General features: G+C 40.3%; 12 protein-coding genes across 21 annotated transcripts; 5 read left to right on the top strand and 7 right to left on the bottom strand.

Moving 5' to 3' along the window:
- Positions 1-187,630: 187,630 nt before the first annotated feature.
- Positions 187,631-192,137, top strand: IRS4 (insulin receptor substrate 4; the record flags this gene model as incomplete). The annotated part of the gene is made up of 2 exons (XM_082864491.1): positions 187,631-191,430; position 192,137. Coding segments are annotated over 2 exons (3,801 nt in total).
- A 24,931-nt stretch (positions 192,138-217,068) lies between these two features.
- COL4A5 (collagen type IV alpha 5 chain) lies at positions 217,069-432,736 on the bottom strand. The gene is made up of 51 exons (XM_082864798.1): positions 432,207-432,736; positions 336,513-336,572; positions 330,255-330,344; positions 325,184-325,228; positions 322,610-322,654; positions 322,462-322,524; positions 320,085-320,138; positions 319,433-319,459; positions 316,591-316,671; positions 314,791-314,853; positions 313,123-313,158; positions 312,987-313,028; positions 312,735-312,827; positions 311,055-311,108; positions 310,902-310,958; positions 310,567-310,611; positions 308,963-309,016; positions 307,337-307,378; positions 305,180-305,312; positions 298,222-298,395; positions 297,795-297,878; positions 294,710-294,802; positions 292,450-292,520; positions 291,977-292,168; positions 291,029-291,197; positions 288,946-289,038; positions 288,754-288,858; positions 283,944-284,041; positions 282,518-282,668; positions 277,078-277,191; positions 271,707-271,874; positions 270,770-270,859; positions 270,143-270,292; positions 268,670-268,768; positions 267,187-267,276; positions 266,647-266,786; positions 247,079-247,205; positions 244,194-244,274; positions 243,447-243,545; positions 242,832-242,882; positions 241,343-241,528; positions 232,516-232,649; positions 229,782-229,854; positions 229,574-229,645; positions 228,626-228,754; positions 227,705-227,803; positions 225,992-226,204; positions 221,169-221,346; positions 219,629-219,743; positions 219,109-219,281; positions 217,069-218,269 (listed from the first exon to the last, which is right to left on the bottom strand). Exons 1-51 carry the CDS (start codon positions 432,285-432,287, stop codon positions 218,188-218,190), a joined length of 5,058 nt encoding a protein of 1,685 aa, XP_082720924.1. The 5' UTR covers positions 432,288-432,736; the 3' UTR covers positions 217,069-218,187.
- A 1,512-nt stretch (positions 432,737-434,248) lies between these two features.
- Positions 434,249-715,126, top strand: COL4A6 (collagen type IV alpha 6 chain; the record flags this gene model as incomplete). Its single annotated transcript, XM_082865135.1, has 46 exons — positions 434,249-434,259; positions 434,454-434,505; positions 559,205-559,288; positions 650,458-650,592; positions 651,781-651,825; positions 658,253-658,369; positions 660,191-660,259; positions 661,949-661,984; positions 664,442-664,504; positions 665,319-665,354; positions 665,534-665,575; positions 666,503-666,595; positions 667,824-667,877; positions 674,353-674,412; positions 675,673-675,717; positions 676,205-676,258; positions 677,591-677,660; positions 678,721-678,828; positions 679,727-679,867; positions 680,693-680,797; positions 682,616-682,776; positions 683,248-683,427; positions 683,964-684,147; positions 687,219-687,272; positions 689,967-690,038; positions 690,450-690,557; positions 691,598-691,819; positions 692,197-692,358; positions 693,983-694,153; positions 694,886-695,029; positions 695,477-695,602; positions 696,033-696,214; positions 698,139-698,202; positions 698,729-698,803; positions 699,332-699,439; positions 699,533-699,640; positions 700,223-700,294; positions 700,615-700,740; positions 709,374-709,490; positions 709,821-709,982; positions 710,171-710,269; positions 711,528-711,674; positions 712,418-712,534; positions 713,122-713,313; positions 714,025-714,311; positions 714,866-715,126. The coding sequence occupies 46 exons, from the start codon at positions 434,249-434,251 to the stop codon at positions 715,124-715,126; spliced, it is 5,121 nt and encodes a 1,706-aa protein (XP_082721261.1).
- Positions 715,127-716,811: 1,685 nt separating this feature from the next.
- On the bottom strand, positions 716,812-781,700 carry ATG4A (autophagy related 4A cysteine peptidase). Of its 3 annotated transcripts, XR_014327106.1 has the most exons (14): positions 781,640-781,700; positions 746,243-746,353; positions 742,820-742,891; positions 740,633-740,731; positions 738,147-738,248; positions 737,853-737,925; positions 735,431-735,510; positions 734,530-734,717; positions 734,330-734,408; positions 729,791-729,936; positions 728,307-728,363; positions 726,774-726,882; positions 718,172-718,636; positions 716,812-717,237 (listed from the first exon to the last, which is right to left on the bottom strand). XR_014327106.1 is itself a non-coding variant. In XM_082864261.1 (13 exons), exons 1-13 carry the CDS (start codon positions 781,647-781,649, stop codon positions 718,566-718,568), a joined length of 1,197 nt encoding a protein of 398 aa, XP_082720387.1. In that variant the 5' UTR covers positions 781,650-781,700; the 3' UTR covers positions 718,162-718,565. The 3 variants fall into 3 exon arrangements, 1 of the variants encoding a protein (XP_082720387.1); XR_014327107.1 differs by lacking the exon at positions 728,307-728,363; XM_082864261.1 differs by lacking the exon at positions 716,812-717,237 and having other exon boundaries at positions 718,162-718,636.
- A 229-nt stretch (positions 781,701-781,929) lies between these two features.
- Positions 781,930-789,685, top strand: PSMD10 (proteasome 26S subunit, non-ATPase 10). Of its 3 annotated transcripts, none has more exons than XM_082864262.1 (5): positions 781,930-782,064; positions 784,457-784,555; positions 785,590-785,736; positions 785,831-785,997; positions 788,227-789,685. In XM_082864262.1, exons 1-5 carry the CDS (start codon positions 781,951-781,953, stop codon positions 788,378-788,380), a joined length of 681 nt encoding a protein of 226 aa, XP_082720388.1. In that variant the 5' UTR covers positions 781,930-781,950; the 3' UTR covers positions 788,381-789,685. The 3 variants fall into 3 exon arrangements, with proteins under 3 accessions (XP_082720388.1, XP_082720390.1, XP_082720389.1); XM_082864264.1 differs by having other exon boundaries at positions 785,831-785,918; positions 788,227-788,340; XM_082864263.1 differs by lacking the exon at positions 784,457-784,555.
- Positions 789,686-804,904: 15,219 nt separating this feature from the next.
- Positions 804,905-838,094, bottom strand: VSIG1 (V-set and immunoglobulin domain containing 1; the record flags this gene model as incomplete). Its single annotated transcript, XM_082865134.1, has 7 exons — positions 804,905-805,208; positions 805,966-806,113; positions 809,631-809,750; positions 810,144-810,299; positions 816,080-816,278; positions 826,415-826,575; positions 838,046-838,094. 7 exons carry the CDS (start codon positions 838,092-838,094, stop codon positions 804,905-804,907), a joined length of 1,137 nt encoding a protein of 378 aa, XP_082721260.1.
- A 46,015-nt stretch (positions 838,095-884,109) lies between these two features.
- LOC309977894 (NACHT, LRR and PYD domains-containing protein 12-like) lies at positions 884,110-933,719 on the bottom strand. 4 transcript variants are annotated; one of them, XM_082864256.1, is made up of 15 exons: positions 933,242-933,301; positions 932,560-932,666; positions 932,185-932,251; positions 907,811-907,898; positions 906,881-906,925; positions 902,533-904,192; positions 900,473-900,562; positions 894,898-895,068; positions 894,614-894,784; positions 892,814-892,993; positions 891,951-892,121; positions 891,672-891,842; positions 890,575-890,745; positions 890,286-890,456; positions 884,110-886,153 (listed from the first exon to the last, which is right to left on the bottom strand). In XM_082864256.1, exons 4-15 carry the CDS (start codon positions 907,878-907,880, stop codon positions 886,072-886,074), a joined length of 3,153 nt encoding a protein of 1,050 aa, XP_082720382.1. In that variant the 5' UTR covers positions 907,881-907,898; positions 932,185-932,251; positions 932,560-932,666; positions 933,242-933,301; the 3' UTR covers positions 884,110-886,071. The 4 variants fall into 4 exon arrangements, with proteins under 4 accessions (XP_082720382.1, XP_082720383.1, XP_082720384.1 ...); XM_082864257.1 differs by lacking the exons at positions 932,560-932,666; positions 933,242-933,301 and adding an exon at positions 933,646-933,719; XM_082864258.1 differs by lacking the exon at positions 932,560-932,666 and having other exon boundaries at positions 933,242-933,294.
- On the top strand, positions 897,316-898,589 carry TEX13B (testis expressed 13B; the record flags this gene model as incomplete). Its single annotated transcript, XM_082864398.1, is given in 3 exon segments — positions 897,316-897,774; positions 897,940-897,985; positions 897,988-898,589. Coding segments are annotated over 3 exon segments (1,107 nt in total).
- A 9,173-nt stretch (positions 933,720-942,892) lies between the features above and the next one.
- MID2 (midline 2) lies at positions 942,893-1,046,525 on the bottom strand. The gene is made up of 10 exons (XM_082864260.1): positions 1,046,466-1,046,525; positions 1,033,923-1,034,638; positions 1,018,381-1,018,476; positions 964,956-965,063; positions 963,427-963,575; positions 954,204-954,331; positions 952,957-953,100; positions 945,924-946,085; positions 944,057-944,264; positions 942,893-943,428 (listed from the first exon to the last, which is right to left on the bottom strand). Exons 2-10 carry the CDS (start codon positions 1,034,580-1,034,582, stop codon positions 943,026-943,028), a joined length of 2,058 nt encoding a protein of 685 aa, XP_082720386.1. The 5' UTR covers positions 1,034,583-1,034,638; positions 1,046,466-1,046,525; the 3' UTR covers positions 942,893-943,025.
- Positions 1,046,526-1,072,826: 26,301 nt separating this feature from the next.
- Positions 1,072,827-1,073,336, bottom strand: NCBP2L (nuclear cap binding protein subunit 2 like; the record flags this gene model as incomplete). Its single annotated transcript, XM_082864299.1, is given in 2 exon segments — positions 1,072,827-1,073,174; positions 1,073,178-1,073,336. Coding segments are annotated over 2 exon segments (507 nt in total).
- A 20,454-nt stretch (positions 1,073,337-1,093,790) lies between these two features.
- Positions 1,093,791-1,151,967, top strand: TSC22D3 (TSC22 domain family member 3). Of its 3 annotated transcripts, none has more exons than XM_082865307.1 (4): positions 1,093,791-1,093,880; positions 1,094,516-1,094,941; positions 1,149,253-1,149,304; positions 1,150,457-1,151,967. In XM_082865307.1, the coding sequence occupies exons 2-4, from the start codon at positions 1,094,622-1,094,624 to the stop codon at positions 1,150,685-1,150,687; spliced, it is 603 nt and encodes a 200-aa protein (XP_082721433.1). In that variant the 5' UTR covers positions 1,093,791-1,093,880; positions 1,094,516-1,094,621; the 3' UTR covers positions 1,150,688-1,151,967. The 3 variants fall into 3 exon arrangements, with proteins under 3 accessions (XP_082721433.1, XP_082721432.1, XP_082721434.1); XM_082865306.1 differs by lacking the exon at positions 1,093,791-1,093,880 and adding an exon at positions 1,094,190-1,094,256; XM_082865308.1 differs by lacking the exons at positions 1,093,791-1,093,880; positions 1,094,516-1,094,941 and adding an exon at positions 1,148,153-1,148,532.
- LOC309978034 (COP9 signalosome complex subunit 9-like) lies at positions 1,137,655-1,140,257 on the bottom strand (the record flags this gene model as incomplete). The annotated part of the gene is made up of 2 exons (XM_082864397.1): positions 1,137,655-1,137,834; positions 1,140,195-1,140,257. 2 exons carry the CDS (start codon positions 1,140,255-1,140,257, stop codon positions 1,137,655-1,137,657), a joined length of 243 nt encoding a protein of 80 aa, XP_082720523.1.
- Positions 1,151,968-1,153,433: the final 1,466 nt, after the last annotated feature.

The raw sequence follows: 1,153,433 nt of genomic DNA, 5'->3' as shown, positions 1-1,153,433 counted from the left end.
AGGGAAATGTAATCAGATAGAAACAGTTCTGCAGGAACAAATTAAAAACCAGCAGAAAGAGTAAATTTGTGAATAAATTGCCTTTTAAACATTAATCTTATTATCATTATTATATTTATTCATTATTTATTTTTTATTTATTATCATATTAAATCTCTTTAAAGATTGTTGGCTATTTAATGTAAACCTAACAATAAAGGAATGTGCAGAATATAGCATATGTGAAAATGAAATACACGACAAGAACCCAAAGGGTAGGAGAGTAGTCATTGGAAATATACTGTTATAAAATTATTAAATAGTTCACGAAGTAATATAGTACATTTTGAATGTTTAGTAGATGTATAGATATATTATAATCTCTAGAATAATCATTAAAGATGAAATAGCATAAAAGTAAAATATCATAAAAATGATAGAGGAATAACTAAAATATCAATGGGGAAATACACTAAAATACTTGACTAAATAAGTAAGTAACTAAACAAATAAAATACTAAATAATTTTTTTTGCTCTTTCAGCCATTTCTTTATTTGTAGTTTGTGTTAATGCAAATCAATTCCATAACATGAGAAGTTACTATGAATCAAAACATAAATACACAAACACAATATACAATCCAAAATAGATGTATGGCATTGGGGCATTAAGCAAAAGGGAATGTTCATTCATATGCACAGTAGTTTCAGATCTGCTGGATATGGTTGTTTTGGTGTAGGTGTCTAAAAATGGAAAAAATGACTTTGACTATCAAGACTACTGTGACCATATTAGATATTGGAACATCTAAGCGTCAGCGTGTGATCATGTGAACAAAAGACTTTAGGGACTGTCTATTTTTTAAAAGATTTCTGTGCATCAAGGCAGTTGTGAAAAGAATTACTTTCGAAAATGAAGCCTACTTTATGCTTAGGACCAGATTCTAACTATCTAACAATCTTGACTGATAACAGAAAGTGTTCAAAATGTTGCTATTCTGATTCACAGAGATTTTTTTAAAGTATTTACAGAAAGAGTATAAAAGTTTTTCTGAATTTAATGTAAATAAGCTTCCAGCCTTCACATTCCAGATGATTGATATACATTTTGGCTCTTCCACGTATTTTCCTTTCTAATTTCATGATTTGTCAATTTTACCTTCAAAACACATCATTTTTAAAATCATAAAAAGTATTCAACATATGCAGAGGTAAAAAGCAGTTTGAAATTAATTGAGATCAATGTACTTCTACTCTTTGTTATCAGTTTAACTAAATGAATCTAGCGCTCTTGTTAAATAAGAATAGTTGATAAGTATATAAGAAAAATTGACTCATTTTGCTTGGATTTGGGGTAGATTCCAATCCATAATTGCCCAGGTATATGTCAATTACTATATAAAAAGTAAAATGCAATGTCAAATTCAAAGCCTCAGAAGAAAAATTCAGTTCCCAAGAGAACAGTGATAGCTTAACAATATAAAACTTTATCTAGAATATATCAGCATTAAATTAGTACTGCTGAAGTAATGCATTGAGGATTTACAGTAACACTAGCTTAACAATATAAAACTTTATCTAGAGTATATCAGCATTAAATTAGTACTCCTGAAACATGCATTGAGGATTTACAGTAACACCTGGAAGTTCGGCTAATGTATACATAAGTACAATCATGGAAGCATTTTGTATTACCTGTTTTATGACCTTATAGATTTAATATACCAAATGAAAGCTTAATCTCTATTCCACATCCAATCCTTTATCTCTAGATAAAATAAAATCTATTCTCACTTTCAAGGTAGAGATTTATGTGTCCATGCTACTTAAGCCACATGTAAGGAAATCATCTCAACTAATTTCAGATGCTGTCTCTCTTCATTTCGTAGATGCAACAAGAACAGATTTAGTACTGGAATTCATGATCTAGTCAAACCCTTCAAATCCCCTTCAAACCAATCAAATTTGAGATTCTCAACATTTTATGTATCAGTAAAATAAAGTGTAGAATTAGCAGATTCAATGAAGACCTGTCTTTCCCTTGTCACACTAGATGTCTAGATGCCATTTGGATTGGGTTTAGAAGATGAGGAAGTATAGATATTTCTTGGCTTGAGTCTCTTAACAGTAGAGATGTAAAAGGGAGAACAAGATCACAAAGAGGCTGGCTGTTGACTGCAGTGAACTGCTACTTGCCTTGGTGGTGGGGTTAACTGAATTTGAGGCAGCCAAGGTATTCTGGGAGGAGTTACTTGAAAGGGTTACAACAGTTGTTTGACTTGAATAAATCTGCATGGGTAGGAGTAACACCAAAAGCAGCAGCCCCAGTCTGAGCCTGGCCACCCTCGTTCTGCCCATGTCTGCTCCATTATCTCACTGGATGCCAGGTGTATGGAGAACCACTGGCTCTGGGCAAGTGCAGACAAGGTCAATACTTAATAGATTTGATTAACCCCCAAAAGGTTAGGAAAGTAGGAACTGAAAAACAAAAAACAGATGACATAAATAAAAATCAAACACCAAGATGGTAGACTTCAATCTAAAATATCAATTTCATTTTGTAAATAGACTAAACATCCCAATTAAAATACAAGACTGTCAAATTTGATGATAAAGTAAGACCCCACCATATGTTTCTTAGTTTATACATATATTAAACATGGAGACACAAGGAAGCTGAAATTGAAAGGATGGAAAAAGATATGCCATGCAAACCCTAAGCATACAAAAGTTGTTATGGCTATATTACTATCAGGCAAAGTAGCTCATGATGAGGAGATATACTAGAAATAAAGTGAGACATTTCATAATGATAAAAGGTTTAATTAATCAAGAAGATATAACAATCCTAAATGTGTCGCATCTGATGAAAAGTCCCTAAATATATGAAGCAAAAATTATTAGAAAATAAAGGATAGACAATTCTACAAGCAAGAAGACTTTAACAACATTTTCTCAGTAATTGATAGAACATGTAGAGAAAAATCTTAAACAACATCATCAATCATTTGACCTAATTGACATTTATGTAACATCAGACCCATTAATAGTAAAATACACATTTCGTAAACAACACTCACCAATACAGATCACATGTTGGGCCATAAAACAAGTCCCAGTACATATCTAAGGCTTGGCATCATTCAGAGTATATTCTCCAATTACCCAGGTATTAAAATAGAAATCAATAACAACAAGATATATACAGAGTCCCCAAATATTTTGAAACTATGTAACATACTACTAAAAAACTCATGGGTCAAAATGAAATCACAAGGGAGATTAGAACATATTTTTAAATGAATCATAATAAAACAATATATCAAATGTTGCCTGATACAGCTGAAGCACCCCTTAGAGGAAATTTTATAACTTTGAATGCCTGTATTAGAAAAGAAGATATAGAATCAATAATTCGTGTTTCCATCTCAAGAAGTCAGATAAATAAGAGCCAATTAAACCCAAGTAAGTACAAGAAAAATAATAAAAATAAATGTGAAATCAATAAAATAGAAACGAAAAGTAGAGATTATCAACAAAGCCAAAAGTTGTGTTTTTTTTGAAAAGATTAACAGCATGAAGACACACAGAGCAAGATTTATCAAGAAAAAAAAAGAAAACATAAATAATCAATGTTAGGGATGAAAGAGGAGATATCCCTATGGATTACACAGGTCTTATAATGATAATAAAGGGATAATATGAACAACTTTATGCCAATAAATTCAACAACAGAGAAGAAATGAATAAATTTGTTGAAAGAAGCAAATTGCCAAAACCAATACAAGAAGAAGTAGGTAATCTATACTTGTTAACATAGTGGAATTCATAACAAAACAGCTTTCCACAAATAGAACTCCAGGCCCAGATGACTTCACTGATGAATTCTATCAAACATTTAAGGAAGGAATAATACCAATCCTATGCAAAATCATTCAAAAACATTTCTTACTAAATTATGAAACCAGTATAACTTTGATACCAAAACATGACATACAGGAAAGAGGAATTATAAACAAATATCCCTCCTGAACATAGATACAAAAGTCCTAACAAAATATTAGAAAGTCAGATACAGCAATATATGAAAAGGGTAATATGCCCTGATCAGTGGGCTTTACACAGACATGCAAGGTTGGTTTCACATATAAAAATTGACTAATTTTTATCAGATTAAAGAAGAACATCCCATAATCATTTCAGTAGATGCAGAAAAAGCATCTGACAAAATACAAAATACTTAGCAATAAATTTGGCAAAAAGTGTGTAAGATAAATATACTAAAAACTCTAAAACATTGTTGAGAGAAATTAAAATATACTTAAATAAATGCAGAATAAGATGTTCTTTGATAGGAAGAGTAAATATTAAGATGTCAATTGTCCACAAGCTGACCTAGAGCTGCACTGTCCAATATGGTAGCCATTAGCCACATGTGGTTGTTTATTTTTTAAATTTGTTTTGTTTTTATTGAGGTATAGTTGATTTACAATATTATATTAGTTTTAGGTGTACAGCATAGTGATTCAAAATTTTTATAGATTATACTCCATTTATAGTTATTATAAAATATTGGCTACATTGCTTGTGCTATACAATATATCCTTGTACCTTATTTATTTTATACGTAGTAGTGTGTAACTCTTAACACCCTACTCCTATCTTGCCCCTCCCCACTTCTCTCTCACCATTGGTAACCACCAGTTTGTTCTCTATATCTGTGAATCTGTTTCTTTTTTGTTATATTCACTAGTTTGTTTTATTTTGTAGATTTGTGGTTGTTTATTTAAAATTAATTATAATTAAATAAAAATTTAAAATCCTTTTTTCATTTATACTATCCACATTTTAATTGCTCAACAACAACATGTATGTGGCTACCATATTAGACAGCACAGATACAAAGCATTGACATCATTACAGAAAATTCTATTGGAAAGTATTGATTCAATGCAATCCTGAAAAATTTCTTTTTTAAAAGAAATTTGCATGTTGATTTAAAAATTTATTTGGAAGGCAAAGTACCTAGAAGAGCCAAAACAATCTTGAAAAAGAACAAAGTTGAAGGACTCATGCCACCTGACTTCAAGGTTTTGTATAAAGGAACAGTAATCAAGACAATGTGGTACTGGGGACAGGAGTTAAAAAAGGATAAGTGGAAAAGCAGAGAGTCCAGAAATAGACCTGCACATACGATTTTCAAAAAGGGTGCAAAGCAATTCACTAGGATAAAGGAAAACCTCAACAAATGATGCTTTAATAATTGGGTATCCTTATGGAGGAAAATCCTAGATAACTATCTCATACCACACCCAAAAAAGTATTCAAGATGGATCATAGACCTAACCACAACAATTAAAACTATAAGCCTACTAAAAGTATACATAGGATAATATCTTTTCAAACTTGTGGTAGGCAAATATTTCTTTGAGAGAACATAGAAATCATGAACCATGAAAGAAAAATTAATATACTTTACTTCATCAAAATTAAAAATTTCTGCTCATCAAAAGACAACATTAAGGAAAGGAAAAAGCAAGCTACAGATTGGGTGAAAATATTTACAGCATAGAACAGACAAATAACTTGTATCCAGAATAGAAGGAAAGAATTCCTACAACTCAATAGTGAATGAAAACCTACCGAGTAAAACTGGGCAAAACACTTGAAAAGACACTTCACAAAACAAGATATACATGAATAGACAATAAGAACATGAAAGGATGCTCAGTATCAATGGTCATCAAGAAAATGAAAATTAAAACCATAATGAGATATAGCAATACCCACTAAAACTGCTAAAAACAAAACAAGACAAAAAATGACAACATCAAATGCTGGAGAGGATATGGAATAACAAAAACTCTTGTACATTGCTAGTGGGAGAGCAAAATGGTACATCTATGGAAAACTATTCAGCAGTTTCTTATAAAGTTAAATGTAAATCTGCTGTATAACAAAGCAATGCCACCCCTAGGCAGTAATCCAAGAGAAATGAAAATATATGTTCACAGAAAGCACATACTGAATGATTCCATTAATATGATATTCTGCAACAGAAAATACTACCCTATAGATGATAGAAATCAGATCAATGTTTACTTGGTGGTGGTAGGGCTGACTAGGAGGGCTTGAGGGAATTTTCCAGGGTAATGGAAGTACTCTGTATCTTGATAGGGATGTGGGTAACATGAGCATATGCATTTGACCAAACCAATACGGCACACTTAAGATCTAAGCATTTTACTGAATGCAAATTATAACTTGTATTAATTTTCTATTGTTGCAGCGCAAATTATCACAAACTTACTGACTTTAAACAATACCCATTTATTACTTCACAGTTTCTGTAGGTCAGAAGTCCAGTATAGCATGAATGGGTTCTCAACTAAAGAGATCACAAGGCTGAAATCAAGGTGTCAGCCAGGTTGAGTCCTCAGCTCAAGGTTCTGGGGGAAAATATGCTTCCAAACTTATTGTTAGCTGAATTCAGTTCATTGATGTTGTAGAGTTGAAACACCCCTTCTTTTTTTTTCTGATTATCTGCCAGAGACTGTTCTTAGCATCTAGAGGCCACTTTCAGTTCCTTACCCCATGGCCCTTTACATCTCAGCAACAGAGAATCTCCCTCACATTGAATTCCTCTCACATTTCAAATATCTCTGATTTCCTCTTCTGCTACCAGCCAGAGAAAAATCTGCTTTAAAAGAGCTGATGTTATTAGGTCAGACCCTCCCAGATATATTAAAACCAACCAATTTGAGACTTTAGTTACATTTGCAAAATCCTTTCATAGCAGCACTTAAATTAGTGTTTGATTGAATAACCAGGGGCCAGGAATCGTGGGAGAGGGGCATTTAAAAATGCTGCAGACCACATAACCAAATAAAAAATGAAGGAGGAATAAAAACACTTTCAGGCAAACAACAGCTGAAAGATTTGTTACCAACAAATTTTACTACAAGAAATACAAAAGGAAATTTTTCAGGGTGAAAGGAAAAGGAAAAAGGTGGAAGCCTAAATCTACAGGAAGGAATGAATAGTGCCAGAAATAGTTAATATATCAGTTAATATAAAAGATTATTTTTAATGCTTCTAGAAGATTATCAACTGTTTAAAGCAAAAATAATATGTGGTGGGCTTTATAATATATGTAGAAGAAACATATGTGAGAATAATAGCACCAAGGGCTAGATGGGTTAAAAATGGAATTATAGTGTTAAAAGTTTTTTTACATTGTTTGTTAAATGATACAATAGAAATTCAAAATGGACTGTGGTAAATTAGGGTTTTATATTGCAATCTCTAGGGCAACCTAGAAAATACTGGTTCAAATGTGTATAACTAAAAAGCCAACAGAGGACATAAATCAAGTTACTAACATCCATGATTAATTAAAAAGAAGACTGGAAAGAAGGGATAAAGTAATAAGTACAAATGGTTTAATTATAAAGCAAATAGCAATATGATAAAGCTAACCATATCAGTAACTATATTTAATATAAATAACTTAAAATGTTCAATTAAAAGACAGAATTTGTCAGATTGGTTTTTTAAAGACCCAGATATATGCTATTTAAAAGAGACACACTTTAGGGCTTCCCTGGTGGCGCAGTGGTTGAGAGTCCGCCTGCCGATTCAAGGGACACGGGTTCGTGCCCCGGTCCGGGAAGATTCCACATGCCGTGGAGCGGCTGGGCCCGTGAGCCATGGCCGCTGAGCCTGTGTGTCCGAAGCCTGTGCTCCGCAGAGGGAGAGGCCACAACAGTGAGAGGCCCGCATACAGCAAAAAAAATAAAAAAAAATAAAAGAGACACACTTTAAATATAAGGACATTAACATATTGAAAATATAAAGATAAAAAAAGATATACAATGCAAACACTAATTGTAAGAAAACTGTGTGGCTATATTAATGTCAGATAAAGTAGTCTTCAAGGAAAGGAGTATTACTAGAAAAAGAGTTGTGTCATAATGACAAAAGGTTTAATTCACCAGAAAGATGTGAAAATACTAAAGGTTTGTACACCCAATAACATAGGTTCAAAATGAGCCAACAAAAATTTACATAACTGAAAGAAAAATTCAACAAATCCACAATCATAGATGAAGATTTTAAAAACTCTTCTCACAGTAATTGACAGAACAAGAAGAAACAATATTATCAAGATTATGGAAGATTTGGATAACTTGATCAAATTGACATTGAGAGAATATTATACTCAGTGACTGTAAAATACACACTTTTACAAGTGTGTACAGATTGATTATATCATTTGTTTACCCTAGTGACCAGGAGCTGCGGCCCCGCCTCTGCCCAGCGTCACAAGAGAATATTGCTAGCTTGGAAAAAAGATCAAAATTCAGAATTCTAAGTTTCTACTGAATCAAGTATCACTTTTGCACCATCGGAGTGAAAAATTGTTGAGTGGAGCCAACCTAAGTCGGGACAGTCTGTAATCCAAATTCATACCTGACGTCAGAAGTTCTCACCTGGCAGGGATTTTGCTCCCAGGGGACACTTGACAGCTCTGGAGACTTTTTTGGTTACCACGGATGCAGTGCTAGGGGTGTCTAGGGGGCAGAGGCCAGGGATGCTACGTGCAACATATAGTATTGTATATCCCCCTAAACAAAGCATGAGCCACTACGCTTTTTTGTAAAAAAAAAAAAGACTTAATTTCTAATTTGGGACTGACTAAAATAGATCACATGCTAGGTCTTAAAACAATTATCAATAGATTTCAAAAGATTGAAACACTAAAATAAATCAGAAAAAAGTCAATTTTAATGAATATTAATTTTTAAAAAAATAATAAATAAATCAGAGGATAAATCCAGATAATCTGACAATAGATAACAGGAGTTCCAGAAAGAACAGAGAAATGGAGGAGATAAAATTATTTAAGAAACCTTGCAAGAAAACTTCCTAGAACTGCAAGATACTAATCACCAAATTGAAAGGGCCCATCAAGTTCCCAGCATAGCAAATGAAAGAGAAACACACGCACGCACGCACACACACACACACACACACACACACACACACACTCACTAAGTCTTGTAATTGCAAAATTTCTGAATCCCAGAAATAGAAAATGGGTTGGCAGGTATTCGGTCCTGTCCAAGATGTCTATAAGACATTTGGTTCACATTTAAAGGTCCTATACAAAACATCCATGAGCATATTTCATCCATGCCAAATGGTTTTGAAAAAGACCTAACTAATATCAAGGACCTTTTGGCATGGACCAATGTCTTATGGATGTTTTGGACAGGACCAAATGTCCTGCAAGGCCCACCCTATTGCCTAATTTGACTCTGAAGTGAAAAACATTTGAGTATCAAAAATAATGCAAGCACTGTTTATCAATTTAACTAAAAAGAATACTATAACTATAGTAGGAGGATTGTGGACCTGAAGTAGCAGTAGAGATTGATAATTAAATCCTCATGTGCCATATCTGGAAATAAATAGGTACTATCTAAAAACAAAATATTAAAAATAATAGTCTATTATTTAAAGCTATGTGGTAAACAGCTAAAAAGTCAAAAGCCATTGAACCTGAGGAAGGGGGAATAGGGATAACTTGGGCAGAGAATGGTTGTTTTTCATTGTAAGACTACAGTATTTTATTTTTAAAAAACATATGTATTAGTTTGAAAAACAGTGCATATTATACATTGCTAAACAAACATTATACCTTTCTATACCTTTTCTATACTTTTCTACAGAAAAGGAAGATTTCCAACAAATAAAGAAAATAATCTCCATTTATACTTTGAAGAATATATGAAATAAAGATATAGAAAAAGAGAAAATGATTTTAAAAATCTTTTTATTTAATTTCTGTGACATGTAATGGCATCTAATAGACAATTGGAGTCTTTCTTTAGCTCTTTGTAAAACTCTATTCCATTTAAGCAAATCAACACCTTTTGGCTTCTTGTTCAAGAAAGTAGATTGACTACACATATTTATATTCTCCCCATACAATAATAATAACAATAATATTAGTAATAGCGAACACTTATACAGTGTTTACTATGTATCAGGCACTGTTCTAAGTACTTTACATACCTTAATTATAGTAATTCTCCATCAGGTAGGTGTCATTATTTTTTCCATTTTACAGATGAGAAAATTGAGACATAGAGAGACAAACTATCTTGCCCAAGGTATAAAGGATGGTCAGTGGCAGAGCCAGTAATGTGGATCCAAATTCCACGTTCTTGACAACTACACTCTCCTACCTCTCACATTAAAATTCCACTAAAATAATCATGAAGGACAAAAAGAAAATATAAAACAGAAAGCCAGTTGTGTCCTTTCCTGGGAAAAATCCCCCAGTGGTCTTCCTTTACATTTACAATAAAATACACACTTCTTAGCATGGTTTCAAGACCCTCTGCTTCCCTCTCCAATCTCACCTCCTACTGTCCTCCTATTTCTTCATTGATCTGCCCCTGTTTGGTCCCTTTATTTGGTCATTTGTTTTGGTCCCTTGGATTTGCTAGTTGTTTTCCTGCCTTAAGGCTGTTTCATTTTTCTGGAATGTCCTTCCCCAGACCTAATGCTTCTCATCATTCTATGTGCTCAAATTAGAACTATCTTCCCCAATTTAGGATTCCATGATTTTAGGGTCAAACAAGATACCTTCTCTGAGCAGCTTCTCTGCCTCTCACCAGATCTCTATATCATATTACTCTGTTTATTTGCTTCATAGAACTTAATATTCTCTGAGATTACCTTGTTTATTTGTTGCCTTGTTTATTCTTACTAGACTGCTTGTCTTTTCTCTATTGTGTCCTCAATACCTGTATCTTTCACTTTTTCTTTTCATCTTGTCTTTAGTGCATAGAATAGTACCTGGTGTGGAGGTCTCTAAGTGCCCCAAAACTACTTGTTGGGGGAGGAGAGAATGCAAAGAGAATTGGAATGGGTTGCAGTAGATAAAAGACTTCAAACAAATTTCTGGAAGCTGAAAAAGCAGATGAAAGGATGGTAACTGGTAAAGTAGAAAAAAGAAAGCCACAGCCTAAAAAACATTAGGAGGGGAGCTAGAGTAGATGGAGTTGGGCAATCTTTTCATGAAAACTTTAGGGTAGGAGTGAGAAGTGAGCTGAAAATGGGTAATGAAGCAGGTCTCTATAGGGAAATGTTGACCTCCTACCCACACATTTCCATTCCCCCACATAGAATGCCATGAAACAAAGTATTTTCCCCTAGGCTAAGACTGCCTGGAAATAACCTAATGAGCTAGTGTGGGAGTTGGTGTCTCAGAATAAAAACCTTCCTCATCCTGGCATTGAGTTCCCTGGCATACCAGCTAATTCACTGCCTGCTCACCCAAAGCAAATCCTGCCAGACCATAAGTCCTGTTCTCGTATGAGCTCCTAGTCAGCTTTCCTATTTTCCTACTCATAACTATGATGGATAATCAATCACCAGCCACAGGACAACTGAGGAAAATCTCTAACCTGAAAGAAAAAAAAATTAATAAAAAATATTCTTTGAGGAAATAGAATATATGGAACTGAAGATAACTCCAAAACAACAACCAGAATCATGAAATTCCAAAACACTAAGGATAAAAAGAAGATCCTAAAAATTTCTAGTGGAAAAAAAAAGTTTACCCTCAAATTAACAAGGATCAGATTGACACAGAGTTTATCAATACTAGATACTAGAAGATGCTAGAACAATACCTACAAAGTTCTGAGGGATACTTATTTTGAGCCTAGACTTTTAAAGCAAACAAATATATCAACTAAGTAAGATGATAGAATAAAGACATTTTCAGATATGGGAAGAATGGGAAAGTTGACCTCCTAGGCATCCTGTCTTAGACATTACTTAAAGATTGTTACAGCAAAATGAAAGAGCAAAGAAAAAGGAAGTCATGGGATTTAAGAAAAAGTAGATCTAAATCAGAATAGTAAGAAAGTGAAGTCCTAGGACAGTCACTGTGCAGCAGCTCATATTTGAAGACAAGATAGAAAAGAATTCTGGGAGAGCTGTCACTAGCATTGGTGTACCAAGGGCCAGGGCAGTAAGAGTAATTTTCTCTGGGTGTAGGCAATAAGAAAATGCATTTTAATAGAGGATTAAAAACTATAATGAAACTGAATAAAGTTGGTCAACTTTCTGTTACCACCATGTACCAGAAATTGTAAAAAATATCAGTGATAAATACTCCTCTCTAAAAATATCTTTTGTTAGTCTAAGTTCTAAACAACTGTTGCAGTGATTGTTGAGTCATGGTGACTGATCTCACTGCCCTGCCCTTGGTATACCAATAGTACCCAGCAAAAAAAGTGAGGGGCATTGATAGCATGATTGAATGTTTAAAACAACTTGAGGATATGATCAAGGCAATTGGTAGAGTATAAAAATAGGATAATCTATTTGAACTTGATCATCAAAATATTCTCCACTGAATGGTACAGGAACATAACATCATTCCTGTAGAGAAGCAATTACTATTCCAGCACACAATTTGGCTATACAGTGAGAACTATAGTTATAATCATATAAAGACTGTCTGCTGGTATTCAAGTTTTAGTATCAATAAATCAATCTGACTAATTACAGTACACTTAAATATAGTTACATAACAGAATGTAAATGTCATCAGTCTTAACAATGTAAAAATAAAGGTTTAACTGAAAATGGTTAAAAGGTAGGGGATGATGAGAAACAGTGAAAAGAGTGGGAGTGTTAATGTCTTCATCTTACAAAGTGGGGAATCAAGAAACATGGAACCAGAGATGGAACATTAGTCCATTTAAATGTTAAATATAGTTAACATTTCAGAGGTAACTAGGGTAGAAATGAGAATGGGGCTCTAAATTATACAGCAAGAAAGACAGTTGGGCGGAGACTTACATAAACTCACCACATGCTTATCTAGCAGAGCAGGATGTCAATAGACAATGTCTAAAATCGATTAAGAAATAATAAACATATTACTTAAGAGATATGGAGATAATACCAGAAAAAATTTAAATGTTTGAAAGAATTAAAAGTGATTCTCACTGGGGAGCCACATTGAAGGTGGGCAGGAGAGAATTGCCTTTTTTTCCATATAAGTCCTTCTGTGCTGTTTGATTTTTTAGCCAAGCATTTAACCATATTACTTTGCTAAAATTTTCTAAAGTTTTAGAAAGGAGTAACTTTGAAGGATTTGACAATAAACTCTATACATAGAGAGAGCATACTCTATATACTCTATATGTTATCTAAGAGTTCTTCAAAACTGTCTTAAGGGAGATAGCACAGCTCTGCAACTAATGTAACAATGCCCTCACTAGACTATTCATTCCATTTATTTCATTCACTCAACAGTGCATGATGCTGAAGAGCAGTGAGCTCTCCAAAACTCCACAAATTCAAGCCATGGCTTCATTCCATGTCATAGATACAGGGATCTTTGATAAGCAGGGGTAGCAATGATAGTGACCTATGCTGTGCCAACATCAGTGTTTAGAAGGATACCATTGCTTTTCTCAGGCCTTGGGAAAATGAATGTATCTTAGCGTATGAATCTTAGGGAGCAGGCTAATTAACTTTGGACTCTTTAAGATAACTCCTATGACCTATTTTATGTAAAGGATTTGTTTCTTTTTCCTTGTAATATAGGCAATCTGTTAAAGTAGTTAATAGTCTTATTAAAGCATGGGTTTGTACAATGTACCAACACCCAGATTTTTTAAAACAGAATGCCATCCTGATAACCATAAAAATGTTAGTATTGAGTACCACTGAGCTAGAGAATGGACAAACAGTTAAATAATGTTTATAGCGGGCTTCCCTGGTGGCGCAGTGGTTGAGAGTCCGCCTGCCGATGCGGGGGACACAGGTTCGTGGCCCGGTCGGGGAAGATTCCACATGCCACGGAGCGCTGGGCCCATGAGCCATGGCCCCTGAGCCTGCGCGTCCGGAGCCTGTGCTCCACAACGGGAGAGGCCACAACAGTGAGAGGCACGCGTACCGCAAAAAAAAAAAAAAAAAAGTTTATAGCTACCAAACTATTCTGAAACTAATTTTAGTATACCACAGTTACTTAAAGGAATGAAAGCAATGACAAAGCATATAAGCATTTCATGGGTAAGGGTTTTACTTCCAGAATATATGAAGTCTTAAGTTTTTTTTTAATAAACAATAGTTTTATCAACAACGTTTTTACTTTACTGCCTATATTTAAAAATTTAAGTCATAATATATGGTCCTGCTACTATAAGATTATATCAGAAGAATTGTTGCTGGATATTCCCTCCTTATGTATTTCTCTTTCTTTCTTTTTCATCTTCCCTTATTTTCAGCTGTCTTATTAGTTTTCTTTTTCTTTTTCTTTTTTTTGTTTCTATTTCTCCTTTTATCCTACCCAAGCCTTAGGCCTAGCACTGGCACCCAGTGGCACCCCAAGGCATTGCTGATTGCACTCAACTATTTTAAGTGATTGCTGACAACTATCATCATTTCTTTGCTAAGAAAAGATCTTTTGCTATTTTAGTTGAAACATCAAAATACCTCCTTAATTTTAAGATTTAATTATTCCTCTTCTATAACACATGACTTTGTTTTTAGACATCGCTGCTCTGTTGTCTCTTTTATTATCACGTTTTCCAGTACATCATTACCACCTGCCTTCATTCAAAATTTCTTTAACATGGTTAAAAAACTTCAGTTCACTTAACCTTTCCCTTTGAGTCGGAGTCACAACTGTCTTTGGCTGTCCTTCGAAATACTTATCTTCTTACGAACTTAGTTTTTAGGCATGAGAAGTGAGAAATAATGCAGTGGCTTAAGAAAATAAACTTGAAAGTCTAGCCATGCCTTGGCAAACAAACTCCAAATGAGATGTTTATTAAAAACGCCCAGGCCTTCAAAAGGGAGTTGCCATTGAGGTGAGGAAATGGGTTTGCGACCTGAAGGAGTCTGCTAATGGAAATCAACACTAGTTTCTAGTTTCCGTTTGTAGAGGCAGGTCAGAGGGATATCTTGAGAACTCCCATTCTGGTATCTACTTAGTACACTTCTGAAAGGATCCTGGACATTTTTCAGCGACTTCTCCAAAAAGATAACTTGTAGACAGCCCAAATAAACCAGTTTTCTGTATGTAAAATTCCCCAAGCCTACTTTCATTTTATATCTGGCAGAAAAATTGCCCATATGGATGTCATTCTAAGTAAATACTGCCATTTATTTTATTTTCCAAAACTCAGTCACTGGAGATAATTTAAAATTAAGATCGGTCCTCCTACTGCTGTATTAGTACTTATCTTCTATTATACTGAATGTTTTCCTAAAGAAATATTTTCTCGGCTGACAAATATAGAGGTAACACAATACCCTCTCATGACAGACACCTCTGTCAGAAAAGAACATTATGCAGTGCAGTCAATTCTTAATTAACTGGGGTTATGGGGAGCAGGCAAAGTATGGATTAAGTGTAATTCCACAGGTAAGTCCTACAGTTCATTTTTATCCATTAATTTCAACCTCTTTCCTAATCACGAGTTTTATCAGAGCTCTTGACAATTAAGTAAATGTAGAGATTTGTTTCACTTCCTTTCTTATCCCTGTCTAATGAGCAGGAGAATGGAGAGTGGGAAACAAGGGGAAGAGGTATTATCTACTAATATAATAATCAGTCACTGGATCTAAAAGAGTAGTCTGTGTTGGCTCATTAGATAGCCTTAGTTTCTTCCTGATGTTTCCGGAGTTTCATCACTAAGATTGGACCACAAATCAGGAATCAAAAGAGCAAAGGAGGGGTCAAAAGTTTTAAAAATCCAGAATCATATCAGATGTGTGAAATATATCCTCTAGATATATAGTTCTGGAGTCCAAAACTACCTATGTATGCAGTTTCAGTGCTAGGACTGCTTTTGTCTTCCAGAGCAATTTTTTGCTCCAGGCTCTAATTTCCAATCTGTGAAACAGGGATACCTCCAGACTACTCTAGGGTTAGTTTGAAGAAAAACTGATAATGACTGAAGAGCATATTTGATTAAAAAAAGAAATGCATCATCAATGTGGGCACAGGTCACTCTGCTGTCTTCTGTGGGGATTGTGAGTGATGCCAGGACTACGCGTTGGTCTCTCCTTCCTGGCACAAATAGTCAAAGCAATTGTATATGTGAATTGTGTGCTTATAAATAAGATAGCTCCAAATGGTAGTATTTTTCCCAGTTCTGCCAAAGAATCTTCACTTAGACTGGAATTTCCCTTTCTCTTGGCCTTATTCACCTCCTATCTATAAAGCGAGGAGGTTGGACTAGATTATCTCTGAGGTACCATCTAGCTCTATGAGTTTGTGATGCTGTTTGTAAAAACTTGCACCTTGACCCTTTTTCTTCTTTACTTCAAGCCTTGCCCTCAGCAGAAAATCAAAAAGTCGAAAGTCAGTTCAAGCCATACTGCTGCATAAGAAAAAAGCAACATAGCTTTTTATCCTTTGGGTACTTTTATTATACTTTGAAAACAAAAAGAAGTATTGGAATTAATGTGGGTGCCAACTATAATTTCTATTCTCCTGTCCAACTTCTATGCCTAGTAGTCTAACAAATTTTACCAAGGTAAGTCCATATATTAGATGAAAGTAGAAAGAGTAAAATACTACTTTACAGTGATGATTCACTGTTGTCTTGATAACAAAAAAACAGCATCTTTTTCAGCAAAAAAAAAAAATTGATGTTACTCTTGTTTAAGAAGACCTTACATATTTGGAAAAAATGGCCCACAATCATCTAGTATTCCAGAATGACATAGGCATATAGACTATGGACAACAGTCAGCAATGAGTTTCTTAAACCAGGTTAGTAGGGATAAAAAGACATGTAAATAGGTACGTGCAAAAAAATATGTCTCTATATGGCATAGAGGGGATTATGAAGGAGTAAGTGATCAGTTTGAACTACAGGCAGGAGAGGGTGGCCAGAACAGAGAGTGTGAGTGGGGACCCATGGAGAAGATGGGAAAGTAAGGCTCAAGAGCCAGATCATAAAAGACCTTATAAATTTCAATAAAAACTTTTTGCTTGATCCTATAGGCCAGTGTGTCCCAAAGTATGATTATACATATGAGGGATGTTTAAGGTGGTATATGGGTTATGTTGTTATTTTTAATAGTATTTATTTTAATGTGTGTTAGAAAAATATTAGACCTTCAAACTCTTGATTTCACAGATGTAATTGCTCATGGCAAAGCTAAAATTTTGTAAATGAACAAATTTAAAGAAAAATATTACCTAAATAATAGTACAGATGGTACACAGATATGGCAAAAAATTATGAGGGTAATGTACAAAAGACTGATATTTGGGAAAGAGTTCTACAAGGGAGATATTGGAGGGTTTTAGATGGGGGGTAAAATTATAAGATTTATTGTTTAGAAAGATCAATCTGCCTATAACACGGAGGATAAATAAAAAGGGGGGCTAGCTAGAGTATTGCAGTAAAATCTGAACTAAAGCAGTAGCAGTGAGACTGGAGAGAACAGATAGATATGAAGGCTATTAAGTAGACAGCATTTATAATGCTTGGTGAATGGGTGCATTAATCCATGGTTCAAACAAGAAAATGAAAACCACTCTAAGCATTTAACACAAAGGAAATTAAATACAACTGGTAACATTGATGATGGAAAAACTGAGATGACACACAGAGGAAGTTGAAGCTACACAGAGATTAGCAACAGCAGGAATCCCCTGACACTCCCAAGGCGGAAAGGACAACAAGAAGAGATGTTGTTACCAGAGACCAAGAGCAGAGGTCACACCATGGAAGCTGGAATCATTGCAAGCTTTTCTAGTGTTAGCTGAAGACATGCAGGAGACACAGCTGCTGCCAAAAACCACTGGATTCTCCTTTTATCCCATCCTCCAATTTCCTATTGGTGTTTCCTATTGGTTGACTCCAATCAGAGCCTCCTAACATGGAAACATGGGAAACGCAGCTTGCAGTGATCAACCCCTCTGCAAAAAAGAGCAGAGCAAAGAAAGGTAAGGAATGGATCCAAGGGCAAACAAGCCTATGACTGGCACACTGTGGGTAGAAAGTAGGGAAGAAAGAAACATATAAGAGAAAATCTAGTTTTATGACTTGAATAACTGGTTGGTTAATGTACTCTAAGAAATATTAGAGTAGAATAGGTTTAAGATTTCATTTCTTAACCTTTGAGTTACATTTGAGGTATCTGTAGAACATTCAGCTGGATGGAGAAGACCAATAGGGAGTTGAAACACAGTAGAGAGAGCTGAATGGTGATAGAGATTGAATAATTCTATGGGTGGTAGTCAAAAGCATGAAAATAAATTGCTCAGGTATATGGTATAGATTGAGAAGATAAAAGGCCACGGATGATTCTTTAGGAAAAACTACCATTAAAAGAACAGACAGGGCTTCCCTGGTGGCGCAGTGGTTGAGAGTCCGCCTGCCCACGCAGGGGACACGGGTTCGTGCCCTGGTCCCGGAAGATCCCACATGCCGCGGAGCGGCTGGGCCTGTGAGCCATGGCCGCTGGGCCTGTGCGTCCGGAGCCTGTGCTCCGCAATGGGAGAGGCCACAACAGTGAGAGGCCCGCGTACGGCAAAAAATAAAAATAAGAACAGACAGAGGAAGAGAAGTCAGCAAAGGAGCCTGAGGGAGAACACTCAAAGTGGTGGGATTAAAAGTAGTGCCTAAGGAGTCAAAGTAGGACAGAGTTTCAAGAAGGGAATCTTAAACAGTGCCAAATTCACCCAGAGTGATTAAGTAATATGAGAATCAAAAGAGTCCATTGGCTCTGACTGTTAGGAGATCATTAGTGTCCTTTGCAAGAGCAGTCTCAATGGAGATTTAGGGGTGGATAGCAGTTTATAATGGTCTGGTGAAAGGATGGGAAATTAGGAAGGAACTAAAGACAGTGGAGCGGATCACTTTTCAAGAAGCTTGTGAAAGAAGAAAAGAGAAGAGAGAGGGTAGTAGCTTGAGAGGAATGCAGAGTCCAGAGAGGGTTACTGAATTTTCAGCATCAGAGCAACTTGGACTTGTTTATATGTCAATGGAAAGGGGGAAGATGTATTAAAGATACAAAGGAGACAGAGAGAATAGCTAATGAAGTTCTTGAAGGTATATTAAGAGATAGGCACCAGAGCCAGATGGAGATATTAAACTTGGACAGGAGAAGGAAAAGTTCTGACACCAGAGGGAGGAAAATGAGAGTGGATACAGGTAAAGATAAACTTAAGTGTGGGAAATAGAAACAGTCCATCTGTAATAGTCTCAATTTTCTCTAAGAAATAAGAGTTAAAATAAGCTTCTAAAGAGAGTGGAAAGATGGCAGGGTAGGAAGTTTTGTAATTTTCACTCTGGGGCTTGGACTAATGCAGTGATCAGGGCCATAAAGCTGAGATTAGAGAACACAAATTTGCTGCAACACCAATGAGCACAACCGTGTGGTGTCCTCAGCAGATGGTATTATTGGTTGTAGAAGTTGAGAAGCAGGCAGTTAGAATGATCCAAGGCTGGAGTTTTTTTTTTTTTTTGCGATATGCGGGCCTCTCACCGTTGTGGCCTCTGCCGTTGCGGAGCACAGGCTCCGGACGCACAGGCTCAGCGGCCATGGCTCACGGGCCCAGCCGCTCCGCGGCATGTGGGATCTTCCCAGACCGGGGCACGAACCCGTGTCCCCTGAATCGGCAGGCGGACTCTCAACCACTGCGCCACCAGGGAAGTCCAAGGCTGGAGTTTTTAGCCAAGTAGTTAGGTCAGAAAAACAAGAAGTGGAGGACATGGAAATTGTTCATCAAGAGAGAGAATTCAGTGAAGCACTATGTCATCCAGGCTCAAGATGGAAGGGATTGATAAGATAAAAGAGCCTGGAGATCCCGGTGTTGGACAAATTCTTCCTCAATACTTTACCAGTGATACTGGTAAAGTATTGGCTTCTTCTTGGTTTATTTTACTTTAGTTTTGTGGCCTAGGAAGAGGAAGGAAAGAAATGAATTCGAGGGCCATGAATATGTTATGGCCTAGCTACATAAAGTACATTATTTTAGTTAGCCTTCACCGCTATCTTATGGAATAAATATATCCATCATACAGAGGACACAACGGAAGCTCAGAGAGGTTGAGAGAACTTGCTGAAGCTAACGACAAGTAGTGAACACAGAAAGAGTTCAAATTCAGTTCTGTCTGAAAATTCAGTGTTCTTTCCACTATTCCCTGCTGTCTCTCTACCAAAAAAGAAGAAAAGAAAAGAAAATTTATGAAAATAAAATTTATAAGTGAATTTACTAAGTGATCAAATGAGCATGCAGTACTCTTAGAAAGCAATACTTCCCAAAATGGAGACTCCAAATGAGACTATCGCTGTCTCCAAAGGTTATCCTGAGCAGGTCCATAGACTGATGTCTTGTATGTGCTAACATGTGCAGTATGGCAAGGGCTATACTTTGGTTTCTGGCATGAGTAAATAATTTGCTTATGACATTTAAACCAGACATCATCTCATTGGTGTCTCATTTAAAGTAGTGCCAGCCTTTCCATTAGTTTTAAGTTTGGGTTTTGTTTTTGTGCCTGTGGCAAGGGAGAGTTGGAGGTGCAGGTGGTCCACAGAGCTTTTACCACTGGAAGAAGTCCACAGACTGAAAAAGATGGAGAGCCACTGTATCAATGTCCTGGGAGCTGTGGCCTGCCCTCAGGGCTGGGTTAAAGAAGTGACTGTGTATTTGAGTGAGGTAATGCTTGACACTCAGAATCTTGACCAGTAAAGGGATAGAATCAGGAGCAGATGGGATCAGCATAATAATCAAAGCTGGAGAACCAGAATCCAACATCCTTTCCCCAGAAATCTTCTTGGTCCCTAACTTTGAGTTGAGATGAACACAGGACAGATGAGACCTCTAGACTTCAGTGATCGGTATTGAAAGCAGGAAAGAATATAATTTTCTCTTCAGAATTAGACACTCCCAACACAGAGAAAAACTTGGTCCCTAACTTTGAGTTGAGATGAACACAGGACAGCTGACACCTCTAGACTTCAGTGATTGGTATTGAAAGCAGGAAAGAATATAATTTTCTCTTCAGAATTAGAGACACTCCCACCACAGAGAAAAAGCCCTAATAATTATAATATGATGAATTTAGGCAATAGACAACCAGGAATGGGTCAGTGATTCTCCTCTTTTATTGAGTACTGAAATAGAAGGAATCAAATATTTATTGAGCACCTAATGCATGCCAAACACTCATTTTATCCTCCTCATAAAAACCTTTGAGGCAAGCATTATTACACCTATTTTACAGTTGAAAAAATGAGACACAAAGAGCCAAATGAAGTTTCTCAAAGTCATGTAACCAATAAATAACATAACTGGGGCTTGAACTTATATCTACATGTTCCAAAACGCCTCAGACTACAAGGCATTAAGTAACAAGAAGGAGGTAGACATTTCTGATAGTGATCTAAGCAAAGAGACTATATCTTGTCCATCCCATTTATGAACACAGATGCTACCCATTCACCTGGAATCCCTTGCAAGATTTCCTAACATTTTTTTGTGTGTGTGCTATGGACCACCTTAATGTATGGAAAGCCTATTAAAGCCCTTTTAAAATGCATAAAAATACTTAGGATTACAAAGAAGACTATTAAAATTTACTTATCAAAAATTTTTAAAAATTATATGACAATATATGTGCTTTTTATTAAGGTTTTAAATAGAAGATCTAGCAGTGGTTCTACCTATAATTTCAAAGTACATGCATGATCGAAGGAAATGATAAGTTTCACTTAGAGTTTAATAAAAATAAAGATGTAACTTTTCTTTTAAAAAAAAACAAAGGAATTTCATGTAAATTTATTGGAATTTGAAACTTGTGAGAATATTGTGAATTACTTGGGTATGCGTACTATTACTATCATTTCACAAATAAGGGAATTAAAATTTTCCTTATTTTTTAAAAAAATTAAAATTCAAAAAATTGAAGTGATTGCTTCATAGTCTCAGCAAAGGAGTGGCATGTTTGACGTTAGAGTGCAATGTCATTCATTGACTTCTTTTTTTAAAATTTTTATTGGAGTATAGTTGATTTACAATGTTGTGTCAGTTTCAGGTGTACAGCAAAGTGAATCAGTTATACATATACATATATCCAGTCTTCTTTAGATTCTTTTCCCATATAGGCCATTACAGAGTATTGAGTAGAGTTCCCTGTGCTATACAGTATAGGTCCTTATTAGTTATCTATTTTATATATAGTAGTGTGTATATGTCAATCCCAATCTCCCAATTTATCCCTTCCCCCTTACCACCTGGTAACCATAAGTTTGTTTTCTACCTCCATGACTCTACTTCATTTTGTAAATAAGTTCATTTGTAGCTTTTTTAAGATTCCTCATATAAGTGATATCATATGATATCTGTCTTTCTCTGACTTACTTAACTCAGTATGAGAGTCTCTAGGTCCATCCATGCTGCTGCAAATGGCATTATTTTGTTCTTTTTTATGGCCGAGTAATACTCCATTGTATATATGTACCACATCTTCTTTACCCATTCCTCTGTTGATGGACATTTATGTTGCTTCCTTGTCCTAGCTATTGTAAATAATGCTGCAGTGAACATTGTGCATGTATCTTTTCGAATTATGGTTTTCTCCAGGTGTATGCCTAGGAGTGGGACTGCTGGGTCATATGGTAGTTCTATTTTTAGTTTTTTAAAGGAACCTCCATATTGTTATCCATAGTGGCCATACCAATTTACATTCCCACTAACAGTGCAAGAGGGTTCCCTTTTCTCCACACCCTCTCCAGCATTTATTGTTTGTAGATTTTTTGATGATGGCCATTCTGACTGGTGTAAGGTGATACCTCATTGTGGTTTCATTTGCATTTCTCTAATGATTAGTGATGTTGAGAATCTTTTCATGTGCCTCTTGGCCATCTGTATGTCTTCTTTGGATAAATGTTTATTTAGGTCTTCTGCCCACTTTTCGTTTGGGTTGTTTGTTTTTTTGATATTGAGCTGCATCAGCTGCTTGTATATTTTGGAGATTAATCCTTTGTCAGTTGCTTCGTTTGCAAATATTTTCTCCGATTCTGAGGGTTGTCTTTTTGTTTTGTTTATGGTTTCCTTTGCTGCACAAAAGCTTTTAAGTTTAATTAGGTCCCACTTGTTTATTTTTGGTTTTATTTTCATTACTCTAGGAGGTGGATCAAAAAAGATCTTTCTGTGATTTATGTAAGGTGTAATTTTTCTTAATAAAAATTGTTTTAAAATCCTTGAATTAAAACCATGGACCCCATCTATGCTCCACAAGGGGTCTACATAGTGGTGTGTTGGAGTTGACATGAAGTGGCTTACAAGAAATGACTGTTGAATTTTTAGGCAGTTTGCAAACTGGTTGCTAAATGAAACCTTTGTTAATAAGTAAATTATATAAATTTAGAATTCAATAAATTATATTAAAAACAAAGTCAATAAACACTAAAAACTCATCACTTCCTAATTATTTCATTGCATTCTATTTTTGTCTATGCTCTTGAGGTTATTTATTTATATCTATTGTATCTGTGTGGTAAAAATACTATATAATAGCATGCTACCATGCCATATCTTCCCAACTCCACTTTCGGTGACATCAGGTTGGTAACTTGAAATCAGCCATGAAAACCAGGAAGTGCTACAAACCAGGGCTTTTTACCCTGCTGAGACAACTGCTAAATACTTAATAGTATACCACTTTGTCCATTGGCTCCAGGTTAAGAACATCTGGTAGGATAAGTAACACACCTGAAGACTCTAGGACACTCTTTCAAATCAAGAATTCTAGGGAAGTCATAACAAAGATTTTTAAAAATACAAGACCAAAAATATAATCCACAAAAGAAAAGAGAAAATACTTTTCATCAAAATTAAGAACTTCTGCTCTTCAAAGATACTTTTAGGAGAATGAAAAAATGAGCCACGGATCTGGAGACAATATTTGCAAATCATATATCTGATAAAGGCCATATTTAAAATATGTAAATGAATCTCAAAACTCAATAATAAGAAAACAACCAAATAAATAAAATGAACAAAAGATTTAAACAGACACTTCAGCAAAGGGTACATATAGATGGCCAGTAAGCCCATGAAAAATACTCAGTATCATTAGTCATTAGGGAGATAGATAGAAATCAAAACCACAATGAAATACCATTATGCACATACTAGACTGGCTAAAATTTAAAATATTGACTATATCAAGTGTTGGTAAACACAGTGAACAACTAGAATTCTCACACATTGATGGTGGGAATGGTACAACCAGTTTGGAAAACAGTTTGGCAGCTTCTTACTTACACTTACTGCATGACTCAGCCAGTCTAAGTATCTTCACAAGAGAAATAAAATCATATGTCCACACAAAAACTTGTACATGGATGTTCATAGCAGCATTATTTGCAATAGTTCCAAACTAGAAACAACCCAAATGTCCATCAGCAGATGAACAAATTGTGGTATCAACACACAATTGAACACTATTCAGTAATAACAAGGAATAAGCTATTGGTACACATAACAACTTGGATGAATCTTTTAAAAATTATTTCAAGTGCAAGAAGCCACTAATAAAAGAGTACATACTATATGATTTCACTTATGGAAAATTCTAGAAAGTGCAAACTAATCTGTCAAGGTTTATATCAGATCAGTGGTTGCCTTGGGATGAAGAGCTGTGGAGAAGGGCATGAGGGAAGAATTATAGAGGGGCATGAGGAAACTTTTGGGAGTGATGGACATCTTCATTATCTTGATCATGGTGATCATTTCAGGGGTGTATACATATATCAAAACTTACCAAACGTTACACTTTAAACAAGTGCAGTATGTCAATTGTATTCCAAAATAAAATTTATTTTTTAAGAGTAAGACTGATCCTATTGGCAAAAGATTTAAACAGACACTTCAGCAAAGGAGATATATGGAATGCAAACAAAATCTTTTAAGGTTTATTTTTTTCTTAGTTTGTGTTTTTGAGACCCCTTCATTATGTCAAGCCACTGGAGGCCAATTATTTGAGGAGAGAACTCTTTCAGATTTGTTAAATGGTATTGTTCATAAATGTCTAAAACATTTCCTCCAAAGTAAATCATACTTTTCCCTATATTCCCCATTTATTATGTGAATATATATGGAAGCAGAAAGCAGAGAGTTTTCCTTTATACTTGGAGAAGCTGAGGCAGAGATAGTAAGCAATGTGTCTCAGGTCGCTCAGTAAGTCAATAGCAGAAATGGGACTAGACTCCAGATCTCCATGTTCTCATTCAAATGATTAAGGGAAAGCTCTCTGTTGGGAGAAAGAGTCTTCTGTGTGATTCCACAAGGTGATCAAAATTCATGGCAGGTTACAGAAAGGTAGGCCTTCCTGTTGGAGGAATCGGTGTTCTGTTCAATTTTAACACACCCTTGGGAGAGTATAATCAAACAAATTTGGTACTCTGAAATGTTTAAAGCATGTTTTAAGTTGGGTAACATTTTTGTTTCTTAATCAAAAGGTCTCTTATCTGTAGAGAATGGACTTGAGGACACAGGGGGTGGGGAAGGGTAAGCTGGGATGAAGTGAGAGAGTGGCATGGACATATATACACTACCAAATGTAAAACCGAAAGCTAGTGGGAAGCAGCCGCATAGCACAGGGAGATCAGCTCAGTGCTTTGTGACCACCTAGAGGGGTGGGATAGGGAGGGTGGGAGGGAGACACAAGAGGGAGGAGATATGGGGATATATGTATACGTATAGCTGATTCACTTTGTTATACAGCAGAAACTAACACACCATTGTAAAGCAATTATACTCCAATAAATATGTTTTTTTAAAAAAAGCTTTCATCAATATGATATTGCTTGATACTGCTAATCTGTCCATTTAGTACATAGAAGACTCACATTCATCCACAGATCCAGGAACAATATCTGAGCCAACATTTCATTAACTTGTATATTTTTCCCGAACCTATGATTGGTTGTGTCCCCCCAACTCCCTGCACCACCCTCTTTCCCTTTAGATGTTGCTGGGGAGATTTTGGCATAGCCTAGAAAAGGGAGGAGGGAAATGGGTAGGAAAAGGAGGAGTTAAAGGGCAAGTTACCAGGGACCACTGCTCTCAAGACAGACAAAAAGGAAGAAACACAAGAGTGGGAAAACCCAAGCCTCTGTAACGCCTCTCTCAGAGTCAGGGTCTCCTTATGTGGGAATCCTGCCAGAAATGTTAAGGTAGAGCTGAAAAGGAAGGCAACGGGGCTTGAGGATGTTCTTACACTCCTGTTTAAGGATGATTTACGGAGTATAGGCCACCTGTAATACCCAAACCCCTATTCTTCAATGGGAGACACACACAGTCAGCCACCCATGCATACACAATGGTCAACAGAGACCTCAGTGGCTACCAGGACACGTGTATGCTTTTGAGCAGAAACAAAGGGACAAAGGGAGACATCCAGAAAAGCACACATTTTTCAAGCCCTCAAAAAATTAGTTAGGCAGAGAGGAGGATTGTGGGAGAAAGCGAGGGAAAGCCATAGGTGGTCAGAGAGGCAGAGGTGGAGGTGAGAGACTGGATTAGCAGTGAAGTGTGAAAGAGAGAGGGTAAATGAGTTAGTCTGGTTCCATAGAAACTCTACCTAAGGGTGGATTAGAACAGAATGAGACACAAATCTCCCCAAATACTAGTGTTTCAAAGCTAGAATTTTCTATCAAGCCTTTGCATTCCACACACTAAAGTAAATTCTAATCACCTTTTCTGCATTCTCCAGTAGATTCACTTCTCAGAACAATTATGCAAGTGCAAAATGATCATATTAGTATATATAAAAATATATATATTTAAATAATTCAAACTTTTAGGAAATATATTTCTAAGAAAATAAGCATGCACATCTCATGATAGAAAGGCAAAAAAAAAACCAAATGCAAAAACAACTACTGCTATCTGAGAAGCAAAAGAAATCCTGTAAAATTGAGAGCATCTTCTAACCATTGGAAAGCAGAAATTAGACAGCCAAAAGGAATTTTAAAAAAAACTACCTTTTTTTCTTTTCAAATTGTTCTCTGTGTTGGCAAACATTTGAAGTCACACATACAGATGGCTAAGCCAATGCCCAATATAATCTCACTATTGTAAGTCACTGGAGGCAGGGCTAAGCTGAAGTAGTGGAAAATCTGAAATACACAATATTTTTAAAAACATGCATTTTTATTACTTTCAAGTGCAAACAGTTACTCAAACTATCTTAAGACAATTTTGCCTGGTGAAGGACCGGCTTTCCACAAAGAGTTCAGAATGGATTGTTTAGAGCAATTGCAATTACCTTGAACCCAGCTATGAGAGTTTTTCAATGAAGTAGATTCTACCTTGGCACTCCATCTTTCAGAGAAATAGCAATAGCTAATGTTTATTTTGTACTTCCTATATACCAGGCAAGTACTGTTCTAAGCAGTTTACTTGGGTTGTCATATTCATTCCTCATTATTACTGTATAAAGTAGATTCGATGATTAGTCTCATTTTCCTGATGAGGAAACTTAGGAAGATTAAGTACCTTACTCAAAATCATACAGTCACTTAAGAGTTAGAACCCAGATTTGAACCCAAACAGGCTAACTCCGGGGCCTGTGCTATTAACTAGAGTACTGTGCTGCCTCGGATAAACAACCTTTGGCCTCAGGTAAAAAATCTGATATCAAGGATTTATTTTCAAAACAAAAAAACTTTCAGAGTATGTTTTGGCACCAGCACACACTGAATGCTCTCTTCTACATCCTGCGGTCTCTGCAGCTACATATGTGGTTCCAAACAAAGATCAGTGACTTCCAGAGTCATGAGCCTTGGGGACTGCAGGATCCTCTGGCATCGAAGAAAGAGCCAGTTATCTTCAGTAGACTGCATTGCTAAAGCAGGAAAGTAAACTAGCATGTTTCAGAGGAATTTGTAACGAGGGTTGAAATATAAAGGTTTTCTGCTTAACCTTTGGTTAACCAGGAAAGTAAATCATTACAACCTCCCCTCCTTGAACAGTAAAAGTCATCAAGACTGCTGCAATGAGCCTAACAATTGTTTACATGTATATGAATACAGTTAAAAAATTGCACCTCCAATTGTATCTTCTTAGCAAGCTTTCTGTCTTTAGCTAGTGCATAGATGAGGTTTAGTCCAGCCTTGCCTTACCACAACCCTCAAAGATCTTTAATTAGTGGACTCAGGATTATGAAGGTTTTCATATTTACCTCTGATAAACATACTAGTGGTGATCTAATATGATCATTCAGTGTTTTTATTGTGTGGTGAGAAATAACACCATGTGAACCAGGAATGATTATGACTATGGACCAAAAAATCAGAGGAAGAAAATTGAACGAAAACTAAAGAAATCATCTTTTGATAGGTTGAAAAGTTAAAAAGCTGCTGGGCAGGTTGCCATGGATACCATGTCCTGAATATAATACTGGGTTTTTCCTCACAGTTAAACACTAAAGGCCTAACTCTCCAGCTGCACACTTCCTTTCTGTGCATGCAGTAGTGACTACTTGAAATGGAAATTCTCTATTTTGATGAATGAAAATGCAATGGGAAATTTCCTGTGCAAGAATCCTAACTTGCTGAAAGATATTCGAAGGAGATTAATTCCAAAAGGATTTTTATCCCACTTCTCCATTACTCAAGACTTCTAAATTAAGCTCACTGTACAACAACCTTTATAACTCTATAGTAAAGAATCAGAAATCAAGAATTAGTCATAATCACAGCAGACCTATATAGCCCTTTTTCTTTTTTATCACCAACACTTGCCACCCAATGGCACACAGTCTTACTGCCCATTTATTGGAGTTTTATGGGGTCTGGACAGAACAAAGAATATGGCAAATTGGGAATCCCTTCGATAGATCACAGAGACACTATCCCAGAAACATATACCACAATAAGTTACCGTGTCAAGAGTGCATTGCTCCCTTCATATTCTTTGGATTTAACAAAATGACTAAGAAGTTTCTATTGAATTACAGGAAAAAAATTGAGCACATAAGAGGGTTTGTAGGAAAAGGCAAAGAAGGAGCAGAAGCAGCCCTATGTATAACAGATGGACTGTAGGGTAAGACAGACCTACAGTTAGAGTCTAAAAGGCTCAAATCCCAGTTCTGTCACTTTACTAGCTGGATGACCTTGGGTGAATTGCTTAATCTCACTATGACTCCTCTAACTAATTTGTAATATATGGACAATAATAATACCTACACTACAGAGTTGCTATGAGGACAAAATTAGTCATATATGGAAAACATTTAGAACAGTATTAATTCTTCACTAAAAGATCATTGTTTTTATTATTCCTCCACACCTCAAATCGTTGACTTCACTCCAGCTATGGCAAAAATACAAGCTTATGATAGCACTAACTTCCACTTTTTATGTTCTGGGAGAAAACTGGCAGAATCTTCATTGCCTACCTCCTTCTGCATGCACCTTCTAAGTTCCCTCCCCCCACACCTCAATTTCTCTATTAACTCCCAAATCCCCAGGCTTTCTACCTTCCCACCATCTGATCCTTGATTCTCCTGGCAATGCCTTCTATGCAGTTCATGTTCTTCACTGTTCCCCTCTGCTCCCTGAGAAACAGAACTTGCCCTTGGTGTGGCCCTTTGTCTCATCTGAGTTATATGACTCATGATCTTCCACAGCTTTTGAGAATTTACCTTGCTCCCAAACTCTCGACTCTTTACCTTATTTTTCTTTTGCACCCCCTGACAAATCCCAAATGATCTTCTCTATCTCTGGGGGGCATTCCTAACTGTTTTTGCTTATCCATTCTATTGTGCCTCTCAAAGAGCCCTGTGAGTTGCTTCTTTCAGAATCTTTAGATGCTGTTAGCAAGTCTTTTACACACTTGAGGACATAGATGCAAAAATCCTAAATGAAATGAATTAAGTTTTAACAAGTATAATCAAGAAAATAAAATAAAAGTGAAGACACAAATAATATAAACCAAAAGAGAAAAACTACAAATACAGATGAAATTATAAATAGTATAAGATATAGTACAAAATAATACTATATATTACTTTATATAAGTTATTTTGAAAGCCTAGATGAAAAGGAAATATAAATAAGATTGCCCTAATTGGCCCAGCAGACATAGTATATGCGAATATACCAACACTTACAGAAGAAATTTAAACAGTAGTCAAACATATATTCCCTAAAAAATACATGAGGCCCAGGTGGTACTGTGGGAAAACTTTCAAGGAAGAAATAATTTTTATCCTACACAAACTCTTCAAGAGCATTCAAAAAAATGGACCCTATACAATTTATTTTCCTCAGTTTATGTACCTGGAAAAAAAGATAGCACAAGGAAAGAGAATTGTAGGCTAATATCACTTATGAATTCAGATGGGAAAATCCCAAATAAAGTATTGATAAATAGAACCCCTAATTAAAAAGAACAGTATCTCAAAAAACTGTAACTAAATGACGTGATAGATGTGTTAACTAACTTTACCATGGTAATCATTTCACAATATATACATATATCAAATCATTATTGTAACACCTTAAGCTTACATAATATTAAATGTCAAATATATCTTGATAAAGTTGGGGGAAAGAAGGATAGTGTGTCAATGATAAAGGGTAGATAAATTTTAGAAAATCTAACAATGAAATTTACACATTAACAGATTGCAGAAGAAAAAAAATAGCATAAAAACATCAATAGATTTTGGGGGTAAAAAGCACTTAGTAAAATTTGGCATACATGCATATTTTTTTTTAAATCATAGAAAATTAATTAGATCTTTTTTAACTTCACAGAAAGTATCTACCAGAAACTTACATCAAGCATCATATTTAGCTGTGTCTTTAAAACTCTCCCCATTAAAATAAAAAAATAAGCAAGGATACTGGTCAGTAGTATTATTATTCAACATATTACTAGAGTCTTAGCTAATGAATGAGAGTTAAAAAAAATGAATGGTATAAAGTTTGGCAACTTTATAGAAGAAAATGATTATGAAATGCTAAAAAAGAGGGAAAATGTCATTATTTGCAGAAATATTATCTACATAGTAATCCCCAATTAATAAACTAATACAGCTAAATGGAGTACAGAAAGAAGGTAGCTATAATATTGACATATAGAAATCAATCTTTAATATATGCCATCAATAACATATTAGAAAGTAATGGAGAGATAGACTAATGGAATAGAATAAAAGTTCAGAAATAGGTAGAGTCATATGGAAACTTTGTATATGATAAAGGGAGCATTTTAAATCTTAGGGACAAAGATGGGCTTTTTATTAAGTAGTGTTGGAACAATTGGATAACTATTTGCAAAAGAAAATATTGGATCCATACCTCATACCATCGAGAAGAATAAACTCTAGTAGAGGTGAGAGATTCAATGTAAAAAGTGAAATTATACAAGTTGAGTGTGGGAAAGGCTTTCTACCTAAGATGCAAAATCCAGATTTAATAAAGAAAAATATTGATGAATTCAACTATAAGTTTTTTTGCCTCTCACTGTTGTGGCCTCTCCCGTTGTGGAGCACAGGCTCCGGACGCACAGGCTCAGTGGCCGTGGCTCACGGGCGCAGCCACTCCGCGGCATGTGGGATCTTCCCAGACCGGGGCACGAACCCGTGTCCCCTGCATCGGCAGGCGGACTCTCAACCACTGCGCCACCAGGGAAGCCCAACTATAAGCTTTTTTAACATGTGCACAAAGCAACATAAGAAAAATTAAAGACAAATTGTAAACTGGGAGAAAGGATTTCAGCATATATCATAGTATCTTTACTACGTACAGAACTCATAAAGTAAGAACAAAAAAATATGCAAACTCAATTTAAAAAAACAGGCAAAAGACATGAACAGATAATTTTAAAGTGATATGAATGACCTTTGAAGATATGAAAAGATGTACAATTTGACACAACATAAAAGAAATGCAATTAAAACTAATCCAAGATATCATTTACAATCTAACAGATTGGCAAAAGTTCAAAGCCTCAATAAAACACTGTTGAAGAGGCTGTGAATAAAAGTCACTCTCATACATTGCTGGACTGAATACAAAATGGTGCAACATTTATGGCAGGGTGAGGGATTTGGCATTGTTTAACACAACTACATATGTTTTTACCCAGCAATTCAACTTCTAGAAATTTACTCTGAAGATATTCATCCAAAAAAATGCAAAGAAGCCCACAGTTTATTCAGTTGGTGCATTATTTATAAATGTAAAATATTGGGAACAACTAGATGCCCATATAAAGGAAATAGATTCGATAAAATATGGTACATTCTCACAATAGAGCATTATATCTCAAATATATAATACTGAGGTATATTAGGAATATATAAAACTATATGCTTCATATCATTTATAAATTGAAAAACACACATGTAATAACACACAATATTATGTATTAGTTATAGATATGTTTATATAGAAAATGGACTAGAAAGATATATACCGAATTCTGGTAGTAGTTTCCCCTTGGCAGGTAAGAGTGCAATAGAAATGAGGGTGGTCCCTAAAGGAGATTTTAATTTCTATGTAATTTTCTATATATTTAAAAAAGAAAAAGGACTAGAGGTAAATACCACAAAAGGATAATAGTTATTAACCCATAGTGGTGGGAATATAACTAATTGTTCACTTCTCTGTATTCTTTTTATTAATTTTTTTCCAGAAGTACAAAAGGTATTGCAAATTTAAAAGGGAAAATGCATCCTTTGGGGAAGAATTACCTTCTCTTGCCTTCCAAGACAAAATGTGAGGTAAGTGAAGTAATCTTACTCTTAAACTTTAAGGACATTTTTGAGCTATGTAATTAGGACTTCCTCAAGGAGTCTATAGAGAGGCATAAAGATTTACAGTGGAAATAAAAGACCAAGGTTCTAGAGACCTGGATAATGGATTCAACATATCTCTGACTTTCAGTTTCCCTTCTTTAAAATAAGAAAATCAAACAAGATATTTAAGATCTTTTCTAGTTATAAAAATCTACAATTTTGCCCGTGCAATAGTAATGATCCATAAAAGCAGAATATCACTAGATGTGAATTATATGCCAGTATCTTCATGAGGATGAAGCTCTGGGGAGAAGAAAATAGGAGAGATTAGCATAAATCATCTAAGAAAGATGTGTCAGTCAAGGTACTTGATTTCCTGAAAGAGAAACTGGCTGTGATGATCTTAGACAAAAAGGGAATTTGTTGGAAGATCATCAGGGATTCAGAGAATCGGTGGCTAGCTGGAGGATCAGGCTTAGAAAGTTGTGTGGAACCAAGGAGGCGGGACCCAAAGCCAAGCCACAAAACAGAAGCTCCATGGAGTACTGCAGCAGAGCGTTCTTTCACTCACTCAAGAATCAAAGCCGTAAGAGAGACCTTCTGCCTTATTGAATCTGTCATATTTTCAATTCTTTCATGGGAAGAGGAAGAATCATTTTTTCATTCAACAAATATTTATTGAGTATGAACTATGTTCTTAGAGACAGAGCAGGAATAACACAGATACATTTTTTGCTCTGGAATTTAGAGTTGTTTATAAAGAGATAAATTTTTTGCTTTTCTTGTGTTTGATTTTTTACAATGAGAATATATTTATGTATTACTCTTGTAATAAAAACACAAATTTAGTTAAGGAAAAAGACTCCTGGTAAAACAATGAAGTCAAGCTGTCATAAAGGGATGAACATTTTGGGGAATTCTATGTGGCAGGTGCTATGTCTTCAAGGACAGCCTCAGAATATAAACTTCATTGAAAGACAGCTGAGTTTGGGATGCTTAGGAAGAGTGTGAACTCTATGCTGAAGAAAATAATGAAGGTGAAAGATGGACCTGGAACATACGCCCAAAGTTTTTCAATGCCAGATTTTGAAGAGTAGTAGGAATTAACTAGGCTTGAGAGAGTGGGGAGAATGCAGTGTATGTTAAGAAAAGAGAAGCACAGGAGGAAAGGCATGGAGTCATGAGTAAGTAATCTGGTGTGGCAGCACACATGAGAGAAATTGGTAAAAACAAACAAACAAAAAAACCCAAGGCTGAAGTTAGAGTTCTTAGTTGCAAACAACAAAATGCACTCCAGCTATTTAAAGCATAAAGACATTTATTAACAGTTATTAGGTGGCTCAGAGTATTATTGGGAGGGCTGAAGAAACAGGCTTAAGGCTAATCTTCCAGGAATAATGCCCAAAACCACACCACAGAACTGGCCTGATGAGAAGGAAATTGCAATCTCTACCACTGCCAAAAACTAAGTGCCAGGAACTCAACTTGACTGCAACGGGTACTGCTGCCAGTACCAACGCCACGTCTGTGTTGCTGCTGCTCCTGAAAGTTGGATGCCTCTACCACCACTTGTGCCAGCAAAGTGAGAGCTCCACACAGAGCCAGTTTCCTCATGTTACACACTCGCAAATCAATGTCTCACATGAGTGTGCCTGTTTGATCCTAGATTAAATGTCTGCTTCCTAGCTGCAAGGGAGGCTAGAAATTTGAGTTCTGACATCTATAGCTAAAGAGTGAGCCTAAATACACTGACATTTTTCTAAACATGGAAAACCTATTCATAAGATGTTGGATAGGCAGCTAGAAATATAAATAATGACCATTGCAAATAGGTTGGAGTCAGACTCTGAAAAGCCTTGAATGTCTTTATTAAGAAGTTAGACTTGGGCTTCCTGGTGGGGCAGTGGTTGAGAGTCCGCTTGCCGATGCAGGGGACACAGGTTCATGCCCTGGTCTGGGAAGATCCCACATGCCACGGAGCAGCTGGGCCCATGAGCCATGGCCACTGAGCCTGCGCATCCGGAGCCTGTGCTCTGCAACAGGAGAGGCCACAACAGTGAGAGGCCTGCGTACAGCAAAAAAAAAAAAAAGTTAGACTTTATCTAGGTAGGGGATAAAGGAAAGTAGGCAAGAGTTTGAAGTAGGGGGATGATTGATGTTTCAGCTGCTCTTAAAGCATTTGTAAAATTTGGTACAACTGGAGGTAGCAAAAACAGTAAGCAATTTGCAATGGTACAGATAAAAAAAGTATATAAAATTCTGGACCCAGGCAGTGGGAGTACATAGGAAGGGGCGTAATACAAGACATTTCAGGGACAGAATGCGAAGGCATGAAGGAATAAGGGACTCATGAGGTCTGGTTCTCATCTAAGATAACTCCACAAGATTAGCTATCCTGTATTTTGCTTGTTTTTTGTTTTGTTTTGTTTTGTTCTACTAGAATACAAGGCTTTTTTTTTCTACAAATAAGATTGTTCCTCATGGGTTGATTTTTTAATTTGTCAAATATTTACACTTTGTACCTAAAGGGATTTTTCAGCTGCAAATTTCAGAGAGCTTTTCAATCTTCATTAGCCCTCTTGGTGTTCAGCTCATATTCTGGGAAACAAATTATTATTGTCATCCATCCATACACTCATTCTTTCAACATTTTTTAGTATATTCTATGGACCAGGTATGAGTTTCAAATCTCTGAAGGCAGATTATAATAATTATCATGCTTGATAATTATTGTAAAAGCATAATTATTTTGTAAATATAAAATATTATAAATGACATAAAATAGTATAAAATTTTATAGCAAAAATATAAAGAGGTAAATACTGTAGGAAATGTTCAAATTTGATATTTGAGGTTTCAGAGGATGGAGAAATTATTTTCTTTTGGGGCTTTGGGGGTTTAAAGAAAGGCTTCATGAAATGAGATTTGAATTTGCAGGATAGGTAGGATTTATATGTGTAAAGATGTGGCTTAAAAGGAAGGGAATAACATGAGCAACATGGGATATTTTAAGAAAGAACGAGAGATTAGTTTTGGCAAGAGTTCAAGGTGTAAAGGAATGAAGCTAAAGAGGTAGATTGGGGCCATATTGTAAAGAACTGTGACTGCCAGGTTGAGGGGTCTGGATTGCATCCAGTAGGCAATGGGGAGCCACTGAAAAATTTGAGGCCTGAAGTGGCAATTGGAGTCATGCTTTAGAATGATCAATATGACAACTGTGAGGAGAGTGCCTTCAGGATCCAGAGGCAGGGAGATCAGATAACAAACTATTGCAGAGAGATAATAATGGATAGAGGAGAGGAGGAAATAGATCTCAGTACTACTATGGAGTGGAGCTGATTATACGTGGGCTGCAAGGGAAAAGAGACCAAAGGCGACAGTGAGTTGTTTAGCCTGGATGAATGAGAAGGGTGCTATTCATTTATTAGACTGACCAGATAACTCCAAAGAGAAAAAATATTTAGTGAGTGTTACATAGACAGAGACAAAAAGTTGAAACAGTTATTTAGATAATTTGAATGGAAACACACGCCATTGGGGGAAAAGGAAAGTTTTCATACCTAAATTGAAGAATTTCATCATCTAAATCACTTGACACTCTTATTTTCATCATAATAATGTAGACAGAGCTGTGTGAACTCATGACAAATATATTATTTGCTGATAGGAGAACCCAAGATTCCTCATTCTTCACCAATTAGTAATGCATTAAATGTTATTGTGATAGAGTATTTAAGCTTTCTGAAGGCAGGGACTTTGCCTGCATTGTTCACTGCCATATCACACACATAGAACTGTGACTACCACATAGTAAGCAATTAATAATATATGTTGAATGAATAAGTACTTATGAGCAAACAGAAAATTTTACTCTGATCTCATTTCTAATGCCATCTTATAGTCATATTGCTCTAATGGGTAGGATCTTTGAATCCAATAGAGAAACTGCACAACAACAAAGTTAGAACGTTATAGATTAATAGGAAGGAGAAGAAACAGTTATTTCTATTCTTCTGTTTGAGCAGTGAAACTTTCAGCAGCCCATTTCTGTTGGATGAAAATGAATACCCACTCTCCCCAAAAAAGAACAGCAGAAACAATATCAGACCTAAACAGGGTGAGTTACATAATTTTCAGGGGCCAGGGCAAAATGAAAATGTGGGTCTCCTTGTTCAAAAAAGTGTCATTAAAGGTACTAAAATACCACCCTTCTCTGTCTCTCTTTCTGTCTCTCTCTCTCATCTTGTGATAGTGCTTTCTATTGGCTATTGAAAGCCATTCTAAATAGTAAAAACATTAAAGTATTAGCATGAATTTTACCATTCATCTTTATATTGTGAAATGCGTCTTTCAAATGCAAATATAAGAGCACTGAACTCCTATGTGAAATCACTGAAAAGACACAATTCATATTTCATAGCCCATACTTGCCTATATATTTTGTTCTTACCAGAATTGTGGAAACGCTGCACAAAACTAACTCAACCGTTTTTATTTAATTTATTTTTACACTCATATTCTACTGATACTCTCTACCTTCAGTTTGCTGCTGAATATGGAAGGACTAAAAGGAAAAGGAAGAATGATTTGCTGTATCTTTCCCTTTTTTTATATGCATTGCTTTCAGCTTAAGTGGTTGGATGATTTGGGGAGGTAGCACAAGTAAGAAAGGAGATAAGAAGGGTTCCTTGATAGTTCATGCTTCTTAGGATGCTATTGCTTTTTTTCTGTGTTAGAAGCAAGTTCTTGTTGGAATGGAAAGTGTGGCCTTTCTGGCTGACAGCGTCTCCCTTACTCACTATTAGACATGTAGAACTCCCACAGAGTGGGTCCACTGGAATTCTGTGCTCTGGGGCATCATGAATGCTATATGCAAATACAGTGGCAAGAAATGGTGATGGACACACATATTGCATGTATCTCCACTGCTCACACACATGACTCGTCCCATTCTACTACACTTACAAAACACAAATTCAAAGATAAAATTATTAAGGCTCTCAAGACAGTGACATCAGAGCATTAAATCAAGCGTGGAGTCCTTTTGAGTGTGAAGCCTTGTGTGACTCCACAGATCATATGCCCATGAAGCTGACCCTGGACCTTATTCTCTCCATCTCAAATCCTACATTGTTCCCCCAAGGAGAAACACAGAAACAGAAAAACTATGTGTGTTTACAAGGGATATAGGTGGTGACATCAGAGTGAGGAGGTAGCAGACTATCCTGATCTGGCCATCTACAGTGAAAACCATGAAAGAGAACCTCAAAGTCACTTTGGTAAGAAAAAGAAAAAAAAGAGAAAGGATTAAGATTATCTTTTTCACAGATGCTGTTGGAGCATATGTGACTGTCCTTATTCTCATATATACAAGCACCATCATTGAATGTTTGCACCCTCCCATATAGGTCCTTCAAATTCATGCAATCATAGTTGGTCACAATCCCCAACAACTCCCACATGCACACACTTCTAGGAAAAACATACATAGGATGGGCAAAGATCGACAACAAGATATCAACCATCACAGTTAGAAAAGTATAAAGAATACAAAAGGAAGGAAGGAGCAGAGAATGAAGAGGGAGAAAGGGAGGGATGAAGGCAGATGGTAAATGGACAAGAAGGTGAAAGAAGGATGAGGGCTGAATGGTGGATAAAAGAGAAGATGAGGGTAAATAAGAGAGTGGGCTGGGCTAGTTAGACCATGGTGCAAGGAACTACTTGATGGCATTCTCTATTGACAGAAAACAAAGTTGAGAGATTCAAAACTGTGATTTGATTAGAGATAAGGACCAATTTTCTCTAGAGAGTGAGGTCAGCAAGATGGCAGAGGAGGAAGCCCCGGACAATCCTTCCCCCTACAAACACACTGATTCAGTAACAATTCATGGACAACTTAGCTTTGTGAGAAATCAGAAACAAATTGAAAGGCTCCTGCACCTTGGGAGAACACAAAACCACATTCACCAAAGCTGGCACGAAGATTCATGACACTCTCTCACAAGAACCCCTGCCCCTGCTGCAGCACGATAGAATCAGGAAGAGATCCCCTAGTTCCCAACTTCACCCAGGGGAAGGAAGGGGTTGGTTCACATGTCCTGTGCCCCAAATTTTCTAAGGGAGATTTCCAGAGGACTGGCTTCTGTCTTGCCAGTCTTGGAGCTGTGATGGGTCCAGCACAGTCTAGCCTCTCATGGAAAAATGGAGGTGGCAGCTTGGGCTGGTAGATGTCATGCCTCCTCCTTCCTGCTCTCTCAACACAGAGCAAACCAACCAATACTACATCTGCTTGCTTTTTCCTGGGAACTGAGAGTTGGTAGAGGCCTCCAGAATCTCTGGCTAGGCTACATGGTGAGTGTCATCTCCTGCATGAGCTCAGTCCATGAAGACATGGATCTTTCTCCAGAATAGATTCCACGTTAGGTCACAAAACAAGTCTTAGTAAATTTAAGAAGACTGAAATCATATTAAGTATTTTTATGACCGTAATGTGATAAAACTAAAAATCAATAGCAGAAGAAAAACTGGAAGAATTACAAATATTTGGAAATTAAACAACACACTTTTGAACAATCATTTGACCAAAGAAGAAATAAAAGAGGAAATTAAAATATACCTTGAGAAAAACAAAAATGAAAATACAACATACCAAAACTCATGGGATATAGCAAAAGCAGTACTAGAGGGAAATTCATAGTGATAAATGCCTACATTAAAGGAAGAAACATCTTAATAAACAACTTAATTTTACACCTGAAGGAACTAGAAAATAAGAACAAACTAAACCCAAAGTTAGAAGAAGAAAGGAAATAACAAAGATTAGAGCAGAAATAAATAAAATAGGAAATAGAAAAAAATAGAAAAGGTCAACAAAACTAAGAGTTGGGTGTTTTGAAAAGTTAAACAAAATTGAAAAACTCTTAACTAGACTAAGAAAAAAAGAAAGAAAACCCAAATAAGTAAAATCAGAAATGAAAAAAGCATCATTACCTCACAGATATAGAGAACAAACTAGTGGTTACCATTGGCAAGATAGATGGGGGCAGGGACAAGATAGGGGTAGGGGATTAAGAGGTACAAACTACTATGGATAAAAAGAATGAGATACACAGATATATTGTACAGCACAGGAAATATAGCAATATTCTATAATAACTTTAAATGGAGTATAATCTATAAAAATATCAAATCACTATGTTGTCCACCTGAAACTAATATAATATTATATATCAACTATAATTAAAAAAAGGATTTAGATCAAAAGTAATGGGGGGCTGGATAAGACTGGTAGCAGAAGTTTATGTAAAATTTTGTTTTAGACTAACATGATCTAGATCTTTTTATTTGTCACTGTTCTGCTACTGCTATATTGCCAAATATATGGTAAGCCTTTCAGTAAGTATTTATGGGCAGACTAGCTTCAGAGTTTCTCTACTAAAATTTTATGTGTAAAAATATCCTTTTACATAATGTTATTCCAAGTCATCACTTTTATTCAGCATGTTTCTTTAAAGGGGAAAAATAAAACATTATTTTTACTCTTCTAAAAACAGAGGGCCATTACAATTGATGCCACAGAAATAAAAAGGGTTGTGAAACCACCATGAACAATTATACACCAATAAACTGGATAACTTAAAAGAAATGGATAAATACCTAGAAACATACATCCTACCAGACTGAATCATAAAGAAATAGAAAGTCTGAACAAACCTATAACTGGTTTGGAAACTGAATCAGTAATCAAAAACCTCTGAAAAAAGAAAAAGCCCAGGACCAGATGGCTTCATGAGTGAATTCTACAAAGCAGTTAAACAAGAATTAATGCCAATATTCCTCAAAATCTTCCAAAAAATTGAAGAGGAGAGAACACTTCTAAACTCATTTTGTGAGGCCAGCATTACCCTCATACTGAAGCCAAAGACATCACAAGAAAAGAAAACTACAAGCCAGGTAAACATAGATGCAAAAATCCTCAAAATACTTGTAAATTGAATTCAATAGCATATTTTGTTTTTGTTTTTGTTTTTGTTTTTGTTTTGCGGTACGCGGGCCTCTCACTGCTGTGGCCTCTCCCGTTGCAGAGCACAGGCTCCGGACATGCAGGCCCAGCGGCCATGATTCATGGGCCCAGCCGCTCCGCGGCACGTGGGATCCTCCCAGACTGGGGCACGAACCCATGTCCCCTGCATCGGCAGGCGGACTCTCAACCACTGCGCCACCAGGGAAGCCCTCAATAGCATATTAAAAGGGTTATACACCATGACCAAATGGGATTTATCCCTGGTATGTAAGAATGGTTCACCATATGATAATTAATGTGATACATTACATTAACAGAATAAAAGGTAAAAATCATGTGATCATATGAATAGAAGCAGAAAAAGCATTTGACAAAATTCAACAGCCGTTCATGATAAAAACTCTCAACAAACTAGGAATAGAAGGAAATTACCTCAACATAATAAAGGTTATATATGACAAACCCATAGTTAACATCATACTCAATGGTAAAAACCTGAATGTGTTGCTTGCCTCCACCATAAAGACCATAAAAGTTAAATACACACAGTAGAAATGTACTGGGTGGGTACTGGGAAAACTTTTTCTCTCCTCACAAAAGGGAAATGACATAATATAAAGAGATTCCTACCAGGTAGAGTAAGTATCAACCCATTTTCAGATGATAAGTTAGAAAAAAAAGAGATTAAATTATCAATATTTGCCTACCAGCACATGTGCAAAGAATATCGGAACCAACCAGGGTCTCAGAGTCCTGATAAAAAAACGTTAGTGATTCTTTTTAAAGTTTTATTGAAGTATAACACACATGCAGAAAAGTGAAGAAAACCTAAGTTTTCAGCTCAATGAATTTTCACAAATTGAATGCCCCCATGTAACCAGCATCCAGATAAAAATAAAACAACAAAACTAACATCCCAGAAGCCCTCCTCAAGTCTCCTTCTAGTCATTCCCTAGATAAGGGTGGCTACTATCCTGATTCATAACATGTATTAGTTTTGCTTGTGTTTGTACTTCACATAATGGAATCATACTTTGTGCACTCTTTTGTGTACTCTTTTGGCATACTGTAATGCATTTATCCATACTGTTGATGAACATTTGAATCCAGTATTTACCTTTTATGAATAGTGCTGCTATTAGGATTCTTGTACATATCTTATGTTGATGATATAAGAGTATTTATGTTGGTTTATTACCTAGAAGTGAACTTGCTGGGTTATAGTGTGCACATATACTGAGCTTTAGAAGATACTATGAGAGTTTTCCAGAATTGTTGTCTCAGTTTATGTTCCCACCAGAATGTATTCATACCAATGCTCTTGATATTTGTTGTCTTTCTTGTTTTAGCCATTCTGGGTTTTGTGGTTACATGTCAGTGTGGTTTTAATTTGCATTTCCCTGATGATTACTGACATTGAACATCCTTTGTATACTTATTGACTGTTTAGATATCCTCTTTGGAGAAGTGCCTATTCAAATCTGTTAACCATTTTTTCTATGAGTATACTGTGGTTTTAAATTGCTTTCTGGGTGTTCTTTATATATTCTGATGTGTCCTCTGTTGAATATATGAACTTCAAATAACTCTCTTATTCTGTGGCTTGCCTTTACAATGACAATTAATTGTTAAACATGAGTAGGGCCTTTTAAAAAGGGCACTCGAAATATCCCTGTCCTCAACCAGCCCCTTTAGTAGGCAAGGGAAGGAAATTCTGTCCATTTTACAGATAGGGACAGCAATGGGAAAAGTTAAGACAATAAACTTGAAACTGGAATCTCATTACCCTGATTCTCTTGGTGTTCCATTCATACCAGATTCTATTTTAGATTCTTCTCTCTTCAGCTTCTCCGCCACCCCCTCCAACAACCACATGTCTCCATACAATTTGACTGCAAATTAACATTTAGTTTCCTCTTGGAGGAAGATCTATCTTGATGTCAACTATAACCAAAAATCCGTTTCTGGCTCTTCACTCCATTCTATATTTCCAGAGACATTACACAATCGTTAAACCAGTTACCAATTAAATGAAATTATAACAACGTGAAACTGGAATACTAGCAGAAATGTGCCTCACATGTTAAAAGTGCAGTAACTCTTATTTCATAACAAAAGATTCCCACTGGAATTTTAAGGTTAGCTGAGGCAAGAGATGAATATACTCAGAAGACTTACTTCTGGGAAAAAATGTGATTTCAGATGCTCTCTCAATATTCATTAAATGTTAGAAAAGAGGAAAGGTTTGCTTTGTCTCTGGAAAGGCCCTGGAAGCCTGTAGGGGTTCAGTGGGACACAATTACCCACTTCATAATAAAGGATAATTCTTTAAACTTTGACAGAACTTTTGTTCATCGTGAGAAAAAATGTATACCGTCACGAGGAGGTGAAACCAATATCCCGACATCTGTGCCCTTCACCTAGCGCAAGCCTAATAAAAGTCACCGCTGAGTAGCAGGCAATAGAATCACAATGAAGTGATGTCACAGATCTAAGGAAGACCCACTCCACCTCACCCAGGTATTTTCTCATCAACTGGCTGAAAATACAGTCCAGACTTTATTTCTACTTCAAGGTTTCAATCTCTATTAAAATTAAATTTGGGTATGTATGGTTGCGATGTTTGCACAACAACATGGTAAATTTTATGTATATTTTACCACACTAAAAAACAAGTAAACAAACAAACTAATTAAATGTGGATATGTGGGACCATGGTGTTAGGAACATTCTTTAAAATTCTTTCAGATACTTTCCTGAGAATAGATTTGTATGAGGGAAAAGGTGAGAGAGAAAATAACATATTTATTGGAGGCCTTTAAGATACTGGGGCTTAAGGTGAAGAAAGGAACTGCAGTAGACCTTTTGGTATAAATGTAATTTGCTCTGAGTCTATGCCCCTTTGGGGTGAGCTATAGTCCAAGTTCGATTCTACACTCTTTTCCCACTTTCAGTTCTTTCCTCAGTAAATATCATTACCCTCAAGTACATATTATAATTAAATGTGAGCTAACAAAAACTGTATCCTAATAGAGGTCCTTAGGGAAATTTGCTTTAATGAAAATGGACAAGAATTATTGCTAATTAGGATATCAGTTATTTTATATAAAACACTTTAAAATTGTTCTAGGGTACTTGAATATGGTTACTATTATTTCGCAAAAACGAAGAGAGGAATTTGTAACCAAGGTAATCTTGAGGCTGGTCCATCTGGATTGTCTCAATTTCTAAATTAGTATAATCAGAACTTATGAGGTTTTAAATGTCTAGATTATATGAGTACCTCATGTCTGATTAGTTCATAATGCATTCTGTACAACATCCAGTGCAGTGGGCACTTAATAGAAATAATTTATATTGTGGAGGACATGCTTATTAATAGATTTTGCAATAATTGATTTACAATATAATGTATTCACATATTAAATAATGAATTAAACACCTATGTCAGCCACTGTTGCAGGAACTGAGAATATAAACTACATCATTCTTGAATATGGAAGCTGACAGTCTATCGCGGGGGACATTCATGTAAGTAAAGCTTTGGAATATTAATTGAGAAATGCTATAGTTTTAGCAAAACAGTATAAGATCACAAAAGAAAAATCCACTATTTTGAGTCCAGGATCAGAAAAGACTTCTCATGGAAGGCAACATTTGAGGCAGTTCTTGAAGGAAAATTAGAAATCGGTTGAACTTTGGTGGGAGTGGGAAATAATTGTGCATGCATAGAGATTAACATTGTTAAAGGCCATGACAAGTCAAGAAATTTTATATAGGGGGAATTGCGGAGGATAAACTGAATAGGAGGAAGGTCTAGGAAACTTCTCTTAAAGTGATAAGGTCATTTTTTCATAGAAGACACATCATCATGTTTCCATAGCTTGGGTATTTATTTGGATGGCTTTGGAAGGGTGATAAGGTTATGAGAGCTCTAAAGCTCTCTGAAGCTCCACCTACATTAAAGTATATGTTTAGGAATTAACAAAGGATTGGTTTGGTTTGGCAGAAGCATTTAGGTGTTGGGGGGTGTGATAGGGAGGGGTAAGAAAGGTAACCATCACTTCCTTAGTAGAAATGACAGGATATGAGGATTCCAATGCAGCAAACCAACACTGAAGGACAATTAATACATTCATAAATAAGGAACAGACTCTCTTTTTATGACTAAGACCATTCATTTGTGTGATTTTAGAAAGAGAATCTGACTTCATTAAAGTCATTAATTCCTATGATTAGGCAACAGCATGTTTAGAATTTATATCAATATCTGAAGTCAACATGTCTTGTATTTTATAGTGGGGTAAGAGCTTCCATCAACAATCTTATATATTGGTCATTGTAATCAAGGCATAACAACTGGGCTTCCCTGGTGGCACAGTGGTTAAGAATCCGCCTGCCTGGGCTTCCCTGGTGGCGCAGTGGTTGGGAGTCCGCCTGCCGATGCAGGGGACACGGGTTCGTGCCCCGGTCCGGGAGGATCCCACATGCCGCGGAGCGGCTGGGTCTGTGGGCCATGGCTGCTGGGCCTGCGCGTCCGGAGCCTGTGCTCTGCAATGGGAGAGGCCACAACAGTGAGAGGCCCACGTACCAAAAAAAATTAAAATAAAAATTAAAAAAAAAAGAATCCGCCTGCCCACATATATACAATGGAATATTACTCAGCCATAAAAAGAAACAAAATTGGGCTTCCCTGGTGGCGCAGTGGTTGAGAGTCCGCCTGCCAATGCAGGGCACATGGGTTCGTGCCCCAGTCCGGGAAGATCCCACATGCCGCGGAGCAGCTGGGCCCGTGAGCCATGGCTGATGAGCCTGCGCGTCCGGAGCCTGTGCTCCGCAACGGGAGAGGCCACAACAGTGAGAGGCCTGCGTACTCCAAAAAAAAAAAAAAAAAAAAGAAAAGAAACAAAATTGAGTTATTTGTAGTGCGGTGGATGGACCTAGAGTCTGTCATACAGAGTGAAGTAGGTCAGAAAGAGAAAAACAAATACCGTATGCTAACATATATATATGGAATCTAAAAAAAAATTGGTTCTGAAGAACCTAGGGGCAGGACAGGAATAAAGACGCAGACGTAGAGAATGGACTTGAGGACACGGGGAGGGGGAAGGGTAAGCTGGGACGAAGTGAGAGTGTAGCATTCACATATATGCGCTGCCAAATGTAAAATAGATAGCTAGTGGGAAGCAGCCGCATAGCACAGGGAGATCAGCTTGGTGCTCTCTGACCATCTAGAGGGGTGGGATAGGGAGGGTGGGAGGGAGGTGCAAGAGGGAGGGTATATGGGGATATATGTATTCGTATAGCTGATTCACTTTGCTATACAGCAGAAACTAACACAACATTGTAAAGCAATTATACTCCAATAAAGATGTTAAAAAAAAAAAAAAGAGAATCCTCCTGCCAATGCAGGAGACACGGCATCGAGTCCTGGTCCAGGAAGATCCCACATGCCGCAGAGCAACTAAGCCCGTACACCACAGCTACTGAACCTGCGTTCTAGAGCCCGCGAGCCACAACTACTGAAGCCCACGCTCCTAGAGCCCATGCTCTGCAACAAGAGAAGTCACCGCAACTAGAGAAAGCCCACGCGCAGCAACGAAGACCCAATGCAGCTAAAAATAAATTAATTAACTTATTTTTTAAAAACTAACTTTAGCTAACAAATAGTTATTTTCACATTACAAGAATAACGTCAACTCCAAACCATAAATTTACTAATTGCTCCTCCTTATGGAGCACATAAACTGCTCTCCATGTCTATATTCTGGTTGCTTACATATCATATATACCTTAGTCTAGGTTCATCTACCAAATTCACATAAATACAAATCCTACAACTAGAGTATTTTCTTCACTTCTCTATCAACTACACGGAACATAAACCAAAGACAAGAATAGCAATTAGTACCTTTGTTATCAGATATCATTTTCTTGCCTTAAATTGCCAATATTAAGGCAGAACACTTTAACCACTTCAATTTTGTTCACTTGAGTGGGGCAGATGTGTAGAGGGAGAGAATACCCCAAAAAAGACCAGAGATGTTGCAGATTTACTACAGGGTGTGATCTATATCCCTAGCAAGGCACACTATGGGGCAGATCATTGGCATACCTGACTAATTGGGAATAATAGGCCAATGGTAGACAGGCAAGTATCAAGCAACTAATTTGGGGATAAAAACATAAGAAGACATTTGGTCAACAGGCAAAAGCAGACGCATAAGCAGAGACACATTAGCATGGCAGGCAAGGTAGAGAGAGGTCATGAACAGGAAGGATAATTGAATAGGTAAGGACATAATAGTTAGCTAGAGGTTGTTACAGAAGATGCTTGAGATAAGAGTTAGTTGGACAACAAATGGGGGTTACGAGAACTCAAGAACTATAAAAGATACAGGAGTGAGTAATGGTGGTCAGGCTGCGGAGGGAGTCCAGCAAAGCATGAAGAGAATCAATGATCTCAGTGAAGTTATTGGAGTCAGAGCAATTGAGTGTCCTGGTGAAATCAGGGAGCTTGTAAGAAGATTGTGGTTTGAAATAGAGCTGGGCTGAATGAAGTCCTATTATTGTTGGTGAGTGGTAAATGTAGCGTGAAGGCAAGCATTAAACAAAGTTTAGAAGAGCAATGACTCCTCTATCTCTGGCACCTGGTCGGTCACTAAAAATAAATATTGATTGATAGATGGCTTAACATAAATGTTGCTGAGAAAATAGCAAAGGAAGAAGTAGAGAGGAAAAAGTCATCTAAGCGCTAGTTACCCACAAAAGAGAAGGTGATAAAGGGGTGGCAAGGAGAGAAGTGGGTCTAGCCTACCGTAGTTATGATTAGTATATGAATGAACTTTGAGATATATGCAGTTTAAGGAAAAGTCTCTGGGACTCAAATTTTTCCACTGAAGAAGGTGGTGTGGGAGGGTTGGACTAATGATCAGTAGGGTCCCCATTCAGCTTCGATACTTCATGGTACATGTTCTAAGGTGAAGCTCTGAGTGTGCCACCGGCACACCTCCTCAACTCCACTGAGTTGAAAGAACCTCCATTGACTTGAAAAAGACCTCTTTGGTGAGTCCATAGAGAAATCTGTGTTCGCAGGAGAGAACAAGAGTTCCACTTGGTAAGATGAACTGGAGAGGTAAGAGGAAATGGGTTCTAACATTTGGTAGGGATTTGAGGTTGTCCTACATAATGGATTAGAATAAAGAGAGAGATGATAAAGAACAAGAGATTGTTTTAGGGATGTCGTGAAAGAATGCTATGGGATTACTAGGTTTAAAGAGAGGACCATAGTAATGAGAGGTTTAAAATAAGAACAATAACATGTGAAGAGGGATGGAGGAGGGATCTTATTGAGTAACACAGTAAAGAGCAAGAGTCAGGCAGACAGAGAGAGAGAATTAATTCAGGGTCACAGGAGGGATGTTAGTCTGAAACCAAACAAGCGATCTTTCACTCTCAGCCTTCTCTTCTGGCTCCTCTTCAATCTGCAAGAACGAACACCTGACTTCTTCATTTCTCCAAGCAATACGGCATAGTGCAAACAAACTTGGTTTGAATACTGCTTTGTACTGGCTGGGTGACTTTGAATAAGTTACTTCAATGCTCTGTACCACATTTTTCTCAGTTGCAAAATGGTAATAGTACCTACATCATAGGATCGTTGTGAGGCTTAAATAAGTTAGTAATCTTTAAGTACCTTTAAGGCTTCTTTCCACTCCTCCAACCTACAGCCAATCAACTCCTCTCAACTGCTACCTCAACCTTGATGTTACTCCAGTGTCCAAAGTAGGGACCTAAAGGATAAAAGGCTGGTGGGTCACAAAATCCTGTTAAATGTCATGTGATCAGCCTCTTACAATGGAATGTGCACTACATATGGAATAAGACAGAACTAGGTTCAAAACCAATTTCTGTCACTTAGAAGCTGTTTTAACCTTGGTGAATTACTTCTCTGAGGCTTAGTTTCCACACCCTTGTTGTGAGGGAGAAATGTAATAACAAATATAAAGTGGCAGGTACACAGTAAGCATCAATAAACTTTAATCCTCTTTCTATTTTTTTCATCACCAAATTTCTGGAGTGAATTCTTAACACTGTGTATTAAAAATCTTTGGATTTTTCTACCCTCAACGTGGCTTTTTAAGGTCAATAAAAACCTCAGTGCCACATCAAAGGATAGTTTTTCTTTATCATATCTACTTCTCTGCTGCTGTTGATACCATGAATCACTACATACTCCTAAACACATTCTCCGATCTGGGCCTCAGTAATATTAGTCTTCATCTGGTTTGCATCTCCTATCTTTGGCTTCTTCTCTAGTATCTGTTTCCATACTTTCACATCAAAGCATTTCCCACTGGCCTTAAGACTCCCTTTTGGGATTTTTTATTGCTCTACAAATGAGGCCCTGTCTGTTCTTAGACGAACTGTTAGAGATCCCCAAATCAAAGAGACTTACAGATCTTTGTACTACGGGAAGAGGAGAAAAGTTAGTTTTTCTAAAAGATGTCAACAAAAGAGATGGAGGTACATCTTCCTTGACTGAATTAATAAATCAGCCAAGCTAAAAGTTCTATCAAGAGAGATTAGCAGTTCCGTGCTGATTGCCCATAGCATTGGCTTCTGCTGAAATTATGAAACCATCAAGTTGCACAGTTCTGAATATGGTGGGTTTACTGTACCAGGGTCAATACCATCTGTCTCCTGGATTCAATTATCGTCTCTGTGGATGACACACAATTCTACTTGTCTGCGCTGAGCTTAATCCATGGGTTCAGTCCTGTATAACTAAGGCAACCATATTTTCTGCACCAAAAATCAGGAGACATATGCATGACCTGACAAAGGATTTTTTTTCTGATCTGTGAATTATTCATATGAAGACTTGCAAAGATTCAAAAATTCAACCACATTTAGTTGTACTTTTAATGAATTTACTTTACTGAAAAGATTTCTAGCAGATGTCTATCAGTGTCACCGTCAGTGTGAGCATACATTTATTCTTTGCGGCTTCCTTCAGGCTAAACTTTCCTATCGTAAAGGGGAAATTTGATCATTTTTTCTTAACATCCTGAATGAGGTAACTTAGGGTAGTGTTCAACTCATCTAACCCCTGCACACATTTAATTAGTTTTTAAATTATCACTTCTTTGAGAAAAAAAAGCTTTTTCTTTCTACTTTATTCTCCTTAATTCTGCTGTCACCGTCATCATACAGGCAGGTGGTTCATCAACCGATGTGTGCACCAGGAACAACTGGAGAAACCTATTAAAATGACCAATTCCTAGGCTCCACCTCCACAGGGCTTGATTTGATAGAGCTGGCATAGGGCCCAGAGGTTTGCAGCTTTAACAAGCTTCCAGTTGTTTCTGGTGCAGGTGGTCAAAGGACCACACTCCTGTAACACTGTTCTGTGTGAACTATCTACTTTGTTATTAATGTTTCAATTCAACTCTTTTAGCAAAGGCTTATATTTTTGACCATAAAATGATATTGAGGGGAAAGTTAATGTCTGTGATTCAACTTGAAGATAAAACATGTGCCTTGTATATTTAATCATGATACGGTATGAATCCAGACACCTACTGGGCTCATTATAAAAGCACTGTACTCTAATTGTGGGCAAAGTACCTGATGAAGAAAAAAATAGCCCCTTGAGATAGGGTTGAAGTGTCGAGGACTAAACAATCTTGCCTATGGTGCTAAGGAATTTGCATTTTACTCAGTAGATCGATGGGAAGCAATTGATGAGTTGTAAAGAGGAGCAACATTAGCACACTTAGATTTTAGAAAGTAATTCTCAGGTCATAATTTGAAGAATATATGAAAAGAGTACGTAGTTAGGGACGTTAACTGGGAATCTGTTGCAATAATTATTTTCAATTAAAGAAAAAGGAGGACATTGAGTACAACCAGGTTTCTGATATTGGTGATGGAGTTGATGTTAGTAAATTTTTTTTAAAAACATAGCCCCTTGAGGGCTGAAGCTGCCTATCAAGAATCACAGCATAATAATGGTAATAGCACAAGTAAAACTTACAAAATGGACCCATGAATGCCTGACTACAGCTTGTTTTCATTTTTAATTTCAATCTTATTTGAGACTTTTTATATTATTAATAAACTGCTTATGTTCAACTAATAGTAACTTTGGGTGCCTATGAATGCCCATCTTAGTATGCAAACTTAGAGAGAGCCCACAATCTCACTTTAATATTGCACACAGTCTAACTGCATATTCACTTCCTCATCTGTGATGGCGCGGGCATCCATGGCCAGAGGAGAATAGGATCTAATGCCAGAGTAGACCTAGATGTTCGTGAGCATCAGTGATACTGAATATGAAGTAGTCTAAAGTTCCATCTCGGGAGGTTACACTGCCTACATACCAGAGGATCCACTACACTATAACAGGACTACACTTTTAGAAACACTGGTCCAGGTCTTCCTGTATTGTCTCCTCTAGTATAGGACCTATACTCTTGGAATCTTCTTCCTGCTCAGCCTCAGTGGCTCCTTCAGCATCTCGCAGGAGTATGCATGTCCTCTCCTACCATTAACCAATTGTTTTCCATTGCTTACATTTTATCTTGTTTCCTCTGTAATCACTGCTTTCTCAGACATCATTTGTTTAGTCCTGTATAGGCCTCCTTGCAAAACTAATCCTTTTCTATTACTATACTTGCAAATATTCCAGGATAAAGTAAAAACCTTTCTGATGTTTCTTGGCTGGGGTAAGCTATTTTTCTAACTCATAGACACGCTGAGGCCCTTTGTCATCTTCTTATCTTGTACAAGATTTGTCTGCTCCTGTGTTTGTTGGTTTGGAGAGAAGAACTATAGATACGTTCTTTGTTTTTGTTGTTTACGTTTCTTTCTATAAATGTTAATATACTATACAAAATATTTTATACATCGCATTTCACTTAGTAATCTGTCTTGGACATCTTTCCATATCAGTAATATGGATCCTCCTCTTTCTTTTAAACTGCTGCCAGGTATTCCATTTTATGAATGTACAACAACTAATTTAACCAATCCCCTAATGAAGGCTGCAAGCTTTTTTCAAGTTTTTGCTTTTACAATCAGTGCTGCAATAAACATTCTAGTACACACATTACATGCACATGTGCCCCTAGAATGGTGAATCACAGGATATATGCATTTTTATATGGATATATATGACCAATTTATTATCTACCGAGTTTACACTCCATTGATGTTTTAAGACTAACAGTAAAAATTTCTTCCCTTATGAACAATAAAAATCTTCCTGACTTTATGCCATTTCAACATTTTAAATATTTTTTATTTAAAATCAATATATTCTTCCTTTAAAACATTTTAGAGTAAGCTAAATGGCCTTTGGCCACCATTGTCAAATCTGGTCTAACTAGTCCTGCCCTCAAAGTAACGACCATTTTGAGGTTGCGTGTTATGGTATGTTTTCCTCTTGACTCTTTTCTGAGAACTGACAATACATAAGTGGAGCTATAGAAGAGATATAATATACTTTGAAGTTTGATGGTTTGATTTTTTGTTCATAAATGGTATCGTATTAGGCATATCATTTTGCATCTTTTTAAAACTTAACCATACATTTTTGAGTTCTCGCTACATTGATCGATGATTAATATTTTAAAAAGGTATTATTTCTTGCTCATGTTACATGTCCATTGAGGGTTAGAGGGCTCTGCTCATTGGACTCAGGGACCCAGACTGCTGGAGCAGTCACCATTTTGAACACTGACAGTCCACACGGCAGAAGAAAAAGCTTTTCAGAGTTTCCCACTTGCCACAGAAATAATAACTCGTTGACCAGAACTAGACACAGTCCTAATCAACCATAAGAGAACCACTGAGTGCAGTCCTACTGTGTGCCCAGAAGGAAAGGAGAACTGAATAACAGTGAAGATCACTAATTACTCTAATAATCAGCAATATTGACGTCATAGGGCATACGCATTTCCCACTTTAATATACACACCCAAATTAAATTCCAAAGTGGCTACCCCAATTTGCATTCCCACTGTCAGACTGTGAGCATATATATCTCCCCATGTTCTTCTCAACACTTGTTATTATCATGGTATTTTTGTTTGTTTGTTTTCCAGTCCAGGAAGAAAATGGTGCCAATATAACTTGTATTTTTTTCTGATTGCTAGTGGAGTTAAGCATCTTTTCATTTGTATTGGTCATCTGTATTTCCTCTTCTATAACTTACACGTTCATGTATTTGACCATGTTTCTGTTAAGTTGTTTTAAGCACTCTTACAAATTTGTAGAAGTTCTTTATATATTATGGATACGAATCTTTACCTGCTAGGTACATCACAATTGTCACTAGATTAAATTGTCCATTTGTTTTTTATTATTCTCCATAGGCACAGAAAACAATTACTTTGAATCTCTCACATAAAGTCCTCTGAAATATTTGAAAATAGGTCACTCCCTAAATTTCTCTTCTTTGGGCTAAATAGCCACAATTCTCTTAACCTTTCATCATAGGATTGATATTTCAGTTTCTTTAACCACATTTCCACTTTGTGTACACTTTATTACTCTAGTAGCCTACTATAAACACCATACACTTCTAAACTATATAACTGGCCTGCTTTGTTTCTTTCTTCTTCTCTTTTTAATTAGCAGCGAATAAGCTTAAAGCTAAATTTGCTTTCCACCAACAGAAAAGATATATGTCTTTATAACTTGCATGTTTGAGCCCCATTCCTAGTCTTACATCCTCACACTTGTTTATCTTTCTTCTTTGCCATCTATTTTTATTTACATTATATTTTATTTCATGTGTCATTATAAGCTGTATAATTATATTTCTGGGAAAAGGCAAGGTATAAATAAATGGGTAAGGGGACAGAGAAAGAGAGAGTAAGAGAGTTCTGAGAAATTTGTAATATAAAGGCCCATCTCCCAGAACTACTTAATCCTAATTTTACCCCAGTATTTGGTTGGTACTTTTCCCACAACAACTTTATGCTATAGATTCTGGTAAATTCTGATCCTCTCCATCCTACTCAGTCTTTTCCTTTTACACATGCACCTAACCATCAGTCCATCCTAAAAGTAACAACTTGTACTTTTCCCTTTTAAGTTTTATCCTGTGGTTGTAGGGACATTTCCCCCAATTGGTCAAAGTCATTTTGAATTGAATTGCCTTTGAGAATATTTAGCAGCCCCTGTGTCATTTTGTATCATTTGCAAACTTGATGAGGTCACATATCTCAGGCATAATAAAATTACGTACTTAAAGACAATCGCCATCTTGATAGTTTGATTAGAGCTTCATCATTTTCTGATTGCTTAGGATGTCTATTAGCACAGATATTTATTCTAGTCTTAGTTTGTACTATCAAGTAGTGTTCCTACTAAACAGAATCACCGGAAATACAATGCCCCTTACAAGACAACGCCCCCAGACCTGCAGAGAACAACTGGGAACCCCTAGAAAGCTCTCAGATGAATTTCTGTGGCTTTGTCATCTCTCACTCCAGGTAGGACCTGGGTCAAATCTCTTAGAAGTTACTGTGCCTTCTTTTCAAAAACTCTTGTTATAGCCCTCACTATTGCTCCTTGTCTATGTCCATCACCCATACATTGTGCCACCGTTAGTTGCTTTAGTTACCTTTATATTGTTAGACCACTATGTCGTATAGTAAAATGTCATCTTGTTCAGTGTTGTTCCAATAAGAAAAACACCGAGGCAAGGAGATTGTAACTTGCTATAAGCAAAACCTCTCTTACAATTAAGGCCTTTCCAACAATGGAACAGACTGTTTCTTGACGTAGGTAACTCCTGAAGCCCAGAGGTATTCAAGCACAGGTTGGAAAATTCCCATTTCTCCCCTAAATTATACCATCTGTCATCATTAAAACCAATTAAATTTTAAAATGGAGATATCTATTTTTTTTGCTGAATATAGTTGAATGTAGTAAAGCATTAAAATAGTACAGAGAAAATGAAAGCCCTCATTATTTCAACCCCCAGGGATCCCCAGTGTTAACAGTTTCATGTTCATTCTTCTAGACATTTAATTTGTCTATATAAACACCTTGGTTTTTACACAAATGAGATCATATTATATATGATGTTTTGCAAAATGTTTTGTCCACTTAAAAGGTTAGATATCTTTCCATGTCAAGAATAAATATTCTTGTACTGTAACATTATATAAATTCTGTTAATTTATAGACTATGTGCCAAACTCAAAATCATGGAGAATCAAAAAATGAGTTACAATGAGATTATCCTATACATGCTGTTTTTTCAACATTTTATAAATTAAAGTATAGTTGATTTACAATGCTGTGTTAGTTTCAGGTGTATAGCAAAGTGATTCGGTTATACACACACACACACATATGTGTGTGTGTGTGTGTATATATATATACATACATACATACATATATATATTCTTTTTCAGATTCTTTTCCCTTATAGATTATTACAAAATATTGAGTATAGTTCCCTGTGCTATACAGTAGGTCCTTGTTGGTTATTTATTTCATATGTAGTAGTGTGTATATGTTAATCTCAAACTCCTAATTTATCCCTCTCCCCTTTCCCCTTTGGTAACCATAAGTTTGTTTTCTATGTCCGTGGGTCTATTTCTGCTTTGTAAATAAGTTCATTTGTATAATTTTTTTAGATTCCACACATAAGCGATATCATATGATATTTGTCTTTTTCTGCCTGGCTTACTTCACTTAATACGCTTATTTTCAAACATTTAGAAAAGTTGAAAGAAATATGCAGCGAATTCCTATGTTCTCATCATCTTGATTCTGCACTTGTTAACATCCTGTTTGCTTTACACATATCTGTCGGTCCATTAATCCCTCTTAATTTTTGATATATTTCACATGAAATTGCAGATACCAGTACAAATTACCCCTAAATACCTTTGTATGAATAACTAGAGTCCAATATTTGTTTATGACTTTTTAAAAACCATTTCCAGCTTTATTGAGGTATAATTGACAAATAACAATTGTAAGATATTTAAAGTGTACAATGTGACGATTTTATATTACATGTACATTGTGAAAAGATTCCTCCCATTGAGTTAATTAATACATCCATCACTTCACATATTTACCTCTTTCTTTCTTTTTCTTTCTTTCTCTCTTGTTATTTTTTATGAGAACATTTAAGTTCTACTCCTTAACAATTTCAGTGTCATCAACTATAATCACCATGTTATATATTAGATCCTCAGACCTTATTTATCTTATAACTGACAGTTATACACTTTACCAACCTCTCCCTATTTCCTCCCCCAGTCCCTGACAACAACTTTTCTCTTCTGTTTCTATGAATTCAACTTATTTTTTTAATTTAATTTAATTTTTTTATATTTAGAAGTTTTTAAACATCTTTATTGGAATATAATTGCTTTACAATGTGTGTTAGTGTCTGCTTTATAACAAAGTGAATCGGCTATACATATACATATGTTCCCATATCTCTTCCCTCTTGCGTCTCCCTCCTTCCCACCCTCCCTATCCCACCCCTCTAGGTGGTCACAAAGCACCGAGCTGATCTCCCTGTGCTATGAGGCTGCTTCCCACTAGCTATCTATTTTACATTTGGTAGTATATATAAGTCCATGCCACATGTAAGTGATACCATGCACTATTTGTCTTTGCCTGGCTAATTTCAGTTAGTACAATGCCCTCCAGGTTCATCCATCTTGTCACAAATGACAGCATTTCCTTCTTTTTTAAGTCTGAATTATATATATATATATATATATATATATATATATATATATATATATATACACACACACACACACCTCTTGGCTATTGTGAATAATGCTATTAACATAAGAGAACAGATGTCTCTTCAAAATAATTATTTTATTTCCTTTGGATATATACCCAGAAATGGAACTACTGGATTGTATAGTAATTCTATTTTTAATTTCTTAAGGAAACTCCATACTGTTTTCCATAGTGGCTGTACCAGTTTACATTCCCACCAACTGTGCACAAGGGTTCCCTTATCTCTACATCCTCGCCAACATTTGTTAGTTGTTGTCTTTTTTGAGGATAGCCATTGTGACAGGTGGGAGGTGGTATCTCATTGTGGTTTTGGTTTGCATTTCCTTAATGATTAATGATGTGCATCTTTTCATGTGTCTGTGGACCATCTGTTTGTCTTCTGTGGAGAAAATGTCTATTCAGGTCCTCTGCCCATTTAAAATTTTTTTCCTGTTTTATTGAGAAAAATTGACATACATCAATCACTGTAGAAGTTTAAGGTGAACAGCATGATGATTTGATTTACATATATTGTGGAAAGATTACCACAATAGTCTTTGTTACCATCAATCATCTCATACAGATACAATAAAAAGAAAAGAGAAAAACTATCTCCTTGTGATGAGAACTCTTAGGATCCACTCTCTTAACTATAGTTAACACTGCTATATATTATATAGCAGTGTTAACTATACTCATCATGCTGTACATTACATCCCTAGTACATAATTTATCTTATAACTGAAGTTTGTACCTTTTAACCACCTTCCTCCAATTTCCCCTCCCCCTACCCCATGCCTCTGGTACCACAAATCTGATCTCTTTTTCTATGAGTTTAGTAAGGCGTTTTGTTTGTTTTTTGTTTTTAAATTCCACATGTAAATGAAATCAGACAATATTTGTCTTTCTCTAACTTATTTCACTTAGCATAGTGCCTTCAAGATCCCTCCATATTATCGCAAATGGTAGGATTTCCTCATTTTTATGGATGAATAATATTCTGTTTATATATATATATATATATATATATATATACACACATACATACATACCACGACTTCTTTATCCATTCACTCACTGATGGACATTCAAGTTGTTTCCATGTCTTTTTGCCCATTTTTAAATTTGGCTACTTTTTAAAATTTTTTGGATATTAAACCCTTATCAGATATATGGTTTGCAAATATTTTCTCCCATTCTGTAAGATTGCCTTTTCATTTTGTTGACGGTTTCCTTAGCTGAGCATAAGCTTTTATTTTGATATAGCCCAACTTTTTTTATCTTTGCTTTTGTTGCCTTTGTTTTGGTATCAAATCCAAAATATCATTCCCAAGACCAATGTTGAGGAGCTTACTCCCTATGTTTTTTTCTAGGATTTTTATAGTTTCAGGTATTACAGTCAAGTTTTTTTTTTTATTTTTTTATTTTTATTTATTTATTTATTTATTTTTTTTGCGGTACACAGGCCTCTCACTGTTGTGGCCTCTCCCGTTGCGGAGCACAGGCTCCGAATGCACCAGGCTCAGCGGCCATGGCTCACGGGCCCAGCCGCTCCGCGGCACGTGGGATCTTCCCGGACCGGGGCACGAACCCGTGTCCCCTGCATCGGCAGGCAGACTCCCAACCACTGCACCACCAGGGAAGCCCACATTCAAGTCTTTAATACATTTTGAGTTGCTTTTTGTATATGGTGTGAGTTAGGGGTCCAGTTTCATTCTTTTGTATGACCCTTTAATTAGATAAAATTCACATACAGTGAAACACACAAATGTTAGGGGTACCATTTAATGAGTTTTTAAAAATGCATACACGCATACAACCCAAGACCCATTGAGATAAACACATCGCTTCCAAAAGTTCTTACTGCATACTGTTTTGTAGTGCACTCTTTTTGCAGTTAAAAGCATATTGTGATCATGTTTTGTTTCTAATATAGATCTTATTTCTCTTTTTACATTGTAAATGTGAAATATGTCCATGCTGAAAATTCAAATATCTTTTCCTCTCTAGTGGTGAGATCATATAAACAATACTGTTCTGCACCATGGTTTTATTTGTATCCCATTACAACATATCTTGGATATCTTTCAATTCCAGTACATGCTGAGCTACTAAATTCTTTTAACAGATACATAATATTCAATAATATGAATTTAACATAATTTATATAGTCATCCCCAAACTCAAATATTTGAGTTGTCCAGTTTTTCATATTGGCAAACAAGGTTACAATGAAAAACTTTGGATATTATCTCCACATTTGTTTTATATATTCTTAGGACAGAGTTCCAGAAATGAGATAAGGGGACTTTTAGGCAGAGTTCACTCCCACACACAGTCTACACATCCAGAAAGCAGTGTGTGCTATTTCTGTTATTTGAAAGTGTGTTTTCCAGGTTTCATCATCTGGCAAGATAAAACTTATATTCTATGACAGAGGAGGCCAAATTAGGTATCAAAGGATGGAAAACCAATCTGAGGCTTCTGGGCTAGGAGTCCAAGTATTGCAAAGCCCACGGACAAAGGGAGTTGGAACAATCTTTATAATAATAATAATGATGATTAACACCTGAAAACAATGTGTCATCAGCCCCATAAAGGAAAAAATGAGGAAGGAAGATATTTAATTACCCAGGGAATTCATAAATGTCAGAAATCTAGAGCAGTGGTTTTCAAACTTGAATTCATATCAGAATCACCTGCAGGGTTCCTTAAAAACCAGGTTGTTAGGCCCTACCTGAAGAGTTTCTGATTCATCAGGTCTTTGGTAGGACCTGAGAATTTGAGTTTCTAGCAAGTTGTCAGCAGCTGATGCTGCTAGTGCAGGTCATACTGCAAAACACTTATCTAGAGAAGACTAGAAAGATAATTCTCATATTTTAACCAATATTGGCCAAAATTTTGTTCTAATTTTCACTTAGTCCACATGGACAACTTCATGTAGATAGAGATCTAGTGATAACTATTTCTTTCAACTTTTGTTTGGATGGGTTTTTTTCTAAGTGTTTATGAAACCATGCCAATTTCCCTTTAATCTCTGCTCCCTTAATGTTCCATATCTCTCAATCTCCACTACAGGACTGATATTAGAATTTAAAATTTAGTGAAAAACGTCTTTAGTAACTGAATTATCAGGTGGCAACATCTAAAATGGAGGTACAGATCCTTTTCACATATGCCTACATAAAGCCTATTTAGACAAAATGGCACAGATTTAATATGTGTACTGGAAAGTTGAATTAACTACCTTTCTCTAGATGGAATGTGTATTAATTCTGTTAATTTAAAACACTACATGCTAAAATCAAAATAATGCTGAATCAGAAAAAGAGAACTACAAGTATGAGTGCTTCTTTATGCATACACATAGTATTCCTCAGGGTTATTTAACTTTTGAGACGTGAAATTTACTAGTCCTTCAGGAACATGTCACCTCCACATATCACAAAATTTCTTGTAAAAAATATATATGTAAAATAAATATGATTACATTTCTCATTCTGTTACTTATTTTTACATGATTGATATCTTAAATAAAACTAAACTTCACTTCTAAATAAAAAGACTGGCCAAAGTACTATGGCGGGAGGAGATAAATTAGGAGTTTGAGATTAACATATACACACTACTATATAAAATAGGTAAACAACAAGGACCTACTGTATAGCACGGGGAACTATACTCGATATCTTGTAATAACCTATGATGGAAAAGAATCTGAGAAAGAATATATATGTGTATATATATGTGTGTGTGTGCGTGCATGTGTGTGTGTCTGTGTGTATAACTGAATAACTTTGCTGTACACTTGAAACTAACACAACATTGTAAGTTAAATATACTTCAATAACTATCAGATTGTGCAGCTCAAAAGCACATATGTTTCCAATAAACATTTACTGAACACCCACTATTTACTATTCAGTAGGTGCTAGGAGTACAAAGAGACAAGGGTTCCTGCCCTTAAGTAGTTCACAGTTTAGTGGGGGAAACAGATGTTAATAAATAACTGTAAGGCTATGTGAGAAGGGCTATTATAGAGGCATGAAGAAAATGCTGGGGAATCTAAAGGAATAAACTGTTATTTTTTTCTTGAGAAATTAGTAAGGTCTTCATAAAGATTGTGACATTTGAATTGGATCTTGAAGGTGTTGCCTGGTGAAAAAGATAAAAAAGGCCATTTCAGGCAAAGGGACTTTTACCCAGGCAGATGTTTGGAGGTATGAAAGAGCTTAATGTGCTCAGGAAAGAGCAATGAATTTGGTGTGACTGGGTTCTAGGTGATAGGATTGGAAGCAAAAAAAAAAAAAAAAAAAAAAAAAAAAAAAAAAAACCCAAACCAACCAAACAAATAAAATCTTGAGCAGGAACAGGAGAGAGTGATATGGACTGAATTGTCCCTCAAAATTCATTTGTTGAAGCCTTAACCTCTAATGTGACTGTTTTTGGAGATACTGCTTTTAGGAAGTCATAAGGGTAAAGTCTTAATCCAATAGGATTGGTGCCCTTATAAGAAGAGGGAAAGAGAACTCACACTCTCTCTCCAGGCACATGCACTGAGGAAAGGCCGTGTGAGGACACAGTGGGAAGGTGGCCATCTGCAAGCCAGGAAGAGAAGCCTCACCAGAATCTGACCATGCTGGCACCCTGATCTCAGATTTCCAGGCTCCAGAACCATGAGAAAATACACTTCAGTCACCCAATCAATAGTATTTTGCTATGGCAGCCTGAGAACACTAAGAGGGCATTGCTGAGTTGATTTTGCACAAGAAGTCATGATAAAACCTTAGAGTAAGTTGGGATTTCTGAGTTCATCTCGACCAAGTGCCCACTGAGTGCAAGAATCAATTCTACAGTATCCCTTGGCTTGAAGCTATCCAGTGATAAAGGACTTACTATTCAATGATGCAGCCCATATCATAATGGATAGCTTTGATAGTTTGAAAAGTTTTATATCAATATGTAACCTGTCTTCCTCTAATTGCCATTGTCCTTTATTTTGTTCTCTAGAGCCACCCAGCACAGATTGGTAACTCTAAGATTGCTAGCTCTGGGCTTCCCTGGTGGCGCAGTGGTTGAGAGTCCGCCTGCCGATGCAGGGGACAGGGTTCGTGCCCCAGTCCAGGAGGATCCCACATGCCGCGGAGCGGCTGGGCCCGTGAGCCATGGCCGCAGAGCCTGCGCGTCCGGAGCCTGTGCTCCGCAACAGGAGAGGCCACAACAGTGAGAGGCCCGCGTACAGCAAAAAAAAAAAAAAGATTGCTAGCTCTAAGAAGCACCAAGGATTCATTTAAGAAAAGCTGAGACCCCTTTCAACTTTACATTTATAAATTGACCTGAAGTTGAAGACCTGTGCTTGTACCAGGAACCATATTTGGAAAATGTATACTGACTAGGAATTTCTACCAGAAAAATGTACCTTAAATCATTTACCTGATGTCTGCAACAGGGATCCTGCGATAGCTGATGCTACACCTAAGCTATGTCCCATCTGATCAAAACCTACAGGTTGAGGTTCCCTGTGGCTTTATTTCTTCCAGAATTTCAAGAATTCTCAGTGTTTCCACAGCATGCACTAGCATGCATGTATCCTGTTATTACAACAAAATTATTTCTTTGCACATAGAAGACTGGAAGTTTACCTGGGTTATAAAGCACGACCTAATGGAAATACCCTAGGTTATTGATCAGAACAATGGGGTTTGGTTCTCCCTGTGTACTCACCTAGAAATCATGACTTCACATGGGGAAGTATCTAATACTTCTGGGCCTCAGTTTCTTTATCTCTGATACATGAATATTTTTTGCCTTTCCATTATGAATATGTGGTAAGAATAAAATGAAAAGTTCTTTAGAAACAGTCTACACAGACTTGTTCTAAGACCTCTGTAGAGACTTATTTTTCTGAGAAGATGTAGTAGACATACTTTTTTTTATTTCTTTCACTAAGAACAACTTTATATATGGAATGAATATACATATATATATATATTATTTTGTTATATGTTTGGTACTTATATATCAAACACAAGAAAAGAGGAGAGGAAAAGGCAGAGTGACTAGAAACCTCAGGATCTGAAGAATAACACAGTAATGAGTTCCCTAGGTTTTCTTTTTGCCTTATATATCCCAGACTAGGTACTGGAGGAGCCAGCAACCCAGAAATGCTAATGGACTTGGACAAAATAAAGCCTCCAACAAAATCTTGCTTTCTCTAGCCAAAGGACAAGGAAAGAGGCAGGCTAGCAAGACAGAAATCTTTTAGACAATACAGACTCTACTCCAGCTAAACACCACAGGAAAAAATCTGTGGTCATTTACATACCAGCAAAGGCCAAGTAGGAAGCCAAGTCTTCCAGGCTAGCCAGGCTGTAATGAAGTGCCCCAAACACTCTGCTAGGGTGGTGTCACAGAAGGACAAGTAGGGAGCTGGGACTTCATTCCTGCTGGGAAGTAATGAGGTTCTCCTCCTCCCCCTGCCTGCTGACTCCCACTACTGCAATGTTAGTAGAGACCATGTGGGGAGCCTGGACTCCCACTCCCATCTGGCAGTGACAAAGCACCACTCTCCCTCCTCACTAGGGTAATGTCAGAAAAGGCCTAGAGAAGAGTAAAACTTTCACTAACCCCAGTGATAAGGAGGCCATCATCTGGTGGTGTCAGTGAAGGCTACTTGGGGAGCGTTAATGAGGAATACCTGATCCTCCCATTCAGGGAGGTATCACTGTAGGCCAAGCGGAGAGCCAGAACTCCCACACTCTTTTGGCAGTAATAAAGAGCACCCTCTTTATTACACAGGCCAAGTAGGGAAACTGGACTTCTACTTCCACCTGGAAGTAATTAAGTGGCACTCTCATTTCCTCTGATGGCATGGTCTTAGGGGAGACCAGCTGAAGCAGAAAGTTTAAATAGGAATGAGAGTCTCATAATATCTGAAAGCCAGGTTTCAATAAAAAAATCTTTTGTAATAAGAATCAGGAAGATGTCTAACTGAATGATAAAAAGACAATAAATAAATATCAACACCGAGATAACAGAGATATCTGAATAATCTGACAAGGATTTTAAAATAGCCTTTATAAAAATGTTTCAACAGCAATTATGAACACATTTGAAGCAAATGACAAGATAGAAAGCCTCAAGAAAGAAAAAGAAGCTTTCAGCAAATAAGTAGAACATATAACACAGAACCAAATGTAATTCAGCAAAGTTGTAGGGTACAAGATCAACACATAAGCATTATTTGTACAACTATATACTAGCAATGAACAATCTGAAAAGGAAACTCAGAAAAAATTCCATTTAAAATAGCATCAAACTTGAGGATATGGGGAGGGGGAAGGGTGAGCTGTGACAAAGCGAGACAGAGGCATGGACATATATACACTACCAAACGTAAGGTAGATAGCTAGTGGGAAGCAGCTGCATAGCACAGGGATATCAGCTCGGTGCTTTGTGACCTCCTGGAGGGGTGGGATAGGGAGGGTGGGAGGGAGAGAGACACAAGAGGGAAGAGATATGGGAACATATGTATATGTATAACTGATTCACTTTGTTATAAAGCAGAAACTAACACACCATTGTAAAGCAATTATACCCCAATAAAGATGTTTAAAAAAATAGCATCAAAAAGAACAAAACACACAGGAATAAATTTAAGCAAATAGGTACAAGATTTGTACAACTGAAAATTATAAAACACTGCTGAAATAAAGTAGACCTAAATACATGGAAAAAGATTCTAAGTTCATGAATTAGAAGATTTAACAATGTTAAGAGGACAATACTTCTCAGAGCAATCCACAGATCAAATGAAATAGCTATCAATATCCCAACAGCCTTTTTCTCCATAGAAATGGAAAAGTTTATGCTAAAATCCATATGGAATTGCAAGGTACCCAAATAGCCAAACAACCTTGAGAAAGAACAAAGTTGGTGGAGGACTCACACTTCCCAATTTCAAAACTTATTACAAAGCTGCCCTAATCAAAATAGTGTGGTGCTGGCATAAGGATAGACATATAGATCAATAGAATAGAATAGAGAAACCAAAAAGAAACCATCAAATTTATGGTCAGTTGACTTTCAACAAGAGTGCCAAGACCATTCAACAGGAAAAGAATATTTTCTTCAATTAATGAGGCTGGAACAACTGGATGGCCATTTGCAAAATAATGAAGTTGCATACATTTCACACTTTGTACAAAAATTAACATGGATCAAGGACCTAAAGATAAGAGCTAAAACCTTAAAACTCTTAGAAGGAACCATAGGGGTAAGTCTTCATGATCTTGGATTTGGCAATTGTTTCTTAAATATAACACCAAGAGCACAAGCAACAAATAAAGAAAACAAAGAAAACTAGTTAAATTAGACTTTATCAAAATTAAAACCACTTGTGAAAAAAAAACACTTGTGGATCAATGGTCACAGTCAAAAAAGTGAAAAAACAACTCATAGAATGGGAGAAAATACTTACAAATCATATATCTGATAAGGATCTAGTATCCAGAATATATAAAGAACTCTTACAATTCAACAACAAAAAACAAACAACCCGATTGAAAATGGGCAAAAGACTTGGATAGACATGTCTCTGAAGAAGACATAGAAATGGCCAATAAGCATATAAAAAGATGCTCAGCATCATTAGTCATTAGGGAAATGCAAATAAAAACCACAATGAGATACCACTGCACCCCCACTAGGATGTATATAATAATAATAAAACAGAGGATTACAAGTGTTTGTGACAATGTGGAGATATAATCCTCATACATTTCTGGTGGGAATGTAAAAAAGTGAGGCCACTGTAAAAAAACGTTTGGCAATCCTCAAAAATTTAACATAGAATTACTATTTGACCCATCACTCCTGGATATATACCCCAAAGAACTTAAAACAGATGTTCAAAAAAAAATCTTATACACAAGTGTTAATAGCAGCATTATTCACAATAGCCAAAAAGTAGAAACAATACACACGTCCATTAAGTGATTAATGGATAAAAAAAACGTGACATATCCCTACAATGGAATATTATTCAGCTATTAAAAGAAATGTAGTACTTATATATGCTACAACATGGATGAACCTCAAAAACATGCTAGGTGAAAGAAACCAGACATAAAAGGCTACCTATTGTGTTATTTCATTTATATGATATATCCAGAATAGGCAAATCAATAGAGACAGAAAGCATATTAGTGGTTGGCTGGGACTTGGTGGAGAGAGGAATGGGAAGTGACTACAAATGGGTATGAGGTTACTCCTTGGGGTAGTGAAAATGTTCTGGAACTAGATAATGGTGATCGTTGTACAACATTGTGAATGTACTAAATAGCACTAATGCTAAATTTTCTGTTATAGGTATTTTATCACAATTAAAGGAAAAGACACAAATGGATATTTTAGAACTAAGAAATTACAGTAAACAAAATAAAATAAAAACCACAATGAATAGACTCAAGAACAGAATGGAGGGGACAAATGAAAAAAGTAGCAAAACTAAAGTTAAGACAATAAAAATTATGCAATTTGAACAACGGAGAGAAAATAGATTTTAAAATTAAACAGAGCCTTAGGGATCTGTGAGACAGTAACAAAAGATCTACCAGTCATGTACCTGGAGTCCTGGAAGGCAAGAAAAAGAGAGCAGTGCTGAAAAAAAAATTGTTGAAAACTTGCCACATTTTGCATAAGACATAAAGCTACAGATTCCAGAAGATTTTCAACCCCCAACAGAATCCGCACCAAAATATCATGGTCAGACTTCTGAAAATTAATGAGAAAATTAAACTGGCAAACAGCCAGAGAAAAATGACATCTTGCTTATAGGGGACAAATAATTCAAGTTATGGTAGATATCAATAATTATATTGCATGTAAATGGTCTAATGACAACAATTAAAAGATAAGAATTAGCAAATTGGATTTTAAAACATGACCAAACTATACACTATTTAAAAGAAATTCATGTCAAATATAAAGACACAGGCTGGTAGAACATAAAATGAGAGAAGATATATCATACAAAAATTAATAAAAGTAAAGCAGGAGTGGATATATCAGATAGACTTCAGGGGAAAGAAGATTACTTGAGGCAAAGAGCAACATCATATAATATTTAAAGGGTAAATCCGCCAAGAACACATAGCAATTCTTAATGCCTATGAACCAAACAACACAACTGCAAAATATGCAAAGCAAATACTGATTAAAAATGAAAGGAGAAATAGTCAAATTCACATTTATAGTTGGAAACTTAAACACAGTTTTCTCAACAATTAACAGAACAACTAGACAGAAAATCAGCTAGTTTATAGAAGATCTCAACAATGTCATCAACTGAAAGGATCTTAGAGATGTTTATAGAACACTCCATCTGACAACAGTAGAATACATACTCTTTTCAACTGCCTGCAGAACATATATCAAAGTTGACCATATCCTGGGCCATAAAACAAACGTGAAAGAATTGAAATATGCAGTGTTTTCTCTGACACAATGGAATCACATTACAAATCAATAACAGAAAAATAAACAAGAAAATCTCTAAACACCTGGAAGTTAAACAACACACTTCTAAATAATTCATGGGTCAAATAATAAGTCTCAAGTGAAATAGAAAATAGAAAAATAAAATAATATACCAAATTTTGTGAGTTTCAGCTTAAGCAATGATGAGAGGGATATTTATAGCACTAAATGCTTACGTTAAGAAAGAGGCAAAGTCTTAAGTCAATAATCTAAACTCCCACCTCAAGAGACTAGAAAAAGAAGAGCAAAATAAGCCCAAAGAATGCAGAAGCAAAATTATGATAAAAGTAAGAGAAGAAATCAATAAAAATTCAATGAAATTCAAAACAAAATTCAATGAAATTCAAAACAAAATTCAATGAAATTCAAAGGTGTGATTCTTAGAAAAGATGAATAAAATTGACAAACCTCTAGCAAGGAAGATAAAATAAAAAGAAAGAAGACATCAAAAGGATAATAAGAGAATAGTAGAAACAACTCCACACATATCAATTTGACTATTTAGATAAATTGGACCAATTCATCAAAAAATACAAATTACCACAATTCATCCAAAATTCAGTAGATAACTTAAACAGCCTTATATCTATTAAGGAAATTAAATTCTTATTTTAAAATCCTCCCCCTCAAAATTTCCAAGCCCACGTGGTTCCACTAGAAAATTCTACCAAGCTTTTAAAGATTTTTTTGCCAATTCTACACAATATTCCAGAAAATAGAATAAGGAGGGAATTAATTTTTTAAAAACTAATATTACTTTGATATAACAATGAGATGCCAGTACAAAAGAAGCAAATTACAAACAAACCTTATAAATATAGATACAAAAAATTAACAAAATATTAGCAATAGAATTCAGCAATACATAGAACGGTTATCCACCATGACCAAATAGAGTTTATTCCAGTGATAAAAGTCTGGTTCAATATTTGAAAATCAAATCAGTGTAATCTACCATATTAGCCAGGCTAAAAAATCATATGATCATACCAATCGATGCCAAAAAACCACTTGACCAATTCAACATCTATTCATGATTTAAATAACTCTCAGAAAAACAGAAATAGAAGAGAATTTGCTCCACTTAATAAAGTACGTCCATATAAAAACTGGAGGTAAAATTTTATTTAATGGTAAAAGACTACATGCTTTCCCCCTAAGTTAAGAAACAAAGCAAGGATGCCTGCTCTTATTCAACATAGTACTATACATTCTAGCCAGTACAATAAGGCCAGAAAAGGAAATGAAAGGAATACAGATTGGAAAAGAAATAAAGCTATCCTTATTTGCAGATCACATGGTGATATTTGTAGAAAATAAGCAACGAACCTACAAAAAAAAAAAAACCCTCCTAGATGAGTTCAGTGAGTTCAGGAAGGTCAAAGTACACAAGATAAACACTAAAATCAATTACATTTCTGTATATTAGCAGTGGACACATACATGGCCACTGTAATAACGTTTATAACCGCTCAAAAATAGTGTATAAATGTAAAAAACATGTACAGGATTTGCACACTGAAAACTATAAAATGCTGATGAAGGAAATAGAAAAGGTCCAAATAAATGGAGATTAATACTATGTTAATGGATTGAAAGAACATAGTAAAGATGTCAATTTTTCCCAAATTAATAAACAGGATTACCAACAAAATCTCAGTAAGTTTTTTTCTGTAGATATAAGAAAGATTATTCTAAAATTTATATGGAAAAGAAAGAGGACTAGAAAGCTAAACCAGTTTTGAAAAAGTAGAATAAACTAGAGGAATAACTCTGATTTTAAGACTTGTATAGGTAATGTAATCAAAACTGTATGGTATAATTCAAAAAGAGTCATGTACCAAAATGTTCATTGCAGCTCTATTTACAATAGCCCAGAGATGGAAACAACCTAAGTGTCCATCATCGGATGAATGGATAAAGAAGATGTGGCACATATATACAATGGAATATTACTCAGCCATAAAAAGAAACGAAATTGAGCTATTTGTAATGAGGTGGATAGACCTAGAGTCTGTCATACAGAGTGAAGTAAGTCAGAAAGAGAAAGACAAATACCGTATGCTAACAAATATATATGGAATTTAAGAAAAAAAATGTCATGAAGAACCTAGGGGTAAGACAGGGATAAAGACACAGACCTACTAGAGAATGAACTTGAGGATATGGGGAGGGCGAAGGGTAAGCTGTGACAAAGTGAGAGAGTGGCATGGACATATATACACTACCAAACGTAAAATAGATAGCTAGTGGGAAGCAGCCGCGTAGAACAGGGAGATCAGCTCGGTGCTTTGTGACCACTTACAGAGGTGGGATAGGGAGGGTGGGGGGGGGAGACACAAGAGGGAAGAGATATGGGAACATATGTATATGTATAACTGATTCACTTTGTTATAAAGTAGAAACTAACAGAAAATAAAAATAAATAAAAGAATGTATTACTCCAACAAAACAAAACAAAACTGTATGGTATTGGTTTAGGGATAGACACATACATCAACCCATATGTAAAGAACTAAGATGTAACACACATATACCAAACTTACTTTTGACAAAGGAACAAAAGCAATTCAGTAGAGGAAAACTTGTCTTCAACAAATGGTGTTGGAGAAATTGCACATTCATAGGCAAAAAAAAAAAAAAAAAAGAACATTGACTTAAGTCTCATAAATTATTCAAGTATTAACTCAAACGGATTACAGATTAGTGGTGTCCAGGGCTTAAGTGGGGTCAGGAAGCAAAAATGTGGGTGTGATTATAAAAGCACAACATAATATATCTTTGTGGTGATATAACTAACTGTATCAATGTCAGTATCCTAGTTGTGATATTGTGCTATAGTTATGCAAAATATTACCATTGAGGGAAATGGAGAAAAAAGTATTTGGGATCCATCTGTATTTTTTTATTGAAGTGTAGTTGATGTATACTGTTATATAAGTTACAGGTGTACAATATAGTGACTCACAATTTTTAAAGGTTATACTCCATTTATAGTTATTATAAAATATTTGCTATGTTCCCTATGTTGTATAATATATTCTCATAGTTTATCTTATACCTAAAAGTTTGTACCTCTTAATCCCCTTTCCCTGTTATTGCCCCTTCCCCCTTCTCTCTCCCCACTGGTAACCACTAGTTTGTTCTCTAAATCTGTGAGTCTGCTTCTTTTTTGTTATATTCACTAGTTTGCTGTATTTTTTAGATTCCACATATAAGCAATACCATACAGTATTTGTCTTTCTCTGCCTGACTTATTTCACTTAGCATGATGCATGTTGCCCTCCAAGTCCATCCATGTTGCTGCAAATTTCATTATTTTTTATGATTGAGTAGTATTCCTCTGTGTGTGTGTGTGTGTGTGTGTGTGTGTGTGTGTGTGTGTGTGTGTGTGTGACATCTCTATGCATTCATTTGTTGATGGACACTTAGGTTGCTTCCATATCTTGGCAATTGTAAAGAATGCTGCTACAAACATTGGGGTGCATGTAGCTTTTCAAATGGATTAAAGACCTAAATGGAAGACCAGATACCATAAAACTCCTAGAGGAAAACATAGGCAGAACACTGTTTGATATAAATCGTAGCAATATGTTTTTGGATTCAACTTCTAAAACAAAAGAAATAAAATCAAAAATAAACAATGGAACCTAATTAAACATAAAAGCTTTTCCACAGCAAAGGAAACCATCGACAAAATGAAAAGATAACCTACTGAATGGGGGAAAATGTTTACAAGTGATATGATTGATAAGGGGTTAATATCCAACATATATAAACAGTTCATACAGCTCAACGTCAAAAAAAACAACCCAATTAGGAAATGGGCAGAAGAACTGAATAGACATTTTTCCAAAGAGGAAATGCAGATGGCCAACAGGCACATGAAAAGACATCACTAATCATCAGGGAAATGCAAATCAAAACCACAATGAGATATCACTTCACATCTGTCAGAATGGCTATCATCAAAAAGACCACAGATAACAAATGTTGGCAAGAATGTGGGAAAAGGGGACCCTCATACACTGTTTTTGGGAATGTAAATTGGTGCAGCCACTGTGTGAAACAGTATGGAGTCTTCTCAAAAAACTAAAAATAGAACTACCATATGACCCAGCAATTCCACTCCTGGGTATATAACCTCTGTAATTTTTATAACTGCATGTGAATCTACAATTATTTCAAAATTAAATTTTGATTTTTTTAAAGATAGGCTACATAAAATGCTGAAAATTATAACAACATAGTTTTTGATATTTTACAAGTTTTAAGTAGAGCTCTTTTTCTCCTCCAGAGTTCTTCTGACTGAGAAAACACTAAACAAGAAATATGAAAGATTATTCTAGTGCCACAATCTTCAACTTTCCAATTAAATCACAGAAAGAACCAATAAACCAAGTAATACATATATTTAGAACTTAGCATGTGACATATACTTCAAGGGGTTACAGAAAAGTCTTAAGACACAGTCTCTATTTTTGAGCAGCTTACTCTCTAGATGTACACAAGAAATGGTGCAATTAATACAAAATCAAATTTCATCAATTCAAATATGTACTTTTTTCTCATGTTAACTTTTCTGAAATCAGAATGGCATCCTGGGGTAAATGAAATGCAGTAAATAAAAGGCAATATATATGTGACAAAGGAGTAGGTTAGGCAAAGAGTTCTCATAATAGTTCAGAGGATAATTCATTTTAATCTGTAGTAAGGGAAGACTACATAAAGGAGGTGAGAATAAACAGAGCCTAATGCATAGGTCAGATTACAAGAGACAAATGACAGACAGGTGAGTGGTTTAAATGGAAACCCAAAGAGAATGGAACTAAACATAAGGTATAACATAAGAAAGGACTAGTAATTGGGAATATGCAAATCACATTTCAGGTAAGAGGGCACAGGGCAGTTTGGCCTGAGTACAGTATTCTTTGAAAAGAAGCATAGAGGAAATTCTGCTTCTGATAAATGTGGGCTAGGTAATTCCTACTGATGGCTCCCAGTTAGGAAGAATGAAATATTTTAAAATCATCTTAAAAGTATCAAAATACTAACTGGATAGGAATTGCTTTTTCAAAACCTAGGAGAAAGCAATATTCCAGAGAGGTAAGCCTAGTACTAAAAGCTGCTTTTGTCCTGAGGTCTTTTGATAGTCTGAGAAAAATAGCTGTGAAATTGAGTAGTGTTTTTTGTAGTGGCACTGGTGAGGGGAACAGAAGTCAAAGCCCAATGCCTTTTCAAAGTGGAGATTCTGATAAACTCCCTTTGTCAATAAGCTCAGACCCCAACGGGCTACACCCTCAGGGTAAGGGGGAACCGGACCTGCCCTTCCATAGACTTGCAACCCAGTTCATGAGTAGCCCAGAGACTCTCAGGCCATAAATTTTGGTTAACATGGTCCCAAATTGGTAATGCTCCCTGGGGCCTGGCAGAAGGATCAAAAATATTCTCTGATCAGCTCCGTGCTTTGTGACCACCTAGAGGGGTGGGATAGGGAGGGTGGGAGGGAGACACAAGAGGGAGGGGATATGGGGATATATGTATACGTATAGCTGATTAACTTTGTTATACAGCAGAAACTAACACAACATTGTAAAGCAGTTATACTCCAATAAAGATGTTAAAAAATATCTTCTCTGGTGAGGATACCATCATTCTCGACCTTGAATTTTTCTTACTAATAGTTATTAAGATCTAATTGTCAGCCTACAAAGACAACCAGGCCCATACAGAAACAATACATCATGTGGATGAACCAGCAAGAAACAGCAGAAACAGGCCCACAGAACTTCAGATTTGGGGCTATCAGATACAGACTAAGAAATATGTATGATTACTATGCTTAAAGAAATAAGAGACAAGCATGAATATGGTCTGTGTGGAACACGAAACCATAAAAAGTGATACAGCAGATATGAAAAAGCACCAAATACACTTCTAGAACTGAACAGTTCAATGTCAAGATTAGAAGCTCTTTGGTGGGTATAACAGCAGATTAGACATAGCCAAAGAGAAACTGATGAACCTAAAATAAGTCAAAACAAAATATCCAGAATCCAGCACAAAGAGAAAAATTATAGAATATACAGAAAGAAAAGCAGGTAAGAGAGGACAGAGTGAGAAGATGTGACATTTGTTTAATCAGAACCCAGGAGAGGAGAGAAAAAAAAATGGAGCAGAGGTAATGTTTGAGGAAATAATACTTGCCAATTTCATTAAACTAATGAAAAAACCTAATTCATGAATTTAAAATGTCCTAGAAATATGAACTAAAATAAATAAAAAGAAAGCTGCACCTGGAAACATCAGAGTAAAATTGCAGTAAAACAAAGACACAGAGGGAATCTTGAAAGCAACCTGAATTTAAAAGTGGCAGATTACCTTCAAAGGAGCAAGTTAGACAACAGCTGATGTCTCAAAGGCAACAAAGGAAACGAGAAGACAAGGAAATGATGACTTCAATTAGCTTAAAGATAACTACTAACCTAGAAACCAGTATTTTATTACTTTAAAGACTTTTTCAAACAAACAAAAACTAAGGTGTCTTTTAGAAGAGTGAAATAGAATCAAAGGTATTCTAAAGGATATACTCCAGGAAAAAGAGAGAAGGAGTGAAGAGCAAAGTGGTAAACATTTGAGTAAATCTAAATGAATATTGACTATTTGAAACAATAATAATCCTTTGGAGGATTTTAACAATATAGAATTAAAATGCAGCAACAATAGCATAGAAATCTGGATGTGGAAAAACAGAGTTAAATTCTTCTAAGAAATAATGGAAGATAAGTTTGGACAAGACAATTGAGACCATAATATTAGAAAGATTAGACGCCAAAATAATGAGTTAGTTAGGATTTCAATGAAGAGACAATAGGTTCAGGCATTTAATGACACAATGAGAATGGTATATTAAAAAGATGAGCTTGGACTTTTGTTTAAATAGTTTAGAAGAAAGAAATACAGGAGGCAGAAGGACCAGTACAATAAACAAGGTGTGAAATAGTAAGGTATGGTGGTGGCAGTGGGAAATAAAATGTATAGAGAATATGAGACTAATTGGGAAGGAAGAACAGACAGAACTTGGTAACTGACTGGGTGTAGAAGGCTGACAGAGAAAGAAGTTAAAGGTGATCCAGAGGCTTCACAACTATGTAACTGGGAAAAGAGCTTGTTAACAGAAATAATTCAGTCAGAAGAAAAGTCACTTCACATGAAGAATAGCAAAGGTAGTGAACTTATTTCAAGATGTATTGAGTTTAGGTGAAACAAGCAAGTGGAAATACCCAGCCAGGATTTGAAGGTGAAATGAGCTTGGAGAAATATTAGGGCCTGGGAGAAAATTTCGGGAGTCATGCACATTTTGGTGGCATTTGAAACAGCGTGGAGACAGTATGTATTCAGAGAAAAGGAGAGTGCCAAAGACTGACCCGAAGCACACACATTTGGGAAGCAAGATTTTGAAGGAGATCAGCAAAGAAGATAGAAAAATAGGAAGTAGCAGAGAGCGAGGTAAGCAAGAGAAATGCAGTATACAGTGTCATGGAAACCAATAGAATAAAATTTCAAAAGGGAGAGGATGATCACCATTAAAGCGTGACAGGCAACTACAGGTCAAGGATAATGGAGTCCAAGAGGTTCCTGAAGCATCGTGTGTTCTCTTCATACGATCTCATCATCCTTATCCTTATTGAAGAAAAAGAAATCCAAGGAAAATAGAAAATGAATTAAAGATCATTTGCAGGTTATTTTTATTTACAGTCTAAATGCAATCTTCTCCAAGGTTTTTATGGCGAGGCACTATTATGCTTCTCAACCAAACCAGCAAGGACAGCTGCTGCTGACATCAGAAGATGCAGAAACCTCTGAGAGTTCCCCAGAATCTACCAGAAGAGGCAAAAATAAAAGGGACGGGGGAAGCATGACACTAGCATTCCGGGCAGTGAGTTAAGGGTATGGGAGCATTGTAACCCAGCATTAGTCGAGTTGGATTTTGTGATAAACTATAGGGGCTACCTGACCAATAGACAATATTTTTAGAAGAGATGCCTATGTGATTGTTCTCTGTTGTAATTAAAACCTTACATTTGTCCAACCCACTTAAAAACATAAATATTGTGTGCAGTAAAGTACATGTCTTAATTTTCATGCAAACTTCATTAGTGTTCCATGGTTAACTTTATTTTATTTTTCTCATTGATCCAGATAAGGCACAGTTTCTGATTATGATTAAATGCTACAATGCTGTATTAGGTCCAGGCATCCATTTCATTATTACTTTTACCCAAATCTCATTCATAAAATGAGTGAATTGACTGTTAACATGTTCATTATATCACCCTCCAAATTCATGTACTCTAGATGCTTTGAACATCTCTAAAGTACAAACGTGACTATGATAAGAACACATCTTTACCCACTATTTGCCCTGCTGGAGAGAGATGGTCAATTATAACTCTCACCTATGTCAATCACATGCTACCATTCCCGATATCAGACAACTTCTTTCCAACAGGCATCACTCTGCTCTCAGAGTCCTTCAGCTGCTTGGCGACTGCTTCAGATTCTTGTTTATGGCATCATTACTGTCTCCTTTTACTTTCATTCTGTACGATGCCTGCAGCTACAGGAGTTGGAAAGGTGAGATGTTTGAAAGTTTTTTCTGCACACTCAGGTTCAATTATTAGGGAATCTTTCTTTTACCAAAATATTCCATTGAAATTGTCAGAGCCAAAAGGAGCTTTAGGGTAGATTTGTAAGCATAGAGGATGGACAACTAGACTTGATGGGTGATTTATATCAGCTCCAAAGATCAAGCCATTCAATCTTCATGTAAAGGGAGCAAAAGGAAGAAGTTGACAGTTGATATTTGGATGAAGTCAACTTTATATTTCATTCTGGGTGGAGGCCACAAAGTGGAGCCTTATTTTTGTATTTGATATAACTATCTCATTTCCCAGATCATCAGACTCACTTTTTAACTTAATAAGGATAACAATAATAGTAGTAGCTAAAATTTATTGAATACTTACTATATGCCAGGCACTGTTCCCAGTGCTCTACATTTATAGTTCTATGCATTCTTACATTTTGTGAATACCAAATAAGTACAACACAATGTATGGTGAAAGACACAAAATGATAACTCCTGTTTTTCAACACAAAATTTAGAGTCTACGAATATAAATTGTAAAAAGAATATAAAATGAAAAGATTCTAAACAGCAAAACACAAGTTAAAAGGCAAGATGGGGCTTCCCTGGTGGCGCAGTGGTTGGGAGTCTGCCTGCCGATGCAGGGGATGCGGGTTCGTGCCCCGGTCCAGGAGGATCCCACATGCCGCGGAGTGGCTGGGCCCGTGAGCCATGGCCGCTGGGCCTGCGCGTCCGGAGCCTGTGCTCTGCAGCGGGAGAGGCCACAGCAGTGAGAGGCCCGTGTACCACAAAAAAAAAAAAAAAAAAAAAAAGACAAGATGAACAACTAATGAGGGAAAATATTTGAAATATGCATGGCAGACAAGCGGTTAATATCCTTACTGTTAAAATAGCTCCATTAAATAAATAAGAAAATAACACCTTAATAGAGAAATGGAGAAGGATGTGCACAGACAATTCACAAAAGAAATACAAATGCCAAAAAATTTTTTTAATATACATCCTCAATATTATTCAAAGAAATGTAATTTAAAATAGCTATGAGATAACCACTTCTCACACATCAGATATGCAAAGAAAACATGGATATACTCAGTGATGACTGGAAATAGGCACTCTCATATATTTCTGACAAGGGTATAAGTTGCTATAACCCTTTATGGATGACTATTTGACAGTATGCACCAAAAGCTCTAAAAAGAAAAAAAGAATGTCCTTTGACATAGAAATCAATTAGAACAATTTATTATAAGAAAATAATATAAAAATTTGCAAAAATATATGTATAAGGATGTTCATCCCAGTTTTGTATGTAATAATAAAATACAAACCAAAGTTAAAATAGGGGAGCCATTGAATACAATATAGTACATACATACAATAGAATTTTATATAGCCATTAAAAAGATTGTGTCAATTTATATCTATTGGAATAGATGTATATTCTTGATGAATGAGGTGAAAAAACAAATTTAAAATAGTATGTATAATATGCCTGTAAAATATGCATCCCTCTCTATACTTGTACGTAGAAAACAGACCCAAAAGGTATATACCTAAATGCCAACAGTGATTATAATTATTTTTTCCATTTTTAAAATTAAATCAGCTTGATTGAAGCATAATTTTTTTACTATAAAGTACAGAGATTTTAAGCAAACATTTCAAGGAGTTTTTTAAATTTCTTTTTTAGCCAGCTTTATTGAGGTATAATGAACATACAATAAACTGCACATTTTTAAAGTGTTCAATTTGATGTTTTGACATACACATACACCCATGAAACTATCAACACTATCATGATAATGAACACATCTATTACCCCCAAAAGCTTTCTCATGCTTCTTTACAATCAACCCATCCTACCTCTTCTACCATCCCACCTCCATCTAAGCAACTACTGGCTGGCTGTATGTCATTATGGGTTAGATTTTCTAGAATTTTATATGAATGAAATGTGCTCTTTTTTTGTCTGCCTTCTTTCACTAAGAATAATTATTTGCCATTCATCTATGCTCTTGGGTTATCAGTAGTTCATTCTTTTCTTTTTTTCCTGACTAGTATTTCCTTGTATAGACAAACTACAATTTGTTTATCCATCCATTTCTCTGTTGATGAACATTTGGACTTTCACAGGTTTTACCTATTACAAATAATGCTGCTGTAAACTTTTATGTATAAATCTTTATAGGGACATATCATTTCCTTTCTCTTGGGTAAATATCTAGGAGAGGAATAGCTAGATCCATATGGTAGGTGAAATGCTTACCTTTTAAAGAAGCTTCCAAACTGTTTTTCAAGTAGTTGTGCCATTTTACATTCCCACTAGCAATGTCTGAGATTTCCAGTTGCTCCCATCTTCACAACACTTGATATACTCAGTGTTTTTATTTTAGCCATTCTAGGGTATGTGTGTAGTGATATCTCATTTTTTGGTTTTCATTTCTGTTTCCCTAATGACTAATGATATTGGGCATCTTTTTATTGGCTTATTTAACATCCATATATCTTCCTTGGTGAATTATCTGTTTAAATACTTTGCCCATTTTGAGGAACTGAACAGTTTTCCAGAGAAGATGTACAAATGGCCAACAGGTACATGAAAAGGTGCTCAACATCACTACTCATCGGGGAAATACAAATCAAAACCACAATGAGATATCACCTCACATTAGTTAGAATGGCTACCATCAAAAGACAAGAGATAACAAGTGTTGGTGAGGGTGTGGAGAAAAGGGAAGCTTAGTGCATCGATACTGGGAATTCAAATTGATGCGGCCACTATGGAAAATGGTATAGAGGTTCCTAAAATTTTTAAATATAGAACTATCCTATAATCCAGCAATCCCACTTCTGGGTATATATCCAAAGGAATTGAAAACAAGATACCAAAAAGATATCTGCATTCCCATGTTTATTGCAGCGTTATTCACAATAGCCAAGATATGGAAACTATGTAAATGTCTGTCAGTGGATGAATGAAGATGTGAAGATAGGAATATTATTCAGCCATGATAAAGAAGGAAATCCTGCCATTTGCGACAACTTGCATGGATCTTGAGGGTATTATTTTAAGAGAACTAAATCAGACAGAGAAAGGCAAATACTGTATGATATCACTTTTATGTGGAATCTAAAAAGGACAAACTCAAAGAAACAGAGTACAGGTCCTTTGCCCATTTTTAAATCAGATTGTGGGTTCTTGTTTTGTTTTGTTTATTTTGTTTTGCTATTGAGTTGTATGAGTTCCTTATATATTTTGGATATTAATCTCTTACCAGACATATGGTTTGCAAATATTTTCTCCCATTCTACAGGTTGCCTTTTCATTTTGTTAATTATTTCCTTTGCTGTACAGAATCATTTTTAGTTTAATATAGTGCCACTTGTTGATTTTTGCTTTTGTTGACTGTGCTTTTGGTGTCATAGCCGAGACCAAAGTCAAGATGCTTTTCTGCTATGTTTTATTCTGGGAGTCTTATGGTTTCAGTTCTTACAGTTGTTTTAATTTATATCAAGTTAATTTTGTGAGTGATGTAAAATAGGAGTCTAATTGCATTCTTTTGCATGTGAATTTCCATTTTTTCCAACACCATTTATTGGAGAGAGTATCCTTTCCTTATTGAGTGTTCTTGGCTCCCTTGTCATATATGAGTTGACTATATATGCATAGGTCTATTTCTGAGTTCTCAATTCTGTTCCATTGGTCTGTGTGTCTCTTTTTATGCCAGTACCACACTGTTTTGGTTACTATAGCTTTGTAATATAGCTTAAAATTAGAAAGTGTGATGTCTCTAGCTTTGTTTTTTCTCAAGATTTCTTTGGCTATTCAGAGTCTTTTGTGGTTCCATATGAATTTTAGGATTCTTTTCTATTTCCGTGAAAACTGCCATTGGAATTTTGATAGAAATTGCATTGAATCAATAGGTGGCTTTTGGTGGTATAGACTTTTTCACATTAATAACTCTTCTGATCCATGATCATGGAATATCTATCAATTTATTTGTTTCTTCTTCAATTTCTTTCATCAATGTCTTACAGTTTTAGGTTAAATTTATTCCTAAGTATTTTGATGCTACTATAAATGGAATTGTTTTCTTTACTTCTTTTTCAGATAGTTCATTTTTAGTGTATAGAAACACAACTAATTTTTGTACATTGATTTTGTATCCTGCAACTTTATTGAATTTTTTTACTAGTTCTAACAGGGTTTGGTGAACTGTTTTTGTATATAGATTTTCTATATACAAGATCATGTCACCAGCAGAAAGAGATAATTTTAGTTCTTTCTTCCTGATTTGGATGTCTTTCATTTCTTTTTCTTGCCTAATTGCTCTGGCTAGGACTTCCAGTGCTATGTTGAACAGGAGTGGTGAGAGAGTACCCTTGTCTTCTTCCTGATCTTAGAGAAAAAGCTTTCAACATTTCACTGTTGAGTAAGATATTAGCTGTGGGTTTGTCATATATGGCCTTTGTTATATTGGTGTAATTTTCTTCTAGTCCTAATCTGTTGAGAGTTTTTAATCATAAAAGGATGTTGAATTTTGTCAACGCTTTTTCTGCATCTATTAAGATGATCATATGATTTTTATCTCTAATTTTATTAATGTGATGTATCACATTTATTGGTTTGCATAGGTTGAGCCATCTTTTATTCCAGGTATAAATCCCTTTTGATCATGGCATATGATCCTTTTAATGAGCTGTTGAATTAGATCTGTAAGTATTTTGTTAAGACATTTTGCATCTATATTCATCAGGGATTCTAGCCTGTGGTTTTCTTTTCCTGTAGTATCCTTATCTGGCTTTGGTGTCAGGGTAATAATGGCCTTGTAAAATGAGTTTGGGAGTGATCTCTCCTCTTCAACTTTTTGGGAAGAATTTGAAAAGGATTAGTGTTAATTTTTCTTTAAATGTTTTGTAAAATTCACCCGTGAAGCCCTCTGGTCCTCGGAACTTCTTCATTGAGACATTTTTGATTACTGACTCAAACTCTTTATTCATTATTGGCCTGTTCTGTTTTTTTATTTCTTCATGATTTAGTCTTCATAAGTTATATGTTTCTAGGAGTTTATTCATTTATTCTAGGTTGTTCAATTTGTTGACATATAATTTTTCATTGCAGTGTCTTATTATCTTTGTATTTCTGTAGGATCAGTTGTAATGTCTCCTGTTTCATTTAAAATTATTTATTTGAATCCTCTCTCTTTTTTTCGCAGTAAGTCTAGCTAAAGGTTTGTCAATTTAGTTTACCTTAAAAAAAAAGCCAACCCTTAGTTTTGTTGGTCTTTTCTATTTTTTTTTCTATTATCTATTTCATTTCTCTCTGCTCTGATCTTTTTCTCTCCTTTCTTCTGCTAATTTTGGGCTTAGTTTGCTCTCTATTTTATGTTCTTTGAGGTGTAAATTTGGGTGGTTTATTTGAGTTCTTTCTTTTTAATGTAGGCATCTATCACTTAAACTTCCCTCTTAACACTACCTTTTTTTTTTTTTTTGGTATGTTGTGCTTCCATTTTTGTTTCAAGAATTTTAAATTTCCCTTTTGATTTCATATTTGACCCATTGGTTGTTCAGGAGTGTACTGTTTAATTTCCACATATTTGTGCTTTTTATTAGTTTTCCTCCTGTTATTGATTTCTAGTTTCCTATCATTATGGTAGGAAAAGATATTTGGTATGATTTCAATGTTTTAAGTTCTCTAAGACTTATTTTGTGACCTAACATATGATCTATCCTGGAGTATGTTCCATGTACACTTGAGAAGAATGTGTATTTTGTTGCTGTTGGATGGAGTGTTCTGTGTATGTCTGTTAGGTGTATTTGATCTAAAGTATAGTTTGAGTCCATTATTTCCCTATTGATTTTCTGTCTGGATGATCAATCCACTGTTGAAAGTGGGGTATTGAAGTTCCCTATATTGCATTGTTGTCTATTTTTCCCTTCAGATCTGTTAATATTTACTTAATTTATTTAAGTACTCTGAAGTTGGATCTACTCATCTTTTTGATATCTGCAAAGTTTGTAGTGATGTCCACTGTTTTATTCCTAATATTTGTAATTTTTGTATTTTCTCTCCTTTTTTTCTTACTAGAGGTTAGTCCATTTTATTAATCTTTATAAAGAACCAGATCTTTGTTTCACTGATTTTCTGTTTTCAATTTCATTTTGATTTATGTTCTTATTTTTAGTATTTTTTCCCTTCTTCTTGCTTTGGGTTCATTTTGTTCTTCTTTCCTAGTTTTTTGAGGCAGGAGTTTATATTATTAATTTGAAACTTTATCTCTTTTGTAATGGAAGCACTTAGTGCTATAAATATTCCTCTGAGCACTGCTTTCAGTGCATCCCACAAATTTTGATATATTGTATTTTAATTTGCATTCAGTTCCATGCATTTTTAAATTCTCTTGAGACTTTTTAACCTGCAGATTATTGAGAGCTGTTCTGTTGAATTGCCAAGTATTTTGAGGTTTTCTTGTTATCTTTTTAGTACTGATTTTTTGTTTGATTATATTATGGCCAAAAAACATACTGAATAATTTCAGTTCTTTTAAATTTGTTGAGGTTTGTGTTATGGCCCTGGATAGGGTCTACTTTCATATATTTTTCCAAGGGCACTTGCAAAGAATATGTATACTGCTGTTGTTGGGTTCAGTGTTCTACAAATGTCAACTAGATCCTGTTATTGATGGTGTTGTTGAGCTCTTCAATATACTTGCTGATTTTTTTCTATTCTATCAATTCTTCATAAGATGTACTATACTCTTCAACTATAATTGTGGATTTGTCTATTTTTCCTTTCAATTCTATCAGTTTTAGCTTTACATATTCTGAAGCTCTGTTGTTTGGTGCATACTCACTTAGGACTGCTATGTCTTCTCAATGGATTGACCCTTTCATCATTATGTAATAGTCTTATCTGTTTCTGGTAATTTTCTTTGCTCCAAAGCCTACATTATCTGATATTAGTATACCCACTCCTGCTTTCTAGTGATTATATTTTCCACACTGTTACATCTTTTCCCATCCTGTTACCCTCTCAGTCAATCTATATTTTTACATTTGAAGTGAGTGAGTTATGTCACTTTTTGTTATCCATCCTGACATCTCTGACTTTTGGTTGGTGTCTTTATACCTTTTACATTTAATGTGATTATTGACATTAGTCTCAAGCATCCCATTTTATTTTTTGTTTTCTATTTGGACTCTATTTTTGATGTCTCCATTTTCTTCTCCCTGCCTTACTGTGAGTTACTTGAACATTTTATAGAATTTATCTATAGTGTTTTTGAGTGCATCTCTTTGTTCTGCTGTTTAAGCATTTGCATTAGGCATTATATTATATATATTTAATTTATCACAGTTTACTGGTGTTAACATTTTACCAGTTCAAGAGGAGCATAGAAACCTAAACTCCCTTACATCTCTTTACCCTCCCTTATTTATAATACAACTGTCAAATATTTTTCTGTGTACATTGAGAACTATATCAGGATTTTAATCTTTCCTTCAGCCATCAAACATAATTTAGAAAACTCAAGAGGAGGAAGAAAACCTATTGTATTTACCCGTATTCTTTCTTTCATTGGTTCTTTCTTGCTTCCTGAGGTTTGGAGATTCTTTCTTTTATCATTTCCTTTCTATTTAGAGAATTTCTACTAGCTATTCTTTTATGATAGGTATGATGGTAAAAAATTTTTTAAAGTTTTCCTCCATCTGATAATGTTTTGACTAATCTTAATATAGTTACCCCAGCTTTCATATTCTTACATTTGCATAATATCTTTACCTATCCTTTACTTTGTTGCGTCTTTAAAATTTGTCTCTGATATGCAACATATATTTGAGAAGTCTTGCTTTTTAATGCAATCTGACATTTTGGAGTTTTTTTCCATTAATATTTAATGTAATTATTGATGTGTTTGGATTTAAATATTTTGCTATTTGTTTTCTATTTGCCTCATTTGTTTCTTTCCCTTTGTTTCTCTTTGTATTCTCTTGCATTTAATGAATATTTTTAATATGCAATTTAATTTCCACCATTAACTTTTAAGCTTTACCGCTTTAGGTAATTTTTAGTGGTTGTTCTAGATACTAGAATATGCATTCTTAACTTACCATAATTTGCTTAAAATTAATGTTGTATTATTTCATAGTTCATACTCCACAAATGTAAGAAACTTACAGCAGTATAATTCCATTTATCTTCATCCTTTGTTGTTTTGTTGTCACATATTTTACTTTAATATATGCAATAACACTTACAATGACATTATTTTTGTTTAAATAGTAATTTGCCTTTTAAAAAGTTTAATAAAATATAAAAAACTTGTCTCATATTTCCCCACATTTACATTCATTATCAGTTCTGGTGCTCCTTATTTCTTCCTGTTTATATATTATATATTTCTACTTAGTATCATTTCCTTTCTGCCTGAAAAATTCCTTTTAATACTTCTTATAGTGAAGATCCACTGCAGACATATTTTCTTTGCTTTCATTTATCCAAAAATGTCTTCTCCTTACCCTCATGTTTGAAGATTATGTTTTGATGGGTGTCAAATTCTGGAGTGACAGGTTTTGTGTTTTCATTCATATCATTCCACAGACTTTTGGCCTCCATTTTTCCTGATGTGACAACAGCTCTTATTTATATTGCTTTCCCTCTGTATGTAATGTGTCATTTTTCTTTCTCTGCTTTCAAATTTTCACTTTATTTATTTATTTTTTGGCAGGTCAACTATAATGAAACTAGGTGTGGACATCTTTGTATTTTTTTCTTCTTTGTGTTCACTTAGCTTCATGGATCTGTAGGTTGCTGAATATCACCAAATTTGAGGAATTTTCAATCATTCTTTCTTTCTTTTTTTTTAATTTGGCTGTACCAGGTCTTAGTTGTGACATGAGGGATCTTCATTGCTGCATGCGAGATCTTCATTGCAGCATGCAGGATCTTTGTTGCCATGTGCGGGATCTTTTTTAGTTGTGGCATGCAGGATCTAATTCCCTGACCAGGTATCGAACCTGAGCCCCCTGCATTGGGAGCACAGAGTCTTACCCACTGGACCACTAGGGAAGTCCCTCAATCATTACTTCTTAAAATATTTTTTTCTGCTCCATTCTCTCCCTCTCTCCTCCCATCTGGGATTTCAACAGGTCTCAGCAACTCTGTTCATTTTCTTCCCAATCATTTTTCTCTCCATTATTTAGATTGGGTCATTTCTATGGTATTTCAAGTTCACTGTCCCTTTCTTCTGTCATCATCAATCTGATGTGTTCATCTAGCTTATTTTTCATGTTATATTTTTGTGCTTTTTGTTTCTAGAACTTACATTCTGCTATGGTTCCCCATCTTTTTGTCCATTAAAATAGTATTTTCCTTTATGACCTTGAACATTTTAAAAATTATTGATTTAAATCCTTGATTGATCATTCCAATATCTGGATCATCACAGAGTTGTATTCCATTGACAGCATATTTTTTTCTTGATTTTAGTCATAGTTTCCTGATTTTTCACATGTCTAGTGATTTTTTATTGCATGCCAGTTATTGTCAAAGATACACTTTAAGGAGTCTGAATTTTACTTCCATTAAAGAATGATAACTTTTGTTCTGATATTCAGTTTATTTACTAGTAGTTTTCCTTTACCCTGTGAAGGCTTGGTTTTAAGCTTTGTTAAGATGTGTCTAGAGTGGCCCTATCTTTAGGGCATGGTCTTTATTCTTAAGGCATGGCCCTTCTGGTGCCTAGGTTTTAACAAAATCTCTCCATTCTGGCTGGAATTGAATCCTAATATCTCCCTGCATTGTGTGACCTCTAAAATCTCCATTCTGCTCACTTCTAACAGCCACAGTCTGCTAGGTCTCATGGCATCTTGCTCTGCACTTGTGCAGTTCAGGCCTAAGCCAAACACCTAAAGGAAACCCTCTCACAAACTCTGGTCTCTGTGCCATTGTTGGAAAATTGTCCCCAGGCAGAGAGGTGGGAGAATGTGAGGCTCACCTCATTTGTCTCCCTTCTCTTAGGGTTCATATTCCTGTACTGTCTATTGTCTAGTTCCTGAAAATAGTGTCCTTAAATATTTTCTCTAGTTTCATTGTTGTTTATGGCAGGAGATCAAGTTCATTGCCAGCTACTCTGTCATGTTTGCAGAGGATATTTGGTTATTATTTATATTTTTCTAAATTTTTAATATTTTAATGTGTGTATATATATATATTGCTTCAGTAATCAGATGAAATAATAAAGACATATTTTAAATTTTTAGAACCATAATAAAATAAAATATTAATCCAGGAGAAAATATCACTTTCCAAATCAAAGACAATATTAGATCTCTATGTTACACCCTCCATTAGCAAAATGTTATTAGAAATACAAAGATGGACAAGTATAAATGATTTAATTCTTATGCTGGGTTTTTGAGGACATTTCTTTATTGAGTTGGCTGAATATTCAAGCTGGAGAAAAGTATAAAAACATGAATGGAAGTTTTTGTGTGCAAGTTAGTGCAATGTAGAAGAGTCCTGAGTCTTTGAAAATATTTATGGATGTGTGCAGACTGTGAGCACGTGAAAAAAAAGAAATATAATTGAGTGTAAAAGAAGAAAAGGGGGAATGGGGGAGGCAAGAAGTATGTGGAGGAAGGAAAGCTTTAAAAAATAGAAGAAGAGTGCACAAAAGTCTAGATATGTTACTCTGATTCATATTATATATTAATTTGCTCACAATATTCTCATTGATTTGGGGCAGCTGGACACACAAAGGACCTTAATAAGAATGTGATATTTCACTCATTGTTTCTAAACAAATAAATGCGTACTGGATCATCTGTATTTGTTCCTACAGACCACCCTATTGGGAAGGAAGACCTTCTACTATTGTGTTCCAGTTCATAAACATCACTTACCAAATTAGCAAATATAGCACCTTCTGTGTGTTTTTTGTGAATGAGTATTCTTGACTGTATTAACTACCTAGGACAGAAGAGTTAATAACTGATGTTGCAGGGAAGCATTAATTGAGAGTGATTTCGAAAGTAGGAATAATAATTAGACTCTGAGGCCCAGGAGGCCCAGATAAACGATAGATGGAAAGAAAAGCTTGGGACCGGGTTGGGGAGTAAAAGAGAGTGGGTACAAAATGGAAAAGTCAGTCAGGGACCAATGAATTAGTGTGAAACTCAGTAGGTTTCTCTCACACTGCTTCTCCTTTTATGTTTTTGAATTCTCTGTTTCTGGCTCCTCCAGCTCTCCTTCTTCCTCCTACTTATTCCCTCTGGCTGTCTCCCAAAATTCAATTCTTGTCCCCCAACCATTCCCCTTTGTACTCACTCTTTTAGGGGAGCTAATCTATTCTTCCAATTTTGGCTACTCCTTGTATACAAATGAATCTAATATGTCTAGCACCAGCACTGACTGATACTAGCTTCTTACTTTCTTTTCTGTATTCTAGTTCCAGTTGCCCAAAAGATATTTTTCCTTTAGGCCTCCTACTGTCTCCTGAAATTTAATATGTCAAATTTTTAATTATTCTCCTTTTTCACTCTCTGGATCCTTTTTAAAACAAGAATTCCTCCTAATCTCACCACTACCACCACCACCACCTTAGTTTTCCAGTGTCTTTTCCCTGAAACTGTGGAATATTTTTGATTTCCTGCAAATCTTTATACAACATCCAATATATTGCTGAGTCTTTCTAATTCTTCCTCTGCAAAATTCCTTGGGTTGCAGCTTAATTTTCCTTTGTAAAATCACATCAAGTAATTCAAGACTTTCATAATATATGTTCAAATGGTTTCCTTGCCCCAGCTTTGCTTTGCTCTAGTGCAACCCACATAGATGCTAAATTCAAATCATGTTACTCCACTTCTCAGAACTCCTTTAGTCTGCTGACTTTATCAATTTAAACTCATCAGCCTAGAGTAGGTAATACCCTACCTCAGCTGTCTCTCTATCCATGCCCCTCTAAAGCTCTGTTTTCATTTATTTCCAATATAGAATCACAGAAAGTACATACTAGAAGGTAACTTTAGGTCAGAAATCCATGCCAGGCATTTAGAAGAAGTTTCTAGAGACCTAGAATTAGGTGTAAAAGTCATCCAAATATCTGTATTAGAGGTGGCAGTAGGTAACAGACTGGGAAGTTTCAGTGTGATGAGATTCAAGGGCAAAATCTTGGGTCATGCAAATATTTTTATGGATTCAGGAGGAGGAAGACTCAGCAAAAGTGATTTAAAAATCAACCACAGTGTATATATGTCCCTGCCACTCTCTCACTTTGTCACAGCTTACCCTTCCCCCTCCCCATATCCTCAAGTCCATTCTCTAGTAGGTCTGTGTCTTTATTCCCATCTTACTCCTAGGTTCTTCATGACGTTTTTTTTTCTTAGATTCAATATATATGTGTTAGCATACGGTATATACCAAATGTAAAATAGATAGCTAGTGGGAAGCAGCCACATAGCACAGGGAGATCAGCTCAGTGCTTTGTGACCACCTGGATGGGTGGGATAGGGAGGGTGCGAGGGAGGGAGATGCAAGAGGGAGGAGATATGGGAACATATGTATAACTGATTCACTTTGTTATAAAGCAGAAACTAACACACCATTGTAAAGCAATTATACTCCAATAAAGATGTAAAAAAAAAAGAAATTAGAAGAACAAAGTATGTATCTACTGAATTATAGGGATGTCAATTAAAAAAAATCAATCACAGAAGGTAGAGGTAAATTACTCGATGTGTCTAGTATATACTAGGTCCTTTACATCCATTGTTTCTAAACCTCACCAACACCTGGCAAAGCAAATATTATCAACACCTTTTTAAAGACGAAAAAAACCTGTAGCTCAAAAAAGTTACATAGTTGCAGGGCCAGGATTTGAATCCAAAACCACGTTGGTTTTGATCCAGTCTGTGCTCTTTTCATCAAAGCCCATTGCAAAGGAAACAAGAATGAGGAGGACTAAAAATATACTTTTGGATTTGGTGAGAAAGAGGATATTAGTAACCATCCTGAGTTCAGTTTCTATATAGAAATGAAAGTGGAAGTCAAATTGCATGTAGGTTGAAACAGAAAAAGCAACAAGACTCAAGAAATTTGCTAAGGGAGACAGATGAAGCTGTTGCTTGAGTATGTAGTAGGGTTAAAGGAAGGTATTTTATGGTAATGGAGGCCTGTGCATACTTGTCCCCAGAAGAGAAGATGCCAGCTGAAAGAGAGGGTTTGAAAATGCATGCAAGAAAGGGGATAAAGAGGAGGGAGAGATGGGAAGACCAAGCACAGGTACAGAGGAGTCAGCCTTGGCAAGAAGAAAGGAATAATTTTTTCTTAAAGGCAGAATATAGCAAGAGAGAGAGGAGGAAGTTAAACATTTTGAAATAGAAACTATGGGACTTCTCACTAAATTTCCATATACTATTGGTGAAGGGCCAGTCATGGGATACTTAAGGAGAGTGGGAAGGAGCTGAGGAAAACATTCCAAAAGGACCTATAATGTTCCACGCTCCGTATACATGTTTTCTCTTTAAATCCTCACAACCCTCTTTTTTTTTTTTTTTTTTTTTTTTTTTTTGTGGTACGCGGGCCTCTCACTGTTGTGGCCTCTCCCGTTGCGGAGCACAGGCTCCGGACGCGCAGGCTCAGCGGCCATGGCTCACGGGCCCAGCCGCTCCGCGGCATGTGGGATCTTCCCGGGCCGGGGCACGAACCCGTGTCCCCTGCATGGGCAGGCGGACTCTCAACCACTGCGCCACCAAGGAAGCCCACAACCCTCTTTCTTAAGCATTTTATGTAAGAGGTAATCACGATGAGGTGAACAACAAGGAGTAGAGGACAAGAAGTATATAGACAAATTCCCCCCCCCCAACCCTTCACCATTTCCTTTCTGGAACACATTTCCTGCTAACAGTTCAGTCTGTTAGAGCCACTGTGCATCTTCCCTGTGCCTTAAAAAATATGAGCCATGCTCCCATCACAGGGCCTTTGCACTAGCTATTCTCTGTGCTGCAAAGATCTTTCTCCCTGGAATCCACATTACAGTAATCTCCCTTATCTGCAGGGGATATATTCCAAGAGCCCTAGTGGATGCCTGAAACCAAGGATAGTACCGAACCCTATATACACTATGTTTTTTCCTATACATACACATCTATGATAAAGTTTAATTTATAAATTAGGCACAGTAAGAGATTAACAACAATAACTAATAGTAAAATAGAACAATTATAACAATATACTGAAATAAAAGTTATGTGAATGTGGTCTCTCTCTCTCTTTCTCACTCTCTCTCTCCCTCTCTCAATACCTTACTGTACAAACTGAATGCCGTTTCCATCTTTACTAAGCACTTACCATGCACTGTGGCTATAACTTTTGCAGTTTGAGGTATGACAGCCAAAGTTACACAGACTTCCTTTTCCTTCTTCACAAGTTCACGCATAGAGGATTCCTTCCTGCTGTAGATCTTAGCAACCTCAGCATTCGATTTTTTTCTTAAAGGAAGAAAGAAATCACTTTTTCACTTAAAGGAAGCGTTTTACGGCTTCTCTTTGGCCTTTCCGAATTACTAGCGTCACTTCTCTTGTGCTTTGGGGCCATTAGTAAGTAAAGTGAGGGTGACTTGAACACACAAGCACTGCGATACAAGAACAGTAGATCTGATAAACCTCGACGGCTACCAAGTAACTAATGGGTGGGATATGCTGGACAAAGGGATGATTCACATCCCAAGCAGGACAGAGTGGGATGGCTTGAGATTTCATCACACTACTGAGGATAGTGCAGAATTTAAAAGTTGTGAATTGTCTATTTCTGGAATTTTCCGTTTAATATTTTCGGACCATGGTTGACTGCAGGCAACTGAAACCATGGAAAACAAAACCTCAAATGGGGTGGGGAGGACTAGTGTATTCACTCTTTCAGATCTTTTAAGTTTGGGCTCAAATGTCACCTTCTTTGTGAGGGCAATTCAGACTACGCTGCTTAAAATTGAAATATGTGACACCCACTCCCATAGTGGACCTATACACTCCCAAGCTGTCTCACTTTGGTCTACTTTATCAGCGACTAATAGAGTATACCGTTTACATGTTTTTTAATGTTCATTGCTGTTTATCTGTCCCCCCACGTTAGAATATGAGCTCATGGGCAGGGATTTTTGTCCATTTTGTTCAGTAATATACCCCACATGCCTGAAACAAACAGTAACTGATACATGAATATCCATCACTAAATATTTGTTGAGTGAATGAATGAATAAGTGAATAAATAGGAGGTTATAGTAAGTGGGACCAAAATTCAGAGTTTGGGGAAATTATGGAAGAAGAACTGTGAGTGGTAAAGGCTTAGCCTCCCCTCAGGGGGTTGAAGAAGTGGTGCGCAGTATCACTGGGAGTAAGAAAGCCGGCACCGTCACTGTGGTGCTAGGGTGTTTTCAGAGGCACTAGGGAGACACTGTGAGCGTTACCTGAGGAATCTTGTATCCTAAAATTGCTGAACTCACCAAAGGAGACTACAGTAGTCCACCCTTATCTGAGGTTTCACTTTCCATGGTTTCAGTTACCCGTGGTCATTTGTGGTCAGAAAATATCAAATGAAAAATTCCAGAAATGGGCAATTCATAAGTTTAAAACTGTGTGCCGTTCTGAGTAACAAGCATGATGAAATCTCATGCCATTCCCCTCCCCCCGGGTCCCACCAGGGACACCCATAACCCTCAAACAGCAAAAGTCATGGCCACAGTGCATGGTAAGTGCTTAGTTAAGATGGAAAAGGCAATTAATTTGTACAATAAGATATTTCAAGAGAGATTACATTCACATAACTTTTATTTCAGTATACTGTTATGATTGTTGTATTTTATTATTAGTTAGTTATTCTTGTTAATCTCTTACTGTGCCTAATTTACAAATTAAACTTTGTTGCAGGTGTGTTTGTATAGGAAAAAACATAGTATATATAGGGTTCAGTACTATCCTCGGTTTCAGGCATCCACTGGGGGTCTTGGAACATATTCCCCGTGGAAAACAGGGGACTACTGTACTGTCTTCCCTACTGTCACCTTTACAAGGCTTTTTCGGCAGCTTTCCCCACCTGCTCTTCCTCAGCACCTAGTAGCGTGCTGGGCACATTTCTGAATGGTGTTTTGAATTAATCATGGTTGAATGTTCCTGGAGAGAAAAACTGACAAGGCTATGGATGGAGAAGAAAAGACAGGATTAAGATAGGAATAACTGACGGAGGCTTGAGGAGGTTGTTTCCTTTGAAATCAGAGAGGAAAAAAAAGGGGGGAGAAGGAGCTGGAGGAAGAAGGGAAGGGAGAGAGGCAACAAAGGAAAAAGTGATGGTAGAGAACTCAAAGGATCTATATTAGGAGAAGAGTAGGTTTAAGGAGTATCTCATAGCCCTGTTTTGAGAATTACTAGTGTACAGAGCACATAGTCTTTCTTTTTCTTACACACACATAACAAATTACATAGCTACGCTCACAGGGCTAAACTACAATTTTCCCAAACTCTACCCTTCACACAGTTGTTTAAACAAATTGTCTCACACACGCCCATACCCATAAAAAGACTCAGATCTCAGACACACACATCCTGATACTTACATACTTAGTGACCTCAACGCACATCCAGGTACATACCAGGCCTTTATACATACAGACACACAGCCGACCCCCTTATATATGCTACTGTGCACACAATCCCATTAAATGCTTCCCCACAAATCAACAGCCATGGATCTGTGCACACAAATACACACATCTACATGGCTTAGCTCCAGAATAACTCATCTCCACTCCCCTCTCCTGTTTACCATCTACAGTGGAAAAGAGCTCTCTTTATGGAGAATAACTATTAAATAGATAGGGACCAGAAAAATCATTTGTTGTACATCATTGCTGTCGGTAATTTTGGTAACCAGATCAACAAAGCACTGTTATAATGGACCATCTGCAGTGACATGGAAACCAGGGTTATAAAGAACCCTTATAATAGGATTTTACCTCTAGCTAAGAAAAGAGGTCTACTAACAGGTTTAGAGTATAAATAAGGGAAATATCAGCCTATTTAAGAGTGAGGGCCTTACAGCTGCATAATAATGCTAATTATCCATGATTCTTATCTCTTTGTTAAAGCACTTATAAGAGTCTCTCGGCTTCTGTTCCAGTTAGCAGTATTACTGGATGTACCTGAAAGTAGTACAATTACCTTTCTTGCAAAACGTTCTATTACTTCGATTTTTCATTAATTCAGACTGACCTTACCTCCTCCCTTTCTCCCACCCTCCACCTCCAGTCCGCAATTAGGATGAATTAGACCAGTTTCAGTGTATGTAAAGACTTAAGGGTTTTCTCCTTTTCTGCCTCGTATTAGAAGAAAGTAAGGGAGAGAGCAGAATGTCAACATTGAGGCCCCCGGAGGGGAGAAATCTGGGAGGTCTGAGCAGTTGGATCAGAAGGAAGAAAAACAGGAGGGGGATTAGGAGGGAAGGGAGGAGAGTGGAAGAGAGGGGTACAGAGAAGGGGAGTGCAGAGAACGAGACACCAGAGGGGAGAGCAGCAGGGAGAAGGAAGCTGAGAGGGAGAAGGGCTAGGGACCCGAGGTGGAGGGAAGCAGAGAACTGAAGAGGGGGCAGAGGTGGGGAGGGGGAACGAGAAACCCAATATGAGAGGTAATGAGCAGGGGCTGCAGGAGAAGAGGCCTGGGAAGGAAGCAAAGGAGGGCATTCAAAGCCAGTCTCTGTGCTGAATTCTATGAGCCTCTAGGAATTTTACACACCCTCACACACACCGCACACACTTTACTCAGATTTGTTCCGTTCACTTAAAATATGGATAAGACCAAAGATTAACTGTGCCTCCCTCGCCAGTCTGTCCACGATCAATTGCGCACATGAATACAGCACACAAACACTGCTCCACCTCGTTTAGAAAGGGTCTGAAATCCCTCAGCTACTTTGAGCGGACTTAAGACCATGCAGCGTATAGTTGTTGCCTGGGACCATATACACTCCACTTTCATTTCCCAACATCACGCGCGTTACTTAGGCACTACCTCGCCGACCGATTTGTTTTCTCTTCATTTCTCTCCCACAAGCCCCCGCGCCCCGAAACCTCCAAATTCTTTCCAACCACTCAGTCCTCTGAAGCAGCCAGATGACACTCCACCCCCAAAGCCCGGCCTCACAGCAAAAAAAAAAAAAAAAAAAAAAGCAAAAAAGACAGCTGCGGTATAGGCAGCTTGTGGGTGTGTCAGTGCCCAGCTGCGGAGCTGCTCGCAAATGTGGCAGATCCTTGGGGTCGCTGTAGAGGCACCGAGCAAGGCAGCAGGCTGGAACTGCTCTCTCTGCTCCGGGGCTAAGGTGGGGCAGCGACTCACCTCACTAATGTTTGCAACTTTTTCTGAGGCTCCCAAAGGGTAATCTGGCCCTTTGAGTTCACAGTCTCCCCTGCAGAAGACCTTGGGGCAGGTTGTCAGAGCGCTCTTCCCGAAAATGAAACAGCGAGTCAGGATACAGTCCAGAGCTCTCAATCCTCATCTACCTCTGGTTAAAATCCTGTCTTACTCTTGACACCATGACCCCCTTCCCCAGAAGGGGTGAAGGAGTAGGGGCCATCTCTTTGTCCTCTCTTTGATCAGTAGTATTAAACTTATAGTCTTATAACCTGGCCACCAGTCCCCAAATCCTCTTCACTATTTACCGGAAAAAGGTCTGGTAGTCCTGATACAACTGTGCTCACTGACAACAGCTGGTCATGAAGGAAGTAGGGATGGGGGTATGTGAGGAGTACCTCCCTCTCTGGATGCCAACCCAGACCCTCACTATATTCCTCCTTGGAATCCCTGTAATCCTCCAGACAGCCATAGGGAAAAATAAGGAAGTGAATAGTACTCTAAATAGGGCAACCCAATAACCCCAAGGCTTGGTTCCTGGGATGGAGCAAATTTCCACATGCCAAGCACGCTAGACTCTGTAGGTGGCATCCTTCCCTGCCTGACACACCAGAGATGTAGCGATAAACCAAGCTACGTGTAATAGAGGTTTCCAGCTGCCTTGCCCCAATACCTCTATTCTCAGAACTCTTCTGCCTGGGGAGATTCCTCAACCATCTCCCTAAGTTCTCTGTGTGCTAGTAAAGGTGTTCTTAACAGGGCTCTTTAAGAGCCTGGGTGCCTGTATCCCAGATTCCAGGCAGCTAGACAAGGGAGTCAAAGAATTCAGTACTGCATCTTCAGCTGCAGGTTAAGCAAAACGGGTGGGGAAGAAAGGATTCCTAGAGATGGATGAGGAGATGAAAACTGTGAAACCCTAGATCAGAAGCACCTCTGGTGACAGAGACAAATGTGCACATTCCTACAGGGTAAGAGAAAAGCCATAAACGTGTCTTTTTTACAAAGTTATTTATTTCAGGGAGTGTTCCCCTGGAGACTTCCTCGGTGCTCAGAGTTTTCACCAGGTGCAGAATGCAGTGCACTCCACGTCTTGGCAGTATTGGCACCTGAGCAGCACATGAACAAGGTGGAGTCACTCAGGAATAAGAGATGCCTCGAGCTCACCAACTGCCTGGGTCAAAAGCAGATGTAGGGGGTACCGTAAGTGGCAACGTAGACACCTAAACCCGAGAAAGTCGATGTCATTATTGTTTGAAAGAACTCCCAACCAAACCCACTCCTTACTGTCCTAATATGTCAACAGGTCCAGGACTAGGGTGAAGCTAGAAAAATGCCTAAGGTGCAAAATTGAATAAGGCACTCACTCTCAGGGTCATGCAGTTGCTAACCATATACTTGCATGGCCATGAGAATGAGTGTCTCCTTAAATTTTGCACCTTAGGCATTTGTCTTGCCTTATCCTACTCCTGGCCCTGTACCTCACTCTAAAAAGCAAACTCCATCAGGCCACATCTGGACTGGGAAAACCAGAAGAAAATCCAGTGCCTCATCTGCATCTGGTACTATGCAGTTCATACAAGCAAAGGAGCTTTAACAAAACACTGGGACCACACAACCAAGAATTAAGACAGGGCACATATTTGTAAGGATGTTATTTACCCTCTGCTTAATTTCTTCTCACAGTGGGGAACTTTTAAGCTTCTCAAGCAACTCGTTCCATCTTTGGTCAGCTCTATTAGAAACATCTTCCGTTACTGAGCAGTAATTTGCCTCTCCCCAAGGCTCCTACCTGTACCTCCTGGTTCTAACATACAGAAAAGCCTACCCTATCTTCTACAGGACATTTCTTCTGATAGTTGAATATAAGTAAAACATTCATGCATCCCTACATGTACATAAAGTTACAATTTATTACACATTGACAAAGCCCCAACACTGTGTACTGAGCCGAACTCTCCATGCATCACGAACATGCATCATCTCATTTAATCCTCACAATAATCTTGTATAAGGGACGTGCTTAATATTATTAACCCCATTTTACTAGTGAAGAAACGAAAACTCTCTAAAGGCGAGGACTGTGCCTGTTTATGTCAGCATTATAGACCCAGTGCTTAGCACAGCGCCTGACACATGGCAGGTGTTAAAGTAAACAGTAACTGATTTGAATGAGTAGGGCTCAGCGCCCAAGTCACACAGCCAGTAAGTGGTGGAGCTGGGATTCAACTTCGAAGTCCAAAGCCTGTTATCCTTTCGTTATTCCCACATTCCTAGTTCCCTCATCTGAACTTCATAAGGCATTCGAGTCCCTTCATCCTGATGGCTCTCCTCAAACGCAGGTCTATATCTATTTGAAGATTGACTGGTGTAACCGACCAGAGAATGCCACCATGCTCCTCTGACGCCACCATTCATGAATTTTCAGACTGGTGTACATAGTGTTGTTGCAATCGTACTCCAAGTCCTCTCACAGTAGGTTTTCCTGTTACCCACCAACTCCAATTTCCAGCCAGATGTTCCATTCAATCAGGTCTCAGTGATACTGATGAGGTCACATTTAATGTCCTGAGTTCTAATACAAATTTCACTTTATTACACATACTGTCTCTGGGCATTAGTACACAAACATTTGTGGACACAATACTGTGACTAGCCCTTTCCCTAATTGCTTTCTCATGTTAATCACCAGGTAAATTCTAAACTTTGATCTTTTTTCCCCTTTTCCTGTCATACCTGCTTTCCTCTATTGGAACTAGATTTAGTATCTATGCATTTTTCTTTATTATTTGACACAATCTGCATAATCAGGCAGCCACCTTCCAATCCTGTTAACTCTTCTTCCAAAGGCCCAACTTTCGAAAAGGAGGAATAGAAAAACAAACAAAAAAGACCTGTGTTCCTAGCTTCCCAGGTCGTTCAGTTTACTGCCACAGATTTCACAGTCTTTAGCGATATCTCTCTGATCTTCTGATGGTGTCCTAAGCATCAACAGGAACGGGTAGTGATCAGTAGCTTTGGTAAGTCTCTGCAGGTCCTATGGCCCATCCTAGATAAGTGCTCCTGGAAGATGGTACACTTTCAGGTTGGCCGTATTTGAGTCACTCCCGACTTCCTCTATGCCTTCCATGGGAAATCCTAACGGCCAAGATATGGCTCCCCTGAAGGTCTGTAGCACATTCTCTTGCTTCTAATAGTGCTCAGGAATCCTTCATGTAATTTATGCTTTTAAAGATGGTCTAGTTCACTCCATTGTGATTAGAGTCACACATCTATTATTATGCTTTATACATATTTATGTTTATATTTATTTACAGTTGTACAGTGATTCCTCACCTTCTCTTCCTTTTCTGTGAACCTTTCTCCTACTTCCCTCCATGACTCTGTCTTTGATACCTTTAGCCATGACACCTTTGGCCCACGGATCCTGGGATGCTGCTGCTTCTTTAAAAAAATCAAGCTTCATTCTCTGGGTAAAAGGCCTTACACCTATTGGACATGTTGTATACCTCACCGGGTCAGGCGTTTTTATTTCTCCTTTTGCTCATCCACGACACATTCAATGAAAATTCAACTATGAACAGAGCATTGTTTTAGGGAGAGTGGATACAAATCTGTAGTTGCTAAAATAGAAAGACTGGCAATCTTGCCTTAGCTTTGAGTTCTTTCTATGTAATTAGAATCTAAAACGTCTTTGTTTTCTTTTAATAATATTGCCCCAATTGTTGTGGATGCTTTCCATCTTTCCTGATAATATGGAGTCCAGAGAGATGCTTTGTACACCTTCTGCCTACTCCCCAAACATGGCAGCTAGATGGTTTTGATAGCCACATAGCCAGTGCTGAACTGCAGCAAGAAGTACACTTCCTTCAAGTTACTAGAGAAGGTCCCTAGGATTTTCTCCTTTATTTGGGGTTGAGATTTTATGTGGCACCTCATCTTTTACGGGCACTATTGGTAACCCACTTGTTCAACAACCATAATATGCCACGTTTTCTGTTGCCCTGGTAATATGAGCTTTTGCTGAGTACTTTGTAGAAAAAAAAATTTTGCGAAATAAGCATTTAAATTACATACGTAAATACCCAAGTAACATGCAATTTTATCCGAAGCTTATAGACACATAACATGCTGCCTTTTTGAGGTAGTTAGCTCACCATCACTGGGGACATTGAATTTGAGACTGTATGACCACCTTTAAGGGGTACTGTAGTGGAGATTCCTACACTGAGTTGGAGGCTAGTCTAGATAATTTCTAAGGTTCTTCTGACTCTAAGGTTTCATGTTCAAAAACAAACCCTCATAGGGTATACTCCGTGTTATATGACCCAGAGCTAAGTCCGAGGCCCTGAGGGCCCTCTGCATGTGTTGTGAATGTCTGGCATTTTTGTCATCCCTGTTGCAGGCTCTGCATTCTTGGATAGCTTTAAGATAATGTCAGGGTTGTGTGATGGAATACACTGTGGATATCTTCATATTCCTCACTATATTTAGTACAGTCATGCACATGTTAAGAACAGAATGAATGCTTGTTGCATTTGAACTTTCAGATCCAAAGCTGTCACAGAATACCTGCTTTCTGTCATCCCTGAGATTCATGGCAGCCTGGTGATAACATGTGGCCAGGTTGTATCCACTGGTCTGGGCAATTTACTTGAATGTACCCACCCCTCTAGGGTGGCATGAACCCAGAGTCATCCAGAGGAGGAAGTCATGGAGGAAATCACACCATGTGTTTCTACCCAACCTCTCTTCATATTCCTAAACCTACTTACAGGTAAATAAGTTTCCAACGTACGTTGGAGGTAGCGTTCAATAAGGAAAATAAAATTAAAAGGAAATACGTTGGAAGTGAGGAGGAGTAGCCCAATTACTTTACATTGGAGATAACTGGAGATTTTATGAAATTGTTTTTTTGTTTGTTTGTTTGTTTTTTGTTTTGCGGTAAGCGGGCCTCTCACTGTTATGGCCTCTCCCGTTGCGGAGCACAGGCTCCGGATGCGCAGGCTCAGCGGCCATGGCTCACGGGCCCAGCCGCTCCGCGGCATGTGGGATCTTCCCGGACCGGGGCACGAACCTGCGTCCCCTGCATCGGCAGGTGGACTCTCAACAACCGCTCCACCAGGGAAGCTCTATGAAATTGTTTTTATAAAAGTCTCAAATAATTTTAGTGTTCATGAAGGGAATCACTTCTTCCCCTTCACTACCTATTCCCTTAGGCAAAGAGACCTGGACAATTTTGAATTCACAGTGTCCCAGGGAAAACCGTGCCTCAAATTTATTATTGATTTTTTAAATTTAGTTGCTAGGATGTTGAGTTCTTCCTAGGTATGATCCGAGGTTACACCATTTACCAGAAAACGTAGCGATAACAGCAGTTCTTTCGGATGGTATATGGCTTGGTGGGCATGTAGATAGAAAGAGAATGGAACAGATGAATGGAGAATAGGTGGCACTGGAAAGAATGGCTCAGTAAGTAGATGATGGAAATTGTGTTGGCATCTTAGAAAGGTCATCCTTTCCCTGCCTGAATTCTGGATCTATTGTGAAATAAGACAAAACAGTGAGCCTTTATCACTGATAAGGGATGGATTGGAAGATGTAGCTCATAACATTAGTCAAGAGTTTCCTGATACCGAATTCCAGAATTAACAGAGATAACAACCCAGGCACAGGCAGTGCTCTATGAGATCAGGCCTCTCCCCACAGGGTATGTTGAGAGTCCTTTCCTTATAAGAGCAAAAGAAGAACAAAAGAGGGTATAGCTCATTCCCAAGAAGAAGGGAGGGGACTATTCAAATCCAGTTTTTGTTCCCAAACTCACTAGCCATGTCATTCCACCTCTCATGGGGAGGCACAGTAAAGGGTGGAGAGAGGTCAAGTGCATTACAGTGGTGGCCAACCCTCCACATGATAGGACACATCACCCTGGAGAAGAAGCATTTCGTAACCCTCTTCACTACAAAGCAGGTTTTTAGAGTGAAAATTAGTGGTTAGAAAAGTGGCCCAAAAATATTAGCCATTTTTATTTTCTACATGAGATATACTCTTAGCAAGATCCACAGCGTGCTATTACTTCAACTTACAATTATTGGGTTGGCCAAAAAGTGACTTCGGTTTTCAAGTAAAACATAAAAGACTCGTTTTCACCAAGAACTTTATTGAACAACACATTCACCGTTTTGTTCCACTACTTTCTGTCATTTTTCAGGCAACTTCATAATTCCATCTTCCCAAAACGTTTTATCTTTTTGAGAAAAGGACTGTTCCAGGTGCCTTTTATAGTCTTCCAGGGAATTGAAATTTTTTCCATTAAGAGAATTTTGTAAAGACAGAAATCAATGGAAATCCGAAGGTGCAATGTCTGGTGAAAATGGGGGATGAATCAGAACTTCCCAGCCAAGCCCTAACAGTTTTTGCCTGTCTTCAAAGAAACATGCGGTCTTTCATTATCCTGATAGAGGATTTTGCATTTTCTGTTGACTAATTCTGGATGCTTTTCGTCGAGTGCTGCTTTCAGTTGGTCTAATTGGGAGCAGTACTTGCTGGAATCAATCATTTGGCTTTCCAGAAGGAGCTTATAATAGAGGACTCCCTTCCAATCCCACCATATACCCAATATCACCTTCTTTGGATGAAGACCGGCCTTTGGTGTGGTGGTTCCTTTCACTTGCTCCACAATCACTTCCGTTCCACATTATTCTACAGTATCCACTTTTCATCGCCCATCACAGTTTGTTTTAAAAACAGAACATTTTCGTTACGTTTAAGTAGAGAAATGCACGGAAATATGGTCAAGAAGGTTTTTTTCGCTTAACTTATGTGGAATCCAAACATCAAAGCGATTAACATAACCAAGCTGGTGCAAATGACTTTCAACATTTGATTTGGATATTTTGAGTATGTCGACTATGCCCTGCGTGGTATAACATTGATTGTTCTCAATTAATGTATCGGTTTGATCGCTATCAACTTCAGCTGGTCTACCTGACCGTGGAGCATCGTCCAGCGAGAAATCTCCAGTACAATAATTCACAAACCGCTTTTGACACGTTCGATCAGTCACAGCACCTTTTCCATACACTGCACAAATTTTTTCTTGTGTTTCACTTGCGTGTTTACCTGTCTTGAAATAATAAATCATAATATGCCAAATTTGTTGCTTTTTTCTTCCATCTTCAATATAAAAATGGCTACACAAAAATTCACCAATTTTGTTAAGTTTTTTTAAAAAATGCATGCTGATATGGCAGCTATCACAATACAATCTAACAAAAATGTTTTGAGTGAAGTTAAAGACAACTAAGAGCTACTAGAGCATCTTACGGAAAACATTGAAAGAACTCTTTGGCCAGCCCATTACTTATCTGAATCCAATTAGCTCAGTAATTCAGAGCTATATGCTACAGTGATGAAAAAAGAAAGTCCTGGTCACATTTAAATATTCTCTATGTTATAAAAACCACATCAGCCCAGGGTAATTTTAGCATACACATGATGACTTATTTTGACCATCTTAATAATCCAAGGCCCAGAGTGGAAATAACATGTCGATATGCATAGAAAGTGGCTGCCAGTGATAATGGGTTCCAAATATCTAAGAAACTTGTATAATTAATAGCTGAATTCCTCTAAGACTGATCTTTTACTGACAAGCACGTGGGTAGGACAAGTTGTCCACTGGATTTTATAACAGTCATCTATCCTAGAGGTTGAAAGGAAATTAATATTTTTCATTATTCTAGAGAGCAGCGACACCAAGAAGACAAAACTTAATAACCTTGTCTATCAATCGTTATCTATAGATGGACAAATTCAGTATTGGGTTTAGGATTATGGAAGAGGAAGTTTAAAAGCATTGCAAACAACACACCAAAGATTTAATAATATTGCATGAATTATGAGCCCATCTCCATCAGAATTTTTAGGATGAGTTCTGGCTGGAAGCTATTACTTTGAACATGGTTATTTTCCAATTTTAAATGAAAACCATATTTCCTTAATCATCACACACAATTATCATTTGCATTATTTCTCTGCAGGTTTAAAAAACTGCATGCAATGTAAACATAATTTGGCTAGAGACAAAACTGATACTGATATCAGGTAGAGATTAGTTTACAGTAGAACACACATATTACATGCTGTGCCCTGCTTTTGATCCTCTCCACAATGACTAAGCCTCTTGCCTTTTAGATTAGGTCAAACATCCAAATGGAACAAATGAAAAATATGACTAGGAGTTTTCTTTGAATTACTACAGAAGCTACAATAAAGACAAACCATTGATGAGAAAAGTAATGAACAACATTGCTATTAGTTGAAATGGAGTTATACTCTCTCCATTTCTCTAACACCCATGAGGAAAACCAACAGCATAAAAACAAATACTGTGGCCAAAAAACGTTAGTTTAATGTTGGTAATTAACAGCTAATTTGAACATTTTAAAAGATTAATTACCTTCTAGAGTTTCTAGAACAATCAAATCAAAACTGAATGTAAAGGGCATTTACATGAAAGCAGCTGTTTCTGTCTTTCCATGCAGTTAGATATGTAGTTTTCTTGGTGCTGTGATTTGTTGAATCCAATAAATATATTTCCTCTGCTGATGACTGAAATTCCACTCTTTGGTTTTAAGAACTCCCTCTTTGGCTTTTTACTTCCCATTAGTCTATAAAGGCAACCAATATTTATTGTACACCGACTGTTCCAGACAGTGTACAGGTTGCTGAGGTTACAAAGATAAATAAGAGCCATTCTCCACCCTCAGGTACTAAAAATACTCCTCAGAGGAGTATCATTAAATCCCTAACACCTAAGTGAGAATTAGTTTTATCGATCCCTTCCTGCAAGAGATACTGAGGTATAAAAAGGGAAAAGGAGAATTTCAAAGGGAGTTTGGAATGCACTTCTACTAGCATTAATGCATTCCTTTCTTCTGAGTCATTAATCCCTTGCAATTTCATCAGGAATAAATTCTAAACACATGAAATAAAACAGTAATTATGTAAAATCTCTACTTGCTCCAATAATATAAAATACTATTTCTTTCAACTACAGGATGGAAACAGGTCCTATGAGTACACTTTACTTATTAGTAAAAATGGAGTTGGGGTACAGTGAAGAAAGCCCTATTTTAGAGGCAGAAAGACCTAGGTTTCAATCCTAAAGCTGTCATTTACTACTGGTGTGATCGGAACTTAATGGCCCTGAACATCTGTTTCTTCATCTATAGAATGGGAATAACAATAAACAATGTATGCAAAGCCTTAAGCACAGTGCCTGGCTCATAGTAGGTAATTCATAAATATTGTGTCCTTTCCGCCACACTAATCGTACAGAACTGCTGTTCTCTCCATGTAGTCTGGGGAAATTTGCGGGTCTTCAATACCTTTTCAGGGGGTTTGTGAGAGCAAACCTATTTTCATAATAACACTAAAATATTACTTGCCTTTTTCACTCTCATCCTCTTAGAAGTTTACAGTGGAGTGGGGTGCCACAACGGATTGAATGGAGAAGCAGCTAGGAGAATCCAGCTGTCTTCTATTAAGCCAGATATTAAAGAGATTTGCAAAAATGCAAAATAATGTCACTCTTCTCACTTTTCACTATTATATTTTTTAATGTAGTGTTTTTTTACAGCTATATGTTATATTGTTATATTAACATATAGTGGGTTTATTATTGTTAGTTTTAAATGAATTAAGAAATAAATATTTTAACCTTTCTCAGTTTTAATTTATTATAATATGGTAAATATTGATGGATGTAATTCACAAAAACAAAGCTCTTTGTGCACTCATGTTTGAGAACTACTGGGGCTAGATCATTGAAATTCATAGCATGCCCCCAAATCTAATTTTAGACCTTGGTTTTCCTATATTTATCTCTATACTTTCCATAATTAATATATACCAACAGATTTAAGGTTTACTCCATTCTTATTTTGGCCTCCATCACTCTGTGGTAGAAGTGTGACTATGTCAGGAACCAATGAAGATGTGTGCAAGAAGAGAAAGAAAGGGCCTGGAAATTTCACCAAACGATTAATCATCTCTGACTAATTATTAGCTGTAATGATTAATTTAATAGCTTACAGTGTGCTTTATTAAAGGGACATTTTTTAAAACATCTTTATTAAAGTATAATTGCTTTACAATGGTGTGTTGGTTTCTGCTTTATAACAAAGTGAATCAGCTATACATATACATATACCCCCATATCCCCTCCCTCTTGCATCTCCCTCCCACCCTCCCTATCCCATCCCTCTAGGTGGACACAAAGCACCAAGCTGATCTCCCTGTGCTATGCGGCTGCTTCTTAAAGGGAGACTTCTTGAGATACAGTGAAATTCACCCTTTTGGTGTACTATTCTATGGATTTTAACAACTGTATACAGCCATGTAATCACAACCACAATCAAAAAGTTCCCTTTGTAGTTAACCCTGCCCCCTTCCCCAGCAATCACTCCTCTGATTTATGTTCTTTTTTCCTTTTCCATAATGTTATATAAATGGAATCATATAGCATGTAGCCTTTTGAGTCTAGTTTCCTTCACATAGCAACGCAAATATGAGATTTATCCATGTCGTTGCATGTATCAACAGTTTGTTCCTATTATTAATGAATTGTATTCTGTTGTATGGATGGAAGATTCAGTTTGTTTCTCCATTCTCTAGCTGATGGATATTTGGGCTATTTCCAGTTTGGGCGATTATGAGTACAGCAGCTATAAACAGTTGCATACAGGTTTTTGTATGGGCTTATGTTTCTCTTTCCGTTAGGTAAATACCTATTAAGAAACATCCAAACCGTTTTCTAAAATGGCTGTAAAAATGACTTTTCCATCAAGCATGTCATTGATAAAAATTCTAAGATTTCAGTAATAAAGGAGCTTATCTCCTATTGGAGAGCTACATTTGTAAACAGCAAAGAACAGACTTTGGGGAATATAAATGCATTCTGCTTCTCATGTTAAAATTAATTCTGAGAAATTAAGTTAAAATTCCCATATATTGCTCTGTTTGTCAGCTTCTGTTCAATACAGATATTTTGTTTACATTTGATTATCCATTAGAAAATATAAGCTTGTGCATTTTGAATAGTGCTGTCATAACAAAATTCATAAAACATTTGATGTCTCTTTTTTTTTGTCTGGCATCCACCATAAAATATAAAACAAAACCTGGGAGAGAACATTCCCTCACCTCTGAAAGGGTTGGGGGGAGGGTGAACACAGGAGAGTTATTTCTTATTCAAAATCGTGAGCCTAACAATGTGGCCTTATCCATGATTTTCAGTAAAACATTAATGAGCCAGTTAGAATTAATGCTTAGAAAGTGGAGCTGTAGTTTTCTTTGCTCTTAAAACCACACAGAGCCAAAGGAGATTATTTCCAGGATAGGAGATTATTTCCAGGATAGGAGACCTGAGGAAAGCCAAAATTTTTAGAATTCAGTATTTTTATCAGTAGCTAAAATCTGTGCCTTCTTCCATGCTATTGGAGAGATACTCAAAAGTTCATAAGCTGCCTTGAGCTGTAGGTACCGTTTCATACGCTTCTGGACCTCTGGTTTCTGTGTTAAAATATTAGGTTGCAAGAGGTACTACGGGACATAGAGCATTCAGTCCTTTGGCTCTTTTGGTAAATGATGTTTACAAATGTGGCTTCAGAATCACTTAATCCATAAGAGAAATTGTCTTTTGAATAGCCATGCTAAGGTTTTAATCACTTGGTTTTAAGATAACAATCAGTGTTCAAGTGAGTGCATTTAGGTATATTAAATGAAATCTGAGCTCTGATAATATGTGTATACAGGAAATTCCTGCCTTAAAACAGTTTTAAAACTGTTGATTATAAATCTATACTCTTTAGTTGCCCTGGCAGACGTAAACCTATCTTTTCAAAATTTGAAAAGCTCTGACATTAGTCATTCCTAAGGTACTGCTAAGCTTTGAAAGCTTTGAGCCAAGCTTTGAGCCAAGATTCAGACGGCTATTCTCACTCATTTTGTATGGTGTATCAGTTAAGTTGCCAGAGGAAATGAGGCAGGGAGGTTTGATGACCAGTAGGGCTAAAGCCAAATTGCAGAGTATGCGCAGTTGGTTTTGACCCTTCTCACCTTCTTTTCTGATTGCCATTCTCACTTGCAGTTAGCAGCTCCTCACCACTATCTAGGGCCATTGTATTATCCCGTGGCCTCGGTAAGTTCAAAGTAACCCAAGATGCCCTCCTCAAAATTGATTTATACTGACAGACAAAGACAAATACTGTATGCTATCACTTATATGTAGAATCTAAAAAATATAAAACTAACTGGTGAATATAACAAAAAGAAACAGACTCACAAATATATAGAAACCAGTGATTACCAGTGGGGAGAGGGAAGAGGGGAGGGACAAGATAGGGGTAGGGGATTAAGAGGTACAAACTACTATGTATAAAATAAATAAACTACAAGGATATATAGCACAACACAGGGAATATAGCCAACATTTTACAATAATTATAAATGGAATATAACCTTTAAAAATTGTGAATCTCAGGGGATATGGGGATATATGTACGCATATGGCTGATTCACTTTGCTATATAACAGAAACTAACACAGTATTGTGAAGCAGTTACACTCCAATAAAGATCTATTAAAAAAATTAAAAAAAATTGTGAATCTCTATGTTCTACACCTAAAACATATAACATTGTACATCAATTATATACCTCAATAAAAAAGTGATTTATACTAAAAATAATCTTCTTTCTGACTCTTCCCTCTCCCTATGATCTTGTTCCCTCAGCTGACAAGCAAAAAGGAAATAATTCTGGTTACTGAATAAAGTAATTCATATTAATTAGAGTATGAACAATTGATAGACTCAAACTTCCTGTGCTAGCTATATTACATTGTCCCCCCCGCCCTTCAGATCCATTTCTACCCTTTTCATCCTGATCTGTGGCCTGGGAAACTGGACTTTACAGGCTGCATCAACAGGTCATCCTGTCCTTTGGCTTCACATTAGGTGTGGCCGATGGGAAATACTGGCAGATGACTTAAGGGCATCATAGTGAGATCAGGATACTTATTTCCTTAGTTCCTTCTCTGCTGCATCACCATGGGCTGTCTAAGTCAATCGAATAAGAGCCATATCTTCTGTCAGGCTGTCCTCTTACAGCTTTTAATGGATTCTGGCAACTGTGAAGTCCTCTTGCTCCCTTGGGCCTATAGGCTCCCCGATGTTTCTAGTCCTAGGATTTTGCACCATCCTTTGTTGCATTCCCCTAACCCTGACCACACATTTGCTAATAGCCCCTTTAATAAGCTTTCCTCAATTATACCATTTAAGCATGTCATCTCTTTCCTACCACGACACTGACTGGATTCCCAGGTAATTTACCCTCTTTTTCTCCTGCCCTGCCCTTCTTCTCACAAACAGAAATTAGATATCCCAATTCTGAAAGGTTATGAAACCTATAAGATATGGAAAGAAGCGTCTGCTTCTGGACATAGTGATATGTACACTCTTCTGATGATTCAAGGATCATCTCTTACTATCTATAGAGATAATGAAGAAAGAAGCTTATAATGATAGTTCATATATTTTGAGTATTTTCTATGCCCCAAGCAATTTCTATGAACTGCATCAGTTAATCCTCATAATGACCCAAAATTTGTTATCCCCATTTTAGTTTTCAGAAATTTAATTATGATATATCTTGACATGGGTTTTCTTATGTTTATCCTAGTTGGGGTTTATTCAGCTTCTTGAACCTATAAGTCTGTGTCTTTTGCCAAATTTGGGAAGGTGTTGGCCTTATGTTTTCAAATACCCTTTCAGTCCCATTCTCTCCTCTCCTTCTGGGACTCCAATGGTACAAATGTTGGATCTTTTGTTATTTGCTGCAGTCCCAGACAGAGGCTGTGTTACTTTTTTTTTTTCAGACTATTTTCTCTCTCTGTTGTTCTGATCAGGTAATTTATATTAATCTATCTTCAAGTTAGCTGATTCTATCCTCTGTCATCTTCACTCTACTAACGAGTTCATCCAGTGAGTTTATTCCCCCTGAGGGAGAGGAGAGTCTCAGGCCCAGGAGACCAAAGGGGTACCGACCTGGTCACTTTTTGTAGTATGGCCCCTCTTGCTGGTGCCATCCATCTCTCCAGCTGCCTCTGGGAAGGAGAAGGAAGTCTCTGACCTGCAGGGACATAAAGGCTTCCCAAGCCAGGTCATTTCATAAGGTGGGGTCCTTCTTCCTGGCGCTTGTCACCCCAGTATTTCTCAGTGGAGGAGCAGAATCTTGGGCCCAATCTCAAGAAGAAGAGCACTTCACCAGACTGCTTATTGTCAGCAAGACTTCCAGTCAGTCAATCCTCACTGCCTTCTGGGCTTGCTTGGTCTTATCTGTGGAACTTGTGCAACTGGAGGAAGAATGAGCCTACCTAGGCTCTCTTCTGTTTCTAGGGTGGGGGGGTCAGGAAATTCTGGGCCTGGGTCACCTTCTTCTGCTGGGTGGTTCTACACACTATGTTGTTCCTCTATTCCTTAAGTCCCAAACCAATTCACCTTCCTCTTACCACTATTCAGACTTACCTTGCATTAGTTCCTGGATTTAAAGTTGTATTTAATAGAGAGGAGCAGGAAGAGACAAGTCTATGCTATGTTATCCATACCCTGATCCTCATTCTTATTTTATAGAGGAGCAGACTGTATCAGAAATGTTAAGATATTTGTCAAAGGTTGTAAGTTAGTGAATGGCTGAGGTGGGACTCAAATCGAGGCAGCGGTTTTCCCAAGTTCATTTTCTCACCTTTGGATTTGGGGAAATTCATCAAATAACCAAGGCATTGAGACTAAAATATCTCTTTGATTGTACATGGAGCTAGTGAGCCCTGTATATAACTGCTTATCCACAGTATGATCTAGGAGGTGGTTTCAGTTCCTTCCAATGGTATGGTTCATAAAGAGAAGAATTTGAAGGCATGGAGTTGAGAAATATTGACTTTGATTTAATCGAACCTTTTCTTCTCTTCCAAAGTGCACTCTGTTTGGAAAAGAATAAAGACTGGACCATTTTAAAACTAAGACCCCAGTAGCTGAATAATTAATTCTGAATGAACAAGCACACTTGCCGCCTAAAAATTTGGGAAAAGAACATTTTATTAGTTTTCCTTACTTTCTGAACCAGGAGGGCATTTTACTTGAGGGCTGCTGGGTATTGATGAAGGCCACTTCTTATTTCTAGGAATATTTACTGGTATTCACTAAAAGCCATCATGAAGGATTATCAGATATTCTACAGAATAGTCTGGCTATCTATTCTTATGCCTTTTCACAATTCCTTACATAAGGTACATACCAAGGAAGTAATTCACTTGATCTCAGCCCTATTCACAAAAGTGCAATTCACTTTATATAAGCATAAATGGCCAACAATTCTATAAATCATGTGGTCGAGCTCACACCCACTTTCATCCATGTGCTTATGGGGAGGTTCCCCCTTATTAACTGGTTTTAAGGCTATCAACTCTTCCATCTCCTGCTCATAGTGCTAGTGTTTACTAAAGAAGGGATCAAGGACAAAAATAGGTCACTGGACTCAATATAGGTTCCAAACCTCAAAGCATCAGGCGATTTCAAGACTAGGCACACAACTTCACAAATAAAGAGGTTCCATGGTTTCCAGAATGAGTCATTATCACATAATTTAAACCTGATGATAATATTCCTGTGCTGGAAACTACAAAAAAAATTATCCTTATGATCCTTCTACGCTTCTGCTCCCTCTATATGAAGTGGCCTCCCCTGATCAAATATAAAATCTACGCTTGATTTATAATTTCTTCTTTGTTTCCTCTTTGATATTGCTAAAATATGGGGCCACGAAATTTTATTTTGGCTCTGTATGACGATGTACAGCATTTTCCAAGTGCACCTACCTATCCACATTATCTTTATCTTCTCCCTTCCTCTACCCTAGTTAACAAAAAGACCTTCATCAGGCAACAAAACGAAACTTCTTTAAGTCCCCATGCATATCAACTCATGCAAATAGATCCCCTCAAAGGTATTTTGTTCTACAAACCCTGGTTTTGTAGCACTCATTGGTTCTACAGACTGTCATCCAAATTAGGTACAAATAGAGCACCCAGCTGCATTTAAAATAATGAGAAAACTGGAAACAACCTAAATTGTCCAACCATAAGGGAAAGTTTAAATAGATATGCTATATTATATAGTCAAATAATATGCAGTCTTTGAAAAGAAAATTGTACTAAAAGGAACCAGGGAGAAATAGCTGATTTCAGAGATGAAGCAGGGTAGGCACAAGAGGAGCCTGGTAAACACTGTTATGCCAGAAAGTAAGGAAGTGCTTTAGAAAAGTGATGGGAATGTGTCAAAAGTACACAGAGGCCACCTTGAATGAGCCACCGTTGGCCAAATCTGGAACAAAATTAGGATCAAATAACCCAAAATAAACAAGGACAATGATTAATTATAAAACATTGAAAAAATAAGAACCCAGGAATTCATACTGGTAACAACTAGATAGATAAAAAGTAAGCAAATTGGAGAAGAAGGAGATCTCTTGCTTACCTAGAATGCTGAGTGCCAACTGATAAATGTGAAGGGAGTGATGAGTTAGAAGATGATTCATTTTGCAATCATTATGATAAAGATCGGTCCAGGCAGGAATCATCAATGGATGCTTAATCTAGGGAAAATTTTTGATGAGGAGAAGGATATTTTCATATTATGAAAGTGTCTCCCTAAAGATTGCTTATTATTTTCAAGGGAAAATACTAATTATACAGTGGAGAAATCAGATAACACCTTGACTGATGATCACAAGTAACATCACCAAGGAGAAACAGATGGGCATTGTGTGCCTACTGAATGGTACCCCGAGAAGAACACAGCATTACTTATGTACTATTCTGGCCAGGAATGCATAAACTAAATCTAACTATGAGAACATATCAGAAAAAATGAGAAACCTTTTATGAAAAAAGAGAGGATGAGACTGTATTCTTCAAAACCGTCAATGTAACCAAAGACAAAAATGGCATGACAGTTAACTGCAATCCTGACACTAGACTGAATCCTCTAGTAGGACATTTTGGGGTGAACTAACATAAATATAATATGGATACGAGATTAGAAAAAAATATTTTTTCAATGTTATATTTCCTGAAGTTGGAGAGTGTACTATCATGTAAGACAATATACCCATTCTTAAGAAACACATGCTGAATAATATTTAGGAGTAAAGGGCTATAGTGCAACTTTTCTAAAATAGTGCTGAAATAAAAAATATAGAAAGAGTGGACATGAATGATAGACTAAGTAGAATAAATTGTTAAAAATAAGTGCATCTCTACTTGGTTAAAGAATAAGAATGAATTAAAACTCTATGTATTATCATGAAAAGATGTTCCCCATATATTTTAAGGGAAGAAAAGCAGGTTGTGGTATATAACTAGTATTCAATTTTGTAAAGAAAAAATATGTATATGTAGGTTCATGTATGCATAGATAAATATATGGAAGGATAGACACAAAACAATTAACAAAGTTTCTCTTTGAAAGATGGAAATGGTGGAGACTTCATTTTTCACTTTTTGTACTGCTTGTATTTTTACAATTAACTTGAATTACTTTCATGAATATTAAAAATATTTTCCATTTAAAAGAATTCACATAGGTAGACATCTGAATTCCAAGAGAAAGAACAAATCATTCAAAATGAAGTATGACTAGAAATAGATATAAGAAGCTAAAATATGTTTAAAAACACACACACAATATAGACAAGTATAACATAGATATTCAAGTAATCAGTGATAAAAATGTAAATATCAAGTTGCAGCCGGATCTTTTAGCAAAATAAACCAAGACCAACTCTAAAGTGAGTCATTTCTCTACTCAGAGCAAAACTAAATATTTTGTGAGTGTGTTAAGGTCCTCTGTGAAGAAAACCACAAAATTTCACTGAGAAACAGAAAAGACATAAAAGAAGAATTAAATGAATTGGAGAGACATGTCATGTTTCTCAATGGGAAGACTTAATAGTGGAAAGGTGTGACCACTCTCTTTTCCTTGAAACGCATTCTTCTCTTGGCATTTATTCTATAATCTTCTCCTGTTTTCCTTGCTCATTTTTAGCCTTCTTTCCTGGGTTTTCCTTCTCCCAGGAACCTCTGAAGTATTTAGTCCTTGAGCATCTTCTCTTCTCTATTTGCATTCTCCCTAAGTCAACTCATCTTCTCCTGTGATTTCAAATACTCCCCATATGTTGATGACTTCAGCACTGACCTCTCCTCTGACTGCTAGAGTCATATATTCAACTACCTACTTGACACTGTCACACTGATGCATCTTAGGCATATCAAACTTCAAACGTACAGAACAGAACTCTTGATTTCTAACTTCAGCTTGGGACACTTATCCTCTAGATCTTCGTAAGGCTTCTTCTCATCAATTAAGTCTCAGTTCAAATGTCAACTCCCCAGGCCACCTGATCTAAAATACTCCTCTCCATTTGCTGAAACAGATATTCATATCACAGTACATTGTTTTAAATGTCTTTATGGCATTCACTACTATCTGAACTTATTTCAGTATATATTTACTTGTTTACTACCCACCTCCACACTACCACCACTGACTAAAATGTAAGCTCCTCAAGAGCAATGATCTCGTTTGACTTGTTCATTGACTTGTTCATTTTTTCCCAGTATGTATAATAGTGCCTGGCACATAATAGATGCTCAGTGAATACTTATAGAATGAATGAAGGAAAAATAATGTATAAATTTTAAATAATTTCAATCAAATCCCAGTAGTATTTGGGGAAAAGGGTTCTTGACAAAGAGATTATTCAGTTGTTTGGGAAAAATGAGCATAATGGTATAGTAAAGAAATCTTTGAGAAAAAATGAGTAAAGAAGGGGAATTTTCTATAGTAGTTATTTTTAAATGTTAAAAATTGAATAATGAATAATTAAAATAGTGTAGTACCATTGAGGAATTGAAGTGGTAGATCAATAGAATAGAAAGTCCAGACCAGAGCCAAATACATGTAAACATTTAATATATGACAAAGGGAGCATCTTGCATGAACCACTGCCAGTAGTGAATGGTAGATTATTCAATAAATAAAGTGGAGATAACTGGCTAAGTCTTCCTTTCTCCCATGTACTACAACCTCCCTGGAGTGTTACAAGTTTCTTGTATATCCTGACAGAGATAATCTTTGCACATTCAAGGATTTCCTATTTATACATTCTTTTCTCCCCTCACAAATGGTAGCATACCACCACATTGCTCTGCACCTTGTTCTTTTCACTTAAAAATATCTTGGATATCTTTCCATATAACTACATGTTGAGCTGCCAAATTCTTTTTAATAACTGCATAATATTCCATTATATAGATGTATCATAATTTAAGTAGCTCTCAGTGATGGTTATTTCCAATCTTTTGAAGGTACAAACAAGGCTGCAATAATTATTTCACTCAAATATGACTGTATTTGTAGGATAAGTACTTAGGAGTGGAATTTCTAAGTCAAACGGTTTGTCTCCTTTTATTTTTGATAGATATTGTTTTCAAACTGTCCTCCATAGAGGAAATGTCAATGTATTTTTTCCAGTTTTATTGTGATATTATTGACATTTTGTGTAAGTTCAAGTTGTACAAAATAATGATTTAATGTATTTATATATTGTGAAATGATTATCATAATAAGTTTAGTTAACATCCATCACCTCATATTCTTGTGATGAGAACTTTTAAGATCTACTCTTTTAGCAACTTTCAAATATACAATACAGTATTGTTAACTATAGTCACCATGCTGTGCATTACATCCCCAGTACTTAAAAGTGAAAGTTTGTACCTTTTGACTACCTTCACCCATTTTCCCCACCTGCCCACTCCCTGCCTCTGGTAACCACCAATCTGTCCTCTGTTTCAATTAGTTCAGTTTTTTATATTCCACATATAAGTGAGATTATACAGTATTTGTCCTTCTCTGTCTGACTTATTTCACTGAGGAGTTACCAATTTAAACTCACATCAGCAATGCATAAAAGTGCCTGATTCCTTTGACTGTTCCCAAAACAGAGTACCAGAAGCTTTTTGATCTTTGCCAATCTAACAGGTGAAAAATGTTATCTCGAACTTGTTTCATTTGCATTTCTTTTATAATAAGTGAGTTTCATGTTTTCATATATTTATAAGCCATCATTTTTATTTCCTTTTATACAAATTATCTAGTTATTATTTTTTGCCTATTTTTTCTAGCATATTGTTGGTCTGTTCCCTTATTGATTTATAGGAATTATTTATATAGCAAGAAAAGTTAGCACACCATTTGGAAAAAAATTCCTACCCAAAGCAATAAGCCCAAATCAATTCTATATGGATTTAAAATGTGAATAAAAAACAAGAAAGAATAGGATACTGGTGAATATACACATAATCCCGTGATGAGGAGAGACTTTCCAATATGAACTTACAGGCAGAATTCATAAAGGAAAAGGGTAATGCATTGAACTCTATAAAAATTTCAAGTTTTATGTGGAGCGAAATTACAAACAAACTCAATAAGGAAATGACAGCTATATATGTCCATATATTAGAGAGAGGAAAAAGAGAGAGAGAAAGAAAGCAAACATAGTGAGAGTGGTAAATATAGAAAGTGATCATTATACTACACTTGCAATTTTTTGATAGGTTTAAATTTTTCAAAATAAAATGTTGAGAAACAGTAATATTAAACAAGCAAAATAGAGAAATCCAAACAACTAAACTTTAGAATTAAAAAAATTAAACAATTATTACAGCATAGAGATTCTTTTTTTTTTAAGGAACCTTTATTTATTTAAATTATTTATTTATTTATTTATGTCTGTGTTGGGTCTTTGTTGCTGCACGTGGGCTTTCTCTAGTTGCAGCGAGTGGGGGCTACTCTTCGTTGCAGTTCATGGGCTTCTCATTGCTGTGGCTTCTCTTGTTGCGGAGCACGGGCTCCAAGAACACGGGCTTCAGTAGTTGCAGCACGTGAGTTCAGTAGTTGTGGCTCACAGGCTCTAGAGCGAAGGCTCAGCAGTTGTGGCGCATGGGCTTAGTTCCTCTGCAGCATGTGGGATCTTACCGGACCAGGGCTCGAACCTGTGTCCCCTGCATTGGCAGGAGGATTCTTAACCACTTCACCACCAGGGAAGTCCTGAGATTCTTAAAAAATAAGTATAAAGTTATATGCAATAAACTGGAAAATCTTGATGAAATAAAAATGACAGCTAGCAAAATAAAAAGCAATATTTAAAATATATATGACTGCCAAAAGAATAATATTCTTAATATAGAATGTATTCTTATGAATTAATAAGGAAAAGATATAGGTGAAAGTAATGGACAAAGAACAAGATCAGGCAATTTACAAAATAAGAAATACAAATGACCAATAAACTGTAAAAGAAAATTCAAAAAATTCAACTTTGCCTGTAATCAAAAAATGCAAATTGAATAATGACATACCATTTTCTGTCTATCAGGGTGGCAAAGCTTAGAATAAAATGAAAATACTCAATGTTGAGCAAATGGAGGAAGATGGACACTATCTCAAATGCTGATGGTGGGCAGATAAATTGTCACAACTTTTCTGGAGGGCAATTTGGGTGAAACATGTACTGAGAGTCCTCAAAAGTTTGTACCATTTTACTTTGCAATCCTTTTGCTAGGAATTTTTCTAAGGACGTAATTGGACAAATGTAAAAAGGCTGGTGGATAAGGAAGTCCAACATACCATTATTTTTCATTCAAAAAGTTGGAAACAACTTAAATTATCAATAAAAAACTGGTTAAATATTTATGAAGCCATTAAGACAATTATATATGTGTATGTTTATTGATATGAAAAGATTCACAGTAAATAAAGTTAAAAAAAATTTATGCATATTATGATCACATTTGTATGGAAACATTTTGAGAAGATACACATCAAAATGTCAACAGTAGTTGATTCTGGATGGTGGAATTTTATTTGCTTTTCTTTGCCCTTCACTCATCGATATTTCATAATTTTTGTAGAATGATAATATACAGTGTGCGTAATGAAATTTATACCATATCAATACACAAAGCAGTTTTACAATTCAATATGAAAAGGCAACAATACCAGGGAAAAATGGGCAAAAGTCATAAACAGGCAATTTATCCAGTAAACAGTGCAATAGCCAACAATAGGTTAAAAAGTACTAAACACTAGTAATTAAATTAGTGCAAACAAAAACAATGATGAAAAGTACTGGAAATGGATAGTGATGATGGTTGCACAACATTGTGAATGTACTTAATGCCACGAAATTTTACACTTAAAAATGGTTAATATGGTAAAATTTTGTTACATATATTTTACCGCAATTTTTAAAAGCCAATTGCAAATAACCATGTATAACATGATCCTATTTTGTGCCCACCATATGTGTATATGTTCACTAAAATGTCCAGTTGATTAAGCACCACAATGTAAACGGTATTTTACGTCAGGTGGCAATTTTATGGGTGATTTTATTTTATTTTTCCTGTCTATATTTACCTATATTTTTTCTTTCATGAGTGCAATACTTGTGTAACAATATTTTTTTAAAGCTCAAAAGTTATTAGAAATATCTGATGGGTGAAAGCACAGAGTCAGAAAGCAGAAATCTTTAGAAGTTTGGGAGAAATAAAAACCAAATATAACTCTTAGTTAACTTACATGTCCCAAACAACAAAGATTACTCTGTACTAGCCTTTGGAAATAGGTTCTCCACTATGTGTTTACAGATTCTTTATTAACTTATATAAATCTTTCAAAGTTAAGTCTTAAGGTTTTATTTCCTTTACTCTAAAATGTTCAAGACAGGAAGTTTTAAGTGTAGATCTTTATTGTTACTTGAGCTTACCTCCATTTAACTTGAAGATTTCTGTTTTGTTTTGAAATAGATATCTCCAAAATTTTTTAAGTGTTTAATAGATAAATATTTATGACCCTTTTGGTTTTTAAAGTAGATGTTGCATTGACTTGAAAATGACACTTACAGCAATCCACTGCAAATTAAAGTTTAGTAGAGATGGGAGTAAATAATGTGTCATTCATTCATTCAGTCAGTATTTACTGAATACCTAATACAGCAGTGAACAAAACATAGACAATGTCTGCTTTCATGAAAAAATGAAACCTAGCTGAGACTGGAAGAATGAGCAGGGGTAATAACAGTTAGGTGAACAATCGGGAAGAGTGACTACAGGAAGAATGACTAGTGTCTGCAAATTTCCAGAAGAAAGAAAAAGCTTGAAATAACTCAAGACCTAGGGACTTCCCTGGTGGTCCAGTGGTTAAAGAAACCATCTTGCAATGCAGGGGATGCAGGTTCGATCTCTGGTCAGGGAAGTAAGATCCCACATGCCGCAGGGCAACTAAGCTCATGTGCCACAACTAGAGAGCCTGAGTGCTGCAACTACAGAGCCCACCGCTTTGGAGCCGGTGCACCACAACTAGAGAAAAGCCCGCATAATGCAAGAAAAGATCCCACATGCCCCAACTAAGACCCGATGCAGCCGATAAATAAATATTTTTTTTTAAAAAAAGACCTAGTAGTGAGTGAGGAGGAACACAGCTAGAGTATAGGAAGGGAGTGAGGAGAAAAATGAAGGAAAATGAAGATGGAGAAACTGAAGCCAGATCATGGAAGGCCTTATAGGCATAATAATACTCTTAAGTTCAATTAGAAGACATTGCAGGGGATGACGTAATCAATCGTACCTTTTAAAAAGGTCATTTTCCAAAATTCCTTTGCTATAATTATAGCCACTAATTTTTCTGGGGGTACTTGAAAGTTTTAAAGTCTTATCCATACACGTTATCTTTCCACATCCTGCTGGGTAGATATCATTTTCTTCATTTTACTTAGGAAGAAACCTAAGTTCACAAAATGTAAAGTGAACTCACTAAGATCATGTAGGTAAGGAGCAAAATTAGGACTCTAGTTGAGGTCTTCTGACACCAAATCTTATACTCTCTATTGCCCTACTTTGGATACCAATCATATCACTGGTATTCAACTATCCACATTATCTTTTCATTAGCTTTGAAACTAATCTTAAAGGCAGGACAAGACAACTCTCTGGGATCCACTTAATTTTTTTTTGTTAGGAAAATAAAAGTCCCATGGATCTGGAGAAAAAGTTGAGTGTTCCACTTAGGTGAAATCATGCTAATAGTGGATTATGTGTACAAGATGAACTGCACTCAACATGGCTAATGCTGTTTTCCAGAAGTCTGATTATGGGACATGAAAAATATAATAACACAAAATAGAAAAAGATTAAGGTAGATGCACACCAAATAGGGTACAATAGTTAATGCAAGTAAACACTGCAAAATAGAAAGCACTTACCAGTAACTCAGATGTAACCAATTATTAGAGAATGTTTTCAATAGAAATGGTATTAACAGTAACTATAGCTAAACAAAAAGATACATTTTCAAAAACCTACACAAAACTATGGAGTATGATTTGGGTACATACAGGTAAGTACTACTTACCAGCAAGGCTATATCTATCCATAACTGCACAATGAATGAACTGAAGCCTTAGCCAACCCATTTATTTTGGTTATCTTCATGACTGATGTGGAGAGCCAAATGACTGAGTGAACCAGAGCAATCAGCATCAATCTTGAGGATGACCAAAATGAATAAATTGGCTGTACCTAAACCAACCAGTCAATGTCAAGTGAACAAGTGCTTGCATAGCAATGGCTATATGACCAGAAACGTTCTAGATTCTGTGGGGGCTATAGAGTTAGAAGACATCGTCTTCTAATGGGGTTTATACTGCTTTGATATAAACTATTAAAGCAGTATAAACCCAAGTATAGAGTACACAATATGGTACCTACTATGTGGCTTCAGAGATCAGTATGAACCAGAGTGAGCAAAATTAAGTTGGACATCAAAGAAAAGATAAGATTTGAATTGCTGAAGAGAGAGAAAAACTGTATCACTCATTTGCTGAGTGCCTCCCCTCAAAAATCTATTTCTCCCTTCTTCTTGCAGTATTGCTGAATTCTTGCTTGGGAAACCATTGCATAGACAATTTTCAGCCAAGTGCTTTAGGCAGAGTTGACTCTAGCTCCAGGTGTGCATGATAACTGCATTAAGTCAATCAGGATATTCTATCCTCCTGGCACCAGTGACTGCCTTCGGGATGGGTATGTAACCCAAGTCTAAACGAATTACTGAATCTTATTCCTCTGGCCCCAGTAATTAATATAAAAGTAGATTCTTAAAGGCTTCTATCATAGTAAACTTCTGCACATTTTCTGAGAATGGGACACAGATCTCTCTTCTACTGGTTAGTATATTATGAAGATTCGAAGCTTCTAGCCATTTAAAACCATTGTTGTAGGGAGACCCTGCAGTTGCCAAAGATCTACTATGTGGACCTTGTGGGTTGGTATGGACATCACCGCAGAGTGGAAGATATTCAGAGTAAACCTGGATCCTTGGTAACATCACTGAACTGCTAGATCGATCCTTGCCTGAAGCCAGAATTATCTCTGGTTTTATTAAGTTATATGAGCTAGTAAGTTCTCTTTATTTGAATGAAATCAGGTTTTGTCCAGCCATTCATGTGAATAGAGCAAAGGATTCATGCTGGTGAATAGTGAGCAATCATATTGGACAATGAAGAGAGCCTATATTGTAGAGAAACTTGAGTGAGTGAGACAGAATTTGGGACGTGATATGATAGGCAATTAAGAAACATGACTTGTTCCTGAAAAAGATAATGATGTGAATGAAGTGGTGGCCTAGGAATATTGATCAGACCAAGGCGAAGATAATGGACTGCAGGGAAAAGAGCAAGAATACAGCAGGGAAATCCTTTAGGAGGAACTGAGGGCTTGGCCTATGGTGGTGGTGAGGGAAATATAGAGAAAAGGATAGAGGAGTACTTTGGTTAATAACATGAGTTCTGGAGACTGCCTGAGTTAGAATCTGGAATCTACCATTGCTATTTATACCCTACATTACCCTACTTTGGATACCAATCATATCACTTCTATCCAACTAGTCACATTATTTCATTAGCATTTGAAACTTTAATCCTAGGAAGATTACATATCTTTCAGTAAATTAGAGTAAGTTCCCTACACACGAACCTTCAAGTTGCAAACTTTCAAAGATATGAACATGTGTTCTCATGTCCAATCACGTAAGTTAGTTCACGTGTCTGGAGTACATTGTCACGTGCGTGCACCCTCTACAAGTAGTTGTGCTTTTGTGTACTTTACTGTACAGTATTGTATAGAGTACAGTAGTACAGTATCTTTATTTCAAGCCCAGGATGTCCAGAAGCAAGCGTAAAAGCAGTGGTGATGTAACTGGTACTGCTAAGAAGCGCCAAGCAATAACGATGGAAACAAAAGTGAAAATAATTGAGAGAGTGTAGCGAGGCGAAAAGATGGTAGATGTCGCTCGTTCTTATAACATTGAACTCCTTGCTGTGCAACACAAGGAATTTACTAATGAAGACCTGATGGAATTGGAGGCCCAGAGAAAGGACGAAGAGAGAAAAGAGGAAGAAGAAGTAACTGAAGAATAGAAGAGATTCACAACAGAGGAAATGGCAAGGGGATTTTCTTTATTTGAGGAGGCACTGTTAGTTTTTGAGGCACAGGACGGTACACGAAGGTTGCAGCAGCCGTTCAGAATGCAATCCAGTGCTACCATGTCATCTATGACGAGAAAAGAAGAGCTACTACCCAGACATCACTGGACCGTTTTTTCAAGAGGGTAGATAGAATTGAATCCAGCAAGGAACCAGAACCTGTGCCATCCACGTCAGGCGTGAGTGAAACTGCAGCTTGCCCTCTGTCTCCTGTTGCTGATGATCCTTCAGCTCTACCATCTCCTACCTCCCCTCCCTCCTCCAGTCAGTAACTCTTCTTGCCTGTTCGCTCGATGCCAACCCCTGTATGTCAGCTGTTGTACTGCACTACTGTACTTTTCAAGGTACTGTCCTGTAAGATTAAACATGTTTATTTTTGTGTTTGTTTTTTATGTATTATTTGTATGAAAAGTATTATAAACCTATTACAGTACAGTACTGTATAGCCGATTGTGTACCTGAGCTAACTTTGTTGGACTTATGAACAAATTGGACTTACAAACGCGCTCTTGGAATGGAACTCGTTCATATGTAGGGGACTTACTGTACTTAGTATTTCTGCCCCCCCAATTTTCTCATTTGCAAAATGGGAATAAAAATAGTATCTACATCTTGAGGTTGTCATTATGATTAAATTTGGAAATACATGCAAAATACTTAGAAGAGTGTGTAGCACACAGTAATAATATTCAATAAATGTTAACTATTATTCAAACATTTTTCCAAGGCAGAATCTATAGGACTTGGTGACTGACTGAAGGAAACAAACAGAAAGAAAGCAAAGAGATTAGGACACTTGTATTCTAGCTCTAGGTATGCCACACTAGCTGTAGTAAACTTGAGCAACTTAATTTTGGGGGGGACTCTGATTAGTCATCTGTAAAAATATGTATTTGGATTAGATGATCTCTAGGGTGGCTTCAGGTCTAATATTTTATGAGTCTATGAAATCTAAGTTGTAAAAACACATATACATATAGTATTATATATATGATATATAGTATGTTAATATTATATATCATATTATATATAGCATTAGTATGTTATATTAATACATATTTTATATAGTTATGTAGCAAAATTTTATGTAACACTTTGAATGCATTAATTAATTCAATCCTTTCAACAACTGTGTGGGGTGGACCATTTTACAGATAAGAAAACTGAGGCACAGAATGTTTAAATGATTTCTTCAAGGATATAAATAGTTGAAGCTAGGACCCAAAGTCAGAGCTTTGGACTCTGAACACCACAATATTTAGTATGGCTTGCTACGTTCAATTTTAAATGTCAGGACTAGCATGGGAGCTATAGCATCCCTGAAAAGTGTGGTGTGTCCACGTTAAGTTCAAAGAACTCTTGGCCCTCATAGAATAGGCTCATTTTCTGTCAGTAAATGCAGGAGAAGTAGCAGATACAAACAGCATCAAAGGGTTTCTAGATTATTGTAGAATAATCCCATTTCCATGAGGGCAGTTACAGTGGTGCTCAGGAGAAAAAAAAATCCTTAAAGAAGGTGGACTTGAATAGAAAATGATCCTTAAATGAGATCCAATCATCAATATGTTGCTACAATGTCCTATATATGGAGAGTATGTCTCCAAGATAGGTTAGCAACACGTGGTGTTAGTATTGATAGATCAGATCGTAGACTGCATAGATAGCCATGCCTATGATAATAATGAAGGTTATGTAAGAGCATTAAGCCATATTAGCTACATGGCTACCATGTGCCAGGCAAGCCTCAAGTGATGGCAGGAGGAAAAGCCAGTAGTCATTGCACATTTAAATATTAAGACTTAAGAAAATTTAGTCTTGGAGGCCAAATTTAGAGCCCTAGACAAGAAACTCAACGCCAAAATCTCTATGTTAATGTTTTCTAAAAAGCATCAGTTCCATGCAGAGCAATAAGAATGGATACCCCAAATTCTTCCTAACCCAACAGAACTCTTTTAATAGTTGTAGACTATATAGGAAGGCTATGTTCCTCTTGAACAAAATGTCATCCGGAATCTTGTACTAAAAAGGAAAGGACATGAGGCAAGCTAGTAGAAAAGCATAATATTCAAACCAATGTAGATCCCACTAGAGTAAAGGAAACTAAAGAAAGGAATGAAAAATGGGTAAGGGCTATGACAGCGGCATAAATAAAACTGAAGACAACTTACAATGCCAACTTCTTAAATACGCAATTGACATATATAGGAAGTGGTTTAAAATAAGTAAGAATGCAATATAAGTACATATTTTTTATACTTTTTCTAGAAGACTTAAAAGGAAAATAGCTGAATTGGAATGTAGACCAGCATGTAAGGATATATAACTAGCCTTTAAGCAATTTGATAGAAGGAGGAAAACCAACCATTTACAATGCCAAGTTATATATAACTACAGGAAGGCCCAGCCTGGGCTGATAGAGAAGTATACTGTTGTGTGTATAAGGGTCAACATACATAGTATAAGCATAGAATATTTAGACAAGGAAAGGGCAATACAAACTATGTGAGTGCAAAGATACCATCTTTAAAATGTAAAGTTCATTAACAAAATTAGTAGCCTATGTCTACTTCACAGAAGACTTGACCAGAATAATACAGTGTTGCCACCCAAAATGTAAATAAGTCAATGTTATACTTCTGGAGGTTTTTAATTATTCACAAGCAAATTTATCAAACATGTCATTGAGATGAAATAGATAATTGAGATTTGCATAAAACAAATGACCACTTCTTATAATGAGATTTGTATGACTCTAAATAAAAAAAATATGACTTTGAGAGACCAAAAATATCCATAGGAACTACTGCATAAGAGTGGTTAAGTTTCGCATACTAGTGTAAACAAAAAAACAGACTTATCAATCACTTGGTTATTCAGTTTCAGCAAAGAGAGTGATGATAAAATGCAGGTGTTGCTACTTTTTAAAACATACTTTTACAAACTAAAATCTTTTAAAAATCACTTTAAAAGACCAAAAATCAATGAAAACTACAAAACTTTGTTGAAGGAAATCAAAGAAGACAAAAACAAATGGAAGGACATCCTTTGTTCATGGATCAGAAGAATTAATATTATTAAAATTTTCACACTATCCAAAGCCATCTATAGATTCAATGCAATCCCTATCAAAATTCCAATGGATTTTTTTCACATAAATAGAAAAAACAATCTTAAAAAATTTTTTTTGGCTGCAAGAAACTCAATTTATTTATTTTTTAACATCTTTATTGGAGTATAATTGCTTTACAATGGTGTGTTACTTTCTGCTTTATAACAAAGTGAATCAGCTATACATATACATATATCCCCATATCTCCTCCCTCTTGCGTCTCCCTCCCACCCTCCCTATCCCACCCCTCTAGGTGGTCACAAAGCACAAAGCTGATCTCCCTGTGCTATGAGGCTGCTTCCCACCAGCTATCTATTTTACATTTGGTAGGGGAGGGGGAAAGGGAAGCTGGGATGAAGTGAGAGACTGGCATGGACATATAAACAATCCTGAAATTTGTATGCAATCACAAAAGACCCCGAACATCCAAAGCAATCATGAGAAAGAAGAACAAAACCAGAGGTATCACACCTCCTGATTTCAAGCTATATTATAAAACTACAGTAATTAAAACAGTATGGTACTGGCATAAAAATAGACACATAGACCAATGGAACAGAATAAAGAGCGCAGAATTAGTTGCATATAATGACCTGCATATATGGTCAACTAATATTCGATAAGGAGCCAAGAATATCCAATGGGAAAAGGACAGTCTCTTCAACAGATGGTGCTGGGAAAACTCGATAAATACATGCAGAAAAATGTGATTTGACTCTTATCTTACACTACTCACAAAAGTTAACTCGAAATGGACCAAAGACTTAAACATAAGGCTTCATACTGTAAAACTCCTAGTAGAAAACATAGGGAAGAAATTCTTCAACATTGGTCTTGGCGATGATTTTTTGGATATGACACTAAAAGCACAAACAACAAAAGCAAAAATTAACAAGTGGGACTACATCAAACTTAAAAGTTTCTTCCCTGCAAACAAAACAATGAACAAAATGAAAAGGCAACCTATGGAATGGGAAAATAATATTTGCAAACCTTGTATCAGATAAGGGGTTAATATCTAAAATTTTTAAAGAACTCATATAACTCGATAACAACAAAATCAGACTTTAAAATGGGCAGAGGAACTAAATAGACATTTTCCAAAAAAAAATACAAATGGCCAATAAGTACATGAAAAAGTGCTGAACATCTCTAATCATCAAGGAAACAAAGAAAAACCATAATAAGCTATCACCTCACACCTGTAAGAATGACTATCATCAAAAATACAAAGACAAGTGTTGGCAAGGATATGGAGAACAAGGCATTGTTACTGACTGTTTGTGGGACTATAAACTGTTGCAGCTAGTATGGAGGTTCCTCAAAAAATTAAAAAAAAGAATCACCATATGATGCAGCAATCCCACTTCTGGGTATATATCCAAAGGAAATGAAAGCATATTATCTAAGAGATATCTGCACTCCCATATCTATTGCAGCATTATTCACAATAACCAAGATATGGAAATGGAAACAACTTGTGTCCATCAATGGATGAATGGATAAAGATAATGTGATATACACATACACACACATACACACACACAACTATCCAGCCACGAGAACAAAGGCAATCCTGCCATTTGGGACAACATGGATAGATTTTGAGGACATTACACTAAGTGAGATAAGTCAGACAGAGAAAGACAAATATTGTGTGATACCTCTTATATGTGAAATTTTTTAAAAATGAATTTGAAAAAGCAGAGAGTGGAATGGTGATTACTATGGAGCTGGGAAGTAGGAGAATGGGAGAGTTTAAGGGTACAAACTTGCAACTAGTAGATAAATAAGTCCTGGAGATGTAATACACAGTACAGTGATTATAGACACCAAAACTGTATTATAAACATTAAACTGGCTAAGAGACTAGATCTTAATTGTTCTCAGTACTTTTATTTAAAGATTTTTTTGATGTGGACCATTTTTAAAGCCTTTATTGAATTTGTTATAATATTGCTTCTGTTGTTTATGTTTTGGTTTTTGGCCACGAGGCATGTGGGATCTTAGCTCCCCGACCAGGGATCTAACCTGCACCCCCTGCATTGGAAGGCAAAGTCTTAACCACTAGACCACCAGGGAAGTCCCCTGTTCCCAGTACTTAAAAAGAAATTATAATCATGTGACTTGATAAAGGTGTTATTTAATGGTACATTGGCAAACATATTGCAATATAAATGTATCAAATCAATATGTTAAACATCTTAAACTTACACAGTGTTATTTGTCAATTACATCTCTATTTTAAAAAGACCAAAAATGTGTGCAGTGTATTAAAAACAATTTAGCAATAAAAACACTTTAAGATCTCCACAGCTATATGACAAAGTAAAAGAGGCTAAGAGAGGTGGTAGGGGGTAGAGGGGAATACACTTTTCAAAGATGAAAAAAAAATTCCCTACATGAAGAGAACAGGAAATCTTTAAATGTGTGCCTGGTGGAGTAAAAAAAATAATAATAATTTCAAGGATCACCCTACAAGACATTCCTAAATGAATATTAAAATATTTTTAAGATATAAAACCAGGGAATGAGCTAGAGAATCAGTGGGGCTGCCTTATGATCAGGCCAAAAGTATAATCAAGCATGAAAGAGTAGTAGCAGAGAGACCCAGTGAAGTTTTTTTTTTTCTTTACTGTGGAATCCATGAAGGAGAATCCTGAATCTAAATGAAACGTGAAGTAATGAAGTCAGAGATATTAGATCATAAACAGGCAGGCAGAGTTATAGATATGATGTGAAATGATATACATATGAAGGTGCCATTTACTCTAATGTTTAAAGAAACTCAAGGGTGAAATGGTAGAAGAGTAGCTTCAAGTGGTAATATGTTGCCAAGGGAGAATCAGATCTTCAAGTTGACCTATATCCACCAGAAAAAAACCCCAGAAAATTTCCTTTGGGGATTTACTTCCACAATTAGCCACCTGATAGAATAAACAGCACAAGGTTGAGTCCTGAAATAAACATAATATGTTGGGGAGGGACTTCCCTGGCAGTCCAGTGGCTAAGACACTGCACTCCCAATGCAGGGGGCCCGGGTTCGATCCCTTGTCAGGGAACTAGATCCCACATGCCGCAACTAAGAGTTCACATGCCGCAACTAAAAATCCCACATGCTGCAACGAAGATCCCATGTGCCACAACTAAGACCCGGCACAGCCAAATAAATAAATAAATAAAATATTTTTAAAAAAGCACATAATATGTTGGGGAGAGAGAAGAAAACTGGCATCTATGTTTTGGATGCTATGGAGGTCAAACATGTTCCCCTTCTCTTTCTCCACCTCTGTCCTAAACCCAGTGATGCCTCTTTCAGAATGTATTAATTTAATAGAATTAAAATAAACTTCTGATAAACTTCAGAAGACAAATATTCTGAAAAAATTAAAATAATTTCTACCAAGATGAAAAACCCTGTCAGCTTTTTGGTCTTCACAAAAAAATTTTGTTTTTCTGGCAAGATTTCCATGAAGGGGAAAGATTCCCTCCCCATACAGAAGGGTTTTGAATTAAGCAGGAATCATGGTCCCCAAATAAGAGTGATCTTGCCAAAGCAAAGAGTGCAAACACAGAGTCTGAAATCCCTCATGGATTTGGAAATCCACATCTTTCTGGTAGTTTATTCCAGTATTATTTCATCAGAAAAATAGAGCAGCAAAATATCAGTAAAATTACTTGTTATAATTTCAAGAAGTAAATTTAATACTATTTCCAAAGAAAAGAGCATGCCATTTCCATTTATATTCACATTTCTACTTTTTTTCTTTAATTCACAATTGACCATTAGAGTAATTTTCCATAAAAATACTTCTCATAATTCTGCTTCCTGTTTTAGCTATGAAAAATGCATCGTTAGATGGTGTCCTTCTTATGAATTTTTTAAAAAATCATTTCTCATAGACTTAACCAACTTCTGATTCTTTCATGCCAAACCATACTTTTTTAAATTGAACTTTTACATTGGGATCGTTGTAGGTTCACATGCAGTTGTAAGAAATAATACAGAAATATCTCACATAAATTTAATCAGTTTCCCCCAAATATAGTACCATATCACAACCAGGATTTTGACACCCATACAATCCACCAATCTTGTTCAGACTTCATCAGTTTTATTTTTAGAGTTCCATCACCAAAAAGATCACACATGTTGTCTTTTTATAACCACAGCCACTTCTCTTGTGTGTCCTTAACCCCTGGCAACCACTAATCTGTTCTCCACCTTTTATAATTTTGTAATTTTAAGCATATTACAGGTGTACCTCAGATATATCATGGATTTAGTTCCACATCACAGCAATAAAGTGAATATTGCAATTAAGCGAGTCACACAATTATTTTTTTGGTTTTCCAGGGCATATAAATGTTACGCTTACACTATACTGTACTCCATTAAGTGTGCAATAGCATTATGTCTTAAAAAACAATGTAAATACTTAACTAAAAACACTTTATTGCTTAAAAATGCTAAGCATCTGAGCCTTCAGCCAGTCCTAATCTATTTTTTTTAATAGATCTTTACTGGAGTATAATTGCTTCACAGTACTGTGTTAGTTGCTGTTGCACAACAAAGCGAAGCAGCCATAGGCATACACATGTCCCCATATCCCCTCCCTCTTGAGCCTCTCCCATCCTCCCTATCCCACCCCTCTAGGTCATCGCAAAGCACCGAGCCCATCTCCCTGTGCTGTGCTGCTGCTTCCCGCCAGCCAACTATTTTACATTCGGTAGTGTATGTATGTCGATGCTCTCATTTCGCCCCAGCTTCGCCCTCCCACCCCATGTCCTCAAGTCCATTTTCTGTGTCTATCTCTTTATTCCTGCCCTGCAAGTAGATTCATCAGTACCATTTTTTTTTAGATCCCATATATATGTGTTAGCATACAGTATTTGTTTTTCTCTTTCTGACTTACTTCACTCTGTATGACAGACTCTAGGTCCATCCACCTTGCTACAAATAACTCAATTTCGTTTCTTTTTATGGCTGAGTAATATTCCATTATATATATGTGCCACATCTTCTTTATCCATTCATCTGTCGATGGACACTTAGGTTGCTTCCATGTCCTGGCTATTGTAAATAGAGCTGCAATGAACATTTTGGTACATGACTCTTTTTGAATTATGGTTTTCTCAGGGTATATGCCCAGTAGTGGGATTGCTGGGTGGTATGGTAGATCTATTTTTAGTTTTTTAAGGAAACTCCATGCTGTTTTCCATAGTGGTTTTATGATTTTTTGCTGGTGGAGAATCTTGCCTCAATTTTGATGGCTGCTGACTGATCAGGGTGGTGGTTGCTGAAGGTTGGGATGGCTGTGGCAGTTTCTTAAAATAAGACAACAATGAAGTTTGCTGCATCAATTGACTCTTCCTTTCATGTACAATTCCTCTGTAGCATTTTACCCACAGTAGAAAAATTTTCAAAATTGGAGTTAATCCTCTCAAACCTTGACATTCCCTTATCAACTAAATTCATGTAGTATTCTAAATACTTTGTGGTCGTTTCAACAATCTTCACAGCATATTCACCAGGAGTGATGTCTATGTTTGTGAAAAATATTAGTCTGTATATTTCTCTGCACTTTCTTTGTCTCATTTTGATATCAAGGTTAACACTTGCCTCATAAAATAAGTTTAAAACTTCTGTTTTCTGAAAAATTTATTGTATACAATTGCTGTTAATTCTTTAAGTGCATAGTAGAATTGTCTAGTGACACCATCTGGGCCTGGAAAATTCTTTTTCAGGAGCTTGTTAATGACAAATTCAATTTCTTTAATTTTTATAGGACTACTTTGGTTAACTGTTACATCTTGGTTCAGTTTTGGTAGTTTGTGGTCTTCAAGGAATTGATCCATTTATTCTAAGTTGTTAAATTTATGTGCATAAAGTTCCTCATAATATTCCTTTAGTGTCTTTTAGTAGCTATATGATTTCTTTCAGCCCTGATATTGGTGGTTTATGACTTCTCTCTTTCTATTTTTGTCATTTTTGCATAAGATTTGTCAATTGTATTGATATTCTTGAGGAACCAGCTTTGGATTCATTTATATTCTTGTTTTACTACTTTCAATTTGATTGATTTCTGCTCATACCTTTATTCCTTCCTTCTGCTTGCTTTGGATTTATCTTGCTCTTTTTTCCCTAGTGTCTTGAAACTTGGATTATAGATTTGAGACCTTTCATTTCTATTTGATAGTATTTGGTTTTATAAATTTCCCTCTTGGCATTGCTTTACCTGCATACCACATATTTTGATATGTTAAGTTTTTATTTCATTAAGTTCTATGTATTTTAAATTTTCTTTTAAGGCTTCTTCCTTGACCCATGGATTAGATAGAAGTGTGTTGTTTAATTTTTAATGTTTGAATATTTTCTTATTGGTTTTGTGTTACTGATTTCTAGTTTGATTATGTTATGTTTGAAGAACATACTCTGTATAATTTCAATTCTTTTCAATTTGTTGATATTTGTTTTATGATTGAGGATATGGTCTGTTAGGAATTGACCCCAAACTTCATATGTTCATGCCCTAACCCCTGATGCGTCTGTATTTGGAGATAAGGCCTCTAAGGAAGTAATTAAGTTTAAATGAGATCATAAAGGTGGGGTCCTGATATGATAGAATTTGTGTCCTTATAAGAAGAGATACCAGAGAGCTCACTCTCCCTTTCTTTTTCCATGCATAGACAGAGGAAAGGCCATGTAAAGACAGGGAGAAGGTGGCTGTCTGCAAGTAAGAAGAGAGATATCACCATAAATTGAAATTGCCAGAACTTTGATCTTGGATTTCTAGCCTCCAGGACTATTAGAAAATAAATTTTCTATTTTTTAAGCTACCCAGTCTGTAGTATTTTGTTATGACAGCACGAAGACTAATGCATGGTCTATCTCGATGAATGTTCCATGGGTGCTTGAAAACATGTGCATTTGGCTGTCATTGAGTGGGGTATTCTATAAATGCCAATTAGATCTTATTGGCTGATGATTTTGTTGAGTTATTCTATATCTTTGCAAATTTTCCATCTGTAAGTTCTATCAATAGCTGAGAGTGGGGTGTTGTAGTCCCCAACTATAATTTTGGATTTCTCTATTTATTCTTTTAGTTTTATTGGGTTTTTAATGTATTTTTGAAGCTCAGTTATTTGATGCATACACATTTAAGATCACTATAACTTCTCGGTGATCGACTCTTTTATCATTATGTAATATCTCTTTGGCAGTTATTTATCTTTGCTCTGAAGTTACTTTATCAATATTAATATAGCCACTCCTATTTTTCTTAACTTAATGTTAGCATGATATATCATTTTCCATCCTTTAACTTTCAACATACCTCTGTTGATGTATTTTAAATGAATTTCCTGTAGACAGAATATTATTAGTTCATATTTTTTAATCCATTCTGTGAATCTCTTTTAATTAGTGTAGTTAAACCATTTATATTTAATATAATTATTGCTCTATTAGGGTTTGTCTGTGTTTTATTATTAATTTTCTGTTTCTTTCCTTTGTTTTCCCTTTCTTGCCTTCCTGTAGGTTACTTGAACATTTTTCCAGGATTCCTCTTGTTTTATTTATACTGCTTCTGGGTATGTCATTTTGCATAGATTTTTAGGGATTTCTACAGGTATTACAATATCTATACACAGTTTATCACAGCCTGCTAGTATCCATGTTTTACTACTTTGAAAGAAGTATTGACGCTTACTTCCTTTCACTCTCACACATTTAAAATATAATTGTCTCAAGTATTTCCTCTACATACATTGAGCATTACAATAGATGTTGGTAGAATTTTTGCTTCAACCATCACATATAACTTAGAAAACTTATGAGGGGAAGGATAGTCTATTATATACCCATATTTTATCAATTTATTTATTCTTATTTCCTTTCTGAGTTTCCAAGCCTTCGTCTGCTATAATTTCCCTCTGTTTGAAGAGTTTTCCTAATCATTTATTTAGGAAAGGTCTGCTAATAATAAATTCTCTTAATTTCCCTTTGCCTGAGGATGTCTTTATTTCCACTTCATTGATGAAGAATAGATATAGGTTTGGGGGTATATAGATTTTTTTCTTTCATGACTTGAAAAATGTTGTGCCTCCTTCTTCTGGCTTCCATGATTTCAAACGAAAATTCCTCTGCCACTCACATAGGTGTTCCCCTATGAGTAATGGGCCATTTATCTCTGGTTGCTTTGAAGATGTTTTCACGACTTTACTTTTCATATGTTTAATTATGTTGTATCCTAGCATGGATTCCTTTGGGTTTATCCTATTTGAGATTCACTCCATTCTTAAATTTGTAGGTTTATACCTTTTGCCAAATTTGGAAAGTTTTACACCACTATTTCTTCAAAACTTTTTCAGTCCTTTATTCTTTCTTTACTCCTTCTGGGACTCATAGACCCTTTGGCATCTGTAAACGTTAATTTTTTTGTTATTTTCCCACAGATCCCTGTGTTTCTGTTTATTTTTTCTCAGTCTATTTTCTCTGCTTTGTTCAGATTAAGTTCTGTTTTTCAGCCCTCTAGTTCAGATTATATTTTCTGTCATATCCACTCATTATTCATCTCATCAAGTGAGTTTTTATTTCAGTTATCATATTTTTAGTTCTATCATCTCCATTTGATTCTTTTCTATAACTTCTCTTCATTTGCTGAGATTTTTCTTTTTTAAATTTGTTTTGAGATAACTTGTAACTGCTCAGTGAAGCAATTTTATGGTGGCAGCTTTAAAATATCTATCAGGTAGTTCCAACTTCTGATTCATTTTAGTGTTGGAATCATTTTTTTTTCCATTCCAGTTGTGATTTTCCTGGCTCTTGGTATGATGGGTGATTTTCTGTCATAATGTATATATTTTAGATGTCAGGAGACTCTTGATCCTATCTAAATCTTTGAATTTAGCAAGCAGTCACCTTGTTTAGGTTTATCATGTAGATTATGGCTTACTTTTGTGATTTGTAGTTCCAGTGAAAATTGAGATTTCTGAGCTCTTATGATGCTATTTTCGTGTTTCCAACTTCTAGCTCTGCTTGAGCTCCTGCTGGATCCCTGGTGATGCTACCCAGTGTTGTTAGGTATGGAGTGGGTATACTAGACCCAGAGGATGGAGAGCATTTCCCCTGACCTATTCTCCCACTGGATGCCTGCTGATGGACTTCCCACTATATTTTTGCTTTTGCCTTCAGGGAAGGGAAGTGCTTACCTGGGCCTCCTTCTCCTACGAGGTGGAGGGGCTGGGGCCACCAAGCCTAAGTCACTCTCTGCCATTGGAGGAAGGTCAAGAGATGCCAGCCCTGAGTCATATTCTTCTGGGTGGAGGGCCAGGAGACACCAGGCACAGTGGTGCCTCTAATATGGGCAGAGGGGCATACTTGCTACCTCTTAGTATTGAGTATGGAGGGAATTGTCCTGCCTATGTTCTGCTGTTACCACTGTGGGCAGATTGTATCCACTTCCTCCAGCAGGTGTGGGGAACGTGGTGAGCTATCACTCCCTGAATCAATCCACTTTTGCCACTAATTCTAGAGGATCATTTTTACTGATGCCAGCAGGTTTAGGTCTTACCATTAAGTCCCTGCTGGGCTCCCCCATTTTCAATCCTTTGGCCAGAGGCAGCAAACTTTTTTGAGGGTTATTTTTTCTATACCTATTGGTGTTTCTGGGTTGCTGAACTCTCCAGCACCCAGTCCAGGATACATGGAAGATAAAAAGAAAACCTAGGGAGCTCACTGTAGTGTCCTGCTCCAAGTTCTGGGCTCTCCAGCCAGTCTACCTTTTGCTTTCTACATTTTTGAGCCCCTTTGTTATAGTATCTAATTTTATTTAGAGCCAAGAAACAGGGAAAATTGAGTCTTTGCCATCTTGCTTCAGCCAACAAAATTCTTTTATATTGGCCTTCCAAGTAATTATTAAAACTATTTGATATATTTTATACCTTTTTTGGCTATAGAAATAGCCAGTGATTTTATATCTTAGCATATATTCCCCTATGCCAGAAGTTGGCAATTTATGCCCTGCCACAGGCCAAGCCGGGAAACCTATACATTACAAAGTCAGAGTTCAGTAGTTGTGACAGAGACTGTATGTGTCTCACAAAGTCTAAAATATTTACTATATGGCCCTTTTCAGAAAATATTTGCCAATCCCTACTCCATAATACTATAAGCTCTGTTATTTAACTAATTAATTTGGAAATATGTAATAGGTACTGAGACACTGCCACACATAGGACACTTAATAAGCATTTATTGAGGGAATGAATTATGAATACTGACAAAAGTCCCAGTTCTCAAAAAACTCACAGTTTAAGACCAGATTATTGAGAGAGATAAACATACAAAAAGATAATTGCATTACAAATGGAAATATGCTTATGTAGTGTTGTGGGAACCCTCTAGGAGGATATGGCAGAAATTACAGCTCTCCACTAAACTTTTTCTTCCATTTTTGGGCCCACAACTAGGCCACAATCTAGCACCTAATGTAGTTAGGTATGGCCAAGGGAATATGTTGTCTCAAATAAAATTTGAACACAAGTGACATACCCCATTTCCAGATCTAGATCCTAAAACTACCCATGCTTGCTGTTCCTCCATGCTCTTTCCTCTTTCTGGCTGCCTAGGATGTTGACATTCAGGGCAAAATGAAAGTCATGTGTTGAGGATTGGAGTGTTTTCTCAGCTTAGGTCTTGAATGACTACATAGAGGACAGCTAGTCCACCAACCTGAAAAATCTCTCACAAATGTTAAAAGACAGAAAATATTTATATAGTGCTAACGTGATAAAATTTGGGGATCCATTTATTACTGAAGCCTGGTGTACCATATCTAATAAAGAAAGAATAACTTAACTGTACCTGGAAATGTAAAGTAAGGCTTCACAGAGGAAGTAATATATGAGGTGGGCCTTGAAAAATGAATCAGTTGTTCTTGTGTCAATGAAAGGAATGGACATTGCAGGCAGAATGAACAGGATGTCCACATGTATATAGGCACAATATGATACGGGAATGGCAAGATGTGTACAGCTAAAGCATGGAAAAATAAGAGACATTGAGAGAAAGTGATAGGAAAGGAAACTGGAGAGGATACTAGGACTTTTAAGTTAGTATATATTCATATATATATAGAGAGAGAGTTTAACTTTATCCTTTGAGTACTGAGGAGACAGCAAAGGTTTTTTTTTGAGCTGGGAAGTAAAACAATCAGGTTAGTGGTTGAGAAATGTAACTGGAGGCACCAATGGTGATAGATTATATCTTGGTTGCATCAAAGATAAATCTCTTTGTAACTACTCTGACTTCAAGTTCTGAGATAAGAAATTTGTTACAATTATACACACTACTGAACTGAACAGAAATAAACAAAGCAATTGCAGGAAGCTTTCAAAACAATTTCAATTCTGACCATACCTCCATGGTTTCCAGCTTTGTGCATTTGGTATCTGGATTCGTGGCTGGACTCAGATTAAAAATATGGCTACCTTAGGGATATAATGTACAACATGATAAATATAATTAACGCTGCTATATGTTATATTTGAAAATTGTTGAGAGTAAATCCTAAGAATTCTCATCACAAGAAAACATTTTTTTCTATTTAATTTTGTATCTATATGAAATGATGGATGTTCACTAAACTTACTGTGATAATCATTTCAGGATGTATGTAAGTCAGACCATTATGTTGTACAGCTTGAACTTATATAGTGCTGTATATCAATTATATCTCAATAAAACTGGAAGGAAAAGTTAAAATAGCATTTAAATGAGTGTCATAAGTTTCATTTCTGTTAAATATCATTATCATAGCTAGCCACAAATGTCAAAGAAATTATTGTGTTATCTGTTTATAGATGGCAACTTTATTTGTAGCATAAATTGGCAGAAATTTTAGATTGTAATAGTAGGTAGATACTTTTCTATAGTGTAAGGGCATAATAAAAATTTTTATCAAGACTTACGAAACTCAAAACAGCAGAGAATGTCATAAATTCAGAAATTGTGAAGATTAACCGAAGATAATTTTTCCACTTCAAATTATGGCCTTGTTTGACAAGCTCATGCCAAATTAATTCTTTGCTGCAGAAATTCAGGGCTTTTCAAATTATTATATCGCTAAAGAATATTATACCATTAAGATAACTGCAAAATGAAAGCTATTTCCTATTTTCACAGTGTCATTGCTGAAATAAGATGGTTCTAATCACAAAGACAGGGGGATTACTAAAGAAGTGACAGCGATCATTCACTCACTGCAATACACTACCTTCACAGCTGTGAAGAAACATAATGCTAAAGGCTTTGACAGCATATCTTTAAGTACACTGTCAAGAGAAGATGCCTTTAAAGGCTATCTCTTAAAAAATTAAACAGCGAATAATGCCAAAAGATTTCAGAGTTATCTCTTGTAATGTGTTCTTCAAGTAGAAAGAAAATGAAGTTGATAAGAATGATTATCATAAAATTTTTCTGTTTTTCATTATTGACATGCTGTCTCTAGTCCTTCTGAATCTACCGTATTACCAGTCAAGACCACCCCAAAATCAAAACAGAATATATTTTTGTTGCACATAAAATATAGGAAAACATAAAATCACTATCTTTTCTGTCCTTTCAAAATGGTTCCATATTTTAGCAACAAAGCAGATTACATGACCAGAATGATCCTCCATAAGAAAGCAATAAAAATAATGGGTAAAACACTTTAAAGTATTTTTAGGGCCTTTTAAGGTCTGACAAAAAGTAAGGAATTGTTTGGCTAGATATTTAAAAAATTACCTAAAAATAAAAAAAAATTACCTCACAGTAAATTAAGTGGAACACTAAAGTTTTCATCATGATAACACTCACCAAACTATGTGGAATTAAGCATTAATTTTTGCAGATTTAAAGCGTTTAGAAAACAGAAGAGAAAGCCCAGGGCTTCCTCAAGGTGTGGAATCAACCAAAAGGTCCTTATGGAAATCTTGAACCTCAAAAATTTGAGGTCAGTTTAAGAATAATCTATAAATAAATCTGCTTTCCCAACAGACCAAGAGGAAAATTGCCAAGAGGGTTCAATGTGGTGGCATAGGAAGATCCTGAACTCACCTCCTCCTACAGAAACAACAAATCTACAACTACATATGGAATAATTCCTTGGAAAGGAACCTTATTGGATGAACAGAGGCTTCACAAAAAAGGGTAAAATGACAGCACTGAGATGGGTAGGAGAGGCAGAGATACAAGCTTGCCAAGAAAAAACCCCAAAACCCAGTTGCAGCAATCCACAATTGGGAGGGATCACAAAAGTAAAAATCTTTTCCCTGAGGAGCGAGAGATTCAAGCCCCACATCAGGCACCACAACCCTTAGATCCTGCACAGAAGAAACAATACCCCTAAACACCTGGCTTTGAAAACCAATGGGAATATGCCCAGGAAAACTAGAAAATGGAAAATCCACTCTTAATGGGCTCACATGCAGACACACTCAACCTGAAAACCAGTACAAAAACATCATAGGTAAAAGGGACCCACTTACTAATTTTGAAGCATTTGTCAAAGAGGCAGGAACCAGTTCAGATGCTCCCCAGGGACTGAGTCATTGGTGGGAACCATTTATGCAATTTCAGGCTACCTTGCTAACACTGGTGCTGATGGCTGCCATTTTGGAACTTTCCATCTAACCTGTTAGCACCAGTGTACATGCCCCACTGAGAGCCCTGCCCATCTCTGCACCTTAACCAGGCCTCAAAGTCAGCCAAGTGATAGCTCCACCTACCAGTGTCCTGTCACAGCTACCACCAGGTCCTGGAGCTAGTCCAGGGGTACAGCTCCACCCAGCAGTGTCCCATGGCAGCTTTGGCCCCACCACAAGAGACACCCATTGAGCACTTGGCTCTGGTGGCCAGGCAGGATTGCTTTTAGGAGCCCCAAAGGACATCTCCTAAATAAGGCCACTCTTTCAAGATTGGGGGAAATAGCTGATACACCTAATATATAGAAACAAACACAGAGAATTAGGTAAAATGAGGAGACAGAGGAATATGTTTCAATTGAAAGAACAAGAAAAAATCTCAAAAAATAAAAAAAACTAAACTAAATGGAGATAAGTAACTTACCTGATAAAGTGTTCAAAGTAAAGGTCATAAAGATCCTCACCAAACTCAGGAGAAGAATGGATGAACACAGTAAGGACTTCAAAAAAAGAGATAGAAAATATAATAAAGTACCCATGAAAAATATACTAGAGGGGTTCAACAGAAGAATGGATGAGGTAGAATTAATCAGTGAGCTGGAAGACAAAACAAAGGAGCTCACCAAGACAGAGTAGCAAAATGAGAAAATAATTTTTAAAAGTGAAGACATTTTAAGGGACCTCTGGGACAACATTAAGTGGAATAACATTCACATTATATGGGTCGCAGAGGAGAAGAGAAAGAAAGGACCAGAAAAATTATTTGAAGAAATACTGGCTGAAAACTTACCTAATTTTGAGAAGGAAACAGACATCCAGGTCCAGGAAACCCAGAAATTTCCAAATAAGATGAACCCAAAGAAACACACATCAAGACATATAATTAACATGGTAAGAGTTGAGGATAAAGAAAGAATCCTAAAAGCAGGAAGAGAAAAAAAAAAACAAACTTGTTATGTACAAGGGAAATCCCATAAGGCTGTCAGAAGATTTTTCAGCAGAAACTTTACAGGCCAGAAGGGAGTGGCATGACATATTCAAAGTGCTGAAAGGAAAACAATTTTTCAACCAAAAATTCTCTACCCAGCAAGGTTATCATACAGAATTGAAAGAGAGACCAAGAGTTTCCCAGATAAGCAAAAGATAAGGAGTTCACCAACACTAAACCAGCCCTACAAGAAACATTAAAATAACTTATTTAGGCAGAAAAGAAATGGCACTAATTAATAACAAGAAAACATATGAAAGCAAAAAATCATAATGGAAAAGGTAAATATATAATAAAGGTAATGAATCAATCACTTATAAAGCAAGCAGGAAGGTTAGCAGACAAAGGCAGTAAAAGTACAGAAAGTTAGCTAAGGGATGCATACAGTATAAAAATATAAAATGTGTCCTCAAAAGTATAAAATGTGTCTTTAAAAGTATGAAATGACAGGGGAAGGGGTAAAACAATAAAGCTTTGGAATGTGTTCACATTTTAGTTTCTACCAACTTAAAACAGGTTACTATTGGGTTGACCAAAAAGTTCCTTCAGATTTTAAGTAAAAATAAAAGACACATTTTTCATTTTCACCAAGAACTTTATTTATTTATTAATTTATTTATTATACAGCAGGTTCTTATTGGTCATCAATTTTATACACATCAGTGTATACATGTCAATCCCAATCGCCCAATTCATCACAACAACACCCCCCGCCACTGCGGCTTTCCCACTTTGGTGTCCATACGTTTGTTCTCTACATCTGTGTCTCAATTTCTGCCCTGAAAACTGGTTCATCTGTACCATTTTTCTAGGTTCCCCATATATGCGTTAATATACGATATTTGTTTTTCTCTTTCTGACTTACTTCACTCTGTATGACAGTCTCTAGATCCATTCACGTCTCAACAAATGACCCAATTTTGTTCCTTTTTATGGCTGAGTAATATTCCATTATATATATGTACCACATCCTCTTTAACCATTCACCTGTCGATGGGCATTTAGGTTGCTTCCATGACCTGGCTATTATAAATAGTGCTGCAATGAACATTTGGGTGCATGTGTCTTTTTGAATTATGATTTTCTCTGGGTATATGCCCAGTAGTGGGATTGCTGGCTCATATGGTAGTTCTATTTTTAGTTTTTTAAGGAACCTCCATACTGTTCTCCATAGTGGCTATATCAATTTACGTTCCCACCAACAGTGCAGGAGGGTTCCCTTTTCTCCTCACCCTCTCCAGCATTTGTTGTTTGTAGATTTTCTGATGATACCCATTCTAACTGTGTGAGGTGATACCTCACTGTAGTTTTGATTTGCATTTCTCTAATAATTAGTGATGTTGAGCAGCCTTTCATGTGCTTCTTGGCCAACTGTATGTCTTCTTTGGAGAAATGTCTGTTTAGGTCTTCTGCCCATTTTTGGATTGGGTTGTTTGTTTCTTTAATATTGAGCTGTATGAGCTGTTTATATATTTTGGAGATTAATCCTTTGTCCGTTGATCGTTTGCAAATATTTTCTCCCAATCTGAGGGTTGTCTTTTCGTCTTGTTTATGGTTTCCTTTGCTGTGCAAAAGCTTTGAAGTTTCATTAGGTCCCATTTGTTTATTTTTGTTTTTATTTCCATTATTCTAGGAGGTGGATCAAAAAAGATATTGCTGTGATTTATGTCAAAGAGTGTTCTTCCTATGTTTTCCTCTAAGAGTTTTATAGTGTCCAGTCTTACATTTAGGTCTCTAATCCATTTTGAGTTTATTTTTGTGTATGGTGTTAGGGAGTGTTCTAATTTCATTCTTTTACATGTAGCTGTCCAACACTAAGAACTTCATTGACCAACACAGTCATTGATTTGTTCCACTACCTTCTGCCATTTTCCAGGTAACTTCATAATTCCATTTTCCCAAAACTTTTTATCTTTTTTAGCAAAGAACTGTTCCAGGTGCCTTTTACTGTCTTCCAGGGAATTGTAATTTTTACATTAAGAGAATTTTGTAAAGACTGAAATAAATGGAAGTCCGAAGGTGCAATGTCTTGTGAAAACGGGGGATCAATCAGCACTTCCCAGCCAAGCTGTAACAATTTTTTCCGGGTCATCAAAGAAACATGTGGTCTTGCATTATCCTGATGGAAGATTATGCGTTTTCTGTTGACTATTTCTGGATGCTTTTCATTGAGTGCTGCTTTCAGTTGGTCTAATTGGGAGCAGTACTTGTTGGAATTAATTGTTTAGTTTTCTGGAAGGAGCTCATAATAGACGACTCCCTTCCAATCCCACCATATACACATCACCTTCTTTGGATGAAGAGTGGCCTTTGGTATGGTTGGTGGTGGTTCATTTCACTTGCCCCATGATCTCTTCCGTTCCACATTATTGTACAGTATCCACTTTTCATTCCCTGTCACAATTTGTTTTAAAAACAAAATGTTTTCATTACATTTAAGTAGTGAATCACATGGGGAAATATGGTCAAGAAGGTTTTTTTCACTTAACTTATGTGGAACCCAAACATCAAAGTGATTAATATAACCAAGCTGGTGCAAATGATTTTCAACAATTGATTTGGATATTTTGAGTATGTTGGCTATCTCCCACGTGGTATAACGTTGATTGTTCTCAGTGAATGTCTCAATTTGATCGCTATCAACTTCAACTGGTCTACCCAAACCGTGGAGCCTCATCCAGCAAGAAATCTCCAGCACAAATCTTCACAAACCAGTTTTGACACGTTCAATCAGTCACAGCACTTTCTCCATACACTGCATAAGTCTCTCTTTTTTTTTGCATTTCAGTTGTGTTTTTACTTTTCTTGAAATACTAATGCATAATATGCCAAAAATGTTGTTCTTTTCTTCCATCTTCAATATTAAAATGGCTACACAAAAATTCACCAATTTTGATGTCTTTTTTTTAATGCACGCTGATATGACAGCTGTCACAATACAATCTAACAAAATTGTTTTGAATGAAGTTAAAGACAACTAAGCACTACTAGAGCCATTTATGGAAAAAACCGAATAAACCTTGTGGCCACCCCAATAATACCTAGGATGTCATATGTGAACCTCAGTAACCACAAAAACCTTACAATAAATACACAAAAGAAGATGAGAATAACACTAAAACACCCCAACAAAATACAAAGGGAGAGAGTGAGAAGAAGAAGAAAGGAACATAGAGGACTACAAAAACAGCCAGCAAATAATTAACTAAATGGCAATAAGTACATACCTACCAATAATCACTTTAAATGCAAATGGACTAAATTTGCCAATCAAAATATATAGAGTAGCTGAATTCATATAAAAGCAAGATCCTTCTATATGCTGCCTACAAAAGACTCATTTCAGAAGAAAGGACACACACAGTCTGAAAGTGAATGGGTGGGAAAAGATATTCCATGTAAATGAAAATGAAAAGAAAGCTGGAGTAGCTATACTCATATCAGATAAAATAGACTTGAAGTCAAAGACTTCAACAAAAGACAAAGAATATCATTATATATTGATAAAGGGGTCAGTCCAGCAAGAAGATATAACATTTATAAATGTATATGCACCCAACAGAGGAGCACCAAGATATATAAAGCAAATATAATAGACTTAAAGTGAGAAATTGAAAGCAATACAATAATAATAGGGGACTGTAACATGCCACTTATGTCAATGGATAGATCATACACACAGAAAATCAATGAGGAAACAATGAATGTAAATGACACATTTATCAGATTAACTTAATAGATAGATAGATAGATAGAATATTCCATCTAAAAGCAGTAGAATACACTTTTTTCTCAAGTGCACATGGAACATTCTCCAGGATAGAACACATTTTGGGTCACAAAACAAGTTTTAATAAATTCAGTAGGGTTGAATCACTTTAGGCATCTTTTCCAACCAAATGGTATGAAACTAGAAATCAATCACAAAGAAAAAAAACCAGGAAAAAACACAGAAGCATGGAGATTAAAAACATGCCACTGAACAACCAACGGGTCATCAAAGAAAGCAAAGGAGAAATTTAAAAATACCTACAGACAAATGAAAATAGCAATATGGCATATCAAAATCTATAGGATGCTGCAAAAGTGGTTCTAAGAAGAAAGTTCATAGCAATACAGACCTACCTCAAGAAATAAGAAAAAATTCGAATAATCTAATTTTGCACATAAAAAACTAGAAAAATAAGAATAAAGGAGGCCCAGAATTAGAAGAAGGAAGGAAGTTATAAAGATCAGAAGGGAAATCAATGAAATAGAGACAAAAACAAAAAACAATAGAAAAGATCCATGAAACTGAGAATTGGTCTTTGAAAAGATAAACAAAATCGGCAAATATTTAGCTAGGCTAACAAAGAAAAAAAAGAGAGAACTCAAAATCGTAGATTAAACAGGAGAAGTTACACCTGATAGCACAGAAATACAAAGGATTATGAGACTACTAGTAGTATTATAATATGACTAGGATTATAATTGACTACTAAGAACAATTATATGCCAACAAATTGAAGACCTAGAAGAAATGGATAAATTCATGAAAACATATAATCTCACAAAATAGAATCATGAATGAAGAGAAATTCTGAATAGACTGATTAATAATAGGGAGATTGAAATAATAATTTGAAACTTTCCCAACAAACAAAAGCCTATGGAAAGCAGTATGGAAATTCCTCAAAAAATTAAGAATAGAATTACCATATGATCTAACCATTCCACATCTGGGTATTTAACTGAAGAACACAAAAACACTAATTTGAAAATATATATGCACTCCTATGTTCATTGCAGCATTATTTACAATAGCCATGATATGGAAACAACCTAAGTGTCCAATAATGGATGAATGGGTAAAGAAGATGTGGTTATATATACAACGGAATACTATTCAGCCATAAAAAATAATGAAATCCTGCTATTTTTGAAAACATGGATGAACCTTGAACGTATTATGCTAAGTGAAATAAGTCTGACAGAGAAAGACAACTACTGTATGATTCTACTCATGTGGAATCTAAAAAACAAAACAAAACAAATGAATGAACAAAATAAAACAGAAACAAACTCATAGATGCAGAGGACACATTAGTGGTTACCAGGGGGGAATGGGGTTGGCGGTTGGGCAAAATGGGTGATGGGGATTAATTATATGGTAATGGAACACAGGAGATTTTTAAGACAATGAAGTTTTTTCTGCATGATGCTGTAATAATGGATAAAACATCATTATACATTTATCAAAAACCCATAGGACGTACAACACAAAAAGTGAAACTTAATGTAAACTATGGACTTCAATAATAGTGTATCAATATTGGCTCATCATTTGTAAATGTACCACACTAACGCAGGCTGTTAAAAATTGAGGAAATTGTTGGGAAGTAATGGGCATATGGTAACTCTGTACTTTTGGCTAAATTTATTCTGTAAACCTAAAACTGTTCCAGAAAAGTCTATTAATTATAATTTTTTAAAAAGAATGAAAAATATCTCTGAACATCACTTCCAGGATACACTAAGTGGATGGAAAAAGCAAAGTGTTAAAGAGTGTCTACTGTAAGTCATCTTTGTGTAAGCAAAAACGGAAAATAAGAAAAAATGTCTATTCATTTATGCAAAAGGAAACATAGGAAGAAAAAAAGCAGAAATAATGAGATTTATACATATGTTGGGGTGGGGGCAGGGTAGAAAGGATGGGGGTGTAAATGGGATATAAAGGTTGGAGGTAGTTACATTTCTCTGAGAATACTTTTGTCTATAGTTCTGACTTTTGGAACCATGTTAATATTTCACATACTCAAAAAAGGGATGGGGAAAACATAAAATGGAAACAGAAACAAATGAACCTAACTTATAACCAAACTGAAGGAGGGGGCAGAATAAACCCAAGTAATGTTTGAATGCAGTATTTTGACTATATATCCTCAGTCTAAAAACAAAACAAAACAAAACCCCCTATAAACAAATATTGAGCTTGAGTTATAGGTTTGTTTCTCACAGTAGGATTGGTTAGCAATCATAAAACTGCTTTCTGTGCATTCTAGGATTGAGCAAATGAGTAAATGTATTATGTATAATGGGAGCCAGATTTCTCACTGTTGGAAAAGGGAGCTACAACTGTGGAAAGGGGGTAAGCTAGAATCAACCCTGTGATATTGGACTAGAATTAGACGTATCAATGTGAACTCTTGATTTTCATGCATACATATCATAAAATATATGTAAAATTATAACTTTATAACTAATATAACAAATTAGCATTTTATGTATATAAATAAACAGAAATGTATATAGCTTGGCCTATATAGATATAGAGGGCCTAGAAGCAATGACACTCTAGTAACAACAAGCACACATAGTACCCAGGACTCCTTGATGAAATGACTCATTCCAGAGTTGGAGCTGAGAAATTAAAAGATGAGTCTGAGGATCCTGTAGAGTCAGAAAGTAAGGAAGGGCTCAAAGAATGATGAGTACATGCCAAAGGGATACAGATGTCTCTATGAAAGGGCTTTTACTGGCCAAATGTAGGACTATTTGGGCATCAAAATAAATAATGATGGTTATGAATTGTAACCTATTAAATAAAATAAGAATGCATGAATCCATACTACAAGTAAACAAACAAACAAATAAATAAAGTGCAAAATATCTCATTCTTACATTAGAATGCCAACTAACAAATGTAAAAGTAATGATGGGATTACAGAATAAGAATTTGGCAACCAAATCACCATAATAATAATTGACTTGGGCAAGAATTTTCAATGGATATTAACACAAGTGGCTGTGGCTAATCAAAATTAGTATCAACAGAAGGGGACAGATCAACATAGTTGAGTCTTCATATAATGTTCTGAGAAGAACACAATATTATTTCTGTGGTAATCCTGCCAAATTGTGTGGCCTGCATCTAGTCATGGAAAAACAACAAATAAACAAAATTTGAGAGCAATTTACAAAAATAACTAGCCTAAACTCTTCAAAAGTAACAAAGTCATTAAAGACTAAGAAAGAATGAGGAACTGTTCTAAACTAAAGGAGACTAAAGAGACATCACAAATAAATGCAATGTGTGATCCTGGACTGGAACCTAGATGAGAAAATAAAAATCTTTTTATATAAATGACATTATTAGCATAATTGGCAACATTTGAATGAGGTTTGTAGATTAGATAATAGAAATGAACCAGTGTTAGGTTCCTAATTTTGATAATTGCAGTGTGGTTATGTAAGAAAAAAGTTTTTAAGAAAATACATACTGAAATATTTAGGGCTAAACAGTCATCCTGTCTACAATGTACTCCCAAGTGGCTCTGAAAATTATATATACTATATATATCTTAAGAACTTAGTAAAAGAACAGTAAAATAAATTCAGATAAGATAGAAAGAAGGAAATGATAATGAATAAAAGCATAAATTAATGAAATAGATAAAAGCAAGCAATAGAGGAAATGAATGAAGACAAAAGATGATTCTTTGAAAAAACTAATAAAACTAACAAAATTACTGTTAAGATTGATCAAGGAAAAATATGATAGGAAACAGAAATAAACAATATTAAGAATGAAGTGGGGTACCTAATTATAGATACTGCAGACAATGAAAAAATAATATATTATAAACAAAATTATGCCCATAAATTTTAGCAATCTGTATAAACCAAACAAATTACCCCCAAAATTATGTAACTTACTAAGAATGAACTGGAAAGAAATAGAAAACCTGAATAGTTTTATAACCCTTAGGTAAATGAATCATTATTCAAAAATGTGTCTAGAAAGAAAATTTCAGCTCCACAAGGTTTACTAGTGAGCAATATCTCACATTCAAAGAACAAGGAATTCAAAATCTCACATAAACTATCCCAAGATAGTCTCATTCATGAACCAAGATATAAAAATAATTTTTAAAAATTAGCTAATTAAATCTAAAAATTATAAAAAATAGCGTATCATCATAAAAATGTATTTGAGGAATATAAATTTGCTTATTTTGATATCAAATAATGTAATCCATGACATTAATAGTTTAAAAAGAAAAAACAAGTGATCATTTCAATAGATGTAGAAAAGACTTGATAAAATCCAACATGCATTCATAAGAAAAATTCTTAGAAAACTAAAAGTAGAAGGAACTTTTCTAACCTGATAAAGGGTATCTGCAAAATTTCTTCAGAAAAGATCATACTAATCTACTTAAAAAGTGAAGATATTTCCTTTAAGATCATTAGCAAGACAAAAATTGCCCATTATTACCATTTCTATTCACCATTGTACTGAAGAACCTAGGTAGAATACATAGACAAAATTTTTAAACAAAATACATAAGGATTGGAAAGGAAGAGACAAAGCTGTCATTATTCACAGATAATATAGTATACCAAGGATATGTAAAAGCAACTATAGATAAATCATTAGAATAAATAAGATAGTTTAGCAAGGTAGCTGGACATAAAATCAATCTACAAAACTAAACTGCATTTTTTTAATGAGCTCCTGAACCAGCTTCTGTCTTTAATCCACGCTTTGTCCTTAAAATAATTACATATACCCTCGTAATCATATTTCTTGCCTTCTGTTGTCTCATGAGTCACTCTTTTGATAAATCTTGTTTAATCCATACAACTAATCTGTACTTGTGCAGCTGATCACACCCAGAGCAAAACAACTACCCTGATCTCAATTTTACACATCCCAAACTGACTTCATAATTCCCAAACCTGCTCCTTTTCTTTTTTTTTTTTTAACATATTTATTGCGGTATAATTACTTAACAATAGTGTGTTAGTTTCTGCTGTATCAAAAAGTGAATCAGCTATACGTATACATATATCCCCATATCCACCCCCCTTGCATCTCCCTCTCACCCTCCCTATCCTACCCCTCTAGGTGTTCACAAAGCACTGAGTTGGTCTCCCTGTGCTATATGGTTGCTTCCCACTAGCTATCTATTTTACATTTAGTAGTGTATATATGTCAATGCTACTCTCTCACTTCGTCCCAGCCTACCCTTTCCCCCACCCCGTGTCCTCAAGTCCATTCTCTACGTCTGCGTCTTTATTCCTGTCCTGCCCCTATGTTCTTCAGAACCATTTTTTTTTTTAGATTCCATATATATGTGTTAGGATATGGTATTTGTTTTTCTCTTTCTGACTTACTTCACTCTGTATGAAAGATTCTAGGTCGATCCACCTCACTACAAATAACTCAATTTCATTTCTTTTTATGGCCGAGTAATATTCCATTGTATATATGTGCCACATCTTCTTTATCCATTCATCTGTCGATGGACGCTTAGGTTGCTTCCATGTCCTGGCTATTGTAAATAGTGCTGCAACGAACATTGTGGTACATGAATCCTTTTTTTTTTTTTTTTTTTTTTTGTGGTACGCGGGCCTCTCACTGTTGTGGCCTCTCCCGTTGTGGAGAACAGGCTCCGGACGCGCAGGCTCAGCAGCCATGGCTCACGGGCCCAGCTGCTCTGCGGCATGTGGCATCTTCCTGGACCGGAGCACGAACCCGTGTCCCCTGCATCGGCAGGCGGACTCTCAACCACTACGCCACCAGGGAAGCCCAAATATTTACAATTTTTCTATCTTCTTCTTGATCCCTTGATCATTATGTAGTGTCCTTCTTTGTTTCTTGTAGTAGTCTTTATTTTAAAGTCTATTCTTTCTGATATGAGAATTGCTACTCCAGCTTTCTTTTGATTTCCATTTGCATGGAATATCTTTTTCCATTCCCTCACTTTCAGCCCGTATGTGTCCTTAGGTCTGAAGTGGGTCCTTGTAGGCAGCATATATACGGGTCTTATTTTTGAATCCATTCAGCCAGTCTATGTCTTTTGCTTGGAGCATTTAATCCATTCACATTTAAGGTAATTATCGATATGCATGTTCCTGTTACCATTTTCTTGTTTTGGGTTTGTTATTGTAGGTCTTTTCCTTCTCTTGTGTTTCCTGCCTAGAGAAGTTCCTTTAACATTTGTTGTAAAGCTGTTTTTGTAGTGCTGAATTCTCTTAGCTTTTGCTCGTCTGTAAAGGTTTTAATTTCTCTGTTGAATCTGAATGAGATCCCTTCTGGGTAGAGTAATACTGGTTGTAGGTTTTTCCCTTTCATTACTTTAAATATTTCCTGCCACTCCCCTCTGGCTTGCAGAATTTCTGCTGAAAGATCAGCTGTTAACCTTATGGGGATTCCCTTGTATGTTATTTGTTGCTTTTCCCTTGCTGCTTTTTATAGCTTTTCTTTGTATTTAAATTTTGATAGTTTGATTAATATGTATCTTGGTCTGTTTCTCCTTGGATTTATCCTGTATGGGACTCTCTGTGCTTCCTGGACTTGATTGACTATTTCCTTTCCCATATTAGGAAGTTTACAATTATAATCTCTTGAAATATTTTCTCAATCCTTTTCTTTTTCTCTTCTTCTTCTGGGACTCCTATAATTCGAATGTTGGTGCATTTAATGTTGTCCCAGAGGTCTCTGAGACCGTCCTCAATTCTTTGCATTTTTTTTTCTTTTTTCTGTTCTGTGGTAGTTATTTCCACTATTTTTACTTCCAGGTCACTTATCCTTTCTTTTGCCTCGGTTATTCTGCTATTGATTCCTTGTAGAGAATTTTAAATTTCATTTACTGTGTTATTCATCATTGTTTGCTCTTTAGTTCTTCTATGTCCTTGTTAAACATTTCTTGTATTTTTTCCATTCTATTTCCAAGATTTTGGATCATGTTTACTATCATTACTCTGAATTCTTTTTCAGAGTAATAGACTGCCTATTTCCTCTTCATTTGTTTGGTCTGATGGGTTTTTACCTTGCTCCTTCATCTGCTGTGTATTTCTCTGTCTTCTCATTTTGCTTAACTTACTGTGTTTGGGGTCTCCTTTTTACAGGCTGCGTTTGTAGTTCCCGTTGTGTTTGGTGTGTGCCCCCAGTGGGCAAGGTTAGTTCAGTGGGTTGTGTAGGCTTCCTAGTGGAGAGTACTGGTGCCTGTGTTCTGATGGATGAGGGTGGATCTTGTCTTTCTGGTGGGCAGGACCACGTCCTTTGGTGTGTTTTGGGGTGTCTGTGACCTTATTATGATTTTAGGCAGCGTCTCTGCTAATGGCTGCTGTTGTGTTCCTGTCTTGCTAGTTGTTTGGCATGGGGCGTCCAGCACTGGAGCTTGCTCGTTGTTGAGTGGAGCTGGGTCTTAGCCTTGAGATGGAGATCTCTGGGAGAGCTCTCACCAATTGATATTACAAGGGGTTGGGAGGTCTCTGGTGGACCAATGTCCGGAACTCGGCTCTCCCACCTCAGAGGCTCCAGCCTGATACCTGGCCGGAGACATGGCTGCTAGTGATGGAGGGTCTCCTGCAGAGGTGGGGGGTGGCTGTGGCTCACCATAGGGACAAGGATCATAAACTGCATTTATATAAACTGGAAACAAACTATTGGAAAATGTGTTTTTTAATGCTTTTTTCTAATGTATACAACAAAAATTTCAAATAGCTGGGGCTAAATTCAATAAAAGATGTACAAACATTTTACAATGTAAACTACAAACATTGCTGAGCATAGTCATAAATGAGTTGAGAGTTGTATCATGTTCATGAATTGGAATTCTCAACATTGTTAACATATCAATTATGAATCAAAGATATCAATTCTCTTCAAATTGAACTACAGATATATATATATATATATATATATATATATATATTTTGGCCATGCCACGAGGCTGGTAGGATCTTAGTTCCCTGACTTGGGATTGAACCCAGGCCCCCAGCAGTGGAAGTGTGGAATCCTAACTACTTGACCGCCAGGGAATTCTCTAAAGATTTATTTTAATCCCAATCAAACTCCAGGAAGAATTTTTGTGGAAATTGATAAGCTAATTTAAAAATCTAAAATGCAAAGGATCTAGTATAACCAAGACAATCTTGAAGAAGAATGAAGTTGGAGGATTCATACTACTTGTTTTGAAGACTTCTCATAAAGCAACAGTATTAAGACAGTGTGGTATTAGCAGATAGACAAATGGATCAATGTAAGTGAAGAAAATTCAGAAATAGATTATCTTGATGACTATCTCACACTATAGAGAAAATGAATTCAAAATGGATCATATTTCTAAATGTAAAATGAATCCAAAAAGCTCTATAAGAACACACAAAGGAATAAGTTCATGACATTTGGATAGGCAAAGATTTCTTAAATAGGATACAAAATGCATTTATAATTAAAAATTACATACTGGACTTTACTGAAATTAAAAGTCCTGTGCTGTTCATCAAAATACCATCATTAAAATCATCAAAATAAAATCTTTGTGCATGAAAGGACACCATGAAGAAAGTGAAAAGATAATTCACAGAACTGGTGAAATTAGTGTCATATCATATATCTGACAAGGGACTTATATCCAGAACATATAAACAATCTTACAACACAATCATAAAACGAAAAGCCAACTAAATATGGGCAAACTTTTTTTTGCGGTATGCGGGCCTCTCACTGTTGTGGCCTCTCCCGTTGTGGAGCACAGGCTCCGGACGCGCAGGCTCAGCGAATGGCTTACGGGCCCAGCCGCTCCACGGCATGTGGGATCTTCCCAGACCGGGGTGTGAACCCATGTCCCCTGCATCGGCAGGTTTACTCTCAACCACTGCGCCACCAGGGAAGCCCTGGGCAAAGGTTTTGAATACACATTTCTCTAAAGAAGATACACAAATGGTGAAGAAGCACATGAGAAGATGCCCAATATCATTAGCCATCAGAGATATACGTATCAAAACCACAGTGAGATGCTATTTCACATCCTCTAGGATGGCTATAGTCAAAAAATACCACATAATAACAAAGTGTTAGTGAGGATACAGAGAAATTGGAACCCACGTAGATGTTATTGAGGATGGAAAAAAAAGGTGAGCCACTTTAGAAAATGATCTGATAGCTCCTCAAACAGCTAAGCAAAGAGTTAAAATATGATCCAGTGATTTCACTCCTAGATATATTCCCAAGAGAAATTAAAACATATGTCCATGCAAAATTGTGTACATAACAGCATCATTCATAAGAGACAAAGAGTGGAAACACTCCAAATGTCCATTAACAGATGAATGAATAACAAAAAAATATGGTATATCCATACAAGGGAATATTATTACAGCCACAATAAGGAAAGAAGTATTGATATAGGCTACGACATAGATGAGCCTTGAAAACATTATTCTAAATGAAAGAGGCCAGTCACAAAAGACCACATATGGTATAATTCCATTTATATGAAAAATCCAGAACAGCAAATCTACAGAGACAGAAAGCAGATTAGTGGTTGCAAGAGGCTGGGGGTATTTAGGGACAGTGGCGAGTGACTGCTAATAGGTAATAGATTTCTTTATGGAGCGATAAAAATGTTCTAAAATTTATTTTGTTGATGGTTGCACAACTCTAAAAGCCATTGAACTGCACACTTTAAATGTGTGATCTGTGAATTATGTCTCAGTAAGGCTATTTAAAAGTACATCGTTTATAAAATGAAAAAGCAAGCTAAAGGGTTCCAAAAGATATTTGCAATGCACATATCTGACAAATTACTCATATTAAATGTATAAAAAGAAATTTTATTTCTACAAATTAGTAAGTAATTTCTACAAATTAATAGGAAAAAGAAAACAATAAAAACATGGCAAAAAACTTGAAGAGACACTTTACAAAAGAGGATTAAAGTGACCAATTAGCGTATGAAATGGTGCTCATCATCATTACTCCTCAGTGAAATACAAATTAATGCCACAATGAGATACAACCCCAACTGGTTCTAATTAAAAATATTGACAATATGAATTGCTGGAAAAGATGTGGAAGAACTGGAACTCTCATACACTCCTCCTGGAAATGTAAAACTGTATAGCCACTTTGGAAACCTCTTTGCAAGTATTTACCAACGCTCATCATATACTTGCTCTGTGGCCTAGCAATTTCACTCCTCGGAATATATCCCAAAGTAATGAATGCTTATACCCACAAAAAGACATGTACAAGATTGATCATAATACCTTTTCTATAATAGCAAAAAACTAAAACCAACCCAAATATTCATCGTCAAAAAAGTTGCCAAAAAATTGTGGTATATTTATACAATGCAATCCTATTGAAAAATAATAATAATAATGACACATAAATGGTATCACAACATGAATGACTCTCAAATATATAACTTTAAGCAAAAGAAGCCAGACTCCAAAATATCGCATACTGTATGACTGCATTCATATAAACTTCAAAAACATTCAAAACTAACCATTAATGATAGAAATCAGAATAGTAGTTTCCTCTAAGGGAGTGATGGACAGGGCAGGCTCACATGGGAATATTACAGGGTGCTGAAAAATTTTTATTTTTATAAGAGTGATGGCTATATGGGTGTCAATATAAATTTTAAAAAATTAGTAAGATGTACAATAAAGATTAATGCACTTTACTTTGTGTATGTTATCCTTCAATATAAAACAATAACATCATCAATAACAAAGCATAATTCAGGCAAAAGAAGCCATACAGAAAACATACTTATGATTTCATGCGTATAAAGTTCAAAAACAGGCAAAACTAGACAATGTATTTTTTAAGGATACATACTTAAGCATTAAAAACTTTAAAGAAAACAAGGAATGATTAACACAAAAGTCAAGTGTTTAATCTCTTGGGAAATGGGAGGATATATATGATGACAGAGAGCCATGTATAGAGCTTTTGGGGTACAGTAATATTCTATTTTTTAGACTGAGTGGTACATGCATGTATGTTGATTTTTACTTTTTCCATCAACTTTAGAAACACTTTTCAATATATTTTTTGTGTGTATGCTAATTTTCAAAGTTAAGAAAAATATAAAACTACTACCCTATAAAGGAAAAAATATATTAAAGTATATCACATAGAGTTAGTTCTCTGAGAATTTCACTAATATTCTAAGGCTGGTTAATTTACTAAATTATCCATTCCTTGCCATCACAAGAGTGTTTTATAATTGGTATGGAATAAAAATATTATATTCAGTCATACTAGGGAACTAGTGTGAGAAAATTTACCTGAACACTAGGAAAATCTTCCAAAAGGAAATACTCAGAATGTTAAAGTTATGAAACATTTATCCAGGTACAGCAAAATATTTCCATAACTGAATTAAAAGAGTAATCAAATGAATTATGTATAGCATTGGCAAAAGATTATGAACTGATAATACACCAGAAAGGTGAACTAGCCCAGTATTCTTTCAACATATTCTTTCTTTGCAGAATTCACTGAACCATTGTTTATAATAGCAAAAATTGCAAGAAACTTATGCCTACCAATAAGATAGTAACTAAACAAGTTATAGTGCATCCATACAATGAAGTACTCTGCAAACTATGAAAATGAATATGTAGATATTATATACCTGTGCTGTCCAATAAAAGAGCCACTAACTTTATGTGGCTATCTAATTTAACTTAATTAAAATTAAATACAATTTAAAATCCAGCTCCTCAGTTGAACTGGCCACATGTGGTTCGTGCCTACCATATTGGACAGTGTAGAACAGAACATTTCCATCATTCCAAACAGTTCTACTGGACAGTGGTGTATAGATGTCTGCAGCAGGTTGTTAAACAAGAAGTGTACATTATGCAATTAGAAGGTGACTAAGGTCTAGAAAGCTAATGCACAGCACTGTGATTATAGTTAACGATACTGTATTATATATCTCCGAGTTACTAAGAGACTAGATCTTAAATGTTCTCACCACAAAAAAATGATAATTATGTGACATGATGAAGATGCTAGCTGACCCTATGGTGGTACTCGTATTGCAAATATATAAATGAATTCAATCAACATGTTGTACACCTTAAACTCACACAATGATACATGTCAATTATATCTCAATTTTTTTAAGTATAAGTTATAAGAATAGATTCATGTTTAAATCTGTATTTGTATTTGTGAATATTTGTGGAAGGATATTCCAAAATGTTAACAGTGCTTATTTCTAGGACTAGCTTGTGGAATTGTGGGTAATTTTTCCCTGCTTTGTCCTACTTTACTTTCTGAAAGTTCCTATAAGCGTGTGTTAGCTCTATAACCAGAAAAATATCAATCAATTATTCCATTTTCTGGAAGAAAAATAGACAAATTTTTTGTGTTCTTTGATATATTTCTTGAAATATTTCCTAAGGGAAAGATCAGAATCACAAAGCTATTCATTGCAACATTCCTCATAATAAAGGGAAGTTGGGGTGGGGGTAACTCTATAAATCAAATCATAGTAATACATAAGTAAATTTCTGGCTTGCCTCTATGATGAAATATTATGTAGCTGTTAAAAATAAAATGATTTGGTCCTTTTATTTTTTCAGCTTTATTAAGGTATAATTGGCAAGTCAAAATTGTGCTTATTTAAGATGTACAGTGTAATGATTTAATATACATATACATTGTGAAATGATTACCACAATCAAGTTAATGAACACCCCAACACCTCACATAGTTACTTTTTTGTGTATATGGTGCAACCACTTAGGATCTACTCTCTAAGCAAATTTTGAGCATACAATACAGTATTATTAATTGTAGTAACCGTGCTGTACATCTGATCCCCCTAATTTACTCATCTCATAACTGAAATTTTATATCCTTTGATCAACATCTTTCCATTTCACCACCTCTCTGCCCCTGCCAACTACTGTTCTACCCTCTGGTTCTATGTACTCAACTTTTTAAGATTCCATATAGAAGTGAGATCATACAGTATTTGTCTTTCTGCGTCTGGCTTATTTCACTTTGCATAATTTCCTCCAGGTTCATAGATGTTGTGGTAAATGGCAGGATTTCCGTCTTTCTCATGGCTAGATAATATTCCATTGAACTTGTATACATGTTCTTTATCTATTCATCCATAGACAGATACTTTGGTCATTTCCATATCTTCGCTACTGTGAAATAATGCTGCAATGAACACGGGAGTGCAGAAATTTATTTCTCAAGTTCTGGAAGCTGGAAGTCTGAGATCAAGATGCCAACATGGTGAGGTTCTCATGAAAGCCCTCTTCCGAGTTGCAGACAACTGACTTCTTGCCGAAGAGGACCCAGTGGGTCCCTGGACAGGCAGGAATTCTCCTGGACTTGGGCTGAGTGGGCCTGGAGCTGGTTCACCAGGCTCCTTAAGGGTGTGCATTTAGACTTGAGGTTGATGGGCCTGTCTCTGGGAGCACTGAGATGTGTGACTCCTGGGGGGTCCCTGGGCGGGCAGAACTGCTCCTGGATCATGGCTGGGAGGGGCTGGAGCTAGCTTACAGTACCACTTCAAGATCTGCAGCTGGGCTGAGGCTTGTGTGCCTACCTCTGAAAGCACAGACGGGTGTGACTCTGGTGGATCCCTGGGTGGGCAGGACTGCTCCCTGACCATGGCTAAGAGGGGCTGGAGTCAGGTCACTAGCCACTTCAGGGTCCACAACCAGGACAAAGGTCGGTGGGCTTGTTACCTTAAGCATGGGGAGATGTAACTGCTGCCAGGTGCCTTGGCAGATAGTACCACTTAGTGGCAGGACCAAGGCTAAATGGAGCTGTATCTGAATCCACAGGGGGAAAGTGTTGTTGCCCAGTCTATAGCCATGACCACAGTGGGTGAGTCTGCCACCCTGGCATAGGCCAGCCTTGTGAAAGTGGACCTCCTCAGACTTGGTCTCCACTGGGATGTCACAGTCTACTACCTGGATTCCAAAGCTCCCACAAAGAAACTTTTGTCTGTGGATGGCTGCCAAATTATTGTTGCTGAGGGGACATAAGAACAGGGAACCACCTATGCTGCCATTTTGCTGATGTCACTCTCTATAGTTTAAATAACATGAGAAAATACAAAGTTAAATGAAAAAATAGAAAGAATTATAGATATAGCATGCACTTAAGAAAAATATTAAAAAGATCAAAGAAGACTAATTTTAATTTCTTATTTATATTTATGTTTTTCTCAATGGGAATGTATTACCCAATGGGAATATATTTAGTGTTTAAGTTATGAACATAGACAAGGAACACTTCCTTATGAAGTCTTCCAACGTGTGAAATAAAGTCCCAATGATAGAGGGCTTCCAAGCAAAGATGGGAAATTGAATGCATACATTTATTTTTCTTCCTCCTGAAACCCCACTAAAGCAACAGTAAGAACTGTGTAAAGGCTTAAACCCACAGAGACAAAAAAAAATTATGGAAGAAGAGGTAAAAGCTACAACATCTCAGGTAAGCAGATGGACAAGTGGTAACTGTTAACTGTCAGGAAAGCCCTCTTTCTCCGTTCTCAGAACATTGGAAGCCAGGCCTCAGGCCTCCCAGGCAAGAGATTTAAAGATTCTTCTTGGAAATCTGAATCTCTAAAAGAAACGTTTTAGAGAAAGAAACGTTGGGGTTTCTCCTCAAAATGACCTGGAATTTACAATCACCTTTTAAAAAAAGTATTGTGAAATATTTTATGTATATAGTTATTAGATATATATAATAGATAAGCAAACAAATGAATGATCACAAACAACACTTGAGTAACCACCATGCAGATGAAGGAAGCTCGCTATCAGCCCCAGAAGACTCCTCAGAGCCCCTTCCAAATCTCTACCTGCTCTTTCCTCACCTAGAAATAACCACTATGTTGATTTCTATAGCAAGTATTTCCTTGATTTTTCTTTCTAGTTTTACTACCTCAGCATGCATCCCTAAACAATATAGTTTAGTTTTGCCTAATTGGTTAGAATCTATATAAATAAAATCACATAGCTTACTTTATATATGGCTTCTTACACTCAACATTATGTTTGTGAGGTTCATCTATGTTGTTGCATGTAGCTGTAGTTCATTCATTTTCATTATTGTAGAGCTGTGGTTCTCAAACTCGAGAGTATCAGAATCATTCAGAAGCCTTCTTAGAACACAAATGTATGGGCCCACACCTCCAGTGTTTCTGATCCAGAAGGTCTAGGATGGGGCTCAAGAATTTACTTTTCTATTCACTTTCTGGATGCTGCTGCTATGCCCATCCAGGAATCATACTTTGAGAATCACTGCTATATAATATTCTGTTGTATGAATATGCCATGATTTGTTTATTCTACTATTAACTACTACTATTTGTTTAGTCTACGATTAATGGACATATGAATTGTTTCCAATTTGCCTAGTTAGATAATGCTGCTATAAATAGTCCTGTACATGTTTCTTCATGCACATATGCACACATATCTACTAGAAATATACCTTTGCTGGCTCATAGGATACAGATATTTTTAAATTAGTGGATAGAGTCAAGTAGTTTTGCAGATAGTGTACCAATATATATTCCCCTTAGCACTGTCTCAGAGTTTTGGTTAACCCACATCCTTGCTAACACTTGGTATTAACCATTTTATTGGATCATTCATGTTATCACATTGTGGTTTTGATTTATTCCCTCATAACTAAGGAGGTTGAACAATTTTTCATACATTTATTGGATGTTCTCTTTTTGGAACAGCATGTTCATGCCTGTTATTTTATAGATTCCTAGGCATTCTGGATATGAGTCCTTTGTCAAATAGATATTTTGCAAATATGTTCCATGGCTTCATTCTTCCCTTTCTGAATGGTTTGCTAAATAGATGCTCTGAATTTTATGTTATCAATTTTTTTCCTTTTACTACATTATCATGTATAAGAAATATTTCTCTACTGTAACATCATAAAAATATTCTCTTATATTATCTTCTGGAAGTTTTTATTATCTTGCCTTTCATATGTACATTTACACTCTTTGTGAAAATAATTTTTATGAATGTGAAAAGTAAGAATAAAATTTAATTTTTTATTTCAAAATTGCTATCCAGTTGTTTCTGCATTATTTGTTGAAAGAAAGCCTTTACTTTATCTCTACAAATACCACTTTTGCCCCATTCTCTCTTCCCTCTCATTCTGAAATTGCAGCTATGCATATGTTAGAACTTCTCCATGCATTCTCTATAGTTCCAGCTTCATTTCTTTATTTTTCACCTTTTGTATATGCTTTATTAGGGCAGTTTTCTTCTGACCTATCTTTCAGTTCATCAAATTACTCTTCGGCTAGGTTTTATCTGATGTTAAAACACATCCACCAACTTGAGGATATGGGGAGGGGGAAGGGTAAGCTGGGACAAAGTGAGAGAGTGGCAGGGACATATATACACTACCAAACGTAAAATAGACAGCTAGTGGGAAGCAGCCGCATAGTACAGGGAGATCACCTCGGTGCTTTGTGACCACCTAGAGGGGTGGGATAGGGAGGGTGGGAGGGAGGGAGACGAAAGAGGGAACATATGTATATGTATAACTGGGAACATATATGGGATATGGGAACATATGTATATGTATAACTGATTCACTTTGTTATAAAGCAGAAACTAACACACCATTGTAAAGCAATTATACTCCAATAAAGATGTTAAAAAAAACCCCACACGTCCACCAAATTTTTAATTTCAGTTACCATAATTTTCCAATTCTAAAATATCCATTTTGTTGTTTTTCAAATCCCTCATGTCTTTTTAAAAATTCTTTTTAGTATCCTGCCAAAAACTTCAATCTAGTCTTATAGCCTCTTGAGCATGGTAAACATAGTTATTTTAAAATTTGTGTGTGATACTTCATATTTCGGGATCCCCCATGCATATGTTGCTATTGATTATTTTCTCTGCTGGTTCTTGTTCATATTGTTTTGTCTCTTGGTGTGATTTAATTGTATATTAAACATTCTAATTAAAATTTGTTTATAGAAATAATTTGAAATTTAAGATAATGTTACCATCTTCCAGAGAAAATTTACATTAGCTTTTTGCCAAGCACCTGTGGGAAATAACAATATAGAATCACTATACTACAAATTCAGAGATGAATATGATTTGAAGCTGGATTGAAGCTGCAATCCCTGCAAAAGTTAACCTACTTCAAGGTTACCCTTACTTCTATGGCAGATCCTTCAGGGCTCCAATCCAAAACATATGGGATTACCCAGGCCTCCTGCCTCTTAGCAGATCATGGACTCTTTTGCCCCTCTAGACTCAAGAGTCTTTCAACATTTCTGCTTTGTATCTTTGCCATGTTTTATAGAATTGACAACATCCAAGGGGAAGAGCAGTTCCAAAAGGATAGCTCACATTTCTGGATTCCCATCTTCTTTGATCCAAGTCCAATGTTTCTTCACTACCTTGTTTATTCTCTGATACACTGAAGATTTCAGGAAAGACTAGTTCTTTTTTTGCGGTTATCCTCAGTGGGAAGGTTAGTCCAATTTACCAAATCTGCAATTACCAGAAGCAGAAGTCCCCAAGCAACATTTTAGTTCCACAATCTTTAAAATGAGCAGACAACAAATGATAACCTGATAACTTTTTCTTATGAAAGACAGCAACCAAAACAAATAGAAGAGATTAACTTGTAGTAAACAGACCATGCAGTGTTTTAGATAGGCTGTAGATTCAGCTTCGTGTAAATGATATGTTACCTTCCTCTCCCTACCCTACACTCAAAACAGCCAATACAAAATGGTGGAGTAAGGACAAAATAAAATTCAATAAAAACTTCCATTCAAAGAAAGTAAAAATGAGAACATGGGGTAATCACTGCCCTGTAGCAATCATTGAATCCTTCTAAACATGATTGTGATGATTCTTTCCCTCTCTTAGCAGTGAGGTAAGTTCCTCTGGAAGTCCTATGGTGACAATTCTCTTACCTATTTCCTTCATATTCCACAGGTCTACCCTTTGAAGTATATAGGAAGTGAATCTTAGGAGAATAGTATGCCCTTCTTTGGGGGCTGGAAGGCTTTTACAGTTCACTTCCTGGGAGCAGAGGAGGGAGGCTAAAATGTCAAATAATCATAGGTTATTTTTAGTTCCATTTCTTTATTGAGGTAGAGTTTACATACAGTAAAATTCATTCTTTTTATTGAACGTTTATGTATGGTTCTAAATACACATGTAGCTATGTAACCATCACCACAATCTAGCCTTATGTTACCCATTTGTAGTCAACTCTTCTTCCCAACCCCAGCCCCTGGCAACCACTGATTTGTTCTCTGTATCTATTGTTTTCCTTTTCCAGGATTCATATAAGTGGAATTACACAATATGTAGACTTTCAGTCTAGGTTCTTCAGCTTAGCATAATGTATGCATGCTGCTGCGTGTATCAGTAGTTAATTATCTTTTATTGCTGAAGTGTATTCCATTGTATAGATGAAACAAAGCTTTTTGTTTCTTTACTTAGCAACTGAAGGATATTTGGGTTGTTTCCAGTTGGGGGTGATCATGAAAAATAAACTGCTATGAACATTCACATACAAATTTTTGTGTGCTTTCTTTTTTTTTAAACATCTTTATTGGAGTATACTTGCTTTACAATGGTGTGTTAGTTTGTGCTTTATAACAAGGTGAATCAGTTATACATATACATATGTTCCCATATCTCTTCCCTCTTGCATCTCCCTCCCTCCCACCCTCCCTATCCCACCCCTTTAGGTGGTCACAAAGCACCGAGCTGATCTCCCTGTGCTATGCGGCTGCTTCCCACTAGCTATCTATTTTACGTTTGGTAGTGTATATATGTCCATGCCACTCTCGCACTTTGTCACAGCTTACCCTTCCCCCATATCCTCAAGTCCATTCTCTAGTAGGTCTGTGTCTTTATTCCCGTCTTACACCTAGGTTCTTCATGACCTTTTTTTCCCCTTAGATTCCATATATATGTGTTAGCATACAGTATTTGTTTTTCTCTTTCTGACTTACTTCACTCTGTATGACAGACTCTAGGTCCATCCACCTCACTACAAATATCTCAATTTCGTTTCTTCTTATGGCTGAGTAATATTCCATTGTATATATGTGCCATATCTTCTTTATCCATTTATCTGATGATGGACACTTAGGTTGCTTCCATGTCCCGGCTATTGTAAATAGAGCAGCAATGAACATTATGGTACATGACTCTTTTTGAATTATGGTTTTCTCAGGGTATATGCCCAGTAGTGGGATTGCTGGGTCGTATGGTAGTTCTTTTTTTAGTTTTTTAAGGAAACTCCATACTGTTCTCCATAGTGGCTTTATCAATTTACATTCCCACCAACAGTGCAAGAGTGTTCCCTTTTCTCCACACCCTCTCCAGCATTTATTGTTTCTAGTTTTTTTGATGATGGCCATTCTGACCAGTGTGAGATGATATCTCATTGTAGTTTTGATTTGCATTTCTCTAAGTGTGCTTTCTTAAGTCTTCATTCTTGTGGCTAAATACCTAGGAGTGGGATTGCTGGGTTTTATGGTAAGTGTATATGTAATTTTATAAGAAACTGACAAGCTGGTATCTATAAAACATCCTGCTAGGATTTTGATTGGGATTGCATTGAATCACAGGATTAGGGAGTATGGCATATGAAAAATACTGAGTCTTCCAATCCATGAACATAGCATATTTATCCACTTCTTTAGGACTGCATTTCATCAGTCTTTTGTAGTTTTCAACATACTGATCCTCCATATAATTTATTAGAGTTGTAACTAGTATTTTATGGTATTTTTGGTGCCATTGTTTCACATGCTTTTGATGCCTTGGTTTGTGGATTCTTTTACAATTTGTATGGAAACACAAAAGACCGTGAATAGCCAAAGCGATCTTGAGAAAGAAAAACGGAGCTGGAGGAATCAGGCTCCTGCACTTCAGACTATACTACATAGCTACAGTAACCAAGACAGTATGGTACTGGTACAAAAACAGACACATAGATCAATGGAACAGAATAGAGAGCCCAGAAATAAATCTATACACATATGGTCAACTAATCTATGACAAAGGAGGCCGAAATATACAATGGGGAAAAGGCAATCTCTTCAATAAGTGGTGTTGGGAAAACTGGACAGCTACATGTAAAAGAAAGAAATTAGAACATTTTCTCACACCATATATAAAAATAAACTCAAAACGGATTAAAGATCTAAATTTATGACTGGAAACCATAAAATTCCTAGAAGAAAACAGGCAGTACACTCTGACTAAGTCTTAGCAATATTTTTTTTGGACCTGTCTCCTCAGGGTAGGGAAACAAAAGCAAAAATAAACAAATGGTACCAAATTAAACCTAAAAGCTTTTGCACAGCAAAGGAAACTACTGACAAAATGAAAAGACAACCTACTGAATGGGAGAATACATTTGCAAATGATATGTCTGATAAGGGACTAATATCCAAAATATATAAAGAGCTCTTCCTCAATATCAAAAAAGGAAACAGCCCAAGTAAAAAAATGGGCAGAAGACCTGAATAGACATTTTTCCAAAGAAAACATACAGATGGCCAACAGGCACATGAAAAGAGGCTCAACATCACTAATCCTTAGAGAAATTCAAATCCCTAATGAGATATCACTTCACAGATGTCAGAATGGCTATCCTCAAAAAGACAATGAATAGTAAATGTTGGTGAGGATGTGGAGAAACTGGAACCCTAATACATTGTTGGTGGGAATGTAAATTGGTACAGTCACCTTGGAGAATATTACGGAGGTTCTTCAAAAAACTACCATATGATCCAGCAATTCCACTCCTTGGTACATATCTGAAGTAAATGAAAATACTAACCTGAAAAGATAACACACACCCCAGTGTTCATGGCAGAACTAATTATAATAGTCATCATATGGAAGCAACCTAAGTGTTCATCAACAGACAAATGGATAAAGAAGTTGGGTGTGTGTGTGTATATATATATATGTGTGTGTGTGTGTGTGTATGTATATATATGTGTATATATATATATATATGTATATATATATACATACACACACACACGCACACATATATATATATACACACACACACACAATGGAATATTACTCAGGCATAAAAAACAATAAAAATTGAGGCAGTGGACTTTGAGAGCAAGATTTATGATTTTATCCCCTTTTCCTCTTTTTGTGAGTGTGTATGTGTATGCTTCTGTGTGAGATTTTGTCTGTATAGATTTGCTTCCACCATTTGTCCTAGGGTTCTATCCGTCCGTTTTTTTTAAATTTTTTTTCTTAATAATTATTTTTTATTTTAAAAACTTTATTTTATTTTATCTTTATTTTATTTTACTTGATCTTCTTTCTTTCTTTCTTTCTACCTTCGCTCCTTCCTTCCTCCCTTCCTCCCTCCCTCCCTCCCTCCCTCCCGGCCTCCTTTCTTCCTTCCTTCCTTCCTTCCTTCCTTCCTTCCTCCCTCCCTCCCTCCCTCACTGCCTCCTTTCTTCCTTCCTTCCTTCCTTCCTTCCTTCCTTCCTTCCTTCCTTCCTTCCTTCCTTCCTCCCTCCCTCCCTCCCTCCCTCTCTCTCTCTCTCTCTCTTTCTTTCTTTCTTTCTTCTTTTACTAATTCTTACTCCACATAATATCAAATGGCGAAAATCTCGCAGAGATCTCCGTCTCAACACCAGCACCCAGCTTCACTCAATGACCAGCAAGCTACAGTGCTGGACACTCTATGCCAAACAACTAGCAAGACAGGAACACAACCACACCCATTAGTAGACTCGCTGCCTAAAATAATAATAAGTCCACAGACACCCCAAAACACACCACCAGACGTGGACCTGCCCACCAGAAAGACAAGATCCAGCCTCATCCACCAGAACACAGGCACTAGTCCCCTCCACCAGGAAGCCTACACAACCCACTGAACCAACCTTAGCCACTGGGGACAGACACCAAAAACAACGGGAACTACGAATCTACAGCCTGCAAAAAGGAGACCCCAAACACAGTAAGATAAGCAAAATGAGAAGACAGAAAAACACACAGCAGATGAAGGAGCAAGATAAAAACCCACCAGACCTAAAAAATGAAAAGGAAATAGGCAGTCTACCTGAAAAAGAATTCAGAATAGTGATAGTAAAGATGATCCAAAATCTTGGAAATAGAATAGACAAAATGCAAGAAACATTTAACAAGGACCTAGAAGAACTAAAGATGAAACAAGCAACGATGAACAACACAATAAATGAAATTAAAAATACTCTAGATGGGATCAATAGCAGAATAACTGAGGCAGAAGAACGGATAAGTGACCTGGAAGATAAAATAGTGGAAATAACTACTGCAGAGAAGAATAAAGAAAAAAGAACGAAAAGAACTGAGGACAGTCTCAGAAGCATCTGGGACAACATTAAACGCACCAACATTTGAATTATACGGCTTCCAGAAGAAGAAGAGAAAAAGAAAGGGACTGAGAAAATATTTGAAAAGATTATAGTTGAAAACTTCCCTAATATGGGAAAGGAAACAGTCAATCAAGTCCAGGAAGCACAGAGAGTCCCATACAGGATAAATCCAAGGAGAAATACAGCAAGACACATATTAATCAAACTGTCAAAAATTAAATACAAAGAAAACATATTAAAAGCAGCAAGGGAAAAACAATAAATAACACACAAGGGAATCCCCATAAGGTTAACAGCTGATCTTTCAGCAGAAACTCTGCAAGCCAGAAGGGAATGGCAGGACATATTTAAAGGGATGAAGGAGAAAAACCTGTAACTGAGATTACTCTACCCAGCAAGGATCTCATTCCGGGTTGATAGAGAAATTAAAACCTTTACAAACAAGCAAAAGCTGAGAGAGTTCAGCACCACCAAACCAGCTTTACAACAAATGCTAAAGGAACTTCTCTAGGCAAGAAACACAAGAGAAGGAAAAGAGCTACAATAACGAACCCAAAACAATTAAGAAAATGGGAATAGGAACATACATATTGATAATTACCTTAAATGTAAATGGACTAAATGCTCCCACCAAAAGACACAGACTGGCTGAATGGATACAAAAACAAGAGCTGTATATATCCTGTCTACAAGAGACCCACTTCAGACCTAGAGACACATACAGACTGAAAGTAAGGGGATGGAAAAAGATATTCCATGCAAATGGAAACCAAACGAAAGCTGGAGTGGCAATTCTCATATCAGACAAAATGGACTTTAAAATAAAGTATATTAGAAGAGACAAAGAAGGACACTACATAATGATCAAGGGATCAATCCAAGAAGAAGATATAACAATTGTAAATATTTATGCACCCAACATAGGAGCACATCAATACATAAGGCAAATACTAACAGCCATAAAAGGGGAAATTGACAGTAACACATTCATAGTAGGGGACTTTAAGACCCCACTTTCACCAATGGACAGATCATCAAAAATGAAAATTGATAAGGAAACACAAGCTTTAAATTATACATTAAACAAGATGGACTTAATTGATATTTATAGGACATTCCATCCAAAAACAACAGAATGCACACTTTTCTCAAGTGCTCATGGAACATTCTCCAGGAGAGATCATATCTTGGGTCACAAATCAAGCCTTGGTAAATTTAAGAAAATTGAAATTGTATCAAGTATCTTTTCCGACCACAATGCTATGAGACTAGATATCAATTACAGGAAAAGATCTGTAAAAAATACAAACGCATGGAGGCTAAACAATACACTACTTAATAACGAAGTGATCACTGAAGAAATCAAAGAGGAAATCAAAAAATACCTAGAAACAAATGACAATGGAGACACAATGACCTAAAATCTATGGTATGCAGCAAAAGCAGTTCTAAGAGGAAAGTTTATAGCACTAAAATCCTACCTTAAGAAACAGGAAACATCTCGAATAAACAACCTAATCTTACACCTAAAGCAATTAGAGAAAGAAGAACAAAAAAACCCCAAAGATAGTAGAAGGAAAGAAAAGATAAAGATCAGATCAGAAATAAATGAAAAAGAAATGAAGGAAATGATAGCAAAGCTCAATAAAACTAAAAGCTGGTTCTTTGAGAAGATAAACAAAATTGATAAACCATTAGCCAGACTCATCAGGAAAAAAAGGGAGAAGACTCAAATCAATAGAATTAGAAATGAAAAAGGAGAAGTAACAACTGACACTTCAGAAATACAAAAGATCGTGAGAGATTACTACAAGCAACTCTATGCCAATAAAATGGACAACATGGGAGAAATGGACAAATTCTTAGAAATGCACAACCTGCCAAGATTGAATCAGGAAGAAACAGAAAATATGAACAGACCAATCACAAGCACTGAAATTGAAACTGTGATTAAAAATCTTCCAACAAGTAAAAGCCCAGGACCAGATGGCTTCACAGGCAAATTCTATCAAACATTTAGAGAAGAGCTAACACCTATCCTTCTCAAACTCTTCCAAAATATAGCAAGGAAGGAACACTCCCAAGCTCATTCTACGAGGCCACCATCACCTTGATACCAAAACCAGACAAGGATGTCACAAAGAAAGAAAACTACAGGCCAATATCACTGATGATCATAGATGCAAAAATCCTCAACAAAATACTAGCAAACAGAATCCAACAGTACATTAAAAGGATCATACACCATAATCAAGTGGGGTTTATTCCAGGAATGCAAGGATTCTTCAATATACGCAAATCAATCAACATTATATACCATATTAACAAATTGAAGGAGAAAAACCATATGATCATCTCAATAGATGCAGAGAAAGCTTTTGACAAAATTCAACACCAATTTATGATAAAAACCCTGGAGAAAGTAGGCATAGAGGGAACTTTCCTCAACATAATAAAGGCCATATATGACAAACCCACAGACAACATCGTCCTCAATGGTGAAAAACTGAAAGCATTTCCACTAAGATCAGGAACAAGACAAGGTTGCCCACTCTCACCACTATTATTCAACATAGTTTTGGAAGCTTTAGCCACAGCAATCAGAGAAGAAAAGGAAATAAAAGGAATCCAAATCGGAAAAGAAGAAGTAAAGCTGTCACTGTTTGCAGGTGATATGATACTATACACAGAGAATCCTAAAGATGTTACCAGAAAACTACTAGAGCTAATCAATGAATTTGGTAAAGTTGCAGGATACAAAATTAATGCGCAGAAATCTCTGGCATTCCTATACACTAATGATGAAAAATCTGAAAGGGAAATCAAGGAAACACTCCCATTTACCCATGCAACAAAAAGAATAAAATATCTAGGAATAAACCTACCTAAAGAGACAAAAGACCTGTATGCAGAAAATTATAAGACACTGATGAAAGAAATTAAAGATGATAGAAATAGATGGAGATACATACCATGTTCTTGGATTGGAAGAATCAACATTGTGAAAATGACTCTACTACCCAAAGCAATCTACAGACTCAATGCAATCCCTATCAAACTACCACTGGCATTTTTCACAGAACTAGAACAAAAACTTTCATAATTTGTATGGAAACACAAAAGACCCCAAATAGCCAAAGCAATCTTGAGAACGAAAAACAGAGCTGGAGGAATCAGGCTCCCTGACTTCAGACTATACCACAAAGCTACAGTAATCAAGACACTATGGTACTGGCACAAAAAAAGAAAGATAGATCAATGGAACAGGATAGAAAGCCCAGAGATAAACCCACACACATATGGTCACCTTATCTTTGATAAAGGAGGCAGGAATGTACAGTGGAGAAAGGACAGACTCTTCAATAAGTGGTGCTGGGAAAACTGGACAGGTACATGTAAAAGTATGAGATTAGAACACTCCCTAACACCATACACAAAAATAAGCTCAAAATGGATTAAAGACCTAAATGTAAGGCCAGAAACTATCAAACTCTTAGAGGAAAACATAGGCAGAACACTCTATGACATAAATCACAGCAAGATCCTTTTTGACCCACCTCGTAGGGAAATGGAAATAAAAACAAAAATAAACAAATGGGACCTAATGAAACTTGAAAGCTTTTGCACAGCAAAGGAAACCATAAACAAGACCAAAAGACAACCCTCAGAATGGGAGAAAGTATTTGCCAATGAAGCAACTGACAAAGGATTAATCTCAAAAAGTTATAAGCAGCTCATGCAGCTCAATAACAAAAAAACAAACAACCCAATCCAAAAGTGGGCAGAAGACCTAAATAGACATTTCTCCAAAGAAGATATACAGATTGCCGACAAACACATGAAAGAATGCTCAACATCATTAATCATTAGAGAAATACAAATCAAAACTACAATGAGATATCATCTCACACCAGTCAGAATGGCCATCATCAAAAAATCTAGAAACAGTAAATGCTGGAGAGGGTGTGGAGAAAAGGGAACACTCTTGCACTGCTGGTGGGAATGTGAATTGGTACAGCCACTATGGAGAACAGTATGGAGGTTCCTTTAAAAACTACAAATAGAACTACCATATGACCCAGCAATCCCACTACTGGGCATATACCCTGAGAAAACCATAATTCGAAAAGAGTCATGTACCACAATGTTCATTGCAGCTCTATTTACAATAGCCTGGAGATGGAAACAACCTAAGCGTCCATCATCGGATGAATGGATAAAGAAGATTGGCACATATATACAATGGAATATTACTCAGCCATAAAAAGAAAAGAAATTGAGCTATTTGTAATGAGGTGGATAGACCTAGAGTCTGTCATACCGAGTGAAGAAAGTCAGAAAGAGAAAGACAAATACCATATGCTACCACATATATATGGAATTTAAGGAAAAACATGTCATGAAGAACCTAGGGGTAAGACAGGAATAAAGACACAGACCTACTAGAGAACGGACTTGAGGATATGGGGAGGGGGAAGGGTAAGCTGTGACAAAGTGAGAGAGAGCCATGGACATATATACACTACCAAACGTAAAATAGATAGCTAGTGGGAAGTGGCCACATAGCACAGAGAGATCAGCTCAGTGCTTTGTGACCACGTAGAGGGGTGAGATTGGGAGGGTTGGAGGGAGGGAGGGAGACGCAAGAGGGAAGAGATATGGGAACATATGTATATGTATAACTGATTCACTTTGTTATAAAGCAGAAACTAACACACCATTGTAAAGTGATTATACTCCAATAAAGATGTAAAAAAAAAAAAGTCCACCATGTTTCTGATCTGAAAAATCTGCCCTTGCCATCTGGTGCCTAGCCATTCCTACTTTTTCTGTACCTTGAGCCTAAGCCCCACCCCCCACAGCCCACAGAGCCTTTTCCATCCCTGTGCGTCCTGAGCATTCACCCTGCCCACCACCCAAACCTTGCCCTTGCTTAGGCCCTACCCTCCACAGACAAGGCTTTTTCCCCTCCTTTTTCTTTTCTTTTATTTTCTTTTCTCTCCTCCTCCTTTTTACTATTGTGGTACTGATGTACCTTCTGGTTGTTAATTCATCTATATTTTTATTTTTATATTCTTCCTAACATATCTCTTAGTTTTCTAGTCTAATTTTACTTTTTACTTTGTTATTGTTGGGTTATTTTGTTTTTGCCGCCCAAGGCAGCTTGTGGGATCTTGGTTTATGAGCCTGGGGTTGGCCAAAACTCCTGCAGTGGGAGCTCTGATTCCGAACCACTGGACTAACAGAGAACTTCAGACTCCAGGGAATGAACATTCATCAGAGTGAGGTCTCATGGAGTTCCTCATCTCAGCACCAAGACCCAGATCCACCCAATAGCCTGCAAACCCCAGGGTTAGAAGCCGCAGGCCAAACCACCAGTAAAACAGGAGCACAATACCACTCATTAAAAAAAGTGGGGGGGGGGATGGCAAAAAAATATGTCACAGATGAAGGAGCAAGGTAAAATCCTACAAGACCAAATAAATGAAGAGGAAATAGGCAATCGACCTGAAAAAGAATTCAGAGTAATGATAGTAAAGATGATCCAGAATCTCAGAAATAGAATGGAGGCATTGATTGAGAAAATACAAGAAACGTTTAACAAAGATCTAGAAGAACTAAAGAAAAAATAAACAGAGATGAACAACACAATAACTGAAATGAAAAATACACTAGAAGGAATCAATAACAGAATAACTGAGGCAGAAGAATGAATAAGTGAGCTGGAAGACAAAATGGTGGAAATAACTGCTGAGGAGCAGAGTAAAGAAAAAAGAATGAAAAGAATTGAAGACAATCTCAGAGACCTCTGGGACATCACTAAATGCACCAATGTTTGAATTACAGGGGTCCCAGAAGAAGAGAAAAAGAAAGGGTCTGAGAAAATATTTGAAGAGGTTATAGTTGAAAACTTCCCAATTTCACAAGGAAATAGTCACCCAAGTCCAGGAAGCACAGAGAGTCCCATACAGGATAAACCTTAGGAAAAACACACCAAAACATATTAATCAAACTAACAAAAATTAAATTCAAAGGAAAAATATTAAAAGCAGCAAGGGAAAAAAAATAACATACAAAAGAATCCTCATAAGGTTATCAGCTGATTTTTCAGCAGAAACTCTGCAGGCCAGAAGGGACTGGCAGGATATACTTAAAGTGATGAAAGAGTAAAACCTACAACCAAGATGACTCTACCCAGCAAGGATCTCATTCAGATTTGATGGAGAAGTCAAAAGCTTTTCAGACAAGCAAAAGCTAAGAGAATTCAGCACCACCAAACCACCTTTACAACAAGAGCTAAAGAAACTTCTCTAAGAGGGAAATGCAAGAGAAGAAAAAGACCCACAAAAACAAACCCAAAACAATTAAGAAAATGGTAATAGGAACATACATACAATAATAACCTTGAACGTAAATGGATTAAATGCCCCAACCAAAAGACACAGACTGGCTGAATGGATATAAAAACAAGAGCCATATATATGCTGTCTACAAGAGACCCACTTCAGACCTAGGGACACATACAGACTGAAAGTGAAGGGATGGAAAAAGATATCCCATGCAAATGCAAATGAAAAGAAAGCTGGAGTAGCAATACTCACAACAGATAAAATAGACTTTAAAATAAAGGCTGTTATAAGAGATAAGGAGCGACACTACATAATGATCAAAGGATCAATCCAAGCAAAATATATAACAATTATAAAGGTTTATGAACCCAACATAGGAGCACCTCAATACATAAGGCAAATGCTAACAACCATGAAAGGAGAAATTGACAGTAACACAATAATAGTGGGGGACTTTTACACCTCACTTTACCAATGGACAGATCATCCAAACAGAAAATAAATAAGGAAACACAAGCTTTAAACGACACAACAGACCAGATAGATCTAATTGATAGTTATAGAACATTCCACACAAAAGTGGCAGAATACACTTTCTTCTCAAGTGCACATGGAACATTCTTCAGGATAGATTACATCTTGGGTCACAAATCAAGCTTTGGAAAATTTTAAGAAAATTGAAATCATATCAAGCATCTTTTCTGACCACAACGCTATGAGAATAGAAATCAATTACAGGAAAAAAAACTGTAAAAACACAGATACATGGAGGCTAAACAGTGTGCTACTAAATAACCAAGAGATCACTGAATAAATCAAAGAAGAATTTAAAAAATACATAGAAACAAATGACAACGAAAACCTATGGGACACAGCAAAAGCAGTTCTAAGTGGGAAGTTTATAGCAATACAACCTCACCTCAAGAAACAAGAAAAATCTCAAATAAACAATCTAACCCTACACTTAAAACAACTAGAGAAAGAACAAAGAAAACCCAAAGTCAGTAGAAGGAAGGAAATCATAAAGATCAGAGCAGAAATAAATGAAAGAGAAATGAAGAAAATAGCAAAGATCAATAAAACTAAAAGCTGGTTCTTTGAGAAGATAAACAAAATTGACAAACCCTTAGCCAGACTCATCAAGGAAAAAAGGGAGAGGACACAAATCAATAAAATTAGAAATGAAAAAGGAGAAATCACAACTGACACTGCAGAAATACAAAGGATTATAAGAGACTACTACAAACAACTATATGCCAATAAAATGGACAACCATGAAGAAATGGACAAATTCTTGGAAACGTACAAATTTCCAAGACTGAACCAGGAAGAATTAGAAAATATAAACAGATCTATCACACGTAATGAAATTGAAACCGGAATTAAAAATCTTCCAACAAACAAAAGTCTACAACCAGGTGGCTTCACAGGCGAATTCTATCAAACATTTAGAGAAGAGCCAACACCTATCCTTCTCAAACTCTTCCAAAAAATTGCAGAGGGAGAAACATTCCCAAATTCATTCTGTGAAGCCACCATCACCCTGATATCAAAATCAGAAAGATATCACAAAAAAAGAAAATTATAGACCAATATCACTCATGAACATAGATGCAAAAACCCTGAACAAAATACTAGCAAACAGAATCTAACAGCACATTAAAAGGATCATACACCATGATCAAATGGGGGAAGAGCACAGCTGTTTTTATAACAGAGCATAGCTGTTTTTATAACAAGCTTTGTAGAGATATTTATTTTTTGTTTTTTGTATTTTTTTTTTTTTTTTTTTTTTTTTTTTTTTTTTTGCGGTACGCGGGCCTCTCACTTTTGTGGCCTCTCCCAAAAATCACAGACTACTATAAAGAGCCTGATAGTCTTTTGGAGTTTTTCATTAGTGTCTTCTATGAGATAGAATCTTTGCAAAGTAAATGAGAAGAATGGATGAAAGCAGGAATAGTGATCTTCAGAAAGGAAATAATAAGCAAGAAGAACAGAAGAAGCATTTCACGGGCATTCTGAATAAAAAGAAAACAAACTTCAAACAATGTAGCATTCTATTTTCAGCTGAGAAATAATAGCAACAGAAGGCACATCAGTTTGTTTTCTGTAGCTATCAGATATTGAATGACTGTTTCCAAACACAGGTTCCAGCATAACACCACCATAATCTGAAAAAAGGATTATCATAAGGGTGTGAACCATCTCTGTATGTGTACTCGTTTTGTGCAACAGAGCCCTATAGTTCTAGCCAAACATGAAGATAACTACAGCCATCATTCATATCGTGTATGACAGCATTAGTCATAAAGTGGCTTAATACTGTATTTGCAACTAAGTAGGACAAAATTTCCTCAATTGCTTTCAGGTGCTTATGTACCTAACCTCCTCCAGAGTTGCACAGTATTTTTTTTTTAAGTTTTAAAATAAAATAATGTGGTTAGTTGCCTAGTAAGTAAAGGTGTTTAATAAATGTTTGATAAAGATGAAAAGCAGACCTGGAAAAGTAGTGTGGAATGGGCCCCTGATTTAAAGTGGCAGTGTTTTTAAAAATATATATTTTAAGGTTAGGGTGATAACAGGAATACAGGCATACCTTAGAGATATTGTGAGTTCAGTTCCAGACTACCACAATAAAGCAAATATTGCAATAATGCGAGTCACACAATTTTTTTGGTTTTCCAGTGCATATAAAAGTTATTTTTACACTATACTGTAGTCCATTATTGTCTTAAAAAACAATGTAAATACCTTAATGAAAAAATACTTTATTGTTAAAAAATGCTAACAATCATCTGAGCCTTTAGCCAGTCATAATCTTTTTGCTGGTGGAGGGTCTTGTCTTGATGTTGATGCTGCTGACTGATCAGGGTGGTGTTTGCTGAAGTTTGAGGTGGCCGTGGCAGTTTCTTAAAATAAGACAATAATGAATTTTGCCACATCAATTGACTCTTCCTTTCATGAAAGGTGTCTCTTTAGCATGCAATGCTGTTTAATAGCATTTTACTCACAGAACTTTCAAAATTGGAAGTCAAATCCTCTCAAGACCTGCCGCTGCTTTGTCAACTAAGTTTATGTAATATTCTAAATCCTTTGCTTTCATTTCAGCAATCTTCACAGCATCTTCACCATGAGTAGATTCAGTCCTAAGAAAACACTTTCTTTGCTCAACCGTAAGAAGCAACTCCTCATCCATTTAAGTTTTATAATGACACCGCAGCAATTCACTCACATCTTAAAGCACCACTTCTAATTCTAGTTCTCTTGCTATTTCCACCACATCTGCAGTTACTTCCTCCCCTGAAGTTTTGAACCCCTCAAAGTCATCCATGACGATTAGAATCAACTTCCTCCAAACTCATGTGAATGTTGATGTTTTGACCTCTTCCCACAAATCACAAATGTTCTTAATTGTATCTAGAATGGTGACTCCTTCCCAGAAGGCTTTCAATTTACTTTGCCTGGATCCATGAAAAGAATCACTATCTATGGCAGTTACAGCCTTAGGACGTGTATTTATTAAATAATAAGACTTGAAAGTTGAAATGACTCCTTGATCCATGAGCTGCAGAATGGGTGTTGTGTTAGTAGGCATGAAAACAGCATGAATCTCATTGCACATCTCTATCAGAGCTCTTGGGTGACTGGATACATTGTCAATGAGCAGTAATATTTTGAAAGCAATCTTTTTGTCTGAGTAGTAGGTCTCAGCAGTGGGCCCAAAATATTTAGTAAACCATGTTGTAAACATATGTGCTGTCATCTAGGCTTTGTTCTTCCATTTATAGAGCACAGACTGGGTTGATTTAGTAGAATTCTTGAGGGCCCCAGGATTTTCAGAATGGTAAGTGAGCACTGGCTTCAACTTAAAGTCACCAGCTGCACCAGCCCCTAAGAATCAACCTGTCCTTTGAAGCTTTCAAGCCAGGCATTGACTTCTCCTCTGTAGCTATGAAAGTCCTAGATGGCATCTTCTTCCAATATTAGACTGTTTTGCCTACATTGAAACTCTGTTGTTTAGTGCAGCCACCTTCACTAATGATCTTAGCTAGATCTGGATAACTTGCAGCTTCTATATCAGCACTCACTGCTTCCCCTTGCACTTTTATGTTATGGAGATGGCTCCTTTCCTTAAACCTCATGAACCAACCTCTGCTAGCTTCAAACTTTTCTTCTGCAGCTTCCTCACCTCTCTCAGCCTTTGTGGAATTGTAGAGAGTTAGGGCCTTGCTCTGGGTTGAGCTTTGGCTTAAGGGAATGTTGTGGCTGGCTTGATCTTCTACCCAGACCACTACAACTTTCTCCACATCAGCAAAAAGCCTGTTTTGTGTGTTCACCAAAGTTAGTACTTTTAATTCCCTTCAAGAACTTTCCTTTGCATTCACAACTTAGCTAACTGCTTCGTGAAGAGGCTTACCTTATGGTCTATCTCAGCTTTCGACCTGCCTTCCTCACTAAGCTTAATCATTTCTAGCTTTTGATTTAATGTGAGAAATGTGCAACTTTTCCTTTAATTTGAACACTTAGAGGCCATGTAGGATTATTAATTGGTCCAATTTCAATATTGTTCTGTCTCAGGGAATAGAAAGGCCCGAGAGGAAGGAGAGGGATGGGGGAACAGCCAGTCAGTAGAGCAATCAGAACACACAGAACATTTATAAATTAGGGTTGTCATCTCACATGGGCACGGTTCGTGGACCCCAAAACAATTACAATAGTAACATCAAAGATCACTTATCTCAGATCATCATAACAAATATAATAATAATGAAGTTTGAAACATTGTGAGAATTACCAAAATGTGACACAGAGACAAGAAGTGGGCAAATGCTGCTGGAAAATCAGCACTGATAGACTGCTTGATGCAGGGTTGCCACAAACCTTCAATTTGTAAAAAAAAAAACGCAGAATCTGTGAAGCTCAATAAAATGAAGTGCAATAAAACAAGGTGTATCTATAAAACAGGGGAATGTATGAGAATGATATAGTCATGCTGAAAATAATGTTAAGTTGAAAATAACATCAAACCGTTCAAACTTCCTGCTTCGCTTATTACAGTTAAGTAAAATCATATGAGACTATACTAAGAGATGGAAAAAGAAATGAAATCCTATAGAGTTTAATGTTCAATGGGTTCTATTTTCTGTAAAACTGTTTAAGTTTATAATAACTCCACTAAACTTGTTCACGCCAAACACCTAGGAGTTATCTTTGATTCATCCCTGTCCCTCATACTCTAAATCCAATCCCTCTGCAACTTCTGTAGACTTTACCTCCGAAATATCAATATATCCCAACTTTGTCCATTTATCTCTACCTCCACTACGATCAACACTTTATCTGGAGTGCTCCAGCTTTATCTGGAGCACTACAAAATTCTCCTAGCTAGTCTGTCAGCTGCCACTTTTGACCACCATCAATCCAAGTGACAGTGGTGTGGTGTCCATTTAAAAACATAAATCAGGTAATGTCACTCTTCAGCTAAAACCTCTCCAATGGCTGCCCAGTTTATCTAGAAAGACTTCCAGACTCCTCACCCTAACCTACAATCCCCTCCCTGATGTGGCCCCTGGCTCTGACCCGACTATGCTCCAGCACCCTGCATTCTTTCTGTTCCTCTAACAGTCCAAGCTCATGCCTGCTTTTATGCCTTGTACTTTCTATTTCTCTGCCTGGAATGCTTCCTTTGATCTTTGCATGGCTCGGTTCTTCTTGGCATTTGCATATCAGAACAAATGTCCTCTCCTTTGAGAGAGACATTTTCTGATCAACCAACTCAGTTATATTCTCTATCATATCACCCAATTCCATTTTTTAAACAGCACTTTTTACCATCTGGTATTTTCTTACGCATTTATTTATTTGGCTACTCCCTACTAGAATGTAAACTCCATGAGATTAAAGACATTATCTTATTCACTGCCATATTTGCAGCTCCTAAAACACTATCTGGAACATATCTGATTTGTGATAAATATTTCTAAATAAATGAATGAAAAAAGAGGATGAAAACAAATTTTGTTTAATAATTTAACGAGATGTTCAGTGGTTAAGATTTGTTGCTCCAAGGGCACACGGTAAAGCTTACTCTCTGTGGATGGTCCAAAATAAGGAACAATCCAAATATATAGCAATTGGGATGTATATGTCTGTCCTCTTCCTCCCTGTCTCAGAAACATTAGAAATCACTTGTCCCCAACCTCTCATTTTTCAGAAGAGTAAACAATGATATATAACAGGGGTCCCCAACACCCAGGCTGCAGACTGGTACCGGTCTGCGGCCTGTTAGGAACCAGGCCACACAGCAGGAGGTGAGTGGCGGGCGAGCAAGTGAAGCTTCATCTGCTGCTCCCCATCGCTCCCCATCGCTTGCGTTACCGCCTGAAGCACCCCTCCTACCCCATTCGTGGAAAAATTGTCTTCCACGAAACCGGTCCCTGGTGCCAAAAAGGTTGGGGACTGCTGATATATATATAGGATTAAATGATCACACAGCTAGTAAGTTGCAGAACTGGGACTGGAACCCACCTTGCCTGAGTTCCGGTGTGGTGTTCTTTCCACACCTTTCTTATTACTAAAAATAAATATTTTGGTCATTATCAAATACTTGTTCTATTATGGCATAACAAAGCTTAAAAGATAGGTCTTTCATGAAGACAACTAATGAATTCAAGAAAGTTTTACTTATGAGTGTATGGTCTGCTATGGGCGAGAACTTAAAATCGTAAAACAAAAATAAATCACACGTGTTCAATCCTCATGAAAAACTAACGCTTGGCTAAAGTTGAATGATGACATCTAAAAGTTAGAGATGTATTGCAATACAGGTGCTACAAGTAATTTGTAACATTGCAAAATGTCACAGAGGATTAAATTTTAACATATTAGATTTTCAATTGACAGAAAGATTGTATATAGTAAATCAATTTCCACTTTAAGTAATAGAAGTTTAAAAAAGGCATAAGCCAATAGTTCTAGTAAGTTGAGTGAGTTTTTTTTAAAACTTATGGTCAGAGTAGCAAAAACTTAACCTGGATATCTGAAAATCTTCAAAATTGATTTATGGACTTAATACAATTTTAAAAGATTTCCAGATCACAGCATGCTTTCACATTTATATTTCAATTATTTTCACTGTACAGAAACCCTAAAACGTACAATTAGTGGTTATAATGCCTCCAGATCATATGCATTACAGGACAGGAGACTGTGATCCTTATATTCTCCAGCAAAAATTCTTTTGAGTATAAAATGGCGGAGACAAAGGAGTCACAAGGTATCAGAATATGACATGAATGCATTTGCAAATCAAGCGGAGGTATTAGGTGACTATCACAGAGCTAGGACACTCAGGGAGCATGAAAGACAGCAGATTATCCCTGTCCTCAAGAAATTTACAATCATGTTGATGAGAAAAAAATTTACATCAAAACCCACAATTGTATTGTACACACATATGCACAGAGGGTAAAAATCATAGAAAGTAAATAAACTTTAAAGGTATCTCTTCCCTGATAAATATCAGCTTGTACTATTAGGCACTGTGAATAGGGTTTCTCAGCTTACATGTCTCACTTTTTGGAGTGCTCTCAGCTTTGATTCTGTAACACCTCAGAGATTCCAGAGGAGTGCTGAACCATGTGACAAAAGTCTTCAGGTGGACCTTGAAACAATCTTTAAAGAAATCTTTTTAGGTAGGCAAAACTTTATTTCATTTGGTTTCTGTTTTTTAATTCTGAAAGCACCAATTTTATTTTCCAAGGGACACCTCTTTTCAGATGCAAATGTGACTATTTCCTAAACACTCTATTCAAATGTTAACATTATTCCTTTCTGAATGCTAATTAACAAAAAGAAGGAATGGTTCATACTTGGTTCTTGACTTTGAATCGATGTGAAATATTGATGTTTCCCTCTTTGGACCAGATTTTTCTTTAAGGTATCTTTTCATTGATTGTAAAATACATCATATACACAGAAGGCTGTACAAAGTACATACGTGCAGTTTAAATAATAAATACCCACTGAATGCCCATGTAACTATCACTCAGGTTAAGAAATAAAATCCCAGGTGTTTTTTAATGCACTGTCACAGAAGGAAGGGAGCAGTTTACGATGAGACAGAGTCTAAATTTCCTTGTTGTTCCTTAATCAAAAATGAAAAATTTCCCTCCTCATTTCTCTTTTGACATGTTAGTCTCAAATTTGGAAAAGGTCCTGAAGTAAACAAGTACAAACATCTTACTTCCTAACTCCTGAACTCAAATTAAATTCTTTACGTAATAGTTCATGATGCTCCCTGGTGAGGTATTCAAGGGGAAGAGGGAACGTATAGTTAATGAAGAACGAAATATTTTAAACCTATGCTGCTGACGTTTTTATAATTATGACTTACTGTCCTGTATTGTTGTTATTTTTTAAAAAAACCTCATGTGAAAAATTTGACAGGGAAGAATGATTAACAAGCCTAAATAAAACGTGGTATCTAACGTGACTCTCAAGTGCAGTGGCCCTAAATACTGAAGAGTGCATTGAATGACTGATGTTTCCTCTTTTGCAGAAAAAAAAAATCCATTGTCTTCTGGGCTTATCACCTTATGTAGTATTTTGCACTTAGGTAAAATCCTTCATTCAACAAGTAGTTACTGAGTTCAATGCAGTACTAAGCACCATGAAGAGGTGAACAAAAGTAGAAAAACATAATCCCTGCCTTCAGGGGAGCTTAAATACACTGGGGAAGATAAAGCATCCACTAATGAGGCAACTGAAAAAAGTACTTACAATCCATAAACAATTGTCTGAGAGTAAAGCACAGACTGAACGTAGAAACTCGCGAAACTAAAGCAGTTTGTAAGGGTGTTGTTTTCAACTTAGAACACATTTTACCAACAGAAATGTTATAAATAAATGCTGATTGGGTTTATAGGTTTGTCAAAAGAAACTCATTTAATTCGGAATATAGGGAAATTTTCTCTGTATATTTGCCAGGAAAATAGAGTAGAAAGCGAAAGTGTCGTAATACTATTAGACAAAAATTGGAAAACAAAAACAATTATGAAATAGGTTTATAAAATACATCTCGATATAGTCTGAATGCTGAGGCTTGAGAAAGAGCATGTTGAATTAAAGCAGGTAGATGAAGACTTCTGTGGAGATTCAGAAATGAATCCCTATCAAGAACACCTGCAGTCCATGACATATTTCTCTTTCAACTTCAAAATATATATTTTTCACTTTCATTCACTCATTCAACAAGTATTTATTGAGGATCTCCACTACATGTCAGGCACTGGGAGTACATGGGGAGAGCGCATGGGGAACACACCAGAACACAGGGATCTTACCTTCTAGTGGGGGCTGGGAGGGAAAAACAATGATGTCAAGAACGGATAAGTGCTTTTCCTTGCTTCGTGTTGACCATTACTCTGGTTATGACCAATATTAATTTTATATTTACCACCCTCCATGATTGGGGTTGGAATGTCTCTTTGTTCTAAATGGAACTAAAGGAGGGTGGGGCAAATATAGGGCACAGACATTTCCCGAGGTTTCTGGCAACAACCCCAGGATGGGAAAGGGACGTATGTTAGAAAAGATGACCTCAGCTATGACCAATGAGAGAAAGAAAATGGGCATGATTCCTTTGAGGAGGAAGGGTGTTACATCAGGCAGAAATCACCAAAGCCTTGCCATCAGTCACAGAGAGCTTGGGCACTGTTAAAAGGAGGTAGTTTGCATTGGCCATTTAAACCTGTCTTGGCCATTTCTTTTCTCCTCTTTTTCTCCCTTCCTCCTTCCTTGTTACCATTCCTTCTTCCCTCCCTCCACCCTCCCTCCCTTCCTCCCTCCCTTCCTTCCTTCTCTCCTTCCTTCCTTGAAGCAAACATATATTGGTGATTGCCAGGCACAATCCTAAGCATGAGGGATACAAAGAGGAATATGACACAGTCCTGGCCCTGGTCCTCAAGCAGTTTATAGCCTAAAACAGCGTTCCCAACTCAGGGATTCGTTATATCCAGGGGTAGTACTTTTAACTACTTAGCAACCCATGTAGCACAAGCCTACCGATGAGAATATATGCCAGTCAAGGTTCCAGAGTAGGGTTCTGGAAATCCACTGCTGTGCTAGTAGTTAACCTTGTAGTGGCTGCATAGTGGCGAGGAAGGAGGTCCTGAGGGAGGGGTTGGAGTAGCCAGGATAATTGGGTAGGTAACAGCACTTGGAGGGGGGTTGGTTTGTGGCAGTAACTATTTACCAAATGGTTAACAATGACTGTCATTTAATGATGATATGACTGTATCGATGGGTACCAATTAAATCCTTAGCTCTAACTACAGCCAACAGTTAGGAAAAGAAGGCAGTGGTTGTAGTGAGATTATGTGAGTGAGGGAAGCTTTCCTGAGTGAGTCCTGAGCTTAGTCTTGAGAAAGAAGATTGGCATTAATTGGTGACTAGGAAGGGGAGGACATTTAGACGTGAGAAATAGCCCAAGTAACAGTGGAAATGGATAAATCATATATATAGAATGCCATTAAAGAGACCAACTTAACTGGAAGTGTGGGCAGTGAGAATGTATTGTAATAGGATGAAGAGTGCATTTGGAAGAATGGGTTGTGTGTAGCAAGGGAGAGAGGGGGTTGGTTGTAGTGTCAATTGGGAAGAGGGAAACATATGCTAGGGTTACAAGTTTAGTTCTGACATAGCAGGAAAAAAGGGGGGTGGCTACTCTTGTCCTCGAGCAGTATGATGAAAGTGACGTATGAGGAAAACCATTCTGCTGACTATATAGAGACTGAAGAAGGGTAAGGCCAGTTTAAGTGGCTACTTCAGCAACCCTGGGGAAGAGTTCATTAGGGCATGAACCAGTATGGTGACTATGGAAATGAAAGGAAGGGTTCAATCTCACAGATATTGCAAGACCACGTGAGGAGCGGAGAAAGGAATCGATGATAAGCATAATATATTACATCTTAAATATGATAGCTGGCTTTCTAAACACCCAAAGAAAAATGTAAGTCTCTAATACTAATTCCTTAAAAATAGCAAATTTAGCCATATAACGATCCTATCTAATTTACAAAATAAAGATCCTAACTCTTCACGATGAGGCAGTATGAACTGATAATCTTTTGATACTAAGAACGAGGCTGCTGTATGATACCACAAGGAACAGCATTAGCTAATTTTTTTTTACTGTTCATTTATATTAACACAGAAAATGCATATAGTATGAAGTTGTTGACATTTATGTGAAATCTGCTAGATTTAATTGTTCTGATGTTCAGTTTACTTACTAAGTCACTTCCAAATGAAAGTTTTATCTTTTGAAGGTGGAAAGAAATGCTTGATTTTTAACTGAGTTAATTTTCAATTGACTCCTGAGATAACAGGGAAGCTTCAGGAGCCTAATTAAACCATGTATTTGCTCTAATTACTTTAGCCGCAGACTGCAAGGAAACAAAAGCAGCAAACAGACCTGTTCTGTGCGCAGCAGCCAGGCATTTGACGGTTGTTTTCTCCAGCAGAGATTTTGAGTAGCACAGAAGTAAAGCTGAGACGAAAAGCCATCATCTGCAAGCAGTGGCGGCAGCCACAAATCACAGGGCAGCCCCTTTTCCTGCACAGTGTAGAAAACATCATTTATCGTGCGTGATTTTATTTATGTCCTAACAGAGAAAGCAATCATCATCACTAGCATCATTTTTTGATATCAAGGTAGCACCACATTTTTATCAACATAATTGGATGTTAGCTCACAAAAACTCTAGAGTTAATACTTAAAGAACAACTTATATATTGGGCGAGAATAATAGTGTTTTTAATACTGGCTACTTTTTCCTCTCAGGCTTTATTCTCTTGAACAATGCCCCTATTTAAAGTAACGGTTTAATTTTCAAGCTAAGTAAATCCACATTTCTATTGTTCATTTTGATTTCAGAACAAGTGGAATTTAGAAGACTGATGATCATCTGTATGAGGAAAAAAGCAGATGAGTTTTTATTACTACTGACTATCAATTCAGTCAAACAACTGCTTTCTTAAAACAGGATTCACAGGAGATTCCTTTTAAAGGCAAACTGCACTAAAGGCATATTTCTTCATTAGATAGAAACTGTTTTAAAGGTACTGTGGCTGGATTTATCCATTGATCTTAGTTTCTAGGTGTAAAATACCAGCTGAAATGCTTGAGTTTCCCCCCTTCAGCTAAAGTGATAAACAAATAAAAAATATTGTAGATTTCATTACTTCTTATCTGCTGTTTTAAAAATCTGTGCTTGAGATTCTTGGTTCAGAGTCCAAACTTTACAGAAATTATGACAACTTGAGCTTTCTGGGGTAACTTGTCCTAAATATAAAAACAAAAAATTAAGAGACAAGAATCTACAACCAAAGGAGAGTAGAACAGTAAAAGCAACCATCTGGTGAGTTCAGGCCAAATACAAAGTCTCTCCTTTTTGCCTGAACCATCTAGAGGTCTGTACCACCCCTCTGCTTTATTTTGCCTATGGAAACCTGACCTAAACTAAACAACTATTCTATATCATTAAGTTGTCCAGGAAGATGAAAGTTTAAATATATGTCAGACAAGCTACAGCATCTGGCGCAATTCAGTAATGATCGTCTCCTCCAGAGAGCTTCAGTGTTGGAACAACTTTTAGAACTGAGGAGATTTGGTTAACCTATGTAAAGAAAATAACGTTCTTCTAGCCACACATTCTCCCTGTTCACAAATACTAATATTGACCATATCCTCTCCCATCGTAGAAAACACAGAAAGTAAGATCCCCCTATGAAACATTTCACTCTCTAATTCCATTCTGTGGCAGCCAAATAATATACTTTGCATACAAATAATCAACACTGATAATCTTTCACTGCAGTTATTTAAAATTATTTTCATGCTTGTTTTTGTTTTGTTTAACACATTGATTAGTCCTAGGGGTTCCCCCGCTAGAGTAGAAAATAATGTCTTACAAACTATTGTTTAAGAGTGCTCCATAACATTTAAGAAGTATAGATGCTCTCTTAGAATTTGTTGATATGAGAACAAACTTAGTTCTCTCTTTAAAACAGCAGGTAAGTTTAGATATGTGAGTTTGTTTAAAAGAAGGTTAGAAGTGATCATGGTAACATTTGTGTGTGTCAGTATCTCCCTTCTAAACTACACTACAAACCTCCTTGTGCCAAATTTACACATCTTTCAAAACAGAAGAGAATCTAGCTTAAAAGTGATATTTTTCATCAACAGACTAGGAACAAACTTGCAACAAATATGACAAGGTTTTAATATCTTTATTATGTAAACAAGTCACACATAATAAGACAAAAAAACCCACCCCCAAAACACTAAGAACCCAACAGGTAAGGCAAAGGACACAAAAAGACACTTTAAAGAAGATAACACTATTGTCTGCAAATATATGTAAAAGGTTTTTTTTTTCTAATCTCACTAGTAAAAAAAAATGCAAATTAAAAAAACAGTGGAATACCATTTCACCCATCTTATCAGTGATTTAAAAAAATAACAATATACAATTCTGGCAATCAGTGTGGTGACAGGGTAAACTGATAAAATATTTTTGAAAAATAATGCATCAGATAGAAGTTCATATATTTTAACCCAGTAATTCCACTCCTCAGTTTCTACCCCAGGAGAATAATTCTCAACATTAAAAAAAAAAAAATCTATAGGTCCAAGATGTTCATTGCGGCATTACTTATAATATTAAAAAAATGAAAACAACCTAAATACCTCGAACAGAGGGATGATTAAGTACATTAATATACAGCTGCCTAGAATAGTTTGCTGCATTTTAAATAATGTTTAGGTTGATCTATAATAATATGGGCAAATGTTATCATGTAATGTTAAGTGAAAAGAACAAGATACAATATGCTACACATTGTAAGCCTACCACTCTATGATAAAATTCTATAAAGACATGAGGATTTTAAAATCTATTATTCTCAGTATTTTCAAAATTTTATTCAACATGCAGTTTAATGTTTTCCCATACATTTTTAAATGTCAAGTTTTTACTCAAAGCACTTTCAAATGCATTGCCTTGTTTTCAAAACATTTCTATCTAAAGCAAAACCCAGTGCTTGGAAAGGCTTATGAAACATTATAACATCTATCATAAAAATCTCAAATGATTTTAATCATTTTCATTTTGGTTATAGGAGTAGGGAATCTTCTATATATGTGACCAAGCAGCTGAAACGTGGGTAGCAGCTGCAGTCAGAGCTCTGTCAGCATCCACACTCCTTCTACCTCTAGCCCCTTTCAGAAATCACGGCTGCTCCTAGCACCTGTGAATATACTGTGCTTATAAACCGGTGGCAGCAGAGGGAATGTTAATGGTTATTTCTAATATTTTGGAGACAGCCAAAACCAATTTCTTTTCTCCCAAAATGGGAACATCAAAAAGGAGTCATTCATCCAAATGTGTTTATTCTGTTACTAACAGAGAACAAATTCTTAAGAGGGCAGGGTTGGGGGTTATTTTTATGATGTATACATTGCTTGGTTTACTGTTAGATTTTATGAATAATACGCTTTGCAGCATCTACCCAAGGGCAAAGGTGAACTGACATTCCATTCTTTTAGAAATACCACGTCCCACCCTCCCCCTCCAAAATCCCTCTTTGCAATTGTGGTCACCCCTTTAACATTTTAATGTAACATGGACCCATCTCCACAGTTAGGAAGCTGAAATCCTAGTAGAAGAGAGAGAGAGAGAGAGAGAGAGAGAGAGAGAGAGAGAGAGAGAGAGAGAGAGAGAGAGAGGAATTGACAAACACTTCAGGTTGCACTTACACTCCAGCAGTTTTTCCAGAAACAGAGGAGGCAGTAGTTCTTATTTTTGAGGTGTCAAGTTGTAGACTGAGATTCAGCAAAAATCTTCTTTTCTCGACGCAAGGGATGTGAAATATATTCTAGGATATGTGTTCAGTATGATCCTTTGTTCTAGGTATGAGCTATTCTTTTTCTAAAGTTTTTCGGTCTCGATCAAGGAAAGGGAAACTTAATATTATTTTGAAATTCTCTTAAAGACGCCTTTCAAAGCATCTCCCACGGTAAAATATCACGACAGCTCAACACTGGTGTATTTGAGTAAGAATCGAGTCCGATTTTTTTTTCGTCATAGCTGTTTTGCAGGCCCCCAAATTTGTGCTTTCATAGTCAGCATTAATCTAATAGCCAGAAACACCATCTTTTGCCAACCTGCGTCTCGTGGGCTACAGACGCGCCCTGATGAAAGATTAGGTTCATTTTGAACGCATCGATGTTATCTGTGTGCCTCAGACTCGCGGGCTTTTGTCAGGGATGAAGCGAGCTCGCGAGTGCCTGCAGCGCAGTGGGCGGCAGGTCTGAGTGCCCTGGTGGTTAACACGTTTCCAGGGGGTGCCCACGCTTTCTCCCGAGACTCTCGGCTCGCCGTGCGCGGCAGCAACTAGTGGACCAGACTGTGACAGAAAGAGAGAATTTATGTGAGGGACGGGAAGAAAAAGAGAGGGCTCGGTCCCGGGTCACCGTGGCTTGGGGATTTGCATGAGTTTATCACTACCATTAATAGCTACTCGCAGAGGGTTGTTTACCGCCGAACGCGCGACAACCAGACAGCGGAGCCCACTACGGGACGCAAGCCACTCCTCCACGCCCCTCAGCTCCCTTCCTGCCCCCCAAACTAATTAATTCGAGGCCGCCTCCCTGCCAGACACTCCCATTGGCTCCCATCCCATCCAATGAAAACCTTGTAACAGTTTCACCTGGCTTCGGCTTCCCAAATAAACAAACAAACCGTCCCGGAACCTTGCCAGCTCTTCTCCCCTGCACCGCCCAAGACAGCTGCGGAGGCTCCGCCTCCTCCCGCCACCTAGCGCCCCCTCCAGCCAACCGTGCCCTTGCCCCGTCGCGGCCCGCTCTCCCGCGTCTCTCGAACTTCTCCCTCCAAACCCCGCCTACCACGCCCGTGCCTCCGTGGACTCCTCGTGAGGACCTGCGTGGCGAGAGAGCCCCTCCTCCTCCCGTCGGGCCTCCCGAGGCCCAGAGGCCGGAAGATTCTCCAAGAGGGTCTAGGCGGGATAGGAGGTGGCCCCGCCTCTCGGGCCCACTGCCCCCTCCCTCGCACACCTCTGCTGGCGGCCGCTCGCGCCCCTCCACTGTGTTGGTAGCCGGAGCCACAGCGGCCGCCGCGTGAGGCAGCGGTCACGTGTTGTTTTGCCCGCCGCCGCGCGCTTCGAGTGGAGTGGGCGGGGGCGCGGGCCGAGGCGGGCGGGCGGGCGGACAGGGGTAAACGGCCTCTTCCCCCAACCCTCGCTTCCCCGAGCCCCCCCCCTCCGCCCGCTCACCTTAAAACCATCGTGCATCACCATGGCGAGTTGCTCCTTCGCTCGCGACCAAGCGACAAGGAGACTGCGAGCTGCAGCAGCGGCAACAGCGGCAGCTCTAGCTGCGGTGGCGCCCACCCCACTTCTTTCCTCGGGAACCCCGACCGCACTCATTGGGACCGGGTCGTCTTGTCCGGGAGCCATGTGGCTCTCCACGGCCACAGGCTCCCGGTCAGACTCCGAGTCCGATGAGGAGGACCTCCCCGTCGGGGACGAAGTCTGCAAACGCGGCTACCTGCGGAAGCAGAAGCATGGCCACAGGCGCTACTTCGTGCTCAAACTGGAGACCGCCGACGCCCCAGCTCGACTGGAATACTACGAAAATGCCAGGAAGTTCCGGCACAGTGTCCGCGCCGCGGCGGCTGCAGCAGCGGCGGCTGCCTCTGGCGCCGCGGTCCCCGCGCTCATCCCACCGCGGCGCGTGATCACCCTGTACCAGTGCTTCTCGGTGAGCCAGCGAGCCGACGCAAGGTACCGACACCTCATCGCTCTTTTCACCCAGGACGAGTACTTCGCGATGGTGGCCGAGAACGAGTCGGAGCAAGAGAGCTGGTACTTGCTGCTCAGCCGCCTCATCCTCGAGAGCAAGCGCCGCCGCTGCGGCACGCCCGGCGCGCAGCCGGATGGAGAGCCGGCCGCACTGGCGGCTGCAGCGGCGGCGGAGCCACCCTTCTACAAAGATGTGTGGCAGGTAATAGTCAAACCCAGGGGGCTGGGGCACAGAAAAGAGCTGAGCGGCGTGTTCCGGCTCTGTCTTACCGACGAGGAGGTTGTGTTTGTGAGGCTAAATACCGAAGTGGCCAGCGTGGTCGTCCAGCTCCTGAGCATCCGTCGCTGCGGGCACTCGGAGCAGTATTTCTTCTTGGAAGTCGGCAGGTCCACCGTCATCGGTCCGGGGGAGCTCTGGATGCAGGTCGATGACTGTGTGGTGGCCCAAAACATGCACGAGCTGTTTTTGGAGAAGATGAGAGCCTTGTGTGCAGACGAATACAGAGCCCGCTGCCGCAGCTACAGCATCAGTATCGGCGCCCACCTGTTAACCCTGCTGTCCACTAGGAGGCACCTGGACATGCTGCCGCTCGAGCCCGGCGGCTGGCTCAGAAGGTCCCGCTTTGAGCAGTTTTGCCACCTCAGGGCCATCGGTGATGGGGAAGACGAGATGCTCCTCGCCAGGCGCTACATAACACCCAGTGAGCCTGTGCCCCCCTCCAGGCGAGGAAGACTGCACCTGCCCAGAGCGCGGAGATCCAGGAGAGCGATTTCAGTGCCAGCCAGCTTTTTTCGCCGTGTAGCACCCAGCCCCGTGCGTGGCCCGCACCCTGCAGAAGCCCCCAGCGAGGGAGCTTGCCTGTCTTCTGAAGCACCTGGTTCCGGCTCTGGCAACTCTGGGGAAGAAGGCAATCCTCAGGGAAAAGAGGATCAGGAAGGAAACGGAGGCGACTATATGCCCATGAACAATTGGGGCTCTGGAAATGGCCGGGGCTCAGGAGGTGGACAGGGTTCAAGTGGCCAAGGTTCCAGTAGCCAGAGCTCTGGAGGAAGCCAGTGCTCGGGCAGGGGGCACGGCTCCGGAGGTGGCCAGGGCTCAAGTGGCAGCCAGGGCTCAAGTGGCCAGGGCTCCGGGGGCCAGGGTGCAGGAGGAAACCAGTGCTCAGGAGATGGCCAGGGCACCTCAGGTGGGCATGGCTCAGGCAGTGGCCAGGGAGCTGGAGGTGGGCACGGCTCAGGCCGTGGCCAAGGACCCGGAGATGGCCATGGCTCAGGCAGGGGCAGGAACTCTGGAGGGAGCAAAGGCTCAGGAAGTGGGAAAGGCTCCGAAGGCAATGGTGATCATGGGAAATCTCTGAAGAAAAGATCCTACTTTGGCAAATTAACTCAAAGCAAGCAACAGCAAATGCCACCACCTTCACCGCCTCCACCCCCGCCAGCTGCAGCAACTGGTGGAAAAGGAAAGTCTGGGGGAAGGTTCCGACTTTATTTTTGTGCTGACAGAGGAGCCACAAAAGAACGCAAAGAAGCCAAAGAAGTTAAAGACGCAGAGACCCCAGAAGGTGCAGCTCGGGGTCCCCACAGGGCCAGAGCTTTTGATGAAGATGAGGATGACCCATACGTGCCAATGAGGCCAGGGGTGGCTGCCCCTCTCTCAAGCTCCAGCGATTATATGCCAATGGCTCCTCAAAATGTCTCTGTGTCAAAGAAGCGCCACTCTCGATCACCTTTCGAAGATTCGAGAGGGTACATGATGATGTTTCCCAGGGTGAGCCCACCACCTGCACCAAGTCCTGCAAAAGCACCTGATCCTGACAAAGAGGATGACTCAAAGGACAATGACAGTGACAGTGACTACATGTTTATGGCTCCTGGAGCTGGTGCAATTCCAAAAAACCCCAGAAATCCTCAGGGAGGCTCTTCCTCCAAAAGTTGGAGCTCCTACTTCTCTCTGCCAAATGCTTTTCGGAGCTCCCCATTGGGGCAGAGTGACCACAGTGAGTATGTACCAATGTTACCTGGAAAATTCCTGGGGAAGGGCCTAGACAAAGAAGCCTCATCTAACAGAGGCCCCAAAGATGTAACTTCAAAGCCTTCAGTTGAGGGGTCATTCTCAAAGCCTAGAGATGAGGGATCACCTAACAAGCGTTCAGGTGATGGGCCCCCCAAGAACAAGACTAAGAGACCTAATCGACTTCCTTTTATTACAAAAGGGAATAAAATCAAGCCAAAACCACAAAAGCCCACACATGAGCAGAAAGAAGCCGACAGCACTAGTGGCTACATCAAGATTGACTTCCCTAAAAGAGGTAGCAATATGCCAGCTCCCTGTATTCAAAGACTGCCAGGTTTGTGGGGCATAATTGCTGACCCCAGACAGTTCGCCTTTTCGAATTACGTGAATGTTGAGTTCGGAGTGCCATTTCCAAATCCAGCAAACGACCTCTCAGATCTTTTAAGAGCTATTCCAGGTGCCAACCCCTTCTCTCTGGACGGTGCTAGGTGGCCACTTCCGCCTCTTCCTCCCAGTGCTACAGGTAACAGTGCTAATGAGGAAGAAGGTGACTACATTGAAGTGATTTTCAACCCAGCAATGACACCAGCCGTGCCTTTTGCTGACAGTGCCATTCGCTACGATGCTGAAACAGGTCGCATCTACGTGGTCGACCCATTTTCTGAGTGCTGTATGGACATTTCTCTCTCCCCGAGCCGCTGCTCTGAACCACCACCTGTGGCGAGGCTGCTGCTGGAAGAAGAGCTCGAGAGAAGACGCCCACAAAGCCGTTCGCAAAGTTTCTTTGCAGCTGCCAGAGCCGCCGTCTCTGCTTTCCCGACCGACAGCCTCGAGAGAGACCTCTCCGCCTCTTTAGCCGCGGCCGCGGCAGCCGCGCCAACCTTAGCCGGGAGCCGGGCTTTAGCCGCCGCCTCCACCCTGGTCGCTGCCCCGGGCAGCGGCGCTGCCGCCGCGGGCCTCGAGGCCGCCGCGGGATCTGACTCCGCCTCCGTCCGCCGGTTCCAACCTGCTGCTAATGCTGCTGGTGCCGAAGTGGTAAGAGCGGCCCAAGACGTTGCGGGTGGCTCGAACCCCAGAGCCCAAAACCCATCGGCAGACCTTGCGGGAGGTAACAGAGCCGGCGGGGCTGCCGCTGCAGCCGCCGCTCCCCCTCCATCACCTGGCCGCGGCCGGGCGCCGAGACCCCCAGAGCAAGAAGATTCTGACGACGACGACACGTACGTGAGAATGGACTTTGCCAGACCTGACAACGAGAAGTTCGACTCTCCCCAAAGAGGTTGGTGAGTTTAGAATTCATTTCCCTTAAGTTAATGGTTATTGCTTAATGAATCGATCGATGCACTACTCTGTCTGCATTGTTAGGAAAATGTGAGCTAACATTTCATTCACTGGTGCTTATTTAGCATGGAAAGTAGAATTCAGTTTTAATCATGCAATACCTTGTGATCGTTGCAAAAACTTGTTTTAATCTAATGATAAGTTTCTTTACCCGGAAAGAACCGATTATCATTTAAACATTGGTTCTACATTTTAGGAGTAGTTCAAACTTAAGGATATGTAGCATGAGGATGCTTTCAGATATCCTTCCCTAACGCTTAGTGATTTATACAAACAGGACATCGTAAATTGAATCCCATCAACTCATTTTCAGATCAACAAGTGAAAGCTGCTTTTCTACAAATGACCATATTTAATTGCAGGAAATTTAATAAGAGCACCGAATATTGAGCAGTAATCATCAACTGTTAACCTTTGGGGGTTGATGACATTCTCCTTCCGAAAGTTACTTTCTTAAAAAGCAGTCATTGTTATGCTGGTTTGCTGTGATTTACCAAGAAAGTTAAATCTCAACTGTTAGCATGAACGTCTGGAGGGAACAAAAGGTAAATAATCCAGAACAACAGGTGATTGAAAGAAGAGGGTATTTGGCTCTGGAATGTGTTTTTGTGTTGATTTGCTTAGTTTCTACACAGGATAAGTTGTCAGAAACCTTGAGCATTCCTTTTCTTTGTCACTAACAGTGACAGGCAAGTCACCTCTGCTGTGCCTCATTTTCTTCATGTAACTCCCCCCAAAGAGGGTATGGTGACAACACTATAATGGGTATGAATATTGTTTGAAAGGTTTAGAAAGCATTTAAAACATCTAATTGGTGCGTCTTCTGGGCAATTCAGTAAGCAAGATAATAAGGGCTGGAGGAAGACCTGACCCCAGGGGCAGCCTACCCTGGAAGAGTGGAAGTTTTTTTTAAAGGGTTACTTTTCCAAAGGAAGAAATAAGAGAGAATAGGATCTTGGAAATAAGACTTCGAGTAAATCTGCTGTGTACATCGTGCAATGTTGTTATCAGGGTGTCTGGAGACATTCTCAGGAAATGATTTTGGAAGATGATGTCTCCATAGTCTCAACTGCCTTCCCTCTTTACCAGAATGTGCTGCTTTTCCAGGGAAGAGAAGGGATGGACCCCAGCAGTTTTCATTCCAGTAGTCAGTTTAGTGAAGATTTTTGCTTTGCTTGCTTTGTGGAATGCTTTTGTGATTGGATCTCTGCCCACTGTGCTTGATCAGGCAGAACAAGTTGGGGACTGATCACAGCAGTCACCTAACAAGCTCCCTATTTAGTGCAGGTGTAGGCCCCCTCCCCTTTCTCCCCCTGCTTTAGAAAACTTGCCATACAAAAACTCACGTTTGCAGCACGGACACATTAAAGAGTGATCATTAAAACGACCAAAGGATGCTTTGGCTTGCCAAAGGATTCAATTCAGATCTCCTTTAAATTGTGAGCTTCCCCCAACACACACACACGTACACGTGCAGGCACACACACACAATCACCACTACTACTAGAACCATGCACTTAAAATATACAGATCTATTTCCAAGAATTTAATTCATAACCAGCTTTTCAAGAACAGATCTATTTTATTCTGTAAAGTACACCTGGAAATTGGTCTTAAGCTACTGTTTGAACGTAACTGCTGAAGACACCATTTATGATATTGATGTGGGTGTTCCATAGCTGTCTATGTCCCTGTGGTACTTTGGAAAGGACAAGTTTTCATGGAGGTTTGTCTATACTTTCCACTACTCTTTGTTTAAGCAAAGATGAAAATTAGTGAAAATTTCTTGTTCCTTAAATAAACCCTGTCTTCCCAAATATTATCTAGATTCTAAAATAATTAACATTATCTTAGCATAAGTCACTGATTTATGAATAACTTCAAATGACTTTGTAGCTATTCTGGAGGCTTAATGTTCTCTAAATGTGTTGTTCATTGAGGAAATTCCTAACTTTATTGAGTAACTACAGCAAGGAGGCTGTATCTCACAGGGAGGTAGGTGGTTAGGTTAAAACAAGAGAGTGAATGTGGAAGCACTTTGGACCTTTAAAGCACTTTACAAGTGTAAGATATTTTAATTTTGTCATTGGATTAACAAACATTGAAGTTTCGACAATTTCAACAGATGACTTAGCTTCTTGCCAAAATGATTGGTCCTGAGACTGATTAAAGCACGTAATTTGCTGAGATATATAAAAGGGAGGATATATAGAAAGAACTCATTGCAGGAAATTACTTTCGCTACCATCTTTATGTAAATTGATATGGTAGAATGTTGTCTGTGAAGGGTTAAGAACAAGCTGGCTAATTCTGATTCTATAAAGCTATAGAATAATTTTCACCCATTTCTGATCTCTCTTCACCTTCCTATCTAACATTAAAAAAAAGATCATCTTAGAAAATAACAATTATGCTTTGACAAAGGAGCAAAGGCACAGTCTCTTCATTAGGAGTTAGACATCTCCCAGAGTAATTTTAATCTATGGCAAATGCTTAGAACAGTTCCTGGCACATAGTAGGTGTTATACATGAATTGTTATACTACTATTACCATTGTTGTTACTGTTCTTATTATTATCACCTTTAGAAACGCAAAGCTAAATTAAAGTTCTGTGTCCCCAAATCCCACTTTTCAGTTAGTCATTACTTTCACTTAAAATGGCTTATATGTTTGTTCAGAGTTGGGATCTTCATAGTTGGGATCTGTTTATAACTTGAGCGAAATGAAGGGAGCCCGTAAGGCAGTGAGACAACTTTTTTTCATATAACACAAAATTAATATATAATCTCATTTACCTACAAGTCACATTGCATATAAGTAAGTACTTCAAAGCCATTTGTTCAAGTCAGTTAGAAAGAAGCACACAGAAGTATAACCTGGACTTGACTTTTTAATAAATGAAATAATTTAAGAAGTGTGAAGTCTTCAGATTTTAAACACATGGGTTATAAGTATTAGCATTTAGGAGGAGAATGCAGTTTCTTATATGGTTTAGTGTGACTCCTGACCCACGAACGCATTTTTGCCTCTTTTACTGCTGTATCTGATACAGAATTCATAGTTTGAAATGACTTAAGGTTAAAAAAATTCACTGATTTTTCCATTCCAGAGATGGGAAGATAAGAGCAGCTCTAAGAGAGGTGAGAGAATTGGCCAGCCAAATTAGTAAAGTTATAACAGCACCTGGTATGAAAAAGCAAAAAAAAAAAAAAATCTGTAGTAATTACCTTTTGAAATTGTATACAGTGTTATTAACATGAAGGAGATATAAGCTTCTTTTCAGTGTACTACTGCCAACTCCTCTTGCTATAAATTATAGGTGCTTGAGAGCAAATTTTTTGTTGTATTGGACTTATTTATTATACGTTACTAGAATAAAATCTCCATATAGCAGAGATATGTCAGTCACCATGGATGGGTCACTTATTTTAGGCAACATTCATCCCCACCAAAAAAAAAACAACTGGACAGTCATTTGGAGCAGATATATTTGACTTATAACAATTAAAGATTTCATTCAGTTAAAGTTAACTAAAGTTATTGGCAATCATTATCCATGTGCATTCATTCCATTTTTAAGAGTGATGCTTCCCAGGTAAAAATTTTGGCCACTCACTAGCAAAAGACCTTCTTTAAACAAGGACTGGGACTTGAATATCACACATGCATCAAAACTCGAATAAGACCTCTTGCTTTCCTTTCCTCCCCCTAATTACCAAATATGAACCAAAACACTTCAGTCATTGGCAGGGAATTGTTTGGGGAACAAACTCGGGCTTCTTCGAGTGATCCCCCCAAGTCTTCATGTTGGAATAGATGAGGATAACCGGTGTAGGGAGAAATCAGCAATATTGTATGTGATTTAAAAGGGATCGTTGTTAAATTGTCAGCTTGTTGATGGAGGAAATGCCTTACAGTTGCCTACTGCCTTATAATTTGCAAAGCATATTTACATTCATTATTTTACTGGGGGACAGTAGGTACTGGAACTGAAGCTGGTGTTAAGAATTTCCCCCTGGTCAAAGAGGTAAGTGGCAGAGCAGAAAATCAAACCCATACGTCTGATTTCAAGTCCAGTGCTCCACCCAGAACACCACACTGCCCTTTCATCAGATGTTCAATATGTTATTTTCCTGTTGATGAAAGATTATTATACAGGCAAGGATTGGGAAAATTTAAAGTCTTCTTGAATTTGATAGTATCCAATCTCGTTGTAAGTAATTCATTCAGAGTGTTATAACTGTGGGCCATCCACCAGAGCTTGGGTCATTTTCATTACATTGAACTGTTTGCCATAGCTTTAGAATAAAAGAATTTGACCTGTACTGGACTCGAAGGTTTTCAGTCTGGGGGAGGAGTTTGCTCATCTTTACCTCTCAAACACAAATAGTGTGTGTATCTACTTGGATCCCACGGAAACACTGAAAGGAATGAAAGGGGTACATTCAGTAAACTTCCAGTGATGGTCCTTTCCTTAACTGAAGTCACCTATGTGTGGTTTTCCGAATAATCCATTGACATTTGCCAGTTATGGCCAAAAGTCTTTCAATTCCATTTTTTCCATATGTATAAAATCTGATATTTTAATCTGCACCATCATGGTGGGAAAAAACAGAATAAAATGACACAGGTGGAAGCAAAAGCACTGTAAGAAAGAGATGCTCTTCATTTGTTTAAAAAGCAAATTTGCTTTTGGCAGTCAGGAAAGTAGACTTTAGAAGCCTTGAAAATCAAATCCTCTCCTTGGGACCAAAAAATCCGTTTTTAAATTCATTTTGTTTAGCACCTTTTTGAAAATGCTTTAAGACTATGTAAAAATAGCTCAAATAGCTCAGACATTTTATTGGCAGTATTGGAAAATAGCTTTTGTCAAATGCTTAATTAAAGCCTGCAGTATGTTTTGTCTCAGAGGTGCTGCCAGGCTCAAAGATGGTGAGGATCATTTACTGGAAAGTACTGCTTGGTCCTGAGTGAGAAACGAGAGATGAAAAAGGCTACCTTTTATAATCATGAAATGAATACATTACAGCACACTCAGTTTTTACCACAACTATTAGATTGCTAATTTTAAAGCTATTGATAAAATTGCCAAGATAATGCACTCACCACATGAAATGAAAATACGTTCTCTAGCAATTCTGCATTGGTTATTGGTTGTGCAGCAACAGGTCTTAGATTTCCATCTTCTTTTGAAAATGTTGGGCTGCACACTTGAGAAATAAGAATTTTCAAAGATTTTCTTTAATGTAGACCTCTATCCTAGTTTAAATTTGCATTCTTTTACAGGGTACCTTACAATTTCTGACTGAGGACTTAATTCCTTTTAGAATTAATGGAAAATATGTAGTTAAATTTTTATTTATTGAAATGAGAAAATTATTGCTGTTTTTTCCCTAGCTTCCTGACATGCCCTTTCTTATTGGTTAGGGTTGCACTGATTGCATTATGTGAGTCTTACCCTCCTGTGCCCTTTGCCAAACTTGTGTCCCTAATTTCAGGAAAACATGCCTTTCCTGGTCTCTCTCTAGCTGTAAAGGTGAGGCTGCTCTGGGAGTCCCTCGAGGCCCCCAGAGGGAGGATTTCTTTCCCCAGACGTTGCCACTCCTAGTTCACAGGCTGCTTGCGCTTAGCTCGCAGGAACAGCCTTCCTTGTGGCCTTCTTGTTCTGCAGGTCCTGGGCTGTACTGCCTGCCCTGCTCTCACTTGTTGGCACAGAGGCAGCTGGGCTGGTGTTTAAAGCCGTTTTCTGGTTGGGTTGACCACAATATGTCTGATGCTAGCCAGACCTTCTGGATTTACTGAATATCCAATTCCCCATAAACTGTAGTCACTTGAGCTAGTTTTCACAATTTATATAGTTGGCCTCTCTATGATTACTAATTTGCTACTTGTAGACTTGAAACTCAGAGAGAATATCCACGAAGACTACCTCTAAATTCACCTTGAAAATGATTCACGTGTGCACCCACGGTGCCCTTGAAGGTCTGACCAATAAGTGTGGTGTTTAACTCCTGCCTCTTCATAAGTTGTGCCTCTGGTCTGGACGGCATATCAACACTGTCCTCACACGCAAACCTGCCACCTCCTATGAAGGACTCCTTGTTGTGGCTGCAGCTCTGACCATAGTTTCTCCTGCCACCCTGCCCCCAGCTATTTTAGCCGCTTGAATTTAGGGGACCCTATTCTTATTGCCATGGCTAGAAGAGATCTTTTCCTGGAGCCTCATATTGAAACTTCAAACAGATCTCCCCACAGAAATGATGTTATAAGTGACCATTGGGTGCAGTCAGAATCGTTCCTCTCCCAGTTCAGGACCTGCATAGGTTTAATACAGGCATGTGTGGGTGAACCTAGGAACCTATCCGCCATTTATTTATAACATTGTTTCCGTAGGATAATTTATTCTGAGCTTCAACTAAACAATGAGGCTTGGAATATGTCTCTTTTGTAAATCGGAGACTGCCTATATTAGAGTTCTAGTAACTTGCATTCTTTAAGTCTGCAGTAACTAGGCAGCAGAGTGAAGTGGCCCAAGTGTGTGTTGGGAGGTAGTGGTGAAGCTGACCTGCGAGGAAAATCCTGTAGCTGATCCCCAGATAGTTTGTATCCAGATAATCAAGACTGGAATGAACATGCATAAGTGGTCCAGGGCCTGCCTGCGAAGGGCAGGTGTGAAACAATTGAGCTGACCTTTGAGGAGATGGAGGTTTACAAGCGTCATCCATTTCCCTTAACAGATTCTTTTGAGTATTCCATCACAAAACCGTTGCCGCCATGAGGAGAAGCATATTTGATCTTCTAATCTGTAAAGGAGACAACAGTCCGCTGTGATTGGTGTTGTAAAGACTAGCAGCAATTATTGCTAGTTTTCACCCTTGAGGGACAGCACTTCGATTTTGATCAGGCTCTTGAGGGTCATCCTCCCATATATTTACAGGGCACAGAAAGGTGTGATGATCTATTCTTATTGGGGGAAAAAAACTGTATATAAGCCAGAAGCAGTGCTAAGCTAAATAATGTAACTGTATTACTATACACTCATCTTTGGGGTAAATGCTTCCATTTCTCCTCATTTACTTTCATTTGCTTGTCTTCAACGCTTTGTTTGCCCCTGCTTGTTTGTGATCACCAGTTGATCATGGGGATGGCTAGCATGTTGACTAACAAACAGTGAGAAATTTTCAAAAGAACTTGAATTTTTTTTTCAGTTCTAGGAAGATTGGAGTTAGAAATATAACTGAGGCCACGAGACTGGGGAGAGTAGAAAGAGAATGAGAGGCTAACTGGATATATTGTTATCATTTGGGCTTCTCTGGGCAGGGGAACCATTGCTGTGTTGGACTTCAGGCTGTAATAGAGGCATGTTTGCAATTCATGTGAAGAGGCCTGGAATGCCCTGGAGGAACTGCCTTCCTGGCTCACCCTGCACATTTCCAGGGATATTGAAGTCATGTGTGTTTTATTAGTATACTAAAGATTAATGTTTAGGTTTATATCGTTAGACAAATTGAACCAGAAACATTTACTGCGTTTGTTTTTGAGAAGAAAATGATACCTGCCAGATTTGGGGGGCCAAGAGTAGGAAAATATTCTGACCCATCCAGAGTCCATTGAGTTTTCTCCCTTACGGAGAAAAACTACTTGAAGAGCATACCTCCCATTAAAAGGGGTGGAATTAACTTGTCATTAAAGAGATCTTTGATTAATCAGAAAGTAAGAATACCTGGTACAGTAATTATTTACAACCTGTCAATCTCAAGTGGAAGTAATCCATCAAAATCAGATCACATTCTTAAAAGCATCGACATTTACCTTTCTGGTGGTGGAATGATATCAAAATGAACAGGAAACAGAACTAAGATATGACTGTCAGCCCTTTGATTCATTTTGCAGACTGTTTTTGCTGGAGTTTTAATCCCAAATTGCTTTCCTTTGCCACCCAGCAAGCTTCTGGGTTATTTCCTACGCTGTTCTTTGGAATGTGCTCCGGGAATGTAAGCTCATTTTAATATTGGCCTAAGTAAAACAGGATTATAAAGGTAAATCTGTGGATCAAGTTCCCATAATGCATTTCAAAAGCAAATTAAATTATTTTTGGATTATCTTGTTTTGGATAGCATTATTCCTTTCTACCAGCATGGCTAATCAAGAGTTGACAAATATATTTTGTAAAGTAAACTTGAAATCACACCATTATTTGCTAGGTTTTAGTATGTTGTCAACCATTCACTCAATGCTGGTGTGTAGGTGTTATAGGAAAGCAGTTGAAATATGAATCAAATTTTTAGTAGAGCCCCTGTCATTTTTTTAAAAAGTAAGAAGAAAGAAACCTCTAATAGCAACAAATGCCCCTAAGTTCAGGCTTAGTGTAATGTTGATGAGGCAGTTAGATGGAGCTTAGTTTGTATGTTTCTAGAAAAAATACCTATGAAATATAGTATATTATAGAGGGTAGTAAGAAATCTCTTTTAAAGCCCATTCAGTATACTATATATGAACATATTTTTATATTAAAACAAAGTAGAAAACTAAATACCTAATTTAGTTTTGATATTGCCCCTGCAATATCTTTCTAACCTTAAATTTCTGTTAAAATCCTCTAGCTGACAGGAGCTTCAAAATTCCACAATGTCTAGCCTAATTTTGCTGTGGATAACTGAGTTGCCAGTATGTACTGTCGTGGTTAACCTCTAGCTATCACACCTTTCATCCTGTGTAAAATTGATAGATACATAGAATCTAAAGTTTCCTAAGCCCACTACTGACAAGAAAACTTAATGTCTTTACTAATCTAAGGTGTAATTTAAAAAAAGAAAATTTTTAATGTGGAGGAACGGCCCTATACAATGAATCACGATGAATAGCCATAAGTAGGTGGGAGGGGAATGGAGAGCTTTGATGCTTCATCCAGATGCAAGTTGTTACATTTTTAAAACCTCTGATGAAAGAATGAATAGTTAAAACGTATACTGCTGGTTTAATGCAAGATCTTGTACTTGAAGCCTACTCTGGGGGGGGGGCGGGGGCGGGGTGTGTGTGTTCCATGGATTTTTTTACATTGGCTATAATGAAATAGAATATTTGGTTCTTTGATGTGACCTGATCTTAAATTAACACTCACATCCCATAATCAATTTGCTGACCATTTTATCCCCATCCCTTCTCCAGTTCAGCACCTTCTTCAATGTACCAGACACCCTTCCTCTGCCCCACTCCCGATTATGTACCCTCTCAATAAGCAGAAGGCCAAGAGAGTAATACCAGACTTCTTTCTGTTAGACAGATGGAGATTTCAGTCATATCTCCTTTACAGGTGTGATTTTGCTCTTTTAGACAAAATTTAGTGATTGAATCTGGAGACTAGCACCAAGTCTATGCTTAAAGCCTTTGACTCGTGCCACATAATTTGATGAAGGCATAATCAAGCATGTAGGAGAAGAGAAAATTTCTCTTTGCCCAATGCCAGGCTCACTTGCTGGCCCCACTGGGAGAAAGTAGAGCAGTGCGTGCACATTGATTGACAAAGCTGCCCTCCACCAGAAAAGTCAGAGTGGAGCCTGGGGGCAAAAGGAGTAACTGCCCTTGCGCCTTTGCTGGCCTTTGCTGGCCTTGTGCTGGCGTTTCAAACGTCACAGGCAGCCAGCTTCGTTATGCATGTCCGTGCAAAGGCAGTCTCCTCAATGTGGCTCCCCAAAACTACTAGTTCGATTTCGTTTTGTTTTGTTTTAGAATAGGGTGCGGGTAAAAGCGCTTCACACTTTAATTCTGAAAGTAACTTTTATTCTGTCATTTTTTTTCCTAGAGTGATTACATTGCCACAAAAACACATTTTAGAAGAAAAGTGATGCTTATGGAATTTCATCTTTGTCTACTCCAGATCTGCCTAAAAGAAAGAGAAATAACAGGCTTCTGAATAGAAAGCAACCTGAATTTCCAAAAGCCTACAAGTGGATGCTGTCAGTTGAATGATCCTACAACAGATCATTCGTACTGCTGCCTTATAGATCCAGTGATTTTGAATTAAGAAATTCCCACTGTATTTTCTTTCTGTTTTCTGGCTTCCCTCCCCAATCTGTCTTTTTGAAAAGAAACAAATACTATAAAAGTGAGCATCTCATAACTCATTTCCTCTTTTAAAAAATATGTTATTTACATATGTGTAAATTTGGCCAATACCCATTTTACTAATGTATAATACTTAGATTAAGTTTTGAAGTTGAAAACCTTTGAAATAAGAGGAGATAAAGAAGAAAGGTATGTTCCTGAGAAGGTAGGTATGATCTGGAATCTTTTTTTTCTAAGTAGTATATACACAAAACTTCTCTTGATCAAGGAATTAAACATGAACTGAACTGATACCTTGATGGGACATTTCTAATATTTTAAAGGCAGCACCAAAGGGCAGATTATCTCAGTTTTGCTCATTAACAAAACTGCAACATTCTGTCCACATTAAATGTTAACTAAACTGATACTGTGATTGAACATTTCCAATGTTATAAAGGCAGAACTGAGGAACAGGTGATCTGTTTCTTCTTATACAATACTGTGATGTTCTGCTTGCAAATCAATTGAGGATTTCCAAACTCATTAATTTTAAAAAATTTTAAAACCTACATCTTCCCCCTAAAAGAACCAAGTTCTTCAAAACGTTTCCTCACAAAGACCCTCTCTGCCACTCTGGGCCTCCCCCTTTCACCCTCCATTCTTCCCCCCTTTCTGGCTCTTTCCTTGACACATACTTTCCCTCCTATGCCCAGGGCTCCTATAAAGAGATCAGTTTCGCATATTCAAGACATTAGTGTATACATATCAATCAATATTCTGACTAAAACTTAAGCCAAAAGGAACCTCTTATAAGGTCTTGTTTCCCTTTGGACAATGAGACTATGTAAGATGTACCAAATTAAAAAAAAAGAAAAAAGAATCAGAGCAAGCTCGCCCCTCCTGTTTTTGCTTGCCTCTGATGGAAACTGAATTAAGATTTTAGGAACCTGGACCTTTGAGAACATGACACTAACAGGTGGTGATCACAGAGGATAGGTACAAAGGTCTTGAAGCTTGCTTAGAGCTTTGTTACGTGGTGGCACACAAATCACGACTTGTACCATCACTGGCAAACCTCATCATATCAAAGATGGGTGTGAGTGTCTGTGTAACTGTGTGAGTGCTAACGTGTGTGCACACCTTTTGTGTACATGTGATTGTAGATGTACCTGTTGTGCGTAACTCTGTTTAAAAAAATTGCTTTGCATTTAATGTGCAACTTTGAAATAGTATAATATTTACCAGAAGTTTTTCGCCACTTGGTTTTGATGTCTTTGAACGTGTACTTCTATCTTCAAGCAGGCTTATAGTACATGTGTTGCTACACTAACTTTTCCGAAGAACCGAGTTGACTTCTATGATTTTTCCTTGCCTACCAACCAAAGGGATGGGGGGGGGGGCTCTTTACTGTTTGTTCCCTTGTGAGTGGTGCTGAGGAGAGGATAAGGCTGCAGTACCAATCACTACTCCAGTTACTGGTCACTGCTAGGGTATCAGTTTCATCAGTTCCTTCAGACTCTTCTCTTTTTCCAACCTAATCAAAGAATTCAGTGTGGCTTTTGTTCATTATGGTAACAATGCGTCTTTAGGCAGCCTTTTCTCAAGCCTTCTGTCACCATTTTATTTTCAAGTAAGTTAAGTCATAATCGTTCAGAATTGTGGAATGAAAAGATTATTTGGGGGAAAATGCTGTATTGCTTTATTTGCATATTAGGTTCAGAGGCTGCCAGCAGACAGGGTACAGCACAGATGTGACACTGCTGAATAAATGAATGGGAAACCTCATACACAACAGTACAAATAGTCACAGGTACAAATAGTCACAGGTACAGCATAACAAATATGCAATCTTTTGACGCTACTTCTTAGTTTACAGACACAACTAATTTATTCAGTATTGTGATGGAAGAATCTTTTTAGAATACGTGTACCAATATATCACTTACCGTCCAGCTACCAGTTTATGCTGCTGTTAAGAAAAACCAATGATGGAACGATTTTTTGTGGCGTCTACATTTCATTTGGTATCAGACATAGTCACTTGGTCAGTAAAATCTAAAACTTTACAGTTCCAACAGTTCATTACATTTGCTATTTCTGCTTCACAGATCTGCTTTGAGTTGCTCTGGCTTTGTCTTCCTTTGTAAATACTCTTATATTCTTTCTTCTTTGTAAACATCTCATTTGCAGTTTTGGGAGACAAACGTGCAACTCTGTATAGTGTTTATATATATATCCGACTTGCCTTTCCATAGAGCTACTCGCAATAAATGTGTTCATGAAAGTTATTTGTGTGGAGACTCATTTTTTCTTAATAGTGTTATCTCTACTACTTCATTATAAATATATTTTTCTGCCCCATGGTAGGATTGACTGCATTTTTCAGAATAAAGCAGTTGGGATAACTGAGGGTTTGGGTTAAAGTTACTATGCCTAGAAACTTGAGGCTTTTTAATAGAGTTAATATCTCCCAAGTCTTGATTCTCCAAAAGTGGAGGTTATACTGCGTGGCATGTGGGACCTTAGTTCCATGACCAGGGTTCGAACCCGTGCCCCCTGCAGTGGAAGCACAGGGTCTGAACCACTGGACCACCAGGGAAGTCCCTGGTGTAGAACTTAACCTGAGTTTTCATGTCAATCCTGATAATGTGTGAATCCTAAGTAGAAGGGACTACTCAGTGAGGTTTCAGGTAATCAGTTACAGTTTTCTTTTGTCTCCTTCTCTTGCCACTTACTCTTGCCCTTTAAATGACTCCCTTTTTATTTACTTATTTTTAACCCCTGGGAAGCTAAATATGAGTACATGGAAAATTCACCAATGAACAGACAGCAAACATTTCTGCATTGATGAATGGATTGAATGTCCAGAATATATTAGTAAATTGTATTGTCAGCCTAATCAGAAGCCAAAGGTTTAAAGGAACACTAGACAAATGATTGCATCCCCGATTCCTTCCTTTACCAAATCGCCCTTGCCACAGAGAAGGGCAGTGTAATAAGACTTTGGGACCCATGCTTGCTCAAGGATCAACGGGGAAATGGGGGAGGGATCAGTGGAGTCAGATGGGCCACAGAGTAGGAAGCAGGTCCCACATCATGTGCATAAGCCACGAGCTTCATGGATTGTATGTTTGTGGACAATTGAGTTCATTATACAGCTTGAGTTTACTTGATGCACCTAAGAAGTTGTGTGTAAAAGAATATCACAGTGGGAGTGTATAGTTAGACTGCCTTTATCATTAGAAAGTGTCCACAACAGAGATCATCTTAAAATCTGTAATTAAAATGTATATATGTGTACATGTATGTGTACACACATACACATATGTATATATAAATACATATACACACACTTTACAGATTTAATATATCTATTTATCTATCTATATCTATATAGATGGATAGATAGATCTATCTCTCCTCTCTTCAAGGTAGGCAATCTATATTTGCCAAGGCATAGCCCAAATATATTTTTTTCATCCCAAACAGCCCCTCAAAGACAGATAGGCACATCTGTGCTTTTCAGTCTACATAATCATTGTATACTCACTTGCTGATTCACATCTTAATGGAACTTGAATTCCTGCAATAGTAGGCATAGTCAGTGTGGCTGCTTTGACTATCAGCAGAACTTGCCAGCTGGAAAGCTCTGTGTTGAAGAGTATGTGAACAGAACTTCAGCTTCTCCACTCCTCTAATCACATACATAGCAGCCACGTGCTCACTATACAATGTGAAGGGGTACTGTTTCTTTAAAGCATAAAACCTATTCAGAAGACTTGTCAGGTAAAACATGCCTAAGTGTACACAAGTTAAGCACCTTCAGTGACTGCTTAGAAAAATATTACTAGGTGGTAACTGACCCCAAAGGGCATCTTGGAAATGCACCAAAATGCTTTTTAAAATGTTTTGAAAACAAAAATGCTCAAAGGCAGAACCTGGAAAATGTGAGTATGAAAATATGGTAAACCAGATCAGGGCCCCTAATTTATAAAATGTGCAAAAGAGAAATCATGCAAAATTAAGGCACAGAATGAGGCTCAACTGTATTCTGTTTTAGAAAAACGAATACATTTTCCCTCCAAGACAGGCATTTTAACGGATGCTGGTTTTCAGGCAGCTACCTTAAGTCCCAGTTCGCTGCTTACGCGTACTTTGGAGATAAGAAATGCAACTGAGCTGTACAAAATGAGACAACTTCCCTCCTGTCTCTTGTGCATGATAAATGCTAAAGCAATTAGGAACCACTGTTGCATACTACATTGGAATTTGTCAGTAACATCAGTGCTGTGCTATATAAATGGGGGAAACTTTTTAAAGTCCTGAGAATTTCAGAGAAGACCACTGATTTAACTTAAACATTTGGGTCCATAGAACTGAAATAGAAACAATCCCCTCCTTGACCTTTCTTGTTTGTTTTTTTTTTCTTTTTTTAATTGAGGTATAATTGACATATAAAACTGGTAGTTTCAGGTGTACAATGTAATGATTCAATATTTGTATACACTGCAAAATGATCACCACAATAAGTCTGTCACCATCTGTCACCATACGAGGTTACAAAAAATTTTTTTCTTGCCATGAGAACTTTTAAGATTTATTCTCTTAGCAACTTTCAAATATACACTACGATATTATTGATTATAGTCACCATGCTGTACATTAAATCCCCATGATTTATATATTTTATAACTGGAAATTTGTACCTCTTGACCCCCTTCACTTATTTCACCCCTCCCCCCTCCCCCTGACAACCACCTTTTTGTTTTCTGTATCTATGGACTTTGTTTTGTTTGTTCATTTGTTTTTGCAGATTCCACATGTGAGATCACATGGCATTTGTCTGTCTCTGTCTGACTTCACTTGGCATAATGCCCTCAAGGCCCATCCATGTTGCTGCAAATGGCAAGATTTTATTCTTTTTATGGCTGAGTAGTATTCCATTGTACATATGTACCACATCTTCTTTATCCATTCACCCACTGATGGACACTTAGGTTGTTTTCATACCTTGACTATTGTAAATAATGCTGCAATGAACACAGGGTTGCATGTGTCTTTTCAAATTAGTGTGTTTTTTTTAAAACAAATACTCGGAAGTGGAATTGCTCGGTCATGTGGTAGTTTTACCTTTAATTTTTTGAGGAACCTCTATACTTTTTTCCATAGTGGCTGCACCAATTTACATTTCCACCAACAGTGAACTAAGGTTCTCTTTTCTCCACCCTTACCTTGTCTTTTTGATGATGGCCATTCTGACAGGTGTGAGGTGATATCTCATTTTGGTTTCGATCTGCATTTCCCGATGATTAGTAATGTTGAGCATATTTTCATGTACCTATTGACTATCTGTGTGTCTTTTTTGGGGAAAATGTCTATTCATATCCTCTGCTCATTTTTTAAATCAGATTGTTTGGGGTTGTTTTTGTTTGTTTGTTTTGTTTTGTATTTTTGTTATTGAGTTATATAGTTCTTTATATATTTTGGATACAAATCCCATATCAGTTATATGCTTTACAAATATTTTCTCCCATTCAGTAGGTTGCCTGTTCATTTTGCTAATGATTTGACTTTTCAGTCTCAGAATATGCGTTATAGGGTACTCTATTGCACTGGCAGTAACCTGAAATATCATTTCAATAACAAAAGGAGCAAGGAAATATTGAAATGGGAAGCAGATTCTTAAACATCTACAGAAAAATGTGATGCCCACAGTTCATTCTGTATTTCCACACTTGTAACTCCCAAGAAGTTTTTCAACATTTTTGTACTTTCTGCATCATTTTCAGGGAATTGAATGCATATTGGCCATTGAAAATATGTCCATGCTCAGATTTTTGTTATTGTTTTATTTTAACTTTCTCAGAAGCAGTTTAGGAACCATCTTTCTGGCCCTGCCTTTTTATTATGTTTTCTTTTCCTCTTTATATTAAGAATATGCTCATTCTAGGAAGACAGGCAGTATTGGTGGTGGTGCTTAGACAGTACTTAGAATTATAGCTAAATATCTCACATTAATTACACAGTAGATATAACGCATATAAGGTACAGAAACTGCAAAAAACTTTTTTTGCAAGACTACCAGGTCTTTTGGTGGGAGCACGACAATGACAATAGGTCAACCTTTTAGTTGTCAAGGATTCCAGTTTGGTTCCTTAACACCTTAGAAAACTACACTTGACTCTTAGTTTGTATAGAGTTGATACTCTGGAATTGGGTATAGAACTACAAGGGATCTTAGGCATTGTATAGACCAGGCCCTACCACCCTTCCAACTACTTCTCTTTTCATCCACTTCTCTCCCTTGGAGAAGTCTATTTTAACCATCTTTCCTAGCTATTAAAGTCCTAATAAGAGGTCTAGTAGGAGAATAGGATGTAATGATTGGAAAGATTTCTTCTTAGTCTAGAGTTCTATGACCCATGATACATGGAAAAAAATGAGAGTTTGCCATATAGGATTTGAAAGGAGGATTTTCACTTCTCCTTCCCTGTTTTCACACTTCCCACCCCCACTAAGAAATGTGTTCATTACACCAATGGTGCTCACAATATTTCACTTTGTGGATTCAGAGCCTAAAACCGTTTTTTCTACTTTTCCCACTTACAATAAAGTAAAACACTGTATTACTAAAGTTAATGAGAAAAATATCTTGTCTGAAACTCCAACTGTTAAATCACAGCTGAGACAAAAGACTAGGCTATCCTAATACAAATATTCATATTACAAGAGGTAACAGATGACCCTACAGTTAAAGCCCTATGTGCCATATAGTAAGCAAAATCCTCTACAAAGATTTTGACCTACTGTTGTAATGAATATTTGCCCTGTGCTGGCACCAAGTAATTGTAAGCAATGAGATATGAGACTTCCACTTCTGGCCAAGGTAGACCATATTTAATCTCCCACCTGAACAACTGAGAAAAGAACCTCAGAATATGAAACAAGGGGGTTCAAGACACTAGATATCAAGTAATAAAGAATACTGATCCCTAAGAGATGAGAAACAAACTTGGTAAGACCTACATCTGCCCTGTCTTACTGCCTTGAGAACAACTTCAGGTCATGGAGCAGGGTTGTGGAATCTAAGCCAATTCCTTGAATTAAAGAGATGGGCCTCTAAGTCCGAGGAGGTCAATGTGGCTAGAATTCATGGCATAGGTAAGACAAAAGACAGAGAAGATTCAAATTATTAAAATCAGATATAAAAGGGGGCATTACTACTGACATTACACAGATAAAAATGACTATAAAAGAATACTATGAACAATTGTATGTGAACAAATTAGACACATTAAATGGAATAGACATATTTCTAGAAGGACACAAACTGCCGAAACTGACAATAAATAATGGAAAAACTGAATAGATATAACAAGTAAAAAGATTGAATAATCAATTTTAAAACTTCCCACATATAGAAGCCTAGAACAAGATAACTGGTGAATTCTACCAGATGTTTAAAGAAGAATTAATACCAATCATTCACAGAATTTCCCAGAAAAATTGAAGAGGAGGCAAAACATCTCAACTCATTCCATGAGGCCAAAACCTCATAGACACCAAAATCTTGATACCAAAACATGAGAGAGACACCACAAAAAACTACAGACCAACATTCCTTATGAATATAGACACAAAATCTTTAAACAAACAAACAAACAATAAAAGCCACTAGCAAATCCAGCTAAGCAACATATAAAAAGCACAGGACCAGACAGCTTCACTGGTGACATCTACCAAACATTTAAAGAAGAATTAATAAAACCCTGGTTAAACTCTTCCAAAAAATTGAAGAGGAGGGAACACTTCCTAAGGCATTCTATGAGGTCAGTAGTATGCTGATAAGGCACTACAAGAAAACTACAGATTCACATCCCTTATGAATATTGATGTGACACATCCTCAACAAAATGCTAGCAAAACAAATTCAAAAGCATCTTAAGAGGATTATACATCACGATCAAGTGGGATTTATACCAGAATGCAAGGTTGGTTCAACATATTAAAATCCATGAATGTGATATACCTAATTAATAGAATGAAGGAAAAACTCACATGATTATCTCATTGATGCATAAAAATCATTTGACAATATTCAACAACCCTTCATGATAAAAACATTCACCAACTCGGAATAGAAGGGAAGTTCCTCAGCCTGACAAAGGGCATCTATGAAAAACCACAGCTAACATCATACTTAATGGTGAAAGACTAAAACTTTTCCCCTTAGATTAGAAACAGGAAAAAGATGTCCATTCTAATCATCTCTATTTAATATTATACTGGAGTTTCTAGCCTGATCAATTAATAACAGAAAATGAATAAAAAGCATAAAGGTTGGAAAGGAAGAAGTAAAACTACTTCTATTTGCTAATGACATGACCTTATATATAGAAAATCCTAAGAAATCCACTAAAAACTATTCAAGCTAACAAATGCATTTAGTAAAGTTATAGGATACTAAGATCAATATACAAAAAAATGTGTTTCTATACACAAGCAGTTAACAGTTGAAAAAGAGAATTAAGGGGAAATTTCCATTTACAGTAGTGTAAAAAAGAATAAAATACTTAGGAATAAACTAAATAAAAGAACTACAACATTTGTTCACTGAAAACTACAAAACATCATTGAAAGAAGTTAAAGAAGACCTATATAAATGATAAGACATCCTGTGTTCATTGGTTGGAATAGTGATTATTAAAATACAAAATTCCCCAGAGTGAGGCACAGATTCAGTGCAATTTATCAAAATCCCAGTTGGCTATATTTTCCCTTGAATTAAGCGACAAGCTGATCCTAAAACTTACATGGAATCACAAGGGAGACTGAATAAGCCAAAACAATCCTTAAAAGTAAGAACAAAGTTGGAAGACTCACACTTGACAATTTCAAAACTTACTAAAATGTTACAGTAATCAACTGTGTGGTACTGGCATAAAGACAGACATATAGATCAATGGAATGGAATTGAGAGTCCAGAAATAAACCCACACATTTGTGATCAATTGATTTTTCAAAGGATGCCAAGACAATTCAATGGAGGGAAAACAGTCTTTTCAACAAATTCTTTTGGAACAACTGAATAGCCACATGCAAAAGAATGAAGTTGGACCTTTACCTCACGCCATGTATAAAAACTAACTCAGAATGAATCAAAGACTTAAATGTAAGAGCTAAAACTATAAAACTCTTAGAAGAAAACATAGGGGCAAATCTTCATGACCTTGGATTAGATATGATTCCAACAGCAAAAGCAACAAAAGGAAAAATAGATAAATAGGATTTCATCAAAATTAAAATCTTTTATACTTTAAAGGACACCATCAAGAAAGTAACAAGACGACTCTCCGAATGGAAGAAAATATTTGGAAATATTGATAAGGGACTAGTATTCAGAGTGTACGAAGTACTCTTACAGCTCAACAGTAAAAAGAAAAATAACCCAACTTAAAAATGGGCAAAACATCTGAAGAGACATTTCTCTAAAGAAGACACGCAAATGGCCAACAAGCATACAAAAGATGTTCAACATCATTAGGCATTAGGAAAATGCAAATCAAAACAATGAGATACCACTTTACACCCACTGGTGTAAATATTCATGCACCTAATAAGAGATCTTCAAAACAGATGAAGCAAAACCTGACAGACCTGCAAGGAGAAAAGCCTTAGCACATTGTCATGTGCCCATGGCTGCTTCTGCTTGCTCAGAGAGGACAAAAGAAAATACTAGTTTCTCCACAATAAGATACCACCTCACACCTGTCAGAATGGCCATCATCAAAAAGTCTGCAAATAACAAATGTTGGTGAGGATGTGGAGAAAAGGGAACCCTTATACACTGTTGGTGGGAATGTAAATTGGTGCAGCCACTATGGAAAACATTATGGAGGTTCCTCAAAAAACTAAAAATAGAATTACCATATGATCCAGCAATTCCACTCCTGGGTATAAATCAGAAGAAAATGAAAATACTAATCTGTAAAGATAATATGCACCTCAATGTTCATAGCAGGACTATTTACAATTGCCAAGATATGGAAGCAACCTAAGTGTCCATCAACAGATGGATGGACAAAGAAGATGTTGTGTATATCTATCTATCCATCTATCCATCTATCTACCTATCTATCTATTTATCTAGACAGATATACACAATGGAATATTACTCAGCCATAAAAAAGAATGCCATTTGCAACAACATGAATGGACTTGGAGGGGCATTATGCTAAGTGAAATAAATCAGAGAAAGACAAATACTATATGTTTTCATTTATATGTAGAATCTAAAAAATAAAACGAATGAATGTAACAAAACAGAAACAGACAGATATATAGAACAAAGTAGTGGTTATCAGTGGGGAGAGGCAAGATAGCAGTAGAGGATTAAGAGGTACAAACTACTATGTATAAAATAAATAAGCCACGAGGATATATAGTACACGCAGGGAATATAGCCAAAATTTTATAATAACCATAAGTGGAATATAACCTTTAAAATTGTGAATTACTATGTTGTACCCCTGAAACATATAATATTGTAAATCAAGTATACTTCAATTTAAAAAAACCTGAATACAGGAAAAAAAAGAAAATACCGCTTTCTCAGAGCAGGAGAAGGATGCATTTGTGAAAATGGCTTTAGACTGTTATCTCTTTCCACTCCATGTGGGCAGTTTTCTGTGCTGCTGCTGGACTTGAGGTGGGCAACAGCTGCCACCTGAAAGTACACAGTTAATTTAAGAACATATTTAAGTCTAGTAATCTCAAAGCCTGGCTTCTTACTGTACTGATTATTATAAGCTAAGCAGGGCCCTATTTTAGCCTACATGTTTTCCAACTTGTCTTCAACCTTCCCTTCATTTTTATTCTGATAAGTAACCACATACTGCTTGGCCCAGTTGGTTTGATGTTGGCTCATTTGATTCCCAGCCTCAATTTCTGCTGAAGGGAGCCAAATAAGGAAAGTTATTGCATGTAAAGTATGACCAGTGAAGGTTATAGTTAGCAAACTCTAGTTGCTTCTGTGTGTTTATGTAGGCTGGTGTTAATGAAATATAATGAACTTTCCTGTTGGAACTAAAGAAAAGTTCCCCTCCCCAGAGTACTTTTTACATTGTTTAAAATAGACAATAGAGAGTATCCGCATGGTCTCAGGTTTACATAGCAATCAGTACACACTGGTCCTTACTTGGACACTAGTAGCACTGGAGTGTTTGCAGATCAGAGCATTCAAATTCCAGGCGCTCATCTGGATTCAAGATCCCCGAGGAAGGTCATGTGAGGCGGACACCAGGCCAGACTCACAAGGTTTACTTTCACTACAGAGACTTGGACCAGACAGACAAAAGTATCCTGAGGTACCGTGGGTTTACTGTAAGTCCCCTATGTCCAAGGGCTAATTCTAAAGGGTCTCAGGTGCTGCAATGGTGCTGGGAAAAATCACTCATCATTAACTAGGAACCAAGATTTTCAAAACATGCAACTTATCACTTCTCATGAGGCAGAGAGCCCTGTAGTGCCAGGAATCTCCAATACATAGGATTCTGAATTTTTTGATACAGGCATCTTCATGACTAGATGGTGATGATTAGATTCTGAGTGAAAAAGAACTTAGCGGTTTGTTCTATGACCTTGAGAAAGTCACTTAACCATTCTAAGGCTCAGCTCCTGCATCTGTAAAATGCAGTTTGAATAGATCAGCACTGTTGAGGTTCAGATGAAATCATGTTTGAAGAATGACATTTTAATGAGAACTATATAAATGTAAGGGGTTACTCTTGTTTGCTACTGAGGCATCAGTGATAGTGTTTGTTACAGCCCAAGCAAGAGTCAAATTACTGCATCAGAAAAAGACACAAAAACATGACATCTGGTTTACCATTCTGGCTTGCGATAGACTGGCAATAGCAAACACTTTACTGGCCCCAAGGAAATCAACCAGAAAACGATTTCACTTTAAATGAAAATATCTTCACTTCTTGGCAGGCTCCATGTGGCCCTGGTTGAAATTTACAAGTAGTCTCAGACTGCCTTTGGCTTTAGAGGCTGTTACATCTTCCATAATCCCCAGTCTAAGTATTCATTCTGGCACCCTTGATGAACACAGGGAAGCAGATCTGAAGTATTTCTGCTGGCTCACCTTTCACAGGGACTCTTGAAGTTAGAACACCACTTGTTTTAGGTGATTTAAATTGCCTATTTCTTGGCCTAGTAATACTTTGGTGTTTTTAACTAACTACAGGCGTGTACACCTGACTTGGCAGATTTCTCTGGGGGAAGTAGTACTACTAGGAGTTTTCTTTATGGAGCTTTCAGGGATCAGTTACCAGTGCTTAGCATCTAGTTTGCCAACTGAGAATCTTCATTCAGAGTAGGATGAAGCAAGCCAAATGACCACCTTGGGGGAAGTCAAGATGCATTCTTTAGAGATCCAGTGAAACAATATTTGAAAAAAGTTAAATAATTTAAGATTAACAAATATATTTTGCCTCGTTTCACCCTAAGAACCTTGGAACACAGCTTCCAATAAAGCTTGGTAAACTAGGTCTTAGACTAAGTGATGTTAAGTCATTTCTGTTGGCTCATCCCTCAGTACAAAGTGGCAGGTGCTAGTCATGCATGCCGGTTTTATCAATTCAGCCTCATTGTGCCACCTGCAGAATAAAGCACCTCCAACAGATTTTGGAAACAAGAAGCAGTTGCTCATTCGGCAGGTTATCAACAACATACAATACACTTATATTAGGATAGTCTGAGGAGAGTTTAATGAGAAAGATATAGGGAGTCTGTAGGGAAACCACAGAAGGTAATGCAGGAATCCAGGACGAGCAGCACAGCAACAGCAGACTTGTCATCATAAACATAGACCTGAAGGGATGAGAAGAGGTTACTACAATCAGAGGGGGAGATAATTAAGAAGAACAGGTCATCTTGAGAGGAGCAGAGACATTCAATTGAGGAGTACAAGCCAACCTGAGGTGACCCTAGAGGCCCCATAAAAATAAATACCCTAATCTCAGTCTTGCACATCACTCTGCTATCCTGTTGGGGAATCGCATTGGTTGAACCCAAGCAGAAGCCAGAGGGCACAGTAACCCTCGGGGGCAGAAAGCAGGGTGAAGAATGCAATGTGAATCCGGAAGAGGAAAACAGAAGATATGTGGCATAAACTGGTATGATATCAGCAATCCGTCGTCCTGTGGGGTCAGGTGTTGGGCATGCTGTCTACTCATAAAAGAAGAGAATTACGGTTACATAAATGTGATTTTAGCCTGCCCATGTGTTAGAGAATGGGTGGGTGAGCCAGCTTTCTCCAGACAGCTACTGCTGGCAAAAAGCCTCATGATCTGTCCTAGTCCGGCCTACAATTAGATTTGGTAGTAACAGCATACCTATTCTTAGGAGTATATATTAGAGTGACTACCTATTTTTCTGGTTGAGTTGATTTTAGATTCCTATCTATTATGGTGCCCTACAGCTAATAAGTACCTAATGAACGTTCGTTGCTATGGAACTTGGGAGACAGGCCTAGCTCAACTTTTTCCTTCCATGTCCCAACCTACGAGTGCTTCTACCGTAAAAACCTTCCAAACATCCTGAATATACTCTAGAAACCACTGCTGTAAAATGGAAATGACATATGATTTCAAAATATTATTCAATTTATTTTGGAGCTGCCTATGGGTGAAGGTGTTTTTACAGTCCAGTCTGAGAACAGAGCTTCTCTGCTGAAGAAGCCAATTGAAATCCTGGCCAAACAAAAGTGGCTGCATAGGGGAGCAGGGACATTTGCTTCTGTGTTGAGAGGCACAGGAATTACTACCAGAGCCAACTCTTAATCAGGCTCTTAAGAAAATCTTTGACAGCAAAGTTGTCCCTTATCTTGGCTGCAGATATTGGGTAACTGGGCCACCTCTTAAAATACTTGCTACTGATCTTTATGAGGATGAAAGAATACATGAAGCTAAAACGAGGAATCTCATCAACAATGAGCTCAACAAATATATGCTGACATTTAGTTTTTTCCCATGTTGATTTATTTTTAAAGGCGATAGTGCCCTCTTGTGATTAACATATGAATAAACTTCTGATGGCTTGGCATGACCAGTGAGATTTCAATTAAACATGCCAATTGAGGCAAAGAACCTCACTGGCACCGTAAGAAATAGAAAGTGTTTTTCAAATCTGCCCAGGTGAGAAAAGGCATTGTATAATCACAAGGTGTCCAGCGAAAACACTTTTGGAAGTGTTGGAGATGATGAGTGTGATAGCAATGTGGCATACACACACACACACACACACACACACACACACATATCTCATTTGGTTGGTACATGTAATAACTATTTGTATCTGATTAAGCAGAACAGTTCATTCATTGCCTGCCTATGCGGGAAAACCATTAACTGTATTTGACTGCAAAACTCACTATAGGTAACTACTAGAGCAGTTACATCAGAATAATCTTTGAATATTCAGTGGCAAGGGTGAGTCAACAACATTAAGATCCTGGAATGGACTGGGTTCATGTACTTTGAACAACAAAGCAGGGCTGGGGCTAGTTAGGGGATTTAAGAAACACAAAACCAGCTGCACACGCAACTATTAAAATATAAAATATTAGGAGGTTCTTTCTGAGCCAAGATTTTCAACCAGCTAAACATGAGAGGGAAAGCTACAAACAGCAAAACCTCTGGAATCAGTGTTTGCAGCTGTAACTCAAGGAGCAACCTTCAGGTGTACAGCATATAGAAAAATGTATGGGATGTAATATGGCATTTTCACTTACAATTACCCGTTAGTGTTTTCATGCGTGTAGCTCATGGAAAAATAAAGCTAGACTTTGCAATTGGCTAGCTTTGAACTCAACAGTGTTACGAGCAATCAGCACTATGATCTACCATTATTTAGAACCTAAATTTTACCACTATACACTCTACGCTTTAGTTTTTACATGGGTTCATATTAGGGTCTAAAATTCTCAAAATCATTTGGTTGTTTCATATCTTAGCTATAATACACATTTTATTATAGAGGCAAGTCCTCGACGATTTTAGAGAGCTACATGGGTTCATTCTTAATCATTAGGAATATTAACTCACTAATCTGCTTTAAAGATTATTAATGAATTCTTCCCAAAATAGAAAGTAGTTCTGCTTCCTTTCTCAGCCATCAACACAATGTTGTTAATAAATTTATTACCTCAAAAATACTTTCCAAGGAGTTGTTTTCTTCATTGGAAAAAGTACATTACTATGTCTCCTATCAGGTATCAGAGTGATCAAAGTCTGCAGAAACTCCCTTTGCTTTAGAACTGCTCTAAATGATTCTCTGAGAAGGCAGACTACCTGTTGATGTGCAGATGTGTAGTCTATCTGTAAATGAGCAGATTTTTACACATAGCCTGAAGAGATACACAACAAGCCATCCTTACAACATATGATATCTTTAATTAAATTGATATTGGTGAGTTAAAAAACATTAAGTGAGAAGATGACAGCTAGGGAAATAAGGTATTCTTATGACTATTTATAATAAAACGTTTAAAATAAAAAAGTAAGAAACATCAATTGGCTTTGTAATTGAAGAGAGAAGACTAAGTATTGTCTTCCCAGTTCTTGTACAAGCACAGCCCACAGGAGAATAATTCTTACATAAAAAGCACAGGGAAAAGAACCGTCAATTTTTTAAATACATTTTTGTTTCTCAAAATTGTTTGGGAGAACTTTGCCCAGTCGGGGATGAGCAAAAACAAGATGTAAGAAACATCAAAGCTGGGGGCATCTAGTGTTAAGAGTGTCTTGGAGAATATAGCAAAAGAGAAATTACTTCATTAAATATTATAATTTGGTATGTAACATGTACATTTAAAATTCTGATTAAAGTGACTAAAAATGACCTATTTTTTTTTTAAAAAAAAGTCAAATAAGAACTTAGGGGATAAAACTCAAGTTATATTCACTCTCGGTAATAACTTGATGCGAGAATATAAATTCTCTCACTTTGATAAACATGGATATAAAATCTTGCTGTTTGTATTCTAGGTTTTCCTAAGTTTTCTGTAAAGAGTGATTCATGTCAGGTCACATCTAAATGACTCAACATTTTGAGCTAAAAGGCTGTTTACACAATATACACATTCTGTACTTACAGAGCAAAATAAGCTTAACACTTTTATATTAAAAAACTGGGATACAGTAGGATTAGTAGCACCATGAAAAATAATTCTTCCCCCAAACTGCAGTCTTTTATTTTACTCAGTGTGATTCTTCTCTTAATTGAATTTTTAACGTGCCATTTTAGTTACTGGGCAAAATATATAATCTTCATCTTATAATCCTTGGGGAAAGTCATTCTGGACCCAAAAAGTAAATTCATTTCCTTATTTTGTTCGTAGAAAAATAATAGAGACCTTGCTCTGGCACATTGCTGAGGTACATTTGAATCTTCATGATTACTAGTCAGCATGTTCTCCTGGTCATATATAGTAGCACCATTGGTGGCAGCAGTGGTAAAGTTGGGGAGAGTGAGACATTGCATCCTGGGAAATATATATATATATATATATATATATATATATATATATATATATATATATATATATCAATCACATTTAAAAACACACAAGGAATTCTTCAAAATGTTATGTCCTCTTCATGCACACTTGACATCGACTAATACGTGTCCTCAAGTCTCCTGCTTTCAGCGTTTCTGACTGAGGTTTGCTGGGAAATAAGACACAAGATTATCAGATTAGCCTTTTCTGGTATTTGGTTCAAATTCATATGTAAACATTCTCTTTGTGTTTCAGTAGCTCTTCTGATGACTTACTGGTTAACTTTTGAGCAATGCAATCTAACGCAATGACTGCTATAGCCTAAGAGTCATTAGTGGTCATAGGTATTTTTGTGATTCTCCTCCCTGCCGCCATTACCCTTGTCTATTTGTCTCTCCCTCTCTTTCTCTTATACATTTTTTTAATGGTCCTAGAACGAGAGGGATCTGGGCAATTGATGATGAATAAATGATAATACATAACACATAACAATTACATAAAATAATACATAAGAAAAATATTAATGATAACAAAAAAAGCAACATATAAAAATAAATTGAAATTGAAAAAAAATTCCAATAGGATAAAGTATCCTGAGGTTCATGTATCATATGTGGTCTTACTCATTCAAACACTTGGATGAGAGCCTTGAAAACATTCTGGGAAAGGAGACTACTGGACTGGGGAAGGCAACACAGATTATTGCTTCAATTTCTGGGGTGGCTTCAGTCGCTCACTTGTTATTGAGCAGGTCACATAACCTTTCCTTGCTCTGTTTTGCTTTTGAAGAATTATTACCAAGCCATCCCAAACTACATATACCTATTATTAGCCAAGTCTGCTTTGCTGATCAGAGTCTGGTATATGAGGAGAACAAGCAAGAATAAACGACATGGTCCTTTTAATTCCTAATATTTGTCGGGTATAAACCATCCATGAACTGCCTCTCTGTTCGCTAGCACCTCTGAAGGAAGCTTAGGACCTAAACTAAAGCCATAAGCACCTTACCTGAACATGTCTGACACATCTACAGTTGCCAGCCAAAAGCTGTAGGAGTTGGCATAATAGTTGCAGGTCCCCCGCCCATGACACTCAATGAAGGGAGCTGAACGAAACTCTTCCAAGCAGGAACCAGGGGAGGCCAGGGCTTGACCTGAGCCCTCTGCCCCTGCACTTGTGTGCTAGAAAAGACAAGGGAAAATGTGCCACAATACCCATGTGCCATGATACCCTAGTGAACATCCAAAGATATATGCGGAGCTGGGCCAAAAATTCAAAGCCAGTGAAGGAACTAGAGCCAGAGGTAACAGAACAGTATCCACACCAAAGGTATCCAACAGAAGAAACAGGCAGATTATGAAAATATGTTCCAGCAAATGTATGAGAGGGAACACAGTGCTTGGATAGAAGCTACATGAGGTTCAAGCTTCTTACTACGTAGATGATAGGGATTCCTCATATTAGATAGAAATGTAGATATGACGGACAGTCAGCTTTGATGACAAAGACAAGGAAGAGTGTTGCATACCATCATGAAGGAATAACCAATCCAGAGAGAATCCCATCCCTGAGGACAACGGGGAATCTGGATGGTCTGACTGTGAACTGCAATCACCACGGCCGGAGCTTCACATACTGCACATCTGGTAAGGGAAAGGCAGAAGGAACACAATCTACAGGGTAAGCATATGGGAAATAGCAGTCCCTCTTCTTTGGAAGGCTTCCTGGTATAAAAGCCCATTAAGGTGTCTTCAGTGCTCAGAAAAAGAGGAGAAAAATGCACTACTAAATCTTTAGTTAGGAGCATGAGGGTACCTTTTGAAATATGACTAAACCAATTTGGTAAAGTTTATCTAAAAAATAGGGAATGCCTTTAGGGGATCTTTTATTCCCAAGGTTGGGACTGACAAAAAAAAAATCACACACAAAAAAATGAATTCCCAAAGGATTAGGGCAAATATATTGAAAAGGGCACCATGAATTTGCTATTAAGAGAGGCTGAACGAGGTTTAACCTTTATATTCAATGTCAAAGAAACTAGAGTTTCCAATGATTCACCCTTTATGGTTACTAGACTCCCAGGTCAATTGGGTCATGATCAGAATGAAAATGGCAATATCTAACATGCCTAGGAGGTCGAGTTAAACTAGGGTTCTAATGTAGCAACACTGTAGGAAATCTCTATTAATGGTACCACCCTCCTCTTAGTTACTCATGCGCCAAGTCTCAGCTACCACTTTCTCCTTCCCATAACTAATCATGCCAAATCTTATTTATTCTATTAATGTGATACATGTACCCTACTGAGAGTTCCAATCCACTCCTACCAGGACTACAGCGATATTCTCAATCTAACTGCTCTCTCCACCTCTGGACTATCCCCTTTGAAATCCATGTTATACATTGATGTTTCTGTAATCTTCCCTGAAAGCTCAAAAATGTCAGATGTCCCCATTACATACCAAATAAATTCAGAACTAAAACCTAACATTGAAAGCCTTCTACAGTCTAGGTCCAAGCTAACTTTCTGATCTCTTCTCCCTCTGCAACTTTTAGAAACTACATTCTAGACCTATGAGTCTACAACCCATTCCAATGTTCTCTACCTAGTATGCCTTTCTCCCTTATAAATGCCTGTGTCTCAAGTCCTTTACATCCTTCAAGGGCTAAGCAGTTCAAAACGTATTTCTTCCATATAGTCATCTCAGATTTCTCTAGCTGGAATTAAATATCCCTTTCCCAATGCTTTCATAACACTTTACTGGATCTATTGCAGCACTTAGCCCAAGCCTGATACATATTAATTTACATATATTTGCCTAGTGACTAGACTGTGAGCTTTTTTGGTATATTACACTAGTCTATCATGGGTCCTGGTCAAAAGTAGATCCCTGATAAATATGGATCAAACTACATACTGCACTGAGTATTACAAAGGCACCTCTATTCTACCTAACCTGAGATGAATATGATCAGATTATTAGCTTTGGACTCATTTCTAACTAGCTAAAGTAACTAGCTAAACTAACTGGAGATTGATAAAAATCAAAGGTATACCAGTGTCTCACCGACTAATGAATGGCTGGATGCTCTGGCCCTTCAGGGGCTCCATGCTCATTGGCATGGGCTCTGGGGTGGAGAGCCAGTAAGAATAGTCATTTCTTGAAGCAAAGTTGCAAACATTATTGATGTTGCAGAACATGAAAGGCATGGTACTGAAGCGACGAAGGCAGCTGCCGGCCGTTCCTGGGAAGAATGGGGAGAAAAAGAAAAAATGTCATGATGATTAGTTTCTTCTAACATACTAACAACCTTTTAAAGAGGAACTTTCCCCCATCTCTTAGATAATAAATATACTTTAATTCTTCAGTTATAAGATGCACATTTACTCATATTTTTACATCTCTAAAATCAGGACAGATCTTACAACTTATGTAGACATTTATTGTGGTAGCTTATTATATACTCCCCAGCACTGTTTTTAAACTGGTGAGGCATCTTATAAACAATGGTGTCTTACGGAGAATATTGGGTAATTTATTGTAGACGAGTGAAAGGCACACACTGATTCCTTATAATATCATATCAGTATTTCCTCTCCAGGCTGTCCTCGCTTCTTCCAAGACATCCCCAGTATATGTCTTATGTGGGTTCACAATCTCTTTAAGCCTAGGGAAAACTATAGTGCTGACTAATATGCACAGCAACCATGGACAGGTTTGCAGGTAAATAATACAAGGGAAAAAAGTAAATAAGGGAGAAAGGAAGAACGTAAGGGGGAAAAAAAAGGAAAGGAACTAGAGTCTTTAAATTTCTGAGCTGGTAGGGGCAATAGAGGTTATCTCTACCAGCGATTAGGCCATTCTTTTCTCATTTACTCACAAAGGAATGATGAAAAATGATGTAACCCCCTCACACATTTTTAAGTTGACATCTCAAATTTTTCATCAGAAGTTTAAATTGATACTGTGCCAGTTATTAAGTTATTGGTTATTGTCTCTTGGCTTCACACCCACCCTTCTATACTTTGTAATACCAGAGCCTGGAATTTTGCAAACCACATTTCAACATTGCCAGCTGTCATTTGTAGTGTTTTGTGAATATTTATATTTAAAAACAAACTTTGACATCACTCTTTTAAATGTATCCAATGTAAGTATTTGAAACCTAACAATAAACCTTTTGAAAAGTGCATAAACTCCTCTTTAATAACTGGAAATTATACAGTGCTCCTTTTGCATTTGGAAATTATATTTCCATTCCACTTCTCTCACACAGTTTTATCCTAATGTATTTTTTTTTATTTTTGAAAGTCTTTTACTGATTATCCAATCATAGTTTTCTGAAACAAAAATTTAAAGTAACTTTTAAAAACTTTCTGTGACCCTAAGGCTTTACATGTTAAATATTTTATTTTGAATGGTCATCATCATAATAGTTACTAATTCACATTGATCAAAAAGATAGTTTATTATAAATTTTGATAATTACTAAACATTAAAAGAAAACTTTTATTGGAAATGCATTTCCTAATGAGATGGATTAGAAGTGAATTATAGAGCCTGAGTTGATGGAGACTTTAACAAAGCCATTATTTTGAATTGTTCCTCTGAATTTGTCCCCTAGAGGTTTTCATGTTTCAAGGCAATATGCCATAGTATGAGTCTTTTATAAAGTGGGAGATGGGTGGTAGTGAAAGGGGACATGGGCAACAAGATTATCCAAAGCACATACACAGGCAGTTCGACTTTAGGAGAAAGTACATATGAAAGTTGAGGATTTGTAAACTAAGTCCTTTAAAATTATACATTGGAAATTTCTCATGTATCCAAAGGGGTATGCTTATCTCAGGCTGAAGGTGACTGACAAAAGAACAATAATTCTTAAAACTGGTAGACTGTCAGAATCACTGGGAATTTTTATATAATAGGTTTGGGATGGGCCTAGGAACCTTTTCAAAAGTTCCCCAGGTTGAAAAGCATTGATTTATTGTAATTTATACTTTTTTCAGAAAAAAATGGCTCAGAGAGGTGAATGATTTCAAAGTCATGTGAGGGCAAATAACAAAATTGACATAACTGAAAAACGAATGGGTTTAGAATTGGTAGGTGTTACAAATGAAACTATCTTCAAAATAGAAACAGACTCACAGACACAGAGGACAGACTTGTGGTTGCCAAGGGGTAGGGGGTTTGGGGAGGGTTGAACTGGGAGTCTGAAGTTAGTAGATGCAAACTATTATGTATAGAATGGATAAGCAACAAGGTCCTACTGTATATAGCACAGGGAACTATATTCAGTATCCTGAGATAAACCATAATGGAAAAGAATATAAAAAGGAATGCATATATATGTATAACTGAATCACTTTGCTGTACAGCAGAAATTAACACAACATTGTAAATCAGCTATACTTCAATAAAGAAAAAAGAATTGGTAGGTGTTGGAGTCAATTCTTATCTCCATCACTTTCTGAGTGTGTGGTTTTGAATAAGTCACTTAACCGCTTAGCCAGTTTGTGTGTGTGTGTGTGTGTGTGTGTGTGTGTGTGTGCGCGCGTGCGTGCATGTGGGTGTGCGTAGTGGAAAAATACAATACTTGTCCTATATCATTCTTGATCATAGTTGTGAAAATCAAATTGGATAATGAATATGAAAGTACTTTTAAATTATAAAGTAATTTAAAAATAAAACTAACATTACTAATCAGGGACAGAGATGGAAATATCCCTGGTCTCAGAAAGAAAAGGAAGATGTGCATAAAAGGAATGCCCATAATGATGAGAACATGGGTGTTTGGTTGTATTTATGCTGTAGGCTACCTATAATGATGCAGAATTCTGGTTATAGTTTCTAAACATTCAAAGAGACTGTGATCTCATGAACTCTCAATGCCTCTATTAAAACTATAGACTAATGGTTCCTAGTATGCTTTTTTTCTCCCAGACAGAACAGTTTTAGTATTCAGTGTGTTTCCTCCACCCTCTTTTTTATACACCATAATCCTTTCACTAATCCAGCAGAGACTATGTATTTACTTAATCAGGTGATTGTTTCCTTAACATCAAACCTATAACTATTCTTTGCTTAGCCATCAAGATATCTCCAGTTTGATCCTTGAGTGAGCTCTAAGCATAGACCCTGCAATCCAGTATCACACTTGGGATCTTGGGCCCTATCATGGCCTTCCTATGTCTGAGGCATAAGCTGTACCTGAGTCAGGGCCAGTTTATAGCCTCTACGTCTGACTACATACTATGATGGGTCTCGTTTGACCAGATACACACATTTTGAAAAGTTATAGTCATATACAGGGTGAGAGATCCCATTTTTTCTTTGCATTACATTTGTGAATTTCATGATGTTCAAAAACTTCTAATGCTTTCTATTCACTAGATAGGTTAGAGATTTGAAGTTTATAAGCTTGATTACGGGTATAAGCTAGACTCTGACAGTAAAGAGAGAACAGAATAAAAGGAGAAAAAGTTTATGGGAGGGCTTCCCTGGTGGCGCAGTGGTTGAGAGTCCGCCTGCCGATGCAGGGACACGGGTTCGTGCCCCAGTCCGGGAAGATCCCACATGCCGCAGAGCGGCTGGGCCCATGAGCCATGGCCGCTGAGCCTGCGCGTCCGGAGCCTGTGCTCCGCAACTGGAGAGGCCACAATAGTGAGAGGCCCACGTACCGCAAAAAAAAAAAAAAAAAAAAGAAAAAAAGTTTATGGGAGAAAAACTAGAGAAAATTATCTAAAAGATAAGAGTATTTTCATAATAAAGATCTGTTGATTCTAAAATTAGAAAAAGATGCTACATAAAGAAAGCAAAAGAGAGAAGGAAAAGTAGCAGAGGGAAGATGAAAAGGAAAAAAAGAGAAGTAGAAGAGAAGGAAGAAAGTTGTTTGGCAAACTCCTACTTTATTAGGCTCTTTAAAATGACCTGTGACTACTGGCTTCCATGTAGGTAGATGTGCCTGGCAGGTGTGGCCATGTGCCCTGGAACAGAGTGAGCACAGCAGACCTCTGGAGGTCTCTGTTGCTGCAGAACTGTTTTCACAGAATGGCCCAGGTAAAGAGACTTCAGAAGGCCTCTTACTATGGAGACCCCAGAAACTGGAGACCTAGACTATCTTCTTAAATGTCTTTATGGAGGCAGAAGGGATAGTGATTTCTAAAATAGGCAGCCCCAGGTCAAACAATGGGGCCTCAAAATGAAAAGTCAGAATTCCAGAAAAAGAAATGTTAGGGATTTGGAAGAGGTCTTGAAAGTCATTCAGTCCAGCCTCATCCCATCAACAAAACTGCCCACCCTATAGCATAGAGAAGATGCACGAGAACACATTAAATGAAGTGGATCCTATATGGAAATATGGTGCTTTGTATAGCTTTAAACTACTCTGATAACACTTTATAAAGCTAAGGTGCTTATTCATGAACTAGCAAAATTAAGCAATGACCTTACTTTCTTTGATCTAGAATCCAAGATTCTCTTCAGCACTTATCTTTAACTTGATAAAGACCAGTGTCAGGAAAGAGGAAACTATCTCCCATGAGTTACGAACACTGCCCACTTAAGCAGCTGCTATACTATAGAGAGCCCAGAGAATCTGTTTCCTCAATAACTAAGCTAACAAAAGTACATATGGCCCTTTCCAAATGCCTTGCTTTAGGCCAAGAATTGTACCTCACACTAGCTAATCAATGCTTTTAGTTTAAAGTTAAATATTATTTATTTAAAACGTATAGTGAATATATTCAGCTGCCCTTGACATGATCTTCAGTTTAGAAGCCCCAAAAGAATAGAGAGAGACACTTTGGCCAAGGCTACTCTAGAACCCAACAAGATTTTCAAAACAAAAACAAAATGCATAGTAAGAAATAAGATGCTGATTATCTCACCCAAGTCTTGACCGTGAGCTCTTTTATTTCCTTGTACATACAGGAGAGAAAAGCCTTCATAAACCTGGATAGTTCCCTGTGGGCATTGTGGTGCATCTGTTGTCTGGCTGTGACGTGTGATGAGAAATCCATGGGCAACAGAGGAGGTTCCAGGGGGACCTGGGGGACCTTGCAATCCATCTGGCCCAGGGGGACCATCCAAACCACGGATACCTATTTCCAAAGAATCATCAGTATACAAATTAAGTAAGCTCTGATTCCCTATTATGGCTATCGACACAACATTATGACCTTGTTTGATTAGTTAATATTTATAGAATGTCTACAAAGACATTGTCAGATATCATGGATTTGGAGATAAATAAAATACAGTCCCTGCCCTCAAAGAGATTTAAATGTATTCTTTTTCTTCTGAAATTGGTTGATGACATTAGGCACTAAATAAATACTGAGTGAATGGAACATTAGATGGGAAAATGTGATGCTTATTTGGGGGGTTTGTGTTATCTAGTCTCTTGCTGTACTAAAGGAGTGCAAACCCCATGACGAAATTTCAGCCTGCTGTTTTGTTCATCAACGAGAAAGGAGGGGTGTGGCTGCCATCAACCTGCCAGCTTCAGTGCTGATAAACATTTTCCTTTGAATCTGTCTGGGGAATTATTCTCACGCATACCTTTTTGTTTAGAGAACAGGCTGGGTACTCTAAGGAAACTTTTCAAAATGTCTAATTTCAATCTACCACTGGTTCCCATTCTCCATTTGGCCACTCGACTTGAGCTTATTTAAAAATTTTCTCTATTTACAGGCCTTTGGCCACTGTGTGTATAGATTTTCATTTGGGGGAATTTCACAGCAATGCCCATATATGTGATGAAGATGGCACTAACTTGTTTCTTCCCTAGAAATACAGTTAATGAAACAGGAGGGTGTTGGTTCTAGGAGCAACACGGTTATCACCAACCTGCCTTGTTGCCGCTGCTAGTTTTTACCAAGACAAACCTTTATGTTTATATTATTTAGAGTTATATTTATATTATCTAAAGTTGTTAAAACATATTGAGGGACTTCCCTGGTGGCGCAGTGGTTACGAATCCGCCTGCCAATGAAGGGGACACAGGTTCGAGTCCTGGTCCGGGAAGATCCCACATGCTGCGGAGCAACTAAGCCCGTGCACAACTACTGAGCCTGTGCTCTAGAGCCTGTGAGCCACAACGACTGAGCCTGCGTGCTACAACTAGTGAGTCCATGTGCCACAACTGCTGAAGCCCACGTGCCTAGAGCCCGGGCTCCGCAACAAGAGAAGCCACCACAATGAGAAGACCACACACCGCAACGAAGAGTAGACCCCGCTCGCCGCAACTAGAGAAAGCCCACGCGCAGCAATGAAGACCCAACGCAGCCAAAAATAAATAAATAAAATAAATAAATTTATTCAAAAAACATTGAAAATTATCAGAAGTTAAGTACAGTGAGTACCTGGAAAATCCTCATTTTGAGGAAAAGCTGGGTTTTCCAGTGCCCTAAACACATAAATAAAAACCACCTTTCTACGCTTCTCTTATATTGGCACATCTGTGTCATCCCATTTTTCCCAAGCAACAGACTCCCTACCTAGCTATGCTCTCTCAAGAGGAGGCTCTCACAGCTTCAATCGGAGGCCGTATGTCCAGAGGTCCCCCAGACTTAAAAACTAGTATCAGCAGCATGTCTCACCTGGCTGGCCTGGTAAACCTGGGTCTCCTTTGTGCCCTCCTGCACCATCAAAGCCAGGGAGTCCATTGCGTCCAGGATCTCCTGGAGGGCCAATTGGACCTATAGGAAAATGAAGTAGGGTTTTCAAATGTGGGTAGAATAAATCCACATCCAGATAGATTTGGGACACTTAGGTCCTCGAGTGTCACTGAAGTCATAATCTGGTTTTGTCTTTAATTCAGATAAATGAAGGAACAGCTCAAGCCCAGGACAAAAGAAGCAGACAAGGATTTAGCTTTAATTTTGAACAATTCATTTGCCTCTGTGGAGATTTCCATAATATGGCAGTTGTGTTCTCCTCGCCTTCAGAACAAGATAGAGCGCAAGGCCAACTTTTGTTATATATCTCACCATAGGCAAGGCTGTTACTGCCTGGTACACTTTATGTATGAAAAAACTGCTATTAAGCCACCTGATAAAACAGAAAGACAAGTTCGTTTCTAGCTTTCTTTTTAATCAAAGTTGGCTGCAAGCATAGAGTCAAATGGCCAACTAGATAGGATTTAGTTTGAAAATCAGGAGGCCTCACAGTGGGGAACTGATAGCCCACCAAATCAGCCTTCTATCCTTCTTGTGGTTGGGATAGAGAAAGCACCATATCTTAAATGCATATTAATTTCATTACAGAGATTTTAACAACATTAACCTCATCATTCAAGTTAGGATAGCCAGAGGAGTTAAAAGAAATTGGACTGGGCCTAAAAGAAATTAGGGCATGAGAAATGAACACTTTCAAGGAGAAAACGAAATGGAACCTAGTGGTCTGGTATTCTACTAGTTGCTGAGACTCCTATCGTCAGAGACAAACTCTAACAAGTGAAAGAAGAATGAGGGAAATGTTTTCAAATACATAAGGCTTAAAAAGATGATCTACAAAGGTACCTGGTAAACCTTGAGGTCCTGGTAGTCCTGGTAGACCTTTTAATCCAGGCTGGCCTGGAACCCCTGGTGGACCAGCATCTCCTTTGATTACAATACTCTGTCCTGAAGGACCAGGTAATCCAGGGGGGCCTAAGAGGCAAAGCACATGAAGTTGAAGGTAGGGAAGAGAAAGGTCGGAAAGAACGGATGCCAAAGTAACCTCAGATCAGAATAAGAATTGGTTTGAGAGAAACAAGTTACATGTATTAGAATTTGCTATGTCCAACAGAAATCTGTTTGGGAAAATTATCATTATCTCACCCAAAAGGCTGAAAAAATAAATAATTTTCTTAGGGTCCATGGACAAATTAGGCATATTGTCTCAATTTTCAAGCCTTGAATCATGACTCGGTTACAAGAAAGTCTAATCCACTGCAAATCTGTGAACACTGGTGTCAAGGTTAGACAATTCTATTTGCCGTAGAGTCCATTCTGATTCTAACATCATTTGCAGTTCTTGTTTGTTGTGCTTGTCAAGGGACCCACTGAACTAACTAGTAGAGGAATTTAGTAGATGCTCTGTTTCACAGTTTACAGGAAACCTCTTTAAGTCTCTCAGCAAAAAGAACTCTTTTCATATTAAAAATATACAAACATACTTATGTGACTTGCTCTTGTGCTCTATTCAAGTGAATACGGGAAAGTTAGTATAAAGGTCAATAAAAATCTCATTGAAGCATTCTTTTGGTCCTGCATCTACCTTAAACTTAAAAGGTCTGCTCCTGATATTACATTATTGAAATAGAGAGCTTGAGAAGATTAGTTCATAGAGGGAGAGTCCTGCCTATTTCCCCTCAGGTGTTGGGGACTGAGACTCTGAAAGTTTTGGTTGAAAGGCAGAATGCAAACTTTCAAATTCTTCAATGAGTTTAAGTATCAGGTATAACTAGCTCCAGAAATAACTCTTACCTGGGGGGCCAATAAGTCCTGGATCCCCCTCAGGGCCAGTTGAACCAGGTTCTCCACTGGGTCCTTTCATGCCTGCAAAGAAGGTACACACAATTGCACAGCAAAGCAACAGGGCCACAGCCTTTACCCAGCCAAATCAGAAAATGGGTGTCTTCTCCCAAAGTAGTTTAATGTAAAGAAGGAAACTTCCAAACACCCCTTCAAATACCTGGAAATCCTGGAACACCAGGGAGACCAGGATCTCCTTTCATTCCATTGAGACCTGGCCGGCCAGGATTACCCTGAATAAATAAAATCATTAATTTTAGAAAAAAGTTGGGGGGAGGGAAGGAAGTGAGGGCATAGGTGGTGATTTGTAGCACTGGCTCTAGAGTCAGACTTCCAGGATTCAAAACCCAATTCACCTCTTATTAGCTTATGTGACCTTGAGTTGTTTAACTTCTTTGACGCATCATTTTCTCACCTCTAACATACAGAAAATAATAGTATCTACTCCACGAAGTTGTTGTGAGGACTACATGAGATAATTCATATTAAGTACTTAGAAAACTGATTGGCATATGATGTTTACTTAATAAATTTAGTTATTATTTTACTATCATTAACAAAGGCACTTTTTTTTTTTTTTGTGGTATGCGGGCCTCTCACTGTTGTGGCCTCTCCCGTTGTGGAGCACAGGCTCCGGATGCACAGGCACAGCGGCCACGGCTCACGGGCCCAGCCACTCCACAGCATGTGGGATCTTCCCAGACCGGGGCATGAACCCGTGTCCCCTGCATCGGCAGGCGGACTCCCAACCACTGCGCCACCAGGGAAGCCCGGCACTTCTTTTTTAGTGTAGCCCTGATGTGGTAAGTGTGTGAATTAGAATCTAAGAAATGATAAAGTCTGAAAGACTAAGCAAAAAAATATAGTGGGTTTGAGGACCCAGGAAAACAATGGGAAGAAGAAGAGTTGAAAATAACTCTAGAATGGATCTAAAGGGAAAATAAGTGTGGAACGATGAAGCTCTTATTAGTAGTAATGAAAAAAGAGGCAAGGCTGGAACATCTTATGCCCAAACGTAAGAAAGAACTTTAAAACGGGGGGCATGTCAGAAAGTCACAGGATCCAGCTTGAAGGAGCTCCCAAATCTAGGACAGGTTGAGCATCAAAATAAGTAATAATAGAATAAAAATTATGAATCATTGAAGAGAATGAGAATTTATGAGTCCATAATGATAACAAATAGACAGTAAATAGAAGAGAAGGGAGGCTCTCGCTTACAGTAGGGCTGAGTGGTATATGTGGAGGTAGTTGCCACTATCACAGTATTGAACAGTTGAGGCAAAAATCATAAATAGATATTATATCTAGGGAGAAATTTTGATGTGGAATAGTATATATATTTGCATTATCTTAATGTGTCTTCCTGTAGTTTTGCTTATTAGTTACAAGGGGAAGAATAGTAACCATGCAGTGGAGAAACGAGGTAACAACTTGATGGGAAGATCAAAATTAAGATAACTAATGAAGGGCAGATGAACACCATGGGCCTCCATATCTGAGAACACACAACTCATGGAGTATTCCAACTGGGGATGCATAACCTGAATCTAATTATGAAGAAACAGCAGACAAAAGAAGAAACATTCTTTTTTTTTTTTTAAATGTGAACGGGCTACATTTCTTCAAAAATGTCAAGGTTATGAAAGAAAAAAATAGGTTTAGAAACTGTTTCAGATTGAGGGAGAATAAAGAGATATAACAGTTAAATGCAATGCATAGTTTGGTCTGGATCTTATTTTGGATGAGGAAAAATGCTATAAAGGATATTACTAAGTCAATCGATACAATTAGAACATGTGGGCAGAAATAAAAATGTTACATCGATGCTCAATTTCCTGAAGTTGAGAACTGTACTATGGTTATATAAAAGAATATATTTAATTTTAGGAAATATTACACACTGAAGTATTTAGTGATAAAGGGACATGATAGATACAACTTATTCCCAAATATTTCAGGAAAAAATACATAATTATACACACACACGCATACACACACAACATACATACAGAGAGCAAATGGGGCAAGACATTAACAATTGGTTCATCTGGGTAAATGTGGTTTTTCACCATTCTTGCAATTTTCCTATAAGTTTAACATTATTTCCAAACAAAAATTAGAAAGGTGCAAATGTAAGAACTTGCATGAAAGAAAATGAACAGAACTCGACAATACCAGATTTATAAAATGTTGGCATCAGACAGTAGTCTTGAATCAGGCATAGTGACATGTGAACTGGAAGGACATGGGAAATGAATGAGGTAGGAAGTGAGTAGAGAATGAATAAAGAGAAGATTAAAATTTTAAGTCTAGATGTCTAGAAGAATAGTGATAACAGGAAAAAATGGTTAGTTGTTGGAAAGCTTTAAGGACAATTTCTTTAGATATTTTTTTCTGCTATAAAGCAGCCATCAGAGTTAAAAGACTGAGCCCAGACTCTGTTGGCTGCAAAATCTAACAACAATCCTCCTGAATGAAGGAAGGAAGCTTTGAGGATCCATAAAGAAGTATGTGACTTTCTGGGTCACTCAAACGAAGGTGGAAAACACATGAACACAGACGTGGGGATATGCTATTATTCTCTTTTTACAGGTAAAGACAGAAACACAAAGTGTCTGTCTGCCTTCCTCACAGACACAAAGGAGAAGTGTACAGAGGAGCTGAAATCTGACCCTAACTCTATCTAATTTCAAAGTCTAAAATATCCCCACACTCACCATGATTATTTCTCTATGGAAGGACTACTCCTCCACATGCAATGCTCATATATATATATATATAGCTTAGTCAAGAGCTTTGACCAGTAAATGCTAATTAAAATAATGCAATTTGGAATTCTCATTTGGAATGCAAGCACCCACACCCCTTCCTCACCAAATACTCCCATTTCCTACCTGGAGTCCTGGTGGTCCTTGATCTCCTTTCAAACCAGACAAACCAGGTTGCCCAGGTTGGCCCGGGTTTCCTCTCTCTCCTTTAATGCCCCCAATTCCAGGGAGACCCCGGGGACCTTCTGGACCTGGTAGACCTTGATAATGCAAAACAAATAATCACATTTCAGTATAACATAAGAATAGCATCAAAGTCAGGCTTTTACATTATCCAAATACTATTAGTCATCTAAATACTATTAGTTTGCAGAATAAAATCCAGACTACATTAAATATATAGATCCATGCTGACTCTCTAATGTAAAGTGGGCTGGGTTCTTTTTGTTATTAACACTGGTTTGCAGACTCTTTTAGTTTGTATTTTATTTTATATTTAATCCAATAAACTCATATCTAAAGGAAGGACTTTGGACATTATAATAAAGATTGCTTCTGTAATCCCTAAGTGTTTAAGTGAACCAAAAGAGACACCATAGGACGCTGTTCTCAAATTGGAAATGCATCAGAATACCCAGGAGGGCTTGTTAAAATAGATTCCTGGGTCTAATCCCAGAGTTCTGAATCTTGTTAGGCTGGAGAGGGGCCCAAGAATTTGCATTCTAACAAATGCCCTGTAGATAAACTAGTGTCCTGTAGCTAAAGTTGCTGGTTCATGACCACACTTCGTAGGGCAATCAGGGATTCAAACCATTTGTCTCATTGTGATTAAAATAAAATTTCTTTACTTGTAAGTAGTTACTTTTATTCAGCTTGTATTACTATGTAATTAAGATAGTTATTTAAGCAAACTAATTGTTTAATTTCATTTTAGTGACATGCTTAATACATGGGAATATTCTAGTGTCAGAAAGTTATTGATTCAATATAGTACTTTTGAATTTATTTTAAATATGTTTTTGTATTATTTACAGTTTAAATATTTCTGAAGAGAAATAAAGGATTTGGCATATAACTTCTGAATAAATAATTTAAAAGGGGATTTGGTAAGCTCTTTCCTTATTCTGTGTTTTAAACTTTTCTTCCTAAATAAAGATATCAGGTCCATTAAGTAACCAAGAAGATCTGATAAATGGCCACATTTTTCTCACCAGGTGCGAAATAGCTGTTACTTGCCTGCAGTGTGCTAAGCAATAGCTGAGGTGGAGACTAAGTAGTCCTGCCTTAAGAAAATAATTACCAAGCCCCAAATAATGAACAGCAACTAGTGAGCACTTATACCTTCTCTCCTCCAGTAATCTTAGTTTTTCATTGGTTTCAACAAAAAAGGAAAATATGTAGGGATTATTTTTGAAGGAAATAACATAGGCATATGAATTTAGAATACTGAGTTCATGCTTACAATATGCACAAAAGGTCTCATTTTTTATCCTATCCTTTCCAATACTCTTATGACCCAGAATCAATGGCTACAGGCTAACAAGGCAGCATGCTGTAGGGATTATGAATGCCGGACTCTGGAGCTAGAATGCTGGGTTGGAATCCCAGCTCCATTAATCTTTAGCTGTTTGACCTCAATAAGTTTATTCACCATCTTAGCCTCAATTTCCTCTTCTTTAAAATGTAAATAAGAATAGTACCTACCTTATCAGGTTGTTCCAAGAATTAAATAAGATAATATATATAAACACAGTGCCTGGCACATAGTAAGAATTATTTAAGAAGTTTTAAACAATTATTATTATTACTAGTATTATCTTCATTATTGGTAAAACTGAAGGTAAGAACATATCTTTAAAATATAAACCTGTTTTTAATCTTTCAGCTATATCTATGTGATTTCATAATATAACAGTGTTCTATCTGTCACATGAGAAAGAGGAAGCAGGTTCACAACAGTACAACAATCATTTTATCTTTAAACAGTTTTAATCATATAGTCACCCTAGCCCAGCACCAGACAGACACACTCAGAAATTCCCTTCCCAATCATAAAGAAAGGGTTGGGGTACTTTGAACTTAAACAAACAAATTAAAAACAACTTCTGAGTTCAAACCCCTTGATAGGGTTTTCTAAGAAAAATTGTTAGTCTCATCCATATGTATAATTTGGACTAGAAATCAGGTAGCAAATCAGGTCATTAAGAGAAAAGTAAACTATCTGTGAATCAGCCTAACAATGACTAGGGTAAGAGTAAGAGGAAGAAAAAAAGGAACATTTTACACCCTGCTTCCCCAGTTTGAAAAGTAAACAGAACATTGTTATCATTTGGAAAAAAGTAGGCATATTTTGGGCATTGCTCTGTTTGCAATTAAAAGGAAATTTGGGGAAATTTACATGTTATTAATTCGGACCTGTTGTTCTAGAGTCTCTCAAATTTAAATTACTGATTTGCTAATGATACAAGATTTATTTTTAACAATACTCAGTAGTTACCCTCTTCCATTACTGAAAATAGCCATGAAAACACAGATCTGATCAATCTCAAGGAACAAAAATTCAAGAAAATAAAATCAACATACAGAGGTTACAAATGGGCCAGATGCCTGCCTGAATATCTTAATGCAGTCTTAAAAATAAGTGTATTTCCACTTAAAATTCAACATGTTTCAATGTATGAATTACCTATTATAAATAATTGAAACCACAAAGACCTAATGTCATTTCAAACTTGATTATAAACAAGTCACATTACCTTCACCAAAATGTTAAATACCAGAGCAGGTAGTATTTGAGGATAACAGCACTCTTCAATGACTTCTGAATTATAGCAAAAAAAGTGCATTTCTCTTGTCACACATACAAAGCATTAAAAAAAAAAAAAAAAAGAATTGACCAGTGAAGAGTCTAACCTTGAAAACCTGGGAAGATCAGAGTTCACCAAAGCCCAAAGATCGATGTTAGCAGTATCAGACATCACACAGTACAAAATAAGATTACGAGTTAGAAGTGGTTCACATTATAGCACAAGTTAAACAATAATCCTCTTTGCCAGCATTTCTTATACCTACAGCGTAATCAGTATGCAAACAGGACCCTACAGGAGTATAGAGAGCCAAATATTTTAAAATAGAGCTTATTCTAGAAAATAAGCTGCTAATTTTCATTAATGCAAAAAATGCAAAACTCTACTGAAGACATGTTAACACTGCTACAGTGGCTTTCCAAAAGTTAGCACCTTCAAAACATTAAAGTTGGAAAGGTAGTACCACTTCACTGATAGCCTTCTATTCCTCTGGGTAAAACTTTTGGGTAAAAGTTTATCTTGGCCTCTGCCATTCTTTAGTAAAAACATGAGGTGCAAATTTATTGGTGTGTGCAGGCTGCTCCAAGGAGCTACAGTTAAATTTAAAGGCCTTATTAGACAAATATACAAAGATCATAGGTGATCAAATAGAGAAATTAAAACACGAGTATACAATGGCCATTACCAACTGTACTTCTGTTTGTCTTCTTTGAAAATCATTCCATGAAGCCAGATAGTGATTTTTAAAAATAATCCGTCAAGAGGCGTTCTTCTGTGCATTATTACTTGTAATAAGTTACTCAAAGACAAAAAGACAATGTGTGTTTGCTCACTATTGAGTTCGAATTTTCCAAAGATATGAAGACCATCAGTGAAGGGGCACTTCAAAATATTTTGGCATGCAATATCCCACCCCAAACCACAGAAAATATCACATTTACTTTATATTATTCAATGCACATATTAAAATAGGCTATTAACTATTAAAAGAAGGATCATTAAATAAAAAGATAAAAAGCCTACAAACAGGACAACCCTTGGTTAATGTTAATTGACTATAAACACAATTTCCTTTTCTTACAAGTCTTGTTATGATTTATAAGCACTGAGGTTAGCAGAGAGAATGAATTGTGCTAGAGCCCTGAATCCTAGGAATCAGAAGACCTAGGATCTATTCTTGGCTCTACTACTTATATCTATGGGATTCTGGGTAATTCAATCTCTCTGAGCTTGTCTTCTCACCCACATAATGGGAATAGTGTTGTCTGCCCTAACCTCCTTCAGAGTTGTTTTAAAGATCAAATTTATTTAAAAAAATGTTGACCTGATATCTGCCATGTGAAAGATGCTACAGGGAACACAAAGATTAGCTAGACCCAAATTCTGCCTTCAAGGAGCTTATAATGAAAGTATGTTACATGATATAAATGGTGGTATGTCATATAAATATAAAACATTGCTATTACTACCTAGTGATAAAACTTTTAAAGCATTTGACAATTTGAAATTCAGGAGGCCAAAAATCAGTTTCTGTTTGTTTAAATGGTTTCTAAATCACATACAGCAAACTGACTCAAGACAACACTTTGAGCAGAGTCTGGCAAGACAATTAGCTAGATAAATTAGAATTCCTACCAAAGATAATTCAGTTTGAGTAAAGACATTTTATATATGTGTTTGATATAGAAGGACCAAAACAAGAACTCTTAGAAAAATATGTCACTGAACTATATGATATTTCAGTCTGAGTAAGTGACAAGGAAAACTTCAGATCATATCATAGCAAAACTTCTAAGACTTTAATTTCTAAAAGGTAACATTTTAATGAGTTATATGCCAAGTCAATTTTGTACATGAGGCTCTCAATCCATTATTTCTCAAATGATCTAACAAAGTTTAACTGAAAAACAAAATAAAACAAAAATCTCAAGTCTTGTATATACGTGGTAATAACTAAAGATAAGCTGATGAATTGACTGGTAAATTTTAAATCCAGTTTCCACTTAAGGTTGTAGTCTTCAACTGTTGCAAAGAAGAGAACGCTGCAGATACCAGATTCCAATAACTATGTAACTTAGAGTACATCTGGTAAATAAGTTGTCAAATCAGTTTTAAATGTGGCTACTTTCCTTTTTCTTCTTTGAATATATTCTAGTGCCTCAGAAGAAAACAATATTCTAGCTGACAGTAAAGTCTGGAAGTGATCAAGGCAGCAGACTTCTATGTAAGTCAGATAGGACAGGACTCAAAATTACTTCAAAGAATACCCTAGTCTTCTCTTTATCTTGGCAATAGTTAAATATCATGTGTTTGTCTTAAACTTTTTGATGACATCCATTTAGGAAAAACACAAGAAGCAGTTAGTAGGGGTTGATGCAGCTTTTGAGTTAACAGAAAACAAGAAAGCGAAGTCAAGGCCCAGTCTGCTATCTATAAGAGTCTCCTAAAATGGCAGAAGCAGCTTTGCTCCATCACTTATCATATTTATAACTAGAATAAGAGGCCAGATCATAAGCATCAAGCTATGTAACTGCCTTTGTGGAAAGATGATACATGTTACTAGTAGAACAGACACTTAACGGAGTACTGGAGAGCCCCAAGTCAGATTCCCAGCTATGCCAGTAACTAACAATATAACCTGGAGCAAGCTTCTTAACCTCTTTGGGCCTTAGTTTCCTCATCTGTGACTCAACTTTAGACAGGTTTCTCTGAGCCCTCTTCTCAACTAGGCCTCACCCCTTGGGCCCTGGCCTTGGTCTGTTGAGTCCAGTTTTAGCAAGAATCCTGCTAAGTCAGTTTAGGGAGAGCCTCCCCACCCTTGATATCTGATCAAGTTCCTCATTGCTTATCCTGATGTGTAAGTCCTTGGACTGCCTTTAGCGAGAACTCTAACAGGCCAGTTTAGCAAGAATCTGCTTACCCTTGATGTCTCCTTTTAGTAATTTTTCATCCACTGACTCCTTCACTCTGCTAGTGGACTATAAATCTCCATTTGACTTTGTTGTACTCAGAGCTGAGCTCAGTCTCTCCTATTACAATAGTCTCTTCCCTAATTCAATAGTCTTGAATAAAATCTGTCTTGCTATCATCAACAAATGCCTGTGAATACCTCTTTGACAAATGTAAAAATTAGGTCCTTCTAGATCGATAATCTATGGTTATATGAAATGATGGGTTTGTGGGGGAGTAATAAACCAGGGAATTGATTCACACAGAGATAGATGGCTTCCTAAAAAGAATCTTGAAAAATTATGAATTTTAAAATCATAAGAAGAGAAAATTTCCTGCCATTTCCAATAGCCAGAACTCAGGATTATACTTTTTCCCCTTTTAGTTCCTCCTTAGAAATTTGAAAAGGGCTATTTATCTTGAAAAATAATAAACACACTCAGATATTTGTGGTTCTTTTTACTCCTGATTAGGTGAACATCTTTTAATATGAACTGGCAGTTTTCTAATGGGCAGCTCTTGGTAACTTTTCTTGGGTGTGTACTTTTTATATGTATAGGATGAAAGTAAGATTAAGAGGTTTCTAGTCTGTGCTGGTTGCACTGACTTTTTAATTTACTCTGTGCCTATTAGTCCATTTACATAGCAGCAGAATTTAGAACTTTGTGACAAACCAAAATGTGAAGATGGGATGGTTTGAAAAATTACAAGAGGTATGGCTCGTCAAGAATTGCATATTTGCAGGATCTGATAATACATATTATTGTTTAAAAAGAATGTCTTTTTGAAGAATAGTTCAATTTCATTTACGAGGCAAAAATAGGAAATACACTCTAAAGGTAAACGTAAAATAGTATACAATATACTTTTGAGTACTAAAAATTTTCAACTAAAAATGACACAAATATATGAATTTTAAAATGATAAATCAGTTTTCCTAATTAGGTAATTTTGAGTTATTCCAATAGACAGAAAAACTGGACTCTGCAACTGGACTCTGCAAGTTCCTGACAACTTTCAGATAGATCAACATGTAAGAATTGAATTGGCATATATGCTCTTAAAATATATTCAAACACTTGAAAATATTAGGTACAGGTGTATATGCACCTATATACACACATATACATACACTATATATGTGTATATAAATAATATACACATACATATATATATATATAAATATAAGAAAAGTTTCATACTTCATGCAGATACTACTTTGGAGTTAAGGAGCTAACCTGTAGGACCTGGATAGGGATCAAAGTTCACCAAGGCCCAATGTCATCATTAACAAAAGGGAAAAATATCAAAATTGTTAGAAATATCAAGAAACTAAAGCATTACACTAACTTCTTTCAAGTTAAACTTTAATTCAATAAAAGAATACTCTGTAGCTCATATTCATGCATCTGTATATAAACCAAACTATCACCACTTCACATCAACACTAAAATAAAAACAGCACATGTAACAAATTTTGAAAGACCAAAAATCATTTTGATAATAATTATTACTATGAGTGTAGACGACAACAATCAATTCTAAGAGCAATTGGGTTTAAAATTCCATTTTAATATGTAGTTTATGAACAAATCAAGGAGTCACAAATATTCATCACATGTGTGTTCTTCTTCTGACTACTTTTGTTATTATTTCTTTTAGAAACAGTTATTATTATTATTATTATTATTATTATTTTTGTGGTACGCGGGCCTCTCACTGTTGTGGCCTCTCCCGTTGCGGGGCACAGGCTCCGGACGCACAGGCTCAGCGGCCATGGCTCACGGGCCCAGCCGCTCCGCAGCATGTGGGATCTTCCCGGACCGGGGCACGAACCCGTGTCCCCTGCATCGGCAGGCGGACTCTCAACCACTGCGCCACCAGGGAAGCCCGAAACAGTAATTTTTAAAGAACCTTTGTGACTGATGTCTTTATGTTGACATATTTCAGAGTAATGTTCAGCATTGAGCTCTATTACTAGTAAGAAGAAGCAGCCACAGTGCTGATTAAAATACAAAAAATGATAATAGTTTGGTTTATTTGAATTATTGCATGCATAACCAAGCAAGATATTTGTGTCAATTCTTTACATTACATGCAAGAGAATTAACATGGCTGAGGAGCTTTTCACTGCTTTTCTTCAGTAGTAAACCAAAGTAAAACTTCAAATAACACTCTCTATAAACAGTCAAATCAGATCAGATAAAATCTAGTTTTGAAAATGATCTTCTGAACAAAGTATGTGATCCCATTTAATTCATGTTTTTAGAGCACACTGTATTAAAACTGACTGCAATCTCTTCAGAGTTTATGGAAATTTTCACTTTTAAATACATTTTAAAAATGGGTCAGAGACCTTCAAAGGATAAAAAGGCAATTGCTTTGTTTTTTTAATCTTACATTTCTCTTATTTTTAAAAAATCAATGAGGGCCAAGTTTTCAATAATTAGAAATATAAAAATTGAATATCAAGTCTCAAGAATGTATTAATAATCTATCTCCAGTGATTGAGCTCAGCGACATTAATTCAGGATGAAAATGAGCGTTTCCAAACTTACTAAAATGAAATGACACAGCACAAACACAAAATGAAAAGTGAACATTGGATGCAAAACTGAGACTACTAGAGCAGTTAACACAAGACAAATGAGGTATAGACATGAAGCTGGTATGAAGAGATCACTATTCAATTTAATCATGCTGTGATGTTGAAGATAAATTTGATTGCCTAGCTCCTAGAGAAGATAAAATTTCTTTATTGTGCTTGGTGACATTTGCTGATCATATGACAGAACCATAGCAACACTTTTGGTATGGACCACAAGCATCTATTGGGTGATCACTAAAATGATTTCTGTGGTGACATGCTGAGAAGCTCACATTAAAAATGCAGATGACATTTTGCTGCCAGGTTATCAGTATAGCTTTATGTTTAATAAAAAGACTAATAAATCCACTATTTCCTTTTTTCCTCCAAGTTGGTATGTTTTAGTTCAACTTTAAATGATGAAACGCATTACTGAAAAGAATTATTAGATGCCATGGAAATGGATGGAGCTATGAATAAAATAAGCTCTTTCTTTTTAAGAAGTTCCTTGGATTATAGATTCGAAAGTCCTAAAGACTGAATAACCTACCAGCAAAATGAAATAAATGGACTAATAAATAGACCATTCCCCTACCACTCATGTACATACCTGGTCTCCCTGGAGGACCTTGGGGCCCAGGGTTGCCTTTAGGGCCTTCCAGAGCTGGACCTGGAGAACCAGGAGGGCCTGGGGGACCCTGCAGACCAGGGAAACCATGAAAGCCTGGTTCACCCTTTGGACCTGGAAGGCCAGGGTTTCCTGGAATGCCAGGTAATCCTCCATCACCCTTTTGACCTATGAAAGTGAAGTCATGTTAAGAGAACACATTAAATGATACTGAATATCACGCTTGTCTGTAAGACTAAAGCTGCTCCCACTTACTAGAACAAGTAATGGAATTTACTGAGGTCATTTCTACCTCCTACCAAATCCCCAGCCCATCCCGAAAACCCATACTGTTATTTCTATGTATAGAAATATAGAAACAATAATAACTTGCATCCTAAAAGATATCCTTTGTATTAGGACATAGAGCAATGATCACATGACCAGTAGTTATGAGAAAAAAGGAGAAAAAATAGAAAAGTATAAAATATCTGCAACAATAGGTTAGAGATAGCTGGAGGAAATTCCTAACACAAATGTTTTGAGACTAATTTTTGAGACCATTGGAAGATATGGATCTTCAACGGTTGCTGTGTGTCCCCGAAGACCATTCTATCCAAGATTTAGAAACACAATCTAGATGAACTCTTTTCAACACCTTTTCTACACCACTGACATGCTTGAGAGCAATAAAACAGTCGCATATTAGACTAATAATTTTTATGTTGGATTCATGAAAAAATACAGGAATTTCTAAGAGATCTATGTGTGGTTTGAAAAAAGCCTCCATAGAATAGCCAATGGTCATTTCAGAACATAAACATACATATCTGTACACACATTCAGTCATTTAATTGACTACTTGGTGCTTACAATAATAGTTAGAACAAATGAGGGAAGGTAGATGTGTGTGCACACCTACCCATCCAAAATGCAAGATGTAAATTAAGATGGAGTTTTCAATAGACATTTTTATTATTGGTACATATTTCTACAGTTTTCTTATATTACCTTGGTTTTGGTTTCCATGGGGAGAAAAAAGTGTTTTTCTTCTGGCTAAAAGGGTTTTTAAAAACTTAGTGAAATCTACCTCTTCGTACAATTTTGCTTTCTTTTTTAAAAAATTTTAACATCTTTATTGGAGTATAATTGCCTTACAATGTTGTGTTAGTTTCTGCTGTATAACAAAGTGAATCAGCTATATGTATACATATATCCCCATATCCCCTCCCTTTTGCGTCTCCCTCCCACCCTCCCTATCCCACCCCTAACACTTATTTATGAGGTTAATGAAGAGATATCTATATGTGAATGTTCTTAATGGTGCATTTTTTATAGTACAACTCTTTATACTAAGTTGCTAATTAAGAAATGCTTTAAGATGTAACTCTAGCTTTGAGTTGTCTGGGGTTGTATGTGGAGATGAATAAGTAAGTGTACTGGAGAATATTATATTTTATGGACTGATTTAGCATGCTTCATTAAAGTTTACCAGAAAGTCCTGGAAGTCCAGGGGGTCCTGGGATTCCAAAGCCTGGTTGACCTGTTAAGAGCATAAACCAAAAATTCTCAAATAGATAGTAATAACTGAAACAAGGACAAACTATTTTTGGATCATTTAGGTTTTTCGTAAGTGCTGCAATGTATATTATATGAAACATGAAGACATTTCCAACATGGAACTACAATTCTAACATGAGAAAACCATATAAACTTATATTCTATTTGTGATGAGTGTTATCTTTAAAAACTCATGTCATATGAATATATGTGTGTATATATAAATGGAATAGAGATTGCATAGTGAAAGGAGGTCATCCAGAGTAGTTGACTTCTTGATGACAAGAAGTTGTCCAGGTAGCTTCTTGACATGAAAAATTGAACAAGAAAGGATATGGAGTTTTTCATAAGAGGGAGGCAACTTTATCGATAAATGTGAGGTAATATTCGCAGGACGGAGTGGAAGAAGGTAATTAGGAAGGGAAAAGTATGTGGTAGCTTAGAGGGTAAGAAAGAAGATACAATTTCACTATGGGTAAAAAAGGGCAAAAGTTAAAGTAGACAAGGAAGAAATTAGAAAATTAAGGACAATAAAAAAATATAGCACCTGGTTCACCCTTCTGTCCAGCTGGTCCAGGAATACCATCTTGACCTGGTTTGCCTTTTTCACCTGGAGGCCCTGGTGGCCCAGGACGACCTCCACCACCTAAAGAACAGAGTACAGCAGGTTACACCTATCTTCCTACTTCCCTTTTCCTTACATATCCCCAATTCTTTCCATTTTGGCTTCAAATAGTTCTACCCAAAAGACACAAAGTGTCTCTGGGACACTCCTTTTAAATCATGAAATCTTGTGGAAAAGAAATACAGGATAATTTGAGAATAAGGAACTGTTTATCATTCATTCAGTATTCAAAACATTTCACTTTCTCATTTTAATCTACCTTTAGAATATATAAGAAAGCAAGATGTGCATGTGCCGGGGGATGGAAGTGGGGTGAATTATAGGCCTTGTATGGGGCGCCAAAGGAAGTGATTTGCTTTAGAATTCAGTAAACAAAGAAACTACACCTTGCCATTCTAAAATAATCAGAGTGTCTACCTACTATTATAGGATACTTGAAATAACTCTCCTTGGAAAAAGTGAGCCCCCAAAATAAGGTCCCATAATAATAATTTTAAGCAACTTTTATTAAGAATTGCTCACTTCGTACCTAACAGGTAGTATTAAGTGAATGATCACCATGTTCCTTTGTCTTGAAAATGTTCACAGCTCCCAGAAATGATCTGACTTTCCAAAAATGAATAAAGCCTTAGTTTAACAGAACAGCAAACCCTTATTTTTCATTCTTACCTACAGGACCAGGTTCTCCTGGAAGGCCAGGGTTCCCAGGAGGACCATTAATACCTTTTGGTCCAGGAAGGCCTGGGGTTCCTAGAGTAAAGAGCTCAATTTAATGATAAAAGAAAAACCACACTGCTTTGAGAGCTACAATTCAAATTTACAATTTAGAGTGTTAGCATAGAAACAGTGAAGAATAGAAAGAAAACCCAAAAAGATGCTGGTGTTTGCTTGATGATTTAAGAATAATTTTAAGTTTTAAATTGATTTATCCAGAGGTTGACATTATTTTATATTCATAATAAAAACAATTATCACATATTATACTGGTAGAATTAATTGGTAGGATTCCATTGTATGGATATACCAAATTTTTAAGAATCCATTCATTTCTTGTTGGACATTTGGGTTGTTGTCAGGTTTTAGCTATCATGAATATCTATTCTATTTATGGAAAACTGGTCTACTTAGCTATTATGAGTAATGCTGCTATGAATAACTCTGTGCTGGTATTTTTGTAGACATAAGTCTTAATTTATCTTGGGTAAATACTTGGATAGGAGTGAAACTGCTGAGTCACAGAATAGGTATATGCTGTGATTTATAAACAAACAAACAACAATATTTGGGAATTCCAGTTGCTCCAGATCCTTGTACAACATATCGTGATACCAGTTGTTTTAATAATAGCCATTCTAGTAGAAATGTAGTGCTACCTCATTGTGGTTTTAATTCGCATTTCTTTGATAGCTAACGATATTGATCGCTTTTGCACGCGTTTATTGAACATCCGTGAACCTTCTTTTGTGAAATGTACGTTCCAAGTCTTCGGCATTTAGAAAAGTGGATTGCATGTCTTGTTATTATTAGGTTGTAGAAGTTCTTTATATATCCCAGATATCAGTCATTTATGAGATACATGTTTTGCAAGTATCTTCTCCTACTCTGTAGCTTCCCTATTCATTTTCTTAATGGTGTCTTTCGATGAGCAGAAGAAAAGAAGAACTCAGTTTCTTTAAAATAAAAAAAGAGTGTGGAGCAATTGGACATCTGTATGAAAAAAAATGAACCTTGACCCCAATCACACCATAAAACTATTCTTCTTCGAGACAGACCATATACCTAAATATAAAACCTTAAACCTTAAACATTGAAAGTTACAGAAAAAATTAGAATATTTCCATAAACCTGAGTAGGCAAATATTTCTTTAATAGGACACAAAAGCACTAACCATGAAAGAAGAGTAAGAAAGGACTTTATTAACATCGCATGACAGCATTAAGAGAGTGAAAGGCAAATTTGAGACAGAAAGAATCTATTTGTAATACATATCCAGAATATATAAAGAACTGCTCTGAATAATAAGAAAAAAGGCAAACAACTCATTAAATAAGAGCAAAAAAACTTGGAGCAGGTACTTCATAAAGATGCCAAATGGCCAATAAGTATATGACAAGGTGTTTAACACTGTCATTCATTAGGAAAAGGTACATTAAAACTTCATTGAAATACCTCTATATAACCACAAGAATTGCTAAAATTAAAAAGACTGACAATATCAAGTGAGGTGAGGATACAGGCAACTGGACATTTCACAACACAAAGTACTAACTACTACATGATTATGGCAAGCCACCAGGAGCCACCCATGGACATTCATACATTGCAGGTGGGACTGTAATGTATAAAATCACTTTGGAAAACTGGCACCATCTACTAAAGTTAAATGTACACCTACCCTCTGATTCAGTAATTCTACCACTAAGTTTTTGTGTGAGAGAAATGAGTACACGTGTCCCGCAAAAGACGTGTCAAAGAATGTTAATAGCATCTTTTTCCTTAATAGTCCCAAACTGGAAACAACCCAAAAGTCCATCAAGAAGAGAATGGGTAATTGATTATGGTTTATTTCTTCAATGGAATATTATGGAGCAATGATAAAAAAAAAAGCACAAAAACTGCTGACTGGCAACAAGATAAATTAATCTTACATTCATAGTGATGAGTGAAAGAAGCTAGACACAAAGATATATACTGTATCATTCCATTTATGTGAATTTCAAAAACAGCTAAAATTAACTGGTGGTGATAGAAGTCATAGTAGTGGTTACCTGGGGAAGGGGGGTGTCACTGTGAAGGGGCATAGGTAAACTTCATGGGGTAAGGGAACTGTTTTATACCTGGATGTGTGTGGTGGGTACATGGATGGATATATATATATATATATATATATATATATATATATATATATATATATATATATATAATGTAAAAACTCATTTATTGTCTTGTACATTTTACTGTATGCTATACTTTAATAAAAAGGTGAAGGAAAAGAAAACCAAAGGCCCAATGCATCCATGCCACTGTTCAATCCAAAAAACAAACAAACAAACAAAAATACAAGCGTAAACAGAGCAGGTACTATAACAATTGAGTTCAGACCACCTACTTGACTACAGTGCTTAAGTCCCTTTGCTTGCATGACTCAGTCCTTATCATTTGAATGAACTGCATGATTGTTCTACCAACAGCTACCCACCTGTGCCTGAGTACAACATTCTAAGGGAATCAGCAGCAGGCTAGGGCTTAGCAGTGTACATTATCACCTAGCAAACTAGTAAGGCCTCTTAGTTGACTTGTGGCTAGCAGTCAAAGACTCAAAAGTGCTCTCTGCCCACAGGATATTGTCCTGCTGAGTTGGTAATGCCCATTTTCATTTTATACAGAAAGAAATTTGGGCAAAAATGTTAAAGAGCTAGTTCGAGATTGCTTTGCTGGTCCATAGCTAATTGAGAAATAGAACAGAAGTCTGTCAATTAAGAAGTTGCTTCGTGACATGGGTTAGAGTAGATAAGAAAGGAGAGAAGGAAGCATTTAAGAAAAGTAATATTACCAGGGAATCCAGGAAGGCCTGGTTGTCCTTTTGCTCCAGGGCTCCCCGGTAATCCAGGCAAACCAGTATCTCCCATAGCACCTTTGATACCAGGGTTCCCTGGGTATCCCGGCAGACCAGGTTCACCCTAAAAACATGAATAGAAAGATAAAACTGAAGTCTCTACATGACTTAGATTTTATAACAACATAAAATTATTCATAGAGCTTCTACTGTATGTCAGGCACTCTACTAAGTGCTTTACATAAATTGCTTCATTTAATCATCACAACAGCCCTTTGGGTTAGGCTTTATCATCTCCATTTATAAATGAGAAAACTGAATCTTGGAGAACTCAAGTGCCTAAGGTCTCTGGTAAGTAGCAGAACTGGGATTTGAACCAAGATCTGTCAGACTCCAGAGCTCATGCTATTCCCATGATATGTAGATGCATTATTCTCATTAATCCTAACTCTGTAAGAAAGATACTATTATTATCCCCATTTGATGGTAATGCAGCTAATAAGTGGTAGAATCTGAGTTTGGGTCCAGGCAGTTTGATTTCAGAACCTGTGATCATCATCCCTAGTATACTACAATGAAATTTATGGCTTACAATAAGCATGTCAAACAATAATTACAGTAGGTTCTACTGTAAAAGGGAAATTTCATCTTAACATGAAGAAGTCTATCAGTTCTTCAGTGGACATCTCAAATCCCATTTCCTCCATGAAGACTTCCAGGACAGAAAGCCTACCCTAAAAATTTAGGGTAGGTTCTTATTCCATTATGTTTATAATGCTTTCACATATGCATGTCTTGACTCTTCAATTACACTGAAAACTTCTTTGGGGTCAGAGATAATTCATATATAAGCACTTCTGCTCAACGAACATTTGCATTGTTTTCTTCTAATAAAGCCTTAGAAGAATTCATACCACTTTCACGATTAAAACAAGTTTTTCCCAACAACAATGAGAATATATGTCATAACACTAAATCTACCACAGTGTTCACTGCTCTGCTCATGAGGACCATGACCTGTCCAACAAAGTGTTCAACATCACCTGCTGAATACTTTCTTTTTCATTTAGTGCTTATGCTTGTCTAGGTGAGTAAGATCATATATTTGTGACTCAAGTGTTTCCACACTATGGTAAAAGCTTTTTAAACTAATGATTTTTCTCCTTACTTCCCTTTCTTAAAAAACAATTAACAATCTTGTGCTTGGAATATATGTATTTCTGTCTGAACCATTATAAATCAAATATCTAGCATATTTTTACACACATAATAGGTATACAATTGAATTTTGGATTGAACTGGTTCCAGCTTACGTACTTACACAGAAAAGCTTTGAATAAACTATCATAATTCTTCTTGTTATTGATGAACCAATGACATATATCAAAATTTAAAAAAACAAGAAGAAAATTCCATTATTCTGCTAATGGTAAACATGAAATACAGTAGATAAACTTCTGATTATTTATAATGAAGCATTTTAAATTCTACAAATAACCCCAAATTGTAATTTTGACCAGTTCTTGTTCCCTGATACAGTTCTTCTTACCACCGTATGGCCCTACTCCTTCAAACCAAGTGAACTGTAAAAAAGAAAGTAAATTTTCACTAGGACTTCTGAAAAGTACTACAATTTGCTAGTTTAAGTTTCACCTGAACTTTTATTATTCATACACTTGCAGAAAAAATAATTAGCTTCTAAAAAGATAAGCAAGAAGATAATGAAAAAGAGTACTCAGAAAATCAACAACCTGACCAAGAATCCTATAAATTACTCTGAGAAGGGAAAATTCTAGTCTACTAATACTCTCAGCAAAAGCTAGGCAAGACTTAAACCACACTTATCCATACACTTAAAGCACAAATATCTATATTTATTCTAATGTCAAGCTTTGATATAATTCTTTTTTAAATTTAGATATAATTGACATATTAGTTTCAGGTGTACAACATAATGATTCAATATGTGCATATACTGTGAAACGATCACCACAGTAAGTCTAGTTAGTATCCATCACCATACAGTTATAAAATTTTTGTTCTTGTGAGGAAAAGTTTTAAGCAATTTTCAATATACAATATAATTTATTAACTATAGTCACCATGCAGTATATTACATCCCCATGACTTATGTAATTTATTGCTAGAAGTTTGTACTTTTTAACCCCCTTCACCTGTTTCACCCACCCCCACCCTCCCCTGCCTCTGGCAACTACCAATATATTCTCTATATCCATGAGCTTGGTTTTTGTTTGTTTTATTGTTTTGGTTTTATTTGTTTTTAGATTCCACATATAAATGACATCACATGGTATCTGTTGTTCTCTGTTTGACTTATTTCACTTAGCATAATACCCTCAAGGTCCATCTATGTTATGACAAATGGCAAGGTTTCATTCTTTTTTATACACCACTTCTTTATCCATTCATCCATCAGTGGACATTTAGGTTGCTTAGCCACTGTAAATAATGCTGCAAGAAACATGGGGGTGCATATATCTTTTCCAGTTAGTGTTTTCACTTTCTTTGGATAAATACCCAGAAGGGGAACTGCTGGATCATATGGTAGTTCTATTTTTAATTTTTTGAGGAACCTGGATACTGTTTACAGTCCCAGAAACAGTGTGCAAGAGTTCCTTTTGTCCACATCTTTGCCAACACTTGTTATTTTTTGTTTTTTTGATAATAGCCATTCAAAAAGGTGTGAGGTGATATCTCGTTATTTTGATTTGCATTTTCCTGATGATTAGTGATATTGAGAACCTTTTCATGTACCTATTGGCCATAGGTGTGTCTTTTTTGGAAAAATGTCTATTCAGATTCTCTGCTCATTTTTTTTGTGTGTGTGCGGTACGTGGGCCTCTCACTGTTGTGGCCTCTCCCGTTGCGGAGCACAGGCTCCAGACACGCAGGCTCAGCAGCCATGTGTGGCATGTGGGATCTTCCCGGACCGGGGCACGAACCCACATCCCCTGCATCGGCAGGCGGACTCTCAACCACTGCGCCACCAGGGAAGCCCCTCTGCTCATTTTTTAATCAGATTGATTTTTTTGTTATTGAGTTGAATGAGTTCTTTATATATTTTAGATATTAACCCCTAATCAGATATATGATTTGCAAATATTTTCTCCCATTTAGTAGGCTACCTTTTCATTTTGTTGGTTTCCTTTCCTGTGCAGAAGTATTTTAGTTTGATGTAGTCCCACTAGTTTATTTTTTTGTTTTTGTTGCCTTTGCTTTGGAGTCCAATTCAAAAACTTATTGCCAAGACCAATGTCAAGGAGTTTACCACTTGTGTTTTCTTTTAGGAGTTTTATGGTCTCAGGTCTTATGTTCAAATTTTTGATCCACTTTGAGTTGATTATTGTGTATGGTGTTAAGATAGTGGTCCAGTTTCAATTTTTTTGCATGTGGCTGTCCAATTTTCCCAACACCATTTATTAAAGAGACTGTCCCTTCCCCACTGTATAGTTTTGGCTTCTGTGTTATAAATTAACTGACCATACATGCTTAAGTTTATTTCTAGGATCTCTATTTTGCTCCATTGATCTATGTATCTGTTTTTGTGAATACCATCTTGGTTTGTTTTTGTTTTTTTTTTTTAACTCTGACAGCGTTCTCTCCCTCTTACTCTCCCAAAGGAAGAGAAGAACAATCATCAGTGGCTAGTGGCAGTTGCAGAAGTAACACCAAGAGCTGACTTCACACTCGGGAGAGAACGCTGCACCTCCTTCTCGTGGTTTCGGGTGCTCTACACGTTTATAAAAACTTCTCTAGTAACAAACTATACAAATGATCCCTGAAAATATAGTCTTCATACTTTTTTGATTACTATAGCTTTGAAATATAGTTTCAAATCAAGGAGTGTGATGCCTTCAGCTTTGTCCTTTTTTCTATTGCTTCAGCTATTTGAGGTCTTTTATGGTTCCATACAAATTTTAGGGTTGTTTGTTCTATTTTCTGAAAAAATGACACTGGAATTTTATAGGGATTGCACTGAATCTACAGATTGCTTTGGTAGAATGGACATTTTAACAATATTAATTCTTCCAATCCATGAGCATGGAATATCCTTCCTTTTATCTGTGTCTTCTACAATTTCTTTCATCAACATCTTACAGCTTTCAGTGTGCAAGTCCCTTGGTTAAATTTATTCCTAGATATTTTCTTCTTTTTGATGCAATTGTGAATGGAATGGTTTTCTTAATTTTTCTTTCTGCTAGTTTGTTATTAGTGTATAGAAACACAACACATTTTTTAATATTGATTTGGTATCCTGCAGATTGACTGAATTTGTTTATTAGTCCTAACAGTTTTTTGGTGTGGTCTTTAGGGTTTTAAAAATATATAATATCATGTCATTTGCAAACAAGTTTTACTTCTTCCCTTCCGATTTGATTGTTTTTTCTTTCTTTTCCTTGCTTAATTGCTTTGGCTAGGACTTCTAATGCTATGTTGAATAAAAGTGACAAGGGTGGGCATCCTTGCTTGTTCTTAATCTTAAAAGAAAAGCTTTCAGCTTTTCACCATTGAGTATGACGCTAGCTGTGGGATTATCATGTATCGCCTTTATTACGTTGAGGTATGTTCCCTCTATGCCCACTTTGTTGAGAGTTTTATCATATGTGGGTATTGAATTTTGTCAAATGCGTTTCTGCATCTATTGTGATGATCATATGATTTTTACCCTTCATTTTGCTAATGTGGTGTATAATATTGTTTGATTTGCAGATGTTAAGCCATCCTTGCACCTCTGGAAAATTCCCCTTGATCATGGTGTATGATCCTTTTAAAGTATTTGAGTTTGGTTTGCTAATATGTTATTGAGGATTTTTTCATCTGTGTTTATCAGTGATATTGGCTGTAATTTTCTCTTCTTGTGGCATCCTCGTCTGGTTTTGGTATCAGGGTAATGCTCACCTCATAAAATGAATTTTGAAGTATTCCTTTCTCTTCTATTTTTTTTGGGAGAATTTGAGAAGGATTGGTATTAATTCTTCTTTAAATGTTTGATAGAACTCACCAATGAAGCTGTCTGGTTCTAGACTTTTATGTTTTGGGAGATTTGCTATAACTGAAAATGGAATATATCATCCCTAATGAGTCAAATTTAACATTGTGAAACTACCTAACAAATACAGTAACACTGTAAGACTAAAATGCTTTTTAACAAGCCTGAAACTAGAACTGCTTTCAAGGTCACTGTGCTGTATAACAGGCACTCCACGTAGAAATAGGAGTCAAGTTGATACCTATTTTGCTGTTAAAATCCAAATTGGTTATCTAAGAGTATTTGGATCATAGTCATTCTCTACTATCTCTTAATAACAGAATCTCGTTTCCATTCCATGCTATAACCTAAGACCTGGAATAAAATATCAGGCTGACCTCAATATACAGAATAGAAGACATCAAAGTTGGTGAAAAAGCTAACACTGCTATTGTGTTCCACTGTAAAACTGAAGAAGCACTGCCAGTAGAAAAATAAAAACACAGGACAATGAGTTGAAAATATTTGGTGAGAAAGGGTAAAAACCATACCCTGTTTTATGGCAAGAAGAGTATTGCAATAGTAGTCCAATCAGTTGGAAGTTGTGGTTCTCACATAATTATTAAATTTTTTTTACAGTTCAATTTATATTTGGAGATTAAAGACACCATGAACCAAGCCATATATAGGTTCTTCTTTAGTTAGGAAATATTAACAATAGGGATTTAAAGAGTGGATGCAGAGATACTCTTATTTAATATTTTACTAAATGATATAGGAAAGGGAGTATAAAATAAGATCTTCAAGTTTGCATGCTACTTTCCTCTCCCAGGTAGTGAAATTTTAAGCTAACAGGGACAAATTGATAAATAAAGGCTCAAAGCTGCCTGAGCAGGCCAAAACATGGTACATGGGATTCAATGAGTATGTGTAAGGTGATGAACTTAGAGAAAAGGCAATGAACTTAGAGAAAAATAATATGAACTAAGTTTATAAAATAATGAACCCTATGGTATCCTTTACCACCCAAGGAAGATACTACCTTAGTTGCTATAAGTCTATTCAGAAAATCTATTCTTTATGATTCAGTCTTGGTAAATTTTGTGTTTTTAGGAATTTGTCCATTTCAAAGTTATCCAATTTGTTGTTGTACACTTGTTCATAGTATCCTCATAATCCTTTTTATTTCTGTAAAATTGGTGGTGATGTACCCTCTTTCATTTCTAATTTTAGAAATTTGAGTCTTCTCTCTTTTTCTCTTAGCCAACCTAGCTAAAGGTTTTTCAATTTTGTTCATCTTTTCAAAAGAACCAACTCTTGGTTTTACTGATTTTCTCTATTATTTTAAATCTCTACTATATTTATTGCTGTTTTAATCTTTATTATTTCCTTCCTTCTGCCAGCTTTGGGTTGAGTTTGTTCTTCTTTTTCTAGTTCCTGAAGGTATGAAGGTAAATTGTTGACTTAGGATCTTTCTTCTTTAATGCAAGCATTTACACTATAAATTTCCCTCTTAGCATTGCTTTTGCTGGATCCTATAAGTTTTGGTATGTTGTGTTTCCTTTTCCGCTTGTCTCAAGATATCTTCTAATTTCCCTTGTGTCCTCATCTTTGTCCCACTGGTTGTTAAGAGTATGTTCTTTAATTTCTACATATTTGTGAATTTTCCAGCTTTCCTTTTGCTGTTTACATTTTATTGTAACTGGAAAAGATACTTTGTATGGTTCCAATCTTTTAAAATTTATCAAGACTTATTTTGTGGCCTAACATATGCCCTATTCTGAAGAATGTTTCTTGTGCACTTGAAAAAATAGATACTCTGCTGTTGTGGGTTGGAATGTTCTGTATAGGTCTGTTAGGCCCAATTGACTTTGCCCCTTTAAAAATTGGTCTATTTGCTTTCTTATTGAATTATAAGAATTTTTAAAATATACTCTGGATACAAATCTCTTATCTGATATATAATTTGCAAATATTTTCTCCCTTTCTGTGGGTAGTCTTTTCACTTTCCTGATGCCATCATTTGTAGCACAAAATTTTAATGTGGTTCAATTCATTTATTTTTTCTTTGTTTGCTTGTGCTTTTGGTGTAATATCTAAGAAATAATTACCCTAACCCAAGGTCCTGAAGATATATCATGTTTTCTTCTAAGACTTTCTGCTTGTCAATTTCAGCAAAAAAGCTATCTGGGATTATGATAGGGATTGCTCTGAGTCTGTAGTATGATTAGATTTTAAGAAGGATTAATGGAGGTTAGAAATATTATGCCACATTTAAAGAATACAGTCATTAAGTTTAAGAGTTGAAGAAATCTTAGGTACTACCTAGCCCAGCTGTCTCATCTCACAGACAAACATTATGTATAGAGTGCTTTATAATTTACAAAGTGTATTTTTAAATCTAACTGAAGCCTCACAATAACTCTGTGCAATAGGTATAATTCTTCTTTCTATTTTACTGACAAAGTAGTGAAAATACAAAAGAATTAAGTGACTTACAAGGTCATGTAGACAGACTCGGGACTCAAAGTTCTGCCTATTGCTTCCCTGTCCAGGGTTTTCAGTGTACTATATTAATTATGCTTTTTGACTAACAAGGACACTCTCTCATAAATTGTGTCATTTGTAAAACAAACTACCATCTGACCTTTTACCACTATCCTTACTTCTTAACAGCTCACTAATTATAGAATTTTTTCTTATGCTTGACATCCCCCAATCATACTATCATGTCTTCTGAAACTTTTATTCTACTCTTCCTTTACAATATAGGCAGGCACTCTTCATTTTGCATAACTGTATTGGACTATAAAAATGAAAATGCAAGATGAAACCATGTAAAGAGATTTTAAAAATCAATGGGAAAAATATGATCATTCTATGACCTGTAAAAGTTTTTCTCAAAACACTAAAATCCCTCTTCCTGTCAGTTATACATGTATAGAGAGTCAAGTTCATATGTTGATCATTTCAACTTCACTAGCTTTCTTGGCTGCACATCTAAAGTCTCTCAAATGGTGGCAGTGTCAACATTCCTTTGGCTGGCTATTTCATCTCTAACTCCATCTACATTAGATTTAAATTTCATTTCCAGTATTATCACCTTTCCTTTTTTTTTTTTTACTGCACTTTCATCATTGTTGGTCAATTTTCTCTTTTGATTATCCATTTTTGTTAAATTTCAGTTTGGTTTATCAATGAGAGACAGAGGCAACACACCTACATGCTTTGCTGTCAATGCATTATGGGAACAATAGATTCACAGTGATGAATCACTGACAGAATCTGAAAGAAGTGAAATGACTGCTCACTGATCATGATGCACAGTAGATATTTACATAGTGGTTTAGGGATTGAAGAGCTAATATATCATGGTAAATTAAATTTGAACCATATTGTTGTGGACTGATGCTATTTAACTAAACTGTTGTAACAAATTTGTGCATATGAGAACTGTACAGAGCAAGGACTGCCTGTGCCTATTAGAACTGAGAGGTAAAATCTTATTTTTTAAATATGTCATCATTTTAAGATAAAATAATACCACCTGAAAGAAAGAGTAGGATACTTCAAATACATGATTTCCTGGTTTTGTCAGCTCTGCAAATGTCCAAATTTAGTGTAGATTTCCTTATTGAAATATACTTGTAGGATGCATAGAAAAACTAAGAGTTAGCCTCTTGCTTGAAGAGTTGAATATACTGTGGACACTGGCCAGTTGAAACATGGTTTTCTGCTGCCATCCATTATAGTTTCAGAGATGAATTATTATGGTAATTTTGGTTGCACTATATGGATGTTAAAGTTCACTCAGTCTAGAAAAAAATATGTATAAACAAATTTAGAAAAATTTTAAAATGTAATTTCAAATCAATGAGTAAAGAATGGAGCTCATAACAAATGGGTTTGGGTTATTTGGATAATTTGTTTGGAAAAAAATATATAGTTCCTCACCTTGCAAAACATACAGAAAAAGTCAGATGGGTTAAAGATGTAAACATAAAGAACAAAATCATGCAAATACTGGAATAAAATATATAGGATTCTTTTTATAATCTTAGATATAGAAGTCTTCATAACATTCAGAAAACTATGCTCCTGATCTTTCCTGCCAAATCTGTTTCTCCCCAAATCCTTCCTATCTAGGTATGTAGCAACTCCATTCTTGCAGTTGCTCAGATAAAAACTTTAGAGTCATTCTTGACATCTCTCTTTCTCTCATATTCCATACACAAATCTTGCTGACTTGACTTGGAAAATATCTTAAGATTCTGACAGTTTCTTATCACTTCCAATGCCACCACCCTGATCCAAGCTATCAACATCTCTAGTTTGTATTATAAATAAAAATAAAAATAAAATAATAATAATAAAAAGTGTCATAATTGGTCTCACTCTTTTCATCCTTACTCCTCTGTGATTTATATCCAAAATGAGAGCTGTGATTTTTTTTAAATTAAAGTACAATCATGTTATTCCTTCCACTTGTCCCTTATTTCACTTAGGAGTATAAGCCTTACTATGATCTTAAAAGCCCTAGATAATCTACCCTCCATTACCAACCTGATCTCATCTCCTACTGACTTTCACCTCAATACTTGGCTTAATTCACACTAGCCTCATTTATATTTCTCGATATGCCAGGGTCTTTGAATGACTAACCCCCTCATTGCATGAAACCACTTAAACAATGGTTATCAGAGAAGCTTTTCCTTACTACCCTATTTTAAAAAATGTAACATTTCTCAGCAATTCTTATCCCCAAGCCTCACTCTAATTTTGCAATACCTTCTAACAAACTTATTTATTTTGTTTATTTTGTTCACTGACTAGATGTAAACTCCATGCAGGCAGTGAATTTGTTTCACTCATACTCTATCTCCAGCACCTAAAATAGTTCCTGGCACATCATACATACTCAATAGGTATTTTTTGAATGAATGAATGAGTATAACATTCGTTTATGTTAAAATGTTAAACTTCTACTTGATGAAATATACAGTAAACACTGTAGTAAGACAAGCAACTGACTGGGAGAAACTATTTGCAACATATATAATAGACAATGGATGCATCTTTGGTGTTTATAAAGTACTTTTACAAATCAATAGGAAATACATAAGCAAATCCCCTCCTAAAAAATGAGGCAAAGAGTATGAATAGAAAATTTGCTGAGCAGATATACATAGAAGAAATCTCACTTGGAATCAGGAAAATTCAAATTTAAACAATGATATGCTACTTTTTACCCATTAGATTGGCAAAATTAGAAAGACTGATAATACCTAATACTTGTAAAATGAGGAGAAAATAGAAAATTTCTTACACTGATCAAGGGAGTATCAAGCAGTAGAGCTATTTAATTAGAAAAATTTGCCAGTAACTATCAATATTAAAAAGGAATATACAGGCTTCTGCACACCATCCCAGAGCTGAGGTGTTGGCACAGTTATTTCCCAGGAGGAACTCTGGTCTGAAGGGCCAGGTGCGAGAACTCTGCATGCGGCCCCCTATGAGCAAGGGAAACCAGACTAAGCAACAAGGGAAAAAAAGTTAGACACTCCACGAGAAAATGAGGAAAAGCAGCAATTAGAGGAAGACCTTCAAGATGGCAGAAGAGAAAGACGTGGAGATCACCTTCCTCCCTACAAATACATCAGAAATACATCTACATGTGGAACAGCTCCTACAGAACACCTACTGAACGCTGGCAGAAGAAACTCCCCACGTACCTGGGTAGGGCAAAAGAAAAAAGGAAAAACAGAGACAAAAGAATAGGGACGAGACCTGTCCCTTGGGGAGGAACCTGTGAAGGAAGAAAAGTTTCCACACACTAGGAAGCCCCTTCGCTGGTGGAGATGGGGGATGGCAGGGGGAAGCTTCGGAGCCACGGAGGAGAGCGCAGCAACAGGGGTGCAGAGGGCAAAGTGGAGAGATTCCCGCACAGAGGATCGGTGCTGACCACCACTCACCAGCCCGGGAGGCTTGTCTGCTCACCCACCAGGGCGGGTGGGGGCTGGGAGCTGAGGCTCGGGCTTCGGAGGTCAGATCCTAGGGAGATGACTGGGGTTGGCCACGTGAAGACAGCCTGAAGGGGGCTAGTGAGCCAGAAAAGGCCGGGAGGGAGTCAGGGAAAAAGTCTGGACCTGCCTAAGAGGGAAGAGACCATTGTTTCGGGGTGTGCGAGGAGAGGGGATTCACAGCACCGCCTAAACGAGCTCCAGAGACGGGCGCGAGACGTGGCTATCAGCGCAGACACCAGAGACGGGTATGAAATGCTAAGGCTGCTGCTGCAGCCACCGAGAATCCTGTGTGCAAGCACAGGTCACTATCCACACCACCCCTCCCGGGAGCCTGTGTAGCCCGCCACTACCAGGGTCCCGTGATCCAGAGACAACTTCCCAGGGAGAACAAATGGCGCGCCTCAGGCTGGTGCAAAGACATGTGTGCCTCTGCCACCGCAGGCTCGCCCCGCATTCCGTACCCCTCCATGCCCACCTCGGGCTGAGTGAGCCAGAGTCCCCTAATCAGCTGCTCCTTTAACCCCATCCTGTCTGAGCGAAGAACAGATGCCCTCAGGTGACCTACATGCAGAGGTGGGGCCAAATTCAAAGCTGAACCCCAGGAGCTGTGTGAACAAAGAAGAGACAGGGAAATCTCTCCCAGCAGCCTCAGGAGCAGCGGATTAAATCTCCACAATCAACATGATGCACTCTGCATCTGTGGAATACCTGAATAGACAACAAATCATCCCAAAATTGAGGCGGTGGACGTTGGGAACAATGATATATATATTTTTTTCCTTTTTCTCTTTTTGTGAGTGTGTATGTGCATGCTTCTTTGGGTGATGTTGTCTGTAAAGTTTTGCTTTTACCATTTTTCCTAGGGTTCTGTCTGTCTGGTTTTTTTGGTTTGTTTTGTTTTATTACTTTTTAATTGTTTTTTATTTTTAATAATTATTTCTTATTTTAATAACTTTATTTTATTTTTTCTTTCTTTCTTTCTTTTTTTCTCCCTTTTCTTCTGAGCCATGTGGCCAACAGGGTCTTGGTGCTCTGGCTGGGTGTCAGGCCTGTGGCTCTGAGGTGGGAGAGGCGAGTTCAGGACATTGGTCCACCAGACACCTCCAGCTCCACGTGATATCAAACGGTGAAAGCTCTCCCAGAGATCTCCATCTGAACACTAAGACCCAGGTACACTCAATGACCAGCAAGCTACAGTGCTGGACACCCTATGCCAAACAACTAGCAAGACAGGAACACAACCCCGCCCAGTAGCAGAGAGGCTGCCTAAAATCATAATAAGGTCACAGACACCGCAAAACACACCACCAGACACGGACCTGCCCATCAGAAAGACAAGATCCAGGCTCACCCACCAGAACACAGGCACAAGTCCCCTCCACCAGGAAGCCTACACAACCCAATGAACCAACCTTAGCCACTGGGGGCAGACACCAAAAACAATGGGAACTACTAACCTTCAGCCTGCAAAAAGGAGACCCCAAACACAGTAAGTTAAGCAAAATGAGAAGACAGAGAAACACACAGCAGATGAAGAAGCAAGGTAAAAACCCACCAAACCAAACAAATGAAGAGGAAATAGGCGGTCTACCTGAAAAAGAATTCAGAGTAATGATAGTAAACATGATCTAAAATTGTGGAAATAAAAGGGAGAAAATACAAGAAACGTTTAACAAGGACCTAGAAGAACTAAAGAGCAAACAAACAATGATGAACAACACAATAAATGAAATTAAAAATTCTCTACAAGGAATCAATAGCAGAATAACTGAGGCAGAAGAACGGATAAGTGACCTGGAAGATAAAATAGTGGAAATAACTACCACAGAACAGAATAAAGAAAAAAGAATGAAAAGAATTACGGACGGTCTCAGAGAACTCTGGGACAACGTTAAATGCACCAATATTCGAATTATAGGGGTCCCAGAAGAAGAAGAGAAAAAAAAGGTGACTGATAAAATATTTGAAGAGATTATAGTTGAAAACTTCCCTAATTTGGGAAAGGAAATAATCAGTCAAGTCCAGGAAGTCCAGAGTGTCCCATACAGACTGAATCCAAGGAAAACATGCCAAGACACATATTAATCAAACTATCAAAAATTAAATACAAAGAAAACATATTAAAAGCAGCAAGGGAAAAACAACAAATAACACACAAGGGAATCTCCATAAGGTTAACAGCTGATCTTTCAGCAGAAACTCTGCAAGCCAGAAGGGAGTGGCTGGACATATTTAAAGTGACGAAAGGGAAAAACCTACAACCAAGATGACTCTACCCAGCCAGTATCTCATTCAGATTCGACAGAGAAATTAAAACCTTTACAGACAAGCAAAAGCTGAGAGAATTCAGCACCACCAAACCAGCTTTACAACAAATGCTAAAGGAACTTCTTTAGGCAGGAAACACAAAAGGAGGAAAAGACCTACAATAACAAAAGCAAAACAGCTAAGAAAACAGTAATAGGAACATACATATTGATAATTACCTTAAATGTAAATGGATTAAATGCTCCAAACAAAATGCATAGATTGGCTGAATGGATACAAAAACAAGACCTGTATATATGCTGTCTACAGGAGACCCACTTCAGACCTAGGGACACACACAGACTGAAAGTGAGGGGATGGAAAAAGATATTCCATGCAAATGGAAATCAAAAGAAAGCTGGAGTAGCAATTCTCATATCAGACAAAATAGACTTGAAGATAAAGACTATTACAAGAGACAAAGAAGGACACTACATAATGATCAAGGGATCAATCCATGAAGAAGATATAACAATTGTAAATATTTATGCACCCAACATAGGAGCACCTCAATATGTAAGGCAAATGCTAACAGCCATAAAAGGGGAAATCGACAGTAACACAATCATAGTAGGGGACTTTAACACCCCACTTTCACCAATGGACAGACCATCCAACATGAAAATAAATAAGGAAACACAAGCTTTAAATGATACATTAAAGAAGATGGACTTCATTGATATTTATAGGACATTCCATCCAAAAACAACAGAATTCACTTTCTTCTCAAGTGCCCATGGAACATTCTCCAGAATAGGTCATATCTTGGGTCACAAATCAAGCCTTGGTAAATTTAAGAAAATTGAAATCATATCAAGTATGTTTTCCAACCACAATGCGTTGAGCCTAGATATCAATTACAGAAGAAAATCTGTTAAAAATACAAACACATGGAGGCTAAACCTTACACTACTAAATAACCAAGAGATCACTGAAGAAATCAAACAGGAAATAAAAAAACACCTAGAAACAAATGACAATGAAAACACGATGACCCAAAACCTAAGGGATACAGCAAAAGCAGTTCTAAGAGGGAAGTTTATAGCAATACAATCCCACCTCAAGAAACAAGAAAAACATCAAATAAACAACCTAATCTTACACCTAAAGCAATTAGAAAAAGAAGAACAAAAAAACCCCAAAGTTAGCAGCAGGAAAGAAATCATAAAGATCAGATCAGAAATAAATGAAAAAGAAATGAAGGGAACAATAGCAAAGATCAGTAAAACTAAATGCTGGCTCTTTGAGAAGATAAGCAAAATTGATAAACCATTAGCCAGTCTCATGAAGAGAAAAAGGGAGAAGACTCAAATCAATAGTATTAGAAGGCTTCCCTGGTGGTGCAGTGGTTGAGAATCTGCCTGCTAATGCAGGGGACATGGGTTCGAGCCCTGGTCTGGGAAGATCCCACATGCCGCAGAGCAACTAGGCTCATAAGCCACAACTACTGAGCCTGCGCGTCTGGAGCCTGTGCTCCGTGACAAGAGAGGCCGTGACAGTGAGAGGCCCGCGCACCGCGATAAAGAGTGGCCCCTGCTTGCCACAACTAGAGAAAGCCCTCGCACAGAAATGAAGACCCAACACAGCAAAAATTAATTAATTAATTAATTCCTACCCCCAACATCTAAAAAAAAAAAAGATCCTTTAAAAAAAATAGTATTAGAAATGAAAAAGGAGAAGTCACAACTGACACTGCAGAAATATAAAGGATCATGAGAGATTACTACAAGCAACTATATGCCAATAAAATGGACAACCTGGAAGAAATGGACAAACTCTTAGAAAAGCACAACTTTCCGAGACTCAACCAGGAAGAAATAGAAAATGTAAACAGACCAGTCACAGGCACTGAAATTGAGACTGTGATTAAAAATCTCCCAACCAACAAAAGCCCAGGACCAGATGGCTTCACAGGCAAATTCTATCAAACATTTAGAGAAGAGCCAACAGCTATCCTTCTCACACTCTTCCAAAAGATAGCAGAGGGAGGAACACTCCCAAACTCATTCTACGAGGCCACCATCACCCTGATACCAAAACCAGACCAAGATGTCACAAAGAAAGAAAACTACAGGCCAATATCACTGATCGACATAGATGCAAAAATCCTCAACAAAATACTAGCAAAGAGAATCCAACAGTACATTAAAAGGATCATACACCATGATCAAGTGGGGTTTATCCCAGGAAGGCAAGAATATACAATGGAGAAAATACAGCCTCTTCAATAAGTGGTGCTGGGAAAACTGGACAGCTACATGTAAAAGAATGAAATTAGAACACTCCCTAACACCATACACAAAAATAAACTCAAAATGGATTAAAGACCTAAATGTAAGGCCAGACACCATAAAACTCTTAGAGGAAAACATAGGCAGAACACTCTATGACATAAATCACAGCAAGATCCTTTTTGACCCACCTCCTAGAGAAATGGAACTAAAAACAAAAATAAACAAATGGGACCTAATGAAACTGCAAAGCTTTTGCACAGCGAAGGAAACCATAAACAAGACGAAAAGACAACCCTCAGAATGGGAGAAAATACTTGCAAATGAAGCAACTGACAAAGGATTAATCTCCAAAATTTATAAGCAGCTCATGCAGCTCAATATCAAAAAAAACAAACAACCCAATCCAAGAATGGGCAGAAGACCTAAACAGACATTTCTCCAAAGAAGATATACAGATTGCCAACAAACACATGAAAGGATGCTTAACATCACTAATCATTAGAGAAATGCAAATCAAAACGACAATGAGGCATCAACTCACACCAGTTAGAATGGCCATCATCAAAAAATCTACAAACAATAAATGCTGGAGAGGGTGTGCAGAAAAGGAAACCCTCTTGCACTGTTGGTGGGAATGTAAATTGATACAGCCACTAGGGAGAAAAGTATGGAGGTTCCTCAAAAATCTAAAAATAGAACTACCATACGACCCAGCAATTCCACTACTGGGCATATACCCCGAGAAAAGCATAATTCAAAAAGAGTTATGTACCACAGTGCTCACTGAAGCTCTATTTACAATAGCCAGGACATGGAAGCAACCCTAAGTGTCCATCGACAGATGAATGGATAAAGAAGATGTGGCACATATATACAATGCAATATTACTCAGCCATAAAAAGAAACGAAATTGAGTTATTTGTAGTGAGGTGGATGGACCTAGAGTCTGTCATACAGAGTGAAGTAAGTCAGAAAGAGAAAACAAATACTGTATGCTAACACATATATATGGAATCTAAAAAAAAAAAATGGATGTGAAGAACCTAGGGGCAGGACAGGAATAAAGACGCAGATGTAGAGAATGGACTTGAGGACACGGGGAGGGGGAAGGGTAAGCTGGGACGAAGTGAGAGAGTGGCATGGACTTACATATATTACCGAAGATAAAATAGATAGCTGGTGGGAAGTAGCCGCATAGCATAGGGAGATCAGCTTGGTGCTTTGTGACCACCTAGAGGGGTGGGATAGGGAGGGTGGGAGGGAGATGCAAGAGGGAGGAGATATGGGGATATATGTATATGTATAACTGATTCACTCTGTTATAAAACAGAAACTAACACACCATTGTAAAGCAATTATACTCCAATAAAGATGTAAAAAACAAAAAGGCATATGTATGCTGGATTCCAGCAAATCTATTCAGAATTTATTCTATGGCAATATTTACCAAATAATCTTAAGATATTTATGTAGGTATGGGTAAGAATTTCAGTGCAACATATGTTTGTAATCATGAAAATATAGAAACAACTTCAGTACTAATAATAGGTTAAATTATTTATGGTTAACCTAAACAGAAAATACTTTATAATTATGAAAAAGAATGAGGTGTATATTTATAGGCTGATAAAGAAAGTATGCTAAGATCTACAAACTATGACCACTAGGTCCAGAGCAGATATATAGTACTGAATATGATTTCATGCATATAAATAAAAATATAACTTCCATTCAAAGATGCCACATCATTCCATGCATCAATAACTGAGGGAAAAATGCTTCTAATTATCATTGTAAGATGTTTCCCATTGTGAGATGCACCTCAATATCAGAGATTTTGAATTGTACAAAACTGAGTCTTAAAATTGATGAAATACCTATCATATACACAAACATATATATGCGTAAAAAGCCTTTTCTGTACAAATACATGAGGAACTACTAAACGTGGTTACCTTGGGGAAGAACTGTGGATTTGGAGTATGTAAATGTGTGGAAAGACGAGTTCTCATTTTACATCATTTCATACTGGTTGATTTTATTTTTATTGATTTATAACATTATACATAAAAGTTTCATGTGTACAACATTATACTTCTACTTCTGTATACACTACGGTGTGCTGGTTGATTTTTAAAATCAATCTAATTTGTTACTATTAATATAAAAACTTAAAAAGACAAAAATTGAAATGCACATATCTTTTGACCCAGCAATTTCACTTTTAAGAATCTCTACAGTATAAATAATTGTACATGTGTCCACAGATATGTGTAAGAATGTTCATTATGATATGAATTGCAACAGAAGTAGGATATCATGCAGCCATTAACAATGATGTACACTGAGGAAGAAAACTGATTAAGATATACTGAAAGAAGAAATATTAAAAGGCATAAGTGATAAGGTAACATACAGAATAGTGTGTATTCTATGATTCTACATATGCACAAAGTATAGAAAAAACAAAATTCTGTGTGTATATATGTGTGTGCGTGTGTGTGTGTGTGTGTGTGTGTGTGTGTGTGTGTGTATTGAGAGAAAGAGAGAGAGAGAAAGAGAATATGTTGCAAGGGATTCAAATTTACACACCAACTATTAACAGTGGATTCTATGGGGAAGGGAATGGAATAAAGAAGACGTGTTATAAAGGAGATTTTCACTTTTGCCCTTGATATGTCTGTATTATTATTTTTAGTAAGATATGTGTTCATGTATTACTGATAAAATTTAAATAGAAAAAATTAAGATTCATTTCAATAAACTTTATACTGTTAATCCACAATTAATATGCAGAAATTTCTCTTGATTACTTCTTAAAATAAGTTGATGGACTGGGCAATCAAAAGATATTCTTTTTGGGGACTTCCCTGGTGGTCCAGTGGTAAAGAATCCCCCTTACAATGCAGGGGACACGGGTTTGATCCCTGGTTGGGGAACTAAGGTCCCACATGCCGCAGGGCAACTAAGCCCATGTGCCACAACTACAGAGCTTGCGTGCCTCAATGAGAGAGGCTTTGTGCCACAAACTACAGAGCCCACATGCCCTGGAGCCCGCGCACCACAACTAGAGAGAAGCCTGCGTACCCCGACGAAGAGCCCGCGCGCTGCAACAAATAAAAGATCCCGCATGCCACAACTAAGACCCGATGCAGCCAAAAAAAGAAAGAAAATAAATATAGTCTTTTTGTATACTATTAAAAAGAAATTATCTTTAAAATGTTATTCAATAACTTCTTATCTCAGTGGGAACTTTCACTACTTTCATGGAAGTTGAGCAACACAATTCCTTTTCTAATACTCTCAGGTCTTGTGTTGTAACTGAATGATTAAACATCATTATAAGACAAACAATTCACTGGGAGAAAATACTTGCAACATATATATTAGACAATGGATACCTCTCTGCTAGTTATAAAATACTTCTGCAAATCAATAGCAATTACTACCTTTTTACATGGAATTAAGCAGTTATCAAACATTTGTGAGTCCAGTGATTCTTAAACGAGTTCTAGATTTGATTGCTTGAGAAATACCACCAAAGTTTTCACACTGACTAGGGACAGAGAGAGATATGTAAAACTGTTTTCGGAGAACCACCTCAGATATGCAGTTAAGAATACTACTGCACCTGCATTAATTTTATAAGTTACTTCGCCTATAAGCCTCTTCAAATTAGTTAATAATAATATTAGGACAAAGACCAACAACTCCATCACTACAAAGGAAAAAAAAAACCCCAAGCTAGGCAGAAATATGCTTTTGGGTTACTGAAACATGCTCAAAGAGTAAGATAGAGGGAAAATAAAGAAATCAGAAAGATTTCCCCCCCTTTTTTTGGACTGTCTGCAAACCTAAAATATATCTCCTTACAATACAGGAGAAAAGAGAAGGAATGAACTTCTTGCCCAGACTATACCACGTCATTCTATAGTTTAAGTAAGAATTAGGAACGAGTACAATGTTAAGGAAACATCATATCTGCTCAGGCATATGCCTGAGGAGGATTACCTTTGGGCCAGGAAGACCTGGAAGACCAATGCCTGAAATACCAGGATCACCTTTTTCTCCTTTCTGTCCAGGTAATCCCGGGGATCCAGATTGTCCAGGAACTCCAGGAGGTCCAGGAGACCCTTTTGCACCCTGGGGGCCTGTTAGAAACATGTAATATGCAATCTTTTACAAGATATTGTTTGTGGGATATATATGATGCACATGACCAAGCAAAAAGCCTTTTAAAAAGAATTCTTCAAATTCTGATATATATAATAATGAGCTTTACAACCAGGATTATATAAAAGCCTATTTTTCAAGGAAGTTTAAGTGAAAGGGTATGCTGGAGAAAACAATGTAAGTTTGTGAATTCTTTCTAAAGCTCTGTCTCTTAATTCGCACTTCAAATATTTGGGTAATGAGAGAGCTCTACCCACTGACTGCCTTAGATATTGTCTCTGTTTGACTCTATCAACACCAGTCTCATTTCTAATAACAAAGATAGTGAACCATCTTCCATTAATGGAACTAAACATTTGGGAAATTTTCATCACTCACCTGGAAAGCCCATATCGCCTATGTTTCCTTTAAGTCCAGGAGGTCCTGTAAGTCCTGGCTTCCCAGGGAGACCAGGGTTACCCTTGGGACCTACAAAAGTCAAATTGGTAAAATTAAGACAACTCAGCAATATTAAGGTTTCCTGGTTTCCTGGTATGGGTTGTAATTAAAATGCAAGCGTGAGATTGAATGGATTAAATCTTAACATATGATTAAGTTCCACAGATCTAACTCAGCATAAAACAGTTAAGAGTTACCTAAGAAATCTCTTTAGGAACACATTACAATATAATCATGGTAACAGAGGTTTCCTAATACAAATTTATTTTAAAAATGCAAAACTTTCACCAAGACACCTTGTTTCTTGCCCTAAAACTATTCCAATCACCTGAAATCTTATTTGTTGTTTGTGTATAAGTAAGTACCTTACTATATTTATCACAGGCAAATCCAATATAAAGGGACTCTTTTTAAAAGATTCAGAAGTGGCATTCCCATGTAGAGCCTGATCATGTGAGACCAGAAGAGGAAAGTGGTAACCTATCATGATACACCCTCAGCACATTAGGCCAGGGATAGATAAGAGTTGATGGAGAAGTACTGGACTATCTCCCCGCAACAGTCATGGCTGTTGTGCTTACACATTCTTCCCAGAGCTTAGATACTTGAGCTCTGTGGTGTCACCCAGGTATTTTCCAAGGACCACAATGTTGCCTTAAATATTATTTTCTTTTATTTTTTCTTTCACACTGTCTTCCAGCTTGGGGAAGAAAATGCAAAATATGTGAAGGATAGAAAAGGAGATAATTTCTCCTTCCTACTACATCAAGGTAAAGCAGTACAGAGTCCAGAACAGAATAACTGACTTAAAGGGCTCCTACAAAGATGGAGATGAGCTACTCTTTATTCCTTAGGGGCCCAACTAAAAGAAAATGGCTTAAGAAGCAGCAAGAAAGAGTTTTATTAGAAATAAGAAAAACAAATCCATGTTGACTGTAAGAGTGATTAATGCTATAACACATTACCAAGGTAGATTGTGAAATTTTTATCCCTAGAAACTTTTAAAAATAGAATTGGCAGCCATCTGTTTTACATGGTTTAATGATTGACTTATCTGAAGACAGAGAACTGAAAAGGGTGAATTCTTCAGGCTCCTACCAGATAACCTGTCTTATTTACATATGCTGCAATGTATATAAATAAAACACAGCACCTTACTTGGATGTACTTCTGATTTTGCATACACACTGATGCCACAAAAAGAAGAAACTGACCAAAGCAAAATATTCTACAAATCTTGTCTGTTGACACTTGGGCCAAATGGCAACATCTTTGTTAAGGAGAGGTCCGTATCTCAGTAGCTACCCAAGCATATTGCCATGACCAGATTCAAAATATCATCACACATGATAAATACATAATTACTTTGTTCCAGGGTTCAGGATCAACCACCCAATTGCTACAGGTGGTTTATCCTACTTACCCGACGGTCCTGGTAATCCAGGCTGTCCACTCAGTCCAGGTTGCCCTGGGTCTCCAGGCAAACCCTGATAACCTTTTGGCCCTGCAACTCCAGGAATACCTTCCAAGGATGAGTATAAGAAAGACAAGTTAGGCTGATATCATTAAATAAATTTGGTGAAGCAAGCTAACCAAACTCTGAAATATGAATGAAATACAGTGATATTCTGATATAGTATGAACCAACAGCACTGGACTCACTAAAATCCCCCACTTTTTTATTTAGCTACCATTAAGAATTGCAGAGCACTCAATAATTAAGTCACTTTCCTCTTTGGTCCTCAGTTTCTTAACACTGTAAAATGAAGGAATTGGGGAGGATTATCTCTAAGCTATCTCTTAGATTCTATAACTATCCTTAATAACCCTATATCACAGGCAAATACAGTTTACTGCCTCTGTTTTGCAGAAGGCATAATGGAAAGAGAAGAGAAGACTTGAAAGAAGTAAGTCAAGAAAGTATCTCATTTTAACAAGAATAAAAATTAGGTGGCTTTGCTTCTTTCATGACTGCATACAGTAATGTCTTAACACTCTTTTTTGAGGAGAAATCCCACCAGGTCCTGCTCATAGGGAAGCTTATAACATCTGTGTACACACACACCTGCACACACACTCACACGCGGACTGACAGTAGTAATGGTTACAACACAGAGTCACAAACTTTACTATGATCTGCAAATAAACATATATAGTTTTTAAAGTTCCATGTTGTTTGAAAGACTATTCTATATAGATTGGATTGTGTATTATTTATTGATCTGTGCTTATTCATATTTTCTGGTGCTTTGTTATGAATATATTATACTTTTATAAAAAGAAAAAAGGACTTTTAAATGTTAAAAACCTGTTACACTTCATACCTTATTTGCTTCTAATAAAATAACTGTAACAACACAGTCATTCCCTAGACCTACTTTCAGCGACCTCCCCCAGAGCTGAGCTTGGCTGTTCAAAGTCCAATACTTGTTTATTCTTCCAGGGCAGAATAACAATGAACTGTACGTAAAAGTCAAGCATGATGTGGATATCAAAACACTGCAGGGCAACAAAGTACCACTCATCCTCATCTGGTTTCAAGGTGAAAAAGTTTAAAGGACCAGCAAATTTTCCAAACACTGAAATCTGTTTTCCAAGTCATTCTGGCTATAGATCTTTTTTCTCTTGACCACATCCTATATACTATTTTCTGGAAGGCCTGAAAGTGACTGTCTATTTTAAAACCTCATAGTTTGTGACAGATAAACTACAAAGAAAATACTCAAACAAAAGTTGATCAGTGAAATCAGTGAAAATTAACTTTCATTACCAAAATTTGATGCACCTAACTGCCTTTTGTTGGTGAGCCCTGGATTACAAGTCACTTTCCATGCTATTAAAAATTAAAATTCATATATAGCAGGAAACACATTAATAAATAAATGCATTCACTCACCTGGTAGGCCAGGGTCCCCTTTCTCTCCTTTTGAGCCCAGCAGATCTGGATCCATTGGTCCAGGAAGGCCTGGAAGGCCAGGCTCTCCTTTACTACCTTTCTCTCCTGCAGGGCCAGGAAGTCCTGGCTGACCCTGCAAACCATCATCACCTAAACACAACATGTGTGGGGAAGACACAGCAGATCAGATTTATCCGTCCAGGATTAATGCATATATAAAGATTATTCATATGTTACATAGTTGGGTAGGCCACTGACCACCCAAAACACTTAGGCACCTTATTTACTGTCTATAAATAACTCGAGCTCACACACACTTTTACACTCAAATAACAATCTCTCTTCTGGGATTCTTGGACAATTACGAAGACTGTAAAAAGTAAAAATTTAATCCCTATATTCTGTTATTTTGAGCTAAGCACTTACCCATGTTTCATAGTATTCAAGCTAAGCATACCACCAAACTTAAAACAGTACCTATTTAAATGCCATGAAAATACAAGAAACAAAATACAAGTAAGCATTGCTCATTTTAAAGCAGTCAAATAAAAATATTCTATATTGACATAAAGTAAAATATTTAATTTTCTTTCTTTCATGCATCTGCCAGCAAACCCTGAATATTACCTTTGAGACCAGGAACACCACTCCTGCCAGGAATTCCCAAAGGTCCTGTTGGGCCTGGAGGTCCCATCATACCCATTTCACCTTTGGCACCTTTTAAGAATATCGATAAGTATCTTTTACCTTTCCTTGACCTTGGAAAGATAAAAGATAAGTTTAAAGATGTCAACTGGAAAACTATTGAAACTTGGAGGGAAGGCACTAAGTTTCACCCCTTTCCAACTACTGTAACCTTAATGACCACTACTACCTATATCATTGTGGTAGTTAGTCTCTAAAGATGGTCCCCAAATGAACCACACTTCCCAGTATACACAGCCTAGAGTAGCCTTCTCCCCTTGAATTTAGGATGACTCTGTGCCTTACCCTTGACTAAGTGACACTGTATGACTCCCAATGCTAGATCATAAGAAGTCTTGCAGCTTCCATCTGTGGCTCTTAGTACACTCACTTTCAGTTTTGGGGATTCTCTCTTTTGGAAGCCAGCTGCCCTGGAAGGAGAGCAGCTACCCTGATACTACCATAACACGAAGTACCTCTATGGATAATGAGATACCATGTGAAGAGGCCAATGAACACTCAGGTGTCAGAGAAGTAGATCCTTCAACACCAACCACTCCAGCTGACGCCGTGTGGATCAGAGATAAACAACCCTGGCAAGCCATCCCTTAATTCCTGACCCGCAAACCTTGAGCAAAATTAAAAGGTTGATTTAAATCATTAAATTTCGGGGTCATTTGTTACACAGCAATATATAACTGGAGCCCTCAGACAGAAAAAGTGTAATGCAAATAGCAAAGTGAGTTTCCTACAATCAAAGACATTTAACACTTTTTCTTAAAGGACAGTGTCAATCCAGAAAAGTACAAGAGGATAATATATCAGAGTCATATTAGTTTTAATTTCCTGAATCCAAAATCAGGGAAGACTTAAAAATTACCTGGAAAGCCAGAGGCACCTGCTTTTCCTGGGAGCCCTGGTGATCCTGGGGGTCCCATAGGACCTGGTGCTCCAGGGATCCCTGGACTGCCTCTCTCACCAGGGGGTCCTGGAACATCAAATCCAGGAGGCCCTGGATCCCCCTTCTCTCCTGGTATTCCATGCAAGCCTATTTAATACAAACCAATATTAAGAAGTATTGAAGCAGTTTTAAGAGATGTATCTGGTTATTTTTCTAGCAAACAAGTGATAGAATCCTGTATATAACAAACCTAACAGTGAGTTAGAGACACTTTTGGCATCATGCACAGAAAATAACCAACAATAAAAGTTTAGGATTCTCAAGTATATTTCTCTAAGAAGGTGCTTCTGAAATTATTTCTCATGAACGATCAATCTTTTCTTAATTCCTGGTCCATCATGGACTATTTTTTTAATAAAATACAATAAAAATTACTAAAATACTAAAATAAAAAATTAAAGACATATAAAATACAATCCTACCTTTTGGTTATTATATTCAATAAATATAATTACATTGTCAAACTGCTATAAAAGTTTCTAAATGCTTACTCTCTATTTCTTCTAATTCCAGTGCAGACTGGTAACAAACAGTTTGTAATTCGACATTGGTCCATTGACCACACTTGGATCTGCATTGCTCTAAGGTATTATGAATTATAAAGATGTATTTTTGTAATCCATAAAAAGATTAATTACTGAATAAGAAAGTTACATGGGCCCTTTTGACTTTATTTTGGCTTTGTTTTACATGTTGTTTTAATAATACATTATTATTAGTCTTTGTTGTTAACTTTTGTTTCATAGTAATCCAGCCAGGATTTTATAGAAAAAAAATGTCATTGCAAAAATATACTCCAGGAAACAAGGTGGTTAAAAAAGAATATGTTTAGTGAAAAGAATTACACTACAAACATGGTGCAAGTTCACACTCCAATACCTATCAGCTACGTGACTTATTAAGTCACTTAATGTTGTTGGTCCTCATCTGTTAAATGGGGATGTGCCATAACTGACTGAAAGCTGCGGGATGAAACAGGGGACCATTCCAAGCATCCCTTCAACAATAAGACCTAATTTTATTACTGTTGAAGATTCACAGACAATTATTTTTATAAGAGAGCAAGACACTGGCATTTTAAGACCTGTTTGATGTCATATACCAGCATGCCTTGAAACTGATTAAATTCACTTTGAAGATCAGAGAATTCCATTTAGTTGGTACAGTAGTGATGATTCCAATGCTGCCATTTCATAGTAAAAATATTATTAAAAGGGGAGAGATATTTTATATTATTATATTTATTAAATATGATGAGATACCTAATCATGTGCACAATTATAGCCCTATATGAATCACTGTCTATTGTTATATTACAGCCCAAGTAGTTTTTAATAGCTGAGTTTTCAAGATAACTAATTAGTCCTTTGAAATATGCTCCAAGAGAGCGGTTCTACAAAATAATTAAAAGAAACCAAAGACTTCAATCTGGAGAAATCTTGTTTGTTTTCCAAGTTTAAAGCTTTAAGGTATGGCTTTTGGGGAAAAAAAAGATGAATAAGGTCTGAGGATTTAATGTATAACATGGTGACTATCATTGATAATACTGTGTTGTATAACTACAACTTGCTAATAGAGTAGAACTTAAGGGTTCTCACACAAAACGCAGAAAATATGTGAGGTGATGGATGTGTTAACTTGATTGTGAAAATCCTTTTACCACGTATACATATATCAAATAATCACATTGTACATTTGAAATATATTACAATTCTATTTGTCTATTATACCTCAATAGAGCTCAAAAGATAATAAATCAAAGGAAATATCCTATTTACAGTTTCTCAGAACCATTTTCATGAAATATCTCTTGCATCTTTTACGATGATCCTATTATATTTGAATGATATTTTCTATTTGCACTAGTATAATAAATTCTCAATATTAAAAAAAGAAAAAGATAAGGCTTTTGAGCGAGAACTACAGTACCTGGTAGACCTGAAGTTCAAGAGGCAGGAAGTTACAGTTCAGCAGTAAGATGAACCACCCAAGCAGAAGCAAGTTGCAAAAAGATTCATTAGGTTAGGAAACAAAACTAACCATGTAAAGATTAGAACAAAAAGTCTACGAATAGAATTTATTAGATATTGATTCATTACTAACATATATTAGTAATCAGTAAAGAAGTGTATTTTAGGCATTTGCTCAGATGCTCATATAACATATACTATAAATGTGTTTGCCAACAGGGACACAATAAAATATTTACATTCACAAAAAGTAATACTTTTTGATGAAGATCAGCTTTACACTCTTGTTTATCTCTGATCTTTATATTGCTGTGAATGATCACTTTGGAATTTAAGCTCGTAAAGGTTAGTTAGAATTTAAAAATAAACTTGATTTTATACTGTAACAGGTTAGGTACAGATAACTCAATAATTATTAGTGCAGTCTATGATTAAGCAAACTACATGTGCTAGGCAAAGATCTCTGCATTGTCATTAGTAGTAGTAACAGATATTATGCTGCGTTTTTCACAGGATAGATCTTTTCCACGACTATGTCAGGAATTGGCATCCTGGTAAGATCCAGAATGAAGAAAGTCAATATAAATTCAAAGGCTCTGCTGAATCTCCTTATACAATAAAAGGAATTATATGGATATATCTATAGAGGCTAAGTACATTAGAGGTGTATAATGCTCTAAATTTATTTGCAGCCAAATGGAATGAGTTTATGGGAAAAAAGAGAAAATTCCAAAAGCATGCATTATCTGTGAAAACTTTACACACACACACACACACACACACAAACACACACACACACAGCCCAAGGGTTTTATAGCCAAAAAAAGTTAGAAAACTACAATGTACTCTCCTTCATCTATAAAAATGACAAGACTAATTCCTTGTTCCTTTGATTCACATTAGTGGTGATGAGCCTGAGCTGATTCAGCCATGCACGTGTTCCTGAGGCTGGGCAAGTGTTACACCACATTTAACTCAGGTTAGGGTATTATCTGTAGACATGGAATTGAGTATATTTAACTGACCTCTAAAACGATTGACTGAAGCAATTATCTTCTAGTTATTGGCCAGACCAAATAATAAGAACCAAAAACTTCCATTTCTGCCTGGGTTACTAGGGCATGGGGTGAAAAGCATTTTGCTTCTTGTCCCTTAGCATTTTTAAAAAAATTTATTTCCCTACTGCCAAATGAGGAATTGATATTCAACAGCTCTTTAACTTATAAACATGCATTAAACTGTACAGCCTGCTATGGAAAAGAGAATGACAAATAGTAAAGCTTAATTAAATAATAGAAAACTGGAGTCAAAAGAAAAGCCTGAAAAGCATATATTTCTGGAGAAATGACAACATAGAATACTTTGCATTAAGTTTTCTACTACAAAATGAAACACAGCAAGTATATTTAATAAGCTTCTTATTAGAAAAAAATTGGTAGTTAGAATTTCAGCCATGCAGTATAAGTCAGGTGTATCAAGATGTTAGTAGTAGCCTTGCTGATCATCCTGTTATTGAGATGTACAAACAGAAATTATGGTATTTTTGAAATGGACTAAGATAATATTCTGCTTTGGTGATACAAATAAAATTTACTTTAAAAGTGAGTACATGTTGCTATTATCAAATACAAAATGTGGTCATCCTTTGGTAAAAAAATTGTGATTTGAGAACATTTCTATATTAATAAGAATGCATTCAGTACATTTTCATGGCGGTTGCTGTTAACTTCATTTGTTTGTTGAACCATATTAGTTAAGATCTTCAATTCTGTAGCAAAATATATATTTACAGAAGGAAGAGATGAGATTAAATTCAGCATCATTACTTTTCCCCCTGCCCATTCTATATGGACTTTATAAATATACCTATACATCCATCAGTTAAAAAGAAACAACATTAGATGAATGAAACATCGTAGAGCATTAGCTAAATTTGAAAAGGCATAAAGCACAAATGAATGTATTTTTATTTTGTTCATATTGGCATTAACAGTGGTCTCTTTTTATTCTTGCTAAGCTGTGATTTAAGAATTCAAAATGCTTCCAAAACCTCATGCAATTTTGGGAAATAAAATAAATGACAAAACACAACAGAAATGATAAATTCATTTTAGCCATTTTGTGAAACAGCGGGCCAAGACTATAATGGCCAAACCTAAAAATTAATTGTTTTCTCTCAAGATCCCTCTGCTAGTTGGACAGATGATTTTCTCATGAATGTTGAAGCTCTTACTTTTTAACAAGCTGGTTCAAAGCAACACTGTAAGTTTTCTTATTTCTAAATCAGTAGTGACATGTTAGGGGCCACTAAAAAAACGGTATAATGCGCCATAAAATAAATGTTTAAAATAGGACATAAGCAAAAATAACCTTTACTTTCCAGGCTTTTATATTGTTAATCAGTGTTTCTAGATGTTTAGCATAATAACTAACAAAATACCTATTGGCATTTAAGGTCAGAAAATATATTCCATTGTTTCAAAGTCAATGTATGTATATCTGAACGGTGCGTTTAAGTCATCTGATGTATTCATGTGAAGTAAGGAATGATGAAATGTTCCATATTTGTTTTAATTTCATATATTATTATAGTGCTTTGCAATAACATAATCTTGGCCCAAGTGTGGCCCTTACTATGCCTGCCTAGATTAAGATAAAAATAATTCACATCACCAGATGCCTCAGAATCCACAAACTCGAGTAAGCTCTCACACAAACATAGAGGAATCATATGATTCTCTATTAGGTTACAAGCTGACAAAACTTTTCTGAGTATTCATATTAAGAAAAACCTTAGCGTGCTTATGAGTTGCAAAGTAAATGCTGATTATGGGCAAAAGAAGAGCAAATTCAAGTAAACTCACTTGTTTTATTAAAAATAATTGAGAATGCCTAAGAAACATTTTTCAAAGAACTTTTTTAACCCTAGTTCTCATGTGCTAAGAAATGTTACGAGGTTCCACAAAGGTCTATTAATGCCATATAGCTACTCAGGTCTGAAATGATTAGCACTAGAAGGTCTGGGATTCCAAGGCTATGACTAGCTCAATGATTATAAGCCATGGCAACACACTGCAATTGTTAAATTGCACTGTTGTTAATAGATCGATTTTAAATTAACAGGGAGGGGAAATATCAGGGATTAAAGTAGCTCTTATGTTGTGATCTGTGCTCTTTCACTTTTACATAATTGTGTAAGTGGACATGTTAACTCGCAAAACTGTTTTCTGGAAGACTGTTACATAGGTTACACTTTATTGAGGGGCTAATCAACCTCTACATAATTAGTGCTACAAAATGCACATTTACTCCAATCTTACCAGGTTGACCTATTGGTCCAGGAATTCCTGGTGGCCCTGGTGGTCCCTGAACACCTGTTCCTGGCAGCCCAGGAGGTCCCATTGTCCCAGGTTGTCCATTTGGTCCAATGTCACCTTTAAGGAATAAATATAATTTAGATATTAAAAACAACAATAGCTGAGTCACTAGTCTTTAGCATTGGTTCACAAGTTATAATTACAATGAGTTTGTAGTATGTTTTATCATATGTTTGCTAAATATCAAGTTTCAGAATCAGTTATGTCATATCCAGAAAATTTCTACTTGAATTCTCACTGAAAATGCAGTATATTTGCAGACAAATCTGGGGAGAATTGACTGTCTCTTTCCATCTACACGTACGATTTATTAACCAATTAATTCTACCCTTTTTCAAAACACAAGTTTCAAGCTGCTAATAATAGTTTTAATTTTTCCCACAAATACATTAGGCACATTTTGTTTTATTCATTTCTAGATATGATATAGATGTTTTGCAAATTATATTTTATTTCTTATTTGTTTCAATATTTACAAACACACTATTCTATTTGTCACAATGATATTTTGCACGTAATTCTGCTACCTGGAACATCCTTCCCTAAAGATTCAGTTCAAATGTCACCTTGTATATGAAGCTTCCCAAGGCACCTTAGATGCGGCCCTGAACAAAAGTAACATATGAGGTAAACTAAATGCTTCCAAAGTCATCATTTTTTTCTTTTTTGTTTAATGATTCCAATGTTCAGTATTAAGCACATTTTCTTCCTCTTATAGTTCTTTCCTGATGGATATTAGCCTTATTAATTTATTATTGGTCACTATGTTGCCTTGAAGATGCTGTACCAATTTCTCCTATAGTTTAGTCACTAAGTTCTGATACCCAGCCACTGGTGTAAGTATATCTGGTGGGTGAACTTTTATTGTGATCTGCTTGCTGTGTTTTGACTATGGTCTATTGGTCCAAAACATTAGTGCTACATATTCATAGAGTTCCGGTTGAGATAAACACTGTCATGGCGATACCACCTAGATTTTCTTATAGTAGAGAACAATCTCTGAGATCTTCAAGAGCAGAGTCTATGCCTTTGTGTTTCTAACGATTCAAGTAGTAATAGACACAGAATAAGAACATAATGAATGTTTGAGGAATAAAGGAATTACGTGGCAGGAAGCCCCAAATTCTTTTTTTCCTAGCATCTTAGGAACTGTACTGAGGTTTTAATATTTGGGAATGATTCCTATTAGGATATGGGGATCCTATACTTCCTTTCAAAGGTTAGGCAAATGCTTGATAAAGAGCTGAAGTTTAAAATGGGCTTCAACCCCTTTCTTCCCAACCTCTGTCTCAAGGATATTTTCATAAACAAAGTATAATGAGTGAGTAATTTCCATATGGAGACTGTTTGCCACATAGCTTATCATTTGAAATGTTTCTATCTGCAAGTTTGGGGGGTCACAGGTTTAAGCTGGGGGAGGTAACTGATGGGAAACACTATCTGTAACTTTGAGTGTTACAGTTTATAGCCGGCCAGAATTGTGTACTCAAAGCCAGGAAGGTATTTTTAAAAGCGCTTATCTGAGAACAATTTGTATTGGGTTAGTTTGGGGCTCTTGCTGGCAGAATATAGGCTGGTTAAATTTGGCAATGCTGTTTTATTGCTTTAATAGGAATCAATCCAACATGTTTCAGAAGCATGGGGTTCTTCAGATTATTTTCTGGAGGCCAAAACGTTGACCAGGAGAGTCTACTTCCTTGCAAACCAGAAAGAAAAAAAAAAACAATTGCCAAACCAGTTAGACTAATTCTATTCATATACATAATTAGGGAAATCAAAATCAAGGGGATAGAAGAAACCAATAAAGAAATGAGCAAAGGACATGAGCAGTTTACAGGAAAAAATATGTATGTCCTTTAAATATATGAAAAGATGGTCAATTTCCCTCATAATAATGGAAATACAAATTTTAAACTACCCTGAGAGTAAAGGAAAAGGACCTAGTATATCCAAATAAATTTTTAAAAAAGAAAAAAGTTGGAGAACTTATATTACCTGACATCAAGTCTTACTGTAAAGCTACTGTAATATAAACAGTTGGTAGGAACTTAAGGATAGTAAGATAGATAAGCAGAACTGACAGCACAGAAATACACCCACACATAAACAGTCGTTTGATTTTTGACACAGACACCAAAATAATCCAACGAGGAGGGAGCTATTTTAAATAAATGATACTAAGCAAAAATTACTTGAAATGGATGATAGTCTCCAACATAAAAGCTAAAACTATAAAATTTACAAAATAAAAAGGAATATATTTGCAACTTTGGAACAGGGAAAGTTTTCTTAGATAAAACACAGAAAATAATCATCGAATAAGAAAACAATTGATAAATGAAAAGTCAATAAAATTAAAACTTTTGCTCATCAAAATACACTAGGCAAGCCAGATAGGGATAAAATACTCATAAACATGTATTTGACAAAGAACCAGTATGCAGGATACGTAAAGGTCACTTCCAACTTAACAATAAAAAGAGAAACAACCCATATATATATATATATATATATATATATATATATATATATATATATTTTTTTTTTTTTTTGCGGTACGAGGGCCTCTCACTGTTGTGGCCTCTCCCGTTGCAGAGCACAGGCTCCGGATGCGCAGGCTCAGCGGCCATGGCTCACGGGCCCAGCCGCTCTGCGGCACGTGGGATCTTCCCGGACCAGGGCAAGAACCCATGTCCCCTGCATCGGCAGGCGGACTCTCAACCACTGCGTCACCAGGGAAGTCCAACAACCCATATTTTAAAGTGGGAAAAATACCTGAATATGTAAATAATTCACCAGTACATGTAAAAGAGCTCAACATCATTAGCCATCAGGGAAATGCAATCTAAAACCAAAATACGTTACCTACATACCTACTAAAATTCAAAAATGAAAAGACTAATAAAACCAAATGTTGGAGAGAATGTGGAACAACTAAAACTTTCATACCGTATTGGTTAGAAAATGATACAACCATTTTGGGAAAAGGTCCAGTAATTTCCTTCTTCTATTATTGAGTTATAGTTGATTTACAATATTATATAAGTTTCAGGTGTACAACACAGTGATTCACAATTTTAAAGGTTATACTCCATTTATAGTTATTATAAAATATTGGCTATATTCTCCCTGTGCTGTACAATATATCCTTGTATAATAATAATAGCCTTGTATTTATTTTATAGTACATAGTAGTTTGTACCTCTCAATCCCCTACCCTATCTTACTCCTCCCCCTTCCCTCTCCCCCCCAGTAACCACTAGTTTGTTCTCTATTTCTGTGAGACTGTTCCCTTTTTGTTATATTCACTATTTTGTTTTATTTTTTAGATTCTACATATAAGTCCTATCATACATTATTTGTCTTTCTCTGTCTGACTTATTTCACTAAGCATAATACCCTCCAAGTCCATTCATGTTGTTGCAAATGGCACAATTTCATTCCTTTTTATGGCTGAGTAATATTCCATTGTATATATGTGCCACATCTTTTTTTTTTAACATCTTTATTGGAGTATAATTGCTTTACAATGGTGTGTTGGTTTTTGCTTTATAACAAAGTGAATCAGTTATACACATACATATGTTCCCATATCTCCTCCCTCTTGCGCCTCCCTCCCTCCCACCCTCCCTATCCCACCCCTCCAGGTGGTCACAAAGCACCAAGCTGATCTCCCTGTGCTATGTGGCTGCTTCCCACTAGCTATCTATTTTACATTTGGTAGTGTATCAAAAGAAAAAGAACAACCATAGACATGCATGCTGCAGTATTTAGGGAGAAGTGCATTGCTACTGTAATTTACTTTGAAACACATTAAAAGTAAGTCAATGAAAGTAGAAAGGGATGAACAAATACGTGACAAATCATGCATAGTAAAATGTTGATAGTAGAACATCAATGGTGTGTATACAGTAGTCACTGTAAAATTCTTTCTACTTTGCTTTATATAAAAAATTTAAAAAAAATTTTTAAAAAGCCCCACCGGGGCTTCCCTGGTGGCTGAATGGTTGGGAGTCCGCCTGCTGGCGCGGGGGACATGGGTTCGTGCCCCGGAGCGGGAGGATCCCACATACCGCAGAGCGGCTGGGCCCGTGAGCCATGGCCGCTGGGCCTGCGCACCCGGAGCCTGTGCTCCACAACGGGAGAGGCCACAGCGGTGAGAGGCCCGCGTACCGCAAAGAAAAAAAAATTAAATGTTGGCAGAGAGATAAAATGTGAATTGTAGAATCTAGGTGGTAGATAGATGGGTTTTCACTGTACAATTCTTGTTAATTTTTCTGTGTGTTTGAGATTTTTCACAATAAAATGTTTAAAAAACTATACTGAGATACCTACTTGTTTCCAACAATTTGGCAAAAATCCAAGAGTTTATCAACATACTCATTTAGCAAGGCTGTGGGGAAACAAGCACACCCATACATTTTGGGGGGGAGTGTAAAAAGGTACAAATGGAGAGGAATCTGTCAATATCTAGAAATGCATTTGCCCTTCCATTCAGAAAACCCATTTTTATTACTCTATTCTAACATTACACCTGTACACACATGAAATAACATGTATGCAAGATTATTCAGTGTGGCATTATTTCTAATAAGAAAATATTGCCAAAAACACAGTCTAGCAACTAGCAACTGGTAGAATAAAACATGGCATACCCAAGCAATCCAATACTAGGCAACTATTTTTAAAAAATCACAATCTCTATGTACTAACATGGAGGATTCTCTAGAATATAAAGTTAAATGAAAAAAGTTCAAGAGGTAGTACTCTATCTTTTGAGAAAGGTAGTAAATAAAAATACATATATTCTTTATTCTTCTTTAGCACAGGGAGATCAGCTCAGTGCTTTGCGACCACCTAGAGGGGTGGGATAGGGAGGGTGGGAGGCAGACGCAAGAGGGAGGAGATATGGGGATGTATGTATATGTATAGCTGATTCACTTTGTTATAAAGCAGAAACTAACACACAATTGTAAAGCAGTTATACTCCAATAAAGATGTTAAACTATATATATATATATATATATATATATATATATATATATTCATATTCTTATTGGCTTGTATTTGTATGAAGGAACACCAGAAGGACAAATAAGTAACTAAAAAATGGCTACATATAGGATGGGGAGGAACATAATGGATGGATATGGGGTAAAGGGAAGACCTTTACAAAAGTGTTACTTCAATACATATATGATTGTATCATCTATACAATGAAATAAAACACAACATATACCAATGGAGGATTAAAAAAAAAAGCCATGATAGAGTGGCAGCATAGGCTTTCTAGTTAATTGGGATTATCACCCATAAACTGTCACAACAGTTTCAATTTCTATAAATTTAAAAGCAAATTGAGAAGTAGCAACAGCCTCCATACCTTTTGGTCCAGGTAGCCCATCCAAGCCAGCTTGTCCTGGAGGACCTTGCGGTCCTGGGAAACCACGATCCCCTTTTGGACCAAGTATTCCTTTGAAACCTGGGAGTCCTGGAGGCCCAGGTGGCCCAGGTAGCCCAAATCCTGGTTCTCCCTTGAGCGTACACATGATAAAACACAACAAAGACTCCCATGACTTTCTTGGTGTTTACTGTTTACTACAGAGAATTTAAAGCAGAAAATACAAGGTAATATCCCCCCTGCCATGGTAAAGGGAGTAGGATAATTAAATGAAAAGTAATTGGCAAGCAGGACAGAACATCTGGAAGGATAGGAAACTGGGCTTAGTAAAACAAATTGAATTATTTGGTCTGGTTTCAGGACAAAAAAGAAATAACTGAGACAGCATGAGATTAAAGAACCGAAGTGATGAAATATGATTACAGACTGGGTACTGTATTAGATGATTATTTTAAATTTGACTAAGTATGATAAAAGAATTGTGGGTTTTCTATATAATGTCTGTTTACTTAGAGATGAATACTGAAGTATAGATATTTATAGGTGAAATGACACAATATTGAGATTTGGGTTAAAATACTTCAGCAAAGAAAAAAAGCGTAGATGAAGCAAATATGATAAAATCTTGATAATTTGGAATCTGAGTGATGGATATATGAAAGTTCACTGTATTATTCCTTTTACTTTTGCGTTCATTTGAAAAGGTTAATAATAAAATAAAAACAATCAATAGAGAAGTGATTTCTCATGACAACTGTGGCCATGGTCAATTTTTCTTCCCATGGAAAAAAGTTATTGATAGTAATCATAAAAACACAGGAAGTTTAAATTAATGAAACACAGAGAAAATACAGGAACAGTTAGGATAATTACGTACCATGGCAGTTTGCTGAAGACTGACTAAGGAAAATTTTACATTAGCTAAAATGTAGTAAGAGGGACAGAAACCAACTCAAACACAGTACCATTATTAGTACTAAGTCGATAGCAATGATTTGCATTAAGTATCTGGGATGGAATTGGGACAGAGGGGAAACGTATGAGAAGTACTTGGCATGATATTCAACACCATTTCAACCAAACATCACACAGACATGGACAGAGATTAAATGGAATGATGGTATTACAGAAAAGCACAGGGGAAGCTGATGATTGTATTCTCTCATCTCATCTCATCATATAACCAGTCACTCTAAACAGGTTCAGAAACTTCTTTTTTTTGCTTCAAATTTGACCCCTTGGACTATTAAAAAGTATTTGGAATTAAATATTTTTAAATAAAAATACAATAAGTTAAGTTTTATTTATACAGTGAAGCCTTGGGATGATGTCTAAATCAAAATAGAGAAGGCTAAGGAAGGTAGGGGGAATAGAAAAAGAATAAAAAATAAATTAAAATGTCTCAGACCTTTAGTCCTGGAAAGCCTGGTGGCCCAGAAGGACCTTCTAGACCAATTCTTCCAGGTGTCCCAGGTGCTCCTGGAGGTCCTGGAATTCCAGGGAAACCTGTAAAATTAGAAGCCATTTTTTAACCTCCAAAGAGAAGACACTGTAAGAAAGATACCCAAACTCCCAAACCCACATTTTCACCCTATTCAATCATGCTTAGTGACTACAGTAAGATGGTAAAACCACAATGACATTCTAGATGACTACTTCAGACTAAGCCTTACAGATAACTGATATTCTCTCTCAATCACCATATGGTCCCCTATTATTGTCATATAGGGCTAATGTGTGTGGAAGATATGCTCTTCTAAGGAAAATCAAAGCTATTACCAACGAGACAGAACTAAAAATAAGGAATGAATCCAACACAAAAATGCAGAGAAACTTTTCTTCTGCTTACATCTGGATACAGTATGATAAAAGACCTACTACATAATTCTGGAAGTGATCTAAAAACAATTGCAGAAAATAAATAAGGAACCACAAGCTTTAAATGACATATTAAACAAGATGGACTTAATTGATAATTAAGGGCATTCCATCCCAAAACAACAGAATACACTTTCCTCTCAAGTGCTCGTGGAACATTCTCCAGGATAGATCATATCTTGGGTCACTAGTCAAGCATCGGTAAATTTAAGAAAACTGAAATCGTACCAAGTATCTTTTCCAACCACAATACTATGAGACTAGATATCAATTACAGGAAAAAATCTGTAAAAAATACAAACACATGGAGGCTAAACAATACACTACTAAGGAACCAAGAGATCACTAAAGAAATCAAAGAGGAAATCAAAAAATACCTAGAAACAAATGACAATGAAAACACGATGACCCAAAACCTATGGGATGCAGCAAAAGTACCTATAAGAGAGAAGTATATAGCAATACAATCCTACCTCAAGAAACAAGAAAAATCTCAAATAAACAACCTAACATTACATCTAAAGGAATTAGAGAAAGAAGAACAAAAAACCCAAAGTTAGCAGAAGATAAGAAATCATAAAGATCAGATCAGAAATAAATGAAAAAGAAATGAAGGACACAATAGAAATGATCAATAAAACTAAAAGCTGGTTCTTTGAGAAGATAAACAAAATTGATAAACCATTAGTCAGACTCATCAAGAAAAAAAGGGAAAGACTCAAATCAATAGAATTAGAAATGAAAAAGGAGAAGTAACAACTGACACTGCAGAAATACAAAGGATCATGAGAGATTACTACAAGCAACTCTATGCCAATGAAATGGACAAACTGGAAGAAATGGACAAATTCGTAGAAAGGCACAACCTTCTGAGACTGAACCAGGAAGAAATAGAAAATATGAACGGACCAATCACAAGCACTGAAATTGAGACTGTGATTAAAAATCTTCCCGCAAACAGAAGCCCAGGACCAGATGGCTTCACAGGCAAATTCTTTCAAACATTTAGAGAAGAGCTAATACCTATCCTTCTCAAACTCTTCCAAAATACAACAAAGGGAGGAACCCTCCCAAACTCATTCTATGAGGCCACCATCACCCTGATACCAAAACCAGACCAAGATGTCACAAAGAAAGAAAACTACAGGCCAATATCACTGATGAACATAGATGCAAAAATTCTCAAAAAATACTAGCAAACAGAATCCAACAGCACATTAAAAGGATCATACAACATGATGAAGTGGGGTTTATCTCAGAAGTGCAAGGATTCAATATACGCAAATCAATCAATGTGATAAACCATATTAACAAATTGAAGGAGAAAAACCGTATGATCCTCTCAATAGATGCAGAAAAAGCTTTTGACAAAATTCAACACCCATTTACGATAAAAACGCTCCAGAAAGTAGACACAGAGGGAACTTACTTCAACATAATAAAGCCCAAATATGACAAACCCACAGCCAACATCGTTCTCAATGGTGAAAACCTGAAACCATTTCCTTTAAGATCAGTAACAAGATTGTCCACTCTCACCACTATTATTCAACATAGTTTTGGAAGTTTTAGCCACAGCAATCAGAGAAGAAAAAGAAATAAAAGGAATCCAAATTGGAAAAGAAGAAGGAAAACTGTCACTGTTTGCAGATGACATGATACTATACATAGAGAATCCTAAAGATGTTACCAGAAAACTACTAGAGCTAATCAATGAATTTTAGCAAAGTAGCAGGACACAAAATTAATGCACATAAATCTCTTGCATTCCTATATACTAATGATGAAAAATCTGAAAGAGAAATTAAGGAAACACTCCCATTTACCATTGCAACCAAAAGGATAAAATACCTACGAATAAACCTACCTAAGGAGACAAAAGACCTGTATGCAGAAAACTATAAGACACTGATGAAAGAAATTAAAGATGATACAAACAGATGGAGAGATATACCATGCCCTTGGACTGGAAGAATCAACACTGTGAAAATGACTATACTACCCAAAGCAATCTACAGATTCAATGCAATCCCTATCAAACTACCAATGGCATTTTTCACAGAACTAAAACAAAAAATTTCACAATTTGTATAGAAACACAAAAGACCCAGTATGGCCAAAGCGATCTTGAGAAAGAAAAATGGAGCTGGAGGAATCAGCCTCCCGGACTTCAGACTATACTACAAAGCTACAGTAATCAAGACAGTATGGTACTGGCACAAAAAACAGAAATATAGACCAATGGAACAGGATTGAAAGCCCAGAGATAAACCCACACACATATGGTCACTTTATTTTTGATACAGGAGGCAAGAATATAGAGTGGAGAAAAGACAGCCTCTTCAATAAGTGGTGCTGGGAAAACTGGACAGCTACATGTAAAAGAATGAAATTAGAACACTCCCTAACACCATACACAAAAATAAACTCAAAATGGATTCAAGACCTAAATGTAAGGCCAGACACTATCAAACTCTTAGAGGAAAACATAGGCAGAACACTCTATGACATAAATCACAGCAAGATCCTTTTTGACCCACCTCCTAGAGAAATGGAAATAAAAACAAAAATAAACAAATGGGACCTAATGCAACTGCAAAGCTTTTGCACAGCAAAGGAAAACATAAAGAAGACGAAAAGACAACCCCCAGAATGGGAGAAAATATATGCAAATGAAGCAACTGACAAAGGATTAATCTCCAAAATTTATAAGCAGCTCATGTAGCTCAATATCAAAAAAACACACAACCCAATCCAAAAATGGGCAGAAGACCTAAATAGACATTTCTCCAAAGAAGATATACAGATCCCCAACAAACACATGAAAGGATGCTCAATATCACTAATCATTAGAGATATGCAAATCAAAACCACAATGAGGCATCACCTCACACCAGTCAGAATGGCCATCTTCAAAAAATCTACAAAAAAAGAAATGCTGGAGAGGGTGTGGAGAAAGGGGAACCTTCTTGCACTGTTGGTGGGAATGTAAATTGATACAGCAACTATGGAGAACAGTATGGAGGTTCCTCAAAAAACTAAAAATAGAACTTCCATACGACCCAGCAATCCCACTACTGGGCATATACCCTGATAAAACCATAATTCAAAAAGAGTCATGTACCACAATGTTCATTTCAGCACTATTTACAATAGCCAGGACATGGAAGCAACCTAAATGTCCATCGACAGATGAATGGATAAAGAAGATGTGGCACATATATACAATGCAAATTACTCAGCCATAAAAAGAAACAAAATTGAGTTATTTGTAGTGAGGTGGATGGACCTAGAGACTGTCATACAGAGTGAAGTAAGTCAGAAAGAGAAAAACAAATACCGTATGCTAACACATATATATGGAATCTAAAAAAAAAAAATGGATGTGAAGAATCTAGGGGCAGGACAGGAATAAAGATGCAGACGTAGAGAATGGACTTGAGGACACGGGGATGGGGAAGGGTAAGCTGGGACGGAGTGAGAGAGTGGCATGGACATATATACACTACCAAATGTAAAATAGAGAGCTAGTGGGAAGCAGCCACATAGCACAGGGAGATCAGCTCAGTGCTTTCTGACCACCTAGAGGGGTGGGATAGGGAGGGTGGGAGGGAGACGCAAGAGGGAGGGGATATGGTGATATATGTATACGTATAGCTGATTCACTTTGTTATAAAGTAGAAACTAACACACCATTGTAAAGCAATTATGCTCCAATAAAGATGTAAAAAAAAATCGCAGATATTATACACATATATACACATAAAATCAAATCTGACCCCTTTGAAGTCATGTAGCATAAATGAGTAAGGACATGTTTAAGCACTGATCTCAGACCAATGCACACTCTTGCCATTCATGAGAAAAGAAATTCTGTGAAGGATAAAGCATAACTGAAGCAACAGCCCTAAAAATTTCAGTAAATCAAGAGAATATGATTTAGGATAAAACACTACTTGGATATAAGTGTGCAATAAATCTGTTTTCTGTTTAATACAATTCATTCATTTAACAAATATCTATTGAGCACTTAATATGTGCCAGGACTTTTCTGAGCCCTGAAAATACAGTGGTGAACACAAAAGACAATAATTACTGTGATATTTAAAGCTTGTATATCATTTTTGCATATCTAGGATTTAGATATTTTCTTGTCTGGAATGTTTTACATAAAGACAATGAAACTATAGTACATACATGCTGTGACTTTTCCCTTACATTCTTTATTGCACATAGAAAAAAGTTGCACGAATATACTTTATCTGTTTTGTGAGCTATATCAAAGAATAATATCATACTAACCAGCTAACCTACCTTGCCTGCTACCCAGTCCTACATACCTTTGGGACCAGGTGGTCCAGGAAGCCCAATTCCAGGGATACCTGGTTCTCCTTTGCTACCAGGTATACCTGGCAAGCCTGGCTGGCCTGGGAGTCCAGGTTCACCTACGGAGAAACAGCAGTTTTTTGGAAGTAGCCAAAGACAGAAACCAACAAGTGTTGAAGACATGGTCAAATAAATTCCTCACATACCTGGAAGACCTACTTCACCATCTCTGCCTGGGTTACCAGGCAAGCCAGGCTTCCCTGGCTGTGTTATGGTCTGACCTGGATCACCTTTAGGACCTAAGAACAAGTGGGAATTAATAGTGAATGGGAAGTGTTCACTTGACTAAAGATCTCCGCTAATTAAAACAAAAAAGAAAGTACTTACAATCTTCTAAAAATTCAAACTAACAAAAATCCATGAGAAAAACAATCCTGTATATATTTTCAAGGAAGATACTAAACAGAAGGATGAAATTTCAAAGATAAAAGTAGATGACAGTATTAAGGGTTTCCATGAAGATGGCATCTATAAAAATATTAGGCATCTATAAAAATATTTTCTAAATGTAGGTCAAAAGAAAAATACTTATTTTTGGTTAACTAGTTTTGGTTAAGGTTTTATGTGTGCAAAGTCCAAGTACAACTACTTCTCATTAATTGAAATAGGCTCAGGACAAAGATGGATTTCTTAAACATGACATAAAAAGCACTAACCATGAGAGAGAAAAGGTTGATATATTTGACTACATTCAAAGTGATTTATGTTCATTGAAGACACCATACAGAGAGTGAAAATGGCAAGCCATAGTGAATTAAGATTTTACAAAATAAATAGCTAATGAAGAACTAATACAAATTATATATATATATATATATACACACACACACACACACACACACACACACATATATATTCCTCCAAATCAATAAGAAAAAGAAACAATCCAAAAGAAAAAATGGTCAAAACACTTGAATAGACATTTCACAAAGAGAAATTCAAATGGTCAACAAACATATGAAAAGGTGGTAAACATTAATATAATCAGAGAAATATAAAATAAAACTGCCATGAGATATATCACACTCAACAGACTGGCAAAAATGAAAAAGTCTAACAATACAAAATACTTATGAGGATACAGAGCAACAAGAAACCTCTAATACTGCTGGTGGGAGTATAAATTGGTACAATTGCTTTGGACGTAGTTTGGAATTATCTAGTAAAGCTGAAGATGCATTTGTTCTATGTCTCAAGAATGCTAATCTTAAATATATACCCTAGCCTAGGGATTGGCAAATTTTTTCTGTAAAGGACCAGACAGCATATACTTTAGGCTTTGTGGGCCATCTGGTCTCTGTAGCAACAACAACTCTGCAGTAGTAGTGCAAAAGCAAGCATAAACAATAGTGAATGGCTGTGGATGTGTTCAAATAAACTTTTCATTTATGACAACATGTGGAGGGCCAGAGTTGTAGTTTGCTGATCTCTGTCACAGAGCAGTGTATGCACATGTACACCAGAAATATATATAAAAGAATGCACATAGAAGCATTATTCGTAATAGGCCTGAACTATAAATAACCCAACTGTCCATTAACAATAGAATGCATAAAGCAACGGTGATACACGCACATACACACACACACAGTGGGATACTGTACAGCAGTGAAAATGAATATGCTATATCCATACACAAAGTTAACATAAAGAATACTTACCCTATGCTTCCATTAATATAACACTCAAAAAGAAGCATAATTAAAGTACTTTGATAGGAATACATATCTAGGTGATAAAACTGTATATGGAAGGAAATTATGCAAAAGTCAGGACAGTGTTTACCTTTGGAGAAATGGAAGGGGATTATGATCAGGAAAGAACAGAGAGAGGAGGATAGGGGTTTCAAGGATGCTGGCAATGTTGTTTCTTGACGTGTGTGGTAGTTATGTGTGTGTTTCCATTATATTTGTTAAACTTTGCATTATATATATATCATGTACATTATATATATCATGCACTTAAAAACAACAGTAACAACAAATATAGTCAAAAAATTTAAAGAGAAGCCCCTCTTAAAACACACACACACACACACACACACACACACACACACACACACACACACACATTTATGTTTCCCTGCTAAGAAGCTCTGAAAAGGCCCAAATATAAATGGCGACGGAAACACAACTCTCATAAAAAGAACCCAAGAATGGCCAAAAGATAATAAATACATTTCTGCTTTTAAGCACCAAACTGAAAACAAAACAACCATAATAAAGTCACCTGGTATTCCTGGCTGGCCTGGATTTCCTGCTACACCTTGTATGCCTTTTTCACCTGGTGGGCCTGGAGGGCCAAAACCAAGAGGGCCCATAGGCCCCCTATTTCCTGGGAGACCTGGCAAACCTGGGTTCCCAGGGGGACCTCTTTCACCCTTAAAAGCAATTCCACCCTGAAAAGGGAAAAATTTAATACAGAAACATAGATATAACAGCTATCTGTAGGTTGGTATTACTAAGTACAACTAGAGAAATGATACAGCCATAAATAGTTCTTAAAAACTACATAAGTGTGTGTTATTATCGGGTGGTATGTGTGCTCACTCTACTTATTCATTCTTTTAACAAATATTTTTGAGTTCCTACTATGTGCCAGGTGCTGGTGATAAAGCAAAGAATAAAAATTGGCAAAAATCTCTGTGTTCATGAAGTCAAGAAGTTTACAGCCTAGCTAACATTTAATAAAACAGCACTTTCTACCTAAATATCCTGGGCTGTGTGTTGTGCACAAAATAAGAATCTACTCATTTATCTTCAATCTGTAGGCTCCATGGCACATTTCACACGGCCATCTACTCACACTAATCTCTAAGCTTACTTTATATAAAAACCAAATTAGTCTTTTGTTGTCCGGTCTAAAAAAAACCAGACAAGGCTATGTGGGATAAGAAAAGGGGAACCTCACAGTGACCCATAAGCATCTTAACCTCCTGCCTACCTAGTCATAGCAAATATTACTCAATACAGCAGTGGGTTAAGCAGAAATAATTAATAAAACCACTGAGAAAAGAACTGTAAAGAAACCCTATGTAGTCAATAACAATGTACCATTACTATATATAATCACATTCTTTTAAGCATTGATTACATGTTCATCTCAGCACCAGGCCTATCCTAGGAAACATCACTAACAATTTGACATGACAAAACCAAGAATATCAAACCAACTCACAGGTTCTCCTTTGGGGCCAGGAAGCCCTGGCAATCCATCCTGTCCAGGGGTGCCAGGTAAACCAGGAAGCCCTGGAGCTCCAGGAGAACCCAAATCTCCTTTGTCACCCTTCATTCCTGGAAAAGTGAGGACGTCACCAGGTTCACCTTTAGGTCCGGGAAAGCCTGGAGCACCTGGAGCTCCTGGTATGCCCTGAGGGGGGGGGCAATAAAGAGGGGAAAAAGAAGAGAGAGAAAAAGAAACTCAGTTTCTTTTTTTCTAATACTTTCTCCAGTTTATCCCATCAACCTGCCCAATAACATTTAGTGTACCAAGCTATGAGTCAAGTGAGACATATGAGTCAGCGTGAGCGAAAGAATCAAATATATCATAATAAGAAAACTAAATTTCTTTTATATATATCCACAAGTAAAAATCAAAGTGTAAATAGGTTTCTTCTACTTCTTTTGTTATATGATATACTCAAAACTTACTGTTAATCCTTTGGGACCGGTTGCACCAGCGTGTCCTTTTTCACCCTTCTGTCCAGGGAAACCAAGAGATCCTAATATACACACACACACACACACACACACACACACACACACACACACACACACACACAGAGTAATGTGAGCTTTGAGCTTGAAATCCTGACAAAGCTCATATAAAAATCAGCAAGTCAGGAAGTCAAGTTTTAAAATAAGAATGCCAGACTTCCCCAGTGGTGCAGTGGTTAAGAATCTGCCTGCCAATGCACCAATGCGGGGGACACGGGTTTGATCCCTGGTCTGGGAAGACCCCACATGCCGTGGAGCAACTAAGCCCATGTGGCACAACTGCTGAGCCTGAGCTCTAGAGCCTGCGAGCCACAACTACTGAGCCCGCGTGCCACAACTACTGAAGCCCGAACGCCTAGAGACCATGTTCTGCAACAAGAGAAGCCACCGCAATGAGAAGCCCATGCGCCGCGACGAAGAGTAGCCCGCGCTCGCCACAACTAGAGAAAGCCCACTGCAGCAATGAAGACCCAACACAGCCAATAAATAAATAAATAAATTAATTAATTAAAAAATAAGAATGCCATTCAATTCCATTTAACAAGTCACATTTTGATCTTTCTATTCTATGCTCTGAAGGCGAGGAGATCATCCTTTCTTTTAGGTAAAGCTAACATTTCCTGGTACATACAGCATTGTATCCTTAGGTATTTCCAATTCCAAATCCTCTCAGAGTTCGCAGCTACCAAGTACTATGCACAGAAATGCTCTGCTCTTATAACCACCCCATTGCCAAGGTGAGAAGGAGATAAGGACAAAGTCTGTGTATCTTTCTTTGTTCTTACTTAAACAATTTTCCTAGATTCCTACCACTTATTTCTTTGGTTTGTCACTCCCTAAAATTTGGTTTATGAGAAAGGATTGGTGCTCAAAGACTAGAGAAAATATTACTAAAGCAGTGCTCTCAAAATGGGTCCCTGGACCAGCTGCATCAGCATCACCTGGGCACTGGTTAGAAATGCTAATTCTTGGGCCCTCCACCCCAGGTCTACTGAATCAGAAATTTTGGGGGGTGGGACCCAGGAATCTGGGTTTTAACAAGCCCTCCAAGTAATTCTGATGCACTCCCAAGTTTGAAAACCACTAGACTGGAAGTACAAGGCTAGATGATTAACTTCTAGGGGCAGCTATAAGACTTGCTGAAAATCTATTTCCAAACACCAAATGTGTGTTTGGCAGACACACTAGACAGAAAGGTAAGAGATCTGGTATCTATTCTCAGCCCTGACTGACTCGGACATGAAGTGTGATTTCAAGAGAATATAATCCTGGGAAACCCCAAGAGGCAGTTGAGTAAAAGAGTTGGAAATGGGGAAGGGGGAGTTATATATAGAAAGAGGAAGACAAATATCATATGATATCACTTATATGTGGAATTTACAAACAGAGTACAAATGAACTTATCTACAAAATAGAAACAGAGTTACAGATGAAGAAAATAAACTTATGGCTACAAGGGGGGTAAGGGAGGAGGGGGATAAATTGGGAGGCTGGAATTGACATATACACACTACTATACATAAAAGAGATAACTAATAAGGACCTACTGTATAGCACAGAGAACTCTACTCAATACTCTGTAATGGCCTATAATGGGAAAAGAATCTAAAGAAGACTGGATATATGTATATGTATAACTGATTCACTTTGCTGTACACATGAAACTAACACAACATTTAAATCAACTATACTCCAATAAAAATTTTTTTAAGAAAGAAAGAACATTTTAATTTTTAAAAATTAAAAAAAATAAAGAGGAATATTGGCAGTTGATTGCCAAACTCTGGTAGAAGACCGTTTCTTAATGACAACATGTGATACATCCCAATGACTAGAATCTTGGCCACTGAAAACCATATTCAGAGGTCAGGTATTATGAACATTTTCCCCAGTTTTCTGGAATAAAGAAGTCTGACTCTGTGTAAGTTATTTTCCTCACCATATGGAAAATAAGGAAGATATTTTTCCTGGAGTAATACTGTCGAAATTCTTTAATAGAAAATGCTGGTAGCTTCAGCTACTGGAAACAAGAGCATAATTTATTTCACAGCAGATAGTGACATTTCATATTTAATTATTTATGGATGTGAGTGACTAGTCATAAAATGAGACACTGGCATCATTTAAAACTATAAGCTCACTAATATCTAGGCAAGAAATATTTTTAAGGTTGCCCTGAGGAAGAATGTGTTACCTGGGGGACCTGGAAGACCTGGCAAACCAGGTTCACCTGGAGGCCCTGAAACACCAGTTCCAATACAGTTGAAGCAGGTGTCACCTTTGTCACCTAGAGAAAACCATAATAAAAAACAAATTTTACTCGAAGGGGTACATATACCTTCTTTAGATAGGTTCTAAAGAAGTTAGCACTAAGGGACAATATTCCTACCTAACAGTGTAGCTGGAGAAGCCTATATCTAGAATCAATTCACTTGATAAATATTTACTGAGCACCTACTATGTGTCAAGCACTGTTCGAGGAGTTTGTAATACATTGATAAACAAAACAGACAAAATCCATACCTTCACAGTGTTTACATTCTACCAGTGGCTGGGTAAAAGTGAAATTGGATATGCTTAGGGGTGGGTGGCAGGTTGCAATTTTAAATAGGGTGGTCAGGATAAGACCTCATTGAGAAGATGACACGTGATTAAAAAAACTTAAAGGACATGGCACGTGCATAACGACTATAGTGCAGTCCAGGTAGAAAGAGTAGCCATGTTTGGCATATAGAAGGAACATCAAGGAGAACAGATTGCGGGAGTACAGTGAGGAAGGGGAACCAGGTCAGACAGTTAACAGGTTATAACAAGTGGCATATCATAAAATATCACATAGGCCACCACAAAGACTGTGGCTTTTACTGTGAGTGAAATGAGAATTTAGGAGAAGAAATTAAACAGAAAAGCAACATGATATGACTTAAGTTTTAAAAGGATGACTCTGGTTGCTATGTTAATAATATAATCTAAGTACAAGGATGGAAACAGGGTAAACACATAAGTGGCTACTGCTGAAGTGATCTAGGAGAGATAGTAGCTCATTCCAGAGTGACAGCAATGAACATGATGAGAATTGGTTAGATTCTGGACATATTTGAAAGTAGAGCCAATAGGGTTTTCTCATGGATCATACAGAATTCAAAAGAAGAAGGGAATCAGGGATGACTCCATGACAGATCAAAGGTCGAAATGTAAAAGGCAAAAACGATAAAGCTTTTAGAAGAAAACATAGAGGAATATCATCAGGTCCTTGGGATAAGCAAAGATTTCTAAAACAGGACATAAACAGCACTAACCATAAAAGAGGACATGAATCATTTGACTTCTTTTAATTAACAACTTCTGTTCAAGAAAAGACGCGAGTAAAAAAGCAAGTCACAGAATGGGAGAATATATTTGTGATACATATATCCAACAACCCAAGTAAAATAGAAGAAGATAGGTATTTTACAAAAAGAATGTACAGACTATAAGAAAAGAGGCTCAGCATCAGTAAGTTGTGAGGAAAATGGAAACTAAATCCTCTTTGTAAAATGGTTTGGTGGTATCTATGGAATCAAAGATACATCTACCTTATGATCCAGCAATTCCATTACCAGGTTTACACAACAGAAATGAATGCTTATGTCCTACTATATATATATATATATATATATATATATATATATATATATATATATGAATGTTCATAGCAGCTTTATTCATAATAGCCCCAGACCAAATGTCCATTAACATTAGAATGGATGAATATGAATAGGAATATTCATTCAATGAAATACCAAAGAGCAGTGAAAAAATACTGCTACAAACAAAAACATGGATATACCTCACTGGTATAATATTAAGCAAAAGAAACCAGATAAAATATTAAGACATAAAAGAGCCCATACTGTATGATTCCATTTATACAAAGTTCAAAGTTAGGCAAACTGTTTGATTGGGGATACAACAGTGGTTACCTTTGGGAGTGCTGTATAGGATACACAAGAGAGTCTTCTGGAGTCTTGGAAAAGTTCTATATTTTGATTTAGACAGTAGTTACATGGGAGGTAATAGATAGACATACATACGGAGAGATATACATATAGAGACAAAGTATATATAGGAGGAGACATATCTATATATAGAGAGAGACATATCTATACCTATATCTATATCTAATATATACGATATGCCAGGAAGGTAGGAAGAAAAACAGAGCATGTAATATACTGAAAACCAAGTGAAGAAAGTGTTAAAGAATGGAAAACTCAAGGAAATAATGGACTGAGAACTTGATATTTGAATTGGCAGTGAACAGGCTGCTGATGACTTTGACAAAAGCAGCATCTATGGAGTGGTTGGGGAAGGGGAGTGAAGTCCTGAGGAGTATGTTTAAGAGAAAATGAGAGTAGAGTTATCTAGAGACAGTGAGTAGAAAATTCTTGAAGAGTTTTGCTCCAAATGGAAGCAGAGGAATAGTGTAGTATCAGGCAGGGGAAGTGCGATTATGATAAAATATTTTTAGATGGGTGAAAAAAGCATATTTGTATACTGCTGGGAATGATCCAGTAAAAGGGGAAAATTGATGATATGGGAGTGACAAGAATTTCTGGAATGAATTTTTGGGGGAGAACAAGAGGAAACTGAATCTATTGTACAAACAGAAGAACCGCTTTAGATAGGAGCAGTAACAATAATAGGCAGGAAGGCAGAATATAGGGGCAAGATGCAAATAGGCGGGTAAATACGGTGGTGGCGGCAATCTGTGAAAGTTCTCTTGTTACTGCTTCAATTGGTCAGTGGAGGAGAAAGCAAAGTCACAATCCTAAAATAAGAATGGAAGAGGAGGTGTTAGAAGTTTGAAGAGAGAAGGCACAGGCTCAGAAGAGGTGGTAATTTGGAATTACCAGGGCTGTGTTTTTGTTTGAAGTGAGTACAATGGCAGGAGAGGAGGGCAAAGGTGTCAAGAGTTTATGTATGAGATTGATTATGGAATTTAAGCTGGGTTAAGAGAGCAGAAAGGACATCAAAAGGTTGAGGGACAGTCAAAGTTGGTAGGTTTCAGTGAGTGTGAAGTAATGTTGGAGTCAAGGTTATTAGAGGTAGTAGTAAGCTAGAAAGATAGGATGTAGTGGTCACAAAATGAGATTCGGGAAATCAAAATATGGAAGTGTGCACTACTGGTAACGTGTGGTCTTGGGGTATGACCATGGGAGTGAGTGGCTGAGGTAGGATGGAGGATATAGGGGATTTTGCTGATGATTTCAAAGGATGAAGGAATATGGGAATCAAACCTTTCACTCCTTGCTCTCCTTGGAGTCCTCTATCACCTGGAGATCCTGGAGGGCCAGGAGGGCCTGCTTCACATACCTCATCACCTGAGATAAGATAAAACAAGAACAGCAAGCCAATTTTTGTAAAATATCCAGAAGACAACAAAGAGAAAGTCTGATAGGCTAGAAAAAAAAAGAGATCTATTTTCAGTTATTTCTCTGCATTAATACAACTACCTATAAACAAAAGGAAGATATAATATTAGTGATAATTTGAAGAACAAATCTAAATATCAAAGAATCACCAAAAATCAAAAGTAGAAGCAGTGGAAGAATATTTAGCTATCAGAAATACAAAGAATGATGTCAACCTTCAGCTAGATTCACTTATAAATAAAGACAAAACAAAATCAACAATAGAACTTAACAGGAAAAAACTACAGCTTACTAGGAGGGATGTGAGGGCCAGGAGGGCCAGGAGGCCCTGGAAGGCCAGGAGCCCCAGGCTGTCCATCAAGTCCAGGAGATCCAGGAATGGAAATTCCAGGTGGACCTTCATCCCCTTTCTGGCCCCTTTCCCCAGGAAAGCCAGGGGGCCCAGGAGGACCTGTAACTGCAAGTCCTAAGATAAAAACAAATACCCATTAAAAGTGATCAAAATGATCTTATTTTAGACATATTACTTTGGGTCTCAATGAGACATTAAGTAATGATAAGATCTTCCTTTAATGTATAACACCAGTTATGTTCTTAGTTTTTTCTATGAGAATCAACATCTAGAGAAAAGATGGAAAGTTCCAATAATGTAAGTACTACTTTGAGTATAAGAAAGACTAATTTAAAGTAGCTTTATTACTTTTGGAAATGTACTAATAACTAACTCTCTACTCACTCTCCTTTGACTATGATTTTTTAATCTCAGAAATACCAGGAAGCCATTTACAGGAAAAAAAAGAGGCATCTCAAAGTTCTCAATTAAACGTGGCTCTGTTTCTGGACTTTCTTCTGTTCCACTATTTGTTCCTGCACCATTAACACACTTTTTCATTACTACAGCTTTATAATGTTTTCAAAACTGGTAAGGAAAATATACCCATCTTTGTTCTTTTTAAAACCATCTTCACTACACTTACAAATTTACTCTTCCAAGTGAATTTCAGGGTCAGCTTGTCAGTCTCATTTTAAAAAGCCATTGTAATTTTGAATGAGATTAATTTGAATTTAAAGATTAAATTTTGGTAGAATCGCCTGTATATAATATTGAGTTCTCGCATCAAGTAATAATTATTATATCTTTCCATTTATTAATTTTATATTATTTAATAGTATTTTACAAAGTTATGAAAGAGATCTTACACATCTTTTGTTTGGTTTATTCATGGGTAAATTTGATTGCTAATGTCAGTTTTACGACTGTTACTTTTGTTAACTGGATTTTGTCCTCTGGTACGTTTAATTATTTTATTGCTGGTTTAGAGGAAGGTAAGTTATTTAAGTTTGCAACTCATATTTGGCTACCTTGCAAACATTCTAAGTTCTGGTAACTTGTCATTTGATTCTTTTAGGCTCTATGGGTAGATTATCACACGGCCTGTGAATAACCAAAATTTGGTTTGCTTTTGGTTCTTTATCCATACACCTCTTTTTTTTCCAGACTTAGTATGCTGGCTGGGATCTTCAGTATAAGATCAAACAGTATTGGTGACCATATCTTTTTTTTTTTTTTTTTTTTTTGTGGTACGCAGGCCTCTCACTGTTGTGGTCTCTTCCGTTGTGGAGAACAGGCTCCGGACGCACAGGCTCAGCAGCCATGGCTCACGGGCCCAGCCGCTCTGCGGCATGTGGGATCTTCCCGGACCGGGGCACGAACCCGTGTCCCCTGCATCGGCAGGCGGACTCTCAACCACTGCGCCACCAGGGAAGCCCTGGTGACCATATCTTTATCTGATTTTTGACTTTAATGAGAATGCTCCTGATGTTTCACCAAAAAGTATGACATTTCCCGAACAGTCCTGTACTTCCCGTATGAAGTAGATAGCTTCAAGAGAATATAAGGCATCAAGTCTTATATTCTGTCATCAAGTTAAGACAGTTCCCTTTTATTTATATAAATTTATTTATTTTATTTATTTACTTCTGGCTACTTTGGTTCTTTGCTGCTGTGTGTGGCTTTCTCTAGTTGCGGCGAGCGGGGGCTACTCTTCATGAAGGTGCGTGGGCTTCTCATTGCGGTGGCTTCTCTTGTTGTGGAGCACGGGCTCTAGGTGCACGAGCTTCAGTAGTTGTGGCTCACGGGCGCTAGAGCGCAGGCTCAGTAGTTGTGGTGCACAGGCTTAGTTGCTCCATGGCATGTGGGATCTTCCCGGACCAGGGCTCGAACCCATGTCCCCTGCATTGGCAGGGGGATTCTTAACTACTGTGCCACCAGGGAAGCCCAAGACAGTTCCTTTTTTATTTTTCTGAATTTTATTTTATATTTTTATACAGCAGGTTCTTATTAGTTATCCATTTTATACATATTAGTGTATATATGTCAATCCCAATCTCCCAATTCATCACAACGCCCCACCCCCCACCACTTTCCCCCCTTCGTGTCCATACGTTTGTTCTCTACATCTGTGCCTCTATTTCAGCCTTGCAAACCAGTTCATCTAGATTCCACATATATGTGTTAATATACAATATGTTTTTCTCTTACTTCACTCTGTATGACAGTCTCTAGATCCCTCCACGTCTCTACAAATGACCCAGTTTCGTTCCTTTTTATGTCTAATAGCCCATTGTATATATGTACCACATCTTCTTTATGCATTCATCTGTCAATGGGCATTTAGGTTGCTTCCATGACCTGGCTATTGCAAATAGTGCTGCAATGAACACTGGGGTGCATGTGTCATTTTGAATTGTGGTTTTCTCTGGGTATATGCCCAGTAGTGGGATTGCTGGGTCATATGGTAATTCTATTTTTAGTTTTTTAAGGAACCTCTATACTGTTCTCCATAGTGGCTGTATCAATTTACATTCCCACCAACAGTGCAAAAGGGTTCCCTTTTCTCCACACCCTCTCCAGCATTTGTTGTTTGTAGATTTTCTGATGATGCCCATTCTAACTGGTGTGAGGTGATACCTCATTGTAGTTTTGATTTGCATTTCTCTAATAATTAGCAATGTTGAGCAGCTTTTCATGTGCCTCTTGGCCATCTGTATGTCTTCTTTGGAGAAATGTCCATTTAGGTCTTCAAAACAGTTCCCTTTTAATCTTAGTTGTCTTTTTAAATATATTTATTTATTTGTTTATGTATGGCTATGTTGGGTCTTCGTTGCTGAGTGTGGGCTTTCTCTAGTTGCGGCAAGCAGGGGCTTCTCTTCATTGTGGTGCGTGGGCTTCTCATTGTAGTGGCTTCTCTTGCTGCGCAGCACAGGCTCTAGGTGCATGGGCTCAGGACTTGTGGCGCATGGGCTTAGCTGCTCCATGGCATGTGGGATCTTCCTGGACCAGGGTTCCAACCCATGTCCCCTGCATTGGCAGGCGGATTCTTAACCACTGCATCACCAGGGAAGTCCCTAATCTTAGTTTAAGGATTTTTTTTCCTTTTAAAAATGAATATGTATTGAATTTTACTGTTTTCTTTGCATCTATTGGCCTATTCTCTTTTAATACGTGAGTGTGGTCAATGACAGTGATGTTGAACCATCCTTGCAATCTTAGGGTAAAATCTATTTGGTCATATATCATATTGTTTAATATACTTCTGGATTGATTTGATAATATTTTATTTAAGATTGTTACTACCACATTCATAAGTGATATTGAACTATAGTTATTTCCAGTGTATCTCCTTGGTGGTTTGGTATTGATACTGCTAAACTGAATTTCCTTTTTAAAAAAATGTTCTGAAACAGTTTATAAACTATGAGAATCACCTGCTCAAGAACCTGGTAGATTTCATCCATAAAACTCTATAAAACCACCCACAAAACCAATGCTTTTTCATGGAGACCATTAACGTTTCAAAATCTTCTATGGTAATTGATCTACTTAGGTGTCCTACTTTCTCGGGAAAATTTTATTACTTTATGTTTTCTGTTTCATGAGGAATGTATATTTCACCTAGAATTTAAAATATACTGACATAGTTTTAGAGTTATCTTGTAATCTAAAAATTTTAATTGTAGTTATGGTAATAATCTTTTTTCTTTACTGAATTTATTTGTGCCTTCTCTTCCCTTTATCTTGACCATATTTTATTTTTACCTTTCTCAAGTTTTTCCATCTATTTTGCTTGTGCTTTTTTTTAAAATTTGTATTGGAGTATAGTTGCGTTACAATGTTGTGTTAGTTTCAGATGTACAGCAAAGTGAATCAGTTATACATATACATATATCCACTGTTTTTTAGATTCTTTTCCCATATAGGCCATTACAGAGTACTGTTCCCTGTGCTATACTGTAGGTACTTGTTAGTCATCTATTTTGTATATAGTAGTGTGTATATGTCAATCCCAATCTCCCAATTTATCCCTCCCCGCCTTTGCCCCCTGATAACCATAAGTTTGTTTTCTACATCTGTAACTCTATTTCTGTTTTGTAGATAAGTTCATTGGTAGTCTGTTTTTAGATTCCACATATAAGCGCTATCATATGATATTTGTCTTCCTCTGTCTGACTTATTTCACTCAGTATGACAATCTCTAGGTCCACGCATGTTGCTGCAAATGGCATGTGCTTGTTTTATTTCTTATTATTTTTCCAACTTAGCTCATTTATTTTCAGTATCTCTAATTTTGTGATAAATTAAGGGTACCATGAGTTTTGACATGGGTTGTTTATTTAGCATTTAGTATTTCATCATCTCCATTTCTGTATTCTCTTTACCTCTAGAGTTATTTAGAAATATGCACTTTAATATACAAATATTTGGTGCTTTTTGTTGTTAATTTCTGACTTCACTTCACTGTGGTCACAGAGCATGGCCCGCATATAATTTTACAAGATTTTTTCTGGTCTAATAGAGTCAATTTCTATAAATGCTTCATGTGTGTTTGAAAAGAATGTACATTCTCTGCTGCACACAGTTTTTCTCTCTCCCCCATAAATACAGCTTAATTGTGTTGCTCAAATCATTTATATCCTTTTTATTTTTCACTTACTTGATATATTGGGGAGTTGCCAAATTATCCCTTGTAGTTTATCAGTTTTTATTTTACATATGCAAAGCTATATTTTTAGATGCATAAGTTTAGTGACCTTTATATCACTGTGGTATAAGTTGTCTATTTATCCACGTGAAATATCTGTTTTTTAATGCATTTTTTCATTGAATTCTATTTCACACTGTATTAGAATTGCTAAACCAGCTTTCCTTTGGTAGCATTTGCTTAATATCTTCCCACTGCTTTATTTTCAAAATTTCTATGCTGTTTTACTTTAGATATGTCTACTGTGCACAGCACACAGATATTTTTATTCTAATTTTATTTTAGTTTTTGTCTACTAATCAGTGTTTAGTCCTTTCACATTTATTGGAGTTGCTGATTTATTTTTAACTTCTTCTTGTCATTTTATTTATTTTTTTCTATTTATTCAGGTTTATCTGTGTCTGTTTTGTCCCAATCCTAATTTGCGTGACATAGATCCAGCTTTTTGGTCATCTTCTTTCCTCAACAAGTAAGTAATGTATATTATTTCTATTCTTTCCTAGTGGTTACTATTAAAATGTTTAACCTATGTACTAAAACTTATATTTTTCGAAAAACTTAGAGAGTTAATAATATTTATATTCTCTCCCTCTAACAAGACAAAAAACCTTATCATTCACTTCCCCATTCTCGCTGTACGTCCATATCCTGTGCTAGTCATGTGTACAATTATACTTCCATATTGTTACTTAAAATACTTCTGTTATTTTTTATGATCCATACTTATTTAGACTTAAAATACTTTATCAATATCTTTCCTAACCACTGGTTCTTGTATCTTACCCACCCCCACCGCCAACTTCATCCTGAATTCATTATCTTCTTCTTGAAGTAAAACCTCCAGTAACTATTTCAGAGAAGATCTGGAGGTAGTAAACTTTCTAAGCATCCCATCTTCACACTAGGATGATAGTTTGATGTAATATAGAATCTCAAATTCATAGTTATTTTTCCTTATTACTTTGAAAATGTGCTCCATTATCCTCCTCTTATTCTCACTGTTTTGTAGGTGATCTGCCTTTGCTCTCAGTTTTTAAGAATTTCTTTTTACCCTTAAATTCTAAAATGTCCCTAAAATTTGTCTAGTTACGTATTTTTGTACTATTATTTTACTTTTGCTTCGTAATTCATAAGCCTTTTCACGGGAATCATTTTTTAATAGAAAGAAGTTCTCAGCCATTAATTTTTCAAATATTGCTTCTTGTCCTATTCTCTCCTTGAACTCCTTCATGCTGGATTTTGGGACTTCTAGGTTTATCCTTTGTGCGTCTTACATTTTATTTCATACTATCTAACACTTTAACTTTTCTGCTACATCCTTGGAGAATTCCTTATCTCAATTTTCCAGACACAGTATGTGTTTAGCCCATTACCTTGAAGTTCGAAATCCAAAGTGCATACTTAGAGCGAAATGGGACCCACAATTTATTCTCTTTCTCCTTGGGAGGAACACTGAGTGTCACTCATCTCATCATGTTAATATTTCATTAGCCAAATATTTTTGAAGGAAAAGTAACCATAATTTATTATACATGTATGTGTGACAGATACTGTAGATGTTTTTTTCAAATATTACATAAATCCTTACTATCACCTCATTTCACAGAACATCCAAATAAACATGCTAAACAAGGGTACTGCTCAGTTTGTGGCCAAATTAGAAATGCTCTACTATACTGTGTATCTTCAACAAAGGAATGATATAAAACTCAGTATTGAGCTCCAAGATTTGACTGCACAGCAAAATCACCATGGGGATTTCTAGGTAGATGTTTCTGGAATTCTAAGTGGATAGTGCTATTTCCTATATAAAAATACAGTAAATCTTATATAACTAGGCATTATTAGCACAATGTTCCCTTTCATAACAGCATGAAAGGTATAATGATTAATTTTTGGATCATAGTACTGTTTGGTGTAATTTATTAATAACAAAAGGTAGAAATGGTATTTTTTTAGGGTAAAAGGACACTATTCGAGTAACTTTGCTTTTTTCTTTTTTTTTTAAAGTTCAGGTAAGAAACTTGGTAAGAAAACAGGTAAGAAAAGCTATAGTAAGAGTTGAGAAGTTTCTGTCAATTAAAAAATACCTCTGTCTTCCTTGCCATGCTCACCCTGGAACTAGTATGATAATACTGTATACTTGGATTAGTAAATATACTATAAATTCAGGGCTATTAAGTACAGATTAAGTACAATCTCTTTTACCTGGAGGTCCAGGAAGGCCAGGTGGACCCTGTATTCCAGGAAATCCTCGCTCTCCTTTTTCTCCAGGCAAGCCAGGTAACCCAATGTTTCCTTTTTCTCCTACAGTTACACCAGTTCCAGGCCTAGGAATCACCTTTATTATGAAAGAAAAAAATAAAGGAATTCAAAGAGGAAGAGACTTGTTCTTCTGAAAATAACCTAGCAGCTATATATGATTACAGTGTATCATTGTCACAAGGTGTTCAGATGCAAAATCATCAAGACTACTTACGAAGATTGTGAGTCATATTCTATATTACTTCTATGCTTCAACAGATTAGAAAATGTTCAATGCCAGTACTAATATTACCACTCTCCTGAGCCCCAGACTTACAGAGCTAGAATTATGTTTGATGTCTCTTATCTTATAATTCACATTCGATTCATTCCAATCACCCAAGCCTGATAATTCTTTACTAAAAATGTCTCTCCAACGTCTCCCCTTCTTTCTTGTTGCAACAGCTTCTATCCTTACCTTACACTTGGACTAACGGAAGCAACTCTGAGCTTGTCCCATTTAATCCAAATCTACTACTTGGACACACTTCCTCAAGAACCAATTTTTCTGTGTTACTTATCCTGTTAAAGGATTCAAAATTGTTCACTACTTCTTACTATATCTGATGTCACTTTTAACCCTGGACTCTGTCAAGTTACTTCTCACTCCCAATACCTCTCTCACCTGTTTCACGTCCTGAATGACCTTTTAGGAGAGTGAGATCTGATTATAACCACTTCATGCATCTTGCAGATTCCTGCTTTTGCCTTTGAATATGCCATTCTAAACATCTATAATGCCTTCCCCCAATCTTTCTCTTTGTCAACCCATATTTATTTCTTCTTCTTAAAAAAAAAAAAGAAAAAAAAAAAGAAAACACATCTCTACCAGGAAGGCTTTATTAATTAAAATCAACTAGCTGATCATTCCCTTTCTATCTTCTTAGACCCTTATGCCTAAATAATTTTACATTAAATAATCTAAATATAAATAAATTAACTTCATAGAGCTATAAAGGTAAAGTAAGCTTTACATTTAAGAAACTATCAGTTTGAGACAGAAATCATCACCTACTGGCAAAGTGAGATATTTATCCTGGCTCTTTTAGATATAAGAAATATTCAGACAAATGGACACTGAAATTTGTGGGACCTAGAATTGGGATAGTAGTTCAAAAGGGGAAGTGAGCTGTTGGATTGGATTGCACTCTCAAAATTTCCATTTCTTCTGATGTTCATCCAAATTTTATTTCATTTTTCAGAGAAATTGCTTCTTAGAGAAGTAAAACTCTGATTTTAAAATGCAAGTGAATAAAAATTGTCTAAGATCTTCTTTAAGTACCTCCTCATTAGATTTGGTAAAGTACCAAGTATCAATATCTGATACTCACTATGGACAAAAATAATTAATGTTATTCAAATGTCTGAATATATAGGTTTTATGGCACTTGACCCTTTGCAGCTTCAGTGCAGCCTAAAGTCAAGAGTCTTAGCAAATTTCAATGATAGTAAAACCAATATGTCAACTGCAACAGTGACATTTTATTCTTAATAAGAATGAAAATATATTTGACTAGAATTTCATGGTGAATGCAAACATGACAGAAGATTTGTAAACCCCTCAAGTATTCTTTTACAGAGCAGTTTCCTACATTTCTGATTAAGAGCTCCTAGAAAGCACACACTCAGGGAAGAAAGAGGTGTGAATCAGACAATTACAAATTGAGAAAACCTATTAAGACCAAATCCATCTTTCCCCTGAGCTCTGCAGGGGAAAGGACCAATCCCCTAGTTCCTCAACACTTTCTTTTTTTGAAACTTTGTAAGCAACACTTGCACCACCTGCTGGTTACTTGAGAAATGATTTGGCAATCATGATGCAAAACAACCTAATGCCGTAATTTTGGACCTTTATTATGGAGAAGTAATATACAGGCAGAACAATACAAAGACTTTGAGGTCAACATCACTGAAGTTTCGGATGTAAAGACTTTTAAGCCAGGAAAAGTTGATCTTGGAATTTTGTGTTCTATGAGGAAAAGTTACGGAGTATATAATTAAAACATGAAAATTAAAATGCACTAATAATTTAATAAATAAAAACTGAAACAAAAAACTTACAAGTCCAGGAGGCCCAGTTGGGCCAATGTCACCTTTTTGGCCCTGTTCAATACAATTGTAAAACAGGTTAGTAAAAATCACATGAAAACATCAATTTTCTCAAAGATATAACAGATAACTATGTTGCATAAAGACCCAGAAATCCATAATAAAATATCTCAAAGAGAAATACAAAATGAGGTAATGAAACAGTACTTAGCTAAGCCTAGGAAGACCTGTGATGTTGTCTCAGATTTACAAGCTCTATGATGCTGACTAAATCAATTAACTTTTCTGCCTTATATATAGACCAGACTTCTAAGGTATGTCTAGCTGTAACATCCTTTGATTTTAAAATTCCTATTTTCCAGCAAACTATAAATACTCTATAAAGAAGATGCTGATTTACAAACTTGTAGCACTAGAATCAGCTATAATCATTACATTTTTGTTTTTTACATTTAGCCATGTTCCTTTTCAAAAAACTTGTCAACGGCATAAATTTAGTGTCATTTCCATCAGTGTCATTTCCATCAGTGACATCTCTATTTTAGAGATGATGGACTTAACTATCATCAGGAACAGTTAATAAATCATAATTACTTTTGTGACTTTGCTCTTAGAATCTAATGAAAGACAAATTCAGACAAAACTGTTTACCCTTAACCAGTAGCTACAACAGCTGAAGAACACAGTATTCAACTGTTACTCTACTGGCCAAGACCCAAGAATAGATATCTCTCTCACACCTCTGTTCTCATTCTAGACTTGCTCATAGGAACCTTTCATCTATCTATAAACTCCTTTTAGTTTAAGAAGATACTCTATCCTATAACTTTACTTACACTAGAAAAACAAAATTCTATTCTCTGAGTATTTATTATCTTCCTTTATTCTAGCTGTGCCTCTAAAGCCAAGCTAGAACTTGGATCTAGTTTAGAGAGAAACCACCATTAAAACGTGTGCCCTCTGGGTACGTTCAGGTTTGTAACACCTTTCCCTCCTTGCCTGCAGAACAAAGCTTTTCAGTTTTGGTTTTCATAGAAAGCAATTAAAGACCAGAGAGATTGGAAAACTGGATATTTTGTGATTTGCTATAAATAGGAGAACTGTGTGCTTCATACATTCTTTCAAAGTCACTTTTAAAATAGGCTGCTAAATAAATGACTTCAGTCAGGCTGCATAGCCAAATGAAAAAAACAACAAAGAATTAGCCACAGACTTCCAGACAATAACTGCATAGAGAATGGAAATGTTTAGTGGCAACATTCTAAATTCACAACTATATAAGCCTTTTTAGTCTGAGGACCTGACTAAAATAGTGCTGAATCCTCTTTCTGGAGAACAAAAGTTTTGCGAATACATGCTCAAAGCAAAGGCATCAACTTTTAACAATGGAAATGCTAAAGTTAAACACTTCTCCATGTATTTCTATCACATGGACTGTGATTTAGGATAGTGAGTGAAAATTTAGAGGAACTGGTATAACAGAAAAGGGAGCAACACCAAAAGATGGATAAAGAAGGTATGTTTTGAATACAAAAGCTAGTTATTTAGAATTTTTTCATTTATAACTCAAACTTGGGCAAGAAAAGGAGTATACTAACTGGAATAAAACCAGTCACTTCAAAGTGTTAAAATTCTTACCTTTTCTCCATCCCTTCCTGGTTCACCAGGGTAACCAGGATCACCAGGCAAACCCTTTAAAACATGGAAGACAGAGTGACATCAGCAAAAATGGTGGAGTAATTAGGACCTCCAAAAATCCTCTCCTCCATGAAAGCAACAAGGACACTTGCAAAAATGGTCAGAGTCAACCTTTTTAGAACTCTAGAAATTAACCAAAGGCTTGCAGTAATCCAGGAAGTGTTTCTTGAAAAAAAAATAAAAGATTGAATCTTGGTGAGAACACAGAGGTTTGTGGCTCTATTCCCATCACACTTCCTCAGCTCCGCAGTAGCCTTGAAAACCAACAGCTCACAATCAAGGTAAAAACCAGCAGCACAGCAGCAACTGGAAGGGAAAGAACCAGGTTGAAGCTTCTTCAAAGCCCCATTCCCAGAGAATTGTCATTTTTGACCTGTCTGGTGGTTCCCAAAAAGATCCCACTTGCATGGCTATGTTTATTTGACCTAATTTTAGTTCTCCCAGTGCAAACAGAGAAAAGCGTTTTCCCTGGGGATATCAGTCAAAAACAATCAGAGGGAATTGCTGAACATCATGGCTGCCTAAATCACTGTTCCAAAGGAAGCCAGTAACTGGGGTCCTGAATTTAACCCCACCTTATGCCATTTTATATGTTTAAGCCATTGGTGAATCTAGAGTTTATAAGCTGAGGACTGCCTGTTTAGGAAAATCATCTGGAAATCAATTTATCTGACTTTATAACTTCCAGTCTTGTTAAGAATGCTCCCTTTCCTTCAGAATAGTCTCCAAATTTCATCAAATTTTCTATCTGTCCTGGAAAACCTCTTTTAACATCTATGGTGGATACTCTTGAAACTGAGGCTGCCTGAAATAGTGTTCCTGGACTTGCATATTTTATTTTCCTCTTTTTTTGGTAGCAATTAGAATTATATGTCAAAACTTTTACTGAAAAAACTTGCATTCACACAAAAAATAGTATGGGAATGTTTTTAGCAGTTTATTCCTGATGGCCCAAACCGGAAACAACCAAAATATCCTTCAATGGGTAAATGCATAAACAAACCTTGGTACATCCATATAACCACATAATGGTCAGCAATTAAAAGTTAATGAACTACTGATATACAGTACAGTGCATTATGCTATATGAAAGAATTCTGATTCAAAAAGCTATACACAATATGACTCCATTTATATGCCACTCTGGAATAGGCAGCATTATAGGGATGGAGAACAGATCAGTTGTTTCCAGGGGCTTTGCGGAAGGGTAGGGAATAGCTACAAAGTATCGTGAGGGAACTTTTGAGGGGACGGAACTATTTTTTATTATGGAGATCGTTACACAACTGTACGTGTTTAGCAAAATACACAGAACTGTACATTAAAAATGGTTCATTTTACTGTATACAAATTATATCTCAGTAAACCTGACAAAAATCTGTCTTGAAAAACAGAGAAATTTCAAATTCACATTCAGGAAAGAAAGAAAGCAAAATTTCCATTCATTTCCAAAGCCAAGCTTCTTTGCTATCCTGCTTCTTTACCAACATGTACAAATGTTGCCATTTTTTTTTTGAGGGAAGGGATAGACTGTAAATACTCACTGGAATTCCTGGTTGGCCATTCTCTCCATCTTTGCCCGGTTTACCCTATAGGATTCAAGGAAATGTAAGAATATATATTTGTTATTTGGAAATATAAGGTTAAAGAATATAACAAGCTTTTTCCTGCCTGGGACTCTCTTAAGTACACTTTTCGGACTTCAGTGTTATAATAAATAAATGAATATGTCAGTCATGACATTTTGAGGCAATGAAAGCAGGATTTAAGAGGAAAAAAAGAAAACGACATACATGTGCATGTGCACCAGCAGGTGCACACACACACATAGACACATTTAAAATTTTTTGCAAAGAGTATTAGTAGCCGTAACACTTACTCTTTTGCCAGGCTCTCCTTGCTCACCCTTCTCACCTTTCACACCACCTGGAGGACCCTGTACACACAAAAGTAATTTTACATTGGTTCATGGAGTACTGTGTGTCAATATCAATTTACATTAAATGATGCTAAAGAATTTTAGGTTACTTACTGGAGGACCACGTATCCCTGGAGGTCCAGGAGGCCCTTGGTCACCAGGAAGTCCCTATGCAGTAGTAGGGAGAAGGAAAGCAATATAAATACAGTTAGTGCTAGAGCTAGCTAGGAACACTTTTAACAAGCTGAACTATAAACTCATGTAATATAACCAAAGATAATAAGATGTTTCAAATTCAAAGCTGAAATCTACTAGGCAAAAAATCTAGAGCCATCTTTGCTCATTTCAGCTAATTTTTAGGACAAGCCAAGTTTTGAGGTAAATAGCAAGAAAACACTTCAAATTAAAGTATTAATGATTTTTTAAAGTTTATTTATTTATTTTATTTTGGGTTGTGTTGGGTCTTTGTTGCTGCACGCAGGCTTTCTCCAGCTGTGGCGAGCGGGGGCTACTCTTCGTTGCGGTGCTAGGGCTTCTCATTGCGGTGGCTTCTCTTGTTGTGAAGCACAGGTTCTAGATGCGCGGGCTTCAGTAATTGTGGCACGCAGACTCAGTTGTGGCTTGCGGGCTCTAGAGCGCAGGCTCAGTAGTTGTGGCACCCGGGCTTAGTTGCTCCATGGCATGTGGGACCTTCCCGTACCAGGGCTCGAACCCCTGTCCCCTGCATTGGCAGGCGGATTCTTAACCACTGCGCCACCAGGGAAGTCCCAAAAGTATTAATGATTTTTTATTCTTATAAAATATTTTATAAAAAGCAAGGGTACCTAAAATTTGGAGATTTGGGAGCTATATAACACACATAGATTTTGGCAGAGATTTAAATGGCCCAATACATATTGATGGTAGAGTTTCAGTATAATTTGTCCTTTATTCTTAACTTTCTTATTAGCATTTAAGTGAAACAACAATGCACACACTCTGTTGAAGGGTGAGCCACTATTCTATAAAAGATGTGTTTGATCCCCTCATCTACTCTAGTAGAAGCAATGTATCAGAAAATTATTTCTAAAAACGACAAGATTTTATAGAGTAATACCATCTTTCTCCCCGCATATCAGTGAAATGTAGAGTCATCTAAAACAATGACAATCTATCTTACCATGACTTGATTTTGTATATAAAGGTATTATTCATAATAGCCAAAAATGGAGAAAAATCCAAGTGCCCATCAACTGTTGAATTAATAAATAAAATGTGGAATATACACACATAGGAATATTATTCAGCCATAAAAATGAACAAAGTACCAATACATGCTACAACATGGATGAACTTGAAAACATTATAATAAGTAAAAGAAACCAGACAGAGAAGACCGTATATTGCATGATTCCATTTATACAAAATGTCCAAAATAAGCAAATCTACAGAGCCAAAAATTAGATTGGTGGTTGCCCAGGGCTCGAGAGTTTGGGGAGAAATGGGGAGTCATAACTAACTGGTATGGGGTTTTGCTGGAGGGGGCTCATGAGAATGTTCTAAACTTAAATTGTAGTGGTGGTTTCACCACCCTGTGAATATACTAAAAAAATATGTAATTGTGCCCTTTAAATGGGTGAATTGTATGGTATATAAAGTATATCTCAATCAAGCTACTTTAAAATTTTAATTATCTCAAATCCTTGTTATTTTAAAAGGACTTTCACATATAACCTTATTCCAGCTTGTAATGCATTTTAATGCAATGCTACTTTCATAGCAAGATATTCATTGATTTCCTCCCTACATACTCACCTGATCTCCTTTCTGAAACTCTACATCAATTGGTCTTTTCTGTTCACTGATCTGCCCAGGTGGCCCAGGGGGGCCCTGAAGACCTTGCTCACCCTGTTTTCAAGATAAAATAAGAAAGTGATATTTCATAGTTTAAACAGACAATAATATAACATGTAAGCTAAGACAGTTGCAGGAAGCAAAACCACAAGTTCAAATGACTATGACAGGAAAAAACTGAGGGCTAAATAAGCAACTTTCTTCTTTACTCACCTTCTCACCCTTGGGTCCCTGGAAATTTAAGCCCATATTCCCCTGAAGAGAAAGATTTCAATTTAAAACCTCATTGACAATAACAAAAATAATCCACACCAAATAAAAGATGTAAAAAAAAAAAAAAGAAAACTACCTTTGGTCCTGGAAGTCCTGGTGGGCCAGGAGGGCCCTAAGAATAAAAGACACAGAAAAGGGAAAAAAAGTGTTATATTAATGAGTATATTAAAAAATTATTTGGTTTCATAAAACGTGAGGACTGAAAAAGCCCTTCAAAATAATATTTCCTGGGGTTTTTTCTCATTGCTTTCTAGTCAGAGACACACATTTAAATTGATCTATAGAAACTAGATAATTGTGGAGACTTCTCATGACAGGCTACAAGTGGGCGGGGGAAGAAATGCAAGGATGGGTAGAGGCAGAGGAGTAACACTCGTGCCAAAAATCAATACAAAAATTAATCTCAACAAACATCAAATTTATCGTATCAGAATTATAGGTTAAATTTAGGTACCATAAGACAATTAACTGTCTAGTTCTAAAAAGCATGTGTTTACTTTTTTAGTCCAGTTTTATTTTATATAATCTTTGTATATTTGAGAATGTTTCAAGGTTTGAAAAGTTAAATTGGCATTTGTCTGCCCAAGTATATCACTTCTTGATGTCAGCTGACCTATTTATTTACATATTGTACCTTGGTGGCATTTCTAAGACTTTGCTTCATCTGTTGAATCAGGGTTAATTGCAGGGACATTAAGAAGCACAGAGTGAATCTGTTATGTGGTCACAAGAGTTAACGAAATTCAAGGTGTAACAATACACCTAGGGTAGGCCAAGGTTGTAAATAACAGTTAGGAAAAAGTGCCATGGTCCAGAATCTCATGTTTTGCAAGACACCTACAACTAAAACAAACTAAACTCAGAGGTTTTCTAATCCTCTCCCAAAGATTTATAAAAAAGACAAAATCACAATCTTTTTCTGATAGATCTTCTAGTATTTATCGAATGTTATTTCCTTCATTCATGAATAGAGGACCAATTGTCACAAGCAAAAATGTACACTCTATAAATGTATAATGAAAACTGTCACTTAAATATATGGTAGATGAGCGATAGAGTGGCATATGAGAAATTACTTTGACTGAAGTACAATTTTCTTGCCCTTTTAAGAGGGCAACAGCAGAGCTCTAAGTCTAAAACATGACTTGAATGAAATCTAAGTATTTCAGGGGTAAAAGTACTTACAATTTATTAGAGTAGAAAATGTAAGTGACCATACAGGTAGTAAAGTAAGAGAACTGGTTGCACATTCAGGGTCTTTATAAGTTTTTGCTTCTTTCCTGGGGAATACCAATCCTTATCCCATTGCACAGTGATTCACTACCCTCACCAATCCTACTGTTTTGTTACAGGTCCTTAAGAAATGAGAGCCATTTTTTTTTTTTTGTGAATACCTGTTTTGTGAATACCTCTTTAACAGCAAACCACAGCTTGAAGAAACATATTTCATCAAGTGACTAAAGAACTGCCTTAGAAGACTTCATAAGATGGCCAGAACTGACAAAATATTTTAAATCTTTCCTTTTGTGTACTTCATTTTTTCCATCTATAAAATGGAGCTATTACTTAGCATATATATTGTTCACCATAACACTGTAAAAACTCCCATAAATAAGAAAATTTAAGAAAACTATAGATCATGAACACTATAAATACATTATACTTTCAAGTAATACAAATAATATTAATATTTGTGAAAGAAATGAAAAGAAAAGGAGAAATGAAATTACAGAAGCAACCTTACCATCAAACCTGGTGGTCCTAGGGGACCAATTGGCCCTGGTATACCAGTGGGACCAGCTGGGCCCTGTTACAAAGGAAGTAAAGAAAAGGATGAGAAAAAAAAGTCTCACTGTATTGTATAAAGAACTAAATGGATGAAATTCTAACTTCAGTTGCCAGAATTCTGTTGTACATTTCTATAATTCTGAAGTGTTATAAGCAGAATTTTAAAATGTAGAAGAACAAAAGCATTAAATAACTATAAAGAAATTCAACTAAACAAAATGGGTGCATTAGAAAACTTATGTTTTACAGTGGTACATAACAAATGTGGGACAAACACATAGTAAGGAAGTTTTAAAATATAAAGCAATAACGATGGGCATTTAGTGGGGCTTTTATGCTAGAAATGGGAAGGGAAAGGCTACTAGATTCAAGGTGGCTTCTCTAATTTTAAAATAAAAATAAATAAGATTAAAGACAAAGAAGTAAGTGAGAATAACTGGGACAAAAGGTAAGGGAATGATATAACTCTTTTGGAACACAATTTGGCATCTTAAGGAGTTGAAATTTTGACTGCCCTGAAATCTAGTAATTTTATATCTAGGTATAAATCCTGGATTATTCTGTAATTTAAAAAAATCTCAAAACAACCCAAATATCCAACAATAGGAGATCAGAGAAACAAATTCTAGTATATTCAAATGAGGACTGTTATACGGAAGTGAAACTGAATGAACTACAGCCACATATAATAATACGGATGAATCTTAACATATCAAATAGAAAAAGTTGGAGAAAACTACACATAAATTTTGTATTATTTCAAAAGCTAAATACTCTTGTTTAAAGATATACGTATATATAATAAAACTATTTTTAAGAAGCAATGGAACACCCAGGATGGTAGTCACATCTTGGGAGAATGCAGAAGGATGTGGCTGCCAAGGAAACCACAGGTTGATTCAAAATTATTTGTAATGTTCTAGTTCTTAAACACTGTGTTGGGTTCATAAGTGTTCATTTGGTTGTTATGCTTCATAACCTACATATATTTTGCATGTATTCTGATATTTTCAAATATAACATAATACAAATTTATAAGAGATAAAAGATTGGGAGTACTTAAGAACATATGGATGGGTTATATCAAGTATGGAATGAGAAGGTGGCTAATGAAAAAAGTTCCTGAAATTGTATCTTAGTGATCAAATACTAGAAAGTACTGATTTTTATTTTTGGCAAAGGGATCAATCTTCATGAAAAATAAACCTCAAGAAATTAATTTCCTAATCTATAAATTCGCAAAAGTTATTGTTGTCTCCATGTATGTTATGTGTAGGCTGACATGACTATTTTTCTGAAGATTATACTTGATGTTCACTACGTATAAATTTTATTCTTTTAGCTTTCAAAATATGTTCATGTTATATATAACTGATAATGTTACAAATTATGTCTTCTAATATCTTAAATGGGAAACCCACAATTTTTATTTTTAATCAGACCATTTACTCCTACCACCCTACTGATCCCCACAGCATAGGAATAAGAATATAGAAGCCTATTTCTGCTGCGAAACCCCAAAGCAAAAATTTCCATGGAAACTGGACTCAGAGTTAAAAGAACAAAGTAGCGCTTCTTAAAATTCTCCCTGGTCCAGAATACTTTTATTTTCACGTACAAGGTATGCAATATCTATCAAACCTCAAGTGATAATTCCTATAACTAAAATAGAGAGTATTAAAGGCTGAGGATAAAAAAGTGATGCTGTGGTCTGATTTAATCAGTATAGCAAAGAAGAAAATCACCAGATGCTTACTTGTATTCCAGGAGGACCGGGAAATCCTGGATTACCCTTTGGCCCTGGCAGTGATGACATAATTATACTACCTGGTTCTCCCTGAAAGAAATCATCAATGGAAATTGTAAGTAATAGTTATGATACATGAAAACTGGCAAGAACACAAAAAAGTGATCTGAGAATTCAATCTGTCACAGAAGTGTCCCCAAAGATTAGGCGATCTCAGTAATGAACGTGAATAAATTTACCTTTTAAAGGAAAATGAGGAAGTGGCCAGAGTACGCTGAAGTACAGTCGATTTATTAAGAATCTGTCATACCTTTAGTTACTCATTCATTAAAAACATTTATTAAATATAAATATTTGCCAAGAATTATGTTAGGTTTTGGATGCTTTGTAGTGAAGAAGATAAACAAGACTTCTGTTCTTATTGTACTAATAATATACTGGGGAAATTCAGACCATAATGCATAAACAAATAAGATGACAAAATTTTCTGTTTAGGACTATAAAGGAAAACTACATGGTACATGATAAAGAAACAGTGGAGGGCTTCCCTGGTGACGCAGCAGTTAAGAATCTGCCTGCCAATGCAGGGGACACAGGTTCAAGCTCTGGTCCGGGAAGATCCTGCATGCCGCAGAGCAACTAAGCCCGTGCACCACAACTACTGAGCCTGCGCTCTAGAGCCCGCGAGCCACAACTACTGAAGCCTGTGTGCCTAGAGCCCGTGCTCTGCAACAAGAGAAGCCACCGCAATAAGAAGCCCATGCACCCCAGTGAAGAGTAGCCCCCGCTCACCGCAACTAGAGAAAGCCCACGTGCAGCAACAAAGACCCAACACAGCCAAAAATAAATAAATTAAAAAAAAAAAAGAAACAGTGGAGGACTAAAAAGAAATGATAATTGTGTGACGTGATAGAGGGGCTAACTATCGTTACAAATGGCGATCACATTACAAAATATAAATGTATCAAATTAACATGTTGTACACCTTAAATTTACACAATGTTATATATCAAATATATTTCAACTAAAAAAAAGAAATAGTGGAGGAAATTAGTTTGGGTAGTAAAGAAGGGCAATCTATGAAGTTAACATTCATGCTGAGATCTAAAGGATAATAAGGAGTCAGCCAGGTGAAGATGGGGGAAGAGCATTAGGCAGTGTAAGCAGCATGAACAAAGGACCCAGAAAGAGAAGAGTTTGGGCACATTCAAATAATTTAATACAGACAGGTGTGATCAGTGAGCCAAAGGAAAAATGGTTTAAGATACGGCTGGAATATGGGGCAAAGACCAGAATATGCAGGTCTTACAGGCGATGGAAAAGAATGTGAACTGTATCCTAGATGCAGTGGAAAGCCCTTGAAGGTGTATAAGGAGGGAGATTAAATATTTTTCAGTTTGTGAGAGTCCTTCATTATGCGGAAACTTCTTATATTCTTAGTGTATCCTGACTGATACTGACTCAACATTATTTAGGATTATGGCTTTTGGACTGTTGTATCTTTTGGTATGAAATGACATTATGCAATAGAAAGGCAATCTATTTGCTGGCAAACATGTCATTCAAATCAAATATTCTGTCTTGCTGTCCCACACCAGAAACAGAGCCAGGTCTGGCATTAGGAGCCATGGAGGCAGCAAAAACCTCTCTTCTGGGATTCAAGGTTTCTCCAAAAGTTCTGTGCTTCATAACAAGGAGGGAGATTAAATTATTGATTTACATTTTTAAAAGATCATTCTTGGCTGCTCTGTACAGAATAAATCAGGCTGGGAGGTGAGGGTGTGTGAAAAAAGAAACTAGTTAAGAGGCTACTACCTAGTCCAGATGAGGCATTATGATTAGTGTGGTGGCAGTGGAAATGAATAAAAGTGGATGAATCTATGATATATTTTACAAGCAAAATTAACAGTATTTAGAGATAGCATGGAATGAGGAGCTGTGTGAAGAAGTAAATAGTAAATGCAAATACTAACTCTCAGGTTTTGATACATGCAAAAGTGTACATGATAGTGATACAAATTTTAGAGATGGGGAAAACAGGAGGAACAGGTTCATTTGGGGGTCTGGGTTAACTTTGAGCATGTTAATTTGAATGTCTGGGAGATATCTGAGTGGAGATGGCAGGGAGGCTGTTTAATACATGCATCTAACACAGAAGAAAATTCTGTTTTAGACAAAGAAATGTAGGTGTTCCATAACTAGACAGCAATCAATAACATGAGCATTAATAATATTGCTAGGCATAGAAGAGAAGAAGGGGTCAGGACTGTGTCCTGATACCTGCTGGATAGAATAACATGAGCTTGCATAGAAGACTGCAGAATGACCAGAGATGCATAAGAAAAATCAGGAAAAGGTAGCGTCTCAGAAGCCAGAGAGAAAGAATATTTCTAGAGGGAGCAGGTGGTCAACTGTGGTGGTCCAGTGGCTGAGACTCTGCGCTCCCAATGCAGGGGGCCTGGGTTCTATCCCTGGTCAGGGAACTTGATCCCACATGCCGCAATTAAGAGTTCGCATGCCACAACTAAAAATCAAAGATCCCGCGTGCCACAACTAAGACCCTGTGCAGCCAAATAAATAAATAAATAAATATTTTAAAAATGTAATGAGGAAGGTATCAAAAAAGAAATGTGAGTCTGATATACACATTTGCAAGTGTATCAGCCCATAAAAGGTACTTAAAGCCACGAGAACAAAGGAGACTACTTAAGGAGAGCTCGTAAATGTGCACCTGCACAACTTCTAGAAGCATCCATTTTAAGACAGAAGTCAGAGACATTATCTGATTGAAGATGCAGGCTTTCTAAATATTTTATTCAAAATGTTTACCTTCCCAACATGAGATGCTTACCTTCATACCTGGGATCCCAGGAGGTCCCTATTATTAAAAAGAAAAGGGATTATTTTATATACATGAGAGGGGAGCAAGCAAAAGAACACAAATTGAATAGACTACTGTAAGATCATTCTGAGTACAAGGTATCTTAAGATACTTAGAGATGACATTTATATTAAATACCACAGAATCTTTAGTTTTACAGAGCAGAGAGCTCTGTGTATTACTAACTTCTTTTATAAAAAATCCTCTTCTTGGGCTTCCCTGGTGTCACAGTGGTTAAGAATCCACCTGCCAATGCAGGGGACATGGGTTCAAGCCCTGGTCCGGAAAGATCCCACATGCCGCAGAGCAACTAAGCCCGTGCGCCACAACTACTGAGCCTGCGCTCTAGAGCCCGCGAGCCGCAACTACTGAGCCCGCGCCCCGCAACAAAGAGTAGCCCCCACTCGCCACAACTAGAGAAAGCCTGTGTGCAGCAACGAAGACCCAACATAGCCATAAATAAATAAACAAATAAATAAATTTATATTAAAAAATCCTCTTCTAGTTTAGTATTTCAAAATGTACTACTTTGTTCCACATGAATGCACTGAGCTCACTTTCTACAATTCTGCTTCTTCTGTTAATTCCTGTGTTCATTATAATCCCGAATTTTATAACTTACTGGAGGACCCTGTAAACCAGGAAAACCGGGACTGCCTGGAAATCCACGTTCTCCCTAGAAGGAGTTAAAAATAAAGAGCGTGAGGAACAAAAAACAAAGCGTAGCTACAGCAACAAACAATGACTTATTGAAAAGATTTCTGTAAAAGCCATTTTGAAACATACCAGATTGCCAAAAATTCATTAGCCTTCACTTTCCAATTACTTCAATATCTACTATCCATATCAATTCAGCCTTCTAAGATACTTTTATCTCTACTCATCAATCCCAATCAGAAATAAAGAAAAAAAATCTTCTACCTTAGTCATTTTCTTCTGACAAATCCATTTTGAGACAATCATACCACAGATTCCTGGCCATCATCACATTTAATAGTTAATGATCTGCCCCAATTTCCTGCCCATGTATTATATAGATTTTTATTTTAACTGCCCTATTGCATTTTTCTTTCATCATAAACTATTTCAAATTATTTTTGTAAAGAGGAAAAGATGATAAGAAAGAACGCCATTAATATCACCAAAAGGACAATAATAGCAATAGTTCTAGCAATTGCAGGTCATTATGTTCTCTAGGCACCCAATTTTTCTCACTCCCTTTTGTGAAGTACTAATATGGACATTTGGTTTAGAAAACAAAAGCTAAAATTGCTGTAGAAGAACCCCAATGCAACCTCCTTTCAAATACCTATATGCCATAGTAATCTTAGAAACATCCTCGTCAGAGGCTTGAAAGAGTAAAATGATTACAGCTATGTGCCTTTGAGTTACTGTCCAATATCCCTCTCTCCACTACTTTTTACACATGGACAAAGTAGGCCCAGAGAGAAAGGGAGTGGCCTGTACACTGAGTTTAGAAGACAGAAAACAAAACAACCCATGTATTCTGGCTCCATCTCTAGGGTTCGTTCTATTAGTTACGTAGTTAGAAATATAAGAAACCATTTAATCTGAAAGTATACATAATAAATCCATTTTCAAAAACTTTGTTGCTCACATAATTGGGGGCCTCAAACACAAGCTAATCATGAGATCTGCTAAGGTGCTGCTTTAACAAAAAGAAAGAAAAGATCCCTTTAATCACACAGCATGCTATACTCATTGTAGATACATCTAGTCTTCAAAATTAAAACTGGCTAGTGGTCTGTTGCTCAAGGCGTGCTGGCAAAAAACAAACAAATTACCAGAATAGGCATACAAATGTAGCCTACCTTAACATGCAATGTGCCATGCAAACTAATTCCACATTGGTTCTATACTGTAAGGTCACCCCAAGCAGAAATGAAGAACTAAGCCTCACAAAACAAACCCACAATCAAAATCAAGATGATAATAATAATAATAAATAATGGCATTATTATTATTGGTAAGGGTCACAACGACTTGGAGAAATATTGGAGGTAAAAATATTTTATTGCCTTCAAGTATATACTACAACGATTATCACAAAACGTGGCCTCCCATAATGCAAAATAGTTTTTTTCAAGTTATTTTAAATATATGCCCTAATATAAAATATGACACATGTCATTAGTTAGAAAAATCTAGGGTATTTCATAAATAGTTTCACTGAATATTATGTGCAAAATGGAAATGCCAAAAGGATATACAGAAAATAATAATAAATTTCATTAATCTATAGGAAAATGAGAAAAGTGAGGGAAGAAGAAGCAGAAACAATAATATGTAAGCATTCAAAAAGAGCAGATTTTCCTCTTTTTTTTTTCTTTCTCTCATTTTATGTTAAATCCAAATAGTTGGAATTAGGATTGACTAAAGATAAGAAAAGTGGGTCAGGAAACGATGTTTGTAGTATGTGAAGTTTTATTTTTTCACTTGTTAAATTCATTATTTTCACTGATGGAGAAGTTTCAGGTTTCATACTAATAGTTTATGGTAAAAACTGATGTGATATATTACATATAGATTTTTAAGATTTTTCTTAAGGAAGTTATTAGGCAAGGTAAAGAAGTTTTAAGAATATGAAAGATTTGAAAACTTAAACTGTACCTAGTTGTTTAAAAAAGACAAAGCTAATGAATGACATTCACAAGTATTACTCTTAACAACCGATACAATATTTGAAACATATATATCCTAATTCCTTTTTAACTCTCATCTTACTTTACACTAAAGTCAAAAAAAAGGATTTGGTAAATAATCTTCAACCCAATGCAATATCCCAGCTAATTACACAAGCTTCAAGAATTACTGATGTTTCAATATATTGAAAATGTTAACTGAGAACATATCCTATGTCTGTCCTAGACATGAAGCTACTATATCTCTTCTTTGACATTCTTCATATTGATTCCTTGAAATTTTTAAGTCTATTATTATCAAGCATATTGCTTAAGATTAAGTCAAAGAAATCTCACCTTGGTTCCATTGCATCCAGGGATACCTTGAGGTCCTGGGGCCCCATCATGGCCTGGCATTCCCTTTGAAAGGGGATATAACACATGTATAATATTTCTTAGATTACTTTTTAAGGGATTTTAAAATAAGAAGCCAAATCCTACTTACAGGAAGACCTGGTGTCCCTGGAAATCCAGGAAGTCCAGGAGGACCCTATAAAAGAAATAAATTCCTTGAATCAAATAATAATCAGTAACAATAAAATAATATCCTACCTAAGGGAATTATGAGAATTACATTTAGAATAGCAATGGACAAAATGTGTTTCATTGATTATTACCACTCGTTCTTTTAAACACTATAGAAAAAACTCCTATATGTGTTTAAAAATCTCTTTTATAGAAAACTATAGAAAAAAACTCCTATTTGAGGGAGCATTGCCTTTATTGCACTTAGTAGGAGCAGGCAAATTAGTGGATGAAAGGTCTTTTCTAAAAGACAAAGTGATTCTCCCAGGTTTATGATGAATATTGAATTCAGGAGGGTATGGGTATGTGGCAAATATATCTGCCCCTGAGAACATCAATGTGATCATCCACAAAATTCTTTAATCAAATTCCCCTGTCAGGATTGGCAAAAATACAAGTTTGACAAAACTCTCTGTAGGTGAGGCTATGGGGAAAAGGTACTCTCATACAACTGCTAATGGGATTTAAACACCATGGAGAGAAATTTGGAAATACCTAACAAAATTACACATGTATTTATTTACTCTTCGAAGAAATTCATATCTAAGAATCTATCCCAAAGGTACACAAGAAATTATGAAACAAAATATGAAATTCAAGGTTACTGACTGAAGCATTATTACAGCTAAAGTCTAGAAATGGCCGTATAACCATATTTATAGCTAAAGGTTAGAAACCTTTAGGTTCTAACCTAAATAGGGACGTGACTAAATAAATAGGGATATGACTAAATAAATTATGGTACATCCGCATAATATAAAACTATGCAGCTGTTAAAAAGAATGAGCAAAATCTCTGTACATTGAAATATGTAGTGATCTCCAGGATATAATGGTAAGCAAAAGAAACAAAGTGTAAGTAGTGTATATAATACACTAACTTTTTATAGCAAGGGTAGCGATACTAAACAATGAAAAGATAAACAGAAAATAATAAAAATGATTACCTCTGGGGGAAGGCGGAAAGAGAATAGGGAGATGGAAGGAAGGATAGGTAGCATCTCTGACTATACCTTGTCTTATAGAACAATGTAAATGTTTTAAATAATGAAAAATTAGAAAGCGGTAAAAAGGAAATCGTTAAAACTTGAAAGCAAACTGGGACCAATGAACCTAATGTACAGCAAGTTGTGGACAGTAACCATACAGAGAAGAGAATTACTTCAAGTGTCTTTAAAACATGATATTTTGACTGAAATTAGTCAATTCAAAGGGGAAAAGAAGAACAGCAAAGAAATAATTAGTGGCATTTAAGAATTCTATTACTAGTATTAAAATTGAAATGGTTGTTTTATTTGCATATTGTTATTTTGAAGCTATTTAGTTTCAACAGTGCTTAGAACATAGTTAATGGTAGCTATAGCTATTAAGAGATATGATTATTATGAAGAGCTTTAATAGTATACTGATATTCAGTTACTACAAAAAAACATAGATACATGTCTGCTAAAATAAACTAAGAGTTTTGAGTTTCCTCCTTGCTTTTCCAGTGCCCTACCCACACCAGTCATAAGCAGCACGTAAGGCAAGCTACATGTTGTTAAGACGTAGATAGCAAACAGACTGTTTTAAATATTTATATAAAATGTGTACATCTACTAAATTTCTGGAGATCCAGAAGATCAGAATGTTTGTCTTTGTAACACATAGCCACCGCCCATATATTTTATATTCAAATTCAGGGACCTTGTCAATCCATGACAACAGAATTTCAGAGCTAAAAGGGACCTTGGAGATTGTGTTGTTTGACTCTCTTCAATTTAACAAATGAAGAAACTGAGGCTCAAAAAGTTAAATATGATTTTCCAAAAGCCAGTACTATTTTTAAACGTCACAGTTTCCTCCCAAATCTAAAACACACTGAAAAGTATATATCAACCTAAAAGCTTTTCAGAAAAATTACACTAAATGTGCACTTCAATTTTGAGACACATCCTGATTTCCAGAACATTAAAACTTGAAAAATCATACATCTTAGAACTGAGGAAATATTGTATTCTTCCAAAAATAGTTATTCTTTAACCTAACGGTTTAAACTAGTGCTTCACAAACTTGTTCCCTTCAAGACACACAAATAAAATTATAATATTTGTATGTAGGACCCGGGGAGTGTACACAGCCTGATGTGATCGATCAGCCCTCTGAACCCAGAGGACTGAGATGATCGCACTGGTTGGGAAGTTCTGCTTTAAATCACCTGTATGATATATATTTTTAATAAACTGAAAAATTGTTGTAATTCAACACTTTCTATTTCTTAACCAAAAGTCTTCCTTCATTAGTTTAAACAGACATCTGGATATATAAAGGTAACTATCAAAATACTAGAGAAAGGCTAATTGTAGACATATACAAACTCTTAAATTTAACTTTTTAAAGGCTTCAGTTTTCTTTCTGCATTTCAATATGAGTCTTTTCTAGTTGCCTCATAACACTTCATTTGCTTCTTCTCTATTTTGACCAACAAAGCATTTGATACAGCAAATATCACTTACTCTGATCCCTTTTGGTCCTGGTGGCCCTGGAATTCCATCACTACCCTGAAAAATACAACATATTTAGTTATTTTTCCTTCAAAAATAGCCCTCAAATAACTAATTTTAGACTGTAAACTGAGACACATTTTTGTGAACCTTTGTGAAAGTTAGTGAGACACTTACATGCCCAAGGAAGAAGCATGTATTATTGAGACTGAAAGCACTGAGGTAAGTCAGATGCTAAAAGAAATGCCTTTATTTACTGAGAAGAAAACTGTTAACATGTAGAAGAAACTTTATACCTGTAAAGTTAATTATGAAGCATGCAAGAAAAGAAAGATGAAATAGTAGTATAGATATTCCCCAAATCATGGAAAACCCAAGATAGTTAAATGAAAAACTATAATCAATAAGATAATTCAGTAAGGTAACTGTATATAAAATTAATATGAAGAATTAATAGCTTTCTTATATACCAACAACTACCAGTTAGAAAACATAATGGAAGAAAATGTGCAATTTACAATAGCAGAAAAAGATAAAATATTTAGCAATGAACTGAGCAAGAAATGTATAAGATTCGTAAGAAGAAAATTTTAAGACACTTCTGAAGTTCAAAAAGGAAGACTGGAACAAATGGAAAGGCATTCCATGTTCCTGGATAATAGGATTCAACATTAAAAAAGTCAATTATCAACAATTTAGTTACATTGAGAAAAATTCTGAAGAAAAAAAAAGACCAATGAGGGGACACTAGTACTGGCAGATATAAAAATATAGCATAAGATGTCAATAATTAAAATAGTTTGGTTCTGATATTTGAATAACCAGACCATTGGAAGAGTATGAAAAGTTGAGAAACAGGTCCATATATTCATGTGAATTTGGTATATAATGAAAGTGGCATTGCAAATCAGTGGGGAAAATTACATTGGGACACACTTGTGAGGACATTTGGAAAAAAAAGTGGAACTTACATCACAAACCATACCAGGATGAATTGAAATCAATAAAACATTCACATGAAAAAAGTGAAACTATTAATATACTGGAAGAAAACATGGGAGAATTATTTTATACTCTTACAGTGGGGAAGGCATTTAATATTCAAAACCCAAATGCCACAAAAGACCTCTGATAAACAAAACACACACACACACACACATAAATATACACATACACATGCACACACCCATCGAAGACAAATGACAAACTGGTGGGATATAATTGTAACTCACAACACAGATAAAGGGCAATCTCCCTAAAATATAAATAGCTCGGTGAAATATGAAAACACCAACAATCCAGTAGAAAAATGGGCAAATGGTATAAATAGACAGTTCACAGAAATGAAAAGATGCTCAATCTTATTTTTAATAAGAGAAGTGCAAACTAAAAGTACATTGAGAGGCCATTTTTCATCTAACAGATTGGCAAGAATTCAAGTTTCATAATAGGATTGGGTGAAGCTACAGGGAAATTGATCTTCTTGTACATTGCTGAACCAAGGATAAATCATACAACTTCTTGGGTGGCAATTTGGCGATATCCACAAAAATATATAAATACATGTATGCTCTGATCCAGCAAAATCACTTCTAGTAATCTTAGAGATAATCCCTTATTGGGGAAAGAAAATCTATTTAAATTGTACATCATAGCAGCACTGTTTGTGGTAGCAAAAAATTGAAAACCACCTAAATGATCATCAATAGGGAACTGGCTTAATGAGTTATGGTTTATACACACAATATAATACAATGCAGTTATAAAAAATGAGGAGGTTCCGTGTATACTGATATGGGATATCTACAATGTATATCAAGTGAAAAACAAAGGTCAAACAATGTGTTGGATACCATTTTATAAACAAAGGGAGGTAATAGTGTGTATGTGTGTATATGCATGTATGTGCATGTATATATTTGTATCTGCACACATATTCATAGGAAATTCTTGGGCATATTCACAAGAAAATAACATAAGTGGATGCCCATTAGGAATATGTAGAACTCAGTGGCTAATGGACACAGTGGAAAGGAGATTTTTTTCATTGTATGCCCTTTTTATGTTAATTTATTTTGAACAAAATGAATATATTATCTATTGAAAATCAATTAAATTTTATTTTTAAGAATAAAGAAATCCTTTGGTAATCTTTATATATACACTCCTATATATATTTGTTTTATATATATTTACTTTCATATATGAGTATACAGATTAAAGAATAATCCTACAAAATTTTTGACTTGGTATGTATGTTAACACATACACATATGCCCGAATACCCAATCACATAAAAAGTATAAATTCAGCTATGTTGGGGAGCATGAAGTCATACTGAAGATAGAAGCAGAAAATGCTTCTAATTCAACATCCCCAAAGTTTAGAAAGCAGTCAAACCTCCTCCTTTTATGGATATAGAAATGGAATCACAGCAAAAGACTGGATTGCTTTCTAAATTTAAACTGCATACAACCACACATTTAAAAATTATCATACTATTGTACAATAGTCCCAGTTAATGCTAAACTATTTCAAAAAATCTGATGTAGTTAGCTCTTTTTTATTTATTTATTTATTTATTTATTTTGCGGTAAACGGGCCTCTCACTGCTGTGGTTTCCCCCGTTGAGGAGCACAGGCTCCAGACGCGCAGGCTCAGCGGCCATGGCTCACGGGCCCAGCCGCTCCGCGGCATGTGGGATCTTCCCAGATTGGGGCACGAACCCGTGTCCCCTGCATCGGCAGGCGGACTCTCAACCACTGCGCCACCAGGGAAGCTCTTTTTAATCTGACCTAAATCTTTATTAGACTTGCCACCTCTCACTGAGCATAGTGTGCAAGAAACTCAGCCCCAAATCTCAGGTAAACTCAGATACAAGAAATGTAACTTTATTTTTCTATGGTTCAACTTAATTTCTATTTCAAAGCACCCATTTCACTAAGATGGCTGCAACTGAACCTCAGTTAATTGGACTTCCCACCTCATTTTCACAAGCCTGTGCCTAAGCTATGGAGGGCTTAAGTAGTTCTGAGATGTTGAGGGGTGGGACAGTCTAGTCCAAGCCGGAATCCATTGAGATGTCCCATGCCAGCAGTCTACATGGACTGCTGCTGAGTTAGTGCTTAATTCTACCCACTTGACTCTTTCAGATCCTTCTGCTATTTCTGGGTGCACAAGAAACATTCTGCTATTTTGCACCTCATTGGACATAGGAAATTCTGTTGTATGGCCCATCTACTTAAATTTTATGCAGTCATTTAGAGTCTTGCCTTTTCCTCAGTGTAAAGTTCTACTCAGGAAATTTAGCACATGTCCCTTCTGCTCTTGAATCTAATAAAACTTCCTTGGTGTACTGCCACCTCCTCAGAGATCATGCTCAAGCCTATTCCCACAATCTATGCTATGGTATAGTTAAGTGTTAAAAAGTATTTGTGCGTTTAAATTAATTTTCCCCCTTTACTCAGAGGACTACTTGATGAGTATCCATTTGATTTCCTTAATGCTCTAATGACACAATGTACCACTATTCCATGAAATAAAATTAGGAGAAAAGGGTTTCTAAACCACTATTATTTTCCAGGAAAATGAACAGAACTGGCCCTTTCATATATCGGTTCATCAGTCAAAGAGCCGTTAAAAAAAAAAAAAACAGAAGCTTTTCCCAGTCTTAAAATTCACTATTATCTCTTCACATCCTATATCTTAACATGCATATAAGATGCTATCCTTGCTCGTGGTATAGGAGAAACTGCCCACACAGCAGTCAATGGGGAAAAGTATTCCCAACTGACAGGATAACAGCACCTTTGGATCTATGAGCCTGGGTACAGGAGAGGGAGAGTGTAAGGATATATTGTCTCCTTCTTTCTCTCCCACAGAATAGCCTGTGTGACTTCCACCTCACCAAATTCATTGATACACCTGTCTCAGATAGCTGCCGCCACTGTAAATTTGACAAACTGGTAGACATGTCTCTCACCACCCAACCCCATCTATTCCTGGCTTGGTAATGTTTGGAGCTTATGGTTACACTCACTCCTCCAGGCAGGCCTGATTGTCCTGCTTGGAATAATTTTGATCATGACCATGATCCACTGGAGCCTCAGATTAACTACCTATTTTTTGACATAACTCCTCAAAGCCCAACCCATTCAGGTCCACGTTGGAGTAACCTATGTTTCTCATTTGGGTCCTGAAAAATCAAGAAATGGAATCGAGGAGTCTGGCTCCTGGCTAAAGACCTGTGTGTGATTTTTCAGGCCCAACCATAGGTAAGCCTCATAGAGAAAAGCTGCCCATCCCACACCAGAATTAGTGCACAGCCAATGCATGTCAGTCTCTGAAGGGAACTGTAGTAAAGGAGTCAATCCCCCTGGCTGGTCATGCTCTTATGCATATCTGCAGTGAAAGGCCTCTTTACATGGAACCTTGGTGAAGACGTCTTCATTCAGAGAGGGGGAACCTTGAGGACATTTTTTCTGTACTCTGACTCAGTAGTTCTCCACCCCTAGCCCTTCCCCCCTCCCTTCTTTCATCCCGCTGTCAGGTATACTAAAAAACAGCAGTTTTTTGCTCCAAGCTCCCTAAGCAGTGAAACAATTCCCTGTGTCTGTGCTTATCCATTTCACCCTCACTGGCACTGTTCCATGAGGAATAATGGAAGAGTGGGGGAGTCCACGCTTTCTCTGGTTTATGTTTTGCTTATACACACTGTCACGGTTAAGTGACTAAAGCCCTGACTGTTACTTTCATGTTGGCTTGTTGTCTTAATCAGTACTCTGACACCTGGCAGTTAAGCTCTCTCCAGCTCAGCTGAGCTCCTGACAGGACTTAATTTTTGTCAAGGATCCCAATGACCACACACAATTAACAGCTTCCAAAAGCATTTGAATACAGCAGTAATATTCAGCTTTTTTAAAAAAACAACAACAATGAAGGATAGATTCTTGGCCATTCTATTGTTTTATTTAAATATTAGTTTCTGGCTATAATTCAGTAACTTTTTAATTGATTTGACACCTGTCCCACATTAAGATGGCTTAATTCCTTTGGTATTACTGGCTGGTAATTTGGCACATACCTTTTGTCCCCGAGGCCCTGGCGGCCCTTCTGGACCTGGAAATCCAGGCAAACCTGGATGGCCTTCCAAACCTGGAAATCCTCTCTCCCCCTGCAATTGAACAAGAATGGAAGACCAAGTCATTTGTGAATTTTCAAGCACAAACATGGTTGAGATTCAAAAACATCAAATGACTATCTAAAGAAGACTAAATTAATTTAATTATGCTAAGTTCAGAGTGTCCACTAACATGGAGAAACCTGTAAGATAGGAGTGGAAAGATACAAATCACTCTGAATTTATATCATATTTGGTAATGTAATCTCTTGCTTTCTCGTAAAAGTAAAAAGCTTATCAGAAATGAAGTTTATATATACTGACATCAAGAATTTAACAGGGAAGATGGCAACAAATCCAGGAAAACAGGAATGAAGGGGTTACATGAAATAAGTATGGTGCAGGGATGAAGAAGTGCAAAAGGAAAACATCAGAGAAGATTTCAGGTTTGCTGTGGAGTACAGAGGTGCAGGATTATTCAGAATGGAAATTCATTTGCTGATTAGCGATGAGTTAGCTAGAAAAAGGCTCTATAACATCAAAATTTTTATATTTTTCTCTGACTGTAAAATCAATACAAAAAGGAATCAATGTTTGTTGTAGAGGAAAAGAAAAAACCACCAGCAATTGTGACTCAAGTCCCAGTTCTGACCACAGCACTTATCAACACCAGCACAGGAGGGCTGTCTACCTACTAGTGAGGGTCTACTAGGTCTACATCTTATCACCATCTGTCAGGAAAGGCTGCCTGATGTGCATATCTATACAACCAGATAGGTGGGTGTTGCAGGGTGACCATGTATACTAATATACCATTAGATAGACACATTAGGGTTAGTTAACTTGCATACAGTCAATTTATATTAAGAGTGTGAACCCTAACATCTCTAGGGGATCCAGTCACAGAAAGCAAATTCATCACTGTTAAATTTAAGAACCCTAAGGGCTCACAGCTCCGTGGCATGTGCTTCCAACTGCAGTGCTGCAAGCAGTTCCTCTACTTTCCTAAGGCTTGAAGGTGGAGTCTCCGGCCAGAGGCTCTGGACCTTGTTCTGGGAACCCTCTTCTCCCCAGATCCTATCCACAGTGACAGCCTAGGCAGCACCTGAGAAAGAGAAAGCATCCATATCTACAAGGCAACTGACTAATGGGCCATTAGAAGCACTTACCCTTGGAGGTTAAGGTACAATAGACTTTCATTCATAATCCCAGTATGTGTGTGTATCTGTGTGTGTCTGTGTGTGTGTGGCAACAGGGGGTAAATACTAAGTTTAGCCTAGATAGCTTAGATGATCTTGTATTGAATAACTTCTTATGTTGAAGCATCCTACAATAAATATAAGCCCTTTGAAAAGGCTACTTCTGATCAGTTTTCACTTATTACTTCAAAGCAAATGAAGCAAATGTTAGCCAGTTAAAGGTAGGCCTAAACATTCCTGTAGCTTTGACAATAATTATTATTGACATATTACAGCATTTTCTCTCTATTTTCTATAAATATATCTCTTGTTTTAATTGCTCATAGAATTATGATAATTTAGTATCCATCAATCTCCATGTCATTATTTCGAAGGAAATAGAACAAGAGAAGAAAAATAAAAGATTCAAAAATTTTAGAGCTGGATTGGCTCAAATCATTACATAGCCCATATTGGCAGAGCGGGTAGTAGAAATCTGACCACAAGTGCCAGTCAGAAAGTAAGCTAGAAGGAAAAAGACAATCTAGTTCGAGTATATTTCCATAAGTGGAAAACACAGCTACGTTTTGGGATCTCCGCTAGTATTTAGAGCATATCTCTGCCAAAACTCGAGAATAATGCTTGAAGAGAGCTATATTTTCTCAGAAGCAAAACTGCTACCCAGGCTATAGATATGAGAGGAATACACTAGAAACTGAAAGTAGAGAGTGCTAAAAAGCTTAACTGTGCTGGGATTATTAAAAACCATATACCTATACCAGATACTTGTCCTGAAATCTCACACTATAGTCAAACGATGTTGTAGTCCTATCTAGCTGACAGAGCAATATTATACCACAGAAGATAGAAGGGCAATTACTGGAAAGCAGCAAAAAGAATTGCAATAGCAATCCCCAGCCTTTGAAAGGTAGAAAGTTTTCCTGCAGTAGAAACTATAGAAGGCTTCCATGAGGAGAGGGTGCCAGGAGGGTCCTCTACCTAATTCCTAATACAGATGGCAGGGAAGGCTGACATTTGTTATGTGCCTACCCTTTGCTACTGGTTGTCAGGCAATTATTTAATCCTTACAGCTACCTACATTTTACTGTAATTTTCTAACACTCACTAACACAGAAAATGGTGTAGAACATCTATTTCTGAAGGTCAAACTTTAAAAAAACCTGGTTTATGCTGCCTGCCCATATTTGAATAAAAAATCAGTCTTATTTTTCTTTATGGAATAATATTCTTCTCCCCCTGCCTGTCCTTTAAATATTGGTATTTCTCTGGAGGCCCTTTTTGACCCTTTCTCCCCCTTTCCCTGGGAAAACTCAAACATCAACACATTTTTCCCTAAAAACTGGGCTCACAGGGCCAACTGTCTTAAACATCTCCTCTTGAATATCACACAGATGTTAAAAAAGAAAAAGAAAAAAAAGAAACAGGCTGGGACCTGGGACCCTTTGCTACAGTGTTGCAATGCTTGCACCTGGACACAGCTCTCCTGGAAAAACAACACACAAAGAAACTATATGGGACTAAAAATAACTGCACGCATGTGCAGTTGGGGCAAATTCTGGACCCAAAAAGATACAAAAGATCAAAAAACTCAACTGCCACTTTTGAAGAGCCTGGAGCAAAAACAGGGTGTCAGGAGTAAAAGCAGGGTACTGAGCATGCCCCCTGCACACACCACCACCAGAGGGGTGGGCAAAACACCTAAGCCACCCCTCTGGCCCGACCCCTGGATGCACCCCTACCCCTGCTGCAGCAGGGGCCTCAGTAAGGCCTTGCCTTAAGAAAAAAAAAATCCATGATGTATTTTCGTAAATGCTTTCTTTGCATCTGCTGAGATAGTTACATGGTAGGCTTATTTATGTTTAAAATTTGTATTTAGGGGGCTTCCCTGGTGGTGCAGTGGTTGAGAGTCCGCCTGCCGATGCAGGGGACGCGGGTTCGTGCCCCAGTACGGGAAGATCCCACGTGCCGCGGAGCAGCTAGGCCCGTGAGCCATGGCCGCTGAGCCTGCGTGTCCGGAGCCTGTGCTCCGCAACGGGAGAGGCCACGACAGTGAGAGGCCCGCGTACCGCAAAAAAAAAAAAAAATTGTATTTAGTCTTTTAATATGGTGAATTATAATTTTGGTTTTCAAATGTTAAACCAACCATGCATTCCTTGCATAAACCCCACTTGGTAAGAACACATTATCCACTTTATATGCCATTGGATCTGATTTGCTAAAATTCTGTTCTTCATTTCTGCATCTATGTTAATGAGCTATAGTTTAATGATTTTTAAAATTTTATCTTTGTCCGGCTTGGGTATTAGGGCATATTTGTTTCATAAAATTAGTTGGACATCAGCCCGAATGCTTCCTGTAAGGAACGGCACCAAGAAACGGAGGAGAGCTTCAACAAGCTTTATTTGGGAACGCTCCCGGGCGAGGTTCACTGGTCCGAGAGAAAGGGGCCAGAGAAGTCGCGCCCGGGCGAGGGTTTGGGCAGCATTTATAGAGGAAGAAGGGAAAGGGGTGTGGTGAATCCGGGAGGGCGCAGGTTATTCCTTATTTGGTGGTCTTTCCGGGTATCGTGGCAATATCTGGTGCCGGTCACATCAGTCTTGGGACCGTTAGTCCCGCCCCTCGAAAGGCGGGAAGGCTGGGCCGGGTGGAAAGTCCCCAGGTCAGTTCCTGGAACTGGGTGGTCCGGAAAGTCTCCAGGTCAGTTTCTGGAACTGGGTGGTCCAGAAAGTTTCGGTCTGATGCAACCTGTGAGTCTGATTGCGTTCCCCTGCCTCGGGCCAGTTGGCCTTACACTTCCATTTTCTAAGTTTATGCAAGATTGATATTGTCTCTTACATAAATGTTTCACATAATTCATCAGTGAAAACTTCTGGACTGGAATTTTTATGTGTGTGTGGGAAGAGTATGATAATTCAATTTCCTTAGCAGATATAGGGCTAGTCATATTTTGCTTCATTTAGTTACTTAGTTTTAGGTAACGTGTATTTCTCAAGTTATTTGTCCATCTTTCTTCAGTGTTCTTCATTCTGCTGTTAAAAGCCCACCTGGTAAACTGTTCTTTCTTATATTTTGCTTTTCAAATCTAGATTTCCCTCCTTTTTATTTCACAATTTCCAATGCTCTGTTGCGATTCTCTATCTGTTCACTCATTATTCGCAGAGTTCCCTTTAAATCAACAAATATATTTATCCTATCTGCTTTAAATCTTTGTCTAAGAATTCTAACATCTGTGTTATTTCAGAGTTAGTTTTCATTGATTGGTCTTTTTCTTGACCATGGGTCGCTTTTACTTGTTACTTCATGTCTAGTAAGTTTTAATTGCATAGTGGACATTGTAGTTATTAATATATACACATACTGGATTGTTTTATATTGTCTAAAAAGTATTGAACTTTTGTTTTAGGAAATAGCTAACTCAGCTGAACTAACACTTAAAACTCTGTTTTCCTTTCAATGGACAGCAGTTAAGTCTGTGTTCACTTATTGCAGGCTTCCAGCTGTTCCTTCTTGCTGGGTTGCATGAATCCTCCCCTATACATATAAAGTCCAGGGTCCAACCAAGTATTTGGGCTGCATTTACAAGCAGATTTTTGGTCTCTCCATTCTGTGACTCCCTCCATTCCAGCATATCTCCCATCATTTTCCAGCCATTCTGGCATCCTCAATTCTGTCCTGGAATTCTCAAGCCACTGAGACTTTGTTTTTCTGTCTGGGTTCTTGCCATCCTTTGCCCTGCAGACTGAAGCGCCCACCCAGGAGAAAAGGCACATAAGTGCAAACTTGCCCACTGTACTTCCCTTCTTTAAAAGACTCCTCTCTACTTTTTTCCTACTTTGGCCACTCTCCTGTACTATTAAATAGTTGTTATAGTTTGTCCAGAGTGTTTACTTCTTATCTTAAGGAGAGTTAATCTGATAAAAGTCATTCTGCTAATATCAGAAATGAATCCCTCTTGGTGTTTTTACTGCTACAGAAAGTAGCTTTACTATAAAACTATTCCCCTCAAGCTAATGTTATTCAAATAAGCGTTCTGTATAACACTCTTCAATTATTATTAATAGGTGTTCCGTTAGAAGGAAGGAAAGTGGGTTAAATGGTTAAATAGAGCTTGGAAATACAGCACTGCAAAACAAACAAATAGGTTTCTTTACTCCAGAACTTTTAAACACCTTTAGTATGCTAGTGTACCTTCTATATGCCTAAATGGAATATGCTCTTGAGATACTATCCCAAACTTTTTCATATATCATTAGTAATATTCAATAATTCATTCAAAAATATTCGCTGAGCCCCAAAGAGTGAAGACTAGGGTATGATCACCTTCCTCCTAGTACAATTCCTTTTTGGCCACAATTCACTATCCCTTTTTAATCTTCTGTTTTCAATGTCAGTCACTGATTCACAGTGGCTAGGTTTATGCTATTTAATCATCACCAATACTTACTTTGTAATCATCATATCTATATAATAGGGATGCTGTTGTGGTTAAAGTGAGATGAAAACAGAGATAGACCATCCTTAACTTAAATGGATTAGATAAAAATACATGAAACACATGAAATTGTATGGTAACTAGCACAGATTAGTAGCCTGATAAATGTTTGGTTCCTTAAGAATTTTGCATTCTTTTGCCTATTAAGTCATTGACTGCAACAAGCTTCATCAGAGGTTGGCAGACTCCAGCTCTCAGGCCAAATTCAGTCAGATCTCTGTTTTGTATAGTACAAGAGCCAATAATGTTTTTACACTATTAAAGGGCTACTTTTAAAAAAGGAGAAAATTATGTGACAGAGACCTTATGTGCCTCACAAAGGCTAAATTATTTACCATATGTATTTTTACAGAAAGTGTTTGCTGATCTCTGAGATATAGTCTAATCCTTAAAGCAATCTAAAATAAGCAGTAGAGTAAAATTCATTTTATTTAATTAGATGCTGAGGTACAAGCCCTGTTTTTTTAAAAAATATTAAAATCATGATTTTATTGGTTTTCCAAGTTTTTTAAGGCTCATCTCATATCTTACCTTTTCTCCTTTTATACCACTACAGTCACACTTTGATCCTGGAGAACACCCATAGCAAGCCTATAAGGAAGAGAAAAGGGGAGGAAAATCATTAAATATGAACCTGAAAACCAGACTCTGACTTATAGCTCAAATGAATTCAATAATCCAAACTTGTAAAACAACTACCAGAAAAACATCTGAAAGGATATATACAAAATTGCAAACAATGGTTACCTCTGGGGAATCTTTCATCTTTTATTGTATACATTTCTGTTTGAACTTTTCAAAATGAGCAAATACTTATAATTTTAATCTCCCATTGCGGAGCACAGGCTCCGAACACACAGGCCCAGCGGCCATGGCTCACGGGCCCAGTCGCTCCGCGGCATGTGGGCTCCTCCCGGACCGGGGCACAAACCCGTGTCCCCTGCATCGGCAGGCGGACTCTCAACCACTGCGCCACCAGGGAAGCCCAAAAAATGTCTTTTTATAAATGAAAAAGAAATCCATACAACTTCCCTGTAATATGATTTTCAGCTCTAAGGAACTCATTTTCTCTCCTAACATCACTTATAAGAAATTACCTCTCAATCTATATTAGCAAACACCTCGGCAACTAGCCAAAGATGCCTGCCACTTAAAGTCCCTTGCTCTTCTGCATTCATGAGCATGAAATACATACTGTCTTTTACCACCTTTCTTTTCTTTGCTTCCACTATTTCATCACTAGTAGCTCAGTCTCTAATAGCTCCAAGCTTTACCACAAAAGTTGTTCCCACAGCCTAGGTGTCCTAAATAGCCACTCGTAACAACTTCATTCACTCATATGAGGAATTGAGGTACTAGAGCCAGAAAAATATACTCCTCCAAAGTAAGACCCTGTAGGACAAGAAGACAATAGATGATGTCTGCCATCCAGAACTATCCTTTACTCTGGCATGAAGCTGAACTGCTTAGAAAAACAAATAGTAATTAGTTTAACATATGTAGATAGCTCAGCATTTATGTACAATAAGGGGTTACGCTTCTCATCAAATAAGAGAAATTTTTATGTGATGTAAATACCAAATAATGTTTATCAATGTTCAGCCATGGGAGACTATGAATTAAAATGTACGATAGCCTCTGTCCCATCATTCCGCGCTTTCCTTTACTCCAATCACTACCAGTGTACCTTCCCCAATCCTTAACAAACTACTAACCTTGTCCTTCCGGTTAGAAATCCTAACCCACTCAGCTGCAACTCGAAGTCACCCTCATACTGAAACTCCTTTTCCTGATTGTAACAGCAAACTACAGGGGCTTGATGTTGGGGGAAATTTCTCATGCACATTGCAAAAGACTGTTCCAATAACAGATGTGAACTTGACATTTCTAATTGAAACAGTTATATAGCCACTATTTATTATACATAGGTGATTAGGTTATATACTCTGCTTTTAGTACTATATGCCAACTACATTAAGAGTTAAATAGACTTATTTTTATTTTTTTAACATCTTTATTGGAGTATAATTGATTTACAAAGGTGTTAGTTTCTGCTTTATAACAAAGTGAATCAGCTATACATATATCTGTATCCCCATATCTCCTCCCTCTTGCATCTCCCTTCCACCCTCGCTATCCCACCCCTCTAGGTGGACACAAAGCACTGAGCTGATCTCCCTGTGCCATGCGGCTGTTTCCCACCAGCTATTTTACATTTCGTAGTGTATATATGTCCATGCCACTCTCATACTTTGTCCTAGCTTACACTTCACCCTCCCCGTGTCCTCAAGTTCATTCTCTATGTCTGTGTCTTTATTCCTGTCCTACCCCTAGGTTCTTCAGAACCTTTTTTTTTTTTTTTAGATTCCATATATATGGGTTAGCATACGGTATTTGTTTTTCTCTTTCTGACTTACTTCACTCTGTATGACAGTATCTAGGTCCATCCACCTCACTACAAATAACTCAATTTTGTTTCTTTTTATGGCTGAGAAATATTCCATGGTATATATGTGCCACATCTTCTTTATCCATTCATCTGTCGATGGGCACTTAGGTTTCTTCCATGTCCTGGCTATTGTAAAAAGAGCTGGAATGCACATTGTGGTACATGACACTTTTTGAATTATGGTTTTCTCAGGGTATACGCCTAGTAGTGGGATTGCTGGGTTGTATGGAAGTTCTATTTTTAAGGAACCTCCTTACTGTTCTCCATAGTGGCTGTATCAATTTACATTCCCACCAACAGTGCAAGAGGATTCCCTTTTCTCCACACCCTCTCCAGCATTTATTGTTTGTAGATTTTTTGATGATGGCCATTATGACCAGTGTGAGGTGATACCTCATTGTACTTTTGATTTGCATTTCTGTAATGATTAGTGATGTTGGGCATCCTTTCATTTGTTTGTTGGCAATCTATATACCTTCTTTGCAAAAATGTCTATTTAGGTCTTCTGCTCATTTTTAATTGGGTTGTTTTTTTGATAATAAGCTCCATGAGCTGTTTGTATATTTGGAGATTAATCCTTTGACAGTTGTTTCGTTTGCAAACATTTTCTCCAATTCTGAGGGTTGTCTTTTCGTCTTGTTTATGGTTTCCTTCGCTGTGCAAAAGCTTTTAAGTTTCATTAGGTCCCATTTGTTCATTTTTGTTTTTATTTCCATTACTCTAGGATGTGGGTCAAAAAGGATCTTGCTGTGATTTACGTCATAGAGTGTTCTGCCTATGTTTTCCTCTAAGAGATTGATAGTTTCTGGCCTTTAATAGTTTTTGGTCTTTAATAGTTTCTGGTCCTTAATCCATTTTGAGTTATTTTTGTGTATGGTGTTAGGGAGTGTTCTAATCTCATTCGTTTACATGTAGCTGTCCAGTTTTCCTAGCACCACTTATTGAAGAGGCTATCTTTTCTCCGTTTTATTATCTTGCCTCCTTTATCAAAACTAAGGTGACCATATGTGCGTAGATTTATCTCTGGGCTTTCTATTCTGTTCCATTGATCTATATTTCTGTTTTTGTGCCAGTATCATACTGTCTTGATTACTGTAGCTTTGTAGTATATAGTCTGAAGTCAGGGAGTCTGATTCCTCCAGCCCTGTTTTTCTTTCTCAAGATTGCTTTGGCTATTCAGGGTGTTTTGTATTTCCATATAAATTGTGAAATTTTTTGTTCGAGTTCTGTGAAAAATGCCATTGGTAGTTTGATAGGGATTGCACTGAATCTGTAGATTGCTTTGGGTAGCATATTCATTTTCACAATGTTGAATCTTCCAATCCAAGAACATGGTATATCTCTCCATCTGTTTGTATCATCTTTAATTTCTTTTATCAGTGTCTTATAGTTTTCTGCATAAAAGTCTTTTGTCTATTTAGATAGGATTATTCCTAGGTATTTTATTCTTTTTTTTGCAATGGTAAATGGGAGTGTTTCCTCAGTTTCTCTTTCAGATTTTTCATCATTAGTGTACAGGAATGCAAGAGATTTCTGTGCATTAATTTTGTATTCTGCCACTTTGCCAAATTCATTGATCAGCTCTAGTAATTTTCTGGTAGCATCTTCAGGATTCTCTATGTATAGTATCATGTCATCTGCAAACAGTGAGAGTTTTACTTCTTCTTTCCTGTTTGGATCCCTTTTATTTCTTTTTCTGCTCAGATTGCTGTGGTTAAAACTTTCAAAACTGTGTTGAATAATAGCGGTGAGAGTGGGCAACCATGTCTTGTTCCTGATCTTAGTGGAAATGGTTTCAGTTTTTCACCATTGAGAATGATGTTAGCTGTGGGTTTGTCATATATGGCCTTTATTATGTTGAGGTAAGTTCTCTCTATGCCTACTTTCCGGAGAGTTTTTATCATAAATGGGTATTTAATTTTGTCAAAAGATTTTTCTGCATCTATTGAGATGATCATATGGTTTTCCTTCTTCCGTTTGTTAATATGATGTATCACATTGATTGATTGCTGTATATTGAAGAATGCTTGCATTCCTGGGATAAACCCCACTTTATCATGATGGATGACACTTTTAATGTGCTTCTGGATTCCGTTGGCTAGTATTTTGTTGAGGATTTTTACATCTATGTTCATCAGTGTTATTGGCCTGTAGTTTTCTTTTTCTGTGACAACTCTGTCTGGTTTTGGTATCAGGGTGATGGTGGCCTCGTAGAGTGAGTTTGGCAGTGTTCCTCCCTCTGCTATATTTTGAAAGAGTTTGAGAAGGATAGGTGTTAGCTCTTCTCTAAATGTTTGACAGAATTCGCCTGTGAAGCCATCTGGTCCTGGGTTTTGGTCTGCTGGGAGATTTTTAATCAGTCTCAATTTCAGTGCTTGTGATTGGTTGGTTTATATTTTCTATTTCTTCCTGGTTCGGTCCCAGAAGGTTGTGCTTTTCTAAGAATTTGTCCATTTCTTTCAGGATGTCCATTTTATTGGCATATATTGCTTGTAGTAATCTCTCATGATCCTTTGTATTTCTGCAGTGTCAGTTGTTAATTATCCTTTTTCATTTCTAATTCTATTGATTTGAGTCTTCTCTCTTTTTTCCTTGATGAGCCTGGCTAACGATTTATCCATTTGTTTATCTTTTTTTTTTAAGTAGACATATCAGTCTGGATACCTAACTCCATTATTGGGGTATCGTTTCCCTATGCCGTTATTTTGTAGTATATATCTTAGAACACATGAATCAGAATCACCTAGAGATGTTTATTAAAATTTCAGATTCTGATAGCCAACTTCAGACTATACTACAAAGCTACAGTAATCAGGACAGTATGGTACTGGCACAAAAACAGAAATATAGATCAATGGAACAGGATAAAAAACCCAGAGATAAACCTACGCACATATGGTCACCTTATCTTTGATAAAGGAGGCAAGAATATACAATGGAGGAAAGACAGCCTCTTCAATAAATGGTGCTGGGAAAACTGGATAGCTACATGTAAAAGAATGAAATTAGAACACTCCCTAACACCATACACAAAAATAAACTCAAAATGGATTAAAGACCTAAATGTAAGGCCAGACACTATCAAACTCTTAGAGGAAAACAAAGGCAGAACACTCTATGACATAAATCACAGTAAGATCCTTTTTGATCCACCTCTTAGGGAAATGGATGAAAAATAAATAAATAAACAAATGGGACCTAGTGAAACTTAAAAGCTTTTGCCCAGTAAAGGAAACCATAAACAAGACGAAAGGACAACCCTTATTTTGGGAGAAAATATTTGCCAATGAATCAACTGGCAAAGGATTAATCTCCAAAATTTACAAGCAGCTCATACAGCTCAAAATCAAAAACAAAAAACCCAATCCAAAAATGGGCCGAAGACCTAAATACACATTTCTTCAAAGAAGATACATAGATTACCAATAAACACATGAAAGGATGCTCAACATCACTAATCAGTAGAGAAATGCAAATCAAAACTACAATGAGATATCACCTCACACCAGTCAGAATGGCCATCATCAAAAAATCTGCAAAAAATAAATGTTGGAGAGGGTGTGGAGAAAAGGGAACCCTCTTGCACTATTGGTGGGAATGTAAATTGATACAGCCACTATGGAGAACAGTACAGAGGTTCCTAAAAAACTAAAAATAGAACTTCCATACAACCCAGCAATCTCACAACTGGGCATATACCCTGAGAAAACCATAATTCAAAGAGTCATGTACCACAATGTTCATTGCAGCTCTATTTACAATAGCCAGGACTTGGAAGCAACCTAAGTGTCCATCGACAGATGAATGGATAAAGTTGTGCCACATATATACAATGGAATATTACTCAGCCATAAAAAGAAATGAAATTGAGTTATTTGTAGTGAGGTGGATGGACCTAGAGTCCGTCATACAGAACGAAGTCAGAAAGTGAAAAACAAATACTGTATGCTAACACATATATATGGAATCTAAAAAAAAAAAAAAAGGTTCTGAAGAACCTAGGGGCAGGACAGGAATAAAGACACAGACACAGAGAATGGGCTTGAGGACACAGGGAGGGGGAAGGGGAAACTGGGACGAAGTGAGGAAGTGGCATGGACATATATGTACTACCAAAATAGATATCTAGTAGGAAGCAGCCGCATAGCACAGGGATACCATCTCGTTGCTTTGTGTCCACCTAAAGGGGTGGGATAGGGAGGTTGGGAGGGAGACACATGAGGGAGGAGATATAGGGATATATGTATACATGTAGCTGATTCACTTTGTTATACAATAGCAACTAATACAACATTGTAAAGCAGTTATACTCCAATAAAGATGTTAAAAAATACCATATGCATACAATATAATACTATGCCATATCATCACACAAGGGCTACTCTCACAAGTCTCATAAACTCTTAGAAGATAGTAATTTAAGATTTCAAAACAGAAGTCATCTTTGACTTACCTACTCTTAACACAAAACGTCCATTCTGGGGGATGGAGTGGGCACAGAGTCGCCATTCTTTAACAGTCCAAGGGTAAAAATTTATGTATCTTTTGTTACATCCCTTCATTTGATATCCTGACACAATCCATAAACAGATCTATTTCTTCCGAATAAATGCTATCAATAAAAGAATGTCAGTAGAGTTGAAGGAGGTCTTAGAAATTACCTAATATACCTCCCTCATTTTAAATATAAAGAAATGGACGGCGAAAGACAGCGCCAGAGCTAGAATTAGTTTCTTGACTTTTTCAGTATTCCAAACTGATTCCCATATACTTTCAAATTCTGAGCAAAAGCCAGTATGTCTTGCCAGATTTTTTATGAAGAGGAAACATTTTCTCACTATCATAAATGTATTTCTTTAAAAATCAAATTATAGATGAACCTATTAATCAGTTTGAAAGCCTTTTAACCAAAGCAGCACCTGCCACTTCCTACAAATCTAGAACTAAAAAATACATGGAGACTCATTAAAAATTTGATGACTACAACATGTGATTCACCAATACTAACATAGGTAATGAGTTTCCTTGATTAAAAACATTACAATTTTTAAGATAACTAAAGAAAAAGACACACTCATTTGGTTTTCAAGATTCTATTTTTTTTTTTTTTCCAACAGGGATGGAAGAATGTTGGGGAAAGGAGGCGGTGGCCTAAACCTTAGTTTATGTGTTTATGCTTATAAACTAAGGTTGGTCAAAGTGAACCCAAATATTTAAAGATATCAAGTATCAGACAGTGGAGCTCTTCTGGCATCTAGTCTGGACAAATTACCAAATGCTTTATTACCAGAAGTACTTTAACCTTAAAAATCCACAAACAAGTTACTCACATTAGCTTTAGTGATTTTACATTTAGGGTGGAGGAGCTATACCTATTTTGGGCAAATTTTATTATTTCCAAGTATTATTGGATACCATTTGGAAATACGTGAAATGGAGGAACTTTTTAAAAAAATTAGGTTACTAGATACTTTTAATGGTGTTTGTATAAATGGGATTTTTACATTAGAAACTTACCCTAAATCAGAATGGCATTTGTTGAGAGAAGATTCTATGATTGGCAGATAGGAAGAAAAACCAAGTGTAAGCTACCTTAATCAAGAGCAACTTTCTCCCCAATTTTAGGTACCAGTAACCATAAATTAAATTTGAGAAGTTTTTATTGAGTCTGGCTCTGTACAAATTAATATGGAGTGTAGGGAGATTATTAAATATCTTATCTCTCTAGAAAATTTTATAACCTAAAAAGAGGAATTAGAGAAATAAGCAAATTAGTATTTATTAGACAGAATAAGATAAATGACATAAGATGAACATAAAGTATTACGAACACTGAAAAAAGAAAAAAATGCTTAGAAAACTGATAACACACACAAAATATTTTTTTTCATATGTTACTCTAGTAGATTTTTCCCTAGCAAGAATTTCCAAAGTTTTTAAGTGGTACAAGCAATATTTGAAGGAAATAAGTATCTATAAGCATATTCATGATCTAACTTTGAAAATAAACACAAGTAAGGATCACATCACAGAATTAGCAGCTTTCCAGTTCTTAGCTTTGTATGATCTATGATATCCACCTAAAAGATTTCTAGCCATCCAGCCTCACCTAGTTAACACCTCTAGTGATGAACTCATAATGCAGCCCATAGTACTAAGGTTTAAGACACTTGTGCAGTAAGAGATTTAATCTGCTTAAGTCTCTTACAAAGAAAATTCAACAGTGGGAACTCAAGCAAGTAACAGATTAAAATCACTTTAAAATGAGACCAACCCAATGAATCACTTAGTAAAGCTGTAATATAAGCAGAAGAAGAAACATTTAATTTCCCTACTCAAACTAAAAGCAGTTATTTTACTTTGTGGGTAGAAGGAGATGGACAGTGCTTACACATAAATTGTTCCTGCTGGAATTATTATTCATTTTTAATATGAAAACTTCGTATGAAAATCTGGTGATATATACATTTTCAGCAGTAAAACGAAACATACATTCTTTTTACATCTCCGGACGCGCAGGCTCAGCGGCCATGGCTCACGGGCCCAGGCGCTCCGCGGCATGTGGGATCCTCCCGGACCCGGGGCACGAACCCGCGTCCCCTGCATCGGCAGGCGGACTCTCAACCACTGCGCCACCAGGGAAGCCCCAAAACATACATTCTTAAGTGATACTATCACATCCAACCTGCCACTAAGGGATTATAAGCATGAGATAAATGTATTGAAGATTTTAGGGTGAAAGGGTTGTAGAATAATAAAAATGATAACCAACATTTTAATAGCCCTTTACAATTTACAAATGATATGATATATATCACATTTGGTCGTCTCAGTAATATTGCTGGGATGTATGCAGCTATACTTACCTATGGTATCACATGTAGAAATGGGGATTTAGAGAGCTTAAATGACTTGATATAGGACCACACAGTAAGCTAATACTTACACTCAGATTTTTGTCTTTTGCCTCCAAATGCTATGTTCCTTCCACTACTAACTCTGGAAGAAAGTATCCAAAATTTCCAATTAAAAATCAGTGGTCCAGAATGATGGAATTATAAACATGAGTAATATAATAAAATCATTGGATTTTATGTTATAATTTATTTCTGGACATTATGAAAACTTCCAACAGCATTTAAAATGACTTACTTTCAGATAAATGAGTTAACCACAACTATGGGTTCACTGAGAAAAGAAAATTGAGAAGTAAAATAAACCTTGATTTTGTAGCAAGAAGATTTTTATAGACTGGCTATTGAAAGCACTGTGGCTTTCCATTCTACCAGGCCTGTACCGACATCCTGAGTTCCAACATCTTTCTTAGGATTTCAGTAAAGCGGTTCCATTAATGTAAAGAGGTTATAGCACAAGTTGAACTTATCTGAGTTATTTGTGGCCTTGGAAGAGTTCTAACATCACAGATAAAAGAAACAAGCAGAAAGACCACAGTACCATGATAATAAGAATAAAAACTTCAGAGCTCTGCTGAGCATAAATATGTCTGGAATGTCTCCTATGAAGCAGTCAAAACCTGTATTCTAAGTGCATTTAAGATAAAGACACAGACCTACTAGAGAATGGATTTGAGGATGTGGGGAGGGGGAAGGGTAAGCTGGGACAAAGTGAGAGAGTGGCATGGACACATATACACTACCAAACGTAAAACAGATAGCTAGTGGGAAGTAGCCGCATAGCACAGGGAGATCAACTCGGTGCTTTGTGTCCACCTAGAGGGGTGGGATAGGGAGGGTGGGAGGGAGGGAGACGCAAGAGGGAAGAGATATGGGAACATATGTATATGTATAACTGATTCACTTTGTTATGAAGCAGAAACGAACACACCATTGTAAAGTAATTATACTCCAATAAAGATGTTAAAAACAAAAAAAGACTCAGTGCCTCCAATTCTAGGGCCCTATGCCAGTGTAAAAATGCACTAATATACCCTAGGCCTCCCTGTTGGCTGCTGGCAGGAAGGTAAGAAGCAGAAATTGTTTTTTGCCCTTACACTGAGTAGACCAACATTTCCTGTGCATTTCTAACAGAATTACTGGCTGATCAGCGCAGCAGCTGGTATTCATGGTAGGAGGAGCTAATATGATCTTTATTTCACAGGCAGCAAAGCAGGAAACCCTGCTACCACTTTCAGTAAAGCAAGTGTTCTGCATGAAAACCTCCATGGTATTTTCCAACACAAACAGAAATCAGAAAACCCTAGTTTAGTACAATCACAAAAAGCAGGCATGCTTCAGTTCTGCTGTTTCATTTATAATCAGCAGGGAAAAATCAATGCCTTCTTAATAGTGTTCTTGATTTTGGGACACTGATTACATAAAGTCACATATCAAAGGTGAGAAGCAGTATACCACCATCACCGCTGCCACCCCTCCCAAATCACAAAAGCTCTAGCTCCATCTAATAGGCTGGTAATTGTCAAGTCAATATTTAGAAAACTTACAACTTCCTCTAACATTAAAGCTGGCAGTACTTTTTCAATATTTGTCACTCAGAGTATTTACAAAGTAGCTTCAATTTATATACTACTCAAAATCTATTGTCACTTTGTGCTCTTGTCATGACAAAAATCTGTCTTTACTTAGCCCTGTCTTAGATCGGTGGAAGTGTAGGTGAGAGAGATGATTTGACAAACAGATCTGGAAGATGAAGATAGAAAATCCTTTACAGGCCGAAAGAGTCCACACATACCCTACATACACAGAGCCAATCTATGAGCTTTTATTTTAATAAAAATTGCAACAACCTTGCAATTTGCTATTTAATCAAGTTTGTTAACATGATATTGTACCTGATTTCCATCATCAGTCCATTTCTTAGGAACAAATACTACTGTTGGGTGAAAAGCTTTAAGAACCATACATAAACTAGCAAAACAATTTTAGAAATCAAAGTCTACCTGGCTAGTCATCTATAAGTATAATTGAAGGCAAAGCTGAATTTGAAACAAAAAGAATAAATACTACATAACAGAAAATCATAAAAAGAAATTCAAATGGTACATCTGGTAGAAGAAGAGCTACACATATGTGAGTAGACAAAATCAGAACAGAACGTACACTATCTTGACTTGTGGCTAGATGTTTGAAAATGGAATGTCTCCTTATTCTTGAGGGAATACCGACCACATTCCTAGTTAGTTACTAACCCTCTGTAATATGTAGACACACCACGAGATGGGTTGTATTCAATTCAATTCCATAAACATTTATTGCATGATTTACTATCTCAGAAAGCAATGATAACTGCTGAGGATGGGGAAAGATGGCACAAAGGTGAATACAGTACACAAAATCTGCCTTCGGACACCTGGCAATTTAGTTGGAGAGACACACAGGCCAATCCATTATTATAATATAATAAAAACAATAGGAAATAAAAATGCTATGATGGAAGTATAAAACAAAGTGCTACGTGAGAAAAGATAAAGGATTAATTCTAATTAGGAAAAAGTCATGACAAAAGAACAAATCAACAGGCATTTTCTATAGCAGATTTTAAGGGAAAATAATGCGGACAACTATTCACAGAACTTCTCTGTGCAAAACAGTAGCCACTAGCCACCTATGCCTAATGAACACTTGAAATATGGCTAGTCCAAAGTGAAATGTAAATATGTAAATATGTAAATGTAAAATATACACCAGCTTTCAAAGAGTATAAATATCTCACTAATAAATTATATATTACATGATGAAATGATAACATTTTTAGATATAGTGAGTTAAACGACATGTTATGAAGGTTCATTTCACCTGTTTTTTATGCTTTTTTAAGGTCATTTGTAGAAAAATTTAAATTATGGGTCACATGCCTTATACTTCAATTCAATAAAGCTGATCTAGAAAACAAAAATGACAACTGTGATCGTTACTGGCAAGATATATTTGGGCTATAAGACAGAACCAAGAAAAAAGAATAATGAAGAGTGGGTGGGAAAAACTATCTTATAATAAGAGGAAATATTAAAAACATGATAATGAATAAACAAAAACACCTTCTCATCACCTGGGTAATACAAAAATTACTGTGCAGCTTCCTTTTCTGTTACAATGGTAGTCCTAAATCTGACTGCCTTGTCCCCAATCCAGACCAATTAAATCTAATGTGCACCCAAGGCTGAGAACCACTAAGTTTAAAAAATTGGGAAGACGCATAGTCTTCAAAAGGTGGTTGAAATCAGATTATTTCCAACCAAAGCATTCTGCTCTTTAAGGCTGAAGAGCACAGTTGAGGTGATTGACATTTGGCAGTAAAAGGAACCTAAGGAAGAAAAACTTAATGTCAGATTGGGGTTGTTAATAGTAAGGGAAGAGAGGCTGAGCTCAGTCAACCGCAGACCCTGTAAGCTAAAAAGCAGATTTCTGAAAGTTCAAAATTATAACTGTGATTTCATGACCAAAGACTCTAACAGCATAGTGATTATGGGCAATTCTAAAAAGTAAAATTCTATCATACACGTATGAGAATTCAATGACAAAGAAAATAGAGCCATATGAATAAACCAGAGGTACAACACAGGGAACACTCTGACTAAATTAGATTTTTAAAATGTGAAAAGATAGAAAAAGGAGAAAAAGAAATGAAGAAAGGCACAAATGAGTAATATAAACCTGTAAGAACAATCACAGGAAAGGTAAAAACATAAAAGGGACCAAAGCTCATGGGGGGAAAAATGCTTAGAAAAACAAAAGTAGCAAACAGGGACGTGGTTAGTGTGCTATTTGGGAAACACTTGGTTTCCTTCATCTCCAACAAGAAAGGTGGTCTTCAAACTGGACAGAAGAGAAGTTGAGACCCTAACTAAAGGGCAGGCAATGTCATTAACTGTTAAATGTATTCACATTTCCAGGTTCAAACAAATTAGGCACTAAGCTAATGCAAGCTTTCTCATAACCACTTTTAGGAAAATCTTTAAATGTATGGAAAGCAGTAAAGCTGTTTGGATGACTCAAATTGGAAAATGTTCAGTATTGTTAAAAAGAGAAGAATTAGAGGAACTACAGAAAAGTTAACAGGTGAAATTAGTTAACAGGTTGAAATAGTTAACAGGTGAAATAAGAGAATAGTTTTTTAGATAAGGGAAATGGAATACATAGTGACTTTAATTTCAGCAAGGCATTTAATACAATATACTTATAGATAAAATGGCAAAATGTGGCTGGATGAAATTATGATTCAGTCACATGAGTTCCCTAAAGTCCTTTCCATAGACCACAAGGTGGTCCCACAATATCTGACTCCTCTCCTATCTTTCAGACCTTATTTCTCACACTATCCTATTGTCTAACCTTTTTGCCCTGCCTCAGACATGTCGAAGAGTGATCATGCTTTAGGGCTTTTGCTTTTGCTGTTGCCTTTGACTGGAATGACCCAATCCCAGATATCCACATACCTGGCTCATTCATTCATTTCATTCAGGTTTCAGCTCAAATATTATCCCTACAAAGAGTTCTGCCATGATCATTCATTCTAAAAAAGCAAAACCATCATTCTCTATTTCTTATTTTTCTTCATAGTACTTATGACTCATTATGTGGTTGGGTGTGTGTGTGTGTGTGTGTGTGTGTGTGTATACTCTGTCTCCACACTAGAATGTAACCATGAAGACAATGAGTTTATTCTGTTCGCTAGTAGATCCCAATATCTGAAACAGTGCTATTCATCTTCTCCCTCTTCTACTAGCCATTATAAATCCCTCTCATCATTAGCTTTCCCTCTATGGGTCTTGGTGTGACTTAAATATTCATTCCTGAAGGAATTAATCCATTGGTAATGATCCATCTGTCATGTCAGAGTTGTTCCAGGTGTCCATTCACAGTTTAAACGGGGCAAGGAGACATCAAGTAGATCCCCTGGGTTTCACCTGTATTCTTCCTTGATTCCACATGTGTAAAAGCAGCCCAACCTCCTCCTTATTAGAATCAATAATCTCTGGCAAGATGGAAGCCCCAAGACTAACTGCAAGAATGGGAGACCATGGTTCATCCAACTAACCTCTCTCTTCTAAGTTTCCCCTCAAGAAGACAGGATCATGGGCTCAATGCATGGACAAACTGCTCCCCAAATCTGCATGGGCAAGTGGATGTATGCAGCACAGGGAATGTGGGGGTTATGGAAATGTGCCACTCAAATATACTGCAGGGATCATGGCGGATTTACAGTCCAAGTTGCCATCCCTCTAGACCACCATCATGCTCAAAACAAGGCCATGCTTCATTCAGGCTGCTCCAAGACAATGACTGATCATAGCAGGAATGCTATTACAGACCCATTCTTGTAGGACAAGGGACTCCACCAACAGGTGACTTTGGCTCAAGGACTCTCCATTGGCCTGGTCAAAACTTTGTTGGAGCTGCACTGCAGTCTGGCACACTTCCTTCCACTTGTCCTTTCACAGCTGTCAGACCTGCAATACAATCTGAAGGTACACCCTGCCTATTACTGCTTCTCTGCAGTTTATGATACCTCTTTGAACAAGCCAAGTTATTAAAACTGAGTTGCCTACCGAAGGCTCTAACATGCTCAGAAAAAATGATGACAATGCTATTAAAAAATTGATAAAAAACTGTCAGATAAAATCTGTAATGAAATCCATAAAAATTGTTAATCACCACGTCAAAAAGACTTTCATGATTAAGAGGAAGTAAATAAGCTTAAGTACATGTGAGTAAATAGTAAAGTGCTATTGATGCATTTAATTCAGTCTAGTTTCTTGAACACACACTAAATGAGATGGTTAGTTCCTTTCAATTGTTTATATCTACTTCAATACCACATCTGTTATTTATATCATTGAGCTAATTACTATTAAAGAGTGTGAAGTCTTCATTTTCATTGGAATTCAATTTAAGCAGCAAACTATTACTGTTATACCTAAAACAAACATGATGTTATCATCTACAAAGCTATCACTAAATATAACATTTACAGTATCATCTCCATGGGTACAGCTGACTGGTCAAAACAGCGATGAATGTATTTTTTATCAAAAGTAAGCCTTCTTCCTTACCCTTTCAAATGGGGGTAAATTAAGTCATACAATGAAGAATTCCATCACTGTAACAGAGACCAGGCAACAGAAATGACAACTTAAGAAACTGATAACCCACCCACACAAAAGTGGGTGGGTTATAGTCCCATTTCAGGGAAGAGTACTCAGTTCTGACGTACATCAAACTCTTTTCAGAAGAAGATGGTATGAACATTAGAAGCTACCTTTTATTGAGCACTTACTTCATCAGAACTATTGTGTTAAGTGCTTTACATGCATTATATCTCAATCTTCACAGCAATTGTGGGTGGCAGTAATAGTTACTTTCATTTTAGAGATGACGAAACTGGTAGCAAAAATGTTTGTAACTTGTCCAAATTCACACAGTAAATGGTAGAGCCAAGAATCCCACCAATATCTTTGATTTCAGAACCAGCATGAAAAATCACTAAACCAAAATACTCCTATCCTGTAACAATGGTAAATAAACTACAGATCAGAAAATAAAACACCCATGAATAGAAAATTGCATAGCAACTAATAAAAATCAGCAAATTTCTCTACCTTCTCCCACTTACATAATAAGAACAAATGACAGTTCTGAATTTCTAACCTGTTAGGAAAAAGTCATAGTCCTGATTGAGGTGTTCATGCTTATATCAACTTTTTGAGCATCTCTTAGTTATCGAACATGGAAAGAAAGTGAAAGAGATGGAGAATAAAGAAAATATTTGTAAGTGTATGTGCAGAATTGTACTTTATTCATTACATTGAGTTTAACTAGATAGATGTTAGCAACCTCAAATACATAGTTTTTAAATAAATCTATCTTGTACACAATTTCCCCAATGGTCAAAATCAATCAGAGATGCAATAATCAGAGACAACTGCATAATTAATTAAATAATTGTTAATTGCTTTAATGGCAAAAAGATTCAAAGAATTATATAGCTTTCACTTTGGCACGTAGCACAATACTTTTTTTTTTTTTTACCACCATAACGTGTAAAAGTCCAAACTGCAATATGCAACATAATAAATAGCCTTATATACTGGATTTCAACTTTAGGGACTATAGGAGACGTGAAGGTGTGAATGGAAGGAGCTCTGGTGATATAACACACACATCCTTTAGACAGAGAAGCTCCACTTTTATATGTGCTTTACTTTTTTGATACATTTAAAATAAATGTTTGAAACTAAATTTCCTAGTCTATTTATAGGATACCAGACATGTGATGACCTACCATTTACACAACATATATTTCTCTTATCTTTTCCTCATCTTTCCTCTCTATTCTAATCTCTTTCGTGCTTTTATTTACTTTTCTAACTATGCCTGTGTAAATGGCGCCCCCTGGAGTTAAACAGTACAAAACTAGTGCAGTGGTCTTGGATCGTGAGTCCTGCTAAGTTTCAGGAAAGGTTACCTAATGCTAGGTTCACATATTCCTAAGGGTTATGCCCCAAATTATACATATTATTAGAGTAGTTTCCCTAATAAATTGAAATGGCCTTCCGAAAATTATAATGGTTCATTTAATCCAGCTGAAAATGCTCAAAGTGAATCATTATTCATATTAGGAAAATGAGGGTATTTATTATAACTTAGTTAAAAGCTTGTTTTTCTTTATTAGATCTTTTGCTTAATCTTGGGGGGTGGTCACAAACTTGACTTCAAGACTTACTGTAAAGGTACAGTAATTAAGACAGTGTGGTTTCTTAAGGATTAGGAAATAAATCAATTAAACAGAATATAGCATATTAGATTTTCAATAAAGGTGCCAAAGCAATCCAATAGGGAAAATATATTCAAAACATGGTGCTGGGATAACTGGATATCCCTATGGGGAAAAAATTAGCCTCAATTCCTACCTCATACCAAACACAAAAATTATTTGAAATGGATCATAGAAAAAAAACATAAAAGCTAAAAACCACAAACCTGCTAGAGGAGCATATAAGAGAATATCTTTGTGATTTGAGCTTAGGCACAAATTTTTTTAGACAAGACAAAGAAAGGAAAAACCCTAAGAGAAAAAAACTGATAAATAAGATTTCACCAAAATTCAAAATGTCTATTCATCAAATAGACATCATAATTAATATAAGAAAGGCAGAGAATGGAAGAAGATATTCACAATACATATATCTGACAAAGAAATGATATCTACGATTAAAAAGAACTCCTACAACTCAACAATAAAAATACAAACAACCTAATGGAAGTACAGCCACAAGATTTGGACAGACACTTCACAAAAGAAGATATACAAATTGCCGATAAGGACATGAAAAAGTGATCAACATCACTAATTATCAGTGAAATGCAAATTAAAAACACAATGAAATACCACTATACAATCAGCAGAAAGGCTAAAGATTAAAAAAGACACGATATCAAATATTGAAGAGGTGTGGAACAACTGGAACTCTCATACATAGTTGATGGCAATGTAAAATGGCATAACCATTTTTGGAAAACTGTGGCAGCTTTTATGTGTCATAGGGAAGCATACACCTTCCCTGTGACCCAACAATTCCATTCCTAGGTGTTTATTTAAGAGAAATGAAAACACAGAATCACAAAAAGGCTTGTAATAAAATGTCCATTGCAGCTTTATTCATAATATCCAGAAACTGGAAAGAGATTAAGTGTGTATCATTAAGATAATGAATAAACAATCTTTGATAAATTCATACAATGAAATATGACTCAGCCATTAAAGAAATGCAACATGGATTAATTTCAGAAACAGTATACCGAGTGAAAGTCTCACACAAAACAGTACGTGTTATATGATGCCATTTATATAAAATACTAAAACAGGCAAAATGATTGTGTGGTGGAAAAAATCAGAACAAAGAACAAAGGATGCCTTTAATGGGGGTAAGGGAAAAATTGACTGGGAAGGTGACATAACTTTCTGGGGATGACGTTAATGTTCTATAACACGATAGAGGAATGGGTCATAACTTTCTGGGGATGACGTTAATGTTCTATAACACGATAGAGGAATGGGTCACACAGGTGTATGCATTTGTCAAAACTTAGTGAATGTACGCTTGAGATTTATGCATTTCATTATATATAATTTTAACATCAAAAGGAAAATCTGTAAACAAATATTGTATATTAATAATATATATTGAAGTACTTGGGGGAAAATGTACTGATTTCTACAATTTACTTGTTTTTATCTAACAGTTTATTAAACCATGATTTCTGTGCAGTACAATGGTTTTTATTATATTCATAGAGTTTTGCAACCATCATCACAATTAATTTTAGAACATTTTCATCATCCCAAAAAGAAAGCCTATACCTGTTAGCCACTCCATATTTCCTTCCAATCCTCTCCCAGCCCTAGTTAACCACTAATCTGTTTTCTCTCTCTAGAGATTTGCCTATTCTGTACATTTCATACAAAGGATCCGTTTTTGAATTAAATGTTGTATATGGTGGAGGTAGGAGACCAACTTTATTCTTTTGCATGCTGACCCAACAACATCTGTTGAAAAGCCTATTCTTTCCTCCATCTAATTGCCCTGGCACCCTTGTAAAAAATCAATTGCCTGTAAAAATGAGGATGTATTTCTGGACTCTCAATTCTATTCCATTGATCTATATGTCTCTCTTTATATTAGTATCACACAGTCTTGATTACTGTAACTTAGTAGTAAGTTTTGAAATTATAAGTGTGAGTCCTCCAAATTTGTTCTTCTTTTTGAAGACTGTCTTGGCTATTCTGGCTCTCTTGTATTTCCATAGGAATTTTAGGTCAGCTTCTCAATTTCTGCAAAGAAGCCAGAAGTAATTTTTATGGAGATTGCATTGAATCCTTAGATCAATTTGGGGAGTACTGCCATCTAACAATATTAATTCTTCTGATGTATGATCATGGGATGTCTTTCCACAATTTACTTCTAAAAATAATATGAATTAATGAATAGATAATGGAATGGATAAATTGACACACCGATAAAACTACAGCAAAATTAAATGATAAATCTAGGCAGTGGCTACATGAGTGATCACTGTAAAACTTTCAACTTTGCTCCAATCCCACAACCAGAGATATAATGTTGACTCGGATCTCAGCATATTGCCTACCGCTAGCTACCCTGGGTTTTGTACTCAACTCACTTGTGAACAATACCTACCACACTCTCAACCATACTGACTACACAGATATCTGGACTTACAAAATGCCTACTGTTGAAACCTACCCTATATCCTGGTTTTGTTCTATACTCTCTGGGTTTCATCCATGTTCACCAAACATCTGGCTACAAAAAAACAAAGGTGATACTTCAAGTTGCCCCATTTTAGGAGCCCCAGGTCCTTCTTCTTTGGTTTGCTACCTCTCAAATAATCAAAGGGAAATAAAGAAACACAACTAACCCGACAAGACTTTGATGATTGCCTAATGGGGAAAAAAGAGAGTATCGGTAGAATGCTCTCCATAAATTTTCAAACTACAAAACCCACAATTACAAAAAGCACTAGGATATATAATGTCCCAAACAAACTGTAGTAATATGTAACTGAAAGGTCATTGACACAGCTATGTCATGGCTAAAGGTTAATTTTCTCACATTATTTCACTTCCATCACAATCATCAGCAGATAGCTTTCTGGTTAGGATCATTATGACTAAAAAGAAACAAACAAAAAAATAAATAAATATTATTTATAACTCCACAACAATTAGAGTGTACCTAATAACGAGCAGAGGAAATACAGCCACAAGGAGATATAGCTGTCCAGCAGACAGCTGCCTAGGCTCACTCACAAACTAAGTGATGGCCCTGTACTGCTTTCTGGCCTAAGGATGCATTATTCAATTTGGTACTGCAGTAAAACTACAAACAACTATAAGAAATGTACCTTTAGTTCAGTACCGAAAAAAGGAATGATAGAGCAAAACAATTTTGAAATAAGTGACATCTATTCCAGATCAAATAAATGATCCACACTTGTGTTTAAGGGGGCAGGGGCGATGGGGTGGAAAAGGAGGAGTTACGGATTAGGAAATAATGGGAGTAAGTCTGACATACACTAGATAGCAATGGTTCTTAAACTTCCCTATGTTCTGAATCATCTGTGAAGCTTGTTAAAAATGCTGATCCCAGGTTCAAACCCTCAGAAATTCATTGTCTGAAGCGGGTTCAGGACTCTATATCCTATTTAGCAAGCATCCCAGGTGACAAAACTGGGTAGTCTTCTGACTACACATGAGATACTGACCTAGAGAGATAGGGCAAATAAGATTTTATTTCTTTTCATTTTCTTATGGCCTCATTATTTGTACTTAGCATCATTTAATCCTAGACTGATCTAAGAATAACATACTTACGGATACAGATATGAGCATCCTGAAATCATCCAATTTAGGGAATTAGAAAAAAAAAACTTCCTCACTCTATGCCCAATAACCTTTTGGATTTTTCTCTAATTATTTTGTTTCCAGTTTTTCTCTCCACCTCCCAACAACCTCTCATCCTTCCTTGGTCCTCTGGTCCTATTCCTCTTGCTACACTCATCCCTCACGGTTGATATAAAACAGCCTAAGTAAACTCTGACTTCTAATGATTACATCTTTCTTTCCACAATTTTATTGCAAGGGAGGGTTAATACTAGATCTCTACCTATATACATGCACCTTTTAAAAAGCCCTCTATTTTTGTTCTTTCAATGTTTCTTTTAAAAACTTATAAGCTGTCACATACATTTGTATAAGACAAAGAAGTTAAAGAGTTTAAGTAACAGTTCTAAACTGTCACCCACTTAATTTTACAAGCACCTGATGAAGTATCCATGTATTTTTCCATTACTTCTAAAGACTATGAGCAATAAAGTTTATTTCTTACTTGGCTTGGAAAATTGGAGCAATCACAATGGATTACATGTGCTAAAACTTACTTTATCCTATCATTGGCTACATTAACCAGATTTAGCTGGGTAATTCTTCAAAGTAATTCTTTTCATCTCCCTTCCCCCGATCAAATAGCTTTAAAAATTCAAGCCAAATTCTCCCAGTGTCTCCTGACATTGGGTAGCCTTCCATGCTCTAAACCAAAGGGAACCAAAAAATGTATTTGGCTGTGAAGATTTTTATTTCTTTAAGACTTTGAAAAAGGAGGACAAAAATAAAACCTGGACCTATTCCCAAAGAGCGTAAGTGCCCCTTTGATCATTTGGCAATTCCCATGGGAGCCTGAAATACTGCACCTACTCAGACATCATTTAATGTTCTGCTGTTGGGGGAAAAAATTCTCAAATGTAAAACATTGTTAGAATTTTAACTACCATATAGTATTTTAGTAATTTCTCAAACTGCCTGTGATAGCTTAATAAATCCTTTATTTTTTAATTCCCAAGAAAAAAAACAGTTCAGTTTTTTTTCTTTCCTTTCTAGCTATAAAGTGACATTTTCAGTCTGGAAATAAAAACATAGAAATACCACAAACTATGAAAAGAAAGAAAAAGTTTCCCAAACTCCTAACATCCAAAGTTGGACTATGTTAATGTACTGATGTATCTAATACCATAGTCTGTCAATCTGTCTATCTCTTTCAGTGTGTATGTGTGTATATGTGTGTATTTTTTATACATAAACATATACATTTATTATCTATGTACATAATGTATATAATATATTGCATTATATAGCTTTATATAATATATATTATACATAAATATTCATACACACTGATGGATGTTTTATAAAAAGAACATCACAGTTCTTGCTTGGTAATAAGAAATTGCTTGGTAATAAGAAATCAATGAGAGGAAAATATTTAACAACCAAAATAGCCAACTGTAGGGGACTAGTTACATACATTATGGTATATTTATTCAAACAAATATTATGCAACTTTGAAAAATCTTGTTTTTGAAAAATAGTTAATGAAATAGGAAAATTCTCATGATATAATGTTAATTAAATAAATACAATAAAAATTGTATTATAACACAAAGAAATATCTAGGTCCAGATAGCTTCATTAGTGAATCTGATCAAATATTAAAGGAAAAAAATTAATATCAATGCTACAAACACTTTCAGAAAATACAGGAAGAGAAAACACTTATTTAGAAGGTGTCGATTACCTTGATACAAAAACTAGACAAAGGAATTACAAGAAAATATAACTATAGACAACTATTCCTCAAGAACACAGGAGCAAAAAATTTAATAACATATTACCAAACTGAATAGAGTGATACATAAAAAGAATATTATATCTTGCTCAAATAGGTTTTAGCTCCCAAAATGCAAGATTGGCTTAACAATTAAAGATCAATAAATACAATCTTATTCATTAACAGATTAAAGGAGTAAAATTATATGGTCATTGGATAAAATTCAACACCATTCATAATAAAAATTGCCTCCAAACTAAAAATAGAAGGGAACTTCCTCAACCGGATGATGTGCATGTAAAAAAAATACATCTAACATTATACTTAATAATAAAATATTGAAGACTTTTCTCTCTATGACTGGGAACAGAGATAAATATCCTCTCTCATCACTTGAAGATGACATAATTATTAAATGTTGAAAATTCCAAGTCATGTGTAAACAACTGTAAAATCTAAGTAAGCGAATTTTGTGATATCACAGTATAAAAAGTAATTATACAAAAATGAAACTAATATTAAATTATTATAAAATTAAAAACTGTTAAATAATACGATTTACACTGTTGTTAAAAGTCATCAATTACTAAGAGATAAAGTTAAGGAAAGATGTGCAAGACCTATGCAATGAAAATAATAAAATATTGCTGAGAAAATTAAAAGGTTCTTAAACAAATGGAAATATATGCAAAGTTCATGTACTAGAGTCTAAATATTATCAATTTCCCAAAAATTGATCCATACATTCAATTTTACCCCCATCAAAATCCTAGGAGACATTAAGAAATGGACAAACTGATTATAAAATTTATATGGAAATGAAAAGAATGTAAACAGTTCAAAATAATATTGAAAAGGGGAAGAAAGTTGTAAAACATACTCTACACGATTTTAAGACTCACTCACTAGAATGCTACACAACCAAAATGGTATAATGTTAGTGAATGGATAGATCAGTGAAACAAAATGGAGATCCCAAAATTAGATACACAAAAATAAAGTCAAGTGATTTCCAAAAATGGTACCAGAAAACTTCACTAGGAAAAGAGAACTCTCCAATAAATTTTGATGAAGCAACAAGATATCCATATTTTTTAAAAAGAAATGTCAATCTCTATCTTACATCATTCAAAAAATTACTTTGAGATCAATAATTACCTTAAATATAATAGATAATATTTTAAAGCTTCTAGGGGAAAAAAGGAAATACCTTTTTGACCTTGGTATAGGAAAAGATTTGTTAGACAAGAAACAGAAGAAATAAATACTAAAAAAAAAATAGATTTCATCAAAATTAAAAACTTCTACTTATCAAAAAACGCTGTCAAGAAAATGAATAAACAAGGAACAGACTGGAAAAAGACCTGTGCAAAACATATATAATAAAGGATTAGTATGCATAATATATAAGGAACAGTTAAAACTGAACATTAAATGGCATTTTTAGCTTGGAGATGTAGATAACTAGAAAGACGTTACTCCTAAACTTGAAACAAGAGAAAGCTAAGCAACGTGCAGATTAACAACATTCCTTGGACCAATCACAGATAAAAGAGATCACAGGGCAAACAACGTGCCCAAACTTACAGAGAGAAACCAGTTTAGAACATTTGATTATCTGGGGATGATAATATTGAATGCATAGAAGCAGGCAGGAGGATGAAATTAGAAATTTTAACTAATTGCCAAAGGTCAAGCATGGACAGACATGAGTGTGAAACTTCTGGGAGCTACACGGAAGACATTCTCTAATAGCCCTTTCCAGGAACCTCACCAGGCTCTCTGGTGGGAAAGTAAAATGAAGTAGTCACTTTAGAAAACAGAATGTTAGTTTTCCAATTAAGTAAACATATAGGGTTACCATATCACTCAAATATTCTACTTCTAGGTATATGTCAAAGATAAATGAAAACATACATTTATACAAAACCTTTTGCACAAATATTCATATCATTATTTATAAGAGCCAAAATGAGGAAACAACCAAAAGTCCATCAACTCATGAATTAATGAACAATATGTGGTGTATCCATATAATGGAATTTGATTCAGTAATGAACAGGAATGAAGTACTAATTTATCTTACAACATGGCTGAACCTTGTAAAAGTTCAGCTAAGTAAAAGAATACAGTCACAAAAGAGCACATGTTGTATGATTTCATTTATATGAAATATCCAGAACAGTCAAATCTGTGGAGACAGAAGTAGATTAGTGGTTGCCTAGATCTGAGAGATTAGGGGAAAATAGGAACTTACTGCTAGTAGTATGAGGTTCCTTTATGGGGCAGTGAAAATGTTTCAAAATTAGATTGTGCATATAACTGTACAACAATTTATGAATACAATAAAAAAATTGATTTGTACATCTTGAATGAGTGGATTACAGCTCAATAAATCTTTTTCCTTAAAAAAAGAGTAACAGTATTAAAAAATTAAAGCTGTAGCAGCAATATTAATTTTTGACATCATATTATCCAGAATAAGTGATATTGACAGAGACAGAGGAACATTACATAATAATAAAGGGATAAATTATTCAAGAAAATATGACAATATTTATGTGTGTATGCAATGAACAACAGAGCTTCAAAAAACATGTGGCAAAACTTGATAAAACTAAAAAAAAAAACGAAGTAGCAAATCCATGATTGAATTATTTTTTTGAATTTTATTTATTTTTTTATACAGCAGGTTCTTATTAGTTATCCATCTTATATATAGTAGTGTATATATGTCAATCCCAATCTCCCAATTCATCACACCACCACCACCACCCCCTGACACTTTCCCCCCCTTGGTGTCCATACATTTGTTCTCTGTGTCTCAATTTCTGCCCTGCAAACCTGTTCATCTGTACCATTTTTCTAGGTTCCACATATATGCGTTAATATACGATATTTGTTTTTCTCTTTCTGACTTACTTCACTCTGTATGACAGTCTCTAGATCCATCCACATCTCTAGAAATGACCCAATTTCATTCCTTTTTATGGCTGAGTAATATTCCATTGTATATATGTACCGCATTTTCTTTATACATTCATCTGTCGATGGGCATTTAGGTTGCTTCCATGTCCTGGCTATTGTAAATAGTGCCGCAATGAACATTGGGGTGCATGTGTCTTTTTTAATTATGGTTTTCTATGGGTATATGCCCAGTAGTGGGATTGCTGGGTCATATGGTCATTCTATTTTTAGTTTTTTAAGGAACCTCCATACTGTTCTCCATAGTGGCTGTATCAATTTACATTCCCACCAACAGTGCAACAGGGTACCCTTTTCTCCACACCCTCTCAGGCATTTACTGCTTGTAGATATTCTGATGATGTCCATTCTAAATGGTGTGAGGTGATACCTCATTGTAGTTTTGATTTCCCTTTCTCTAATAATTAGTGATGTTGAGCAGCTTTTCCTGTGCTTCTTGGCCATCTGTATGTCTTCTTTGGAAAATGTCTATTTAGGTCTTCTGCCCACTTTTGGATTGGGTTGTTTGTTTTTTTAATATTGAGCCGCATGAGCTATTTATATATTTTAGAGATTAATCCTTTTTCCGCTGATTCATTTGCAAATATTTTCTCCCATTCTGAGGGCTGTCTTTCCATCTTGTTTGTAGTTTCCTATGCTGTGCAAAAACTTTTAAGTTTCATTAGGCCCAATTTGTCTATTTTTGTTTTTATTTCCATTACTTTACGAGGTGGATCAAAAAAGATCTTGCTGTGATTTATGTCAAAGAGTGTTCTGCCTATGTTTTCCTCTAAGAGTTTTATAGTGTCCAGTCTTACATTTAGGTGTCTAATCCATTTTGAGTTTATTTTTGTGTATGGTGATAGGGAGTGTTCTAATTTCATTATTTTACATGTATCTGTCCAGTCTCCCAGCACCACTTACTGAAGAGACTGTCTTTTCTCCAATGTATATCCTTGCCTTCTTTGCAATAGATTAGTTGACCATAGGTGCATGGGTTTATCTCTGGGCTTTCTATCCTGTTCCATTGATCTATATTTGTGTTTTTGTGCCAGTACCATATTATCTTGATTACTGTAGCTTTGTAGTATAGTCTGAATCCAGAGAGTCTGTTTCCTCCAGCTCCGTATTTTTCCCTCAAGACTGCTTTGGCTATTTGGGGTCTTTTGTGTCGCCATACAAATTTTAAAATTTTTTATTCTAGTCCTGTAAAAAATGCCATTGCTAATTTGATAGGGATTGCACTGAATCTGTAGATTGCTTTGGGGAGTACAGTCATTTTCACAATATTGATTCTTCCAAACCAAGAACATGGTATATCTCTCCATCTCTTTGTATCATCTTTAATTTCTTTCATCAGTGTCTTATACTTTTCTGCATACAGGCCTTTTGTCTCCCTAGGTAGGTTTTTCCTAGGTATTTTATTCTTTTTGTTGCAATAGTAAATGGGAGTGTTTCCTTAATTTCTCTTTCAGATTTTTCATCATTAGTGTATAGGAATGCAAGACATTTCTGTGCATTAATTTTGTATCCCACAACTTTACCAAATTCATTGATTAGCTCTAGTAGTTTCCCGGTGACATCTTTAGGATTCTCTATGTATACTATCATGTCATCTGCAAACAGTGACAGTTTTACTTCTTTTCCAATTTGGATTCCTTTTATTTCTTTTCCTTCTCTATTGCCGTGGCTAGGACTTCCAAAACTATGTTGAATAATAATGCTGAGAGTGGATATCCTTGTCTTGTTCCTGACCTTAGAGGAAATGCTTTCAGTTTTTCACCATTGAGAATGATGTTTGCTGTGGGTTTGTTGTATATGGCCTTTATTATGTTGAGGTAGGTTCTCTCTATGCACACTTCCTGGAGAGTTTCTATCATAAACCAGTGTTGAATTTTATCAAAAGCTTTTTCTGCATCTATTGAGATGACCACATGGTTTTTATTCTTCAGTTTATTAATATGGTGTATCACACTGATTGATTTGCGTATATTGAAGAATCCTTGCATCCCAGGGATAAATCCCACTTAATCATGGTATATGATCCTTTTAATGTGTTGTTGGATTCTGTTTGCTAGTATTCTGTGGAGGATTTTTACATCTATATTCACCAGTGACATCGGTCTGTAGTTTTCTTTTTTCTTAGAATCTTTGTCTGGTTTTGGTATCAAGGTGAAGGTGGCCTCATAGAATGAGTTTGGGAATATTCCTTCCTCTGCAATTTTTTGGAAGAGTTTGAGAAGGATGGGTGTTAGCTCTTCTCTAAATGTTTGATAGAATTCACCTGTGAAGCCATCTGGTCCTGGACCTTTGTTTGTTGGAAGACTTTTAATCACAGTTTCAATTTCATTTCTTTTGATTGGTCTGTTCATATTTTGTATTTCCTCCTGGTTCAGTCTTGGAAGGTTATACATTTCTAAGAATTTGTCCATTTCTTCCAGGTTGTCCACTTTACTGGCACAGAGTTGCTTGCAGTAGTCTCTTAGGATGCTTTGTATTTCTGTGGTGTCTGTTGTATCTTCCTTATTCATTTCTAATTCTATTGATTTGAGTCCTCTCCCTCTTTTTCTTGATGAGTCTGTGTAATGGTTTAACAATTTTGTTTATCTTCTCAAAGAACCAGCTTTTAGTTTTATTGATCTTTGCTACTGTTTTCTTTGTTTCTATTTCATTTATTACTGCTCTGATCTTTATGATTTCTTTCCTTCTACTAACTGGGTTTTGTTTGTTCTTCTTTTTCTAGTTCTTTTAGGTGTAAGGTTAGTTTGTTTGTTTGAGATGTTTGTTGTTTCTTAAGGTAGGATTATACTGCTATAAACTTCCCTCTTAGAACTGCTTATGCTGAATCCCACAGGTTTTGCATTGTCGTGTTTTCATTGTAATTTATCTCTACATATTTTTTGATTTCCTCTTTGATTGCTTCAGTGATCTCTTGGCTATTTAGTAATGTATTGCTTAGCTTCCATGTGTTTGTGTTTTTTACGCTTTTTTCCCTGTAACTGATTTCTAATCTCATAGTGTTGTGGTCAGAAAAGATGCTTGATATGGTTTCAATTTTCTTAAATTTACTGCGGCTTGATTTGTGACCCAAGATGTGATCTATCTTGGAGAATGTTCCATGCACACTTGAGAAGAAAGTGTAATCTGCTGTTTTTGGATGGAATGTCCTATAAATATCAGTTAAATCTATCTGGTCTATTGTGTCATTTAAAGCTTGTGTTTCCTTATTAATTTTGTTTGGATGATCTGTCCATTGGTGTAAGTGGTGTTAAAGTCCCCCACTATTATTGTGTTACTGTCGATTTCCTCTTTTATAGCTGTTAGAAGTTGCCTTATGTGCTGAGGTGCTCCTATGCTGGGTGCATATATATTTATAATTGTTATATCTTCTTCTTGGATTGATCCCTTAATCATTATGTAGTGTCCTTCCTTGTCTCTTCTAACATTCTTCATTTTAAAGTCTATTTTATCTGATATGAGTATTGCTACTCCAGCTTTCTTTTGATTTCCATTTGCATGGAATATCTCTTTCCATGCCTCACTTTCAGTCTGTATGTGTCCCTAGGTCTGAAGTGGGTCTCTTGTAGACAGCATATATATGGGTCTTGTTTTTGTATCCATTCAGTGAGCCTGTGCCTTTTGGTTGGAGCATTTAATCCATTCACATTTAAGGTAATTATCAATATGTATGTTCCTGTTACCATTTTCTTAATTGCTTTGGGTTTGCTTTTGTAAGTCCTTTATTTCTCTTGTGTTTCCCACTTAGAGAAGTTACTTTAGCATTTGTTGTAGAGCTGGTTTGGTGGTGCTGAGTTCTCTTAGCTTTTGCTTGTCTGTAAAGCTTTTGCTTTCTCCATCGAACCTGAATGAGATCCTTGCTGGGTAGAGTAATCTTGGTTGTAGGTTCTTCCCTTTCATGGCTTTAAATATGTCATGCCACTCCCTTATGGCTTGCAGAGTTTCTGCTGAGAAATCAGCTGTTAACCTTATGGGAGTTCCCTTGTATGTTATTTGTAGTTTTTCCCTTGCTGCTTTCAATAATTTTTCTCTGTCTTTAATTTTTGCCAATTTGATTACTATTTGTCTCAGTGTGTTTCTCCTTGGGTTTATCCTTTATGGGACTCTCTGCACTTCCTGGACCTGGATGGCTATTTCCTTTCCCATGTTAGGGAAGTTTTCGACTATAATCTCTTCAAATATTTTCTCGGGTCCTTTCTCTCTCTCTTCTCCTTCTGGGACCCCTATAATGCGAATGTTGGTGCATTTAATATTGTCCCAGAGGTCTCTTAGGCTGTCTTCATTTCTGTTCATTCTTTTTTCTTTATTCTGTTCCACGGCAGTGAATTCCACCATTCTGTCTTCCAGGTTACTTATCCGTTCTTCTGCCTCAGTTATTCTGCTATTGATTCCTTGTAGTGTATTTTTCATTTCAAGTATTGTATTGTTCATCTCTGTTTGTTTTTTTACTTCCACTAGGGCTTTGTTAAACATTTCTTGCATCTTCTCGATCTTTGCCTCCATTCTTTTTCTGAGGTCCTGGATCATCTTCACTATCATTAGTCCGAATTCTTTTTCTGGAAGGTTTCCTATCTACACTTCATTTAGTTGTTTTTCTGGGGTTTATCTTTTTCCTTCAGCTGGTACATAGCCCTCTGCCTTTTCATCTTGTCTATCTTTCTGTGAATGTGGTTTTTGTTCCACAGGTTGCAGGATTGTTGTTCTTCTTGCTTTTGCTGTCTGCCCTCTGGTGGATGAGGCTATCTAAGAGACTTCTGCAAGTTTCCTGATGGGAGGGATTGGTGGTGGGTAGAGCTGGCTGTTGCTCTGGTGGGCAGAGCTCAGTAAAACTTTAATTCACCTGTCTGCTGATGTGTGGGGCTGTGTTCCCTCTCTGTTGGTTGTTTGGCCTGAGGCAACCCAATACTGGAGCCTACCCAGGCTCTTTAGTGGGGCTAATGGAGGACTCTGGGAGGGCTCACGCCAAGGAGTGCTTCCCAGAACTTCTGCTGCCAGTGTCCTTGTCCTCAAGGTGAGACACAGCCAACCCCCACCTCTGCAGGAGACCCTCCAACACTAGCAGGTAGGTCTGGTTCAGTCTCCTATGGGGTCACTGCTCCTTCCCCTGGGTCCCGATGCACAGACTACTTTCTGTGTGCTCTCCAAGAGTGGAGCCTCTGTTTCCCCCAGTCCTGTCGAAGTCCTGCAATCAAATCCCGCTAGCCTTCAAAATCTGATTCTCTAGGAATTCCTCCTCCTGTTGCTGGACCCCCAGGTTGGGAAGCCTGACGTGGGGCTCAGAACCTTCACTCCAGTGGGTGGACTTCTGTGCTATAAGTGTTCTCCAGTTTATGAGTCACCCACGCAGCGGTTACGGGATTTGATCTTATCATGATTGCGCCACTCCTACCATCTCACTGTGGCTTCTCCTTTGTCTTTGGATGTGGGGTATCTTTTTTGGTGAGTTCCAGTGTCTTCTTGTTGATGACTGTTCAGCAGTTAGTTGTGATTCCAGTGCTCTTGCAAGAGGGAGTTAGAGCATGTCCTTCTACTCTGCCATCTTGAACCAATCATCCCCTGATTGAATTTTGAGACTTCATCAGTCCTCTCAGTAACTGATAGAACAAACATGATGAAATCAGTAAGGATTTCTTCATGATGACCTGAACACTATTAAGCAACTTGATACTTATAGAACATTTCATCTAACAACAGCAGGATGCATGTTCTTCTCAAGTGTACATAGTTCATTCACCAAGATAAAACATATTCTGGGCCATAAAAAATTATAAGTTTAGAATAACAATCATACAGAGTATATTATCATACAATCATACAAAGTATATTATCTGACCATAATAGAATTAAATAGAAGCAGAAAGATACTCGGAAAAATCCCCTAATGTTTGGAATGAAACAAAACAAGTCTAAATAACTTATGGGTCAAAGCAGAATTCTTTAAAGAAATGTATTTTGAATAAGTGAAAATGAAAACAACATGTCAAAAGTGGTGGCAGGGCTTCCCTGGTGGCGCAGTAGTTAAGAATCTGCCTGCCAATGCAGGGGACACGGGTTCAAGCCCTGGTCCAGGAAGATCCCACATGCCGCGGAGCAACTAAGCCCATGCACCGCAACTACTGAGCCTGCGCTCTAGAGTCCATGAGCCACAACTACTGAAGCCCGTGCCCCTAGAGCCCGTGCTCCACAACAAAAGAAGCCTGTGCACTGCAACAAAGAGTAGCCCCAGCTCACTGCAACTAAAGAAAGCCCACGCGCAGCAACGAAGATGCAACACAGCCAAAACTAAATAAATAAAATAAATTTATTTTAAAAAAATGAGTGGCATATAATTTGCAGCAATGTGGATGGACCTAGAGAATATTATGCATAGTGAAATAAGTCAGATGGAGAAAGATAAATACTGTATGATATCACTTACATGTGAAATCTAAAAAAAATACAAATAATGTATATGTAAAACAGACACAGACTCACAGATATAGAAAACAAACTTGTGGTTACCAAAGGGTAGTGGGGGAAAATAATTAAGAGGCATGAAATTTACAGATACAAACTACTATGTATAAAATAGATAAGCAACAATGATATACTGTAGAGCACTTGGAATTATAGCCATTATCTTGTAATAACCTATAATGGAATACAATCTGCAAAAATACTAAATCACTACACTGTATAACTGAAACTAATATAATATTGTAAATCAACTGTACTTCAATTTAAAAAATGGGTGGCATATAGCTAAAACAGTTCTTAGAGGGAAATTTATAGCATTAAATGCACATATTAGGAAAAAAGGTCTCAAATCAATAATCTAAATTTATACCTTAAGAAATTAGAAAGGGAAATACAAAATAAAACCAAAGGAAGTAGAAAGAGTAGAGCAGAAATCAATGAAACTGAAAGCAGAAAAATAGAGAAAATCACTGAAAACAAAAGCTGGCTCTTTGAAAACATCAATATAATTGATAAACTTCTAGCCAGGCTGACTAAAGAAAAAATACACCTAAATTATCAATAGCAGAAATGAAAGAGAAGACATCATTAGTAATCCAAGAGCCCTTAAAATGATAATAAAGGAATACTACGAACAACTCTATGCTCATAAATTTGACAACTTCGATGAAATGAACCAATTCCTAAAGATCTACAAATTACAAAACTCAAATCAAACAGATAACTTGAATTGTCCCATAACTATTAAGAAATTGAATTCACTGTTAAAAACCTTCTGAAAAAAATATTTCAGCCCAGATAATTTCATTGGCAAATTCTACAAACATTTGAAGAAGCAATAATACCAATTCTATATAATCTCTACTGGAAAGCAGAAGAAGATGGAACACTTTTCAATTTATTTTATGAGGCCAGCATTATGCTAACACCAAAACCCTATTTAGACAATACAAAAAGAAGAACATTACAACCCAGTATCCCTCATCAACATAAACGCAAAAATTCTTCATAAAACATTAGCAGATTGAAGCCAGCAATATACATAAAGAATAATATATTGTGACCAAATGGGATATGTTTCCGGGATGCATGAAGTACTTCAATATTTGAAAATCAATGTAATCCTACATATTAGCAATCTAGAGAATAAAAACTTCATTAGTAAAAGCATTTAAGAAAATAAAATACTTATTCATAATAAAAACCTAATAAGCTAGAAATATAAAAGAAATTTCTATGTAAAAAACCCCAGGGAATCAACAAAACATCACGTATAACTAATAATTGAGACTACCAAGGCTGTACTCTAAGAGGATAACTGGGGCTTCCTTGGTGGCGCAATGGTTAAGAATCTGCCTGCCAATGCAGGGGACATGGGTTCAAGCCCTGGTCCGGGAAGATTCCACATGCTGCGGAGCAACTAAGCCCATGCACCACAACTACTGAGCCTGTGTGCCACAACTACTGAAGCCCACGTGCCTAGAGCCCATGCTCCACAACAAGAGAAGCCACCACAATGAGAAGCCCGTGCACCACCATGAAGAGTAGCCCCCGCTCACCATGACTAGAGAAAGCCCGCACGCAGCAAAGAAGACCCAACACAGCCAGAAACAAAATAAAATAAATAAATAAATTTATTACAAAAAGAGGATCACTGCAATGATCAGCTTAAATTAATTAATTAACTAATGCAAATCAGTAAATGGAAAAAGAGATAGAAAATATCAATTGTATTTTATATACTAGTAATGTGCAATTGAAAACTGAAACTAAGAAAGAAATATCATTAACAACAACTCCAACAAATAAAATACTTTGGTATAAATCTACAAATTATGAACAGATTTATATATTTTTAAGCATTTTTACCACAAAATGCTCATAAGAGAAATTAAAGAAAATGTAATTAAACGGAGACACATACTATGTTTGTTGATTTGAAGATGCAACATAGTAAAGATGTCAATTCTACCCAAAATGATAGATACATTTGGTGTAATTCCAATAAAAATCATAGCAGAAATTTTTGTAAATACAGAAAAGCTAGTATTAAAATTTACATGGAATTGCAAAGCAACTATACTCCAATAAAAATTAATTTAAAAATTTACATAGAAAAACAAAGTAAGTTGAATAGCCAAAACATTTTTAAGTACAATAAATTAGGAAGAAACCCACTGAAGATTTTAAGACTTTTAATGACAAAGAGACAGTAATCAACACAGAGTGGTATAGATGGAAGGATATACACAGTGTAAAAGAATAGTCAGGAAATAAAACCACACAAATATGGTCAAGTGATTTTTAACAAAGGAACAAAAGCAATTCAATGGAAAAAGGGTAGTCTTTTAAACAAATGATATTCAAACAATTGGTAATCCATAAACAAAAACATAAACCTTAAATGAAATTTCACATCTTACACAAAAATTAACACAAAATGGAGGAGATATCTAAATGTAAGCTTTAAGACTATAAATATTTTATAAGAAAATATAGCACAAAATCTTCCTTAGGCAAAATTATTCTTCAACAATAAAATCTGTCTAACACACACACACACACACACACACACACAAATTCTTAGAGATATGACGAAGAAAACACATTCCATAGAAGAGAAAAAGGATTAATTGTACTTCATCAAAATTAAAAATTTTTGAACTGTGAAAGACACTGTTAAGTGAATGAAAAGAAAAGCTCAGACTGGAAGAAATTTTGTAAATCACGTAGTAATCAAAAGACTTGTATCCCAAGATTATAAAGAAATCTGAAAAACTGAACAGTAAGTAAATAAGAGCCAAATTTAAACATGCACAAAGGACTTGAACAGATAGTTCACAAAAGAAGTTATACAAATAAGCATATGAAGAGATGTTCAACATCATGAGCCATTAGGGAAATGAAAACTAAAACCATGATGAAATAGCACTACAAAGGAGAACTAATGTACAAATGAGTCAGTTTCTCTACATCCTTGTTCAGCTTTTGGCGTTGTCACTATTTTTATTTTAACCATTCTAATAGGTATAGTGATATCTGATTGTGGCTTTAATTTGCATGTCCCTAATGGCTCACAATTTTGAACATAATTTCATGTGCTTAACTGTCATCTGTATATCCTTTCCTGTAAGATGTATGTTCATGTCCTTTACCCATTTTCTAATAGGATTCTTTGTTTTTTAATAATGAATTTTGAGAGTTCTTTATATATTTCAAGTACTAATCTTTTGTTGGATATGTGTTTTACAAATATTTTTGCCCAGTCTATAGCTTGTATTTTTTATCCTTTTAGTAAAGACTTTCACAGAACAAAAGTTTTTAATTTGGGTGAAGTCCAATTCTTCAGTATTTTCTCTCTTAAATTAGGCATTTGGTATCAAATGTAAGAACTCTTCACCCAGCCCTAGGTATGGAGGATTTCCCCATATTTTTTTTCCTAAAAGTCTAAAGTTTCATTTTTACATTTAAGTCCACAATCCATTTTGAGTTAATATTTTTAAAGATGTGAGGTTTGGGTCAAGGTTCACCTTTTTGTCTATGAATGTCTGACTGCTCCAACATTATTTTTTGAAAAAGTTATCCTTCCTCCATCAAATTTCTTTTGCTGCTTTCTCACAAATTAGCTGGGCATATTTATGTAGGTCTATTTCTTGATTCTCTCTTCTGTTTCATTGATCTATGTGTCTATCCCTCTTACATTATCACAGCTACGGTGACTAACTTAGCTACACAGTAGGCCTTAATATCAAGTAGAGTGATTCCTCCCACCTTTACTCTTCTTTTTCAATATTCATAACTGAGTTTTAAGCATTTTACTCTAACCCAGAGCCCGAACACATCAAGTGTACATCTATCTAAGTAAGTTCTCATCCCCAGTGATACTAATTTCAATCATGGGGGTAGAGAGAATGAGAGGATGAAAAAGCTTAATTTTATTTTAATTGTTACAAAGTTGGCATTATTTCCGCAGTATAGAATCTGCCACTTATATATATTAATACATTTAAGGCATTTTGAGACCATGTGAGTGACTCGCTGGATGATTGTTTATTTATAGAAACAATCATTTCCACATAAACCTCTCTTTACATTATCTAACCTATGAATGCACTGAATAAACACATCTGAAAAAACATCAGTGCCTTAATTTATAACAGAAAAAGTCCTTCTGGAAGTAAATGCTTATAGAATGCTGAAATACAAATTAAGAAAATAGCATAAATGTATTAAAACGTGAAATATTTTCTTATCTATAAAAGATTTAAGCATCTCAAAATGAAAAGATAGAAGAACCAGATGTCCTCTTACCTCCTGCCCCTTACACTAACTACAGCTGATTATATCTTTACTTATGGATCTTTTCTCCTCCCTTGCCCTTCCTATCACCCATTTGCCATAAGGCTCATTTATATAAAATGCTGACCTATAAGAAAATCTACGTGTTGGAGTGAAATATTTTTCTAGAATAATAATTTCAAGTAATTCAATTATGGGTCCTGTTACACCCTGAGGCAGCATCTTTTTTGCTGTCTCCGTAATGCTAGATCTGTTTGGACTTACAGAGGAATTCTACAAAACTATACACAGAGTTCAGTACTATAATTGTTTAGTTCAAAAACAGCCTTAAATACAGCCTCAATATAGCCTGTGCTTGAAATTTAATTTATAAAAACAAGAAAGAAGTACTATGTACTTAAATAGTTGCAATTCGGTTTCTTATGAAGAGTTTTTATTATTTTCTGAGCATCGGCCAATATCAAAATAAATCACAAAGTAAACAAAGCAGTCACATTTTAACGTATTTTAACGTGCTTCACTATAGCTTTAGCCTATTCCCGCCAAAATACTAATTTACAAAACAAAAGTGAGAATCAACTAAAATGTCAAAGAACATTTACACGATACTATTCTTTGCATCAGTTCTATGTTGGAGATACAAGGTAAGCCCTATAAATGCTGGTTAATGCCCCATGCAACTGGGGAGCTCCCTCAAGTGAAATATGATACTTTATTTGATGGCTATGTAGACCCAAGGATTAAGTGATTAAGTCCCTATAATCCCTGGATAATAGACAAACTGTTCTGTACACACATTTACTCTTTTTTAAGAAAAACAGAATTGGAGTTAAACAACAGCATATCTATTGCCTTACGATTTCTACTGATGACATGTCACCAACATAAAGTATGTAAATAAAAGCCAACACAGAAAAACACCACAAAGAAGCATCTTAATCACTAAATTCAACTCTTCCAACAAAGGCTTAATTAAGAAAAATATTTAAGTCACCTATAGGCTGTCCCAGTACATTTCCTAGATGCTCACTACTTGAGTTAGCAGCTTGTGAAGTAAAATTGATACTTTTATTTTTGAAATCATTAATTTTCCCTTTGAACTCTACTCAAATTGCTTTATATACATGAAGTATACTTAGCTGATAAAACTGATTGATAGTCTTTTCCCTGATGTTCTCTATTTTCTGTTAATAAGAGCCCTGAAATGGATGCACAATTCCAGACTCACTTACTGAACCCCCCCTCTACCCTTGCTTATAAATGTATCTTTTTAAAAATTCCTCTTCCTTTTGATAAGTCTTGATAGGTATTAGAGGTCTATAGTTTAAGACGGTATTACACTAAACAATCCATTTTTTAAATAGTTATATAATGCTTTCTTTATAAAATGAAAATATTAAGCAAATTTAAATGCCCAGTAGAAGGTACAAGTGAGACGGTAAAAATTGGGCTATATAGTTGGAAGAAAGAGAAATATAGCAAAACCAGGTACTATTCGGGAAAGGGTTTATACATACGATTTTATCTAGAGTCAAAGAACCAAATCCTGCAAAATTCTCAGTGATTTTTTAACATTTGAGCAAAACTCATCAATCCATATGCTCACGAGAAATGGGTTAGCTTCCACATATCAAAATAAGACAGAACAATAACCAAAATTTAATTATAAGTTATAATGCAATAAAAAGGCCAGACATTTTTAATAGCTATCTATTTCTATAAAAGCATATTTTACTAGTAAATGAGAGTCCCCTCAGTTGTGTTAAATACTTTATTCATCCATTTCACTTATTCAGTGAGCAATACAGCAAGTTAAATCTCTCCCACTCAACAACTTCCATCCTTCTTTTTCACCTTTAATGATGAATGTCACATTATATTTTAAAAAATGAAAACATCCTCAAAGTGGACCAAAGATCTAAATATAGTAGCTAAAATTATAAAACTCTTAGAAGAAAACATAAGAGAAAAGCTTCATGAATTACAATGAATTTAGTAGCAATTTCTTGGATAAGACACCAAAAGCACAGGTCACAAAACTAAAAACAGATAAACTAGACTGCATCAAAAGTAAAAACTGTGCATCAAAGGACACAATCAATAAAGTGAAAAGGCAACCTATGGGATGGGAGAAAATATGTGCAAATCATATCTGATAAGGGGTTGATATCCAGAATATACAAAGAACTTCTACAACTCAACAACAAAAAAACAACAACCAGATTAAAAATGGACAAAGGACTTGAAGAGACATTTCTCCAAGGAAGACACAAATGGCCAAGAAGCACATGAAAACACGCTCAACATCACTAATCAACACGCAAATGCAAATCAAAACCACAATGCGGGACTTCCCTGGTGGTCCAGTGGTTAAGACTCCGCGCTCCCAATGCAGGGGGCCGGGTTCCATCCCTGGTCAGAGAACTAGATCCCGCATGTCACAACTAAGAGCCTGCATGCTGCAATGAAGATCTCGCACAAAGCAAAGAAGATCCCACAGGTGGCAATGAAGACCCAGTGCAGGCAAATAAATAATAAATAAATATTTTTTAAAAAAACAGATACACATCACACCAACTAGGGTGACTACTATGAATGTGGAGAAATTGAAGTCCTTATGCACTGTTGGTGGCAATGTAAAATGGTACAGTTGCTATGGAAAAGTGTAGCAGTTCCTCAAGACATTAAAAATAGAATTACCATGTGATCCAGCAATTTCACTTGCAAGTACTCAAAACAATTAAAAGCAGGGTCTCAAAGAGATACTTTACACCCAAATACTATTATTTTCAGTTGGTCTATTGTTTGTCCAACTGCTATTCCTTGCTCTGAGAGGCAGTGGCTAATACATTTGCCCTTAAATCTATTAAATGCCCCCCAAAGTAGCTGCCTCAACCTTCAGAGAGTTCTGAGTTAGGCAAAATAAGGGCAGGCCTTTTAGAGCTAGTCTTCAGGGAGCCACTAGGCTGGTCAAAATGAACAACCACAATTCTTTAAGAATGAGGTCACTTCTACTACCTCCAGCACTAAGAACTTGTACTTGGAATATGGACTGTTGTCTTCAAAGCTTCTTCCAATCTGGAGTGAAGGGGATGGGGACAAGGTAAGTTAAAATGCCACAAAGTTCTCTTACTGAGATTCAACTATTTTTTTCCTTGATTAAGCATTTACCTGGTTGCTATAAACTTTTGATTGGTTTCCAGAATACCAATAAGGTTGATTCTGAGAGTATCTGCTAGTTTATTTGTGATTTTATGGAAATATGGATTTTGGGGATTCCCTGCTCTGCCATGTTCATTGGAATTAAGCCTGATTACATCTAAACACATTTTCAAGACAAAAAATTTAACATAGCATTTAATAGTTAAGACACGAAAAACAATTAATGGATGAAGTGCCACACTTTGATGTGGGTAAGAGATGCCCCATAACTTAGCAGAACCCACTCTACCAATTCCTCAGCTGCTCCCAGTTCCTAGAGGAAAGAATCTGTGGGGCCACAGGGAAAAAAACATCAGAAGCCTGTGCTTCCCCCTTCTAGATCATAATTTGTGTACCCAAGATCCCCAAATTCCCTGCCCAAATAGCCCCAAGCCACTTTCATGAGCCCACATGGGCCTCTTCTTCAGGTCTACTCTTCACCAGCCTTTCTCAGCCCACTAACCTTTCTCAAGCCCTAAAGAAAATTATCCATGTAACCATTTTCTCCACTCTCCCAAATACAACACAAGGCTGATAGCATTTTAATGTTTTCATCTAATAGATGCCTTGGGTTTAATTTAAAGCATTTAATGGTTTAATTATTTAAATAATTTAATGGTTTAATTCTCTCCTGGAACTCATTTTGAAGTGTTGTTCTAGAGGGTGGATCTTGCTATCTATGTGCCCACTATTAAGCCCAAGGGGTGGTCAAAGTAGACCAGTGACAGGGACCATAGACAGAGCTTGTACACATAGGCTGGAGTGAAGCATACATTAGAGTGAGAGGCCCTTTCTGGTGCAAGACAGAGACAGGTATCTAAAGAGAAGGAGGCCAGCCAAGGTCTAGGAGCCAACTTTCCCAGTGCAATCATGTGCCAGTGTTGAAGTCGGAGGAGTTTGAGAATTCTAAACTTGAACCTGACCTTCCAGTTCATTATAAAGGCATATTTGTCAAAATGTGAGAATAGGACTTCATTTTATTTAACAGTTTAAATTGGGTTACAAATTTTTAAAATTTTATACATATGGCATGTAGACTTGTATTTGTACTCTTGGTTCAGTCTATACAAATGTTGACACAGGTCTGTATAGATAAAACAAACCAATTTAGTTATCTCTATAACATTGATGAGGTTCAAACTGGGTAAAGAACAATAGGTAGACACTGCCCAAGTAAGTTACACTTCATTATATTTATACAGTATACATAAATATTGTTAGATGAAGACCTGAAATTCGTCCATTTTCCCAAAAGTAATGTGTGCAATGCAAACTTTAGGGTACCAGCAACTTTCTAAAACGAAGAATGAAGACAACTCTGAATCAATATTACATCCCAGTTAACTGTAACATGGTGGAGAGACCCTTCCTAAAAACTAGTTTCTAGGCCTAAATAAGCCTACTTGAAGGTAGTACATTTGCATAAGTTATTTTTTACTATTATTGATCACAGTGACAACTAAAGTCCTTTCTAAGTGAAATGGTCCTGCCAACAGTTCCTAACACAAGGCCAGCCACAGACAATCATATTTTAGACCACATGACCCAGACTTCCCATGCACATGACTATAGGTAATTATAGACAAGGAGGAAGCAAGGTAACTCAAAGACAATCAACCCATAGGCTGGCCAGTGGACTATGATGTGGCAAGCATGAAAAGATAAATTATACCAATCAGACTGAGCAGATTTACTCTCATGAATTTGAACCAGGAAATAGCAAGAGATTAACTTAGGTAGCAATGAGAACAAAGCCAAGAGGCCATGATACAGAATGGCTACAAAGGTATGTTGGCCATGTGCAAGCCAATATGCATGCACCCCAATGTTCACTGCAGCACTATTTACAACAGCCAGGACATGGAAGCAACCTAAATGTTCATTGACAGAGGAATGGGTAAAGAAAATGTGGTACATATATGCAGTGGAATATTACTCAGCCATAAAATAGAATGAAATAATGCCATTTGCAGCAACAGGGATACACCTAGAGATTGTCATACTAAGTGAAGTAAGTCAGACAGAGAAAGACAAATATCATATGATATGGCTTATATGTGGAATCTAAAAAAAAAAGGTACAAATGAACTTATTTACAAAACAGAAGTAGAGTCACAGATGTAGAAAACAAATGTATGATTACCAGGGGGGAAAGTAGTGGGGGTGGGGGAGGGATAAATTGGGAGATTGGGATTGACATATACACACGACTATATATAAAAGATAACTAATAAGGACCTACTGTATAGCACAGGGAACTCTACTCAATATTCTGTAATGACTCACATGGGAAAAGAATCTAAAAAAGAGTGGACATATGTATATGTATAACTGATTCACTTTGCTGTACACCTGAAACTAACACAACACTGTAAATCAGCTATAATCCAATAAAAATTTTAAAAACATAAAAATAAAGTTAAAAAAGAGGAAACAAAAAAGTATAAGGAAGAGAAAAAAGAGAACAAAATAAATATGTTATAGATAATATGGAAACTTGGAGCTCAGGAACAAGCTATCCTCTTCTCACTACCTCACCACTGGAATACACTACAGTTCCATTCTACAATAACCACCCCACCCATATCAAGGGGTAGAGCGGATATCTATTTCTAAGAACCCAAACCATCCCTACTCTTAACTAAAATAGACAGACTGCTTCTCCAATAAAGATTCAAACAAATCATATTGCATTTATTCGTATGCTAACACATATATATGGAATTTAAGAAAAAAAATGTCATGAAGAACGTAGGGGTAAGACAGGAATAAAGATGCAGACCTACTGGAGAATGGACTTGAGGTTATGGGGAGGGGGAAGGGTGAGCTGTGACAGGGCGAGAGAGAGTCATGGACATATACACACTAACAAACGTAGTAAGGTAGATAGCTAGTGGGAAGCAGCCGCATGGCACAGGGATATTGGCTCGGTGCTTTGTGACAGCCTGGAGGGGTGGGATAGGGAGGGTGGGAGGGAGGGAGACGCAAGAGGGAAGACATATGGAAACATATGTATATGTATAACTGATTCACTTTGTTATAAAGCAGAAACTAACACACCATTGTAAAGCAATTATACCCCAATAAAGATGTTAAAAAAATATTCATTTATTTTAAAGAAATTATAAATATTTTAACACATTTGGGTTTTTATAAAAGGCAGCTGCATAAGATATCATGTTTTATGCAATTCTATTTCATGAAAATTCAGATTTTCAGAGAAAAATGTGGAAATATTATTCCCTATAAATTAGATTTTCCTTTAAATGTCCCTAGGGACGTAAGAGAAATTTTCCAGAAATGTGCTTACTGAGAATATCAAAGAAAGTGAACAGTGAAAAATCACTAATGTCTCAAAAACAACTCCACAGAACAGAAATCCAATAAGAATGGGAGGTTTAAAAATGCAAAATATTCAAAAGGAATTTTTAAAACTGTAAAATAGATGGTTGTGATCTAACAAATGAAATACACAAAAGAATCAATGGTTTGAAAGATATAATCATTCCCAATATCCCTATTAACATGCCATTCAATCTAAATCACATTTTAAAGTGGGTTTCGACTGTTTAACATGACAGGAAGTATACTTTTCTGCTTTCCAGGGTATCTATTTTAATATAGACTTTACACAGGCTTCTACAGACTCCTTGATCTTTTATGAATGAAGAGAGAAGTACAATGTGACTCATATTTTTAACATAATCAGCCATTTATGCTAGATTTCTTATAGCAAAGGTTGTATACGCCTTCCCTTTTGACATATATTACCAATTCACCAAAAATATATAAAATGCTGTTCACAAATGGCTCAAAAAACATTTTAAGTCATAATTAACTTGACAATAGGATCAATAATCTCAAATGTATAGATTCTAAAACCTTGAAAACCATTAAAACCAGAAAAAATCCCCCTAACTTAAAAATTGATGTACAAGGTTGGTATTCCTTACTGTACTGGCCACTAATAACTGCAAATTGGCCTACTCAAATAATGAGTTTATCATGCCATTTACCTGCTGAAAAACCTATACATGCTCTAACTGGTATGTCATAAATCATATTACAGTATAAATCCCATGAATTCAGGGATCTTATCTCTTTAACAGCTATATATTAACAGTTCCCAGCAAAAAGCGGGGAAAATAGTAGGGGTTCCATAAATACAACTCCTTAGATTTTCCTATTTCAAGAAGGAGTTACAACCTTAAGCAAAATGTTCTTATTACCCCATGATGTGATCTCTCTAGTACAGGCCAAGCTTATTTATCTGGGGTCATCTAAATAATAATCACTTACTTCCACCTCCTGAGTTGACCCTCTCCATACCTGCAATTTTTTTGATATTGGGCTCAAAAATTGTCAAATAAGACATTTGTCAAAGATTATACCCTCCCTCCAATAAATCCTTATTCCTTTAGTCAGTAATCCCTCCATCAGCCTATCACATTTATTTAATATGATAGAGATAAAAATAATTACAGTAAATATTATTACAAAGATTCCTTAGTCTATAACACTATTGTTCTTTCTTTAGTACAATTCCTCACCTATTTACAGGGTTGTAATCTTTAAAATCAAAATTAATATTACAAACATAAAATATCTATCAATCGCAATGGAGTAAGACAAATATACCTGCACTATGAATGAATGAATGAATAAATAGTGAATGAATATTAATAAATGAGCTTCATCATTCTCAGCAAGCCTACAGAAGTTGAAATCCAGATTAATGTATGCACTCCCATCTGACAACAAAACAAGGAAAACACCATAAGGACTATTCTGGGTAGAAAAATCTAAATAATGGAGTGACATACCATGCTCATGAATTGGAAGACTCAGCATAGTAAAGATGTCAATTCTCCCATATTTTTCTGTAGGTTTAATTCAGTTGCTATCAAAATTTGAGCAAGGGTTTATAGACACAGACAAACTAATTAAAAAATCCATATGAAAAGGCACAGGCCCTAGAATACCTAAAACAATCTTGGGAAAAAAGAATAAGTGAGAGGAATCAGTCATCCCAGTAAGGCTTACTATATATAGCTATGGTAACCAAATAGTATGTTACTGGTGGAAGGCCACACAGATAAACGGAACAGAATAAAGAACGCAGAAATACAACCACACAAATAAACCCAAGTGATATTTTTTACAAAAGTAAAAAAGCACTTCAATGGAAAACTATAGCCTTTCCAACAAATGGTGCTGGGGCGACTAATTAAAAATGGATCATGGACATAAATTTAAAAAGTACAACTATAAACTTTTTAAACATCTTTATTGGCATATAATTGCTTAACAATGTTGTGTTACATTCAGCTGTATAACAAAATGAATCAGCTATACATATACATATATCCCCAGAATCTTGTGTCTCCCTCCCACCCTCCCTAACCCACTCCTCTAGGTCATGACAAAGCACCGAGGTGATCTCCCTGTGCTATGCGGCTGCTTCCCACTAGCTGTCTATTTTACATTTGGTAGTATATATAAGTCCATGCCACTCTCTCACTTCATCCCAGCTTACCCTTCCCCGTCCCCATGTCCTCAAGTCCATTCTCTACGTCTGCATCTTTATTCCTGTCCTTCCCGTAGGTTCTTCAGAAACTTTCTTTTTTTTTTTTAGATTCCATATATATGTGTTGGCATATGGTATAAATTTTTCTCTTTCTGACTTACTTCACCCTATATGAGAGTCTCAATGTCCATCCAATTGACTAAAAATAACTCAATTTTGTTTCTTTTTATGCCTGAGTAAAATTCCATTGTATATATGGGCCACATCATCTTTATCCATTCATCTGTCAATGGACACTTAGGTTGCTTCCATGTCCTGACTATTGTAAACAGAGCTGCAATGAACACTGTGGTACATGACTCTTTTTGAATTATGGTTTTCTCAGGGTATATGCCCAGTAGTGGGATTGCTGGGTCGTATGGTAGTTCTATTTTTAGAATTTTAAAGAACCTCCACACTGTTCTCAATAGAGGCTGTATCAATTTACATTCCCACCAACAGTACAAGAGGGTTCCCTTTTCTCCACACCATCTCCAGCATTTACTGTTTCTGGATTTTTGGATGATGGCCATTCTTACCAGTGTGAGGTGATACGTCACTGTGGTTTTGATTTGCATTTCTCTAATGATTAGTGATTTTGAGCATCCTTCCATGTGTTTGTTGGCAATCTATGCACCTTCTTTGGAGAAATGTCTATTTAGGTCTTCTGCCCATTTTTGGATTGGGTTGTTTGTTTTTTTGATATTGAGCTGCATGAGCTGCTTGTAAATTCTGGAGATTAATCCATTGTCAGTTGCTTCATTTGCAAATATTTTCTCCCATTCTGAGGGTTGTCTTTTCATCTTGTTTATGGTTTCCTTTGCTGTGAAAACCTTTTATGATTCATCAGGTCCCATTTATTTATATTTGTTTTTATTTCCATTTCTCTAGGAGGTGGGTCAAAAATGATCTTGCTGTGATTTATGTCATAGAGTGTTCTGCCTATGTTTTACTCTAAGAGTTTTATACTGTCTGGCCTACATTTAGGTCTTTAATCCATTTTGAGTTTATTTTTGTGTATGGTGTTAGGGAGTGTTCTAATTTTATTCTTTTAAATGTAGCTATCCAGTTCTCCCAGCACCACTTATTGAAGAGACTGTCTTTTCTCCATTGTATATTCTTGCCTCCTTTATCAAAAATAAGGTGAACATATGTGTGTGGGTTTATCTCTGGGATTGTTATCCTGTTCCATTGATCAATATTTCTGTTTTTGTGCCAGTACCATAGTGGCTTCATTACTGTAGCTTTGTAGTATAGTCTGAAGTCAGGGAACATGATTCCTCGAGTTCCGTTTCTCTTTCTCAAGATTGCTTTGGCTATTCGGGGTCTTTTGTGTTTCCATACAAATTGTGAAATTTCTTTTTCTAATTCTGTGAAAAATGCCATTAGTAGTTTGATAGGGATTGCACTGAATCTGTAGATTGCTTTGGGTAGTACAGTCATTTTCACAATGTTGATTCTTCCAATCCAAGAACATGGTATATATTTCTCCATCTGTTTGTACCATCTTTAATTTCTTTCATCAGTGTCTTACAGTTTTCTGCATACATGTATTTTCTCTCCTTAGATATGTTTATTCCTAGGTATTTTATTCTTTTAGTTGCAATGGTAAATCGGAGTGTTTCCTTAATTTCTCTTTCAGACTTTTCATCATTCGTGTACAGGAATGCAGGAGATTTCTGTGCATTAATTTTCTATCCTGCTACTTTACCAAATTCATTGATTAGCTCTAGTAGTTTTCTGGTAGCATCTTTGGGATTCTCTATGTATAGTATCATGTCATCTGCAAACAGTGACAGTTTTACTCCTTATTTTCCAATTTGGATTCCTTTTATTTCTTTTTCTTCTCAGATTGCTGTGGCTAAAACTTCCAAAACTATGTTGAATAAGAGTGGTGAGAGTGGGCAACCTTGTCTTGTTCCTGATCTTAGTGGAAATGGTTTCAGTTTTTCACCATTGCGAATGATGTTGGCTGTCAGTTTGTCATATATGGCCTTTATTACATTGAGGTAAGTCCCCTCGATGCCAACTTTCTGGAGAGTTTTTATCATAAATGGGTGTTGAATTTTGTCAAAAGCTTTTTCTAAATGTATTGAGATTATCATGTGGTTTTTATCGTTCAATTTGTTAATATGGTGTATCACAATGATTGATTTGCGTATATTGAAGAATCCTTCCTTTCCTGGGATAAACCCCACTTGGTCATGTTGTATGATCCTTTTAATATGCTGCTCTATTCTGTTTGCCAGTATTTTGTTGAGTATTTTTTCATCTATGTTCATCAGTGATATTGGCCTGTAGTTTTCTTTTATTATGATATCTTTGTCTGGTTTTGGCATCAGGGTGATGGTGGCCTCGTAGGATGAGTTTGGGAGTGTTCCTCCCTCTGCTATATTTTGGAAGAGTTTGAGAAGGATAGGTGTTAGCTCTTCTCTAAATGTTTGATAGAAGTTGCCTGTGAAGTCATCTGGTCCTGGGCTTTTTGTTTGTTGGAAGACTTTTAATCAACGTTTCAATTTCAGTGCTTGTGATTGGTCTGCTTATATTTTCTATTCCTTCCTGGTTCAGTTTTGGAAGGTTGTGCAGTTCTAAGAATTTGTCCATATGTTCCAGGATGTCTATTTTATTGGCATATAGTTGCTTATAGTAATATCTCATGATCCTTTGTATCTCTGCAGTGTCTGTTGTAACTTCTCCTTTTTCAGCTCTAATTTTACTGATTTGTGTCTTCTCCCTCTTTTTCTTGATGAGTCTGGCTAATGGTTTATCTTTTTTTTTTATCTCCTCAGAGAACCAGCTTTTAGTTTTACTGATCTTTGCTACTGTGCCCTTCATTTCTTTATCATTTATTTCTGATCTGGTCTTTATGATTTCTTTCCTTCCGCTAACTTTGGGGTTCTTTTGTTCTTCTTTCTCTAACTGCTTTAGGTGTGAGGTTAGGTTGTTTATTTGAGATGTTTCTTGAGGTAGGATTGTATTGCTATAAACCTCCCTCTTAGAGCTGCTTTTGCTGCATCCTGTAGATTTGGGGCCATCATGTTTTCATTGTCATTTGTTTCTAGGTATTTTTTGATTTCCTCTTTGATTTCTTCAGTGATCTCTTGGTTATTTAGTAGTGTATTGTTTGGTCTCCTGTGTTTGTATTTTTTACAGTTTTTTTTTCCTGTAACTGACATCTAGTCTCATAGCAATGTGGCTGGAAAAGATACGTGATATGATTTCAATGTTCTTAAATCTACCAAGGCTTGATTTGTGACCCATGATATGATCTATCCTGAAGAATGTTCCATAAGCACTTGAAAAGAAAATGTATTCTGTTGTTTTTGGATGGAATGTCCTATAAAGATCCATTAAGCCCATCTTCTTTAATGTATCATTTAAAAGCTTGTGTTTCCTTACTTATTTTCATTTTGGATGATCTGTCCATTGGTGAAAGTGGGGTGTTAAAGTCTCCTACTATGATTGTGTTACTGTTGATTTCCCCTTTTATCGCTGTTAGCATTTGCCTTATGTATTGAGGTGTGCCTATGTTGGATACATAAATATTTACATCTGTTATAACTTCTTGGATTGATCCCTTGATCATTATGTAGTGTGCTTCTTATTCTCTTCTAATAGTCTTTATTTTAAAGTCTATTCTGTCTCATATGAGAATTGCTACTCCAGCTTTCTTTTGATTTCCATTTGCATGGAATATCTTTTTCCATGCCTCACTTTCAGTCTGTATGTGTCCCTAGGTCTGAAGTGGGTCTCTTCCAGACAGCATATATATGCGTCTTATTTTTGTATCCATTCAGCTAGTCCATGTGTTTGGTTGGAGCATTTAATCCGTTTACATTTAAGGTAATTATCAATATGTATGTTCCTATTAGCATTTTCTTAATTGTCTTGGGTTTGTTTTTGAAGGTTTTTTCTTTCTCTCGTGTTTCCTGCCTAGAGAAGTTCCTTTAGCATTTGTTGTAAAGCTGGCTTGGTGGTGTAGAATTCTTTTAGCTTTTGCTTGCCTGTAAAGGTTTTAATTTCTCCGTTGAGTGTGAATGAGATCCTTCCTGGGTAGAGTAATCTTGGTTATAGGTCTATCCCTTTCATCACTTTAAATATATCCTGCCACTCCCTTCTGGCTTGCAGAGTTTCTGCTGAAAGATCAGCTGTTAACCTTATAGGGATTCCCTTGTACATTATTTGTTGCTTTTCCCTTGCTGCTTCTAATATTTGTTCTTTGTATTTAATTTTAGATAGTTTGATTAATATGTGTCTTGGCATGTTTCTCCTTGGATTTATCCTGCATGGGACTATCTGTGCTTCCTGGACTTGATTAAATATTTCCTTTCCCATATTAGGGAAGTTTGCAACTATAATCTCTTCCAATATTTTCTCAGACCGTTTATTTTTCTCTTCTTCTTCTGGGACCCCTATATTTCGAATGTTAGTGCATTTAATGCTGTCCCAGAGGTCTCTGAGACTGTCCTCCATTCTTTTCATTCTTTTTTCTTTATTCTGCTCTGAGGTAGTTATTTCCACTATTTTATCTTCCAGGTCACTTATCCGTTCTTCTTGCTCAGTTATTCTGCTATTGATCCCTCCTAGAGAATTTTTAATTCCATTTATTTTGTTGTTCATCACTGTTTGTTTGCTCTTTAGTTCTTCTAGGTCCTTGTTAAACGTTTCTTGTATTTTCTCCATTCTATTTCCAAGATTTTGGATCATCTTTGCTATCATTACTCTGAATTCTTTTTCAGGTAGACTGCCTATTTCCTCTTCATTTGTTTGGTCTGGTGGGTTTTTACCTTGTTCCTTCATCTGCTGAGTATTTCTCTGTCTTCTCATTTTGCTTAACTTACTGTGTTTGGGGTCTTCTTTTGCAGGTTGCAGGTTCGTACTTCCCATTGTTTTTGGTGTCTGCCCCCAGTGGGTGAGGTTGGTTCAGTGGGCTGTGTAGGCTTCCTGGTGGAGGGGACTGGTGCCTGTGTTCTGGTAGATAAGGCTGGATCTTGCCTGTCTGGTGGGCAGGACTGCATCTGGTGGTGTGCTTTGTGGTGTCTATGAACTTTTTATGATTTTATGCAGCCTCTCTGCTAATGGGTGGAGTTGTATTCCTATCTTGCTAGTTGTTTGGCATCGGGGAGCTTGCTGGTCATTCAGTGGAGCTGGGTCTTAGTGTTGAGATGGAGATCTCTGAGAGAGCTCTCACCAATTGATATTATGTGGGGCTTGGAGGTCTCTGGTGGTCCAGTGTCCTGAACTCGGCTCTCCTACCTCGGAGGCTCTGGCCTGACACCCGGCCAGAGCACCAAGACCCTGTCATCCACACAGCTCAGAAGAAAAGGGAGGAAAAAGAGAGAAAGACAAAACAAAATAAAATAAAATAAAGTTATTAAAATCATAAATTTTAAAAAATGATTTAAAATGTGAGAAAAAAAGGAAGAGAGCAACCAAACCAATAAAAAAAATGCACCAGTGATAACAAGTGCTATAAACGATACTAAGATAAACATAAAAATCAGAAACTAGTCAGTCACAGACAGCAAACCCCAAGTCTACAGTTGCTCGCAAAGTCCACTGCCTCAATTTTGGGTTGATGCATTATCTATTCAGGTATTCCACAGGTGTAGGGTACATCAAGTTGACTGTGGAGATTTAATCCACTGCTCCTGAGGCTGCACAGAGAAATTTCCCTTTATCTTTTTTGTTCACACAGCTCCTGGGGTTCAGCTTTGGTTTTGGCCCTGCCTCTGCATGAAGGTCGCCCTCCGGCAACTGTTCTTCGCCCAGACAGGAGGGGGTTAAATGAGCGCCTGATTAGGGGGCTCTGGCTCACTCAGGGTGGGGGAGGGAGGGGTATGGAATGCAGGGCGAGCCTGCGGCAGCAGAGGCCAACATAATGTTGCAACAGCCTGAGGCATGCCTTGTGTTCTCTAGGGGAAGTTGTCCCTGAATCACGGGACCGTGGCACTGGCCAGCTGCACAGGCTCCCGGGAGGGGAGGTGTGGATAGTGACCTGTGCTTGCACACAGGATTCTTGGTGACTGCAGCAGCAGCCTTAGCGTTTCATGCCCATCTCCGGTGCCCGCGCTGATAGCCGTGGCTCACGCCCATCTCTGAAGCTCATTTAGGCGGTGTTCTGCATCTCCTCTCCTCACACACCCTGAAACAATGATCTCTTGACTCTTAGACAGTTCCAAACTTTTTCCCAGACTCCCTCCCGGTCAGCTGTGGCGCACTAGCCCCCTTCAGTCTGTGTTCACGCAGCCAACCCCTGTCCTCTCCCTGGGATCTGACCTCCGAAGCTCGAGCCTCAGCTCCCAGCCCCCACCTGCCCTGGTGGGTGAGCAGACAAGCATCTCAGGCTGGTGAGTGCTGGTCAACACAGATCCTCTGTGTGGGAATCTCTCTGCTTTGCCCTCTGCACCCCTGTTGCTGCGCTCTCCTCTGTGGCTCCGAAGCTTCCCCATCCCCTGCCCACGCCCTGTCTCCTCCAGTGAAGGGGCTTCCTAGTGTGTGGAAAGTTTGCCTCCTTCACAGCTCCCTCCCAGAGGCGCAGGTCCTGTCCCTATTCTTTTGTCTGTTTTTTCTTTTTTCTTTGCCCTATCCAGGTACGTGAGGACTTTCTTGCCTTTTGGGAAGTCTAAGGTCTTCTGCCAGAGTTCAGTAGGTGTTCTGTAGGAGTTGTTCCATATGTAGATGTATTTTTGATATATTTCTGGGGAGGAAGGTGATCTCCACGTCTTACTCCTCCGCCATCTTGAAGGTCCTCTCCTATAAAACTTTTAAGAAAAGTTTTAGTATCTAGGGCTAGGTGAAGAGTTCTTAGACTTGACACCAAAAGCACAATCCATAAAAGGAAATACTGATAAATTGGACTTCATCAAATTTTCAATCTTCTGCTCTGAAAAAGACCCTGTTTAGAGGACAAAAAGACAAGCTACAAACTGGGAGAAAATGTTTGCAAACCACACCCCTAACAAAGGACTAGAACTAGAATATATAAAGAATTCACAAAACTCAATAGTAAAAAGAACGAACTCCAATTAGAAAAAGAGCAAAAGCCATTTCACTGAAGAGGATACAAAAATGGCAAACAAGCCCATCAAAAGATGATCAATATCATTAGCCATTAGGGAACTACCAATTGAAACCACCTTGAGATATCACTACACACCTGTAAAGAGTAGCAAAAATTTAAAAATAGTGATAACAATATATGTTTGTGAGGGTGAGGAGAAACTGGATCTCTCATTTACTTGGGATGAGAATGCTACCCTGTAAACAGTTAGGCACTATCTTATAAAAGTAAACATGCAACTACCATACACCCCAACAATTATACCCCTGGTCATTTATCCCAAAGAAATGAAAATTTATATTTACACAAAAACCTGTACAGTGATATTCAAAGTAGCTTTATTTATAATAGCCCAAAACTGCAATTAGCCCAGGCTTCCTTCAGTATATGAATGATTTAAAAAATCATTACACAGTACATACGTAAGATGGAATATTACTCAGAAATAAAAAGGAAACAACTACTGATAATCAGAACTTGGATGTAGCTCCAGCAAATTATGCTGGTCAGAAAAGCTAATCACAAAAAGATACATACTATATTCTTCCATTTGTATAACATTTTTTAAGGGACAAAATTTTAGAAATGGAAAAACAGATTACTGGTTGCCATGGGTTATGATAGTGAAGGTGGGAGTGTAAAGTGTATGTAATTATAAAAGGGCAATACAGGTATCTTTGTGATATTGGAGCTGCTCAGTATTTTTTTTAATATTTATTTGGCTGCACCGGGTCTTAGTTGCCACAGGCAGGATCTTTCGTTGTGGCATGTGGGATCTTTAGTTGCAGCATGCAGGACTTAGTTCATTGAACCTGGGCCCCCTGCATTGAGAGTGCAGAGTTTTACCCATCAGACCACCAGGGAAGTCCCGGAGCTGTTCAGTATTTTAACTGTGGTGGGGGATACATGAATTTATATACCTGATGAAACTGTATAGTATTAAAACACAAATGAACACAAGTAAATGTGGTGAAATATGAATAGACTGGTGGATTGCATTAATATTAATATCTGGTTGTGATATTACATAACACAGATGTTACCATTGGGGGAAATAGGCAAAGAGTACAAGAGATCTCTCAGTACTACTTCTTAGAATTGAATGTGAATCTACAATTATTTCAATAAAAATTTATATGAAAAATGCAGCAATTTGAAAAGCTGTTCACTCTGCTATAGAACCTTCTAAATTACTTAATATTAGCAGTGATCAGAACTTTAATTGCACATTTCAAATTGCATAAATTGGGAATCTTAGTGAAATGAAACAACTAATATATCTCACCAAAATGTTCAGTCTACCCACTATTGCCCAATTAATACATAGAACTGTCTGTGGCTAGAAATAAAGTAGGACTTTGACAGAAAAAATGAAGAATGGCAAAGAAATATGTACAAAAAATCCACCTCTTCAATGCCATTATTAGAGGAGCATTCTGAGTAACTCTTTTTGACACAAAGTCAATAATATTAGCAGAAAGCAAATCCAGGCAGCATTAGAATAAGATTTTACAAGAAAAACAAAATCAAACAATATGTGGAAAAGTGTTTTTAAAAATGCAACTCAAAACCTAAATATAAATGTGATCCAATTCAATTCAAGAAACAGTTTGTGAGTATGGGGTACATGCAAAACTCTCAAGCTAGTGCTAAAGTGGAATACAAATTATATCCTCTAGAAGTACACAATCTAGTGAGAAAGGCAGACACATAAGTAACTAATGATGATACATGCAGACACTGATAAGTCGTATAAGAGAAGTGATCTAGTGTGCCATAGACAAAGCTGAGAACAATTTTGTTGTATGATGCAAAAGAGTCCAGAGCCATTTATGCATCATCAAACACACTGAAATATACATTGAACTTCTGGGGCTTCCCTGATGGTGCAGTGGTTAAGAATCCGCCTGTCATTGCAGGGGACACAGGTTCGAGCCCTGGTCCAGGAAGATCCCACATGCTGAAGAGCAGCTAAGCCCGTACGCCACAACTACTGAGCCTGTGCTCTAGAGCCCGTGAGCCACAACTACTGAAGCCTGCGTACCTAGAGCCCGTGCTCCACAACAAGAGAAGCCACCGCAATGGGAAGCCCATGCACCTCAACGAAAAGTAGCCCCTGCTCACTGCAACTAAAGAAAGCCCACACACAGCAATGAAGACCCAATGCAGCCAAAAATTAATTAATTAATTAATTTTAAAAATAAATAAATAAATATACACTGAAATTCTAAACTTCCTGTAATGTGGCTTCATACACATGCTTCAAATGAGAACATATCATAATTTTAAATAATTCTGTGTAAATTCTAACACATTGTTACATTTCTAATTAAAGAATAATTTTATTTCTCTTGGAATATAAAAAACATTTTTAAAAAGTACAATCTATGTGAAGAAGTAACAAAATATTGAGTTAAATTTCTTATGAGTAATTTAAATCATTTAAAATTACTAGGGGATGTTAGTTCAGTTGTTGTCAACCATGATATATTAGCTGTATAATGAGCGAATTATAAAAAGCTAGTGAATTTTTTAAACACATAAAATGTTCCTGGCTTAGAGTTTATTTGACCTAAACATGCTCTTTGGAATCATCCTTGTTCTCTTGTGCAAAGGAACATGCCCATAGGTATATATTAAGGAGAAAAGACATTGTGCCCATGAATCCAGTAGCATCCCAACCATTATAAAAAGGAAATTATTTTTTATAAATATCAAAGGGTCTTAAATATACGAAAAGATGACTCAACCTTACCCAGAAAATGCAAATTAAAACCACAATGAGATATAATTTTTCACATATCATATTATGATATAATGTTTGATAGCACAATATGTTGTTGAGGGTTGGGGAAGCAAGCACTTTTATATCTACTGCTGGTATAAGTGTAAACTGGTACGTCTATGGAGGACGATTTGGCTATATCCATCAAAATGACAAAAGTACATACTATCCAACCCAGCAGTCCCATTTCTAGAAATTTATCCTACAGATAGTACATATCTGAAATGACCTATTACAAAGTTATTCATTGCAGAAGTGCAATACCAAAAGTCAGGAAACAATCTATATATTCCTCAACAGGAGACTGGTTAAATAAATTATGGCATATTCATACAATCAAACACTACTGTGTAGCCATAGCTCTTTATGTACTAATATGGAATGATCTAAAGCAAAGTACATAAAAATGTATAAAAATAAGGAAAAACAATAAAGTATATTTATGTTTGTGAGTGCCCATGCTTTTTATGCATCAAATAGCTCTAGAACTAAAAACAAGAAATGTTAACACAGGTTGCTCTGGGAAGGAGAACTATGTAGCTGGACACAAAGAGTGCCCTTTCATTGTATACTCTTTTATAACTACCAAAATTTGAACCACCTGAATGCAGTACCTAATCAAAAATAAACGTAAGGAGGGAACAAAAGAAAGAAAAAGAAAATCAATCCAGAGTAGCACAGCTCATCTTCAAGAGGCGATTATTACAGCTAATTTCTCCTGTCTAAAAAACACCTTGCGGCAGGGTAAGAACCAAAGGTACCAATTTATTTCAGTTACAAAATCAGTAATCAGGTTGATGTTTGTTTCATGGTATTTTGGTAAGTTTTCCCCACTGATGTTTCCTGATAAGCTATATGAGAGCTTCACCTTTAGCAGATCCTCCAGATCCAAAAGAAAATACATCGTCAGAGAATCATCATTTTGGAATAAATAAGTCAACATTTTGATAAATACAACACTGTGAGGGTCATTACTTTTGAATTAGTGTAAGTGAAATATACAATGTTGTTCAGTTTACCTAATTACCTTTCAGATCAGTTAACCCTCTTTTCTCTCTCTCTCTCTCTCCCTCCCTGTGTGTCACATACACACACACACAGATTTTTTTTATAATTAAATATAATTCTTTCTTTATGTGCCTTATGTACAATTCTAGTATTGCACTCATCATGCTATATTGTAACTTCTTTCTCAACAGAACTGTGAGCTCTTTGCGGTGTGAAGAGATTATGCACTACTCACCCTGGCATACACATTGCAATGTGAAAGTCTGACAACCGCCTAACTTCCTCCCCAAAACACTCTCTCATGTAATCATTATTTGCTAAATTCTGATAAATTTAAATCATAAGAAAGTAACATTGATAACATGTCCTTCCACATTTTTATTGTTTAGAAAACTTCGGGAAAGTCTATTTTAATCTTAGTCTATCTGAACATTTGCGCATAACACTATTTAGATTTGGCATATAGACCAAAATACATTGAAATGAAAATATTTTCCAAGGTGTCCTTTGAAAGCACAAATAAGAAGTGTTCTTATACATGGTGTACTGGTTTGAATATTGTCCTCCCAAACTTCATGTTCATCAAGAACCTTAGAATGTAACCTAATTTGGAAGTAGGTTCTTTGCAGATGTAATCAAACTAAAGTTATGTCATACTGGATTAGGGTAGGCCCTAATCCAATGACTGATGTCTTTATGAGAAGAGACAAATTTGGACACAGAGACACACAAAGACACACATCATAACACCATGTGATGACAGAGGTAGAGACTGGAATGATGCATCTATAAGCAAAGGAATGCAAGTAATCACCAAAAGCTAGGAAGAGGAAAGGAAGGATCCTATTCTAGAGCCTTCAGAAAAGAATGGCCCTGCTGACACCTTGGTTTCAGGCTTCTAATCTCCAGAATTGTGAAAGACAATAATTTTCTGTTATTTTAAGCCACCCAGTTTGCGGTATTTTGTTAGAGCAGTGCTTGGAACCTAATATACATGGAAAATTAAATGTTCAATGCCAAGTAAAACGAAATAGTTAAATAATGTTAATAGTACTACCTCATTTCTGAAAACACCCTAATATATTTCAGCCCAACTATAATGAGATAATCAACAGAGGGGTAACAATTATTTTCCACACTTCCCAATGTGAAGCTCTGTTAGCCAGTTTAGTCTCACAACTCCCAAATAAATCAAGTGTATTCCTAGATCCAGATTTTGTCCCAGCTGTCTATGAACCAGGAAGGGGCTTTCACCAGACATCAACTCTGCCAGCACTTTGATCTTCAACTTTCCAGCCTCCAGAACAGTGAAAAATAAATTTCTCACCCAGTCTATGGTATTTTGTTAGAGCAACCTGAACAGACTAAGCCAGTAATTCACTATATTAATAGAAAAAGGGAAAACATACTGTATAATCATCTCTGTAGATACAGAAAAAAACATTTAACAAAAATTCAGTAGCCAATTGTGATAAAAACACACCAAACTAGGAAATAAAGGTAACTTCCTTAATCCAATAAAGGACATCCCTTAAAACCTAGAGCTAACAAGAGTTTCACAGCAGTGGCACTATTGACATTTTGGCCTGAATGATTCCTTGTTGCACAGAGTAGGTAGGTGGGGGTCCTATGTATTGTAGGATGTTTAGCAGCATCTCTGGCCTCTATCTACTAGATGCCAATTAATAGCCCCCAATCATGACAACCAAGAATGTCTCCAGATGTTGCCAACTGTCCTCTGTGGCAGTTTCCCCACCCATTGAGAATCACTGAACTAACATCACATTTAATGGTAACAGACAGAATGCCTTCCCCCTAATAACAGAAACAAGGCAGGGATGACTGATCTCACCACTTTTCTCTCACCGTTTCTACTGAATATTGTACATTGGAGTTCAGTACCAAGAGAGCAAGGCAAAGAAAACAATAGATAGGCATAAAGAATGGAAAGGGAAAAGTAAAACTGTCCCTTTTCAAAGACATCATAATTGTACATATAGAACGTTCTTAGAATCTGTAAAAAGCTACTACTAGAAGTAATAAAACTGGTACACTGAAATGTATAAGACATTACTAAGACAAATTAAAGAAGTCCTAAAAACTAAATATATTATAGACATGTATAAGAGGACTCAATATCATTAATGTTAACTGAACTACAGATTAAATGCAATCCCAACCAAAATCCCAGGAGACTTTTCAGAAATTGACAAGCTGTTCCAAAATTTATATGGAAACACAATAATGTTAAAATACTTAAAACAAACTTGCACTGTCTGATTTCAAGGCTTGCTATAAAGCTACAGTAATCAAGACAGCATGATATTGGCATATGGATAGACAAGTAGATCTACAAAATAAAGTCCAGAAATAGATTCACACATATATGGTCAATTGACTTGCAACAAAAAATGAAAACATAACTCAACAGGGAAAGGACCGTCTTTCCAAAAGAAAAAAAAAACAGTGAAAGAACAACTGGATATTCATACTGAAAATTATGTTTGGACACCAGTGAAAATGGTGAAGCAGGATGCTCTAAACACTTGTCCCTCCATAGAAACATCAAAAAATCAAGCAGGAACTATCAGAACCAAATTTTTTAGAACTCTGGAAAACAATCTAAGGTTTACAACAATCAAGCAAACGTTGAATCTCGAAAAACACAACTTTAGATGGTACAAAGTGTCTGTGGTGTTTTTGCTTGCTCTGACCCAACTGCCTCTCCAGCTTAGTGGCAATCTTCAAAAGGGCAGCCACGTTCACATTGTGGAACACTTGTCCCTGGTTCCAGAGGGAATAGAGCAGATTTTTTTCACAAAGAATTGTTTGTCTGTCTAATCTCTATGGGGGCTACCTAAAAGGCTAATGCAGGGCACTTATCTTTGTTTCACCTAACTTAGAAAAGACTCAGGACAGAACCATATGCATTGTGAGAAAACACTGTAAAGTGAATGAACAACCTACAGCTTCCTGGGGCAAAAGATTACAGGTGAGGAATATGGAGACAGGGCCAAACACCTGGGAGGAAAAGCAGGGAAGAGACTTTCCTTGGGAAAATTAGGTCACTGAAAAGTGCCCATATATACTAGGAAATTTTAAAAAGCAGGCGTATGCCCAGAGGAGAACCCATGCTCAAGAAAGACCTGAGTAAACCTTGAATTTTCACTCTAGCTGATCTCCAGGCACAGTGTAAGCAGGAAGTAAAAGCTAAAGCAGAGCTACACATGGCCTGGCTAAGTGTTGAAAGAGTGCAGCAACACACACACACACACACACACACACACACACACACACACACACACACACAGATAGAGGTAGGTAGGAAGGGAGGAAGGGGGGCAGAGAGAGAGAGAGAGAGAGGAGATTTTCCTTCTCCTTCCCCTTGTTTCTTTAATCCTTTTCCCTCTCTTTCTTTATTGATTATTGGCATTCAAAGAAATACCTATCAAAACACTATCTAAACACAAGATAAAGGAACACAAATTTCAGTACCACACATAACAAGGGATATGGTCTCTGCTAAAATAGGTTTTAAAGTCACCAAACAGATAACTGCTGCCCTCAAACTCTGGCAAAGGGCAAGAATCTGATTTCCAGAGTTACTACAATAAAATATACAAACACCTTGTCTTAGTAATATTTGTTTGCATATGTCCCCTCAGGCAAGGAAAACAAAACCAAAAATAAACAAATGGGACAACATCAAACTAAAAAGCTTTTGTACAGTGAAGGAAACTATCAACCAACCAAAAAGGCCACTTACTGAATGGGAGAAGATAATTGCAAAAAATATATCCAATAAGGGGTTAATATACAAAATATATAAAGAACTCATACAACTCAATAGCAAAAAAAAAAAAAATAAACAACCCAATTAAAAAATGGGCAGAGAACATAACATTGTAAATCACCTATACTCCAATAATTTTTTAAATTACATTTTAAAAAATTTTTTTAAAATGGGCAGGGCTTCCCTGGTGGCGCAGTGGTTAAGAATCTGCCTGCTGATGCAGGGGACGTGGGTTCGTGCCCCAGTCCGGGAAGATCCCACATGCCGTGGAGCGGCTAGGCCTGTGAGCCATGGCCGCTGAGCCTGCGCATCCGGAGCCTGTGCTCCACAACGGGAGAGGCCACAACAGTGAGAGGCCCACGAACCCCCCCCCACACACAAAAAATGGGCAGAGGATCTGAATAGACATTTTTCTAAAGAAGGCATACAGATTGTCAACAAGCACATGAAAAGATGCTCAACATCACTAATCATCAGGGAAATGCAAATCAAAACCACAATGAGATGTCACCTCACAACTGTCAGAATGGCTATTATCAAAAAGACAAGTGTTGGCAAGGATGTGGAGAAACGGAACCCTTGTGCACTGTTGGTGGGAATGTAAATTGGTGCAGCCACTATGGAAAACAGTATGAAAATTCCTCAAAAAAATAAAAATAGAACTACCATATGACCCAGCAATTCCACTCCTGGGTACTTACCGCAAGAAAACAAGAACATTACTTGGAAAAAATATATGGTCCCCTATTTTTATTGCAGCATTATTTACAATAGCCAAGATATGGAAGCAACCTAGATGCCCACTAACAGAGGAATGGAAAAAGAAGATGAATAGATAAAGAAGAGTATTACTCAGCCATAAAAAAAGAATGAAATCTTGCTACTTGCAACAACATGGATGGACCTAGAGGGAGAAATAAGTCCAAGAAAGACAAATACTATATGATTTCACTTATATGTGGAATCTAAAATACAAAACAAATGAGCAAACATCACAAAAGAAACAGAGTCATAAACAGAGAGAACAAACAGGTGGTTGCCAGAGGGGAGGGAATGGTGGGAAGAAAGAAATAGGTGTGGGAGATTAAGAAGTACAAACTTCCACCGGCAAAATAAATGAGTCAAGGTATGAAATGTACAGTGTAGGGAATATAGTCAAAAACTATGTAATATCTTTGTATGGTAACATATTGTAACTAGACTTATCCTGGTGATCATTTCGTTTTGAAATGTATAGAAATACCAAAAGAACTAACACAGTGTTGGGACTTTGCTGGTGGTCCAGTGGTTAAGACTCAATTCTTCCACTCCAGGGGGAGCAGGTTCAATCCCTGGTCAGGGAATTAAGATCCAGCATGCCACATGGGGCAGCCAAAAAAAAAAAACTAAACTAAATAACATAAAATAAAAAATGAAAAGAACTAACATAGTGTTGTAGGTCAATTATACTTCAAAAACAAACAAACTCGGAGAAAAACAGATCAGCTTTGTGTTTACCATGGGTGGGAGGGGTGAGAGGAGAGGAAATTGGAGGAAGGCAGTCAAAAGGTACAAACTTCCAATTAGAAGATAAATAAGTACTAGGGGTGTAATGTACAACATAATAAATATAATTAACACTGCTGTACGTCATATATGGAAGTTGTTAAAAGAGTAAATCCTAAGAGTTCTCATCACAAGGAAAAAAATATTTTTCTATTTCTTTAATTTTGTATCTATACAAAATGTGATGGTGGAGGTTCACTAAGTTTATTGTGATAATCATTTCATGATGTATGTAAGTCAACTTATTATGCTACACACCTTCAACTTATACAGTACAGTATGCCAATTATTTCTCAATAAAAATGGAAGAAAAAATTCAAATTCCACTTTCAACCAAATATTATAAAGCATATAAAGAACAGGAAAGTATAGCCCATTCAAGAAATAAAATTGACAGAAATCATCACTAAGGAAGTATCGACTTTGTCCTTATTAGACAAAGACTTAAAACAACTATCTTAAATATGCTCAATGAGCAAAAGAAAACCATGGATGAGGAAATAAAGGAAACCAGAAAAAAAATGTGAACAAAAGGAAACTATCAACAAAGATATAGAAAAAATGAAGACGAACCAAACAGAAAATCTAAAGCCAAAAAGGATAATATTTGAAATGAAAACTTCACAAGAAGAGTTCAACATCAGATATCAGCAAGCAGAAGAAAGAATCAATGAAATCGAAGATAATTAAAATTATCCCGTTTGAGTGGCAGAAAGAAAAAGAATAGAGAAAAAAAAACAGAGCCTAAGGTACCTGTGGAATACCATAAAGCAGACCAACATAAACATTTTGGAAATACCAGAAGAGAGAGAAAAGCTGAGAAAGAATATTTGAAGAAATATTAGCTGAAAACTTCCCAAGTTTCAAAATACATGAATTAATATATTCAAGAACTTCAATTAACTCCAGGTAGGACAAACTCAAAGAGATCCAAGACATATTATAATCAAACTGTCAAAAGACAAAGACAAAGAGAGAATCTGGAAAAGCTGCAAGAGAGAAGCAACTCATCACAAAGAACGGATTTTCAATACATTAACAGCTGATTTTTCACCAGGAACTATGCAGCCCAGAAGGGAGTGGGATGACATATTTAAAGTACTGAAAGGAAAAAAAAAAACCTGAAAAACAAGAATTCTTGGTTGTGGTTCTGGCTGCCTCTCTGAAGCGTTATCTCACCTGGTCGTCAAAGCAAACAGTGATGTGTGAAACGTAAGAACATCTGAATGAAGGCTTTGGCTCCAATCAGATGCATGCCTCAACCTAGCAGGCAGAGAGGTACTGGTATGTAAGTCATGTCATTTTTCTGCTCAAAACGCTACAAGAGCTCACCATTACCTTTAGAGAAAAGCCAAAGACTTGAGGAAACTTGCAGAAGCCGCTTAGATAGCCTCATCCACCAGAGGGCAGACAGCAGAAGCAAGAAGATCTACAATCCTGCAGCCTGTGGAACAAAAAACACATTCACAGAAAGACAGACAAGATGAAAAGGCAGAGGGCTATGTACCTGATGGAGGAACAAGATAAAACCTCAGAAAAACAACTAAATGAAGTGTAGATAGGAAATCTTCCAGAGAAAGAATTCAGAATAATGATAGTGAAGATGATCCAGGACCTCAGGAAAAGAATGGAGGCAACGATGAAAAAGATGCAAGAAATGTTCAACAAACATCTAGAAGAATTAAAGAACAAACACCTAGAAGAATTAAAGTACAAACGATCAGAGATGAACAATACAATACTTGAAATGAAAAATACACTACAAGGAATCAATAGCAGAATAACTGAGCAGAAGAATGGATAAGTGACCTGGAAGACAGAATGGTGGAATTCACTGCCACGGAAAAGAATAAAGAAAAAAGAATGAACAGAAATGAAGACAGCCTAAGAAACCTCTGGGACAACATTAAATGCAACAACATTCGCATTTTAGGGGTCCCAGAAGGAGAAGAGAGAAACGACCCAAGAATATTTTGAAGAGATTATAGTCAAAAACTTCCCTAACATGGGAAAGAAAATAGCCTACCAAGTCCAGGAAGCACAGAGAGTCCCAGGCAGGATAAACCCAAGGAGAAACACGCCAAGACACACAGTAATAAAACTGACAAATATTAAAGACAAAGAAAAACTATTTAAAGCAACAAGGGAAAAATGACAAATAACATACAAGGGAACTCCCATAAGGTTAACAGCTGATTTCTCAGCAGAAACTCTACAAGCCAGAAGGGAGTGGTATGATATATTTAAAGTGATGAAAGGGAAGAATCTACAACCAAGATTACTCTACCCGACAACGATCTCATTCAGATTCGATGGAGAAATCAAAAGCTTTATATACAAGCAAAAGCTAAGAGAATTCAGCACCACAAAACCACCTCTACAACAAATGCTAAAGGAACCTCCCTAAGAGAGAAACACAGGAGAAGAAAAGGACCTACAAAAACAAACCCATAACAATTAAGAAAATGGTCATAGGAACATACATATCAATAATTACCTTAAACGTGAATGGATTAAATGCTCCAACCAAAAGACACAGCCTTCCTGAATGTACACAAAAACAAGACCCATATATATGCTGTCTACAAGAGACCCACTTCAGACCTAGGGACACATACACACTGAAAGTGAGGGGATGGAAAAAGATATTCCATGCAAATGGAAATCAAAGAAAGCTGGAGTAGCAATACTCATATCAAATAAAATAGACTTTAAAATAAAGAATGTAACAAGAGACAAGGAAGGGCACTGCATAATGATCAAGGGAACAATCCAAGAAGAAGATATAACAATTATAAATATATATGCCCCCAACATAGGAGCACCTCAATACCTAAGGCAACTGCTAACAGCAATAAAACAGGAAATCGACAGTAACACAATAATAGTGGGAGACTGTAACACCTCACTTACACCAATGGACAGATCATACAAACAGAAAATTAATAAGAAAAGACAAGCTTTAAATCACACAAGAGCCCAGATAGATTTAATTGATATTTATAGGACATTCCATCCAAAAACAGCAGATTACACTTTCTTCTCAAGTGCACATGAAACATTCTCCAAAAGAGATGACATCTTGGGTCACAAATCAAGCCTCAGTAAAATTAAGAAAACTGAAATCATATCAAGCATCTTTTCTGACCACAACACTATGATATTAGAAATCAACTACGGGGAAAAAAACATGAAAAACACAAACACATGGAGGCTAAACAATATGTTACTAAATAGCCATGAGATCACTGAAGAAATCAATGAGGAAATCAAAAAATACCTAGAGACAAATGACAACGAAAACACGACAATCCAAAACCTGTGGGATGCAGCAAAAGCAGTTCTAAGAGGGAAGTGTATAGCTCTACAAGCCTACCTCAAGAAACAAGAAAAATCTCAAATAAACAATCTAAACTTATGCCTAATGGAAACAGAGAAAGAAAAACAAACAAAACCCAAAGTTAGTAGAGGGAAAGAAATCATAAAAATCAGAGCAGAAGTAAATGAAATAGAAACAAAGAAAAGAACAGCAACGATCAATAAACTAAAAGCTCGTTCTTTGAGAAGATAAACAAAATTGAGAAACCATTAGCAAGACTCATCAAGAAAAAGAGGGAGAGGACTCAAATCAATAAAATTAAAAGTGAAATAGTAACAAGTGACACTGCAGAAATACAAAGGATCATAAGCGATTACTACAAGCAACTGTATGCCAGTAAAATGGACAACCAGGAAGAAACGGACAAATTCTTAGAAAGGTATAACCTTACAACACTGAGCAAGGAAGAAATAGAAAACATGGACAGACCAATCACAAGTAATGAGATTGAAACTGTGATTAAAAATCTTCCAACAAACAAAAGTCCAGGACCAGAAGGCTTCACAGGTGAATTCTATCAAACATTTAGAGAAGAGCTAATACCCATCCTTCTCAAACTCTTCCAAAATACTGCAGAGGAAGGAACACTGTCAAACTCATTCTATGAGGCCACCATCACCCTGATACCAAAACCAGGCAAAGTTACTACAAAAAAAGAAAATTACAGACCACTACCACTGATGAATATAGATGCAAAAATCCTCAACAAAATACTAGCAAACAGAATCCAACAACACATTAAAAGGATCATGCACAATGATCAAGTGGGATTTATCCCAGGGATGCAAGGATTCTTCAATATACACAAATCAATCAATGTGATACACCATATTAACAAATTGAAGAATAAAAACCATATGATCATCTCAATAGATGCAGAAAAAGCTTTTGACAAAATTTAACACCCATTTATGATAAAAACTCTCCAGAAAGTGGGCACAGACGGAACCTACCTCAATATAATAAAGGCCATATAACCCACAGCAAACATCATTCTCAATGGTGAAAAACTGAAAGCATTTCCTCTAAGATCAGGAAACAGACAAGGATGTCCACTCTCACCACTATTATTCAACATAGTTTTGGAAGTCCTAGCCATGGTAATCAGAGAAGTAAAAGAAATAAAAGGAATACAAATTGGAAAAGAAGAAGTAAAACTGTCACTGTTTGCAGATAGCATGATACTATATAGAGAGAATCCTAAAAATGCCAGCAGAAAACTACTAGAGCTAATCAATGAATTTGATAAAGCTGCAGGATATAAAATTAATGCACAGAAATGTCTTGCATTCCTATACACTAATGATGAAAAATCTGAAACAAAAATTAAGGAAACACTCCCATTTACCATTGCAACAAAAAGAATAAAATACCTAGGAATAAACCTACCTAGGGAGACAGAAGACATGTATGCAGAAAACTGTAAACACTGACGAAAAAAATTAAAGATGATACAAACAGATGAAGAGATATACCATGTTCTTGGATTGGAAGAATCAGCATTGTGAAAATGACTATACTACCCAAAGCAATCTACAGATTCAGTGCAATCCCTATCAAATTACCAATGACATTTTTTACAAGACTAGAACAAAAAATCTTAATATTTGTATGGAGACACAAAAGACCCCATATAACCAAAGCAGTCTTGAGGGAAAAATACGGAGGTGGAGGAATCAGACTCCCTGACTTCAGACTATACTACAAAGCTACCGTAAACAAGACAATATGGTACTGGCACAAAAACAGAAATATAGATCAATGGAACAGGATAGAAAGCCCAGAGATAAACCCATGCACCTATCAACAACTAATCTATGACAAAGGAGGCAAGGATATACAATGGAGAAAAGACAGTCTCTTCAATAAGTGTTGCTCGGAGAACTGGACAGCTACATGTAAAAGAATGAAATTACAACACTCCCTAAAAGCATACACAAAAATAAACACAAAATGGATTAGACACCTAAATGTAAGACTGGACACTATAAAACTCTTAGAGGAAAACATGGAAGAACACTCTCTGACATCAATCACAGCAAGATCTTTTTTGATCCACCTCCTAGGGTAATGGAAATAAAAATAAAATAAAAATGGGACCTAATAAAACTTAAAAGCTTTTGCACAGCAAAGGAAACCATAAACAAGATGAAAAGACAACCCTCAGAATGGTAGAAAACATTTGCAAATGAAACAACTGATAAAGGATTAATCTCCAAAACATACAAGCAGCTCATGCAGCTCAATATCAAAAAACAAACAACCCAATTAAAAAATGGGCAGAAGACCTAAACAGACATTTCTCTGAAGAAGATATACAGATTGCAAACCAATACATGAAAGGATGCTCAACATCACTAATCATTAGAGAAATGGAAATCAAAACTACAATGAGGTATCACCTCACACCGGTTAGAATGGGCATCATCAGAAAATCTACAAACAACAAATATTGGATGGGGCATGGAGAAAAGGGTATCCTCTTGCCCTGTTGGTGGGAATGTAAATTGATACAGCCACTAGGGAGAACGTTATGGAGGTTCCTTAAAAAACTAAAAATAGAATTACCATATGACCCAGCAATCCCACTACTGAGCATATACCCAGAGAAAACCATAATTCAGAAAGACACATGCACCCCAATGTTCTTTGCAGCACTATTTACAACAGGCAGGTCATGGAAGCAACCTAAAAGCCCACTGACAGACGAATGGATAAAGAAGATGCGGTACATATATACAATGGAATATTACTCAACCATAAAAAGGAACGAATTTGGGCCATTTGTTGAGATGTGGATGGATCTAGAGACTGTCATACAGAGTGAAGTAAGTCAAAGAGAAAAACAAATATCGTATATTAACGCATATACATGGAACCTAGAAAAATGGTAAAGATGAACGGTTTGCAGGGCAGAAATTGAGACACAGATGCAGAGAACAAATGTATGGACACCAGTGGGGGAAAGTGGTGGGCAGGGGGTGGTGGTGTGATGAATTGGGAGATTGGGATTGACATATATACACTACTATGTATAAAACTGATAACTAATAAGAACCTGCTGTATTAAAAAAAAAAAAAGAAGAAAAAGCAAGAATTCGTTACCTAGCAAAAAACATTCAAAAATGGAGGTATATACACTACCAAACGTAAAATAGATAGCTAGTGGGAAGCAGCTGCATAGCACAGGGAGATCAGCTAGTTGGTTTGTGACCACCTAGAGGGGTGGGATAGGGAAGGTGGGAGGGAGGGAGACGCAAAAGGGAAGAGATATGGGAACATATGTATATGTATAACTGATTCACTTTGTTATAAAGCAGAAACTAATACACCATTGTAAAGCAATTATACTCCAATAAAGATGTTAAAAAAATTTTTTTAATAAAAATTTTTAAAAAATGGAAGTAAAATTAAAACATGCTTAGGGGCTTCTCTGGTGGCACAGTGTTTAAGAATCCACCTGCCAGTGCATGGGACACAGGTTCGATCCCTGGTCTGGGAAGATCCCACCTGCTGCAGAGCAACTAATCCCATGTACCACAACTACTGAGCCTGTGCTCTAGAGCCCGCAAGCCACAACTACTGAGCCCATGCGCCACAACTACTGAAGCCCGTGTGCCTAGAGCCTGTGCTCCAGAACAAGAGAAGCCACCACAATGAGAAGCCTGTGCACTGCAACGAAGAGTAGCCCCCGCTCGCTGCAACTAGAGAAAGCCCGTGTGCAGCAACAAAGATCCAACGCAGCCAAAAATAAATAAAAATAAATTAATTTAAAACAATTAAGACATGCTTAGATAAACAAAACCTGAGGGTTTTCATTGCTATGGCATTATAAGAAATGCTAAAGGGATTTAGGCAGGAAGGAAAGGACACTGGACAGTAACTCAGAGCCTTATGAAGAAATAAAGATCTCTAGTAAAGGTAACTACATGGGTAAATATAAAACCCAGTATGTCCTATATAACTTAACAGACAAATGCATAAAAAGATAACTAAAAATATATGTTAAAGTACACACAATATATAAATATGTAACATGTGAGAACAATTATGGTATCAATTCAAATCAGACTGTTATAAATTTAGGACAGTAATTTTAACCCCCATGGTAACCACCAAGAAAATATGTAAAAGAAATACATAAGGGAATTCCCTGGCAGTCCAGTGGTTAAGACTCCACTCTCTCACTCTCAAGGGTCCCAGTTCAATCCCTGGTCATGGAACTAAAATCCCACAAGCCATGCAGAGTGGCCAAAAAACAAAAAAACCCAAAATAACAAAAACCATAAAATGAAATGAAAAAAGAATCAAACTGGTACAATAAAAAAAGTAAATAAGGGACTTCCCTGGTGGTCCAGTGGTAAAGAATCTGCTTTCCAATGCAGGGTACACGGGTTCGATCCCTGGTCAGGGAGCTAAGATTACACCTGCCACAGGTCAAATAAGCCCATGTGCCACAACTGCTGAGTCCACACACCTCAACTAGAGAGCCCACCTGCCACAAACTACAGAGCCCACATGCTCTGGAGCCCTCACGCCACAACTAGAGAGAGAAAATCCACACACCACAACTAGAAAGCAGCCTGCGTGCCACAACAAAGAACCCAGGCATGCAAAAGATCCCGCAGGCCACAGCGAAGACCCTGCGTGTGTCAACTAAGACCTGATGCAGACAAAAATAAAAAATAAATAAATAAGGAATTAAAAAATAAGTTGAACAAAAAAGAAGAGATTAGTGTAGAAAATGAGGGGCAAAAAGGGTGTAAGCACCCTAAAAGGGTGAAAACAAACAGCAAAATGACAGAGGTAAATCCTTTTTATTAATCCATTTACTTTAAATGCAAAAGGATTAAATTCTCCAATCAAAAGGCAAAGACTGGCAGATGGATATGAAAACATGGATCCAATTATATGATCTCTATAAGAGACTCACTTTAAATCCAAAGAAACAAATAGTTTGAAAGTTCAAGTAAGGAAAAAAATATTCCATGCAAACAATGACCAAAAGAAAACTGGGTGCCTGGCTATAACAATATCAGACAAACTAGACGTTAAGTGAAAACCTGTTACAAGAGACAAACAAGGACTCTATATTTTTTTCAAGGGTAAATTCATCAACAATTTATAACAATTATAAACATACTCAGCAAACAGAGCCCCAAATATATGAAGTAAATATTGACAGAATTGAAGAGAGAATTAGACAGTTGTACAATAATCGTTTGAGATTTCAATAACCATCTTACAGTAATAGATAGAATATCCAGACAGAACATTAATAAGAAAATAGAGGTCTTGAACAACACCATAAGCTTATATCTAAAAGACATAAATATATAACCCTCTACTCAAGAGCAGAATACACATTCTTCTCAAGTGCATATGGAACATTATCTAAGAGAGAACATATGTTAAACCAAAAAACCAATCTCAATAAATAAAAAAAGACGGAAATCATACAAGGGATCTTCTCCAACCACAATGGAATAAAGACAGAAATCAATAAAAGGAGAAAAACTAGAAAAATCACAAATATGTGGATGTTAAACAATTCATTCCTAAACAACCAATACATCAAAGAAGAAATCACAAAGGAAATTAGAAAACATAGAAGGATAAAAGTGAAAACACAACATACCAAAACTTATGAGATGCAGTAAAGGGAGTGGTCACAGGAAAATATATAGCAGTAAATACCTACATTAAAAAGAAGGAAAGATCTCAAATCAATAACTTAACTTTGCACCTTAGAAAAACTAGAAAAAGAAAATCAAACCAAAGGCAAAGTTATCAGAAGGAATTAAATTATAATGATTAGAGTGGAGATAAATGATATAGAGAATAGAAAAATAGAGAAAAATCAATGAAACCAAAAATTGGTTCTTTGAAAAGATCAACAAAATCGACCAACCTTTATCTAGACTGAAAAAATAGAGATGTAAATAACCGAAATAAATAATGAAAGTTGTGACATTACTACCAACCTTACAGAAATAAAAAGGATTATAAGAGATTATGAATACTTATATATCAAAAAAGTAGACAACCTAGATGAAATGGACAAATTAGACACACAAATTACCAAAAGTAACTCAAGAAGAAATAGAGAATCTGAGAAGGCTTATAACAAGTAAAGACATCGAATCAATAATCAAAAACCTCACAACAAAGTAAAGTCCACAATCAGATACCTTCATTGGTGAATTTTACCAAATATTTAAAGAAAAATTAACACTAATTCTTCTCAAAATCTTCCAAAAAATAAAAAGAGGAGGTAACACACCCTAACTAATTCTATGAAGCCAGTATTATCCTGATACCAAAGCCAGACAAAGACACTAAAGAAAATCATAAACCAATATCCTCTATAAAAATAGTTGCAAAATATCTCAACAAAATGCTAGCAAACCAAATCCAATAGCTGACTAAAAAGGATTATGCACCATGATCAGGTAAAATTTATTCCAGTAACTCAAGAATAGTTAAATATAAGAAAATCAATCAATATAATATGCCACATTAATAGAACAAAGGGAAGAAAACGCATGATCACCTCAACTGATACAGAAAAAGCATTTGACAAAATTCAGCACATTTTCATGATCAATGCACTCAGAAACTAGGAACAGAAGGGAACTTTCTCAATATGATAAAAAGTATTTATGAAAAACCCACAGCTAACTCAATACTCAATGGTGAAAGACTGAAAGGTTTTCCTCAAAGATCAGGAACAAGACAAGGATACTTGCTTTCACCACTTCTATTCAACATAGTCCGGAAGTCTTGGCCACAGTTAATTAGGTAAGGAAAAAAAATAAAAGGCATCCAAATTGGAAAGGAAGAAGTAAAACTATGTCTGTTTCATACATACATACAGAAGTCTTAAAGTATCCACAAATGGGGATTTCCCTGGTGATCCAGTGGCTAAGACTCCACACTCCCAATGCAGGGTACCTGGGTTCCATCCCTGGTCAGGGAACTAGATCCCATGTGCCACAACTAAGAGTTCGCATGCCACAACTAAAGATCCTACATGCCACAAGTAAAAGATCCCACGTGCCACAAGTAAAAGATCCCATGTGCCACAACTAAGACACGACGCAGCCAAGTAAATGAATATTTACAGTATCCACAAATGAAATACCAGAGCTAATAAACAAATTCTGCAAAGTGTTAGGTTACAAGATCAACACACGAAAATCAATTTTGTTTCTATACAACCACAATGAACAATCTGAAAAGGAAATTAAGAAAACAATTTCATTTACAATATCATCCAAAAGAATAAAATACCTAGAAATAAATTTAACCAATCCCACTACTGGGCATATACCCAGAGAAAACCATAATTCAAAAAGACACATGCATCCCAATATTCATTGCAGCATTATTTACAATAGCTAGGACATGGAAGCAACCTAAATGTCCATCAACAGAGGAGTGGATAAAGAAGATGTGGAACATATATACAATGGAATATTACTCAGCCATTAAAAGGAACAAAACTGGGTCATTTGTAGAGACATGGATGGACCTAGAGATTGTCATACAGAGTGAAGTAAGTCAGAAAGAGAAAAACAAATATCGTATATTAACGCATATATGTGGAATCTAGAAAAATGGTACAGATGAACTTATTTACAAAGCAGAACTAGAGACACAGATGTAGAGAACAAACGTATGGACACCAAGGGGGGGGGGTGGGAAGAACTGGGAGATTAGGATTGACATATATACACTAATATGTATAAAATAGATAACTAATGAGAACTTGCTATATAGCACAGGGAACTCCACTTCGCTGTACAGTAGAAACTAACACAACACTGTAAAACAACTATACCCCAATAAAAAAAACTTTTTAAAAACTTAACCAAGTGAAAAACATGTACATCGAAAACCAGAAAAAACTGATGAAAGAAATTAAAGAAGACAAAAAAAAATGGAAAGACATCTTTTGCTCTTGGATTGGAAAACAACAATATTAAGATGGTAATACCACCCAAAGCAACCCATAGATTCAATGAAATCCCTATCAGAATTCCAACGGCCTTTGAGCAGAAATGGAAAAGCCAATCCTCAAATTCATATGGAATTGCAAGGGGCCCAAAGTAGCCTACATAATCGGAAAAAAAAAAGAGAAAGAAAGTTGGAGGACATACACTGCCTGATTTCAAAACTTACTACAAAACTATAGTCATCAAAACTGTGGTACTGGCATAAAGATAAAGAAATAGTCCATGGAATAGAATTAAGTGTCCAGCAATGAACCCATATGGTGAATTGATTTTTGAGAAGGGTGCCTAGACCATTTAATGGGAAAGGATAGCCTCTTCAACAAATAGTGCTGGGACAACTGGATATCTACACACAAAAGAATAAAGTTGGCCCTCTACCTCATGTCATTTACAAAAACTACTTCAAAATGGATCAATGACCTAAATATAAAATCTAAAACCATAGAACTCTTATAAGAAAACAAAGGAGTAAATCCTCACGACCTTGGATTTGGCAATGGAGTTTTACATATGACATCAAAATTATGAGTAACAAAACAAAACATAAAGATAAATTGGAGTTCATGAAAAAAATTTAAATGGTGCATAAACTAATATTATTAAGAAAGTAAGAAGACAATTCACAGAATGGGAGAAAATATTTGAAGTCATGTATTTGTCTAGTATTCAGAATATATACAGAACAGAACTCTTACAACCCAACAACAAAAAGACAAACAGCCCAATTAAAAAATAGGCAAAGGCCTTAAATAGACATTTTCCCAAAGATACACAAATGGCAAACAAGCACATGAAAAGATGCTCAACATCATTAGTCAGTAAGAAAATGCAAATCAAAACCACAATGAAGAATTACTTCATTAACAAACTAGAACGGTAATAATAATAATAATAAAACAGAAAATAACAAGTGTTGAAAGGGTGTGGAGAAATTGGAATGCCAGTACACTGCTGGTGGGAAAACAATTTGACAGTTCCTCAAAAACTTAAAGATAGAATTACCACATGGCCAGTAATTCTACTCTTAGGTATATACCCCAAAGTATTGAAAACAGGTACTCAAACAAATACATGTACACACATGTTCATAGCAGCATTATTCACAAATGCCAAAACGTAAACTGCCCAAATGTCCATCAATGGATGAGTGGATAAACAAAATGTATGATTCCGTTTGTATGAAATATCCATAATAGGTAAATCCAGAGACAGAATACAGATTGGTGGTTTCCAGGGGCTGGAGGGAGGTGGAAATGGGAAGGAACTGCTTATTGGGTACAAGGTTTTATTTTGGAGTAATAAAAATGTTTGGAACTAGATAGGGGTGGTGACTGCACAACATGGTGAATGTACTAAATACCACTGAATTGTTCACTCAGCAATAATTAAAAAGATCCTATACATTGCTGGTAGGAATGTAAAACAGTAAAATCATTGTGACAAATATTTGTGTGGTTTCTTGTAAAGTTAAATACATTATATACTCCATTCCTTTGTATTTACCTAAGAGAAATGAAAATTTTGTGTACAAGATGACTGTACACCAGTGTTCACAGCAAAAGATAGCAGATCAGTGGTTTCCAGGGTACAGGGACAGGGCAAGATTTCACTGGGAAGGGACACAAGTGAACTTTTTGGAGTGATTAAACTTTTCACTATCTTGATTGTTGAGGGTGTATACATTTGTCAAAACTCACTAAACCGTGCACTTAAAATGAATGCAGTTTACTGTATGTAAACTATACTTCAATAAAGTTGACTTTTAAAAAATAGAAGGGAGGGAGCCTGAATTGGGACTTGGACCTCTTCGTAAGATTTCCACAGGCAACTCCCATGAGGGACGCTTCACTGAGGTCCCTGTTTGCGCCAAGGAATGCGGAGGCAAAACATTGTTGGAATAGCTAAGTTATTCACTTGTTCCCGTAAATTTACTAAATGGTATGTTGTATTTCCTAAAATATTTAAAGTATTTATTTAAATTTCCTTTAGGTGAGAGGGAACTCCCTGAAATTAGTTTAGGAATAACAAATTTACATATATGTAACATACATGCATGCAGACATGCATATCTATACTACAACTATCTAAATATTTAGCTTCAACCAAATATATAATTTAATAATTAAGAACCTTAGGAAGCTTCCTAGGAAATTAAAGTGAGCTAAGTAGTTTTAATAGTTTTTCTCTATGGATGCAGATAAACCTGCTTTCTTATTTACACGCTAGTTTTAATTTTGTCTTTACAACTACTCCCACTTCCCCATTTTCCTGTCTCTTTCGGACCATTTCATCTCTAGTCAGACAACACTACTTATGAAATTATATCTGTTTTTAATATATCAAATACTGGTATAGGCATACCTAACTGACATAATGTCTAGCCAACACCTCTAGAAATAAACTAAAATAGTGTTTCTAAGTCATTTTTCCACTTCATGGTAAAGACCAGAGATGAAGAAAGCTAATCAAGAAGGAAAACAAATTACTATGCCTAAGAAAGGCAACTAGATTTCAGTAAGTTATATTGAGACAGACTACAGATCCTGCAGGAGAATCACTGTTATCATTTGTTGAACACTTACTATATGCTAGGCATTAAGGCACTTTAGGTCAATAATATTAGCCAAGTTAGTAGGTGGAAGAGTCATGACTTAAACCAAGCGTGATGTCAATGTCCATGCTTTAAACTAAACCATTACATTATACTACCACAGTAACTTTAGAACTAGCCATTGCAGGGGTTTTGCACTGCCACAAAAAAAGAGAGGAATCTGTCCTACCTACTGCAAAACACCAAAATACTACAGCTATCCACCATTCTAATTCCTGACCCTTTGCTATTCAGGATAAACTCTGAGCAGTCTCTCTCTACCCCAGTTCTATTGAACAACCTAACTTCCAAATCCTGCTCTGTCCAATAATCTGCTGTGATAAAGTGCAACAGTAAAGCAACAGTGTGGAGAAGATGAATGTACCTCCCACACTACATGCTGACTACCTCTTAAAGAAATGACTAAGAAATGTGCAGAATCCTAAAATAAGATGGGTACAACATGCCTAATGGGATGCCACTCTCACTTTTCCCAGCTGCATTCACTTACACCATCTTCTAGACAGATTCAGAAAGTGTACATCCTCTCATCAATATAAACCCTAAAAGTATATCTCACTACCACAACACCCTATCTTGGCTATGAAGTCAACTCTCAGACACTCACTGAGACTGACACAATTTTTTCTTCAGGGAAATTATAAAATGGGGTGGGGATTAGAACAGCAACAGGTAATATTATCCAATTATTTTCAACCAATACTGGGAAACAGCATAAACAGCCTTAATAAATCATTAGTTAAAATGATTTATTAAGGCTTTGGAATAAATTATAGAACTTGTAAGTAATTAAAAACTAAGATACCGGGCTTCCCTGGTGGCGCAGTGGTTGAGAGTCCGCCTGCCAATGCAGGGGACACGGGTTCGTGCCACGGTCCGGGAAGATCCCACGTGCCGCAGAGCGGCTGGGCCCGTGAGCCATGGCTGCTGAGCCTGCGCGTCCGGAGCCTGTGCTCCACAATGGGAGAGGCCACAACAGTGAGAGGGCCCGTGTACCGCAAAAAAACAAAAAAACAAAAAAAACAAAAAAAACAAAAAAAAACTAAGATACCTTCTTGAAGTGTTTATTAGAGAGTTACTACATATTTTACAAATCCTGAATATTCCTAATTCAACCAGAAAACACTCAACTAAAATGTAAGGTTTAAAAGTCTTCCTTTTGGGGCTTCCCTGGTGGCACAGTGGTTAAGAATCTGCCTGCCAATACACGGGACACGGGTTCGATCCCTGGCCCCGTAAGATCCCACATGCTGTGGATCAACTAAGCCCGTGTGCCACAACTACTGAGCCTGTGCTCTAGAGCCCGTGAGCCACAACTACTGAGTCTGCGTTCCACAACTACTAAAGCCCGCACACCTAGAGCCTGTGCTCTGCAACAAGAGAAGCCACCGCAATGAGAAGCCCGTGCACTGCAACAAAGAGTAGCCCCCGCTCGCCACAACTAGAGAAAAGCCCGCGTGCAGCAACGAAGACCCAATGCAGCCAAAAATAAATAAAATAAAATAATTAAAAAAAATAAAAAAGTCTTCCTTTTAAGAGGGAATTTCTATTTTATCACAAATTTTGTGTCAATTTATCTAAATATTTTGGATACATTTACAAGACCTTAAAATAAAATCACAGGTTTCATACATACATTACATATTTTGCTCCAAATATAAGTGAAAAAGTTGAATCCAGCATTCAATATCACTCTTTTTAGTGTTGGTAAAGTAAAAAGTGGGAAGGTGTAAATAGTGAGGGGAAAAGATGAGAATACATGTTACACTTTACACGAAAGAGTACATACAAATTAAAGATATTTCCTCTCCATAGTGTTCAATGACAGAATTACTACTGGCATTAGGTTATTCTGGCAGCCTCTGGAATTTTTTACTTAAAAAAAAAAAACCCACCGAAGTTCTTTTAAAAAAAGACAGGTAAAGGAAAACTCTAAAATTGACCCGAAATGTTTATTAAAATAATAAAATCCTGTTTTAGTTTTTCATTAATTCACCTAGCCTCTTTTCCTTTAACAGGAATAGCGGCATAAAAATGGCTAAACCCTAAAATGTGTTGTTAAATTGTTTAAATCCAAAAAAAGTTGAAATATACAGCCGTCAACTAGTATGCAATATTTTAAAAACATGTTTATTGCAAAAATAATAAACATTTACTATAGATAACTGAGAAAATAGACAAGGAAAAAAAATAAGGACCCATAATCTATCATCCTCTGAATCTTTTTTCTCCATTTAATTTTGAATAAACATTTATCATAGAGAAGTTCTTTGTTAATATAAAAATTTCATGTTTAAACTGATATTGCATTCTTAAAGACAATGGTATGGAAAGGAGATGAAACTTTACACCCTAGAGTATTCTACCCAAAATGAACCAAGTTAATGTTCCTATGAGTATACATTTCCATTAATTGTGATTTATGAAAACCTATGTCTATATACTTTTCTCCTATAATAATTTATGATTTTATTAACATTTAAACCCAATAAAAATCTTTATAGAATTTTTAAGTACCATGAAGAATACAGATGAAAAAGTAGACATGTAAGCAGAAGTAAGAAAAATATTATAACCTGAAATAATTTAATCGCTCTTGCCTATGAATATTTTCAGTTTTTCAAAATAAATTAGGACCTGATTTTAAAACAAAGCCTGAGTAACAAAATGTTTATAATGTCTCATGGAAATCAGAAAGACCTGATTTTGAACTCACCTGTGTTTTTTAGCATATTGTCAACTTCAAATTATAACGATTTAACCATTTGAAGAAAAAAGATATTTCTCTTTCCCTATCTGGGTATAATGGAGTGCAGAAAAAATGAGAATATGGGTGTGAAAATCTACTAGGATACATATAAGTTTGTAAGCTCATGTTTTAAATATAATGGTTGTCAATCTGCAAATTCAAATGTGTCATTCAAATTAGTTAGCAAAACAAACCTAAGGCCCTGAAGATGAACCTCTTTTTCCGCCTCTAAAAAAGGTGACCTTTCTCAGTTTAATCTCATTTGTTACTTTACAACATTAGTCTGTGTTTTTTTCCATTATACGGTATACACAAATGAAGGCATGAAGGCTATGATAAGGTCTAATAAGCTTGTGGTATAACAAAAAAAAGTCTTTACTGCAACTGTGGAGAAAAATGAAATGCCTAAATAAGCTGTAAAAGATAAACAGCAAGTAGAATTGAGAGAAGAGCTAAGGATGCATTTATTCACTATGAACCAAATTACTATAAATTGAGTACATTCACTCCAAGGTAAAAAAAATTTTTTTAAATTAGAAACCCAGGAACTCAACTGACCATAAGAACTAGAAGAAAAAAGATATCATTTTTCTTCCTCCAAAATGTATTTAGTACCTTTAAGGAGTGAGGAAAATGGGAGGGGGGAAATCTAGAGAGATGAATCTTGCCAGATAGTGGAAACTTTCAACATACCCACATCTGAAAAAAATGTATAGCTTATTTCAAAAATCACAACATAAAAGGAATTGACTCCTTCATTTTGAAACAAAACAATGAAAATTAACATGACCTTAAAGCTAGGGAAAATTGGCTCATTTATAGTCAGCTAGGAAAACTACTCAGAAGGGATACTAAAGCTTAAATAAATGCTTCACATTTCAGAAGGCTTCCTGAAACTAAATTAAATCATAGTAACTCAAAATGGATAGGGCCATTTCCTACAGGGTCGTCGTTCAAGCATTTCTCCTACGAAGTTAAGTCAAAATAAAGGAAAGTTAGAAAAAGTGTCTTCCTCATCCCAAAATAAACTGAACTGTATTTTTTTCTAAAATATTTTTATCAGTTACCCAATCTTAGTCCTATAGTTTAATTCTTTGTTTCATACATTATCGAAGAGAAATAAGACACTTAAATGAAGTAAAATAAGGTAGTAGGAAATAAAAACTATAGGAATGACCCTAGTCTTCTGTTCTCTCTTTTTTGTTTTTTAATTTTTATTGGGGTACAGTTGATTTACAATGTTGTGTTAGTTTCAGGTGTACAGCAAAGTGAGTCTGTTATACATATACATATACATATATCCACTGAGTTTTAGATTCTTTTCCCATATAGGCCATTACAGAGTATTGAGTGGAGTTCCCTGTGCTATACAGTAGGTCCTTATTAGTTATCTATTTTAGTGAATATATACAGTAATGTGTGTCAATCCCAATCTTCCAATTTATCCCTCCCCCTTCTTACCCCCCAGTAACCATGTTTACTTTCTACATCTGTAACTCTATTTCTGTTTTGTAGATAAGTTTATTTGTAGCCTTTTTTTGATTCCACATATAAGTGATATCATATGTTATTTTTCTTTCTCTGTCTGACTTACTTAGTATAACAATCTCTAGGTCCATCCATATTGCTGCAAATGGCATTATTTTGTCCTTTTTTATGGCTGAGTAACATTCCATTGTGTGTGTATATGTCTGTGTGTGTGTGTATACACACACACACACACACACACACCACATCTTCTTTATCCATTCATCTGTGGATGGACATTTAGGTTGCTTCCATACCTTGGCAATTGTAAATAATGCTGCTATGAATATTGGGGTGCATGTATCTTTTCGAATTAGTGTTATTGTTTTTTCCATATATATACTCAGGAGTGGAACTGTCAAGTCATATAAAGGAAATAAAAGCAAAACTAACCAAATGGGACCTAACTAAACTTAAAAGCTTTTACACAACAATGCAAAGAAAACCACTGACAAAGCAAAAAGACAACCTATGGAATGGTAGAAAATATTTGCAAATGATATGACCAATAAGGGATCAATATGCAACATATATAAACAGCTCATACAACTCAACATTAAAAATAAAAATAAACAACCCGATTAAAAAATGAGAAGAATTGAATAGACATTTTTCCAAAGAGGAAATGCAGATAGCCAACAGGCACATGAAAAGATGCTCAACACTGCTAATCATCAGGGAAATGTAAATCAAAACCACAATGAGATATCATCTCACATCTGTCAGAATGGTTATCATCAAAAAACAAAAAAAACACAAATAACAAATGTTGGCAAGGATGTAGAAAAAAGGAGGCAGTGTAAATTGGTGCAGCCACTGTGGAAAACAGTATGGAAGTTTCTCAAAAAAATAAAAATAGAACTACTATATGACCCAGCAATTCCATTCCAAGGTAACTCTTTGTTTAAAAAATGATTATTTATTTATTTAGGCTGTGCTGGGTGTTAGTTGCAGCACATGAGATCTTCATTGAGGCATGTGGGATCTTTCACTGTGGCATGTGGGATCTTTCACTGTGGCATGCGGGCTCTTCGCTGTGGTGCGCGGGCTTCTCTGTAGTTGTGGTGTGTGGGTTTTCTCTCTCTAGTTGTGGTACACGGGCTCCAGAGCACATGGGCTCTGTAGTTTGCGGCACATGTGCTCTCTAGTTGAGCTGCGTGAGCTCAGTAGTTGTGGCACATGGGCTTAGTTGCCCTGCGGCATGTGGGATCTTAGTTCCCTGACCAGGGATTGAACCTGCATCCTCTGCATTGTAAGGCGGATTCTTTACCACTGGACCACCATGGGAGTCCCCTCCAAGGTAACTCTTATACTGTAAATTTAGATAGATAGATAGATGGATGGATAATAAGTAGGTAGACAGATAGGTACAGATATAGGTATACAGATGACAATATCTAGTTTTAGAAGTCTACTCAAAGGAAATAATCTGAAAAGTAAATAATTTTGTTCAGCTATGTTCACAGCAGTGTTATCAACAGATATGACAGCAGGCTATGTTGGAACAGTTGCTACTGGACTTGCCATCTTGCCAAAAACAACCAAAAAACTCTGCAAAGTATGTGAAACAAATGTTTTCATACATTGGGAAAAGTTAGCAAAGACGGTGGTTTCAACACTTAAACATTCTCCTGAAGGTCCTAACAATAAAATAAGGGGGGAAATTGAGTGTGCAGACTACAAAGGAAGAAGTAAATCTATCTTATATCTTAATTCACAGAAGATATAATCACATTATGTAGATAATTCTAAGAAATTCATTGAAAAGCTACCAGAAATAATAAATTAATTTAGCAAGATCATAGTATATATGTCAATAGAAAAATATCACTCACATACACAGTGATATGTACACACCTACACAGTGAAAACTACAAAATATTGCTGAGAGAAATTAAAGAACACCTTAGTAAACAGAAAGATATACCATGTTAATTTATCAGAATAAATGAATACCGTTAAGAGATCAATTTTCCCCCAAATGATCTACAGATTAAACACAATCCCATTCAAAATTACAGGAGGTTTATCTGTATGACTTGACAAGGTGACTGCAAATTTTACATAGAAATGCAAAGGAGGAGAAGAAGGATGAAAGGAGGAAGAGGAGAAGGGAGAGGAGGAGGAGAACGAAAAATTTAAAAAAGAACAAATTTGGAGAATTTGCACCGCCTGATTTCAAGCCTTACTATAAAACTACAGTAATGAAGGCAGTCTGCTATTTATTACCTTAAGCGTAGACATATAGATTGAGGAATTTACTAGAGTCCAAAAATAAACCCACACATATACGGTTAATTATTTTCAACAAAGGTACCAAAGTAATTAAATGGGGAAGGGATTATCTTTTCAAAAATTGGTGCTGGAACTAGTTAAACACATGGGAAAAAACTGAACCAGTACCCTTACCAAACACCATACACAAACAACTAAATGGGTCAAAAGCTGAAACTACTTTTTAAAAAAAACTTTTAGAAGCAAACACGGATGAAAATCTTGGTGACCTTGGAGTAGTCAAAGACCAGTTAAGAAAATAAAAAGGCAAGCCACCAAATGGGAGAACACATCCACAAAACTTGTATATATCAAACAAAGATGTTGTATCCCAAATATGTAAGAGCTCTTACCACTCAAATATAAGAAAAAAGAAATGACCTACTGATAGACACCATATGGATAAATCTAAAATGCATTACATTAAGAGAAAAAAGACTCAATACGTTACATGCTGGCTGATTCAATCTATATGACATTATGAAAAAGGTAAAATTATAGAATTAGAAAATAGATCACTGATAACCAGGAACTGTGGGTAAGTGGAGGAGCTAATTACAAAGAGGCAGCATTAGGAAATATTGTGAGGTGATGGAACTGTTCCGAATCGTGTTTATGGCAGTGGTTACAAGATTGTATGCTTTTATCAAAACTCACAGGCAGTACATCAATGATAGTAAATTTTACTGTATATAAATAAATAAAAAGAACTATAAGAAAACTACAAGGAGGTAGCAATACTCAGACATCAAAATGGCTAAAACTAAAAAGAGTAACAGTAGCAAACGTAGGTTAGGATGAGGAGCAACTAGGACTTTTATACATTGGTGGAATGTTCAATGGTACAACCACTTTAAAAAACAATTTAGCAGTTTCTTGTAAAATTTAAAATAGACTTGTGATACAACCCAGCAATTCCATTCCTTGATTATTTACCCAAGAAAAATGAAAGCGTATGTCCACACAAAGACTTGTTCACAACACTCATAGCAGAGGAAGTGGGGGGAAACTCTGAAGACAATTTTCTCCATCTGACTCAGTACTCAGTACCTTTCTCACTCATAGCACTTCTCCTCTTCCTCTCCTAGGTCTCCAGCTCCCTAAAAGTGCAGGAGCTTTTTGTTTGAGGCTCCTGCATCAGTGAGATGACCTGATCCCCAAGTCTGTGCTGATCCACCAGACCTGCAGTCACTGCATGGAGAAAAATGTAAATGGGAGGGAAGGGGAGTTGGCACTTTCCCTGATATAGTCTCTTGCTTATCAATCATAATAAGCAGTTAAGGGGTTGTTATTTTCATTTTGGCTTGCTTGTTTTAACTGGCTACTAAGACACCTAGCAGTTCAGCTGAGTTCCTAACAACATGATGATTTAAATAGGTGCAAATTATTTCTTGATGAAATTTAACTTTTTTTTTTAATGTCAGCAAATAGGAATGGGATAGGAGCTCCTCAATCTGTTACTGTGTAAAACTTAAAGCTAACATAAGAGCGAAATAGTAAATATATTCCCCAAAAGATAGAGTGCAAAAAAAAAAGGATATTTTCTCTTACCACTTCTATTAAACTTGTACTGGAAGTCTTAGCCAGTACAATAAGGTGGAGAGCAGAAAAAGGCATATGGATTGAAAAGGAAAAACAACTCTATTTTTCAGATGATATGATTATGTACATGGAAAATACAGACTACTAGAACCTAATGAATAATCTTAGCAATGCTGTTCTATATCTTGATTGACTACACTTACTATTGTATGCATCTGTCAAGACTCACAGAACTGTGCATAAAATGGGTGAATTTTACAATATATAAATCATACCCTAAAAAAGAAAAAACAGTAATATCTTAGGGTAAAAAGATCAATATATAAATGAATGTCTATATCTTAGCAACAAACTAAAAATACAATTTTGAAAATTATACCATTTACTATACAAGCATATGCATAGGAAGAAACTGACCAAATGCTGAGCATGACTTCTATGATGAAGGTAATTACAGAATATCTCAATTAAAGGAGAGATGTGTTCATAGATTGGGAAAATCAATAATTTTAAGATTTCACTTATTCCTAAATTGATCCATAGAATTATTGCTATCCTTACCAAAATCTCAAATAGTTTTTTAGTAAAAATTTACAAGATGAATCTAAAATTTATATGGAATAAACATTCAAGACAATAGTCAAGACAATCTTAAAGAACAAATTTGAAGGACTTACACTACAAAATTTAAAGCGTTATTACAATGCCAAAATAATGAAGAATGCATAATATTGGAATAAGGATAGACAAGCAGATCAACAGGCCAGACTAGTAAGTTCTGACCAAGACCTATACATTCAACTGATTTTTAATAAAGCCATCAAACCAAATCAATGAGAAGAGGTATTTCTTTTCAATATATGGTACTGGAACGACTGGTTATCTATATAGAAAAAAATGGTCCTAAAGACAACTGAAACTATAAATATTCTGGAAGAAAACATATGATAATATCTTTGCAACCTTGGAGTTTAAACATTTTTATAGAAGACACAAAAGGCACTGAAAGGAAAGGGGCATGGCGGAGCTTGGGTAATGGAAATGTTCTATATCTTGACCTGGATGGTGGTTACCAAAGTGTATACAATTAAAAATATATATATTTGAGCTGTTCACCTAAGATCGGTACATATCACTTTATGTAAATTACACTTCAATAAAATAACTGTTAAAATGCAAAAATTAAAGTGTTCATAGAAGCTTTACGTGTAATAGACAAGCCGTAAATAACCCAAATATTCATCAACACGTGAACAGAAAAACACAGTGTGGTATATCCATATAATGGAATATGACTCAACAAGAAAATAATGAACTACGGATACACATTACAATGTGGATGAATCTCAAATGCTGAAAAAAAAAAAGATCCAAAACAAAGAAAGTGTACATATGACTCCATTTATATGACTCTAGAAAACAAAATTAATGTACAGAAAGCAGATCAGTGGTTACCTGGGGATGGGGGATAGGAGCAGGAAGGGAGAGAGGGACTACCAAGAGGCATGAAAATCTTCAGGAGTGATTTATATGTTCATTATTTTTAATGTACTGGTGGCTTCACAAGTGTACACATAAGTCACAACTCCTTAAATTGTACACTTCAAATATGTGCACTTTATTTTATGTCAATTATACCTCCGAGTTACTTAAAAATTATAGAGACAAGGATTTGAGCTCAATAAAAAAGAAAGTTCCTTCCAACAACCAGAACAATAGAATTTAGAGTGGAAAGAGACTTTGTGGGTATTGCTGACAACGTAGCATCTACCCTCTCTTTGAGCACTTTTAGTAATGGGTCATTCCTGTTACTAAATAGCTTAATGGTTAGAAAATAATTGATATCAAGAGTTCCTATAACTTAACTAATTGATTCTAGGTCTTGTCTCTTGGCAAATAAATCTACCCTTCCCCAAAATTCAAAATTCATTCCGCAATTAGCTATTGAGAATCAACTACATACAAGGAACCAGTCCATACACTGTGACGAATACAAAGATATGTAAGCCAAGAACTCTGGTTTTATGGGTTTTCCAATTTGGTATCTAAAAATAACTGTAACTTTAGCTCATAGTCTTTCTTCATCAGTGTCTCCTCTGCTGTGGTTTGTATAGTGAGAATGTTTCTGACTTGTCAATTAGACTGAAGATTATAGGAAAGATACAAGTACAATCTAGTACATTTTCTATTTGGTATTTTAACTCTATCTACTAGGATGAATAAAATTACAAAATCATATCACCAATCCCTAAACCAATGTGGTATACTGGAGAGAGGAATGGAATAATATTACTTCTCTGCCTCTGCAACTAACAAGCTGCATCTTTCATCAATCACTTTCCTGTAAAATGATGGGAGCTGGTCTCTGTAGTGGTTTTCAAACTTTATAAGACCCTTTTACTCTCTTAAAAATCACTGAGGACCCCAAAGCTTTTGCTTATGTGGGTTACATCTATCAGTATGTACCATATAAAATAAAACTGAGTAATAATTAAAATAATTATTTCTTTATTCATTTAAAAGCAACAATAATGAACTCATGGGCCTTCCCTGGTGGTCCAGTGGGTAAGACTCTGCGCTCCCAATGCAGGGGGCCCAGGTTCCTTGCTCTCTGGTCGGGGAACTAGATCCCGTATGCATGCCGCAACTAAGAGTCCGCATGCCCCAGTGAAGATCCCGCGTGCCGCAACTAAGACCCGGTGCAGCCAAAATAAATAAATAAATAAACAAACAAATATTTAAAAAAATAATGAACTCATTACATGTTAACATATATTATGCATTTTCATGAAAATAATTATATTTTCCAAAACAAAAAAAAAAGGGAGAAGAGGGATTGTTTTACATCTTTTTTGCAAATCTCTTTAATGTCTGCCTTGATAGAAGACAGCTAGATCTTCATATCTGCTTCTGCATCCGTTCTGTTGCAATGTTATTTTGGTTGAAATATATGAAGAAAATCTGGCTTCATGAAGTTATATATTTGGAAAACTGAGTATTTTAATACCTTTTTAAAATAACTGTAGATATTCTTTGATACTATGCCAAAATTCTGCAAGTGGTAGACAAAAGAGTCTACCTAAAAGAAGGTAGGTTGCAACATAGAATCTGATACCTTATCTATTTAATTTTTGTACTCAATTACGTTAAAACTGATTGATCTAACTTGTCTTTCAATGGATCTTTTAGCCATCATGATTTTGTAACATCATGCATTAGTCATTTGGAAAATATTAGTTCAGTGGGATTTGCAGAACTTCCAAATGTTAACATATTTTATTACATAATATAAAAAAATCATACACATTAATATAGTTACCAATCTCACTAGAAAAGGCTAAGTTTTGGAAAGCTATCAAGCCCATACTCAAGATTCAAGTTTTCTAAAATTCTAATACTTGAAAAGCTCAAATGTTTTCATTGGCAACAAACACTGCCAGTTGTCTTCCTTGAAGTGACAGACTCACTTTGCTCATTTTCAAGAAAATTCCTGCCAAATACTCAAGTCTGAATAACCACAGTTTGTCTCAGTTGTTCTTTCAAGTAAAAATGTGTTCCAGGCAAAAATCAGCTAGTTCAGCCCCCAACTCACACAACTCACAAAGCACAAGAGCTTTTCCTAGAAATGATGTTACTTCAGCATACAGAAGCGTTTTCTGTACAATTCCCATTTTTGTCATACAGAAATTTTAAAATATCTGTACTCAAGGGTCAAGATCGAATAAAATCAATGCTACATTGAGGACATTGTTAAGTAAAATTGGCTTTTTGTCCTCCAAGATTATGAAGAATACAGCTACTAGGACAATTTGGTATACTGCACTGTCTTACCCATCATCAGTGCAAATGTCAATACAGTGAAAAAGGCGAAACAGTCTTCAAATTATTGTTCAAATAGTCCTCATGTTCCTCCTGATAGGACGTCAGGAATCTCAGGGGTCTTCAGATCACACTTTGAGAACCACTGACCTAATGTCCCTCCAATGCTAAAATATCTATAGTTACGTAAATAGCCAACATCTTTCATTGGTACAACTCTATAAGACATTAGTTTCCCTATTAAGAAAGACATCTTACATTTAACAAATACATCAAATTCTTACAAATCTTTTAGTCAACTGATCCTGACAACAAACTCATGAGGTTGTGAAGCAGGAACTATTTATTCCTTCCTAAAAGAACCTTGATTTTATTCAAATTTTCCCACCCTCTAACTTTTCCAGGCAGCAATGTGCTTTGGTGTGTTGCAGGGGGAGGTGGCAGTGTAAGTCACTTGTCTAACTCTACATTTATGGTCCTATTCCACTTGCCAATGTACTGGTGTAAAGTAATACAATTCTAACCAGTCAGATGTAAGGGTGAAGGTATGGGACTCCTGAGAAAGTTTTCACTGCTTATAAAAAGGGACACAAATGAACAGTTCATACTCTTCTTCTATTAGGCATTGTGGCATCTGCATGTGATCCCTGGAACTGCAGCAGCAATCTTGCAAGTATGAGGGGCACGAATCTGAGACAGTAAGCTGATAGGCAGAGTATGGCAGAGGAGAAAGTGGAAAGAACCTGGGTCACTATTTGGCTGAATTAATTAATTTTGGAGGTACTCTACCTCCAAACTTCTTGTAATATGAGTTAAAATTTTTCTCTGTTAAGGCAGTTGAATTAGTGTTTTCTACCACTTGCAACAGAAAACAACTTGATATAAACAGGCACTACTATGCCTTTCACATACAGAAGTGTTTTAGATTAGATTATGAGATTAGATTATGAGATTTAGATTAGATTATGAGATTATGGACAGAGAAGGACTTCTCCTCCTTTAGCAAGTCCTGGAGAGCTCAAAATACAGAATACACGAAACAATTTTTCACTAGTGTCCCACTCTTAATACCATCTTCCCCCGCCAAAGTTCCAATATCTCCTTCAGGATTCCATTAATGTCACACACACTATAAGAAATTTTGGAAGCAAATCAGCCAGTTCTGTTAACATATATGAAGAGTGTCATTTGACTGAATTATAAGATGATACAAATGCCAACAGAATTTCTTCCAGTTCTATTCTAGTACTCACTGTCATAAAACCAATTCCATTAACCTGACTAGCACTTGCTCAAAAAAGGTGCTTAAGTCTCTCTACAAGTTAAAAAGTAAAGCAAATGATTTAGTAAATTTTTTTAAGTTAAAAATTAAATTTAGCAAAAACCTGTTTCTTTTGTAACATTTGCCTTTGGTTGTCTTTCGTTAGCAAATAGCAAGGGATTTAAGGTTCCCTTTTCAACAGGGTAGCAGGTACCATTACAGACTACACTTTTGGTAAAAGGCCAGCAGAAGCTTCTAAAGGAACCAAGGGCAGTTGGACCTATACAGATTATGAAGGTAAATTAACTCAAGCATTGATGCATAAAATGAGAATCTGGTTAAAATGAAAGAAGCTAATGTATCAGAGATCACGCTAAAGATGCCTCTCCAAAACACCTCAAGAATTACTGCTATTAAAAACAATCTTTGTAATGAGGATTTAGTTAAGTGGTTGGGTGGTTCATTTATAATGTTAATTAGAAGAGAATTTATTTTCAAAAATCACTTCTGTTCTATGGTTGCTATTGTCAGAAGGGGATGAGATGATGGAATGATTACATTTTAAAAAGAAAATCATTAGAGGATAGAACCAAATCTGCCAACCAACTGGCAATCAGTTGAGCATCAATTCTATAGTCACTGTACTAGATAGAAAAAGAATTATTAAGACTGTCTCATAGGTACTCTTTTATAGTACTGATAGGAATATAATTGGTAAAAACATTCTGGAAAGTAATTTGGCAAGAGCAGATCCCTATCATTCAGAAGCTTAAAGTTCAGCTATTCAAATGCCACCTGGAAAAGCCATAATGTGTAACAGTTTGTGATTTTGTGGAGGAATACATTTGAAATGCACAAGCCACAAGGCTATCATAAAGGCAGTAAAGTCACTTAGCTAGTGAGGAAACACAAGGAAAAGGTAAGGCGGGAGTGTTGCAAAATGGATGGGGGACCTCTCACTCCATAGGTACTTCCAAGTTTGTTGCTAAAAACAGGAGATGGGGGCTGGAATAGTATCACTCCAAAGTGGGAAAAACAGATTAGAAATTAATGGGGGGAAACTTCTGGAGTATCACTTAGGGAGGATGAAAGCAAGGGACAACAGTAGGCAAAGACACCGGCATTTAAGTGTAAAGCTCATAGGCAGCTATGGGGTAGGGGGTGGGGAGAGAGGGTAAAGGGGGTCTCCATATTCAGACGCATTCCAAAACTCTCCTGGGGGAGGGAGAATGTCAGTGAGTTTGGAGTATGTTACACCCTTGCTATAGCTAGGAAGAGGTCAGTGGGGGAGGTATTCATGGAATACAGGCTCCACCTTCCGTATAGGGGAGAAATGTAGGGGGATGCATGGTTTACAAAATTAAAATTTAGGTCCTTGAGGATGAATGGCCCAGGCAATTATAGCAAAGAGCTATTAAAGGATGAACTGGTGGGTAAGCCTATCTTTAGAATCAATTCATGTGACCAGTCATGGAAACGGTAATGGGAATTATTCAACTTTTCAACATGACTCTATTTTTCTGTACTACCGTGAATGAAATAGGAACTGAGGAAAATTTCATGAGCATGTTCTAGAGCTAAACTGCTCAATCACTTATTAACTGTGTGACCTCTGGTAGTTTTTTTAACCACCCTGTTGGCCTCAGATTCCTTGTACATAAAATGGGAATAATATTATCTACCTAAGACAGTATAACATAGTAACCACTAAAAAAAAAGTTAGCTATCATATTATCTGTTGATACAGCCTTTCTAAATGTCAGGGTCTACTGCATGTACCAAAGACTTTAAAAATACTGATGACCTTTAACCCAATAATTCTCCACGAAGGAGGCAGTACTAACAAAATAATACAAAATATGGAATAAGAATTGTTTATGGCCGTATTTCTTACAATGACTAAAAAAAACTTGAAATTTAAAAATATAGTCTATAAAAGTGAACATGTAAATTAACTGTGGTGTGTATAAATACAAATTGTATGCAATCATTTAAAAATAATACTTTTAAACTAAGAATTTTAATAACATGGGAAAATAATAAGTGAAAAAACAATAGCATATAAAATTGTATATATCGTAATCCCAACTTTTAAAAAAGTTTAATCAATCTACTTTTTAAAGAAAATATTAGATACATAAGAAGGAAGATCATCAAAACAAAAATATAGGTTATTTCTGTGCTGTTGGTAGAACTGTGGAGAGATATTTATTTTCTTCTTTATAATTTTCTCATTTTTCAAGTTTCCAACATTAAGCATGTATTATTTTTGTCATCAGACAAAATCAACATGTAAGTTTGTTGAATGAACAAATATACAGTTCTTGCCCTCAAAAAGTCTATAATCTAATAGGGAGAAGACATAAAATCCCATGAAACAAAATGCTTGTAAGACCAAATACATTTAGATACTAGACAAGAGGCTAAATATGACAAATGTTCAAAGAAGGGTAAAATCAGCAACTGATTTAATAGTAAGGGAAAGCTCCACAGAACTATTTATCTATGCTCACTAGCATGGAAGCTCCATGAAGGCAGGGACCCTGTCTATCTTATTCAGTTTTATCTATAGTGTCTAGCACAAAATGATTTTGTGGATAGTACATATCCATGAGGGGAGAAATAGAACAACATAAATATAATTCTTAAGTACTTATGAGTTGCTGAATAAATATCTGCTGAATGAATGTAAATGTTATGCTGAAATTGAGGAAAGATTTGGACCCACAGGATTCTAAACAAGATGGAGAGCCAAAACATGTATGTAATGTGGGATGAACTGGGAGACTGGGTTTGACATATATACACTAATATGTACAAAATAGCTAATAAGAACCTGCTGCATAAAAAAATAAATAAAATTTTTTAAAAAATGTATGTAATGCTCAAGGGATTATAGGGAAGTTCACCTAGGCTAGAATGGAGGGAGTATATTGTAAAATGTAATGAAAAATAAGGATGAATGAAGGGAAAGATCATGCTAGACCTTGCAAATCAGGCAGAGAATCTGAGAGTTAATGAAATAAGAAATGGCAAGTCAATAACTAGTTTGTAATGACAATAATGGAATCTAATTGAAATCTTATTGAGCACTTACTATGTACCAAGTACTATTCTAAACGCTTTACGTAACTTCTCTCATTTTATCCTCAAAACAATGTGTGACATAGGTACCACTGGTCCCCTTTTGCTAATGAGGAGATTAAAGCTCAGAGGTTACTACCTGTCCGAAGGTCACACATCCTCCACTCAGACTCCAGATCTGACTCTAGAGGGCAATTTCTTAAAGACTCTGTATAAGACCACAAAATATGCCTGAAGAGAGGTACCAGAAAGCAGCGAGATCCCATAGTATCAAAGAGGTATGTTTATTCTGTGATTTTGGACTGGAATCAGAGATATCAGTGCAAATTCATGGTTTTGTAAGAAATACAGAAGTGGGTATGTGTCTATGTATATATACATATATTCCCTAGTTTTATCTGCTGAGAAGGCCTAGAAGCAATGACACCCCAGTAATAATGAGCATGCCAAGCACCCAGATCTTGATCTCTAAATACTATTACTCAACAAAAAGAATCAGAGCTCCTTAGAAAAATGGCTCATTCCAGGGCTGGGGCAGGGAAAGTAGAAAATGAGTCTGGAATACCTTGTGGTACCAGAATGTAAGAGAATGCTCAAAAAATGATGGGACACACTGAAAGGACACAGGAACCAATTGGAAGGGGCTTCTATTGACCAAATCTGGGGTTATTTCAGCAAAAAAAAGGAAAAATAGCATAATTCATTATAGTTCATAGAATAAAACAAGTAGCCATAAGTCCATACTATTATAAATAAATCACTGAATAAATAGAAACAAACAGAAAAGAAGGTAAAGTTCTTTGTTACATTAGAATTCAACAAATAAATGCAGAAAACGTTGATAACTGAAGATCACCATTTGAAAAATATCACAGCAGTAATTATTCAGGTCAGAATCCTCAACAGATGCTAAAAGAGTGGGCAAAACTATAATGAGAAACAAGAAATGTACATTGTCTTGCAATATTGCCCCATATAGTCTTAGAAAATCTGGTCGCTTTGTAATTACAGAGGGAGAAACAGTGACTTTACAGTGGATAAACCTGGCAGACACAACCTTGACCAACTTATCAATTTTAACTCAAGGTAGAGTCTAATATGTTGAACATACATACATCAAAAGCCAAGTAAAAACACAGGAAAAAAAGGTACACACTCTTTACAGTCACAGGACACATACATATACAAATACACACACAAGACTTAAGTTATAGAGACAGTTGAGTGAATAGAATTGGATATGATGGGTGGGTAAATTGGTAAAACAAAAGAAGTGAGTTGAACATCTTAAGCAAAGTATTCTACCACATACACGTACTCTGTCTTATCACAATAGACACGCTCCTGAAAAGTTCAGTATATTTAAAATTATTATGGACACTAATTACAAATATAATAAGACAAATCTTTCTTCAAAATAATCACCTACCACAAAATTACACTTGTTCTATAAATCTAACCTTTTATATATGTAATTATATAAAATCATACAATCTGCAACAAGCAATTGCTTCTAGATTACTTTTAAATTATCTCTCTATAAATAGACATACATATAGAGATCAAACTCTGATCTTTTTATTCTAATCCCAGAGCTGTTTCCATTACAACATGATGCTTCTCCTAACATCAGCAGGAAGAGATGTAATCCCCATTATATTTTCCATTTCACCTCCTGTGTCTCCCCCTAACTCAAAAAAAAGTGCAGAGATCCAAATACTCTGAACAGCAAATACATCTCTATAGACCACATACAAAGGAGGCAGTATAGGACAGTCATTAAGGGTAAAGAATTTGGAGTCAAATTGCCTGGATTCAAATTTCCAGCTCTACAACTTGCTAACTATGTTATTTTTGGCACATTACTTAACCTCTGTGATCTGTAGCTCCTTGATCGGTAAAGTGGGAATAACAATAGTATATACTTCATAGGTCTGTTGTGAAGATTAAACATGATAATGTACATTTCCATATTAGCACAGTGCCTGGCACACAGTAAACATGCAAAAATGTTAAGTTATGATAACAATGTCAACAAATTCTCCCTGTGGAGCAGTATACTTCAGATGAAAAACTGTTCCATGGCCACAAACCACACTGCTACCCTTAACAAGTTGTTGCTCTTAGTCACAAGGGAGATAGTACATTTAAAGAAACTTATCCACTCCACTGCGCGCGTGCGCACACACACACACACACACACACACGAAGTTACTAAAAATTGTATACTAGTACTAGAATTTAACACACCATATTCATAAATCTAAGTGTATATCCTACTAACAGAGAGTCAGCACAGGTACCTTTACATAAAAGTACGTATTTCCATCACTAGAACTGACCTTTCCAACTAAATTTGCCTTCTTCCTTTATTGCTAACCTTTCGGAATAAGAGTTACTTTATTCCACCTAACAAACTCTCCACCTAAAAAATTTTCCACATATTTGTGATATCCCAATTTGGCATGACTTCAGAGATAAAGAAATCACTTAACTATGAAAAATTAAAGCAATTTAAGTAGCAATGCTCTTCCTGGTATAAAAGTCCCAATACTAGACTACTTCAGTCAACAAGCAGCCCCACTACCATCCAGTTTACTCTGGAGAAGGTCACCAATATCCCCAGCACTAGTATGGAAAGCAGATACCATTCATATCTCTGAGATGATTAAAACATTACTCTAACTAGGATATTAATGTGTGAAGCAGAAAAAACAAACCCTGGTTTTATTAGAGGCACATTATACTAATGATAGGGAAATGGGGTCTAAAATGTTCTTTAAAAATTATATAGGAGCAAAATAAATAAATAATTGCATAGGAGAAAAAAGGAAAAAAAAACTGCCTGGTGTCTTCTGTAATTTCTTTATGAACACTCAATTGTTAAAGAGTCCAAGAAAACAAGCTTGCTCCCAAATTTTGTCAATCATAAAAAGAAATTTCATTTTTAACATAACATGATTTAATATAATCTGACATAAAGTACAGCTATACATACCTGTATGATTGGTATCTGGTGTACATTTATTAATAGCAACGTCAAAAGTAAAAAACGAGAAATACTTAATCAAACATCCACAAAATCTTTGCCCCTGGGCCAAATGCCACAAGCAGTAAACACCAAGATGATGTTTTTAAAAGGAACTATTTTCAACAACACAATTGTAGTTTTATCCAAGGGCCTGCAGCCCTACTGAGTGGCTAAACCTTAGCCCATTAAGAAGCTCTGCATCATAAAAGCAATTTTAAATTATCTATCTACTTTGATGGAGGAATAATTATGGCATGTGTAATTAAAAATATTTGATATGCATGGTTTTTCAGCAGAATTGCCATTATTATGTTGTGCTTAGAGTAATATGAAAGTTACTTTTCTCATACCTTGAGTACACACTTTCTGGAGGATGGGAGGAGGGCAATGTAACCTGAGGCATGCTGAGTGTATAGAACAGCTAGACAGCTAACTTACAAGTGGACCCACGTAAGCTATATAACACAGCAGTTGCATATAAAGAATTGATAGTCACTCAACCATGTGAAGGCCTAAGCCATGATCTCATATTAACGTGTTTTTAAAACCACCCATTATGTTCACTCAAATATAACTTTTAAATAATTTGTCACACACTTAATTCTCTATTTAGAGGTTAAGTGAAATTAAGGATGATGGGTTTCAGTCTGGAGAACATTTTCTCTGACAAAGCCATTCATTCCTTTAGATCTGCCTCTCATCCCCAGAAGGATAGTGGGTGGGACCTAGATACCCTTCTAAGAGATATATTAGGATTTTAATTCTACATTCCTAAAACTGAGTGGAAGTTTTTGCTCTGTCATTTCACGTGTACTTCCCTCCTCCACTCTCCTTTAAACCAGAACACTCATTCTCCTGTGAAAAAGAGACCGTTCTTTTCCTTTAAATAGGTGATGGGCAAATTCTCAATTTGTTTCAGGTGCCTTAGTAAGCTAAAAAAAGTAAACAACAAAAACTGAGAACTTAAAAAAAAAAAAAAGATGCAGAAAAACCGAAGCCTGAAGCCATCCGTCTTTACCTCATTCTTCTCGGTATGTTACCTGAGCATTTGCAACAAGGATGTCAAGAGGGAAGCAGTCTCTACAGAGGCTTTACTGACCAGAGGTGAGGGTAGGTTCATGTTCCTTAAGGAAAAGGCAAAAGGGAAGAACTTCACGGGCGCGCTTAACACTTTGGTGGAAGGTGGATTTTAGAAAGGCCAAAATAGTAAACTATCCACAAAGTTTAAAGAGTGCGTGGATTGGGCACAACTAGTGAAAAGGTTAGCGGGCATGTAGGGAAACACTCGAGGTGGGAGGGTGCGGAGGAAAAGTTTTAAATATCCACCAGAGCTTAGTTATCTATTAACATGCATCCTCCTCCCCAGGCTCTGCTCTTGCCCCCAGAGCAGCTAGCTGCAGGGAAAGCAAGCAGCCCTATTTTTAAACACTTAAATCTCTCCCTTGGACTTCAGAAGGCTTGAGTTACTAGCGTTGTAAATAATGTTTCTTCCTAAACAAGTGAAGGCACACCTGAATTCCCTAGCCGAGGCCCAGGAGAAAGGAAGGTAAAGGCACAAAAAGTGATTTCAGCGTGAGAGCGAGGTGATGGGATGGGGGTCGGGGGTAGAAGGAAGGACTTACCGCAGCCTCTGCGGGCTGCCCCCAAAGACTCAGGGCCAGTAAGAACAAGCCGGCAGCCAGGCTGACTCCACGCAGTTTCATTCTTCTCCGGCTCCCGCAGCTCCTTCAGCACCCGCACGAAATCCCTGGCTGGCTCTGACCAACTGACATAATCTTGAGGGTTTATAGGGAGAGAGCTAGAGCCGGAGAGAGACAGCGAGGGTGTCCCAATTGTGCCGGTCGTCTTGGGTGAGGAGAAAGTAGGTTTTTAAGAGTGGAAGGGGAAAAAAAAAAAAAAAAAAAGCAGCAGCTATTCTTCCCTCCCCGCTCCCCTCCCCAAAGCCGGTCTCTCGGGAGCACTTTTCCCTTCTGTCCAGACTTGCAAACTTTTTCCTCGCGCAAGTCCCACAGATCTACTTTCCTCCCTCTCTTCCCCTGCACCGCCCCCTCCCCACCAGCCCTGGGGAATTTGAGGATCACTCCGCCACAGTTTTAGACCGCACCAGCAACCTGCGAGGGAGTGACGCTCAGTTATTTGGAGGAGGGAAACGTCCAGCCCAGTTGACTGTGCACCCTGACTCCCCCCGGGAAGCTTTTCTATTCGTTCACTTGCACCTTCCGTTGATACTCCTTTTCCCTGCCCAGTCCCACTCTCATTGGTGTGAGCACCAAAGCCAATTACAAATAGACCTGAGCTGGGACTATTTTTTGTAGCGGAGGGATCTAAGAGAACGGTTTCTTTATTGTTAATGATTAGAAACAAATTTTGGTGCCTGCTCCCAGGGCTGCTGGGGTTGTTTGCCTTCCACCTGCTCACAGGAGGGAGTTTCTACATACAACAGAAAATGTGAAAATATTAGAAACATATAAATATATTTATATAATTAAATATATGCTTACAGCTGAAGAATTAAGAAAATGAACGTACGTATACGTGTGTGAAGACTTTATGCATATTATATTCATATAAGATTTGGGAGCGTTCAGTAGATATGAGTAATTATTATGTGGTTGGATGTTATAGTAATACAGTCATATCTTTTTCTTTAGCTACATTGAATGCCATAATTAATATTTACCTCATACTAACATAAAAGGCATTGACTCTCATTGCAGATGTTTCTCGGAGAGATTTAGGGTAGGGGATTAAATAACTTTAGTGCAGTTTTCCTTAATACTAACACGGACACTTAATTGGAAATATTTGTATGGAGTTAATGGCAGTTGAATTGATGTCTCCCAAATAAAGTAGACTTGAACGTTACTTTGATAATTCTGACATTCAGATTTTTTAAAGCACCATCAGGCCCAGAAAATATTTTATGTGGACTCCTTGGGGGATCTTTTAGGGATTTCTTGACGAATTCTTCAGAACAGTTGTTATCTCACACCCTAGAATTTACCACTTTAGCGTCTTTCAGGGCTTTGGACCTATATCACGGGGGCCCACTTATCCTTAGGTTCAGCTCAGCTAAAGGTAGTTTTACAACCCCAGAAACTACCACCACCCCAAGAGGTTAGTGTGCAATAAATTAGAATGAGTGATATGCATTTGGGAAAGTGTGCAAAGGCCCATGTGTCTATGTGGGAGGAGTATGCCTTAATCTGTATATGTGTAACAATTAACAGTGCTTTAATAAAGTGTTTGATGCACAGTTGCTTACATCTTAGTGTGTAGGTCTGTGGGCCTGTGCGTGAAGCTGTGGAGATGCGTGGGAATGTTACGTGTAGAGGTGCCTGAAAGTGAGAAAGACGACCGGCTGCCCGAGGTAGGGGGGATGATTGACAGCAGACAGCCCCGCCCCCTTCCCCTCCATTCCTTCCTCCCCTGGTGCATGGAACTATCTTTTGAGTGCGGCAAGTTGTAGCGGGCACCGCTGACCGTGTTTCCCTTTGGGGCACCTCTTTATCTAGAAGCTGAGTTTAGTTTCTTCAGAAGTGAGCCACTTCGCCCCCCTACCCCATCCTCTTGAATAAGGAAACAGCCGCCAAGCATCCGATGAGCCGCGGCCGCGGAGCCGCTTAGCAGTCTCCCGGGACCCAGCTCCGGAGGAGCCGCAAGCATGCACCCTGGGTGAGCTGTTGCTGCCCCGAGCTCCTCTCCTCTTTCCTATTCTGGGCCACTTTGCCGGACCGGGACTATACTTGTACTTCTGTCATTACAGAGAAAGTTGGGGCAGGCAGCAAAAAGGGGTCGGGGGTCTATGGGCAGACGCAGGACCCCAGAGCCTAGAGAACCCATGTTATTCACCCTCCCTCCCGTTTCAGGTTGTGGCTTCTCCTGGTTACGTTGTGCCTGACCGAGGAACTGGCAGGAGCGGTGAGTCTCATCTCCCGACCCCTTTCCCTCCTCCTCCTTTGACCTCCTCCCCATCCCACCTCTTGTGTTTGTGTAAGGGGGTTGCAGAGGGTTGCGCCATGAAACGGAGTTCACATCATTCTCATTTCTACTGGGAGTTAATGGGGTTCTTAGAAAGGAATAGCACAGTGTCAGGCTAATGCCTTTGGGACTCAGGCATCTTTCTGTTCCAAAACTTCGTAAGGGGTTGGGAAAATAAAAGTAGAAGACACAAGAGGCACGCATTTCTGAGCGTCTTCCCGGACGACTTAAAGATGACTGACATCTGATGCCTTTCTCTGTATCGATCTCCAAGGCAGAAGAAATGTAATTTTCCCTGGCTTACAAGAACATGAATTGGCACACAAGTTTGAAAGTGGGAGGAGTATCCAAGAAGTGGGACTTGGAAGTACCGAGAATGTTGTTAGAAGTTAAACTTAAGTATTTTCTTGTGAGTCCTCTGACAGTACCAGGTGACAACATCTGGATTCTTTAACTGCCTGAACTGCACTGATACTACTAGATGATGTTCAGTTTCTGCCTGATGTTTCCTTTTACTGGTTTTCTCTATCATCAGAAAGTTAAAGTGGTTAGAATAGGAAAAAAAAATTCTAAAAGTTAACATTTCATAGGCTGTTTAGATATCATCCATCAAGTCAGCTAGGGGCTGCAGGCAAAGGATTTTCTGTAGACGTTTGGTCAAGAAAAGTTTAATAGATCCCAGAAAGTAGTAATTCCGATGGAATTACTAGAATAAGCTACCAAAAGTGGCGTGACCTGAATAATCAGAGATGCTGCAGTTTTCCAGACTCACTAGCAACTTACGCCTGCAGAAATAAAGTTAATCATTGAGTTCAAATATGAAGTTAACTATTGAGTACTGTTTCACTGTTCTATTTTAAAAATTCTTAATAATTGCCAAAGTCATGCATGTACTCTATATATGTGTGTATATATATATATGTATATATATGACAGCTAAATATATATTCCAAATATTTACTTTGTGAGTTTTGACAATTTTCACTGATTGGCTCTATTTTTAATACTTCAGATATTTTAAAATACTATTTATAGAGCCGTACTTAATTCAACCCAGTAAGATTACCTAATACTTTTATGGGAAAAAAATGGATTACTTTGTCCTGGTATATGTCTTTAAGAAAATATCAGAATAAAGTGAAATGACTTCTCTTATGAAAAGAGGATGATGCCAGAAAACTTGACTTTTAATGTTTTGTGACCCCTTAACTCAGAACATCAGCTTTTATGTAAGTAAATTGTAGATTTTGTAGGCAGAGGTATTGATCTAGTTTTCGGCACACTTCCCTTTCTGATTCCTGCAGTATACAAGTTTAGTTATATGTTACCTTGAGGCTCAATACTACATTTATTGAAAATGCCAGGTTTTGATTAGTTAACAATTTGTCTGGGAATCTTGCTACTTATAAAAATGTCATGCTTGGGCAGAATACCCTCCAGTAAAACCTTTATTTCAGACTCTGGCTGATCGTATTCAGTGTACTTTTGGGAAAAGCATTAACAAATCATTCTAGGAGATTTCCCAAACACTGCATCCTATCACTTGATAACTTTAAAAGTTACTAGAGGATGTTGCCTTCATTTCTGAGAAGTGTTGAAGCATGTCTCCAAAATCATCCACTACTTTGGTGTGTGGATTTTAGACTCTGTCCCATTGTTTTACCATGTCACCTGCTATGTCAGTGTGACTGACCTTGGTAAGACTAAAATAAACCTTGAGATACACTGACAGTACTTTATTTTTTGCCTTCAGTTCATAACTACTTCATTCACCTATTATTTACTTCTGCATTATATGTTTGACATTGTAAAGCTAATTTTTAATTTTTGGAAAAATGGCAAAGAGAAAGAGAAGAGTAACAGGATAAGTTCTCAGAAGGTGACTTTGCTGAGGGGAAGTTTTTTCCTTTGTATTCTTTGTACTGGATTATCATTTATATTAGCTGGTTCTCATCTTTTACTCTCAATTCCAGTTCATCATCTGGGTTTGTAATATTTTTCACCTTTCAGATGATTTTAAACATTTGAATTCTTTGTAACTTTTTGACTTATATTAGTGAAAAATAACATAAATAGATTGGCAGGAACTATGTTGTGCTTCACTATGACAAAGTCTCTTCACTGTGAGAGTTAAACGTTGTCAATAAAGGAATACTGGTGAGCATTTAAGATAGGGTCATTTAGGTGCTTTTGAGTTCTTTCTTTGTCAGAGTTTATAAAGCAGTACTTTTGAAGGGATGGAAAACTAAATGTTAAAACCCAGGATTAAATAATGAATTTTCATTAAATTTCTTTTAAAAGAGTGCTGATCTTCATTTATTTGAAATATTTTCACAATTTATCTGAATGAGATAGAGCCTAGAATTTCAGAACATCCATATTGGTTTTTTGGTTATTAAGTGCCTAAGGCACCACACACAAAGATTTATTTAAACACAGTCTCTAACTCTGTAGGAGTTCACTTTCTCAGACAATGGTTGTCATTTTGTTCCTTAAAGGATAGGATACTTGGGACTTCCCTGGTGGTCCAGTGGTTAAGACTTCAAGCTCCCAATGCAGGGGGCCGGGGTTTGATCCCTGGTCAGGGAACTAGATCCCTCATGCCACAACTAAAATATCCTGCGTGCCACAACGAAGATCCCACAGGCCGCAACTAAGACCCGGCACAGACAAATAAATAAATAAAAATATTTTTTAAAATATAGGATACTTATTGATAAATTACCATCAGCATCATGTTAGAGAAGAGACTAGAAAGACCCATATCTCATCAAAGGCCAATATGTTTAGAAGTTAAAATATATCCCAAATTAGTCAGGGTCCTCATGTTTTCTTCCCATTTTGCCCCAAATCTGCTTTCACAAGAGGATCTAATACAACCAGACATATTTAAAAGTCAAAGCCCAGCGGGAGAGTTATTGGAGTGGGGAAGAGGCAAAGGGGAGAAAACACCTGTCTATTATCAACTCTGCCTAGAGCACAGGTAAAGTGCCTTTAGCCACATTCAAATCAAGATCTGATTGAAATACAAACTTCTTAAAGTTGTAACTTGCTCAGGTTGGTCCTTTCCAATGTGATTTTCAGTCATAATCACAGTCATCAACGTATGAATGGAGTGTTAAGGTTTTTCAGAGATGGAGAAAATCCCTTCCTAATGTAAGGATCAAGAGGAATATTTGCCTTGTTTGGGCTGTCTCTAGGATTTTTCTTTTTTTCTCTTTTAAAACAAGTTTATTAAGATATAATTTACATACCATAAATTCACACATTTATGTATATCATTCAATGATTTTTAGTAAATTTACCAAGTTGTACAACCATCACTATATCCAGTTCTAGAACATTTTCATCACCCCAGTAAGATCCTTCATATCCCTTTAATTAATCCCTATTCCCACCCCCCAAGCCTAGGCAAGCATGAATCTACTTTTCTAACTCTATAGATATGTCTTTTCTGGACATTTCATATAAATAGAACCAATTAATATATAATCTTTTGTGTTTAGCATTTTTCACTTAGCATAATATTTTTGAAATTCATTCATGTTGTAGCATATATCAGTATTTTACTCCTTTTTTTTTTAGTATTGGTATTGGTATTTAGTATTGGTATTCCATTATGGATATACCCCATTTTCTTTATGCATTCACCAGTGAATGAACATTTGGGCTCTTTCCACTTTTGGCTCTTATGAACAATACTGCTATGAACATGAACATACAAATCTTTGTGTGGGCCTATATTTTATTTCTCCTGAGTAGATGGAATTGCTGGGTTGTATGAAAACTTTATATTTAACCTCTTAAGAAACTGCAAAACTGTTTTGCAAAGTGGCTGTACCACCTCACATTCCATCAGCACTGTATGAAAATTCCAGTTTTGCTACATCCTTGCCAACACTTGTAATTGTCTGTCATTTTTATTATAGCCATCCTGGTGGGTGTGAAGTGGTGTCTTGTTGTGGTTTTAATTTGCATTTCCCTAATGACTAATCAATTAAGCATCTTTTCAAGTACTTATTAGCCATTTGGATATCTTCTTTGGAGAAATGTTTATTCAAATATTTTGCCCATTTGAAAATTGGATTGTCTTATTATTATTATGTTGTAAGAGTTCTTTGTATATTTTAGATACGAGTCTTTTACCATATATACAGTTCGCAAATATTTTCTCCCAGTCTGTGGCTTATGTTTTCATTTTCTTAATATGAATTCTTAAAGTAGTCTTCTGCTTTGCCTGCTAGCAAATATCCTATATCAGCTAGCTATCAATGATTGGAATATATAACATATATATGTGTGTGTGCATGGACATCAAATATGTATCTTGGGTGACTGGGAATGCTGATACATATGTATGAGTGCATCATCAAGTGAACCATCAAATGACTACATAAATAGGTAGCAATAGATGATAATGTAGTTATATTATTGACAGGTCAAAAGAAACATTTTCAGATAGGAGTGGAGGGGAAAATAGATATTATTTAATGTGTTACTAAAGAATCAGATAGATATATTACTATATCAAAAATTTGTTTTATTATACATTTTGATGATTGGTTTCTATTGTAACCCCATGTATTTTATTGACTACATTTAAAAATACTTTTCTGAAAGGGAGTCTGTAGGCTTCACTAGACTGTCAGAGTAATCCATGGTACTGAAAAAGAACCCATCTAGTTATGCAGTTGGTTTTTACAATTTGGTGTCTAAGGCATCTTCAGGTGTGAGGGCATTTGTATTGACTACAAGTGCCAACAACCTTTTAGATTCTAGGCATATTATGGCGCCTCCAGTAAATATGCCTCTATATTCTATAAGATCATAGTCAAGCCAAATCACAGGAGCAAAGTGGGCTATTCCCCTAATTACTTCATTAATATAATAATGAAGCAAATAGATTGACCTCAATTATCAATACATATTGGTGTTCACTTGCCTCAATTTGTGCTTAATTCCATAATTTCACCACCATGCTTGGAGTATAGACTTGTACTATCCTACATAGATGACAAGACATATACATCTAGAAAGAAGATATTAGGAAAGCACCATGCTGTATTAAACTACCAAGTCCTTTTAAGCTGACCAATGTCCCAGTGAGGCAGATCATAGAGCTCTAACTTGTTTTAAGGTCTAAATATAAATAGAACACCTGATAAGCATGCCCAAGGGAAAACTGACAGGAAAATTAGCTAAGAACAATTATCTACTCTTACCATCTGTAATTTATCCCGCTCCTAGGATATTTTTTCTTCTACAAACAATATTGAAGTCTCCTCCATTATAAAAACAAAATTTTAACAAACCATGGCTTCATTTTCCTCTGTTACTCTAACCCCCTCAATCACACTACCACCAAATTTCTGGTCATTTTCTACTCTTCTTCAACAACGATCTACCCTTAAGCCTATTACAGTCTAGAAGGAGGCTATTCTACCAAAATTGCCCTCTTTCAAGTTACTAATGGATACCTGACTGCCAAGCCCAATGGTTTCATTGCAGTCCCCATTTTATCTGACTTCTTTACTGTAGTGCTTGGCATTTTCTAGTCATTCTCAAACCACCTTTCCCCCTTGGTCTTCCAAGTCACGATGCCTCATTGTTTCTCATTACACTTCTCTGATTTTTCTTTTTGGGGGGCTGTGCACCGTATGGCTTGCAGGATCTTAGTTCCCCAACGAGGGATTGAACCCAAGCCCTCGGTAGTGAAAGTGCAGAGTCCTAACCACTGGACCACCAGGGAATTCCCTCTGATATTTTTATTTCATTCATTCAACATTTATTTATTGAGCAGCCACTGTATTCTAAATAGTATGCCAGGCTCTGGTGACACAGTGGTGAACAAGTGAGGCATGATCTTTGCCATCATGGAGGTTACAATCTTCATCACTCCCTGGTCATAAAATGGTGGTTTTGCTCAGCATTTTTATCCTTTGCCTTCTTCTTGCCTCAACAGTTTTAACTATGCTTCCTATACATTAATGACTATCAAATTTTTATTTCCAGCCCAGATGTCTCTTTTTAGCTCCAAATCTTTATTTCCAATTACCTACTAAGTACCTATATCTCAATTAGTTGTTACATACAAAGCACTTAAAATGATGCCTAGAGCTTAGTATAAGCCCTCAACCAATGCCAGGTCTTATGTTGTATTGCCCCAAAACACAGTGTGTCTGAACATGAAATTATTTTCTAATCTACCATGATACTCCAACCTGCTATCTTTTTTATCTTTGTTAAATGTCATCACCATCCACCCAGTTTCAAGTGAGAAACTATAGAATCAGGCACCAAACCTCATTATCTCCATCTTCACCAAGTTCTGGTAGTTTTACCAAAACCCCGCAGAATCCAGTTTTCTATTCATATTCTAATGGTTCCAAGTCTCATCATCATATATAAATAATCTCCTAACTAGTTTTTCTACCCCCTGACTCCATTCTAATCTCTACACTGCCACCAGAGTTATTTTATTAACAAATCCAACTATGTTATCTCCTGATTTAACTTTTGTTGGTTTCTTGTTTCTTCCAAGATTAAAATACATACTCCTTGGCTTGACACATTTAAGGGCCTTCATTATCTGGCCCCAACTACCATTCCAGCCTCATGTCTGAGTGTTTTTTCCTGCCACCTCTCCTTCTCAAACTCATAGTGTACATTACGCTTCATTCAGACTGAACTTCTCTCCATTCCCAAACTACTTTATGTTCTTTCACATTTTTTGCTCTTCTATATGCCATCCCCTCCATCTGGAATGTCTTTCTCCACCATTTACACCTTCTCTTCCTAGTGAACTCCTCAATCTTTAATACCCAGATAAAATGTTGTTTCCTCTATGAAACAGCCCCAGTCCTCTTCAGAAAGAATTTATTCTTCCTTCCCCTGTGCTTCCAAAACTCTTTAGGCCCCTTTGGTGGAACCTACCACATAGTTGTGAAATTCCTATGTTTGTATACAACGTTGCCCTCTTCAAACTTACAATGTCCAGGATACTGCCAAGCATATAGGAAGTGATCAGTAGATGACGTTCAAGTGAGTAAACAGATCTACTCCTAATGGCCTGTAACAACTGCCTTTTCCTTGTCTCTCTTGAGAATTATAAATGTTAACTCTAATAACAGTTGCTTTGATGGAAAAATAACCACCTTGTTCAATGGTATAATGTTTAAGAGAAAGGACTCTGGAATCAGACTTATGTTTGAATGCTGCCTCTGCCCTCTGTGTGACGTAAGGCAAGTCATTTTACCTTTCTGAGACTCAATTTTCTCATCAGTAAAAAAAGGATAATAACACCTTCCTCCTGAGAGTGTCGGGTGATTAGAAGGGAGAACGTATGTGTAGTTACCATTCACAAGGTAGTTGCTAAATCCCCACCCTATCCCCCTATGGAAAAGTATTCTCTATGTCTTTTAATGCTGAGGGATATTTTTAAAGTATTTCCTAATTTTGACAACTGATAAAAAGAGATGCCGGGGCTTCCCTGGTGGCTCAGTGGTTGAGAGTCTGCCTGCCGAAGCAGAGGACACGGGTTCGTGCCCCGGTCTGGGAAGATCCCACATGCCGCAGAGCAGCTGGGCCCGTGAGCCATGGCCGCTGGGCCTGCGCGTCCGGAGCCTGTGCTCTGCAATGGGAGAGGCCACAACAGTGAGAGGTCCGCGTACCGCAAAAAAAAAAAAAAAAAAAAAAAAAGAAGAGATGCCGGACAAGACTCTCGTTTTGTAGATTGTATGCCTAGAAGAATGGTCGTGTTTCTCAATTGCCCCCTTGTCTCTTTTTCCCTCTTCTACCACTTTCATAATGACATATAATTACTACTGCTTTAAGTTTACAAAGCACTTTCTCAATATCTTATTAGCAGCTCAAGACTACCCTGAGAAATATATAGGGCAAATATTCTCAGCCCAGAGAGATTAACTGATTTCTCTAAGATCACAAATCCAGCAAATGGCAGCATTTGGGTTAAAACCCACTATACCCTGCTGTCTCTCTAATTCAGGCATCTTATCATCTCTTATCTGGACTCCAAAACAGACCTGACTTCCTCTGGTTTCAGTCTTCCCCTGCCCCCCACCCCCTCTCCTGATAGCCATCCTCTGCGAGCAAGGGGCCTATTCTGAAATACAAATATGATCATGCCACTCCAAGTTCCCCATACCCATCATCATCTGGCCCTGCCCACCCATCCAACCCCATCTCCTGTTACTATTCTCATTCTGATGTTTAGACCACAGTTTGCTTTTGATGTTGGCTCAGCATGCCAACATCCTCCTGCTTTGCCTTCTGCTTGAAACACCCTTCTTTTCTCATCCTCTTTCTTCCTCCTGTCTCTGCCGATGGACTTTGTATTTTTCCCTTAAGGCCCAGTTTAGTGAATGTTTTTCTGAAATCTCCCCTTCTTTCTAGCCTTCTGTCTCCCCCTCTGTTTTTCCTTCTTTCCTTCCTTCAACAAAGATTTATTTAGTGCCTTCTATGTGTCAAACACTGTGGCCATCCCTGTTGTTTGAAGGACCATGGCAAGTACCAAGCCAGTGTGGCTGGAACACAGGGAGGGGGAAGTAGAGGGAGGGAGGTGGAAGATTGTGTGAGATGAGGCTGGAGGAACAGGAAAGGACCAGATATATCCTGCACTCTTTTTGTTTTGTTTTGTTATACTTATTTTATTTATTTGGTTGCACTGGGTCTTAGTTGTGGCACGTGTGCTCCTTAGTTGCGGCCAGTGGGCTCCTTAGTTGTGGCATGCATGTGGGATCTAGTTCCCTGAGCAGGGATCAAACCCAGGCCCCCTGCATTGGGAGCACAGAGTCTTAACTACTGCGCCACCAGGGAAGTCCCTACCCTGCACTCTTATTGGCTCCTGATTCCTTAGAGCATTTACCTAATGCCTGCACTAAGGTGTATTTCTCTGGTGGAGTGTAATAGGTGTTATAGTTATCACTGGCCACCATCTCTGTGTCTAGCACTGGCAAACCCTTATGCCTGGAGGGCTCACTCCTGTGGCACATATCTACCCCTTCCAGATTTATAAAATTTAGGTAAGTCATGAGGTATGTGTCTTTTCTTCAGCTTTTTGGGAGGGTTCCATGTTTTAAGTCTGGAGGTCTATTTCCTGATTTTTTTCCCTTTATGGATTATAGTGTGGTTAAAAAAGTAAAGAGCTCCATATTTGGAGCCAAATGTTTCTCAGTTCAGATACAGACTTCAGCATTAATTATGGCCTTAGGAGAAATCACTAAATGTATTATTGGCTGAAAAATTATTACTATTGTTGTTATTCTGCTCCCATCACTCACTGTGGCTGCCTTTGCACTAAAAATGAGTGGTGAACCCATTTTGGGGGCATTTTTAGAGTAAATTGCTTAATTATGTGTTGAATTTGTATTTCAAGCTTCCTAAAGGGAGAAGAAGAGTTAGAATTGTTATATTTGTTCCAATTTCTCCAAAGCCACTTCTACCTCTGCTGCCCTACCTTTGTGACTTCCTGTAGAGACCAAGGTACCAACTGAAGATGATGTCTGAAGACACCTCTTCAGGCATCTTTGAAGTCCCAGTTCCCTTTAGTCCAACAACAATAGAGGTAGTTTGCCATTATCTCTCAATCTGGTTGCTTTTACTGAGGGGGAGTTGGTGTTCTTCAGTGGAAATTTCCCTGGCCCTAAAGTTCTAACAGTATTTACCTCAGAGAGACCAGGCTTTCCCAGAAATGTCTGGGACTTCTGGCCAAGAGAATTAGTCCTTTGGGAGACACATTTTCTCTGGGGGAGAGAAGGAAAGTTAAGTGGTATTTCTCCTTTGCTCTGTAAATCTTTGAGCGACAATTTTTCCTTATCCAGAGCAAAGAGAGTTGGCAGAGAAAATCTAAAATGCCTAGAATCTCTAAATTCTGTTTGTGAGTGTAGCAGATCCCTTGAGAATGAAGATCAACTTGAGATTTATAAGATTTATGTGACCTTGCCTTTGCGATAAGATTAAGTTGCAAAAATACTCGCCAGCATCTAGATACCCAGAACATGCTCATAGATAATAATGTTGGTGTTGATGCTGATAAGGATGAAGAAGAATGATTAGAGCACTTTTCAAAATTTACAGCAGTAGACCCTGTTCCCCGGAACAAAATCTTATATGACCCCCAACATAAAAACCGAAGTGTTTTGCTAATAAGTCAAAGTTTTTAATATTTATTTGTAAAGTCAGTAAGAAGGAAGAGAATGGAAAAAACATAAAATCTGAAATTGAGAACTATGGCAGTCTTAGTCTCCAGTTTATTCCTGTGTGGAGAAAATTCTGATGTCCCCAAATAAGTAGTGGCTTTTTGCCTAATAGTTTGTCTTGTCATCTCTGGATATTCTTCAGTTAAACAGACATAGGAAGAAAATCTATATTTCTAGGTATACATACACTACTCTGTCTGTCCTCTCACTTTCATTCTCTCTCTTTCTCACATACACACACATTGCCAACTTGACAGCACAGATTAGTGCAATCGGTGATGGTTTCTGATGTGTGAATGTTCGGTGTGGAACCCATTTGAATGGTACATGCTGTGTTTTATTACAGTCTTAAAATAGTTTAAAATAGGATTTTTAACTGAAATTAAAATCAGATGTTGTGGAACTGTTGAAATACCGCCACCCTTTAAAAACACTGGATTATATGATAAGCCAGCATCAAACTTCATAGATCAGAATGAAGTGTTCTAGAAAGTGAAAGAAGGAAGAGGTCAGTATGGATTGTAGTTAGAGAAACCTTCACAGAAGTAAAATTCGTGCTGGGCCTTAAAGGACTCCTAGAAAATAAATGATAAATGTGGAGACGGGATATTCTAGATTTTTCCAGGACATCCCCGATTTCAAGTTTTTCTTCTCTAGGTCTCTATAAATATACTTGTATTTGTCAGGACAGGTGATTTATCTTTGATAGTTAAATGTAGTCCTATTAAATATCAAAGAGACAAGCTGATCAGAGCATGAGCAAAACCATGGAGGAGGTATAAGGGTGCAGTGTCTTTGAGGAAATTAGAAAAAGGCACACTTTCCTCTAGGCAGTCAGAGCTCCCTGCCACGCCTCACTCCTTGCTGTGCAGCAAGCAGTGTGGATTTCAGCCCCCATGTGCCCCCTCAGTCAAGGTTCCTTTTGCAGTGAACCCCATGAGCAGTCATACACTGCAGCCCTAGCAAGAATATGGTTGAATGGAGGACAGCGAGAAGCCCTACCTGGGTAAAGCACCGGAGTAGAAGGAAATGATTATGGACAGCTGAGGCAGGGTTAGGTTATGGAGGTCTTAAAACCCAGGCAGAGAGAAAAAGTTGGCTACAAAGCGCTGTGCTGATTGCTGTTTGAGGGAAATACTGACGTGATCAGTGGGGTCTTTTGCCCGCTCTTCATACGTCAGACAAGTGCCTGTACATATAACTCCCTGTATCCTATATATCCAACGTAAATACACATATACATACCAAGAGTGTGCTGTTTTCATTTTTATTGATTTCTTTTTCTTTTCATTGTAAAGACTACTCTCTAGCTTTAACCACAGTCTTTGCCTTTACTTTCTTGCCTTCTATGTATTATCCTAAATCACCACTTTTATTCTTCCCCTCCTCGAGAAGTTGTAACATCCCCCAGATGCCTACTCCGTTAAAACATTGTAGTTCTCCCCCCCACCCCCAAATCTCTCCCTACTGGACCACCTGAAGAATTTAAGGCACAGTGGTCAAGTTGGAAGAGATCCGTAGCTTTCTTTGGTTTAATGTCCAGCACCTGTTTTAAGCCCTCAGCCTGCGATCTCCAGTCTTGAAGCCCTGAGACTGGCTTGTGGCTCCCACTTTCCCTAATGGCTGTGACAACCAAAGGTGCTGAGAGAGATGGCAGCTTCTTCGTCCACTGACTCCCAGTTTATACTCTCCCTGTCAGACTATAAGTCACGGAAGAAGAGAGTTCTGACATAAAACATTGTACTTTAGAGCCAAATTGACAGCACTTCCTTTCTCTATTTTGAAGGATCTCCCTATGCATTTCTATGTGTACATTTCTCTGTAAGTTTGGTTATGCCCTCCTGTATACCTGTGAGAGTATGTATTTATTTAACATATTTTGTTTGTCAGGTTTTTTTTCTTTTTTGTGTTGTGTCTTTTACTGTCTTTTTAAAATTTTGAAACAATCTCAAAATTACAGAAAAGCTTCAAGTATGCTACAATAATTTTTTATTTAACCATTTGAGAGTAAGTTGCCAATATGATCCAACATCACTCCCAAATACTTTAGTGTATATTTCCTACAAACAAAGATATTCTGCTATGTAGTCATTTTTTCTCTTAAAAATTATTATGAAATATTTTAGGCAACAGGAATGTTAGTTATATAATATTATGTAAAATAATATAATGAACATATATAATAATGTAATTAAACAAAATATGATGAATATATGACCATCACCCAGCTTAAGAAATAAAATGCAATTGAAACCACCTGTGTATCACTCCCAGCCCCCCCCCCCACCTCCACCATCTTGAATTTGGTATATATCATTCATTCCTAAGATGGAGTTTCTAAGTGGGTTTCAGGTAGGTCTGTAAGTGCCCTGAAACTGTATGTAAAATTAGATATGCATGTACATTTTTCTGGGGAAAAGGTCCATAGCTTTGATGACATTTACATGCATAAACGTAAGCTGTGTGTGACATAGCAGAGTTCACAAAAAAATAGTCTACAGTTAGCACATATCCTTTTCCGCCACTCATTTATTGTCTTAGCTCTTTGTATCCTGGCTTTCTCCCCAACCAATTCACTGAGATTGATTTGATTAGGTCACTTCTTAATCACCAAATTCAATTGCTTCTTCTCAGTCCCCATCCTCACTGAACTACCAGTAGCACCGTACTCTTCACTCACTTCTTCTAGACTCTTTCCCTCGCCTTGGTTTCTGCACTCTCTTGACGTTCTTCAGTCTCCTCATCTGAAAAGTATAATACCTACCTCATATGGTGGTGAGGGTTAGTTAAAATGTTCATAAAGTGCCTGATTGTTGTATGTGCTCAATAAACTGTAGCTATTATTCGCAGTCAATTCTCATACCACTGTGGTGTGTCTCATCATCCCCCAGCCCCCTGTTTAAGGTGTTATGAATGGACAGAGGTCATGCCAGGAAGACAGCCTGCAATTACTGCCTCAGCTTCCTGCAGTGCTGTTCATTAGCCTAATAGTAACCCCTATACGTATTCATAGTTCTCCTTAGGGCAGAGTCAGTGATCCTAAGAGTCTTTAAGAGAAAATAATTTAGGTGAAGTCTAGTTAGCCTTGAATTACATAGGGATATAGTTTTAAATTTCATCCCCCAAAGTTTGTAACGCTGTTCTCAGCCTGGTCACCTTTAAAAACCTCAGATGGTAAGAAGTTAGTTCTCCTTTCCTCGTTTGTTCAGCTTTTTGCCCACTCTGCTACTCAACAGACTGACAAATGTAGGTGCCAACTCTATTACGAAGGACACCTGCTGGCTTCAAGCTGGCCTAGGGCCAGTTATCCTGGACAGGCCATTGAAGAGCCATATGACTTTCAGACACTATTTACTTGGAACAGAATGAGAGGAAGGATTTATATCAAGTTACCAGTCCCCTGAGTCTGCCCTGTCCTGAGCTGTCCTCTTTATCCTTCATGTCCTCTATTAGCTGCCAGTAACAGTGACATACTTTTGTTCACATGCATAATAGAACCTTAAAATATCTGAGGGCACAAACCTCTGAGAAGCACCAAAGCCCTCACTGAGGCCCATCAGCTAAGAGAAAATCAGCCAAGTTATCTTTGCCCTCTGTTAGGTAGAGTGCTTGACCTCATAACTGCCATCCCTTCGGTCAGGATAGGATAGGTTATGTTGCTATAGCAAACTACTCCCAACATCTCAGTGGCTTAAAATAACAGAGGTCCATCATGGGTCATCTGGGGGACATTATGTGGTCCTCAATCTAGGACCCAGAGGGAACAGCCACCATCCGGAACACTACTGATCGTTGTAGCAGAGGGAAAGGGAGCTCTGCAGGTCTCACACTGGACTACCAATTAAGTCTTATTTCTGTATGTGACATGTCACTTTTTTCATATACCATTGGTCAGCCTTGATCAGAGACCAACTGGAGGCCAAGAAGGGCGATCCTACCATGTGCCCTGAAGGTGGAGAGCTGGAAATATTCAGTCACACTGTTACTTAATGTTCTCTGTAGAAAGACATCCCTGGTCTCTAGCCCTGTCCCTTTCCCTGGGACATCTTGCTAAGTCACTTCCCTTCAATTTCACTCATTCTTGTTTATCTGCTTCTGTAAAAACCAAGCTACTTCTTATCAGTTTGGTAATTATTGTGCATACGGTAGTAGGCTGTGTTGTTTAATGCAAGGGTTTTTTTCCCCTTGATTTGAATTCCTTCAGCCTCTTTGGTGTTCCTGCAGTTGTATGCTGCTGTGATATACAGAGGTATTAGCTTGAAATAGTTTTGTTTAAATAAAATGCTGTCTTTTGGACTCTTCCTCACCTCCTGCTGTTTACAGTTGTAAGTAACAGAATAGCTATAATTCTGTGATCCTCTGACCATAAAGATGGGATTAAATGACTTGCCCAAGGGTGTGTAGTTAGTTGGTATCGGAGGAGCCTGAACTAGAACTCAGGTTTTCTGACTCAGAGTCTGTTTTCTTTTTATTACACCAGGCCCTATTATAAAGAAAGTTGTATAACTGGCAGCTCTGTAATTTACTACCAGAGATGACTGGTAACAACAGAACCTAGTCTTTAATCTTGAACAGAAGGAATTTTCCACTTAAATGTCTCCTTTGGACTATTTTGATGAATTCCATGTCATAAAATCAGATTCCTGGGATTCCGATGCCAATAAGTTTGTGTTCTTTCTTGAAGCAAATAAACAACTGGCCCTGAATGAATCAATGACATGATCCTGACTATCTGTAAGACTCAAACAAATAAGGACTTTCACTTTATCTCAATCTAGAATAAGGCATTGCACGCATTGTGTTTTTGCAAGTTTGTTTCTCACTAGTATTTAGAATGTGAGACAATGTTCAAGGCTTCAAATTACAAATGGTATCAATAGCTTAGTGAAAGCGTTACTGCACAAGCTGTGTCAGCCTGTCTCAATTTGGAGTTAGTTTTTGTGTGAACTGCTGTGGGGTTTCCTCAGGTATAGTTTACTATAAGGCTCTTCAGTGGCATTTCTAGTGTTAACCAAATTCACTATTGATAACTGTTTAAGAAAAGGCCCTACCCAGGGACTTCCCTGGCAGTCCAGTGGTTAAGACACTGCTAATGAAGGGGGCGCAGGTTTGATCCCTGGTTGGGGAACTAAGATCCCACATGCTGCACCACGCGGCCAAAAGGTTAAAAAAAAAAAAAAGGCCCTAGCCAATGAGACTATTACTAAAAATCATAGATAATAAAGGAGGCATCTCTAATACAAAAACAAGCCCTAACACACAGGCATAGAATTCTTGTTAAGATATGAACAAATATGACATGGGTGGTCCAGGGTATCTGCAGATAACACGAACCTCTGCGCAGGCTTAATAGAAGAATACACCATTTTATATACATTCAATAATATAAACTGTAGGTTAGGAAGAAGGAACCTTTTTAAAGAATGCCACACACAACCCATTAGGACGATATTCTGAATTGTTCCAATACTTTGCCTTCTGCTATCAGGTGGTCTTGATTACTCTTTGGACACTAAAACCCAGCATTATTGCCATATATAGAAGCACAAGGCTAGATATCTGAGAACACTGGCCATTAGTGCAAAGGCAAAGCCAATTTCTCTTATATCTGTGGTGATAGAATATCTTCCATAATGTTTTCTCATGGAGTCCTTTGCCATAGTCATTTAGCTACCAGGTCAATTTTTTTCCTCATGGAAAATTTCACACATGAACAAAGCAGAGAGAACAGTATCATATGACCTCATGTTCCTATCACCCAGCTTCAACAATTATCAGTTCATGGCCAATCTGCTATGAGGGCTTTATGAGGATTATCATAATCATTTGCATTTCATGGCTATGAACTATTTTTAAATATCTTTTCACTTTTTATGGCAACTGTAAGTATAAATATTAGGCTTTTACGTAAAGAGGATTTATTCACACCACCAGAAAAATAGTTTTCAAAATATTCATATCACTAGAATAGCTCAACTGCAGACGTTATCAACCAATTTCCTAAGAAATTCTTAGAGTCGAGGGAGCCAACATCCTTCTATCAGGATCTATCCATTGTATCAAAGGACTTAAAAGCTAGAAAAGGACCACTGCTTCTCATATTGTGGTCTATCAACCTTTGGGTATCAGCAAATGTATTCTTGGGGATCTATAAGTTCCTAAGATTAAGAAACATTCTTCCAATATCAAACTGGTAATAATCCTTCTGAGTGTTCACTCTTGTACTCATGTCGAACTCTTTTATCAGTACTTATCTTTTAAAATGGCAATGCATTATCAAAAGGCATTTTTATAAAATATGATTTCACTTTCTTTTTTTTTTTTTTTTTTTTGCGGTATGCGGGCCTCTCACTGCTGTGGCCTCTCCTGTTGCGGAGCACAGGCTCCGGACGCGCAGGCTCAGCGGCCATGGCTCACGGGCCCAGCCACTCCACGGCACGTGGGATCTTCCCGGACCGGGACACGAACCCGCGTCCCCTGCATCGGCAGGCGAACTCTCAACCACTGCGCCACCAGGGAAGCCCCAAGATTTCACTTTCTTAGTCAGTGTTTCTCAAATAGATCCATGAATCCATTCCATAGTTCATTAGAGTTCTGAAGGAGCAGAAATCCCACTCTGAGGGAAGAATACAGGAAAAATTGAGAGTTTTATCACACAAGTTACCATTGAAACAAATAGATAGGCCCCAAAGTTTAGTTGTGCCCTCAGTGAACAGAATGTGGACATTCTGGTGGAGAAAAAAGCTTTCTGAAGAATATAAGGTTGAAAAGTTAGTAGTGGAAAATAACATTATAAAGGTGTATTGGAACTGAATTATTTAAGTTAAAACATAATACCTTACTACAAGGTTAAGGAGTCTACACTTATATTTTCTGTCAATATGATATTGTTTTATGTGAGGTCGGGGATATTGTCTTCTTTAAGTGTGGATTCTGTGAACTTGGGTGGCTCAGTAGGAGAATATTTTGGCAGTCATTTTCTACTCTCATGTACAGTGTAGAGAAGCCTGTCTCCATATCAAGGTAGGATTCTATACTGGGTTTTAATACTCTGTAAATAAAACAATATTCTCTCTATATTCATCTCCATTAGTAAGCATTGAACTTGACAACAATGAAGGTTTTAGTACTTTTTTGTCATGCAGAACTGAACATTATTTTAATTTTATACCTATATTACATGTAACAATGATCTGCTGGGGGAGGACTCCTATCTGCTGAAACACAGGTTACTTAGTGGCTTTGGAGAATTCTAAGCAGGCTTTGGGATGCAAACTTACTAATGCTTTCATTTTTCACTCCAGAGCTCTGAAAGGCAAGACCATAGCTTAAGCTATTGTACGTAAATTAATGCCTGCTACTACCAATAATACAATAACAACAGCAAAAGAAGATGATAATGCCTGTGCCAGTTGTTATACTAAGGATCTTATTTACTTTTTTATTTCATCCTCACAACAACCCAAGGGTAGTAAGTAGAGTGAGAGGATCTTCCTTCCTTGTTTGCTTGAGGTACTGTTGATATCAGGTAGTGTACATTGGTGGAAGGCGCTAGAGCTCATCTGTTTGTATTTCCTATGGGCAGTTTCTCCATCTTGCAGTGGGTTGTGTCGACTGAAAAAAATGCACACCCCAGAAGTTGAGAATTATGGGTTTTTTGGCAAAATTTCTGAGGACTCAAACCCAGGAAGCAGCAGCCTCTCAAATAGCTCTGAGGAACTGCTCCGAAAGGGTAAGGGAGGAACCAGGATATATAGGAGTTTTGCAACAAAGACCAGGTAGTCGGAACATCAAAAGATTACTGTTATTAATTAAAGAAAACCAGATATCTCAAGTTAATGAATTTAGTGCTTTTCTCTGCATGGGAAGATGCAAGAGTCTGGGCTCATTGAAATCATTCCTTTGATATGCACCTTACCTATCTAGGGCCATCCTGTTCTTTCCTATCCTGAGTCCCCTCAGGGTGCACCTTTGGAGGTGGCTGCAGTGACTTGAGGGCATCCTTTGTTTGCTAATATGGCAGGCAACATTTTTCATTCACAGTTGCTACTGCTGTAACACTCATTCTCATAGCAGGGTATGAGTACTTCATTCGCATCTAAATTTACATGCAGTTAACAAAATCTCTTTTATGTGTACTATCTCATGTGATCCTAGCAGGAACACTATGAAATAGGAAAGGAAAATATTTTACAGTAATATACTCATTTAGGATGAAAAAATGGAGGCTCAGATACTTCTTACTTGCTCGAGGTACAAGACTTCTTCACATCACCTTCTGCTCCTGTTATATTCAGTCTTGACTCCTCTTGAACTGTTGAAAGTATATTCATCTTTTTTTTTTGATTAAAAGGGAGACAGAAACTAATCCTCATTTATCTTTCGCCTAACATGATGTCAGGCATACAACAGGCACTTGATAAATGCCTGTTGACTTGGATTGTTAGATTTTATACTTAAATAGAAGAAGAGCTATGAGAATAAAATAAATTTTAGATAAGGCTTGCCATTCGTATGAGGCCATTCATTAAGCTATATAGTCTTCTAAACCTTCCTAGGAACTCCCTGCTACAGAAGGGCCCCAAATGTTCTACCTGCCATTTATCACGTACTGTCTAAAATTAGACTATTATAGATCCATTCCCTTGGCCACTGATACTCCTAGACATTATCCTTAATTACATATATCTCTAGAAAGTACAGATCATTTATAGATTAGTACAAAATATTTTTTTTTAATCTTTGCTGAGTGTTTGGCCAGGGTAGTTTTGAAAGAGGTAAAAGATCATTTTGGAGCATGGATCACTACTAGGGAGATTTTGAAGGAGTGTATTAACAAATTGTTTATTATCTACTGTAACAACAATAACTAACACTTGTTAAGAATACCTATGTGCCAGGGAATTCCCTGGTGGTCCAGTGGTTAGGACTCCATGCTTCCACTGCTGGGGGCCTGGGTTCGATTCCTGGTCGGGGAACTAAGGTCCCGCAAGCTGTGCAGCCAAAGAAAAAAGAAAAAAAAAGAATAACTATGTGGCAGACTCTGCGCCTTAATTACTATTATTATCTCATTATTACAAATGAGATACCTGAGACTCAGAAAAGCAAAACAGTGATTTAAACCAAGGTCTGACTTAACCCAAATCTCCCATTCTTAACCATTACCCTGTACTACCTAATCAGTGGGAGTTAGGAAAAGAAGGGGAAGAGAATGAAAAGGAATGTATAAATTGTTGCTAGGAAGATGCCCGAGCCAAACATTGACTTAAGTCACAATGGAGACTTCAAATCTGTGGGCTCAAGTCCTATGACAGGTATTTTGGCCTGGATTCCCCCTAGGTAATCACCTCCCTTTCATTCAGCATTACTGGCTACTTTGCCTTTACTTGTGCTTATTTACTTATTCTCTTTGGTCTTCATTGTTGCTCTTTCTCAAGTGGAGCCTGAACAATATAGTCAGATGTTCTTTATATAAATCTTATCTCCAACGTATAGCTCAAAATGTGTTCCTTATAAATTCTTGTCATGCAAGGCTACTAGGAATAATGAATAATACGTCAGGAGAGTTGCTTTTTGCAACTAGTAAATAGAAAGTTTGATCATTCTTCCGGAGTGAACTTTAAACAACCCATTCTCACAGGCTGCAATGTTGAATAATAATGATGACGGTATCTTTCCACTTGTGTTTAGGCCTCTCATATGTTATCTGAGTTGAGCTACTCAGCAGTTAATATGAGAGAGGTAGCAATTATTATACCCATTTTATAAATGAAAGGGACTGAAGCTAACTGATTTTAGGTGGTCACCTGGCTGATAAGTAGAAAAGTCATTTACAGAGCCACAACCTGAATTCAGTGGTCTTCCAACAGTCCCACATTATTTGCTTTTCTGTCCATCCTGTGACTTGATACATCCCATCTTACAAAGAGATCTGCTCTTTTATTGCAAGCCTCTTCTGTGAATAAATAAATGGTACAGACATTAAGTCCTAGAGTAGTCAGTTGGGGTGGTTGAGGGGAGAGCCCATTTGGGAAGAGGATAATCAGGAAAGTTTCCTTGTAAATTTGAGTTGCAGGATGATATATCAATTTCCCTCCTTCTTTGATAAATCCCATAGGTGGGCAAAGAATATGTTTCCCTGAATCTAAATTGATGGGGGTGCTGATGGAGATTGGTGAGCACGTCTAGGGGTGGTAGGGTGTTGTTCTTAGACCTTACAAAAGTATGTTTATGTGAAACGTAGTCGTTGGACGAAGAGAAATCCTACTCACCTGCCAAGGTCCATTCAAGTTGCACTACTTCCGCAAAGCATGCTGTGACCATTCTGGCCTCCATTAATCTCCCTTTTCTCTAAAATCCTCTAATAATTACGGTCTAGACTGGAGGTTGCAAACTGGTGAGCCATGGTCCAAATCTGGCTTAAAGATGTGCTTTGTTCTCATCATGCTGTATGCTACAGGTAGAACCCCGTTGGCTTTCCTGGACAGGAGGGCAGGACTTTGAGCCCACAGGCTTGCCACAATCCCCCAGCAAGGCCCTCCAGATGCTCTGGTGCGATGAAATACAACCATACTGGGAAAGCCAGGTTTCAGCAGTTCGTAGCTAAGGATATGTGTGGTTCATTGAGCAAGATGACCCTCTTCTTCCTCAGCACTGATGTAGAATACACTTAGGAAAGGTCTCAGCTAATGCATCTCCACAACTGGAGAGAAAAGAGAAAATGGCACCAAGCTTTCTTAGAGATTAGATCACCGCCCTATTATATTTCTTTCTGCCTCAGACCATTGTCCACTGAAATTGATTAAAGTCTTGTAGTTAACAGGCAGATTGAATATAATCTTTTCCTCCTCAACCTATTAGTCACTGACTACTGAGCGTAACTCTGAGAGGTCTGATTAGAGAGTTCCATTAAAAATCGTCATACAGTGCATTTTCCATGTCTCTATGAATTTCCCTTTGCTATGTGCACTGGCCATAGACTTAACCCTCAACCCATGCATTTTGTAGCAAATGAGATGGGGAGAGAGTGAAACCTTTAATTAGTGTCTCTTGAGGATATGATGGTTCTGAAGAGCTTTGCATAGATGAGAATCATTAGATATTATCTACATGGTCCCTGAAAACCAGTAGTAATAGATATTTAACTCCTACATTGCCTTCAGTCTTTGTGAACCTCCAGAGTGCCGTGGACCTAGGCTGGGAAAACTAGTTCTGAATAGACTGTCTAGAAGCCAGGCAAAGTCAGTGCATCCTGTTTGCAGTAAAGCAGTGGGAACTGCCTGAATGCTGCTAGAAGGATGGCAGGGTTATATTATCTCTTCTCTTCGGGGTCCTGCAGAGCGTGATGAATCAGCTCAGATGGGCTAGACTGACCCCAGCCCCCAGTGTTGTGATTAACTTCGTAAGCCAGGCAATCCATTGACTCAATTCCATCATATAGACTATTTCCTTTCTTTTAAAATGTGTGAAGATTAAATCTATCATCTTCTTACACCTGAACTTTAACATTCGTACTTTCATTTGGAGATTCACATCTTTACACACTAACATGATCCCCAAATAAAGTCTTTTTACCTCTTATTACTTTGACTGATGTAGCAATCCTCCTGTGTGCCATTAAGACTACTAAACATTCAGGCTATATAACCTACTCTTCCAAATTCCACAATAAGGTACTACCAACCTTCAGTTTCCCCAAACAACAGCATGTGGGTCAAATGATATATAGACTGCCCAGCAATGACTAACAAGACCTTTCAAAAGAAAGTCACTTCCGTAGCTTTGAATATTTGGCATGCATATACCAAATCAATTTCACGGTACTCCAAGCTGTGCAAACTTTTTGATTGTGCCAGAATTTTGTTGAATTAGCTGAACATGAAATTCAATGTTTTGTTTCCTGGATCAGGGAAATGCCTTTGTTCAGCTAACGGGTGTGTACCCACTGGAATCATTATACACTGGCTGTCAGAATCCCGGAAACTTTCCTATGTCAACTGGGCTCCCTTTTCATTCCGTGGAGTTGGTGCCTAAAGTGGTTGGGTGCCAGAGGGTCACAGGAGAGGCAAAGGCATTTTAGTGTTTTTTTTAATCAAATTAGTAGGGTGTCGACTAAAGAAAATTGCACAACCTAAAAGTTGAGAATTATGTTTATTTGGTGGACTTTCTGAGGACTCAAGCTGGGGAGGTAGCCTCTCAGATAGCTGTGAGGAACTACTCCAAAGAGGTAAGGGAGGAGCCAAGATATATAGGGGTTTTGGCAACAAAGACATCAGAAGATTTACCGCTAGTTAAAGAAAACCAGATGTCTCAGGTTAATGAATTTAGCACTTTTCTACATACGGGAAGATGCAAGAGTCTGGGTTCCTTGAAATCACTCCCTTGATATGCACCTTAGCTCTCTAGGGCCAGTATCCTGTTCTTTCCCATCCTGAGTCCCCTCAGGGTACACCTTTGGGGGCGTAGCTGCAGTGGCTGAGGGCTTGGCTGTGGACAGCCCATTTGTTTCCATCCTGAGTTCCCTCAGGCTCAACATTGGTGCGGGTAGTGACTGATGGCTTGATGGCCGCAACATCCTTTGTTTGCTGATATGGCGGGCAGCATTTTTAATTCACAGGAGCAGGGGTGGTGTTGTGGGATCCCTCCACAGATCTCCTACAAACCAAAAATGGCCCCTCAAATGGCACATTATGATAATGATGCACCCTTATCCCTCACCTCTGCTTCCTCATCCTTTCTGAATTTATGGAAGTCTTAGATTAAGTAGAATGCTCCTTCACGTAATAAGCTTAAGACACGTTAAGCAGCGAGAAACTACCTCTGTTCTCAAACTTCTTGTGAGAGGGATATAGAAACTCTAGCCAGTGTGCTGTACTGCGTCTGATATTTCTGAGAGAACATAAATCTTTGTTTGTCCTAAGTTGTGCCAGATCGTCTAATAAAATTAGAGTGAGTAGTAATAAACCAGTATTTACATATAGTACTTGTTTGGGGAAAGCTAGATAAACCTACAAATCTACTGACACCATCTCTCACTCCTTTTCCTGGGCAGGCATTTTGGATGGGTCCCAAAACACATTTCCTGCTTTTCTATTAAAGCAAACACTAATGTTATTCCTGTGAGTCTTTTCTTTTTCCCTGATAAAGCTTATCTCATGCTCCTCTTCATTAAGATCTAGGTGTGCTTTTGTGAACATGCCTATTTTAGCATGTGAAATGCAGCCCCCCCAGCACAACAGGCACCCCTATGGCCTCCCTTGCATGGTCTCCATAAATCTCTCATCTTCCCTCTGATCCCACCCCTACCCTCAACACTGAGCATCCCCTCCCTCCAAATAGCAGTAGAGGGAAACAACTGAAACTAAAGAGATGCACTTGAAAGGCCTGCAGATTTTAAAATAAAGCTTAATGTTCTGAAGGATCAACTCTGGCATACACAGGTGCCCTGGATTTACAGATGTCAGCTACCTAGAGTTCTAAAACAATTGAAGTACATCTCTCTGTCCTGCTGGTAGATTAGAATATCCTGGATAAATTAAATTCATAGATAACCTAGTACTCGTATTTAACCTGTTTGTTTCAAAGGGGTGGGAGTAGTGGAAATTCACTGGGTACCAACTGGAGGACTCCTGGCCCTACCACTGTGGTCTTAGGCATTTCACTTCAATTCTTCCTGCGTTGCTTCGTTTGCAAAATGATGATAACAGTATCTGCCCTGTACACCTCACAAGGCTGTAGCCAAATTCCCACATAATAGTGAAAGTGTACACAAGACCCCACAGAACTTGAAAGTTGTATTATTTCAGACACCTCCCTTCCCTATCACAAAGGAGCCAAAACTGCCTACCACTTCCTATCAACTGCAGCTAGAAGAAATTAAAATATAAACTTATTATAATCATTAATCTTTTCTGTAGTTTTGTTATATTTTTAAGACACTGTCCACTTACCAAGTGAAACGTACCTTCTCAAAAAGACTTTATGATCTTGGTATGTAATTATGATTTACTGGCAAGATTTTTAAGAGAAGATATTTACTAGTGCCTGCCTTAGCCCACCTCTGGGCTCCTCTTTCTTATGCATTAATCACCATATTGAAATGCAATTTATTTACTTTTTAATCTACGTCTACTGTACCCAAATTCTTCAGTTTTGCAGATGTTGATTGTTTTACCCTTTGACAGTTTTTTCTCTTTTTAGTATGAGTTGATGTCTAGGCAGATAACGGTTATTAAAAGTTTGGGAAATTATTGTCCTAGGTGGCCCTAGTATAGAGTTTGTTTAGGAGAAAACATTCTCTGTTTAAGCTTAAAAAACACACCACAACTCGTTTGTCATTCATATAAGATGGAAATTGAGTTCTTCGTGCAAATTTCACCAAGAAAATACAAATATGCGGTAGTAAAGTAACATGAATGGCTGGACTTTTGTTAGGGATAGTGCAAAACAAGTCTTGTTCACCCTAAAATCGTGATAACCAGTCTTTGAAGAAATATTTATTGATCAATCGTATTAATTATGTATGCATGCAGAACCTTCACAAAACATACTGATCAATTCCCAAAAACCCTCGGACCTGATGCTTGACAGCCACTGAGAAACTCTTTCCTTATTCTCAACTTCTCACCTTCCCCAAGGATCTTTCTCCTGGATGATAGAGGAGGATCCTGGAGAAGACTTCAGGGGACAAGCCTGCAATGAGCTGCTTGAGATATGCAGAAGGGTTGGTCATGCTCAGCTCAGGGAAAACATTGTTGGGAGCAATCTCATTAGCCATTCAATGGAAAAATGAAGACCATCCTTTACCCTAGACCATACAGTGCCACTATTGACCTTAAGGGTCATAGCTTTCAGCACGAGATTTGGTATCCAACCCATTTTTTTTTGCCTGATGCCTTGCCATCCTTTCCTACTACTTTTGAGGGGCTTCAATTAAAGAGAGCAACATAATGGAGTTTTTACAGAGCTGACTGTGGGCAACAGGGTTTGACATAGTGGTGAAAGCACGGGAGGTAGTGTTAGATAGACCCCAGTTCCATTCCATCTCTTCCACTTCCTAGTAGTGAGACCTTGCTGAAGTGACTTAACTCCTTCGAGTTTACTCAAGCCTGAATTTTTGCACTGGTAAAAGAGGAATAATAATAGTATCCATATATCAGGATTGTTTTGAGGAATAAATGAGATGGTACATTTAAATCACTTAGCATAGTAATCACTTGATTGTTGCTGGTAGTTGCTCCCAATGTCATAGTTTCATTATAATTATTAATATAATAAATAATAACTTCCTATCATCGTTGCCATTATAGAAGGTCTCTGGGAAGCTCTGTGGGCCACAGCTTAAGGAGAAGAGTTTACTAGATTCTTCTCCTTACAAACTCGGGCCAAGTTCCTTCTACCTAATGTGATTATGCCTTCTGTGAATATAGACTGCTTAAAAGCTAGGCATTGCAACCACTGGGTTCCCAGCTATGGAGACCAAAGATCCTGAACATTTCAGTTAGGCTGTATCTCTTCTTAATTCCCAAAGTACAGTCCTTAAATGGTCTAGAACAGTGGTTTTCAAAACTTTTTGAACGGCAGCTTACCTCTTTTTCACCCACGTGAAATCATACAAAGAGCCCTAATATAGAAAACATATAAAGGTAGTATTTTATTAGTTTGAAATTTTTCATAGGTGCATGTATATAATACTTGTATATATGTTCAGTGCAAAAAATGAAACTAGGTGTTAAGGATGACAGTTGTAGTCTTTTGTCATTGTAATCCACATTTGTTTTTGCATTTTGTTTTCCACACAGTTAAAAAAAATAAAGTTCACATAGATGTAGTAATCAAAAATTGTTGCAGAGTTTGTCTTAATAACTAATCCAGCGCTTAAAAGAATATTAATAGAAAAAAATTGCATGGACTTGTATAAGCTACTTAACTTCCCTGAGCCTTGGTTTCCCTATTTGTACAATAGTACCTAGCTCAAAAGGTTATGACGGAACATAAGATATTGTATGTAAAGGTCTTTGAAGAATTTTGCACACTTTTCAGAGTGCCTAGCACGTAGTAAGCAATCAGTTGATATTAACTGGCACGGTCATGATCGCCACCACCAGCAGCATCTGCTTGAATTCCTTAAATCATAGAGCAATAGAATTGTTCAATATATTCCTTAGCTCCTTGCATCTTACCTGTTTGGTGGGGAACACTTTTTCAAATGTATCTTACAACGTTTTAAATGCTTCATTTTAAATGTCCATCTCTGTCAAATACTAACTCTAGGTTCTCTAGTACACAATTTGGAAACCGCTAGTCTAGACATCTGATTAGGTTTCTGCAAAGTCCTTGCCTGGCAGATTATGAGCTGTTTGAGAGCAGGGGCTATATTTTATTTATTTATTTATTTATTTTTGCGGTACGCGGGCCTCTCACTGTTGTGGCCTCTCCCATTGCGGAGCACAGGCTCCGGACGCGCAGGCTCAGCGGCCATGGCTCACGGGCCCAGCCGCTCCGTGGCATGTGGGATCTTCCCGGACCGGGCACAAACCCATGTCCCCTGCATTGGCAGGCGGACCCTCAACCACTGTGCCACCAGGCAAGCCCTATATTTTATTTATTTATGTAATCCTTATAGTGCCTGGGACAGCAGGTGTTCAAAAACTATTTCTTGGATTGTATTCAAGTTCACTTCGCTGGATTTGAAAGAAACTTCCCTTCACCCCTAAACCCCTTGCCACATAAAACTAAATTTTCTTCTTGGTCTTCCTCTCCATTTTCTCCAACATTGCTATACATTTTTTTTTTGTCTGCTGAATTGAGGGTACTAACCTTTATGTAGGTAAGGAGCTCCTCAGCTTCTCAGCGAGAACGTTCAGATTTTGAAGGACTTAATATCCACTAAAGAAGGAAAGGAAGTTACTCCTGTTCAACAGTCACTAAGAGGTCACTGGCCCTCCTTCTCAAACCACAGTTTGGGGCCCTCCCGAGAGTTTGCATTTTAGCATTAATCTCTCATAGGAGAGGCAAGAAACATTTGATTTTAGGCTTGACGGTTTCTGGTTATAAAATTTACTTTTAGCAGCCATCTAAAAGTCATTAGCAGTCATAGCATAGTCCAAGCCATTTGATTACATATAATTCACTGCCAGAGTTGAGGTTTCTGGTCGTAAAATCACAGATACCATAAAACCCTGATAGTTGTATATTAACACAATCTGTACTTAAAATCCAGCAGGCAAATTTAGATTGCCATTCCTTAAAGAGTTAGAGGACTACTGCCCCCCTTCCTTCCTTTCTTCCTTCCTTCCTTCCTTCCACAAACATTCTATAAACCATCGTTACCACCACCACCATCAGTCCTTGCCCTGAAAGAGTTAAATGTCTAGCAAGGGAGACAGACGCACAAACAGATTTCCATTGCATTTATTGCATAGCATTCTACTTGAAATATGCAAAGAGTATTACGAAAGCAAAGAGGAGGGAAGCACCTAAAGAAGTCTCCGTAGGACATCCTAAAGGATAGAAAGGAGTTTTCCAGGGACAGGGGTGAAAGAAGTTTTCCAGGGACAGGGGGGAAAGAAAGACTAAAGCAGAGGTTGCTGCACTGAGCATAAAACCAAGGCAAGAACTAGCATGGTGTGTTTGGAAATCTCCAAGCAGTTCAGTGTTAGAAAAGCACCATGCGCCAGGTAGAAATCAATGAAAAACAAAGCCAGGACAGGCAGGCGCCAGATCAAGAAGGACCTTGAATAACATAAGAAGCCTGAAATGTTTCATCTAAATGATAGTGATCTACTAGAAGATTCTAACATAAGGGTGGATACTAGAAGTCTAGTAGAATGATTGGGTGACAGTTTTCCTAAGTGGTACACTAAGAGGTGATAAGTGTGGGAACTAGGACAACGATTGTAGAAGTGGAGTGGAAAAAGCAGATTCACAAGAGATATTTGGGAGATAAAATTGGTAGGACTTTTTGATTTGGTGCACATGGGGTCAGAAAAAGATGAATTACTCAGGAAAACTCCCACCTTAGGTGTCTAGCTTAGTGACGGCAATGATTGATTCAACACATGAAGAGGGAGAGATTTAGGAGGAATTAGACATGACATCAGTTTTGGTTGTTTTAAGTTTGAGATGCCCAATGTCCCTTGGTCCTTAAAAGTGGAGATAACCATGAGACAGTTGGAAATACTATTTCTCGGTAGAGGTTTGAGCTTGAGATACATATATATATATAAAATAAGAGATACAGATATGTATAGATATATATGAATGATGGATATATTGATGGTAGTTGAAACTATGAGAATAGATGAGCTTAACTCAAGGAAAACATGTAGAATAAAAAGAGCAGAGATCTGAGAATAGAACCCTGGTACAACATCAATATTTAACAAATGCTTCCTGAGTGTCTATGCTAAATATAAGAGGGCCCTGACCTCAAGCACTTTACAACCTACTTAAAGATAATACTGGGACTTCCCTGATGGTCCAGTGGCTAAGACTCCACACTCCCAATGCAGGGGGCTCGGGTTCGATCCCTGTCAGGGAACTAGATCCCACATGCCACAACTAAGAGTTTGCGTGCCACAACTAAGAGTTCGCCTGCTGCAACTAAGACCCAGCACAGCCAAATAAGTAAAAATAAATAATTTTATTTTAAAAAAAGATAATACTAAATTTCAAACTGTTCCTCAAAGTGCCAGGGTTCTGAGGAGCTACCACTGAGGCTGCTGCATGGGGCAAGGAAGAGGCTGGGCAGCCACTTCACTCATGCCAGAACATGCTTCACTAGCGGCATGCTTAACTAGAGCACCTTCATTTCTACTCTGTGTGTGGGTAAATGATTTGGGTGGGGGTGAATGGGGACCTTACTGTTAAAAAAGAGAATTTGGCAACCGCTTCTCTGAAGGACTGATTTAAATATAATCAAAAACCAAAATATGTGGGATGAATATAATGCCTCGGACTCTACTTTTGGTGAAAAGGAAGGAATGAGATCAATGTTGAAAAATTGGTAATGATATATAGCCAGCATTCAGTTCTATTTCATTCACTTCAACATCACTAAATCATCATATATTGCTAAGTATGAGCTAATAGATGGGAAAATGGAATACATATTTGTTAGGAGATGCCTGCCAGATGAGGTATTGGGTACTGAGACAAGGCCAAATAATGTAGATTCTTAAATAGTATGCTCTTGAGTTTGTTCTTCAGTGGGCTTCTGCCATTCAACCTTTTCACTCATCATATATGACACATGAGGTGAATTGACAATTATGATTACTCAGTGATGAAATTTCTACAAATGAAAACTTCTGGTAGGTTGTTGGTCATTGTTTCTTCTGAAAACCTGGGAAAAGGATAATCTGCTTATGAGGGTGATAGCTTCTGTCTCTCCTCCATCCCACTCCAGTAATTAAGCAACAAAACTTGTATCAGTTTTATGAGTTATCAGCAAAGGATATAAATCCCTGGCAGTCAAGCATATAAAGATAATCAGTGTTATATTTCTCTGATAGAAATGGATTAGTAAAGTTTGCATATTTAAAAAGTTAAAAATGAAGTAGTTTTTGCAAGTCATTATTTTTCTTTATTGAAATAAGATATAATTGATCTATTGAAAAATAAAATAATTGTGCTTATTTATTGAATTATTATCCTGAAAGCACCCAGGTTCCCCTCCATTCGTCGAAAACCTGTATTCTAGTCAATTAAGTGGAACTTAATTATTAGAAATGAGCAATGTATTTATTGAAATAAGAAATGCAGTGACTGTTTAAAACAATAGCTCAGGCCACAAGTGAAGAGAGAATTGGTAAACTAGAAGAAAAATCTAGAAGAATTATCTACAATAGAGACAGAAACACAAGGAGCTGAAGTATATTTTTGAAAAATAGAGAGAGATGGAGTACAGAATGTGAACACTTAAGTTATATCTAATTAGCTCCCCAGAAGGAGAGAATAGAGGGAATTGAAGATAGGCACTATTTGTAGACATGATCACTGAGAATTTTCCATAACTGATGAAAGACATGAGTCCCAGATTCAGGAAGCACAACTTATACCAAACAGGATGAGGGAAATAGAGACAGGGATAGAAATAGAAAGATAGGGATGGGGAGGGAGAGAGAGAGAATCCTAGCCTAGGCAAAGGTAGTGAAACTTCAGTACACCATCAACAAAAATATCTTAAAAGCAGAAAGATCACTTACGAAGGAACTACAGTTAAAGTGATAGCAGATCACTTACCACTCACAATGGAATGCAAAATTTAACGGTAATGCAAGAAGAAATTCACAAATCTACCATCTTAGAGGAAGATTTCAAAGCACCTCCCTCAATTATTGATACTTAAAGCAGATAAAAATTAACAAAGCTGTAGAATATTTGAACAACCTAATTGACAAGCTTGATATAATGAATGTGTATAGAACGCTGCACCCAGCAGTTAGAGTATACACATTCTTCTCAAGCACACATGGAACATACATGAAAATTGACCATGTCTTGTGTCCTAAAGCAAATTACAACAGAATTCAAAGAAATCCATATCCACAGAACATGTTTTCTAACCACATTGAAATTAAGTTAAAAGAAAAAGAAAAAATTTTGAATCTTCATGCATTTAGACATTAAAAGCACACATTAAAAAAGAAATCATAATGTAAACTAAACATTGGAACGGAATGATTATGAAAATTCTACATATCAAAACTGTGACACATAGTGAAAGGTATATAGAGAAGAAAATATATAGTGTTCAATGCTTATAATAGAAAGGAAAGACTGAAAATTAATTGTATAAACATTTACCTTAAAAGATGTTAGAAAGATATAGAATAAATCTAAAAGACTGAAGAAAATTAAAATATGAGCAGAAATTAATGAGATAGAAAACAAACATGCAGTGGAAAGTGTCCTTAAAATCAAAAACTTGTTCTTTGAAAAGAATAATAAAACTGAAAAACCTCTGGCAAGAAAAATAAGGTCAGTAATCAAATAATCGATATGAGTGATATTTTAGAAAAAAGGATATAAGTACAGATGTGATAGATATTAAAAATATATACAATAGAATATTACTCAGCCATAAAAAGAAATTGAGTTATTTGTAGTGAGGTGGATGGACGTAGAGTCTGTCATACAGAGTGAGGTAAGTCAGAAAGAGAAAAACAACTACTGTATGCTAACACATATATATGGAATCTAAAAAAAAATGGTTCTGAAGAACCTAGGGGCAGGACAGGCATAAAGACACAGACGTAGAGAATGGACTTGAGGACATGCGGAGGGGGAAGGGTAAGCTGGGACGAAGTGAGAGAGTGGCATGGACATATATACACTACCAAATGTAAACTAGATAGCTAGTGGGAAGCAGCTGCATAGCACAGGGAGATCAGCTCCATGCTTTGTGACCACCTAGAGGGGTGGGATAGGGACGGTGGGAGGGAGACGCAAGAGGGAGGGGATATGGGGATATATGCGTACGTATAGCTGATTCACTTTGTTATACAGCAGAAACTAACACACCATTGTAAAGCAATTATACTCCAATAACGATGTTTAAAAAAAGAAAAAGAAAAAAATCCAAAATCTTTACATGGTTTATAGAATGTTTCATGATCTACCTTCTTCTACAACTTCAACATTCACTGATCTCACTCTTAACTTCTTGGAATTCATCCCACTCAAGGAAATGACTTGGAATATGCTATTTCCTTAGCCTGAAATAGTCCTATTCTCCTTCGACTGGCTAAGTACTATTCCTGATTTAAATATGACCTAAATATGACTGCCTAAATACTACTTCTTCATTGAAGAATTCCTTAACTTTCTGGATTGAGTTCCCAATTTAAGCTCTGATGGCATCCTGACTTTTTCTTTTGTAGCACTGTAATTAAATATTTATTTCTATACTTATTTGTTTAATGTTTGCCTCCCTACCATAGACGGTAGTTGTCTTGAGGGCAGAGACCTCATCATCTTATTCTTTATTGTATTCCCAGTATATAACACGAAGTCTGTTATAAATTGATGCATGAATATTTCGTGAATAAATGGCTTAAAGCAAAAAATAATATAATGAGAATGTTATGAACAACTTTATGGCAATAAATTTTGACAGTGGACAATTTTCTAGAAGAATAATTATTAAAGAAATGAATTCTGTAGTTAAAGTTTTACCAAAACTTCATAAAACAGATTATCCCAATATTAAACAAATTCTTCCAGAGAATAGAAAAAGTGGGAGTATGCCCACACACACAACTCAGTTTTTGAAATAAGGATAACTTTTAGAAAAAAAAAAGATAAAATGACAACAAAGGAAAATGACTGGATAGTTTCTTTCATGAATATAGATGTTAAAAGCCTAAACAAAATATTAGAGAAATAAATCCATCAGGATATAAAACAGAAAAACTATCATGACATGTTGGGTTAATTCCAGGAATGCAACAGGCATACCTTGTTTTATCATGCTTCACTTTATTGCATTTTTTTACAAATTGAAGGTTTGTGGCAACCCTGCTGCAAGCAAGTCTATTGGCACCATTTTTCCAACAACATTTGCTCACTTCATGTCTACTGTGTCACATTGTGGTAATTCTCACAGTATTTCAAACTTTTTCATTATTATCATATTTGTTATGGTAATTTGTGATTAGCAGTCTTTGATGTTACTATTGTAATTGTCTTTTTAGGAATAAAGTATTTTTAAATTAAGGTATGTACAAACACAGGGGAGATAGTCAATATTTCATAATAACTAAAAATAAATGGAATATAACCTTTAAAAATGGTGAATCACTATGTTGTATACCTGAAACTTATATAATATTGTACATCAATTATACCTCAATAAAAAATAAAATAAAGGAAAAAAATTAAGGTATGTACATTGTTCTTTCAGACATAATGCTATTGCACACTTAATAGACTACAGTAAAGTGCAAACATAACTTTTTTTTTTTTTTTGGCCATGCCATGAGGCATGTGGTATCCTAGTTCCCTGACCAGGATTGAACCCCCATGTCCCCTGCAGTGAAAGTGCAGAGTCCCAACCACTGGACCACCAAGGAAGTCCCCAAACATAACTTTTATATGCACTGGGAAACCAAAAAATTTGTGTGACTCGCTTTGTTGAGATATTCACTTTCTTGTATTGCTCTGGAACCAAGCTGGCAATATCTCCAAGGTATGCCTGTATAAATGTAATTTACCATATTAATAGATTCAAGAAGAAAAACTTATGCTCCTCTCAGTAGAGAAATTTTCACACAATAGTATATGGATAACTCCCTGACAATTAATTTGATCTCCACAGAGGTTGAAACATCTTTAAAGCAATAAGCAATACATTTTATGTCTCGTATTTCAGTTTGGTTACTTCCTGTTAACCTGCAGATATTGTGAATTTTATTTTATTTAACAGTAAAACTTATAATTTCCTGATTACAAAATAATATATCTTCATTATAGAAAGTAGAAAAATATAGAAAAGCACAAAAAAGGAGAATAAGATTACCCATAATTCCACAACACCTAACATTATTGTGCATATCCTTCCAATAGTTTTGGGTATGTGTGTGCATTTGTGTAACTTACATGAATGTGATTATGTGTGTGCATACAACTCTGTTGTAGCCTCCTTTTTGCATTTATCAATATCATAAATATTTTTCATATCACATCCCTAACAACTTTATACATTATCATGCAATGGCTGTACTGAATCATATCAAATGGCTATACTGTAATTTATTGAGTTACTCCCCTGTTGTTAGGCAGTTTAGGTTGTTTTCAATATAAGTTCTTATAAATAATGCTGTGATTAACACTCTTATAGCTGAGGCTTTATACTTATCTATGATTTTTCTTAAGGTACATAACTACATGTGAAACTGCTAAGTTAAAGGGTATACACCTTTTCTAAAGACCCAAGAAATTACCAGCTTCAGGCACATAACCAGGTACATGTATTAACTTAAGATATAGTGAAGGTAGCATCTCAAATCAGTTTTTGGAGATAGTTGGCTAATAATTTTGAAAAAGTCAAATCTGTGTTGAACACAATGTACCAGAATATATGCCAGGTAAAGTTTTAACATGCCAGTAAAGTGTTAACTGTACGAGATAAAACCTGCAAAAATCCTAGAAGAAAATGTAGAGAAGTGTTCTCATAAGTGTGAAGTAGGGAATAACTACTCTTATAAAAATCTTAAAACATAAGGAAAAATGTTGATACATTGGAGCACATTCTAAACTTTTTGTGTCAAAAATATGTCGCGAAAGAATTGGTAGACTGCCACGTTTGGGAAAACATTTACAACACATGCATAAGAAAAGTTTAATCCATTACTATTTAAAGAACTGAAAGTTATCTATGGTTTGTGTGTGCGTGTATATGTGTATGAAAATATAAACACATACACATGATTACTTGGGTCTTTTTCAAGAAAGAGAAGTCAAAGCTTTCTTTTTTAGCCTTCTTCAGTTTGGGAGCTGGAAAACAGATTTTCTGAGACTATATGGAAATTATAAGAAGCTTTTTAGTCTGAGGTTCAGGTGACATGAGACACAGCAGTTTCACCTCACTATACTTGGAGCCCAGATAAAAGTCATATTCCCTCCATCATCGCTTTGAGATGCAGCTCTAGTCTTAGCTAAGGGAAAAAATAAGAGGGCTATGAAAATCTGGGAGTGACTATTAAAATGCTGATAGTTAAATTAACCTCTTCTGATGTGAAATGATTAGTGAGACATTACCACCTGTATGTGATTTGTATGACTAAAGTCTTTATACATTGTAGTACAGAAATCCTATAGTTTAAGATCCTCTGGAGGAGAGAGGAAAGAAGGAGAGGACAGAGAGAGAGCAGAATCAAACTACGAGCCTAGGGATTTCTGTTTCCTAGAGGTAATAAGGGCAAAATATTAACCCAGCAGTAAATGTGGTAGAGAACTAATTTCTTGTAGAATTGTCTTAGACACATTTTGCTAGCAAATACTAATCTTTACTAACCTTCACCTCACAATAAAGGAGGCTTAGTGTTGGTCTTCAGAAAAGAAATATTTTATTGGCAGCCACGTACTCTGGATAGAATGTCATAGAAATCATAAAGCATGCCTTGACTGGTAGTCATGATGACAAAGATAGAATAGCTTTCAGGCACTGAAAGGAACACAATAAACTCCCTGAAATCAGCCATCTCCATTTCCTTCCTCAATGTGAAACTGACTTTCGATAACTTACAACTTAGTGTGACCTCCATGTTAGACAACTAGGAAAGCAGAATGGGCTGGGAAGTTTGGAAGTTTCTCCATTATCTGGGTATATATACTTGGATGGACTTTTCCATGGTTCTTTTTCATTATCAGACTTTCAAAATGGTTAATAATGAAAGATGTTAGGGTGACTCATTGGGCTATTCAATGGTTATTAAAATTTGCTGCCTTCCCTGGGTGTCTCATCTTCTTTCCAGCCCTAGCATTTCGTGTGTTGAAAAGAACATTGCCTGAAGGGGAAACACTTGGACAAACAGTACGCTTGGAAAGAATCCAGCTAAAAACTTTGAGGCATGTTCCTGACCCAAATAGGAAGATACCCTATTGTCTTTTTGCCCCAGTTTTGCTTGATTTGTAACATCTAAAGAGTTGCAGTTTACAAATTAGACAGGTCTAGTATTTATGAAAGATACAAAACAGAGAATCTTAGAGAATACTTAAAACCATCAACCAGGGCAGAATCTAGCATAGTATGTTGAACCTAGTAGGCATTTCGTAAACATTTGTTAAATTGAACTGAATCGTTTCATAAAACAACGTTCTGTCTTACTGATTAGCTAAAAAAAAAAAATTCAATGGCTTTCTATTAGTGAGAAATCCCAGTTCAAAATCTTCTTCCCATTCTGCACCCAGCAGTAGTCACCAGCTTTATTTCATCCTAAGTACAGTCATTCCTCCTTCACCATGGCCAAATGGATAGAAGATCTCCTAAGCCCTTGACTACCCCCTACAAGAGGAATGCTCTCACTTCAACTTAACCAAACACTTCACACCCTTCCATTTACAGTATGGATTCCACATCCTCTACTTATTCTGCTCTGACACTCTAGCTCCAAAGTACTTATTCCCGTGTTTCTCTTTTGGCTTCTCCTCTAGTTTGGCTCTTATCCAGTATGCTTATTGGTTTCTTCAGATTGCAGATTTGTCAGTCTGTTTTCCTCAAGTAGATTTTTAAGTCCTTGTAATGTCTCATATCTCTTTGTATACCCTTCCTCTTTATTTTTCTAGATTATTAACCTAAGGAATGGATCCCTTAAGAATCTGGGTAGAACTGTATTTCAATGTAATAGATTTCTTTGTAATCCTATATAGCTTATTTATTTTTTAAATTTTTCATTGAAATAGAACATGCATCCGGAAAAGTACACAAATCATAGTGTACAGCTCAATGAATTTTTACAAGGTGAACATAACTGTATAATTAGCACCCAGAATAGGAAATAAGCATATTACATGCACTCCAGAAGGGCCCCTCAGGCCCCCTTCCAATCAGAACCCCCAAAGATAACACTGTCATGACTCTGGCACTCTAGTTTAGTTTTACCTGTTCTAAAACTTTAAATAGTACGAATCACTGTTATGTGTTTTACTTTATGCATTTAAAGCCATTATTCTGTCTCCAAAGCCTTCACCAGACTGCCAAAACGTCCATGGCACCCCGCCCAAATACACAAACACACAATGGTGCAGAACCCCTGGACAACCCCTTCAGCCTTTCCAGCTCCAGGATTTCTAAGAGTCTGATTCTTCACATAAAATGAGGGAAAATGTGCAGAACTAATTGCAAGAGTAAAGTGACTCAGAATCTGATAATGCCTAAAATAGATGGGCAGTGCCGAAGGTTTGCAGAGATTGATTCATCGTTAGTCAGTTTTTGCTGTGAGGGCAGGGTGGGGAGAGTGCTTTTTGACTGAGCAAAACGAGCTTTATTTAACTATTTTATCATATATTGCTCATGGCTTTGTCTTTCTCAAAATAATTTTAAGAATAGTTACCTGCTTTGTGGACTAAATTCTCACATCATCTAGCACAGGGTCCTGCATGTACAAGAAGCTCAATAAATATCTGATTATTCATTTTGTGTTTTGGTTGGCCATCTTGACACAAAATGTCAGCGAATTAATTCTTTCGAAAAGGTACATCTTGTCTGCTTGGCAGTTTTTAAACTAACTTCAATGGAATTTGTTTGCTTGGTGTCCGTTACGGGGAGCTATGTTCACACTGAGGGTGAACAACACTACACAGCCCTCCAAGTATAGGCAGAGGCTGATCTACTCCTAGTTATGTTCTTTTTGCCTAGCACTTTATTGTCCTGAATATCTTCTGTTCATTTAATGCCATTTTTGAGAGCTTACTGTACACACAGCAATGCATTCAAAGGCTGTGGCAGATGAAACAGAAATATAATACACTGATCCCGGTCATTCTGTAATTTAATACCTAGTTTGAGAAACAAGATATAATAATGAAAGAGAGCTAGAAAGATGCAAGACTGACTATATTTGAGCAACAATAGTAAATGGTAAAGACAACAAAAATTATTGACTGCAACCTCCCTTTTGGGACGTTGGAGAAGGTCTCAAAAACAGATTGTCAGGACTTCCCTTGGGGTCCAGCTGTTGGGACTCCATGCTTCTGCTACAGGGGGCGGGGGTTCGATCCCTGGTCAGGGAACTAGGATTCTGCATGCCACGTGGCACGGCCCCAAAAAAGAAAAAGAAAAAGAAAACAGATTGTCACCATTATGGTTGATTCAGAATTTCTGTATAGGAGAGGCTTAGGGGATGGCAATCTGATTAGAAGGGAGGATGGAGGACTTACCTTGAAGCTACATGTACATTAGCAAGCACATTATTCTTCTGTGGATTATATGTTTATTTGTGTTAGATCTTAAAGAATAGATGGGGTCTGGCTTAGTGAGAAAGAGAGGGTCGTCTTGGTTGAGGATTCAGAATGTTCTGTGTGTTTAATTGCCTTTGTGGAGGACATGATGTGTAAGACAAGGTTCCTATTCTCAAGAAAGTTGCAACCTATATGGATAGGCATGATTTACATGCGTAGAAATAATAGAAATAGAAATACAAATTTAATTACAAATAGAAATAATTTTAAAATAAGTGTCAGTTTCAGGCAATAAGTGATCAAAAGAGAGAGTGCTCAACATTTGCCTCGGTGGTCAGGGAAGGCTTCCTGGATCAGGTGAAACTTCAGTTAGACCTTAAAAGAGGCATGGAAATTGGATAGGCAGAAGAAGAAGGAGCCCATGACATTGATTTGCCTTCCCTGACTTCCTGGTCAGTATTGAACTCGCTTCCTGTGACTTACCTTCTGAATGATATTATTTTATAAATCTTAAGTGAATAGTGCCTTGAATTGTTTCTAAATTGTAAGCCTATTTCCCCAACCAGCCTGTTGAATGATCATTTAGCATTGCGAGGTGGTGCTGTATCATACCTTTCTGTCCTGAAATAGTTACCGGAGCTTCTATAGGTATCTCACTGCCAGGAGTTCAGGCACTGGGCCACAGACTTTAGAGAAGAGAATGCCTTTGTGCTGGAGTGAGCTTAACAAGAGAGAGCACCTCTGCCCCGACACATTTGATGAATTCACTCAATTTGGGAAAACCCAAGCCAGTGCACAGACCTTCAGATGAGCAAAGAAAAAGCTCCGTTCACCTTCTTCATTCCAAGACTGTGCATTCATTCTTGTGAGGCCTTGAGAAGGGAGAGTGGAAAGAGGAGGAGGAGGAGTGGAGTTTCTGACCTGAATTCCACAACAGAGGAATGTGTGAACAGCGTGAGGCACAGGTACGGGCTAGTGCTCTCACATACCTGGGGAAAGCAGTTTGTAATCCAACTCCCATTGCTCCATAGACAGTTGACAGTTCGCTCTGGAGAATGAACATTAATATTAATATTTTCTGCTTTTTTTCCCCAGAGTTTGGGGAATGAGAGAGGGGTACCGTGAGAAAGGAGGAGAGACAAATACCATTTTGAGACACTTATAAGTATATCCAGAATGACAGCGTGTATGGTTTAATGCTGGTTAAAGCTGTCCTGGATCAGCCATGTTTAAATGAGGAATACAAGGAATACAAACTGTGTTTGTTCTGATTCATCATAAAACTGCAAGATGGTTAACTGGGAGAAAAAATGAAGTCAGCCCCTCTTATTATGGAATCCTTTGGAAAAGCTAGTTAAATGTATTTTGGACTGCCTTGGTGAGAAACTCTTGGGACAGAAGTTAAGTTCAGAAAATATAAAATACATACTGGCATAAGCATAGTGCATTTGTTCAAACTGCCATGCAAACTGTAAGGGCAAATATCAAATATAATTCAGGGCACCTAAAACGGTGAAGGAAATGTGGAACGTGCTTAATCAGACTGACGGGATAAACCAAAGTCAAGTCATTTCTGTTTTATCAGATTTAATGCTCTCTAGATATTGGGTTAAGGGAAAATCTGAGATACCTACAGTTATAGTGTCCACTCACTGTGATTTTTTCTTTCGATCGTACTTATCCTTTGAGATTGATGAATACCGCCAGGGGGCTTTTGCTCCTTACCTAAAGAATGATCCTTTTACTGAGGGGCCATATTTCATAGTGCACACAGGATCTGCTGTCATGGAGGATAGCCTCCCTCAACCCCCAAACTGACAAGTTCTTCCCATTTTAAACATTGAATCATAATCTGATGTTCCGGAGGTAGCATGTGGAAGGCCAGGCATTAATACACGTTTAGCCTTTGATGAGGAGCTGTTTATAACCTTTGCAGGAGAGGGTATTCTTGTCCTTATTTTTTGTTTTATTTTTCTGTAATGCATCAAGAGACAAAGGCAAGCAATCGTAAATTGGCTGAGGTTGGGATGGGATGGTGACAATATTAATATAAAAGCAAGCTTCACGCGATAATCTACATAAATATACCTTACTAAAGAAAGTGGTGAATGGCAACATAGAACTCCAGAACCTCTATTCATATATGGATCATTTTTAGTGCCAGCTCTTTATTGAGTAATAACACACTTTCGATAAAGTATACAAACATTAACTGTTTAGTTCAATATATAAAACAACCTCCTAGATGAAGATATAGAACATTTCCAGAATTGCACCAGACTCCTTTCTAACTTCTATCACCATAGATTAGTTTTGACTGTTCTTGAACTTCATAAAAATGGAATCATACAGTGTGTATTCTTTTATGTCTAGCTTTTTTGTCTCATCAGGTCTGTGAGATTCATTCATGTTTTTGCAAGCAGCATGTACTATTAGTGAACAATTCAGTAATTTTACAAGCAGATAATAAATGCCTTTCATATACCAGGCATTGTGCTAGCCGCTAGGAATCCATAGGCCAGTTGTATGCCTTCAAGGAACTCACAGCTTTAGAAGGTAAGATGGACAGGTTAAAAATAATAATATAGCCACAGCCACTTTCTTGTGACTAATGTTTGCAAGGGTTACCTTTCTCATCCTTTTACGTTCAACCTATCTATGTCTTTATAGTTATTTGGTAACATTACATTCATTTATTTAAAGTGTACAATTCAATAATGTTTAGTATATTCACAGATATGTGCAATCATCACCACAATTAATTTTAGAATATTTTTACCATCTCAAAAAGAAACCCTGTACCCATAAGCAGTCACCTGCCCCCCCCCCCATAACTTCATCTGCCCAAATCCTAAGCAACCACTTTTGGACATTTTATATAAATGCAGTCATATAGTATTCAGTGTTTTGTAACTGGCTTCTTTTACTTAGCATAATATCTTCAGGGTTCATTAATTTGTAGCATATATCTGTACTTCATTCTTTTTTATGGTTGAATAATATTCCATTGTATGGATATACCACATTTTCTTTATCCATTAATCAGTTTAAGGACATTTGGATTTTTTTCCGCATTTTGACTATTAGGGATAACGTTGCTAGGAACGTTCATGTACAAGTTTTTGTGTAGACATGTTGTTATTTCTCTTGAGTATATACCTAGGTGTGGAATTGATGGGTCAAATTATAACTCTATATAAACTTTTTAAAGAACTGACAGACTGTTTTCCAAAGTGGCTGCACCATTTTACATTCCACCCAGCAGTGTTATGAAGGATCCAATGTCTCACATCCTTGTCAGCACTTGTTATTGTCTTTTTGACTATAGGCATCCTAGCAGATGTGAGATAGCATCTCATTGTGGTTTTGATTCCCTTTTCCTTAATAGCTAATAATGTTGAGTATCTTTTCATATGCTTATTGGCCATCTGTATATTTTTGTTGGAGAAGTGTCTATTCATTCAGATCATTTGTCCATTTTTAATTGGTTGTCTTTTTATTATTGAATTGTAAGAGTTCTTTAAATATTCTAGATACAAATTCTTTATCAGATGTATGAATGTCTGTCATCATCTTTTCAATTTCTTGATAATGTCCTTTGAGGCACAAAAGTTTTTAATTTTGATAAAGTCCACTCTATTTTTTCCCTATGTTGCCCATTCTTTTGGAGTTATTTATAAGAATCCATTGCCCAATCTAAAGATTTATCCCCCTTTCCTTCTAAGAGTTTTGTACTTTTAGCTCTTACAGTTAGAACCTTAATCCATTTTGAGTTAATTTTTGTATATGAAGTGAGGTAAGGATCCAACTTCATTCTTTTGCAAGTGGATATCCTGTTGTCCTAGCATCATTTGTTGAAAAGACTTCCTTCCCCTTGACTGACCTTGGCACGCTTGTCAAAAATCAGTTGATCAAGATGTGTAGGCTTATTTCTCAATAAAGTCTTGATTCTATTCTATTGATCTATGTGTCTATCCTTATACCAGTATTACACCGTCTTAATTACTGTTGCTTTGTAGTAGGCTTTGAAATCAGGAAATGTGAATCCTCCAACTTTGATCTTATTTTTCAACATTGTTTTGGCTATTCTGGGATTCTTGCTATTTCTTTAGATTTTAGAATTGGCTTGTCAGTTTTTACAAAGAAGCCAGCTGGGATTCTGATGGGAATTGCATTGAATCTGTTGACCTATTTGGGGAGTATTGCGACTTAAAATATTATCTTCTGATGAATGAATATGGATGTTTTCCCATTTATTTAGATTTTCTTTAATTTCTTTCAAAAATGTTCTATAAATTTCAGAGCATAAATTTTGCACTTCTTTTATTAAATTAATTCTTATATATTTTATTCTTTTTAATGAAATTGCTTTCTTAATTTTATTTTCAAATTGTTCATTGCCAGCGTATAGGAATACAATTGATTTTTGTATATAGATCTCGTATCCTGCAACTTTGCTGAACTCTTACTAGTTCTAATAGTTCTCTTCTGCTAATTCTAATGTATTATTTAGGATTTTCTATATACAAGATTATGTTAGCTGCAAATATAGTTTTTAGTTTCTTCTTTTACAATTTGGATGACTTTTATTTCTTTTTCTTGCCTAATTGCTCTAGCTAGAATTTTCAGTACAATGTTGAATAAAAGTGGTGAGAACAGACAACTTCGTTTTTATTCCTGTTCTTAGGGTGAAAATTTTCAATCTTTCACCATTAAGTATGATGTTAGCTGTGGATTTTTTGAAGATGTCCTTTATCAGGTTTAGGAAATTACCTTTTATTACTAGTTTGTTGAATTTTTTATCATAAAAGGGTGATGGATTTTGTCAAGTGTTTTTCTTATGTCTATAGAGATGGTCATGTGATATAGTGTAGTACATCAATTTATTTTGTTGAATTTGCTCTTTCTTTTCCAATTCTTTTAAATGTAAACTTAGATTATTCATATGAGACATTTCTTCCTTCTTAATATTGGCATTTGTAGCTATCAATTTCTCTTTAAGCAATGATTGAGCTGCATCTCCTAAGTTCTGGTATGTTTTGTCTTCATTTTTATTTATCTCATAGTATTTTCTGATTTCCCTTTGATTTCATCTTTGACCCTTTGATTATTTAGCAATGTGTGATTTAATTTCCACATACTTGTGATTTCCCCAAATATTTCCTGTCTATTGATGTCTAATTTCATTCCACTGTGGTTGAAGAAATAGTTTGTATTATTTCTATCATTTTTAACTTATTCAAATTTCTTTTATGTTCTGTCCTGGAAAATGTTTCATGTGCAATGTATATTTTACTGTTGTTTGGTGGAGTGTTCTAAAGATGTCTGTTAGATCTATTTATTTTATAGCATTGCCGAACATTTATTGCTCTTCTGCCTACTTATATTCATTATTGAAAGTGAGTAATTGAAGTCTCCAACTATATTGCTGAATTATCTATTTCCGTCAGGTTTGCTTCATGTATTTTGGTGCTCTGTTGTTAAGTGCATATACATTTATAATTGTTATATCTTCTTGCTGGGTTGACCTTTTTATCGTTATGAAATGTCCCTCTTTGTTTCTAGTAACACTTTTTGTTTTAAAGTACATTTTGTCTGATTTTGTCTTCATTTCAAATGTGACTATTTATGCTAAAATTATGAGTCTATGGTTGAACCAGATGGGTCTTGTTTTTTGTCCATTTTGACAGTCTTTACCTTTAAATTGCAGCATTTAGCCCATTTACTTTAAATGTAGTAATTGTTATGGCTGGGCTTAAGTCTAATTACTTGCTATTTGTTTTCTATTTGCCCCCTTCTGTTCTTTGTTCTTCCTTTCCTGCCTTATTTTGAATTAACGTTTTTAAATTTTGTTTTCTTTCATATTCCATTTTATCTCCTAACAATATTGGCTCTTTAGTTATGTCTCTTGGTTATTGTTTTTCTTTTAAGGGGGAGGTTGTTTGTAGTGGCTGCACTAAGGTTTATGGTTAACCACAATATACATGGTCATGAGTATGTAGGTGGAGAATAATCTGGAATGTTTGGAAACGAAGATGTTCTTTGAACCTGGATCTCAGAGATCAACATAGGGGTTAACATAACCAATTAATCTGACTAGAGTGATCATAATATTTCCATTTATCAATTATTTACTATATGCCAGGCACTGTGGTAACTGCTTTATACACATTAAACTAACTCATTTAATCCTCACAACCACCTAATGGAATAGATATGAGAAAACTGAGACTCAGTAACTTTCCAAAGGTCACATAGCAAGTACAGAACAGATCCAGGATTAAAACCCTGGCAGAAATAGAGACACAGATGCAGAGAACAAACGTATGGACACCAAGGGGGGAAAGTGGGGGTAGGGGGTGATGGTGGTGTTGGGATTGACATACATACTAATATGTATAAAATAGATAATAAGAACCTGCTGTAAAAATAAATACATAAAATCCAAAAAAATTCAAAAAAAAAAAAAAAAAAAAACCAAACCCTGGCAGACATAATGGAGATGAAAGGAAAATTATATATTCTAATTACTGGAGTACATTTGAAGATTTCTGAGCAGAGGTGAGATGTGAGCAGACTTGTATTTTAGCAAAATAACTCTGGCTGCTGTATTGGAAATGGATTGGAGGGTACCAAAACTAGGGCTGAGAAACCAGTGAAGACACTATTGTTACAGCCTAGGTGAGAAATGATGAGGTCTTAAAATTAGTAATTCTGGAGGTGGAAGGGGAAATTCAAATTCAAGAGAAAAAGAGAAATGTATACATTAGAATCAATATGAACTGATATTGCATTAGTCATAAGGAGGGAGAGAAAAAGGAGGAAAATCAAAAATGAAAAGTCCCTACCCTACTGCATGCCTATTACTGAGTAAAGCTGAGGAAGAAACAGTAAGTAATCATGTCAATTATTAATAACAATATCATCGATTGTGTATGATGACGTGTATGTTAGACTGTATACTACGCTGTTGTCATTAATAACATTATTGTTGTTGCTGTTGTTAATAATACCCCTGTAACCAATAACTTTTTTTTTTAACATCTTTACTGGAATATAATTGCATTACAATGTTGTGTTAGTTTCTGCTTTATAACAAAGTGAATCAGTTATACATATACATATAACTCCATCTCTCTTCCCTCTTGCATCTCCCTCCCTCCAACCCTCCCTATCCCACCCCTCTAGGTGGTCACAGAGCACCGAGCTGATCTCCATGTGCTATGTGGCTGCTTCCCACTAGCTATCTATTTTACGTTTGGTAGTGTATATATGTCCATGCCACTCTCTCACTTTGTCACAGCTTACCCTTACCACTCCCTGTATCCTCAAGTCCATTCTCTACTAGGTCTGTGTCTTTATTCCCATCCTGACACTAGGTTCTTCATGACCTTTTTTTTTTTTAATTCCATATATGTGTGTTAGCATACGGTATTTGTTTTTCTCTTTCTGACTTACTTCACTCTGTATGACAGACTCTAGGTCCATCCACCTCACTACAAATAACTCAATTTCGTTTCTTTTTATGGCTGAGTAATACTCCATTGTATATATGTGCCACATCTTCTTTATCCATTCATCTGTCGATGGACACTTAGGTTGCTTCCATGTCCTGGCTATTGTAAATAGAGCTGCAATGAACAATTTGGTACATGACTATTTTTGAATTATGGTTTTCTCAGGGTATATGCCCAGTAGTGGGATTGCTGGGTTGTATGGTAGTTCTATTTTTACTTTTTTAAGGAACCTCCATACTGTTCTCTATAGTGGCTGTATCAATTTACATTCCCACCAAGAGTACAAGAGGGTTCCCTTTTCTCCACACCCTCTCCAGCATTTATTCTTTGTAGATGTTTTGATGATGGCCATTCTGACTGTTCTGAGATGATATCTCATTGTAGTTTTGATCTGCATTTCTCTAATGATTAATGATGTTGAGCATTCTTTCATGTATTTGTTGGCAATCTGTACATCTTCTTTGGAGAAACGTCTATTTACGTCTTCTGTCCATTTTTGGATTGGGTTGTTTGTTTTTTTGATATTGAGCTGCATGAGCTGCTTATAAATTTTGGAGATTAATCCTCTGTCAGTTGCTTCATTTGCAAATATTTTCTCCCATTCTGAGGTTTGTCTTTTCATCTTCTTTATGGTTTCCTTTGCTGTGCAAAAGCTTTTAAGTTTCATTAGGTCCCATTTGTTTATTTTTGTTTTTAGTTCCATTACTCTAGGAGGTGGGTCAAAACGGATCTTGCTGTGATTTATCTCATGGAGTGTTCTGCCTATGTTTTCCTCTAAGAGTTCTATAGTGTCTGGCCTTACATGTAGGTCTTTAATCCATTTTGAGTTTATTTTTGTGTATGGTGTTAGGGAGTGTTCTAATTTCATTCTTTTACATGTAGCTGTCCAGTTTCCCCAGCACCACTTATTGAAGAGCCTGTCTTTTCTCCACTGTATATTCATGCCTCCTTTATCAAAGATAAGGTGACCATATGTGCGTGGGTTTATCTCTGGGCTTTCTATCCTGTTCCATTGATCTATCTTTCTGTTTTTGTGCCAGTACCATACTGTCTTGATTACTGTAGCTCTGTAGTATAGTCTGAAGACAGGGAGCCTGATTCCTCCAGCTCCATCTTTCTTTCTCAAGATTGCTTTTGCTATTCGGGGTCTTTTGTGTTTCCATATATATTGTGAAAATTTTTGTTCTAATTCTGTGAAAAATGCCAGTGGTAGTCTGATAGGGATTGCACTGAATCTGTAGATTGCTTTGCGTAGTATACTCATTTTCACAATGTTGATTCTTCCAAACCAAGAACATGGTATATCTCTCCATCTATTTGTATCATCTTTAATTTCTTTCATCAGTGTCTTATAATTTTCTGCATACAGGCCTTTTGTCTCCTTAAGTAGGATTATTCCAAGATATTTTATTCTTTTTGTTGCAGTGGTAAATGGGAGTGTTTTCTTAATTTCACTTTCAGATTTTTCATCATTAGCATATAGGAATGCCAGAGATTTCTGTGCATTCATTTTGTATCCTGCTACTTTACCAAATTCATTGATTAGCTCTAGTAGTTTTCTGGTGGCATCTTTAGGATTCTCTATGTATAGTATCATGTCATCTGCAAACAGTGACAGTTTTACTTCTTTTCCGATTTGAATTCCATTTATTTCCTTTTCTTCTCTGATTGCTATGGCTAAAACTTCCAAAACTATGTTGAATAAGAGTGGTGAGAGTGGGCAACCTTGTCTTGTTCCTGATCTTAGAGGAAATGGTTTCAGTTTTTCACCATTGAGAATTATGTTGGCTGTGGGTTTGTCATATATAGCCTTTATTATGTTGAGGTAAGTTCCCTCTATACCTACATTCTAGAGGGTTTTTATTATAAATAGGTGTTGAATTTTGTCGAAAGCTTTCTCTGCATCTATTGAGATGATCATATGGTTTTTCTCCTTCAATTTGTTCATATGGTGTATCCCATTGATTGTTTTGTGTATATTGAAGAATTCTTGCATTCCTGGAATAAACCCCACTTGATCATGGTGGATGATCCTTTTAATGTACTGTTGGATTCTTTTTGCTAGTATTTTGTTGAGGATTTTTGCACCTATGTTCATCAGTGATATTGGCCTGTCATATTCTTTCTTTGTGACATCTTTGCCTGTTTTTGGTATCAGGATGATGGTGCCCTTGTAGAATGAGTTTGGGAGTGTTCCTCCCTCTGCTATATTTTGGAAGAGTTTGAGAAGCATAGGTGTTAGCTCTTCTCGAAGTGTTTGATAGAGTTCACCAGTGAAGCCATCAGGTCCTGGACTTTTGTTTGTTGGAAGAATTTTAATCACAGTATCCATTTCAGTGTCTGTGTTTGGTCTGTTCATATTTTCTATTTCTTCCCGGTTCAGTCTTGGAAGGTTTTGCATTTCTAAGAATTTGTCCATTTCTTCCAGGTTGTCCATTTTATTGGCATATAGTTGCTTGTAGTAATCTCTCATGATCCTTTCTATTTCTGTAGTGTCAGTTGTTACTCCTCCTTTGGTATTTCTAATTCTATTCATTTGAGTCTTCTCTCTTTTACTTGATGGGTCTGGCTAATGGTTTATCAATTTTGTTTATCTTCTCAAAGAACCAGCTTTTAGTTTTATTGATCTTTGCTATCATTTCCTTCATTTCTTTTTCATTTATTTCTGATCTGATCTTTATGATTTCTTTCCTTCTGCTAACTTTGGGGGTTTTTGTTCTTCTTTCTCTAATTGCTTTAGGTGTAAGGTAAGGTTGTTTCTTTGAGATGTTTCTTGTTTCTTAAGGTAGGATTGTAGTGGTATAAACTTCCCTCTTAGAACTGCTTTTGCTGCATCCCATAGGTTTTGGGTCGTCGTGTTTTCATTGTCATTTGTGTCTAGGTATTTTTTGATTTCCTCTTTGATCTCTTCAGTGACTTCTTGGTTATTAAGTGTGTACTGTTTAGCCTCCATGTGTTTGTATTTTTTACAGATGTTTTCCTGTAATTGACATCTAGTCTCATAGTGTTTTGGCCAGAAAAGATACTTGATATGATTTCAATTTTCTTAAATTTACCAAGGGTTGATTTGTGACCCAAGAGGTGATTTATCCTGGAGAATGTTCCATGAGCGCTTGAGAAGAAATTGTATTCTGTTGGTTTTGGATGGAATGTCCTATAAATATCAATTAAGTCCATCTTGTTTAATGTATCATTTAAAGATTGTGTTTCCTTATTTATTTTCATTTTGGATGATCTGTCCATTGGTGAAAGTGGGGTCTTAAAGTCCCCTAGTTTGATTGGATTACTGTCGATTTCCCCTTTCATGGCTGTTAGTATTTGCCTTATGTATTGAGGTGCTATGTTGGGTGCATAAATATTTACAACTGTTATATCTTCTTCTTGGATTGATCCCTTGATCATTAGGTAGTGTCCTTCTTTGTCTCTTGTAATAGTCTTTGTTTTAAACTCTATTTTGTCTGATATGAGAATTGCTACTCCAGCTTTCTTTTGATTTCCATTTGCATGGAATATCTTTTTCCATCCCCTCACTTTCTGTCTGTATGTGTCCCTAGGTCTGAAATGGGTCTCTTGTAAACAGTATATATACAGGTCATGTTTTTGTATCCATTCAGCCAGTCTCTGTCTTTTGGTTGGAGCTTTTAATCCATTTACATTTAAGGTAATTATCGATATGTATGTTCCGATTAACATTTTCTTAATTGTTTTGGGTTTGTTATTGTAGGTCTTTTCCTTCTCTTGTGTTTCTTGCCTAGAGAAGTTCCTTTAGCATTTGTTGTAAAGCTGGTTTGGTGGTGCTGAATTCTCTTAGGTTTTGTTTGTTTTTAAAGGTTTTAATTTCTCCATCAAATCTGAATGAGATCCTTGCTCGTTAGAGTAATCTTGGTTATAGGTTTTTCCCCTTCATCACTTTAAATATGTCCTGCCACTCCCTTCTGGCTTGCAGAGTTTCTGCTGAAAGATTAGCTGTTAACCTTATGGGGATTCCATTGTGTGTTATTTTTCCCTTGCTGCTTTTAATATTTTTTCTTTGTATTTACTATTTGATAGTTTGGTTAGTATGTGTTTTGGCGTGTTTCTCCTTGGATTTATCCTGTATGGGACTCTCTGTGCTTCCTGGACTTGATTAACTATTTCCTTTCCCATATTAGGGAAGTTTTCAACTATAATCTCTTCAAATATTTTCTCAGTCCCTTTATTTTTCTCTTCTTCTTCTGGGACCCCTATAATTTGGATGTTGGTGTGTTTAATGTTGTCCCAGAGGTCTCTGAGACTGTTCTCAATTCTTTACATTTTTTTTTTCTTTATTCTGCTCTGCAGTAGTTATTTCCACTCTTTTATCTTCCAGGGCATTTATCTGTTCCTCTGTCTCAGTTATTCTGCTATTGATCCCTTCTTGAGAATTCTTAATTTCATTTATTGTGTTGTTCATCTCTGTTTGTTTGCTCTTTAGCTCTTCTAGGTCCTTGTTAAACCTTTCTTGTATTTTCTCCATTTTATTTCCAAGATTTTGGATCATCTTTACTATCATTATTCTGAATTCTTTTTCAGGTAGACTGCCTATTTCCTCTTCATTTGTTAGGTCTGGTGGGTTTTTACCTTGCTCCTTCATCTCCTGTGTGTTTCTCTGTCTTCTCATTTTGCTTAACTTACTGTGTTTGGGGTCTCCTTTTAGCAGGCTGCACCTTCATACTTCCCATTGTTTTTGGTGTCTGCCCCCAGTGGCTAAGGTTGGTTCAATGAGTTTTGTAGGCTTCCTGGTAGAGGGGACTAGTGCCTGTGTTCTGGTGGGTGAGCCTGGATCTTGTGTTTCTGGTGGGCAGGTCCACGTCTGGTGGTGTGTTTTGGGGTGTCTGTGGCCTTATTATGATTTTAGGCAGCCTTGCTGCTAATGGGTGGGGTTGTGTTCCTGTCTTGCTAGTTGTTTGGCATGGGGTATCCAGCACTGGAGCTTGCTGGTCATTGAGTGGAGCTGGGTCTTGGTGCTGAGATGGAGATCTCGGGGAGATTTTCGACATTTGATATTATGTAGAGCTGCGAGGTCTCTTGTCAACCAATGTCCTGAACTTGGCTCTCCCACCTCGGAGGCACAGCCCTTACACCTGGCTGGAGTACCAAGAGGCTGTCATCCACATGGCTTAGAATAAAAGGGAGAAAAGAAAGAAAAAAGAATATAAAATAAAATAAAATAATTTTATTCAAATCAAAAATAATTATTTAAAAAAAATTTAAGTAATAAAAAAAGAAAGAAAGAAAGAGGAGAGCAACCAAACCAAAACACAAATCCACCAATGATAACAAATGCTAAAAACTATACTAAAAAAAAAATGGACAGACAGAACCCTAGGACAAATGGTAAAAGCAAGGCTATACGGACAAAATCGCACACAGAAGCATACACATACTCACTCACAAAAAGAAAAAAAGGGAAAAATATATATATATATCGTTGCTCCCAAAGTCCACCTCCTCAATTTGGGATGATTCCTTGTCTATTCAGGTATTCCACAGGTGCAGGGTCCATCAAGTTGATTGTGGAGCTTTAATCCGCTGCTCCTGAGGCTGCTGGGAGAGGTTTCCCTTTCTCTTTTTTGTTCGCACAACTCCTGGGGCTCAGCTTTGGATTTGGCCCCGCCTCTGCGTGTAGGTCGCCGGAGGGCGTCTGTTCTTCGCTCAGACAGGACGGGGTTAAAGGAGCCGCTGATTCGGGGGCTCTGGCTCACTCAGGCCGGGGGGAGGGAGGGGCACAGAGGGTGGGGTGAGCCTGCGGCGGCAGAGGCCGGCGTGACGTTGCAGCAGCGTGAGGCGCGCCGTGCGTTCTCCTGAAGGAGTTGTCCCTGGATGCTGGGACCCTGGCGGTGGCGGGCCGCACAGGCTCCCCGGAAGGGGGGTATGGATAGTGACCTGTGCTCGCACAGAGGCTTCTTGTTGGCGGCAGCAGCAGCCTTAGCATCTCATGCCCATCTCTGGGGTCCGCGCTGTTAGCCGCGGCTCGTGCCTGTCTCTGGAGCTCCTTTAAGCGGCGCTCTTAATCCCGTCTCCTTCGCGCACCAGGAAACAAAGAGGCAAGAAAAAGTCTCTTGTCTCTTCGGCAGCTCTGGACTTTTCCCCGGTCTCCCTCCCGCCTAGCCGTGGTGCACCAACCCCCTTTAGGCTGCTTTCACGCCGCCAACCCCAGCCCTCTCCCTGGGATCCGACCAAAGCCCGAGCCTCAACTCCCAGCGCCACCCGCCCCGGCGTGTGAGCAGACAAGCCTCTCCAAATGGTGAGTACTGTTCGGCCCTGATCCTCTGTGTGGAAATCTCTCCGCTTTGCCCTCCACACTCCTGTGGCTGCGCTCTCCTCCGCGGCTCCGAAGCTTCCCCGCTCCGCCACCCGCAGTCTCCACCCGCGAAGGGGCTTCCTAGTGTGTGGACACTTTTCCTCCTTCACAACTCCCTCCCACTGGTGCAGGTCCCGTCCCTGTCCTTTTATCTCTGTTTATTCTTTTTTCTTTCGCCCTACCCAGGTACGTGGGGGGTTTCTTGCCTTTTGGGAGGTCTGAGGTCTTCTGCCAGCATTCAGTAGGTGTTCTGTAGGAGCTGTTCCATATGTAGATGTATTTCTGATGTATTTGTGGGGAGGAAGGTGATCTCCCTGGCTTACTCTTCTGCCATCTTGAAGCTCCTCATCAATAACTTTTTAAATGAATATGATAATGGTTAACATTTACTAAATGCTACCTAAGTACTCAGAACTGTTGTAATTATTTTCTTTACATACACTACCTCATTTAACCCCCATAACAGCCTATGAGTTAGGTACTATTATTCGCATTTTGCAGTTATGGAAGCTAGGGTACAAGAAGGTTAAGGGTGCAAAGTCACACAAAGTAGCCAGTAATGCAGCCAAATATAGTCTGAAGGTGTTGCTATCTTTTGTTTGGTCTGTGCAGCGTTTTTTAAATTAATTTGTTTTCAACATGTAAAAAGGAAGACAATTTACGTTTCTTAAAAGATACAGATTTTTCTGCTTCTTTTAAAATATATGCCAAAATCTAGCTACACTTGGCATGTTTTCCCACATGGCAATATTCAGCTGGACTTAATGAGCCTCTGCTTTAGACAGAGCATAGGCTCCCATAGACTTCAATGCCTACCCAGCCTTCTTAACTCATTTATCTTATCTGACCGTCCTTGTAGGGATATGAGTCACAATCCTTAAGACATGGGACATACCTACAGTTCTCAGGGAATTTTAGAGAAAGACAAACATAGATAAAACAGTAATAAATAATACAACTTATAATTTAATAATACACTTACAATTGAAGGCACAGTTTAAAGTTATAGTTATGAACTGGTCATTTTTACAACAGATGGCTTACATTGAAGAGTGGGTGAAAATAGAATCATAGGCAGAGTTGATCTACTTTATGAAAAATAATACTCCAATAATAGTAGTGCTCATATGTGCTAGGCATTGTAATAAATGCTTTACATGAGTATATCTCTTTGAATCCTGTCAAGAACCCTTTGAAGTAGATGAATATTACTCTCTTTTTACAGATGAGGAAACTGGTGCCCCTACCAGTTTGGTGATTTGTTTAAGGACACACGGCTACTCAGTGACTCAAGAACGCTGAGCTCCTGATTTCTGGTTCAGTGTCCTTTACAGAGCAGTTTCAGAAAGAGCTGAAGATCTGGGCAGTTTCCCCATTCTCTAAGGACAGTTTGTAAACTGAGGAGCTAACAGTGTTGCAGAGAATTTGCAAGTAGGATTTGCCTCAGGTGTTCCAGAGTTGCCTCTCAATTTCTTTCAGGGAGCTGTTGAATAAAAGATGAGACAGATCAGTAGTGGTAAAAAGAGATCCCAAAAGTTAATCAGTACTACAGATTGTTCTGGATTGAAATTGATGTTATTGCCTGTGGAAAAACTCCTAAGTCCAAAGTGTATCCAATCCTCTGTCTATTATAAAGCTCAGTAAATAACCTGTGGGTCAATGGAGACCTCACTCTTCACTCTGGCCAGTGCATGATCTATGTCTCCAGCCCTGAAGAAATCCAGTTTCTAAAAAGTGATTCAGTTAAACTTTTTTTTTTCTTAAATGGCAAGCCATCTATTTATGAACTAGTTTACTGAGATAATCCCCTTAAGCTGTAGAGAGCAATTTATATAGGAAAGAATATCAGCAACATTCTTGATTCACAGAAGTAAAAACTAGCCTCCTTAAATTTAATCTATGTTAATTAAATATATGAAGGCCTCTGTTAGCTTGTGTTCTTAAAATAGTAGATTGACAGCCTTACCTCGTTAACTGAGTGTTGAGCACAAACTCCCCTGCTGGAAAATCTCAATAATGCATAAACCCAGGAGATTCCATGCTGAATTCTTAGTGTGTTGGGTTAGTTAGTGGGTGGATTCTTGGGGTCATTATCAAATACTGGTGGCAGAGAGATGTGTAAGACAGACCGCCAGGTTCAACCTTCTAAAGAGCTCTGAAGACCTCTGCTCATTGGAAATAATGAAGTGAGAGGATACCAAGGGAGTCACAGGGCAGAGCAAATAGAAGACTCTTCATTGCCAAATCCTTGGGGGATATTCTTTCTGTACCACCCAGCCTTGAGAGCTTTTTAAAAATAGTAACTTATTTTAAATGTGATATGGAGACAAATCTAGTATTTTTTTACCTGTATGTGCTATAATACTACTACTGTGTCTCCATCGGCTATGAAGTGCACTACAAGTAATATATTAATAGTAACATATAAAATGTGTGGATTTCTTAATATAAATAAAGCAGACTCAAGGTTATTCCTTGTATCAGTCAGGATCTCAGCAAAAAGCATATGGCACACTCAAAAGACTAATAAAAGAGGATTTAATGAAGTGACCATTCACAAAAGTGTAGGCATCCTCCCTGGGCACAAAACAGAGTAGAAAAAGGTAGACAGTCAATCTGGAAGAGCAAGAAGAATATCGAGCACATCCCTTAACAATATGTTAGCCCAACTGAAGTAATAAACAAACCCCAAATTTCAAGAGCTTAACATGATAAAGGTCCAATGAGGGTCCATGGAGGAAATAGGAGCCTCTGTTCCATGCAGTCATTCAGGGACCCACGTTCCTTCCATCAAGTTTGTGTGATGGCCTAAGGCAGAGGTCAGCAAACTTTTCTGTAAAGGGCCAAGTAGTAAATACTTTTAGGCTTGTGGGCCATACAGTCTCTGTCACAACTACAACAACTGTTGTAGCTCAAGAGCAGCTATGGATAATACTTAAATGAACGAGTGTGGCTGTATTCCAATATATATATTTACAAAAAAATAGGTGGCAGCTGGATTTGACCCCCGGACCATAGTTTGCCAACCCTGGCCTAAGGCATCATCACAGTCTTTCTTAGAATTCTCTGCATCTGAGGGCAAATAAGAGGAGAGAAAGTATGTGGAGGATTGCATGTGTTGCTTGTTACTTCCAACTTTGCTGTAAACCGTTGTTTCCCAAAGGATGTTCCACATATGTAACACATGCACTGGAGACTTTCTTAGAGGAAAACTGGGTCTGAGGCCATATGAATTGGGAAATATGTTTAGTAGATTCTCCCTCTGCATTGAGATTTATAATGGATATTAATATATCAAAGGCTCTGAAAAGTCCTTCAGTATATATATATTTTAAAAAACTTTGGGGAATGCTGCTTTATAATAAAGTCACTGATACTAACCTGCATTCTGAGTGGGAGATGAAGGAAGCAGGGTTACAGGTAATGCTGGGGGTATTATTTGCAATCCCAGATGTGCTCGTGGGAATTCCTCATGCATGAAAACTTTAAAAAATTAATTGTAAAGCCAGTACATGAACATAGTTAAAAATAAAATTCCTTCCCTACTGCCTATACCAATTACTTGCTTACTTCAATTTCTGTATATTATGTTTGTATGCCTATTACTGTGCTCTGCCTCATGCCTCTGGCGTGCTGTCCCTCATGCCACCTTCACGTTCAGCTTTAATTTTGATTCCAAAGACATTTGTTTGTTTCATCCCTCACTGTAGTATTGCCAATGCCTACAATACCATTTGACACATAGTGGATACTCAATAAATGCTGCGTAAATGAAATCTTGTGCTGCCTGGTAGACTAGATTTCTTCTTAGTATCCACAGCTATCGACTCTATCTATCTCTCTATCTCTATCTGTATCTCTCTCTCTCTCTCTCCATCCAATAGTCTATTCCAGTTCCAAGCACCCTCCAGTTAGGACAGGTCATTTAGGGTATCAAACACAACCTCCCTATTATTTAGAGCACTGATTCAGAAACCCAGATGATAATAAAAATCACCCAGGAGGGGTTTAGAAGAATATAGATTTCCAGGTTTCCAGAATCAGAATTTCTAAGGATAGGATCGGGGAATCTGGAACTTTGAAAAACTCAATTGTTTTTTCAAATGCATAAATACATAAATATTTAATTCAAATACATAAACATTTAATTAAAGATTGTTGGGTACCAACAGGGAACAAAAGAGACTAAGTTCTTTATTTCATGGAGTTTGTATTCTAGTAGGGGAATCAGCAAATAAAATAGTTAACAAATATGTAATATGTCAGGTAGCATTAAGTCCTATGGGGGGAAAATATAAAGCAGAGTCGTGGGGCACAGAATGGCAAGAATGCACATAACGTTTTAAGTAGGGTGGTCAATGAAGGGTGCTGTTTTTTCTCTGATTTCCACCACCTCCCCATTCCCACCAATTCATTCTCTGCCCATTTTCGCTTTGCTCTATACCTGTGATAGCCAGTCTCCAAGATGACCCCAAGTGATTCTCAGCTCCTGCCATTGACGCCCTTGTGTGGTCATCTCCCACATTGACTCAGAATCCATCTGTATGACCAAGAAAATATGGCAAAGGTGACCGTGTGTGATTTTCAAGGCTAGGTCTAAAAGACATTGCAGCTTCCACTCTGACCTCTTTTCCCACTCTGTGGGAAGCTAGGTGCCATGTCAGGAGGACACTCAAGCAGCCCTGTGGAAAGGCCCACATGAGGAAGAACTGAGATCTCCTGTCAACAACCAGCATCATCTGGTCAATCCTATAAGTAAGCCACCTTGAAAGGGAAGCCTCCAGCCCTAAGTAAGCCTACAAATGACTGCAGCCCCAGCTGACACCTCGATGGCAATCTAATGTGAGACACAGGGCCTGAACCACCAAGATAAGCTGCCCCCACATTCCTGACTCACAGAAACTGTAAGACAAAATAAACATTTACTACTTGAAAAGAATCTCATCACTCTGATGCTTCGTTAGGTTTAGAAACCCAGGGTTTGCGCGTTCTTCTCAACCTTTATTCTTCGTAAGCTTTGACATGAGATGAAAATTCACATACACGACACATAGAAAATTTTTAACAGTGGCTAGTTCTGAAGAAGGAGACTGGAGTGTATCTGTGGGAGAAGTAGGAGTCTGTATATATATATATATATATATATATATATATATATATATATATATATATATATATGTACATCCCAGAGCATGTCTCCAACCCTACAAATAAGGTACTAAGCTAAGGGAACTAAAAAACTCGGGCAACATGAACAATCCAGGAAGGAGTGGAAGAATCCAGTTTCTATTATTAACAAGCATATGCGGTAGTGACCAGGTTTCTTTTAGACCCTCATAGCACCCTAGGCATAACTCTAGCTCTGAAAAAAATGCTATGATATTTTAAGATTACATGTCTGGACCTGACTAAGCTGAGATATTTCCAAGGCCTAACTAGAGTACCTGGCACAAAATAGATGCTCATTAAAGCTTGCTGAAGTGAACTGAATAGCAGAGCCATCAAATTATGAGGACTAGGATACAGAATTAGGGCCAGACTGGCAATGACAGTGGTGTTGTGATGACTATAGACTAGAAAGTTGAGTTAGGGTTCTTTAAATGCTCCTGTTTTCTCAGCTATTATTTATCTTAATCCTAGGGATTGGAGCCTGGCTGAAGCTGCAGGTGGTAAGCAAATGGCCCCCAAAGGGAAAGCCACAAAAGCTGGAAACCAGGTAGAGGCCTGACTGGTATATTAAGATACCTGAAGAAAAGATAGTGTTGGAATAGGTAAGGGTACCTACTCTATACCAGAATACAAATAAGAATGTTAAAAGCAAGAATTTTCTAAGAATCTCAGATACCATGTTAAGTTTCTAAGCTCCCACTGATTCTGATGATAAAAATTCTCTTCCCCAGGCAGCTCAGAAAAACAAATCTTTGAGGATAATATTATTTTCTTACATCTTCCATTCAAAGTAGTCCAGATTCTTGCGATCAGCAATTTGTAGCCCTTGAAATGTTAAGAAGAAGCATACCAGGCATCACAGATTAGTGGTGTTCCCCAAAGAGGTAGATCGTTACACCTGCCCACCCAGACCAGCGTTTTCACTACAAACCAAATTGGGGGGGGCGGGGAACCTCCCTAATTCCTGAGACAAGCACCATCAACATGATTGAAAAATCTACCGTCCAAATCATTCATGTCTTAATACCTAGAGATGCTCTTCCCCTTCAGCCTAGCTGAGTGAAGAAGGCACCTCCCTGGAGATGGCAATTAGATTAAAAAGTCTGGAGCCTTCCCCTTGATTACTTAAAATGATACTAAGTCCTTGAGCTAACTTAGATAGGTGGTAATGGTATCCAGGGGACAGACAACTCAGAAAAGACAACTTCGTTACACTTTCTGCACAGTTTAGTTACTTAACGCTTTGAAAATACTTCTGTTAAGTTTATTAAAGAGGCTGCAAGCTTTTTAACAGTGGATCAGAGAGCTCTCTCCTCATTTCAAATAGCTGAATGAAATTCTGCCAAGGCCTGATAATAACAATCCTTCTGTGTCATAGATGGTCAACCCTTACTTCCACCCTTTGAGCAAGCGTGAAGTTCTAATCAGTATAATGAATGAAGTAGTTATTAAAACACCTGAAATTGCTGCTCTTTCGTGAATTATAGTGGTAGATTCTAGCTCTTTTTCTTTGGTCAGACTGCTCGTCCAGGCACTTTGTGATGAACAAGGCAGGAGGTTATTTACCAAATAGATAAATGAGGGGGCAGTTTACTAAAGAATTCACTCACCACCAGGAGCCTTCTCTCTGTGTTGAAAATAGGGTTTGATTTATACCCTTTTGACAATTACCTTCGAAGACTAAACTGTCAAGCACACCTGTATTTTAGGGACCATCCTATTAGTGATTTATGAACAGTAAACAAATGTATAGAATATCCATTCCAGGTATACATACCTCAGATAACTTTAGCTCCCTCCCCACCACCCCACAAGTCGCTTAGCCTGGTTGTCTCAGTTTCCCGGTTGTTCAAGTGGGATAATGATACTTTCCTACCTCAAAAAGGTGTTTTGAGAATTCAGCAGTTAGTGAGCTGCTTCGAAGATGAACTGCCTTGTTTTCAGGATCTTTTTGCTTCCAGTCTGGCTCGGTTGCTACAGCAGTTAAACATGTAATGTTGTAAATATGCCATGTTTGGTTTTCACAAAACCGTACTCTCTTGGAAACAAAATTTGCTTAAAATATTTTCCCACTTCTCTGCCTTTGGTCTGTGTGGGACTTGGGGTTAATTAGCATCCACAAGCTCCTATCTAAGCCTTTTCGAAGGACTAATTAACTAGTGTATACTTTGTCAAATTCTAACGAGAACTGATAAGGAGTCTTTTTACCAGGTTTTATTTTCTCTCAGGGGAGGATATATTATTTTAGCAAACATTTGTTTTTTTCCAAGGAGTCAATATTTGTTGATTTAACCCATGTTTACTAAGCACCTTTAAGGCCTATGCGGGATACGGAAGAATACAAAAGAAAAATTTTAAAAGGCGCTGATGGATCTGAGAAGGTTAAGCTAGTTATAAAAAATGGTAAACCACAAACATTATGCATATGTCTGAAGGAACTCTCCAGTAAATGAGCAGTGAAGTGGGCATAAGGTAACAGGCTTGACTAATGTAGAGGCCTTGCTTTGGATAGTAATGAACAAGATGATGTGTGTAGGATGGACTTCGGAGGGATATATAAAGGGCTTAATCAGGAAAGGAGAGCTTAATCAAGGAAGAGGGTGGGGAAACGGGGAGAAGGAGGCTATAGGGAAAAGAGTGCTGGGCTGGGATTCAGAAGAGCTGGGTTTAGTCCTGATGCAAACTTCGTTCTGCAGCTTCTTGCCCTTGGGTTGGTCACTTCCCCTCTCAAAACTTTAGGTCACCCCTCCACATTGCAGGGGTTGGGACCACATAAGGGACTTCCAACCAGGGCATTCTAGAATTTGAGAGCTTTCTCAGAGAAGTGAGTTTTAAATTTTAAATCCAGTCAGGTTCTCAAGTTCTCAATAGGTCTCAAGGCTGAAGAGTGAAAGATTACAGGGGTGAGGAATGAACCTTCTGAAGGCCCCTCCATTAAAGCTCAGGACCAGAATAAGGAAACACCAGTCATGGAGAAAAATATACATGAGAGAAAATTCTGTATCAACTCCATTAAATTGGGGCTTCCCTAGTGGCACAGTGGTTAAGAATTATCTGTCTTCAAGAGTCCCCTCTTAGGGACTTCCCTGATGGTGCAGTGGTTAAGAAGCCACCTGCCAATGCAGGGGACACAGGTTCGAGCCCTGGTCCGGGAAGATCCCACATGCCGCGGAGCAACTAAGCCCATGCGCCACAACTGCTGAGTCTGCGCTCTAGAACCCATGAGCCACAACGACTGAGCCCACGTGCCACAACTACTGAAGCCCCCGTGCCTAGACCCTGTGGTCCACAACAAGAGAAGACACTGCAATAAGAAGCCCGCACACCGCAACGAAGAGTAGCCCCCGCTTGCCGCAGCTAGAGAAAGCCCGCACGCAGCAATGAAGACCCAATGCAGCCAAAAATAAATAAATAAAAAATAAAAAAATTTTTAAAAATTATGCAAATCCGTTAAATTTGGGGAGAGGTGGTATCATGTAGTAGAAAGAACATAAGCTTTGGATTTGACTAGACCTGGCCAAGGTTTGAATCCCAATTTATCCACTTGGTTATGATTTCAGGCAAGTTCCATAACCTCTCTGAGCCAAAACTTTCTAACTCTTAAATTGGAATAATAATACTATATACTTAATCGGCTTGTTTTGAAAACTAAATGAGTTAATCTGAGCAAAGCATGTTTTACCCACCTGGCTTGCCATAAACACTCAATAAATGGTAGCCATTTATAGCTCCCAATTACTGGAGCCCTGGTTTGGCTTGACTGTTTTGCTAGACAAGTTAGATTACACAAAGGGGCCTCTTTAGCCCCTCCTTAGAGACTGAGCTTTTATCATCTTTAAATTGAGGGCCTCCGTGTCAGCTTACACAACAGCCCCTTCCCCCAATGCTTAGACTTCCTCCACTCCCCTCCCAGGAAACAGGTTTTGAGGCATCTCTGCTATTCTCAATTTGTCAGTATCTGGATTTGCCTGGTCCCAGTCAATCTAGATGTAGAGAGTTGGACCATATCCTTGTCCTTCAGATGCCTGTGCGTAGATTTGATTTAATTCCTGTCAGTATCAAGAGTTTTCACTGGATACTGAGGAAGCCACTTCCCGTACCAGGCAGTCGCGACCACCCTTCCTCTCATTCACAGGGGCTTACTGGGGGCCTCTGCTGGGGTAAAGACTTTGGCTCTGTTACTCAGATGTTAGGCAAAGATCTGTTTGGCGATTAGTTTGATTAGATAGGAGTTCCACACAAAAGGGGGCTTGTGCATTTATTGTAGTTACTGAGATTAAGGGAGCCAGGTACTGCTGTGGGAAGCTGCCTCATTGAAAAGAGAGGCTATTCTTTGATGTTGAGAGGCCCAGCCTTGCTCAATGAGAGAAAATGACTTAGTTTCCTTGATTTTGCAAAGCACTTGAAAAGCGCTTTAACCAACCAACCCCTTAGCTTGTCTTGTACAATGCTTGTTTGAGGGTGGGGATTTAAGTCTGCGCAGAGGGAGCAAAGCAGAGATTTCATTTTTTACTTGTTTCCCATGATCTCAGCAGCAGCTCAACTGACTCTCCCTCCGGCCACCCCTACCCCGGCTTTTGTTGTTTCTCTTTTTTCCATCTTTTACACTTAGTCACACGCTCTTCTTCCCCACCTCCCATGCTGGTCTTTTTTCCAAATAGCGCCTCTGTCATGGTCTACATTGATCTAACCCATACCTCTCCATGGCACTCACCCATTTAGTTATTTATTTTTGACACATGCAACCCCTCACCATACATACGCCTTGCATTCAAGCTCTTCTCTATATGCTTAGTTATTTGTGTGACTGGAAGAAAAGAAATTATATAATGCTAAAGAGTATAGGTTTGCCTTTGGGAACTGTACTGTGCTTAATATCAGAATAGGAGTGTTTCTGGGACTTCCCTGGTGGTCCAGTGGTTAAGACCCCACGCTTCCAATGCAGGGGGTGCAGGTTTGATCCCCCGGATGGGGAACTAAGATCCCACATGTTGTGCGGCATGGCCCCCCCAATTTTTTTCTAATTAAAAAAAGAAAGAGGACTGTTTCTGATCTTGCAACAGCGGGCAAAATAAATTCGGAAGATGTACTATGAGGAAGGCCTAAAAGTGTGAAAGCCTGAGAAGTGGTTCACTTTCCCTTCTCTCTGCTTTGTGTGTCCACTACTCTGTAGTGAAGGTGGACAGTGTCAGCCCTCAAACTGATTCTAAAGACCAGCTTAAGCTAAGTGGAGTGGCTCCCTCCCTCCCCCATCCTGTTCTTCTTCTCCCTGTCTTTCATCTCATCATGTATGGAACATACTTGGCACTGGGCCTGGCAAAATAAATGATAGTTTAGCCAACCCCTGGTATTTCTTTTCCCCTTTCCCTGCTTTACTTTTCATCATAACACTAGTCACCATCTGCCATACTATATATTTTAGTTAGTTTCTTTGTTGTGTCCTTTCTACACCCCCCATACCCCCTCCCTCCACATACACAATGTAGGCTCCACAGAGGCAGGAGCTTGGGGCTTCAATGCTGCACCACTAGCCTGGCACTCGGTAGTTGCTCAGTGCATATTTGTTGAATAAAATAAGTAGCTTTTGTCTGCTCTTCTCTGGGTCGTTGGATTATGCGGACACTCTGCCGAAGATCCCAACTTCTCCCAAGTGAGGAACTGCACTCGCCATCTCACTCTTGGTATCAACCGTACCTATGGGAAGCTGAGAAATCACCCACCTCAACACCAAGGAGACAACAACCACAATGATAGCTCAAAGCTCCTAAGTCAGCTAAAAGTGCCTTGCTCTCAAGTGCAGGTTTTTGTTATCTAGATGTCCAGAGCAATGGATAAAATGAGACAGCATTTACCTAGAGAAGATAGATCTTTTCCCAGAAGATGCATGATTGGGGGCAGTTTGGGAGGCTGGCTGAAACAATGGTGCAGAAATCTAAGAAGGCAATCAACTAAGCAAGGTTAGGAGAGAAGGCAGAGAGGGCTGAATTCTTGTTTCAGATCTGAGTGATTTCAGCTGCTCTTGTCGAGGGAGGGAGTGTTTTTCTTGCATAAAATCTCCAGCCCTGCATCTGGCCTTATTGTCTGTCTTGCTGTGCTTTGGCTCAGAGATGCTGCTCCAAATGGAAAACTTGCCCTTTGAATGGCTTTACTTGAAAACTTCTAATTTGCTAGAGCCAATTAGTTGTTGAAATTTCACAGGAAGTCAGAGTATCTCAAGGTTGAAAGTTTGAGAGGCATTTAGTGCAGTGATTCTCAAACTGTGCTTCATGAATGTAACTTAGGTACAGTCTCTTTCTTTGGCAATTAAAACACTGGCTGTTGCCAAGTGTTGGCAAGAATGTGGGAAAATGGTAGATCTCAGACCTTGCTAGTGGGAGTGGAAATTGATGTAGCCTTTTATTGGGTACTTTGGCAACATATGTCAAAAATTTAAATTCACGTACTCTTTGACCCATCATTTCCACTTATTGGAGATATCCCACAAATATACCATATTTCATTAATTCTAAGATGCACACTTATATTATAGATGTGCATTTTATCCATATCTTAATATTTGTGCAATTGGGATGCACCTTTGATTCAATGAAATACGGTACTTCCCCACATTCACAAGAAGTTACCATATGGATTTTTATTGCAGTGTCACTTGTAACAGTAAGATCAAGAAAAGCATAAATGTCCATAGATGGAATGCTGGTTAACTAACTCACATTCATCCCAAATAATATCCTATGCGGTTACTTTAAAAATTAGGTTGATCTATATGTGAAGATTCAAAAAAATTTTCTGAGGTATATAATTAAGGGGAAAAGTTAAGGTACATAATATCATGTTTAGAAAAACCTTTGTGGAAAAAGAAACCTGTTTTAATAAGATGCTATATATGTATTCTGACATATATGTACAAATATATTTTTGGTAGGCTGTGTAAACAACTATTATCAAAGATTTCTTTTGGGGTGAGGGTTGGCTAGTGGAAGGGTTTTACTTTTCATTTTGTACCTTTACTATACAGTTTGAATTTTCCTAATATGTTCCTGTATTGCTGTGTTTTCTTAAAAACCAAAAAAGGTTTCTGAGAGATGAATTATGGTTCTTTTTTCCCTTTTTTATACTTCTCTGTATTAAAAACACACAATAGATGTTATTTAAAAAAGGAAATCAGTAAGACAGCCCCTGTCTCAGTAGAGTTCTTAGTGTGATGAACCAGAGAACAAATGCTTTACTAGGTCCAATAATAGAGATTTGAACAAAGTGCTGGACGGGAAAAGCATGGAGGGGAAACTGATTTGGTGTCTCCAGAGGTGTCAGGAAAGTGTCACAGAAGAGGTGACATTTGAGCTGAGGCTTGGTAGAGCAGAGGACATGTGGTGGGAAGCATTCCAAGAAGAATAGACAGCACCTGTAAAGGCACAGTGCTAGTTCTAGGAGTGTTGGGAGGTTCCGTGTGGTCGGAGACTGTGTCTGTGGGCGAGCGAGTGTGGTGAGTAATGAGAACAGATGAGTGCATACTGTGTGCTGGACACTGGGCTAGGTGCTTTGTGTTTTTCACCTCCAATCCTTAGAAGGGTATTCAGGAATGTATGGCCTTGAGAACATCGATGGTGGTAAAGAGAGCCCAGGGTTTCAACGTGAACCAAATTGGCTTCCAATGCAAGCAATTTAGTCTATCTGATCCTTCCTTAAAGAGTTGTGATGAGGTTTTAGGGAAGCTGTATATAATGTGCTTGACATATAATCAGAACCTATACAAGTTAGCTGCTATGAATATTCTCATTCTTATCGTTCCTTCCTTCCCAAACCTAATGTAGTGCTGCATATGCAGTAGGAACTCAGTGAATCCCTGCTACTGAATGATTTATGAGAGAGTCAGGTAGGTGTATGGTAGGACATGATATGACAGAGCCCTCACCTCCTCGTCTCCTCCAGCCCTTAATACTATACAGGTCAGAATATTTTGCCTGAGAGAACCTAGTACATACCCTCTCTGGATATGTGAGGAGACAGAACTCCTACATCTAATAAAATAGGAGTTGTATAATTTCCCTGTGAAGCTGATCTCTCCCAAGGATTTTAGACTACATGGATGATAGAATAAAAAGTAAAAATGGAAAACCACCAATGCAAATCAAATTTAAGGCAAAGTCTGTTAGCTTCAATAAACAAGGCAGTGTAGGACCAACGCCAGGACTGAAGCAGGCAGACCCTAAAACATGGCTGCTATGTCATGAGAATTGAAGCTAGAAGTTGAAAGTCCCCACTTTGTCATTTATTAGTGGTGTGACCTTGAACAAGCCACTTCCCTATGGAGAAATGGTCCCTCTCTGCTCTCACCTATAAAATATGGGTTGGATTAGAGTTAGTTAGGGTCAGCAAACTGCAGCCAAATGTAGTCCACCACCAGTAAAGTTTTGTTGGAACACAGCTATGCCTATTCATGTGGTATTATCTATGGTCGGTTTTGCAGTTACAATGGCACAGCTGAGTAGCTGTGACAGAGACTGTATGGCATACAAAGCTGAACACGTTTACTATTTGACCCTTTACAAAAAATGTCAGCTGACTGCTTATTGACGTGTAAGGTCTCTTCCACCTCTGACATTCTTGTGATGCTGCTAAAGGCTTAATGCATGAGACTATTTGCAATCATTAGGTTCATCTTAAAAACCTTTCATAAAACTTGGAAATTTTCCAGAGGCCCCATCTATAAATTTGTGACTAATGCAGCAACTCTTTGTGAAGCATTTGCTGTTTACTACGGACTCTACTGGTTCTGAGGTGCAATCGGGAGCAAAACCAGACATGATCCTGGCACTCGTGGAGCTTACGGTCTACTAGAAGAGACAGTTTTTAACAGAACCTCAGCACATCTTTCACTTTGGAAAGCAAAGCCAACTAATTATTTCATAGCTGGTTGATAACTGACCAGGTTTACCTATGGGTTTATGAACATCTTCATTCATTCATTTATTAGTTTGTTCATTCACTCATTCATTCAGCACATATTTATAGGGTTCTTCCTATGTGCCAGGTGCTGGGCTGGGCTAGATACTGAAATATGCTAATGAAAAAGATGGACAAATTTCCTGTCCTAGTTGACCTTACATTCTATTGGGGATGATATATGTTAATCAAAAAATCAAATAAATATATAATTTTCAACTGTAGTAAATGCTCTAAAGGAAAGGAACATGGTCCTAAGACAGCATATAACAAAGGAATATGCTGTGGACTGGAGAGGTCAGAGAATGATTTCTGAGGAAGCGTTTCGGCTAAAATTTGAAGGATGAGTAGGATTGATAATCTAGATAGTACTAGTGAGATCTGTTTCTTTTCTTGGTTGATGGAAATGGAGTTTGGGGCATCTAAATCAGTATTTTTCAAACTGCAGGTTGAATGAAACCCATTCTTTTTTTTTTTTTTAATCAATTGTATGGATCCTGACCAGCATTTGTTTCCTAATACAATAGAGTGGAATGGACAAGGCAGGAGTAGAAATGAATGAAACTTTCGTATTGCATTACTGGAAATAATTGTTTTGTGAAGCTATGTAAAATGCATTTCTTACTGTGAGTCAGTCTAGAAAGTGGGAGCCACTGATCCAAAGGATCTGCCTTGACTCTATAAAGTTACAGTTTATCAGATGACAGCTCTGTTCTTTAGTTGCCTGCCTTTAAAGGCAGAGGGATGTGTTCTTCAGGTCTGTTTCCTTTCAGACAAAGCATGACAATGAGTGAGAGAGCATAAGCCATCATTTACTGAGTTCCTACTTCGGTGCCGGACAGTGCTTTGTGTAAATTATACCATTTAATCCTCACAGCTGTCCTGCAGGATTGACACAATTCATTATCCCCTTTTCAGTTAATGATGCTTGAGGCTCAGAGAGGTTAAGAGACTAGCCCATGGTCACACAGCCAGTAAATTTTTCTTGCCTAAGTAGTTAGTAACAAGATAAACACAAATAAACTCAATTTGGTACTGTCTGAACATTCAACCGGTAAGTTAGAAATTAGTCAAATTTGAAATGCTGGTTGAGAACCTCCTAAGGTATCACCTGTTTGATGATACAAGTTCTGTAGACCTTTCGATTGAGTCCATCTCTCTGTCTCTTCTCCTTTCTAGATAAAGTGTTTCTTAATTCCTGAGCTGCTTAGATGGAATTTGGACCCACTTAATTCCAACACGGCAAAACTCATTCTTTGCAACTGAAAAGAAAGCATCAGAAAGTATGACACTGATGCCACACCATCAGTCCCCTAGCCCTGCAAATCTCCAAAAAAAAAGTCAGTAAAGAAGGGATATTTGTGAATAATAGACTCCTGTAACGTCACAATAGGCAGTAACAGAGTGATCAATTCTCCAGGCTGGGAGATACAAACAAAAGATGCATGGCAAGTGAAACTACAAAAGAAGGCCTCTGGGAGGAGACTCTGATGCTATCATTAAAAGACTCCAACTGGTTCCATTTAATTTTCTCAAACAAAATAGATTAGCAGGTGCCTCCTCATATTCTTACTCCAATAATTTCATTCTTTAACATACAGTGAGAATGGAGGGGGCAGGGAGAAATCCTTCAATGACTAAATAGAAGGAAATTAATAGCCTTTTAGGTCAGAGAATTATAATTCTAAAGGCAGATTTTCCTTAGCCAGATAATGAGCTGCAGTTAAAGAGAAGATTGGAATAATGTGAAAATAATTTCACAAGTGCCCCTTTTCAGGACCCTCTGTTTTAAAGTGGCAATCTGCAGTGTGATGTGATGAAAAATTACTTTGGAGTGGGTGTCATAAAAACTTGGGTTGGCTATTGTCTCTAATCCAAGTTTGGATAAACTTCAGAAAGTAAGTTCACTTCTGTGAGCCTCAGTTTCCTCATCCTGTAAAACAGCAATGAAAACAAAACACCTGACGTAACTCCCGGTGTTGTTGTGAGGATCAGGTGACAACAATGAGTAAGAAATGTGTCTTATAAACTGAACACTTCTATAACAGTATAAGGTGTGAAGATGATACATCAGGTTCTTAAGAATTTACAATGGAAAGTCCAGAATCCTCAGAAGAGGCTTTGATGCAACTAATAATGTGGCCCGACCTCATCTCTCTACCCTTCCCATTCATGCCCTTATGAGACTTCTCTGCTCTATTTACATGGTTCCATTTGCCCTCCTGTGAATAAAACGTTATCTTCGTGCCTCTGTTACTTGACTTATATTGTTCTTCCTGCCTTTTGCCCGTCCCCTTTTATTTAACCTGACTAGAACAGCCAGGAAGTGCACCTAGCTTAAGAAGTGCTTCCTCCAAGAACGCTTTCTACATCCTCACTGATACTCAAAGCATGGTCCCCACACTAGCAGGATCAGCATCGCTTAGAAGCCCATTAGAAATGCAGATTTCCAGGCACCTCCCAGACCTACTGAACCAGTTTATGATCAGGCCATCCAAGATGGCTCTTCCCTTGCTCTCTGTACATCCCCTGCTTTACCTACGCCCTACTCACATGACTGACCTTCCCTCTTAATCATAGAGCCTAATCAGTAAATGCCTAGGTGCTCGCCCCTGGCTCCAGCTAACGATTGTTCTAATCTTTAGATCAGAGCATCTCCACCATGATACCTTATCAAAGGGGGTAGTGCCCCTCTGCTAGTTTCCCTGGTAACCAATGAGCCAACCTAACGTCAATTGCCCCTATAGCTAGTAACCTTCCCCCTGCCCCCGAGTAGTGAAGACTGCCACCATGTCCTGCCCACTGTTGGCTGCACACAGTGGGGTGTCGCTCCAGGACCTTGCTTCAGACACGTAAGCTCCCCCATCCATTAAACCATTGATGTCTCTGTCGCTGACTCCGGGCTCTTTTTTCGGTCTTGAAGCTGGGCAAGTACAGGCCTTGTAGGCCTGCAGGGTGCAGTCCAACAATCAGCTTCTGCATTTTAACAAACTCCCCACTGTGCATTACAGTTTGAGAAGTGCTGTCCTACACAGCTCCAGCCCTCCTTTACTTCTCCCTTCTCTGAACTTCTAGAGCACTTGGGGTTGTCTGTCTTGTTACTGAATTGCTTCCCAGTTAAACTATTCTTTTCAACTTTTAGACTGTAAGCACTTGGGAGGCAGCTATTTATTTAATGATTTTGTATTCAGGAATCATCTTTTTACCTGCTTTCAATTCCACAGAGGTTTCCTTTGTATAAGCCATTGCGGGTACAGAAATGAGTAAGATGTAGTACCTACCCTGAGGAGCTCGAGGTCTAGTAAAGGGAGGGATTCCTTCCTTCCTTCCTTCCTTCCTTCCTTCCTTCCTTCCTTCTTTCCATTCCTCAACGTTTTCCAAACATTACTCTGTTACATACACGACACTAGTGGGAATATAAGGATAGGCAAGACAAAGCCTCTGCTTTTGAGTCTGGTGGAAATACATATGACCATAAGCAAGTATCTTTTTTAAAAAAATATTTTATTGAAATATCATTGATTTACAATGTTGTGTTAGTTTCAGATGTACAGCAGAGTGATTCAGTTGTACATATACATACATTCTTTTTCATGCTTTTTTCCATGATGGTTTATCACAGGATATTGAATATAGTTCTCTGTGTTATACAGTAGGACCTTGTTGTTTATCCATTCTATATATAATAGTTGGCATCTGCTAACCCCAACCTCCTATGCCCTGTGTGATGAACCAGTATGTGTATAGATAGATAGATAGATAGATAGATGATAGATAGATAGATTCTATATTCTCTGTAATATTCCATTGGTTTATTAGCCTCTCCTTGACCAGTACCCCATGCCTTAATTCCTAGAATTTCATAATAAGTTGGAAGAGTGGTAACCTATGTCTTACTTTTTCAAGATTGCTTTTGTATTCTTGCCATTCTGTATTTCCTATACCTGCACTGTCCAGTACGGTGGTGACTAGCCACAAGTAGCTATTTATTTATTTATTTGGTTGGTTGGTTTTCTGGGTTTTTTTTTTATTGCAGTATAGTTGATTTCCAATATTGTGTTAATTACTGCTGTACAGCAAAGTGACTCCGTTATACATATATATGCATTCTTTTTTTATATATTCTTTTCCATTATAGTTTATCATAGGATATTGAATATAGTTCTCTGTGTTATACAGTAGGACCTTGTTGTTTATCCATTCTATATATAATAGTTGGCATCTGCTACCCAAATTATCCCTCCCTCCCTCACCCCCCTCCCCTTTGGCACCCACAAGTCTGTTCTCTACAGAAGCAAGTATCTTTAATAAATGTTTCTTAATGCTGTAACAGTGTTGCCTTGGGAGTGCAGTCGAGTGATTAAGTGATTTCAGAAATGAGGAGATAGGAAAGGCTACAGAAAGAAGTTAGGGTTAAATTTGGAAGTTGACTTTGAACCCCCAGGTAGAAGAGGTTTCCCACACAGAGTGAATAGTGCTCACACACACACACACACACACACACACACACACACTCTACATGGTATGTTTAGGGAATGGCAAGTAGTCAGGTGTGCGTACATCATGTGGGCTATGTGTGCATGTTGGGGAGGAGGAAGGCAGAGGCGGCTGGATGGCTGCAGATAAGGCTCAAAGTTAGGCTTGAAGTCACAATAGCCAGGACATGGAAGCAACCTAAGTGTCCACTGACAGATGAATGCATAAGGAAGATGTGGCACATATATACAATGGAATATTACTCAGCCATAATAAGAAACGAAACTGAGTTATTTGTAGTGAGGTGGATGGACCTAGAGTCTGTCATACAGAGTGAAATAAGTCAGAAAGAGGAAAACAAATACCGTATGCTAACATATATATGGAATCTAAGAAAAAAAATGGTTGTGAAGAACCTAGGGGCAGGACAGGAATAAAGACACAGACATAGAGAATGGACTTGAGGACACGGGGAGGGGGAAGGGTAAGCTGGGACAGAGTGAGAGAGTGGCATGGACAATATACACTACCAAATGTAAAATAGATAGCTAGTGGGAAGCAGCCGCATAGCACAGGGAGATCAGCTCGGTGCTTTGTGACCACCTAGAGGGGTGGGATAGGGAGGGTGGGAGGGAGATGCAGAGGGAGGGGATATGGGGATATATGTATATGTATAGCTGATTCACTTTGTTATACAGAAGAAACTAACACACCATTGTAAAGCAATTATACTCCAAAAAAGATGTTAAAAAGAAAAAATATCCTATACAACATGTATAACACTAAGAAACTTATGGGGTTTTTTTCCTTTCGTTATACAATGGGTAGTTCTTAGTGATTTTCAGATATTATCATCTCATAACAAGTGCTCAATAAAACTTCCTTGAATTGATTGTGGAAGGAGAGAGAAGAGTCTCTTCAAGGGGATAGGCAAACTGTCCTTTAATTTGCTCTGGATTCTGCAGTCTTGATTAGGATTGTCAGGGGCCTGCCATGATGGGGGAGGAAAATGTGCCTGACTGAAGAGAGCTCGTATCCGAATTGTCAAGTCAAAGCACAACTTAAAGGCTCAGAACAAATTGATCTGAATAAAATGTGGGTTATTATGTCATTGAAACCCATACAGAATGTCTGATGTAGGTGAAGAGCCCTTGAAGGCCCCCTTTTTTCATATTCTTTTCCATTATAGGTTATTACAAGATATTGAATATAGTTCCCTGTGCTATACAGTAGGTCCTTGTTGGTTATCTATTTTATATATAGTAGTTTGTATCTGCTAATCCCAAACTCCTAATTTATCCCTCCCCTCTTTCCTTTCCCTTTTGGTAACCATAAGTTTGTTTTCTATGTCTCTGAGTCTATTTCTGTTTGGTAAATAAGTTTATTTGTATCATTCTTTTCGATTCCACATATAAGTGATATCATATGCTATTTTTCTTCCTCTGATTTACTTCACTTAGTATGATAATCTCTAAGTCCATCCATGTTGCTGCAAATGGCAATATTTCATTCGTTTTTACAGCTGAGTACTATTCCATTGTGTGATATATACATATATATATACGTATATATATATATATATATATATATATATATATATATATCACATCTTCTTTATCCATTCATCTGTTGATGGACACTTAGGTTGTTGAAGGCCCCCTTTACAGGTAACAGACTTGCAGGTGTCTCGAAAGTGAACGTGGAAGTACATGAGGTTGGAGTTGGGATAAGTTCACAGCTGTGAAGATGAAGTCTTGTAGTTTGGGGTCTGGACACCCAGTATCTGAGCCTTGCCCTTCTACTTACTAGTTATGGGGTATGAGGAAAGTTATGCCTATGTTTGGAGGCTGAAAATAGGCCCCAGCTATTTTTTATTTTTATCACCTGCTTCCGTACTTGGGAAAGATCTTCCTGTATGAAACCACGAGCTCAGCTGGGGTGTTAACACTCCTAAGTAAGTGCCCACTAGATTCCTTGCTTTATTGACTCTACTATGAGAAACCTCTGAAGAGGTTCCAATCATCCCAGATGTAGACATGTATGAGAGACTGTAGGATGTCAGTTGATTCATGGAATCATAGACTCAAGGGCTCAAAGGGAATGGGGAAACATTGCTTACCCCACCAAAATCCCACTACAATATACCTACCAAATAATAATCCCACTTTATGTTTATGCTCCTCCAATAGGCCCGTGTCACGTCCAGCTACAGTTCATGCCCCCCTGTGCTAGTATTGAATACAATTATCTTCAGCCACTCTGGGTTTGAGGAGGTTTCTCCTTGTTTTGAGCTACCGTAATATGACACGCATAAATAGAAGTAAACATGGCAGAGTCTCTAAACCAAGAGACTTGATTGCCCTGTATTCTTCTGTACTAGTTAGATCATACCTCAAAATTTAAGGATAGTTCTGGGCCATGAGGTTTAACACATATGTAAGTCAATTGACTTGTGTTCAGAAGAGAGTGGCTTGAGAAGTGAAGGCACAGGTGAACGAACTGGGGCTGTTGAGACTGGAGTAGAGGGGACTTCTGGGGCAGATTAGTGGTCTTTAAATATTTGAAGGGTCATGCCGTCATGGGGGAAAGAGAGTAACCGTGGGCCATATTGCCACAAGGACTAGAGCTGAGATCAATATGTTGAAGCCACAGGAAATAAATTTCAGCTCAACGTGAAGGAAAGCTGTCTAGTAGTCTGAGCTCTCCAAAGGTACAGTAGGCCACCTTAAGAGGGAAGGAATTCCCAGTAACTGAAGTTATTCCAACATAGGCTGAATGTTTTTCAAAAGCAGAAAGGACGTTGCAGAGCAGAGGTCCCCAACCCCTGGGCTGTGGACCACTACTGGTCCACGGCCTGTTAGGAACCGGGCCACACAGCAGGAGGTGAGCGGTGGGTGAGCGAGCGAAGCTTCATCTACTGCTCCCCGTCGCTCCCCATCGCTCGCGTTACTGCCTGAAGCACTCCCCCCACCCCATCCGTGGAAAAATTGTCTTCCACGAAACTGGTCCCTGGTGCCCTAAAGGTTGGGGACCGCTGTTGTAGAGGACATTTCAGCATTGGATTGGGAGGCCAGCCATTTTGGCCCCATTGGTGGACCCTGAGATGCTCTCAAGGAAGCCTGATACTCCAAGGAATCATTGGAAAACCACTGGACCTAAGTGACCTTTACAGTCTAGTTTATTCCCATGTTCAAACATCAGTATATACATAGATTTTACCCATTTGTTCAAGTTCTACAGCCTTGTAATCTGCTTCTTTTTTTAATTTTTTTCTTAAACTTCTAAGTGGGGAGCTCTATGCTTTCTAGTAGACTGTATTTCTCAGGTCTCCAAAGGGGTCCTTGAGCCAAATGACCTTTGACCACTCCATGCAGGCAGAGAAAAGTTATTAGAATTATGTAATACATATTCTCTCTCTCTCTCTCTCTCTCTCTCTCTCTCTCTCTATCTCTCTCCCTCTCCCTCTCCCTCTCCCCCTCTCTCCCTCTCTCCCTCTCTCCCTCTCTCCCTCTCTCCCTCTCTCCCTCTCTCCCTCTCTCCCTCTCTCCCTCTCTCCCTCTCTCCCTCTCTCCCTCCCTCTCTTTCTCTCTCTCTCTCCCCCTCCCTCCTTCCTTCCCCCCTCCCTTTTTCTTACAGACAGACAGACAGACACACACACACACACACACACACACACACAAGTAGTTTGGTGAAATTGAGATCCAGAGATGCCAAATTACTTTGTCTAAGATCATATGCTACTTATTTTAGATCCAGAAATGTGACCAGAACAACATACACTTCATTATTAATGGTGTGGTTTTAATTTCTAAAGAGATAGTAAGCCCTTCTCTAATATCCTCCCACCAAATGTGTATTATATTAATTTATTTATAATTGTGTGTTAGTAAGGCAAATCTATGGTTTCAAGATATAAAACAATATCTCATGGTATTTGTGACTTCTTTTATCTCAAATCAGTGAAGTTTCACTGGCCCCTGAAGCTGCTGTGCTCTTAATGCATGAAACTTAAGATGACTATGGGCATGCCTGTTGCTCACAGGCTCTCGCCTGTGAAAAGATTCTGGGATGTTCTTTATGCATGCTGTCCAGGTTTTGTGACTTGAAAGTTCCATCCACCTTCCTTTAAAATCCGTTGGCTAAGGGCTTCCCTGGTGGCGCAGTGGTTGAGAGTCCGCCTGCCGATGCAGGGGACACGGGTTCGTGCCCCGGTCCGGGAGGATCCCACATGCCGCGGAGCGGCTGGGCCCGTGAGCCATGGCCGCTGAGCCTGCGCATCCAGAGCCTGTGCTCCGCAACGGGAGAGGCCACAGCAGTGAGAGGCCCGCGTACCGCAGGAAAAAAAAAATCCCTTGGCTAAAATCAAATGCTGTCCCTGGAATGACTTAGTGCACTGGGGCTGGGAGAGATGGCTTCCTCTCTTGGATGGCTGAGTAGCTCCTTTACTCTATTTACTGCAAGTGTTCATTGCTCTGGGGCTCTGGGATTCTTCAGGATGAAAGCCCTCTATAAATATTTGTTATTGTTATGATAACCAGTATGGCTTCCTGAGTGAGATAAATTTGTCTTCTGGCTTCTGCTTCTCATAGCTTCCTTCCCTATCCTTTTATTTCTCTCTCCAGCTAATTTTTTGTGTTAGAGAATCAATCTATTTGTGCAGTTAATTTAACTGAACGCAGTGTGATAGACGTTATCAACTTTTCAGGTTGTGACTTCTAAGGGATAAAGGCATTGAACCTGGGGATTCATACCATAAATATATTATTTTAATCAACCAGAGGGGGAAAGATCCTCAAAAACAGGATTAAAAGTGATAGCAGAAAAATAATTAAATATTACATGGAGAGGTCGTGGGGACTGGTTTCCACAAAATTAAAAATGGTAAATCAATGTTTGCAATATCCTGTAGACCATCATCCTGATAGCCCAGGATTTCCAGGTTCCTATAGGATGACAGTCAGATCATTTACCAGGAATACAAGACCTTCCTGATCTGGCCCCAGACTAGTTTTCCAGACTCATCCATTTCTTCTCTCTCCCATGAATCATTCTCATCCCTCCTTGCTTATAAAGTCCCCTTCCTTCCTAAATCACAGCACACTGCTCCTTCAGGAGTTTAGGTGACAACTCCATTTTGAAACTGCCCTGACTGTGTTTACCCTCAAACATCGATCTTTCTGTTCCCTCTTCTGAAATCCTATACACCTGTCTGCATTCTCATTTGGCACGTCATACTTTAAGGCAGTAAATTCTAATAATCTTCTCATGTGAGTCATTCTTGTCTCCCAAATATTAGCAGTTTGTAAGCTTCTGAGAGACAGAGCCTAGTACTGCTGCCTTAAATGACGTATCGCTGTGTTCCTAACAGCACCACGTGCAGATGAGACACTAAATGAATCGGTTGAGAACTTCATGTTGAGGAGAGTTGTAGTTGAACAGAATGGAAAAGTGAGACTAATAGTTAGCATGAATGAAAGGATGTGGGGACCCAAGCAGTTGAACTAAAAGAAAAATGAATAGATCTCTGGAGTTTGGGATTATTTAACAGTTAGGTAAAGGTATTTGATGGTAGCCACCACACAGACCAAAACATCTGGTTGCCTCCAAATATCATTGGCACAGCTGTTGGGGTGCTTAGAAATACTTTGCTCTTGAAGTGAATGACTTTTGTCCAGCTGTGTCCAGTCTTCCAGCAGCTGCTCTGAATATAGCACTTCTGGATCACATCTGTTGACTCTACACAAGGAAGATATATACATGGGGATTCTTTTATTTCCTTAACTCCAAATACGTTATGCAGGTAGTATTTCCCTGAAACTTGTACATCCCAAAGGCAAATGATGACAGCCTCTGTCATTTAATTTTGCTGAACATGTGAGCATTTGAAATAAATAATGTACATTTGCTCACTCGTACCTACTTCCCACCATGTTGCATTCCATATTGATGCACCACTCCCACTTCAAGCCAAGAACTTGTATTGAGTTCTGAAACACAGAACAGGTACCTAGTAGGCACTTAATAAATATTTCCAGGTTTGGCTGATTTAATTAGAGATCTGCTAAATAGAGTCTATAGGCTAAACCATCTGTGTTTAATTTTAAGAAGAAATGATTAAGGAGAGACATGATCATGAATCTCCTGGTACAAGGTAGAGTATTACATGGATAGTGTAGACAGTTGTCCTCCATTACCTGGGAAGACAGGATAATAGGAAAAAACCTGCAATTGCAACTTGCTTGAGTTAGATAAGAAGACAAAATTAGCAGAGTGGTTTAAAACAAGGACTTTGGTGTCAGACAGATCTGGATTAGAATTCTGGATTTGGTCACTTGCTAGCTGTGTAGCCCTGGGTAATTCATTCTCTGGCCCTCAGTTTTTTCATTTCTCAAATGAGGATAATGATATTGCATACTGCATGCAGTTGGTTTGAGAATCAAATGAAATGATGCAGGACACTTGGGCATTTGCGGGGAGGTAGGGAGGGAGCCAGTAGAGAATAAGAGGTTGATACAAAAAAGGGAGGGAATCACTGATTAGCAGGGACTTGGAGATAGTATCTTTTGAATACTGTGGCTAGAATGCAGTGGATAAAGCTGCTTCCAGAATGGTTTGGGATTCTGTTCTGTCTTGAACCATGTTCAAACTATATCTTTAGTATAGATCCAAGCCCTAGCATTCTGAAGTTCTCTTCAAATGATACCCTCTCCCCGTGCCTGGTCTAGAAACGCCACCCTCTGGAAAGGATCTGGACTCCTAACTTTCCATTTCAGCTACTTTATTCTACTCATACTTCAATTTATGCTGTATTGTCAGCTCATAGAATTCAAAAGGAAAGGATTGCTGTAGAAAGACTTCTGCTCTGTTATGTCTGCAGCCTCCCAAGTCGAAAGGAATATTGATTGAGTTCCCTGATAACCAATAGAATGAGAAGATGAGACAAATTTTTAAAAGTAATTATCCATTGAGCTTAGGTCTGCTCAGATGTTATAGGTGAGGCAGAATGAATTCTTAGTGTTTTCTTAGCTCCTTTACTTATCAATGTTCATGCTCCCATTCAGCATATGCCTATGCTGTACCACATGCTGTGCCCAGCACTGGAAATACAGAAATGAAAATATATTCTCCTGGCTCTTGAGGAACTCATAGTCTAGTAAGAAAGACAGACAAGAAAACTGATAGTTCCACGGAAGAGTTCTAAGTGCTATGCATAGGGGTATGGTAGAAATCTGGGACACATGAAATAGTGTGGGAGGTATCAGGCAAGACTTCTTGGGGAACCTGAGTGCTAGTGATACTATATAAGAATATCCTTGAATCTGCTTCAGTCATTTGCAAACGCTGGTACTTTAACAACTATTTGTGACAAATTGTTTATATATAGCCTACTACTGTTTTTAACAGGTCTATGTGTTATGACAGAAGACTATAAAATACCTTCTTAACTAGGGACCCTCCCAGTTCCTAGCTAACCCTATTCTGGGCCATCATATACTAAAGGCCAGAGTTACTCTTCTAAAAGTTCCCAAGATGAGTTGGCGAGTTGGAATTATCCAGAAGAAGGGGGAGAGGGAGAAGCAAAGATAGGAAGGGGTGGCATTGCAGGAAGGAAATAACAGTGTATGGAAAAGGAAGGGGATGAAAGAGGGGAATTTTTAGTGAAAAAGGAGGTTGGTGAAAGTAACAAGAGAAGGTGGGAGAAGCAGACACAGAGGGCCTTGTATGCCATAGTAAGGGAGTTGGACTTCATCCTGTAAGGTAATGAGAAACCACAGAAGCAGCTGTATTTAAGAGTGAGGGTCACTCCATGTGTTGTCATTGATCTATCTCAGTGGTTGTCAGGGAGAGAAACTGAGGCAAGGGGTGCAAGTGGAATTTTACCGAATTCCAGGTTGGAATGACATTTTAGGGCCAAAACCGGCATGGGGTGAAATCATTTTATCATGTCTTTATTGAGAAATCACCAACCTCTGGGCTAGGGACTGTGAAATAGCCAGTAGAGGAGGCCTAGCCTATCTGTTGCAGGTTTTTGGATCTTGTATAGTCTAGTTCCCAGGGTGTGTAATGATAAAACTCTACCAGATGTCTTCCAGCTCTAACATTCATTTTTCTCTTGTCCCAGTCCTGTGTATTTTCAAGCTCTCTTCCCATCATTGTAAGCATTCACTGAATGAATTGTCTAGACTTCTCTGTTTGTATAGAGGTATGTATGTTCAGCATATAATATTAAAAGCATGATACAACTGAAAAGGAACAAAGGACAGTCTAGTATGAGGTGGTGTGGACAAAAGTATTTCAACTTCAAAACCCTTCTTTTTTTCCCTCCCTAAAAGGAATTGAAAAGACGTTTCTACACTTTGCTCTTAATATCATGAGGACAATGGGTTAATGTTTGCAGGCATTTTTAGTTTTTTCAGACAAAAGGTGCTACTTCTGCTTTTATTATTTCAGTAGATAAGTACTGCAGATGAAAAATTCCAGGGGGAGATAGCCTCATCCACCAGAGGGCACACAGCAGAAGCAAGAAGAACTACAATCCTGCAGCCTGTGGAACAAAAACCACATTCACAGAAAGATAGACAAGATGAAAAGGCAGAGGGCTATCTACCAGACGAAGGAACAAGATAAAACCCCAGAAAAACAACTAAATGAAGTGGAGATAGGCAACCTTCCAGAAAAAGAATTCAGATTAATGATAGTGAAGATGATCAAGGACCTCAGAAAAAGAATGGAGGCAAAGATCGAGAAGATGCAAGAAATGTTTAACAAAGACCTAGAAGAATTAAAGAAAAAACAAACAGAGATGAACAATACAATAACTGAAATGAAAAATACACTACAAGGAATCAATAGCAGAATAACTGAGGCAGAAGAACAGATAAGTAACCTGGAAGACAGAATGGTGGAATTCACAGCTGCAGAACAGAATAAAGAAAAAGAATAAAAAGAAATGAAGACAGCCTAAGAGACCTCTGGGACAACATTAAATGCAACAACAATCACATTATAGGGGTCCCAGAAGGAGAAGAGAGAGAGAAAGGACCCGAGAAAATATTTGAAGAGATTATAGTCGAAAACTTCCCTAACATGGGAAAGGTAATAGCCACCCAAGTCCAGGAAGCGCAGCAAGTCCCATACAGGATAAACCCAAGGAGAAACACGCCAAGACACATAGTAATCAAACTGACAAAAATTAAAGACAGAGAAAAATTATTGAAAGCAGCAAGGGAAAAACGACATAACATACAAGGGAACTCCCATGAGGTTAACAGCTGATTTCTCAGCAGAAACTCTACAAGCCAGAAGGGAGTGGGATAATATACTTAAAGTGATGAAAGGGAAGAACCTACAACCAAGATTACTCTACCCAGCAAGGATCTCATTCAGATTCGATGGAGAAATCAAAAGCTTTACAGACAAGCAAAAGCTAAGAGAATTCAGCACCACCAAACCAGCTCTACAACAAATGCTAAAGGAACTTCCCTAAGTGGGAAACACAAGAGAAGAAAAAGACCTACAAAAACAAACCAAAAACAATTAAGAAAATGGTCATAGAACCATACATATCGATAATTACCTTAAACTTGAATGGATTAAATGCTCCAACCAAAAGACACAGGCTTGCTGAATGAATACAAAAACAAGACCCATATATATGCTGTCTACAAGAGACCCACTTCAGACCTAGGGACACATGCAGACTGAAAGTGAGGGGATGGAAAAAGATATTCCATGCAAATGGAAATCAAAAGAAAGCTGGGGTAGCAATACTCATATCAGATAAAATAGACTTTAAAATAAAGAATGTTACAAGAGACAAGGAAGGACACTACATAATGATCAAGGGACCAATCCAAGAAGAAGATATAACAATTATAAATAGATATGCACCCAACATAGGAGCACCTCAATACATAAGGCAACTGCTAACAGCTATAAAAGAGGATATCGACAGTAACACAATAATAGTGGGGGACTTTAACACCTCATTTACACCAACGGACATATCATCCAAAATGAAAATAAATAAGGAAACAGAAGCTTTAAATGACACAATAGACCAGATAGATTTAATTGATATTCACAGGACATTCCATCCAAAAACAGCAGATTACACTTTCTTCTCAAGTGCACACAGAACATTCTCCAGTATAGATAACATCTTGGGTCACAAATCAAACCTCAGTAAATTTAAGAAAATTGAAATCATATCAAGCATCTTTTCTGACCACAACGCTATGAGATGAGAAATGAGTTATAGGAAAAAAACGTAAAAAACACAAACACATGGAGGCAAAACAATACGTTACTAAATAACCAAGAGATCACTGAAGAAATCAAAGAGGAAATCAAAAAATACCTAGAGACAAATGACAATGAAAACACGACAATCCAAAACCTTATGGGATGCAGCAAAAGCAGTTCTAAGAGGGAAGTGTATAGCTCTACAAGCCTACCTCAAGAAACAAGAAAAATCTCAAATAAACAATCTAACCTTACACCTAAAGGAACTAGAGAAAGAAGAACAAACAAAACCCAAAGTTAGCAGAAGGAAAGAAATCATAAAGATCAGAGCAGAAATAAATGAAATAGAAACAAAGAAAACAGTAGCAAAGATCAATAGAACTAAAAGCTTGTTCTTTGAGAAGATAAACAAAGTTGATAAACCATTAGCCAGACTCATCAAGAAAAAGAGGGAGAGGACTCAAATCAATAAAATTAGAAAGGAAAAAGGAGAAGTTACAACAGACACCGCAGAAATGCAAAGCATCCTGAGAGACTACTACCAGTAACTGTATGCCAATAAAATGGACAACCTGGAAGAAATGGACAAATTCTTAGAAATGTATAACCTTCTAAGACTGAACCAGGAAGAAAGAGAAAATATGAACAGACTAATCACAGTAATGAAATTGAAACTGTGATTAAAAATCTTCCAACAAACAAAAGTCCAGGACCAGATGACTTCACAGGTGAATTCTATCAAACATTTAGAGACGAGCTAACACCCATCCATCTCAAACTCTTCCAAAAAATTGCGGAGGAAGGAACACTCCCAAACTCATTCTATGAGGCCACCATCACCCTGATACCAAAACCAGACAAGGATACTACACAAAAAGAAAATTACAGACCAGTATCACTGATGAATATAGATGTAAAAATCCTCAACAAAATACTAGCAAACAGAATCCAACAACACATTAAAAGGATCATACACCATGATCAAGTGGGATTTATCCCAGGGATGCAAGGATTCTTCAATATACGCAAATCAATCAATGTGATACACCATATTAACAAATTGAAGAATCAAAACCATATGATCGTCTCAATAGATGCAGAAAAAGCTTGTGACAAAATTCAACACCCACTTATGATAAAAACTCTCCAGCAAGTGGGCATAGAAGGAACCTACCTCAACATAATAAAGGCCATATACAGCAAACCCACAGCCAATATCATTCTCAATGGTGAAAGACTGAAAGCATTTCCTCTAAGATCAGGAAAAAGACAAGGTTGCCCACTCTCACCACTGTTATTCAACATAGTTTTGGAAGTCCTAGCCATGGCAATCAGAGAAGAAAAAGAAATAAAAGCGATCCAAATTGGAAAAGGAGAAGTTAAACTGTCACTGTTTGCAGATGACATGATAGTATACATAAAGAATCCTAAAGATGCCACCAGAAAACTACTAGAGCTAATCAATGAATTTGGTAAAGTTGCGAGATACAAAATTAATGCACAGAAATCTCTTGCATTCCTATACACTAATGAAGAAAAATCTCAAAGCGAAATTAAGGAAACACTCCCATTGACCATAGCAACAAAAAGAATAAAATACCTAGGAATAAACCTACCTAGGGAGACAAAAGACCTGTATGCAGAAAACTATAAGACACTGATGAAAGAAATTAAAGATGATACCAACAGATGGAGAGATATACCATGTTCTTGGATTGGAAGAATCAAGATTGTGAAAATGACTATACTACCCAAAGCAATCTACAGATTCAATGCAATCCCTATCAAATTACCAATGGCATTTTTTTTACGGAACTAGAACAAATAATCTTAATATTTGTATGGAGACACAAAAGACCCCGAATAGCCAAAGTAGTCTTGAGGGAAAAAAACGGAGCCTGAGGAATCAGACTCCCTGACTTCAGACAATACTGCAAAGCTACAGTAATCAAGCCAATATGGTACTGGCACAAAAACAGAAACATAGATCAGTGGAACAAGATAGAAAGCCCAGAGATAAACCCACGCACCTATGGTCAACTAATCTATGACAAAGGAAGCAAGGATATACAATGGAGAAAAGACAGTCTCTTCAATAAGTGGTGCTGGGGAAACTGGGCAGCTACATGTAAAAGAATGAATTTAGAACACTCCCTAACACCATACACAAAAATAAACTCAAAATGGATTCGAGACCTAAATATAAGACTGGACACTATAAAACTCTTAGAGGAGAACATAGGCAGAACACTTTTTGACATAAGTCACAGCAAGATCTTTTTTGATCCAACTCCTAGAGTAATGGAAATAAAAATAAAAATAAACAAATGGGACCTAATAAAGAAAAAAAAATTCCAGGAAAATGAAGAATGATAGTTATACCCCTGAACTGACTTGTCTACATTGATGACATGTTGCCAGCTTCCTCACACTTATTTAATCAGACTGTTTTTTTGGAGAGGTCTTTAGGTGGGTGATGGAGACTTGGATTTATGGTGGTTGTTTATGAAGAGGGTTAATATTCCTACACTCTGGTATTTCCTGCCCTTTTTATGATTCTTCTGAATGTTTTATCAAAAGTTTAAGCCTGGGTGCTAAGGCACAACTCCATAGATCAAAATCCCATGTTTTAAATCTGATTCAATATAAAGTGAGTTATTTCACTATTCAAACCCACCTGCTTCCTAGGGTCCCAGCTGCTTGGGTTAGCCTCATAACTTCCTAGGTTGCTATGTAAGACTTTTCAGTGTGTGTTACGCAAATTTCAACTCTTAAGGATAGATTCTTATATTGCTTGGACACCTCCCCGTTGTATGGTTTAGGTACAGACCATGGAGCAAGATTGCCTAGATTTCACTCCTAGTCATGTCATTTAATAGGTATTGACTTTTTAAAAAATTTATTTTATGGAAGTACAGTTGATTTACAGTGTTGTGTTAATTTCTGCTGAACAGCAAAGTGACTCAGTTGTATATATAGATACATTCTTTTTCATATCCTTTTCCATGATGGTTTGTCACAGGATATTGAATATAGTTCCCTGTGCTATACAGTAGGACCTTGTTGTCTATGCATCCTATATGTAATTGTTTGCATCTGCTAACCCCAAACCCCCGCTCCATTCCTCCCCCATAATAGCTATTGACTTTAAGCTAATTTTGAAACCTCTCTTTGTCTCTTTGTCTCTGTATATCATGCAGTTTCCACCTATGAAAACTGGGGTTATTAATAGTATCCACCTCAGGGGGTTCTGGTGAGAATTATTAGTAAATGACTTCAACAGGTAAAGCATTTGAACAGTGCCTGTCACAGAGTTAATAATATTATTTGCCTCTGAAACTCTGTATTCACTATTTCCTCTCTCCATAACTTTCTTCCCTAAGCGATATTCATGACTGACTCTTTACATCATGCAGATGTCCACTCAAATGTCATTCCCTCACAGACGCCTCCCCTGTCCACCTAATCTAAAGTAGGTCCCTCCCTGCCGTGCTCTATCACATTGCACTGTGATTACTTCATTGTCTGTATCCACTCTCTGAAACCATCTGCTTTCTGTATTTACATATTATCTGAGTACTCTACCTAGAACGTAAGCTCCACAAGGCCAGTGTCCTTGTCTGCCCTGTTCACCACTGTATCTGTATAGTAGTGCATAACACGTGGCAGAGTTCAATTCATATGTGTTGAACGAAGAAACAAATACAGTTATTCTATTTTCTGAACCAAAATCCAGGCAACCTCTTCTGTCAAAGAACCTTTATATGTTTCAAGGTATAAGAAACAATTGGAAGATATACTTTGGATCCTAAAATACTGAAATTTCTTGTACATTTTCAATGGTTTAGGTGGGATAGAAGAGAGAATGTCATTAGCACTGGATTGGAAAATCCAAGCATATGATCTCTGCAATGCTGGCATTTCCTACGGAGGTCATTGCAAAATGGGTACCTGATAATGTTGGTCGCAGCCTCCCATGGGTCTCTCTGGATAGATCCTGACACCTCAATGGGTATGACCTTGCCATTTTTATTATATCATCTCTAGAGCATTGAGCACATGATTTGCACACAGCGGGTACTCAATAATTATCCACTATATGAATGAATTTGCTTTTTTTTTTAGCGTCACAACTTTATATGTCATTGAGGTGTGGAAAGAAAAGAGACCACTTGCATAGGAATTTCAAGAGTTAGGGCTTATACTTGGGGATTTGAGAAGTGGATACACTAACAACAGCTAAGCTCTTAACAGAGACTGTCTAACCCAGGCCCTGGAGACTTCTCAAAGAGACCATTGTTTGGTGGTTTCAAGGTGGGCTCCCTCTCAAACTTTCAGGTTGCCATGGAGATGGCATGTTTTTCTTCCTAAATGATATTTGCTTGTAATCTCAGAAGTCTGGTCAGCAAATTAGCACAGGTGATTTAAGAGTGGGGAGGGGGTGGCTATGGTAGCTTGGAGGTCTTGCTACCCTATAAAGGTCTAGTTTTTTTAAATGAAGTGAGGAAAGAGAATCTAAAGACCATCCTAAAAAAAGGCTATTGTTGGAAAGCCTTTCCTTTCCCCTCTGATGAATGAGGATGTGTTAATATGAGGAAAGAGGGAAGGGTTCCAGGTCACAAGGTTCAAAGGTCAGGGCTGCAATATGCCTCTAATAGTTGTTGTCACAGAAAATAACATTTGTAGGGGGAAATGTGTGTTCAGAAGTTGTTATAGTCAATGTCCTACAATAAAGCACTTATACGGTAGAAGTGAACTAAGCAGCCCGGAATTATTTCATGATGTTTGTTGGTTTCAGTTTATCTGAGTATATGCTTCTTGAGGGAAGAGACCATATCTTAACATTCCTTTTGCGTCCTGTATAGCACCTTACCCTGTCTCATCTGCAAGGTTTCTCTTGTTTTCCCACTCCCTTGTATTAATCTTTCTGAATCACTTCTCTGATAGCTTTGCTTTCTATCCAAACATTTAATGGTGCTTCCCTGCCAATTAAATAAAATCAAACCCTTGAGTCTGATACTAAAACCCTTTCAAGATCTATCTTTCTAGCTTGCTTTCCCACTCCTTCCAAAATATACCCTAATCTCAGACATCCTGGAGTACTTATCTTGCATTTCCTGGTTATTCCCTGTGCTTTGTTGGATCAATCTTTCCCACCACCCCTTCCCCTGCCGAATGTTTGCTTATGCTGTTCCTTCCCTCTGGAATGCCTCTCCCTCACCCTATAATCTCTAGCTAATGAAATTCTTCCCATCCTTTAAAGCCCATTTAAATGCCACCTCAGTGGGAAGTGATCTTTTGGTGTTGCGAATTCCTTTAGCCTTTTCTCCTAATCTTCTTTTCATCCTCCCAAGGCTCAACACAAAGCCTCCATACAGGTATTCAAATATTTGTAGACTCATAAATGAACTGTAGGTTGATTCACATATATCCCAGGGCCGTAGAGGCAGAATTGACCGCCATCTAGCAAGGCTGGCCAGGAGGTATTCTGTATACTGAAGCCTGTTTTCGCATTGTCTTCCATGATACAAAGAGAAGATGACTTGGGGGATTGTTTCGGAAGTGATAATCAGGCAAAGAGAAGGAGGCTTACTTGACTACCCCTGAGAAGGAATTTCTCAGAAGACCTGGCTTTTCACTGCCCTGAGCAGTACAGCACAAGCCTTAGAGGGAAGGGCACTGGGACCAAACACTGAGGACTGTGGCCTTGTCTGGTCTTTCTTATTTCTTGCCACCACTACCCTGTGTAGCTCAGCCTGCCTGTCAGAGAACTCATCACCTCTTCAACCAGTGGCCTATCACCCTGATGCCAAGGAAACTATATAATGGGATTCCACAGGGAGGGAATAGATAAGAGGAAAGAAAACCATATATATTCCTTTCATTAAGACATTCTCATAAGGAACCCAAGTTCTAGCAAATCGCATGAAATGATAGACAAAAATTGCCTGCTACCTTGTTTAGAAGCAGTATAACAGAGTGTAATGCCAATGACAGAGGGCAGTAAGCACATACCCTTTAGGGACCTTAGCATGGTGGCCCAAAGCACCTTCCATAAGTTTGATGCTCATGCTTTATCTTAAAATCCAGACCTGCTTTGTAGTCTCATCCATGATGTAACTGTGTTTGAATATTTAAACTAATGTTTGAGGGAATTTCCTGGCGGTCCAGTGGTTAAGACTCCACGTTTCCACTGAAGGGGGTGCGAGTTTAATCCCTGGTCAAGGCACTAAGATCCCACGTGCCTTGTGGCATGGCCAAAAAATGAATAAATAAATTAAATAATGTTTGAAGTTAAAGTTGGTGCTCCAAATACGTGTACCAGGTTTATGCTGCTGTGGCTTTCAGGGACTACCTGGCACACCACTGAACATTCCAGAATATTCTCAACCTGGATTGGATTAGTGAGGATTAGTGAGATAATACATAGAAAGCATGTAGCCCAGCACCAGATAGATAGTAAATGCTCTCTACATGGGACGTGTTTGTGGTTAATTTCTCTCAGAATACGGTTTTTTGGCCATTAAGAGATTACTATCTTCCTCAAAGGTTTGTCACGAGGATTCTGTGAAGCATGGGTACAAAGCACATTGGCTCCTTGCTTCCTGGCAAAGTAAAAGTCCACTTTTGAGGGAAGCACTTTGCAGTTCACACCTTCCAGGGTACAATGTTGGGTTGCATTCACATTAACACATTTTTAGAATTTGTTTCTATAGGTCAAGTGTGTCCCTCCCTTTCTATCTAGAAGTACGCATGCATGCATGAGGGCACGTGTGCCGCACGTGTGCGCGTGCACACACACACACACACACACACTCTTCATGACAGGCTCATGAATACTCCTCCTAATGCCTGCGTTCACCTAAGTCCAAAGCAAGGACTGCAGGCCAGAGGGTTCTGATCAAGATACCTGTGTACCCAAAACCTTGCCATGTTGATCAAGGAAGACGAGGTTTTGTAATATGATGTCAATTATCCAGGCAATTTCAAAGGACGGAGTGCTCTCTGGCAGAAATGATCTCTGATTACAAGCTTCGGGCAGTGAATATATGGGTAGCTTGTTTTACTCTCTTGCTTCTGTGTATGTGTGTTTAATTTCTATTTCTTGCTACCTGAAGAAATACAGCCTCAATGGTTTTTCTTTGCACATAGCATCACTATTTATCCCAGTTGGAAATAACTTTATTTTGTTGTTCTTAATTTTTCCCCTTCTTCCTGCCCTTCTACAAGCAAAGTCTCCTTTTCCATCTTGAAGCATCTGAGTTTAAGATCAACGTACAGTCCTGTGAGTGTATCACCATTTGGGATCTGTCACAGGGCAATACAGTCATGAACTTCAGCAATAGACCACAGGTTTTATTTTTATTTGCTCAGGGTATGGCTGTGAGACTCTTCCCAGCTACCCTTCCAACACACACACACACACACACACACACACAGAGTCATCTCCTTTTAAAAATACTGCTTATTTTTTGTCTTTTTTTTTCCCACCACACCGTGTGGCTTGCGGGATCTTAGTTCCCGGACCAGGGATAGAACCCGGTCCCTCGGCAGTGAAAGCGCCGAGTCTTAACCACTGGACCACCAGGGAATTCCCGAATACTGCTTATTTTTATGTTTAAACCCTAAATTTAAAAATTAAATTATACTGGTTAAAGGGAAACACAAGAGGGAAGAGATATGGGAACATATGTATATATATAACTGATTCACTTTGTTATAAAACAGAAACTAACATACCATTGTAAAGCAATTATACTCCAGTAAAGATGTTTTAAAAAAAAGAAAGTTAATAATTTAAAAAAATACTTTATTTTTATTTATTTATTTATTATTATTTTTTTTTTGCAGTATGCGGGCCTCTCACTGTTGTGGCGTCTCCCATTGCGGAGCACAGGCTCCGGATGCGCAGGCTCAGTGGCCGTGGCTCACGGGCCCAGCCGCTCCGCGGCATGTGGGATCTTCCCAGACCGGGGCACGAACCCGTGTCCCCTGCATCAGCAGGTGGACTCTCAACCACTGCGCCACCAGGGAAGCCCTACTTTATTTTTAAATTAAAAAATGCAGATAAATATAAAGAAGAAAAGACCATCCCACCACCTTTCCCCCAAAATAGCCACTGTTAACATTTCTAACAGTGGGTATTATATGTTTCCAGAACACAGATTCATTTAATTTCAACTTAGTAATGAATAGTAAACTGTCAATAGGGCACAGTTCTTTGGGGGAAAACAGTAATGTGACTTGAAATGAAGCAAAGTCAGGGTGCTAGGATGTGCACCTGAGAGCTTATTGGGCGCCCTGAGGCTAACCGTGGCTGCAGCAGAATTCCTTGTGAAGGAAATGTAGAATTAAGTACCAGAACAGAAGCCGTTTCAGAGGGATTGACTGTCCCTGCCCAGGCTCTGTAATGTAAGCAAAACTTTTCCTGCTCATTGCTGGCTAAAACTTTGAGTTCTGGCTTTCGAAAACGTAAGGGTTAGTTTTGACAGTCAACTCTCCGTGCTCTCCAGGCCCTCACTGCCCCCAAACTAGAAACAAAGTTAGTACTAAGTACCAAGGTCCTTTGAACATCATCTGTTTTTCAGAAACCACTCTTTCAAAAAAAATCTATTATAGGTGCTTTTTGGGAGAGTAGGATGTGTGGCAAAAGGACGTGAAGCTCAGTGTTCGGCAGGATTTAGTTGTTATGTATAAAACAACGATGAATCATTCAAATCTTTCTTGAAGCTGTAGCACTTTTACTACATTGTCACCACCCATCAGCACGTTAGGGCAATATATTTATATATAAAGATTTCTTTAGACACTTGAATTCTGTTTTTCACTCTTTCCACTTAACACCTACAGCTCTGGTTCTCAGACTGTAGTGTGCCTCAGAAACACCTGGGACACGGGAGGATTTAAGAAAAGGGTATTTGCTCCCAAGTTTGCGATCTAGTAGGTTTGGAATGGGGGCCTGAGAATATGCATTTTCACAAGTTTCTGGGTGGTGCTGTTGCTGCTGCTTTGAGGCCCAGATTTTGAGAACCACTGTCCTACTAGAATGTATAGGAAGGATCCTATCCCAAAATATTTAGGGAGAAGATGAAACTGTAAATTATCCAAAATACTCTTCTTGCTTTAGGTGAGTTTTTCCAGAAAATTATTGGACCTAGCTACCACCACACTCCACCACTCCATACATATTGCAGATTTTACTTTTCAGATCTCTTAACAGCATTTTTGTTCCAGAGTTCCTTTTTATCTACGCCTGTGCCTTCTAATCAACAGACTTGCTCTGATATTCGTGTTTCTGAAAAAATACAGTCTTCCAATACCTTCAGATGATATCTGGGCCTGTCTCTTTGGGAGAGAGGATTTCTGGCTCTGCCAATTATTAGCTGTAGATCCTTGAGCAAGTTCCCTAATATCTCTGAACTGCAGTATCCACATCTGTAGAAAGGAAAAACCCCAAACAGAAAAACACCTGGCTTGCCCAGGGAGTGTGAGCATTAGACAAGATAAAGCGTGTATGAAAGGCCTAGCGTAGGGGACAATAAATATTAGGCCTCTATCCCTCTTTTATTATCTACATTTATACTGCAAGTGACGCTCTACCACTATTTCCAGTGCTGATTACTCTGTTATAGATTATAAATATCTGAGGGAGCCTAGGCAACATCTCATAGATATCTTAGCAAATCAAGTTTTCCTTATAGTTCTAAGGCATTTTTGTGTCAGGGACAAGCGGGAACAAGTTTAATAATAATAGTTAGAATCTATTGGTGCCCTCTACTATGACTGCTGAGAATGATCTCATCTAATCCTAATAACAGCCCTATAATGAAGGCATTATTATTATCATCATTATTTTTCAGATGAGGAAATGGAGGCTCAGAGAGGTTAGGTAACTCGCCTGGCATCACACAGATACTAGTGAATGCAGAGCGAAGATTTAAACCAAGGGCTGTCATTCAATAAAAAAGAAATAGAGAAAAATAAACTAAGGGCTGTCATCTGTCCAAAGGCTGAACCTCTAGCCACTACCTCTTCAGCTTAGAATCATAAGCTGTCCCTGTCTAAAAGGGACCTTAGACATCATAGTCTGGTCCTCCCACTGTAGAGAGGAAAGAGCTGAGGCACAGGAAGGGGATCAAGATACTCCAGCTCACTAATGGCAGAGTTCAAACGTGGGTTGAACCCAACCTCTGCAGTTTTTACGGCAGTGTAGTTTTGCTTTCCTACGAATAAAAGTTTTCACTCCCCAGCGAAAGCATTGGACAAACAATGGCTCTGCTGAATTAGGAGGGGAAGTTAGATATCCCCATGTTTAACAACCAGTTCTCCATGGGAGGAGGGGAAAGCCCTGTTTTGTAGCATTTGCCAATTTCCACGGTATAAATACTCCCACCAAATCTGATTTCAAGCTATCACAGTGATGTCACTAAATGCATCGTTGGGAAGAGATGTGTACAATCCAGAGTCTTGAGCTGACGTGAGCTGACTCTAGCATACCACCACCTCCATCCTTGTAGAGAATGACAAACCAAACCTTGGGTATTGTTTCAAGGTAAGATTCCAAGAGTCAAGAGCAAAAGAAATGAATGTTTCTTATATGCCAGGATTCTAAAATTCAATAAAATTGGTATTCTGGCCAACTCTTCTTTGAGAGTTTAGGCCTGGCTCTATTACTGATATTGAACCCCTGTCAAGGGCCTCTTGTGACTTATTTATAGAATCTTTTTTCCCCCCAAAGGGTACAGGAATATATTGTGTCATGCTCTATCTTTAGAAATGCAAATCCCTTTTCTCAAATGATATCTTTGAGATTGAGGACAAATTAAGGCACTTATACGTTGTTTGTTTGTTTTTATTTTTGAAATAAAAAACCTACAACAGCCAAAAACCCTTTTAAAATTTAGAAAATAACCTGAGGAATATATGTTTATTTTCGGAAATTTAGAAAATACAAACAAACAAAAGAAAATAGGTTAGAGACTCATCTGTTATTCCAAGAGCCAGAGATAAACAATGGCTAACATTTTAGTGTGCATATTTCTAATTTTTTTCTCTTATATGCAGATAGATTTTTTTTTTCAGAAATGGCTCTACTGTAAAAGAAATCCATTTACAGAATGAAAAGATACCACAGATTATTATCCTCCCGGTACAGGTCCTGCCACTCTATTTGTATTCACGGAAATGGTATGTTAGCTATATTTATGTTGATGTTCTACACGCATTTGAAGATAATATTACTAATGGGGATTGTTATCTGTGAGTACAGATGGGGCTCAAAAGACCAGGGTGACAGTCTCAGCCCTTTCCAGTCTGTAGACCACTGTACACACAAAGACTGTTTTTGAGTTACAATTGCAGCTGTGCTGATAGGGGTGGTTGATTGGGACTCTGCCTCCGAGACCTCAGGTCATCCTGGAACTCAGAAAACAACCCCCTCCTGCACTCCCTTATTGCTGTAGCCAGGCTGGCCTGCCTGCTGCTTGTTTCCTGCTGCCTGCAGCTCGGCCCCATTGTTTGAAGTGGGGCTTCAGAGCCGCTTTAATGGGTTTTCTTCTGCCCTCCCTGCTTGGGGTTGCCTCACTGCAGCTCACCATACAACAGTCTGATCTGGTATCCTGGGGCCATCCATCCTTCACACATGTCCAGCCCAGTGGGGTGCTGTTAGAAATGGAATTTGTTCATTCCCTCTACTCAGTCTTGATTTTAGTGAAACAATACCCTAGAAAAATTTACCAGTCATAATAACAATGCGAGATCATTGACTCTGGGAAATTAATATTTCTTTCTGAAATAGATGCTCATTATTAAGTTGAGGAATAGGAGCCAATCAGAGTTGCCGAAACGTAAGGTAAAGTAGCTGACCTTTCTGGAATCTTGGCTTTTGGCTCTTAATCTCAGTTGTGGATTTTCTTGACAGATCCTCTTCTCCCATGTTCTCTGACTTTGATTCCCTACCTGAAGGCCACAGTTGAAAGATGGATAACCACAAAATGTTTGGGGAAACGTAACTCATAATTAGGAGTTGCTTAAAGTTGTGGTAAATTGCATATATAGAAATGGGTGATGTTTGATGCATTTTTGCTGACATTTTTGTTCTAATGCATCATTATTGGTGAGGTAGACTGTCGGGCTCCTTCCAGGGAGACGAAACCTTTTTAGCTGGGAAAACAATGTGACCAAAGAGAACCCAGGCCTCTGGACAGTTTGTGAAAGACAAAGTATTTTTTAGTTTCAGAGGAGTGAAGAGTACTAGCTGTGTGACCTTAGGAAAATCACTTCACCTGTCTGTGCCACAGTTTCCTCCTCAGTAAAAGGCAATAACTAATATATGCCTCGTAGGGATGTCACAAGGATTAAATGAGACAGTGCACATGCAGTGCTTTACACACAGTGCCTGCCACAGAGTAAATGCCCACCCAATGCTGACTGTTTTCTCCAAGGGGAAGCCAATGTCCTCATAGCCCTAGTTGTAAGGTAGCAGTCCCAAGACAGGGAGTCAGCTGACCCTCCAGTTAAGTGTCGGTGCCATGGAAGGGGGAGAGTGGCTCCTTGTTTCCCTCTATTGTGTTGCTTCGAATCCTTGTGAATCACAACATTTAAACCTGTCGTTCTCACCCTTGGCTGCACATTGGAATTGCCTGCAGAGCTTTAAAAACTACAAATGTCTGGGCCGCACCTCCAGAAATTCTGATTTCATTCATCTGTGGTGGCGCCTGAGCAATGGGATTTTTCAGAGCTCCCCAAGTGGTTGTAATGTGCATCGAGAGTCGAGAACCACTTGATTTTAGGCAGATGCCGCACATCTGTGATAAAGATGATGAAAATCAGCATCATACCACTGAAGGCAGCAGAGTGCCACTACAGCCACTGCTGCCACTGCAGCCTCGATCACAGATTCCTCCCAAATCTCTTGACCCAGGGCAATAATCACCAATCCACGGAATCCGCATTGGCCCACCTGTATTTACCAGATGTCACCCCTAGCCATACTGTACCCCTCTCCGTTTAATGTGTCCAATGTGCATAAGGGAGGATAAAAAAGCTCACACCTGGCCTTGTGATTAAGTTGAGTAAACATATGACAGTAGCCTAAGAGTTAATCTCATTAATGCTGTTAGCTATTGCTCAGCTTTTATTAATTTAGGCTTCAACATGTATCTGCCTTGTCCACAATTCCAGATGGTGCTATAACTCATGCCCTTCTGTCAGTTCCAGAAGATGACTACATGTGTTTTATTGAGATAAAATGTAGTTATGCCGACTTTCAACTCTTTTGGTAATTTTGGCCCGTTTGTGGATGATAAGTGGTAAAATGCACTCTTCATTATTACACACTAAAAATCATCTGAAAACAGATTTGTTTGGTTAATGAAGTCTCATGGGATGGGAGAGATGAGGAAGGGAACATAGTACTTGAGGTTTTCGTTAAGTATGGATTACAAGCAAGTAGGACAACTGTTGTTTGCTTGGAGGGCTCAAAGCCAGGCAACAAAAACTTACCTTGAGAGGGCAGCAGTTAGGAACGTGTCTCCACCCTTTATGATTTTGATGTACTCTAGCTTGGTGTAGACACTTAATCCAGGGTGGGACATATTAGTAATATAGGCACAATCATCCCGCCACCTACCCCCCATGGTTAGTGTTCATCTGGGTAACAGGCTCAGTGTGCAGTTAATTTCTATGTAAAATGGAAATATAAATCATCACTCAAATACTGGCATTTCTGCCTGGATTCTTTCCTGTAAAAGTCTCATTGCTCTTGATGGAGGAAAATGGATATGGTTTTTACACAGGGACATGATCTATGAAGCAACTCTCTGAACCCCAAAAAGCCCAGTTGCATATAAATTTACCAATTTGAAATCAGATGATCTCGAATCAGAAACAAATGACGGTTGATCATATAATATGTTATTAATTTAAAGCATTCTTAGGAGAAAGAACATTCACTGGAAATGAATTATTGATAATATGGCTTTTAATGTGTGACTTAAGTTGCTGAAAAAAAGTTTAAAGTATCTTTCAGAAATGTTAAAAATAATGCCTTCTGGAAGGGACTTACTGCTAAACCTCAGCAAAATTTAAGTTTTATCTTAAGCACAAATCTTATATATTCCAAGATCTTCCCCAAAACACTGATATTCTGCCAAGTAGGATGAAGAAAGCAGAAGGGGAGGATAGTTCGGTTTGTTTTGTTTGTAAAGCTGTCCCTCTTTCTTGTTTATTTGTGGTGGCCAGGAGAGAGGTCCTGGGCTGCTTTGTTCTTTATCTGGGATCACTACTTTACCAAATGAAGGGTTTCGAAATCCTTAGTGTGCTCCCTTGAAGTGAAAAGCAGAGGCAACTTTTGCCTCTAAAAGTACACTCTAAATGGAAACTAATGTTTTGGGTGTTTCAAGGGGCTGACTTTAGACACAGAGCTTTATCGTGGAACTTTTAATGCAGATCTGAGGCTTCCAGAAATATTACTTTTTGGAATGGAGTTGATTTTATCCTTGGAGTTTGATTAAATGGATGCAGTACATACCAGCTACTGTCGGCAAAGTGGATCTTTACAGATATAACATTCATGAAAAAGAAAACAACAAAAATCAAGCTATTGTATGTTTTTAAACATCTTTATTGGAGTATAATTGCTTTACAATGGTGTTAGTTTCTGCTTTATAACAAAGTGAATCAGCTACACATATACATATATCCCCATATCTCCTCCCTCTTGCATCTCCCTCCCACCCTCCCTAATCAGTAAGTCAAGCTATTGTATTTTATCCCTACCATTTGGTAATAGACAGTTAAGGTTTCTAATCAATTTCACTATTGTTTGATTGGACCACCTTTTGTTAACGGCTAGATACGTTTAAATGGCAGCAACTTAACTCTCCCCAGTCCTTGTCCCCCCCCCCCCCCCCCCCCCGCCACTCCTGCCATTTTTGGCTTTTTGCCTCTGCAGCCAAAAATAACTGGTAAATTATGTTCATTCTCATCCTAATTTGGAATGGAAGGATAAAACCAAAGTTTTACTGCAATCTTTTTGGTGCCTCAATCACTTCTGGCATTCAGTCACTCTAAACTTTTAGTAATGCTCTGGTTTCTATTTCAGCTAAGAGTTAATTCATCAGTGAAATCAAATCTCAAAGCCAGGTTGCCTTCCAATCCCCAAATCCTGTTTATCTCAAACCTATGTACTGCTATACTGCTATGGCTAGGAATATTTATTGTTAGATAGTGTTTTTGTTAGGTTTTTCTTCTTGAAAGAGAGGGACTGTTCTATATGCAGTAGTTTTCATTCTGTAGTTAGACATCCTATCCAACCAAATTTACCTTAAGAACCTCAACCTCAATTTTTCACTGCCCTAGATTGTTATCTATGCCTCCCAGATAATGCTACACTGCTGTCCCGCTGGTTTATGTGGTATGAAGGCAGGAGCCATATTTTAGTGGCTTACACATAGCAGATGTTTGTTAAACTGAATTGAGTGTACCTTGTAGTTTATGGGAACACTGCCAACCCCCAACCGTTGTACATATATAGTAGGTGCTCAATAAATCGGGGGTAATTATGTTAATAGTGTGTTTTTGAATTGAAAAAGGATAGGAAATGGAGAATGTCCTTGCTTAGAATATAATTTGTAAATAAGCGTGCGTGTTTATGATGTATCAACTGGGCCCGTATGTGCTTTGCTTAGAAAACCAGATTACTGCTAAAGTATTCATATTCCTAAAATTTTAAAGTTTAGTGCAATTTAAATCAAAATTTTCAATACCTTTAAAAAATGTATCCATAAATATTTCAGTGTGTATCTCTAAAAGATAAGGAGGCTTTTTTAAAACACAACTATGGTACTGTTATCACAACTGCAAAAATTACCAGCCATACATTTTAAAAGTTAGATGTTCTTAACTATCACCCAAAGTTCCCAACTTCTACCTACTGAGTACTTCTTGCTGCTCTCCTAGTCCACCTTTATTTTGCTTCTTCTACTCTGCTCTTTTGCTTACTCAGAAGAGAGAGCCTCATGTGGTTTTTGATGGAGTATGACCAGTCCTTCTGAATCACCCATTGTGGTGTCTTGGGCTTGGATATTTTTTCAGTTAGACTTCTCGGGGTTGGGGAATATGAGATTTATTATGTGTGGATACTAGGCCAGGCACATGACTTATCTCCTTTAATCTTGACAATAACCCTGCCAAAGTAGATTTCATCAACAAATACCTGATAGTTGAGTTTTTTAAGTCCCTTTCGAACATTGGATATGAGTCTATGTAGGTGACCTGGACAAGGCAGAAAGAATAATAAAGGAAGCCAATGACCATTTATTGATTGCTTGCTATGAACCAGGCACTATATTAGAGGCTTTTTAATTCTCAAATAACCCTAGGAAGTAATTATTCTAATCCCCAGTTACAGATAAAAAAATGAAATTCACAGATATTAAATATTTTGCCTATTTTTCAGACCTTTAGTTCAAAAATCTGAAAATCCTAAAGGCATGAGATATGGGTGTAGTTAGTTGTCTAGAATGAGAAAGGAACTAAATGTTCTATGTCTGCTCTGCATGATTTAAAACATCTCCCCAAAACCCTATAACATATGTAGCATTCATCCTCAATTTAAAGATTAGGCTCAGCAAAGTTAAGTTACCTACCCAAGGCACACAGGTAATCAGGCAGCATAAAGGGAACTTGGATCCAGGTCAACCCTGAAACTTGTGCTTGTCCCCTTGCCCTGTGCTGCTATTTCTCTGTTTACTGCTAAATCTGAACACACAGAGTTGTCTTTGCACCTTACTTATGGCAATTAACATGTGTTACTCTGTATTCTGATATATATCACAGTCCATTGTCTTTTCAACTGAATGTAAACTCCATGAGGCCAGGGATCTGTCTTTTGGTTTTGTTTTTATTTTTTGGCCGTGCTGCGCAGCATGCGGGATCTTAGTTCCCCAACCAGGATGGAACCCGCGGCCCCTGCAGTCTTTTTGGTTCACTGATCTATCACCGAGATCTATTGGGTTGGCCAAAAAGTTCTTTCGGGTTTTTCCAAAAGAACTCTTTGGCCAACCCAACAGAACAATGCCTGATACACAGTTGGTATTAAATAAATAATTGTTGAGTGGATATGTATGATTTTGCTCCCTTGAGATATACACTTCTTGAGCATAAGTGAATCTTACCAAATTATTATCATGTATGCTAACTCTAGTGTTAATATAAATTGAAAAAACAAGACCAAGATTTATAGGAGGTGTCAGGGAGTAGAGAGAGGTGGTCCCCAGAAGAGGCTGTGACACTTTGAATGAGGGAAAGAAGAAAAGGGAAAACTGCCAGGGAAAGACAATGAGCTTCCCTCCTTCTGGAGAAACCAGTGAGGGTTAGCAACCTGTAAGTCTTAGCTTGAGAACAAGCTAGAAGGCCTGCTTAGGAGGCTAGGGGGACGCTGCAAATCACCGTGTGGTCTCTGGAGGCAGAGTGGGTCTCATCTCGGCCTGCGTTCCCATAACGTCACCCATCCAGACCCTCACTCTCATCCCCCGGCAACTTGGCCCGTGGCTGTGAAAGGAGATCAGCATTTCCTGCCTGCTTCGAAGATTTGGTGGGTACTTCAGGGGGAGCCGGGGAAGAAACAAACTTCAACCCCATTTGGGGGCCTTAGGGGAGGCAAAGTCAGTTCCTTCAGGTCAGTTCCAACTCAGTAAACTCAGAAGCTGGGAGCAGAGAAGTTACCACCTCCAGCATTGGGGAGGAACATGGAAGCTGGTAGATGGTAAGGGAATGGTGGGAGGGGGGTGATAGAAAGGATAATACGGCATGGAAATTCTCATGGTCCTGACACAGATTCACCTAACATGTGTGTGCACTGTGTAATCTTGTTACTTATGCCTCTTAATGCAACCTTGTGGAATAAATAACTGTTTTTATTTCAGACATCCCCAGGAATGCCAGGAAAGGAAGGCAGGCCTAGACCAATCTGACTGTATTCCACATAAGTAACGTCAAATTGCACGGATGCAAGACCCAGACGTTACACATTCATCATTTCATTTGGTCTTCCTGCTAATCCTATGAAGCAGAGCAGTCATTCTGATCCCCATTTTCTAGATGGATAAGCTGGGTAGCAATGAGGTTCATTGGCATGTATGGCATGTATGTTCAGGGACATACTTACCCAGTAAATACTGAATGATCTGTCTGTAGGAATATTAATCTGGTTTTGGTATATTGGATATAAAAGAAAAGGGAGAGGCAGAGGGCAAGGTGATATTGCAAAACCGCTGCAAATATCTAGGCAAGAGATAAGGAGCCTGCGCTATCACTGAATAAATTGTTCCCAAGTCCAGTGGTAACTTCTATCCCTCTTATTATTGAACCTCTCATCAGCTCTCAACAAAGTTGTGTATTCTCTTCCTTCCTGTGTGGAAGTGCTTTCCTATTCCAGAGGCTCGGCTTCCTCTGACCTCTAAATTATGTAGTGCTCTAAGGCTTGGCCCTAGGCCCTCTTTTCATTTCTTTGTACCCTAATCAGTCTTAAGCATTTTCATGGCTTTAGTGATCTCATATATGCTGATGATTTCCCAAGTGATAGCTCTAGTCCAGACCTTAGCTCTGAGTTCCGGACCCACTTTGGCATTCATTCATTCAACAAGTATTAATCAAGTGCTTGCTACGTGCCAGGCACTCTTCTAGCCACTTTGGTTTCACCATGAAACAAAACAGACAACAGCTTTTACTTCACTTACATTAGGAGAGGAAACAGACAATACATATAATAATTAAGTTATATAGTATGCCAGAAGGTCAGAGGTGCTATGGTAAAAAGGAAAGGTAGAGCAGGGTAAGGAGGATTGAAAGTTCTGGGAATGAAGAAGCAGTATTTAAATAGGGTGGACAGGAGAGGCTTCACTGAAAAGGTGAGATTTGAGCCAACACTTGAAAAAATGAGAAAATTCGCCTTGTGGATATCTGGAGGAAAACTGTCCCAAGCAGAAGGAACAGCCAGTGCAAAGGCCCTGCAGTAGGAGTGTGGCAAGGAGGCCAGTGTGGCTAGAATGAAATCAATGGAAGGTAGAGTTTTAGGTCAGCTTAGAGAGTTTAAAAAGGGAGGAGGTAGGTCATATAGAGTCTTGTAAGCCATTGTAAGGATTTTAGCTTTTATTCTGGGTAAAATGGGGAGCCTTTGGAGAATGGGGGGCAGGGGACAGACATTATAGACTTCCGTTTTCAAAGGATGACTGGCTATTGTAGGAAGGCAAGAACAGATGGAGGAAGACCAGTTAGGAGATTATTGCAATTGAGTTGTCTACTTGATAGCTCTTCTTGGATGTCTCAAAGGAACCTCAAACTCAACAAAAGACATCCCCCTCTACTCTCCCCACAAAACCCCAACCCGGTCCTGCTCCACTGTTCTTTATGTTAGTGAATGGTCCTACCATCCACCTAGTTGCTAGAGGAGAAACCTGCATACCATCCTTGATTCCTTGTGTGTGTGTGTTCATATATATACATATGAAACACTTTGCTGTATGCCAGAAACTAACATTGTAAATCAACTATACTTCTTCAATAAAAAAATAATCTGTTCTAGGGACTTCCCTGGAGGTCCAGTGGTTAAGACTTCCGCTGCACGGGGTACGGGTTTGATCCCTGGTCGGGGAACTAAAATCCCACATGCTGTGCAGTGTGGCCAAAAAAACAGAAAAAAAAATTGTTTAACTATACAAAGCTAAATATGAGAATCGTTCCCCTGTAAGCTTCTGGCCATTTTTCTCCTCTCATGGCCTTCATAAAGCATAGCTATTTGTGTAAATATACAAGTTTGATCTGCCCTCCTGTCTACTCCCCTCTATTAGTAGCTTTTAAGTTACTGGAAAAGAAAGGACTCTATTTTTTAATGAACTATTTCAGATATTTATCATTCCTATGTATGTCTTTTTTTTTTTTTTTTTTTTTGGCTGTGTCCGGTCTTAGTTGCGGCACGCAGGATCTTCATTGCAGCATGCGGAATCTTTCGTTGTGGTGCATGGGCTGTTCATTGTGGTGCGCGGGCTTCTCTCTAGTTGTGGTGTGTGGGTTTTCTCTTCTCTAGTTGTGGCGTGCGGGTTCTCTCTTTCTCTAGTTGTGGTGCTTGGGCTCAGGGTGCGTGGGCTCTGTAGTTGTGGCACACAGGCTCTCTGGTTGAGGCATGCAGGCTCAGTAGTTGTGGTGCATGTGGGCTTAGTTGCGCCGCAGCATGTGGGATCTTAGTTCCCCAACCAGGGATCAAACCTGCGTCCCCTGCATTGCAGGATGGATTCTTTACCACTGGACCATCAGGGAAGTCCACTATGCATGTCTTTATACTTTTACTACATTCCTCAAAAACACAGAATATTGTTTTACATATTTATAAACTTTATGTAAATGATACATAATTTTACAGCTGTTTTCATCCAACATTATGTCTTAAGATTCAAATATGTTATAATTCCATTTCTTTCATTTTAACTATTATCTAGTATTCCACTGTATGCATATAATCATAATTTGTGTATCTTTTTGTCTCTTTTTGGCTATTTTTTTTTTGACCATGCTGTGTGGTATGCAGGATCTTAGTTCCCTGACCGGGGATCGGACCTGTTGCCCACTGCAATGGAAGCATGGAGTCCTAACCACTGGACCACCAGGGAATTCCCTCTTGTTGGGTATTTAAGTTATTTTTCTATTTTGGGATAACACAGACAACCATTTTCGGAAAATTTGGTGATATTTAGTAAAAGTAAAATGGATGGACCTAGAGGTTGTCATACTGAGTGAAATAAATCAGAGAAAGACAAATCATATGATATCGTTTATGGGCGGAATCTAAAAAAAAAATGATACAAATGAACTTATTTACAAAACAGACTCACAGACTTAGAGAATGAATTTATGATTACTGGGGGGAAGCGTAGGGGGGATGGATAGATTGGGAGTTTGGGATTGATGTATACACACTGCTATATTTAAAATGTATAACCAAAAAGGACCCACTGTATAGCACAGGGAACTCTGATCACTATTATGTAACAATCTAAATGGGAAAATAATTTGAAAAAGAATAGATACATGTATATATATAATTGAATCACTTTGCTGTACACTGAAACTAGCACAACATTGTTAATCAGCTATACTCCAATATAAAATAAAAAGTTAAAAAAATTTGTATACTTTTCCAAATCATCCCATGTATTGACTCTCAAGAAACGAAAAAGAAAACAAACAAACAAAATGCACATGCTCTTCAACACAAGCAAGTCCATCCCTAGATACATACACTAGATCTACACTATCCAATATGGTGGCCACAAACCATATGTGGCTATTTAAATTTTAATTAATTTAAGTATCAGTTCTTCAGTTGAACTAGCCACCTTTCAGGTGCTTAATAGCCACATGTGGCTAGTGGCTACTAAATTTAACAGCGCAGCTATAGAGCATTTCCATCATTGCAGAAAGTTCTACTGAATTCCCCAGTGTTGCCTTGGAGAATGACTTTATCTGCACATGCCCAGTATACCATGAACATAAAAAGCATCTGATATCTACGGAATGAATGAATGTGAAAATATTGCATTACAAGGCTGTATATGGTAAGTGTTAAATGAGTTCCAGGAAAAATAGCTAAACAGGTTTAGAAGGGGTGGGATTTGAGCAGAGTTTCAGGGTCCTGTGCATGAGTTTGGAGGAGAATTGAGCAAGGTGTTTATCCAAGGCAGTCAAGTGCAACATAGCAAGAAAAGGAGTTTCTGAAGGTGCGTGCGCTCAAAGGGCAAGCGGGGGGCGAGGGGATGTGAGGAAGCGGTCGGCCGCAGGCGGGCAGCAAGCTGTGTCCCGGCCCTGGCTGCAGGAGTGCGCCGGGGAGCCGCTCTTCCTGCTGTTCTGCGCCATCAAGCAGCAGATGGAGAAGGGCCCCATCGACGCCATCAAGGCAGTCAAGTGCAACATAGCAAGAAAAGGAGTTGGAATCATTATTGTGGAGGAAATCAGATAGCTCAAAAACAGAGAAGCTGTAGCAAGAATAAGATCCAAGGCAAGACTGTGAGTGGGGAAAATGAGTCATGAGGTCAGAAGCCAAAAAGATTAAAAGGAGGCCAAGAGGTAGAGTGCAAGGCAGGTCAGAGAGAGCAGTTCAGGACAGAGGCTGTGAAAAAATGTGAAGATCTCTGAAGCCTGTGTACTCCCGGCTTTGAGATGAAAATCTTGTTGTTTCCTGAGCAGATTGCCATCACCCACAAGAGGGGAGGCCTCTCCACTTTTAGTGGAAGCTATGGTTAGGAGAGGGTTATCTGGAAGAATGTGGAAGAAGATTAGAATTTGGGTCCCATTACAAGTAGCTGTGAACATTTGGAGGTTGGAGGATGGGGCCTGGACTAGGCTGCTGAGAACAGCCTTCTGAGAGAGTAATTACTCTGGAAAGAGTAAGAGACAGTGAGGGAGCAGGTGTGGTAGAAGAAGAGCAGATCGAAAAGGAAAGGGGGATGAAAAGGGCAAGGGTGAGATGAAGCAGAATACGAGTGGGGGCATTTTACATGTCTTAATATTGGCTTTCAATTAATTGTAGGGTTCTTTCTGGAAATTCGAAACAAAACAAAACAAAACACAGGAATGCTGTGTGAGATTCAGAAGCCATGGGTCTGATTCAGTTAGAAAGTACAGTTCTAGCCCCAGGCTCTCTGAGTTGCTCTGAAGTCCACTCCTAGTTTTCCGGAAAGCTTCTCCCCGGAATCCACTAACTTCCCCAAGTCAGAGGTAGTGATGAAAAAATTCTGGTCCCCAACATTTTTGGCATGGAGGGGACAGGTGTGTGGCCACAGGGGAAGTCGGCTCTGAGTGGAAAATCAGAGACAGCCATTTGAAAGTGCATGAGTCAAGCAGGGTATCCCCATGTCGCTGTCTGAAATCTTGTGAAGCTTAGCTTGACCATAAAAATCCTATCTCTCCTGCCCACCCCTCATCCTTTCACATGCTATAGATAGTCCAAACTCAGTTCAGATTTCCGTTGTTATTTTCAAAACTCAATCAGAGTAGTACCTACCTTCAAAACAAATAAAGATGTAACCAATTCTAGGACCAGACGAAACAAAGCTCTTTTATAAGCTTGCTTACAATATTGCAAACTCATTTCTAACCATGGCTTTTGAGGACCAAAGCCAATGACAGAAGAGCTAGACACAGTGCACCCAAAGGGGAAACAAACTCATCTGACCTTAGGAAAGTAATCATTCAAGTGGAGATTATGCATTACGAGAGCAGCCAACTGTCTACCAACAGTGGGTTTGCAATCACAGAAATCTTTCTCAATGGCTTTCTATACCCTCTAGCAATATTGTCAGAGGTTTGGATTCCTGAACAAGACCAGTCTGAAAGAGCTGTGTGTGTGCATTGCTAATTCTTTACAAAGATTACAGCTCTTTGATTCCCAAGGCTATTTCTTGTTCTGACTCCCCTATTTCTTTCCACCTCATGTAACTTCACTCTTCAGCCTCAAATCCCTGTGCCCAGGCATGAGCCAGTCTACTGAAATATGGGCAACTGTCTTGGCATGCATGGGCAATCAGATGTTTGAAGAAAATTGATGAATACCCATGTGTCCAAGAGATCCATGGGGCTTAGGGAATTAAAAGGCTTATTCTTGTGGTTAAACACTGGGAATGCCATCTCATTCCCGTGCACTGATTTCTCTATTATCAGCTGGTAAGCCACAAGCAGATCCCTTGTTCATCTGCCAGGATGCAAACTAGCCCTTCTTTCAAGTCCCACTTTTGTTCTCAGGCTTAGGAATGCTGCAGTTATTCCAAAAGGAATCTGGCTGGCACAGTTAATTGGACTTATTAGGTCATAATTACAGTATCAGAGCATCAGCCTGCATTTTTCTGGATGTGATTATTGGCGCTTCCTAATGTATATCTTTGGGTCCTGATGCCACCATTTAGGATCCAATGGTTGAACTGATAGAAAACTAGCATATAGACAACTAGGCTGAATGCTTCCCTGAGCCCTAAGTCTATGAATAAACTGTGTCCTTAGGAAGGAGTTTTGGGAAAGCAGTTGATAATCATAAAGACTAATGTATATTGAGTACTTGCTATGTGCCTGGCACTATGCTTGCATTATCTCATTTATATTTTTTTACTTTGTTTTCTAAAAAATTTTATTGAAGTATAGTTTATTTAAAATGCTGTGTTTCAGGTGTATAGCAAAGTGATTGATACACATATATATATATATTCTTTTTTTTACATTCTCTTCCATTATAGGTTATTACAGAATATTGAGTAAAGTTCCCTGTGCTCTCCAGTAGGTCCTTGTTGATTGTTATCTACAGTAGTGGGTATATTTTAATCCCAAACTCCTAATTTATCCTTCCTCCTCCCCTTTCCCCTTTGGTAACCATAAGTGTGTTTTCTTTGTCTGTGAGTCTATTTCTGTTTGCTAATAACTTCATTTCTATCATTTTTTTAGATTTCACATATAAGTGATATATTCACAACACACAACAAGCGGAGGTACTATTATTAATATCCCACATTTACAGATGAGCAAACTGAGGCTCAGGGTGGGTAAGGTAACTTACCCAAGATTACACAGCTAGTAAACACAGAATTGGAATTTACTCCCATGTCTGTTTTGATTCAGAACATATGCTCTTAACTAGTACACTACATTTTCTCTTCTTGAAAAGCGTCTGTCTGCTCCTTGCTTCGCTAGCGAGAGCTCATCTGATTTTAATTTGTTAGAAACTAAAACGCAGTAGAATAAACAGACGTTTCCTTTCTGATGGAGTGATGGATTTTATTGTCCTATTTTACATGTCACTAATGGGTTTGAGGCAGATTGTGGAAATTTGTAGGTCACACATCAAAAGTATTTATTGGGCATCTATCATGAGCCAGCACATGTTGGGTGATTCAAAGACGTGTAAGAAACAGGTATTACCATCAAGAAGTGTCTTACCAGAGAAATAAGGCTAACCCACAGGAACCCCTCCGAGAGCATATACACATGTATGTATAAAAAATAATACTCCAGGACTTCCCTGGTGGCGCAGTGGTTAAGAATCCGCCTGCCAGTGCAGGGGACACGGGTTCAAGCCCTGGTCCGGGAAGATCCCACATGCCGCGGAGCAACTAAGCCCATGCGCCACAACTACTGAGCCTGCACTCTAGAGCCCACAAGCCACAACTACTGAGCCTACATGCTGCAACTACTGAAGCCTGTGTGCCTAGAGCCTGTGCTCTGCAACAAGAGAAGCCACCACAATGAGAAGCCTGCGCACCGCAGTGAAGAGTAGCCCCCGCTCGCCGCAACTAGAGAAAGCCCGCGCGCAGCAGCGAAGACCCAATGCAGCCTAAAATTAATTAATTAATTAATTAATTAAAAAGATAATAATACGCCAGTTCAGGTGACATCTCTAAGTGCTATGGGAGACAGTGAGGTGTTAATAGAAAGGACACAGGCCTAAGAGCCAAAAGGTGTTGTTTTAGGAACAGTCATGCAATGTTAACTTTTCATATTAATTTTAAAATAAAGTGGGCTTACCTGGGTCATTCTGGGTTTCTTGATTAGAAGCAGAAGACAAGAAATAATCAGGCAGTCTTCATGGAAGGGCGGGTCACATTCAAATTGGTAGGGAGGAGGGAGGAGACTCCAGGTCCCAGGAAGAATCAGGAAGGGACAGAAAGAGTTATGGCAAAGAGAGGAAAATGAGCCCGGAGTGCTGATGGGCCAGCAGAGAAGAGACACTTAAATGCTTTACGGGGCACAACCCACAATTAGACACAGGGAAAATCAGGGACCAATGGACCGATGGATTGATTTTTATTGTGGTAAAATACACATCACATAAAATTTACCATTTTAACCATTTTAAAGTCTACAATTCAGTGACATGAGTACATTCACAATGTTGTGCAACCATCACTACTATCTTATTCCAGAATTTTTTCACCATATTCCAAGTGGGAACCCCATACCCATTAAGCAGTCCCTCCTCATTCCCCCCTCTCCTCAGCCCCTGGCAATGACTAATCTCCTTTTGTATCTATGGATTGGCCTATTCTGAATATTTCATGTAAAGGGAATCACACAATATGTGGCCTCTTGTGTCTGGCTTCTTTCACTTAGCATATTTTTAAGGTTCATCCATGTTATAGTATGTATCAGAAGTTTTCTCCTTTTTATGGCTGCATAATATTCCATTGTGTATATGTGTGTGTGTGTGTGTGTGTGTACCACATTTTGTTCATTCATTCATCTGTAGATAGACATTCGGATTGTTTACACCTTTTGTCTATTATGAATATAGCTTTCATGAAGGCTGGTATATAAATGTTTGTTTGAGCGCTAGCTTTCAGTTCTTTTGTGTATATAACAAATAGTGGAATTACTGGGTCATACGATAAACCTATGTTTAATTTATTGAGGAAATGGCATGCTTTTCATGGAAATCTAGCATAGTGGTTTAAAACAAAGGTTTTGAAGTTTGAGTTGAATCCTAGCTGTGCTATTTACTAGTTGTATGGTCTCGAGCGAGTGATGTAACCTCTGAGCCTCAGTCTTCGCATCTGCTGAATATGGTTGCTTGGGGGGTTACATGGCATATACATGCAAAGCACTTAGCACAGTGCCTGGCACATAGTAAGCACTAAATACATGGCAGCTACTAGGAACACCCTATATAAGTCTCACGCTAAATGTGATGTCTAGTCAATATCACAGATAAGTAGAGGCACAGCCCTTTTATTGACTTTGCCACTTACCCCTGCACCCCCTTGTAGAACTCTGGAAGTGATCTTAATCTCCAGAGAAATGAGGTATGCTGGTTTCTTAACACCTCAATTTTTAACTATGTAAATTGCGTGTACACATGTACAGATATGCACACACACATACATACATACATACACACTTACATATTAATTTTTCTACTCAAAAAGTTTCTTTAAAATGTCAAAAGCCTGTGTGTTTTTTATATAAGACACTGTCCAAGAAGAGAAGTGTACTAGTTAAGAGCATGTGGTCTGAATCAAACAGATGTGGGACTAAATTCCAATTCCGTGTTTCCTAGCTGTGCAATCTTGGGCAAGTTACCTCACCCCTCTGAGCCTCAGTTTCCTCATCTGTAAACATGGGGATATTAATAGTACCTACATTTGTTGGTTTGTTATGAATGTTAAATGAGATCACGCAAGCATAGTGCTTGCCACACAGCAAGTTCTCAACCCTCTGTCTGTTGCTGCAGAAATACCCATGACATTGCCCTTCCCTGCTTTCCCACACCCTCCAAGCCATCGATGTGGCCCATGGGAGTTAAAGAGTCAAGGGACTTTAGCCAGATTCGAAAGAATATCAAATGATCATAAAGATCCTTTCCAAATGAAATGAAATTACACCATAACAAAAGCAGCTCAAGACTCTATAATCTCAAATGTATCTTTTGAATTTCCTGCTTATGATTAGTCTCTTGGCTGGAAGCTGTATTTTTCTAAGAGGGATTAATGTTCCACCTACACAAAACAGAATCATATAGTATTTGTGCTGAAAGGGGAAGGGGCAGTGAAAGTAATTAACATCCATTGTACACTGTGCACTCAGTTTGTCTTATTCGATCTGTGTAACAACCCTGTTGTGAGGTAAGTATCCATATTCCCACGTTGCAGCTGTGGAAACGAGCTCAGAAGCAACTTGCCCAGAACTAGTAAGTGTTATAAACCAAGGTTTGAACCCAGATCTCTCTGAAGGCTTCAATTTACTATACCACACTTGCTTTAAAGAATGAGATCTTGTTTTGCTGTTGGTGAAGCAGAAACCAAGAGAGGTAAAGTGAGTTACCCAAATTCACTTCAGCCAGTTAATAGTAAAGAAGGGACTAGAAACCAGTTCCAAGAATGCCAGCTCACGTTACTTTTTTGACTCTAAATGAATGAATAATGTAGTGGCTCATCAGTTAAAAAATGATTAAAAGATTGGAGGGAATCTGAAAATAAGTTTCATCTGTACCTTAATTACTCCCATTTCATGTTTCACAGGCTTTACTGAAAAACTGTTTTGTCCAGTTAGAAATAAACCAGTGTCCTGTGTTCCCAGATGCCTGTGTGCCCACTGCATTTGCTACTTGATATTCAAAAGTAGATATGCAAATGTGGGCAGTCCACTGATTTCAGTTCTATTTTATAAACATGTATTAACCACTGTGGTGGTTAATTTTATGTGTCAACTTGGCTAGGCTATGGTGCCCACATATTTGCTCAAACACCAGTCTAGATATTGCTATGAAGGTATTTTTTAGACATGATTACATTTAAATCAATAAACTTTGAATAAAGCATACTACCCTCCATAATGTGGGTGGGCCTCATCCAATCAGTTGAAGGGCTTAAGAGGAAAAGACTGAGATCTCCTAAGGAAGAAGAAATTCTGCCTCCAGACTGCCTTTGGACTTGGGACTGTAACATCAACTCTTCCCTGAGTTTTCACCCTGACAGCCTGCCCTGCATATTTCAGACTTGCCAGTCCCCATTGTATGAGCCAGTTCCTTTAAATATGTACAGACAGGGCTTCCCTGGTGGCACAGTGGTTGAGAGTCCGCCTGCCGATGCAGGGGACACGGGTTCGTGCCCCAGTCCGGGAAGATCCCACATGCCGCGGAGCGGCTGGGCCCGTGAGCCATGGCCGCTGAGCCTGCGCGTCCGGAGCCTGTGCTCCGCAACGGGAGAGGCCACAGCAGTGAGAGGCCCACATACCGCAAAAAAAAAAAAAAAAAAGTACAGACATATGTACAGATGTACATACATGCATGCATACATACAGTAAACACACACACATCCTCATAGTTCTGTTTCTCTGGAGAACCTTAACTAATACAGCCACCTACTAACATACCAGGCCCAGTACTAGGCTCTGGGAAGATAGAGAAGAGATCTCTGTACAAAGAGATTTGTACAATGTGGCAAAATATGGCAAAGCACATTGACAAAGGTAGGACAAGGTAGGAAAATAAAGCCACAAGAAGAGTACACAGGTGTATTTCCTGCTGCCCTTTACACCTGCTAATAATGCTCATGGCACTCAGACTTTGTCTGTAAGTGGACAATATACTTAATTCTGAAGGAGAAAGCTTGCCACCAGGCAAAAATAGATTCTGCTTCTCTCTTTAGGCTATTGTTTAAATCTATTGATTGAATTTATTAATTCAGTAAACATGTATTGAATCTTGGCTTTCTACATGGTGTATAATGACAAAGTGGTGACGATCTAAGAAGCCTCAGTGTTGCCAGAGCTTTTCCCTAATATTGTCCTAATCTCTGGAGCCCAGGTTAGGTATGGAGAAGTTGCTTGATGTCACTGTGCAGTGCAAACCAGGCACATGGATGCTCCTGGTCAGCGCATTTGTCTCTCTGACAACTTGATTTGAGCCAAACTAGACAGTGCATCTATGGGCTGGGACAGTAAGCTGTTCCCCGGCTCCCACCTCCTGGTTTTCAGGACTGCCTCTTCAGTTTTCAGGCTCTATCAGTGCCTAACTTGCACGTAACACCCATCAGAAAGGCTGGCCTGGTATTTTAGGGAAGACCTATGTCCTTAAAATGTGCTGAATTCCACTTATGCCCCAAAACGCAAGCTCTTCTCTTACTCCCTGCACTGGAGTCATTTACAGCCTTGGGGGAGAGAAGACTAATTAATGTCCATAAAATACTTGGAGAACCATGCAAGGTAGCATGTGAATATTTTCAAAAGTATCTGAGCCAGTACCAGTCTTATAGAACTTAAGTGAATGTGTCTCACTGGCTAAAGTGTGAGCTCCCCAAAGGCAGGCTTTGTCCCATTCCGCTTTGTATCCATACAATTCTAGACCCGACTTTCTCTGCTCAGATCTTTAATGTGAGTGTTCCTCAGGCCTTTTCCCAAGGACCTCTTCTCACCATGCACAATGTCATTCCTACACAATTATATCTTTCAGCCCAAATCTTTCCAAGCTCTAAGTACATATATAGCTGACTACTTAGATATGTCACCCTGGCTTTCACAGTTTCCTTAAATGCAGTGTGTCCAAAACAGAACTCATTCTCTACACACACACACATATTGGTCCTATTCCATGCTTCCCCATCTCAGCAAATAGCACCACCATCCTCCCTGTTGCTCAAGCTGAAGGAGTCACCTTTGACTCCTCCATCTCCCACATCTCATCATTCACCTTCATCCGTCCATTCACCAGTTCGGAAACCTAAATTCCTTTCCTAAAATCCTTTCTTATCGAAAACGTCAAACATATACAAAATAGAATAGTACAGTGAAACTCCTCCCATGTACCAAGTGCTCAGCTTCAAACTGACCAATTCAGACACTCTTGTTTCATCTATCCCCACTTCTCACTCTCAATTACATTGAAACAAATTCCAGAGATCATTTGACTTCATCTGTATTTCATTATGTATTTCTTAAAAATAAGTCACGAAAACATCCAAAATTCCATTATCACACCAAAAACAAAATGAACAATAATTCCATAATATAATCAGATAGCCAGTCAGTGGTCATATTTTCTCATTGTTTTGCTTCCTTACATTTGAGTGTCCAAATAAAGCCCCTACATTATGATTAGGTAGTAAGTCTCTTAAGTCACCTTTTCCTGTAACAGTTGCCCACGGTTTCGGTTTGTTGGTTGCCGTTTCCTGCATTTGCTCTTGCATTATTGTAAAGCATTGGTAGTTAGATCTAGACACTTGATCAGATTCTTTCTCTCCCTCCCTCCCTCCCTCTCTCTCATCTCTACCTCTATCTCTATCTGTGTCTTCCCTCTCTGTCTCTTTCTCCCCCTCCCTTCCTCTCTCTCCAAGACTGTTTCATCATATTTCATCAGGTCGTATTTTATCCTTCCCATCAGGAGGTGTAAAATGTCTGCAATATATGCTTGTTTCTCTGTGATGTCAGCAGTTGTTGATATGCATTGCCTCAATCCTTTACCTCATAGGGGCTTGCAAATGTTGATTCTGTAATTCCATCTTTTATTTTAGGGGAAACATTCCTTCACTAATTCTTACGGTTACCCTGAGTTATAGTTCATTTAGTAAAGGCAGGATAAATGCTTGGTTCCACCACCACTCCCCCCCCCATTTATTTTTCTACCAATTTAAAAAATACCTAATTCTCTAGCATCCTCCAAAGGTGACTAGTGAGGGGTTTTTGTTTGGGGGTCTGGAGGAGAGTACCATTATGAACTCATGAAGTTTTAAATATTTTAAGCATTTCATTCACTGCAGTTATCATTATTGATATACAAATCATCACTTACTTGGCCAGTGGAAGTGTATTCAGATTGGCTTTTGAGTCCTTTTGAGTACCCTAATAGTATTTTTAACAGCTTTACTGAGGTATGATTGACATACAGTAAACTGCATATATTTAAAGTGTACATTTTAAGTTTAGACATATGTATACAACCATAAAAACATACCCCACAGTCAAGATAATGAACACATTCATCATCCCCAAACATTTCCTCATGCCCCTTTGTAATCCCTCCCCTCACACTTTTGCATCACCCCCTGTCCCTGGACAATAACGAATCTGCTTTCTGTCACTATAAATTAATTTTCATTTTCCAGAATTCTATGTAAATGGAAATAAAGAATATAAATGCTTTCTTACTGGCTTCTTTTACTTAGCATATTTATTTTTTATATTCATTTATGGTATTGACTCTATTATAGTCCCTTAGGAGATAACGTGATTTGCAAATATTTCCTCTCAGTCTGGAGCTTGTCTTTACATTCTCTTAAGAATATCTTTCAAACAGTAGAAGTTTTAATTTGGATGAAGTCCAATTTCTCAATTTTTTCTTCTTTACATCAAGCTTTTGGTGCTGTATCTAAGAAATCTTTGCCTAACCTAAAATCTTTGTCATAAAGATTTTCTCCTATGTTTCTACTGAAAATTTTAAAGTTTGGGCTTAAATTTAGATCTGCAATCCATTTTAAGTTAATGTTTGTATATGGTGTGAGGTACGGATCAAGGTCCCTTCCTTCCTTCCTTCCTTCCTTCCTTCCTTCCTTCCTTCCTTCCTTCCTTCCTTCCCTCCCTCCCTCCCTCCCTCCCTCCCTCCCTCCCTCCCTCCCTCCCTCCCTCCTTCCTTCCTTCCTTCCTTCCTTCCTTCCTTCCTTCCTTCCTTCCTTTCTTTCTTTTCTTTTGCATAGGATATCCAGTTGTTGCAGTACCATTTGTTAAAATCTATCCTTTATTTACTGAATTGCCTTTGCCATTTTGTTGAAAATTAATCGGCCATATATGTGTGGGTCTATTTCTGGACTCTCTATTTTGTTTCATTGGTCCCAATAACACACTGTATTGATTGCTGTAGCTTCATAATAATACTTTCAAAAGTCAAGTCCTGGAAGTCTTAAAGTTTTGTTTTTCTGTTTCAAAGTTGTTTTGGATATTCTAGGTCCTCTGTAGTTCTGTATGCATTTTAAAATGACATTGAATCTATGATGACCAATTGGGTAGAAATCGATTTCTTAACAATGGCTTTCCATTTACTTAGGTCTTCTTTAATTTTCTCTTCAATTAACTTTTCAGTGTACAGGTTTAGCCAATATTTTGTCAGGTTTATTCCTAAATGTCTCATATATTAGATGCTATTATAATTATATTTTAATTTCAATTTTCAGTTGTTTGCTGTTAACATATATACAATTGATTTTTGTATATTGAACTTGTGTCATTAAACATTACTAAACTCACTTAGTTCTAGTTGCTTCTTTCGTAGATGTCGTAGTATTTTTACATTGTCATCTGTGAATAGAGACAGTTTTACTTCTTCCTTTCAAATCTGGGTGCCTTTTTCACCCATGCTTTATCAAACTGGCTAGAACCTCCAGCACAACATTGAACAGAAGTGTAAATGTGGACATATTTGCATTGCTCCCAATCTTAGTGGAGAAAGCATTCAGGCTTTCACCATTAGGAATAATGTTACCTATAGGCTTGTTCATAGATGCTCTTTAGCAGACTGAAGAAATTCCCTTCCATTTCTAGTTTGCTTTGGGTTTTTATCAGGAATAGATGTCGAGTTTTGTCAAATTATATTTCTGCATCTATTGAGATAATCATATTGTTCCCATTTGCTCTACTAATATGATGAATTATATTGATTGACTTTTGAATGTTAAACCAACCTACCATTCCTAGGATAAACTGTACTTGGTCACAATGTACCATTATTTTTACATACTATTGGATTCAATTTCCTAAATTTTTGTTAAGAATTTTTGTGTCTATATTCCCAAAAGATACTGTCTGTAATGGTAATACTTGATTCATAGGATGAGTTAGGAGGTAGTCCCTCATCTTCAATTTTCTGGCAGAGTTTGCATAGGAATGGTATTTATTCCTTAAAGCTTTGGTAGAAATCACAAGGGAGGCTATCTGGCCTAGGAATTTTCTTTGTGGGGAGGGTTTAACTACAAATTCAATTTTTAACATCAATATAGGACTATTCAGATTATCTATTTCTTCTCAGTGAGCTTTGGTAGGTTGTATATTGCAAAGGACTTACCAAAGGTGTAGTTGAGGCCTTGCTATAGATGGGCTTTCTGAAATGAGTTTTGCATGTCACTTTGCCTGGAAACAAAAAGCAGATGAGTTTCAAAGCCATGAAACAGAATCAGAGACAGAAATACTGGCCCACTCCTTTGCTTGTGGGCTTTGGCTAAGGCCAAAAAGTTTGAATTGGAGTTTAACTTTGCTTATGACATATCATGCTTTTATTTTTATTTTTATTTTTTGGCATGTTTCTTTTTGAAAGTCTGTTCCCACAACCAAGTAGACTACTCGACTAGTTTCTATTTTCTGCATATGAGAAGGGATTAGGGCTGTTTCTCCTAATTTTAGAAATGCAGGCATATGTGACAAGTTAGTTTGTCTTTCTTACCATGCAAGCAAAATTAAAAACAACTTCTGAAAGGATTTACAGCTTAAAATTACAGCCATAAAATTAGGTAAAAGTAACATGCAGTTCTTGGCAAATGAAGACAGAGATCCTAGTCTTCTATGTACTGGGTTTTGTAATTTGGGGAGGGGTTCCCTCTCATTTTCCTTCTAGTCATGAGGGATGGACTTGCTATGAACCGTTCTATTTCCCTGGTTTAGATCCTCCTCCCCATGTCCTCTTTGCTCATTTCTGAGCAAGCAGAACATCTATACTCTCATCTATATCAGTATGCCTTAGAGACTGTCTATATCATGAGCTAAATATCTAGCTAAAAAATTATAGAAACAACCTGCATTTGTTTCCCATTCTATATCCTTCTGATAGTTGCTACTGCTGGTGAATTCCACATGGACTCACTGTCTGTCTCAACTGAGCATTGGTTAAATTCTCTCTTCCAAGTACAAAAGACAGAAATGGCAGTGTCCTTGATCCTTTGGACTCAATAATAGATGAGACAGTCCGTCAGGGTATTTCCAGCAAGTCGAATACTCTGTCCTGGAATCCCAGTCCTTCCTATTCCTGTAGGTTCAACTCTTAGAGAACTTATTGACTCTTCCATCCTAACTTAGGCTACCAACTAGAAACCCTAAGGGATTTTTTTTCAACTTGGAATGATTTCCCTAAAAACATCATATTATAAATAAGCCATAAGGCTCTGGGACAGGCCACTAAAGCCCATGACGCTGTATGCCTAAAGTCTAGTAGCAAGAATAGGCTCACAGAAAGTAGGACATGAAGCCCCACCATGCTTTACACAGCTGAGGAACCTGAGGATCCACCTGGCCACTCAAAATAATCTTGTATATTTTTATTAGAAACTCTCACCACCATTTCTCTGAAACAGTCAAAAGGAGAAGCTGTTAGAGTGAGCAATGAATACCATAATGAAACATAAATAGTGCTATTGGAAAAGAGGGCAGGTAAAATTTAAGAAAGGATGTGTGAATGAATGTATTGTATATGAATTATATCTCAATAAAATTGTTACAAAAAAGAGAAAGAAAAGATGTGACTAGGATTTCCAGAGAAATGGATAAGATATGAAAAGCATTCCATGAAAATGGAATAGCTGATAAATAGAACTCAATGAGTAGAATATTGGAGGTGATAGTTTGGCCTACAATTGTGGTTTAGCCTGATTTAAAGGGGCTCTTAAATGTTATGCCTGGATTTAGAAGTTTGCAGATAAGAGAGGGTCATGAAAGGTTTTTGAGAGAAGACAGGACATAATCACATCTAAGTTTTAGAAAAGTATCTCTTCACCTTTTCCAGTAATACTTCTCACTTTCTTCTTTTGATCATAGTTGTCATTAGGCTTTAAGCTCCTTGAGTGTAATAAAAGTTTCCTAAATATTTGTCTTTCTTTCATTGTGCCCAACACAGTGATAATACATAGCAGGTGTGCATTGAAGTTTGTCCTCAAATCAGTGAAGTAGACTTGGTGTGAGAAAGCCTTGTTCTAGACTTGTCCCTTTCTGGTCGTGTCCCCTCTATTTAAATATGTCTCAGGTTCATTCACTTCTCCTCATCCAACTGCCATAACCCTTGTTCAGGCCACCATCTTCTCTCCAATAGTCTCTCTTTATATATATATATATATATAAATTTACTTATTTATTTATTTTTGGCTGCTTTGGGTCTTCGTTCTTGGGTCTTCACTGCTGCACGCGGTCTTTCTCTAGTTGCGGCAAGCAGGGGCTACTCTTCATTGCAGTGCACGGGGTTCTCATTGCAGTGGCTTCTCTTGTGGCAGAGCTCATGCTCTAGGCACGTGGGCTTCAGTAGTTGTGGCACACGAGCTCAGTAGTTGTGGCTCGCGGGCTCTAGAGCACAGGCTCAGTCGTTGTGGCGCACGGACTTAGTTGCTCCGCGGTATGTGGGATCTTCCCAGACCCGTGGGAAGGGTCTCAAACCCGTGTCCCCTGCATTGGCAGGCGGATTCTCAACCACTGCGCCACCAGGGAAATCCCTCTCCAACAGTCTCTTAATTGGTCTCCCACCTCACTATTACCCGCTCCTGTCCACTAGCGATACTGCCACTAGAAAAATTTTTCTAAAATATCAATCTGACCATGTTAGTCTCTGCTTAAAATAATTCAGTGACTTCCTGTTGCTCTGACAATTAAACCAAACCTCCTTAACATGACCCACAAGACTCTGCATGAGCAAGTCTTTGCCTGCCTAGACAGCAAAATCTTCTGTCACTCTCCCCTTTACTTTCCTGTTAAAGTCACTCTGGCTTTCTTTGGCTTCTCCTAGCTGCCACGTTCTTTCTCACCATAGGGCATGTGCATTGATTTTTCCCTCTGTCTGGAAGATTCTCTGCCTCACTCCCATCCCTTGACCTAGCTGATGCTTCCTGTTCTTCAGATGTCAGTTTAACTGCACTTTTTGGGGTTTTTTTGGCCACACCGTTCGGAGTGGAGAATCTTCCCCGACCAGGGATTGAACCCATACCCCCTGCATTGAGAGCATGGAGTCTTAGCCACTGGACCACCAGGGAAGTCCCCCTAACTGCACTTTCTTAAATAAACCTTCTCTGATCCCATGAAGGAGGCCAAGTGTCCCTGTTGTACGTTCTCATATCCTTCCGTTGGTCTCCTTTGTATCGTATAGCACAATTATAATTAAAAGATTATTATTTACTCTTCCAACATCTGTCTCCTCTACAAGAACATAGAGCAAAGGAGCAAGTCTATTTTGTCTAACAGGGTACTCCCAGGGCATAATCCAGTGCCTGGCACAGAGTAGGCACTCAGTAAATCTTTGTTGAATGAAGAAGTAGTGCTTATATCTTAATGACTTGAACATTGTAAACTTTCAGAGTATCCTGTTTTTCTCCATCACACTTTGCACAATGATTATTCTTCAAATATTTGTGTAAGTATTTATCTGTATCCCATATGAGAATATCAGCTCCATGATGGCAAGTACTATGCTTACTTTTTAATCAATTTATATATATATATATATATTTTGTGTGTGTGTGTGTGTGTGTTACGTGGGCCTCTCACTGTTGTGGCCTCTCCCATTGTGGAGCACAGGCTCCGGACGTGCAGGCTCAGCGGCCATGGCTCACGGGCCCAGCCGCTCCGCGGCATGTGGGATCTTCCCTGACCGGGGCACGAACCCGTGTCCCCTGCATCGGCGGGCGGACTCTCAACCACTGCGCCACCAGGGAAGCCCAATCAAATTATATTTTACAGACAATAAAATGTGCTGATTATACATGTGTAGTTTCATGAGTTTTGACAAATGTGTACACTCATAAACATCTCTCCAAACAAAATATAGAACACATCCATTATCCCAGGAAGTACTCATGCCCCCAGTCAACCTCACTCTCACAACCCTGCAGAGGTAACCACTGATTTCTGTCATCATATATTCGCTTTGCCTATCCTAGAGCTTCGTATAAGTGGATTCATACTGAATATGCACTTACGTGCATGGCTTCTTTCACTTAACATAGTATCTGTGATATTCATCCATGCAGTTACATGTATCAATACTTTGTTCATTTTTTAAATTCATGAATAGTATTCCATTGTACAAATATACCACAGTTTATCTACTCACCTATTGATGGAAGTCTGGGCTCTTCTCACTTTGGGATTATTACGAATAAAACTGCTATGAACTTTCATGAAAAAGTCATATTCAGTTTTTTTTTTATCATCCTACCCCTAGCACCTAGCACAGTGCCTCATACACAGCAGGCACACAATACACATGTGTTGAGTAAATGAATGAATCTAATCCTTCCAATGTTAGTGATAACTGTACCTTTCCTTCCTGCTTTAGAAACCATATTAGAAGGCAAATAAGTTAGAGTGACTCAATTACAGAAAGAAATGTGAATACCCTCTTAATATGTTTAAAAGTAAGTTGCAGAGTTTGTACTTTAAAATGTTATTACTAACAATTACTTTTGACACTCCTCACATCTGAACTTGTCACACAAGTGTGTTATGATGCTACTTGTAGGATTTCCGGATAAAATATAAGATGCCCAGTTAAATTTGAATTACAGGTAAACAACAAATAGATTTTTAGTGTAAGTATGTCCCAAATATTGCATGGAACATATTTATGCTAATTTGGGACATACGTATAAGACAATATGCTAATTGGGATATACTTATTGTTTTTCTGCAATTCAAATTTAACTCAGCATCCTGGATTTTTATTTGTTAAAACTGGCTACCCTAACTACATGTGAACTGTGTGACCTCTGGTCCTCAGGCCCCTTCCAGCTTTAAAGCTCAAAGATTCCTCACTTTCTCCCAGTCTCTTTCTCGCATGTTTTTCTCATATATCCTTCAGAAATGCTGTTCTACAAACATTATGGACAAGATTTAGTTTTTCTGTTTGTGTGTCTTAAACATTTGCTTGGTGAATTCACTTTAAGGTCTAGCTGGACAGTACATCCCCTCAGGCCCTGGTTCATTCTGGCTGGCTAGGGCTTTTGCAAGTGAAATCCAAAATGCTTGTTCCTCTCACCACCGCCTGAGCCCATCTGTTGCGTTTGTGTACGTGTGTGAACACAGTTGGACAGACGGAGGGAAATGCCTTCCTGAACTACTCATCAATGTCTGGTGTCAGCTTCATCCTTAAAATAAAGTGTGGGTGACAAGTCTCACCTTGTAGGGAGCCAGCTCGTACAGATCCATTCCTTCTCTTCCCAGAGCCTTTCATTCATAAACTCATAGGGAACTGTTCTTAAAAGGCAAATGCACATTAAACATGGGAGAAGACTAAGGTTGGTTTAGCGTGTGTGTGTGTGTGTGTGTGTGTGTGTGTGTGTGTGTGTGTGTGTGTTTAAATTTCAATGAATAGGTTTTGCTTTGGAATTGCTCAAAGTAAAGCCAGACTCTCTGTATTATTATCACAAAGTACAGAAACCTAGGATGATGCTACAGGGGGCCAGGCTTAATGGAAGGGCACTAAGATTTTGAGTCAAACTTGGGTCTGAATTTGTGCCACTCCCTAGCTATATGACCTTGAGTAGGCAAACTAGTAAACCCCTTCAAGCTTCAGTTTTCTCATCTGTGAAATGATGGCGGTAATAGTGCCTACCACACAGTGCAGTTGGGACAGTTCTGTGATACAGCAAAAGTGAAGTACTTAGCCAGGCACATAGCACTTGCTCCATGAGTGGTACCCATTATTATGAATGTGGCCCCAGGACTAGTTCTGATACAGCCAAAGAGGCCTCTCTCAGTTTTTGGACCCTGAGGCAACCAGCAGGGAATGAAGATTTTAAAAGGGCACCTCAGCATCTTGTATTATTTTTCATTTTAGAAGTTTACCTGTGCACTGAAAAGAAAGGCCCTGTCTTTGAGTCTTCACTACTGCCAAGTAATACCAACTCTGAGACTCAGGTTTAAATTTTTTTTTAATCTGGAAAATTTATATATAAATTTTCCTTGTTTCAAAAGTAGTTGTGAGAATTATATCTATAGGATGGTTGTTTAGAAAGTGTACAAACAATGCAAGTTATGGTAAGTGTACAAACAATGTAAGTTATGGTAAAGTTAGTAAACCCATCTTGATAAAAAAAGCAAAAGAATAAAAAGACACCTCCCAGGGCTTCCCTGGTGGCGCAGTGGTTGAGAGTCCGCCTGCCGATGCAGGGGACGCGGGTTCGTGCCCCGGTCTGGAAGGATCCCACATGCCGCGGAGCAGCTGGGCCCGTGAGCCATGGCCGCTGGGCCTGCGCGTCTGGAGCCTGTGCTCCGCAGCGGGGAGAGGCCACAGCAGTGAGAGGCCCGTGTACCGCAAAAATAAATAAATAAATAAATAAATAAAAAGACACCTCCCAACACTCATCTTTCTTTTCCTGACTTCCCAATTTCAAGCTGATTCCTGGAATTGGTGGCAGTGGGTTTAGTGGGGAAAAAAAAAAAGGCAGAGAGTGAGGATAGCTGGTTTCTTATCCCAGCTCTGATACTTAACTTCCTATGGTGAGGAAGTCACTAACAGCTGAGCCTTCATTTCCTCATCTTTAAAATGCAAATCAGTCATCCAGTGATCACCTAGTAGGCAGGCACAGTACTAGATAATTCCAGCTAACATATATTGAGCATACTCTATGTGGCAAGCACTTTGCTAGGGGCATTACCTTTAACCTCCCAAAACCCAATGAGCTAAAATATTATTATCCCTATTTTATAGTTGAGGAAATTGAGGCTTAGAGGGTTTAAACTGATTTGCTTTATAGTGAACAAACCAACATCACCTCAGAGGAACTTACTGTCTAGGGGGATAGGTGAAGATATAAAGAAAGCATTGTAATATTGTGTATGTGTGTATGTCGCTGCATATACCTGTACCTCTAAAACACCTATGTCAGATTTGTGGTAGAGAATCAAATGAGATTTGGTGTGAAAGGTGTTTTGAAGAAATATGACAGTGTTAAAATAGAGCTTTACCATGAGTTATTCACCATTTCAGAGAATCACTGCACTAATAGCAGCTCCATCTGTGGTACTTGAGTCAGCAATACCACATTCCAGAATCATTCTGCTTCAGCAGACTGTAGCATTCCTGGTGATTCTGCATCAAGCTGCTAGCCTCTGATGACTTCATTACATCTTCTTTTTTTTTGATTAATTAACTTATTTATTTTATTTATTTTTGGCTGTGTTGGGTCTTCGTTGCTGCATGCGGGCATTCTCTAGTCGTTGTGAGCAGGGGCTACTCTTCGTTGTGGTAGTCAGGCTTCTCTTTGCGGTGGCTTCTCTTGTTACAGAGCACGGGCTCTAGGTGCGCAGGCTTCAGTAGTTGTTGCATGTGGGCTCAGTAGTTGTGGCTCATGGACTCTAGAGCCCAGGCTCAGTAGTCATGGCACATGCACACGCCATGCATGCATACTCCACGGCATATGGGATCTTCCCGGACCAGGGCTCCAACCCGTGTCCCCTGCATTGGCAGGTGGCTTCTTAACCGCTGCGCCACCAGCGAAGTCCCTACATCTAACAGAGCCGTGTATGAGCATTTACATATTAAAATACATATTGTTTCATTATGAACTACTTTTGTTTTTTCTTTGCAATACAATTATGGCATAATAAGTGCTTTTTTTTTTTTTTTTGGCCACACTACGGGGCTTGCGGGATCTTAGTTCCCCGGATCGAAACCAGGCCCCCTGCAGTGGAAGCACAGAGTCCTAACCACTGGAGATGCATTGCATACATATACATGGAAGGGAGAAAGCATTCCAGGGTGGGAATGACACCAGTGATGTGGCCTGGTTTAGCAACGGTTAGCGTGTCCCCAGACAAGCCAGGATAGGTCAGAGACTTCCTCTGTTCTTGGTCTTGCCATGTTCCCTGGAAGCCACTCCTTTTATCCCTGCCCTCCCCCCGGCCCCCTCCCCCGCCCAGTGTAATTGAAGACTCCTGGGGGAACTGCCAGGACCAGCATTACAGGAAATTGCCTTGTGGCCAGTGGGGCTTCTCTGGTTACTTTCCTCAGTGACAGAAGACAGTGATGGCTTCCTGTCTGTTAGCTGGGTGTCTTTGCCTCCTTGTTATGCCAAGTTCCCAAGAAACCTCAGCTTGTGCTCCTTATATTTTTGTTCAGCTCCTGTTGTTGGGATTTTTTCCCCCTGTCTTATCCAGCTCCCTGCCTCCAGCCTCCTTGCTCCACGCTAGAGATCTGGAAACTTCTGGTCCATGATGGACAAATTTTATGGGACACCTAAAGGGCATTGTTTCGAATTAGGCCATAGCTCCAAACAGATACCAGTTTGGCAATGCCTGTTGAGTCCTCTCCCTTGAAGGTGATGAATTTATCATCCGGAAACAGACTGGTGTTTTTTCTCCTTACTAATTATACGTGTTCATTGAAGACTGCTTGGAGAATACAGAACTATACGGAAAAGCAAATAGAAATTATCCATTATCCTGAGAAATATAGCACTCAACATTAGACAAAGGGGGCACAGCACTGGTAAGGATTAAATTCAATGCTGCTCTGCCTCCCTGTTCTCTATTCCATTCCAGCCCCCAGCTTTCACCTTCCACAGCACCTCTTGATCTCACCCTTATGAAAACTTGCCTGTCCTGTATACCATAAAGTGGAGGGCAAACTGGAAACTGTACAAAAGCACTTACCATGTCAAAGGCATATAAGAGAGATAAAATATCTTTCATATCAAGAAGGTGTTTGGAATCTAAAATAGCAATATTTTGTCATAGCTCTGCCATCACTACCTTATTACCGAGGTGTTGTGGTGATAAAGGGTTGTGGGAATGTCTAAAGAGATAAGAGACCATCTGAGAAATTCACAGTGCTCCCTGGGAATTAGGAAAAGGTTCACAGTACAAAGAGGCAAGAATGATTAAGTGTGAGGCTGGCTCATAAATATGCCTTTCTCTTTTGAACAAAACAGCCAACATTAAACAAAAAAGTTGGATGATACTAAATCCATCCCAGAGATAAAGTTCTTATTACAGATAATAGTTAGAATTTATGTGTTGCTTTTTTCCCAAGGTGGGTAGGGTCAGAATGGCAGTTTCCTCATTTTTGAGTCTGCATTGAGACAGAAGACTTAGAAAACACTAAGGCATAAGGGTTAAGGTCAAGGCTTGGGAGTTAGACCTGTGTTCACATCCCAGCTCCGTGAGGTCATCAAGCATTTTTCACATGCCATCCACTGTTTTAGACATTGGGGATGCAGTGTGGGACAGCACAGATAAGGTCCCTACTTACAGGGAGCTTACATTCTAACGTGGGGGAGACAGAATGTTTAGTGTTGAAAAGGTAACATAGTGCTATGATTGGAAGTAACTGGGGGCTACTTTAGGTTGAGTGGTCAGGAAAGGCCTCTCTGAGAATAGACAATTGAACTGAGACTAGGGTGATAAAAAGAGGCCAGTGATCAAAAACATCTAGGGGAAGAGCATTCCAGGCAGAAGTAACAGCTGGGGCAAAGGCCCTGGGGCAGGAACAGGCTTAAGTGTTTAAAGAATAGCATGAATACCAGTGTGATTGAAGCAGAGTGAGCCAGGGAGAGAGTGAGGAGAACAGGTTGGAGAGGGTCAGCACATGTCAGGTCATGCGGGGGACTTTGGAGAAGTTCACCTTGTTATAATCATCATCATAAAACAGGGAAGGTGGGAGTTCCCTGGCAGTCCAGGGATTAAGATTCGGCGCTTTCATTGCCGGGGTCCTGGTTCGTTCCCTGGCTGGGGAACTAGGATCCTGCAGGCCACGCAGCGCGGTCCCCCCCCCCAAAAAAAAAGCAGAGAAGGGAAAAGGAAGTTGGATTGGAGAGTTTAGGGAATAGTGTACAGTATCACCTGAGAAACTTGGATCTGACTAACTGGGCACAGGGGTTTGAATGCTGTGCTGCAAGTGGGACCCTGAGGAGAACAATTCTGAGGGCAGAGTACAGGGTGGCTATTTTCATTTATCATTACATTTCTGGCACTTGAGTTTCTCTCAAGTTCTCTGCTACAGTTGCTGCTTTCTCAATGAGTGCAAATATATAAGTCCAGCGGGGCTTAGGGATACAGCTAGAGTCTATTTCCAGCCCCATGTAAAGAAATGCTCTTGTATTTTGTGGCTGGAATTTCTACCTATGTGGGGAGATGCCACAGTTCCCCAACCAGCTACCAAGCTGGCTATAGAGTGAGGTATAGACCTGACCTAAAAGGGTGCTAGCTTAAGATGGCTCTTTATTTCATGGGACTCATGACACCGCCGAGCTGCTCTGATTTATTTCGTTAGGACGAGTGTGGCTAAGGGGTATGCTTCCTGGGCAGCGTTGCTTCTTGCTTCACATGGTTCGCTAACTTTTTTCCTTTTTTCTTGTTTTTAATAGGGAGAGAAGAAGCCCTATGGAAAGCCATGTGGAGGCCAAGACTGCATTGGGGGCTGTAAATGCTCTCCTGAGAAAGGAGCCCGAGTAAGTTGCTTCCTTCATTGTTGAAAGACAGATAGTCACAGGAGCCGATATCTGAAGTGTGTGTGTTTTCTTTAGAATTAAACTGCTTAGAATTTTCTCTTATGACCTCATGGAACAAGCAAAGTGATGAAGACCAGCTGGAAGGAGCTTTGCTGACTAATGATAGCCAGAACTAGATTAGTCAAAGTCTCTGACGGACCGGGAAGAGGTTTCTTTCATTGACTCAATAGCGAAGTTTCCTCAAAGTTTCATCTGGGGTGTTTCCAAAAGTCAATTAAGTTGTGCAGAACCAGATTATGATATGTTTGTAGATGCACATCAATTTTCATAGCTCATTTACAGATAGGCTCTTCCCTACCACTCTGGGGGACAAGTGGTCCAATCGTTATCTACAGACTAGGGATGTGCTTCATCCAAAATCAAGGGTAGCCATAAAGTCCAGAAATATAGGTGACTATACATAAAGAATGATTTATAGATATTATATTAAGGCATAGGACACGTTTCAAAACATTAAGTGATTTATTCAATGTATTGTCCTTTAATAGCCATGACCAGTTCAAATTGTTGTGCAAATTGCAATGAACACAGTGCCTTGATACAGCATTTCTATCAATCCTCGTATATGCATATGTGATGTGTTGCCCCAGATGATTTGTATTTTTGATTTGCACTGAAGAAACCTGCGTCTTTAGTATAACTCAGCAAAAGTATTCAAGGGCGGGGGGGATCAATCCATAAAAAAAATAAAATCCAATCTACATTTTCAAAATTTATGGCCACCCTGTAGAATTGAGATCTTCCGACTTGCAGCATTGTATTTGCACTCTCATCACATTCAAACAAGCCTAAGAGCTTACATTGTCAAAGGAAGGTAGCATAAATAGGTCAACCAAACCCTTAAAAACATAGGCGAACAGGGAACAGAGTGACCACTCTACCTCCTCTTTCATTATTTTCCATTTGCAGTACAGTGAAATGTCAAACTATGCCAGAATTTGAAGGAAAAGTATAAAAAGCCATCTCTTCATCAAAAGGGACCAGACATATTATACATTAAAGGCAGAGACTTAGGGAATCATAAAATATTAGAAAGCGCAGGTATCTTCGTGAGCTTCTCGTCTTATCCACAGATGGTAGAGGAAACAGTCTCTGAGAAGGAAAATGACTTCCCAGGTCACACAGCAGATTGATGACAGATTCAGGCTATTACCTGGGTCTTTTGATTTCTCGCCTGTTTACTTTACCCACTGCTGTCTCCCAGGGAAGTCGTGTTCACTACAGCCACCGAGGCCCACGTTCTTCCTCTGATCTATATCTAGGCAACACTTTAGAAAAAAAAATAATTCTACAACAAATATATGAATATGTTCTTAAACAACAGCAAGCAACACAGACAATGCAAAAGTCTCCCTTGATGTTCTCTCGGTCCCACTATTGTCTTTCTGGTCTTTTTCTGTGCATGATCAAAGATAGGTATGAATATGTATAACAATAGTTTCATTTTCTGGGTTTTTTTTTTCCCAAACTATAATCATAAGTATACTATGCCGTTTTTGGTTGGTTTGTTTGGTCACATAATATGTCCTTAAGATCTTTTCCTCCACCCCAAAGTTTAATCTAGCCATTTCCCTTTTGATGAACACATAGTTTGTTTCCAAATTTTTGCTATTTTAAAAAATGGAAGTGCTACAGTAGAAATCCTTGAACAGTCGTCCTTGTACTCATTTCTAGTGTTGACGCTAAGGATACGAATTACCAGATGTAAGGGTAATGGGCATTTTTAATTTTAAAAGCCAATGACCAATTACCCCACAGAGTATCTATTCAAATTTATTTACATCAGCATTGTTGTACAAGAGGGCCCTTGTTTCTATACCCTTGCCATCACTTGATACTTTTGTTAATATGGGTGAAAATCATCTCAATTCCCAGACTACATGTAAGTTTAAGCATCTTTTCACATATTCATTGCAGGTTTGTATTTCCTCCGTGAATTTCCTGGACATATCCTCTCCCCACTTTGCTAAGGGGTGATTCTTATTGATTTACTTTACCCCTGCAAAGATACAGCAAGTAAAAATGGCCCAAGTGGAAGCAGATGAGATTTGAAGTTTGACACAAAAGGGCATTTCCTGATGGAGCATGAGAGACCCAGCAGCCAGGGAACTGAGAAACAACTCTGAACTGTTTGTGGGGCTGGGGAGCCTTTAAAACTAGAAATTCTTGTATATTCTGAACAGAGGTCAGTGCTACACCAGGCAAACATGCCTACGATGACCTCATTGTTTCACCCCTGGCTGAGATTTTGATCTTTGAAGATAGAAGGCTGTAGATTTCCTCTGTGAGGAGCTCTCATTTGGATTCCAAACATCTGGAGCCCTAATCTGGCTTCTCCTTTGAAAACATGAGTGGTTGAAGGGTCGTGGGATGGAGAAAAATAGAATATCACCGCACAGATTTTTTTCGTCAATATTTAAAAGACTCGGTGTCCACACAGTCAGATATGCTCCTAAAACTTTATTTGTGAAGCCTGAAGTTTCTGGGAACGCTTGTCAAGGTTAGTGAACCAGACCAAGCTGTATTTCATGAGTCAAGAGCAGGAATGTCCTATTTCCCAAGTAGATCAGGAGGCCGGTGCACATGGGGCCGATCCTGTGCACACGGATGCTTGAAGCTGCCCACGCAGCCAGGTCCTTTTTACTCATCTTCCCTACCCTCTCGCGTTCCCAGGGCCAAGCAGGATTGTTTAAACTGGACCCAGCACTGTTGACCCTGCAGGGCAGCCCCTCAGTACCCCTTTTGTGCAGATGTCAGAAAGATTTGAGACTGTTTTCCTTAGCTGAGAAGAGGGCCCCTTTTGGATTTCAAGCTGTTCTCTCCAGCTCTGCGAGCTGGGAGGGGAACGGAACGTTGGTTCACCCCTGAGATATGCTGCAGCCCTTTGCAGGGCCTGCCTCCTGCCTTGGGGAGACATCAAGCACGTAGCTTGCTGGGCAGTGTGTATTTTTCCTTTGCCAAAGGCCTCTTGAACTGATTAAGACATTTACACAACACCTAGCACTCCTGCGCAACTGTGATCCAACCCTTTTGGGCTTTAAGCCATCTCAGACTGATTTCTCGAAGGCATGCCATGCCTGGTAAAAAGCCCTTGCCTAGCGTTGCTACACTGCTCTGTGCTTTCCAAAGCATCTTTTCCCAGGGTCTGTATCATTATCTGTATGCAACAAATATACTGATAAGTGATTTGCCCAAGGTCACTAGCCTGTCAGCGGCTGAACCTTATTTAGCCTACTTTAGGAGAATGGCAACTTTAAAAAATGACATGCCTAGTAATGTTAAATAAAGGTGTTTCTCCCCCGCCCCTGGACATTTAAATTTGGATTTAATGTTTGACTTCAAGCTTTCTTTCTTGCGGGTAAGTGTTGTTATCTGGAAAAACCATTCTTTTGAGTTGTTCTCTTCCCTGGTTATTTTTTTTTCTTCTGCCATTGGATTGATCAGATCGTTGTAGCTTGACATTTCCATCCCTTGCTCTCTTTTCCCTACTGGATTTGAAAGCTGTCTCTGCATTACCGGCGGGTGTCTGTCTGAGTTGGGAGCAGGCGGGACTGTTTGTTTTGTTCTGAGTCTACTATTCCTTAATAGCGTTTCAGAGTTTTCCCTGTTTTAAGTGTTCTGGTGTTTACATAAAGCATGGAGAGCTCCTGATTAGCCATGCCATCTAAGGGTGCATTATCACAGAGAATCCCAAACCACAGGGAATGTTTGGATTCCCCACCTAGGTAAGGGCTGTTGGCCCCTGTTTTATGGCTGTGGAAGCTATGTCCTAGCTAGAGAGTTTATGAGACTAGCCTGAGTTTCACGAGAAACAGCCCAGGGTTCTTAATTCCTTATCTCCTGCCTGCATCCTGCTGCTTCTCTGTCACAAAGTGTGTTTCCCATGAATTCCAGAGCCCAGATGCATTCACCACCAGCCCTTCAATTTACTCTCCTCCTGCAAACAGCTGGCATTCCCTGTGTCAGCTGACTGGCGCCATGGCTACCGAGAGTACCCAGAGGTGGTTCCATTTTCTCCTGAATTAGGCAATTCCGGTAAAACATCTTTCTGTTCTCTCTGGGTGCCCTGGCCAGCCACTGTCCTTAGCCTCTCCAGTTCCAAAGCGAAAGCTCATAATGCGCATGACCTCCTTGGGTGGCCGGGCCTTGCTCCAGCTGCCTGCGGATCAGGCGTCTTGCCCCTCTGAAGGCTGGCCTCACTGCTAACGCTGGTCACCACTAACCTTCCTGTTGCCAAAAACAATGGACATTTTTCATTCTTATCTTCTTTGACTTTGCTGCACAAGACGCCCCCTTGTTTCCTGCAACTCTCGGTTCCCTTGGATTTCATCGTGCTCTTCTCTCCTGGTTCTTTCCTATTCTGATTGGGACTCCCCAGCGTTCTATCCTCATCCTACTTCTCTTCTCACTGTAGGCCTCTCCCAGGGTGGTTTCATATATTCCAGAGATCTCAGCTACCACCCATACGATGATAGATATTCAGTGTCTACCTCTAGTTCAGACCTTTCTCTGTAGCTTCGGATCAGCATTATCAGTTTCTCGCTGGATATCTCTGCTTGGAGTTTCACTGGCACCACAAACATGTATCACACAGAATTCAACCAGCAACTCCCACCAGACATGTTCCTTCCTAAGTCCTACCTATGTCTTCCCCATCTCAGCCCCACCAAGCACTCCATTGCTCAAGCCAGAAACCCAGGAGTCATTCTTGTCTTCTCTTGCTTTTCTCCACCTCCAATTGGTCATCAAATCCCATCTATTTATCTTCTTAAATTGAGCTCAAATCCATCCACTTTTCTCCATACCTATTTTTCTCCAATCCAGGCCTGTATAATCTCTTACCTGAATTGCCGTAACAGCCTCCAGACTGGTCTCTCAACCCCCAGTCCCACTATTTACTGTCCACTTGCCACTCTGCTGTCATCATCTTTCCAAAACATAAATATGATCACAAAACTCTTGCTTAAAATCTCTCAATGGCTCCCCATAGATCTCACAATAAAATCTTAACTCTAGCAGGCTTACAAAGTCCTCCATGACAGGGCCCTTGACTACCTCTCCAACATTACCTCTCATCACTAGGAGCCTCCCTCTTCGGAAAAAGAAACAAAACAAAACCCTACACATAAACCGAACTATTTATAGTTCACAGAACCTGCTGTGTTATTTAATACATTCCAGGTTTTATACCTGCTACTCCCTTTACATGTACTTCCACTTTATATGTACTTCCACTGGCTCTACCCATTTTCTGCTGACTTGCCTCTCTTTACCCATCCTTTAAAACTGAACACAGACTTCACCTCCTCAGAAGCTTTCCATGATCGAAGGTTATCTACTCTTCTCATCCTTCTTCTCATGCCGAACTACAGCAATCTAATGACTTGTCTGATCGCCACTATCTTATGAATTCCTAAAGGGCAGAGATGTGGTCTCCTTAGACTCTGCAGGGGCAGTAGGCAGTACAGATTGTTTCATGAAGGACTGACCAACCAACCAATCAATTTGGTTGGGTATGGTTCCAGCCCTGCTCTCCTGGATTAGCTCTTAGGTTGCTGTGAAGCAGATGAGAGTCTCTTGTCTAGAGAGGAATCCATTCTGCTAAAAGAAGGCAAAGAGCCAGGGCAGTCATTGCCATATCTTTTTTAGGTCTTGTTAGCTGTAAGGATCCCAGCTCTTGCCCACACTCTGGTTCCCATAGCTTGCTTTGGGATTTTGCTCTACCCAACTCCTCTGGGGTTTTGACCTTGAAAACCCTGATTGCTTCTTACTCTGTTTTACTACCAGCAATTCGTTCTCTTTCCAAGGTGAGGACATTCATGAATAATCGTGAGTGAAAGATAATCACAACCTTTCTTTTTGACATTGATTTCACCCTCCTCTCCACCAAACCTTTTGCTTAAAGCCTCTTAACCTTATGCAAAGTTGATGGTCTTGAGTTTCCCTTGTTCCTCTTCCTTGTGGGGGGAGAGGAAAAGTGTTTGCACAGGGAAGTAGCCACTGGGTGACAGTAGGGGAGGGAAGTAAAAAAAATCAAAGAGCCCTGTGTATTTTAAATATAGTTGTTTGGGTCAAGGATAATTGATGGTAATGTTAAAAGTTAGTGTCTCTGCCCGGAGTCAAGATGCACTCGTAGCCCAGCAGATGTTTGTGGTTATCTTAATCCTCTCTTTGATTATATTGGGACAGTGTGGGATTTATGGAACATATTATCCGTACTAGTGAGGGAGGCTTCTGTTAAAGAGGAGCAAAGGAGCTGGAGGAGGAGATTAATACGCAGCTGTGGAGTCAGGAGCACCGCTTTAGGTAGCCAGAGACCTCAGTGCCATGCCTGAGCTGTGCCAACTGGATGACATTGGGCTGCTGCTCTCCCCTCTCAGCGTCCCAGTTCACCAGTCAAAGGAGTGAGGGGTTTGGGCAGGGTGATCTCAAAGAGCCCACCAGCTCTGATGATCGAAGTCAGACCCCGTGCTACTGTACCATGACAGTTCCTTGCCCCTCAAGTGTCTTATCGTGCTTTCTAGTGTGGCAGTGAGATACGGGGGGCCATTTTTGACAGTGTTCTACCCTCTGGAGTGGTGTCTTGGCAGCTGCCTCAGACGTAAATCACTCGCTGTGGCTTTTTACTGCCGATGCTAGAAGCGCCTAACAGCTGAAGTTGCGCCCCTGCAGGAATGTGCCGTGCTCTCCTCCTTGGCCATCTGGCTGGTGTGATCTGAAGAGAGTCACAGGGATGTTGACTCACCACACACACACACCCCCCAAATACCTTCCCTGCCTGGCCTGCCTGCAGTTCTAGCTTTAGAGACATACTCTTCAGGTTAAGCATGGCCCCATCTTTGCATTGCTTGAATAAATTGCATAGGCCTCTCCTCTGGGGACGAGTCGTGTGTACAAATCTTTAGAGACTGCTGTTCCCTTGTCCTGCCCTGCTCATCCGTATGTCAGAGACATTGGATATCAAGACATGGGTGAGGATCTCGCCTGCTAATGTGTGACGTAGTCTCTCCTCTCCCAGAATCTGCCTTCATCTTCCCTCCACAGATGTACCCTCCTCTCCTCTCCTCTCCTCTCCTTGTTTTCTCTGGTCTCTAACTTCCTTCTTTCTCCTTCCCGGCTTCCCTCCCTCCGGCTCTAGCATTTCTAGCTCTCCATCCCTCATTCTCATTTTCCTCACCCAGTTACTGTTCTCTGCTTTCAGTTACCTCGGAGTGCTTCCTGTGTCACCAGTCCCTGTTTTCTGTCCTCTATGAGCAGGTGTGAAATGATAGCAGCAGGAGATCGGAAAGAGTGGCTGAGATGTACTTACAGAAGCATTGCACTTCTCCAGAGATTCTAAATCTCAAGGCCTGGGTCAGTGGTCTCCAAAATTGGTGGGTTTGGGTGGAGGGGGGGGGTTGGCACATGCAAATCAGTCCATTGTAAAAATCAGTGTGAAAGAAAATATTATGACTTCTATTTCCATTTAAATTGAAAACATCTAGAAAGAAATTAAGATTTGGATTAAAGCAATGTCATTTATGTAAAGTGCTTAAAACAGTGTATAGTACACCAAGTGCTATCTAAATATTAGCTATTATTAGCACTACTATTAAGCCTTTCAAATATGCAATACACGTATTGTCACTGGCACCCTCTGTTGCATATGCTTTGTAAGGTATTCTGAGGGAAGAATGGGAGCCCACAGGTGGAAGGGTTGACCCTGGAGCCCTTACTTTTTTTTTTTCCTCTATGTATACCAGAGGTATTGCTACCTCCTTGGGCCCAGTTAAGCGGATTTACGGATTATATTATCTAACTACATTAACCCTCACAAAATGGACAAGTGGCTTAAGAAGATTCCTGCAGATAAACCATGTATTGAAGATAATACCAATTGGGCTTCCCTGGTGGCGCAGTGGCTGAGAGTCCGCCTGCCGATGCAGGGGACATGGGTTCGTGCCCTGGTCCTGGAGGATCCCACATGCCGCAGAGCGGCTGGGCCCGTGAGCCATGGCTGCTGAGCCTGCATGTCCGGAGCCTGTGCTCCACAACGGGAGAGGCCACAATAGTGAGAGGCCTGCGTACCGCAAAAAAAAAAAAAAAAAAAAAAAAAAAAAAAAGATAGTACCAATAATGTAAGCACATGAAAATGGCAGCACTCACACTTCTCTTACTCCTTGAATGAGTTTTTCCATCAGCCTCATTGTGAGGTAAAAAGCACAGCAACCTAATCATACCTGACAAGAAGTCAGCAAAAAAGTAATGATGCAAGAATAATCAAGAAGACTAAATGAAATATGGATTTATACCCATTCTCAGAATGAAAGATCTTTCCCTAAGTGTATATGGTGCCTTGAAATATTAGCTAATAATACAATGAAGCCATCACAATGAACAAGACATTTGACATGCTATTTATTTCATCTTTAGCTCATCCTTTTACATTTTCTATTTATTGTGTGCATTTCATAATATATGTGTAGGTACATATATATGCAGAGTAGGACATGTATATAATTTATATAATCATTAATAATATAGTGTGTATATATATAAAGCATGCTCTCATTTGTGTGTGTGTGTGTGTGTGTGGTACGCGGGCCTCTCACTGTTGTGGCCTCTCCCATTGCGGAGCACAGGCTCCGGACGCGCAGGCTCAGCGGCCATGGCTCACGGGCCCAGCCGCTCCGCGGCATGTGGGATCTTCCCGGACCGGGGCACGAACCCGTGTCCCCTGCATCGGCAGGCGGACTCTCAACCACTGCGCCACCAGGGAAGCCCTGCTCTAATTTTCTTTTAACTGAAAAGGGTGTGCAATCAGAAAGACTTGGAAACCACCGGCCTAGACCATACTTAAAATAGATGGGACCCACGAGCAGAGGCAAAAGAACTTGAATAAGAAAAAACATAACTGTCCCCAAATCTCTTGTTCTTTCCCTATCGAACAGCCATGCCACCAACTTTAGAGCCTCACCTTGACAACTTTATATAAAATAAAGCTATGGATATCTCAGGAGCTGGGAGAAGTGAGACAGCAAAGAAATTTAAAAATCATAAAATCTCAAGCCTGGGAGGTTGGATCCAAGCCTCAAGTGGCATATCATGGTTTCTAAACCATGCGTGTGAATGCTCTTTCCCTCTCTTTAAATGTGAAGACTTTTAGAAGAAGCCATTTCAGAGAGGTTAAGAGACTTTCCCAAGGTCCCTTGCGAGTGGCATAGCTGAGATTTGAACCAAGTATTCTATCCCCCTGCTCAGCGTTCTTTCCACCATGTCAAATGGCCTCTTAATTTCATGGCCATAATCAGCTGAGCTCATCTTGATTAGATTGTTGTGAATGGAGGAATACTTGTAGTGGAGAAGAAAAAGATGCCAAGAAGATGTAGACCAGATCTCAACAAATCAATCGTCCTTTCCCTGCCCCAGTGAGAAGTAAGCCCTGACCATGTGTATAGCATCTGTTTATATCCTTGTCTGGGTTTTAAAATGTTTTCCTAATATCCCTGTCTTTTAAAAGTCACAAGAACTGAAATCCATGCATAAGGAAAGCCTGGTTTTCATCTGTGATTACACAGATGAAAGTTTTGTGAGGTGTCACATCAGTTTTTACAGCTCTGATACAGGTCTGTCCCTTTATGTAGGCCACTCGCTGTATGGAAGTTCTCTGCAATGGAGTTAGAAATGTGTAGAGATGAAACTACCAAGTATATGTCAAGGAAATAATATGGTGTCTGTTCTGAGAAGACTTGCATTAATGGAAGTCTTCCAAGAATGTTTAACAAAATTAATTCATGGCATCTCTCTTAAGCTATAGAAGTCGATGGGAAAAAAATGTGCATTGCTTTGCAGAAATTTACCTCACTGTCATCTTTTCAAAAGAGCTTTTATTTTAACACATAAGGCAAATGGCCAATTATTTAGTGACCACCTTTACTTATAGAGGTAGAGGTCCTAGACTATGTTCTGCATTTTGTTTTTCTCATTGTGTTGCATCAGGTTCAAACTCACTACACAAACATTTAAGGAAACACTCTGGGGGGGTGGTGCAGGGACTCTGGAGAATGCAGACATATCACAAGCACCAGAGTTAGGGAGACTACACACATACACACATACACACACACACACACACACCACAGCCAGCAGCAGCCCTTAACTACACAGCACTACATCATCTGATTGAAAGTCTGAGTGCCAGAGAGCACAAGTCCTCAAAAGGAGGTATTGGTATAGACTGGAGTGATTAAACAAACTATTTTTTAAAATATTATGACAAAAATGTTTCTTTAGGAAGATTAATTTGATGGGGGCTGTACAGATTGGATTAGAGTGAGAGACATGATAGGTGGATAGAATGCTCTCTATTTTTAGAGGTTAAGTGGCATGTCCAAAATCCCCTAGCACAGCAGAATGGAAACTTTGCATTTTCTGCTGCTCAGATCCTATCTTTCTTAAATGATTCTCTCCAACCTTAAACACACGCAGAGATGCATACACATTCAAACAGTGATTTGACGATGAAGGCTCGTCTTCATTGAAGGTATCACCTTTTTGTTTTTTATGAACTGAACGATGGTACTAGTTCCTTTCCACCACATTCCTCTAACTCCTTGGAAACCAGTATCCCCATTGGTTCGTCTCTACTGATCCCAACTGAGGAAAACTCATCCCCAAACCAAGTGGAATCAGCAGCACTGAAGTGACCTTATTTTGATTACAGAGAGGACAGTAAGGTGCTTCTCTCCATCACATGCTAAAAGCTCCTACAGTTACTACAATGCCCAGTGAGAAAGGCCACCTCAGTGGGTTCTGAAAGAGCATCTGTTTCCTACTTGATGCATTTTGTTGTGGGAGTTATGAGTGAAAGGTGGGGTTTGAGGAATCATGAAAGAAGGAAGGCACTGGTTCACATAAGACAGATCTTAAAGCTTGAATACCTTAGAATACCTACAGAATACCTTAGAATGGTTCCCTTATCCTGGTCCTACCAGCTAGGACCTTAGCAGGCTCTGTGGACTTAACTAAGCACTCGGCTTTGCTATGACAGCTTTTACAGTTTTTACAAGGTTAGTTTTACTCCTTAATTTTTGAAAACCCGGAGGAAAAAAGGTTCGTTCCTTTAGACCCCAGGAAGATTAATGTATATGTTTGGTTATCAGCCATATCAAAGAAACCATGGTCTCTGGCCCTGTACATGTCTTTTCTAGTTCAAGTAATTGGAGCAACTTGGCATTCCACTGCTTTGGTTGGGTTCCTTCTTGGGGTTGACACCAGTCAGTGGTTGCTGCCCCCTTCACATGTTGCTGCGGGAATGCCAGTAAAGCTCTGAGCAAAGCAGGGAGCTGTGGAGAAACAGGCTGTGAGGCCCTGAATGGAATGAGGGGTAACCAGGGTTCAGGAGCCAGGTTTCCCCAGAGAGAGACAAAAAGAAAGCAAACAAAAGGAAGAGACAGGTCTAAACAGGCTCCCCAGACAGGGCCCCTGTGCTGTAAGAACAGAGCCTTAAACTTCACAAAGCTCAGGAAGGGAGGGGAGCCAGGGGTTAAACACAGCCTTTGCAGTTCAGTTGAAGAATGATTAACTGAGCACACACAGAAAAGCCACACGTGTCCATATAGAGCAACATTTGTTATTCTTAAAACCAGCGCAGACACTCCATGAATTTAAAAACGTACCTAAAGCTGTACATCCACAGAGATATTAGTATTGATCCCCAGAAACCCCAAGGGTACCACCCCTCAGAAACAGACTCAGAGAGGCTCAGCAGCGCAGAAATACCGGGAGTCCCACCATGCCTAACAGAGGGCTGGTTTTTGAGGCATGTGACAGAGCTTAATGCCTGATGAATCCAGTCCTGGCACCTGGGGCCAAGGTTCCAATGACTGGCACCGGAGTAAGACACACGAATCTCTCTTTGAGTTTACCTTCCAAATCAGGCCCAAGCCTGGCTCTAGCTAAGAGCAGGATGGAAGCCAGTCTCCTCCGGCCCGTGTGAAATGAGGGGCCGGGCTTGAAGGCCTCCCAGGTCCCTTGGAGGAAGCAGAGCAGGCGCTGTAGCAGAGCCCCTGCCCCCTCGTCTCCCCCAGGCTCCTCAACAGCCTAATGACAAGCCGCCCCCAGGCCCCAGTGTCCCAGATCCCTGAGGGGAAGCTCATCGCCCGCCCGCCTGCCCGGGAGTGGCACGGGCTCCTCGCGGGGTCCCCAGAAGCCCCCACTCCCCGAGGGCCCCGAGCCAGCACCCACTCCCACACCCAGTCCGCCCCCGGCGCCCGGAGGCCGGGTCTCCCAGGGGGCCGCTCAGCTCGCTTCGCAAGGCTGCCTCCCAGGGGAGGAGGACCGGCCTGGAGGAGACACACAACTTCCTCCGCAGCCAGAGGGGGAGGCCCGGGGCGGCCCTGAACCACCGACCCGCCGCCCCACCGCCCCACCGCGTTCACGGCCCAAACCGAGGGGCCGCCGGCCCTTAGCCATGGAAGAAGCCAGTCGGGAAGAAGCAAACACGGAAACAAACACAACCTGGGAACCGTGGACCAGCTTCCAAACAGAAAGTCCTCAAATATACCTTGGCCGCCCCCTCGCAAAAAAAGCATTTGCCTCATGAGAAAACCCAGGCACTTAGGCTGCAGGATGGCAGAGCCAGAGCACCTCGGGGGATCATGTCGTCCAACCGTTTCATCTTCCGTATGGGGTCCATAGTGTGGAAGAGACTTAAGCTCCAAGGAGTTTTCCTTGATTATGAAGGCCAGGGGTGTGTGTACTGAACCATGGAACTTGTGAGCAGGAATGCCCTTAAGCCAGTGACCAGATATTCTTCCCACTTCCCAGGGATTCACAGGTACCCAGAACAGGGTAGGGGAAATTTCCCATTTTGGTAGTACAAGAAAGTACAGTGGTTGAGAGCACAGGTTTTAGAGCCAGATAAGCCCATCTTTTAAGACCTGGCTTTATCAATTACTAGATGTGTGGTCTTTACCCAGTGGTTCACAACCAGGGGCAGTCTTGCCCCCCAGGGAACATTTGGCCAGGTACGGAAACACTTTTGGTCGCCATAATCGGTGGGGTGCTACTGGCATCTAATCAGTAGAGGACGGGGATGCTGGTAAACACCCTACAATGCACAGGACAGTCCCTCACAACGTGGAATTATCTGGTCCAACATGTCAAGAGTGTCAAGGTTGAGAAATCCTGCGTTAGGCAAATGACTTAACCATTCTAAGCTTTAGTTTCTTCATCGGTGACCTGGAGTAATAGTACCTATCTCACAGGGTTGTTATATAGACTAAAACATATAAAGCCATTAGCATAGTGTCTGGCACAGAGTAAGTGCTCTACTAATTATTAGCTATTACTTCCCCAAACCCTCCATTAACTCCACCTTCTCTTATAGCCACTGTCCTGTATCTCTGTTCCTCTTACAGCATAACTCATTGAAATAGTTGTTTATACTCAAAATCTCCACTTTTCACATTCTCTCTCGAACCTACTCTAATCAGGCTTTCTTTGCCACCTCTCCTCTCTTATAAATGTCACCCGTGACATCCACTTTGTTAATTGCAACGACCGTGTCTCAGTCTTCATCTTACTTGACCTGCCATCAGCATTTGAAATGGCTTTTCACTCCCTCTTTCTTGAAAAACTTTCTTTGCTTGGCTTCCAGGACACCACTCCTTTGATTCTCCTCCTACCTCAATGTAGAAAGCTTTGCTCCAAGAGGAGGAGGACTTGGTCTGATTTGTTTTGTTTTGTTGAATGAATAAAGTAATGAATAATATTTATTTTAAGGATTAAATGAGATCATGTATGTAAAGTGATTAGCACACATCAAGCACTTAACAACCGGTCACTGTTACCAGTACTACTACAACTATTACCACGGATGTTATTGCTGTTATTATCCTTCTCCCCTACTGGGCTATGAGCCTCGAGCACGGATTAACGTTTAGCTTTATTCAATAGCAGGGTATATATCCAAATCTGGGTATATATCCAGAAAACAGTTTGCTCTGGATGTGAGTACTTGACGAGGGCACGAGCCTAGAGCAGGACCTTAGAGGAGAAATAGGTTTGGAAGAGCTTGATTGGGGGTGGGGGTGGGTGGCTAGAGTCTCATGGGAACAGGCATCGAGAAGGGAGTCACATCTTAGCCATTTCCACTCCCCTCTTCATAAATGATGAGACCATAAAAGGTAGGGAGTAGCAGTTCTCACCCATTAATCATCTCAATTCCTCCTCTCCCAAGTATGGGGGAGAAGTGGGACTGTGACCAAATGTTAGCACGAACAGAGCTTATCTGTTGGACTTGACAGAGTAAAAAGCAACATAAATTCACTTGACTCACAGTACTGGTTGCACTTCATTTTCAGTCATCTTGAACTTTGAGCAACTTTGTACACTAATCAGCTCCTATTAGCATCTGTACAAATTTGCAAGTGGCGTTTATGTTAGCCTGAGGATTTGGCTCCTTAGGGATAGCCATTAGAAAAAGTACATAACCCAAATTTTATTAGAAAACTTGTGAACACTCAAAACATCTATTAAGTGTTGCTGATCATTGTAATAACATAATTTGTCAGCATTTTAGTGAAAATGAGGTAATAACCAAATAGGCTATTTGAACCAAGATTCTCTTTTCCATTAAAAATGGAATGACTGGTTTTTCTAATATTCATGCCATTAACTACTGCCAACTGTGGCATTAAGTAATGACTAGCCTTTCCTTTCTTTCCTTCACCACCTACTCCAAACAAAATGTCCATAGCTTGGACCCTAAGAAATGCTATTAAATAAAACCCCATATGTTTTCAGTCCCTGACCATCTAAAACCTACACCCCTGCTCACTTGCATTGCATTATAGCCCATGTGCAGTAACCAACCTGCTTTACAGATGGCTCAGCCTATCTGTAACTTGCCAGATGGGACCTGGCCAAGTGCAGAGAAAAATTGCAACCTGGTTTACATTAACAACCAAAGACTTTTTTTTTTTAATCCACAAAACTCTAACCATTGACTTCAAAAGGAATTATGGTAATACAACTTTATTTTCAAATCAGCATTAATTTTCTTTGGGTTTGAACTTGCCATCAACTCAGAGATCTTCTAAAAATTAACTTAGTTTCTAAATTTTCTAAACCTTTTCAACAGTCTTGTTTTTTTAAGCCTTCCAGTAGGTGCTGAATAAATACACAAGTGACATACAAGTGACATAAAGGCCACCATGATTTTCCAACTGGCTGTGCTGTTGGTGACTTCTGGCAGCTCTACTATTATTTGTCAAAGACCCTCCAATACCCATCTGGGCCCACAGATAGCCAAGGCTCCTGAAAGAAGTGTTGATAGAGCCCAAGGGGGGAAGTTGTAATTCATTCTGGAAAGGTGACCCAGCTGCCCGAGTCCCCTGAGCCCTCTATAGATGCCAAATGAGCTCCTAGCCTAGTAGTCCCATCTGTGATCTAAATGTGTCCAGAAACCACCCACTCATCTCCTCATGTCGACTAATGTGCTCACAGAGACATATTTTTCCTACTAAGATACAGACATTGCTTTCAGAGCTGTCCGAGGAAATGATTGTCATCTTTTTCATGGTTGCCATCATAAAAGTAATAACACGTAACAACGAGATAATAATAGTTGTCACCACTTATGAAGTATTTACTATGTGCCAGGCATTGTACTAGGTATTTTACGTATGTTGTCTCAATACTTTAATGAGATATAAATATCATACCAGAAAGCTAACCCTTTGAAAGAGTACAATTCAGTGGTTTTTAGTACATTCACAAGGCTGCCCAAAACCATCACAACTATCTACTTCCATTACATTTCATCACCCTGTCTCATTTAATTTTCACAGTAGCCATGGGGAGTAAGTATTTATTTTAAACACCATGTTACAAATGAGAAAACAAAGATTTAGTGAGGTTAAGTGATTTACCAAGTTCCCACAGCATGTAAGAACTGAGAGTCAAAGGCAGATCTCTCTGGGCCCCAAACCCATATATCTCTTTCTATCCCCTTGATGGTCCTTTATTTGTACCATGGTCCATTATCGGTTCCACCAACAGGGACACTAAAGGGAAAAGTCGTAACTTTCTTATTTCTCTCTTCCACTTCTTGCCCTCCTCTCCTTTATCCCTCGTGGGATTAATGGCTTTGGTATCCCTAGCAACCACCCTCGTCCTGCTCACACCGCCTTCATATACATACTAGTATACAGCACACAGTTCCCCTGTCAAAATCTCTTCTCAGCTAGTGACTTGACTTTGCATTGAAGGTCTAAAAGACTTATAAAACTTTAATTTGTTATACTCTCTTAGGCCTACTTTTGTTTAACAGTAAGCCATCATTTAGCATAGTGATAAGAACAAAACTTACTTTTTATCTTTTGGCTGCGTTGGGTCTTCATTGCTGCGCGCAGGCTTTCTCTAGTTGCGGCGAGTGGGGGCTACTCTCCACTGTGCGGGAGCTTCTCATTGCGGTGGCTTCTCGTTGCAGAGCACGGACTCTAGGCGTGCGGGCTGCAGTAGTCGTGGCATGGGGGCTCAGTAATTGTGGCCCGCGGCCTCTAGAGTTCAGGCTCAGTAGTCGTGGCACACAGGCTTAGTTGCTCTGCGGTATGTGGGATCTTCCCGGACCAGGGCTCGAACCCGTGTTCCCCTCCTTGGCAGGCGGATTCTTAACCACTGCGCCACCAGGGAAACCCTGAAGAAAACTTTTGACATCAAGCTTAGATTTTAAGTTCCAGTCTGGTTTCCCCATGCTAAATGTGTTACTCTGGGCAATTCGCCCCTGTGAGTGTCAGTTTCCTCAGCTGTAAAATGCAAATAATAATAATAATAATACATGCGGGACTTCCCTGTCAGTCAAGTGATTAAGACTCCACACTTCCAATGCAGGGGGCGTGGGTTCAATCCCTGGTTGGGGAACTAAGATCCCACACGCCACGTGGAGTGGCCAAAAAATAATAGTGGTACACACGCATCACAGGCCTGCTATGAGGGCTAAATGGCAAATACATGCTAAATGTATAATGCAATGCCTTGAAACAGAGTACATGCTCAGTAAATGGCAGTAGTTATTTTGGTGGCTTCAGTGGGTGGGTAGAATGCAGAATTATAGAGCACACATTAAGATATATGGCCTAGAGTCTCTCTAGACTGCAGGCCCACAGGGCAAATGTTGATTAAAAAAAGCATTTATTATGCAAGGAAATGAATGATAGTTTGCCAGGTAGTATACCAATCAAGTTAAATAGTTCCTGCAAACTCTTGCCAGGTTAATCAACTAAAAGCATAAAGATCCCTTCTGGCATTAAATCTCTGGTTGCTTTCCTCACCGCAGTCACAGCATTTCCCTGTTGTCATCGAAAAGCAAAACTTGACTTGGAAGATATTGAGCACAGCCAGGAGTGGCACAGTGTCCAGTTGGGTCTGACCTGCCTGAGGAGATCAAGTAGTCCTGGCAGACCCATGTGGTTGGATAGAGGTCAAAGGCCCAAATATAGCTGAGAGTATAACCCATGGGCTATTTTAGAGTTAGCAGGTTAAGACGAGAATCTGGAATAGAGATTTCAAGCAGGGTTATCAGGTTAGGCTTTAAGTCAATTTCAACATCCAATCCAAACAGGAGCAGTCAGCAAAGGTCCAAAGAGCAGGGTGCCCCAACACAATCCAGAGACCCAAACTTGACCCACGAGCATAGTTGCCATTATTTATTTACCATATAAACAGACACTTTGCTAAGGGCTTTACTGTGTATTCATTATCTCATTTAATTCTTACCACTATCTTATAAGGGTAAGTAGCATTATCTTCCCCATTTTAAAAGTTAAGGAAACAAAGGATCATAGTGCTGGAAAGTGGTGAAGCTGGGATTAAATCCCAGATCTGTCCAACATACATGCCCTCAACCACTGCATCATATGAATGCCTCCCCAAACACTGTAGTACTGCTGGTGACCAGAGGCCACACACTTGGAGACTTAGGCACAAGGATAAAATGATCCTAGCGATAAAGCTGACTCGCTGCTTAGCCAGAGAATTATTGAACTTGGGGTCATGGTTTTTTCTACTTTGTGGTAGGAAGAATATGCTGAGAGTCTGAGGTGGGGCTGAGAGTATCAGTATCAGAGACGTCTTAACTGCCTCATATATTCTAATTTTCAGTGGTCACAAATAGAATAATAGCTCCTATCACTCTGCCTTTAAATTCCTTATCTGCTTCCCTTGATCTATAAAAAAAAATTACAAGCAGGAGGAGGTGGCTCTTTGTCCCCTAAAGAGCTATGTAGCCTTCTGGTAAATTAAATGACAACAATTCTTCTAAAAGGTGGCCCCATTTTGCAAGGATGGAGTCTGGGTGCTACAGAAATAGGCTCAGAAGGAAAGCGCTGAAGACTGTGGTAGATGGGTGGCCTCTGTTGGAAACCACCTTACTCTTTTTGGAGGGTGGAGATAATACTGTGAACTACCTCTGAATGCTTTCTTCCCTCTAGTGGTCAGTGGAAGGAGGAAAGAACGGTGGTATAAGCGGTGCCCACTTTTTACTGTAAATGCAATCCTGGAAATAACATCCAAAGAAGATTACTTCCTTAAAGAATAATGTTATAATTGGAGCTATGTTTCAAACCAAGGATACTATATCAAATACATTTAAAATATGACCAACAGTTTCTCATATTAGCAAAGATACTTACAGTAGGACTATAATAATTCTAAATAATAAAATTAAGGCTTGTGCCTTATAATGGACACAGGTACAGTCTACATAATGATTATAAAAGGGATCCCTGCTGTATCATTCTTTTTTCATCTAATTATAAAATGCCACCTAAAATAAACAATACAATATACATTGACTAAACTTTTTATTCACAATTTTTTCACCTTCTTAGATGTTAACTTTAAAGTGCTTTCCAAAGTAATCTAAGTTCTTTCCACAGAGCCATTTATAAAATGAAGTTCCACAATCACCCAGATACTGTTCAAACAATTTCCAAATGTGTCTTCCAAATTAATGCTGCCAATTTCCCTTCCCAATTAATCCTCTCTGCATTTTGGCAATGTGTATCAATAGCCTTAAAAATGTTCACAGCCTTTGACACGGTAATTCCACTCTTACAAATGTAATTGAAGGAAATAAAGCAGTACAGAAAGATTTATGAATGAAGATATTTGTCAGAGCCCTATGTATAACGGTAAAAAGTGGAAAAAGCCTAAATGTCATACAGTAGGGGAATGGTTAAGTAAAGAAATATGGTATATCCCTTGCAGTGGAATAATGTAGTCGATGATAAGATATTTCTTTGAAGAATCTTTAATGACTTGGAAAAATGCTTATGATATAATGTTAAGTGGGAATTATGGGCAACAAGTAGTTGTACAGTATGATCTCAAGTTTGTAATGATGATAATTATAATATATATCTAACTGTAAAAAAAAATACTGGAAGAACATACACCACAAAATTAGCAGTGGTTATCACCAAGAGGTAGAATTGTGGGGGAAATTTTGGACAGGCAGAGGAAGAAGAGCCCACAAAAAAGACTGAGAAAGTATTCCTAGATAGGATGCTAATGAGATCTGAAGGAATGAGGAGATAGCTAGGTAGCAGAGCCAGGTGGGTTTTCTTGGGAAGAGGCCTGGATCTATTCTGTGAACGAGAGGGTGGACTCGAGTAGGGTGACCAATCATCCTGGTTTATCCAGGACTAAGGGGTTTCCCAAGATGTGGGAGCTGAAGTGTTAAAACTGGGAAATTTCTGTGCACACTGGGATGCATTAGTCACCCAGACTCAGCAAACTGAGGCCGGTAGATGGGTAGTGTCATGACCAAAGTCACACAGGAAGCAGAGCACTGGGCTGGGAATTCGAAGGGCTTAATTCTACTCCCTATTTATTTATTTATTTATTTTTGCGGGCCTCCCACCGTTGTGGCCTCCCGTTGTGGAGTACAGGCTCCGGACGCGCAGGCTCAGCGGCCATGGCTCACGGGCCCAGCCGCTCCGCGGCAGGTGGGATCCTCCCGGACCGGGGCACAAACCCGCGTCCCCTGCATCGGCAGGCGGACTCCCAACCACTGCACCACCAGGGAAGCCCTACTCCCTATTTGGCTGCCTCTTAGCAAGATACTTAATTTCAGTCTTAGTTATGGCTATAAACACTTACCTTGTTTGCTCACCAGCTTGTTCTGCAGACTATATTCAATTATTCGCAAATACAAGGGATTATCAGTAATAATAAACATGCACTAGGCACACACTACATCGCTTTGGGGCACAATTCTAAGATTAGGGGAGTATTAATAATTCCAAATTTGTAGAATTTTGAAGTCTTAGTGAGATTATATTTCTAAATAAATTAATACAATGCTTGTCTTCTAGTAAACACTCATTAAACATTAGCTCTGGTGATTATATGTGACTGATTATATGTCTCAACTTGAAAAGACAGATACGAGAATCCCCTAAAAGTACTATCCATGAGATAGTACTTCGATTAATACTCCCATTTTACAGATGGGAAAATTGTGGCTCAGAGAGGTTAACTGCCTTGCCTAAGTGTATACAGTCAGTAAGTGATAGCGCCATTTGTCCCCTGGTCCAGCACTCTTTTTCCACTTTATTAAATTGCCACCCAGTCAAAAGCCTTTTGGCTTTTTTTGAGAACATTGGCAACAGTTTTTTTTCTTTTTACTGTAGACAGCCTTCTTCTTACGTACATCTTCAGTTTAGTCAAAGCCTACTCTTAGGCCAAATAGGGGACACCAGGGAACAATCTATGGGATATTTGTTAGCAAGCCTCAGAGAACTTCCAGATTCTTTAGTAAGGCTGTAAACCAATTACAAGGTCTGCAAGACACTTCTCATACAGTAAGGCTGAAAGTCAGTAGTGTTCTGGTGAGTGTTTAGCCACTGGCTCTGGGAGAGGGAGTAGAGGGACCCTGATTTGTAGCATGTGCAGACGTCATGTCGTAAATATTTCCACCAGGCCTGATTTCAAACTACCATTGTGATTGGCTTCTGTGAACCAATGCTAGCCAGTACAAGCCAAGGCAGACCAGTTCCAATGCACCACTAAAAGCAGAATACCAACTTTGAATCAGTTGCTTTCCTGAGCGTATATAAACTCAGTGAGAATTCAAGTATGGGCATTATTCAAGGAGCTTGGTTTTAGTATGTCAAAAAGGGAGGGGGAAGGGAGTATAAGTTAATGGGTTAGGATCCAGCCGGTGAGATCATTTAAGGCAAGGCCCAGGGGAACAGAGGAGCTTCTGGTTACTGCCTGCAAGTCCAGGTCTGACCATTCATGAAACCTCTCAGTAAAGCCAAAGCTAACACCTGTCATAGGAATGAGAGAAACTTTTTTTTTCCCTGCTTGTCAAGCTTTTCATTTTCCCACCAACTTTCTATTTTGAACATTTTCAAACCTTCAGAAACGTTACAAGAGTAGAACAATGAGCGCCCATATAGCCTTCACCTAGATTTACCAATTCTTAATATTTTCCCACATCTACTTTATTACTCTATTTTTATGAACTATTTGAGAGGTATTTGCAGATATCTTGACTCTTCACCCCTAAATACTTGAGTAAGAGTCTCCTAAGGACAAGGGCACTATCCTATATAGCTACAATATAGTCATCACACTCAGGAAGTACAACTCTGATACCACAGACAGGTATAAAGTCTATATTTGCACTTCCCCAATTGTCTCAGTAATGTCCTTACAGCTTTTTTTTTGATGCAATAAAATATTATGAATTGCATTTAATTGTCAGTATCTTTGGTCTCCTTTAATCTAGAACCGCACACCCCACTTTTTTTCTTTTGTCTTTTATGTCATCAACATTTTTTTAAGAGTCCAGGCCAGATGTTTTGCAGAATGTCTCTCAATTTGATTCCTCTGATTATTTCTCATGAATACATTGAGCTTAAACTTTTTTGTTTTCCATAATGTTATATCCTTCTCAGTGCCTCACAACAGGAAGAACATGTCATTTTTACCATTATTGATAATGGTACACTCGATCATTTGGTTAGGGTGGTATCCAACGTATTTCTCCATTGCACTGATACTGGTAAAGTTTTGAGTTTACGTGAATATCCTGTTCCAGGAGAAGCTTCTTTATGCCACAAGTATAAATTGCCTTATTACTGAAAATATAAATCATATGGTTCACTGCAGAATCATGGGTTGAAAAGGCATTTTCCCTAATTAAAAAAAAAATAGAAGATGAGATTTATTAAAAAAAAAAAAAGCTGGCAGTAAGCCTCTTAGACAAGTTCATGAGCTATTCACATGACAAGAGATCTTATCTAAATAAGGGGTTCCTTATCTAAATTGTGACCTGCTGCTGGAAGCGTATGTCTCAGTCTATACATATATATGTATCCCTAGAATATAGCCTAGTGCCTAGGCTACCATAGATGTTCAGGGAAAGTTTATGGAATAAATGTCTCTCTAATTGTGCCGTCTCCATGAATGAGAAATTAATCATACTAAGTAAAAATATGTACTTTATTTTGTCAACTGGCACCAGCTGGAATTGATTTGGCTGCTTAAGCACCACTCTTCTCATGGGAAATGACAGAAATTTCAGTTTTCATCCAGGTATTTGACCTTACTCAGGCGCTATTCAAGTCTCTGGTTATTCTAAAAATCTTAGCTTCTCTATATTAAAGTCAGAAACTGCTCTAAATAAATCAAGGATCAGCCCTGTATTTGTTAGGATTAGACTTGGCCGCAAATCACAGAAAACCCCAAATAACAGTGGGTTAAACAATACAGTCATTTATTTCTCTCTGATGTAAAAGTCCCTAGTTCTGGCCAAGATGGAGTAACAGGGACTGGATTTACCCTCCTGCCTGAAACAAGTGAAAAACCAGACAAAATGAAAACAATAGTCTTCAGACATCGGACACCAGGCAAGAAACAACAGTGATCTCTGAGAGACAGGACACAAACAAGGTGAGCCCTATGATTGCCCCAGCTTACTGCCTGGAAAGAGTTTCCAGTCAGTGATACAGGGAGAGGGAATCCAGGCAGGGCCAGGTGGATGAGGCTATGGAACCGGGAGTTGGGAAAACCAGGGCAGCTAGAATTTGCAGGACAAGGTGCCGGAGAAGAGAAAGCTGTACAGAAAAAGAACTCTGGAGATTTGCAGAGTCCCCCTTGACTCTTCAACTGAATACTGATCAACACATGTACATGAGACTAGGAAAAGGACCACCCAAGAGGAACAGATATCATCACACAGGACTAGAAATAGTGCCTGTTCCTTCCAGCCAGAGTGGAAAATCTCATAATTCACAGTATCAGAGTTCTCAAAAGGGTCTTGCCTCAGTAGTGGTGCCAAATTAGCCCTAGACTGAAGGCCGCTCTAGACCTGCCTAATGAAGTTTAAAAAAGAGCCTTGAAAGGATCAAACTGTTTCCAAGTAACTTAACTGTGTTCCAGAACAAAGCCTAAGACTATCCAACAAGGCAAAATTCACATCTGACATCCGATCAAAAACTTCCAGGCATCCAAAAGAAGGAAAATATAACCCATAATAAGGAGAGAAATAAATTAAAACTGACACAGAAATAACACAGATAATGGGGCTGGTATACAAAGACTTTTAAACAGTTATTATAACTATTTTCCATATGTTCTAGAAGCTAGAGGAAGGATTAAGCATGTGAAATAAAGATATGGAAGACATTAAAAAGACCAGAATAGAACTTCTAGAGATGAAAAATTCAATGTCTGAGATGATGTAAAAGTCCATATAGGTAGTTGAGGGCTTGTATGGCATCTCCATGATCCCTAGGGACCCAGGCTCCTTCTGTCTTGATGCTCTCCCATTCTCAACCTATGGTTTCCAATTTATGATCCAAAATGGCTTCTCTAGCTCCAGCCATCATATCTGCATTCCAACCAGCAGGTTTGGAGACTAAGGGAAAATAGTATGCCCCTCCATTTAAAGACACTTAGAAATCACATGACATCACTTTCCCTTGCATCCAGTTGGTCAGAATATAGTTTCAGGGTCATACTCATCTGAAAGTGAGATCAAGAATCGTAGTCTTTATTCTGGGTGGCTATGTGCCCAGCTAAAATGTCAGAGTTTTACTACTTAGTGAAGAATGGGAGAACCAAAATAGGGGGGCAACTAGCCACCACTTTTCAAGTTCAGGCTCCTGTCAGTGCAGGAGAGGTCCTGATCCAGTTTGAATAATATTATGATTCCTGGCTTAAAAACAATCTGAATAAGACACACCTCAGTGTTTTTCATACTCAAAAATTTAAAATCTAGGGCTTCCCTGGTGGCGCAGTGGTTGAGAGTCCGCCTGCCGATGCAGGGGACGCGGGTTCGTGCCCCGGTCCAGGAAGATCCCACATGCCTCAGAGCAGCTGGGCCCATGAGCCATGGCCGCTGAGCCTGCGCGTCTGGAGCCTGTGCTCTGCAACGGGAGAGACCACAACAGTGAGAGGCCCGCATACCGCAAAAAAAAAAAAAAAAAAAAAAAAAAAAAATTAAAATCTGGCTAATTTGGTTTGAGGTTGTTTGACTTCCAACCTCCATACCTCCATATAATTTTGAGTTTATATCAAACTGCCAGAGTTGCTCCATTTCCCCGATCAGTGACACCAAGCTAAAGGTGGAGTTTAACATTTTGTTTGGCTTATGCCTATGTTTATCCTGGCCAAGAAAGTGGGGTCATTCAATGTGTTTATGCCCTAGTCCTGAAACAGCTCACTTTCTTTCTTTCCTAATAAAGTCACTAACACCTGCAGCTGAAACTAACTTTCACAGGGGCATCCATATTGCATGCCCTGGAACATCAGGGCCTTCTTCCTGATGGAGGAATTTTAGCACATGATAGATACAATCTGTTATTTGCAAGAGATGGTAGGTGGACATGCAATTGATCTGTTTTTGTCAGGCAAGAAACTATTGCTGAAAAATGGCAGTTCTTTCAAGGTGCCGTACAAACCAAGTATATGACTGGCTCACTGAGTCTTCCCATAGAGCATTTTGCACTAGCTCTGTGTGCTGTCTTGAGCAACTCAGACCAAAAAAATCTACAAGAAGTCAGGCCTGGGTGCTCTCCAGTTAGTAATGTTTTAATAACCTTCTGCACAGACATTGCAGTAGAATATTTCCACTTTCTCCCCAAAAAGCTCTCTCCTCCTGTAATCACACTGCTTCTCTATTATTAGCATCACCACCATCATTATTCTTTACACCAAATAATAGTGATTTTTGAAGTATAACATACATAGGAGTTTCATATAGCAAACTAACAACCTAAAGAAATGCTTTGGTGGAAGGAGTTGAGATAGAACCTACAGTGCTGATTTGGACTCCAGACTGTGACCTCAGGGGAAGACTCTTTCCTTGTTATGGAACCAAATTTGGGTCCACTCTCCTGCATGCAGTAAAGCCAATCTACTGACACCACGTTGTGGTGACAGAAGGTACAGCGTTTATTGCAGGGTGCCAAGCAAGAAGAATGGGCAGCTCATGCTCAAAAGACCCGAATTCCCTGATGCCTTTCAGGGAGGGGTTTTTAAAGGCAGTGTGAGGGAGGGAGCTGCAGAGTGCATGATCAGCTCATGCATAATTCTCAGATTGGTTGGCATCAAGGTTAAGTTTTGAGCATCACCAACCTTCTGGTTTCAACCAGTCTGGAGTATACATGCTTGTGGTCAGCAGTTTTCATCTGGTGGGGGTCTGCTTCCTGTATAAACAATGTAGGAATGTGTGTCAGGCCTGTATCTCCATCTTTCAGGGAACTAGGAGTTCAGTGATTCTGCGATGTGGTGGATTTATAGTCTAAATTGTTACCAGTTTCCTGGCCCAACAAGTATTCTTTGTTTATACATCTTCACATTTCCTAATCATTAACTCTTGAGCCAGCCTTTCGAGACTCAGGGGAGGCCTGGGAGACTAAAGCAAAACCCTTTTACTTCAAAGGACAGGGACACAGGGGCTTGTATGCGGTTTCAAGTCCTCCTTTTGTTTGATACTCCTCAATCTTGAGGGGAACAAGTTCAGAACAAGAAAGAGGATACAATTTTGGACAGAGAGGTTAATCATAAACTCAGCAGAGGAACTCGGCTTTAGGGAAACTCGGTTTCAATCCCTACTCCTATTTCAACCTTCCCCAAATCTTTGAGAGAACGGGACAACCACCACTCTGACTACTCTTGGGCTCTCCCACTGTGAACCTGTCCACAGAAGTCATGATGGAATAGATTCAGTAAACACACTCGTTGACCTGCTGTGCCCTATTTAATGTGGTTTCCCATTGGACATCCAGTAGACCCAGAGCATACCATCTAGGCCAAATGGAAAGAGATGCTTTTTGACTTAACAAAATGCTGTTTGTCAGGTGTAATTTTGTTTTCAGTAAGACCTTGAAGTTTGGATAAAATGAAGGTAGGGATGGAGAGTTAATGTAAAGGGAAGATAACTCATGAGACTGGGTGTCTATTTTCACCCAATAAGAAATGGACATTAACAACTTAAGTTGTTTTCCAGGTGAAGGTGAGAAGGAAACGTCTGTTAGGCATGGAGGTGTATTTGAAGCTTGATGCTATATGAGCTCAAACACTGGAACTTTGTTCCATTTATTCTGACAAACCCCTCACTGACCATGCTATCAAAAGATTGGGGTGAATGCTTGAACTGTCAATGACTATTAACACTAAAAATTGCAAACGTTTGCCATCTGAGCGCCTGTCTTTCTGACCCCTCTTTTTTTTATTGATTTGGAAAACATAACATTCTTTGAACTGGTTGGCTCCAGATCTGTGAAGTGTTTTGGATCCAATCAGTGAATTGCCACAAACGAGGCAAATCAAAGAGGATTTTTTTGCTGTCTTTGAGAAAAAAAAAAACGTGTTGAGAGTTTCACCCAATAATATGCAAAAGGACAATTCAGCTTTAGGTCTTTGTGTCTTTCTTTTCAGTGGATTAAACCTAAAGCACAAGAGCTATCTGTCCTCCACCAGTCAGGCAGGGCAATAAAGTAGTATTAACAAATCAATAAATATAACACTAAACCTATTGAACGTGTTACAATTCTCTCTGCCTCCGTATTTTGGGCTTCTTCATCTTGTTCACATTTCTCAAGTGTGGCCCTTCTTCAGATGTCGTCTTACATAACCAGAACATATGTTCAAACAGCAAATTAGCATCCAACAATCTTCCTCCCCCAGCACCCTCTATTAAAGAGGCTCTACCTTCCTCCCAAGACCTCTTTTTTTCTTGGGAACCCATGTCTAATACATTCTTGTCACTTCTTATGCCCTTGTCATGGTAGATTTTAAAGGCTTTTTAAAGTGTTCCTGTTATAAAGCACTGTGTCCTGCCCCTACCTGTAATCAAGGATGTCAGATCCCACAATTGTCAGTTTTAGCTACTGAAGAGAATAAGAATGAGAGACTTTGAGGCTCACTTCCCCCTCGAAACTTCAGAGAGCCTCTCCATGGACAAAAGATGTTGTTCACCTTAAGGTACAGACACCCCAGAGCAAACATTCTCTTTGAACCAACAGGTACATAGCAAGTGTTTACTGAACACCTATTCTGTGTACAGCATTGAGCTACGTACCAGAGTAGAAATAAGATGGGCATAGCATGGTCCCCATCTTGGATGATGTTCTATTTTCAGCTTGGGGAAGGGAAATATATAATAAAACCTAAGAATAGAGTGTCCAGCTTATGAACCATCAAATGTTAGGGCTGGAGAGAACCTTTAGTTATCACCTAGTACAACCATGTTTTCAAACTGTGGATCCTCAAGCCTTAAGATTCAGCAAAGTGCCTCAAATGCTGCCTCTCTGCCCTTCTTGCCTCTGTCCCTTTCAACCAGTGACACTGCTCTGAACTTCTATAAGATGTTGTTTGTGTAACTAAAGCTCCATAGATTTTGAAAATTTACAAGCCATAAGTCTAGTCCAACCCTCTCGTGTTACAGGTGAGGAAACAGAGCCCCAGAAAGTGAAGGGAATTTGCTTGTGGCTCCATGGCCAGTTAGAAGCTGCAACCCTCAGTTTTCTGATTCCTGTGATCTACTTCCCCATGTCACCTAGCAGCCTAGCAGCAGACATTTCTAAAATATCAGCGTGGCCTGCCATCTTAAGAAGAGTCACTTGTCTCAGGAGCAGGAGGAAGTTGCTTTGGGGTATCTTGAGCCAAGTGCTTAGCCTGAGTTATTCCACAGTATCAGAGAAAGGAGAGATCAGTGAGAGGTATTGTTCAGCCTCCCATTTTGCTTCCCCCAAGTGGGTCCTCATCCTTCACAAAGCAATAAGACTACCTAGCTGGTAGAATTGTGAGGATTAATTGAGATCATGCATCCAAAGAGTCTGGCATATAATAGGTGCTAAATAAATGGTAAATCTTCATCATATAGCTGTTTCTTTGGAATATAAAGTGGTATCTTTCAGTGATGTGTCTCCCAATTATTACATAGGCAAGGAAAATGAGCATTCGTGAATCAGAATCCAAGTCCAGGGTGAGCTAAACTGGTTTACCAGATGGATGCCAATTTCATATGTTATTTGGTGGAGTCAAGGCACATCCTTCATTTCCCAGGGAGCCTGGTAGGGTTTGGCAATCCTAGTGTATCCAACTGTGCCAGGACAGAGAGCTAAATAGAGGGTGTGGTACTAGGTTTCTTTAAAGCACAGGTCTGGAAAATACTATGCTTTGCCTCTCATAATTGAGCTGGCATACATGGAGAAGAAAATTGTCAAAAAGGATGTTCGTTTTTCTTGGATGAATTCAATTCTCAAAAAACAAATGAAATTTCCTCACTTGCAATGAACACACTCATACGTCACTGCATAGAGACCTAAATAGGAAGAACCCTCTGTTTTGGAGACATGGCCTGGGAAGTGTCATTGATGGCATTGCCTGGTTTCATGGAGCATTTGCTTTCTGTTTAGTTTCTGTGACTTTGGCTGGGGAATTTTCCAAGGCAAAGGTTACATTTTGAACTTGAAGATCAAAGCTCCACTCATTTGAACCACCATTCTACTATCAGTCCCACATAGTTGATTTCTTTCTGAAGACATATGTGGTTTCCTTTGGGTTGCTGACTTAGATATTTCAATTCCAGTGTTCCCACTCTGCTGTTTCTCCTTGGATTGTGGATAAAAGCCCTTCTTCTCCTACTTGCTTTATCTCTTCTGAGCTGTGGTCCTGATTTATTAAAGGTTAAGCAATTTACCCCAGATTTCTTGGCTAGAAAGTAGCAAGAGCCAGGAGTGGAACCTAGGCAATACGACCTTAGAGTTTAGGAGCTTAACCCCTATGCTCTGTTGCTCAGGGATTCAAAAATCAAGAGGAAGCACCTCAAGGCTGGTGGAGTCAAGGGTGAGTTTGCAGAGAAAATAACCATGGGCCTTGAGGGATAGATTTTGACAGAACAAAGCATTGAAATAATGTGAGTATGCCATACAGGTAGCAAAGCACAGGGTAAAATGTGGGCCAGCGTAGATCATTTGGCTAGAATATGGGGTCATTTGAAGGCTGTATTGGAAGATGATTCCTTAAACAGAGTTGGGATTATATTGTGGGGAGCCTGTTTTGAGAGGATGAATTTATGCTTAGTTCAGTAAGCAACTGAAGGTTCTTTCCTTCTTCCCCTTTTCCTTCCTTCTTTCCTTGCCTCCCAAGTAATATATGTGCTAACAATTAATATCTAAAAAAAAAAAAAAAAAAAAGAATTCCACCTGAAAGCCCCTCAACAGAGATTATTCATGTTAACATCTCTCTCTTTCTCTCTCTCCCTCTCTTTCTCTCTCTCTCTCTCTCCATATATAGAGATATATATTTCCAGACTTTATCCCATGCAAATTTATACATATAAATAATTCCATATTATTGGATATTCCATATTTGTAGAAGGAAAAATTCTAAGGTGTCTGCTCCCTGGCTATATGCCCTATATAATCCCCTCCTCTTGAGTGTGGGCACACCTGTGAATATGATGTGCTATGGCTCCCTTGATAAGTCATGTTATATGCCAAAGGTGGTGAGCTAGTCATGCCTGTAATTACATTACATTATATAAGAATTTCCAGCTGGCTTTGAAGACTAATCTTCACGTTGTGAGAGAGCCATGTGGCTAGGACCTGAGAGCAGCCTCTAGGGGCTGAGACTGACCCCCAGCAGTCAGCCAGCAACTGACTGGGGAAATCGGGGACCTTAGTCTTAAAACCACAAGGCACTGAATTCTGACAATAAGTAGTGAGCTTGGGTCACAGCCCTGGCTGATGCTGTAATTTCAACCTACTAAATATTGACTACATCTTCTTTTATGTAGCCAGTTCTTAAAGATAGCAAATGACTGGCCCAGAGGGGTGCCTTTCATATGCAAACCAACCAATCCAGACCCAGTATCTGAACCACCCCCTCTGTTTGGCTCTTACACTCCAGAAGGCAATATTCCTCTGCCCTAATCATCCCAGGGCCGGGTACCAGACAACTAGTGACAGCTTCTATAGCCCAGAGCCCGCTGAAATTATTCAAACTAACCAGTCTTGAGCCTGATTACTCTGCCTTGCCTTGCCTTTCCCATAGAAACTACAATAAAGGCCCTTGCCCATGCGTTTCCCTCACTCCTTCTGCCTCCTGGCCAACCCTGGCACTTCCCATGTGGCTCTGTGTGGTGTGCTGTGCCCCTCTTCTTGGAACCTGTAGTAACAAATTATCTTTTCAACGGCAGTCATCCCCTGATCTGTTGGCCTCACCATACTTGACTGATAATAAAACCGATATTTTAAAACAGTGAGAGACCCTTAGCAGCAGTCAAACTATGCTCAGACTCCTGGCTCATGGAGACTGTGACTTAATAAATTTGTGTTGTTTTAAACTGCTAAGTTTGTGGAAATCTGTTATGCAATGATAGAAAACTAACATACACATAAAATTGATATTTAAACAGACTATATTCTTCTCTAACCTATGTTTTTTCATTTAATGTAGCATATTTATGTTCATGTATATAGAGGTAAATAGAAATAGATATATAGATATGGACACACCATTAAAAGATCTTGAGTAAGGGAATGAACCACTTAGAGCTGAGAATTTAAACAGCAGTAAAATGTGGTACAGTTAAGAAAACCCAGAAGTGGAGGAAACCTGGCAGGAGATTATACTGGTTATCTGGATTGGTGGTTCTCAACCTCGGAATCTCCTAGAACAATTTTTCAAGTACTGATACCTGGGACTCACTACCCCCAGAGATTTTGATTTAATGGTCTAGGGTACAACCTGGGTATTCAGTGTTTTAAAACCTCCTCAGGTGATTCTAATATACAGTCAAGGTTGAGAACCACTGGCAGGTAGAGGGTAAAGTGTGCAATCTTGAAATAAAATGGTCCTGTGGAAATAGAAAAGGAGGGATGGGGTGAATAAGGCATTGCTGAGGAAACCACCAATAACCCAATAGTAAGAAGACTGAGAGGTAAGAAGAAAGCTCATCTTGCTTTTATTGTTGTTTAGTTTGTTTCCAATTAGATTTCCACTCATCTCATTAGTATTATTAGAATTTTCATGAGAAGATAGAAACGTGAGGCTGCTTATGCGTACATGGAGTGGCAGGAATGTTGAGGAGGTCTCAAGGAGCATTCCAGCCAAAGGAAATGTTATGAGCAGTTTCAAAGGAGGGAATTCGTTTTCCAGGTATGAGCGTGAAGTTAGTGGTTGACACAATGAATGAAGTTAGAGGGACAGAGCTGTCACACAGAGGCTTCAGTGCTATAAGAAAATGGGTCGTTCTCATTCCTTGAAAAGAAAGGGAATGAATAGATTTTTCAAAACGGTAGCGGAGAAAGACGACCTGAGTGCAACAGGAAGGAAAGTAGAGAAAACCTAAAAGCCAGGAGTCTCACCGGCTGTTACAGTAAGCAAAGCATGGGGAATGGAGCCTATTATAGGGCAGAGCAGTGGGAGGGGAGAGGAGCAGGACAAATCCAGAGATGCATCGGAAGAAAAGGCAAATTTGAAGGACCTATTGGATGTGGGTTGCCAAGCTTTGGGTATGATGGTAAGATGGCAATAAGGGATCTGATCAGAATGTATCTATTTTGGCATTGTGGTTAAAGGAAGGGTAAACTGATTAATTAGATTTCAGATGTTCTTGGGTATCCCTGAAGGCAGCTGATACTAAGGGAATTCATCCACCATAGGCTTTCCCTTGCTCAGAGTGAATGGGTGACTGATCGATTTCACGAGGGAAACGTAGTAGAAATAAAGTGGTTTAAAGTAGTTCGCTTTCTCGCATTCTCTATAAAGGAGAGAACTCCCTTTGGACAGCTGCATACAGTGAGAAACAGCAATCCCAGCTGCCAGTAAAGAGAGCACACAATTTTTTTTCCTTTATAGACCCCCAAGGTGGAATTTTCTGAGGCTGTATCTGGTTGTGATTCATATTTTTGGCTGTGGTTCAAGCCTTGGCGTGCGACCTGTAAGCTGGTCACTTGTAGCTGAAGCAGCAGATGGTCGTTCCTCCTTCCCTTAAATGGCTGAGTCTGGCCCGATTCCTTAGGAGTGTAAATAATTTACTCTCTAGTCCACTGAGTCCAGTTAATATTACTTCTCAAAATACTCCTGCCTGTGCTCTTATATTTACTTATACTTTTCTTGCCAAGGTCTTCTAAATATCCCTTCTAATATTTATTTTCTGGGTAGAAATACTGGCCTGACCCAAACTCTGTGAAGTAAATTGTGAAGGATGGGAGCATCTTTAGTCAGCCCAGTGGGATTTTTAAGTACAACTGTCCCCCTCCCTTAGGGAAGTTTTGTACCAGAAACAACCGTGTGAGATCCTGCTTTCCATCAAGGGTTTATTGGTTAATGAGGCCTGTGGCTGGTGTGGTGTTCCTGTGTTTAGCTTTTGGAACTCTCAGAGACAGTTGCTTGGAATAGAGAGCTGACAGAATTATTGCTCAGCAAGCCTGCCGGCCACAGCCCACATGACTCCACCAACATCGATGAATTTTATGGCTGGTTCAGTGAACACAGCAAGTATTTGAAGAGACACAGTGAAGAGCTGTTGGCATCCTGTTCTGCTGTCTGAAGAAGTCTGCAAGGCTTCTCGTTAAGCCATCCTTTTTCTATCTCCTTCTACTCTAGGCTTTGTTGTTCTTCCTCAAGTGCCTGAACAGGGACTCATGGGCAACGATGACTTCAGGATGAGGTCACTGGAGTGGAACCTTGAGACTTAGCCCCCCCCCCGCTAGTTTACTTGTGGCAAAGGGGACCCTTTCAATTAAAACCTGCAGTAACAGAACATGACCAAATTCCACTTTACCCTAGCATTCTAGCCCTTCAAGCTGCTACACTCTTAAAACAGTCCATTGCATTTGTATAAACCTTGGATGTTTTGTAAAAGTACTCTCATATATTATCATATTTGAGACTCATATCACCTCTACAAGTTATATCAAATAACTGTCACTATGTAACAAACCATTCCGAAACTCAGTGGCTTAAAAGATTTCTTATTTCTCACCAGGCTGTAGGTTTCTTGGGCGTAGGCCAGTCTAAGTTGGGCTTGGTCGTGAGTCTGTGGCAAGCCTAGGGGTTACCTGGTCTAGGCTGGGAATGGCTGTGCTTCACGTGCTCCTCATCCTCCTCCTAGAACCATGGGCTAACCTGAGCGTGTTATTTTCATGGTAAGGCAGAGAGAGATGCAGGGGTGAGTCGAGCCAGTAATGCCTCTTAAGGCCTGGGCTCATAATTGGCTCACTGTTATTTCCACATCATCCAATTTGCCAAAGCAAGCTCCATGATCAAACCCAGAGTCAATGGATGGGAGATGGCAGGGGCAAAGAATTGGGGTCAGTAATGCAATTTTCCACAGGTAGCTAGGGCAGATATGACTGTTCCTGTTTTACAGATGAGAAACCTGAGACCCAGAGAACTTAAATGCTTTGCTCAAGGTCACATGGAAAATCTGGGCAGGTCTGGAATGCAAACCCAACTCTTATGACTTCTAGTCCTCTCTGCTTTTTGCCACACTAAATTCCACGATCCCGTAACATACACAGCTAGGTAAAGGTCCACGGCTCTTGTCTCTTCAGGGATGAACCCTCATGGCCTGGTCCTTTTCTGTTCTCTCTTATGCCCCTAGGGTTTGCCTCCTTCACAGTTGTCACAATCTACTCTTCCATTTGGACCTGTTTGGGGGGGAGGATGGAAGTTCCTCCTACTGAAACATGCAGACACAAATTCTCCCGTCCCTGAAACAGACATACCTATCTCTCCATTTTTAATAAAAATAGATCTTTAAAAAAATCTAAACATCACATATTAGTTGAACTAGAGTGGCCTCAAACCCCAATATACTATGGTTCTTTGAAGAATGGGAATATTATAATCATCTGAAATCTGTCAGCTTGCTTATTGCTGACTCTGAGCTTTACTTAGATGTTAATAGGTCCAGGCTAGTGTTGTCTTAGCCCTTACCTGACTGCCTTTGTAGAGTTTTTAGTTGCCCTCAAATCATGCCTCTGCCCCATCCTGCCCAGTCTGGTCTGGGTAGAATTTTAGTCCAAGCTGCTCAAACCTAGCCTGAAGAGATTTGAGCTGGTATCTTTGATATAACCTGCAAGATTTTTTCAGGTGTGAGTCTCCATGGCAACCTGTGTCTCTGGCTTTTGGTAGACTTGCACTGCTAAGTCTGGCTTTTGGAATCCTAAAGGTAGAAGATACCATCTGCCCTTAAATTCTCCTCCTCAGGGTTTCTGGCCAGCATGCACTGACAGTGTGTTTGCCTTATATGAACCTTCTAGACAGAGGTCTCCATGACCCCAGTCTCTGAAAGCCCCTCCCTTTTCCTTAGCACAGTTCTCTCCTTATCTTTTTTTTTCCTGTAGTCTAACTTCCAGCAGCTGGTTGCTATGGCTGTCTGGCTATATCATTCAGTGAGGCTCCGTCTAATCTCTTTTGAGTCTAAGGGCTAATGTGCCTTAGCTATAGCAAGGAGGCTGAGTTCTGATCTCTTTCTCCATACTTCCATGGAACACTGGAAGACAGATTACTTGCAGTGATTTCTGGAGGCAGAAGGTAAGTGAGTAGCCTCTATAGTGGTAGAACTAAGAGGGAATGCTGGTTGTCCTTGAGCCTTTGGAGAATATAGCTAAATCCAGAGGAAAAGTGAATAAGGACCAGCTTGGTAAAAAAAAAAAAAAAAAATAGGTGCAGCTGCTGGAAGAAACAAATTTCTGCTACTGATAAAGAACCTCAGTAAATTCAAAGTGTCCAGTTGTGGTCCCTGATTATCAGTAAATTCAAACAGTGTCCAGTTGTGGTCCCTGATTATCTTGCTGGCTCATTGCTAGGGAGATAAGAAAGCAAAGAAGTCTGGTTAGGAGCATCGCCATAGATATTTTGTGTCTCACTTTGGTATGGTCCACCATTAGGATATGAAGAGGAAGCAAGGAGGCAGCTGACAGGGTAGCACCACATGCTGTGATTCCTGACTTGTGTGTCTAATAGTTGACAACATGGTACAGTAGTAGTCAGTGTGGGCTCTAGAGCTAGACTGCTTGGGCTTGAATGTCTTTTGATGTGTGACATTTAGCAAGTTTCTTAACTCTAAGTTTTAGTTATCACATCTATAAAAATGGGCATGATGCATCCTACCTCATATGGTTGTCATGAGGATTAAATAAAATATAAAGTTCTTAGCACAAATCTGGGCACATAAGAAGCACTAAATAAATATTAACCATTGTTAACATTAGCTGATGCACATTTTGGGTGGGGGGACTTTCAAGAAGGAAATCAGTACCAGAGTACATTGAGACTACGTGGTATCTATTGGGCATTCCTTTTTTAGTAAACTCTTAAATATAGTAAAAGCTCCCATCACTGACATCTACTTAACTGATGTGGTGGATTGAGTTGATGCTTTCCTTTCCTACTGAAATATATACTGACTAATGCTCAGGGCACAAAGAAAGGTCACGGGCAGTAAGTTACCCTTCAGTTAACCCTTATACTTCTGCTCCCATGTGTCAAGTTGATGCTTATCAAGAATTAGTTGTTTTCATTATCAGCTGGCACCGTTTATGGAGCATACTGCCCTATAGCCACTGAATTAAATGTCATTTCTCTCCTATAAGGTCACAAATATATTTAGCTTGATCTGAAAAAAAAAGAATTAGTTGTTTCATCACCAACCCCATTTTTGCCAGTTGTACTTGCTAATGAAGTTAGGTAACATTGTAACTTTATGAAATATGAGCGTAAAAGGAAGGCTACTGTTTCCATGTAAACTAAGTTCGATTCTTTGGAAAGACTTGATAAAGAAAAGTCTTAAAGACTGCTCTATTGTTGAGGCAGGGGGAAACATGAAACTGGAAATCAAATGGGATGCATTTGGGATGTAACTTACGGAAGAAAGAGTCAGAAATGTCAGCCAAAGGACCCACACTCAGAAAGAGGGGCTTGGTCTTACATCACATCACCAGATTGCTGAATGAATATACATTTGTGTGTTTTAGGTTGAAATAAAATGCTTAAGGACCATATGTATCATTTTATATGATTCTTCACTTTAACCAATCAATTACTTATTATACAAGAGAGTATTATATATACAAGAGAGCTTCTACTACACGGTCAGTGTATTGTGTTAAGTAGTTTATATGCTCTGGGCTTGAAAGAAGGCCCAGTAGAGTACATTTACCAGCTTTATGGGTGAGAGCTTGTAATAGGCAGAATAATGCCTCCCCTCCCAAAGATGTCCACATCCTAATCCCCGGAACACTGTGAACATGCTATGTTATATGGCAGGGGGGAATGAAGGTTGCAGATAGTAGTAATGTTGCTAATCAGTTGATCTTGAGACGGGAAGATTATCCTGGATCACCTGGCATGGCCCAATGTAATCAAAAAGGTCCTTACACGTGGAAAGAGGGAGGCTGAAGAGAGAGTGTCAGAGTGATGTGAGGTAAGAAGGACTTGACCAATGTTGCTGGTTTTAAAGATAGAAGGAAGGGGCCATGAACAAAGGAATGTGGGCAGCATCTAGAAGCTAGAAAGGCAAAGGAATTGATTAACCCCTAGAGCCTCCAGATAGGAATGCCATTCTGCCAACACTGATTTTAACCCAGTGAAATGCATTTCAGACTTGTGACCTACAGAAGAGTAAAACAATAAACTTGTGTTGTTAGGCTACCGGGATTATGGTAATTTGTTATAGCAGTAATAAGAAACTCTTGCAGACATTGAGCCAAGTTGATGACAAACAACAAATTCTATCCCCTAACCATCACCACCACTACCACCTCCTGGTCCTGCAACTGTGCTTATAGGAAGCCTAGGCCCTTCATACTTTCAGGTACCCTAGACACAGAATTTTACACTTAATATCTGTGTCTGGCCTTAGAAGCACTATATTTACTAAGTTCCTACCATTTGCCAGGCAGTACACTAAATGCTAAGGCCTCACTGATGAACAGCATAGATAAAGGATCTGTCTTCATGGAGCTCTCAGGCTACTTTCATTATCTCTTCCCATTTCAAGACCTATATTTTACAGGAAGATGGTTCTCAACATCTTCATGTGTCTTGACTGAGGAATACCTTGTTTTTTGCTCATTTGTAAAACAGAGTTTAGGCCATTACGAACTCCATTCTTCCCCTAATCCTTTTCCTCAGATTGCTTTTGATTTGTGACTCCGGTACCTCCTCTTTCACCCATTCACCCATCCCACAAAGTGACTTTGCAGAATTCTATCATTACAGTCTTCCAACATAAAAATACCAACAACAAAACAGATATTTCCACCAAGGAAAGAGAAGGATGGCTCCCTCATGCTCCATCTTCCCACATGGCCATGTTTGTTGTAAGCTTTCCACTCCACTCAGGTGTTTTCCTCCATCCAAAATGAAGGACCTCATGAACTCCAAGTCTCTCCCATTTATCAGGTCCAGCTTATGTCTGCCTTCAACAATCCCCTCCCCAGCCATAGCAGCTCACCTTTGCCTCTGTAGTATGCACAGTTCTGAGTCACGCCTTTGTGTCCTTTATTATTTGTCATTTTGTCCTCTATTACATGTGGCATCTGCGTTTTATTACTTTCCTGATTGGAAACCCCTTCGATGGTTTCCCACTGCCTTCAGAATAAAGTCCAAACTCTTCATCATAGCGCTGAGTCATCACGGTCTGGCAGCCCTGTCTTCCTCTTCATATTCTAGTGCCATTCTCCACCTTCCTCATCTGTCTTAGTCTTTTCAAGCTGCTATAACAAAAATACCATAGGCTGGATGGCTTATAAGCAACAAAATTGTTTTACTCACAGTTCTGGAAGCTGGGAAGTCTAAGGTCAAGGCACTGGAAAATTTGGTGTCTGGCGAGAGCTCACTTCGAAATCCATTGATGGCCATGTTTTCACTGTGTCCTCACATGGTGGAAGGGGTGAGGTTGCTCTCTGGGGTGTCTTTTATAAGGGCACTAATCTCATTCATGAGGGCTCCACCCTCATGACCTAATCACCTCCCAAAGGCCCCACCTCCAAATACCATCACATTGAGAGAGTAGGTTTCAACATATTAATTTGGCAGCGACACAAATATTCAGCCTATAGCACTATCCTCAGCAGCCATTCTGATATTTTCAAATATCAAACATTTGTGATATTTTCCATCTTCTCGTCAACCTCTGGGCCTTCAACATGCTGCATCTTCCTGAAATGCTTATCATCAGCTATTTCTTTTCCCACTCCTGCCCCCACCCTCCTCACTAAAAATCACCCCGTATTAGACCTCCCTTGATAGTATCCTCCCTTAGACACATAATCCTTTAGCACCATGCATTTCTTTGTAGCACTTATTAACTTGTAATTACTTGGATTTTTTTTTTTCTTCCTCTAGATGTAAGCTCCATGTTTGTTGAAAGAAAGAGTGTGGGTGAATGAACTAATGAATGAATGATCTTTTAGTCTCAACTTTTACAGCTGTTTACTATCTGTCTCCTCCAATTAAAATGTAAGCTTAGTGAGGCAGGAACCTCGTCTATCTTATCGACTGCTGCTGTGTCACCACCAGTGCCCAGCTTATAGTATATATTTAAAAAATATTAGTTAAAAACAATGTTGGCATCTTTGTGGAGTCCAGTCAAAACATACCTTTCTTAAATCTTAGGCCACTTATACATAAAGAAGGAAGCAATGAGAAAGTTCCCAGTGTTTTGGGATTCCCCCTGAACCTGGAATCCTGAAATTAACTCCATTTCTTTCCTGTCATCTAAATGATATTAGTTAATATTACTTAGAAAGTTTACAATGTTGTTTTCCTCAAGTACTTCTACATAATTTTCCCCCTATGAATTAATTGTATTTTTTGTAAGATGGACAAGCCAGATATAATTGGCCCTATTAGATAGATCAGTGACTCTTAAACTTAAATTTGAAGCAGAATCACCCAGAGTGTTTCTTAAAATTGCTTATTCCTAAAGCCAAGCTCAATTCTGATTCTTTAGATCTAACATGTAGCCCAGGAATCTGTGTTTTTGAAGCTCCCCCCAGGTCATTCTGAAGTTGATTGTCCGGGAATCATACCTTGAGAATGCCTAATATGGATTTTGAATTGAGTGTTTGAGCAGTGTAATGACCTTTTCGGATAATAATATTAGATACCATCCATTGATAGTTACTGTTTGCCAGATACTGGTCTGTTCCAGGAGGCCTTATAGAAAACTATCATTACCTAATTTAATCTTTTCCACTAGTCTATGAGGAAGGTATTAATTTAATCCCTCATTCTGTAAGTTAGAGAGCTGAGGCTAAGGGAGGTTAAGTAATTTGCCCAGAGTCACACAGATAATAAGTCATAGTGCCACTCAACATACTCTGACTCCAAAGCCCGCCTTTTTCCTTTAATTCCAGGCTACTTGCCTCCCACAAAGCTCTCCTCATTTGCAGACTTCTGGATCCTTGGCAAGCTCAATGTGCGCTTACCTCTACAGTCCTAATCAGAATTATGATCTGTTGCCTTTAAAGGTGCTTTGTTGCATGTTACCGAGGGAAAAAGGTCTGTCTTCCTACAGTTCTTTGTTCTGCATTTGTAGAAACAACAGACCCCAGGGGAAGAGGCCCTTTCTTAGAAGAAAAAACAATGTTCTTTCTGCCCTCCTCACATACCACATTAATTATCAGCTACAGAAGAAACTGCTGAAACTTCTGGCCCACTTGACCTTTCTTCTCCTCCAAACCAGGAAGCAGCACAGCAAGAGAAGAGCTTCATTCTGAAGCTCAAGTGCTCTCCCACATACCATAGCCTGGGACAAAGGTTCAGAGTGCTGGGTATGAGTCCTGTGATAAGACAACCATCAATAGGTGGAATGTTTATGGAAAATAGATTGGGATGTACAAACAAGAACTCTAGTTTGAATTTAGGGTAAATATTGAGTGAAACTCCCTTTATGCTTGGCCTTTCCTGTACACTTGATACTAGGAGGTCATACAGAGACCCTCCATGAACCCAATGTGATAAGTTCCTCTGCATAAGGCTTTCAACTTGTAGCAGAAGCTGGGGTTGAAAGTGCTTCACTGGGTAGTAGAGGTAGCTAGGTGAGGGATCTCTCTATTGCATCCACTTCTGGCTTCCACCTTCTCCTGCTTCAAAAGAGTGTCCTGGTGGACAACAATCTGGATACTTAAGTATGATACTAGAAGCAAAAGCCAGGAAGGCTTCTCCAGAGGTTATTAGATCTCTGCCAGGCAGGATTTAAGGTAAAGATGGCAAACAGTAGTTTCATGCCCACTCCATGCATGAGTGGCTGCCTAGAACAGTATAGTGAGAAGAATTATGAGGCCACATATGAGCTCTGCAGGAAAGAGTGCCAGAATTGATTAGTGATGTCTGCCATGGACATGAAAATTTGCCAACAAATGATCTACTTTTTTTTTTCCACTCTTGCTCAGAGCTAGTAGTTCTTTAACATGATTGCACACAAATCACAGGAAGCTTTTTTAAAAATACTGGTACCTGGAGTCCACCCCAGACCAATTAAATTAGATTCTCTGGAGGTGAGATTCAGGCATCCGAGCATCCACGGTTGAGAGCCACTGCTCTGTACCATCACAGATATACAGAAGACTTAACTCAGTACTTCTCAAATGCACTTCCTCCAACAAGGACCTGCCAGGCTGGCTGCATAAGAATTGTCTAAGTAGCTTGTAAAATTGGGGATTCCTGGGACCAACTCCTAAAATTTTGAATTTGGAAGTATGGGGATAGGTCCCAAGAATTTGTATTTTTAAAAACCTCACAGGAGGAAGCTGATGTGCACCCAGGTTTGGAAACCACTGCCCTGAGCTCTTCATAATGCCTCAGATGAATGACAACTCTAAGCAGAACCTTGTACTCTAGGACAGTGATTTTCAACCCAGACTGCACATCAGCATTTCCTGGGAAACTTCTTAAGAGCACCAGTGCCTGGGTCTAACTCCAGGTCAATTAAATCACACTCTCTAGGGTAGAACCTGGATGATTCTAATGTGCAGCTAAAACTCTAAGAATCAATGCTCTAAGAAGTAGGATGCAGGAACCTCATTTGAGAACTTCATCAGGTAGATGTCATTTCTCTTTTGCTATGGATTCCGTCCCTGACTTAGTCTAGTGCTTTGGCTTGATGTTAGGCGGTAGAACCCCTTCTGTTTCCCTAAACTTGTTTACCCACTAGAATCTATCATTTATTATGGTTATGGTTGTCTTATGGGTCTTCCTGGACTAAGTAAACATTGGCTGCAGTTGCTTACTCATTTTTTTAAACGAAGAGCTACTGAGTGTACCTGAGTGTTTATAAAATGTAGATTCCAATATCTTTTACCTCTATAAAGAAAGGTTTTTGAAGACGTTTTTTTAAATTTTATTTAGATAATCAAATGAAAACAAGGGCAATTGATGCTTTTAAGAGACAGTCTTTGTAAAGACAAGCTTGTATTTAAAGTGAGAGGCCTTCAAGGCCCCTCACTGTGAATTAGTAGGAGCAAAAAGACAGCTTAACTGCCAATCCATGATTAGCTATTGTAAGGGAGAAAAAACTTTTCCTTGACCCTCTTAGGGTCCTTTGCTGGGTCTAGAAATTAAACTGACAGAGACAGAGTAGCAGGGAAAAAGCATACAAATTAACTTTTAAGTTTTACATGATACGAGAACCTTCATAAGGAACTGGAGACCGGAAGGAGTTATACTTGTATATTTTTATGCTAGGTTTGATGAAGAGTGGGCAGTTGTGTAGAAATATGATAGGTTAAGGAGTATGAGGTAAGTGTAGTAAACTGAGGAACACTTAGCAAGGCCTGTTTGTTCAGATTCTTCTTCGCGTCTCTTTGTCTTCGGAGACAAGGATGCTCCTTTCCTCTGGGTATGGGGAAGGCATCTCACATAAGGGTTTTATGACCTGTCTCAGGGGAGAAGGGTGGGGGGAAGGTCAGAGTGGCCTTCCTACTTCTGCAGTTTTCTCAAACTCCTTCAGCTTAAAATATTCAATATATCGAGGTGCCATGTTTGGGGGTAGCATGCCCTGAACCCCATCACCTGGCTGGTCCTTTTTGAAGCAAATGGAAGAAATATCACTCCATTTTTTTGAAGCTTTGTCTTTATGTTTGTCTGCCTCACATTAGTTGTGTAAGACAGCTAGACAACCACAGACAGAGTCAGCCTTGCAGGGATGACCACACCAAACATGGTGAGATTTGCCGAATACAGTAGGAACACCCCCTTATTCCTCAAAATGCATTTTTAAAAAAAATCCCTCTATTTCCTCATTTAGGCTTGAATTTCCATCACTAATGATGAATGTATTTCATTTAAACATTCCCTCGTCAGATCCGTGTTTTTAAATATAAACAGAACTAACACATTAAGTCCCCAATACCTCCAATACTCTCAGGAAGGAAGAGCCATGACAATCTTGGTGGAGAAATGACACCATAGAAGAGAAGTTAAAAGAACCTCACAAAGAGAGCCCAAGGCTTCGAAGACTAACTTCTCTTCTTACTGCAAGTTGGTTTTTCCTTGCACTTCCCATTTCAGGATTTACTTGCAGAGGTAAGCTGTTTTAAAAACCAATTTGAGGCAAGAGGGAGGAGCCTCCACAATGGCACCTGCCAGCATGGGCTTCATGCAGTAGAAGGAGCTCCCCAGTATGTGCTACAGCCACCCTCTGCCTCTCCAGGAGACTCTCCAAGACCAGCAGATAAAGGAACAATCGTTTCCAGGCTGCTTAGGGTGAAGGAGGACACATGGGAGACTGATACACAGACTTGCTACCATTCCTGTTTTCAGCTCCATACTCAACCCTTACCTTCTGAGAGTTATCCTTAAAACTATGCAAAGCAGTACTAGGAGGACGTGGAATTCACGTCTCCTCACAACTAGGGCACCTACCAGGCACCGGTGGGGGACCATGGACACCTAAGGGGACAGGAGGAACCCCCAGAGACTGGCTTGTGGGATCTTGGTTCCCAGGCTGGAGGTCAGACTTGAGCTCCTGTGGTGGGAGCTCTGAGTCCAAACCGCCGGACTAACAGAGAACCTCAGACTCCAGGGAATATCAATCAGAGTGAGGCCTCCAGGAGGTCCTCATCTCAGCACCAAGACCCAGCTCTATCTAACTGCCTGTAAACTCCAGTGCTGGACGTCTCAGGCCAAACAACCGGTAAGACAGGAATATAACACCACCCATCAAAAAATAAATGAAATGACAAGAAAATACATTACAGACGAAGGAGCAAGGTAAAAACCTACAAGACCAAATAAATGAAGGCAAAATAGGCAACCTACCTAAAAAAGAATTCAGAATAATGATAGTAAACATGATGAAAATCTAGGAAACGGAGTGGAGAAAATACAAGAAACATTTAACAAGGATCTAGAAGAACTAAAGAGCAAACAGTGATGAACAACACAATTACTGAAATGAAAAATACTCTAGAAGAAATCAATAACAGAATAACTGAGGCAGAAGAACAGATAAGTGAGCTGGAAGATAAAATAGTGGAAATAACTGCCAGGAAGCAGAATAAAGAAAAAAGAATGAAAAGAATTGAGGACAGTCTCAGAGACCTCTGGGACAACATTAAATGCACCAACATTCAAATTATAGCGGTCCCAGAAGAAGAAGAGAAAAAAAAAAGGTCTGAGAAAATATTTGAAGAGATTACAGTCGAAAACTACCCTAACATGGAAAAGGAAATAGTCAATCAAGTCCAGGAAACACAGAGAGTAGCATACAGGGTAAACCCAAAGAGAAACATGCCGAGACACATATTAATCAAACTATCGAAAAGTAAGTACAAAGAAAAAATATTAAAAGCAGCAAGGGAAAAGCAACAAATCACATACAAGGGAATCCCCATAAGGTTAACAGCAGATTTTTCAGCAGAAACTCTGCAAGGCACAGGAGAGTGGCAGGACATATTTAAAGGGATGAAAGGGAAAAACCAACAACCAAGATTACTCTACCCAGCAAGGATCTCATTCAGATTCGATGGAGAAATTAAAACCTTTACAGTTAAGCAAAAGTTAAGAGAATTCAGCACCAACAAACCAGCTTTACAACAAATGATAAAGGAACTTCTCTAGGCAGGAAACACAAGAGAAGGAAAAGACCTACAAAAACAAATCCAAAACAATTAAGAAACTGATAATCGGAACATACAAATCGATAATTACCTTAAATGTAAATGGATTAAATGCTCCCACCAAAAGACATAGACTGGCTGAATGGATACAAAAACAAGACCCATATATATGCTGTCTACAGGAGATCCACTTCAGACCAAGGGACACATACAGACTGAAAGTGAGGGAATGGAAAAAGATATTCCATGCAACTGGAAACCAAGAGAAAGCTGGAGTAGCAATTCTCATATCAGACAAAATAGACTTTAAAATAAAGACTATTACAAGAGACAAAGAAGGACACTACATAATGATCAAGGGATCAATCTAAGAAGAAGATATAATAATTGTAAATATTTATGCACCCAACATAGGAGCACCTCAATACATAAGGCAAACGCTAACAGCCATAAAAGGGGAAATTGACAGTAACACAATAATAGTAGGGGATTTTGACACCCCACTTTCACCAATGGAGAGATCATCCAAGATGAAAATAAATAAGGAAACACAAGCTTTAAATGATATATTAAACAAGATGGACTTAATTGATATTTATAGGACATTCCATCCAAAAACAACAGAATACACATTTTTCTCAAGTGCTCATGGAACATTCTCCAGGATAGATCATATCTTGGGTCACAAATCAAACCTTGGTAAATTTAAGAAAATTGAAATCGTATCAAGTATCTTTTCCAACCACAATGCTATGAGACTAAATATCAATTACAGGGAAAAATCTGTAAAAAATACAAATTCATGAAGGCTAAACAGTACACTATTTAATAACCAAGAGATCACGGAAGAAATCAAAGAGGAAATCAAAAAATACCTAGAAACAAATGACAATGAAAGCATGACGACCCAAAACCTATGGGTTGCAGCAAAAGCAGTTCTGAGAGGGAAGTTTATAGCAATACAATCCTACCTCAAGAAACAAGAAATATCTCAAATAAGCAACCTAACTTTATACCTATAGCAATTATTAGAGAACAAAGAACCAAAGGACCCCAAAGTTAGCAGAAGGAAAGAAATCATAAAGATCAGATCAGAAATAAATGAAAAAGAGATGAAGGAAACGATAGCAAAGATCAATAAAATAAAAACTGGTTCTTTAAGAAGATAAACAAAATTGATAAACCATTAGCCAGACTCATCAAGTACAAAAGGGAGAAGACTCAAATCAACAGAATTAGAAATGAAAAGGAGAAATAACAACAGACACTGCAGAAACACAAAGGATCATGAGAGATTACTATACGCAACTATATGCCAATATAATGGACAACCTGGAGAAAATGGACACATTCTTAGAAAAGCACAACCTTCTGAGACTGAACCAGGAAGAAATAGAAAATATAAACAGACCAATCACAAGCACTGAAATTGAAACTGTGATTAAAAATCTTCTGACAAGCAAAAGCCCAGGACCAGATGGCTTCACAGGCGAATTCTATCAAACATTTAGAGAAGAGCTAACACTTTCTTTCTCGAACTCTTCCAAAATATAGCAGAGGGAGTAACACTCCCAAACTCATTCTACGAGGCCACCATTAACCTGATAACAGAACCACACAAAGATGTCACACAAAAAGAAAACTACAGGCCCATATCTCTGATGAACATAGATGCAAAAATCCTCAACAAAATACTAGCAAACAGAATCCACCAGCACATTAAAAGGATCATACACCTGATCAAGAGAGGTTTAACCTAGGAATGCAAGGATTCGTCAATAAATGCAAATCAATCAAGGTGATATACCATATTAACAAATTGAAGGATAAAAACCATGTGATAATCTACAGAGATGCAGAAAAAGCTTTTGACAAAATTCAACATCCATTTGTGATAAAAACCCTCCAGATAGTAGGCATAGAGGGAACCTACCTCAACATAATAAAGGCCATATATGACAAACCCACAGACAACATTGTTCTCAGTGGTGAAAAACTGAAACCATTTCCTCTAAGATCAGTAACAGGACAAGGTTGCATACTCTCACCACTACTACTCAACATTGTTTTGGAAGTTTTACCCACAACAGTCAGAGAAGAAAAAGAAATAAAGGAATCCAAATCGGAAAAGAAGAAGTAAAACCGTCACTGTTTGCAGATGACATGATATTATACATAGAGAATCCTAAAGGTGCTACCAAGAAAGTACTAGAGCTAATCAATGAATTTGGTAGAGGAGCAGGATACAAAATTAGTGCACAGAAATCTCTTACATTCCTATACAGTAATGATGAAACATCTGAAAGAGAAATTAAGGACACACTCCCATTTACCATTGCAGCAAAAAGAATAAAATACCCAGGAATAAACCTACCTAAGGAGACAAAAGACCTGTATGAAGAAAACTATAAGACACTGATGAAAGAAATAAAGATGATACAAACAGATGAAGAGATATACCATGTTACTGGATTGGAAAAATCAACATTGTGAAAATGACTCTACTACCCAAAGCAATCTACAGATTCAGTGCAATCCCTATCAAACTATCAATGGCATTTTTTCACAGAACTAGAACAAAAAAATTTCATAATTTATTTGGAAACACAGAAGATGCCAAAGAGCCAAAGCAGTCCTGAGAACGAAAAATGGAGCTGGAAGAATCAGGCTCCCTGAGTTCAGACTATACTAGAAAGCTACACTCATCAGGACAGTATGGTACTGGCACAAAAACAGAAATATAAATCAATGGAACAGGAGAGAAAGCCCAGAGATAAACCCACGCACATATGGTAATCTTATCTTCGATAAAGGAGGCAAGAGTATACAGTGGAGAAAACAGCCTCTTCAATAAGTGGTGCTGGGAAAACTGGACAGCTACATGGAAAAGAATGAAATTAGAACACTTCCTCACACCATACACAAAAAGAAACTCAAAATGGATTAAAGACCTAAAGTAAGGCAAGACAGTATAAAACTCTTAGAGGAAAACATAGGCAGAACACTCTATAACGTAAATCACAGCAAGATCCTTTTTGACCCACATCCTAGAGAAATGGAAATGAAAACAAAATAAACAAATGGGACCTAATGAAACTTCAAAGCTTTTGCACAGCAAAGGAAACCATAAACAAGACCAAAAGACAACCCTCAGAATGGGAGAAAATATTTGCAAATGAAGCAACTGACAAAGGATTAATCTCCAAAATATACAAGCAGCTCATGCAGCTCAATTATCAAAAGAACAAACAACCCAGTCCAAAAAGGGCCGAAGACCTAAATAGACATTTCACCAAGGAAGACATAGAGATGGCCAAGAGGCACATGAAAAGATGCTCAACATCACTAATCATTAGAGAAATCCAAATCAAAACTACAATGAGATCTCACCTCACACCGGTCAGAATGGCCACCATCAAAAAATCTACAAACAATAAATGCTGGAAAGGGTGTGGAGAAAAGGGAACCCTCTTGCACCCTTGGTGGGAATGTAAATTGATACAGCCACTATGGAGAACAATATGGAGGTTCCTTAAAACACTAAAAATAGAACTACCGTATGATGACCCAGCAATCCCACTACCCGGGCATATACCCTGAGAAAACCATAATTCAAAAAGAGTCATGTACCAAAATGTTCACTGCAGCTCTATTTACAATAGCTTGGAGATGGAAACAACCTAAGTGTCCATCATCGGATGAATGGATAAAGAAGATGTGGCACATATATGCAATGGAATATTACTCAGCCATAAGAAAAAATGAAATTGAATTATTTGTAGTGAGGTGGATGGAATGAGAGCCTGTCATACCGAGTGAAGTAAGTCAGAAAGAGAAAAACAAATACCATATGCTAACACATATATATGGAATCTAAAAGTAAAAAAAGCTTCTGAAGAACCCAGGTGCAGGACAGGAATAAAGATGCAGACGTAGAGAATGGACTTGAGGACATGGGGAGGGGGAAGGGTAAACTGAGATGAAGTGAGAGAGTGGCATGGACATATATATACTACCAAATGTAAAATAGATAGCTAGTGGGAAGCAGCCACATAGCACAGGGAGATCAGCTCGGTGCTTTGTGACCACCTAGAGGGGTGGGATAGGGAGACACAAGAGGGAGGAGATATGGGAATATATGTATATGTATAGCCGATTCACTCTGTTATAAAGCAGAAACCAACACACCATTGTAAAGCAGTTATACTTAAAAAAAAAAAAAGAAAGGAAATTGAGTTGTTATTTGTAGTGAGGTGGGTGGACCTAGAGTCTGTCATACAGAGTGAAGTAAGTCAGAAAGAGAAAAACAAATACCGTGTGCTAACACACACACACACACACACACACACACACACACACACACACACACTCATATATATGGAATCTATTTAAAAAATGTTTCCGATGAACCTAGGGGCAGGATAGAAATAAAGACACAGACGTAGAGAATGGACTTGAGGACATGGGGAGGGGGAAGGGTAAACTGGGACTAAGTGAGAGAGTGGCATGGACATATATACACTACCAAATGTAAAGTAGATAGCTAGTGGGAAGCGGCCGCATAGCACGGGGAGATCAGCTCGGTGCTTTGTGACCACCTAGAGGGGTGGGATAGGGAGGGTGGGAGGGAGGCGCAAGAGGGAGGGGGTATGGGGATATACGTATGCATATAGCTGATTCATTTTGTTATACCGCGGAAGCTAACACAACACTGTAAAGTAATTATACTCCAATAGAGATTTTTTAAAAAAAAAAAAAACCTAAACTAAATAAACCAATATGAGTCCTCTGAGAAATAGTGTGCTGGGGCGCTGCCATCTCTGTAGCCCCTGCACCTGGTTCGGGATAGTTAATGAATGGCAGCCAGTGAAAATGTATCATTGCAGAACTGCCATGGGAGGTTTTGGATCCAGCCTTGGACCCAGCCAAATGAGTCCCAGTAGCCAAACGTCTGGAGGACAGCCTAATCATCCTTGTAAACAAGACCATTTCCTTTCCCCCCTGCCCATGGAAAACAGGACCCAACAAACCCCTTGCTGATGCAATATCCCCATCCATGTGCTCAGAGAATAGACCATTGTATTTTCGCCAAGAGCTGGCTATCCAGTGAATAATGTGTTCCTATACATTTACACTCAGTGTGGAGTATCCTAGGACATGTTTATACTCAAGAAAGGTTAGTATTAACATTGTGTCAGGGGATTAATCCATTTTAATCGCAAATGCCAAGAAGAAAACCCCTTCTTTGGCGCCCAGATGTATGACTTTGGTTAAATATTTATAGATCATTTGGAATGTTTACTCTTCATTCTGGAACTAGGTATTTACTTGCATAATTGCATACTCTTCCCCCACCCCCAACCCTATTCAGTGTTCTCCTGATGTTTTCTCTCTATAAGGAGTAGCAGGGAGATGATGGGCACATCTGGCTACTGGAACAGAACTTCTGATGTTGGTGGGAGCTGACCCCGAGCTAGTAGAGTAACCAGGAAAATACTCTAGGTATATTACCAGGATCATGGAATGAGGAGGGGCCTCAGAATCAGGAAACCTGGATTCTAGCCCCCAATCTGCTACCAATTAGGTGTGTGACCTTCGCTGGGCCTCAGTTTCCTCATCTATAAAATAAAAGAGATGAATTTGAATTTTTAAAATTTCTTCCAGCTCTGAATCCTCATGGAAACGTTCTCTAAGCCATTTGGAATCCCTACCCACTCCAGGTGTAATACTCAGGCTCTCTGGAGCAGTGCCCTCCAATCGAACCTTCTGCAATGATGGAAATGTGGTGTCCCATAAGGTAGCCTCTAGCCACATTTAGCTACGGAGCATTTCAAATGTAGCTAATGTGGCTGAGGGACTGAATTTTAAATCTTATTTTATTAATTTAAATGTCATAGCCATCTGTGATTAGGAGCTACCATATAGGGCAGCATAATGCTAGACGATTAACAATGGTATTGCCTCGCTCCTTACAGAAGGCCATTATCTGCGCTAACGACGGTTTCTAATTTGGAGAAGATTAAAGAAGTTGTTGGTAAACACTGCTCAGTTGGAATGCTCTTTCTTTGATGTAGAAGGTGGGATACAATCAAATATCCTCAGATTTCAAAATATACAACTCCTGAGTTCTTATTAATGCCAGTAAAAAGTGTCAAGCCATTGAACTGATTTCCTCTTTTTTTCTGTCTGAAATGTTAATATGCTTTTAGCTGCACTATGGTAAGCTGGGAAAACAGTATCAGTGTAGGGCATTCTAAGACATCACACAAGATTGCACAGAATCAACCTTCATCATTTCACATTAAACATTTTTTATACCAAAAAAAGAGCTTGTTTACTTAATTTGCAAAGTGTTTCTTTGCCATTTAATAGTTGACTGATCTATATTTCATAGCATTGACTGCAGAGAGTTATTCATCTGTCTGAATTAAAAATAGTGGCAGCTCTTCATTATACAACTCGTTGAGTTGAAAATCAGCTATGGCTGTTCCTGGACTTGCCTTTCTTGCTTCCAAATTTACAATGTTTTTCTTGATATAGTAAATAATATATGATTATTAGTTATTACTAAAACTAGTACCAGTAATAACTAAGTAATAATAAGCATTTATTAGTCAAGACTTTCTATCATAGCTCTTATAGTACAAATAGCATTCATGATAAATCTTGCGAATATTTGAAAAAATATTAAACGCCAGTCCATGAACTGGTGAGAATGGAGAGTTCTAAAGAATATGATCCACTTGCCCAAGTGGTGTTATATATGTCAGGGTTGGTAAATCCATGGCATGAAAGCTGTCATTTCCCACCCATTCCTTTGTCTTTGGCTTTCTTTCCCACTGAGCTTGGACCTAGCCTCCGAATTCTTCTCAACACAGTGTTCTAGGCAGCCAGTATCAGACAAGTGAGACAATTAACTGACAACATTTAAGATGAAGCTGATTTTCCCTCTCTGGTTTTTGCCGTGTGGACATGATCGATTTGTAAGAAACAAAAACACAGTAAAATACTATTATATTTCAGCTCTAGAGCTGAAAGGATCCCTAAAGAGCATGCAATCCAATCCCCTTATTTTATACATGAGAAGACTGAGGCTGAAAGAAGTGAGGCGAGTTAAATAAGGTTAGAAAGTCAGTTGGTGGCAAAAATAGGACTAGATCCCAGCCTCCTGACTCAGACAGACTCAGCAAGACAGACACCGTCTCCAGCCTACCACGTGGTAATTGTACTTTGCATGTTTGGTGCAGGAGTATCATTGCTCTTGAGTTTACTGGAAACGATGTCTGCTTTCCTGGACAAATGAGCTGGATAGGCCTATTAAACTGGGCCCATCTATTGGTTTGTGGTGTGGCCACATCCAAACAGATTATCTGGTATATTTTCCCATGAGTCGGATTTACATGGTTTCCAGACATCTGTGTCCAGTGCCAACTGATTGGAAGAAAGAAATAGCAGCCCATTAATTGAAACGACCAACCCTAGCTTAGCAGGACCCACTGGAATGTTTAGTTCTGATTAACAAATACAATCTTTATTTTTATCATTAGCAAATTCCTGGATGTTTGCCTTTGTTAATGTGTTGCTCTTCACCTAATAATTTGCTCCTCTTAATACAGCCTGTGTCCTCAAGAGGGGTTGCTCCTATGCCTTAATAAACTGTTTATTAAGTTTAATAACATTGATATCATTGTCAGGCAGTTTCTAAGGGTTGAGCCCTCACATTTTAAATAGAGAGGAGTGAAACCTGCTATTCTAATCATGCAGTAGCAGGAACCTGGGAGTCTGGGTTATTCCATCTTTATTATTTTTTTTTGATTTATAGTTGATATACAATATTGTGTTAGTTTCAGATGTACAGCAAAGTGGTTCACATATATATATATTCGTATATATACTCATATGTGTGTATACATATATATATATATTCTTTTCCAGATTCTTTTCCATTACAGGTTATTACAAGATATTGAATATAGTTCCCTGTGCTATACAGTAAATCCTTCTTGTTTAGCTATTTTATATATAGTGTTGTGTATCTGTTAATCCCATACTCCTAACTTATGCCTCCTCCCTTCCACCTTTGGAGTTACCCGTCCTTTAGATTGTGTTTACAATCTAAATGATTCTTTAGGTTGGCAATGTTAAATGATTTGCAAAGTGAGAATCACATTTATTATTTTAAGTAGTATAATGACTATAAAGGAACAATCAGGAGAAGGGTATAATTGTGGTTAATGGCATTATCATTTAACTGCCAGGTGCATCTGTTTCTGAACAAACATTCAGTGCCTCTGTTTAGAGGTATGTTTATATCCTAGTTTCCCCTACTGTTGAACATTCCCATTAAGCAGCAAGTTTTATTAGAGTAGTTTACTCTCCTTCCTTTTTTTCCTTTTAACACTTTGGTTGTGTCTCAAAGATCCCCTTCTTGTTTTTCCAATTAGATCCTTATAATCCTTTCAGTAAACTAAATTTCAGTGTGTCTGAAGCTTCTCAGCTCTTCCGAAGGCATGAGCAGGAGAGGCCTGATCCCCCAGTTTCCATAGGAAGACACACCCTTCAGCTAGTGACTTGTAATTTCCTTTACAAGATTGGCTTGGTTCCTGCCATACCTTGGGTCTACGAAGAAGCAGACCAGACACTCAGGGTTTCTTTTTTTTTTTTTTTTGCTTTTAACATCTTTATTGGAGTATAATTGCTTTACAATGGTGTGTTAGTTTCTGCTTTATAACAAAGTGAATCAACTATACATATACCTATATCCCCATATATCCTCCCTCTTGCATCTCCCTCCCACCCTCCCTATCCCGCCCCTCTAGGTGGACACAAAGCACCAAGCTGATCTCCCTGTGCCATGAGGCTGCTTCCCACTAGCCATCTAGTTTGCATTTGGTAGTGTATATATGTCCATGCCACTCTCTCACTTCGTCCCAGCTTACCCTTCCCCCTCCGCATGTCCTCAAGTCCATTCTCTACGTCTGTGTCTTTATGCCTGTCCTGCCCCTAGGTTCTTCAGAACCATTTTTTTTTAGATTCCATATATATGTGTTAGCATACGGTGTTTGTTTTTCTCTTTCTGACTTACTTCACTCTGTATGACAGACGCTAGGTCCATCCACCTCACTACAAATAACTCAATTTCGTTTCTTTTTATGGCTGAGTAATACTCCATTGTATATATGTGCCGCATCTTCTTTATCCACTCATCTGTCGATGGACACTTAGGCTGCTTCCATGTCCTGGCTATTGTAAATAGAGCTGCAATGAACATTTTGGTACATGACTCTTTTTGAATTATGGTTTTCTCAGGGTATATGCCCAGTAGTGGGATTGCTGGGTCGTATGGTAGTTCTATTTTTGTTTTTTAAGGAACCTCCATACTGTTTTCCATAGTGGTTGTATCAATTTACATTCCCACCAAGACTGCAAGAGGGTTCCCTTTTCACCACACCCTTTCCAGCATTTATTGTTTCTAGATTCTTTGATAATGGCCATTCTGACCAGTGTGAGGTGATACCTCATTGTAGTTTTGATTCGGATTTCTCTAATGATTAGTGATGTTGAGCATCTTTTCATGTGCCTCTTGGCCATCTCTATGTCTTCCTTGGTGAAATGTCTATGTAGGTCTTCTGCCCATTTTTGGATTGGGTTGTTTGTTTTTTGATATTGAGTTGCATGAGCTGCTTGTAAATTTTGGAGGTTAATCTTTTGTCACTTGCTTCATTTGCAAATATTTTCTCCCATTCTGAGGGTTGTCTTTTGGTCTTGTTTATGGTTTCCTTTGCTGTGCAAAAGCTTTGAAGTTTCATTAGGTCCCATTTGTTTATTTTTATTTCCATTTCTCTAGGAGGTGGGTCAAAAAGGATCTTGCTGTGATTTATGTCATAAAGTGTTCTGCCTTTGTTTTCCTCTATGAGTTTTATAGAGTCTGGCCTTACATTTAGGTCTTTAATCCATTTTGAGTTTATTTGTGTGTATGGTGTTAGGAATGTGTTCTAATTTCATTCTTTTCCATGTAGCTGTCCAGTTTTCCCAGGACCACTTATTGAAGAGGCTGTCTTTTCTCCATTGTATATTCTTGCCTCCTTTATCAAAAATAAGGTGACCATATGTGCGTGGGTTTATCCCTGGGCTTTTTACCCTGTTCCATTGATCTATATTTCTGTTTTTGTGCCAGTACTATACTGTCTTGATTACTGTAGCTTTGTAGTATAGTCTGAACTCAGGGAGCCTGATTCCTCCAGCTCTGTTTTTCTTTCTCAAGATTGCTTTGGCTATTTCAGGTCTTTTGTGTTTCCATACAAATTGTGAAATTTTTTGTTCTAGTTCTGTGAAAAATGCCAGTGGTAGTTTGATAGGGATTGCATTGAATCTGTAGATTGCTTTGGGTAGTAGAGTCATTTTCACAATGTTGATTCTTCCAATCCAAGAACATGGTATATCTCTCCATCTGTCTGTATCATCTTTAATTTCTTTCATCAGTGTCTTATAGTTTTCTGCATACAGGTCTTTTGTCTCCTTAGGTAGGTTTATTCCTGGGTATTTTATTCTTTTGGTTGCAGTGGTAAATGGAAGTGTTTCCTTAATTTCTCTTTCAGATTTTTCATCATTCGTGTATAGGAAAGCAAGAGATTTCTGTGCATTAATTTTTATCCTGCTACTTTACCAAATTCATTGATTAGCTCTAGTAGTTTTCTGGTAGCATCTTTAGGATTCTCTATGTATAATATCATGTCATCTGCAAACAGTGACAGTTTTACTTTTTCCGATTTGGATTCCTTTTATTTCTTTTTCGTCTCTGACTGCTGTGTCTAAAACTTCCAAAACTCTTGAATAATAGTGGTAAGAGTGGGCAACCTTTTCTTGTTCCTGATCTTAGTGGAAATGGTTTCAGTTTTTCACCATGCAAACGATGTTGCCTGTGGGTTTTTGTTGCAATGGTAAATGGGACATTCAAGTTTCTTGACAGAGAAGAGGATGTGAGTGTCTTCCCTTACAGGGTAAAAGTAGAAAAGGGAAAGTTGTAAATATTTGTGTTTTTTTCATATTATCTCAGCTCCTCTTTCAGTGAGACCCCATAACTCATCTCTAATGAGCTCTATTCCAACTGTATCACAGACTATGCCCTCTGAAATGTTGGCTTCTAAAATGTTACTTCTCCTGGCGCTATTTAGCCTCAAAGAGGCCCCTCCCACAGAGTATATGTAGTTTACGTGTACACTCTTAATAAAGGAAAGTCTGACTGCCAACATTAGCTCCTTCAACTTCTGCCACATCATTCTTCTTTCTCATATTGCTGTCACCACCAGCCTCATTTTCACATGAAATCAGATACCTTCCTATCAATAATGAAGGAAGGTATCTCATCCCACACTAGGATCCACCCATTCTATTCAGATCATCGACTCCTTCCACACTATTAAGCTCAAGGCCTTGTATCAGAGCTTTTCCTGTGGAATTCACATAGAGACCAAAACCAGTATAATGGTGAGCTTTCCAATTGCTAATTTGTAAGTGTCTGACGTTTTTCTCTGTGAGGGAATTTGAATGAATTTGAATTTGCAGGTCCTCTGTTGTAAAGGTCTAGGGTTAAGGAATCTCTACTTCTACTCCCTTTTACCTCCTTAGAATGTGTGTTACCCTTATCCTCAAACCATGCAACCCTGGGATACTTGCAGAGTCCATATCTTTGCCCATATAGCAAATCATGGTTGGGGAAGAATCCTTTATTAGCTTGGGACCTCTATAAAGCAGACTCTAATATGGCATTAGATATGCATGAGGTTTATTGAGCTGAGTTCCCATGAGGAAAAATGGGAAGGGAGCCAAAGGAAGTAGGGGCTGTTAGATCATAGTGCGGGGCCAACCCCTGTGAAAGAGAGAGGGAAGGAAAGAGGATTGGACAAGTAGAATCTCAGATTGCAGGACAGTTTTGAGAATGTTTCAGCCAAGCCAGTAAAGAGTCCTCAAGCCAAAGTCGCCCATGAGAGAGGAGTCCTCTGTCTCACGGAAGGGGCCCACATTAGTATTCTTGCCATGCTCGGCCATTGGCTAGGAACTGCCTACTGGAAGCATGACCTCGGCTCAAATGCAGCGATGGATTCAGAAGGTCAGCAGCTAGGGCCATCTGTCAGTTATGCTCCCCAAAGCAAGAGAACTGTGTGGCACATTTTCAGGGCTTCCACAAAACCTAATAATCACTGGGCTTGGTTCATTGGAAAATCTTCATCTCCAGCTGCTACTCTGACCTAAGCACTGTGAGTAAACATTATTTCACCCGTGTCAGTGGCTCACAGCAGGTTGTTTGAATCAGCCATCTCTTTCCTAAAGATCTGGTCAGATCCCCTGCACCATCACTAAAATCTATTAATCAATTTTTCTGGTCACATGAGCAAAAATCGAAAGCATCAGCTTCTTCTTCCCTGGGTCCATCTCTGTCTTTTCCAGTGCTCAAGAGATAGCCATCCTCGTTGTCCTTTGTGACCCCAAGCTACTCTGCTTTCTTCTACTTCTCCTTTGTTTCCATAATCTGGCTCCTTCCCTTCTGCTATCAGACATGTCCTGGTTTCTCCACTCTTGCATAAACCTTCACTCTACCTCAATTTGAAATCCAAATTACTTTCCCATCTTTCCACACTTGCTGCCATTGGTTCAGGACAGTGCGTTACAGTGTAATACATGTTCCAATGTGAGTGTGTGTCAGAGGTCACCTGCAGGGCTTGTTGAAACACAAATTATTGGACCTCCCCTCCCAGAGGTTCTGATTCAGTCTGTTTGGGGTGAGGATCTGATCATTTGCGCTTCTAACGAGCTCCCAAGTGATGTGGATGCTGCTGGTCCAGGAGCCACACTTTGAGAAGCACTGGTATAGCAGTTAAGAGTGTGGCTTCTGGATCCAATCTGCCTGAGTTCAAATCCTGGCTCTGACTCTTAAGTTGTGTAACATTAGGCAAGTTCTTAGTCCCTCAGTTTCCTCATTTGTAAAATAGAGGTAATAATGCCTACCTCATACAGTTGTTGTGGAGATTACATGATTTAATATATATAGTTCTTAGTACACTGGCACATGCCTGGCACATAATAAATGCTGTAACTTGTTAGGTATTATTGTTCAATTGACCCAAAATGCTAGAGCCAGTAAGAATAATCTAGGCCATCCCTCACCAAATCCAAGTCCAAATTTGCATAATACCTTTATTCTTGCTGTATGTAGTACTCATTATTTTACTAAATGCTTTTCTTTAGGTTGGCTCATGGTTTTACCTGGCTAAATTTATTTTAAAATAAAATAGGAATGGAAGACCAGTGTTTTCCAAATTTAAGATAGAATATATACAAAACTATTAAAATAAAATAAATTTATCTGTGTACCACCTCAAACCACTTATTGTTTGGGTATCCCTCTTTGAAAGGGGATTGATGTCACTCATAAGCCTTCTTTTCAAATAAGGAAACTGAAATCCAAAGGAAAGTAGGTACTCACTTATGATCACAGAAAGTTAATGGTAGAGCTGAGACCAAGTCTCCTAAATCCCTGACAAGGACACTGTCTTTACTACCTCTTGGAAGAAATGCCCCACTACCCCTTCCTCCTGCCTTAGGATGACATTATAGCAGCTGTCTCTCTAATACTGAAGACACCTAATTTCTAGCAAGGTTTTGTCATTTAACCTGATTTTATAGGTCTGTAACAACATCTGGTTTTTATATCATAGGGGTTTTGGCCATGGTTGATTATAGTCCTAAGAGCTTAGAGTTGGAAGAGAAGCCGAACATGCTGGCTGCCAGATAATTAGGAGGAAGTGTGAAAAATGAACATGGGCAAGAAAAACAGTCAGAGGTTTTTAACAGGGTGAGGTTGGCAGACCAGTGACAGGAGTGAACTGAAAAGCAGATTCAGGGTACATACACAACTTGGATCTCAACAACGTTAGAGGAAAGAGGAAACAAGAGCAGGGAAGAGGAAAGAGGCTCCGAATGCTGTGTTGTTTGGTAGGCCATATGCAAGCATGGGAGAAGTCTATTTAGCTGATGAGTCTCTTTATAGAACCATCAGTCCTTTCTCAAGTTCTTTCAACGCCCAAGGGCATCCTGGCCCTCACTTTGAGAAATGCTGCTTTACATTTTAGTGTGGAGCACTAACACAGACTCTTCTAGATAGCATAGACCCTCACCTTAGTCCAATTCAAATAGCAGTCCATCAGAGCAGAGCTTTGCATACAGCTCCCTTCAGGAAGTAAGTCCCCTCAATTCTGAGGTGCCCTTCCAGTTTTCTTCTTCCCTGTGAGACTCAGAGTGGCTTGAGCAATTAGCAGAACCAACAATGGGGGTTCTTTGTAAGTGTGCTCTCAAGAGGGATAGAGCCTTCTTAAGCCATCCAACTTTTGGAAAGCTTCCCTGGCAGATCTAGGGAAGGGTTTATACAAAACGTGGCCAGGGTTTGCTTTTTCCCTGAGGCACCATTTTCCACTGTTGCTTTTTTTATAACTGGAGTTAAGAAGTTCAGGATTATACAAAAGAGGCTGAATAGCCAAAGCAATCTTGAAAAAGAAAAATGGAGCTGGAGGAATCAGGCTCCCTGACTTCAGACTATACTACAAAGCTGCAGTCATCAAGAAAGTATGGTACTGGCACAAAAACAGAAATATAGATCAATGGAACAGGATAGAAAGCCCACGCACATATGGTCACCTTATTTTTGATAAAGGAGGCAAGAATATACAATGGAGAAAAGACAGCCTCTTCAATAAGTGGTGCTGGGGAAACTGGACAGCTACATGTAAAAGAATGAAATTAGAACACTCCCTAACACCATACACACAAATAAACTCAAAATGGATTAAAGACCTAAATGTAAGGCCAGACACTATAAAACTCTTAGAGGAGAACATTCTATGACATAAATCACAGCAAGATCCTTTTTGACCCACCTCCTAGAGTAATGGAAATAAAAACAAAAATAAACAAATGGGACCTAATGAAACTTCAAAGCTTTTGCACAACAAAGGAAACCATAGGGCTTCCCTGGTGGTGCAGTGTTTGAGAGTCCGCCTGCCGATGCAGGGGACACGGGTTCATGCCCCGGTCCGGGAAGATCCCACATGCCACAGAGCGGCTGGGCCCGTGAGCCATGGCCGCTGAGCCTGCGCATCCGGAGCCTGTGCTCCTCAATGAGAGAGGCCACAACAGTGAGAGGCCCACGTACCACAAAAAAAAAAAAAAAAAAAAAAAAGGAAACCATAAACATGATGAAAAGACAACCCTCAGAATGGGAGAAAATATTTGCAAATGAAGCAACTGACAAAGGATTAATCTCCAAAATATACAAGCAGTTCACGCAGCTCAATATCTAAAAAACAAACAACCCAATCCAAAAATGGGCAGAAAACCTAAACAGACATTTCTCCAAAGAAGATATACAGATTGCCAACAAACACATGAAAGGATGCTCAACATCACTAATCATTAGAGAAATGCAAATCAAAACTACAATGAGGTATCACCTCACACTGGTCAGAATGGCCATCATCAAAAAATCTAGAAACAGTGAGTGCTGGAGAGGGTGTGGAGAAAAGGGAACTCTCCTGTACTGTTGGTGATAATGTAAATGATACAGCCACTATGGAGAACAGTATGGAGGTTCCTTAAAAAACTAAAAATAGAACTACCATATGACCCAGCAATCCCACTACTGGGCCTATACCCAGAGAAAACCATAATTCAAAAAGAGACAGGTACCCCAGTGTTCATTGCAGCTCTATTTACAATAGCCAGGACATGGAAGCAACCTAAGTGTCCATCAACAGATGAATGGATAAAGAAGATGTGGCACATATATACAATGGAATATTACTCAGCCATAAAAAGGAGTGAAATTGAGTTATTTGTAGTGAGGTGAATGGACCTAGCGCCTGTCATACAGAGTGAAGTAAGTCAGAAAGAGAAAAACAAATACTGTATGCTAACTCATATACATGGAATCTGAAAAAATGGTACAGATGAACCTAGTGGCAGGGCAGGAATAATGACACAGACGTAGAGAACGGACTTGAGGACATGGTGGGAGGGGAGGGGAAGCTGGGACAAGGTGAGAGAGTAGCATTGACATATATACACTACCAAGAAGGAGGGGATATGGGGATATATGTATAGATATAGCTGATTTACTTTGTTGTACAGCAGAAACTATATATAACAATTATACTCCAATATAAATGGGAAAAAAAACCTTATCTCACTGGAAAAAAAAAGTTCAGGATTTGCGCAGATAAGGTAAAGTAAACAAAATGTTTTACCCCACTGGTGGTTTCTCCAAGCTTAACTTCCCCTCTCCCCACGTACTCCTTCCATCCTAGTTCCTTGATCCTGGCATATACACACCTCTGACCCCTCTTCTATTCTGCACAGTTCCCCAAGATAAGCAAAACTAACAGAGGTAGCTATATGCAGAGTGCCCATGAGTGTTACCACATCTATTGATACAAGATTTAGAGAAGTGTGTGAGCTGTATAAAATGGACATTCTGGCCTCAAATCATTGTGCGTTTAACATGTATAGTTGATTGATTTCACCTTTTTTTCTTCCCAGACAGGAATTAATTATTCCCCTTGCATGTTAGCAAACCAGCATGTCATGTTCTTTGGGACTCGGAGTGTGTTAATTCAAACCAAATTACAAAAGTCCCCTGATGTCAACTATAACTGTCTAGGAGTACTTTCGTTGCAACCCTATTCCAGGCATCTTAGGGAAGAATATTATAGAGTAAAAATCATTCCCTTTAAATTAGGTGTACCCATAGGATTACACATATCCCACTGAAATGTTCGGTAAAATCTTGTTAGGCCAGAACCTTTGCTATCTGGGATATCTGTGGTACTCCTCTTTTAGGAGGACTCACATATGAGAGGGAAATGACCCGAGAGGTCAGGGATATAGCCCAGAAAAAAAAAAAAAAAAAAAAAAAGAGCCTTCATGTAGCATCCTGGGACCCCTTCCCATTTAGTCCATGTCCTGCAGCTCTAACAAATACAGACTCAGACAATGGGAAATGATCTACTGGAGAATAACTCAGAAGCCACTGAGCTCTCAAATAGCAAAGAAAGATTTTCTGTCATCTCCACGTGACTCTACCTTATGAGACAGGAAGTTTGCCTCTGACAATTTAGAGAGATTTGCATCAATAAGGGTTTTTCCATGAGGCCTCAATGAACCATACAATTCTGTAAATTTGCACAGTCCATACTCCAAGAGTCCCCATTACCTAAAAGATTTGCTGTAAACTCTAATAAATACCATAATAAATTAATGAGTCTTCTAAAAGATAGGGCCCACAGGAACCCACAGATCCTAGGATATAATTCCCAAGGGCTGAGGAAGTTGCTTGTGAATCAGACAGGACCTTCTGCAGCTTGGGGAAGAAGTGGGGGTTCTAGTTCTGCCCCAGCCTGGCCTGGGCTCCACGGGAATATATGCATTCTCTATTTTTACTTGGTTTCTGGGCTTGTATGTGCAAATCATTCAGTGGTCTCAGTACCTATGACAGGATCCAGGATTCTCATTTCAACAAATATTTCATGGCCATGTGGCTAGGTTCTAGAGAAACAAAGATGAACAAGACAGAGACCCCACCCTCAAGCACCTCACTACCTGGTGACAGAAGGAGACCAAGAGATTAACAATCACAATTTACAGAGGTAAATGTTATTATCGAGGTATAAACACAATGCAAAGTGAGCATTTTTTGTTATTTGACAGATAGTAGAAATAGCTATAAGGATGATTATTTCCTTTGCTGATGTGACCACTTTGTTTTTATGGGTTAAGATCAGATTTATCTGAACTAGGAAAAAAAAAGAAAAAACATAATTAGTTCATCACTGTACGTTATAGGGATATATGTTGACCGGCATATAACTTCTTGCAAAAATATTTTCACATGAGAATTCACATTTGGGCCTTTATTTACTATATAACATAACTTTTGTATATCTAGCTCCCTTCTATAATATCCGCTACACGAGGGCAGGGATTTTTGCCTGTTTCGTTCACTGTTGTAGCTGCAGCGCCTAGAACTGAGCCAGTGAATGTGTAATAAATATTTGTTGAACAGATGAATAAATTAAATATAGATGATTAAAAATTATGAGAAGTGCCTTGAAAGAATATTAACGTGTGTGATTAGAGATTATAACAAGGGGATCTGCTGTAGATCAGGGCATCTCGATGGGTCTCTCTGAGCCAGAGACATTTGAGCAGAGACATGGGCGTTACCCTTTAGACAACAAACAGCTCCCATTTGGCATACAAAAACTCCTGGAAATCTGCAGGTGTCTGGTTTTTAAGTGACTCCCATTTGCAGGATACTCAGTTGACATGTTAAGAAATGGGTTCGAAGTGGCAATTTGTAAGCGGGGGTTCTTGTTGATTATCTCAGTCTCCCAGTTCTACCTAAATCATTGGGTTTAAAGCCAAGGCAACGGAGTTCAGACCCATGTTTCCCTCCTGCTTCAGTCCCCATGTGGGATTCTGCATAGACTTAGCTCCGTGCATTCAGTCTCTTGAAACTCCTCTGTGACCTCTCTGGAGCTGGTACCACCACTCAGGATGCTCTTCTTCGTTGGCAAGAGACAGGTCTGCCATCTGGAGTCAGAAAAACAGCCTGCCAACCACTGAACAGTTCAGCCTGGGCCCTGGACAATGAGCATCGGGCAATAGCCAATTCCTTGTCTGCAATTTGCTGATTATCACACCCCAGGGTGTGGGATTGTACAGCCAGGACCGCTTTGCTCTGCCTCTCATCAAGGCAGAATGAACACAGATCCTGACAGGTCAGATCTTCCCCCAGACCTCAGAGGTTGCTGTACAAAGGACCAGGCTTAATCTCTGGCCAAGTGTATAATTCATTTATCTGCACGGTCATGAATTCTGGGCTCTCAGGGCAGGAAGCGTGGGGCATTGTGACTGGTTCTACAGGCCCAGGGAGTCACTTAAGCCCTGATTGTATTGTGGAGGGAGGGATTTCGGAGACAAAGGCCTCTGTCCTCCAGAGATTGAGCAGACTGGAAGGGGAGCCTATGCGCACAAACAAATGGCGCTGTAGGGAGAGGTTGACAGCCTTGTCATCAATGCCCATGAACTTCTCTAGATCATGTAAGTGATGACAAGGGGGCTGGAATTAATTATTTCATAGACTTTAGCCGAGAGGAATTGAGATAGGTAAAGAGTTCATCTCAGGATGTTTGCCCACTGCACATCCGCCACTTTGCAGTGGAGAGAAGTTTTAAACACCAAGGGCTACTTCTTTCACTTGTCCCCTTCTCAGGGAGTTGTTGGGGGTCTTAATGGTCTTAATTTTCGCCTCCAGCTGTCAGAGCTCCTTTACCACCACCCAAAAGACTTGAAATAGAAGGCAGTGCTGTATAGAGAGCAGATACTTTAAAGCTAATTGGAAATTGTTTGGAAATTTACAGTTTCCTGGCTTGGCCAGCTGGCGCTCTCTCTCTGATCCTCTGGACTTCCTGCTGAAGAGAGATGGGAAGGGGATGCCATTCTGTGTTCCTGGAGTTTCATTTGCATGGTTCCACAGCCTGAGGGAAGTTGACCCGCTGCAATAAATGTAGCCTCAAATTTAGAGTTATTTGGATTTTCAAGCGTTTCCAGCTCCATATCTTTCATGTCACTGCAGCCTACATTGAACTGTGCAATGGAGGGCGTTTTAATCATGAATTGTATGTTATATATACACTGCAGGCTCTAGAAAGGGAGGAGGCGGAGTGTCATGGAAGGCAGAAAGCACTGCAGAGGAAGGCAAAGCACAGAGCTCTAGTGCCTACTCTGACCTTGTATACTTCACCTCTTTGTATGGTGAAATATCTGGATGCGTCATGTTTTACTTTTCTCCCTATTCATTTTTGGGATGTGATGTGAAGGACATGATGAAATGCCAGGCCCAGATCTCCCTAACCAATCCTGTTAGTATCTACACTGACAATCATTCCTCACTCCATTGAAGGGTCTCTGAGTGCAATCATTATCTGGAATGCGATCAGGCATCAAATACATTATCAGTCATTAATACTTTTCCCCTCAGATGCATTTATCAAATTAGTCTCAAGAGAAAATTGGGACCCCTGGGGAAACGGGCTGAAAGTATAAAGCTCTCTATGGTGACTGGAGAGGATTTTGTTCGCTTAGTCTTTTTACCCTTTGACACCTAATAATAGGTGCATAGATAGTTGCATAGATAATCAGATAGTTCCTAGATAATCAGCAAGCACTAAAGATTCCCTGCTTCATAGGAGTTCACTTATCTGCCAGCCAACAGCCTTATCACCGGTAAAACCATCGGAGGACTCTATTATCCCAGTGCATCCCAAGCAGTTTGTTGCTTTTTTCAGCAAATCTTTGTTAAGCGCTAATTCTAGCACTGTGCTAGGTCCTGTAGAGGATGTGGAAAATATTTCCATAGTCTTCCTTTAATGAGCTTGTTTTCTGGTTACTGGAGATAAGTCGACAAACTCTGCAATGTATACCTTTAAGGACCACGTGCTAAGTGACATAATTAGTGCTCCAGCTAGAGTTTTGCAGTGATGTAGCAGATGGATTAGTCATGATAGGGTTCTTGATGGAGATGAGACTTTTCCTGGGGCCTTGAAAAATGCATATAATTTTAATATGAAGAGAAGAAGGAAGAGGGCCACTTGTGCAAAGAGAATTACACGAACCAAGGTCCAGAGGTGGGAATGAGCCTATAAATGTATGTGGAGGGGTTATGTAAAAGACATAAGGGTAGGAAAAAAAAGCTTCAGACCAGAGTAAAGAGCAGAAGAATCTTGATTTGATCCTTTACAGCAGTATCTTCAAAACCTTTTTGATCATACACTCCTGTCAGAAAAATACATTAGCATACCCCCAACGTACGTATATTTATTTGTAAAGTGTGTACTTATACTAATGCACTAGTACATTATAAAGCATAAGCAAAAATTATAAAGGATGATGTAATAAAATTTTAAAAGTTCTAATATTTCCTTCTCATACCCCCCAAAATCATCTTGTGTTCCCCCTGGGGTGCCTGTGCCCCCGCTCTGGATACCACTGCCTTAGAGCATCAGTTAAACATTTTGGGACCACAGAGCCCTTTAAAAATCTGATGAAAGCTACATGTCCTCTTCTCTCCCCAGAAATCCATGCACAGATGCTTAAGTTTTTTGTACAATTTCAAAAAGGGTGGAACAGGGGATGAACCCTCTGAAGCCCATTCTTAGACCCCAGTTTAAGAACCCCTTCCCTGGGTGGAGAAAGGCACTGAAGACTTCTGAGTAGTATAACAGCCTATAGACTTTAATCTTTTCATTGAATTTGGTCATCGTGCATAAGATGAATTGGCTGTGGCCAGGGTGGTGTGGGGAAGGACAGGTGGTAGAAGCAGGGAGACAAATTAATAGGCTATTTCAAAACCTCAGACCTGAAGTACAAATGTAATGACGATGGAAAAGAGAACAGATGCAAATAACATTTCAAAGGAAGCGTGAGCGGGTCTCAGTGATCAGTAGCAGATGAAGGGGAGGGAGGGGAATCAGTGGCAACTCTGAGGCCTCAAGTTTGGGGTAGTGGAGGAAGGGCAATGATTCTTGGAAACTGTAAACTGGTTCAGATGACAGCCCAGCATCCCAATAGAAATCATCTGAGGACAGTGAGAAATGGGGGATGAAGCTTGGGAAAACAATCAGACAGGAGTCACAGATTGGGGAGTTGAAAGAATGGGAGTAGAGCAGCTATGAGAACAGACAGAATAACAATGGTAAACATTTATGTACCAGGCACTGTTCTAAGCACTTTACATACATCGATTCAGTTAATCCTTATGACAACCTCTGTGAGGCAAGTGCTCTTACAATCATCATTCCATTTTATAAGTGGGAAACTGAAATAAAGCAGCTTGCCTCAAAGTCACAGAGCTAGGAAGTATCAGTAAGGTTTCCAACCCAAGCGGTCTCCAGAATCTCTACCTCGGAGCACTATTCCGTGTGGCGTCTCAAGAGTGAGGGGTGGAGAGTGAGTGATGGGAAAGTTCACAGGGGAGAGGAGAAGAGGAAAGGACTAGCACCTATGGAGCACCCCAACGGATCAGGCATTGTGCCAGCGCTCTAATAATAATAAAGGCAGTAGCAGGGGCGTAGTTAAAACCACCAAGCGCTTTCCGGGGCATCGTGAATATACGTCATTTTAAGATCAGTCAGCACCCAAATGGCATTTCTAGTTGGAAAGAATTCCCCATTGCATGAGTCTTGTTGTAGGACAGGGCTTCACCCCTTACTGTGGAAGCTGAAGGAGACCAGATACTTTCTTTCCCCGTTCCTGGGTAGCTAGGGGGTGGGCACAGGACCTATGCCAGGCCAATAGGGCACTTTCCCTGCAACTTTCAATCTGGAGCAACTGAAGCTAAGATGACAAGACAGAATTCAACTACAATGGTAGTCCATGGCTGTGGTTATGGTACCTCGACCAGACTGTTCCTGCTACTGAGGTTCCAAAGTCTTCTCCACCCTTCCATCTATTCTGGAAGTCTCCATATCACAGATTGTCAGACTACAAATCTGGCCCATTACCTTTTATTCCAAATAAAGTTTTATTAGCACACAGCCACGCCCATGCATTTATACAATACGTATTGTCTTTGGCTGTTTGGGGCCTACAGTGGCAGAGTTGAATCTTTGCAACATACGGAAAGTTGAATAGTTGCAACACCATACATACAGCCCACAAGCCTAAAATATTTACTACCTGGCCCTTTCCAGAAAGTTTGCCCTCTCCTGCTCTACATCCTTCCAGTACATCCCTTTTTTGCTTAATATATGCAGACTTGATTTCTGTTGCTTACAGCCAAGAACTTTAACTGATACAAATGTATTATCTCATCTAATCCTCACAACAACCCAGACAAGTAGGTGCTATCATTAACCTCAATTTGAAGAGAAGAAAACTAAGACACAAGGAGGTTATCTGCTCGGGATCACACAGATAATAAGTGCAAGGAAGTGACACAGCTGAAATTCCAGCCCAGTTCTATCTGACTCTATCATACATGAAAGAAATGAAGAAAATGGAGATGGAGCAGTTAGCAGTCCCAGACCTGTTTTGAGATAGCAAATGAAGGAAAATTATTTCCCCATGTTGTGTGGAAGCACCAAAGTGATCAGCACCATGGAAACAGAGAGGAGAAAGGAATAGAGATAGTAGCAGCTTGGGTTTGACATGTTTATCTCCCTCTGGCTGCTTCTATGCAGTCTATTAAAATGTTGGTTTGAGCCTCTGTCAAAAGGTTACACCGACCTCTCAATTCTTACGTTCTGTGCCAGCCTTTTACTTGCTGAGAAACCTAGAATACATTTGAGTTGCAGCCCAGACGTACGCTAGACTGTGGAGTTTGAATTCTCTCTTCAGGTCACTTGGACCTATGCTGGATCCAGGTGACAGGAGCTGAAGTACCATATTGTTTCCTCTGCTAAAATCTGTGCCTTTTGAGGACAGAGTGTGTTGGGCTGCACCCCACAGGCCTGTAAGCCTTGTAGTTGCCCAGCCTCGAGGCCAAAGAAAGAGCCCAGAGACAGCAACAGGGACGTCAATGGTTTATTGGGTAGGGGACATTACACGTCCTCAATAAAAGGGCCTGGAGTGACACCCCCCACTGTAGACGGCAGGCAAGACATGGCAGTCATCCTCACTCCTGGAGGAGAAGGCAGCTACCATTAATAGGGGGAACTATGTCAGGTTGGCTCATCAGTTACCAGGGAAACCAGCAGCTTGGGCACAGCCTCAGGTTAATGACCATCACGAGGGCTGATGTTTCTCTTTAATAAAATAGCAGGTGGAGCCATTCGAGCCTAAGGATTCGAACAATCAGTAGCTAGGGCATGGGGCAAGCAGGTTCCTGTGAGTAGGGTGTAGGTGAGGCAGGAACTGGTGGAGCAGGGGATGTACAAAGAGCAAGAGAACAGCCATCTTGAGTGGCCTGACTGTACAGGGTGCAGGGCTTGCTCGTTAGTACCACCTACATATTGAAATATGTAGTCGGTGCCGTCTTTTGAAGTGGCTCATGTGGAGATGACCACAAAAACTAATTTCACAGGCAACCCTCTGTGCTCTCTGTGTGACTAGGGCAGATGGTCACTTTCACCCTGAGCTCAGCGGTCTGGAGCTTTTGCTTTGCTAAATGCAGACGACAATGGCCAATAAGCCACAGCTTTTCAGGGGTGGGTGGGAGAAGGTTCAGGCACATACAGCTTTTCAGTCTTACCCACGGGGCCTGGAGTTCCTTCCATGGGACTCTTGTGAATCCTTACAGTAACACGGTGTTCCCTCTGCTCAGTATACCATTTAATTAAGCTAATTAATGACAAGTAAACATCTCACAGCAGCGAGCCTTCTGTTGGAAGAGTCTGAAGGTAGCAAGGAGCAACATGCAGACTGGTGAAGGAGGCTTCTTGGACCAAGGCTTTTGGAGTGTTATCGGACTGACCTGTTTGTGTATGCACGTGGGGACTGACGGACACACACACACACACACACACACACACACACACACACACACCTTTCTGTTAAAAGAATCTTCTTTTAAGCTCGTTGGGAGAATTTGTGAGTTTCATTATTGTCACATGTACTGATGGAGTGATTTGACCCTCAGCAAACTTCTGTCTCTGATAATTTAAAGAAGAAAACCCTACTTCTGCCAAGTAGGTTGGGAGAAAATTTGTGAGCGTCCTGTATTTTGTAGCACGTGATGGGCCCCCAGGAACGCCTTTTTTTTTTTTAACCATCTGCTAATGGGCCAAGGGGACACCCGAAATGGTGTCTAAAGACAGACGTCTTTTTGCTGTGGGTCAAAACCCAGCTCCATGGCTGTCCGAGCTGGCTCTTTTTTGGATGAGTGCCTAGAGCTAACTAGCAAAAGAGTGAACCCAGGGAAGCCGTTAGGAACTTTCATTATTATTTCTTGATGATCTGTATGTGGAAAAGGAGTGTTGGTCAGGACAGTTGTCGAACCAGCCTTCAGCACACTCATTCGCAAGGTCTAATCACCAAGCTCTGATCATATTCACCTAGTACTGAATCCTTTTTCAAAGCACTTTCCCATTGAAGATTCTCGTTAAACCCTCGCAACAATCCAGTGCAAGTTCCACGATTAGGGGCTACCCTGTAGATCAGTAGGTCGACAGCTATGCCATTCGGCAGGTCAGGTGCTCAGGTGTGTGTTTCCAGGTGCCCTGGGCCTGGGACTTGGGGAATTGTGGCATTACTGGGCAGCTCAAAGAGAAGCAGAGCCTAAGCAAACTGAACTCACAGTTGCATGTTTTTATGATCGGTGACCAACGATCCAACGATGACCAACAGGAGACTTTGATTCTCTCAACCCTTCGATTTTGCTGTAAAATTCTTTCAAATTAAATCTTCTCTGATCAAACTCAATGTTGATTCTAAGCACTATAACTCTGAGAATGTTGCTTAAAAGTGAACACTGAGTAACACATTGTGGCAATGGAGCCCTGTTTGGTGTAATCAGAGAAGAGCGTTTGATAGCTCACTTCTCATTCTCCCATGAAGGAAGCAAAAAACATTGATGAACACATCTGAAGAGCCCAGTTTTCACAGGGCTTCCTGTATGCCCACTCAGACAAGGGGATCATATGTCTTAGTTAAGTCCACAAATGGAAAATACAGATCATAACATTGCCGTTCTTCTGAAGAGAACTAAAAGAGAAAATATGTCAGCTGTCATTTCATTAAATGTCACATAAGCTGCCCCAACTTTGGGGGAGGACATTCATGTGTTTGATGGATAGGACTAAGTTGTTTGAGCAGGAAGGAAGCTCGTGTCTATCCTGCGATGAAGCGGTGATATAGGGTGATGTTTCTCCAAACACATGCGGTAGCTTTTGTGTTCACGCAGGTGCAAGGGTGATGCAACTTCGACGCTGCATTCACTTCAACTACTATGTAAAGCAGAGGCTCCCAGCTTTGGGTGCACATTAGAATCACGTGGGGAGCTTTTTCAACTCCCAGTGGCCATGCCATACCCTGTCTTAGCTTGGGCTATCATAACAAAATATCACTGCTGTGGCTTCAACAACAGAAATTTGATTACAGTTCTGGAGGCTGGAAGTCCAAGATCGGGGAGCCAGCATGGTTGGGTTTTGGTGAGAGCTCTCATCCTGGCTTGCAGATGGCCACCTTCTCACCGTGTCCTCACATGGTGGAGAGAGAACTCTGGTGTCTCCTCTTCTTATAAGGGCGCCAGGTCTTTCTGATCAGGGCTCCACCCTTATGACCTCGTTTAACTTTAATCACCTCCTTAAGCCTGTTTCTCCAGTATAATTATGGGGGGTGGGTGTGTAGGCTTCATTATGAATTTTAGGAGAATGCAGTTCAGCCCACTGGATACCCTAAACCAATTAATTAGATCAGACTCTCTGAGAATGAGACCCAGACATCAGTAGTTCTTAAAGCCCTCCAGGTGATTCCAATATGCAGCCAAGCTGAGAACTAATTTATAGCAGCCCACAACCAGCAGCATCAATATCACCTGGGAGCTTGTTAGAAAAGCAGCATCTTGGGTCTTACCCCTGACCTCCGGAACCAGAACCTGAATTTTAACAGGATGCCCAGGTAATCCGTATGCACAGTACATTTTGAGAAGCGCTGATCGAGAACATCTAACACGTTTGTACTCTAGAGCATCTTCCTCCTTCCTTATGCGGTCAAATATTTGCAACAATAGCTATGTGAGCCCTTCACAAACTATAGGATTATCTCCGATACCAGATGCTTGGCTGGGCAGTCTTCAGACAATTGCTGGATGGTACAGAGTACGAGGTGGTCTGCTGGGGTCTGATCACTCACTCAGGTGCCATGCGCGTTGCTGGGTAACTGCCAACAATGTGAGTGAAGTGACCAGTTTGAGGTTCTCTTCTGAAAACGGGAGTGCAGTCCCCTCTTTCTTCCTGGTGATGTTTTTGCTATTGGATCGGTTTCACAGAATTATCTTCTCTCAAAACCATTTGCAGCCTGTTTTTCAGGCTATGAATTTCACCCCGTTGGCTTGCTCAGCTTATTATCACCAAAGGTTTTGATTATTAAGAGGGCATACCACTAACCCAATCTCGATGTTTCCTATATGTACTGCTCATACTTAGCAGTTTCCATGGTTTCCACATAAATCACCCTCTTTGTCTGGTCTTGTTACAACCAATCATTAATTGCGTGGTGATTGTTTTTCTTTGGTGCCAGCTACTCTGGGCAATAAGGTTTTCTTTGTTGTTGTAAAAATGCATTTTACTAGTTTCAGTTGGGGAAGATGAAGAAGTTCTAGAGATGGATGGTCGCGATGTTTGCACAGCAACGTGAATGTACTTAATGCCGCAGAACTGTACACAAAATTGGTTGAAATGGTAAATCTTTTATGGCATGCATTTTACCACAATTTTTTAAAATAATGCATTTTACTAAATGCAGTGTTGTGTCTTGGTTTGGATCCTGGAACAGAAAAAGGGCATTAGGATGAAAACTGATGAAATCTGAATGAAGAATGGAGTTTTGTTGTTAGTCTCATACCAATGTTAATTTCTTGGTTTTGATAAATGTACAATAGTTATGTAAGATGTGAACATTAGGGGAAATCAGGTGATGGAAGTGTGGAGTATATGAGAACTCTTTGCTACCCTGGCAACTTCTCTATAAATCTAAGATTATTCCCCAAAACAGGTTACTAAAATATTAAAAATTGTTTCTAGTCTGACGCATCATTTTGGAAAGGATGTAGGAAAGACCAGTAGAGCAATCTGACAGAAGACAACAAGAGCTAGAATCCTTTTCTTCTCCAGAGCTTTCAGGTCAAGCCCCTTAGAAATGATGGCAGCGGAGGATCAACAGAGCACCCCTCACCATGATATGGTCCTCTACAAGTAACTTGGTCAGAGGGCACTTTTCCTTCAGGGCTCCAAGCTGTAAAAAGGTAATTCATTACTTCTGTGTATCTCACAGAGGCTCTTCATAGTACTATTTGCTGAATGTCAGTTCAGCATAATAGTTAAGAGTGTGGAAGCCTGAATTTGAATAGGGCTTCTCCCACTTTCCAACTGTATGACTGTGGCTAGTTATTTAACCTCTCTTTGTCTCATTTTCCTTATATACAAAGTGTGGATGATAATGGTACCTCCTTCATAAGACTTTCTGAGCATTAAATGAGAGCATCCTTATGAGGTACTTAGCACGGGCCTGACATACAGTGAATGCTGGGTGTTATTATTTATGTGCAGATACTATATTGTGTTTTATATGCATTTATATTACATGTGAACCTCCTATCATGTCTCACTTTTATTTTTCACAGCTTTTAAATTATATATTATATATACTACAACAAGTTTTAAATTACATTTAATATACAGTGTAGTCAAATCATAAGTGTACAGCACAAAGAATTTTTACAAAGTTAACACCCATGTTAACAATCAGATCAAAATATAAAACACCATCCTCACCCCAGAAGTCCCCATATGTCCCCTCCCATTTATTACCCACCATAATTACTCATTTGTTTTTGTTTCTATTCAATTTCAGAGATCCTTCCCCCTCCATAGTTCATAATTTAATATAATTTGGGGATAGGCAAAACAATAACATGGTTCAAAAGTCAGAACTCCGCATTAAGAAAAACAAATATCGTATATTAACGCATATGTGTGGAATCTAGAAAAATGGTATAGACGATCTTATTTGCAAAGCAGAAATAGAGACACAGATGTAGAGAACAAATGTATGGACACCAAGGGGGGAAAGGGGGTGGGGGTGGGATGAATTGGGAGATTGGGATTGACATATATACACTATTGATACTATGTATAAAATAGATAACTAATGAGAACGTACTGTATAGCTCAGGGAACTCTACTCAGTGCTCTGTGGTGACCTAAATGGGAAGGAAGTCCAAAAAAGAGGGGATATATGTATACATATAGCTGATTCACTTTGCTGTACAGTAGAAACTAACACAACATTGTAAAGCAACTATACTCCAACAAAAATTAATTTTAAAAAATCTCTACATTAGTTAATCTCTTTTTCTCCTTCCCTCTCTTTCCTCCAATATCTAATTTGAAGTAACATAGCTATTTATTTTTAAATGAGAATCACATGGCATTTTTGTCAGAAAATTACATGGATGGTAGTTTCTAAAACATTCTGCAGTACTTCAATTCAATTCAATTCAATTCAGTTCAACCAATATTAAGTGAGCACCTACTATGGCAAAGCACAGTAGTGGAAAGAAAGGTGAAGCAAAGTCCCATCTTTAGATGCTCCAAGTCCAGTTAGGGAAACAGACCCTTAGGCATGGAATTCTAGTTGTTCAATGCGCACTCTGAATATACGATAGAGGTGCAAAGTTCTGTATGGAAAATTACCATTCACAATAACAACAAAAAGGAGAACCTGTAACATATTTTTTTGTTAGTAGTTCACCTAACAAAGAGTATATCAGACATTTTCCAGATAAAATTTTTGAATTCCATTAATGAAACATAAATGACCTGAATAAATGGTGGGATATACCGTGTTGGCAGATGGGACGACTTATCATTGTAAAGATGTCAATTTTCCCCAAATCTATCAATTCAATGTCATTCCCATAAAAATACCAGCAGGATGTTTTAAGTAACTTGAAAAACTTATTCTAAAATGTATATAGAAGAATAAATGTCTATGAATATCTAAGTCAATTTTGAAAAAGAACAGATGAGAGACTTGCTCTTCTACAGTTTGAGACATCATCATCATCATAAACTGTAGGACTGTCACAGTAAAAGGCAAATAAACCATAGGAATAGAACATAGAGCACAGAAACAGATGATAATAAGTACAGTGCAATTTCACAGCAAGGGAAGGATGGATTGTTTGGTATTGGAAGGAGTGGGTCACCATGTGGCAAAACTTCCCAATCAGTGTGTCATACTGTGAAAGCCACAAATGGGTTATAGGGGTGTAGAGCTATTGATCCCCTTGACCCTTAGGATGGCCAGGGAGGACCTAAAGTGGCCAGAGCTCCGGTGGCCTCCATCTCTGGCTATGAGCAGCCCCATTCGTTTACCACATTATGCTTGGCGCATACTACCATATACTCTCTATGCCATGACATCGAAAAGATTGAGAAGCACTGCTATGTGGAGAAAAATGAAGTTGCATCACTACTTCACATCGCCTACCAAGGTGACTTCCAAGTGGATTAGAAGCCTAAATGTGAAAGGTAAAACTGTAAATGTACAATTTCTTTATAGTTTGAAATGGTGTAGGACTTCATAAGTAAGACCCCAAACTCTAAAACATAAGGTCAAAAAAGTCATGAATTTTACTACAACAAACCTAAGACTTTCAATTCAATGAAAGGACACCATAGACAAAGTTAACAGACAGATGATAGACTTGAAGGTATTTGCAATGTCTAAAACTGACAAGGCATTGATATCTAGAATGTCCGGGGGACTCTGGTAACTTATCAAGAAAAAGACAGAAAACACAATAGACAAATGGGCAAAGCATATTTACAGTATGGACAGCTCACAGAAGGGAAAACTGTATTGGCTAACAGGCATATGAAGAGATGATCTATCTCTCTAGTATTCAGAGAAATGCAAATTAAAATAACAGAGAACAAGTTGTACTCATCCAATTGACAAAAATTAAAAAGTCAGATAACACCAAGCGTTTGTGAGCATGTGCGGGGGAAAAGGAATTCTCGTGTATTGCTGGTGGGAGTGTAAACTGGAATAGCTTTTTTTTTTTTTTTTTTTTTTTTTTTTTTTGCGGTACGCAGGTCTCTCACTGTTGTGGTCTCTCCCGTTGCGGAGCACAGGCTCCGGACGCAAAGGCTCAGCAGCCATGGCTCCCGGGCCCAGCCGCTCCGCGGCATGTGGGACCCTCCCGGACCGGGGCACGAACCCGTGTCCCCTGCATCGGCAGGCGGACTCTCAACCACTGCGCCACCAGGGAAGCCCTGGAATAGCTTTTTGGAGAGCAATATGGTGGCCCTTTTTGATGGTAACTATGTATATATTCCTACAACCCAGCAACCTCACTCCTGAGTATATATCCTGGCCAACTTCTCCATAGTTCTAAAATGGAACCTTTATGAAGATATTTATCATAGAATCATTTGCTTATCACAGAATCATTTGTGTTAAGGGATTGGCGGCAAACTAGGTTGTCCATCAGTGAGGGAATATACATAGAAAGCAAGCTGAATGCATACTATGCATACTAACAAGGATTAGGAGCAAATACCAACATAGATCTTAAAAACATTCTCATGAAAGGAGAAATAGAATGATCTCTATATAGCCCAGTGACATTTGCTTGAATTTAAATACACACATACAGGGCTTCCCTGGTGGCACAGTGGTTGAGAGTCCGCCTGCCGATGCAGAGGACACGGGTTCGTGCCCCGGTCCGGGAGGATCCCACGTGCCGCGGAGCGGCTGGGCCCGTGAGCCATGGCCGCTGAGCCTGCGCATCCGGAGCCTGTGCCCCACAACGGGAGAGGCCACAGCAGTGAGAGGCCCGCGTACCGCAAAAAAAACAAAACAAAACAAAAAACCAACACACATAGACACCAAAGGTAGGAGACAGATAAAGATGTGGATGTAGGTGATGTACACGTAGGTGTAGGTGTAGGTGTAGATCTAGATCTAGATGGATATCTTGAACTGACATCAAATACATTCGAGAAATTTCCTGTGAGGGGACAAGAATAAGAGTGGAGATTTGGATGAAGGAAAATTTAAAAATAAAAGGGTGGGCCTTATATGGACTAATGATTCTGTTTTGCCATGAACTGAGGGGTGTGACTAATCCAGCTCTCTGTAGCTGAATTCCAAACCAAAAAAAGTTGTTTCAAGTGTTAGGAAAAAGGAGACGTTAACTCCAAGCAGGGAAATAAGAGAAGTGTTTTTGGAAGAGGTCAGATTTGCGTTGAGCTTTGAAGGATGGCTAGAACCTTGGTAGAGAGTTCTGGAAGAGAAGGGTATTTTTGGCAAGGAAACCACTTGGTTGGAAGCCCAGGGGTGAGAGAGTACAGTGTGGATTTAAGAATCAGCGAGGAGACTGTTATACTTGGAGTCTAGGGCAGGTAAGGGTGTTTAGGGGGGAAATAAGCCTGCAAAAACAGGTGGGAACTGAATGAAGGGCCATCAGTGCCCAGTTAAGGAGTACAGGGGGGTTAGTTGCGAAAGTAATGGGGAGTGATTACAGTTTTGAGCGGAGAAACAGTAGGATCAGACTTAGGAAGATTACTGTCCAGAGTGTTAGATTGTGGCAATGTTTGACTGGACACAGAGAGGACTCCAGAGGCTGTTGTCATTATCCAGGGGAGAGCTAATGAGGGACTGAGATAAGCTTTGGTATTGGTCCCTAAGGGGACCAGTAATAGTGCTGTGGACATGGACTTGGGAAATTGACAGGACCTGAGAAATAAATTAGAGCGATGCCTCATCTTTATAGGGGAGGTAGTAGAAGCTGTAGGTGGTGGATGAAATCACCAAGAGACAGGCAAGAGCCTCTGGGCAGAATGGAAGGGACCAGTAAAGAAGATGGCGACATGATAAAAGACTAGAGAGTCCAGAGTATAGAGCAATGAAAGCCAAGGAGAGGGTTTCAGAAGGGAAACGAGTGCTTAGCAATGACCAAAGCTGCAGAGAAGGCCTATGGGATTCGAATTTAGCAGGGATCACTGGTTACTTTCCAGAGAGGACTTTCGAGACAGAGGAGTTGGCCGGCCCAGATGGCCTGGGGGTGGGGAGAGTGGTAGGAGAGGAAGAGTGGCGGCAGTGAGTGATGTCTATCAAGAGGTTTGTTCTGGAAGGGTGATGGAGAGATGGAGGGGTCAGAGCAGCGGAGGAAAGATTTTTCTTTATTTTTTTAGCATCAAGCAGATGAGAGTACATCTTGAAGACCAACAGAAAACAACCAGTCCAGAAGATAGAAGGGGAAGAGAGGGTAGTTACAGGAGTAGGGTCTCAAGGGATAGGAGGGTTCCTCTGAGCGCTGGAGCAGCCTACCTGGCCATGCTCATTAAAAGCTAGCCTTGCTGTACCTTGATTTCCACCTTTCCCCTAATCATGCTCCTTTGTTTTGCCTTTGGGAGAGCATCCCTCTCCCAGATGACTTACTAGAGCTTTCCTCTGCCCCCCTTTTACACCTCCTCACTTATTTTTCCTTCTGCTGGGTTCCAGAGACTGGTTGAAACTAGACTAACAAAGAAACCTCTCTTTGTCAGTCAGCAAGTTGAGAGAAGTGGTTAGCTGCTAGGTTCTTAGGCCAAAGGACCTGCAGCACTCAAAGCCTTGAAGGGGAAAGCACTTGAAGGTCTGTTTACCACTCAGCTTTAGGGGACAATTGTTGCTACTCTTGGCTACAGGCTTCACTGGGGATTTTATCTCTGCAGAATTCTCTGTTAACTTTTTCTGAAAGATTGCCAGCACCAGATCTAAAAGCTTTTAAAATCCTCATAAAACCAGAGAATGAAAAAAGTGGTGATGGATGGAGAGGTAAGGGGGGGGGGCCGTGGGGCCTCTCGCCCAGATAACCTGCCCGGGCCAGGCCCCTGGACAGGCCAGCTCCATTTTCATATCTTTTGTCCCCCAGGTCCTAGGGTTTGGCTCCTTTTGCTTTCTTTTCCAGCTGCTGCTTCCTTCCTCCCCAATTTTCCACCTGGATTCCTCTCAGAATCCTCTCCTGATTTATCCCTAACTCTGCTTTCTCTGGGAACCAGATTATTGTTTTAAGCTGTTTAAAGTGCTTTCATTTCTCCTGTCTCTAAGGGAATAGTTGGGCAGAGTGAAGTATAACAAAATTGTAAATGACACTGTGGCAGTGGGGAAGGTACAGAGGACCAAGAACTCGGACAAAACATGTCTTCAGTGAACTTTGAACATGGGAGCTACCTGCTTCCCTACCCACACATGCCACTGACTCTGTCCTGGGCGTTGGCACCATTATCTTTGCATCAGCCCAAACCATCTCCCTTTGAATTGGATACTACACCAAGGTCGTATAGATGTGGCGTGACATCGCTAATGGTCTGGTGGATTTCTCCACATTTGGATCACCAGGTTGCTCTCTCTGGCTCCAGATTTGTCTTGACAGCCTTGACTCAAGTACTAAATGCTGTGCATAGTTCCTAGCTATAGTTAGTCCAGCCTTCTCCCTTTGAGCCAGGCCCAAATGATCTAGGAAGTCATCTGTTTATCAGAAATGGCTAGCTCCCCTCCGGCTCACTCTCCAGCCTGGCCCCCAAGATCAGTTGTGTCAACAGTGCTTTCATATCCTCCTGTTGGACGCACCCTTCTCCCTCACCCCCAGTACTTCTGATGTATGTGCCAGCACCCAACCCTGGAAAACCCCACTACCTGCTTTGCCAGGGCTGCCAAGTACTGTTTGAGGAAGCTTCCCCAACAAAAGTACGTTCTCTAGTGTCGGCAGAGCCCTCAGAGCTGCTTGACAGCCCTTCACACTTCTCTAACAATTGACTTCCTGCCATGGCCTCCACAGCATCTCCTTCCCGCCCTTTGCCAGTCATCCTCAACCTCAAATACCCTCACTCTCTACCTGCAACCTCGCTTCCTACATTTATTGAGAAAACTGAGGTCAAGTTGAAATGGACTTTCTCCACTTCCCTCTTTCTTACCAAAACTCACCCTGGCTCCTTTTCATTATGCATCCTTCTCCACTCTCTAGTTTGGAGGGATAAAATGTGCTCCTCTATCTTCAAGACAGACCTATCGACAGCCCTTGGGTTCAGAATCCTATCCCTTCTGCCTTCCTCTGCCTTATGGTATATTCATGTGTGTACATAACTAGTCTCTCTGACCTGGACTGAGTGCACCTCAAGGGCAGGGACTGTTACTTTCATCTATGTGCTCCCAACATGTGGCACCATGGCTGGCGCACAGTCGGCGCTCCACAACTGTTTTCTCAATTGATGAGTTATGAAGGGACGATGTAGATTGACTTGAGTTCTCTGTCCTTTGTGCATCTACTTAATTGGTTAATAAGTGTGCCACTGGGCAGCAAGACGGATGAAGGGAAGAGTCAAAAGGATTCAATAAGCTCCAGATCCAGGGCTTTGGGTGGAGTTACGTGACATTTTTGTGGGAATTTTGGACCCAGAATTGACCTGTCTCTTTATAAAGGGAGTAGCAGAAAGAGCACCAGACTGGGACTAAGAAGGTCTGGCTCAGCTGCTCAGAAGCTGTGTGGCAACGGACAAGTTAATTCACTTCTGGGCTCAATTACTTCTCTAGTACTTTGAGATGGGGTTATTCTGAACATTCAGTGGAGTCGTGGATGTACAAACACAATTGAAATCTGAAGCGCCTCTCCAAAGCAAGCTTGCAGCTTGTTTCTGATGCCACTAATAGCTCTGGAGCTTCTGCTCGTCACCTATACTGCAGCAGCCTCCGGCAGCACAGCCCGTTTTTCCTGTTGCACACAGAGCTTGATTTCATCTCAGCTTCCCATTGTCCACCACGTAAAAGGAAAATATATCAGAAATGTGGAGCTTCTCGCCCTCTAGACGCCCTTCCCCTCTCCTTTTTGGCCTGTGCACGTCTGTGCGGATGACTGGACTTGTCCATAGGGACTACTGCATACAGCCAGCAGGGGGCGCTGTAAGTCATCCCATCTTCTTGAATTCAAATCCATGGCTGGCTGGGAGGTGTAGGGTAGGCTAAACCAGAGTACCAGCAAGCCCTACCATTTTAGCAGACTCCTGTGCCTGCGGGCATGTGTATTGGGGTTGGAATGCCTATCTCTTTATCTGCATGGGTGTGGAAATGAATGCTCCTCTGGTTCTAAATGAATGCAGGGGTGTGGGCCTGCAGGAGAACAGCAGGGAGACTAAGTTGTTCCTCTCCCTCCCCTGCCCTGCCCTCCCCTTTCAGAGCTCCCTGAGTTCTTTGGCAATGGGGTCCTAGCAGATTTCTTTGATCCTATCCTCCTTTTTCTCCTTCTGTTTAAGGAGCAGTAATTGGTTACTCCCTGTTACCTTCCACCCCCAAAACTTGAGGGCTTCTCACCAGAGATTTGGGGAAGCCAACACTGATCCAGAAGCAATCAGCTCACACAAGCTCAGTATTGGACCAAAGGTTGTGTGGTATATCAATGATGGGTAATTTATTATGTCAGAAAAATGCCACAAGTATCCCTTTTCTAATGGAGTAGGTACACTACAGCAAAAATTGCTGTAAAGTGAATTTCTGGCAAGACCTGTTTCACTTTGAGTTTTTACTTATAAAACCATGGCTATGTTTTGCTAGAAAAAAGAAAAGAAAAAAAGATTGGCTCCAGGTTGTAATTAAACCATGTGTTTTAAAATAAACCACATATTTTTATTTATTTTTGTTGGAGTATAATTGCTTTACAATGGTGTGTTAGTTTCTGCTTTGTAACAAAGTGAATCAGCTATACATATACATATATCCACATATCTCTTCCCTCTTGCATCTCCCTCCCTCCCACCCTCCCTATCCCACCCCTCTAGGTGGTCACAAAGCACCGAGCTGATCTCCCCGTGCTACGCGGCTGCTTCCCACTAGCTATCAGTTTTACATTTGGGAGTGTATATATGTCCATGCCACTCTCTCACTTTGTCCCAGCTTACCCTTACCCCTCCCCATATCCTCAAGTCCATTCCCTAGTAGGTCAGAGTCTTTATTCCCGTCCTGCCCCTAGATTCTTCATGACCATTTTTTTTTTAGATTCCACATATATTTGTTAGCATACGGTACTTGTTTTTCTCTTTCTGACTTACTTCACTCTGTATGACAGACTCTAGGTCCATCCACCTCACTACAAATATCTCAATTTCGTTTCTTTTTATGGCTGAGTAATATTCCATTGTATATATGTGCCACATCTTCTTTATCCATTCATCTGTTGATGGACACTTAGGTTGCTTCCATGTCCTGGCTACTGTAAATAGAGCTGCGATGAACATTGTAAACCACATATTTTTAAACTACAATAATAGGATAAGAGGGTAGGTCCACATCCTTTCTAAACTATAATGACAACCCTGTGCTGGACCGTCAATTTGCTCCTACCTTTCACAGCTTTACATTCTGCTCCTTGTTTCATTCAATTTTTTATCTACTGAAATCTCCTCGTGAACCTGTATTTATTTAAGAGCTTACTGCCCTATGAGCCCAGCAAACAGGGGTTTTTGAAAACTGGGAGTTTGGTTACTAGGGTTTTTTTTTTCCCCCGAAGCAAAGCTTAGTCCGTGGAATGAACCCTCAGCCCCTTTTCACATACATTGTCTCAACTGATGCTCAAAGCAATTCAGGAAATAGGTAGGGCAAGTAATATCCCCATTTTGCTGATGAGAAAACTAAGGCCGAGAGATGAATTGGCTTTCTCAAGATCACACAGTTAGAAAGTGAGGGCAGGAAATAGAAACTTAATCCTATGATTCTGCTTTAAACAGGCGAATTTTCTGTTTACTAGAAGGCTTTCTAAGAGACTTGTGCTATCAAACCATACACAAGTTGCCCTTCAAATTCTAAGGAAAACAAAATTATGGTAAGTTAAGTATTTCAAATTTTTCCAACGTGTGTATTAGTTTTAGGTTAAATTCATCCTAAGTAGATAGAGCTGTATTTATTTTCTCATGCAGTCTGGAAACTCAGCACACGCTTTATAGTACAGTGGAGCTCTTTGTATAGTCTGCGTGTATATTTGAAGGGTTATGGGGACTCATTCAACCATTTGTAATGGTTACAGAGGTGTTTGGTTGTTCTGTTTTTATTTTTGTGGCCAACTATTGGTCATATTTCCAGTTTCATTTGATTTGGGCTTCTTGACCATCCCAATTATAATACTATTATCACAAAAGAAAAGATTTTTCTGGTTTCTGATGTAGTTTTAGGAACATGTTATAGAGAAAAGGGAGACCTGAAAATTCTTCATCAACTTATTTGCCTCTATCTAGCAGACGTCTCTGCTTCATCCTATTTTAATACTTATTAGCATTCCCCAAGGGCAAGGGAAAATACGACATGTTTGAAGACAAAATTACCAATTTCTGCTCGCCACGATGATCATCAAATTAGTACACTATGCCTGTATTCCCCCTTCCACCCCTAATTGAATATGCTAGCATTAGGGACTCGTAGCACATTAGAATTTGTCTGCGAGAACCTAGTAAACTGTCCATTGCCCACAGACCAATCAATAAGGCCACTTTAATTGTGGAACAAGAAGGAATCTTCCATCTTTTTAAGGTCTAGGATGTGCTACCCCTTGAAATGCCTTTTGTGACTTAATTTATTAATTCTGTTAAGCGAGTTTCTATTAAATAGTACCTGTTCCAGTGAAAAGATTGGGAAAATTGAGATGAATTGTTCCAGTGTCAATGAAAATGAAAATATTTTCTGCCCAGAGTAGCTCTCACTGCCCCTCTTCAAGTGGGTTTGTGCTTCTATTGATACTTTCAGGGCATTATTCAATGCAGAGAGGCAATATAAGCTTGGTAGAAGAAGCAGAGGATTTGGTAGCACCAAAATTGGCTTCACCAGTTGCTTACTGTGTGAATTCAAGCAAATTCCTTACCCTGTCTATATTTCAGTTTCCTCATCTGTAAGATGCAGCTAATACCCACCTGTTAGGGCTGTTTAGAGGATTAAAGGAGACAGGTTAAATGAGACGGCACTTAGTATGTGTTTGGTGAAAAGAAGGTTATTATTATGTTTTAGAAGAGAAATGTGAATAAACAGGTAGAATGGAGGGCTGCAAAGCCTTGCCTAGCAAGAGTTAAACGTTAGCACTCTGGGAGGTGTCTTTCCAAAAATTTAAACATGCTGACAACAGCCAATGGGATGGGTGTGTGTGTCTTTGCAAACAAAACATGTAGATGCATGTCTTCATGCCTGGGCTGGCTGCTTCAAACACTGATTATAGCTTAAGAACTAGAAAATAAATGTGTTTTCATTTGGGTGTTGAGGGCGAGACTCTGATACTGCTTCTCAGCTATGGCAGACACTGAGAATTTTAGGGGTTCTTTCTTTGGTAGACACCAATCACCTATTATTATTATTTTTTTTTTTGGAAGATGGGAAGGGTCACTGGCTGTGCTGGCGAATTGTAGATGATGCTAACATTATCAAGCCGAACCAGGGCTTCCTGGGCCACCAAATGGATCTGTATATCTGTATAATATGAGTCTTTATCTGCCGACTTTAGACCTATTCTTCACCTGCCGGTGTCCTTTCTCCGTTATTTACTTCTGCAGACAGCGCTAGACCATTAGTGCTGTTACTAGGAGAGTGGATTGTAGGGCTGTACGGATGGCTGTTTCCGTTTGTCGCAATAGAAGGCGCACAGAGCTGATGGGGAGGCCCTGATACTCACGCTGCCACTGACCAGCTGTGTGAAATTAGCAAGCCTCATTGACTAACCGCTTTGTAGCTTGGTGCCCTCCACCTACTTCACAGGTGTATCGTGATGCTCCGAAAGAATGGTGAAAGGAATAGTGTTCTGAAGTCTCCTAAGTAATCTGCCCTTGGGGGGTATCATCATTAGTCCTGCTTACCACATATTTCATGGCTAGGGAGAGATCCCAGCTACTTAGGCCAGAATCTGTTAAGTTCTTACACCCACTCCGCCCTGGCCTCATAGCTGAGATGGGAGCTCCAGCTGAAAAGTAGGGACAAATTGTAGAATTCAAGCCACCTGGTCCCTAAGCTGGAGGTCAGGAATTTCTGCTCCCCTTTTCCCAAAGGCCACAAGGGATGGCAGCAAAGTCTTTTAATCCCATTTTTCCCCTAATGAGACTTGGAAGTGGCCTTCTCAAGGATTCCCATGTGCATATTTAATTCTGTATTTTCATTCGTTCCACAATTGTGCTCTTTCCGCACAACTATGTTTTGAGGGTCTACTGCACACCAGACACTGCATCTCTCAGAGATACCAGGGCAAACAAAGTCAGTTGAGCTCCCTACCCTCTCAGACTTTCCAGTCTAGTGACAGAAACAGGTGCTGAACATCTCCCAAGATGGTCCGAAGGTATCTTAATCCCCACCTCTCCAGAGGTGAACTCTCATCTTCCACCCAAAACTTCCTCCCCTAAGCTTCCTCGTGTCAGTGAAAAGATCCACTCGGTCGCCCAATCAAGAGACTCGGGAGTCCTCCTTCACACCTCCCTGTCTTACCCACCAATTCCAATCTAGCATCAAGTCCTGTCATTTTTAGCCCCTGAAATATCTCTTAAATCCATCTTGTCCCTGTCTTCACTGCCATGAACCTAGTTCAGGTCACCATTATTTCTCTCCCAGAGATCACAGCCTCCTCACTGGGTTCCCTGTCTCTGGTCTTGCTGCCCCATCCACTCCCTTCCACTTGTGATGTGTCCAGAGGTGATACTGTATGAACTTGAGTTAGTCCCTTTCCCTTTCTGGGCTTCAACTTCTCCATCCTGAAGTGGATGACTGCCTAAGTCTGGTGCAGCTCTCTTTTCTGTTGTTCCGTGATCAGATGTTTCCTGCTCGTACTCTAGTGCAGCCATCCAGACTTCCAAAGAAGATATTGATACACCTGGCCCTCTGGCTTCTTGGTGTGTGTATTCATTCATTCATTTCTCCATTCAGCAGACATTTACTGAGCACCCACTGTGTATGAGGCACTGTAGTTAGCACAAGTGATTCAGTGGGAAGTAAGACACAGGCCCTGTCTTAAAGGAGTTCAATCTCTTGTGGGGGATATGGACACAAATAGACAATCTAGCCCATTCTGTGGAGGGGGGTAATCATGAAAGTTTCCCTGGAAGAGCTGATATCTTGGTTGGAGGCTGAATGATAAATAGGAGCTAGCCAGGAGAACAAAGGCATGTACAAAGGCCCTGAGGCAGGATGCTGGGAGAGACTAAAGCTAGACTGGAGAATGGCAGACCAAGTGGGAGGCTGTGGCAACACTCTAGGGGAGAGACAAGGAAGTCCTAAACTAAGACCATGGAGGCAGAGAAAAATGGGCAGGTTCCAGTTATATTTTCAAGGTGGAATTGACAGTCCTTGCTGGTGAATTGGATGTAGAAGATGAGGGAAAGAGAGAGGTCATGGAGGACCCTTGGGTTTTTGGCTTTATCAGCTTTGTAGATGGACTGCTATTTACAGAGTTAGTTCCATTAACTCAGGAGGAAGCATCTGGTTTGGGGAATGAGGCTGGGGAAAAGATGATTGGTTCAGCTTTAGTCTTGTTGAGTTTGAGTTGGAATATCCAGGTGAAGAGGTCTGGTAAGCCATTGGCTATAAGGATCTGACACATTGAGAAGAGGAATCTGGTCTGGAGGTTCAGACTGGGGAGTCATTAGCTTGTAGATGAGGTCCCTTTGAGGAGAATGAGCAGACCCTGAAGAGCTGAGTGCCCAAGAGATCCAGGACATCAGTGCTAAGAGGGGAAATACTCTCCCAGATGTGGAGTGCCCATTCATTCCTGGGCACACATCTCTGCCCCAAAGAGAGTTTCACAGTGTTGTCTGTGCATTGCCCACTTATACTTAAGAGAAGGAGCATTAAGTACCCAATTATAACGTCTCCATTTTACCATAAACATGCCTTAAAGAAGAGAGGAAACAGATACGTTCATGCTATCTACCAGGTGTGTTACATTCACTGACTCAAATGCTCCCAATAACCCTACACTAGAGCTATTATTTCTTGGAGCCCTTAGAAACTCAGAGTGGTTAAGTCACTTGCCCAAGGTCACATAGCTATTAAATGGCACTAAGATCTGACTCCAGGTCTGTCCTACTCTAGAGCCTGCACCATGATACCACCTAACAGCATTCCACCACATCCTGCAGTATAGCCAGGTCCTTAAGAAAGCCTGTGCACACCGCTTTTCCCTTCTGTGCTTCATAAATATCATTTGCATCCCCTAGCTTAACACTTTGCTCTCCATTAAAATACAAATCCCCTGGGGAGAAGTAAAGCTCTAAGTTGTTGTCAGTCATTTATGCCTCAGTGGGAATGAATTTCAGATTCTTCCTTAAGAACACATTTTAATTTTATGGGAGAAGGACACTGGAACCTTGAGGGAGGGATAAAAAGGCAGAAATGGGCTTCGTAATGAAAAGTCATTCCCCTCTTAGTTTCATAGTTCTACTTGGTTGGAGGCATGTAAGGTTCTTAGATGCTATTTCTGCATGTGTGTACTGCTTTATATGCAGGCCCATTTCTGGGTCAGCTAACCCAGTAATCTGGGGCTGGGGCTCGGGTGTGGTCTGATCGAAGGTGAAATTAAACTACACACTGGGGACTTCCCTGGTGGTGCAGTGGTTAAGAATCCGCCTGCCAATGCAGGGGACATAGGTTCGAGCCCTGGTCCAGGAAGATCCCGCATGCTGCAGAGCAACTAAGCCCGTGCACCACAACTACTGAGCCTGTGCTCTAGAGCCCGCGAGCCACAACTACTGAGCCCGCGAGCCGCAACTACTGAGCCCGCGTGCGGCAACTACTGAAGCCCGCGCACCTAGAGCCCGTGCCCCACAACAAGAGAAGCCACCGCGGTGAGAAGCCCATGTACCTCAACGAAGATTAGCCCCCGCTTGCCGCAACTAGAGAAAGCCCGCGTGCAGCAACGAAGACCCAACACAGCCAAAATAAATAAATTTATATATATTTTAAAAAAGCCAGCGTTGTCCCAAGCATTATCTAAAAAAGAACCACTACACGCTGATCCCAACCCACTGTGGTCAGCAGGAGGCAGCCAGCCTGGGCCTTAGGCTCAAGTCCCAGCTCACTCTCTTGAGAATTAGACCCTGATGTGCATATTTAAAATACCGAGCAGATGGAGGCAGGAGAGCTTGTTGGAAAGACTTGGAGGAGTCCCTTCTGCCCTGTCTGGGTCTATTTGCCAAAATAAATGACATGTATCAGGGCAGGGCATTGGTCCAAGCCCATTGAAATTCTGCTAGCAGTCCAAACAGTGATGATGTTTCAGATTGGTTCTGTGAAATGATCAGTTAGGAAGAGAGAAATGATGTGTGAGCATCTGGCTACTGCAGCCTACTGATGGGGACAGTCCCAGGGGCGGGCCTGGGGTGAGGGGGGGCAGCCTCAAGGACCCCCCCCCCCCGGACATCTGCCACTGGCAAACAGGGAGAGAGCCACACGCTGGCAACGGGTGGTCTAGTTTGAGTCCCATGCTGTTCCTCACTAGCTACGTGACCTAAACAAGTCCTTCCCGTTCTCTCGGCCTCCTTTTTTCCCCGTGTGTATAAAATAGAGCCTGGATGGAACGGTCTCTAAGGGCCCTTCTTGCTCCAACATTCCGTGACTTCTCTGACACCGGTTTGATTTCTTTTTCTCTGTAGTGGGAGAGGGAGAGGCCCACCCACCCACCTGCTTATCTGTAGCCTCTGTGTTCTCACACTGCCCTCTGCTGGCCGTTATGAAAAGTGCCACCGATAGCTTCTTTGGAGGAAAACAAGCGAACAAACAAAAAAAGCACTTCATCATTGATTTAGTATTAAGCGTCAGCAGTCCGCTGGGCATGGTGACAGAAAGCCTGTGCATTGGAGACGAGGGAAAAGATCATACAGCTATAGGCACAGAGTAAGCATAGCTAGAGATGGCTGACAGAACAGCCCAAGAAAGAAATGTCTCTCTCAATTTTTTTTTTTGCCATCTTCGTCTGTTCACGGTGCTCTGTGCCACTGTATGAAAGAAAGGACCTCAGTGGATAGGAGGCCTCCTTGTCTTGTATCCTAGGACTGCAGGCTCCAGAAGGGCCTGGTACCACACTAAAGAGGAAGTTCTGGGCCAACAGCGCCTCAGAGGCCTTAAGACATCCCGCAGGCCCTGCTTCTGTCTGAGAGGTTTCTAGCCGGGACCAGCCCAGAAGTACACCTTCCTCCAAGGGGTACCGTTTCAAATGCCCCTTTGGAAAAAGAATTCGAATTCAAAGAATCCATGAGCTCTTTCAGAGACTCACTTTAAGCTCTCTGACTGGAACGGAGGAGTCATCTGTGTGGCTATGGTAAATTCAGCCTGCCCTCCCAGCCAAGAGAGAGGGAGCGGGCCATGGAAGCCTGCCTTTTCTGGATGGAATCAGATTTCCTGTTAAATCCAGCCAGAGAATTGCCTCACTCCTATGTCTCTTTGCTTATTCTTGCTGAGTGTGCACTCACAAAGGCAAGAGACCAGGGCTGGAGTGTGCCAGCCCCTATGCCCACACCAGGCACTGCTCGGGCTCTAGTGATGTGAGCGAGATGGGAATTGGGCCACGCCACAGTCTGCCCTCTCAGTAGCTGTTCAACGGTTTATCATGCTCTCACCTCCCCTCCCTTGATGCGCGAAAGCTTTGGGCAGGGCTCAGATTTGGGTCAAGCATTCAGTGCCCTGACTGCATCTCCTTTGCTAGTAATAACATGGTCTCGCCAAACCTATCGTGCCTCTCATCCTCCCCCCAACCAGTCCTTTCCTCCCCCAACAGCTGGTTCTTATCTGTCTCCCTTGTTCCAGCCTCAGGCAGGCTGCCCTGGCCTCATGCTCGCTCTCTCTCTCTCTCTCTCTCTCTCTCTCTCTCTCTCTCTCTCTCACACACACACACACACACACACACACACACACACACGCACATGCGTGGGTTCTCCCGAACACTTGTTGATGAGTTTCAGCCCTGAAACACTGCCTTCCTCCCATCCCTCCTGTGTCCCCAAACCTCTAAGGGTTCCCTATTTCCTGCCACATCAAGTCTTCAACTTCCCTGCCTTGCTTTCCAGGCCTACTTCAGCTGGGGCCCACTCAGCCTTTCCAGTGTGGCCCATGACTCCCCTGAGCCGTGGACAGAATGTAAGCATTCCACAAACCCTCCATGGCCAACCCTGCCTTTGTGTTCCCGCAGCACTTCTGCTCCATTCCGGACTTGAACTGTTTGCAATGGTTTTGTGTACATTAGTCTTGAAAGCTAGGCCCACATTTTAGACTTCTTTGTTAATCCTCAACCACAACCCAGCACTATTTTTTTAAGTGTTGTTCTTTTACTTTTTAGTTGTGTGTGTGTGTGTGTGTGTACATACAGCGAAAATTTATAAGAGTAGTAAATAAGAGAATCATTGTAAACAGAAGTCCAACCAACAGGAGGTAAGAGCATAAAAAGCAAAAGTCAACCTCCCACCCCATCATTCTCAGAAATCAGCCTGTTAAGCATTCTGTAGCCTAGCACCCTCTGTAGGTTGCGTGTTACGGGTCGGGAAAGTTTGATTGGTGGGTGGCAGCCGCAGAGAATTGCATCTCCTTGGGAAGAGCATCTTTTACTTCTTTGCAAGAGTCCCGGGTCTTCGTGGGCCTGATTGACATTTGCGTCTCCAGTACGTGAGTCTAACCACTGCATAAAGCATCTGTCCTCTTCTCAGCCCTTTCAAAAGTAAATCTTGAAGGTGAATATTAAAGGGCATGTTTAATGGACTTTTCTCAGAATTTTGCACAGGTTTGTAGGAAATTGCGGACAGTCGGTAAAAGGGGCTAAGGGGCAGAGATGGAAGTGTTTATGAAAACAGGCTTTCTACCTGATACGGTGTTGTGTTCTCTGAGAGTTAATGCACATTACTAATGGTTTTCATTTTTCTGCCAAGAAAATTCAGTCCATTCTGGGATTTGTTCTAAACAGACTAGCCGGCCTCTGTTGCACCCACTGGGGTTAATTCTCTATCTCGGTCAGCTAGAAAATGTCAGCCTGAACTCTCAGATTTAATTGTTACAGACACTTTATCACCAGGGCATTCAAAATCCTCAGGCTTCTCCCTCTTGCTATCATAATTGATACTTAATGGATATTCTCAGGCTTCTTGGATTTTACACATTCAACACTGTACAGGTGGCGGGGGCGCAGGGGCATAGAGAGGGAGCAGATAAACAATGTGTGTGTGTTCGCTGTGAGTGTCTGTTTCTAGTTGCAGTGCTGGGGTTCTGGGAACTGCCGTCAAAGATAAGCTGACAGGTTGGTCAACCGTGGGTTTCTGGGTTCTCCTCCCTCTGGCCCACCGAGGCGGTGTTCTCCAGGCACAGCCATTTCCGGGCTTCGCTGCAAGCATGCGGTTGGCCATTTGGACATGGGTTCTTAAACGTCCTGATGCTCTCCAGAGTTCTGTTCTTTCACTCTTCTGATGGCCTAGCATTAACTAGGAAGAGGACAATATTATCCAGCCTGAATAACTAATCTCCTAAGAAGTACAAAGTTGAAGGATCTTGGCGCACATGAATCTTATTAAATGTGCTTATAAAATATGTTCTATCCAAATAAGCTTAGCAGCCCCGAAAATAGCCTGTTCTGATCTGTGTCTGGAACTTTGACATGCTTCATAGGTCTCTAAGCCAAAATTATTTAGTGAAGTGATGACAGTGTTCTTTGTGCATGGGAAAATGGGAAGCGGGGATGGTAAGTCCTCTGTTGACTAATCGTACTCCTTCTGTCCATCTTAGGGGCGACCAGGACCAATTGGAATTCAAGGTCCAGTGGGTCCTCAAGGATTTCCTGGCCCTAGTGGTTTATCAGGGTTGAAAGGAGAAAGGGGCTCCCCAGGACCTCTGGGACCGTATGGACCAAAAGGAGATAAGGTAAGAACACCAAAGCCTGATTTTTCCTTTGACTCATGGGCTGTGAGTGTGAAGGTAAAAGGTTCTAAATCTCAGTTCTGTTTATTTATGGAAAGGATACTAATCCCAGATACCTTGGTGCCAGGCTACATACTTTAATAAGAGACAGGCTGGGTGTTGTGCTGCTACAGCCCATTTTTGGAGAGATTCCCATAGCCAGCAAGTCAGAAAGTGCATGTATAAGCTATTTGCTAGACAAGTGGGCTGACCGTGGTGGGAAGTCATGTGGGTTTGAACTGGGCATGGGTCAGGAGGCCAATCAACAGGGCAGCAAAGGAATCCAAGCAAGGGGAACGGGATGCAAGGGGTCAGGATGCTTGGAAGCCAGCTGGGCCACAAATATAGGGGAAGAGATGCAAGAAAGATTGGTCATGTCATGGTGGCTGGCTGACTGAGGTTAGCAGTTCAGTTTATGTTATCTGCCGATTTTAATCACCTCCTATTCACCCCATTGGTGAGGGAGGGATTCCTACTCTAGGGTCCTGGGGATGGCCAAAGATATGACACCTGACACTGGACAGAAGAGATCAACAACAGGTTTATTAGTCACATACACTCACAGCACAGGGGAGGAGGACATCACACCCCATGCAGGGCCACACAGGGCTTGCGCTCTGGAACAGAATGAGCCACAACGGGCTGTGAGAAGCAGACTTTTGTCATGTCAACAGGGTGAGTGCCCCTTGATTCTCGAGGGAGAGTATGACTGGCTTGTTTGAGTAATTCAGTGGGCCAGCAGGGGACGGAAACCCACCACTCAGGAATAAGCGAGAACTGCACCTGGTCTATTTAATAAGCAGGGTCGTTTGCCCAAGAGACCTTATCTTCAGAAGCAGAGTGGAGAAATGAACTTTTGCTTAGGCCATTTGAGGCCCTCCCAGTTTTCCCAGATGTCAAGGCAGCATGTAATATTGAGCCTTATTTTTAGATCTTACACCACGTTGTCTAAGACAAGAACTGTCCGAGACCTTAGGTAGAGGCTAGTGATTGCTTGGAAGTGGAATAGGGAGCAAGGTGATGCAATGTGGGGAGGGAGGTACAAAATACTTCTTAACGACTTAGGTCATGAATCACATGAACAAACCCACTTCATCTAATGGAGATCAGTTACATCATCTCTTACGTTCCTCTCCCTCCTCCTTTTCTTAGGGTCCCATGGGAGTTCCTGGCTTTCTTGGCATCAGTGGGATTCCGGTGAGTGTGTTCACAGAAGCATTTTTGAAATTTATTTTATTGAAGTATAGTTGATTTACAATGTTGTGTTAGTTTCTGGTGTACAGCAAAATGATTCAGTTATACATATATATACATTTTTTCCATATTCTTTTCCATGATGGTTTATCACAGGATACTGAATATAGTTCCCTGTGCTATACAGTAGGACCTTGTTGTTTATCCATTGCACAGAGGCATTTTTTTTTTTTTTTTTTTTTTTGCGGTACGCGGGCCTCTCACTGCTGTGGCTTCTCCCCTTGCGGAGCACAGGCTCCGGACGCGCAGGCTCAGCGGCCATGGCTCACGGGCCCAGCCGCTCCGCGGCGCGTGGGATCTTCCCGGACCGGGGCACGAACCCGTGTCCCCTGCATCAACAGGCGGACTCTCAACCACTGCTCCACCAGGGAAGCCCGAGGCATTTTTAATACAACCTCTAGGTTCTGCCTGATAGCTCAAGCACTTTGGCCTTAACAACATCCTGTCTCAGGCACACATGCTCAGGGTCAAGTGTTGAGATGTGCGTGGTAAGGCTTAAAGGGCAGTGCTCATCCACAGTTTCCTTGGGATTCAGTTACGGGCAGAGCTAAACCATATGGTTGGGGGATGCAGAGACGTGCAGGCATAAAAGACCATCAGTATCTTAGACAAAGTGAGTTAGGTCTTATGGCTTGAGGGGAGCTTTCATTGGGGATGAGGGACTGGTGTGAAGATAGTGCCACATTAGAGCACATACATCCTCATTATAAGAAAATTAAGGGGGTTCATGAAATTAGATAGAAAAATACTTAGTGATACCTTAATACATTTAATTTTAATAATTTCTTTCTTCAGCCTTATTTCAGAGTGAATTTCCCTTTAGTTGTTTTTTTTCTTTTTGACTCTTAAATACAATTTTTAAAGGTTGCTTTTTATTTACAGTTATTACAGCACATTGGCTATATTGCCTGTGTTGTACAATACATCCTTGAGCCTGTCTTACACCCCATAGTTTGTACCTCCCACTCCCCCATCCCCTATAGTGCCCCTCCCTTCCCCCACCAGTAACCACTAGTTTGTTCTCTATATCTGTGAGTCTGCTTCCTTTTTGTTATATTCACTAGTTTGTTGTATTTTTTAGATTCCACATATAATTGACATCGTACAGTATTTGTCTTTCTCTGTCTCCTTATTTCACTTAGCATAACGCCCTGCAAGTCCATCCATGTTGCTTTAAATGGCAAAGTTTCGGTCTTTTTTATGGCTGAGTGGTATTCCACTGTGGTATATATATATATCACGTCTTCTTTATCCATTCATCTGTTGATGGACACTTAGGTTGCTTCCATATCTTGGCAATTGTAAATAATGCTGCTATGAACATTGGGGTGCATGTATCTTTTTGAATTAGTGTTTTTGTTTTTTTCGGATATATACCCAGGAGTGGAATTGCTGGGTCATATGATAGTTCTAGTTTTATTTTTTTGAAAAACCTCCATACCGTTTTCCACAGTGGCTGCACGAGTTTACATTCCCACCAACAGTGTAGGAGGGTTCCCTTTTCTCTACATCCTTGTCAACATTTGTTATTTGTGTTCTTTTTGAGGATAGCCATTCTGATAGATGTGAGGTCATACCTCATTGTGGTTTTGATTTGCATTTCCTGATGATTAGTGATGTTGAGCATTTTTTCATGTGCCTGTTGGCCATCTGCATTTCTTCTTTGGAAAAATGTCTATTCAGTTCTTCTGCCCATTTTTTAATTGGGGTGTTTGTTCTTTTGATATTGAGTTGTATGAGCTGTTTATATATGTTGGATATTACCCCCTTGTCAGTCATATCATTTTCAAATATCTTCTCCCATTCATTAGGCTGTTTTTACAAAGTGGCTACTCCTAAGATCACTTGGAGACAGCCTCTTCCATTCATCCTGAGGAACTGGCTTTGCTAGAGATAAGTGGGGAGTCTGGAGCTTGCAGACATCTCCTTTTCCCATTCCATCCAACTCAATCCCTTAGTTTCTCCATTTTCACCCAAATCCCTACTTATCCTGCCGCTGGAGGTTGCATGGTAACATTTCTCCAGCCTCTAAGATACAGTATTTGGAACTTACTGCTATCACTTTTTAGTTATATCCTTCAGCACTTCTCTATATATTTAATCTTTAGCCTGGACTGTGTTTGCCTCTAGCAGTGGTTTTCAACCTTAAGAGAAGAACCAAATCTTGTGTAGAAGCTCAGCATATATAGAACAGGAAAAAATGGAGCTCCTCCATTTGAGGGAAGTCCTACATCATGCCTTTATCTTTCAAACAACCTCTAAGGAGTTCTTTTGAATCATATCAAAGCAGTTTGGTAAACTCTTGACTTAACAGCTTCTTGTGTTACACTACATAATCATCTAGTATCAGCTAAGGGGGTTCGAATTTCTTTGTGCCAATCTATAGGAATTTCTTGAGTACCCGCTATGTGCTAGCACTCTACTATGGGAATACAAAAAAGGCATATGGCTCTGCCCTCAAAGGTATTATCATCTGATTCACTTTTTCCCCAGATCTCATATACATTTGTGGATTTGGAGAATAGAAGGCTCGCTTACCTTGTATTTGTTATACGTATCAACAAATCGGCCATCATATTTCTGCCTGTTATTCAACTGCAGAGTCTGAAAAATGCCCAGGAAGGGGCCAGTGGGGAAATAAGTGGATGGGGTTGGCCACCCTTTTACGCCATCCCCTGGCAATTTCTCATGTCTGTGTTCTATGACCACGTCGTCCAGAGTCTCCACTCAGAATGTGTATCTTGTGGGAACCAATGGGTGAGGGAAACTAGCAAACTGGAGGCCACCTCTTCCATTCATCCGGCAGAGCTGGCTTCACCAGAGATGAGTGGAGGATTTGAAGCTCGCAACAACAGTACTATACCCTTCCTCCTGTAGTCTCTTTTTAATGGGGGCTGGAAGGAAATGAATCCTGTGAAGCAGAGGCTGATTCCAGTTCTGAGCTGGAACCCACCCCAGAGTCCAGCTGGACACTTCTGCCTCCAACTTGTGGCCAGCAGAGCCAGAGGGCTTCTAGAAATTGACCACTTCTCTTTGAGGGCTTCGTTGCTTGGGAGAATGAGTCGCAGCTGTCCAGATTCCTCCAAATGAGTGCGCTGCTCCCAGTAGAAGTCCCCACTCCCTTGGCCCGTAGCTTGGCCCTTCCCTTGACCTAAGGTTGCACATTTTTTCCTTTGACTTTCAATCGCTTTAGCTTCAGGCTCCAAGCCTCACTTACTCTAAGAAATTATTACCCCCTGTTCCCTCCCTCTCTTCCAGCTATTCATGATGTATTAATGAGCACCTCCTGTTGACAGCTTACCTCTCCTTTCCATCTCTATTCTTCCAGGAGCCTTTGGCGTCTGTCCCACACACTCTAGCTCCTTATTACATATGGTGCATGGTATTTATCGACTGTCTTGTACGATAGCCTTATCTAGCTCCTTGAAAGCACAGAGTCTGTCTTCTGCTCCTCTCAGAGGCCTCAGAGACCCCAGGGCTAAATTCAGCATAGAGCAGGAACTCCAGAAATATTGGGGGGACTGAGTCCAACCTCTAGTGCCTATAGAGCTGCAGTTCTCAGACTGGCAAGACTCCCTCAGACAGAGGAAAACACAGATACCCTCAGCCCAGTCAGACTTATGATTTTGCCCAACTCTCAGCAGCACTTTATTAAGCCATTTGGCTAAAACCAACAGCTTCCCCAAAACACATCTTACTAAACTGGATCACCGCACAAATCTGGTTTCCCCTCTTGATACTGGCGGGCTGCTCACATCTGTGTCACTGGTTTTGGTCCCAGAACTCCATTTTTGCTGTCATGTAGACACTTTCCACATGAACGAGCAAGAGCATCCAAGTCTGTGCACTAAGGGGCACGGCCACCAGTTGAGAGTGAACAAACAAGCAGTCATAAAGATATTCAACATTAAAACAACGTGGACGAGGGGCGGTAGGGCTGTGGCTTTTAATGATATCACAGCTGTGAGTTGGGCTGTTGGCACCCACAAGAAATGTAGGTTGAGCCAATGTTTTCAGTTCAAGTAAGTTGGAAGCAGAAGTTTTCAAGTTGTCCTTTGCAATTTATGTTTAGCTTTTCCCGTGGAGTCAATCTCAAACATTTCCCCGCCTAGAGACTCATAAATGAACACACGAGGTTTGTATCTTCAAAGTGACCACGTACCACTCACCAAATGGAAACTTTTCCTTTGCACTCTGGGTTCTGAGGAACAGTGCTTTTCTGGAATACAGCAGATCCACCTATGCTGTGTGTTCAATCCCCTGTGATTATATAGAACCGTGGTTTTCTCCCTCAAAGAGCTGCATTCCCTTGGAGAGCTGGCACACACATATGTAAAGTCATTATCTCTACCCAGAAAGGGCAAAACCAAGGTCCCAGGGCTAAGGAAGATCCCTAGTACTGAGCCAGCCTGTTGTCTTGTCTTAACTCATCTCTGTTACCCAGTTGAGAGATAACCCCTAGCAAACTTGGCCGGGACATTTAAAAATGGTGATTAGGATCCCAGGAAGAAATAGACACTCCACCTGAAGGGGTCGGCTAAATAGAGTTAAGTGAAGGGCTTATTTAAAGGATGCAGGCGGGGTTAAGGGAAACAACAGTGCAGGGTGAAGCAACCAGCACAAAGCTGTTACCACCCCTAGTCCCAAAGGGGAAAGGAGGAATGGTAATACTGGGACCCTGTAAGACCTGGAGCCATGGAATAACAGTTGCCCAGTGGGAGCTAAGATTATAGAGAAATGTGGCCACTGCCAGAAATATAGCCAAGGAGGGAGGGCATGGGAGAAATAAACAATCTGTGCTCGTCCTTCTCGTGCTCTCCCATCTCCTGCTTGTGCCTCCCAGTGACCAAATATAATTGGAAGACAGAGGGAAAGGGAGCCTAGACAGTACCATCCATGAAGGTCAGCCTCCCGAGGCACAGATCTAGGGAAGGTAGAGTGTACATCTTCAGGGCAAACAGGAATAGCCATCTCATTTGGTAATAAGATGTTGATGACTCTAGTAAGCTGTCTCAGTTTCCCCAGTGCAAATAAAACTCCTCACCTGAGTCCGGAGAGACACAGCTTATAACAGCTTTACTGCAAAGATATGTTTATTGACCACTCCTCTGGACTCTGCATTCCATAAGTCCAGCAGTCTAGACTCATACTCTTGCATTAACATATCATCTATCTCCTACAACTGTAATAGCAATGACAATGAAACAGAATTCTGTGGCGCATTCTCACAATAAGCATTTGACCAAAGGTTGTTTCCTCTAATAATTTGAAAAGTTGATTTTTGAACACATGGCATGTTTCCCTCAAATCATTAAATATATACACATATATATTATACATATATGTATATATATTTAAAAGCAAATATATATTTTATATATATTTTAAAGCCAAAAAATATATATGTATATACATGTATATATATGTGTGTGTGTGTGTGTGTGTGTGTGTGTGTGTGTGTGTGTGTGTGTGTATATATATATATATATATATATATATATATGGCTTTTAAGAGTGTGTATGGGAGGGTGGGAGTCTACCTTTTATTGACCCATCTAGATTTTTGGTCTTTCAGGTCATCTCTTTGTTCCATACCCAACACACAACCTGCTTTTGATAGATTGAAAAAGATATATTTCCTAAAAAGAGGTAGATTCTATGCACCAAGGAAGCACAGAATTATTGAATTCAGACACCAACTGTATGTGAATGATTACTGATTCCCCAGCAAAACAACTGCCTCAGTAATGAGTATGAAGAAGAGAAGATACAGTTCCTTGACTGAAGCAATAGCATGACGTGAGATAATGACAAAATAAGGTTCAAAGTGTGGTTCTTCCTTGACTTGTTTATTTTTGACCAAGCAGCATTCAGGAGAGGTGGTGCTATGGAAACTCCTTCTGCTCTTGACCAAAATCCAGCCTCATTTCCCATGCAGAGCTTCCAATACAGAAAGCCGTGCCAGGCTGCCCAGGTTCCAGTCTGTTCTGAGGAATTCCCAAGGCCTGGCATGATTCCCTGTTGGTAGCAGTCCAGCTGCCTGGCAGCTAAGCCCCATCTTAGTACATCTTTGTACTGAAGGAAGGTGAAGTTGCAGCACCCTGTGTAGCCCATCTCTTCACATTTGATCCCTTTGGTTTCAGCTTGGATCCTATTAAAACATCGATCTTTTGGGGAGGGGTAACACTGAGCTGTCATCAGCCACCTACACCTGAGTATAATGAACAGCGATGGCAGCAGAGGCGATGGGGCAAAGGGAGTGGGCAAGGAGCCAGAGTTTGACAGCATCCTTGACTTCTCTCGCTGTGGAGCTTGTTGGAGTAGCTGAGAGTCCTGTGGCTGACTTGATCCCTTCTTTCTCTTTGAACAGGGCCACCCTGGACAGCCAGGACCCAGAGGCCCACCTGGCCTGGATGGCTGTAATGGAACTCAAGGAGCTGCTGGATTTCCAGGCCCTGATGGCTATCCCGGGCTTCTCGGACCACCCGTATGCTGTCAGATCTTTGTACATTATTTCAAATGTCTTTGCTTGCCTCCAAGTGTGCCCTATCTTCTGCTTCTCTTAAGTTCTGGGATTGTTAAGATGTTTATTGGATCTTGGTGTCATCACTTTTATTTCATTCCATTCATCCAGATAGAGCTCAAATATTGGGATCTAAAAGATCTCTAAAAGATACCATGCCCTTGCAAGGCTACTTTTATGAGTGGCTGGAAAGAGAAAAATAACACATTTCAAGCCCATTCTCAACCTCATTTGAAATAATCTAAGAGAATAAGGGTGCTGATGTGATACATTTAGCTAGAAATTACACGATCTGTTGGACTCCATAGCTACGTGAATTAATTGGCGTTTTACTGGAAGAGAATTGCCTTCAGTGACCAAGTTGTGGGTGTGAGTGCATACGTGAGAAGGTGAGACGAAGAAAGCACAAGCGCCAGATTGGCATAAGGACCTTCACAACTGAGGACCAAACCGATATGCAGCAGGGAGTGGGGGAGAAAGACGTATTACCAACATAGTATGAGCTGGATGAGTCACAGAGGCCTCCAAACACTGCCATGGCAACAGGGGAGGAAAACAAATCACATCTGTGTTAAGACAATGGAAATCCAGCAAAGCAAGGAATCACTGCCCCCAAGAGGGAGAAAAGGAATTTTGAGGTAATAAACAGCCCCTGACAGCCAAAGGACCAGGGTAAACCTAATCCTGTCCCTAAACCTCTCCTTAAGCCTGAATAGGAACTTGGGTGTGTATTTTACTAAGCTGAACCTTACTAACCCTGCCGAATACTGAATGGATATCCTTTGAATCTTCTTTGATGAAAGTAGCGGCCATGAGAATAAGGGGAAATTGGAAGTGTTAGGAAAGAAGCCGGTTTGCGCTTCTGGAACCACATTGTACTTTTATTATACCTATGGACCTTGAACTCAGGAATCCATCGTTCAATCAACGCTTCAGTCCCTAGAGCTTAGCCCTACCCCCAACACTAATCCCAACTTCCGCTTAGGTATAGGGATATTGATTTTCCCCAGGAGGCCAACATCTAGCAGGCATTAGGTGGCATCTGCCACTGAGACATTAAAAAGTCTGGCTGACTGGATGGGTTGGGCATACTTTGAACTGTTTTCCGTGTTAACAATGAGACACACCAGCCTCTTAGACAGGTGTAGAAACTGAAGTTGTATGGTAGAAGCGCAGGATGCAGATGGTTTTGTGGCTATATCTTAGACCAGGCGTCTGCAAACTGGCCCATGGGACCCTTGTCCCATGGCTTGTTTTTCCATTTTTAAAAGACTGTGAAGAAAAACAGAAGAATATGAAACAGAGCACAGATATGGCCCACACAGCCTATATTATTTACTATCTGGCTCTCTACAGAAAAAGTCCACTAACCTCTGTCCTAGACTTAGTCCCTGTCAGTGACTTGTACCTGTGAGATATGGAGCAGGTGAGCTATAGGCTTATAAACGGCATGTGTATTATATGTGGATGTTCAGATTGGTACTCTGAATAGATTCAAAGTCTACTTTCTAATCCCTTTACAGACTTCTGACTTGGAGGCTGGGGGAGCAGGCATGCAGCTCTGAGACACAGCATAGTTCAGGGGATGTACTTTGCCCCTTTAGCATGGCCAACTCTGCCATAGACTAAGCCACATGGTTTCAGGCTCTTGCTTTTCCATCCTCTGTCTGATCAGATCACACTATTAACAATACTGTGTGTGTGTGTGTGTGTGTGTGTGTGTGTGTGTGTGTGTGTGTGTGCGCGTGCGTGCATTTCTTCACAAAATTTTCTTATTTTGCTCAGGGGCTTCCTGGTCAGAAAGGCTCTAAAGGTGAACCTATCCTTGCCCAAGATAGTTTCAAAGGAATGAAGGTAAGAGCCTCTAAGGCAGACAGCTGAGTAGGCTATAAGCTGAGTTCCCCGGGATGGAGCCCCACATCCAATGAAAACATTTCCAGAACTAGCATCTGTGTCTCTATTTAAGGAGCAGACCAAGCTGGATTTTAAAAGAATCCAGAGCTTTTTGTGGTGGAAACATTGACAAATGTTTGCAACCATACTGTCAAAAAGATTTGCTTTGTAAGATCTAGGCCAAAAATAGGGGACAGATCAGCAAACAAACTGTTTGCATGGGCGTCATTTTCCTTGACAAGCCGAGACATTTCCTGGAGGCAGATACCTTTAGTCTACTACAGAATCTTTGATGTCTGCATACCTTGGTTTGAAGCCATGTATGTCTCTGCCCATCTTAACATGGCCACCAGCCCAGGAACATGGCTCTGCCCTTTTCTGTACCTGCATACCAGCCATCACCCTCGCTGGGCCCCTGGCTATCTACGAAAGTTGCCCATCAACCCTGCAGCTGGCTGGAAACATTCATCTCTTCCTGGAATTGACAAGAACCTTTTGTATTCTTGTGGCTGTATTCTTGACGTATGCTGCCTGGTATCCTGTGGGCCTTCAGTAAACTCTGGTGCCAAATGACTGACCCTAATCCCTTGCAGAGTGGGAAGGGAGCCCATCATTTCCCTGGGAGCAGACAGGAATCTATGTGTGCAACATCTGAGGGGAAGATGCGCCCGAGCTCACTCAGCTGAAGATGGCATCTTTCTGTCTTCCACCCATGCACAGAGCCAGAAATATTGGAAATCACTTTGCAAGGCAGTGATGGGTGTGGGTAGCTGAGAACTGAATAAGGTACACGGTTTGGGTTCTTGGCTATAGAAGCCATAGCTGAAGATGGAATGTTAGACTTGGAAAGGACCTCATGATTGTCAGATTCATGTTGCTCATTTTACAGATAGAAAAACTGAGGTAGCCTGAGGCTATGTGACTCGCTCACAGGCACAAGCCAGCTTCCCGAAGAGCTAAAACCCAGGCAGTGCTCTTCCCAGGTTGCAGAGAGCTGATTTTTCACTATAAGCCAAGCGGGGTAAGACTAGCAGGTGTCAGAATGTGACCATTGTTGTAGCAAACATTGATTAAATGGTTTTGCCAAAAACCAAAGAGACCCTGGACCCAGCGGAACACAGCAATTTCCACAAGATGGTTATAGTACAGATTCCTATGGTGACTTAAGATGCTGCAAAGTAATTAAAACGTAATCAGAGACTACATGCTCTATTGATTCTCCCTTGAAATGTCTGATTTGCGTTGTATACATATGGGCACAGATTCTCTGGGGATGAAGGTACACTGGAAGGTAGCTTTGCTTTCCTCCAGAAAGAGCAGGAAAATCACCAGCCCGCAGAAGCAGTTTCTAATTGATAAGTTCCTAGCAAAGGTGAAAATTAATTAATCCAAGTAAAATATGAATTCCTGTTCAACCAAGGCTATAATATTTTTCTTCTAGAGTCTAGATTTTTCTCAGGAAAAAAAAAAAAAGTAGATGGTTGAATCTCTCCAATGCATGCATTATTTAAAACACAAGACCTTGACAGAGGAGGCCCAAGCTTCAGTGATGCGTTTTTATGCCTATTGCATCTTAGGTCAGTTATCTGTGAAATACCACAAGCTTAATGTATTCATCTCTTCAATGTCCTGCCTTTGTCTGTTTCTCAGGGGGAGCCTGGGCTGCCCGGACTGGATGGAATCACTGTAAGTTGTTAACTATGTGTTGAGCTCCCAATGTTTTTCTAGTCAACAGTACCAACGACCCCTTTTCATTCCTCTCTGCGGTGTTCGAAGGTCTTTGTAGAGCTTCTCAAGGACAATCCAGAGAGGTAAAGTAGAATAGATCACTCTATCGACATTTGCCAAATGAGAAAGTACTGAGAGGATGGACTGTCTGCCTCCAGTGACATGGCAGGCTGGCTTTCAGACCTCTCGGCCAGGGACCTGCATCCTCCCTGGGATGTATTAGGAAAGAATTTTGCCTGGCATTTGGCAAGCATTTATTAAGTGTTTTCTGTGTGTTCAGAGTACTGTGGGTAAAATAAAAGAAGCAAAACACTCTTCTTTAAAAGGTATTCCACGTAGAAATTTTTTTTAAGGGACTCAATAAGAGTGAGTCCATGAAAGGCCATGAGTTGTGTTAATAAGAGCTTTGTTTTTCCTTGACTTTCCACATTGTCATCACTTTCCTTTGAAGTGGCTTCATAAAGGCCCCTTCTCTCCTCTTTTCCTGTATCATGGTTCCTTCCTTTCTTCTTCCATTCCAGAACAGATACTGAGCAGAACAGATACTGAGCAAAGGGCTAGGAGTGATCCCTGAGACAATTCAGACACGGTCTCTGCACACACACACAGCCACCTCCCACCCCAGGATGTGAAAAACTAGGAGGAATGTGGCGTAAGGATTCCACTGACATCATCAAGAAAGAGATGCTGTCCACCTAAGGCTACATCATGAGAAACTTTATATCTAAGAGAAGGTAGCCTCTGAAAAGTGTGGGTGACATTTAGGCTGGCTGGCAATGGGAGGAAGCTTTCTAAACAGAGAGAGTAGTGTGAGCACGCGCACATGTAAACAGGGATGAGTGAGGACCAAGGGCATAGAGGTCTCCTAGAGTGAAACAGCATTGGCTTAGATGGTGTGTTAACTAAATCTGTAGACTAACATCCAGTGTATTTGCTGCATAACTTCTCTTAGAGATGCCTTTCCCTGCCCCCAGAAGTACAGTGTTTGTATGCATATACAGACATGATAAATAAACCACTTAGATTTGGGGAGGGGGGAGGGTTCCTGGCTCGATAAGAGATTTGTGATCAGTAAGGAGACCACAGGTTATTAGTTATTGTCAGAGCCATGTTCTACTCTCATATATTCCTGGGGAACCTTTGAACCCCTACTTTCTCTCCCTCCTAAGTCTCAACTTCACTTAGCCTCTCCATCCCTTACCTAAGCACATATCACCTTATTCCTGCTCCCCAGCTTTAACAGGGCCATGCATTTTCCCATACCATCTTTCTCTTCAGATTTCGTTCTCTTGCTTTCAATATTGTCATCATTCATTTCAAAATATTTTCTAGTTTCCCTTCGGATTTTTTCTTTGACCCATGGAGACTTGTGGCGTTTAATTTCCCCAAATTTGTGACTTTCCAGATATCTTTATATTATTGATTTCTAGTTTGATTTTATTGCAGTTAGAGAGCATATTCTGGATGATTTCAGTGCTTTTATATTTGTTCAGTTTTATTTTATGGCCCAACCTATGGAACTATCTTGGTGAATGTTCCATATGTACTTGAAGAGACTATGTATTCAGCTGGTTGGGGCGAGTATAGATGTTAAAATCTCCATCTAGAATCATGAAGTTATCTATTTCATCCCTCCCTCGGTAATTAATAGAACAACTAAACAAAATATAAACAGACCTAATGGATCTTCTTTGTCCTCACTGATTTTTTAATATTTCTCCTTACAGTTCCATCAGTCTTTGCTTCATGTATTTTGAAGCTCTGCTAATAGGTGCATACACATCTAAGATAGATATAGATATATACATTTTCTATTTCTTCCTGATTCAGTCTTGGCAGGTTGTGCATTTCTTCCAGGTTGTCCATTTTATTGGCGTATAGTTGCTTGTAGTAATCTCTCGTGATCCTTTGTATTTCTGCAGTGTCAGTTTTTACTTCTCCTTTTTCATTTGTAATCTGGTTGATTTGAGTCCTCTCCCTCTTTTTCTTGATGAGTCTGGCTAATGGTTTATCAACTTTGTTTATCTTCTCAAAGAACCAGCTTTTAGTTTTATTGATCTTTGCTATTGTTTTCTTTGTTTCTATTTCATTTATTTCTGCTCTGATCTTTATGATTTCTTTCCTTCTGCTAACTTTGGGTTTTGTTTGTTCTTCTTTCTCTAGTTCCTTTAGGTGTAAGTTTAGATTGTTTATTTGAGATTTTTCTTGTTTCTTGAGGTAGGATTGTATTGCTATAAACTTCCCTCTTAGAACTGCTTTTGCTGCATCCCATAGGTTTGGGGCCATCGTGTTTTCTCAGTTTTTAACTATCATGAATAAAGTTGCTATGAACATTCTTGAGCAATTCTTGTGGATATATTTTTTTTTGAGAAACTGCCATACTTTTTTGACCTTGATAAAAACATGCCTCTCTAGGGCCCACAAGGAGCACCCGGATCTCCAGGAGCTGTGGGACCCATAGGACCACCAGGATTGCAAGTAAGAACCAGCTAAATCTACCACTTGTTCACAGCATTCATGTGAATGCTTTCCCTACCAGGTCGTGAAGTAAATGTAAGCCCATGAAATGTAGGCCCTCCTAGCAGAGAAAGGCAACTTCCATTCTAGGAGGTTAAAGTGAAGCATGCTCTCGTAAGGAGCTATTTGTTATCTTCTTTTATCAGAGTCTCTCTGACCATCCACTCTGTGCCTCCAAAGCCTCCTAGTCTAGCTCAACCTAAAGTATAGCCCAAGGATGGCTAATACCCGGCACATTTATTGTGACCTTCCACTCCCCTTACCCACGACAGACATTGCTAATTAATCACACCGTTATCACCCACCCTGAGCACAGAGGCAGCTTCAAAATCTTTCTCAATCCTTCACCTTGGAGAGCTCTTCCCACCTACCTATTTCCCATCACTGGCTATAGGAAGAGCATAGCCAGTCATCTGTGTGGTTCTGGGAAATCCACATCCCCAGATTGTTCTCTCTCCAATGTGTGAAATCCCACCACCACTGATTACTTTGCTTTACTTTCACCAAAAGTCATCATTTAAAAAGTGCCGGCCTAATGGGGAAAATGACACATGAAGTCTTCACTACCTTAGCATGAATGTGGTTATCAGGTCAACTGGGGAAATTTCAAAGGAGATTTTAAAAAAAGGAACCCAGGGAGAAGGAGCTAGAATCTGCTACACCAAAGCCAGACCACACCAAGGGGGTGGGGGACTTATCTTCAGTGACTCTCAACATGCCTAGATTCTTCGGGGCTGAAACTAAAAAGCGCTCTTTCCTTTCATTTTAAATCTAGGGTCCTCCAGGCCCCCCTGGTTTCCCTGGTCCTGATGTAAGTATACTTTGTCTTGGGGCATTTGACCTCCTACCGCTAAGTACTCTAGTTTCCCCAGAGATATTCTGGTCTGGTTAAACATACTTTCTGGTAAAGAAGACTGCATTCCAATTTAAGTTCCTGGAGGTTGTTTAGTAACTGATTTTGTTTTTCCTCCCTACACCCCTGTGCCTCAGGGGAATATGGGGTTAGGTTTCCAAGGAGAGAAAGGAGTCAAGGTAAATAAATTTTGGAACATACGCTCTGCAGTCCATGTGCTCCTAGAAATGTGTCTAGCTGCACACATATGCCTGCTTGTGATAGGGCTGCATGTGCACGCCTAGGCTACTGTAGTCTTTTTCCTTCAAAATATTGTAGTCTTCCTGCTTCCTACTTGTGAAATGTACATGTCTTACAAACATACGCTCTCGAGATATATTTTCTCTTCCTTCCACCTGGGTATTTCCCTGCTGATTTGTATTATATTGTGTCACCGTCTCTTTCCTTTTCTCTGCTTCTCTTCTCTCCATCCTTCCTCCTCCTCCTCCTCCTCCTCCTCTATCTCCTCTATCTCTCCTTCTTAACCCTCTCTCATCATTCCCTTTTATTTCCCTTCCCTCATTCTCCTATTTCCCTCTATACAAACTGTACAGTGATTTAGGACCCCCAAGGGAGACTGGGAGCTTGCCCTCCCCATCCTTGGCGGCTGCCTCTTGTAGATTGCACTGTCTTCAAGGAGCAAATCCAGTCTTCAGTGTTCCAGCACGGACTTCACTGCCTCTGCTTGTGCTCTTGGCAATGATTGGACCAATTAGAGTCTGATCACTATTGCCAAGAGGTAGCCATTTACCTTGCTCAAATCCTTTTTTGCTTTCTTCTAAACACCCTTTCATGCATGACCATGGCAACCGTGAACCTGCCATTTACTTTCATCCATCTTGTTTCCTCCCTCTGCAGTGCTGGTACAAAATGCATCTGGTCAGGCTTATAATTCTTTTCACCCCTTGAGACTGGTAGCTTTGTTTCCTCATTGATGCAAGGGTGAGGGTGAAGAGGCTAAAGTCATGGACAGTTGATTTGTGAATTACATCCTGAGGACAAACCTACCCTCCGGAGAAATATCTGTGTGGTGTCTGCTTTGCTTAATGTTTCCTTTGATCTTACAGGGGGATGTTGGCCTGCCTGGCCCTGCAGGACCCCCACCATCTACTGGGGAACTGGAATTCATGGGATTTCCCAAAGGGAAGAAAGGATCCAAGGTAGTGAACATTTGAGAACAAGAAGTTAATAAGCCTTTTCCTATTAATACCAGAGTTCAACTCTAATAACCAGAGTATACTGGAAGGATAGAGGGTTCTGTGTAATATGGCTATGAGCTTAACTGGGTTTCTGAATATTCGTTCAAGTGCTATTTTCTGTGTTTGTTTTGCAGATTCAGTTATCAAAATGCTGAATAACTTAAAACAAACATTGAATAGTTGGGTTTTTTTCCTCCTAACTACCAACCCTGTCAATACTTCTGTTGTCCCCAAAGCACTGTGACAGAGCAATAGGGTATAATGGTTGCTTTCAAGTTATCTGTTTAAAGAAACTATTTGCCCTCAGAAGATGACCCTGCGAATAGTGTATACTGTCACCAAGTGGCAGTAGATGCCCTAATTTGCCTGATCTGAACTACCAAGGCTGAAGCTGTAGACCTGTTTAACCGAGATATTTTATAATCTGTATTTTGATATGGTTGTATTTGAATGACTGTTTGCTGTTAAGGTGTGCAGATATCTTTCAATAACCTGACTTCCCTTCCTTCCTGGGGATTCCTTAAGTTTTGTGATCCTGCACCTGTGGTCAAGGGACCCAGGCAGGGGAAGGTGTTTAGTCCCATTTCTTTAATTCTGTCTTTGTGGAAGCAACAGCTCCGGGCCTTCTCCAGGTTTACAGGAAGTAATTATTGAGTTGGGAACAGTTTGGGAGCATATGAAAAATTGCCTGCCTCCCTAATCATTCCCAAACCTTAGGGAGCCCTTTCATGGCACTTATAGATAAATTAGCATATCAAGGAAAGAGATTAGAGTATTATGTTTCCCTTTGCAAACTGTAATTGTTACTCTTTTCCCAAAACCATTGGTGTCTTTGCAGCCAGTAATTTGCTAGAGGAAATCGCACTGAACAGCTTCTTCCACTAGAAAGAAAGCAGATGATCATCTTTTCTATCTCCCAATTAGCCTGAGCATTTGAGACTCTGTCTTGGATAGTTTTCTTTGCCTGTCATGGACTTTGGTCCTTTCCACACTACTAAGGGCTCCGTAAACTAAGACATCCTGGTGTAGTTACTAGTTGTGGAGACTAGGCAATCTGCACCAGCCTCTGGTGTCCCAATTGGGATACCCTATGGTTTCCCACTGCCCAGCCCAAGTAACTCAAGGGAACTATCTCCTTTATGTTCACTGCTTCCTGCCGCTACTCACTAAGCTTTGGTTGATTTTCCAGGGTGAACCAGGGCTTCAGGGCTTCCCAGGAATAAGTGGTCCTCCAGGTCTCCCGGTAAGTCTTCCTATTTGGTCAACATGTATTCAAGGATCTGATTGGACAAAAGCTATACCAATAGAAAGCTAACAGGAGGACCTCCTTCCTATGGTTATTGTAGAGAATTTCACCATCTTCATTGTTAGAAGGCATTTAAGGAAATGTCTTGTTTCTCAAACCCATGGGGACATTAGGTTCTTTATGAGACTATATAGCTTAGAGGTTATAATCTCAAGCTCTAGAGTTAAAACAGACCTAGGCTTGACTTCTGATTTCAGCAGTTTCTAGCTGTGTAACCTTGGACAGGTTTCTTAACTTTTCTGAGCCTCAGTTTCCTAACCTACCAAAAAAGGGATAATAATGGGGTGCTTATGAGAATTAAATGAGATAATATGCATGAAAAGGGCTTAATAAATGCCTGGCACATATCAATTGTTGAGTAAATGGTAGTTACTGTTAGTGATCCCATTTTCACTTTCCTATGTGCCCTTGTATCTTAGATTCTTTCACCCAACAAATACTTTTTGAGGGCCCCTAGTTGCCAGGCCTTCTGTTGGACTCTAAGGCTGCAACAGCAACTAACAGTCAGATAAGGAAAAGTCCCTGTCCTTGAGGAAAGTACATTCTAATTGGGGGGGATGAGGGAGGGGAGAGAATCAACAAGTAAACAAATGAAGGAGAACAAGTTCATATATTGGTAAGTGATACACAGAAGACAAAAAAAGGGTAAAAGTGTTGGAGTGTGGATGGGTAATGGGATGGGCACCTTTGGACGGAGTGGTCAAGAAGGGCCTCTCTGAGGGATCGCTTATTATGAGGGAGCGAGTCATGTGGAAGGTCGGGAAGAGTGTTTCTGGCCAAGGGAACCATAAGTGTCAACACCCTGAGGTTGGAACAAGCTCAGTGCTTTAGAGGAACAGCAAGAAGGTGAGCGGGTGGAGAAGAGGGTGAGCAAGGCCAAGAACCAGGCAGAGAGGCAGGAGCCATATCATGGAGACCTTTGTAGGTCAAATGTGGCTTTTATGTTAAATGTAATGGGAAGCCATTGGAAGGCCCTGACTTGTATTTTTAAGATCTCTCTGGTGGTAGTGGGAGTTGGGGGGCTGGGTTATGGAGGATGGGGGGAGGGGAAGGCAGCAAACAGAGGCTACTGCAACAATCCTGGTGAGGAATGGTGGTGGCTTGGACTAGGATGATGGCAGTGAAAATGGAGAGAAGTACATGGATTCAAAATGTAAAAAGTTTTAAATTTTTGTTACAGAACATTTCAAACACATACCAAGTAGGGAGAGTGGCATAATGGTCCCCCTGTGTACCCATCACCTAGCGTCAATAATCAGCAACTCACGGCCAATCTGAAGCCAACAACAGATGTAGCATTTCATTACAAATACCTCAGTATTTCTAAGAGATAAGGACTTTTTAAAAACATAATGATGATTTCATCACCACTAATTAATTATCAGAAATGACAATATCTGTTAAGTCAGAATTCAGGTTTATGATTGTCTCATAAATATATTTTTTTATAATTACCTGGTTTTGAATCAGAATCCAAATGACGCTCACAGATTACATTTGGTTGATATATCTCTTAAACGACAAGATATGTTTTGAAGGAGCTGATGAGATTTCCATGGATTGGGTGTAGGGGTCAGGAGGGAAATGGATGAATCAAAGATGACTAGGCCTGCCCCCCGGCTTGCTGGCACAGTGGGGAGAGATGACTCCGGTGCTTCCCTGCAGTTCTTTGAAACACTTTGGGTCTCTCCAGGTGGCCGGAAAACAAACACAGCCAGTAGAGCCACTGGCACAGATTACTTCCACAGTGATCCCTACTACTCCATAGAGACACGGGCAACAGAGAACCATCTATTCAATGGCCTTGATTTTAATCAGCTCAGTATCTAATGAATCATAAAGGGAAAGAATATTCATGTTGGAGACGGGACACCTGGACTTCAGCCTCAGCCCCAGCTCTGGGCCTTCAAGTATCTGAACCTCTCTGTATATATGTCATGTGGCAATGGTCATATCTACTGTTTCGAGGCCCAACTCACAATGTTCATCAGGTTTCTTTACAAAGTATAAATCTGTGCCGTCCAATATGATGACCACTAGCCACATAACAGCTACCAATCCTTTGAAATGTGGCTAGTCTGAGATGAGATGTGCTGTAGGTGTAAAATACACACCAGATTTCCAAACCTAGGTGTGAGGAAAATAATCTAAATTATCTCATTAACAATTTTTACGCCAGTGTTGAAATGACAGTATTTATGATGTGTTTGGTTAAATAAAATGTTGTTAAATTAACCTCACCTATTCGTTTTACTTTTTTAATGAAGCTACTAGAAAATTTAAAATAACATAGTAGTTCACATTATCTTTCGATTGGACAGCACAGACATAGAGTACTTTGCAAGTGGGCTGGGGAATAAAGCCTGCACCTTTCTTTGTGAGCATTTCACATAAATTCTAGTCACCTCTTATCATCCCTATGATGTAAGCAAGGTGGGCTGGGTTTATATCCCTGACTGATGAGGAAACCATGGCCTGAACGGGTAAAGAGGCTTGTCCAGAGTCACTCAGCAAGTTATTAGCAGAGCTGAGACTGAAATTCAGTTTTCTTGAATACTAGCCAACTCCAGGCTTTTTCCTCATACCATACTGCCCCCTACTGTTCAGTTCATTCTTGTCATGGTGGTTGTGGATTGCATGATCTCTGGTGCTTTGCAGTTCACTGGCTCACGCTCCCTCCCTCCTTACCATTCCCTTCCCTGTTCTACGTCAGAGGATTTCCCCTTCTGCAATTTCACCCGTTCCCTTTTGCCCTGTGAAAGAAAGACACACTGGCTGACAGCAATGCACAGTGGTAAACTGCAATACCGTTTCAAGCTCAGCATTTCCAGTGTTTCACAGTGTGCCCTGACAAATAGAAACCCCAGTTGATTGTAAAGACATCCAAGGTGGGAAAAAAAGCTTCCTTTATATGGTACAGCATCTTTTCAGAGAGTGGGAATCAAGAAACCAGAGTTCTCAGGCCACTTTGGTGTGGATTCCACATGCATCCCTGGCCAAATCCTATAACTCCTTTGCTGCTAATATCTCTATCTGCTTAATGGGAACATTTGTAGGTAACTTCTGTGACTTCTGCCAGAATAGTTGTAAGAAGAAAGGTGGTGACGTGTTTGAGATGCTCTGGGCTTTTCAGAGGAAACACACTTCTCAAATCCAAAGCCCTCACGTTGGCTTTCAATTAGCCACACTCACTGAGAAACAAGGCAGCGCTGAGGGTGGAAATCTCTGGGGAATCTGAAATGTTCCCTTCAACCATTTGTTTTCTTTCCATCCTAGCCCAGATCTTTGCAGGAGCTGCTGACAAGTGGCCAATCTGAGTGATTTAGACCTCACTTTCTTTCCCTTGCCCCTTCTGCAGTGACCCAGCATCCTTGCTTTTCTGGCTCAGCCCCAGCTTCACACATTTCATGACATTGTCCCAGCAGCACACTCATGTGTAGGCCACAGATGCTCCCGTGGAGACTGTCAGAGTCATATACCTCTGTGCCCTCCAAGCCACCAGCAAACGCAGGGTAAGGCAACAGGGCAGATGATGGGCGAGAGAGGGGAAGAAAGCGGTGAATCCTGAGGTACCTATTGAGTGGATCTGAGGCAACTACTGGACAGGCGGGAGTTCTCTTTCTGCTGAGCACCAGGCTTTCCAGGCACTTCAGGTAGGTCCTTCGGAGGAGGAGCCCCATCTTGACAGACTTAAGCTAAGCCCTCCCCTCCGCCCCACCCCCACCCCCACCGCAACCCGGTGCCCTGAGGGGCAGTAGCAGCAGTGTGACAGGGTCAGAGTTGACAAGGAGACTGACTTTCCTAACCTCTCAAGTCGCCCTCGCAGTGCCAAGCCAAACCGATCGCTGCAGTTTAGCCTCCAAAATGTGACCCCACAGTATGCTCATTCCCCGCCCCTCCCCCATGGCCTCCGTCCCCCTTTTCAGGCTTCAGTCTCCCTCCTGCCTTCCTGCCCTCCTTGTGCAGGTGGGCCTCGCCCCTCTCCACCGCCCTCACTGGGGCCGGGCGAGGAGCTCAGGCGGAGAGGGTGACCACCGTGCTGGCAGCCTGCCTCTCGGGCAGCAGGCCTCTGAGGACCCAGGGCCAGAGTGTCTTTCACTCCACAGCGGGGCCTGCCGCCCCCTGGTTCCAGCCTACTGTCTGCAGCTTGCCTTTTTCTCACACCCCCGTCTTCACCCTGCCGTCCGCCCCGACTCCCAGCCACGTGACTGAAGTTGAGTTTTTGCAGAGCCACTAACACCCATGAACCCAAAATACCAGGAGACCAGGGCCCTAGAGAGCAGCCCGTAAACAGCTAAGCTAGTGCTCTGAGGAGGTGTTCCTGACCGTGGGTGAGAAGGGGTAAGGGAGCAGTGGGTGCTGGTCAGCTCATGATGGCGACTGACTGGGCCGGGGCCGGGGCCCAAGACATCTTGCTAGAACAGCTTGTTCAGCAGGGCCTCGTACAGGGCCGCCCTGTGCTGGGAGACAAGCTGAGCCTGCAGCCCAATATCTTGCCAAGTCATTTATGTTTTATTGGCTCTAACCCCGACACACAAATTGCTTTTTAACATTTTTTTTCCTTTTTAAACTTTGTATATTTTTTTTGCTCACCTTGTAGCTCAGTCTCTCACACCCTCTCTCTGAGAAAGCAAGAGTCCAGAGGCTCTTTCTGCTTTCCGGGGAAGAAGGACAAGGGCCCCTTGTCTTTACAACTGTGGTAAAGATAGGTGGAGGCTGTGAGATGGTACCTGGACATTCTTTTCCTCACACTTTTGAACAGTTTTTTCCCTTGGTCACTGTTCCATTTAATTCAACAAGTATGTATTGGACCACCTTGTATGTGTCAGGCTACAGTAACATGCCTTGGAGGAGACAGAAGTGAATGTGATACAGACCTTCTCTCACAGACTTTCATCCGGAACCTGGCTTAGTGCTTGAAGAGTTTGGGGCAGCGTGGGCTGCCGTAGCTTCTGTGCACAGGCCAGGGAAGGCTCCGTGAAGCGTTTGACTTCAGCCGCCAATAGATACATGCCACCAGGGGGCAGCATGCCTTGGTTTCCAATTTGAGCTGCAGAACTAAGTTCGCATTCAGTTTGACACACAGGCCTTTCAAATAGAAACCCTATTCAGCATGAGGTCTGAGCAATTTGACTCCCAACTGTGGATGTAGAAAAGAGGGAAGGCAAGTAGGAGCCAAAGGCTGCTTTGAGTTGGACCCTTCACAGACGCACACTGCCCTCCTCAACAACAACAACAGTAAAAGCAACTCACGTTTTAAAAACAAAAGAAAGTAAAAACTTGGGCCTAGAAAACTAAGGGCTATTCAGCCAACTATACCCACGGGAATGCTCTGAGTATGAAAGAGAAAGAAAAAAAAACTACAAATGGGATTGGAGCAGTGCTTTGACAATTAGCTGAGCCAGGTCACATCAAGAGGACAACAGGAGGTGTGCCATAACATCTAGTGTCTTTCACAAGCTTACATTTGAGAGAACTTCACTGCCTCCTTTACTCTCATAATAGGCCTAAATGCTATCTGCCAACATCCGTGCTCCAGGAAGTCCCATTTTAAACAGTAACGACAAAGTGACCTCGATTACATTTGCCATGAAAGACTTTATCCACTCTGGTAATGAATTCTTCTGTATCTCGGGGGCCCAGAATGTGCTTGCCCTGGACCCAGAGGGGAGGAAGCTCTCTCATTCACTCTGCCTTTTGGATTTCTGCTTATTCCTAGAGAATCCCCAAGTCATGTCCGTGGCTGCAAGCCCTCACCTTCTGTGAGCAGGACAAGAGGGGTTGGTGACCATCTTGCAGTCCCTTTGAGAGTGTTCCTAAAGCCCGCACAGTTCTAGATCACGCCTAGATAGAAACACTCCTTCCCACTGAAGAGGATGTTGCAGTCATCATGTCTCCAAAGGGCAAAAGCTCTTCTCTCTAGCATCGATCCCCAAGGATTAACACAATTCTCCATTTGTGGGTCATCTTTGACCCAAGCTCCTAGATGGTGGGAAGCAGCCTGTTCTCTTGGAAAGGGCCCTGGAATGGAAGCTAACGCCCTGACTGTCTCATTGACTCTCTAACCCATGCAAGATGCTTGGCCCGTCTGAGTGTTAGTTTCCGCATCTGTAAAATCAATGAGGTTAGATCTGTCATTATTTCTATGCTGTTAGTTCGTGTTTCCATAAATACTTGTAATAGTTTTTTGGGGAGAAGACATTGCTTCTAGAACCAAAAAGAAGCCTTTAATGAATGGTTCAAATTATCTTCAAGGCCTCTGTGTTTCTCAGGCGGTGATGAGACGCTCAGCATGGTTGAGCTTCCCCAGTGGGACAGTAGAGCTGATTGGAAATTACCGCCTTGCTTTGGATGGAGCCAGGAGACCTGTGAGGAAATGAATGTTATAATCTGTGGTCTCTTTTTCCTTTAGGGTTTTGGAATTGCTGGAGAAAAAGGAGAAAAGGGAATCCCTGGTTTGCCGGGACCGAGGGTACGAACCTGGAATTTTGCTTGCCTGGATCTGTCAAGTCACCCGGTCCCTTTTGTTTTCCGTTTGCATCTCTGTTATGTAACTTGATGGCCTCCTAAGCTTCTCTTGTTTCTCTTTCTCAACCCTCGGGCAGGTCCCTAAGACCTCTTCCTCTCCCTTCTGCCACATTCCCTTGACTTAGTGGCTCCTTTGAATAAGGAATGAGGTACAGTAAGTCCCCTACATACGAACCTTCAAGTTGTGAACCTTTCAAAGATGCAAACGTATTATAAACCTATTACAGTACAGTACTATATAGCCAATTGTGTTAGTTGGGTATCTAGGCTAACTTTGTTGGACTTACAAACAAACTGGACTTACAAATGCACTCTTGGAATGGAACTCGTTCGCATGTAGGGGACTTACTGTACTCCCTACACCAGGTGGTTCCTCAGCCCGTTTACTCTCCTTGTCCTCAACTATAATTATCTTCTGGGCTAAAGAATGACATGTCTTACTTTCATTCCATTCTATCCTGAGGGAAGGTGGGGTAGGGGCAGTTTGCAGGAATGGAAGAAAGAGGACGAAGTGCAATTTTTATAGGACAGAAACAAACCTGGGAAGTTCTAGAACATAGTGAGTAATGTTCGGAGTCAACAGTTTCCAATAATAATCTCACTTCAAGTGGAGAAATAACTGTTAGCCTCTCTGATTCCTAGCTTCAGGCACTTAGGTCTTACGTTGTTAGTAATTGGCCAACCTTAGCCTTAAAGAAGCAACAGTTCAGAGAATTAATTGTCTTTTTAGCTTGGTCATGAAGTTTGTCAAGAGTCTTTTGAGTATTCTGCAATGTTCATCCATTACCCTGCCATTTCTTTCTCCACTTTCCTCTACTCCCCTGTCTTGAAAACACAAAATCACCAACCAAAAATGCATTGGGGGAGAGAGACAAGAGGCCCTCCCACAATCTATTTAAAAATCTCATGACTTGGAACTAATGCAGACTAAGTATAATACCACCCAGCCCTTCTACCCAATTCCACATAGTACTTAAAATGTTTCCATTTATTTAGCTCTTTAAAATTTCCCTGTGTGCCTATTCAGCCTGATGGATTAGTGCTTAGAAAGAAGTCATTAAGGCACGTCTAGGAACATTCTCTTACCTGGTTTTAGGAGCTGCTAAATCCTGATCTCAGTTGGAGAGCTTTGTTATGTGAGTCTAGTTGCTTTGTCTAGTATGGGCTATTAAATCTTTCTAAGGTACCTCTGTTCTCTTTACAGGGTCCCACGGGTTTAGAAGGAGTCCAAGGCCCTCCAGGGAGTCAGGTATTTTGGTTAATATCATTAAAGCCTCAGTGTATAAAAGCCAAATCAGAAGGCCCTCTTGCTTTACTTAACATGACCATCAATGCAAAGGGAAACGCTGCTTACGATTCAAATTGTCCGCCTCTCTTTGTTTGATAGAATCTCAGCCACTCACTTCTTTTGTTTTTACCCAAGAAGATGAGTGTCCAGTGTTCAGTCCTATGATGAAGTAGTACTCCTTTAACATGTTATCAGGGCCTAGCAAAGCCAGCCTGCTTGTATTCGTCTCTAGCCTTGTGGCCCTTGTACCTCCTAACATGCAAGTTGGCTACCTAAGCGCCATATTGCCTTCTGGAACATTTTACGGCTTCCAGAGTCAGGTATGATCCATATATATCCTGGAATGCCGGCCAAAATCCCTGTGCCATTTGCCCTGGCCTAATCCAAAAACCAGCCCCTCTTGTGCTCTTAGACATTCAATTCACTTGTAACTATGTTTCTGTCACAGGGCAAGAAGGGGTCTTCAGGTTTCCCCGGGCTTAATGGATTCCCAGGAATTAAGGTAATGTTTTTAGGAAGTGAAAATCCAGGATTGAGGAGATGGAAGGGTGAAGAATTAGTATAAATGCTATTTAGTCCATTTGGGCTGCTCTCACAAAATATCACAGACTGGGTAGCTTATAAAAAAGAGAAATTTATTTCTCATAGTTCTGGAGGCTGGAAGTCTGAGATCAGGGGGCCAGTATGGTTAGGTTCTGGTGAAGATCCTCCTCCGGCTTGCAAACTGCCTACTTCTTGCTGTGTCCTCACATGGTGGAAGGGGCAGGCTAGCTCTCTTGGGCCTCTTTTATAAGGGCACTAACAATGGTGGGAGCTCTGCCCTCATGACCTAATCACCTCCCAAAGACCTCACCTCCTAATATCGTCATCACCTTGGGCATTAGGTTTTCAACGTGAATTTTTGGGAGACACAAACATTCAGATCATAGCAAATGCCTATATGATGAAATGGAGTATGTTTTAGTATTTTGACATTTTAGATGTCACCCTTTTCACACGAAATGCGTACAAGCAAATCCATCCCTACAAGGAGAAATATTTTATTATTGACATTGTTTAGAATTGCCAACTTTTGGGTTTTGTTATCGTTTTTAAATTCTCTCAAGCAATGCATCCCCTTATTGCCTGCACCTGGGACAGACAGCTCCTACCTCCCAAGCCTGGATGTGCCACTCTGTCTGATTCTGGTACCTGAGTCTCCCTTTTGAGAGAATTAGGACTCTTTTGACTTCCTCTGCCTGACATCACCCACTAACAAGGGCCGTGACAGTAGCAGAGTCCCAAGCCTGCTGAAAGTGGGAAATAAGTTAAAACTCGGGCTTCCCTGGTGGCGCAGTGGTTGAGAGTCCGCCTGCCGATGCAGGGAACACGGGTTCGTGCCCCGGTCCGGGAAGATCCCACATGCCGCGGAGTGGCTGGGCCCATGAGCCATGGCCGCTGAGCCTGCGCGTCTGGAGCCTGTGCTCCGCAATGAAAAAAGTTAAAACTCTGTTCCCTCCTTAGCACCTCTTGGGTGTAGCCATATTTTCTATTCCTGCGATATGTTTCCCAGGCCCAGAAGCAGACTGTCTTGGAGTCAGGTTGCAAGATAAAATTGGGATCCCTTGTCCTTGACAGGTTCTCAGTTGAGTGTCAGGCCTCTGGGCTGCCTTGTGTCACCTTCATCTTAAATTTATTGGACTTTGAAATTAACCTATGGATTGTTTGGCCCTGGAAATCAGGGGTTACAGAAGGAGGAACCTTCCATTGTCCCAGGGAATGGTTTTGAGGGAACATAAATCTTATGTGATGAGGTCACAGAAATATTTGTGTTTAATGTATTTAATCTTTGCAGGGTGAAAAGGGTGACATTGGCCTGCCAGGCCCAGATGTTTTCATCGATACAGATGGTGCTGTGATCTCAGGTGCAACTTTTCATTGATTGGAGTGGAAAAAAAAAAAAAGATAGGAAGTTGACTTCTATATCCCCTGTAATTGTTAAGAGGATACTTTGTCAGCCACTGGATTGCTGCTAAACCCGATCCCCACAAGGGCCACTCATAGATCCTAAACTTGGGAAATGAATCTAACTCCAATGTCTTAGGCAAAGAAGCCAAGCCCCATACTCCATGTTTGTGTTGGGTCCACCAAGACTGGGATTTGCGTTGGCCTGGGTCTGGATTTGCTAAAAATGGTTCTCCTAGTGATGCTTAGGGAAGGATTCATACCCTCCCAGCTAGGCTAACTTCAGCCTGATACTCTGGGACACACAGGGTCTCATGTACGTGATCCCACGCGTGCTCGAGCTTGACAATTTCACAGGAAGTGGAAAAGTATCTTTGGTATCTTTCGGTTAGGACAGCCCTCAATAGTGTGACACTTTGGAAGTTTGCCTTCACCTCTCCTTGTTCTAGTTACTGTGTGTGCCCAACTCTTCCCTTCGCCTTCTCTAGAGATCTAGATGTCAGTGTCTCCAGCTACTTCTCGCTTGACCAAAGGCTTCTCCTATAGTGCCTCTTCCATCTGGGTCTCCTAACTTCCTTCTCCTCACATCCTCTCAGGCCTGTGCCCTGTCTGGTAAACTCATTAAAGCTGAGGTGTTAATGGTGGACAGTGGCTTCCTGTGTTCCACGCTCAAGAAACCTGTGTATAACATGAAGAGTAGGCTTCGACACCTTAACCCAAATGGCAGAGATTTGAGGCATGACAAAAGATTACTAGTAGTAGAAGAACCTTCCTAGTACTTATCAGATCTTACCATGGAAGGTAAGCCCTGGCCAGACCAGTACTGAACAGTAGGAGAGCGTTAGCTCAAATAGGCCCATTATCACGTGAGAGCATTAGCATCTGGGAGACCTGTGAAGGGCAAGAGAGGCGCTTCTAACCTGAGGACATCTCCTTGCAACTCTTTTGAGGCATTTTGTGGCATTTGTGGGCCTCCCTTCGGTTTGCTTACTGCTTTTGTTGTTGTTGTTGCAATGCCAGGTTATCCTGGAGACCCCGGTATGCCAGGCCTCCCAGGCCTTAAAGGAGATGAAGGCATCCAGGGCCTGCCTGGCCCTCCTGGTGCCCCTGGATTACCAGCTTTACCAGGTAAAACAAACTAACCCACCCCATGCACAGATCTCCACTCTGGTGCTCAGCATCCCCTTCTGTACTCTGGTCTGGGTACATACCCAGCCAAAGTCAGAAGAAAGGTAGACTATAGTCAGTAGGCTCCCTGCTGCAAGCCCAAGGCCAATGTATATGAGAATAGGGCCTGGGTAAGCAGCTTTCCTTTGACCTCAGGCATGTACCATAGCTAGATAGGCAATCCCAGACCATCAATGAGGGGGCCTGGGTTGGCCTGCCAGAGCCCTGTCACCCTTCTGTTTATGTGCCATCCCAGTTGATGCTTGCCGGAAGGAGCTAACAGAAGCCCAGACGAAAGTTTATACCCAGCCCTTCACTCTGTGCTTAACCCAGGATCCTGTGGACGACATCCTTGACACAGTCATTGGAGGAACACGCCCATATGCCACTCTAGAGTAGTAAACAGAGAAAGGGCATGCCAGCGTCTGGGAGGCAGTGATGTCCCAAATATGAAGCCTCAGACATTACTTTTAAAGACAGCAGTTTCTAAATTCTCTGGAGATGGGCCTCTGTAAGGATACCTGTGCTTTTAAAACGGCCCCTTGGAGGAGGTACAGCTGATCTCAGCACCAAGGTGGAAAAAAATCTAGAAACGGGAGGCTGGAGACCCAGGTTTCCCTCTCAGGTGCCACTTAGAAGTTCTGCACCCCTGACCATGTTTCTGTACGTCTTTGGGCCTCCATTTCCCAAGAGGTTAGGCTAGCTGATTCCTAGGGACCCTTCTAACTCAGCTGCAGGAGAAGGGCAAATGCTTTCCCAAATTCTCCCTCGGAGCTAGTGTCTAACATCGGCACTGATTGGAATCCCCTGAAGAGGAGGGTGATGTGATGAGCATTTTTGTGTGGGCTTCTCCTTCCAGGTGGCCCCGGTACTCTAGGGCTCCAGGGAGTTCCAGGCCTGAAGGGGGACCAAGGAAACCCCGGCCACACCACAACTGGGGCAGCTGGCCTCCCTGGCAGAGATGGTTTGCCAGGCCTACCAGGCCTACCAGGCCTACCCGGTAAGTCGTTTGTTTCTCTCTTTGGTCTTGAGATCCAGGTGTGATCCAGGTTGCAGAACAGTCCTGATTTTTGAGGGAGGGAGCATCTCACAGGTTAGGGACCACAGCGATCAGAGTGTTCACCAAGGAATGGGCAAGTGAGGGCCATCTCGATGATCAGACACTACCTAATGCCTTCTGACTTCGTAGTCATTCCCTTTCCCCCTTCACTGTTCTCAGCCCCTAGGCCTGTGGTCTTGCAGCTCCTGAAGGAGCAGCATTGGCTCTTTCAAGCTTTCCCTGGTCCTCAGGGCTCCAGCGGGGCGGGCTGAGAGTCCAAGAAATGGGAAACCAAGCCTGGATCCTCAAAGTGGCTGCTAAAAGCCTCCACAGGGCTTATTCTCCTTAGGTCATCTACCTGAGTATGAGATTCTAGATTCTAAGAAAAAGGCTAGAAATATGCCCCGCATGTTTCTTTGTAACCTGCAACCCCTGACCACTGCAGCTTGTACCCATCTCCTCTTTTGTCCTAAGAGGACTTCCTGGGATAGACATGGGGACTGCTGAGTTGCTGAAGCTGCCTCGGTTATTCCCATATCCCCAGTGTCTAGTCCAGTGCCTGGAACATAGTAGACATCCTATAAGTAGTAGTAGTAGAGAGAATTGAGCCAACAGAGTTTGGACTTGCTACAGACTTTGGGTCCTTGTCTTGGATTTTTGGGGGGAAGGGTGTCTCTGCTCTGGTGGTTGGGGCTCAAGGACCCTTGGTGACTGAGCTGCTATGCTGAGTCACATGAGCCCAGGCTCCTGTAAGTTGCCAATCTTTTATGGTTTTTTTCCCTAAAGGTCCAGCATTTGAGACGGGAACTCTACAGAGCACAGAGCCAGGGTTGCCTGGTCTCCGAGGAGAACGAGGTCCAAAAGGAAACCCAGGCCTCAAAGGAATCAAAGGTGATTTTGTCCCCTTAGGTTTCTCTGTTCCCCAAACTCCCTGGAGAAGGCCCTCTGGGAAGAAGCAAACTAACAGCCTTGGGAACCTGAACAGGACGAATCCTGGATCTTGAGTGGGAATGTGATTGATTATACGACTGTTGGAAGTGCTCTATTTGGAGCTCTAAGACTGAGGCTGGCGGTTGAGGTCACACAGGACAAAGGGGCCCCCAGGCTACTGTACCTGCCCCCTCCACCTGCAGAAGCTACTCTGCACATTCTGCAGCCCCTCTCAGTTTGCAAGGCCAAGGCAGGAAGTCACGTATGATTACCTTCAGCCTGAAGGAGAGGTCAAGACCTGGAACTCTGAAAAAGCCAACTGGCTCCAGGAAAACAACTCCGGTCCCCACAGATTGACTGAAGGATTGATTGATTGCCCCAGCCTTCGGCTGCCTTGCACTTTCCATCTTTCTGTTGTCTTTGGGTCATTCCTCCATTTCATACTCTGAGGGGCAGATGCTAAAGTGCAGATAAATCACTTCATTATAGTTCCAGCCCAGGGCAGGGTGGAGGAAGAGGTGAAAGTACTGGCCGAAGAGAGGTTTGGGTATACCTGGGGGTTTCAGGTACCTGAGATCTCTCCTGTTCTCTCAAGGAATTTACAGCTCTCCTCGACCTCAAACAGAAAGGTTTTAACTCACTCCTCTCCTTTCTCATTGCCCTATCATAAAATGGCACTACCTAAGTATAGGAGCTAGTTGAGAAATTTTTGAAAGCCCCATCTCTAATTTTTAGATCCAGGGAAGATGGTTGAGGGCAAAGGATATTAAATTTCAAGTCTCGACCTAGGATGTCAACTTTGGCCCTTCCCTGACTCACTGCAGAGCTAGTGTGCTTCTTGATACCATTCTCATACTTAAAAACAGGGCCAACTCTGATGCCTCCCCTCCTATATTCCCATGGGACCAGAAGGTTTTTCTGTCTATCTGTCTGTCTGTCTGTCTGTCTGTCTGTCTGTCTGTCTGTCTGTCTCTCTCTCTCTCTCTCTCTCTCTAAGTCTGGAATAGTGATAGTGATTCTCAGGTGATTCACTGGACATGAGAATCACCTAGGGGAAATTACTACCAATTAGATTCTTGGACCTGGCCGCCTGAGAGTCTGACTGATTGGGCCTGGGGTGAGGCCCAGCAAGCTGCCTTATAAGCAAGCATCCCAGGTGACTCAGGCAGGAGGTTCATGGATCACACTCGAGAAATGATTATTTGGAGAACAGGCTGTTCTTTCAGAGTTTCAGGGATTATCGATTTTCTAAAGGTAGGAAGAGGCCCTTCAGGATCTTAGGGAAACTCAGAGTCACCTCTGTTGATCCAAAGTCTCATTTCCTAGACCAGAAGCATGGAAGGTATAAGTGGCTGGGCTATAGTGCTAGTGACTCCTTGCTATCCCTTCAAAGATGCTTTGCTGAAATCTCTGTCTTCAATTTATTTGGCATTTGTCTCTGTGTACAAAAGACAGGGGAAAGACATTCTGGTGAATAGTATGTTCAAGTGGCTTGGATTCCGGACTCTCAGTTGGTTAGTATAGGTCAGTGGTTCTCAACTCTGCATGCACATTAGACTCACTGATGGCTGGGCTCCACCCCAGAAGATTGAAATCCAAATCACTAGCACAGATGTACTTTGATGGAAAGTGAACCTAGTTCATTCGAGTCTGTTCTCTGCAGGCCTTCTGATTTCCTCCATGGAGTTGTTCAGGTCACGAATTACCACTGGCAGGTCTTCCTTCTTCTTGGAAAGATGGCCCACTTAGATTAATGTTGTCTTTTTTTTTTTCCTCCAGGGGACTCTGGTTTTTGTGCTTGTGATGGTGGTGTCCCAAACATTGGACCACCTGGGGAGCCAGGCCTACCTGGGCCACCAGGTCTCCTGGGCCTTCCGGGCCTGAAAGGAGCGAGAGGAAATCCAGGCTTTGGGGGTGCACAGGGCCCATCAGGGGATCCAGTAAGTCTTACCAAACTTTGGCCCTGAGGGAGCAAATGGAAGCTTTTAAATGCCCCTCACTCCTCACCAATCACTTTCCTAAAACACATAAAAGAAAGATGGGGATGAAGCAGACCTTCAAGGTTTTGATCCATAATATGAAGAAGTCTATCGAGGTATCTTGAAAGTCCCTTTCTGCTTTAACCTACCTATGTTCCCTCCCTTCCTCCCTCCCTTCCTTCCACAAAATTATTTACATTTGCCTAGAACTGTGCCGGGCCCTGAAGACAAGGTTCCCATCCTCAAAGATTTCAAAATTTAGAAAGGGTAAGGAAATAAATGGGCAATTATAATCCAAGATGACGACATAATCCAGTGTCCAGAGCTGTGCCAAAATGTACCCATGGACCTGTTTTAGGTCAGACCTATGCGAGGCGCCAGAATCCTATGAAGTCTGCGTCTCCTCATCATTCCCTTCTGTCTTTTTGTCAGGGTGTATTTGGGCCTCGAGGTCTGGAAGGCCCCAAAGGAAAGAAAGGGGAAGCGACTCTCAGTACAGGATCAGGGATACCAGGAGATCAGGGTGATCCTGGTCTCCAGGGGCTCCCTGGTGAGACAGGAGCCCCAGGCAAGGACGGAGTACCAGGTTTACCAGGCCTGCCAGGCTTTCAGGTAAGTCGATTGTTCCTGGGTAAATAGTGCTGTAAATCCTCACACCTGACTTGGCAGGTGGGCGGGTGGGGAGTAGCTGATGGCTACTTCCTGCCTCTGCCACTGACACTTTTGTCTCTGTGCTTTTCCTTTCTGTAAGATAGGAATCTTTTTCTCAGAATGGGTCATTGGCTCACTTGATAAACGCTAGTGACAACTGACCACATCACTTAAAATGTTTCAGCTTCTGAAGAGCTTTCCATTGCAAGTAATCCAGCTGCTTTCTATGACCCCCCCCCCCCCCGCCACCAGAGTTGTCCTTTCCCCTCACCCACACCAATCTAGAACCTTTCGCATTATCAGATCACTCAGGGTTGACAAGCTTCATTCCCATTAACTCGACTCAGAAGAATTGATTGAAAAACTAGAGTGACAGAGAATTTTAACCAAAAAATAAAGCCCTGCTCATACTGGTTAGGTGTTTCTTTCCTATGGTCAGAGGGCTTTCCAGATAAGTCTCTTAAGTAATGATTCATCCTTTCCTATGTGTTGTCTAGGGTGATGGTGGACAGGGCTTCCCAGGTGAAAAGGGGTTACCAGGACTTCCTGGTGAAAAAGGCCGCACTGGTCCAATTGGCCCCCCAGGAATTGGGCTACCAGGATCTTCTGGACCTCGTGGGCTTCCTGGAGATAAAGGAGTAGATGGATTCCCAGGGCAACCAGGCCCCCCTGGGGTTCCAGGTGAGTCAGGGAATCAGATGGCTTTGGGCTCGGAAAACTGACTCCTTGAGGGTAGATATGACCCAGATGCGTGAAATGTGTCATAAGAAGGCCAACTGGAATCACTACTTTCAATCCTCTTGAGGGTTTTCATGTGGAAAAAGGATCATACTGTGGTACAGTTACACAGAACAATATAGATTTCAGCCCTACTAAGTGAAAAACTTCCTAACAGAGCAGTCTGAAAGTATAACAGAATGGCCTTGGGAGGTTATGAGCTCATAATCCCTGGAAGATTTCAAGCAGAAGCTGGATGACCATTTATTACAAGTGCCATGGAAGTAATGAGTGGAAATTGGACAAGAAAGGTATCCTCTAAGTTGTATGGTAATATCATCAGTAGGGAAGAACCTTTCCTTAATTCATGAGATCTCAGATTGAGAAGAGACCCTAGTTCTATCTAGTCTGATCTCCATTTCATACCTTAAATCCTTCCCATTTATATAACTTCTCTTTCTACTTGAATTTTAGTAATTCTAATGAGTGACAGCCCTGCTTATAGATCAAGGTACTATGCTATTAACTTGCCTTCTTGCATACAGCTAGAACAGCTCTTCATCCTAACTTCTACGTTTCCACAACTTCTATGTTCCCATTAGTGGTACCACACTTCCTGTAGTCGTCTGAAGTTTGAAAACTTGAAATTCATCTCATATTCTTCATTTGCAATGCCTCTTATCTTTGTCCCTTCTTCTTGGTATCAAGCTCGTTATCTCATGCCTAGCTAACACCTATATGCTTGTTGGAATAGATGGATGGATGGATGAATAGATAGATGGATGGATGGATGAATAGATGGATGGATGGATGGAAGAATGACAACTTCCTAAGTAGTTTTTCATTTCCTACCTCTAGACTTTCCCCACTCAATTCCACTATGAACACTGCTGCCAATTTAATAATCTGTAAAGAGCTGATTCCATCATGTTACTCCCCTAGTCCAAAGCCACAGATGTTCTCCACTAAATAGAGGATAATGATCAAACTCCTTAGCCTAGAATTCAGAAGTCTCCAAACATGGACACAACCAACCTTTCTAACCTGACTTTGTCTCATACTCTTCATGATTAAAACAAAACAAAACACTAAGACAACTGTATCTTTCACTGTCCCCATAAACAATATATTCATTTCTAACTCCAAGATTTTGCCCATGTTGCCTTTTTCTTGAATACTCCTCCTTTTCTCTATGTACTCACATCCCATCCAACTTTCAGGCTTCGATATAGGCCCTAATTCTTCCACTAAGCTTTCTCATGACCCCTATGGTATGTCTTTGCCAGTTAGATTATATATTTCCTTCCATTAATGCTTTTACTTTTTCCAAAAGCATTGTAAGCCTCTGGATACTAAGGAAGGTGAGTAATCCTTTTTAGTGTTTCTCAACCTGCCTAGTATAGTGCAGTGTTCCACAGGAGACTAATATACATTTACAGAGGAAAGGGCCTTTTCCATAACCAAGGAGCTTTTTCTTAGACCTATTTCTCCTCTTTCCACCTCGTCACCTTGAAGAATTACAAAAAAAGAAGACAGATACCAGGTCTTGTAAAAATGTATTTCTTTTAAAATGTACTTTTGTGAATTGGTCTAATAAGGATTACAGTACAAGTTAAAAATGGGTGATTCAGGATTCTTAAACCCAAGTCAGTATTTCAGTCCAAGTCAGTATCCCCGTTAAGGCTGTGAGGAATTGTGTCAAACAAAACCATTCGGCCTTTTGGAAGTCCTGGTGTCAGCTATAGCTTTGCTTCCAGCTCTGTTCCCAGAGACATTATTCATGGTCATTCCACCGCCCCTCCGCCAACTGGGTCTTCGTTCTAGTTCAACCCATTTTGCAGGCAACTAGGTTTTTTTTTTTTTTTTTTTTAACATCTTTATTGGGGTATAATTGCTTTACAATGGTGTGTTAGTTTCTGCTTTATAACAAAGTGAATCAGTCATACATAAACATATGTTCCCATATGTCTTCCCTGTTGCGTCTCCCTCCCTCCCACCCTCCCTATCCCACCCCTCCAGGCTGTCACAAAGCACCGAGCCAATATCCCTGTGCCATGCGGCTGCTTCCCACTAGCTATCTACCTTACTACGTTTGTTAGTGTGTATATGCCCATGACTCTCTCTCGCCCTGTCACAGCTCACCCTTCCCCCTCCCCATAACCTCAAGTCCGTTCTCTAGGAGGTCTGCGTCTTTATTCCTGCTTTACCCCTAGGTTCTTCATGACATTTTTTTTTCTTAAATTCCATATATATGTGTTAGCATACGGTATTAGGCAACTAGGTTTTAAACTGAGTTATATTAACATGGTGCCTATAAACTTAGATATGCTCAAATCTGGATATTATCAACATTCCAACTGCTTGGAAACAGAAGGAAGCCCACAGGAACATTTCTGTCCCAAACTTCACTATCCCTGGACCCAGAAAGTTCTCAGGAAACTAGTGATCTAGAAAGCTATAGCCTGGGAGATGCCTTATGCAGAAAATGTTCTTGTTGCAATACCAAGACTTTCCAAAAAATTACTTCAATTAAGAGCATTAGCTTTCTTTTTCTCTCTACAACCACCAAATATAACTCCTCAAACCTAGCTTTGTTTCCACACAATTGTAAAAACACTTAACTTGTGGGCCCTAAACATTTGCATTATGGCCATTACTGTTGCCATGAAAGATGAAGATGCTGTTCCTAAATGTACTCACTCCAACTGGTCGTGGCTCAGGCTAGGACAGCTACATTGCCAGGAAAGGGAATGAAGTAATCAGAAGCCTTTCAACCTAATAGTGTGAATTATTACAAATCCTGGGCAAGGAGACAACTGGCTGTTTCCAAAGAGGCTCTGATCCAGATGCTCATAGTAATCAATCACCCTGGTTATCACTGCAGCGGCTACTGTGTCCTTGATCCTGTGTGGATGCCAGCTTTCTCGACTCAGTCCAGACAGGGAATTTGATCGGTGGGCTACAGACGAGACTTCCCTTGGGCCTCAAGGAACTTCTGTCCCGGTTTAATTTTCTTCTTTACTTGTTTGGTCTAGGTGACTGCTGCTGCAGGGAGAAGGTTGGGCAAGGAGACTTAGACACAGAGGGAGGTGAGAGGTAGTTAGCTCTAGAGGTTCTCAAACACCAATGATGGCAACCCCACCCCTTCCTTTTTGTTCACTTAATCTCAGACACTCACAATGGTCTGAGTACCACGCTGGAGGCCCGGGCTGGGGAGGGGTGATCCTAAGGCTGGGGTGCAAAGACTCACGCTGACGCCGCTGCAAAGTCTCCTTAGCACACCTCTCCTGGGGGGGAGGACAGAGGAAGTGGGCATGCAGTCTCTGCGAGGGGCTGGCTCCTTCACTGTGCATGTTGATGGCTTGTCTGATCTCTTCCTTGAGCATCTTCACTTATGAACTTAACTGAGGCCATGACTTGCCTTGGGAGGTACCTGGAAGGAGCCACACATGTCTGATATTTATTCATTGGAACCAGAATCAACTGAGGTATTAGAAACTTGATAACCAGCGGTGCTTTTTTATTCTGAAGATGAATTTTGTCATTAATGGGGAAAATTCTGAATAACTAGGTCATTTGTTGCACTTATAAAACAGAACAAGGGTAGAGCTGGTTTCTGCTTTGTTGGGGAGAAGGCTCGGAATTCAGGGATGTAAAAGAAAAGACAGGAATGTAAAGTAAAAGAGTCAGGTAGCAGTATGACTTGAAGTCCTTACCTTCTCACCATTTTGACCCTCTGCTTGCAATACACAAATGCGGTGTGTTGTACAGGACTGGTCCGAGGCAAAGGGAAGTATGTCCTTGATTTCCTCTGGGTTCTACTCATCTTCCCTTTTCTAAGTATTTTTCCTGCCCTGGAACCTTTCCAGATGCCTGTCCTTGGCCCCATCTTCTAAAGATTTTGTTTTGCTCTGGCTATCACAGGTGAAAAGAATCTATGAAACACATATGATAAATTGAAGATGGATGGCTTCATGTTTGGACCTGGCCCAGAGATATTTGTATTTTATCCAGTTTGTTTTTTAAGACATAAAGCAATGGAACTACAATGTTTGACCCATTAGAGTCAATCAGCTACTGAAATAGTTGGGGCAGGAGGGTTTTCTGCAGGGTCCCTCTCATGATACCATCTAGCGAGGCAGTTCTTCAGCCTAGTCCAAAGCCGAGCACAGGACTGGCAGCCCTCTCCCCATTTAGCATCTCATCCATCATAAAGCATGTTTCCGCAGTAGGGAAATAGCCCTCCAAAATAGCTCCATCATTTCAACATCTGGCAGGATGGAGATGGGTATGACTACCTATGGAGGAAGATCAGGCTTGTGGCCATCTTTCCACCTGTGAAAATATAACTATAGGAGCCTGAGGTCTAGAAGGCAGAGAGTTGCTGCCCAGGCTACAAAGTAGTGTCACTAACCTGACTGGGGTAGAATCCAGGGGATGGCCTTGCGGGAGCTCTTCTGAATACTCCTCCTTAAGCAAGATACTAAAACACTGGTATTCACTGAGCACATCCCAGGGTGCCAGGCGCTGTGCTAAGTGCTGTTAACACTATTCCATATGATCCTCACAAGCACCATGTGACGTAAGTAGCTCCAATTTTACACGTGAGGCTCAGAGACGTTGAGTATCTTGCTCATACAACTAGTTAGTAGCAGAACTACGATACGAGCTCAGCTCTGTCTGGCTTCAGAGCCCAACCTCTTAACCAATACATTATACTGTTCAATTCCCAATTTTGATTTAGGACTAGAACAGGTGGGCTAAAATGCCATCAGGCCTTGAAGTTGGAAAATGGAAGCGGGACTGGAGGAGGAATGCTAGCCAGTTCAGTAAGCAGTCTGAATCATAGGTTGTATACATATCTTTAAGAGATGCAATTTGTGATTTATTTTACGTACAGGCAAAAGCTATAGCAGTTTATTAGAACTGTGGACTCTGGCTTAAAGTAGATCTCAGGGGGTTGTTTTAATGAATAGGCAAGACTGATTTTAATTAGCAGTTGTTTATAAATGGCATTTGAAGGAGCCAACTAACAATTTGGTCACTGGTATCTTATTAAACCTCCCCCCTGTGATCTTACAGACTCTTTATTTGTACTCTGAGTGAGCAAGGAAGAATTTGCCAGGGGAAGGGCTCCGCAGGTCAATTTCAATGTCTTGCATAGTGAAATTGACTACCCCTTCTCCCTGAGTAGCAGAGTTGACAGTTTCAAATGAGGAGCTGAGGGAAGGGTCACTGTCTGCCATGGCCGAGAGAGTGGCCTTCAGTGTTTACCTGGTACAGACATATGGGTCCATCTGACCAAGGACAATCAATAGGTTTCAGTAGATCTCAAACAACACGTGTCAAAAGAACCCAGTGGTTTGGGAAAAGCCTCATTCCAAGAAAAGAGCAGTCATCTGAACTTGAGAGGTGTTGGCTTCAAACACTCCAATCTAGTGATGTGGACATAATAATAACTAACACCAAGCACGCATCCCAGGGAGGGGCTCCATCTGAAGGCAGGGTGAATAGGCAACTGCCGTTTGCTGCTCTTCCTACACAACAGGAAACTTTGTTAGAATGAGATGTCCTGACTTGGACACTAGGGGCATTCGTATCTGTGAGAAATTGCACTAGGAGTAACTCCCGAGAGCTTCTGATGCTACGATTTTTCTGCATGGGCTCCCAGCTTCTGGGTGGGAAGAATAACTTAGCTGTTCCATTCGATGGAATGGGAGTAAAGGCGCATGCTAGGGGGAACTCAGGGGGTTCACCACCTGCTCACATGTTACCATTTACAGGTATCACCTTGCCTTGTATTATTCCTGGGCCATACGGTCCATCAGGATTTCCAGGAGCTCCCGGATTCCCAGGTATGGAATGAGGCCAGAAAAAGCCACTGAGCACACTTGTAAGGGCCATGCACCAAAGGAAGCTGAGGATAGCCTGGTAGCATTTGGGGATCCACATTCCTTCTGAGAGGGCGGCCTTGAGGATTGAGGAAATAGAATGGCTGCTAGAGAGGGCCGTGTGGGGAGGTGAGAATAAGAGAGATTCTCCAAGAGCTTAGAATTTTTTTTGTTTTTCGGCTGCACCGTGCAGCTTGTGGGATCTTAGTTCCCCAACCAGGGATCGAACCCATGCCCTCGGCAGTGAAAGCATGGGGTCCTAACCACTGGACCACCAGGGAATTCCCAAGACTAGGATTCTTGACTGGACGTCACAAATCATAGCTAGCCACACCGACTTTCCTTTCCCCTTACCACTCATATTTGGGTTTTCAGGCCCTAACGGGGCCCGTGGCCTCCCTGGGACTCCAGGCCAGCCTGGATTGCATGGAAATAAAGGGGAGCCCGGAAGTCCAGGATTGGTTCACCTCCCTGAAATGCCAGGTAAGAAAAGGAGCTTCTCCTCACCTGCTTCTCCTTTTGTGTGAGTGTGTGTTCGGATTGTGGTAGCCATCCACCCACTATAGGAAGTTAGGTTTGTGCTTTGTTAGCTTTGTGGGACGGTTTTGATTTCATACTCAGGCAAGAGAGCTTAGAGCTATAGAATGCCAGCATCTCAGAGCGGTAACGGCCATTTGAGGAGGAAACTGAGGCTCATATGGAAGGTGACTCACCTGAGATCACAAGGTCACTAGTGATAGAGCCAGGGATCTGCCACATGGTCTGACTGCAAGTTCTATGGCAGTTTCCTGGATCAACTCCTTAAAGGTCAGAGAAGGAGATTCAGATGAGTGCGAGGGAAGTTGTCGTATTTCAAAGACTTCGCTCACACCCTGTCATTCCAACCTGAGCTTCATTGTTCTGCACTGCACCAGTGGTTCTCAAACTGTTCCCTCGGCCAGAAGCGTCAGTATCACCTGGAAACTTGGTAGTAACGCAGTGCCTTGGCCCCTTGGCAGAGTTACTGATCAGAAGCTCTGCGGGTGGGCCCCGCAATCTGGCTTTTCCCAAGCACCCCTGCCCCAGGAGACTCTGATGCACGCTCAGTTTGAGAACCACGCCTGCTCTGCAGCCTGGGGCTCATCTGAGGCCACGTTCCCCCGGGCTTATCAGTGCTACAGATCCGTCTGCCACCCAGAAAGAGGGAGGCGTGACTTGGCAGGAGTTAGACGACTCCAGAAGAGACCAGGCCTTTGACAGGAGGTCCCGGGCGTAACCTGTGCTCTTTGGCCACTGTAGGCTCCCCAGGAGCGGGTTGCTGAGCTCTGCCCGCTGAGCTAGAACCTCCTCCAGGGCACACGGGGCAGTCCCTGCCACTGGGCAAGTCTTCCCAGGACCAGAGACTCGTGACCTTTAAGGGAAGCGACACACATTACTAATATGTTAGCTTTTGTAGTAGGGAAAAAACCTGTGTCAGAGTCCTCTCCCCAAACCTGTCACTTCTAAACCTCCATGGCCTTTTATTTTTGCCTCTTTACACTTAGGATTTCCTGGACCTCGTGGAGAGAAGGGCTTGCCTGGGTTTCCTGGGCTCCCTGGAAAAGATGGCTTGCCTGGGAAAGTTGGCAGTCCCGGCTTACCAGGTCCCAAGGGAGCCCCTGGTGACATCATTGGTGCTGAAAATGGTGCTCCTGGGAAGCAAGGCCTACACGGACTGCCAGGAGACAGAGGATTTCCTGGAGACTCTGGCCTTACGGGACCCAAGGGTGACTCTCTTTGCCCCACTTATCTGACAGTCTACAGAAAACCTTTCAGTAACTGCTATACTTGCATGAATACCTGCGTGACTCTGGGGTGATGGATTAATTAGGGGCTTGAAATGAAGTCATTCTGTTCTGTCCTTCCCTTTGTGGAACTTTTTCTTACATCACCTGCGTCCATTCTCCTGTCTTAGTAATTCCAGAAGTATCTATACTCCATAGTCAGATTTCTTGCAGAGCCTGTGATTAGCCACAAGGCTTGAGCTGACAAGACAGTGGCCCGTGGGGTACATCCTGGGCAGGCTCTTCCGCTGGAAGTTGGTTTGGTAATCGGTCCCTGCTCTCAGTCCAGGCTGTAATTGTCTGGCCCTTCCTTTCCTTAGGTTTGCTTGGGAAGTCGGGCTTGCTGGGCCCCAAAGGTGATCGGGGCAGCCCTGGAATACCAGGCCGCGCAGGACAGCCAGGCCCCCGGGGATCTGATGGTCTATTCGGCATCAAGGGCAAACCCGGGCTCCCAGGAGCACCAGGCTTTCCAGGCACTTCAGGTAGGTCCTTCGGAGGAGGAGCCCCATCTTGACAGACTTAAGCTAAGCCCTCCCCTCCGCCCCACCCCCACCCCCACCGCAACCCGGTGCCCTGAGGGGCAGTAGCAGCAGTGTGACAGGGTCAGAGTTGACAAGGAGACTGACTTTCCTAACCTCTCAAGTCGCCCTCGCAGTGCCAAGCCAAACCGATCGCTGCAGTTTAGCCTCCAAAATGTGACCCCACAGTATGCTCATTCCCCGCCCCTCCCCCATGGCCTCCGTCCCCCTTTTCAGGCTTCAGTCTCCCTCCTGCCTTCCTGCCCTCCTTGTGCAGGTGGGCCTCGCCCCTCTCCACCGCCCTCACTGGGGCCGGGCGAGGAGCTCAGGCGGAGAGGGTGACCACCGTGCTGGCAGCCTGCCTCTTGGGCAGCAGGCCTCTGAGGACCCAGGGCCAGAGTGTCTTTCACTCCACAGCGGGGCCTGCCGCCCCCTGGTTCCAGCCTACTGTCTGCAGCTTGCCTTTTTCTCACACCCCCCTCTTCACCCTGCCGTCCGCCCCGACTCCCAGCCACGTGACTGAAGTTGAGTTTTTGCAGAGCCACTAATATCTTTTTTATCCCCTTTGTCCTTCTGTGTTTCTGGGGTCTTCACATAGGCTGTCCAGGTGAGAAAACAGCACACAAGCTCACAGACTAACACTCCCACTAGCTTGGCCTCTTGGGGAATTATCTTACTATACACTATAACCTGGCAAGGCCAGGGGTCCCTGAACTCATGCTGTGGGGTTGGCCCCCATTGAATTTCCTTCCCTTGTTGTGGAATCCCCTTCACAGCCTCCCATTAGAATCCTGGGGCTCGCAGCTACTTGATGCTTTTCAATCCATAGAAGGCCAAGTCAGCCATTCATTTAGGTCCTTGGGGGCCCAAATACCTCTGTCGTCACTCATTTAATCCTTTGGTTTTTTAATTTCCTTGCTTTGTACCTGAACATTCCACTTTGGCAGCAGCTCAGGAGCTTAATCCCATTGAGCAACTTAAAGCCTGGTGAAAGAAGTTTCAGAATACCTAGGATACCAGATGGGCCTTGGGGATTTCTACAGTACTTGGCACTAGGGGGTCTTTCAACCCTAATGCCAAGGAACTGGCTGACTTAACTGCTTGCATGAGGGATTAAAAGGGCAGCCCTGTATCCATGGCTCCCTGGGAGGCTGAAACAATGGCTTGGCTTTAACCTCTACTTCACCAATTGGCTCAGGAAACAGCCATTGTGGAGTGATTCAAACTGGAAGTACCAGGAAACTAGAGTCCAGTTGCCACCCTGGCTTCCCAGAGCTCCAGTGTGAACCACATTCATGAAGGGGGGAGAGTTATCATCGGAAGGGGTTTGCTCCCCCCCTCCCCGCCCCCGCCATCTACAGTGCCATGTTGAAAGAAGTCGCCATTGGCAGGGCGCCCTGGGTGGTAGGTGCTAATGCTTCAGCCAGCTAAGAACTCTGCCTGTTAGCAGCCTGCCTAAGCCATTGTTAAAGGGCAGTTTATAAACGCCAACAAGCCAACCAACCAGCAGCCATGGGAATGGGCAGCGGCCCAGATCTGGACAGTCTCACTTGACAGCTGTCCTGTGTTCTCTCCTGTACTGATTCAGGACATCCTGGAAAGAAAGGTCCAAGAGGCGATATAGGTCCCCCTGCATCAGCTGGAAAGAGAGGCCTGCCTGGGCTGAAAGGCCTTCCGGGATCTCCAGGGCTAATTGGCTTCCTGGGGAACTCCGGCTTGCCAGGGGCCACTGGACTGCCAGGCCTGCCAGGTCCGAAGGGTAAGTGAAGGTATCAGGAAGGTACCAATGGGGACCAAAAAGGAGCTGCCATGCTGCCCAGCTCGCCCCCTCCCTCCTCTCTGCCTGGGAGAGGGGAATGGGGAGGGAGGTGGGCAGGGCTTTTTTGGCAAGATAGTTGGACAAGGCTAGTGCTAAAGGAGGAACCCCACCCAAGGTGATTCGCCTTCCCTGCCTGCTGGGTGGATCACTGGGCTGAATAGCATGGGCAGGGAGCCCAAGACAGGAACAGCCACACCAAGGTTACTCATTTGCACAACTTCTACCATAGAGCCTGATAGCTCTCAATTCCTGTGACTGTCCTGCTAGACATCAGAGGTTGGGCCGGGGGCGGGGGGGGGGGGGAAGTGACTGGTCCAAGGTCACACAACTGGTTAGCAACAGCACCAGGCTAGAGCTCATCTCCCTGCCTCCTGGCCATAGGCTTTTTTTATTCCTCCTGTGCCAAACATGAGATCTAACTTGGCAAATCATAAGAGAGGTTCCCACCTCTTCTTTCCTTTCTGGTGCTTAGTACAATGTCCCTCTTCAGGGAAGTAGCATAACATGTATTGACTAAGAGCTTGAGCTTTGGGGTTAGAGAAACTTGGGTTTGAATCCCTTCTCTGCAACTTCCTAGCTGTGTGACTTTGGGTGAGTTAATTAACGTCTCTGAGCTTCCATTTTCTTATATGTCAAACAGGGATAATAATAGAAGTTCTTGTTTCTCAACAGGTGAGAAGGGGTCTGTTGGACTGATAGGTTTTCCAGGGATTCCAGGTCTCCCTGGTATTCCTGGTGCAAGTGGATTAAAGGGAATTCCTGGGTCGATGGGAAGAGTTGGACCATCTGGACAGGCTGGTAGCCCTGGTGAAAAAGGTGAGCTGGAGAATCGAATTCTGGAATTGCCACCCATGCTTCCCAAGGTACATCTTGTTTATCAACTTTGTCATTCCTGTGGCTTATACCAACCCTGTGTTAGATAATAATATTTGAGGTTTCTGAATGAAGTCCTTTTAAACCAAAAGACCTAATCACTCTGAGTTACTACTGCACGTTAGAGGCCTGGACACACATTCCCGATGCTCAACGGAGAAGGGTTTTGAGTAGGGTCTAAAGTTGCAGGTGGACCTTGAGCTTGTCAAAGGAGGGAGAGGGCGTGCACATTAATGCAAAGTTTGGGAAACAGGGGCGGGGAAGAAGGTGGAAGAGCCCAGAAAGGGGGCCTGGGGTGGGGCGGGAAGAGCTGATATGAGCGGTCAGCCGGTGCCTGACCTCGTGTCTAAGCTCCCGCTCACACGGCTCTCATGATCTCCATCCCTGCAGGAGACAGAGGCGACCCGGGGCCAGTCGGAGTACCCAGCCCCAGACTTCCAGTGCTGAACCTGCACCTCACAGGAGACAAAGGCTCTCAGGGCTCACCTGGATCCATCGGATTTCCTGGGCCCAGAGGTGCCGGGGCAGGGAATGGACAGGAGAAATGCCCAAGACAGTTTTTATGACCAAATTCAACTTCTTTCCTGAGAAAAGGCCCCACAGAACAAGAACCCCCAGAGCAGCAGTATGGGTGGCAGCTGGGGATCCACGGAGGCTGCCTTCCCTGGGCCTGGGGGGCCTGTACCGTGAGCTGCCCATTTTCATTGCCACCGTGGAACTCCGTTTCTGAACCACGGGCGTATCCCTGGAAGGGCCTGGCAGACAGTGGGGATGGGCACTGAGTGGCTTTCCCAGTGAGGCACCTCCCTCTATCCCCACTCCTCCCCCAAAGCTAACTGTCGCCAAGCTTGCGCTTTGGCCGCCTGTGACCCAGGGCACGTGCACCTTGGGGAGAAGACTTTCTCTTGCCTAGAGTCTTTCCCCAAGACTTTTGCCTCTTTCCCAGGTGACAAAGGAGAGGCTGGCAGCCCTGGGCCACCAGGCTTGCCTGGAGCTCCTGGCTTCCCCAGCCTCATCAAGGGACTTAGTGGGAGACCAGGCTCCCCTGGCTCCGCAGGACTACGGGGCTTACCCGGCCTGAAGGGGTCCCCTGGAATCACAGGTTTCCCAGGAATACCAGGAGAAAGTGTGAGTCTGCCCACCTCTTCATCTCCCCACCAGGGAATCGCCTCCATAGCAGGGGGATGTGTTCCTATTGCCCACCTTTCTGATCCCAGCCCACTTCCCAGCCCGCTTGCCCAGCTCCCTCCCCCAGCTCACCCCAGACAAGGCCCCTCCTTGAGTCTGCCAGGTCTTCTCACCCTTTCCCAAACATCCCCTCTTCCTTCCGGGGCCCTTGTTCACCTATCTTCCCCCACGTGGCAGAGCGTCCTCCTCAAAATTGCTGACTACCTGCCTATCCTTCAGGCCCCAGCCCAGGCACCTGCCCCTCCAGGAGTCCCTGAGCTCCCACCGTGCTGGCACCCTACACTTCTCACTGCTTACACTTATCCTAGTTGGTTCTGTGTGGGTCTGATTTCCTCAATGAGACTGTTAGGACTTGAGAACAAGAACCGCCTTGCATGCTTTTTGGTCTGCATCCCACCGCCAGCATCCCACGTTGAGTTTGGGACAGCAGAAGAATTCGGTACAGACTATTTGATGTTTTGATTTCAGAAAGGTCTTTACCAGTTGTTGCCTCTTGTGGAGACAACAAAGACTCAAAACCAGTTTCTCTGGGTTCTTAAAAGTTTGGGTGGTAGAGTAGGCTTAGCAATGAGGAGACGTAGGCTTGAATCTCAGCTCCATCACTCATTAGCTCTGTGATTTTGTGCGTATCGCTTAACTTGCCGGAGCCTCGCTTTTCTCATCTGTTAAAAATGGGAATAATTTCCAAACCTTCTTCAGACCATAGTGAGGGTTAAGTGAGCTGATGTGTGTAAAGCAGTTACGTTGTATTTGGCACATGGTAGGCTCTGAGTAAATAGTAGCAATAATAGTAGTAGTATTGAAGGGACTAAATAAACTGTATCACAGGACACCTGTGTTCCCTGCAGACAAAGTCCCTGTCCTTTAAAAGCGTCAATCCAGCTTGTGGAGAGAAAACACCACACACACACACACACACACACACACACACACACACACACCCCTGAAGCAATTGCAAAATAAACAATTCTCAACCTGCTACTTACACACTAGGAAGGATAGAATCAAAGTGGGACAGCGTTCTGGGAGGGGTCCCAGCATGAGCAGAGGCTCAGAATGAGTAGATATGGCAATACGCAGAAGAGGCCAGGTGAATGCAGGGGGTGTCCTGGGTCGTGGTCCAGTGACCAGAGTGACCCAAGTTGGACTCCTACCCAAGGCACTAGGTAGCGTATGTCCTTACTGGGTACATCTCAAATGAATCAAAACCATACCAGATGCCAGGGAAAGAATTGTACCAATGGCAGCTGACACGCCCATTTCCCAGACTCAGATAGTGTGTTGGACATTAGCCAGTGAAGGCAGTTTTTCTTGTGAAAATCACGGAAATATTAGACCAAATTCAGACTCCAGTACCTGTATGCATACAGCCCACTACCTGGTGGCAGAAAGACTCTGTTCCTTGTGAAACCTGCGGCAGAGAGCTAGCCCCACGTTGGTGAGGTCACACTTGTTCTTGTGCATAATGGCTCCAGAGCTTTGGCATGGGCAGTGATAGCCAACTGTATGTAGAGCAGATCAAATGCCTGGCCTGACTGTTAAGTTTCGTATTTTCTAAGAGACTTGCTAGAACATTCACACCTTGATTTCCCAAGGTACCAATTTTGATAGGCATTGGGAAGTTATGAATGACAAGACCAGGATTAATCTGCAGATCGAATCCCTCCCCTATAACCCGTAAATACGCATTTCCGCCCCCTTGTTCATCACCTTCCCCTCTGCAGGATGCCCCCCACCTGTTTGCCCCTGCCACAGACCACTCGATGGACGTCTCTCCAGCAGTGGCTCAGGGAAGGGAGGGGGAAGAGAGGGTGGGAGGCCCTGAGCGCTGGGCAGAAATACTGACTCCAGTCTTGCTTTGAAGGGTTCACAGGGTCTCAGTGGAGCTCCTGGGCTCCCAGGAGCATCTGGTCTCCCAGGTTTAAAAGGTAAGGAGCATTTTCCCCTTTAATGCGTTTTTCCAGAGCAAGGTGGATTTCTAACAGGCCCAGGGCTCTCCCTGGGGGAGACATTGTGTTTCGAGGAGGAGAAGGAATCGATTTACATTTCCCCTTCGGCTGAACCCCCTTTGCAGTCTTTGTTCCTCAAAGATATGCGACAAACAGTGGTTTGACCCAGCTGCCTTCCAGACTCAGCAGCAGAGGAGAACCTCAGCTCTAGACAGTCTCCTCTTCTGGTGATGTTTTAGGGCCCCTCCTCTCATCTTCTCTGACCATACTGAGCCTAGTGATGTGTTTCCCAATGGAGATATGCTGCATGTAGCAGCATTTCATGCCAATTGTCTGGAAGCATCCCAGCCCTTCATTGGGGCATAAAAGCATAACCTTTTACCCAGTGGGTAACTGTGTCAAGGAGCCTCTCTGGCTATGATTTTTTTTCCCTCAAAAGATCTATGTACTGCAAATTGAGCTGTAGCTTCTCCTGACCACTTGAACAATGTCTTGATATCCCCAGGAGATCAAGGCCAGACACTTGGAATTTCTGGTAGCCCAGGACCCAAGGGACAACCTGGGGAGCCTGGTTTCAAAGGTAAGGCTGCTGCACTTTTGTCTCCCATGTCTCACAAACTCCTCAAAACTGAGGATCGGAAGGAATTTTGGAGGCCAACACCAAGTTCTGCAACTTCTATGCAGAACTTGCAACTTCTATGCAAAAATTCCTACCTGACATGTATCCACTTAGAGGCAGTCAACAGTTTTCCCAAGCAAACCAACCTACTTTTCCTTCAAGACTCACAGACTTACGGGATAAGTCTCTAAGACCTTTAAGATAATGGTGTCCACCCCCTTAGTTTTTAGTTAAACTAAATACTTCATGAACATTTCCACCCATTGCTCCTACTGCTGGGAACACTCAGAACAAGTTTACTTACTTTTCAATTGGGAAGCATCTTTCAAATATGAAGACAGCTGTCACAATCCCTTTCAGAGTATCTTTGTTGGATCCAGCTCCCATGGCAACTCAAAATGGCTTCACCTTCCTGCTCCCCCTCTCCCGTGGAGGAACACACTGCCTGAACTGTGGCCTGATCACTCAGCATTTTTCTTGATTTTGTAGGTGTGAAAGGAAAAGATGGACCAGTTGGTGATGTGGGTTTCCCAGGAAACAAAGGTGAAGATGGGAAAGTTGGTATTTCTGGAGATGTTGGCCTTCCTGCCTCCCCAGGTACCGTGCCACATGACAACTTTACTCTGAAAAAGTTCAGGTCAGCTTCAGGTCACAACCCCTTCTGAACTTCTGCCTTGTTTTCACTTTTAGGACTCCCCGGGGTTGCAGGCATGAGAGGAAATCCAGGACTTCCAGGTTCTTCAGGCCACCCAGGGGCAGCTGGGCCCCTGGGCCCCCCTGGCCTAATAGGAACCAAAGGTATGAGAGTTGGGAGTAGGCAGTGGGGAAAAGGGTCCTTTCCTCAAAAAAAGGATGGCAACTACTTTTTCTTAGGAGACCCTAGCTGGGATTAAGCCGTATCCAGGGGAGTCATTGACTGGGTTTCATGAGGGATAACAGGAAAGGAGGAAGAAGAAGAAGAAAGGAGTGCAAACGTGAATGGGAAGAGGAGAACATGGGATCCATGGAGAGCAGAGTTGGGAAGGAAGGTTGTTGCCCTGGCATATGTAGCCTTTTCCTGACTTAGAGATTGGGCAGCAAGTCTCTGGGAGCTGGCAACTCAAGGTCTTGGCATTGCCACTCTGATTTCTTCTTGAAGATACCTCATTATCTAGCACCCTGCTCTTAAGCTATATTGGTCTCTAATAAAAGGCAGGAAGACTTAGGGTGGAGGGTGGAGACTAGGTGTGGTCCAGTCTCCCTTAGGGCATTAAATAATGCCTCAAGAGAGACCATGACCTTTGAAATGAGGACTTTGCAGTGTCCCTGGGGGCAGGACCTTTTGCTGACCCTTCATGATTCAGAGCTGCTGGAGCCATTTCTGATATTCTCTCCCCTCAGGTTTCCCTGGACTTCCTGGTTTACATGGACTGAATGGGCTGCCAGGAACCAAGGGAACCCATGGAACTCCAGGTAAGCAAGACCCTCAAAGGCATAGAGGAGAGCACTTGCTCTTCCGGAAGCCTGACAGAGGCTGGCCTTGAGTTCTTGACTGTGGTGTATCCCATATCCTCAGACTCCTAGGTCTCCTTGCCAGCCCCCAATTTGGGATGCCTTGATGTGGGGAAGAAGGAGGATGGGGTTCGTCCTTCTACCCGAACGAGCTCTCCTTCCTGTCATTTCAATCCTCAGCCTCCTGTGTCTGTCAAGCAGGCCCCCTGCAAGTGAGCTATAGGCACAAAGGTCTCACCCCACTGACTTCTGTCCCCACATCTCTCTGCATCTCCTCCTAGGACCTAGTATAACCGGTGTGCCTGGGCCAGCTGGCCTGCCTGGTCCCAAAGGAGAAAAAGGTTCTCCAGGAATTGGCATTGGAGCCCCAGGAAATCCAGGCGTGAGAGGACCAAAAGGTAGCAGGGGTAAGTGAGCCCAAGTCAGGCTTGGCTGGGCAGCCAGGGTTGGGGTTTCTTTAGGGCCATGTGGCTTACAGGGATGAGCAGTGCATGTCTTTGCATCTCTGGGAATCTCAGAACCCAGTGGAACTGACCACCGACAAAAAGAGGGTAGGCTACACTTAGGGCTTTCCTGGGAAGGAGTGTCAGAGAGCAGTTCAGTGAGTCCCACCCCCCAGCCTCCAGGTTCCCTCCCACTCTCCCTTATTAACCTCAGGGCCTCTCTTTCTCACTTGGCCACAGCCTGGGTTTAATGGTCCTGAGGGACTGTGCTTGTCCACTTAGCGAGTGGTTTACCAGAAGTTCCTTGGTGTCCAGTGCGGTTGGTAGTCCCAGGGCCCTGGAACGACAGTGTGGCTGCTGGAAGGAGCCCAGGTCTAAGAGGATAAATGTCTCCCTAGGACAGGCATACAGCAAGCACTTGATTAGGATTTACTAGGTTTACTAGAAATCCGGTTTCGTCTTCATCTCGGCCCCTGACTCATCACATAGTCTGAAGTCCCTTTCTGAGCCCCCATTTCCCCACTTCTCAAATAGTGTGAATGAATTCTGATTCATTAACTCTCCTTAGAAATGTTCTGGAGACGAATATACCTCCCACTCAACGTAGAACAAGAAATGAATTTAGTGTAGTATCACAGCTAAGAGTATGGGCTCTGAAGTCAGACTGCTGGATTCAAATTCCAGCTCTCCCTCTCCCTAGCTACATGACCTTGAACAAGGAAGTTACGTGCCCCTCCATCCCAAAGGAACGTGGGTTTCCTTTTCCATAAAAGGTGAATAAGAGAATCTACCCCATAGGTTTGGTGAGGAATCAATGAGGGGTGAGGTAATGTATATGGAATCACTTAGCACAGTGCATGGCACATAGTAGTTGGTCAAGAAACACTGGCCATTCTACCATCACATGTTACCTGGGGAAATCATGTTTTCAAAATGTTCTGTTCCTTATAGTTCTGGGGCCTGATGTCCCACCACATTATTTTATGTGTTTATGTGCATGTGTGTGTAGGTTTTCCAGGAACTATATTCATGCATTAATTCATTTCCAGCTGCATTTTATATTGGGGCATCTGCTATCTCTGTGTTTACTCTTTCCTTTGTCTGGACCAACCTGTACTTTTCTGAAAGCCAGCAGCTTCTTCAGAGTGAGGCCTCCAACAGGGTCTGAGCCTGTAGGGAGGTTGTGTGGCTTCTTTGGCAGGAGATAGAGAAGAAGGGTCCTGGGTGGAAGCACAGGCACGATGCCTGTTCTGTTTTTAAACCTTGACTATGAATTCCTGGTCATTAAATTATTCATTGCCTTTGGCTATCTGAGGAAATAAAATCACAATTACAAATGCAGTAAACAGCACATGTCAAGGTGGATACATTTCAGGCACATAATGGAGAGGGGGAAGAAAAGGAAGTTGCACAGGAATATATTTGGTATGACTCCAACCAATATGTTGTTTAGGGATACAAATATGCATGGTCAAACTGTGATGAAAAGGGAATGATGAACACAAACTTCAGGAGTGGTTGCCTCTGGGAGGGAGGGAAGGTGGTGGAATCTGTGAAGGGCATGCAAAGAAATTCAAAGGTATCGCTATCTTCTTTTCCTTAAATTGGGCGGTTGGAACACAGATGTTCATTGTATCTGGATGATTTTTTAACATATGATTTATAAATATTCTTCTGTTCTTCTCAATGTCTAATTTAAAAAATTTGTTTTAAAAGAATATAGGGGGCTTCCCTGGTGGCACAGTGGTTGAGAGTCCGCCTGCCGATGCAGGGGACGCAGGTTCGTGCCCGGTCCGGGAAGATCCCACATGCCGCAGAGCAGCTGGGCCCATGAGCCATGGCCGCTGGGCCTGCGCGTCCGGAGCCTGTGCTCCGCAATGGGAGAGGCCACAGCAGTGAGAGGCCCGCGTACCGCAAAAAAAAAAAAAAAAAAAGAATATAGGAAATCCCCAGCAGGAACCGAATCTCTGATTTGATTAAAGAAATCAGTGTACAATGAAGATTTACCCCCAAGAAAATTTCCTAGGAACAATCCCCATCCCTACAATACCTTCATCTAAATAACATTAAATTAGGCCAAACATTTTCGTATTTGCACTAAATATTGAGAGGCTGCATTCATATATTGGAGATTTTTTTTCTTTAGGTCTCTGACAATAGAGTGAGTTGGGAAAACATGCCATCTTGCATTTTCATGTGATCATTTACAATGTCTCATTCCTTCTACCCACCACCAGTCCCTCCCATCAGGAAACTTGCACAAACCTCTTAGATAGCCTCATCCACCAGAGGGCAGACAGCAGCAGCAAGAAGAACTACAATCCTGCAGCCTGTGGAGCAAAAACCACATTCACAGAAAGATAGACAAGATGAAAATGCAGAGGGCTATGCACCAGCTGAAGGAACAAGATAAAACCCCAGAAAAACAACTAAACGAACTGGAGATAGGCAACCTTCCAGAAAAAGAATTCAGAATAATAATAGTGAAGATGATCCAGGATCTCGGAAAAAGAATGGAGGCAAAGAACGAGAAGATGCAAGAAATATTTAACAAAGACTTAGAAGAATTAAAGAACAAACAAACAGAGATGAACAATACAATAACTGAAATGAAAACTACACTAGAAGGAATCAAAAGCAGAATAACTGAGGCAGAAGAACGGATAAGTGATCTGGAAGACAGAATGGTGGAATTCACTGCTGCTGAACAGAATAAAGAAAAAAGAATGAAAAGAAATGAAGACAGCCTAAGAGATCTCTGGGACAACATTAAACACAACAACATTCACATTATAGGGGTCCCGAAGGAGAAGAGAGAGAGAAAGGACCAGAGAAAATACTTGAAGAGATTATAATCGAAAACTTCCCTAACATGGGAAAGGAAATAGCCACCCAAGGCCAGGAAGCGCAGAGAGTCCCACACAGGATAAACCCAAGGAGAAACATGCCGAGACACATAGTAATCAAATTGGGAAAAATTAAAGACAAAGAAAAATTATTGAAAGCAGCAAGGGAAAAGCTACAAATAACATACAAGGGAACTCCCATGAGGTTAACAGCTGATTTCTCAGCAGAAACTCTACAAGCCAGAAGGGAGTGGCATGATATACTTAAACTGATGGAAGGGAAGAAACTACAACTAAAATAACTCTACCCAGCAAGAATCTCATTCAGATTTGATGGAGAAATCAAAAGCTTTACAGACAAGCAAAAGCTAAGAGAATTCAGCACCACCAAACCAGCTCTACAACAAATGCTAAAGGAACTTCTCTAAGTGGGAAACACAAGAGAAGAAAAGGACCTACAAAAACAAACCCAAAACAATTAAGAAAATGGTCATAGGAACTTACATATCGATAATAACCTTAAATGTGAATGGATTAAATGCACCAACCAAAAGACACAGCCTTGCTGAATGGATACAAAAACAAGACCCATATATATGCTGTCTACAAGAGACCCACTTCAGGCCTAGGGACACATACACACTGAAAGTGAGGGGATGGAAAAAGATATTCCATGCAAATGGAAATCAAAAGAAAGCTGGAGTAGCAACACTCATATCAGATAAAATAGACTTTAAAATAAAGAATGTTACAAGAGACAAGGAAGGACACTACATAATGATCAAGGGATCAATCCAAGAAGAAGATATAACAATTATAAATACATATGCACCCAACATAGGAGCACCTCAATACATAAGGCAACTGCTAACAGCTATAAAACAGGAAATCGACTGTAACACAATAATAGTGGGGGACTTTAACACCTCATTTACACCAATGGACAGATCGTCCAAAATGAAAATAAATAAGGAAACAAAAGCTTTAAATGACACAATAGACCAGATAGATTTAATTGATATTTATAGAACATTCCATCCAAAAACAGCACATTACACTTTCTTCTCAAGTGCGCATGGAACATTCTCCAGGATAGATCACATCTTGGGTCACAAAGCAAGCCTCAGTAAATTTAAGAAAATTGAAATCATATCAAGCATCTTTTCTGACCACAACGCTATGAGATTAGAAATCAATTACAGGGAAGAAAACGTAAAAGACACAAACACATGGAGGCTAAACAATACGTTACTAAATAACCAAGAGATCACTGAAGAAATCAAAGAGGAAATCAGAAAATACCTAGAGACAAATGACAATGAAAACATGATGATCCAAAACCTATGGGATGCAGCAAAAGCAGTTCTAAGAGGGAAGTTTATAGCTATACAAGCCTACCTCAAGAAACAAGAAAAATCTCAAGTAAACAATCTAACCTTACACCTGAAAGAGCTAGAGAAAGAAGAACAAACAAAACCCAAAGTTAGCAGAAGGAAAGAAATCATAAAGATCAGAGCAGAAATAAATGAAATAGAAACAAAGAAAACAATAGCAAAGATCAATAAAACTAAAAGCTGGTTCTTTGAGAAGATAAACAAAATTGATAAACCATTAGCCAGACTCATCAAGAAAAAGAGGGAGAGGACTCAAATCAATAAAATTAGAAAGGAAAAAGGAGAAGCTACAACAGACACCGCAGAAATGCAAAGCATCCTGAGAGACTACTACCAGCAACTGTATGCCAATAAAATGGACAACCTGGAAAAAATGGACAAATTCTTAGAAATGCATAACCTTCCAAGACTGAACCAGGAACAAATAGAATCCATGAGCAGACCAATCACAAGTAATGAAATTGAAACTGTGATTAAAAATCTTCCAACAAACCAAAGTCCAGGACCAGATGGCTTCACAGGTGAATTCTATCAAACATTTAGAGAAGAGCTAACACCCATCCTTCTCAAACTCTTTCAAAAAATTGCAGAGGAAGGAACACTCCCAAACTCATTCTATGAGGCTACCATCACCCTGATACCAAAATCAGACAAAGATACTACACAAAAAAAACTACAGACCAATATCATTGATGAATATAAATGCAAAAATCCTCAATAAAATACAAGCAAACAGAATCCAACAACACATTAAAAGGATCATACACCATGATCAAGTGGGATTTATCCCAGGGATGCAAGGATTCTTCAATATATGCAAATCAATCCATGTGATACACCATATTAACAAATTGAAGAATAAAAACCGTATGATCATCTCAATAGATGCAGAAAAAGCTTTTGACAAAATTCAACACCCAGGCTTCCCTGGTGGCGCAGTGGTTGAGAGTCCGCTTGCTGATGCAGGGGACATGGGTTCATGCCCCGGTCTGGGAAGATCCCACATGCCGTGGAGTGGCTAGGCTTGTGAGCCATGGCCACTGAGCCTGCGCATCCGGAGCCTGTGCTCCGCAACGGGAGAGGCCACAGCAGTGAGAGGCCCGCGTACAGAAAAAGAAAAAAATTCAACACCCACTTATGATAAAAACTCTCCAGAAAGTGTGCATAGAGGGAACCTACCTCAGCATAATAAAGGCCATATATGACAAACCCAGAGCAAACATCATTCTCAATGGTGAAAAACTGAAAGCATTTTCTTTAAGATCAGCAACAAGACAAGGATGTCCACTCTCACCACTATTATTCAACATAGTTTTGGAAGTCCTAGCAACTGCAATCAGAGAAGAAAAAGGAATACAAATTGGAAAAGAAGAAGTAAAACTGTCACTGTTTGCAGATGACATGATACTATACATAGAGAATCCTAAAGATGCCACCAGAAAACTACTAGAGCTAATCAATGAATTTGGTAAAGTTTCAGGATACAAAATTAATGCACACAAATCTCTTGCATTCCTATAAACTAAGGATGAAAATTCTGAAGGAGAAATTGAGGAAACACTCCCATTTACCATTGCAACAAAAAGAATAAAATACCTAGGAATAAACCTACCTAGGGAGACAAAAGACCTGTATTCAGAGAATTATAAGACACTGATGAAAGAAATTAAAGATGATACCAACAGATGGAGAGATATACCATGTTCTTGGATTGGAAGAATCAAGATTGTGAAAATGACTATACTACCCAAAGCAATCTACAGATTCAATGCAATCCCTATCAAATTATCAATGGCATTTTTTACGGAACTAGAACAAAACTTAAAATTTGTATGGAGGCACAAAAGACCCCGAATAGCCAAAGCAGTCTTGAGGGAAAAAAACAGAGCTGGAGGAATCAGACTCCCTGACTTCAGTCTATACTACAAAGCTACAGTAATCAAGACAATATGGTACTGGCACAAAAACAGAAACATAGATCAGTGGAACAAGATAGAAAGCCCAGAGATAAACCCACGCACCCATGGTCAACTAATCTATGACAAAGGAGGCAAGGATATACAATGGAGAAAAGACAGTCTCTTCAATAAGTGGTGCTGGGAAAACTGGACAGCTACATATAAAAGACTGAAATTGGAACACTCCCTAACACCACACACAAAAATAAACTCAAAATGGATTTGAGACCTAAATGTAAGACCAGACACTATAAAACTCTTAGAGGAAAACATAGGAAGAACACTCTTTGACATAAATCACAGCAAGATCTTTTTTGATCCAACTCCTAGAGTAATGGAAATAAAAACAAAAATAAACAAATGGGACCTAATGAAACTTCAAAGCTTTTGCACTGCGAAGGAAACCATAAACAAGACGAAAAGACAATCCTCAGAATGGGAGAAAATATTTGCAAACGAATCAATGGACAAAGGATTAATCTCCAAAATTATAACAGCTCACGCAGCAAAATTATAAACAGCTCATGCAGCTCAATATTAAAAAAGCAAGCAACCCAATCCAAAAATGGGCAGAAGACCTAAATAGACATTTCTCCAAAGAAGAGATACAGATGGCCAAGAAGCACACGAAAAGCTGCTCAACATCACTAATTATTAGAGAAATGCAAATCAAAACTACAATGAGGTACCACCTCACACCAGTTAGAATGGTTATCATCAGAAAATCTACCATAAACAAATGCTGAAGAGGGTGTGGAGAAAAGGGAAACCTCTTGCACTGTTTGTGGGAATGTAAATTGATACAACCACTATGGAGAACAGTATGGAGGTTCCTTTAAAAACTAAAAATAGAATTACCATATGATCCAGCAATCCCACTACTGGGCATATACCCAGAGGAAACCATAATTCAGAAAGACACATGTACCCCAATGTTCATTGCAGCACTGTTTGCATTAGCCAGGTCATGGAAGCAACCTAAATGCCCATCAACAAATGAATGGATAAAGAAGATGTGGTATGTATATACTACGGAATATTACTCAGCCATAAAAAGGAATCGGCAGGCGGACTCTCAACCACTGCGCCACCAGGGAAGCCCCTGCAACTAGTTTTGCTTTTTGTTTTTCCTTTGTTTCTTTTCTAGACTTCTAATAAGTGGAAACTTTTCTTTAAATTTATTTTTTCCTCCTTTATATTTCCTCAGTATTCAATTAATCAATGAGCTGCTAAAGACACCCAAGTTAACCAATCTGCCATCTTTCTTTACAAATTATCATGGATATACTATTTCTTAGCGAAATATGAGAAATTCAACATTAATATTTTCAGCTTCTCTTGTCAGAAAAATAAAATTCAACATCATATTTTGGGATTTTCTTGTCACAAACAAGAATCTCAACCACCAAAACAGTTTGTCAACCAATTCAAATCTATTCCCCTTCATTTGACTATCTTTTAGAATATACCAAAGTAATAAATACATTTCTTCCATGTTAGAAGAATAAAATAGATTTCTACATTTGTATACGTGGCTTTGATGTGTTTTCCCAGCAAGATTACCATCTATGTTTTCAATGTATGCATATTGTATAAATCTACTATAATCGGTTGAAATTTTTGGTTTTGAACATATTATAATAGAAATCATTCCACAAACAGAAAACATGTAAAGCAGTATTAAACTTTGAGCAAACGAGTATTATGTATATACTCCAGTAAATGGCTTATTCTCTTTGGCCAAACAGGGAGAAGGGATTCAGGCAATTCAGCAAGCATTCAGCTAATATCATGAATTACCTATAAAACTGTTTTCCAGGTTGCCTGGAAGACCCAGTAGTTAGCTGTAGAAGACATCGGGGGTCATAGCGCCCTTGCCACCTCCATTCTGCTTGAGCGGGCGAGTGGGTGTCTGTTCTGACTGGCTGGGGCCTGTGCCCCACCTCGATCTGTGACCTCCTCGGAGTAGCCGCAGACAGGACTGGCTAACTTGATGAAATGTTGTGCAACAGGGACAGTAGGTTTAAAAACGCTGTAGGAAACTTCGATTCCAGGTGTTGCAGTCATACCTTCTTTGCTTCCTGATTGAGGGAAAATCTGTCTAAAGTATTTCCATTACCAGCGAGGTTGGGGAGCTGGAACTTTCCGAAGCTCTGTCCGTCCCAATTCAATGCAGCGCCTGCTGCGAGCGAGGAGTCTCTGAGCCCCTGCCAGCTGCACTGGGCCGATGGCTGCCAACGGAGGAGAAAGGGAGAAGAGCCCTCTGCTGGCCTCAGCTGGTCTGGCTCCTACCCTAAGGGCTTCCATTTTCTTGTGTGAACTTCCGTTTTCTCTGAGGGAGCCTGGCCCTCTCTTAGCCACACAAAGCCCCTGCAGCCCCTTTTATTTATTCTTTGCAGGTTTCCCAGGTCTCCAGGGCCCCGCTGGTCTCCCTGGTGCCCCAGGTCTCTCCTTGCCCTCAGTCATAGCAGGACAACCTGGCGACCCCGGGCGACCAGGCCTAGATGGAGAACAAGGTAAAGTCAGGAAGCCCAAAGAGGGCTGGCCATCACCTTTTGTCTGGAGTTTGGGGAGGGCCTGTCTACAGTCCAGCCCCATCCCCACTGCTGGACCTGCACAGGCCTGTGAGGCCCCACGTCCCTCCTCCCGCAGGGGCACAGGGGGTTGGAATGGGCTGCATTTTGCTAAAAGGGTTTGGGAAGGTCTGGGCACTGGGGCCCCACAGAAGGCAAGGGAACATTATCTGCCCTGGGAATAGCCTTTGGCTTCCTATCAGTCCCAAGGCTTTCAGCAATGGCCGCTTCCTCTTCCCTCTGCCCTCATCCCTCTTCCGATCTTATCCCTAGGCCGACCAGGCCCCCCGGGGCCCCCAGGACCCCCTGGGCCATCTTCGGATCAAGGCGACCCGGGAGACCCTGGCTTCCCTGGAATTCCTGGCCCTCAAGGGCCCAAGGGAGACCAAGGAATTCCAGGTTTCTCTGGCCTCCCTGGAGAGCTAGGACTGAAAGGTATGACTGCGCGGCTGCCTACTGGGTCCTTTCCCACTCCACTGTCAGATATGGCCCCTTCCTGCAGCCCTGTGAAGAGAGACCAGCTGTTGATGCTTTTCCTGCCCTCGCCTCTGCTTAGTCTCAACCCCACCACCACCAGCACCACCGTGCCAGGCCCTGACTTGCTTTCCTTTGGACTTTGCCAGGCATGAGAGGTGAGCCTGGCTTCATGGGGACTCCAGGCAAAGTTGGGCCACCTGGAGACCCAGGACTTCCGGGGATGAAGGGGAAGGCAGGGCCAAGAGGTGAGTTGAGAGCACGTGCCAGGCTGATCCTGAGCTCAGGGGAGGGGTTGGGGCGTATCATTCCTTCAGGAGTCACTGCTGAGCACGCCAAGAAAGCCTGAATGGCTGAAGCAGCTGGATCAAGCTCCTCCAGGGAGGGAGTTTCTCCACCTTGGAGATACCTCTGCCTCCATCAGCTCCCAGGACTGAAGGCCATTGCCGCTTTGCCACCACGGATCTTGCCACTGACCTCCCCTCTCTGCATTGTTTCTGCATTTGCGGTCACTGCGTTTGCACTCAGATCACCACTCACCCATTTGCTGAATCCAGAAATGAAGAACCATCCTTTCTGTCCTTTATCACCACTCCCCTCACACACACATCCAATCCATTAGCAAGCCCTGAGGGCTGTGTCTCCTATAAACGTGCCTTGCATCTGCCCCCCTCTCATCACCTCCACCTCTACCACTGAGGTCCAAGGCACCAACATTTCTCACGTGGACCACTGCGGTGACTGCTAACTGGTCTCCCTGCTTCCATTATTCACCTCCCCCAACAATCATTTCTCTATACAGTGGTCAGAGAGGTCTTATAAAAACAGAAATCATTCATGGGCGTCCCATGGCATAAGAATTAACTATGGCCATGAAGCCCTCTGTGATGCCTCCCTCTCCATCCTCATTACCAGCCCTTCCCCTTTGCTGTTCACTGTGCTTTTGTCACACTAGCCTCTTTCAGTTATCCAAAAAATACCACACCTTGGCTGGCCGCAGGGCCTTTGCACATGCTAGTCCTACTTCCGGAACACTCTCCCCCACCCCCCAGCTTGTTCTAATGCTTTAATGGTCTCAGCTTAAGTGTCACTGCTTGTAAGAGGCCACTTATAACTCTCTAAAGCAGGTTCTCCACCCCATAGCCCTCCCCGCTCCCTCCCACTGTCCGTGCACTGTCCATTTCTTTTATAGCACTTCTTACAATTTGCAGTAAGATTAATGGTTTTTGTCAGGTTATGCATTTTTCATCTTTATCACCAGACCATCGTCTCATAAAGGTCTTACTCACTGCTCTATCCCCTGATCTACCAGGCTCTGGCACATAGTAGGCCCTCAAATACTTTTTCAATGAATTCATAAGCAAATTGGCTTGTTTGGCTTCTATTAGTAGGCCAGCTGGCTGGGTTTGGGGTCTCGGCTGTGATGCCAGCTGAACCTCCGGGAGCCCACCCTGGCCACCTCCTCTGCCTCCGCTTGACATTTCCCTTTCTCCCACGTGCCCACAGGCTTATCCGGCCCCCGAGGCGCTCCTGGACAAACACCAATTGCAGAAGCCATCGAGGCTCCTCCTGGACCCATGGGTCTAACAGGCATCGATGGCATCCCTGGCCTCATGGGGGACCCTGGGGCCCAAGGCCCTGGAGGCCTACAAGGTGAGGAGGGCGCCAGAGAAAGGGGACTTCGCGGGGAGCTGAGATGGCTTTGGCTGGGAGGCTGAAGCAACTGGCTGGGAACCCCGGCTCCAAGGGGGCACCTTCATGGAGCGTTTCCTCGGCTCCTTCACAAAGCTTCCAAGCTTCTCACCAGGAAGGAGGGGACCAGCAGGGCCAGCAGTTGTACTTGGCTTCAGAGAATGAAGCACACGGAACGAAGTGCTCTGTGTGGGCAGAGCACAGCAGCTAATCCAGACAGCTCGTCCCTCGCTAACGTGCTGCTGCGGGAAGGAGGGAGCGTGGTGGCGGGACAGAGAGCAACGGAGAAAGCCCAGGGCTGGGGGACGGAAAACCCGGCTTCCAATCCCAGTTTTGCCCCGGCCGGAGTAAGCTAGCAGTCTCTCTGGACCTCGGTGTCCTCATTTCTGACATGGGACCCCAGCAGTTGCCCTGCATCCTCCCTAGCATTGCTGGGAAGATGAGAGGAAGGGAGGGGGACATGGGTGTGAAGGAGCTCAGAAGGGCTAAGTTCAGAGTGAGGTCCCAGGGCTGAGCTGCCTGGACGTGAACTAAGGACTAGCCCAGGAGGCTCAGTCCTGAGCTCAGCGTGCACTCCAGGGTGATGGCCAGTTCGCCCTCTCCTGGTGAGTCCTGGGCATGACACACGAGTCCCCTTTCTCCGAGGAAGGCTCCTCCAGACACTGCACATTGAGTACCCCGCTGTGGGCCTTCTCTCCTGGCAGGCTTCAAAGGTTTACCTGGCATCCCCGGCAAAGACGGCCCCAATGGACTCCCTGGCCCACCTGGGGCTCTTGGTGATCCTGGTCTCCCTGGACTGCAAGGCCCTCCAGGATTTGAAGGTCTGGCAATGTCGGCACTAGGGGGCAGAGGGCTTCTGTAAGGGTTTGAGGCTTGAGGGTGAGTCAAAATCTCGAATCGTGGAATTAGGAAACTGGGCAGTAAAGCTTGATACTACTAGCAGGCTGGAAAACTGGGCTCGAATCTGTTCACTCCATTCTGAGCCTGTGAAGGATTAGAGCCCTACATTCCAGAAGGCAAAGGACTGTTCCACAGAGTTCTCTGGGTTCGCTTCCAGCTCTTAAGAGCTATAACTCTATACTATAGCGTGGCCCCCTGCCCTGCACACCTCCTCTTCTACCCAGGGGTTCTGACGTGGATGGAAGGGGGGTGGTTCAAGGGAGAAGAGAATCTGAGATAAGACATGGCTGCTCTGCTACTTACCTTCCATTTTATATCAGAGACGGCAAATCAGTTGTCCTGAGTAGAGAACAGTCCTGAAGCTTGCTGGGAAAGTGCCGCGATTGTTAGCCACGTCTGTCACGGGCAGGAGAGGAGGGTGTGATTTTTGCCTCGCTAACCCCGGCTCTGCTTTTTCACTGCCTCTGATTCAGCGGGTCCTTGGTTATCTCTGCTCTCTCCATCTCAGGAGCTCCAGGGAAGCCGGGGCCCTTCGGGAGGGCTGGAATGCCTGGGCAGAGCGTGAGAGTGGGCTACACCTTGGTGAAGCACAGCCAGTCAGAACAGGTGCCCCTGTGCCCTGTGGGGATGAGCCAGCTGTGGGTCGGTTATAGCCTGCTGTTCGTGGAGGGGCAGGAGAAAGCCCACAACCAGGACCTGGGTAGGTACCGGCTCGCACATCCAGCCCTGGCCCTCTGTCCCCACAAGGACCAGGAGCCACACTCCTCGCTCCTCCCAACCCTTGGTGGGCCCATGTTGGGTAGTGGGTTACAAGCACCAGCTCTGGAGTCAGGCAGATCTGGGTTCAAACCCCAGCTCTGCCGCTCACTCTGGACACGTTATTCAGCCTAAGCTTCCGCCTCCTTCTCAGTGGAACAAGCCTAATGCTAGTACTTGTCCCATAGGGTAGGCTAAGGATTACGGGAATCACCCATGTAAAATGCTTAGAACAACGTTTGACACGTATTAAGCATCCATTAAATGTTAGCGATCAGTAGTAGTAATAATAATATGACCTGCCGGCAACAATGATTACCCAAGAATTAATTGAATTGTCTTCAGGTGTGTGTTTCAGAGAACCACAGTCTCACTCTATTAAATGCTGATTTGACAAAGCAGACTAATTAGGGAGTCATCATTCAGTTTCTAAAAAGATTCTTTTCATTATCAGACTTCCCTGGTGCATAGAAAATAGACTTCAGTGTGTGTACAGTGGTCCGGGATAGGAAGGAAAGGCGTCCCTGCTCTGCTACAAGCAGTTGGATATGAACCCAAACCACCATCTAGTCCAGCTGTAGTGGCTCCAGGGACAATCGCAGCCCTGCCCCTCAGGCAGAACTTACCTGCCCCTGCCCACCTTCTCTCCTTGCAGGGTTTGCTGGCTCCTGCCTGCCCCGCTTCAGCACCATGCCCTTCATCTACTGCAACATCAACGAAGTGTGCCACTATGCCCGGCGCAACGATAAATCCTACTGGCTCTCCACCACCGCGCCCATCCCCATGATGCCCGTCGGCCAGACGCAGATTCCCCCGTACATCAGCCGCTGCTCTGTGTGTGAGGCGCCCTCACAAGCCATTGCTGTGCACAGCCAGGACATCACCATCCCGCAGTGCCCCGTGGGCTGGCGCAGCCTCTGGATTGGGTACTCCTTCCTCATGGTAAGGTCCCGCACCGCCCTCTCCACCAGGATGAAGGCCGAGGGCGGGGAGTGCTGGGAGGGAAGTTCTGAAATCGAGTGCTGAGGGAGCCATGGTCTAACGACCTGTGGACTATTCCGTGCTTTCGCCCTTCTCTGGAGCACACTGCCAAGGGCTTGGGGCAGACGGAGGGCTCTGAGAAGAACTGCATCCTGAGCCCTGTTGGCGGTTTCCTTAATTGAGCCTTTCTCAGATTTGTCAGTGGAAATGTTCGGGGGGCACCTAACACACCTTGGACTCGGCGGGACGGCAGCAGTTTGGGAAATACTGGCTGGGATGCAGCCGCAGCCCAGGAGCCGTGGGTTAGGAGGGCCCTAGAGAGCTTGGAGGGGGCGCTCCTGGCTCTGAGGCTGAGACAAGGGAGGATGAGCGCCCCCGGTCCTAAAACATAGCTATCGGTCCGCTGGCCAGACAGGGGGGGGTGCTGAGCCAAGAGACCAGAGCTGAGAGACGGAGCAGCGGAGTCCATCACCCCCCAAGGTGACCAGTTCACAGCCACCGCCCATCTGTTTCAGCACACGGCCGCCGGCGCTGAGGGCGGGGGCCAGTCCCTGGTCTCCCCTGGCTCCTGCCTAGAGGATTTCCGAGCCACTCCTTTCATCGAGTGCAGTGGTGCCCGCGGCACCTGCCACTACTTTGCCAACAAGTACAGTTTCTGGCTGACGACGGTGGAAGAGAGGGAGCAGTTTGGGGAGGAGCCGGTATCTGAGACGCTGAAAGCCGGGCAGCTCCACACCCGGGTCAGCCGCTGCCAGGTGTGTATGAAAAGCGTGTAGGGTGGCACCTGCCACTCTGCCCCTTGCCCTCCCCTGCCCCGCACAACGGTCACCTCACAAACCTGAACGGTCTGAAGAAGGAAGGCCAAGCCCTTTTGCCCATCTGTCAAGCTGTACATTGGAGTCTCGTTTGGGCTGGACTACTGGACACTGGTCACCTCCACCCTCAGGCCCCATGGGTGAGCCCACCCTGCTGAGATCTGCTGTCCCATTTCGGTGCTACAGTTTGTGTGACTCTTCTTGGCTACCTCAGAAAGACCTGCTGGGCCACCACTTTCTTAGAATGCTAGCTTTCCTCACTCTCTTGATCAGAAAGCTCTTCGTGATAGCGAAAGGAGTCATTTCATTATGTCCAGAGGTCACCGCACATCATTTGGCTTAAACTAGAACCCAGTGTTTTCACATGAAAAAAATTTCTCTGGCTCAACATTATGGATGGCTCAAGCCTGCACAGGGCAAGCTCTCACCTCTTCCCAGAGACCCACTGTGTCTAGGCAGGCAGCAGAGCTGGAATGAGATGCCAGCCAGTGTCCCGGGGTGAGCTCTGACCCCTTCGAGAGTGAGCACGACTGGGCCCCAGACTACTTAGGGACGCTGGAAGACCAGCAGCCGAGAGGTGCTCAGGAACTTCACATGGTCGTAGACAAGTCACTTCCTCCTTGCCGGCTCCCTCCCCAGCCACCGGCAGCAGACTTGGCCTGGTTCAGAGTAGAGCAGAGGATGCACCAGATGTGGTCAGACCCATAAAGGGAAATGAGAACCGCAGCCCTTTCTCCGGGCCGGGGGAGAGGGGAGGATGGGTAAGGAGGTGTGAATTTTGCTTTTGACTCCAGGAACAAAAAGGAAAATCCCTTGTCCCAATTTCTCAGAAGCCCCTGTTTATTCCAAATGCCATTCAGATGTGTGCAGTGTGGCAACTCGACACTGCAGTGTTGGTTCCTTTGCATTTTGAGGCTGTGAGAGACTTTCCATTAAAATGTCCATCCAGTCGTTCTTTCACAGGTAGCCTGTTCAACCATTTTGATACGTTTTTAAAGCCTCATAAAAATCTAGCACAGTCCTCTCTTTAGCAGTTAGCAGACCCAAAGCAAGCCTGAGTAGACTGTAAAGTATATTCTGTTTAGGGGGATTTGTTTTAACCATTTCCTTTAATTATCAGTTATCAGTTTCCCAGAACACTTAGCTATGTTGACATGAGGCAATTCCTTCCAGGTGATTCTGTTTCCTTAAATATTATGTAAACTGTGCCAACACAGACAAAGCATAATCAGTATAATCTGAACTATTGTTAACTTCACCTCCTCAGTAATAAGCATGGTGTCAGCTTTGTACATTGCAAATAAAAGGAATCCAATATGAACATTTGACTCCTTTGACATTCTTTCTTTGATGAAAACTTTTCTAAAGTCCATCTCACTGAAATTCATAAGCCCCCCTCAGAGCCAAGGGGGTTCCTGTCACTGCAAGTCGAGCTTTATAACAAAAAACACTGAGACACGGAAAAATACAATTAAAGTCAAGGGTCGATAATGTCTTCCAACAGGCAACAAATCCACGACACGCTTCAAGATAAGCCTACAACTGTCTTTAGCCCCATCACATGCTAGAGTTCAAGACAGGAATTTCCATGTTTCTGGGGCCTCAGGATCATTTACAGATAAATCAAAAGTAGAGAAATTTTAGGGCCTCCCTGGTGGCGCAGTGGTTGAGAGTCCGCCTGCCGATGCAGGGGACACGGGTTCGTGCCCCGGTCCGGGAAGATCCCACGTGCCGCGGAGCGGCTGGGCCTGTGAGCCATGGCTGCTGAGCCTGTGCGTCCGGAGCCTGTGCTCCGCAACGGGAGAGGCCACAACAGTGAGAGGCCCGCGTACCGCAAAAAAAAAAAAAAAAAAAAAAAAAAAAGGTAGAGAAATTTTAGTCATTAAAATCAAATCTAAGATATATGTGCATATATTTGTATATGCATAAAATATATCCTCTGGAAGGATAAAGAAGAAATTAATAACATTGGGAGTGTTCAGGAAAGAGAACTGACCTGTGGGAGGGAGAGACATTTCACTGAATACCATTTTGCACCTTTCGAATTCTGAACCGCTGGAATATATTATCTACTGGAAAAGAAGAAAATGGAATCTAAGGAAACAAGTGTTCAAATATTCCTAAATACACCACACAAAAAAACCCACCTTGGTTTGGTGCTAGTTTTCAAACCGCAGTTGCTGGCCTTCCTGGGGGCTTGGTTGAGCATGGAGGTGAAATGCATAGGTTAAGAAGACAAGGAGAGGAAAAGGGGAAGATAGCACTGGGACACGAGGTGCATCCACACGAGAGAGTGGATAGCAAAGCCAATTTGACGAATATGAGCTTTCAAATTTAGTATGTTGCTTGCTAGTCCTGAAATGGTTTGGAATTGTATTTGATGCACAGATTAATGTCACCACATGAATACTTCTTTCCAGTTATGACTGTCAAGCAAAATGGAGTCAAATTCAAACACAATTTTTAATTTCCCAAACAAAAATCAACAATTTAAGTCAGTGATTAGCAAACTACAGCCTGTGGGCTAAATCCAGCCCTCCGCCTGTTTTTGTAAATAAAGTTTTATTGGATTACGGCCAGGCTCATGTGCATGCACATTGTCTATGGCTGTCTTGGGGTTTCACCAGCAGAGATGAGGAGCTGTGACAGACACTATGTGGTCTTCAGAGCCTAAAACATTTCCTATCTGACCCTTGACAGAAAAAGTCTGCAGACCCCTGATTTAAATGATAATGATTTAAGGACAGGGTGACCATCTGACAAAAGTATCAGTAAAGATGGGGACAGTGACCCATCAGATAGTTAAGGTTCTCGCAAATGGGAAGGAGATCAATAAGTATACATTTGATGTAATGTCTTTGACACACTTTTTGAGATCAATTATAATTATTTAAACACATGTTCAAATAATTTAACAAGAACTTTTTTTCCCTGATACGATTATCACTTTATTATTAGAGCAAGAGAACAGGTTGCTTCTTAGTATTTAGCCCAGAGAGGTCAAACCTGAAAGGGTGAAGAAGCACAGGGTAACCATCTCTCATCTGCTGGTGCTGGAAGCAAGGTGGGAGTTGCTGTCTATCTTCCAGACATCCACCTCCTCATTTCAGTAGCTGAAGATTCGCTGTGGCCATGTAAGAAGCTGGGAAGTGCAAGAGACGACTCCTAATCTTTCTGCTCCTAGATTCCATGATTGTTTTAGTTCTTTCTGGGGAAGGGGTATATTGTTCACTTGTGTGTTTTTTGCTGAGAAAAGGTGATTGGCTCAGTCATGATTGCTATCAAGTTTGTATGCTGTTGGCATATCAGGCACTTGCTGACTAGAAAAGTTTTATGTGATGAATTCATGTTCTTCTGGTGCCAGATGGAAGACAGATCTCCAAGGTGAGTTCCCACTATTCTATATGCTCAGAATCTCGAAATCTTCCTCCAGGTCAAACTCCTCTAGTTGTTCAGTAGAGTCGATGAATTCTATCACAATACAGAAAAGAGGAAGAAAAAAGCTTGACACTTTGCCTCAAGCGGTCAATAAGTTACTCAGTAGTTAAGACCATGCGTTTTTTTTTTCTTCTGCGTTATGCGGGCCTCTCACTGTTGTGGCCTCTCTCGTTGCGGAGCACAGGCTCCGGACGCGCAGGCTCAGCGGCCATGGCTCACGGGCCCAGCCGCTCCGCGGCATGTGGGATCTTCCCAGACCGGGACACGAACCCGCGTCCCCTGCATCGGCAGGCAGACTCTCAACCACTGCGCCACCAGGGAAGCCCCAAGGCCATGCATTTTTAATTGCTTTGCTACAGAAAAGTTTGTGTAGAGGAGACTTATAGGTGGGACCACTGCTGGGTATTAGCAATTCTCTATAAAGAATCAAAATAGGTTTAAGGGCCAAGATGTGGGAGTAGAAAGACCCTGAGCTCATCTGCTCTCATGAGCACACCAAAATAACAACTATCTGCAGAATAACCATTGATGAAAAAGACTGGAACCTACCAGAAATGATCTTCTACAACTAAAGTCATAAAGAAGGATCCACAACATGACGGGTAGGAGGGGCAGACTCGCGATATAAACAAATCCCATACCCCCAGGGTGGGCGACCCACAAACTGGAGAATAATTATATCACAGAAGTTCTCCCACAGGAGTGAGAGTTCTGAGCCCCGCATCAGGCTCCCCAGCCTGGGGGTCTGGCACTGGGGGGGAGGAGCCCCCAGAGCATTTGGCTTTGAAGGCCAGTGGGGCTTTACTGCAGGAACCCCGCAGGACTGGGGGAAATACAGACTACACCCTTAAAGGGCACACACAAAAATCTCATGTGCACTGGGACCCAGGACAAAAGCAGTGATTTGATAGGAGCCGAGGCCAGACCTATCTGCTGGGCCTGGAGACTCTCCTGGAGAGGCGGGGGGTGGGGTGGCTGAAGCTCACCCGGGGGCCATACACCCTGGTGGCAGACATACTGGGGAACATTCAACTACATGAACACTCCTGGTGGCTGACATGTTGGATCATTAGTGCCAAGACCTGGCCCCACCCGACAGCCTATAGGCTGCAGTGCTGGGACACCTCTGGCCAAACAACCAATTGGGCAGAGACACAGCCCCACCCATCAGCAGACAGGCTGCCTAAAGAAGTCCTGACCCACGGCCTCCAGACAAGCCCCTAGACATGGCCCTGCCCATCTGAGGGCCAAGACCCAGCTCCACGCACCAGTGGGCAGGCCCTGGCCCCTCCCACAAGGAATCCTGAACAAGACTCTAAAGCAGGCTCACCCACCAGGGGGCAGACACCAGAAGCAAGAAAACTACAATCCCACAACACAGGCCAGAGACCCTACCCTGGGACCAGCTGGCCCCTGACCCTGCCAACTAGCAGGCCACTGCAACCTCAGGGACACCCCAGACCCCATACCCAACTGTATCAGAAACCAGCCCCCCCTTACCAGTGATCTGAAATGAGCTCTGGGATCCCTGGGCCCAGGAGCCACACTCCAGGAAACAGCTCTGCCTGCCAGTAATCCAGCACTAACCCCTGCCAGTAGTTGGGCAACAGCCCCAGAGGCTTCGGGACCCTGACTCCGGCCACCAGCGAGCCAGCACTAGCTCCAGGGCCCCCTTGGACTCCACAACCAGCCACCTCGTGACCAGGCCCCACTAAACAGCCACCAGCAGCATCTGCACAGGCAGGGCCTGGCAACCAACCAGACTAGAAGCCAACTAAGCCTAGCAGACCACCCACATAGTCAGCCCGCCACAACAGAAGGAACCAAACAGCCCTCTTAGGGGGAACACCTAGAGCCTATAGCTTGGGTGACAAGAGAGGAGTGCACTGCTGGAACACACAGGATGCCTCCTACAGAGGGCCACTTCTCCAAGGTTGAGAAACGTAACTAACCTACCACAGACATAAAAATACAGATAGCAACTTAGACAAAATGAGGCGGCAGAGGAATAGGTTCCAGACAAAGGAACAAGATAAAACCCCAGGAAAAGAACTAAGTGAAGTGGAGATAGGCAATCTACCCAAGAAAGAGTTCAGGGTAATGGTCGTAAAGATGATCAAAGAACTCGGGAGGAGAATGGATGCACAGAATGAGAAGCTAGTTTTTAACAAAGAGAAAATACAAAGAACAACCAAACAGAGATGGAGAGTACAATAACCGAAATGAAAAATACACTAGAAGGAATCAATAGTAGACCAAATGATACAGAAGAATGCACCAGTGTGCAGGAAGACAGAGTAATGGAAAGCACTGCAGTTGAACAGAAAAAAGAGAAGAAGAATGAAAAGAAATGAGGACAGTTTAAGAGATCTCTGGGACAACATCAAGTGCACTAATATTTGCATTATAGGGGTCCCAGAAGGAGAAGAGAGAGACAAAGGGCCTGAGAAAATATTTGAAGAGATAATAGCTAAAAAATTCCCTAACCTGGGAAAGGAAACAGGCACCCAAGTCCAAGAAGCACAGAGAGTCCCATATAGGAAGAACGCAAAGAGAAACACACCAAGACACACCGTAATCAAACTTACAAAAATTAAAGATAAAGAGAGAATACTAAAAGCAGCAAGAGAAAAGCAACAAATAATATACAGGGGAACTCCCATAAGGCTATCAGCTGATTTTTCAGCAGAAACTCTGCAGGCCAGAAGGGAGTGACACAGTATATTTAAAGTGATGAAAAGGAAAAACCTACAACCAAGAATACTCCATCCAGCAAGGCTCTCCTTAAGAGAAACCAAAAGCTTTACAGACAAGCAAAAGCTCAACGAATTCAGCACCACCAAACCAGCTTTACAATAAATATTAAAGGAACTTCTCTGGGTGAAAAAGAAAAGGCCACAACCAGAAACAAGAAAATTATAAAATGAAAAAGCTCACCAGTAAAGACAAATAAAGGTAGTATATCATACACAGACAAAACTAGTAGGGAGGTTAAAAGACAAAACTTGTAAAGTCAGCTGTATCCACAATAAGCAGTTAAAGGATACAGAAAACAATCAGATGTAAAATATGATATCAAAAACTGTGATCGTGAGCGGAGGAGAGTACAAATACAGGGTATTTAAAATGCACTTGAAATTAAGAGATCAGCAACTTAAACAATCACATTTATATAGAGACTGTTATACAAAAACCTCATAGTAACTGCAAACCAAAAACCTATAATAGATATACACACAAAAAAGAAAAAGGAATCCAAACATAACACTAAAGGTAGTTATCAAATCACAAGAGAAGAGAACAAAAGAAGAAAAGGGAATAAAAGACCTACAAAAACAAATCCAAAACAATTAACAAAATGGCAATAAGAACATACATATCTATAATTACCTTAAACGTAAATGGATTAAATGCTCCAACCAAAAGACATAGACTGGCTGAATGGATACAAAAACAAGACCTGTATATATGCTGCCTATAAGAGACTCACTTCAGATCTAGAGACACATACAGACTGAAGGTAAGGGGATAGAAAAAGGTATTCCACGCAAATGGAAATCAAAAGAAAGCCAAAGTAGCAATACTCATATCAGACAAAATAGACTTTAAAATAAAGACTGTTACAGGAGACAAAGAAGGACACCACACAATGATCAAGGGATCAATCCAAGAAGAGGATATAACAATTGTAAATATATATGCACCCAACATAGGAGCACCTCAATATACAAGGTAAATATTAACAGACATAAAAGGAGAAATTGACAGTAGCACAATAATAGTAGGGGACTTTAACACCCCACTCACATCAATGGATGGATCATCCAGACAGAATATCAATAAGTAAACACAGGTCTTAAATAACACATTAGACTAAATGAACTTGGTACTTGTAGAGCATTCCATCCGAAAGCGGCAGAATACACATTATTTTCAAGTGCACATGGAACATTCTCCAGGATAGATTACATGCCAGGCCATAAAACAAGCCTTGGTAAATTTAAGAAAACTGAAGTCATATCAAGCATCTTTTCTAACCACAAAACTATGAGATTAGGAATCAACTACAAAAAAAAAAAACTGCAAAAAACACAAACATGTGGAGGCTAAACAATATGCTACTAAACAACGAATGGATCACTGAAGAAATCAAAGATGAAATTAAAATATACCTAGATGAAATTAAAAATATACCTAGATGAAATTAAAATATACCTTTCATTTTCATGAAAATGAAAACATGATGATCCAAAACCTATGGGACGCAGCAAAAGCAGTTCTAAGAAGGAAGTTTATAGTGATAGAAGTTTACCTCAGGAAACAAGAAAAATCTCAAACAACATAACCTGACACCTAAAACAGGTTAGAGAAAGAAGAACAAACAAAACCCCAAGTTAGTAGAAGGAAAGAAATCATTAAGGTCAGAGCAGAAATAAAATAGAGACTAAAGAAACAATAGAAATAAATGAAACGAAGAGCTGGTTCTTTGAAAAACAAAATGGATAAACCTTTAGCCAAACTCGTCAAGAAAAAAAGGGAGAGGGCCCAAATCAATAAAATCAGAAGTGAAAAAAGAGAAGCTAAAACCAACACCACAGAAATACGAAGGATCATAAGAAACTACTATGAGCAACTATATGGCAATAAAATGAACAGCCTAGAAGAAATGGAAAAATTCTTAGAAAGGTACTATCTCCCAAGACTGAACCAGGAAGAAACAGAAACTATGAACAGACCAATTACAGTACTGAAATTGAATCAGTAATTTAAAAACTCCCCACAAACAAAAGACCAGGACCAGATGGCATCACAGATGAATTCTACCAAACATTTAGACAAGAGTTAACAGCTATCCTTCTCAAACTATTCCAAAAAAGTGCAGAGGAAGGAACACTTCCAAACTCATTCCATGAGGCCACTATCACCCAGATGCCAAAACAGAACAAAGATATCTCAAAAAATAAGAAAATTACAGGCCAATATCACTGATGAACATAGATGCAAAAATCCTCAACAAAATACTAAAAACTGACTCCAACAAAAAACTGACTCCAACAATATATTATAAGGATCACACACCATGATCAAGTGGGATTTATCCCAGGGATGCAAGGATTTTTCAGTATCTTCAAATCAATGTGATACACCACATTAACAAATTGAAGAATAAAAACCATACGATCATCTCAATAGATACAGAAAAAGCTTTTGATTAAAGTCAACATCAATTTATGATAAAAAACTCTCCAGAAAGTGGGCATAGAAGAAACATACCTTAACATAATAAAGCCCATATATGACAAACTCACAGCTAAACATCTTACTCAACAGTAAGAAGCTGAAAGCATTCCCTCTAATATCAGGAACAAGACAAGGATGTCCACTCTCACCACTTTTACTCAACATAGTTTTGGCAATCCAAGCCACAGCAATCAGAGAAGAAAAAGAAATAAAAGGAATCCAAATTGGAAAGAAAGAAGTAAAACGGTCACTGCTTGCAGATGACACGATACTATACATAGAAAATCCTAAAGATGCCACCACAAAACTACTAAAGCTCATCAATGAATATGGTATAGTTGCAGGGTACAAGATTAATATACAGAAATCTGTTGCATTTCTATACACTAACAATGAACTATCAGAAAGAGAAATTAAGGAAACAATCCCACTTACTATCACATCAAAAAGAATAAAATACCTAGGAATCAACCTACCTAAGGAGGCAAAAGACCTGTACTCCAAAAACTGTAAGAGACTGATGAAAGAAACTGAAGATGACACAAACAGATGGAAAGATATGCCATGTTCTTGGATTGGAAGAATTAATATTGCTAAAGAGACCATACTACCCAAGGCAATCTACAGATTCAATGCAATCCCTATCAAATTACCAATGGCATTTTTCACAAAACTAGAACAAACACTTTTACAATTTGTATGGAAACACAAAAGACTACAAATAGCCAAAGCAATCTTGAGAAAGAAAAACAAATCTGGAGGAATCAGGCTTCCTGACTTCAGACTATACTACAAAGCTACAGTCATCAAAACAGCATGGTACTGGCACAAAAACAGATGCATAGATCAATGGAACAGGATAGAAAGCCCAGAAATAAACCCATGCACTTATCATCAATTAATCTACGACAAAGCAGGCAAGAATATACAGTGGAGAAAAGACAGTCTCTTCAATAAATGGCGTTGGGAAAATTGGACAGCTACATGTAAAAGAATGAAATCAGAATATTCTCTAACACCATATCCAAAAATAAACTCAAAATGGATTAAAGACCTAAATGTAAGACCAGATACTATAAAACTCCCAGCAGAAAACATTGGCAGATCACTCCTTGACATAAATTGCAGCAATATTTTTTTGGATCCGTCTCCTAGAGTAATGGAAACAAAAGCAAAAATAAACAAATGGGCCCTAATTAAACTTGAAAACATTTGCACAGCAAAGGAAATCATTTTAAAAAATGAAAAGACAGCCTATGGACTGGGAGAAAATATTTGCAAATGATGTGACTGACAAGGGATTAATTTTCAAATACACAAACAGCTCATACAGCTCAATAGCAAAAAAACAAACAACCCAATCAAAAAATAGGCAGAAGACCTATATAGACATTTCTCCAAAGAAGACATACAAATGGCCAACAGGCCCATGAAAAGATGCTCAACATCACTAATTATTAGAGAAATGCAAATCAAAACTACAATGATGTATCACCTCATACCAGTTAGAATGGGCATCATCAAAAAGTCTACGAATAATAAATGCTGGAGAGGGTGTGGAGAAAAGGGAACCCTCTTGCACTGTTGGTGGGAATGTAAATTGGTACAGCCACTATGGAGAACAGTATGGAGGTTCCTTAAAAAACTACAAATAGAACTACCATATGACCCACTAATCCCACTACTGGGCATATACCCTGAGAAAAGCATAATTCGAAAAGAGTCATGTACCAAAATGTTCATTGCAGCCTTATTTACAATAGCCAAGACATGGAAGCAACCTAAATGCCCATCTACAGGTGAATGGGTAAAGAAGATGTGAGATACACACACACACACACACACACACACACACACACACACACACACACACACACACACACACACAATGGAATATTACTCAGCCATAAAAAATAATGAAATAATGCCATTTGCAGCAACATGGATGGACCTAGAGATTATCACACTAAGTGAGGTAAGTCAGAGAAAGGTAAATACCATATGATATCACTTATATGTGGAATCTAAAAAAATTATACAAATGAACTTATTTACAAAACAGAAACAGACTCACAGACATAGAAAACAAATTTATGGTTACCAAAAGGAAAGGGGCGGGGAGGGATAAATTAGGAGTTTGGGGCTAACAGATACATACTACTATATATAAAATAGATAAACAAGGACCTACTATATAGCACAGGGAACTATATTTAATATCTTATAATAACCTATAATGGAAAAGAAACTGAAAAAGTACATATATAACTGAATTACTGTACACCTGAAACTAGCACAACATTGTAAATCAACTATACTTCAATTAAAAAAAAAAGAATCAAACTAACTGGACTTGTTACACAGTCCTATTCAAAGTGATGAAGTTGAGGCTCTGTAAGACCTTCAAGGTACCTTTTGAATTACCCATGGCCTCTGATTTGTCTTCTGAACCAGACCATGAAAAAAAGAATTTCTAGTCATTTTGATTTTGTATGTAACTTCTACACGGAGCTCATTTTTTTTTACTATCATTCTTTGAAATTGGTAAATACTAGTTCATCAGAAGAAGCACCATTCCTTGATCAGTGCAGCTGAGTAGAAATTTTTCATTTCCACAGAAAACATGACGCACAATTGCTTCTGTCTCATAAAACAACTGCTAGGCCTTCCCTGGTGGCACAGTGGTTGAGAGTCTGCCTGCCGATGCAGGGGACATGGGTTTGTGTCCTGGTCCGGGAAGATCCCACATGCTGCGGAGCGGCTGGGCCCATGAGCCGTGGCCGCTGAGCCTGCGCGTCCGGAGCCTGTGCTCCGCAACGGGAGAGGCCACAACAGTGAGAGACCCGAGTACAGCAAAACAAAACAAAAAACAAAAAGCAACTGCTATCCATGGGTCTGCTGGCCAGAGAGCTTCTGAACAACAGCTTACCTGCCCCCGTGGTTGTCACTTCTGGCTTGGCTGGAGGAACAAAGGGAGGCCAGTGTGATGGATGTTTCTGAACTAATTCAAACATCCTTAAATTTTCCTTTAGAATTTCCTGAGGAGACATAGAAACAGTTGTAAACACTGCAGAGTCACTACATACCTGCCCAGTTGGCAGTATATGACTCCAAACCCTAAGAGAGTGGCCTGGCTGTTGAAAGGTGAAAGCAAAGGCTTAGCAAATACACCCATCCTCTGCTTGACCCGTCTGAAGACCCAGCTCTCTTCAATTCTAGATACTGTTGGCCAGGAAGGAAGGACGCTGGAGGGAGGATCTGATGGAAGGCCAGTACTCACTGCCCATTCTCCATCATGAGGTCTTACGCCAGTTGCATGGGACCAACTCAATTTAGGGGTTAGATGTTCCTGAAGTGTTGGCTCCAAGGAAATGTTGGTTAGTCAAGTTAAATCTACCCCCAAAGAATATTGGTACATATTGGCATGGTTTCAGTTTCAATCCAAGACGTATGATATATGTCCTAATTTAAATAGCATAGTCTTATCAGAAAATTTTCTTTCTAACGTTAAATGTGATATACAGTTTTGTGGCATTCTGAAATGTAAGTAATGCCTTTAGAAAATAATTCTCCATTATGTCTCAGCCAATTATTAACTGCGGTTTCAGATTCAGCTGGGGACTTTAGTGTTAATTATTTGTTCACCTGCGAAGAAAAATCTTCCCTCCTTACACTTACAAGAGGCTCTGAGATCCCATCTCTCCAACCCCTCTGTTTTGCAGATAAGAGAACATGATGTCTCCTACCACCCCATCCAGGGCTCTTTAAACTACTCCCTATGATTTCCCCTCATTCTTTCAATAAGAGTTGATCAATATCTTCCACATAATTGGCATGTGTTAGAAGCAAAGGATGAGGGAGGCAGATACAAAAGTTGTGAGCCAGCAAAATGATAAATACCCTCTGACATAAAATGCCAAAAAGAAAGAATAACTTGCTTTCGTATTTACACAGATTTCTGCAAACTGTGTTTGCTTTAAGTGGCAGTGTGCCTATATTTTATATAAATAAGACAGTTAATAGAAAGGCAAGCCCCTTAAACCATAATGGAACACATTAAACTGTAAATGGACATGAAACAAATAGAAAAGTAGTTTGGCTTCTTCAACCATCTCAGTGTTACAAACAGAGTAAGGAAGAATTTAGGCTGAGCTATATGAAATTGGCATTTTTAAGTTAAAATGGTAGAATATTAGTTGAATATTTCATTGACTCACGGGCTCAATGACATGGAACATTCAGTAGTTAAAAATATCGCTCACCTGACACACTAAGCATATTGCAAACCAAAGTTTTCCTTTAGTTTCCCCAAAGTTATGTACAATTCCCCACATCCTAGTTTCTTTCTTTTGCAATAAAGTCATATCAGGCTGGATTTATGTTACTATGAAAAACCGTCTTGAAAAGGAATTATATTGAATAACACTTGTTTTTTAAGACTAAGAAAAACATACATCTTTACCTTCTGAACAAGGCTACACCAGCTATCAAAGTCTTTTTCTTCTTTGCAGAAAAATCCCTTGGGGGAAAGCAAAAGAAGACAACTTAGAACTGGTCAGGGGCACCCAGGCAGGCCCTTTGTATTGCAAGATAGAGCCGTTGGCCCGGAGTTGTGAAGTAGGATGTGGGCCACTTCCTTTGGATGTGTCCTCCCAGCAACAAGGAGGAAGAGTGTCTGAGCTTATCTCTCTCCTAGATCAGTGCCTCACTTGGACACACACATCTGCTCATTCATCTTCATATTTTCTCTCTCTCTCTGCCTCTTTCTCTTATTCTGTCCCTTTCCCTTTTACCCTGTCCCTTTCCCTCCCTGATCCTCTCCCTTCACACGGTGAGATACAGTAACTTGAAAACCAATCTCCAAAGCACAGGGTTACTTCCATTACATTCAGTGCACACATATACCTACGTATAAAAAACGATCCATTAAAACCAGCAAACAAAAGCCAAATAGTACTTTTAGCTAGAGGCATTACTTAACAAGGTGGCTTTGACCTTAAGGAAATTATCTTTTAGAATAAAGAGGTGGTGGTGTGATGAATTGGGAGATTGGCATTGATATATATACACTAATGTGTATAAAATGGATAACTAATGAGAACCTGCTGTATAAAAAATCAAATCGAAAAAAATTCAAAAAAAAAAAAGTCAGGGACGTCCCTGGTGGTAAAAAAAAAAAAAAAAAAAAAAAAGGAGTAAAGAGAACCATCAGCCTCCTTCCCCATCCTCAGAACCATCCTACAGCACTAAAAGAATGGTCCAAAACAAGAGGAGGACTCTGTCAGCTCTCCATCACTGGCCCTCCGACAATCGGGTTAAACTGGTAGAGAGGATGCAGACAGGCCTCAGAACAACTGGCTACTTCCCAGGCAGCTGTCCCTTCCATGTGTGGACGGCAGTCATATTTCCAGTGGGGGAAAGCCTGCAGCTTCCTGGATTGTGTGCCCAGAGGAATGGACATTGTCCACCCAGGAGGTCTTGCCTCCTTATCCCTCCTTCCCTATGTCTCACCTTATTCCCGGTGCCCGGATAGCAATATTTAGAGAGCAAGAAGGAAAAGGGGGAAAGATGGTAACACTGGTGGTGACTAACATTTCTAGAATGCTTACAACACGCCAGGCACTGTGCTATGTGCCTTACACATAGTGTACTCATACAGCCATGCAAGGAAGGAACTACCGTTTTGCCCACTGGAGAGATGAGAAGGCCGAAGCTCAGAAAAGTTAAGGGACTCCCCCTAAGTCCATGGCTGGTAAGCGGCTTCGATCTTAACTCGGCTTCAGGGCCCATTCCTTCCCCACTACACCACACAACACTACCTCTCGTGGGGGTGGGGAGCGAACATTCTTTTGCCGCCCTACCTAACAACCTGGATAACTTCCAGGGAGCCAAACTGTGATAGGGCAGCGTTGTGTCCCTTGGGCCACCCAACCTTCAGATACCCACCAATGCTACGGAAGGATCCAAGTTCAGGATGTTCATTCGCTGTGGAGGTTGCAGACAATGGAAAGTCTGGTCGTCAACCGTTCCGTTCTCCTCAGTGTCAACAAAGGTCTGGGTTGTGTGAGGGTCCAGGAAAATGAGCTCATCACCTGTTTTGAATGAGACATGCTTAACCTTCGAAGAACCACCGGCCCTGGCCACACTGCTGTCCTTGGGATGAGGCGCTCTGGTTGTCCTAACCCCTCCCTTGGTGACAATGAGAATGAGATGACAGAAAGCCTGAAGGAGGGTGACCATGCTTGAAGGAAGCCACCCACGCCCAAAGCCAATCATTCAATGCGAAGACTTGCCCTAGCATTTATATCTCCTCAAAGCCCAAGTCCAAAAGTGGAAAGGCACAGGTTTGGGGAAAGGGGGAAATGAGCGACCACAGATGACATGGCGGGCTCGGTGAGCAGCAGTAGCCATGAGTCCAGGTGCCATCAGGGAGCTTCCTGACCCTTTCAACACTGGAAAGCCTCTTGCTCTAGACCATTGGTTCTTAGACCTATGGTCAAAGAGCACATCTGGGAAGGAAAAAGGCCTTGGCCTCCAAAGGAAATGGGAATGCTGACTCTGCCATGGGTGAGACACCAGGGAGCTGACGTCTGGTCTTGATTCGCTAGCACATTAGTCATTGTTAGCAAGTCAGTAATTCCTGTCAGAAAGCACTGCCTTGGTCACAGTAATATCAGTACACATACGCCTTGCTGGGAAAACTCACTTTGAGATTGGTCGACCGTTACAAATTGGAGAAAAATGCTGCTTCATTAAATTGAAAAAGTCTAGCCCAATAATGATCTGGGGGGAGTATGGGATAATAAAATCTCTACTTTTATCTAATGTTCAAAGGGTTGAGAGTCCCTCTAACGCTCATCAGCAGCATACCGAGTAGGCTGACGTACCTAAGGGGTCACCCCAACCTCACTGTCCAGGCCTGAGAACCATCTGGGCCTCTGTGTTCTAGACTGGATTAAGCAAGCAAAGAGAGAGATCTGCCTGAGGCAGGAGGATGGGGTGGGAAGGGACACCCCGAAGACACTCTCTGGAATGGCACCCAGGATTCTTCTGTGTACATCTAAGTGCTTCTGTTGGCAAAGAGTGTTTCTGATGTCTGATGCCAAGTTTAACTTATCTCTGTCGCAGACCGAGGACAAACCACTTCACTCTGTCTTAATTTTCTTGCTTTTAAACTGGGGTCACTGGGTCTGTTCCAGTTACCTCACAGGGTATTATCAGAATGAGAAGATCTCACCTCTGTGAACTGCTTAAAACACAATACAAACGCAAGGTAGTCATAGATGTACCTTGCTGAGACTCAAAAGGATTTTCCTACAAATACATGTTTAAGAGCATATGGAAATCAATGCCCCCATATGGCTTGCTTTAGGAAAGTCAAGGTACGTATTCCCCCAGACCACAGGCGGGTGAGACCAGTTATATCAGAAAAGCCTCAAGGCTCAATGAAGAGCAACAACCAGGATGTTTAGAGGAAAGCCTACCTAAGACCATAGAAAGGGAAGGGGAGAAGGAAGCTGTGCACGAGAAAATGCGACTCCAAAGCAGGGTTAGGACCGAGCGTTCTGCCAGTTTTGAGTTAAGGTACTGGGAATAATAGCAGTGTCCTCTCTGACTCTGGCCCTTTCCCATGGGTGTGTGTGTGTGTGTGTGTGTGTGTGTGTGTGTGTGTAGTGGAGCTCTGTGGGCTGCCCTATTTCTGAGAGTGCTTAAAAGAGATACAGTAGATCAAAAAAGTCCTAGAGAGGGCTTGCCTGGTGGTGCAGCGGTTGAGAGTCCGCCTGCCGATGCAGGGGACACGGGTTCGTGCCCCGGTCCAGGAGGATCCCGTGTGCCGCGGAGCAGCTGGGCCCATGAGCCATGGCGGCTGAGCCTGCGCGTCCGGAGCCTGTGCTCCGCAATGGGAGAGGCCACAGCAGTGAGAGGCCCGCGTACCACACACACAAAAAAAAAAAGTCCTAGAAATGATATGGGGACTAAATCAAGGTCTCTAATGAGGCCCAAGAAGAAGTGGCAGGCAGGTCCACCATCTGCAGACACCGGGCTCATGCGACGGATCTCCAGGTGGCATCCTCCACCAAAGCACAGGGGACGAGCATTCTAAGCAGAGAAAAATCTCCCAGCCAGTCTCTCACCCTGGCCATAGTCCTGTGCACCAGGAGCTTCTCCCAGCTTCCCACCGGGCCAGAGGGCACTCGGGAAGCAATGTGGTGTGGTGGGCAGGGACGGCCAAATTGGGATCGAATCCTGGCTTTGCTACTTTTGAGCTCAGTAACCTTGAGTAAACAACCCCTCTAAGTCTTCCGCTAGGCACAAATGGAAATAATGATCTCTACCTCACAGGGGTGTTGTGCTAACTCTATCAATCAATCATCTAAAGCTATACATCTCTACATAACTATCGATATTAATCTATGTCTCTCTATACATGTATATATGTTTTAATATATAATTGTATATAATATAAATTATATATTTATATATAACATAGGAAACAATATATTATAATGACAAGTAATATAAATATATATATTTTTATACATGGAGAGAGAGGGAGAAAGAGGGGGAGAGAGATTGAGAGAGAACCCTCTGCAGAGTCCCTTGTTCAGAAAATGGCAGTTCTCATCTGTCCCCTCCCTTCAGACATTCTGCCAATCCAGACTCTCCCCACCTGGGCCTAATACAGTAAGGGGGTAAGTCAGAAAATGGGAGTTGAGGGGAGTTTGGAGCCTCAAGTGAAGGTTAAACAAAGGATTTATGGACATTAGCGGGCAAATGGGCACTATGTAAACCTCTGTCTTGGGAACTGAGGATTGCCCACACCTCTTTCAAAAGTAGTCCAACTCCACCAATGTCTCCCCGACCCAGTGGCCTCAGGAAACAGGAGGGCTATGCCAGCTTGGCAAATTCTCTCTGGGTAACTTGGGATAAAGGAGGCCAGGGTGCCCAGGATTCACTGAGATCCCTCCAAAATTATTTTCCAGTGTTTCCACCTTTTCCTCAAGCACGGACAATAGGAAATATATTTTTGCTACATTTTCTTTGACAGGAACCCAAAAGTTTAGAAACAGAGAACATCTAAATTTATAACACTCTAAATACTGGGGTTTGTACTTAGAAAAAGAAAAGCCTCCACTTTCCAAATGTTCCATCAAGCTGTAGTTCTCAGGATAGACCAGTAGATGGCAGCATTCGAGAGAGCCCCAGCAACTGTGGAGAAACCCTACCTTAAAGAGAGAAAGAGCGAGCAGAGGAAAGAGGCGCTGGGGTCAGGCTGGCTCTTTTTGCTGAGTGCTTTCCTGTGAGGGGACAACATGGTGAGCTGGGGGTCAGCCCTATCTTCCATAAAGGGAGCTTGAGACTGAAAGAGCTGATGCTCTTTTCCTGCTGGCACACAGCTAGCTAGCCAGTGGGAGACTGACCACATACAGGGCTGGGTCTGTTTCCACCCGCCCCACCTCCATGAATCCCCGAGGAGGAGATGAGTGGGGAGGTGACCAAGCCCACCTCACTCAGTCCTCTGCACATGTCTCAGGCCGTTCCCCACGCCTGCTCTGGCTCTCCCTTGCACTCTAAGCTCATAGCTTCCTCGAAGCCCACTCCTGCGAGAGGTGTCCCGTATCGCATTTCCCTCACCGCATCACTCCCTTACTCTGCAGCACTAAGCAGGTGTCTAGGCCCTTGGTACTCAAAGTGTGGCATCAGCAGCATCGGCACTACCTAGTTAGAAATGCAGGCTCTCAGGCTCCACCCCAGAACTGCTGAACCCACATTATAATAGGCTCTCAAGGTGATCCATCCATGTGCACATTAAAGTTTGAGAAGCACCGGGCTAGCTCCCGTCGTGTGCCAAGGGCCTTAAATGTCTCTGGTCACAGCTAGTGAGTAAGGTGGCTGGGTTTCCAGAGGCATCTACTGAGGCAGGTAATGCCGGGCTGCTCATCAGGATCTACATTAGGAGGTTAGTCGTTTTAAGGCTTAGCCTCCAGTATCAGGAAAGGGATACCTCTGTCTTCACCTCCTCTTATTCTCACCAGAGTCAGGGCTCTGAACAATAAGCTAGCAACCCAAGCTGCATGAGCCTAGGAAGCCCGAGGACGGCTCCTAGCCTGAACGCCCGAGCCCCAGTAAGAGGGGTATCGGCAAGGCCAGGGGAGTGAAACCCTGCCACCCTGGGCGCCACAGGAAAGAGAGACAGGTGCTGAAGCAATGCTGTGACCTTGGGGCCGTCCAGTGGGAAAGCAGCCATGGAACCATCTTGTCAAGAGGCAATGAAGCAGAGGCACTGAAGGGGGATCTGCTCTCTGTCAGGCACAGGTAAACGTTACTCTCCAGGCCAGAGACAAGATGAGCTGTCCAGAGGCCACAGCATCTCCAGGCTAGGTGAGGGCCCCCTAAAACTGGAATTGCCTGGTCTCCCGTGCAGACCTTCTGCCCACCCTCCCCTAGCCCATGATGACTTACTTGTGATTCCTCTTTTCTTACCTAAGAATCCTATGAAATAATAGGCGTTATTTGGTTTTCCTCCTAATGCCCCTAAAGACTGTGGCATCTTAAAACACTCCTGGAGGGAAAGAGAACGCAAGATTCTCAGCTCATGTGTGGACTGCTGCTCACGGATCTCCGTGCTCACATGGCGGTGGGATGGGCGGGCAGCAAGCAGCTTGGGGAAAGGTGCGACTTACTTTGAAGGCGTCGACATAGACAGGATTGATTTGGTTTATGCCCAGGCGGAGGGGCACAATGAGCAGCAAGGGTTTCCAGGCTGGAGAGCAGGCAGAGGGGCCCTTACTCTGGGTCGAAGCATTCAGAGACTCAGGGGGGCTCTCGGCAGCTGTTTCAGCACTCAAGGGGAGGATGTGGCACATTTTTTCTAGAAACAGAAGACAAGAGAGCTGGGTAAATAAGGGGCATCCAGCCCTAGGAGATGTGCCAAGGGCAAAAGTAAAGGAGACCTCACATGACAGCCGCTGCCTGGAAGGCCCTTCCCCCTGCCACCGGGGCCCTGCTGCCCGACCTCCTACAGGAAGCCCAGGCCACTCCTCCAGCCCTTACTTCTCCTCCTTCTGGCAACTGAACACTCACTTACCTCTTGTCAGATATTATGGGCTCACTGGGAGAATCTCATTTCTCAACCAGACTGCAAGGGCCTTGGAAACAGGGACTGTATCTGTTGGTCCCCCTAACCCCGTGGCAGGGAGCACAGGGGGGCTGCCACAGAAGACCTGTCAGTGGTTTAACTGATTACCCGCACTTGGGGAGTCCTGCAGGGAAAGGGTCTGGTGCTTCACTGAGGGGCAGCAGAGATCCTCTAATTGTTTTCTCCCTTTCAGAAAGCTGAAAGGGAAGAGAAGAAGGGGCACAGGGAATGATTAACCGGAGCCCGGTGCTCCCCTGTCCTGCTAGATGGGCAGGCCAGAGAGTCGTGGGGCGGGGGAATGGGGGTGTGTATGTATCTTCTTTCTCTTTTTCTCCCTCTCCCTCACTTTCTGTCTTTCTCTCCACCACGCCCCACACATATTCTGAATGGTGAGGAAGAACCGCATCACCCAGCCACCCGAGAATGTAAACTGGCCCGGAACTCACTGATATCTTCAATAACCACGGTGTTATCCATTGAAACATAAACAGCCAAGGAATTCCATTCATCAAATAAAGCAAGTTTTCTGCAAAGCAACATACAATGAAGTCACAATTGGGGAAGATGGACATCTCGGCAGGAAGCAGTACGACCTATGTATGCCCAGCGTTCCTGAAGTTACTGAACACTGAGCCACAGAGAAGTTGGGATTCAGGTCAGGTCTGGCTCCCTTGACTGAGCTCTGGAACATTCTATGTCCAGGGACCTTGAGAATGCCAGAGGCACTGTTTCCGCACCTCAAACATAAGGCCTGCTTTACAAAATGCAAAAGGCTGCCTTGCTAAATAATGTTACTCCTACTGGGCGAGAGAGAGAGGTTACCAGTGCATCTTCTCCCAAGAAATTTTGTTTTCTTTTCTTAAATAAGAGACATTCTGACTTACTCCTTCTTTCAAAAAAAGAAAACTGTTATTAATATACACATATATATATTTGTTTAGGAGCATACATAATACAAACAATAAGTTCTAGGGAAATCCGGGGGGGGGGGAGAGAGAGAGAGGTGATCTCTTCTGTCCCTTCCCACATGCGGTAAGGATGCTGTCCCAGGAGACTTGGGCCGCAGATGGCTTCAGTGCCGGGTCTTGCTGGTCAACAGCTGAAGACAGAGCATGCTGAAGTGCATGACTTCAGAGGAGACTAGAAAGAAAACCCCTTTAAAAGAGAGATTATCTGATGTCTGAGTAAAGTACCTTGTCTATCTCTCCCTTATTTCTTTCTCCTCTTGCCAGTATGAAGAAGACATGTTTACCCTGGCTACTCTGGAATTCTGCAGTAAAGCCCAGTCTCAATGGCCGACAAAACAAAACAAAACAAAACAAAACAAAAGACACATTCTCTCCCAGACCAAAGTAACTCCCAAGAAGAGGTTAATTACCATTATATTTTAATTTCATTTAATGTAGTATCTTTCCCCCAAAATAATAATGACGACATCATCATCATCTACTGTTGTTAATAACAATCACGATGACTCAGAACCCACTTAAGTTCTTTAAAAATGTATGTTTCCATTTGCTTGTTGTGGGAAGCTCAAAATTTAGAAGAAAGAAGCAAATTCTGAGGGATGTCATTTATAAACCAACCATATCAAGCTAGGTTTTGGGCTCGGCACAGCCATTCTAATCTTCTACACTTTCTGTCCTGGGTTCCTACAGTGGTTCCCGAAATACCACCAGATCCTCACTCAGCAGATCAACAACACCCCAAACACCACTACGGACCAAGGTAAGAAAGTGGTCTCAGAGAGGCTGCACTGTTAGCAGAGTAATGCAAAGATACAGGTTTCACTTGGGTCCCCAGGAAGTCCAGACTACTCCCCTCAAAAGCACATTTACAAAGCATTCCAGTTCATTGAAGGTTGGCTAATAATTGAAACAGTGCCCCATCTGTATTTTGCATGGAGCAGGTCCCATCATCACACGCCAGAGAGCCAGGAATTGAAGTAGCTACCAAAGGAGGCTAGACGGTTTCAATTTTCTGATGCCTAAATCCAGCCCCAGATTCTATCTGCCATTTTCATTCATTCATTCATCAAGTATTTATTGAGCACTTCCATGTGCCAGGCAGTTTCATGTGCTAATATTACAGGAGTGAACGAGGCAAATACAATCTCTGCCCTCATGGAGTTCCCATTTGGTGATAGGTTGTCAGAAAGGAGAGTGACGATAGGTGAGGTGGCCTGCAGGTGTAGGTGCTGATACCACTCACCCCATTCATTTCCAAAGCATTGGTCCTGGCCTCTCCATGTCGCCTCTTGCTGTGGGAGGTGAATTCTGAGACTTAACAGGACAATTGCGAAAGTACCATGCTGGGGTACCTTGAGTCTCCTAAGAGATGACAAACTGATTCTAAGACTCCCTTGAGGTTTGTCTCCTCTAATAGGTGGTGAGGTCCTTGAAGCAAGAACTACACCTAGTTTACTTCTGTGCACTCAGTACTTAGGGCAACAGAGGCACCCAGTAAATGTTGAATGAATCAGTGAAGAATTTTTTTTTATATACCATACAGGGTGGGAGTCTGTGTCTTGCCTAGGCTGGCTCAGGCTTCCCCACTTAGTGCAAACCCTTTGGCTTCAAAGTGACCCTCAGGCTGACGGCTGAGCACGTGAGCACCAATCTACAAGTGGGATACAGAATGAGTCCTGAGGGGCCTCCCCATTGACTGATACCAATGACTATAACTGTGATTTACCAAGACAGTTGCCCACACACGTTATACATTTCAAAGAACTATCTGAGCAAAATGGTACAGATGTTTGGTGGCTTAGTGGGATGGCAGGAACAGCTGGGTTGATGGGATGTTGAGTTGGTGGAGGGAGGCATAGGAGATGGTAGAATAAGGCGCATGACAGACTCTTTTACTTACTTTAACACCTGTGCAACTGTATTTGGTCCAAACCATTCGCCAATTGATTTCCCTTCTCCTACACCCATCTGTGCTGTTTTTATGTGGAAAAATAATAAACAGGTTAGCAAACCACCAACTCCTAATTTTTTGCATAAATAAGTAGATGGGATGACTTAGTAGAGCCACATATAAAGCAGGGAACAAGAAAAGCAAGTACAGCAATGTAAGCTGAATTTCACATACAGTGTTCCTTTCCTCTTAATTGAACTACAGAACAGAGAGACAGCCTTTAAACTACTCATGTGACCTTACCCATTTGATGGATAGAGTAGCAACAGTCTTTTCTATCTAGGAAGCACTGTAGGATTCGTTGGTATTCTTTGGGTTGTTCTTTCTGTCTCTCCCAGTTCCAGTCTTTTTAGGAAAAAGAAAAAATGAGTTAAAATCATTTTTATAACTGCTTGTTATCTCTGCACTCTTACTGGGACTACGAGGTTAGAAGGAAAGCAAAGGAGTTACATGTAGAAGGTGGGAGCGATCAGGTCAGAACATTCCTAAGTATCTTTAATGTTGATGACCAAGACATCTGGAAACTGATTTCTTTCAAAGACTCACTGGGTATAAAGTAAAAGCAAAACAAGAAGTTGACCAAGGAATTGACTTAGCCCACGAGCTTGAGTTGGATAAATATTACATGAAGACAGTGTCACAAGGCCTTTCTGGTCAGCTACTCAGTGAACAGGAGGTCACCACAAAACCTGGCAGTATATCCGTGTCTCACCCAGACGCTGTTATGTCTCATGTCCACGCAGACAGCAATGGCTTTGGTTCGTATATTTTGGCAGCATTGCCCACAGAGTCTCATGGGGGGAAGTGCTCTTCTGACACACACCTATTCCCAGGGGAATACACACAATTTGCAACTAAGGAAGCTTTTTTTTTAAAATGCATGCTGCCATTTTTACACAACCTTTTAAAAAGGCCACGATGAGTTTTGGAAAAACAAATACCTTTGTTATCAGGTGTTCCAGGTTTCCTTATGACCAAAACTAAAATAAGTACATCTGTGGGGATCCCATCTGTGCCTCAGGCACAGCCCCCCAAATCCAATAGGGGCTGCTTATCGCTTACTGAGGACAACTGCAAAAACTCTCGTCGTCACTGTTGTGGACAGGACACACTATTCCCATTCCCTCAGCTCTAGGAACTCTGTCTAATGGGACATATTTCTGAGACTTAGTTTCCTTCCAAGACAGAAGTTTCTCTCCTGAGGTTTTAGAGAGCATTTGAATTCACAACTGAAATCTACTTGAAGCCAAAGGCCACTATCTCCAGAGTCTTTAGTTCTCTTCGCTTCTAGTATTTCTGAAACCAAAGTTTTAAACTTTGTATCCAGCAGTCTTCAAAGGGTGAGGAACACCCAACTGTTCTTCATCAGCTACCAAACTGTCCAAGTCTGGGGGAAACCCTGATTAGCTGGCTTCTAAGTACCACTAAATATTTACTGATGACAGTGATAAGTGAACACCCCACCTCAACTGTAAAATAACCGAATAGGAAACACTCCAAAATACTTCTTTATAAAATTACATCTTCTCATTCATCTTAGCTACAAGATCTATTTACACATTCTTCCTGCTACTTGCTTTTATATTAAGACAATTGAGATTGCTGACTGTGGGTTTTTTCCCCCAGTTTGCTTTCCACAAAATTCACTTCCAGAAGAATCATCTTGAGGTGTTTCATAAATGAGAAAGTTAAACAGTAAGAACAATCTGCTCCAAGAAGTATGTGTACAGTAGAGAAATCACTGGACAAGGAGACAGAAGACCTGCATTCTATTCCCAAATCGATGCCTTCTTGCTGTTTGACCCAGGGCAAGTCACCTTACTTCCTGAGCCTCAGTTTCCTCATCTGTAAAACAGAAATTATGATACTACCCAGGAAACACAGGCACAGGACATCCTAAACCCTGAAAAGAAGGCACGAAGCCCTAAACTCTCCCCAGCCTCTTCCCCAATCTTCTCTGGGAACCGCAGGAAGATGTGTGAGGTTGCGTAGTCCCGGACAGGGAGCGACGTTTTTGTACCTCTGAATCTCAAGGAGCAAAAGCCGATGAGTTCAGCAGCCCAATCTCATCCAAGGTGTTCTTTCACTCCCTCATCCCCAAGGCAAACCAGACTTTCACCCAAGTGCCTGAACTGGCATCTACCCAAGGTCAGCCTACAGATGCCGACAGGGAAGCACACGCATGTCTTAAGAAAGCAAGACTCGAAAGTTCCAGCAGTGATTACTGGAAGGTTCTTAATGAAGCAGCCTCCTGAGGAAGCTGATTTAAAGATTTCTTATCATCGAATGGACATCATCAGTGAACCCAAACCAAAATATCTCCCTCATTAGGCACTTCCTTTAGGTCACTGACATCCTTCACTAGGCAGATATTTTAAATGAGGTCAAAAAACAGACTTACCACCACACCCTTCTTCCTGCTCCCTTTGTTATCTGACCTGTTTAAGGACTCATGCGAACAATAGTGAAGATGGAAACTCTAAATGATACACCTGCCTCAGCATTCATCTGCCCCAGGAAAATATGTCTCCAGCTTGGTGAGTCACAAGGAAATGCCGGCTGTTTTCTTCTCACGAGAGGTTCTGTCAACTTGTCAGCCCCACTACTTGGACTTGCAGAGAGCACTTCAGGACCTGCAGCTCTGTTCCCTCGGCACCAGTGCTAAACTACCAGCAGCAAGTGCGACTGCAGAGGTCTCCGAGGCAGTTTCCAGAACAAATTGAACTCACCCCTGCCCAAGTGTCTGCAGATAAGGGCTTGAGCCAGCATCATCTGTCCACAGCGTAGCATACATCCCCAGCCGGCGTCTGACGAAGGGCCCGTTCCCCCTGTTGGCAAAATGGATGGGAATGAATATGAGTTCCTTGAACTGCCCTTTCCCGAAACATCAGCATATTTGGGAATCATACAAGACAGACAGGCACACATACTCGGAATAGAGAGGCAAGAGATATAGTCAGACATCAAACAGGGTTTGTTACAGGGTGGAACTTGCAAAGATAATGCTGAGTTAACCAAAACAGGTTCTATGGCCAAAGGAAAACAAACAAATGAACAAAACCTGCCCCTTATGTTTTCTGCCTAGAGACATCCAGGTATATGTACAGTTTTGGTATATGACTAACATGTATGACTACCAACACTTAGTCCATGCCATGTCATCATCTGCTTGACCGAACCTGACTTTTCACAACTCACTTCTCGGGGAGGGCAATCTTACCTTAGTTAAGGAATAAATGCTACCAAACTTGATTATCAAAATGGTCAAGGAAATCTGGAAGGCTCTTGACTGTTCTAAATATACATTATGAAGGTCTGAACAGTAAGAGGGAGAATGTAAAATAGAGGAAAGAGTCCTAGATTAGGCATCAGAAGACCAGTCTCATCTGTAGACTGGGGATAATAGCACAAGCCTTGCCTACTATTAGTGGATATTGTAAGAATTAAAAGAGAGAGTATAAAAGTGTTCTACAACCCACTCAGGACGATGTAAATATTTGGTGTTATGAGTATGGTCATAATTAAAAATACCACTAATAAATTAGAAATGTACTACCTTTTTAAAAGGTACAAAGCCAGTTAATAAGGCAACGGGTTCCATTTTAAGAACACTTGATGTAACAAAAATCCCATAAACGTGGCCAGGGTGAGCTCAGTATCCTTTTTCAAGGTACCAGTGAAATGAGATAACTTGGATGGTGGAAGAGACATTCTGCTTTCATTGCTTCATTTCCCAACATGGAAGTGGAAAAGTATGCTGTAAGCATGGTCTCACAAGACTAACTGTAAAGGGGGTCATCAACCACGTAAGACAAGTGGGCCAAGGTGGCCGCTCCTTTCCTTTTGTTTTGGGGACTGAAGGAGAGTTGCTACAGCAAGATGGGGAAGGTTGAGCCAATTTGTGAGCTGGAAGGGGAGTCCTTTGGCTCTTGCTAATGGTGGGATTATGGGCCAGATTAGTATGGAAAAGATGCAAGGAAGCCCACATAAAAAAAAGATCATCTCTTCCAAAACATTGTCAGAGTTGAACTGCAAATGTTTTCAAATCTTGCAAAGATCTCTTCACCCAGAAAAAAGTTTAACAGTTTAGAATCACTGGGTACTAAAGATTGTTCTTTTGCGTATTTTGCTCAGGTACTTCCTGTGGAGAACAACAACAAAAAAATGTCTGTGTGAACTTCACTCTTTGCACTTATCAGAAAGGTTTATTTCACTCCAGTTAGTAGGTCCAGTCCTGGACCAAAATTAGTCAGACAGGTTTCCTCTTAGAATAGCTTCCACCATTTGAGTTTGGTGATCCTTTCCTACAGTACCACGAGACTAGGAAGAGGTCACCCTACTTGCAAACATTTCACAAATTTTCTCTGGAGGGATCCTATTCACTTAGCTCATTGAACTGTCCTTTTTTCTAGACAGCAGCTGGTACTCTTAACTGACTAGAATTAGTTCCAAGCAAGTCCATTATAATTCATCTCCCAGTGGCAAGATGTTTTCATCTCACAGGGAAAAAAAAAAGCAAAGGAATTATTTTCTTTCCTTCAAGGTACAGCCATCTTTAATAATCAAATATCTCCACAAAGCAGTGGATTATAATTTAATAGATACTGTCCAAATTAAAAGCTTGACTTTTGCCTTGCTCTTAGAATTAAAACAAGTAACACTTCTAAGTGCCTGAACACTTGGAGGTGGTTGGGCTCAAAAGTATACTGGCATTACATATTAACACCATGGAACCATACACGATGAGGCACGTCGGCAATGAGATTTCTGGATGAAGCATAAGACTTAACTACTCCACCACATTAAATTCTTCGCCATAGTGAGCTGTTAGTTCTGAGGTTTCCATGATGTCACTGATAACCTCAGGAAAGCTATCTACAAAGAAGAAAGCACAGTATAATAAATGATATACCTACCAATTGGTGAAAATTTCCTTCTGTATGTAAACCACAGACGAGCACTTATATCTGACAACAGCTTAGATTTTTCTGTAATTAAATGTGAAATTAAAATTAAATCATCGTATCCCATCTGAAGATATCTGCCTTTGATTTCTGAGCCAGCAGCAAACTCAATTTCAAACAACCAGACAATTCCATTGTTATGAGGCTAAGGGAAATTCATAGGCAACCCAATCTCATTTTAGCCAAATAATTTCAGCATTTCCTCCCACCTATGTATTTTTGTTTGTTTGTTTGTTTGTTTTGCGGTACGCGGGCCTCTCACTGCTGTGGCCTCTCCCGTTGTGGAGCACAGGCTCTGGACGCACAGGCTCAGCGGGACCAGCCGCTCCGCAGCACATGGGATCCTCCCGGACCGGGGCACGAACCCGTGTCCCCCGCATCGACAGGCGGACTCTCAACCACTGTGCCACAGGGAAGCCCCCACCTATGTTTTGATCAGAGCTACTGGCTAGTACAGTGATGCTGAGTGGTTCCTGCCTCCTTCTCACTGAGAGCCAAAGCCCCAACAGGTACTTAACACTGGGGTCACATGACCAAAAGACAAGGACTAGGAAAAGCAAGGATCCTGGATAACCTGCTCACAAGGCAATCAGCCCCTGCCTGAATGATGATGGTTGGTTGGATCTCTTATCAGCATCCATTGTCTGTTATCTAAAACTAGGGATGGGTCGTGTGTGTGTGTGTGTGTGTGTGTGTGTGTGTGTGTGTGTGTGTGTGTATGTGGGGGGGGTACACACAAATGTTTAACTATGAAGGAGATGTCCCTGCTAAGCAAATTAAGTGTATAAGAAATTTATCAATACTACCTACTGCAACTGGCATTTTTAATCTAAATGGATGTATAACATCACAAATGCTTTTGTATATTTTTTTCCAAAGCATGCTTTCTTGTATTTCATGGCATAAATTTACTTCGATGGCCACAAATCTGGCATCCACATGTCATCTGTACTTAGATGTGGTTCTGTCTTTCTTAGTCTTCTCTCTCCCCCTTCTCAACAACACATCTATATTTGTATTCTATAGAGAACTTATAGCCATTGCACTTTAAAAGAAGAAAAGGAAGTTCAATTTTATCCAATAGTCTCTATTTTTTCTCCTGCCCTTCCTTTGAACAAATCAGAAAGTTGAGCTGTCTGGATTTTCCTTCCCTTTCATGTTGCCGGTGCCTAGCACATTATGGGAAGCAGACGTAAAATGGTTAAGAGCAAGACTTCTGGAGCCATATTCTGCCTGGGTTTGAACCCTGACTCTACTACTTACCAACTATGTGGGCTTGTCACTTAACCTCTCTAAGCTTCAGTTTCCTCATCTGTAAAATGGGGAGAATGATCATACCTACTTCATAGACTTATGAGTATTCAACAAGATAACACTACATGGAAAGTAGTAGCTTACATGGTACAGTATGCACTAAGCCTGAGGTAAATGTTAGCTGTTATTATATTCCCTCCTCTCAAATGCTCACACCACTCACTCCTTCCTCTGATATTCTCTATGTCTTCCAGCTTGCCTATATGCTAGAAAGTCTGGGGGAAAGTTATACAGACATTTTAATAATAATTTCACCTTGAAAGGCCTTTTCCAGCCTAACATTTGAAAATGGGCATATTTGAGGACATGGAAGCAACCTAAGTGTCCATCGACAAATGAAATGGATAAAGAAGATGTGGCACATATATACAATGGAATATTACTCAGCCATAAAAAGAAACGAAATTGAGCTATTTGTAATGAGGTGGATAGGCCTAGAGTCTGTCATACAGAGTGAAGTAAGTCAGAAAGAGAAAGACAAATACCATATGCTAACACATAATTATGGAATCTAAAAAAAAAAATGGTTCTGAAGAACCTAGGGGCAGGACAGGAATAAAGACGCAGACATAGAGAATGGACTTGAGGACACGGGGAGGGGGAAGGGTAAGCTGGGACAAAGTGAGAGAGTGGCATGGACATATATATACTACCAAATGTAAAATAGATAGCTAGTGGGAAGCAGCCGCATGGCACAGGGAGATCAGCTCGGTGCTTTGTGTCCACCTAGAGGCGTGGGATAGGGAGGGTGGGAGGGAAACACAAGAGGGAGGAGATATGGGGATGTATGTATATGTATAGCTGATTCACTTTGTTATAAAGCAGAAACTAACACACCATTGTAAAGCAATTATACTCCAATAAAGATGTTAAAAAAAAGAAAATGGGCATATATGGCAACTTGGGGATCCCTGTTGTCATGGAATGCTGAACTAGAAGAGATCATCTCCAGTCCCCCTCCAGTTAATTACTGGTGAAAGGAGTTAAGATGTGGAAAGAGAAAGTGAATTATCCAAGGTAGAAGAGTCTGAATACAAAAGGTCGCCTAATTGCTAGCACTAGGTACTCTCTACTATTCAGGATTCTCCAATCAAAAGGATGAAGCCAGACTCAGATGGAGTTAAGAGATGCTAACTTCCTCTCCTGCCTTTTTTTTTTAAATTTTTTTAATTTTTTGGCCATGCCGTGTGGCACGTGGGATCCTAGTCCCCCAGCCAGGGATTGAACCCACGCCCCCTGCATTGGAAGCGCAGAGTCTTAACCACTGAGCTGCCAGGGAAGTCCCCCCTCCTGCCTTTTGATCAGCTTCTTCTGTCCCTCCCGCCATGCTAGGGCCTCCAAAGAGGATCTCTCCTCAGATACAAAAATCAGAGCTGCCTCTCCAAGTTCAGGCTTTATCTGTGTGCTGGGTTGTTAGCAGTTTCAGGTGAAAAGGTCTTTCCCAATCTATAAGAGAGTAAGGGTAAAGAAGAAAAATGCAAGCCTCCTTTCCATCTAGTTGCAGTGGGTAAAAGTTCTATACAAAATCAGAATAAACGGAGACAGTGCTGCAGTCAGCAAAAGCTCTAAAACTATAAGACTTCTCAGTGTCTGATATTGTTTCTGACTTCTAAACAGCCATGGGCTGTTTAGAAGTCCCTTGGGTGGCAGTGTTTTTCATCTAGATAGAAAAGGACGTGAGAGGAATGAGAAGTATGTAGCCCAGTCATCAAAGACTAGATACTGGTTAGTGATACCAGGAGCAGGTCCATGTTTTTTGAAACCCGAGGCTTATAGAATCTGGGGGTTCTCCTTTAAGGAAAAGAACAAAAATACATGACTTTTTCAAATCGTACAAATACCAATGACCATGTGAACACACTGCTAGGGCCTCTCAGGGCCTTAGAAGGGATCTTGCATGCAAGCAAGGGGCCTGAGGCTTAAAACTCCTCTGGTTGTCAGGTAAATCCGCCTAGGAGTAGCATTAACCCTTATCAACCCAAGGAGGAAAACAGGATAGGACCTTAACCTTGGGCACCCACCTCATTTGGGTTCTCACAGTCCAATGCTACCAAACCTTACCGGTTTTAAGAAGATGCTGTTTCCCCAAGATCCATACCAGCTCATCTGTATCTGGAAATTCTTCTAGGTAGTCAGCGAAAATAGTAATCTGGTTTTCATACTTGGATAAAACTGAAAGAAAAAGAAAGAAACTTAGGCAAAATTTAATACAGAGGGCTTGTTTCTGTGGTTTACTGATTATTACCTTTGTCCTGAAGGTAAAAGGTGGCTGGCTAGAATTTAATGGAAGCAAATCCTTTTCCTTGAGGAACAAAGACACAAGGCCTGAAAATCCTTTAGTAGAGGGACTTCCTCTTGACCACCTATTTTGACCTTCCCTTTCTCATGGTCCCATGTGGCACCATCTCTGAATAATTTTTTGATCACAGCTATGTCAAACTTTTTTTTCCAATGGGGCTTTCTTTGTAAATAGTCACTTTCCAGCTTCTCCTAGTGTGACTGTAGCAGGTGGCACAATAATACCTGCATACCTAACCCCTGTCCACATCACAGGGAATGTTGTGAGGTTTCTAGCGGCCAGTGGCTTAGAAGGGGGTTATGATAAGTCTGAAAGACTATACAACAGTGAAAACGTAATATTTTAGCTGGAAGACCAGATGTTTTAACAGTACTTTCATTTACCATTTTATTCACTTATAACTTCTGCAAAGAAGAATCTTGAAGCTGCCGATAAATATAACTTGTTCTTGGGATTCACAAGTGACTCTCTCTCAAGAGAAAGCAACTGAACAAGATACAATTAAATCTCATAAGTTCACAGGCCACAGTCTCAGAACTTATGGCCATGTAATGCGAGATATGTTAATATTCACTTTTGTACCACCTGCGGAGAAAGGGTCTGCTAAAAGAGTCGAGACTGATTTATGAAGGGGTCTTATTGCAAAAGTTCCCTTTAAGTAATTTTCTGAGAGAAAGAATATTGTAGGTAAATAAGTTTCCAAGCCAGCCCAGAAAAATCTATCTTAACCTGTAACCAGAAAAATCAAATTGCTAGTATATATCGTAGTTTATACTATATATATAGTATATACTATATACTATATATATAGTATATATTGTATATATATACTATATATATACTATATATATAATATATACTATATATAGTATATATATAGTATATATTATATATAGTATAAATTGCTAGTATATATCGTAGTTTATACTATATATATATATACTATATACTATATATATAGTTTTATACTATAAACTATATATAGTTTATACTATATATCGTAGTTTATCGTATATATGGTGTTATTTCAATGACAAATCATATTTCAAGTTCAAAGCTGAGACAACTCAACACACACCTTCTCTTCTCAGCTCTTGGAGGCTCCCAGCCCCTATGGGGAGGGGAGCTCAGACAGAGTAGGGGTCATTTTGTGCAGATACAAGTAGCTGCAGGGACTCTCCCAGACCAGTCCCTAAGAGCACCAGGGGAATAGTTTCCTATAAAAAATGGCATCGTGGGATGTGTTTAAGCTCACTTGAAAGGACAAATTGCTTTCTTTTGGCTTTGTTTTCTAAGGCATGCTGTTTTCATAGAAATAAATGTTCTTAAGTATAAATGAGTCTTATCTGATCATGAAAACAGGTTACGTGGTTGGAGGCTGATGTTATACTTTGTATAATTTGTACAAATTGAAGTTATAATTTGTTTGAAGTTAAAATTTTAGAAACACAGCTACCCAGGGATACTGCCTTTCTTGAAACACATTCCAGAAGTCCAATCTTTCAGGGATTTAGGTAGCCTTTCTCCTCAAGATGTTTTAATCATTAGGGTTACAGCCTTGGCAGTATTTCAAACCTAAAGAAGTTAGAAATGAGACAGCCATTTCATTCCCCAGTGAAAACTCATCACTGCCGAATCTGCCAGGGAGCTTGTGCCGTCTTAGCCTTTCTGTCACTGGCCTCAACCCCTGGCCCATGCCCAGGAAACAGCAGGCTAAAAATGATCATCCAGGTCAGGCCATCCCCAGGAGGTGGTGGACTGAGGTGGCATAAATCACACTGTGTACCTCCCCACCCTACTCCACACCCCTCACAGGCAAGAGAAATCAGCTTAAGATGAACATCCAGTGTAGCATAGAAAAGAGAAAAAAGAAGTCAGGAAATAAGTAGCTTGCGAGGAGTGTGGGAAAGGGGCAACCTCTCTGGCATTGCCCTGGTAGGGATGAGGAAGGGTGGCACTGGATGAATGTACAGCATGTATGCATATAAGCCTTGGGTCTTTTTTTAGTACTGGCTGAAAAAAGAAACATTTTTCTATCGCCAACCCTGTCTCAGTGAGTCATTGCCCAGCTATCTGGTCAAATTAGTACAGCCCCTTAAAGCCTGTGAGAACTGCACTGCTTCATCTGAGATGGCTCTGACCAAAATGGTAGCCAAAGAATTTTCCTCTTGCTCTTCCACACCACCCCCCAAGGCCAGCAGAAAGGGCATTACAGTCTCTATTCTGCCTGATTCTCCTCTTAGAAAACAGACTCCCAGAATGCAGTGTGTCAGGCCATAGCCAGCCTGAATTGAAAGCTACATGGATGAAACAAATGAAAAGCCAGAACAGAAGATGAGATTAACAGAAGCAAAGGGCAGTAACACAGGGAGAGTATATAAATGGGAGTCCGGGGAGGAGAGAGGAATTGATCTTCCACAAGAAGACCTCCAAGAGACGAAGGAGCCAGCTGGCATGTGGCTGAGGCGCAGAAGTGAGATGGCATTTCCAAACAAATCACTTCTCACTAATGGCAATCCTTTGGAAAAAAATTTTTGAAAACTACTTTTGTCTTGCCTTAAAATTAACAAACAAGACATCAGCCCCATATGAGTTCCTTGCCCTTTCAGCCTGTTTATAAAGACATAGAACTGTACAGGCAGAGCTGCAAATACTGCAGCCTGGTGGACCAAGAATTAGCTTCTACAAGGTCCGATAGACAATAGGCTTCACTCTGTTCCATTCTACTTTAATAATTATTGCACCGAAGTCTCTGCTGGGTTAGCTTAGTAGTCAACTAATAATTGATAAAAAGGTTTCCATAAACTCCTGGAACCAAAAAGTCTCCCAGTCTTGGCCAAGTGGCTCTGTGTACATGTTGGGGCATGCCTTCAACAGTCAGCCAGGCAGTTGATTAACTCTGCCTTAGTTTTCCCTTTCTGCTTGTACAGAGCTCGAGGATAGCCAGAGTGAGAGCTGAGGGCCTTCTCAGGTCTTTCCTGAGCATGCGCACAGCCTTGGGAATGAACATAGCCCTGAACATGCATGTGGTCCTCCCATATTCCCAGGAATATGCCTGAACTTTTCAAAGCCCCAGTGGATATATTATTCCTTAGCTTTACCTTTTAAACTTTTTGGTTATCTACTCCTCAAACAGCTGTGAAGTTAATCAATTGCCTCTAATAATTTTCCAAAAAAGCCCCGGCAGGGAAGGCTTTCTGTACCTCCAAGTCAGGACAAATAAAGACAAGTCTTGTAAGTGGGGTCTTCCGGGGAATTGTCAGACAGATCAAATAATGACAATTCTCTAGAAATGAGGCTTGACAGGAGCTCCAACCGTGTTCTGCGTCCTCCAGGGGCTACCAGGTTGCTGGCTTTCCCTATGGCTGCAGGCTGTGGATTCTCAAGGCTACTGCAGAGCTGGAGAGCAAAGGATGGGCATAGCGCAAGTGAAAACGCCACAAAGCTTACTATTCTTACCAAAATGCAGCCGTTTTTCATGAATAAATACTCCCCAGATTGGTGCAAGCCTTTGGTTAATTTCCAGAGTGCTGCAAAAGTTGATTCTGATCATTTTTGCCAATTCTTGTCATTTCTATTATGGGTAGAATTTTCAGAAGTCCTCATTCTGCCATTTTTGCTGATAACTTACTTTAATAATTTGCTTCCCAGGGAGCTTCCCTGGTGGCGCAGTGGTTGAGCGTCCACCTGCCGATGCAGGGGACACGGGTTCATGCCCCGGTCCAGGAAGATCCCACATGCTGCGGAGCGGCTAGGCCCGTGAGCCATGGCCGCTGAGCCTGCGCTCCGCAATGGGAGAGGCCACAACAGTGAGAAGCCCGCGTACCGCAAATAAATAAATAAATAATTTGCTTTCCAGTGATTGACTATATTTCTAAGGATTATTTTGTAAAACTGCAAGTAAATGAAGAAAAAATCATTTTAAACAAGATTTTCTGATAGGGCTTAACAAAACTTGTACATCAAGGCTCCCAGATTCTGTGGGGTTTGTGCCCCACAAACAACACAATCACTCTAAAATGAAATCAAAAGGTCACAGAATCTCAGGGCCAGAAAAAGCCTGAGGCACCACAGCATATCTTCCTTGTAGATCACCCTATTCTAAAAGCACTCCAGGATACTGCTGCTTCCAAAACTGCCTTCTCAGCGATATATTTTTTGAATTTTTTTAAAAACTGAGGTATAGTTGATGTACAATATTATTTAAGTTTCAGGTGTACAACACAGTGATTCACAATTTTTAAAGGTTATATTCCATTTATAGTTATTATAAAATGTTGGCTATGTTCCCTGTTTTGTATTATATGTACTTGTAGCTTATATTTTATACATAGTAGTTTGCGCCTCTTAATCCCCGACCCTTATCTTGCCCTTCCCTACTAGTAACCACTAGCTTGTTCTCTATATCTGTCAGTCCGTCTCCTTTTTGTTATATTCACTAGTTTAATACATACACATTTAACATACTGTCAGGTCACAGCTTCAAAAACATAAGAAAATGTTCACGTCAGACAGGTATGGTAAGGGCTGAATATACATTAATATACTCATTCCATAAATTTTTACAGAGTACCTACTACGTGCTAAGCACAGAGAATAAGACATCACTGAGATGTAGCCTCCATCCTCCAAAAGCTTTTAATCTAGTAGAGAGGATAGGTCTGGAAACAACTAACAACAATAAGTCCTATAAGAAAGGAAAGTGAGAGAGAAGAGATCAAGATGGTGGAGTAAGAAGACATGGAGCCCACCTCCCCCCACAAAAGCATCAAAAATACATCTACATGTGGAATAATTCTCACTAGAACTAACTGGAGGGACTTCCCTGGTGGTGCAGTGGTTAAGAATCCACTTGCCAATGCAGGGGACATGGGTTCGAGCCCTGGTCTGGGAAGATCCCACATGCCATGGAGCAACTAAGCCCATGTGCCACAACTACTGAGCCTGCACTCTAGAGCCCGTGAGCCACAACTACTGAAGCCCACGTGCCACAACTACTGAAGCCTGTGCACCAAGAGCCCATGCTCTGCAACAAGAGAAGCCACCGCAATGAGAAGCCCATGAACCACAAGGAAGAGTAGCCCCCACTCACGGCAACCAGAGAAAGCCCGCATGCAGCAACGAAGACCCAACGTAGACAAAAATTAAAAATTAATTAATTAATTAAAATTAAAAAGAAAAGAATCCATCTGCCAATGCAGAGGACACGGGTTCGAGCCCTGGTCCGGGAAGATCCCACATGCTGAGAAGCAACTAAGCCCCTGTGCCACGACTAATAAGCCTGCGCTCTAGAGCCCGAGAGCCACAACTACTGAAGCCCATGCCCCTAGAGCCCGTGCTCCACAAGAGAAGCCACCACAACGAGAAGCCCACGCACCACAACGAAAAGTAGCCCCCTCTCGCCGGAACTAGAGAAAGCCCCCACGCAGAAACAAAGACCCAACGCAGCCAAAAATAAATAAATTAATTAATTAATTTTTTAAAAAACTCTGGAAACTGGCAGAAGCACTCCTGTACAACCAAGATTGTAAGAACGATCCACACATAATCCAGTAGGAAGGGAAGAAAAGTGATCAGGTTGAGACCCGTGCCCCTGGGAGGGGAATCAGAGGAAAAGGGAGGTCGTATGGGTGGACACCCACCCTGGGGAGTGATCAGGTTGAGCCACAGACTGGGTGTCCCAGTCTTTGTGGAGGAGACAAGGCCCCTCGGCTGGTTGGAGGACAGCTAGACAAACAAGACTGGACTCCACTTGTGAAGAGTGCATGCACGTTGGCTGTCCCCGAGGCAGGGCAGAGATCGATCTGCTCTGAGGCGGCTGGTTTTCCCACAACCAGCTAGCCATGCACCTCAGCCTGAAGAACCGAGCAATGCTTCCGTCCCACTCATTCCATGCCACAGCACTCCAATTGGATCTGGGGTAGCCACGACCAGAGAAAAGACTTGACCATGGGATGCAGAGGTGACTGAGTCGTGGGGTGGAGCCTGGGTGGGGCGGCAGTGGCCATTGTTGACACTTACTCAAGCAGCGTCCCAGAAGCCACCCAGATCTCTGATGGCAGCCACCCCACCACAGCTCACTCCCCCACCCCAATACACACAGAGTGACCACAAGGGCCCTGCCTGCCCTGAGGAGCAGTTCTACAACAGGGTGGGAGCAGCTGAGGCTGGGGACAGTGACCAGCCGTGAGAGACAAAGGGGAACTGCCCCTCAGGCAGGACAGAGAGAGGTCTGCCCTAGCAGCTGCTGGGTTTCCCGTGACTGCCTTGCCGCGCCCGCCAGCCCAAGCTCAGTGAATACTCTAGCCCTGCTCAACCCATGCCACAGCACTGACTGGATCTGGGGTGCCCATGACAGAGGAAAAGACTCAACTATGGGACACAGAGGTGACCCAGTCCCAGAGTGGAGCTACTCTTAGCTCTTACTCAAGCAGTGCCTCAGAAGCCCCCCAGATCTCTGACAGTGGCCGCTGTACCACAGCTAACCTCCCAATATACATGGAGAGTTCACACAGGCACCGTCTTTCCACAACAGGGCAGGGGTGGCAGAGGCTGTGAGGAACAAAGGGGATCTGCACCTGAGGCTATGTGGAGCCACAGACACCTATACAGGCAGTGCATTAGACCTCTGTCAGCGCATGGCCCCGCTTGCTTCAGCACTCTCCTCCTCTGGGGCAAAGGTCCTGGTGTGGGGAGAGGGAAAAATACACACTTAAAGGGAACAGAGTTAGCTCAGGCCCCACCCCCAAGAGGGTGGTGACAGCCACTGAGCAGAGAGGAAGTCCCACCTCACACCCACCTCCAGCTCTAGCCCTTATATCTCCAGCCACACCAGCTACAAAGGTGATAGCTGCCAGCACACCCTGAGGAATGATGTGACTTGCATTCACATCAAATCCAGCTCTCCCACCAAAGGCATCCGGCATACACAGTCTGTATAGAGATGGTCCCACAGAAAAATACACCTTCAAGACTGCAATAGATAACTGTTTCACCTAAATCACAGACGCAAGAAAGTTAAGCAAAATGAAAAGGCAGAATAACTACTCTTAATTGAAAGAGCAAGAGAAAGCCCCTGAAAAATAAATAATGAAACAGAAATAAACGATTTACCACATAAAGAATTCAAAACATTGGTAATAAAAATGTTAACTGAATTAGGGAAAAGAATTGATCTAAACAGTGACCATTTCAACAAGGAACTAGAAAATATAAAATAACCCAATCAGAAATGAATAATTCAACAGCTGAAATAAAAAACACACTAGAAGGAATGAATAGCAGACAAAGTAATACAGAGGAACACATAAGTGATCTAGAAGACAGAATAATGGAAACCACACAATCAGAACAGCAGAAAGAAAAACAAATTTTTAAAAATTAAAGCAATTGAAGAGATCTCTGGGACACTAAGCATCCAAACATTTGCATTATGTGGGTTCCAGAAGGAGAAGAGAGAGAAAAGCAGACCAAAAATGTACTTGAAGAAATTATGCCTGAAAACTCCCCAAACCTGAAGAAGGAAACAGATATCCAGGTACAGGAATCACAGAGGGCCCCAAACAAGATGAACCCAAACAGACCCACACCAAGACATATCATAATTAAAATGGCAAAAGTTATAGATAAAGAGAGAATTCTAAAGGCAGCAAGAGGAAAACAAAGAGTCATATGCAAGGGAACCCCCATAAGGCTATCAGCTATTTCTTTGCAGAAACCTTGCAGGCCAGAAGGGAGTGACATAATATATTCAAAGTGCTGAAAGGGAAAAACCTGCAACCTAGGATACTCTACCCATCAAGATTATCATTTACAAGGAGAGATAAATAACTTCTCAGATATGCAAAAACTAAAAGAGTTCATCAATACTAAACCTACGGTAAAAGAAATCTGAAGGGTCTTCTCTAAATGAAAAAGAAGTAAGAATCTATAGGAAAGGGAAAATCCCACTAGGAAAGGCAAATATATAGTAAGGATTGAGAATCAAACACTTAAATAAGCCAGTATGTAGATTAAAAAACAAAAAATTGTAAAAGCAACTATAACTTCAGTAAACAGTAAAGGGATAAGATTGAAGATGTAAAATATGACATCAAAAAACACAAAATGGGGCTTCCCTGGTGGCGCAGTGGTTGAGGGTCCGCCTGCCGATGCAGGGGACACAGGTTCGTGCCCTGGTCTGGGAGGATCCCACATGCTGCGGAGCGGCTGGGCCCATGAGCCATGCCCGCTGGGCCTGCATGTCCGGAGCCTGTGCTCCGCAGTGGGAGAGGCCACAGCAGTGAGAGGCCTGCGTACTGCAAAAAAAAAAGAAAAAAAAAAAATGTAGGGCAGGGAAGTAAAAAATGTAGATCTTTTGGAATGTGTTTGAACTTAAATGACTACTACTTTAAAACAAGTAGATATAATTATAGGTCAGCATATATGAACCTCATGGTAACTACAAATCAAAAACCTACAATAAATACACAAAAACTAAAAAGAAAGGAACACACGCACACTGCTAAAGAAAATCCTCAAACCACAAGGGAAGAAGCAAAAAGAAGAAGAAATGAAAAGAGAATAACTACAAAAACAAGTGGAAAACAAGTAATAAAATAGCAATAAGTACATACTTAGCAATAATTACTTTAAATGTCAATGGACTACATGCTCTGATCAAAAGACATAGGGTGGCTGATTAGATAAAAAGCAAGACCCTTCAATATGCTGCCTACAGAAGACTCACTTCAGGGATAAAGACACATAGAATAAAAGTGAGGGGATGGAAAAAGATGTTTCATGCAAACAGAAACATGCAAAGAAAGCGGGGGTAGCAATACTCATATCAGACAAAATAGACTTTAAAACAAAAGCTATAACAAAAGACAAAGAAGCATATTATATAATAATAATAAAGGGATCAATACAAGAAGAGGATATTACATTTGTTAACATATATGTACCCAATACAGGAGCACCTAAATATATAAAGCAAAGACTAACAGACATAAAAAGAGATATTGACAATAATAAATAATAGTAGGGGACTTTACCACCTCACATCAATGGACAGATCATCCAGGCAGAAAATCAATAAGGCAACAGTGGTCTTAAATGACAAAATAGTCCAGTTGGACTTAATATATATCTACAGGACATTACAATGAAAAACAGCAATACACATTCTTTTCAAGTGCACACAGAATGTTCTCCAGGATAGATCACATGCTAGGCCTCAAAACAAGTCTCAACAAACTTAAGAGGATAGAAATTATATCAAGCATTTTTTCTGACCACAACAGTATGAAACTAGAAATCAATGACAGGAAGAAAAATGGGGAAATCACAAACACATGGAAACTAAATGACATGCTACTAAAAACCCAACAGGTCAATGAAGAAATCAAAGAGGAAATCAGAAAATACCTTGAGGCAAAGGAAAATGGAAAAACAACATTCCAAAATCTATGGGATGTAGCAGAAGCAGTTCAAAGAAGGAAGTTTATAGCAATACAGGCCTTCCTCAAGAAACAAGAAAAATCTCAAATAAACAACCGATCATGCCACCTAAAGGAATTAGAAAAAGAACAAACAGTACAGCAGAAACTAACACACCATTGTAAAGCAATTATACTCCAATAAAGATGTTAAAAAAAGAACAAAGCCCAAAGTCAGCAGAATGAAGGAAATAATAAAGATCAGAGAGGAAATAAATAAAATAGAGATAAAAAACAATAGAAAAGATCTATGAAACCAAGAACTGTTTTTTTGAAAATATAAACAAAATTGATCAACCTTTAGCCAGGCTCACCAAGAAGAGAGAGGACCCAAATAAATATGAAATGAAAAGAGGAGAAATGACATCCATACCACAGAGATACAAAAAATCATAAGAGAATACTATGAATAGTTATATGCCAACAAATTGACAACCTAGAATAAATGGACCAATTTCAAAAAACATACAACCTGCTAAGACTGAATCAAGAAGAAACAGACAATTTGAATCCACTGATCACTAGTAGTGAAATTGAATTTGTAATTAAAAAAAAAAAACACTCCCAGCAAACAAAACTGCAAGACTGGATGGCTTCACGGGGAAATTCTACCAAGCATATAAAGAAGAACTGACACCTCTCCTTCTCAAGCTATTCTGAAAAATTAAGAGGATGGAACACTCCCAAATTCTTTCTACAATGCCACGATTACTCCAATACCAAAACCACAAAAAGATGCTACAAGAAAAGAAAATTACAGGCCCGTATCTTTGATGAATGTACATGCAAAAATCCTCAACAAACTATTAGCAAACTGAATCCAACAATATATAAAAAGGATCATATACCATAATCAAGTTGGATTTATTCAAGTTGGATTTATTCCAGGGACACAAAGATGGTTCAAATTTGCAAATCAATCAATGAGATACACCATATTAACAACAGGAAGGACAAAAATCACGATTATCTCAATAGATGCAGAAAAAGCATTTGACAGAGTTCAATATCCATTCATGATAAAAACTCTCATCAAATTAGGTATAGCAGGACCATATCTCAATGCAATAAAGGCCATTTATGACAAACCCACAGCTAACATCATATTCAACAGTAAAAAGCTAAAAGCCTTTTCTCTAAATTCAGGAACAAGACAAGAATGCCCATTCTCTCCACTATTTAACATAGTATTGGAAGTCCTAGCCACAGCAATCAGACAAGGAAAAGAAATAAAAGTATCCAAATTGGATGGAAAGAAGTAAAACTGTCACTATTTGCAGATGACATGCTACTTTATACAGAAAACCCTAAAGTCTCCACCCCAAAACTATTAGAACTAATAAATGAATTTGGCAAAGTTGCAGGATACAAGATTAATACATAGAAATCTGTTGCTTTTCTGTACACTAATAATGAACTATCAAAAAGAGAAAGTAAGAAAAAAAAACCCTCCCTTTAAAATTGCATTAAAAAGAATAAATTATCTACAAATAAACTTAACCAAGGAGGTGAAAGACCTATACTCTGAAAGCTATAAAGCATTCTGAATGAAACTGAAGATGATACAAAGAAATGGAAAGATACACTGTGCTCTTGGATTGGAAGAATTAATATTTGTTAAAATGGCCATCCTACCCAAAGCAATCTATAGGTTTAATGCAATTCCTATCAAAATACCCATGACATTTTTTTTCACAGAACTGGAACAAATAAAATTCATATGGAACCACAAAAGACCATGACTTGCCAAAGCAATCTTGAGAAAAATGAACAAATCTGGAGGTATCATACTCCCTGACTTCATAATTATACTACAAAGCTATGGCAATCAAAACAGTATGGTACTGGCACAAAAACCAACATATAGATAAACAGAATAGAACAGAGAGTTCAGAAATAAACCCACGCACCTATGGTCAATTAATCTACAACAAAGAAGGCAAGAATATACAATGGAGAAAAGACAGTCTCTTCGATAAGTGGTGCTGGGAAAATTGGATGGCTATATGTAAAACAATGAGATTAGAACATTTCCTCACATCACATACAAAAATAAACTCAAAATGGATTAAAGATCTAAATGTAAGACCTGAAACCATAAAACTCCTAGAAGAGCTCATAGGTAGAACACTCTTTGACATAAATTTTAGCAATATTTTTATGGGTCTGTCTCCTAAGGCAAAAGAAATAAAAGCAAAAATAGACAAATGGAACCTAATTAAACTTAAATGCTTTTGTACAGCAAAGTAAATCATCCACAAAATGAAAAGATAAACTACGAATGGGAGAAAGTATTTGCCAATGATATGATCAACAAGGGGTTGATATCCAAAATATACAAAGAGCTCATATAACTCAATATCAAAAAAACAAACAACCCAACTAAAAAATGAGCAGAAGACCTGAATAGACATTTTGCCAAAGAAGACATACAGATGACTAACAGGCACATGAAAAGATGTTCAACATCACTAGTTATCAGAGAAATGCAAATCAAAGCAACAAGGAGATATGACCTCATACCTGAATGGCTATCATCAAAAAGCCTACAAATAATAAATGTTGGAGAGGATGTGAAGAAAAGGGAACCCTTGTATACTGTTGGTGGGAATGTAAATTGATGCAGCCTCTATGAAGAACAGTATGGAGGTTCCTCAATAAATTAAAAATAGAACTACCATATGATCCAGCAATTCTACTCCTGGGTATACACCTGGAAAAAACGAAAACACTAATTCAAAAAGATACATACACCCCAATGTTCATAGCAACACTGTTTACAATAGCCAAGATATGGAAGCAACCCAAGTGCCCATCAACAGATGAATGGATAAAGAAGATGTGGTATATATATACAATGGAATATTACTCAGTCATAAAAAAGAATGAAATACTGCCATTTCCAGCAACATGGATGGACCTAGAGAATATTACCCTTAGTGAAATAAATTAGACAAATACAAATACTGTATGATATCACTTGTATGTGGAATATAAAAAAAATACAAGCAAATATATATGTAAAACAGAAACAGACTTACAGATATAGAAAACAGATTAATGGTTACCAAAGGGGAAAGGGAAGGGGGGAAGAGCAAATTAGGGGTATGGGATTAAGAGATAAAAGCTACTATGTATAAGATAGATAAGCAACAAGGATATACTGTATAACACAGGGAATTATAGCTATTGTCTTATAATAACTTTTAACAGAGTATAATATGTAAAAGTACTGAATCACAATGCTGTACACCTGAAACTAATATTGTAAATCGACTATACTTCAATTTAAAAAAAAGAAAGGAAGGTGATGTGGAAGGCAACAAATGATTAATCTGGGAATGAATGGATCTTCAACAACCTTGAAAAGGTGGCATCAGAACTGAACCTTAATGGAAATAAGATATAAGTGGGATGGGGGAAGGGAGGAAACTCCTGTATGGGGGGAACACCAAAAGGATCTGGCAAGCAACTGCATGTGGGACGGGTCTGGGAAGAGTGAGAAAGAGAGAGAGTCAAAAATAAGTTGCAGTTTTCAAGTGTGGGTGATGAAATGGTAGCAGAAAAACATGGTTGGGGATAGGGGGATAATAATCTTGATCCAGCCAGAACCTGTTGGAGTCATGGATTTGGTTGACAAAGGAATGAGAGGTTAAAAAAAAAAGACGAAGAGGAAAATCAACCTGCATAGGGATCATGTAGACGGGCATGGTAGATGGCAGGTTGATTAGCAGAGCCTAGGAAAACAGGAGGAATCCAGAAAAACAAAACTCAGCCTAAAATGTACCTTCATCCCCTTCCTCCTGGGTCCACTTAGTGTCCTGGTCTTCCCAGCCTCTGCTCATCTGTGCATAGGCCCTGCCCCCATCTTCATTTCTCTTCCTTCCAGTGCCCTGCTTTTCTGACAACCAAGAATTTTGAAAATAAAGAGCTGGATAACAATTCTTAGCACTGGTCTAGACCTATGCTATCCAGTACAGTAGCCACTAGCCACGTGCAGCTATCTACAATTAAATTAATTCAAATTAAATACAACCAAAAATTCAGTTAGTTGCCTTAACCACATTTCAAGCACTCAATAGCCACGTGCAGCTAGTGGCTACCGTATTGGACAGCACAGCTGTAGAATAGTTCCATCATCACAGTTCTATTGGACAGTCCTATTCTAATGGCATTTCTATGATTCTGTAGGAGGTGGAGGTGGCGTGGGTTGTTAGGAGGGGTACTCCAAGTGCTTGGAAGAGAAGATGGGTTCACTTGTCTCTTTCTTAAGAGAGCCTGTATGTGAATTTCTAAGTAATTGAGGCGGCAATTATTTATTAAGTTCCGTACGTGGTTCTGTGAGGAACACAGAGGAAACATCCTTATAAACATTCACTAAATGTTAAATAAACAAGCTAAGGCATCATAAAATCATAATCTAGTTAAGCATATGAGCCTTAGGTAAATGAAATAGCTAAAAATACAAGGTAATGTATAGAGGCAAGTGTTGATAATAACTAAGTGCTGTCAAAATTCAGAAAAGGGGGAAGTCAGTCAGCATTGGAGTCATCAGGGAAGATTTCGAGGACGATGTAGGATTTGGACTGGTCCCTAAATTATTGCTTGGATATGGATGAGCAGAGATAAGAGGGGAGAATATTCCAGATGAGAGGAACACCTCATGTGTGTCAGAGACAGGGACAGGTTCCAGAGAATACTGAGCAAAGAGATTAGATAGGTGGCTTAGGACTGGGTTGTGGAGGGTGGAAAGCCAGGCAGTATAGTCCAAAGTCTCGGTAAAGCCATTAACAGTTTTCAGAGCACTTTCACATGACCCTGTGACAGCCCCTTGGGATAGCCAGGGCAAGGATCATTACTTTCATTTTAGAGTTGAGGAACTGAGTCTCAGGTGATATGACTTGCCCAGGGTTATATAGTTAATGAACAGTATAACCAGGATTCAAACTGAGTTAATCTTACTCTCCATTCAGTATTCTTCCCACTATACCTTGCTGTTAGGATAAAAGCTAGATTTGAAGCACTGGAGAGAGGGAGACCAATGAGAAAGTTGTAATAATCCAGGCATGAAGTGTTGAAGGCCTGACCTAAGGTGGCAAGAAACCAGATGCTCTGGTTATATAATATCCCATAAAGCAGACTGACAATTCAGTACCCACTGTTTATAGGGGAGAGTAAGAGTAGACAGTCTGAGGTTAGAACACTAGAGTTATTTTTAACTGGAAGTGATCTAAACTACCCCCAAAGGAATAAATATTAACAATATAATTCATATACTGTGTCCGGACTTTTCCAGACAGCTGCAGGCAATGTTTTGGACATGGTTCCTAAGGAAATATCACTTTATATGTCTATGCATTTTAATGAGCCATTTCTGACTTGATAGTGTTTCTTTCCTCTGTCGATTTCAATTTTCATTTCTGAAAACTAATTGGTCATATGATTTCTTACCTCATCTACATTTCCAGTGAGAAAGGACTAGTGCAAAAAGGTCAAGGAGCTACAGGCCTTGGAGTTTTTCCACCCTATTTAGTAAAACTAATTATTAGCTTAGCAATTAATTACCTAATAATGATTTACTAAGAAAACACTAAAATACACCATTGCCAGATTAATCTTAAAGGATTTCTCTGCCCATGTCACTAAGCTGCTAAGAAATTTCCACCAGCTTCCCAGATCGCTCCAACTGATAGGAATCAAATACAAATTCATCAGCCTGGCATTTAAGGCCCTCTCCAATATGGCCACATTCTACATTTCTAATTGTTCCCCACTGCTCATTACTCCTTCATGAGATCTACTCTTTTCAGCCAATATAAACCACATGATACACTGGAGGTTCTTTGCTCATTCATGTCCTACTTGCACATAAGTCCTACCACAAACACTACCTTCTCTATGAACCCTTCCTCTTCAATTTTCCCACCAAGAAATACTTGCTCCTTCTAAGCCTCTATAGTCCTTTATTTATATCTCCTTTATGGCACTGGGCACTTTTTACTTTAGATTATTGTTATTTGCAGGCATGTCATCTCTCTGCTATTGGAATGAATTCCCATCTCAGCCCACGTAGTGTTCATCTCTGTATCTCCTACAGTTCTGATCACAGTGTCCTGCAGTAAGTTGTCCCCTAAGGGCCAACAACTGTTTATTGAATGAATAGGCACACTGACTAAAGTCCAAAAGCTGGTTTATATGTCCATCCACACATTAATTTAACAATCCTTTGCTGAATGCCTAGCATATGACCAGCACTGTGCTAGGCCCTGGGGGTAGCAATATATTTTAAGCAATTTCAAGTCTAATGGGAAGATAATGAGAAGGAGAGTTCATTTTGATATAGTATGGTCAGTGTCTGCACAGGGGGCTAGGGCAGAACAGCAGAGGGTTGTCTAAGCCAGCCTGGGGTACAGAGAAGGCTTTGGGAAGAATGATGATGGCAGGACTTAGCCTTAACGGATAAATGTTAGACAATTTGGGCAAGGGAAGGACGTTCCAGGCCGAGGAGAAACATGTACCAAAACACTGAGGGCTGAGAGACTGTGGAATAGTGATGCCACATGGAGACTGTCAAAGATTGAAGTTGATGAGGCAGGCAGGGCTGAGAGATGCTGGTCTTGGAAGCCTTGGTAAAAATTCTGGACTTAACCCAGGCTTCATGGAGCCCCTGAAGGGTTTCAAATACATCCAAGAGGAAGTCTAGGTATTCCACTATTTGCAGAAACCAAGCTGTGCAACAAGTAATTGCCTGTAATGTAGTTGGTTTTTTTTTACATTCATTATCAAATTAAATTCTGTTAAGAAACAAAACAAAACAAAACAGAAATCCTCAAAAACCTGAAGCAACCATCTTTGTCAAGGAAGGGTTCAAGGTGAGTCTCTGTCTTACAGCACACTCAGTGGTACAGCACAACTGGAGAAACCCTGAATCCTTTCCAGAAACAGTACTCTTCATTTGGAGCACTTTTCCAGTTTTCTCCTCTGTTTACAACCACCTCACCCACTTCCCAGACCACAGGAATTTTCCACACACTCTTTCAACATCACACTTCATTAGTAAATGTTGCTAGCAGACATATGATGTTTAAAAATTCTTTACCTCCAATGTAATGTAAAATTATACTGCCAGAGTTAAATTGTTGGATTACATAAAATTATATGTGTATCTTCACTTCCAAAACAAAAGATGTACTCCCAAGTTAATCCTAAAACAGATTTCTGTAAAGTGAACTTGATTTTTCAATGTTATTTTATGATCATTTGAGTCATATTACCCAAGAAAAGACAATTTGACCCCATCCAGAAAAGATACAGCTTGTATTAAAATGGTTCCTCAGCCCTGATGTGCACTCTATGTATCAGACACAAGGAAAATAAATATCTATCTACCCACAAGCTTGAAAGACCCAACCCTCCAACCACAACAAAAATACTCTCTAATATCTGACAGACAGAAAATCTTGACCTGCTAAACAAAACACAGATCCATTTTTAATCCCTAAAAGTGGCTCTTCATAAAGTAGGTTTTCTTATTCTCTGCCATCAGTTCTTTCATTAATACTAAGTTAAATTATTCTAAGTTAAATTAATTCAGTTAAAATGTCTTTTTATTGCACCTACCCTAGCAATTCCACTCTTAGTTTTATATCCAAGAAAAATGAGCACTCATGTCCACCAAAAGATATGGTAAAAACTGTTCATAGCAGTTTTATTCATAATAATCAAAACCTAAAAACACAAATGTCTATCAACACGGATGTTATGGACTAAATATTTGTGTCCTCCCAAAATTCATATGTTGAAGCCCTAATCCCATGTGATGGTATTTGGGATCTTCAGGAGGTAATTAGGTCATGTGGGTGGAGCTGTTATGAATGGGATTAGTGGCCTTATAAAAAGAGATACCAAAGAGATGTCTCTCTCCAGCATGTAAGGACACAGCAAGAAGGTGGCCATCTGCAATCCAGAAAGAGGGACCTCACCAGACACCTAATCTGCTGGTTCCATGTTCTTGGGCTTCCCAGCCTCCAGAACTGTGAGAAATAAATGTTTGCTGTTTAATCCCCCGGTCTATGGAATTTTGTTACAGCAGCCTGAATTGACTAAGACAAGGGGAATGGATAAATAAATTGTGGTGAATAACACATGGGAATGGTACACAGCTACAAAAAAGAACTAACTAATACTATACGCAAAACATGGATGGATCTCACATACCTTATGTTAAACAAAAGAAACCAGACACAAAACATTACATACAATACAATTCTATTTATATAAAGTTTGAAATCAGGAAAAGCTAACCTATGATGATAGCAGTCAAAGCAGTTGTTACCCTTGGGAGAAGGTACTGACTAAGAGGAGGCAAGAGAGAAACTTCTGGGGGATCAGAAATGTTCTGTCTTGATATGGGTGGAGGATACACATACATAAAATTTCATTGAGCTGTACACTTAAGATTTGTGTACTTTATTGTCTGTAAGAAATACCTCAGTTCAAGAAAAAAGAAAAAGATAAGTCCCTATAGTGGATTTACTTCTGGTACAGATTGGCAATACGAATAAAAATTATGCTAACAACAAAATATTATTTTGTTATCAGGAGCAGAGATATAGTTATGAATTTATCCCTGTACACACACACACACACACACACACACACACACACACATCAAATATAAGTGCAAGTAGTTTGGGTCTTCAGATATTATTTAGATATAAGGCTAATTTATTGGATTTTTCCATTTATAGCATTCTAAAATGTTATCTATTTATACAGGATCATTTTGATTTGAAAGTCACTTCATCAGAGAAATATATTGAATTTGTTCCCCAAATCTTAATGAAAGAAAACATAGTATACTAAAGAGAACACTGGCCTATGAATTAGAAGAGCTGGGTTTTATTTCTGCTCTTTTACTAGCCAAGTTACCTTGGGCCAGTCTTCAAGCAAAGATTCCCTTTCCTTATCCATAAAATGGAGATAATACTTTCCTCCCTACAAAGCTATAGTGAGGATCAAATAAGAAAATGGTTGTGAAAGTGCTTTGTAAAATTTAAAGAAGTGTTAATATCCTCAAAGCTGTGTTTAATTAGAATTTGTGCCTGGGTGTGGCCAATAGAAAATGTACTTAAATTTCAAAGCTTGTATTTCAGTTTCACATATCTTACACTTCACCAGAGTCAGGATTAGCACATACACTCAAATTCTAAGATACCTGAAAAGTTGAAATAATTCCATTATAATAAATACTAAAAATAGATATGTTCAGGGAAGTTAGTAACTGCCTTCCTTGTTTTTCCTAATTATGACTTCTAGATGTAGCTCTAGTGATGTAATATGCATTATATTTAGTTCACACTTCTAGAACTTTTTTTGTTTGTTTGTTTTTGTTTTCTTTCTGTGGTACGCGGGCCTCTCACTGCTGTGGCCTCTCCCGTTGTGGAGCACAGGCTCCGGACGCGCAGGCTCAGCGGCCATGGCTCATGGGCCCAGCCTCTCCGCGGCATGTGGGATCCTCCCGGGCCAGGTCACGAACCCGTGTCCCCTGCATCGGCAGGCGGACTCTCAACCACTGCGCCACCAGGGAAGCCCTGGTATTCTTTTTTTAAAAACTTTTAAAATTAATTTTTATTGGAGTATAGCTGCTTTACAATGTTGTGTTAGTTTCTGCTATACAGCAAAGTGAATCAGCTATACGTATACATATATCCCCTCTTTTTTGGATTTCCTTCCCATTTACGTCACCTCAGAGCAATGAGGAGAGTTCCCTGTGCTATATACAGTAGGTGCTCATTAGCTACCTATTTTATACATAGTAGTGTATATATGTCAATCCCAATCTCCCAATTCATCCCACCCCTGCCTTTCCCCCTTGGTATCCATACATTTGTTCTCTAAGTCTGTGTCTCTATTTCTGCTTTGCAAATAAGTCCATCTGTATCATTTTTCTAGATTCCACATATAAGAGGTATTATACAATATTTTTTTTCTCTTTCTGGCTTACTTCACTGTATGACAGACTATAGGTCTATCCACATCTCTGCAAATGGCACAATTCCATTCCTTTTTATGGCTGAGTAATATTGCATTGTATATATATACCACATCTCCTTTATGCACTCCTCTGTTGATGAACATTTAGGTTGCTTCCATGTCCTGGATATTGTAAACAGTGCTGCAATGAACATTGGGGTGCATGTGTCTTTTTGAATTATGGCTCAGGTATATGCCCAAGAGTGGGACTGCTAGATCATACGATGGTTCTACTTTTAGTTTTTTTAAGGAATCACTATACTATTCTCCATAGTGGCTGTATCAATTTACATTCCCAACAACAGTGTGAGAAGGTTCCCTTTTCTCCACACCCTCTCCAGCATTTATTGTTTGTAGATTTGTTTGATGATGGCCATTCTGACTGGTGTGAGGTGATACCTCGTTGTAGTTTTGATTTGCATTTCTCTAATAATTAGTGACGTTGAGCATCTTTTCATGCTATTGACCATTAGTATGTCTTCTTTGGAGAAATGTCTGTTTAGGCCTTCTGCCCACTTTTTGATTGGGTTTTTTATTTTTTTCATATTGAGCTGCATGAGCTGTTTGTATATTTTGGAGATTAATCCCTTGTCAGTTGCTTCGTTTGCAAATATTTTCTCCCATTCTGAGGCCTGCCTTTTCATCTTGCTTATGGTTTCCTTTGCTATGCAAAAACTTTTACGTTTAATTAGGCCCCATTTGTTGATTTTTGTTTTTATTTTCATTATTCTAGGAGGTGGGTCAAAAAAGATATTGCTGTGATTTATGTCACAGAGTGTTTTGCTGTGTTTTCCTCTAAGAATTTTATAGTGTCCAGCCTTACATTTAGGTCTTTAATCCATTTTGAGTTTATTTTTGTGTATGGTGTTAGGGAGTGTTCTAATTTCATTCTTTTGCATGTAGCTGTCCAGTTTTCCCAGCACCACTTACTGAAGAGACTGTCTTTTCTCTGTTGTATATTCTTGCCTCCTTTGTCATAGATTAGGTGATCATAGATGCGTGGGTTTATCTCTGGGCTTTCTATCCTGTTCCAGTGATCTATATTTCTGTTTTTGTGCCAGTACAATACTGTCTTGACTGTAGCTTTGTAGCATAGTCTGAAGTCAGGGAACGTGATTCCTCCAGCTCTGTTTTTCTTTCTCGAGGTTGCTTTGGCTATTCAGGGTCTTTTGTGTCTCTGTGCAAATTGTAAAATTTTTGTTCTAATTCTGTGAAAAGTGCCATTGGTAATTTGATAAGGATTGCACTGAATCTGTAGATTGCTTTGGGTAGTATAGTCATTTTCACAATATTGATTCTTCCAATCCAAGAACATGGTATATCTCTCCATCTGTGTCATCTTTGATTTCTTTCATCAGTATCACTGATGAACATACATACAAAAATCCTCAAGAAAATACTAGCAAACAGAATCCAACAACACATTAAAAGGATCATACACCATGATCAAGTGGGGTTTAACTCAGGGATGCAAGGATTCTTCAATATATGAAAACTAATCAATGTGATACATCATAGTAACAAATTGAAGAATAAAAAACATATGATTATCTCAATAGATGCAGAAAAAGCTTTTGACAAAATTCAGCACCCATTTATGATAAAAAAAACTCTCCAGAAAGTGGGTATAGAGGGAACCTACCTCAACATAATAAAGGCCATATACAACAAACCCACAGCAAACATCATTCTCGATGGTGAAAAACTGAAAGCATTTCCTCGAGGATCTGGAAAAATACAAGGATGTCCACTCTCACCACTATTATTCAACATAGTTTTGGAAGTCCTAGCCATGGCAATCAGAGAAGAAAAAGAAATAAAAGGAATCCAAATTGGAAAAGAAGAAGCAAATCTGTCACTATTTGCAGATGACATGATACTATACATAGAAAATCCTAAAGATGCCACCAGAAAACTACTAGAGCTAATCAATGAAATTGGTAAAGTTGAAGAATACAAAATTAATACACAGAAATCTCTTGTATTCCTATACACTAACAATGAAAGATCAGAAAGAGAAATTAAGGAAACAATCTCATTTACCATTGCAACAAAAAGAATAAAATACCTAGGAATAAACCTGCCTAAGGAGGCAAAAGACCTGTACTCAGAAAACCACAGGAGACTCACTTTAGATTTAAGGACACACATAAGCTGAATTTGAAAGGATGGAAAAAGACATTCCATGCAAAATGTAATCAAAAGAGCGTAGGCGTGGTATACTTATATCACACAAAATCGATTTTAAGTTTAAAAAATTGCCAAGAAATACAAAGAAAGACATTATATAATGATAAAAAGTCAATTCACCAGTAAGTTATAACAACACAAATATAAAGCATGCAACGTCAGAGGACACAAACATATGACGCAAACACTGACAAAACTGAAGGGAGATATAGACAGCAACAAAATATTAGTAGGGGATTTCAACATGTCACTCTCAATAATGGACAGAATACTCAGACATGAGATCAGTAAGAAAACAAAAGACTTGAGCAACACTATATGAGCCTGACAGCCATATATAGAACATTCCACCCAATAGCAGCAAAATACACATTCTTCTCAAGTGCACACAGAACATTTCCTAAGACAGATCACATGTTAGGTAACAAAATAATTCTTAACAAATTTTAAAAGGTTGGGATCATACCAACTATATTTTCCAACCACAATGGAATGGAACTGGAAAATAATAGCAGGAGGAAAACTGGAAAATTCACAAATATGTGGAAATTTAAAAACACACTCTTGAACAATCAGTGAGTCACAGAAGAAATCAAAAGGGAAATTGGAAAATACCTTGAGACAAATGAAAATGAAAGCACATCATACTAAAATTTATGGAATGCAGCAATAGCAGTACTAAGAGGGAAGTTTATAGTGAAAATTGCCTACATTAAAAGAGAAGAAATTTTTCAAATGAACAATCTAATATTACACCTCAATAAACTAGAAAAAAAGAACATATTAAGCCCAAAGTTAGGGGAAGGAAGTAATTAAGAGCAGAAATAAACAAAATAGAGAATAGAAAGAAATCGATGATACTAAGTGCTGGGTTTTTTTAAAGATCATCAAAATTTACAGACCTTTAACTACAGTAGTTTAAAAAAATACTCATAAATAAAATCAAAAATGAAAGAGGAAAAAAATTTTAAATGAAAGAGGAGATATTATAATGAATGCCATAGAAATTAAAAGGATTATATTGACTACCATGAACAATTATACATCAACAAATTGGATAACCTAGAAGAAATGGATAAATTCCTAGAAATATATAACTAATCAAGACAATCATGAAGAAACAGAAAATCTGAACAGAACTATAAGTAGCAAGGAGATTGACTCAGTAATCAAAAACATTCCAACAAATAAAAAGCCCAGGACCAGATGGATTCACTGGTGAATTCTATAAAACATTTAAAGAAAAATTAACTTATTTTAAAGAATTAACTTTTAATTCATGTCTAAGTTAATTCTTAATTTAAAGAATTAACTTCATTCCTTTTTAAAAAGAGTTTCAGAAGCCAATCTTTCTCAAACTCTTCCAAAAAGCTGAAAAAGAGGGAGCCCTTCCCAGTTCACTTTGTGAGGCCAGCACTATCCTGATGCAAAAACCAGAAGAAAGACACTACAAGAAAAGAAAACAATAGGCCAATATCCCTGATGAATATAGACACAAAAATTTTCAACAAAATGCTAGCAAACCAAATTCAACAGCACATTAAAAAAATTATACACCATAACCAAGTAGAATTTATCTCCAGGATGCAAGGATAACTCAACATATGTAAATCAATCAATGTGATACACCACATTAACATAATGAAGGGAGAAAAATATCACATGATCATCTCAATAGATGCAGAAAAAGCATTTGACAAAATTCAACACTTTTTCAGGTTAAAAAGTTGAGTAGTCTTAACTCAACAAACTAGGAATAAAAGGAAATTACCTCTACATGATAAAAGCCATATATAAAAAGTCCACAGTTAACATCATACTCCGTCATGAAAAACTGAAAGATTTCCTCGTTCAGGAACAAGACAAAGATGCCCACTCTCACCACTTCTATTCAACATAGTACTGGAAGTTCTAGCCAGAGCCATTAGGCAATAAAAAGAAACAAAAGGCACTCAAATTAGAAAGGAGGAAGTAAAATTAGTTCTGTTTATATATGACATGACCTTATATGTAGAAAACTCTAAAGACGCCACAAAAATTGTTAGAACTAATAAATTAATAGCATATGCTCTAACTATTAAGTCTTTACAGGATACAAAATCAATATACAAAAATCAGTTATATTTCTATATGCTAACAATGAACCATCTGAAATGGAAATTTAGAAACCAATTTCATTTAAAACAGCATCAAAAAGAATAAAATACTTAGGAATAAATTTAACCAAAGAGGTGAAACTCTTGTACACTGAAAATTACAAAACATTGCTGGAAGGAATTTAAAGGTACAAATACACGGAAAGATATCTCATGTTAATTGAGTGTAAGACAATATTGTTCAAATGTCCACACTATCCAAATCAATCTACATGTTCAATATGATCCCTATCAAAATCCCAATGGCATTTTTTATAGAAATAGAAAAAAATCCTAAAATTCATGTAGAACCACAAAGAACCCCAAATAGCCAAAACAATCTTGAGAAAGAAGAACAAAGCTAGGTACCTCACACTTCCTAATTTCAAAACATATTACAAAGTTACAGTAATCAAAACAAAATGGTGCTGGCATAAAGACAGACATATGGACCAATGGAACACAGCACAGTACCCAGAAATAAACCCACACATATATGGTCAAATGATCTTTAACAAGGGTGCCAAGAGTACACAATGGGAAAAGGATAGTCACTTCAACAAATGGTGTGGGGCAAACTGAATATTCACATGTAAAAGAATGAAACTAGACCCTTATCTTACACCACACACAAAAATCAACTCAAAATTAAAGCCTTCAGCAGAAGACCTAAAACTATAAAACACTTAGAAGAAAACCTAGGGAAAAAACTTCAAGATATTGGTCTTGGCAATGATTTCTTGGATATGACACTAAAAGCACAGGCAACCAAAACAAAAACAGACAGATGGGACTACATCAAACTAAAAATCTTCTGCATAGCAAGGGAAACAATCAACAGAATGAAAAGGCAACCTACAGTATGGGAGATTTTATATATATATATATATATATATATATATATATATATATATGTAAACCATATCTCTGATAAGGGGTTTATATATAAAATATATAAGGAACTCCTACAACTCAATAGCAAATAATAATAGCAACCTTATTTTAAAATGGGCAAAGGACTTGAATAGACATCTCTCCAAAGAAGACATCCAAATGGCCAACAGATATATGAAAAAAGTGCTCACCATCACTAATCATCGGGGAAATGCAAATTAAAATCACAATTAGACATCATCTCACTCCTGCTAGGATGGCTATTTAAAAAAAAATAACAAGTGTTGGCAAAGATGTAGAGAAATGGAACCTTTCTACACTGTTGGTAGGAATGTAAAATGATGCCACTGTTATGGAAAAATAGTATAGACGCTCCTAAAAAATTAAAAATAGAACTACTATATAATCCAGCAATACCATTTCTGGGTATTTAACCAAAAGAATTGAAAATAGACTTTGGAAGAGATATTTGCACTAACATGTTCATTGCAGCATTATTCACAATGGCCAAGAGGAAGAAATTACCTAAATGTCCATCAATGAATGAATAAAGAAAATGTGGTATATATATGGTATATAAATACAATAGAATATTAGTCTGCCATATAAAAAGGAAATCCTGCAATATGCTACAACACAGATGGAACTTGAGGACCTTGTGCTAAGTGAAATAAGCCAGTCACAGAAGATCAAATACTGCATAGTTCCACTTAAATGAGGTATCTAAAGTAGTCAAACTCATAGAAACTGAAAGAATGGTGGTTGCCAGGGACTAGGGGGAGGGAGAAATGGGGAGTTGCTATTCAATGGGTATAGAGTTTCAGTCATGCAAGATGAAAACAACATTGTGGGGAGGACTTCCCTGGTGGCGCAGTGGTTAAGAATCCATCTGCCAATGCAGGGGACATGGGTTCAAGCCCTGGTCTGGGAAGATCCCACATGCCATGGAGCAACTAAGCCTATGCGCCACAACTGCTGAGCCTGTGCTCTAGAGCCTGCAAGCCACAACTACTGAGCCCACGTGCCACAACTACAGAAGCCGCATGCCTAGAGCCTGTGCTCTGCAACAAAGAGAAGCCACCGCAATGAGAAGCCCACGCACCACAATGAAGAGTAGCCCCTGCTCATTGCAACTAGAGAAAGCCCACATGCAGCAATGAAGACCCAATGCAGCCAAAACTAAATAAATAAATAAAAATAAATTTTTTAAAAATAATTTTAAAATAAAATAACATTTAAAAAAAATTGTGCCTATAGTTAACAACATTGTGTAATGTACACTTAAAATTTTAAGAGGGTAGATTTCATATTATGTGTTTTTTACCACAATAAAAAAATATGTGATATGCAGCTAAACCGCTGCTGAGTGGGAAATTTATAGCACTAAATGCTTACCTCAGAAAAGAGGAAAAGTCTCAAATTTAAAAATATAATTTCCTACCTTAAAAAAAAAACTAGAAAAATAAGAGTAAAATAAACCCAAAGCAAGGACAAGGAAGGAAATAATTTAAGAGCAAAAATCAATGAGATTGAAAACTGAAAATTAATAGAGAAAAATCAATGACATAAAGAGCTGATTCTTTGAAAAGAGCAATAAAATAGACAAATCTCTAGTGAGAATGACAAATAAAAAATAGAGAAAACACAAATTATTAATATCAGAACAAGACAGGGGATATCACTAGAGACTCTGCAAACACCAAAAGGATAAAGGAAATATTACAAACAAATTTTACAATTTTGAAAACTGGACCAATTCCATGAAAAACACAAACAAACACCCAATATGAAATAGATAATTTTAGTAGTCCTATAGCTATTAAGGAAATTGAATCTGTACTTTTAAAACTCCAGGGCTTCCCTGGTGGCACAGTGGTTAAGAATCTGCCTGCTAATGAAGGCGACACAGGTTTGAGCCCTGGTCCAGGAAGATCCCACATGCCATGGAGCAACTGGGCCCATGCACCACAACTACTGGGCCTGCGCTCTAGAGCCTGCGAGCCACAACTACTGAAGCCGGTGCGCCTGGAGCCCGTGCTCCCCAACGAGAGAGGCCACCACAATGAGAAGCCCGTGCACCTCAAGGAGGAGTAGCTCCCGCTCACCGCAACTAAAGAAAGCCTGCACAGCAAGGAAGACCCAACACAGGCAAAAATAAATAAATAAATAAATAAAAATAAAATTTCCTTTTAAAAAAAAAAAAAACTCCAAAAAAATCTCCAGGCCCAGTTGGTTATACTAGAGAATTCTACCAACCACTTAAAGGAAAATTAATACACAATTAATTTTGTGTAGATACCATTACACAATCTCTTCCAGAAAATACAAGAGGAGGAAATACTTCCCAATTCTTATTATAAGGCTAATATCTCATTGATATGAAAATCAAAGATAGTACTGAAAAATTAAATAACACGCCAATATCATTCATGAATAGAGACACAAAAATCCTTAACAAAATATTAGCAAATAGAATTCAGCAATATGTAAACAAATTTATACACTATGACCAAGTGGATTTATTTCAGGGATGCAAGCTGGGTTCAATATTTGAAAATCAATCAGTGTAATAAAAAAAATCACATGGTCATATTAGTGGATACTGAAAAAGCTATTTGACAAAATTCAACATATATTGACGATAAAAATCCTCAGAAAACTAGGAATTAGGGGGGAATTGCCTCAATTTTAAAAAGAATATCTACCCAAAAAAAACTACAGTTAACATCACACTTAATGCTGAAAGATTGACTGCTTTCCCCCTAGGACTGGAAACAAAGCAAAGGTTCAGCTCTCACCACAGCTATTACACATAGTACTGGAATTCTGAGCCAGAACAATAAGGGAAGACAGAGAAATAAGAGGCATAAAAAGTGGAAAGAAAGAAATACCACTGTCCCTATTTGCAGATGACAAGATGGTCTACAAAGAAAATCCAAAGAAACCAACAACAGAAAAAACCTCCTAGAACTTAATCAGTAAATTCAGCAACATTGCCGGGTACAAATTATATAAAAATCAATTGCATTACTATGTACTAGCAATGAACACATGGAAACCAAAATTTAAAATACAATACCATTAACAGTCACACAAAAAATGAAATAATTATAATTCTAGCAAAACATATACAGGACTTGTATGTTGAAAACTACACAATGCTGAAAACGACACGATGCTAGCAAAAGAAATAAAAGAAGATGTGAATAAATGGAGAGATATGCCCTGTTCATGAATTGAAAGACTCACCATAGTAAAGATTTCAGTTCTCCCCAAAGTGATATACAGTTCTTATACAATTCCTATCAACATCCTAGCAAACTTTTTTTAGATATAGGCAAGCTTATTCTGAAAAGTATAGGGAAAGACAAACAATACTGAAAAATAATAAAGGAAGAAGTATCACTCTACCCGATTTTAAAATTTATTATAGAGCTATAGTAATCAAGACTGTGTGAGATGGCAAAGGGACAGACACACAGATCAATGAATCAGAAAAGAGAACCCCAAAATAGGCCTATACAAGTACAGCATACTCATTTTCTACTATAGTACAAAAGCAATTCAATAGAGCTGAAGCAACTGGACATCCATAGTTTAAAAAAATTAACCTCAACCTAAACCTCACACTAAATACAAAAATTAACTCAAAATGAATCATGGACTTGAAGGTAAAATATAACTAAAAAAACTTTAGAAGAAAATCTAGGAGAAAATCTTTGAGACTGAGGGCTTAGTGAAGAGTCCTTAGACATAGCAACAAAAGCACAATCCATAAAAGAAAAAAATTGATGAACTGGACATCATCAAAATTAAAAGCTTTTGCTCTATGAAAAAATCCTATTAATAAGATGAAAGGACAAGCCATAGACTGGTAGAAAAATATTTGCAAACTACATATGTGACAAAGAACTTATATCTAGAATATATAAAGAACTCTCAAAATTCAACAGGTAAAAAACAAAAAAACCCAAACAATGCAATTATAAAATGGGCAAAGGATTTGCAATAATGTAGATGGAATTTGAGGTATTATGCTAAGTGAAATAAGTCAGATGGAAAAAGACAAATACTGTATGATTTCACTTATATGTGAAATGTATAAACAAACAAAATAAATGAACAAATGAAACCAAATATAAACAAACACATAGATACAGAGAACAGAGTAGTGGTTACAAGAAGGGAAGGGGCGGAGGGATGGCAAAATGGGCAACGGGGGTCAACTGCATGGTGATAGATAGAAACTAGATTTTTGGTGGTGAGCCCACTGTCATGTACACAGAAATAAAATATTGTACACATGAAACAGGTTATTAACCACTGCTACCTCATAATTTTTTTTTATTTTAAAGAAAATAGGCAAAGGACATGAAGAGACATTTCACTGAAGATATAGGGATGGAAAATAAACACGTGAAAAAATACTGACCATCGTTAGCCACTAGAGAAATGCAAATAAAACCACAATAAGATATCACTATGCACCTATCAGAATGGCTAAAATAAGAAACAATTACAACGACAATGCTGGTAAGGATGCAGAGAAACTGGATCTCTCATACATTGCCAGTGGGAGTGTAAAATGCTATATAGCCACTCTGGAGAAGTTTCTTTAAAAACTAAACATACACTTACCATATGACCCAGCAATTACTCTCCTGGGCATGTATCTCAGACAAATGAGAGTAATGTCTACACTAAATCCTATACTCAAATGTTTATAACAGTTTTATGTGCAACAGACCCAAACTGCAAATAACCAAAATGTCTCTCATTAGGTAAATGGTTAAACAAACTGTGGTATACCCATAGCATGAAACACTCCTCAGCAATAAAAAAAGAACAGACTACTGATACCTGTATCAACCTGGATAGGTCTCAAGGTCATTAAGCAAAGTGGAAAAAATTGGAAAAGATCACATTCTCCATTACTTCATTTATATAAAATTCTCAAAATGCCAAAATTATAGAGTAGGAAAACAAATTAGTATTTGGCAGGGGTTGTGGACAGCTGTGACTATGAAGGGGTAGCTTTCTAGTGAAGGAATATTTCTGTATCCTGATTGCAGTTACGGTTGCACAAATCTACGCAAGTGAGAAAATAACATAGAACTGTACACACACATCCTACCAATGTCAATGTCCTGTTTCTTACCTTGTATTATAATTACATCAAATGTAATGATTGGGGTAAACTGGATGAAGAGTGTATGGTACAGTTTTTGCAACTTCTTGTGAGTCCCTTATTCTTTATAGTAAAAAGTTTAAAAGTAAACCATTTATAAAGCAAATAACTCAGAAAACAAGAGTGTGTGGAAGCGAAAACCCAGGGAGCAAGTAAATAAAATGTTTTATTATAATAGCCTATAACAATATGCCAGCTTTACAAAGAGAGAGATTTAAACGGGGAAGATTTGCATAGGTCAGTGACACACAATACCAAGGACATTTTTATCTGTGGGATTAAAACATGTGCTTAAAAAAATATTAGAGCCACAGATTAAAATGTCTCATCTTAAACCAGGCAACTGGCTATTGTGAATTGTTTGCAATTAACCACATAAACAACTTACATCTGCAAACAGTGAAAAAAATCAATCGCAAAGGGTCTTCAGGCCAGTTGTTCAAACTTTACCTAGTAAGTGGTGGGAATGGAGAAGTTTCATTCTGGATAAGACAGAACCTATTCCTGTGACTGTCATACAGTTAACTGTCATATACCTCTGTAGGGTTTCCTCAAGTTTGTTTCACTATAGAATATATTGGTTTCCAGCTGTGCTATGGAAAGAATATTTACATTAAATAAAATGTTTAGTGATAATTAGAAAGGAGCAAGTAGGGGGAAACTGCCTCTCTCTGCACTGTCCACAATGATAACCACTTGCCACATGAAGCTATTTAAATTAAAAATAATTAAATTTAAAATTTAGTCCCTGGACACATTTCAAGTGCTCAGTGTGACTAGTGGCTACCCTACCGGAACAGCATAGATACAGAACTTTCCCATCATCACAAAAAGTTCTACTGGACAGTGTTGCTCTAGAGCATGAAAATCATGACACTTCCCAAGAATCATAGGTAGTGTTACAGCCCAAAGAGCTCTGAGAGGAATTAGTATTCCGTTACCTGAGGTTTGCATTTTTTTTTTTTTTTTTTGCTGTGCGCGGGCCTCTCACTGCTGTGGCCTCTCCCGTTGCAGAGCACAGGCTCCGGACGCGCAGACTCTGCGGCCATGGCTCACGGGCCTACCCGCTCCGTGGCATGTGGGATCCTCCCGGACCGGGGCACGAACCCGTGTCCCCTGCATCGGCAGGCGGACTCCCAACCACTGCGCCACCAGGGAAGCCCCTGAGGTTTGCATTTACACATAATTTCATCTTCAGCAATATTGAGCAGTATGTTGCAGTGGTTAAGTGCTAGGGCTTTGGGGTAGAATAGCAGTGGATTTTAATTTTAGCTCCAACTTTTGCCAAATTGTGTGACCTCAGGCATGCTACTTCGCTTCTCTGTGCCTGTATTCTCATTTTTTAAAAGGTGGAGACTGGAGGATAATGGTACCTCCCTCATAGGGTTGTTGTGAAGGATTAAATGAGATAAGCCCAATACCTGACACATGTGATCAGTAAACGTTAGTTATTCTAAAGGCCAGAAGGTGAACTTGGCTTGTTCTAGGACCTAGACTCTATAAGACCAGTAGTAAAGGGAATATGCAATTGTATGCACAGCAACGGAGTCAGTCCCTAACAGGGCCCCCCTTTGACTCTTCTTGATAAACAGTAACCACATTGTTCCTCCATACTTGAGGACAGTGACAAAAGGGAAGACACCTTTGAAAGCTTCCAAAGAGTCAAAGAATACCTTACGCTTGGCCTTAAGGGACTCAGGATTGAAAGTTAACCATCCTGTCATATCAAATAAAATAAAAGCACAACATACAGTCTATAAAGGAAGATTACCCAAACAAGTCACTCAGTAGGAGAGGCACTTGGAGTTGTTTTTCCAGCTGTTTCTGACAATCAAATCCAATTTCTTGATGTATTATTATGGTGAAATGTTACTATACCCAATCCTGTGTGAATACCACACCACAGGCCTACTGTACCTCTGTAATCAACTGGATAAATATTTATTGAACACCTGCTAAATACAGGACACTTTTACACACCAGCCATCAGCAAACTACATCTGGCTGGCCAAATTAGATCCACTATGTGTTTTTCTTATGGTAAGGAAGGTAGGAATGATTTTTACACTTTTTTAACTGTTGGAAGAACTGCCTTCAACCACTACTACCAAACACCGAATGGCCCTGGAAATTAGCTTTTGCTCCAGACTTGATAATGTTTCTTAATTAATTCAACTTAAAATTACAAGGCAAAACAGCACTTATATGTGAAATTTACACTGCAGGAAAGTCATTTCAACAGCTAACATTGTTTGAATCATAAGTAATGTCAACATGTTTTATATGCATCCCATGCTGTCACAGGTCAAAACAACAAAATCACAGTGAGATACCACTTTGCACTCACTAGAATGGCTATAATAAAAAAGACATTAACAAGTGTTGGTAAAGATGTGGAGAAATTCTAACCCTCCTACATTGCTGGTGGGAAGGGAAATGGTGCAGCCACTTTGGTAAAGTCTGGCAGTTCCTCACAAAGTTAAACATAGAGCTACCATATGGCCCAGCAATTCCCCTCCTAGATACGTGCTAAGAGAAATGAAAACACATGTCTGCACAGAAACGTGTACGTGAATGTTTATGACGGCATTATTCATAATAACCAAAAGGCAGAAACCAACAAACTCATGAACAGATAAGTGAAATATGATATAGCCAAACAATGGAATATTACTCAGCCATTAAAATGAATGAAGTATTGATATAAACTAAAATTTGGATAAATTTAAAAAACCTTATACTAAGTGAAAGAAGCCAGACACAAAAGATTACATACTGTATGATTCCATTTATATAAAATCCCCCAAAATGAAAATCCATAGAGACAAAAAATAAATTAGTGGTTGCCTAGGCCTGGGAGTAGAAATGGGGAGAGAGTGAAAACAGGCATGAGGTTTCTTTCTGGGTTAATGGAAATGTTTCAAATAAGAGTGTGGTGATGGTAACACAATTCTAAAATACTAATAACATTAAATTGTACAATTTTTAAAAGTGTACAACACCAAAAGCATGACCCATAAAAGAAAAAAAACTCAATAAATTAGATCTTGTCAAAACTTAAAACTTTTGCACTTCAAAAGACATCATTAAGAAAATGAAAAGACGAGCAACAGAGTGGGAGAAAATATCCACATATCATATCTACAGGGACTTGTATCCAAAATATATAAATAATTCTTACAACTCAATAATAAAAAGACAATAAAGATAATAACTCAATTTAAAAATGGAAAAGATGTATGAATGGTTAGTAAGTAAATGAAAAGGCGCTCATCATCATTAGTCACTAAGGACGTACAAATTATAACTACAATAAGATATAATTTCACATCCATTCAGAATGGCTATATCAAAAAGACAATAACAAATGTTGGCAAGGACGTGGAGAAACAGAAACCCTCATACATTACTAGTGGCAATGCAAAACAGTGCTGCCGCTTTGGAAAATAGTTTTATAGTTTCTTATAAAGTTAAAGATAAATTTGCCATATCATGCAGTCATTCCACCCTTAGGTTCCTACCAAAGAGAAACGAAAACACCTGTCCACACAAAGACTCGCACGCTAATGTCCTTAGCAGCATTATTCATAATAGTCAAAAACTGGAAACAACCTACATGTGTAGCGAGTAGACAGACAAAATGTTTTATAGCCACATAATGGAATACTATTTGGCAATAAAAATTAATGAAGAACTGGTACATGCTACAATATGGATGAACCTCAAAAAATATTATGCTAAGTGAAAGAAGCCAGGCACAAAAGACCACTTCTTATTTGATTTAATTTAGATGAAATGCCCAGAATAGGCAAATTTATAGAGACAAAGTAGATCAGTGGTTACCTGGGGCTGGGAGTGGGAACGAGGATTAACTGTAAATAAATGAGCATGAGGGATCTTTGGGGGGAAATGAAAATGTTCTGAAACTGATTATGATTATGGTTGCACCATTCAGTAAAGTTACTAAAAATATTTAACTATACTTAAAATGGGTGAATTTTATGATATGAAAACTATATCCCAATAAAGTTGTTAAAAATAGGAAAGGAAGAGTAGGGGAAACTGGGTGAGGGGTACACAGGAATTCTGCATTATCTTTGCAACTTTTCCATAAATCTAAAGCTATTCTGAAATTTAAAATGTATTTAAATAAAAAATAACAAGAATATGTTTGTAGATTCATACCTATCTGTGTGAAAAGACATTTACAAAGATGAAATGGGTAAAATCTCATTACAGATCAGTATTAACAGATGAACATTTGAAATGATTTTGATGATAGGGAACACTGACTATTAGCCCCAAATAAACAAAATGTTATCCCCCCCAAAAGAATTCCATTATTCTCATTAGTAGTCTCATATTACAAAAAAAGCTCAATTATTATTACTATACCTTGAATTTCATCAATAAATATTTGTTGAAATTTGTTTTCTCCCTTGTCATGTAAGTACCTACAAATTATCCTCGATTTTGCCTTTTGGCCCCCAAAGCCTAAAATATTTACTATGTGGCTCTTTACGGAAAGGTTGCCAAGCTCTGTTCTACACCATAACAGGGTAAATATAAACATAGTCAGTTTCTTTCTTGAGTGTATTCTTATCGTTACCTGGTTTTGGTATGATGCCAGCCTGGATATGCCCTATAAAGGATAAGCCTTGCATCTCTTCTGCTATGGCACTATTTAGGAATCCTATAAATAGAAACACTATTAGCTTAATAGTTGTAGCAAAACTTCGATGTCACCGTTATTATCGTGATATTAAAGAGCCAACACCATGCCACAGTGTCAAGATGACCCTCATCAAGCTGTGATGTCACCACGCCATGGACTCCCCGAGATCTCTTAGATATCAAGTGGGTCCTATGGCATCACACCCTGCCTTTGGCATCACCCTGGCACATCACCTTACTACGGTGTCATATGCTATCACTGTTGTGGCAGAATTCTGCCCTAATGCCACTCCGTCGAAACGTAAGAATAATTAACCCCTAGTTCTTTCCATTCCTTTGGCGGCGGGGGAGGATGGCCACAGGCACTGGTTCGAGCTCAGGAGGTAGTACTCAGCTGCTACCGTTTTCCCTTCCGCTTACCACTGCAGGTCAGGGCCCCCGTGGGACAGGACTTTCTGGCTCCCATAACTCTCTTGCCATGATCCCGCACCCACTTCGCGTCACCGACTCAATGCCCCAACAGCGACCACCCACCCCGGTTCTACACGAAGCCGCTCCCCGTACCTGACTCCATTCTCCAGCTGTCATCCTGGGCCAATTCCACCGGCCACTTGACTACGGCGGCCGCAAGGGACCCCGGGACTCGTAGTTCCGCGCTGCTAACGGCCGAGACGGAGACAGCGGCAAAGGCTCCTCCCCGCCCGGAACTGCGCTCAAACTGCAACTCCCAGAGGCGCCCTGCGATGGGAAAAGAAGCAAAGGAACGAGCGCGATTGGTCACTGGGGGAGCTCTAATGCCTGTTTTGATTGGCAGTCGGAGCTGGCGACGTGAGGCGGTCTTTGGTCAGGCTTCACCGAGATCCTGGGAAAGCGAAATGGAGGGGTGTGTGTCTAACCTAATGGTCTGCAACCTGGCCTACAGCGGGAAGCTGGAGGAGTTGAAGGAGAGGATCCTGGCCGATAAATCCCTGGCCACTAGGACTGACCAGGTAAAGCAACGCTTGGGGCCTCTCCACTGGCGGCGGCGGCGGCAGCGGCGGAGGCCAACGTGGCTGCCCGGCCCAGCCCAACCCATGGGGAGGCCGGTTCCGAGAGGGCCAGATCCCCGCCCCCGCCGCCCCATCCTTACCCCGGGGTCACCTCAGGACTCGGGACCGGGCGGCCGGAGCTAGCCCCACAAACCGCCAGTGTTGTTTTTTGGCCCAGTACTTAGTCGCTGTATTTTAGATATTTCTAGAACGTTTGCGCGTTTCTCAGAAATGCCCAATCTTTGAGACATCCGTGAGAAGGGAAGTTTTTGGTTTTTGGAAGTGGGTTTGTTTGCTTTTATTAGTGACTATTCAACGGAACACGTGTAACTGAACGCCTCAGCTGGGAGCTGAGGATACTGTCGAATAGAAGGATCAGACGTTAATAAAATAATCCCAAATCATATGTCCGATTATAAATTGTGGTAAATACTCGGGAGAGAAGTTGACGTGGGGCTTTCAGAACATATGGAAGAACCTGATTTAATCTCGCTTAGAAAAGCCGAATGTTGTCGTAACTGAAGAGGCTTTGCAAAGGAGGGAAGATTGGCTGTATCTTGAAGGATGAGTGGGATTTCCCTGGGGGATGAAGGGGCATTCTAGGCAAAGGCAGAACAAAAGTGAGTGGACCTTGGGAAGTGTTTCTTTCTGCCCTCCTGCTCAAAAGACCCTCATGCTTTCACCCTGAGTTTCTAGAAAGATTCACGGTGCCCTCAGTAAGCCATCATACATTTATAGATTGCCTCCTATTTGACAGGCACCGTGCTCAGCACTAGCAAGACAGTGTCACATAATTACAAATCTCCATTTTGTGTGTTTGGGAAGAGAATTAGAAGTTCAGAGACTTTTTTTCTGGAACTTTTCTTTATTGCTCAACCTGAAAATGCCTTTGTCTAGTTTACCTTCATTTTGCTCTGGTGATATTTAATACTTTAGATTTAATTTAACAATATTAAGATTTAATAATACTTCTAACCATTCTTCATCAAGTCAATGGCATGAAAAAGGGAGAAACTATTCAAGATCAAAAGACTTAAGAAACATAACAAACATTTGCAACTTATGGAGCTTGTATGGATCCTGATTGAAACAAGCCAACTGCAAAAAGGCATTTGGGGGACAGTTGGGGAAATCTGGGTATTTGATGTTATAAAGGAGTTAGTGTTAATTTTAATCAGTGTAATAGCTATGTAGTAAAGTATTTTTTAGATACTCAGATATTTAGGTATGAAAGGTCATAATATTTAAGATTTGTTTTTAAAAATCTCATCAAGGAGAAAAACAGATGAGGCAAGTATGGAAAAATAGTTATAAGATGTAGGTGATAGGCATATGGATTATATTATGTTCCCTGTATTTTTATATGAGTTTGAATTTTTTGTAATAAAGTTTAAAATACCATTTTCTTTTACATAGGGCTAAGAAATATAGCAGTCACTGCAAAAAAAATAAAAGAGAGAGAGAGAGAGATTCCCTTTGAGAAACATGACTAACTCCTAGCTTATTATTTTTTTAAAGTAATGTTGCTCTCTAATTCTGTGTGTGGTATGTTTTTTGTTTGTTTGTTTTTGCGGTACACGGGCCTCTCACTGTTGTGGCCTCTCCCGTTGCGGAGCACAGGCTCTGGACGCGCAGGCTCAGCGGCCATGGCTCACGGGCCCAGCCGCTCCGCGGCATGTGGGATCTTCCCGGACCGGGGCACGAACCCGTGTCCCCTGCATCAGCAGGCGGACTCTCAACCACTGCACCACCAGGGAAGCCCTGGTATGTTTTTTAAATGGTTATAATCTCAACTAGTTTCATGAATATTTCTTTCCCACAAGATACATTTGTTCTTCCTAGAGCATCTAGAAAATTCAGAGCTGACGGGTTTGTGTCCCAACTTCACGATTTACTAGCTGTGCGACCTCAACAAGTTGCTCACCCTGAGGAGTCTGTAAAATGGGGATAATATCCACTGTATAGGATCATGGGGATTACAGGAGATGATGCACGTAAAACTCTTAGCACAGTGCCTGACATAAAAGTACGTACATAATGGAAATAGCCAAAGCTGTATTTCTGCCAAAGCACTGAAATCAGTTTTTTGCTCTATTGCTTTCATGGCTCTAGTCTGCCCAGAATTACCTACTTTCATCAATGTATTCTCCTCATGTTACTAAAACCTTGGTCTCTCTTATGTAAGTAATATGGTTTAAGGTTACCTACCTGAGGATCCAGTGCTCTCCATTTCTTGTTCCCAAACCGTAGGTTTGCTGGCTCCAATATTAATTTTTGTTTCTGCTTTCTTGCCTTAGTGCCTCTATTTTTCTTCAAGAATGTTGGTCTTATTGCTTCTCTGCTTCCCGTGTAGGACAGCAGAACTGCCTTGCATTGGGCATGCTCAGCCGGACATACAGAAATTGTTGAATTCTTGCTGCAACTTGGAGTGCCAGTGAATGATAAAGATGATGTGAGTACTAGGCAGAGTTGATAAATTCCCAGTTATCTTTAGACTCCAGACTGGTGTTTACTAAAGCCCGAGTATTAAGCTCACAAACAAATTTTAACCTTTATGACTAGGAAGTTACAGCATGGCCCCAGTGACCAAATACAGGACTGGTGGTTGCATTATTTCAGAATGTTCATTTTGCCACCCATAGCCTGTAATTTAAGGTAAACATGCAGATCAAGTCTTATTATGATGATCCCTAAGAGACTACAAATCCTTTTTATTATGTTGGAAATTGTTTTTGGTGAATATTGCCTGAATAATGAGGGCCTAGATATCTTTTTTTGTTATATAAAGATTTGGTGTAATGGTATTGGTTATATTAGGATAAGACTTGTGAAGAATAAGGATGGAAATGTTTTTGTAGGCAGATTCCTTTTCGAGGATGCTCAATGAAATAATATTGATAATGGCAAAAAAGTAAAAACAGTTTAATGGAGGAACAGTTGAATACAGCATATATATACACCTAATAAAATAATACGCAACCAGGGGATTCCCTGGTGGTCCACTGGTTGGGACTCCGTGCTTTTGCTGCTGAGGGCACACGTTCAATCCCTGGTCAGGGAACTAAGATCTCGCAAGCCGCCCGGCGTGGCCAAAAAAAAAAATAATGATAACGATAATAATATGCAACCAATAAAGTTATGATTCCAAAGAATGACATAGAAAAATTTTCACAACGTAATGATAAGTGGACATTGTGGAAAATGCACCTCACGGAACTTGATATCCTATTGGGGTATCCTTGATCCAAATCTTAAAACACATTAGAATTAGACTTATGTATTATTTCCATGTTGTGGGATTATGGGTGCTTTTCTTTTCTTCTATATATCTGGTTTCTAAATATCCTGCAGTGCTTAATGAGGGAAAGAGAAAGAATATTATTTTTTTAAACCATTTACACACAGCTTTGTAAACCCTGCCTAAATGTTAGCATTAATCCCTGTGCCTTTTCTCCCTGGTTTTTGTTCTGCCCACCTCTTTTACAGGCAGGTTGGTCTCCTCTTCATATTGCTGCTTCCGCTGGCCGGGATGAGATTGTAAAAGCTCTTCTGGGAAAAGGTGCTCAAGTGAATGCTGTCAATCAAAATGGCTGTACTCCCCTACATTATGCAGCTTCCAAAAACAGGCATGAGGTAGGGTTCCATTCCTAGGCTACTTCTTTTGAGTTCTAAACCTGTACGCAAACACAAATAGATCCCTGCATTGGTTTCTTCTCCATCTTCCCAGATTGCTGTCATGTTACTGGAAGGCGGGGCTAATCCAGATGCTAAGGACCATTATGAGGCTACAGCAATGCACCGGGCAGCAGCCAAGGGTAACTTGAAGATGATTCATATTCTTCTGTACTACAAAGCTTCCACAAACATCCAAGACACTGAGGGTAACACTCCTCTGTAAGTGACAAGTAGCAGTCATTTGTATTCTACCTGACATCAGCCCTCTTGCACTAATTCTTACACATCATTTCTTTTTTTAGTCTGCTTATAAATGTAATACATGTTTATGGCAAAAAAATTTGAAAGTACACAAAAGTATAAAGATAAAAATTCAAAATGCCTATCATTTTGCCACCCAGAAATAACCACTGATAACATTTTAATGTATTTCCTCCTTGTCTTTTATATGCAAATGTACATACTTTACATATGCTTTTTTTATTGTAAAATTGGGACGATACTGTGTATATAGTTTTATATCTTGTTCTTTTCACCTCATAGTATATTGTGAGCATTTTCCAATGTGAATAAATATTTCTAAACCGTTTTTGAATGGCTATCCACAACGCCATTTTATGGATAAGGCATAATTTAATGATTCCTCTATTACTGTATATTTAAGCTTTTTTGAGTTTTCCATTATTATAAATAATGCTACATTGACCAACTTTATACAAAAACCATTGGCCATACTGCTGATTATTATCTTAGTATAGAAGTTAGAAGTAGAATTGCTGGGTCAACAGATACACATAGTTTAAGACAATTGCTGTATATTCCGAGATTGCTTCCAGAGGAGTTGTATCATTGTACCCTCCCAATAGCAGCGTGAGAGTGCCTATTACCCCCTCACCAACACCAAAAATATCCTTGTCTTATAGGAAAAATGGTATTTCAGAGTTGTAATTTACATTTTTTATTATCAATGAAGCTAAACATTTTTTAATGGCTATGACTAATTATATTCCTTCTCTAAATTATAACATTTTGTGTCCCTTTCTCTGTTTCCTTTTGGAGAATTAATTTATTTTTACTGATTTTTTTATGTACCCTTGACTTGACATAGTACAAATATTAACCTTCTGCCATGTTGAAAATATTTTTCCCAGTTTGTCTTTTCATTTTGTTTATGATTTTTTTGAAATAACCGAAGATTTCAACTCTATACAGTCAAACCTATTAATCTTCCCTCATAACTAGAAAGTGCTTCCTCTCCCTGAAATTAGTTAACTATTCACCTGTATTTTATTATATATTTTTTTAAAACATTGCATTGGTTTGGTTTGGTTATTGTTTTTCATTTAACTCAAATCCATCTGGAATTGATTTATGCTTGACCTGAAGCTGTCCTCTACCTTGGTATTTTTTCTACAGTACTTGGCCACTATTCTTCCTTATCGAATGGTGACTTTTTTGAACCAGAAATTCTGTGAGTCTTCTTTTTAGTCCAAAGTAGGATTCAATTTTTTTTTAAGTATTGTTTTCTTAACTCTTAGTTTTACAATTTTTTTTCTGTAGTTCTGAGCGACTCTGTCTAGAAAAACATGCATATTCTATCCCTTTTCTCCAAATAAGAAAGGCAGGGTGGCCTGGAGGAAATTTAGGAGTCAGGCAGTATCGGGTCCTGAGCAGAGCCTACGATTAAGGAATAGCTGCATGCTGTTTACCCAATCCAAACTCAGCCACTTAAACAACTATATTAAATACTTGTATTAAGTAACTCAGAGAAGTTACTTAACTTTCCTGAGTCTAATTTCCTTATCTGTAATGTGAGGATAATAATTTCTTCCTCACTAGATTGTTGTGAAGGTTAAATAAAATAACATGTTAGTGTCTAATACCCTACCTGGTAAACCGTTAAGTGCCTGACAAGGTTTCCCCCTCACTTACTGCTCAGCCATGTCATCATAGGCAAAGACTAACCTCTGTCACAATTTCAACTGTAAAATGGTGATAATAGTACCTTGCTAACTTACAAGGTGTCTGTAACAATCAGATAATATAAAATTTTTTAAACTGCTTTTCCAAAATTTAAACCACACAAATTGCTGTTAGCAGGTTGTGTATGGAGGTTTTTCTAAGTTCTAGCCTGGAATTATTGCATGTGTTTGGTGTAAACCACTAATCTTCATAAAATAAGGACGTTATTCCTTAGGCCGGCATTTAGATCACTTCTGTTGTAGTAGGACCAGAATTGTGATTTATGATCTGGTATTATAAGACTATTCCAATGAATTTTAACTTATAAACAGTCTTCCCCATGAAAATCGATTTTCCTTTCCAGATTAAGTAACTTTCCGATATTACACTACCTAATAATATGCAGTTTAGACTATCTGTCAGGAAATCCTAACCATTACATAGAATTGCAAATGATTAATCCATCTTTGTGGTCCTTGATTTCAGACACTTAGCCTGTGATGAGGAGAGAGTGGAAGTAGCAAAACTGCTGGTGTCCCACGGAGCAAGTATTTACATTGAGAATAAAGAAGAAAAGACACCCCTGCAAGTGGCCAAAGGTGGTCTGGGTTTAATACTCAAGAGAATGGTGGAAAGTTAAGCAGCTTGGATTTACTCTTACTTTGTATGTTTTGTGGTTGTCCCCTACTGTCCTAGAAACTAATGTACTTGTGCACAAGATGTCATCTATGAATTATTAAGTTGTTTCATCTTCCAAGTATTATAAACATGTTGACTATTGTTCCTGCTGAGGTATTTTTTTCTTAGCTTACAACTTGCTTTCCAGGCATTGAATAACAATAATAATAATTGAGATTGTTCTATTGTTGTATATTATTCTGTATTGAATCTTGGTTAACTTTGAGTCAGTGATTCTGTGGCTGTTGTGAGTCTTCAGCACCCTGCCATGCACCCTTTATCCCCCTCTGAGGCAGAACAACCCCAATAGCACCAGGCCAATTGTTTTGCCAAATGTTTCTAGGTGGATTCTAGAATGTTCTTCCATACAGTTGAAACACATCGTAACTCGTTTTTCAAGCCCACTCAGAGGCCTATGCCAAATATTTCTGTTTTTTCCAACAGTATGGTTTAATTTGTTTTTGTTATAGGAGGAATACTTATATATTGTGAGGATGAAATTTTCAGTTCAGAGGGCAGGCACGCTATCCAAGTTTGGCATTCATAAACACTAAAATAATGAAAAATAATAGCCTGTGTACCAATGTATGTTTTTAATGATGAGCTATTTCCCTCCAAAATAAAGTGTATTGTTTTACACGGGCCTCTCACTGTTGTGGCCTCTCCCGTTGCGGAGCACAGGCTCCGGACGCGCAGGCTCAGCGGCCGTGGCACACGGGCCCAGCTGCTCCGCAGCATGTGGGATCTTCCCGGACCGGGGCACGAACCTGTGTCCCCTGCATCGGCAGGCAGACTCAACCACTGCGCCACCAGGGAAGCCCAAGTTTATTGTTTTTATAAAGGAAGTTTTAAAGTACCTATATTAAGTCATCCTGTATTGAAAAGAATGTCAAGCTTGTTATGATGTGTAACAAAAATGTGTTTTTATTTGTATTTCAGAAACTAAAAAAATAAAATGTTGAGAGAATCTCCCAATTCTTTTTGCAAATCAGACACCCACTTAAGCCTTTAAATCCTTTATAAAGACAATTTCTTTATAAAGACAATTTCTGGGTAGCTCTGAAGTCAATAAAATCAGTGAAGCTTGACCTGCAGCTAAAATCTTTAAAAATAGTAATCTTCTGAATTGCTAATTAAATGTGGAGCAAAAGAAAATTAATAAGTGTAAACTTGATCTCAATTTAGGGAAACATTTTAAATGATTACTAGTCATAAAATCTAATGAACTCCAGGTGACTCTTCAAATTATTTTTTAATTTGAACTTTATGCTGCAAATATTGCTTGAAATAAGTAATCCAAGTGAGTCCACAAACTTCAATTAATTTGGGGTCAGAGACTTAATGACCAGTATCTAAAATGAGTTTTGTAAACGCAAACCGTGTTGTTGATATTCAGACCCTTTTACATAAGTATTTTGAGTGCTGAGCTTTACGATTATTAATCAGGGAAGCATATTCTTATGGAACTAAACATTGTTTATTGAATGCCAGGGATAGAACTAATGACAGGGGAAATAATTTCTTTCTAATGCTTTTTAGCATGATCAAAGAGTAAAGTTATATCTAATAGGGCCTGTTAGGGCTCAAGGTATTCATAAGTACTGAGTTTTATTGTCTGAGGTAATAGGCTTTGTGAATGCAAAAGAAAATTCATCTTAGTTCTTTATAATACAGGTGGAACCAGGCCTCAGGTAATTTGTAGGCTGTTGGCATTTTAAATGAAGTGGCTTAACATTTCAGTCATTGATTTGTGTAAACTAAGGATATTGATGGCCTCGGATATTGATCAGATTGTTACCTGTTCCCTGTAGGAAACCCAATAGAGATGAAGCTGATTCAAGTTCAGCAGGTTTTACAGTTACTTTCAAGATGAACTCAGGAAAGATGACAATTTTAATTGTAGAACTTAACTGAGACTATAAGATGGAAGAAACAGGTAAATAGAAGAGTGGAAAAAATTACATTCTCAACTATCTGTTGGAGGGAATCCACAGTTTCAGTGAGGTTCTATGAGTGAGATTCAAGATAATTCTGCATTTTACTTTGTAATCTTTGACTTAACAACTTAACTGTATGACCCCAGTGTTTTGATTTCCCAATTTAACTATACCAACTACACTGAATTCATTACATGGCAGCGTCTTCTACTTTCTGTTGCCATATCCTTTTACACTATCAAACCCCCAAAACCTTCTGTTAGCAAGTTTGATGTAGTGTGGGAGCTTTCCTTTGGGTGTATGACTCTAGCTTCACAGTTCTATTGACTGCCTAAAATTGAATGCAGAGATTTTTATGTTCATTTTTCTGGGAAGAGGGTTCAGTAACTTTCATCAGATTCTCAAAGGGATCTGTGACGTCCCAAAAGGTTAAGGATGCCTGGTTGAGAGAAAAGAATGCTGAATCAATTATCAGTAGACCTGGGTTCTACAAAAGTAGAGTACCACACTTTATAAATGTTTATATCCATTCTCCATTGCAGGCATTAAGACGATAGAAATCATCTCCATTTTACAGATGAGCAGACACTGAGAGCTAGCACTACAGCCAACACTAAAATCTAGCTTTCCTGGATCCTGATCCATTTTTTTTCTGCCTCTACTCAAAAACAGTGGGCCAAATGGAAGGTACTGTGGCATTTTGATAATAACCCATTAGTTGTAACACCCCACCGACCAAACCCTGTGCTTTTTTTTAAATTCGTGGGTTTGGGGGATTTTTGTTTGTTTGTTTTCTGGTTTCCCAGAACCTTCATTATCATCTCCGAGTTTTTTGTTTTTAGACCAAAGCTTCAAAGACAAGTGGGATTGAGTCTTCATTGATTGATTTAAACATTTTATGAGACCCTCTAACCTGTTTTACAGGTTAAAGGTTGTAAAACCACCTTTTATTACTAAAACTTGGGTTTGTTTCATTGAAATTAGTAGTTTGGTGCAGTTGAAGGAGCATTACACTGGGAATCAGAGAACTTGGGATCTAGTATTGACTTTGTAAAATCTTAGGCAGATCATTTTACCTCACTTCACTCAGGGATTCTCCTCTGGATATTGGGTGGGGTTCTATAGGAATGACCCAGCTTTTTAAACTACACTTAAACCCTTCCTGTCTCCCCCACCAAGAATATAATTCTGCATCATCTCCCACTTCCACCCCATCATTGTCAGGAGTGGGCCACTGTGTGCGTTACTACCCTCAGGTGCACTGAGATTGAAAAAGTTCAAGTACTATTGATCTCAAAGCTCCTTTCTAGTTCTTCTTACTGAAAGTTCATCAAACCTGAGTTACAGGCCAGTGTAAAAGCTGCAAATATTAACTTCTCAGCATACAATATTGCGGGGAAAGTTCACTTGGTACTCTAAAGGACATGGGAGATCTCAAATGCATAATTTCTTGGTTGTTGGTCAAGAATTACTATGTTTTACTCCTTTTTTTTTTATCATAGATCACTATTATTTGGAGGCCCTCCACAGTGCCGTACAAATTCCAGCCTTCCCTTCAGTCAGCACACTACTGTTGATAATGACGTGCAAGAACCTGTCATAGTTAGAAAAGCTGTATATTACATGAAGACAAGAGCTAGCCCTGATTCTGCTCACCATTGTATCATCAGCCACAGTATCTGGTCCATAGTACCCATTCAGTAAGTGTCCAAAGGGTGACTGAATACACAGATGAATTTGGGGAGAATAAGGACCGACAGACAGCCCCAAAGCTGTTCCATTGACATTAGCATATCCTAGTTGCTAAATGCTGAAACAAAGAGGTGACAGAAGTTCCTGGAAGTCTTTTTGGGTGGTGAGAAGTGAATGGTTAAGAAGCCAAGGCTGGTTTGGAATTTCGTTGGGACTACGTGTAAGGTCGGATCTTAACAAACGGCACCACGAAACAGAGGAAAGCTTCAAGTGAGCTTTATTAGGGAGCGCTCCCGGGCGAGGTTCACTGGTCCGAGAGAAAGGGGGCCAGAGAAGTCGCGCCCGGGCGAGGGTTGGGCAAGATTTTATAGGGGAAGAAGGGAAAGGGGTGTGGTGAATCTGGGAGGGCGCAGGGTATTCCTTATTTGGTGGTCTTTTTGGATATCCTGGGGGACCGTTAGTCCTGCCCCTCGAAAGGCGGGAAGGCTGGGCTGGTTTCAAAGTCCCCAGGTCAGTTCCTGGAACTGGGTGATCCGGAGAATTTCGTTCTGATGCAACCTGTGAATCTGATTGTGTTCCCCTGCCTCGGGCCAGTTGGCCTTACATCCCGACATCTTTGGTGTAATGGGGCGGCGTTCTGATCTCTGGCTACTTCATGCTGAATGGGGGCGTCGAAAGGGGAGTCGGGCGACCAGAGGTCTGAGGCTTAGGGGAGACCAGTGGGGGGTTCTGTAGGAAGCAAGGTGTTAAGGACCGAGGAGCATTTGGTTTGTGGCCACCCGAGAGACTTCGTCCATGCGCCTGCGAAGGAACCTAAGAAAACAGGGAGCAAACATGAGCAAGACACAGATGAGAATTAAGGGGCCTAAGACTGGTGTTAGCCAGGTATAGAGGGTGGATCGCCACCAATCGGGAATTGGGGAGGCGGACTGTTGGTGTTTGCGTTGGAGTTCTTCTCTTAAGCGATGGAGGGCTTTTACGTTGTGTTCGACGAGTCCTGTTTCATTGATGTAATAGCAGCATTCCTCCTGTAGGAAGAGGCAGGTACCTCCTTTGTCGGCCGTCAGGAGATCCAGGGCTCGTCGATTCTGGAGAGCGACTTGGGCTATGGAGGTGATTTGGCGCTGGAGAGAGGAGATGGAGCCGGCGGAGGCTTCAATGGCTAGCTGGAGTTTATGTTCTAAGTCGCGGGATGTTGAAACCCTATGTGTTAGGGAGGTGTGGGAAGTAGAATTGAAGGGCTGGTCGAGCGGGACAGCAGCCAAGGGTGGCCGGCCAGGCGAGGCACATAGAAAGCAGTCAGAGATGTTACCTGTTCCTGTGTGGTTGAGTATCTGTACTGCTTGACGGACGAGGGTCAACCAAGAAAAAGGATCCTCTTTGTGTTCGGGGTGAGGTAGTTGGTGTCTTAGGGCTTGTTCTGTTTCCTGGATGGCAGTGGCTTGTTCGCTCAACTGTTGGATAACTTTGGGAATCAAACTGATATATGAGCGAAAGACCCTGATAGAGCCCACGGGGTAGGCATCAGTTGCCCATCGGTAGATTTTTCCTTGTACCCCTTTTACCCATCTTGTGTCCCAGGGATCTTTGATGTTGATGAATAATTGACCCTTGCCATTTCTGGTGAGCAGGTGGGATTGTCGGAGCGAGCTCCTGGTATCTAGTTTTGCCACATGGATGTTACATGAGTGATAGGGGCACCCCCCATAGGTCTCATTCCACCATTGACAGTAGTCTCGGGTCTGATCGTAAGTGAAGCAGACAGCGGGGGTGGACCATCCCAAGGGAACACCTTCTATGTTAGAGATGGGGATCTGGACTGTTACCAAGGCCTGGCACCCATCTGGTTGGCAGTCTCCCATGCCCAGGACTCGGGTGTGGGTCCGACCTTTAGCTTGCCATGTCCCGTGGACATGGAAGCGCCATAGGGACATCTGGTGAGTCCTGGGTGGCAGGAGGAGCAGCAGGAGGAGAGACAGGGTCATGGACAAGCCGTAGTCTCGTGGGACCCAGCGGTAGGGCCGTCCAAGTCTCCGGAGTTGGGGCCATTTTAAGGCAGGAAACATGGTACCAGGAGGGGTGTCCCAAGAGTTTAGCTGCTGTGGGAGTGGTGAGGATCACCATATGGGGGCCTGTCCACCGTGGCTTGAGAAATTGAGGGTGTAATTCTTTGAGGAGGACGCTATCGCCGGGTTGTAGAGGGAGAGAGGAAGTTTCAGAGACAGTCACTGTCGGTAGATGACGGTCAGCATGTTCGCGGAGAAGACGGTGAAGCAGGGAGAGGTAGGGAAGGTAGGAGGCTAGGGGTGGACTCTGGTAGGTTGTGAAGGAGGAAAGGGCAGCCATAAAGTAGTTCAAATGGACTGAGGCCAGTAGGAGTCCGAGGTGAGGCTCGGATTCGGGTAAGGGCTAGAGGAAGCAGGTCGGGCCATGAGACACGGACCTCAAGGGACAGTTTGGTGAGGTGGTCTTTTAAGATCCCATGGGCGCGTTCAACCTTACCGGATGGTTGGGGGTGGTAGGGGATGTGGAGTTTCCAGGTGATCTGGAGAGCCTCTGATACCCGTTGAACCACCTGAGAGACAAAGGCGGGTTATCCGACTGAATGGAGACCGGCAGACCAAATCGGGGGATGATGCGTTGAAGCAGGATGGCGGCGACTGTGTCTGCCGTTTCTCGAGTTGTTGGATAGGCCTCGATCCAACCTGAAAAGGTGTCAACAAGAGTGAGCAGATATCGGAAGCGTTTGCAGCGTGGCATATGGGTAAAGTCGATCTGCCAGTCTTCACCAGGCTGATGTCCACGCATCTGGTGTGTAGGAATTCGGGGCCGTAGGCCTCCTTGTGGGGAGACGGATGCGCAGGTTTGGCAGGCCATTTGAGTCTTTGAAATGGCCTCTCTAAGTCCTGGCAGATGAAAGAGGGGGTCCAAAAAACGGAACATTGCTTTTGGACCAATGTGTAAGGATTTATGGATGTCTGATAGGAGGCTGGCTGCTTGGGCCAGAGGTAGGGCAATCTTGTTGTCTATAAAAATCCATCCTTTGTTGTCTTTGTGTCCCCATTTTGATAGTAAGGCAGCTTCCTCGTGCGGGGTATATGTGGGTTGGGTAGGACTGGTGAAAAATAGGAGTGGAGCTGGAGGATCCCCTTTTGTAAGCTCTCGGGCCACGGAATCGGCCTTCGAGTTACCTTGTGCTATTGGGTTGGATGGGAGTTGATGACCCCTGCAATGGATAATTGCTACTTCTTTAGGAAGCTGGAGGGCCTCCGGGAGTTTTGCAATGAGGGAAGCGTTGACCACTGGGGATCCCTTAGTGGTCAGAAATCCGCGTCCCCTCCATAGTGCTGAGTGGCTGTGTGCAATGAGAAAGGCATATTTAGAGTCTGTGTAGACGTTAACCCTTTGGTCTTTGGAAAGATTAAGGGCTCGTGTAAGTGTGATTAGTTCAGCCTTTTGGGAGGTCGTTCCTTCTGGGAGGCTGTTAGCCTCGATAATAGTTGAGATAGTTACCACCGCGTAGGCTGCCCGTCAGCGCCCGTCAGGACCGAGTATCGAACTACCGTCGACAAAGAGATTGCGGTCCAGATTTGAAAGAGGGGTGTCAAAGAGTCCCTCTCTTGGTGGTTTGAAGGCTTCTATGACATGAGGGCAGGAATGGGATGGAAAACCCCCAGTGCCAGAGATAGGCAGGAGGGAAGCCGGGTTCAGGCGAGGGGAGAGATCAAGAGAAATAGCTGGGTTTTCAATGAATAGTAGGTGGAACTCCTGGATGCGGGAGGGGCCCAGGAGGGAGAGAGACTTGTGGCCTAGGAGGTCGACCAGCCGGTGGGAGGAAAACACGGTTAGTGGGTGGGCCAGAGTCAGTTTGAGTGTTTGTTTGGTCAGTTCGGCTGCCGCTGCTAGGGCCCGAAGGCATGGTGCCATCCCCGAATGGTTGGGTCTAGCTGTTTGGAGGTAAGCCACGGGGCGGTAGGAAGGCCCTACAGGCTGGGCAAGGAGTCCAGTGGCCATTCCGGCCCGTTCATCCACAAAAAGGTGAAAAGGTCGGTTTGGGTTGGGCAGAGAAAGGGGAGGAGAAGATATCAGAGCATTACGGAGGGTGAGAAAGGCCTGTTGAACGGCGGAAGGAGAGGTGAGGGGTCCTTGAGGGGATTCTTTAGCGGCTAGATATAAGGGTTTAGCGAGGAGAGCAAAGTTAGGGATCCAGTGTCGGAAAAATCCTATAAGGCCCAAAAAGGAGAGAATTTGTTCCGCTGTTTCCGGAGGCTGGAGTTCACGGATAATCCGGGTGCGGTCGGCTGTTAGACCTTTTGTGGTAGGGGTAAGGTGGAGCCCCAGGTAGGTTACAGAAGATACAGATAACTGAACCTTGGCTGGGGAGACCCGATAACTGCGAGAGCCAAGGTAATTGAGGAGATCTGCAGTATGTTGTCTTGAGAGGCTGAGAGATGGGCTACAGAGGAGGTCATCTACATATTGAAGTAGTGTGCTGGGGGTAAGGAAGGAGGAAGTGAGGTCCCGTGCGAGCGCCTGACCGAAGAGGTGAGGACTGTCGCGGAAGCCCTGGGGAAGAACTGTCCAGGTGAGCTGACTGGAAGTATGAGTATCCGGCTCCGTCCAGGTAAAGGCGAAGAGGAAATAGGAGTCGGGATGTAGGGGGATAGTGAAAAAGGCATCTTTGAGATCCAGAACCGTAAAGTGGGCTGTGGATGGGGGGATATGGGAGAGCAAGGTGTATGGGTTTGGTACTACTGGGTGGAGAGGAACTATGACCTCACTGATTATTCGGAGGTCCTGGACCAGGCGATAATCCCCAGAGGCCTTGCGGACAGGCAGGAAGGGGGTGTTGCAGGGAGAGTCAGTGGGGATAAGGAGTCCCTGGTTTAGGAGTCTGGTGATAATAGGTTGTAGGCCCCTAAGGTGAGTCTCAGAGATGGAAAATAGGGGCCTTGATGGAAATTTGGAGGGGTCCTTTAGGCGGATGAGGACGGGGGAATAGTGTGTTGCTATTATGGGCTTAGAAGTATCCCAGACTTGGGGATTGATTGGGTTCGGTGTGATTGGAAGAGGGGGATAGGAGGGGGAGGGTTCTAGAGACAGGCCGAGAAGAGGAAGCAGGAGTTGGGAGGAGGGGACCTTAGGGTCAAGTCTAACCAGCTGGAGGGAGGCCCCTAAGTGGAAAAGGACATCTCGGCCTAGCAAGGGAACTGGGCAGGATGGTATGACTAAGAAGGAATGAGTAAAAGGGAGTCCTTCGATATGACATGGGAGTGGACCGGTCTGGAGTGGGAAGGATGGTTTGCCATCAATACCCATGACCGAGATCTGGGAAGGAGAAACTGGCCCGGAATAAGTAGGCAGGACCGAATAGGTAGCCCCCGTGTCCGCCAGAAATGAGATGGACTTACCCGCTACCTGTAGCGTTACCCTGGGCTCGGCGAGGGTGATGGGGGTCTTCGAGTCCAGGCGCCGTCAGTCGTCAGCCGATCCCAGCAGTTCGAGTGGCAATGCCGCAGGGTCGGCCTGCCCCCCGCGTGGAGCCGCTGAGGGCGGGCCAGTCGTAGGGCAGTCACTCTTCCAGTGGCCCGTTAGCCCGCAGCTGGGACAGGGCTTAGAAGGAGGTCGGGGATTGGGACATTGGCGAGCCCAGTGGCCTTCTTTTCCGCATTTGAAGCAGGCCCCCGGCGGGGTTGCCCTTTGCGGACCCCGTGGATGCTGTGATCCATGGGAGATGGCCGGCCTTAGGGCGGCTACAAGAGCTTGGGTTTGGAGGGCCACCTTCTGGTGCATCCGAGCCTGTCGGCTGGATTCTGCCAAATCCTCAGGGCCATTGTAGACTTTAAAGGCCATCTTTACCAGATCTCGAATAGGGGTTTGAGGGCCGTCTTCTGCCCGTTTTAATTTCTTTCGGATGTCCGGGGCTGATTGGGTGATAAAATGGGTGGCTAGGACCGCTGCCCCTGCCGGGGTGTCGGGGTCCAGCCGGGTGTAGAGAGTTAAGGCCTCCGTAAGGCAATTGAGAAAGATAGCTGGATTTTCGTTAGGTTCTTGGGTTATCTCTTTTAGTTTTTCAAAATTGACTACCTTATGAGCGGTGGCCTGCATGCCAGCCAGGAGGCATTGGATCATGAGGTCGCGTTACGGTGGCCATCTTGGCCATCTTGGCCATCCTGATAAGTCCAGCCTGGATCGGTGCCAGGCACGGCAGTCGCTCCGACAGGCATGGAGCTGTCGGTAAGGTGAACCTGATCTGCATGGTTTCGGGCAGCAGTTTGAATTCTTTCCCTCTCGTCAGGGGTCAGAGTAGAAGATAGGATCACAAAGATATCGTGCCAGGTTAGATCGTAAGCTTGAGAGAGAGAGCGAAATTCTTTGATGTAGCGGGAAGAGTCGGCAGAAAAGGAGCCTAATCGCTTTTCTATTTGAGAGAGATCTTGGAGAGAAAAGGGAACATGAACTCTAACTAATCCTTGTGCTCCTGCTACCTCCCTCAGAGGGCAGAGGAGGTTTGAATCTTGGGAGTCGTGAGAGCGTGTATGTGCACGAATTGGCGAAGCAAGGGGCGTGGGAGGAGAAACCGTCGAGGGAGGCGGGGGACCGGTTGGAGGGGACGGAGCGGGTTCGGGAGGAGGAGGGACCGCCTCAGGGTAGGGTGGAGGTTGGAGAGGAGCTCTGGAGGGGGGAGAGGCGAGAGATTCGGATGGGTCGGCTAGTGGAGAGGGGTCATCGTCAAAGGAAATTAGGGGCTTGGATGCAGGAGATGTCTGTTTGGCAAGAAGGATCTGGGAAGTGGAACAATCGACGCAGAGGGAAGGACGGGAGCGTAAATACCAGAAGGCCTGGACATAGGGGACCTCAGACCATTTGCCCGTCCTGCGGCAGTAATTATCTAGATCACTGAGGATGTTAAAATCGAAAGTCCCTTCAGGAGGCCATTTGGATTGATTGTCTAGAGGATATTGTGGCCAGGCCACAGTGGAATAGAAATAAGCCGTCGGCGATGGAGATCTTGGGAGAAACCGAGGGCTGTAAAATTGGCTAGGAGACACCCCAGGAGCGTCTTAGGATCTGGTTTCGATTGTGAGGTTCCCATGACCCCCAGTCTGTCCCTGAGTGAATGGAGAGGGAGAGAGGCGTCCTTGGTCTCAGTCTCCAATTCACGGCAGGTCGGAGGGCGGTCAGGCGATTGGGACGTCTCCACAATCACCCGAGGCCCGGCGGGTCGGAGAGCGGTCAGGCAATTGGGACGTCTCCACAGTTGCCCGAGGCCCGGAGAGAGGACGGAGGAATCCCTGACGCGGCCGCGATTAAGGACAGGGAGTCCGGTGGGCAGGGACTCTGAGGGTCGGAGGGAACAAGGGAGGGGGACTTACCCTGTTTTCTGCCGGATCCGGTGGATGAGTAGAGGTTCCCTGGTTGTCTCCTGGTGGAGGGGAGGAGCGGCCCGCGCGGTAACCCGCGGGGCTTGGTACCCCTCCCGGGTTTCGGCACCAAATGTAAGGTCGGATCTTAACAAACGGCACCTTTCTCCAAAGAAGATATACAGAGTGCCAACAAACACATGAAAGAATGCTCAACATCACTAATCATTAGAGAAATGCAAATCAAAACTACAATGAGATATCATCTCACACCAGTCAGAATGGCCATCATCAAAAAATCTAGAAACAATAAATGCTGGAGAGGGTGTGGAGAAATGGGAACCCTCTTACACTGTTGGTGGGAATGTAAATTGATACAGCCACTGTGGAGAACAGTATGGAGGTTCCTTAAAAAACTACAAATAGAACTACCATATGACCCAGCAATCCCACTACTGGGCATATACCCTGAGAAAACCATAATTCAAAAAGAGCCATGTACCAAAATGTTCATTGCAGCTCTATTTACAATAGCCCAGAGATGGAAACAACCTAAGTGTCCATCATCGGATGAATGGATAAAGAAGATGTGGCACATCTGGAATATTACTCAGCCATAAAAAGAAACGAAATTGAGCTATTTGTAATGAGCTGGATAGACCTAGAGTCTGTCGTACAGAGTGAAGTAAGTCAGAAAGAGAGAGCCAAATACCGTATGCTAACACATATATATGGAATTTAAGAAAAAAAATGTCATGAAAAACCTAGGGGTGAAACAGGAATAAAGACACAGACTTACTAGAGAATGGACTTGAGGCTATGGGGAGGGGGAAGGGTAAACGGTGACAAAGCGAGAGAGAGGCATGGACATATGTACACTACCAAATGTAAGGTAGATAGCTAGTGGGAAGCAGCCGCATAGCACAGGGAGATCAGCTCGGTGCTTTGTGACCGCCTGGAGGGGTGGGATAGGGAGGGTGGGAGGGAGGGAGATGCAAGCGGGAAGAGATATGGGAACATATGTATATATATAACTGATTCATTTTGTTGTGAAGCTGAAACTAACATACCATTGTAAAGCAATTATACTCCAATAAAGATGTTAAAATGAAAAAAAAATGAAAAAAAAATAAAAGAAAGAAAAAAAAACAAACGGCACCACGAAACAGAGGAATGCTTCAAGTGAGCTTTATTAGGGAGCGCTCCCGGGCGAGGTTCACTGGTCCGAGAGAAAGGGGGCCAGAGAAGTCGCGCCCGGGCGAGGGTTGGGCAAGATTTTATAGGGGAAGAAGGGAAAGGGGTGTGGTGAATCTGGGAGGGCGCAGGGTATTCCTTATTTGGTGGTCTTTTCGGGTATCCTGGGGGACCGTTAGTCCTGCCCCTCGAAAGGCGGGAAGGCTGGGCTGGTTTCAAAGTCCCCAGGTCAGTTCCTGGAACTGGGTGGTCCGGAATGTCTCCAGGGCAGTTCCTGGAACTGGGTGGTCCGGAGAATTTCGTTCTGATGCAACCTGTGAATCTGATTGTGTTCCCCTGCCTCGGGCCAGTTGGCCTTACACTACCCACTTAACTTTTAACTACCTGTAGCAAAATAAATCAGGTGGTACCTTGTCTGAATGAGAATTAAGCTGAAACAATTTGGTCGAAGCTTAAGCTATCAGAATATTTGGGTAATGACCTATTCCATTACTTATCTTCTGATCCACTGATGAATAAGCAGGAAAAAGAAACTTTCTTTTGTTCCCTTATTGGAAATCTCTTGAACATAGGCGTCCATTTTCCTGCCCAAGTAAAATTTAGTGAACACAATTCTGTTAGGATTCTGTATTTTATACAGTCTCAGGATTCATCACAAACATAAATATATGGTATATTATGGATGTACTAATAGAAAATTAAGGAGACTGGGATAAAAGGTGCACTGGCCCAGAGTGGCCTTATAAGTAGGTGGAGTAGTTAGATGGTAACCCACATGGTTTGATTTGAGAGGGGCTGAGAAAGCTTCTTTCTTCAGGAATATCTCCCCTCTGGATTGTTCCAGTGCTTGAAATTCCACCATTTTTAGTATCGTTGGATTAAAGAATTATCTGTCTTCAAGAGTCCCCTCTTAGGGACTTCCCTGGTGGTGCAGTGGTTAAGAATCCGCCTGCCGATGCAGGGCACACGGGTTCGATCCCTGGTCCGGGAAGATCCCACATGCCGTGGAGCAACTAAGCATGTGCACCACAACTACTGAGCCTGCACTCTAGAGCCCGCGAGCCACAACTACTGAGCCCGCATGCCACAACTGCTGAAGCCCATGTGCCTAGAGCCCGTGCTCTGCAACAAGAGAAGCCACTGCTGTGAGAAGCCCGCACACCATAACAAAGAGTAGCCCCTGCACACTGCAACTTAGAGAAAGCCCGCGCACAGCAACGAAGACCCAATGCAGCCAAAAATAAAAAAAAAAAATTTTTAAAGAGTCCCCTCTTAAAAGATAAATTTTCCTAAGAGAGCTAGTTTATTATCAACCTGAATGACATCACCGGATGATGAAAGATCATGTTCACTGGACAAGAACAGGTCACAGAACAGCTACCTTTTGAAAGGGTGGCAAGGGTAAAGATAGGTTGAGCAATGAATCCTGCCTGAGGGACTCAGATCCAAATGGGTCACTGAGCCAGTAGGTGCATGACAACCCTGGGTGTCTGGAAAATAATGCCAGAAGGCCAAGAAGGGAGCTGAAAGGAGAGACCCAAAGATACCACTTCAGATTAACCTCACCTACTTCCCAACCTTGCCCAGCTAGGGTTTCTGCATTGGCAACATGTACTCTATATCCTTAAATCTGGACCATACCCTCCATTCCTGGCAAATTCATTATGTTGATTTCAACTCACCTTCCAGACTATCAAGATCATTTTGAGTATCCACGCACCCCAGGATGCATGATTTATTAAGTGTACCTTCTGTGTTTTTATCTAATTCACTAGTTCTTATTCTTGGATTCAGGGAGTCTGTAATTTATCTAAAACTGTACTTGACATTTTGTGTGTATAAGCATTTTTCTAAGGAGAGGGGTCCAGAGTTTCCAGTGTATTCTCAAAGTGATCCATGGCCTCAAAAAAGGTTAAAAACCACTAATCCAACTATTTATCGGCATTTTGATCAGAACAGTGCTAATAAGAGCAGAGCTCTATAAGACCACCAAGAGTGCCTGCCTTCCTGTTCAGCACCAATTCAGCAGAAATTTGGGGGTGGTGTTGACTATTATATATTTTTAGTCTCTTGCGATTTACCTCTGTCATAAGAGTAGAAGGGAAGGTGAATTCCAGCTACTTTGGCATTCTGGTAATTGAAATTTTTAAGCTGTAAACGTTAGATCATTCTTAAGACCTTCATCATTTTGCTTCCTGAACCCATCAGACACCGTATGTCATAATATTATATTTGGTCTGAATGGAATTACAGATGCTTCAAAAATCCCTGCGATTGGCTGAAAATTAACACATCATGGAAAATGCATAAGTAAAAACTTGCTATCTCTTCTCTCCATGACTCTGGACAAGCGTAATATTAATTTTAATTTCAATCTACCCTAAAACCTTCTAAGACTCTACCTCAATTAGTGTATAGGTATGATCTATATACACATGGTTTCACAGTTTCCTCTACATGAAAATCTGAATGTGATAAGTTAGAGATTCATTATTTTAAAAGACTTCACTTAGGGGCTTCCCTGGTGGCACAGTGGTTAAGAATCCACCTGCCAATGCAAGGGACACGGGTTCGAGCCCTGGCCTGGGAAGGTCTCACATGCCGCGGAGCAACTAAGCCCATGCGCCACAACTACTGAGCCTGAGCTCTAGAGCCCGCAAGCCACAACTACTGAGCCCACGTGCCACAACTACTGAAGCCTGCGCGCCTAGAGCCCGTGCTCCGCAACAAGAGAAGCCACAACAATGAGAAGCCCACACACCGCAACGAAGAGTAGCCCCGGCTCACCGCAACTAGAGAAAGCCCGCGCACAGCAAGAGACCCAACACAGCCAAAAATAAAATATAAAATAAAATAAATAAAAATTTTTTTTAAAAAAGACTTCACTTAGAAGGAAGTCAGACACAAAAAAGTGCATACTGTATGGTCCTATTTATATGAAGGTCAAGAAAAGGCAAAGCTAATCTCTAAGGATGGAAAACAAATCAGTGGTTGCCTGGGTCCAGGGTGATGGTGGGATTGCACAAAGGGACACAGGAAACACTTTGGGATGATGGAAATGCTCCATGTAGATTATCACGGTGGTTTCATGGGTGTATACATCTGTCAAAACTCATCAAATTTTACACTTGAAATAGGTGCAGTTTATTGTACATAATGTATATATCAATAAAATTATTTATAAAAGATTTACCTTAGGATCATTAAAATAAGATTTTTATTGAGTATTACTTATTGAACCTTAAAATAAGATTTAAAATCTGATTGATTACACAGATGAAAAAGTCTACCGGTAAATTTCTTCAAAGTGAGATGTGGGTAAAAAATGATCAATAGAAAAGCTTTTTAACAGGTGAAGAGGTGATATCAATGCATTTTAGTTAATATTAAGCTTGTATACAAGATTGATATCTCTTTATTAATGTGAAATATCCCAACAGTAAAATAGATTAATTAGTTCCGATTATCCAAAATAGATCTTAAGTGTTCATTTAGAACAGTTTCCTAGTCTGGCCCTTCCAAAGAAGATAGCATCAGACAGTGTGACAACATAATAGCTCATGCAAAGCTAAATTGTACATCACCTGTAGTATCAATATTTTGTATTCATTGAAGGAAAAGTGTATTTGGAATTGTTTGCCTGTACGTTATTTTGCATTTAAAAATTGGGTTATTTTAAAATTTTGCTGTGCTCAGATATTGGATAGCCGGTGGTTCTTCGGGAAATCTAATATGATAAATGAAGCATTAATTTTAAGACCTAGTGTTAAATGCTATGTACCAATTAATATGTACCCTTTATTTCCCTCTGGAATTTTAAGGAATTTGTTTCCAATCTATGAGATAATGCTGGTGAATTCTTTTCTTAGTGGTCAATGTGAAAATGAATAGGGAAGCTCTGTCAACAACAAATCCTAGAAATAATATTGAATCCAGTTAATGCCACCTTGTCATGTGTGCATGTGGAATCTCAAAGAGTAGCTAAAAATAGAGAAGTAAGATTGTCTGAAATAAGACACACATGTTGTAAAACACCTTCAACTGAGTTCAAAATCATTTGTCATTTAATTAGTTGCGTTTACATGTTAGTCAAATTGTAAGTACTCTATACTGGTAATGCAGGAACCCTTGCATTTATTTAGTAGTTATCTTGACCTGTCTGTTTTGGATTGATGGTAGGAGCACCTTGTTAGAAGCGGGTTGGTCAGAATGGAGGGAGGTTGTGGGTTAGTTAGGTCAACTGAATTCCAAACGCCAGTAATGGGTTCCTTAGTGATGAACACTACTCAGGCCACGGGCCTATGTCTTAATCACCCCCTCTCCCTTATCACAGAAGGGCTCAACTACGATCGAGGGCTCCGGTTCCTGCTGTGGCTCCAGCCTGATCTCAAGCTCAGGCGCTGGGGCAAGCTCAGGCCCTGAGACCAGCTCCAGGGCAGGCTGCAAGGCAGGCTCAGGCTTGGGGAGAGGCTTGTCATCTGGCCCCAGGGTGGTATTAGGCTCAGCCTCATGGATGGAAGATGGCAGAGTTGCTTCTATTTGGATGATATCTTCATCTGGTATTGTCTCACACTCTGCACTTTGGTTTACATTTGTCATTGGTCTGCAGGAAGAAGGCCCAGGGAAGAACAAGTTAGGGTTTGACATCTCACATGGAGCCATAGGCTCTGTAGCCTCCGTGACCATAGGTCCCAATCTGTTCAGGACCTCTGTGATTTCTGATAGTCTGACTCACTGTCAGACCACGGGTCTCCATTTGGAGTGCAGAAAGGTTAGGTCTCAATATAATGAGAGTTCAAGAAAGACAAACCAGTGTTTAAGAGGTGAGAAAACTTATGAGGTTGAAAGGGTCTAAAGTTCTAATAAGGTCTTTGGCCAAATTCATGACTCTGGTGCATATCTAGCACCCACTCCATCTAGCGCAATGCTTGGCACTTGGTTGTGGAAGCACAGAAATGGATAAGAAATAACATTTGATAAGAAATAACAAAGTGGTCAAGAGCCTGGGCCCTCAGCACTTTTGCTTCCGTGGGCCCCTTGTTCCATAAAATAAACATTAAAAGTTACATTTTATCACTCTTGGTGGAAGGACAAGTATATTAATATATTAAAACATTTTCTTAACCCTAAAAGGATTGTCGTGGCAGTTAAATGAGTTGATACACATAAAATGCTTAGCACAGAGTCTGGTACACAGCGCTCAGTACATGATAGCCATCACCATTCTTTTATAAAAGCAGTGAGGGTGAGCAGAAAGATGCCTCTATATCTTATGCTAAAAGGAGTGCTTAGGAAGAGCTGACTGAAAGAAATAGGCCTGAGAAATGTCTATTCAAGTAAAGGCAACAAATAGGTCTTACTGGAGTTCTGCGGTGGGTTTAGAATTTCTCTTCCTTTTCTTCCCCTTCTCTTTTGCCTTGTTCCTCGCGAAGCACACCACAGAGAAGATAATGGCAGCACCTATTAGGGTACCCACCACGGCCCCGACAATGATTCCAACTTCTGGATCTGGAGGACACAAGCAGCTGGTTAGTAAAGTGGAGCATAGTGTCTGCCTCATCCACGTGCATTCGTGACCAGTGGGGAATATCCAGAGCATTCATATAGTGGGAAGGTGCCTTGTATAGGCTGAGAGCATGGAAACCCCTAGAACTCTTTCAGCTGGACTCATAGTGGGAGAAGAAAGGTGACTGGCTTGACTATGTAGCCTTCCCATTCCCATTTACACACATAAAGAAAAAAGAATATGCCAACTTGGGGCAGGTGGGGTCGCTTTAGAAATGCGGTTTCAGACTTCCCTGGCGGTCCAGTGGTTAGGACTCTGCGCTTCCACCGCCGGGGGTGTGGGTTCGATCCCTGGTTGGGGAACTAATATCCTGTGGCACGGCCCCCCCAAACTAAAAAATGCGGTTTGGAGAAGTAAGTCTTCACCGTGCATTTGCTTGGGCAGTGAGAGAGACACGATGGAGCTGCAATCCGGTCACCAGAGAAATGACGTCTGTTACAGGCAGGGACATTTCACCAGGCTTTCCCAAAGCATGGGTGAAGTAGTTCCCTAAAAACCTTCTCTTCCATAGATTCCATGCTCACCAAAGAGCCTCATGCATTCTGGCCACTGGGAAGGGATATGCCCATTTCCATAAACAAGCATCTGGTTTATTAGATCAGTCTATGGAAAAACTTAATGAGTGTGAAATGATCCAGCTGAGCGCCAGACCTTCAAGCCTGAGGTATTGTCCCCAAGAGACCATGTCTGGATTCCAGGTGGGCCCATCCCCATCGGCCTCCCTTCAAGCAAGGATGAATATCTTATACTCTGAGATGAAAGGCTAGTTGAGTTGCCTGATCATTCTTTTAACTTTCTATGATTAAAGGAATACATGTGCATCATTTAGAAAGTCAAACAGTTCTATTAGGCTTCTAACAACAACAAAAAAAATCAGCAGTTCCTTTCTCCACTCCTTCCCATCTCTAAGTCCCATTCACAAGAGGAATTTGCCCCCACGTTTCTATTACACTTGTTCTAATATGTTCTGCCTTTTCCAAATTTTGTCATTTTCTATTGGCTTCCTACTCTGGAGGTTGAAGATTTAACTCTTACATCACTCCCCTCACATCCCGCCATATTCTCCTAATATAACATAAGGTATCATTAAATCAATGTTTGCAGTATTATGACCATGTAAATATTGTTCACAGCTGCAGAACATAGTATGACTCTTTTCTTGTACAACATTTTAAAAATTTCCCCAAGGTTAATAATTGCCTCATTTGGGGATTTATGGGTTTTTTAATGTATTATTACTAATCCCCAAAATTTCTAGCAAAAGTCTTTTCGGTAGTTCAAACACATCAGCTAATCTATCGGTTTCTTATGTTGTTGTTTCCTCCCTTGGAGACATCCCTTCTGGAGTCCTCCACCTTCCTCCCTGAGCGTCGACTGGTTGCCCTCCTAAGCCTGCTGCTCTGCTGTCATCCTTCAACCTCCTTTTACCCTCATCCTAATTTTAAAGAAACAGGCTTTGCAAGCTCCATCTCAAATAGCACTTCATTGGTAAAGCTGGCCCTGGTTCTATAATCATAATTAGTTTTTTCTTCTTTGGCATCCTATAGACCCTGTGCAGACCTCTGTTATAACATTTAACAAATTTTAGTGTTTGTGCCTCTAGCTAATCTGTGAGCTCCTTGAGTGTAAGACATATATCTTATTAATGTCTGAATCTCCATCGCCTAGGACATTCCCTGACATACAGTAGATAGTCAATGAAGGTTTGAGGAAGGGAGGGATGGAGGGAAGGAGGGAGGCAGGAAGTCAAGAAGGCAGGAAGGCAGGAAGGAAGCCAAATGCTAGACATCATTGAAAAGAGGATTCAAAAGGAAGCAAGGCTCAAGTACAAATCTGAGGAGTCTCTATATCTGCAATATGACTGTACCTCTAGAAAGGCAAAAAGAGATTGGGGAAGATATGGAGAAAAACAGCAGAAATGATCAAGGGAGCAGGGACAGAACGGGACCACAAAAAAGGACACACAAAAAGATGAAGTTTCCAGCCATAAAAAGAAATGAAATTGAATCATTTGTAGTGAGGTGGATGGACCTAGAGTCTGTCATACAGAGTGAAGTAAGTCAGAAAGAGAACAACAAATACCGTATGCTAACACATATATATGGAATCTAAAAAAAAAATGGTTCTGAAGAACCTAGGGGCAGGACAGGAATAAAGACGCAGACGTAGAGAATGGACCTGAGGATATGGGGAGGGGGAAGGGTAAGCTGGGACAAACTGAGAGAGTGGCATGGACATATATACACTACCAAACGTAAAATAGATAGCTAGTGGGAAGCAGCCGCATAGCACAGGGAGATCAGCTCGGTGCTTTGTGACCACCTAGAGGGGTGGGATAGGGAGGGTGGGATAGGGAGGGTGGGAGGGAGGGAGACGCAAGAGATATGGGGGCATATGTATATGTATAGCTGATTCACTTTGTTATACAGCAGAAACTAACACAACATTGTAAAGCAGTTATACTCCAATAAAGATGTTTAAAAAATGGCTGAAAGTGATACGAAAATGAAGGAGCAAACTGGAGTTGGAAAATGTCTGATTCCGGACAAATAAAAGGAAGAAAGCCCAGCTTCATAGGAGAATAATAATCCAATGGAACTGGGCCCCCTGGATATGGTATATATTAAAATCACAGATTCAAAGGAAGTTTGAAAAAATGAATAAATGACAGGATCTGAAATGTAATGAAGTGATCCTTGAGAGGTGTAGCAAGATATCCCTTGTGAGAACTTGCCCCCTAACTGGCCCAATTTGACAATCTCAGGCCCTCAAGTCTATGCCTAGTAACTAGGCACGTTTGAACTGCAAGATTGAAGTTTAGAGGCATTGTGACTCTGCCAGTTACAAACTGAATGACCCTGAGCAAGTCACTTACCTCCCTGAGCTTTAGTTTCCTTTTCAGTAAAGTGAAGCTTAACAGTATATTCTGCCTCCTAGACGGGGTGATTGTAGGACTGAGCGGGATAATGCTCACAGCACGCGGCCAAGCGTCCGGCACATAGTTTGTGCTCCGCAATATTAGCTACTCTGAATGTAGGTGCAAGTGTCGTTATTACTATTATTATTAGAGGCAGATTTCAGCAAATTAGTTAATAACTGGGAAGTTTGTGAGCTCCATGTTTGACGCAGATTGCTGTAGCTTCACCTGGATCTACCAACAGCATCACAAAGAAAATTCAGCCTTGTACTATGAATGAGGCTGTTGTTTTACTTTCTGGAGATTTTGTGAGGGTTAAGCAAATTAATTTTTGTAAACAATTTGAAGCAGCATGTGGCATATAGTAAGTATTATGTAAGCATTAGATATTAGGATGGTCATCCACCATGTCAACCTATAAATAAAGCACCAAAGTCTCCAGTCAGGAAGGACTAACCAGGGATTCTAATTGATTTACTTGATTGGCAGGCCCAGCATACTTGACTTAAGGAGAAACTGTTAAAGTTATATGATCAACTCACGTGAAGAAGTTAGGTCAATTTCACAGGAACTATTGCCAAGGTTGTTGATAGCGGTGCACTGGTAATAACCTTGTACAAAATTGGTCAGATTTCCAATAAACAAAATCCCGGTGGCTGGGTCTGTCAAAACCAGGAAATAGCATTTTGAAATCTCTTATGTGGGTAGAGATCATGTGAATGTAGCAGATCATTCAATGCCCACCCACTTCCTCACATTGGCCTCTCTTTCTTGAGATGTCCAGGGTCCAACTAGACCCCTGGAGACTCCCATCTGGGACGATGCCTATTTTCTCCATACCCACCACCTGCGAGCCAAAAATGGTCTTGGTTTCTAGAAGTTGGGGAGAAGACCGGAGGACAGCCATCTTGATGAGAGATTGACATTCTTTGTACATTCTCCTCCCAGAAAACTCAAAGATTGTGCTCTAAGGACAACATCCAGTCACACACACATGCTGTCGACCAAGCCCACACACCAGGCCTTGCCAAGGGGCAGCAGAGGGCTATACTCACTGAAGGTTTCTTTCACTGGGACGATGTCTCTTCCTTCAAGTTTATACCAGTAGTACACCGGGGAAGGTGTTCCAAGCACAGAGAGGCAAGTAAGAGATACAGGATGGCCAGTTTCTGGTATTCCTTGGATGCTGCAAAAGGGCTTAGAAGGTTTGACTGTAAGGCAATGACAAAGAGTAAAAAATCCTGCATGACGAATGGCAGTCTGTACCAATTTTAGTCACTTCCTCACTTTCCTTTTGTAGAGTATGTATACTTATTTGTTTTTAATCTTTAAAAACTTATTTTGACAGTTTTCTAGCTGTACCACCAGGTGGGAGTAGAGCACTTTAGGTACAAAGACCTTCTGTCACTGGGCCATTAATATTCTAATAGCATCCATTCTATCTGCCTGCTCCCCAGATTCATAACCATGAATTTCTGCATTGTGCCTTAAAATATGCCTTTATTACAAAACAACTAGGAACATAGTTTATACTTTGGAAGCACAGTCTTAAAGGAAAACAGAACCCTTAAATACTTTGAGATAACTGGTTACTTATTCTTTTTAAAACATTGTTTTATTAATGCCATATTTTTCCTTTGTGAGTCATTTTTTGGCATTTATTCTTCTGGGGGTGACACAGAATAGAGGGTTTGAATTTGCCCGTGTCCCTCATCGGGAGGGGAGACCCATTGCGGGGGAGGGGTGTGCTACAGGGCACTGAAATCTTGATTCATCCTTCATGCCACAAGCACTTACTTGAGTGCCTTCTGTGTGCCCAGCACTGGACTAGGCACCAGATATTCAAAAGTGACTCTTGACACAGTTCTGAAGTAGGGTGGGGGAGTGGTAAGAGATTAGGCTAGAGAGCAGTGAGGCCATAGATTAGGGGGCTTCGTGTTTCATGTATTTTATACCGAGAGCAGCAGGACAACAGAAGGAGTTTAAGCAGGGGAGGGATGATGATCATTCTAACGTTTTAGATGAATTGCTCTGACTCCAGGGCTTCCTGAGCCAAGGGACAGGAGGAGACAGATTCAAGCCGTATTAAGAAGTCGAGAGGGCTTGAGGACCAGCTGGATCTGTGGCATGAGGAAGAGGGTGGGCTCAGTGATTAATCCCAGGTTCCTGATTTGACAGCTGGGTACATGATCTTGCCATCCCCTGAGATAAATACAGGGTTAGGGTTAGGGTGAGGGTGAGGGTTAGGGTTAGGGTGAGTAGCAGGTTTTCGGGGAAGTAGTGAGGGGGAGGAAGGGGCGATGATGAGGTCAGTTTGGGATATACTGAGTTTCATCTGCGTATGGGGAACTCCTGTGGGAAGCTGAGAATCTGATTCTCCTCACTTATCTTACTGCTCACAGCTTATTCTATCCTCAGTCTGACTTATAGACAAGGATCTGAATCGTTACTTTCCAATTCACCTTCCTTAATTTGGATATAAAACACTCCAAAGGCATAGATTCTCTGCCTTAGGCTAGTTAGACCCTAAATGCTCCAGGATGCCCAGCTCTCTGGCTCTTACTTGGGAGGCAGCAGTTTAGAGCACAGCTCTGGATCCACACCGAACACTGCTCCACGACTTTACCCTAGATGTATTTAGGCAAGTAACCTAACATAGCCAAACCTCGGTTGATTCATCTGTAAAATGTGAACAAGAGATTACCTGGCCTCCAGCTAATCCAAATATATTGTATTTATATAAATAAAATAATGTATATAGTATCATACACGTGGAATTGCTGTTGGCCACAGGCAGGAATGAACTCCTGCTGCCACATTTCCGACCTTGCCACTGATAATCTTCCAATCTCAGACTCTAACCCACTGTACATGTGAGCAGGAAAACAGATGGATATAGCTATAGTTCTTTGAAAATTTCACAATCCCTTCTTGTCTTTTAATAGAAGTGTACTGATTTGTGATATTCTGTTATAGTTTCAGATGTACAGCATAGCAATTCAGTATTTTTGCAGATTATGCTCCATTATAGGTTATGATAATGGGTATAATTCCCTGTGCTATACAGTATATCCTTGTTGCTTATCTATTATATATATAATAGTTTGTATCTGTTAATCCCACACCCCTACTCTGTCCCTCCCCCTTCCCTCTTCCCTCTGATAGCCACTAGTTCGTTTTCTATGTCTGTGAGTCTGTTCTGCATATACATTCATTTGTATTATTTTTTAGATTCCACGTATAAATGATATCCAGTATTTGTCTTTCTCTGTTGGACTTATTTCACTAAGCATAATATTCTCTAGGTCTGTCCATTCTGCTGCAACCAGCAGTATTCCATTCTTTTTTATGGCTTAGTAATATTCCGTTGTGTATATGTACCATACCTTCTTAAGCCAATTGTCTGTTGTGCCATCCCTTCTTTTAAACAGGTGTCTTTTAATTAAAAGAAGTATTTTTCTGTTTAGCTCTTTATTCTTTCTTTTTTTAAATAAATTTATTTATTTATTTTTGGCTGCATGGGGTTTTCATTGCTGCGCGCAGGCTTTCTCTAGTTGCAGCAAGCAGGGGCTACTCTGCATCGCGATGCATGGGCTTTTCACTGTGGTGGCTTCTCTTGTTGTGGAGCATGGACTCTAGGCACACGGGCTTCAGTAGTTGTGACTCACGGGCTCTAAAGCGCAGGCCCAGTAGTTGTGGCACATGGGCTTAGTTGCTCCGCAGCATGTGGGATCTTTCTGGACCAGGGATCGAACCCATGTCCCCTGCATTGGCAGGCAAATTCTTAACCACTGTGCCACCAGGGAAGTCCCTCTTTATTCTTTCTTACTGTTGATTTCCTCAGATGGAGATAACTCCTTGGATTTGCCTACCCTAAATAAACTAGGCTATTTAACCAGAAATCCAGTGCACCTATCACTAGATTTAGATATTGCCTTTTTTAAAAACATGGTGATTTTATTCCACTATAAGTGGAATAGAATAATCTGAACCGAAAATTAAATGGGGGTGCTTCATCACGAAGCCAGACCCCAGGACTTGAACTAATTATGGACAAAACCCTGGAATTACTTGCATTCATTTCTTGAGCCCAGAATCAAACCCAGATAGGCATTTTTTTTATTTTGCTGAACACATTTTTCTTTATTTTTTATTAACCAAACACTTAGTAAATCACTTTGAACCACATCCCAAACCCATATATTTTCTAAGACTACTGATTCAGTATTGAATTGACATTTCATCCAGTTAAAGTCCCCGACAGAACTTGCATGTTTTACTGGCAAAGCCACTGATCTACCATTTAGCTTTATTGCTTTCTACAGAATTGGGATGGGAAGAAGAGGCTCACCTCAGAAAATTAATGAAAATGCTTCAGTGTGTTCTCAAACCTTCTCTAAATTCATCATTTTCTTTTTATGTGCCAAACTGCAGAAGGAAGATGATGCTCCTTCCAAGTGCATACAAAATAATTATTCAAACTTCTGCTGGGTATTTTTCAGAGATTCATTTTCTAAGGCTATCATACCTAATGGAAGTCTCTCAATTGAATGGTCGTCCAAACCACCTGGGCCTTTGTGCATTGCTGTTTCCTTCACCTAAATCGTGCCCTGCCACCTCAGCCCCTCTTCTGCCTGACACGCTCTTGCATATCCTTCAACATTCAGTGCAGAAGTCACTTTCTCCAGGAAGCCTTCTCCAGTTCCCCCTGCACGGCTTTATGCCCTTTCCCCTGTGATCTCCCAGCTCTCCTCTCCTCCCTCCACTGTAAGCTTCTGTTATATATCTGCCTCCCCCACTAGACTTTGAAGTTTAGGAGGGCTGGGAGCTGAACTTTGACATCTTTCCATCTCCATTGCCTACCATGGTAACTGAACATGTGTTCAGGGTTTGCCGAATGAATTTATGCATGAATGAGTGAATGCATGGGATCTATGTCTACCACTGGGTTATGAAAAGTCTCCGAAAATGCATTGCTAGGAAGAGCAATATTTAAGGAAATATCAATACCTTTCTCCTCAGTTGGTCTCCCTTACACACTTGCCGCTACCATGCCCCACCCCTCAGTCAGGGCAAGCAGAACAGGCACTCATGTGCAATAGAATTTGAGAACTGCAAGCAGCCTCTGCAATTTTTAGAGGAAATGTCAGTCTCAAAATTTCCAGAAAGCATAAATTTGTGGAATGCCTTTGTTCTTAGCCTAATTAATAAAAATAGGATTTTGAGAGTTCCCAAACAAAGAAATCCACAGAGCCTTCTGTCTCTTATCTTGCCTGGATACTGGATGCTTAAGGAAAAGTCATGGCACAGTCATTGCAAGAACAACTGACCCAAACACGCATGGGAAAAAACAACTTAGAGAGGAAATGACCCTCAACTTCTTATGGAAGTTGACTGGGGACTCTCTGAACTTTAAGAATATTAACCACCCTAACTTTACCTCAGGGCTATTTCCAAGCTCAGAGAAAAAGAGGCTTGGCTTCTTTAGGTTGTTTCTGGTCAGAAGGACAACCCAGAGCCAGGGAGTAAGAGAAAAACATTAGAGGACTAATCCCTCAAATTCTATGAACACTGAATCTGCAGCATATCATTTGATTCTCATAAAGATAATATGACAGGGCAGGAATTTCAACCCCATCTCAAAATGGCCAGAGAAAGGTGGACTGACTTGTCTGAGGCCACTGAGTAGCAGAGTAAGAGCTAGAACCTAGGTCTTCTGACTCCCAGCCTGATGTGCTAGCATCTATTCCACACTGGAACATCAACTCTCCCAGGAAAGGGCTTGTGTATACTTCTCTTGTCATCCCCTTTACCCCAAAGCCTAGCACAGGGTACAGCAAAATAAAAACATGATAGAGTCATCCCGTTCCTAGAAATCAGCTCTTGATTACCTTTTCTTCTTTTCCAGGTGGATAGATGCAGTAGCAAACCTCACAGTAAATAGCTGGTTCTTTTTAGGCATCACCTGGGCAGCAAGCTCAGACAGTTCTGGGCAGTCCTCCTGGGGTGTGCACCTTGTTACCAATTGCGGCTTTTCAAAGCTACTCAATTATCAAGTCACTGGTTTGATCTAGTTCCTCCTTTCCTGCGATGGATATACACAGCTCAAGAGCAGCAACGGCTAGATAAGCTCCATTTGGGTTACTTAGAAGTGGGAGAGCCCTTAGCTCACTGGTTAGTTGGCGAAGGTTGACAGCCCTTTCATCCCTCCCTTCAGTACATCTGAAGGCCTGCAGACAGGACCTGCTAGGCATACAGACAGGGGCAAAACTCCCATTGTCCTCTCAGACAGAGACTGGAAGGATCCCTAAGAATCACCAAAATTGTGAACTTCCCCAAGAGCAGAAACCACGCCTCCATCCTGGCTCCTGGCACAAAGCAGGCACTCAATAAATGCTGCATAAATGAACCACTCCAAATTCATTTAAGAGCAGATATGACTTGCCCCATGTCACATACTGAATATTTGTGTATAAATAAATTAATTCTCAACTCTTTCTTTTTTTCCAAATAGCATTAATATTTTAGAAAGGGATCCATCTGCCTTTATGCCACAGAATGATTTAATGGTGGGAATTGTGGCTGGCTTTGGAGAGGTAACAAATTGACAGTTGTTTCCCCCAGGTAGGACTGGCCCTAATTGGAGGTTCCCTCAGAAAGAGTGGCTAGTGATCATATAGTGGGACTGTGCATTTTCCCATCTGTTCTCATTGCATCCTTCAGAGATAGGGATCCAGGAAGTGGTCATCTATTGCTATCTGTCATGTTGGCAGCCCTTTGGGTTTGACAATTGTTTCAACATGTTTTATGAGTGATTTCTCAGTGTTACTCTGTGGGTTGGGTTTGTGGTGTGTCTTTATTTTCCCGATAATAAAAGGAGCAGGGAGGATATTTACCCTGGGGCTTAATTGGTACCAATAACTCACTGCCCTAGCTCATTCAATTCCTAAGTTGCTGCAAGAAGAGAAAAAGCAGAAAAAATTGTCCATACCTAACACACTGACGTTGAGGGTGCCTTGATTTTTGCCGAAAAAGTCAGGGGGGTTGTTAACATCGCAGACGTAGATGCCACTATCTGCTGGTTGCATACGTGCAATAGTGATGGATGCGTTACCTGGAGCATTGGACCCTACAATGCGATCTTTAAATTGCCCGATGGCTGTAGCTTGTCCACCTTCAGAATAGTAAATCTAGGACAGAAAATGACAGAAATGAGAACTGGACAGTGTCCGGGGCTAGGGTAAGCTACGTGGAAGTTCCCCCTATCCAATGTTACCTACTTTGACATTGAATGAAAAAAGGAAGCAGTATCCCCCCCCCAACCCCCGGTAAGGAACAGGTCCCTGTGGCAAAAGTTTCTCAGCTCAGTGGGACCCTTTAGCTTTCTCACAGCATTGCACAGCCACGACCTCATTTGTGCTCAGAGCAGCTCTGTGATGTCATCAGGGCAGGGAGATATGCATATCTTATAGAGAGTAGGCAGCTGGAGCTGACAGAATTCAACTCCTAAGCTTAGGCTAACAGATCAAGATGCTCACCTGATGAGTCTACTCATCAGGAAACTCATTATATAGGACACAAACATCTGATGGGAAAACCAAAAGCATCGTCTTTCCTACTTGATAAACATTTTTGATTTCGGTTTACTTTACCCAGTGGGATTATCTAGAATATCTGATTTCCCTAAAAGAATATTCACGCTCCTTACATGCATATTCCTTTGGGTAAGCAAAACTGAGTTCATCCTGTTTGTTAGAAGAATAACATTTCAGAGCAGAGAGGCTCCTGAGAAACCAGCTGGCCCCATCGCTTCATAGTGGTGGTGCGAGAATGAAGCAAAGTAACTTAGCCAAGGGCCTAGGAAGCGCTTGGTCAATGGTAGCTGCTACCTTTCTCCCCACATAGCAGGAGGCAGAACTGGAATTATTACTGCTTTTAGACAAATAAGGACACTCAAACACAGAGATTAAACGACTCACCCAAATCCATAAAGATTTATTTCTTATTATTATAATTTACTAGATTTAAGAAAGATCTTGATTATAGTCCCATCTCTGTTAAAGAATATGTATATTCGATCATAATGGCAACTGTGGAAGCAGCATGGTGTGATGGAAAGAGACCTGGTCTAGGAGTAAGAAAACCTGGGGTTTATTTATTTATTTATTTATTTTAAACATCTTTATTGGAGTATAATTGCTTTACAATGGTGTGTTAGTTTCTGCTTTATAACAAAGTGAATCAGCTATATGTATACATACATCCCCATATCTCCTCCCTCTTGCATCTCCCTCCCACCCTCCCTATCCCACCCCTCTAGGTGGACACAAAGCACCGAGCTGATCTCCCTGTGCCATGCGGCTGCTTCCCACCAGCTATCTATTTTACATTTGGTAGTATATATGTCCATGACACTCTCTCACTTCGTCCCAGCTTACCCTTCCCCCTCCCCGTGTCCCCAAGTCCATTCTCTACATCTGCGTCTTTATGTCTTTACCCCTGTGCTGCCCCTAGGTCCTTTAGAATGATTTTTTTCTTTTTTAGATTCCATATATATGTGTTAGCATACGGTATTTGTTTTCCTCTTTCTGACTTACTTCACTCTGTATGACAGACTCTAGGTCCATCCACCTCACTACAAATAACTCAATTTCGTTTCTTCTTATGGCTGAGTAACATTCCATTGTATATATGTGCCACATCTTCTTTATCCATTCTTCTGTTGATGGACACTTAGGTTGCTTCCATAAGACCTGGGTTTTAGCCATGCTGGACCTCTGACTGTGACATGGGGGCAGTAGCCTCTCCTCATGTCTACATGGCAACCTACTTTGCAATAAGAAACAAAGTTATTTAATCTCTCCAAACTCTAGTTTCCACATCTGAATGAGGAACCAGAGTAGTGTTCTCTAAAGTATGGTATGTACTCCCTAAGCATAAGCCAACAAGTTGATTTTAGGCGGCAAGAAATTGAAAACTTTAAAAATGTAATGTGTATTAGAGACATAGCTATCACATCAAATCTGTGACTTCATGGATATCATTGCTTACAGTGAAACTAAGGCAGACATTTTTAAGACTTTTAAAAACCAAGTCAGGGAGTGCCCTGGTGGTCCAGTGGTTAGGACTCAACACTTTCACTACTGGACCCGGGTTCAATCCCTGGTCAGGGAACTAAGATCCCACGAGCTGCGTGGTGCAGCCAAAAAAAAAAAAAACAAAACAAAACAAAACAAAAAAAAACCAAGTCAATTGAGAAAACAACATTAAATAATTACTAGTGTTGGTAATACACAAATATGACACAAATCATGAAGATGAGACATGAATGACTAAACTTTGGGAATCACTGGACTAGGTGATCCCTGAGGTCCCTTCATAATACACAAAGCCTATTTACACTCTTTGCTAGTTTCATATAAATGTGTATAATTCCAGTGATTGTTTTTTATTATTCAATAAACTGGGATTGACTAGTCCAATGGCAATTAATATTTCATAAAATCTACTAGAAGAGACTTATGGTTCATTTAATTCACTCTCCTCACTTTACAGAAGAGACTGAAGCTCAAAGAGGTGAAAAAAAAGACACACAAAGTTAACAGTTGGGCCAGGTCAAGAACGTCGTTCTTCTAATTCCTTGTCCAGTGCTTTTTACATTAACAGGCTAACGAGAGGGAAGGCAATCAGTAAACCAAAAGATATTGTCTAGATAAATTCAAGTGTATTCTCCTTCAGGTAGAAAGCCAATATACTTTTAAACTAAAGCAGAAATGGAGATTCTGATGGAAAATTCAAAGAAAAGAGTATATTTAAGGAGAAAACAACTTGTCTCTCTCCTCCAGTTCTCTAACATCAACTAGCTTTCTTTTCTGCCCTAAATGAACCATTTATAATTCAATTCGTCCATTCACACCTACTGAAATCACAAACTTTTGCCCCAGAGGGGTCTTGTTTGACTTACAAACTGGAAAGCCAGTGTAACCTAAGGTATTCAGGTAGGCCAGGAGGAAGTTCAACTTGTCAAAGGTCTATTACCTTCATGTGAGTTGACGTCCAAGATATCCGGCTTTCCATTTCACTAGCCAGCGCTAGCCTTATTTACTTTCTAATTAACAATTTGCGGTCCTGTGGACTCTTACCTGGTACGCAGCCTGTGGTCTATCAAGGAAGCCCTTTACAACTTAGACATCTGGCCGCTTCCCCTGCTCCTAGGAGGACTGAGGGTAGGTCGGCCTGTTTTATGTTGAAGCCTGATGACATCACAGGGAGATACATCAGTCCTGCCTACGGCCCACAGTAAGTCCCAGAGGATCTAGTTGAAAGGACTTTATTACTGCAGAAAACGGGGCCAAGAGAATGTGTTTTAGGTCAGCACTAGGACATGAAAAGAAGCCACATTGTAAAAGTCTCACGGTTGGCCAGGAATCAATGAGCAAATAAATCAGGAGGCCCTGGACTTGTAACTTCCCGACAAAAAGGACCTTCACCAGCCCTTCTATCCTTGCTCCTCGCACTGTAGCCTGATATATCCTGCCCTTGCACAAATAATACTGGAGGTGTCTGGGAGAGAGATGGAGGTAAGGAGGTGTAACATGGAGACCTAAAAGGGAAAGGCCTTGGCCTCAGGGTGCTGTGTGAGAAGGAAAGTCCCCAGGGCAGGTCAGCGGCCAGACACACAGATGGAGGGACTTTCTGTTAGGGGAAGTCCACACTGTCACACTGTCCTTGTAAAGAGAAACAAAATGAAACGCTTTCCTGAAACCACTTATCTAATCACACAGGAAGGACTGAAACTTGGTTCGATTTTCCACAAAAGAATAACCCTTTTAGAAATCAAAGCTGAACGATGGCCAAACCCCGGCCCACGATCCTGTGAGTCTTGAACACTTTTCAAAGAACGTATATTGTCAATTTAGAAATCAAAGCAATTGAGGTCCAGGAAAAGTCATGGCTGTTCAACAGGCCACATCCTTCGGGGGTGGTGATTTGGGGGCTGACAAGTCAGCTTTAAGAAAACCCATCCAAGTGTTCCCTTAAGTGGTGCTTGTTCATTCTTTTGCCCACTTGCCCTTTGTGGCTGTGTTCATGACAGACTGCCCCACTTTCCCCCCAAGGTCCTCTCTGCCTGCCCCTTGGTGATATTAGAGGCTGACATGTGGAGACATAATAGCACATTAGTTATAAGAGCCCCTTAGAGATAACTTAGCTCATGGTTGCTAAGGCTGAAGAGCCTTCAGGAACCAGCTGGATATTGGACATATGGGAAATGGCTGAGAGGGGCTGGTGGATAGTGGTAAGATCATGGAGGATAGTGGGAACTGTGGTGAACTGGAGAGCCAAGACAAACAAGGCTTTCAAACTGTGGAAATGAACAAAATACTGGGCTGGCCAACCAACATGCATCCACTGGCCAAATCAGGCCCAGAGGCTGCCAGTTTGCAACCTCTGATTCATCCTCTTCTATTACAGAAAAGGACACTGAGGCCCCAGTAGAGGAAGTGATCTTCCCAAGGTCACACAATTTGTAGTCAGACCTAGAATCCAGACCTCCCAATTCCCGCTGAATACCTTAACACGGCACTCATAGCCCTGCCTTAGACGAGGAAGATGATTCCCAGGCAACCTTCCCCTCTTGGGGCCATCCCATCCGCTACTCCAACCCAACCCTTCTCCTGCCAGTTGCTGCTATTCATTGGCATGATGCTTCCCATGCCGAGTGGGTTCACCACATGAGGCCTTCGACGGCTGCCAGCTGCAATGACAGCCTTTCTCTCCCTACTGTGCCAAGTTCCTATTCACAGGAGGCCATGCAGCTGGGAGCCAGATTTGTCCAAAAAGATTTCTTTCCTCTCAGCTTTGTGACACTGCTCTCTAACTAGAAGCTGGAGTATAAACAAGAAGGGTTGAAAGAATTCAGTCTGCTTTCTGTTTGAGTCTGAGTTGGAGTTAATAAATGCCTTTAGCCTCCAGAGCTGCTTTGTGGGTACATTTTGGAAATGAGGAGGGCATGGAAGTCCACAGCAAACCACCCATTCTTTCCCTTCCAGCTTCTTGCTTTCCTGCACTGTTCATAAAGGCGCTAGCCATGGGAGGTGAGGAGTATAGAGTGGCAATGGTCTCAAGCCCAGAATTTTCTCTAGACTGCATAGGGGGGCTGGGATTGCACGTGGAAGGAATATAACACCAAAAGGAAGGCTTCCCTGCCTCCAAACCACTCCCTTCCCAGCCTGCCATTTGCCTGAGACACCCACCAACCGAACTGCTTCCTTGAAGCATGGAAGGTTTCGGCTTAAATTATTTTCTTCGGGAGACAACAAAGTGAAGGATCACCAGTCCTTAACACCTTAGCATTACACTAATTTATCAGATTTAACAAGGATAGACACCTGAGAGAATGGGACACAGAATAGATAAACTTTGATGGGAAGGGGTGGTGGGAAGAGAAGAACTTGGAGTGTTTCTCGGTGGGAGCCACACTGGCATTTGGGGCAGACAATTCTTTCCTGTGTGGGTCTCTCCTACATATTGCAAGACAATAAGCCTCTCTAGCCACCACCCACTAAATGCTGGTAGTGACTCCCATTTATAACACTTAAACCAATATTCCTCTCATTTTCAAATGCCCCTGAGGAGATGATGCACCCTCACTCCACCAACATCTGAAAAGCATTTGATATAATGCTCTCTGCAGAGGCCAAGTTGGAAGAATCTGAGCGGCCATGGAATATAAAGATACTAGGTTCTAGAAAGAGGTTGTCCACATTATATGTGTGTTAGAAAGGTGAAGATGGCACAGGGTCTCTTCCACTGTGGCTATTCTGGAAGAGTAAGTGTTGTTTGAGAGACTCATGCTAAGTAGGGTCAATGCCCGTTCTGTTCATGGGCAGGTGAAGTCTCTGTACTTTTACCAGTGACTAGCTGGGTGGTAGAGGAGGCCATTCATGTGATCAGAGGGGAACCAAAACTTCTATGCTAGCCTGCCTGTTCTGGGGCCTAGAGGCTTCAGCTGTGACTCCCTGCTGAGGGACTGACTATCTGAATCTGTCCATGTCTTCTGAGAGGAGGGCTTCTCTAAGAGAAATACCATGCTAATGAATACCCTGGCTCCTGGTCAGAAGACTTATGGAATACTTCCATAGCCCCCATTCACAAAGGAACCCCATGGGGGGGATAGTCAGTAAGAGATGATATTCTCTCCTGGGTACTGAGAAATACTAGATCTTGGAGTCAACTGCTCCTTTAACACAATGATCTTGGGGGAGGAAAAGAAGATGAACTTATGACAAGAGTTGACCACTGCCCTGCTCAAGGCAGCCACAGGTCCCAAAGCCTTTTGGAGGAAGCTGAAAGGAATTCCAGACATGGGCATGAGAAGACAAACTCAAGACTGTCCCAGCTTTGCCAGGGGCTTGTGCTGATCTGAATTGTTACCAAACTCAGACCCTCCCATCCTATTCCTAAAAGCTGGTGCCATTGTCCTAGAGACCCCAAACAATGAAGGGGTCCAGTACAGGTGTTCTTGCCTGACAGGTCCAACTACATCTTTCCCAAGCTTCTCTTGCATACACCATTTTTAGATACTGACTGACTGCCTTTTCCTTCATACCCTCACTATCGAGGCATGGGCTGTGCTGTGTTTGATCAGAAGTGGGTGAAAGCTTTCGACAAAATTCAACACCCATTCATGATAAAAACCCTGCAGAAAGTAGGCATAGAGGGAACTTTCCTCAACATAATAAAGGCCACATATGACAAACCCACAGCCAACATCGTCCTCAATGGTGAAAAACTGAAAGCATTTCCACTAAGATCAGGAACAAGACAAGGTTGCCCACTCTCACCACTCTTATTCAACATAGTTTTGGAAGTTTTCGCCACAGCAATCAGAGAAGAAAAGAAAATAAAAGGAATCCAAATCAGAAAAGAAGAAGTAAAGCTGTCACTGTTTGCAGATGACATGATACTATACATAGAAAATCCTAAAGATGCTACCAGAAAACTACTAGAGCTAATCAGTGAATTTGGTAAAGTTCAGGATACAAAATTAATGCACAGAAATCTCTGGCATTCCTATACACTAATGATGAAAAATCTGAAAGTGAAATCAAGAAAACACTCCCATTTACCACTGCAACAAAAAGAATAAAATACCTAGGAATAAACCTACCTAAGGAGGTAAAAGACCTGTACTCAGAAAACTATAAGACACTGATGTAAGAAATCAAAGATGATACAAATAGATGGGAGAGATATACCATGTTCTTGGATTGGAAGAATCAACATGGTGAAAATGACTCTACTACCCAAAGCAATCTATAGATTCAATGCAATCCCTATCAAACTACCAATGGCATTTTTCACAGAACTAGAACAAAAAATTTCACAATTTGTATGGAAACACAAAAGACCCCGAATAGCCAAAGCAATCTTGAGAACGAAAAACGGAGCTGGAGGAATCAGGCTCCCTGACTTCACACTATACTACAAAGCTACAGTAATCAAGACAGTATGGTACTGGCACAAAAACAGAAAGATAGGTCAATGGAGATCAATGGGACAGGATAGAAAGCCCAAAGATAAACGCACGTACATATGGTCACCTTATCTTCGATAAAGGAGGCAGAAATGTACAGTGGAGAAAGGACAGCCTCTTCAATAAGTGGTGCTGGGAAAACTGGACAGGTACATGTAAAAGTATGAGATTAGATCACTCCCTAACACCATACACAAAAATAAGCTCAAAATGGATTAAAGGCCTAAATGTAAGGCCAGAAACTATCAAACTCTTAGAGGAAAACATAGGCAGAACACTCTATGGCATAAATCACAGCAAGATCCTTTTTGACCCACCTCCTAGAGAAATGGAAATAAAAACAAAAATAAACCAATGGGACCTAATGAAACTTCAAAGCTTTTGCACAGCAAAGGAAACCAAAGGAAACCAAAAGACAACCCTCAGAATGGGAGAAAATATTTGCAAATGAAGCAACTGACAAAGGATTAATCTCCAAAATTTATAAGCAGCTCATGCAGCTCAATAACAAAAAAACAAACAACCCAATCCAAAAATGGGCAGAAGACCTAAATAGACATTTCTCCAAAGAAGATATACAGACTGCCAACAAACACATGAAAGAATGCTCAACATCATTAATCATTAGAGAAATGCAAATCAAAACTACAATGAGATATCATCTCACACCAGTCAGAATGGCCATCATCAAAAAATCTACAAACAATAAATGCTGGAGAGGGTGTGGAGAAAAGGGAACACTTTTGCACTACCGGTGGGAATGTGAATTGGTACAGCCACTATGGAGAACAGTATGGAGGTTCCTTAAAAAACTACAAATAGAACTACCATATGACCCAGCAATCCCACTACTGGGCATATACCCTGAGAAAACCATAATTCAAAAAGAATCATGTACCAAAATGTTCATTGCAGCTCTATTTACAATAGCCCGGAGATGGAAACAACCTAAGTGTCCATCATCGGATGAATGGATAACGAAGATGTGGCACATATATACAATGGAATATTACTCAGCCATAAAAAGAAACGAAATTGAGCTATTTGTAATGAGGTGGATGGACCTAGAGTCTGTCATACAGAGTGAAGTAAGTCAGAAAGAGAAAGACAAATACCGTATGCTAACACATATATATGGAATTTAAGAAAAAAAATGTCTTGAAGAACCTAGGGGTAAGACAGGAATAAAGACACAGACCTACTAGAGAATGGACTTGAGGACGTGGGGAGGGGGAAGGTTAAGCTGGGACGAAGTAAGAGAGTGGCATGGACATATATACACTACCAAATGTAAAATAGCTAGCTAGTGGGAAGCAGCTGCATAGCACAGGGAGATCAGCTCAGTGCTTTGTGACCACCTAGAGGGGTGGGATAGGGAGGGTGGGAGGGAGGGAGATGCAAGAGGGAAGAAATATGGGGACATATGTATGTGTATAATTGATTCACTTTGTTATAAAGCAGAAACTAGCACACCATTGTAAAGCAATTATACTCCAATTAAGATGTAAAAAAAAAAAAGTGGGTGGATCTGAGAACTGAATGCTACATGGTGTACTGCCCATGTAGAAGAATATTACTATTCTACCATGTTTTGAAGAGAGGCACAGAGTGATTCAGATACTTGTCTAAGGTAACCAGTACTGAGCAAAATTGTTGAACTTTGATTAGAGGGTGGCATTGATAGTCTCCCCTTGAACGATGTTTCCTGCTAAACAAATATTCAGGACCTTTGGTAAAGACAAAAGACCAGTGATGGCTGAAGAGACACTGGCCCTCCTTCTTCTCCACGTCTGCCCTTGGGCCTCCTCTAGCCCACTCAACTCGCCTCTCCCTCTGTCTTTCTATAATCAGAACCCTTGCTTTCCTTTAAGGCCCAACTCCACTATATCCAAACCACACTGATTTGTCTCTTCTCTGAACTCCTTGTTTTGGATCATACATCCTTCTGAAAATCTGATGAAAGCTACAGACTTTTTCCCTCAAGGGATATGTGTTGGCATACATGCTTGCACACTCACATGCGTGAGTGCATGCACATGCGTACACGTGCGTATACATGCACGCACACACACATACTTTTGAGTATACCATTTTAGTCCCTGGACTAATTTAAAGAAGGCATTACCCTTAGGGCCAGATGAAAAAAATCTGGGAATAGGCAGCTTGCAAGTAGAATCATCCTCCTTCTTTGACTTTCACCCACCCTCCTCCAGCAACCTCTTCCCCAGACCCTAGCCTCCCCTCCTGTCTCTTATCCTCTAGCCTCCAGATGCCTTTTATTTCCCAAGGTTCATTACTACTTTGCCCTTATCCACCCACCTGGAGAGTCTCATTCCATCAGGACTCAGTCTGTCACAATGAGCTAGCTCACTTGACAGGCAGAGCCCAGATATTAAGTTTGACAGAGATTTGCAGATCAACTAGGACATATATTTGAACTGGGGTTTTCTGGAAATAATAGGGAGAGATCTGGGGGATGGGAGAAGCCCTTTCAGAACTACTGCTCATTTCACCTGTGAGAAAGACCCTTCCTGTCTACTCTAGAATGCATGATATACTTGATGTTGACCTACACAGAATTGAGATAACAGGCTGTAACTGAATATGAGGAGAGGACAAAAGCCAAGTCACTTAGATGATGATCTTCCCTAAACAGCTATCTTCAAACACCTTGCATCTGAGGTTCTGCTCCTGTTGCCACTGGCTTACCATTCCTTCTTCTCACACTGACCCCAACAGTTTATGTCAGAACTACCAAAGGAGAGGAGTTTAGGGGGAAGAAGTCCTTACAGAAACTGGCTGTGACTCCTTATGGAAGAATGTCCACTGGATGGAAAGCTTGTCCAGTGAGGCCACAGTGGTGGTGTAGGTGCAGATGAGAGTGACATTAGATCCAACAGTCACATTCACAAAATCGTCTGGGATGGTCACTTGCACTCCACGAACTGGACCTGAAAAGATAATCATCAAAAAACGATGGTACACACTCACATTCTGATGACATTTTTTTCATTACAAAGCACTTTCAATGACATCTTATTTGGGGAATCCAAGGTAAGGAGAATGTAGAATGAACCATATAGGAAAGTCGAGCAAGCAACTGGCATGGGGTAGGGGAGTTTCTAACAAATTACAGTGTGAAGATGTTCAACTCCTACGTGATGGTGAGGTAATAACACTGAACTGGGAATTTCTTCTGTGTAAGGATGGCCTGACAAAGAGGTTCTTAAAGCGTTGTCCAAGGACCCAAAAAGTCCATGAGTATGGAGAACAACCAATTCAGTTTGCCCAGGGCTGATGAGGTTCTGTAGATATGGCACTTTCAGTTTTAAAACCAGGTGAGTCTCAGGCAAGCTATATTGGTTTTGCCAGGACTTTCACTGCTTAAACCAGGAAAGTCCCAGTAAAACTAGATGAATTGGTCATCCTAGCCCTGAGACCATTTTGGGGAGGCTACAAGATCAAAATGATGTTCATAATAATACTAAGTTGTTATTTTTTTCACTCTCATCTTCTCATGAGTGTACAACAGAGTGTTCCAGCAGTTACATGACATGTAATGATATTCCTCTAGTGGCTAATGGAATGCATGTTTGTGTATTTTTGTGCTTAAATTTCTTTTAGTTTTACTTTCTAATACAATAAATATAGATAGAAATAACCTACATAGCAAAAAGTCTTTTGGGCCCTCAACAATATTTAATTGAAAATTTTATTGGGATAATAGTAGATTCACACGCAATTCTAAGAAATAAGATGGAGATCCCATGTACACTTTACTCAGCACCCCCATGGTAACTTATTTTGTAAAACTACTGTATAATATCACAACCAGGACACTGACATTGATACAGTCCCCTGATTTTATTCATTTCAGGTTTCTCCAATTTTATTTGTACTCCTGTGTGTGTATGCATTTAATTCTACACAATTTTATCACATGTGTAGGTTTGTGTATCCACAACCACAGTCAAGATACTGAACAGTCTACCACCACAAAGATCCCTCATATTTCCCTTCCATAATCGCACTCACCTCCCTCCTGTACCCCATCCCTGATCCTAAGCATTGGCAACCACTAATCTGTCTTCCATTTCTAAAATTTTGTCATTTCATAAATGTTACGTAAATGGAAGCATGGTAACCTTTTTGCTGATTAGCTTTTTTTCACTCAGCATAATTACCTAGGAATTCATCCAAATTGTTCTGTGTATCAGTAGTTCATTGCCTTTTATTGCTTAGTAACATTCAATGTTATGTATGTACCATCATTTGTTTAACCATTTACCCATTTAGGGACATCTGGGTTGTTTCTAGTTTTTAGCAGTTGAATAAAACTCCAACAAACATTCATGTACAGATTTTTGTATGAGGATAAATTCCCATGTCTCTGGGATAAATTCCCAAGAGTGCAATTGCTGGGTTAGATGGTAGTTACATGTTTAGTTTTACTAAAAGTAAAAGCAAAAAACAGCCACACTGTTTTCCAAAGTGTATGAGTGGTTCAGCCTCTCCACATCCTCATCAGCATTTGGTGCTGTCACTATTTTCTAATTTAGCCATTCTAATAGGTGCGTAGTAATATATTATTGTGATTTTAATTTGCATTTCCCTAATGCAAATTAATGATGCTAAATAACTTTTCCTGTGATTATTTGCCATTTGTATATCTTCCTCAGCAAAATGTCTTTCATGTCTTTTGCCCATTTTCTGATTGCTTAATTTTTTACTGTTGAATTTTGAGAGTTCTCTATACAACCTAGATGCTAGTCTTTTGTTGGGTAGAGCGAACTTTATTTCTTCCTTTCCTATCTGTATGTCTTTAATTAATTTTTATTGCCTTATTACAACAGCTATAACTTCCAGTATTTTATTGAATAAGAGAGTTGAGAAAGTAGACATCCTTGCCTTGTCCCCAGTCTTAGGGGAAAAGCATTCAGTATTTCACCATTAAATACAATGTTAGCTATAGGATATTTGTAGATGTTCTTTATCAAGTTAAGGGAATTCTGCCATGGGTTGAACTGGGGCCCCCAAAAGGATACGAACAAGTGCTAATCCCTGGTGCCTGTGGATGTGATCTTATTTGGAAACAGGGTCTTTGCAATGTAATTAATGATGACATAGATCACCCTGGATTTAAGGTGGGGCCTAAACCCAATGACTGCTGTCATTATAAGAACAAGAACAGTGAGATTTGTCACACAGATACATAGAAGGAAAGGCCATGTGAAGATGGAGTCAGAAATTGGAGTGATGCATATACAAGCCAGGAACGCCAAGAATTGCTAGCAGCCAGCTAGGAGAAAGGCATGGCATGGATTCTCCAGAATCAATTCTGCCAGCACTTTGACTTTGGAATTTTGGCCTCCAGAACGGTGAGAGAATAAATTTGTCTGTTTTAAGCCATCCAGTTTATGGCGATTTGTTGCAGCAGCTTTTGGAAACTAACACATCTTCTATTCCTAACATGCTAAGAGGTTTTGGGTTTTTTGTTTTGGTTTTTTGGTCTCTCTCTTTCATGAATGGGTGTTGGATTTTGTCAGGTACTTTTTCTGTACCAATTGATATGCTCTTTTTTTTTTAAGTTAGCCTGTTGATATGAGAGATTACACTGAATGGTTTACCCCAAGTACACAAGGCCGGTTCAACACTTGAAAATTGATTAATGTAACTCATCACAGCAATAGGCTAAAGAAAAATATCACATGATCATATCAATTTATTCAGCGAAAGCGTTTGACAAAATCCAACATGCATTCATGATAAAAGTTCTCAATAAACTAGGAACAGAGGACTTCTTCAACTTGATGAAGAACATTTACAAAAACCCTACAGCTAACATCATACTTAATGGTGAAAAACTAGAAGCTTTCCTACTAAGGTCAGGAACAAGGCAAGGATATCCCCTTTCATCACTCCTTTTCAACCTCATACTGGAAGCCTAGCTAATGCAATAAGACACAAAAAGGGAATAAAAGGTATACAGATTGTGAAGGAAACAAGAGATGACATGACTGCCTATGTAGAAAATCCAAAAGAATCAGCAAAAATCTCCTGGAACTAATAAATGATTATTGCAAGTTTTCGGGATACAAGGTTAATGTACAAAACTTTATCGCTTTCCTATCTATAAACGGGACTCTACTCAATATTCTGGGATAACCTATATGGGAAAAGAATCTTAAAAAGAATGAATATATGTATATGTATAACTGAATCACTTTGCTGTACACCTGAAACTAACACAACTTTGTAAATCAACTATACTATAATAAAATTAAAATTAAAAAAACACAATACAATTTACATTAGCACTCCCAGAAATGAAATACTTCAGTGTAAGTCCAACAAAATACGTACAAGATCTGTATGAGGAAAACTAAAAAATTCTGATGAAAGAAATCAGACAAGAATTAATAAATGGAGAGATATTCCATGTTTAAGGAAGACTCAATATTTCCGAGATATCAGTTCTTCCCAACTTAATCTATGGACTCAATGTAATCCCAGTCAAAATCCCAGCAAGTTATTATGTGGATAGCAACAAAGTTATTCCAAAGTTTATATGGCGAGGCAAAAGACCCAGAATAACCAAGACAAATACTGAAGGAGAAAAACAAAGTTGGAGGACTGACACTAACCAACTTAAAGACTTCCTATAAGGCTATAGTAATCAAGACTGTGTAATACTGATGAAAGAATAGACAAATAGATCAATGGAACAGAATAGAGAGGCCAGAAGTAGACCCACATAAATATAGTCAACTGATCTTTGACAAAGGAGCAAAGGCAATACAATGGAGGAAAGAAAATCTTCCCAACAAATGGTGCTGGAACAACTGGATTTCCATGTGCCAAAAAAAAAAAAGAATCTAGACATAGAACTTACACATTTCACAAAAATTATTTCAAAATGGATCACAGATCTAAATGTAAAAAGCAAAAGTATAAAACTCCTACAACATAACATAAGAGAAAATCTAGATGACCTTGGGTTTGATGATGACACCAAAAGCATGATCCATGAAAGAAAAAATTGATAAGCTGAATTTCATTAAAATTAAAACTGCTCTGTGAAAGACACTGTCAAGAGAATGAAAAGACAAGCCACAGACTAGGAGAAACTATTTACAGAAGACAAAGATAATAAAGGACCATTATCCAAAATATACAAAGAACTCTTAAAACTCAATAATAAGAAAGCAAACAACCAGATTATAAAATGGCAAAGACCTTAAAGAGACATCTCACCAAAGGTGCTATATGGATGGCAAATGAGCATATGAAAAGATGCTCCACATTTTATGTCATCAGGGAAATGCAAATTAAAACAACACTACTGGGGGACTTCCCTGGTGGTCCAGTGGTTAAGACTCTGCGCTTCTAATGGAGGGGGCACAGGTTCGATCCCTGGTCGGGGAACTAAGATTCCACATGCCGCACGGCGCAACCAAAATTTTTTTTAAATTTTTAAAAAAAATCCACAACAGTGACACACTGAATGCTGATGAGGATGTGGAGCACCAGCAACATTTGTTGCTGGTGGGAATGTAAAATGGTACAGGCATTTTGAGATAGTTTGGTGGTTTCTTACAAAACTAAACATACTCTTACCATACTATCCAGCAATTGTGTTCCTTGATATTTAACCAAAGAAGTTGAAGACTTATGTCTACACAAAAATCTGCACACAGGTTTATAGCAGCTTTATTTATAACTGCCAAAACTTGGAAGCAACCAAGATGTCCTTCAGTAAGTGAATGGATTAATAAACTGTGGTACATCCAGACACTGACAATATTATTCAGTGCTAAAAAGAAATGAGCTATCAAGCCATGAAAAGACATGGAGGAACCTTAAATGCATATTCCTAAGGGAAAGAAGCCAATTTGAAAAGGCTACACACTGTATGATTCCAACTATATGACATTGTGGAAAAGGCAAAACTATGCAGACAGTAAAAAGATGAGCGGTTGACAGGGGTTGGTGTAGAGGAAGACATCAATAAGTGGAGCACAGAGGATTTTTAGGGGAGTGAAAATACTCTGTACAATAATATAATGGTAGATACATGTGATTATACATTTGTCAAAACCTACAGGCATTGTGTTAGAAAACTCCTACTTAAGTCTTTTATTTTAGCAGACAGTCATTTTTGTTTTATGTTTTGCACACAGGTCTTGGCCTACTTTTGCATATTTCTAATGCCGGTTTAATTTGTGTGGTGTTGTTTTGGTCTGTTTGGTTATCTGGGGTCACCAGGGCTTCTATTTATCCCTGACCCCGTTGCCTGAGCACGTGGAAGCATTTCCCTAGGTCAGGTTTCTGCGTATCTCTCAGTGGGAGACAGGTATGGCAGGACACTCCTATTGGAACCCCCAGTTACCCTGGTGTCTCTTTGTGGGGGAGGAGAGACAAAGAGCCTTCTAGAACCAGATACTTTCTGTGGTTTCATCCCTCTTATCTGTTCCACCCTCCCTCCTCAGTATCGCTAGGTGAAAGTAGGGAGTCTCAGGCCCAGTGAGGAAGGAAATTGCTTCTTTTGTCTACTATCGTTGGTGGGTCTCCTGATGATTGCCCCTTGCCAGTGGTGTTGAGCTCATCTGATGTTAGAGGGACTCCCACTCAGTTTGGGGGAAGAATCAGTCTCCCTGTGGGCTGCTATGTTAGGATCAAGAAATGCCAGGACTGGGGTCCCTTCCTCCTTTGGATAAAGAGGCATAAGATACCCTGCCTCTCTGTAGTTCCCAGGGTCCAAGCCAGTTTGCTTCTTCTTACTATCTTTCAGAGTTTTCCCTTGGTTGTCTCTTGCATTATTTCCAGGGAGGCTTTATACTTGTGCTTAGTAGGGAGAAGCAAGGAGACACAGATCTATGTCATTTTGCCCAAACCAGAAATCTCCCTCAAGATTTAAGACTGTAAAAGGGGCCTAAGAGAACTATTGGCCTTAGAAAAGGATCTGCTTCCCATACGATTTAGAGGAATACCAAAGAGCTCCCTACCCCAAAATCCAGCCTACCACTGTACTTGAAATCCTTAGTACTATGTAAACATTTTCCCAAGGGATGTTATAGGGGACAATATTTTGGGTAACACTATAGAGGCATTGGCTCATCGTAATAACTGGTTATTATCCATTGCGAAGTCAGAGTATAGAAGCTTTCCCGGATGGAACATAAGACTGTCAGGCAAGTATTAGAAAAGGTCAAGTTTAAGAGGTGCTCTCTGTGCTGCAGGGGGGCTAGAGTGAGAACGCTAGCTGCCTTCTAGGTTGGGACAGGATGAGGATACAAAGATGGTGGGAAGATCAGAGGAAATAGTACAGAAAGACAAATTCCTGGCCCCCTTCCCAAAGACGACTTTAATTTTATTTTTTCTTAATGACAGTGGTCAGGCAAAAGGAACTCAGAGAATTAAACATTTTGAAAATTTTCAAGAAAAAGCAAACCATGGTACTGATTACCCTTGGTTTCCTGGATTCAATAGCCATGTCCTTTGTCACAGCCAGGCCATCTGGTCCAGCTGCTTCTCTGTTAGAGTTGGCTGTTTACATGGCAACCAATGTCTTGATGAATTGAGAGAAGTGTTTTAGGGTAGACACCAAGGCAGCACCTTCTAACTCCATGCAGTTTTCCCTTTCCCAATGTTCTCCTCCCTGTGTTTCTGGTTCCCATAATGCGTATCCCCAAAACAAAATTGGCCTGCAGAAATCAGCTGCATTTTCTGATGGAAAGTTCACTGGAGAAAGCTAAGTGACTCTCTCCTGCCCTCAGAAGCCCATCTCATTTCTCCTGGAAGTTAGCCACATCCACCTCTGGCTATGCCCAAATAGTGACTTCCCAATGTCTTTAAAGCATCCAAAATTAAAGGGATAGAATGGGGATTCGGTGGCCATTAAAGTTCCCATAAACTTTCCCCTAAAAAAGGGATGTTGAAGGTATTATTTGGCCATCATTTTTGTCCTCTATTTTATGTCCCAGTATCTATTATGGGATTGGCTAAAGGTAATAATTTATGATAGGTAAGGCAAAAAAAGAACAAAAAACAAACCAAAAAAGCCTTTAAGGGCTACCCTCGACAAAAGTGCCTGAAGGCAGAGTAAACACAATCCTCACACGAGGTAAGCCATGGAAGAAGTCTTGATGCCTATCAGTTAGTATCTGTTGAGCACCTATTTTCTGCCACAAACAGTGCTAACACTGGGGAAATACTAATGAACAAGACAGACACAATCTCTGCCTGCCATGTCAACGCATGAGGAACCATTTATAGTACAGACCAGAATGGAGGCAAATGAAAATCAAGGATTTGGGATTTTCAATGTATTTTTAATAGAAGACATATAAATATGTAAATTGAGATCTGTAAAAGCTCAACAATATCACCTCGGAATAAGTATGGTAACCTCCAAATCCACTGTGAGACAACATATTTTTAAGAATACGACACATTGTTCTGTAAATAGGTAACAATTGGCAAGGCAATATTTCCAGGCCATTTTTATTGCCCTGATTCCCAATACTCAGCACCATAATCAATCCTTAAATTCTGAAGAAAAGACAGTTTTCAGAAACTGTCCATCTCTAATATAATGACAATACATTTCAGAGCTGAGTTATATATTTCCAGATGAACTTTAAAAAAAATGTCACATCATTCAATTAGTGCACACTCACTACTTAAACCTCTGAGACCACTGTCTATCCCAGCACTGTCCAATAGAACTTTCTGTGATGATGGAAATGTTCTACAGCTGTGCTGTCCAGTTCAGTAGCCATTACCCACGTGTAGCTATGGAACACCTGAAATGTGGCTAGGGTGACTGAAGAACAGAATTTCTTATTTTATTTAACTTGAATTTATTTATATTTAAATAGCCACATGTGGATAGTGAACAGTACAAATTTAGTCTTAAACTGAAAGTGATTCTGTGTGTGTCAGGAAAAAAAAATGTTCCCTTCCTTTGGATTCATTTAGTCTAAATTGAGAAATTATTTAAAAATTGAAAAAATCAGAAAAAGTCTCCACATTGACAAGACTGTGAATAAACAGCAAAATAAAGATTAGTACCTGATTTAAACAAAACTCAGAATTGCAATTTCACTCACTGACCTGGCTGAATTAAAAACAACACCCCCCCAAAAAAAACACATACATGGTTGAAATATGTGTGACTGCTTTTAAAAATCAGTGAATACTATTAAAGGAAAAGAATCCAAGTTGTATACACTTGAGTTAATCAACACTCTAGAAAGATTTTAAATGTCTCATGTTTTGGTAATGATTGTTCATTCATCTATTTAATGCCTACAATGTGGAAGGCATTTTGCTTGTAGGGGGATTATTATTCTCCTATTATACCAAATAGCCATATTTGACCTGATGCATTTGAAGTGATTTAATTTCCAGCAACTTCATGTAAAATTGCTTCATTTTTGAGTTAGGGAATAATATAACCAAATGATCACTAACTTTATGGATCTGACTGCAAAACCAAAGTTCAAATATATTACTGCATTAAAATGCATAGCACGTACCTTCCGAGAATGGAAACAACATTAACATATCTTTCCAACAGGTGACTAATATATATTACAAGCATCTAAAATGATATGCTTGAACTTTTGCAAAAGACATTTTTTTTTTGCAGAAAACATTTTTGATTAACATTATTTTCCTGAAGTAGAATTTAACCCAACTTCCTTAGAAGTCAGCAGAAAGGTTTTCATTAAAATAAAATCAGTCATGCTTACCTGTACAAAAAATTCATTTTATATATGTAAGTGAAAATCATTTCTGGATGCTTGGGGTTTGAGGAGGTAATCCACTCTTTTATTTTTCCACCTTTATTCAAATATGATTTACATATAACATCATGTAAGTTTAAGCTGTACAAAGTGTTGATTTGATATATATTTCAAAATGATTACCACCATAGCATTAACTAACACTTCCATCACATCACATAATTATGTTTTCTTTTTTGTGGTGACAATATTTAAGATCTACCCTCTTAAAAACTTTCAACCATATAATACAGTATTGTCAATTGTAGTCACCATGCTGTACATTAGATCCCCAGAACTTATTCATCTTCTAACCGGAAGTTTATACCCTTCGAACAACATCTCCACATTACCGCACACCCACCACCCCTGGTAACCACTGCTATACTCTCTGTTTCTATGAATTCAGTTTTTTGTTTTTAGATACAATTCTACATACGAGTGAGATCATACAGTGTTTGTCTTTCTCTGACTTATTTCACTTTGCATAATGCCCTTAAGGTCCATCCATGTCACGAATGGCAAGATTTCGGAAGGTAGTTAATTCTTTCAGTAAACCTTTCCTATGTGCCCACCATGTGCCAAGCACCATGCTTGACACCAAAAATGTGACATTCTTCCTGACCAGGAAACAAGTCCAGGTAGGACATCAAATTACACATGGATGGAAACATTACCTCACAGCCATTTCTGGATCAACTGATGGACACTACTAACACCAGGCATACATTACTGAACTCTTTCTTTCTCTGACTTCCATACTTATGTAAGCAAACAACAATATATTGTACCATATATTATACCATTTTTCCATTCTATCTACTAGACTGACACTACCACATTTTGCTTTGGGCCAGCTAAATTGTATATGTACACTATACACCAACAAAACCAGTTATACAGTAATTTAAAAACAAAGTCTCTGAAGTATTTATTGGTCACTCTGATTGGGCTTTGTTCCCAAAGTCATAATCAAGTAAGATCCTGACATCATCTAAGTAAGTTTTAAACAATAAAAAAAAATGTATACAAGGCATAAACCCAATTTTGTAATGTAATACATACACTTGCAAAGGAAAAAAATAAGAAATTCACCCAAATCTCTGGTAAGATTTCTGGTGACTTTTATTTTCTTATTTATACATTTCCGTATTTCCAACCTCTCTACAAAGACCATACATTACACTTATAATCGGTAAAAATTATATATATATATATATATATATATATATATATGTTTGTTAGAGTGAACAACCACTCTTGCAACTGTTCTGAAACTGGCATCTAGTATAGGCCAGAGAAAGGCGTCACATAGGGAAGTAGGTGTTGACTACAGGTGTGATTTTTAGAGGGCTAGTGCAGAAGGCCCAGGGGCGACCCAATTAGCTAATGACTGGAAGCTCTTTAAAAGGAACAAAGACTTTCACTGTCTAAAGTTAAGGTTTTAAAATGAATACCCCTGGGGGAAAGGGAAAATAGTAACATATGTTCCCACCAGGATGGAAATTGAGAAAGGCGGCTTTTTCCAGCTCTAAGTCCTGGTTAGATCACTGGATAAATGCAGTATTGCCTTCTGGTGACTCCACGGAGCATGTTTGTTTAAACAGTAACGAACATTTAGAGAACTATTACTAAATACCATATAGTTTTGAAAAGTAACACTTTTTTCTGATTATAAAAATTATGTAATATTCTTTGTAGAAACCGTGGAAAATATGAAAAAGGCAGAGAATAAGATAAAAAAAAACATCTATAATCCCAGCAGCCAGAGGCAATCACAATGAGCAGTTTGGTATATAACCTTCTAGTAATTTATTCTAGGAATGTGGGTATATCCTGCTTTTTCACTCAATATTTTATCCTGAGCATTTTCTTATGTCATTAAATATGTTTAGTAAACCTCATTCTAATAACTGGCTAATATTACTGATGGCTTAAAAATATCATTTCTTGGGTAAACAACCTTCTTGTATCTACCATGGACCTAATTTATCATAAGAACAGATTCAAAATGTATCCGGTATTTGAAAAAACTGGCCAAGGGGTTTTTCTGAATTAGTGATCTCTCCTGGGCCTACCAACATTAGGATTTTGACTCTAAAAATAATTTTGTTCCACTCAAACCCCTAAAAACACCCATACTGTGCACAACGATAAACCACTCACATATTTTCCTAAACACAGTCTTATGTTTGGAAAAGGACAACTCTTAAGAAATGTTAGATAGTAAAGCACTCCCGGCCAGGCTTAGCAAGTCAATCAAAATGAGTTTGAAGGAAATGCTGAAGTAAAACAGAGAAAAATGTATCCTTGGCACAAACTTCAGCTTCTGAGTAAATTCATCTGTTCAACTTTCAAACGAAAAAAAAAGGAAGATACTGTGATTTTCCTGTGAAAGAAATCCTTGTTCAGAAACTACATGAAACAATTCTATTTACAGGCTGGGCCCCCAAAATATCGGCATGACACATATTTGCTAAGCAAGATTTCCGAAAATTATTTTACTCAGCATACTAATCATAGTTCCTTTTAAGCACAGGAGGGGAATAGTCTATGTAAAAATTTGCGATTTCAGTTTAAAAAGAAACTCTATTCCCAATGATCTGTGGTCGGTTGGAGATCCTTTCCTTACCTGCAAGGCAGCTTAGGATCAGAAAGACCTTCCAAAATGTGAACACCATCGTGCCAAGGTTCGCTGAGCGCAGCCAGGGTCCAGTAGCTCTCCTGGGCTAGGCTGAGTCTCAAACTGGCTTCTTCAGTCACACCGAGGTTTGCCAGTCTTATCTGCTGGCATCACCAAGCAAACAAGCCTCTTCGGGCTTACTTATTGGGTACAGACCTTTCTCAGAGCAGATGTGTGTTTCTTTGAAACACTTTTCATGGGGCGTGTTTCCTTGACATATTTGCTACTGTGTTAATAATAAACCCACATATTTAAATTCTTCAATCTTACACAGATTCTCTAAGTTTTATTGTTTAAAATCAATCTTATTGAAAAGTTATACTTGGGGGGGGGGAAGATATAATTGGAAGAGAACCTATATAAATAAAAGTTGACAAGGCTAATTAATTTCAAATACTTCTATAAAAGTCTCAGGGCATTGATTCACTAACCTTTTACAAATTAAGTTAGCAAATTGGTGCTCTAAGATTTTCTCAGGGGACAGGGTTCACAGGAAGGGCACAGCGGACATGAAGTAAGAAAGCATTCATTTCTATGAGAACAAACTCTGGACATGTCACACTTTTGTGAAGCCCTAGCAGTAGGATGAATTGCATGCTTTTGTCTTCCAAGTTAGAAACCCTATAGCATTTATTCATCCACCTAATTTTGCAAAATCAGGTGAATGAATAAATGCTTTAAGACTTCCACTGGATGAGCCTGAATGTTTGCAGAATTAGGATACTGAATAGGTACCACAGAGTTAACTTGGAAAGGGGGTTCACTAGAAAGGAATGGCAGGCTGCAGAGATGAGAGGCCTTCAATTGAACATGAACTTCTAACAAAGTTGCTCTCATGCTTACGTTACCCTGAGATGCATAAGGGCCTCCTCTGGCTCTTCACCTGCAAGCTCTAAATGCTGGTGTTTCTGTCTCTACAGTAGTTCTCAGATTTGTCCCTTCTCCAGTCTGCTGCTTCCATCCCGGTCCAGGCACGCCAACTCCTCGCCTCTAGCCTACTGTAGCAGCTTCCTAAATGGTCTCCCTGACTCCTTCCCCCTTCACTCCGTGTACCAGCCACATGCCAATGTTCCAATCTTGATCACGCATCTTCAATGACACCATTATGGACTCTTTCATCAAGTCCAAAGTCCTTATTCTGGATTCCCAGCCTTCCAGCCTCTGGTCCTCACCTCATCTGAACTTAAGTCATGTTAAGTCATCCACCTGAAAAATGCTGTCAAAGGTTATTGCCTCAAAGTGTTCAGTCCCATGAAATATGTGCAGGTTGCAGTGAGATGTTTTATGAATTTTAATTCACAGGAAATATTTGGCGCCATCTCATCTCAGCCAAGCCAGTTTCCCACTGCTCCTCAGAAAGCCATTTTGCCCTCATCAAGTATGATACCTTCTCGAAGCCTTCTCTGTCCATGTTCATGTCTGATGCCAAACTTTGGCTTCAGGTGAATTCCATCACTACTTAGAACTTTCTCCTCCCTCCTTTTGCTCTCTAAGCATATTCTTAGTGCAGATCAGTCATGCTGTCCTATGTGAAAATTTTGAAGAGCCCGCAAACCTCCCCTCTCTGGGCTCCCTCTTGGATAAATCTGTATTGTACTTAGATCCAATACCCTACAGTTGGCTCCTGATTACTCTTCAGTAGTCTCCTGTTTATTAATGGGGTCTCCCCTAAATCCACTGGCTGTGAGCCCCTCCAGGGCAGGGACCAGGTCTTATACAAGGAGTTCCCAACTTAAGAAAGGGTATGCCCCAAAATGTATTGGTAAGCCCATTGTTTGAACCCAAGAGTACACATTCCTGCTAAAGCAATGCTATAAATGAAGTCTCATTCCCAAACCTACGCAGAGCATAGTCTAGCAGTGGCTTGAATTCTGGGTGCTGGGCAATGTAGGGTAGGGGAGGAGAAGAAGGGGCAGCAGGTGGCAGAGAAAGAACATTCCTTTCCTTTCCCAAGACACAGGTTGAGCACAAGGCAACGTTTTTTCCCAAATAACTATTACATGTCTTTGTCACCCACCTTCCCTTCTGCCCCCCACCCTCGTGGTCCACTGGCCCCTTGTGTACCTAGGCTTCCCTAAGGGAGAGTCTTACTCCCCCAAAATCCTGTGCGGAAAAATTACTGTTTTCTTTCCAATCCTATTCCTCCAAGAAACACACTCCCTCCTCTGTATCAGCAGGTATCAGTTCCATACTAGGAGGGAACAAAATCAATTGCCATGAACATTCCCCAACCTGTTTACACTATTGAAAATAGAATGCTTGTCTTCCCCCAGATAAATCTCTGAACAGGAGTAGCAGGCAATGAATAAAGACAAATGGTCTGAGGGAGGTTTTGCAGAGGAGGACAACTTGTAGGGCAGCCTTCTGGAGGTCCACACCAGCTCTTCTCAGCCTTGGTTCTGCCTCTGAGCCACCAAGCCTCCGAGAGACCCATAGTTTTCATAATGGCTCCTCTGGAAGTAATACTGGCTTTTCCAGTGGTGGGGAGCTGGAATGGGGAAAGAAATCTCTGAGTCTGGTGTTTATCAGCTAAGGACTTCCTGTGTTTCCTTCCGTGTGCCATAAGTGATATAGTAGGGTGATTATATAATTAATCATAAAACTAGGACAGTTTTGAGAGTGAAAGTGGTGCTATTAGCAATTACATGAGACAGATAGTGTAAACCATGATGGTCCCAGGCAAACCTGAACGTCCGGCCTCCTGCCCCCAGGAGAGTGCTAAGCACACAGCAGGTGCTAAATAAGAGCCTGCTGATTAATTCAGTATGTCCAGGGTGATTGGCGCTGAGATGGGGAGTGGAGGGTATAGCTTAAGGCTATTGCCAAAATCCATCTGCACCAGAATCTCTCATACAAACACAAAACACTCTAGAAAATTTAAGTAAAATGCTTACACTGTTGCTATGTGGGAACTAACTTGGACAGGTAGAGCTCTGTTAAAATAAGGGATCATCTAAAGTTTCCACTTTGGACTGAATTTTGATGTCATTGACTATTGCTCAGAAGAAGCGAGTCATTAACTGGCATGTGAAATATTATCAAATATCTTGCAGAGTTTTACAGAGCTTTACAATTTTCAAACTGCTTTTCCATTTTATCTTCACAACTGATAATAAAGTAGGGCAGGTATTATCTACATTCTCTGTATAAGAAAACAGAGGCTCAGAAACGTTGTGTCTTTCCCAAGGCCACAGAGCACGGATTAGATGCTGTCCTTCCTGTCACACTGCACAGTGTAACTGTATCGTAACAAACATGCCACTGCCTTCAGGGTTCTTCTCTGGGAACTTTCAGAAACGTGCACTATCTGACTTATCCCTCATTTTTTTTATACTTAAAAATTACAAAAGTAATACATTTTGACTGTAAAGGGATTTCAAAGAACAAAGAAGCATACAGAGGATAAAAAAAAATTCTCCATTCTCTCACCCACATGTGTAATCTCATGCCATGTTCCCAAGCAATGGGAGTTTTTCATTTTTCTCAGCCTTTCTGTGAATTTACACACATGCACATGAGGTGGGTTTTTTCTTTTTTTTTAAGGTAATCATAACATATGTATTGTTCTATTAAGTTGGTTTTTTTCCCCCCAGAAAGCGCTTTTGTTATCTCTTTATGTCACCATGTACAAGTACATCTATAGATCTACCTTATCCGTTTTAAGGCTATATGGTATTTCATAGTATGAATGTACAATACCACAACTTACTTTACCATTCTCCTCTTGGTGAATTCTTAGGTCATTTCCAGTATTTCACTATTATAAACAATGGTGAAATGAACATCCTTTTGCTTATATTTCTGCCCACTTATGTGATTATTTCTGTAGATTAGGTACCTAGAAATGGAATTGCTGGATGATCAAGGGGTATGAACATTTTAATTTGGGGCAGATTATGAAACATTGCTCACCAGAAATTCTTTACAAATCTACACCTCCATTAAGAGCGTATGAGAGTGCCCGTTTCTCCACAGCCTTGTCCACAATGAAATTTATCAGTCTTTTAATTTTATTAGTATCATGGATGAAAACTGGTATTGCATTGTTGTTTTAATCTGTATTTCTCTAATGAGGTTAAGCCTCTTTTCATAGATTTACTGGCCTAATTTCTGTTCCTTTTCCTGTAAACTGCCTGTTTTATGACCTTATACCATTTTCTCACTGAGTTATCTTTGCATATTGTAGAAGTACTCTTTACAGTTATGAATCTTAATCTGAGTTTGGTACATACATTACAAATATTTTCTTCCAGCCCATCACTTTTTTAAAAAATTTGTCTTTTAGTATAAAGAAGTTTGCATTTTGTCGTAGTTAAATCTAGCAATTTTTTTTCTTTGCAGCTTCTGAGTTTCATGTCTTCTTTAAGAAATCCTTCTCTAATCCAAGACTATAGAAATATTATTATATAATGTTAATATTAATATATAATATTATACTTTCTTCTAGTGTTTCTATCATTTTGTCCCATCTTTCAGTTATGGCAATTCTCCCCTTCCACTTTCTCAGGCCAAAAGCCTTTGTGTTATCCTTGACTCCTCTGCTTCCCTCATGGACCACAACTAATTCATCAGCAAATTCTTCTGGGTTCGTGTTCAAAATATACCCAGGCTCTGACCACTTTTCCCACCTTTCACTGTTACCATCTGAGTCTCTGTCACCTCATCAATTGCCTGGCTCACTGCAATAGGCCCCTAACTGGTCTCCTTGCTTCGCCTTTGTCCCCCTTGTCTATTCTCACAGCAACTGGAGTGATTCTTTTCTATGTAAGTCAGATTACGTCTCACTTTTGCTCAAGATCCTCCAATAGTTCCCAATTTCTCTCACAGTAAAAGCCAAAGTCTTTAAAATGACTTAGAAGACCCTAAGGTGATCTGCATCACCCATTCCACACCTCTCCAACCTTATCTCCTACCATTCTTCCCTCTCTCACTCTGCTCCAGCCACCTGCTCTTCTTGTTGACCTTCCACACCAGCCAGGCATGCTCCCACTTTTTAGGGCGTTTTTACTGGCAGTTGCCTCTGTCTGTGACACTCTAACCCCAGATATCAACAGGGCAAACTCCCTCATCTTCAAGTCTTTGCTCAAATGTCAGTTTTCAACGTCTCCCTTATTCGCACAATTTAAAACTGCAGCTGTCCCCACTCCAGCCCTCCCAGTCCCCACTAGCTTTTCCTTTTTTCATAGCACTCATTAACGTCCAACATACTATACAGCTTACTTATTGTTTACTTTTTCACCCAACTAGAAAGTAAGTTTCAAGAGGGCAGGAATTTCTGTCTGTTTTACCAAGGGCCTAGAATGGTGCCTTACACGTACCAGGTACTCAATAATTTTTTGTTAAATGAACAAATTTGTGAATTTGGATTTAATCCATTTGGAATTTATTTTTGTGTATTGTGTGACATACGGCGAAATATTTTTTTAACGCCCTAAGGTCCTAAATTAGAGCAAATCCTTACCCTTTAAGGGAATTTTCTCTTTGAAAATAGCTAGTTCATTTGAGGCTAATTCTAATAGTTAAGGTAGGTGATCAAGTTCAGTAATGCTGTTTTGTGGTCAAGAAATGAGGCATAATTATAAGATAATGAGCCTGCTGTCTTCGTGTGGCTTGGGAGCTGGTTCAGAAGTCAATCTCAGGTTTCCAAAAGACAGACCAAGGCCATTCTTATGGCACCATTATGAGAGAGACAAACAGACAGAGACAGAGAGATCTGGGAGTAAAGCTTTTCATATATATATGTTTTTTTAATTTAATTTTATTTTTTATACAGCAGGTTCTTATTAGCTATCTATTTTATACATATTAGTGTATACATGTCAATCCCAATCTCCCAATTCATCACACCACCACCATCCCCCCACCCTGCTTTCCCCCCTTGGTGCCCATATGTCTGTTCTCTACACCTGTGTCTCTGTTTCTGCCTTGCAAACCGGTTCATCTGTACCATTTTTCTAGGTTCCACATACATGCGTTAATATACGATATTTGTTTTTCTCTTTCTGACTTACTTCACTCTGTATGACAGTCCCTAGGTCCATCTATGTCTCTACAAATGACCCAATTTCGTTCCTTTTCATGGCTGCGTAATATTCCGTTGTATATATGTACTACACCTTCTATATCCATTCATCTGTCGATGGGCATTTAGATTGCTTCCATGACCTGGTTATTGTAAATAGTGCTGCAATGAACATTGGGGTGCATGTGTCTTTTTGAATTATGGTTTTCTCTGGGTATATGCCCAGTAGTGGGATTGCTGGGTCATATGGTAATTCTATTTGTAGTTTTTTAAGGAACCTCCATACTGTTCTCCATAGATACTGTATCAATTTACATTCCTACCAACAGTGTAAGCAGGTTCCCTTTTCTCCACACCTCCTCTCTATCCTGTTCCATTGATCTATATTTCTGTTTTTGTGCCAGTACCATATTGTGTTGATTACTGTAGCTTTGTAGTGTACTCTGAAGTCAAGGAGCCTGATTCCTCCAGCTCCGTTTTTTTCCCTCAAGACTACTTTGGCTATAAGGGGTCTTTTGTGTCTCCATACAAATTTTAAGATATTTTGTTCTAGTTCTGTAAAAAATGTCACTGGTAATTTGATAGGGATTGCATTGAATCTGTAGATTGCTTTGGGTAGTATAGTCATTTTCACAATATTGATTCTTCCAATGGAAGAACATGGTATATCTCTCCATCTGTTTGTGTCATCTTTGATTTCGTTCATCAGTGTCTTATAGTTTTCTGCATACAGGTCTTTTACCTCCTTAGGTAGGTTTATTCCTAGGTATTTTGTTCTTTTTGTGACAATGGTGAATGGGATTGTTTCCTTAATTTCACTTTCTGATCTTTCTTGTTAGTGTATAGGAATGCAAGAGATTTCTGTGCATTAATTTTGTATCCTGCAACTTTACCGGATTCATTAATTAGCTCTAGTAGTTTACTGGTGGCATCTTTAGGATTCTCTATGTATAGTATCATGTCATCTGCAAACAGTGGCAGTTTTACTTCTTTTCCAATTTGTATTCATTTTACTTCTTTTTCTTCTCTGATTGCCGTGGCTAGGACTTGCAAAATTATGTTGAATAATAGTGGTGAGAGTGGACATCCTTGTCTTGTTCCTGATTTTACAGGAAATGGTTTCAGATTTTCACCATTGAGAATGGTGTTTGCTGTGGGTTTGTTGTATATGGGCTTTATTATGTTGAGGGAGGTTCCCTCTATACCCACTTTCTGGAGAGTTTTTATCATAAATGGGTGTTGAATTTTGTCAAAAGCTTTTGCTGCATCTATTGAGATGATCATATGATTTTTATTCTTCAATTTGTTAATATGGTATATCACATTGATTGATTTGCATGTATTGAAGAATCCTTGCCTCCCTGGGACATATATATTTTTGATAGTTGAAGTAGTCAACATGGGAAAATCAGAATTTATTGGACTTCCTTATACACTCTTTACACTTTTGTATGATTTTTAAAATTTTGAATTATATTTAGAAGGGCACCATATAGTCAGTGCTTTGAGTCTTAAGATTTTAATTCATTCCTGTTGGAACGGTTCTCAAGAAGTTGTTTCAAAAATTCCTTGTGCAATCACAGCACCATTGAAGCTTCATTGCTTTTTCCAACTGCCTGCCAGGCATCTCTGCTTAGATACCCCACCTTGCGCATCAAACTTTACCTCACACATATCATCCTCTGTTTCCAAATCTGTGCCACTTCCCAGCCACTGTTGCTGGTGCTCCCATTATAAATCTTCGTTGGGGTATTCATTGGCTTCTACTTTTATTCACCCTGCCAATCCACCAGTACCAAATCCTATTGAGAACGTCTTTAATAGTCTATCTTCTTCTTTCCATCTCTTGCCTTACTCCAGTTCAGTCACTGTTATCTCTCATTTAGATGGTTGCAGTAGCCTCCTAGCCCATCTCCTGGCCTCAAATCTTCCTCTCAAATCCATTTTTTAAAACCCTGCCAGATAAGTTTTCCTAAAGTCCAATGTAATCATGTTATTCTTATAATCAAAAATCTTTCATGACTCCCCATCATCTTTTTTCCCAAGACATAAACATTTTTATCTGGCATCCAATAGGTACCCAACCTACCTTTCCTGTCTATTTTCTGCTATTTGTAACACCAAAGAATGTCAGAGCTGGCCGAAGTCTTACGAGTAGTCTCCAAACAAAACAAAATACTCTCTGTTCCCTGAACATATGCCTCACTTTTTCACCCCTGTGCCCTTACAAAGCTATTCCCTCCTTCTAGATCACTCACCCTACCAAATCTCATTGTCAAATATCTACTCATCCTATAAGCCTCATCACAAATGCTAACTCCTCCATAGATTGTCTCCTGATTCCCATATGATGTGATCTCATCTTTACAGCACTAGTGAATACCATTTGCCCAGCACTTAGAGGTTAATGCAGCTACTCGTGTACTGGTCCTCTTCATGCTTCTAAGAATGCAAGCTCTGAAGGAGGATAAGGACTGTGTTTAGGTGATTTCTCTCTCTCTCTCTCTCTCTCTCTCTCTCTCTCACACACACACACACACACACACACACACACTGAGATTGTTATGGGCCAGGCATTATGCTAAGTTCTTTATATGTATTATATCACAATCTTCTTCAAAGCTTTATGATATATAGGTAGTATTATTATGCCCATTTTATAGCGGAAGAAACAGAAGCACGGGGAAATCCAGCGATTTGCACAAATCTCACATATAGCAACAGATAGACTCAGGACTCATATTCTCGTCCCTCTCAACTGGCTTCAAATATTCCTGTTATATAGCCTGCATCCTATTTCACATGCACAGTTAGATGGTCTTCTGCCCTCTTCAGTGGGCAGTACCTATTGGCTCCTGTACCCCCTCCCCGTCCTTTACTGCACACATCTACTGAGCAGGTAAAGCTGTTGTTGGTCAAAACCTCAGTCCCTGGTAACCACCTATGGCTGAAAATGAGGCTCAGAGAGAATTTTTCCAAAGATCACATAAATGCCAGAGACAGGACTTCAGCCCGAGTCAGCTGGCTCTTGGACACGTGCTCTTAACTCATGGTAGACTGTGAGTTAAAGGAACCGGCCTAGTAATGTTTGGTGAATTCACTTTTTCAAGTTCATGGTATATCAAAGTGACTATTTGAAAGGTAGCATTCATTTGGATGTACACGATCTCGTATACTTGTTGATAAACAAATCTAGAATAACATCATCAACAACAGCAAACTTCCTTATTCCAAGTTAACACTGAATTGCCTTAAAAACAATAAAAAGAAGTGGCACGTAATTCTACAATTCTCCACACCAGGAGGCTGGGAGTCCCAGACTAGGGATTCCAGAAAGGGAGACTCTCAAGAAAATTCCGTGATGGTGTTATTCAGTGAAAGAGTCCTCCTTCTGCCTCCCATCCCTGTGTGTAAGGACAGGAATTTCCCTCGGCACTCAACCCCGTGTGAACTCGCAACCCCTAAATATGCTCTCTGAGCACCTTCTGAGAATCCTCCCAGAGGCCTCCAGAGAACGGCCAGCAGCAGCTTTCAGTAAAGCTGTGAAGCAAGGGCACGTCAGGAATATATTTAAGTAGGACTATGGAGGTTCCTGTCATGTCGAATTTGGGAAATCTTTGTTTCCTGTCCTGGAGGGAAGAATCATGTAGAAAGTTCTCCTTTGGTAAGTCATGTTTTAACAAGAAGTATGAGTCAGATTGCGTTGAGTAGCCTGGGATTGCTTACCTAGCGATAGTAGGGAGGCTGGAAAGAGTTAGTACCAGGAACCCTATGTTAACCGATAGTGTGACTCAACCTGCTGTGTACATTAATGTGTTTGGGGAAGCCTACTCCTAGGCAGTTTGTGTTGACGCACTGTATAAACACATGTCCTAGGCTCTGCTTCGGAAAGAAAATGCATGTATGTGCAGGCGCAAGTGCACACACATGAGCGCACACACAGGCACACACCTATCCAACCCAAAGAGGCCTCAGACCATCCCATTCCTTCCAGTTGGGAGAGGTCAAGTTTGACTTGAATCCAGAAAAATCACATTCTAACTGTACAATTGCAGGGCCCTGGTTTGGTTGGTTGGTTTTTTTTTTTTTAGCCAGTCTTATTCAACACTTCCTAAATTTGCCATACCTGAGTGAAATGAACCCTAAAAATCAGAGGTCCTTTTGGAGCCAAGAGATTGAAGAGTTTCACAGCTGCGGGAGGCGATTAATGGTACTGTGACATAGTAATGAGTCGCCAAATGCTGAAGGCTTACTAGCTGATAGGCCCTGCGTTAAGCATTTAATACGCATTGTGTCTCACACTAATCCTATGAAGGAAGTATTAGTTATGCTCCTCGTTTTACAAATGAGGGAAAGGAAGTTCAGAGAGGTAAAATGAGCTTTCATTGGTCACACACTTTGTAAGTGGCAGAGTGAGGCCTTGAGCCCAAGTGTGACAGCTCCATAGCCCATGCCCTTGCCAATTATGTGATGTGACCTCCCAGCTCTGAACAAGGGACAGTAAAACACATAGGTAACACAGCTCCTGCTTGCATGGCTCACACTCTTGCTGGGAAGACAAGACAAATACACACCAAACAGGGATTGATGCTAAGAAGTATGAGATTATGAAAGCCCACATTATGCAACACAGAAAACAAATAAATACAAGTTCAGAAAGCAGAATGTGGGCCACTGCAAGGGATGGTGGTCAGCCCCCAAATCTTCCTTGCAGAATGAGCTCCATGGCAGGAGAGAGGGATTCTGGGGGGAGTTGAGTAGGATTTTTGAAGGTAAAGATCTATAATGAACAATGAAAAGAGAGAGGTAGTGTTTCAGAGGGCAAGAAAGACAATAAGGCAAGGAGGTCAGGTTGCTTTACGGAAGGGCTGGAAAAAAGATCATTGGGAATATCTAAAAAAGGTTGTTAAGTGGAGGTCGGGCATGAAGGAGCTTACAAAGAAGATAGATGGCAAAAGCAGGAAAAATGGCAAAGGTGTCAAATTCTGTCAGATTTGGTTTAAAGTAGGGAAGCAAATGAAAGGCCTCTTTTTGTGTTTGCTTGTCTGCTTGTTTTTTGACCTGCGCGGTGTTTTGTTTTTGCTGTTTATAGTGTGCTCGTTTGCTAGTTTTAATGAGGCAGCATAGCAAAGCAACAAAGAGCACAGTCTCCAGAGTCAGGCAGCTTGGCTTTAAGCCCGGGCTCTGCCACTTACCAGCTGAGGGACTGTGGGTAAGTTATTTCAATTCTTTGTGCCTCATTTTCCTCACCCGTAAAATGAGATAAAAGAAGACCTATCTCATGAGATTGTTATTGCTATAAGAATCATACAGGTTATTATTTGCAAAGTGCTTGGAACAGTGCCTACATATAGTAAGCACTATAGATGTGATTTTTGTATAAATACAAATGTAATTTCTTATCAACATTGAAATATGTGGGAAATTTCTAAAATCACTGTGTAAAGATCTTTCTCCTAAAACAACTGGTAGATGAGGCCATCCAGGCAGATTGCAGCATGGCATCAACTGAGGACAGCTGAGGAGTGGCTGATGCCTTCACATGGGGCTCACAGTTCCCGTCACCCCCAACTGCTTACACCTGGCCCACCTCACGTGCTCTTGTGACTCCCGGTTTAAAGTGAAAGGGACATCCTGATTCCTAATAAGCCCCTATATTTACAAAGAGAGCTCATAAAGGAAGCAATTTGGGCCAGGATCCCAGGCCTGGCTGAGCTCACAGGATGCTCTCACCCTTAGAGTCTAAGGGAAGTATCTGTCCTCCTCCCCAGCTGGGGTCCCTCCTTTGCCTCAGGTGTTGGGCCACTGGGAGGCACCAGCACCCGCATCCCCAAAGCCTCCTCCACTGACTCAGATCTTCCTGCCCAGTTCAGCGCTTCTCATGGGAAGAAGGACTTAGGGCTCCCATAATCCTTTGCAGCAGCAACTGTGTGGGAAGCACAAAGCTGAGACCAGCAAAGCAGGAATGGGTACGCTTCCCCTGAGGGACCAGGCCTTGACAAGTTATGTCCTCCTCCTATGCTCGTTTAGAGTATTAAACTGTGCCTCAAGGTCCGAAAGCTCCACGACTCAGGAAGAATTTACACAGCAGCTAGCCCCAAACCACGCTGCGAGGTCAACCAAGTTTTCCTTCAGAGCCACCATCCATTGTAGCATTCCCAGGCAGTCGGCTTCCTAGTGGTCCCTGGCTCTTCGTGTGCTGGAGCTGCTCAGGACCACTCAGTAGAGACCTTGGCCTGAGCCACCCGCAGTGGTTTTCCGACAGTCTCGAAGCCGGTGTGTCTCTCGCTCAGAGGAGATGTACTTCCCGCCCTCCAGGAGCACGATTGAGTGATTGAGTCCTGCTTGGGCGGGGTGGGCGTGCAGGCCTGGCCGCTCCCAGGTGTCACCACCTTTGCTTGTGAGGAATGATTAATGGTGGGAATGTCAGGGCATGCAGGAGAGGAAAAGCTGTGGGAGGAGATAATTGGGGAAAGAGACCTTGCGGCTTCAGTCAAACCCCGCCGCTGCCACTGCCTTTGAATAAGCGCCACGGCTATTACACCTGCATGCAGCTTCACGAAGAGGGCCACAGGAGGCCCACTTCCAGGGTTAGAAGTCCTGTTGCCCATCACGCAGGAAGAGTTAATACAAAGACATGATGTGACACCTCTGGACCATCGAGTCCAAATCCTTCATTTCATGGAGCACCAACCTCGCCCTGGGTCTCACAGCTCCTTGTAGAGGCTGAGCAGGTAGTAGAACACAGGTTTCCTGGCTTTTGGTATGACTTCCTGGGAGAGGAAAAGGTGTAGAAGTGGGAAACTCGAGACTTGTTCTAAACACCCACGTATCTGATGAATAACAGCTCGGGAGCCCTTTCCAGCTGGGCGGAGGCACGCAGTCTGGTCCCAGCCCCAAACCATCAGGAAATAACTCTGGCCAATCTCCACTACTTCATGACCCTCCCAAGGCAAACAGTGCCTGGTCTCAGGTGGGACCAGCATCTGAGAGCCTTGCGGTAAAGACTCTGGGTAGAGAGGGCACTAAGAGAAGCATGTGTCTCGGGGGAAAGCTGTTTTGACCCATGCATATCTCCCAGGTGCTACCACCACACAACACAGCAAGTCTGAAATTCCTTACCCCATTTCTCAGCTAAGGCTTTGTGCTCAATGGGTGGTCGAGGAGGGTGATGATAACACGGTCTAGCCCTCCGTTGCCTCTCTGACCTCCCACCACTCTCCCCCTTGCTCACTCCTCTGTAGCCACTCTGGCCTCCTTGCTATTCCTCGAACATGCCAACCATACTCCCACTCCAGGGCCTTTGTACTTACTGTTCTCCTCCAGCTATCTGTATGGTTTGTTCCCACCCTTCCCACAAATCTTTGCTCAAATGTCACCTTCCCAGAGATCCCTTCCCCAACTACTCTAAAAGTGCACCTGACACCCTCTAAGGCCTTACCGGCTTTTATTTTCTCCTCGTGGCATTTATCACCATCTTACATTATATTACACATCTTGTTTAGTGTCTTCCCACACTAAAATATCAGATATGTGAAGATAGGGACTTTGTCTGGCATGGCCATTCCTGAATCTCCATCACTGAGAACAGTCCCCGGCACATAACGGGTGCTCAATAAGTATCTGCTGGATAAATGGATGAGTGGCTAGAAAGGGGACTTCATATTTTTCTTGGTGTGTGGTTACATATAGCAAGTGACATTGTAAACACACATTCATTCCATTTATTCATTTGCCAAACAAATATTCATTGCATGCCCTTATGTCCCAGGCACTGTATATTCAGACTAGTGGAAAAGAAAGATGTGTAGACAGGGAATGACAATACAGTGCAGTAAGTACTACCCAGTGTTTTTGGAAACACAGAGAAGGAGCTGGTGAAGGCTTACTTCTTAAAGGGAGATGGCTCTTGAAGAGTAGGAGATGTTAAGAGAAGAAAATTGAGGTGAGGATGTGGAGAAGGGCATTTCAACATGTGCATGAACATAGAGAACCATGTGGAGAAAAACTACTTTGTTGGGCCACAGAGTGGCAGGGAAGGAGAGATGTAGGGAGAATCAAGGCAGGGGATGAAGCAGAGGTGCTAGCTATAGGGTCTTGCCTGCTGTACTAAGTACAGAGTTAAGCCTTTAAGTCAGAGGGGACAAACTTGTCAACCATGGAGAGAGCCAGCCTACAGATGTATACAGTTTGAGCTACAAACTTATTATTTTAAATGTAGTGGCCAATATTTTAAAAATTAAAGTATTTCACATAAAAATCCAGAATTTTAGCTTTTCTTGAACTATCAGAATATCACACCCAACTAGCCCACATGGCTATGACTGCCAGCATCTGAGCAGTTGTCCTCATTAAACAGGGCTTTTGCTCTCCAATTTGTCAGTCTCCACTCAGCCTGCTTCACTGATTATGTTATGGCTGATCCCCCAACCCCTAGTATGGCCAGAAAGTGGCAAGGCTTGGGGTTTGAGTCCGCACTCTTACCCAGTTAACCGATTAATGCCTGGCATAAAAATGGCCCTCCATAATACTTTATTTGAAGAATGAACAAATTCATACCACTGTCTCCTACTAGAAAGTCTTTCCCACTGTCTCTGCCTAGGCAAATCCTGCCCCATCTCTCAGCCCAGCTCAGATACGGCCTCCTCCATGAAGCCTTCCCTGATTTCATGTTCCTCACCCAAGAGATGTGACCTGTCCTGTGGCTACGGGGTGGAGGATATGAAGGCAACAAACCCGGAGTACAAGGGCGTATTGTAGGGAGCACTGGGATGGCTCGAGCTGTGCCGTAGGGGGAAGGAAAAATCTGAGGTTTGAACTTAAGAATCTGTGTACCTGAGTGGAGAGTGCATAAATGGTGGAAGCTGAGAGACAACTGTGAAAGAAGTAAAACAGATCCCAGTTTTTTCCTTGCTTGGAATGTTGTCTCTTTTTATTTCTCTTCTTGTTTTCTTTCTTTTCTAGCCCTCTGTCCCCTGTACCTTAACTGGCATTAGAGAGTTAACAGAGGACCCACAGGCTTACAAAAGACAGCTTTCCAAAGAACTGTTCTGAGGGCAGCCAAAATGAGATTGCACCCACAATGCCCAGAGAGTTGCCGTAAACCAGAACATCTCCAACCATTCCAACTTCAAGTTGTGCAGCACTAACAGTTAAAGAAAATTGCAACCTGAAACAAGACCACAGTCCTATAACCCTCTCTTCTGCTCGTCCTGTAAAAACCCCAATCCTACTTCGGCTCAGGGAGTTACCTGATGCTGAGGTGCTCCTGGATGCGTATCAACTGAATAAGTCTGTAACCTCTATTTGAGTCACTGTAACTATTTTTGACAGTCTGGTGCTATGACTCGGATTGGGTCTGGATAACCCTTGGGCCTACTGAGATTCAGCTACGGACAGAGCAAGCTGGGGAACCTCTTCCTCCCTTCTTGGAAGCCCCTGGTGGGTCGAATGGTAAGTCCTGTTCCCACTCATGTTCTTTGTGGTTGCACGCAAGTTGCAGGCTTTGATTCTCTGAAAGGGTTAACCCATTGTATGACTGAAGTCACTGCCTCTATTTCCTTTTCGTCTTTTGAGGTTTTCTGGCCTTTCAGGTTCTCTGGGAGCAGAGAATGGGATGATGATCCTAAGGTTGAGCAAGGCCTTTCTTTCTTCTTCTATGTTGATCTCTTTTATTATGGGCTGAATGGAGTGACTTTGAGGAAGACAATTTTGTTTTGTTTTTAATTTTTATTTTATATTGCAGTATAGTTGATTTACAATGTTGTGTTAGTTTCAGGTGTACAGCAAAGTGGTTCAGTTATACATATACATATATCCATTTTTTTTCAGATTCCTTTCCCATATAGGTTATTACAGAATATTGAGTAGAATTCCCTGTGCTATACAGTAGGTCCTTGTTGGTTAGTTATTTTATATATAGTAGTGTGTATATGTCAATCCTAATCTCCCAATTTATCCCTCCCCCCACCACCTTTCCCCTTTGGTAACTATAAGTTTTCTAAGTCTGTGAGTTTCTGTTTTGTAAATAAGTTCATTTGTATTAGTTGTTAGATTCCACATATAAGTGATATCATATATTTGTCTTTCTCTGTCTGACTTACTTCACTTAGTATGATAATCTCTAGGTCCATCCATGTTGCTGCAAATGACATTATTTCATTCTTTTTCATGGCTGAGTAATATTCCATTGTATATGTGTACCACATCTTCTTTACCCATTCATCTGTTGATGGACATTTAGGTTGATTCCAAGTCTTGGCTATTGTAAATAGTGCTGCAATAAACATCGGGTTGCATGTATCTTTTCAAAGTATGGTTTTCTCTGGGTATACGCCCAAGAGTGGGATTGTTGGATCACATGGTAGTTCTATTTTTAGTTTTTTTTTTTTATTATTGGGGTATAGTTGATTTACAATGTTGTGTTAGTTTCAGGTGTACACCACAGTGGTTCAGTTATGCATATACATATACCCACTCTTTTTTAGATTCTTTTCCCATGTAGGCCATTACAGAGCATTGAATAGAGTTCCCTGTGCTATACAGTAGGTCCTTATTAGTTACCTATTTTATATATAGTAGTGTGTATGTGTCAATCCCAATCTTCCAATTTATCCCTCCCCCCTTTACCCACTGGTAACCATAAGTTTATTTTCTACACCTGTAACCCTATTTCTGTTTTGTAGATAAGTTCTTTTGTATCCTTTTTTAAGATTCCACGTATAAGCAATATCATATGACATTTGTCTTTGTCTGACTTACTTCACTCAGTCTGACGATCTCTAGGTCCATCCATGTTGCTGCAAATGGCATTATTTTGTCCTTTTTCATGGCTGAGTAATATTCCATTGTCTATATGTACCACATCTTCTTTATCCACTCCTCTGTTGATGGACATTTAGGTTGCTTCCATGTCCTGGCTATTGTAAACAGTGCAGTAATGAACATTGGGGGGTGCATGTATCTTTTCAATTTATGGTTTTCTCTGGATATATGCCCAGGAGTGGGATTGCTGGATCATATTGTAGCTCTGTTTTTAGTGTTTTAAGGAACCTCCGTACTGTTCTCCATAGTGGCTGTACCAGTTTACATGCCCACCAACAGTGTAAGAGGGTTCCCTTTTCTCCACATCCTCTCCAGCATTTGTTGTTTGTAGATTTTTTGATGATGGCCATTCTGACTAGTGTGAGGTGATACCTCATTGTAGTTTTGATTTGCACTTCTCTAATATTAGTGATGTTGAACATCTTTTCATGTGCTTTTCGGCCATCTGTATGTAGAGGAAGACAATTTTGAACCACAGTGGTCCATTTGGGACTCTTGGGACCCGTCAAGACTTGAGCCTTAGAATAAAAGGAAACAAGATGGCAGCTTTCTTTAACTGGTAAGCAGAAGCTGAGAAAAGAAACAGTATAGAAAGATTCCAATCTACTGAGTCCTCTCTTAAAACAACCTCAGCCTTCTCTCTTCCCAAAGACCTTCTCCTTTCTAACTCTGTGCCTGCCCCTTATAAACCAATTCCCTCCTGGCCTTCCTCCTCTCTTGCTCTCTGTCCTCTGCTCTGCCCTCTTTCTCCTCCTCTTTCCCTTTCTTAGCTTCCTCTCACCTTTAGACCCCTACCTTCAGAACTCTCCAGATACGCGCAAGGCATAGAGATAGGAGAAAGTCTTTTCAAGGCAATCCCTGAAGGTTTTCCCTCTTCCACTGACTGAGGAATAATTCAAACCTGTCAACAAGGGTGCAATGAATTTGTCTCTAACTTTAGGGACCAATTAGAAACCACTTTTAAAGAATATTCAGGGTTGGGCATTAATGCTAACTGCTTTACAATGGTGTGTTAGTTTCTGCTTTATAACAAAGTGAATCAGCTATACACATACATATATCCCCATATCTCCTCCCTCTTGCATCTCCCTCCCACCCTCCCTATCCCACCCCTCTAGGTGGTCACAAAGCACCAAGCTGATCTCCCTGTGCTATGCTGCTGCTTCCCACTAGCTATCTATTTTACATTTGGTAGTGTATATATGTCCATGCCACTCTCTCACATTCTTTGTTAATGGCCTTAAGCCTGAAATATCAGATATTTAGAAGCACAAAATAGCCTGGCAGACTACACCCATTCATGAGTTACACTTTGTGTCCAGCACTTTTTTGTTCAGCATTTTGAGGAGAGCATAATAAACACAGAGAAAACCGCACACTGCAAATTTATGTCATTATGACTTAAACAGCTTGAAGGAAATAAACGGCCCTCCACAAATACAACACAGATAGACATGCATACTTGTAGATATTGCAGAGAAAATGACACTGGGCCTGCAAATGTCCCACTTTGGCCAGGAGACAAGACACTGAACTAGGGTTGCCAGATTTAGCAAAATAAAATACAGGAAATTTTGAATTTCAGATAAACAATGAGTAATATCTTAGTGTGAGTATATCTCATGAAATATCTGGGACACACGTACACTAAGAAGTGATTTGTTTCTTATCTGACATTCACATTTAATTAGACTTCCTGTATTTTACCTGGCAACCCTATACAGGTTGCTCAGTCAGAAACAAAGTGATTCCTCCCCTCCAAGAAAGTCATCCTAGAGTATCCCCAATTGCCTTTGGATCAACAAGGAGAAATAACTGTTTATTCACAAATGGTCATTCAATCTCATTTTTAGTAGGCACTGGAGCCACACTCTCTACCATTAATTCCTTCTAGTTTCCCACCACCCTCCCTTGGGATAATAAAAAATCTCCGTGATGGGATTTACCAATTGAATACACTCTCTCCCTCTTGCTTAGCCTTTTGCCTATATCTTTGGGACCCTTAACTGCTCAATGTACCTTTCTCTTCTGTCCTTCCACCCTCTCTAACCAATTCAGATGGGACTTTTTGGTTCGATGGGGAACTACTATTAGGTGTACACCCAAAGGACTTTTTCTTGATCTCTTAGACTTTGATAACCCAGTATGCCATCTTATGTTGGCTGTCCTCAACTACCTGAGTAGTACCTGAGGACTACTCCTGAGTCCTCCATTCACTTTCCCCCTACAATTACCTCAGTTTTCTGATTTAATTTCTTCATTACCCAATATCCTCAGGGCCCCCTCATCTACAGATATGGGAAAAATAAAGGAGATAGAACCCTTACAAGTCAATATTGATCTCACAATCCCTCTGCCTAAATTGGCCAATATCTCCTAAAACCCAAAGCACTAGAAGGAGTATGACCCATTGTGACAGATTTCATAGTTAAAGGCTTAATCATTCCTTGCACTAGTGTCTGCAACACTCCTATCCACCCAGTAAAAACATCCTAATGGACATAGGTACCTCTTTGTATAAGATGTAAGGCTACAAACTGTACAGGGTCCCACATTTCCCTATGATTCTCAGCCCAACACTGTCCTGGTTTCTATACCACCAAATTCAACATACTTCATAGCATTAGATGTCTCTTCAGCCTTCTTTGGTGTTCCCTTACATCCTGATTTCCAATACTTTTTCACTTGAACATACAGAAATTATTACACCTTGACTGTGATGCCACAAGGCCTCACTGAAGCCCCTTCATCCTTATCTCGGGTTCTCAATCATAATCTCCAAGAATTACAATTTCTCTGTTCCTCTAACTTGATCCAATATACAGGTGAGCTGCTCTTATATTCACCTGATATAACCTCTTCGCAAGAGGCCTCTTTATCTCTTAGAAACTTCGGCTATAAAAGGACATACAGTTCGTAAGGATAACTTACAATTTTGTTACACTCAGATTCACTACCTAAGCCATGGTATATCCTAGGGAGGCAAATCTCTCTGAGCAGACAGAAGTACAGCCATTCAAAATCGCCCTCACAATGGCCATCATTAAACACTCTACAAGTAACAAATGCTGAGAGGGTGTGGAGAAAAGGGAGCCCTCCTACACTGTTGGTGGGAATGTAAATTGGTGCAGCCACTATGGAGAACAGTATGGAGGTTCCTCAAAAAACTAAAAATAGAGCTCCCATCTGATCCAACAATCCCACTCCTGGACATATATCCAGACAAAACTATAATTCAAAAAGATACATGCACCTCAATGTTCACAGCAGCACTAGTTACAATAACCAAGACATGGAAACAAACTAAATGTCCATTGACAGAGGAATGGCTAAAGAAGATATCATACATGTATACAATGGAATATTATTCAACCATAAAAAAGAATGAAATAGTGCCATTTGCAGCAACATGGATGGACCTAGAGATTATCATACTAAGTGAAGTAAGTCAGACAGAGGAAGACAAATACCATATGATATCACTTATATGTGAAATCTAAAATATGACAAAAATGTACCTATCTATGAAACAGAAACAGACTCACAGACAGAGAACAGACTGGTGGTGGCCACGGGGGAGACCTCTGGAGGAGGGGTGGAGCAGGAGGTTGGGGTTAGCAGATGTAAGCTATCATATATGAAATGGGATAAACAGCAAGGGCCTACTGTATGGCACAGGGAACTCTCTTCAGTATGCTATGATAAACCATAATGGGAAAGAATATTAAAAAAAGAATGTCTATATATGTATAATGGAATCACTTTGCTGTACTGCAGAAATTAACATGTAAATCAACTATATGTCAATAAAATTCTTTTTAAATAAAAATTTTCAAAAAATAAAAAAAAAAAAAAACAAAATCGCCCTCACCTTATTACTAAAAGGCAACTTAGCAGATTTAGAGCCTTTAGGGATATTGCAGTTAGTGGATTCCCAACTTTTCTGAATCACCTGCCACCATCTATGACATGACTAAAAATGACATCCCTGAACCTCTGCCTTCAGAGGGTACTACAGAGTTAGCTTTTGACCAACTCAAGGCTACTATCCACAACCCTACCATTCTGGGTCACCCCCAAATTTTACAAAGTCTTTTTTTCTCTTTAAACATAAAAGGGATGGTCAAGTTCTTTGTGTTTTATCTCAGAAACATAATGGAAATCAGAGAATCATTTGGTGTTATAATCTTTCTCCCTATTCAGTAGTTAAACATATCCCACTTGTCTAAGAGCAACAGCTGCAGCTGCATTTGATCTTGGGGTCACCTTTCCACCTACTGGTACCTCACGCAGTTCAAATTCTTCTCACCAAAAACACTCAACATTTTTCTGCTTTCAGACTCACTTCCCATGAACTGCTGCTTCTGTCTTCAGCTCATATTGCCTTCTCTAGGAGTCATACTCTTTTTCAAAATTGAGATATGATTCATATACCGTAACATTTATGTTTTACAGTGAACAGTTCAGCCATTTTTTGTATATTCACAAAGTTGTTCAACCATCACCACTATATAATTCCCAAAGATTTTCATGATCCCCAAAAGCAAAGCCATATCCATTAGCGGTCACTTCCCCGTCTCCTTCCACACCAGCCATGGTCAACCATTAATCTACTTTGTGTCTGTATGGACTTGCATATTCTGGACTTTTCATGTCAGCAGAATCATACAATATGTGGCCTTTTGTGGCTGGCTTCTTTCACTTAGCATGTGTTAAGTGTCACCCATGTTGTAGCAGGCATCAGTACTTCATCACTTTTTCTTGCTAAATAATATTCCATTGCAGGCATATACCATATTTTGTTTATCCATTCATCAGTTGATGGATATTCAGGTTGTTTCCACTTTTTGACTATTATGAATAATGTTACTATGACCATTCATGCATAAGTTTTTGTGTGGACATATGTTTTTAATTCTCCTGGCTATATACCTAGGAGTAGAATTGCTGGATCATATGGTAACTCTATGTTTAACCTTCTGAGGAACTATCAAACTATTCAACAGCGACTGCATTTTACATTCCCACCAGCAATGTATAGGGTTTCCATTTTCTATATCCTTACAACACTTATTGTCCATCTTTTTTTCTTAGAGCCATCTTTGAGGGTATGAAGTAGTATCTCAATGTGGTTTTGATTTGCATTTCCCTAATGACTAGTACTGTTGAGCATCTTTTCATGTGTTTATTAGCCAACCATTCATATGTCTTATTGTCATAATCTTAATCCAGCTATCTTATTCCCTCTTCCAAAGAAGTGAGAATCTCATGATTGTTTAACTTTAACCTAGGAACTCCATCTGTCTCTTTCTTATCCCCATGAAACATCTCCACAAAACCCAGACTTAGAATTCTTTGTAGACAATTCATATTTTGAGACTGAACAAGTATATTTTCAAGTTAGGTATACTGTCACCACTTTCCAAGAGCTTACTGAATTCAATTATTTTCCTGAAGTCCACTTAACGTAACTAGTTGACTTATAGGATTGATTCTAGCCTACCAACCAGCAAGGAATTAAAGGGCTAGCATATACACAGAAAGAAGATATGCCTTTGGTGTGGTTTATTATTTTGGCATACTAATGAAACAACAGAGCTTCCTGATAGCTGCTGGTACTTAAGCAGCTGTGAGCACATTCAAGCTTTACTAGATGCTGTACTCCTCTCCAAGAAAGTGACTGTAATTAAAGCCCACGCTCATACTAAGGAACAAACCCATGAGGCGAAAGAAAATGCCTTGGCCGATCAGTATGCTAAACAGAGTGCTCTCACCCAAGTTCACTTGGCTCAGCAAATCAAAGATGATCTGGTTACTCCAGATTACTTCTATGAAACCTTGAGCAAACTTCAGTTAAAGCATCAGACTCTGAAAAAAAAAAAAGGATATTGGGAGAAATCTGGATGTTCCCTTCATCAAATGGGCTATGGAGACACCAAGACTGTCCCTTGGTCTCTCCAGTCTCTCTGGAATGAAGCTTGATGAAAAATTTGCAGGCTATGACCTATCATAGTAAACAAACTTGAAAACTGCTCTGGGACAACTTTTTTTTTTTTTTTGGCCACGCAGCACATGGGATCTTAGTTCACCAACCAGGGATCAAATCCTTTAATTCACCAACCAGGGGTCAACCAGTGATCAGTGGAAGTGCAGAGTCTTAACCACTGGACTGTCAGGGAAGTCCCTGGAAAAACTCTTAAGGTGGGACATAGAGAGAAACCATAGCCTTAGGGATGCTTTGAACATTTACAGATGAACTTTGTACAGCCTCCTACATCACAAGAATTTGAATATGTATTTACTATTGTCTGCTTTCACTCTGGATAGCTAGAAGTTTTTCCTGGTCCTTGATTACTACAGATTAGAATGTTAATTGTGACCCCCAGGGCAACCACTAAGAAAATAACTTGAAGATGTATATTAAAAGAAATGACTAGGGAATTAAAATGGTATGCTACAACATATCAATTGAACACAAAAGAATTCAGTAATGAAGGAACTGAGGAACAAAAAAATGAGGCATATAGAAAACAAATAGCAAAACGGCAGAAGGAAGTTCTTCCTTATCAGTAATTACATTAATGTAAATGGATTAAACTCAATTAAAAGTCAGAGAATGACAGAATGGAAAGAAAAAAACAAACATGATTCAGGCATATGCTGTCTATAAGAGACCCATTTATAACCCAAACCACAAATAGGTTGAAAATAAAAGGATGGAAAAATGTATTCCATGCAAACAATAACCAAAAGGGAGCTGGAGTGGCTATACTAATATCAAGCAAAACAGACTTTAAGGCAAAAATTGTTACAAGAGACAAAGAAGGATAATACGTAATTATAAAAGGGTCAAACACTCAAGAATATATAACAATTATAAATATAAGTTCCCCCCAAAATTGAGCCCCAAAATATATGAAGCAAAAATTGACAGAATTGAAGTGAGAAATACAGTTCTACAATAATAGTAGGAGATTTCAATGTTCCACTATCAATAATGGATAGAATAAATAGAGATTATCAAGGAAATAGAAGACCTGAGTAATACTATAAACCCACTAGACCTAACAGACATCTAGAGAATACTCCACCCAACAACAGCAGAATAAACATTCTTCTCAAATGCACATGGAACATTCTACAGAAGAGACAATATATTAGGCCACAAAACAAGTTTCAGTAAATTTTAAAAGACTGAAATCATACAAAGTATGCTGTCTTGCCACAATGGAATGAAATTAGTAGTCAGTAGAATGAAATTTGGTAAATTCACAAATAAGTGGAAACTAAACAGCACATTCCTAAATAGCCAATGAGTCAAAGAAGAAATCACATAGTAAATTAGAAAATATACTGAGATGAATGAAAATGAAAACACAACATACCAAAACATGTGGGATGCAGCAAAAGTAGTGCTCAGAGGGAAGACTGTAGCAGTAAAATACCTACATTAAAAAAGAAGAGGGCTTCCCTGGTGGCGCAGTGGTTGAGTGTCCGCCTGCCGACGCAGGGGACACGGGTTCGTGCCCCGGTCTGGGAAGATCCCACATGCCGTGGAGCGGCTGGGCCCGTGAGCCATGGCCGCTGGGCCTGCGCGTCCGGAGCCTGTGCTCCGCAACGGGAGAGGCCACAACAGTGAGAGGCCCGTGTACCGCAAAAAAAAAAAAAAAAGAAGAAGAAAGATGTCAAACAATATCCTAATGTCCACCTTAAGTAACTAGAAAAACGAGGAAACTAACCCCAGAACAAGCAGAAGAAAAGGAATAACAAAGATTAGGGCATAAATAAAAGAACTGCAGATCAGAAAATAATACAGAAAATCAATTAATCATTCTTTGAAAAAAACAGCAAAATTGACAAACCTTCATCTAGACTGACGAAGAAAAAAAGAAGTCTCATATTACTAAGATCAGGAATCAAACTGAGGGCATTACTACTGACCTTAGAGAAATTAAAAAGAAAAAGGATTATAAAGAATACTACAAACAAATGTATGCCAACAAATCAGATAATCTGTTTCGAGGAACAGACAAATTCCTAGAAACACACAAACTATCAAAAGTGACTCAAGAAGAAACTAGAAAATCTGAATAACAGGTAAAGTGAGTCAGTGTTTGAACTGAGTTTTCTTAGAAGCTGTATCTGTCTCTTTGGCATCCACTAATTACAGGGCCAAACTAATAGCCAAATTTGTTTATATCTCCTCTGTGATATAAACAGAGCCCATACTTTGAGCCACCTCCTTATCTAACTCTCACATACCAAGCCAATATTTCCCCTGAACTAAGTCAACCCAGGCCAGATAACAGACAACTAGGGACAGCCCCCTCTATGCCCCAAGCCCCACTAGAATTATTCAAACTAGCAGTCCTAAACTACTTACCCTGCTCTGCCTTGCCTTGCCTTTCCTGGAAACCCCAGTAAAGGCTCTGGCCTAGGCTTTCCACTCACTCCTTTCTGCCTACTGACTGACACTGGTGCTTCCCCATGTGGCCTTGCATGGTACAGCATACTCCCTCCTCCTGGAAAATATAAGTAATAAAAATCTTCTTTCAGTAGCATTAACTTCTCCATGTTGACATTCAGTCACCTCTACAAATTAAAATACCACAGGTATAATCATTGATACAGTTAGCAGTAAAATAAATAAATAAATAAAAGAAGCAAACAAAAAAAAAACTTCCAATACAAAAAAGGCTAAGACCAGATGATCTCACTGGTGAATTCTATGAAACAATAAAAGAATTAAAACCAGTACTTCTCAAATTCTTCCAAAAAGCAGAAAAGGAGGGAACACATCCCAACTAATTCTATAAAGCCAACATTGCCAAAGCCAGTCAAAGACATCAGAAGAAAAGAAAACTATGGACCAATATCCCTTATGAATCTAGATACAAAATACTAGAAAAACAAATACATCAGCATATTAAAGGATTATATGACATGACTAAGTGGGGTTTATCCCTAGAATGCAAGATTGGTTCAACATATGAAAGTCAATTAATATAATATACCACATTAACAGACTAAAGGGGGAGAAGCGCAATTATCTCAATAAACACAGAAAAAGCATTTAACAAAAATCCAACACCCTTTCATGATTAAAAAGAACTCAAAATACTAGGAATAGAAGGGAACTTCCTAAAGATGCTAAACGGTATCTATGAAACACACACAGGTAACCTCATACATAATGGTGAAAAAAGGAATGTTTTCTCCTAAGATCGGGAACAGGGCAAGGATGTCTGCTTTGACACTTCTACTTAACATTGTATGGGAGGGTCTAGTCAGGGAAATTAGGCAAGAAAAAGAAATACATGGCATCCATATAGTAACGGAAGAATTAAAAGTACCAATGATTACTGATGACTTGATCTTATATATAGAAAACCCTAAAGTACCCACAAATAAACTATTATAGCTAACAAATGAGTTCAGCAAAGTTGCAGGATACAAGATCAATATACAAAAAAATCAGTGTTATTTCTATACACTAGCAGTGAAAAGTCAAAAAAAAGTTAACAATTCAATTTATAATAGCATCAAAAAGAATGAAATACTTAAGAAGAATCTTAACCAAGTAAGTGTAAGACCTGTACACTCTAAATTACAAAATTTGTAGAAAAAAAATTTAAAAGACCTAAATAAATGGAAAAGGCATCTTGTGTTCATGAATTGGAAGACTTAATACTATTAAGATGGCAGTACTTGTCAAAATTAATCCACAGACTCAAAGCAGTCCCTATCAAAATTCCAACTGCCTTCTCTGGAGAAACTGACAAGCTGGTCTTAAAATTTATACGGAAATGCAAGGGATCCAGAAGAGCAAAAACAATTTTCAAAAAGGAGAGTAAAGCTGGGATCTAACACTTCCCAATTTCAAAACGTACTACAAACCTACAGTAATCAAAATAGTGGGGGTATCATAAGAACAGACATGTAGATCAATGGAATAGAACTGACAGTCCAGAAATAAATTTACGGTCAATCACTTTTTGGCAAGGGTGCCAAGGCCATTCAATGGAGAAAGAATAGTTTTTTCAAAAAATGGTGCCAGAACAAATGGATATCCACATGCAAAATTAATAATAATAATAATTTGGAACCCTACCTCACATAATATGTAAAAATTTACTCAAAGTGAATCAAAGAACCAAATGTAATAACTAATACTATAAAACTCTTAGAAGATAGGTAATAAATATTTGTACCTTGGACTAGGCAGTTGTTTCCTTTTTTAAAAATTTTTTTAAATTTTTATTTTACTTATTTATTTTTGGCTGTGTTGGGTCTTCGTTGCTGCACGTGAGCTTTCTTTAGCTGTGGCAAACAGGGGCTACTCTTTGTTGTGGAGCACGGGCTCTAGGCACACGGGCTTCAGTAGTTGTGGCTCATGGGCTCTAGAGCGCAGGCTCAGTAGTTGTGGCGCACGGGCTTAGTTGCTCCGCGGCATGTGGGATCTTCCCGGAGCAGGGATCGAACCTGTGCCCCCTGCATTCGCAGGCAGACTCTTATCCACTGCGCCACCAGGGAAGCCTAAGCAGTTGTTTCTTAAACATAATACTGAAAGGACAAGCAACCGATGAAAAAATAAATTGGATTTCATCAAAATTAAAACTTTTGTATGTCAAAGGAGACTACCAAGAAAATGAAAAGACAACCCATGGAATTAGAGAAGATATTTGCAAATGACATAGCTGATAATGGTCTAGTATATAGAATATATTAGAATGCTTACAACTTTATAAACTCTATAAAAAGACAAAGAATCCAGTTTAAAAATGGGCAAAGGATTTGAATAGACATTTCTCCAAAGAAAATATACAAATGGCACAAACATATGAAAAGATCATTAGTTATCTGGAAAATGCAAATCAAAACCACAATGACATACACTCACTGGGGTGGCTATAATTAAAGAAATGAAAAATAACAATGTGTCAGTGAGGATATGGAGAAGTTGGAACCGTCATACATTGCTGCTGTGAATATAAAATGGTGCTGCCTCTGTGGAAAAAAGTTTGGCAGTTCTTCAAAAAGTTAGACATAGAGTTACCATGTGACCCAGCAATTCCATACCCAGGTATATACTTAAGAGAAGTGAAAACCTACTTTCAAACAAAAACCTGTGCACAAACGTTCACAGCAGCATTATTCAAAAACTGGATACAATCCTATTGTCCATCAACTGATGAATGGACACACAAACATGGCGTATTCATACAATGGAATATTATCCAGCCGTCAAAAAGGAGTGAAGTTTCTCAGCCTTAGCACCATCTTCTGAGAAACCTCTGTGCCATGAGAGTGGAGTGGAGGAAGAAGAGAATGCACAGGCTAAAGCACAAAAGAAGAAAGATGAGGCAGAGGTCCAAGTAAACTTGTACACCCATGGAAGCCACAGGAGCAGAAACAAGAGAAGCCATAGCCGGGGACGCTGGTACAAATTGTTGGACCGCATGCCTACTGTCTAGAACTTATCTCAATGGATCTAGAACATCCATGGCCGTTCTGACTGCCTCAACTACCTTTGAGAGACCCACCTTGCTCATGTCAAAACGGTCCTTTTTGGTCCTTTGCCCTGGACCTGTAACGTTATGGGCTAGTTCTGTTCTCAGTTGTGGCTGAATGTAACAGTGTACAATAAATCATCTCTTTTGTTGTCCTAGCTGAAGAAAAAGTAAAAGGAATGAAGTGCTGATACATACTACAACATAGATGACCCCTGAAAACATTATGCTAAGTGAAACAAGCCAGACACTAAAGGCCATATGTTGTCCGATTTCATTTATATGAAATGTTCAGAGTAGGCAAGTCCATAGAGACAAGAAACGAATTAGTGACTGCCAGGGGGAGAATGGGGAACAACTGTTTAAAGGGTACAGGATTTATCTTTGGGGTAACAAAAATGCTCTGGAACTAAATAGCGGTGATAGTTGCATAACATTGTGAATATACAAAAAATCACTAAACTGTACACTTAAAAGTGGTTAAAATAGCGAAATTTATCTCAAAAAACTTAATTTTTAATTTCTTAAAATTTTTTTATTTTATTTTATTTATTTTACTTTTGGCTGCGTTGGGTCTTTGTTGCTGCGCGAGGGCTTTTCTCTAGTTGCGGCGAGCGGTGGCTTCTCTTGTTGAGCACGGGCTCTAGGCGTGCGGGCTTCAGTAGTTGTGGCACTCAGGCTCAGTAGTTGTGGCACGCGGGCTCTAGAGTGCAGGCTCAGTAGTTGTGGCACACGGGCTTAGTTGCTCCACAGCATGTGGGATCTTCCTGGACCAGGGCTCGAACTCATGTCCCCTGCACTGGCAGGTGGATTCTTAACCACTGCGCCACCAGGGAAGCCCCAAAACTTAAATTTTAAAAAGAGGGGGAAAAAAGGAACATTTACAAGAATCCTTACTGCTAGACGGTCTGTGTGGATATAGCAAAATAAATTTTCTTTTTAATGGTTTGGGGGAAAGTTAAGAGAAACCTTTTCAATTATATACACAGGACTTCAAACAAGAGACAGAAAATCTTCCCTTAGTGTTCCTATTGACCAAATGTGGTATGTTGCCTTACCCCTTCTTTTTTCCATTATCAAGGTCTGGTAGAAATGGAGACCACCTATTGGCTACTGACCCCTCCACTTGTCTTCTTTCAGGATTCCAGCAGGCTTCTGGTCTGCCAAAGCCTTTGCTCATTGTTGCCAGGGCCAAGTAGCATCTCCTCCAACTGGGAAACAGTGGTCACACCAGATCCTCAGAAGCGTGTGGGTCCATGGTCTGAAGTTGAAGTGGCCTAGCTGACAGCCATGCTGACCTCCCTTCTCCGGTCCTCAGGGTTCCTCATAGCCCATCTAGCATCTGAGCTGCCACCATTCTTCTTGCCCCACCAAGCTCGCTGCCCAAAGGTGCCACATCCTTGGCGGCCTGGCCAGGGTGGGTTGGGAGACCATCAGCTGCAGGTGTGGTCAGGACCCAGGGAAGCCAATACAACCTTCAGGTCACAGTGGGTGGGGTCACCACTGCCTCAGGGCCAGGACCGGACTGGTTGCAGTGTCAAGGATTCCAGGTCACTGAAGTACCGAAGCCACTGCCCACCAGCCCCCTTCAAGCTCACAGACCAGCCCTGGCCAGGAGGTCTCCAGGGCTGGAGCTCCAATCTCACCTTGCTTTCTGCTGGAACTGACTACTTGAGCTAATGGGGTTTCAAAATTAAAACTTCCTAAACTTTCTGAATACTTATACCTACCTTGGCCTAAGGTAGTCTCGTTGGCCCTAAGGCACCCTTTCCTTCTGGCAGACATTGTCCCTTTATGACTATATCACAGACAGATTAGTGGAGACTGGGCATTACACCCTGATTTTCCACTCCACTTTGCTGCAAGCAGATACGACTCGGTACTGCAAAAGACTAACGCAATCGACTCAGACTTAATACCAAGAGGTTCAAACTGCCTTTCTGGGCCAGAACCCCTGCTTGCATATGGATATTTTTACCCCTGATTTTGTACCCTCATATTTATAAGGGTATAAATAGTGTGACCATAGATCACAGCTGACCCCAGGCAGTTCAGGGACTTACCTCCCCGCGGGGGAAGTTTTGTCACAGTGTAAAGACTAGTAGCACTGCTTTTATAACCTGGCTGGGACAATAAACTATAAGGTCACCAAACCTTCTTGCACTAATACTGATGGGTTCGAGGAGAAACCCTCACAAACACACCCATGCAGCCCCTGGGGACAACATAACTGCCGACATACCACCAGCAAAAGGGAAACAATATGGCTGCCAGAGCCAACTGCACATGCGCACAGAGGCACGGGGTGGGGGGGCGGGGGGGGGCAGGGGAGAGACCAGGAGCAAAGTATGCAAACAGGGCCTGCAGGGCTTTTCCTGACCTGATACCAGGGGGTGAGGGACTCAAGAGTTTTGCACCTGAGTTTGCCTGTACTTTAGTTGGAGTTGCTACAGACAAATTCCAAAGTCACCAAAATGGGCATCTGATGCATGGGGACATAATTCCAGCTGCCTAGGAAGCGTATTTGGGGAGCAGCAATTGGATGGAAAATGGCTGTGGGTCAGACAGCTGCATTTGAGCAGCGAGGGTGGGCTGGGAGCTGCTTCCGGGGCCCAAGGAGAACAGCAAGCTGCTGTAGGCAGTCAGGCGGGTGTTGTGGATGAGGGTACAAACAGGTATTTGGAGCTGCAAATGAAAAATGGTGCCTGCCATATTAGGAAATAAAGGACGCCCTCAACCACTATAGCCCGCCTCAGCGGTGAGCCCTGGGTGGACTCAGGATGGGAAAGAACAGGATACTGGCCCTAGAGAGCTAAGGTGCCTATTAGAGGAATGATTTCAATGAGCCCAGACTCTTGCATCTTCCCACACATGAAAATGGTAAGATGAACATATCTGCAAAGCAGAAAAAGAGACATAGGTGTAGAGAACAAATGTGTGGACACCAGGGGGGAAAGCGGGGAGGGGGGATGAATTGGGAGATTGGGATCGACATATGTATGCCGCTGGGTATGAAATAGATAACTAGTGAGGGCCTGCAGTATATCATGGCAAACTCTACTCGGTGCTCTGTGGTGACCTGGATAGGAGGGAAATCCAAAAGGGAGCGGATATGCATATACATATGGCTGGTTCACTTCCACGTGCAGCACGAGGTAGCACAACATTGGGGTAAAGCAACTATACCCCAATAAAAAATACAAAAAATTTTTTTTAAGTGCTAAATTCATTAACTTGAGATGTCTAGGTTTTCTTTTTTTTAAAACATCTTTATTAGAGTATAATTGCTTTACTGACAGTAATCTTTTGATGTCCCCGACTACCTGGTCTTTGTTGCAAAACTCCTATATATCCTGGCCTTACCCTTACCACTTCAGAGCAGTCCCTCAGAGCTATCTGAGAGGTTGCCTCCCAGTCTTAAGTCCTCAGAAAGTCCCCTGAATAAAACATAATTCTCAATTTTTAGGTTGTGCATTTTTTTCAGTCGACAGAGCCCAGGTCCCACTGACTCCAAAGTCCGTACCCTTCTTTACCTTGCTCTAAGACCGTGGCACGTAGTAGATACCAGTAAACACCATTTGAATAAATGAATTCACACCACGGTCTCTTTCTGAAGAAGTTGTTCCCTCCATCTCTGGGGAAATCCTGCCCTATCCCTCAAGGCCCAGCCCAAACGCAGCCTCCTCCATGTAGCCCTGGGTAATTCTGTGTCCCATCTCAACCCAGCAGTTGCAGTCTCTCCCGTGGCTATGGAGTGAGTAGGGGGAGACAGGGAGAGGCATTAGCGCTGGAGTGCAGGGGAGCGTTGGGTCCTTTGGGATGAGACAGCTGACTGGGGGGAAAATCCCGAGTTTTGCAGATAGAGATTTTTGGCTGTTGAGTTTGTCTATTGGAATTAAGGCTGCTATAGGAGATTTCAGCTGGTTAAATCCATGACATAATAACCCATCCTGAATCCTACTCTAGAGAAGTGCCTGGAGACTTTTACTTTTAGCAAGTAGTTCTACTGATTGTTATAATCAGGAACATTCCCAAAACTGTTCTCCTCTAACCCTCTCAATTTACCGGTTAGGAAACTGAGACCCAGTAAGTGAAGCTAATTTACCCAAAGTCACACAGCCAGTTAGTGACAGAACCAGGATAAACGTTATCGATTATATCTCTTACAGTAACCTTATATTGAATTCCCCAAAGACGACGCTGCATCTCAGACATACTAACTCATTTGGCAAATACTTGTATGAGTAGAATTTATAAGATTAGCACTTGCCGCCTGCCAGGATTCCGGGGAGTGTGATGCTTAATGGGTAAATTTTGATAGGTGAAAAAAAAGTGGAAAATTGGTCATGAGACACTAGGCAGTTAAGTGAATAAAACAGAGGGTACAGGCAGAAAGTAGCATGTATATAGTCCTTCAAAATCCTCAAGCCTTAAATATGAGAATAGAAATTATGTTCAGAAGATACTCTGAATAATAGGAAGTAGGGGGTTACATGAGTCTGGAACTTGAGAGATCAAAATCTGGCTTGGAAACATAGATCTGGAAGTCGTCAGCATAAAGGTTGAAGTTGAAGCCACGGAACTAGATGCGCTCACTCAGGGACAGTTATTCAGAGGGGCGCAGATGAGGACAGAAGACTGAAGGGACAGCTGTTTAAGGAATAGTTACAAAAAGATTTTACAAAGGAAGCAGAGGGAAGCAGCAAGAGGGCTGGGAGGCAAATGAGGAGTGAGGAGGATGGCATCAATGATCGCTCTGCCACTGAAACCTCCTTCTGTCACCTCCTTCCCTAGACCTCACAGTCCACGTTCAACATCACTTGAATGTCCCCTGCAAGAATGTCAGAGTTGGGCCTTTAGGGGTTATTTACGCAAGGGCATCTCAATCTTGACACTATTGACATTTGGGGTCAGACAATTCTTTTTTGTGGATGGCTGTTCTGTGCATTGTAGGAGGTTTAGCTGCATCTTTTGCCTCTATCCCCTAGATACCAGTAGGACACACTCCCCACCCCCCAACCGCCGGTCATGACAACCAAAAATGACTCTAGACATTGAAAAATGTCCCCTGAAGGGATGGAATGGTCCCCAGTTGATAACCACTGGGCTACACAATCCTCCCATCTCTGAATTTCTGGTAGGGGACATCCAAGTGATGAACCTCAGGCAGATGATTAGAAGGATCTGGAACTCAGGAGAAATGAGTCTAGATGAGGGTACATATTTGATAGTTTATCAGCATGTGGTGGGAGTTGAAGCCATGAGATCACCCAGGGACAGGGCATAGCATCAGAAGAGAACAAGACCCAGGACAGAGTCCTAGAAAGCACTAACATTTAAAGGGGAACCTGAGATGAGAATTCCGAGAAGGAGGAATAACAATTCTACCAAAGCTACTACTATCATTTACTACCACTTGCCATGTGCCAATGACTATGCCAAGTTCTTCACAAGCTTCATCTCATTTAATCCTGAACAGAACTTTGTGAAGTAGGCATTATCATCTCCATTTTCCTGAGAAAGAAACAGGCCCAGAGACATTAAGGAAGCCTGCAAAAATGTATGCTGTTAGTCAGTGCCAGAGCCAGGATTCAAACCCAGATTTGTCTGCCTTTTCAGTGCATACATTTGCTACCAGCAAACCTAGGAAAGAGGGTGGTCCTGGGATCCAAGGAATTAAGGAATATAAAGAAGAACAGAGCAATCTATAGCATCTAATCCAGTCCAACAACATAGGCAGGTCAGAAAAGTACAGAAAAAGTGTAGCAGATGAGCAGCAAGGATGCCATACGTGACCTTGGTGAGGATGGTTTCAGTAGGTGGTGGGAAGTCAGGCTGGATCGCAGACAGTTGAGGAGAGACTGGAGAGGAAAGACGTGGAAAAGCAAATGGAGGCTTCAAAGCATTTAGATTTGAAGGAAAGAAGAGAGATAAGGTGGTAGCTACAGGAAGGGAATAACCTAGTGTCTAGGGAGGTTTTTTTTTTTTTTCCTTACAACAAAACTTACATGTTTAATGTAGAAGATTTAGAAGACATTGGTCAATCAATGCTATCCCACAAACCAGAAAAAATCACAGGTAATATTTTGGCATTTATCTTTCTGGTCCATTGTTGTCCTATACATACACGCACACATTTTTAGAAAAATGTTATCAAACCATTCATATTGTTTTGTAACTTGTTTTTTAATTAAAATACATAGTAAACACTTTGCAATGATAATAGCAATAAATGTGCTATGTAAGCATCATTCTAATATTTTCTTGCTATTCCTATGGGCCATATTGAAACATCATTTCTCTCACTGTCAGCATCCTTCCCTTCCCTTCCATTCCCTTTCCTTTCCTTCTAGCTTCTTCCATTATTTTCCATCCCACTCCCCACCCCCACCCCCAAACACAAGCTATCATGGATTGGAAGTGTAATTAATTCAAATCGACTTAATTTTGAAGAAAATATGAAGAAACTGAATAAAATATCAGAGAAATACTTGTTTGAAAAGAGAATTTGGGTTTTTTAAACTGAATGATACTTGAGCATATTTATACCTAACAGTGTGTGTGTGTGTGTGTGTGTGTTTGTGTTTGTGTGTGTGTGTGTGTGTGTGTGAGAGAGAGAGAGAGAGATAAGGAGAAAATAGTAGAGAGAGGGCTTCCCTGGTGGCGCAGTGGTTGAGAGTCCGCCTGTCGATGCAGGGGACACGGGTTCGTGCCCCGGTCTGGGAAGATCCCACATGCCACGGAGCGGCTGGGCCCGTGAGCCATGGCCGCTGAGCCTGCGCGTCCGGAGCCTGTGCTCCGCAACGGGAGAGGCCACAGCAGTGAGAGGCCCGCGTACCGCAAAAAAAAAAAAAAAAAAAAAAAAAAATAGTAGAGAGAGATTGAAGATACAGCTGGGAGGCAGGAAGGGAGGGTTGTCAAACAATGGATCAAAGTTCCGAAGAAGGAAGGAGGATACAGGGCATAGATGCCACAATTAACATTAAATAGATGTCTTTAAGTCTGTGAGGGGTGTATCAGTTGGGTGGCAGGAAGTTGAGGTAATTTCTGGCCTCTGTAATTATGGAAACGTAGGAGTCCAGGTTAACTGCTGAGAGGCAGGGGGAAGGGGGCTTATGAAAACTGGTGAGGAGCTGAACTGGCTTCTTAGGTGAATGGGAGAGAATGCTGATGAAGGGATGAAGGACACACAAAGTATCCATCATGGCAGTGTGGAAAACCCAGCTGAGACTGAAGCCAATCCCCATGCATAAGAGATAAGACATTTTCGTTTGATGTAGGTTTGGGGTTCTGCTAGTATGCAAGTACAAAGAATGGGCAAACAGCAAGCAGTTTGAAAATATTGGTAAGTTGTCTGGGGTGGAAATGAAGAAGAGAGGGCTGATAGATTTCTTGGGAAATAATGGAGGGGTCAAAGGAGTAGAGGGTTAAATGACTTAGAAGAATAACTGTAGTGACAATAAAGACTAGAGAAATAGAGGGTTTTGGTCAGAGAAGTGGAACTGTAGCCACCAGGGATGCCACAATGCTAGGCCACAAGGACTGAGATTGAAGCTACCTCTTCTGGGATCGATGCCACTCCAGGCTATGGCAGTCTAGAAACTATAACCTCTGGGTTTGCCATCATGTTAATCCAAATAGGCAGAGACTATACATGCTAGGCTGAACGAACTCTGGCCATCGGACCTGGTTTCCACTCTCCTCCAAGATCTGCTGAGATGAAACCCACCAGGCCCTCACCCTGGTTGTCATCACTCCTCCAGCCACAACCTCCTATTTTGAGTTTTTCAACTAGCACTATGAAAACGTCTCAGCTCCTAAAGTCCACGGATCCCTCTACTTCTTCCCAATCTATTAGGACTCTTCTTTTTTATTTCCCTCATTACTTAGCTTAGATGCCATGGTTTATCATTTCAGTACCATTCTTGCCAGTTCTAAGTTCCCTTGCCTTGAACTTGTTTTGTAAGCCACCTACCCTGCTAAGCCCAACTCTGTCTTCTCTACATGCACCTGAGCACTGCTAGAGAAATTCACACAGGTATTTCAAACCTTCTCAGTCTCCTTAAATCCCAGTTCTCCCTCATATACCTCCCTCTTCCCTTCATATCCACCCCTATTCTCAGCAGTTCTTCCAGCATCACAAAGAAACTTATCTCCTTTCATCTTCATCTTCTTTTTTGTTACATTAGAAAAAAGGTGTTGCTTGTTCTCTCCACTGGCAATAGCTCTGTGTATACTTTTGATCCCATTGTCTGTCTTTCCTAAGTCTTACACTATTGATGATCCCTCATCTTTCCTATTTGTTCAAATTTTTTCTCTCCACTGGATCCTTCCCAACAGGTTTAAACATGTTGAAGTGTCTCTATTAAAAACAAAACAAAAGAAAACAAACAAACAAAAACTTGCTTAACCCCACACTTCACTCAAGCAACCACCTTCCCCTTCACAGCCAAACTTCTTGAGAGAGTGGTCTTTCTTACTGTCATTGTTTCCTTGCTTCCTGTCTACACTTCAGTCCATTTCCATCTAATTTCCAGCCCTTTACTACAGCAAAAACAGCTCTTGTCACAATAACCTCCATACTGTCAAAAGTAATGGGCATTTTTCATTTCTCACCTTGCTAGACTTCTTTGCAGCCTTTGACCAGTTAATCACTTCCTCCTCCTTAAAATGTTCACCTCCTTGACTTTTTAAAAAGTTGAAATTATTCTTTTAAGATAATTGTAGATTCACATGCAGCTATAAGAAATAATACAGACAGATCTCATATCCTTCACCTAGTTTTTCCCAACAGTAACATCCTGCAAAACCATAATATAATATCCTAACCAGAATATTGACATTGATACAGTCAAAATACAGAACAGTCCCATCACCACAAGGATCTCTCACAGTGTCTTTTAATAACCACACCCTCTTCTCTCCCAGACACTTGCTCTCCCCCATCCCTGCCCTTAACCTCTAATCAGTCCTTCACTTCTAAATTTTGTCATTTCAAGAATGTTATATATATGGAGCCATAAAGTATGTAACCTTTTGAGACTGGCTTTTGGCACTCAGCATAATTCTCTGAAGATTCATCCAGCTCATCATGTGTATTGCGCAGTTCATTCCTTTTTAATATTGAGTAGTATTCCAGGGTATGGATGTACCATGGTTTAAGTTGCTTTGTATTCACCTGTTGAAAGACATTTTGGGTTGTTTCCAGTTTGGAGCTATTATGAATAAAACTCCAATGAACATTCATGTATAGGTTTTTGTGTGAACATACATTTCCATTTCTCTAGGGAAAATGCCCAGGGGTACAGTTACTGGGCCATATAGTAGGTTTATGTTTAGTTTTATAAGAAACTGACAAAATGTTTTCCAGGATGGTTGTGCCACTTTTTACCAGCAATGTATGAGTGATTTTTTATCTCCATCGTTATCAGCATTTGGTATTATCACTGTTTTTTATTTTTGCCATTCTGGTAGGAATGTAGTGTTTTTTTGGTTTTTGCAGGGGGTGGGGTTTCTGGTAGTTCTATTTGCATTTCTTTAATGGCTGATGATGTTTGACATCATTTCATGTGCTTCTTTGACATCTGTATATCCTCTTCAGTGAAATATTTGTTCATGTCTTTTTCCCATTTTCTAATTGCACTGTTTGGTTTTTTACTGTTTTGAGACTTCTTTATGTATTTTAGATTTGAGTTCTTTGTTGGATATGTGGTTTGTAATACTCCTGCTGGTTTGTAGCTTGTCTTTTTTTAAAACTAATTAATTAATTAATTTCTTTTTGGCTGTGTTGGGTCTTCGTTGCTGCACGTGGGCTTTCTCTAGTTGCGGCGAACGGGGGCTACTTTTTGCTGCGGTGCACGGGCTTCTCATTGTGGTGGCTTTTCTTGTTGCAGAGCATGGGCTCTAGGCACACGGGCTTCAGTAGTTGCGGCACACGGGCTTAGTTGCTCTGCGGCATGTGGGATCTTCCTGGACCAGGGATCGAACCCGTGACCCCTGCATTGGCAGGCTAATTCTTAACCACTGCACCACCTGGGAAGCCCTGTAGCTTGTCTTTTAATCCTCCTAACAGAGTCTTTTGCAGAGCAAAAGTTTTTAATTAAGTTTTAAATTTTATCTAGCCCTAGGTTCTGAAGATTTTCTCCTATGCTTTTTCTAAAGTTCTATAGTTTTATATTTTGCTTCTAAGTTTGCAATTCATTTTCATTTTTGTATAAGGTGTGAAGTTTAGGCTGAGGTTCATTTTTTTCTTTTCCTTTTTCTGTCTCTTTTTCAACTATGAATGTCCAATTGTTCCAACACCATTTGTTGAAAAGGCTATCCTTCCTCCATTGAACTGCTTTGAAAAAAAAAAAAAACCTTGGCATGTTTGTGTGGGTCTATTTTTAGGTTCTCTATTCTGTTTCAGTGATCTATGTGTCTATCCCTCTTCCAATGCCACATTATCTTGATTAGTGGTAAGCTTAATAAATGTAGTAAGCCTTAATAAATGATACCTATTTTGTTCACCACTGTATCCTCAGCTCCTTGAACAGTGTCTAGAAAATTGTAGATACACATTCTGAGGTGGAGCAATTCTGGGTGAGGATGATGTCACAAGCTACGCTGTCTAATGGAGTTTTCTTCACTGATGAAAATTTTCTCTATATGGTCGGCACATGTGGCTATTGAGCACGTGAAACATGGCTAGTGCAACTGAGGAGCTCATTTTTAATTTTTATTTAATTTTAATTAATTTAAATAGCCACCTGTGGGACTTCCCTGGTGGCGCAGTGGTTAAGAATCTGCCTGCCAATTCAGGGGACACAGGTTTGAGCCCTGGTCTGGGAAGATCCCACATGCTGTGGAGCAACTAAGCTGTGCACCACAACTACTGAGCCTGCACTCTAGAGCCCGCGAGCCACAACTACTGAAGCCCGCATGCTACAACTACTGAAGCCCATGTACCTAGAGCCTGTGCTCCGCAACAAGAGAAGCCACCGTAATGGGAAGCCTGTGCACTGCAATGAAGTGTAGCCCCCACTGGCCGCAACTAGAGAAAGCCTGCGCACAGCAACGAAGACCCAATGCAACCAAAAATAAATAAATTAAATAAATAAATTTTTTAAAAGACCTGTCTAAAATAAATAAATAAATAGCCACCTGTGGCTAGTGGCCAATGTATTGGGCTGTACAAGTCAAGAGAGCAGCCATGAAAGAGCATGACTAAAGTGGAGGCAGGTCACTATGGAGAACAGTATGGAGGTTCCTTAAAAAACTAAAAATAGAACTACCATATGACCCAGCCATCCCACTACTGGGCATATACCCTGAGAAAACCATAATTCAAAAAGAGTCATGGACCACAATGTTCATTGCAGCTCTATTTACAATAGCCAGGACATGGAAGCAAACTAAGTGTCCATCGACAGACGAATGGATAAAGAAGATGTGGTACATATATATACAATGGAATATTACTCAGCCATAAAAAAGAATGAAATAATGCCATTTGCAGCAACGTGGATGGACCTAGAGATAATCTTACTGAGTGAAGTAAGTCAGACAAAGACAAATATCATATGATATCACTTATATGTGGAACCTAAAAAAATGATACAAATGAACTTCTTTACAAAACAGAAACAGACTCACAGATTTAGAAAACAAACTTAGGGTTACCAAAGGGGAAAGGTGGGGGGAGAGGCATAAATCAGGAGTTTGAGATTGACATATACACACTACTATGTATAAAATAGATAATCAATAAGAACCTACGTACAGCACAGGGAACTCTACTCAATACTCTGTAATAACTTACACGGGAAAAGAATCTGAAAAAGAATGGATATATGTATATGTATAACTGAAACACTTTGCTGTACACCTGAAACTAACACAACATTGTAAATCAACTATACTCCAACATAAAATAAAATTAAATTAAAAAAACAAAATTGTCTTCCTCAAAGTCACTCCATTCAGTCCATAATAAAAGAGATCAACATACACCTGAAACTAACACAACACTTTAAATCAACTATACTCTAATGTAAAATAAAAATTAAAAAATAAATAAAATGGAGGTAGGTCAAAGTCATTAGGTTTTAAGAAGTCAAGAACTGCTAGGCCAAAATTTTGGATGAATAAAACAGGTGAACAGTGAAGTCCCTCAGGACAATGATATTGGCAAGGAAGGCTGTGTATTAAAAGCTAAAAGGCCTGATTTACTTTGAGGGCATGAACAGTGTCTAGACAACAAAAATGAGGTTGTGGTAGATGATTAGACTAGCATGTGACTTAGTGTTGTGTTTCCAGCAGGGCAGAGAAACAATGGCCAGGAAGCTGCCTCAAAAAAGCAGGAGGGGGCTTCCGTGGTGGCGCAGTGGTTGAGAGTCCGCCTGCCGATGCAGGGGACACGGGTTCGTGCCCCAGTCCGGGAGGATCCCACATGCCACGGAGCGGCTGGGCCCGTGAGCCATGGCCGCTGAGCCTGCGCGTCCGGAGCCTGTGCTCCGCAACGGGAGAGGCCACAACAGTGAGAGGCCCGCGTACCGCAAAAAAAAAAAAAAAAGTTAACATTTTGTGTAATAAATGTTTTTTATTGTGGTAAATTACACATAACATAAAATGTATCATTTTATCTATTTGAAAGTGTACAGACCAGTGGCACAAAGTACAATTATAACGAATGAGTGGTTTTAAACAAAAAAAAAACGCTGGTGAGGCGCATTTGTGGTGGTGGCCAATGATGAACTCTGGTGGCCTTCACTGTTCTCAAGGTTCCAAATGCAACGAAAGTATAGTGACAAGGTACTTCAGACCAAGTGCTGGATGAGGTATACATGATCTTGAAGCAGCTGGTAGCTCTGGTCTGTAGGCTCTGAGGTGGGTGCATATACATTTAGTTCACTCAAAAGGAAGGCATAAGTGAATGTTCAGCCCAGTTCTCTCCTGCCTCTGAAGGGCCCAGTAACACATTATTCTGAGCCACAGAAGTTAATGCAACCTCTACTAGCCTTGTCTCCTGACCTGTAAAATGCAGTAATCGTCCCAGAGTTGTCACAAGGATTAAATATATGCAGACTACATTAGCATAGTGCCTGACACATGGTATGCTCTCAATAACTGGTTCCTATTATCATTATTATATTATGGTCCTGATCAAACTCTGCCTTCTAGCAGAGCTATTAGAACAATGGACATATCTCCTCTGTTCAACTGAGATCTTGTTAAGGGAAAGGACTGTGCCTACTCATCTTTTTATACCCCATAAACCCAGCACATAGTAAGTAGTGCATACACATGTGTTGAATGAAAATATTCTCCCTTTATGTCTACCTCCTTCTTCCTCCAACCCTAGCCAGAGTCCACATGAAGAGGTGTGGTTGTTAAGAGCACAGGTTTTGGGGTGAGATAGGTTTGAATTTTGGCTCTGCTACTTACCTGTGTGACCTTTGGCAAATTACTTAACCACTCTGCATCTCATATAGAACATGAAGAAAATAAATATCTACTTCATAGAATTAAATGAGAATATATAGTAAAGCACAATGCCTGTCACAGCTGAATGCCTGAACAGTAATAATTCCTCCTCCTCCTCCTACTACTACTATTATCTGTTTCTTTCAGAAAAGGGGGCATGCCTCCCCCGCTCCCGCCGTTCTGATGGGGATTAAGTGAGAGAGAGGCTTGGTGAGAGAGAGTGTGTGATACAATCACACTAGGGAATGGAACTTTCTTTTTTTGGCCGTGCCACGTGGCTTGCGGGATCTTAGTTCCCTGGCCAGGGATTGAACCCAGGGCCACTGCAGTGAAAGCACTGAGTCCTAACCACTGGACCACCAGGGAAGTCACAGAATGGAACTTCTTCAAGGAAGATTTCCTGGACTGCAAAAGCAAGAAAGAGATAAGAGAAGCAATCAACCATAAACAAAACTGAGAAGTGGGTGACATTTGTCTGTGGTGACTCCCTTCCACACCAAGGTCATTACCTCTCTTTCCAATTTAGGCTTTTACTGATATGCCCAGTCTTCCGTGTTGTCTGTCAGTGCTGTAGAACCTTCCCTGCTCCTGTTCTTACCACCTAGCTCACATGTTCTGTATGTTCTAGACTCTTGGAAACCAATCGGGAACTAACTTACTAACCTGAGGTGAGATGTTAACAGCACTTTTGAGCACCTTAACTCATGAGAGAGACTGGCTTATAAAAATTACAGGTCTGGGGCTTCCCTGGTGGCGCAGTGGTTGAGAGTCCGCCTGCCGATGCAGGGGACACGGGTTCGTGCCCCGGTCCGGGAAGATCCCACATGCCGCGGAGCAGCTGGGCCCGTGAGTCATGGCCGCTGAGCCTGCGCGTCCGGAGCCTGTGCTCCGCAACGGGAGAGGCCACAACAGTGAGAGGCCCGCGTACCGAAAAAAAGAAAAAAATACAGGTCTGGGTGTTGGGGAAGGGGCAGAGGGGGAAAGTCTTCGGACAAAGAAAATTTTTCCATGCTGCACAGGCAACTGTCTACTTAGCCCTTGGGCGGAGTGAGTCTTGAACAGAAGAAAAGGAAAACAAAGTGGAATAGGCAGGTGCTTCCCAATAAACTCCTTTGATGCCCTCAAAGTGCTAACAACCACAATAAACACCTCAAAGTTGCAGCCACCCCCTTTTGTATTCACACTCATTATCACTCTCATTGACACTACCTTTTGTGATCCTTTTTCTTTTGAGGCTTCCCCAACTCCTGCTTGCCTCAGATCCAGAGTCTGTTGCCACCTGCATTTGCCAGCAGCTGGCAGACGACTCCAGCTTTCTACCATCCTTGGGCCTCCATTCCCATTACAGGCCTGCCTCTCTGCAATCATCTACCACCAGTGGACACCTCTGAACATCTATCACATGTAAGGTCCTATCTTTCCCCCTGGCTACTACTGAGACTGTGTAAAGTGTGGAGCTTTATGCACAAATGTGCCACTAGTTAGCTCACAGGAAGAGATATATTGAAGCTACTTTCCCAAGAATGGAGAGAGCTTTCAATTGATTTACCCACCTGGTTCCTTTTTTTTTAAAAAAAAAAAAAAGTGTACCAACACTAGGGTGATCAACTATTCTGGCTTTCCCAGGACTGAGGAGTTTCCTGGGATGTGCAGGAATCAAGAGTCCTGAATAAACTGGGATGGTTAGTTACCCTCAAACATTTATGGACTGCCCACTGTTTATCTAGCATGACTTTAGGTACTGATGGGTTGCCTTCCAGGCCAGCCTTAAATGAATGGCAGGGAAAGTGATGCTCTAAGGCAAAAATGTGCTGGTAAAGTTTTAACAACCAGCTCTTCTGGGGAGGGGGGGGAGGGGGATCCCTAATTTGTAGCATTTGCCCATTTCTGTGTTGTAAACACTCCCATTATGGCCATTTTCAAGCTACCGAAGAGATGCAGAGTAAAACACCATTATTTAACATTTCTACTACACAAATACAACAGATGTGAGTTACCTCAAGAGCACAGATGATGGTAAAATGTGATAAAAATTAGTAGGAAGTCATGAGTCTAGAGTATTTATTACCTTTAATAAAATTTATGTAATTGCAAGTTTATATCATGTGATTTTTTAGTGATGGCTTTAACAACTGATTGCAAAATTCCTGAAAATGTAACCATCAACTTTCACCAGTCAATATGAGCCAGTTCCGGCACATCACTGTAAGAACCCTGGGAAATCACCCCTTTTCATCACTCACATGTCTCCTTCCCACTGGTATGCCACAAAAGACTGAAGACCAACCATTTGCAATTTATTCCTTTGATCTGAGCTCTGCCTTTAGTATGCTAAGATGAGCAAGACCAGGAATAAGGACACAAGTTCTAATCTCAGTCTTATCATGAATTGGCTGTGTGACCTTGACTTCTTTGGATCCCAGGCTCCTTATCTGCAGAATAAGGGGCTTAGCCAACTGGTGTTCTTAAATGACTCTTTCAGACATGTTTGTGTGTGTTTGTGTATGTGTTTACAGCTCTGTTGAGGTACAATTCACATACAATAAGCTAGATATATTTTCAGAGTACAATTTGATGAGCTTTGACTGAAATAATCACCACAAACAAGATAATGAGCATATCCATCACACCCAAATGTTTTCTTGTGCACCTTTATAATGTATCCCTTCCTTTCCTCAGCTGTCACTAGGCAACCACTAATCTGCTGTCACTAAAGAATACTTTGAATTTTCTAGAATTTTATAAAAATGTAATCATACAATATATATTATGCTCTTATCTTTACTTCCTTTTTTCTGCTTACTTTGGATTAAATTTGATCTCCTTTTTCTAGTTTTTTATTATGTAACCTTAAGTCATTGATTTAAGACCTTTCTTTTCTAAAATATGTCTCATGTTTTCATTTTCATTCTGTTGAAAATACTTTCGAATTTCCCTTGAGACTTACTCTTAAGCCATGGATTATTTAGAAGTGTGTAATTCTTTCCAAATATTTGGAGGACTTTCCATGTATTTTTTTTTACTGATTTTTAATTTAACTCCATTGTGGTCAGAGAACACACTTGTATGACTTGCATCCTTTAACTTAATATTGAGATTTGTTACATGATCCAGATATGGTCTATCATGATATTCAATGTGCGCTTGTAAAGAATGTTTTCTGTTGTTATTGGATCGAGTGTTGTATAGATGTCAATTAGGTCAAATATATTATTTGTGTTATTCAAATTTTCCATATTCTTATTTTCTGTCTTTTTGGTCTATTCATTATTGAGAAAGATATTTAAGTCTCTGACTAAAATTATGGATTTGTCTATTTCTCAAGTCATTTTTTTCTTCATGTATTTTGAATGTTACTAAAATGCACATATCTTTAGGATTGTTATGTCCTCATGATTAATTAGCCAATTATGAAATGGCCCTCTTTACCTCTGTTAATATTCTTTCCTTTGCAGTGTACGTTCTCTGATAATAATAGTCACTCTAGCTTTTTAAAAAATAATGTTAACATAGTATACCTTTCCCCATCTTTTATGTTTCACCTATTTTTGTTTTTATATTTAAAATGGATTATCTATAAGCAGCATATGGTTGAGTCTTTAAAATATATTTTTTTCCATTCTACCAATCTCAGCCTTTTAATTGGGTTGCTGTGAGACCATTGACTTTAATATGACTACTGATACAGTTCTGTTCAAAACTACCATCTTGCTATTTTTTGTCCCAACTCTGCCTGTTATCCAACGTCTGGAAACTGCTGTTTCCCATATTTTGACCATTCTTTGAGTCGTTCATGTGAGAGGGTAAATCCACTCACTGTTACTTCATTATTGCTGGAAGTAGAAGTCCTCTATGTTTTGTTTTTCATACTGACTTGTTATTTATATTTGGACATTTGTTATTATATATATGGACATTAGTCTTATCTTTATACATGTGACAAATATGTTCCTCCAGTTTATCAATATTCTTTTAATTTTATTTATGGTGATTTTTTTTTTCATAAAGAAATTTTTAATTTTGATGTTGTCAGATCTTTCTCTTCCTTTGGGTTTTTATGTCATGTATGACTGCCCTGTATTTTCTTCTAAATTGTCATGTTTTAAAAGAAGAAAAATAACCCCTCAGTATGAATAAGTTTTATTTTTAACATCAAGTTTATTAATTATAAACGTAATACATGCACATGGTAAAAAACAAGTAAAACAGAAGGCTATAGATGAAAATGAAAAGTTCCTTTCGTGTTCTCCCAGTGCCCCTGCTTGCCAACTTCCTCTTGCCAGAGGTAACTTCTGTTAGCAATTTCTTGTATATATCCTTCCTTACATACCCTGGACACATACATACACATGCATATTTATCCTTTTGTACACAAACAGGACACACACACACACACACACGCACACGCACACATACACACACACACACACAGGGTTCTGCAATTTTTCATTTAACGTTATACCTTTGAGTCCTTAATGTGACTGAATTTTATCAGATGTTCACCAGACTGACAGAGGGACCAGGGCAGTCAGAGAACACAGTAAGGAAAGTGCACAGAAAAAGGTATATTCACCTCTGTAAAGCCAACACTTAGCACAAAACCTGGCACATAATAAATCCTCAATAAATAAGTGTTAAATAACTAAAGGGAAAGAAGAACTTGAGAAAACTGGAAACAAATTGCTACCTTGACCATTCTTCTCAGGCCAAACCGGGTCTCTGAGAGTTACCACCTCCCAGGGCAGCAGGGAACAATACCTGATAATAGATGAGGACATGGAGAGCTGGACCTCTCGCCTGCAATAACTTTCCACCGTGTGTCTCTTCCCCCACTAGATTCACCACCTCCAGCACACACATTTAGTTCAAATGCACAGTTCACACTGACTACACGGTCTGGGGGCTCAAAGACTACACAGCTCAACTATAAACACACTCATACATACAGCTACCATTAATCAGTACCTACTGTGGGATAGGCACCATGCTGGGAACAGCAGCCCTGCAAGGTTAATGTCAATTTACCCCCATTTTATAGGTTAGAAAACTGAGGCTCCAAGAATCCAAGTGACTTATTCAGGGTCACACAGCTAGTAAGTAGCTTCCAGAGACAGCTCTACACCTTAATCAGGTCAGCCTGCTTTTCTGTCGGTCCCACAGGCTCTGTGCTATTTTCCTTGCCTGGCACTCCCTTTCTCCACTTGTCTCATCTAGTGTTTTGTGGAAGCCAGGCAGAGATAGAAACATGGGCTTGTGCAGGATCCATGCTAGGCTATGGAATACGCTGTGAGGGATGAGTAGTGAGTCAGTCATAAGAGTCTATGAACAAGAACAAACACATGGGGGAGGTATTAAAAGTTCAGAAAGGGAGTGGAGCCTGGGAACTGGAGAGCACCCTCAGGAGCCTAGGATATGAATATTGTGGCAGCTCAAGAAACTCTAATGCAAGTATTTCTCTCTCCCTAGGTGCTTCTGGTGAGCTGCTCACAAACATAGCCCTTTTGCCTGCAGTCTTATAGCCACTGGCCAGTGTATCTCCCCGCATCTTAATCCTATTCATTCTCAATGCCCACATTAAGTCTCACCTCGATGAAGCCTTTACCTATTAACCCAACTCATTCCTCTCACTTTCTTTTGTGAATTACAGTTTTACTTAAAATCAGCACCATAATATATAACATGTGTTTGTCCACCCTCTTGTTCTTTAATTATTTCAGGTATCTTGTCTCTTTAAGTGGACTCCTTCACATGTCTTTTTTTCTATTGTTTCCCTGCCCTGTCTGAGTATTGAGAAACCTGGCTGGATGCTAGTCCCCACTCTCCCACTGAGCTGTGTGACTTGGAGCTCGTCACAACTTCTCTGAGCCTCATCTTCCAACCTTGGAAGGTTTTTGTAAAAACACAGTAAACATTGTAACACAATATAAGAATGTAAGGTATTATTGCTGAAGACATTTCAACTAAGGTGCTTCCACCTTTTACATCCTATTTAGTGGATGGGTCTATGTAAGAAATAGCAATCACTGCTGCTTGTTTCACACTAGCATCCTCAGCAAAGGTTAACAGGTTTAGAACAAGAATACTGCACAACTGTTAGAGACGGTGCCAGACAGAGGAGGTCTATATGCAGCTGATTCAGGGGCTCTCCTTGGAAACTACCAGGTGATTCCAGGCTTGCTCATTTTTAAAGCTTCTATTTTTCTGAATGTTTCTTCATGTAAATGATCCGTGTCAATGCTATGAAAAATGAAAAGAATCTTGTGTCAAGTCAAGCCAACAGACGCCTTCAGTACCTTTCTTTCCTGTTCTTAAGGATAAGATTCCTGTTCACACTTGCACCACACCACCACTCAGTTACTTCATCCACTCCAGTATCTACCTTCTCCCTCAGCCTTAACTCCCTTCCTCGGATCTCAAAAGAGAAAATGCTTAACTTCCTCTTGAACTCTCACTCCTATCCCTCCCTGCAATTGTCCAAGGCCCTGCTCCATGAGTCCATCTGTCCCTGATCCTGTATCTATAACCTCTCCCTCTCTATGGGCTCCTTTCTCTCAGCTTACAAATTTGCCTATCCTAAAAAAACAAGACAAAAAAGAAAACGAACAATCCCTCCCCAGCCTACAACCCCACATTTCTTCTCATTTTCACAAAAATCTTGAAAAAGGAGTCTCCACTCCTTCTCCACTTCTTTATCTTCCATCTTCTCAAATCACTGCAATCTGGTTTCCAGCCCCATCACACCACTAAACAGCCCCTGACAAGGTCACCTATGGCCTCCTAATTGGTAAATCCAAAGGACACTTTGCAGTACTCATCATTTTGGATATCTCTGCTGCATTTGACACTGTTGAGCAATTCCTCCTTGAAACTCACTTCTTCCATAGCTTCCAGGACACCTTTCTCTCTTGGTTTTCTCCATGGGTTTTCCTTTCCATACCCACCTCTTAAAAGTTGGTACTGCCCAGGTCTAATTCCCAAGAGATGTTCCTCAGAGGTTCTTCTCTTCTCATTCTCCCTAGAGGATCTCATCCATTGCCATGGCTTCAGCTATCACCTCCAGGGAACACTCCTATATCCAACTGTTACCTACTAGAAAACTTCCCACAATGTCCTGCAGGCGCTTCAAACTCCACATGTGTAGCCCTGATTAAAACGTATTGACTACAAAAGAAGGCATAAACTCTTTCAAGTGTGTAGTGAGGTACAGTTTTTAGTTTTTAATAGATAGAAGCTAATCTTTATCTAGCAAAGTGAAATGAGTAGCCCTGCTAGTTATGCAATTGTAGGGTAAGTAGACATTTAATGCCATGGAAGTGTAACAAGAACTTTAGAATTTTTTGAGTGACTTAGCAAAAGCTGTCTTACCTCCTGACATGTATAACTCACTGCTGGAGAAGAGGCAGGTCAATACGCTTAGGAAGCCTGGGGGTCTTCCGGGAGTTAAGAGACCACCTACTCTCAACCCCTTCTTTCCAAATTTAGAATTAGGAACATGTGTCAGGGTGATCTAGGGGGCTTTATCCAAGGCCCAGTGCCTGGGAAAGGCACCAAGGCACCAAAAATAAAATATCTTGAAGAAAGAAGAAGGCTTAAGTGGGGCTCCTGACTCAACTCAGGGGCGTACATCTTTGTGGGCAAGGACTGGCTTCACGCATACATACCTGTGGCTGATTCAAAGAGCTCTTCTAGACCCAGACACTCTGACACATATAGTACTTTAGAGAACAATGACTGCACATTTGGGTGTGGACTAAAATATATGTAACCTCGGAGTCCAAGTATAACGGCACTGCAGGGCTGGGAGGGATCCACGCCAGCCAGGGTATCACCATCCAGTCACCAAGCTTCTGTGGGACTGGGTAGGATCATCGGTTCTCAAGGTGAGCCCCACGTGGCAGTAAGAAACAGCAGTAGCAGTGGACTGATTCTCCAACCAGCTTTGGAAGCAAAACTGGCTCCATCTTTGGAACCAGTTTTGGAAAGGTGAGGAAAGGCGCCCAAATGTACTACTACTCAGATATGTGAAAGAAAAGGGTGACAACTGAATTCGAACCCGGAATTCTGCAAACAGATCTTACTAATCACACACGGCATACAAGGCCTTGCCTACCCCCTCAGTCTCATTTCTTGACACATTCTGCTTTGCACTTTATGCTCTAACAATAGCGAACTTCCTAGAGGTTTCCCACCTCTATCCCCCTCAAGTACCACAAAACATGCTGCTTATTGTCTGTCTACCTTTGCTCATGCTATCTCCTGAGCATGGACTACCCTTCTCCGTCCTTACCCCCATTTCCCTGGCTATAGTCCCGAGACTCAACTCAGGTGGCCCTTCCTCCAGGAATCTTTCCCCGAGCCTCCTGGGCTGGGTGAGTTGTCTCCTGCCGTGGTTCCCTTAAGATTTCATGATTACCCTACTGCATTCATAAGTTTATGTGCCTGTCTCTACCACTAGGTTCACTGGTCCCTAAAGAGTACGAGTCACGTCTCTCATCTTACTCATTCTTGTCTCCCAGCACCTGGCACATTTGCTTAGCACATAGCAGATATTCAGCAAGTGCTTGTAGAATGAGTGAAGGTGAGCACTTGTCACTCTGAGGCCACAACCTCTTTTTTTCCCCTCAATCTTCTGAAGGTCTAGATACCTAGTCTTTATTGAACTGTCTCCTTGCCTTGCCCCCAGATGCTCTAAATTAATAACTGGTTTCCTATATGCATTTACTAAACGCAAACCACTGAACTAGAAAGTTTATGGGGAAAATACAATGAGGAATAAGATTCAGACCTCATACTGAAGCAACTCTTAGAAAACAACCTTCTTCCTTCAGCCTTTCCAATTCTCAGACAAGACTCCCCTTTTAGGAGGCTCTCCTGGATTTATCCCCTCTCTAGCCCACCACCACATTAAATGATCAACAGTTTCCTCTCACTTTACTTGGGCAAGTATATATTTCTATTGATTTCAGTGTTATCTGTCTTATATACACTCTAATGTTCAAAATTTATTTGAGGTCAGTGAATGGTATCTACTCTGTGTGTGCGTGTGTCCTTTATTTTGTATTTTGAGCCACTATTGCACACTGCTATCAACTTGTAGATTGACAAATTACAAGGGTTTGAAGGTTGGCCTGAAAACACAATGGAAGCACATTGGTTAAAAGACAAAGGGTGAGAGAAACAGGAAACGGTGCAACAATTTACAATAAAAAATAAATAATGGCATCACAAAATAATTTCTCTGTGATGTCGTTTAGGACCTTTGCTGAAGCTTACACACCATAGGGTGCTACCACATTACATTACTCTATATTTAAAGAAACATTAGGATTGATTGCTGAGTTTATTTCAACCTACTGAAAATACAGACTCCAGTCACCCTTTTCTGAGAAAGACACCAGGGAGGTCCCTAAACCCCGGAGGCTTATTATGTTGTGAATAATTCCCTCTTCCTGGGCAGTAATTGCCACAGTCTCGAGTCTAACAGACTTCACTTTGCTAGTAGAGAACCAGCTTCTGTTTCAGCCAGACTTGTAATCAGGCCTTTATGCTGTTTTCATTTACGCTTCAATCCATCAAATTGGCTTTGGAATGTGGAATTTTTGCACTCAGCCGTTATTTTCCATTATGTGTTCCAGTTCTGAATGCCAGACATAAATGGCCATTTGGCCACTGGTTAGCCGCCAACAGAGCAGAGCTACATCCTAATTAAGAATTACTTTGTGTGTTATGCCAGCCTGCTGAGCTGGCAGGTGAACATTGACCCGAAAGGGTGAAGACCTCCACTTTCTGTAACTGTAATTCTGCAACAGCTTCATCCCCCTGAGTCTTGAAGACTCTCAACATGTAAACATCAAGCCCTCTGGCAGGTATTAGAAGAAGAAAGGGAAAGGGTCTAACATTTATGGAGTACCTCCTACGTGCCAGGGGCTGCACATTCATAATTAACGTCTCACTTCATGCAATCCCCATGCTAACATCAGGTAGTCAGGTGCTACTCATGTTAGCCCCATTTTATAGACAAGGATACTCAAGTTCAGGGAGGTTAAGTAAGTAAGCATGGTCATATAGCTAGTAGATGCTAGACCTAGTATTTAAGCCAGACCTAGCAGAATGTGGATCTGATGCTCTTTTTCCTACACCCTGTTGTTTTTCTTAGCAGTAGTATCCAGCACCTACCTGTTCCCTACCTCTCTCCTTGTCCCTGTGTCCAAGGAAGAGGCCTACTGGTAATTTCACTTACTTTGATATTTTGCCTAGGCATGGACATCCCTCAGTTTTTCTTCTCTTTTCTCACTGCAATGACTATGATCAAACCCAACGTGCCTGTCCTGACCCCCTCTCTCCCACTTCCCCCACCACAGTAACTTACTAGAACGTTTGTAGTTTACATATTGGATGAATCAGTGCATCACACAGCACTTGAACTCCGAAATCCTTAAGGTCATTTCCACTTAAGTCTAGCAACGTTAGGTTCTCATTTCTGTTGAGGACAGAGGCGAGGGCTCCACAGCACGCGTCTGTGAGATGACATTCTGCTAGCCTACGGGGGATTGGGGATTCAAGAAAGAAACCGGTTTTACCAAGTTCCACAGTGACCCTCCATTTCATATACAGCCTGGAACAAGAGCCCAGGGTACAAAGAGTCTCTGTGCACTTACCACAAGGTCTGTAGCTTGCAGGAGGGGTGTTTCAGCCCTTCACACAGCACCTGCATGCCCTCGTCCCCTAAGGCATTGTCACTGAGGTCAAGAACTCGTAGGTGTTCATTGGTGTACAGTGCATTGCACAAATCCTGACAACACTCTCCAGTCAGGTGACAGGTCCACAGTCTGCCAGGAAGTAAGGTAGATAAGGTTGGCATCATTTCATCTGCATTGGGTCACTTTAGGTATTAGGATTACCCACTAGAAAAACACATTAGAAAATCAGAGTGGCGGGCTTCCCTGGTGGTGCAGTGGTTAAGAATACGTCAGCCAATGCAGGGGACAAGGGTTTGAGCCCTGGTCCAGGAGGATCCCACATGCCGCAGAGCAACTAGGCCCGTGCGCCACAACTACTGAGCCTGTGATCTAGATCCCGTGAGCTACAACTACTGGGCCTGCATGCCACAACTACTGAAGCCCGCATGCCTAGAGCCCGTGCTCCACAACAAGAGAAGCCACTGCCATGAGAAGCCTGCGCACCACAACCAAGAGTAGCCCCCACTTGCCACCACTGGAGAAAGCCCGCGCAGCAACGAAGTCCCAAAGCAGCCAAAAATAAATAAATAAATAAGTAAATAAATTTATTTTTAAAAGAAAAGAGGGCTTCCCTGGTGGCGCAGTGGTTGAGAGTCCGCCTGCCGATCCAGAGGACACGGGTTCATGCCCCGGTCTGGGAGGATCCCACGTGCCACGGGGCGGCTGGGCCCGTGAGCCATGGCCGCCGAGCCTGCGTGTCCGGAGCCTGTGCTCCGCAACGGGAGGGGCCACAACAGTGAGAGGCCCACGTACCACAAAAAAAAAAGAAAAAGAAAAAAGAAAATCAAAAAAAAAAAAAAGAAAAGAAAATCAGAGTGTCATGTAAAAAATATCCCTTGGGCCAGGGCCAAACAGAGATTATGGAGAGGGGAAGATTTATTCCCCCTAAATTATCTGGGTCTTCGTTTATTGTTTCCTCAGAGATTGTATCACGAGGCCAGAAAAAAATCACTTAATTTTGGGAGTTGCTGAAACATCAAGGAACTCTGCCTGTGGCTATTGTCCACGATACTTACGCCAGATCCTTTAACTGACAGTCAGGCTGTTTTAATCCTTTACACAGCAATTTCAGTCCCAAATCTTCAATTTTGTTATTAATGAGAAGCAGCCTTGTCAGGCTCCGGGTAGAGCTCAGGACTTGGGCGAGGGACTCACAACAAGCTGCAGAGAGGGAACATTCGGAAAGCCTGGAGGGATGGGGACACCAAGGTGGCGGTTAACCATGGCAGCGGGGAGTCCCACCAAACCTCAAATGCCAGTGCCCACGAGAAGGACAAGGACAGGCAGACACTTACACAAGATTCTCGATTATACCATTTGCATGCCGCAGACCTTCACAGAGATGCTGTACTCCTGTGTCCCCCAGGGCATTGGCAAACACAAACAGCTCTTTTAAAGTCTGACTCACTTGCAAGAAAGAAGAGAGCTCCACACAGCTAGCATCTGTTAGGTAACATGTGCTCAAGCTACCCAGAGACAAAGAAGAAAAATCAACCACTGCTGTCATTTAGCTTCCCGGGAATGTTCTCCCAGTCTCCCCATTTAGCCAAGTCCTAGCCATCCTTCAAGTTCCAGCTCCTGGCCCACCACTTACACAGAGCCTCCTCCTGAGGTCTCCAGCCCACAGTGACCTCCTCCCTTTCCCTGGGCTCATCTGGCATTTCTAAATGATTTTACAGTGTTCGGCACTTGATTACACATTGAACTGTGTTGCTCTCTAACTGTTTCATATCTGTGTGTCCTTAAGGGCAGCCCTGTCACTTGTAGTCCTTCTGATAACTCCATCCACATCTAGCCCAGTGTTGGGTACATAGTAGTATTCTTTACAGAGTTAATATTTAATTAGCATCACTCCTGTAAACACACAGGATGGTAGTATACTGGAAAGAGCATGGGGTATGGAGATAGATTTTGGAGTCACATCCTGACTATACCACTTTTTAATGGTGTGACCTTGGACAAGTCACTTTTCCCCCCAATCCACAAAGTTTCCTCATCTGTACAATGGGGTAAGAAAACCCACCCTATATAGTTATTTCAAGGAGTGAATTACGTGAAATAACTTCTGGCAAGCACCAAGCATAGATGCTGGCACACAGCAGGCATTTAACAAGTTTAACAGTTATAAGATGATGCCAGATAGTTGTAAAAAACTTACTCTAGCTTCTCTACTTTACAGTTGGAATGTCTGAGACCCTCACAAAGATACTTCACTCCTGTGTCCCCCAGGGGATTTTCACTCAGGTCCAGCTCAGTGAGGTTTGGATTGCAAATGAGAACAGAGGCAAGATATCTGCAAATAGTCTCTGAGCTTCCAGGGAGAAAGCTAGCACACAACCTGGAGAGAAAGGAAGATGAACAGACACAGAATTGGCCACTTTATCATCCTACTCCCTACCTGCAAAATATCATGAGCAAAGAAAATACAGGCTCACCCATATGAGACCCCCCCAACCCTGAATATGTCACAACCCCCTTTTACCCATGAGAGGGACTTGTACGTTGCTCCCACAACACTGTGTCCCCCAATGAGAACTCAAAACATGTTGACTGCTCCCCAAAAGAAAAGAATTGGGAGGAAATATCAACACGACCTAATCTCATTTTAATTCCCTGCATGGATTTTAGCACTCTATCTCATATCTTCTTTCGAATCACAGGGGAAAATGCTATAATCATCTTTAATACAGTTTACAGTCAAAAGATCTTTCCTTTCCTTTCCTTTTATCTATAAGTTCATTACTAATTAATTTGCCATCCTTAGAGAGACCCAGCTCATCACCATCATCCATATAACATTTCTTCTTTGGCACAAAGAGTGGTTTTTACTGACCTTCCCGTCTTCTCAATCTTTGTTTCTCCATATTAGGTAGTCCAATTCCCTGAACTATTTCCCATCAACTTTCTCTTCCATCACTTTCAAGAATTTCTACGATATACATTACAACCTCTGAGTCTTCAATTTTCTCTTGAGTTATCAGGCTCCAAACTCAGTCTTGAAGGGGACTCATAAGGACATCACGTATCTATATTTCCCCAACTTGGAAATTTTAAATAGAGGTATTTTGCCAAAAAAATGAGTTTCAAAGTGGATTTAGAAAGCTTTAATGCTAAAGAGATTTTACTTTAGAAAACCCCACATATATGTTGTGATTGTTAATTTTATGTGTCAAGTAGTTGGCTAGGTCATGGTACCAGATATTTGGTCAAACATTATTCTAGATGTTTCTGTGAAGGTACTTTTTAGATGAAATTAACATTTAAATCAGTACACTTTGAGTAAAGTAAACTACCCTCCATAATGTGGGTGAGCCTCATCCAATCAGTTGAAAGTTTATCAGAGAAAGACCGACCTCCCAGGAAGAAGATGGAGTTCTGCCAGCGGACTGCCTTTTGACTTGAACTGCAACACTGGCTCTTCCCTGTGTCTCCAGTCTGCTGGCCTACCCTGCAGATACTGTACTTGACAGCTGCCATAATCCGCGTGAGCCAATTCCTTAAAATAAATCTCTCTATATATTTATATACATCTTTTTGGTTCTGTTTCTCTGGAGAAACCTGACTAATACATATATGGTAAATTTTTTATTATGGTCACTACATGGACTTTGAAGTCAGACACATCTGGGTTTCTACTTGTGCCTTTGCCATGTTATTTAGCCTTCTGAACTTGGGTTTCTGTTTCCTCATCTGCTAAAATGGGGATAGTAACCTGAATCTCTCAGAGCTGTTGTGCGCATTAGAGGAAATCATGTATACAAAGCACTCAGCAGAATGCTTAGCACAAAGTAATTGCTCAGTAAGTGTGGGTTTTCATTACTGTCATTAACGTTATTGCCACTTTTATTCTTCCTCTCCATGACTCCTTGAAATGTGTTTTGATCATACAACATCCATCTTGAGCTGCACTATTTTTAACTTTTTTCTTGCAGTATGGAAACTAATAGTGACAACTTACTTGAGCTTCTGTACTTTGCAATTTGGATCTTTTAAGCCTTCACAGAGCAATTTCAAAGCTGAAGCTTCCAGTTTTGTTTCACTAAATTCCAGCTCAGTGAGCCACTGATTGGTGCTGAGAACAGCTGCTAGTGCACCACAAGAAGCAGGAGAGATAAGGCATCGGTACAACCTTCAGAGAACAGAAGAATGACCTCATTACCTTATTCATGCTCACCCCCAAAACAAAAGAAATTGACAAAAAAATTACATGAACACAGACAACAAATTCTCCTGCTCAGTTACCTCAATGTCTGTAAGATACAGTTTGGCTGTTTTAATCCTTCACACAGAAGCTTCATTCCGGAATCTTCCAGGGTATTCTTCACAAATTCCAAATCTGTCAGATATTGGTTGGTTTCAAATACTAAGGCGAGGTCCCTGCCATAAGAAGCTGTGAGGTGGCAGAAAATCAGTCTGTGTGGAGAAAAAGGCATTTCAGAGAAGAAAATAGAACTCTCTTTAAAGGTACCCATTTGTCCCTTACTGATGTAATGAATTATTTAAATTCATTCAATAATTAATTTATCAGATGCTTACCACTGTGCTAGATGCTGAAACCACAGAAATAATTAAGATCCAGACCCTGCCCTCAAGGAATGCCCAGTTAATGGGGAAAAAATTAGAAAATCATAGATTATAATACAGTGTGAAAAGTAGTGCAAGTGGTATGCACAAGATATCATGGGGACACAGAAAGGTGGCACAATTCAGCCTGGCTTGAAGTGGGGTTTGGAGGATCAAGAAATATTTGTAAGAAGAACCACTACTTGAGTGTTGTTCTGAAAGGGTGATAAAAATTGAACAGGACTTAGATGGATGAGGAGAATGGGAGTGGGGAGAGCAGGAGGCGCTGAGGGACAATCCACTCATGCAGCAGCCTGAGTGAAAGCCAGGAGGCAAGAAATGGGATGCTTCATCTGAGAAACTGCCAATTATTTGCTATGGCCTACTTTAAAACACTGGAAGATATATATCAGACTGCTAACAATGGTTATCTTCCAGGTTGAAGGGAAGGGTTGGATTACAGGGAGACATTTACTTTCTAGATATTTAGAAATTGCTTACAGTGATCAGAAGTTATCAGGAAAAAAAATCTTAAAAATCTGAAAAACATAATACATGTTTACTATAAATAATTTTTACAATAGAGAAAAATATAAAGAATAAAGTTTTTTAGGGCTTCTCTGGTGGTGCAGTGGTTGGGAGTCCGCCTGCCGATGCAGGGGACACGGGTTTGTGCCCCGGTCCGGGAGGATCCCACATGCCGCGGAGTGGCTGGGCCCATGAGCCATGGCCGCTGAGCCTGCGCGTCTGGAGCCTGTGCTCCGCAACGGGAGAGGCCACAACAGTGAGAGGCCCGCGTACCGCAAAAAAAAAAAAAAAAAAGAATAAAGTTTTTTTGAGAAAGTTCTGTATTTCTACCACCCAAAGATAACCACTGAAGATTTTTAATGCATGCATACATATAGCATCATATGTTCTCTGTAAGAAGTGAAATCACAGAAAGATTTTAAAAGACGAAAACTTTTTCCCAACTTCCCCTCCAACTCCACCCCCCAGAGGTCCCCAGCGTTGAGAGTCTGATGTGTATGCTCCCACTCCTTTCTCCAAGATCATAGAAACATATGCAAACACACACACAGGATTTGTACATTTTACAAAACTAGGACCACAGAAAACATTACTACTTTACATGCGCTTTGCCATTCAGTCCTCATCTTAGGCCCATAGATAAAAACTGAAATTTAATTATAGCACAAGGTCATACAGTAAGTGGCAAAGTAGTACTCAACCTGAGGGCTGTCTGGTTTATCCTCTAGGCCTGGAAAAACCATTAGAAGTTTAAAGAGACATGGTCAGATCCCTCTGATGCCAGGGTAGGGCAGGAAACAAACCTGGGGTCAGAGGGCTGCAGTGGTCCAGGGAATAAATTGCCCGGGGTGGGGGAAGGGCTGGAGGCAGAGAAATTCAAGACACGTTTTTTGGGAGGGATATGGCCAGGATTTATTACCACTTAGGGTGATGGGGATGAGGCTGTACTCTGGCTCCACCTTCTTCCTCCACAGGGTAGTGGAGGCCACTGAGGAATGGGGGCTGTTTCCGGTTCTAGAATATTCCACCTGTAGGAAGGGCAGGCCCACCCAGTGGGACAAACCATTATGGTGGTGGGGGGGGGGTGTTTGAGACTTTTTGTACTTGATTACAAGCGCTTCACGTTCTTGGTTCTGAATCTTTTCTGACCACTCCTGTTTCTTCCGGCCTGCAAAGACTTTCAACAGCGTAGGGGGTTCCCTTACGTCGGTGGAGGGGGGCGGGAATCTTCCTCACGCACCCCACCCACCCCCACTGTTTCTGGAAGTTGGAACAGTCCCAAGGTGAACGTGTGGAGTGGTAACAAGAGGCTTTCTTTGTTAAGTCAGAGCCCTCGGGGAGAAAAAGAGAGCGAGCAGTGCCCTCTCTTTAAACGTGGTAGGCCCGTGTGTTCGGCGTGCACCTGCACTAGCCAGGAGGTGAGGCTTGGCAGGAGGTGTCCTGGGGCAGAGCTCTTTACGGGGTCGGGGGGGAGGCAAGCGGAGATGAGGAGACCGAGGGGGAGGGGAGGGGACAACTGGTTGATTCATCCCCGCAGGGCCAGCCAAGCCCCAAAGGCCCTCAGCTATCATGGCCTTGAAACTCGAGGACCCTGGTAACGGGTTCCGGCATGGCAAGGTGGTGGCCTTCATCAACGAGAGCATGGCCAGGCACGAAAAAGGCTCTGCGTTCTATCTCGAGAATATATCCTTGTCCTGGGCGGCGGTGGAGGACAAGCTCCAGGCCATACTGGAAGATCATCAGGTGTCCAGCGAGGCCAAAGAGGCCTGTGTCTGGGGCAGCCTGGCCCTGGGCATGCGCTTCTTCCACAGGCAGAGCCACTTACACTGGTACAGGGTGGAGTGGCTGTACTACCTCGCCAAACTGCACAAGTCGGTGGCGCGGGCCTTGGTCTCAGACATGAAGTTGCTCAAGGCACAGCAGGACGTGGAGCGCAAGGAGACGGCCTCCCTGCTGCAGCAAGCCCATGCCAGGCTGGCGGAGGTGCAGAAAGAGCGGGACCTCCTGAGGTGGAAGCTGTTGCAGGCAGTAAGATTACTCTGACTTGGTCCCTGGCCCGTCCCGGGACCCGCCCCCAGTCCCGCTTGCCGCTCCCACGTGCCCCCCCTCCCCCCCAGTCCCGTTCGCCGCTCCGCCACCCCACCCCCACCCCCGCCCCCAGAACAGGTCTCAGATCTGCTCACTTCTCTCCAGGAGTCGGTTGCAAAGGGACCAGGCCTGGTCACTGCCAGTGGGACGGGGCAGAAGGAGCACGTGAGGAGGAAGAAGAGGCAGGGGCCACTGCTCCTACTGCAGCCACTTCTGGAGCCACAGGAGGAGGAGGAAGACAGAAGGACGTGGAAGGGTCAGAAGCTGCCGAGGGAGCAGAGGAGCTGCGTGGAGACCTTATGCAGCTTCTCGGAGTTGGGAACCAGAAAATTTACACCTCTGGTGGGCAGAGGGAGGGAGAGCTCAGGTCCATGGACACAGCCACGCTTTATTTACCTGGGATAGCAAAGTCCAGGCGCACAGTCTCACAGGACTGTCTCACAGGACAGTCTCCTGTCCAGCTCCCTGCCTCATTCCCATCCTCACACTCATGCCCCTTATTCCCCTTCCCAGACGCACCCACGTCCTCCCCACCAGCAGCACCGCTCACAGCAGGAGCTCCATCTCAGACGTCTCCCTGCTGGGGGCCCTCTGATTCTAGCTTGTGGTCTGATGTGGGGGGCCAGGGAATGGGCCCTCAAGAACCACAAAGAGACGGGAGGGGCTCTGATCACCACCAGCAGGGGAGACCTCCAGTACTTCAAAGGCCAGGGGAGAAAGCTTGCTTCCACTGTGGGAGGGGAATCTGGCTATAAAACCCTTGAATTCAGAAATGTGAAACAGAATAGAAACGTACCCTGATGGGAAATCAATTTTCAGAGCGAGGGGGAGGGGTGGGGGAGGGCTTGGGAAGAGTGGAAGGAAAGGGTGGGTAGGTGGGTGAATGGGGCAAGGGAGCTGCGAGAGAGGAGGGGAAATGGGGTGGAAGGTAGGGTATGGAGTGGTGGCCGGGGAAGTTGTAGATTGGGGGCTTACGGAGAGAGAGACCTAGAAAGACAGACGTGTTCTGATGACCGTCTTTGTGTTCCAGAGCACTAGTACTCGACACCCCAGAACTACTGCCGCTTCTGTGTGTGTCTCTCCCCAACTCTAGCATCTGGTGGACCTGGGCAGACAGTATATAACACCCTTGTCTCTGCTTCCCCCCCCACCCCTGAAACTAGACTGTAGATGACTGGAGCACGAGTGGACATTTGACCCATCCTGAGCCAAACAGATCCTCACACCAGAGAATCTGAACAGAGAGGCAGATTTCATAGCCAGGGTGGTGTCAGGCAATGAAGCAGTGGGTCACTGGGAGTTGGGGGCAAGGTCGGGGTCATGGACACCGAGGCCACAGCTGAGGCCTGGCCTTGGCTGTGGGGGAACAGAACCGTGTGCTCTACAAAGGGCCAGTGCCCTTTAGAGAATCACAGTCTGAGGCCCCAGGGAGCAGAGAGGCAGAGAAGCAGAGAGGAGTTGATCCCGTGATCCCAGATGTGCAGAGTGGCAGCCCGACCACTTTTCACTTCCTGCAGTTGTGCTGAGTGAAAATCCACTTTACACAGATCCTTTTTTCTTTAAGCTAACTTCACAGGGTTCTTGGTCTGGGCAACCAGATTATTGCCAAGCCAGAAATTTACACCAGAAGAGCAGTTGCAAATCACAAACCGTCAAAGAAAATGTTGGAACTGGCAAGGGAGGTGCATCAGGGAGTGATGGGTAGTGGGGATTCCTGCATCCCAAGTCTCCAGGAATGAACTGGACAGGAAGCTCATTCATGTTCTGAGTGAGTTATATCATGAGAAACAGGCCTGGGGTTAACCCCGGGCTTACAACAGGGCCACCTCTAAAGGAATCCTTCAGGGCTGCACACAGAGGACGCCAGCACCAGCTGCAGACGAAGACTACTATCGTTCAGCCCCATGACAGGAGAAGCCTCCCCAGTCTCCAGTGGGGAAGCAGGAGTGGTGGGGGTATGGGGTGGGGAGGGGTACGAGGCAGTGGGATGGAGGGCTTTTATGTCTTTATATACTTTGGTGTTGTGTAAAGTAAAATAAATGCTCACAAAAATACAAAAAATAAAAGTAAGTGAATTTATAGGCTCGGGTGAGTTTGGAAAGGCTACCTCTTCCTCTGGGGCAGAAGGGAAGGAAAGCAGACACCGCTGTGTGTGGTGAGGAGGTGGGAGGGAAACCAAGCAGGCTCCTGTCTGTGTGTGTATGATGTGGACAGACAAGCAGACAAGTCACCTGAGAGTGAGCGAGGACGTAAGGTCCAGGTGGGGGGTGGGGGCTTCAGAGCATTGGCGCTTGGGGGAATAATTGCAGAGGAGGATAGGCGTGGGGAATGGAGGGAGAGAAAAGGAAACCAAGGGGAAAGACAATGGGAGTCTGGAAGGAAAAGGCAGGGGAGTGGGGTAGGGCCAGGACGGGCATCAGACACAAACTCTTGGATTTTACAGTCTGACACCCACTTGCTACAGCAAAAACAGCACATACAAAAGGAGAAGAGGCAGGAGGGGTTGGCAGCGATCGCTGCCTGACTCCCTACCCCTTCTAGGCTTGTAGCGTATCTTTTCATCAGCTGGGAGTGTAATTTCTAGCAACCCAGTCTTTACCTGCAAATACCTAAGAGTTTAAAGCAAAGTTCAACTTACTTCAGGTCTTTGACTTTACAGTATGGGTTACGCAGTGCTTGGCAGAGCAAGTGTAGTGGAGAGACTGGCAAATTACGCAGCTGGAAGGGCCTAAAAGAGATGAGAAAGCAAAAATAAAATGATTAACAAAATTTTAAGTAAAAGGCTTATTTTGGCTTCTGTTGCCATCTTAGTGCTAATTTACAAAAACCTTAGGAGGTATTACCCCATTTTTCAGATAAGGAAATTAAGGCACAAAAAGGTAATTTGCCCAAGGTCACAGAGGAACAGAATGAAGGTCAGTACTCAGGTCTGTCTGACTCCAAAGCCAAAGCCATGGTACTGTATGCCAGGCACCGAGGTAAACACTTTACACACAGAATTTATCTTATCTGGTGCTTAATCCAATGACAGGTATTGTAATCACCATTTTGCAGATGCTTAGAGAGGTCAAGTGACTTGCCCAAGCTATCTGTACACTGTAACTGATTCTTGGTTGTCAGTACTAATAGAAGAATTAACTACAATAATTGAGAACTAGGAAAGTTCAAAACGGTTGACCTTTGAACAATATGGGGGTTAGGGGTACCAACACCCCCACAGCTGAAAATCCACATAAAACTTCACAGTGAGCCCTCCCTATCCCTCCATATCGGAGGTTCTGCATCTGAGGATTCAACCAACCTCAATCCTATAGTACTGTAGTACACATTTATTGAAAAAAATCCCCATGTAAGTGGACTTGCGCAGTTCAAATCTTTGTTGTTCAAGGATCAACTGCAGTAAACTCACTTAGTCAACACACCTGGGAAAAGTGGGTGTTTTTGTGGGGGTTAAACTTTGAAAAGAATTTAAGCCTTCTGATGAAAGCAATGGGGTTGAAGGATGGGGACTCCATCTAAGGCTGATTTTCTGGAAACCCAAAATGAGCTAGAAGCCCCTTTGTGTTTCCATCAGTGCTTAAAATCTCTCAAATGTATACTGTCCATTATTTTACTTTATAATATACAGTTGGATTGAAGCTGTCATGAATTCATGAAGACACTGTAACCAAAGTGCTTCGCAATTCCAAGTCCATGTAACTTCTCATACCCCTTCCCCTCTGGTCCCAAAGACTTGCTGCACCTCCCTTCCCCTCCTCACTTTCCACAAACATACCTATGCCATGTTCAATTCCACCTCTATGCTACTGCCCACTGAGGAACTAACAATTACCAGAGAAAAGACTTGGGTTAACTCACTTCCCAAGTTGAGCCTTCTGCCCACTCCTGTCTCCTTCTCAAGGTCCCCTACCCCTCACCTGGCCCCACAACTAAATGAGAGGCACTGTCGATATTAACCTGAGTACTGAGAACAGACTTATGACCAGTGGCATTTTCCAGACAATGCAGGTATAAGTCTCCTTGGCTGCTTTAGTAAGTCAGTAGAGCTGTATTTTGTAGTATACAGAGTACATACTGTGTAAGTGGTTTACCTAAACCTCTTTGAACTCCAGCTCTCAACTCTCCATGTAGGTGTGAGTCTAGAAGAAAGAACCCAGGCTTTATAGCAATATACACAGGAGTGCAGCTATGTCCCTTACCAACCTGGAGCTCTTTGAGGCCTCAGTGATGAAGTATATGTAGAGAAGAGTGAGGACAAATTGAACATTAAATTTACAACTTTTTCCAGAATAGTCATCAGCACCAAAATAGCAGAGTCTTCAATGATAATCTTAATGATTTATATGCTCATAACTTTCTATAATTACAAAGCACCTTCACAGAGAGACAGTGAAGACTAATGGACACACACACTCACATACACACACTTACAGTGGCTAACACAGTGCCTAGCACATAGTTAAGTTCTCACAAATGTTAGCTTTCCCTCAGTGTCTACCTTGGCCAGTGCTCAATATGTGATAGATACTCAATAAATCCTCATTGTGTTGATTGACATACAATATGGAAAGCAGAGATAATTCAATTTATTTATTGAAAGTGCTAGAAATGATTATGTGCCTGAATACTTGAAATAAACAAGAAGGCCTATCATTTCTGTAGGCCAAAACACTGGTGAAAAGACATTAGTATACTCACTGATTAAGTGTCAAGGTTGGTGGCATGAATGCTGAAGCTTGATCTTCCTCCTCAAATCCAAGTAGATGCTGACACTTCAGAGACACTGACAGGTGACTATGACTGCTTTTTACACAGAATGACATAGCCAGAATGTCCATTTTTGTATAGGTAGGTTGAAGCAGTATAATTGACCCTAAATCATCAATTATCCTTTTTGCATATTCTTCTTCCTGAATCTCATACAAACAGTGAAACAAGTCCACTGGCTCAATCTGTAACCTAGAAGATTTATCCTTTATTTCTTTCTCAGTCCACTTCAATAACTCCTCTCGAAGTCCTGGAGAGACTTTTCTCCCAAAAGTAGTTTCCACAGACTTTCCCTTTCCTTTATGTAAGAGGCCAAATAAGAACTGTATTGTTAATGATGAAAATCCTTTCCCATATTGCTGGAATATTTCTTGCCACGTTTTCCCCACTTGATCAAAAAACATCCAGCTGCTGTCATTCTTCAGGGCATAGAACACAGCAGTCAGGAACTCTTGGAAACTGAAGTGAAGGAAAGTATAGACACTGACACCTCCTTCAACTTTTTTCAAAAAGTGATTGAGAAAAGTGCAGTTGGTATCATACACTCCTATCCCATGTCTTCTGAGGTCACTGATTTCAAACAGGACCTGCTGGTTCTGCAGTCCCTCTGCAGCCAAAGAGCAAAGGCCCCACAGGCAACTCTGTCCCTTCCACACCGAGATGCCTGTAAGGGTTTTGAGGCACTTGGAAAAGTAGAACAGATACACATCAGTCATGGTTTGAAGTGATCTCATAAGAGTCCTGTCACCATCTCCCTGTGACTGCAGGACACTGCAGATCATCCAGGAGATGATGGGAAGAGAAGACATAATGTCAAGGCCTTCATTTTCTCGCAGACCATAAAAAACTCTCATTGCAGCATTAGCACCTGAAAACTGACTCAAGAAATATGCTCTCTTTTCAGCATCTGTAAACCACAGGATCTCTGCCTGGGTAGCTTGTTTTAACAGAGAGTGAAGCTTCTTCATGGTTGTAGGCCGGGCAGTTATCAGGAGGGAGGATTCAGGAAACAGTTTTTTCCTCACAAAACTACATAAGAGGGTCTCTACTGGCTTCCTCTCCAGGGGATTGGCACTAAGATCCTCTTCCTGGTCACCTACAGGGTACTGAAGCTCAGGAAATCCATCAAGAATGAACAGAAGCTTCTCTGGATATACAAGAATAACATCCAGGATTGGTCCGTCAATATCTTGAAAAGTGTTAGTGATCAGGTCAGCAGCGCTAAGGTTAGCAAAACGGCTTATTTCTCTGCAGTTTACATAGATGAGATAGTCAAATCTGCCTGGAGTAACCATTCCTGCTGCCCAGTCAAACATGAACTTATGCACCACAGCTGTTTTCCCAATCCCAGCACATCCCTGAAGCACCACAGTTTGGGATAAGCTGGAGCCCTCTTCATCAGGATCAAATATATGTTCCATCTCAATAAAATTATTTTGTTGAGGAATTCCGCATGGTGGCTTTTCTGATATACAGTGTTCTTTTACAACAAGCAGTCGTGACTCTATATGCTTGCCATGGTGATAACATTTGTCAACTCCTTTTTTTAGGTATTTTTCTTTCAGATGTTTTCTAAATACTTTCCTGTAATCTAATGGGGTGACACCAAGAGTCAGTAATCACAGAATACTAGACAACAATACAAACAACAACTATAACTAATACTACCATCACCACCATCTCTACTCAGATGTTTCAAAGCCTCCTCAAACTTCATGCATCTGAGCTCTTGATTTCTATTCCACTGCCCAACCCCCCCAAAAAACCCCTCCTCAGGGCTCAGAAAAATGTTGGGATTCATTATTTCTTTTTTTTCCCTTGAATCCTCCACATCCATTTAGCAAGGTCTATCATTTATATCTCCAAAATAAGCCTCCAATCCATTTATTTGCCACTACAACCTCAAATACCACCCAATACAAGGCACTATCAACTCTTTCCTGGACTGCTGAAACAGCCTCCTACTCATTTATACTCTTGCCATCTATGGCTCCTCTCCACGCAGGCAGCCAACGTGATCTTCTAAAAATATCAATTACATCACGTCACTGCCATGGCCCAAAACTTTTCAAGAGCTTTTCATTGCACTTGATATCAAATCCAAAATCCTTACCTCATCCTACAAGGTCTGCTACGATCTGGGCCCTATCTACCTTCACTCCCCAGCCTTCTATATCACTCTCCTTCTCAGTCCCTATACTAAAGCCACACTGGCTTACCTTTAGCTCCTCACAAATGTCATGTTCTTTCCCACTTCCAGGCCTTTCCACCAGCTATTATCTCTGCCTGGAACACACTTCTTCCTGCTCTTCCCATGGAGATCCCCTTCTCATCCTTCAGACCTTAAACATTACTTCCTAGAAGAAGACTTCCCTGACCATCCAGTTTAAAGCAGATCCTCTCTACTATATCCTCTCCCAGGACCCTGTTTTCCCTTTACAGCACTTAGCACAATTTACAATTGTCTTGTTTATTTTTTTCATTATCTGTCTTTCCCACTAATCTACATGAAAACAGGGACCTTGTCTGTCTTTTTCATCATAGTACTCTAAGTACCTAGCTGGTGCCTGGAACATGGTAGACACTCAATATTTATTGAAAATGGCTATAAATGCTTGCTTTTGAATTAAAAAAAGCCATTTATTATGCCTATTCTGTGTCAGATACTGTACTAGGCCCTTTACATACATTTTAAAAAATTTAATCATCATAATAATCCCATGAAGTAGGTATTATCCAGATTTTATAGTTGAGGAAACTGAAAACTTATAACCAGGGTTATACGTTCATGGGTGTGCAATCTGTGCTTAGGCCTCGTGCTCAGAGCATCCATACTTGGTGTAATGCTCTTCTGTTCCTATCTTGAAATTCTTAATAATTTTTGAACAAGGAATCCTGTCTTTTCATTTTGCACCATACCCCATAAATATGTAGCCAGTCCTGCTTATAGCATTGGGTAACTTGTCCAAGGTTCAACAGCTAGTAAATGGCAGAGACTTCAATGAAGACTCAGGTTTGTCTGAAGCCATGGCCTATATGCTTAAATACTATATTACATAGTTTTTCACTTTCTGCAACTAGAAAAAATAATCCAAGGAGTCAGTTATCAAATTCAAACTTCTGTTAAGTGAATATCTAAGCTAGTATTTTCCAAATAAGTTTCTTGTGTAACATTTTTGCAAGATATTAATAGGAGAGCTGTGAAAAAGGTGTCCAGTGGTCAAATAAGGTAAGGGGAATGCACCTTCTATCCCATTTTAGAGTTTCTCAATACATATTAGCATATGAAAGGCTCTGAGCGAATCAACAGTTAAAAAAAAAACAGACTGTTTAACTTTGTTTAATCCAGTATTTTCTGGACTTAAATGACTACAGAACCCTTTATTAAAAGCAAAATTATTAATTCCTGGAGAATAGTATTCTGTAGAATTCAGGTTGGGGAATGCTGATCTAGATAAGTGTTTGCAAACTTTTTCTGTAAAGTTCCATAAATAGATTAGGCTTTTAGGTCTCTGCTGCAATTACAGGCATGCCTTGGAGATATTGTGGGTTTAGTTCCAGACCACTGCAATAAAGCGAATATTGCAATAAAGCAAGTCACACAAACTTTTTGGTTTCCTAGTGCATATAAAAGTTACACTTACACTAACTGTACTGTAGTCTATTAGGTGTGCAATAGCATTTTATCTAAAAAACAATGTACACACCTTAATTAAAAAGTTCTTTAGTGCAAAAAAATGCTAATCATCATCTGGCAACACAGGGTTGCCACGAATCTTCAATTTGTAAAGAACCATAATATCTGTGAAGTACAATAAAATGAAGCGCAATAAAACAAGGTATACCTTTACTCAACTCTGCCATATTAGCGTGAAAGCAGCCCTAGACAATATGTAAATGAATGGGCATGGGTGGTTCCAGTAAAAGTTTATTTACAAAAACAGGCAGCTGGCTGGATTTGGCTCACTAGCTGTAATTTGTTGACCTCAACCTAGATCATTCCAGAAGCAGACTGGTCTATTGTCTCCATAAAGTCCTGTATATCTGGTGCTTGACTACCATCATCAGAGGTCCTCCTAGTATTTGAATATCTATTCTAAATGATATAAAAGTCCTATTTGTTATGACAGTTTGGGACTTCATGAATATTACCAAAAAACCCATTGATTGTTGCTCAGTGAATATGGGGGGAAAAATGGGAGAGGAGTGGGGATGAGTGGGGTTCATGGGAGACACTATTCCCAAAACAGAAAAAGAGTAAATCAGAAAAGACATCTACCTGTAAGCTCCTTCCATGAAAATGAAGCCAGAGAACTTGAAGCAGCTGTGGGAGGAAGAGCTGGGGTTAAGAGTATCGCAAATACACCTTTGTACCAAAACATGAAATACACAGAAATTTAGTCACACTATTACAGCCATTCATGCTGTTCCCCAAACAGAAATAAAACAAAGCAAGCAAGTCACCTCACATCTATTCTAACTTACCAAAAAGGTATTTCATAGCTAATGTCCAACATAAAGTAAACCTAAGAAATTCCCGCACAAATATATTTAGGGTGTAAACATTTATATTTATATGATAAATAAGGAAAATTTTAGGCATGAATTTAAAGGGGCATTCATTATTTTAAGTGACTGTTTCTGGTATTTTTTTTCCTATAGGTTTTTAGTACTTGCACACCTTTATAGGCAAGAGTGAGACATAGTTGGGAGCTGTGACTAGGTGGATGGGAGGAAGCAGAGTATGGAGAGACAGATATTAGAATGTCACAGAAATGGGCACCAAGTGAGTGGTCTGTTGAAGATAACCAGTTTCTATTCCCCATAACTAAACATTCCTTGGAGTTCAGGAATCAGCCACATGGGGAAGGACTCCAGAAATCTTCACTCTTTACTCTTTTGTGCTGTTTCCTATGAAAATCTGTGGTTACAGTAAAGGAAGAGACTTAAGAGTCTTTTAGGATTATAGATGCTTTGGGGACTATGGAAAACATTATAAACACCAGATGCCTCTTCACAAAAATTGTGGAGAGATTATTAATGGGTAAATTCTGTATCCATGTAATACCTTAATATACATATACCTATACACATACAACACAATTTTAAAGATTCAGAAAAATCCCACAGTCCATGAGGAGAAGTAGGGGAAAGAGAATGAACAAGATTACCTAGATTACACCCTTTTTTACCTCATTCAGTTACTCACCTTTCTGTTCAGACAATAAGCTCCAGGTGCAAGCAGGTTCCATATCTTTTCGTTTCTTTTGACTGTTCATCCTGGCAAATCAAGAAGACTGTAACCCAAAACAGAAATGATGACTTTAATGCCTGGTGGAAGCCCAGAGTAAAAAAGTAACTCAAGAAAGACTACTCAAAGCATCACAGAGCTGGGGAAGAGAGAAGGCCTAGTAACCAAGTAGAGAGCTAGTGTGGGACTAGGAGATCACAGGAAGATAGACCAAAATCAACAGTCTTCAGCTTGAAGAGAAAAAAAAACTAAAGAGTATAGAATATCCACAGACTTTTGAAGAGTACAAATACGGGAAATGTCAAATTGAGCTCTAAAATGCGTTATTAAGGGAAGGATAGGATTTAGGCAGTATACCTCTAATGTTTGTGGCCAAGATAAGAAAGAATGACTGTGTCCTTCTACAACACAGTCAATTTGGTACCACTGGTAAAGGGAGAATTCTAAGACCACAGATTAGAATACTGTGGTATAAGAGAAACAGTTTAGAGAGTCAGGAGATCCAAGCCCTAGTTCCATTTCTATAACTATCTACCTATGGACCTTGAGTAAGATTCTTCTACTTTCTGAATCTGTTTTATTATTTTCAAAATGGTGGAGAGAATGTTAGCCCAGGTTTCTTTCCAGGTTGAACATTGTAAGATCAGTGGTCCTAAGTCCCAGTTGCACATTAGAATTACCTTCACACCACCTTCCAGAATTTGTTTTCTTTGTTGCAATATTACTTATCAATTTCTAACACACTTGATTATTTTCTTATGAGTTAGGTTTATTATTCACTTTCAGTATTTCCCCTTAAATTGAATTATTGGCCCCAATTCTCAGCCCTTGCCATGAACTTGGCAGGTCCACACCAAAGAAGTGGAACTTATTTTCCCACCTCTTATCTTTTTTTTCCCACCTCTTATCTTTGAGCTCAGCTTTGAAACTTGCTCTGGGTAATGGAGTGTACACAGATGTGACTCAAGTAGGGCCCTGATATGTGCTTGCACAGTTGTACATGCTCCCTCTTGTGATTCTGCCACTGGCATGAGATGAGCCATGAGAGAAACAAGCCCCAGGTAGTCCACTCATCCAAGGATGAGAAATACATGCAGTAGAGCCACCCCAGTTTACTCATAGTCCTGCAGCAAGAAAAACAGTCACCCCAGCCCGAATCAGAGTTGCCCAACAGAACCCTGCCTAATCAGCTGAGTCCCAGCTGGCCTCCAGATCGGTGAGAATAAGTGCTTAATAAATTCTTAACTTTTCATGCCACTGAGATTTCGTGCTTGTTGTTATGTATTGTTGTGGCAATAGCTAACTAATACATCTTGCTAGAGAGTAAATGCCTAGAAAGTGTTTGACATAGAGAAGACATTCATTAAATGTTCATTGAATAAACTGAATAAATGAATAAAATCTTAAAAATAATACAGTGCCTAGTCTGCATTCCTGATTAATTAAATCAAAATCTTTGATGATGAGGTTTGGCATCGACTTTTTCTTAAGTTCCCAAGGTGATTCAAATACACAGCCAGGGAAAAGAGCCACTGTTCTAAGAATTAGTTTTTTTGATAGAGTGTATTGGTGAAACACACAGGCTTTGGAATCAAACAGATGTGTTCAGGCCCTGACTCTACCACTTACTAACTATGTGACAACCACGGAATTAACATCTCTAAGCCTCAGATTCCTCAACTATTAGATAGGGATAACAACAGTTTATAACAACAGTTGATCACAACCTTTCTTAAAAAGTTATTATGAGGATTAAATGAAGTATGCATATGAAGTATTCAGTACACTACATGGTACATAGTAAGGGCTCAATAATCCTAAACTATAGCTAATGTTGGCATTGCTGTATCATTTGATAGAGAGTAAAAATGTCTAAACTCAGATAGACCTTACTTAAATTCCATTTCCACTGCATCCTAGCCAGATGACTTCGAGTAAAGTTACTTAAACTCCTGAGACTACAGTAACCCATCTGTAAAATATGGTGATAATAATAACTATTGCATTATTTTGTTGTGAGGATTAAATAAGATGACACACATAAAACTCTTAGCAGAGGACCAAGTGCAATATAAATAATGTTAGAGAAAAATAAGTTGGCATTTATTATAACTGACAGAAAGAAGTTACATTCTATTAAAATCTCCACATAACAACTTCTTATGAGACAGAGTGCTCCCAGCACAGTGTCATATTCCCACATCCTGGGTTCTTTTCCCAGTCACTAGGAATAGCATGTCCTCTAAAAAGTAGAAAAAAAAATTCTCTAGTTACAAATTACTCCGGTAAGCACTCCTGCCCTCAGGTAATGGAGCTGGAGGGGTACATGGTCACTGACTCTCTTCCTAGGCAATCTCTACAATGCCTATGATTTCAATCATTCCTTACAACTCCTAATTGTCTATCCCAGTCTAGCCCTCTTCTCTCAGATCCAGATTTATTTATCTAAAGGCTTACTCAATATCTCCACTTAGATGCTGACACCTCTCTTTTTCTTACCTCTGTTGGTAACTACTGTTTGGTTTGTCCACCATTCTTTCACTGATCTTGGTTTTGATAAGATATCCCATATCTCTCAATGGAATAATCAGATTCTCTGTGCATGAATTTTAAAACCTGAGTGGGGACTATAGAGACTGAGGTTCTGATACCCAAATGCCCCAAGCTTCCTTAGTTCCTGACCTCCCTGAAACCTTGTTTTTGAGCACTTCATGTAGTTTCATGTAACTCCAGTATCCTTCCAAAAATCTCTATTTTTGCTCAAGTTAAGTTATACAGAATCAATTTCTATTGCCTGCAACTAAAGAACTCTGACATAGAAATTATACCAGAAACACTAACAACAAGCTATCAGAAAGAGAAGTTAAGAAAACAATCCCATTCACAGTTGCATCAAAAAGAATAAAATACCTGGGAATAAGTCTACCTAAGGAGCTAAAAGATGTGTACTCAGAAAACTATAAGACACTGATGAAACTGAAGATGACACAAAGAGATGGAAAGATATACTGCACTCATGGATTGGAAAAATTAATATTGTTAAAATGACCATATTACCCAAGGCAATCTACAGATTCACTGCAATCCCTATCAAAATACCAATGGCATTTTTCACAGAACAAATATTCTAAAATTTGTGTGGCAATACAAAAGATCCCAATTAGCTAAAATAATCTTGAGAAAGGAAAACAAAATAAAGTATCATGCTACCTGATCTCAAACTATACTACAAAGCTACAGTAATCAAAACAGTATGGTACTGGCATAAAAACAGACACAGATCAATGGAATACAATAGACAGCCCAGAAATGAACCCACCTTTATATGGGCAATTAATCTACACAAAGGAGGAAAAAATAAACAATGGGGAAAACACAGCCTCTTCAATAAATGGTGTTGGGAAAACTGGACAACTACATTCAAAAGAATCAAACTGGACTACTTTCTCACACCATATACAAAAATAAACTCAAAATAGATTGAAGACTTAAATGTAAGACCTGAAACCATAAAACTTCTAGAAGAAAACATAGGCAGTACACTCTTTGATATCAGTCTTAGCAATATATTTTTGGATATGTCTCCTTAGGCAAAAGAAACAAGAGCAAGAATCAAATGGGACTACATCAAACTAAAATGCTTTTACACAGTGAAGGAAACTATCAACAAAATGAAAAGGCCACCTGCTGAATGGGAGACAATATTTGCAAATGATACATCCTATAGGGGGTTAATATCCAAAATATACAAAGAACTCATAAAACTCAACATCAAAAAAACAAACAACCCAATTAAAAAATGGGCAGAGGAACTGAATAGCCCCTTTTTTCCAAAGAAGACATACAGATGGCCAACAAGAATATGAAAAGATGCTCAATATCATTAACCATCAAGAAAATGCAAATGAAAACCACAATGAGATATCACCTCACACCTGTCAGAATGGCTATTATCAAAAAGACAGTAACAAGGGCTTCCCTGGTGGCGCAGTGGTTGAGAGTCCACCTGCCGATGCAGGGGACACGGGTTCGTGCCCCGGTCTGGGAAGATCCCACATGCCACGGAGCGGCTGGGCCCGTGAGCCATGGTCGCTGAACCTGCACGTCCGGAGCCTGTGCTCCACAACGGGAGAGGCCACAGCAGTGGGAGGCCCACATACCGCAAAAAAAAGACAGTAACAAGTGTTGGTAAGGATATGGAGAAAAGGGAACCCTTGTGCACTGTTGATGAGAATGTAAATTGGTGCAGCCACTACGGAAAACAGTATGGAGATCCCTCAAAAAATTAAAAATAGAACTACCATAAAATCCAGCAATTCCACTTATGGGTATTTATCTGAAGAAAATGAAAACATTAATTAGAAAATACATAAACAACCCTATGTTCATCACAGCACTAGTTTTTTTAAATTTTTATTAGAGTACAATTGATTAACAATGTTGTGTTAGTTTCAGGTGTACAGCAAAGTGAATCAGTTATACATATACATATATCCACTCTTTTTTTTTTTATTTTTTCCAGTTTTTTATTTTTTTAATTTTTTTAACATCTTTACTGGAGTATAATTGCTTTACAATGGTGTGTTAGCTTCTGCTTTATAACTAAGTGAATCAGCTATACATATACATATATCCCCATATCTCCTCCCTCTTACATCTCCCTCCCATCTTCCTTATCCCACTCCTCTAGGTATCCACTCGTTTTTAGACTCTTTTTCCATATAGGCCATTACAGAGTATTGAGTAGAGTTCCCTGTGCTATATAGTAGGTCCGTATTAGTTATCTATTTTATATATAGTAGTGTATATATGTCAATCCCAATCTTCCAATTTATCCCTCCCCCACACCTTACCCCCTGGTAATCATAAGTTTGTTTTCTACATCTGTAACTCTATTTCTGTTTTGCAGATAAGTTCATTTGTACCCTTTTTTTAGATTCCACATATAAGTGATATCATATGATATTTGTCTTTCTCTGACTTACTTCACTCAGTATGACAATCCCTAGGTCCATCCATGTTGCTGCAAATGGCATTATTTTGTTCTTTTTTATGTCTGAGTAATATTCCATTGCATATATGTACCACATCTTCTTTATCCACTCCTCTGTTGATGGACATTTAGGTTGCTTACATGTCCTAGCTATTGTAAACAGTGCTGTAATGAACACTGGGGTGCATGTATCTTTTCAATTCATGGTTTTCTCCAGATATATGCCCAGGAGTGGGATTGCTGGATCATATGGTAGCTCTGTTTTTAGTTTTTTAAGGAACCTCCATACTGTTCTCCATAGTGGCTGTACCAGTTTACATTCCCACAAACAGTGTAGGATGGTTCCCTTTTCTCCACACCCTCTCCAGCATTTATTGTTTGTAGATTTTTTGATGATGGCCATTCTGACCAGTGTGAGGTGATATCTCATTGTAGTTTTGATTTGCATTTCTCTAATAATTAGTGATGTTGAGTATCTTTCCATGTGCTTTTTAGCCATCTGTATATCTTCTTTGGAGATATGTCTATGTAGATCGTCCACCCATTTTTTGACTGGGTTGTTTTTTTGATATTGCATTGCAGCATTATTTCTAATAGCCAAGATATGGAAGGAACCTAAGTTTCCATTGATAGATAAATATATATATATATATATATATATATATATATATATATATATATAAAATGGAACATTACTCAGCCATGAAATCTTGCCATTTGCAACAACATGGATGGACCTAGAGTGTATTATACTAAGCAAAATAAGTCAGACAGATAAAGACAAATACCACATAATCTCACTTATATGTGTAATCTAAAAAACAAAATGAATTAACAAGCATAATTAAACAGAAACAGAGTCATAGATATAGAGAAGAAACAGGTAGTAACAAGATTGGAGGAGACTGGGGGAGGAGAGAAATAAGTGAGGGAGATCAAGAGGTACAAACTTTCAGTTACAAAGTAAATGAGTCACAGTGTGGGGAATATACTCAATAATTATGTAATATCTTTGTATGGTAACAGATGACAACTAGACTTACGATGACATTTTGAAATGTATAGAAATATTGCATCACTATGTTGTGTACCAGAAACTAACATAGTGTTGTAGGTTAATTATACTTCCAAAACAAACAAAGAAACAAACTCCTAGAAAAAGAAATCAGATTTGTGACCACCAGAGGTGTGTGTGGGGGGGAATTAGGTGAAGGTAGTCAAAAGGTACAAACTTCCAGTTATAAGATAAATATAGTACTATGGATTTAATATACAGCATGATGAAGATAATTAACACTGCTGTATAAAAGCTGTTAGGAGAGTAAATCCTAAGAGTTCTCATCACCAGGAAAAAATATTTTTTCTATTTCTTTAATGTTGTACCTATATGAGACAACATAATGATTTCATGATGTATGTAAGTCATATCACTATGCTGTACATCTTAAACTTACACAGTGCTGTATGTCAATTATATCTCGAAAAAACTAGAAAAAAAAAGAAATTGAAAAGAAAAAGAAATTATACCAGAGAGCTAGTTACAGTCAACAGACCTTTAGGGAACTATGGGGGTATTTTATAACTGGTTATTAGACCCAGTTAGAGTAAAAGGCTGTGAGATGGCCCAAATTCCACGATGGGAAAGTAGTATCCATTGTACTAGGAGTTCCACTAGAATATATGGAATCATTAAGCAAAGTACCAAAAGGTGCCCTCTTCAAGAAGAGAAATCAAAGTAAGTAATTGAGTCTCCTCCAAGCAGCTGAATTACAAAATGGTAAAATGGTGCTTCTTCCTCTGGGCTAGGGGAACACCAAGCTAGGGAACACAGGTTAGAGAGCAGGGTATGGGCTAATTTCACTCCCCCTTCACACCCTTGGCTGTGTGCCTTTTCAGTCAACAAACTGTACAACTTTTCATGGTGACTCGACATGGTATGCATGCTGCCAAAAACAGGAGAAAGAAATGCTACAAATCTCACCTCCAGGCCTAAAATGAGACTCTGGATTTTTTTATTGAGATATGATTCACATATCATAAAATTCACCCTTTTAAAGTGTACAACTCATTGCTTTGTAGTATATTCACAAAGTTTTGCAACCATCACCACTATCCAATTCCAGAACATTTTCATCACCCCAAGACAAAATGCTGTACTCATTAAGCAGACACTCCACATTCTCCCCCCACCCCAGCCCCTGGCAACCACAATTCTACTTTATGTCTCTAAGGATTTGCCTATTCTGGACATTTCATATAAATGGAATCATACAATACGTGTCCTTTTGTGTCTGGCTTCTTTTCTTACCATAATGTTTTCAAGATTCATCCATGTTGTAGCATGTATCAGTTCTTCATTCCCTTTTATAACTGAATAAGAATCTATTTCACATCCACTGGAATGGCTGTAATTTAAAATATGAAAAATGGCAAGAATGTGGAAAAATCAGAACACTCATACATTGCCAGTGGGAATATAAAATGGTGCAGTCACTATGGAAAAGTTCAGCAGCTCCTCAATAAGTTAAACACAGGATTACCATGTGACCCAGCAATTTTACTCCTAGGTATATACCCAAAACAATTGAAAACAGGTATTTAAACAAAAATTTGTACAAAAATAGTCACAGCATCACTATACTAAATAGCAAAAAAGGTGGGAACAACCCCAATGTCCACCAACTGATGAACTGAATAAACAAAATGTGGTATACTTACAGTGGAGTACTATCCAGCCATAAAAAGGAACAAGGTACTGAAGCGTGCTATAACATGGATGAGCCTTGAAAACATTATGCTACATGAAGGAAGCCAGACACGAAATTCCATTTATATGAAATGTACGTAACAGACAAATCCATAGAGAAAGAAAGTAGATTAGTGGTTGCCAGGGGTTCGGGGAAAAGGGGAAGTGGTAGTGACTGCTAATGGTTATGGGATTCTGTTTGAGGTGTTAGAAACATTCTGGAATTAAATAGTGGTGATGGTTACACAGCATTGTGAATATACTGAAAATAACTAAATTGTATACTTTAAAAGGATGGGTATTATGGTATGTGAATAAAATCAATCAGATCAATTTAATAAAAACTATAAACTAAACTTGTGGTAATCATTTTGCAATATATACATGTATCAAGTCATTATGTCGTACACCTAAAACCAAAACAGTGTTATATGTTAATTATAACTCAATTAAAAAATAGAAAAAATCAACTGTAAAAGTAGGAAAAAATCAATGAAAAATGCAATTATAGAAGAAAATGAGAAAGTGGAAACAACCCAAATGTCCATCAGTGGATGAATGGATAAACAAAATGTGGTCTAGACATACAACACATTATTCAGCCTTTAAAGGGAAGAAAATTCTGAAACATGCTACATGGATTAAATTTGAAAACATTACGCAAAGTGAAATAAGCCAGGCACAAAATAAAAAATATTATAGGATTCTAATTATATGAAGTACATAGAATAGTCAAATTCATAGAGTCAGAAACTATAACAGTGGTTACCAGGGTCTGGGGGCAGAGGGTAATGGGGAGTTATTGTTTAATGGGTACAGAGTTTCACTTTGGGAAGATGAAAAAATGTTGGAGGTGGCTAGTGGTGATGCTTGGATAACAATGTAAAGTACTTAATGCCACTGAATTGTACACATAAAAGTGACTAAAGTGAGCTCTACCCACCAGCAGTCCCTCCCATCAGGAAACTTGCACAAGCCTCTTAAATAGCCTCATCCACCAGAGGGCAGACAGCAGAAGCAAGAAGAACTACAATCCTGCAGCCTGTGGAACAAAAACCACATTCACAGATAGACAAGATGAAAAGGCAGAGGGCTATGTACCAGATGAAGGAACAAGATAAAACCCCAGAAAAACAACTAAATGAAGTGGAGATAGGCAACCTCCAGAAAAAGAATTCAGAATAACGATAGTGAAGATGATCCAGGACCTTGGAAAAAGAATGGAGGCAAAGATCGAGAAAATGCAAGAAATGTTTAACAAAGACTTAGAAGAATTAAAGGACAAACAGAGATGAACAATACAATAACTGAAATGAAAACTACACTAGAAGGAATCAATAGCAGAATAACTGAGGCAGAAGAACGGATAAGTAACCTGGAACACAGAATGGTGGAATTCACTGCTGCAGAACAGAATAAAGAAAAAACAATAAAAAGAAATGAAGACAGCCTAAGAGACCTCTGGGACAACATTAAACGCAACAACATTCGCATTATAGAGGTCCCAGAAGGAGAAGAGAGAGAGAAAGAACCTGAGAAAATATTTGAAGAGGTTAGAGTAGAAAAATTCCCTAACATGGGAAAGGAAATAGCCACCCAAGCCCAGGAAGCACAGAGAGTCCCATACAGAATAAACCCAAGGAGAAACACACCGAGACACAAAGTAATCAAATTGGCAAAAATTAAAGACAAAGAAAAATTATTGTAAGCAGCAAGGGAAAAATGACAAATAACATACAAGGGAACTCCCATAAGGTTAACCAGCTGATTTCTCAGCAGAAACTCTACAAGCCAGAAGGGAGTGGCATGATATACCTAAAATGCTGAAAGGGAAGAACCCACAACCAAGATTACTCTACCCAGCAAGGATCTCATTCAGGTTTGATGGCGAAATTAAAACCTTTACAGACAAGCAAAAGCTGAGAGAGTTCAGCACCACCAAACCAGCTTTACAACAACTGCTAAAGGAACTTCTCTAGGAAAGAAACACAAGAGAAGGAAAAGACCTACAATAACGAACCCAAAACAATTAAGAAAATGGGAATAGGAACATACATATCGATAATTTCCTTAAATGTAAATGGACTAAATGCTCGCACCAAAAGACACAGACTGGCTGAATGGATACAAAAACAAGACCCATATATATGCTGTCTACAAGAGACGCACTTCAGACCTAAGGACACATACAGACTGAAAGTGAGGGGATGGAAAAAGATATTCCATGCAAATGGAAATCAAAAGAAAGTTGGAGTAGCAATACTCGTATCAGATAAAATAGACTTTAAAATAAAGAATGTTACAAGAGACAAGGAAGGACACTACATAATGATCAAGGGATCAATCCAAGAAGAAGATATAACAATTGTAAATATTTATGCACCCAACATAGGAGCACCTCAATACATAAGGCAAATACTAACAGCCATAAGAGGGGAAATCGACAGTAACACATTCATAGTAGGGGACTTTAACACCCCACTTTCACCAATGGACAGATCATCCCGAAAGAAAATAAATAAGGAAACACAAGCTTTAAATGATACATTAAATAAGATGGACTTAATTGATATTTATAGGACATTCCATCCAAAAACAACAGAATACACATTTTTCTCAAGTGCTCATGGAACATTCTCCAGGATAGATCATATCTTGGGTCACAAATCAAGCCTTGGTAAATATAAGAAAATTGAAATTGTATCAAGTATCTTTTCCGACCACAACATTATGAGACTAGATATCAATTACAGGAAAAGATCTGTAAAAACTACAAACACATGGAGGCTAAACAATACACTACTTAATAACGAAGTGATCACTGAAGAAATCAAAGAATACCTAGAAACAAATGACAATGGAGACACGATGACCCAAAATCTATAGGATGCAGCAAAAGCAGTTCTAAGAGGGAAGTTTATAGCAATACAATCCTACCTTAAGAAAGAGGAAACATCTTGAATAAACAACCTAACCTTGCACCTAAAGCAATTAGAGAAAGAAGAACAAAAAAACCCCAAAGTTAGCAGAAGGAAAGAAATCATAAAGATCAGATCAGAAATAAATGAAAAAGAAATGAAGGAAACTATAGCAAAGATCAATAAAACTAAAAGCTGGTTCTTTGAGAAGATAAACAAAATAGATAAACCATTATCCAGACTCATCAAGAAAAGAAGGGAGAAGACTCAAATCAATAGAATTAGAAATGAAAAAGGAAAAGTAAGAACTGACACTGCAGAAATACAAAAGATCATGAGAGATTACTACAAGCAACTCTAAGCCAATAAAATGGACAACCTGGAAGAAATGGACAAATTCTTAGAAATGCTCAACCTGCCAAGACTGAATCAGGAAGAAATAGAAAATATGAACAGACCAATCACAAGCACTGAAATTGAAACTGTGATTAAAACTCTTCTAACAAACAAAAGCCCAGGACCAGATGGCTTCACAGGCGAATTCTATCAAACATTTAGAGAAGAGCTAACACCCATCCTTCTCAAACTCTTCCAAAATATAGCAGAGGGAGGAACACTCCCAAACTCCTTCTACGAGGCCACCATCACCTTGATACCAAAACCAGACAAGGATGTCACAAAGAAAGAAAACTACAGGCCAATATCACTGATGAACATAGATGCAAAAGTTCTCAACAAAATACTAGCAAACAGAATCCAACAGCACATTAAACGGATCATACACCATGATCAAGTGGGGTTTATTCCAGGAATGCAAGGATTCTTCAATATACGCAAATCAATCAACGTGATACACCATATTAACAAATTGAAGGAGAAGTGCCATATGGTCATCTCAATAGATGCAGAGAAAGCTTTTGACAAAATTCAACACCCATTTATGATAAAAAACCTGCAGAAAGTAGGCACAGAGGGAATTTTCCTCAACATAATAAAGGCCATATATGACAAACCCACAGCCAACATCGTCCTCAATGGTGAAAAACTGAAAGCATTTCCACTAAGATCAGGAACAAGACAAGGTGGCCCACTCTCACCACTCTTATTCAACATAGTTTTGGAAGTTTTAGCCACAGCAATCAGAGAAGAAAAGGAAATAAAAGGAATCCAAATCGGAAAAGAAGAAGTAAAGCTGTCACTGTTTGCAGATGACATAATACTATACATAGAGAATCCTAAAGATGCTAGCAGAAAACTACTAGAGCTAATCAATGAATTTGGTAAAGTAGCAAGATACAAAATTAATGCACAGGGCTTCCCTGGTGGTGCAGTGGTTGAGAGTCTGCCTGCCGATGCAGGGGACACGGGTTCGTGCCCCGGTCCGGGAAGATCCCACATGCCGTGGAGCAGCTAGGCCCGTGAGCCATGGCCGCTGGGCCCGCGCCTCTGGAGCCTGTGCTCCACCATGGGAGAGGCCACAGCAGTGAGAGGCCTGCGTACCGCAAAAAAAAAAAAAAAAAAAAAAAAAGTGTCATGTACCAAAATGTTCATTGCAGCTCTATTTACAATAGCCCGGAGATGGAAACAACCCAAGTGTCCATCATCGGATGAATGGATAAAGAAGATGTGGCACATATATACAATGGAATATTACTCAGCCATAAAAAGAAACGAAATTGAGCTATTTGTAATGAGGTGGATAGGCCTAGAGTCTGTCATACAGAGTGAAGTAAGTCAGAAAGAGAAAGACAAATACCGTATGCTAACACATATATATGGAATTTAAGAAAAAAATGTTATGAAGAACCTAGTGCTAAGACAGGAATAAAGACACAGACCTACAAGAGAATGGACTTGAGGATATGGGGAGGGGGAAGGGCAAGCTGTGACAAAGCGAGAGAGAGGCATGGACATATATACACTACCAAACGTAAGGTAGATAGCTAGTGGGAAGCAGCCGCATAGCACAGGGAGATCAGCTCGGTGCTTTGTGACCACCTAGAGGGGTGGGATAGGGAGGGTGGGAGGGAGAGAGACGCAAGAGGGAAGAGATATGGGAACATATGTATATGTATAACTGATTCACTTTGTTATAAAGCAGAAACTAACACACCATTGTAAAGCAATTATACTCCAATAAAGATGTAAAATAAATAAATAAAATAATATATAAAGAGCTCATGCAGCTCAATATTAAAGAAACAAACAACCCAATCCAAAAATGGGCAGAAGACCTAAATAGACATTTCTCCAAAGAAGATGTACAGATGGCCAAGAAGCACATGAAAAGCTGCTCAACATCACTAATTATTAGAGAAATGCAAATCAAAACTACAATGAGGTACCACCTCACACCAGTTAGAATGGGCATCATCAGAAAATCTAAAAACAACAAATGCTGGAGAGGGTGTGGAGAAAAGGGAACCCTCTCGCACTGTTGGTGGGAATGTAAAGTGGTACAGACACTACGGAGAACAGTATGGAGGTTCCTTTAAAAACTAAAAATAGAATTACCATATGTCCCAGCAATCCCACTACTGGGCATATACCCAGAGAAAACCATAATTCAAAAAGACACATGCACCCCAATGTTCATTGCAGCACTGTTTACAATAGCCAGGTCATGGAAGCAACCTAAATGCCCATCGACAGACGGATAAAGAAGATGTGGTACATATATACAATGGAATATTACTCAGCCATAAAAAGGAATGAAACTGAGTCATTTGTTGAGATGTGGATGGATCTAGAGACTGTCATACAGAGTGAAGTAAGTCAGGAAAAGAAAAACAAATATCATATATTAACACATATATGTGGAACCTAGAAAAATGGTACAGATGAACCAGTTCGCAGGGCAGAAATTGAGGCACAGATGTGGAGAACAAACGTATGGACACCAAGGTGGGAAAGTGGCGGGGTGGTGGTGGTGGTGGTGTGATGAATTGGGTGATTGGGATTGACATGTATACACCGATGTGTATACAATTGATGACTAATAAAAACCTGTTGTATAAAAATATAAATAAAATAAAATTTAAAAATTAAAAAAAGTGACTAAAGTGATAAATTTTATGTTATATATATTTTACTACAATAAAAAAAGAAAATGGGCAAAATATTTGAACAGACCTTTCACAAAGGAAGATATACAAATGGCCAATAGCACATGAAAAGATGGCTCAACATCATTAGTCACTAGGGAAATGTAAATAAAAACTGCAATGAGGTATCAGTTCACACTCACCAGAATGGTTAATATTAAAAAAACTGACACTACCAAATGCTACTAAGGATGTTGGTAGGAGAGTAAAATGGTACAAAGATATGGCAGTTTCACATAAAACAAAACATACCCCCTATGTTCAGCCATAAAAAACCATAAAATCTTGCCATTTATGACAACATGCATGGACCTTGAGGGCATTATTCTAATTGAAATAAGTCAGACAAAGAAAGACAAATACTACGTGATCTTGTTTATATATAGAATGTTAAAAAAAAAAAACCTCAAAGACACAGAGAACAGATTGGTGGTTGCCAGAGGCAGAGAGGGAGGGGGGTGGGGAGTGGGCAAAGTGGGTGAGGGGAGTCAAAAAGTACAAACTCCTAGTTATAAAATAGTTAAGTCATGGGAATCACGAGAATGTAATGTACCGCATGGTGACTATAGTTAGCAATACTGTATCACATATTTAAAAGTTACTAAGAGACTAAATATTTAAAGTTCTCATCACAAGAAAAAGAATTCTGTAACTTTGTATGGTGATGGATGTTAACTAAACTTATTGTGGTGATCATTTAACAATATATACAAATATCAAATATTTGTACACCTGAAACTAATATAACATTGTATGTCAATTATACCTCAATTAAAAAAATCAATAATTATCAAAATAGAAAGCAAACAATTAAACAACAGAGTAAATCAATAAAAGGAAATGATAGTTATCTGAAAAGAACAATAGAATGAACAAATTTTTAGCAAGTATGATTTCAAAAATAAAGCCATCATAAATTAACATAAAAAATGAAAGGGAACCAAACTACAGAAACAAGAGATTAAAAAATTATCCAAAAAGTACTATGTATAATTTTTATAGCAATAATTTAAAAACCCTAAGTGAAATGGATAATTCCCAAGAAAATAAACAACCAAAACTGGCCTAAGAAATAGAAAACTTAAATAGACCAATTAATCATAGAAGAATGTGAAATGATAATACTCTACCTCAAAAGTCACCAGCCCCAGAAAGTTTTGTGGGAGAGTTTGACCACACCATCTAGGAACAGATTAATCAAGCTTTACACAAAAATTTCCAAAGCAAAGTAAAAGAAGGGAAATGACACCATACAACTATAGGCTAGTATAATCTTGATACCAAAACTGACAAGTAAAGGGAAAGAAATTATAGGCCCATCTCACTTATGAACGTAGATATAAAAATGCATAACCTTAATACCATAATCAAGCACAGGAAAACTACAGGCCATTATTTTTCAAGGGGATGCTGATGGCATTTTTGGCGGAACAGTTCTTCATTTAGTATCCCTGATCCCTATCTACTAAATGCCAGCAGGACTTCCCACCACACACACACCAATAAACTGTGACAACCAAAAGCACCTCCAGGCATTTCCAAATGTCCCCTAGAGGGATGGTTAGCCCCAGGCTGAGGATCAGTACTATAGGCAATCTCACTTATGAACACAGAGATACAAAACTGCTAAATAAAAGATTAGTCCCTCAAATCCCAGAGTACATTAAAAAAGAAAAAAAACCACATCATTCCCTGACCTGATAGGTTAATATTAGGAATGCAGGGAAGTTTAACACTTACAGATCTGTCAGCGTGGAACAGGACACCAACTCCTTACTTGGAAAATTGGCAATTACAGGGAAAGAGTTAAGCGTTTATCCTGTCTTTCGTATAGGAACTGTATTTTAGACTTACCAAGTAGCCCTAGTAGAGGAGAGATAGTTCTTCTTACAGAGGTATGCTAGCTAATAAATTCAGAAAGAATAATAGAATTAGAAACTTATTATTTTGAAATCCTTAATGAACTAATTGACTCACATAATAGTTATCAAATGGATGGTAAAGCCACTAGGTGAAAGGATGATGGAGAACTTTACAATGACAGGATCAGACTAACACCACTTCAATCCAGTTTTAGTATCATTAATAGTGAGACAAGCAAACATTATGTAAAAGAAAGTACATAGTATCAACCACTAAACAGTCTTAACAAATAATAAGAACCTGAATCTAATCAAGCACTTAGATCCACCTTCCAGTCTACAGGAAATACAAGCAATACAGAAACAGATAAAACAGCACCTCAAGGAAGTAATCAGCCAAATCCAGAAAGTGGGAGAGTCTACAGAACAAATAGCAGGTTTCTTCAACAAACCAATGCCATGAAAATAAAAGGGAGGTGGTGTTGTTCTGTATTAGCTTTTTAAAAACTTAAAAGAAATCTAAGAGATATAACCTAATATAATGAGTTGTTGGTTGGGCCCTGATTGAAAGAAACCTCAACGGTAAAAATATTTTTTAGGACTTCCTTGGTGGTGCAGTGGTTAGGAATCTGCCTGCCAATGCAGGGGGCACGGGTTCGAGCCCTGGTCCCGGAAGATCCCACATGCTGTGGAGCAACTAAGCCCGTGCGCCACAACTACTGAGCCCACGTGCCACAATTACTGAAGCCCACGCGCCTAGAGCCCATGCTCCACAACAAGAAAAGCCATTGCAACAAGAGAAGCCCCCACAGTGCAACAAAGAGTAGCCTCGGCTCTTCCCAACTAGAGAAAGCCCGTGCGGCAACGAACACCCAACACAGCCAGCAATAAAATAAATAAATTTATTTTTTTTAAAGTCTAAAAAATAAAACCATTTTTTAGACAATTGGAAAAATCGGAAGATATGCCGGGTATTAGTATTATAATGGCATTATGATTATATGAGAAGATGTCATTTTTGCTACAATTTTTGGTGAGGCATACTGAAATATTTAGGAGTGAAATCATATGATGCTCATGATTAGCCTAAAACATCCCAGCACAAAAGAGGGGAGGGGAATAGCTGAAACAAGTATGGCAAAATGTTGATGGCTATTAAAGCTCAGTTATGGGGGTTTACTGTACTCTCTACTGTCATTTATGTTTGGAAATTATCATAATAGAAAGTTTTTAAAAAGCTATCAATGCATGGGCTTCCCTGGTGGCGCAGTGGTTGAGAGTCCGCCTGCCGATGCAGGGGACACAGGTTCGTGCCCCGGTCCAGGAAGATCCCACATGCCGCGGAGCGGCTAGGCCCATGAGCCATGGCCACTGAGCCTGCACGTCCGGAGCTTGTGCTCCGCAACGGGAGAGGCCACAACAGTGAGTGGCCCGCATACCGCAAAAAAAAAAAAAAAAAAAAAGGTATCAATGCAATTCAATGCATTAACAAGTTAAAGGGGAAAAACCTATATGTCCAACTTATAGGTGAAAAAGCAATTGATAAAATGTCATAGCCATTCTTGCTTTTAAAAAGCCTCAAAAGAGTAGGAATTAAAGGAAACTTACTTAACTTAATAAAGGGCAACTGCCAGAACCCACACTAAGAAGCATACTTGATGAAATTTTCGAAGCATTCCCATTAAAGGGAGGGATAAGTTAAGGATGTCTGATATCATTGTTACTATTCAGCCTTATACTGGAAGTCCTAGACAATGCATTCAGATAAGAAAAATACACGTGGTATACAGATTGAAGCCAGAGAGAAAACTATCAATATTTGCACATAATCTGTTTGCCAACCTAGAAAATCCAACAGACTCAATGAACAAACTATTAGAAAGAAGGAGAATTCAGTAAAGTTGTTGGGCACAATTTCAAACAAAAAACAAGTTATCTTATATACCCTTGATTACAAAATGAAAGAAAAAATCCTATTAATAGTAGCAACAAAAGCTATAAAGTATCTAGAAATAGCCCAAACAAGATATGTTCAACACATGTATGGAGAAAATGACACGTTATTAAAGGACTTAAAAATCTGAATAAATGGAGAGTCATACCACATATATTCATATAAAGGAAGAGTCATTAATGTAAAGGTGCCAATTCTCCCCAGTTAAATCCGGAAACTCAATGTGGGGCCAACAAAAATGCCAATAAGATTCTATTTGGGTATGATAATTTGATTCTAAAATCCATATTATAAAGTAAATATGCAAGAATAACACAAAATTGAAGAAAAAAGATGACTTTCCATGTCAGATATCAAACGTTATAAAACTATAGAAATTTAAAGTGTGGTATGAATGCAAGTATAAATAAATGGATCAGTAGAACCAAATAAAGAATTCTGAAACAAACCTAAATATGCATAAGAATCTAGTATTGATTAAAGGTAGCATTTAGAAGTGAGTAGAGAAAGGAAAGAGGGAGGCATGTAGAAGGATATACATTGCAGCACATTTTATATTAGCAAAAAACTTGGAAATAATCATGACAATGGGGAAATGGCTAAATGAATTATAGCATATCTGTTCTGTAGAATACTTCGAAACAGTGAAAAAGAACAAGTTAGATTTACATGTACTAACATGAAAAGTTCTCAGACATTATGTTGGGTGAAAAGTAGCAAGTAGCAGAACAATACATATAAGCATGATAAAATATATATATATATATTTAACATCTTTACTGGAGTATAAATAATTTACATTTTAAATAACACTAAATAATACTATATATATAAATTGTGTGTGTGTGTGTGTGTGTGTGTGTGTGAGAGAGAGAGAGCGAGAGAGGGAAAGAGAGAGAGAGAAAAGATCTGGAAGAAGCTAAGTCCAACAGTGAGTAGGGAGGGAGAGAATCAGGGAGGAAATCAATGACTAAAGAAGGTTTAAGCCTTCCCTGTAACATTCTAATCCTCTGAAAGAAAAATGTATTCGTGTGTCAATTGTGTAATTAAGTCAATAAATAAGAAATTTAAAAGCTGCATAATGATATGAATAAATTATATATGGTATAAGGACTTATTTATTCATATAAATGCATGGAAAGGCGATTGTAAGGATACTCACCAAACTGTTGACAATTAGTTTATTCTTTGTTTTGCTTTTTTTGGGGGGTGAGGGTGGAAGTAACAACTATAGAGGGAGCAGAAAAGGCAAGTTTCAAGATTTACTATCTCTACACCTGTGTACTGTTTCAATCTTTTACCATGAACATATACTTATATATTATTGAGTAATTAAAAAATAAAGACATGGAAAAAGTCAAAGGCACACTGTTAAGTGGAAAAAGCTAGTTGCTATATCTTATATATAATTCTATATATAGAATAATGTATACATCTATTGTATTATATGTGGGTACATATGTATTCTAATGCATAGAAAGAAAAATACAAATTGGACTTTCACAATTTATATACTTGTGTTGATTATTTTGTTCTAATGAGCATATAGTTGTGCATTACTTAAGAAATACTATGATAATCATATTGCAATATATAAACATAACAAACCATTATGTTTGCAATATATAAACATATCAAATCATTATGTTGTTATGTACATCTTAAACTGTACAATGTTATATATCAATTATATCTTAATGAATCTGAGGTGGGAGGAAGAAACATAGAAATACAGATAAATCTAGGACATCCCTGCTGGTGCAGTGGTTAAGAATCTGCCTGCCAATGCATGGGACACGGGTTCAAGCCCTGGTCCGGGAAGATCCCACATGCCGTGGAGCAACTAAGCCTGTTCGCCACAACTACTGAGCCTGCGTGCCACAATTACTGAAGCCCACATGCCTAGATCCCGTGCTCTGCAACGAGAAGCCACTGCAATGAGAAGCCCACGCACTGCAACAGAGTAGCCCCCGCTCGCCGCAACTAGAGAAAGCCTGTGTACAGCAAATAAAACCCAACACAACCAAAAATAAATAAATAAATTTATTTTTAAAAAAAGAAACAAAATACCTTGCACCTCAAGCAATTAGAGAAAGAAGAACAAAAAAACCCCAAAGTTAGCAGAAAGAAAGAAATCATAAAAATCAGATCAGAAATAAATGAAAAAGAAATGAAGGAAACTATAGCAAAGATCAATAAAACTAAAAGCTGGTTCTTTGAGAAGATAAACAAAATAGATAAACCATTAGCCAGACTCATCAAGAAAAAAAGGGAGAAGACTCAAATCAATAGAATTAGAAATGAAAAAGGAAAAGTAACAAGTGACCCTGCAGAAATACAAAGGATCATGAGAGATTACTACAAGCAACTCTATGCCAATAAAATGGACAATCTGGAAGAAATGGACAAATTCTTAGAAATGCACAACCTGCCAAGACTGAATCAGGAAGAAATAGAAAATATGAACAGACCAATCACAAGCACTGAAATTGAAACTGTGATTAAAACTCTTCCAACAAACAAAAGCCCAGGACCAGATGACTTCACAGGCGAATTCTATCAAACATTTAGAGAAGAGCTAACACCTATCCTTCTCAAACTCTTCCAAAATATAGCAGAGGGAGGAACACTCCCAAACTCCTTCTACGAGGCCACCATCACCTTGATACCAAAACCAGACAAGGATGTCACAAAGAAAGAAAACTACAGGCCAATATCACTGATGAACATAGATGCAAAAATCCTCACCAAAATACTAGCAAACCGAATTCAACAGCACATTAAAAGGATCATACACCATGATCAAGCAGGGTTTATTCCAGGAATGCAAGGATTCTTCAATATATGCAAATGTATCAACGTGATAAACCATATTGACAAGTTGAAGGAGAAAAACCATATGATCATCTCAATAGATGCAGAGAAAGCTTTTGACAAAATTCAACACCCATTTATGATAAAAACCCTGCAGAAAGTAGGCATAGAGGGAACTTTCCTCAACATAATAAAGGCCATATATGACAAGCCCACAGCCAACATCGTCCTCAATGGTGAAAAACTGAAAGCATTTCCACTAAGATCAGGAACAAGACAAGGATGTCCACTCTCACCACTCTTATTCAACATAGTTTTGGAAGTTTTAGCCACAGCAATCAGAGAAGAAAAGGAAATAAAAGGAATCCAAGTCGGAAAAGAAGAAGTAAAGCTGTCACTGTTTGCAGATGACATGATACTATATATAGAGAATCCTAAAGATGCTACCAGAAAACTACTAGAGCTAATCAATGAATTTGGTAAAGTAGCAGGATACAAAATTAATGCACAGAAATCTCTGGCATTCCTATACACTAATGGTGAAAAATCTGAAAGAGAAATTAAGGAAACACTCCCATTTTACGATTGCAACAAAAAGAATAAAATACCTAGGAATAAACCTACCTAAGGAGGTAAAAGACCTGTACTCAGAAAACTATAAGACACTGATGTAAGAAATCAAAGATGATACAAATAGATGGAGAGATATACCATGTTCTTGGATTGGAAGAATCAACATGGTGAAAATGACTCTACTACCCAAAGCAATCTATAGATTCAATGCAATCCCTATCAAACTACCAATGGCATTTTTCACAGAACTAGAACAAAAAATTTCACAATTTGTATGGAAACACAAAAGACCCCGAATAGCCAAAGCAATCTTGAGAACGAAAAACGGAGCTGGAGGAATCAGGCTCCCTAACTTCAGACTATACTACAAAAGCTACAGTAATCAAGACAGTATGGTACTGGCACAAAAACAGAAAGATAGATCAATGTAATAGGATAGAAAGCCCAGAGATAAACCCACACACATATGGACACCTTATCTTTGATAAAGGTGGCAGGAATGTACAGTGGAGAAAGGACAGCTTCTTCAATAAGTGGTGCTGGGAAAACTGGACAGGTACATGTAAAAGTATGAGATTAGATCACTCCCTAACACCATACACAAAAATAAGCTCAAAATGGATTAAAGGCCTAAATGTAAGGCCAGAAACTATCAAACTCTTAGAGGAAAACATAGGCAGAACACTCTATGGCATAAATCACAGCAAGATCCTTTTTGACCCACCTCCTAGAGAAATGGAAATAAAAACAAAAATAAACCAATGGGACCTAATGAAACTTCAAAGCCTTGGCACAGCAAAGGAAACCATAAACAAGACCAAAAGACAACCCTCAGAATGGGAGAAAATATTTGCAAATGAAGCAATTGACAAAGGATTAATTTCCAAAATTTACAAGCAGCTCATGCAGCTCAATAACAAAAAAACACACAACCCAATCCAAAAATGGGCAGAAGACCTAAATAGACATTTCTCCAAAGAAGATATACAGACTGCCAACAAACACATGAAAGAATGCTCAACATCATTAATCATTAGAGAAATGCAAATCAAAACTACAATGGGATATCATCTCACACCAGTCAGAATGGCCATCATCAAAAAATCTACAAACAATAAATGCTGGAGAGGGTGTGGAGAAAAGGGAACACTCTTGCACTGCTGGTGGGAATGTGAATTGGTACAGCCACTATGGAGAACAGTATGGAGTTTCCTTAAAAAACTACAAATAGAACTACCATATGACCCAGCAATCCCACTACTGGGCATATACCCTGAGAAAACCAAAATTCAAGAGTCATGTACCAAAATGTTCATTGCAGCTCTATTTACAATAGCCCGGAGATGGAAACAACCTACGTGCCCATCATCGGATGAATGGATAAAGAAGATGTGGCACATATATACAATGGAATATTACTCAGCCATAAAAAGAAACGAAATTGAGCTATTTGTAATGAGGTGGATAGACCTAGAGTCTGTCATACAGAGTGAAGTCAGTCAGAAAGAGAAAGACAAATACCGTATGCTAACACATATATATGGAATTTAAGGAAAAAAATGTCATGAATAACCTAGGGGTAAGACAGGAATAAAGACACAGACCTACTGGAGAACGGACTTGAGGATATGGGGAGGGGGAAGGGTGAGCTGTGACAGGGCGAGAGAGAGGTATGGAAATATATACACTAACAAAGTAAGGTAGATAGCTAGTGGGAAGCAGCCGCATGGCACAGGGATATCGGCTTGGTGCTTTGTGACCGCCTGGAGGGGTGGGTTAGGGAGGGTGGGAGGGAGGGAGACGCAAGAGGGAAGAGATATGGGAACATATGTATATGTATAACTGATTCACTTTGTTATAAAGCAGAAACTAACACACCATTGAAAAGCAATTATACCTCAATAAAGATGTTAAAAAAAAAAGAAACCAATACAGATAAATCATGTCATTCACCTAATCAAAACCCTTTGGTAGGAGTATTCCCAATGCTCCTAGGATAAAGCCCAAAATAATTAAGGGGCCCTGCCATCCAGTCTCAGCTCCCAATACTCTCCCCCTTGCTTAATGTGCTCTAGCCACAGGAGACACCTTTCAGTACTTCAAGTCCCTTGCACGTGTTCTAGCTTCAGGTCTCTGCACATGATGTTTGTTTCCTCTATGTGGAACACTTCCTCCATTCATCCCTCCTCTATCTCCTTCTACCCCAGCTGATCCTTCAGTTCTCATCACTTCTTTAGGAGAGTCTTCCCTGACATTGCAGACAGAGTCAGGTCCTCCTGTTATAAGTACTTATAGAACGCTTATTTTTCCTTCATAGCTCTTATCTCAATTTGCAGTTTTCTACTTATAGGTGGGATTATTAATGTCTGTTATCACTCCTACTAGACTGTAAGCTCCATGATAGCAGGACTCTTGTCTGTCTTGTTATAACCTGACATTTAGTAAGAGCGCAGTAAATATCTGTGAAATAAATGACTGCTCCCTGTTAATCAGGGTGGACCTTATCGGCCCTAGCTCCATTTTCCTCTCCATTCCAACCCACGTCATCAGATAAGTAACCTCAAAGGCTATGGATGACTCATCCAACACTCTAGCTTCATTGTCCCTTGACCTCCTCTACTTCTGCAACCTCTGACTACATGCCACTTCACGTGCCATTTCTAGCTATTAGTGCTAGTGCCCTAGACCACCCGATAAACATGGAGCTGCTCCACTTCAGAATTTCTGAACTCCACTAACCCAATCTCTGGCTACAACCTCTTACCCTTATTACTTCTTGGTTCTCAGAATACCCACTCCTCATTCTCATCAAGATCTCCCATCCTTTGACTTCTCCCATTCTTCAGCTCATTACCACTTTATTGCTTAACTCCCTATCCAGTCTAGTGGCCATGGTACATCAATTCAGACACTCTTGCTAGCAGCCTCACTGCTCTAATCCATTTTAATCTGCCATTTACTGAGCTACTATGAGTTACTATGGACCACTCTATATGCATTACTTCTGGAACTTCTCACAACACCTATATGAGGTAGAGACCACCATTACCCCCTTTTACAGATAAGGAAAAGGATTCTTAAAGAGGTGAAGTAACTTGTGCGAGGTCACACAGAAAGTGATGGAGCAGGGTGCAGTTGGGATCTGAAAGAGATCTGTCTGACACCAAGGTCTGTGCTCCGAACCAGCAGGTTACTCTGTAGCTCAGAGGGAATGATAACTCTGACTACAACACGGAAAATGAACGGGAGGGAAGCAGGCCAAGTGTGAAGGCTTGGCGACCAAGGCAGCAATCCAGGGGAGAGTTGATGGTGGACTAAGCCTTATCTCTCAGAACATCTCAAAAGATCCAAACTAAAAGCCCACTTACTTCAGGCGTGTGACTTTACAGGATGGATCTGGTGGGCTTTGGCTGAGGATGGCACAACTAGGTGTGCCTAGAAGAGACCAAAAAGAAAACCAGCAGTTTAATACATTCTTTCAGGATACAATTTCTACTTTAACTTATCTACTTACTTATTTATGTTTATACTTAAGGTATGATGACATTCATTAAATGCTTCCGTTTGCTGGGAATTTATTATAGTCTCATTTACACTTCCAACCACGCTGTGAGCTACTCTCCCATTTTACAAATGAGGAAAGTGAGGCGCAGAAAGATGAGGGAAATTGCTTCACATCCCACAGTTAGTTAACGATAAAGACGGAATCAGAACCCCAATCCGCTTCTTTCCTAGTCACTTACCCAGCCAACGGCCAACCTTAAAGCCGCACTCCCCACACTACACCCGGGCCATGGAGACGCTTGCGGGTGCGGGGATCCGAGGACGCGCTGCGCTCCGACCTGAGGACCTGAGCAAGAGCAGGGAACTGACCAGCACGTCTGAGGCCGGTGCCCAGACCTGGGCTGACCAGCCGGCCGGCTCACGGGACCCGGTTGCGAGGCCTGGCGCCCCGGCTGGACGGGGAAGGCCATGGGCCCCGGAGCGGCCGTACCCTGGGGAGCGACCCCGTTTCTTACACCCACTCTGAGGGCCCCACCTCCCAAAGGCACGGTGACACGGCCTGGAAGCCACCAAGCCCAGGACGGGCCCGCAGAGAAAGGAGGCAACAGCTCGGTCACCTGTTCCGTTCCCCCGTCGCAGAATCACAAGACCCAGTGGCGAATACCTAAGTCACCTATTTGGGTTTTTCTGCCCGACTTCAGCCACAGTCTGGGGTCTACGAATGGCCGTCCTTGGGCCCAGGAACCACCATGTGCTTTTGTTTGGTTTTTTGGTTTTGTTTTTTCTTTTTGAGGAGATGACCGATACTTTTCCTTAGAATTTCAAACGGGTCACGTCCACCCTCCACCCGCCCTTCAAAAAATTAAAAAGTTAAGAATGCTGACTCGGAGCTGTCAGCCGGAGACGCTCTGATATCTTTACCTCAATCCCGCAAGCTCGCGGTGTCAGTCCCCACCCCCGGCGTCCCTCAGCATTCCTTTCCGTTCTCTCCTCCCCCAGCCCCACGCACGCCTACACGCACGCACCCCACACGCACGGCCCCCCACACGCACGCACCTCCCAACAGACGCGCCGCACGCACGCGCCAAGGTCCTCCACACACCCACCCATAAATTGCTGCAACCAGGCGCGTTCTCCCGCGCCTCTCCGCGCAGACGCGTGTTCCCCAAGTCCCGCGCCTCGACCCCCACTCCACACGCGCATCCTCTAGAGCCTCTCCCATCTCCCCTTTCCAGGGCGGGCTTTCCTCAGGGGCTGGCGGCCCGGCCCTCCCCGCCCCCCAGCTTCGCGGGCAGCGAGGTCCCTCCCCGGCGCGCTGAGCTCACCCCGAACGAGCCTGCGGCAGGCCAGTCCAACTGGGCCGCCGCTTCCCTCCTCGCATCCCAGGAGACACCGGGCGGGGTGTGGCACCTCCCACGCTCGGCCACCGGGGCCTTCGGACTACTGGGAAGCCAGCCACTCAGCCGGAGGGAACTCCCTCGACTTCCTGTCCCTCCCAACGGAGTGGGCGCTGGGGGGCAGGGTGGTGCGGCGGGAGGCGTTTCTCGTTCTCGCTGAGAAAAGCGCTCACCTGGTTCCCAAAGCCAGTTTGCCCTTCCTCTCCTTCCTGCCAGAGGGAAGGGAGAGCCAAGGTCTTGGGGCGGAGAAGGGGAAATGACTCAGAGAGGAGGCGTCTCAGAGGGAGGGGCCGGCCTGGAAAGGGGGGGGGGGCATTGGGGAGCGGGAGGGAAAGGGGAGGAAAAAAGAGGATGGGAAAACCGCGGTGGGAGAGGTTTCGAGGGTGTCTAGCGCAGTCCTGGGAATCCTGCCTGGTCAACCCCGAATCCAGGAGCCACTAGGCTGGATCTTTTCCTAGGTTTTGGGCCCTGACTTCTTTACCCCGTGCCAAAGGCAGCCAGAGCCAAGACCCTTGCTAGCAACTACCGGGCAGCACGGAATCTTCTGGGCTGGGCAAGGGCACAGGAATTAACTCTTCGCGTCCTTTGGAGTCAATACTAGTAGTCTTTACCTCATAGTGTTGCTGGGAGAATTAAATTAGTTACTACATCTCAAGTGATTAGAATAGTGTCAGGGACACTGTAAGCAGGCAATCAGTGATAGCTCCTGTTATTACAAAGGTGTTCATTTGTTGGTGGTCTGTGTCACCTCTAGATTGTGAGTCTCATGAGGGCAGAGACTACGTATTTTCTTTATCACCGAACTACAGCACCTGACACAAAGCAGCTATCAATAAATTATTTGTTGAGTTAATGAATAAATGGGTGATTGAATGATAACTTGGACTAGTGGCTATGCCAAGACCTTCTCTGCCACGTAAGGGGTGCGTTTGTGGAAGTTTGAGGAAAAAGGGCTATGATTGGGAAAGGTGGCACATAGGACTCCTGTGGATTGCTATATCAAGTGACCTGCTCTGCCCTTGGAAAATGGAATGTCTGGCAGTTTCCTACATGGACGACTGTCAGACAGCTGACCTGAAATTTGAAACTGAGCTGTGGCTAGCTACATCAGTATTTGCATCTTGTACAGTTAGTAAGTAAAGAAGGAAGGGGGAGAGGGCTGAAGCGGAAAACTCAAAAATAATGGTGGCAAATGTTAAGTGGGGGAGATTGGTGGGGGGAGCTCTGAATGAATCGAAGTGTGTATGGAGGAGTATAGTGACCCCAAAAGGAAATCTGATAGCGGTCCTAAAGTGACAGTAATGTTATCCACCTTTCTGTTCTAGTCATAGGGTTCCTGATGATCTGCCCTCATGTCCCAGCATTCTTGGGGTAGGTATGCAGATTAGGCTCCTATCACTACATTCACTAAACTTGCATTTATGGAAATTAATACTGTTAGAGCTAGAAGGGACCTTAGAGATTACTCATACATTTCAATTCCGAGTTGAAAAACTAAGAGCCAGAAATGGATAGCAAAGGACTTGGGCTTTGGGATTCTCTGGCCTTGGTACTGAATCTTTCAGGGCCTGAATTTGTTGTGTGTCCCATTATTCCTTTAATTCCTGCCCCACCCTATCCCAAGCCCCAAAGAGGCTGAATGAAAGGACATAAATAGAAGGTCAGCAGAAAGGAGGGAGAAAGGAAGTTCCTCACCAGACCCTGACTTTACTTCCGTTTTTCCCCCTCCAGGGAAGGTACCTGGGCCTTCAGCTAACTGCTATAGAACAACAGCTCCACCACGGTACCCTGGAAGCTGCGTTATCCACATAAACCCCACAGGCAAAGGCTTGAACCACAGCTAATCTGAGTCTTGGCAAAATGCCTGTGACCCTCCCAGAGAACAAGAAGATAGGAGGCTTGCAAGGAGTTTCTTCACCGCCATCTTCCACTCACCTCTGTATCTCTCCTCTCCCCTGGGAAACTGTCAAGAGACAGTTTTGCATCGCCTCCCACCTGCTGAGATCTGATGAGATAAGAGTCTTCCTGACTCATCCCACTCAGAAGAGAGCTACAGACTATAAAGTCATTTAGTTGCAGTCTAGAATTGGCTTCGGAGCAACTGGATATCCCATAACTACCATTGCAGTCCTCTGGCCCCTTTTGTTTCAGTGTAATTCTTTTTTTTTTTTTCCGGTACGCAGGCCTCTCACTGCTGCGGCCTCTTCCGTCGTGGAGCACCGGCTCTGGACGCGCAGGCCCAGCGTCCATGGCTCACGGGCCCAGCGGCCATGGCTCACGGGCCCAGCCGCTCCGCAGCATGTGGGATCCTCCCGGACCGGGGCACGAACCTGTGTCCCCTGCATCGGCAGGCAGACTCTCAACCACTGGGCCACCAGGGAAGCCCCAGTGTAATTCTTTTTGGTGCTTGGGATACGAACCACTAGGAGCAGGAAACTTTGACTACTTTTCCTTTCACTAATAAAATAAAAAACTGTTTGACTCTGAACGTCATTCATTGTATCTTTACCTGCTAAATGAGTTAGGCCTTGGACTTGCCTTGCCTTGTGTACTTGCTGCTTGTTGTGAATTTCACATTTCTGGTATATCCCAGCACCCTCCCTTATCACTGAGGGAGTTGAGCTGAACAAAAAGATATGTACATCATAATGGCCTTTTCCTGCCACTGTACATCGGGAGAATCAGCTCAAATTCCATGTTTCTGGGACTTCCAATCTGGTGGGAGGAGTAGCAGATCCTCTTTGCCGTCTATGCACAAGTAGAGTGGGCATTTACATTCTGTTATTTGAAAGACTCCTCTTGGCCCAGAATATGTTCCCAACAGGCTTACCAGAGCATTGTTGGCTGACCCTTTCCAAACCTGAAAATCTGAAGCTTGCCCCACCGCAGTCACCCCTAGGTTAGACAACAAAAGCATTGCCTCTGGAAGGTCCTTGTTAACATTTTCTTGTCTTCTGAGAAGGAAGGAAGAGGTAGAGTGAGGAGTTGATAGAGATGTGAATTTTTTTTTTTTTTTTTTTGGCTGTGTTGGGTCTTCGTTGCTGCGCGTGGGCTTCTCATTGTGGTGGCTTCTCTTGTTGTGGAGCACGGGCTCTAGAGTGCAGGCTTGGTAGTTGTGGCGCACGGGCTTAGTTGCTCCACGGCACGTGGGATCTTCCCAGACCAGTGATCGAACCCGTGTCCCCTGCATTGGCAGGTGGACTCTTAACCACTGCACCACCATGGAAGCCCGAGATGTGAATTTTGCCCATGCCCTTCCATTTACACATTACTGATGGCTAATATATTAATTCTTCTAATTGTTCCCTTTGAAAGAGACTGGCCATAAAGAACAATAGCCTGTTAACCAAGAGGGAGTTGTGGGAATGCTGGACCAGAGATACATGCCTGAGAGGAATTATATGAGTGGTGGTGTGGAGTTCACCTAAGACAAACCTCACGATATATGAGGTGGCCCATTTGTCATTCTGCTTATCAGGTTCTTATTCTATTCAACCAGCACTTACCAAGTATCTCCTATGTACAAGGCTGGTAAGAGCTTCCACTCTCACCCCTGCGTCTCCAATAATGGCTTTGTTTTTCAGCTACTACTAGTAACTCTAATTCAGAGATTGAAAATTATTGGGGTAGAATTATTGAGTTGCATACCCCACCAGATTATAAAGTCAGGAATACTTTTTAATATGCCCCCGCAGATATGAGTAGAGTCCTTGGAACATAAATAAACGCCGCGTGAATGACCAGGCCAGACCTAACACAACTGTAACTTGCATGTTATGCCCGACAGTTATAGGAAGATCACCTTGGTCCTAACCCTGACCCCTAGAAATTCACAGTGAGGGAGAGTCATTCTCATTAGCTATCATGCTATATACATTTCCAGTATCCATGTAACAACCTATCTGGCCTCCATTACTCCTCATCTTTGTAACACACCACCTCGCCCCTACCTACAGGCTCAGCTTCACTGAGACTCTAGGACCAACGCTATTTCTAGGAAGGGGAATATAAAGAGCTCCATGTCTGCCCTGGCCTGGCACATTAAGATGGAGCCAGCCTTTCCAAACATCACATCCCCCAAAATGTATAAACTCTTAGATGTGGGTAATAGCCCCATATTCAGCTTCTGCATGGGCTGCTGTTCTCCAGATGGCCCACTAACCCCTGAAATTCCAAATTTTTGTCTTTTATATTTTAACCCTCTTGCCTTTGGGCTATAGTTCCTAGTCGCTTTGCCAGCTGCCACCCTTGACTGGCCTGCTTCGCTTCACATTGCATGCCCCCTTTAGTAACTCTGATTAAAGTACGTCCAAGCCCAGCTCGGGGGTGGGGGTTGGGGTGGGGGGGTGGGGTGGGGGTGGATCTCCTAACCCTCCCAGGCTCCTCCTACAGGCCAGATGTTTAACAGCAGGTCAGCTTACGTCTGGCCCTATCCTGACTTTAACCACTAGGTTCCAGCACTGGGATTTTCTTTGTTCTTCCTTAATTCCCACCTTCTGGCCCAATCACTGAAACTGAATGTGCCGTGTTTCCTTGGGCCTTATACTTTCATTCTTTAGTCTTCCTGACTGTATCTTCCTCCTGAAACCAAAGTCTTCATGATTGGATCTCGATTTCCAGATGCTCCGGATCCTCCCTGCCCAAATCTCTACCCACTACATAATTAATTTCCCCTAAGTCATTTAGACAATTCCAGTAACCCATGACCTTTTTCCTTTTAGTCTTCCCCCAATTCAAACTCCAGTGAGAGACAATCAAGAACTCATGAATACATATATATTTATTTAATTCATAATATAGCATTTTGAATGGGCTGGGATATTTTTTTTAGAGGGATGAGGCTGTGTAATCCACAGATGCTCAGATTTCTGTCACTAGGAGAGACACTATTGGTCCAGAGCTCCCAGTACAAACAAGCCTGGGATAAAATATTTGATAAAAAATAGTCCAATAATAGTCTAATAAATATTCTAGCTGAGAACAACAACATGGCATATGTCTGAAGCTGGCAGACCAGACTGTAAAAGGCAGTTTCACCTGACCTAATGGCGGTCAACCTGGCCAACCTGTAATACACAAAGTACAGCCCAATGGCTCTGAGGCTGCAGTTGGCTTCAGGAATTAAAATAAGTGTGGAAGTAGTTCTCATCTGTCAGCCTCACATTCTCCATTCTGTAGAAGAAAGGGTATCAAATATTTGCACTTATCAAAAAGTCCATCTGTGGATTGCTCCAACCAGGTAGTCATATATAAATATGTAAACCATGGAAGCTTAGAAAATTCACCTAGCGTATTTTAGCCGAACAGAACATAGAAGTGATTTTGCTGCAATTTGAAATTCACTGCATCCAACGTTTACACAACGGAATTGTATGATAAAAATACATACAGATGCAGTTACTCTTACTTACAAGTAGCCAGAACTCCAATGTGGCATTAAAATTTCTTTCATATTCTCAAAACATGTTTAACTTTATTGTTGATTATTTTTGTGCTTTCTTCAATAAGACGATATAAAAAGTGAAAATAAGCATAAATTGCAGACAGAAAGAATAATGTGCTGGCAGAAAGGATTGTACGAGAACAGACTGAGGAGAGCAACAGTGAAAACTTATGGAGTCTCCTTCCTTGAAGATGTTAAATACAGGTCCTATTCCCTTTGTCCAACTGGGTTTAGCTAGAGGTAGTCAATGACTTCTCTTAAGGTACCTGGCATTGACAGTATTCTATGAAAGTCTTAAGTTTACTGAAGTATCTGGGACTCACCACACCCCCACTGAATACTTTGCCACCATGTTTTTTCTTGGAAAGCACTTTTAATTATTCGGCTCAGAAACTTCATTGCTTACCCCAAACCCAGTTTATTTTCCTACTTTATTCAGTAGACTTAGCTCTGAGTGATTTTGGGCTATGACCAAAACTGAAATCCACATTCAAAGTTTGAAAAGACTGAAAGGTTATGGAAAAGAACGGTGCCACATGCTCCAGACAATTCCCCAAGTCAACTTCCAAAAGAGCTTTTGAGGAAGACAATACTCATTTATGTGTATGAGTCCTAGGACGTTCGCAAAATAATATCAATACAGCCCAAATGGAGAAGAGGCCAAGCATTTCTGCCCAGAAAACAACAAACACCAATATGGATATCAGAGTACAACAGGGAAACTTTGATTATTCATTTGTTCACTCATACATTCATGCAATTAACATTAGCCAGGCAACTACTCTCTGTTCCACACCCTGTGTCAGGTGTTGAAAATACAACAACAAAACCAAAAGACACAGTCTTTGCCCTCAAGGTATTCACAGTCTAGTGGGGAAGACGATTCTTATATGTTAAACCTTTGTGTGCATCAGAATTACCTGGGGGAGCTTATTAAAAATGTAAAATTCCACTTATGTGCCCAGACGTTTTAATTAAGAAGATCGAGGGTGAGGTCTAGGAATCAATTGTTTTAACAAACACCAAAAATGATTCTAACAGGTGGTCTGAGGACCACACTTTGAAAAACACTGCTATACAATGTGATTATTGCTGAGAGGGGGTAGTGCTCAGGGTGCCATGGGAGCTGGAGAACATAATCCAGCCTAGGGGTTCAGGAGTTAATCTAGTCTAGTGGGGTATAGGTGGGGAAAGCAAGGCCAGGCTAGAGTCAAAAGTAGGGTGGAGAAACTGAAGCTTTGTCTCAGGTCAGTAAAATCTAAAAGGCACAAAAATGAATGGCATGGGAGTCCCAAGGCCAAGGTAAAGAAAATCGGACTGGGGTGAAGGTGGAGTGTTCTGCACTTACAGCATTTTCACACTATTCCCTTAATTTAAGAACAATTCCTACTGTTTACTCGGGGCATCAAAATTGTTACTAACGTCTCTATTCCAGGCCCAGAGAACAACTTGTGAAAATCGTTAAGTTTGGCTAGAGTAATCAGTGTGAGGGGGAAGGTGGCAAAAGATGAAGCTGGGAAAGCAAATAGGGACTTGAAAAGCCAAAGTGGGTAAGTAACTGGGACTTTCTACTGAATGCTATGGGAGCCAGTGAAAGATTTTATGAAGGGGTTAAAATCATCTGTTTTGTTTAAGAATTTGGAGATAGGCTCTAGAGGAGAGACTTAGAGTAACTTAGAAATGAAAGACATCCATTTTAAAGCACTGCTACACTGTACTGGGCCTGGGGCTGAGCGGAGGAGATTAATATTTGTTGCATACTTAACTAAATGCCATGCTTAATAGTTAAGTATGCCATACTAATGCCATACTTAACTAAATGCCGGGTGTGTGCTAAGCAGTTTCAATGTGCTATCTTTTTTTCATCTTTGCAACAGCCTTGTGAGGTAGGTATTATTGTACAGAAGAGGAAACAGCGGCTCAGAGAAGTGAAGTACTTGCCCTGGGTCACACAGCTAGTAAATGGCAGAGGAAATAGATTCTTTTAGTCTGAAGGCTATGATGAGCTTTCCATCACTGCAAGCTATTTCCCAGAACTGCTGAATCTTACCGAGGTTGCTCATTTCCTGATTAGCAGTAAGTACGTAGGGTTTTTAAAGCCAAAAAACCTTACTTTGCCGTTAGATAGGTAAGTTTGAGCCTGCCATCTGTAGCTGCATCAGTCTTGCTTTCCATGTTAGGTGTACAAACAATACGAAACTGTTCCTTAGGGGATTTGTATAGATACTTTGTCTCTCCTACAGAATGATAAGCCATTTGACAGCAGGGGCTGTGGATTATGAATAGGTCAGCTTCAGCGTGGTACCTGGCATCTAATAGTTGGTTGAATGAATTAATGAATGAACGTCCACCAAAGGCTGCGGAAAGGAAGAGGGGGAGAAGTTTTGGCATTGTTTCAAGGCTCCGATCTGGGGACTTGTTACAACTAACACGTTGTTCAACAACAATATTTTCACGACTCTCAATTAGTAGACTCCTTAAAGCCGGCTCAGCTCCTGAAAGGAGAAAGCTCTGGTGCTGACACTCCCAATCCCAGCAGCGGAACTGACAGAAGCACAGACCATAAAGCTTGGTTCCCTTCCACGATAGTGATTAAGGACTGGGTTGAAGCTTACATCCGCATTTGCCATGAAGGGTTGGCTAAGCAAATGAATAGTGTAAATAAGATTGCGGGAAGAATGATTATTTAACCTGTTTAAGAAAACAAACTATTCTCAGGCATTCTTAAGCACTTCAGAAGTGTTTTATCTGAAAATATAAGTACATTTATATGCAAATAGTTGTTGCATCTACAACACTCCATTCTTACTGATTAAGTAAATAAAGAAGGTTCCTAAAGAACCTCCATTATGCAAGTCTTTTTTTAAGCCTAATTCTAGTAACTGTATGTACTTGAGAGTAAGAAAACTGTACTTCTTTGAAATATTCTGTGACAGAATTTTCAAGAATTCGGACAAACCTCCTCCATTAGGTAGCATCGATGAAACTGTGCTACATATAACAGATCTACCTGGATCAATTTCCTATCCAGCAATAGCATCTCTTGTGCAGTCTTGTCTCCCTATCTCTCCTGATCCAACCTAGAGCTCTTCCCACCATCTATGTCATTATTGCATGTGCATGTGTGTGTGTGACGGGAGGGAGGAAGGGGGGGATGAATGGAGGGGGGCAGAAATGTTGACTGATTTTGATGTTCCCTTTAGGGGACAAAAATGGATGGTATAATTTATTTTCCCTTCCAGTATATTTCTCACGCAAATGACTAAATTAAAAAGTTTATTATGTATATATAATTATAAAATGAATATATAATATATATTATTTATTCATTTTATATATATATTATATATACACAGACATGTTTTCTTCATAATAAATCATTGATTGTAGGTTTTCTCATAAAAGGCTACATATAATATGGGATCATTTGACACTTCAAAATTCTACTTGGCCTAATTGGCCAGTACTAGCAAGGCTGACACACCCCTGCTCTCCAGCTGGCTAGCCCCTTGTGCAGAGCATCTTTCTACATTATTTACCTAGAATGACCCTAATCCCTTCCAATATCATTTATACTCCTAAATCACTGGGAATTTTTAATTCTCCAATGACAAGAGAAGCATTCTTCAAATTTCTTCTCCAATGGCTTGAACCCAGACTACTCAGATAATTTGTTCTGAGAAACTCAATACATTAATTCAAATACAAGCTTTAATGCACAAAAATTAAATCTATAATATCTAGTTATTTTGGATGCTTCAAATGAACTTTATTTTTGTATCTTGTATATTGGACACTAACTGAGGTTTAGGAGGGGAAGAACTGCTGAACTGGAGAGCCAGTGAATTATACGCTCTCTTGAAACTTAATGGCAAGCTTTCATCCCAGAAACATAAGGGGATTCTTGAGGCCTGCAGTTGCATTCCTGCCGCTCGGGGTAATCAATAAAATCTGGGGCAGGCAAGCCAGACAGGATCATCAGGGATTTGTTCCAGATTGTGAATGTTGGACAAACTGGAAGAATGAAGGTCACATCAAAAGTATGAAGATGGAGAGAGTTAGCTGGGTCATAGAAAGACAGCATGTTGTTGTCATAATCCAGAAGGACACCCAGACGCTTCAACTGTGGTGGCACATCCACCAGCATTTCCTTGTTGTTATGTCTGACTACGAAGTTACTATTGCATCGAGAGAAGACCCATGAGGAGGCGTTCTTGCCAATCCATTCATTCTTGGGAGCTGATTTGTAGGCAATGCCAATTGCATACCTGTGAGACAGTAGAAAGGAGAGAGAAATAAACATTTATTAATGATCTGAGTTATGCTAGACACCGTACAGAATATCTAAGAAATAGAATACATGTTTCTTCTTTAAATAGTTTACATTTAGATCCATAATACTGACAGCACTAGAGGTTTTTTTTGTTTTTGTTTTTTTGCGGTACGCGGGCCTCTCACTGTTGTGACCTCTCAATGTTGTGGCCTCTCCCTGTTGTGGCCTCTCCCGTTGCGGAGCACAGGCTCCGGACGCGCAGGCTCAGCGGCCATGGCTCACGGGCCCAGCCGCTCTGCGGCATGTGGGATCTTCCCGGACCGGGGCACGAACCCGTGTCCCCTGCATCGGCAGGCGGACTCTCAACCACTGCGCCACCAGGGAAGCCCATCACTAGAGCCTTAAAAATAGTTAGCAATTAGAGTGCTGTAATTTTCAACTCCTAGCTCAGTATATTTTCCCTAATTTTATTTTTTAAAAACTGGCAAATTTTTCTAGCAGTGGTTTCCATCACATGCCTTTTAACCTTGACTTACTGGTATTACGTTTGTGCTATAGAACTGAATCTCCCAGGGACCTAACAACAGGGGAGAGAGGAGAAAAGAAAAGTGGGATCCACTTACCATGTTGAGGAACCCATGACCACCTCCCAGTAGTGGCAGCCACTGTCAATGAATATATTTCCTGCTGCCCCATAGCATCCTGTGCCACTAAACCTCTCTGGGGTATGGCTCTTCTTCAGAGAGCTTTCATCCTTCTCCATCTGCAGTCCATCATTAGAGATCTTCAACTTCTTGTGAGTCATTTTGGGATCCAGTTTAAAGGGTTGGCCTGAAAAAAGTAGAAAAAAGAAAATGCATGAGGAAGTATTTAAGAATTCTATCTTTGTCCTCCAGCACCATCACTATCAGAGGAGCCTCGACAAGATAATCATTCTTGAGTCAGTGAAAGTTGACTGGTGTTTGGATTATATTAAGGAAACAGGCCAGAAGCCACTGTTTTCAATAAAATAAAAATAAGCTGTGCCCCCTTCACAGACTATCAAGTTAAAAGGGGGCTCTCGGGCTTCCCTGGTGGCGCAGTGGTTGAGAGTCTGCCTGCTGATGCAGGGGACACGGGTTCGTGCCCCGGTCCGGGAAGATCCCACATGCCGCGGAGTGGCTGGGCCCGTGAGCCATGGCCGCTGAGCCTACGTGTCCGGAGCCTGTGCTCCGCAACAGGAGAGGCCACAACAGTGAGAGGCCCGCGTACCGCAAAAAAAAAAAAAAGGGGGGGTGCTCTCAGGGTCTCATGTCCTCAAATAAATTTTGTACTTTGCTTTATTTCAGTGGGTGGTTTGGGCTTTGAGCAGATTTTAGGGGAAGGAGTATTTGAGGTGAGACAAAGTGAGGGAATAGACGAGATAACTGCTGCTTGGTGGCAGAACAAATAAACCTGAGAATAACTCAACTACGGGACAAATTGTTTGCCCTCTAACTACTGGGATGTAAATAACATATAATTAGGTAACTTTGTTAGAGTGACTTTTGCATCATCAATAATTAGAAAAAATATTTGTTCTGCAGGATCATTCACAACAAATTATTACTTACAGTCCTAGACAGAACCAGTTAGTTACTAGAAGCCAACAGCTGGGTATGGCAATACCAACGCGTCTGGCAGACACCGTTGGCGAACGTAACACCCACCCCCTACTTTTTCTCTCTTACCCACTTTTACTATAGAGGTCAGAAAAGCTAAATACTCAAGCTCCTAGCCTCCCTCGCTGCTAGGGTTGACTAAGAAGATGGAAGCAGAAGTCAGAGAGGATGGAGGAAACTTCTAGGAAAGTGTCTGCTTTCTTGATGAAAGGGACAGCCGTCACGTGTACCAACACTTTCCCCCTTCTTTCTATCTTGAAAGGAAATATGACATCTAGAGGTTGCAGTGGTCATGTTGTGACCATGTGGCAATAAGCCAACACACAAAAGGAGAAGGTGCCTGGGTCTCTTACGACATCACAGAACTGCTGCACCATCCCTGAACCGCCTAAACTTCGAGCTTCTTGCTATGCGAAAGAGAGAGAAAAACACTATTTGTTTAAGCTGCTAAAAAATACTATTTGTTAAGCTAAATTAGTTGGATTTTTCTGTCACTTTTAGTCAAAAGCATTCCTAGCAGGTATGGCTTCTCAGCAGGAGGATTTTACCAGATTATCACAAACAGTACTCTTTTACTCAATTGTCCCCAAAGCATGGAGGCAGAGTGCAGAGAAAAACTCTTCACTAACATCCTCCCAAGCCACCAGCTGTTTTATGTGTATCTCTGTGTCCACATACCTCCCAAGGACACAAACAACCCCCCTGCCCAAAGCACAGACTCCAACAGTACAGCTCCTCTACCCAGTGCCACTGCCCTCTTACACTGCTGTGGGTGCCAGTGTCAGGCTAAGTGTACTTGCTGGCACTGAGGGCAAAACTGCTCTCTCCTTTTGGAATCACCACAACGTACTGTTTGTTTTGAGTCGGGTAGGCTCACTGTTCCGGCTGCCTGCTTGGTTTATGGCTTTAACAATGAAGATGTAGCGTGTCCCACTCTGAAGTCCGTGAACTGTGTAATGGTTCTGTTTGATGTTGGGCACAATCATCCAGCTATCCACGGAATTATACAGGCCTGTAACGTGGGGAAAGGAAGGATGTTAAGGTAATAGAGGTAGGATGATGAGAAGCACACTGAAAATTCATCATAAGCCCCCCAAAAGTGAATTTCATTTTGTTTTCTTTTGAATCGTGGAAGACACAGTGAGATGAACCTCCTCTGCTTCTTTTCTCCCACGGAGCTAAGCTTACGCCAGGCTCCTTGCTTCTGGTAACTGAACGTAACCACTAGTGAAAGTTAGGTTACTCCAGTTTGCTGCCAAATAATACAGGAAAACGTCTATACAAAATCACAGAATCATCTCTTTTATGGAGTCTCTAGGTCTTTACCCCAAAGGTCCAATCCTCTGAGATCTGAGTCTGACCTCGAATGGGTGGAGCAGAGCACAGTAACATGGAATCTCAGAGCCAAAATGACAACTAGGCACTATATTTCCCTCATTTTACAAAGAGGAAACTAAGACAGAGAGAAGAAAAGTGACTTGCCCAAGGCCACAGATAGCTGGGGATGGTGCTGAGAGTAGAACTCTGGTCTCTTTAATCCTAGTCCAGGGTTCTCTCCACTACATCACAATTCACGAAGCAAACAGTAATGTTCCTTAGTCTCTGCAAGGCAGCGAAGCTTTCAGGGCTTATGATTCAACTCTCCCACACCATCCTCACCCTTACTTCCAATCCTGGTGGGCTCCAAGGTGTCATAGAGAAGCCAAGGAGATGACATAACAGTCAAAGCAGAATATCATCTCCTCACTTGACACTACCCAGTTTTACCCCTTCCTGGTTCTGATTCCAATACTCATTTGAGGTTGGGTGGTCCAGGAACACATTGTTGTCTGGAATCTCCTTCCCTCCCAAGTAGGGAAAGGGATCAGAGATCTAGGTTTCTGCTTTTGAAACTCTTTAGACCATAAACATTGACTTAAACAGAGAAAATGTACATAATTAAAAACATGTATTTGGCTAACTTTTAGTAAAAGAGGGATCAACATTCTAGCCTGTGAATTTAAACTTATCTCTTCTGTTATCTGCTTTTCAGTCAGGTTACCACTTTTTAACCATAATTCTACCAGAGGATAGAAAAGAAAGGGCAGGGAAAATGAGTGGTGAATTTAGTCATTTCTATGCAGCTCTAGCAAAGGATTTAGTGAGGTTAAAAACTGGAAATAATATTAAGTGATTTGAAAGAAATATGATCAGAAGGGTTTTATAATTAATTTGGGGAGCAGTAGAAGAAGTCTAAATTAAAACTAGAAAAAAGAAGCATAATGGGGTGCAAACAGATATGCTATAGAAAGAAGAATAATTGGTGGCGATGTTCAGTGATTCGCATGAAAAGACACAGGATAAGGGCAAGGAAACATGTTTGAGGGCTTGGCTGCCTATGTATCAATGCACAGTATGAATCATAAACTGCACATTAAATTTTACTACTAAGAGGGAAATATATGATCTTCCAGATATACTGCTAACAATACAAAACCAAAACTAACTTCATAATGAAGTACTATGCAGCTATAAAAAAGAAGGTGGAAGATCTCTATGAACTGATAACGGAGTGATTTCCAAGATATACTGTTAATTTAAAAAAGAAAATTGCAAAAGAGTTTATGTAGTATGCTACCTTTTTTTTTTTTGCGAGAAAGAAAGGCAAATAAGAAAACATACATATATTTGCTTAGATTTACAAAACAATAATAGCAACAAGAAGGAAAAACCAGAAAATAATGAAGCTGGTTGCCTACAGGGGATGGAGGTGGGGGAAGAAAATGAAAAGGATACAGGAGAGAATGACGCTTCTCTGAGTACACCTTTTTTGTATAGTTTTCCCTTTTGGAAACATGGTTGTTTTACAAGTTCAAAAAATTTAAATGCTGTCAATATGAATGGGAAGAGTGGGGTCTAAAACTGAAGGCAAACTGAAAAAAATGAAGCCACCTGCATTTCAAATGTAAACAATGACAGCAAAGGGCAAGAGGAGAACTGTAAGCAAATCCTCACTATTGCTTGTGTTTGCAGTGGGATGGGCAACGCCATTCTGAAACTATTTCAGATGTGTTATTGAGCAAATGAGTATCCGTGTCGATGTTGCTGGGACCAGGCTTCTCATTGTGGAAGTAGGAACATACAAATATGAAATGGGGGAAGGTAAGAAAGAACCTGTGGGGATGGACTGGAATTGGAGATATTGGTATAAACTCATGACTTCTAAAATATGTATGTGTATGTGCATACATATTGCACATATGTTAAGCATGTGTATACATATATTATGTGTGAATATGTATATGTACATGGGTGTATGTGTGTACTTCTAGTACCCAGGTTTTGGTCTATAATAACATTCTCCTACTAAAAGGGACCAGCGTTCCTTGGAAAAATGGCTGACTTCAGGGCTGGGGCAGGATATGGTCAAAATGAGCGTACAACCTTTTGTTATGCTGAAAAGTAAGGAAGCACTGGAGAAAATGATGGAAGACTATAAGGACCCAGGAGTCAGCTTAAAAGGCTCCCACTGGCTAAATTTGGGCAATCTGAGCACCAAAATCAATAAGGGCAGTAAAGAATTATAAGCCATCGAAAAAAGAGAATTCATAAGTCCATACTGAGAAGTAAAAAAAATAAATAAACAAATGAAGGATGAGTCTCTTGCTTACAGTAGAATGCAGAGTGGCAACTTGTAAATGTGGAAGTGGATGCTCAGTTGGAAAATCATTATTTTGCCATCATCAGAGTAAAGATTGGATCAGGTGAGAATTATTGATTGATGCTAAAACAGGGATGGGGTGGGATGGCTTTGATGAGGAAGCAGGATATTTTCATGGTCTTAAAGTATCATGGCACAGATTGCTTATTAGTTGCAAAAGGAAAAATAGTAACTGTGCAAAGAAGAAATCAGGCAACACCTTTGATCAAGTGATCAAAATGAGCATCACCAATGAAGGGCAAGTACACATCGTGTGTCTCCAGTTGTGATGTCCCAAGGAGAACACGTCTCTTATGTAGCCTTCCAGCCATAAATGTGTAATCTGAATATAATCGTGAGGAAACATCAGACAAACTCAAAATAAGGAACAGCATAATAAACAAATTAAAAGGGCACTTTAAAAAATATCAATGTATGGGCTTCCCTGGTGGCGCAGTAGTTGAGAGTCTGCCTGCCGATGCAGGGGACACGGGTTTGTGCCCCGGTCCGGGAGGATCCCACATGCCACGGAGCGGCTGGGCCCGTGAGCCATGGTCGCTGAGCCTGCGCGTCCGGAGCCTGTGCTGCGCAACGGGAGAGGCCGCGGCAGTGAGAGGCCCGCATACCACACACACACACACACAAACTATATATATATATATATATATATATATATATATATATATATATATCAATGTCATTAAAGACAAAGAAAGGCTGAGAAAATGTTCCAGATTAAAGGATGCTAGAAATATGACAATTAAGTCCAATGCCTGATCCTAGACTATATAGGACAACATTGGGTCCTTAATATGTCATAAAGTATATTATTGGGTCAACCATCAAGATTGGAATATGAATGGTGGATTAGTTAAAAGTACTTCATCAACGTCATACCTCTTAAAGTTGATAACTGTACTGTGGATACATAAGAGAATTTCTTTATTCTTAGGAAACACACACTGAAGGATTTAGGGGTGAAAGGCCATGATGTATGCCAGTTACTCTCAAATGGTTCAGAAAAAATGGACAGAAACAGAGAATGTTAGCAAATGATAAAGGAAATGGGATAAAACATTAACAATAGGTGAATCTGGGTAAAGAGTATATGGGCATTCTTTGTGCTGGTCTTGCAAGTTTTCTGTAATTTTGAAATCATTTCTAAATTTTAAAAAGGTAAATATATGATCCTCTGGGTATCACTGAGACTTAATGAGATGGGATTTATCATTGAATTATGGTAATGGAAGTATAAACCGTGTTCAAAATGGAAAGACCACAATATGGAAATTCATGAACCTGAGTGTAAATGTGTGTGGAGAGCATTTGCATGAGAATGAAAATGAGGGGAAATAGAAGTTACATCTTTGTGGCAGTATGTTACAGACTGCCTGGCCAGGGAGAGGTTATAGCCAGTGCTTTCATAATACAAAACGCAAAGCTGAAACAGAGGAAAGATATACAGTAATGGGGAAGACCATTATCTAAACAACTGTTGGAATTCTCATTCAGCTAACAGCATCATCTGAAACATTATTGGCTTGTGACAATTTCAAATCTTACATAAAGTGGGGAGAAAGTTTAAAATAAAGGAGGAAAGTTGAAAAAATAAGGAGAAGTACTTCTCCAGACAAAATTCTAACCAGCAAGGAAGAAATTTCTGGTTAAAGAAAATGTGGAGTTTGACTATTTTAAGATTCTTCATGTAAGTGGTATCATGTAGTATTTGTCCTTCTGTGTCTGGTTTATTTCACTTAGCATAATGCCCTCCAGGTTCACCCATGTTATTGCATGTCGCAGGATTTCCTTCTTTTTAAAGGCTTAATAATATTCCATTTTATGTATATACCACATTTTCTTTATCCATTCATCTGTTGATGGACAACTTTTTGTATGTCAATTATACCTCAATAAAGTGGTTTTAAAAAAGAGAAAATATAGGAAAACCTCAAGGGAAAGTAGCTCTCACAACCAGGGTTCAGTCAACAGTGGCAGGCCAGACCAGCATGTAGGACTGGAATCTTCATGAATATTTTTTACTAGTAAAATAGTTTCAACTTATCTGCCCATTGCCATCCAAAATTTTGCTTCAGGGCTCTGCCTTTGTTCCTGTCCTATTCTACTTTTCTATCAATGGTCGAAGGAGGAAGACATAGAAGGCACGCTGGAAGGGAAAGTAAATATATTGAAAGGCAGAAACTACATACAAAGGAATTTTGGTAGGCTGGAATAAGGAGTCAGAACTAACCAGATAAAATGTCATAGGAAAAAATTCAAGATGTTGTATTTCAGTTTAGAAATTCAATTGTATAGGAATAGGATTTGGAATGCCTGGGGATTTCAGCTGACTATATGCTCAGTCAACACAACAGTCAACATGGCTGCTGGAAAAAAGGTACAGGACAAGGGGGCATCAGTTAACACACAAGAGCAATAATACAGCTATCCTCAGTGGACTAGGAAGAATTGGTAGCTGGTTTAATTCAAGGAGCATTAACCTTGAAGTCTGACAGGCTTGGGTTCAGATAATGACTCCGTCAGTTTGTAGCTCTGTGACCTTGGACAACTCATTTAACTTGAGCCTCAGTTTCTACGTCTATAAAATAGAATTACTATCATCTACTTCATAAGGCTAAGGAAGAAGTTATGAGGACCAAATGACATAACATATATGGGAGTGTTTGTAAATGGAAAAGCATAATACGTATCCAAATTGTTATTATTCACTAGGAGGAAGTCTTAGGCCTTTTATAAGGAAGCACTAACAATTATTTATAGCTGCACAACAATTGAATGGGCTGTTTTGCTAGAATTCAGCTGCCCATCACTGGAAATGTTTGAGCAGAGACAGGACAATCACCTACAGGGTTTCTGGCAGAAGGCAAGAAGATTTGACAAGATGACGTCTGAGGTCCCTTCCAATTCTAAGATGCTATGGTCCTATCACTATTAAGAATTCTCCTCTAAGCTTTTCTTTACAAAGGACTATGTACCCTTGAAAACAGAGGTGACAGCCTTTTGATCTTTGTCACTTCTTAGACTTATTCTCAACTCCCAGGAGACCACTGCTCTCCCCATATCAGGAAAGAGAAGCACAGTTACTGGCTTTAAGACTTTCCCGAGCAGGAAAGACAACTGCAAACAAGTACGTTGGGGAGGCCTTAGCGTTTTGCGACTTCACAACCTGAAGAAACACCCAGGAAAGCAGCTACCAGGGCCAAGTGGCTTAGGATGGAGCTGCACGAGGCAAGTGTTTTTTAGAGTTTGAGCCCAAATGTCCTCTCACCTCCCCATCCCATCATGTGGCCCTAAATTGTCACAAGATGGGAAAAGGAAGCCTATTGGGACGGTTTCGTTGGAAAAACTCTCATGCGGGTCTGTGAAGTCAGACACAGAAGCACAAACACAAAGTAAAAAGAAAATACTAATTTGCAGCTATGCAGATGCAACCTTAGGGTGCAAATCAGTTCCAATCTTGAGTCCACTTTTAATTCTGCTTTCATTTCCATTTTCCCCAGCACATTGAGGGGAACTTGCAGCTCTAGTTAAGATCCTACTGCCTTGTCTTGCTCCAATTCATCAGAAGGTGAAACCATAACATGTAGGCTAAATGACTGCTTTGCGAACGTCTTTCATTTGATGGCCCACTGATGGGCCATTTTATATTTGGTGTAATTCTTGGAGGAAAGGGAGAAGGGGTAGAGGGAAGAGTGACAGGCAGGAGGCTTGTCACTTCACTTATTCACTGATACAAATAGGTGTGGTAAAGGAAGTGGTAGTCTTTGAATGTAATGTATTTTACCATGATAATGAAGTGGAAGAAGAGTCAAGGAGAGAGATGTTCACACACATAGAATCAGCAATGATGGTGGCTTAGCTACTCAGGAATGAATTCTGAGCTGTGTTCTGATTTGGGAGAGTGGAGTGACATGGATTAACTGAGGAAAAGCTAAGGATTACATAAACAAATGGGAGTGGCCCCAGTGACTGCCCAGCAAGGAAATACACAACTTGCTTGTCACCCATCAGTAAGGTCTTTGCAATGCCCTGGGGGAGCTTGCACTGTCTACAAAACACTATACTAAACAACCTAACATGTCTTACAAACACTTGCCTCGTGGCGCCCCGGCCAATCTTGAGCAGCTTACTGCTTCCTTACATTTCCTTATCTCTGGCCACAGGCCCCAACTACACCATGACTTACTGATGAAGTTAGCCTGGCCAGTGAATATGGTGTACTGAAGCTCATAGGAGCTGATGCTGAACTCATCATCCGAGATCCAGTGGACTGTAATGGTGTCATGGGAAGCAGTACAGAGTTCCTCTCGGATAGATGGTGGGTTTGGGGCTGTAAGGAAAGGTGGAAAAGAAGGTAAGAAAAGCATACTCTCTGTTCTGGAATTTTACAATCGTGTTTCTTGCTGCCCAGCCCAACATCTCATGGAAAGGTGGTTTTCTTAATAAGAAGCTTTAGATTGCATGTACCATACAACCTGAATCCAAGTGCTGAAAACTCAAGTTCCCCCAAACCACTTTTGCTTCAATGGTAAAGGTATTTTAGGCAAAGATCTAAGCCTAAGTTATTGAGATGATTGATTGCCCATCGTCTACTCTGCCTGCACTAACACATATGTAGATATTAGAGCAAAGTGGTCACATGTTTCCTTATTACATGACCTTTGACCTATTTCTTTTTTTTTCAAAGTAAGTTGTATTATATATTTTTGGCAGTATTAATAGGGGTTAATTGTGCAAATTAATATGAGTTCCCTCATCTGTAAAATGGGGATGATAATTACCTCACAGATTCGTTGTAAGGATCATGATATAAAATTAATATATAGTGTCTGGTATAAAGTAGATGTTCAATAAATGACAACTATTTTAACATAGTAACAAAGATAACTACAAACACAAAGTTATTGTGTGTGTATATTTTTCTCATGGAATGATCACTCAACAATCCTGAAGGTAGTCAGTATTTTTAACAGACTGGTTGTCTCCCTCATCTTCTAAAATTCTCTGCAACTCAGATATTTTTCTTCCTAATCTGCTAATCCCTAAATTTCCTTAAAATCATTTGGGTGGTACCTATATCCATGTGAGACATTCTCTAATATTCTTTAATTACCACCCGAGTTCTACCCCTTATAACAAGTGACATTATATTACTGACAGGCTCATAAGGAGAAAACCATCAGCAACTTCTTGTTTTTTACCTTTAAGTAAGGATGGTACGTATACCCATTCTGTCCCCAGAGACACTGACAACTCATTTCTCTTTTCTGTTACATGAACTAAAATATATTCTATGTAAAAAGATACATGTGTCATTTTAAAGATTATAAAAGCATTTTCATGATCAATATTGCCCTTTACAGATTATTTTAAAGTCAAAGCACACCAAAAGAAAAGGACTAAAATGGAAAGGAAAGCACAGTATTTTCACACCTGTTAAATAATCTAGCCCCTCCAGCAGTTTCTTTTCTCTGGAAAAATCTAAAGCAAAGTTTTCAAAGGCATCATTAAAATTGATGTCTGGAATCAGAACTTGAGAAGATGCAGTTGCCATAGCGACCCTGGAAGAGAGAAAAGTACATCAATATACATCAAAATAGGTTTGCAACCTTTATCCAATGTTTGATTTCTGGTTAAACAAGGTGAAAATAAATGACTGCTAGAGCTTGATTCATTTAGTGAAAAATATCATATCTGTGCTTTTCCAATGGAAACCATTTAAATTTTAATCATCAGGAACCAATTAAGGGTTATACCATATTTATTCACATATGTTCACCCCTCAAACACACTCCCCCATCCTGTCTTAATTAGGAGAAGTAAATACAGGATTCTTTCCCCTCTGCATCATTTTCCATCTGGCAGGCAGCATCAAAACTAGACCTCTGAAGGCTTGGTAAGAGCAGTTTGAGAGAATTTTTTCTCCCCCTCTATTTTTTTAATGCTAATCAACAAGCCAGCATGCTGGGGCTTGGTTAAAACCTTCCCTTAAATCCTGTACTTTGTTTGACCTTTGACAACATTTACATTTAATTTTATTATTCTCTAATTGTATAATGCTATGCTAGTTTTATCTCCCCAACTAATTCTAAGAGTCTCAAGAGGAGGGTCCATATTTTGTACCTCTTATAATCTTCCATGGTCCCTAACACAGTGTTGGACACATAATGAATAAATAACTGTTGAATGAATAACTGAATGACTAACAACAACACAAATGCTAACCTTATTGAGCATTTAGTACATCTAAGACACCACGCATGCACTCTACATACATTAAGTTACTCCTTACTATCGCCCTGCATAGCAAAGGTTATTTCCATTTTGTAAACGAGACATAGAAAGGTTAAGGAACTTGCTCAGGGTCACACAAGGATCAGAAAAAAATATATAACTGAACCCATGTTCATTGGATTCTAAACTTTATACCCTTAACCATGTAGACAGTTCCTGTTTTTTAAAAAAATAAGGTATATTTTTACATACTTCAGCAATTCTAAACCATTGTTCCACATCAGACTTATCTCTGAGCTTTGATCAAAATATGCATGTTTAGGTCCTGTGCCAGACCTGAATCGGAGCCAATGAAGATCCTTGAGCATGCAAATAACAGGATGGAAAGAAACATTAACTTGGCAACAATATGCATGTTAGAGTGGAGAGAAGAGGCATTGAATGCAGGAAGAGCAGAGAGGAAACTTGTATGGTGAACTAGTTGTAAGGGGATGAGGAGTTAAACAAATATATATCCTTATGCATGGATACCCTGTTACACATCTACCTACAATAGCTTTTGGCTGTTTCTGGAAATTGCGACGTTTCAGGAATAAAATTCAGGTCAGGATAAACAAATGAAAGACTAATACAATGAGATCCACTGAAGCTTTTGAGGCAAAGGAGTGATGTGCTCAAATTTATGTTTCAAGGACAACACTCCAGGGCTTCCCTGGTAGCGCAGTGGTTAAGAATCCACCTGCCAACGCAGGGGACACAGGTTCGAGCCCTGGTCCAGGAAGATCCCACACGCCTCAGAGCAACTAAGCCCGTGCGCCACAACTACTGGGCCCGCGTGCCACGACTACGGAAGCCCACGCGCCTAGAGCCCATGCTCCACAACAAAAGAAGCCACCGCAATGAGAAGCCCGTGCACCACAACGAAGAGTAGCACCCGCTCTCTGCAACTAGAGAAAGCCTGCGCACAGCAACGAAGACCCAAGGTAGCCAAAAAATAAAAAATAAATTAAAAATATTTTTTAAAATAAATTAAAAAATAAGAACAATACTCCAGCTGCAGTGGATGGACTGGAAGGGGTCAAAACTAGAGGCGGATCAGATTTTAAGGTGTCTGGGAATGAGCAGAAAGTAAAGTGGTGACAGGAGAAGTGCAGACAAATAAAACAGAAAGTTAATTCACAACACATGAAAATAGCCAACAAATATATTAAAAAGCCCAACTACAGGAAAAATCAAAGAAATGTAAATTAAAATGAGATAGCGTTTATGATTATAAAGACATCATAGGAGCTTTTTATGTCTATATTAAATAATGCCTACATGTTTTTATTAGGACTGAAAATGATTCAAATTTTGGAGGCCAAATTTAGCATTACATATCAAAATAGCTTAAAATGTAAATATTCTCTGACATCACAGTTCTACTTCATAAAATGTTTTTGATCTGTGATTTTGGTTTTAATTCTTAAGCCTTATGATCACATAATGTACAAAATTTGTGCTGATGGTATATCTCCTCTATTTTAATCCTTCTAATGAGTTTGCAAAAGCACCATTACCAATCACACATATACAGTAGTTCTACAGTTGTATGTGGTTTTGGATAGCTGTTTAAAAGACAATCCTGAATTATAACTTGGTCTGACTTAGTGAAGAATTCCCCAGCAAAATTTGCTACTGTATCTTGTCATGCTGAATTTTAAAAACATCCGACCTTATAGATTATGTATAAAAATGTGAGAAGTGGGCTTCCCTGGTGGCGCAGTGGTTGAGAATCTGCCTGCCGATGCAGGGGACAGGGGTTCGAGCCCTGGTCTGGGAAGATCCCACATGCCGCGGAGCAACTAGGCCCGTGAGCCACAACTACTGAGCCTGCGCATCTGGAGCCTGTGCTCTTCAACAAGAGAGGCCGCGACAGTGAGAGGCCCGCGCACCGCGATGAAGAGTGGCCCCCGCTCGCCGCAACTGGAGAAAGCCCTCGCACAGAAACGAAGACCCAACACAGCCAAAAATAAATAAATAAATTTATTTTAAAAAAATGTGAGAAGTATTAAATACTCTTTATTTGGCATTATACCTAAACCAGACTAAAATGCCTTTCATTAAGTAAAAGGCAACATTTTAGATACAGAGAATTTTGATTAAATTGGCACAGTTAAGACCAAAAAGAGAAAGTGGACATTGCCAGCTTATTGTTAGTCCTGGCCTTAACAGGCTAATGAACACACCCAGAAGCACAGGTGAGCCTTACTCTGTTCAATGAGACAGTGAAGGGATCTTTTCAGTATTTAAATATATTAATACCACAAGTTATATAAATCTAAATATAAACACAGTCTCCTATAGGTTTTGAGATGGCATTCACCAACTCTGTGCAAAGTTGAACATTATTAATCAAGTCCAATCATATCTTTTTTTAAATAAATTTATTTATTTTTGCGTTGGGTCTTCGTTGCTGTACGAGGGCTTTCTCTCTAGTTGTGGTGAGCGGGGTCTACTCTTCATTTCACTGCGCAGGCTTCTCATTGTGGTGGCTTCCCTTGTTGCGGAGCATGGGCTCTAGGCATGTGGGCTTCAGTAGTTGTGGCTCACGGGCTCTACAGTGCAGGCTCAGTGGTTGTGGCGCACGGGCTTAGTTGCTCCGTGGCATGTGGGATCTTCCCGGACCAGGGATCAAACCCTTGTCCCCTGCATTGGCAGGTGGATTCTTAACCACTGTGCCACCAGGGAAGTCCCCCAATCATATCTATAGAAGGGGAAAATAGTGATGGTACTTGCTGAACTGGAATTACTATCAAAATTCAGAAAGCTGATCATACTCATTTATCCACAAGCCAATCTTATTTAAGTCATGACTATCCAACAGAAATATCCTATCAGCCATTCATGATCTGAATTCTGGTGTATGAGATCAATTTAAATATGGTACACATAAAAAAGTCATGAGCTATTTCTGTTTTGTAGTAAATAAGGCAGTGGCCAAATATTACTCACTAGTAGCTTTTTTTTTTTTTTTCGGTACTCAGGCCTCTCACTGTTGTGGCCTCTCCCGTTGCGGAGCACAGGCTCCGGACACGCAGGCTCAGCGGCCATGGCTCACGGGCCTAGCCGCTCCACGACATGTGGGATCTTCCCAGACCGGGGCACGAACCCGTGTCCCCTGCATCGGCAGGCGGACTCTCAACCACTGCGCCACCAGGGAAGCCCTTGGGTTGACCTTTTAAAAAATATTCTTGCCCTTCTCAACATCAGCCATTTTAAAATATGTTTTTTCATCACACGCTACACAGAGGTTCCCACTTGCAAACAAGACGTCCCGTTCACTAAGTACTTCATAAATTTTTTACTAAAGAAGTAACTAAGACATATGCAAAGATAACAACTATAAGAGCACTCAACACACTGTATGTAACCTAGTTGTCTAACAATGGGGACTGAGCTAAGTAATGTGTCATACATCAAAAGATGAAACACTATAAGGTCACTGGAAATCAGGTTATAAAAAAATATCCAATGCCAGGGGAAAGTTCGTGATATGTTACGTTTCAAACATAGGGTAAAATGCAGTATATACGACATGACCTTATGTTTGTGTGGTATACACACACACACACACACACACACACACACACACACACACACACTCCCAAATGTTAACAGTGGCTGGAAGGTTAAGGATGAGATAAAGATGACATTGACATATACGTAAGTGTTTGTGTCTGTGTGTGTGTCTGTGTTTCTGTATTTAAGCAAAACACAACATTAGCTATCTCTCAAGGCTCTGATCTCTATTAGGGATAATATATAATAAGGGCCATTTGTAAGGGGGAAGGAATAACTCTCCCAGTTAAAATTTCATTTTAACTGAAGTCTTGGTTCTTAATACATTACAATGAATAATTGTGGGAAAGAATTTCAGACCCTATGAGAGACCAGTGAGAAAGATATTTAGGTTGCATAGATGATGCCATAGATGATTGCCATATGATCCATATATGGATCCAATGGCATCCATAGATGCCATTGCCATCTATGATGCCATAGATGATGCCATAGATCAAGCCATACCACATAGTTAGCCATCTATTCTTCCTACCACATAGGCTATACATGAGCCCATGAAAAGAAGATTTAGATATAGAGAGTTGGGAATCATCGACAGCTAGATGGTAACCGAAGCCCTAGGTGCTACAAGTCTGCAACAGGGAGAATGTGTACTGAGAAAAGAGAATAGCTTAAGACAGAATCACAAAGAACAACAGCATAAAGGAATAGGTCAAGGAATAGTTGCTCACAAAGGCAAATGAAACCAGACAGGCAGGAAGAAAACCAGGAGCTTTCTCAAGTTAAGGGCAGAGAAATTTCAAGTAACAATGGTCAGTAGGGACAAATGCTACTGAGAGACCAAGTAAGATGAAACAGTAAGATAAAACAAAGGAATGTCGATTACAATTTAGCAGCAAGGTATTCATTTGGTGACCTTGGAAAGAATACTTTCAATAGTGTGGTAGTGGCACAAGACATTTCAGAGAGTTGAAGAGTGAGTGGACATGATTACATACAGTGGTTTAAATATATGTTTTATCTCTGCTCTCATGAAATCCCACTGAAATGACAAAGAAAAAAAAATCATAAACCCACAAAGACAAAGAGAATGGAAAAAGAGATGCAAGTAAGATATTGTCAACAAATGTCTGGAAATTAGAAAGGGATGGATGAGTGGTAACCAACAACAGAGCAGAGAAAGCTGAATTGGGAAGCCAAAAACATGAAGCTGATTTATTGCCACAGACAGTTGAAAGTTTGCATGAGGAACAGCAAGACCACCAGATCCACTCAACCACAGACCACCCCTCTCTCATCTTGACGCCATACTAAAAGCAGTCTTAAAACCCTTTCCCTGCTTGGCTCCTAGAATAATGGCAGCCAGACTTGTACCCTTCATCTCCTTCCAGAAGCAGGAGATTGGTGGATTCCTTCCACGGGTAACTGACCCAAGAGAAAACACCTACAGACGGGTCCACTCAATAAAAATCTGGCATTCTGGACTTCCCTGGTGGTGCAGTGGTTGAGAATCCTCCAGCCAATGCAGGGGACACGGGTTCCATCTCTGGTCCAGGAAGATCCCACATGCCGCAGAGCAACTAAGCTCGTGGCCACAACTACTGAGCCTGCGCTCTAGAGCCCGTGAGCCACAACTACTGAGCCTGCGTGCCACAGTTACTGAAGCCCGCGCGCCTAGAGCCCGTGCTCTGCAACAAGAGAAGCCACCGCAATGAGAAACACGGGCACCGCAACGAAGAGTAGCCCCCGCTCGCCTCAACTAGAGAAAGCCCGCGCGCAGCAACGAAGACCCAACGCAGTCAAAAATAAAAATAAATAAATTTTTAAAAAATCTAGCATTCCGCCTTATAAGCCTATAGCAAAGTTCACCAAGCAACAAACTGTTCCCACCCCCTCAGATCTTCCAGTCACCTTTTAGTCTTAAATTCAAACAGGCAGTGAAAAGCTCCCCAAACATTTAGGGAAAGACAGAAACTAACAGAGAAAAGGAACGTGGAGGAAACCAACACAATGCAGTTTAGAAGAAAACTTTTTTAGTGATCCTTAATATCATCAGGAAGATAAATAGTTTGTATTCATAAAGCAAGGACGGAGTGCTAAAAAAGAAGCAAAGATCAAGAAAGAGCTCTTATAAATAAAAATATAAATACTTAAATTAAAATTTTAATAGAAGGATTGGATGAAAAATTAAGGAAACATCTTAGATCAAGAAGATAAAGTCATGGAAAGTGGGAGATAAAAGATTTTTTAAAATTAGAGGGAAAATCAAGGGTGTCCAAAATCTGGCTAATTAGAGTCCCAGAAAGAGAGAAGAGAGAAGGGGAGGAAGTCCTTAGCAAATAATAAAAGACAGTTTCCCAGAACTAAAAGTCAGTAGCCTTTAGATTGGAAAGACTCACTTAGTGCCCAACAAAAATGAATAATAAAAGACCCACACCAAGGCATATGTTGGTGAAATTTCAGAAAAAAAGTAGATTAAAGATAAGACCTTCAAAGCTTCAGATTTTAAAATATAGGTCACATTCAAAAGATCAGGAATCAAAATAGCAGTGGAAGTTAGGAGACAATAGAGCCATGCCTTCAAAATTATAAGGAAAATTTATTTCCAACCTATCACATTAGAAAATAAATTTAAAATATTCTTTAAACAAAAAATTCTCAAAATTTTATTTACCTTGTACTCTTTCTTAGGAAGCTGTGGGAACATTTGTTCCAGCAAAAATTAAGGGAATAAAATGGTACATGAAGGGGGAATCAGGTGGAGCCCGATGGAGTCCCTAATTAAGAACACAGAGCTGTGAATCCAAGGAGACTAAGTTGGTTGGAGTTCACAGGGCAGAGTACTAGAGAGGAGAAAGCTGCACAGAGAGAATTCTGGGACCTTCAGAGGGTTTGCCTCTAGTATTCAATAAAATACTGATTAACACATGCATATAAGGAAACTGCCCAATGCTAGAGAAAGAGTCACCCAAAAAGATTAGAGGGAACAAACCCTAATGCTCACACAGGGCCAGGAATAGTGTATGTTCCCACCAGCCAGACCAGAAAATCTCATGCTTCATGGGGGACCTGGTAGCGTACTCAGAAGGGTCTTGCCTCAGTAGTGGGGAAAAATTTCCCCTGGACTAAACACTGCTTTGATCACACCTAAGAAATCTTAAAAGCAAGACCTGAAAGGAACAAGCTATTTTCAAGTAACTTAACCGTGTCCCAGAACAAAGTTTAGGAATACAAAAATATATAGTGCCCAATAAGATAAAATTCACATTGTCTGACATCCAATAAGAAATAACCAGACATGCAAAGAAGCAAGAAAATAAAGCCCATAATAAGGAGAAAAAAGCAACTAGTTGAAACTGACCCAGATATTAGAATTAGACATTAAAGCAATTATTATAACTGTATTCCATATGTTCAAAAAGCTAGAGAACCCTGCTACCTTCCTGCTCATGCTCAGCAAATGACTTTGCCTCCTATTTTACAAAGAGAGGGGTAGGTATGAAACGATAAATTCCTCAATTTCTCATACCAAACTGCTGGGCATACTGACATCCACATCCATTACTTCCGTCTTCCTTCTGGTTAAATGGAAGAGATGTCCCTTCATTTGTGCTTTGGCCACATACCTTCTTTTTTCCATAGCTTCAGTTTTGCCCCATCTCTAGCTGACCTGTACCCACTTTTTTAAATTAATTAATTAATTTTTGGCTGTGCTGGGTCTCCGTTGCTGCGCAGGCTTTCTCTAGTTGTGGTGTGCAGGGACTACTCTTCGTTGCAGTGCGCAGGCTTCTCATTGCAGTGGCTTCTCTTGTTGTGGAGCACTGGCTCTAGGCGTGCGGTCTTCAGTAGCTGTGGCGCACAAGCTCAGTAGTTGTGGCGCATGGGCTTAGTTGCTCCGCAGCATGTGGGATCTTCCCGGGACTAGGGATCGAACCCTTGTCCCCTGCATTGGCAGGCAGATTCTTAATCACTGCACCATCAGGGAAGTCTGACCTACATCCACTTTTAAACTCACTCACATCTCTCCTATCTAAAAAAATAATACCCACAACTTTCCTCTACCGCATAGTCATTCTAGCTACTGCCATATCTCTCTCCTTCTCTTCATAGCAAACTTCTTGAAAGAATTTTCATTTCTTCGCCTCTAATTTACTCTTCTTAAACATTTGAAAGTTATTTATATTAACATAATACTTGTACCTAATTAAATAGTCAAATGTTGCTAATAGTTATACTGCAAGAAGTAACAATCTCCTCTCATCCCCAATTTCTGCTCTCCAATAATAACAGTATTGAGCATTTACTTTGTGTTGGGCATTATTCTGAGCCTTTATACGTACTAACTCATTTAACCCTCACAAAAACTTTATGAGATAGACACTATTATCATTCCCATTTTGCAAATGAGAGAATGAGAATGAAGCTCAGAGAGGTTATATGACTTCCCTAAGAGCGACCAACTAGTTTAGGGTCAGAGGCAGGATTCAAATCTAGGGAGTCTAGTGCTATAGTCTAGACCAGAAGGGCATCCACCTATCTATGTGGCCAGAAGTTTCTCTGCTCCTACACCAACACCAACATAGAAAGCTCCAGCCCTGAGTGGGCAGCAGAGAGCCATGGCATCACTAGGGCACATGGTTGGCTGTGCATTAGAAGAACCAGTAGGCTACAGAGATAGAGAAGGGTGCCAGAAATCCACAGGGCAATGTACCACACTGAGGCTTAGTAACTAGCCAGCCGGTAAAATCTTCAGGTGGTAGCGGCTACGTATTGATACACGCCTGAACAGAATTAAGTGACTTTAAGTTGGTCCCTTTTCATAAGAGGAAGCACTGCTGCAAGAACATAAGGAACTCACCTCTCAGCAATATTTTTTGCAGACTGGAGAAACCGCGCCTGGTCATTTTCTTTCAGGATATGCTCAGCTTGGTTGATGAGGACCGTTGAGCGTTCGAGACACTGGCGGCAATTAGCAACCTGCTGTGCCAACTTTCTCAGTTTCATAACCTTAAAGAATTAGCAAAAGAAAAATAAGATAACACATCCAGTGGGTAATTAAAAATGATAAAACAACATGAAGGAGATCTGCTGCAGTGATTCTAAAAATAAGACCTATTAACATCCCATGGTCCCTGTACTAAGCACTCACCTTGTCACCCTACCCACCATGTGTGTTTTGTCAACCCCTCCTACCACCTACGGCCCGCTTACTTACCCTGCAACACAGTCATATACTCCAGGTTACCTACCTCCTCTTTTTATTGATCACATTAATTATTTTTATTATAAAAGCAATGTGTGGTCATTACAGAAAATTTAGAAAATAAAAAGAAACCCTACCACCCGGAGATCACCATTGTTGACACTTTATTGTCACATACGTGTTTAATAAAAAGCACCTCCTTTTTCTTTATGAGTATCTACGTTTCTATGTATATATTTCTCTAAGCATCTTTAAGCATACCTATGTGTTCACAGATCTGTGTTCTCGGACACTTCAGTTCCTGTGTTAGTTGGAACCACCCAGCACGGCACAAAGTAATGGCTATCACTCCAGGCTCTCATAACTTCTCACACTGTACACACAGCATGAGCTCACAATCACTGTACTGACCAGCAGACCAGCAAGCGTAAAACCATAGAGCTGCATAGAGGCTCACACCTGAGCTTCTTGACCACGATTCTTCAGTTCCCATGCTAAAAGCCTGGAAGTCTTCTCTCTCTCTCCTTCATCTTTTATATCTAATCAGTCGATGATTCCCATCATTTCCCTGCTAGCAATGCCTGCTATGCTCTTCCCTTCCGTTTGTGCTACCACTTCCCTGGTTAGGCCTTCATCAACTCATGCCAAGGATCATTCCATAAGCCTCATAACATGCTTGCCTGACTTCAGTATCATCCCATTCTGATCTACACTGCACACTTCTGCCGTATCTATCAGTCTTCTCCCTTCCTAAGAAACTAGGATGATTTCCTAATGCCTTTCAGATTAAGCCCGAAGTCCTTACAATGGCAGTCATGATCCTTCTGTAATTCTGGTCCACATTTCTACCATTACTTTGTTTTCTTTTTGTATTGACTTATACCATACACACAGTAAAGCACCCAAATCTGAAGTGTACAACTCCATGATTTTTTGCATATACACACACCCATGTAACTACCAACCAGGTCATGATATAGAACGTTTCCAACACCCCAGAACTGCCATCATTTTGACTGAATTCATAGCACTAGGCCAAAATATTGCTTCTTCTTTGCCCATCTCCCTAAAACCTCATTTCTTCTTGCTTTCATGATCCAAGTTCAAACTGGAACCATTGGTTTGAAGCTTGGACATTTGTAAAGTCAACTTGGCCTTGGCCTCACTGAACTGCTGTGCTTTACCTTTGTCTCTTTGATTTTGACAGCAATCATTTGCTTCCTCTGCTGGATGATCTCTACCAATTCGTCACATTCTTCCATAAGTTTTGCCTCATGCATAGCAGTATTCACCTGCCAAGAAAGTCCAGAGTGTTACACAGTGATTTCTGCCTTTGTCCACTGCGGGCTCTCAAAGGTTCGGACTGATAGCTAAACATGCATAACTTCTTCCATACCTCCCTCATAAGATCCACTCCTAGAAGAAGGGTAGAGATGATGATATTAATGATGCAAGGGCATTGAAGCACCACAGATAGGAAGCTCTCCGGCCTCTGGTAGATCATGATGGTTAATGGAGGCTGGGCAGAAGGACAGATGAGATGGGGGCATATTATTCCCACTGTGAAATTCCCTTTACTCCAGCACCCTGTCCTCCTACTGTTCTTTTGGAAAGAGGGTAAGGAGATTTAAGTACATCAGGGAAAGAGGACCCCTCTCCACAGGCACAAGAATATTAAGATAACATTACAACAACATATTTGTATCATCCTAACAAAAGTGTGTTCAGTTTTCCTTGTTCCTTTCTAAAATATAGAAAATGTTTCCATTTTAAAATATATGAATGCATAGCTATATCTTCACATTAAATATATGATTGTGTAGATATATTTTCACATAGTTGTCATCATGTCTTAGTAGATATTTCTCACTTTGGCTGTCCAGTATCTGAATACCTTTCCTACTTGGGGATACTGGCTATATCAAAATATCTTTACTGCCAAGTCAGGGTAGGGGGTGAAAAAAAAAGCCACCATTCTTCATTGTCTTCCCATGTACTGACTTGTCCTTCTGCCCATCTCTATTACTGTTGACATTAGATGATGTGAAGTCCCCAGCTGGGCTAAAATGAGGGCAGAGGATCTTTGGGCTGCCTAAGTGTAAAAGGAAAGGAAGGGGAAAAGAACTTACATCTTTTAAGCATTTAATGTGTCAATTACTTTATATTGATAGATAAATTATTTCATATAATTATCAGAACCACTTTATAATATAGGAGCTATTCTTATTTCCATTTCACAGATGTGAAAACTGAGGTTAAGAGAATTTCAGCAACTTGCTCAAGATTGCACAGCTGGGACGTGGTGAGACCAGTATTCAAACCAAGACGTGTCAAGGGAAACCCCTTGGCTGGCGAGGTGGGCGGACAAGGTTCAGTTCCATTTCAGCAGCAGTCACACAGGGAAGCACAATCATTCCAAGAGTCTATTCAAGGATCACTCGAGTAGAGCTCTAAAAAGCCGAGGAATAGACAATGGGTTACTTGAGAGCACCAAAACTCAAGTGGCCAGATGTGCTTCATTAGCAAGGTAGGGCTGCATTTCCAATGGCTAGCCCTCTTCAAAGGGCTCCTTTACATACTCCCAAGCCCAGCAAAATACCTGTCGCTGCACCCTGCTGCGTCCTCTCTCACTCTCTAAGGTCCCTGCTGGCCAATTTTCTGTTTCTTACCTAACTGAAATAAAATATGCTTGCCGAATTTCAACCTTGTTTTGTTTTATTTCCACTTTCCAAGGGGCAAATGCCACAATGAGAGCTTCCATTTGTCCTGAATGAACAGTCCCACTCAGGCCATTCTAGTTTGTCTTCTCAGACTCCTCACTCTCTCCCTAAATTGGATCTACCTTTCCAAAGCAGATAATATCACCCTCTCAAAGAACTCCCACTCATGTGAGAATAAGAGATTCATCTAGTGCTCCCTGGATCTGTGCTTAGACTATCTGGAGACTTAGTTCCCATTTATAGTTTCCTCTTGAGGCTGCTGATGGTATAGTACACAGTGGTATGGTGCCTTGTTTCTTATAATTCAGCCCTTGGACTAACCTTGACATAACACTCACTACATGCCAGGCATTGCCCTAATCAGTTTGTATACTAGCTCTCTCAATCATCAAAACAACCGTATGAAGGACGTAACATTAGCCCCATTTTACAGATGAGGAAACCTGAGCACAGAGAGACTAAGTGACTTGCTCAAGGCCACACGCCTAGTAAGTGGCAGAGATGGGATGTGAACCCACGGAGTCTGACTTTAAGAGTCCACACCTTTAACCATCACACTAAACTGCCTCTCCAGTGTAGTGTAACAGAATCCTGTCTTCAGTTCCTGACTATCATTACTTCTTCTGCACCATCCATCTTTATTTTGTCATCCCATTCTGTTTAGTCTTTTCAGACTACCTGTTGTTCCCCTAGAAGGCCATGCACAACCATGTCTTGTGCCTTTGCTCAAGACTCTCCTTTCACTTGGAAAGTCACTTCATTATTTGTTTGTTGAACAAAGTTCTACTTATCTTTCCAAGCCCAGCTCAAAGATCATCACTTCTGAAACTTTTTCTCATCTGCTTGGAGACAGTTGGTTCCCTATTTATATTCCCATAGTACTTTACATATAATTCTATTATACCATTTACTACGTTACAGGAATTTATTAGTTTGTCTTCCCTGATCAAACGTGAGTTCCAGAGGCCAGGGGCTGTGTCGTATTTGATGATACCTCCAGCACAGTGACTGACATGTGGTCTGCGTTCAGTAAATATTTGTTGCATTGAATTGAACGGGGGGCAGTATCTCACTGCTTGCCAGACATGTCCACTTGGTTACTCAAGTTACCCTAAACTCAGTATCTCTAAAAACAAACTCATCACTTTCCCTCTAAATCCAGCTCCCACCTCTGATTTCCTCTGTTTGGTTATTTCTACTATCATTATTGCACTTGCTCAGGTTCAGTTACCTACTTCTCCCTCATCCCCCACATAAATTCACAGCAGTCCTGCCAGAGTCCTACCCTCCTTTTCTTTTCAATCTCACTAAAGTTCTTCTCGTAATACAATGAGGCTCTGGGCCAAGGAAACAATAAATTGAAGCCCTTACCATCTTTTTGGACTATTATTGTAAAAGCCTCATTAATTCATCCCCCTGCCTCTAGAATCTTTCCTTTGTAACCGCCCCCCATAATCCACCCTACACCCTGAAACCAGGGAAAATCATCACCGTCTTCATCATCAACCATGTATTAATCACCTCTTGTGTGCAATGCATTATGCTCAGGCCCTGCCCTCATAAATGTGCAGTACAAAGGGTGATAAGGGCTTCAGCTTATTGGTTCCTTGGCCAGTTTTATGGGGGAAAGCCTCATACATATAAAGCAAACAAGTCAAGTTAGCATAAGTGAAATATCAATGGGTGGTGAAGGCTACAATCTACAGAAATTGAAGGGAAAGATCACTCTCAGTGGGGAAGTGGAGAAAAGACGCTTGAATGAAGTGGGACTTGAATTGAGCCTTGGAGATGGACAGGACTCAGATTTAAAAGGTGAGAAGGAGGGAAATTTTGAGCCAAGCGAATGAGATTGAACCCTACTCTTTAGACAATATGGTATCTTTGAAAATTTGGGAAGGGGGGGAGAGGGTAAGATGGTGGGAGAATGACTATAATTAAATTTTTTAAGAAGATGAACTGAGCTTAATGTGACTGGGGGTAACAGTAAGCATGGGGACAATTTAGGAGGCTATTGTGATGTGAACAGGGCCTAGCCGAGGAGGGTAACAGGAACTGAAAGGAACGGTCAAATACGAGACGCACCCCCTTGCTTGAAAATCTTCAATTAGACAGCAAGCTCCTTGAGGAAAGGTTTTATGACACTTTGTTTCTCCCACTGTAACAGACACAATGCCTTAAACATAACAAACACATAAGAAACATTTACTGATGGATTTAGCAAAATGAAAAATCAAAATAGGAATGGCAAACATTAGAAAATATACTATAGTAAATGCATTTTGTAGAGAAAATGTAGGTTGAAGTGAGGGAGCTTGGGTGGGGTTTGGACAGTTGCATCAGGCAAGATAAAACAGCCAGATGCAACTAGTAGAGCAGAAAGTTGGCTGAAGAGGCAAAATCCCAAACTAAAGTTAAAGCAGTGACATTAAAATCTTTCCATGTCAAGAAGCAGCCCAAAAGAGCAGGGTCCTTAAGTGTTTTCTGAACAGGAAATACTCCAGGGAAAATCTGTCTTCATGATGTGAATAAAACATCTCAAATTGCTTGGAAGGCACTTGAAAGCCCTGGTATTTTCCATGTTTGCAGTTTTCTTTGAAAATGCAGTGAGGTATTTCACTTGCTTATTAACTGTCAGCTGAAAACAACTGGGTTTATATTGATAAGCATTCTTGGTCGGTTGATCTGTTGGTTGGTTCATTGGTTAGTTGGTTGGTGGTTTGTGGAAGACTCAAGATTTTTATTTGAAGTTTGTTCTTTGGTTTAGATTAGTGGGTTTGCCTAAATGGCTTTATGTCTGTGGAAACATCTATCCTCCCTGAAAATACCATTACAGTAATCTTGGCAACCTATTTGTGTAAAGGAAGGGCAGTTTCTGATGTTTAAGACTGAGTCTGAGCACCAGTCTACCAAGGCCTAAGCACTAGGGAACATGGGCCTTCCTGTTAAGCTCCAGATCTTTTCTGCTCTGTGCTCTCTTCTTTCCTCCCAAAGGCAGCAAGAATTTGACTCTCCTGTTTCTTTCCAACTGCCCACCCTACTCTATTTCCTGTAGTTCTTTCCTACCTCCCAGCCCAAAGATTAAACCCAGTCAGACCTAGTCTTCCCCAATTTCCATCCTTCTCTGACACGAAGACACACTTTCCCTATTTGAAGGATTTTCTTGCTGGTCACTACAAGGAAATCAATACATAGGGGCTCACAAAAGCCACAAGTTGCCAAGGTTTAAGAGACTGCAAAAAGTTATGTTGGTCATTGTTCCTGTTCCCTATTGAAATGTAAATGGACTAACCTTTTACCCTTCCCTTCTTTTAGAGAGCTTATTTCATAGTTTCTTGGGAGATGTCCCATACACTCATTCTATAGGTCTTTTATCTCTGGGTTTTAAGTTCATCAGCCTTCCCTCCAGCCCACCCCCAGGAGAAACTTCACCACTCATACCTTCCCCTCAGCTCAGTCACGTCCATCAGTCCTGCAGAGCACCGCACTGGAGTTCAGGAGGAACTGAGATTTCATGTTCAGGTGGAACAATATGTATGAAATAGTGGATGAGCCCTCTACCCAGACTCAACTGCAATTTATTTACATGGTAATAGAACTCCTCCTCCGCATCTCCATCTTAGTGTACTCCACTCTAAAAGATCAATGCCAGCTTAGTTTATTTCCTGGACTTCCCTGGTGACGCAGTGGTTAAGAATCTGCCTGCCTATGCAGGGGACACGGGTTCAATGCCTGGTCCGGGAAGATCCCACATGCCGCGGAGCAACTAAGCCGGTGCGCCACAACTACTGAGCCTGCGCTCTAGAGCTGATGAGCCACAACTACTGAAGCCCATGTGCCACAGCTACTGAAGCCCGCGCGCCTAGAGCCCGCGCTCCACAACGAGAGAAGCCACCGCAATGAGAAGCCCGTGCACCGCAACGAAGAGTAGCCCCCAGCAAAAAAAAAAAAAAAAGAGTAGCCCCCGCTCACCACAACTAGAGAAAGCCCGCACGAAGCAACGAAGACCCAGTGCAACCAAAAGTAAAATAAATAAATAAATGATTATTTCCTGAAACCTTCTGCCCAAATAGATCTTCCCCTTCCACCTAGGAGATTTTGAAATGCCAGCATTAAAGATCATTTGGAAATGTTTTTATTTCAACAAACACTTATTGAGTGCCCACACCACATACAAGGGTTCCTGAGTGGGACCAAAATGATGAAAAAGACTCAGCTTCTGCCTTCAAGGCACTTATAGTCTAGTGCAAAAGATGAGCGTGAATTCAGCTAATTACAATTTAACGAATAGCAGAACAAGCAATAGAATACAAACACAGCTCTAGGAGAGCATAGAGAAGGGAAAATAATTTGGCCTGTGGAAAAGGACAATCAGGGGATTAGGGAAGGTTTCATGTAGCTGAGCTGGTCTTGAAGGATGAGGTTTATGGGGAGAGAATTCCAGGCAGAGAGAATACTATAAATAGCATGAGCGAAAACACAGGCAGGAAAGCAAAGAACGTGTTTGGGTAGAGCAGATCAGCCTGACAGATGCAAGGGAGGGAAATAAGGCTAGAAACGGAGACTGCAGATATATTATGGAAAGCTGCACTGTCATTTGGAGTCTTTGAACGTACCTGGATTAAATGTCTGGATCTTAATGCCATAGTAACACCTTAACCATCTTAGCTGAGAACAAGGTGGAGAGAAAAAGCAGGCATAGTATTCCAAGAAGTGGAAGGGCACAACACATTTCTCACTTCCCATTCTTGCCCAGGAGCACCCAGGTGACCACTGCCCCACCTTCTCAGACTCCAAAATGTCAGAGAAAAGAGGCTGAGGGCTTCATTCTACACGCAGCCACCTTCTGTGCAAAGGAGATGAGAAGGAAAAGTGAGAGGTAAATTGAACATCTGACGGATTATCAAGGAATTGTTACGAACAACTCTGTCACCTTGCTGAGCTGCAAAGAATTCATTACTCTCGTAAGGATGCAGTCAAGAAAACACAATGTTCTCTCTGTTTCTATGAGTTCAGGTTTTTTTTTAGATTCCTTGATTATACTTAACAAGACTATATTGTATACTTGAAAGTTGCTATGAGAGTGGATCTTAAATATTCTCACCACACACACACACAGGTAACTATGTAAGGTGAGGAATGTATTAATTAAACTTATTGTGGTAATCTTGTGATATATTAGCATATCAAATCATCGCATTGTACGCCTTAAACTTACACAATGTTTTCTGTCAGTTATATGTCAATGTTATATATTATATGTCAATTATATGTGATATATGTCAATTAAAACACAATGTTATATGTCAATAAAGCCGGGGGGGAAAAGAAACCATGATGTTTATGATACAGATGTTGCACTTACTGTGGCAGCATCTAAGCTAAGGTGTTGATCCAGATCACACTTTAAAGGACACCATCACACACACCACCACCTCCGCAGCCCTTCGTATAAGGAAGGTTCAAATGTATAACAGGAAGAGGAAGACGAGACTACCTTCTTTTTCATCTTCCAGAGCAAAACACTGCAACATTTCAAAGATGATTCTGCCAGCTTTACATAAAAATAACTAAATGAAGTAGGGCTGTTTTTATGAATTTTATCTGTTTCATTGGATTTGGAGGGAGGGGGTCACTTAACAGACTGGGGGACATGTAAAACTATTAATAGGATTTTGAGTCCCCTGTACTGGAGTAACTGCAGCTTAGGAGACAAAAAAATGAAGAATTCCTGAGGCATAGTTAAGCAACCTACTGCCTCAGTGCTTAAGTTTAATTTTTTGGCAGAGGAGTAGATGAGGGGTTGCAGGGTAGAGGTAGGTGGGGGATGGGAGTGGATCACTCCCATCTAGGATGTGGATCACACACACTAGAAAAGTAGTGTGGCTGAGGAGGTAGCAGCCAGGCCATCTCTTGAAGTGTAAGAACCCTAGCGTATTGGGCCCAGGGATCCGTGCTGTGGGAGGCCTCGAGACAGACATGGACATCGACTGACAGACACGTTTCCTGTCAGCTTGTGGGTGCTTATGATGTGCTAGGTGCTGTTCTAATTGCTTCATATATTTTAACTCATTTACTTCTCCCACTTACCCTATGAAGTTGGCACTGTTGTTATCATTGCCATTTTACAAAATAAACTGAGAAACGCAGAGGTTATGTAATTTGCCCAAAGGTCATACATATAACTAGTAAATGGCAGAGCCAGCATTTGCTCTCCGGCAGCCTGGCTCTTGTCTGTGATTTAACCAGCGTGCGTGTGTGTGTGTGTGTGAGAGTGTGCGTGCGCGCGCGCACGCGTGTGAGAGAGAGAGAGAGAGAGAAACAGAGACAGAGAAAATGTGTTCATAAACATACTTCTTTTCCTCTCAGAGTTGCCTCTCAAGATAATCACATTCCTTTGAATTAACTATTACAAACATTTTGTGTAATTCCCTCCTGATTTTGAAAATAATATATAGTATAAAAATGCATATAATGTAACATTTAGAATATATAATGCACACACATGTGTATCAACACATACACGTATTCCATATTTATTTCACCCTGAGTTTAACTAACAAAAGTTTTGGCAACAGAGAGGACAATTTGCTCCACATACATGCCTTAGGAATGGCCCTGTGCCATGCGGCAATTCTTTGTTGGCTTTGGAGTCCCTTCTCCTCAGGGATCAGACCCCCAAACCTTGGTAGCCTTAGGGTTAGTTACTTTCTCCCCCATATTCTCTTTCCACACAAGGTTGCTGTTTAGAACACGCAAGAAGTAGGAGAGGCATAATCTAGGTTTGCACCTGGGATTCTATATATATAGCTATAAATCCTATGTGAGGCAGAAACCTCCTTTCTGTCTCTTCAGAACCACCGAACTGTCAGATCTTAAAAAGACTGAAGAAATCATCAATTCCTAGCTCCTCACTTTACAGATAGAAATATGAGGCCTAGGGCTTCCCTGGTGGCGCAGTGGTTGAGAGTCCGCCTGCCGATGCAGGGGACGTGGGTTTGTGCCCCGGTCCGGGAGGATCCCACATGCGGCGGAGCGGCTGGGTCCGTGAGCCATGGCCGCTGAGCCTGCGCGTCCGGAGCCTGTGCTCCGCAATGGGAGAGGCCACAACAGTGAGAGGCCCGCGTACCGCAAAAAAAAAAAAAAAAGAAAAGAAAGAAATATGAGGCCTAGAGAGGAGAAGGGCTTACCCAACATCATATTACTGATCAATGACAGGGCAAGGCTGGAGCAAGATCCTTTAACTCCCCATCCAGTGTTCTTCCTACTCTACTGCTTCTTTTGTGAAGCACAGCACTTGCTTATAACCCCCTCTGAAGATATAAAACTCTCTAGATCTCACCCTTGTGTATTTACCCTAGAAATATGAACATGTATGTCTAAACACACAAAAAACTTGCATGAATGTTTATAACAGCTTTATTTGTATTAGCCAAAAACAACTGAAATGCTCTTCAGTGGAGGCATGAATAAACAAATTGTGGAACATCAACAATAAAATTTTTTAAAACTATTGATACACACAACTTAAATGTATCTCAGAGGCATTATGATGAGTGGCATAAGCAAATCATAATATGTCACATAAAGTATGATTCCATTTATATAATATTCTACAAGTTACATAGTGATGAAGAGCAGATCAGTGGTTGCCAGGGGGCAGATGTGACGACAAAGAGTTTGCACCCCAGAGGTTTTTGGGGGTGATGAAACTGTATTGTTCTGATGATAGTGGTGATTACACGAATCTATACATGGGATAAAATTCATGGAAATACACATACTCCCCCATCCCCCAAAGTTTGAGTACATGTAAAAACTGGTGAAATTTGAATGAGGTCTGTAGTTTGCTTAGTAGAATATTGTACCAATGACAATTTCCTAATTGCGATAGTTACATGGTTATGAAAGATGTTAACACTGGGGAAGAGGAGATGAATGGTATGTTGGAACTCTATTATTTTAGAAAATTCTTTTCTTTAGTTTTTTAAATTATTTTTTTTATTTTTAAATTGCTAGATTTTAATGATCTTTTACAGTTCCCTTTTTGATACAGGAACTTACTTATTTTAACATATCTTATTGGAGTACAATTGCTTTACAATGGTGTGTTAGTTTCTGCTGTATAACAAAGTGAATCAGTTATACATATACATATGTTCCCACATCTCTTCCTTCCTGCATCTCCCTCCCTCCCACCCTCCCTATGCCACCCCTCTAGGCGGTCACAAAGCACTGAGGTGATCTCCCTGTGCTATGCGGCTGCTTCCCACTAGCTATCTCTTTTACATCTGGTAGTGTATATATGTCAATGCTACTCTCTCACTTTGTCCCAGCTTACCCTCCCCCACCCCGCGTTCTCAAGCCCATTCTCTATGTCTGTATCTTTATTCCTGTCCTGCCCCTAGGTTCATCAGAACCATTTTTTTTTTTTAGATTCCATATATATATATATGTGTTAGCATACGGTATTTGTTTTTCTCTTTCTGACTTCACTCTGTATGACAGACTCTAGGTCCATCCACCTCACTACAAATAACTCAGTTTCGTTTCTTTTTATGGCTGAGTAATATTCCACTGTATATCTGTGCCACATCTTCTTTATCCATTCATCTGTCGATGGACACTTAGGTTTATTTTAGCAACTTCTATATGAGCTTAAACTTATTTCAAAATTTAAAAGAAAAAGAAAGAAAGAAAACTCTAGATGTCCCACAATGATTTAGGCAGGTCTGGTGAACCAACATTTATGTATTTTTCTGAAGTTATAACTAATATGTCTTCAGGCCTTTGCTCAAATGGCATCTCATCTCATACTCCACTTCGCACCCTGGTTTATATTTATCCATAACACTTATAACCTCTAATAAAAATATATTCGTTTATTGTGTGTCTCCCCCAAACTAGAATGTAAGCTTCTTAAAGTTAAGGACTTTGTTTTGTTCACTACACCTAGAATAATGCCTGGCACACTGTGGGTACTCAACAAATATCTGTTGAATTAATGAATGAATGTGAGTATTTTGGCCCTGAAATAAAGGACAAATGCAAAACTGTATACTAGATTACATTTCTTCATTACATGAGACAAGTTTCCCTTAACGTTTTCTTTTTACATAATTACTCAAAATGGTAATTTTGTTCTATCATTTACATATTGTTTGCTGCATTATTGGAAGATTTGGAAAGATATCGGAATAACAACCTGGGTGCTAGGAGATCACATACTCTGAAATGGTTCTTCACCCAATGTTAAAAGAAAGAAAAAGTTACCTCCTCTGGATAATCGGCTGTGCTTTACTCACCTTATGATGCATAAAAGATTATACTTACAACAGTCAGCCACCAGAGGGTACTGTTTATTCAGTTATCCTTTCTCAATACCTATTGTGTACCAAGCCATGTGCTGGGTATAAAAAAGTTGATAGGACACAGTACCCGCTCTCAGAGTTTGCAGTCTGGTGGGGAGACAGATCAGTACATAGAAGTGCTATGACAGAAGCATGCATAGGGTGTTCCAGGTACACGGGGTAAGGAGAGAGAGAGAAGTACAGAGCATGTGTGATGGCTCCCTGGAGGAGGTGATGCCTGAGCTGAGTCTTAAAAGACAAGTAGTAGTCAGCCAGGAGAAAAGGGGAGGAGTGGAAGTTCTGTGAGGGCAGGGGCCATGTTCACACTGTGTTCCCAATGCCCGGCCCAAGGCAGAAATATGCTTAAATATCTGTGGAATGAATGAACAAATTATAAAGTGCAGGTAGTAAAAAGCACATGCTAGAGGTAGGTAGGGTCCAGATCAAGATATGTCTTATAAATCTTTATCTTAATGGTGATGGAGAACCATTGAAGGGTTTGTGGTAGGGGAGTGACATGTGGGCTTTGCATTTATAAAGATCATTCCCACAACAATGTGGAAGATGGATTAGAGGGGGGACAGCATGAGTCAGAGAGACCAGTTAGGAATTGCGGTTTCCGAAATGAATATGGCGTGGTCATGGCCACTGCCTTTAAGAAGCTTATAGTCCAATGAAGGACACAAAACAGAATCAGGTAATTCTAATACAGCGAAGCAGGCAGTGTAACGTGATGCACTGGCCACTCTGCCCAAGGTCATGCAGCTAGTGGGCGGCGGCGGAGCCAGTATCAGAAACCAGGTTTCCTGATTCCGAGTCTAGGGCTTTTCCCCAAGTCCTCCTTTTAACTGCCTTTCACAACCACAGAACTATGTAAGAGAAAGAGAGCAGGGCGAGCCAATGAAAGATTATGCCTTCTTTAGCCTCAGACTAGACCGTGGGGAGCACTTAGCCCTACTTTGTACTCAAGTCTGACATAAGCATCCCTCCCCAAGACCTTTGTTTCTGGGAGATGGCTTTGGTATCCTGATACTTCCTATATACATACAGAACAAGGAATCTACTGCGAGAGCCAAGGAAATTCACACTCTGACAGCTAAGGTCAGGGAAGCCATAATTCTGAGAAATAAGTCATTCTTTATGAGACAGGGGACTTCAGATGACAAAAGGAAAAAAAACACTGGATCCATGTTCAGAAAAGGAAGATGGTCACTAGAAAGAGCAAGGGCCCAAGCGGAAGAGTGAAAAGAGCTGAAGAAGAGCCTATATTGCTTTCTAAGCTGCGGAGGGTGGAGGAGTTGGGGGGTAGGGAAAGAAGACAGAGAAGCACCAGGAAAGAGCCTCAGGACACGGACCTGAAAAATTCTGTACAAGAGCATCAGTGAAAAAGGACCCCAGAAAAAAAGTCCAGTTCTGTGAGTAGGTAACAAAGATGCCTTGAGAACGTATTTCCAGGGGTCCTGACTGCCTCATGAGCCAGGACAGAGACCAGAGCTAAGGAGTTTCTATGTAGGAAAGCGCAAGGAGATAAAGGGGTCCTGAGGAGAGCTCTTGGTCAGGCTATCTTGGTGGGGATGGGGTTGGGGATGGAGAGAGACTGAGAGAGAGCGTGTGCGCACACACACGCACACACACACACTCACACACACACACACACACACACTCACACACACACACACATATGCGGGCACTCGCTGGGAAGGATCCCTGGGTGTCCTGGGGTAGGGGTTTATCTTTACTGAACCAAAAGCCAAACTGAAATTTGTTAAAAGAATGGGCTTTGATGTTAGCCTCAGGTTAGCCTCCTAGCTCTGTCTGGTCTTGGGCAAGCAGCCTAAGTTTCCTATTCTGTAAATTAGGATGATACTAGTATCTAGCCTCATAGGGTTTTGTACATGCTTATTAGATTAAGCAACAGAAATAAAGCACCTAATACATTTTCTGATATATAATAGGTAGTCAAATAGTTGTTGTTGTTGTTGTTGTTTTACTACTACTGCTCTGATGATGGTGATGACAGTGACTACTATTGCTAAAACCACTATATCTTCTAGGGTTTTCTGCCGAACAAACAAGCAAGCACTGTTTTATCATCTGGTTTATTTTTATTCAGTTTCTGCATATTTTTTGCTTTCTGGAACATACTGGGTCACGATTTGCTTTTCTCTGAGATTACCATGTCCCTTTTCTTATTCTTCTTCCCACACCTAAGCATCTAGATCTCATGCCCAAATGTAGTTACCTCCACACTGGTGGACAGAGTTCACCCTGCATCTGAAAATAAAATGGTCTCTCTTCCTACCAGGAGCCAGACCATCACCTTCCCCCTCCATTCAGAGCAGAAGGCTGATGCCAGAAAGGAGATCAAGTGCTGATTTCTGACAAAACACTGATTACATTTCACATCTTTGGCTGGAAAGGAATTTGGCTGGCTCAAGCTTGTTATTCTCTGTTTTTCTGCTCTGGGCTCCCTCATAATTAACACAATTCCCCAGGCTCAGAGCCCAAAAGATATTAGGGTGGGTCTCGAAGAAATAGGGGTGTAAGCAAGAAAGTTAACACATTCCCTCACTTACAAAAATATAATACCGTAATTACATTCTGTTTCAGTTTCCTCTGTGGTGCTCCCTAAGGGAGAGGACCCCATCTGTCCTGTACTCTGAGCTCCAAGCATAGTAGAGCACTATACCTTGGAGGCTCATTAAAATACTTGTTAATGCATTGTTAATGCATTGATGAATATGCACCTTCCCACACACAATCCCTGCTCTACAGAGCAGGGATTCACCGGTTAGCCTGCCTGTGGTATTGATGAGGAAAGATGAGAGGCAGTTGTCAAAAATATGAACAAAAAGTATGGTATTATGCAAGTATTACTGGAATCAGCGATGGCCCTAGGTTACATCTAGGGACTCTATCCTGTTGGGCATTGCCTTATGGTGAAAAGCCCCTGAGGTTCACATATGTGTGAGTGTTTGCATATGTGCTTGTGTGTGTATAATTCCTGTTATTCATAATCTCTCTCCACCTTCACTAGGACAAAGCAGGTAGGTCTGTGTCCCCCAACCTCACACTTGCTCAGACAAAAGGCTACCTTTTGGGAGCTTCTTTTCCCTTATAAGTCTGCCCTTGATGTTGCCCTTAACCTGATTCACCCATACATAAATAGTGACGGTATAAGGGGGCACAGAATGTGATTTACTTCGGGTCTTTACTTTCCGCCTAGGGCTCAGGGCTCAGTTTCTCACTTTGGGAAGACCAGTAGCTCCTAGAGAAAATACAAAGAAAAGGAGAAGCAAGAAGGACTTGCTGGGAAATTCCAAAGAGCTGATCATCTTAATACAATGTTACTATAACCAAGGAAATCATTAGTTACGGTTGTGTAGTTAATATAGCTGTGTAGTTGTTTTGGTTTAGACTAGAGACTGCTTTCAGGTATATTTGATCTCTACATTTGATCTTCATAACAACCTTACAAGATTGCTAGGGCAGGCATTACTGTCTGCATTTTATAGATGAGGACACTGAGATCCAGAGAGGTAAAGTGAGTTATCAAAGTCATATAAACTACGAAGCAATGGAATTACAACCCAAATTAGGTTTTCTAATTTCAAAGCCAGGGCTCCTTCAGATTCCCCGTGTTTCATTCTAACCATCAAAGAAATCCTGCTCTTTGATCACTCTCTTTGTAGCTATAACTAGAGAGAAAAAGCACCCTTCCTCTTTTTCTTTTTGAGGGTTTTCATGTGCTAAGGTGCCATTTCTTCTCAGCACCTTTTTCTCCCGGGAGGCAAAAAGTAGACTGGAAAAAGCTCTGGATTTAGTCAAGCAGGTCTGAGTCTGAATTCTAGCTTTAACACTTATAAGCTGAGTGACCTCAGACAAGTTACTTAACATCTCTGAGCCCATCTTTCCAGCAAGTAAAACAGAAGCACTGTCCCCTATCCCACCGATTGTTCTAAAAACCAAATGAGAAAATAGAGATAACAGCCTTAGTGCAGAACCCGGAACATAGCAGGAGTTAAATAAATATTGATTCCCTTTCCCACTCCTCCCACACCCCTACTTGCTACTCTAGACTGGAAATATGCAGTACTTCTTTCCCAGAAAGCTGAAATTCAGTCTTAGGTTTATGTCTATACTTATTTATATTACTGTAAAAATAGGATGACTGGCATTTCAACTCTTGATGGCTTATCATTTACAGCTGATATTTCTGTAATCTTCTGTTGGTTACTTGAGATAGTTTTGGAATTTAAAACATGTAGGTGTGTATGGTGCACATATGAATGTGTTCCCAAGTCATTTAAAGGCTTCAATTATTACTCGGAAGTTATTTCCATTCTCTCATTCTTCTTAATCTCATCTAGAACCTAAAGGGCTGGGTTGGCCTTATTTGAACAATGAACTAACTTATTCAGTTACTTCTAAGATCCCTTAGAGTTCAAATCTCACATCTCCAGCACCAGATTCCAACTGCATTTTCTAAGGAAGGATGCATCCACAAGCAGCCAATTCTTGTGGTCTGTCTTTAGATAGTAATGTGGTTTACTTCTTGCACCTGGATCTTTCCCTGTTGTCACATTCACCTCACTGAGGAGCTTCAAACAATGTGACCAAAAAAAAGGAAGATAAAGTGGGCATGGGAGAAAACTGGGCTAGTCCCAAGAGGGGGGATATAGGACTTTGATAGAAATGGATTCAGCAGACAGAAAATAAGCTAGGCTGTGACTCTGACTGGAGAGAGGGTAGGGAAAATTAAAATGTTTTCCTTATTCATTTTAGCATTGTTTTACTGGTTGCAGTGAACATACATCACTATTACCATTGTAAACATTTTATTATGAAATTTTCTAAGCATATTTAAAGCTAGACATCCTCTAGATAAAAACCTCATGTACCCACCCCCCAGCTGCAAAAGCCATCAACATTTTGTTATACTTGTTTGATTTATTTCCCTTTTTTGCTGGAGTATTTTAAAGCAAATCTACGACATTATATTATTCTACCCTTTAAATACTTCAGTTTGCATCTCAAAAATAAAAGGATATTTTATTGCACAATCACAATGACTAAAATAATTCCTTAATATCATTCACCTAGTGCTTGTTCCATATTTAAATTTTCCCAATTATGTAAAAAACATGCTTTTACAGTTGATTTCTTTGAATCAGATACTTTACGAAGAGGAATTTAATACCGATTTTTCAAAGGACATGTATATTTCTAATGAATAATTAAATACTGCTGTTTCATGGTGTAAAAAAATGGAAGACCCCATCAGTACCATGTACTCTTTCCACTTAAATTATTGACCCTTAAAATTCTGTTTTCAGAAATGTATGTATTTTTTGAAAATGCAAATCTCTGTACAGCAGTTTTCATGCATTAAGAAAGCATTGTGGAAGAACTCAGACATGGCAAGAGATGAGAAGAAGTAATTCCTGGGGGCCCAACAGTGATACATCAGAAATGCATCTACACGTGGAACAACTCCTACAAAACACCTACTGAATGCTGGCAGAAGACCTCTGACCTCCCAAAAGGCAAGAAACTCCCCACGTACCTGGGTAGGGCAAAAGAAAAAACAATAAACAGAGAAAAAAGAATAGGGACGGGACCTGCACCAGTGGGAGGGAGCCATGAAGGAGGAAAGGTTTCCACACACTAGAAGCCCCTTCGTGGGCGGAGACTGCGGGTGATGGAGAAGGTAAGCTTCAGAGCCACGGAGGAGAGCACAGCAACAGTGGTGCAGAGGGCAAAGCGGAGAGATTCCCGCACAGAGGATCGGTGCTGACCGGCCCTCACCAGCCCGAGAGGCTTGTCTGCTCGCCCACCAGGGCGGGCGGGGCTGGGAGCTGAGGCTCGGGCTTCAGTTGGAGCACAGGGAGAGGACTGGGGTTGGTGGCTTGAACACAGACTGCAGGGAGTTAGTGTGCCACGGCTGGCCGGGAGGGAGTACGGGGAAAAGTCTGGACCTGCCGAAGAGGCAAGGGACTTTTTCTTCCCTCTTTGTTTCCTGGTGCGCAAGGAGCGGGGATTAAGAGCGCTGCTTAAAGGAGTTCCAGAGACGGGCGCGAGCCGCGGCTAACAATGCGGACCCCAGAGACAGGCATGAGATGCTAAGGCCGATGCTGCCGCCACCAAGAAGCCTGTGTGCGAGCACAGGTCACTATCCACACCCCCCTTCCAGGGAGCCTGTGCAGCCCACCACTGCCAGGGTCCCGGGATCCAGGGACAACTTCCCAGGGAGAACGCATGGCGTGCCTCAGGCTGGTGCAACGTCCCGCTGGCATCTGCCACCGCAGGCTCACCCCGCATTCTGTGCCCCTCCCTCCCCCCGGCCTGAGTGAGCCAGAGCCCCCGAATCAGCGGCTCCTTTAACCCCGTCCTGTCTGAGCAAAGAACAGACGCGCTCCAGCGACCTACATGCAGAGGCGGGGCCAAATCCAAAGCTGAACCCCGAGAGCTGTGCGAACAAAGAAGAGAAAGGGAAATCTCTCCCAGCAGCCTCAGGAGCAGCGGATTAAAGCTCCACAATCAACTTGATGTACCCTGCATCTGCGGAACACCTGAATAGACAACGAATCATCCCAAATTGAGGAGGTGGACTTTGAGAGCAAGATTTATTATTTTTTCCCCTTTTTCTGTTTTTGTGAGTGTGTATGTGTATGCTTCTGTGTGAGATTTTGTCTGTATAGCTTTGCTTTCACCATTTGTCCTAGGGTTCTATCCATCCATTTTTTTTTTTTTTTTACTTTTTCAAAAAATTTTTTTCTTAATAATTATTTTTTATTTTAATAATTTTATTTTATCTTTATTTTATTTTCTTTTATCCTCTTTCTTTCTTTCCTCCTTTCTTTCCCTCCCTCCCTCCCTCCCTTCCTTCCTTTCTTTCTTTCTACTTTTTCTCCCTTTTATTCTGAGCCATGTGTATGAAAGGCTCTTGGTGCTGCAGCCAGGAGTCAGTGCTTTGCCTCTAAGGTGGGAGAGCCAACTTCAGGACACTGGTCCACAAGAGACCTTCTAGCTCCACGTAATATCAAATGGCGAAAATCTCCCAGAGATCTCCATCTCAACACCAACACCAAGCTTCACTCAACGACCAGCAAGCTACAGTGCTGGACACCCTACGCCAAACAACTAGCAAGACAGGAACACAACCCCACCCATTAGCAGAGAGGCTGCCTAAAATCATAATAAGTCCATAGACACCCCAAAACACACCACCAGATGTGGACCTGCCCACCAGAAAGACAAGATCCAGGCTCATCCACTAGAACATAGGCACTAGTCGCCTCCACCAGGAAGCCTACACAACCCACTGAACCAACTTCAGCCACTGGGGACAGACACCAAAAACAACGGGAACTATGAACTATGAACTATGAACCTGCAGCCTGCAAAAAGGAGTAAGATAAGAAAAATGAGAAGACAGAAAAACACACAGCAGATGAAGGAGCAAGATAAAAACCAACCAGACCTAACAAATGAAGAGGAAATAGGCAGTCTACCTGAAAAAGAATTCAGAATAATGATAGTAAAGATGATCCAAAATCATGGAAATAGAATAGAGAAAATGCAAGAAACATTTAACAAGGACCTAGAAGAACTAAAGATGAAACAAGCAACAATGAACAACATAATAAATGAAATTAAAAATACTCTAGAAGGGATCAATAGCAGAATAACTGAGGCAGAAGAACAGATAAGTGACCTGGAACATAAAATAGTGGAAATAACTACTGCAGAGCAGAATAAAGAAAAAAGAATGAAAAGAACAGAGGACAGTCTCAGAGACTTCTGGGACAACATTAAATGCCCCAACATTGGAATTATAGGGGTCCCAGAAGAAGAAGAAGAGAAAAAGAAAGGGACTGAGAAAATATTTGAAGAGATTATAGTTGAAAACTTCCCTAATATGGGAAAGGAAATAGTTAATCAAGTCCAGGAAGCACAAAGAGTCCCATACAGGATAAATCCAAGGAGAAATACGCCAAGACACATATTAATCAAACTGTCAAAAATTAAATACAAAGAAAACATATTAAAAGCAGCAAGGGAAAAACAACAAATAACACACGAGGGAATCCCCATAAGGTTAACAGCTGATGTTTCAGCAGAAACTCTGCAAGCCAGAAGGGACTGGCAGGACATATTTAAAGTGATGAAGGAGAAAACCCTACAACCAAGATGACTCTACCCAGCAAGGATCTCATTCAGATTTGATGGAGAAATTAAAACCTTTACAGACAAGCAAAAGCTGAGAGAGTTCAGCACCACCAAACCAGCTTTACAACAAATGCTAAAGGATCTTCTCTAGGCAAGAAACACAAGAGAAGGAAAAGACCTATAATAACAAACCCAAAACAATGAAGAAAATGGGAATAGGAACATACATATCGATAATTACCTTAAATGTAAATGGACTAAATGCTCGCACCAAAAGACACAGACTGGCTGAATGGATACAAAAACAAGACCCATATATATGCTGTCTACAAGAGACGCACTTCAGACCTAGAGACACATACAGACTGAAAGTAAGGGGATGGAATGGAAAAAGATATTCCATGCACATGGAAACCAAAAGAAAGCTGGAGTAGCAATTCTCATATCAGACAAAATAGACTTTAAAATAAAGACTATAAGAAGAGACAAAGAAGGACACTACATAATGATCAAGGGATCGATCCAAGAAGAAGATATAACAATTGGAAATATTTATGCACCCAACATAGGAGCACCTCAATACATAAGGCAAATACTAACAGCCATAAAAGGGGAAATCGACAGTAACACATTCATAGAAAGGGACTTTAACACCCCACTTTCACCAATGGACAGATCATCCAAAATGAAAATAAATTAAGGAAACACAAGCTTTAAATGATACATTAAACAAGATGGACTTAATTGATATTTATAGGACATTGCATCCAAAAACAACGAATACACATTTTTCTCAAGTGCTCTTGGAACATTCTCCAGGATAGATCATATCTTGGGTCACAAATCAAGCCTGGGTAAATATAAGAAGATTGAACTTGTATCAAGTAACTTTTCCGACCACAATGCTATGAGACTAGATATCAATTACAGTAAAAGATTTGTAAAAAATACAAACACATGGAGGCTAAACAATACATTATTCAATAACGAAGTGATCACTGAAGAAATCAAAGAGGAAATCAAAACATACCCAGAAACAAATGACAATAGAGACACGACGACCCAAAACCTATGGGATGCAGCAAAAGCAGTTCTAAGAGGGAAGTTTATAGCAATACAATCCTACCTTAAGAAACAGGAAATATCTCGAATAAACAACCTAACCTTGCACCTAAAGCAATTAGAGAAAGAACAAAAAAACCCCAAAGTTAGCAGAAGGAAAGAAATCATAAAGATCAGATCAGAAATAAATGAAAAAGAAATGAAGGAAACTATAGCAAAGATCAATAAAAGTAAAAGCTGGTTTTTGAGAAGATAAACAAAATTGACAAACCATTAGCCAGACTCATCAAGAAAAAAAGGGAGAAGACTCAAATCAATAGAATTAGAAATGAAAAAGAAGTAACAAGTGACCCTGCAGAAATACAAAAGATCATGAGAGATTACTACAAGCAACTCTATGCCAATAAAATGGACAACCTGGAAGAAATGGACAAATTCTTAGAAAGGCACAACCTACCAAGACTGAATCAGGAAGAAATAGAAAATATGAACGGACCAATCACAAGCACTGAAATTGAAACTGTGATTAAAAATCTTGCAACAAACAAAAGCCCAGGACCAGATGGCTTCACAGGCGAATTCTATCAAACATTTAGAGAAGAGCTAACACCTATCCTTCTCAAACTCTTCCAAAACATAGCAGAGGGAGGAACACTCCCAAACTCATTCTACGAGGCCACCATCACCCTGATACCAAAACCAGACAAGGATGTCACAAAGAATGAAAACTACAGGCCAATATCAGTGATGAACATACATGCAAAAATCCTCAACAAAATACTAGCAAGCAGAATCCAACAGCACATTAAGAGGATCATACACCAGGATAAAGTGGGGTTTATTCCAGGAATGCAAGGATTCTTCAATATATGCAAATCAATCGATGTGATACACCATGTTAACAAATTGAAGGAGAAATACCATATGGTCATCTCAATAGATGCAGAGAAAGCTTTCAACAAAATTCAACACCCATTTATGATAAAAACCCTGCAGAAAGTAGGCATAGAGGGAACTTTCCTCAACATAATAAAGGCCATATATGACAAACCCACAGCCAACATCGTCCTCAATGGTGAAAAACTGAAAGCATTTCCACTAAGATCAGGAACAAGACAAGGTTGCCCACTCTCACCACTCTTATTCAACATAGATTTGGAAGTTTTAGCCACAGCAATCAGAGAAGAAAAGGAAATAAAAGGCATCCAAATCGGAAAAGAAGAAGTAAAGCTGTCACTGTTTGCAGATGACATGATACTATACATAGAGAATCCTGAAGATGCTACCAGAAAACTACTAGAGCTAATCAATGAATTTGGTAAAGTAGCAGGATACAAAATTAATGCACAGAAATCTCTGGCATTCCTATACACTAATGATGAAAAATATGAAAGTGAAATCAAGAAAACACTCCCATTAACCGTTGCAACACAAAGAATAAAATATCTAGGAATAACCCTACCTAAGGAGGTAAAAGACCTGTACTCAGAAAACTATAAGACACTGATGAAAGAAATTAAAAATGATACAAATAGATGGAGAGATATACCATGTTCTTAGATTGGAAGAATCAACATTGTGAAAATGACTCTATTACCCAAAGCAATCTACAGATTCAATGCAATCCCTATCAAACTACCACTGGCATTTTTCACAGAACTAGAACAAAAAATTTCACAATTTGTATGGAAACACAAAAGACCCCGAATAGCCAAAGCAATCTTGAGAACGAAAAGCGGAGCTGGAGGAATCAGGCTCCTGACTTCAGACTATACTACAAAGCTACAGTAATCAAGACAGTATGGTACTGGCACAAAAACAGAAAGATAGATCAACGGAACAGGACAGAAAGCCCAGAGATAAACCCACGCATATATGGTCACCTTATCTTTGATAAAGGAGGCAGGAATGTACAGTGGAGAAAGGACAGCCTCTTCAATAAGTGGTGCTGGGAAAACTGGACAGGTACATGTAAAAATATGAGATTAGATCACTCCCTAACACCATACACAAAAATAAGCTCAAAATGGATTAAAGAGCTAAATGTAAGGCCAGAAACTATCAAACTCTTAGAGGAAAACATAGGCAGAACACTCTATGACATAAATCACAGCAAGATCCTTTCTGACCCACCTCCTAGAGAAATGGAAATAAAAACAAAAATAAACAAATGGGACCTAATGAAACTTCAAAGCTTTTGCACAGCAAAAGAAACCATAAACAAGACCAAAAGACAGCCCTCAGAATGGGAGAAAATATTTGCAAATGAAGCAACTGACAAAGGATTAATCTCCAAAATTTACAAGCAGCTCATGCAGCTCAATAACAAAAAAACACACAACCCAATCCAAAAATGGGCAGAAGACCTAAATAGACATTTCTCCAAAGAAGATATACAGACTGCCAACAAACACGTGAAAGAATGTTCAACATCATTAATCATTAAAGAAATGCAAATCATCTCACACCGGTCAGAATGGCCATCATCAAAAAATCTAGAAACAATAAATGCTGGAGAGGGTGTGGAGAAAAGGGAACACTCTTGCACTGCTGGTGGGAATGTGAATTGGACAGCCACTATGGAGAACAGTATGGAGGTTCCTTAAAAAACTACAAATAGAACTAATATAACCCAACAATCCCACTACTGGGCATATACCCTGAGAAAACCATAATGCAAAAAGAATCATGTACCAAAATGTTCATTGCAGCTCTATTTACAATAGCCAGGAGATGGAAGCAACCTAAGTGTCCATCATCAGATGAATGGATAAAGAAGATGTGGCACATATATACAATGGAATATTACTCAGCCATAAAATGAAACGAAATTGAGTTATTTGTAGTGAGGTGGATGGACCTAGAGTCTATCATACAGAGTGAAGTAAGTCAGAAAGAGAAAGACAAATACCATATGCTAACACATATATATGGAATCTAAGAAAAAAATGTCATGAAGAACCTAGGGGTAAGACAGGAATAAAGACACAGACCTACTAGAGAATGGACTTGAGGGTATGGGGAGGGGGAAGGGTAAGCTGTGACAAAGCGAGAGAGTGGCATGGACAAATATACACTACCAAACGTAAGGTAGATAGCTAGTGGGAAGCAGCCGCAGAGCACGGAGATCAGCTCGGTGCTTTCTGACCACTTAGAGGTTTGGGATAGGGAGGGTGGGAGGGAGGGAGACGCAAAAGGGAAGAGATATGGGAACATATGTATATGTATAGCTGATTCACTTTGTTATAAAGCAGAAACTAACACACCATTGTAAAGCAATTATACTCCAGTAAAGATGTAAAAATAAATAAATAAAAAAAAGAAAGCATTGTGAATTTCAGTGTCCCAGTGTCAAAACAAGTTTTGAAAGATATTGGAGAGAAGAAAAAGTCATCACTGGGCAGAACAAAGAGAGTGAGAAAGCTGGGGGATGCAGGGGCGGCAGGAATTGTGAAGAAAACTACTTAAGGACCAACATGGGGATATTTAATTGCTTACTCACAACTGCTTTTGATTTCTCTGACCTCGTTCTGTATGGAAACAACCCAAACCCCAGAGACTCAACAGTCTTCCTTGCAACAGGAGTTAGTAGGCCTATTGGATGACATGTCAGTTTTGTCAGCCCTAACCCTAATCCTGTGGGAGCTCCTGCTCTTAACTACTGCTTGGCATCCAATGATTCTTCTCTTATAAAGAAGACCAAAAAGGCTAGGTGGAGTTGACTGAATTCAGTAGCATTCTGTAACAGTATGGTAGAGGAAAACACAGGAAAGCCCCATATGCTCCCTTGTACATTTCTGGTGGGAGTGTAAATTGCCTTGGTGAACAGAGAATGTTGACAATATGTATTAATAACTTTAAAGATGCGCCTTTCCTTTAAACTGTCAGAAAAAAACCTGTCCGTTGCACTTCTAGGAAACAAATATTCTTAAAAATAGGAGAAATGACAAGGGGAAAATATACAGTTACAGTGTGAAGCAGACAGATGAAATAAGTAGGTTTCAGACTAAAAAATAATCAATGACATAGAGAATATGGGAAAAAAATATCAGTAAAACAATGTGGGCTACCCTGTTTACACAGTGGTTAAGAGTCCGCCCGCCAATGCAGGGGACACGGACTTGAGCCGTGGTCCGGGAAGATCCCACATGCCACAGAGCAACTAAGCCTGTGTTCCACAACTACTGAGCTTGCGCTCTAGAGCCCACGAGCCACAACTACTGAGCCCACATGCTGCAACTGCTGAAGTCCGCATGCCTAGGGCCCATGCTCCGCAACAAGAGAAGCCACAGCAATGAGAAGCCCGTGCTCCACAATGAAGAGTAGCCCCTGCTAGCTGCAACTAGAGGAAGTCTGTGTGCAGCAACGAAGACCCAACACAGCCAAAAATAATTTTAAATAATTTAAATAATTTTAAAAAATAGTTACATGTAGATCTTTGCACCCTACAGAAAATATACATTCCTCTCTTCTATTCATGGGACATTTACAATTCATCATGTTCTTCACCACAAAGAACATAATACAGATACATTTTAAAAAGATTTTATAGTCTACCTTCTCTGATTATAATCCTGTAAAATAAGAAGAAAACAACAAGAATATGAATTCCTGAATGTTTAAATACTTGGAAATTAAGAAACATATACCTAAACAATTTTGGAATCAAAGAGGAAATTAAAACTGAAATTCTTGATTTTATAGAAAAGAATGAAAAGGCACACAGTAACAAAATCTACAGGGTACACTTAAAGCTCTACTCAGGAAAATGAATAAAGATGAAAAATAAATGAATTAATTTTTCAAGTTAACAAACTGGTCAAGGACAATAAAATAAACTAAAAGGACACAGAAGGAAGGATTTCATTTTTGAAAAGTTAAATTAATGAAATCAAAATGAAACTATCATGGATAAAGAAGATGTGGCACATATATACAATGGAATATTACTCAGCCATAAAAAGGAACGAAATTGAGTCATTTGTTGAGATGTGGATGGATCTAGAGCCTGTCATACAGAGTGAAGTAAGTCAGAAAGAGAAAAACAAATATCATATATTAACACATGTATGTGGAACCTATAAAAATGGTACAGATGAATCGGTTTGCAGGGCAGAACTTGAGACACAGATGTAGAGAACAAACATATGGACACCACGGGGGGAAAATCACAGTGGGGTGGGGATGGTGGTGTGGTGAATTGGGCGATTGGGATTGACATGTATATACTAATGTGTATAAAATTGATGACTAATAAGAGCCTGCAGTATAAAAAAACAAACATAAAACCAACTAATACTAAACTTTCTTTGGGTTATTTGTATGGAAATATGTTAATATAAATGTTTCAGACATTACATGAAATTTCTAAAAATCTTATATGTTCTGGTATAATGTTATAAGTCATAATTCTAGTTATTACTTTAAAATGTATATCTCAGAAATAACTAAATTTCCTTGTCAATTGCATTATTAACTTTCATCAAATTGTTAACCATGGTCATTTTTAAGTCTTTTGTCATTTACAGACAGTTCTGGGTGTACTCTGATGCTTTTGCAAAAATGTTCCTATAAAAGGGTTTCATCTTCAAGGAATTCATGGAAAAGACTCTGACAAGTACAGGTTTCTGGTAACTGACTATACTGCTGAACTGAATGAATAAGCGTTTTCAGAACTCTAATGGAAAACTGATGAATTCATAAACGTGCTAACAAAGATTAAGATGAAAAAAAAATAATTACATGGGACTGAGTGAACCGATGAGGATGATTATAATTTTTGTGACTTTCTGTTTGAATAAAAAAAAGTCCCACAAGGACTCAGAGGCAAAAAATACACAAATCAATTTTCACTGCGAAGTAAAGGAGCGGTTACAGTGGAGGATTACTGGACTGAATGTCAATATTATGACATAGTATGAGTGTGTTTCGTGTTTGGTAATTGCAATCATTGTTGCTTTTGTTGTGGTCATCCATTTACAATGCTTGGTGTCAGTTTATATATGTCTTGTAAAAATAAAATACAGTGTGTGTGTGTGAAAAAAATGGGGAACTGAGAAAAAAATAAATTACAAAAAAAAAAAAGAAAGACACATGCACCCCAATGTTCATTGCAGCACTATTTACAATAGCCAGGTCATGGAAGCAATCTAAATGCCCATCGACAGACGAATGGATAAAGAAGATGTGGTATATATATACAATGGAATACTACTCAGCCATAAAAAGGAATGAAATTGGGTCATTTGTAGAGACATGGATGGACCTAGAGTCTATCTTACAGAGTGAAGTAAGTCAGAAAGAGAAAAACAAATATCGTATATTAATGCATATATGTGGAATCTAGAAAAATGGTACCAATGAACCTGTTTGCAAGGCAGAAATAGAGACTCAGATGTAGAGAACAAACATATGGTCACCAAGGGGGGAAAGCGGGGGGAGGGGGTGGCAGTGGTGGGATGAATCGGAAGTTTGGGATTGACATATATACACTAATATGTATAAAATAGATAACTAATAAGAACTTGATGTATAAAAAATAAATAAAATAGGGCTTCCCTGGTGGCGCAGTGGTTGAGAGTCTGCCTGCCGATGCAGGGGACACGGGTTCGTGCCCCGGTCCAGGAAGATCCCACATGCCGCGGAGCGACTGGGTCCATGAGCCATGGCCGCTGAGCCTGCGCGTCCAGAGCCTGTGCTCCACAACGGAAGAGGCCACAACAGTGAGAGGCCCACATACCGCAAAAAAAAAAAGAAAAGAAAAGAAAACAGTGGAAAAGGAGATATACTCATTGATACAGACAATAGTATGCTGGTAAACATTTAACAATCGGCTCTCAAAAAACCCTCTATTTGTAGTGCTTGCTGATTTTCATGGTGCAAAAACTCCCACCATGGTGGATTTTAAGTTACCAATGTGTACTCACTTAACCCAGAAATGTGTGCAACTGGCTAGCTAACTGCAGCATACCACTAGATGGATATAAAAGTAATTACAAGGGAATATTACATGCAACCTACAGCATACAGTTGAAAAATCTATTAAATACTACCAAATTTTACCCAAGAAGAAGTAAAAAAACCTAGAGAGACTGATAACTTTAGGCCAGACTGGAATTAAAGATGTGTAATTATTTTTTTTAAGACTCCAGGTTCAGATGGTTTCAGAACTGGGTTCCACAAACTCTTTAGAAAACAGATCATTCCCATGCTGCTTAAACTATGAAGACCACAGAGAAAGATAAAAAGATCCCAATTGCATTTAGTGAATCTAGTATAACCAAAATACCAGAAATCTAAAAAAGGTACCAGAAATAATAAGACAATAGATTGATTTCACTTCTGAATATATATGGAAAGACTCTACATAAAATAGAAAATGAAATCCAGAAGGGTTACAAAAGAATGAAACACTATAATCCAACAGGGTTTATTCCAGAAATAAAAGAATGATTCAACATTAGAAATATATATCAACATACAGGATTATACTGATACATTCTTAAAGGTTTCTAAACAAAATTCAGCAGGCAATCCAAATAAAAACTATACATAAAGGACAACTTTTAAATATAATAAAGAAAGCAAATAACAAACATGATAGTCAATGGTGGAAATGCTAAGGTCTGTTCCAGAACATGAACAAAGCAAAGCTGTTTGATATCACCACTATTATTCAACAGTGTCTTTAATGTTTTAGCTGAGGCAAAAGAAAATAAGAAAATTAAATAATTGATATAAATATTGGTGAACAAAGAGATTTAAGTGCTTCAAATAAACCTAAGAGGCTAGCTTTTTAAAAAATTCTAAAAATATTACTTTGATAAGATTATTACATATAAGAAAAGACATAAAATCAGGAGTTTCCTCCACATGCTATTTTAAATGGAAATAGAAAAGCAATCCACTCACAACATGGAAAAGACCATAAGATACCTAAGAATCAATTTAACAAGAAAGGTGTACCTATTTGAAGAATACAATAAAATACTAAAGAGAAGTTCCCAAAAATAAAACCTAAAAAACTGCAGGGATATACTATGATTCTGTTTGGGATGATTTAACACCATTTCTTCCCAATGTAATAAGATAACCACAAACCAAATTAAGTATATTCAGTAACTAGATAAAAATATTCTAAAGTTCATATGGAGAACAAAATATCCAAGAATAGCAAGAAAATTATGACAAAGAAATACAAGATATTACCAAATATTAAAAGTTACCATACAGATAACATGATACCCTACATAGAGAATCCTAAAGATGCTACCAAAAAACTACTAGAGCTAATCAATGAATTTGGTAAAGTAGCAGGATACAAAATTAATGCACAGAAATATCTTGCATTCCTATACACTAATGGTGAAAAATCTGAAAGAGAAATTAAGGAAACACTCCCATTTTACGATTGCAACAAAAAGAATAAAATACCTAGGAATAAACCTACCTAAGGAGGTAAAAGACCTGCACTCAGAAAACTATAAGACACTGATGTAAGAAATCAAAGATGATACAAACAGATGGAGAGATATGCCATGTTCTTGGATTGGAAGAATCAACATTGTGAAAATGACTATACTACCCAAAGCAATCTACAGATTCAATGCAATCCCTATCAAACTACCAATGGCATTTTTCACAGAACTAGAACAAAAAATTTCACAATTTGTATGGAAACACAAAAGACCCCGAATAGCCAAAGCAAACTTGAGAAAGAAAAACAGAGCTGCAGGAATCAGGCTCCCTGACTTAAGACTATACTACAAAGCTACAGTAATGAAGGCAGTATGGTACTGGCACAAAAACAGAAATATAGATCAATGGAACAGGATAGAAAGCCCAGAGATAAACCCAGGCACATATGGTCACCTTATCTTTGATAAAGGAGGCAAGAATATACAGTGGAGAAAAGACAGGCTCTTCAATAAGTGGTGCTGGGAAAACTAGGCAGCTACATGTAAAAGAATGAAATTAGAACACTCCTTAACACCATACACAAAAATAAACTCAAAATGGATTAAAGACCTAAATGTAAGGCCAGACACTATAAAAGTCTTAGAGGAAAGCATAGGCAGAACACTCTATGACATAAATCACAGCAAGACCCTTTGTGATCCACCTCCTAGAGAAATGGAAATAAAAACAAAAATAAACAAATGGGACCTAATGAAACTTCAAAGCTTTTGCACAGTAAAGGAAACCATAAACAAGTCCCAAAGACAGCCCTCAGAATGGGAGAAAATATTTGCAAATGAAGCCACTGACAAAGGACTAATCTCCAAAATTTATAAGAAGCTCATGCAGCTCAATAACAAAAAACAAACCACCCAATCCAAAAATGGGCAGAAGACCTAAATAGACATTTCTCCAAAGAAGATATACAAACAGCCAACAAACACATGAAAGAATGCTCAACATCACTCATCATCAGAGAAATGCAAATCAAAGCTACAATGAGTATCACCTCACACCAGTCAGATGGCCATCATCCAAAAATCTAGAAACAATAAATGCTGGAGAGGGTGTGGAGAAAAGGGAACCCTCTTGCACTGTTGGTGGGAATGTAAATTGATACAGCAACTATGGAGAACGGTATAGAGGTTCCTTAAAAAACTAAAAATAGAATTACCATATGACCCAGCAATTCCACTACTGGGCATATACCCTGAGAAAACCATAATTCAAAAAGAGTCATGTACCACAATGTTCATTGCAGCTCTATTTACAATAGCCAGAACATGGAAGCAACCTAAGTGTCCATCGACAGATGAATGGATAACGAAGATGTGGCACATATATACAATGGAATATTACTCAGCCATAAAAAGAAATGAAACTGAGTTATTTGTAGCGAGGTGGATGGACCTAGAGACTGTCATACAGAGTGAAGTAAGTCAGAAAGAGAAAAAACAAATACTGTATGCTAACACATATATACATGGAATCTAAAAAAAAAAGATTCTGAAGAACCTAGGGGCAGGACAGGAATAAAGATGCAGACATAGAGAATGTACTTGAGGACACAGGAGGGGGAAGTGTAAGCTGGGACGAAGTGAGAGAGTGACATGAACATATATACACTGTCAAATGTAAAATAGATAGCTAGTGGGAAGCAGCTGCATAGCACAGGGAGACCAGCTCGGTGCTTTGTGACCACCTAGAGGGGTGGGATAGGGAGGGTGGGAGGGAGACGCAAGGGGGAGGAGATATGGGGATATATGTATATGTATAGCTGATTCATTTGTTATACAGCAGAAACTAACACACCATTGTAAAGCAATTATACTCCAATAAAGATGTTTAAAAAAAAGTTACCATGAAGCCACCATGATCAAAATAGTAAGGTATTGGCATAAGAATAGAAAATTAAATCATTAGAACAGAGTAGAGTCTAGAATAGGTACAAGTACATATGGAAACCCAATATATGGCAATGGGAAAAGGACTGTTGTGTGAATAAATGGTCTTGGCATAGGAGTTATTTATCTGGAAGAAAACAAAACTACATATCCTAAGATAAATTTCAAAACTTTGTACCCTAAAATAAATTCCAGGTATACTAAAGGCTTGAAATACAGAAAATAAAACCACTGAAAATATGAAAACAATGTTTAAGGAGAGGAGACCTTCCTCCACAAGCCAGAAAAACTAAAAGACATAGGAAAATACAGATAAATGACAAACCAGGAAAAAAATCACAACACGAGACAGATAAAAGGTTAACATCACTAATATAATAATACAATATTGGATATCTCCAATATTAGTGATGTTAACCTTTTATCTGTTGTATACACACACACACACACACACACACACACACACATCTCCATCCTTCTTCTCACCTAAGCAACATTTTGATTCTTGTGGGTTTAAGTGCGACCTGTATGCTGATCACACAAGCATAGATTGATTCCCCTTTAAATTCGTGGTGTCCAGCTTCAAACAGGCTCTCAACGTTTCCTACTAATCCTATATTAGTGATTCTCTTGACAGCTCTCTCCACCTCTCCACAGTAGCTTATTCAAATCTCCACAGTCCTCAAAGCTCCAAAGCCACCACCTCCCTTCTCACTCATAATATTCAATAAAATCATAGCAAATGATTTTACTTCCTTCTTCACAAAGAAAATAGTACTCATTCCAGAAAATTCCCTCAAATTCTCAAAACAAACAAATAAACAAACATACCTGCATCCTCAACCATCCTGCCCTCTTCTAGCATTATAAAAAAGTGGTGTCTCTCTTCCTCTAGAAAGTTCATCCCTCTACCTGTGCTCTGCATCTCATCCTCTCCTGCCCTCTTGGGGTCCTCACTTAATCAATCTTCCCTTCTCTCTCCTTCATTCAACCTCTCTCTGTCAACTGGTTCCTGGATCCCATTGACATTTAAAGATATTTAAGTCTCTCCTATAGTTTAAAAAAAATCATCCATTTACTTCTTCTGGAAATGCTCTCTTCCCTTGGCTTCCATGACACTAACTCTCCTAGTTTTCCTTCTGATCACTCTAACTCCTTTGCCTGAACCTTAAATGCCAGTATTCCAAGAATTCTATCACCCTCAGTCTTTCGTGATCTTATCCATTTTTTAAAAATATTTATTTATTTATTTTTGGCTGTGTTGGGTCTTTGTTGCTGTGCACTGGCTTTCTCTAGTTGTGGCGAGTGGGGGCTACTCTTCATTGCAGTGCACGGGCTTCTCATTGTCGTGGCTTCTCTTGTTGCGGAGCACAGGCTCTAGGTGTGCGGGCTTCAGTAGCTGTGGCACGTGGGCTCAGTAGCTGTGGAGCACGAGCTTAGTTGCTCTGCGGCATGTGGGATATTCCCCGGCCAGGGCTCGAACCTGTGTCCCTTGCATTGGCAGGCAGATTCTTAACCACTGCGCCGCCAGGGAAGCCCAACCTTATCCAGTTTTAAGGCCTCAATACCACCTATATGCCAGTGCCTTGCTTATCTTTTTTTAAAAAAAGCTTTATTTGGGACTTCCCTGGTGGTCCAGTGGTTAAGACTCTGTGCTTCCAATGCAGGGGGTGCAGGTTCAATCCCTGGTCAGGGAACTAAGATCCCACATGCTGCATGGCGTGGCCAAAAAAAAAAATAAGGAGCTTTATTGAGATACAATTTACATACCATAAAATTCATCTATTTTAAGTGGAGAATTCAATGATTTTTTTTCATATATTTTTTCAGATTATTTTCCATTATAGGTATTATAAGATACTGAATATTGTTCCCTGTGTTATGTAGCAAATCCTTGTTGCTTATCTATTTTATACATAGTAGTGTATATCTGTTAATCCCACACTCCTAATTTATCCCTCTCCCCACTTTTCCCCTTTGGTAACCATAAGTTTGCTTTCTAAGTCTGTGAGTCTGTTTCTATTTTGTATATTCATTTGTATTATTTTTTAGATTCCACATGTAAGTGACATCATATAATATTTGTCTTTCTCTGTCTGACTTACTTGACTTAGTTTGATAACCTCTAGGTCCAACCATGTTGGTGCAAATGGCATTATTTCATTCTTTTTTATGGCTGAGTAATATTTCATTGTATATATGTACCACATCTTCTTTATCCATTCATCTGTTGGTGGACACTTAGGTTGCTTCCATGCCTTGGCTATTGTAAATAGTGCTGCTAGAGAATTCAATGAGTTTTTATTAATTTACAGAACTGTGCAACCATTACCACAATCCAATTTTAGAATAATTCTGTCACCCCAAAAAGATCCCTATTTGCCTCACTTATCTTTCTCTCCATCCTAAATCTCCCTCCTGAAATTTAGACCCATATATCTAACTGTTTACTGGACACTTTAATTTGTATAACCACAGGAACCATAAAATCAGTGTTTCCAAAACTGAACTCATCTCCTTCCCCCACACTTTTCCATTAAATCTGATTCTTCTCTAATACTCCCTAAATGAATGAATGGCATCACCAGCCCCTCAGAAATCCTGGGCATTGTTCTTAACTTCTCTTTCTCATCCTCCACATCCAATTAATCATTAAATCCCATATATTTTACCTCCTAAATATAATTTGAACCTATCCCTTTCTATCCTTTATTATTACTTCACTAGTTCTGTCCACTAGAATCTCTTTCTTAATCTATCCATCCATCCAACAAATAGGCATTGAGTGCCTAATACATATGTACCAGGCACTATGCTACAATAGTCATCTAACTGGTCCCTCTGTCTCTGGTCTGTATCTTCCCACTACAAAGTGTGTTCTTAATCCAGCAGTTAGGCAGCATAATCTTTTAAAAAAACACACTCCTCCCAGGCTTAAAACGGCTTCATTCTAATTTTCAACTGGCCTCCCTCTGACCTCGGGATGAATTACAAACTTCTTAACATGGCTCTTAAGGTCCTTTGTGATCAGGTCCTTCCTTGTCTCTCTAAGTCTCAGGTTTCATTACTCCCCTTGGATAAGTCACTTAGTTATCTGAGTTTCCTTATCTTTTGGGGATAATAATAATAATGCTTATCGCAGAGGTAGCTGAGAGTATTAAATGAGATAATATGTGTAAAGCACTTAGCACAATACCTGGCACACTTTTTTTTTTTTTTTTTTTTGCAGTACGCGGGCCTCTCACTGTTGTGGCCTCTCCCGTTGCGGAGCACAGGCTCCGGACCATGGCTCACGGGCCCAGCTGCTCCACGGCATGTGGGATCTTCCTGGACCGGGGCACAAACCCGTGTCCCCTGCATCGGCAGGCAGACTCTCAATCACTGCGCCACCAGGGAAGCCCCCTGGCACATTGTAAGTATCAACAAATGTTAGCTATTGATGAGAGTGATGATAATGTCAGCCTTCTTTGATCTCCCTCTCCTCTGAACTCCTATAGCCCTCATCACACAATTGAGGACCCAATTATTTTATTTTGTATTGTTTACCATTGCTTATACTGTTAGTTCTTGTTTCCCCAACTAGACTATAATGTCCTTGAAGAGAAGGATAGTGACTTACATACCTGCTCTAGTCCCCCGTAGTACTTAGCACAATGCTAAGCACTGAGTGGAGTTTAATAAATACCTTTTGATAAAGGTTCACATAGGAAAAGTGACAGAAGTTTTACTGACTCTCTATAAGGGTAGTTATTTTTTTAAAAGGAAGGCCATAAATAGTAAACGCTAATATCCTGGGAACACCATTTGCTTTTACAGCCTGGGCTAACGATGTGTCACTGTGTTACCAGCTGTACAGTAGGTTAGCATTAAGCATGGTGCTGTAGGTCAGTGGGGTTTTTTTCAGATGATTTGCTGCCAATATCCTGTTACTGACAGAAATGGAATGCGAAAGCATGAAGATGTTTAATTCTACTCCCTGGCCTGCAGACAACATGCAATTTGCCTACTCACCTGTGAGATCAGATTCTTCTTAAATAAAATGTTCTATCTGTGCTACCAATATAACATAAATTCCACTTCATTCGAAAGCCAATGGAATCCTCCTAAAATAGTTTGGATTTCTTGGCTGATGACTCGGTGGCAATCAGAAGCCCAGAATAGCCCCAGGAGGCTAGAAGATTCAGAGCTCTTCAGATTCTAGAACACGTCACAGATTTGGCAAGAATTTCGTTGTTATGTTCACTATATACTAAACTGGCATCTTATGATTGTTTTCCCCCTTCCTTTTCACATACTTTCTCACAGTGTACCATTGTGATCCCTTCCTGCCTGGTCTTCTCGCCCTCTTCTCTAATCCTCCTCCTGTCCTGTGCTTGCCCCTCCACCTGAGATGTTTCAGAGAAGACGTCTTTGTGCACTTGTAAGCCTGCCATTGTGTGCCAATGCGTGACTACCTGTATATAGATTGGGAGTGGAGGAGCTAAAGGCAGAAGTGTGTGATTCTATGCGACATGGACTCCCATTGGTACAATGCAATCTTTTGGCTAAAGTTTTATTGGTTTAGAAATTATTCCAAAGCCAATGATTGTCTCATGCTTTTGATGTTACTAGAAAAAAGTGGAACAGGCCTGGGATATGGAGGAAAAGAGGGCTGAAAAACTGCTCTGAACACAAGAGACAATGTTTCCAATCAGAGGAAACAAAAGACAACCTCCTCTAGTTGTTTCCCAGTTTCTTCCCCTATATGGGGAAAATTCCGAGGGTTTGGAAAGAACCCTTTGAGGGGAAAAAAAAAACAGATGTCAAAGCAGTCCTCACAACCCAGTTTAATGTTTAATTAATTAAACACTAATTCTCTTACTAGACATGTTCTTCTTTCCACATATATCCTCTTTACAATATACCCCCTACACACACACACACACACACACACACACACACACACACACGAGATGAACGCTCAGTCAGCCATGTATGAAATAGAGAGATGCATAGCACGTACAAGGGTGCTAAGATGCATGCTCTATAGGAAGCTATCACCACAAAGAAGGGCATGCCTAAACACTGCTCCAGATACACATCATGTCCTTCCCACATGGACACACATTCACATAACACACCAAGACTAGTTATACAGACAGACGTCTGTCCTCACCCAGATCATAGGCACAGTAATCAGCAACTTGGAAGGCACTGCACATAGAGCCATTAAGTGATCTGGTTAGCTTTGCCTTTCACTTTTAATACAGCATAGTGATTAAGAGCATGAACTCTAGAGCCTAACTGGATACAAACCCTCACTCTGCCACTTACTCCCTGTGTGACTTTGTACAAATTAGTTACCTGCCCTGTGCCTCAGGTTCCCCGTCTGTAAAATGAGAATAATAATAATACTTATCTCATAGGGTTATTGTAAAGATTAAAAGAGCATATAAAGCTCTTAGGAGTAATGAGTTCCTAGAACTGCCTGAGATGGGGTAAACTTAGATTCGAGATATGATGTAGGTGAGAGGAGAGGTAGTGGGAATGGGCTGAGATGTGGAATTCTCTTTCTGTCCTGAGGTGGTAAATAGCTGATTCCGTGGGTGTACATGCACTTCTCAATAATCATTCCATCAAAGGACATGGGCCCACTGTTAATAGTAACAATGTATCTGGACCACTACCTAATACCATACACAAAAATTAACTCAAAATGGATTAAATACTTGAACATAACACCTAAAACCATAAAGCTCCTAGAAGAAAACATAGGCAGTAAGAACCTTGTGGAGAAAACCCCTGTGTACTTTTGGTGGGAATGTAAATTGGTGCAGCTGCTATGTAAAACAGTATGGAGGTTCCTCAAGAAATTAAAAATAGAACGACCATATATGATCCAGCAACTCCACTTCCAAGTATTTACCCCAAGAAAATGAAAACACTAATTGAAAAATACGCACCCCCGGGTCCATTGTAGCATTATTTACAATAGCTAAGACATGGAAACAATCTAAGTGTTCATCAGTGGATGAACGGATAAAGAAATTGCGATATACTTCTATAATGGAATATTATTCAGTCATAAAAAAGGATGAAATCTTGCCATTTGTGACAATATGGATGGCCCTCAAGGGCATTATACTAACTGAAATAAGTCAGGCAGAGAAAGACAGATACTGTATGATCTCTCTTATATGTGGAATCTAAAAAAAATTTTTTTTAATTAAAAAAATAAGCTCATGCATCTCAATAACAAAAAAACAAACAACCCCATCCACAAATGGGCAGAACACCTAAATAGACATTTCTCCAAAGAAGACATACAGATGGCCAAGAAGCACATGAAAGAATGCTCAACATCATTAATCATTAGAGAAATGCAAATCAAAACTACAACGAGATATCATCTCACACCAGTCAGAATGGCCACCATCAAAAAATCTAGAAACAATAAATGCTGGAGAGGTTGTGGAGAAAAGGGAACACTCTTGCACTGTTGGTGGGAATGTGAATTGGTACAGCCACTATGGAGAACAGTATGGAGGTTCCTTAAAAAACTACAAATAGAACTACCATATGACCCAGCAATCCCACTACTGGGCATATACCCTGAGAAAACCATCATTCAAAAGGTCACATGTACCCCAGGGTTCATTGCACCACTATTTACAATAGCCAGGACATGGAAACAACCAAAATGTCCATCGACAGGTAAATGTATAAAGAAGATGTGGTACATATATACAATGGAATATTACTCAGCCATAAAAAGGAATGAAATTGGGTCATTTGTAGGGATATGGATTGACCTAGAGGCTGTCATACAGAGTGAAGTAAGTCAGAAAGAGAAAAACTTTATTCCTGTCTTACCCCTAGGTTCTTCATGACTTTTTTTTTCTTAAATTCCATATATATGTCATGAAGAACCTAGGGGTAAGACAGGAATAAAGACACAGACCTACTAGAGAATGGACTTGAGGATATGGGGAGGGGGAAGGGTAAGCTGTGACAAAGCGAGAGAAGCATGGACATATATACACTACCAAACGTAAGGTAGATAGCTAGTGGGAAGCAGCCGCATAGCACAGGGAGATCAGCTCCTCGGTGCTTTGTGACCGCCTGGAGGCGTGGGATAGGGAGGGTGGGAGGGAGGGAGACGCAAGAGGGAAGAGATATGGGAACATATGCATATGTATAACTGATTCACTTTGTTATAAAGCAGAAACTAACACACCATTGTAAAGCAATTATACTCCAATAAAGATGTAAAAAAAATTTTAAAAAAATAAGCTCATAGATACAAAACAAATTGGTGGTTGCCAGAGGTGAGGGATGGGGGTGGGGTGGGAGAAATGGGTGAACTGTTTCTATTTTTTTTTAAATAAATTGAATTTTTAAAAATAGTAACAATATATGCACTTTTTCTGAGGAGATCCATATATTTGTAGTCACTGTGGTATTATATTTGTTAGTTATAGTCAAAGTATGATAAGATTAAGGACACTTTTTGAGAGTAAATCTTTACTGCCAAACTCTTGTGTCACATGGAGACGACAGTCATGCCCTAGGATGACCCAGCAAGACAGTCTCTGGAAGGAAGTGTGGGTTCCACAGTAAACTGACCGCATGACCATGGTCAGTATCGATACCTGGAGCTGCCCACTCTGTGTTCAACCCCTGACTTGGGCCTCATGGCACAAAAATAATCTGAGCAAGTAAGTGCCTTAACTGTAGGCACTACTGCTTCCTTCTGCCAACTCCAGCAGCCATTCTCCCTCTGCTTCCTAACCCCACGAAGGGCTGTTAGGACAGAGAGCCACTCTGGGCTATCAAATACAGGTACATAAGAGGCTTACCATGGAGTCAGGAATGCCAAGGCCCCCAATAGATCATCTATTCTTCTGGAGCTGTTTAATGAAGGGAGGAAAATCAGTGGACATCCTAAGCCGTCTCCTTTCTATCTGAACACAAGTGAATCCGTGGCAAGTAAACAAATAGTGCAGCGGAAAGAACATGGACTTCAGAGTCAGAGAGATGCAAGACAGAGCCCGAGCTTACTCTGTGTGTGACCTTGAATAAGTCATCTAATTTCTCTCACTCTCAGGTCCCTCATTTGTAAAATGGGGATATCACCAACATTATCACAGGGTCATCATAAACACTGCGATTAGAAACAAGAATGCCTCTAGCACAAAGACCAGCACATATGATTCAAATACGATTCTCTCCCACTCCCAATCTCTGCTTACCACATCATACAGCTGGACTCTTCTAGACAGGAAGAGACAGAAAGGGCGTTTCAAGGGCTGTGTGCATGTCTGTTATAGTGGTAGTCGTTTCCATTTTAGGGTTTTTTTTGGTCTTTGTCTTGTTTTATTTGTTTGGTATTTTGGATGGGTTGATGGCAAGAGAGATTGGAGGTAGGGGTGGAACTGGAAACATTTAAAGGTACAGGGTAGGCTTGATAGGGCTTTAACTTGAATTATTAGAATTCCACCAACTTTCCAAGAGCACATTGGAAATGGGGAACTTGGGTGGATTGTGCAAAGAGCGGAGTAAGCAGAAGAGTCCAACATTAGGCAAGTGTTCTGGTCATTTAACATAGAATTTGAACACTGAGAAACGGGAACTGGAGGAAGAAGGCAGCAGATGGGGAATGGAGCTATAAAATGAGCTTCACTGCACTGAAAAAAAAAAAGGGCAAAAACAGAACAAGAGTGCATGCCTGTATGAACTGTTCTGACTATGAAAACATGGCCACACTGGAAAGTTTATATGCCCTATAGATATGGGGGAGGAGGGGAGGGAAAACAATGTTCATCCTAACTCATTTTATCCTTACAACCCTGTCATGTGTCCATACCCTCCAAATGTTTCAAATGCAACCTTTAATGTCCTCAAAAATTTTATTTCACTGGAATATATCAAGAATTGTCATAGAGTATTTTTGAAAAAGAATCAAGCACGTTAGGTATCTGGAAAATTATAAAGCACTTTCTTTGCTAGTATAAAAATAGGCTATGCCCACACTTCAGATTGCACAGTTGACTTAGGTTTTTCATCTATATTAAATATTAATTACCATATACTTAATAAGATTGAATATAATACTCTGAATTAGTCATTTCAGTAGTATAAATGCAGAGACTGACTAGGTCACTATGTACTTATTTCCCATTGTTCATGAAAACCATTTTCTCCACCCATAATTCCACACTGGTTTCAAAATAGCTATTTCATTTTCACCAGGCACTGGTAGCCCAAATCGTCCTCAGGAGCTTAGTATTAAGTCTGCTGCTCTTGCTCTTCCATCTCCCACAAAAATACAGAACATTCTGGCTAATAAACATTTTAAAATCCCAAATAAATATTGAATCGCTATGCTGTGCAACTGGAACTAACAGAGTTGTATGTCAGTTACACTTCAATAAAAAAAAAAATCCCCCAAACTCTCTGTTTTTAAAACCACTAGAGGTGAAAGCATCTGTCCCTCCCCAAAACTTTTGTTTTGCCTTTGCTTTGGGGCAGTAATCAAGAGGAATTTGGGCAGGATAACAGGCAAGTTTACTTAAGTAAAGAAGGGCAGTGAACTTTTCCATACTAAATAAAATTTGTTTAATTCAGTAACTGAAAACCGGCAGCTTATTGAACATAATAACCCTTTTTAGTGTACCACCTTTGCACAGTTGTTGGTGGGTGATTAAATAGGGCCATATGGCTGAGATTTCCAACATTTTTAGTGCTGTAATTTCATTACCACTCGCCCTTCCCAAGGAAAGTTCTGGTTCATGTGTTAAATTTAAGATTGATTGTGAGCATTGGGGACTGACTGCTTTCCCTACCCTCAGAAATAACGATGATCCTCTAGAAGTCCTGAGGTCAGGGCTAGGAATCTCTGGCAAAGGTGAGGTGCCCAGAAATACTGCTAGTACTACCAGTACGATTAATACTAACAACTGCTCCTATTGTCACTGCTGCTGCTGCTGCTACTGCTACTACCATTTATTGAGCCTTGGCTATCTGCCAATTACAGTAGCAAGTGTTTTACATGTACTACCTTTCCCTTCAAAATATGATTAGTCTAAGTGTCATAGATAATGAAACTGAGGCTCAGAGAAGTTATGTGTGTGTCCAAGGTTACACAGCTAGTATGCCCAACTCCAAAGCTACCACATCACATTGCATCCCAGAACCTACACACTTTCTAGGAGGAGTGAATTGTAGAAACTGAGGCTTGGAGCTGGGCAGGAGGGCCCAGGATTGGAAAGATGGCTGGAAGCCAAGTCAGGATGGGAAATGAAGTATGTGTGGTCAGAGTCAGTGGATCTAGTGACTCCTACTGTTAGCTACCCAGTAACAAAATAAACAACTAGAATATTGTACGAGTGTTTGTCAGTCTGATTGTTTTGCACTTCAAAAGGATAATAACTACCACTCTATTTCTCTCTTCACTTTCACGATCAAACTTCTCACAGCGTGCATTTCCTTACAACTTACTTTCTCTTTGACCTCTCTGACTCTATCCTCACCTTTCCACTGAACCTTCTCCCTCAAAGGTCATTAATGATATCTTCCTGTATAATGGTGCTGCTCCAATGGACTCTATCAAAAGTTCCACACCTTGAAGGCCTCTCTTCCTTTGCTATTTTCAGCCTCTGTTTTGTCAGTTTTCTTCCTCCCTTCTGCTCCATCTGTTTCTCTTTTGCTTTCTTCCAGAATTCACACCCATATATCATTCTCCTTACTGACTACAAGCCATCCTCATGATGAGTCAGGAACCACTGGTGATAAACAAGGGACATCCAAGTGATGTGTACCTTGGCCTTGCAAAAGGAAGTATAATGGGGTGGTTAGGGGCAGAGGCTCTGGAGCTAAAGTGCCTCAGTTCAAATCCCCACTCTGTTACCTACTAGCAGCATGACCTTGGCAAATCACTTCAATCTCTCTGTATCTCAATGTCTTTATCTGTAAAGCAAGAATAATAAGTGTTTACTTCATAGTGTTGTGAGGATTAAGTGAGTTAACACATATAAAGTGATTACCTGCAATATACGAAAAATCTTCATTAAGTGTCACTTATTATTATAGTCTTTACAGAGGTAATTTCTAAAATGTTGACTATTCCCACAAATGAAAAATTTCCTCCTGATATTTAATTTTTTAAACACACGCCAACCCTCAGTAATCTCATAAAAAGCTCCACAGTCTTTCCATTTATTTTTGTAAATTCAGTTTGTTGTTGTATTCTGAGTGACAAACAATTGGATTTCTGTGCCCTAGGCTTTCTTCTCATTGTACATTGTACATTCTCCGTGGCTTTCAGTGCCACTTAGATGACTCCCAAGTCTTTATCCCTTTCCCAGACCTCTCTCCTGACCTCCAGATCCAGCCAGCTGTCCAATAGGCATTTCCTACAAGACTCTCTGACTGACAGCACAACAAACCTCACACGTCTAAAAAGAACTCTGGGAGACTGGTTCAAAATGGCGGAGTAGAAGGATGTGTTCTCAATCCCTCTTGTGAGAGCACCAGAATCACAGCTAACTGCTGAACAATCATCAACAGGAAGACACTGGAACTCACCAAAAAAGATACACCACATCCAAAGACAAAGGAGAAGCCACAATGAGATGGCAGGAGGGGCACAATCACAATGAAATCAAATCCCATCACCACTGGGTGGGTGACTCACAAACTGGAGAACAATTATACCACAGAAGTCCACCCACTGGAGTGAAGGTTCTGATCCCCACGTCACGTCAGGCTTCCCAACCTGGGAGTCCGGCAACAGGAGGGGGAATTCCCAGAGAACCAGACTTTGAAGGCTAGTGGGATTTGACTGCAGGACTTCAACAGGACTGGGGGAAACTCCACTCTTGGAGGGCACACACAAAGTAGTGTGCACATCAGGACCCAGGGGGAAGGAGCAGTGACCCCATAGGAGACTGAACCAGACCTACCTGCTAGTGTTGGGGGGTCTCCTGCAGAGGCGGGGGATGGCTGTGTCTCACCATGAGGACAAGGACACTGGCAGCAGAAGTTCTGGGAAGTACTCCTTGGTGTGAACCCTCCTGGAGTCCGCCATTATCCCCACCAAAGAGACTGTAGCCTCCAGTGCTGGGTGGCCTCAGGCCAAACAACCAAGAGGGAGGGAACTCAGCCCCACCCACCAGCAGACAAGCAACAAGCATATTAAACTTTTACTGAGCTCTGCCCATCAGAGCAACACCCAACTCTACCCACCACCGGTCCCTCCCATCAGGAAGCTTGCACAAGCCTCTTAGACAGCCTCATCCACCAGAGGGCAGACAGCAGAAGCAAGAAGAACTACAACCCTGCAGCCTGTGGAACGAAAACCACATTCACAGAAAGATAGACAAGATGAAAAGGCAGAGGATTATGTATCAGATGGAGGAACAAGATAAAAACCCAGAAAAACAACTAAATGAAGTGGAGATAGGCAACCTTCCAGAAAAAGAATTCAGAATAATGATAGTAAAGATGATCCAGGACCTCGGAAAAAGAATGGAGGCAAAGATTGAGAAGATGCAAGAAATGTTTAACAAAGACCTAGAAGAACTAAAGAACAAACAAACAGAGATGAATGCAATAACTGAAATGAAAAATACACTAGAAGGAATCAATAGCAGAATGACTGAGTCAGAAGAATGGATAAGTGACCTGGAAGACAGAATGGTGGAATTCACTGCCGCTGAACAGAATAAAGAAAAAAGAATGAAAAGAAATGAAGACAGCCTAAGAGACCTCTGGGACAACATTAAACGCAACAGCATTCACATTATACGGGTCCCAGAAGGAGAAGAGAGAGAGAAAGGACCAGAGAAAATATGTAAAGAGATTGTAGTCAAAAACTTCCCTAACATGGGAAAGGAAATAGCCACCCAAGTCCAGGAAGTGCAGAGAGTCCCAGGCAGGATAAACTCAAGGAGAAACACACCAAGACACATAGTAATCAAATTGACAAAAATTAAAGACAAAGAAAAATTATGAAAAGCAACAAGGGAAAAACGACAAATAACATACAAGGGAACTCCCATAAGGTTAACAGCTGATTTATCAGCAGGAACTCTACAAATCAGAAGGGAGTGGCACAAAATGTTTAAAGTGATGAAAGGGAAGAACCTACAACCAAGATGACTCTACCTGGCAAGGATCTCATTAAGATTTGACAGTAATCAAAAGCTTTATAGACAAGTAAAAGCGAAGAGAATTCAGCACCACCAAACAACCCCTACAACAAATGCTAAAGGAACTTCTCTAAGTGGAAAACACAAGAGAAGAAAAGGACCTACAAAAACAAACCCAAAACAATTAAGAAAATGGTAATAGTAACTTATATATCGATAATTACCTTAAATGTGAATAGATTAAATGCTCCAATCAAAAGACACAGGCTTGCTGAATGGATACCAAAAGAAGACCCATATATATACTGTCTACAAAAGACCCAATTCAGACCTAAGGACACACAAAGACTGAAAGTGAGGGGATGGAAAAAGATACTCCATGCAAATGGAAATCAAAAGAAATCTGGAGTAGCAATACTTGTATCAGATAAAATAGAATTTAAAATAAATAATGTTATAAGAGACAAGGAAGGACACTACATAATTATCAAGGGATCAATCCAAGAAGAGGATAATAACAATTATAAATACACATGCACCCAATGTAAGAGCTCCTTAATACATAAGGCAACTGCTAACATCTATAAAAGAGGAAATGAACAGTAACACAATAATAGTGGGGGACTTTAACAGCTCACATACACCAATGGACAGATCATCCAGACAGAAAATTAATAAGAAAACACAAGCTTTAAATGACACAATAGACCAAATAGATTTAATTGATATTTATAGGACATTCCATCGGAAAACAGCAGATTACATTTTCTTCTCAAGTGCACACGGAACATTCTCCAGGATAGATCACATCTTGGGTCACAAATCAAGCCTCAGGAAATTTAAGAAAACTGAAATCATATCAAGCATCTTTTCCGACCACAACACTATGAGATTAGAAATCAATTACAGGGGAAAAAAACGTAAAAAACACAAAACACATGGAGGCTAAACAATATGTTACTGAATAATCAACAGATCACTGAAGAAATCAAAGAGGAAATCAAAAACTGCCTGGACACAAATGACAATGAAAACATGACAATCCAAAACCTCTGGGATGCAGCAAAAGCAGTTCTAAGAGAGAAGTTTATAGCAATACAATCCTACCTCAAGAAACAAGAAAAATCTCAAATAAGCAATCTAACCTCACACCTAAATGAACTAGAGAAAAGAACAAACAAAACCCAAAGTTAGTAGAAGGAAAGAAATCATAAAGATCAGAGCAGAAATAAATGAAATAGAAACAAAGAAAACAATATCAAAGACCAATAAAACTAAAAGCTGGTTCTTTGAGAAGATAAACAAAACTGACAAACCTTTAGCCAGACTCATCAAGAAAAAGAGGGAGAGGACTCAAATCAATAAAATTGGAAATAAGAAAGGAGAAGTTACAACTGACACCGCAGAAATACAGAGCACCTTAAGAGACTACTACAAGCAACTCTATGCCAATAAAATGGACAACCTGGAAGAAATGGACAAATTCTTAGGAAGGTATAACCTTTCAAGACTGAACCAGGAAGAAACAGAAAATATGAACAGACCAATCACAGGTAATGAAATTGAAACTGTGATTTAAAATCTTCCAACAAACAAAAGTCCAGGACCAGATGGCTTCACAGGTGAATTCTATCAAACATTTAGAGAAGAGCTAACACCCATCCTTCTCAAACTCTTCCAAAAATTTGCAGAGGAAAGAACACTCCCAAACTCATTCTATGAGGCCACCATCACCCTGATACCAAAACCAGACAAAGATACTACAAAAAAAGAAGATTACACACCAATATCACTGATAGATATAGATGCAAAAATCCTCAACAAAGGGCTTCCCTGGTGGCACAGTGGTTGAGAGTCCGCCTGCTGATGCAGGGGACATGGGTTCCTGCCCCGGTCTGGGAAGATCCCGCATGCCACAGAGCGGCTGGGCCCGTGAGCCATGGCCGCTGAGCCTGCGCGTTCGTAGCCTGTGCTCCGCAAGGGGAGAGGCCACAACAGTGAGAGGCCCACGTACTGAAAAAAAAAAAAAATCCTCAACAAAATACTAGCAAACAGAATCCAACAACACATTAAAAGGATCATACACCACGATCAAGTGGGACTTATCCCAGGGATGCAAGGATTCTTCAATATACACAAGTCAATCAATGTGATACACCATATTGACAAACTGAAGAATAAAAACCATATGATCATCTCAATAGATGCAGAAAAAGATTTTGACAAAATTAAACACATATTTATGATAAAAAACTCTCCAGAAAGTGGGCATAGAGGGGACCTATGCCATATACGACATAATAAAGGCCATACATGATAAACCCACAGCAAACATCATTCTCAATGGTGAAAAACTGAAAGCATTTCCTCTAAGATCAGGAACAAGACAAGGATGTCCACTCTCACCACTATTATTCACCATAGTTTTGCAAGTCCTAGCCATGGCAACCAGAGAAGGAAAAGATATAAAAGGTGTACAAATTAGAAAAGAAGAAGCAAAACTGTCACTGTTTGCAGATGACATGATACTATACATAGAGAATCCTAAAGATGCCACCAGAAAACTAAAAGAGCTAATCAATGAATCTGGTAAAGTTGCATGATACAAAATTAATGCACAGAAATTTCTTGCATTCCTATACACTAACAATGAAAGATCAGAAAGAGAAATTAAGAAAACAATCTCATTCACCATTGCAACAAAAAGAATAAAATACCTGGGAATAACCTACCTAAGGAGGTAAAACACCTGTACTCAGAAAACTATAAGACACTGATGAAAGGAGTCAAAGAGATGGAGAGATATACCATGTTCTTGGATTGGAAGAATCAACATTGTGAAAATGACTATACTACCCAAAGCAGTCTACAGATTCAATGCAATCCCGATCAAATTACCAATGGCATTTTTTACAGAACTAGAACAAAAAACCTTAACATTTGTATGGAGACACAAAAGACCCCGAATGGCCAAAGCAATCTTGAGGGGAAAAAACGGAGCTGGAGGAATCAGACTCCCTGACTTCAGACTATACTACAAAGCTAGAGTAATCAAGACAGTATTGTACTGGCACAAAACCAGAAATACAGATCAATGGAACAGGATAGAAAGCCCAGAGATAAACCCACACACCTAGGGTCAACTAATCTATGACAAAGGAGGCAAGGATATACAATGAAGAAAAGACAGGCTCTTCAATAAGTGGTGCTGGGAAAACTGGACAGCTACACGTAAAAGAATGAAATTAGAACACTCCCTAACACCATACACAAAAATAAACTCAAAATGGATTAGAGACCTAAATGTAAGACCAGACACTATAAAACTCTTAGAGGAAAACATAGGAAGAACACTCTTGGACATAAATCACAGCAAGATCTTTTTTGATCCATCTCCTAGAGTAGTGGAAATAAAAACCGAAATAAACAAATGGGACCTAATGAAACTTCAAAGCTTTTGCACAGCAAAGGAAACCATAAACAAGATGAAAAGACAACCCTCAGAATGGGAGAAAATATTTGCAAACGAATCAACGGACAAAGGATTAGTCTCCAAAATATATAAAGAGCTCAGGCAGCTCAATATTAAAGAAACAAACAACCCAATCCAAAAATGGGCAGAAGACCTAAATAGACATTTCTCCAAAGAAGACATACAGATGGGCAAGAAGCACATGAAAAGCTGCTCAACATCACTAATTAGTAGAGAAACACAAATCAAAACTACAATGAGGTATCACCTCACACCAGTCAGAATGGGCATCATCAGAAAATCTACAAACAACAAATGCTGGAGAGGGTGTGGAGAAAAGGGAACCCTCTTGCACTGTTGGTGGGAATGTAAAGTGATACAGCCACTGTGGAGAACAGTATAGAGGTTCCTTAAGAAACTAAAAACAGAACTACCATATGACCCAGCAATCCCAGTCCTGGGCATATACCCAGAGAAAACCATAATTCAAAAAGACACATGCACCCCAGTATTCATTGCAGCACTATTTACAATAGCCAGGACATGGAAGCAACCTAAATGCCCATCAACAAATGAATGGATAAAGAAGATGTGGTATGTATATACCATGGAATATTACTCAGCCATAAAAAGGAACGAAATTGGGTCGTTTGTAGAGAGACGTGGATTCACTTGGATACTGTCATACAGAGTGAAGTAAGTCAGAAAGAGAAAAACAAATATTGTATATTAATGCATATATGTGGAATCTAGAAAAATGGTACAGATGAACCGGTTTGCAAGGCCGAAATAGAGACACAGATGTAGAGAACAAACGTATGGACACCAAGGGGGGAGGGAAGTGGTGGGGTGGGGGCGGATGAAATGGAAGATTGGGATTGACTTATATACACTAATATGTATAAAATAGATAACTAATAAGAACCTGCTGTATTAAAAAATAAAATAAAATAAAATTCAAAAAAAATGTTAAAATTTTAAAAATAAAAAGAACTCCATCTATTTCCTAACCTAGTTAAAGGAAACACGTCCATTCAGTTACCCAAGCCAGAAACCTATAGATCACCCTACTATTCTCTCATCTCTCTACCCACTGCATCTAACTGACCACCAAGTCACATTGATTCTACCTACTACAAATGTGTTTTGAATTTATCCCCTGCTCCCTAGCCCTACTGCCATTGCCTTAGGTTGGGCTTTCATCTCTGCATGGATCAGGAAAAGCCACCGAACTCGTCTCTTTACCTTCAGTTTTGACCCCTGATCCTTGCTCCATCCTGCATACTACAGCCAGAGCAATCCTAAAATGAAGACCTTATCCAGTTATTCACCTACTTTAAATCCTTCCATGGGTCCCTAGAGTCTTCAGGGCAAAGTCCAAACACCTATGCATGGCATACAAGGCCCTTCACTATCCAGGCCCTAGCTACTTCTCCACACTCACCTCTTGCAATGATGTCACATCTCACATTCTGGCTGAACCAAACTTCTGGTGATTTCCTGAACACCTCTATGCTGTTTACCCTTCTATGTTCCCACATGGTGTTCCCTTTGCTCCCTTTTCTCATGTTTTGGGCAAAATTCTACTCTTATTTCAAGACAATTTGATTTTTATTTCCATTTTGCAGTCCTTCCTAAGTCCCTCAGGCAGACTTAGTTGTTTCTTTCTCTATGCTAGCTTGTCATCTTGCACTTACCTTCATTACAATAATCATCACTCCACATTATATTTGACATTTTACCTGTTAAGCAAGTTCCTTGAGGTCAGGGACCATTTGCTATTTATCTCTATATACCCAGTGTATACCTAGTGCATAGTGTACCACTTTGCCCATACAATTTGCTCATTTTCACCTCCATTAATATCACTGCTCTCTGTCTCAGCAGAGGGAGGAATTTATTTTTCTTCCTGCAACATTTGGCTAAAATGCATTTTATCCATTAAATTTTCCCTAATCACACTTACTTCAGTCTAAGCACTCCTTCATTTTATCATGTCCTCCGTGCTTGCAGAAGAGCCCTCCAACAAACATATCTGTGCTTTAATGATTTAGATTCTATTATTGCTTCTAGCCCGGCCACTCTAAAACATTTCAGGATCATCTGCTGAAGTCATCCATAGTGGTGTGTTTTTTTAACTAATTTCTATTAAGACACTTATTTTTATGCTTGGAGAAGTAGTCAGACATTGAATCTTGCTCTTCCCAAACCAAATACCATTTCAATGAGCAACATGAGCAGAAAGGGGAGAACTCCAAGCCACCTACGGTTTGAGCTCTAAGACTTCTGAAAGTTACTGGAGCAAAGACCTGGTGGCAAGATGAAAAGCTGAAATTCCCCAAACTAAGGGAAGCCTTTCCCTCTCTTCCAGCTCATCTCCTTTCTTTTTTCATTCTCTTAATGCTAAACAGCCATGCCACCCAGCCCCTTAAAAGGCTTGAGAAGAGCCAGAAAGAAATCAATCTGCCCATGGAGCTTCTGGGATGGACCAACCCATTTGTCCTGCAGCAGTTCTGGAGGGGAGGAAAACAGATGGCACACGAAATAGCCAGGACAATGCTTTAATGTGCTCCATGCTCTAAAAGTTAACAAGAAGACTAAAAAAGTAAACACAGAAGGGCTATACTACATTCATCTGTGCTCCCTGTACTGCACGCTGTGTTATAAATACTCCTCTTTCTCTCTCGATACTGGGTTGTCCCTAGCTAGACTAATAAAAGTTTCTGGAGGTCATCAAAAAAATATGTTTCTTTTGTAACCCCCAAATGACCTACCACACTGAGTACATCGCGTTTGCTCAAGAAATGTTGTTGCCTGACTGATTACTAAGTATTTAACCATTTTTCTTCCCCTCAATATTTTCCGGAATGCTTATTTATTCACAAAACCATGCAGACTTGGAAGCCAAGAGGAACTATTCATCTGTTGGTATACATTTTCCCTTGGCTATGCATTAAACAGAGATTTCCTTTGGAAATGTAAACAAAGGATGCCTGATGAGACCGGACAAAGAACTATATATAGAGATCAAGTGGCCAGAGTAGCAAGGTCAGAGCATGCCCTTCCTTAACCAGATTAAAGGAGTCTTGGGCCTGCCTCTCCCTCCTTCCCATGTTCTCCAGCCCCGACAGAAAATATTTTCCAGCTGCCTATCCACTGAATTCTGAAAGCTGGGCAGTGACTCTAACAGGCTGCATTACCAAAGAATTCAGCTAACAAATCTGTGGTGATCCTAATCTCTGTTTCTGTAATAATAGGAAGACTGCAGCTTTGTTTACTTTCTGAGGAGAATAGAGAACAGGGAGAAAGAACCAGGAGAGGGAGGCAGTATTTATGGCTCTTTTATGAAAAGTCAATCTGTGACAAAAACATTTGCAGACAATCAGGAAGGGGAACAGGTTTGGCAGGAAAATAGCCTATTCTAGTTTTCTCAGAAGTGCCTTAGCTGGTATCCTCCACCCCCGCCCGATGTGAAATGCCTGGTTTACACTGTGAATATAGTCATTCCCAATAGACAAATCTGGATTAGATAAAATGAAAAAAATTCAAACCACCCCTTAATGTCTGGCTTACATGAAAGTATCCTACTATTTATTTCATTTTATAAAGTATTTGTAAGCATTTATGAAGTCTCAAATCTCTTCTTTAACTGCATTTCTAATCCCAGGGCTTGTCTTGAAGCCTTCTGGACACACAGGCTCTGTGCTGAACGAACATAATAAGTACCCTGGATTCACCCTATTATTATGGGGAAGTTAGGGCACACCCCTAACCTTTCAGAAGCGATGATGTCATAGAGCACAGCCATGGCCTTCCATAAACCATCCTGTAGGGCCCCTGTCAAAGACAGAATCCTAAACTGAATAAGACCATGAAGTTAACTCCCAAAATACACTCTCACCCTTGACATGTAATGCAGAATCTCAAGATTCTTTCCCAAGTCTCAGTTAACATTTCAATTCCATTGTCTGTATTTCTTGCACATGTGTATCCACATCAGGGTGGATTTGTATAACATGTAAGCCCCCAGAGGGTAAATACTGTGTCTATGCTGTTTTCTTTGTACCTGGTACAGTGCTATGCATAAGTTAAGTATTAATAAAAGGTGACCTTTTGTGTACCAGAGCAGACGATTGGCCGAGGATTAGTAAGCATCCCTGAGGGAGTCTCTTAAACCCTTCCTTTGCTGGTTGCCATGGGGCTACTTTTCCCACCTACTTTGCTTACATTTGGCACCACTAGTGTTATCTCCTGCAGGCTCAAGCAGGAATACTAACTTCAGAAAGGCACTGTGAAAACATCACCTATAACCTAGAGGACCAGGATGAGTCCTCCTCCACTAACACAGTGATGCACTGTTTCATGAGACTAGCTCCTTGCCACTTGAAAAGAGTAGGGCCCTGAATCATAAAGGTTTGATTGGTGCGATGGGCTGGGAAAGGTTGGAACAGGGCTATGTTTGGGTGAGGCTGGCCAGAGTGATAAACTCCCTGGGTGGGGGCGGTGCAGGGGGGTGGAATGATAAGATGTTAGAGAGGTGCTAAAGTGAATAAGCAATGAAAATAAACTGCTTACTTTGCTAATTTGACTACAACTTGCTCTCTACTTAAATAACTTTTTGATGAGAATGAGGAAGTGATGATTACAATTTCTAACCACATTTTATTCACTATGAGATGTTGCCCCACCCTCAATCATGTAAATTCTAAACCAAGGGATTTCTTATCTTGTCTCCTGCTCACAATACTTCCTTGTCTCTTCACCAGTGTGGGTTTCTTATACTGTAATCTAACAGCATAATCAGAAGCTTTGATAGAGTAGAACATAAAGGGAATCTGAATAGCTGAAAACCACTCTAAAATGCCTTGTTTTGCTTCTCCCCTCTTGGAAAGGATGAGACCGAAGAGAAAAAGAAAAGAATAAAGAAAGCAACCATTCACAGAATCACGACTTGAGAAATCTGGAAGTGACACTGAAGGTCATGTATTCAGTTCAAACCCTCATTTTATAGGTAAGGACACTGAAGTTGAGAGGCTAGATGACTTACTCAAGTTCATACTACCGGTTAATGACAGAGTCATGTTCAGAAACCAACTTTCCAACTTACATTCCAGCATTCTTTCTTTCCATTCCTTATGCTTCTTCCTAAATTCCCCACCCCATTCCATAATCTCACACCTGAGTTTAACTGGTATCCTGTGTACTCTACCTATAGCACCAGTCTCTTCCACAAATGGAGTGCCCAGCAGGGATTAAATTGCTATGGTATGCTCATCATACAACAAAAATCTACTTTAAGAAACCCAATACTTTAAGATATTCAAACAATCAGGAGTGGTTACTTATATAAGAAGATTATTTGCCTTATAAGAAAACTCTCCACATTCTCTTAAATAGGACTCCCCAGGAGGTATTAAGAGATGAGATCTTAATAAAATTATTTTATTGCTTAAAATAAAATAAACTTGAACCATTACCTTTTCTGTCATACAAGTAAGATTAGAACTAGACTATCAAGTTTATAAACAGAAACATTTTTATCCAACCACTGCCCATGAGGAGTCCTGTATAATATTTTACCCAACCCTGTTTACACTTTAAGCCCTACCTACCATCACCTTTTCAACAAAAGCAACACAAAACCAAATGCTATGGCTGAAGTTTCACACTCTTGCAAAAAAGAGAGAAATAACATCTTTGTTTTATTATGACCACTTATGAAGAGGTCGACTCCTCTTGTAGGCTCTGTTCTGAGATCTGATGTAGATAATCTCATATGGTACAACACTTGATAATTCACAGATAACTCTAACACAGATACCATTTGTTGATGACAAGAATAAGTGGAAAGGCGATGAGTGAGGACCAGGTAAGGTGCATGGGGAAGAAGGGAGGAGAGGTTAGGAAGAGGAGAAGCAGTTCTGATGATATTCTTATAGAAACAATATTGCACTGAACAAACCTTGCTCTACCCTGAGGACCTGGGGTTCCCAACTTCCCTTACTCCCTAGCAATCTTTTTAAAGAGCTAGGATGTTCAGTCTGATGAAGAAAGAAACATACTTCATGTTGGATTCTCACACCACCTGCTATTGGAAAAGGAGAAGGGATTGCCCCTGGGACTGATGTCTCTCCAACCCACCACCACCACTTATTATTATTTTTTAAACAATAGCTATCTGCCACTTTTCTTGGAACAGGCATCCTAAAGGAATGAGACTTCTTAAAATGATCATTCAGCCCTTCACTCGAAATGTCCGAGCTACACTCTGACAAAACAAGTCCCCCCAAAAGGATCGCCTGATCCAGGTTCTTCGGAAGAATGACAGATGTTTCTGTTACATACCTCAACCTGCTGGCAGATCTGTATTAGCTTGGCCATTTGATTTTCTAGTTCACTGTTGCGCTTAACCAGGTTGGTGAGGTTCATCTCCAGAGTTTGCTGCCATCGCAGAGTATGAAGCCAGAGGGAAACGGGGAAGAGGGGAAAAAAGAAGAAATGTTCAATGAGTTTGAGACCCAGTATCACGTGGAAATCAGTCAGTCAGTAAACAAATATTTCAAAGATTCGTTGCACATGGGCCAAGCACTGTTCTAGGTGCAAGTAATAATGCTGTACATTTGCTCCAGACTGTCATTATTGGGGAAAAAATGACATTCATGACTTTGTGAATGTAGGAATTTAATAACATTAAAGCAACTTTATGTTTTCTATAATATTTTTTAACTTTTAAAAGTACTTCATAGGGGCTTCCCTGGTGGCGCAGTGGTTGAGAGTCCGCCTGCCTATGCAGGGGACACGGGTTTGTGCCCCGGTCCGGGAGGATCCCACATGCCGCGGAGCGGCTGGGCCCGTGAGCCATGGCCGCTGGGCCTGCGCGTCCGGAGCCTGTGCTCCGCAACGGGAGAGGCCACAACAGTGAGAGGCCCGTGTACCGCCAAAAAAAAAAAAAAAAAAAAAAAAAAAAAAAAGTATTTCATAGTCAATATCTCATTTTGCCCTCATAGTAATCCTGTGACATAGGGAGAACAGATTTTATTCTCTCTTTTTTTACAGATGAGTTGACTAAGAAAACTATAATTTATTGAGCAATTACTACTTGTCAGACACTATGCTAGGCAATTTCATACATATCATTTAATAATTATGACAGTCTATGAAGTAGGAGATGTCAGCATTTTACAGATGAGAGAACTGAGCTGCAGATTGGGCTTAAAGTGTTTTGCACAGTCATATGACTAGTATGTAGCAAAGCTAGGACGGGAATCCAGGTCTCTAGTCTTCAGATACAGCTTTGCCCCAGTATTCCATGATTTTTTTGTCTTTGTTGATAACACTTTATATTTATCAGTAGGTTCCTTCAGAAAAAAAGATGGCATTTTCAGTGTGGAATTCATCAAAATCTAGCGTTGTATCTCACAGCTTCCCTCCTTTGGCACTAAGCAATAGCCTACAGAAATGCCAGACTTCAAAATGCAAAGCCTAGCTGTATGTATCAAGACAGGACATCCATTGTTTACTGTTGTTTACTGGGACATAGATCCTTTTAGGGAAACATTAGCAGCGCTTTGCAAATCTGTTTATTATAACATAAGTTAAAACAGTACTAAGACCTCCTCGCATATTTTCAGTTGAGCAAGCTACTCTCTTACATTCCTCATGTGAACAAAATAGAATGTTATTCACTCTAGATTGGTAATGGGCTTTTTTTATTCCTCCTCATTTCCAAGTCTTCAGCTCTGACGGCTGCTTCTTCCAGGACCTGCCCCAATATCCACTCCTCTCTCACTCACCATCCCAACATCCCCACAAAGTCTGTTCCAAATGGAATACCCCAACTTCCTGGTCCTTATTCTGCTAGCACAGCATTCCTTCCCTTGGTTGTGTTCATTGCTTCATTGCTGTCTCCATGGTTCCTATGGTTCATAGTTGTTCGAAGTGCATGTTTTGGGCGGGGCGGGCGGGGGGGAGAGGGGGCAAGGGATAGTGGGAAGAAGGGGAGAGGACTCGTGTTGGCCCCTTTCTTCTCCGCTAGGTAGCTGTGGCTCCTTAGTACCCTTGGCACTGTCCCATGAATCCATCCCAGAGGAGTATTCCCACACATTTATGTATTTCTAGGACAGGCAGTCTGATCTCACTTGTTCTCAATCTGGATTATGAGAATCAGCTTAATCTCTGCTTCTGGCCAGATCTCGCTTGGTTTCTTTGGCTTTATGCCCATGGGAGTGATTTTTTCACCATTTATTCCATTTTTCTTGGCTTGGATACAGTGTCTCCCCTGGCCTTCTTTAACCCCACCACCATCTCAATCTGTGGTCTTCTCCTCAGCAAGGAAAAAGGGAGAGAAAAAGGAAAAACAAAGGGCCGCAACTGTTGATTTGGACATGAGTTCTAAGCTAAGTAGATGTCAGGGGAAAAAAAAGAAATGGCAGTTCGGAGATTTAATACAAAAGGTATTTCATTTCTACTTAATACAAAAGGTATGGAGCACCTACTCTATTCAAGGTGCTTTGACTTCAGAGATAAAGAGGAGGTGAAATTATGCTGGGTCTTGAAGGATAAGCAGGATTTTAATAGACAGAGATGGAGGCAGGCAGGGCGTTCCAGGCACAGGGAGTAGCATGAGCAAAAGTAAAAGGGAATAAAGCATAGGACACATCCAGGGAACAGAGGTGAGTCTGACTAGAACAGAGGGTACAAGAAAATAGAGGGGCACAGGCTGGAAATGGAGACAGAGGCCCTGTTATGAAGGTCTTAAATGTCTAGGTGAGGAGTCTGTACCTATTTTTGAAAGCAGTAGGGGTTTACCAAAGGCTTTTGGATCGATCCCTTGATCATTATGTAGTGTCCTTCTTTGTCTCTTCTAATAGTCTTTATTTTAAAGTCTACTTTGTCTGATATGAGAATTGCTACTCCAGCTTTCTTTTGGTTTCCATTTGCATGGAATATCTTTTTCCATCCCCTCACTTTCAGTCTGTATGTGTCTCTAGGTCTGAAGTGCGTCTCTTGTAGACAGCATATATATGGGTCTTGTTTTTGTATCCATTCAGCCAGTCTGTGTCTTTTGGTGGGAGCATTTAATCCATTTACATTTAAGGTAATTATCGATATGTATGTTCCTGTTCCCATTTTCTTCATTGTTTTGGGTTTGTTATTATAGGTCTTTTCCTTCTCTTGTGTTTCTTGCCTAGAGAAGATCCTTTAGCATTTGTTGTAAAGCTGGTTTGGTGGTGCTGAACTCTCTCAGCTTTTGCTTGTCTGTAAAGGTTTTAATTTCTCCATCAAATCTGAATGAGATCCTTGCTGGGTAGAGTCATCTTGGTTGTAGGTTTTTTTGAGCAAGATTATGACATAATCAGGGCTGCATTTATGAGATCAACCTATGTGGGGCAGACTAAGACAGGAGAGCCTGGGGGCAGGGGCACTGGTTAGGAGGAGAGTGCAATATGCAAAGCAGTTGGTAATGCAGATCTAGGCCAAGCTAAGAGGATAATCGAGAGAAACACGTTTCAAGAAAGGATTTGTCACTCTCAGATATGCAGAGAGCGCGAGAAATACGAGGCCTGAGTAAAGGCAGCTGGATTTGGTAATTAGAGGTCACTGGTGACCTTTGGAAAAGGAGTTTCAGTAGAGTTTTGGAAGCAAATGCCAAACTGTACAGGGTTAGTGAGTATGTCAATAGTGACGATGTGGAGGCTACAAGTCTGGACTCCTCTTCAAAAATTCGAACGTAAGGTGAATATGATGGAGCTGTAGTTTGATGAAAAGGTCCAGCTCAAGTTAGAGAGTGGGCATGTGTAACGGGCCCAATCAGTTTGTGATTTCCTCCCGCAGAGTGGTCCAGATTCCTAGATCAGTGGAAATTCCATGTCTCACAAATGAGTTTATGGACATATTAGGTAAATATAATGTAGATTGAGGAACTCAGAGCAGATACAGTGTAAGAAATCTGTGTTTCAACTGTAATGTGTTTTCTTTCAAACATGGGATTCCAAGGGGAGAATGTTTTCTAACAAGTGTATGCAACCTGTTGCAACACTTGTCGTGAAACTGATATCTTATAAATAATTCATAATGCAGAGCAGGACTAAGATCCCTGCTGTGTGTTCCTCATTTGTGGCCCACAACTGAGACTCACAGCTTCTGTAAAGCCACTGAAAACAAAAATTAGGGCTGAACACATAATTTGGGGTCTGGTTAGACTACGGACCTTGGGTCTCCATCACAACATTATGGCAAATGGTTATTTTGCTCTGGCCCCCTAGCAATTTGCAGAATGCCAGCACATTTTAGCAATCCAGAACTAGAACTGACAAGATGACTCTAATTTCATCTTTACTTCATTAATATGAAAAGGCTTTGAAAAATAAATCTTTGGCTAATGAAAACACCATCTGTTGATGGCTTTTTGCCACTGTTTTCTTACATTACGAGACATAATTTGAGGGAAACACCGAACATTTACTTACTCACTTCCTATTCATTTACCAGGAATTAAAGCCGCCTCTCAAGCTGGAATTGATTCTCAATAATCAACATATGCAAAGGGAAGCAGAGAATTGAAGCAATTATGCAGTTGATTTCCTCACCCTTCCTTATCATGCTTAGCCCTGACGAATCATTTCGAACTAGAAATTCTGGGCCACTCTAGGTATGAATTTCATTGACTTGGCCAAGTAATTATCATGTCTATACGCAGACTAAGTATACAAAAAGGGTGTGTGTGTGTGTGTGTGTGTGTGTGTGTGTGTGTGTGTGTGTGCGCGCAAAATTTTATGTAAAACTAAACACGTCTCTTTGTTGTGTTGTTGTTGTGGTTGCTTGGTTGTGAAGAACCGGTTTGCTGTGTTCTTTCCTCATGCAGTCCACTTAGTGACTGAGCCAGGCTCCTTCTGCCCAAGCCTAGTTAGTGCAGCTTTCTCAGAACACTTGAACTGTGACAACGAGAGAGCCCAAGTGGCAGGGGAGATTGGAATGGAGATATCTGCCGGGAGGAAACTGGACAGGAGGCTGGCAGGGAGAGCAGGATGAAGCTCCCATTTCCTGCTGCAGGAGGTTAGCTCTGGGCCCTCCTGTGCTTCCCTGTGTGAAGGTTAGAGAAGCCATTTCAGCTATGAAACTGTGAGACCCTCCACACCTCCAGGTGGCTACATTGTTAGAGCTCTCACAAAACTGTACATGTGTCTAAACAGCACAAAGTGAGGGGAAGATTTGGCTGATTTGCATAATTGAGATTTTAAAAGGCCCAAGTTAGCTAAATTGGCAGTCTACACTGATTCCATTTTTATCCAAGTTCCACTTCATTTGTGTCATATAGACTTGGCCTGTTTGTGTTCTGTTATACCCTCCCCAAAGAGGAAAATGTTTTGCTATTTCTGAGAAAGCTAGGCACAGGCTATTTTTCTTCCAGACAGCTTCCCATAAAAAGAAATGGCTTCACTAACACTCTCAAATAATTGCTGGGGTTTTTTTTTTTTCCCGCTTCTTTAGACACAGGTTATTTCAGATAACTTTCTCATTGGCTCCCCGAAGAAAACTAGCTACATGTCCAAACACCAGCTCTTCACTGAAGCCAGAGAGTCCCCTTATGGCACACACTTGACTGTGTTCTTCATATGTCATGCTCCGGGAAGGCACATGCATTCACACATGTATGAGCACACTTACATACACCTACCTGACACAGCGAGTCTTGAAGCCTAAAAAGGGGTCAGAGCCTTCCTGTTTGTTCTATTGAAACATGTTTTATTGCCATTGAATGCCTATATTCTCTCTTACTTTCTACAAGGTACAAGGCGAACATTATCTAAAACTAGACAAGATCCCAACTGTTTTGATGTGGGAATTGAACCTTGAAGGTTTCGAAAAGAAGTGAAGGGAAGAAGGGCCAACCCACCCCAAACCCGAGCCTCCCCAATTGACAGAAGACAACTTCATCTTTAAAAATACTCGGATCCAGTGACCCCGTTACTATTCTTTAATAAGCTCTTTTTTGACATCTTGTCTATTCACTGATGTTCCCAGCTCTTCCAAAAGCCAGCAGCCAAAATCTTAGCGCACTTTTGGGGTCACATTCTGCCTTCTTTTTTTAACTGCTTGTCTTAAAATACTTACTTTGCTTTTGCTTCAGTCTGTCACTTTATGTATCAATTACATATGGCCTTTCAACAGCAGAACACACCATCTGGTCCACAAACTGAAGCCCACACCCTTATGCCTGAGTTTATTCTTTCCCCAAACATTTATTCGCTGTTGTATAGACACGGGCTATGTCCCAGAATGAGATGCAGGTGACATACTGGAGGTATGAGGTCTACTCTACCTGAGGTTTGCTGGGGATCACCAGACTGGTCTTCAAGCCAGGTGAAACAGGTGGCCAGCCCTCCTCTTCTCAGAAGGTTCTGAAATCATCCAGCAAAGACACACCCTCTCCCAGTCCCCTTATCAGAAATGTTACACAAACAATCCCACATTCTTTTCTTTTCCCTCTGTTCAGTTGCATAGCATGGTTAAATCTCTAGCTTAAATGTATAAATTATTATTTGGACCTTCGAAAAGAAAACCTATACTAAAAACCTAAATCCAGTGTTCATTTTGATAATATTGAGCTGAAACCACTCTACTTTCCCGGAGGCCTCCATACTGTATTCCACTTGCACGATTCCTCTTCGGTTCCTGCCTCTCATACACATCCTCCCCTTTCTCCTTCGCTTGCCCTTCCTCTCTGTCTACCTTCTAGACCAGGAGTGTGCTGCAAGGCTCACTCCTCAGCCTTCATTCAGCTCCCTACTGCCTGGCTCTACCTCCACGCTAAAGACCCTCAAACCTATGTCTCTGGCCCTGATCCTTCGGCCGCCACAAAGGCCTGAATTTCAACCCCTTCTGGAACACTTGCCCTTTCAGTTCTGAGAGTGCCCCATGCTCTATCTCCACCAGATATTTGAACAAACTATTTTCTCTGGACTAGAACACTCCCTGTCCCTGACCCCATCCCTGTCCCCCAACTAGGAGGGACACCTAAAGTCTCTAACGCCACCCAAAGTCTCTTCTGATGCCCCTCCTATGATCTCTCTCTCTCTCTCTCTCTCTCTCTCTCTCTCTCTCTCTCTCACACACACACACACACACACACACACACACACACACGCCCCGTGCCTCCACTGCCACAGGACTCACCACACTGTCTTGTAACTGTGTCCTCACTCGTCTGCCTCTGCACACTACGCTGACACCTCCACCAGGGTTGGGATGTGCTGTCTTTTTCACTGGAACCGCAACCCCTTTTCTAGTGCTTGGCACCTTCAGACTCGTCTGAAGTCATCGCCCCAAACTGCTAGTCCCTTCCTAATTTCTCTATTTCTGTAACCGATACCACCATCCTTCAAGACATCTCCTCCTCAAAAATCATTTTTTAATTCTTTCTCTCCATCATCTATAACCACTACAGTCGTTCTCCAAGTCCTGTCAATTCTTTCTTCACAGTCTCTCTCCAGTTGGCCCTCTTCTCCAATGAATTCATTTATGATTCCCTGCTTTTAAGCCCAATGACTTCCTTTCACTGACCCTTCCTCTGTGCTTCAGAGAACCCTGTGCAAACCTCTGCCATGGCACTTACCATACTGAATTCGAAGATGTTCTTACCTATCTCCCTTACTGAGCTTTGAGCTCAGTAAGGCGGGCACTGTGCCTTAGTTCCTGTGTCCCCAGCTCCTACTACAATGACTTGAACAATTTAAGTGTTTAATAAACAAAGTGCATGTTCATTAATTGTTTTTTAAATGAATGAATGAATGAATGAGCCCCTGGCCTAACACCCTGGGGCTACAGTTTAACTTCTTGTCTGGTCCATCTTCAGGGGAGATAAAGAACAAGAGAGTACCTCATTATATCAACCCTTTATGAACTTGAGTGTCATTATCACATTTTCCCTTTTAAACCTCACTTCTTTGGGTTCAATAATTCTTGTTTCCTTAATCTTTCTTCACCTATATTATATTTCTGTAACATGTTGTCTTGCCCAATAATAACAGACAGGATTTTCATCCACCCAAGAACAATCTCTGAGTCAGTGTTTTGTAAGCTCTTCTCAGACTGATGATTGTTAGCTCTTTCAGATGTTGATGAGGAGGAGACTTGGGACAAAAGAAATAAAAGAAAAACAGAAAGATAGGAACACAGGTAGTTGGAGTATCCACTAGCTAAACTTGCTCTCAAACCTAAGAAACAATAGAAAACATCTTCCAACACAGAGTCCTGTTAATACTATGTGAGAGTAGAGCCAGAGAATCAATATAATTATTGGAGGGGGGAAAGGGGGGTTCAAATGAGTCTTAGCACACAGTTCGAGTAGAAATGGAATAATATGCATTTTTTACCCTCTCACACACATACAAAACATGTACAAATTTATACATATTATAAGTAACGGGGAGCAAGTCTTGGACAATTAAGAGACCACAGAGAAGCAAGATCTACAAGCGAGGATGATTTTACGATTGTTGAGCTGAAGGCTGGTTTTGCTGAAAAACCCCATGACAGATATTACACCCACCCCATGCACACATGTCCACCACCATACCTTAGAGAGTCCAAATCTAGACACAAATGCTTTGCTCTTATATTTAGCTACTGTGATTCAGTACCTAAGTGAGAAACAACTTTTTCTGTTCCCTCAGCTATGGTAACCCACCCTGGCCTCCACTGAAGATTTGTCTCATCATGAGGCTCATTTATTAGGGAGATCCCTAGTCTCAGGATAGGTTCTCCTGAAGTCCTAACTCTCCCTAGGGTGACCACAGAAAACTTGCCCTACACTCATGGCCCCCTCACACCCAAGTTATCCACAGATAAGCCCACAGAAGACTAACACAGGCACTCTCTCCTCCTCACACACAGTGACACACATTTATAGGTACACAGAGACACACACAGATTAAATTCTCAGCCACTCACCCATGCAGAAATACACACACTCGTATATAATGGCACATACAGATGTATGCAAATATGCCCTCTCAAGCCAGTCTCTCATAAAGATATTTCTCCTTCCTTCTCTTATACTCATATTCATACTGGTTCAGAAACAGTCAAATGTCCATTGGTAGATAAGCTGAGAGGGTATCTGTTTTGGCAGACAGGAGTGGGTGAGTAGACAAACAACTGGGAGAAGGGTGGTGGCTGAGTGAGAATGGGTGGGTAGATGACAGAGTGACTGAGTAGGAAGAAGGACAAGTGACCAACTATGATAAGATTCTAGAATATCTATTTTCCAACCTTTTGACTCTCGCTGTGGTTTTCCTTTGAATATTCTCCAAGTTTCATATCTCCCTTCTCTTTGGCAATCTTTAGCTCTCTCTGTCTCAGTCTCTCTTTGTGTGTGTGGTGTGCGTATTTTACTTTCCCATAACAAAAAGCTTACTCTAATACCAGGTAATATTTTATAACAACAAGACCCCTGATAGGTAAATGTAACTACATTTAAGAATTATTTGTAGGACTTCCCTGGTGGTCCAGGGATTAAGAATCCACCTGCCAATGCAGGGGACATGGGTTCAATCCCTGGTTGGGGAACTAAGATCCCACATGTCGTGGGGCAACTAAGCCCGAGCCACAACTACTGAGCCTGTGTGCTCTAGAGCCTGCGCGCCACAACTAGAGAAGCCTACACGCCACAATGAAGAGCCCACGCACCACAAGGAAGAGCCGGCACGCAGCAATGAAAGATCCTGCATGCCGCAGTGAGATCCCACGTGTCGCAACTAAGATCCAATGCAGCCAAAGAAAGAAAGAAAGAAATATTTAAAAAAAAAGAAACAGACATTTCCAATATCTTAAAAAAAAGAATTATTTGTAGTAATGAATTTGTGGAAATGTAATGAGATAAAGAAAATGTACTTGTTTATTCCTTTCAGGAAATTCCTCTATTCCCCCTGGTTTTCATCAGCTATATTTTTGGCAGGCTGTGGGCATGGAAATGTGAAGCCATCACTCTCAAAGAGAATTACAATAATCACATCTGATTTATACAGATGTCACCATGGGGTTAGGCAGTTGGAAAATCCAGCAATCAAAATGGATAGGCACCTAAAATTAAGGACATGTCGTACTTTTGCTAACACTGTGGTTTTGAACATTATCAGTAGTTCACAGATTTTTCTCCCCAGACTTCTAAGGTATTCATAATGGTAAGACAGCTTTATATCTTATGAGTATGGAAACAAGCTATAGATGCTGGTACACTTACTGCAAATCCATTACAAAGATTTAATTCACTTGGATTTCTTGAGCATATACTATGTGTGCTAGACACTAAGGAAGATATTGGAGAAATAAAAGACATTGTGCCTGGCCCCCAAAGAATTTATGGTAAAACTGGGGTATGTTGGAGCGGCCTTGTGGGATTTTAATTGAGCACTAAAGAATAGGTAGGATTCCTAAGCAGGCCAAGAGAACAGTATGAGTGAAAGTTAAGAGTCAGGAAAGAGAGTAGTATGTTTAGCAGACAGGTTAGACTGGACAGGTGAAGATAACATGTTTGAGAGTGGCAGGAAGAAAAGACAGCTGGGCAAGCATGAGAACCAAGTTGTACAGAACTTGGAATATTGAGTTGAAATCTGTCACCAATAGAGAGTCACCCAAATTTGACCTCTTTTATAAAGCCACATTTATTAATACAATAATATCAGTCTTTTCTAAGGGGAGGAAGTCATGTGACAATGAAAACTCTAAAATGTGAAGCACTAGAAACGCAACACAGATCATGAACTAAGATATATATTGGGAGTAGTAAATGAAAAGTGATAGAGAAAATAGTTACTCTGATAGGCCTTACAACTGTAATAACTGTCATAAACACAATTATTCTTTCAAATTGAAGAACCACTGGTAGCCTTCTGAAGGATATTTAGGTAAACTGGACTATTAACTAAGGATAATAAACTATACTAGGTATCCCAAACCCTCTAGTCCATTTTGAGTACATGTTAAGATGACAGGCTGGCTTCTGGTTATTCTGACCTTTCATCTATAATGTAATGATCTGTTTATTCTTTACTGAACAAATAAATATTAGAGACCACTAATCCTAATCAGGGATTAGTAAAAAAAAAAAAAAAAAAAAGTGTAGTTATAAACGCCAACAATGAGTCTCCAGAACAAAAAAGTACAAACAAACACTGTATCAGTCACTGGCCAGAAAGTCAAACCCCTTTCCCTATTCCTGTAGGACTCCCGTGCTCCTCTCAGGGCCAGGGGAGTATACTCAAGGCCATCTCCCCTATAGCTTCTGACAGCTGGCTTTCTCCTTTCTCCTTGGGGAAGAATCAAGCAGATTAAGGGGATAATCCTAAATGCTTTCCTAAATTAAAATTAACTCAAAGAAGTGAGGATATGTGACACTAAAAGTCAGACTTCCTCTCTGCTTAATGTGGAGAACTAATATCCTTTTATACTTGGCACCAAACCAAAGTGACTCCTACCCCACTCCATCCCCCTCTCACACAAGCAGCACCTCCCTCTCCCCCCTCAAAGCCCAAGATGTTCCAGACAACATAACAAACCACACGGTTGGGAATGATTCATATGTTTCCACTCTCTGTCCAAAAATGAGCAAAGAAGTTTCCACTTAATTTATAATCTGAATTTTCTGCACATTTCCTAAAAACTTAAAGGGGAACGATTCAAAACTTGGCCTCTCTTTCTCCAAAAATTACTGATTAGTTACAGAGTAAAGGATCTTTTGGTAAAATACTTTTGTGTTCCATCTATCCCTGGAGACAAGGACTATAGCTGCACGATGCCAAATATCTAATCAATCATCCAATGTTTTCATGTTTTCGGATGTTTTCAAAAAGCTGGTGCTCTGTAGATACAGGCTTATTCTATCCAGTCTTTTGTTATCTCAACAGTACATATGGATACAGATTTTTCTGTTTGGAATATTTCTCAAGGCCAATGCCTTATTATAGTTCCAACACCTGCAAATATTTGGCAAGAGATTGTTCTACCTCTCCATGTCCCCCACTCTTCCTGCACCCCGCCCCCAACTCTTGCCATTAAAAAACTCTAAGTTTATACTATGTCTTTTCCTTGACTCTGTTAACCGTTTATCTGTGACCCATGAAATGTGCAGTTGCTGGAGCATAAAAGTAAGTTTCAAATCACATTTCATAGGGAAAATTTAGGTCCAAAATAAAGTGACAGCAGGCTGCAATAGAAAGGTACTTAATTCAACTCAGCTCTAGAAGCTGAGTTCCAGTTCCAGTTCTGGGACTTTGACCAAATTGCTTAACCTCTCAAAGCCTCCATTTATACCACTTTAAGGCGTAGGGCTTCAACTAGACCAAGTCCAAGGCCTACCATCTTAGGAGTCTAAGAATTGCAGCCACTAGATGACATGATACTATACATAGAGAATCCTAAAGACTCTACCAGAAAACTACTAGAGCTAATCAATGAATTTGGTAAAGTAGCAGGATACAAAATTAATGTGCAGAAATATCTTGCATTCCTATACACTAATGGTGAAAAATCTGAAAGAGAAATTAAGGAAACACTCCCATTTTACGATTGCAACAAAAAGAATAAAATACCTAGGAATAAACCTACCTAAGGAGGTAAAAGACCTGTACTCAGAAAACTATAAGACACTGATGTAAGAAATCAAAGATGACACAAACAGATGGAGAGATATGCCATGTTCTTGGATTGGAAGAATCAACATTGTGAAAATGACTATACTACCCAAAGCAATCTACAGATTCAATGCAATCCCTATCAAACTACCAATGGCATTTTTCACAGAACTAGAACAAAAAATTTCACAATTTGTATGGATACACAAAAGACCCTGAATAGCCAAAGCGATCTTGAGAAAGAAAAATGGAGCTGGAGGAATCAGGCTCCTGGATTTCAGACTATACTACAAAGCTACAGTAATGAAGACAGTATGGTACTGGCACAAAAACAGAAATATAGATCAATGGAACAGGATAGAAAGCCCAGAGATAAACCCACACACCTAGGGACAACTAATCTATGACAAAGGAGGCAAGGATATACAATGGAGAAAAGACAGGCTCTTCAATAAGTGGTGCTGGGAAAACTGGACAAGTACATTTAAAAGTATGAGATTAGAACACTCCCTAACACCATACACAAAAATAAACTCCAAATGGATTAAAGACCTAAATGTAAGGCCGGACACTATAAAACTCTTAGAGGAAAACATAGGAAGAGAACTCCATGACATAAATCACAGCAAGGTCCTTTTTGACCCACCTCCTAGAGAAATGGAAATAAAAACAAAAATAAACAAATGGGACCTATTGAAACTTCAAAGCTTTTGCACAGTAAAGGAAACCATAAACAAGTCCCAAAGACAGCCCTCAGAATGAGAGAAAATATTTGCAGATGAAGCAACTGACAAAGGATTAATCTCCAAAATATATAAGCAGCTCATGCAGCTCAATATAAAAAAAAACAAACAACCCAATCCAAAAATGGGCAGAGACTTAAATAGACATTTCTCCAAAGAAGATATACAGATTGCCAACAAACACATGAAAGAATGCTCAACATCACTAATCATTAGAGAAATGCAAATCAAAGCTACAATGAGGTATCACCTCACACCAGTCAGAATGGCCATCATCAAAAAATCTACAAATAAATGCTGGAGAGGGTGTGGAGAAAAGGGAACCCTCTTACACTGTTGGTAGAAATGTAAATTGATACCGCAATTATGGAGAACAGTATGGAGGTTCCTTAAAATCTAAAAATAGAACTATCATATGACCCAGCAATCCCACTACTGGGCATATACTGTGAGAAAACCATAATTCAAAAAGAGTCATGTACCACAATGTTCATTGCAGCTCTATTTACAATAGCCAGGACATGGAAGCAATCTAAGTGTCCGTTGACAGATGAATGCATAAAGAAGATGTGGCACATATATACAGTGGAATATTACTCAGCCATAAAAAGAGACGAAACTGAGTTGTTTGTAGTGAGATGGATGGACCTAGAGTCTGTCATACAGAGTGAAGTAAGTCAGAAAGAGAAAAACAAATACTGTATGCTAACACATATATATGGAATCTAAAAAAAAATGGTTATGAAGAACCTAGGGGCAGGGCAGGAATCAAGATGCAGACGTAGAGAACAGACTTGAGGACACGCGGAGGGGGAAGGGTAAGCTGGGATGAAGTGAGAGAGTGGCATGGACATATATACACTACCAAATGTAAAATAGCTAGCTAGTGGGAAGCAGCCGCATAGCACAGAGAGATCAGCTCGGTGCTTTGTGACCGCCTAGAGGGGTGGGATAGGGAGGGTGGGAGGGAGATGCAAGAGGGATGAGATATGGGGATATATGTATAGCTGATTCACTTTGTTAAAAAGCAGAAACTAACACACCATTGTACAGCAATTATACTCCAACAAAGATGTTAAAGAAATAAATAAATAAAAATTAAAAATGGGAAAAAAAAGAATTGCAGCCACTGAGATTGTTGCTCTCTGCAGTCTTGATATGAATGAGAATATCACCCTTAGTGAAATCAACAAACATTAAACTTTGTACAAATTTATAAATATTAAATGTAAATAAAAAATCAAAAACAGCACAAACCATTGTCAATGTCACTCTCGATACTGTTTTCAATAAATTACAGAAGGGAAAATGTATCCTATTCTGAGTATTACTACCCTCACCAACATCATAATTTTTACATATGTTACAATGACTTTTCCATAGCATGGCAAGAGGAAGATCTCCACTCTTTTATTGCCTTCCTTCCATCCCATCTGGGTCTTCCTTCCAGCTTGGCTTATATATCTAGGCCTGATTTTGGAGTGGTAATCTTATTATTCAGTTAAATATTTTATTTTTCTGGAATTTCTGTTAAGTAGCTTCTTAAGAGAAATCAAGCCACATAGCAGACAGGCAATGGGACTAAAACAATTTTGCTGGATCTGACATTTGTTAACATCAACGTGAGGTAGTAGTGCTTTAAAAAAAATAGGCAGTTAGACTTGCATATAAATACTATGCTGGCACAACAACTTCAGAAAACTCTGGCCACCGAACAGGAACTTCCCAGGCAGAGACTGCAAACAAGCACTTCAAAACGAACACTGGCACAAAATATGATACTGGATTAAATATTTATTGCCTTCAGTTTAAATTTTTAGTTCAGGTATTTGATTATCCCTCCTAACTTCGTGGTACACTGAAGTCCCTTTTTTGGCTGCTTGTTTTGTTTTGCTCTGTTTTTTAAGGCAGGTTTAGAATTAGCCCCCTCTTAAGGGCTTAGTGGCAATTTGTAGTGGCCAGTACCAAAACTTTGCTTATTTAGTGTACTGAGTGTGCAAACACATACACTACTGTCCTCCACAAAAACCTCTCACCTACATAGATACACTCAGACACCTCCACCCACACATACCGGAGACACACCCAACCTTCCCATAGCTATACGCATATATATGCAAATCAGCACATATGTTAATTGTAATACACCTACACGGGTACTCACATACTTAAAAGAAGAGGTAGAAAGATCATGGCAAAGATATATAGGGTACAATATATCACTGTCAGAGGAGAGAGGCTGCTGTTTCTCTGGCCGTACTATTAGTATGAGCCATAGGTTAATTCCCCCAGAACTGGCCAGAGGTGAACGAACGCAAACAGGTTTGTGCAACAGATGAAACAGGTTCCAGTGAGAGCCTGCAGGCGAGGAGGCTATTTGTCACGAGAAGAATTTGGAGTTAATTCACTTGTCATATAGAAAAAGTGAACTGGTTTATTAGGGAACTTGCTAACTGTATAACTGTGTATAAAGAGACAAAGTCGTGTAAGGGGTATCTCCCAGATCCCTTACCTTGAGCTTCTCAAACCGATCATTCAGGGACGCGACCTGATGGTCTCGGTGACGCCCCACCAGTTTGCATAAGGCACAGATCAATTGGTCATCAGATACACAATACATGTTCACTTTCTCATTCTCATGGTCCAGGCAGGTGATCCCTCGAAGATGTGTGTCCGGCACTGGTTCCACCAGGCGGTGGCTGGTGAAAGGTTTCTTATTGGGGTGCGTGGCCCGCAGGCAACGGTCACAGTAGGAGACCTCGCAGGTGATGCATGTTTTCACTGCATCCCTTGGCGGGTCCTGCTCACAAAACTGGCAAGCAATTCGCTCACTAGACATGGCGCTGCTGGGCCTGTAAGTCCTCTCCCGGCGGCTCTCACTTGGGGAATTGGGTCCACTGACGGAAGCCTTCTGGAAGCGGTCAATAATGTTCTGCAGAGTCACATTCCTCTTGAGGCCGTCCAGGCCCCGGTGGTTCAGTGAGATAACATACCTGCACGTAGGACACTGGAAAGCAGTAATGGGTTCAACGGATTCACCAGAGCTGCAGCTCGAGACCAAGATGCGATGGGCACAGCTGAAGCAGAGGCTGTGAGCACAAGGGAGCAGAAGGGGGTCTTCAAACAACTCTAGGCAGATTGGACAGGTCAATTCAGACTCCAGTGTTTCCATCTTTAGTGAAAATAATCCTGCTGAGGCATTAAGAACCGCAGAGGCTGGGCTTTCACCTGCAAGGAACACGAAGCAAGAGTCATTAAGCATTTCCAAAGGAAACGTGGATGTAGCATAATTACACACTAACCAATGGAGGTTTTACAGGCTGGATTCCCCAGGGATGCTGGAGCAATAAGAAAGTGAGCTGGGAATTAATCAAAAAGCCATTCTCCCCCTTTAAACCTTGTTTTTGACAAATGCGTGGGTTTATTTTCCTGCACTAATAAACAGAAACTAGAGGCCATCTCTGAATCCCGGTTTACTGACTCACATTCCTGTTCCAACTCACCACACTGGTGCGGATCAGTCTCTCACACACCCTCTCCACTGACATCTCTTGTCCTGGACTATGATGCACCTGAGGCCCTGCCAAATTCTCAGTCTCCATTCTCCAATATTGTTCTCTATTTTACTTCCAGTTAAAATACAGAGGCTGCTCCTATTTCACATCTAGTGGAAGGAAAACAAGGCCATATTTGAAACTAACTCTCTAGTTCTTGAAATGATCCCATTCTCAGAGCCTGCATAAAAAGAGAAGAGAGAGCTTTAGAAAAATGTAGTTCTCAGCACAGGATAATAAGTTCTTCAGATGTGTGAACTTGAATTACTTCCTGTTACCACACATGGAAATTTCTGTTCCACCCTACTTCTAGTAAACTGAGTTACTAGAGACAAATAGGAAAAATATTAAAATATAAAAAGTATAAAATATATTTTGTTGGTTTAAAGTGTTAATCTTATTTATAGGAAAGAGAAAGGCATCTTTTGCTTTTGAATAACTTTTGTTCATCATCTCACTATCACCGGAGACTCTCATCAGGGCTTGAAAGTTTGATTCCGCCACTGGTATTTGTTCAGGTTTTGTCATCTGTCAGAGACATCTGCATAGCCCTCTCACAGGAAACTTAAATACTGAGTACAATTATACATTGTGCATAAGTACAATAGATGTATCCCTAAAAGCTGTTTCTAAATCAAACCTTTTAAGTGCACTGAACTAACTAGCTATTTAATGGAAATCTATAGGAAATTGGACTGCAAAAGTGAAGAATCTTTTTCTAAAACGGTCACTCTCAGTTGGTTTGATAAGTTTAGATGTTTGTATAACCACTTTTTTTAAAAGTGAGGTGTGTGGTGTTCTTATTTTACAATTTACAAGAGCTTGGAAATTGTTGGCTAGTATTTTGTAGCTTATAACATCTATCAGCATTCACCTATAGAGATGAAAAAGTAAAACAATTAAAATGTACATATATCATAGAATCTTAGAATTGGAAGAGACTTTAGAGATGATAGATTCCAACTTCCACTCAAGGCAGGAATATTGCCTTTGGTAGTTCCATTGGTCAAATTCAACATGTCCATAAATAAACTTGCTATTCTTCCCTGCCCCCCAAAACAAAACAACTGCTCCTCTTCCAATTTTCCCTATCTGTTGAATGTCACCATCCAAGCCTAGAAACCTAGGAGTTCTCTCACTGAACATGTTTATCACTTCAACCACTTGGTGGCTTCCAGAACATTCTGTTTTATTTCATTTACACATCTGTGTCTCCAGCTAACCCTCCTTGCTCCTTGAGGGCATCAACTATTTCATATTTTTATTCATAGTACAGTGCCTCACACTCACAGAGTATTTAAAAATTGTTAAATGAAGGATCCCTTCAAGTAGAGGAAGTTAAAGAAGGGGTCTAGCATTTATTGAGTACCTCCTGTATTCTGAGTGCCATGTTAAGAACTTTACACACAATATTTCATTAAATTCTATCAGGAAGGCTGTACGGAAGGTACTAATACTATACGCATATTATGGTTGGGAAACTGGGGCTCTGTGTCATTAAGTAAATGAACCAGGAACACACACACCCAGAGCACTGGGGCAGTCTAATGCCAAGGCCTGTGCTCTTTCCCACACACCTTTATTTCAATCATCTCACCTCCTTCACTTGACAAATATCTTGACTATTTACAAGAGGGCTTATAGACACCATGTTTCCACTTCTATTTGTGTCTCTCTGTGTCCCTCTGAGTTTCTCTGAATCTGCCTCTCACTCCTAGTCCCTTTCAGAATCATACCTCTTTCTTCTAGGCCCATCTCCACCTTACTCTGCATTTCTATTACTGCCTCTTCCAGAACTGCAGGTCTGCATTCCTCCGTGTCTGTGTTGGAAGCTACCTGGGAGAATCGAGTAAGGCCTCCTGCCAAAATTATAGTTGGTCAAGATGCATTGCTGATAGACCTGCCTCTGTGTTGTAACCTTTACAAAAACAATTAGAGTACCACAACTCTTCTAAATCTTAGGATCACGCCATATTAATTCTTCTGTACAGAGAAAAAGCTCTGCGAATTTTCCTGCAGTCCTAAAAGTTGTTCCTGACTACGTGAGACACTTGAACCTCACTATGAAACTAAGCTTAGGAAAGCATGCTATGGGCCAGGATTGCCTTGGATAAGGTCAAAATAGGATTTTTAACCAGGGATTCCTGAAACTTCTAGAAATGTTTAAAGGATGCTGTATGTATATCATATATACACTTTCACGGGGAGAGGGTTGTCCATAGCATTCAAAATGTTCTCAAAAGAGTCCTTGGCAGAAAAAAAGCCAAACATCAGTGCTTTAAAATAACTACCTTAACTGATTTTGGCTGTATAGAGAATAATATAAGATGGTTACACTCTGTTCCTTATGGTAAGTAACTTTTTCTATTATACTGTTTCTATTCTGTTTTATTTTACAATTTCGGGGAACTGAGTATTTTTGCAACTTCTCCAAACATCTGTTCATCTCATCTCTCATTTATGAGGCCACCTTGTTCTGGTCACTCCTAATATTTCAGCATCCTTTCAACCTATCTCCCATTTTCCCTACCTCCCTGATTACCTAAGCACATTTCCCCTTTAAATTTATTGTGCTTTTGCCATGTGCCAGGCACAACAACCCTCTAAAAGGCAGGTACTATTTTACAACAACAAAAAAGGTAATGTGTCCAGGGTCACACTTGTTTGCAAATAGCAAAGTTAAGATTCAAAACCAGATAAAACTGAGAGTCCAAAAATAAACTCATATATTTATGGTCAACTGACTTTTGATAAGGGTTCCAAAACCATTCAACAGGGAAATAATAATCTTTTTGACAAGTGGTTCTGGGATAACCGGATGCCCACACGCAAAAGGATGAAGTTACAGCCCTACCTCACACTATACATAAAAATTTACTCAAAATGGATCCACAATCTAAATGTAAGCACAGAAACTATAAAACTCTTAGAAGGAAACGTAAGTGTAAATCTTCATGAACTTAGGTTAAGCAAGGGTTTCTTAGATGACACCAAATGCACAAGTAACTGAAGAAAAAAAATAAATTGGACTTCATCAAAATTTAAAACTTCTGTACTATAAATGACACCATGAAAAAAGTGAAAAGACAACTCACAGAATAGGAAAAATATTTGCAGATCATACATGTGATACAGGTCAAGTATCTAGAAATACACAGAACTCTTACAGCTCAACAATAAAAAGGCAAAAAAATATTTTAAATGGCAAAGGATCTGAATAGACATTTCTCCAAAGAAGATATGCAAATGATCAGTAAGCATATGAAAATGTACTCAACATCATTGGCCATTAGAGAAATACAAATCAAAACCACATTGAGATACCACTTTACACTCACTAGGATACCTATAATATTACTTCACACACACTAGGATGGCCATAATTTAAAAACATAGCAAATGTCAGCCAGGATATAGAGAAATTGGGACCCTCGTACATTGCTGGTGGGAATGTAAAATGATGCAGCTGCTTTGGGAAATAGTTTGGCAGTTCCTCAAAATGTTAAATGTAGAGTTACCATATGATCCAGAAGAACTGAAGATATGCTCACTCAAAAACTTGTACACAAATGTTCATAGCAGCATTATTCACAATAACCAAATGGTGGAAACAATCCAAATGTCCCTCAACTTATGAACAGATAAACAAATGTGGTATGTCCATACAACAGAATATAATTTAGCAAGAAAAAGGAATGAGGTACTGATACATGCTACGACATGGATAATCTTTGAAAACATTATGCTAAGTAAAAGAAGCTAGTCACAAAAGGTCACAGATTATATGATTCCCTTTATAGGAAATGCCCAGAATAGGCAAACCCATAAGAACAGAAAGTAGATTAGTGTTTGTCAAGGGCCTGGGTCGGGGGGCATGGGGGTAGAGGGAATGGAGAGTGGCTGCTAATGGTATGGGTTTTCTCTTGACGATGATGAAAATGTCTAGGATTTAGCAGTGATGATTGCACAGCTTTGTGAATATACTAAAAACCACTGAATTGTATACTTTAAAATGGTGAATATTATGGTATATGGATTTTACCTTAATTTTTAAAACAGATTCAAACCCACAATCCAGAGTGTGAACAAACACCTAACCACTATTCCATACTGTCAACTGTGTAATTATGTACTATTTCTAAACTCTACTGAATTGCTTACTCCTTTCAATTGCTCTTCTAGGTTAGTGATTCCCTGTCTAGGTTTTGCAATACCTGGGACATCTCTAATGATCAATGGGTGTCAGAAAATTATCAGCTCCCAATTTTTTATTCATTTAAAAATGATAAGACTCCTAAAAAATATTTGACTCCTAGATCACAAAATACCTTTAGGAAGTACAGGAGGAAGCAGTATGACAAAAAATAAAACAATGGCAGTGCTGCAACTTCAAAAAGCTTGTGAATCATTAATCTATGCAGAATTAGAGAATATACTAAGGATAAAGACAGGATGTAAACCTGGTAGAGTGTCACTGAATGACAGGTAATCATGAAGCTTTTGCCAGAAAACACAATGGTTTTTCATAAAAATGCACTGATGAAATGCCTAGGCGGGCAGACCAAATGCCATGTTAAGAAACAAATGCCCGCATCCACATCCACTGATTTGTTCCCTTCCATATCATTTAGTTACTGCTGTGTAGTCAAATAAGGATGCTTATGTATTTGCCCTTGTTCTAGTATAAAATTGTTTCTGTATGGCTTATCGTCACCCTGCACCCCCCTTCAGGCTGAGACTCCTGAAAAAAAAGTTGATGAGAATAAACTTTAAGAAGGTATCATAAGACTGTGTGAGCAGATAGAAATACAAAGGAGGAGTTTTCAATGCAGACGATTAAAATAAAAATAATACATTCTGCACTTACAAAATGAAAGATTGATTTCAGCGTTGCCCTTCAAATCCAACATTCGGTTAACTCTGATCAGAGAGAGAAGTCATGATCTGCACTTGGCAGAATGCTATTATTTCAAGTGTTATTTGAACATAATTAAATGCCTACTTATTTCAACAGCTTATATTCCATCTAGTGTTCATCTTCCAGATCCACGGAACACGGGTCTGGGCTCTCAGTACCTCCCTGAGGAGCCACAGTCTCCCTTTCTTCACAGAAAGACCATGAGTGTAAAACCCAACCTGACCCCTGGGCTGTACAATGAGGATTCAGCTGGCTTGTAGAATTTACATTCTTCAGGATATTAACAGTAATGTCCCATGAGCTCTTCCTAAAAACACCAGAAACTGCCTCTCTGCCTTGGAGGATGAGCAAATGAGTCCTGGCTTAGTCTGATGTTCCCTTAACTGTAAAATGTCATTCAAGTTGGACTAGAATCACCAGACAATCTCTTTAACATGTGTTCCAGCTCTGACATCCTATTATTACAGAGCTCTTGCTATCTGTTACCACATAGGAAAGACACCATGGATTACTGAAAACCAGCTCCTCAAGACACAAGTCTTATTTATTAGTGTGACTAGAAAGGCTGACAGGGCTTCCCTGGTGGCGCAGTGGTTGAGAGTCCGCCTGCCGATGCAGGGGACACGGGTTTGTGCCCTGGTCCGGGAAGATCCCACGTGCCGCGGAGCGGCTGGGCCCCTGAGCCATGGCCGCTGGGCCTATGCGTCTGGAGCCTGTGCTCCGCAACGGGAGAGGCCACAACAGTGAGAGGCCCGCATACCAAAAAATAAAAATAAAAATAAAAGAAAAGAAAGGCTGACAAGAATGGGCATCATCATGAAAGGAACTGGAAATTAACAAAATGCATTACTTACCCTTGGCTAAGCCAAGGTGCCCAAGGACAGTGGCTGGTTTTGCCTGTTGTACTTCAAAGAAGATATAACGGGTGTTCCAGGGGACAACTAAAGGTGAGGAGAGTCCCATGGGAGTAAAAACTAATGACAACACCTTTTGGAAGAAAAGGAAGACTACCAAATCCTAGAATACTATTAGTAGGAAAAGACCTCTTTAATTTCAGAAATGATCATTTGGGAACATAAAAGGCAACCAATGCATAGAATTCTCACCCTAAAAAGATAGACTGAAAATAGAAACCCAGAAAAAAGAGGCTAGGTGGTCAGTAAGCATAATTAATAATAACAGTCACCTTACATTTGTGTACCAGTTTTACACTTTTCAAATGGTTCCAAAGCCACTATCTCATTTGATCCTCACAACAGAGCCTGGTTGTCGTCCTAGCTCTAAACTGAATTAGCTGAGTGATCCCAGGTAAGACATTTAAACTGTTTGGGCCACAGCCTCCTCATCTGTCAAATGAAAAATACCTGCCCTACCCATCTCACAGGCTCTTGTGAGGATCAGATGAGAATAAAATAAAATTATTAACTTGCTTTAAAAATACAGATATTCTCAACACACATTCACAGATGACAGATACAGAGCAAGTTATTAAGGAAATAGCACATGTTTGGAAATTCACCCCAAATGCATGGTTGACATAATGGAGGACAATTACACTCCCCCACAAGTTTTCTGGAGGGCCATGAGTCTTCTTGTGGTATTTATTATGCTCATATGTCTCCCCTGTTAGACTGGAGTCCCCCGCAAAGGGAAGAACTGTCTCTCTTCTTTTTTCTTAAGCTTTTATCACACACAGGGTGAGCTCAGGACTGGAGGTTGATTACAGACTGACAGCACCAGAGCCAGTTCCTGTCTAATAGGTTATTAAAGCCTACTTAATATTTTACAGTACATGGATTTAATGATTTTTTTAATGACTTGAGACCTATACTTTTTTTTAAAGATGGTTTTGATGTGAACCATTTTTAAAGTCTTTATTGAATTTGTTGCAATGTTGCTTCTGTTCCATGTCTTGGCCTTTTGGCCCTAAGGCATGTGGGATCCCAGCTCCCCCACCAGGGATCCAACCCATACCCCCTGCATTGGAAGGCGAAGTCTCAACCAGGGAAGTTCCTTAATGATCTTTTCTTTTAATAATTAGCTCCTAAATCCAGCCATTGGCTATTTTATACAATATAGTCATCATAAACATTAAAAGGAATATCACAATAGCAGAACTAAAAGTCCTAGATCTGCTACAAACACAATAGATTAATCTAAGTAACCAAGAAACAGATTTACCAAGGTAACACATGATAATTGTCACAAATCATTAAGTATAATTCATAACACCTTTATCTTAATGCCAATTACACTAGCAGTTTCCAGATTGGAGAACAAACTTAATTTACCTACTGCTACCAGCACAGCTTTCCATCTATTCTAGGACTGCTTTTCCCAATCTGTTACCCAATAAAATATTTGTAAATTTTTTAATGTTCAGTGCCCCCCCCCATATGGGCAGTCATCTCTACTTCTACAGAATAAAATTGGCAATATATGTATGTAGGGCATGCTGTTGAGTGTTAGGCTGAGGGGACCCCAAGTTAAGGTCAGAGACAAGGGACAGAGAACAGAAGCCTATTTGAAATCAAGCTTCTACTCCCCTGGGAACCACATGGATCTTAGCAACACTGAACAAAGGGCTATAGACAAAGCGATGGAGGATTCTGGACCGTAAACCATTTTTCTATCTCTGGGCTGTATACGTTCAGACATGTCACTGTCCTGCATTAGCACTGTCTACCATGCCCATACATTATACCCCTAACTGGGAAAACTGTAAATACCGGGATTTTCTGTTTCAGGAGGATTTTAGGTTATATAATGAATTTGTTATCAGATCTTCTGGTCTCCGTAAGAGGAAGATTCAGAGACTGGGGATGCTGTTCATCAACTAGAGGAGTCTGACCTGCAGGAAAGAGTCTGAGACAAAGCCCAAGGTCAGGCAGTCAGAGCTCTGCAGGGAGAAAAGAACCCAAGTAGAACAAGTCTTCCTAAGGATACTTTGCTAACCCACTTAGGCAGAACCAACACCCTTATTATGTATTCAGTTGAACCCAACACAGAGAAGGGAGTAGTGGATGTTGGCACATTACTCAAAATCCCTCCACCACCCATACTTTAACCATCTAGTAGTCTTAGCAGCTTACAGGATTTCTAAGGGCAATGCAGGAGCTGGGAGATTGTCAAAAAGAATATGTCTGGCTGTGATCATGGAGAAGGGGAAGATGGAAAAAGAGAAACTGTAGAAAGAGCCACAAACCTCCAGTGCCCACAGAAGACTCTTAGCAGAGTTTTAATTCATGAAAATGGATACAGAAACATATATTGATCCTTGGAAGAGAGGGGAAATAAAAAGAGGGCTAGCAGCCCATACAGAGGGGATCATTGGAGTTGGAACTTCTTGTCTCAACACCACTCATCTGGTCTTCTCACATGTTAGCATGATCCAACACACTGGTTGAGAAACACTTTTCTAGTTTATTTTTCACACTGCTCAGTGATGAACACAGTGTTTGTTGAGAGACCTGAAATACAGACATTAGCACACCACCACCTTGGTACCCAAATTTCATTCATCAAAAAGTGAACAACTGTGAACTCTCCTGAACTGTCGTATATCCGGTATCAACATGTTACATGTCATATCTTGGTGATGCAATGCTCTAAGTCAAGGCACTCAGCCTCAGTAAGGAGGTGCTTCACAAACACAGTACCACATGTTCCCCTTTTGCACAGAAGAGAAGACCACAAACTTAATGCTAACTGGAAATGGAACACCCCCTGGCCTCCACTAGCAGCAGAGGACCATGGCCTAACAGCTAGGGACTTACCAAGACCCATAGAGACTGAATGACACACACACACAAGGCCAAGCAGGTACCTCTGAGAACAGCCATTTGAGACACATTCTGTGCCTCCGCCCTGTCTTCACCTCCTTTTTAGGGCTGTCTGTCCCTGTTGGGAAAGAGAGAACCTGAGTACTAAGGGACAGAGTCAAGGGAGGACATTCTCTCCTCTTCACCAAGTAGCAAAGACATACTCCTTCTGCAGTTTCCTTCTCAACTGTCATGGTGTCAGCAGATTTCATGGGAGGAGGGATGAGGGAATGGACAGGCTCACTACCCACAGCAATTTTTGGACGCTCTTATGAGACTCCACTGGCACTGCTTTAGGATATACAAGTTTGAGCAAGTTGCCCTGCACTTAGAGGAGGGATTAACGAAACCAATTTCACCTAAATCAGTTTGCACTGTTCAGATGATATGTTCATGAAGCAAGCAAGTCATTCTGATTTGCTGCAGTACTTCCCCGGGGGGTGGCCTTGCAAGGTACAACATGCTAGATGAGGAGTCTAGTAGTCACGAAAGTAAATGGGAGGGAAACAATTGCTCCTTCATGTCCCTATAGCCTCTACCCCTGCCCTGCACAGCCCCTCCCTGGCCTAATCCCGGAGCTGCAAGTAAGGAGGTAGGCCTTAAACAAGCAGGAGGCCAAGATCCAAGGCCAAGGCTGCGGCCTTAGACCAGTCAACAGAGGATTCTGCACGCTGTAGGTGCTTTTAATAAATATTGTTGACTCACCACTGCTAGATGCTAATCATGCTCAGGTAGCCATGACTAAAATTATTTATGCCACTTTTCAGTAGAAATTAACTACCTGACCCCATATGGGCTAAAAATTAGTGAGGTTATGTTTTCAAATGAGTCTGACTCAGACTGTTAGGTTGGAGTACATTAGATATGATTCAAGCCTTAGTGTAAAATAATCACCAATTACTCTGTATGCCTACTTTTATGTATGTTTTCATTCAGTTGCATGTGCACGAGAGTAAAAAAAAAGAAACAGACTTAGGACCAAAGTAGAGTGATATATTTGGCTCCCAAGGGGATTAATAATGGCAAGTGAGGGTTCCCAGTAAACTAGGGTTGCTACTTACACCCAATCTATTACCCCAATAAAAGGTAAATGAAGAACTTTCTTCGAAAAGTATAGTGCTGAGAGTTTATAGAACCCTTTCATCTTCAAAGGGCCATGCCAAGACTCACAATAGCCAGTACACAATATGATGCCTTTCATACAAGTGAAAGGTCACAGGAATGTCCTAAGGCCACAAAGCCAATGCAACATCAGATTTGGGAATGAACTCTCTGATCTTCTTGGCTCCTAGACTTGTATTTCAAGCACATAAATCAAGTTGTGAGGAACAATCAGGAGAAATCTAATTTACATTATATATCTGCATTAAGTTAATTGATTGGGCAGGAATATAGAAAAATAGCAAAGACTCTTCCCCCCCCCCGCCCCCAGGGCAGTGATCAGTGGAGAGAAGTGAAAAGGGGCATGTGAGGGTTAGGGGTAACCAGCCCGGGTAGAGTACGGAGGGAGTCTCCCTATTCAGCAGTTCCCTTCTTTTGGAACATTGCCAGAGAACTGATTAGAGTACTGGGAGGGAACAGAATGGGGTTAAAGGCAGACCTCTTGGCCCAATTTGAGAATCTGAAGAATCAACTCACACACAGTAGTACTTGTCTATTTACATAGCCTCTAATATATTCCTTTATAAGGGCTCCTCTTCACAAACAACCATCACCATCCACCTCCCCACACTCAGAAACCCTCAAAAAGGCAAAGTGGTTCACAAGCCAGAGGCTGCATGGCTGGGAGGCTGGGAGTGCACAGATTGATGGGGAGGAGTCCAGGGGACGGGTGGTTGGTGGGAGATTCGGGTGGGCAGGTAGATGTGTGACGACCACGTAGGAAGAAGGCGAGTGAGCGTGAAGGCGGGTAGGGGAGTGTGGAAGAGAGAAAGTGAAGAACCTAAGGACCCCAGAATCCCAATTTCCTGCTCCGAGAAGAAACACCTCCAAGAAATGCGCTGCGTGCGAAATGCTAAGTAACCTAATCCTTATCACCGAAAATGTTTCTGTAAATCTACTCCGCCGTTATTTACTTAATTCTTACGAGCCAGGAATGGAAAAACCCCACCTCTCCCGGGTTCAGTCGCAGCCTGTCCTGGGCACCTATAAGTTTTCCCTCTCCCCCACTGAGCTGCTTTCACAGCTAGGCCAGAAATAAGGAACCACCCAGACGGAGACTCGAGGATCGCTCCCCCGGCAGCAAAGGGATTAAGTTTCGCCGGGCCTTCCTGCGGGCAGGCTGTCCGCAGCAACCGGCTGCCGCAGCAGCCACCGCCGGGCGGCCGAGGGGCGCCGCCCGGGCCGAGGAGGCTGCCGGCCGCGGGAGCGTGGGAAGGCGGCGGTGCCCTTTCCCAGACTAGCACCCAGGCTCCAGGAGAGCCGCTCGAGGGGCCGCACCCGGCCCCACCGGGCTGCGCGGGAGGCCGTGGACCCGCCCCCGCCCCGCATCGCGGAGTGCAAACTCCGTCCCAGGAGGGCAGCGACGGGTGCCCGGGCCCCAGCGGCGCAACGGGAAGCCAGGGCCGGGCCGGGGCGCCCTCCGTCGCCGCCGCCACCTCGAGCCTCGCGGGCCCCGTCATCACGCCCCGCCGAGCCCCGGAGCAGCCTTCTGCCCGCGCCGGGCCCCGGCCGCACCTGAGACGCGGCCCGAGCCGGGGCCGAGCCCTGCGCCTGCCGGTGGCGCTCGGCCCCCAGGGCCGCGGCGAGGGGGCGCGTTTTACCCAGAGCATTCCCGGCTGCCGGCCATGTCCTCGGCGCGCCCGAGGGCGCCGGGTGCTCGCCTGCCTCCTGCGCGAACTGGCTCGGGCTCCGGCGCGAGCTCCCCGGCCGCCGCCGCCGCCGCTGCCGCCGTTGCCGTCGCCGCTCTAGGCCGCCGCCCGCCTTCGCCGCCGCCGCCGCGCAGCAGCCGGGATCCGCCCGCCCGCGCGCCCCGCCGGGGACAGCACGGCGGCCGCCAAGCTACCGCGGCTGGGTCTCCCGAGCCAAACTTAGAGTTTTCGCTCCTCAGTCCAGGGGCAGCACCATGACACCGCGGCAGCACCACACTGTCATTTCCGCCGCCGCAGAAGGAGGGGAAAAAAAGGCAATCCTGACGAAAAGGGGGATGGGGTGGGGGCGAACCGGGCTGGGACTGCCGCCCCGAGGGAGCTCTGGGAAGGGCCCGGCAGCACGGTGCTCGGCCACCTTCCCCGGCTCACCTTCCGCCGCCCCCGCCGCTCCCAGCTCCCCCTGCCCCTCCTCTGGAGGCGCGTTTACATGTTTTCTCCCCTGGCAGGAGTGACCGGAGAAACCTGAGCGAGCAAAGGCAGCGGGTGGGTGGGGTTCGGGCTACTACTGTACCTACCAGCTGATTCCAGCAGCCTTTTCTCCAGCGCCCTGTCATCTTGAAGGAAGACACACGGAGAGGGGCCCGAACGGGTGTGTGTGAGAGTGTGTGTGTGTGTGTGTGTGTGTGTAAGTAAAAGAGAGAGAGCGAGAGCAGAATGTGTGTGAAATGCAGAAGGAAGGCTCTGGCCAAACTCTTCTCCCAGCCGCCAAGCCCCTGGTCCCACAAACCCCCAGATTAGAACAACGAAAAGGCGGTTGCAACCGGCAGTGAGAAAAGAGTGCCTAGGTCCACCGCACAGGTCCTCGGGCGAAGCTGCTCTATGCAAAGTTAACTACAGAGTAAAACAAAAATAGTGGAGGAGACAGAAAAGGGCAGACAATTGAAGGAAACCCAACCCCTCTTTCTTTTTACAAAGGGAGAATGGCTGTGTTTTATTGGCCTTGGGCAGAAGTTGTGGGGATGGATTAAAGCCACCAAAATTTAAAAACAAAACAAAAAAAAATGGGAGAGAGAATACGGCTTCATTTACGCATTCAAATCCTTGATGGACAAGAGGGTCGTTAATAAGAGGACAATGGGACAGATGCCAGCCATACAGGTATTCAATGTCCCTAATAAGCTAATTGGTCCATCTGGAACCCAGAAGCGCTCATTGGTCTGGAGTCAGCCCTTGGGCTGACCTGTCATTGTCTCAGAGACCACTGCCCCACTCACGAGGAGGGTGGGAGAGGGAAGGAGGAGGCCCCAGGGGAGATTGTGGAAGGGGAGAAAAAGGGGAGATGAAAGGGAAAGAAGTGAGAAAATGGGAGGAAACAACCCCCTCTCACACAGGCCTCCCATTACCTTCCATGGGAATGATTCCAGAAAAATTAAGGTAATTCTGGGTGTATCCCATCAGAGAACCAATAGTAATTAGCCAACACCCCTGTAAAACAATGTGCTAGGACTTCCCTGGTGGTGCAGTGGTTAAGAATCTGCCTGACAATGCAAGAGACAAGGGGTTCGAGCCCTGGTCCGGGAAGATCTCACATGCCGCGGAGCAACTAAGTCTGTGCGCCACAACTACTGAGCCTGCACTCTAGAGCCCGCGAGCCTGTGCTCAGCAACAAGAGAAGCCACGGCAATGAGAAGCCTGCGTACCACAACGAAGACCCAAGGCAGCCAAAAATAAATAAATAAATTTATTTAAAAACAAAACAAAACAATGTGCTAGAGAGTACTGAGGTGGAAAGGAAGGCAAAAATCACAACCAAGCTATCCTGATGAAAGTCTGGCCCTAAGAGAAGTAAAAGAGTCACACCAAAAGCATAGGCGAAATAGACAAGTGGGACTACATCGAACTTAAAAATTTCTGTGCAACAGGAGAATCAACAGTGAAAAGTCAAGAAAGGAGAGAAAATATTTGCAAACCATGTATCTGATAAGGGGTTAATATGTAAAGAACCCCTACAACCCAATAACAAAATAAATAACACGATTAAAAAATGGGCAAAGGGGCTTCCCTGGTGGTGCAGTCGTTGAGAGTCCGCCTGCCGATGCAGGGGCCACGAGTTCGTGCCCCGGTCCGGGAAGATCCCACATGCCGCGGAGTGGCTGGGCCCGTGAGCCATGGCCACTGAGCCTGCGCGTCGGGAGCCTGTGCTCCGCAAAGGGAGAGGCCACAACAGTGAGAGGCTCGCATACCGCTATAAATAAATAAATAAATAAATAAATAAATAAATAAAATTTAAAAATGGGCAAAGGACTTGAATAGACATTTCTCCAAAGAAGATATACAAATGGCTAACAAGCATATGAAATGATGCTCAACATCACTATTCATCAGGGAAATGCAAACTAAAACCACAATAAGATATCATCTCACACCTGTTAGTCTGACCAGTATTAAAAAAACAAAAAACAAAATAGTAAGTGTTGGTGAGGATGTGGAGAAATTGGAACACTGTACACAGTTGGTGGGAATGTAAAATGGTGCAACTGCTATGGAAAACAGTAAGGAGGTTCCTCAAAAAATTAAAAATAGAACTACCATATGATGCAGCGATCCCACTTCTGGAAATATATATGAAAGAATTGAAAGCAGACTCTCAAAGAGATATTTGCACCCGCATGTTCATTGCAGCATTATTCACAATAACAAGAATTAAAAGCAACCTAAATATCCATGGAGAGATGAATGGATAAAGAAAATGTGGCATATACATTCAGCGTATATGCACTGAATATGGCATATACATTCTGCCTTAGAAAAGAGGGAAATCCTATCATATGCTATGACATGGATGAACCTTGAGGATAAATATGCTAAGTGAAATAAGCCAGTCACAGAAGGACAAATATTGTATGATGCCACTTATAGCAGGTACCAAAAGTAGTCAAACTCATAGAAACAGAAAGCAGAATGGTGCACGCTAGGGGCTGGGGGGAAGGGGAGGGAAGAAGCTGTTTTGTGGATGTAGAGTTTCAGTCATGCAGGACTGGGGTGAGGGGCTCTGGGGAATCTGTTGCACGACAATGTGCATGTGGGTGACAATATGGTATTGTACACTTAGAAATTGTTAGGAGGGTGAATTGTATGTTATATGCTTTTTGCCACAATAAAAAATTAATTAAAAAAATTGAGTCAGAAATAAAATGATCCTAGCATAACAGAAGTGTATGTATAAGAATTATATATATATGTATTATATATATTTATATATCGCAGATATTAAGTGAAAAGAGCAAGCTGTGTATGGTTTGCTACTACTATGTAAAAAAGGGGGGAAGGTATATGTCTGTCCATGTGTGCTTGTATGCGCACAGACTCTTCAGTAAAGATACCTAAGAAACTGATTACCTGGTTCCCTGGGAGTCAAGCATAGGAGAAGAAGTATTTAACATTGTATTTGCCCTTTTGTATTGTTTGAATTTTTTTATAATGTTTGTGTATTACCTTTTCAAAAACAATTTTGCAAGAAAGAGGAGCATAGAGACAGAAAATAGAATAGAGGTTACCAGGGATTGAGGGGAGGGGAGAATGAGGGCAGACTCTTTAATGGTTACAGAGTTTTTATTTTGGATGATGGAAAAAGTTCTGGAATTGAATAGTGGTGACGGTTAAACAACATTGTGAATGTACTTAATACCACTGAATTGTACATTCAAAATTGGTTAAAATGGTAAATTTTACATTATGTACATTTTACCACAATAAAACAAATTTTAAAAAGAACAAGGAGGTATACAGAACAGGTAGAGCTTATTGTATTTGTGTAAGAAAATAGATGTATGTATATGCCAGTAAATGCATAGAAAGTAACCTGGAAGCACAGTGTAAAATAGTGTGAGCCTAGAATTGTGGTGGATGTTGAGGGGATCGTTCAGGTTTTATTTTCAAGGTGGTTTTTTAAAAATTTATTTATTTATTTATTTGGCTGTGCTGGGTCTTAGTTGCTGCACGTGGGATCTTTAGTTGCGGCATGCGAACTCTTAGTTGCCGCCTATGGGATCTGGCTCCCTGACCAGGGATCAAACCCAGGCCCCCTGCATCGGGAGCACGGAGTCTTAGCCACGGGACCACCAGGGAAGTCCCCAGGTTTGATTCTATATATGTTATAACTGTTTGAATATTCTACAATGAGAATTTCTTTTGTGGTTAAATTTTTTTTAAGATATGTGTCCAAAAATCCCAAAGTTGAGTCAGAAGTCAATTGACCCCTGAGAATTCTTTAACCTCACTTGATATGATCCCTACAGAGAGCTGGAGAATTTTCTAAAATGTGAAGAAATGACCACTTTCATCATAGACACACTGGAAACAAGCTAGCTGGCTCTTGGCAGAACTGTCACTTAAAGGAGACTTGCTTTTAATGGCTTTTATTGTCCTTTAGAAACCACCCTTTCCTTTACTTTTTAGCAGTCTCCCCTCCGCCTGAGCTTCCAGTGCTTTCAAGCTATTCCCTGGCTTACCAGAGCTCTATACAGAGTGCCCCAAACCCATCTTCTCTCCCCGAGCAGCAGCCCATATTCTGGACCTTTCCTTTTCCTTCCTCAAAACTTAACACTGCTTCTGGGTTCCTTTCACAAAGGACCTTACTGATTAAGGATTTCAATCAACTAATTTGAACTAAATGTTAATAACTTCATTTGTCTCTGTAGATAATGTTTTAATTTTAACAGAGGGCTTCAATGTATTAACTCAAAGCAATGACGAATAGCGTGGGTGGATGGGGATAGGGGTAGGGAGATTTTGCTAATCACATCACATAAGCAGCTGCTTTGAAAATATCCCCACTTTCAGTAGTTTTATGCAAATTATCGCTGTAAATGTATTAAAGTAAATGTTTTATATTTGGCAGGAGATGCAAAATCAGCTGGGAGTATGGGATGAAATTATTTGTTTATAATTATTTAATGGTTACCTTTGTATATAACATGTGTTGATCCTATTAGCAGAGTAAATCAGGCCCATGGCAAAAAAAAAAAAGACGATTGACAGATTCAGCTTGAGGTGTTTAATTGAATTAATCTGAAGCAGACTCAGGACACCAGAGTCCGAGAGTATGAAAGGGACAGCTCATGGGCTCTTTTTTTCTAACTACAAATAGGGGGGCGGGGTAGGCAGGGGAACGCTCCAGATACTTTCTACAGAGAGAAGCACAGAACCCAGTCTGTTTCAGAAGGAAAAAAATCACAGAAGGGAGATTTTGTTGCACAAGAGCATTGTTGCTTCTGCAGAAGGGAACCTTCATGCTGCTCTCAAAAGAAGCAGCTAGTTGTCTGAAATCCAGAGGTTGACTGAAGGCTTTTCTAACCAGGGGGCTCTTAACAGGATGGTGAAAAGTACTTTGGCACGGGCTCATCAATAAGACATTGTTCTAAAACCAGTTGTGAACAGGCCATGTTCAAAATAAATACATTCCCAGTATGAAGAAATGGCATGCTCCTGGTATTTCTTATTCACTTTTGATCTATATTTTGGTATTGCTTTCATTAATTTTGTAATTTATCTGAATTATTGTGTTTGTTACAATGAACACATCTGTTTGAAATCTATAGTACATTGGTAAATATTTCCCTAGAGCTTTCTTTTTTTTTTTAGAGCTTTCTTTTTTAAAGTTTTCTTTTTTAAAAATTTATTTTATTTATTTATTTTTGGCTGCGTTGGGTCTTCGTTGCTGCGCGTGGGCTTTCTCTACTTGCGGTGAGCAGGGGCTCCTCTTCGTTGCCGTGCGTGGGCTTCTCATTGCGGTGGCTTCTCTTGTTGCGGAGCACGGGCTCTAGGCACGCGGGCTTCAGTAGGTGTGACACATGGGCTCAGTAGTTGTGGCTCACGGGCTTCCTAGAGCTTTAATGTTTAGGGCCAAGCCTAAACCTTCTGGCTCACCATGACTTCATAACCAGCACACCGGGTCACTTAGGGTCTAGTTTCTGTGACTTCACATCCTCCAGGTTTTTCTCCCATCTCACTGACTCTTCCTCGGGATCTGTTGCTTCCTCCTCCTGCTCTTCAACCTCTGAAGGTTGGTGTGAGCCAAGCCTTGGTCCTTGGCTGTCTTCTCCACCTACAGCTACACTTCCTAGGTGACCTCTTCTAGTCTCGAGATTTAAGTACAATCCCCACTTTAGCTCTTCAGCTCAGACCTCTCCCCTGAGTCCAGACTTGCATCTCCACCTGACTATTTCACATCTCCACCTGGATGCCTCACGGACAGCGCTAACTTAATGTGACCAAAAGAGACCTATCGGTTTCTAGTCCTCCCCATCTCAGCAAATGGCACCCCACCCAATTGCTTAAACCGGACACTGGGATGTCATCCTTGATGCTCTCCCCTCCACAACACCCAATGTTCAATCCATCAAGTTTTAATTTGGGTCTCCCCTCTTCTACTTTTGCCCTCTTGCAATCAGTACTGCAATCAAAGTGATCTTTTAAAAATGGAAATCTGACCATTTTACTTTCTCCTCTCATGGCCATTAGAGTAAAATGCAAATTTCTTGACATGGTCTATAAGACTTGGCATTAGCTGGCCCCTGTCTACCTCTCCCACTCCATCCACTCTCACCCTTGCTCACTACAATCCAAACACACTAGCCTTCCGACACCCCTTGAACCACAAACTCTTGGCCATCCCCAAAACTTTGCAAGTCCTCTCCCTCTGCTGGAGTGCTCTTCCTTCCACTCTTCACATAGCTGTTCTAGTTCCTTCTTTCAGGTTATGCATCACATACTCGGAGAAGCCTTCCCTGACTACCCCATCTAAAGTTACCCCTTCACATTACTCTCTGATATAACACCCTTCAGGGCACTTATCACTAGCTAAAATTATCATATGTGTTTATTATATGTTCCCCGCCATGCACATGCGCATGCACGCATATATATTCCACGAGAACGAGAACCTTGTCTGTCTCCATCACTGGTGTATCTCCAACACCTAGAACAGGACCTAGCGTATAGTAGGTGCTAATATTTGCTGGATGGATGGCAAGAATCAGGAAAGAGTACAGTCCGGAGATAACTTTAATCACACCAATACAGATTTACCCCAACTTTCAATCTGCAATGAGAATATCACATGAAAAGGATCTTTTGGCAGAAATTTATAGCAGATTCACGCAGGGAGGCCAGATACATTTCTCAGTGCCTCAACTGCCTAAAAGCCAGCGATTTTCAAACTGACCCAAGAAACACTAGTGTCCCTCGGGGTATTAACTGGTGTTCTAAGAAAAATGAATTTGATCAAGTAAGTTTAGGAAATGTTGCACACTGAATCTCTCTCTCAGAGACTCACAGCACACATTAGCATATTAAGGCTTTAACAAGTCCTGCCAGAAATAAAACCTATTTTAGCTTTGCTTAGCATTTACCATATATATTTGACCGTGGAACTTTCATGTTCTACTCACTTATTAATATCTCACAGGATACTAGCATCTCTCAAAATACAGTTTTGGAAATACTGTCACAGATATAGACAAGTATAGATATGTATAGACAAACATATAGATATGTATATCTATAAATATATATATAATGGATATTAATCAGAGTTAACTTAAGATCCATGACAATAAATTCCAAGTCAAAAATATCAGTGAAATGAAGTTCAATGGGATTCAAGTTTAAAATAAAGCAGTGGTTGGAGATAGTGCTTACTGTTAGTATCGACTGGCCTGCGATATGTTAAGAGTGCTGCTCTAAATAAGTTCAAATCTTCTGGCCTAGATGAATTACTCCCTAGGCAATGAGAACCTGCAAGTACAATCGATGAACCACGGTTAGTGATCCTTGGAAAATCATACACAAGGGAGAAGTACCAGTATCAGATCCTCAAAGACTGGAGATGAATGGCTTTCAAAAGGGGAAGGAAGGTGGATTCTGCAAACTACAGACCAGTGTGGACTTAGTGTGGGTCTGAGGCAAGATTCATTACCATTCATTCCTCTTACCCATTCCAGTACTTCTTTCTGTTCCTTGAGCTCTCCAAGCTCATACCTGCCTAGGGCCTTTGCATTTGCTATTCCTTCTGCCTAGAGCAGGGGTGGGCAAACTTCTCTAAGGAGCCAAACAGTAAATATTTTTGGCTTTTGGGCCATATGGTCTCTGTCGCAACTACTCATCTCTGAGCAAAAGCAGCCACAGATAATATGTAAAGAATCAAACTTTATTTACAAAAACAGGCTATGGACCGGATTTGGCCCAAGGGCCATAGTTGGTCTACCTGGAGTGTACTTTGCCAGGATTGTTACATAGCTAATTCCTCTTTGTTCAGAATTCAACTCAAACATCCTTGTCTTAGAGTAAGACAATCCAATCTAAAGTAACTATGCATTTACTTGCTTTCAAATCTATTTTAATTATTTCCATTGCACTAATGCATATTTTCTTATTTGTTGGCTTGTCCCCATGCCCCCATACACAGCAGAATAACTAGCATTTATTGAGCTCTTATTATGCGCCTGACACTGTTCAAAGCATTTTACGTGTATTAGCTCTTTTAACCTTAATAATAACCTCCCGGCAATAATCCTTAGTCTCCCCATTTTACAGACGAAGAAACTAGGGCTGTGAGATTAAGTAATTTATCCATACTCATATAGTTTAGCAGGTGGTGATTCCAGGATTTAGACCCAGGTTCATAAGCATTATGCTATTGTGATATTGTGATTTATAATAAGAAATATAGACTTCAATTTTGTTCCTGTTCCTGGCACAGAGCTCCTAAAACTCTTGGAATTTCCTAAGTGATGAGAGTGGGAAATGTGTTTTTGTTATGTTAATGAGGTGAATTTTGGACCACACCCAAGGTAGGATGCTGGTTGTCAGGGGACCTCCAGGGAGAGGAGGGGCTGGAGGTTGAGTCAACAGCCAATGGCCAATGATTTAATCAGTGATGCCTGTGTAATGAGGCCTCCATAAAAATCCAAAAGGACAGGGTTCGGAGAGCTTCCAGGTTGATGAACACATGTTGATGCTGGGAGATTGGGCACTCAGGGCTTGGAAATTCGGTGTCCCTTCCCATATACCTTGCCTATGCATCTCTTCCATCTGGCTGTTCCTAAAATTATATCTTTTAATAATAAACTGGTAGTCTAGTAAGTAAAATGTTTCTCTGAGTTCTGTGAGCCGCACTAGCAAATTAACTGAACTCAAGGAGGGGGACATTGGAACCTCAAATCTATAGCCAGTGGGTCAGAAGCACAGGCAACAATCTGATCTTGTGATTGGCATTTAAAGGTGTGGGGGTCTTATAGGACTGAGCCCTTAACCTGTGTGTTCTAACATTTATGTCCAGGTGGATAGTGTCAGAATTGAGTTGAATTGTAGGACACTTGGCTGGTGTGGGAAAATTGCTTGGTGGTATGGGGACAACCCCTGACACTCATCGGAATTGGAGTCAGAATCATAGCTATAGTGTATCTCAGTTACAAGCTCCACAAGAGAAGGGATTTTTTTCTGTCTAGTCTACTAATGATGAGCCTAGAACAGAGCCTAGTGCAATGCCTGGCATAAGTTAAATGCTCAATAAATATATGTCCATTTAATAAAAATTCTAGAATGCTCAGATTATTAAAGGGAGATGTTTTCACTAAGAATAAGTCAAATTAACCTGATTTCCTTCTTTGATGAGGCTAATTGTTAGGAAGAATAAGCAAATGGAATCTTGGATTTCTTTGGATTGTAGCAAAGCATTAAATAAGTTCTTTCCTGGAATCCCTATTTTACTAGACCTTTCAGTGTCATTTAACACTGCTGCTCATTTCTTTCTTTTTTGTGGTTTCCATGACACCACACTCTCCTTGTTCCCTTCACACCTCTATGACTATTCTTGCTTTTTCTTTCATGTGATCCCCCTCCTCCATCAACCCGTAGGTGTTGACCAGGATTTCATCCTGGGTCCTTGGTTCCTCCCACTTTCCAAATTCTCCCAGATGGTCCCATCCATCCTCATTGTTTTCATTTTTACCTTTGCTCTGATGACACCTAAATGTATAACTCCAGGCCAGAACTTTACTCCAAGTCTGAAAAATCCTGCAGGTACCTCAACTTGAACATGTCCAAAACCAAACTCAGTATCTCCTCCCCAGATCTATTTTTGTTCTTATATTCCCTGTCTCAACTGATGGCATCACCCAGTCCCTCCCACACCAGAAACCTGAAAGTCAGTTCTGCCTCCTCACTTCCTCTCGCTCCCCCCATAGCTAAATCCTGACCCAATCTTTTTTTTTAATATTTACTTATTTATTTATTTAGGCTGGGCTGGGTCTTGGTTGCAGCATGCAGGATCTTCCTTGCGGCATGTGGGATCTTTAGTTGTGGCATGCGGCTCTTAGTTGCAGCATGTGGACTTCTTAGTTGTGGCATGTGGACTCTTTGTTGTGGCATGCATGCGGGATCTAGTTCCCTGACCAGAGATCAAACCCAGGCCCCCTGCATTGGGAGCGTGGAGTTTTACCCACTGGACCACCAGGGAAGTCCCCCCCAACCAATCTTGATAATTTTCCTTCTCAAATATTTCTCACCTCATCACACACCTAGTAACTGTAATCAACTCTTAGTTGATCTCCCTGCCTCCAGTTTTGACCCTGTCCAACCCTTCGCACAGCCACCAGAATGAGCTTTTGAAATTGCAGATATGATCATGTAACACATCATTACCTGCAAGATGGAATCCAAGCTACGTCAGGGCCATGCAAATCTCAAACTTGCCAGCTTCATCTCCCACGCTACTGCCTCACTCACAGCTAATGTCTCAACAATACCAAACTGCTTGCAACCTTGCAATTCTCCAAACACTTCTATGACTTTGCTCATGCTGCAGCCTCTGCTTTGATGCCCATCCTCTCTGCTTCTCACTCCCCCTTTGCCTGGCAGACTTCTTCTCATTCTTTCAGACTCAGCCCTGGCATCATTTCCTAAAAGAAGGCTTCTTTAACATGTCCCATCCTGGGCTGGGTTAGATTTTCCTCTTCTGTGCTTCCAAAGCATCCTGCTTCTATCCCAGCACTAGTCCAGCCATATTTTTCTTGTCTGTTCACATGCCCGTATCCCTCATTAGACTATGAGTTTCCTGAGGGCAAGGACTATGCTTTATTCAAAATTGTATCCATCACACCATGTACAGTGCCTGGCACATAGTAAGAATTCAATTAATATTTGATGAATCAACTATTTTATGGCCATAGCATACTGTTGGCTCATTAGGTTGACTTATAACACCCTTAATTCTTTTCACACAAATAATTGTTACATGGTGTGGTAAGTGCAATGATAAAGGTAAAACAAAAGAACAGAAAAGGGACACCCAATTCAGCCTGAGATGAGGGGAGGTAGAGGAAATGATACGTCAAACCTAAGCTGCAGTGATAGAAATAGAGTATGTTGAACCAGGGAGGAGATAGTGTGGGTCTATTTGCATGGTCAAACTATGCCTGAACAACATTTCAATCAGTGGGCTCAGTTGGATTATTCAATAAATGGCAGTGGTTTGGAAAAAAATAAAGCCAAAGTTCAGGAATGGTTGAAGGAACAGGGAAGGTTTAACCAGGATAAGAGAAGACTCTAAGGGACTTGATTATTTTCTTCAAATATTTGAAGGGCTGTGTTATGGGTTGAATCGTGTCCCGTCCCCTCCACAAAAGGTATGTTGAAGTCCTAACCTCTGGAACATCAGAATGTGACCTTACTTTTGAATGAAGTCTCTGCAGATGCAATTCATTCAGATAAGGCATATTGGCATAGGGTCGGCCCTTAACCCAGTATGACTGGCGTCCTTCTGAGAAGGAAATTCGGTCACAGACACAGAGGGAAGAAGGTCAGGTGAAGCAGGAGGCACAGATTGGAATTGTGGTGTCACAACCCAAAGAGCAGGAGCCCTCAGAACCTGGAAGGGGCAAGAAAGGATTCTCCCCAGAGCCTTCAAATGAAACATAGCCCTGTCAACACCTTGATTTCAGACTTCTAGTCTCTAGAACTGAGACAATAAGTTTCTGTTTTAAGCCACCTGGTTTGTGGCACTTTGTTACGGCAGCCACAGGAAACTAATACAGGCTGTAACGGAGCAGAGGGAGCAGATTTGTTCCATGTAAGACCCAAATGGATGGAAGATACAGGGAGACAGCAATCTTCTTTATATTGAATGGAAACCTCATAGTCACACTATCGAAAAATAAAATGAGCTGCTGTGAGGGCTTCCCTGGTGGCACAGTGGTTGAGAGTCTGCCTGCCGATGCAGGGGACATGGGTTCGCGCCCCGGTCTGGGAGGATCCCACATGCCGCCGAGCGGCTGGGCCCGTGAGCCATGGCCGCTGAGCCTGCGCATCCGGAGCCTGTGCTCCGCAACGGGAGAGGCCACAACAGTGAGAGGCCCACACACCGCAAAAAAAAGAAATAATAATAAAAACGAACTGGGGTGAGAGCTGGTAAGCTTCTCATCACTGGAGGTCAAGGCTGGAGAGTTGTGTGATAGAAATGATAATAATGATGATGATAATAAGAATAAGAATAATACAACTTCCATTCTTACCCTGATTTGAACAAGCCAACTTCAAAAGACTGTTTTTGATATAATTGGAGATATTTGAATGCTGATTGGATATTTGATCACATTAAGATTTTGGGGTTCAATTTTTAGGTGAAAATAATGGCATGATGGTTTTAATAAGAGAGAGAGGGAGATAAGGGTGGGGTGGGGATTGGTCTTTCAGAGATACACACTGAAGTGTGTCTAGGATTTGCTTTAAAATAATCCAGAGGAAGGAGACATGGGTTGGTGTACAGGTGAAACATGATTAGTCATATGGTGATAATTGGTGAAACTGGGTGATGGATACATGGAGATTCACTTATACTGTCCTCTTTACAGTGTGTGTGTTTGAAATTTTCCAAAATCAATTCTTTTTTAAAGCTACCGGCTACCATGTTCTGAGCACTTAAGATGGCCAGGAACCATGCTAAGTGTTTCTAAAGCATTATTTCATTTAATTTAATCATGGCACATAAAGACAAATACACAGCAACATTTCTGTATAGGAAGGCACAGTACTGTAAAGATGTTCTCTTCGAATGTGTCTGCATAATCAAGATGAAGAGCATGTTCAATTGGTTTGGATTGCTTGAATTTTCAAAAGAATATATCTGTGTCAATTTGTATTCTTTAAAAAAAAATCTCCACGACAGCCCAATGAGGCATTATCATATCAATTTTATAAGTGAGGAAACTGAGGATCAGAAAAGTGAAGTAAATTGCCCAAGGTTGCATAACTACTACGTAGAAGAAGTAGGATTTGAACCCAGGTTTCTCTTGACTCCACCATTGTGTGCTTTTCATGCCCTTGCTATTCAAAGTGTGGCCTAAGGACCAGCCACATGGTATCATAGGAGAATTTCCTAGAAATACAGAGTCTCAGGCCCCCTACCCAGACCTACCGAGTAAAATTCCACTTTAAAGTTTAAGAAGAATTGTATATGCTATAATGCCATCCAGGGTATTTAAGCACTGGTAAGATGATTAGACCCAATCAAGGGTTCTAAACACTGGTTGCTCATCTGCACTAATTGAGGAAAATTTTAGAAATACTGATCTCAGATTATACTGTATTGTACCTCTTGGGTGGGGCATGAGAATCTGTATATTTATAGGCTCCCTCAGATGAGCTATCAGTGTTGGGAAGCACTGGAAAATGAAACCTATAAAGATCTTTTTCAACTCTTAGATTCTCTAACTCCTGACAAGCTTGTAGGAGAAAATGAAGAATTCAGTTCTGTGCAACTGTGGAAAATTACCTGTTCACTGAAGATAATCATTTAGAATGGACTTTAAGTTGTGTTCTAAGGAACTATAAGCTTCAAGGAGTGAAAATGGAGTCCAGGTGGACAGAATGAGAGAATTAGCAAATATATCAAAACACATGACAATTAATATATAAATCTGGGACTTCCCTGGTGGCACAGTGGTTAAGACTGTGGTCCCAATGCAGGGAGCCTGGGTTCAATCCCTAATTAGGGAACTAGATCCCACATGCATGCTGCAACTAAGAGTTCACATGCTGCAACTAAGGAGCTGGTGAGCCACAACTAAGGATCCCGTGAGTTGCAACTAAGACCAGCACAACCAAATAAATAAAATATTTTAAAAAACAATGTTTAAAAATATATATATGTCATATTTTACTTCAAGGAATTATCAATGCATATACAATGAGATAAAATACAAGCCTGTGACTACAAAACAATTGGATTGGTTTTCATTGGTGCTTTATGTAAATCAAACTCATTATACTAGCGTTAATTTTTTCAGTGTGTGCTGAGTCCCTGTCCTCAAGGAGTCCACAGTCTAGTAGGGGAAAGATAAGTGAACAGATAATTACAATAAAGTATGATAAAGCACTGACATACGATAAATACAAGCTGCTACAGAGCATGTAGGACGGGATCCTACTAAGCAGTGGAAGTGGGAGGAGGGCAGCCAGGGAAAGCTAAGTCTTGAAAGCAGAGTAGAGGGACTTCCCTGGCGGTCCAGTGGTTAAGACTTTGCCTTCCAATGCAGGGGGTGCGTGTTCAATCCCGGGTTGGGGAGCTAAGATCCCACATGCCTCGTGGCCAAAAAACCAAAATATAAAACAGAAGCAATATTGTAACAAATTCAATAAAGACTTTAAAAAAGAAAACGCTATGTCTTCTTTCGAAGGCAGAGTAGATGTTGTTCAGGGGAAGAAGGGCATTTCAGAAAGATGGCACAGTGGCACAGAGGCCAAAGGGAACATGGTAACTTCAATAAATGAATAATATCGTAGGCACACAGGACTTCCCTGGTGGCTCAGTGGTTAAGAATCTGCCTGCCAATGCAGGGGACACGGGTTCGAGCCCTGGTCCAGGAAGGTCCCACGTGCTGTGGAACAACTAAGCGCATGCGCTACAGCTACTGAGCCTGCGCTCTAGAGTCCATGAGCCACAACTACTGAGCCCACGTGCCACAACTACTGAAGCCCGCGCACCTACAGCCCATGCTCCGCAACAAGAGAAGCCACCGCAATGAGAAACCTGTGCGCTGCAACAAAGAGTAGCCCCCGCTCACCACAACTAGAGAAAGCCCGCGTGTAGCAACGGAGACCCAACACAGCCCTAAATAAATAAATAAATAAATTTATTTTAAAAAAATATTGTAGGCACATAGGTTGAGGATGGAGTAGTATGAAAAGAAAAAGCTGGTGAGATAGTCCGAAGGCAGTTCATGAATGACATTCCAAGGAGTATGGACATTATCCAGAAGCTATGAGCAATCTTTGAATGGCTTTAAATAGAAGAATGCCATGATGAAATTTGCATTTTAGAAAAATTACTCAGGTAGCTGAAGTCATTCGAAGGGGTTGAGACAGAAGCAGAAGAGCTGTTGGGAAACCACTGCAATATGTGAAGCAGGAGATAACAAGGAGAGCGCACAAATGAAAGAGATTTAGAACTTTGTGACAAAATAAGTGAAGGAGAAAAAAGAGTTAGGTTTCTGGTTGGGTACTTGGAGACGGTGGTGTTACTATCCGGGACAGGGAATGCAGAAGGGGAAGCAGACTTTGGGTAGAAATGGGGATGGAGAATGTGGGGGAAGCATAATGAGATCAGTTTGGGACATGTTGAGTGTGAGGAGTGTAGGGAATAACTAGGTGGAATTGTTGAGTAGACAAATGGATATGTGGATGGGGAGCTCAGAAAAGAGATAAGGGCTGAATACACAGATGTGGAAATCATGAGTGTGCACACTGGAATTATGAGAACACATACGTTCACCTAGGAAGAGGCTGCAAAATAAGGTGAGAGATGGGCTGAGGACAGAGTTTGGGGGATCCTCACTATTTAAGGAGTGACAGAGGAAGAGACCCCTGGAAGGAAGGAAAAAGAGCAGCCAAAGAGGTAGGAAAAGCAGGACAGTGTAGTAACGAGGAGGTAAGTGAATTGTTTTTTGTTGTTTTTTTTTTGTGGTACGTGGGCCTCTCACTGTTGTGGCCTCTCCCGTTGCGGAGCACAGGCTCCGGACGCGCAGGCCCAGCGGCCATGGCTCACGGGCCCAGCTGCTCTGCGGCATGTGAGATCTTCCCGGACCGGAGCACGAACCCGTGTCCCCTGCATCGGCAGGCGGACTCTCAACCACTGCGCCACCAGGGAAGCCCCAGTGAATTAGCTTTTTACTGCTACTGTACTGTATTCCTATTGTATTGTATTTCTATTTCTATTGCATTTGCTATCCAAGTGCCACAAACTTAGTGGCTTAGAACAATACAAATTTATTTTCTTATGCTTCTGGAGGTCAGAAATCTAAAATCAGTCTCACTGAGCTAAAGTCAAGGTGTCAATAGGACTGGTTCTTTTGGAGGCTCTAGGGAATAATCCATTTGCTTGCCTTTGCCAGCTGCTAGAGATCACCTGCATTCCTTTGCCTCATGGCCCCTTCTTTCATCTTCAAAGCCAGCAGCGTAATCTTGTCACATATCCTTCACGGTCTCTGCCTCTGATGTCATATCACCTTCTCTAACTTCTCTCCTTCCTCTCTCTTATAAAGACTCATCAGTGGATGCTAAAACTAGTGGGTGAAAGTTTGAGTAAAAAGATGTTTATATAGTCTCAAAGTGTTTCCTTACTAGGTATCTATTAGTACAAGAGGGAAAAAATAATAACTTTGCAGCAGAGAAACCCAACAAACAGAATCTGAACCAAGTGGTCAAAGTTAATATGGCCACTAACGGGACAAATCAGCTTCATGTGCTTACTGAGGACACAGGCCTTCTGTGATGCTCTTTCTAAAAGCACATAATCTGAACCTAATCACGAGGAAAATTCAGATACACTCAAACTGAAGGACATTCTACGAAATAGCTGGCCTGTACTCTTCAAAATTGTCAATGTCATGAAACACAAGGACTGTAGAATTATTCCAGATTAAAGGAGACACGAAAGCTGAGTGCTACTCACGAACCAAGATTTTCTTCTGCTACAGAGGACACTGTTGGGACAATGCATTCAGTGAAATCTGAATTAGGAATTAGGTCTGTAGATTTATTAATACTGTATCAATGTTAATTCCTGATTTTAATCATTGTGCTTGATATCCTTAATTAATAATAATCATTGTGCTAATAATATCCTTATTATTAGGAAAAACACTCTGAAATATATAAGGGTAGATGGCATCATGTCTGCAAATTACTCTCAAATGGTCCAGAACATAAGTGTGTGTGTGTGTGTGTGTGTGTGTGTGTGTGTGTGTGTGTGTGGCGGTGGGGGCGGGGGACATGAAGAAGGAGAAGGAGAAGAAGAAGCGGGAGGGAGAAGAGGAGGAAGCACATGTGGTAAAATGTTAACATTTGGGGCATCTGAGTGAAAGGCAAAATGGGATTTTTTTAAACTCTTCTTGCAAGTTTTCCGTGTCTGAAGTTATGTTCAAATAAAAAGCTAAAATTTCACAGAAGTGATTCTGAGATGAAGAAGTGGAGACAGCAACTTCTTCTCAACTAGTTTTACTTTACTTTCGATTTCTTTTAGCAATTTGCCTGTGGAGGCAAGTCCAGAGGGAGGACAGTGGTGGTAGTGGTTGCAGCTGCTGCTGTTGTTCAGATGGGACAGATTCGTGCCAGTTTATAGCCTCAGGGGAAACATCAAGTGGAAATAGGGTAAAGATACAGGAGAGAGGGGATATCGCTGGCATGGGGCATATTGGTGCAGTTCCACATCGTTGGAGCATTAGCCTTAGACAGGAGAGTAGATAGATTTGCACTTAAGAAGGAAGAAAACAGGGCGTCCCTGGTGGCGCAGTGGTTAAGAATCCGCCTGCCAATGCGGGGGACACGGGTTCGAGCCCTGGTCCGGGAAGTTCCCACATGCTGCGGAGCAACGAAGCCCGTGCAACACAACTACCGAGCCTGCGCTCTGGAGCCTGTGAACGACGACTACGGAGCCCGTGCGCCTAGAGCCCGTGCTCCACAACAAGAGAAGCCACCGCAATGAGAAGCCCATGCACCACAACAAAGAGTAGCCCCCACTCGCCACAACTAGAGAAAGCACGCACGCAGCAAGGAAGACCCAACGCAGCCAAAAATAAATAAATAAAATTAATTAATTAATTTAAAAAAAAAGAAAGAAGGAAAACATGGGACTGTGCATACGTAGGTAAGTTTGTACGTAAGGAGTTGGTGAGAGAGATATCCTTCCTGATGGCCTATATTCTTTGTGAGTAGGAGGCAAAGTCATCTATGCAGTGCAAGGAGGAAAGTACATAGTATAGGGTCAAAATAGCTATTCTGAGGAATAGGAGAGGAAGCATTCAGTCTCTCTTGCCTTTCTTGACACCATTCTCCCATGATTTTCCCCCTAACTGCTTAGCTACTACTCATTCTTCTTAACTATCTGCTCCTCCTTTAGCTAATTTTTAAATATTGGTATTCTTCAGTGATCTGTCTTATACTCTCTTCTGTTTTTACTCTATGTTCTCTCAATGGGTGATCTCAGCCATTCCCATAGATTTAAATACCGTATTTTATTTTGATGACCCCCAAATTTAAATCTTTCAATCAGAGTTCTCCTCTGAGTTCCGGTTGTCCACTTGACACCTATATAAAGATATCTCACAAATATAGCACACTTTATGTATTCAAAACTGAAGTCTGGAGTCCCCTAATGATCTCCTTACGTTCAGTAGTGAGCACTACCATCAATCCTATTTCCTAAGCCAGAAATCGATGTGTCATCTTTGATTCTTCCTTTTCCCTTATCCTGTCCTCACTGCTCAGCAGGCTGTATCTTCAAAACATATCTTAAAGCTAGTCACACTTCTCCATCTTCATTGTCATCACTCTAACGGGACTACTTTCCACTCAAGTCTGGATTGCAATAGGACCTAATTTCTCTACTTGCATTCTTGACCCCTCTAATCCATTCTCCCACAGCAGCAAAAGTGACCCTTTTAAAATGAAAGATCATGTCACTACACAGCTTAGAACCCTTTAGTTCACCTAGGGAAAAATACAAATTCTTTATCAACTGCTGGACCTTGTATAATCAAATCTCTGTCTGTTTCCCCGGAATCATCTCCCTTGTTTCAGCCCCCCTTGTCTTCTTTAAAAAGTGCTTGAAACACCTAAGCTCTCTTTCGAGATTGGGTTTTTGCACTTGCTTTTCCCTCTGCCTAGTATACTCTTACCACCATTCCTTTACATCCTTTATGTCTGAACTCAAATGCCATTTCCTTAGATACGCCTTCCCTGGCCAATCCTTCTAAATAAATTAGGTCCCTTATATTATTCTCCTTCTTAGCCTCTTGTTTGTTTACTTTGTAGAACTTACTATACTTTATAATTATTCTACTTACTTACCTTTTTTTGTCTGTCTCCTCTTTGGGCAGAGTTCAGTGGGGATGGCTCATCTCTGCTCCACATGGTATTGGATGGGGCAGCTTGACTAGGTCTGGAGGATCCAGTATGGCCCCACTCACAAGAATGGAGCCTTTGTGCTCGCTGTCAACTGGGGCACTTTAATTCTTCTTGTGGCCTGTTTCTACATCAAGAGAGCTTGGATTTCTCTATGTAGAAGCCACGTTCTAAGAGGGTAAAAACAGAAGCTGCAAAACCTCTTGAGGTCTAGCATTGATAATTTTACAAATCATTCCTGTTCCATTCTATTAGTCAAAGCAAGTCACAGGAGCAGCCCAGATTCAAGAAGAAGAGGGGAAACTCCACTTCTTGATAGGAGGAGTAGCAAAGTCACATTACAAAAAGGGCATGCTGCATGAGAGAGATTATTACAGTCATACAATCTACCACACTCAATTATCCAAATGGCTAGCTCCTTCACCTCTTAAAGATTTTTGATCAAGTGACACTTTGAGTGAGGCCTTTCCTGACCACTCTATATTAAATTGCAATCCTACCTGCTCATTCACTAAGTAGTGTTTTATTTTAACACCATAGTACTTATCACCATCCAACATATATTTTGTATGTATTTATTATGTCTCCTCCTTTTAGAATACAAGATCCATGAAGGCAGGAATTTTTGTCCATCTTGTTCATTGCTGTATTCCCAGAACCTACAGACTGGCTGGCATATAGTAGGCACTCAATAATTATTTAATGAATATGAGTTCAAAAATAGTGAAACCAAAAAACAAAAACAAAAACATAGTGAAACCACATTTTTTCAAAATAATTAGAAATCTACTATAAGACTATTAGAGAATTTATAACTCATTAGAAATTTATAACTCATTATAAAATGTTTTCCCTCCTTTTCACTTCCCTGATTTCTTGGTAAACCTTGAATAAGTTGTTATCTGCAGGTCTTATCTGCCCACCAGCAAAAGAACATACATAATAAAACAGTGAACTTTATTAGAGAAAAGCATGGATTATCTCAGTAAGGGAGTTTTGGGGGAATCCTATGAGATGAGATGTGAGATCCTATGAGGTGAGATACAAGGCCATTCTCAGTTCATTATTTTGTACCTTGTGCCCAATTTACACCCACTGGAGACAGCTAGTTAAAGTTCCAGGGGGATTTCTTTTTTGGTCTGGAAAATTGGTGAAGATGAAAATCTCATTGTCCAGTTGTAAAAATAAAAAATCCAAGAGCCTCAAGAGGACAGAGAAAGTGTCTTTCAGGGAGGAAGTGATTTAAAGGTAGCATTGTATATCATTTCCAGTTATCCCTAGATTGAGATCAGAAATTGGTCCAGTGCCCTATCCTTATCAGGACAAAGAGAATACAGGAACAAATCCAAATGTCTGACTAAATATATATCCCCCCTCCCCACAAAGGAAAGTGTTGGTGGTGCTAGCACCATAGAAAAACCCATCGAAGAACACAAATTGAAAGAAGATGAATTGGGGGTGAAAGTAGGGTTGTAGGGAAGACAAGTCTTATACAATAAATTTTTAATTGAAGAAACCTTCAATATCACCAGGATATACACAGATAAAATAGCCTGTCTCCCCCTATATCTGCCCATATCCAACAAACTTTTTTTTTAATATATTTATTTATTTTTGGCTGCACTGGGTCTTCGTTGCCGTGTGAGGGCTTTCTCTCTAGTTGTGGTGAGCGGGGGCTACTCTTAGTTGTAGTGCACGGGCTTCTCATTGCGGTGGTTTCTCTTGTTATGGAGCACGGTCTCTAGGTGCGTGGGCTTCAGTAGTTGTGGCATGAGGGCTCAGTAGTTGTGGCACACGGGCTGAGTTGCTCCGCGGCATGTGGGATCTTCCCGGACCAGGGATCAAACCCGTGTCCCCTGCATTGGCAGGCGGATTCTTAACCACTGCGCCACCAGGGAAGCCCCCAACAAACTTTTTATTCAGTGTGATTTTTTAAACAGTTTTATTGAGACATGTCACATACCACACAATTCACCCATTTAAAGGCTTTAGTATATTCATAGAGTTGTGCAACCATCACTACAATCAGTGTGGAACATTTTCACTACCCCAAAAAGAAATCTCATACCAAATAGCAATCATTGCCCCACACCTCCCTGGATCCTGGCAACTATTAATCTGCTTTCTGTCTCTGTGGATTTACCTACAGTGGACATTTCATATAAGTGGTCCTTTTTGACTGGTGCCTCTCAGCATAATGTTTTCAAAGTTCATCCATATTATAGCATGTATCAGTACTTCATTTCTTTTCATGGCCAAATAATATTTTACTGTATGGATATACCACATTTTATCTCTCCATTCATTAGTAGATGGACGGTTGAGTTGTTTCCACTTTTTGCCTCTAATAAATTATGGTGCTATGAACATATGTGTACAAGTTTTTTTGTGGGCATATGTTTTCATTTCTCTTGGGCATGTACCTAGGAGAAGAATTGCTGGGTCATTTGGCAACCCTTTGCTTAACATTTCAAGGTACTGCCAGACTATTTCCAAAGCAGCCGTGCCAAGTCATATTCCCATCAGCAATGTATAAGTGTTCCTGTTTCTCTATATCCTCACCAACACTTGTTATTAGAATCTGACTTTTTGGTTATAGCCATCCTACTGTTTGTGAAGTAGCATCTCATTGTGGTTTTGGTTTGCATTTCCCTGATTGCTGAAGACACTGAGTACCTTTTCATGTGCTTATCGACCATAGGTATTTCTTCTTTGGAGAAATGTCTATTCAGATCCTTTGCCCATTTTTACTTAGGTTGTTTGTCTTTTTTTGTTGAATTGTAAGAATTCTTCATATATTCTAGATACAAGTTCCTTATCAGATATATGGTTTACAAAATGTTTCTCCCATTCTGTGGATTGTCATTCTACTTTCTTGGTGCTGTCCTTTGAAGCACAAAATTTTAAATTTTTGTTAATATCCAATTATCTATTTCTTCTTTGGTTTTTGGTGCCATATCTAAGAAACCATTGCCTATCCCAAGGTCTTAAAGATTTATGTTTATGTTTTCTTCTAAGAGTTTTATAGTTTTAGCTCTTATCTTTAGTTATTTAATCCATTTTGAATTAATTTTTGTATATGCTGTGTGGTAGGTGTCCAGCTTTACTCTTTTGCATGTGGATATCCATTTAAAGCTGTCCCAGTACCATTTGCTTTAAAGGCTATTCTTTCCCCATTGAATTGTGTTGGTACCCTTGTCAAAAATAATTTGGCTGTAAATGTGAGGGTTTACTTCTGGACTCCCAATTCTGTTACATTGATCTATATGTCTATCCTTATGCCAGTACAACACTGTCTTGTTTACAGTAGCTTTGTAGTATGTTTTGAAATCAGGAAGTGTGAGCCTTCCAACTTGGTTATTCTTTTTCAAGATTGTTTTGGCTATTCTATTACATTTTCATATGAACTCTTGGATCAACCTGTCAACTTCTCAAAAAAAAAAAAAAAGCCAGCTGGGATTTTGATAGGAATTGCACTGAAACAGTTGATCAATTTGGGAGGTATTGTCCTCTTAACAATATTAATAAGTCTTCCAATCCATGAACATGGGATATATTTTTCCATTTCTGTAAGTTTTCTTCAATTTCAACAATATTTTGTAGTTTTCAGAGTATAAATTTGGCACTCTTGTTTTGCATTTTTTCCTAAGTATTTTATTCTTTTTGATGCTATTTTAAATGGAATTGCTTTCTTAATTTCATTTTGGACTTTTTATTGCTAGTTCATAGACGTGAAATTGATTTTTGTATATTGATTTTATCTCCTGCAACTTTGCTGAATTATTAGCTCTAGTAGTTCTCTGTTTTGTGGACCCCTTAGGATTTTCTCTTGCAACCTGCAAGTAAAGATATTTTACTTATTCCTTTTAAATATGAATGTCTTTTATTTCATTTTCTTGCCTAATTATCTTAGCTTAAAACCTCCAGAACAATATTGAATAAAAGTCTATTGTTCCTGATCTTAGGGGGAAAGCTTTCAGTCTTTCATCATTGAGTATATTAGCTGTGGGGTTTTCATAGATGTCCTTTATCAGAGTGAGGAAGTCCTGTTCTATTCCTACTATGTTGAGCATTTTTATCATGAAAAGCGTATTGAATTTTTTCAAATGTTTTTTCTGCATCTATTGAAGTTTGATCATGTGATTTTTATCCTTTATTCTGTTGATTTATTCAGCATGATTTTTTAATAAATTTATTTATTTTATTTTTAAATTTATTTTTGGCTGCATTGGGTCTTCGTTGCTGCACGTGGTGAAGTTGTGGCGAGCAGGGGCTACTCTTCGTTGTGGTGTGTGGGCTTCTCATTGCGGTGGCTTCTCTTGTTGTGGAGCACGGGCTCTAGGCATGCGAGCTTCAGTAGTTGTGGCAGCTGGGCTCAGTAGTTGTGGCTCACGGGCTCTAGAGCGCAGGCTCAGTAGTTGTGGCGCACGGGCTTAGTTGCTCCATGGCATGTGGGATCTTCCTGGAGCAGGGCTTGAACCTGTGTCCCCTGCATTGACAGGTGGATTCTTAACCACTGTGCCACTAGGGAAGCCCCTATTCAGCGTGATTTTAAAGAATATGTTATATTGTAAGAACTACCGGAGGAGTCCTCTAGCCATACAGTATGAAAATTCCTTTAAAGTAACCAACAGTATGCTTCATAGGACATTGTTAAATCCTTAAAGACATCCTTGGGAGCAGGGTAAGTGGGTAGCCAATATGAAGAGTGGTTGGGAGATATGCCAAGGTACTCCTCCACAAACATCCTGTGATAAAAACAAAATTTTAATCACATGACTTGAAAAATCTCTTTTTATGTTTTAGGGAAGTTACAGAGAGGGGATGCTAAAAAGTTAGTAAACTCCATTGCTGTATGCAGAGTAAGCTAAATTGGCCAGAAATGCATGTCGGGTACTCCTGTTTCTCCCAGAGAGTAAAGATAAATATGGCTGGGTGGAGTCTGAGTGATCCTCCACGTCAAGGCCGAAAGGCGATCACACTTGAGAAGCTTGCTTGAGGGAGAGAGAGCTCAGATATGATGTAGTCAGTGGGATAATTTCCTGAGAAAGAGGAAACTCAACGAGAGGTTTCCACCTCCTGGCCTGATTGAAGATAAGGGAAAGAGATAATAGAGTACCTTGATTAAGGGCACCATCATTGACATGGATGCCTTGGTTTGAACCCCAGCTCTGCCACTTACTAGTTGATGCCCTTACCTCTCTGATCTTCAGTTTTCTCATCTTTGTAAAGGGTGCAGAGCTGTTAAGAGTAAATGAAATTGTGTTTTAAAGCCTCTAGCAAATTTCCCGGAACATAATAGTTATAAAAATTGACATTCCCTTTCCTCCTCTACTCAGGAAAGAATGTTACTGAATGGAGAGGTTAACCTCAGGTCACAGGGTGAAGGAGTCAGGAGTAAGAAGGTGATTTTATCTAACTTTCCAGATGAAAGGTGATGAACCCTGGAGAGGTAAGTTTGGGGTCATGAGAGTGCAATTTAAATTCTTTGTACAAGAATGAAATTAAGAAAAAGTATTTGGTATCAGAGTACTTTCAGATGCATGTAAACAAGCTGGTTTACAGGATAAAATAATGTATTTTCTCACATAATAGGACATCCAGATGTAGTGTGTGCTACAAGGTTAGTTGATTCGGCAGCTGGATAATTTTGTGAAGGACACAGTTTCTTCGGTCCTTCTTCCCACCTTCTAAAGAGTCCAATTCATCCTAGGGATTTTTTCTCTTGTGGTTGTAAGAAGGCTGCTTGTAGCAATCATTTTACACATATTTATTCACATCCAGTGGGAAGGAGAGAGACAACCGCTCCTTCAAACGTAAATTAAAAATCTTTCATTTCTGTCTTACTGGGGACCCCACTGGTCATTGTCCACCTATGACCTTATTAATAACTAATCTCACGGGATTGTAAACCTCTGATTGGCTTAAGCCTGGATTCCTAAACCAATCACCAGCAAGAAAGAGGGAATTACCATAACTGATTCACACTACTGATAGTAGATAAGACTTCTGGGCCCCAGAAGGAACATGATCATGGCAATCAGCAATGGAAATGTAGTGTGAGGAGCAGACTTTAGTGATTTTAAGCCACTAAGGCTTTTGGGGTTGTTTGTTACTGCAACATAACCTAACCTATGTGATGTAACAATAGAAAATGTAAGTAAAGTGTTGTAAACTATATTGAGAGGATTGAGAGAAGAGAAGTGCCAGTGGGGGTGTAAGTGAGCTAAATTCTCATGTATGAAAGCAGGGAGTCAGTAGATGACATTTAAAATTAAAATAAACAGTATAAGCAGTCATGTTATTTAGAAATATGGAGGAAACTACCAGGAAAGAAACCAAAACAACCTGCTAAAATAATTGAAAGTTATTACCCAGGGAATAGGCCTGGGGTAGGAAGAGGTGGGGCAGGAGGATTTTTGCTTTCATTATAGACTCTTCTGGATTTTTTAATATTTTAAAATAATGTGCTTGTATTCTTTTAATAATTTTTTAAAGTTTTCCAATTATTTGACTTTATTTTATGCAAAGTCTAAAACAATGATCATTTCAGGCCCTGGGAACGTGGTCATAAAATCCAACTGACGCTTCCTGAAAGGGAAGTTGTGCTTTTCATGACTCATATCTAACATACCTAATTTATTCCTGAAGAACACTTCACTTTTGACCATCTGATGATCAAACTGGTAATCTGACAACCAGCTTCAAAATTAAGACAAGAACAAGAGACTATTTTTGTTCGCACCATTTAATAACATTTCAGAGAGAAAGATACAGCAAAAGGGTTTCTGCCCAGCAAATAAAGTAATTTAGATTTTTTATGAAATGGGCTATTTGCTGGCCTGGTATTTTTCTTTAATATATTTTTTGAGGGGCTACAGTTGCAGGTTTTTCTCTAGTGGATTCCTCTCCTACCACGGACCTGAGGCTGTTTTCCAAAGCCTCCTCTTCACAAAATTCATCTTTTACCTGGCTCCCAGATTGGCCATGGCCATATTGTCTGCCCTCTCTAAAGCCTAGATCCCAAGCTATGTGGACAATATGGTCATCTAGGTGGGTCGCATTTAGGAATCGCATGGCATTTTTGGCATCAGCTCTGTTATGGTGTTCTACAAAACAGAAACCATGTGCCATTTTCTTTATTTTATCCAGGCCCATAAAAACATTCTTGACATCACCACATCTACTAAAGAGCTCAAATATTTACTCTTCGGTTGTATGAAAGGAAAGATTCCCCACATACAGTGTGGAGCTTTCCATCAGTAATTTTTCACGCTCATTGTCGTTGCTACTAAACAGCTGGCCCTGGTACTCGCTCAGCTCCAGGGAGGAGTCGCTGTACAGAATTCTCAGGTCCTTGGACATAGTGCCCGGTGGGTGCTGTGAGGGCAGCAGTTCCCGATCCAGCTTAGCAGCAGTATCACCACCAAAGAAACCCTGAATTGAATTTAACAAAAGTAAAGTTACAAGGAGGGAAACTGAAATACAAACCTGTGTATATTTAAGAGGTTTGTGCCCAGATGCATAGACATCTCAGCTCTTGACCATGAGGATCACATCAAGGCAAACCAAAAATAGAAAGTTCCAAAAGCCCCAGGAACATGGTCATAAAATCCAATTTTGCAAGTCTTCCTGAAAGGGAAGTTACGCTACCTTTGGTTGACTCAGATCTTACATACCTCATCTATTACCAAAGAACACATTTAATAACAGTACGCTCTCGGAAAATACGGCATAAAACAGTAAAATGGATCAAATTTTCAGAGAGAATGAGCACTAGTATCATCCTGATCAAGGACTAGGCATCAGATAAAACACATACATAATCAGGGTCAAAGCACAAATACAGTTGTGGCATACTCTTTTATGATTTAAAATAATAAATTTGTGATTCAAGTCTATAATATGGAAATCAATATATTGTGTTGTTAGGTTAGGCAGAATCCCTATGTACTATAAAGTACACAAGAAGCTCTATAAAAATAAGAACTCTCTGGCATCATAAATCTGACCTAAATTAAGATTAGATTTTACTAGCAATAATTCCACTCATCATCTTAGACTTTTATTTAATTATTTGAATATTCCAAGTCTACTTAAAAAACCTTCCCAGATAATTTTAATGAATGCCCTTTTCCCCCTTTACTAAATTTTCCTACTGTAGTCGGAGGCATTAAAAATGATTCAACTGGTTTTAGCTACACTTTTAAAAAATATGCATTAGTTCTCCCCCCTCCCCGACTCCTATTTTGCAATGGTTCCCAAATTTTAGTGTGAAAGAAATACCTGCAGAGCTAGACTGAAATGCAGCTTCTTGAAGCCCACCCTTAAGAGAATCTGACTCAGCAGATCTAGAGCAAGATCTGGGAACTGACATTTAACATTTCACCTGCACCCTTCGGTGATCCAGATGCAAGTAGTCCAAGGACAACACTTCTGAGAAACTCTTCTGAGGAAATGCATTCTCTTAACAAACCTATAATGAGCAATCTTTATTTGCCAGGCACTATGCTAAGTGCTATAAATGCAAAAATGAAAAAGATACAGTGAAAGTATGATTTTCAGAAATTATTGTATCCACAGCACCTAGCATGAACAATGACTTGCACATACAGTAGACATGCAATAAATATGTGTTGAATGATAGAACACATGAATTCAGAATTGACTGATGAAGCCAGACAAGTAAACAAGAAAACATGATATGGTGTGATCAATACTATTTTAGCAAAATACCCGGGGAAAGGGAGAAGGAAACTAACATTTATTGGGCATCTACTTTGCGATGGATATTTCGTGCACTTTCCATTACATCACACAGGAGGAGAAACAGTTACCCAGTTCGGAGGCACCAGAGAAGGTGTCCAGAGGAAGGGCTACGTGCACTGATTCTCAAATGACAAGGAAGGTGTGTGTGTGTGTGTGTGTGTGTTTGGGGGGAGGGTGTAGAGATTTAGGGAAAGAGCCAGATAGAGAAAACATGTGCAAGGGTAGAACACAAAGAAAAATAAAAGCATAGAAGCCGGAAATGGGAGCCTAAATAAAACCAGGTGCTGTACAATTCAAAGCAATGAAAATGGGGGGCCCTTCCTACTTAGTAGGAAGACCACTGCCCCAAAATCATCTTCCTGACAGCCTGTCAATGGTGTCTGAAAGTCTGCTGCTAGAAACTCATTACTTTGAGTCATTGACAAATTGCCCCGTTAAAAAACAAATATCCCTCCCAGACTTCATTTCCTTTTTTCTTTCCTTTTGTGACCTGGTTACTAGATTGGCAGATCAGAGAATGTGATAGCTATAGTGGATTTCATTTCATCCAGGCATTAGACAAAGTTTCCCATAATTTCATTGCAGACGAGATGGCAGACTATAGGCTGGGTGCTCCAGCTATTTGTTGAAATGAGTCTGTAACTGATTGAACAAACGAATGATTTGGTGTCAGACTAGAAGGGAAGTTCTAGGAGTGAGCCAAAAAGCTCTATTCTTGCCTGTGTCTTGTTCAGCTCATTTATAATTTTGGCTTCCTACAAATAAGAGCTTTTGAAATGGTCAGAGCAGTCAAAGTTGGAATGGGCTGCCTTGGGGAGCAATGAACACTAGGCACCGAGGAGTTCAAGCTAACCTTGGAGAACCCCTTGCCCGGTAGTCGAGCAATGTAGACACCCCTTTTAACCAGTGTCGTGTTATGAAGCAAGTATAAATTTTGAAGTCAAATAGACCTCAGTTCAGGGCTTCCCTGGTGGCCCAGTGGTTGAGAGTCCGCCTGCCGATGCGAGGGACGCGGGTTCGTGCCCCGGTCCGGGAGGATCCCACGTGCCGCGGAGCGGCTGGGCCCGTGAGCCATGGCCGCTGAGCCTGCGCGTCCAGAGCCTGTGCTCCGCAACGGGAGAGGCCACAACAGTGAGAGGCCCACGCACAGCAAGAAAAAAAAAAAGACCTCAGTTCAAATCTCAGCTTTACCACTTATTAGCAACGTGACCCTAGGCAAAGTACTTAACCACACTGATTTCAATCTCCTCATCTGTAAACCGGAGATAAAAACACGTACCTTGAAGCAAATGCTGTGACAATGTCATAGGGGAAAACACCTTGCACAGTGCTTAACACACTGTAGGTGTTCAATAAACAGCAGGTACTAGACAAATTATTCCAATTCTGTGATTTAGTGACCCAGAATAAGTACATATCAAATCTGCTGATGACACAGAGTTAGGAGGGACTTTGAACAGATCTGGGCAGTCTTGGATGATTGAACCCAAACTGACAAGGTGATGGCTAGTACTTAGGGATAAATGTGAAGTAATACTTTTTAGATTCAACACAGGGCAAAAGGACAGAGTGAGGGAGATCTGGAAAGAGCACAGGCTTAAGAGTCCTGTTTTATAATTTTATAATCCCATAGTTCATTCATTTATTCACTCATTTCTTCATTTATTCAATAAACATTCTTGGAGCACTGTGCTAGATTCTAGGGAAATAAGAAATGAGACGCATCCCCTACCCTGAAGGAGCTCACAACCTGGGGAGACAGGCAACTTACAAGATAAATTCCAACACAATGTGATTATTCTACTTATAGGAGCACATACTAGGCCCAGAGGTAGCACAGAGAAGGGACAGAAAACTACAGAGGAGGAATATGAGGGGGGGACAACTTTCTAGGGGGACATGATCCCTGAGTCTGTTAAAAAATGATCACATTGTATTTATTTTTGAATAACCGATTCAGATTTGTGGTACAAGATATACAAAAAGATGGGCAAAGCAAGTCTGCCTTCTGACACTGTGCCCCAGCCACCCCGTTCTCTGCAGAGGCAAATCACTGTCACTGGTTTCTTGTGTGTCTATCCAGACACACACCAAGTCCAATTCTGAAAGGTGAATAAGGGTTTGGCTGGAAAACAAGGGGTCATTCTAAGCAGAAAGAACAGTGTGTACAAAGGCATGGAGGCATGGTGGGGTGTTCAGTTTGATACCATTTGGGCAAGAAGATAAGGAAAGGATTCTAGAAGATAAGACTAGAAGGGTAGCCAGGGCCAGGTTGTGAAAGACCTTGTAAGGCATGTGGAACAGTTTGGACTCTACCAGTAAGCAGTGGAGAGCCATGTTAGGGCTTGAAGCAGAGGAGTGATGTGATCTGATATGCGTTACAGAAAACTCATTCTAGTACCAATATGGAGAAAAGATTAAAGGGGAGTGGGCCCAGAGTCAGGGAGACCATTTGGGAAGCTATTTTAGTAGTTTAAAAAAAAGAGATGATGGGGACTCTGGACTAATACAATGTAGTAATATAAAGAAAAGACATACCTGATAGACACTTAGAAGATAAACTTAACAGGTCTTGGTAACTAGTTGAATGAAGAGTCTAGGAAGACTCCCAACATTCAGGCCTGGACTACTGTGGATAAAGTTCTGAGTCACCAAAATGGTAGTTATGGGGTAGGTAGAGCAGGAGGAACAGATTTGAAAAGGAAGATGAATTTGTGACACACAGTTTGGTGTTGAGGTACCTGTGGCACATATGTCCCACATGTTTAGTTGCAATTGAGTATTCAGGCTTGAAGCTTACAAGAGAGGTCTGGGGCCATAGATATAGATTAGGGAGTCAACAGCACAGTCGATAAAACCACGGGGATGGATGAGATGATCTAAGGGAAAGGTGTAGAATGAGAAACATCCTGGGAAACACCAGCACTTAACAGGTGGCAGAAGAAGAGTCCACAAAGAAGCATATAAAGGAGCAACTAGAGAGGAATGAGGAGAATCAGGAGAGGAGCAGCATCACCAAAGCCAAGGAGTAGGCACTTTCAAGAGAGTCATTGCAGCTCTATGTACAATAGCCAGAGATGGAAACAACCTAAGTGCCCGTCATCGGATGAATGGATAAAGAAGATGTGGCACATATATACAATGGAATATTACCCAGCCATAAAAAGAAACGAAATTGAGCTATTTGTAGTGAGGTGGATAGACCTAGAGTCTGTCATACAGAGTGAAGTAAGTCAGAAAGAGAGAGACAAATACCGTATGCTAACACATATATATGGAATTTAAGAAAAAAAATGTCATGAAGAACCTAGGGGTAAGACAGGAATAAAGATACAGACCTACTAGAGAACGGACTTGAGGTATGGGGAGGGGGAAGGGTGAGCTGTGACAGGGCGAGAGAGAGTCATGGGCATATACACACTAACAAACGTAGTAAGGTAGATAGCTAGTGGGAAGCAGCCGCATGGCACAGGGAGATCGGCTTGGTGCTTTGTGACCGCCTGGAGAGGTGGGATAGGGAGGGTGGGAGGGAGGGAGATGCAAGAGGGAAGAGATATGGGAACATATGTATATGTATAACTGATTCACTTTGTTATAAAGCAGAAACTAACACACCATTGTAAAGCAATTATACCCCAATAAAGATGTTAAAAAAAAAAAAGAGAGAGGCAGGAGGACAGACGTGGAGCAACAATGAGATGTTAAATGCAGCAGAAAGACGTCCAGTAAAACAAAGGTCCAGTAAAACAAAGACTTAAAATTGTTCGTTGGATTTGGCAATCAGGATGTCATTGGTTTCCTTAACAAGAGCAGTTAACAGTGGTGTTCTGGGGTCAGAAAAGCCAGACTGGGGGGTGGAGGGAGGCGGGGCTGGCTTTTGAATGGGAGGTGAGGAAAAGGAGACAATAAGTGTAGACTGCTCTTTTGAAAAGCTTCTATGATAGTGGGAGGAAAGAAATAGGGTGAGCACCAGTTAGGGATAGTGTCGAAGGAGAGTTCTGCTTGTTTGTTTCTCTTTGTTTAAAATTGAAGTATAGTTGATTCACAATGTTGTGTTACCGTCTGGTATACAGCAAAGTGATTCTGTGATACTGTGCTATACAGTAGGACCTTGCTGTGTATCTATTTTATATATAGTAGCTTGTACCTGTTAATCCCAAACTCTTAGTGTATCCCTCCCCCCTCCCTTTCCCCTTTGGTAACCATAAGTTTGTTTTCTACGTCTGTGAGTCTATTTCTGCTTTGTAACTGAGTTCATTTGTATCATTTTTTTAGATTCCACATATAAGTGATATCATATGATATTTGTCTTTCTCTGTCTCACTCACTTCACTGAGTATGATAATCTCTAGGTCCGTGTTCGTTTCTTTTTTGAATAGGAGAAAACTGAGCATATCTAAGGGCCAGAGTTGGGGAGACTATAAGTGAGGTACCAAGGTGCTCAGTAAGTGAGAGACCTGGAGGGCTGTAGATAACAGTAAGAAGGATTGGAAGAGGGTAACTGTATCATTTCCTGGCTCCACGGGGTAAGAGAGAACAGAGAACTTCTGCCACTGAACCTTTGGAGAGGTTGCTTAGTAGATGTGAAGTATCCGACCCAAAGGAGGTGCTCAATAAATGTGAAGAAGTGACTTCTTTTAAGCCCACACAGTAGTAAAATCGCATTAGAAGATCGCAAGACGGAACAGTCCTAATGTACTCAGCTCTGGTCAAACCAAACATGGAGCAGTACATCCATTCCTGGGCACCTTATTTTAAAGTGAACACTTACAAACTAGAGTGGATTGATTAGGAATTGGGCATGTTTAGTCTAGCAAAGAGATAGTTAACCTTTAAAGGAGGATATGACTGGCCTCATGATACATTTGAAGGGTTATTTCTGCTCCATATGGTAAAAGTAATATTAATGGATAGAAGTTACAAGGAGAGGATTGCAAATCTTTTTCTGCACAGTTTTTCATGTGTCCAATGATGAAATGTGAACTTGCCTAGTATATTAAAGTGGAGGCTGGATGAATACATACCTGAAAAGGGAGTTAGAAAGGCTACTGTTAAAGAAGATGGAAAAGCAATGGAGTCGTTGCAGGCCGCAGATCATCAAGTTGATTTGTAGACACTGTGAGAGACTATTTCCTACTTCATAAAGTAGAGCTTGGCTAGAATAGAAGGCTCTCCCTGACTCTCGCTAGTGGGGAAGAATGAGTCAGAGCATCTAAAAATAGAAGAAAAACTTGAAGAATGGCTCAAAATGATCACAATCAAAATCCTAAGGGGAGGGAGGAGAGAAGGTGGCAAGATAAAGCAAATAACCTTCCAGGAAACAAATTTTACTGGCTTTCTGGAATTAGCAGGAGAACTCTGCGAAGAACCTTTTCAATGGCTGCCTTAAATTAATGCTTGGTATTATTTCAACTATGCGGAAGAAATAAAGATTTGGACTCTTTAAAAAGCCAGGCTGTTTCCTGCTCCAGATGAAGGCAGTAGCTCTGAGAAAGGAAATTAGAAAGAGCTGGGACAGCAGTGTTACATGCCTCACCTTTATAAGACTGTTCCTAGGAAGACAGAGAAAGCTGAGAGCAGCTGTTGAAGCCTGGACCTCATGGCCAGAGATCTGGCTTGTGCCAAGAGAAAGTAATGCTTGATTGAGGCTGCTTAGGCCTCAGAGTGGTAGAAGATGCTCATATGTCTTTAACACTTGTATTTTAAAAAACAGTTGAGCATAAGCTGAAACAGACAGGCAGACCCAAAGCAGAGACAATGGCCTAGGACAGCCCACAGGAGAAAAGAGTGTAATAAGCGACTGTTCAGTATAGAAGCTGACCTCGATTAAATTAGTAACAAGAAATTAATGATGCTTAATGGGTTTTGTTTGTTCGTTTATCATTTGCACTGTACGGCCTTGCAATTCAAAGTGTTGCCCGTGGAGCAACAGAAGCAGCATCGGGTGATTTGAACGCACAGTACAGGTTGAGAAGCACTGCTATACCTGGTTTCTTAGCTGAACTTTCGCCTAGCAAAACTCTCTCTCCCTTCTTCCTTCCTTTTCTCCCTCCCTCCACCTCTCTTGATTTCTCTGATTCTTGTTTACATTGTAAGCTAACAAACAACTCTAATTATGGCTGAGAGCCCTAAAAGTAGTGCTCATGACATGCCCAGATAAGGAAAAGAAAAGAGTAGCCAGGTAACATGCCCTAAAGCATGAGTTTGGGGAGTGGGAAACCACAGACTTGGTTTCCCATTGTACTGTGTGAATAACCTTCATCAAGCTTATAAACCTTTCTGAGCTTCAGTTCCCTCATCTGTAAAATAAAGGTCGTTATAGTATTTGCCTCATAGTGCTTTTGTGAGGTTGAAATGAAGAGAAAGTATGTAAACTGTCTAGCATAGGGCCTGACACAGAGTAGGTGCTCAGTATATAGTACTCATTATTATTGAAAGCGATCCATTTCAAAGTGAAGTTAGAAATAACAAAGAATTAGTGTAGCCTTCCAAAGTCCCCTTGAGAGCCTCCATGAAAGCCCCATTTTCCTCATCCAACTCAACCTCCTTGATTCCAGCGCCAGCCAGCAGAGTCAGGCTAAAGCATTTCTTACTCCCTTGGACTATCTTCTTGTTTTTGCTGAATTACTAAGATTTTCTACTTTTTCATCGCAAATGGCCCACTGTTCTAGTACATTAAGGCTAAAAAATATCTTTTGTGGGCTGGCCTGGAAATGTAACTACCATTTATTAACAATTTTTTTCTCCTGTGGAAAAACGCACGTCACCTTCCAAACGATTGACTTCAGAGTGAACTTTGAGATCTCAGCCTATGTACATGTTGGAGGCTGCCTGTATGTCAACATATGGAATGGTGACAAAGGGCTAGATAAACCGACTCCAGAATTCTAGAGGTGGCTGAACGGTAAATGAGAATGTTCCAAGGAGCGGGAAGTAGGGTAAATAGATCAATCTGAGGGCACAGTATCAAGGTTTAGAAAGCTAATACAGGAAGGGAGATACACCTCAGGAAGGATATTAAAAACAGCAGCAAGAACAACACGAACCATTTTTCTACTATATTAGGTCAGGGGCCCCTAATCAGTAGCTTCGGATCTACAAACAATATAGAGGTCTTACAAGTTATCTCTGCGAGATGGTTACCCTCCTCCCGCATTGCTCTCTATAATTTGCCTTGATTCTCAGTTCAGAGAAGAAGACAGAAAACAGCATCCCCAACCTCCATCCTTCTCAACCCACACCCTGACAACCACCCCCCAGGTTTACTTGGCTTCCTTCTGCCCTTACCTTCTTCTTTCAAGAGGAGATCCAAGCTTCAGGAAAGTACAACACAGTTTTTCCTTACAAAGAGGGAGAAGACTACTGTTTTGGGTAAAATGAGATGACTGGTGAAAACAGGATTCCCAGGATGGAGAGAGGTGGAAAGCTAATAACAAAGGACCATGGAAAAAACAAAGGACTTTTGTGCCTTCTCACTGAAGTCCTTAGCAAGAAAATTGATTATATCCAGGGGAACTCTGGGTTAATAGGGCAGCAAGCTAGCAAAGTCTGATACCCACCATTTACGAATGCCCATTACGATATCCATGAAGCTCTGCGAGAACACTAAGAGTTTTGCACTAGCTAGGGAAACTGGGGGAAAACTGATCATCAGCTGCTAGTGGGGAAGGAAGAGCTGGCTCTTGTGGGGAGACTGGGTTGGACTGAGGACCATACTTGTGGCCTACGTACACTCTACCAGACAGTGAAAGTGCCCAAGAAAGAGGGGGAAAGCTTTTGATTCACTTCTACCAGCTGTTTTCAGGGGCTGTACTGATCAGAAAACCAGAGACTACCCCTTTACTACACAAAAATATCTTCCAAGGCAACCAGAGTTCTGATCCATTTCTTCTACCATCAGCTCCTCTATTTTCTATACACTTTTGGAGATTACAACATGAACATACCACATGACTGGTGATGGTAGTAGTGGTGGCTGGGCCAGTGCTTGTTATAAGGGAAATCTCAAATATAAGCATGCTTGGAGACACTATATATGAAGTAATGTAACAGGACAAACTGCAGAGTCATATAACACAGAAGATCAGAGATAGACGATTCCATCTCAGTCCAGTAAAACCTAAAAATAATAAAACCACCACCACCAACACTATCCACTGCCACCTTTTCCTGTGCACTTATTATGTACCAGGTACTATCTTAAGTACTTTACATGCATCATCTCATTTATGCCTCAGTGCAAACACAGGTTGTCTTTCAAGTTTGTTTGAAAGGGTCAGGTAAAATAATATATAACATTTATTGAGCTCTCACTATGTGCTAGGCACTAAGTACTGTATATCTAGTATCTCAACTCGGCACTAGAAAATGGGCTCAGCCTTCCCAGTTCATCCTTCAAGGATCAGTTCAGGCATCACCTCTTGGTCAATCAACAAATATTTATGGAGCATCTACCATGTCCAAGCACTGTGCTAAGAAAAATCTGTGGCTGGGAACCCAACCCTGGCTATCTGTAAGAATCACCTGGGGACCTTTTAAAATTATAGATCCCTGGTCCACACCCCAGACCTACTGAATCTGAATCCTTATAATTGGGATCTGTTGTGGGTGATATTATGTTCCTCCTCAAAATCCATATGTTGAAATCCTAATCCCCCCTATACCTCAGAATGTGACTATATTTGGAGATGGGATCTTTAAAGAGGTAATCAAGTTAAAACAAGGTCATTATGGTGAGCCTTAATTCAATATGACTGGTATCCTTATAAAAGGAGGATGTTTGGATATAGACATGTACAGAGGGATGACCACGTGAAGACCAGGGGAGAAGATAACCATCTACAAGGCAAAGAGAGAGGCCTCGGAAGAAAACAACCCTGCCAACACCTTGATTTCAGACTTCTAGTTTCCAGAACTGTGAGAAAATAAATCTCTGTCATTCTCTTCCACTTGCCAGCTGTGTAACCTTGGAAAATTAATTCCATCTCTCGGAGAGCTGTAAAACAAGGCTACCTCATAGGCTTACTAGGAGGAATAAATGGAAAATGGTTGTAAAGCCCTTAGCACCGTGCCTTGCATATAGTAAAGGCTCATTCATGTTAGCTGTTGTTATTAATATTATAAGGTGCTTGGTCTAGAACAGGAACTCTTAAAAAATCAGGGGATAAATGAACTTCAAGGGAAAAATATTACATCTGTATTTTCACCAACCTCTAGCTGAAATTTAGATTTCCTTCCATTATAAATGCAGAGAATAGATCGCAGTAGTATTAGCAGTACCTGTGACTTTGTCATCAGTAGAAATCACAGTTTTATGTCACATTACTGTTATTACAGATGTCTTTAAATATTGTTACACTCATCATTACTTTGAAGTTACCGTGGTTATCAGAGCTGCATCCATATCTTGCTACTTACATTAATAACAAGCACTTACATAACTATATGACAGTTCTCCATTTTTAGTATTTTGATAAGTACATTTCAATATAATTTGCTTCCTTTGTAATCCTACGTATTGTGTTCTGTGTATCTAAAAACATTGTTCTGAGAAGACATCCATGGGCTTTATTATATTGTCAAAGGGATCCTTGGCACAAAAAAGGTTAAGAAGCCCTGATCTACAATGGAACCAGATAGAAAGCCCAGAGATAAACCCACGCACCTATGGTCAACTAATCTATGACAAAGAGGCAAAGATATACAATGGAGAAAAGACAGTCTCTTCAATAAGTGGTGCTGGGAAAACTGGACAGCTACACGTAAAAGAATGAAATTAGAACACTCCCTAACACCATACACAAAAATAAACTCAAAATGGATTAGAGACCTAAATGTAAGACTGGACACTATAAAACTCTTAGAGGAAAACATAGGAAGAACACTCTTTGACATAAATCACAGCAAGATCTTTTTTGATCCACCTCCTAGAGTAATGGAAATAAAAACAAAAATAAACAAATGGGACCTAATGAAACTTCAAAGGTTTTGCACAGCAAAGGAAACCATAAACAAGACGAAAAGACAACCCTCAGAATGGGAGAAAATATTTGCAAAAGAATCAATGGACAAAGGATTAGTCTCCAAAATATATAAAGAGCTCATGCAGCTCAATATTAGAGAAACAAACAACCCAATCCAAGAATGGGCAGAAGACCTAAATAGACATTTCTCCAAAGAAGACATACAGATGGCCAAGAAGCACATGAAAAGCTGCTCAACATCACTAATTAGTAGAGAAACACAAATCAAAACTACAATGAGGTATCACCTCACACCAGTCAGAATGTGCATCATCAGAAAATCTACAAACAACAAATGCTGGAGAGGGTGTGGAGAAAAGGGAACTCTCTCGCACTGTTGATGGGAATGTAAATTGATACAGCCACTGTGGAGAACAGTATGGAGGTTCCTTAAAAAACTAAAAATAGAATTATCATATGATCCAGCAATCCCACTACTGGGCATATACCTAGAGTAAACCATAATTCAAAGAGACACATGCACCCCAATGTTCATTGCAGCACTGTTTACAATAGCCAGGTCATGGAAGCAACCTAAATGCCCATCGACAGACGAATGGATAAAGAAGATGTGGTACATATATACAATGGAATATTACTCAGCCATAAAAAGGAACGAAACTGAGTCATTTGTTGAGACGTGGATGGATCTAGAGACTGTCATACAAAGTGAAGTAAGTCAGAAAGAGAAAAACAAATATCGTATATTAACGCATGTATGTGGAACCTAGAAAAATGATACAGATGAACCAGTTTGCAGGGCAGAGGTTGAGACACAGATGTAGAGAACCAACGTATGGACACCAAAGGGGGAAAACCACGGTGGGGTGGGGATGGTGGTGTGCTGAATTGGACGATTAGGATTGACATGTATACACTGATGTGTATAAAATTGATGACTAATAAGAACCTGCAGTATAAAAAAACAAACAAACAAAAAACCCAACTAATACTAAACTTTCTTTGGGTTATTTGTATGGAAATATGTTAATATAAATGTTTCAGACATTACATGAAATTTCTAAAAATCTTATATGTTCTGGTATAATGTTATAAGTCATAATTCTAGTTATTACTTTAAAATATATATCTCAGAAATAACTAAATTTCCTTGTCAATTGCATTATTATGAACTTTCATCAAATCTTTAACCGTGGTCATTTTTAAGTCTTTTGTCATTTACAGACAGTTCTGGGTGTACTCTGTTGCCTTTGCAAAGATGTTCCTATAAAAGGGTTTCATCTTCAAGGAATTCATGGAAAAGACTCTGACAAGTACAGGTTTCTGGTAACTGACTATACTGCTGAACTGAATGAATAAGCATTTTCAGAACTCTAATGGAAAACTGATGAATTCATAAAAGTGCTAACAAAGATTAAGATGAAAAAAATTAATTACATGGGACTGAGTGAACTGATGAGGATGATTATAATTTTTGTGACTTTCTGTTTGAATTAAAAAAAAATCCCACAAGGACTCAGAGGCAAAAAATATACAAATCAATTTTCACTGCAAAGTAAAGGAGCGGTTACAGTGGAGGATTACTGGACTGAATGTCAATATTATGACATAGCATGAGTGTGTTTCATGTTTGGTAATTGCAATCATCGTTGCTTTAGTTGTGGTCATCCATTTACAATGCTTGGTGTCAGTTTATCTCTTGTAAAAATAAAATACAGTGTGTGTGTGTGTGAAAAAAGAACTTAAAAAAAAAGAGTTGTGTAAATGATGCTGGCAGGTAGAAAATAATAAAGCTGATATGAACATGCAAAATAAAAGAATATATTATGTAGCCATTTAAAATTATAATTATGAACTGTATAAAACTATAGAAAACTGTTTATATTAAGTGAAAAACTGTGTACCAAATTAGATCTTTGTTCTAACCATAATTATGCAAAAAACGTGTATAAATGCATAGAGACAAATAGGAAAAAACACAATTTTCTAGAAGGTGAAATAATTGTTAATTTATTTCCTCTTATTTTATGTATATTATACTTACATATTATATACATATATTGTATATTATGTTTATATTTATTCTTTGTGCTTCCAAAGAAATTTTAAATGAAAAAAAATTACATTAAAAAATAGTAAGTCCAAAAAAAAAAATCTTGACAGAAACATATTTTGAACGTGTACTGCTTACCATTTCATAATGTTTTTTCTTAAAAAATACTGATTCTTTCAGAGATTGCATGCATGATACTGAGATCATTTGTTTTTTTGTCTGTATAATTGGTTCTTCCCAATGTAAATTGATTTAATCCTTCACGGGACAATTCTTAAATGGTTTAACTATAAGTCCAGATCAACTAAATAAAGATATAACCTTATCTTCTAATCATCAAAAAAAAATAGAAGCCCTGATCTAGAAGGTTTTAAACCCTTACCAACTATAGCAGTCTACAAATCTGTGAACAATTGTGAAAGTTTCAGGAAAGATACTCTGCTTTCTCCCATTAAGAAAGTTTAACAAAATTAAATATTGATGGTAGGGAAATGGACTTATCTAAAAACTACTGTATGCCTTGACTTGAACTTAATTAGACTGTAAGTGCTTAGACGGCAGCTTCCTATTCTCTAGATATTCTATATAACCTCTCAGTGCCTTGGTTTCTTCATCTTTTAAGTGGAGATGATGATAGTATCTCACAGGGTTGTTGTGATAATTAAATTGGATAATGCCATGTAAAGCACTTGGCACAGTGCCTGGCCCATGGTAGTAATAAAAAATTCAGCTATTATAATATTTTTTAAATATTTATTTATTTATTTTTGGCTGCACTGGGTCTTCATTGCTGTGCACTAGCTTTCTCTAGTTTCGTTGCAGTGCGTGGGCCTCTTATTGTGGTGGCTTCTCCTGTTGTGGAGCACCGGCTCTAGGCGCGCGGACTTCAGTAGTTGTGGCCCATGGGCTCATTAGCTGTGGCTTGCGGGCTCAAAAGCGCAGGCTCAGTAGCTGTGGCGCACGGGCCCAGTTGCTCCGTGGCATGTGGGATCTTCCCGGACCAGGGATCAAACCCGTGTCCCCTGCACTGACAGGCGGATTCTTAACCACTGCACCACCAGGGAAGTCCATCAGCTACTATAATATTAATTATTATACCAGACTTATCAATTTCCTTCCTGGATCTCCACAGTACAAACAAAAGTCTTTAAATATATTGGTCAGGGCAGAAGACCTGTAGAGACATTTTTCCAAAGAGGAAATGGAAATGGCCAACAGGTACATGGAAAGCTGTTAAACATCGCTAATCATCAGGGAAATGCAAATCAAAACTATGATGAGAGATCACCTCACACCTGTCAGAATGGCTGTCAACAAAAAGAACACAAATTACCAATGTTGACGAGGATGTGGAGAAAAGGAAACCCTTGTACACTGTTCGTGGGAATGTAAATTGGTGCAGTCGCTGTGGAGAACAGTATGGAGGTTTCTTAAAAAACTAAAAATAGATACCGTATGATTCAGCAATTTCACCCCTGGGTATACATCTGAAAAAAACAAAAACACTAATTCAAAAAGATACATGCACCCCAATGTTCATAGCAGCATTATTTACAATTGCCAAGATATGGAAGCAAACTAAATCTCCATCAACAGATGAATGCATAAAGAAGATGTGGTATATATACATATATACACACATATGTATGTGTGTATATATGTGTATACACACACGCACACACACACAATGGAATACTACTGAGCCATTAAAAAGAACGAAATTTTGCTATTTGCAGCAACATGGTTGGACTTGGAGGGCATTATGCTAAGTGAAATAAGTCAGACAGAGAAAGACAAATACTGTTTGATATCACTTATTTGTGGAATCTAAAAAATACGACAAACTAGTGAATATAACAGAAAAGAAGCACACTCACAGATATAGAGAACAAACTAGTGGTTACCAGTGAGGGGAAGGGGCAATATAGGGGTGGGGGGTGTGAAGTACAAACTACTAGGTGTAAGATAGGCTCAAGGATGTACTGTACAACACAGGGAATATAGCCAATATTTTGTAATAACTGTAAATGGAAAGTAACTTTTTAAATTGTATAAAATTTTTGAAAAAGAAGATTGTGGTTATATATATATATATTTGTTAATAAATCATTGATTGCACTTTTTTTGCAGTATGCAATCTTCTTAAAACAGATGTTATACTTTGTAAATGTATAATAAACCATCACTAAAAAGTCACCTAATGGTAAAAGGCATAAGCTTTGAAGTTGGAAAGGGGTAGGTTCAAATTCAAATGCCACTACTTACTACTTATGTGACATGAGAGCTTCTTTAACTTTCCCAAGCCCAGCTCATCACTGGAATCATGTACCTACTTCATAGGATTGTTGTGGGGATTAAATGAGATGATATATGTAAAGTGCCCAGCACATAGCATGACCTCAATAAGTAATATCTATTCCTTTTCTTAATAATTGCTAAATGTATGGCAAACTTGTGAAGCAGGAGGATTTCCTTAATGCTTCACACAAGGTCCCCTGAGACCTGGTCCTGAAATCCCTTTCTAGCCTTGACTCTCATTGTTCCATCTCTCACATCTTACTTTCCAGTAACACCGACTTTCTTTGTAATCCACACGCAGCCCCCAACATACACCCTGCTGTCACCTCCAGGCCTCTGTTCTCTCCTCTTTCCATGTAGATTGCCCTTCTCTCCTTCCAGAGCTGACCCCTCCTTCACACTCCCACAGCAATGCTCCCCCCACACACACCAGGCCTCCATTGTCACTTCCCGTTTGTGCTGTATTTGTCTGTTTACGTATCTGTTTTGCCAACTAGACCATGAGTTCTTTGGGGGCTTGGGCTGTGTCTTATCTACCTCTGAAACCTCACTAACCCCATACTTGGCACAGGGCAAGTGGAGAGTATGTGACTGTTGATGACTCCATCTGAGAAGAAGGTGTCCCTTTTCTCCCCTTTCTACTCTACCCAGAAAGCCACCAGCTCTGTCTGCAAGTGGGGGCCCCTTCTGCTTGTTGGGTTTATGTAAGAACGTTTTGCTACTTGGAGTCTCTCCATCCAACACAATATATGTGAGCAAAGCAAGGCTTCACAGAGAGGAGTCAAGGAGGCCCTGCCCAGTCAGCCTTCCCGGGGAGTTATGCTATATGTCAGTAGAAGCTGGACTTGTATGCAAACACACAACAGCTTTCTGAACTCTATATCTGAGCTATCTAGATTTTCCTCTTTCTAAGTTATATTTGCTCTTGATCAGCCTGGATATAGTATGCAAAGCTGTACTGAATTATTAACAATACTGCTTGTGAGCAAAGACTACAAGAGAAATGTCAAGGGGACAAAATCTGGAGTTTAATGGTGCCAAATGCCAAGAAGGAAATACTTCTACCAGGGCCTCGTCCCAAGGTCATGCACAAAGATAAGAGGACTCAGGCAAGTGTAGAAGCAAAAGGTCCCAGCAGGTCTCAAAACACAACTTAAATAAACATTTATGGAGCTAATATATCTTGTTATAATGTTTAACATAAAATAATTATAAACAAGAGGGAAAATCATAAACACTGTAATTAAAAAACAATTTAGTAGGCCATAAGTCCACACAATGCATATGAAATTTCATATTCTACTACCTCCTCTGGCTTTTACCCAAGAACATTAAAAAAAAAAAGACAGTGAAGAAGAAGAAAAGGGGAAATTAACGCATCTAAAGGATTGGGTTTTGAGAGAATAAACAATCTTCAGTAGTCTGTGAGAACACAGCATACTCTCAGCTTTGCTGGACTGGTCAGTGACCTCCCAATGCCTCTTTCACGTCTTATCTTGGGATCCTGTCAGGAAGCAGGGGTACAGCTTGATTTTGGTTTTCTGGGCCCTACAGCAGAGAGAGTATGGCCCTCCTTCCATTTCCGGAAGTTGCTGGGCCCCATATAAGACCCAAGAGCCTTGGAAACAGGAGTTTGTTGGCTGCCCTTTGCTCCTAATCATGGGGGTGATCCTCGTGGCATACAGAGGGAATGTCAAATCTATGAAAGCCCAATCTACAGGGACTCAGGCAAGTGGAGCGCCACTAGAAGAGGGTGGCTCTGCCCCAACTGGTGTCAGTCTGGCCATCAAGCCCTCTTAGTGTACAGGAACCACCTCCTCTTTCCTCCGGCTCTCAGGACCAGTGCAGTGTGAATTCCACTAGCAGGCAAGTGGAATTCCACTAGTGGAATTCAGTGTCTCTGCAAGACCTGACTCAGGCAGGAAATGTTCGAAGTCTTGAACACTAGATGGCAGTATATACTGCTCTATTGCAAGGGCCATGGGCTTGTGAAAGAAGGGGGGTGGGGAGTGCTGACTGAACCTGAAATCCATTTGAGTTTTGAGTGAAAACTGAACATCATGAATATTTTAAATATTTTTCAGGAACCAATAGTTATTGAATCCTATGCATTCAAAGTATTTCAGGTCTCCAAGTTCTGAGACACCCCAGAACCCTACCACTTACCCACCCAGCGCATCCCTACATCTCACAAAGGTGGGGTTTGACCCAGGGCATCAGCCTGCCGTGCTCCCCACAAGTCTGCCCTTTCACCTCAGCTCAGCTCCAAAGACACCTTCTCCTCAGGGTCAAGAACCCTCAGGTCAAAGTTTCATGAGATTCCCCCTCCCCACCCCAGTGCCCATGAACATCCAATCTCTGCACCTCTTTTTTTTTTTTTTTTTTTTTTAGTTATTCGGTTACATTGTTATAATAAAGCTGCACCAGTTGTTAAAATATTGAGATTCATCCATAACGGTTGGTGAATAGCTGCTGCCTGGAGCCACCTACCTCCTCCCCTCCCCCGCCTCTCCCACCAACCTCTGCAAAGCTCCCAGCTACCGTGGCCATCCTGGCTTCTACCCCTGCCCTCCACCTTCCCTCTTAAGAGACCTCCATGCAACTGAAGCATTAATTGACTGTTAGCTGCCACAGGGGCCACCAGGACATTGCTGGAGCATTATGGCCTGTTCTTGTTCTAATTGGTGATATTTTGAAAAGAGGAAGTTCAAGGGAAAACTGCCCATGGTCAGCTAGCCAAAGGTGGAGGTGGGATCTACCCAAGACAGGCTAACCGCTATGCTAGTCTTCCTCTACTTTCTAGAATTTTTTGATCTTTTCTCTGTAGTCTTATATAACTCAATTTTAGTAAAAGTTCTCTGAGTAACTGAAAAGAAAGTATATTCTCTCTGTTATCAAAATTTAGAGTTTGATATAGGGCTATTAGATTGATGTTTTTCAATTACATTATTCAAACATTATTAAAATTAACTTTAAAAATATGGCTATATGAAAATTAAAATTTATATATGTGATTTTCATATTTCTATTGGACACAATTGCCCTATGATCTTTTTTAAAATTTTTTATACAGCAGGTTCTTATTAGTTATCCATTTTATACATATTAGTGTATATACGTCAATCCCAATCTACCAATTTATCCCCCCCCCAACACCTCCCTGCTACTTTCCTCCCTCGGTGTCCATACGTTTGTTCTCTGCATCTGTGTCTCTATTTCGGCACTGCAAACCGGTTCATCTGTAGCATTTTTCTAGGTTCCACATATATGCGTTAATATGATATTTGCTTTTCTCTCTCTGACTTACTTCACTCTGTATGACAGTCTCTAGATCCATCCACATCTCTACAAATGACGCAATTGTGTTTTTTATGGCTGAGTAATATTCCATTGTATATATGTGCCACATCTTCTTTATCTATTCATCTGTCGATGGACACTTAGGTTGCTTCCATGTCCTGGCTATTGTAAATAGAGCTGCAATGAACATTGTGGTACATGACTCTTTTTGAATTATGGTTTTCTCAAGGTATATGCCCAGTAGTGGGATTGCTGGGTCATAAGGTAGTTCTATTTTTAGTTTCTTAAGGAACCTCCATACCATAGTGGTATGTATCAATTTATTGGTATGTATCACTTTTTCCATAGTGGCTGTATCAATTTACATGCCCACCTTGAAAGGGTAAGGACAGAGATCACCTAAGGTGGCAGGTGGGGATTGGAAAAGGGAGGGGAGAGGAAATTTGGAAAAATCGGGGAAACTAAGTGAAGAGGGGAGGATGGGACAAAACTAGGGAGAAAGAGGAGGTGCAGAGGTGAGGGAAGCGAGGGGGAAATAAAATGAGGGAAAGGAAGGGGAAGAAAGAAACCAAGGCAAGAAAAAGAGGAATGGGGGAGGAAAGGGGTGAATGAGGAAATAAAGAAAAGGAATCCAGAAAAAGAATAAAAAAGGGGGCGGGCTTCCCTGGTGGCGCAGTTGGTTGAGAGTCCGCCTGCCGATACAGGGGACGCGGGTTCGTGCCCCGGTCCGGGAAGATCCCACATACCGCGGAGCGGCTGCGCCCGTGAGCCATGGCCGCTGAGCCTGCGCGTCCGGAGCCTGTGCTCCTCAACGGGAGAGGCCACAGCAGTGAAAGGTCCGGGTACCTCAAAAAAAAAAAAAAAGGGAGGGGGCGAGAAAGAAAGGAAAGAGCAGAAAGGAGTAAATAAAGAGGAAAACTGAGATAAAGAATGGGAGAAGGGCCAAGAGAAGGCAGGCTGGGGGGTGGGGGATTGAGACAGCGAGGGAACAGGGGCGGCGGGAAGCCCGCTGAGAGGCTGGCACTCCCCGGAGCGAGCTCAGAGACCGCCTCCGCTGGGGCTCAGGGGAGACAGGAGAGAGCAAGTGGGAGCAAAGGGGAAGATGAGTGAAGGGAAAAGAAAGGGGCAGAGACCAAGGAGCAGTTGAGTGTGCTTCTGTGACTTTTGTTCCAGGCGCGTCTTGGGTCCTCCCGAGGCGTGCCCGGCGCCCTCAGACTCTCCTCAGGGGCCACCGCTCTCTCTGCACCTCCCCCCCCCCACCGCCGCCGCCACCCCGCTTCTCGAAGGCGGCGTCTCTCCTGTAGGGGCACCCGTCCGCGGTGGGACCAGACACATTGGCCCGCCCGCCGAGCTCGAGACCGGGGTGGCGAGGCCGCCCCGAGCGGCTGCTCTCGGGGATTTCTGGCCGAAGATGCGCCAGAAGCGGCGAGAGAGCCCGAGCTTGGGCGCCGCGGAGCGCGTCGAGGGAGGGAGAGCTGGGCCGGGCTCCCGGCGCCTCAGGCGAGGGTGCGGGCAGCCGTTAGAGTGCGGGGGCCGGGGCGGGGCTGGGGGCGGGGCAGGACCGCGCCGGCTCTGAGGAGCACGCGGGGGTAAGCGCGGCCCCTCGTGGTCCGCCTGCCCCCCAGGGGTCATTTGCATGTTGTCACGGCCCCGCGCCGACTACCGGACGCGCGGCTCGCTTGCTCGCTCACTCGCTCACTCGCGCTCGGCTCCCGCTCCCGCTCCGCCGGCGCAGCCCCGGGGAGCCCGAGTTCTGGCAAGTCCGCGAGCCGGGGAGGGAGGGAGGGAACCCGTGAGGGAGGGAGCGAACCCGTGAGGGAGGGAGCGAGGGCGCGCCCCGGCTCTCCCTCTGCCCCGCCAACCGCCCTTCCTGCTACCACAGGTCCGCCCCGGGCCCCCGCTTACACTTGGGAAACTTGGGACGGCTCTGGGGCCGCGTGTGGCACCTCAGGGGGGCGGCCCCGGCCCGGAGAGGAGGGGGTGGGGGAGAGGAGGAGGAAGAGGAGGAAGTGAGCCCGAAGGATCCGCTCCGAGCTGTTTGTCCAGCTGTTTCTATTCGCACCCCGAGCGGCACAGCCAGAAGGGGGCCGAGCCGAGGGTGGCCGGCTCTCGGCGCTCATTTCCAACTCTTCTCCTCACAGCTTGTCTTTCCCCGACACCCTGGAGTCCCCTCAGGCCGGCCCGGCGGGCGCGCACCTGCCGGCCGCCCCTGACCTCGCGGGCCAGGCGTCCCCCGAGGCGGAGAATATGGCCCAGTCCAAGCCCGACTGCCGCTCACCTGTCGGCCTCGACTGCTGCAGCTGCTGCCTGGCCCTGGCCCACCGCAGCGGGCTCCAGCGCGACAGCAGCGGGGCCAACAACAGCCCGGGCAGCCCCACCGTGAGCAACTTTCGGCAGCTGCAGGAGAAGCTGATCTTCGAGAACCTCAACACCGACAAGCTCAACAGCATAATGCGGCAGGATTCGCTAGAGCCCGTGCTGCGGGACCCCTGCTACCTGATCAACGAGGGCATCTGCAACCGCAACATCGACCAGACCATGCTCTCCATCCTGCTCTTCTTCCACAGGTGGGTGCAGGGCACGCGGGTGGGCACACGGGCCCGGCTCGCAGCCGCCTCGGCTGGACCCGCCCCTCTGACAGAAAGGGGCAACGGGAAGGCCAGAAGGGGCACTGGGCGGGCGGCTGTCGGGCTCCCGGGCTGCCACGACCGGACCCTGAGGCTACCTGGATTCCTGTACGGCTGAGGGGAAGCCTGGCAGGTGGGAGCCCTGTTTTGAAAGGTGCCTGCAGAGTCTTTCCTAGGGAGATGCTGGAGCCCAGAAGGTGGACAGAGTCCTAGATGGTTTGGGTGTAGCTCTTGGGATCTGAGTCCCACCCTCATTAAAAAGCCCATTTCCAAATATGCAAACTCAGATGGAAACGGCAAGGGCTTTAAAATTACTGAGTGGCCCTGACTGAGGATGAGGGCAAGCAAAATGTCGAGACAAATTAAGCTGCTGCTGGTGTCGGGGAGAGCGGGGGGATAGGCAAAATTAGAGACCTGTGAGAATTTCTTGAAACTCCGGATGAGGCGGGACCCCGCACCTCCTCCATGGATCACAGCCTTCAGTTTCCAATGACGGTTAAATGCAGCCCCAAAGAGCATCCTAAGGACAGGAGGGTGGATGATCCATGTCATAGCAGGCGTGTGTTGGAGTGCGGGTCAGGCTTTCTAGAAATCTTGCTGAAGGGCAAGGAAGAGAGAGGGAAGGATAGAAACACAATGGGAAGACCAAAGGTGGCTGCAGTCCTCCAGTATGAGACACTCTGGTAAGAGCCGGTCTTGGGGGGACAACTGAGGCAATTTTGAGGCAGGGGAGGCAACTTCAGGAAACCTAGTGGTGTGTTTGATGTTCTTAGAGCCATAGGAACAGGGCACTGGTGCGTGTGTGTGTGCGCGCGCGCGTGTGCGCGTCCGTGCGTGCAAGCGGGTGGATTTTCTTCTTTCTCAACATCACAGGTTATGTAAGAGAAAGAGAAACCCCGCTGTGGGAGACCTGGGTTGCAGTACAAGTTATGGCTCTACCTCCCTGTGTGAACCTGAGCAAGCCGCCTGACCTCTGTGGTCTCTAAGGTTCCTTCTAGTTCTGAGATGCCAGGTTGTGGGCAGGTAATGTGCTCAGACAAGGTAATAAGAAATTTTGAGCTCCCGCAGAATACTTGAATAATTGAATGGCTTTTCAGTGAGGCACAAATAAGAAAGTTTAAAAGCCATTGAGCTAGGCAAGAACTACCCTCACTTAGTGCTCAGCCCAGGTTTGCGTCCTCAGCCCCAGAAGTTCCAGGAGGGGACAAGTGACTTAATTAGCATTATTATAACAGGTTGTATTTTCAGGCATTTTCCATGCCATCGAAGCCCTTTCTCACCTATTATTTTACTTTACGCATCAATTTATCTCATTGTCTCCAAGAAACCACACTGTGTATGGAAAAGGTTTCGAGGGAATCTTCATTTCTGGTGAAAGATTACTACAAGCGTATTCAGACCACAGCAGCTGCAACCCTGCCGAGCGAAAGCCCTAACAGGCTCCTAACAATCTGCTGGGATCTGGGCTCATAGGCAGCGGGGGAGGGGTGGCAAGACACCTGGAAAGCGCGCCTGTAGCACTTGCACTCTTTCAGCTGGGAGAGAAACGGCTCCGAAGTGGCTTGATGACACAGAAGAGGGGACGCTTCCTCGGCTCCGGTTCCTAGGTTGGAGGCCTGGGAGGGTCAGACCTAAGCGAGTGAGGGGTGAGACTGAAAGCCTGAAATCGAAGTGTTCGCTTGTGCCACACCTTGGGAGGCTTTCTGGTGGTCTGGGTTTCTTGAGTGGCAAGACCTCCTTGTCACCTACTCCACTGACACTTGCTTGTTGACGTTCGGTTCTTGGCAAAGCCTGGAAATGCTACCAGGTTGGGTGGGGGGCTGAGAGCATTGGTGGAGGGAGCATCTCAAGCCCTCAGGCTTCCATGAGGCTGGGGAGTGACAGGGTCCTGTGGTAACGGCCTTAACGGTTCTAGCGGGACAATAGCAGGACAAAGCATTCTCTCATTTGCCTTGACAACTGGGACCTTCGAGATTGGAGATTCTCAGTTTGGTTGAGGTTTTGCCTAGAATGACATGCTCATTAGCAAAGTAGGAGACCATTATTACTGGTCACGGGGTTTCTCCAAAATCTGAGCTGGACAGTCTTCTCCCGAGTGAAAATTTCCTCTTCTTACTTCATTTATTCCCTGGTTTTCTATCTTCATACCACAGCCATCATTCTTCCTTCTGTTCCATTTAATGATTTGATATTTCAGATTCCTGCCTGGGTGTCTTTTTCTTCTAATTTGTCTACCTTCAAGGCTGTCTCTTCTGGAGAAGCGACTCTTCCTGCCCCTCGTCCTGCAGCCCACTCCCCTGCTGCAAGGGCTCCTATATTCTTGGGAGAAAGGGTGGGGCAAGTTCTTGATTTCTCTCTGGTTTGTCTGCTTTGACCTGTCCCTGGCTCCCAGCTTAGCTCTTGGTTTCCTTGGAACACAAGAGTGTAAGCAATTTGAGGGTAGGGCGTGTTTTCCACTTACTTGGCTTTCCCTTGGCTTTTAGTTATACACCCAGTACTCAGTAAAGGTTTTTTTTGGCTAGATGACTGCTTAATTGTTGGTGTGGTCCTCTGTAAAGATTTTACAACTTTAGTCTTGGAAAATTCTTATTAAGGTTTAAATGTGATTTTTTTTTTCGGTATGAACCACATGCAGTAATTCTAATAGCTTGGTAGAAGTCCTGATGAACAGTGCTGTGTATATACATGTGAATCAGTGGTAATGGCCATGTAGCTCGTTGGTATGTAAATGGTGCCTCTAAACTACTGGGGTGGGGGGGGAGATGATGTGTTTTACACACCATCCCTTCAATCTTGTGTTAAGTAACTAATAACTATAATAGATTAATAGCTAACATCTATTGAGTGTTTACAGCATGTACTAAGCAGTATAGCTGCATAATGTCATTTAATAGTTACACCAACCCAATGAAATGGGTACTGTTATCACCGTTCTTCATTTTTTAATGAAAGAAACTGAAGCTCGGGAAAATTGAATAACTTGCCCGATGCCTTACGATGAAGAGCAGAGCCAAGACTCCACCTAAGGTCAGAAAGACACTAAAGAATTGTCTATGAAGAAAGAATTGTTAAGCAGAGGTAAATATTATCCCAGAAACTAACCAAATGGTTAAAATGTCCTTATTAGGTCAGGGGACCAACCATCCCAGGACTTTCAACCAACACAGGAGTTTCAATGGTCAAACTGGGACAGTCCCAGGGAAACTGGGATGGTTGGTCACCCTATTATTAGGGGACTATACCGTATCGTTTGAAAATGCTTCTAAAACTGGAAAACTTAAGAGGCAGATGTAATATGCCGGGCAAAGAGCTAAAATTTCCAATTGAAATACAGTCTATTAAAAAACTTGCAAAGTTGAAATTTGAGGGGCCTTAATTCTCCGATCAGTAAGGTGTAGCAAGCTGGAATGGGAGCTTTTGCCATACTCTGTTGTTGTCATTGTTGTTGTAACCTTAAATTTATTTCTGAGATTTTATCCAAAACTACTTAATCAGCTCTATTCTGCCTTTGGCCCCCAAGCACATCAGCCAATGTGATCTGAGCTGCTCTGAATCTGAGTTCCCTTCCAGCTCGGAGAGCCCCAGGAGTCTACCTTTAAGCTTCTGAGCTGGCAACAACTGGTCCCCACACTTAGATGCTCAGAAAATAATAATAGCAAAGATTTTTAATTGTTTTATGTGTGCTAATTCATTTAACCTTCCCTGCTGACGTATATATAACAGTAAAGGGAAAGATGTAGATTCAGAGATCAGGCTTCTGACAGAAAATTGCATAAAAATTATGTGTGCTTCTCTGAATCTTCAGACTAATGACTTCATAAATGTGTATTCCTGGACCTGATTTCTGAGGACGTAGCCACTTACATGGTGTGATTTGAGGGACAAAACTCTCCTGCCTGCCTGCTGTAGTGCCTAAATTCATATTCTAAGATCAGTTTTCTGTCCTTGTACCATCTAAAACTCCTATCCCATAGCGCAGTGGTACTTGGACCACACCATAAGAAATCCTGAATTAGAGATTGCAACCCTTTGTCAACTAATTTGCCATTTGATTTTGAGGATGGCGTACTTTGCTGTAGAGAGGTTTTGGGTTTCCGTGTGGTTAAGTCTGTCATTCTTTGCCTTCGTGATTTTTGCTTTTGGCATCAAACTTTGAAAGTCCTTCCCTAGCCCAAGTTAATTCAAAATAACTAATTCCTGAGTGCCTAGTGGTCTGACAAAGAATAGGCACTCTTGGATTAAGGCACATTCTCTGTTAAAAACACAAATGCATTTGCAAACTTAACATTTATGGTTTGTATACCTCATGAGAACCTCAATATGTAAGAAATCGCCTTTTTGCTGAGGCACAGATGTGAATTCCATGTGCTAAGAGGCTTTGGGTAGTGACCGACCCTACTACTCTACTAGCAGCTACTATATATATTACATATGTGTGTGTCTTATATATGTATATAAAGTGTATATATATATATATATATATATTAGTATGTACATATATACCAGCAAAATATATATAACATAAAATTTGTCATTTTAACCATTTTTAAGCGTACAATTCAGTAGCATTAGGTATATTCACAGTGGTGCAGTCATCACCATTATCCATTTCCAGAACTTTGTCATCATCCCAAACAGAAACTCTGTACCTATTAAATAACTCCCTATTCTCCCCTCCCCCCCAGTCCCTGGTAACCTCTATTCTACTTTCTGTCTCTACGAATTTGCCTATTCTAGATATTTCGTATAAGTGGAATCATACAATATGTGGCCTTTTGTGTCTGGCTTCGTTCACTTAGCGTAATGTTTTCAAGGTCCATCCATGTATCAGTACTTCACTGCTTTTTATGACTGAATCATATTCCATTGTGTGGATACACCACATTTTGTTTAATCCATTCATCTGTCCGCGGACACTTGGGTTCTTTCCACCTGTTGGTTCTGGTGAAGAACGCTGCTTTGGACATTGGTATACACATATATTTTTGAGTCCCTTCTTTCAATTCTTTTCGGTCTCTACCTAGGAGTGGAGTTGCCCAGCACCTACTTTTCAACTCAGTTTTTTGGTCCTCTACTCTTAGTCAATCCATTCAAGTGTAGTAATGCCCATGAAGTGAGTGAATGTCTACTTCTTTGGGGAGAACACCCCCTCCCTGAGTCAACTGCTAGTGCTAGTGATCACAATGAAAAGAAAGCTAAGAAGTTTAACAAACAACAGAAATAGTAGAAGTCATGTGAGAGAAATGATGTGATTTCAGGATGCTCATGAATTAGGAACTGGCAAAAGTTTTGAGCGTGTCTCTCTAATGAATGGCCAGGGTCTACGGGGGTTTACTACCTGAGGGTTTCCTTTTTAAAAGAGTAACATGTAACGGCTTTGCTTGTCATTACCTACTATGTGTGGATTAGTTTATCAGAATTTTCCTTGGGGCGACAGTTCACTGGGAGTAGGGTTCTATGGGAATGGAACATGGGAAAGCCAAGTTTGGAGAAGAGAAGCAGAGAGACGGGGCCGGAGTTCTTGAAAGGCCTGCTGCAGTGTGGAGCTCTGGCCAGCATGGAGCTTGAGAGGTCTAGATGGAATGCTCGTGCTCTTCAAGAAAGGTGGCAAGAACAGAACACAGATTTCACCTTCTCCACCTCTGGTTTGTCAGGAATGGACCCATGTGAGCCCACACCTCAGAAAATAACTCTTTCCAGGATGACCTTATTTTCCCTCCCAGCCTGAAGAGAAGGTTAACAATCCTGCTTATATTTGCACTTCCAGATAAGCTAACAAGCTTTCAATTCCAGCTAGAGCTTTGGATCCTTTCCATAACAGGTCCTGAAGGCCAGGAAGTCTGGGAAAATGGAGATGCATGTGTCTGGCCATGGCTGCAGGGTCTCCAGGTCCCCTGAGTGATGGAGCCCAGCAGAGCATTGCCCACACCTTGTGGGCTGATTGAGAGGAATAAGGTCGGCCATGTCTGCACCTGGTGGTGGCCATTGCATGGTGTTTGCTCATCACGATTCTGCTCCTACCTGAACTTTCTCCTCTTATGTAAGGCATCCCTCAAGATAACTACAAAGCCATAATCTGCCATGGCTGGCTGGGTTTACATAACAAATTGGTTGGTGTCATGCAATAGTCTCTCTACCCCTGGAGAAGCCAACGTGCTGCCTGGACCCGAAGCTTGGACCCATTTGGTGGGGCATCTGTGTGCTCAGTGCACTCAAGGGAGAGCATTCCTTGACCACAGGGGTCAAAAAAGATGAAATTTCCCTTTTAGATGAAGAAGGCAATAATGGCCCAGGACATGTACTGTCCCAAGGCTTGCAGTAATGGGACAAGGGTTAGGGCTTCGCTGTGGGGCCGCAGCTTTGGCAGAGCAGGACCCTGTGGGCTAATGGGATCTCTGTGAAGGCCTGAAGGATAGATCCCAGCCTCAAAGCAGTTTTGATGAGGAGTCAGGGCAGGGAAATGGCTTATGGAAGCTACCATGTACCATACCGAAATCCAGCTTAGCGAAGGAGTCAGAGCGGTGATAAGATGGGGTCCTGGAGAATAGAAAACAAACTTTTTCAAATGCTAATCCAGGCAGGAGGGAATCTTCTCTACAGACAAGTCTAATTCACTTGTACCTTCTAGCTGGAAATCCCTGCCCCAAAGTAGCTACTGCCCTTTTGGAAATAGTTTAAGAGGTGTGAGATCCCAGCCAGCATGGAGACTGACTAGGAAGCTTCCCAATGTGCAGACACTAGCCCAGGGGGAAACAAGAGCAAGAAGCATGCTTGGTCAGTGATGCCCCAGGCACGCTATCAGCCTTCCTCCCCTGGGAGCCACTTTCCTCAAATAGACCCAGCCTGAAATCAGGCCCCTGCCTGTGGACAAAGCCCCACAGGGACCTTCCCCATCCTTCCTCGAAGGAAGAATTTACTCACGAAACAGCCTTGGGTATTCAACCTACTTCCTCTTGTCTTCTCTTCAGGGGAGATGGAGAGCAGCTGCTCGCAGCTTAGGGTCTGGCCAGGATTCCCGCTCCGAGCTTTCTAGGCCAGTGATTGGCTACAGCTATCCCTGAGGAAGAAGGGGGTGAGAAGTGAGAGGAAGGGAAGTGGTTCCAGCGGCTCCTTCCTGGCTTACACCACACACACACACACACACACACACACACACACACACACACACACACCTCCCTTTTAGCCTCACTCCCAGACTAGGCTGGGCCTGGGCCAGCCTGAGGTCCCTGACTCATATCTCGCGTAGTGCCTTATGTAACAGAGCCAGGTTACTGAGGCATCAAGCTTCTGCTTGCTCAGTGGCAGGCTTCCCTGGGGCCAGGCATTCAGAAGCCTGATGGGGGTCTAAGTAGAGCTCACTACACTTCCAGAGGAACAGCCTGCTCTCCCTAGTGTCAGGCCAGTATCTGCTCAGAGCCAAGTGCCAGGCTGTGAAGGTGATTCCCTCTTGAGCCCCCACACTCAGCAGCAAATGTAACCAGGCAGGTGAGCTGCTGTGGGCTTAGTGTGGTTTGGGGTGTTTTTTGGGGGGTGGGTGGCATCTCCTGCTATCACCTGATGGTACGGTGCTAAAGAGTCAGCCTGGTGCATCTGGAGGGGCCCCAAAACAGGTGTCAGAAGTTCTTCTTCCTTTTGTATCTATCTGCTTGTTGGTTCAGGTACTGTTCTGGAGACTTTAGGGAGAAGGGTTTAGTGGAAGCTGGAGGAACTTTTTAAAGGAAGGCCTAAGCCAATTACCAATCCATTCTCCACAAAGTCTAAAAGTCCCCAGGCTAGCCTGAATTCACAGTGATACTTAGCTCTCTTCCTAGCCTGTTCAGAAAATTGCATTACCGGTTTGGTGCAACTGAGCCCCCAGTGAACTGGGGCTTGCTGAATTCTATGACGTATTTCTCTAATAAGCTTACTCGAATATCTACATTACAGAATAGCCCTATCGATCTAATAGTGCATTGACTCAAAGTTTGTGACTAAACCAATAAGTCCTCTTCTTCTCTTTCCTCGTTTTTGCCCAGCCTGTCACACTGTGTCACCAGGGGGTAAATGGCTCACAGGTTGAGGGTAGCTGGGGACACTGCTGTCCTGTCTGAGAAAAAGAGGAAGAAACAGGGAGATAAAGTCAAAAAGGTGGCATTGGGAATTACCAGCAGTTATGATTTGTATCCAAATCTCAGAGTCATGAATCCTCAGACAAGCTGAAGACCACCATCTCAGTTGCAGTAAAATAAAGAAACAAAGAAAAAAAAATAAGAAAACCTCTGCCCAGTTTTAAGGCAATATACTCCGCCTTCCCCAGGTACACAGGGAAATGAATGAACTCAGGCCCTGCACTGAGTGACCAAGCACTTCAGTTAATCAATCCATCATTTATCGACCAGGGGCCTGCTAGTAATCTAGCGCCTACTGCGGATTTATTGAATGTCTACCCCGCTAAGCACTGTAGAGGACACAGAAGGCAGGCAGCAGAGGCACGGGCTGGGCTGCGGGGAGCTGAGAGTGATAGAGCTGCATCCCAAGGCCGGCGGGGAACAAAGCAGTTCCACCGGAGCCACCGCAGGCCACACTGGGGCTTCTGCTCCTTGAGGGAAAGGCCTCGAGCTTGCTGTTCCCTGGATCCGCAAGTCCGGAGCTTAGGCGATGCCAAAGCAGACTAGGAAAGGAGAGTCTCTTTCTGGCTGTGGCTTCCAGCAGGGCCTTAAAGAATGGATTGGTGTGGCCCTGTGGGAAGAGCTGTAGGGCTCTCTAGTTGGGAGCGGGAAAGGGAACCTTGCCAGTCCAGCGGGGCTCATGGGTCAGAACGAGCTGGCTGCGGTGGGAACAGTGAGGAACACTTTCTATTCTTCCTGGGCTGAAACCCAGAGTCACCCAGCTTCAGGAAGGAGAGGCCTACTCTGGCCCTCCTCTCATAGCCCCTCTCTGACTCGGGGCAAGCTGGCCCCTAGTAGCCTCCCCTCAGAGACCTAGCTAGACTTGGATAGGTAGAGGCCTTCAGGGCCCGGGAGCAGGAAGGCACCTCTCGTGGATGCTTGTGGAAAGCTCATCAGAACCAGCAGCGTTGAGCTTGGGAGTGCAGTTGAGGGTGGGCACCAGAGGAGCCTGGGGGTATGGCTTCACATCTGTGCACCTCTGGCACAGTCTCCACCAGACCCCTTCTAAGGGGGGGGTGACAGAAGCAGGGGCGTGCCAAGGTGCTGCCCTGATAATATATATACCTTTTGCCGCTGGAGGCCCCACAGGGTGTCATTTTAGCCTCGCTTCTACTTTGGTCAAACGCTTCTTTCCCAGGTTCCCTATAAATGACGGTCCTGGGGTTGGGCTGAGGAAGGAGGGAAGCCTCGAGCTGACGGGAAAGGAGAGGGAGCTGGAGTAGCAAAGAGGAACCAGCCTCAGATCATCTGGGGAAGGAGGATGCTGCTTGTGGTCAGCACCTTACTTTCTTGCAGCCCTGTCCCCGTGCTAGTGTCCTGGGCATCCGCGCCCACACCCTTTCCTATCAGTGCTCTGGAGAATTCACATTTAAGTTCATGACCAGATTCAGTCAACAACAAATATAGCAACAACAAATTCTTGCGTGCCTTCCATGTAACAGGCTCACCGTTAGGCACTGGGAATAGAGTGGGAAACTCACAAAAGGCATGGTCACAGCCATCATGGGATAGTCCGTAGACTGGGGGAGATGAACATTAACCAGAAGAGCCACGCTAGTGAAAGTATAATTACAAATATGTGCCAAGGGGGAAAAGGAATAAGCTTCTCTCAGAGAGTATAACAAAGGATCAGACAAGGCTTCCTGAGGAAGTGATATTGCGCTAAAGAAATGAATCTCTATTGCTGAAATTCTAATCATCAGACCCAAGCCAAAGGAGACGTGTTTAGACAGAGGCTTTCTCAGGAACCTCTGAAGTCATAACATTAGGTAGCTGCTCACACTCTTGGAAATATTTCTAGGCCATGAGTGGCCAGCAGGTCCACAAGAGGAGGACTGACAGCATTCTGACAAGAGGAAGAGATGAGTTTGAAGCCCACGGGGCAGCTAGTACTTAACGTCATCCTTCGCTAAAAATAGTCCATGACAGTATGGAAATGCGTAAAGGCTGGCCCTGGGGACCAGTGATAAAGTGAGTATAGCATATGGGGAGGAAAATTTGTTTTTGTAAATTATTTACTGTAAAGAAAAAGAATGGGGAGGGTCATCTGGGTTTTCTTTTCCCTTTGTGGGCCTCCTTGTGAGTTATGAATGCTTCTCATCGTACAGAGGCAGTGGGGCACAGAGCTTCAGGCTGCACTCCTTTCTGGGGCCTGGGGTGTAAATTTTCTGGGCTGCAAATGTCAGATAATTTGTCCAGGCTGAAAAACAGCCTGAATGCAGAAGGGAAGAGAGGCTTGTTTAGCCAACGGGCTAAAGCCTGGGGCTTCAGGGAGCTGCGTGGCCAGGCTAAAGGAACTAAGATGATTGATCAGAGAGGAACATTAAGGGTGGGCCTGAGGGTTGTGGAGAGAGAGAAGAGAGGTTGATCTTCAAATATAAGAAAAGTTACAACTCAGAGATGGTGACTAGCTGTTTCCAAACCACACTAGGAACAGAACAAGAGGAAATAGGCCTCTACTGTAGCATGAAGAATTGCGATTAGATATCAGAAAGAACTTCCTGCCTACCAGCATTCAGAGAAGCTAGACAAAATTACCAAGGGATGTTATATTACAAATATGGGGAAGGTGGTAACAATAGCAATAAAGAACTGAATAAAAGTGTGAGAGGGCTGGTTATAAGGACCATGGACAGAAGGGGATAGACAGGTGGGGAAAGCAAAGGAGTCAGAGTAGGTGCTTATAAGGAAAAGGAAAGTGCCTGTGTGAGAGATGAAAGTGTTTTTTTTGTTTGTTTTGTTTTTGTTTGTTTGTTTGTTTTTGCGGTATGCAGGCCTCTCACTGTTGTGGCCTCTCCCGTTGGGGAGCACAGGCTCCGAACACGCAGGCCCAGCGGCCATGGCTCACGGGCCCAGCCGCTCCACGGCATGTGGGATCCGCGCAGACCGGGGCACGAACCCATGTCCGCTGCATCAGCAGGCGGACTCTCAACCACTGCGCCACCAGGGAAGCCCGAAGGTGTTTTTAGGAAGATACTTTCATAATAGAAATGTGTATGAAATTTCCATTGGAGAACAGTCATGAAAGCTAGCATATACTCTCCTAGGACTGGAATCATGTGGGGGAATAGACTAAGGAGCGGTTAGGTCCCCTCCGCATCCTTCAGCCTTATCTCCTGGACAAATTAGCTTCAATGGGACACCCATCGTCCATAGTCTAACAATTTGGGGGAGCATCTCAATGTGGGGGGCATTGGGATAAGACGCCCACCCCAGGTGCATGGGGAAGAGGAGGATTTCTCCTTCCACACACAAGTGAAAATCAGACACAGGGGAGAAAGTGGCAGCCAACAAGCCAGGAAGGATCCCCGCGGCAGGAAATTTACAATCTAGTAGTGGAGACAGACATCAAATAATAATTACACAAATAACCATATCATTACAATTGATCATAATGAAGAAAAGGTGCAGGAAGCCGTGAGAACACAGGCTAAGGGGGCTTCCCCCAGGATTAGACAATCCGCAAAAAGAAAAGTCACCTTGTTAAAACCTTGGGCACTGCTTGTGTCCCTCTGTGAGGGATTCTTGCCCCAAATCAGTAGCAAGGAAAGTTAAAATGAACCCAGTCACCGCTAATACCCTAAGATGTGGATTTTGAAGTTCCTCTGGCTCACTGGGGCCCTCAGATAGGAGCAAACCTCCGAGGAAATTTTCTCATTGCCAAGATCAAGCAGCCATGATTTAGGCAGAGTGATTCTCTAAGGGCCGTAATAGCCTATCAGCTGAAAATCGGGATCAGAAAGGCTTTGAAGAGCTCATCACCTGCCAGATGAACAGGATGAAGGTCACTGAAGAGAAAAAAGAACTAATGTGCTGAAAATTACACTCGGAACTGGCCCCCCAAAATGACCATGTCTCCAAAATGCTGTATCTTCAGTCTCCTATTCAAACATGGGAGGCTTTGCTGGTATATTCTAGTATTGGCTGCAGGATGTGCCCAGGGCTGTAGAGATGGGGGGAGCAAGGATTGCAGAGAGGAAGGGCCCCCACTCTGCTTTCCCTGGTTCCTGTCCCAGGGAGGTGGGAGGTGCTGGCCCTTGTGGGGAGCTGGGTTGGGCTTCTTCACCCTTGAAAGTTCCTGGAGGAGCCGCTGAGGAGTAGAGAAGGACATTAGCCACTGTGTGCTCCTGAAGAGTCTGATAAGACTACCATTGACAGACTCTGTGACTTTGGCAAGTGACTTCTCTGGACCTCAGTTTCCTCGTGTAGAAAATGGTGAAAGTGTGGTTGGGAAGGTTAAGTGAGAGGACGCCCCCAGGAAGCACTCAGTAAAGGGAAGCCTTCGTTATCATCAGGCAAGTCATACGTGGAGCCAGAAGAAAACCTCTTCAGACTTGCCTCATCTCCCTCTCTCACCAGTCCCCTCACCGACCCCTCTCCTTGCTCCGTCAGTCACACACCCCATCCTGCCCAAAGCCAGCTAACACCTGCAGCCCAGTCTGGCAAGCGTTCTCCCTATCAAGGCTTGCTCTCTGAACCTTCTTCATTCACACTCAGGTGGAAATTACTGAGAAGGCTTCTGGTCTTCCTCCTGTTGGGGGGACGAGCTGCTGGGAGCTTCGAAATTTTTAACAGATCAAGACCTACAGAAGCACCAGGGCACCCTACTGGCATTGCTGGCAAATAGAGAAGGATTTCAGAGGGCAGTGGAGCTGGGGATTGCCTCTTCAAGACCTTGAGCTTCCCCCTCCCGAGGGTTGGTGGCTGCCACATGCATCTTAGCCGGAGACACAAAAGCTCAGAACTGGTAGGACTTCCGCAGCCATTCGGTCTGACGCCCACCCCTTACAGATGAGGAAACTGAGGCCCAGGGATGGGTGGGTACCTGCCACAAAGCAAACAGCCAATTAGTGACCAGCTGAAAAAAGAAACCATGTCTCCTGATTCTCTTGATCCAATGGCCTCATGACTTCTTGTCTCTAGATGGCTGTGGACATCCCATCCCAGTAGGTACACAACACCTCCATGCCAGGAGACCAGCTTTGGGTCTACCTGATGCCAAGAACGGTGTTTTTGAATTTGATTTCATTTAACGGGATTGACCAGTGGTTTGGGTGTTACGGAGTCCCAGCCCTGGAATCTTGCTTCTGCTCAGGCTGGGGCTGCATGCCACAGCCACAGTCATGCAAGGGGGACAGAAAGGCCTGCTGTTCGGGTTGGAAAAGAAATCAGTTACTGAAACATTGGTCTTTTTGAAAGTTCCAACCACAGGGGCTGGCTGGCAGAGCCGCCGTCTGGGCTCCCCCCGGAGGATCCGGCCCTCCCCTTCAGTCTGGGAGTTAGTTTAGGAAGCTGGCCCGGCCTCGGCAGAAGATCTGGAGGGCAGCGCTCGCCCCAGGAGCTCCAGCCTTCCCTCAGAGCCTGGGAGCCCCCAAAGGCACTCGGGCCCGGGGCCGGGGCCGGGAACTTCCTCCCGCCTCCACAGCTGAGCCAGCCCAGGCTGGCCCCAAGGCTCCCGAGCACTTTTTCTTCTGAGCCTGGGAAAGAGTTTCCAGTTGCTCCCGCCTAGCCAGGCAGCTACAGAGGGAGAGCTAGAGAGCGAGAGGGAGGCACAGAGAGAGAGAGAGACAGGAGCCAACCCCAGCCAGGCAATCAAGGTTTCCCTGGGCAACAGTGAGATGAAGGGGGAAAGGCTGGAGGAGCCCCAGCTCGTGGAAGACCCCCAGCTTGTAGAGGACACTGAACTCGTGGAGGAGGCACAGTTCCTGGAGGAGCTACAGCTCGAAGTGGTGGAAAGTGGGTCAGATTTGGATCCAGAAGATCTGGGTTCGAATCCTGATTTTGCCACCAATCTGATGCTTGAGCTTGAGTAAGTAACTCCCTGCCCTTCTGTGGGCTGCTTTCCCTACTTAAAAAATGGGGGAGGGGGGAGACAAGGTGGTCTCTAGGGTCTCTTCCAATTCAGATATTCTGGAAGGCTACATCTCTAAAATCTTGATGTGTGTAGATGGGATGCATGGACAGTTGAATATGTCATTGAACCCCTGAATGTTAGAATGGTGGGAGTGACAAAGAGGGGGTTCATATGAGCAAAAAAGGGAAGGAGAAGATGGTAAATGTGTAGAGTCGTGACTCCAAGAGAGGGTCTAGGCTGAATAGAACATTAGGGTCCATTTTCGAAACTCAAGGATGATGGGCTCGGAATGAGTTAGTAACAAGAACGAGGGTGTTTGGGGGTGTGGTCAGTGTGTAGTTGCCAATGAGCCCTCCACCAAATGTCTCCCAGTGGCGCCTTCACCCCCACAGCTCAGGTCCTCAATCCAGAATGCGTTTCTTGAGTTCTTCATGTGTGTCTTCGTGGAAATTCTCATTCGAATTAGGGGGATTTTCAGGTCTTGGATGTTCACATCCAGACCTAAAAGACTGCCTAAGAAGAAAGACTAGAATTTGACGGCTGCTATGTATAGCTACTCTCCCCCCAGCTAATGCCCAGATGAGCTACCAGAAACCAATCTGCTTGGTGAATGTTGGTGTTTGGTACATTTCACTGCCTTCAGATTCCTTCACAGTGGGTCATCTCTCCCTGGGTTATATGGTGAGGGTCCAGAGCCACAGTAGGTGCCATTTCACTAACCAGAGAGCTCTCAAGAGGCTTGAGAGCTCGGGGTTCCCTACATGGTAGATCATCTCCAGTGTCCTCTGCCAACCGTGTACCCACCAGCCTCTCCACTGCTGGGGAGACTGTGGTGGGGAGGGTGAGTAGAAGAGGAACCGCCCCCACCTGTCCTGACACCTGCCTACTGCCCTAGCACCCTCACCCTCAACACCGCACACTCTGCTTCCTCGCCGCTAACCCTCCTTCTTCTTGGCTCAGTTTGTTCAACAATCATTTCTTGCCCCTCAGTTAATCAGTCATAGATTCCCATGGTTGCAAGGGATCTTAGAATTCCCACAGGGAATAGTGCTGCACTATATAGAGTGCTATGATCCTCCTTAGTGCCTTAGGGACTGCTGAAAGGAAAGAAGAAGGGAGAAAGGGAGGAGAGAGTTGGTGGCAGGGGAGAAGCCAGGGAGAAGGTGAATTTAAGGGAGGAAAGGAGAAGAGGAGAGAGTTTAGAGGGGGACAGAAAGAAAGACGGGAGGTTGATTGTGCCACCGCCCTCACCAAATAGAGGTTACACTTCCAAATAAGGTCACAAAGAAGAATCTGCATGTGTCTTTTAAAGTTGGAGGGGTTTGGGTCCTCACCTGGCTTAATTTTCCTCACCAGAGGATTTTCGAGCTGGGCTGCCCTGAACTACAAGGCATTTCCTGGTGGGTAGTGGAAGTTAGGGGGCTCTGGGCCGAGTGGGTGGAACTCCCTGCCTCAGCCCCGCCTCCCTCAGAGCAGTTCTGCTCGTCTGAAGACTTTGTATCCAGAGACCCTGAGAGTGTCCAGGTCAGATTGGGGGAAATGGGGATGGGGAATGACTATCTGTTTAACAACAACATCAAAAAAGGCCATAAGCCACTGAAGGGCCTTAACTCTCCAGCCCAAACAAGAATGTCTTGTAAAGCATCCCCAGGGGGTGGACACACTGCTTCAGCTTGAAGTCATCTACCCACAAGCCGGTTGCCTTGTTGGTCAGCCCTGATTGTTAGACAGTCCTTGTGTTTAGCCAACATTGGCACAATCTTTCTGGCCTGCAGGATGCTTTAGCCCCACTGCTCATGTTCTTGCTGCGGGCCTCCTTTGTCTCCTGACCACCCGGAGAGCAGGCTCAGAGGGGCGTCGCTGGCTTCCCAGGGAATACGGTGTTCCCAGCTAAGGGCACCACGTGCTCCGAGCTTCCCAGCCGGAGGTTGCTGGGGCCCATGTGAGCGCTGGGATGGACAGGCAGGCGACTGATGTGGGCTTAGGGCACTCCAGCCAAAGCAGCCCCTGGGGCCAAGGCTGAGGAAGTCCACTCCACAGAGGGCACTGTCCGAGTTAAGTGAGGTCTAGTGAGGAATTCTCAGCAGGGGAAATAGCTCGAGGGAAGGAGCACTTGACCGAGAATAAGGGCCCTGTGTTCTGCTGCAAACTCCAGCCTTGGCTGGGGCTGGCACCTGAAAGGAGGAAAATAATAAGAGCCAGGGCTCTAGCCCTGAGAGGAAGGCGTGAGGGAGGCATCCCGGCCATTCGGCCCTCTAAAGCCCTGCTGGCTTTACATCGCAGGAGGAAATAAAGCCGTGCTTGTTGGCGGTGGGGACCATCTGCGTGCACTATACAGAGGGCACTGTTCCCTCAAGTGCGGTAAACATACGCTGGTGGTGTGCAAGATGATTTTAGGTGGTACGTGGACTAACTTTGTTCTTCTATTTTTGTAGCTATTTATTTATTTAACATGTATGGGGGGGAGTGTGTACACTGTATGATTTCAAAAATATTTCTGAGGTGGAGGCATTTTTAAAAAGTTAATCTGCTTTAAGTTATTTTAGAGAAAGTAGTAAATAAATAACAATACTGGTGGTCCTCAAATATGGCCCAGATCTTGAGAGTGGTAGGCAAATTATTGGATTTGGGGCCATCCTACCACACTGTGTTAGCAGAGTGGTCAGTAGGAGCCATGCAGTATGATTTGACATCGTCTTGTCCATGTACACCTAGCTTGAAGTCCCCCTCTGACAGCCCGATTCCAAGTGTAAGAACACCCTGCTATTTTTACATCTCTGGTGTCCTGCTCTGCCCCGTGACACTCAACACTCCAGATCAGCAGCAGGCCTTTCCCTGGCTCCAGGGCATGGTCTCTACCATGCTCGGGCACACACGGGGACACAGCACTGAGAAGTTGTCCTCACCAGCTTTCACTGACTACTTCTCAGCATTGTTCATGGACATATTCAGCTCCAACCTAAGGAGTATATCCAGGAAGCAAGTCAAAGAGGTTCCAATCTTTCTCTGAATGCACAAAGCCACAGTAGAAGGACAGGAAATATGTCACTGTAGCAATTTCGCATGAACCGGTGCTGATTTCCGGACAGGTTCGGGCAAGATTCGGTGGGAAATTTGTATAAAATCAAACTGTACAAGAGGGCTCCCACTTCTGCCAAGAATTTGTAATGGGCTCTGTGTAAATAAGCTTGGGCCACTTCCTCCTTCCATTGCCCTGAGATAGGGAACATGATTATTAGTCCTGCTTCCTCCCAGGGCTCACCTTGCGGATTGCGAGGTGAGCCCTGGAAGGAAGTGGAAAGGTGATAAAGGTTTTGGGTCAGGTCTCCTGCTTTCCACCTGGATTGTACCTCAGGAGCCTTGAATGTCTTTCCTGTATTGTCCCTGGAACTGTCTTTAGCCAAAGGCTCAAGGAGAGACAGCTGATCTTCCAACACCTCTAAGAAAGGAAATACCACATTGTCCTTTGGTCATACACTCCAGTGTTTAACAACCTCTGCTCTCTGAGACTGTTCCTCCTAAATTCTGTCCTCCTGCTTTCAGATATACCCCCTTAATATGATTAAATGGTGGTTATTATGTCCTTTGTCAGCTCTCTTTTCCAAATTAGCAAAATCTATTAAAAAATACTTAGAATCAGTTTGTATTTCTCCGTTCCTTAGACAGTCTCCAAATTCTCCACCAGAAACTTCATTCTGTCCTCCGTAACAGCTGAGAGTTAGCAGGCACGTCTCTGCCCTTAGCCAATCGCCCAAATCTCTCCTTTGACCAGTGACACACATTTGCAAGAATGCAGGTTAGGAAAGGAGCAAAATTAACTGGACCTCGGAGGACCCAATCACCTGCCCTAACCCTCGGAGCTGGCTGTCCCACGGGAGACTGGAACAGTGTAGGGTTTCATTAGTGGCCAGTGGCCATAGAATAGAGAAGGAAGATGACCTCAGAGTTCCTACATGCTTCTTCCTTATTTAGAGCATCCAGGATCATGCTTTTTCCTTAATGATACTAAATTGTGTGCTTATAATTCATTGCAACCTCTGTCTTTTGCTGCCCTACCCACATAGCCCCATTCTCGTATCTGGGTAGAGTCATACTTTGATTATTCTTATATTCATTATCCACATCGGGGATTATCCATAGAAGTCACTGAATCCCAGGTTGCCAGCACACACACACACACACACCCTTGAGCTGCTCTCTGGGTGTTCAGGCATGCAGGGTCACTTTGACACCAATCCAAGTCAAGCATAAATAAAGAAGATTCTTGCAAAAATAAATCATCTGCTCACACACAGATTCCAAATACGATCATAGTTGAATTTTACGTGGCTGAGGTAACATTGGACCTGTGGCATAGATAATCGAAAATAAAAGTTACACAAAAAAATCATGTATAGCTAGCTTTCGAACTGCACTATGGGTCTAGTTTTCTTTTTTCAGTAGTTCTGCCTTCCTAATTATTTGGACCCATATGAAAGTGAGCTTGCATCCCTGGAGTATACAGAAACTAGGAGGAGAACCTGGGTGTAGGGAGAAGCTAAGCTGAGACCAAGTGTTGCCACAGACATTTCACAAAGTGGAAAAGCCACCAGAAATACTTGGGAGTTAGCTTTCAGAAATCTTCTCTGTGTGTCTTTGGAATGTGTCATATAGTTGTTTAAGCCATGGATTTGTCCAGGAAGGTCTAAGGGGTCTGCCTACCAGTACCTAGTTTGACTTGGGGAGGCACAGGGCCAGGGAGTTGACAGGAAATCGTCGTTCCCTTCTCCCTCTTCTCCATAGCCTGATGGCTGTTGCACTGTGCCTAGTCTGGTCACCCGACCTGTGCAAGTCTGAAGGAGGTGGTGCAATTCATCTGAGGAAAATCACGTCTGAGACAGGAAGGGGCATGGCAGCCTCTTCAGCCAAGGATTTATGTATCTGTCACAGGAGGGAAGTGTGAGCTGAGAAATGACTCCCAGAAGTGCTAGAATTGGAAGAGGCAGCACTGCTACCTTTCACAGTCAGTAATGTATTCATGCAGAATCCGGGCTACCTCAGGAGGCCAGCATCCTGGCCCTTCCTCCCTTCCTCGAGTCCATCCTCCCTCCTCACCCCCTTCCTCCCTCCCTCGCTCCTCTCTGGCTCCGCACACACTTAAGAAAACAGAGCAGAGCTGGCCAGGTGCATCCCGCCAGGGGCCAAGCTGTAGGTGAAGGAAGGAGGCTTGTTGCTGCTTTTTGCCTGGCAGTTAGAGGCCAAGGGGACGGACCCCAGACCCTTGAGCCAGTCACAGCAGCTTGCAGTGGATGCCATGTTGCCATGATGGGCATTGTGGCAACCTGGTGGATGGGGTTCCTCAGGTCCCTGCAGCCCACAGAGGCCAGGGGGCTCTATCTAGACTTAATTCTTTGCAGTCTTTGTGAATTGATGTTTGTATTTTTGCCTGCCGGGCACATTTTGGCTATGGGCCCTCTGCTGAGCCTGGGACTGCATCTTTGCTCCACATCCCTTCCCCTGAAGCGTGGCTGCCAGGATTGCTCCCTTGGCAATGTCATTAGGCTTCCGTGGTGTCTCTGGGGAATATAAGCTGGACAGCAGGGCTCCATCTTTTGGGCTCTGGTTGTCCAGATGACTTCTAGCTTCTCCAATGCCAAGGGACCCCAGCTGCAAAGTCCAACCCAGTGTCTTTAGGAGCACCCACTCCACTCAGGTCTGTTCCCAGCACCAACGGAAACAGACTCCTGGCCTCCAGGTGCAGCTCTTTGTGTGTTCCTTTCCTATTCTTTGTCTCCAGGGCAGGGGCTTGGCCAAGGGAGCAGATTCCCCGCCATGACAAAGAACTAGTGACTCAAATATCATATATTAATGCATATATGTGGAATCTGAAAAAGTTGGTATAGATGATCTTATTTACAAAGCAGAAATAGAGACACAGATGTAGAGAGAACAAATGTATGGATACCAAGGGGGAAGGGGAGTGGGTGGGACGAATTGGGAGATTGGGATTGACATATATACACTATTCATACTATGTATAAGATAGATAATTAATGAGAACATACACAGGGAACTCTACTCAATGCTCTGTGGTGACCTAAATGGGAAGGAAATCCAAAAAAGAGGGGATATATGTATACGTATAGCTGATTCACTTTGCTGTACAGTAGAAACTAACACAACATTGTAAAGCAACTATACTCCAATAAAAATTAAAAAAAATAAAGAACTAAAAGCAAAAAGAAAGAAAGAAAGAAAAAAAACTAGTGACTGTTGTCATGCTCCTCTTCTCAGGAAGCAAGGGGTGGGCCATGCCAGGCCTTGAAGCCCAGTAGGGAGGGTGGTGAATGACACTCCTGGCTCCAGATCTCATCCCTCCTCACCAGCACATGGTCCCTACGTTATGTGGGAGGCGATGAGTCTGAATTCTGGGGAAATGCCTCTGTCTGGAGAGGTGATTTTATCTCTCTTGTTGTAAACCTAATTGCCAAATCTGAAACATTGTCAGCCTGGATAGAGGAAGCAGGCACATTCTACAGAAAATGGCAAACTGGGTAGAAATTGGTTTTGACCTTCTCTTTTCTCCCCCATTCTCCTTTCTAGCACAGGTTCCCTCAAACTACCCCCAGCTGCTTAGGGCTCTCAGCTACAGGGTGATAGATAGCTCGTGTTCCAGAACTTTCCTGATCACCCTGCCTCTTAACCATGCCCCTGAGGGAGGCTTACTTGCTGCTACTGCTAATATGGTACAGTGAATCCAGCTAAGGTGTAAACAGCTGGTAGTAACTGAATGTGCTTCCCCTGCCCAAGTCACAATTCTGTTTAGACCTAGACCTTTGATGGAAGTGAAGTGAGAACTGCAGGCTCAGCTGGGGGCTAGCAGAGCTGACCTTTTTGGGCAAGGTTCCTCTGACCTTTAGCCCCTTAAATCATACCAAGCAGGCAGCTACCCTCTCCATGTATGTGCAAAGTCATCCCAGGGGATGCAGTTGACTTTAGCAGAGGCAACTGGGAGAGTCCTGGCTGTGCCCTGCCCCCAACCCCATAGAAGCCCATACACAGGGGTAAGGCTCCAGCTGAGCCTAAATTCGGCCTTGGCCTCTGCCCTCCCCCCACCAGCCAGGCAGGCACTTTTGGATGATGCTGGGAAGAAACTGGAAATCCTCGCTCGTGTGTGTGTGTGTGTGTGTGTGTGTGTGTGTGTGTGTGTGTGTGTGTGTGTACCTAACTCAGTTGACTTTAAATATCTGAGAAAGCAAGAGTGAGGCAATTACTTGTAATAGCAAAACCATTCTCGTTTGAAGGGAGGAGCTCTAACCACTTACAGAGCAAGGGTTACAGTCCTTCCAAGGGGTCTGTTGCTAAGCTATTTTTGGCTCATTTGCTCTTCTTTCCTCCTTGAGTTCTGTTCCTCCCCAGGCCCCTCAGGAGCCCCCCTCTCTACCTCCTTCCTGGTGTCTGTGCTCACACAGGCTTATGCAGGGGAAGTAACCTCTAGCCAAGTGATTCTCTCATCCAACACATTTTTCGAGATGGTCCCACTGCTCCTTTCCAGAAGAGCAGGGACAAAGGCTGTCTGGGCCCGTGTAACGACCTCTTCCCCTCCGCCCAAGCACACCGGAATTCCAAATGCTCTCGTTTCCTTCGAGCACAAATGGCTTTTGCCGCTGATCCTCTGCTCTGGGTTACCCATTTCCTGCTCAGCCCTGGCACAGCAAACGTGTCTCTGTAGCAGCTACCTCAGGGTAATTTGAGAAGGAGCTCTAGGCCACCACATGTGCAAAAGGAATCAGGGGAAGACACATGTGGAATAAGAATCTCCACAGAGAGAAAGATGCTGGGCTTTTGCAAACGGCCTGAATAATATAGAAATACCAGCGCCGGATGTTTCTCGGATGCCAGCATCATTTAGTCTAAGGTGATTTTTTTTTATTATTATTATATCCTCCCAGTTACAGCGACTCAAACAAAATCCCTGACACTGTTCCATCTGCCTTAGGGAGTCAGCAACAACACATGTCTTGGCTGTGTGAAAGTCTTGGACACACATACCCCTATCTGGCCTGGAACCCTCAGCCTGTACCTGCAGTATCTGATCGGTTTCTGCCTAGTCAGTCAGCGTGCCCTGTCGCTGAGCCTGTTTGGGTGGGGAGGGTGGGAAAATGGAGCAAGCGCTCCAGGACGGAGCCTACTCTTTCCCCGCCCCCCAACTCCCCAGCTGTCTCTCCTTGTTCTATGTCTCAGGCTTCTGGACTCCAAGCCTGACCAGGCCCAACACCCCCTGCCCCTCAAAGCAAAATAAGAAAGCAGGAGCCCTGCTCACGTTCATTTGGTCCCATCCTTTGTTTTACCATTTCTAGACCCATGTTTTTCCGTAGGCCTTCCAGCACTGATTCACAAAACTGCAGCCCCATTCTAGGGTAACCCGAGAATGCCGGCCTGGGACCCTAGACAAAGCTGCTGAGTAAACAAAAGGTGTTGCCCCCAACTCTGTCTGCCTTTCTATAGCATTCTCTCACTCCCCTTCTCTATGTCCTGTACCCCCATCACTCCAGTGCCCAGGCTGTGGCTGGATGTCTGGAGCACTGGGTGCCAGGCAAGAGCTCCTGCTCTACACTGCTAGTTTTCCAATGTGCTCCTTTTGGAGCCCTGGGGAGCCACCAGAGTGATCTCGAGGGCAAACGGAGAGCCCAGCCAGTGGGAATCCATGGGCCTCATCTCAACTTCAACTAGAGTAGCTCTGCTTTCATCTGTTTTATAAATTGGGTTTTCCATGTGAGACTCTGTTTGAAAGAAAGGATTCGCTTTTGTAAGAAAAAAAAAATCACTACCCCAGGCCTTACTCTCTATATATCCAGATCAACCTACTCCTTCCTTGTCCTCTTTCCTCTGGTTCTGAACTCTACTAGGGGACAATGGGGGGTAACGCTAATCAAAGAACCACCCCTACTGATGTGTTAGTCGGCTACAAGCTGGCTGGCAACACCAGTGCCTTCACCCAGCGAAGATGGTGAGGAGAGCAGGCAAGTTGACACTCTGCTCCCCCTTGCATCACGTGGCTGCCTCCCCAACCATCATTAATAATAATCCCTCGCATTTGCATAGCACTTGACAATTTCCAAAGCACTTTCACAGACTTTATCTTATTTGATCCTCTGGAAAGCCTGTGAAGGCCGCCAGGGCAGGGACTGTTATTTACATTTTACAGACTCAGGAGACTCTCAAGACCATTTAATCATCCGTCTCTCTGAAGAGCTTGCTAAAGGGAACTAGTCAGGATGAGCTGAAAGCCTGGTTAAAAGGAATGAGAGTTGGAAAAAAGGGTTAAAAAGAAATGATGGGGGAGGGAGATGAGGTTGAAGGGAGCAGCAGAGCCCACAGTGCCACCAGATCCCCCAGCCTGGTTTGTGAAACTTTTCAGAAATAGAATGGAACTTTGGGAGGGGCCGACCCAAGGAGATATCCCCTTCTCCATGATGGTGACTGCTTGAGTCGACCACTGCCCCCATCTTGTCTTATCCCCATTTTACAAACCTGACCTGGTCACACAGCTCTCTTGGGACTCAGGAAGTAGAATGTCAAGTCCTAGAACCGGAAAGGTCCACAGAGATCATCTAGTCCCACCCCTCACGTTATAGGACAGGAAACAGAAGCCCAGAGACAGAAAAAGTCTTGTCCAAGGTCACACAGAGAAGCAGAGGCAGAGCTGGGTTGATACCAAGATCTCCTAACTTGCAGTCCAGAGTGCTTTCCGCTATAAGCCACTGCTGCCGCTGTGTGTGTGTGTGTGTGTGTGTGTGTGTGTGTGTGTGTAGGGGAGTGTGTGTAGAGGTGTGAAGGAGGGTCGTGTGCAGTGCCGGAATGCCTGTCTGGTGAACCACCGTGTCCTGGACTTTGTACCCATGTGCAGTGGCTGGGGGTTAAAGCCATTTGTAGGGCCTGGCGTATGATAGGATGTGAGAAAGACGGAGTTCAGGGTTTCTCTCCCAAGGGGATTCACCCATATAAACTGCTCCAGGTAATTAAGATCCCAGAAGAATTGGCAGCTGCTTGCTGAACAAATTAGACTCTGCCTTTATGGGCATGTTCTGTGCTGGAGATCAGAGGGCCCTCCCTGATGTTTGGTTCATTAGTCATTGTTCCCTGTCAGAGCAAGCACTCAGAAAATTGGATGTCTGGCAACAGCCTGTATTCAGAAATTAAATAGCAGAAGCAGCAATGGCAAGAGCGAGTGTCTGGGACAGTGCTCCATGCACAGTAGGTGCTTGGAAAATGCTTGTTAGCTAACTAATGAACTAAGTAAAGAAAGCCTTTAGTCCTCTGTGCTATTCAGAATGAAACAGTGTCAATAACAGATCTGATTGCTTTTCAGCCTAGCCACATTTCAACTTTTTAATGGGCAGGCTGGTGGGACTTGGATAGAAACTAACTGGACCGTAGACTTCCTATGCAGATGGCACTGCATAGATCACAGTGCCCACCACCTGGATCTTAGATCTAATGGACTAACTGCACACTCTCAGCTTGCTCATCACTTCCTTTTTGTCGAATCCAAAAGCCTTTTCCCAGTTCTAGTCTTCTTTGGCCAGAACAGAGGCAGCCTGGTGGGGGACAATGAGATTCCAGAGCATGTATGGGGAGGCGGATGGGGACAGGCTCCAAGAGGACATCCAGGGCTGGTGGGCTTTAAAATCAACTTTTCCTTCTTTGCCATCTTGCCACAGGCCAAGCCTGCCAGGTGAATTTGCACAGACACTTTAGTATTGTTCTTAAATGTCAGGGAAAGATTTTTATTTTTGTTTTGTTTTGTTTTGTTTCTCATACTAAATGTTCTTGGTTCAAAATACCCAGGATTCCTTGCAAAGGTCAGCTAGCATAGCAGAACTAAGAGAGTCTTAGATGCTTTTGGCAGCTGCTAAAGGTTACCGCTGGTGTCTTGTCTATAGGCCAAGGGAGTGAACTCTGTGAGGGATTTCAAATGTCCTTGATGGACTTTTCCACCATGCTAAGAACCATGCTAGGAAAAGCACTTCTCTAGTTCACCTGGCTATCCAGCCACTTCTTCAAATCCCACGCACCAAGGAAGAAAGCACTAGAATTTATTGAACACAGACTTTTTTGGCCTCTGATGGGAAGGAAGATGTGCATGAGTGTGTGTATGTGTGTAGCTGTGTACATATGCGAGGACTTGGTTGTGTGGAGGGAGTTTGGGTAGTAATGTGGAATGTACATAAAAATATGTTCAAATCGTATGCAAAAAAAGGTATGGAAAATGTATGGTAAATATATTTATGTGTAGATGGGGAGGGACACTTGTGTTCGTGAAGGGACAGCTGGAAAGATGGCATCTGGGAGGGTTGGTGTTCTTGTGTGTGTGACATATGTTTGTAATTCCATCTGAGCCTATTCCTGTATTTGGGACTTGAGAGTCAGGGTGAGGAAGGTATATGTAAAAGAGGCATGTGTGCCTCTGTGTGTGTGTATGTGTGTGTGTGGTGAGGGTTTGTGAGGGTGTATATGTCTGGACTCTCCTCAAGTCCTAGGCTTGCCTGGGAGAACCATCTTGGCCCCTATTCCCTTTTCTCCACTCACAGACCTCTTTAAGCTCTCTGCCTCTGCATTCCCCCCCTTTCTCTGTTTCATGATCTCTATCATCCCTCCCCACTGCCCCCCCCTCTCCCAGGCCACCTGCAGTCTCTATCAACAAAGTGGGGGTGACTCCACCATTGAGAAGGGCAGTGCTGAATGATCGGGAAACAATCTCCGAGCCAATAAAATGTCTGCCTAAAGATTGTTCTTGGATCAATGGGAATCCTGTGGGTCACCCTTGGACAGATTAACATCATTAAGAAATGTAATATAGATATTCAATCCGAGAATTTTGGTGACTTAATTAAAGCCTTGTTTTTAGTTCTATTGAGAAGGAAAAGCATGTATTATCTTAAGTCTGACCCTGTGCCTTCAAGAGAACTCTTATTCTGTGAAAATAAGGGCTGAGGTAGGCAATTCACACATACTTGTGAAATCTAAGCAGATTATCTCACCAGTGGCTATAACTGTAATAAACTGAAGTGACCTCGGTTTAAACAAACAGATGTTTGGGGCTGACAATTGAAGTGCAAACATGACCTTAATTAATGACCAGGTTAATAGTAAGTAGCTCACTCGTTAGAGATATTAGCTAAATTCTCAATCTCAGCTATAACATAGGTCTCCAGGCTACCTCTGTATTCTTCCTGTTAGAAATGAAAGATTTCTAGCTACTCAGTTGGTGAGGCCACCTATGAAACAGGAGAGAAGGAAAACCTAGAGACAGTTCTGACTGGAATGAGTGTTTTAGGAAAAGTATTCCTAAATACTCAAGGTTCCCATCCATAAATGTGTATCCACCATCAAAGCCAGTCCTCTTTTATTTTCCCCTAGGTAAACCCATAAACAAGGTATACGTTAATAACCATTAATGAACAAACATGATCTCTAGTTTCAAATAATTTCCTATCAATAATTCAATCTGGGTCCACTGTCTTCCCACAGCTAGACGCAGGGAGACTGTCACTTGTGGAAACGACCCTAGAAAGAAGCCTAACACTCTGTTGCCAAAGAGATGGATGAAACAGAATAGAGGATGTTGGGAAATGGAATGTCCAGCTCCTCGGCTTAATGGCCGCTTGGTGTGAGGCACCCCACTCTTGTCCCAACTGCTTAGTTGTTGTTTCATCAAGATGGGACAGGGAGGGGGTAGTTAAGTCAACTGACATGCTGGCTTTGGGTGACCCTCCCTTCAAGAATAGCTCTTTCTTTACAGCAGCGGATACATCCAGCTGCAGATTTCCGTCATCACTGGATGCGCCTGCCGATGAATTCAGAAATTATGCTGGCCTCCCGAGTTGTTGTTATTGAGTTGAACAAGCACTATTGAGACCATCCTCTTGGCCACACCACTGTCCTGAGTGCTACAGGGAGAGGGAGGAGGGGAGAAAAAGCCACCAAAGGCCCGCTTCCCACCCATCAGGAGCTTTGGATCAAGCTGGGGAGATAGATCACACACAGAGAAATCACTCCAGAACAATGATAGAGATAGTCCACAGATGTAAAATAACACATAGCAAAATGTCTTATAAAATGATGGTCTCTATAAAGTGATGGGTGGAATTAAGTGGTAAATGCAACTGTCTGGAATCTCGGTGCAGAACTTCATGGGTGGGATCAAGAAGGACCTTGTTCTAATTGTCACTTGAATACCACAGCCCTCAGCAAGAACAAGGGGGAATGGAAGTGGTTAAAGTAGGTTCTAAAGCATGTGTTTAAGTATTGAAAGTTTTGGGCATGATTGTCTTCCATGCTGAGCTCTTTATGTTAATGGAGCTTCTCGCAGATATCCAGGTCACTGTGTCTCAGAAAACAGCACGTGCTGTTTCCACACTAGCCATAGTGAAGGGTTAGTGGCTTCTCGTAGTGGAGGGTTGGCTACGTCAGAGGGGGTGGGGTCAGCTCAGCTTCAGCCCCAGCGCATGGCTTGAAGACAGACGCAGTCGATATAATTTCAGCCTGAGCATGCCAGGCTTAGCCTTGTGGGCCTTGCCATCTGCTTACAATCTGGCCCCAGAGCTTGCTCAAAGTTAAGAAAGCTATCTAAGGCTTATTACCTTCTTGAAGCTGACAGGCACTCCTGCCTACCCACTTCTTCTTCCCTGTTCACAACTGGAGGATTATACCTGGGCTGTGAAGGAGCAAGGTGGGCTCTGAATCCCAAAGAGGTGGCAAAAGTCACATACCTAGGCTTGCCCCCACACTGCCTCCCAACCGGTGGAGAAACTATGGCTGAGTTGCTTCCCCCTCCAGAGCTTGAGCCCTGGTAGGAAGAATACTCTAGAAAAGGTGAAGGCAAGAAAGAGCGGGGGTCCCCAACCCAACTCCGACTTGACATTGAGCCCCAGGTGTGATGGCCACATGGCCCCATAACATCAACAGGCATATCCCTTGACAGGTGAAAGGGATCTAAAGTGCTCACAGACCCACACCAGCCTCATGGCCACATTCAGCTCACCGGGCTACCCTGCCCATGTCAACTCAGAGCTTCTAGATCCCAGAATTCTTACTTGGGCCTTGGGTTGGTATATCGTCTTCCAACCATGGCCAGGACCCAGAACTCTTTGGGCTAGTTCCCTGACTTCTAGTGCCAGCTCTTCTGCTAACCAGCAGAAGTCTCCACCTCACTCTGGGCCTCAGTTTCCCCATACATAAGATGAAATGGTTGGACGACATGATCCCCCGAGGTGCTCTGGCTCTGCCATCCTGCAGCCTAAGTGCCTGGGTTTTCTCATGAGGCAAATGCTTTTTTTGCGAGGGGGCGGCCAAGGTATATTTGAGGACTTTCAGTTTGGAAGCTGGTCCACGGTTCCCAGGTTGTGTTTGTTTCCGTGTTTGCTTCTTCCCGACTGGCTTCTTCCATGGCTAAGGGCCGGCGGCCCCTCGGTTTGGGCCGTGAACGCGGTGGGGCGGTGGGGCGGCGGGTCGGTGGTTCAGGGCCGCCCCGGGCCTCCCCCTCTGGCTGCGGAGGAAGTTGTGTGTCTCCTCCAGGCCGGTCCTCCTCCCCTGGGAGGCAGCCTTGCGAAGCGAGCTGAGCGGCCCCCTGGGAGACCCGGCCTCCGGGCGCCGGGGGCGGACTGGGTGTGGGAGTGGGTGCTGGCTCGGGGCCCTCGGGGAGTGGGGGCTTCTGGGGACCCCGCGAGGAGCCCGTGCCACTCCCGGGCAGGCGGGCGGGCGATGAGCTTCCCCTCAGGGATCTGGGACACTGGGGCCTGGGGGCGGCTTGTCATTAGGCTGTTGAGGAGCCTGGGGGAGACGAGGGGGCAGGGGCTCTGCTACAGCGCCTGCTCTGCTTCCTCCAAGGGACCTGGGAGGCCTTCAAGCCCGGCCCCTCATTTCACACGGGCCGGAGGAGACTGGCTTCCACAAAGCCACAGGACCAGGGGTTTGAGGGAGGGCGTGTTGTTCTGTGTGATCACGTGACCGCGGGACTCCTATTTCCCAGTGCTTTCTGGGGAAACATTAGTAGCCTGGAAGGATGCTAGGTGGGGAGACCAGTGATGGTGTGCCACACAGAAGGCAGTGTCAGCCACAACAAACAAGCAGAGCCTCTCAGACAAACACAGACTCTCTCTCTCTCTCTCTCTCTCTCTCTCTCTCTCTCTCTCTCTCTCTCGCTCTCGCTCTCGCTCTCGCTCTCTCTCGCTCTCTCACACATACACACACACACACATACACACACACACAGGCCTAGGCCTCACTGCACACCCCTGTGCCTCTGTGGCACTGACTTTCTATGACGACCAGCTGGCAGCCCAGCCCACATCACCTGTTGGTACAACTTCACTTTGTCCAGGTGTGGGGGAGGGATGAGGTTCCTTGGAAGGGGAGGGGCATCTTCTAAAGCTTAAAAAAATGAAAGAAAGAAAGAAAACAAAGCAAGGCTGAAGTCCTCCCACAGGCAGGCTTGTGCTCCGGGTGTGCTTTCGCAGGCCAGAAACTACAGAACTGGGAGTACTGCCAAGTGCTTTATCAAAGGAAACAGCCCGCCCAACAGCTGGAGATGGGCTCCTGCCAGCTGTGTGTGCCTCTTGGTTGCTCCTTCTGCTTTTCTCTCCCCTTCTCCTATCTCCATCCATCCATCTCCTGCAGCCTTGCACTTTGCATTGGGAGAGCCCACAGGCGGACTTCCTTGGACCACAGAGAGTACCCTTGATGCCGAGTAACTGAGCAGATCGTAGCCCCAGCTGGAGTGGGGTGGTGGTGGCTGTCATTGCAAGGGGATGTGCCGTCCAGAGGCAGGTCTCCTGGCATCGGGCGAGGGGTTGCTGGGTGGCGGGTGCTTCTGATGCAGCTGGAGCCTTGGGGAGATACAGTCGAGTAGTCGCTCGGAGCTTCCTTCTCACCCATGCTGGGAGGCGGGTGCCTGGCTGGGCTGTGTGTGTTGGCTGCAACAGGGTGTTTTCCAGCAACCTCAGCAACTTTCCCATCCATATTCATTAATTAGTTAATTACTTGGACTCATTTCTCTAAGCCTTGGGCTTCCCAGGAAGGGAGGAGACGATGGGCTGGTGGGGGAGAGCTCTGAAGAAGTGTTCTCCCCTTGCTGGAGGTGGGAGGCCCACTGGCAGAAGCTAAAGAACGAGAGGGCAAGGGTATCCTCCTGTGGCTTCACCACTTCTCCCAGCCCTCACCCATTTCAGGCTCCCTGTGTGTCAGCTAAAGTGTCCCGGCACAGCCCTGAAAGGCTGCTCCGAGCTACGTTTGTAGAAGCAACCCAGTGGAGAATGGTGCCATCTGGGCTGCCTAGCTCTGTGAGTGGAGCTAAAGGCAGCAGCCCTGTCTCTGGGGAGACCCAGGGGCTTCGTTCTGTTCCCTGACTGTGCACAGCCCGCACCGTTAGCCCCAGTTAACCCCTGGGGGTGGCTCAAGGCCAATCTAACATCTCCTCTGCCAGCCTGCCACATCTCAAGGGCAGGGTGCCTGTTGGGTTTGTCTCTATCCCCCTAGTGCCTGCCACGTGCTGGGGGCTTAAGTAATGTCTGGTGACCTGGCCTCTGAGGAAACCACTTTAAAGCTTGGGTCTTACCAAGAGGTAGGCAGCAACTTGGTCTGTGTGTATTCCCCAAGGTTGCTCCTTAGCAGTTTTACTGAGTGAGTACTGGTGTGAGGGCAAGCACCATGATGGGGGGCCTTGGGGGTTCCCAAGAGGTGTGAGGTTGCAAACTTAGATAATCTTAGCTTCTGGCATCTGGTGGGCGTTCTGCTGCCCATCTTCCCTCTTTCACACCATGGCCCACCATCTCCTCCACCATTGTGGTTCTTCTCCAAGGCCCAGCTCTCCAATCTTCCCTTTTACCCCTCTCTTCCTTCCTTCCCTGAGGCTTTTTGTATAAATGGGCACATTCATATGCTTAGTCACAAGGGCCCTGTAGTTTAATGAGCACAGGCTTTGCAGTCAGCCAGACCTCTACTGAATCCCTATTCAGCCACTCTACCTGGTGGGACTTTAAGTTATTTCGTCTCTCTGGACCTCAGATTCCCCTTCTGTAAACTGGGGAGGGTTAATTGAGATAAAATACGTACTGTATATGAAGTGCTTTGAACTATGTTTGGTGCAAAGTAGGCACTCAATGAATGTTAACTGCTGGTGTTCATTACTGCTACCGTGTGTGTGTGTGTGTGTGTGTGTGTGTGTGTGTGTGTGTGTGTGTGTGTGTGTGTGTGTGTATTGGAGGCATCTATCATGCACAGCTGAGCTGATAAGACTGACTATGTGCTAAACCATAGACAAACTGGAGGACCTGACCAAGACACTCAGAAGGCACTCTGGCAGTTCCATTTGTCCAGCCCTGGCAGCCACAATCTTGGGTGGAACAAGGTATGGAGGTCAAGAGCCTGAGGCCGAGTTCAACCGCTTATCCCTGATTCCGTCCCTCCCAAGTAAGGCTTCTCCTCAGGCCATAGGCCAGACTAGACTCGCAGGCGTGGATAGGGCCAAATGTCTTCTGGGAAACTCTACCTTTCCTACAACTTCTCTGGACTCTGGCTTCTCAGCTTCCCTCATTTGGGGCCTCCTATGTCTCATCTGTCCACCCACCCTATGCTCTAATACACATGCCCTTGCTGCACGTTCCCCAGCATGTTGTCAACCCTGAGTGTAACTTAAAAAACCAGGCTAAGACTCGAAATGACCATTTCTATCATGGCCTGTTGATAATTATCTCTCTGAAGATGGTGTGTGTGTGTGTGTGTGTGCGCGCATGTGTGTGTTTCCGTGTGTGTGTGTGTGTGTGTGTGTGTGTGTGAAGAACCTTCAGCCTTGGGGTACCAGTTCTTCTGCGTGTTTAAACTTTGTGACATCAAGATTTCTCATTCCTAGTGTTTTCTGACTGCTCAACCTTCCCTCAGCAGTGGCCTCTGAGAGCTGGGCAGTCGGAAGGATGCTGATGTGGGCATGTACATGATTTGCAATGTAGGTCTTCACGAATGGAGGTTTGTGGGGCTTGCCCCCTCTGGTACCCTCACAGGGGCACTTCCGATGGTTGGCACCAGCACCATGTCAGCTGCAGGGAGCAAATGGTGTGAGGAAAGAGATTCCAGGTCTTCTTTGGCTACGGCTGTCTCCTTATTTCCTCTCCTTTCCCAGTTTGGGAGCATTTGTTGCTGTCTGAAGGGCCAGGCAGTGCCAAGACCACAATAAACAGCTTGTCCAGTACACACAAGCTCTTTGGACCCTGAAATGTCAGCTGGCCAACTGGCTCACAGCTAGACCCTGCTGCATGCCGTTTGCATCCGGCCCCGGCAGTGCCACTCAGCACTTGTAGAACCCAGTATCGTAGCAACAGCCCTGGGAGTGGGGACCCACGGTGACCTAGCCCTAGCCCTGGGATGCTAAGCTTAGGGGCCCCACCTAGGGCCCCTGGAAAAAAAATGACTGCATTAGGGCTGCAGCTCTGTGGATCCCAGACCAGCAGAGCGACCCGCCCTCCCCCTCCCCCACCTGGGCCTGGCCCCACGGGCAGCAGACAGCCAGACTCCCCATGCCCCATATGGTTGAACTGCTGACTGGTGTCGGACAGAAATATCTCATGCAGTGAAAGCTAGTGGGGTGCAGGGCACGTGCCTCCAGACGGTGCAGACAGAGCACAAAGGGCAAGAGAAGAGAGGGAGAGGCAGTGGGATCTGGTGGCAAGAGTGCCAGGCCAGGATCCAGGAAACCTGGGCTCTGCTCCCAGCCCCTGCCACCAACTCCCTTGGCATCCTTTAGCAAGATCACCCAGAGGGCAGGGTTGGGGGACCAGGCCCAGGACCAAGACCTTGCCTAGGAGAAGATGAGCTGCAAAGTCAAGTTCATGCACTTGGGAGGTGGGGGTGGGTGTTTAACCAGGAACACTGTCCCCTGAAGAAATACCTAGTTGCCTTTAAATGCCTTGGATACCTCTTGACCAGCAAGGGAACCAAACTCAGGGGCCTGGGGGACATATCAGAAAAGAGAGCACCGCTCCTTCCAAAATGTCCTGTCCTTTGCCTTGCTTGCGAGGTCAACAGGCAAGGACTGAGGGTGGAGCGCACAGCTGTACCTTAGCCATGGAAGGCCCTGTGATTGTCCTCACCTCTGCCTCTTGCGGCTACCCAGGACAACTTCTCTGGTGTGTGAGGTTTGTCCCTGGTCCTAGGAGTCTGTGTAGAAGTGGCATCTCCCAGCTCACCACCCTAGGCGCCCATGCCTCAGTATCCCCGATGTGCAGAGACCCACACTATGGTACACGCTTACTCTCAGGACCTGCCTTCGCAGCTGACCCCCGAGCTTCATCTGACCCTACATGCTCGTTTGGAACTCGTGAGGTACAGCAGTCTTCAACTGCACAAAACACAGTTGATAGAAGCTACCAGTGTCTGATACAGAGTAGGCGCTCAGTAAATATTTGTGAAATGAATCCAGGTTGGAATAAATTCACAGTACTTTCATATAAAGGACAGCATTTAATAGAAGAAATGTCAGGCTCAGGCTCTGTGGTCTGGTTTCAGGACCAGTTTCGGGGCAGGAGGAAGAAGCCTGTTTGTGACCATGCAAATAACAGCATGAGGGCAGCCACTCTCTGTGTGCATGGAGGGAAGGTAGTATACACCCACTGGGGCTGGGGGAAGGATGTCTGGGAAAAGGGCCAACATCCACTCCAGTCTGAGGGCCTCAGACACTTCCCAGTGCAGGAAGGCCCCATGGTGTTGTCTAATTGGCTTTCTAGTTATTCTCTTCCTTAGTGAAGGCCCAGTGTGGCAAAGCTGGGGTAGGGCCGAGCTTCCAGAATCACTACTGGAGCTCCGGACAGCTTCTGATTATTCCCAACCAGGTGCCAGTTACCAAGGAGGGCCTAGGATCTAATTAGCATTGCCCGAGGGTTAGCCAGGAGGGCCTTGGCCGGGGTCTTCACAAGTCACTCATACCTTGATGTGCACCCACCCCTCCCCATTCGGTTCAGGGGCTCTGGGAGCTATGGTCTGGCCTTTGCAGCTTCGCTGGCCAGATTCCTGTGTTGTCTGTGCCTTCACAGCAGGGTGGGTGAGAAAGAAGGAAAAAATAAACAGGAAAGGTCTCCGGGTCTGTTGACGTTATAAGTGCTATTGATTTTACAAGATTTTTCCATTGGGAGGACAGTGAACTGACCTCATTTTGCAGCCGGCTCGGGCTTTGACGCCACCGTCTAGGCCATGAACTGAGAATCCGAGAGGCTATTGCTTTATCTCAACACATACTTGGTAGTCACCACTCTCGGCAAGGCCAGGCTGGGGCCTTCCAGGGTGGGAAGTGGGAGGATATGGGCAGTTCCAGGCCTCTGCTCCTTCTACCTTTCCCCAATGATGCTCTATGACCCTGGGCCCAAGCACTCTCAGATCTTGCAGGACCTGGAGGGCAGAGGAGGGGGGATTTCCAAACAAGAAGGACTCTTGGCAAAGAGTGCAGACAGGAAGAGGGTGGTTGAAAGAGCACTGAACTAAGAGTTGGTGACTTGGACTTGGCTCCCAGCTGGGCTACTAATTAGCTCTCTGATTTCGAGCAGATGACTTCCCCTCTCCTGGTCTCAGTTTCCTCATCTGTGCAGTGATAGGTGAAACTAATGATCCCCGAGGTCCCTTCCAGCTCTAAAATCCAGCAGATTTGTGAGAAATGCAGAAGTTAAGAAGGAGGATAAGAATATAAAGAAGAAGCAAGAATGAAACATCCCAGTACAGTACAGAATGGGAAAAATGGGATAAAAAGAGAGGTGCACCACATCGTGGTATAGTGGGAAGAGGCCCCAAGTGGAGACTCAGAGACCTAGATCTGGTTCCCAGTTCTACCACTGAAGAGCTGCATGACCTTAGGCGGCTCACTTCCCCTTTTTGTGCCTCATTCAAGTGGGAGGAATGAGTTAGCTCCCGCCCTCGTAGACTACTTTCTCGTTGGGAAACCTAGATACACACATGGGAAACAATTAGGGAATAGAATCAGTGCTCAGCGGTGTGACATGGGCAATAGGTGCATTTGGAGAAAGAGGGGAATGGCAGCTGGTGGGCTAAGGCCTTAACCTGAAGGGTAAGGGAGCAGAGTAAAGGAGCAGAAGCCCCAGAATCAGGTAGACCTGGATGGAGTTTTGGCTTTGCCCCTGCCTGGCTGTGTGACCCTGGGCAAGTCATTTGCTGTATTCAAATTTGTTTCCTCGCCTATAAAAGGAGGGGTTGGAACTAGTTGATCCTCAAGGTTCCTTCCATCTCTCTGAATATGTGGGAAGGCAAAACACAACAAAAAGAGGTCAGACAATGCCAAGTAGGCCAAAGGGGAGAATTGCCCATTTAAGGAGGAAGCCAGCCAGTGTGTATCTGACATATTTGCCAGGAGAAAAGAAGGATGGTTTTCCCAGAGCAATAGTGAGCTGGGGGGAAAGGAGAGCAAGGAGAATTGGGAGGAAGAGGCAGGGCGAGGTCATCTCAAAGGAGAGATTGGAAGGGAGGGACATGGATGCATGTTCAGTGAGGGGGGCCTTGGTTGGAGGGCATGCCAGTTAAGGAGCCACCGCCTGGCACAGAGGTCTTGAGTGGGTCCTGGACCAGATGTTAAGGGTGGTGACTGCTACAGTGGACTCACCAAAGGGTAAGCTCCAAGTGGGGTTTGGGGAATGGAAACGCTTTCAAATTGGCAGGGCTTCTTCCACAGAGGACAGAGGGTTCAGGGGCCCATCACTAAGTATTTGACACCCTTGGATTTTATACATCGCTGATCCCTGCCCAGGACCAGAGATAGAGTCTAGACAGGTGGGGAAACTGAGGGCCTGAGAGGGAATTCAACCAGCTTGCGGTCACAGAACAACGTCACGGCAGGGCCAGGAGCAAAAGTTGGTCTCTCTCCTGATTCAGAGCCCAGTACTCTTGTGTGACCTTTGCCCCATTCATTGGATGCTCTTAAACAAATCCCTGATTGGAATTGTTAGCCTCTTAGGGGAAAAAATGGAGTGAAGAAAAACCAATTCCAGGTGACTGAGGTTCTCATTATGAGACCAGCTTTCCCAGGTGGCCTCTCCAGAGAGTTCCACCTCCTCTCCACCTGCCTGCCAACATGGGGCCCCAACAGCAGGCAGAGGGAGGGAGACAGGTGGCAGGGGCCAACAGAATAAGGCCTTGTGTTGCCGCCCTGTCACCAGTTCCCTGCCAAGGCCTAGCAAGGTCACCTTTTGCTTCTAATTTCCTCCTTTGGGGAGGGGAGGTTGAAACGAAGCCCTGAAGGATAAAAGTAAGGGCTTTGCCCCCGCCATTTAGAAGAAACCCTCTCTAGTATTTGCTAGACCAAGAGACATTCCAGCCAAGGGGACTGCTGTCAACCTAATATAGGAGCAGAGCTATTAGATCCATGCTGAACTGTGGTAAGCATCGTTCTCCAGCCCCTAGGAAAATCCCAGGAGCCCCTAATTCTGAAGAGGGAAACCCAGGTTTCCTCAGGTGAGAAGATTCCTGGGTACGGCCTTCAGAGAGAGCTGATTGCTTATGCTGGGAAATTCGGAGGGTGCCCCAGACTGCTCTCAGCCTCTTGTCCCTGGGGGAAAGGTGGGGTCACCAGAGAAACTCAGTGGCGCTAGGCCAGGGAGGCCCCAAATCACATTCTAGCATGCAGGTCCTGGAGATGAAAGAGCCCAGCACATTCTCTGGGTTGAGAGGTGAAGGGAAAGATGGGTGGGAAGACCAGGCGGGCGGGGCCTGGCGGATCTAGAGGTGGAGCAGTTGCCTATCTGGTGCGATGTCAGGAGCCCCAAAGCAGACTCCACCCCCAGGTCTCCCTCAGCACACGCAACCAAACAATGATGTGTTTCTGGAGCGCATGCTGGGTGTTCTGCGTTGTGCTCAGCCTCTGTAGCAAATCATCAAGTTCAGTCATTACCCCTGCCCCAGAGTCCTTCCTCTTCAAAGCTTTTATGGGGATGGGCTGAGGTCAGGGCTGGGAGAGCAGGGTCACTCGGCGCACACGGATGGCCCTGGGCCCTGGGCTGCGAGAGAGGGAGAGAGTGTGGCAAGAGGCCCTTGGATGGTGAAGGAAGGCCTGAGGGCGACAGGATGGGTGGTGAGGGGTTGGGGGAGGGGCGGGAGATGTTCTCAAAGCTGGGCAGAGTTACACAGGAGACCAGATTTGGCTAAGGCCCAAGCCCTCGAGGAGAAACAGAGGAAGGGGGCAGGCCAAAGGCACACTGGCATTTTTGTAAAAAGGGCTGTACAAGTAACCTGAATGAGTAATCCCTGATATTTGTCCCGGGCCTTGCAGTTAGTGGTCTCTCTCTCTCTCTCTCTCTATCTCTCTCTCTCTCACACACACACGTGCACACACACACACACACGCACACACACACACACACACCACACACACACATCTCCTTTAATTTTCAAAACACCCCTGTCGAGGTGGGTAGGGCAAGGGTAATTACTCCCATTTGACAGATAAAGAAACCGAGACTCAGTGAGATTACATGACTTACCCAAGGTCACACAGACAGTTTTAATGGCAGAGATGGGACCAGAACTTTGATCTCCCAAATCCCAGGGCAGCAAAAGACAGAATTGGTCTAACGAGCATCCAGACTATGGAGGTAACCACCTCCACAGCGTTATATCAGGAATTCTGGGAAAGACCCCTGCCCCATAAATCTCTCTCTCTCCACTCACTAATACCTGAAATTTCACTCTTAAAGATTCATTTTCCTGGATTGAAACTGTGGCTCCTGTTGAAACGTGAAAGGGTGCTAGAGGAAAGAGTGGGGACACGCGAGAATATCTCAGCGCCTTAGAATATTGTCTGGGAGTATTCCTAGGAGAGTGCCCTGGCCACGGAGTGGGGTGGGGGAGGGGAGGGCAGGGGGGCAGGCCAGGAAGGGAGGGGAGGGGAGGGAGGCAGCCTTTTGCGTAAGAAGGTGAGGAGTTGCGTCAGAGTCTGAATGCGGGCGATGCTGAGAAGGGGGGTGGGCAAGTCTGCTTCTAGAGGTCTAATGGGTGACTGCACCGGAGTCTCGGAGGGAGGTTGGGGGAGGACTTCACGTCTCAGTGGGGGAGGGGGAGGGGGCAGCCAAGGCATCAGCTGGACAGGGAAGCAGGTTGGCGTAAGAAGCTGGAATTGTGGACGGCTGAGTGGGGGAGGGGAGCTATTCAGGGAGCTGGCCTGGAGCCAGAGGCCAGTCCCAAGGGGGTGAGCAGAGGCTTGAGAGCTCTGGGCCCCATTCCAGCTCCTGACCTTGAGTCACCATGCAACTCGGCACTTTTCCTACCTCAGCCCAGACACCCATCAAGTCTCTCTTATCTCAGCTTCCCGTTTTACAGAAAACTGTGTAAAAGTTACTCTCCTGACTTCTCCTGACCGACCCTTCCCTTCCTACATTCCTTACCACACCCCCACCCCATCCAGCATCCTGCAAGCCTCCTGGGCCTCCCAGAAGCTCTTGCCTACTGCTTTCGGTCCCAGAGCCTGCCCCTCTGCAGTGCAGGCTGCCCCTGTACCTTCTGATCCTGAGGGCAAGGGCCTGAAGGCCTAACCCAGCCTTTGGCCTGGGCCTCTCCACTCAGAGGCACAGCTGTAAAGAGCTGCATCTGAGGACATCAAGGCTGTGACTGCTGGAACTGGCAGCAACCTTAGAAGTCACTTTTGCCATTCCTTCCTTCCTTCCTTCCTTCATTCAATTATTCCATTCGTTGAGCACTTACTATGTGCCATACACTGTTATAGGCCCTTGGTATATGGCTTCATGGAGCTCCCAGTCTAAATGGGGGTATCATTCATCTAATAAGCCCCCAAATAACTATAAATTCGCAGCCTTGATCCTCTCATTTTACATTTAGGGGAAACTGGGACTCAGAGTGGTTATGAGACTTTTCCAAGGTTGTTCCAGTAGCCAGAGGCAAAACCAGGCCAGACTCCTGTCTCCTGACTATTATCCCAGTGCCCTGTCTACCATGCTCTGGAAACAATACAGCATGAGTGTAAGGGTGGAGCGCTTATCCCTCCATGCAGACCCAGACTTGACAGGAGCACATGGCCTACTTGGCAAGATTTGAAGGTCACTGACGAGCAGTCTCCCCCACTCCCACTGTTGCCCCCACCCAGCTTGTTCTCTGCCCACCTCCACACCCCCCGCCCATGCCTAAAATTGTACCACTGACTGAAATCTAAGGGTTAGAGCCCCATGATCTGGGGAAAACCTGTTAAGCTACTACTTATCACTTACACAAACACATCTCCTGATTTGTCCTTTAGGATGGGCTGGGTCCTTATGATTTGGGGGAGGGAGACTAAGAGTCCCCCTTAAAGGGGGCATTGCTAGGGAAGACAGGCAGCTGCAAACAGTAGTGAGGGGCCCCATGGAACCCTAGGCAGCAGGAGGGCACAGGTCACCTGCAGGGACAGGCAGGAAGAAGGTACCCAAAAATGAAGCAGGAAGGTTCTGAAGACACACTCCTACTTCACAGTTTAGCCTGGGGGCCAGCCCTGCACCAACATTGTGATTGGTGACATTTTTTTTCAAAATACATGTTTACATTTGGTCTTTCCTTATACTGGATTATACTGAGTCTTTTTGTCCCTACCCCAGCCTGGTGTCGAGTAGTTTGTACTTACTTGCAATTAGGAGGGACCTTCCCTGTGTCTGGTCAAGCAGTTGCCCTTAAACAGTCTGCCAGGCCTGAAATGAAATGCAGATCTGTCCGATCCTGGCATGCTAGGGGGGCCCCCCTTATGGGAATCCTTTAGTCAGTGGCAAGAACCATCCCCCACCTGGGGGGCTCCCCCACCCTAACCCTGATAAAGGCCTGTTAATCATTCCCCTGCAAACTGTGATGAAGGGGGCTCAGCACGAATGGACATTCATGCCAAGAATGCAGCCCTGCCTAGAAATCTCAAGACAAAGCTAAATGCCCAGCTAGAGACAGCCTGGAGCTTTAGAATCACACCCCAGAGGTTCACATCTCTCCTCTGCCACTATGAGCCAGGTAACTCTATGCAAGTCACTTAACCTGTCTGGGCCTCAGTTTCCTCATCCACAAAATGGGCTTAATGATAATACGATACCCAATTCCTACTATCAGTTATCCATAACTCTTGACAACGTTCAAAAGGCTAATGAATATACTCTTAGCACAGTGCCTGCTAAGTAATCAGTACATGGGAGCTACTGAAGTTATTATTTGGACCAGATGTGGCTTTGAGATCTCTCAGTGATAGGTCAAGACCTAATAGCGGTGCATCGCTACCCTCTTGTTGAATTAAGGTTTTCATATGTCAGGTTTGCTTAAAGCAAGGCCTACCTGCAGGGCATTCCCTGAGCTGGTGATTCATGGGTGGGATGCATTCCACCCACCTATTTTAAGCTGTTCTACATTTTCTTCCCCTTGACATGGACGTGTTTACACAGAGGAGGACAGTCCCAGTCAAAACAAGATGAAAATACACTGCTGGCTGGGAGCCCCAGGCTAACTGGTTTCAGGTCCTCTCTCAGCTGTCAGCACCTCACAACAGAGCCACGGGGGTGGGAGAACCTGCCCAGCCCTACTCCCCTGCCTCCCTCCATCGGCCCAGCTCTGCCTGGTATCGAGCAGTTGGCCATCACCTGGTCAAGCTAGAGTGGGGTTCTGGGGCTGAGGTTTTGCCAGTTTTACAAGGGCAAGAAAGAGGGGTGCTGAGGGGCAAGGGCTGCCCTGGCCAGCTCTGGTGTGAGTACTGTGTCTGCCGCCAGAGTCGCCTGCTACACAGGCAGAGAAGGCAACTGCCAACAGAGACTGGTGGAAGATGGCCAAAGAAAGCTCCCCCCAGCAACCTGACCTCCTGCCTGGCATTTCCCCCACTGGACGCATTCCTTTGGGTCAACAGGAGGCTCTTGGTAAAAAGAAATTACCAGGGGGAAGGAGAACCCATCAACCCCTTATCAGTCACAGAGCCTTCCATTTCTCACCTATGCCAACTTATCAGTGAGTCAGTAGGACTTGAGGAGGAGATTTCCAGGGAGGATGCTTTGATGAGCATATGCAAACAAGATTCCCCGGACGGGAAAGCACTGAAGATAGATACCCCGAGTCGGGCTTGGACATATATATATTACTGCTCCTCGCGGCCTCTTCAGAACAGTTTGCTTGTGTTTACCAAGAAGAGCAGGAGAAAACAATCTCCTTTGTCATAAACTCTGCTACTCAAAGCTGCCCACTCAGGCAGTTTGGTTTCTTTACAGTGAGTCCAGGAATATTTGGGCACATTTGCCTGTCCCCTGAAAGCCTAAGGCCACCAGTTAGCCAGGACCCATTGTATGGCCCACCCCAGGCAGTACCCCCCTAGTCTATATACTTAGTCAGCCTGGGTCACTTCTCCCAGAAGCCCCCCAACTATTCGGACCACAGTGAGCAGGTCATCATGTTCCTTCCCGGAGAAAAACTAAATAGTTCCCCTTCTGAGAAAGACCTTTCATTTTAACAGGGACCCTCAAGACTTCAAACCCAAGGATGACATTAATGGTGAGAATTTCCTTTATGTTGATGGTCATCAGGGTATTTTTAGTCAGGATGGATTTTTTATCTGCAACCCACCCCCGCCACATCGTTCCAGTTATGTGGCTGTCACTTGCTCAGAATCAGGCTTGCTAGCCTGAAATCCCTCTTTGATGTTACTGCCAGCTGAGACTTGGCTGCCCTCCTCCTGGGCTTCATCACCCTCTACTGCTCCCTGTGGGTGCCCTGTTCCCAACTGACCCAGCCCCTCCAGCTAAAGATGGGAACTGAGCAAAGTCCCAGCATTAGTGCAGAACCAGGAGCACACACACGGGTGAATTATCCCTTTTATTGAAGAGGTCGGGCCTTGGTTCCAGGTCATTAGTGGCCACTTACTCAATTAAATTGTGTTTGGGTTGGGTTTTCCAAGTATGTTTGATTTTCACCAGTCTTCCGTGTTTTTAACTGCAGAGTTGCTCTTGTACAATGATTGTCCCCAAATTAACATGTTAACAGGAGGCAAATTCATGAATTTGCCTGTAGTTCTTCCCTGTGGAGGCCATTAGCCAAGTTCTAATACTTATCTAAACCTTCTCTTTACTTATTAAGCACATGTTTATGGCATTGAGACTGTGTGCCAGGCACTAGTCTAGACTCTGGGGGTGCCGTGATGAATAAGATAAGCCCCTGCCCTCGAAGAGCTTGTATTCTAGTCTAGAAAGCCAGTCACTGCTCACTTGAGACCATTTGCACTGTCCACTTCCAGTGGTCATGATCTTATCTCGCTGTGCCTTCAGTCCTGCTTGAAAGACTAGGGGTCCTGCTGATTACTGACTGTGCCATTGGAGAAGCTCTCAAGGCCAAAACTTTATGCAAGTTACAAGTCCTCTGTGAGGGAAGGATTGCTAAGACCTTCAAGACGCAAATTTTTTTTTTTAATAACATCACTTTCTTTAATTGAAGTTAAGGACAAAAGTTGGCCACATTCAGAGATTAACAGGCCTCATCCAGATGGTTAAAACCATCTTCTCTTTCTTGGTTAACCATCTCCTAATTTTAAGTGATTTCCACGAGTTCTCTGGAACCATCTGAAATTGTCCTTTGAGGAGATCCGCCACACCACCGCGTGGCAAAACTTGAGCAAACACACCGCCGGACACACCTCACTGGATATCATCATCATCAAAGAGATTTTCAGAATCATTAAAAAAGTCTGCATGAACTGCCTTTTCATTGGCTGCCAAGTCCATCAGGAGCCCTGTGCTGCCTCCTGCCTCGTCCAGATCCATGTAGGGCCCGGCACCCTCGGGAAACATCTCGTCCACCGCCTGCTTCACCTCCGCCTGTCAAGACACTAAATTTTGAATGTTGATTCCATCTGAACATCAGTCCCTCAAACTATGCCCCTCCCCATAGGCAGTATCCATAACTTGTGAAATCATGGAAACAACAAACTGGAACTGGACAGGAAGTTAGAAATGCTGGACTTTGAAACAGCATTGATAGGACTGCTCGTTTGGTGAGCCATTTTGCCAACAGCATTTGAGGACCAGGGCCCTTACTCATCACGGCACATATCGCATTCACGTGGCCCTTTTTACTACCTGAAGAACTCAGCTATGCCGCCTATAGGATATCCACCATGTCTGGAAACATAGGCACATATATACATGTTGTCAAGGACATCATCAGTCTGCAAAAACTATACAATGTTATCTCCATTTCCAGACTTTGGGGAGTCCATAAACATATACACCTTGTGTGTTGTTTATGTGGGGCAGGGGGGCATCATTCCCATTTCATGAACGAGGAGCTAGCAGCATAGGGGGTTTAGAAGCCTTCTAAGCAGTTCTGGGGGCCTGGTGGTAAGGTAGAAAAGGAACTCTGGCCTTCTGACGTATTTTCTTCCCACTTGACCTAGTTCATTTAGAATGGGTGCCAGAGCTGCGTTTCTCAGGGGGCACCTACCCTGGCATACGCACTAGGAGAGTCCCTCTCAATTCGTCTTGTCATTACTCTCTGTCTGAGGACTCAGCTCCATGGGCCAAGCCCATTATTGCAGTAGCCTATTGTTAGAGAGAAATCACCTGGTGACAAGACAGATGCCTCTGGGTTGTCTCCCAACTGTGTTCAGGCCCCACTGCCCCCAGATGTCCAAGGAGTGTCTGTGAAACTCCCTTTTCTCAACTGCTGAGCTAGTAACCGTCTATACTTGGCCTTTCCTCAGTTTCCATGTTTACTTTAGCTCTTCTGCAACTCTGTCAACAAACGCCACAGTATTATTAGTTTTAGCAAATAACAGGATGTCAGAACTGTTGACCAGGATTTGTTACTTTGCTGTTAGAGCTCTATCCTAGGACACAGGGGCCAGTGTTCCTCTTATTTTTTAAGGTGTATGAGCTTTGGCAGGAAGCCTTTCCCAGGCAGGCCCACCGAGCTCTGCTCAGTCTATAGGCCTTTAAGGCTGCTCACTGCCAAGGCTCCACCCACCAAGACCTGGGCCCTTCTGTCTTTGCTCAGTGGTACAAAGACATCTGTAAGTAGATTTTTCAAATAATCAATGCAAATACTTTGAATTTTCCGTTTTTGTGCCTTAACCCTTACAGTCTTGCAGTGGCCTTTGAAGGAAGTCTGTACTTGCTAAGGCAGCTTCGGGGCTTAACATTCATGTGGAGAAGAGCGAGGGGGTGGTATTTTAGGCTGGCACTAAGAATTTCCAGGCTTTTGACCCAAAGTATCTTTCTCTTCCAATCCCACCCCCAACACTGCGTGTCTCAAGGGGCAAGAAAAGAGGTTAAAAGGGTTACTCTATTGCTGACAGGCAACCGGGAAGTCCAGGCCTTGGGGGAAACATAGCCTTTGTTTATTTAAGCCCCAAACCTAGCAGGCAGTGTAAATTAAACATAAAAATAAAATAAAATACTGAAACACAGGCCGGATGCGTACCACAGAGAGCAGTGAGTTCCCTTGGGAGAGGGGAGTCAGTAAGCCGCAGGGGTGCCCTCCTTGCCCCAGAGGCGCTTGCAAGCCATGGGATGGGATGCGGATGGTAGGGGCAGGGGAGCGCAAGGGACGCTCAGGGACGGGATGGGCACGTTTGCAGAGATCCTGGCAAGTCTTTGTAGTCAGCCCCAGCAAGCTCCTGAGGGGGGAATGAGTCACAGCCCTCCAGCCAACCTCGGAATGGATCCACGTTTGACCAGGCAGGGACAGCCACAGGGCTGGAGGAGAGCTGGCTTTTGTTGAAGGGGGATAGGGCAGCTTAACTGACCAGACTGTGCTGTTGGAGAAAAATCAGCCCCTCTCCGTTCTCTCCCTCTCTCCAGGTTCTTCTCCCTTCCCGCCCTGTGATACCTGCCCCCCACGCCTCCAACCTCCCAGGCCAAGAGTTCCCACAGACAGCTGTGAAGTGTCTTAGAAGCAATCTGTTCCTCATTAACAGAGAAGCCAAATTTGCCAAAGGTTGATTTATAAATCAGAGCAAGTTTGCGTTACCTTTCTAATAGCAGCTCTCATTCACGTTCTGATCAAGTTTTCAGGAGCGAGAGGGAAAGAGGTAGCCAGACATGACAGGGAAGGAGATGACTGAACAGATGTTAGGCTCAGAATATGCTGAGCCCCATCATCGTGTGTCACACAGAGTGGGTCGTGGTGGTCGTGGCACTCTGGGGAGTCTTCGGGTAGATCCTGTCTTGGCTCTCACCTGTAGGCCAGTGGTTCCCAAAAGCAGTTCCATGGACTGGGGCCAGAAGAGCTGCATCCTCATCTCCTGAAAGTACCCTTCTCAAGCCACAGATGTATTCCACTAGATTTTCTAGGGCTGGAGCCCAGGATATCCATACTCTCCTCACCTGGACCCATTTCTTTCCCTCCACAGCCCACCAGCAAGTTGTACCTGCTGTGTGTTTAATCATCTTCTGATGCTGATCCACCACTGACTACTGTGTTGAAAGTATTACAGAACTTTAGTTTATCCCTATTTAAGTATTTATAGCTGATAGTGGCAGAATGTGGTACTCTCCCAGGGCTTTTGCACTGGAAGAAAAAACTTTCCTAATTCCTCAAAGTGTAAAGAATTCCATTATAACTCAAAGGTATGACTCCGAGGGTGACGTTTGTAGGCACTGCAGTAGTCCGGTCAGGCAAACAGCTTGGACTGAGAGGAATTTTTCTCAGTGCCGTTCAAATCACACTTCTCAGGTCGTCAGTCACATGTGACATCTATGCCAGGACTGGCTCTCTTTAGAGCTGTCCTCGTGAGGAGCCTATGGGAATCATTTCCTAGGCATTCACATGATTGATTGTACACAAATGGTGCTTGTTTTTATTTCTCTTTCATTTGAATGTGTGATTGACATCTTTGAAAACTGTGGACCTGGCGGCACCAGCACTTCCTGTGCCCGGTGTACAGTGTGAAGCTTCAAGCTGGTTCCCCCTATGCCCACCTAACTTCCACTCCAAGCTTCCCCCAAGAGCCTGTCACCTATGACCCGTGCACAGCACGCAGCCAGCTCTGGATGTCAGAGAGAGCAGAGGCCACGGCTTGTAACACTCTGACTGGGTCTACAGCGTCCTGCCTTGCCACTTTGCATGTCCTATTGCTTTACTACCCCTTTGGGGGTCACGAAGCTGACATCAGGTGAGAGAGACAGAGATGGAATGATGCCCTCTGCGTGCCTAGCTCTGTGAATTAGACTTTGTCAAAGGCTGAACGGGTGTTTGCATAAACGTGTGTGTGTGTGTGTGTGTGTGTGTGTGTGTGTGTGTGTGTGTGTGTGTGCTTGTGTGCCGCCCTTTCTTCCTGATAAGGTGTGTGTATTCCTTGTCAGCAATTCTCAAACCGGGCAGGAGGCCTTCCTTAACCCCTCCCCGCATGCCTTTGAGCTGCCTGGCTCTGTTCCCATGGCTGGGGCTGGGTGGGGTGCCCCCAGGGAGAAGCTTGCCTTGTTTCTGTCCTTTCTTTCTCTTCTCCTGACTAGTGTGTCCCCTGCCCCTTCCTGCCACCGCCCCCCACCTCAGCTGGGCTGCCTTCTTTCCATCCGGGAAACCCAAGGGAGGGGGGAGGCGGCTGGAGAGCCAGAGGCCCTTTGCAATTACAGAGCCTTTCCTCACAAGTCACAGAGTCGCACAACAGAGGATCAAGGAGCTACCTCAAGTGAGCCCACGGTGAATAGCTCCGCTGTGAGTTAAACAAGGGCCTCGGGCGTACAATGTGAGAGCCTTGGGAGACTCATAATGCTCACCCATCGTGGCCCAGGAGCCCCCGCGCCTGAAGAGGCCGGCGTTATTACCGTCGTTTTGTTCCCCAGGGAACCTGGACCACTTCAGAGGTCACCCATTCTATAGCGGGGCCCACAGGGGAGTCAGGTGCTGCACCTCAGAGCCCCTGGCCTCTTCACAGGCCCCTTGTCTGCTGGCTCAGCGTCCCCAGCAAGATTCTCCTGGTTCTCGTCTTCCAAGCATTGCCAATAGTCCCAAGTCCTTCACATACCACTCAGAGTAACCCCGGCAACTGCCAGAAAAAAAAAAAAAGGCTTGGAATTTCGGCTCTTGGGACTGCTCCATAAAGCAAAAGGACTGGGGAGAGGCCCTGCCAGTGTCTCCCTGGCCCGGAGAAGCTGGTGGAGGGCTGGTGCAGACAAACAAACACGGAGAGTAGCCATGTTTTTGCTGCTTCCTTTCCCAGCCCCTGAGAAGGCTGTCGAGGGCCAGGATTCCCAGAAGGTGGGCCGTGATGAGGGAGTTTATTTGCCCAAGTGAAGATGCTCGCTGGTCTGGGAGGGCACTATAGAACAAGGATAAGACCACGAGGAGGTTGACAGAGGTGACCCCCTCCCCGTGCTAAACATAGACCCCCTTCTCAGAAGGAAGGGGCTGGCAACTCAGAGACCCTTAAGGACCTGTGCTTTGTTCCCCTGGTTTACAAAGGAAGGGAATCAGAGTGAGGGACCCTGACACTGTTGGCCACCACGTCAGAGGAGCCTTGGGTCCCACAGAAATTCCAAGTTTTGTGGCTGCTATGTTAATCCCCATCTAGATGGGCACGGACCAAACGACAGGGTGGGGAGAAAAAAGGCGGGCCCGATTCTGAGGACCGAAGTGATGCCAGGGGTGATGGCGGTGGTGTGGCCTTCCCAAACCCCAGGCTACCCTCCTGAGCACCCCCAAGCCCTAGGCTTTTTCCTGAAGTAAACATTTCACTGAGATCTAACCAGTAGGTAGACTTCAGAGTTCACCAGAGGCCCAGGATATTCTGGAAGGAAGCACAGTTGTTAACCTGCACTACCAGTTTGTTTGTTTGTTTTTAATTTCCCTGAAATGTGCCTTGTACTTTGAATAGGCAGTCAATCAACTTTGAATTGAGTTGAATTGAATTGTATTGAATGATGATGGCAACTAGTGTTGGGTGGAGGAGGGGATTCCATTTACCGAGGTTAATTTGACATTCTCTTTTTTCAGGAATATCTGTTTCATACTTGTAGATGGGTAATGGGGATGGTGGAAAATGAGAAGAGAGCTTAGAAAAATGATGGACGTAAATTTTCCCAGCTGCAAGGCAAAAAGAGAAGGGAGACAAGCATAAATATTGATACAAGGTTCATGAAATTTAAGATCCACTGAGCTAAATTGCATTCATTCCTGGATAACGTTGCCAGTACTTCCAGTCTTGCTGAGATGCCAGGAGAGACTGCCTACCCCCCATAGTTAGCCACCAAAGTTGAGGTAACAAAGGTGATTTGACAAGAGCCCTTTTTGACTTCTTTGAACGAGGGTGAGTGGAGTGGAGTGCCTTGTCCAAATGGGGTTTGGTTCTGCCTGTCATCCCTCGTGTCACTGGGAGATTGTTTGTGAAGCTCACATTGGATCCTGTCTGGGGAGGGAGCTGAAAGGCACAATTCATTGCTCCTGCCATCATTCAGTGCCAGGGTTTGGCCCAAATCAGTTGCTAGAGACACTTTTCCAAGACAGTGTCCCTCTCCACCACGATTCCTCGTGGGCTCCCTGCCGCCCACCACTGCCTTCTGCATCTGCGTGCGCATCCTCCTCCCTGTTTTCCTGCCCCCCAAAGTCGACGTTCTGGGCCCTGGCCATGCAGGGCAGTTCACGTGACCCACAGAGGACAAGGCACTTTGTCTGTCTCCGTCTTTCCTTCTTGCTTCCCTCCTTCTGGACTTTGGGGATTTTCCATGAGGCCAAAGTAAAGATTAAGTGGCAGCATCCTTCCTGTCTATAGTCTCCCACACTGGAGTGGAACCAAGGGGAAGAGAGAAGAGTGGAGCCAGCACAAATTAAATGATGGCACTTCAGCCTCCTTATTCCCCCAGCCTCTTCAGAAAAAGGGACAAGTCAGTAACTAGACGTAGACAGAGCTTCAGGCAGAAGGGGGCCGCCGTGGAGGGGTAAATGGGGAGGGTTGTTTTGCAGCCGCCCTGTCAACTGTGCTAACACTCTGGTGCTCAGCATCCTTTTTGATTTCCTTGTCCAGCTCCTAACGCAGCGTTTGCTTGGTGGCTTGTCCCGCACCTCTCGCATCGTGTCTTTTCCCGCTTCTCCTGCCGCAAGACCCTGTGTTTCGCCGCCAACATTGCCGAGCCTTGGGGGTGGAACATTCCCTGTAGAAAATAAGGAAGACTTGCCTATAAAGAGTTTCCTTTGGGCTGCGTGGTACACAATGCTTTGAGTGTGACAAAAAGGGAAGTGAGATGTTCCCCCTTCTCACCACCCCCTACCTACCGCACCCACCCTGAGTCTGCCTCCCACCCCTCGGCAGCGTGCTGAGATCCTGCCCACAGGTTATGAGGCCCAGACTGCCCAGTCTCCGCCTTCCTGCGCCATGGGAACCCGAAATAGGAAGGACTCTTGTCCTAGAGAGTCTGGCTTTTGAAGTGGAACAGAACGGTGACGATGTTGAGACCCTTCTTCCACTTCAAAGGGAACAAGTTGGCTTCCAGGGCCACCTGAAACGGTGGGAGTTGACCCCATCCTCCTCATGCCACCCTCCACCTAGAAAGTCACCCTGAGAGAGGGAGGGTCAGCTGTGTCTGTTTAATCACAGAATCCCATAGCTGTAGGCCTAGAACCGAGAGCCAGCAAAGGACCTGGCTCATCAGCTGGGCGCTGTGACCACGGTGGCTCTGGGTCCAGCCTACCATGTAACTCACAGGATGGAAGAAAGGAAATTTGGAAACATACATGTTGGAGTTGCTATGCTGTTGAATCCTTAGGCCACTGTTTCCTGCCTGAGGCCCACCTCCAGAGACACAAGGACGCTGAGAGCCTCATAGATCAGCACTTTACTCAGAAAAGTTAGATCAGATCACAGATACCCTATACAGCACAAGCTTCCACTCACTGCAACATTTGGCTCAGCTATTCTGGGCAGAGGAATTTTCCGGTGTGCCGAGGGTTACACAGAAAGCCTTTTGGGTTCCTCCAACTTCTCCCTCTCCCCCTCCTATCTGCCCCTGTCTCCCCTACCCCTGCTGTTTGAAAATCTTTCTACAGAGACATTTAGGTTGGTGGTCTCCCTTTAGCAAAGCCTGCGATCCAGGGATCCAGCCATTATTTGCGAACTGAGAATCATAAGCCCTCAGGGTGAGCTCTTCTCACTATTGGTTGGTAAACTAGAGGTGCAGAGGGGACTGAGAGATTGGCTGAGTGTGGGCTGAACCTGGGACATCCTTTCAAAGTTGTTTTTCTGAAACGAAATCCCTGAAATTAGCTTGTTTTCTTGTTGGTTTAATTTCCTAAAAGCTGGACACAGCAGGTATAGGGGGGAGAAAGAGTTAATTAAGGGTGCCAGTTACAAACTGGAAATTGACTGGACTGTGATTATTGTCATGAGACTCCATACCTAATTTGGGACGCTGTGGAGTCCATTCTGGGAGCCAGCTAGTTGGCTTCATAGTTTCTATTTCCTAGGCAGAGAGGGCTTTCTTTAAGGACTGCAGTGGCTGCCTTTTGAAATAATGCAGGTGAGCAAAGCCCTGTTATGAAGCTCATTTGGACATTTTGTATATTCTTCTGGTCCCCCATGTTGCTGGAGTCCTAGGAGTACTTTCCCTGCCCCTCACCTTTTCTTCCTCTACACCACTTTCCTGGCACCTCCAACCCGTCCCCCAACTTCCTTGACTCACTCATTCAACAAACCTACTCCCTGCCCCCACTAGTAAGTGTAGTAAGAACAAACTTGGTCTCTACTCAGGAAGACCTGAGCTGGAGTCCCAGCTCTATAATTTATTAGCTGTGCCACCGCCTTGGGCAAGGTAGCCTCTCAGACCCTCGGTTTCTTCATCTGTTAAATGATGGTGCCAGCACCTACACCACAGGGTTTGTGACTCAGCCAACACAGTGCCTGGCCCACAGCTGTTGCTCAGTTAATGGTAGCTGTTATTGTCAGCGGGTCTCAAGCCGAGCTTATTTCTAATTGAAGTATAATTAATGTACAATTCAAACACAGCCTTGCTAGCAAACTTCATCTGTTGTTTTTTTTCCCCTCCCCAAACTACCTGGATTTCTGTGCCTCTGTCTCCATATAAGGGAGTCCCCATTGAAGGAGCTGGTTTTTCTTCGGTCCCATGCCCTGTTTTCCTGGTGGTGTTTTTTCCCTGCCGACCCGGCTTATTTATCTCTCTTTCTTTCTTTTCATCATCTCCCTTGGAATCTTGGGGTAGGTAGCAATAGTGAGTTGAGGAAAGATTTACAAGCCAATGAAAGGTCAACTCAGACTCTTCCTGGACCAAGAAAGCTCTATGTGACACAGAGGGCAGATTAATATATCAGGGAATTCCAGTATCAGCTAAGCTCCGGATTTAAGAAGGTTTTTTTTTATTTTTGCTCAAATAATGTTCTTGATGACCTATAAATGTGGTATGCACTTTGTTCTGTCTACCACACGCAGCTTAGCATGAACACCTTGTTCAGGGAGTTTGTGACCTGAAGATAACATGATATCCTGAGATTGGGATTGTCTCCCAGCTAAACTGGGGTGAAGGAAATCACCATCCTGGGCTAGTGCATGCAGTAGGTTTGCTTGGGTAGATCTCTTTGTCGGTCCTTTGCAAATAGAATGGCCCTTGTGCACGTATTACCACCGGTGGGATCCAATGGGAGCTCCACGTCATAGTGAAAAATGTTGGCTGTTCGGTGGCATGACTGCACGGGCAGCCTGAAGAAAACTAAGGCCTTCAGACTGGGCTTAACTGGGGCCTTGGCCAGGGTGTCTGTGCCAGGTACCTGGTTAGGTGAAATATCCTGAAGCAAATAATAATTACCTTCTTTGCTGATAAGAGGCCCCAGTACTTTTCCAATAGCTTGATTGCACTAGGGTATTTCTTTGGACCATAGCCTGAATCACCAACTGATTCATGGGTACTGGCCCTAACTTCATCCAAACTATTGTATGTGTGGTGAAACCCAATGTTCTTCTTATGGCCCTGAGTTGGTGTAAATAATACTCCCAGTTGCATCACCTGTCCCTCGTTTGGTCTAGGTTGCTCCATCTGGCTGCAATTCTGCTTCAGACCACCAGGTGGCCTCACTTAGGAAAGAGCAGGATAAAAGGACCTCAAACCTCTGATGGCTTTTTTTTTTTTTAAGCTTGACGCTTAAAAGAATGAAAATATATTTTGATGGTAACATGTGTAACTCTTAGTAGGCAACAGTCACCTCATTTTCCCTGTGATTTGGAATCTGTTTGTCTGTGAAGTACCCTGTAACCCCGTGTGTGGCTGGACCAATCACAGGGCGGGTGTTCTCCTGGGATGGTTTATATTTAGCCTTGGTTTGTAGTTTTGCTGTCATTTGCTGTTCATAGGACAGTAACAAAATCTTGTTTTTAAAAATAGGAACATGAGATCCTGGATGATGTTGAATAGGGTGTTGAGACCAAAGAGAAAAGGGCTGGCATCTTGCGGTCACTGCAGTGCCCACTCCCCTACTGTCTCCTCCCCACCTCCTCTGTCACCCACCTGGCCCCCAGCTGCCCCCTTGTACATGTTCCCCCACTCATCTGAGTTCCTGGACACTCATGCTCTCCTCCATACATGCACACTGGCATGTACAGATTAGCTAGTCCGTGCATGTCACAGATCTGTGCATGTGTCAGTACACGGACAGGTACATCCGTAGGAGGAGGTGAGTGGATAGATGCTGCGGATGGGGGCAAGCCAGTGGACAAGCTGGCTGGGTGAGGGGACATGCAACTGACAAAGTCTGTGTGCAGGAGAGAGGCTGAGAAGGCAGGCACCAGGAAGGAGTGAGGGTCCTGATGGTGAGGGCGGGTGTCCAGGGAGGGCGGCCTGTGACAGCACTGCAAAGACACGGGAGGTATGCTGGCGGACATCCGAAGAAGAGCTTTTAAAACCAGCGCCGCCCTCTACTGAAGGCTTCCTACCTCCTGTAATGGCATTTGTACTTCTCATTTCTCTAAGAAATCAGTTCCATTTGGTTTTTACCAATCTCCAGAGCCCTCTTTGGAGATGCCAGTTGGCACAAGAAAGTGCTGAACTGTTTACAGTCCCAGACTAAGGTTCAGGGAGGGGATGTGGTTTAACTGAGCCACAAAGCCCGGTACAGGACTCATTTGCATGCCGCTGACGCCATGTGACGCAGCCGGCTCCTCCTATATAAAGAAGAAGGAGCCGAAATATCTCCGAGTCTGGGTTGGACTGGCGGCCGTGGAGTTTTTGACACACCAGGTGACACCCCTCGAGTCACTTCCCTTCAACTCTGGAACGCCCGACCGGCTTTGGGTTCGCTCGGCAGCCTTCGCCCCCCTCCTAGCCCCAGGGCCCGACGCGCAGAGCCCAGCCCCGTCCAGCGCGCCAGCAGCCAGCGGCTGCCCAGCCCGCCCAGCCCAGCCCGCAGCCCGCAGCCCGCAGCCCGCAGCCCGGCCAGAGCTCCCCGGCAGCCCGAGCCATGAATACCGAAATGTATCAGACCCCCATGGAGGTGGCGGTCTACCAGCTGCACAATTTCAACATCTCCTTCTTCTCTTCCCTGCTTGGAGGGGATGTGGTTTCCGTTAAGCTGGATAACAGGTAACCCCTGGCCACAGCTCCCAAGCCCGGGCGCCGGCGGGGGCTGGGCTGAGAGCGGGATCTCCGAGCGAGCCGTGCGCCGCCGGTCCCCGTTCCCCGCGGTGCAGCATCCTGGGAAGGGGCGGGGGTAGGGGACGCAGGGAAGGGGGGGGGGTCACCGCCGCGCTGGGATCCGCCGTCGGAGCGTCCCTGCGGCCGCTGCACCGTAAGAACGAGCTGCTGCAGCCGGGGGCGGAGGCAGAGGGGCAGTGGGCCTGGGCTGGGCAGGGGGGCTAGCCGCGCGCCGTGCGCCGCTGGGGAGCAGGCCGGAAGCTGTCGAGCCGAGGAGGAATTCCTAGCTAGCTTCGGAGCTCGGTAGGTTTGCCTGGGACCTTCTGGGCCGGCGCCGGAATGGGCTGGCGGCCGGGGACTCCCTGGGCCGCGCGCCCCCATTGTTTGCATGTCGCCGAGCAGGCCTCGCTGGCCCGTGCGCCCCTGGACCCGCGCGCTGCTCCACGCGGAGCTCTGGGCGGTGGCGGCGCGGAGCCGGTCTGGGTGGGGAGGTGCAGCTTCCTGCAGGGGCCAGAGAGGGACCTAGGGACAAAGTGCCCGGAACTTCGGGCCAGCGAGGCGATAGAGAGGAAGAGCTGGGGCAGATGGAGGACTTTGTGGCCACCGCTACCAGGTACTCAGACTGGAACCAAGTGGGTAACGCAGTCGCTTTCCTTTTTGTCTTGGCAGTGCCTCCGGAGCCAGCGTGGTGGCCTTAGACAACAAGATCGAGCAGGCCATGGTGAGTGGCATCACTGCGTCATTCCCATCCCCAGACCTGGCTACTGCTTATGTAACTCAGGGTGGCAGTGAGCGGGTGGGTGCAAAAGCCAAGCGCCCGAGGAAGCTGACAGCCTGCCTCCTGTCCCCTTGGAGGCCTTAGCTAGAGTCCCATCAGAGTGGCACCTTTTAGGGCATTTCCAGGCCACCCTTGCTGGACCCTCTCCTTTCCTCCTCCTTCTCCCATCCCAGGGCTTTGCAGCAGCCTCTGGCTCCCTCCTGGGCCCGTGGCAGGGCAGGGAGCTCAGACCCTTGGATTTGTCTGCATCCCACAGTTGGCAGGGGCCAGAGCTCATTGGATGCCACCGCACTGCAGTGCCTCTGCAGAGCCTGGGCTGGGGTCAGGAGTTGGGAGGAAACAGGAAGCAAAGCACCCCACCCCTTCTCCCTCCTTCACCAGGTAGAGGTCGTACTCCACCAAGCAGCCAAAATGGCTGCAGGGGATTGGGGCCTCCAGCAGTTTTAGCAAACACTTTATTGTGCCCCGGAGCCTAATGACACAGCTCCCCGCCCCCAGTGCAGTCATCTGAATTCAGAGAGGATGAAGCCATCCGGGTACCTTCCCCCAGGGCCAGTGTCCTTTCCGGCCAGGCTGCAGGACAGCTGCAGCTCAGTATGCTGGGTCCTGTGGACAGGAGAAGTCTCCAGAAGAGCCCATTATATTCTCCTGGTGGAGATGGGTAAAGCAGACCAACAGTACAGGGTGCATTGCAGGTGTTCCCTGGGATCTGGGCCAGCCGCGGGACCTTATGTGGAAATGGGGATATAGCATACCACCGCCAACCAGCAGAAGTCTCACCCAAAAGTCTCCCAGGAGGCCAGCTTTGAAAGTCATCAGAAACTTACAGGGGGGAATTCCTATGTAGTTCAAAGCTGGGCTCCCAACTCAGGCGTGGCCCCGATCACGCAGCTCTCCTGAGCGAAGGTTTAGGTGCTTCGGAGAAAGGGGCAGGAGGACCAGGGCTGCGGGGCCAGCATTCCGAGGGGCTGCTGAGGGAAGGCTGGAGGTTGGCAGCATGAGGGACAGCGCAGGCGCCCCAACGGCCAGGAGAAGGTGCCGCAGAGGGGCCGCCGCGGCTAACGGATAGCTTTGTCGTGATCTCCTCCGGGACAGGATCTGGTGAAGAATCATCTGATGTATGCTGTGAGAGAGGAGGTAGAGATCCTGAAGGAGCAGATCCGGGAGCTGGTGGAGAAGAACTCCCAGCTGGAGCGTGAAAACACTCTCTTGAAGACCTTGGCGAGCCCAGAGCAGCTGGAGAAGTTCCAGTCCCGTCTGAGCCCCGAGGAGCCAGCTCCCGAAACCCCAGAAGCACCCGAGGCCCCCGGTGGTTCTGCGGTGTAAGTGGCTCTGTCCTCAGGGTGGGCAGAGCCACTAAACTTGTTCTACCTAGTTCTTTCCAGTTTGTTTTTGGCTCCCCAAGCGTCATCTCACGTGGAGAACTTTACACCTAGCATAGCTGGTGCCAAGAGATGTCCCAAGGACATGGCCACCTGGGTCCACTCCAGTGACAGACCCCTGACAAAGAGCAGGTCTCTGGAGGCTGAGTTGCATGGGGCCTCGTCACCCCAAGCCAGCGAGCCTCTAATGCCACCGCGCCCTGGGGGCTCCCAGGGCCTGGGCAACTTAGCTGCAACTGGCAGAGGAGAAAGGTAGTTTGAGACAGGCCGCCAGTTTGCTCCAGAAAGTCTAAGGGGTCTGGTTTTTCATTTCCATGGACATCTTCAACAGCTTCACCTGACAACGACTGTCCTATGAAGAAGCCAGTTGTGGTTTAAGCAGAGGCAGCCTCTCTCTCTTCCCCTGCCTCGCCAAGGCAGGGCCACAGTTGGGAGAGATTGAGCCAAGTCAGCCTTCTGTTGGTTAATATGGTGTAATGCATGGCTTTCTGCACAGCCCAGTGTGGGATTACGGCTTTGGGATGACCGCTTACAAAGTTCTGTTTGGTTAGTGTTGGCATAGTTTTTCTATATAGCCATACGTGCGTATATATACCCATAGGGCTAGATCTGTATCTTAGTGTAGCGATGTATACATATACACATACACCTATGTGTTGAAGGGCCTAACCAGCTTTGGGAGTATTGACTGGTCCCTTATCTCTTAAGGCTAATTCTTTGACTGTGTTCATCTACCAGGCTGATCCAGTTTGTCCTTTAGGTTAAGTAAAACTAAAGAGTAAAGGTGGGGGGGGGCACCCTCTGAATGCCTTGCTGCTGCAACCTTTGCCCCATCTGTCCCCTGAAGACATGTGAGGTCCTCTTTTGAATGCCAAACCCACCATTCACTGGTGCTGACTACATAGAATGGGGTTGAGAGAAGATCAGCTGGAACTCCACATTGTCATTCGAAAACTTTTTTTTTTTTTTGGAAAACTTGCAAATGAACAGAATGAGTAGCTTGTCGGTGTCCTCTTGTGGACAAGGATAGACAGGGAATGGCTTTGACCCGACGGTGCCTGGGTGATGTGCTCAGGGAGCTTGTCTCTAGGGAGTTCTGTGGCAGTGAGAACACTTTCCACTTTCTGACATCTTATCCTGATGTTATGTCTCCAGGATTTGGACTTTGATGTTTCAAATGTAGCTTGAAATTTCAATAAAGTTTGCTCTTTTTTTTTCTAAAAATAAACCTGGTGTCTTACTGAGTTTAAAATGGAGTGGGCGGTAGGGGCCCCAGGGGCACTGGTTTTCTGACTCGCTGTCCGTTCACCGGCACACCCTGAGTGGCAGGCCTGTGCTACAGCCATGATCTTGTGTAACTGTCACAACACCCCCATTGTACGGGTGAAGAGGCTGAGGCTCAGCCCGTTTAAGTGACTTGCACAAAGTCACACAGCTATTATGGCGAGTTGGGACCCAATCTTCCATCCATCCCTCTGTCCTGCTCCTGCTTTCATATAACAGCTTCGGAGTGAGTGGCGAGGTGACTACTAACACAACTTCAGCTCGAGGGGGTGATTCGGGAGGAAGGATACCCCAAGAAGGTCCAAAAGAAAAGGACAGGGGGTCCATGTGAGGGAGCATGAAGTGAGGAACTGAATAAATGTGAGTGGGCCCCTTCCCTCTTTTGAAACATCATCCAGATTACTTGGTGCATTCTCTTTAATACCAATCCACAGGAGACCCCTGACATGGGCAAAGGAGCTAAGAGGGCCTCAGTGAGGAAAGGACACAATGTATGCGGTGGCCCAAACCCCATCCCTCTCCCCCAAGGAAAGATGCTCTCAAGCCCTGCTGCCCCACTTGTCACTGCTGAAAGTTCACTCACAAAACCCACCAGCCTCGTGGGCACGGCCAAGTCTAACGATCCCGACTCCACTTCCCTCTTCTGCCTCTCTTTGAAGGTCATCCTCACCCATCACCCTTTCCCTGGCCCCATGTCTCTGGCATCTGGCGTCCTGCCATTTCTGATTCTGGGCATTCATTGTCTCCTCCACCACGCCCTAACCTGGAGCCACTGAGCTGTGTTCTAAGCCCCCTGGTTTCCCAGGGGAGGCTATCACCCCAAATGTGAGTGACTCCATTCAATCTCAGCTTCCTATAACATATGCACCTCCCGCTTTGTCACTTGAAATTTAAAAGAACTCCTTGATTTTCCTGAGCCATAAACCTCAAGGACCAAGAGGTGTTGGCTCCCTTTCTTGCACCCGTCGCTGCCTAAATACTTTCCAAATGTCAGGCTTCCTTCACCGTAGAGGTCGTACATGTTGGCCTGTTCATTCCGAATCACTAAACCGCTTAGGACGTTACAAACCCCTGCTTGCTGGCCTCTCAAATCCCAACTTCCCTCCCTGCTTCTCACCTCCCTACTCATGATGCCAAGTTCATTGTCTGCACCTGCCCATTTGGTTGATTTTGGGGCTGTGCAGATTTCACAGTTGCTGGGATGGACACAAACTGAATCAGGCAGCTACTCCCCTAGCTTCCCCCACCTCTTGCCCCAACCGGGCCCCCCCAAGTTCCCACTTACTCCCATCCCATCCCCCTCTCAGGAAGAACTGAGAGACTTCTCGACTCTTGGGCTCATCTGCAGACTTACAACGCCCTGATTTCCAGCCAAACAAGAACCAACCGATGAAAAAAGCAATCTC

The sequence above is a fragment of the Leucopleurus acutus genome (assembly GCF_964270905.1).
Source record: "Leucopleurus acutus genome assembly, chromosome: X".
Taxonomy (NCBI): Eukaryota; Metazoa; Chordata; class Mammalia; order Artiodactyla; family Delphinidae; genus Leucopleurus; species Leucopleurus acutus.
The sequence above is the reverse complement of the archived record's forward strand: the minus strand, read 5'-3'. Positions and strand labels throughout refer to the sequence as shown.

Excerpts from the sequence above, each read along its gene's own strand:
- COL4A5 (XM_082864798.1), bottom strand. The coding sequence starts at position 432,287 with ATGAAACTGCGTGGAGTCAGCCTGGCTGCCGGCTTGTTCTTACTGGCC. Across the intron at positions 311,109-312,734 it reads AGTTTCAGAAAGGAGATCAG|GGACTTCCTGGTGACCAAGG; the intron begins GTGAGTATGTAG and ends ACTACTGCATAG. Across the intron at positions 247,206-266,646 it reads CAGGTCTTCCTGGCCCAAAG|GGTGAACCTGGTCTGCCGGG; the intron begins GTAATCCTCCTC and ends TCATGTTTTTAG.
- ATG4A (XM_082864261.1), bottom strand. Across the intron at positions 738,249-740,632 it reads CTGCAGACACTTGGGCAGGG|ACTGGAACTGGGAGAGACAG; the intron begins GTGAGTTCAATT and ends TTTCCTAAAAAG. Across the intron at positions 726,883-728,306 it reads GGTGTAGCCTTGTTCAGAAG|GAAATTCTAAAGGAAAATTT; the intron begins GTAAAGATGTAT and ends ATGTCTCCTCAG.
- PSMD10 (XM_082864262.1), top strand. The coding sequence starts at position 781,951 with ATGGAGGGGTGTGTGTCTAACCTAATGGTCTGCAACCTGGCCTACAGC. Across the intron at positions 784,556-785,589 it reads CAGTGAATGATAAAGATGAT|GCAGGTTGGTCTCCTCTTCA; the intron begins GTGAGTACTAGG and ends CCTCTTTTACAG. Across the intron at positions 785,737-785,830 it reads CTTCCAAAAACAGGCATGAG|ATTGCTGTCATGTTACTGGA; the intron begins GTAGGGTTCCAT and ends CCATCTTCCCAG.
- LOC309977894 (XM_082864257.1), bottom strand. The coding sequence starts at position 907,880 with ATGAACAGTCAAAAGAAACGAAAAGATATGGAACCTGCTTGCACCTGG. Across the intron at positions 895,069-900,472 it reads TGTAAAGTCAAAGACCTGAA|ACTGATTTTCTGCCACCTCA; the intron begins GTAAGTTGAACT and ends TTCTCCACACAG. Across the intron at positions 892,122-892,813 it reads TGTAAAGTAGAGAAGCTAGA|CTTGAGCACATGTTACCTAA; the intron begins GTAAGTTTTTTA and ends GTCTCTGGGTAG.
- MID2 (XM_082864260.1), bottom strand. The coding sequence starts at position 1,034,582 with ATGGAAACACTGGAGTCTGAATTGACCTGTCCAATCTGCCTAGAGTTG. Across the intron at positions 953,101-954,203 it reads GGGGCTAGATTATTTAACAG|CCCCAAACCCACCATCTATC; the intron begins GTGTGAAAATAC and ends CTTTCCTTACAG. Across the intron at positions 944,265-945,923 it reads TACCCGACTCAAAACAAACA|GCCAACCCTTTAAACTGGAT; the intron begins GTACGTTGTGGT and ends TACTTTTTTCAG.
- TSC22D3 (XM_082865307.1), top strand. The coding sequence starts at position 1,094,622 with ATGGCCCAGTCCAAGCCCGACTGCCGCTCACCTGTCGGCCTCGACTGC. Across the intron at positions 1,094,942-1,149,252 it reads ATCCTGCTCTTCTTCCACAG|TGCCTCCGGAGCCAGCGTGG; the intron begins GTGGGTGCAGGG and ends TTGTCTTGGCAG. Across the intron at positions 1,149,305-1,150,456 it reads ACAAGATCGAGCAGGCCATG|GATCTGGTGAAGAATCATCT; the intron begins GTGAGTGGCATC and ends CCTCCGGGACAG.